Genomic DNA, 1,153,433 nt, shown 5'->3' on the forward strand with positions numbered 1-1,153,433 from the left:
TCTTAAACTAGTTGATCCTATTGGTGTGCCTCACTTCGAGGTTAGCAAGCAGTCTCTTTTATGATATGGGTGGTTCTAAATTGGAACCACCACAAAAGTTGATCATGCAAGTAAATCCCATCGTAGCACTGAAGTCACCCAATAATGTCACAAAGCTTTGGGATATTTTATATTTAAGTCTATCTTTTCTAGTTGAAATGCAATGAAAATGGAAAAAATGATATATCTTCTGAGCAATTCCAAGAACACAAAAAGTAGGTTTAGAAGGCAGGGGGTATGCTATTAAAGTCAGGACATATGATTTAATTATGGTGATACGCTCCATCAACAAAAGTGAATAAACTATTTAAAAAAGTAAATATACAAATTGTTTCTGCTTCAGTTAAATAAAATAGGAATTATTTGTGTTCAAGCCAGGTAGACTTGCTTTGGAAATGATCCAGTTTCTGTTGACTTTAAGGGTATAGAATGTATCAAGAATATACTAGATGCAGACCTGCTCTTTTCAGAAATCTCATCACAAACTTTAGGTTCTATTCTTAATCCCTCTATTCAGATATCAACATTTGGTAGCCCACAAATAGAAAAATATTTGTGGTTATATAGAATATATTAGATGTATGGTAGCAACTAAATAAGGTGGAGGGGATAAAACCCTACAGACGTTGCTTTACTGCAAGTTCCAGTATCTCTTCCTTTTGGTTAACTTGGTAGCCAGTGCTGAAGCTGTAATTGTCCAGAATCAACCATTTAAGCCCAATATATTTGTCAGCATCAGTCACAAGGGTTAACTCATATCTCTAGTATTTGGCCCAACTGTAACTATGACCCAGTTCATGTATCATAGTTTTTTAAATTAAAAACCAAAGTTGTCAACCATATTGCAAAATTTGCTTTAAATAATGTTTTTTTTTTTCCTGAAGAAACATATTCTAAAATTGAGAACCAGGAAATGAACTGTTAGCCAAGAAACACATTTTTAAAAGCTTACTTTAATCTCACTGAGTTGTGAGGATTATTGTGAGATACAAATGCCTACCTTTGTAACTATATTCTGAAATTGACCATTATTTGTACTTGTTAATTCTCTTATTGTTTTAAAATTATTCCCATGTGTGGATTTTTCCAAATTTGTAAAAACTCCCTAAGAAATTAAGTGATATTTCTAGCAACAAGTCAACTAAGACAATAGGCTCCTGAGCTTTAAACAAATGGACTAAATAAAAAATAATGACTTGTAGACTGTAAATTGCTGAATATTAAACTCTGTTTGCTGAAGCATTATTAAGTAGATGAATTAAGTGTGTCATTCTCCTGATTTCTGGTTAACAATTTACATCAAGGTTTAGCTTTTCCTTTGCCACTGTAAATTTATGTTGTAGTCAGAAAGTAGAGAGGATGCATCTTCAAGAGAAATTGAAAACATTAGAGTCATCCAATTATGAAAGAATAAGTATGAATTGTAACTGGCTAGTTGACTAATATTTCATCAAGAAAGCATACAGGAAGTTATGCAAAGTCAGGAAGGACACTGCCCTGGTGCTTCCTTTCTATCACTTCAAAAATATCAACTCACAGACCTATTCAAGGAGCCCTTTGGCCAGACCACGACATTAGCCTTGGCCTTTGCCTTGTATTATGTTGCTGAAAAACAGAAAGAAAGAACAAGTGTAGTCTAAAAATAATCATAGTAAAACATCAGTCTGGGTGGAAAGCATTTCATGAATGGTTGTATCTAGGGAATTCAAAACTGGAGTGTTTTGAATTTGAATTTTCAATATTGATGGGACCAAGCACAAACCATTCCAAGGTCTCATACACATTTTTTTTTTTTTAGTCAAATCATCCTAGCAGGTCAACTATTTCTACAGAGATGAAATGGAACCACTGATCGATCACAGCCATATGTGGCCCATTTGATTGACAGCAGGGAGGCTTGTATCAGCTTCATCCCTAAATACCTTGTATTCAAAACAAAAGATTAAATTGCAAGAGTAGCCTGCAACATTTGTTAACCCTATGTAAACTAGTATGAACTCCTGAGCTACTCCAGACAATATAGCCTCAAAACAAATATTATAGCCATTCAGCTTGGAGGTTCCCAACACTACAGGTAGTTCCTATACCAGATTAATCAGCCAAGTTTGTTTCCTCATATATTACCAAATTGGGATGATCAAATTTTTTTAACCCAAACTGGTATTATTACAAAGGAGCTTCTTTGAGAGTTTAGAAACATTCTCATAATTTGACCAAATTATATCTTTAAAATTTTTAGCCTCCTTTTCTCTGTAATAACCATGGCTACCATTTCACAAAGAGGATAAATTGGGTTTAGATCCCCTCTCTCATATGCTCTTAGATTTTAAAAAAAGTAGTAACAACATCTGTGTTTAGAGTTTTCAATTCATTTAAGAACTTTGGAAATATTGTATGCATGTATCGACACTGTATCTATATCACAGGCCTGGGTAGAAGAATCATTTAATATGCAATCCTTTTAATGTATACCTTCCTACAGCCTTTTTTTTAACTGCACTATTCTAATTGGTCTGATCCAGCAAGCCTCTCTTTACATTCTTTTGTACTTAATTTAAGAAGTAAAACAGCTTTTCCTGTTTCTCACATCAGGCCATCTGGAAATATCTCTGGCTCCATGGTTCAGTTTCAACTTTTCCTAGGAAGTTTGTCTCAATAGTATTGTAACTGCTTATCTGTACAGCATAGTAAACTCAAGGAGAGGCAATAATTCTAAATCTAATGTAATAGATAATTGCTAAAGGTAATTTCCCTTTAATCATGCATATGAGAACTATTTTAAAATCTGACTTTTTTAAAAAAATAATTGTGTTCTACTAAACTGACAAGTTGCAAAAAAAAATGTAGTAACGTGTTGGCATCTATACTTGCTGTGGCAAACTTATTCAGATTTAGGAAAAACAACGGTCCTTTTACAAGTTACTCTAGAAAAAGAATTGTTTGATCTGTTCTTTTAGGGGCTCTCTCCTCCTTCTCTTCCTGCCTTCCAAATCTCTACTGAATCAGAATCACAGTTAGCAAGCAGCCTACATGGCTAATGATTCTTCATCAGCCAGAGTTTAAAACTGAGTTAAATTTAAAAATTTAGGTTGGAGAAGTCATTCCCCCATGGAAAGAACAATAATAGGAGCTTCCCGGGTGGCAGATTTTACTGTTGGTAAAAATGAATAGGAACAATATCATATGTTCGGGGGAGGGGGGTGTTCATCTCCCAGAAAGATTGCTTTGAGTTGTGGTTGTGGTCTGTTCTCCTTTCCATTTATTTCTTGTATAAGTGAAAAAATCTCAGAACTAATAAAAAGGGTCCCACTGAAAAATCGAGATTGAAATGGTCTGTAGACCACCATTATCTGGAAATCATGGGATAATCTTTTGGCAAAAGCCTTATGAATAAATATTTCTGTCAGAAACATCCACCGTCCTCTCATGCTCTAAAACCAAGGAACTTTCTGTTCTCTCCCCTGCAGCCTCCTCTCAATCGGCTCCTGCTCTCCCTGCCTGCCTGCCTATCATCTTGCTGTAATTGTTTCCAGATTTGTGTGGGAGGTCAGGGCCTGGGAGTGCTGCTTCATGCCAAGTTTATAAACAGAGCAGTGTTTCCAGATGGCCACTGGCTCCAGCCTGGCGAGCAGGTTGATTGGGACCAGAATAACAACAGGTGGAGGACAGACAATGAATTCCTTAACACTTATTTTATTCTTTCGGGTCTCCTTCCTCTCCCCCTACTCACAGACACAATTCAACAGTCACTGCAGTTATTACCAGCTTTACCAACAAGCTCAAATATATATTAGTCAGGAGAGGGAATGGAACATTTAAGGAAAACAAGCAACTTCATATGTAAAAATAAAATAAAGGAATATAGAGATGAAGTCTTACTTATTGTACTGCCACAAATCATTTCTTGCTGCTTTTTATTAAAACTGACAGAACAGCTTTGCCAAAGGTGTGAAGAAGAAGCCTACCTTCAAATATGTGAAACACATCATACACACATACAACTCTAATGACATACTCAGATACATGGATGTTTCTTTAGCAAACACCTTCCATTCATTAATATATTCTACCAAGAGATATCTTTATGTGTGGGAATCTAGTATTTTCTTAACACTGTTATTTCTTCCATATAAATAAATTGGGGCTTTAAGTAATGTGCACATAAGTTTTCTTGCATACTCTTATAGTCTCCTCTGAATGTTGAGTCAGAGGCAGAACAGACAGACCATCAGCCTGGGGAGCCAGCAGGCAATCAGACACCTGCAGCAGCTCCAGGAGACGATGGGCAGATCTGCACTTTTTGCTGGGCCCATTGCCAGTATGAGCCCCTCACCACTTCCTGAGTGCAAGAATGGATGACATCAGCCTCCTACTCCCAACCCATTACAAATGTAGTCTGCACCATGTTTTCCAGCTTAAATTCAAAACTGCTGTTTTCTAGCCAAAGCCATCTTAAGCCCTTTAGAGTGGATGATATCTAGTGCTTTGTCCATTCTTATGATAGCCTCATACCTTCTTCCTCCAGCAGCTGGTATCTGCCCTAAACAACCATTTGATCCTGGGCTACCAGACTGCTAAGTTCTCTGCTCATCAGTAGTTGCTGAAGTGTATGTGTATATTTGTGTGTGTGTGTTTATAATATTTCCACTGTCAGTTAATTATCCTTAGTATTAGAAGCTCATGCTAATTTCTACTTTAACATCTCCCAATAGGAAACCTTTCATTTCTGCCAAGGCTGGATGAAGCATGGTCCCTAGGCTTTCTTACTTCTGCCCATAATAATGCAAAGCTTCCTTCTTTTCACTTTTATTTTATAAAACATATCTACATTGCAAGGTAAGACTATTGCTATTTTGCTTCCATGAAATTGACGGGTTTTTCCTTATTATAAATTTTTTATGGACTACAGAGGAGGTTTGATAGAAAGAACCTGTTACTTTATAGCTTTGTTTATTGTATAAGCTCAACAGTGCCACAATACAGAGTGTCTGTTTTAGTGTAAACAGAAATAATGTGGAAAAGTGGTTGCAGTTATTCATCTGTGCAAACATCTAGCGGAAAAAAAAAGAAAGAAATAGTGACAATCTGTAAAGGGGCAAGGCTGATACTGGCAGACAATCTGACCAGTGCTGCTTGCTTTTCCTGTAAGGGTGGGAAGGGTAAGAAGCAAGAATCAACCACGCAAGTCTTGTGATGGCCACAGTCTACAGTGATCACCAGCTCAGCCCACTCACCAACCCACTGCAATCAGAGTGGAAGTTTTTGAATTGGCTTAAGAAGCATTTAGGGGCAGAAGGGAAGGCAAACAATGTAAGCTGCAGTACAGAATTGCCCAATGAGCTTATGCAGGTAAGACTGATTCAGGTAGTGAAAAGCCAGTTTCTAACAGGGTAGCCCAAGGACACAGCAATTATGAAAGGCAGAGCAGAAGGGATCAATATGTCTAATTTATTTAGAAAACTTATACGGACACCTATCTTATACAGTACGTGGCAAAAAGACATTGAAGGAATTATACAGCAATACAGGTAGTCCTATTTAGCAATTGTCTGGGATAGCAACCAGTGATGAATGCTAACTTTGTAACCAATCCTCTAGGACAGGGGTGTCAAACTACTGGCCCGCAGGCCAGATGTGTCATGGTGAAACCACGCCCACCCCATTGCCGGCAATGGGAAAAAAGTCACAATATGTCATGACACATTACCTGCCATTGGGAGTTTGATAGCTCTGCTCTAACACAACAAAAGCCTTCAATGTGAAACTGATTACGATCTGGTCAATTTCAAGCAGGAGTTGCAAGCCCCTAGAAGGTTCTAATCAACTAATTAAAGTCGCAGAGCTCAGCTTGTTAACTTACAGTTTGCACTTTTTAGGGAAGCTGCTCTGCTGGGGAAAAACAGCTCAGAAAAAGATGATTTGTTTAAGCCATCACTTCACACTGTGGGTGGGGAGGGGTCAGGCACAGGACAACATAGCAGAGAATTTTATCTGAATTAGTTAGTAGCAACCAGCAATATTTGTAATGTCTCTCTGTCATACGTTTTGCATTGTGACCATATCACATAGCTATTTCACCTAAACCAATTTCAGTCACTAAACAAGGACTACTGTACATGTTGGCTAATCAAGCCATGCTAGTAGTTGAGGCTATGTAATAGCAACCTCAAGGACCTTATCCTTCCATTGGGACCAGTTTTCCTAAAGCAGACGTATGTTTCTTTCATTCTTCTTTCTTGCCCTGCATACAGGTTAACATTTGGACTGATATATGCAATTCTCTACTGTCAAAACCCTGGAGTGGCATTGAACTTTTCAGGTTGGGAATATAAGTTATGCCAACAAGCACTCAGTTTCAAAAGCATGAAATCCAAGGCAATGGGTATATTGAAACTTGATTACTGTGGGGGGGAAGCAATGGGTTTAAATTTGTTGTTATAAAAGGGGGGGCTACACTCTGACACTGAAAGAGGACAACCTTTCTTTTAATATGGTTTCATTCTAGTTCACCATAAATACTTTTAGTAGTATTGTGCTTGTGTCTGTAAGACTTCAACTGAATCCAAACCTAGCAGCCAAGTTAAGTTGTGTGAAGTTAGGGAATCAAAATTTTCTGTTAGGGTCTGGAAAACCTGACAGCAAGTAATGTCAGAATGTTATATCACTTTGTCTTAAGCTGAGAGGGGAAACATAGATTTTAAGGTGGGTTTCTGCCTTCAGGTCACATGCATTTTGTTGCTGGTCCACCCAAACAGAAATCAGAATCTGTGTGGTTCTTTGAAGTTGCAGATTGACATACACTGAAAGGAAGGGCAAAACAAAAAGCATTTTTGTCATCCTGATCCAGCATTATGATATAAATTGTAAAAACCAATGGAAAGTAGTATGGCACGAGGAAGCCAACCCCTCCATTTTTCTGATTCTCATCTTTTTATATCAAGGGTGTCAAACCTAATCGTATCGGGGCCATATCATGATGTATTGGGACTTTTTTTGCCTTTGTGGGGCTGGACTGGGCTGGGAGTGGACCGTGGACCACAAGTTTGACATGCCTGTTTTATATGAGCAGAGAACATCATTAAGGAACTTATAATCTAGTTAACTTTAGTTCAGGTGGAAACAATGTACAATAAATGGTCCATTGTCGATGCACAAACAATTTTAAGTAGATGACGCCACCAAAAGAAGGCCACTAAGAACACAATAACTTTAAAAACTGTCTGATTTTTTGCCACATTGGAGGCATTATATGGAAATAAATTTTAAATATATCTGAATGTAGAGGAGTATGTGCCATAAATCAGATCTAAGATAAGACGAAGAAAATGTTAGATTACAACAGAGGATTTCCAGACAAAGTTTTTATCATACATTAACCATGCCTCCTCTGGAATTTTATAGGACTCCAGGTATAATCTTCTTTGTAAATATTCATTCCATGTTTCCACAGCATAGTTTTTACTTTTTTTTTGAATCAGAAAAAAATGTTGTAGAGGAAAACGCAAAATGCAAAATAATACTAGGAGAAACAGATTCCATAATAAGAGGTATGAATGGAAGATAAGAAAGAGCTACTGTGAAAGCATCCCAGTTTTTGCCTGGCAAAATAGATTTCCATTTATAGCCCCATGTGCCCCTACCACCACCCGGACCACTTTGGCCTTTACTTTCCACATTCTTTCTGGTTCCTCCTTTAGGTTCTGGTATCTCTTCAGCTTCTCATACTACTTCTTCCTGATGTTGCTGCCACTTGGCACTGCAGCATCTACCACCACTGCTGACTTCTGTACCTTGTCTACTCCACAAAGTCTAAATTATTGATTATGACTAAACAAATTTGAGTTGAATGGATTCCTTTAAATTTATATCCAAAAGCAAAGACGTACTTGAAGTTTATTCTTATAATTCTCAATGATCCACTCAGAACCATTTATTTTTTTCTCACTAAATGTATCAGCTTTGCGCTTGGCTCCTATTTTTACTTGGCATTCAACTTTTCCTAGTTGCATAGCTGCCACTTCGTAGTGATACCCCCTTTTACTTCTATTTGGCCAAATGCTTTATTCCCATTCTCTATCTTTCTCTAAAATAATGTTGTTACATTGAATACAGGAGATGTTTACATTAACACAGTATCATTATTGTCCAACATAATATGCGTTTGTGTTTAAAATAAACATAACACTTGAATGTTATAATTTGAATTATTATCTCCATGAATAATTCTTTATATTAATACTTTTCTATTTAGAAGTAACTATTTCCCAGATTAATGAACATGTATATAAATCTAATATAGGTGTACCATACTCTGTGAAAAGATTTCTTGTTGAAGAATCTGGCCATATAGATGAAAACATGCAGCACTATAAACAGAACACACCCAGTAATAGTTGTGGAGTTTTTCTCTATTAATTTCCAGGAATCATAGGCTTATTCCATCACAGCATCATTATTATTCCAAGTCTGATTTAGTTCATAAGAAAATAGAATATGACTCATATAAGGATTATTATATCTGATATTGGACAGTTAACTTGTGGTATTTTTATTCTTTCTTTTCATCTATTTGTACTTTGTAGCCTACTATGCTTACTCAGCAGATTATTAAATCTTTGCCATTTTCCCCATTTTTGTGGTTTCCTTTCCTAGTGTTTCTGTCTTTTTTTCTAGTGGATCTCTCAATTTCTTTTAGTTTGTGCTTATTTCTAAACTGTACTGTGGTTTATTTTGGGATAATTTTATACTTAGAATGGAATTATACTCTGAAAATTTATGCAATAAGTACATATTTTGTTGGGAAAATATTACTTGCCTAGTTTGTTTTGTTTTAAGATGTTATTTACAAATGACATATGTATTCTATTTTTCTTTCTGCTAACTAGGCTGATTAGTGTGGGGCAATCACTTCAAATAGGGTGAAGTGTTGGTCAATAAAACTCTGTACACTATTGGGCCTGTTTTATATCTAGCTTGCTGTTCTGAATGATAGGTAACACGCTGTCCCATCTTCAATGGAATAGTTATCACTCCAGTTGATGAATATGAATTGAGGAAGCTCACCAACCTGGTGCAACATTTCATTAGAACAGCAAATAATATATCTGTATTACTCTTAATCTTTTGGATATGTTTACATGTGATTTTTTTTTTAGAATATCTTCCTATAGATAGCTGCATTTACATAATTCCTTGCCATTGAAATAAAAATTTTGAAAACTTTTTCAGCCAGAATAAATCTGCTCACTTCAATATTGGACATGTGTTTCCTTGGCTTTAAGCCTAGAACTAATGTGAATACATATAATTTTGTACACTTGCTGAGTTAAAACTAAAACATTTCATAGATTGGAAGTCTTACACTAAATTCAGATAGCGGTTTCATGCATTTCTAAAGCAATGGCTCCATAGTGTCTGTGATGTTACAGTACTTCCCTATCATGTGTCTGGAAGAAAAATTAAGTATCTGTTCCTGAATGGCTGACACAACTTTTCAGAACTGTTCTGTATTCATCCGTGTGGAATAATCATGATTGCTGTTTCTACTATTTTTATCTTACAGTTTTCCTGTTCAACCTTTTATGTTACATGCATTATAAATTTCAATTCTGAACTGCCTACTCAAAGAAAAGGAGTATAAATGGCTGTTCTCCAGATTGTTCACAAATATTATTCACATAGAGAGGAAATCCTCCGGCCAAAATAAAAAAAGGAGGCCTGCAGCAGACTAAACCTATGGTTTGAGTTTGAAGATAGGTAATTAATCTAATTATATATAAAATAAATTAACTGTAATTTATGAACAAAAAATATTTCTCCTCAATGTAGAATCCCTGGAATGTCTGGGCTTTAGGGGGAAGTCCAAACTGACTTTTTCAGAGTATAAACTAAAGGAAGAAAAAATTACATCAGCTTATCCATCAGTGCTATACTTTAGCTGGGCAAAGTTCATATAACCCTCGAAATTAGGAGCCATATAATTTATTTCCTTTTTAGAGCTAAAAAGGGAGCAAGTACATAAAATCATTACAAAGGAGTTCTCAGAGAAATATTTGTCTAATAAATGTTTATTTATTAATGCATCCTATGTTTCATATCCAAGAATCTTGTCATATAAACATTTAATACACATTTTTCCAAATTAAATATTAAATTTACCTAAGCATAAGCCCAACATAACATGACATAAATATAAATAATAAACATAAGTGTGTTCTCCCAACTGTTTCTATGCCTCCAACTGGGTCAGGCAGATTAGGCTTGTTATGGAGTGGTTGCTGCAGGCACTAGGAAATATGCCTTCTCTGCCATATTCCCTGCCCTCTGGAGCATTCTTCCTTCGTGGATCAGAATGACCTCGATTCTGCTGTCTTTCCTATGACTGTGATGACCTGGTTATATGCTTGGGATCCCAAACATGTTAAAGGCCCTGTTTCTTGGCTGTATTAACATATTTGGCAATAGTTTTACATAGCAACATATATTTTGCCTTGTTTTAATTGTTTCATGTTTTTTTGATGTACACCATCCACAGTCACTCGTTGAGATGGGTGGCTATAGAAATTAAATAAATTTGAGAATGGCAATAAACTCACTGTTATAATATAAAGTATTTCTTAATTCTTCCAACTCATAACTACTATCTATCAGTGGTTATTTTCTGGTATTTTAGTGTTTTTTCTTAGCAGGCTAGAAAGTAAAGTAAGTAAACATTAATGTTATTTATTTTGCCTCATTGTTCTAAATGTCATAGTTTCATATTTGGAGAGAAAACTAAATATATACATTAACTGGGATGATGTTATTTAGCAAGTGTACAAACTCAGAGTATGCTGTTTTTTCAAACATGTGAACATCTCTGAGTTTGATCTTTCTACACATTCTTGTGGGAATCTGAATTAACTACACACTTTTTCCTTTCAATGTAGGACAATACTGGCAACTGGCCCATAAAGAAAATAAATTCTTAAATGCTGATGAGGATATTCATGTGCTTTGTAGGCCTTCTTAATACAGTCAATGTAATGCATCCTCCAGATGTTTTAAACTACAATTCTATAATTACCTATCATAAACTAATAAGTGCTAAAATCCAAAAATCTGTTGCGCATATTCTGACTATGCATGTTTTAATATTATCTTTGGTGGGTTAGCATTGAAACTAAAAAATGCAATATTTCAAAAATTCCAGCCAGGTAATTATGGTAATTCTGAACTATGAAACCCTATTATAATTGCTTTTTTCTGTCCATAGCTCCCATATTTTAACTAACTTCACCTATAAAACAAGACCTAATTCCTCATTCTACATTAAATCTAGTTTTTAAAAAAACAATTTGTTGGCAAATAGCATATTTCTAGAAAAATAAATCAGCTCCTTTTGCCACAAGGATATACAAGCTGTTAATTGGTAAAACAAAGCATTTATCACTTTTTCTTTCTTTTTGTAATCTATGTTACCTTTTAGGAGAAAACCTCATAGTTTTATATTCTGTGGTGGATCTGTACATGTATTTAGCCATCCCATTAACACAATAGAGCTATAAGGGGGGGGGGGGAATGCATGCTGTTTGTGGTTTAAAGTACTTCCTGTATAATAAAGAAGCACAAAAAAATTGTTTCTAATTTAACTCCAGATGACGAAATTAGCCATTAAATAATAATAAAAGAGAACAAATAAACACTAAAGTGTCATTCTTTTCCATTTTATTTGAAATTTTTAAAGAAAAAAATCTAAAGTAATATGAAGGCTTTTAGTTATTTAGATGAAAAGCAATGTTTCTGTTTTTCTAAGGCTCTATTCTGACCTCAAGTAGATAAAGAACATTAAACAACAAACATTCTGCAAAGAGTTACTGTGTTCTCCCCCCCCCCCCTTCAGCTCTGTTTACATTAGGAAATCTATCCGGGGATGAGGGGAAGGAGAAGGCGGGAAAGCTGCTTTTCATCGGCAGCTCTCAGTTCCACTGGCTCCAGTTAAAGCTGGCCCCTGTTTCTCGGTAAGTTTACTCCACTCCAGATGTGCCTCGGCTCCAGAGTGGCTGCCATGTACAGTAAATCGGCATCTGAGGGCTCGTCAATCTGTGAAGTAGAGCAATTGCGGTCTCGCCAGGCCACCCCACTGGCACAAACAGAAATTTGTGCTGCTAACTGGCGGAGGAGGAAAGAATGGGAAAGAGCCAGTAAGAGAAAAATCGGAGGCTGGGGGGGAGGGGGGAGGAAGGAGGCCAGAAGAAGCGGTGCAGAAAATGGAGGGACGTGGAGTTTCTTAATACTTTTGCAAACTTGCCTGAAAATGTTTTGCGCGTTAAAGGAATGCTCTGCGGCGGTTGTAAAAGTGGGCTGTCAATAGGTTCCCGGAGAGGCACACATTTAGTACAACTTGTAATCAAAGTGAGAATAATACAAAGTATATTGGAAAACTAAGCTAATTATTACATCTATAATATAAAATTATGAGAGGGTAATGGCTTTAGGCTGCTCATATATTGGTGGTTCATTCCCCACCTCGTCAAAAATATTGTAGAAACTCATGTCACTGAAGTAAGTGGCAGATTCAATATTTAAGGAATATTTTGATTTTTCTACCCTTTCAACATTTATATGTTACTTAGCATAAATGCATGAAGTATTTAGCTTGCTTTCTTGGAGACCACTTCAGAACTACATACATTGCCATTTCTGTCCATCTTGCTACAAATACAGTAAAGTAAAAATAAATTATTTACCGTTTTTACCATTTTTCAGTTTTGTTATATTCTGAAGACTGTAATACCCACTGTAAGAAATTTCTAAATGATAGATAGATAGATAGGTAGATAGATAGATAGATAGATAGATAGATAGATAGATAGATAGATAGATAGATAGATAGATAGATAGATAGATAGATAGATAGATAGATAGATGGATGATGGGTGACATCCTGTTGTCATTTTCAGTTAAAGAATTTAAATAAAAAAAAGTCTTCAGGTCCTATGAAAATGTGATCATAACATTATTTCATGTGGCAGACCACAGAACTATAAAGCACTACAAGTTGACGTACAATTCATCCTCATCTATCTGGAAAAAAAAATCAATATGTACACAATTGAGGATTACCTGTTATAAAAAGCAGAGGAGATAATAAACTTTTATGTAGACCAATTTATTTAAGATTGCAGTATTGTGTTTAATTTTTCAAACTAGGCCATGAAAGTTCACTGGTCATTCTATCTCAGCCCATTCTACCCTTCAGGTTCTGATTATGGAAAATAACTAAAGATAGAAATGCTAGTTATGTCCCTGTAAGGTCTTGGAGAAAAGGAGGCCTAGGCCAGATAGGTCTAATCTGGTTACAAAAGTAGAGCCATGTAGATAGAAAAAAGATCCAAATTATGCAATCAGATAACATCCACTTTTGATGGATAGTGTGTCTTCAAGTAATTGTCAGTTCAAGATGATACAGGTAGTCCTCTCAGGGGGCTGGACTAGAAGCCCTCCAAGGTCTCTTCCAGCTCTGTTCTATGCTATTCTATTTAGTGATGGTTCAAAGTTACAATGACACTGAAAAATGTGACTTATGACTATTTTTCATAGTTACAAACTTTGCATCATCCCCATGATCATGTGATCAAAATTCAGATGCTTGACAACTGATTCGTATTTATGACCGTAGCTGTGTCTCAGGGTCATGTAATCACCTTTTGTGACCTTCTAACAAGCAAAGTCAAATGAGAAGCCAGATTCACTTAACAACTAAGTTACCAACTTATCAACTGCAGTGATTCACTTAACAACTGTGGCAAGTTGCAAAATGGAGTAAAAACTTAACAAATGTCTCACTTAACAGAAATTTTGAGCTCAGCTGTAGTTGTAAGTCGAGAACTATCTGTAGATCATATGTGGAGTTGCATAGAGATCAGCTGGGGAAGAGATTAAAAAATATTGAGATCAAATACATACTTTAATTCAGAGAATTCTTAAAATAAATGAACTACTGAAACTGGAAGTTTTTATTTTATGTTTAATGGATAACCAGTTGGAGAAAAATATAGGATTTTGCTTTTACATAAAATAACTGCAACAAGACCTTTATATGCAAAGAGATGGAAAGACTTATAGATTCCCACAATGGATGAATGGATGGTGAAGTTAATAGAACTCTTCAAGATGGCAAAACTAACTACCTTGATTAAAGAAAAGACTTTGCCTAGCTTTGTATCTACATGGAAATCACTTTTGGACTTTTTGCTAGAAACCGAAGGAAATGCTATCTTAATTTTGGGATTTGATTGTTAGAATTGTCTATAACTATAAAAAATACTTTTTATTACTGAATTTAAGATCAAAAAAGTGAATGTATTTTATATTTGTAACTGTATTGAAAAAAGTTATCCATTTTCTATTTATTTTTTTATTCCTTTGCACCGTCCCTATTCTTTTTTCCTTTTTAATTCCCCTTTTCTGCTACTTCTTTTTAAGATTACAGAATGCATCCATGAACACCAACTAGCAGTCAGAAGACATGATGAAAAGTCTTTAACTTCACAACGTATGGACATATCAACTGGAAAACTCTGACATCCTAGTCAAGTCCCAAAATACTAGAGAATTTCTAGAAGCCTAGCACCCTGTCAAATTAACCATCAATAGACATAAACAATATCTACATACTGTGCAACAGAGACAATCAACAAGCCAAGAGGGGAACAAAAAGACCAAAATATCTGGCCACAAGCAATCAATACCCAGATGAGCATAGATTAACTCCAAAATTAACATCAGACCAATAATAAAGTGGTAAACAATACCCCAATCAAGGAACTGTCAAACAAACTAGTAGTAAACAACCCAACCAAATAACCTTCAAGACCACTCCCACCAACACTGAGGGGCAAGCCACTAGAATATAAACATCAGTCCTTACTAGCATGGTGATGTTACCTAGTTTTGGTTATTGAGCTGTCTGCAAGAAAACAACGAAGCTCAGAAATCACAACAACTCCTCATTTTAACCCTGAACTACAAATATTCTCCTTTATTAATTCCTTTTTTATTGCTTTTTATACAGTAATCCACTTAACAACAGTTCATTTAGTGACCAAGGTTACAATAGCACTGAAATAGTGACTTATCACTATTTTTTACACTTACGACCGTTGCAGCATCCCCATGACCACGTGATCAAAATTCAGATGCTTGGCAATTGACTCATGTTTATAATAGTTACAATGTCTGGGGATCATATGATCATCTTTTCCAAGCTTCCGACAAGCAAAGTCAATGAGGAAGCCAGTTTTACTTAACAACCATGTTACTAACTTAACTGCAGTGATTCACCTAACAGCTGTGGCAAGAAAGGTTGTAAAATGAGGCAAAACTCAAAACTGTCTCACTTAGCAACATAAATTTTAGGCTCAATTTTAGTCATAAGTCGAGTATTACTTATATTTTCCTTTGTAGAAATTTAATAAAGTATATTTTTTAAAAAAGAGATTGACTAGGAGAAGATAAGTGAACATGTTTAACAAAACATGAGCTCAGTTCAGGAAAATTAGAAAGTGTGAGAATGAAACTTAAGGTTGCCTCACCGTGACCTTCTTTGATATAAAATGGAAAGAAAGTGAAAGACTGTCAGGCTTTCAAGATTCTGTTAGTACAGCTTACATAAATACAGTTCTAGTATTTCTTACGGAGTTTGTTTCCTGACCTGGCCTATCTCACAGGTTTGACATCTTTTCCAAGATGATCTATCCCCAGCCAGGCCTTTAAGGTCATCCAACAGTTTGGATACCCTCCTTGAGAGAATCTTGTTCCATGAAAAAAAAGTTCCTACAGAAAAGAAACTCAAAAATTATTCTAGCATAGTGATCCCCTTAAAATGCTTAAATTTGTATGTGTATGTAGGTTTCTATCATGTGAGTTCCTTCCATAAATGTTTAAAAGGCAGGGAAAATGTGTATGGTATGGTTTCTAGAAATCTTTCCACCTCATTTACTTCCAGTGGCTATACAGGCATCTGTATTTTGTTATGTGTAATGAAGAAACATGGTATGTTTCTGCTCTCCCCTTATGTTTCCTCTCTATCTCTATGAATGTATGAATGGACTGGACAACTTAGGACAGGCTATATTTGCTTGTATCCATTTTTAGTCACAATCCTGTGTAGCCTGCAGATTGCAGCAGGTTCAGAGCTGAATAATCAGTGATATTCTAATTTTTGAGGTAAATTGAGGAGCTTTTTTTCTGGAATATTTTTTCTCCCCAACTTTTACTGATCTGTCACATTTCCAAACTCAGCCTTACTTTTGCCAACTTTTCCTTTCACACCAAAAATTGTCCATTTCGGTTTAGTTTTCAAAGTACCATCCTGCTGCTAAACAGGCATAGTCCCAAACTTCTTCACATAATTTCTTTTCAAACTTTCATTGGGCTGGGAGAAGGCTAAGTTTGACACCACCCACATGAGTAATATTTATGCAAATTAATCATAATGGCATCGTCGCTAAATAGTCACCTGTGGTCTGTGGATCTCTGGGGAGGCCACAGTGTTATCATAAGGGATCTATGAAGGCTTGAAGAAATGTTATTATTTAAATCTTGAGTTAAGTCTTGGTGGTCTGTGGCCACAAAAGGTATTTAAAGGGGGTCCATAGTGAAGAAAAACTTGAGAACCACTGGTCTATACCATTTCAGAATGAAGGGAATGTATTATAATTCTGATTATTGGCTTACATTTAAGATGATTCTTCAAGCTGAAAACCAACATAAGACAAGACTGGGGAAAAACCTTTCTCTTTAATGTGTTACTTTTCTACTTACAACCACAGTAGTTTTCTTACAAGTAGGTATTTAAATGGCAGTTCCCAGCATTAGACTGAATTGATAAAATGCTTTTTATTACAGCATGTTTTGCAGCACTTTGCATGTATTTTCATTCTGAACAGTGACTGAATTATCTTTACACTAGGAATACAAAATGTATCATAACATAAATATTTGATTTTGTATGCAATTCTGCTCTCTATTCCTCTTTTCCTCATTTGTAGAGGAAGGCCTCCAAAAGGCCTCCAAAATAATCTACAATTAGGAACAACTCACCTACAATGTAACTCTATATATGTATAAAATTACACCATCATTGAGAGGAATAAATATTGTTTTTCTTTACTGTAGCAATAGTAATACTATAGTATGAGAATCATACAAAGAAGCTTTCAATAAAACCGAATGGTGTTATATTCAGAACAATTTTTCCCATAAAGTACGGTTAAATCCTTACTATAATGTATGAATCACTAAATTGGACTGTTTAAAATGGTATTAATTAAATTTATGGAGTGTAATATTAAATCCCACTTTTAATATCAAGAGCATAAGGATCATTAACAGTGATAGATGGGGGAAAAAAGATGAAGAAAAGGGGCATTGCACTATTTATCATCTTTAAAGGATAATCAGGCAATGTTTTGACAAAATCAAGTCAGCCTGACCAATTTAATCATTTAGAGAGGGCCCACTGCAATTCCCTTTCCTCATTTGACCAGTAACAGACCCTCATTGTAGTAAACTCCACTTGCCCTTGAGTGTGTGGATGACTCCTTACTCTACAACCCTATTACTCAAAAAAAGGCTACAGCAGCACTGCTCCAGCAGGTTAACTGAATGGCACTTTTGAAATATCTTTTGTTGGTTTTTTTGTGTTGATATATCTATTTTAATGCAATTTTTTCTGAATTTTGTTGTACCCTGCCTAGAGCCTATCAGAAGTGGGTTAGCTATAAATATTGTTAACCTAAATAATAAATAAACTTCTTACTTATTGGCTTCCTATGAAGCTTTAAAATTATTTTCCTTACCATTCTAGATACATAGACACAAAATTCCTCTATCTTTTAAAAATAGACAGATATTAGATAGATAGAAAGTAGATAGTGGGGACTAAAAAAAAGCTTACAATTGGTAACTTTTAAGAAATAAAGCAAATGTAGTGCAATGCTATGCAACTACATGTACAATGCGGTATTTCAAAAATTTAGGAGATGGCCAAAAGTGTGTGAACTACAATAAATAAGAAGTGTTGAAAAAATGCCATATAAGTGATAAGCCTAGAACTAGGCTTGCATTGTGAACTGCTTCATGTCACTGTCTTTAGAAAATCTTACAGCTTTAACCCACTTGGAAAACAGATGTGAATTTACATGATATCCCATCGATGTTACCACCATTTCACATTCAATCTTCTCTATCAATCTTATACTATTTCCCCTCAAAAATCCAGTTTCATTACATATCTTTCAGACAAACATGCTTCTGTATGTTTCCAAAATATAATGTGTCTCAAAGCTATGGTCTGACAAGTTCTTATTTATAGGGAACTGATAAGAAAAGATGTATAACTTAGATAAGAAAAATCTGAGCTGCAATCTTACTGGAAACTAACTATACTGAGCTCCCTACTAAGGTCAGTTGTGAAACTGGTTAAGGTGGATATGTCAAACACAAGGCCCAGGGACCGGATACAGCCCGTGAAGTAGTTTCATGTGGCCCGGAAAGCCATCCTGGAAATAGTGAGGGAACAGCCCCCGCTGCCTTGGCCGTGGCCCAGGTTGGCCGGGAGCCAATGTACAATTTTGGGGTGGCTATCTATGCTAAAACACATTAAGTCTTAGCTCCACAAGGCCGTCTGGAAACAGTGAGGAACCAGCTCCTGCTGCGTTGGCCCCGCCCCCTGGGTGCATGCTGGGGAGGTGTCAGTCTTTATGAGGAATGAAGAAATGCACCATCTCTTGGAAGTGGCCAGCAAATGGCCCTCACCTACTTCACATATCCGGCTTGATGGGCTCCGGGGGAGGGGTTTCGGCAGGCAGAGGGGCGCTCTCCTCACAGTGCCGATAGGCTGAGCCGGGCAGCGCAAATCCAAAAAGAAATGCGAGGCCGCCCAACTCCCAGCCTGCCTGGTTTCAGCAGGTAGTGGGGCACTCTCCTCACAGCACCAAGAGCTAAGCCGGATGGTGCGAATCTGATGAGAAGTGCAATGCTGCCTAACCCCCAGTCTGCTCAGTTTCAGCAGGCAGCAAGGTGCAAAGCTGGTGAGCTTCGCACTGCCTGGCTCAACTTCTCGGCGCTGTGAGGAGAGTGCCCCGCTGTCTGCCAAAACCGGGCAGGCTAGGGGCTGGGTGGCATTGCACTTCTTTTTGGATTTGTGCTGCCCAGTTCAGCCTCTTGGTGCTATGAGGAAAGCCTAATTGAGTTTGACACCCCTGGGTTAAGGTATGGTTATACAAATTCTCTCATATTCTCTCTCTCTCTCTTTCTCTCTCTCTCTCTCTCCCTCTCCCTCTCTGTGTGAGTGAGAGAGGGATTGACAGCAATGGGCTCGGTATAGCTTAACGGAAGCTACATTCCAAAACTAGGAGAAGTTGCCAGAACAAAACCCTTTAAATTTAATTAAAATTAAATCTAGTGAATATAATCATTCTTCAGGCAATCAATCATGCAATAAGTTTCCCCTTCTGTTAAATTAAAATTTTAATTTAGTAATTAAAACAAATCAATATTAGAGAATGAACAAAGGAACCAAAAAGACAGTGGAAGAGAACAGGACTAATCTAGTTTCTGCTTCTCCCAAAATACAGAGCAGAACTGATTTCTCTCTCTTTGCCCCTCAGTAATCAAAATAAGAAAATAAAGTTTCATGCCTGCACGTTTTCTGAGACATAAAATTGCAATTAAGGAAGAAAGACAATTAGAGAGTTTATTGGTCACTAAAAAAAGGTATCCTGTCTTGGATCCTCTACTTTTCTCACAATAAGATGTGTTTATTTTTATGCTGTGTATTTATTTTCTAAACACTATGTTGTACTATATTGTTGTCACATGCCTACTGAGTAGAGATTTCATTGGGAAAACTGTTCTTATTGCAACATTTCACAAACAAAAGAGGCTTCAGTGTAGAAGCTATCCATGTCTTTTCAAAAATTATCTTCAAAATTTAGAATACATCTCAACAATTTAAAAAAAAACTTTACAAACATCATTTAGAACAGGGGTCCCCAACCTTGGGCACTTTATGACTTGTGGACTTCAACTCCCAAAATTCCTCATCCAATTCTGGGAGTTGAAGTCCACAAGTCATAAAGTGCCCAAGGTTGGGGACCCTGATTTAGAATATATGTTACCAATCTTTCTTCCATGTGCAATGAGCATGTTGTGGTTACACTATGTACACATCCCTGCAAGTTAATTCTATTCAGCTCAGTGGACCTGAATTCTGAGTTAGTATAAAAAAAAAAATACAGCATACTGGGGAATGCATTTGAAAATGAATTGAAGAATAAAAGAAGAGACAGATGCATTAAGTGAGTATTTCAGGGACCAGGGCCTCCAAAAGATAAATGGTAAATAAAAATGAAAAAATTGGTATGTTCACATAAGCCTCAATGTATTTAGATATATTTGAAAGTGCCTGTACAGGTAGTTCTTGACTTACGACCACAGTTGAGCCCAAAATTTCCATTGCTAAACAAGGCAGTTGTTAAGTGAGTTTTCCCCATTTAGGACCTTTATTGCCACAACTGTTAAGTCAATCACTGTACTTATTAAGTTAGTAACATGGTTGTTAAGTGATTCTAACTTCCTCATTGACCTTGCTTGTCAGATGATCATTAATGGTGATCACTTGGTGCTGGCACACTGTAGCCATCATAAATATGAATCAGTTGCCAAGCCTCCAAATTTTGATCACCTGACCATGGGGATGCTGTAATGGTTGTAATGTGAAAAACGGTCATAAAACATTTTTTTCAGTGCCATTGTAACTGGTCACTAAATGAATGGTTGTAAGTCGACTTCAAACTTTAAAGTTCATCATTCAAATTAAAAGTAGAAATTTGAAAAGAAAGAAGTATAATGATTTTTAATTAACTGGAGCCAAGGCATTTTCATTGATAATTTTCAGTAGACTTGGCTATTCATCAGAATTGTGGATAATATAACAGGTTCTGAGAGCTGCACTGTGCTGTGCAATCTGAACTAGAGTTTAGTATCTAGATTACTAGGATTATTGTTACTATATCAACATACTGTATATTGTTGATCCTTTTTAATGTATACATATTGGCTTACTAAGCAGAAATTCATATGCATAATCAATGGTGATTTAAATGACTGATAGAGTATCATCAGGATAGTCATTAAATAATAATGAGTGCATATTATGGTCCTGGAAAAAAAATTATGGAGACCAGATTTAAAGCTGTGAGTAATTTATTCAACTCTATGGACTTACCATTTTCTTTAATCTATCTAACAAAGTTATTGTGACCATTAAATGAGTTTATAACTAGTATGTACAGTGTATAATGCGAAGTCCCCGAAGAAAAGCAGAAGTATAAACAGACAGGAAAAAATCCTTTCTATTAAGTAGATCATCCTTCATATTTCAGATAACACAATTGCAATTTCATCATTAAAATTTTTAATGCATAATCAAGAAAGGGGGATGATGGTGAGGAATGGTAATGTAAAACCAGTTTTGGAAATACAAAGATTGAGCCTTCTACTTTGGTGACTCTTATCTAATATTTACATGTCTGATGCTCCTTAGCCATAGTCTTTGAACTCATTTCCTAGATATTTGGAAAGCTGTGTTACTTTTCATATTATCTTATTCAGTCATTATTTTATACTTGTTATAAATGCTTCAAAAAATCAGACCATTAATTCTTTACAATATATGGGGACTTTGGAAATTAGCTTTAAACCTTTTATTTTGACAAGCCTGCCAATCACAGACTTTTCCTTTTCAGTAAGTCTTGATAGATACAGCATTTTATTTTGACTGCTCAAGAGTGATGACTCTGCGCACTTGTTTTTTGATTAACTTAATCCTCAGGATGCTTAATTAAGGAAAGAATTACACTGTGCAAAACACTGTTTACATAGAACCATGAAAGCCCTCTCAATCAATTAGATATGCCTTCTACACTGCATTCTCCAAACTAATATCTCTCTTTTGCACTCGCTAACCCTGCTCTCCAAAACACACATAGATCTTTTTTTCCAGCCTGAGGGCTAAAAATCTATTTTCTGGTCACCTTTCTCTCTCTCTCTGAAAACACAGGAGATCTTGTAAATACCATGACCCTCACACTAGGTCCCAATATATCATGTGAGTACTGTTCAGAGAATCTGTAAAGGAATTTCTTCAGCACAGAGGGAGGCTAACCAACAAAGTGACCTCCTGCAATGACAATATGAATCCATTGTCTTTGACAGACTTCTTCCTTTAAAAGATATCAATAGCTTCAATCTGTTCTGTAAAACATTAAGAGAGATGCTCTTAAATCTACATTACTGACTAAATCAAAGCACCCTGGTGCCATTCATTGTTTTATATAGGGAATTGAGCGACCAAGGAAAGCTAGTTAAACATAGGTAGTTGCACACTCCAAAACCTGTTGAGAATATCTTAGCCATACTTTATCAACCCTGGTCCTAGCTGCCATGATCTCATGATAGTTCCAATAAACTATAGAGAGATAGAGAAGAAATTCATTTTCATTCTGAATCTTTTATGTCTCTAGTAACAAAAGAGAAAGGAAGTATAGCCATGAGGATCTTGCCTAATCTTCCCACTTTTGTAAAAGCAAGCAGGAACCATCACTATTACACAAGCAATTCTGTAGTTTAATTTAAACAAAATATAATAAAATTGTGATCCACCCACCCTCCTCCTCCACCTGTCCTGCTTTCCTGCTCAGGAATAGATCCAGATTTTGAATAAATAGACCTGAGGTTATTTTCCAACTTTTATAGTCAGTGCTTCCCTACATCACTGTATGTTTATTTTTCTCAATGAAATTACTACTGTAATATTTTAATAAAGGCATACTATCATAATTCTTAAATTCAATTTTTCTTTCACAAGATTGTGCTGAAAAGTGTTCACTATCTAAATCATATTTGACTATGTTATATAACATTTATTTTCATGCATTGAAACAGTCATTAAAATCCTGGATAAAAATATTTAACACATTGTGTTCTATAAACGCTTATAGAGGCCATAGTTCCTTCACTTTTACATATATAGAAGTTTATTGTCATTTGTATTTCTTTACCCTACTGTTCATAGCTGTTTATTGGCAAGGTTTTGAGAATTTGGTAGGATCCAGAATAGGCAAAACAATTAAATGCAAAATATAGCCAGATTAACACTTTGATTATGTATGAAGCACATTAAAAACACAATGTAATTCTTGGGAAATATGTTGTCTTCCCACTTCAATTACTAAGTGGACATTTTAGTAATAGAATTTCAACCAAGGTTACATCTTGGTGGCCTAGATTCAAACATTTCTATTTCCTAAAAGTGACAGAGTAGCATCATATTACATTTAAAGCTGTATTTAAAATTATATTGCAATATATTTCTTAACTGATTTTATTAAATTCTTTATATTTTATTACAAGAAATATGTGGGTTTTTAAATTTATTGTTGAACTATTCATGTAGTCCACTCCTGATTTTACTCATGGGATCTCTTGAATTTTATGCTTTATATATATATAAAAATAAAATATGCAGCTTAGCTGTTCCTCTAATGCAAAGAAGTCAAAGCATTGTGTTTTTTAAGAAGGAGATTATAAAAGTGAATACTTTCAGTATTTGTTGTAATACAAATGAGTAAAGCCACCCCTATGGGAAGATGTACCTAGGAAACAGATGTAATCTATCTACATAAAAGGAATGGAACAAATGAAACTACCTTATTCTGAGTCAGACCAATGGCAGACAAAGCACAGCTGTCTGCTGACAGGCAAAAAAATCTCCTGGGTTATTCCTGGCCTTGCTACCTAATACAGTCTCCTCTTAAATAAAAATGCCAGAATTGAATTAGGAAGATCTACATGAGAATAATATGTTCTAGCAAAAGATATAACCCTAAACATTTTATTAAAGAAATACAGAGTCAAATAAAAGCTATTATTTCAGTGGTTTAAAAACTGGCTGTCACCTATATGCCTTTATATAGAAACCTACTATGATGTCATAACATGTTCACTTTCCACTCATTGGCCAAAGAAAGAAATATAGATCTTGGAAGTTTTTGAATGAAGAATAAATATACTATGAACAAAAAGGTTCAATATTGCTGTTTATATCCTACTTTTCTTATAGAACCAAATCTGCTTATCTATAGCTAGCACATAGCATCATGTGGTCAGGAACATCTTGTGGCAAAAGAAAGTAGTAAAGCAGACATGTCAAACACAAGCCTGGGGGCCAGATGCGGCCCACGAAGTGGTTTCATGTGGCCCGCGAAGCCATCCTGGAAACAGTGAGGGAACAGCCCCCTCTGCCTTGGCCCTGGTCCAGGCCAGCCGGAAGCCAATGTACAATTTTGTGGTGGCCATCTATCTTAGCTCCACAAGGCTGTCTGGAAACAGCGAGGAACCAGGAGAACCTTGAGCAGCTGCCTTGAGGAAGTGGGGCTGGGCTTGTGCCGCAGGTGCTCAAAGGCCAGGCTGGGCATTTGACCTCTGCTGCCCAGGGGTCCGGGCAGCCCGCACCACCATCCATCCCCCTGCATGGCCTGAGAGGAACAGTGAGGCTCCTCCAGTGGGCCATGCCTTGGCACTTGCCCCAGTCCCACCCCTTCTGCCAGAGACCCTCAGATCTGTCCCACTCCTGCCCAGGCCCCCACAGGCACCTTTAACGCGAACGATGTAGAGCTGGCCACGCCCACCCAGTAAGCCTCATCCACTCCATTCACGCCCACCCAGTAGGCCACACCCCCCTGGTCACACCCACACGCCCCCCTGAGGGCAACCGCAATACTGATGCGGCCCTCAATGAAATTGAGTTTGACACCCCTGTAGTAAAGTAAGGAAAAACTGAAGACTAAATTAGAGTGTGACAGGAACCTAGGAAAAACAATCAAAAAAAGATTAAGAAGGTAAGGAAATTTGTATTTTTTTTAAAAAAAAAATTGACTGATGTATATCCTATCTTTTTCCTGAAAGGGTATTTCAAAAAAGTACACACATGTAAAGAAAGGTATTTTTGAACTGGGTCAAAGGGAAAAATTGTTCCTAAAGAGGTTCTGGAAAAATCTTACAGAAAACTTATGGAACAGCATTGGGCAAGGTGTAACCTAGTCCAAAGATTTTGGGAGAAGCAAAGGACTGACAAAAGTACAGGAACTCTTGGCCAGTAGCAGTTGTGGTGGTCTGACGTAGAAAGAAGAACCCTCTGAGGACTTCAGATCCCCCAAATCCTGGAGACTGCATTACAGAAAGAAAGATGCAATTTCATATGTGAATCTGAAGTATCTGATTGGCTGATATTCTCAACTGCTTTGACAGATTTTGGATCTTTTATCTTTAGAGTGACAAATTAAAAGAACAGATGAAAGATTTCAGTGGCACAATGGATCTGGAATCTGAATCTGAGTATCATTTCATATAATAACTCTTTGCTAGGTTGTGAAGTACATGGCAATTCATTCGAGAAAAGCATGACTTTCTTTTAATTGGGACTAATACTAGTAAGATTCCCAGTGTGTTGTGGCCAACGTTTGCTAAATTTTCAACTAATATCTTTCAGTCAGGATATTCTTTTTTAAAAAATAGTGAATTTTGAGATAGGAATTCTTGATGAAGCCAGAGACCTGCACCTTTCATGAATTAATCCTTTGTTCTTAAGATGCATGGTTTTGTTTGATGTGGAACATCTGACAATAGAGTCTGCATATCTCTTTGTTCAAATGTAGCATATTAAAAGGAAATGCTGTGTAATCATTTTAATCAGGTCACAGGGGGAGAAATCAGTACATTCATTTATTAGCAAAATCTTCGGCTCAGTGGATAAAGTCCAACAAAGCCAATTTGGATATCCTATAGATGCATTTTGTTTCATATTGAATGACTTAATTCTATTTGGCTGGCTATATTGGGACTAAGAGAATAGGCATGGCTTTACACAAAATCTCGTTCTTCACCTGTTCTTTTTACTTTGATCTTTCTTTCTCACAATTCATAAAGTTCAAAAAACAATTGAAGAATGTTGATAATCATCACCTATGCTGCTATTTAAACCAAATAATTTATTAATTGATAATAATGCATTTGTAAACTCAATGTCTAATGATGTAGGTTGAAAACAAAGCTACATGTAAAAATCATCATGAAATTAATAAGATATATATTAAAAGACAACATGCAGAATTGCAGCTTATTCCCTATTTTTAAACATGAAATTGAGTTTTAAAAAAATCAGTTTTTAATCTCTCTACAACAGGGAGTGGAGAAGAATTAAGGAAATGTAAGCTGATTAATGATGTTCAGCCTTCCCTATGACCTGTCAGGTGCACTGCTTTTAAAATGTTACTTCTGAAACTTGCATGTGGCTGACAGGTAACAGATGTGAAGGACAGTTGTAGGGTAGAGCACTAACAAATGACTGATAACAAGTGAGTTCCAACCTCAGAGCAGTAAGAGAACCATAGAGCTGGCAGCAAATGGCCAAAGAGTTCATTTCAGCCAGAACTAATTCATGGATGGCCATGCATAATAATGAAAATCACCACCATATGCTGCCAAATCCAGAAAGAAGTAAGCCAAAAGACTTTCTTCCAGCCCCAAGTAAAAAATACAAGTGGTAGAAAATACATTCACATGTAACCCCTTGTTGACGGAAGCAACATAAAGCCTATTATGTTCCCAATGGTGACAATACCAGCCATACACAGCTATAAGTCCCAGAAGAAGGTATACTTGGCAACTCTAAATTCTATAACCCACTACAACACTCTCTTTCACTACCATCACAGAATTGTACAAGAAATACCAAAAGATTCAAATTAAATCAACAGATTTTTATCATTCAAAGGGGAAAAATTGCTTTAACTATGAAATGCTTCTTTAAATAGAGTTTAGAACAAAACAGTAAAGCTAAATGCATTAGTATTAATTATATGTGTTTTTAAGTACAGTTTATAATGAAATGTAAAAAGGGCTAATATATATACATATAGGTCTTTGGTTATTTGGGTTTTCTCCCGCGTAAAATTGGAAGTGTCTTGGCGACGTTTTGACGAAGTCCCATTCGTCATCTTCAGGCTGGTGTTTTCAGCTTCGTGCTTCGAGGAGCACAAAGTGAAAACACTTTGTTTTCAAAGCACGAAGCTGAAAACACCAGCCTGAAGATGACGAATGGGACTTCGTCGAAACGTCGCCAAGACACTTCCAATTTTACGCGGGAGAAAACCCGAACAACCAAAGACTTATATATATTTATATATACAAATATATATATTTATATATACAAATATATATATTTATACACACACACACACACACACACACACACACACACACATATATATATATTGCCCTTCAACTTAGTTTTTTGTTCCCATTATTTCTTTCTGTTGAAGACATCTGACTTTTACTCCAAAAGGGAAAAGCTCAGACTGCTGGATGGGGAGAAGAAAGGGAATGTGGTTTCCTGAAACATTTCCAGAAATGACATGGGAAAATAACTCTTGAAAGAGATGCAGCGGTAGAAACACTTCCTTTTGGAGCAACATTTCTACAGTATTCTTGGTTGAGCCAAATGTAATAACAGTTCAGCTATTATTGTTGCAAGGAGGGTGGGCATCAAGGAGGAGAAGTAATTCATGCAAACAGCAGTTTGTAATTTCTGGGATTACAAACCATGTCTACAGAGACTTGGTATTCATGTGGTTTTAACATGCATTTAAAAAGAGAGAGAGAGGCAAGAAAGAAAGGTGTTTTTTTTTTTCTAATCTTACCAAAAGCTATAAAAATTAGCATTTCCAAGAATGTTTTAGGCAGCAATTTAAAACATGCTTCTATTGTTTGACTTTTAGTTCCCTCATCTTCAGTTTTTCTCCATTCCTTTTAACAGAACTGTAGTTGATTGTGAGTCAGTTATAGTATAATTTTTTACATATCTATTCAAAGTAAGCTGTACTACATTTAGTGTGGCTTGCTCCTAGTAATTAGGTATAGCACTGGAACCTTAATTAAATCACCATGGGCATGAATATTCCATCCAACAGAGCATTCTGGCTTTCAGTACAGAGTTTATGTATTGGAAAAGGATATGTCCCTTTTTAAAACAAAACAAAAATAAAACAACTATAAAACAACTATGAAGAGTGGTGGGAAATGCTGGTATATTTTTAGAAAGCAGAGAAGGCTCAGGGGAACCTTGGGAAGACAGGAAAGAACTCACAGTATATTTCTCACTCTTTCATATTCAAAACTTTATATACTTAGCAACATGAAAATAATAATTATAACAGTAACAATGAAAACAACCACATGTTTTAAATTTCTGTAGTGGTGGAAAGCACTCTAATAAACCTCCCAGTGTTTCAGTCATTTTTGTCATTCTACATATGCCAAAACAGAGAAATAATTTTTAAAAATGAATTAATAATAAAAGTGTAAGAAAGTAATAGAAAGCCAGAGTGATCCATAGGCCAGAGTAATTCATTGAATGAATGAATGAATGAATGCAAAATTAAAAATAACAGTTAAAAAAATGTGGAGCTTCATATCTAAACTGCAAAAGTATGGATGACCATTAGATGTCAGAAAAGAGTTTACTGTCATCTTATAGTTGTCTGGAATTTTGCAGCCTAGTAATGTAAAATGATTTTATTTTGACATTTAATAATGGTTTAATTATTTGAAGAGGCAAGTCATTTCAGAAGACAAACAGTGAACAGTGTTCTATATCTTGTATCAAGTTTCACTTTCAAAAGTAGTTTTACATATCCCTTCTATCAAGAAAAACTTTTAGCTTACTGGCTAGTTCTTAAAAGAAATCTCACAATTCCACTGGCCTTTTTCTAATTAAAAAAACACACATTCAATTACGAATTGAAAAGCTTATTAAATTATGGAGGTTATTTTCTTTTCCAAATGGAAGTACAACTAATGTTCCCATGCTCTGTGTTCTTTGTTGATTTGGCTTTTCTCCCAGTAATTTATATCAATGAGCAATTACCTCATTCTAGAAGTTTATCAAAGAATTTAAAAGATAAGATAGAATTTAAAATACCATCTAATATCCTCTGTGCTACTGACACAGAATTCAAAAAGTTTATTTTTTTTTAAATGTTAAATTTGGTGTTTAATTTCAGCAGTTATTTTTGTAATGGGACCAGAGTGTGATTTTTGCCTTGCTACTCTACTGAGAAATTGTGACCTCTCCTGAGGTAACTTTAAACTTGACAAAGTTTAAAGAGATAAGATGCCCACCCAAAAATCACTATAAATCCCACCCAAAAATACTATTCTTTATGTTTCAGCAGTGTTTTGTCTGCAATGCTAATATGGCAAGACAGTCTGATTTACATTATAGGTTGCCAACTTTAAGAAACTGAGATAATTAAATCTTTCTGTGGAGGCAGCAAAATCAACCCAACCCTTTCCTGATGCAGGCTTGGATGTATAGATGGATATCACAGGCTGTTTGTAGCAAAAGATCATATTGTTGTTTACTTCCATCCATCCTAACCCATCAATTGATGACAATTTTTTATTTTGTATGATCATTTTTAGGAACTGGGTCGTTTTGATACAGTATTCCACATCATGAGAAATACAGTCTTTTTATTTTAATATATATTTTATTTGAAAAAAAAAGGATTGCAAACATTAGCAGACTGCCCCCTGCTTAGCATCATTGTCCTAATTCAGATCAGGGTTCATACTTGAAAAACCATACCCAAAGGAAAGAAACAAGGCACCAGCCTATCCTTTTCATTCTCTCCATAGCAAGGAAACATTATTAACTTGTACTTGACCTTTTTTAAAGTTAACGCTTTAAAATAAATAGTGTTTTGCTTTTATCATTTGGAAAAGAGCTTAGACACTAATCATAACACTCTCTACATATTTTTATTTTCTTTAGCTTGATAGTTCTTTGGCATTACTTTTCATCTATGCATTCCAATTTGCAGTGGTCTTCTGAACATTTCTATCCCTCACACAATGATGTACAGAAATTCCTACATGTAACTCTCTCTTGTGACATTTTTGCTACATTTTTAACTGATATCCTCAAGCGCATTAGTTTTGCTTCCTAGGCAAGGTATACTGAATCCAATCCTCCTTTGCCCCTTTTTCTCTGAACAAGGAATGTTAGATACAACCTGAAGTCTACATAAATACACATCACACTGTTTTTCCTGTGATTCACCTCCTAAAAGTAATCACATCATCCAAGATTTTGACAGAAATTCCCATGTTGTTGAAAAGTTTCGGGCATTCTTTAGCCCACCTTCTCTCCTGCCACTGCTCATTGTAAGCTAATGTGAAGATAATGAAATATATTTCACTTTTAAATGCAACTGACCATTTCTGACTCAATTATATCTGTTAATTAATATACTGAAGCTAGAATTCATATAATCCTGAGGCTATTCCCATGATTCAAACTGTGAGTTACTGTATGTGTATACCAGGTTTTAGGAAGAGCAAAGAAAAGCTTTGGAAATGAACTTAGACTTTTCAATAGATGCAAATTTATATCTGCATGGGTTTAACTAAAGTATTAAAGATATGAATGGTAAAATGGTAAAATCCCATCTATGGGAATGGGATTCCCCATATTGAACTCTCTTATTTAAAGATCTCTTAACTTCATTGCTGATTTTACAGTATGAGATTCAGCAATCAAGAAAATAGCTAAGAAAATAAATTTAAGTGATTATCCATTTTTAATAACAATCATGCAGTATGGGGAAAATGAGTCTGATAGAACAGGGCTTTTCAACCTTTTCACCCATTGTATCACTTTTACGATATGGCAACATCCGAGTACCACCAGTCGCCTAGCAAGGTATCAAAAACTTGATGACCAAAAAAAAAAAAGGAAAAAAGTGATAAAGTACAGGTAGTCCTCAACTTACAACAGTTCACTTAGTGACTGTTTGAAGTTACAATGGCACTGAAAAAAGTGCCCCCCAAGGCACAGCCGACAAGATGCCTGCCCGCCTGGCGGCGCTCTTCCTCCTGTCCGAGGTTTTCATTGTTGTGAGCATTTCTGTTGAGGATTGGCAACGGGGGTGGGGTGTGTTTGGTTTTTATTCCCCCATCTGCTGGGTGGTTGCAGCAGGTTTTGGTCATTTCACATGACCCTGGGACATGGTGACCATCATAAATATGAATCAGTTGCCAAGCATCTAAATGTAAATCACAAGACCCTGGAGATGCTGCAACATTCCAGCTGATTGGCGCTTCTTCTGGGTTCAGCTGATCCTGGCGCTTCCGCTGAGCCCTGCCAGCCCTGCAGCTCCAACCATCTCTCACTCAGGCTTGTGCAATGCTGCCCTGGTTCAGCTCATTCCCCTCCCCCATTACCACTTTTCTAGGATGGTTGCGTAACACCTGCCAGGTGCCAATGTACCACAGGTGGTACCCGTACCACTGGTTGAAAAGCCCTGTGATAGAAAACTATTTCATATAGTAACATTTTCAGAGTAATTATTTTTACAATGCTCATGAACATTTCCTTTCTGAAAAGCCTCTATACTAGAATACAATCAAATGAAAAATTATTGGCATTCCAGTAATTGGCCTTGGAATTATGGGATCTGCAATCCAACCCATCTGGAGGATACCATGTTCAGGAAGACTGGCTTGGATTATTAGCTAATACGTTATCCTTACATGTAGGAATAAAAGCAGTAATGAAGGATTTATATGACAGATCAACATGGCATTAACATTTTTAAATGTGCAGTCACATTTCAGTAGCAAAATACCATTGGTCACAAATAGTCATACCTCCTCCCTAGATACCCACAAAACAGGTCTAGCTTGATCTTAATTTTGCATAGCTACATAGATTTTTAATAGTGCCCTGCTTTAAAAATAATCAGAGAATTCAGCACATGAACAAAATAGAAGAAACCTTCAGAAACCTATACTTTAATATTTTTTAAAATGCTATTAAATTAGTTAAATGGCAACTATACTGTAGTTTATAAAAAATAACATTGGTTTTTTTTTCATATACAACACTACTCTAAGAGTATCTATAACATACACATAAAACTATGACAAATCAGAAAAAAAGTAAAATCTAGAATAGAATAGAATAGAATAGAATAGAATAGAATAGAATAGAATAGAATAGAACCTTGGAAGTCTTCTAGTCCAGCCCCCTGCTCAAGCAGGAGAATCTATACCATTTCAGACAAGTGACTGTCCTGTCTCTTCTTAAAAACCTCCAGTGATGGAATGCCCATGATTTCTGAAGGCAAGCTTTAGAAAATAGTACGAAATAGCTTTCACCATCAAATAACTGATACAATGACAAACATTTAGAGAAATGTGCCATCCGTTATTTTCAAGTGAATAATTTTTATTCAAAGCTGCAATCTTTCAATTAATTTTTCTTTGGTAAGCTTATTACTTATATCTCATTTCCTAGAGAAAAACAGAGTCAAAATATGTTGAAATATGTTCTTCCTACTTAGATTTAAGGGTTGCTTCAAGGAAGAGATCCAAAATGTGCCATCATACTTATATAATGGGGTATGAATGGATTCCATCAGAGACTATAAGCCCATTTATAGAATAGACTTAATGTTTGAACTGAAGCCTTTGAGGTTTGTGATTTCCTCAAAAGATGACAACCTGTTCATATGGTCACTCTCCATATTTGAGATAGCTGCAACATGCCTACACATGGCTTCATAGTTCCCTAAAATCAGGAAATTAGAGAGTTCCCTCTTTTATGGATAATGCCCATGGTTATAGACATGTTTCATACCTTTCTGAATAAAAAAACAATTTCATCATTTTTTCACTGAGCAGTTCTAGGCATTTGGTTTTCCACCAAATTCAGAGGGGCACATGCATTAATGTCAAGCCCATGTGTTTTGGCAAAATTGGTAATAAAGAAGCCTGATTCTGGGGAAATTATGTTTTGAAAAATGATAGCAGAATAATTCATTTTTTAAAAAAGTTGTTGAACAATTACAAATATCTGTAAAAAATAAAGATAGTATTTATTATAAATATCAAGTTTAAGAATGTTTCTAACATGTTTTATTCTTTTTAACCCAACAGAATATTGTAAAGCAGACATGTCAAACTCACGACATCACGGGACATCGTGCAATGTATCGGAGCTTTTTCCCCATTGCCGGCAATGCGTCCCGCCTGTGGGCCAGCAGTTTGACACCCCTGTTGTAAAGAAATCATAAAGCGTTTGATACTCTGTCCATCATCAGGAGAACTCTCTGAAAACAGAATAGAACCAGACCTGGTCTAGGAAGAGAGGCCAAAGAAAGAAAGACTGAGTCTGAAAATAGCCCAAATCTGGGGGGAAAAAATCAATCTAGGGTGAAAATATCCCCAAACTATCTGTAAGAGAAAGATTACTCAGCAGCATATTTGACAACTGTTAACTATTGTTAAACTTCCTTTCCCTTTCTTAGCAATTATATGACTAGAGCAGACTTAATTTGAAGGGGATGAAAAGAATTAAAGAAGCATTTCCTGCATACTTTACCTAATTATTTTTATTGCCACTATAGATTAATGCCTTTCTAACACGGACATCGGTTATGTAAATGGACCTGACCTTTATTGACTCACAAATAGTTAAATGCTATTAAATTCATGTGCAGCTATGAAATTCACCAATTCTGGTAAATGCATGTTGTAAAATTCAGAACATACACTCTGGAACAATAGTTTAAAAATCTGGGGGGGGGGGAAGCCTACAAAAATGTCTATTTTTTCCAGCTGAAGTTTTGACTTTTAGATGATATCTCCCAGATTTATGTGTTTGGACTCAGTTGCTCTTCAGTCTCTTTGGAAGTCCCCACCTTTGTTTTCTCTACTATTACAGCTTATGAAAACCAAGTTGATTAAGCTATTCTTAATTCCCTGGGGCACTCATCCCAGGTATGAGATCTGCCTGCATATTCACCTGTTATGCTTCAGACAACAAAATGCCACAGAGACTAAATACAGTGAGTCAATCTGTGCAAGCAGATGAACTTAAGAGAGAAACAGCCAATAACAGTTTGCAATTTTGTATTATTATTCAAGGACACAGAAAAAATGTGGTTGGAATCAGTTCAATACAGGATCAGCATGAATGACAATTAGCTTGCAAATCATGCCAAAAATGATGCCAGGTTAATCTGTGGGGAAACAAATACAGACTTGATGGAAATCAACTTGTTTTTGCATGTTATGTATAAGAGAGTGAGCAGGTGTTTTCACAGCATGTTTATATCCTCTCTTCTAATGATGCTTTTCTTAAATTTAAATATAAAATACCTGGGTCACAAGCTGCAGGTTATTGACATGTTTTAAAACTATGGCTTCACTAAAAAGAAAAAAAAAGTACTGCTAGTTATGTTTACATTGGATTTTTCTTAAATCAAACAATATTATACTTTATAAACACAGTCCCACCCCAAATTTGATGTGGGGAATAATATAGCTTCACTGATTATTAGTAAAATTAAATCGTACTAGTAAAGTGAAGCAACAAAAGATCTCAGAATTAAATAAATAAGAAGTAAATTAGGCATTACATCTGATTACAATACTGCTGGATGTAAGAGTTGTTTTATAACAGGAGCCCTCAAACTTTTTAAACGGTGTGAATTCATTGTCCCTCAGACTGTTGGGGGGCTGGACTATAGTTTGAAAAAAGTTAATGATATAATGTTAATGTTTTTATTAATAAAAAAATTATTTGAGTTAATTATTTGTCTATATTTGAATATTTTCTTCTGGGTCTGTTTTTTTTTACTTGCACCGAACAAATTCTTATGCACACTGCTCATATCTTATTTGTAGTGCAAAAAAACAGGAAAAAACAATGCAATATTTAAAATAAAGAATAATCTTAATTAACATAAGCTTATTAGTATTTCAATGGGAAGTGTGGGCCTGCTTTTGGCTTATGAGATAGTCAATGTCCGGTTCCATATTTGTCATTGCTAATCGTAACAAGTGATGCAAGTGAGCATCAGTTAGTCTGGATCTGATTGGAGATTTCAGATGTTTTATTCGAAAAAAGACTGCTCACAGACATAGGTGCTGCCAAAGATGGTTGCCATTTTAAGTGCATGGTTCCTGAGGTTAAGATATGTCTCAGAGGGAAGAGATGCATAGAAATTAGCAAAGCTTCTTGACTTGAATGCGTCTTTCAGAGAGTCACAATTCTGTAGTTCACCCAGTTTCATTTGATAAATCAGATCAAAAATTTCAATGTCAATAGAAAATGGGTTCCGGAAAAGCTGTATTCATGGAGACAAAGCTCTTTAAATCTACTTTGAAACTGTTTTTGCAACATAGAAGAAATAGGTTTCTGTGGAGCAAGCCTGAAGGAGAGAAGGAGATGGAAGAGGAAGGGTTTCTGTGTGGTTCTCTCACTTGCACTTGTTTTTCTTCTTTCCATTAAAGCATTTTTTATTAAAAACTTTTTATTAAAGTTTTCCATTAAAGCATTATTTTCTAGCTGTTTGAAGACAGCCACTGAAAGAAAGCCCACTGCCTCTCTCAATAACTGGTTTCACTATCCCAACCATTCTGTTTGGGAAGGATGGATGGTGACTTTTGCCTATGCTTAACATCTCTCACTAGACTAGACTTTTGTAGATTAAGCAACTAAAAAGATGTTTTATGTGTTTCTTTTCAAACTATCATAGCCTGATCAACTGAATTAGTGATACACATCATCTTCTAGAAATGCCAATTGTATTTGTTGTCTCAAAAATACTCCTTTGGAATAAGAAATGCATTCAGTATCAATACCAATAATTTGCTTCACATAGTAGTACATTGTTTATTTAACTAAATAAATACATTAATGTGATATACTAAAAGTGGAAATCCACCAAAATATGTAGGAAAACAAGCAAATCTGAAATCATATTAAGGATCAATCATTGTCAAATCAGCCATGCTATTTACCCTGGCAGCCAATTATACAAATTTAAATATAGACAATTATTTTACATCATTAAAAAACACTTCCTGGGTCCATCTCCTTATGTTGTGTTCCAAGTATTTACATGAATTTTAAACTAAGATTTTAATACTGATTATTTGCAGAGATGACTTGTGGGATTAGTAATGGTTTGTTGAACAATCCTTCCTTAGGCACTCATAAATTTTTATTGTTTTTTTCCCTATTTCAAGCACAGGAAAAATTCATCATGTCTGAATGGGTTTCAGAGGGTGAAGAAGAGAAAAGAAAGATGCAGGAGAAAATATCTTGAAACGACTATTGAAAAGAAAATGAAAACAGATGCATGGAATGGGAAGATCATGCTGGGAACAATATGAAAGTAAAGCACATTTTTCCGAAGAGATGACAGCCTTGTGCAATCCCTCGAGGCTTCCTTCCCACACAGACATCTCCACTGCAAAGATTCTCGGGAGGAGGCACAACATAACCTCTGGGAAGAGGCATAAATGGGGAAATGTGTCACAACCCTGCAAGAAATATTTCACATCAATTTGGTGCTCTCCTGCCTAGGTTTTAAGGAGGAGGGGAGGAATACTTTCAACGCCTCCAGGAGAAAAGCAGCCTCTGCAATTTAGAAAACAGAAAGAAACGCCTTGTCTTAACGCTGTTTATTTGAAGAGGCTCAGCCAACAGCGGCCTGGCTTTCCAGCAGGGTGATCCCAGCCTGCTCTAAACTGACACACTGACATGATGACTAGGCTTTGAAGATAGAGTAGCAGTGTTTATGTGGAGAGCAGTCATGGTGCAGAGGGGAAGAAGTGAGGGGGAGGTGCAGGGAGGGAGACTGGGAAACTGTAAGTCATTGTGGATGGGATGGGCTGGCCTGGGCTGGCCTGGCCTGGGTGGCAAGCTCTTAAAGCTCAGCACATTCATCAACCTGCCTAGTGGGCCCGACATGCTGGAGCCACAAGCCGCTCTCTCCCTCTCTCGCTGTGTCAAGCGTGATCTAGTCCAACTGTGTGGAGACAGCACAGCCCCAGCCAGACAAGCTCTGGTCAGTGCAAATAATCACAGTTCTGACTTCTTGCTCTGTTACTCAGCAAAGCCTGGCCATCGAACACAGAATTCTCACAGGAAGTTTACGTCAATTCTCTTGCAGGCACACACACACACACACACACACACACACACACACACACACACACAGAGAGAGAGAGTTCAATTCATCTTAAAAAGCATTCAAATCTCTCAGATTACACCCAAAGCTCCATTTCACCTCCCACGTTAACTCTTCAGCATACTTCACCAATTAAAAAACGGTTTCTTTCAAATCTTAAATATTCCTAACATACAGTAAGCTTCTTCAATTCTATGGAAATGATGTCCAACACAGTGCCCTCTAGATCTCTTGTACTATAAATTCTCATTGTTTCCACTAGAGCATATCTGGAGGGCACTGGGTTCTCAGAGATTTTTCTATAGTATAGTTTTGCCCTTTAAAAAAAAGATATCTTTGCCATTTTTTAGAACTAAAAACAAACTTGTCATTATTTACAATTATTTTTTGCATAAAGTTAATAAAAATTAAGATAAGTAACTTAACTACTTAGATTCATATCAAGAGATCTGAACATTCAAATCAACCATGGCATTAAGGTGAATGAAACATATCAACCATCAAATGCTTGTAACTGTTTCCCTTTTCCAAAAAAACCCAGCAGCCTAATGTTGTGCTTAAGGTATCTTTGAGGGAGATGGGCGGTATACAAATGTGAAAAATAAACAAAAATTAAACTGGGTATATAGGAACCTGTTCTAGTTTATCTTTAGCCACAGAAGCAAACTGGGTGACTCTCAGTCCAAGCTAGCCCACAGCATTTTAATCACAACTTGGAATGGCCGCTGGTCAAATATTACTGATATATATACCTTCTGTTTATATATCCCACCCTCCTTATGTTGGTCTATGACCATAATAAAGATTTATTCAGATTTATTTTTAATAATGTAACTCTCACTTTTATCATGGTTTCTGGAGATAATTTAATAACTGGTGAGAAATCATTTACTTAGTACTTGTATTATAATATATTACATTATTTCTCAGAGCAGTGAATACAAAATACAAAAGAATCAACAAAAATCACCCACAGTGATAGATGGACCATCCTCTGGGATACTGATGTTGAACCTATGAAAAAGGTATCAAAGTGACATGCCACAATTTTTTGGATGACATGCCAGGATTTATCAATGACAACTATTTTTTAAGACATGCCATATTTTCGTGTGATTTTTGGAATCTGTGGAAGCCACAGAAGACTATGCTCCAGAGCCCCTTTAAAAATGAAAGCTTTGTGTGACCCAGAGCATCCTTGGGTAGGCCACAGGGTCTTGCCAACCAAAGAGAAAACCACTTGAAGTTAAGCAGCATATCCTAAGGAATGCTGGGCCGTGAGGGCAATTGCACCATTTCCCAAGACTTGCACACCTTGAGGAACAGCACAAGGCAGCCTTTTAGGGTGGCAGTGGTGATACTAAGGCTGAAGTCAAGGCCTGGGACTCAACTTCAGGTTCAGCCTTGGCACTTCTGCTGAGTGCCATTGTTTAGGGTAGCTGAAATGTAAAGGAGGTACAGAATTGCTTCTCTTTCATTTGTGTGAGGGACAGATGGCACAAGTAGAGTCATGTAAGGTCTTTTCTGAATTTTTGACATGCCAAGCCGAAAAGGTTCACTCCCACTCACTAATTTTAGTGTATTTATCTTAATTGCTTTTATGCTGCTTCAGTTATTTAATACCAAACAGTGTAGAATTCTACATCAAACAATGTAGTGGCAACACATTCAGTAAAACATGACAATGTAAAACCATTATCCTAATTCATCACTCCATTCCATATTAATCCTAGCGATGCCACCATTTATTACTGGTGCTACTTCTCAGTTCACCATCTCAAATCCTCTTTAGAACAACCAAGTTTTCAACAACTTCCTAAATGTCAGGAATAAAAGCATTGATTTTATATCTGATTGGTGGTCTGTACAAAGGATTACAGGCCATCTTTGCTTAATGACCACTTTACTTCTAGTCCTAATTGTGGCCATTAAGCAAGGATTACCTGTATAAGCAATATTTTCAAATTTTAGAGAAGTGCCTACAGTGCTACATAGTGGATTTCTAAACTTTCTAGCTATAATTCTGTCAAAAGAGCTATTTTCCAGCTACCTAAATCAATTGAGTTGCTTTATTTCTTGTTTCTATTCATTAGATGTACATACTATCTTTCGTAGAACATCCTGATCCAGTATCTTCCAACAGCAACCTTATGCTTTAGAACAGTGATGGCAAACCTTTTAGAGACCAAGTGCCCACACTGCAACCCAAAACCCACTTATGCATCGTCGGGTGCCGGGTGGGTGTAGCCCATTAGGTGAGTGTGGCCCATTGGCTGGGTGTGGCCCATTGGCTGGGCATGGCTGTGGAGGTAATGGCAGACTGGGTAGGACTAAAAAGTTCAATCAATCAATTCCAACTTTGCAAGATCTTTTTTTTTTCCACAAGAAGATGAAATTGATTGATTGATTGAACCTTTTTTTTTTTTTTTTTGCACATGGTGGCGGAGGCCTAAAGCAAAAAGGTTTTATAAAACCCAGCTGAAGGCCTAGGATTGGGGCGACAGCCTGCGTGCCCACAGAGAGGGCACCCGTGCCATAGGTTCACCACCACTGCTCTAGGATCATATTGACTTTGAGGGAGGGAATGCCATCTCTCCTAGACTCAAAGATGAAAACTCTCCAGTGATGGGATCCAGGGGACACAAATCCATACCTAATAAGTCTAGAGATAAAAATTATACATTAAATATAAATACAACAAAACATAATACTGAGCATATGGACACCCTATGTGGAAAATTAAAGTAATTTATCTTTCTTGGGTACAAAATGCAATGTCTTGTTTTGATCATTTACCATTAAAAAAATAGCAATGTAATGCTCTTTAGATGGATCCCTTGTGATAGAGTAAATTAAAATAAATAAAAGGATGAGTATTTTACCCTTATTAATATGCTGCCCAGATAATGCTTGTTGATCATGGTTAATCAGAAGTGAAAGAGCCAGGAATGCATAGTAAATATATATGAAACCTTGGGCTATTAGTTTGCTTCTAAACAGAGTTGGATCAGCATCACTGGGATGTGCTGGGGTCCAAATTCCAGCCAAAGCACTATACTATGCTAGCTAACCCTGGTTTCTTCCTCCACTTTTCTATATTACCTCTTCAACTATTTTGTAATCAAGACAGAGGAGAAACAAAGAGTTATAAGTCTTCATGTTTCTCTTTGGATTAAGCATGGAAGTGGGTTGCATCAGGTGAAGCAAAGCAGCCCACTGATAATAACTAGCTATGCAGATATGGGATTTGCATTTCTCACAGTGAAAAATGCCATTTTTATCTTAGGTAACAGTTCTGATTTTCCAGCCAGGAGGATCTGGCTGTTTCTTCATCTTGCTTTACTATGCTTCCTAGTAATCATTATCTGTTTCCAACTTTCAAAGACGCTTTTGAGAACAGCAACATTCAAATATGAATTTTGGCATAGGTCACTTACTAATTTAAAATTGGCAGCAGGGTATTGAAGTTTCCCACTCTTGCAGCAATAGCTAATAAGAACCAATAATACATCACAAAGGGAGTTTGAAAGTCCCAGCCCCCAAAATAATATGTACAATATGTTCAACAGTTTCTCACAAAATCAACATGGGAATCCCATAGATCTGATCCCAAATTTAGTTTTTTTTTAAATGATTCATGTTTACTATATCACAGTTTCACCAATCCATTCCAAGTTCATAATGTCTGTCTAAGAAACTAAAGCACTTTTGCAGATCTCTCTAAAATGTTTATAAGCATCAGAAACAGCAGAATGCCACTGAACAGATAAAGCTTAAAGCAGGTCTCTAATAGGACAGTTACATTTGATAAAAAGAACATGCTATTTGTGTAGATAAAACTGTATCTTATAAAAACTGCATTTTTCATGCATGGTATATTAGGAAAACACTAATAACTTGATTCCAAGTATGCTTACTCAGAGTAAGGTCCACTGATTACAGTGGAATTTATTGTCTTGTATATACAGTAAAGCTTATAATCTTAGCCGTTGATGATACATGTTACTTGATTTATGCATTCCAAAAAGAGATGTGTTTCCTTGCTGTAATGAATTTAAGAGAATTCAAAATGTATTCATTTTTTTTATCTCTGCTGAGGTAGCAATTTATTCTCTCCATTATACAACAAATTATAATACTATCTGTTTTGCAAATAATAGCTTTAGGTTGGTCTCTCAAAAAATAATGTTTCCTGATTTATGTCATTGAACAAAGGAGGAACTAAGAAGGGCATCAAAATTAATCCAGCTGTATTCTGAATCAAATCCTTTTTCTGCTTTCTAGAATAACATTTGTCTGCAACTTGTTCCATATGATGAATCTTTCTAAAATTTTATTCCTGGACCCTGTCATACCAATATTTATTTGATTCTCAAATCATTCTCAATGTCATTTAAAGACTTTCTCTTATAAACATAGGAAACTGGTGGCAGAAAAAGATCTGGTGGTCTAGCTAGTCTGCCTTTGAATTTATTATTTTCTTTTTAATTTATTTATTAGTTTTAATTATTATTTTTATATTTTATTAATTTTATTTTAATTTTGTATTTTAAAATTTTATTGGATGATGGAAGTGTGTTTATTCCAAGCATGGATGATTGACCCACTACTTCCATTGGAAGTTTGTTCCAAGCTGCCACTGCTCTTTCTGTGAAGTAATACTTTCTAATATTCCTTTTGAACTTTCCTCCCATCAGTTGGAAATTATGCTCCCATGTTCCTGACTTTTGCTTAATATTGAAAATGCTGCCTTCTAGAACCTTATTCACACCCTTAATAGGTTTCAGTGATGTCACCCCTTTCCCTTCTATTCCTCCGGCTGCATATATTCAGTTCTTCCAATCTCTCCTGAAATGTTTTTTTCCCTCAGATCTTGCACCATTTTTGTTGCCCATTTCTGGACTCGCTCAATCTTATCACTATCTTTTTTTGAATGAGGTCTCCAGACCAGGACACAATATGACAAATTGGTTCTGGCTAAAGCCCCATATAGCAAGATTAGGATCTTCTTTTTCCTGCTGGTGATACCTTTAGTGATGCATTTCAGAATTTTGTTTGCATTCAGTTGTCTGACAACACTGTTTGCTCATTTTGCTGTCAACTGCTCTGAGCATGCCTAAACATTTTTCTTCTTTTGTTCTGTCTGACATTGTACCTCCAATACTAAAATATGGAGAAAGCTTAATCTGTGGTAAGCTCGCTAGGATATCTGGGTCCTTTCTTATTTTGAGGAGCATTTCATTAAATTCAGTTTTGTAACATACATTATTGTTTTCACAAATCTACATTTGTGAACCAGCATTGCTTCCAGGATCTCTTTAATTGCTCTCTGTGCCAATTAAATAGCAACAAATGCAATTTATATTTTTAGATATAAAGAATAAGTTTAAATTGATTGGATTTTTAAAGTACCTTAAGATGATATAATGTTCTTCCATATTTAAAAGCAAAAAATTATAGGGCATTTTTTACCGTGACTTACTGTAATTTTTTAAACTTCATGGTTCTGCTCAATTATAAAGGAAGGAGAGGTGTAAGAATAAAGATGAATAAGAAATTCAACTCATCATATATTGATAAAAGTTCTCACCCATCCTTATTCCAAGGAGAAAACAACACTTATGCCAACAATGACAGGGCAAGTAATTGCACATAGAGAGCAAACCCCACTCCGTTCTAGCACTGAAGAGGTTACTAGCCGGGTAATGAAACATCTGCAACCAAGCCCAGAGAGCAGCAGGGACCCCACAATTCAATTCTGAGCTACAAACAGGTAGTCCTCGACTTATGGCCACAACTGAGCCCAAAATTTCTGTTGCTACGTGAAACTTTGTTAGTGAATTTTGCCCCATTTTACGACCTTTCTTGCCACAATAGTTAAGTAAATCACTGCAGTTGTTCAGTTAGTAACGTGCAGTTGTTAAGTGAATCTGGCTTCCCCAGTGACTTTGCTTGTCAGAAGGTTACCAAAAGGTTACCACAGGACCCAGAACACTGCAACTGTCATAAATATGAGTCAGTTGTGTCTGAATTTTGATCACAAGGCCAAGGGGAGGCTGCAACAGTCATAAGTGTGAAAAATAATCATAAGTCACTTTTTTCAGTGCCATTGTAACTTTGAACGGTCACAAAATGAACTGTTGTAAGTCGAGAACTTACCTGTATATTCTCTTCTATTGGTATCCTATGATCCCTATACATGGGATAGTCTCTAATCCTTTTACCAATTGCATTGTCCGCCTTTTCAAATATTTCATATGAAATACATTGCAGAATGTAGATAACTGTTGCCAAGGCTAACTAAATTATGAAATATGGCATTTGGTACAGCATCCATAATTGTGCTAATATATTCCTTGTCAAAGCTGCTACTTATCAACCTGGTGACAGCTGGAGATCAGGAGTACACCCAAACATGCAAGCCCGCAGTTTATTAGTGAGTATAATTCCTTTCAGAACAAGCTTCATCTCAATCCCAGAGTCCAATTTTATCCTTACCAACACTACTTCCAATCTTGTCTGGATTAAATTTTAGCTAATCCATTATTAATATTAGTCAGCAATCAAGACTATCAATGTTTATCTCCTTGGAAGTACAAAGCAGTAGATGGCATCACTGATGGCATCCCTCACCAAAATTCTGAATGATGCCCTATTTGAAATGGCTCTATTAAAAACTGTTTTATCCTAATATACCACTGCTAAATTGCCACCTGTCTTATCAACTTGCCCAAGAATACAATATTTGAGGTTGTAACTATAATTTGAAAGATCTACAAAGTAAAGAGAAGTCTTTTTTAGTTAAAAGGGCTCATACATAACTAATTTGTCCATAATTTTGTTAGATTGCACTCAAAAATATAGATTGAAATGACACAAATTTGCTAAGATTATATAAAGAAACATTTGAATCTTTTATCATTCAGATAAGAAACTGGCAATGTATTTATTAGTCATTATGTCTTCTCAGAAAAATATGTTCCACAGTGAGGCTTAATGCCTCACTAAAATTCTAGGGAATTTTCATAGAAAAAATTAATATATCTGAGTTCATTTCAGTTCTCACCAGCAAAAATCAAAATTCAAACAGCTAGTAGCCGTTTTCTCCAGAAATCTAGAGATATTTTTCAATTATATGCAACACATTTTCTAGTCTTAAAACTATTCTAAAACAGAATTCATGGATACAGGCAGCTATTTTCATTATTAAAAAAGAGAAAAATCCCACTATAGAGATTTTTAAAATTTGGGAGTACTAGCCTTCCATACACTTTGTTTATATTTATGTTTTTGTTTCTTTTGCAGTTTCTAGGAATCTTAATCCAATAGAATTTTTAATCTGATAGAAAGAATATTAATCACCTGATGGAAATGACACAGCTTGCAACAGCTTGCTGAGAACTACAGTATACTTCTGAATCACTTCATACTGGCCAGCAATTCACATATTAGTGATTCATTATCTCTGGCAACTTTCTTATTACTGCTGAGAACTAAACTAGTTCAGCTGTTCTGGCTGATGAGAAACAAAGGAAATTATAAGGTGACAACAATGTTTGGAAGCCCAAACTGAAGAGAAAAACAACATCCTTCTAGAGTGGACTGAGAAATCTTGCATTAAGGACCAAAAACTAAGGTGACCAACTTTTTTACAAGAGAAGGAGGACACAAATAAATTGAAGAACAAAAAGTGAGTCTAATGCGTGCATGTGTGCTGTGTCGTGTTTCGGTAAGAAGTTAACAAAACCACTTGCGTGCGGCGCACTCTTGCATGCAGCGCACTCTCTCAAAACAATTCTCCTGTGCGGAGCGCATGCATCTCATAATCATGTCTCGCCGCACTGTACCGAGCCTTGATGAATCGTCATGTCAAATACAAATACGTCACATCACACGCAACAGATCGGATCGGCATCAGTCGAATACGGAGATTTACAAATTAGTCTTCAAATATCGAAAAGGAGGACACATAGGAGGACACTTTTTAAGATAGGACAGAACTTACAAAAGAAGGACTGTCCTCCCTAAAGGAGAACGATTGGTCACCTTACAAAAACAATATGCATCTGAGCCCCAGAGCATGGCCTAATTCAGGGCTTTTCAACCAATGGTACGGGTACAACCTGTGGTACATTGGTACCTGGCAGGTGGTATGTGACCAATCTAGAAAAGTGGTAGCGGGGGAGGGGAATGAGCCAAACCGATGGTAGCACCGCACAAGCCTGAGCGAGAGATGGCTGGAACTGCAGGGCTGGCAGGGCTCAGTGGAAGCACCAGGAGCAGCGCCAGGCTCCAGATGGAGCTCAGCGCTGATCCTGGTGCTTCTGAGCCTAGAAGAAGCACTGATCAGCTGGAATGTTGTAGAATCTCCAGGGTCTTGTGATTTACATTCAGATGCTTGGCAACTGATTCATATTTATGACGGTCACAATGTCCAAGGGTCATGTGAAATGACCAAAACCTGCTGTAATCACCCAGCAGACAGGGGGGAGAATAAAAAACAAACACCCCCCACCCCACCCCCGCTGCCAATCCTCAACAGAAATGCTCACAATGAAAACCTCAGACAGGAGGAAGAGTGTGGCGGGCGGGCAGGCAGGTGTCTTGCTTGGCTGTGGCTTGGGGGGCACTTTTTTCAGTGCCATTGTAACTTCCAACAGTCACTAAGCGAACTGTTGTAAATTGAGGACTACCTGTACTTTATCACTTTTTTCCTTTTTTTTTTTTTTTTGGTCATCAAGTTTTTGACAGCTTGCTAGGCGACTGGTGGTACTCGGATGTTGCCATATCCTAAAAGTGGTACAATGGGTGAAAAGGTTGAAAAGCCCTGGCCTAATGTATTATCTCTGGGACAAAATTATGAGCTTTTTCCCTCTTCAGCTTCATTCAGATAAACAGCTAATGATAATTTCATAATTCCATTTTCTAATACATATCTGGTTCTACAAATAGTCATCCTGTCATACCATTGTGCTACTAGAGACACTTCCCTGGGGAAAAAAAACCTGGACCAGCAGAATCTCAGAATTTTAGCAAATGCTTAAAAATCTTTAAGTTTCAAAGCAATGCTTAAATATCTTTAAATGTCGAAGCATTGCATATTAATTCTATTAAAATACCTGGCAAAGTTAAAACATATACTATTTTTAATTGAAAATTGAAATGAAACATAAACTTCTAAATCATTTCAAGTATTGGCTTTATGATATATTTTTGAATGGTTTGGTTTTAAAAGCATCTAGTAAATTCTTCTTCCAACTTAAATACTTTCTGGCATGTGAACCAAAAACAGCTCTTTCCATGAAATTTCCTCAATCACATCCAGTTGCCTTTTGAAAAAGCACCTTTGAGAAATAATGATGATGATGATGATGATGATGATGATGATGATGATGATGATGATGATGATGATAAAGTTGGAAGGGATATTGGAGGTCATTTAGTCCAACCCCCTGCTCAGGCAGGAAACCCTATACCATTTCAGACAAATGGCTGTCCTGAATGACTCAGAATCTCCACAGACATTCACCAATCATACTTTTACCCTGGCTGTAAAAAAACCTATCTTTCTTTACACATTTCCAGGACAATTTAATACTAAACATGTATTTTTCCTGTTTCATATCCATTAACTCAGTACAATAGCTTTGTAAGGGAGACCATTATTTTTTCCCTGCATTATTAGCAAGTAGGTTTGTAACTTAGAGATTAGATTGTTGCTTGTCTTCATAACAATCAGGCTTTATTAGAAATGGCTGTGTTTCAGTGTATTTGTTTTCAAAAATATAAAAAGTTAGCAGAATTATAGTTTGACATTGATATTTTATAAACGAAAGGAGTTAAACATTGTGTTGCTTATGAGACTCAGAGCTTCTCACCAGGAATTTATCAAGAATTAATTTAACTTGATTAAATTAAATTTCTTAAAGTTGTAAGACCACCCAATTCAAAACCTCTCTGGGCAATGTGCAATATTAAAAGCAGATCAAAAACAGCAATTGTCCAACAATGAAGTGAACCAGAAGACTTGGCATACTGCCAAAATGATGTCTTATTTCATTCTGATGCTTGTTTTATCACATTTTTAGACAAAATGTTCTTCCAAAGTGGTGATGAAATTGAATCCTCTTCCATGAAATATAAGATTGGTCTTCTAGTTTATTTTTAAATTAATTCATTATTTATTTATAGCTCCAAAATAGTGTTACACCAAAATAACAAAATAGTGCTGCAGCAACTCCATCCAGCTTTATCATTAGCACTGCCCAAGGAAAAATTGATGCAAATTTAGGGTATCTCCTAATTTAGGGACAAATTCATCTTGTCCATCAATTATACCATTTCCTGGACTGGGAAGCATTGAACATAGTCACTCATGATTTGGTCTCTGTTCAAATAGACTGTATGTGGAGTTGCCCTTGAATATCACTTGGAAGTTGCAACTGATCCAGAATATAGTAGCAGAGACAATTATAACTGCACCTTGGCATGCCCATGTTACATGACTGCTCCATGCAGTGGTTTCCAGTATGCTTTCAAATGTAAGGCGTTGGTTGTTATCTATAAAGTCTTTTATCACATGGAACCCAGTTATTACAGTATCTCTCTCCCATTGTTTCTGCCCATCCCATTAAATCCAACAGATCATGTTTGTTAAACAGCGCCATCTAGAGGGACCTCAGAAAGCGTGACTTCTGGAACACTATATCCCATGAGATCTGTCTAGTCCTGAACCTGCTAGCATTTTGTAAGAACCTGAATACAGAATGTTCCTTCAGACATGGGGTCTGGAAGTTGGATAAACTGTTGATGTGGATGTAGTTCCATATCTTTTTATAGTTTGAGGTAGGTTCATGCTTGGTTGATATTATTTAAGTATTGTATTTTAATAGTTTCTTGTTTGGGCTTTTAATCCAGTCTACACTGCACATAGCACGGTCTTACTGGGCAGCAGCAGTAGCAACATCTACAAAGTACAGGTAGTCCTCGACTTACGACAGTTGAACCCAAAAATTATGTTGTTAAACGAGACAGTTGTTAAGTGAATTTTGCCCCATTTTACCATCTTTCTTGCCACAGTTGTTAAATGAATCGCTGCCATTGATAAGTTAGTGACCTGATTGTTAAGTGAATCTAGGTTCCCCATTGACTTTGCTTGTCAGAAGGTCACAAAAGGTAATCACATGACCTTGAGACACAGCAATGGTCATAAGTTGCCAAGCATCTGAATTTTGATCACATGATCATGAGGATGCTGCAAAGGTCATAACTTTGAAGAACATCCATAAGTCGTATTTTTCAGTGTCGTAACTTTGAGCAGTCACTAAATAAACTGTTATAAGTTGAGGACTAACTGGAAATGACTTGGAGGCTACAAACTGGGGTCAAACTAAGCTATTTCTGTTAAATAAGTAGCAGCTTTCACAGTTCACACAACATGCAAAATCATAAATAATGGTGTGAAAATTACAGTGCTGGACTCACCCATTACAGTAAACCATATTCCAATGTGAATTGTTTGTGTTGGTTTAATATGATATAAAAATCCATTGTCCCAAACAACTCAAGATCTGATTTAGCTCTAATTTTGATAAGAAATCTAAAACTCAGCCTAAACCTCAGCGCCTCCATTACTATGTAATCTAACCCATCATTTTGGTGCCTAAATGTCTATGGAGATTCTTCAGAGATTCTCAATCATCCAGGTCATGCTTGTCCCAAAGGTGCTTTTCAAAAGGCAATTGGACATCCCAAGAAAGTTCCATACCCATTTGCACTCTGATTCCTATTTTACAGATAAATCTTCAAGTGGCCTCATCAACTCTCAGAGAGCTAAGGACTGACCTTCAGAGTGCTAAACAACCAAATGACTGAAAAGAATATAAATCCTTCTATTCTCCACCATTTGGTCAGAACTGAAGAAGCTTCTTGGATGAGAAGGGAAATGTTTTAAAGGAAAAAACCAAGAAAATCCAATTGCCTTTTAAAAAGCACTTTTGTGACATTTTGGTGACTACTTGTTGTTTTTACTGTCATACCTATATGTATTTGCATATATGTAATCATCATTTTAGCCATTTTCTGTCCACTGCAGAATGAAGTCCTCTTCCACATGTTTCCAACCTATACAGTCCTGAGCTTTCTTTTGCCAATTACTGTAAAGATTTAGTTCTAAAATGTCATCAAATGGCCTTGTTTGGATTAAAGGAATCACTTTAATTTTCTGTTATATTTGTAGCCCAGTGTTTTAATATATTACTGGTACAAACAACCAAGCAGGAAATAAACTTCACACAGAAAATCTAAAAGCAAACTAAAAAATTTCAGCATATTTCAGATACAATGCTGGGTTGGGCATATTATGAATACTAATGATCAGCTGTTTGGCAAGAACCAGAGCCTTAGGAGACTTATCCAGTTCCCTGCTCTTTACCAAACAACTGATCAACAATGTACATCTGTAGCTTAAATCAAATTAAGTTATCTCTGATTAATGCTAAATTCCTAGCCTGTGCAATTCCCCATCTAGTCAAGGATGCAGGCTCAGAATCCTGCTTCCACATATACTTAACTTGCAGCTGGAAAACATAATGAAAGAGAATAACATTTTGTAAAACAAAATGTAGCAGAATATTTAGAACAACACTGGAGGAAAAAATGCTTTTTAAAAACTAGTGTGCAAAGCTTTATATGTTAGAAAAATTATGAATGAAACCAAATCCAGATCTTATGAATCGTTTTAAGGACACATTTTTTAAAAAAAATAATAATAATGGGCTAGAAAATGTTTAGGGAGTAAAATGGGACAATTGAACTGATCCACACATCCACTTGATGAAACAAGTACTGATATCATTTTACTTGGCATGGCAAGTTTCAAATAGACCTGCTTAGACATCATTGAAATACATAAAGGCTGCCTACCCACAGGAACCGGCCTGGGCTCTCAGCATGCCTATGCAAGCAGTCTTCATCTATTTACATCATATAGATTTAGACACCATATTTAGGCAGCATCAAAATCTAAATATATATAGTATTTCATTGTATAGCATAATGAAAATAGCACCAAAAAGTTAAAATTAGTTTAAAGGTGCTTGCATTCCCTAATCAAATCTCTATGGGATCATAGAATCTCTGTTCACATGGAGAATTCTACACTTATTCAAATAGTCTAAGTAGCATGGCCATCATTCCACTTATCACATTTTACCATTCAATTATAGAGGAAGAATTAGTGTAGATCTAGGTATCTGGTGTATATGATTAGCATGTGCATTGAACCTTATAAACTTTAGATGTATTTAAACATCCTGTTCAGATATAATGTCTGAGTGAAGCTAATGTAAATGGGAAATCCGTGCTTTCTTTAAGGTACTAATGATGATGATATAAAAAAGTAACAACCAACATGGAAGGAATCCTCTTTTGTTTGATACATACAAAATTCCTAGTGTGGAAGTCTATCCACAAGAGATTTACTTATACTATGTGTGTTGAAGGAAGTCAGCCTTAATCTTCTATTTAGGAAGTTACTTAAATAGTCAGATGTTCAAATATGCTAGTTTGAATTAGTGCAGACACTATCTCTCTAAAAACAAATAGAAAAATTCTATCCATATTTCTTTGCCTGAAATGCGACATACTCAGTCTCAGGTTAACTGCTTAATTTAAAGATAAGTGTCTGGAGTAACCAGCAGCCTTGCAGCATGACACCCAGGCAAAATGCTCCTCCCGCTTTCTTATACTTTGATGTTAGCCAATATAAGCTTTAAACTAAAATTAGAAGTATGAGAAATGCTCATATGGATATAATTCACACCAAAGAAAATAGCTGTAGAAATAACATTGCAGCCAGAACAAACTGTTTCACAATATATGTACAGAAAAGAAAGTAGCCACAAACATTTCTCAGCTATAAGAATTATACCTGGTAGCAACAAGAGACAATTACACAGTGACAATAAAATATTGGGAACCCTACTGCTACCAACACAGTAATGTTCTTCCGAAATGTTAGTTACTTTCTTTGAAACATTGAGGGCCTGCAGTGGGGCGGCTCCGCCAACCAGTTGGAGATTTTGCTTAGAAGTCTTCTTCATGCTGTTTATGTTGCTGACAAACCCAGTTCGCCACAAACCAAATGCTGCCACTTTCTTGTTTACATGTCTCATTTCCAGAACATTACTGCCCTCCACTAGTAATCCAGCTCAGTGTGTAAGGAAAGAGCTCCCTGTTTCTGTGAAGTTTGTTAATTATCTTCTTAGGAGGTGTTCACTGAAGAGACCTCTTGCTGCCCATGTTTAATTAAGGCTCATATCCCTGAATAAGGAGAGAATTCATCCCAACAACGCTCTCTTTTTCACAGAGAAAAAGAGGCTTTCAGAACAGTTAGCCCAAGACTGTCTCAGAACAATGGGCACTGTAAGTTCAGCAACTGTGGAAATTAAAAGGATATCAGCCCACAATAGGCTGTATGACTTATAGATTATATCCTTTCACAAAATTTCTCAAATTCCTTATGCTTATCAAAAATGCTCGTCCCACTGTTTGGTGCTTACATGAACAGTAATGTTTCTATAAGAAAACATGTTTGTTTTGCATGGAAAAAACATTTCTCATTTTGAAAACATTTTGTGAACTTGAGCTGGGAGCTTGTATTTTGTCAGATATTTGTTGATCCAGAAGTACTTCTTCCTTAATGGAGATTTATGATACAAGGATGTATACAGTGGTGGGATTCAGCTGGTTCGCACCACTTTGGCAGAACCGGTAGCTAATTTTTTGTTGCCCAGGCCCAGAATGGACTTCTGGAAGCGGCATCCACACCGAGAACTGGTTGTTCACATATTTGAATCCCACCACTGGATGTATATGTCCATTAAAAACTAGATTTAAAGAAGTATTCGATTCTGGACTGGGTAGATCTACATTTTTATTTGAAAAATGGAATTGTCTCTGCTTTAAGTGCTTAGTTTGATCAGCAACTCTTTTTCCTCTTAATATAAGTAGCCAATTGCTTTTTATTTAGCTCCATGTATTATTCTTATAAACTAACAGAACAAGAAAAAGAAAAGTTATATTATATACAAGATTGGTGGATTGTTAATGAAGAAGGTCACAGAAGTAATTCCCAACTGTGATCTCCCTTTTTGTTTCCTTGATTATGGGATCAAGTACTGTTAATAAAATCTTTTTTCAAGGGGAGCGATGATCACATTTTAACTGAAACTAACAATTGCAGTTCTTAGTTGTTCAGAATTTCATCTCAAATGAACAGGAATAAGAATTCTCTAAATGCATTTTTCAGGCTTAAATACTGATCTGTGAACTAGTGAGCACTTTGTTATTCTACATATTAATCAGCATTTCTACTCACCCTTCAGCCAGAGCTGGAGTGATAAAATGCAAAGTGGCTCACATTAGTGAACTTAGTCCCTTTATGTCTGAAACACATGCCATGGGAATGGAAATGCCCTTGTAAACATCTCAAGCTCCTGGGTTCACAGAAATGGCAGCAATGTAGGAAAACTATTCCACATCCTGCAGAGAGGAAATTAAAGGTATCAGAGAAAAAAAAGAATGTGCTGCATAGTACAAAAAAACCAAACCTTGCCTCCTGATGCTAAACATCTGCCACTTTTTTACACTGACTCACCCAACAGTGAGAGAATATAAGCATCCTTCAGCTCACATGAAGCCTATTCCAGACGCAAATTGTCTATGCTGGCAGCTATGGGAAGACCCACAGGAAGCAGGGACCCTGGAAAAAAGAGTGTGGGAGTATATCCTGTAAAGATAGATAACAAGTCATAACACGACTATGGGAACATATTCAGCAACAGTACGTGAATAAAATTTCATAAGTCAAGGCCTCTTGTTTGATCAGGGATTTGGGTTTAAAAGAAATTGTTTTATGTTTAAACGACTTAGAGTGAATGGCAGTTATATCAACAGTCAAGTAATAATAATAATAATAGTAGTAGTAAAGTTGGAAGGGACCTTGGAGGTCATCTAGTCCAACCCCCTGCTCGGGCAGGAAACCCTACACCATTTCGGACAGGCTGTCCAGTCTCTTCTTAAAAACTTCCAGTGTTGGAGCATTTACTGCTTCTGGAGGCAAGCTGTTCCACTGATTAATTGTTCTAACTGTCAGGAAGTTTCTCCTTAGTTCTAGGTTGCTTCTCTCCTTGATTAGTTTCCACCCGTTGCTTCTTGTCCTGCCTTCAGGTGCTTTGAAGAATAGCTTAATTCCCTCTTCTTTATGGCAGCCCCTGAGATATTGGAACACTGCTATCATGTCCCCCCTTGTCCTTCTCTTCGTTAAACTAGACATATCCAATTCTAGCAACCGTTCCTTATATGTTTTAGCCTCCAGTCCCCTAATCATCTTTGTTGCTCTTCTCTGTACTCTTTCTAGAGTCTCAACATCTTTTTTACATCGTGGTGACCAAAACTGGATGCAGTATTCCAAGTGTGGCCTTACCAAGGCATTAAAGAGTGGTATTAATACTTCACGTGATCTTGATTCTATCCCTCTGTTAATCAGTTTCCCTGAGAATGAGAGCTGAAGGGCAATATATTCCAGCCAGTGGACCCAAAACCATTCAGAGCCTCACGTATAATTCCCAGGAACACTGAAGAAAGCAAAGATCAACCTGGCTCCTCCATTAGCAGAGGAAGAAAAGCTGTAGAGAGCTGTTCTTTCTTTCTCTCTTGGCCAGATAAAACACTTCACTCCGGTACAGAGAGTTGTTTGGAAATGAAGAGCTGAATGAAGGACAGAGCACTCAAATCATCTATCATACAGATCTATCATACAGGAGACTAAGAACCACTGGGAGACCATACTTGCTGCCTCTTAAGAAGAGCTGAATAGAAAATGGAAGGCCAAATTGCTCCTGGTCCAACAGCCAGACCAATTCTAAAAGTGTCCTGTTTCCAAATATGTTTTACACTGTTTATAAAATTTGCAGAGAAGTTTGTGCTCTCTATAATAAACCTCCAATAGAAATACAATTCAAATGTTTTCATGAACAATTAAAGAAATATTGTTTTGCCCAGGCCTTCCTTTGCTTTCCCTTTCAGTCAGCACATTACTTTTAAAAAAAATGCTTAATACAAAGAGGAGGGATGAAGAGAAATAGAGCAGAGGCTTTTGTCTGGATAGTAAAGATAGTAAAATGCAGAATGGAAAGGAAGACCAATATTTGTGCCTTTCTCTCCTTGACCTTGTTTATAGCGTGTAGAAGACTAAGGTGGGCACCTACAGTATTTGCCTCTTAACATATAGTGTTATTTAAATACTAGATCTATCAGAAATGAGAAGAAGATAGAAAGGAAAATACCAGCTGAGAGATCTCCTGTCTAGTAGGTTTTTCTGCTGATTATAAAAAGAAGGGCAAATGTAAAAGGATGTCGGTTTTATTGTAAAAATTCTCCAGGGAAAGCAGAAAACAACTCATATCTTTTTAGCAAACATTTTTAGAACAGTAGACACATAGAGACCAAAGGGAGAATTATTTTTGACTCCACATATATTACTAATTGAGAATATTAAAAAGTCTTTTAAATTTTTTTGCTTTAAAATCTCAGACAATTTAATAGCATATCAATACAATACAAATTAGCTGATGTGGCAAATAATGTTTTACATTACTTTATTTCATCCAATCTGGATGATATGTTAATATTCCATCCAATGAGAATTCATAGTGTAACTTTGTTTTTCCCAAAGTTTCTTCCTGCTCTAGGCCCCAAGCCAAATTGTCATCACACTCCCCAGGAGCTCTCTGCTGTAGAAAGGAAGATATATGACCATAAAAATGGTGTTCCTCTGGTGCATACTGACTGGTTCACAGCTGCTTAGGTCTGCTTTTTTTGATACTATGGTCTTGCTCCAAATTATGTCCTCTCCTAAAAGGAAAGCCACCTAAAAAATAAATTTTCTGAGAGTTCTGACCACAGAATCCTAAATTAAACATTCTTGCTCTTTACTTCCAACAATGAATGAAGCTTAATGTTTCACTCACTTCTTTAGTGCTCTGAACGGATGAATTAGTTCATTCACCTTTTAAAGATTATTTGAAAGATTAATCAGAAAAATCTAGTAAATTATTCTACAAAACGGGTCAAGAAATGCATAATGCTTGCTAGAAAATCCATAGATACGTAAGGCTTAGTCTAAAAGATTGCACTCCATAAATAAACTATCTCTCTTGCAAACAATAGTGAAGTACAAAGAATCAGTGAGCATCTTTCAAAGCATCTTATGATTCCCTAAAGACAGTGAGAAGGACTCTGGAGGCATAAATAGAATGCAGATGTTTCGAAAATGCATCTTAGTGTTCTGTTTAACATATTATCCTACCAGGAGGCTATGTCTCCTCTCTGGGGACATTCCAAAGAGAGACCAGCTGACTGCTCATATTGAAACAACATGTCGAAGAAAAATTCCAATAGAAAGAAAATAATACTGGCTTATTCTTGAGCTGCATATTAATCATGAACTTCTCTCTTTTCTTTCTATCCATCCCTCTCTCATCCTACCTCTTTTTTTTCTTTTTCTTATAATCTGCTAAAAAGCTTTCCAAGGGAAATAGAATATTGAGTAAAGAGCTGCTAAGGACGTAAATTCAGGCACTGACCACTGTTCCTAGTTACACCCAGATCACTGCTGGATGGGAAAACTATAGCTTTTTGCACCTGAGGCAGTTTCTTTTCTGGACAAGAACAAAGGGGGAGGGGAAATTCTACATAACGTTACTTCAAATTCTCTATCAAGCTGTTATAATGTCAATATTCTCCTGAAATCTAAGAGAAGTAAAATAATTATGTTAGAAGAGCGCTGAAGAATTTACAACCCTCAAAAAGATGCTGAACTGGAACTCAGCATCACAGCATGGTAATTCAGCAATGCCCAGAAGGCAAACATTTTACCATTGTGTTGTGGGAAAAGGGGCTGACTCTGAAGTGCCAGAGCTGCAGGCAATTGCACCCAAGGACATTCCTAGGAAATAAATGGACAAAGACTGCTATAGCTACTTCTGGAGTGGACCATATTATTGATAGAGCCTGAAGTACAAAATACCTCTAAGGACCTTCATGAGGAAAAAAGTTTTTTAAAAATGAAATGAAAGCCTGACTCAAATATGACTAAGAATTGAAAATTAGTTTAGCAAATGATAGGTGGAACGTAATTGCTTCAGGCAGTATATATACCCCTAGGTGAGATGGGTGGCATATAAATTTAATAAATAAATATAAATAAATATACAAGTAGCAAGTGACCTGTTCCCACCAGATATTCATGAATTATATTTTCCTAAGATCACAGTTGCTCAAACCAGTATGGGAGTTATTGCTCAGTAACATCTGGAGAGCCACAGTTTCCCCATGTTTCTTGTTTATTACAAATTTTAATTAATGTTTGTCTATATGTTTCCAAATCTACCTGATTTCTATCCACAGAGAATAAGAAAATTAATGAAAACAATGTGTTAAAAACCATAACTTAAATACTATAATAAACACACAGCTGGTATCCAAAAGGCAGATTTTCATCTAATTCCTCAGTTTTCTTCATTACATCTTGCTGATTCCTGATATCGTTGTTTTTGGTGAATAGTACTGTACAAGGAGTAATGCAATTGCTAACTGAACATCAGATACAGATATGAACACCCATAAATACTGTATAAATCAATATAAATACTGTCCCTTTTATGGTCCATAGTAGTAATGAATAACCTAGTCTGGTGTCTTCTTATTTTTTTAATGTGTTTGATCACAGTTTTCCATGTGTGATGCCAAGAATCAATTTAATTGTAGCAACATAAAAAATTGTATAATAAATAAATGAATTTTATTTATTTATTTTGTTTAATCTTCAAAAATTTTCCCCTAAGTTATATGACTGATACAAATCTCCACCACCTGTCTCTTTGGTGCAAATAGATTTTAATTCAAACTTTCTGCATATGAAATGTCTTCTTTCTCAGATGTAATTAATCCAAATATACACTTTAAAAATACAACTATTCCAATATAATAAATGTTTATATATTATTTTCAAGAATTATTCTTTGTTTGAGATGATACATCTTCCACAAGCAGAGGCAAACTCCATCATATGCTACTGGGTATGTAACTGGAAAGGAGACCCTTTTGGGAGATCTTGCAAACTAATTCTTATTTCTGACAGCATTATTTTTACTCTCACATTCACATACCTAAAAAAGATAGAAATATTAATCCCCATTACAATTTAAAGATAGGTTTCTTTTCTGTTTTTTAAATGATTACAATAATTGTTGAAGTTAACAGAACAATTATGCAGAAATTCACTATCTTTACCTTCTAGGTACTTAAATTTGCATCTTTACAGAGCTATGGAATGTAAAATGATAAAGAAAGATTTCTCCAAGAACACCAACAGGCATTATGTTTTCCAGTGAGTTCCAGAGCCATCATGCCAATTATCTACTACACCATACTATTTCATTTACTGATCCAAGTTCTGTTAATATTCCCAGAAACCTGATCATTGTTGAGATCTACATCTACACATGAAGCAGCTTGGGTGGGAAGAATGCATGCTGTTTACTTGCCTAACACTGTCTGTTTACATTTCACACTGGGAAAGGCCACTGCAGAAAAAGTACACAAATATTTCACACACTTGCACACAGAAACTAAGGCTAAGGGAAAGCTCTGTAGGGAACTACAGATCATACACTATAAATCAAGACATTGTAACTGTAAACATATATACTACGAGAAATGGGAACTAACTTTTGCTTACAAATACCCAGGCAAAGTCCTAGCTTGGGGGATAATAATGGAATAAATCACCAACTAATAGTCAGGATCTAATCGCTCTTTCTTCTGAGAATTGTCAGCTGTACAAAATGACTATAACCCTGAATGATTTTATATTGTAACTTCCATATAATTGCAAAGGTGACATGGAATACTAATTCATGAGGCTTATAGCTTTCTATACAGTATTCTTCTAGTGATGAAAAGTCTTATTTTCCTGGGCTAAATATATTGAATATATTATGGGGACCTTGGTATTCTCTGAGCTTGGTTGTTTTCTTGCAGACATTTCATTACCAAACTAGGTGACATCATCAATGTTATTAGGGAGTGGTGTTTGCTCTCATTTTATATACTAAAGTATACTTTATATACCAATGGCCTGTCCTGTCAATATTGATGGAAGTGGTCTCTTGATTATGCTATTGTTTACTGTTAGCTTGTTTACAGTTCCTCGATTGGGGTATTGTTTGCTTCTTTGACTGTTGGTATATTGTTAATCTTAGTATTAATCTCTGTTCATCTGGATGTTGATTGCTAGTGAGGAGGTGTTTTGATCTTTTTGTTTCCTTTTTGGCTTTTTGATTGTCTCTTTTGAATGGTATGTAGAAGTTTATGTCTGTGTGAGTGCTAGCTTCCAGGAATTCTTTAGCATGCTAACTAGACATCTCTGACATGATTGGGTCATTCTTTTTTCCACATATAGGTAATCTTCGATTTATGATTGTTCCTTCAGTGACCTTTCTATTGTTTTTCAGACCTGTCAACAAATTCACTTATTAACCTGAAATGTTTCTTAGTAAAGGACTGGATAGAGCTGACTTTGTGAATGATTTTAATTAGATCTGAAGTCTTTTTCACGAAATTTGTAGATGTTTATTCAATAGTTATAATATATGTACTCATATTTGACTGTTGGCTAAGAAGAACCATGAGTTGTCAAAACCAAGGAAATATTGCATGCTTGTAAATGTACCCTCCCTTTTAGAGCTTTTCTGTACAAATACTATTAAAGGATCTGAAGTCATGCTACTGACACAGTTTGGCATGTGCTCAGCAGCTGATACCATAGCAGCAAGAGTGTGACCGGTGCCAGTCCTTATTGTCACAGGAGCCCCAGGACCACATGAAGAAGGGCCCTCCAGGATGCAAAACAATACTGGGAAGGAAAAGGAGGGAACCTCGACCTTGGGGCAGGAGTGGTGGCAGACTATTGAACCCTGTGTCTCGACAAGCTACTAAGAGTAAAACATTCTTGGAAGCTGCAGAGATTGCAGATGAAAACAAAGGATTCTATCATGTAGGAAATAGAGCAAAACACAGCAGAATATGTTTTGTTTTCTGAGATAAAATAAGCACAGCCGGGTCAGGAGACTCTAGCTCTTTCAGAGGAATTGAAGAGCACAAGGGTAAAGCAAAAAAGCAGACATGCATTTAAAGACAGGTAGCAACTTAAAGACAATGGACTATTAAAAAAAAAAAACTTGACAATCTCATTTAGGAGGAAGAAAATTGGATAACCAAAGCATAGTATTGTATTTACCCCGGGAAGCTTAAAATATCTTGAGACACACACTTAATATCAGTCTTGTTCACTGCTGCCTTTCAACTTAATATTTTTATATAAACTACCACATAGTATCTTAAAAATGTTTATGTAAGTTTAAATTCTTTTATTTTCTTTCTTTTAATGAAGAAGGCACTTCATGATGATGCTTCAAGTTTTCCAAAATATCCAACACATTTCTTATAATATATATAAGAAATATAATATAACTGTTTTTAGGTTAAAAAATACATTAATCCTCATAAATAAATTCTTAGGAATTTATTTTCAACCTCTCAGCCAAAATTGTTGTAAACAACTAATAGTCATTATTCAATAATGATATTGGCCAATAGTTTCTTGATAAAATCAAATCTTGTTCTTCTGTAAGGCATTATTGTTTTATTAATCTCTTTCCAGCTCTCCTTCACCTTTTCTCTCTGAAAAATAGAATTCATTGTATCTTGTAAAGGTTGTAAAAGTTCATCCTCAAACCATTTACAGTAAGAAGCTGGTAACCTATCTAGCCCAGACAGTTTTCTTGCTTTAATCTACCCTAATTGTTATACTTCCATTCATAATCTGTTTCTGTTTTGCATAAAATTTGTCATCATCATAGTAGAACCCCTTTTTGCTCAGTAATGAGGCCAATGAGTAATAATAATAATAATAATAATAATAATGTTGGAAGGGACCTTGGAGGTCATCTAGTCCAACCCCCTGCTCAGACAGGAAACCCTATACCATTTCGGACAAATGGCTGTCCAGTCTCTTCTTAAAAACTTCCAGTGTTGGAGCATTCACTGGTTCTGGAGGCAGGTTGTTCCACTGGTTAATTGTTCTAACTGTCAGGAAGTTTCTCCTTAATTCTAGGTTGCTTCTCTCCTTGCTTAGTTTCCACCCATTGCTTCTTGTCCTGCCTTCAGGTGCCTTGGAAAATAGCTTGACACCCTCTTCTTTATGGCAGCCCCTGAGATATTGGAACATTGCTATCATGGCCCCCCTCATCCTTCTCTTCATTAAACTAGACATACCCAATTCCAACAGCCGTTCCTTATATGCTTTAGCCTCCAATCCCCTAATCATCTTTGTTGCTCTTCTCTGTACTCTTTCTAGAATCTCAACATCTTTTTTACAGTGCGGTGACCAAACCTGGATGCAGTATTCCAAGTGTGGCCTTACCAAGGCATTGTAAAGTGGTATTAACACTTCACGTGATCTTGATTCTAACCCTCTGTTAATGCAGCCTAGCACTGTGTTGGCCTTTTTGGCAGCTGCAGCACACTGCTGGCTCATATTTAGGTGATTGTCCACTAGGACTCCGAGATCCCTCTCACAGTTACTACTATTGAGCAAGGTACTCCTTATATTATACCTGTGCATTTGGTTTTTCTTGCCTAAATGTAGAACCTTGCGTTGTGCTTTCATGCATGGAAAGTTAAGAAAAGTGAAAGATAGATTCATTTGCTTTCATTTCCCATCCAACCAAACATTATCAGTTGATAGGGAAACATTCCCCAGTCTCTCTTGTTGAAAGGAGGCAAGTTTTGAGAGATGGCTAGGTCCACGGGCTTAACCATCTGTCCAAAACCCAATATTAAGACAGTATATCTGTAAGGTGGATGTAGCTTCCCGGTAAAGCAGGAGAGGCTATTTAACTGGCCAGTACTGATTTTATTTCTGCCACCAGCATCAGCCTTAGCTTACATAAACAAATGCAAGAATTTATCTACCTGCCTGGACAAAGGTTCAGAGGTTTAATTACAGATATCTTAGATAAAGAAATCTGTTTCTTATTAATATAATAAACTGAAGATAATATGTGTGTCAAGCTCCCGGAGGCTTGACATGCAAACGGGGATGGGGGGGAGCAGACGACAGCCCACCACCCTCGAAAGCCGCCGAGCCGCACACCGCCACAGCTGAAGCCCAAACTGAACGGGGCTACCCAACAGACTCGCCTCTCCGCGCAGACGCGCAAGCGCAGACGGGCGCCGGTCCGTTCATGAGCCCGGAATCCTCCGAAGACCAGCTGGTGCCGGCAAGCTCGGGTTTCCCCGAAGACCAGCTGTTGCCAGCAAGTCCGAGATTCCCCGAGGAGCAGCTGTGGCCGGCAAGTCGGACGACCGCCGGCGCGTCGACGCGGAATGGGAACTCTATGCCCCTACAAGCGAATACAGCATGGGCAAAGGGTGGGGGATACTTACCAGACAGGCGGGCCGGTAGGCAGGGAGAGCTTGGCGGCGGGAAGATAACGCGCGGACCAGACGCACAGACAGAGGGATGCGGGGGTGGGGCTCCGTCGGTGAAAGGGAGAGCACAGGGGAAGGGTGGAGCATTTATTCAGTTTGAGCGGATGTCGGTTTGGAGTTGGGGGCGGGAGCACAGGGTGTGGCGCACAGTTATAGAGCACTGGGAGACAACCACTCCCAGTGCTGACTTTGTTTCATCTTCACAATAAATCAGTCGATGAGCTCAGTGTGTACCAGCGTTCCTTTTGTTCTAACTTACGGACGACAGCGGATGCATTGACAGTAAGTCAGCACTACCTTTTCTTCCTTCAACTTTTCGCTTGCTGTAGAAGAGAGAGGTATGGCGGAAGGCACACAGGGCGTTTCCCTGACCGAGGGGGAGGTGGAGGCTGGCAGCGCTATTGAGGCCATTCCGGTGCTGGAACAGGCAGCTGAGCAGCCTGTGGTGCGGCCAAAGTTGCTGTTGGCCGCAAATCCGGGGCCCGGCGTGGATGAGACAGGGGCTGCGAAGCCACAGGAGGAGTGGTGGCAAAGCCCGGCGTTGACCGGGGTGCAGACCAGGCAACTTCTGACGCCCAAGCCGAAACCCATTCACTCGGGATGGAGGGAGAGGCATGTCACCACCGAGGACAACAAGGACTGGAGCTATTCCACGGCTCCGGGCCAGGATACGATGGAGATTTTGCGACACCGGTTTGGCGAGGCGAGCTACAGGGGTACTTCCAACATGTGGCAATCGGAAGAAGACTCCGCGGCGCGCACCCCGTCGTCCAGGTTCCGCCTGAGCAGTCCACGGCTGCAGTTGCCGCCTCCAGCAGGTGGGTCAGCCGTCACGGGTCTCCCGTCGAGTGGCCCGCTGGGTCAGCCGCAACCAACCCAGCAGGCTGGTCCCAGGAATGTGGCTAGAGGTCCTGTAGTGAGAGGGGGTGTGGAACATAGGGGCCTGTGCCCGGATATGCTAACATCATGCCAAGCCAACCCCTGGGACCATGGGGTCCAGGGAGTTCATGGGGGCCCCCTCCTATTCCTGTCACATTTGACGGCAATCCTGATCAACTGGCAATGTTCCTGGGCCAGGCCATAAGCCATTTAGATCAGTATGCCCAATTATATGCCTCCCAATGGGCCATGGTCGGCGCAGTTACCGCTGCTCTGCGCGGAGAGGCGGCTGCATGGGCGGCCAACCTGTACAGCGACCATGCCCATGAATTGGGGAGTGCGGGGCTGTTCTTGGACGCTTTGCATGGGAGATTCGAAGATCCTACCCGAGCGCAGAGAGCAGAGGCAGACCTCCTTGCACTACAGCAGGGGAAGCGCCCGGCCATCGAATATGTGCGGGACCTCCGTAGGTTAGCCGGGCGATTGTATTCTTCATGGCCGGAGCGATTGCTGGTGCATCATTTTCGGGCCAGGCTGGACCACGACCTACGTCAAGCCTGCGTATACAGGGGAGTTCCGAATAGACGTCGGGACTGGTTCAAGGTAGTAGTCGAACTGGAGGTGGGCCTTAAAGAGGTGCATCGAGGAGTAGGGGACATCCTGCGGCCACAGCGTTCTGGAGATAGGCCTCGAGAGGGAGGCCAGGAGCCGCCAAGGGCAACACCCAAATTGTCTGGTGCATCTGGGGAAGCCGTTTTTCGGTGTTTCCGCTGCAACCAGCTGGGCCATCGAGCAGCCGAATGCCCAGCGCCTAGCCCACGTAAGCCCGCAACGATCGGTAAAGCTACCCCCATGAAGAAGGCTGCGGAGAGTTCGAGAGCTGCCATGCAGCAAGCAACCCCGGGAGTGAGAAGGGGGTCCCCGGCCACTCCAGAGCCTGCGGCAGTGGCACGCTACCAACTAGGGGACGATGAGGACAGTCCGGATGACGGGCCCGTCGATCCGATGGTGAGTGACCCCATTAGGCCATTTGTGCTACCCATAGTACTAACAAGTCCGGTAACGGGGGTACAGAGGGCGTGTCAGGCTTTACTAGACACCGGATGCACACGATGTCTGATCAGTAGGAAAGTCGTGGTGGATAGTGGGTTCCGGATATATAAATTAACACAACCTATCTGGTTTGAGCAGGTGGATGGGTCACTTTTGGGAGGGGTCCCCGCTACTCATGTGACCGAACGGGTACGCAGGGACTTGGGAGACCACTGGGAGGTACTACGCTTTATCATGGTGCCTATTATGACGGACGACAGCGGATGCATTGACTTAAATGAACTAATAATGAAATGTAGTTTTATGAAATACCTCCTAAAACAAAAAACCTCCATGATTTTGAAATAAGTTAATTTATGAAGGCTCCGTTATGATTTTTATTGTGCTCAGAATACTAAATTATCATTGTCATCTAAACTGACTCCTGGCTTTGCCTTTGCAAATTCACTAATCAACTCCTATAAAACTGGCTATGAGTTTCTATACTCTCCTGCCACAAAACCAGAAAGATGGTGGAAGAGAATTCTGAGGGAAAAGATATGCCCATAGCAGCTTAACAGCCAATAGAAGACAATAGACCTTGTTCACTTCAGCAACCACATCCTCAAAAGCAAAACAGATTCTATCCATGGCAAAACTGTACCAGGAAAAGCGGAGGAAAAAATCAGAAAAAAAATGGAACAGTCAGAAGCAGCCTTAAGCTGCTTCTTTTGGGGGCTAGGGGTCAGATAAAGGCAACTACCGGTATGTATGATATAAAAATATTTTCAATATGTTTGTAATATAATTATAGAGATGTATGGATGAGCTCTGGAACTGTAGAAATGGATGCCCTGTGGGCTGGCCTTGTTTAAACTTAATAAAAAGCTTGATATCAAATAGATGCAATCCAAATTTAAACATTAGAAGTCTGTGTGTGGCCCTTCTTTTTCCACTCATGCCTGCAGCAGACATTCTATGACCATATTACACAATCTCCTGTTTCCCCTCACATCCTGTCCCATTTTTACACCTACACCAAACTCCATTACCTTATTCCTTGACCTCCTTAATAAGGCAATAGAAATCATTTAATTTCTTGAATGTGCATCCAATTTACATTGCACTTATTCAAATAGGTTTGAATAGGGGGGGGGGTGGAAATGGATGTGGCATTGACTTTTTAGCTGTGGTTTATATTTCCATTAGCCTTACAGCACAAAAATCCACGAGATATTTACACAAATCTTTCCACAATTCCTGTGGCTTTGAGGGACATTGCATTTGCATGATCTCACCACTGTGGCTGATTTGTGCTTTCTCAGCATCATTGCCTGAGACAAGGAGCCACCAAACCCATTCCTAATATCTCTCCCTTATTCTATCCTCAATCTTTCTCTATATTCTCTCCCGTTACGAAGCAACACAAATGCATTTAACATTCTTGAAGAAATGATTCAAATATTTTTGACAACTTGCAAAGCATCAGTGTAATGTGACATCTTTATTGTTTTGTCTCTCACACTTCTCCAAAGAACTCAGGAGAAATAAATGGGGTGGGGGGTGGGGGGAGGTTGCCTTACTTTATTTTCACAACCAACAGATGTGTGTGTGTGTGTGTGTGTGTGTGTGTGTGTGTGTGTGTGTGTGTTTGTGACTGCATATATATACATGTTTAAGAGAATCTAAAACTGTTTCTCCCTTTTTCTTTGATGATGAGCAAGGCCCTCTTCTTTGTTCTTTTGGTGCAGGCTTCAAACTGAGATTATTATAGTTGGTTGCACAATCAACCAGATGTTTAGACAGGGGTTTGGCATTTTTATTTACCTATCAAGTCTTTCCCAAGGACCTAAGGAGAGGATGTGACAGATGTGATTGTTTGAAGGTATTTGATGATACAATTGCCTTTTGCAATTGACTGATGATTTAGTCAATGCGAATGGTGCTCAAGTGTTTTGGAACTGCATCCAAGGTTCCTATCACTATTGGTACTATCTTAGCTTTCTTTTACCATAATTGTTCTATTTCTATTTGCAGATCTTTGCATTTTGTGATGTTTCTTTTTCTTCTATTTTATTCTCTTCTATTCTGTGCAACTCCCAGTGACTCTGAACATAATTGAACATTAGACATTGTTCTCTCTTTGTATCTTTATCACAGTACAAATGTACCCTGCCAACATCTTTTTTTTCTGCTGTGTCTCCATAAGGTGTCTTTCATCTCATCCCATTCTATCAGTGAAAGAGGATTGGAAGATCCTTAGCTGTGTTGAGGTTAAAGTAATGCTTTTCTCCTGTTCCAAGGGTTTCAGATTGCCAGCCCATGGGCCGGATGCATCATAGCAAAACTGTGCCCGCCCCATTTCTGGCAATGGCAAAAAAAGTTGCGATATGTTGCAACACGTCATGTGACATTGCAAGTTTGACACCCCTGTCCTATTCCAAAAGTGTCCAAAGGCAGACACAAGCTATATAAAATCCTTTAGGCATCCATTACTTTAAAAGCTATCATACATATGGAAATGAATAGGAAAAAGCAGGAGAAGGACTGACAATAAGAACAGCATATTTCATGCCTTAATTGTTTTCTGCTGATTGAAGGATAGATTTAGTGCATTTCAAGTCAAAAATAGGGAAAGGCTCCAATAATAATGTAAAATGATTGGTCCTGAATTGCTTGTGAAAGAGAATCTAAGGGCCAACTCAAAATAAGCAGACAACTCAACCCTGTATTAGCATGCCCTAAGGTACTTTAACGTGCAATAATTGAAAAAGGTTGTCTTATAAATTTCAAGAAAGCAAATTGTTCATTCTTCCTCTTTCATGTGTGAATATAATTCATTCAGCATAGAAACATTTGCATGGGCAAACACTGCTACTTATATATCACTGTTTCTTCTTTGATTTAGGAAATCTAGATAGTATGCCCATTGAAAACAATATAGATTTGCCAGAATAAGACAGCTTAAAAAATTGTGTGGGGAAAAAAGGAAATCAGCTGATTTCTTAAGAATAAGTGTAACTTGAATCCATTTCAGCAAGCCAGTCAGAATTCTAATTCTAGGATAATTCAAATTGATGAAAATAATAAAATAAAATATATTTTGATAAAATGTATAATGACTATATAGCTGTCAAAAGATACACTTTTATGTGCAACTTTAAATAGGGATTTCTACAGGATATATTTCTAGTCTGTCAGAACAATATTACATTTCAAAAACCTTACAAAAACAAACTGCTAAAATTATCTTGGGAAGTAGAAATTCTGTCAAATCTGGCCTCGGTTACAGCTCAACTATAGATGTCTTTACAATTTAATAGGTATCTATTAAAGAAATACTTGAGTGGCTCTCAAAGAACCCCCCATTTTTACGTCCTTCCTTCTAAGGTGTTTGTAGATATGCATCAGATCATATGATCCTCAAGCAGCACATAAAATATCCAAATACTAAAATAATACCAGGACAGTGGTGGCAAACCTTTTAGAGACCAAGTGCCCAAAAACTGGCCCCAGCCCTACTCCACCCCATGCCCCGCCCCTGCTCTGCCCCCCATCCCTCACCCCGCCTGCCCACAGGACCACTCACTCCCTCCAGGGCCTGCCACAGATCACTCAGACAGCCCAGCAATGCTATGGCGGCCACACCCTCTGCCCACGCCCTGCATGATGGGGTGTGAGGGCAGAGTCTTGTCTACGCTTCCTGGCTGCCATGTCCTTGGCTGTGTTGCTCCGCGTGGGCCATGCTCGGGGCCAACACTCCTTCAGGGGGGCTGCTGGAGAGGAGGGGGTCATGGGGGAGGCAAGGCTGGGGCAACATCATGTGTGCCCACAGAGAGGGCTCTGAGTGCCACCTCTGGCACCCGTGCCATAGGTTCGCCACCACTGACGAAGGGAGAGGAGGAGGGTTGGAGAAGAGGGGATTGCAGCCCCACCCCCCCTGCAACCCCCTCCTCTCCAGCAGCCCCCCTGAAGGAGAGTTGCCCCTGAGCATAGCCCACGCAGAGCAGCACAGCCAAAGACATGGCAGTCATGCAGCGTAGGCAAGACTCTGCCCTCACACCCCATTGTGCACAGCTGAAGCTGCAGGGCATGGGCAGAGGACATGACCGCCATAGCGCTGCTGGGCTGCCTGGGAAATCGGCAGGCCCTGGAGGTGGTGAATGGGCCTGCGGGCAGGCAGGACAGGGGATGGGGCGGGGCAGTGGCGGGGCAGGGGATGGAGCTGGGGTGGGACCAGTTTTTGGGCACTCAGTCTCTAAAAGGTTTGCCATCAATGACCTAGGTCAAGGATAATATAGGCTCAATTGTCTTATAAGATCAAAACCTGAGTGGGAGTTAGAAAACTTTGTTTATTAATCATTGTTAATCCTTGCTCAGTCTCAAGATCCTGCTCTACCTTCAGCCAATCTAATTAAGATTAAACCTATTTTTTTTCTGGAACTTAGTGTCTTCATTTCATTACCTCTCTTCTCAACACTGATCCTTAAATCCAGAAGAGAAATAACATTTCCAGTGACATTAATATCAATTTTTAGTTTCCTCCTGTTAAAGGCATGGGCAAGATTCTTTATTTCTCCTCTTTGTGGATGATCTAAGATGAAAGCAGTACTTGAGAGGAACAGTTGTTAATATTTTTTTCTTAAGTATGTGCTTTTTTATTATTTGGTTATGGACAAATCTATTTTTAAAAAAAATAGTTTTCACAAAGGAAAGCTTTCAGTTGAAAGGTTGGGAACTGATTTATTATTGTCTACTTTTTTTTATGATGGCTCCCCAGATGGCAGAGAACATGCAATTTATTAAAATCCCTTCTCGTTCCACTCAAGTTCAGGTGTCAAAGACGTTTTATTGAAAATCCCTGTTGATTTTTACCTTCATGTTCCAAATCTTATTTCCAAATACCTTTACCTCCTACAGCTGGCCACAGTTTTAGCATCTGATTCTCATTTTCAACCATAACAGTATGCAATGTTACCCACAACTGACATGTCATTTTATGAATCATCAATGCATACAACATCAAAATTCCCAAATATCTATTTAATGTGCTTTCTGTCCAGTAAGATGCTATGCTGTTAAACTTTTCAGGAAAAAAATGGTAATATTGAGTTAAGATCGCTTCCTGAATGTTAGTTGTATTGCTTAACATTAATAGCAGATCTCAAGTGGTTCTGCTCAGAAAATACATCAAATATTTCTAGTCTAAATTTTCCCAGCTAATTCCTTTGGTTTATCTAAAAGAATAGGCAATTGGTTCTGGCCAAATGTGGCAATATCACTGTATTCTATAGACAATTGCCTACCATCCAAACCACCACCATTTTAATTAGATTGTATTTATTTAGGTTATTTGGATACCAGTTCTTGCTTTCCCAGCCATATCTCACTAATGGTTTATATTATCAACTTAAAATTAATGACTCCTGAGGTAAGTGCTAGATGAACTTGTGATTCCAAAGTTTTATTAAGCAATTTATTCTCATTTTTATAAATGTGATCAACATGTATTACATACAGATATTTTGAGGCTAACAGAGGATGGGGCAAGCACAGTGCTTTATTTCCTGCATTCATTCCTTTATAATTTAGAATAAAAAAGAGGAAAATATTTGATTTCAAAGTATAGGCTGAAGTAACATGGAAAACTTTACAATAATTCATAAATGATGTTTAAAAAGAAACAAATTCTCAAGTGACAAAGCAAAAACTGAAAACTTTTTAATATAGTCAGCTGAAGAAATATGTAACTAATATATTGCCTTTTCAACTAAATTTAAATATTTTTAAATTGAGGAAGTCTGGCTATTATTCAATGCTACCAGAGCTGCCTCAAAACTTTGTTGTCTCAGGCATAACAGCAAATGGTATCCACCAATCCAGTCATCTTCTAAGTCAGCTGATCTATTAACCAAATCAACTAATATATTTTGCGCCATTGAGCAATATACTTTCCCTTTCCAAGCAGTTAAAAACAGGCATCTAATAACAAAAAAGGAATGAATTTGTTGCCCATTTATGACATTTCAAATCTATTGCCTGTTTCACTCTTCTAAATAGTATGACTGGCCTTAAGGGCTGCTCGGATATTCCTGCCTCTAGATCTACATGGTATCTTGCTCAATAGTAGTAACTGTTAGAAGGATCTCGGAGTCCTAGTGGACAATCACTTAAATATGAGCCAGCAGTGTGCTGCAGCTGCCAAAAAGGCCAACACAGTGCTAGGCTGCATTAACAGAGGGTTAGAATCAAGATCACGTGAAGTATTAATACCACTTTACAGTGCCTTGGTAAGGCCACACTTGGAATACTGCATCCAGTTTTGGTCACCACGCTGTAAAAAAGATGTTGAGACTCTAGAAAGAGTACAGAGAAGAGCAACAAAGATGATTAGGGGACTGGAAGCTAAACCATATAAAGAATGGTTGCTGGAATTGGGTATGTCTAATTTAACGAAGAGAAGGATGAGGGGGGACATGATAGCAGTGTTCCAATATCTCAGAGGCTGCCACAAAGAAGAGGGAGTCAAGCTATTCTCCAAAACACCTGAAGGCAGGACAAGAAGCAACGGATGGAAACTAATCAAGGAGAGAAGCAACCTAGAACTAAGGAGAAACTTCCTGACAGTTAGAAGCGGTGAATGTTCCAACACTGGAAGTTTTTAAGAAGAGACTGGGCAACAATGTGTATGAAATTGTATAGGGTTTCCTGCCTGAGCAGGGGGGTTGGACTAGATGACCTCCAAGGCACCTTCCAAATTATTATTATTATTATTATTATTATTATTATTATTATTATTATTATTATTATTATTATTAACTAAAAGAGGAAAATTAACAAGCAGAGCTGTAATTTCAGGCTTTCTTAAAATAATTGTTGATGCAAGCCTATTCAGATATTAAGCTGTTTTTTTGTAAAAACTCATGCAAAGAAGTCATGAACAGATACAGAACAGTGATATTATTTAACAGAAACAGAAGTCCAGGCAGTTGTGTAGAGGTATGAATATTTCCATTTGTATAATTATGGAAAGAGATTTAGCCTAATCACTGAACATAGTCAACCATTTAAATTTAAAACCGCTGGTAATTTAGAAATGGAGACTATGTCAACAATTCTGCAATTACAAACAGAGTGACTTGTCTCATTATCAACATAATGCAGAATAAATCAATATTCCAAAATATTCAAGTAATGTGCAGCAAACTAATTGGATAACAGTTAGGACACTGGGTAGCACCTGAGGAGGCTCCGGTTCAAGTATAAAGTCAGCCATAGAAGCTCACTTTAGGTGAGTACCTATCTATCAGAACAACAGAACTCATAATTCTTAATTCATACCCCCCTCCCCCACAATGAGGCAGCATAGCAGGGCTTATGGGAGTCTTCAGCCATTGGCAAGACATTGTTTTCTAGATTTCCAGGAGATTTAGAACAAATGCCCAACAACATATGGTTTTTTTTTTAATTGAAAATTTATAAAATTTTACAAAATAAGAAAAAACAACCCTCCCCAACCCACCCCAGGCCTCCCACTCCCTCCCTCAACTTTCCCAGAGCTGAATATAGGCTTAGTTAAATTTTCTTGAATTCTTAAAAAATATATAAACCATAGATAAGTCTAAATACGTTACTTAAACTACTAATAGAATAATTAACAATAATATATATATATATAAAAGACATAAATATTAAAGAAAAAAAAAGAAAATACTTAAAAAAAGGAAGAATAAAGAGAAAGAAAGAAGAAAAGAAATATAAGAAAGTAAAATAATAATAAAACATATAAAGAGAAAAAGAAATAATACAATCTATAAAATATTAAAATTTGTGTATAAATTATTGATAAACTAAGTAATATTTTTTTATATCCAACTTATGTTGTATAAAATCTATCCATTTTTCCCATACCACAAAAAACTTCTCTTGCGATTGATCCTTTAAAAAAGCCGAAATCTTTGCCATTTCCGCCAGATAGGATACTTTAAAAAACCACTCTTGCAAAGTAGGCAAAGATTCCTTCTTCCAGTATTGCCCTACTAACAACCTTGCGGCTGTAATTAAATTTAACATCAATATAATCTCCTTAGTATCACAATCGGTAACAATACCTAACAAAAACAATTGTGGGGTAAATTTTACCCTCCTTCTAAAAATTCTTTGGATATTCCACCATATCTTAATCCAAAAGGTTTTTATATTTTTACACGACCACCAAATATGGTAATAAGTAGCATCCAAACAACCACATCTCCAACATTTGGGCTGTAAGTCAGGATACATATGAGACATTTTTTGTGGATCAAGGTGCTATCTATAAAACATTTTATAAAAATTCTCCCTTAAGTTCTGGGCTTGTGTAAATTTAACATTTCTCACCCAGATAATTTCCCAGGTATCTAGTAGAACTGGTTCACCAAAATTTTGTGCCCATTTGGCCATACATTCTTTAATTAATTCTGGTTCTGAGTCCAATTCTATTAGCAACCCATAAATTCTCTTAATATGAGTTCGTCTTTGATCTTTTACTTGTTTAACAAAATTTTCATCTTCTCTAAGCAAGCCCACATTACGATCTATCTTCCATCTGTCCGCTATTTGTCTGTACTGAAACCATGAATAAACAACATATGGTTTTATGGGTCCAAAACTGTGTGTTGAAAATGGATACAAGCCATTTTCTCCCTTGTATTAGTAGGGAAGCGATTAGAATCTCATGGACAAAAATCAATAATTTGCTGCCCAATTTTGGTGATGCAATGTGGAAAATCAGCCCCTGGACACAGATTGCTCATACCTGTCCAAAACTATTATGAAACGGTAGGATGGTCAACCTCTATGAAATGATGCCTAGTGCATTCCCAAACTGACAGCAGTTTTGAGATTTTAACTTTTAAATAGAGTCACAGCTCTTTTCCTCATCTCCTTCCATCCCCTTTTCATTCCTTTAACTGATGGCTCTTAACTGTACTGTTCTAGAGATCTGAATCTTGATTCTTTGACCTCCACGTATGGCACTTATAATATGCCACCCTTTCTCAGAAAAGTCAAAGCAGTTTATCTGAGGCTCTCCCATAATTTTATCTCCAAGAACTTGCAAAATTAAATGTGCTGAGAGAATGTGATTGTTCCGTGGTCAGGTAAGATTGAAACAAACATCCCATACGTTGAACATACATATATTATCATCCTCCACACATTGAAATTTGAGGCTACAAATAACACATGCACTATTCTTTTTATTTTATATAATTATGGAGGGTGTAATTCCCTGTCTGCGGGCGATATCAAGCCATTTGACTATTGTACAAAATATGTTGAGAAGTTGTGCAGGCCTTACTGTTAAAGAATGTATGCTTTAATTCTTTCTCTCCCAAATATCAGGTAGAAAACAGATAACTCAAAGATGTTTTAGTTTTCTTTTTTTTTTTCAGATCCTATTTATGAAATGCATTTGCTCTTTTTAAAAAAAGCTGTTTGGCTGATCAGGTTTTTTTGCTACCTTCACAATCACTCTTTGGTGTTTTGTTCAGCTGTTCAGCCAGCCATTGCCGAATACAGGCAGATGTTGCAGCTCTTGATCTGAACAGTTTGTGAGGTGGTGGAGGAAAGGGACAGGAAGGGAAAGAATTAACTCAGTTAGTCAAAGAAAAAGAAGGATTAAAAGGAACAAAAATACACACCAAACCCTCATCATACACAATAGCTGGAAGGCGGGAGTGGAGTGGTGTTTTCCTCTGTCAATGGATCAATGTGTTCTGTAAGCATTTCCATCCTGTCAGGTCCCCAACTCAGTCTCCACCTGCTAGTTTGCCAGCTCTAGAAAAGCACTGTCCTGGCCCTTCCCTCACTTTGCTGGCGCCAGCGTCTTGATGGGCCTTGCACTTTGATTATTTGTGTTAACAGTTAATTTAGCACCAGGGACACGTGTGCCAAAGCTGCCTCCACTTCCTTCAGCCTCCAAACAAATGGGACTTTTATGAGATGCCTTTTAGGACTCACCCGCATCCTTTGCCTGGACTCCATCTCCTCCCCCCTCCCTTTCCCGCCTCCAGACTCAGCTGTAATCTTTTCTTCATCTTGCAGGAAAAGAGCTATTTCTGGCAGCTCTTTCTCTTAACACTCACCCCCGTCAAACTGATTTAATGGAGATTTATAGAGGCTGGGCTCTGGAGCTCTCTGAGGCCCTTTCCCAAATTGTTGCACTTACATTATGTATAGAATGTATTTAATGTTTTATATAGAAGCTATGCCATCAACTATTAACAACACAATAATAGATTTACCTAATTGGGAGGGGGGAGGTTTGCACAAAATGCAAGCAAAAATGTGTTGTTCTTGGCCCCAATCACAATCTAGATCATCCTAGCAGGACTAGCCCAAGATATTTTGCTGCTTAAAGAAAGGAGGGCAAGAAGACACTCTTTGATAATTTATCATACTTGTTCAAAACAGATAACGGATATTATACTCTGTTATATCTGTGAAGAGGTTGGTTGATCTAGAGCAGTATTTCTGAACCTTGACAATTCTAAAATGTGTGAACTTCCAACTCCCAGAATTCTCCAGCCAGCAATGCTGGCTAGGGAATTCTAGGAAGTCCACATACCTTAGAGTTTCCAAAGTTGTGAAACACTGATTTAGAGCATAACTGGCTATCATGCATAATATGACTGCACTCTTCATGACTCTTCTGACACCCAAACTCTTCCATCTGTGTCTTCTAATGGTAAGGAAAGCCAAACAGTTTAGCTTCAAGCAAACCAACTTATGTGAGAAATCCAGTTCAGGCCCATTAAAACTGAGCTGATATAGTTAAAACAATACCTGAACAACAGCCATCTGTATGCTGGTACGCAACAAGAACTTTATCAGATCAAAAGAACCACCTTCAGGTCAGAGTAGGCATAGCATGAATTGCTCTGATGATTGGACAACCTTTTACAACTAAAGCTACACTTTTTAATCTTTTCTTTTGCGGGATTGAAAGTAACAGGACATGTAGATGACGTGAGGGCATCAGAGGAGAAGGAGGAGCTGGAATTTTCTGCCTTCTTTAAAATACAGAGGTATATGTTTAATAGAGAGGGAGGGGTGTTTTAAAATAGCTTTGTGCACCCATCTTAGTGTTTACTTTCTTTTTTTAAAAGCATAAAAACAAAGCACAAACATCAGCAATTTGGAATCAGTTTTATCACTGAATGTTTGTGTGCTGCAAGGTGGAGTGGGTTCACATGTAGCCTGCAGCCACCACCGTTTCACGAGGATTCACAAAATCAATTTTCTTTCTATGCTTTGTCATGTATTCTTTACATTATTTTCATGTTCTAAAGTTCAGTTTTCACATTTTTAGGGTCTCAGTATTGCTTTACCCATGAAGAGAAATGAAAAAGCATACTGTGCAATACAATATAACCCATTCCTCCTTGATCTTTCATGTCAGTTTACTATATTCCTTACTATCTTGAAAAAATTAGATTGCCTATAATACGGCCCTTTCTTCAGAACAAGTGGGTGCTGATGTAGGATAAGCACCTCTCCCTTTATGCCCATAATGCCAGCGATCTTGAGGATATTTTCAGCAGCTGAGCTAATTTATTTCTGACATTAGAGGAAACATGCTGAAGAGAGTGCTGCAATGTTTCCTCTAGAGCTGTGAGACTGGCAATTTTCCATTGGTGGAAACTCTCATCTCATTCAACCTTCCAGTTTCTCAGCTTTTCAGAAGGCAAGGTACTGTTTTCCCATTCTGCTCAGTGGGTCTGAGGAGCACTTGGGTTGTTTCAATGCTCTATTGTTTTTGTTTTGTATACTGCAAAACTAATAGGATAAGGCAAGGACAGAGATAAGGATATTGACCAGAGCACCAATTTTTGTAATCTCCATTGGAAAAAGTACTTTCAACTTCCTGGTAGATAGTATGGTCATAGTATGCAGCTCTAAAGATTTGTGGGGAGTAAAAAATGATGGCTGTGCAGAAGTCTAAACAGTGTCTTCCATGCTGTAAAGCAGTAGAGTTCCCAACCCCAAGTCCATGAACTGGCACTGGACTGCAGCATGCCAGCAACCAGGCCTCAAAAACAAGCAAAGCCCCATTCATGGGATGCAGAGAGCAGGTAAAACCACACCCCCTCTGGTCCTCAGAAAAAACCTTTCTCCATGAAACTGGTCCTTGGTGCCCAAAAGTTTGGGGGCCACTGCTAGAGAACTCAGATTTTAAGTCAAGCATACACACACCCTGAGAAAGCTCTGTCTAGAGCAGCACTTGAATTATTGCTACTCGTAGCCAAGTGTTCAAAATCTCAACCCAAAATTTGTACAAAATCTCAGCCCATATTTATGAAAGTAGATAATCTCTCAAGATATCCAGGCAAGATATGCGGAGCAATAGATGCTGATAGTGTTAAAGATGAAACTTTGGCAGCTAGCATATTTAGCAATATTCAGAAGACCACAGATTTCTACAACTTGTATTAAAACATCTATGGAAAAAATTATGATCAGCACTGCAGTTTCCCCACATAATCAGTATGAGGTAAAAGCTGATCCATAATAATTCAGGTGTTAGAATAATTTAATCTGACCTATCATAAACATTTATTGTATCAAATTACCATTGTTCTTTGTTTGCAATCATAATCCCCCAAACTACCATCCAGAGTACCCTACCGATGCATTGGAAGCATATTCATAACATGCAACCATGATTAGAATCAACAGGCTGGCCTGCTGTGAGGTTGTGAAATGCTTTGTTTTAGGCCAGGGGTCTTCAAACTTGGTCCTTTTATGACTTGTGAACTTCAACTCCCAGAATTCCTCAGCCAGGCACACTGAGTTGAAGTCCACAAGTCATAAAAGGGCCAAGTTTGAAGACCCCTGTTTTAGGCAAACAGAACAGTCCCCAATCACACAATAGCCATCCCAGAGATATCTATCCTGTAAGGCAGGGGTATCAAACTCGCAACGTCATGTTTTTTGCCATTGCCGGCAATGGGGTGGGCGCGGTTTTGCTATGATGTATCTGGCCCATAGACTGGCAGTTTGACATCCCAGCTGTAAGGGAAGGAAGGAAAGGAGTGTTTTCGGGGAACTATCAATACTGAGAGGCATTCAGGTATAGTTCTGTCTATCTGTAGTCTTGAGCATATAGTCTCAAGAGAGAGGTAATTCACAATATTATACATCTGAAGCTGTCAGTGATAAATTTCCTGACATACCAGGGAAAATTTGCATGGGCTTTATCATGGGAAAATAAAGGAATGTCAAGATTTGTGAGAAAATGCCCCCAGTGATCACAGGACAGAAGACACCAGATAGAAAGAAAGTTCAAAGATTTAAGGAAACGGTAGGCAGAAAGGCAGTGCCTACTGTTCAGCTCTCTGCCTCCTCTCCTCTTCATTTCTAGTCACTGTTCCCCACCTTGGAACAACATTCCAAAGAAATCATCCAAATGGTTGAGGATAAAATGAAGCAAGGCATTAGAAACTGTAATTCAATCTAATATTTGCGGCTTGGCTAATGTACCAATGGGGTTTTAATGAAAAATCCTACATCTTTTTCATTTTTGAGCAATTAATCAGAGCGCCAGTTCTACTGGCTCCAGCAAGCTGCTTAGCTCTCAGTTTTATTAGCCATTTGCTTTCCTCCTTTGCTTGCATGAGCTCCTGTCCTTGCAGCTGAAACACAAAAGAACAAATCCCAGGCTACTAGCGTGCTGCAAAGGGGCCACCACAGACAAGTGCCAGGCAGTGATTTCAAAATTAATGTGGAGCACACATCAATGTGACACATTTGGATTCAAATGCCATGGTGCGGAATCATTTATCTGTGGCATAATTAAAAACATCCAGCAGTAATTTCTTGGAACCCACCAAGTACAGACATTAAGTCTAGCTTGTCTTCTCCCTATGTCCCTCTTCTGCAGTTTTAACTCTTGGAGGAAGAACAACAGAGAAGTGAGGAAACTTGAGTTACTCACTGCAGTTACAGAAAGTCTTTTGTTTGTATTCCACTTTATTTAAAAAGAGTACAAAAGGCTCAGCCACGGGTGGGGGGGTGGGGGGGAGATATAAATAGTCATCACATTTAACTAGCTCTAAATTTCCCCCTCCCCCAGCAACAATACTAGGAAATGAGTTGTTGATTTATACATGGTGGCTTGTTTGAAGTTACATGGAAAGATTAATTATCTTCTGGGGATGGAGAAGGGAAGGGCTATTTCACCATACATATCATGCAACTGACAGTTCATGTCTGTTCTAGAACTTGATTTAGACACCACAGACAGGAAATATGATAATCCAGACTCCATGTCTCAGAGTGAGCTGCAGCAAGATCTTATGGTTAAATACTTGTTTCCACAATATAACAAGTCATTCTTTAGAAGTTTGTTGAGAGGACAAATAAAGCATAGGCTTTGAATATTAAACTTAGAAACATGAAGTAAAGAAGATAAGTATATTTTTCTCATTATTCTGCTTCCCAAATAAACCTATTTATACCAAAAAGCAAAGGGGCATTCAAATCAAATCTAAATATTTCTATCTTTTGCAATTACCGTAATAGTGAATATAGTATTTCTACTGGCTGAAAATGGAAGGTGTGTTAACTGACTGCAGTACAAGTGTTTCACTTCTCACAAAGATGAGCCTTAAAAGTAAAATAAATTTTAAAATCTCATTATATATAATGAACAACATTGGGGTAAAGGCCTTTTTGGTCTCTTATACATGATTATTTTGTCAGTTCCTTTCATTGTATTGATTTTGGGGCCCCAACCAATTGAATTGTGTGCCCATTGGAAAGTACCTTACTTCCTATGGGGGGGAAGTAAATTATACAGGTGGTCCTCGATTTACAACAGTTCATTTAGTGACCATTCAAAGTTACAACAGCACTGAAAAATGTGACTTATGAGCATTTTTCACACATGACCATTGCAGTATCCCTATAGACATTTCGGATGCTTGGCAACTGGTTCATATTTATGATGGTTGCAGGATCCCGTGATCGTGTGTTTCTTTTTGTGACCTTGTTAAAAGCAAAGTCAGTGGGGAAGCCAGATTCTCTTAACAACCGTGCTATTAACTTAATAGCTGCAGTGATTCACTTAACAACTGTGGCATGAAAGGTTGTAAAATAGAGCAAAATTCACTTAACAAATGTTTCACTTGGCAACAAAAGTCTGGGGCTCAATTGTGGTTGTAAGCACAGGACTACCTGTGTTCTTTTCCCATCTGTTTCTTAGTAAAAGCAAGCCATGCAGGGAGACAGCTCAGAAAATAGTAGGTTGGGGTGAGGGTCATAATAAATAAGTCTGGGTTATATGCAAGCACTAAATTTCATTATGTGATTCAGAGTGCAATGAAAACATTGCAGTACATAATTATGTGGCACACTGTACAATTCCTTCATTCCTTATGACCTTGTATTATCTGCTTAGGGCACGGGATTGCGACCTTTTGAGTTAGCTAGTTTCACAATTCAGCAAATTTAGGCAAAAGCCATTTCTATTTTTTTTTAAACAAAAGGTAGTTCAACTATTGTAAGATGTTATTAGACTTTCAGTGTTAACCTGACATTTCAGTGTTGATTTGACCAGATTTACCAATCTCACATAAGTTTGCAGACAATATTGATGGCCTCTTGAGACATCAGCCGTGCTTTTAAAAAATGTAATGGAAGAAACTAATTCTGAGAGTGTATAAATGTCATTTGTGAGTGTCACGGATATCTTAGCTTGCAGCCTTATTAATTGCCTTCCCTGACAATTGACACAATCTGGCAGAAGTGAATAATTGTTGAAGAGTTGGTTCTGACAATCAGTGGTCATCACGCAACTGATTTTCAGAAGGGATCATGCAGCCTGCAATCTGACAATTTAGGCAGTGTGTTTGGGAGGACTTGCAAAAACAGAGCCACAGTCCCCACAGTTTACTATTATTGCAAAAGTCATACTTCTACACAGTGCTTTTTTTTTTGTCATAGAACACACCGGAACAGGATTCTGGCACCTTTTTTTGATGGGTTTTCCAAGTTTTAAGAGTAACTTTTGAAAATTTGATGTTTCGTCCATATGGACTTGAATCGTCCTGTTGAGCATAGCAGGACAGTAGCAAAATCATTAAAATGGTGCATGCGGGTTGCTTGTATGTTGAGTCCGATGCATGTGTACTTCGTCCGCAATGGTTGTGATGGCACTACTTGAGTTGTGGCACTGTTCGGCTTGTGATTGGTTGTGTGGTCATGCGCTGAGTGCTTACTGCGGTGGAGACCATTATGTTTCATTACATAACATGTGTGGGTGTGTGTACAGTGATTAACTATGTGCAAAAGGTCAATGATTTCTTTATTTTAAAAAATCATTGGTGAATTGAAAATCTTTTTTAAATTTTTAGTGTAAAGTGTGACCCCAAATTTAAAAATGAAAAAAAAAATACTAATTACTTCTCAAGCACCGGTCCTGCTAAGAACTGAATATATAATTTTTTAAATAAATGATTAACAAGATGTGAGTTCCAGCACCTTTTTTCTTACAAAAAAAGCACTGCTTCTGCAGATCCCCATCAAGGGCACAAACTCCAAGCAGTTGCTGGAAACTATTGCAACAGCAGGCTGCATGTTATGAAATATCATCAAGTCTTCTAAAAATCAATAAAATTTAACCGTCATAGTAACTAAAGCCACAGCAAGATGTAAGCACAGTTTGACATCATAAGAATTTCTTCTAAGTAAATAAGGTTCAAACTGCCGTTTATAAAGTCCCTTTTCATCCTTCCAATGGAACTGATTTCCAAGAACTAACATTTTGTATTTTCTGGAATTTATGCCTAACAGTAATGTTATATGAGGCAAGATAGAAATTATTAAGTTAACTAAGGCAACAACTTTATTAACTCTTAACATAGGAAATCTACAACAATGGTATGGGCTAACTCTTGTGCTGAGGCCAAATTTGTCTGGTAAACTCCTGTCTCTTCCAAATGTTCTGTGTGCTTAAACCTAACTCAGAATCTGAGCAGCTGCACTTGGTTGTTTCGACTGATTCCAATTACAGCTGTCCTTAAAGCCATAATAAAAGTTTAATCTTAACTGATTCTGATTCATATTTAAAGATTGCAGCAAGGAAGGTATGCCTGTGCCCCCAAATCCTTGAATGCTAAGTATAATGATTTGATGACTAATACAATTTGTGCCCAATATTTGGAAATCTGCAGGTAATTTATCCCTGACTGCCTAACCTATTTAATGAGCATCACATCTACTTATTCTTTACCTGATAGAGTAATATATGCAAATAAATTCCTTCATTCAGTATTTAATTAAAGAGAACCATTTTTATCAATCAATGATGCAAACTATCCTTGCAGTTCAATAATCTTGAGGATTGGTGACTCCCTTCAGTACAAATATTAGAATCATAGACTCATAGAACATAGCTATTGGTCATTTATTGCTACCTTTTATGACATGTAACATAACTGCACCAATGCCTTCATTTGTTTCTTTGTTCGTTTGTTTATAGTATTTACAACCTGCTCTAGTCTGGGCAACTAAATTAAAACCAAAATGTATACAAATTATACATAATCCTGAAAGACAAACACATAATGATATAATTGAAAAATCCTTCTATTCTAATCCTTAATTAACCACAACTAAGGTTCATCTGTAACAATATTTAATTTTTCTCTGTACACTTGTGTAGGATTTGTGCATCAATGGTTTGGCTACAATATGAATACTAGGCTTAAAGAATTCATATTTGTTGTTTCATGCTTAAGGATCATTGTCTGCTAGTCTCCGAATCTTGGGGCTTTGCAGATGCACCTCATTATCATTAAATAATGATGTCATCTAAATAGCAGTCAGTGTCTGGACAGTCTTGTAACACTTGATCCATAGATCTCTGCCAAAGTGCTGTGCAGATGCTACTCCAAAACCAAGCTTATTATAATGACATGATCCATTGTGTATAATAAATAGTGAGATAAATTTTGGAATCTTCTTCCATTTCCATCCATAAATAAACCTCTGCTAGGGCTAACAAAAATATCCTCTGTTCAAGTATTGCTTAACCTATAATAGTGGATTAATGATAACTTTAAATTCACCACAGTTGACAGAAATGTAGGACATGGGCTCCAATCATCTTTTTTGGGGGGGAAATCCCTCAGTTTGCATCTAATCTAGTTCAGTTTCTTCCTTTTTACATATGGCACACAGAAATGGATATACTTTTTGAATCATAGGTGTGACATTTTCTAGGAACACTAATCTTTCATGTGCTTGAGTATACGAAAGTCACCTTTGAACATAGTTAAAACATTATCACACAAAAACTTTTCCAGCTTAGTCTCAGTGATCATAGGCTCTTAATGCAACTGAACTCTAAGAGCAATTTCCTCAGTCAAACATGATCCCATAGTCTCGTCCACCCATTTTCACAACATGTAAGCCAAGTTGCTTGTTATTGTACTTTGCTATCACTCCAGTGGAAATTATCTTTTCTCTGGTATCAGTTTTTTAATTGTATTTTTGATGGCTTGAGTTTAACAATTCTAAAAAGTTGCTGAAATTCACCTGTAATGTAACTAATAACAGCCATGGGCACCAACAAGAGCTTGTTTTTTTTATAACAATGATGAAAGCAATATTGCAGCATTGTACTGCAAACTCTGATCCCTTCACAAATGCATGTGAAATCATGACACACATAGAAAAGGCATGGAAATTGTACTTTGATTCTGCAATACTTTTTTTGCTATTCTGCTGTAGTCTAACAGGCTTGATGGGATGTAAAAGAGCCAGTGCCCAATTGCATTGATATGGTTTTGACGTTCACCTACATTGCTGGTTTCATTTCAATTTTTTATACTATAAATCTCCAGGTTATCTATCCCAGTTTCAGTTTTTTACTGAAATTCTTCATGTGTACATTGCATCACTGTATCTCTTTTAAAGTAAAGCTACAATGGCTTATCTTTAGCAAATGGATTGTTTTACCTTGATTAACAGGCTCTCTGAAAATATCCTAATGTATTTTCTGCACCTTCTCCTTTAAATTTTCTTTGGGAAGCAACAGCACAGTTCATGTTCATGTTTTCTTCTATTTATATTGCAAGTTTATTCACTTTGCTTTTATTCCTGCCTGTTGCTCACAGCAGTCTCTATGGAGATTTCACATGCTCTCTTCAACGGTAATCCTGCATCTTTGAATGCTCTTTTTAGCAATTCCAGACAGCTAATGGCTCAATGCATCCTTTGGCCAGCCATCAAATTTATAGTTTAACTGCATTTGCTGCAAAGGGTTCCCCCTCTTTCTGTTTATAGTTTGGAAGCCTGAAACGCTCTCCATTCACTAATACTTTTGATGCCAAACATTCCTGGGTTATTTTTATTAGTTCTGCAAAGCTGAATTGCAAGAGAAACTTCATAATAAGGAGTATGGTTTTCTTCCCACAACAAACAGTAAAACAGACATATTTTTCTGATGTCTCAAAAAAAATATTCTTCAAGTTTCTCTGTATTTCATGTCCAGTTATCAGTGCCACATCTCTGCAATAAAAAATCTTTTTGCTGTATTCTTTTCCCTTTTGTTTATAATCACTGTGACCCATTCAGTATTACTCATTCTGTTTTTTCCATTTTTCTCATTCCAGAGATAAAGAAAGGCGAGGAGTTTTATGTTTTATCATCTCACCTCATTGCCATTTTGTGATTTTTCAACTGATCTAACAAAAGACACTACAATCAAAGTAGGTTTCCCCTCTCCCTTTAGTTTATTAACAGCTAGTGAGTCTGCAAAAACTGCAATGCATAACAAGGTAATTGGGTAACAAGGGATGCTTAATCCACTAATAACAACAATTACCCAATAAAGAATTCTTCTCTTGCACATACTGTGAAAATTATTTAGAACAGATGCTTTGGTTCCTGTGTGCACACTGTCAACTTCTGAAACGAACCTGGCTGAAGCCATCTTTGTCATTCTGAGTTGCCACAGGTTGGGAGGGAAAGGGGGGAACAGCAGCTTTGCTAGACTAAACACGGAGCAGTCCTATGGGAACTAAGGTCATTCCCACAGGAGCTGGAAGGTGGAGAGAAGAGGTTTCACGAAGCCTGCCAATTGCTTTTATTGGGTAGCATGATCTATAGCACAGTAGAGGGAAGGGAATTGTTACATTTGTTACATTGAATCCTTAAGGGGAATTTTAGAGCTGGTTTCACTTTTGACCATACTAATATTATGTATCCAATAAGTACGAGCTTTGAGGAAACTTCAAGCCTCAGAGTTCTGTTTTATTTGATTTCATCATTTGGAACATTGACACACATAGCTCTTCTCTGCTCTTCACTAAAGCAGCTCCTCATATTTTCACTTTCCACCTAAGCCTGAAGAAAAGATGTTGCTACACAAGAAGTTGACTCATGAAAAAAGTGCTTCCCAACTTTTAATTTCATTACCCAAAATGGCTTATTCCAAAGTCATATTGCTCTTTAGGGACCAGTTGTAAGTCCCTTCCTTCAGCACCATCATAAATTTGAATGGTAGTTGAATGAATGATGGTAATTTGAGGACTACCTGTATTATAAAAGCAATATCATTGATGGATCTTTACATCAGTTCAACAAATTACCGTTGGTGATTTCATCCATTTTGTCTCCATGGGAATACTTTGGGAGATTTTCAAATATATTTTAATATTGTGGAGTCCTTGGTGCTCTCTGAGAGTGGTGGTTTTCTTGAAGACATTTCATTACCAAACTAAATAACATCATCAGTACTAAAAGTATGGGTTTGCTCTTATTTTCATATAGTAGTGGCTTGCCCTATCTGTGTTGGTGGGATGGTTTGGTGGTTCTTTGATTAGGCTGTAGTTTACTGGTAGCTTGTTTGTTTGCACTGGTAGTTCCTTCATTGGGGTATTATTTCTTGATTGTTGGTCTAGTGTTAATCTTGGGATTAATTTCTCCTTGTATAGTTGTTCATTGCTGGTTTAAATATTTTTAAATTTTAGTATTTTTAGTAGTTTTAAATGTTAGTACCTAAGGCAATCTTTAAATCAATTTAAATGTCTATGTGATGAAGGGCAATGGGTTTGTGTGTTGTTACCCAAAGAAAAATTACTTTTACCCAATGCTAGGTAATTTACTCAGGTTCGGGAAGTGCTGCATTAACATAAGTGTGATCTTAAGGTGGCTGAATCCTATGGAAGTCCAAACAAGGTCCAGCTGCCTTGATGAACAGCAGAGAGGGTTTATACCTGTTCACAACACAGAACACTTTTTTCACCTCATTTTCAATATCTTCTCAGTTCTATTAAAATATTAAACTGCAATGTAATTATTGAATGGTCATTTTAACACTGTGCAGCTACTAATATATCCCACAATCTTGAAGATAGCTATATGTGACAACCTACAAGCATTATGGATTTATTGTGCTTGAACTAAGCTTTAAAAAATTTCCACTTGGATAGAAACACTCTGGTAGCCAGTTTTAAATCAGGATTGATGTTTTCACTGAGCTTCTTTGCTAGAAGAAAGTGTGACCAGTACTGGTCCAAATAATCAAGATTTAATTTGTTGTTTCAAACCTAATTATGTATATACATGTATAGAACTAGGCGTGTATAGGGTTATATTCTTTTACTTTACTCTTGTTTATTTAGCTTGTTTATATTTTTGTTTTTGCTTTCTCTATAATATAAGCAATGTTTTTTTTAAAAAAATGAGCCTGCTGACCATCTGTTAGAATCTGCAATTATCAACAGCAGCTACATTAATTATAGTCTGTAAAGTTGTTTTTATATGCAATTAACTTAACAAAAATCCCACAGACTTAATTTATCCTGAAAAATTTACTAGCTTAATTCATTCCCCTCATCCTCATTTCACACAAATAGGTGGCAATACATAGCTAATCTTGGCTGATAATAGAAGCTGGATTTGAACAGGAAGTCATCAGGAATACCAAAGCAATTGCCTGCACTGGAAAGTCTTCAAAATAGCCCCAAATCCAGCAATCAGAAAATATGTCCATAGCATTGTACATAGATGGGTTCATGCAGACACAGGATTTCAGCTTGACACAAAAGACCCTTTATTTTATCCTTTTATTTTTATGTGTTTATTTAAATGATTCATAGAACCATTGTTTCCTGGCATTTATTAAATCCATATGATTAGTAAGGAATGTTAAGAGAAGCAAGGACTTCTCTGAAATTCTACTCACCATCCTTCAATACCATGTTGAGCAACCATGTTGAATTGGATGCAATAATTATTGCTTATTGTTTCTTAAAGAGAACCAATCAAGGGCATGAACAGAAAAATGAGGACTCTGTCAACACTGAAAAATTCTTCCAGTTATAATCCTGATAAACATCTATTCCATTTATAAATAAAAACAGATCAGTAGCTTTATATAGTTTTCTATAGCTGAAAAGGCAGCTGGATGCTGCATCTGCATTGCCAGAAGTTCTCTATGGGTTAAGGAGAGATCTTGAGATTGTCTATATACATACTGCAGAGACCTAAGTTTGGGGGGGGGGGGATTATAGATAACAAAAACTGATGACTTTGCAGTCTCTTGCAATCTGCTGGGTGTCATGGGATTCCATTGTGCTCAGAACTGCTAATGTTGAATTTATTGATTCAAAGTTTGACCAAACCTCATCTTATAAATCACTTTGGACTTTATTTTTTATTATTATAATTGTTTATTATTTTAAAACCTTCAGAATCACAAGTCTTATATTCACTGGGTTTCTTTTCAGTTTGTTTAGAAAGTTACATGAAAGGCACAGACTGCTTGTAAGTGTCTCTCTACTCATGCCTGAAAATCCTGCTGGGATTTCAGCAGGAATGATTTTCAACTCCTGAGCAGAAAGACACTCATGTGTGATCTGCACTGGGCCTTTCAAAGCCACCCCCATGCCTGAGGCACCCTGCACTCTTACTTAGGACTCCATCTGCTTAATGATTCATGATACTCCTTAATGATCATAACCAGGAAAGCCAGGATTGCTGTCATGAGTGAAGTAGTTACGTGATGTCTAGCTTAACAACTGCTTTGCTCAACGACTCAGATTTTGGTCTCAATTGTGGTTTTAAATTGAGGATTATCTGTATATTATCTATTTTGTGGTCCCACCAGTACTTGCTTGCAGGCAAATGGCATTTCTTGCAAATATTCCAATGCATCATTATTGCTATTTTGTAATGCCATTCATTATAGTCAACATATCTGATTAGTTGTTTATTATTATAATTAATTATATCAGTTAATTAGCTACCTAATAACCAGAAGTAAAATATATTCTGCTCTGTTCCTGTAGTCTGTAATGTTTTCTAGAAATCCGTTCATACTCCCACACCATTTGAAGGATGTTCATCCCAAAGTGTACAGCTAAAAGGAAAAAGGACAAAAACAGGAGAGAATGAATTTCTGAAAAGGTTGGCTTCAACCAATTTCTCCTTTTGGCCGGATCTCTCATAACACACAATATTCCACAATTCACATCACCATTCATACAGAATGATTCAGACTGCTTCTAGTTTCTCCTGAGTCCAGCTTCAAGCTTCAACCTGGCTTTTTTTCCTATTGGCTGGGAGTTTTTTTTCTTGTAAAAATAAAATATAGCTGGCAAAGTAGGCTGGCCTACCAGGAGAGGAAAACTCCCATTTCTGTTTGGCTTCTAAACATTTGATTTCCTCTGCCCATGACTTCAGTTATTAGCCTTAATTCTTTTAGTGCAAGGGATTCTCTACTCCGGTACAGTTTTCCATTTTCTCCTAACACACAATACTCCTGTAAAAATGATTTGCAACAGTTCCTCAGTGTTGCTAGTGATGATGCTGTTAAGAGTTGGGATCTGACTAGCTCCTAGTGGCTTCTATTGGTTGGTGCAATCTGGTCACTGGACAGTGTTTTCCAAATTTCTCCTGCTATCTTCCCTAGACCTGGCAGGGATCCAAGAGATCTTGCTATCACTTTGGTCCCATCATCTATTTGTGAAACTGGCAGGAAAAGGGAGAACAGTTTTTCCTGCCAAGCTAAAAAAATAAATATGGTAAATATAAAGAGTCAGGTGAGGAAGGCAGGTGCTGCTTCACTATTTGCCTCCCAACCTGTTTTTTAAATTGTGAGGAAGAGTAGAGAAGCTTCTTTGAACACAAATCTTGCACCCTTTTATGGATCTTGGGCTAATCTGTGGCATGGATGTGCATTTCCTAGTAAAACTCTCCCAATTCACTGGAAAATGGTCACCTTCCTCACGCTTGAACTACAGCAGCAATACATCCAATGATTATGTAACTCTAAAAATGCCCAATATTGCTCCATAAAAATCTTGTTTCCTGATGATTAGATAAATATGTCCAGTCAGTTTTTTTGCAAATTTTTCAGAAGGAGTTTGCCTTGTTCCTAGGACAAAGTGAAAGCAATGGCCCTAAAATGAACTAATACTCACTAGTGTTCTGATTTCTAGCCTGGTACCTTTAACTATTACACTAAACTGGGTCTGTATATCTGCACAAAGACCTACTCATTGGCAATCAGACGTTACACCTAAAGAATAATTGAGACAGAGATAAACAATCAACACAAAGCTAGCCATTACAAAGTTGCTATTGCATTTGTTTACTTTACTACTGATTACTCAAAAATGCATTAGAATTTTAATTTACCATAAGTCCATCTGCACTTTACACTGAACTCTAGTGAAATAATTTTGTTTAATAAATAAAAAAAAATTACTACAGAACAGGATTAATGTAATAATATCAATACAATTGCATTTCTACTAAGTTTGACTGTTAAAGCCAAAATGATACCACCTGCTGACATTTAAGTTCAGAACCTAAACAAGTTAAGGCCGAAGACATAATCACTAATCAGTTTTTTAAAAAAAATCAAGATGGCAGCCATCACCATAGAGTAGAAAATTCACTAAATTGATTTTTTTTCTTTTTGCCATACTCTGGACTTTCCTGCCATTGGTGTATTCTTGGATATGAGAACTCTAAAGACTCCTAGGGCAGTAACTTAGATTGTTACTGGGAAGTTAAAAGTTAAGAAGTTAAAAGAAAAGAAAGATTCCTGGAAATAGGCAGTGGCAAAGAACTTCTGAATTTCTGTAACTGCTGGAAAAGTCATCAGGAGTCATCTCAACTTGAAAGACAATTTATCTTATGCTACATTAAAAAATGAGATGTAAATATGCTGACATTCATAAAGTCTTAAGGAATCCCAGATCTAGAACAGGAAATCATGCCCCATTTCTATTTCAAAATCCTAGTGAGTTCTGTCAGCTAAATTCCCAAATAAATATGCCAAGGCTACAGCCTACACATAATTTTTAAAGTCTTTGCCTTACCAGAGACAAACAAGCAAGCAGCAGGATTAAGTTCCTATCTATTTAAAAATCTGAGAATTTGAATGTTCTTTAATGAGAAAATAAGAATTGTAATTTGGCTCTACAAGCTGTGTTGCAGAAGTTGACATGGAATTATGGAAAACAATAAAGTTGCTTATTTAGATTTATATTCTGCTTTTTCTCTGGAAAATCAAGGTGCCTGTTGTTGGAATTTCTCTTCATTGTCTCTCACAACAATCCTGTAAGAAGACTGAACTAATGAAAGGTGAATGGGTCAAAATTACCCCTCAAGTTTTTTATATCTGACAGTGAGACAAACTTAGAACTTATCCTGGTAAATAACTGGTTCTTTGAAAAATAAAAATCCAATACTCTTCCCAGCATCAACACTGCCAATACCATTACCACTGCCACATCAGTCACTGTAAATCAGCTGATTGATGTATTCTCAGCTGATCAGCTGTGCTCTTAACCCACTTGCAAGAGCCAATTGTTAATTTTTCTGAAATTTTGCCATCCAGTATAAACTGGATATACATTACAGAATAATAACAGAACAAACTAAGAGAGTTGGAAGGGACCTTGGTGGTCTTCTAGTCCAACCCCCTGCTTGAGCAGAAGAACCTATACCATTTCAGATAAATGGCTGTCCAGTCTCTTCTTGAAAGCGTCCTGTGATGGAGTACCCACAACTTCTGAAGGAGCAGCCCAACTTCCAATGGAGAGCAATCAACCTAAAACTTGGGTTTTCCAGTCCATCCAGTTAATGATGATATCACACTTGTTTCTCAGACATTTTTTTTTTCAAAAATCCCTTAGGTACATAAGAATTACAGGTAGAAGACAACTGATTTGTATGAAGGAAAGGATCCATATTATGAAAACTTACCTGTGATGATTTGAAGAGAAAATATATTCATATTCTCCAGGTGCCAGTCCCAAAATTGCAATGGTTGCTCTTCTTAATGAGTCAGCAAATTCCATCAAAAGTTTTTCTGTGGCTCTTGGCAGAATATTAGTTATAAACTGAAGGTCAAAATGAAAACCATATGTATGATTTGTTTAAATACTATTATTATGACCAATCATTTATGTGGTAGGCTTAAATACATGCTGTACCTCTTCAGAAAAGCTTAAGATATGTTCTTTTAAATTCAGGATTGCTGTGTTTGACAAATGCTTGCTGAATAGATTACAAAAGTAACAACAAATTCATAATTTAAAAATAATTAGTATTCAAAAAAGACACAAACTATGTCTCATTTCTGCCATTTGTTTCTTTGTCCTGTTCATGTTGCACAGGACCGGTATGGAGGATTGGGTTCGAGAGACTTCACTCTCATGTAACGTATTGGAAATGTGGCAAAGAAAAAGTAAAAACAAAGCATCAACCAGAAAAAAAATAAAATTCTACTTATTACTATATGCTTCCAAGAACAGCATTCTCAGGGTGGGGGGGTCAAAAAGTCATGTCTCTGCCATCTTAACTTTTTTGCCCTTCTGGAGATGCCCTGCCATTCTCTCATATGTATTTTTTGTTGTCCAATATATTTTCCTGAACCATTTTCTTGCCAAATCAGACATATGACAGGAAAAGATACAATTTCAAGAACAGACTGCTTTTAAAAAATATATTTTGGAAGCTTTGCTGAGTATAAAATTCATTAATCCCATCTGTAAGAAGGAGAAAAGGACAGAGAACCCTTTTAGATAACTGACAGGTCATTCTAGACCAGTGGTGGCGAACCTATGGCACACGTGCCAGAGGCAGCACTCGGAACCCTCTCTGTGGGCATGCGTGCCATACCCAGAAGATGGCAACTGTCCTCTTCAACCAGCCACCCACTAACTTGCCAAGGTCCCACATGGCCGGATGCATCCCAGCACCCATGCATTTTCTGGCCTTAGTGTGCGGGGGCCTATAGTGTCAGGCAGCAGCCATCCCAGCCCCTGCCTCACCTTGCCCTGCGACATGGCACCCCCACCATGCCTTGCCTCACCCCACAGAACCAGCCTCCTGCTCACCACCCCACTCACCAGAGACCCCAACTCTGCCCAGCTCCCACAGGCATTCCTCCCCAGGAGCAACATCGAGCTGGCCATGCCCACCCTGGCCACACCCACCCATCTGCCATGACCACTGTAGCCACGCCCATCCAGTGGGCAACACCCAGCCAGTGGTCACGCCCACCTGGCACCCGGCAATACATAAGTGGGTTTCGGGTTGAAGTTTGGGCACTCAGTCTCTAAAAGGTTCGCCATCACTGTTCTAGACTCTTCTACTCTGAAGTATATTCTGATTATACAGGAACGAATTGAGTTCAATGGTTCTGACCATTCTAGAAGTATTTGAACTCACAATTTTCTGGTCCTAGATTGGTGTCTTAAACCAAATTGGTATAAAAATACCATGTTTTTTCAGTTAACCATTTTGTTGTTTGCTGATGTTTAAAAAATAAACATAAAACTGTATGTTTGCTAACTGAACTGAGCAGTATGTGTGTTTGCTTTGATCTAGAAATAGGGATTAACTAGGGAGTGTGCCTGATGCAAATCAAATTGGAAGTTACCCATAGCGGTTTTCCTACGTAACTTCAGTGCTACACTCTTTTTTAAAATGCAATGCACATAAAAAAGGTGGAGCTTTGACCGTGTGGTCCCTGCTAGATCTTCCTATTAGAAAATAATCTGTAACAAACAATAAATGACAAATGAGTAAATATGTCATTTGAAGGATAGGTCAGGTACAAAAAGGGTATTCTATGGCATAATGCTAAAATAAACACTAGTTAAACTAAGCCATGACAAATTTCTGGGACTTCAACTCCCAGAAATCCCTACCTAACATGAAGGGATTCATACAAGAAGAGGCAACCTCTGAATTATTCAGATATGTCGAATTACATCTCTGCCCATCTCTTTTATTCTTTTGTCTCAGCTGTCCCAGTTGCTTCCTATTCCTTCAGTTCTTCTGTCTTTTTTCCTCTAAAGCTTTTTTATGTCAGAAATTCTCTCCCAGAGCAGCTTTGTGGAATCTTTTGAACTAAGAAAAATCTTAGGGAAGTTATTGAATAGGCAAAGCCAAGCCATGGAAGGGGAAAGAAATAGAGAAAATAGGATCACATATATTTTTCCAGTGCCCAAAATCTAGCATTAAGAAATATATTCTAGATAGGTTAAATTCCAATCTTCAAATGTGTAAGTGAAGACTAGAAGCAGGGAAAGCATATAACCTAGTATACATGATTTGTTCATTCAAATTGTTTACCAAAAGAACTATTCGCTTCCTTAAAAGTTCTTCTACATCTTGTTTTTTATGAAGTCTATTGGTTAATTTCTTACTTCTTTTTCTCCAGTAGATATAAAAATTGTATATAAAGGGATTTGCACACATTGATTTCCTGTTATCTTATTCCCTCCACCCACTGCCTTTCTTTCTTTTTCAATGTCTCCTTCTTTATCAAAGCTTAGCCTATATAAACCTCAAAGTAGAAAACTGTTCTGCTGCATAAGTTATGCAATGAAGATCTGTGAATAATGATGATGTTTGTAAATACATTAGGGAAAGAGTGAGTACGTGGGAAGACTCACAACCAAAAGGCTTGAAATCAATATTTTTAAGTTATCCAAAATTTAACTTAAAGAAACCACCTCTCTGCCCTGTTTTGTATAATGATGATGATGATGATGATGATGATGATGATGATGATGATGATGTTGGAAGGGACCTTGGAGGTCGTCGAGTCCAACCCCCTGCTCAAATAGGTAACCCTATACCATTTCAGACAAATGGCTGTCCAGTTTCTTCTTAAAAACTCTCAGTGTTGGAGCATTCACCACTTCTGGAGGCAGGTTGTTCCACTGGTTAATTGTTCTAACTGTCAGGAAGTTTCTCCTTAGTTCTAGGTTGCTTCTCTCCTTGATTACTTTCCACCTGTTGCTTCTTGTCCTGCATTCAGGCGCTTTGGAAAATAGCTTGACTCCCTCTTCTTTGTGGCAGCCCCTGAGATATTGGAATACTGCTATCATGGCCCCCCCTCATTCTTCTCTTCGTTAAACTAGATATACCCAATTCCAGCAACTGTTCCTTATATGTTTTAGCCTCCAGTACCCTAATCATCTTTGTTGCTCTTCTCTGTACTCTTTCTAGGGTCTCAACATCTTTTTTACATCGTGGTGACCAAAACTGGATGCAGTATTCCAAGTGTGGCCTTACCAAGGCATTGTAAAGTGGTATTAATACTTCACGTGATCTTGATTCTCTCCCTCTGTTAATGCAGCCTAGCATTGTGTTGGCTTTTTTGGCAGCTGCAGCACACTGCTGGCTCATATTTAAATGATTGTCCACTAGGACTCTGAGATCCCTCTCACAGTTACTACTATTGAGCAAGGTACCCCCTATACTATACCTGTTCATTTGGTTTTTCTTGCCTAAATGTAGAACCTTACTTTTTTCACCATTGAATTTCATTTTGTTAGATAGCGCCCAGTATTCAAGTCTGTCCAGGTCCTCCTGTATCTTAAGCCTGTCTTCTGGAGTGTTGGCTATTCCTGCCAGCTTGGTGTTATCTGCAAATTTGATGAGTTCCCCATCTATCCCCTCATCCAAAACGTCAAGAAGCATGTTGCTTTCTCCTTTGTTTATCGTATAAAAATGTAATGTTGGATTTTGAGTCTGAAAATTACTCCACTTTAACAGCTGCAAACAGACTTGGATTTTTACTGACAGTCTATGGCAGAATAAATACTAAAAAGAATAAAACCTGACTAACAATGTATATGTACTTTCCAAGAAAAGAAGCTCCATTACAGAATAAGATGAGGGTTGCACATTTTTTCTAAAATTTCTTCAGTGGACAAGGAATCTCTTTGATCCTGTTTTTTTTTTTTTAATCACAGTATATTGAAGTGGTAAGTACAGGGTTTTTTTTTCCTGAACTGACCACATGCAGTGGAATATTAAACATCAGCATTTCTCCCTCCTTATTGAGTCTACTGATAGCCAGCCAGGTGCCCTTGTTTAGGGTGATCTGGTTCCTGCTGAGGAGATATAGACTATTGGGTTATCTACAGAGTGGCTGTGGAAAATGTTCAGGCTATTTAGTGAATAAGTTAAGCTTAGAGAGCTGCCGTGCAACCACTGTTGAACCATGCAGCAGCCAATTAAAGTGCAATGGTTTGCCTAGAAAGAAGTAAAGTACATCAGTCAACCAGGTAGTAACACTTGAGCAAGTAAAATTGCTCAACTCTATTTTTCAGTGCAAAAACATGGGTAAAGTTTACATTTACAATGACATGGGGAAGAGTAGATAATGCCCCATCCTGCCCTCTGCAGGAAATGGTGACTGGCCCGTATAGTACTTGCATTGTTGCAACCTGGCAGGGTGTTGACCTACAATCAGCCTATGAACCCCTCAAAATCCAAATTAACCACACAGCCAACCAGAGACAGCACCGACCCTCAACCAACCCATGCAAGCCCCCTCCCCCAGCAGTTCACCTTCCAATGACCTTGACCTGATGTAACCTCCCCATTACAAGACCTATCACAAGCCTCTCACTGATGACTCACACTTGTCACACCCACACTTGAAGCCCTTTATAAACAGAAGAGCACTGACATAGACACCCCCTAAACCAGGCATGTCAAACTGCCGGCCCACGGGCCAGATACATCACACTGAAACCACGCCCACGCCATTGCCAGCAAATCCCGATACGTCCCACAACGTCATGTGATGTCATGAGTTTGACATGCCTGCCCTAAACTCTGCTGAAGATGTTACGCAGCCTGGTAACAAAACATTTGGAAACCAGCACACACCCTCATAGAAGCATCTGCCTATATGTTACATCCAATGTGTAGTGGAAGGAAGGAGTATGCCATGGTCTTTCAAATACACATATAAATAAATGATCTGGGGAAGGTAATGGAGGAGGAGTTTTTCTTTTATACTTTCCTAACTGTATAATCTGTATCCCTTCTTTGTTAATTAAAAATGTAAAAGAGATGCTGTGCTCAAATAAACTAAAAGCCTACCTAGTCTTGTGTTCAGCTGCCTCTGGACATTCTAAACAAGCCAAGTAAGATTCCAGATGGAAGAAAAGAACTGTTATCCATATCTCCAACTTATGTTAGCCATCTGTTTGGTGACAATTTCTTTTCATTCTTTGTCTGGTTATATGCAGTGTATACAAGTAAGACATGCAAATTAGTAACAGTCTTCTAGTAAATGGTTCAATTAAGCAGGTTTTTTTTATGCCAAATGGGATAATTGCCTTACCATTTGTTTGTCACTTTTAATGTAAACAGGCCATCAAATCAACAAATAGTATACAGCCCATTTCTTAGTGTCAAATTGGTGGGTGATAATAAAACGCTTCAAAAGGTGGTTGTAGTATAAAAGAGGAAACACTCATATAAAGCAAACAATTGGCTAAATTCTGCTGAGTTTCATGGCTTTCGTGAAACAGATTTCAGAGAGAAAGGGAATCACTTTATCAATGTCTGTTTTAAAAGACATTTTTAATTTCATTTTAGATTTAAGTCTTTTTCCTCTTATATTCACCATCATTTTTACATTCTGTTGTAAAAATAAACTCTCTGCCAAACTTAAACTTTTTTTGGGGGGGGGGAAGAATTGGAATTGAGAAAATTACTTCATATTGCTATTTTCTATTTGGCCTGTATATCTTAAGACCAGAAATGTGATATTGAACATATGATAAAAAAGAAAATGAGACAATATCCTTACCTAAGCAACTAGTGTTTATAGCATTTGGAATGAAGTGTTTACATTGTATAGAATATAGTGGCCATTATTCATTCCAAACACTACAGTACAAATATTAACAATGTGAATGAATTCTACTGTTTTTCCCACAGGTCATTCATAATAGTTAAATCCCATTCATAAGAGGAAAGAGACAAAGTATAAGAACCCATCAATGGCTAGGTTTGCATAAATTCAATTGGATTGTTGGATTGTAGCTTAGTGCAATGGGGGAGCCCATCTATTACATTTGTAAACTATACTTTATAGCTTCATGTTATGTATTAATTAAATCATGGCTGAAACAAACCAGTTATTGGAATGTATTAATACACTAATGCACACCTATATAGTTATAAAAGCTAGCCGCATGTCTTAAAATTCTATTATTCAGAAAATAAGTATAGCCATTCTGGATTTATCCCATTTCAGAATGCATATAAGGATGTTTTTTTAAAAAATGTTTGCCTACATCATAAACTCCCAAACCACAGAACACCCTAAAATCTTTGGAACAAGGTTTCTATTTTCCCTTACACATTGTGTTTCTTCTACTGTATGTAAGAACATTTAAACATGCAAGTTCCACCCACATTCCAAAACTATGGGATTCCAGAATAACAGTATAATACTACGTAAGATTTTAGATGATTTTTAGACTCAAATTCATCAAATTTTCTGGAAAATAATCAGTTGTATGCCTATATGAAACATTTTTATAACTTATCCCAATTGCAAAACAATGCATCATCAGGATGCTTCCCATATTAAATCCTGGATCAAATATTTGAAAATAAGAATGGGACTCATTTCAGAAATGAAATTAAGTTTGCCCATGTGACTTTTCTTTTGCTGTTATTGTGCATTAGGGAACAAACTGATAGAAGAAAAAGCAGTTTGTGCCACAAGGCTCATTTTAAAGCATGATCTCATATCTTAAAATTATAGCATACAACAGTATCTTAAAAAGTCAATATACTAAATACAGTTTAAAGATAATTATATTTTTAGGTAATGTTTTAACTCTGTTCAGGTCTGCATACTGTTCATGATTCCAGCAGAGATAGAGAGAAATATTTCCTCAGTGTAACCCAATTATATACAATATAATTTATATACGATAAATACCATTTATAAAGGATTTTGTTAATGTGAACTATGTGGTGATCCTATACTGAACATTCCAATAACTCAGAGTAGAATCATGATAATGTATTTGTCCATGAAACCTCAAACAACTGGATTTGCAACACTGCACTTTATTGGGCCTTGACTTGTCTGAGGCTGATGTAGAAACAGCCATGAACCAAAGTGCAACAAATGTGCAACAGATGTGCTACTAGCCTGTTGCTCAGATTCATTCAAAAAATTCATCCTTCTGCTCCAGGGAATGGAACAAGTTGCTTCTTTGAAGAAAATGGAAAAAATTCAATTGAATAACCATATACTTTCAATAATATTTCCTTTAAAAATGAACATTTCAAGGGTTAAGTGGTTTGAATATCAAACCCTGCATTATGACTTCTACTTATATCATCTCTTAGCTTGGCTCAAAATCTAAGAAAATGATCCAAAAATGATAAACATCTGCTGAGGTCATTTTTATAATTCTGTAGGGCTACAGTTCTATCCAATGCGGTGGGCCATGCATGGGACACATTCCGTTTATTAAGCAAGTCCTGCTGAGCTTTGTGAACTGGTTGCAAAGAGTGGCATCTAGTGGTGACTATCAGCAGGTGGGTTTCATGCATCAAATCAAATTTGCAGCAACTTAAAGAGCTATACAGAAAAAATGCAAAAGTGTCTACAACAAAAGTTTTTAAGATGTAAACTAGGAATTATGAAGCAACAGGGTAGAAGCCAGCAAGAAATCATTCTTTGAGAAAATTCTTGGGTTTGTACTTTGATTCGTCCCTGCATTGTGTGTCAGAACAGCTTTGCTGAAGCAAAACAAAACAAAACCCTTTAGAAAAAATTGTGATGGTATCCTTGTGAATTAACCTGCTTGGGTCGTCATGAAGCAGAAATGAGCTGTGATAAGTCAAAAATCACAAGAGGAAAATAATTGCCATATTCAATTTTTTAACCATTTAAAATGATATTTTGACTGACAGGTGTGTCCAGAATCAGAATTCAAAAACCAATTTTGGCTTCTTTTAACCAGCATCCCAAAGATTTGATCAATATGCAATGATATATGATTCACTAAGAAAGCTCTGAATGGCTCCCTTTCAGATCAGAAGGCTAAAGATACTTGCAACGTCTAAAATCTATGAAGAACAACACAATTAAGAATGCTCCTCAAGATGCAGAATTCCAAGGATGTCTTACAGAAAAAGTTCTGAGAATTGGTTGAGTTGGCTTGCTCTATAAAATTGATTGATTGATTGATTGATTAAATAAATAAATAAACCTAAATGAAAGAACAACCAGCTACAGGAAATCTGAATAACTAACAAATCATCCTAAGAAATAGAATCTTCTACTCCAACACACCAAATTTTCTAGGTGGGAAATTTAACCTGCCTGCATTTTCTGGATGAAAGCCACCTTCTGCATCTGTTGTATGCTGTTGTACACTATCTCTATTTTCTTTTTTTTTTTTTAATTGAAAAATTTTTAAAAACTTTTACAAAGACAGAAAAAAAACAATAACAACAACAACAAAAAAAAAAAAAATACAACCCTCCCCCAATCCCTCCCAAACCACCCCCTCCCTCCCCCCCCCGGAGCTTCCCAGAGCAGAATATAGGCTTAATTTAAAAAAAAATTAACAAAATTATAAGATAATTAAAAGTAAAATATATATGAAAAAAGAATTATAATCCTTAAAAAGAGAAAGTATTTAAAATAAAAAAAATACAGGTTATAAAAAAGCTAAATGATATTTTTTCAAATCCAGTTTAAATTGTATGAAATTTATCCATTTTTCCCATACAGCAAAAAATTTCTCTTGCGTTTGCTCTTTTAAGAAAGCCGAAATCTTTGCCATTTCCGCCAAGTAAGATACTTTTAAAAAACCACTCTTGCAGAGTAGGCAAAGATTCCTTCTTCCAGTATTGACCTACTAACAGCCTTGCGGCTGTAATCAGATTCAACATCAATATAACCTCCTTAGCATCACAATCAGTAACAATGCCAAGCAAAAACAATTGTGGAGTAAATTTTACCCTCTTTCTAAAAATTCTCTGAATGTTCCACCATATCTTAATCCAAAAAGCTTTTATATTTTTACACGACCACCAAATATGATAATAAGTGGCATCCAGGCAGCCACATCTCCAACATTTAGGCTGTAAGTCAGGATACATGAAAGACATCTTTTGTGGATCAAGGTGCCATCTGTAAAACATTTTATAAAAATTCTCCCTTAAATTCTGGGCTTGTGTAAACTTAACATTTCTCACCCAGATAGTTTCCCAGGTATCCAGTAGAACTGGTTCACCAAAATTCTGCGCCCATTTAATCATACAGTCTTTAATTAATTCTGATTCTGAATCCAGTTCCACTAGCACCCCATAAATTCTCTTAATATGAGTTTGTCTTTGATCCTTTACTTGCTTAAAAAGATTTTCATCTTCTCTAAGCAGGCCTATATTACGGTCCATCTTCCATCTATCTACTAATTGTCTATATTGAAACCAAGAATAGGTAATATTTTCATGTGCTAGGTCTTCCAAAGATTTTAACTGCCAATTTTGACCATCCCATCTAAGTAATTGTGTATAAGACACCGTATCCATTTTAACACCTCTCTTTATCCCCTCTATCGCATGCCAAGGTATAGCCCATAATGGTATTTTAAAATCACTTTTATCTCTATTTTCTATACCATCGCTTTTCACTAATAATTTTTGATTTCATTATTTGTTTTCCAAAAATGAGATGGGAAAACAGTCTTGGAAATGGACTTTGGATTAAGCTGAAGTCTACATCACAAGCCAGAATGAGCTGTAGCCAGTGTGGAACACAAAAAACACAACTGATCTCTCTCAATTCAGATTCAGCCTCCATGAAACTCCTTCCCTCATTTATTTGTTTTGAGTTCCATTATATTGGAAAATCATTTTTAAAAAATCCAGCATTTTTGTGAAATTCCATTCTGGGCAGGAAGAGGAAGGAGTGAGAGTATTGCATTGATGTGATTAACAGGACTGAAATGTTGGAGAGATCCTAGTAACTAGTAACTGAATCCTTTGTACTTCCTCCTCTGACAATGAACTCCACCACATTCAGAAAAGAGCACTATCATTTCTCATAACCACCCTTCTCTTGCATACCCCACCCCATATTCTAACCAAAAACTGGCCAAGTTGCTCCCCATTACAGGGACTATTATTGCTGGAACTTTTGTTACCTTCCATCTCAGAAAATTAAAAAATAGTTCAAAAACAATCTCTTTGATTACTATAAATTGGGTTTACTGCATCCCTTTTTAAATTGAATCTGGTTCAACGTATCCATTGAAACTGGATTGGATTAGGCTATCCCTGGCCTAGATCAAATAACTTCCGAAAGTCCAAATTGGAGTCTAGGTGGTCTCTACATCAAACCCATGAACTAAATTTGAATAACCTACTGTAGTCTCCTGACATAAGAGAACATGTAATGCCAGTGGAATAATTTTATTTTTCTTATATGCCCCTTCATTTGTTTCCTACAGATTTATGCTCTTAGCATGAACCCAGTAACCAAACTTCACAAACAAAACTCTCATCTTTTATTATGATTAATACTGGATCATTATTTGGGGGACTTTATTATTTTACTTATATAAAAGTACTGTAGATATAAATAGATATAACTAATAAACATATTCATTAGATGAACCTCATATTTCAGAAATATTACACACAAATAATCTTTTATAAATAAATGTGTACAGTACAGAAGGTGATCAAACAACTCTTATTCAGGTTTTAGTAATAAAAATAAAACTGAACTAGAAAGTGGAACAGTGTAAGTGCTAGTTCTCCCTGAACAATGAAAGAGGGCTGGGGATCTGGGGCCAGCCATATTATCTCAGCTCAACCTGGTTTCACAGATTTGGCACCAGTTGAAATTCCAGGGAAAGGGAGGTGGGGTGGCAGTGATTAACTGAAATAATTGGGAGGCATCCAAATACCTTCTTGCCAGTCGTGAGATGCTGTTTCTTAAATTGGGCACCAGCAAAGGAACACCTGGGATTGTCACTATTGTACTAGCCTCCCTTCTGTGTGGCATCGTCGCTGTCTGAGTTTCATGGACTCAGGATCCTAGGGACTTTAATCTGCCTTCACTGGGCATGAGTCAGAGGTAGCTCAGGAGTTTGTGTCTACTATCGCAGCCATGGACCTGACCCAAATTGTTCAGGCCAACTCGTAACAGTGGTAATACACCTGATCTGCTTTTTCTGTTGGGGCTATGCTAGAAAAGTCTTTATTTGAAGGAAATACAGATTTCTCCCTTGCCATGATCCTCCAGTTCTCTACTATCACCCCTCTTTACAGGGAGGCTGGATCTATTGGATTGGCCTCTCTATGTTACTAATGGATCCAATTGAGTTCTAGAGGGAGCATAAGGTTATTCTAGAAATAGAACCTTCTAGGTCTGATTGAAGCCTTAGCAGCTTCATGAATAACAAAGCAACAGCAGCTTTAGATTAGATTGTGACTAAGTGGACTCTCCTTGCCCAGGGCTCCCAATGCTCCCCATGGTATATGATGGAATTCAATGGAAATAGGCTAAGAGATGCCTAGAGCACCGCTAATGAAAAACAAGGCATGAAGATGCACTAGAATCACTATTAGGGCCTATCTTCTGGCAGTCAGGGTAGCAAAGTGTGTACTTAAAGAACTGTCTTTTTCCAAGAATCTGTACCCGTCCAACACAATCCAACAGACTGAGCATGCTGCAGTCCCATCAGTCAAAGAGTGTCCAATGACAGGAACTAGAAGATGAACTTTTTCTGCTGTACTTGCTGCCTTATGGAATATTCTCCCCACAAAGTTTAAAATGGCCCCAAACTGTTAGCCTTTCATAAAGCTTTAAAAACTTGACTATGTACATGGTATGTGGCTTGGAATATGTTAAAGGCCTCATTACTTTACTGTTAGTTTATTAATCATCATGGCTGCTGTTTGTATTTATTTATTCCTTTGTTTGTTTAGTGGATTATTTTACTCTTTTGTTTTATAATTTTAGAATTGTAAGCCACCATGAGTCACTTGGTTGAGTTGGGCAGCTATAGAAATTGAATAAATAAATACACTCATCTCAGTGTTGTTGTGGGAAAAATAGGAAAAAGAGCATTATGTGCCCCATCTTGCACAACAATGCGAGATGGTAAATCTGTTTAATTTGAGAGAATATGCTATCAAAAAGATGGATTTTGTTAATAACCTAGGAAATACACTTTCTACTCCCTGTCACATGATAAAGTACTGGGGTTATATGATCAGCCTTAAAATTAAAAGCACTTAGACTACAAAGTGATTTCTCCTAACTCAATTTGTTTGCCTTTGATTATTATCCAATTCTAATGTTGGTGTAAGGACCCACCTCTTCCCAAGAAAGCAGAACTCTTGGAATGGCTTCATTCCAAAAAGAACTTTTAGTAGGAGAAGTTGGCAGCAGGCATAGAAGGCAGGATCTGAGGGTTTCCCATGTGAATCAATAGCTTAAAAGAGCAACTAGCATACTCCACCCCAATAGTCCAGCCAGTCAGTTCAAACAAGCCAATCTCCAGATATGAATCCACTGTGGGAACGGGGATGATTAGATGCCATTCCCAAGATTGTTAGGCCGTTAGGTCTTTGCCCCTTTTCTTCCACAGCAAGAGATAAGCCAGATGGCCGGAGGCACATTCCTTTCTCACCCCAGGCTGACATCAAGGGACATAGTTCAAAGAGCAAGCAGATGGAGAGAAATGAAGAGGATACATTGTAACACTATGACTTCCCCCTCCCCCCAGGACTATGGCAGAACCCACAAGAATAAAGAATAAAGAAAGACCCCCTCCCCTTTCAGCCCTCCATCATTTGCCACTGCCCCACTTTCTTGTGAATATTGGATTTCGAAAAGACAATTTATACTTTAAGACCACAAAACAAATTTGAGGACAAGAAAAAAGATTGGACAAAATGGACTGCAGAGTTGTGAGGAAAACCATGAGAACTGGAGAAACAAGAAATGATAAGAGAAACAGAGAGAAAAAGAAAGAAAAATATTTTCAACAAACATGTAAGGGCAAATGCCTCTCACAAAGATATTGTACTTGACTTACCTTTTATAACTACAGTAACACAAGAATATGGAAAGATTCTTTGATTCAGCAGAACATATTGATTAAGAAAGAAACTGAGCAAAAGAAAAAGGCTAAAGTGAAAATTAAGAAAATAGATGATGGGACCTATCAGAAAGAATATTTAAAAAAGAACCACCTGTTTGAATATGATTAAAGAAATAGAAAGAATTTGGATATGAATTTTATTTTAAGAGGGATGAGCTCCTCAAGTAACATAGTATTCTTTTTTCTTCTCTCTTCTTATTTTATTTCTTGATATGAGTAATATAAAAAAGTTGGAATGGCTTATATAAAGGAAATGTTTTAGATATTTAAATGTGATTGACTTTAAGAAAACTAGAATGGATAAAAATGTCTTGAATAAGAGTTAAAAGACTACATGATTTATTAAATGGAATATTTAAAGGCTAAACATATTTTTAATTATGGTAAAAAAGAATATAAATTTTTGGAAATAAATATATATTAGCTTAGGAGGAACGTGTATTTTAAGTAGCATTTTTCTTTATTCTTATTCTTCTTTTTTCTTTTTTTAGTCTTATTTATTCCTTAAGAAATGTAAAAGTATTGGGATGGCTTATATGAGAAAAATAGACTTAAATATTTAAATGTAATTAACTTTGAGAAAAACTTAACCAGTAACAATGTCTTGAATATTGTGGCAAAAAACAAATGTAACAAGAACTGTAAATAGGATCTATGATGAGGCAACCAGAATGACTAGATAGAAAAGAAATATTATATTAATGTGATTATTATTTGTAGAAATATTAGAAAAAAAATTTATACCCAATTGTTATCTATCAAAACAACAAGAATTGTATTAACTTAAGGTTGGCTAAAGAGAACATTATGGGAAAAAGAGGAAATCAAGTAAAGCTATTATGTGAATTATACATCATGGAAACTAACTGTTAGTGAATGTTTTTTAAATGTAAACCCAGACAACACGCTGTTTACCAAATATTAAGGTGACTATGTTAAAAAATAAATAAAATATATTATAAAAAAACATTAGAGTCTCTACGTGGTCCCCTATGGTGAGTTGGACGGAGTGTGTCGCGAGGGTGGCTGGGACTCCTTCTGCAATGGACGCATCTAATTGGCCAAACGAAATTGGCTTCTTCAGCCTCACCTCAACTTCTGTTCATATGTTGGACCAAATAAAATTTTCTATTCTTCTCTGAGTTGCTCAATAGCTTTCTTCAATATTTGCTCTATGACAGATCACCGGGGCAATGGGCCTCTAGAATGGAATACTGTTAAATAAGCTAAGTAAATCCACAGGTTGGTTGGGTTGGTTAAAGTAAGGAAAATAGAAATGAGTAAATGGTGAATGTTTTGAGGTGCCAAGAAATAAAACAGGATATCTGTGACTTGCTAGATAGAGCTCCATGACTAAGGGAGAAAAAGAAGTGCCTTTGGACCTGAGTAATTTATATAGTTAGAGTCATGGGTCACTGCAATGGTTGCAGTTCAGAAGAGCATCCTTCTGTAGTAGAATATATTGTATGATTAAAGAAAACTGGTTTCAACAAATTTCACTGAAGATCAATTTTATTGTGATCTTCAACAAAAGACATTACTCCAAAGTCATTACGCTATACATTTTGCCTAATATACATATTGTATATACTTTTAAACACTGTAAGACTAAGCTATATCACAAAAATCAGAAGTGCATTTTGGCATATAACTAAATTCTGATTCACATATAGGTTCAGGAAGTAGAAATGGGTAAAGTCTTATTAAACTATGAACTAGTGTAAATGCATGACCTAATATTAAGCCTCCTGAATTGAATGAGCCTATTGTATTCTAATTATTTTTGATCCAACCATTGTGAGAGAAAAGTACAATTTTCTCTTCATGCATTGCACAGTATATCTCTGAAGTAGATAATAATCTATAATATAATTATTAAGTATAATTTAAAAAGTAGCTTTTAAATCATTAATCTAATTACCTAATAACCACATTTGATTAGATTAACTTTTTTGAAAACTCTCTTTAAGGAAAAAAATCCTCTATTCAATTAAAGTCCTTTTTGAAAGTACATGTGGAAAATTTTTAGATTTTGTTCTTATGTAAACTTCCAGAGTATTGGCTGAGATTTTAAGAACCATGAAATTAGTTCTTCACATACTACGCAATCTTGGAGCAAGGATTTTTCAAACTATTCCTCTTCCAAATAATTTTAAGAATAATTTCTACAAAAAATAATGAGCTTGGATATTAGGGTTATTTTTAATAAAAAGTAAAATATCTTTACAAATATGCCAGAAGAAATTATTGGTTGATTATGTGCCAACAAATCAGTACTTGACTCTTAGTGATTTTGTAGACACATCTTTTCCAGATTGTTACATTCCCAATCTGGCCTTTAATTCTTCTAATGTTGTACCTATTGTTGCTGTAATCTTGCTACTAATCATCCTTTTCTCTTTCCTTCCACTTTTCCTCCCACTTCTCAAGGGAGATGGATTTTCATTTAATGTGTTCAAAATATGATAATTTGATCTTTGTGCCTCAGAACTCTGCATTAATTTGATCCATTTGTTTGCTTTCCTAGATGGCCAGCCATGGTATTCTCAGAACTCTTTCTTGGCTAGTCATAATATTCTTGCAAGTTTAAACTACTTTGTTCTATGATCCAATTGTTTGTATTCTTGGCTATCCAAAGTTCAAAATTGTCAATACTCTTTCTCTCTTATTTTTTCAGCTTTCACTTCCATGTCATAAAAAGTCCACTTCCCAGTCAATTCTTGATCATTATTTTCAGCATTGGATCAATCATTTTACCAATTATTTTTTCATCATTACTATCCCAAAAATGTAATATAAAGAATGTCAGTTTATATCAAAAATATTAGATCTTATACATTTTATTTGCTATAAAATGTCATTGGCTAGCATCAGTTTGCTATGTTAATACATTCATCTCACTAGCAGCGATTAATCAAATTGTGCTATTTACATTCAGGATATGTATGTATGTTTGTATGTATGTATGTATGTATAAAATTGTTTTATGATGATCTACCAATATGTGTTTTAAAAATAACTTAATTTGCAGTATTTGGGGAAAGTATTTCATTTTTCAATAAGTAAAGATTATTGATTTCTTCCCTAAGCCAACATGATGATAATCTTTTGCTCCATTCTTTCCCAAACTCATCTTGGATTGTTTTCCAATTTTCTTCATATATATTGTGACATATTATAGCAATGCTGATTTTCTGAATTTTTTACATCAGTGATACATAACATTTTTAAGCTAAGGAATATATTTAGTGTCTAAAGGCTTGTGAAGGCCATATTAAAAATAATGGTAGACCAAAACAAAAATTTAATGACAATTTAGTTTTAATAAAAGAAATGTATACAGTATACATGATTAATTCCCTGTGTTTAATTAGTTTCTTCTCTATCATATTAAAGCATTACAATTTTGTGATAACCTTCTGATGTACAAGGTAGACTTCACCAAACACTTTTAGAAGCTTTATACACTCATAATATAATCTTTCAGCTCAAAATAACAACAACCCTTGGCTCTCCAGCTTTCAAAGCTTTTTTTTTTCAGCATTTAACAGTTTAGTCTGTGGTAGAATCTTGGACACAACTCAGCTAATGAAGATACTTTATTGAAGACAAGAATGAAACCAATTATTGTATAAGATCTGCCTACTGCAGTATATAGGAATCAGAGCCTAGGTATGTCAATAATCCAAGGGAAAAAATGTATATACTTTCTCCTGCCATTCCAGGTTTATATATATATGTGGTAATTCTTTTCATTCGTAAAAGGCAATATAAGAGTTCTCACTAGTCTCTGGTTACATTCACTTCATACAACTTCAGGCTCTCCTGGTATAGAATAATAATATGTGCTATCTTAGATTCACATGCAAACAAGCATGTGATTAACATAGATTATAAATTCAAAAAATTCATTCATTCATTCATTTGTTGTAAAACAGTTACAGTGGGAATTGAGCATTAGCCAGGTATAATTTGAGCTGAAAAAGTACAATTTAAGATCTTCAAATATAAACAATTTATATATTTCTTTCATTCATTATGAAAAAATGTTAAGTCTACTGTCACCACCACTATCACCAAAAAAAGAATACAATAATGTTTGATGATTAGTTCAATCTTCATTTGAGGTATTTCCTAGTCTAAAAGCGCATCATCTGAGTGAGGTTGGGATGATGCTTTCTGGGATCCCAGTTTCTTTTCTACTTGGAAGGATATCAGATCTTTCCTAGTGATTATGCCAACAACTTTATTTTGCAAATCAACTACTGTTAAGTGACGAAGACCCAGAGACCGAAATATGATGTATGTGCGTTGCAGTGAGAAATGAGCTTGAACTGATACTGCTGATTTGTTTACATATGGATCCTGAAAGATAAAGTAAAGAACAGATTAAGAGAAAAAGATTGAAACTTAAAAAAAAAAAAAAACGACAACAACATCTCATTGGTAGTTTAAAGTGATAAAAACAATTACAACCAAAACTGGGACCAGAATTTCAGTTGCTAAACAAGGTGGTTATTAAGTAAGTCGTACACAATTGTATGATCATTTTTGGCGACAGTTGTTAAACAAATCACTGAGACTGGTTAGAAAAATCACGTGGTCATTAAGTCAATCTTGCTTCTCCAACTGACTGTTTGTCAAGATTGGGAAGACTGCAGAGGGCGATCATTTGATCCCAGGATGTTGCAACCATAGAAAATACATGCCAATTGGAAGATGGAAAAAAAAATAAGTTGTTTGATAGAGAAAGATCAATAACTACATTTATCAGTAAGTAGAAACCCTTATGGACTTTATGCTGAAACAAAAGAGAAATGATTTGTGGATTTGAGGATTGGAAAAAATAGTTTATGGAAAGAAGGTAATTATGATGTGACTTTAGATAGAGAGAGTAAAATATAAATGCATTTACAACCACAATCAAAAAAGATCAGAAGCCACTTGTTTTTCTGGAATTTTTTTTTCTTTTCTATTTCTATTTTTTCCTTAATTTATTCACCATTCTTTCTTGTTTTCTTTCTTTCTTTTCTAGTATTTGTACTGTTTTTATCTCCTTCAATAAAAATTACATTTAAAGAAATAGCACATTTTGCAGAGGGGTAGGCAGACTGGCGTGATTCTTCTTCTTTTATTTATTTATCAGCCCCCTGATTTTCATTCCTATATTACTAGAAATATGGTCAAAGAAACTGAAAAAAATTGGTGCAGAATACTAGGTCTTCGTGGTTGCATAGAAATCAAATATTGAGTTTTAAAGGATATGTTCTATTAACATTGCATCTTTTTGATAATCTGGAACATTTTAATTGCTGGCCCACATGCAATGGTTGTTTTCTTCTTTCCTTCTTTTCCCTTTGTTGGCTCATTGTATCAACATCTGTTATGTTTATATAATATGAATTAAAACTCAGGAATGCTGTTTGTACTCAGTTACTTTTGTTGAGAGTATATCGTCCCAGGATTGGCAGTGTTTATGTAAATCAGTGTAACTGACACAGCCGTCATAAACAGAAGAGAAGATATAACAAACACATTGTATGCAAAGGAAATGTGTGCTTTTAGAATTGCTTTCACTCTTACCAGATTGATGAAGAGTTGCTGATACCGAGGGTCTGTAGTATAGTAAGCCAACATAGCAGTCACCCACTGCTGATTGGGTAGTTTTTCAGTTCTGATCTGGAATATACAGTATAATTACTCGAATAATACAGTGTAATTATATAGCACATAAACACCCCAACTGTGTAGAACAATGCAAACAGGTTGGCTTTATAGCAAGAAAAATAACACTCTGGAGCACTGAAGAATGCATGCAGTTTTTTTCATTCTATGATGCAAAATCCTTGTACAAAATTCAACATTTACTTGCAATTTTTCCCTCTGAAAATCATCTTCCTATGCAACTATTTTTTAAAAAGAAACAAGTGCTTTAAAAAAAATAAGATATATTAGAAACTTTATTAAATAAGATTAATAAAATTGCAAACTCCAGAAAATCAAGATGTGCTTAAATTCTAGGAGAGAATACAAGCCAATAATTTATATATTTATATATACTTTGTTTTGCAATTGTTGTAATTTATAAGGCTTCACAAATACAGCAATATTCTGAAACAAGTTTATTATAGCAATAAATAATAAATAAAAGTAGCAAAATCACGGAATAAATCATTTCATTATTAGTGAATAAATCAATCCATTATTGATGAATAAGTGCCATTCATCAAATAGTTTAGTACACAGATGTAATATTTTTGGAGCAAGAATTTGGTAATCAAACAATCATATATTAAAGAAAGAAATAAGGAAGCTTGCTTCAAGAAGAATACCATTTTTGCAAGTTGGGGAGCTATTTATTTTTTATTAAAGTAACTATGCTAGAATACAAAATGTACTTCGTTCAGCAAAACACAGTTTTTAAGAAATAAAAAGAGAAACAGTGTGCAGAAAGGTAGGTTAACTGGTTGGTTTCTTGTTTATATTTTTCAAGCGTTGACAAGTCTTTTGAGGGCAGATGTCAGTACGGCTTTAGTAATGTTAATGCCAGTAGTAGATAATTATTGTAATTGAACTACACAGATCTATATAAATAGTCCTTAAGCTTCTTGTGAGATCAGGAACTAAATTTTTCTATGTAGAGCTTGAGGCATACTGAAGCTCTACCCTATTATTTTATTAATTAAAAATGGCTTTGATAAAACATAGCTGCAGGTTCCTATTGTAGATATATGGTTATGTGCCAAATCAGGACTTTGTAAATGTAATGTGTAATGTCTCACTGGAATAGAGTAATGAGGAAGAGAGGAAGGAAGGAAGGAAGGAAGGAAGGAAGGAAGGAAGGAAGGAAGGAAGGAAGGAAGGAAGGAAGGAAGGAAGGAAGGAAGGATGGAAGGAAGGAAGGAAGGAAAGAAGGAAAGAAGGAAGGAAGGAAGATGCAGTGTATCTTCACAGTGTATAGATCACAGTGTTCTATACTGTTTTAAAACCTAAATATTGTATTCCATAGTGAACAAGCTATCCCTAACTAAATTTTCATATGAGAGACAATTAAACAAAAAAGCAGATATTACCTTCTGATAGGGCAGAAGAGGTGGATGGGACTCAGTGTCTTCCATTTCAAAAATGGTCTCATTTTCCAGTAGCATACAGAGCTCAGGCCTAGTTTCACAGAAAGCACATTTATCACCAGATGAAAGACTATGTCCAAATCTGCTATGAGTCTGTTTTTGTTTCATTTTGTTTTTAATTGGCAAAATTTTGAATTTGTGGATTTTAGTTTTTTGAATTTAGGGTTGATGTTCTTATCATATTTGGTCATGCCAGTTATGGATTATGAAAGCCATAGTCCAAAACCCCTTGGACCCAGGATAGTTAATCTTGCAGCAGGATAATAGCAGTGACCGAGTTTTGCATTTGTACACTTTTATATTTCCCTGAAAGATGGGAAACTTAAAGATATTTTGATATTTATCTCAATATTCATTTTTAACAGACTTGCTAGTATTGACACACACACACAGACACACACATAAATATATTCTGATAATTAGTTTAATACAATACGGCATATTTAAAACATCAGAGAATAATGAAAACTATTTTCAATTTATTTCTTATACTGATAAGTATAAAGTATGAGTAGGTGATCATTCCTATTGAACAGAATAGACTGCATTAGATAAAACCTTGATCTGATCTAGATGTTCATAACATCTTTGATCTTCAGTTTATGTCTATAACACCTATGTATGTCAAAACAGATACATCTTCAATTTTCAATCTATTGATATATAAGCATACCTGATGTGATTCCAACTTAGTTTCTTCCGGATATGTTTATTGGAAAGTATTGCCAGTAATAATTAAAAACCCAACATGACACCAGTGGGGGGATGGACAATATAGGCCATCCACCAAACAATGGAGATATTTTTGTTGGAAAGTAGTCTTACAGTTTCACTAATTTAGGTCCCCATTAATGATTTAAGCTTAAGGCAATTGCTATCATAATCCAACTATGCTTGAGAAGACATCAAATCTGTTGTGATTACTGTTCTGATAATTCCACATAGCAATGGCTGGATAATTCTAGACACTACAAAAAAATGGACCTCTAGTCTTTGTTATTTGTTTTGAAATTTGTTAATTGCACTTGACTCATGGGAATAATGTTATAATTATTATACACTGATATTAATTTTACATACAGAGAGTTGAACCTTCCTCTTAAACATTAGGATTAAAATTTTGCTGGGATAAAGTATTATAAAAGTATATTTTATAATACTTTTTATTAAGCAGCAGTATTATTGTTTAAACAGCAGCTGTGCAAAACCATGTATTTCTGTGGTCTGATCCAACTTTCAATAGCAATTATATTGAATTGGCCTGAAATAAATTCCCTCACTGGGAAACATGAGTGGGTTAATGGTTATATCATGTGTTTTGCAGAAAAATAGACAAATGATCTAAGCACAAAGTGAGCAAGGTTGTATTAATTATCTTCTAGTTCACTCAGGGTTTTAATAAGTAGATCCATTAGATTAGCTAAACAAAACAGGAGCCAATAAAAATGTTATTTACTCATAAACGCAGAAAAAGTCATTACAATATTTATTCTCATGGTAATCCCATAAGATAGTTCATTGTAATGGCAGTTTTACAACTCAGCTAAACATTTAATGTTGGCATTCTTTTCATTTGGCCATGTAAGGTCTTATTAATAAGTAAGTTTCCATTTAATTAAGTTTTTTCAAGACATTGTTCAATATATTTAGATGCTTCAATATCATCTGTATTCACACAAAACAGTTGACCTGGAATCTCATTGTATTCATTCACAATGTGTAGTTGTACATGCAAAGGCATAAATTGCAAATGCATAAAGAAAGAAAGAAATCTACTGGATCAAGAACATTCATCAAAATAAGGAAAACAGCATTGTATCACTACTCAAGCTTTGTCCCTTTCAGTTAGGTCTTAATATAACTGTTCTCTTTGTCATTTGCCCTTCCCTTGCCCCTCCCTCCCCCACAGATGTCTTGGGTACATGAGCAATTTCACTTCACTTCATTACTTCACTTGTTTCAAACATGAATGATAAATAAAAAAGAAATTGATAGCTTGAAATTATAATTAAATTGAGGGTTATAATTTCATTATACCTGAGCAAGTAAATATTTTTAAAATGTAATAGTTGTTTATTATACTAATAGTGGTGTTTTTGTAGAGGTAAAATGTATGATCCATTGAGTACAATGGTAAAGAACATTGGTTTAGCACAAGAATTTGGTTAGATTCAAAATTATTCAGCATTGGTATGAAATAAACCCAGCAGGGAATCACAGAGTCAGACTTTGGAGGGAAAAATCTCTATAATGAAAAAGATATATGTACATATATTGAAAGAAAGATTTAAAATACAAGTAATGAAACTCCAAGACTACTACACTTGCCACATTTAAGAGAAAAATGAGTGTCCATTATTTGACTTAGACTCATTGAAGTCATCCTTCAGAAATATAACAAGCTTATTCTTTGATGTTACATATATTCTTCCTATCACATCTTCGGGTTTTTAAAACAACATCCTGCGCATGTTTCACTAAACTTTGGTGTTAACACGAAGTTCTAGAGATCAGATAACGAACTGGCAATTGTTCCTCTGTTCTTTATTTATTTAGAAAGAAAGAAATCTCTTTAGAAAAAAGTATATTTTACAAAATAGCCTGGCAAAGTGTTTAGCATTTCCATTTCATGGTATAGCCTTTACAAAACAAACATCCTGTACCCAATTAGGACAGCACACTACTACTTCCAACTCTTGCATTAGATACTAATGTTCCCATTGCTTATGCTAAAATCTATAAGCTTGGGAAATGTTTTTTGCACCAACCCTTGTGAAAAAAAGTCCATTTATCTGTTAGACATTACAATTGGACAGAAAATTTAAGAAATTGTTTCAAACTAACTACAAAATGTATACAAAATAAGAGTCTTTCTGCACAACAAACTTTATGGCACAATAAAGTTTGTATGTCTAATAAAAATGTCCAATTCACACCAATTTACTGGTCACTCAGATGCTAACAATAATATCCGGTAGATAGTCCAATGATATTCCCTCATTTCTTTTCAAATTCAATCTTTTCAAGTGCAATCTTTCTTCATCATTCATTCTGTCATTCAAATATATGGCAGTTTCACAATGCTTTCCTTTTCTAGAAGGGAATTCCCAGGATTTCATTTGCCCATATTTTCATTCAGTTATATCGCACTCTCCCTGCCTTCCCCAACTAGTTTTCAAATATCTCAACTTGTATTTATAGGAGATAAACAGGTGGATTGTAAAAACAGAAGAAAGAAGCAGACTGCTAGCTAGTTAGTCTACTTTTTTTCAGGCAAGGAAGGATGTTGTAGTGTTAGCTTCCAATCTCACACATACTCAGCAGAAACAGCATAAGAATCTGGAAACCGACAGGTAGATCACATTTTCAACTCCATAAATGAGGCATAGCCAATCAGATGCCCTCCAAATATTTTATGATTCAGTCTCAGACTTCAATCCCAACTATCATAGCCAATTACAGACATAATGATCCAAAACATCTGAAAGTTATTAATTACCAATAAGAATAACAAATCCTTAAAAGTCATCTCATAGTTATTAGTTGCACTTCATATTATATTTTCATTCTATTCTCCAAATAAAATCTTGGTGACCTGTTGCCCACACTCAAGTACACCCAAGATTTTATCCTTTCCATAGCTCTCAGTAGCTATTAAAAACCAGACATCAATTTGACTGATTGACTGGTTGATATTTTGTATTGATTGATTTTATTTGTACAGCTACTCTCTTCACATACAATTCTGAGAGGTCATGCAAATTGAATAAAGTAATTGTGTAGGTGATAAAAATATATAAAAATAACAGCAGTAACAATGATTCCATATGTTTAGAAGCAAAACTGCAGCTGAGAAATGTATCTAAATTTAATGATGATATTCACCTGAAGGCAGGGCAAGAAGCAATGGATGAAAAATAATTGCGAATCAACTTAGAATTAAGGAGAAATATCCTGACAGAGCAATTAATCAGTAGAATGACTTGCCTCCAGAAGTTGTGGGTGCTCCTACACTGAAGGTTTTGAAGAAGAGATTGTACTACAATTTGTCTGAAATGGTATAGGGTTTCCTGCTTGAGCAGGGGGTTTGACTAGAAGACCTCCAAGATCCCTTCTAACTCTGTTATTCTGTTATACTGTTATTCCTTATTTACTTTTTAATTCTTATTTTACCTGGATGGACATAATATAAAGAAAGGATTGCAGAGGAAATGCATGTAAACATTTTTTTAAAAAAAGTTTTTAAATTGTCCAATTAACATTCAGTTTCAGACAATTCTACCATGTACTTACTGTAAGCTATAAGACAAGTATAGGATCAATATTTCTATGCATGCAATTTTTTTTCACACCCCTGACAGCAAACTACTCTTGCCTCAAAAATATACAGATTGCAATTCAGCTACATCTGTTTTTAATTCACCTTTCAGAATTTTAATCACATTCTACATAATTTTACCTTTTTCTGAAAAATGTGCATCTGCATAGCTGCTCATGTAAAAAGTGAACTTTTAATGCTTAAAATATTTTTTTAAAAATACCCTTACAATCTTATATAAAATCTTTACTCAAGCACTTTTCTCAATTAGTAGTTAAAAAAAATCCTACATAAAATAAAATTTGTGCATGGGTACCTGTGTGTGTGTTTGCATTTCTCAGATTATTTCCATTTAGAATACTACCTATCTGTTCAGAACTAGGAAAAATAATTACTTTTTAACTTAATCAGTTTTATAGGCAGATGTTCAAATGCATATCAACAAATGTAGAAATCCAGACTGTAGTATAAGACTGAGAATCGTTGATCGTAGGTCAAGAATGTTACTGCTGTTATTTTACAAAGTGCTTAGTAATGTATGCATCATATATGCTTTCTAGTAGCGATTAGCATTGTTTCGTCATATCATACTTACAAAAAAGACATGTTTTTATATCACCAATCTAATTTTTCTCCCTCTTCCTTCCGTCCCCATTCTCCTGAAAAACTATAAATAATGCAATGCCTCAGACTGTTCCTTGTTTTCAAAAATATTTTTCTACCTTTGCTTGGCATTAATTTCTATTAATCTGGTTTAATTTCTAGGCATGGCAAAGACATGACATTTCTTGATGGAACAGTTTTCTAAATGAAGGAGTCAGCAATGCTACACTTACAATCTTATCACAACTACTGCACCATTGCTTTCTGAAGCAGGGCATTTGAAAAATATTACAGATTGTTTTTTATTATGTGAAAATATATACAGTTTAAGTCTTATTATAGGTTTATGACCAAAACCTATTCATGATTTGCCTATGGTGTTGTTGCAATTAAATTATTTGTAGAAATAACAATAAATCTGAATCTTTTCACCAGTACTTCTGTACTCAGCAACTGAAACAATTCAGAGAAGAATTAGAGAAAGTTGTGAGATTGCATTCAACAAATGAAAAAATCATGCATAATTATTTATTTGGTTTTGGTTCGTTCATCTGTTTTTCTTTAGAAGAGTTATTATGCAGAAAGCAGTTGGATCAGTTTAATGCACTATCACAATGCCATCAATATTTATAGGATCTTCATTATTTATATAAGAGGTTCAGAATAGTCAGAAATCTTTCTCTTATTAACATTAGTTAATTGTGAAATTACTGTACTACTTGAGTTACTAAAATGAAAATCTCTCTTTGTCTTAGAACATTATGAAGATCAATAGCTGTTTTTGAAGAAAGAAGTCTTTATGGGACTATCCAACACTAGATGTTGTAACAAGCATTGTGACCTACATTTCAACTCTATTTTTTTCTCAGAACATATTCAAAGCATACCTTTATGCTTCTGAAACAAATTGGCCCCCATATCATTTTAGCCTAGTAAATTTTTTATTCTCTTTGTCAATGAAAAAAAAACATTAAAAATTACCCAGTAAATATATAGACATAAATAAGTTATTTCTGTCTCAAAGGATAATGCAGATTTAAGTTTTCAACTTTGTCATATTTTCTAAACTATAATGTCTTCAATTTACTTTCAAATATGCAACACTGCACTTTATTGGAGGGAAAGCATGTTTTAGCTAAACAATGTAGTTTGGTTTTAGTATTCCCATGGATCATTGTGAAAATGTTTCTCTCAGCAATAGTGTCATTATTGTTACTAAATGCAGCTGCTCAGTCATCACTAATACAGATGTTGTTTTTTTTTTACCGATTTGTCTACTGAAGAATTACTTCAGGACTATGGCTACGATCAGGTAACCTTTTAAACCATCAAATTCTCTCTCTCATATGTCTTGTCCTGATCTCGTACCTCTTTCCTAATTTTAATATTCTGTTGCAACTGAGCCAACAGAGTACATATGGGTAGAATGACTCCTCCAAACGAGGAAAGCAAACTGTGATCAAACAAAGTTTTGCTATCTTGGTACTACATAGAAGATGTTGATGTAGTTATGACTTTAATGTTAAGCATTAGCATCAGTTCAGGTAAAAGTTCATTCTAGGTTCATATTAAATATTGTTTATATAGCTTCAAGAAACTTCACAGTCTTTTTCCTCATTGTTCATGTTTTTTATTGCAGAGAACCTTTTCCTGCTTGGAAAAAGGTTCTACCTCCTCTGGATAGAGCACTTAATTTTTTCTTTGGGGTTTGAGAGACAGGTGAGAGAAAGAAGAAAGCTCAATAAATCTAAAAGATCCTAACAGAAATATATTATCTTTCTGAAATGACTTTAGCAGATTTAGGAAGTTCTAGTATGACTGCATTTTCCTTACCCAGGGATCTGCTTGTACCTGTGCTCTTGGGGTATATTTGCCCAAGATAAAATAATTAGCCAAACATGTTGTTTAAACAGTGTTTCTCAGCACAAAGAAACAATTTACTCTAAAAACTCTAAAAACAATAAAGTGGGAAATTTGGATAATTCCTTAGGCAATAGTAAGTTCTTTTTCAGCATCTGCTTATTTCCCTGCTCTTTCCACAACTAAAATATAATTTGTTTTGGAATTAAATGAGGTCTTAATAATTAGGTCAAGGATAGGTAAGAAACTTTAAATATGCATAACAAAGCCAATTTTAAAAACCTTGCAACAGGTCTTCTTTGCATGTGTGGATAGACAACAGAATTGTGGTAGTAAAGTTTACTGCAATATTTATAAGCAATTACATGAAAGATAGAATAGATCACCATGCTCATACTATCATACTTGCATGAGGACCCCAATTCACATGATCAGGATTTTCAGCTTCATCTTTATTGATGCCATTATGCAATTTTGAGGTACCTATCTGCACTTGTTCTTGGTGACCTTTGTTTTCCAATCTATGCTTTTGCTTGGCACAATAAAAAAGGAAAAATCTCACCATCTATGTGAGTACACTGAGTAAAAATACATGGTGAGTGTAAGCAACATTGCAGTAGCAGCCACAATTGATGTACATTTAACTGATGTTCACCTGTAAGATAGTTATGCAGTGCTTCACTTTCAAAGGGTCTGAAGGCATGTATATGTAGCATCTATGTACAACTTATTAATCACACATGTCATTTCTTAGGTCTGTGCTATAGCAACAGAGAGCAATCAGGATTGGTTGCAGCTACTTTAGAGAGTTCCAAATAGATGCTACATCCCTGTTCTTGTGTGCTCTAGATCATCTTTTTTCCCGTGAATCTGAAGTGCTATACAGTCTTGCTATATAAATATAGTTGCATAGTAATAAGACTGTCTCTATTCAATAGAAAACTAGTTACCACCATATTCCTGATCATGTAGCTTGTGACCTGAATGTGCTAGAAAGTCATTTTTCAGAAATATTTTAATATGATTATCTATCTATTCTAAGCAACAAATTGGAGTTGATGGCCTAAATGGCCCCTTCCACTCTGTGAATCTATAATTATAATTTTGGACCATATTTACTGTATAGGAATAATGTCTCTCTGATTTGTACAGGAAAAGAAACCAAACTGCCTGTATCAAGCATTGCTTGTGATTACTGATCCATAATTTTCACATTTCCCTTTTTCATTATATAAAATATTGGCAGTTGAATACACATACTGATTTCACCTTGCAACCTTCTATTTAATTTCTATTTTTCACTGAAATATATTTGCTTTTATTTTCTTTAACATGCACACTTACAGGGTATTTTATGCCACTTCCATATCTGCCTTATAATTCCTAAAATAGCCACTGAATAAACAATGTAAACAGATGGAACTTCAGTCAGACTTTCCTTGTTCCTGTTGTTTGATCCTGAAATAAACCAGTAAATCATTACAGCAAATAGTTCTAACTTCATTAAAATAAACATGGTGGTCTCCAACTGATGAAACAACTAAAGATAAAGAAGAAACATCTTTTTTTGTCTGCAACAGTTACATACAAGAATATTGTCTATCACTTTGACCATTGAAAATGATCGGAAAATTGTGGTAATTCATTGTATTTTTCTGAGCCTGTGTTTGGGAGGATCCAGTAGTTTCTATATCCTCTTCAGATCTCCCATAAATGCATTACAGGCATTTTCAATTAAATTATTGTCAATATGTGAAGTTTAAATCATTTTTAACAAATAAACTAGGCTGTATCTTGGTAAAACTACCAACAGCATTGCCTGGTGAGTCATACATTATTTCATTGTTCAGCTGGACATTTAAAATATGGCAACTTTTGTTCATAAGCAGCCATCATTCATTCCATAAATTGCTACTGAACAGACTTGAGTAACAAAAATCCATCCAAATGTCCTAGAAAGGTACAAGGCCCAAGCGAGACATTACACAGAAAAATGAAAAAATAGCAGCTTTACGATATTAAAATACAATTTGTAATTTCCACTTCCTCTATCTATAGCCTTAGAACACGGATGTCAAACTCGCCACGTTACGTGACATGTCACGATGTATCGTGACTTTTTTTGCTGGGGTGGGCGCAGCCTCCGTATGATACAACCGGCCCGCAGGCCAGCAGTTTGACACCCCTGCCTTAGAACATTACCATTACTATCTTGATTGCTGAAATCTGATACTGTAACTTCATTTTTGCCATTTTCATTTGGGGAACATGCAGTATATTATTTTAGTATATTTGTGGAACAGAAGTATATTATAAACCCTAAAATGATCAGATCACAATTAATGAACTATGATCATCCCAGAACTTTTCCCCAAACCAAACTATGTGCACTGATTCAATGTAGCTACCCATTTGCTATCTGTCATTGAAAATGTTAAACATGTGTCCCTCAGCCACCAAAACGCTCCCTATTCTTCTTCTATAGTAGGATTCATAGGTTGTAATTGAAATGTTCAGGTGGCAACTCACATTGTGACATACAATGATATCACCAGGAAAGCACAGCTTTGTTTTTTTTAATGACCCCAGCAACCACACCCATCTGTAACCAAAATATGGCTGCTTGTTTCTCAATAGTACAAGATCATATTGCTGGAAAAGTACAAATAGGTTATTGGCAGCCTATAAATAACCTCTAGATCATAGATTAACCATCCCTGTTCCATAGCTTGAAGAGGCCAACATCTGAAACCAAGACTGTTTTGAGACTGTATACAAATATATGTTCATTAAGATGCATAGCACAAGGCTTCATAAACTCTCACATTCCTCATCCTTTGTTCCTATCTTTTCTTTCCTTTCTGACAATCCACTGCAGATTCTTTGATATTTAATATTTGCTAACTAACGAGATATTATTTTCCTTATATAAAAGGCTTGATCATTTGAAACAAAGAGAGAAAAAGGGTTTCTTGATTCCTTCCATTTCTGCAGTGTGTCTTCTCAAAATTGTTCTCAGCACTTTCACAAATGGATAGAAAATATGGGATCCTACTATCTTTTCTCCTATGACTTTGGGGAGGAGTTAAAGAATATCCCTTCCTCCCCATTTATCCATTCAAATTAAGGAACTCTTACACCCTTTTTCAGTTAAGGCCCCTGGGCAAAATAAATATGTCTTTATTCTTCTGAAAACTAATTTTAAATTTTTAGAAAGAGGGCCATGCAAGAAGGCTAGATAGCAAGCATTTTAAAAAGAGTAGTCTGATTTAAGCACACTGGAAAACCATAGATCAGTAGGAGGGGATATTAGGCATGCTGGAGAATACAGAGAAGTGAAGCTATTCACACATGAATTGTGAACATAACCAGTCCAAGAATGGTGGTTTTCTTTTTTAAAAAATCTGAAAACTGTAACTTGATACTATATGAAAAATCCTGCTGCTCTCTCCCAGAAAATTACATGTTCTATAGAACTTATATCAGTTTAGATAGCTTTAGGTCTCTACTTTTTAATCCTTTACTATTTCACATGTGAGATGTACAGTACCTTTAGCTTTTTATTCCAGTTGTTTTAAAATATATTTTATAGGGTGTATATAATATAAAATCCAAATATCTGAACTCTACCACTTTCTAGCCTTATAGAATTCAGAACACTATAGACAATTTAACAGGAAAACAATGAGACAATCATTTTGGCTCAATTATTTATTAGCATCAGTTCTTGTTTTATTGCAGCAGACAGCTGGGAAATAAATGAGTGGGTTAAGCTTATTTAATGTAACAAATTCAACCTGGTGCAGACTCTATAGTTTACGAACTATTAGAAGTGTAGCTCTGTGATTTTTCAGACACTTCTTAATAACATTTAATGAATGCAACAATAAGACAAAAGTCAAAGCATTTTAAGAATGTCAGCTGGCCTCTTCAGACACTGGGTTGGATCCAAACTAGGTTTGCTGAACTAGTTTCATTCATATCAATAGGCTAAGTTAACTGTGATTTAAGTCTAACAATTTTAATGGAAATTAAGTTCACATCAACCCATGTCTATGTAGAAGTAATAATGTGATTTTATAAAATATGAATATATAAAATTTGGCATACAGTACAAAGAGTAACCCCTTTATGGATTACTGCCTTGTCGTGGCAAAGGGGCTTGTGTAACTCAATGAAGCTATAAGCTATGCCGTGCAGGGCCACCCAAGACGGACAGGTCACAGAAGAGAGTTCTGACAAAATGTGATCCACTGGAGAAGGAAATGGCAAACCACTCCAGTATCTTTGCCATGAAAACCCCATGGACAGTACTAAAAGGAAAAAAGATATGACGCTGGAAGATGAGCCCCTCAGGTCGGAAGGTATCCAATATGCTACTGGGGAAGAGCAGAGGGCTAGTACTAGTAGCGCCAGAAAGAGTGAAGCGACTGGGCCAAAGCCGAAAGGACGCTCAGCTGTGGATATATCTGGTGGTGGAAGGAAAGTCCGATGCTGTAAAGATTTTTTCTCCATAGGAACCTGGAATGTAAGATCCATGAATCAAGGCAAGCTAGACATAGTCAAAAAAGAGATGACAAGACTGAACATCGACATCTTAGGAATCAGCAAACTAAAATGGACAGGAATGGGTGAATTTAACTCAGATGACCATCAGGTATACTACTGTGGGCAAGGATCCCTCAGAAGAAATGGAGTAGCCTTCATAGTCAATAAAAGAATAGGAAAAGCAATACTGGGATACAATCCCCAAAATGACAGAATGATCTCAATTCGAATCCAAGGCAAACCATTCAATATCACAATAGTCCAAATCTATGCCCCAACCACTGGTGCTGAAGAGGATGAAATTGACCGGTTCTATGAAGCCCTACAGCACCTTATAGAATTAACACCAAAAAATGATGTCCTTATCATCATGGGGGATTGGAATGCTAAGGTAGGAAGCCAAAAGATAACCGGAATAACAGGCAAGTTTGGCCTTGGAGCACAAAATGAAGCAGGGCACAGGCTAATAGAATTTTGTCAAGAGAATACGATGGTCATAACAAACACTCTTTTCCAACAACCCAAGAGACGGCTCTACACATGGACATCACCAGACGGTCAACATAGAAATCAGATTGACTATGTGCTCTGCAGCCAAAGATGGAGAAGCTCTATACAGTCAGTAAAAACAAGACCAGGAGCTGACTGTGGCTCAGATCATGAGCTTCTCGTTGCAAAATTTAGGCTTAAATTGAAAAAAGTAGGGAAAAGCACTAGGCCACTCAGGTATGAACTAAATCATATTCCTGATGAATATACAGTAAAGGTGACAAATAGATTTAAGGAACTGGATCTGATAGACAGAGTGCCTGAAGAACTATGGATGGAAGTTCGCAACATTGTACAAGAGGTAGCAACTAAAACCATCCCAAAGAAAAAGAAATGCAAGAAAGCAAAATGGCTGTCTGAGGAAGCTTTGCAAATAGCTGAGGAAAGAAGGGAAGCGAAAGGCAAAGGAGAAAGAGAAAGATACACCCAATTGAATGCAGAATTCCAGAGAGTAGCTAGAAGAGATAAGAATGCCTTCTTAAATGAACAGTGCAAAGAAATAGAAGAAAACAACAGAATAGGGAGGACCAGAGATCTCTTCAAGAAAATTGGAGATATGAAGGGAACGTTTCATGCAAAGATGGGCATGATAAAGGACCAAAATGGCAGAGACCTAACAGAGGCAGAAGAGATTAAGAAGAGATGGCAAAACTACACAGAAGAACTATACAAGAATGAGCTTACGTCCCAGATAACCACAATGAGATGGTCACTGACCTCGAACCAGACATCCTAGAATGTGAAGTGAAATGGGCCTTAGAAAATCTGAGCAACAACAAAGCTAGTGGAGGTGACAGTATTCCAGCTGAGCTATTCAAAATCTTAAAAGACGATGCAGTAAAAGTGCTACACTCAATTTGCCAGCAAATTTGGAAAACTCAACAGTGGCCACAGGATTGGAAAAGGTCAGTTTACATTCCAATTCCAAAGAAAGGCAATGCCAAAGAATGTTCAAACTATCGCACCATTGCACTCATTTCACATGCTAGTAAAGTTATGCTTAAAATCCTACAAGCTAGACTCCAGCAGTATGTAGATTGAGAACTACCAGAAGTACAGGCGGGATTTCGAAGAGGCAGAGGAACTAGAGATCAAATTGCCAACATACGCTGGATCATGGAGAAAGCTAGGGAGTTCCAGAAAAACATCTACTTCTGCTTCATTGACTATGCTAAAGCCTTTGATTGTGTGGATCACAACAAATTGTGGCAAGTTCTTAAAGAGATGGGAATACCAGACCATCTTATTTGTCTCTTGAGAAACCTATATGCGGGTCAAGAAGCAACAGTGAGAACTGGACACGGAACCACTGATTGGTTCAAAATTGGAAAAGGAGTCCGGCAAGGCTGTATACTGTCACCCTGCCTATTTAACTTATATGCAGAGCACATCATGAGAAAGGCAGGGCTAGATGAATCAAAAGTTGGAATTAAGATTGCCGGGAGAAATATCAACAACCTAAGATATGCAGATGATACCACTCTAATGGCAGAAAGTGAAGAGGAACTAAAGAGCCTCTTGATGCGGGTGAAGAAGGAGAGTGCAAAAGTTGGCTTGAAACTCAACATTAAGAAAACCAAAATCATGGCATCCGGCCCTCTCAATTCCTGGCAAATAGATGGGGAAGAAATGGAGGTAGTGACAGATTTTATTTTTCTGGGCTCAAGATCACCTCAGATGGGGACTGCAGCCAAGAAATTAAAAGACGCTTGCTCTTGGGGAGGAAAGCTATGGCAAATCTAGACAGCATACTAAAAAGCAGAGACATCACCCTGCCAACAAAAGTGCGTATAGTCCAGGCCATGGTTTTCCCAGTTGCAATGTATGGCTGTGAAAGTTGGACCATAAGAAAGGCTGAGCGCCAAGAATTGAGGCCTTTGAACTATGGTGCTGGAGAAGACTCCTGCGAGTCCCTTGGACTGCAAGGCGTTCAAACCGGTCAGTCCTAGACGAGATCAACCCCGACTGCTCTTTAGAAGGCCAGATCCTGAAGTTGAAACTCAAATACTTTGGCCACCTAATGAGAAGGAAGGACTCACTGGAGAAGGGCCTAATGCTGGGAAAGATTGAGGGCAATAGAAGAAGGGGACGACAGAGAATGTGATGGCTGGATGGAGTCACTGAAGCAGTAGGTGTGAACTTAAATGGACTCCAGAAGATGATAGAGGACAGGAAGACCTGGAGGAACATTGTCCATGGGGTCGCGATGGGTCGGACACGACTTCGCAATTAATAACAACAACAACAACAAAGAGTAAGGTAACTTCATTAATAGATTGATTGTTCTATATTATGCATGATGTAGATATGTTCAAAAATGGTATACAATGTGTAGATAAAAATTTGATAACTTGAATATAAATCAAATAGTTCTACATTTAATGAATAATTTTGTATTTGTTTAAAACACTCAAATGATATGAATAATTTGACTTTTTATCCATAACCTTCAAGTTGGAATATGAAAAAGATATCTAATTGTTATCTTATGAAAGAGGTATCTAATCTTATGAAAGAATTATCTAATTGTAATAATATCTAATTGTTTAAAACATTTGTATTCCCCAATACCGTGGATCAGTATAATTCCAATCCCTTCTACTTTCTGTTTTGCAGGGTACATTTCCTCTGTCACTGATTATGTCCACATCAATTCATGCTCTGCTTTGGGGCAGCAAAAATTCCCCACAGCAATGCAGGATTTCCTCAAAAGCTGCTACTCCCTCAACTTCCTAAAAGACCATGCATGATCATTTGATTTATCACATCTGAAGAAATACCTGTGCAACTCTGAGCATGTACAGAAAGTATGTGCAACTTCCATTGGCTTGAGGAGCATGATAGACTATAAGCACTATGTCTAAAAGTGGGTCATTTTTAAGGAACTTAAGCAATTGATTTTATTCTTTAAAATCCTCCAATTAAAAAAATGCAAAAGGGAAGGCCTAAAATGTCTGGACCCACCTACACCAGTGGGTAAAAGGCAGCTCTAGAAGGCATTTTTGGCAGCTTTGATGTAAAGCAATTTTGCTGTGAAGGGAAAAAAAACGAAGAAGAAAAGCCATGATGTGGCTGTGATGACTTCATACATTTTCAGAAAAGAAACTGATTTTTTTTTTCCTCTGGGGACTTAGCTTGAGTTTCATCCTACTATGTTTAATCTATGCTTCATTTTACTTAACCTCATCCTGCTATGGAGATGCTGGGGACACAAAACAAGAAGAAGAACAACAATGCCTAAAACTGTTTAATTCTTTTACATTCCTACTCTTCTGCAAGCAGTTGTAGTGCTTACTAGTAGTTCTTAAATTAGCTTCCATCCATATAGCAATCACAGTACCAGCATTGTTCTACCAACATTGAATACTCCATTTTTATTTTTATATTTTTTCAAAACCCGAGATCCCTGATTGGTTTAAAGGTGACTTGAATCTAAAGTGTTATAGCTATGTTGTATTTCTACAAGTGCAGGCGGGCAGAATCAGGACATTATAATACATTTCTAAATGATTTAAAGCAGACAAGATTACAGCACTACTCCCAGTTACAATATCCCCAGATCAGAACTGGGCTAGAGCTAGTCAAGGCTTCAAATACAGAAGAAGAGCTGTAGTTTGTAAGGTTATGTAAAGTTTCCTTTTTGTTCCCAGAGGAAAGATATATATTTGGGGCATGAAAGTAAGATAATAAGACACCTTAAATATTTTTCAAGCCAACAGGTATCGATTGGGTGAGTCATGTCAATACTAATTTTCTGGCAAGGAAAAGCATGTCAATTGGCTGTCTGATTCTTTGCAGAAGTAGATGTCCCACATGCAGTTTTATTTGGATGACCATGATTCATCTGACCACCCTCTTCAAGGCTTCATTTTCACTGTGAGATTAGTAGATTCTCTTAATAAAGCTGCTTATGTAGAAGTGCCCTAAAATGATCAGTTTTGATATGAATTCCTGATAACCATGAGCATTGGGGGAGGAGGTGGTAATAAAAATATATGTCATCAAATATCATAATTTATGTATTTGAGGATAAGTTGGCTCATCAGACACAACTAGGTAATGGTGGAATTTGTGTAATGACATCATCGGGAATATGTCTTTTTTTAAAATCAGTGGTGAACAGTGAAAATCAACCATAGCACAAAAACTTTTTTGTGATCCTTGTCTATAACAAAATCCACAAGTATTGCCATTTTTCTTCCTTAAAGTGTATCTTTAAGTATAATACCTGGAGCAATACTGGAGCAAGACATCCCAAGTATTAGGTCTTTCCTTTATTGTCTGAATGTTGATAAGCTTCATCTTAAAGGAAGTAGACGTCCATAAAAACAAGAGGAAGGTGGCTACTCATTTCCCCTCCTTCCAGTTTTACTTCAGTTTTATGAGAAGTTTGACTACAGAAATGTTTCTGCATCTTTTTCTGAAATGTCTTCAAATCCCTAAGACTTTATTCTGTTTCTAATGTCATATTGCACAGTAACACAAAAAGAACCCTATGTGTCCAATATTGATTAAAGATACATACACTGTTGTTTCAAGAACAAACAATTGCAAATTGCAAAGCCTCTACTCATAATATAGTGTGTGTTAAGTTCTAAACACTGATGGGAGGTGCTACTCTAAGGAAGAATGTAGTGGTTATCTTACCTTGTAATTGTTCCCAGAAACACCTTGGACTGCTCTGGTTTAGATTTATAAACCACTGGGAATCCACAATGGCTGGTGCTGGCAAGGACCTGAGCCAAGAAAGCAATGTTTTCCTTTAAGTTGAAGACTCTGACATGAAGCTTCATGACATCTTTGGCAGCAAACAATTCCAGATTTAACCTGAAAAATACAAAGCAGACAAGCATAAGTTATTTAGTAAACTGGAAACTAAGCATGCAATACCATTTTAGCATATGATGGTTTTATAGTGTGCTAGTGAATTCAAGCTAAAATTAGGTTTATTTATGAATATTTTGTTTAAAGCATAAGTAGTGATTAAGCATACCCTTCCTACCTATGAGTAAAATCCATGATAAATTCAACCAGATGCAAGCCATGGTTTTTTACTAGATGACAAGCATCTTTGATCAATTTATTTGAGCTTTTGAGCTTTCTGTTTTAAAATCCTAACTGAAAACAAAATGCTTAGAAAATCACGTTCAGTTAACAAAATGTTCTTGGAATGAAGAAAACTATAACAAAAATATAAATAAATCTGAATTTTATAAAAATAGAATAATGATTAGTATGGGTGAGACTAACTGTTCAGTTCAATTTCCTGCTTATGTCTGTGACCTGTGAAAATGGTAGATGATCTTAGAAACCATGAATAACTGCTTACATGATGAATAACAAGAGAACATTTGTGCCATGCTGGTTTTACTTATTTTAACAGTAATAAAATCTGATCACCTCACAAATTTCATGGAGTTACACTAAGAAGATATAAAATTTGAAATAAAATCTGCGGACCCTAGAAGGAAGTTATGTCTTGTTTCAAAGGTAACCCTTTATTTTAGAGAGAAAAATATTTTGTCTAGACTTGATCTGTAATGAAATATGTTAAACTAGAATGACCATAACTAGGTACAAAGATCCTGGCATTCAAAGCAGTACATCAGACTTTTCTGTATCACTTTGCTGCCATCTCATGGTCACCCAGATGTTTGTGGCCCACATATGTAGTCCTAATATAAACCTACCAGAACATTCCTCTGAATAACTTTTCTTAATAGAATATATAGAATATATAGCCATAAGGATCAGTTTTATTCATTCATAAGTTTCACTGTAGTTTGTGTTCTAACTCAAATATCCACTTCACTTGGTGGGAATGTTTATCTGTTATTTAGCTAGAGATTTTCATCAGAACAACATTGGATTTTGGTTTAGTTTCTTATAAACTATTTTTTTATTATGCTGAGTAACTATTAAACCTTATATAAATATATTTCATGAATTTATTTTGGGGATGGCTTTATTTTCCTGGTAATTGCCAGTTTCATTTGGTTAGCTTAGCTATGTTTGGATTCTGAATTATATACAACACTGTAGGTTTGCCTGTTATTATTAACTGCATGCATGACTAAATCTTATTGGTAATTTATCATTTACAACTTTTTTGCTGTTACTCAGTACATCTAGTTTTGGTTGGAAAAAAGTAATTAATACCCCTACTTACAAATATAAACGGTTATTTTTCATATTCACAGTTTGATTTTTTACATTGCTGAATGTTTATATTTTATTTTGGTGCACCATTTAATAAGTAAATAAAAAAATTAGAAAAGACTCAGTCTGCTCTATTTCCCCTTTATATCTGAGTTTTTTTTCTTTCAAAATGAGGGAAGGGTTCTAGCAATGTCAAGTTATATAAAAAGATATGTGATTTGGTTGTTCAGTTACATAAGTAGGTGGGAACTTAAATTTGAAATATATTACATATTACATATTGAAATTAAATATGTGTGTCACTAGCTCCTTCACAGATTTTAAAAGTTAGTTGTTTTTCAACTAGCAGTAGAACAGATGAGACACAACATTCTAGTTGTATTATGAGAAGAATGCAAGTCACAAATACAACCAGAACCTTAACAAAATCATTTCTTATTTGACCTGTGAAAATGGTAGATGATCTTAGAAACCATGAATAACTGCTTACATGATGAATAACAAGAGAACATTTGTGCCATGCTGGTTTTACTTATTTTAACAGTAATAAAATCTGATCACCTCACAAATTTCATGGAGTTACACTAAGAAGATATAAAATTTGAAATAAAATCTGCGGACCCTAGAAGGAAGTTATGTCTTGTTTCAAAGGTAACCCTTTATTTTAGAGAGAAAAATATTTTGTCTAGACTTGATCTGTAATGAAATATGTTAAACTAGAATGACCATAACTAGGTACAAAGATCCTGGCATTCAAAGCAGTACATCAGACTTTTCTGTATCACTTTGCTGCCATCTCATGGTCACCCAGATGTTTGTGGCCCACATATGTAGTCCTAATATAAACCTACCAGAACATTCCTCTGAATAACTTTTCTTAATAGAATATATAGAATATATAGCCATAAGGATCAGTTTTATTCATTCATAAGTTTCACTGTAGTTTGTGTTCTAACTCAAATATCCACTTCACTTGGTGGGAATGTTTATCTGTTATTTAGCTAGAGATTTTCATCAGAACAACATTGGATTTTGGTTTAGTTTCTTATAAACTATTTTTTTATTATGCTGAGTAACTATTAAACCTTATATAAATATATTTCATGAATTTATTTTGGGGATGGCTTTATTTTCCTGGTAATTGCCAGTTTCATTTGGTTAGCTTAGCTATGTTTGGATTCTGAATTATATACAACACTGTAGGTTTGCCTGTTATTATTAACTGCATGCATGACTAAATCTTATTGGTAATTTATCATTTACAACTTTTTTGCTGTTACTCAGTACATCTAGTTTTGGTTGGAAAAAAGTAATTAATACCCCTACTTACAAATATAAACGGTTATTTTTCATATTCACAGTTTGATTTTTTACATTGCTGAATGTTTATATTTTATTTTGGTGCACCATTTAATAAGTAAATAAAAAAATTAGAAAAGACTCAGTCTGCTCTATTTCCCCTTTATATCTGAGTTTTTTTTCTTTCAAAATGAGGGAAGGGTTCTAGCAATGTCAAGTTATATAAAAAGATATGTGATTTGGTTGTTCAGTTACATAAGTAGGTGGGAACTTAAATTTGAAATATATTACATATTACATATTGAAATTAAATATGTGTGTCACTAGCTCCTTCACAGATTTTAAAAGTTAGTTGTTTTTCAACTAGCAGTAGAACAGATGAGACACAACATTCTAGTTGTATTATGAGAAGAATGCAAGTCACAAATACAACCAGAACCTTAACAAAATCATTTCTTATTTGAATCCATCTATGGGCATTTGTACTGAATTTTACAAGGTAAACTAGTAAAGAATTTTGCAAAAAACCAGTAAGACCATTCTGCTTCCCCTTTTTAATTTTTCTTTGTTAAAAGCAATTTAAATAGTAAGAAAGCCATTTTACTACAGTGAATTCTATTAACAGTTATTATATTTGACATTATCTTTATAACATACACAGTATTAAGTTATAGCTGTAAAAATAGGATTTCCTGATTTCCAAGAATTTTCTGAAGCTAGAATTTCATCAGTAAGGGGCTGACAGTTTTCATTTTTGTAATATTTCTAGCATTTCTCTCCCCAATCATGTGACATCAACATGTTTGAATATTCATGTCCCCAGCCAATATGCCTCCAGTGTCAACAGAATGTTATTTTTACATTTATTTATAAAGCATTGAATGTTTGATTTAATAATATTTAGATTCATACTTTTCATTGCATCATGCAATCTAGCCAATATTTACTGCAAATAATTTTGCTCCTCAGCCAACAACACAGCATCATCACAAAAGGTACACACATATTCATATCCCAAACCAATAACCCATTAACTTCATATGCTGTATTTTATAATTAAAGGGACATCACAGATTTACTAATTTCTGCTCACTGTTGAGCCAGTCATTAAATATTCTATATATCTTCACACATGCTTCACTTCTATTATTCCTCTTATATTAATCAACCAATATTCAACTTAAAGCTGGAACAAAATAATCCACAACTTAGGTCTATTCACTTTGTCATACACCTTTCTCTAAATTAAAGTATGATAAATTTTATTTTTTGCAATTCTATTTTTCAATGATTTGAAGAAATTTGTGGTTAAAAGACATTCAGAACTGAACTTTTTCTAGCAGATAGTTACCAAATAATTACTATATCCATTTATTTCTGGATGTCCAATAATTTTTCAGCTTATTAACTCTTGTCCAGTTCTCACCTATCCATTCATGCCCCTTTCCTCTGGATCCCATTCATCTAGAATGTTGTATAATTTCCATAAATTCACTTGGAATGAGGCTGAATAAATCATAGCTGGGCAAGACAGACCTGTCTAGTGACATTGTAAATAATGAATTAAGAAAAGCTCCAATAGTCAACCATAAACCAGAAAAATGTAACATAACCTAATCAAACATATGTTAAATCATCATAACAAATATAAAAGCTATCTCAATTACTCATAAACAATTAAAATATAGCAACTAGACAGTGGTGATCAGAGGTTAAATGAGGAGGCCTTCAGTGCAGGTTGAAAACCAAGTTTAAAATATGGTGCACAGCACAATTTAGGTCCCAAAGAAATGGTATTGTCTGAACCTCTCCTTCCCATTATAGAATAGGATTCTGATTGCTAATATTAAAGATCAGACAGAAAAGAGGAAGAAAAGGAATCACATTGTTATTATTCCTAAAATACAACAGATCTTTGCATTTATATATAGATCTTATTTTTAAAAAAATAAGCCAGCTGCATCAGTCTCTGCATCACCACAGTGGGATGATCTGGTTGTTTTTAAGCAGAAAGCCTCAGTAATTTCTTTTGTCTGCCAGCTGGTGACTAGATAGTGGAACAGTCATAACTAATTAGTAGAGTGTCCCATCCAATAACTAGATTCACTGTGTCTACCACCTGCAAACTACTGCATCTGACATCAATGAACCTTCCTTCTGGCATATAGAAACTATTCAACCTCTGTTTTTCTCTCTCAGCAGGAAGTCAGTTGCTCTCTGCGCATTATCTATAATAGCCCCAAAAAGAATGGAGGATACATAAGCACACCATAAGCCTGGAACAAAATATATGAATTCCATATGTTGGTCTCTTGAACTTTGTTCCTCAAAGTGTGTGGACATGGAAGAGATTTTATTTCATGGAGCTTATCAGAAATAGAAAATTTAGAAGTCAGTAAGAGAGAGTGTTTTAATATAAAGCAAGTACCCATAAAGAATAGCAGTTTTTGCTACAGCATCTGCTGAGCTTTTGCTAGTGTTTTGTTCAAGTACTAAGAAAGTTCTCCGTCCTACATTATCAGATTGGATAAAAAACAGACATAAAACTCCACAAGCAGAAGAAAAGAGGATACAGGGTTTAATGTATTATGTGAAGCATGGCATAGCTAGGTAGATCCCAAATCAAAGATAGTCATAGCTTCAGCAAGTGAGCAGTGGAAATTAATGAATGAATTAATTAGTTAAACAGGTTGTATCATAACCAATCTAAAGTATAATATGAAATAGTGATGCTAATCTTTATGCAGTTTCTTTTATCATTCATTTCAGTTATACATACATATGCATGTATACTGCTACATGCTCCTGATATATTTCATGATGGAAAAGTAGATAAAATTGCCATTATGCTACTGATACTAAGTATGCTTCTAAAATATATTGTAAAATGTTCTCTCATATCTGGAGAATCTAGCTACTAATAACTTTAAGAAACAAGTAAGATGTGGAATTAAAAAAAGGTTGTTAGCTTGTGCTCTGCTCTTCAGTAAGAATCATAGGGCAATTCATCATCATATTAGAATCCCCAAAATTTAAAAGAGAGCAATATGATTGTTTGACTATATCACAACTAAAATATGGGTATTCCAACAGCCATTTCTTCTTGTCTTATTTGTTATTTTATCTCATTAGATTGCCAAAATGTACAACCTCATTCTTTGACCAAGTAACTAAATTAATATACTAGTGAAATGCTGTGGACATAGTATACTTAGACTTCAGCAAAACATTCAACAAAATAGACCACAATCTATTTCTTGGAAAGCTAAAAAAAAAAAAAAAAAAAAAGAGGGATAGACAGCATCACCATCAGATAGATTTTTAACTAGCTGACAAACCGTACTTAATGAGTAGTCCTTAATGGTACTACGTCTACATGGAGGAAGTAAGCAGTGGGGTACCACAAGGTTCTGTCCTAGGCCCAGTACTCTTCAACATCTTAATAAACAACTTAGATGAGGGAATAAAAGTGGAACTTATCAAATTTCCAGATGATACTAAGGTAGCAGGAATAGCCAACAGTCCACTAGTCTTAGTGAACAATCAATTAAATATGAGCCAACAGTGTACAGCAGCAGCCAAAAAAGTCAATGCAATCCTATGTTGCATTAACAGAGGGATTCAATCAAGATCACATGAGGTACTAATACCACTCTATAAAGTCTTAGTAAGACCACATGTAGAATACTACAACCAATTTTGGTCTCCACACCATAAAAAAAGATGTTGAGACTCTAGAAAAAATGCAGAAAAGAGCAACGATGATGATTAGGGGACTGGGGGCTAAAACATATGAGGAACAGTTACAGGAACTAGGCATGGCTAATCTAGTGAAGAGAAGGACCAGAAGAAACATGATAGCAGTCTTCTAATATCTGAAGGTCTGTCACAGAAAGGAGGGGATCAACTTATTTTCCAAAGCACCTAAAGACCAGACAAGGAATAACGGATGCAAACTGATCAAGGAGAGATTTAACCTAGAAATAAGGATAAATTTTCTAAGAGAACAATCAACCAATGGAACAGTTTGCCTTCAGATGTTGTGGGAGTTTCATCATTGGAAGCTTTCAAGAAGAGACTGGACTGCAATCTGTCAGAAATGGTGTAGACTAGAGTTTCCTACTTGGGCAAGGGATTGGACTAGATGACATATAAGGTCACTTCTCTCAAACTCACTGAAAAAAATATGCATGTCAACTTAGAAAAAATTGGAATTATTTCAGATATAATTTGCATTGAACTTCAAGGTGACAGATTTTCACCTAAAATTTTTCAAAATATTTTTTCTATACATTTTCCATCCATTAAAAATATATATCCATTCCAATTTTCAAAGTCCATTATTAGCATTGTAGAAGAGGAAATTTGAAAAGTTCAAGCATGCAATAAAAATCAACTATTCAATATAATGGCATCCTGTTTTTATTTAAAACAATGTGCAATGGCTACAGCATGCTCAGAATTCTTGGCTTCAGCTTTATCAACTCATCAGCTTTATGTGGTATGACAGGGAGAAATCTTCAGTGAAAGCTTTGACAGAAGTAATGTTAAACTAGAACAGAATAAGCATCAGACTTACTCAAGTCTTTAACTGACCTTATTACATTAAAGTGCTAGATGTAAAATATTTTCTCTTGAAGTGTACAGGGGTTTATAAAAGCAAGAAGATTTGCCAAGTTGTGGATGTGTTCAAAAACTCTTTCCCTCATTAAAAAGCACTTCCTGACACCTAGCAACTCTGAGCATTCCAGCCTGCTAGTTTATAACTAGAAATGCAACATAACTAGAAGTCACAGAGCACTCTTTTTACTTATGTTCATCTCAATCAGCCAAAATTTAAAACATAAAAGCTCATGTTATCAGAAATAAATATTTGCACACAAAAGTAAAAAAAAAACTACACTATGCAATTAGAAAGGCAGTCTTTCTTGTTCATTGTTTATTAATGGAAATTTGAGACTTTCAATCTGGCGAGTCAGTCAAACTTGGCTGAAAATAGACCATTTTCTCATCAGACTACAAAGAGAGAGCAATTCAACGTATATCTATTCCACAAAAGAGGAGAGAAATAGGAGTAAATATATGTTCCCATTCCTCTTCAAAAAAAGTTACAGCGCCATCCATTCATTACATTCTAGGTCATTTGTTATTTTAGTTATAACACTGCATTCATTGTGGATATGTGATTACAAAAACATGGGAATAGAGGGGCAGGTTACTATTCAAGAAGTCTCGGCCAATAAAGTCTTGGCACTCAGTTATAGCCTTCTAATTGAGAGCTGCAACCCATTGGAATTTGATACAAAGGACCTGAACATAGGATGAGTGAATGATCTTAAACTGAGGCAGGCAATAGACCTACTGAATAAGTTGAGCTTGAACAGCTTGCTGGCTGGTAGACCAGATTGCCACTGATGGAAGATAAGAAAAGGTCTATGATTTTGTAGTGAAATTGGGCTCTAAGAGTGAGATTGGGGACATGTTCCCCCTTTTCCCCCCAGTGTATCATTTTGGCCCTAATCTTTTGCCACAGGCTTACCTAGAAATGTCTCCAGTGGAAGATGGAATAGCAGCCAGGTTGCCCCTGACTGTAGTGGAAGAGAAAGCTATTGCATCTAGATTTGAAAAATAGGGATAGATGGCTTGCAATATTACGTTGTAGGAATAATTCTTAATATTGTATGTGTGAGTGAATGGTACTATTGTACCATTCACTGAGGAGAGGCCAGTGAAAGATATTTACAACAGCAGGTCCTAGGTGCATTCTGGCTGGATTGGAGATGCCCATTTGGTTATATGAGCATGGAGGTATTAGGTAGCCTCAGCAAGATGTGGGCATAGGTAGTTATATCTTTGAGGCCATGGCAAAGAACGTTAGATGGGCCATCACAGGAGGAGAAATACTTCCAATATCATAGAGATCTTGATTTCTGACCCACCCCAAGGTACCATCCTAAGGGTCAGATGGCTAAATTGCTGGATTACTTTGCTTTAAGGGGCTTAATAATTGATGCCAGGTCTATTTGCAATTACATTGGCCGTGCAGATGTTGGATGGTACCATAAGGCAAATCAGAAGAAAATTGCCCCATTTCAAAGGTGTGTGTGTGTGTGTGTGTGAGAGAGAGAGAGAGAGAGAGAGAGAGAGAGAGAGAGAGAGAGAGAGAGAGAGAGAGAGAGAGAGAGAGAGAGAGAGAGAGCTTTCAGGTCACTCTTGACACCTGGAAATTACCTGGACTAATCTCCCCTCAGTGTGACTGCCGGGTCCCACATCAAACTATAGATCACATTGCAACAGGTTGTAAGCTGAAGGCAAATATAGGTCCAGTATCTGATTTTTTTCATATAAACAATGTTGAGCTTCAATGGCTAGATGGCCTAGATATTGGTATTTGAACATAGATCTTTTTAACATTTATATTTTATCATGTTTTACTAATCTAGGTGAAATATCTAGTGCTAGTCCTTGTATGATACGCCATACACTAAATAAATAATAGTGAGATCAAATTCCAAATGGATATTTCAAGCTTTGCAATGTTTTGACACTTAGTTTACATCTTATTAATAGGATTATTTTGAAACTGTAATACCTAATGACACACATAGGGTTCTCTGCAATATGAATTCTGTCACTTACTGACTTGACCCATGCCTTTCCATGTTTCTTTGGGTAATCAGGCTGAGTGTGAGTGATTGGATACAAGAAATAATCAAATCAGTGAATACGAGAAACATTGAATGTAGGAAAGATTACTGTTTTAAAATCTTTCTATAGTCTATTTTTTCCAAGAAAATACACTTCAACGCTAACAAATAATGGTCAGTTCCACATTCTGAACATTTCATCTATCTCGTATCCTTCATGAATTCTTTCCATTTTTAATTATAAATAATAAAATTAATGATGTCATTTTCCACTTCCATATGTATGTACAAAAAGAGCTCTTAACACTTATTTGAAATATATAGTTTTTCCATACAGATGCTTGTTAAATACTTACTGTTCTCATTCATTGTTGAGTCTCCAATGGCCTATTTTTTTCTGCATCTCCTTTTCATGTTTCAACCCACCCAGTGTTATTGACAGTAATTATATACAACATTGCACACATATATCCCAAAATATTCCTGACACTATCAAAATTTAAATTCAATGTTTCAGCTCTATGACAAATTTCAATCAGAAGTCACACAAAATGTGATCTGATGTCTAATCCTGTAGACATGACTAAGTAAGGAATACCACCCATTGTACAGTCATTTGATCCACCCCATTCCCAGAATTCATTTAAAGCTCATAAAAAGAAAAAAAACACTCACCCATTTTTATTCTCGTAGGCAAATGGTTCAACATCTAGATATGGTATGCTTTTTAATTTCAGTAAAGAACTGTACAAAGACATGTTAAACCAGTCACCAACCATTTTTGCTAGCATGACAGCCAGCATGATGAGTAACAAGGATTGTACATCATTTGTGATCTCTACCTAAATGTGGAGGGAAAAGAAAGAATATATTACTAGAAAATAAATGTATCAATGATATCAATAGTCTTTAAAATGAGTTATAATTACAATGTGGTCTTTAAATAATTACTACCATTAAATAACTAAACTATGTCATCTGGAGGTAGAGTATGGCACATAGTAATATTTTACACCAGATTTCTTTTCTAGTAATTTCTCTATCTGACAAAATATTGTTTTATTTATAGAGAAGCCTGCAAATCATACCTTTAACCTTTCACTTGCAAAGCATGTACTCTACAATGAGCATGGCTGGCAAAGTTGGAAGAAATCACTTAATAGTTCAACTCCAGCAGCCACTCTAGATAGTGTCTCTAGTGACTTGTTTCTACTTGTAAACTGTTCTTCCTGTACTGCAATCTTAGTCAGTCAAGTTCCTTTTGGAAATGAAAGGTTAATTTATTTGCACTAAATAACAACTACTGGAGGGATTTCAACCAAATCTGCAGGGCCAATAGAATAATCTAATTATCCCTTCTCTCAGGGCCTATCATAATATTATATGCATCTTCCCGATCTTAGTCTCAGGTTTCAAGTGCTTAATTGGGATTCCCATTGTCTTAAAATTATGCCCTAGTGCTTCTTCTCTCCCCCTTCCATGCATGCCATCTTTTTAAAATACAAACACTCTTTCTGGACAGGAAATGAATCTGTCCAGCAAAGTTTGAAGAAACTATTTGAAGCAACATTTGGGAGCATATTAGTAGTGGAGGCTCTGGAGAGGGTGCCAGTTCACACCAGTTCGGCAGAACCAATAGCTATTTTTTTGATGCCCAGGCTCAGAATGGACTTCCAGAAGCAGCATCCACACAGAGAACCGGTTATTCACATATTTAAATCCCACCACTGGAAAGGTGTTTTGCTCTTCCTGCCCTCTGATAAGCAGAAATGAGGCAAGGGGAAGTAGCCAGCAAGCCTGCGGACAGCATTAGGGGCTTGAGTGTGACCAAGATTGCTGCAGAGATTCTATTCCTGCCTGAACAAACAGAGATTTTATTTCCTTTACCAAAACATAATATATAAAAGCTAAATTGACTGAACAAACCCTGATTTATCAAAGAAAGAGCTGGTCTGAAAAATTGTTCCAAAACCATTTATTTCCCACATATGTTTGATGTATTTCCTCAACTGTTGAGATGCATTTCTGTGCCAGTTGATTTTTCATTATTTGGAATATATTCTCAGTTAAGAGCAAATAATAAAATAAATATATATTCCTCTGGATATTCTTCACTCAATAACTGAATATGTTGTTTCTTTTGGGGCTTAGGAGAAGATTGCTCCCATAATGGTGAGCACTGCTACATCCCCACTTATTCTATTGGGGAGCTGTTACTTTGGACTTTGACAGACAAAATATGTGCTAGGAAGAAAAGCAAACATTTTTTTCTGCACCATATTAAAATTTTAAAGTACCTTCTTTTTCCTAAACTTCAAATGTACTTACTATATTATAAGTGTAAAGTATAATTATAACTTTGGATGAGGTAATAATCTGATTAAGAAATCAATAAAACCCATGTTTGATTTTAATCTATGTTTCCTTAATATTGAAGGGTAAACATAATTAGCAAACCCATGATTCTGGAAATATATTATATCAAATTAGTTTTTTAGGTATTTATACTTTCCCATGACATTATACCTTTTTGTTTTCTTGCTCACGAAAACCAAACAGTTCCATTGTGCTGCTTTGTGTTGAACACAGCCAGAAAAGCACTTAATGTCACCAACAGATGTTTTGCTTTGCTTTTTTGCAGCAGATGGACACTTTTGCTTTTTCTTTCCCAGGAGGAAATGCTAACAGGATTGTGATCCAGCCATGACATCATAAACTGTGACAGTTTACTCTTAAATATCAAACTTTTATCACTGCTATGCGATCTTGCTATAGAGTGCAAATATTTATGACACCAGCTGTACTACTGTTGTACCCACACGAGTATTGATATCCTGCTTCTGTCAATCCTAGATTTTATTCTACGTAAAAGAGTAAACTCTTTTGTACTTTACCACAGTAACAATACCAGTGGAAAGTTTATACACTGTTTATATATTAATTCACTGTCTGAATTAGATTTTGCCATTGGTTGACTGTATAATAATATGCATCCATCTGGAATATCTATGGAAGTTGAAAATTGTGCCAGGTGAAAAATATAAATCAAGATTTTTACCTCTAGAAAATGACTTCCCTATTATTAAACTCTCTCTTGTTGAATTACTACTTCAGGAACTTAGAATCCTCCAAAACCCTAGACTAGTGTTTCTCAACCTTAGCCACTTCAAGAGGAGTGGATTTCAATGCCCAGAATTCCCCAGTCAGCTGTGCTGGCTAAGGAATTCTGGGAATTAAAGTCTACCCCTGTTCAAGTGGCAAAAATTGAGAACACTGCCTAGAGCAATGCCACTCAGAACTCCTGATAAGATCATCCTTGTTTATATCAAAGGTGGGGGAAAACTAAGAAATCCAGAGCATGAGGGCAGGTGAAGTTCTGCAGGTATAGAAAAATCTAATCCACCCAGAAGTAGTAAGTTCAAAATTATATCCAGAAGAAAACCATGACAATCAACTTCTGTGTTGTTGCCAAAAAGCCCGCATAAATATAGGTGAAATGTTTAAATCAGTCTGGATGCCAAATAAAAAGACATCAAAATTGGAAGGCACTCCTGTGGGGAAGAAAGTGAAGCTTCCATAAGCAAATGTGGAGAGCGTAGCATAGGAAAATAAAGGTAGCAAGGAAATCTGGTTTCAACAGTACTGAAAGAAGAAGGAAGAAGAGTTTCACCTAGATATAAAAAATGGAATGTGAAAAATATGAATCAAATTAAACTTGAAATTCTCATAATTGAAATGATTCTTATTAAATTGGTTGTTTGAGAAATAAATGAATTTAAATGAATGAGAACAGACCCAGTATGTGATTACCTGATAATAGAAATAGAGGAATAGAGAAATCGATTGGCAATTATGTTTAAATTATGCACCGGCTATAACCCAACATACAAGAAGATCATATCATTTAGAATTAATGGATAACCAATGAACATCAGTTTTATACAAGCATACTTATAAGCAGTAGACAAAGACATTGAGGAATTTTGTGACAAATTATAAGATGTGCTCAATCAAGAAAAGACAGAGTACTATTAATCAGTAACTGGATAGCAAAAGTTGGAAAATTGAGATTCTGGAATCACTGGAACATTTGGACTGAGTAATGAAATAAGGAAAGAGAAAGGCTTATGGGGATTTCTGACAAGATTATTTATTTATTTGCCAAAGCCTGCTTCAAGCAAAATAGACTCCGCTTCTACAAAGAGATACCAGCAGATGCAAACCCTGGAATCAAATCAAATAAATAATAGACAACAGAAGATAAGTAAATGCAATCCTATCAGACAAAAATACAAACTACAGAACAAACAATACATGATATTAAATATGCAAGTTAAGTTTGGAGAATTAATGAAAAGAGCAGGATGAGTGGAATAATATCAGTCACGATATAGGATAAATATAAGGAAGAAATTAAGCATATTTACCTAATGTGTAAGAACATGAGATGCTATGGGAAGAGTTAAGGTATACTGTTATGAAAGCTGAAGCAAGAATAATATTATCAAAATTTTGAAGTGAATCCAAATGGCTTTCAGAACAAGTTGTGATAACCGAAGAAAAACAGAAGACAAAAGAATTAGGCAATATAGAATTCCAAAATTAAGCTAATTGAAGCAATAAACAAAGCACAGCTAAACCAAATAAATAAAGGTCAATAAACAATACCTCAGTCAAGAATATCAACAAATAAAGGATAATAACAAGAAAAGAAAAATAAGAACTGTTTTTAAGATCAGAGAAATATTCATATAGCCACAGTAGAATTACTTGAAGTAATCCTGAAAGAGACCCAATAGAGGCAAATTAGATTAAAGGAAGATGGAAATATCATAATTAAAAGTATTATAAAATAAGAGAAACGTTTAAGAGAAAAAGGAATTCAAAAATCTATTCCTTCACAGTCACTATATAACTTCATTTTCTCCTGCAGCTTTAAAGTGCTAACAGCTCCATGTCAACACAAAACAAGAATGTGGCAAATTGTAAGAGGTGTTCAATTAAAAAAGAACAGAATGTTACTGACCTGTGATTGGAATGCAAATGAAGACATTTCGAATCATTGGATAAAATCAATTATATACCTATGCTGAAAAAGCAAGATGCAAGAGAATATGTGTAATTTCCTTCAGTATCACACTAATTCTTTGTGCAAGCAAAGTTTTGCTTAAAGTCAAAGAAGAAAAAGCCATACATGGTAAAAGAAAATAGCAAATGAACCAATAGACATGAAATCAGATAGCTAACATTAAAACAAAATTGTGGAGAGACCATGAAATTGTGAAGAATAAACTTGCATGTGTTTTATTGACTTTGTCAAAGAGTTAGTTTGTTTAGATCATGTTAGAATGTGACATATATTAAAACTAATAGAAGTGCTTGAACATCTGCTTATTCTTCTGAGGAACCTTCAACATCAACAAAAGTTACAATAAGAATTATGCTTGGTGAAATTAGAAAGTTTGAGTTGGCTTACAATAGGTAAAGGAATAAGACAAGAATTCAAATGGTCCCCATAATTGTCAAATTTATTTATTATAAGAATGGAATTAGTGACAGCTGAAATGAAAACAAGCAGGCAAAGCATGAACTACAGTATTTCAGATATGCAGATGATACCATTTAGTTACCTAAAAATAAAGAAGATTTAGAAAAGTTTGTTATAAAATAAATATGGAAATACATCTGGGTTAATGGTAAAAAGATTAAGATCATCCAACATATGGATGGTGAAAAAATAAAGATAATTTTGTTTTCTTGGGTTCAAGAATAGATAAAGATAGAAAGTATACTGGAGAAGAAAAGGGAAGATTAATTCTATGGAGGAAAGCAAAGATAGATAAGATTATGAAGAATAAGGATATTTTTATGATTAGAAATATTAGAACATATAAAGCAAAGATGTTCCATTAGTAATATATAGATATAAAGGTTAAATAATTGAGGCAGATCAAGAAAAAGCGCATAGATCCTATGAACTATATTATAAATTGGAAACAGTAACATAGGCTGCAAAATTAGCCAGTCTTTCTGGGTTTATGATAATTTACTACAGGCAATCACCACAGTCAACTTGCTGCAGCTAACTTGCCATGGGACAACTTGCCACAGACAACTTGCTGCAGTACAACTCACTGCAGGACAAGAGTTACATTGATATCAAAGAAATAGTGGAATAGAATCATTAAAGAAAGAATGCAAAAGGAAGGACAAAATGAAATCTGAATGACAAAAATTAAAACAATTTACTTATTTAAATAAATTGAAATAATTAAATAATAAATAAATAAATATTATTTAATTATTAAATTGAATTGATAAATTGTCCTGTGGCAAGTTGTCTCATTGCAAGTTGGCTATGGTGAGTTGGCTGCGGAGAGTTGGCTGTGGAGAGGTGGCCGTGAAGAGGTGGCCACAGCAAGTGGGCTGTGACAAGTTGTCCCATTCCGGTTTTTCGGTCTTGTGCCAAACAATTGTCTCTTGAGGCTAGGATCAGGAAATAGATATATATGTTGAGCCTCTGAAACAAGACAGAATAGAAAAATATATTGATAAGGTTGATGGAAATAGAAAATATGATGATAGATAATGTGGACTGATAGGATCAAGAGAAGACTGCCACCAAATACAGTTGAGATGGTGGATATTAGTCCATGCTGTTGAAAAGGATGAGGTCTGCTAGGCTCATTTCCTTGTTCCCACAAGTATCTCAGTTTGTGCTTCTCATTGTTTGTCTTTACATTATTGTGTTTGATTCTTTTTAAATGCTTCCCAACACATCTATCTTCCTGTGTTTCCTGTTTATGTCCTCTTTTTGTTTTGCTACTTCTGCATAGGTTCATAGGTTGCTAGTTTTCTTTAGTTTCTTTGCAGAAGAATATAAGTTTCATAAACTATTCACACTGCACTTTTGACAAAACTCAAAGGAAATAGTAAAATGCTGCTACATTTTTAGTAGTAATTCAAACTGCAATCCTTACAGCTGCAGGACTACATCCCACAGGAAAGTAAGTGATAATCTACTAGTACAGATGGCAGTAACTGGATTTAGATGATAAAATAGAATGAAGAGCAAATAAGATGAAGAAAAACATTGTAAATTTCAAAAGCCAAATACATTTGTAGCCAGAAATAACAGCTGGAAAATTGGCCTTCTTTGTACAAGACAAAATCAAGTGTCAGTTGGCAAACAATCTTCACTTTCTCTTGCAATAGCTCTGCTGTTGTACTCAGACAGATTGAGAATAAAATATTATACTTTTAAAAAGACATCATAAAGCCAATGGGACTGGTTTCTGAGCAGATGTGAAGGATTCTCTTAAATTCTCTCTATAGAAATAATTACTTATTTTAAAAGTCTACTAGCAACTGTCCTCACAATGAGTAAACATAAAACTGTGATTAAAGAATTGGGCCTGACAAAGGAGGGTGGTGGATTTTGTAAATCTTTTGGCTTTGTATGTCACGCAAACACAGTTCTGGACTACTTAGCGTTATATCAGAGATTTAAACATCCCATCAAATTATATTGAAAGGAAATATCTTTTTGTTGAATTTTGGGGCACAGAACCTAAAGTATGGTAAAACTTAGAAGTGGTAGGTATTATAGAATGGCAGGCACTAATGTTTTAATTTGCCATCTTTAATTCAATGTGCATCTGAACAAATAATGAAGATAAGCTGTATTCTTGCCAAGGAAGTCTTCCAGACTAGCCTCATCAAGTTACTGCTATGGCAATATAAAGCCTGTCTACAATAGTGATTTACTTCCAGAGTAAGACCCGAGTTATGCTATAAATTACTACTCTGGAAGGCTTCTGGAAAAGCCCCGAATGATCACAGTTTTTTCCCTTCATATGTTTGTTTTCACACAAAGGGAGAAAAGTGGTCAGGAGATGATTTCAAGGACATTGGCAGGGAATAATCTACACTTCCTGCATTATATTTAAATTACCTTTGTAAAGGATTAGAAAATGGGAATAAACAAGATATAAGTAAACGCATGGCTTAACCAAAAGCTAAATCTCCCTTAAAAAGCAATTTCTATAAAATCGGATTTATGGAAAGTGTATGGGTTAGTCTGCCATAGGTCAAAATCAGGAATTTGGTAGTTGGTGGTCAGACTAACAAATGTTATTTAAAAGGCATAAGGTTTATAAATTGTAGCTCACTTTATTAGATTCATGGTTGGTTAAATACATATTCTCCAGCATGATTGGATGGAGAACCCACGGATGGGTTGTCTTAATCTATCTGCTCCAATTAGACTAAGTCTGAAATTTAGTAGCGCCCCCTCTGTGCCAACTGCACCCCAGTTTTAGACTTAGTCTCTTTGCTCAAGCAAGAGAAATCTCCTACCAGGGGCCGTTCCTCTGCATCAGAGGCTCCATTCTTCTAACCAGAGCCTGGAGGCCTTAGAGGCAGGGGTAAGCTTGCCAATTGACTGGGGGGGCTCCGCAAAGGACGACGAGGCTCATCAGGCCTGGAGGGAGCCTTTTCTAGGTCCCTCGGCCTCAGCAGACCGCCCCAGCAGCAGGAGAAAGTTTTTGGCACCAATCCAATTTTCAGAGCCTGGAGGCCTTACTAGGCCTCGGCCTGCCTCAGCCTCCTTCAGCTCACCTAATTGTAATCCATTCGCTGCGTTAGGAGCCCAAGCGATTCCTCGGAATGAGGGCTCATTGCAGCTTAGGCCACAGGTCTCAAGGCCTTCTTCTTCTAATGGCCTTTTTTTGGAATCCATTCACTGCGTTAGGAGCCCAAGCAATTTCTCGGAACGAGGGCTCATCACAGCTTAGGCCTCAGGCCTCAAGGCCTTCTTCTAACGGCCGTTTTTTTGGCGCAAACTCTGCGGCCGCCATTTTGAATTGACTCACGGCGGCCATTTTGTATGTGACTGAGGCCCAGACTGCCTGTAACTCATTCCTGAGGGCAGTGTATGATCACCGGAGGCAGAGGCCTCGAGATTCAACTATATCATCTCCACAGCGGATTGGACTGGGGGAGGGCCAGCTCGCTCCCAAGGGACACAGTGCCCACCATTCCCCTGCCCACCCCCCTCACGGTCCGAATCATCTCTGCGGCTCCCTTGGCAAGTTTACAACAGCGAGGGGGGGGCATTTTTGCTAAGGTTGAGCCCAGAGCAGACTCATCATGGCGGAGAAAACCACCAGCGAGCCGGCCAAGAGGAAACATCAAACAGAGGCAAGTGGAAAGAGCACCACCAAGCAAGCCCGGCCAAGCAGGGAGTCCAATATACCACAGATGAGGGAGGAGGAGTCCCAAAGACTGAGAGCGGCCTCCCCAGGTCATACAGGCACAACGGGAAGGCCCAATTTTGAACCCCTTCCTCACATTGTGCCTCAGCCCCAAGGGCCTGGTCTCCCCCCAGGGGAATTTCCCAACTAGAATCAGCCACAAAGGCGGGCCCAGGGACAGGCTTGACTAGCCAGGACACCCTTAATGTGGGCCCCCAGACCACATTCACCCCCACTGCAGCAGGGCTTCACCCCCCTGAGAACCAGACTCTAATCCCGGACTATCATCAGTCCATGATAGCTCAGGCTGTGGGTCAATTCATGGCTTCCCACGCCCAACAATCCATGTATCATTCCAATCTCCAGATATCATGGATGAACCTTCATCAAATCTAGAATCAACAGGGGCTGAACCATCGGGCCTGATTATGTCAGAGGATGAAAGTATCACTTCATCTGACCCTACCCCTCCTGTCGGTCTCTTTGACCATTCACTTTTATTTCCCTGCTAATCAAGGCCTGCACAACTGCAAACCTCCCTCAAGAGCAGGAGGCCCACCTACAACATCCAAGGGTCCCCATGTTACATATACGAGCCCTCAGTCTCTCAGAACCATATCCCCTGCCCCCCCTTTTCTCAATAGGTTCAAAAGCAATGGAAGAAGTTAGGATCCCTCTCAAGCCCTGGTGCCATAGAGAAGACATTATTCAATGTTGCCCCTTCTCTGACCTCCCTATTGGAGGTCCCTGAGATTGATGAGCCATTGAACTCATTGTTTCCCAATGCTAACATTGGGAAAGGCACTTAGAGCGGACGATAAAAAGATTGACTCCGCATTGCGTAGTTCCCATCTGGCATCAGCCTGGGCAACAAAGGCGGCAACATCCATGGCCTTCTTCGCCAGGGCTTCAGCCCTTGGGTTACGTGAGCTCCAGGACAGGATCCCTCCAGACCAGCTCAGAGCTCACCAAAATCTGGGTAAGTTCGTGGCCACGTCTCAATATCTAGCCGACGCTTCCCTGCACATGGCCAGATACACGGCCCGGACCATCGCGGCAGACATCTCCGCACGAGGGCTCCTTTGGCTCAGAAACTGGCGAGCAGACACCAAGACCAAGTGGCGTCTGGCCTCTAAACCTTACACAGGTGGACATCTCTTTGGTAAGTCACTAGAACCATACTTAACTGAAGGTAAGGACAAACGTAAAACTCTGGTTAACTCATGTCACAGAGCAGTTACAGGAGGCTGCCTTTCGGCCAGCTCCATCCTGGGACTGGGCCCAGGGGGATCGTTCAGCATGCAGAAGCAGACCACAGATCCAGGCCAAGAGGCCCCTTCGAGGCCTGGGGGGCCGTTCCTCTAAACGAGGCAAGTGATCTCACAGTCTCACTTCCCATAGGAAGCCGGCTGGCCCCTTATTCCAGCACTTGGACAGCCATCACTACAGATGCATGGGTGTTAGACACCGTCACGCAAGGTCTGAGACTAGAATTTTGTTCTCAACCACCTGACAAATTCCACTCTTGCCCTATCCCAACGAGCATGTCCTGGGCTGACTTTATGTCAAAGGCCATAGCTCAGTTATTACAGATACGAGCAATTGAACCAGTACACAAGACCAAGAAGGACGAAGGTTTTACTCAAACCTCTTCGTCATCCCTAAGACTTGGGGGGCTGGAGGGCAATCTTAGACTTGAAAGGTCTAAACCTTACTTGAGGTATAAGAAGTTTAAGATGCAACCACTTCAATCAACCCTGGCCAGCAAGGCAAGGTGACTTTCTTACCTCAATAGACCTAACTGAGACATTTTCCTAACCACCGTAAATTCCTCAGATTCAGCTATGCCCAATGCCACTACCAGTACAGAGCCCTACCATTTGGCCTCTCATCGACACCGAGGGTATTTACAAGGTACTGGCAGTGCTCGCAGCCCACCTTAGACAAATTCCAATCAGAATTCAATCCTATTTAGATGACATACTAATTCAGTCATCATCATTCCGAAACGCTCAGTCAGACCTCGCCCTAGCCATCAAGGTCTTTCAGGAGCACGGGTTTTTTGTTAATTTCCAGAAAAGCCATACAACAACCCGGCTCCTCCATTTGGGCGCTGTTATAGACACGGACAATTGTACGGTCTACCTATCTCAGGACCGAAGGAACTATTCACACTCTTGTACGTCGGATCTGAAGGGACAGAGTAGTCACATTGACCTCCCTATCACAGCTACTGGGGAAGACGGTGTCCTGCGTGCAAATTGTGCCATGGGCACGCCTCCATGCCAGAGAATTACATGGCTTCTCCTTCCATTTCAGAGACTTCACACCAGCACATCCCACCAGAAGGTCCGAGTTCCACGTCGGTGTTGAACTCCCTTCAATGGTGGGACTCCCCGGCGCTGTCATGGGGAGCAGTATTAGAACCAGACAGGATTACCATTACCACAGATGCAAGCCTGTTTGGGTGGGGGGGGCACACCTCCACACGCACTGGGCTCAAGGTCAGTGGTCCAAACAGGACCTAAAGGACAATATAAACTGGCCGGAACTCAGAGCCATACATATGGCCCTAAAGAGATTCACCGATATAGTACAGGGCCAACATGTCCTGATTTTAACCGACAACATTACAGCCAAGGCCCACGTCAACAGACAAGGGGGGACAAGGTCCAGGCCTCTCATGCAGGAGGCCAAATTGCTGGGGTCCTGGGCGGAACTGAATCTTGCCTCCATCAGGGCGGAGCACATATCCGGAGTGACCAACCAGCAGGCGGACTCACTGAGCAGAGCAACCGTGGACCATTCCGAATGGCAGCTGGATCCGAAGGTGTTCAGAGAGATCGTGGACAGGTTTGGTTCCCCAACCTTAGACCTTTTTGCCTTCCCAATCAACTCACAACTTCCCAGGTTCCTTTCCAGGTTCCCATCTCCATCAGCGGAGGGAACAGATGCACTCCGCAGTCCCTGGCCCAGGGAATTGCTCTATGTCTTCCCTCCCCTGCCACGATCAGGAAGATCCTTCACAAATGAGCAGAGGTCCTCCTGGTTGTGCCGCATTGGCCGAGACGCTCTTGGTCGCCGACCTGATGGAGCTCTCCGCATCCCTTCCATGGAGGATCCCAGCAAATTGCATCTCCCACATTCAGGGGGAACTACGCCATCCAGACCCTCAATGGCTCCAGTTAACGGTCTGGCACTTGAGAGGCAGGCCTTAGGCCGAGACTCATATTCATTGAAGGTCATAGCTATGATTCAGCAATCCAGGTGACCCTCGACAAATAGAATATACGATGCCACGTGGAGAGGCTCCTGTAATTGGTGTTTAGTTCGAAAAATTGACCTTTTGGCGGTTTCAATGCCAGTTATCTTGGAGTTCCTGAGGGATGGTCTAGACAAAGGGCTTTCCACAAGCACCATCCGCAGGCAGGTAGCATCACTTGCCACAGTTATTTCCTGCGGCAATGAATCCTTAACACATCACCCTATGATACACTCCTTCCTAAAAGGAGCTAACAACGTCAGACCATCAACGGTACATAGATATCCCTCGTGGGATCTTCATCAGGTTTATAGGCTCTTGTCTCGCACCCTTTGAACTATTGACACTGGTTTGTTCAAACAGTTATCGATGAAGGTGGCATTTCTTGTTGCTGTAACTTCAGCCAGAAGGATCTCTGAACTGGCTGCTCTTCAGTGAGGAAGGACCTGTGTACTTTCCATAAGGACAGGGTAACCCTTAGGCTAGGCCCCTCCTTCATGCCTAAGGTCAAGTCCTTGTATCATAGATCTCAGGAAATAGTTTTGCCGGACTTCTGTCCTAACCCATCTAATGACATAGAGGTTCAGTGGAACAAATCGGATGTGCGCAGGGCTTATATTGTTATATACAGAGAACCTCATCTTTCCACAGAACAGAGGTTCTGTTTGTGTCCTATCACCCTTCATCACCAGATCAGAAGGTTTCTTCAACCACAATATGCAGGTGGATTAGAGTTTGTATTTCTCTGGCATACCAATCTCAGTCACTGCAAGCTCCTAGGCATTTCACGGCCCATTCCACCCGGGCGCAGCTGCTACAGCTGCCTGGTCTAATCAGGCCTCCATAGAAGGAAATTGTAGAACAACAACATGGGCATCGCCCTCTTCCCTTGTCCGTCACTACAAGATGGACAAGTGGTTATGTAGATACAGGTAGTTATGTCCTGGTAAAAGATTAACACCTGACTCTTTGAGGGGGGAAATCCAATAACCTCCCCCACCCACCCCCAGCATCAACACTGCTGACACTGTTACCACTGCTGCACCACTAGCTGCAGATCAGATGATTGGTGTACTCTTGACTGATCAGCTGTGTTCTCAACTCTCTTGCAAAAGCCAATTGTTAATTTTTCTGAAATTCTGCCATCCAGTATAAACTGGATAAATATTAAGAGAATAACAAGAGTTGGAAGGGACCTTGGAGGTCTTATAGTGCAACCCCCTGCGTAAGCAGGAAATGCTATACCATTTCAGACAAATGATTGTCCAATTTCTTCTTAAAAACTTCCAGCTTAGGAGCAGTCACAACTTCTGGAGACAAGTGGTTCCAGTGATTAATTGTTCTAACTGTCAGAAAATTTCTCTTTAGTTCTAGGTTAGTTCTCTCCTGATTAGGCTCCATCCATTACTTCTTGTCCTGCCTTCAGGTGATTTGGAGAATAGGTTGACACCCTTTTCTTTGTGGCAGCCCCTCAAATATTGGAACACTGCTATCATGTCACTCCTAGTCCTTCTTTTCATTAAACTAAACATACCCAATTCCTGCAACCGTTCTTCATATGTTTTAGCTTGCAGCCTCCTAATTATCTTTGTTGCTCTTCTCTGCACTCTTACATGTGAGATGGGTAATATTAAAAAAATTAAGGCTATCTCAGAAGGTTTAAACAAACTCAATGGATTTTTAACAAAATATACTTGCAAAATGAAAGGACTTATAATTTGTCTTACATGTAACCTGCATAACTACCCTCTCCCCTCCCCAGTCTTGCTTCATTCTTAATTAAATCTTAAATCAGTTATTATACCAATCATCTGATGAAGTAAACTATAATTTATGAAAGCTTTTGCCTTTTAATAAAATGTATTGATTTGAAGACTTCATCCCATTTAAAGTCCCTGCAGTTATTATTTGACTTATCCCACTGCACATAGCTTTTAAGTAGTCTGTCTAGTTATACTTCAGTATACTGAGTAAAAGGAGCCAATTGTAGCTTATTTAACAAAAACTGGATAAATATCCATGGTGGATATCAGCATGAAGCAGGTAATGAATGAAATGACGCAGAGGTGGAGCCCATTTCATTGAACAGAGAAAAGAAACAAAATTATGATTAATTTCATAACAAGAGATGAGGGAAGAGAACAAAAGAAAACATGAATAAATATACAGTACATCTTAAAGTTAAGTCTATTATCAGAATACTTTAAAGTTGCTATTTAATGATTTTTATTCCTCCTTTCATTTAGGAGGTTGAGGTGGGTATATCATTAGGAACATAAATGTTTATTTGTTATTTATTTATCTATTATTTCTTTGATTATTTATCTGTTTTACTTTATAAATAAATCAAGGCAGTGACCATGCATAATGCCCCCCTCTTATTTTCCCCCACAACAATCCCGTGAAGTGGGTTGGGCTGAAAGAGAGTGATTGGCCCAAAGTCACCCATCTGGGCAAGAGTAGAATTAGACCTCCTGTTTTCTAGGCCAGCACCTTAACCATTACATCAGACTGATTGAATGCTGTGGAAATGGGTGATTTAAGTGTGCATAAGAAGAGACAAAACAAAAAATAATAGGTGCTAAATGAATATGGACTAAATACAAAAATAAGTGGCCGGTGCAAAAGAGCTACATTGAGATAATTTAGTTGCATAGAAAGAAAAAGTGTGGAAAACAGAAAGTGAAGGAAGAGTGAATGGATCAAGAGAAAAAAGAGGACTGAGAAAATTGTAGCTAGATTCTCAAAAACAGAGTTTTTTTTTTAAAAAAAATATGAACTGTTGTATAAAGATGGAAAGTTTCTAAGGATAAAAAATATAAAGGAAAAATAACAAATGGAACTGATGTAAACTACATTTAGCTATATCTGTTTCTTACCTCAAGCTTTAATTTTTTTGGCTTTTCTGAACTTTGCACATTGTTTACCCCAAAGCAAGAATAACATAAAAGTTATGTACTTATATAGGAAAAGGTGTCCATAAGAGTTACCAACAACTGAGCCCTTAAGAAATGTATAAGCAACATTTTTGATTCCAAGGCTTGCACAAGTAGAATGAAAGCTATATCCCCAAATACATTCATATCACTACATGCACAGCTCTTCCTTTACATCCATCCATGCATTGCTTATCCATACTTCATATTTCTCCATCTCTTATAGTCTCTGAACGATTATGCAAAAAGCCAAAACAAACATTCCAAAATTATTTTGGAATCTATCAGACAAAGAAATGTGTGCATTTACAGTTTAGTTTTTCAACTACAGTATTGTAGTGTTCAAATTCTTTTACCATTGTCAAAAATATATGATGCCTCTGTTTACTTTGGAAGGCCATGAACTGAACTTCTACTTCCCAGTATATATATATAAAAAAGACTCACAAATGTTATAATTGCCATCTAGAGGAGCTATATGTGCAATGCTGGGATGCCAGAGTGAATATTATTTGTTATGCTGCTGCTATCATTTTCTGCTACTATGGATATTAAGTTGTTTCTGAATGTTTCATAGGAAGTTGGTTGCACTGAACATAGCATTCCTGAACAATGTTCAGATGAAGGTTTTGTTTTGCTCTTCAGATATTTTATTTCCAGAAAAATGATATTGAAATTAGGGTTTCGACTGTCTTAAAACCCAAATAGATCCTTTCGTTATTTCATTGATAAAGTAGTCCAGGATAAATAATGCTTATATTCTATCTCAAAAAAAACATTGCAGACATAATTGCTATATAAAAAGCATTTTATTACTGGGAAGTCAATGTCTTCTAGATTTAGATTTTTTCAAAGCAGAGAAATATACCTTGGAGACTTATTTGTTTGAATCTAGATCCAGTGTCAAAATCAGGGACTGAAATAAGGTAAGCTATTGACTCTTCAAACACAAGAAGCAGCTTTCTTAAGAACATTCTCTCAATCTATAAAGATGTTGATTATGATAACCAAGAATTTGGTTCCCATCCCCTCAGGTCTAAAATGCCCCCGGGTCATTTAAGTCTTATGCCTTCTCCCCAAATTTCTTATAATATCTCTACCCTTAATGCCTGGTCAAAAGTATAAAAACATTTATCTGGTAACTAATTATCAGTTTCTTTAAGAAATGTGATATTCCCTCAAATCCTAGCATTTGGTCAGAATTTAAGGCAATTCTAGACATCATCAGCCATGTTACAAAAATTTGAATGCCAATGGTATTCATCTTAAAAGCTATGCTTATTCTAAAGTGACATTATATTGTTTTGTGTGTCTTTTTATATTTTATACTATACTTAATGTAGTTTTCAATTATTGTACTGCCTATGGAGGCAATTTGTGAAAAGCAATATTGTATATAAACATAAGCTAGAAAAAAAAGAACTATTACAGACCTGTGAGCATAACTTTCTTTTTACATCAAACAGTTATTTTTCACCCAAATAGCAACGCCTGGATGAAGCCGGTAAGTCTCTCATTACCACTTCCCAGCACAGCAAAAATCTTCCAAACTTTCTTATTAAAAATAACTTCTTCAGGGCAAAAATCTAATGATTCCAGCCACTCATTCCCACACTGTTAGTCTCCCAGTCAGGCAACACCTCATCAAATAGTCTTTTGATCTAAGGCTTTTGATCAAACAAGTCTTTCTAAAAATTATCTTAAACATACCATGATGACTGTAAGGGATATTGTTAGTCTTGAAACTCCACTGAAAAAGGAAGCTGCTCCAATTGCAGCAAACAATCCAGGATCAATCCATGCATGACTTTCATCAGTCTGAATTCCAAAAATGGAAACTAATACCAAGCCAACAATTCTCCCATATAAAGCTCCTATGTATCTGCAGAAGAAAAAAGAAAGAATATGAGAAAATTCTACACAGAAAATGCTTCAGATTGTGCTTATTTGATTAATAAATGATTTTTTTTATAATGAGAAAATTTTGGTTAAAATCTTGTGGCTGGGAATAGAAGATTCTCAACAGAAGATTAATTTGGCAACAAAGCAACTGAAGGCTGGCTTCTGGCTAACTTTGGATGAAGTGATTAGAACACCAGGAAGGCTACAGGTTAAATTGGGAAGTAAAAAAAAAAAAAAATAAAGTCAGTGGCTAACCATTTCTTTATTGTTGCTGAGAAAATTATATGAATAAATCCAGGTAGCAACTAGGAGTCATGTTTAAATCAACTAATTAATATTTTTAAATATTTTGTATTTTATTGCACAATAATTCCCCTAAAAAGCCCACGCTGTTTTTTTGTGGGTTTTTTTTTTACAAAATTATGAAAGCAGCATTGGGCTGTAAGTTCTGCCCCTTTAGGACCTATATCTGATGTCCCAAAGCACATATCAAACAGATGATGTTTAACAGTGTTGACACTGTTTTCATCATATTAACTTATTTGGCCATCTCTGCAGATGTCACTGAAAAGTGTCCTGATGCTTCCATAACTATAGTTAAGTTACAAAGGAACTTCTCCCACAGGTTGTTCTTCAGTTCAGGAAGCAAAAGCAATGAATGATATTATGGAAAGGTATGTATAACAAAACATGTGTGTAGCTCAAAAACAGCCACAAAAGAAATATATAAATATTGAAATGTTGAGAATAAGATGGGGGGAAAACATCTTTTTTGTAATAGGAGAAAACTTTGGGAAAGTTAAAAGACAGGTGATAGCATCATTTAAGTCCTGACAGAATTTAGGTGTCTCTTTAATCTTTGTGCCCTATTCCCCAGTTTGCTTTTTAGCAGAGATGACAGCATCCCCAAGCAATAGAAAATGAATATTATACTTACAGCATAGGTATAACCAAGCCACTTGCAACAGCAGAGCCCGAAGTCAAGCAGGACAACAAGAAATAGAGAAGAAGTGCCATAAAAAGAGAGGGATATCCAAATTCCTCATGAGTCCCACGTCTGAATAAGTACATGATTCCTTTCATGCCATTTTCTACCAGGAGGGCAGCAGCTTTAAATTTGGAAGGAGAGAGACAGAATAGAGAAGAGTTCATAATCTAGATTTGTAAAACACACAGACATAAAGATACACATCACATTCATTATGGTTCCTCCTCTTTTCTTTTTAGTTCATTACGCTCAGTAAAATGGACACAGATTGTACACAGTTGTTGCTATTGTTACTATTATTGCAATTATCTATGTTTTCTCTCAAAAGGATGTCAATAGAATAACATAATCACAGAGTTGGAAGGGACCTTGGAGATGGCGCAGTACTGCAGGCCACTTTAGCTGACTGTGTTCAGCAGGTCAGCGGTTCAGATCTCACCGGCTCAAGGTTGACTCAGCCTTCCATCCTTCTGAGATAGGTAAAATGAGGACCCAGATTGTTGGGGGCAATGCAAATATATATATATATATATATATATATATATATATATATATATATATATAGGTCTTTGGTTGTTCGGGTTTTCTCCCGCGTAAAATTGGAAGTGTCTTGGCAACGTTTCGACGAAGTCACATTCGTCATCTTCAGGCTGGTGATTTTAGCTTCTTGCTTTGAGCAGCAATGTGTGGTTTTAGCTGTTTCTTCCTTTTAACTGCCAGTGAGGGTAAATCCCCACATGTTTCCAACTGAAATTCCACTCCAACTCTGCAGCCACCAAACGGATCCTGAAAAGAACAGAATTGGCCCTAATCAGAAATGAACTTCACACAAAAAGATTCCTCCTAGACCGAATTAACAAAGATCTCCTCACACTCCACCTCAAACTCAGCAACAAGATCCACCCCGCACTTTGGGACAAATCCAAACAACTCGCCGTCTGGAGAGCCGAAACACAGACCACCCTCAAGACAGATACACACACCAACAAACTCCGAAGACTACAAGAACGCCAGAAACAAACCCCTCCTCCCTCACAGCCACACATGAAACAAACAGTGCATAACATCTCAGATAGGATCCTCACCAAAGCCGAAACCAATGTCCTTTCCAAAGGATTCAACTTTGCAGTCGCTCCCAAACACATCCCCACTGAAACCATTATATGTGGAGTTGAAACCAGCCTGACCAAAATCAACCCCGATGACGCTAACAAAATCAGACTCAAAATCACCAACATCCTCTGCACCAGCAAGCCACCCAAAAGCAACTTACCCAAAGAGGAACAGACAGCACTACGTAACCTGAAAGAAGACACCAGCATAATAATCCTACCAGCAGACAAGGGCAACGCCACGGTGGTTATGAACACATCTGACTACCAAACCAAATTAACCAACCTACTCCAAGACTCCACATACAAACCCCTAAATACAGATCCCACCACCTACCTGGAAAAAACCACCAGAACCAAGATAAAAGCCTCCCCCATTAGCGAAGAGATCCAGCAAAGAATCATTCCCAGAGAGAAATCATCCAGATGCCCTAAACTCTATGGTCTCCCCAAGATACACAAAGAAGGAACCCCACTCAGACCTATAGTCAGCTCCATAGGCTCACCTCTACAAAACCTAGCCAAATTTCTCGCCAAACAACTACAGCCCTATGCAGAATCCATCACCTCACACGTAAAAAACTCATTCCAGTTTATAGAGATCATAAAGAAACAAAACTTACAGCCCAGCGACCTACTAGTGAGCTTCGATGTCATATCCCTCTTCACCCAAGTGCCTATCAAAGAAGCCTTGACAGCTATTCAAAACAAATATAACCCCCCCAAACACATCTTAGATCTGACCAACCACTGCCTATCCAACACATACTTCATCTATAATGGACAAAAATACAAACAAACAGAAGGAGCACCCATGGGATCACCCCTCTCACCTGTCATTGCCAACCTCTACATGGAACACTTTGAAACCCAAGCTCTAGAAAAATCGGATCACAAACCCAAACTCTGGCTCAGATACGTAGACGACACCTTCATAATCTGGCCACATGGGAAAGAAAAACTGGACAACTTCCTCACACACCTCAACAGCCTACACCCCAAAATACAGTTCACCATGGAAACAGAAGCTAACAACCAACTTCCCTTCCTGGATGTCTTAGTCTACAAGAAATCCAATGGCTCCCTAGGACACACCATCTACCAGAAGAAAACACACACAAACCGCTATCTGCACGCTCTCTCACACCACCACCCAGCACAGATCAACTCTGTAGCCAAGACACTCATCTCCAGAACAAAACGCTTAGCTGACGAACAACACCTAAAACCCGAACTACACACTCTCACCAATGTACTAACATCCAATGGATTCCATAGAAATAAGATTACAAACCTAATCCAAAAAGAAACCCCCACCAAAATCCAAGACAAAGAACAAGAAAACGGCAAAGCCCTCCTCCCATACATAAAAGGCACCACAGACAGAATCAGTAAGATCCTCCATAAACACAACATCAAAACAGCATTCTGCACAAACAGAAAAATATCCACCATCCTTAGAAACCCCAAAGATAAAATTGAATTAGAAAATCAAGGAGTATACGAAATCCCATGCACCACTTGTCCCACCACATACATCGGACAAACCAACAGAAGAATAAGTGCACGCATTGAAGAACATAAGAACTCAGTCAAAAAAGAGGAACCAACATCTTCCCTGGTCCAACACCTTAAAGCCACAGGACATGAAATTGACTTTAAAAATACCAGAACCATTGCCAAAAGTGAACATTTTAATAACAGAATAATCAGAGAAGCCATCGAGATAGAAAAACGCCCACACAGCATGAACAAGCGAGATGATACCTCCCGCCTACCAGCCATTTGGAAACCTGCCCTTATTGACAAACGACTCCCTAACCCCAAAATCTTAAACCCCTCTGCAACTCAGACTAACCTGAGCACAACCAAACAGAACACTCCCCCAGCCAATCAGAGCACAGCCAAGCCCCTAACCATTCAGAACACACCTCCACCCAATCAGAACACAGCCAAGCTCCCATCCAATCAGTTCATACCCTCACTGGCAGTTAAAAGGAAGAAACAGCTAAAACCACACATTGCTGCTCAAAGCAAGAAGCTAAAATCACCAGCCTGAAGATGACGAATGTGACTTCGTCGAAACGTTGCCAAGACACTTCCAATTTTACGCGGGAGAAAACCCGAACAACCAAAGACCTATATACAAATACCCGCGAAAACCTCAGAAAACAAATATATATATATATATACACACATTGCTTACTGGTGTACACCGCTTAGAGAGTGCTTGCACTTAAAGCGGTATATAAGTCTCATAAATAAATAAACCCCCTGCTTAAGTAGGAAACCCAGAAAAATGGTTATCCAATATCTTCTTTAAAATTTCCAGTGTTGGAGCACCCACAACTTCTGGAAGCAAATTGTTCAAGTCTATGTGACTTTGCTATTTAGGTTAATGTCTTACATAAATAGTAAATTCACATATCCTATACGAGAGTGAGAAGCAACTTTTTGACCAGAACTGCTATTGTTGCTATCATTATTATTGACTCTAATAGCCATAGGATATGTCTGATGATGAGATGATCTTTTCAAGGGGTTGGGCCAATTTTTTCAGGCTTTTACTTTTAATTCTTTTTTAGACTCTATGGGGGAGTCTAATCCAAACTCTAATATTCAAATTTTAAAAGCTGAGAATTTTAGATACATCATGGCATCAGCTGCATATCTCATGAAATTGGATGTTCCAATACATAAAAGGGCTTTCATGGCAGCCCAATGAAATGTCTTGATAGAGCAGTGATGGCGAACCTTTGAGAGACCGAGTGCCCAAACTGCAACCCAAAACCCACTTCTTTATCGCAAAGTGCCAACATGGCAATTTAATCTGAATATTGAGGTTTTAGTTTAGAAAAAAACAACTCGTACATTAACATCTTTTGTCTTAAAAGAAAAACAGAATAACAAAGCTTTCAATGATACAAACAACTTTTTACTGAAAGGTAAAAAGTTTGCATTTGGCACGCTTTTGAACAATTAATGTGATTTTTGCTGTTGTATGCATGCTGATCATTTGTCTAACCTTGGCTCATACTTTGTAAGTTTGAGAGCAACACATGCAGCACTTAGGTCATCTGTTAGTCTGTTTCTGGTGTCAGATTTGATATAATTCAAAGCTAAAAACAGCGCACTCGCTCCGGAGGCTTGTTTTGGCTAGGAAGGGGCTCGAGAAATGGCTTTTTCCTTTGAAAACTTAGCCAAAAATTGAGGCGCGCGTGCCCACAGAGTGGGCTCTGAGTGCCCACTCTGGCACGCTTGCCATAGGTTCGCCACCACTGCCATAGAGTCCTAATTATTCCACTTCTGAATAATGTCACAGAATTTACCATCCAACCATATGTACAGTTCCTGCTATCTGACACGAGTTATAAGATAGTTAGATTATGTGTCGCTGTATATGAGGCACATGGTAAATAGGAGCAGCTGAACATGTTTCATTATGGTCTTTTAGCATTAGATTTAGGACCATTGCCTGTTGTTTTTATTAGCCAAAACCACTTGTATTGTGCTAAAGCTTTTTCTTTTAATTAAAATTTCTGTTTTTAACTTACCCCATCATTTATTTTTATCCCTTTAGCTTTTATCGGGTCAGCTATTAACATTTTATCTTTAAATTTCTTTCAGTTAAAATAATACCTTTACTTTTTGTGTTGGTTAATAACTACAATAAAGATTTGATTTAGCTTCCTTTTAGACCAAAGGAGAAAATTGACAGCACTGGAAATTATCAGTTTTACTAGCAATTTTGGTGGTACAAGCTGGGATTACAAAATAGGGAAAAGACCGCTGGGTTCTCCATCCCTGTTCTGAGAGAAAATATTGAAAGAATATAGTGTGATTAGAATGTTTTACAGAGGTCCACAAATTCCCAATATAGCATAATTTGAATCCAAATATTGATGAAAACCAAGGTTAACAACGTCAGAACTGATAGGTTTTTATTACAATCAGTGACCAGTCTACAAAACATCTGTAGGTGAATCTTGTAGAAGAAGATTTAAGCAAAACAGTTCTTGAACAGAGAGAGGGAAGTGGGGAGATTTTTTTTTTCTTACCTTCATTGAAGGTTTGGTTGAAAAATTCTGTTTCATTTGATCTATCTTGTAAAGTGGCTGGTTTACAGTTATATTTGCATATTTGCCAGCTAAGATGATGTCTGCTTATAACCAAAATGGAAAGAAATCATAATCAGTTCAGGATAAGAATATATAATGCAGGTGCTAAGGCAATTATTATCCATATTCTCCTTTCCTGACAGTATATCTGAAGCTCTTAATGTGCTTCCAAAGTTCTTCACATGCAAGATTTCATCTAAGCTAAATCTCTTGAACCAAAAGATGCAATATCGTTAACAAACTGCTTTCAATGCCAGTTAAACACATGGCTGGTGGTTGGGGTGGAATACATTTTTCACCTACCTAGGGTTTTTTTTCTATGCATTGTGAAGTCACTCATCTCCCTATTCAATAAAAAGTTGTTTTTCAGTGAATCATTCTAAAACTGGTGATTATTTGGTATGTTCTATTGTATGTATACTGTTTCTTACATTTTTTAATCACCTTTGGGGAATGGGAGGCTTAATTGGATATATGATATAACCTTCCTATTGCTATGTATGCAGCAATTAGCCTCCTCACCTCCTAATCCAGAAGACAGGGCTCTTTAGGATTCTTGTGTTTTGATGTCAACAATTCAAGTACCAAAGGTTTTGCAGTTATTTAAGGAACCTGCATACGAAAACTGGTTTTTTTTTTTTCTGTGATTCCTGCCAGGCCATAAAAGTGCCTGATTTCATACTTCTTGGCATCACTCTGAAAGGATGCTGGTATTGTCATAAATCGTTACAGAATCTCTAATTATGAGAAGTACAATATTGTATATCTGAAGGGAGTGTACCTTCCCTTTCCTGAGGATCTACTGTGAAATATGTTTATGGACTATCCCTCTAAATATATGACCCAGGTCATATGACATGCCTTGAAGTTACATGATTGAATCAGTTCTCAAACTGAAGTAGCCAGGAGATATTTTAATATACGTGTTCCTTCACTACTTACCTCTGAGACTTACTAGTTAGATCAGATGCTGGCAGCCTCCTGACAGGAGTACAGTGAAAAAAATATGGCAAGTAGACCGTAGCAGTAATAGTCAAAATCTGCATATAGTATTTTAAAATACAGAAAGAAATGTTCAATGATAGCCTAAAATCAGCCAGTTCAGACCACAGGAACATCTACAGATATATTCACACAACCTAGATCAAGCAATTTACCTATCAGATTCACAAAATATTTCAGAAAGGGGCATTTAAGCTCATGTAAGAGCTAAAATCAAAGGCAATAATCCAATAAAAATAATCTTCATAGCACTAGAACAATCAAAACTATTTTTATTCGTTTGCTAGTCTTTAGGCTGATAGTTTTCTGCAAATTGTTGCCCTCTAGAGATACTAAAATTTAATTTTTGAATGCCACTGCCTAATAGGAAGGGTAGGCTCCATGTGTGGCATAATGGAAAGCATTGGATTGGGAGAGACAAGAATATTGCACTTCATTAGAGGAGAAAGATCTGTTTTTGAAAATGGTCTGGAAATTTCAATTCATCTAAAATAAATTGCAACACAATTAACTGACAAATTGGGTCATGTTACAACTCAATGTTTGATGATAATAATCTAATTCAAAACACCACTTTGTATTTGGCCTGAATTTAATCAACAAGTTTGGGAGTATATGAGAATTGTACTTCTACTTATCTGGTCACATCAGTTTACAGAAAGAAAGGTATTTTGTGCTTTAAGTACGCTTTATGTAGTGTAATATATGTACACTTGGCCAAATAAAGTTCAATTCAATTCATATGTTTCTCAATGATACATTTACATATTCCTATATTCATAATCAATGTTTATTGATTATGTTTGCTTAGTTTCATTCTTAAATATAATTCAAATGGAAGCATTGTGTTAAACTTGAACTTTTAAAGTAATATTTCCAGATCTTTCAACTGTTCACCGGTATCATGGAAACCCTATTTTGTTAAAAACTGAATATTAGATTTCCTTGTAATAAAAACAGATAAGGAATTTTGCAAGGAAAGAACATTTCTGAATTTATTTTTATTAATAGTTTTTCTATTTCATAATATAAGGATTAGCAAATGAAAGTTGTTTTAAGAAGAACATATTTGCAATTAATTTTTGTTATCTCTATTATATTGGCATCTGTTACATTCCACCTTTGTTATTTTTATACATAACTCAAGGTGGCAAATCTACCTTACTCCTTACTCCTCCTACTTCCCTCACAACAACTCTGTGAGGTGGGTTGGGGTGCAAAACAGTGACTGTCCAAAGTCACCCAGCTGGCAGGACTATTAACTCACGGTCTTTTGGTTTCTAGTCTAGTGTTTTAACCACTAGACCAAACTGGTATCTTTGTGTCTTTTTACTCCAAACTACTTTTAATTTGTATATATATATATATAGTAAAGTAAAATATGTTAAAATACATTGATTATGAATCAATGTATTAATGGTATTTTCTACTGATTAAAGAACTACTGTTCAAAGGTTGCAATTTTCAATCCAAATGCAACTGATAGTGAGCCAGCTTTCGAGAAAATTCAGAAAGAGGGCAAAATATTGGAAGAAGATAGGCCAACAATTTAATGTTGGACTTCAGGGCTTAATGATTATGGTCTAGAAAACAGATTTCCGAATATTTGCCAGCAACTATGGTTGGCATATTCAAAAGAAATCTTCTGTATAGCAGACCACAGCTGCCGGCAAAATGTTAAGAAATCTGTTGTTTAGACCATGGTTACTAAACCTGGAAGCCCAAAGTTGTCCAACAGTGAAAGCCTACATTAATAAATTACTAAATATCTATGACTTACCATTCTGAATGTGGTATAAATATGTCTTTGGAATGCTCAACAAAATAACATTCAATACTTACAAGGATCAGGATACATTCGAGAAGCTTGATACATTTTCTGAGGGATGGTTTTTGAATTGTGCTGAAGAACCACAGACGTATTTTATTAATCCTTATGTTCAGGAAAACAAAAAAAGCTCCTAAAAGACCCCCAAGTATTCCAAGAAAGATGGCTGGGAGAAAGGCCAACACGCTCATATCCAGTAAGTTCTTTACCTAAATAGAAAGGAAACAAAATAAAATGTTCTGTAATTTTTGCCAATTATTTGATACATAGCAGCCTCCAGGATAAAAGGTACATGATGAAAACCATTCTGCATATAAAATGAAATTAGGTACATAAAAATAGTTTGTTCTTATAATAGTTTATAGGTCATCACCAAAGTCTTTTTTCCAGAACTTTCATTGTTTCCCATGGTCCTCCTTATCTTGAAGATTAAAATACAAATTCTTATTATGGGATTGTATAATTGATAATATTAGAACTGATTGAAATAACCTATTGGATAAACTCATACATGCTGTTTCAGGTATGACAGTCTCTCCACATCCCCAAGCAGACCTAAGAAGTTTAGAGGGATAGATTTATTGTGGAGAAATAGAAAGCCATAAATAGAAAGAATTTTCCATTTAAAGCAGGGTCCCCAATCCCCAGGCCCTGGCCTACTACCGAACAGTGGCCTTTTCAGAACTGGGCCATGCAAGTGGCTGGCTAGAGCGCACACAGCTCAACTTGCGCAAGCGGCGGGCCAGATGGTATTCATGCAGGTGTGCACCAGCCCATCATTTGCACATGTGCATGCCAGTCCACCACTCATGCAAGGGCTGTGTGCACGCACACGCCAGCCTGTTACTCATGCAGCCCAGTTCCCCTTTCCCCCTCCCCAACCAAGCGACCAATCTACAAAGATTGGGGACCACCAATTTAAAGTATGCCAGAACTTTCCTTTCTAGCTTTATGGTTTAAATTCTGGTTTGCTTCATTCTATCTTTTGAGTAGCTGCTCATTTCCAGTTTTGGATATTCCTACCATCTGTCACTTGTTTACAAAATACCTTTCTCTGGCATGAAAATCAGAGATCTCCACCTCACTGGCTTCCGTTCTATTAGGTTCTTCATTGGCTGGCTAAAATGATGATTCTTTTCCAAGCATAAATTGTTACAAAATTTTCTTTAGTGAGATTTCTGAGATGGCTAGAAGAGAAGTTATAAAGCTATCTTAGTTTAAAGAAAGGCAATCAATATTCTGGCAGGTTTTTTCTTTTCTTTTGTTTTGTTTTTTGGTGAATGGAGAAAGCATGCGAAGGAAGTAAATAAATTAACAGCTGCTTTTCTGTTAGGAATTAATACTTTTATCATGTGCTTAAGAGGACTTATTAAAAATAAAGCTTCACTTAAAAGCACTCTATAACTGCCCAACAGAAAATGGGGAGGCAGGTGTAATCTATATCCTATTCTCCAATGGTTGAGTTGGCTACCCTGCCACAATTCAATATGCACACATAAATTCTTCATTAGATTGCTACATGGTAGTCCACACAGTATTTCCAATTCATTCATTCATTCATTCATCATTTATATATGGCTGCCATCTCATGAAACATGACTCTGGGTGGTGTACAATAAAAGAAACTCCTATAAAACAGTGATATAAAAACAAGTAAAAATATTAAAGTTATAATTAAAGGCAAGGAGAGAGCAACAGGTATTAATTAACAGTAGAGCCACCTTAACATCTCACCATTCCCTTTAGACTCCCAGACCTGATGACATAACCAAATTTTGAGGGACTTATGGAAAATTAATAGGGATGTAGCCAACCTCATTTCAAAGGGGATAATGTTTCATAAAGTGGGCACCATGGCAGAAAAAAATCATCTCCTGGATTCTGCCAGGTGTAGCTCCTTGGCAGATGAGATCCACAACATACCTCTTGTACCAGATATGATGGGATCAGCAGATCTACTTGGGAACAGATACTATATCAAATAACCCAGCCCCATGGCCTAAAGGACTTTAAAGGCAAAAAGGTCCATCTTGAACTGGACCTGGAAGCAAACTAGTAATCAGTGCAGATCATAGAGCAGAAATATAAAGTGTTCTGTTCTAGGGGCACAAATAACTACCCACACTGCCACATTCTGCACAGCTGAAGCTTCTGGATACACCTCAAGCGCAGCCCCAGGTAGAGCACATAGTTAACCAAGAAGATAACTAGAATATTAATAACCACAAGCAGAGCTTCTTGATCTAGGAATGGACGCAATATGCACACAACACAAAACTATGCAGAGGGCCTCCTAGCTGTGACTGCTAGTTGCTCTTTAAGTAGGAGTTGCAAGTGTAGAAGACCCCCCCTCCCAAGTTTGCACCACCTCTGTTTGTGGCAGTGTGATCTCATCCAGCACCAAAGATGTCATAGTTCCAGAAATGGCAGGCCCCAAAACCCAGAACCAGTCATTCTTGCCAGAATTCAGTTGAAGCCTGTTGTTCCCTGTCCAAACCCTCACAGCTTCCAGGCACTGGGATAAGATATCAAAAGCATCACTCAGTTTGCCAACACAGAGATGTATAATTAGGTATCATCAGTGTACTAATGATACTTCAATCCATGGCAATGGATGAGTTCACCCAGTGGTGTCATGTAAATGTTGAACAGGAGCAGAAAAAGCACAGAACGCTGCAGCACGTCACATACTAGGGATCTTTCTCTCTCCCAGTCACATCGACTGATATCAGTCCTGGAGAAAAAAGGAAAACTCAACACAATAATACCCTCGATCTCCCGAGCTGATCCAGAAAGATACCATGATCAGTGGTAGTGAAGGCTGCTAAGAGATCAAGCAAAGCAAGGATAAATGCACAATTTTCATCCCACTCTCACCTGACATTTATCTAAAAATGTGACCAATGCCGTTTCCATCCCGGGCCTGAATGCATACTAAAAGGGATTAAATAATCCAGAGGTCCCAACCAAAATGGTCAGCTAGTCAAGTTAATTCCAGGACATGCGTATTGATGATGGTTCCCAAAATAAATTCAGCAAAGCATATCTCAACTCAGTAGCTTTCAGAAGGGAATGCAAGTTTTTGTTCAGAGCCTAACTTAACTCCCCTAGAACCTGGGATGCAAATTTGCAATTATTTGCTATCTGGTTGGCAATTTTATTTTTATAATGTTTTAACTATAGTCATAAACTACCCCAGATAAAGGAGGATGTTATCAATAAAAGAGTTTGTTTTTAACTGCCCCTCCGAAATATATTGTAGTTAACATTATTTGATTTGGTATCAACTTAATACATACCCAAAATAAAATCCTCTTCTCTGCTTTGAAAAATCCAAATTGACCCCTGTATACGAACCCATAGAGAGAAGAGGATAATAAATCTGAACTGAAAGCAGCCATCAAGCAGCAGAAGAATGTTTGCCAGGCCAATTTGATATCCCAGAAAGAGGCCACCTCTTCTAGTGTAAATAAAAGTCCACCCACAGGAGCATGGAATACAGAGGCAAGTGCTGCTCCTGCACCAGCTGTAACAAAATTCCTTCTGTAACAGAGTTGAGAAAGGAAAAAAAAGTTATTTTTAAAATTTACTCTATAGGATTATATAACATGATAAGACAATTGTGCACTTCATCTTCTACTTATAAAATTAAGTCTCACTCCAAATATTAACCATGGACTTGTGAGGTAAGAAAAGAAAAATGTTAACTCCAAACCCTCTACTTTATGTAGATACATATTATAGTTAGGTTGAGTTGCAATATTTAAGAAGGTTACAGCCAGGGCTTTTTTCTCATAGAATGCCCAGAATGGAGTTCCGGCACCTTTTTTGGATGGAACCTTGTTGGGTAGGCAAGGTGGGTTGTATGATGTGTGTCAGTTCCAGCACTTTTTTTTTTTAGAAAAAAGCACTGGTTTCAGCTAACATGGGGTTATGCGGTAGCTCAATGGTTAAAATGCTGGGCTTGTCAGCTGGAAGTCTGGCAACCCAGGTTTGAGACCCAAGTGTCACACAATGGGGTAAGTTCCCATTCTTGCTGCAGCTCCTACCAGTTTGAAAGCATGCAAATGCAAGTAGATAAATAGGTACCATTTCAGTGGGAAGACAACAGCACTCCATGACATCATGCTGGCCACATGACTACGGAAATGTCTTCGGACAGTGCTGACTCAATGGCCTTGGAACAGAGATGAGCACCGCCCCGCTACAGTTGGCAACGACTAGTGAAGTAAAATCCACAGGGACTCCTTTACTTTAACTTTTACAGCTAACACAAAAACAATTTTGTTCAGAATTGGTTTGTCAAATTGAATCAGATCAAGGCCTTTTGTGAATAAAGGTTCAGAACCCAATGTGTTGGCTATAATGCAGATCAGGTAGAATTAAGTTTCAATTGTTTTAAGTGAACATACAAAGATATTTCTGAAGTCTGCATTATTGGTCATGGACCAAATGTTTTCCATAAGTAACAGCTTAAGAAACACATCCCATATTTCTTTCACAAATTGCTAAAGCAAGTTAAAAGACAAAATGTATTCTGTTTATTTCGGCTGTCAAGTTGTCCTTGAGCCACAGATAACTTGTAATAGCTTTTTGTTTGGAGATACAACAAACAGTATGGTCAAAGGTTTAGATTTTATTTATATATTTTCATAATCCACTGTTTTAAAGCAATAGAATTTGATCCTTCAACCCTTTCCAAAATTTGAGCTTGACATGAACAATAACACTAGCATTTTGTTTAAAATAAAACATTCTGGGTGCACCATGGATTTGCAAATGCCATCATTTTACAAATAAAAGATAAGATTTGAACTCATATTCATATTGCAAGAACTGCTGATTTAATCACATCCAAATATTTTGAAAGTTTGTTACTTCATATAAACTTAGCATTTTATGCAAGCTATATCCATGTAAAATCCTGTATGAATAGAAAATTTTCATATCAACCTGTAGAATAAGCCAGCTACTATGTCAGTTCATGACAGAAGATAATCAAAAATCAACTCTGGAGAGTTATGTTCTGATATTCTTTTATGCATTTGGCTTGGCAATTTTAGCATATTTGTTTGTGCTGTCTGTACTCCAGAAATACTGTGCTCGATAATGTAACATGAATTGATTTCTCTAATCTCTCTAATTTTCTTTTTTCAATTAAAAAAAACACCCTAAGTAGATGTGTTGTTTTCAGATATATTATACAATCATTCTCCAGCCTGGTGCCTCAGAGACTATTCTGGTTGTAAATTGAGGGTACAGATTTGAGGAAGTTCAGGCTGAAAATCTGTATTGCAGCCCACTCTTCCAATGTAATACTGTAGATCTAAAGATATGATAACAAAAACTTAAGATGGTGGTCACAACCAGACAACCAGTCCTGATCCTTTTTTGTGTTTAACACTCATAGGTGTAGTGCTGTGATTGGAGAGTTGTGACCATTATCTTAACTTCTTTGTCAGTCCCCTCCCGCAGCAGATCCTGCTAGATCCAGTTAAAATGATGTTGTTCATGTATTGCATAAACTGCTCACTGCTCTTTTCTGCAGTGGAAATGTGAACATATTGAAGAAAGATGGGTCCCAAATATTCACAGCACATCATTTCAGATTCATAATTATTACAAGCACTGCAACCAACCTCCAAAGATGGGGGACAATAAATCCAACTTTCACTTCTGGAATTTTTTATGTTAAGAAATAAAGAGAAGCAAAGATGGAATTAGAAGAAGATCATATCCGGATGCCATCATTAAATTTTGTGGTGAAGATAGGACAGTGTACTATGTATCTTCACTTAAATGTCATTTATCCCCAAATGAAGTGTTTATGCATTCTGTTACGAATATGTTGTACAACACATTGTCTAGGCTTGGAAGGAACTTTGGAGGTCTTCAAGTCCAAGTCCTTGTCTAATTCAAGAATTTTCATACCATTCCAGAAAAAACAGTTTAAACATACCAGTTTTAAAAAAAAACAGTGATAAAGCACCTACAACTTCAGAAGGTGGGCTGTTCTACTGTTTAAAAGCTCTCACGGTCAGATAGATCCTATGTCTTCTATTTGTGATTTTTTTTTCCTGCCTAAATGAAGAACCTTCTATTTCTCATAACTGAAGAACATTTTGTTGACTGGAGCCCAATGTTCAAGTGTGTCAAGTTCCTTTTGAACATTACGCCAATCTTTTGGGGTTTTAGAAGTCAAATGTATTATTAAATCTAGGTACACAACATCCTCAGCATTTCCTAGGTCCACTACTCACCAGATATTTTCATTCTTATACATTCTATTATCTACACTGAGCTGATCCTTAGAAACATATAGTTGATAAATTCCCATACCTGTCAACTGTATTCCAAAATCTGATGATGGAAGGAAAATAAATTCTAAGAATCTTTGGTCTGAAGTGGCTCAATCCATAACCTATATTTGCCCTAGAAAAAACATTTGCAAATATGACTCTCCTTATTAATTTTTATAAAAATTTAAAAACACAAAATACACATGAGCAAGTTATAGAGTTATTTAGATTTTTCAGATTAATGATCATTCATCCATAATTTAGAAGTGGAATTTACAGTAAAAGTTGCAGCATAACATACTTTTCTTCAGTCACTTTGATTTTTTTCATTCTATTTCTTCCTTGATCACTTATTTCTGAATTTGTCTCCATTAAATATAAATGTTTATTAGGTTATACCACATTCTGTTGGTGTTTGTCATAAAATTTATACTATACTTACGTTAGTAAAACCTAGTTGTTTTTCATTAGAAGGAGCTCCACTTGTGTATGTGTATCTTGTCTTAGTCAACATACTGAAGGAGAAAATTAAGTCCCTGATATTCTACCTTTTATGTAGATTCATGCAGTGGAATATGTTTAATTAATGCAGCAATGCTTTATTTTTCTACTAGTATGCAGTTTTAAAAGCATAAATTATTTACCCCAAATGAATCATAGGACCTTCTGGTCCACAGAAGAATCCAGATGCTACAGCTAGAACACAAGAGCCAAATGTTCCTGCAAAAGTCCTAATATTAAAAATTTGCTGAATAGAAGCTCCATTCAGAAAACCAATGACTTCAGGTAATCCACTTGGGGCACCTGTTGGACAAAAGAACTACAAAAAGAAAGGAAGAATATTACTGTAGTTATCATATTCATAGTTAAATCTAAGTGTTATTGCTCTAATCAGAAGTTTACTTGTTTATTTAATCATAATGCTTGGTCTCAAAGAATCCTGGACGTTATAATATCTTAACAATGCTCTGTCAGAAATAAACTAACTGATGGATTGCATGGATTAGGGAAGTAGATAAGAGTTCTACCAAACTCTCTCTCTTTCTCTCTCTCTCTCTCTCTCTCTCTCTCTCTCTCTCTCTTTCTCTCTCTCTCTTTCTCTCTCTCTCTCTCTCTGTGTGTGTGTGTGTGTGTGTGTGTGTGTGTGTGTGTGTGTAAATTCTAAAGTAGAATTTTGGTAAAATCATGGAACTTTAGAAACTGGCTGAGTGGTAGAAACAACTAACATCCCAAATCACGTTTTCACATAAAATGATACTGTTTTGATCTTGTGATCATGCAGATTTTTGCAGCCCAAATATAATAGCCCTAGTGATCAGCTGTTTAAAAATAGAATGTTGTCCATCATAATGTTCATATTTAAAATGTGCTTTCTAAAGTATGGTAGCGTAAATAGTGAGTTGTCAGTCATTTTTTTCCACTACAAGGGAACATTTCCCATCTTTCACACATTGTTTTAAATTGTTAAGATATTTAACACTTACCACAACTAATCCTGATGATAAAATGATCATCGCAAGTCCAATTCCCAACATGTAAATCCAGGCCATGTGAAAGTTGCCTTTCTGTCCATTTTACAAATACACAATAAGCAATAGAAGAATGTTATAACTCTTATCACATGAATTTGCTGTACATATTCTGTTAATGCATTGTATAACCTCCTAAGATTTATCTAATCTACATACTGTTTGTAATCTACATACTGTCTTTATCATATGAAAAGAATCTCACAATGGATCAGAGGAATGGAAATTGGGTAAATTTTAGCCTGGGGAAAATATACGTTGGAGATCTGATTTCAGCATGAATCCCAATTAAAGAGTATGTTCCTGTAAAGAAGCAGAAGAATCCTGAGTAATTAAGTAACAGGACATCCCATTAAAAATGCTCTACTTCAAAATGAATATTGTTTTATTTGGCACAGAGTGTAGGTTTACCCCAGCTATCAATAATAACAGACATTCGTGTACTTGAACTAAAACTTTGATTTATTAAGAAGTATATGAAGACAGAAAGTCTTCACTTTTGTGTAAACTACATTTTATCCAGAGTTGTTCCAATAATGGGATGGGCAGTATATAAATTAAATAAATAAATAAATTTTAAAGTATGGTGAAGTCTGAAGGGAGGGAGGGAAGGAAAGAGAAAGGAAATTGGCTTATTGCTTAAGAGATTCATTAGCTAACAAAAGGACAGGAAAACTAAATATAGGAATAGTGCATGAAGGCTCTTATTAGTGGCTTGTCATTGGCTCTAGTGGTTAAATACGCTTGTAGGTACAAAGAGATGGTTCAGTCTCAACAATATAAATACAAAGGAATATATAAGCATTCTTCTGGTATCTTAAAAAGTACCACACAAAAGAAATCATAACCTGTGTTTTATCTTCTCAGAATACAAAAACAGGGAATGGTTTTAATTTTCAGAAAGAGGGCTTCAGAAAAAAATAATAATAATGAAGCAATTCAATAGTATTACCGATCACTCTTCCTTTTGCTGGAGATGTCAGATAACAGAGTTTTTAATTTGTAGTCTTGCACTGACCAGACTTTAGAATTGACTACTTAAACTATTTTTCCAACTCTGCTTGAAAGGTTCAATCAACAAACAGTAGTATCGTGCTCAAGAACATCTATAATAATGTTTATTATATGTCCTGAACTCTTGACTTTCATCATTCACTTTCAGACATATTTCTGTTCATAATCAAATCCACATGACAATAGTGAACAGCTACCTCAAAACAGAGGTACAATTGTTGATGTCAACAGCTTATATATTGAGGCTAAGCATATGTTTATTTGTATAACATTCACTGCATTTTTGCCAACGTCTACTGCTATTTTTTATCATTTAATAAAATATGAAGAATTCCTCTCTTCCGCTCAAACGACATATAGCAGTCCCTGTTTCATCTAGTAAGCCATCTCATTGGCCTCCAAGCCCTATAATAAAAATATAATGAAGCAGTGGATTTATATGCACTCACACAAGCAGAAAGCCATCTTAGGTATTTACAGTATGTATTTAGACTTATACATTTATTTTTAAATAAATGCATACTAAATTGGCTATATAGCTTAAGCTAAAAATAGTAGGTTCTAAATGTTATACGTATTACTGCATATGTTTAATATATAGTGTTTATTTATGTTAATATTGAAAAGATACTGACTTAATAATTTGTCCAGTTCCTACAATAATAATCGCTGCATTCCAGACTTTGCAAATTATCTTGTAATACAGCTACATCTATAATTATCATTCCAACTAAACAAATGTTTCTACTGCCAACTTTATACTAATACCCAACTGATTTGATACAGACTGGGTTATATTGAGACCAGACCTTTGGTATCCATTCTGACATAAATCACATTGATTTGAGTATAATTGTGACAATCTCCATCCAACTCATTGATCATTAGTGAGTACTTATAAAATCATCATCACAGAAGCTTTACATCTTTGGCAAAATATTGTTCCACCTTCCATCTTACAACTTTTTAATGTTTTTGTTTGTGTTGGATTGGCTGAAATCAAGATGTCTGGAGTGCCCATCACAAGTAAATTGACTCCCATGCTTTTGCAAAAATGTCGTGATACTGAGGTTAGATTAACTTGTGGCTAACCATCAACAATGCCTCAAAGATGAAATAGTTCAGCAAGCTACCACAAATTTCCTGCTGTAGCCTCAGGCCAGATCTTTTGACTGTAAACTGCAAACATGTGGTACTCTGTAGTAATTCAGGAAGACCAGATACATCTACCACTCACAAATTTAAGTGGTATTTACCTCAGTCTTGGAAACATTTCCATAATCTTCTCAAGTTTCCTTACATATGACTAGTAGAATCAGGGTTTTAACAGAATCCTGATAATGTAAAACACACCAAAAAACTTGTGGACTAAAACCTGTTCTAAGTCTTTGGTACCAAAAAAGCCATTCTTTACAATCTCTTATCATTAACAATTATTCACAGCCCAGGTCTAAAAAACCCTTCCTTGCTCTGTAGATCAGTGGTTCTCAACCTGTGGGTCGGGACCCCATTTGGGATCGAACGACCATTTCACGGGGGTCGCCAAACAAGGCTGTCTGCCATTTTTTCCCCTTTTCTTTGGCCACACCCCTGGCACCCGGTGATGTATAAGTGGTTGGGGGTCACCACAACATGGGGAACTGTATTATGGGGTCACGGCATTAGAAAGGTTGAGAACCACTGCTATAGATGCTTTATTGCTACATTGTGCATCATATTTTAATATTCATATTGAGTGATATCTTTGCATGCATCCTGTGTTTTGGATGCAAGTAATCTGGTCCCTGTGACCATCCCTGTCCGCACTCATGATGCACTGCTAATACCCATGATTTTTGTTATTTGTCTTTGATCAGAAGTTTGCTAATCACCATGTCTATCGTGATCCAGAATATTAGTGGATTCAATATAAGTCCCAAAGACAGGCCCCGGAATTAAGAACAGCACTTCCTATATTAACAGTATTCAAAGCAGTCAGCTTTGAAATGCTCCTAGACATTTTCCCCTACAAAAGAAAGGAAGGTATTGAGACCCAGCTTTGTTTAGTGATTAAGGCACCAGACTAGTAATCAGAAGATTGTGACTTCTAGTCTCACCTTAAGCATGAAAGGTGGCTGGGCAACTTTGGACCAATTGCTCTTTCTCAAACCTACAATGTCAGGCTCAGTTGACATGCTGGTCAATCAATTCCAACTGCAACCAATGGATCAATACTCAGTTAATCATGGGGTGGGGGAAGCTGACCCTGCATTTGTAAGAAAACATTAAGAAGAAGAAAAAAGAAAGGTATTGCCCATATTGACACTGACTGTTTAGTGGTAGAAAGCTAAGAAGGAATTGTGATGACTTTAAACTGCAAAAGATGGAAGCAAAGAATCTAAGACCAAACAGGACCATGATAAAAACTCACTGTAGGTATCTTTATATCCAAGAAGAAATGAGTAGCATTTAAAAGCAAAGAGTGTTAGAAGAGTTGCATAATTATTTGTTTGTTTGTTTGTTTGTTTGTTAAATTTATAGGCCATCCAACATCCAGCAGTTCTGGACAGTTTGAAATGTACTTTTGAAATGCACTGTTTTAAACACCCTTTTTATGCTGGAGTTCCAGAATGACAAAATATTAAATTGCCATTGACAATAGTTTTATATCTCAGCTATATTTCACAGACTATTTATATTCAGAGTTTTCATTTATCAAAGTAAAAGCAGACGTTTACTTGTACTACACACCTGATTTTTTTAAAGAATCTTCTGCATTGTTAGCAATAAATCAATACTTATGTATTCACTGAATTTTGCAGTTCTTACACAGAAAGTATAGCTTTCTCAGTGCTTTAAAAACCTGCTTTTTTAAGGACAAATTTTAAGAGTAGATACTACAGCATCAGAGAATATGTACACAGCAATAAATGCCTTATTGTTCATGTAGTTTTAGACATTAGCTATTACTTCTAAAGTTATCCTACCCAAAAAGAAGACATGCTTATTTTTTACAGTGCTCTACTTTGCACTTTTAGAATCTCAGAGTTCAAAAGTTTGGATCAAACAACAAAGAAAATGTGTGGAAAGCTACCAGAAGAACTATATCAGAGAAGTGAAAATAAAATGGAAAAGGAAATGAGATAGGCATCACATGTATGTATTAATCCAATTTTTTCATAATCTGCCTTGTGGTATGGATAATATACTGCAGATTTCACTGAAACAAGCACATAATAAGAATGAATCACTAGAACTGTCTATTCTAATACTTTAGGAATGAAACACACAAAAAAGTGATAGAATAATATAAAAAGAAGGCTTAGGTCCAAGGTCAGGCAATATTCTGGATACATTGAGGACCATGACTCCATCTTCCTTAAAGGCCCTAGTCAGTCATGACCAGTGAGCATTTTGATTGGGAATAAAGGGAGTTGTAGTTCAGGTTGGGCAAGGATATGATAAACTACTGAGAAAAAACTATTCTGCAAAGCCTGATACTCTATTGAAGAGTCAAAGGGGCTTGTCTCTGAAAGCTCCATTCAATTACTGGATTCAGTGAGGTGATGCATTTTATAAGGAGGCAAGGTAAATAGAGCGACATGGTTGTAAGGTAATTTGTATGAAAATTGGAAGTGTGGCAGTTAAAAACCTAGCAGGGTAATGGAAGAAAATATTGGTCATGTTTGCCCTCAGTCTCAGGGCACCAGTAGGACAAAAACAGCACCTTCTTCCTGCAACAGAAGTAAGCCCTATCATGTTTTTGATTATGGCCAAATTCAATGGCACAAAGACAAATGCCTTTTGTTTCTTCTGGCTGCTGCTCTTATAGATATTGGTTAAAACTTTCATTTGCTTTCAATTTCATAGTGATGTTTTTAACTTCTGCCAGGTTAAAATAAAGACCAGATGTGCTGAACTACTTATTCATCAGGCTTTCTCTGCTGACAACTGTGTCCTTGTTGTCAACACATTCAATATTATGCAGATTTCTTATAGGCTGCTCTATTTCAAGCATTTATCACTTCCCTTGATCTGACTCTCAATATAAATAAAAGAAAACCTTAAACCGAAGAATGCTACTATATATAGGCAGCAACAGGTCTCCATGGCTATCTGACATTTTTCAATTAGATAATATTTTTTCCCAAAATAGACAAAAAAGCATAATTTGCTTTATTAGATTAAATTAACAAGTTTTAAGAAAAATGGGAAGAATTACTAAATAGGGCCTGGTATGTTGCATAGTGTTGGCTTTAATCAATGTAGGGAAGAAAGAACTCCAACTGGATAATTGGACCTAAGTTCTTCTATTCATCTTAGCAGGTTTCTAAGGCATATTAGGTGCCATTGACCCACTGTGTGGGATAGGGGGAAGGTGTCAAAAAACTGTAAATGCATGATCAATGCTCCAACTCTCTTTTCATCACATAATTATATCTATTTTAACTTTCTTAGTACCCCCTTACAGAACCTCTGCCCCCATATTAGCTTTTTTCCCAATACATTTTGTGTGTGTACATGGGTGTTACTTCATTACCTTTTGTCTATGGAGATTCTCAGTCATCCAAGTTATGGTTAACTATGACCTGGATGATTCAGAGTCTCCATAGACATTCATTACCTTTTGCTTGCCATCTAGTGTTATCCAGATTTATATGGCCCAGATATAGTTGCATGCAAACAATGATTCATATGGCTGCTTCTAAAACTGTCCTTGCCTCAAATGGGCATAGTCAGAAACAAACAAGTCACCTTATGGATTTCAAATGCAAACATGCAAATTATCATAATTAATTGTGGCTTATTTGGAAATCACAGGCTATTACCAAGCTTTTCACCAGAGACAAATTTCTTGTGTCTAATCACACTTGGCCAACAAAGTATTCTATTCTATTCTAAACTGACATTTATCATTAATTGTCCTCATTGGGGGGCTGAAAAACTCACCTAGTATTAAGTAAACAGGAAAATGACCTCACTGCATTGCTATACAAGCAAAGTGGACAAAGATCTTTTTATAAAAATGGGCAATCTTGTGAAGAGAAAGTATGAAGTATGCAGTGATTGAAACTATACATCTTACCAAGCCATGGTTTGCTTAAGCATGTTGATTGGTGAGTCATATTTGGCTGGATTTACAAAACATGTAAAGCATAAACTTCATTTATGGGTTATAGTAGCTGGGGCAACATAATATACTAAGCAAAATAAAGCAAACTTTTATCTTGATGTCACCCAGCCCACAATTTAAAATCCCGAGGCAACTGTAATCAATACTTGAGCAGGGAGAAAGGTAATGAATGTAGCATAATCCTAATATCAGACAAGAACATTTCAGTTGAGTTTAACTTTGTAATAAAAGCTATATTGTATAATTTTCTTTTACCTGAAGATAGTCTTCCACCAGGCCCCATTTTAATTTGATGAGGTAATCAATTATTTGGTGAGTCAGGAAACCCAGAATTCCGATTGCTGTTCCAATCGTCCCCATCACCAACCATCGATCCCAATCCATTCTTAAAAAAAATGGGGAAGAGAAAGCAATTCCATATCAGTGGCAAAAAATATCATGGAGTTAATTAGTGGCTTTGGGGCAAAAGCTCCATAAAAGTTAACTAGTTAATGCTTAGGATGATGGAATCTAGATTTTAAAACTGATTCAGTGACTAATCCTGAAAAGCCAGAGACATGTAGGAAAACCTTCACTAAGAAAACAATGACTTTGTTTGATTCTACTCTGTTTTATTCCCTTTTTGCAGCACAACAATCCTACAGTCTAAATAATATGTGTGGCATATTGTAAGTCACTCTAACTATTAACCCTGAGGAAATTTCAACTTCTTTAAGAAAAAAAAATTAACAAAAGCAAACTGGTTTAAAATCATTATGTATTCTAATGAGAACTTTTGAGATGTACAACCATTTGCTTTTGAGGTATATTAATTATGGGTAACATTTAGCTTATATTGTTTTATATATATATATATATACATTTGAACTAAATATACACTGATGTAATAGCTTATTCTTAATTGCTGAAATATGAAAATAGTTCGCCAAATCCAGCCTCATTTTCACCATCATCCCCAGTTCAGAAACATTTCAAGAATCTTAGCAAGTTCAGTCCCAGTTTTCCTTAAGGAACAAGAATAGAAGTCCATCAGCACCACTGGACAAAGAATATATCTTTCCTTACAATCTGTTTTAGATGTTTTAAACTGCAGTTCTTCAATAAAACCTGCAAAGAATTATTGTAGATAAGTTCAAAACACAATTCTTTCCATTGTTTTACCACACTCCTATTTTTAAATTGCATATACTGTTATTGTTATTCTGTGAATTACTTGACTACTTTTAGCAGGAAAAATGACATAGAAATAAGCATTTTTCTAAAATGCCACAACACAAAATGGCATTTAAAACTTTCCTCATCCCTACTTATAGCACTTGCTCCCTTATCTTAATTGCTAGGCATATTGTTTGGTTCTTCTAATGAAAGAGTATGGATTTCTCAACTATGGATGTGATTTTTTTTTTCCTAACATGATTTGTCTTCCCATCTTTTGTTTTATTCAGTTCATCTCCTGTCTGATCAGCATGCACTTTTCACTGTCATCAACAGATGGCACTGGAGTACTTTATAATCCTTGTGTAGAGAAAAAAGCTATAATGGGAGGTATTTTCAAACTAGGAAAGATTTAGTGTCTCAAATGAGATAAGATTCCTCCGGTGCTGTGCTCTATTTGCTTGTGGGAGATAATTGATCCTGTAGTTTCCCCCATATATATTCTCTATAGCTAGTCCTCAACTTACAACCACAATTAGGATCAGAATTTCTGTCATAAGTCATTGTAGTCGTAAGTCACCAAGATTTGATGATAACATTTACAGTGTATTAAGCAAATCACTGTGGTCATTAGGCAAATCATCTGGTCATTAAGTGAACCCAGCTTCCCCAGTGAGTGTTTTTTAATTGGCAACAAAGATTCCAAATCATGTGACCACAGGACACTGCAACCAGTTGTGATCTGGTTGCCAAGTGCCAAAATTGCAATCATATGACTGCAAGAGTAATATAATGGTCATAAGTGCAAATACAGGTCACAACTCACTTTTTTTCTGAAACTGCTGTAACTTTGAATCATGGTTAAATGGTTCATTAAATTATTAAACTTGGGTCCCTTTAATTCTAGCACAACCCTTTAATCTCTATAGCACATTTGAATGTTCATTTGCAAGGTATTCACTAGATTAGAGATCTTAGTTTGCATAGAATAGTGTAATCATATTTGGGCTTTGTGCTTGCAGTTAAAGGGCAAAAATGTGCCAGAAAGTGGCTCATTCTGTTCAGATTCTTAGAGAAGAATAACGCCTATGGCATGAATATGACTAAGGTACTTAATTCTACCCTTCTCTTACTAAAACCATTATTTGAAAGCATCAGCTGACCAAACCATGCTTCACAGGAACAATGAAAAGTGTATGAGCTATAATGGCATTACATTGTGATGTAATAGGAGTGTGTACAAAAAGAACCAGAATGTATGACATGAAAGAAAAAAAATGATTCTTCTTACAAAACTAAGAGAAAAGAGAAAGCTACCAAAAAATTAACAATGGCCTGATCCTGTTTAGTGAAGGTATAGGTTTAATTATGAATAAGTGATGAAATATGTCAAAAATATTAATTGCTATTATATACTGTAGGTTGGTATACTTATAAAAGTAGGGATGCATAGACTGACAATATTTATGATAGCTTTAGGAAAGAGTAAGAGAAGGTCCAAAATGCAGCAGCCCTCATTTTCAACTTGGTATATCCATATAGCATATCTGCAAGACTGTATGGAGAATACAGCCTTGCAGATATGCAATATGGATATATATTTATCTATCCAGTGAGATCCAGTAGGTGAGAACCCAATCCCTAAGAAATCTTATCAGAAATGTTTAGTGTAAACTTCACGGTAGGAGTTCCTATCCTATGGAATACCTCATCCAGAAGACAGTAAAATCCTGGCTCTTCTGGATAGCCTTGAGAATAGCTGAGATGGCTACATGGCTCCTGATGTTGTTATGCCAGAAAATTGTGCATTATTATGTTCTTACTCACATTATAATTTAACCAAGCTACTGTTCAGATTTGGTTTGGACCGCAATGGTATATAAAATCTAGAAAATAAATCTTACTGGCTGACAATTAGATTCACTGAAGCTCAATGCAGCTGGAGAGGACCAGACTGAGAAAGGCAATATGCATATTCAGAAAACTACCTCTAATTGTTGTGGAGAAAATTGACTATATAATGCAGGGGTATCAAACTTGCCACATCATGTGACATGTCACAACATATTGTGACTTTTTCTCCATTGCACGGTTTCAGCATGATGCATCTGGCCCGTGGGCTGGCAGTTTGACACCCCTGATATAATGTCTTTTCAAGAGAAGCAAACTTAAATTTAATCAAAAATCTCACCAGTGTACTCTAAATAATCTGTTTTACTTGCTGGATTGTTAATGAAAATTACACATATCAAAGAAATAGATATTCTAGATTTGCTGTCATTAATTTCTGTCTCTTAATTTTGCTAGAGACATTAGAAATATTTCATGGACTAAATCAGTGTTTCCCAAACTTGACAATTTTAAGGCATGTGGACTTCAACTCCCAGAATTCCACAGCCAGCGTTGCTGGCTGTGGAATTCTGGGAGTTGAAGTCCTCATGCCTTAAAATTGTCAAGTTTGGGAAACACTGGACTAAATGATCTGACTCAGATAAATTATTTATGAAGGATAGGTCATGCTGCCATATTTGACCATTTCCCCTTGACTAGTATTAGCGAGGTGAAGAGGTGTATTACAAAAAAAGTGCTTCACTTTAGCAAGATTATATACCTGAATATACAATAATCCTGATTTAACTGTGCAACCATGTCAATTGACTCAAGAATGAAGCCTACTTATTTTCTGGAATTTACTCCCTGACTTATAGCCCAGTTAGTTCCTCAGGCTCACCAAATGTGCTCAATTAATTCCCATAATCACTTAGGAATTTATCTGGTAGCCATTATAACTGAGTAATTTTAGAAACTTGATACATATCTGGATGACATCAAGCTGGACACAGCTGCCATAAGTGCTATATTAATTCACAATATTAAAATCTACATATTTCATTTTGATAAATTTCTGAACAAAAGAAACTTTGTTAGCTTACTTATTGCATCAGATTTAGAATTCCTTCATCCCCAAATCATTTATTAATATACTACTACTTACTGGTACTTTGTCACTGTCTCCATGAAAGGCATTTTCAAACATGTGAGCATACTACATACCTATGATTTTTTATTATCATAAATGCATAGAGACAGTCCTCACCTACCTATCGCAGTTGGGACTGGCAACTCCATCAAGCAATGAGATCATGAAGTAAAATGTCACGTGACCGTGCCTGACTTACAATGTCACTTCAATTCTAGTTGTAGTTGTTAACGGAACCACCATTAAATATGACATCGTGTGACCACAACTTGCAACTTCCTACCAGTTCATTGATTTTGCTTGTCAAAAGCTGACTGTGACTGGGGGATGCTGCAACTGTCATAAGTGTCCAGCAGTTGCTAAATGCTTGAATCCTGATCACATGACTACGGTAATGCTGCAGTGTCCACAACTTTGAGGACCAGTTGCAAGTCTCCTTTTTCAGTACTAATCATAATTTCAAACAGTTGCTAAATTAGTGGCTGGTAAATAGGGACTACCTGTATTGGCAGTTCTTTGTAAAATTCCCAGTTCAGAGTGCTAGTCCTATGAGGATAATATCCAGAGTCTTATAGTTTCAAGACTTCCTGAAATTAATTTGGGAGATGTTCTCAGATTTTAGAGTACCATGTCCCCCCCCCCAATATGTGCCTCCCAATGAATAAAACAAATCACTTCTTGGGATTATGGTGGGGTAAGAAGTAAATACACTACTTCCATTTAAAAATTAAATTTTAATCCATTAGAGGAAATTAAAAGTCAAGATGAGCTCTGATTCTTTGTCTATGAAGGCCTGAATAAGTTTTTTAAAAACATTGACACCTTGGAGGGGGACCCAGCTCATTGTTTAATAATCCAACACCAATACCATTTAAAGAGTTAAGCTTGGTCAGTGATCACAGAATCATAGCTGATTACTGAAGGGGAGATGAAAAATTAAAAAGGAGAAAGTAAACTGAAAACAGCACTCCATGTTTGTCCCTTATAATAGCAATTCTAAGATACATATAAATACAGATTTAAGTCAAGTACCTGTAGGCTTGCTCCTGCAGCCACTTCTTATAAATGTTACTGTGTGAAGGCAAGTAATCCAGACTTTCATGGACTGAATGCTCATCTCCCTTCTCTTGAAGACTGTTTTTTCTAGAGCAATGACTATTGTTAGAGTTCCCTTTGCATTGGAGATCAAGAGAATCAACCAAATCAGGCTGCTCTTCTGCCAGCAACATCTGATCTTCAGCATCACCTGCACGTCTTGCGAGAAAGCAGGATTGACATAAAATCACACAGCTCACAAAAGATTGCAGCTTGTGAAGTAACCTCACTACCCAATAGAATGGGTGGCAAATTCTACAGGAGGGAAGAAATGCATCCGTACAAGAACTTGCTGATGTTGTGGGTTGGATTATTTTGGGGTTGCAACATACAGATCCAACATGTTTGCAGCATCGACAACCAGCCAGAACCAGATCTTGCTTTGTAACATAATGTTCTCACTGGAAGAGACTGGCATGCAACAGAATAGATGCTTTTTTTTCTTGAACATAGGTGACTTACAATGATAGGTCTAGGAATTAAGCAGCCACTACAAATAATTTGGCTATGTAATACAAAACTGTATTCCTTTACTTATTATGTAAAATCAAATCAGAATTCGGAAGGCTGCGGAAACATTACATAACAAGGCAGATATCAAGGATTGTTGTATAAGTCAAGTGATAAGGCCCATCATCAATATCCAAGTGTACTTGAGTTTGCTGCTATTGCTGCTGCTCCTCCTCTTCCTCCTCTGTGCCAATACTGTTTACTTTCTCTAAATAAGAGCAAAAGAAGCCCCCGTTTTTCTTGTCTCAAGAGAAATGTAAGCATGTGGGGAAAATGACAAGAATTTCTCATTTGCTCTAAATGAAAGATTCATAATGAATGCCTTTTGAGTATGACTAATTGTGGCAATCTGGGTCAATTATTTGTGTGACCAAGAACAGAGGCATTTTCTCTCCATACAAATACACGTACACGTTACATCCTCAGAGATGACTTCTGTGGAAGAATATTACCTGTCTTGGCTGAAAACGAAATACATGAAATTTCCCAGTATAAAACCTTGAAGTATACTTGCACATTCATCATGGAACAAGACAATGTAGTTGAAGAGTGGAGCGTGCTATTTTGTGTTAGTGCATGGACACTAGCATCACACAAATCCTTATGAAAGTTAGATGAAATATTGCTTTTATATATAAAAATAGTATTGATAGGCAATACACATAAAAGTAAATGGTAGCATACAGGAATGGAGACAATCCATGATTAAATCTTCTGAACATAGTGCCAGTTAATGTTTCTAAAACACACATTTCCTTTCTTCCTGTACCACTATGTTTACTGTAAACTTGAAAATAATATCAGTATTGCCTGTTTACATAAGATGGCTTGTAAGTCATAACTTAAAAGTTTTGCATCAGTGCCATTATTTATGCAACACTGATGGAAGAATACTGCAATATATCAGGCAGAGTTATTTTTGCTTTACAATAGGTAAAAATGGAAGAGACACATTTTAATTACAAACTACATTGTGAATCTCTTTATGGGCATAGCATGATTTACAGATTTCACATAGAGCAACATCACTGGTATCTGGAATAGGGTGAAAGGGATGGTGACCTTCTGACCATTAGAAGAACTTATCGAATTGTCAAAAAGGTTCATTTCTTTGAATATGAAGCCATTTGAATATGGCCATCTTAGCTGTGGAAAGAAAGAAAGCAATCTTTTTTATTGTAAATTAATAAATAAAAATTCTTATCACAGGACAAATGGTAGACACCTGTGCATATAATTAAACACTGCCATTAAACATGTTCTACAAAGTGTTTATTGGGGTGAAATGTAATAAAGCTATCCTGAAGCGTATCATCCAATTCCTTTTCTTGGTCAGAGATAATACTCAATGTATTTTTGCATTAAGTTAACCTATAATAAATGAGGTAGAACTCTTTTAACCTTATCCTGACTGTATTACTCAAGCTCAGGGTCAGCTCCAAACATTTTCCAATTCTTGTCCTTTACTCAAAAAAATGTGTTGAAATTCGTTTCTACAAGATGCAGTAAAGCTTAATTAGAAAAAGACAAGCTAGATTAGCAGAGAATGTAAAGGTCTATTGCCCATGGCAGCTAGGTAATAACAGTACCAGGTGATTGAATGCAAAGATGATGAAGAGATAGTTTCCCTTCTTATAGTAACAAGTAGGGACTGAAACACTGCCAGTTTCAGAATGTTGTTTAAATATCAGCAATTTTTAAGATATGTGGACCAACACCCAGAATTCCCCAGCCAGCATGAGAATTCTGGGTGTTGAAGCCCGCACATTTTAAAGTTGCTGTGGGTGAAAAACACTAGTTTAAAAGATGCCTCTCCATTTTGTGAAGTCTAAGCCTAACAATATTCATTTTGGGGTTGGGGGTTGGGTTACCTAATCCTGGGAGATTGGAGGAAGGGGGCTTCCCTATGCAGATGTTATTTTGTTGTTGTTTAGGCCTCATAACAGCATGATTGTCTTTGAGCAAACATACAGCTTAAAAATGGCACTTGTTCCAAACATTTATTATAGGCAACTACAGTGAAACAATCAAACAAACACGGAGAAGCGAAGGCAGTCAACACACATTAGAAAACAGAATACTAATAATGTACTATTCTCAGTATATCAGAGTCGGACCCTCAAAAAAAAAATCACTCATACAAAGCTGGTGCAATACATTTTGCTGCCTGAAGGAAAAGATAAGATGGCATCTCTTTATTCAACAGACATCAGCTGACCAAATTGATGGCTGCATCTTGTTTCAGCACTACCAATGAGGCAATATTCATCAATACCCCAAAATAACCAAGATAGCTTAGGCCTTGGAGCCATCACTTGGTGCACACAACTCTGACCTCGCATCTTCCCAAATCCTTATCCCTCAGTACTTGCTGAGGTAGCTTCCTTTTTTCATAGTAAGAGCAAACCTGTACATCAAAAGCCTGGGTTGACACATCACTAACTCTATGCCCTAAGGTGATTTTAGTTTTAGCTTAATATGGTGTGCTAGCCCAGTAATTGTGGCTTATAAAAGCATGATTGATGGCTTAGTATTGCATATGAACCAGGCCATAATGGCTTATTAAAACAAGCTATGGCTTAGCAGTATGTGTGAAGCCTGAATTGTATATCATACATGGTGGATGGATGGATTCATATTTAAGTAATAACATAGTTTTTATTTCGTATATTGTGTGACTTCTGCAAATTCTGGCTTCTTTCAGAAATCATGGTTAGAAAATAATGGCTTAGTACAAAATTTAAACCCATTCTCATACTTTTTAATTATCCTTTAACATTACCTTTACTTCCAGGCACATTTTTAAAAAATTATTGTGCACTGGGATTTAGGAAATTTTTTTTTGCTTGCCTTATTTATACTATTGTCACATATATATATATTGCACCACCAAATAGTTAATTTAAGGCTGATGTCAAGTTGCCCTGTCTTACACATGGCTCTGTGCTCAAGGAACTTTGTTTTTATAATCTTACTAATATCATTACACTGAAAAGTTGCCAAGCTTTAAGGGAAAAAGGCACAAAATGGCTTTAGGGGTATAATTCATCAACCTTCAAGGCTCCTCCAGATGGTTTTTGCAACTGCCCACTCCCAGTCATACTGTTCCATACTTTTCACTCCTGGCACCTCAGTTCATGTTATCCAGATCTTGAATGTAGACTCAGGTAGTCAATCACATATATATTGCTAATTTATCAAATTAAGTCCCGATAGAAACTTATCAAGGAAAGGGCAATATTATGTATCAATAAAGTATAGTGCAGTGGTTCTCAACCTGTGGGTTGGGACCCCATTTGGGGTCGAATGACCATTTTACGGGGATCGCCAAACAAGGCTGTCCGCCATTTTTTTCTCCTTTTCTTTGGCTACGCCCCTGGCACCCGGTGATGTATAAGTGGTTGGGGGTCACCACAACATGGGGAACTGTATTATGGGTCGCAGCATTAGAAAGGTTGAGAACCACTGGTATAGTGGAATGGAAATGGAAAAGCTGGTCAACTTGGGAAATGTATCTTATCAGATTTTTTCAAAAAGAAAGCCTTCTTCTTATGATTAGATTATCACAGTGGAGGTTTTTTTCTCAAAATGGTAGGAGCAATGATAAAAGAATGTATGCATGTAAATACACATACACTAAAAAGTTAAGTTCCATTACATTCAGAAAGCTCATAATCTAGCAAAATACATTTAGGAATTCAGGTCTGTTTACTTACCATGTGTATATTTAGGGCAATTTCCTATAAGACAATTTGTAAGATATAGATATCCAACTATAAAACATGCATTAGTTATGAAGGCCACATCATGAAGAAACTGCTGTTCACTTTTAATATATTTGAAAATATGGATTAATCTTTTCTTGATTTCCATTTATTCTGAAGATAGAAGCTGCAAACCACATTTCATGAAACACAAAGTTTTAACATTTTCTTAGCAGAAAGCATCCTTTAAACAGCTGTTTATCCTGTTTATTAATTTAAAAGGAACAAAGAAAAAAGAATTTATTCCTACATTTATTTATTTATGTAGGAATTTATTCCTACATGTCTCCACTCATGTAAAATGAAGGTGGCAAAAAGAAAATATTTCTAAAATTAATATTTATACTCTGCAAACAAGGTTAGACTGAGCCAATAGATTTATCCATCCACAATGGCTACACAGATCTTGTACCTTAGATAGTACCTTAGTTGCTGGCATATGAATAAGAGACCTCAATTTGTTCAAGGGGTTTGCATGTATATTTCAATCAATATGAAGAGAAAAGAAATAAAAGGCAGATTGAATTTTCAACACCTTACTGTCCATCTAGGGCTCCTGAACCATCGAGCAGCAATAGCACAAAACACAAAAGCACCTAAAAAGCCAGCAATAACATATTTACAAGGAGTTGTATCTTTCCCCTCTTATTATTTTTAATACTATACCTGCTAATAGCAAAGAGAATTCAAGAATTCAACGTACGAACTGAGCATCACAAAAGCAAAAAGGTTACAATTAGAGGGCCATTTAGTTGAAAATTAAGAATTACACATGCAGAGTCTAATATAACTGGTTCCATTAAAATTGCTCCAGCAGCCTAGATACCAAGAAAAAGAGGGTAATTAAGACAAGATTAGGAGCAACATCTGACTTCTCAATTTTGCAGGGTACTGCCAGCATAAATTTAGAAATAGCACAGCCTCAGGGAATATTTTTCACATTTTATTTACATTTGAAGACTAACTTTATTCTCAATCACATATCCATACACCTATTTCCTTTTTTTTTGTTTGTTGGTTTCACTAAAACTTAAATGCATGGTTTATTAGAACGAAGACTGTAAACAAATATTTGCAATGTCCATTACATGAAACACACAGGAGCTGCTTAAAAGAAAATCATTCCCCCATTTTATAAATACAAGTATCAAAACAATCCTGACCATATTCTGAAATACTACTAGCAGTCAGCACCCACACATTGCAAAAATTAAACAAGTTGAGCAATGGTATTTGCAGTACCTGCTACTTAATTGTTTTAATCTGCAGCTCTTTCACTAAAGCAAGATGGATAAAGCATGCCATTAGTTTTTTTTTCTTCTTGCAAAAAGTTTCTGAAACATTATTCCACAGCAACCTGACACTTCCGATCATGCGCTCATCTTGAAACACTGGAGTTCCAAATTTAGGCTACTTCAGGCTTATGCTTAAAATGATAGTGCTTGGTAAAGAGGAAAAAATTGTGCTGCCTTTTTTCTCTGATTGTGCCTGAAAACATATGGGGTATGTATGTATGTATGTATATACATATACATACATATATATGTATATGTATATGCATATATTCTTTCAATGTCCAGATCATATATACCAGCAGAAACTCTTAATGTGTGGGTGGTTTGCGTTGTGAAATTGAATCAAGACATTAACATAAGTAGAAGTTGTTTAAGACAAGTTTGGGATTCAGCTAAAATTAATTGTTGTAAGTTTGCCCTTCTGGAGGTTGTGGAAGCTTCATATTTTCTTTGGACATCATTTGACGCCTTAACTCTTGAAGTATAACTTTAATGCTATAAGAATTTTGCCATTTTGCTAACACTGGTATGCTCCGTGCATCCACCTATAAAGAAAGAAATCATACATGTAAACCGAGAATGTAGAATAATTTATTCTAGAATGGTGTCAAAAGCTCAGCATGTAATGCTCAGCATTAATTTGTAAGTGCAAAAAAAGGAGACTAATGATTATTACAACATGAAAGAAATTATAGCTCACAGTGTCTGAAATAAGAACTTTATGTTGGTGTCGTTTGAATTTTTTTTAAACCTAAGCTATAGAGGGATACTTTCAAGGCATGAATATAATTTTTCCTTAATAATTCAAAAATGGAAAAGCATATAAAAAGCAGGAAATTATTTATGCATATATGTTTTATATTCAAGAAATACTGTTTAACTGTTAATATGCTCTAATTACCTTTTCTGGGAATAGTACACCAAATATTCAATGGCATTTCTTTATCTTTAAAAAAATACTCAGCTATTCATATTTAATTTCTGGAACATGCATAACTGTTGGCTTTTAAAATAGAAATTCTTATATAGTATTCTTCAACAGTTTGCAGATACAATCTCATTAATTGTTTATCTATCTATCCAGGACAGTCCAATTAGATCTATACATTAAGGGGATTATCAGAAACAGACATCTTTAGCCTCCATCAAAGCTCCTCCTTGCAGCTGCCATGGCAAAGTGGGATTACAGTTCCCATTACTTCCCTTCACTGTGCATTTCCCATAGTCAGTTCTATGCTTTAACAATCTCTGATAACAAATAAAACACTACCAAATCAAAAGTTTTAATTTTCACTATTAATTACTAAACATCCTGTTGTGAGCTATTTTATATCTGAATCAAAATTTTAATATTGTGGTGTATTTACCAATATGCAATTTTTAAAAAATGTAATCAATCTCCACATCATTTTGGCAATAGTCACAGTGATTCAGATGTATATAGCTACAAACAATACGTGACAACTTATAAAGCAATATGTTCCTTAACCCTAAAAGCCCAGTCTCCCTGCCAAGCAGAATCCTTCACAACATTCCTGCCAAATTAGGTGGCTCATTTTGCATCCAACTTACCATTCCATTGGAATTATTTATTCCATTCATATTAATTTTAGTTACAAATCTAACTGTTGGAGGTGCCTCAGGATATTTAGGCCCACACTCTACTTTCAAGCTGTATATTCTGTTTTCATAATTTGTCTAGTAAACAGAGAAGACAAAAAGTTAATCATAAGGAAAATATGCATTCACAATTTTAACAAAACAAGTAAATAAACCCAGCCATATTTCAGGGATGGAAGACTTTTGCTGAGCAAATGCAGCAGAAATTGAAGAATGCTAGGGATATATTACAATATTCACTTCTATTAATCAGCTGATTAATAGATTTTAGATTTTTTTAGGAGTTGCATTATCACCATTCCAAAGGATTTGTTTGTAAACCTAGTTTCTATTCCACCTAAGACTATGTATAGATAGAAAACCTAACTGAATGGGAAAAAAACAATACAATATTTTCAATTTAATTAATATAAGCTTGGCCACAACATGATTATCTGTTGCTTCTCTACATGCATTATAGACTATTTTAGACATAATTTATTAAAGGATTTAGCCAAATATTTAAAAATCAGATAAATTTAAAAACATCTATTCCTATAATAGCAATTCCAAGTAATTATTCAAAGAATCCATTTTACACTGAGAAAAATACGTGGAGCTTCGAGAGCTCCTAATTGTTATTTAATTCTCAAGTTCCTCCAGATATTATCATTTATATTTATTATTGTGTAGAAAGGGAAAGATATTGCACACATGTGAAGTAATTAAATTGTCATTACATTCAAATTAAACAAAATCAAAGTTAGCTTTTTTTCTAAACATGATAGGTCAACTCTAGCTTGATTCTAAAATAATGTGCACATCTGACACAACAAAATAATGGTGGCAAAACAGTCAATTTATCAGAAATACAGAACTTGCCAAATAAAATCAATTTCTGTAAATTTGTAATAGCTTGAAGATAAATAAAACTAATTATACTTGAAGATAGATAAAACTAATTATACTTAGAGGCTAATTTTATTTCCCTTTTCAACTTAACCAAGCTATAAATATTTTCTTTACAACCCAGTTCTTCCCATTGAACAACAGTATGTTTTATTCATGTTCCATGTACATTTATTTTTATGCTGCCTTTATTATTTTTATAAATAAAGGTAGCAAATATACTTAATACTCCTTCCTCCTCCTATTTCCCTCACAATAATCCTGTGAGCTGCCTAAGAGAAAGTGACTAGCCCAAAGTCATCCAGCCAGGTTTCATGCTTAAGGCAGGACTAGAACTCACAATCTCCTGGTTTCTAGCCTGATGCCTTAAATTTTTCTGCTATCATATTCTGATGGATATTGACCTTTCAGTTCTCCAAATTCACGGCTATGCAATGATTGGACTACATATAAATTTACAAAGTAGGTTTCCCCTTATGCAAGGGTATTTCCTGATCTCAAGGGGTTCCCTATTCCTTTACCACAGATCTGAGGACCACCTAGAAATGCAGTCATTAAAAATAATTTCTGCTGGCAGAATGGTATCCATCACAATCCATTAAGGTAGAAGGAGTCAACCCATTAAGGTTTCTTCACACCTGTTTACTTCCATTTTCCATATTTGCTCAAGAAGCAATTCAGATTTGGAGCTAAAATAATACAAAATCAGCACTTAGGGAACTATCCTAACTAAAATAAAATGTTGGTTATTATTTCAATATATTGTTTCTGTGTACAAGTAAGCAGTAAAGTTCTTTCAAGTCAAACTTGATTCTTGGTGACTTTATGGATATACTTCTTTCTCTCTGCAGAAATATGGAAGTGTTTCACCAATGTAATCTTTCTTTTCATCTGCTAAAGCCCTGGGAATCCTTAGTTTTCCACTCAAGTACTAGCCAGCCCATGCCCAATTAGCTTCCATACCAAATAATGTTACCCACATAAGTAGTATATAATTATTTAATCTCTATTTGGCTTATTAATATACAATGATTAATGAAGTCATTAGCAAATAATAATGCACAAATCAAAAATACAATATACACATAAACAAAACTGAAAAATTGTGGGCACATATCAAGTTAATCATCATTCAGGTCAATTCTTCTGATTGAAGATTAATCTAAAAATTAATAGATGCTACAAAATAGGCTATCAACTGCTTCCTCTTCTAGATAAAATGGCATTCAGCATAAGGATCACAACTATATTATTATAATTAAAACATTCTAGATAGAACCAACTCTTAAAACTTCAAAAAGTAAAGTTGCAAATAGTGTATTTACTGCACCAAGATACTGAGGACTTACAATCTCTCTATTTCCAATCTGGATTTAGATTAATTGAAGTGCTATGAACTCCAACATTAAAATTCTAAATATAAAGCAATAACTAAATATACAAGTATGTATAGGCTTCAAATAAGAAAAACCTTCAATACCTCCAACCAGTGGCACATTTGGCAAAATAGGAAGGAATCCTTTTAAATGAATAATAATTCTAATATGATAGATTCTTCATTGAGTTTGGTGCAATAAACAGAAATATTTTCTGGAATTTTGTAACAGATACATGAAGGCCCTGACTTTAAAGTCTAATTATGATTTTCTAGATGATCACTGAAATAATACACATGAAGACACTGATGATGTAAATTCTTAATAATCCCAAATGAATGCTATGTATGTGTTTAATTTTTTTTATATTTACAAGTACATTAGGCAGATGGTAAACCAAGTATAAATCCTTTACTGTAATCGTGACTTAGAGACATTTGCTTACTATAAATTAATTAATCAAATCAATCTTTTAGATTAATTGAAATCTAAAAATTGAAGCCTCCTTCTGATCAGTTATAACTTTGTGGACTTTAAAAAAAATAGAAACTTTTATTAAAGCTGAATTTGAAACTGTATTAATCATCCAAAAGACATGACCTGGTAAAGATGATTATATAAAAGTTTCAATTGAAAATATATGTGCAAGAACCCTAAAATAGAAGTGTTAGCATGTCCTTCCAGAATGCTTACTTCAAGAGTTCTTTCCATGTGACAATTCTAATGAATGCCATAAAAATATTTGCAAGTAAATTATATTTGCTTCTTTTTGAAAGCAGAAGGAACTGTCAACAGTACATTTATACTTTTTTATCATTAATCTTGACTGAATCTTCTGAGTCAGCCAAATTCAACTTCCTGTATTCAAGCTGAAAAAATATTTATTATTCCTACCCTTGAAGAGCATTCAGAGGCTTCAACTGGTGCAGAGTGCGGCGGTGGGGGCAGTTCTTGGGGTCCCAAGAATGACCCAAATTACACCACTGCTCCGTGAACTGCACTGGCTGTTGGTCTGCTTCTGGAAGCAATTCAAGGTGTTGATTATTACCTTTAAGCCTTGCATGGCATGAGTACAGGTTACCTGAGGAACCATCTCACTCCACTGAGACTGGCCCTTTCCATCAGCACCAGCAGAGGAGGCATGCTATGGGCTTCATCAGCTAAGGCATTGTAGCTGTCTGGGGCCAGAAGAGCCTTTTCTGCCATGGCTCCTTCCCTTTGGAACATTTTACATCCTGAGATGAGATTGACTCCCATCCTCCTAACTTTATGCAGGAGGCTGAAGACCTGGCTCTGCCACATGGCTTGGGGTCCTAAGAGGCAATCCCACTCCCCCACTACATACACATCCTGTTCCCTCCCTCCTCATCTTTTAATTATAATTTTATTTGAATGGGAACTTCTATTTTTACTGTTTTAGATACATTTATATGTGGTGATTTTAATGTTTTATGCTGTAAGCCACCCACAGTCATTTCATTAAGAGATGGGCAACAAACAAATTTAATAATAAATAACAATTCCTTCAACAGCACTAAGTAAATCCTCAAACTTCTCAGTGCTAGGATCTCCATTCTGTAGAACTTCTCTCAACTTAAACTAATAAGTGGTACAATTACAAAAAAGAAGTACAAATAGAAATAAAAGAATTATAGTGTAAACACCATCCTACTTAAAATTATTTTACAGCAAGTAAACAAAATTCATTAAATTGTGCTCAGTTCTAAGATACAAATTTGTATCAAAGAGCAAAATGCTGTATAATACTAATACACAAAACTAACAGGGCAGTTATGTCTAAAACAGGCACAATGACTGATGATGGGATACCTAACAAGAAAATCATACTTTAAACTCAGCAACAGATACACATTTAGGAGGTCTAAAAAGGATACAGTGGATGGAGGAGAGGGTGAGTTGTGGGTTTTCATGTGGCAGGAGCTCTCATTCCCTTCTGTCTTTTGACTTTATCTCACATATTAACCCCCGGGGAAAAGCCCACAAAAAAAAAAGGAGGAAAAGCAACACATCTTTGGATTCAATACTGGCCAATTGATCTCGTTACACATATATACGTACACACACTAGTGGAAAGGAGGGTGATCTGCAAGAAGCCTAATATGGTCAAGATTTGTTATTTCTGAAAATAAAAACTTCTTGGCAAACTGTAGCTATCTAGTATCATTTCAATACTGAATCAGTGGAATAAGGTAATATATTTCACTATTGGACAGTATGCTTTGCTTTGTGAAATAGCCACCTGTGAGCTCTATTTTCTCAATATATGTTTTTATTACAGAGTTAATTAACATAAAGGTATTTGTCCTTATTATTATAAGTGTGTTGTTCATGTCTTAGATTGGGCATATTTGAAATATTTCCAAAATGCCCCAAAAGATAAATATTTTTTTATAACTTCCTCTATTAGTTTCTATTAGTTAAAAGACTTCTGACAAATATGAAAGGAAGACTGGAATGTAACTATATTAACTACCAATGATCATGTTCTCTTAAAACGTGACACAAACATTTTTTTTTTAGAAAAATATTTAACTTGCAGCACCAACCCTTGGTGGTCCAATAATCATGCCTGTCCACCGTGTAAGTGTCATGTCTTCATCATCTTCCAGACCCCAGCTTACTGTACCATCTCCTACTCCTTTTTGACCCTCTTCAAGTTCTTCCAACAAGCGAAAATTACGAGGGACTTTAACTATTGGGAAAAAATGAAGCAATATTAACATTGTTAAAAACAATATTACGAACTTATTTAACCTGCAATGTTTCATCTAATCCAAACATTATAAATCACACATCAGAATGTTTGTATTTAAACAAAACAAAAACACTTTCATGGTAAGCAAAGTACATCCCAATTGGAAAGTAAACCATTATGCATAAAATAATGTTGTTGTAAGTCAGAATTGCCCTTGAACTGTGAGATGGGCAGTATCTAAATTAGATGGATGTTTCACATTATGTGGATGTTTATTTTGGAATAAAAACATTTTGTCATTAGTCTTATTTTAAATGGTAGATTCTAAATATTAAATTTCATACTTGGAAGTCAAATCTAATCAATTTTTTACATCAAAAAAATTTTTGATAGTGAGAATTTTTTCAGTTTATATTATCAGTCTCCAGGAAACATTGTTAAATGTGAATAATCAAATCTTGACTTAATCCTTTTTCTTTCCAGAACATATACAACTTTTTTTCCATAGAAAAGCACTGAAATTAGAAAGATTCTAACTACTAGTTTTAGAACAAGCTAGAATATGAATCCAATCTCAAATTACTGATTTGTTGTAAAGCTGATGACTGTAATTCTGTGGTTTAGACAAAATAAGAAACTACAGACAAGAGTATTTTTTACTAGTTTTATTATATTGAGCAAGCAGGACATGAGGTGGGTGCTCCAGAGGGCAGGCAACTGACTGTTGCCGTTCAGTAGAGCAGGGCTTTTCAACCTTTTCACCCATTGTACCACTTTTAGGATATGGCAATATCCGAGTACCACCAGTTGCCTAGCAAGGTGTCAAAAACTTGATGACCCCCCCCAAAGGATAAAAATGATGAAGTACAGGCAGTCCTTCACTTACAACAGTTCGCTTATGACTGTTTGAAGTTACAATGGCACTGAAAAAAGTGCCCCCCAAGCCACAGCTGAGCAAGACATCTGCCTGCTCACCAGGTGGCACTCTTCCTCCTGTCCGAGGTTTTCATTGTTGTGAGCATTTCTGTTGAGGATTGGCAGCGGGGGTGGGGTGGGGGTATTTGGTTTTTATTCCCCCCCATCTGCTGGGTGTTGCAACAGGTTTTCACATGACCCTGGGACACTGTGACCATCATAAATATGAATCAGTTACTAAGTATCTGAATTTAAATCACAAGACCCTGGAGATGCTGCAACATTCCAGCTGATCGACGCTTCTTCTGGGCTCAGCTGGAGCACCAGGATCAGTGCAGAGCTCCAGCTGGAGCCTGGCGCTGATCCTGGCACTTCCGCTGAGCCCTAACAGCCCTACAGTTCCAGCCATCTCTTGCTCAGGCTTGTGCGGTGCTGCCACCGGTTCAGCTCATTCCCCTCCCCCACTACTTTTCTAGGATGGTCGTGTACCACCTGCCAGGTGCCAATGTACCACAAGTGGTACCCGTACCACTGGTTGAAAAGCCCTGCAGTAGAGCATGGCCAGGTACAAGGTAGGTGCTCCGGAGGGTGGAAGGATGGAAAAATGACAGGAGTTGGAACAGACCTGTGCCTTCACCTCCCAGTTTGTGGAAAGCTGGCAGGGAAGGTTGCAGTGATGATCATGTGACTATGGGATGCTGCAACTATTGTAAGTGGAAGCTGGCTGCCAAGCACCAAATCACAATCACATGATCACAGGGGTGTGGAACTTTGAGGACCAGTCATACATATTGCTTGTTCAGCACTGTTGTAAATTAGGACTACCTGTATACACTATGTCTGAAAATTAAATACTTTTTGTTAAGGTACTAGGTCTGGAAAAATATCTGGCGAAAAGTAAGTTTATATTTCATTTTCTTATCAATTATATGCTCCAAATCCACAATTGTACTAGTCACTGGAATTGGTATTAGATTATTCATTCAAATATGGTCATACATGATTCTTTGTCTAGATAACAATTATGCAAACATGCAGTACCAATTAAGTTGGTTGAATATTACTATTCCCACACAGTAATTTTGCTTTTGGAGGCACAAACTGAGGAACGATCTATGGGTTTTTAATAGATGGTACCTGGAGTTCAAGATAGATTTCTGAACTTTATTTTATTAAAATATACTGAAAAAATTAACAATTATAGCTATTGTACTGAAATACACAAATAAGAAACAGACTCAATCTACTCCATGGTGTGAATTCAGACAAAGTGGAAAAGGACTCTTTAGCAAATTCTAAACAGCTACCTTTTCTTACAGAAAAGCAGTAGAAATATTTTATTTCTACATAATGTAAGATATAAACACACACTATATTTGTTCAATACACACTTATCTGAACTAGATGTAGATGTATAAATTGCTTTTCTCATGTTTGTAAATAGTATTATCGTTGCTTCCCATAAGACTTTCTAAATGTACAGTTTTGGAAGAAAAAGTGGATATACACTAGCATTTGTCCAACTGTAATTGTTACCTAATGTATTACTTATTAAATATGTTTAGAATATGCTTTAATGGCTGCATACCTACCAACATTTTTTAAACTAGCTAAATAGTAAACAATTTCTGCTTTCACAAAGTGAAAGTGCATGTGTTTAAGAAGTCTAATAATTTTAAGGTTATAGGAATCTATTATTTACTCATCAATGACTATTATACATTGTAAAACGTAATCAGTATTAGATTTATGTGGTATATATGTGATGTATGTGATATATTATATATTGGGGTATCTTTAAAGACAATCTGTGAACTACTATTCATTCAGAAGGCAGCTGTCAAAATTTTAACAAAACAGTTAAGCACAATAGATACCATCCTAAAAAAACTGATTGACTATTTGTAAGTTTTATCAGACACAATTCAAGCACATAAAGCCTTAAATATTTTCAGACCCAGGTATTTAAGACAGTGCCTCACCAAGTACTTGATGTCCCATATATGGGGCTGGTCCCACATAGAGGCCGGCAATTAAGACTTCATCTCACTATTTAATATAAATCCTATTGTAGCGGCTCTTTTGGTTATTATACCCTACTTACCAATTTCCCTCTTAAGAGTAGATTTGGCCCTAATTTGTCAAGATTTAGATAATACTTGAAAACACATGTTTATTATACTTTTTGAAATAATACTAAGAATCAAAACTCTTAAACAGATGCCTGTTGTTAAAACATTTGTATAGATACAAATCTATTCCAAACGTAAGTACTTTATTTTAAAGCAATGGCTTATTTTATTGCTTTGCATACTGCACTGAACTCTGAGGAAGATACAAACATAAAAATAATACATTACTTACATTTAATTATTTAAGCATCCATTGTGTGCAAAACACATCCTGTTTAACAAGAAACAATATTTACAGTCTAAGCAAATCAGTATAAAGGGCAGCTGCCAAAGACCTAGTTGTCTTATGATGGCAACTGGAAGCCCATGGGAAACTCAGAAGTTATGAATAAAACAGCATCTCCAGGTAATATGATTAATGTTCACTGATTTAACAATCCCATCTATATTAACAATGGATTGAAGTCACAATAATTAGACAACTTAAAGAATCAAATTAATAACATAAGAATAGAACCTATAGCACTAGAACATTTAAATATAGAGTTGAGATGCAATGATGCCATTTCATGAACCCCAAGAACGGATTTAATCCAGATTTTTTTTATTAATTTAGAATACTAGAAAAATATAATTTGTAAATATAATACATATACACACTGAATCATTTGTTTTATTTTTCCACACTCACTGAAATGCCACATCATTCAGAAGCACCATAGGGTGAATTTCTGGTTAACTTATATGTCCTCTCCACAAACAAGGGAAAAAATGCAAACAATGAGGAAATATGGACAAAATAATATAAAAGGCAAGGCATATTGCATGCTACAAAGGAGAAAGAATATTCACATTTATTTTATCATACTGCCCAAACAAAAAAATCAAAGCAACAATCAAAAAAGGAAGAAAACTAAGCAAAATCCCAAGCTTATAAACTGCTTAAGTGGCAGATCTTTCCTGAGATCTGAAGGAAGTTAGCCAAGATGACAAAGGAGGAAAGTGCATGAGATTATATAAAAAACCTTAAAAAGAAGCATTCTTCAGAACCAACAGAGTAGTAAGTGAAGATGCCAGCCAAAACTCATTGGGTTGTGTTTTTTTAGCTCTGTTAAGCATGTAAATCCCAGACTTAATTTTCGAAACGAAACACGCGACTGAGTTCAGGCTGGCTTGGGAAGAGCCGCATTTGTCAGCATTGTGACTGGAAAGGGATGCGACCGAAGACATTGCTCAGTTCGCACAGCCCCAACCCTGTAAGTTTCCGCCACAGAAAAAGGTTCGAAAACCCAGGAAACCGCTCCCCGCCCGTCAACAGCCGCCTTGGAGGGCGCGTCTGACGCCCTAGACAAGAGACCCCGACACGTTCCTAACCCGGTTCCTTTCCCCTCCCCGGTCTCTTCCAAGCGAACTCCCTGCCCGGCGCCAACCCCTCGGCCTCTCCTCCGCTTCCCCGGGTGGAACTTCAGTCGGGCTGTACTGAAGCCGCTCACCCGCCCTCCGAGGGTTAGTCTCAGCCCCACGTTTAAAGCCCTCCCTCCCAACCGACAGCACCGCAGGAAGCCCCAAATGACCCCCACCCCAATCTCAGCACAGACCTGTGGATCCGGCCATCTTGTCCAAACCCCTCCCCCACCAGCCGGAAACACACTGGCGGCCAGCCGTGAGTGTTGCTTTGCGTGTAATGTCATTTCCTGGAAACAAGCCCCTCCCCTTCACTGAATTTTTTTTTTTTTTTTTTTGGTGGAGAGATCCGTGAATCTCGCGGCTAGAATGAGGGCCTTTGCAGCAGGGAAGGGAGAGCGTGTTAGTGCTGCCGCGTAAATGGAAGAAGATAGTTGGGGAAGGTGGGGCGGTACAACCAGTTGAATATTCTGGAGAAATCTGCTATATAGATCGTGTTCAATAAGCTACTGCTAATGTACTAAACAAGTATTTTACCATCTGACTTAATTCATTTCTCAGCATATAATGCTTAGCTTTTGTCGGGCTATCTAGTTTTGCTGAGGAATAGGCTTCAATGGGTAATAATCACTAGCTGAAATTCCCCTGAAATATAAATTTAAGTATGCAGACCAGTTTTTACATCTTAGGCTAGTGAGAAAGAAGATCATAGAAATGGCTAGGACCAGAAGGAAATGCTGCCAGTATTGGGTGATTTTTATCTTGAGGAGTGGTAGCTTTTATTGTTTTATAGCTTGATTTGAGATCCAGCCTTACTGTTCCCAGTACTATGCTTATAGGAATCTAATGAAGCTGTATATTTCCAGTTTGAAATTGAATGCTTTCTTCAGACTTACTAACCTTCAAAACCGCATTGCCCTCTGCAAATAACACGTGCCCTGACACCTTATCACCGTAGATAAGACTGCCTGAGCATTTAGTGCTGCTTTTATCACATTTAGAATATTTTTTTTACTATAATCTCATATGTGAGCTTACTTGTTACTTAATTAGTTTACGTATTACTTAATATATGAGAAGGAATAGATTTAAGACAAGCTTTATAACACTTAATTGCATGTTTTACTTTTAATTAAGCTGTCAAGTGAAGCAGAATACCCAATCAAATTTGCTAGTTAATATATATAACATGAAAGCCTTCGTCTTTGTTTACTTTTAAATGGAACACTGAAATGTGCATTTAGGAAGGGGAATTAGCTTAAATGGTAGAGCGCTCGCTTAGCATGCGAGAGGTAGCGGGATCGATGCCCGCATTCTCCAAGTGCCTTTTTCTTTTAGATTATATCTTCTTCATACAGCCCATAGTTAACAGTTCTCTTATTAAGGCAAATTGCTAGTTAATAATCCAGGATAGATTATTACTGCACCAGTGAGTGTTATGAACCACTGAGGTTTTGAATGGATATTCAAAGTTTCTTGGATATTTGATACTTAAGGGAGGAGGAAGGTTGGAACATATCTATGGGGAAGAAACGTATTTGATTATTCAGGAAGGGGAAGAGAGTGAAAGCAGCAGACATCTCACAATTTCAGCTTCAATAAGCTGAATGGGTGAATCTTTGCCTTTGAAGAAGTGTATTTTTGCCCTTTTTATATTGCTTTAAATTTCTTCCAAAGGAACCAGATATGAATGCTGTATTTGTGCTGATGGAGAACACGTTGTAGTACTTATTCTGGTCCATTCATTTCCTGTGGTGATTCATCAGAGGTTAAGTATGCTGTGTTAAGAGGGGAATTAGCTCAAATGGTAGAGCGCTCGCTTAGCATGCGAGAGGTAGCGGGATCGATGCCCGCATTCTCCAGTTTTCATTTTAGTCCGTTTTAATAAGAACTTGTATTCTCCACTCCTTGTTTTTTTATATTAAAAAAGCTAAAACGCGGGGTGGGAATGGGGATATTCAAATTAAGTCATGTATATTTCCCCTTCTCCCATATGCATTAACTTTTAATAAAATTAATGATAGTAGAATCATACTTTAGAATTTTGGGATGATTTTTTTTTTAAAAAATGAGACTAATGTATTATGTAGAGTAGAATAAAGATGTGGGAAATTAGCTCAAACGGTAGAGCAGTCGCTTAGCACGTGATAGGTAGTAGGATCAATCCATTAATATCATTTTTTATTACAAAGCTTTGCTTTTGACTGTTATATAAGAGAAATGGAAGATCAAGTATAGCAAAAGTTTCCATTTGTTTTCATCAGTGCTTGCAATTGAATGGTAAGAAGTAGGACTGGCTTAATTAAACACAGAAAGAGAATTACAAAAACTACTATTTGCTTCTGTTTTATCATAAGGTTCCAGCTCCTGATATAAAGGGCTTGTTTTCATTATAGACTGTTGCTTTGCAATATTGCTGCTGAATGATCTGTAAATCAACAGAAATCTCTTGATAATTGCCTGTTCTTTCTGATAAAGCTTTCTATACAGAAGCTTCCAAACTGAAAATAAGGGAGGAGAATTAGCAGCAACAGACAAGGGAGGGGAATTAGCTCAAATGGTAGAGCGCTCGCTTAGCATGCGAGAGGTAGCGGGATCGATGCCCGCATTCTCCAGTCTGTTTTAATAAGAAATTGTCGTACATAATGAAGAGGAAAAAAAGGAACCAGCCAATTTTTTATTTTCTGGGGTGGCTATGATTATTCAAGTGTTAATCTTAGAAAAAGTAATTCTGGAACTGCATTGCAATTGTTGCCTTAATATTAAAATAAAAAGCAATAGCAATTTTTTAAAAAGTAAACTAATATTATTAGTGGTTTATAAAGTGATGGATGTTGTGAACACTTTTTAATTTATGTTAATATTTAACAGCAATACTGAACAGATTTAGATTTGCTTGAAGAAATAATCTTGATAAATTAAGTGATATGTTTCTTCCACAGAACAGAACTCAGTTTTTGTAAATCATTTGCTATTTGTATTTATTTATATATTTGCTGACTCAGTTTATATTCTGTCTTTCTGAACACAAACTGCCTTATGTCAGAAACCAAACAAAGGAACCATTAAATAATTACATGCAAAAAGTAAAAAAAAAAAAGCCAACTGTTAAGGCAAATCAAATATATGTGTCTTAATTAATCTTGAAAAACACTGCTCCCCAGAATCAATGCCAATAGAATACTCTCTCCAATCTGCCAACTTAAAAAATAAAGATCTTTTGTGAGGAATATAATTTTCAATAGATTTGTAACAGAAATGGTATGTGCTCAAATGGTCAGGCCTTAAGCATCACACCAAGCATTAGCAACCACTGTAGATCTTTCAATTTGGGGAATATGTGACCTCTATATCAGAGATTAAGTAGTTACCTATAATATTTTGCACTAATTTCTGGATTCTATAATCTCTCAGGATTTGAAATGGACACCTAACATTAGAACCTTCACTAAAAAAAGTACATCCAAGAATGTTCTTCCTGCATCAATTTAGGAAGTTCAGACTGTCCCAGGAGCTGTTGATACAGTTCTTACAGAGGAATTATTGAATCTATCATCAGTACTTGTTTGGTGCAGCAAACAAACAGGACAGGTACAGATTCAAAAGGTAAAACAACAATTGCAACCATAGACGACCTATATATCGCAGGATCAAAAAAACGACTGAGAAAATATCTACAGATCCCTCACATCTTGGACATAATCTGTTTCAACTCCTCCCCTTAGGATGCCACTATAGGGCATTGCATGCCAAAACAACTGGACACAAAGACAGTTTTTTCCCTCATGCCATCACTCTGCTGAACACCTAATCCTTACAGTATTGTATTACAGTGTTTTCCAGAAAATAAGACCAGGTCTTATAATAAATTTTGATCCAAAATATCCACTAGGGCAGTGGTTCTCAACCTTCCTAATGCCGCGACCCTTTAATACAGTTCCTCATGTTGTGGTGACACCCAACCATAAAATTATTTTCGTTGCTACTTCATAACTGTAATTTTGCAACTGTTATGAATCGTAATGTAATATCTGATATGCAGGATGTATTTTCATTGTTACAAATTGAACATAATTAAAGCATAGTGATTAATCACAAAAACAATATGTAATTATATATTGTGAAATATTTATTTCTAATTACAAATAAATGAAATTTTGTCTTGAAGCATGGGTGCCGAATCACACATTCAGCTGCTCCACTTATGGCTCTGAAGGGAGACCTGACCTTTTCTCTTCTTTAAATGAGCCCTTGAAGTTGCCTGATTAGGTTAAGCATGACCTGTGAAAAATTAATATGATTGTGTATAGGGGGGAGTGCTTATGGGGAGGGAGAAAATAAGGATTAGTTGAGGTGATACTCAAGGGGAGCTATACTTGTAGACATTTGTTGTCCATGTATGTGATGTGGCCCACACAATTTGCCTCCAGCTGAAATTCACTGAGGGTGTGAAAGAGGACCCCTGTCCTTCCAGGACAATTGATCCTAATGACCTTCAGAGCTTCTCTCTCTGAATAAGGCAGAAGGTAAACCTTGGCTCTTTTATGACTCGTGGACTTCAACTCCCAGAATTCCTGAGCCAGCATAGCTCAGTTCTGGAGCTGTGCCTGGCAGAATCTTAGGAGAGATTTTTGGAAGGAGGTCTTGTCCACTGAGGCAGAGGCAGCAGAAGGAAAATCCATTCCTTCCTCCCACCCCACTGCTGGTTCCACTGAGCAATAATCAACTGCTTTTGGTGCAGCAGCCAGGGCAGGAAGAATGGGGGGCATTACTGCAGCAACTGCAAGAAAAGGCCCCTTTGAGCTTCTTGATTCCACACTAGGAGCAGATTCATTTTGCCCCCCCCCCCTTCCCAGCTTTCCAGATGCACACCAGGAAACACAGAAAAGTCAGGCAGGGGGGGAAAGGGAAACACATGCTGCAGACCAAAACATCCACCCAAAGCAGCTTTCATCTCCAAAGCCCCTCCCCCTTTGATCTCTTCCCATTTCACTACCTGGACCAGTTTTCCTTCTCCCACCTGTAATGAAATGGCGCTCCGTTCTCCTGCATCCCACAAGTAGGAAGCCATGGGGGGGGGGGAGGAGGGATTGAGCAGCAGGAATCAAAAAAGTATGTGCTGTCTTGCAGAGGGCTGCATTGATCTCAGAGGAGGAGAAGACAGGGGGGGGGGAATCAGATGCTGTGGGAAGAGAGGAAAAAGCTCTGAGCGAGCAAAGTTGTCTTTAGTCGTCGAGGAAAAGCGGAGGGCACCAACCGCACCGCAGGGCAAGAAGTAAAGAATGGAAGAGAGGAGGGGGCTCAGAGTTGGGGATGCACGCACAGGGCGGTAGGGGGATAGGAAGAAGCCGGGCTTCGATAACTGGCCACCTGCCGGAAACCATGATCCCCCTGAGGGAGCGATGCTTCCCCGAGCCAGAATGAAACCGAACATCCTTCAGAGAACTCCGGGTCTGCCTGAATGAAGATCAACGGCTTTCCCTTCCACTTGGCTCTGCTGGGCCCGCACGGAATCCGGGGCTCACTGCTCCCCCCCAGACGTGCCGTTCCCATCTAGCGCAGGTGATTCCCACTGAGCCCGCCAGAACTAGCGATCAGGGCAGTGGAGGAAGTTTCCGACTCTGGTTAGCACCACTCAGTGCCTTCCTGTACCTGGGAGGTGTTTGGACTAAGCCGACCTTCCGTGGTTTGTGGGACAAAGCCGAGCAATATCGCGCCGACTCCTCCGCAGAATACGAGGAGAGACCAGCTCGGCTCTGAAAAGGCTTCCCTGGAAAAAGCGCTCCTGTTCGATTCAGCCAAAGGACATCCGGGAACGCACGGAGAGCTTTTAAACTTAAAGCCGTTCCCCAATCCCGAGGTGGATGCAGCCGTCAAGATGCAAAAGAACACCGCCACATATCTTAGACTAAGTTCCTAAAACCATCAGAAATATGTGCTTTTTGATGGTCTTAGCGACCCCTGTGAAAGGGTCGTTCGACCCCAAAGGGGTCGCGATCCACAGGTTGAGAACTGCTGCACTAGGCTTATTTTCAGGTTAGGCCTTATTTTTTCAACCGGCACCCATCTCCCTGGCCTCAGCCCAGCCCAACTAGGTGCCCCCCAGGCATGCAGACATGAGGTGCACAGGAATGTGGTGTCCAGCAGCCACTTTGGGGCTGTGCAGCCCATGCAGCACAGGCGGGTCTGAGTGCTGTGACCCCCGGCCAGCTCTTCAAGCAGCAGGTGGAGGCAGAGGCATGGAGGAGGGAGGCACATAATCCGGCCCATTGGATGCACTGTGTGGCTGACCAGCCCACTCCATCCACTGTCTTTGCTTGCCTGTGGCCGCGACAAAACAAGCAGCCATGTGGTGCATCTGGCAGGCCAGATCACATGCCTCCCCCTGTGCCTCCACCTGCTGCTGGTGCCACTTCCGTGAGGCAAGACAGCAGCAGGGTGAGGGTGGCATGCGTTGGACCCTGCACGCTCGGCCTGCCATCCAACCTTGTCCTCCAGCTCCGCCACACACACGAGATGAGCTACCCACCTGCTGCCCCACTGACAAACGTCCCGGCAAACAGGAAGGGCAAGGACCCCCTGTTTCCAAAAGGCAGCCAGGACTCCCCATCCCAATCCGCCCAATCCCAGTCCGGGAGCTGCTGCATGCACCCTGCACCCATGCACCTCAGGGCCCCATAGCCAGGCCATCCCTGCTCTGCCACCTGCCTCACCAGTGGCACCGGCAGCAGCACCCCTGTACAGCTCTGCCACCCCTCAGCCCCTCCATTGGGGAAGCTCAGCCCAGGCATCCCCTCAGGGAAGCGGGGCCAGGTAGCGGGATGCCAGGGCCCTGGGAGCTTAAGGGCCGAGCTGTGTGCCCACCACCCAGGACAGCCCACACTGCCATCCTGGTGCCTCCCATGTGGCCCAAGAGGGTTGGTGAGGCTCCTCTGGTGGATCAGGCCCTGGTCCTGCCTCCCTCTACTGGAGACTCCTGGAATCCCCCCCCCCCGAGCCTTGCCTGGGCCACCACAGGCACCCCCCCAATGCAAGTGATGTTGAGCTGGTCACTCCCCCCCACCTCACCTGGGCAACCATAATGCTGACTATCTTAACTGAGGCTTATTTTGGGGGTAGGGCTTATATTACAAGCATCCTGAAAAATCATCCTAGGGCTTATTTTCTGGTTCGGTCTTATTTTGGGGGACACATGGTATGTCTATCTATATTTACCCATGTTGTATGGCTATAGTGTTATTATTTTCATCTTCTCTATTACTTGCTCTTTTGGGTTTTATATTATGATTATTATTACTCTGTTGCTTTGCATGTACATTGAGAGCTTCTGCACCAGAGATAAATTCCTTGTGTGTTACAGCTTCCAGAAACATTTCAGTTACCTCAGGAAGAGTTCCTTGTGTGTTACAGCTTCCAGAAACATTTCAGTTACCTCAGGAAGAGTTACAGCTGGCATACCAGGTATAATTGAACAAACACACAGTTGCCTCTTGAGAATCTAGACAGTTGCGAATAAAGGAGCAATATTCATTCATCATTTTAGTCCATCTGGCTCTTTGGAGATCAGAACAGAACCAACCCTGTTAGCCTTTTGTAAGGCCCTAAAGGCCTGGCTATATTCCTGAGTCTGAGGTGCTGAATGTGTCAAGAGCCATTTTCTGGTTAACTGGCTGCTGTGTATATTTATTTTAGATATTTTTATTTTTTATTTTTTTATGTTTTAATGCTTTAATTGTAATATATTTTTTAATTGAGATGGGCGGCTATAAAAATTGAATAAATAAATAAATAATAAATCTCCACTAGAAAAGCATAAAGGAAAATAGAAAGCTCTGAATAGGCTTCCTGTTGCTGTTTACCTGTTATGTAAAACATATAAAGACCAAACTTGTACAGGGATAATAAACACCAGAAGCAATACATCAGGCAATTAATAATACACAAAAGGTGTTGGCTGGCTTTTCCTGTTTGTGGATCAAGAAGCCCTACTTATGATCATGCTTTAAGCACTTGCAGTTCAACTATTGCAATGAACTCTATAGTTGAAGACCACTCAGAAGCTACATTTGGTTCAGAATATGGCACTATTAGTTATGAGAGATAAGCTTTCTGTGCCCACATACTGTAACACGCGATTTGTAAGATGCACTAGTTACTAGTTGGCTTTTGGATATAAGTCAAGGTACTGGTTATTACCTATCAAGCTCTACGTGGCATAACACCTATGCCATACTGAAAGGTCACCTAACTCCTTTAACACCTTTCCATCCTGTATGTTCCAACGCATAGGATTAGCTTGATTCAGTTCTTATCAATTAAGAATGTTACGTGAGATCCGGGAAGTGGGACTTTTCTATTACTGCACCTGCCTTGAGATTTGTGCTGGTCCCACTTTCTTTATTTTTAAGCACTTTTTTAAACTTGGCATTTCCCTCAGGCCTTGGGTTGAGACAGATTGATGGGTCCTATGAATTATTAAGAATTTGGAGTGATGTCACATTAACAGTTGCTGCTTTATGGGTATACATAACTGGGTACTGTTGTTTCTAACTCTGTGAACTCAACCAGTCAGTTGAAATAGAGCAGTTTAGAATTTAATAAATAAATGTATAATCTGCTATTGAATAGAGAACTCTTGGAAAATCCTTTTTCCTGAATATTCCAATTTAAATATGCAGCTGACGGGGGATGTTAAATTACACTTGTTTCCAGCTTCCTTCAGCAACTTCAGACAAAAACTGCATTTGTGGCAAAAAGAGTTAGGAGTTAGTCTACCTGTGTATGTTCACAGCTTTGACTCACTTCAGAATGTTGGCAGTCTGCTTGGCATGCAACGGACAAGTCTGGAGTCCTATAAATGCAAGTTAGCTTCACAATAGCTTTAGCTATGTACTTGTAAGTTTGTATCCTATCATTTATTCAGGAATTCAAGGCAGCGCATGTAAACACTGTCTCCTGTTCCCCCTCCCATCATAATCCTATGTGGTAGATTTGATTGACAGAATGATTGGCTGAGCTTGTGCAGCTCAGCTTGAACCTAGATCTGTACAGTTCCAATCTGATAAGTTAACCATGCTTTTCATGCTAAGAAATTACTATTTTGGCTAATATGGGCTACTGTTTAATATGCTTGATTGAGTTAAGTTTATTTTCAAACACAAATGGAAAATACAAAGAATTTTACATAGTAAATATAAAGTCAAAATTGTCTAAAACCAGGTTAAAACAATTGTGGCATATCCCTTTTGGGTGCATTCTAGAATCTTTCACAAAGATGCTATCTTACTATTTTTTGGACTGTAAAATGATGACATGCATCTGAGGCATTTTTTTTAAATCCCAAAATGATCATTTCATCCATCAGGGTATAATTATGTTTTTAGTGCTATAGTATGAACAGATGTACATTTAATTGAACTAATTTCATTATCGCGAAATCATGAATATATGTATACATAGTTTCAATTTCCATTTGGCAGGCTATTTCAATATATTTTTAGCTAGCTATCTTTTGCTGAAAAGAGAACTACGTGTTCTATTTGTTTCTGAATAGAATTTAATATATAAATTGTCATTAATATTTCCCTACAAATATTAGTAATCTGTTGCTGTCCCTTTTCCTGGCACTTTTTTAAAAAAAAAAAAATTTAAACTGATTAACATTGTACTATTTATTTCCAACATAGAAAAAAATAGAATTGTAATTCAGCTTCATTCAAATTTGCCTCCATCTCCTCCTTGTGGTTATAATTATTAGAGCAAACTGGAAAATATTTTTCCAATAGCAACAGTAGTATAAAATCTGTGCTAGTCTGTCCAACAGTAATCCTCTTTGTTTATTTTAGAAAATAGTTTTGTTGTGGTGCAAGGATTTATACTGCTTATATCAGAGGAAAATTTGTTAAGTTTGGGCTAGTTGTTGTGCAAACTGAAACCTGTTCAGGTTTCAGTAGTGGCTTGGTTGAACTATAATCTGCTCTTGTCCTCTAATCTATTCAGGCCTATTTCAAAATTATATCACTTTTAGTGTGACCAAGAAATAAGGCTTATATAAAAAATGGGAAGCAAAATAGATATTTGGTAGCATCTATTTTAACACAACAGCCCAAGTAAAGTTTTGGAGCATAATTTTCACCTTATTCAATATAAAACATTGCTATTTTTCTGTTGCAAAGATGAGACAATTTGCTAACAGGAAGTTAGAACAGAAGGTGTACAGTACAAGGTTTTGCATGTAGGCTGCAGGAATCTTAGTTTCTTTTTTATATAGGAATAAAGCACCTGTTCAGTGTAAGGAATCTTAGAATAAATTAGAAGTATGTGACAAAGCAGGGTGCCCATTATTACATCTTTATTCCAAAGAATGTCAAAATGAGCCCTGTAACTTTTCCTTACAAAATAAAAATAAAGGCCATGTGCAGTCCAGCCCAGAAATGGACAAAAAACAATAAATTGGAATATCCTGCAGAAGGGGAATGGGGACAGCAAATAAAATGTTTTGTAACCAGTTATGTTCCCTAAGATAGACATTTTGACTGATAAAGCTTCTGATTGTCATTAGCCCATGTTCTTAAAATTTTCAGATGTGCCAAAGAGCTGAAAATATTTGCTAGTTTCTGTTCATGCATACCTTGTACACTGAATGTCAGAAATTTCAAATTCTATCCTCTGTACACTTCTCTGTGTTGAAATGCATGCCTCTGCTTTATTGTCATAACGAAGTTTAATAGCAAGCCCCCATCTGTGGCTCAGAGGTTAAGACGCTCGGCTTGTCAGCTGGAAAGCTGGCAACCCAGGTTCAAGACCTGAGCTCCATGCAACAAGGTGAACTCCTGTCCTTGCCCCAGCTCCTGCCAGCCTATGTCTTTGGACAACACTGGCTCAATGGCCTGAAATGGAGATGAGCACCATCCCCTATAGCCGGCAACAACTAGCCTAATATCTGATTAGCATTATTGATTGCCTAACATTCTAGTATGGCATTCGTTGCTGATATGAATCAAGTTGGTCATTCTTTATGAGGGACTAAAAAGCAGTTGTAATTTGAAATCATTTGTATGGATATTAATCAGCCCTATGAGGTAGACCAAACTAAGAAACAAATGCCAGGTTTGCCTAAAACTATTTTAAGATTGGCTATAGCAACAGAATCCTTTAAGTCTGAATTTGTTTCTCTGCCTCTTTTATCTTCATAGAAATTTTGGAGTGTCTGAGATGCTTTTGGACCCAACCCTCTCATCTGGTCTTCTGCAGTGTTCATCTGCTCATCACTTTGGTAAGGGATCTTCTCTCTCTGTCAAGGTTATCCTTTTTGTTCTCTACAATGTTTTTCTTTGTGATTTAATTTAAAATGGTTGTTCATTTCCAGGTTCTAGTACTTGGTTTCTCAATGCTTGAAAACAGAACATCAAGAATACTTCCTTACCCAGATTTGACCTGAATGTTTATTCAACTGTACAATTACCTTGTGTTATACATGATACACTGAAGCACAAACAGGTTGTGTTCATAAAGTATCCAAGAGTCAGCTTTGGAATTCCTTTATGAACTGACATATTAGTGATAATTAGGAACAGATCTTTCAATGGTTAATGTTATATGGCTCTCTGACTCAGTTTCAAAGCCTCTGTGCTAGTTCCTGTTTTTAGTTTCTCTCTCTGAAGCCTATGTCTGCTTCCCCCACCCCAAGTTTTATTTGCATTTGTGAGATTTGCCAAGAGCAATTATTTGTTGTTTGAATACTAGTATGCTTTCTATTTAAATACTGGCATCTTAATTTCATTTTAAATGAATTCTGGCCACTTGATTTTCAAAGCTTATAACTTACTGGAGCTCTAGCTTCAGATTCACTTGTCTGAAATAGGCAGCTATAGACGACCCAGGTTGTATAGTGTTTTAAGAAAATTACAAACTATGTTGCTAATACTTCTATTTGACAGGAATATTTTTTATCACTTCTGACTGATGGCAGGCTCTATTCTTTGCATATTTCAAAATCAAGTCATTACGTGCCTTACCCAGAGATTTTTGTCATCTTCTCAGCTAAGAAAAGCTGCTTAACAGTGCCAGAAGGTCAAGCGAACTCTAAAATTGTATCTCATATTTTCTATTGCTTTTACTGTATTTACTAGATTTATATCTTGCGTGTTGTTCAGATTGGGGCAATACACAACGTTCCCTTCTCCTATTTTTTTCCACAACAGCAGCCCTTGGAACAGGGCTGAGCATGTGTGTTACTGGCTTGAAGTCACCCAGTAAATTTCCATGTCTAAGGGTAGTTAAGTGTCAGTCCAATATTTTAAGCATTACATCACATGACTTTCAGTACTATATTATACGTGTCCTATACTTCTCCACAACCTACAGCATTTATAAAAAATATTATATAAGCTTACTTAGAAGTTGAATTGAATACGATCTATTATAAAGGCAGAATATGACATCAGTTTGGTACACTGAAAGGATTAAAATCATTTCCTATTCTGCAACTCAGAACAAACTCTTTGGGGGAATCAAAAAGCAGAAAACCAATTTGCTCCTCAAAATATTAAGTTATCTTTTATATGTTGATGTGGTATTCAATAGCTCAGAACAATAATAACTAATGAGGACTACCAAAACTAACTACATTACGCAAAGGTGAGCTTATAAATATTCAGATGGGAAATTAAAAGTTAAAAATGAAGATTTGTTCACAATACACATAAAGGATGTGGCAAGATTCACCGTCCCAGTCTTCTACCTGAATTGTTTGCTGAAATTATTAAGAAAAAAAATCAACCACTGTATTTCAGCCAAACAGATGCAACTACTTGAAGTTTGTGATGACAGATTTTTTTATTGTAACATTAAAATGTTTATGTAATAATGACTGTAACATTATTTCAACAATCTTTGAATTCTAATTCTCTACTACCCCTGGTGTTTAAAGTATAGAATTTATTCAGGTTAAAATGCTAAGGAAATATATTCATGAAGATAAAATCCACTGTGCTTTAAGTATTTACAGTTTTTTAAAATTAAACTTTAGGCATTAATGTTCAGTGGTGATGTTGAAAGCCTCTGTTAAACAGTATTTTTAAATTACTGCAAAATGGTGTTTGAATTAAAGTAGTCTCACAGTCCTCCCAGTTACAGTCAAGAAATCATCATCAGCCAATGCATGAAGTGCTTCTTCAAACATTTCTTTAGTGATAGCCTTGAAGAAAAAAATTGAAATGAACAAATATGACTTTTAATTAACCTGTATAATATCAGCATTCCTTTATCTTCCATCAGTTTTTTTCCTTCACTGAACTCAAGTTCAAGATTCTTTAGCTATAATTCAAAATGTACATACAATATAATCTAGAAATTATATAATAGATTCAGATATCTAAAACAATTATTTTAATACTTCCTGAAACACTGATAAAAGTCTCTGAAAAACATAATCAGTCTTGGTAATATAGCCTTCTCCAATCTATTATCCTATAAATGCTGTAAATCACATTCCATGCTGGAATTGTAATCCAACAGAGAGAACCAGACTGGAAAAAGTATTCTAAAATAACCGTTCTCCAATTTATGCAAAGACAAAATGGCCTCAACCAGATCACCATTGTCCTCCAAAACATACACATTGTCTTTTGCATTTTCTGGCTGCTTATGAAAAATGTAAATAGATTCTTATAGCAGGATAAGACATAATATTTTATTTGATTAGCAGTTAAGGCTTTTCAGTAGCTATGAAATAAATAATAAAAGTCAAGACAAAACATTGAAAAATAAATAAAAGCGCTTTGTTGGCTAGAGATAAAATACATGAACTCTTAAGCTTGTTTCAAACTTACCATTTCAGATTGCGCACGAAGATCATCAAAGAGTTGTTGATATTTTAGAGCTGGTGTTTTACCCTTGGACTGAATAAGTTTCTTCAAAGCTTGAGCCAATTCTTCTTTGCGCTTACGGGCAGTGGCACTCATCCCTTTAAGAGCAAAACAGGAACAAATCATAGGAAGAGGATTCTACATTCTAATACCTTAAAGAATATTCCAGATTATGCCATCAAGTATTTTTAATTTTATTATCATGTGGAAATATTTATACAAAACTATTATTATAATATGAAGACCTGTTGTAAGAATAGATATGTCCACAATTCCAGTCCTTGGATCAGTGGCAGACTGTTTTAATGCCTCACGATGAAGACGTTTTGCTTCTTCTACATCTATTGTTTCCACCTTTGCAGAAAAACGCACTTTAGCATGAGCTTCAGCCAAACGAATCAATGATTCTAGCTGCCGAGGATATGCTGAAACCATCCCTTTACCACTTCCAACTTTTCTCATATCCACATATGCCTAGTAGAGAAGAAAAGATTGTAATATTGTTTGCATATATTATGTATACAGATTAAACATTTTAGAGGAGACATAACTGAGAAAGAGATTACAAACATAAAAAACGCCAGTTCTATTATTCAATCCCAAAAATGCTAAATTGTTTACCCTCAGCCACTGGGGGATGGGGTGACAGTATTCATATAATTTTCAACATTTAATGGGATCAATGGTCTATCTTCCCTTTAAATATTTATGTAATGGATATATGTAATGTATATTACTTAGAATTTAATTGAACACATAACTGGACCTATGTAGGCAAGCAGTTCCTTTAATTAGCTCATCCTTCTCGCATCCACACTTAAGTTTGCAGCAGAAAGTGACCACCCATCTATTTCCCTGCAATGAAATCCTTGGGTATTCATTCATAACGAGTTGATATGTTTAGGGCAGAGTTCTTCAAGCAATACCTAAGTTCACATATTCAACTAAGTAGCCTTAAGTTAATGCAAGAAATTCTATTTTAAATTTAATACTGACATAAGACTCTAATATTGCCTATTCAATACATTCATTTCTGAGGATCTATACCTTCCAAGAACACTTAAGAGGTGCTCCTTCTCTCTGCAGCACAATGTTCTGGAGAGTGCCTCAATTTTTCCTATGCGGTTATCTATTTATACAAAGGTACTCCATCTAAATGGATTTAATCCAGAGCAAAATTCCCCTATTCTCATGTAACCATATTTTAGGCAATGCTTTTCAAATAAAATACTTTTTATATACTTGTTAATTTAGAGTCATTTGCAATTATATTTCCCATTAGAGCTTTAAATGACTGTTAGACTTCAAAATCAGATGGGTAATTAAAAAGTGTGCTGTGCAAAAGTTAAAAAATGTTTTAGCCTGCTTGTACCTCAATGAGAGCTTGACTTGCTTCTTCACTCAATCTGGGATTGATGTAAGTACGAGCATAAGCTATGTAGTCTCTAAGTACTGCCATATCCATGTATTCCTCTTCAACCTGTTCTTCAGTTTGGTAGTATAATGAAACCAAATGATGAGCTAAACGTCTATCATATGTTTCATCACGAGGATCCAACATAAGGAAAATGAGATCAAATCTATGTGGAATAAAACAACATGAATGATTTTTCCATCATTAATAGGACTGCTTCTTGAAAAATTACAGTATCTCAAGTTACAAAAACATTAATTTTATTACATTCTGGAATGTGAAGTTTATCCAGTAAAATTTAAGTTAGAATTTTGTTTATGTATGGCATATTCATTTATTTGATTTCTGTCCTGCCTTTCACACAGAAGAGGACATACAGAATGTCTGTGAGCCTTCCTATTTTTCCCCACATTCAGCTCGCTATTGAGGCAGGTTGGGTTGAGACAAGTCACACAATGATCTCCTTTGAGAATGGACTAGAATGCCCATAAGCTACAAATCTTAGGTCTTGTAGTAGCATGTATCCCTATTGCTGCCTCCTTAAATATTTAAATTTTCCTCTGCTTATGTAGTTCCAGGAAAAACCATGGCTTCTTTTAAGGAGCACCTGCGGATAGTGAAAGTGCACCCATGCCAGATCTGAAGTATTCTTGCCCACTTCAGATCTGAATATCTGCTTCAGAACAAAATGCCTCCTTTTGGAGTATACCAAGAAAGCAATATAGAAGGGTTTGTGAAACAGCTTCCCATCATCTGAACATTTAACACCAGTGTCTTCCTCTTGTTGAATAAGCAGTCACACAATCCCAGAAGATACAGTAGTTCTGAAGAGTTACAAGCAAGTGCTCTGTGAATACTCCTTCCTTACACTTCAATATACTGTTTTGCCTTTAAATCCAAAGCATTGTACAGCCCTAGTAGGGAGTTGGTGAAAGTCTGCAGAGAACAAAAGAGTAATGTTAGGCAAAAATAACTACTAGCAATGATAGTGCATATATTTCAGAGCATACCTGGATAACAATGTGTGGGGAAGCTGGATATTTTCAATTGTAGTTTTCTTTGGATTCCACTGGGATTCTATTGGGTTAGCAGCTGCCAAAATGGAAGTACGAGCATTTAGCTGGCAAATAATTCCAGCCTGTTAGGAAGAAAAGATTTGAGATTCTTTTATAATTCTGGATCTCATTTACATGAAAGTGCAGCAACAAAGTCCTTATATGTTTTACTCTTTTATAAAAACTCTGTAAGTGAACCATTTCTTAACTGTTCTGTGTGAATAAGACCATAAACTAAATGTTAGTGGGATATGCAAATATTAACTCTTTCTCTGGTCAATAGACCTTTCTTAGGACACCCCCTTTCTCTTATCATCCCCATAAACTCAACTATTTTGGCTTTCCCCCCTTTATACTATTTGAATTTTTTTCCTGTTGGACTGTCATGCCCGCTTATTTGTCCTATCCTATTTTATCTGCACTCACACCTGGAGGCCAGATATAGAAGGAATAATATAATTTACCAAAATTTTAAAATGCAGATTTTATTAAGCTTACCTTGGCAATAGACAGTGTTTGTTGCTCCATAACTTCATGAAGCATAGATCTTGTACTTTCATTCATTTTATCAAACTCATCAATACAGCAAATCCCATTATCACTGAGGACCAAAGCTCCAGTCTGTAGAACTAATTGTCTTGTTTCAGGATCCTTCATTACATATGCTGTAAGACCAACAGCACTAGAACCTTTTCCAGATGTATACTGTCCTCTTGGAACCAGGTTATAAACATACTGAAGCAACTGTGACTTGCTGGTGCCAGGATCTCCACAAAGCAGAATATTAATCTCAGCCCGGAAATTACCTCTGCCAGTGTGACTGAAATCTTTTCTTGAACCTCCAAATAGCTGAAGAAGAATGCCCTGGAAAACAATATCAAGGTCAAGGCTCCCCCTTTAAAAAGATTTAATCATTTTATTAACAAAATGAATCATGTGATTTTTAAATTTCAAATCAGATAATAATTAGCTATCTCATTAATATGTATGGAACATTTTCTTAGAACATCTAAGTGATATAATCTCATGGATATGTGTGGTTATATGCATCTTTTCCATAGAACAGGCATTACTTCTCAGAAAATCTCCTTGCACTCTGCTTAGAGACATATCTTGTTATCTCATTTATTAGCCTTTTAAAAACATACCCAAAATCAGACTAAACCTCCAAACTACAAATCTTAATTGAATTAATCGATGCATGTTTTAAAATTTTAAGGGGCAATTTAAGATAGTATTAAAAACCTCTGACAAGATACAATTTCCCCTAGGCAGGGTTCTTACTTTTGAAATAGACATTAACTAAGTTAAGTATTTTATATTGTTTGGTTTCAAATTATGAAGTATCTTATTTTATATACTCCCAAAATGAATTGCCTCATTCATTTATACTGAGCCATCAGTATAATGGATTTTCATCTGTAGTAAACCACTAAAGTTCTCTATCATCATTATAAGAAAATGCTATCTAAATTCCTTAAGTGAAATTCACTTCCTATACTTGCGCCCAATTATCAGTGTTTGAGGTTTTAAACCCCATGCCTTACAAAATATAAAACCACTTTACTCATTGCTGAATTTTATTAATTTTTCATAATTTGACCATAATTTATTAGAATGCATGTTCCACGAGGTGTGTAAAGTATTTCATGCATTTCATCAACATAGCATCTGGTTCAGTTGCTCAAATATAATTTTAAGTTTTCCTTACCTTTTTAATGTCTTCGTGCTCATATATGCTTGGAGCAAGAGCTGAAGAAAGTCTGTCATAAATATCTGGTTTTTGAGAAAGCACTTGAAGCATTTTTTCACGTTCTTCTGTAAACATTTTCTGTCCTGTTCCTTCTTCAAGTCCATGAAGACGTTTTGAATCAGTTTTGCAGTAATGAATAACATCAATGTGAGTCTTATAGACAGACCTTACACTGCTCATTCTTGGGATGACACGAACAGGAACTGCTCTGTAGATTCCTGATCAAAAATAAAATAATATTAGATTTACTATATATATTATATATATAGTTTTCTTAAAATGTTAATCCAATATCTGTCTACTTTGGCTAGATTATGGAGTCACAACTGGATACTAGTAATGCTCCTGCATAATTATATGTTGGAAATATTATTTTAAGTAATACACAACAAATAGATAGATCCACCTCGGTGGTTATGTCTTACCTTCAGTAAAATATGTTATAATAAGCAATCAACATGGGAAATTATTTTGTTGAGTAATAAAGATAACACATCCAAAATGAACTCCATCATTCTTGGATTCGTGAAATAATTATGTCGTACCCAAAATAGAAAAATTGTTTTGGAACAAGTTATTGTGTTTTGGAGGATCTGCAGAACTTTTAGAGATGCCGGTTTCAGCAAAAACAAACCAGGGAATGTTTCAGATGAAACAAAGTCCAGATACACTGGTGGGTGTGGCCCCCTTTTCATTCCCAAAATCTTGTAGCATATCATGCCCATGCCCTGCTCTTCTCGGTGCATTTTTGTGGTCACCCATCCCAGGGCTATAAAAAGTAAAATACTATCAATCTTTTTTCCTTACCAGTAATATTAACTCTGTCCCCAGGCTGAACTTTATCCACTAAATCATTGTGAGCAAAAAGGATAACAGTGTATGGTGTCTGGCCAGCTGGCATATCTTCTGGAGACTCCTGTAGTTTGATCTGACAGAAAACCAGTGCAAAAATATATTTTTCTATTATATTAGATAATTCCAAAATATTCTTCTTCAAGAAAACTATCAAGAGCAAAAAGAAAGGTGTTTTCTTAGGCTGTATAGCTCTTAGAAGATAGGATAAACTGAGATTGCAGTGTCTACTCTCAATTAATTTAGCTTTGACTAGGTCAAAAGTAATTTCAAAAGACATTTAAAAATAAGGATTTTTAAAGAAGGTATAATATAGCATGGTATAAAAGTTAACTATTTAATTAGCATGCAGCCCAAGGAATGAACATTTGCAAGTCACTATAAACCTGGAGCTAAAAGCTAACAAGAAACATACATATAGTAATTTTTGAAAATTAAGGTTGTCAGAATCTTTATGACTGAAGATAAGAGCAACATACCATCTGTTTATCCGAGAACAGAGAGCGATTGTGAATCAAATTCATACTATGTGTGGTGTTACAATTCTTACATGCTGATGGTTCAGCAATCCTGCCACGATCAATCTCAACTCTTGTTGTGAATCCACAGACCTGACATTTGAAGAAAGCTTCTTGCATTTCCGGAATTAACTGGGATGTTCTGATCACCATGCCGCTGATTGTGACAAGCTGATCAATATCTGATTTAAACATGTTTTTTAAAAAAACATATTGTTAATCACAATGAAAATTGTGTTACTGTAAAATGGCATCTAGCATTTCTAAGCATATCCCAAATGGATATAGATACGATAAGACCACATCCAAAATATTCATTGTAGAATTATACATGTATATATAAAGTAAATTATTCTATTTCAAAATAAAGCTGATATATTAGGAAATAATTTCCCAAATGAAGTGTTTCTCCCCTTGAAGCAAATACATTTGTTAAAATTAAATTACGCAATAGTGACAAAATGGACTAAAATTCAGTTGGTTACAAATCTGTTGACATCTAAAGACATTTATAAACAATTTCTATGATAATACATAAATATCGAACTTGTACCAAAACTTACCTTCAGGGTTTAAACTTCTCATGTTTCTTGTCTTTAATGCATTGTATGGTCTAACCTGAATTTGATGTTCCAGTATGGAGTCAGGGTAACGCTCAAAGAAAATTTCATTAGCAGCCATATCAAATGTTGGGATTACTTCCTATGCAAGTTAGATATAAATGAGAAGTACATATTGTCATTCTTCAGCATTAGCACATCTTCCCATAAAAAGCAATTCAGTCATTCAATCCAATTGTATAGTGCAGTGATGGCGAACCTTTTAGAAACCGAGTGCCCAAAAATCACCATCCCATCCGTCCTCACTCTGCTGTGCCCGCTGGACCACCCACCTCCTCCATGGCCCTCCACAGATCACCCAGGCAGCCCAGCAGCGCCATGGTGGCCACGCCCTCTGCTCGTGTCCTACAGCATCATCTGCGCGCGATGGGGTGCAAGGGTTTGTTCCCGCTGCCTGGCTACCATGTCCTTGGCTGCGCAGCATTGCGTGGGCTGTGTCCGGAGGTGACTCTCTTCCGGAGGGCTGCTGGTGAGAAGGGGGCCATGGGAGGAGGCAGGGCTGGGCCGACGGTGCGTGTGCCCACAGAGAGGGCTCCCAGTGCTACCTCTGGCATGTGTGCCATAGGTTTGCCACTAGTATAGTGGATAGATTCAGAATCTACATTATTGATATATTTATTTTAAAACACGGAGTGTGCGTGGAATATCTCATACAGTGGCTATATATTAATATGTGGTTTTTCTGGACACATAGGGCTTTTTCATTTTTAAATAATGTCAACCCAAGTTGTTCTGGACTTAGGCAGCCTCTAAATCATTAATAAATAATTATTAAGCAAAGACACAAACCATTCAATAAATTTTTTAGATCAAAATAAATGCTTGTTTATTAAAATAAGCAATTATGTAATTCCTAATCACAAGAATTCTTATAATTTTTGCAACATTTTTATCCTGCACATTAATGAACATCCAAATTATTTAAAGCAATAAATCCAAACTGTCTAAAATTATCTTTGGCTAAGACTATTCCTTCATTAAAAATGACTATTACCTGGGGATAGCACATCAGCTGTCTGTAAAGATTTTCATCAAATGATTTTAGATGGTCACAATTTAGATTCAGAAATGGTTCCCCAATTAAGTTTATCTGCAAGGTGAACAAACATTGAAAATTAGCACGTAAATCTTCCAACACAAGCCTAATTTAAATAACGATGCTATAATTATACCTCTTCTAGTCTCTGCATGTATAAAGGTTCGTTAAGATCCAAGCCAATGTTTTCTTCTTCCTTAGCTGTTGGATCAATAAAACGCTGAAGAAATCTCTGAATATTTGAAAACAAGAGAATACGGCTTCAGTGCTTGAGCTTGTACAGCAAAATCACAATAGGATAAAAAATCCTGATGATGGTCCTCAACTCAAACAAGTCTCCACAAGTGCTATCAATTTTATGTAATCAAAGAAAAGTATAATAATTAAGTATAAATACCCTGAAGCATTCAGCAAAAAGCTTTTCATGCATACTGCATGTTTAGACTTCAAGTCTGTTACCACAATTTCAGATCGAATTATGAAATATAACTACTTACCTGGAACTTTTCTTTACATGAGGCTACATTGACATCTGTTCCCCAGATCACAAGCTTTTGTCCAACAGAGTGTTCACTTGCCATCGCATCACTTGGTGCAGCCTAAGTAAAACAGGAACGTATTAATATAAATCAAAAGGATAGTTTTACATTTATTTATCCAATGGAATGCCACTCAGTTCAATCTTTTTTTAATATATGTAGAGTTAACGCGTGTACCTCCTGAAATGTGTGAAAAAAACCTACCGTATCAGAATGCAGATCCACCTGTCTGGTTTTACGGACAGAGCCAAGATCAGCCCGTTGTCTAATTGGAGTACCTCGTGCACCACTCCTTGGTGTTCCTTCCACTCTAGAACTAGGTGTCCCATAGGTCAGAGGTGAACTAATATCAAAATCCATGGGAACTATTAGAGAAAAAGTTTTATAACATAGGTTATATTTTTTAAACACAAGCTTGATTTATTTCATTTCCTGCCAATATAAAACTTTATGTAATCATACAAGGTTATTTTATTAGATTTATATCCTCCACTGTCAACAGACACTTAATAGGTATCAATAACCATATGCCAATTAACTATACAAAAACAAAACTTGCAAGATAAAAATAAACCCTAATAGAAACTTCCGTTTGTTTCAACCTATCCAGACACACGACTCCTTCAGCTACAGACCAAGACCCTGTAACACACATCTAGGGTAGCAATATATAATTGACTATCACTAATGCACTCATAATACTGCACCCTGAACTGACTACAGGTAGTGCTCAACTTACAACAGCTCATTTAGTGACTGTCTGAAGTCCCAATGGCAATGAAAGAAGTGATTTATGATGTTTTTCACATTTATGACCATAGCAAAATCCCCATGCTTGGCAACTGGTTCATATTTATGAACGTTGCAGTGTCCCAGGGTCATGTGATCCCCTTTTGCGACCTTCTGATAAGCAAAGTCAATGGGAAAGCCAGATTCACTTAACAACTGTGTTACTAACTTAACAAAATGCAGTGATTCACTTAACAAGTGTGGCAAGAAAGATTGTAAGATGGGGGAAAATTTACTTAACAAATGTCTTGCTTACCAACAGAAATTTTGGGATAAATTATGGTCTTATGTCAAGGACTATATGTATTTTTCCCAATGCAGGTAGCCTTCAATTTAGAACAGTAACTGGAATTGCCATCACTAAGCAACACAGCTGTAAAGTGCAATGTCACATGACCAGTTCTGATTACCATCATTAGGCAAAGATAGCGTGGGTTGTTAAGCAAGGACCTCACATCACTCTAACATCCAAATTCCTGCCAGCTTCCCCACTGACTTGGTGGGAAGCCAGTAGGGAGCGTTAGAAATCGTGATCCTGTGATCACAGGGAAATTGCAATGGCCAGAACTCTGAGGACTGAGCTGTAATTTTCACTCATTCAGTGTGAAGGATCATTGAATGAAACAAGGAACACCTGTAGTGTTATGAATTTGATGCCTCAAATTTAGGACTGTATATCTTTTCCTTTGTATTCTGTATTTGTATTAATATTCTTCATCCGTTCTTATTGATGACAGAAGAGCATCAATTACAAATAAAATAAAACTATGTTAGAACGTTATTTACTGTATATCTCAAATTTACTTGACAAATAATTTTAAAAATCCTAATAGTTTAATGCAATCACTATCATCTGATGTTAAAGATACCTGAATTTTGCATTTGTGGTGGACTGGAAAACAGAGTATCCTGAACATTCGGGCTCTGTATGTCAACTGGTGGAGAAGTTGGCATTGGTTGCAAATCTGTAGAGTCATCCAGGCGACTCTGCTGTGACGGAGTGGAGCGTAAGGATTCAGAAGCAGCTGCAGCAAGAAATACTGTAAATAAAACTTCAAACTAAAGAGTTTCAAGAAAAATCTGCAGGAGAAACTATTTCTAGAGCAGTGGTTCTCAACCTGTGGATCGGGACCCCATTTGGGGTCGAACGACCATTTCACGGGGGTCGCCAAACAACACAGTCCGCCATTTTTTCCCCTTTTCCTTAGCTGTGCTACTCCCTTTTATTCTATTGGCCTTTGAAAGCCAATGGAATAGACTCTCTTGAATAGTCTAATTCTATTGGCTTTCAAAAGCCAATAGGAATTGTCCAGGCTGTCTCTGCCCTGCTGAGCCCGCCAAAAGTCCCATTCTGCAAACGGTGTTGCACCAGTTGAGTAGTCCTCAACTTACGACCGGGTGAGTAGTCCTCAACTTACGATCGGTTGGGGAGTCGCGGCATTAAAAAGGTTGAGAACCACTGTTCTAGAGCATCAGAGAAAGTGAAAATACTTTCCTTCCTTAATCTAACAGTATATTCAAGTGGTGACGAACCTATGGCACGGGTGCCAGAGGCAGCACCCAGAACCCCTTCTGTGGGCACACGTGCCATTGCCCCAGCCTCGCATCCCCCCGTGACCCCCTCCTCTCCAGCAGCCCTCCTGAAGGAGAGTCGCCCCTCAGCGTGGCCCATGTGGAGCAGTGCAACCAAGAACATGGTAGCCAGGCAGCATAGACAAGACTCTGCCCTCACACTTCATCGCGCACAGTTGATGCTGCAAGGCATGGGCAGAGGGCATGACCGCCATAGTGCTGCTGGGCTGCCTGGGCAATCTGCAGCAGGCCCTGGAGGCGGTGAGTGGCCCTGTGGGCAGGCGGGGATGGGGGGGTGGGGAAGGGGGTGGAGCATAGTGGGGCCAGTTTTGGGGCACTTGGTCTCTAAAAGGTTTGCCATCACTGGCATATTCAAATGATAGCAAAGTGGTAAGACTGCATTCTGCTTGGTACTTGTATGGTTGAGATGAATAAAAATGTTTACTCTATCTTTAAACAGCTTAGTAACTATCTTTTACCAATGTGAATTCCCCAAAGTGCTCCTGTAATATGAAGATACAGGAACAAAATCAACCAGAAGATAGGACTCAAAAGTTAATAGCCTATCTAATGAACAAGCCACCCACACAAAAACAGAAAGCAAGACAGTTGTAGATCATTGCTTGCAAATGCACAATCCGGGATGATACAAAGGTAGCTCCTTGCGCGACAGAACTCGGACCGATCAATTAGCCGGGTTGCACTATTGAAGAGATCGCATCCAATCGATCACTCGGATTCGGCGAAACGAAGGACAAGCAGAGCCATCTCCCTTAGCGCTCGGGGATCAGCAACTTACGGGTAGGAGCGTTCGCGTTCCCGCCAGTTGGGGCGGTTTCCCCTCTAGAACGTTTTTTGGCTCGGCGACTCGGAGTCGATGCTGGCGAGGACATGGCTGGGCGAATCCTAAAAGAAAGAGGAAGGGAAACTACAGGTAACGGGGACCGCCGCACTGCAAAAAATGCCAATAATCAACTGCGGTTCATCCACTTCCTCTATTAACTGCGCCCAAAGCCCACCGCGAGTACTTTCAGCAAACTAACCCGCTCCTCCTCGAACGTCTTGAACTTTTGGTTCGCTTTCCCCAAACAGGTTTAGCAGAAGAAAAAAAAATCCGCGCCAAATGGGATCACATGACCGCGCGTTTTCGCGGGCTTTCTCGCCAATTGCAAAGCGGGAGCAACCACGTCTGCTCGAAAAGGGGGGAGTTAATACCCGCATGCCTCTTGCACTTTTAATATTTGAAGTGGTGTCTTTGAGTGGGGTGGATGAAACGGCGAAAACCCGTTTGTCGGTTTGGTGGAAGGGGCTGCTGACCAAACTATACGGCCCCGTATACTTCCAAGTACTTTTTTTCCATGTTGAGTTCCCCCCGTGTTCCATTAGTACCTCCATGTCTCAAAGAGTCTCTGTACTATTCAGATAAGGACTATCCAATTAATTTCAAGGGGGAGTTGTCTAACGTTGTATGCTAATTTAATATTTCGACAGGACCAAGCGAATAAGAATGTCGCTTTTCTTTGTCCTGTAATCTTAGACAAGATTCTCCCCCCACTTCCAGGCGGCAATGGTTTAATCTAATTTAATATGCAGGCAGCTTCCTCTTGCTAAAGCCAATCCCGTGATGTTTTCTTGCGCCTGATAGAGTTGGTTTATCCCTTGGATATTTCTCTTTTGATTCTCCTCCGTCCGGCTGTGGACTTGGTTTCGTCCACTCCTTTCCACTTCCCTCTTGAGCCCGAGCTTGTTCCTGCTGCTGGTACGGCGGGCGGCATGGCCCCCTCCCTTGCAGCGCCTGGCGGTGGGTTGCAGGGCTTCCTTCTCCAGCTGCACGACACCCTTCGGAGTTCTGACCCCGGCAATGCAGCGCTCCACGGGTGCGGCTTAATCCGTTCTTTAGCGGAGTCGTGTCTCATTAGTAGTGGAGACGACATCCTGGGTGTGTAAACAATTGATCAAGGCGTGACCTGGGGTCTCGGCAATGTATTCTTTAAAAAAGCAAACAGATTTCGGTGGTGATGCAGTGGAATTGGGGCTTTGGAATGTAAACGTAAGCGACGCGTTTCTCTAACTCGAGCATACGGAGAGCAAAGAGCTCGGTGCGTTGCTTATTCAGCGAGCCCTACTCAGTAATGTAGCTATGTGATCCATTCTGGAAACAATGTTTACTCCAGACTCAGTTGTAGTTAATTTTGCAGACAGGACTATAGATGCTAGCGCCTGCATTCGCAAATCCTGTGCACTAAACAAGGAACAATTGCTTGGTTACAGTCTTCCGAGTAATGAGTTGTACAGGAGAACTTAAATCATCTTATTACCGTGCAGATACTACATCACTTTGTGAGAGTATTATTTAACAAATGGAGGTTTGTTTACATTATGTTAAACTGCTTTACAGGGCTAAGTTCTCAACCAAGTGATATATAAAGCTATAATAATCTTGGTATCTTTCGATAAAGCTGCTGGAACAATTTGGTTTCTGAAGCGGCAATAGCAGGGAGCTGTAGTGTAACCTAACAGTTAAAAAGTGATGTTCTGTCTCAGCAACTGTAAGACTTGTGGACTTCCAACTCCCAGAATTTTTTAGCTACAATGCTATCTGGGGAATTTGGAAATTGAAGTATTTAAAGTTGCTAAGATTGAGAAACATCAAGTTAGAATGTTGAACTGGGGTTGGAAAGATCCAGCTCAGCCAGCTATGGATTTGACTAGGAAGGTGCTTCTCTGCTCTTGCTGTTTCTCGGTCTAATCTGAGAACATTTGTGAGAATAAAATGAGTGGCTAGTCACATTTCAGTGGTAGCAGATTCTCCACTATTTAATTTAGCATGTGGATAAACCCAAGCAAGGTTTGAAATTGTCTAGACTGCATTTAGATTTTCCCCTGCATCTGTGATGTTGAAAGAAAGCCAAGTGCATAACCCTTGTTCCAATATGTCATGTATTTCCTGAATGTGCCATTCTTTGTTACATTCAAAGGGATAGTATTTATATTCTGAAACCCTTGATTTGGAAATACAGATAGTCCTTGATTTACGACCACAATTGGGACCAGAATTTCCATTGCTAAGCAAGATAGTTATTAAATAAGTCGTGCCTGATTTTACAAGCTTTTTTGCCATGGTTCAGCAAATCACTACCATTGTTAAGTGAATCATGTATAATTAAGTGAATCTTGCTTCACCCACCGACTTTGCTTATTGGAAGCTGATTGGGAAAGTAATGCTGAAAGAAAAATCTTCATCAGGGTCCAGTCCAAGCCGGGAATAAACAAAATGGAGACTGCTTTAGAAAGAAGGTTGTAGTTTATTGAAGAACAGAGCCAGTCAGAAATGTGACTCTGGAAAAGCTGACCACATGTAGCAGGGAGTGGTGGGTTTTTATACCTTCTTGGACTTTTGAGGTTGTTTCCTGTTCCTGTGACATGAACTTTGACCTGAGGTTCAGTGTGCCTTTCTGGTATTCTAATGGTGGTGGGTTAATTGTATTATGTCCCAAAGGTCATATCCTGCTCCTCTGGGGCTGTGGCTGATGACTATGTCCTATGTTGGATTTTTTGGGGTGAGGGGTTGTTGATTCTGGGGATCTTCTGTCTTTCTAATCCCATAAGCTCCAAGCTTCCTGGCTCCAGCCTTTCTGAAAGGATTATAATATCTGCATTTCTACAGACCTGGTTTCTGCTGAGTTTCTGGCTGGGGGAGGGAGAAGTTTCCTGCCTTTTTAAAGATCTTCTCCATTATTCCTTTGGAGAAATATATTCTGCCTTTTTAACATCCCCCAAAATATTTCTTTTTCTGGGCAGGGGGCTGACTTCCCACAGTAACAAAGGGTGAGGATATAACCCAGGGACACTGCAACCATCATATATATATGGCGGTTGCCAAGCACCCAAATTTCATGTGACCATGGGGATGCTGCAATGATTGTAAGTGCGAAGATCGATCATGTCACTTTTTTCAGTGCCACTGTAACTTTGAATGATTGCTAAACCAATAGTTGTAAGTCATGGATTACCTGTCGAGTATTTGCTTAATTTTTTAAAATATTAATCTGCATTTATTCTTCCCTCAGCCTTGCAGATTTCACTGGTGTTTTCGAAAGAAAATGGACTACTATCATTTATTCATAAGTCGCTGAGTATTGAACATGTAAGTTAAAAATCTAGGGATGAAACTACTTTTTAAATAGTCTTGCCTTGTTGAGTAATATTTCTAGACAAATTAGGTACATTTTGTTATGTTGGAAGTTATTTGAATTGCTTTTTCAAAAGCTGTGTGTAGCAAGTAAGTGATCTGAGAGTGCGGTGTTTATATGTTCATTTCCTAAGGCTGATATTAAGCCTTATTTTGTTTGAATATATTCTTAATGATTTTATTTTAGTTTAGAGAATGCAGAGAAGAAGCATTAAAATTTATTCTTGCCTTTGTGGAAAAGATTGGCCTCAAAGTTCAGCCTTATGCACAAGATGTAAAGGTAAGTCAAAGAAAATTATTTTACTTTTTTATGTCAAACTAGATAAATTTGCTGAGCAAAGTAGAACTAATATTAAAATTAAAATACTAATGGTAATTTTAAAAGCTAACTACTTTCATGAAATTCTTAAATTATTTGTTCAGTTGAAATTCTCAAACATGAGATAATACTTACCTGTACTTCATGAGAAATATTTAAAGTATCTCAAATGAAAAACATTACATCTTTGAAACAGATTAGGTATGAAAATTGTATTTTGGATGGAGGTCGGAAAAATAGGAAATTATTTGTACTTCATCTTAATTTCATAATTTATCTTCAGAATGTGCCTTTTTAATATAAAAGTGTAACATGCTGGTTCTTCTGGGTCTGAACAATCAACTGTGATTGTAACCTTCTGTCTCAATCTAGAAGTTGTACTATTGTGTTATTGTTTACATTGTTCTAATCTTATATTAATGTTAATAGTATTTACCATAATTAGAATATAATATTCTAATACTGTTAATGCTTCCAGATAGAATAATAGATGTCCATCAATTTCATATTCTCTTTTTACACTGGGGTGTTCTGAATGGATGTCTTTTTATGAACACTCTCCACTGTTGAAAAGAGAAGACTTAATTTAGCCCAAAATGTACAGAAAAAACATTGCTAAAACCTGGCTTTTGATTAATGCAACTGAAGGATGTGAAATATTCCAATATCCAAAATTATTATGTGGGTAAACAAATTTGCATTGGTATCTTTAGGTGTTTTAATATTTTTGAATAAAGTAAAATAATGGAGAACAATTACATCACCAATTCCATATTTAAGTTGGAGGCTTTTGGTTGTATCGTTATATAATATCTTTTTTGTCTTTTAAAAAATTAGCGGATATGTGTTACTGTTTATACAAAAGGCAGATCAGCAAAATGTGGAATTCCAGCTCTAGAGCTACTGATCAAGGTAAAAGTGATGGCATGTTTTTATATTTGCTGTACTTTAAAAAAATTATTTACCATTCTAACTCTTGGAATGTTGATTGTTGAATATCTTTGTAGCTGCTTCAGAATTTACAATCATCATATGTAATGGAAGACATGAAAGTTGGAGAAATCTTTAACAAATTTTATGGAGAACTTGCTATAAAAAGCAAAGTGCCTGATACAGGTAATATTTAACTTGTTTGTCAGTAACTAAGATTAAAAGGTATTTAGCAAGTATAGTAAATTAGCTAGTGTCCCAAATAATAAATCAGTTGAGATATATCCTGGCAAAAAGTTTCTAGTAAGCCTCTAATAAGTTGTAAGTAGTATTGTAAGCAAGGAATGGTAGTGACCCTATGTGACATTGATTTTGTACAAATTTATTCCTACTTAATTGTTTTTAAAATTCATGTACAACTTAACATTTTTTTAACAAATATACCAGACATCAGGATTTGTTCCCCAGGTGTTGCAAAAGAGACCAGCCTGAGGAACATGGCATGATAATAAGTTGTAACATTTTCTTCCCAGGAAAAAATGTAGTTGGAAGAAGAAGAGTATTCTGTTGGTTTCTGGCTTAATATCTTTTCACATGCTCTTTTTCTTCCCTGAGTCATTAAAAAGTTATTGCTGAAAGCCTGAGCAATAGGCGTACCATCTTGTGGCAGACTCTTTCCTTTTAACAAGTTTATTTGTGATTTGCCTGGCAAGCAAGATCAATTCAGAAAGCTGAGGGGTGATTTGGAGAGGGCTCAAATATAGTTATTTGCTGAAGTTAACATGTTTCAAAACTAAGCAGCTACTTGAACTTCTCTGGGAAGTAATCATTGCAGATGTGCAGGACTGCATTTCTAGGGTTTTTTTTAAACCCAGTTTTAGAAATTGTATAACTGAGTAGCAACATATATACAATGAGATTAGTACCGATCAGAACAATGTATGTGAATGCTGGTAAGAACTTGAAAATCTGTATGTTGCTCTGAATTAAATCCTCCTACATTTGATGATAGGGGAAAAATAATTGGGGTAGTTGACATCAAATAAAATATAATCAAGTGATTAAAATGCTAATTTTTTATTTTTTTTAAAAAAAAGTGTTGGAAAGGATTTATGAGCTCTTGGGAATCTTGGGAGAAGTTCAACCTAGTGAAATGATTGACAATTCTGAAAAACTATACCGTGCTTATCTGGGAGAATTAAAAATACAGGTAAGAAAGAGTTTTGCATTGGTATGGAAGGTTGAGGTTGATTTCTTAAAAGTGTTGACAATGGTGGTAATACCTCATATATTACTGTTTTATTATGATATAAGTTTTAATGGGCTATTCCAGTTCATTGTATAAAATTGAATATATATTTTTTCATGTATGCTTTTGATGTATATATACTGCAGGTTTCCAGGCTGGTCCAATTACTCAGTATTAATGAAGCTTATTTAATAAGGTCATCACAGTGTTTTAATTTTGGACCTGTGCATTTTCTTTTATAAATTGCAGTATGAGAATAATTGGCAGAAGTGAGAATTATAATTAATGCAAATTGAATTAGTGAGATATTTGCTATGTTTTTGTAAACACATCTAGCATTTTTAAAAAATTTAATGAGAATTCAGAAACCTGTATATTGGATTGGATTAAATTTTTCTATATAATGATGGGCAAATATAATTTGCATAGCTGGTATTAAAATATGAATAGGTGAAAAAGGTGTTAAGTATTTTTGTAAATGTGTTAGAAATTATACGTAAGCTCCTGGGAATCAGGTGAAGTTTATTCTTTACTTACAACATATAACCCAGTGGTGGCGAACTTTTTAGAGACTGAGTGCCCAAACTGCAACCCAAAACCCACTTATCCATCGTCGAGTGCCAGGTGGGTGTAGCCCATTGGCTGGGTGTTGCCAATTGGGTGGGCATGGCCAATTGGGTGGGCATGGCTGCGGTGGTAATGGCAGACTGGGTGGGACTAAAAAGTTCAATCAATCAATTCCAACTTTGCAAGATCTTTTTTTTTTCCCGTGAGAAGTTGAAATTGACTAATTGAACTTTTTTTTTTTTTTTTTTTTACACATGGCGGCAGAGGCCTAAAGCAAAAAAGTTTTATAAAACCCAGCTGAAGGCCAGGACTGGAGCGACGGCGCACGTGCCCACAGAGAAAGCTCTGAGTGCCACCTCTGGCACCCGTGCCATAGGTTCGCCACCACTGATATAACCTATATGTATATTTTCTACTGCTTATGTAGTATTGTTCTTACACATTTAATTAAAACTTATACGTGTTCTAAACTTTTTAGAACTGTGAAATAAAAGAACTGATCTATTTATGTAGTATATCAGAGTGATGAATACATCTTTTATTGCTATAGAAAGTAGCTTGCTTCTAACAAGGGCAGATTTTACAAACCTGTCTTTTAGTATCAGTTATTCATTTATAATAGAAGTCTGATTATTTAATATATATATATATGGTGCCAATTTGCCAGAATATATAAATGACTTCTTTAAAGGCATTTGATAAGAACTTGGTTAGTGCTATCACAACCCTGTATGATTTACTGGTTATTTATGTGTTAACATTTTCTGGATTATTCATCCTACATTAAATAATAGTGATGAAATGATTTTTTGGTACCCAGTTATACATCAGAAGTACCACATTTATTCCATAATCTTACAATAGATGCATTGCTAAAATGTTGATTTTTATTACTATTGCTACTTTAGACCTTCTCTGTTCTTGTTTTAATATAATATTTTCTCATTTTCAGATGACCTCTGCAACAAGACAACCAAAGTTCCCTATTGTAGCAGGGTGTCTGAAAGGACTGACTGCACTTATGTATAATTTTACCAAATCCATGGATGAAGGTATAATCTTTATTTTACTAAAATAACCGAATAACAAAAAAGTGTACAATTTTCTTCCTGTATAAAATTGCCTTTCACCAAAAAGGTTAAATCTCTTAAGGGTGGGGACATAGAAACAATTTCAAGGCTGGAATGTTTATGCCCCAAACCATCCTATTTAAATCTCATTTCACTATTTGGAATAATTTGTTTGAAGATCAGACCTCTTTCAATAAAGTAAAAATGACCAAATTTGTGGTTAAAAAAAATATCTCAGTGTTGAACAATTTGCACACATATTTAAGATGAAAAGCCTTATTGAAAGTTTATAAATTATGGAAACTTTCCATGAATTACTTTCTTGCTTTGCTTTAATACTAAAACTGATTTATCAGTTTGAGAAGAATTGATACAAAACAAACTTATGGATACTTTCCTAGATTAATTTATGTATAAAAGAAGCCTACAAATATTTAGAATTATGGTGCATCTGTATGGAGATTTTCAGTGGTTTCCTGCAATAGCAAAAGTAGAATGGACCAAGCTGGGAATGCTTTGGATTGGAGTGGGTCCTTGCCTAATGATTGGTGGAATTTGGTTATCAATGGCAATGGGGAATGCCAGGATTTATGATGCAGTTACACACTGTTGCACTTTTGGACCATGTCATGGAAATTCTGATCCCAATTACTGTTTGTTAACCAGGGCTTATTTCTATGGTAAATAAACATGATGGATTACTTTGGTTTAGTTTGTTAGGAAGTCCTTGTTGATCAAAGCAATATGGTGGAATAAAGTATTGTTGATATCTGACTTTTATGTCCTGTGAAGAAAGATTTAAATTCACACAACTCTGTCATTACTGTATTTGTACGGTTTGTCTCTTTTGTACAGATCCTCGAACTTCAAAAGAGATCTTTGATTTTACAGTGAAGGCCATAAGTCCACAGGTATATATAGTGTCTCTTTTATATCTTCTTAAAAGAAGATTCTGACATGTTAAGCAAATTTGGCAAACTATTCTTATTCTGAACCTTTTGAAATTACAGATCGATTTAAAAAGATATGCAGTGCCTCTTGGTAAGAATTTCTTATTTTCTTATGAGATAGTTCTTTGCTGACAAAATAGTTTCTGTAATAACATATTGAGTTTATATTGTTTAGATAGTTGTAATTTCAGCTTCATTATTATCCGGTATAATAACAGTTTAGCTTAGGCTGACATGTGCCTTCCATTTAGAAAAGACAAAGATATGTCATATGGATTTTTTTTGTAAGGAAATATTTTAAAATAAAATAATTGAACAATTTGGTCAAAAGTAATACTAGAAACAAATAATCATTCAAAACTGTTAAAATCAGTTATGAAAATATTTTGGATATAATTGAAACAAAATGGTCAATGTAAATTAAAATGTTTACTTTACAGCTGGTCTACATTTATTCAGTAAGCATGCTGTTCAGTTCAGCACTTATCTTTTAGACAATTATGTCTCATTGTTTCAAACAATGTCCAAATGGAGTGGCCACCAAAATGCAGAACTCAAGAAAGCTGGTCATTCTGCGTTGGATTCATTTCTTAAACAGGTACAATACAGCTTTTCACTGGCAGAATTCCTAGAATGAAAATACTATAGTGAAATTGTCTACATATAAGTTTGCCCCTTGTTTTAATTAGTAAGAAATGAGTTATGCATACTAGCTCTAGCCTGGCATACATTTTTCAAGAAGAATATAATGGCTTTAGACCAATGAATTCAAAAATTTTCAAAATCTACCTGTGGTAACCATATTTTATCTCTTTCCTTTTATGTTTGTCAATATTAGACTGGGTTCAGAGTTGTCTCAGAGTTCCATGAAGGCATGGTCATCCAGAGTTTATTCACACTTTTAAAGGCAGATCTTCCTTTCATGTCTTAGAGCACGGGTGTCAAACTCACTACATCACATGATGTGTCACGACGTATTGTGATTTTTTTTTTTGTATTGCTGGGGCTGGGGTGGGCGCGGCCTCTGCATGATGCAACCAACCCGTGAGCTGGCAGTTTGACCCCCCTGTTTTAGATGATATCTGATTTCATGGCCTGTAGGATTGTAGGCTTAATATCTTATTATGTTAATTTTAGTGTCAATAGACATTGTTTCTTGTTCCTTTTATTACATAATTTTTGGGAAAAAATAGCATTGTTAATGATAAATAAATGTAAGATTGGAAAATATTTGAATATTTAAATGATAAAATTGCTAATTTTTATATGATTTTAAGATTTCATCAATGGTTGCCAAAGATGTTGAAATGCATAAGAACAAGTTGCAATTCTTTATGGAACAATTTTATGCTATCATCAGAAATATGGATGCCAGCAACAAAGAACTGTCCATTGCTATTCGTGGTTATGGACTATTTGCAGCGGTATGTAGTTTTCTTCATGATATACAGTTATTTTGAAGGAATGCAGTGCTACAAATGGGAATAAGGTTTTATTTTATATATCTGGCAGATCATTTTCTATAGAAATTTTGTTAATTTTTATAAGGTTTTAATGAAATTTAAAAATACGAAGATAAAAAACCAATGCATACTAAGAAAAATATTTTTTAAAAAAAAGATTAAAAGTGCAAAGAGAAAAAGAAAAAAGGGAGGGAGAGAAGGCAAAAAGAGAAAAATATATTAAAAAGAAGAATTTAAAAAAAACCTAAAAAGAAATGACTTCCATCTTCAGAAAGACAAGTACAATCATTTCCAATAATTTAACATCTTCTTTAATATTTCAACCAAAGATTTCTTAATCCCATATAGAAATCTTGTTAATTGCTATGCTGTACTACAAGTAAAATTCTGCTAGGAACAATTAGGGGATTTTTAACTAAGAATTTCCCCTTTTTCTTTAAATTTAAGTTTTCCTTATATACAAAAAATAAGATTACTGTATAAATTTTGAACTTGTTCTTTGATATTAAATTAGAAATTGATAGTCATGGAGGCCTTTTATAAATACTTCATTTTGTGTAGAAGACACAGGTGCCTTCTGTTCCAAACTACAGGTAATCCCCGAGTTACGAGTGTTCACTTAATGCTTGTTCAAAGTTACGTGATGAGCGCCCCCTAGTGCTTACAAGCAAGTCCCAAAGTTACGAATATTGCAGCACCATGGTAGTCATTCAGCCTTACAAGCGACCACAGTGGCTCTGCAACATTCACCCTGGTTATTCCCACCCTCCCCTGGGTCTCCCTAGGCACCAGGTCTTCACCCTGCGAGGATCGAGATCCTTCGCTTTCTTAGCTGCTCCAGGCCTTTGGTGCGTTCACAGAGAATGGAAGCCTAAAATAACGCAAGATCATGCAAGACAGTGATCTCGTGTGATCTTATGGTACTTTAGGCCTCTGTTCTCTGCAACAGAGAATGGAACTGGGGAATGGTTCCACGTGCCTCTGGAAGCTGGATTGGGGCTCCAGAGGCCGTTTTCCAGGCCTGGATCGGGCCGCGGCGGTGCGTGGAAGCGTCCCCCAGCCTCAAATCCGGGTGGCAGCAGCCTGGAAAAGGCCTCTGGAGTCCGGATCAGGCTGCAGAAGTATTCCATGGCCTTAGATCCAGGCAGCAGCAGGAACTGCAACAAAGAGGAGACAGATCTTTTCCAGGGGAGTTTGGCAAGAAGGGAGGGGGAAGCATGCAATATCTTAGTGGATCGGGGAGACCTTGGGGGCCTGTTCCATCACTAGGCCCTCCATGGCCTTCCCCACCCTGAGATACCTCATGTTTGCTTAACAAGCGAGCAAGGGAAGTAATCTCATTTGAGGTATGAGATTCACTCTATGAGTTTTCAAGTTACAAGTGGAAGGTGCAGGCTCAATTACACTCATAACTCGAGGACTAACTGTATAGTTTTTTTAACTGGCTTTAGGAAACTTATTGAGAAAGAACTTTTCAAATAGCACAGGATGCTGTTGATTCTTGTAGTTTTATGCAGTTAGGAATTCATTCCAGCTAGATGTTGAAATTCAAACCAATATAATATAAATTCAAGATTATATTAAAGGTTTTAATTATGCAGAAAGTTGAAAGAAAAATGATATTCTTTAGATATTATGTTATATCCCATTTAAGTTCGTTTGTGTTAATCTTCAAATTTGTGCATTATTAGGTAAATCACTGCAGTTGTTAAGTTAGTAACACGGTTGTATTAATCTGGCTTCCCCATTGACTTTGCTTGTCAGAAAGTTATAGAAAGTGATTCCATGACCTGGGACATTATCAAAAATATGAGTCAGTTGCCAAGTGTCTGAATTTTGATCATGTGACCATGGAAATGCCACAATAGTCATAAGTGTGAAAAATGATAATAAGTCACTTTTGTCAGTGCCGTTTTAACTTCAAATGGTCACTAAACGAACTATTGTAAGTTGAGGACTACCTCTATTTGATAGGTAGAAGATGTTTTAAACAAACTGTCTTAGAGACCGGTTTGTACATTTCTCTGGATTTTCTGTATCAAATTTCTTCTACTGAATACTGAATAGAACATTTAAAAGAAGTCTGATCATGTGAAATAACTTTTGGACAATATACATTAATGAATAACTTAGTAATTTCTAAAGAAATTTGACATGGTCCATAAGAGGAGTAAAACAGTCCAGAATTGTCCATTCCCTAATTGATGAATTTTGCATATTCCTAACCTTAACCCTATATAATAATTTTTGTATTTTTCTCCACTTAAAGCCTTGTAAAGTTATCAGACCAAAGGATGTTGATTTCATGTATGTCGAACTCCTTCAGCGCTGTAAGCAGATGTATCTAACTGAGGCAGAAACAATTGATGACCATGTATATCAACTACCAAGCTTCCTTCAATCCATTGCAAGTGTTATATTCCACTTGGATGCTGTAAGTAAGCAGTTTAAACCTAATTTGTGAGGCTCTGTGTATGTTCAGGAAATATCTGGACCTCCATTGATGAAGATGCTGATATAATTTTTTTTGGTTGAAAAATACAACAACAGATTTGAGAATAAAGGCAACTACTTTTTTCTAATATCTCCTCTTGTTTTCCTTCTAGATTCCTGAGATATACACTCCAGTTCTTGAACGTCTTATAATAGTTCAAATAGATAGCTTCCCACAATATAGTACCAAGATGCAAACAGTATGTTGTAGGTCTATTGTGAAAGTATTTTTAGCTTTGGCAGCAAAAGGCCCTGTATTGTGGAGTTTTATGAGCACTGTCCGTGAGTATCCTATAGTGTACAAATGTATATAATTCTTTTGACTTCAGTATGAATTTAGGTTTGAATAGCATTACAAATTTAAAGAAGCAGTAGTAATAGTAAGCTTAGGCATTTCCTGATAATTACTATTTAACTTTTGCAGCAATTAGAATATACTGTTACATTAAAGTTTTGCATCTTCTAGTATAACCCTTCAATTTGGATTTTAATTTCTGAAACAGTTTTCCCGAATTCCCTTCATGCTCTCCACCATTTTGGAAGATGCTACTTTGTTGCCTTTCAATTATTTGTTTAAATTCCTCCCTGTCAATCATGATTTAATTATTAGTTTTTACTTATTTTTTCTTTTCCTCATTCTTGTAACAAAAGGGCATCTATACTATAATGAAGTTTGATTTAGGCTTAATAAAATAAATGAACATTGAGTAAACTAAGCATTATATGTGAACATTATGGCTTATGCAGCAAACATTTTAAAATCTTGGCTTAGAGTTTTGTACTAATTTCAGTTTCTAATGCTACTTGTCATAGTTTTCTTTTGACTCAGGCATTTTCCCTATTTTTAAGTGCTAGAAGATAAGAGGTTCCATATTTCCATCCTAGTTTAGTTTTGCTTAGACTGGGTTCTGGATGGGAGGTAGACAAAGATTTATTACCAGTAAGATTCTGGGTCAGAAAACACTCTTTTAACATTTTATTTTCTTACAATCTGGAAATAAGAAGGGGGAAGGTTTCTTGTCTACAAATAGGGTGATTGATATAGTCAGAAATTAGCAGTTGATTAGTGGGAAGGGAACAAATAATGATGCTGATAGTCTGACAAGTCAAGGAAATACGTTCCATGTGTTGACATGCAAAAGGGCTTAGAACTTACAGAAAAATAGTGATAATGACTAGTTCAACATGATAAAGGATGCTGTAAATCTTGTTCAGTTAACAACTGGACTAGTTTAAGATACCATTTTAAGATTCATTGTCAATGTGAAAAAGAGAAGCAGAGTTTTTAGAAGTTTTCTTCATTTTGTTTGAGTTCAGTGGCTAGTGCAAAGTTGACATTGTAAAATGTAATTTTAAGTATACGTAGTCCTCAGCTTATGTCCATTTGTTTAACAATAGCTCAACATTTCTATAGCCTTGACAAAATGGCTTGCATTGCATCCTTGAAGTTACAGTTCTTGCACCACTCCCATGATCATATGATTGCAATCTGAGCACTTGGCAATTGGCTTGCATTTACTTAATGACCACATTGCTTAGCCATTGATATTCAGGTCCCAATTATGGTCATAAGCCAAAGACTATCTGTTGCAAAAGTCTGCCATAAAATTGGGTTCATATAGGCTTCAGAGAAGTACAGCAGATTGATCATTGCAATATCTGTCTCCCCTCTGTAATGGGAACATAGAATTTTTGTTGCATTAGGACATTAGCAGTATTACTTGAGTCCAGCTTATTGAAATATTAAATTAAAACAAACTCTCTTCATTTTCAGTGCATCAGGGTTTAATCAGAATCTGTTCAAAACCACTGGTTTTTTCAATGGTAAGTTTATTGAGGTTTTGTGGAATTAAATGTGTATTTACCGAATTGGAAAAGTACTTATTTGCAATTTAGGGGCCCTGCAAAATTTGTAATTTTGCAATTATGAATTGCAAAAATGTTCTCCCTTACTAGAAATTTTGAAATGTAGTGTACTGATATGCAGGAATGACTTTGGAAGGTTGGTTGCAGAGATGTTGCCTAGGAATAGTCTGATAAGAGACAGCATAGTCCACAGCTGGATAATGGGTGGGCAAAAGGCTCAGAAGAGACCCCCATAATTTTTTAGTAGAGTTCAGCCCAGTACTGCCACCGAGGAGTGCCACTGTACAGGGTGGCCAAAGGGGCAAAGAAGGAGCTGGAGATAGGTGAATTGGGGAGTTGAAGCACCCGTATAGTTGTAAGTACGGGCAGGCTGCAAATCCCCAAATGTTGATCATGTGACCATGGAATTATTGCAGTGGCCATAACTTTGGGGACCAGACACAAGTACCACTGAACAAATGATCATAACTCAAAGACTTTGTATCAATTTATAACTTTCATTTGCCTATATGTTAATGCAACCCTCTTGATTTCTATTGCAAGAAACATAAATAGGGACCCTAGCAGATGTATTAAGAACCATTCAGCACTTTTCAGTTAATTTATACTGTACCAGTTATTTGTTTCTGAGATGAATGCATTTCAAACAATATTTCAATATGTCTTGGCAAAATGTTCTTGATTTATTGTCATGAAGTCTAAGATTAAGTATGGAAAACTACATAATTTTACTTATGGTTACTTCAACATTGCAATGTCTTTCAGGATTTCTTGGGGAAAAATGTTTCCAAATCAGAAGAATCCAATTCATCTGGAGAAGTAAGGACTGGGAAATGGAAAGTGCCTACGTACAAAGATTACCTGGTTCTCTTTAGAACCTTACTTAGCTGTGATACAATGAAGGTAAAGAAAATCTTTAAGGTTAATTAATAATTAATACATTGTTACACTTTGTGATACAATTTCTTCTGAAAAAAACATATAGTTTTGTCTCCTGGCGCACACGTTCATTCTTTCATCTTCATCTTATAAAAGATTATAGTTGTTCAAAGTCGTCTTCTTCCTCATGTCCAGCTCAATATATCTGAAGTCTCATATAGATGTTAAGATCACACTAGCTGGTGTATGCAATATATGCAGTTACATCTTTCTTGTAAACAAACATTGAAATACAATGCCATAAATACATTGGATCAAAAAAGAGCTGTAGAACTCCTATGTTTGGGATCTCTATATATGTATCATTTATTTTAATCTTTGCATTTTCTAATAAATTAGCAAAAACCAAATATAGTGTGCAATTGCAGTTTTCTTTATTTCCTTCCCTATTAAAGGATATCCTGTTGGCAGATGAAGTCTGTCTAACTGAAAATTCACCACTACAGTCTCTAAATCGTCTGTTATATGATGAACTCATAAAATCTATCATAAAAATAATTGATAAACTGGATCTTACGGTTCAGAAACAGAACATTAATGAAGAAAAGGTAGGATTTACTTTTTTAAAAATATTAATATACAGTTATTCAGTCTTTTTTCCATATTATTGTTTTCAAGGTCTGTTATTGGATTTTTGTTCTTATTTGAGAAGTTTGCAAGAACTTGAAAATAGATTTTATGGCAAACTTGAAAATCACTTCCAAAACTGCTTCTGATACTCTTTTCTCAGGATGGAAGTGAAGGTGATGCCCATCTGACAATTCCTACCTCTGATCCAGCTGCAAACCTTCAGCCATCTAAGCCTAAAGACTATACAGCCTTCATTAACTTAGTGGAGTTTTGCAGGTATAATAGGACTAAAAAAACTAGCATATGTGCGAGATGCATCATTTAATATACTGTGTTTTTATCATTCTTAACTAAAAAGCCATATCCTGGCAAAGCATCACAAATGTACTTATTTAGGGTTTTTAAAAATAGTTGAAATAGTTGTGTTTGACTCTGATTGATTGGGGCCTCCTAGGTGGGGGGTTATTGAGAATTGTTTTAACTGACCATTGGTCAGATTGCTCATCACTTTCTTGTCTATTTGTTTTTGGTCCTGTTTCTAAACTTATACAGAGAGATTCTTCCAGACAAGCATATTAAATATTTTGAACCATGGATTTATTCATTTGGTTATGAGCTGATTATACAGGCGACACATTCACCTTTTATTAGTGGATTTTATAAGCTGCTGTCTATTGCGATGAAAATTGCAAAGAAGACTAAATATTTTGTGGTAAGTAAGCCATTGCAGGATTTTTTTTTTTTTTTTTTTTTTTTGGAGGGGAGTGGGTTCAAGGAATCGAAGTTGCATTGGTCTGTTCACACCTTCATATTTTAAATATAATTGTGATTGCTTCATTTTTATAAAAGAAAAGTAGGATTGAACTGTTTTTCTACCCACTTTGCTCTTCTCCCACTGAACCTATATATGGTTCATATTATTTATCACATTAAGTATATTTGTTATTTTCTAATCAGGATTTGACATTAATCACAAGTTTGAAATGAATTATAAATATTTCAGGCACAGGAGTTAGTCATGGTTCAGGCTGATGGAGATTAGGAGCAATTCTGATGATTGATGCATAACCTGTCAATTGGGTTTTTGCAAATATTTGTATCATTTGGATTTTTATAATCTAGGGGAAAATAAGAGGAGGAAGGTATTGGATATGTTCTCTGCCTTAAGCTATTTATAAAAATAATAAAGCTGGGGTACAAATAAATAGTTATTTACAATCATCTTCTGTTGTTTTCATTTTCTGAAGAGGTTTATTACATACCAAAGCAATAAAATTAAAACACAGCATTAAACCCCTTCCTTGTGTAGTGACAACATTTCATTCTAACGACTTGGTTGTTAAGCAAAAAAAATTGCTAAGTGAACAACAAAGTTCTTCCTGAGCTGCTTTTCTCTATAGCGGAACGCTTCCTTACAAAGTGCTGACCTCAAATAATTAGTTGATTAGCTGCTGCTTTAAACTGACCAAACCTTAATCAGTTTCATGCTGAAAGCTTTTGTTGTCAGGCACATGAAATTTGGTTGTAAAGGCAGGCATTGGTCAGAAAATGAATTTTTTTATTACTGTTTATTACCATCATGTTACCAATGATAACTAGCCAGTGTAGTTGTTAAATGAAGAGTGACAGTATTGGGAGATAGATTTCAACTATTCCCAAGGTCTTATGTGGTGATTTTCTGGCCCTGACTTGTTGATTGTATTTTGTTTAAACATCAAGTAACCAGGGACAATTGTATACTGCTCATAGTTAGCTGTGATTTGAACTGTCTATAAACCCTGTTAAGTACATAAATACATAAAGCAGCAGAAAAGGAGCTGTGCATGTCAATGTGCCATATTAAAATTCTTTTACTCAGTGGCAGGCTTAAACATATAGCAGTATTTTTAAAATTCTTGAGGTAGCATGCCTTGTAGTACAGGTGCCGTACAACATGTTTCTCAGCATGAAACACTTTAAGCTTAAACTTTAAAAAAAATTAAATTTTAAGCCTGCTGAAATTGACAAATTCTCCATTATAGAAAAGATGTCAAAATTGAGAAAACCTTCCTTTTCACTGAAGTCCCTACTCAGTCTTCATCAGTCTTATCTCATGTTTTTCAGGGTTTTGAAGGTAGTGTTGTATATATGAGCAAACGGGACATTTGATATACTTGCTATAAATTTTCTTAGGGCTTTATAAGAACATTGGTATTTGAGTTATGTACAGAAAGAAATCATAGGCCATGGTAATTCATTTAAAAATTAGCAAAATTGCTAAGAACAATTAACTGTATTCCAAACCAATTCCAACTTCCAGTCTTCAAAGGAAATGACATATAAGGATATTTTATTTGGTATATGGAATTGCATAATATTTTTACATTATCCAAAAGTTTTTTTTAAAACGTTAAACATAAGATTTTTATACAGTTAATCCTATTTTGTCTTTTGCCAGGGTGTCAGTCCAAAGAGTAAGAAAACATGTCCTGAAGATCCAGAGAAGAGTTCCTGTTTTGCATTATTTTCCAAATTTGGAAAAGAGGTTATTTATATTATTCTTTGATGTGCTAGTAACATTTGCAGGGATGAAAAAGGCAAAGAATTCTAACTTTATCACCTTTTCATTTATAATTTCTCTTAACTTTAAATGCATGAAGTGTTGATTTTAGTTAAAAGAACACTTTTGTGGGTTTATCTTTAAAGAATACTATTGCTTTTTTGAAGTACATTGAATTATGTATTACATTTATTTATTCGTTCAGGTAACATCAATGTTATTTGCATTGAAAAAAATTCTTATCACAGGTAACTGCAAAAATGAAGCAATACAAAGATGAATTATTAGCGTCCTGTCTGACTTTTGTGCTTTCTCTGCCATATGACATCATTATGCTTGATATCAAAGCATACATTCCTGCTTTACAGGTGGGTTAATGTGGGATCAAATAATGCAGAATATTTATTTTGTAATTTTGTTGGTATTCTTTCCTTCATTTCACTTATACAAAATATCTTTTCATGATACTTCAATAGTACGCATGTAGGACTGCAATCCTCTTTATATTGTTAACACAACAGTGAGCAAATCAGTGAGAAAGTCCAAAATGTGAATGATAAATTTGTATGCCTGTTACATGTGATTTTATTAGTTTTATCACATCTACTTGATTCTGTGGTTTAACTGCACCTTATTCTAGGAGCAAGTCTCTTAGCAACCTTAACATTTTAAATATTTGTAGCAATAGTTAAGAAAATAGTTCGTTGTGTAGTCAAAGATAACTTCAGGACAGTATGGATGTTTTATATCTCCAAACTTCTAAACCTTGACATTATGCACTACCTACAGAATGCTTTTAAACTGGGTCTTAGCTACACTCCAATGGCTGATGTGGCACTGGATGCACTGGAGGACTGGTCAGCCCACATTCCCAGATACACTATTCAGCCTTATTACAAAGACATTGTGCCTTGCCTTGATGGTTATTTGAAAACTTCTGCATCAGCAGGTAGAAATAATAAATGCACATCCTATATATTTACTGCAGTAAATCTAGGAATATGAAGATGTTTTAGCATCATTCATGTGTTACTGAATAGTCTTGGAGTGAGCAATATCTGAGGGGTAAAGGGCTGTATTTCAACTTTCTGATTTTCTGTAGCAGCACTCAGTGGCTGTTTATAATAGCATTGATGGAAGGTGTATGTAGTCAGTCATTTCTAGTGCATTTGGGGGGCTTTGAGTTTTATATTAGTTTCTTGAAAAAATCATAAATGCAGACCTTTAAAGATTTATTTTATTGCTCGCATATTAAATGTTCACTTTTTTCCTTCAAAATAGGTGAATCTCAGAATAATTGGGAAGTGAAGAAACTTTCCAAAGCCATCCAGAAAGGAATGAACAAAGTAGTAATTCAGCATCTCAAAAAATCAAAGAATCTTGAATTGGTAAAGAATTTTTCTGCCTTTCTAAAATACCAGCTTTTCATTTGGAAAAGTGATAGGTGGTTTTATTATTTCAATAAAAGCTAATTTTATTTATTATGTAAATAAGCCTTGAATAGAATTTACATAATTAGGCTTAAAATTTCTCAGTAAACAGTCAATGTCTCACGTTAGATTTCATTGGTAGTAGTAAAGGACTATATGGATTTATTATAGAATACCTTATCCTTAGATAGGCTAAAATCTCGTACAAATAAAATTATATTTGCTGGTTTGATCTTACAATATCCAGAATCAATAAATATTCCATTCTGCCAAAATCAAAGAATAGCATGTTCCTAAAAGGCTTCAAAATTTACAACATTAAAGAAAGATCTTTCTGACAGAGTTTGGTTATGAAATATTGAAGGTTTATAAAATTAGAAGAGAATGTACTTTTCTGATTTTTGTTTTGAAAAACGCTTTATACATGTATTATCTGAAGGCCAAAGTCAATTTTATAAAACCACTTCTGTTGCCAACTTCCTAATTTGATAAATTTAAAATGTTCCAGGAATAGTTGTAGGTTTCAGTGGTTTCTGACACCGGAAATGGTTGCAGCATTGGTATGTGCTTTGGTTATTTATGCCTTTATTACTGTAATAGTCTCCTGGCAGGTGTTCCCAATTGGTGTCTCTGTTGCATAATCTTACACCAGAATAGTGTGTTTGGGGTGGTTTTAAACCTTCTAAGCTGTTCATGTTCTTACTATATTGTTGTTACGGTTTAGGAGGAAGATCCATCTTTAGAGGCAGTAAAAGCTAGAGTTGTACGCCTTCTTGGAACTTTGGGAGGACAAATCAATCGGTATTTAATTACAGGTAGCAATTTTATTTGGAAGCTTCTTTATTTTTCTCTTGTTTTAAATTGTACTGATATTGTTGTTTTAGATTTGTGTTAACTGTTTGAAAGCTGCCTCTAGTTGTATATCATACATATATGAGCCGAGGTGGCGCAGCAGTTAGAGTGCAGTACTGCAGGCCACTTTAGCTGACTGTGTTCAGCAGGTCAGCGGTTCAAATCTCACCGGCTCAAGGTTGACTCAGGCTTCCATCCTTCCAGGGTAGGTAAAATGAGAACCCAGATTGTTGGGGGCAATGTAAATATATATATACATTGCTTACTGGTGTACACCGCTTAGAGAAGTGGTTCTCAACCTTTTTAATGCCGCGACCTCCAACCGGTCGTAAGTCGAGGACTACTCAACCGGTCGTAAGTGAGGACTACTCAACTGGTGCAGCACCGTTTGCAGAATGGGACTTTTGGCGGGCTCAGCAGGGCAGAGACAGCCTGGACAATTCCTATTGGCTTTTGAAAGCCAATAGAGTTAGACTCTATTCAAGAGAGTCTATTCTATTGGCTTTCAAAAGCCAATAGAATAAAAGAGAGTAGCATAGCTAAGGAAAAGGCGGAAAAAAATGGTGGATGCGTTGTTTGGCGACCCCCATGAAATGGTCGTTTGACCCCAAATGGGGTCCCGACCCACAGGTTGAGAACCACTGGCTTAGAGAGTGCGTGCACTTAAAGCGATATATAAGTCTCATAAATAAATAAATACATACTCAAGTGTAAACTCATCTGCAGATAAGCCAGTCCTTGGTTTTTCAACCAGACATTCTTTTCTAAATGTACCAGCTGCTTCTGCAGAAGAAAAAATGAAGAAATTTGTATCCTGGGATATAGAGAAGCGCCTGAATTTTGCAGTTCCATTTGCTGATATGAAGCCTGTAATATACTTGGATTTATTCTTGCCTCGGGTCACCGAATTGGCTCTTTGTGCTAGCGACAGACAAACTAAGGTATTAGGCTGAATCTTTTTGTTCTATTCTTTTCATGTTTTTCTGGATTGAGGCTATGGTTCATCATTAAAAGTAATCCAGATATGAATGATACAAATAAATATTCTATCGGTATAAACTGTGAATATCTTTGAACACCCTGGCATTCTTTACTTATTGATTGTTGGGGGCAATATGCTGACTCTGTAAACCACTTAGAGAGTGCTATAAAGCACTATGAAGTGGTATATAAGTCTAAGTGCTATTGCTGTTGCATTTATATCCTGCCTTTTCTCAGAGATTTCATGGTGATATACATAGAGGTCTGTCCTATTTTTACGGTTAACAGCAGTAACTCTGTGGGATAGGTTGGGCTGACAGAAACCAGAATGTTCCAGTGAATTCCATGGGTAGATAGAAAGTAGAATCTGATTATCTCCTGTACATGTCCAACAGTGTAAGCATTACTCACCCCAGCTTTCTAATTGCAGGATAAAGATGTTAATTATTTGGTGAAATATTAATCCCTGTCTATGTATTGTTTGTATGTTTTAAAGGAAAATTAAAGATTTAGAGTTGTAACAAATTCTTTCACATTAAATCTTATTTTTATCAAATAAAACTTGCTGAATAAGTTAATTTGGAACAATCCAATCTAGTAGCTGATCAGTACTCACATTTTTCAGGTTGCAGCTTGTGAGTTGTTGCATAGCATTCTTATGTTCATGCTGGGAAAAGCTTCTCAAATACCTGAAGGAAACGAGAATTCCCCACCAATGTTTCATTTGTATAAACATATGTTTCCTGTACTGCTTCGACTTGCTTGTGATGTGGACCAGGTAAGTAAATTTCATTTTACTGCTTCAGAGTGAGATTGGTTTTGAGGTTAAAAAAAAAAAAAACACCTTATGAGAGGATTTCCAATAATTTTGGATTTCATCTTATTGCCCCTCCCACAGGAAAATTTACTTTTTTGTCTGTTACATCATGGGAGCCATTGAAACTAAAGAGGAGGAAAATAGTTTAAAACTAAAAGAAAAACAGTCATCAGTCCAGTTAATATATAGGTTAACTCGATGTTTCTGAATTAATTTAATAATGGACTACTAAATACATACACGTAGTTCTTGACTTACAACAATTCATTTAGTGGTGTTCAAAGTTACAACGGCATTGACAAAAGGGACTTACGACTGTTTTTCACACTTATGACCATTGCAGCATTCCTATGATCACTTGATCAAAATTCAGATGGCTGGCAACTGACTCATATTTATGACAGTTGCAATGTCCTGGGGTCATATGGTCACATTTTGAGACCTGACAGGCAAAGTCAAGGGGAAACCAGATTCACTTAACAACCATTTTACTAACTTAACTGCAGTGATTCACTTAACAAACATGGCAAGAAAGATCATAAAATGGGGCAAAAATCACTTAAATATTTATCTCACTTAACAACACAGGTTGTTGATTGTAAGTCGAAGACTACCCGTATTAGGAAAATGAGAGCCAGTTTGGTCAGTCAATTCCTGATATAAACAATGGATCAACACTCGGTTGATCAACCCCCCCTCCCCCCCCAAAAAACAGATCCTGCATTTGTGGGAAAAACTCTAGGAAGGAAAAAAAATACATGTTAGAAAAATTTGAGAATATTATGTTAGGCAAATAATCTCTCCTTATAATCTCTCTCTGTTTTTTAACTGTTCACAATTTTTAATGAATTTGTGAATGCCTTCTTATCCTTTCCAAACTTTGAATCTACTTATTTGCTCCCTGGAGTTAGTTTATGTTCTGCATACCATAAGAGTTCCTACTACAAACTCGTAGGGACAAGAATGTTGCTTGATTGATATGGGAGCTAGGGATAGTGATCTCTAGTTTAATAAAATCTCATTTATATATTCATCTGTTGTTTTCTTTTGGGATTGCCTATACAATATCACAATTCCACATATTGTAGTATGTATAGATTTACAATCAGTAATTGCATTTAAGACACGTCAGTTTGTCAGTTTTCTGAATTTAAGTGTACATGCCAAAATTTGTATGTTTCAATAGTCAAGTGTCATCCACTTATTCATTTGTTGTTGTTTTTTTCAAAACTGGTTGACTACAATGAATACAGAAAACTAAATCTGAATTGGTAGCATTAGAATTAGATTGAATATAGATTGGAAGAGTATACAGTGTAAGCTTCATGGATATCTTTCCTGCTTATATGGACAAATGTTCTTTCTCAGGAGAATTATATTGCAGAGAATTGCCTATGTATGAATTGCTTTTCAATGCCTAATGTGTTAAAGTTTTTATCCATTCATTGGGATAGCACTGAAGATTATTATCCAAATTAGTCCAAGGATTATTCTTAGCAATAATTTCTGTATCAGTTCAAATTAATTAATAGAATTAATAGAAATCATTACAGAGCACTTAATATTTAATAAAATATAATAAGAGTTCAAGCTATATGAAATAAAGTTGTGAGTATGTGTTTTTTAAAAGGTCCAACAAACATTAGAATCACTTTGTGAGAAACTTTCTACAGTATAATTATAAATCTAAAATGTAGAATAAACTAATCTTTCATTTTTAGGTTACAAGGCAACTCTATGGCACTTTAGTAATGGAATTAATTCATTGGTTCACAAACAATAAAAAGTTTGAAAGTCAAGATACCGTGACACTACTGGAAGCAATTTTGGTAAGTGATTGTTGATTAAGATAAATTATAAATATTTCTGTCAAAATTGTAATGTACCAGTCTAATTTTTCAGATTTTCTCAATTAGTTTTCAGTTCCTCAGTTGTCTGAACACTAAGTTTTTCATCAGTAACTCTTCATTAGGTTCCATGTCTAATGGGAAGAAGAAAGACAAAGCTTTTTAGGTGGTCAGGTTCTGAATTGGGAAATAAGCTTCCCAAAAATACTTAATTGTAATTCTGTGTTAGGAACTCTTAAGCTTTATGTAGACCTTTTTGTTTTTCCAAAATTGTAAAATTTGGTTTATATACATTCCAATTTTGAGGTTAATGGTTCTTTTCTCTGCTAGTTATAATGCAATTTAAATATGGTCTCATGATGAAGTGTTTTATTTTATTTTTGACTTCTGTTTTTTTTTATAGAAGTTAATTGATTAATAGTTGATTTCAACCAACTAGAAAATCCTTTTTTGTGTTTAAAAAAATTCCCTGTTATTAAGCCAAACATTTCTCTTGGAGCAGCTTACTTGTAAAAGTTAAATAGCCAATTTTTGCTGTCATTTGTAATTATTTAGGTAGCCTAAAAATGCTATATATAAATTACTTTCCATTTCATTTTGTGTTGCATAAGTGAACTCTGAAGCACAGTGAATCAAGATTGTTCTCTGTTTCAGGATGGTATAGTGGATCCTGTGGACAGCGCTTTGAGAGACTTTTGTGGTCAATGTGTCCATGAATTTTTGAAATGGTCCATTAAGCAAACTACTCCACAGCAGCAAGAGAAAAGTCCAGTGAACACAAAATCTCTTTTTAAGAGGCTGTACAGCCTTGCTCTCCATCCTAATGCTTTCAAACGGCTAGGAGCTGCACTTGCTTTCAATAACATTTACCGAGAGTTTAGGTGAGTAGTGAATAAATTAATAGCTGAATCAAGCAATACACAGATGTACGAGTGTTTGTGCAGTTTCTATCAAATGCACTTTAAAGTACTATTAAAAGTATTGTGGGATTGTGGGATATTAAGTATTTGCAAATCTGAGGACAACACATTGCCACAACCTGTTATGATATTGGGTGCAAGAGATTTGAATTCAAAGGACAAAATAAAATAAATAAACAAAATGCTTTATTAAATTTTGCAACAGTTTTTGCTTTGTTCATAGTTATTAAAATCTGGATTGTTTGCCATGATTGGCATTGGGTATCATAGCTATGGTGTTTGTTCATGTTTAGTAGAATCCAGTTAATAACTCATGTTTATTTCAGCAGAGATCAAATTGTTATTATTTGCCTGTGTTCTAAATATTTTTGAACCATCTGAAACAATACCATTTTTTACAGTGCAATAGCTGTAAATAGTTCCCACATAATAAGCTTAATATGTTTTCCCTTTGTTTCATAGAGAAGAGAATGCTCTGGTGGACCAGTTTGTTTTCGAAGCATTGGTTGTATATCTGGAAAGTCTGGCCTTGACACATGGAGATGAGAAGTCTTTAGGTGATATTAACAGCTTTTGTTGTATTAGGTTTACATTTGGTGTTTCAGGATTCTTTAAAAACTTCAGGCCTATATATTTTAATAGTTTTCTAATGAAATGTTTCTGTTTTGAGCAGTTAGAATGTTTCTATGAAATATTATAGAAATGTATTGACAGACAATTTTGGAAGAATGCTTTTTAAAAATATATACTTCAAATACTTTTTTGTATGGTTCATATTTTGTATTAATTACTTCAGTATTATGTTCTTTTAAGTGCTACATTTTAGTAAATTATTTATTACAATTCTATAATTGTAAAACAACATATTAAAATAGTCAAAACATTCTCAAAATAAATAAATACAAACATCAGCTGAGATGATTAATCAACTAATAGTAAAACCAAAAAACAGAGCCCTTGACACATTCTGAGCTCCAGGTCTAAGTACATAGTCAAGTTTTTAAAGCTTTTATTATGTAATACTTTTATTATAAACAGTCAAACTAAGTGAGGCATGTTCAAGATTTTTTGTTCTCCAAAATGGGGGAAAACTACAACTATTAAAAATTGGGCTAGATATTACAACTTTTTTTGATTAAACATAGACTGAATCCAATTTTCACCAGGAAATGTCTTCACTATCAGATTTCAGATTTACCTTTTCAGACAAAGCATATGGAAGAGGTATTATTTGTGGTTCTGTTTCTTATTCTCAGAAAACCTTAAAGGTTACCAACTTGGCAGAGAATAAAAAAAATGTTTAATAGTCCTTATACGGTATCAGCAAAGCTAGAGAGTAATTCAAATAATGTGTATTTTATCACTGTAAAACCAATCATTTCTGTTCAAAATATTATTTGGAAGCATTCACAATATTTTTTCTTGGTTTGAAAATAGGTACAGTTCAACAGTGCTGTGATGCTATTGATCACCTCAAGCGTATCATTAAGCAAAAAGCGTCTACTTTGAACAAAAAAAGCAATCGGAGATTGCCTCGGTTAGTATTAATTTCTTTATCAATTCAGATGGAACATTACATAGATACTAGTTTTAGTGATTTTTCTTCTGAGGAAACACTATTATAATCTAACTGAATATATTTCCGCATTCTATAATTTTTGAATTTGTTCCCTAAATTTACTTGCAGCTAAAGTAGGCATCCAGAATAATTGACCTGGATAAACCTTTAAATCCAATCTATGGGGATTTCCAGTCATCCAGGTCATGGTTGTCCTAAAAATGCTTTTTCAGGAGGCAACTGGACATGTAGGAGAGTACAATTCTGTCACAAATTTAAAAATGAAACAGTATTTGATTTGATATATGGCATGGGGAAATAAACAAAGTTGCTAATTATTGATTTATTTTTCAGTCAGAAGGACAAATTAATATTTTAATATTAAGTATAATATTTAGTATTGGAGATTAAAATGCAACACATAGCAAAATCTGACTACAATATAAAGTTCTTACACATATGAATCTGTTGATTCTCTTATTGGAAGAACATTTGAAATCTTATGTTTATATTTAAATGCAGAAGCAGAGCAGACAACTGCTTGGTAATTTCAGACTTTGTTTTAATACATTCCTGTAGGGGATTTCCATCTAGATCTGTTTGTTTAGAGGATGTTGTCATGTGGCTTTTAAGACAGTGTGGACAACCCCAAACAGAGTGCCGGCACAAAGTCATGGAACTTTTCTTTGAATTTGTTCCCTTGTTGCCAGGTATGTATATTACAACATGTGTAAATAGTCTGTTGCTAGCATGATATACTGACTTTTGCACTGTGTTGTAATTCCTTTTGAAAAATGTCACTTTTGGGAGTTTAGCAATTAATTTTACTTTCCTCATGTGAATACATTCTGAAAGCATGTGGACTGGTTGTAAAATTGTGTTCTGCGTTCCACGAGGTTACTAAAGTTTTATTTACATTGGTAGAATGGTTCAATAACCTCAAAATGTTACTACTGTTTTCTGTAATTATTAAAAATTGTATTATCATCCAAAGAAAATCAAATCCTTTGCTTACTTAGCAATATTCATTTATTACCGTGTTTCCCCGAAAATAAGACCCGGTCTTATTATTACTTTTTGCCTCCAAAAGAGGCACCAGGTCTTATTTTCGTGGGTGTCTTTTCCACGGTCTCATGGTGGCAGCACCAACAGCCCTGCCCAGCTGACCCACTTCTTCTGCAGCAGAAGGAAATGCCTCTGCAGCTGAGAATGGAGCTTTGGATTGACGCACGCAGCATCCCTTGTCCTGCATGTTGTCATCAGGTCTTCTGGAAAGGCCTCTGATGGCAAAATGTAGGCCGGGGGATGCTGCAGAAGTGGGTTGATGGAGCGAGGCAGTTGTTGATTCATGGGAGGCGTGGCTGCAATGTAAGTGGATGTGGGGCGCATGGGGCAGCTCCACACCCCCACCCTAGCTTGATTTTTAGGCATGCGCCTCACCCCAAAATTAAGGCTTATTTTTGAGATACGTCTTTTAGACCCATCCCCCCAAATCAAGCTAGGGCTTATTTTCAGGGTAGGGCTTACTTTCGGGAAAACATGGTAGAATATCTAAGGATAGATGAAAATATTCTTTGTCAATTTCTCTACTGATCTAGGATTTATTTTTAAAAGGATCCATTTTTCGCAAATGGTTTTTATAGTTTCCTCCCATTTTTATAATAATTTTTTTTTGTTTTTAATGTAAGCATGGAATTGAATTGTAACAAATTTATCTAGAGTCTTTAATCTGTTTGCTTCTCTGACAGGAAACCCATCTCCATCTTCATGGTTGGGTGATGTTCTTCAGAAAGAAGGAATCTATTTTCTCATAAAGAAATTTGAAGGAGGAGGATGTGAGGGTGAAAATGTCTCTGGAATCTTATCTCATTCAACCCTCTATGAATTGCAAGGGAGCTTTAGTTTGCGAGCTGTTGTACAATGGATGGATATGCTTCTAGCTGCTTTAGACTGTTACAATACTTTTATTGAACAAGGAATGATAAAACCAAATGAGATCTTAGGTAGGTAGATGATCTAATCAGTTTGCATTATGATTGTCATCCCAAATTCATTAGAAGAAATTATATAACTACAGATGTGAAAATGAGTTTAAGATCATTTTTAATTTTAAATAAATTATTTTTGATAGAATTTTTATAATCTATTGACCAATGTAGAGAAAATCCTAGAGTTTCCCCCTTCATTTAGGAGCATTTTCTTGTCCCAACACCAAGGAAGTTGGATATGCCTGCAGCATCAAGCACTGTTTTTACTATATCTTTTCCTGTTTCAGCTTCTTCACTATGGAAAGTTAAAAAATAAGGAAATTAGTGCAAATCTTCATGCCGAAGAAGAAGCAATTCTAAAGGATGTGACCAATATTGATCATATAGCAGAGTGAGAAATAGAAGCCAGGTTTTTTTTATCTTAAAATTTAAGATAAATTTTTTATCTTAAAATATTGATCAATTCTGGATAGAATATATAAAGTCATTTGGTATTCCTGTGGAGATAGTAATGAGAGGATTTTTTGGCTCAAGAATTGTTAAGAGCTCTCCCCACAAAAGTATCGGCTTTGCTGAATAGGAATATTTTGTAAAACCCCAAATGACTAGCAGAAGGCAATGCATCCAGCTTGCCCAAAATGCAGGCCTGGCAGAATTTCATGAGTGTGAAAGATGAGAGATAAGCAGACTGGCAGAGTCGTGTTTGACAACCTCCTCCACAGGTTCTAGGACTAGGGGCCAGTTTTACAGATTTGAAATCAATGTCCCACATATTTCTGACATTAGAAAAACTGATGGGCACACAACTCATTCATTTCTTAGGAAATGAATCTTGCCTATGTACATTTTTTAGCTGGGTTAACTTAAACTGGACATTGGGAGCCAATGGAGCAGGATCTACTGAAGAAAAGGATGACTCAACTAAACATTGGATGCCAATCTTTAATATCCACAGAAACAAGCTGTCTCTAAATGAAGTGCAGTATTTTAAATGCATTTTGGAACAATGAGGATATTTGTAATAAACTTAGACTGAGTGGATTCAAGGATGTCAAGGTTTTTAATTTTCTGTATGGAAAGGATGAAATGCCTTGCAGGGATGAAACGTTCTCTCTAACAAAGGCAGGGAATGATAATTGTAACCTGATATACAACAGTTGGATTATTGGGGCAAAGGAAAGGGCCTTCAGGGAAGTAGGTTTTCCTTTCTGAAGTTCTGCACTATGACACTGTTGCACCAGGAAGATTTGCAGTATAGAAAATCTCACTCTTCTTTATATGCTTTACTTTGCCAAAAAGTATGTCAGTCTTATTATCAGAGAACTTTCCAATTATATATTTTCTTCCTGTTTTTACAAGGTCATTATTTGATGTTGGCCATTGCAAAGGCCTGCTTTTTCATATAATATACAGTATATTGGTGTAAATGGTTTTTGAAAGTTCTTGTGAATTCTGGAGTAAAACTTGTGATGGCTGTATTTTTAACATTTCTTTCATATTTGTTTAAAGCTACAAATACAGGGTCTACATTCTTAAAATCACTGGAGTTCTTCCTTGGTAAAATTGCCTTGTACAATATATCTGGTGCAGAGCAATGTTTTAGCAGTGCATCCAAAGATGATACCTTATTGAGTCCACAAGAAAGAGAAGAATACAATTATAGCAAATGTACAATTATAGTTCGGATTATGGTTTTTGGAAGCATGATTTTGGAGACTCACCAGCAACATTTCTGGAAGGTAGGCTTGGCTCCATTGGTTGAAGCAAGTTTGCTATGAGCTACCACACTTAAAGGCACTTAAGAAATGCATTCACAGGCACACTATTTTCTGACTTTGGAGCAAATTATTTTCAGAAATTGTGATTTATTTATTTAATCAAGTTATATAATCTCAACATGACTAAGTGTGACATATAATCAAAATAGCAGTAACACTATAAACATTTAGCAAATATAGCAAGTTCTTCTAAACAATAATAAACAATCCTGATGGGATCACAAGACCACGTTATCTATCACTGGAGGGAGAAAAATGTCTCAAAGGCCTTATAAAAAGCAGTGGCCATCAAAATTTATAAGGTTACGGTTATTCTATATGGTGGATATGATAGAGAAGGCATATCTCCTAGGTTCTATTAGATCAGTGGTCCCCAATCTTTCCAACTTTGTGGACCACCAATGATGGCAGCAGGGAGAAGAGGGTATGGTTCCATGCAAGCAGCAGGTGTGCAAGTGGAGCTGCGTGCACATGCCTGCTGTTTGCTCAGCCTGGTTCCGGATGTATTAAATAATACTTAAGTAATGGTATTGGAGCATGTCAACTATCAGATCTTATGAGACAAATAGCAGTAATTGGATATAAGCAATCTTGCACAGGACTGGATACTGTGCAAAAAGGTCCAGCATCTTGGATTGTACCTGGAAGTCCACATTCAATCTGTATTTTGTAAAGTAGTGACATTGCATGTTGTCTCAGGCTGTACCATAAATACCTGCATGATACTGTGATGTACCCATAACTACCTGTATTGCCGTATCCTCAACCATACGTAGCTTCAAGCCTCATATAGAACATATTGCAGTAATCTAGGTATAAAGTAGGTTAGGCATGAGTGAATAAGACTTTTTGATTTAGGAATGATACCATGGGCACATAATATAGATTTAAGATACATTTGTGGTATAGCTTGGGTGGAATTATAATAGTAAAAGAGTATTGTGTCATTTTAAAAATATCTTCATATTTTACATTGCCTTTGTTGACTGCCTTCTGAAATTCAGGCCAACGCCTTTTGTAATTTTTCTGGCACTCTCCTGAATGAGCTGAATTAATTTACTGATTAAAGAACTCCATGGTGTTTATTTGCAAGCCCAGAGAAATATATTTTTGCCCCACATGAAGATGATAATATCATGAGCAGTTTGTTGAAACTATGCCCACTAGTTGTCATTGGGCATGCTGAAGATACTGTTAGAATATAGTAGAACTATTACCCCTCAGCTACCTTTAATAAATGTCATACGTGTTCTTGAAAATTTGATCCAGTTATTATCTATAAACATATAGCTCACATAATACACTTTAAGTAGATTCTTTAACTTTTGAAAAATTGTACAAAAATGAAATGTAGATTGAACAAAAATATTATTTTAGGGGGATTCACAGAGAGATGGTATATTTAAGGATAAATCTTAAAATAAATGTAAATGATAAATTTTTCAAATTAAATGTACTTGTCTATCTCATTTTTATCTTATTATTTCTAGCTGCTTGAGAAAGAGCTGCTTAATGAGAATCTAATAAAACTTGTTGTGAAAACTATTTGTGACCCCAAAAGTGTAGGCTTTAATATAGCTGATGTACAAATTATGGAAAATCTACCAAATATTTGCGTGAGACTAGTAAAAGCTTTGATGAAATCTCCCTATAATGAATATTTAGAGAACAGTATCAAAGAAATAATAACAATGAAAAGGTAAAACACTTTAGAATCTATTCTAATATTAATATTTAAAAATACAAATAATTTTTAGTGTGACATTTAATATGTGTGATATACATTTATTATTTATTTATTTCTATTTGTTAGCATTGAAGAGCTTTGCACTGTTGATTTGTACAATTCGGAAGCCCGACTGGATCACGTTAGATATGTATCCATTCTTTCTGCCTGCAGACAACTTCACAAGGCTGGTTTATTGTACTGTATTTTGCAATCTAAGGTAAAAATATACGTTGCTGTTTATATTGTCATCAGTATACTTGCAAAGTAAAAGAGAATAAATAGGACTGCACATGTCTATCATGCCAATGTAACATGTTTGTTAGTCGCTGAACATTAGGCATTCATCACTTACCAACTATTGTGTTCCTTTATTAGTATGGTGAAACATTTCTAGTTTTGCTCACTATTAGACACATTCGTTCAGTGCTAAGTATCTGAATCCACACTGGGTTTTACTGAATAATTTTGTTCACGTTGAAGTTTTTGTAACTTATGTATTGCTCTTTTAGGGGCATCTAAATGATGCAGTTCTCATTAATGGTTTGGGGATGTTATGGATTGGAGGAAAGCCATTGTTTTTCATCAGTTATTCAGTTTAAGAAGAATCTCTTAGTTTTTTTAATAATGATAAAGACTGTAAGGACTTTTTGTAACTTTAGATGGCCTTTCTTTAATTGCTTAATTATAAATATGCTTTTAGTCAAATGTTTTATTGTTTTTCTCTCCCCAAAGGGTACAGATCTACATTTTGAAATTGGTTCTAAGCTCATGTTGGTAGTGTACAAAGGTATTGCACCAGGAGATGAAAGAAGGTCCCTTCCTTCGTTAGACATCAGCAGTAAACAATTAGCTGAGGGACTTCTGCATCTGGCTTTTGCTTTTGGTGTTCGGGTAAGGATTTGGCCTTATTGGTGCTATCTGTCTCTTTTCTTCTCTGTCTCTTTCTTGGAGTTTACATGTATTTAAGAAACCTTCCATTTGCTGATCTCTGTCACTTGTATAGGCCACCACCCAAGTTAGTGGTTCTGGATAGAGTGAATTCTTTTGATTGACATAGAGAGGCAGAACTGCATACAGAAGACCCTTAGAATTTCCATTCTGCAGTTCTGCATCTGAACATCAAGTAGTCAGGAGACTTTTTCTTCTTTGCCTTCCTATTTCCAAACTTAGTTCATTGAGGAAAGAAAGACAGCATGAGAACAGCATCAAACAAGAGAGGAATTAATTTGCTGGTAGATCTTCAAGAAATCGTGGGTGTTGCCAAAAGCAGCTTGCTTTGTTAAAACAGTTGCAACCTACTATGTTGTCATCAGTATCCTGTTCCACTGGAAGAACTGGGTAACCTCCCCATTTTGTGAACCTAAATATCCCCCAAAAATGAAAACAGCACAATCGATGGAAGACATTTGTAGATGTGCCATCTGGGTGCCTGCTTTCATTTCTACCATTGTAAGATTAGTGCTTAGGTATCATTAGAAATCATTTTTTTCCAGAAGAACAAAGCCATCTCACCAAAGGATATTTGCCTCTGTTCAAATAGAAAAGATTTATGGTTCTCATTGGAAGTCTTGTATTATTTTGTATTTGTATTTTTTTAATAAGAAGGTACATGGGAAAAGTTGAATGACAGGAAATGCTCTTTTGTATTTGTTTCCCTTAGTGCACAGAGCTGGTGAGCCTCTTGTTGAACACATTGATGTTATCTGTACCATTGTCTGGGACAGCCCAAGAAAGTCTCATCAACTTTTCTCACGGGGAATATTTCTACAGTCTCTTCTTAGAAATCATTAACCAAGAGTTGTTGAAAAATCTGGAAATTGCTGTACTTGAGCTTATGAAATCAGCTTTAGATAGCCCCAAAATGGTACTGGACTTTTCCTTTAAAATGTTTAAAATTTTAAAATGTTCCTTTAAAATATATGTATTTCCCAAAAAATTCACATTGAAACTGTATTTTAGCTATCCTTCTGTTTATCACTGATTCTTTGCTGATTTTATTTCTGTTGAATTATTTGTTTTTCATTCGTTATTATTTTTAATTATATTTTTTTTTAGCTTTTTGTTACTTTTACCTTGAACACCACATCTAGTTTTAGATAAATAGATCAGATCTACTACTAGATCTTCTTGTTACTACTCTACAAGTAAGGGATGTTTTTAAACAGGCTAGAACATTCTGACTTTATATTCTTAGTTTCTTAGAAGTATACTTTCTAGCATTTAAGAAAATCATCTCAAAAATGTACTTATTAATTGCTTATCTTGCACATTTTGTGTCTTTGTTCCACAGTATAAAAGTTGAATTACATAAAGTGCTGTCAATATTGCATATTTTCAATATCCTACATTGCAGGTTAGTACAGTTTTGAATGGCATGTTGGATCAAAGCTTTAAAGACCGTGCTACCTGCAAACAACAAGGAGTACAACTAGTAGCTGCTATTTTAAAAAATTGGGGATATCTTGATCACTGGTGGGCCAAAGAATCTTCTCCTGAGAGCAAAATGTGTGTTTTGACCCTATTGGCTAAAGTTCTGCAGGTAAATCTATGTCTATCTGTCTGTCCGTCCATCCATCCATCATCTGGGTAATTTTCCTAGAGATATAATATCAAAATTGAATTTGGAATAATAATTATTGCTATAGCTATTCATTAATGTAGCTTTGTTTCTTCCTTTTCCATGTTTGGTTTCATGTTGTAATTGGTTGTAACATCATTTCAAGACAGTGTTACAAGATAAAAGCAGCATCCCACAACCATACTAGGAACTGCACATCACATTAATTTTACATTTGCTGTGCTTGCAATCTTGATAAAGGGTCTCTCATCCTAACAAAACGCCTAACAATAGAGGGTAATAAAAGTCTGGGTTGAGAACACATGAAAACTGAGATTACTTGTGTTGTCTAGGTAAGTACATCAGGATACCTTGAGAGAATCCTGGATGCTTAAAAAAGGTAAAAATGTTCAGTGTGGTCAGAAGCATTAGTCATATGTTTATTTAAATGTATCTCTGTATAAGTTGCTATATTATCATAGCTGTAGCATGTTGATCTTCAGTATCTCAATATATATGGGATATGGCTCAATATTTATTGCACTTTTATAAATATTGCAGCATCACTCCCCATATTAACTATACTTATATGATGGATGTTTTACAATTGAAATTGTCAACTTTTCCTGCACTATGAACAAAAATGACTCAAATCTTCTGTCAGTTTGGTAATGTGGTTTATAGTATCCAACCTCATTTTTATAATGGAGAGTGTTTGTTACTTGTCTGCATATATTTAAAATTGGGACTAATATGAAATTAAATAATAAATTTGTTATTATAATTGTTCAAAATAATGCTTTGATTTTAGTAGGCATTATGCTGCTGTTTTTTGCCTTTGTTAATTTAGTTAACGTGAGTGCTCTTAAGAGTTCTGCATGACACAAAAATATACAAATATATTGTATATAGAAATATAAAACAGGTAATATAAACTTCCTTAATACAGATTTACTTTCAGCATATATATATATATATACACAAACACACACAGACACAGACACACACACACATACATATACATACATACACACACACACACAATGTATACAAAAAACATGGAAAATTTCAATAATTTTGTTTTAGGAAATGCTGTGGCTTACTATCAGATTACTATTCTGTAGGTATATTTTAAAAGATAAGTTCCTTTATGTTTTCAAGATCGACTCTTCGATGTCATTTACTCATCATGAGGCGTTTTCCAACGTTTTTAATACATACACGTGTCTACTTACGGATCAAAAGTTGGGTCTAAATCTCAAGGTGAGTGTATTGTGCCTGCTTATTATTATAACTAAATAATGTATTGCATATGGTGGCCATTTAGCTTTATTCAAATGTATGAGTAGCTAGAAACATTGAGCTGCGGTGAGAATTATTATTACTGTTATTTAATGCTGCCTGGCTCAATGACTTTGGGTAAGTCTGAGGATGCTTCATAGAAATTGTGCCAGTATCATCATTTAAGGGTAAATATCGATATGTTTACTGTGGATATCCGTAGTGAGGACTATTTTTGAGTACATGAAACCTAACCCCATGTAATCTATTGCTGGTAGATAAACTGAAGAGAATGTGTTGTCAGCAGGGAAGAAAATGAGAAAAATCTCTGAGTATTAGGTAGAATTAACAGTTAAAAGATTTCTAAAAAAATATCTGCAAGTCCGTAAGAATGGTTTCAGCTGTCCTCTGTAATCTACATTTCTCAGCATTTAATTATAAAAAGTAAGAACACCAGTTTTGGAAGAAATAACATACTCTACAATTACTAAAGCTAAGGTTGCCAAGGCAATTTCAGGCTATGATTTGTGTGGGTAATGATTAAACGTACAAGCCAACTAGGCTTCACAAACTATCATTTGTTACATCTGAGCAAAGATTATGGGGTAGCTGCTTTTATACCTTGTTTTCCCTACTAAATCTTAAATGTTTATAGCTTACATTGGTCCAAATGCTATTCAGAATTTGTAATTAATCAAAGAATTAAAATTTAAAACATTTTCATGTGTGTTATTTTTTTCTACCAAAGTTTCCCAAAAGACAAAACAATTTTAGATTTAACATGAAACGTTGTGAATTGTATATATTTCAGAGTCAAGCAATTATTATTCTGCCATTCTTCACTAATCTTGTGGGCGAAAGACTTCATAGCCTTAAAAATGCACTAGATCAACTTGTAGCGTTTAATTTCCCTTTGAGCTCAGATGAATTTCCTAAGGGATCTTTAAAGTACAATAACTATGTGGACTGCATAAAAAAAGTAAGTAAGCAAAAACTAGAACAATTTATTACATAATTTATGTGTTTCTAGCATATTACTAACTCTAAGCCAAATTAAAATAAAGCAAACAAATCTGTGAATTAAATTATAGGAATGAACACAATATGTAATATTAAACAGAGAAATTATTTTAATGTATACCTTAATTACCTAAATGTCATGTGTACCGTATTTTCCGCCGTATAACACGACTTTCTAAAGCGTTGAAATCGGCGCCGAAGTCAGGGGTCTTATATGCCGGAAATTACAGTAATTGTTAAATATTTTTATATTTTTAGAAATTGTAATTGTTAGTTGACATAACCTTAAAATTCTAAATTCCTTAATTTTTTAAGGATTTCATGTTTGTATTTGTTTGTATTTTAATTTTAAAGGCTGTTAGCACCCAAAGTGAGATGGCCATCCAAATCAATCAATGTTTTACTAAATATACCAAAAATGAAGTTTATATATAAGTCTAAGAATACATTTTAATATATGGAAACAGTCCTATCTGTTTTTTTCTCTTTTAATCATGTATATTGTAGGACACTACCTTTATGTAAATGAAGTTATGAATGTGCTTATGTGTGTGTGTGTTTATATATAAGCACATTGTATGTTTATTTGACTAAAATGTTATTCTCTTTTTTTTAAAGAGCTGTTACTGCCTCATAACTGGTTTCAGAGAAAGTTTGGAACACAAAACTTTGCAATCTTACTAGCTTCTTCTATCATATTCTCTAACTGCACAATTATTCTTTTATATTTTAGTTTTTAGATGCCTTAGAACTATCCCAGAATTCTACGTTATTGGCGCTGATGACAGAAATTCTTTGTAGGGACCATAAGCATATAATGGAGGAATTATTTGAGATTAACTTCAAAAGAATTTCCAAAAGGTAGTCAGTAAAACATACTTTTTAATCACATTATATTAACAGCATGATTAAAAAACAAGAGTTCAATATTAAATTAAAGGCTTAATATGTGAACAATGACAGCTGATATGACATGCTTACGCATTGAAATTCATACATATATTTTGTATGTGTTTATATGTAATTCATTTTGCTTTTGTATCGAAGGTACTCTTACTGAAGAAGGCATAGCACATATGATTTCTTATAGCAGTAATATGGGTGGTGGTTGTGACATTTTCTTGGATATTGTCTCAGATACATAGAAAGATAGATTGTTTTGTGGCATTAGTTAAGCTACTTTTGTCAAAAATTTATGTGTCTACTTATTTCATGATAACTTAACCAAGCCACTGCTTTAGAAAGAATTCACTAAAAGATTGTGGATAACATATAATTTATAAGTAGGAAAGTAGCTGAAGATTCTACTTAAATTTATTGTGATGTTTAGGGGCAGCTGTGAAAGGCAAGTGCTGTTGTTGGATACCGTGCACCAGATGTTCCAGAACGAAACCCTTCTCTCAAATATAACCCGTCAAGCCTACGTAGATCGATGTCTTCTCATTCTGTTGCTTCACTGCAGCTTAGGTGCATTGAAAGAATTTCTAAGTAAGATTATCACAGAGGCCATGGATACCCTGAAGTCCAGGTTTACGAAGGTAAAGATGAATAATTACTAAATCATATTATTTTTTTACAAAATAAAATACATATTCATGTATGAAGCTCCTTTGACATTTTGTTCCATTAATATATTTTTCCAGTCAAATGAAACTGCTTTTGAAACACAGCTAATCAAGAAAATAAGCTATTACAAGATTCTAGAAGTTATGTACTCCCGTCTATCCAAAGAAGATGTATATTCCAAAGATTCTAGAATTAACCAAGCTTTTCAGCATTCCATCCACGTAGAGGGGAATGAACTTACAAAAACACTTATAAAGTGAGAATTGTTCATTTATACTTTAAAATAATGTTGCCAATAATTAATTTGATTATCACAGTCATTAAAAAATATTTTGAGATATTGCCTTAAAAGTGTCATGATAGCTACATGGACAAGCAGTGTTACAGTATTAATAATGATAAACACTTAATAAACTTTTCCTATTTATTTAGATGAAAATTCACATTTCTTTCTTGATCTTAAAGGTTTATCCTGAATATCTTAAATAAAATTATGTTGCTTTCCTTCATAAATTTATTTAGGTTAGCAATTCAATAAAAAAATATTTTACTCTTGGTCTGAATACCTTTCAGGCATACAAGATGAAGATTTCAAAAAAGGCCATCAAAATCTGGCTTTTTCAAAAGACTCTAGGATGAGTTACAAACTGCTGCCCTCTGCAGTTTGGAGATTAATGAATGGACACTTTTCTTTTTCCGTTGGCCTTGTCCTTTACATTGTAGTATTTATGTTTTACACTTTGTACCTTTTAGCCTTATTTATATAAATAGAACACACCGTAGACTGAGGTTGATTATAATTGGAATGGCATCTAACCAAATAGATATCAACTAAAGCTAGACTACAACTTCAGTTTGGTATTTGCTGGAATATATTCATCAGCTAATAGTCCTGATGTTGTTCACATGTATTAGGAGTTGCAGTGCATACATACACAGGGTAGCAGATTTGGGAAGAGTACACACAATTTTCTTTAAAATGTCTTGGAATCTTTTTTTTTCTTTTTTCTTTACTTCCTTCCAAGGTCCTGTTATGATGCCTTTACAGAGAACATGTCGGGTGAAACACAAATGTTGGAAAAGAGGAGACAGTTTCACTGTGCTGCATATAATTGTGCCATTGCAGTTATCAGCTGTGTCTTCAATGAAAGTAAATTCTATCAAGGTTTTCTGTTCACTGAAAAACCAGACAAAGTACGTAATAGTAAACAGAAACTAGTTCCAAGATGGAATTTTGGTGTAGAAAGGTGGTCAACAGCCTATACAATGGTTATGTTGAGAAATAGATTTTTTTAGACCCTGCCTATGCATTTTGTTAATATTAATTTGTGTTAGTTTTATATATTTCATGTAGTTTGAGTATATTGTTTTTTTGCAGTTTTTAAATTGCTGTAAGCTATCCAGAGTTATGCAGTTGAAAACTATATAAATTGAATGAGTGAACAAATAAATAAATGGACAAGATGAGTGGATACAATGTTAAAATATTTTCATAATAAAAATCACCTTCATCTTCCAAAATTGGTTGACTTATGCTCTTATCAATAGGTAGAAGAATACAAAATATAGCATATGCTATCTGAAATACCATTGATCATGATATCTTTCTGGGCTGGTTTGGGAGATTAGGAAATGGGAAAGATGGTATTACAGTGGCTTTCCTCCTTTCCCTAATATTAAAGTATTCCTCCTTTCTCTAATATTCCAGACATTTTTGATAGTGAGCTTTGTCCCCAATTCTTACTCTGTGGGGGGCCCCATGGTTCAGTTCTCTCCACACCTGTTTAATATATAAATGAGGCTTCTTGGTTATGTCATCCCTTATATTAGGTTATATATTAGTGTTCTGATGTTGTACATATCAGCCCTCGCTTGTCCAAATAATGCCATCAAGCTTCTTTGTAGAAAGACTGTGAGGAAACTGGATGAAGAGGAAATGAATCAGACTCAGTCCTATAAAGTAGAAGCTGCCTTGGATTTTGAGGTTTCCTGAATCCAGAATTTTACCATCATTTGTCTTGAATGAAGTCTTATTGCTCCAGACAGACTGAAGGTCTTCCTAAATTCATCCTGCTGTTAGCCATGGCTCACAGGGTGTTCCCACAAATTGTGCACCAACTGTGCTCCTTCCTGAATCTGGAGGTTTTACTGATGGTCATACATGCCTTGTTCATCTTTCATTTGGATTACCATGATGCATTCTATATTGAGATGCCCTTAGAGAACACTCAGAAACTATAAATAATCCTGAGTACAACAGTGTGGGTAGTTATGGGTACACCTTGGTATGCCTGTGTAACACAATTACTGCTTTTCTTCAGTTACTTCTACCTGTCATGTGGGAACTAGGAGATGTTCCTTCTCTAGTACAACAACTGCTATGGAACACCATTCCCCGGAAAATCAAAATAGTGCTAACTCTTGGTTTCCCCTAGCCACTGAATCAAGAGGTCTTATGAGCTAGTCTTGAGTGATTGTCTTTGGTGTTTGAGCTGCCTTTGACACAATATACTGTGTTATATTGTATTCTTATATTTATTTTTGTATGTAATAATTGCTTTTTAAAAATTGTATATGCCTGCCTAGGTTGCATATTGAGTAGTAATGATATATTATGAATAAATAAAAGAAATGGTTGTAATAAAGTAAATACATGGTGACTAGATTACAATTTGTTTTTGTTCTACAGAATCTGCTTATTTTTGAAAACTTGTTAGATTTACAGCGGCGTTATTCATTTCCCATAGAGATTGAGGTAAGAAATCTTATTTCCTAGATTTTCCAAAATGGTAATTGGTTTTATCTAGCATGATACTAGATTGTGATATAGATATATAAGAATTTAATGTTCCCAGATAAGGTTATTGAGAAAACATTTTCCAATTATAAAAGTTCTACAGTAAGCTTAAGGAGTCTAAACTGAAGACAAGTATCAAAGTATACCTCCTTGAATTAGTATTCTTATATAACTCTATAGTACTATGAATGGAGTGTTTCTTTGGCAAATGTTAGCCTAGTTTTTTTGTTTTTTTTTTGCTGGCTGCTGTTTTGCTGAACCACTTGATATGGAATATGATGAATTCCAAGTTCAATTTTGGCATGGTGGAGTCTAAACCTTGTCTTATCTTAAACCCATGGTCCCCAACCTTTCCAGTTCTGTGGACCAGCGGGAGAGGGGATGGTTTTGTGTGTGTGCCTACCACTTGCACAGATGGAGTTTCATGTACATTCTCACCTGCCACTTGCATGGCCTGCTTCTCAATAGGCCGCAGCCTAGTACCGGGGCGTGGACTGGAAATTGCGGGACCTCTGCCTTAAACAACATGAGTATGTAGGCAAGTTCTTACAATAGTGATGCACAGATTTAGCCCCTATGATGATTATGTAGTTCCCCAAAAACGTACAAAGGGGTCATTTTTAATGTGACAAAAATTAAATAAAAAGTGGAGGGTAATCTCTCTGTTAGGTAAATGAAACCAAATTTTATTTAACCAGGTTCTCTACTTTTTGGAGCATGACTATCCGGCATGTCTCTTAAAAGCCAGGTGCCTAGAAATAAAGTGGATAGTGCAATCATACATGTTAATGCCACATAATTCCTTTTTTTATTTTTCTTGGTTTATTTAGAAATTCTGTAAACATATTAAATTTGTAATTAAGCGGCAGTCACGTTCATACCTGAAAGCTTTTTATATTTTCTAGGTTCCTCTGGAAAAGAAAAAACGGTACATAATTATTAGGAAAGAAGCCAGACAAGCAATGAGTGGGGATTCAGGTATTTGCTATGACTACAAAAAAGATGAATTGATGATGGTTAAGTTATTCTGTGTCGAGCATGAAAATATATACATACATACACATACACACACATACATACATACATACATGTCCGACCCATCGCGACCCCATGGACAATGTTCCTCCAGGTCTTCCTGTCCTCTACCATCTTCTGGAGTCCATTTAAGTTCACAGCCACTGCTTCAGTGACTCCATCCAGCCATCTCATTCTCTGTCGTCCCGTTCTTCTATTGCCCTCAATCTTTCCCATCATTAGGCCCTTCTCCAGTGAATCCTTCCTTCTCATTAGGTGGCCAAAGTATTTGAGTTTCAACTTCAGGATCTGGCCTTCTAAAGAGCAGTCGGGGTTGATCTCTTCTAGGACTGACCGGTTTGAACGCCTTGCAGTCCAAGGGACTCGCAGGAGTCTTCTCCAGCACCATAGTTCAAAGGCCTCAATTCTTTGGCGCTCAGCCTTTCTTATGGTCCAACTTTCACAGCCATACATTGCAACTGGGAAAACCATGGCCTGGACTATACGCACTTTTGTTGGCAGGGTGATGTCTCTGCTTTTTAGTATGCTGTCTAGATTTGCCATAGCTTTCCTCCCCAGGAGCAAGCGTCTTTTAATTTCTTGGCTGCAGTCCCCATCTGAGGTGATCTTGGAGCCCAGAAAAATAAAATCTGTCACTACCTCCATTTCTTCCCCATCTATTTGCCAGGAATTGAGAGGGCCGGATGCCATGATTTTGGTTTTCTTAATGTTGAGTTTCAAGCCAACTTTTGCACTCTCCTTCTTCACCCGCATCAAGAGGCTCTTTAGTTCCTCTTCACTTTCTGCCATTAGAGTGGTATCATCTGCATATCTTAGGTTGTTGATATTTCTCCCGGTAATCTTAATTCCAACTTTTGATTCATCTGGCCCTGCCTTTCTCATGATGTGCTCTGCATATAAGTTAAATAGGCAGGGTCTCACACACACACACACATACTTTGAAAGCAGAAATACACAAAACTAATCTAGAGAGCCAGTGTAGTATAGTGGTTAAGATGCTGGATTGGGCATGGAGAGACCCATGTTCTAGTCCTTGGTTTGAAGGCCAGACACTCCCTCTCAATCCTATTTGGCATCAGGTCTGTAAGAACCAGCTGAAAACCAGCTTCCTCATTACATTATGCTGTGATAGCTTTGGTGTTTAACTGTGGTGAGTACAGTGAAAAATAAGTGGACTCTGCAACTAAGCAGGACAAACTCTAGGACTAACAATCTGGATCATATCTCTTGGTGTTTTCAATATTAACATTAACTATTTTTTTTATTAAGGGATAAATGCAGTTTAATGATGAAATCAGAAAATTCAGAAAAGAGATTCGAAAGAAGCAAGAGAATTTATTGAGCATTATTTATTGAAAACATAGAAAGAGGGTTGTTCAACTGATCTTGTGATTTTTATTGGGAAGCTTCTTACTTATTTAAGCCAGACTATTTTCTTTCTAGCTGAACCACAGTATTTAGCGTCTGCATCATATATGGTAGATAGCAGTTTAAGTGAAGAAATGAGCCAATTTGATTTCTCAACTGGAATACAGAGTTTTTCATACAACTCTGAAGATCCTACCATTTCCGGTTCTCACTTCAGGAAAAAGGTGATTTAATTTATGTGTAAGTGTGTGCCTTAACTATACTGTTTTTTAGCCCAAACAACTCCTTTAATTGTTTGTAGAAATTTGTCAAATTTTCTAAAGATTTAAAAACCTTACCTTATTGGAATACTAATGAGGATGTAATAACTGCAGTAATAATAGCAACATAGTTTTCCTATAAAATACCATCTTCTTTTGAGCAAGAAATAAATCCATAAGAAGTCAGGCATGTTACCATGTCTGCGTTACAAATAATTCTGTGATTGTTTAAATCTAAATGACAAATTTCAACTGTGAAAAAGGGGAATGTTGCAACTTTAGTACCTCAGCAGCAGAATAGATAGGCATGAATAGGTTAACATTAGGTTATCTAATTATGCTTAATTATAATAATTGCCTTGAGTACCTTGTGAGGAGAAAGACTGGATCAGAATTTTCCACTTCAGTCAAATTTGACAGTTTGTCATTTATTATTCTTTATTGTTTTACTGCACATTGTACAAAAATGTTTTCAATACTCCAGTTACAATACTCCCTTTAAGGTTTTTTCAATATATTGATCAAATTTCACGAGGCTAGGTAGGTTTAAAACTTTTTTCACATTAAATGATAGAGCCCATGGGATGTGCAGATCTACTAATTGGAATTTTCCTCAAAACTTAAATGGAAATAATACATTAGGTGTGTAATAAATAGCCAGGCAGCTTTTGTTTTGTTAAATCATGGTTTCTTGGAGAGGTCCAGATAAGAGTCCAAGGAAATGTGGAGAATCTTTTAGTTACATTATTGCAATAAATTGATATTTCCCAAAGTTTTGTTGCATTGTTCTCATTGTTCATTTGTATTCATTTTGGGGTTTGGTATTTTTAGAAGAGACCTGATTGAAGTGAGAGATTAGTACATGGAATATTAATCAGATACCCAACTCATACTTCATTTAAATCAAGTCTCTTGCCAACATATTATTTTTTAAAAAATAGAGCTACAAGGATATTATATAAATAACTTTGAGAAATACAAGCTTTGCCTGATAAACAATCTTGAAATAATAGGATATAATATATGTATTCTTTATGGGTACTGTTATTATAGCAAAAATCTGAACAAAAAGAAGGGATAAGGACAAAATTGAAATTAATTATTATTCTAAAAGGAGATAACAGGTACCGTGGTTCCAGATGATGTGATGGAATTAGAAATGGATGAGCTCAATCAGCATGAATGCATGGCTTCTATGACAACCCTAGTCCAACATATGCACAGAAATAATATCACACCGGTAGTAGAAAAAGTAAGTATCCCATTATAGCTTTGTGGAGTTGGCAAATATCACTTTCAGTTAAACTAATTTACCATAAGTATGCTTTCATATTAATAAATCTGTAATTTTTTTGTATTCAGGATACAAATTCACCAGAACTTCCTCCATGGATGAAGTTTTTACACAGTAAACTGGGAAATTCTACTGTACCTCTAAATATTCGTCTCTTTGTAGCAAAACTCATTGTGAATACAGAGGAAGTAAGTTCTTTTTATGATAGAGAAAAGTGTTGTAATATATAACTGGTATACTTGCATTTCTTTGGGTTATTAGAGAAGCTAATAATGAGATTAGAATAATCTCCGAACTTTACAGGTAGTCTTTGCTTAACAACCACAATTATGACCAGCAAGTCCATCGTTATGCACCAAGGCATCATATGACCGTACCAGACTCACAATATCATTTCCACTTCCAGTATCAAGGGGGTCACTGTAGTCATTCAGCAAGATATCACATGACCTCAACTTGCAGTTTCACTTTTACATTCTCCAATAATTCTACTTGGTAGAGGCTAGTTGTGAAGCTTGCAAATGCAACCACATGACTATGGACTGCTACAACAGCTGTAAATATGGGTCAATTGCAAAGTGCCCAAATGGTGATCCTGTGACTGTGGGATGCTATGATGGCCTTGACATCCATGAGATGTGAGGATTGGTCATAAAGCTGTTTTTTTCCAATTGTCATAACTGAACAGTCATTAAACAAGGCAGTCAATATATGAGGACTATAAATAATAATTGTTCTGGGGTGTTATTAAAAAGAGACAGTTGAACATTCTTTTTATGAATAAGATTTTCAAGTATTACCAAAAGTGACAAAAGCTTCTTGTTCAAAGTAAACATAGGCATAACAATATCAAATGAAGTCTGTATTTTGATCTTGTTTGTTTTTTGGCAGCTTGTTGAAATATACTAATTTTCTAAGCAAGTATAGATTCCTAACTGATTTCTTAAGCAGTTAATGCAGTTAGTATCTCCTATATGAGGTGAATTCATGAATAATTCATATGAGCAAACTATGGTCATATAATAGTGTTATTACCATATATGCATTTTGACTATAAACAGACAAGGATGCAAAATAACTTTAATATCATTCAGTCTCTGTGCTATTGCTCAAAAATAAACCCTTCCAACAAAGTAAAAGCTGCTTCTGATTCACAGGTTTTATCAAGTCTCTGGAATTAGCCTGGAGTAAGGAATGGTAATTACTTGGTAAAATAATATCTCTTCTAGACAAAAAGCTACTGTTGTGTAAGGCATGAAATGTGTTTGCATTGTTGAGTATTTGCATGGGTAACCTTTTAAATAATAATTTAGTTTGGTTAGAAGTAAATAACAAAGTTAACATGCAATAGGTTTTACATTGGCAATCTTGGATTTTTCTTCTCCAGGTTTTCCAGCCTTATGCAAAGTGGTGGCTGGGTCCTTTACTGCAGCTGGTCGTTTCTGGAGATAATGGAGGAGAAGGAATACATTACATGATGGTGGAGATAGTGGTCACTCTGCTTTCATGGACTAATGTGGCAACTCCTAAAGTAAGAAATGTATTTGATTATAATAAGACAGCCATATATACCTATGCCCTGCCCTTCCTTCCCCTCACCTCTCTCCTTTTTAGTACATATATTTTAACACTATGCCAAGGTCTTCTTGATAGACAGTGGCTAAGAGAATTTTATAATGCTGAAAAAAAAAGACTTTTCTCTTTCCTGAATACTGTGTTTCCCCGAAAATACGACCTAGCCATAAAATAAGACGTAGCTTATTTTGGGGGGTTTGGGTTAATATAAGCCCTACCCTAAAAAGTAAGCCCTACTTAAGACCCTGCCCACTCCGTCTCACTGTAGGTTTTTTGGCAGACTGGATCGCGTGCCTCCCCCCACCTTATCTGCTGCTGGTGCCACCGCTGCAAATTCAATTTTGCGGCTTAGCTAAATTGTTCAGTGCGGTGGGCCGCAGTTCCCATCAGCTTCAGGAAGCCTGGGCAATGAGAACCTTAGGCCAGGCTCCTTGCAGCTGAAGCAATTCGGCTCGCCTGGGGTCAGGTTGGCCGTCCCAGGAGGCATGGCCCGTCCCCATCCTCCAGCACTGCTGCACATGTGGGACGAGCCTCCCACAACGGCCAACTTAATCCTGGGCGAGCCGGATTGCTTACAGGGAGAGGCTGCGCATTGCAGGAGGATGACTGCAAAGGGCGCGCGCAGATCCCTGCAGATCCTGGAGGCTCTGAGCGCTGCTTTTTGTGCCGCTCGGTTTCCCACCCCACCCCCGCTAGGCTGATCTGGTGGGTGGGATTGCCTCCCATCTTCCCCGCTGCTGCATTGGCAGCTGATGGTGCCTTCCTGAGAGGTGGCATGGCAATTGGACGGCAGCCACGCTGCGAATGGGGATAGATCATCCCCCAAAAAACAATGAGGCAAACAGATGCGGTACCAAAAACAGCGGTGCGAAAAGGGCATGCGTGGATCCCTGTAGCTCCTGAATGCTCCAAACAATGCTTTTTGCAATGCTGTTTTAGGTACCGTATCTGTGTGCGCGTTTGCCTTGCTGTTTTCGGCGGCGCTTTGGGGGATGGTCTATCCCCATTCTCAGTGTGGCCGCCGTTCAATCACCACTCAGTGTCAGCTGCCAGTGCAGCAGTAGGGAAGACGGCAGGCAATTCCACTCACCAGATCAGCCTGGCTGGGTGGGGTGGGAAACCGAGTGGCACAAAAGGCAGTGCTTGGAGCTTCCAGGAGCTGCAGGGATCACCGTGCGCCCTTTGAAGTCGTCCTCCTGCAACAAGCAGCCTCTCCCTGTAAGCAATCTAGCTTGCCCAGGGTCAGGTTGGCCGTCGTGGGAGGCTTGTCCCGCATGTAGAAAAAAATAAGACACTCCCCCAAAATAAGCCCTAATGGGTCTTTTGGGCCTAAACTAAATATATAACCTGGGCTTATTTTTGGGGAAACATGGTATTTGTTATTGCTAACCAGGGAGAATTTGGCAAACCTGAATATATGATGTTTAAATTAAGGTACCATATATTTTGTCATTTTATGAGCAAAGAGGAATATTTGCAATATGCTTTTTCTAATTCTTTCATATTAGGGAAACATAAAGGATGAAATCTTAGCAAACAGGTTGTTGGAGTTCCTAATGAAAAATGTGTTTCATCAGAAAAGAGCAGTATTTAGACATAACCTGGAAATAATCAAGACAGTAATAGAGTGCTGGAAGGACTGTCTGAACATACCTTACAGGTAAATAATGACAATAAAATATGGTTGTATATACAGTTCTCCAAGAGCTGCAGCAAAGATGGGAAGGGATAACTTTCTGCATATTACTGAAGTACAATAGCAGCCCCATTAGGCAATGGCCATAATAAGAGATGCTGTAATTGAAGTTCAGTAGTTGGTCTGCTGGTTTATACCAAAGCCTATTGTCATATATGCTTTTTAAATAAAGTAGGACTAATCTGTTATTTATTTGGTGATTTGTGACAATATGTATACATTAAACATGGATTATGATTTCCTCTAGAACAGTGGTTTTCAACCTGTGGGTCGCGACCCCATTTGGGGTCGAATGACCATTTCACGGGGGCCGCCAAACAACTCAGTCCGCCATTTCCCCCCCCTTTTCCTTAGCTGTGCTACTCCCTTTTATTCTATTGGCTTTTGAAAGTCAATAGAATAGACTCTCTTGAATAGAATTTAATTCTATTGGCTTTCAAAAACCAATAGAAATTGTCCAGGCTGTCTCTGCCCTGCTGAGCCTGCCAAAAGTCCCATTCTGCAAACGGTGCTGCACGTTGTCTGCAACGAAGGCGAGCTGTCTGGAAGTTTCCACCCCTCCCTGCTGAGCAACTACTAAAAATGTAAATAAAAGAGGGCCAGGGGTGGGAGGTGGGAGGCAGGCGGGCGCAGGGAGGTTGCTGGCGCGTGTGGGGCCCAGAGGGTGCCTTATCTCCCTTGGGCTGGGCCAGCTGGTGGCCCAGCTGGTGGTCGCCCTGCGCCGTCGATGCCCCTTGTCAGCTACGCCTCAGCCGGCGCAGGGGACGGCACCACGCATGCCTGGCGCTCCCGGACAGGGAAAGTCCTCGACTTAATGACTGGTTGGGTAGTCCTCGACTTACGATCGGTTGGGGTCGTGGCATTAAAAAGGTTGAGAACCACTGCTCTAGAAACAATAAAAGTCATGTTGTCTGTGCCATTAGAAGAGTAAATGAGGAATGGGGAAAGAGATTTTGATAGAAAAAGGTTTCTACAGAGGATTATGTTCTGATATTTAAAAAATGCACAGTTCTTGAGATGAGTGGCTTGGATTGATTAATTAATTAATTAATTAATTTTTTAATAAATTAAAAGGCAGCCCCAGAACAAAGTTTTCACTTTGTTATTCCTAAAGCCACTTCTTTCCTAAAGTTTTTATTTTGTAATTTGTCTCATCTTCTTCAGGTTCTTTCAGTTGCCTAAGGAGAATATCTGCCCAAACTATCAAAGCGATTTATCACTTTCTAAATCAAGCATTTTTATACACCATTTGTATGCTTACAAATTATTATTTTACTGGGAATCAAACTTTTCTAATTCTGCCAGAACTAGATGGCTTTGTTATGACATCTCATAGTACATTGACCCAAGTTCTACCCTCTACGATAACTTTCTTCAAGTGAGTCCCATGTAGAGATCAGCGCGCACCAAGATAAATCTATGTTGTGAGCTGGGATGAAATGAAGGAAGGTTAAAAGGACATTGAACAGTTCAGGTTTTGGGTTTTTTTGCGCGAACCTTGCCTTTGCTTAGTACTAGTGAAATTTAAAGTATTGTTATTGGTTTATATTTCTTACTTGTAATAGGTGCATCGTGCTTTACCTTCAGAAATTCAAAGTAGCATACACTAAATGTTTTTTTTTCAATGTTTTTTTCTCACAAGAACAATTCTGTGTGCTATATTGAATTGAGAGAGCACGACTGGCCCAAAATCATCCAGTCAGCTTCCATAGCTTAAGGTGGATTTAATACTTGGTCTCCAGAGCCCAGACCAAAGTTTCAGCTTTATCTATGGGAAACTGGCTCTTTTATTAGATGCCTCCATTATACTAAATCAGAAAAGATTTTAATAATAATTATGTTTTTGCATCATTTGCTTGTGTTGCCTAAGCTCGATAAGGAATCCCAGCCATTGGAAAAGCCTTTCTCCACGGAACCGGTCCCTGGTGCCCAAAAGGTTGGGGACCTTTGACTTAGTGTGATGAGTGATTCCACTTATTAAGTGACCAATCTGCTGTCTATTCTTTCTCAATACAAAATACAAACCTGATAGTTTTGATTGGTACGAATAGTTACTTATTACTTTTAGTATCTTCATTTAGTATCTTCATCTATGTTTTTGCTTGCTGCAGGATAATATTTCAACAATTTTCTGGTGGAGATCCTAATACAAAAGACAATTCAGTAGGAATTCAATTATTAGGAATTGTTCTTGCTAATAATTTACCTCCATATGATCCAAAGTGTGAAATAGATAATACAAGGTAAGAATTTCAACTTTCTGATATTCCTGTTGAGGTATACTGAGCATAAAACTTTTAGCCAAGAAAAAAGTTATAAAAATAGGTATCCCCAAGGGCATAGATTGGAAAACAAATGATGAAATTGACATACACTTTACAGCTATTCGTCGTCATTTTCCTAAAGAATTTGATTGATCTTTGTTATATTTCATATATATAGATGTGTTTCAGAAATATTATGTTTGGACATGTTTCAAACATGGGAAAGAGGTAGATATGTTGGGACGATTTTAGTGAATGCAAATTAACCATCTTAAATTTAGGAAATGTATAATAGAATTGGAAAATGTAAAAGACAGATACAGCTCTGGAGCTCTTGAGACTTTAACTGAACATTTCAAAATACAGTGAAAGGAGTTTACATTCAAATTACATGTGTGCACTAGACATTTGGTAAATCATCCTGTTGCAACTAAATGTAAAATGAATGAGAAAATCATATATTTTAATATACGTCAGAGGAATAAATATGCATTTGTGAGAACTAAATGATATTTCTTATTTATGTTAGATATTTCCAAGCTTTGTGTAACAACATGGCTCTGATAAGATATAAGGAAGTATATGCTGCTGCTGCTGAAGTACTGGGACTCATTCTTCAGTACATTGCTGAGAAAGAAAATGTGAGGAGAACATGCTTTTTATGTGTTATGCTGCTAGAATCAAAGAGTTAACTTCTAAAATCAATTTAATTTTAACCTAGTACCTGAAATACTTTGGCTATCTAGTCTACAGGTAGTCCTCAACTTATGACCAAAACTGAGCTCAAAATTTCTGTTGCTAAGCAAGACAGTTATTAAGTGAGTTTTGCCCCATTTTACAAACTTTCTTGCCACAGTTTTTAAGTGAGCCACTGCAGTTGTTAAGTTATTAACATGGTTGTTAAGTGGATCTGGCTTCCCCATAGACTTTGCTTATCAGAAGGTCACAAAAGGTGATCGCACAACCCCGGGATACTGCAACTGTCATAAATATGAGTCAATTGCCAAGTGTCTGAATTTTGATCATGTGACCATGGGGATGCTGCAACAATTGTAAGTGTAAAAAATGGTCATAAGTCACTTTTTTCAATGCTGTTGTATCTTAAAACTGTCACTAAACAAATTGTTGCAAGTCAAGGACTACCAGTATTGAAAATAGCATTGATAGGTAACGTAGAACAGTAGTATTACAAAAGACTAGAATTACTTCGCTGGATCTTCTGAAAGATCCTTCTAGCCCAGGACTTATTCTCCAGTACAGGGCAACTATTTAACTCTTAAGAAGCTGTATCAAAAATAGTTTACAGCATTATGATAAAAGTATCAATTAACAGCAGTAGTTTTAATTATTGCTAAAATATTTGGCCAATATGTTATGTTTTTAACATTCACATATGTTCTATTTTTCAGATATTTGAAGGTCCAATTTATGACATGGTCATAAAACAATTAAAGCTGCATCAGAATACCAGAGATGACAAATTTATTGTATGCCTGAATAAAATCACAAAGAGCTTCCCTCATCTTGCTGATAGGTATATTAGAATTATAAGTGGTATTATACTGTTGGTATTACGAGTTTAATAGCTTGGTATAACTTTTTATACTTTTTGTTTTCGGTCATGGGAAGATTTATGAATTTTGTCTTCTTTCTGATACCAAAACTTCATGGAGTAATGAAGACTCATTGCTTGGAAGTAGTCATGTGCCGTACCCAAGAAACGGCTGATATGTACTTACAGTTGAAGAGTAAGGAATTCACACAAGTCATGTGTCACAGGTGAGGGATAGCATAATTTGTAATTATTTCTTGGTAGAATAATCCATATTAAAATATCTTTGAACAAATTCCACTTAAGCAAGTGGGAGTACATCAAGGTGTTTGGGTTTTTTTGGGGGGGGGGGTCATTTTCTCTGATAACAGATGCTGGAATTACATCCTGTCAGTTTCAATAGGCCATTTGATATAATTCCCCATGATTAGTAATTCATGCAATAAAGGTGTTTTATTCATTCTTCCCTTAGAGACGATGAAAGGCAAACAATATGCTTAAATATCGTGTACAAGATGCTACCTAAGCTGAAACCTGCTGAAGTATTAGAGCTACTTCCTACAATAACAGGATTCATTTCTCATCCTTCACCATTATGTCGGGGCCGAATGTATGATGTGCTTATGTGGATCTATGACAACTACAGGTAAAGACTCAAGCATCGGTATTATAAATAAATATTCTGAAGCTATTTTGTCTTTTCCAGGATTCTAAATCTCTCTCGGTGGTCTGCAATTTAACTTAATTTTTATATGCTATCCCAGGGGTAGTCAACCTTGGCTCTTTTATGACTCGTGGACTTCAACTCCCAGAATTCCTGAGCCAGCATAGCTGGCTCGGGAATTCTGGGAGTTGAAGTCCACGAGTCATAAAAGAGCCAAGGTTGACTACCCTACCCCTGTGCTATCCTAACAAATAGCTAGGCTGTAAAATAGGCCTTGATTAGAATTCTTTTTTTTTTTCCAGAAAAAGAAAAACTAGAGGTGATCAGGCTCTTTTATTTTTATTTCCACCTAACAAAGAAAATTGTCTCTTTCCTCCTCCCATTTTCATCTACCTGTTTTAAGTTTGGAAAGCAACAGAGCAAAACGCCTCAATACCTCATTTCTACAAGGCTGAATTTTTATCAGTTCTTTTTGCTCAAATCAGCAAAGAAAAGGAAGTGTTGGAAACTGCATTGGGAAGGCCTGGGTCATACTCGTTCTGCAGATTGTTCACTTTTGCCACAATGCATATTTGCAGCTAAAGGGAGGAAAAAGCTGGAAAATGCAGTTAGATATTTCAGACGTACTGTGCATTAGAGAGTTGCCTCTTTAATTTCTCTTTTTCCGCTTTACAGAAACTTCAGAATAATGGGTGTATATCATGTACATTCAGGCTTTGACATTTAACATATGAGGATGTGCAAACCATGATCACATACACACTTGGGCAATAGGCGCGTGCAAAGCCTACTTTTTAGGAACAAAGAATGTGAATGAATTCATGCATAAACTCGTTATAGCAAAACTGCCATTAGATGAATTTCTGTGTGATCTTGGGTTTTTCAGTACTTCCATGGAGGAAGGAGGAATAACTAAAATAGAAAAACTCATAAAATCTACAAAACCAGAGAAATAGTAGGAATATCAGCAGAGGTAGGGACTCTGAGAATTGAACAGAAAGGTCACTCAACAAATACTGGTAGAAATAGGCAAGGTATTTAATTGCAAAAAATAGACAAGAGCAATAGCTGGAGGAGATAATCAAAGGAGAAGAAGGAAAGAATATGGAGAACAGCTAAAAAAAACCTGTTGAGAACCTCAAAATGTGAGACAGCGACATTAAACAGACTAAAGATTTAAAACCAGATTAGGAACAAGATGAAGAGGCACAAGAAATAATTTCTTGTTCATCTTCAGAATTTATTTTAACATGGAGCAGCTTCAAATATTCTTTTGTGACTTAGGCAAAGTACGTGCAACTGGAAAAAATGCATTCCTTTTTCTTTGTTTATAAGCACCTCTTTTGAATCCTAGACTAACAGAGATATCTGAAGCCTATTATTTAACAACCATATCTAAATGTAAAGTAAAGCCATAAAGTGCTTTTTTCTGTTTCTTAATTATTTATTACTAGCTGTCCCCGGCCACGCGTTGCTGTGGCTCAGTCTGGTTAAATGGAAAAGAAAGAAAAGAGAACGCTCACGTTTGTAATATGTTTAATTTCACAATGCTTGTAGCATGTGTTGCTTTTACGTCCAACAGATAGCGCTGTTTTTTAAAAAAAACATTTTTTTACCTGTCACAGGTGTGACATCTATATAATTATAATCATAGGTATATAAAAACACGCACGTATTAGAATGCAACGTTGTGTCAAAATTTCAAAGCAATCGGTGAAGAACTTTCGGAGATTTAAGATTTTGAACAAACGAACATTTACATTTTTATTTATATATATATATAAGATTATTCTAAGTGGTGTCACGTAATATATTTTATCTGATGAAAACTATCATCAAAATCCTTGTGTGAGTGACTGAGGTTCAGTAGAGCGTGATTTTTCTTTTATCAGTGATTCAGAAAGTCAAGCAGATGAGGAATCTTCACAAGTGCTGAAACTGGCGAAAGAATTTTTACTTCAAGGACTGATTGATGAAAATTCTGGATTACAGTAAGTAATGCAAATTTTATTCTGAAATCAGAATTCTCTTTTTAAAAATTGAATTATATCTGTTGCAAAATTGTGCATGTATACACATACATTTACAGAATTAACTGTAATTAATTTTAATTTTAAATTTAACTGAAACTTGTTTTTTCAATATGATATAGAATTGCAGTCTAAATGTCTTAATAAATTCTGATCCTTTTTTATTAAGATTAGATTTAAGCAAAACTTTATGTGTTTAATTTGGGAATGATATAGAAATCCTCATCTACTATTCATAAGTACATAAGGATATGTCATGCACTTTGTTCATATATTTATACAGTTACGGATTATTTGAAGTTGACATTTGCATATTTATTTTCTTTTACAGATTAATTGTTAGGAATTTTTGGAGTGATGAAACTAGATTACCAACAAATACACTTGATCGCATGTTGTCTTTACTAAGGGATTTGTACTGTGACAAAATTGAAACTCAGTATTTGAGTTTAGCTACAAATTTTCTCCTTGAAATGACGAGCAAAAGCCCAGATTATTCTAGAAAAATGTTTGAATATCCGCTTTCAGAATGTAAATTTCAGGTGAATGTATATTATTTCGCAATGTATAAGAGATTACTGGAGTACTTCTTAAAAACTAAAATCCTTTAGATCAGAAATAGATCATTTTTTAAAATATTTATTTCATAATATTGTAATTTTTATGTTAATCCTTTGTTTTAATAAAGGTAAAGATATTAATTTTGATAGTTATATTAAAAAAACATGCAAACTGCATTTCTGTTTTTACCTTGATACATTTTATTGAAATTAAAATTATCATTTACTGCTATATAAACTTCATAATAAAGAAAAATGTAAGAGAGGAATATGGTGAATTATGCTACTCATTATTCCATATAAATGTTATGCATCTCTAAAAAATGAATCTTCCTTAATTTCCTTATGAAATATTTACAAAGGTTGCATGTATTAATATGGTGCTGCCTACAATTTGTTGTGATTATTTTTTATGGGGGGGAAAGGGATAATATTTTCTATTTTTATGAATATGTGAGTCAGTAATTTGAGAATAAATGGGCAAAAAAATACTTTTAACTATTTCACTATAATATAGATTTTATATACTATATATGGTATATGTAGTTTTACATACTATACTTTATAGTTTATAACTATAAGGTTTATAAAATACTTTTAATTTATGACTAACAACACCAGGCATCAAGCTAGAAACTACAAGGCTATGATTTCTAGTGCTACCTTAGTTAGACATGAAAGCCAGCTGGGTGTCTTTGGGCCAGTTAGTCTCCCACAGCCCAATTCATTTTTCAGGGTTGTTGTTTTGTGAAAAATAGGAGAAGGAGAGAAAATTAGTCATGCTAATTGCCTTGAGTTACATTAAAATAATAGATGGGAAATAAATAAATAAAAATACATGCTATCATTTTTAAAAACTGAAAATCTTAAAATCATTTTTAGGAATGAATCTCTTTTAAGTAAAAGTCAAATGGGGTAGTTTTTTCAAGCTAATAGATGCTTGATTTGATTAAAACTACAAACTTGTTATCTATTTTTCCCGAGTTACTGATCTTTGATGTTTAAAAATAAATAGAAAATATACAATATATAATTGGGGAAAAATATACCTTAAGCATGTGAAGATTTAGTAATCTTTCTGATTTTAATAGGATTCTGCAAAATATATTTGCATAGGATTATAATGTTTGTACTGACATCAGAGCGATGATGTCAAGATGGCTTCAAATATTTCATATATCTGTTCTCCAGGATTTTGTAATTGATTCCAATTGGCGGTATCGAAGCACTATTCTTACTCCTATTTTTATGGGGACTCAGGCTTCTCAAAGTGCCGTTAAGTATTCCTCACAGGAAGGATATTTGGGTGGCCAGCTAAGAGCTACTCAGCAACAATTTGAATTTACGCCCACCCAGAATATCAGTAAGTATCTTACACCTTTATTGTAAAGTACTAGCATGTCATAATGAAATTGTCAAACTTAAAGGACATATGATTATGTTTTTGCTGCATTAAAGAATCATTCAGTGTAGAATTATATTTTTAATTTATTTCTGGATATCATTGGTTACCTTTCTTTCATACACATCTTTGCATTTCATATAGTATGCTTGCATTTCAGTTTTTCTATCAAAAACTGATACTCTGTTGTCATTCTTTAGTATGTAATAGGAGAAAGTAAAGGAACCGTATTTGCTACAGAGGGGCAATTTGCTTTTATATAACTTGAACTGTGTTCTTATGCTCTTTCTACAGGTGGAAGAAGCTCTTTCAACTGGCTAATAGGAAATAGTGTTGACACCTTTGCAGATTACTATACAGTTCCTTCCTCTTCTGAATCAGTTTCTTCATCCATGTTGCTCATTAACAAGCGTACAGACAGATCTTACAAAACTGCATTCAAACCATTAAGTCCTAATTTTGGGGAGAAACGACTGGGTTTGCCAGGAGATGAAGTAGACAGTAAAACTAAAGGTATCTGTTACTGTTAATCTAGTTCTTTTTGCTCTTTCAATGTGGTTCTCAAATCAGGTCATTCGTATGACAAAACTAGGGTTTATTTGGATAGCAGTAGCATAATTTGTTTTAAGTTTATACTGGGAGTAAACATCTTGTAGGCCTCAACACCACCACAAATACTAAATATTAGAATTCTAATATTGAGGGTTTTTTAAATTAACATTACTGTGTCTCTTATCTGTTCTTTGTAAATCAACAATACATGTCATAATTTTGCATGCCCCTTTCCCAAACACCAGCACTTGAAATTCTATTTTGCAGAATGCACAAAAAAACATATTGAGTGCATACTGACATGAGGGATACTGGTGAAACCATATTCAGTATAATACATGCTTAAATGGTTTGAAGAGATTTTAGTAGACTTGTCTTCATAAAGATTTATGCCCTGAATCCAATTATTTATGCCATGAAGTTACTGGCAGCTTTGTTGGTATCTACAATTGTTTACTTCCAATAGCCAAACTTCTTTCAGAGATACAAACAAATGGGCCAAATGTCATCCTGCTTTTACTTTCTCTGTTCAATATTTTTTATATATATATATATATGTATATATATGTATGTAACTTGAAACAGATTTCTTCTTTGGAAATTTGAACCAGTTTCTAAAATTATGTAAAATAATTGCTGAGAAATAATGAAGTGTTAACTCTAAATGTGGAAACAAGTTTCTCCACTTTAAAAACCCTTTTGCAAGCTATCTTGTTAAAGTTTGCAGAACAAATATTTTCAGCCATTCTATCATTCTCCTACCTCTCTTCTTTCCCTTAGCAGCCTCATTAGAAATGGGGGAGAGGAGTATGCTTGTGTACAGGAATATTTGTGAAATCTACATGCTGTTACTAAGTAGTTTCTAATCAGAAGCACAAGCACTACTTGCTTATACTGTATGCACACCTTCAAGGACACAACTGAAACCAGTGCATAAATGACAATAGTTATAGCCCTGCAGGAGCTATTACATGGGATTGTAACAGTGGCAGGGAATGGTAATTGAAGCAATTCAGTATTTGTAAAATTATGTTCTTTGTTCAAAGGAATCACAAAACCTGATTTAAAGCATGACAGTAGGATAGTTCTTAAAGGTATTCCATTCTGTCCCTGTCCTGTTATACATTTTTAAATCATACAATTTGAGAAATTCTCAATTCCAGGATTTGGCTAACAAGATTGAATATATAATTTCTTAAATAGTTTTACTGTGTACATTTAAAGGAATTTATTTCTACATGCATTAGATACAGATGAACGCACAGAAATTCTGAGACTACGGAGACGCTTCTTAAAAGATCAAGAAAAGCTCAGTTTGATCTATGCAAGAAAGGGTGTTGCTGAACAGAAGCAAGAAAAGGTTAGTTTTCTATGTATAATTTTCCAAATATGCCTGACTGGTACATGGAGTTTCCATTGTTGGGCTAATAGTAGATTATAGAAGATTATTACCGTATATTCTGCCGTATAAGGCGACCCGGCGTATAAGACGACCCCCGTCTTCGGCGCCGAGTCGCATGCCTAGAAAGTCGTCTTATACGCAGGAAACTACCATAATTTCCGGCGTATAAGACGACTCGGCGTATAAGACGACCCCCGACTTCGGCGCTGATTTCCACGCTTTCAAAAGTCGTCTTATACGTCGGAAAGTTTTAATCATAATATAATTGTGCTCAAGCACGGTTTAAGATATGTGGACTTCAATTCCCAGAACTCCCTAGCCAACATGCTGGCTGGGGAATTCTGAGAGTTGAAGTCCACACATCTTAAAGTTGTCAAGTTTGAAAGATGCTGAACTAGAGTATTTCATGAAGAGCAAGTAGGTCTGATGCATTCCTTATGGATTCACTGACGGCAACATAGGAGTGAACAATTTCAAGAAAGTGAAATTCTCTTCAATCTCATTCACAAAGGAATCCAGTCCAGGTCAGTGGAGAAGCCATATAATGTGTACCTAGCAGTTCCATAAGTATTTAAAATTAGCTACCTTTTCTTGAACCAAAGTTAAACTTTGAGTCAAAATATCCAAATTATAACTGAAAAAAACACAAAGCGTAAAATGTGTGTGTGAATAGAAAGCCAATCTATCATTTTTGTATTTTGTCTGGATAATGTTAGTTGAATAAGCAAGTACCTGGCTTGGTTTAAAGGGTATGCAGTAACTCTTCCCTTTATAAAGTTAGAAGATGACTGGAGATTCGTGTGCTTTTAGATTCCTCTTTCTGATCTGGAAATGAACATTTTCATTGAAAGGGAAAAACGTATTTAGTAATAAAACCAAACTAATGCAAGTGTGAATGATTTAAGTTATTCTGTGAGAGGCAAATCAGATCAGATCTTTATTATTGTTATAGACCAGCATTAGGTGGGGGGTACAGTCATTAAAAAAGCATAGAATAAAAATAATCTTAAAAAATATAAAAAGCTAAAAAACATGAAATAAAAACAAAGTATATATAAAAATCTGGCATCTAAAAGAAGGCATAGGAGCATTAGATGGGTGTTGGAAAGAAGAAAAGGTCAGCATGCAGAAGACTCTTACCAAGTTGCCCAGCACTCTAAAATGGCAAGCTAGGGGCTCATTAAATTTAGTCGTCACCTCTTGAATTTTGACTGCTGCTGCTTGAAAATCATCACTTATAGTTAATGAGGCAATGCCAAGGGGAAAGATATAGAGCCAGTAGTTGAGTATGGTCACCCTTGCTCTAGCCCAGGGGTTCTCAACCTTGGCAACTTTAAGACTTGTGGACTTCAACTCCCAGAATTCCTCAGCCAGCAAAGCTGGCTGAGGAATTCTGGGAGTTGAAGTCCACAAGTCTTAAAGTTGCCAAGGTTGTGGTAGAGCCTCTTTCGCACCCCCCAAGTTTTTTTGGGGGGGGGGTGAAAGGAGTGCTCCCACGGAGTTCAGACTTGTCTCCGCTTCCCAGCTGTTTTTGTCCTCAGGGACAAAACGAGCCGCCGCAAACACCTCCGTGCTTAAAGATAACTGGTGAGTTTTTTTTTTTTAAATGGACAGAGCTGAGTAGAGGATTTAGTTTTTGCTTTCTTTGACTTATTTGGATTTTAAGTTTTAAGATTTGTTTCTATTTTTATTCTCTCTTTTTATTTTTTTTTCTTTGTTGAAAGGGAAAGTAAAATTGCGATCGGCAAACTCCTCGGTGTTTTTTTTTTGGAAGTTAGAATGCTGACCGGCAGGCTTTTTGGTTTTTTTCTTTCTTTCCTTTCCCTTTCTCTTTTTATTTCCTTATGATTGGAATGGTTGTTTTTGGTATCTCTAAGTATTTTTTTTGGAACGGACTTTTTTTATTTAATTATTATTTTTTTTTTCTTCTCCCTTTTTTTTTCCTTTGAACTCCCTTTTTTTTATTGTAATGACCCTTTTTTGAAGGACTTTTTTTTCTGTTTAATTTTTTGTAATTTTTAAGAAGGAGTAAAAACTTTTTTTTAATTCTTTTTCTCTTCCTTTTTTTCCCTTTTTTCTTTTTATTATAATGACCTTCTTTGGAGGGAGTTATGATTTTTGAAGGAATTTTTATAATTTCTTAAGAAGGACTAAAGGTTTTTTTTAAGATGTCTCCAAAGCGTCCAGGGATTTCTACAGTTTCTAAATCAACAGTTTCACCCTCTTCTGGGGGTCAGCTAAAAACTATGAAGGATTTTGCAAGACATGATGGGAGATTTATAATCAAAATTAGGGCAGAAATGAAAAAGATTTTAGAGGAAAACAATAAGATCTTGAGACAATATTTTGTTTTGGCTTTAGAAGGTTTGCTTCTGTTCTTGAAAAAGGTGAACTCCCATGTGGAAGAGGTAGCTGAAAAAGTGGACATAATGGAGGGAAAAATTGAAAGAATGGAAAAAGAAATGGAAAATGAGATTCTTATGCTTCAATATGGACAAATGGAATATGCCTTAAGAATTAGAGGCCTGGGAGTTCTTTGCAAGGAGATCTGAAGGAGATGGTTGCAAAGGAATTTGCATTGATTTTGAAATAAAGAAAAAGAGGGAATACTTAATGAAATTGAAAATTTATTTAGGGTTAACTCTGTGGTGGCAGCACAGAAGAATCTGCCAAGAGATGTGGTAATTTACTTTGGTAAAAGATCTTTATAAGAAGAGATTTCAAATTGCTTCACAATATGTTATAATTGTGCAAGCCTATTTTAAGAAGAGATTTCAAATTGCTTCAAAAGATGTTAAATTTTTAAAGAGATCCCATCTAAAATTTTAAGAAGAAGAAAGGAGTTTGCTTTTTTAGCAAATACTTAAAAAGGAGATGGGATTCCGACTGGAATGGTGGTGAATTACCTGGGGACATGTTATAGACTTAATACTGTTTCTCAAGCAAAAGATTTTTATACTTCGGTCCTGGGGGTATGTGCATCGCCATCAATTAAGTTTAAAGCTTTGGAAGAAAATAATGTAGAATCACAGTTTGAAGAGCCTATATTTATGAAAACTGGAGAATCTTTGTGTGAGAGGCCTCAACAAGTCCAGGTTGAGGAGCAGAAGACAACTTGTGCAGTATATAATCCCAAAGAAAAGCAGCAACAGAAGAAGGTTAAGGAAGTTTCATATTTAGTGGTTTCTGAATCTCTGGGAGATTTTAGACCTACAAAGTCTTTGGAGCAATCTTTAAGGGTGGAATTGTTGCCTGAAATGGAAACTGGGAAATCTCAGTCTGAGGGGCATCAACAAGAGAGGAACGGGCAGAGGATAACTTGTACAACGTACAATTGTAAAGATCAATACAAGGAGGAATTTAAGGAACCCTTATTGGCTTCGGAGTCGATGGGAGATTCAGGAATTTTGGAGCAGTCTCCTAAGGCAGAACTTGCAGCATTTCTTACGAGTTTGATACAAGAATGGAGAAGGGAAATGGAATAATGGAAGAATTGAGAATGGAAAAAACTGGAATGTGAATAATTAATAATACTAATATAATTGAGATTGATAAGGATGTAGTTTTTTACGGATGGAATTAGTTATTGGTGAAGATTGAAATTTTTAATGTGTTTATTAACTTTGTTGTTTTAAGTTTTGAACCTTTAATGATAATATTGTTTAAATTTGTGTTTTGAAGGGATTATAATTTGCTTATTTTAGTGAGGGGATTCTAATGTTTTAAATTTTAAGTAATGTTTAAATTTGTGTTTTGAAGGGAGTATAACTTGTTCAAGTTTTAAGTATGTTTAAATTTGGTTTTTAAATATTATTAATATTTTTAAGAGAAAACAATTTGTTTAATTAAATGTTTAGATTTGTTTAGGAAAGAAAGTAATGTTTAAATTTGTGGTTTTGGAGGGAGTTTATATAGAGTGATGATTGTATTTAGATTTGTTTAGGATTTAAAAGTGTTTTTAGTTTTTAAATATTATTATTAATATTTTTAAGACAAAATAATTTGTTTAATTAAATGTGCTTAGATTTGTTTAGGACTTATAGGTTTTTTAAGTTTTTTTTTTTCTTTTTGGATAGGAGAGAAGATTATGAAGATTGAAGGAAATATGTACTTACTTTAATTTCTTTAAGAGTATTTAGCTTTAATGGTATAACAAAGATTTGTATGTTTATTTTTTCGTTTTAGGATAAAGAAAGAGGGAGAAATTAGATTTTATATTATAGATATAGATATTCAAAGAAAGTAATGTTTAAATTTGTTTTTTTGGAGGGAGCTTATATAGAATGATGATTGTATTTAAATTTGTTTAGGTTTTAAAAGTGTTTTAAGTTTTTTTTTTTTTTTTAATTAAGCCTGTACTCAGCTCTGGGAAGTCCAGGGGAGGGTTTGGGAGGTTGGGAAGGGGGGGGGGTGAGGTAGGGGGGGGTATGGGAAGGGGATTTGTTTTTGTAAAATGTAAAAATCTTCAATAAAAAAAAAAAAAAAAAAGTTGCCAAGGTTGAGAACCCCTGGGCTAGCCTCCACTTTCCTGAACCTTCTTTAGTCAGAGGGAAGCATTAGAGAGACAATTAGGTATTTGAAGGGCTGGTCTTATTTGAGTTGCAAATTTTTTTGACTTGTGACAAAATAATAAATTGTTGCAGGAAATAAAATCCCAGCTGAAGATAAAGCACGATGCTCAGATCACTTTGTACAGAAAATACAGACAAGGAGATCTCCCTGACATCCAGATTGAATACAGCAGTCTAATTACTCCCCTGCAGGTTGTGGCGCAGGTAGGCTATTTTACCAAGAATTCTTAATATCTTTGAGCTAAACAATTTTAGTAAATGCAATTTAAGAGCAGTATGCTAAAAGTTTGGATATTGGATATTTTTGTTGAAGACCGTGTTTTTGTATTATTGCATTGAGTCAGTCCAATTTACATATTAGACGGTATTTCTTTTCTTTAAATTATTTTTGTAATTGTTTAGTTTTAGTATATCATTTGATATGCAGAATTTGATTCCAGGTTTTCTTTAGCTTATTGCATTCTAGAAAAATAAATGGTTGTTTTCTCACTGTACATCAAATGACCCTGAGGCAAACCTGAAAATGAGGCATTTCAGATTTAAAATATGGTATAACATATGAGGTCTTTTAAAGTGCTTAAATGTTGCTTAATGTAACCAGAAGCATGTTCTTCCTCTCATATGCTTCAGAGGCTGGACTGTTCAAATAATCTCATGCTTGTTTAAGCATGGGGGAGGGATCCTTTACAGTTCCAGTCTTGCCCAACTTCAAGAACCCAGGCCTTCAGAATTCCTGCTCTGTGACAGTTTTGTCAAGGGAGCAGCTTACCCAAACCCTTGTTTATCTGATCTTGGAAAAAACAATGTCTGTTTTACATGTCCCCTTTGCCCCAAAGAATACAATGGCCACAAAAGACAAGAATAGCTACAAAATTGTTTATGGCCGGCTTTCCATTTCTCTATGGAAAAGTCTGAAATCCTAACTCTGTTAAATCATCGTCATCATTGTATTCATGGATTCTGAACATGATTAAACCTCAGGTCTTTCATGTATAGTGGAAATATACTATACAGAAAGTGATTCTTTTGTTTGCTCTGTAAAAACAAGTCCCTGGGAATCATATTTTCACCCAGAGATTGGCATATTAAAATGTATATTTATTTAGACCACTTAATTCATTTGATTCTTTTACTTTCAGGCATTTCATAGAGTTCACAGGTAATTGTAATCTCTAGTTCAGAGTGCAGAAACAATATGTTTTGTGTAACTCTTAGTGCTTTCTTATTCAACTGTGTTTCACAAGTTTCATTGCAATTTGTTTTAGTATTTGTCATCTTTTAAAAGAAGCCTTTTACAAGAACTCACAAATTGTTTATCACGATTCCATAAAACCTAATAGTTAGTATGTAATATTTCCTACAAAATTTTAAAATGTGTAAATTAGGTTATAATATGGAAATTCATCCAATTTAAAACAGGACATTTCCTACTCTAGTGAGCATATTGTTTATACTGTTATAATACTTTTGCAGAATGTGGTAAGCAATCATATTATTTATGTGTCTGCAATTTTCAGAAAGATCCCACATTGGCTAAACAACTCTTCAGCAGCTTGTTTAGTGGAATTCTGGAACAAATGAAAAAATCCAAGTCTCCAGCTGAAAGAAATAATATCATCCAGCAATTGTTGCATGACTTCAATCATTTTTTAACTACAACTGTGTTGTATTTCCCACCATTCATATCTTGCATCCTGGTATGGCATTCAATATTTATTTGTGAATTTATTTCTTACTTATATAAAATCTCTCTCTCTCTCTCTCTCTCTCTCTCTCTCTCTCTCTCTCTCTCTCTCTCTCTCTCTCTCTCTCCCCTCCCCTCCCCCTCTCAAATAAAGTACTTGAGATCTCTTTCTAAAAACGTCAGTAAAGGATTGAATATGTTCTTATATTTAATATTGGTAGCTGTAACTCAGTATTACTCCATTGTCAGAATGCAATCAATTCCATTAATTGTTCATTTGTTATAATAGGAGATGACATATCAGCACAAAGAATTGGTAGACCTCAATTATTGCAATGTAAGTACTAGCTGTTTAGCAAGTTTACAGCAACCGGTGGGCATCCTTCTTCTTGAACAAGCTTTGGTTGACCTTTCCCCTGTGGAGCAGCAGCCTCCCTCCAAAAGAATGCGTGGAAAGGGAGAACTTTCACCTGATGTGACCAGGTGGATTGAACTTGCTAGGTAAGAAAATATTTGTAGATTTTTACTGTAAGTGGGACATATGTTTTAGAATTGTGTAAAAAATAATATTTAAATTAATGAAATTAATATAATGGCAATGACTTTGGTTGTATATTGTCAGAATTTTGGATCACCTTTTACTTTTGAAGTTACGATTTCAGTCTCTTTTATTTTAATTAAATGATAAAGAATCATTTAACCATTTATAAAGCATATCTTGAGTTATCCAGTATCGAGTAAGAAATGGCACTGTATTAGAAACTTTACTGCAAAAACACTTTGAAATACAGTACAAAAATGCTAAGGCTTTTTTTTAAACTATTATGAAGAAAAAAAAATAAAAATATGGAGAATCTACACCAAAGGTGTGACTAAAAGCTTTATTTGACACCTTGTTTAATTTACTATTTAACTCTCTACTCATTTAACTCTCTACTCATTGAACTCAAGGTCATACATTTATGGGCATCAGATGCAATAGGCAAAGGCAGTCAGTTCAACCATGGCTATATCCAACTTATGATTTGGCTCAAAGGATTCAGTGGTCCTTAGTATGAAGCTTTATTTGGATATACCAAGCAACCCACTTAATTCAAATTAGCTAACATAGCTTACTTGCAAATTATTAAAACAGATCGTGCCTAGGGTACCTAGCTTTAGGATAGTTAACAATGGGGGTGGGGTTTTTTTTGCCAACTTTTGGTCTTGATTAAAACTGAGATTAAATGAAAAGATAAATAGTTTAAATCTCTTGAATGAGGGGAAGAGCCAAATGAGCCTACTGGCTACTTGAATTAGAATTGATTGACAAAGAATCACACAATCCATGCATTTAAGAAATGATAATGGTTTATGAAATAGAAGAAAATTGAAAAAGCACATGAGGTGCCCAGGTGGTAATTTAATCAGTTCTGTCATGGAGTAAGGATGATTTTAGACTTGATTGCATGGCTACCATGAAGTTATATAATTGGGCAGAGATTAGAGAAGTCAGATACCAATTGCAATATATTTGCAATTTAGTTCAGAATAGCTTTTCCCCATTAGCTATCACCTGATTTTGATTCTGGCAATCGTCAAACTTTTCCCAAAGCAAAAAGGATTTGCTAGCTAAGGTAGCAAACTGATGATGGTGGTAATATGTATTATGCAAGCGGTATGAATGCAGAAACCTATCGTACTTGAGTTTCTTTGTATCCTGAGCTATGAAATTTGTCCTTGATTTATCTGTGTCTTTGGAAAATTAGTTTAACCTCATTGATTTGAGGAATGAATCATTTTAATAATTTAAAAATTCCCCCCCAAATGTTGTAGGCTTTATCGATCTGTTGGAGATTATGATGTTCTCCGGGATATTTTTAGTGGAAAAATTGGAATGAAGGAAATTACCCACAATGCTTTGTTAGCTGAAGCAAAAAGTGATTATGCTGAGGCAGCTAAGCTGTATGATAAGGTACAATTATGTTTATAAAGTACAGCATTTTCAAGGACATAAAGGGGAAACAGATTGAACGTCACTTAAAAATGCAAACACAGCCTTTCAAAATCAAAGTATCATTAGCATAACTGATGGCTGAGGAAAAACAAGGAACCTGAGTTGTGCATAAATATATTTAAATTTTATAAAGATTATTAAATGCAGTTTTATAGTTATTAATATGCTTAAAAATATAGGTCAATTAAGAATAACCTTTGAGATGAGGTTGAATCAAAAATCATTTTTAACTAAAATAATTCAAATGGAAAACAAATTCAGAGGCATCTAATGAAGCTCCTTTTGTTAAAACAATAATCCACAACAGGAATTCAGTAAAGGCACATATACTCAGTGATTAATGTTCTTTCCCATTTTCTGCTCAAATATCACTATCATAAGCCCTAATCATGATAAATTAACAACAGTGATCCAGTTATTGGTAACTTGATGTCTTAAATATTGCAGTGTAGGCTGGCAAAATGTACCAGTTAGGCTGCTGCTTGAGCCTGATTAGCACCATATAACACTACTGTTGAAAAAATTGTTCCAATGATTGATTTGCTATTAGACGTAGCCAGATTTTTATATTAATGTAAAAACATGGAAACAAATATTTGTATATATACCTTCCATCCTGCATCTTTTTTTAAATTTAGGTCCAAATAAAAACTATTTTTAGTTCCATGACATATGTTGGTACTGCTCCATTATTAATAACAGCTGGGTTAAATATTTTAACATACCTTAAATATTTTATGGTAGTGTATTCTGTTCTAATCTTAAAATTGTATAACAATGTATTTTAATGCTACAAACTGTTTGGAGATTAATGGTATAACAGACTTGCAAAAATATTTAAAACAAATAACTACTGTAGGCATTTACTTCATGCCAAAGAAAAAGCAGCACCAAAAAGGATGCAGAGGTATGGCTTTTCCTTGGTGCCTAAGTCTGGGTTGGTATGTGGTGGGGAAGCCAACAGCAGAGTATGTTTTAACCCATCTATAGACCAAGCACTTTCTACCTCTTCATTGGAGCAGCCAAGTTCTATTTCTTACTTCTAGGCTAGATTAAAAAACTGAGCTCCTATTGATAGTTACCTTGTGTTTGGACAACTGCAGAAACAGGGTTGTTCAGCCTGAACTGCTTAAATGACTATTTATGATTTGCTGTTTTATTCAGGCCTTAAATAACTGATTGCCTTCTTTTCCCCAATATTTTCCTTCTATTTTTGTCTCTTGCCTGTCTTTCTAAATTGGTCTGAGCCAGTTTTGAAGAATAAAAATCTGACCAAAAAAATCCCTAAATAAATAACTTGGTAAAATGTTATAATTTATGATCACTTCTGAGAAGGGAAATTACAATGTTTAGTTAATAATGAAAATAGAACATAGCAGTAGCAATAGCACTTAGGATTATATACTGCTCCACAGTACTTTACAGCAGAAATCTCCAACCTTTCCGGGCTCGCAGACCAGAGGGAAGGAAAGCAGCTTCAAAATCGGTGTGCGCATGGGCCAAGAGCCCGTGGCCCGCCAGTCCTGAGCTGCGGCCCATAAGTTGGGGACTCCTGCTTTACGGCACTCTCCGATAGTTTACAGAGTCAGCATATTGCCCTCAGTAATCTGGGTTCTCATTTTACCGACCTCAGAAGGATGGAAGGCTGAGTAACCTTGAGCCTGTCAGGATCAAATTCCATGCTATGGGCAGAGTTAACCTGCAATACTGCATTCTAATCACTATGCCTCTTATATTGTAGCATAATGTGTAGTATTATCTGTATTTTAAATTGTAGTATTACAGCACATGAAAATTAAATTATTTAATTTTCTCATGAAAGTTAGCTTTGTTGAATATAGTTTTGGAAGCTCCTTAAGAGTATTTTTTAAAAAAAATTCTTATACTATGAACTTTGTTTATTATGACTGATCAGTAGCATATAGGCTTTGAATGCAGAAATCTCTGGTATTTTTAGATAGAGCTCGGAAAGGCTTCTCTCTAAAGACTGGGAAAATCATTGCCAGTGAATGTAAATACTGATCTATATAGCCCTCTTGTAAGAATCAGTCTATGTCCCTAACTGATGGCATTTATTTCATACACATATTTCAGTTTTGTGGGGAAAATAACTCAGAATTTCATAAATATATTCGTACAAATCACAGACACAACTTTTTCCAGCAGCCTTTAAGTGATGAATCCAGGCTGTAGTTCTTTAATTGATGGTCCAGGCCCTAAAACTAAAATTAAATTTATTTCATTCCATTTGCATTAAAACAAGTCATTTGTTTATTTATTTTCACATTGAAAATTACAATTTTGAAACAATTTTTTACTTTCTGGAGACTTCACTCAAGGGTTTCCGGACCTGCCTTCTTTGCTCTAGGTGAGGGATCTGCAACCTTGACAACTTTAAGACTTGTGGACTTCAGCTCCCAGAATTCCTCAGCTGGCTGAGCAACTCTGGGAGTTGAAGTCCACAACTCTTAAAGTTGTCAAGGTTGCAGACCCCTACTCTAGGTTAATCACTAACCCACATTGCCTGTCCCTGGATTAATTGCTAAACTGCAACTTTCTTTGCTTTGGTAGGCGCTCTCTGTACAAGACTGGCCTGATGATGAGCCAACCGAAGCAGAAAAGGATTTCTGGGAAATTGCATCTCTTGAATGCTACAACCATTTGACAGAATGGAAATCTCTGGAATATTGCTCGACTATGAACATTGATAATAGGCAACCAGCAGACCTAAATAAAATATGGAGTGATCCGTTCTTCCAGGTTTTCAGAAAAAATATATAGAGATTTATAGATATACGCATACTTCTGTTTTCATGTTATATTTGTGAGTCTAAAAGAAAAGGTTTAATTGAGCTATTGACCTTTCCTCTAAGAATTGCTTTGCATAATACATTAAAATATGTACAATGCTGTGGTTTAACCTTTATTGAGGGTGGAGGAGAGAATTCTCAGTTTCAACATTAAACTTATGTTGGAAAACCTGATTATATTTAAAAATACATAAATTTGTAGAGTTTACAATTTAACGTACCATGCTAATGTATGTTTTATCACACAAAAATAATTCCAATTTTCTTACAATTTAGGAAGCTTATTTACCTTACATAATTCGCAGCAAGTTGAAACTTCTCCTTCATGGTGGCCATGACCAGTCTTTATTGACCTTTATTGATGAGGCTATGAAAGCAGAAGAGAAGAAAGCTCTAATAGAAATGTATTACAGCCAAGAGTTGAGTCTTCTCTACATTTTACAGGATGATTTTGACAGAGCCAGATATTATGTCAAAAATGCCATGCAAGTGTTCATGCAGGTACTTCAAAATGAATGAATATTATATTATGCTAATTGTATTAACTAATCAGGAGTACCGTATATTCCAGCGTATAAGGCGACCCGGCATATAAGATGACCCCCGACTTCGGCGCCGATTTTACCGCTTGCAAAAGTTGTCTTATACGTCGGAAAGTACGGTATTATATCATTCAGAGATTCTGTATAAGGATCCACCACATACAGCAATATTGAAATGAGATAAATGGGTTCACAAAAGTTTTATTGTTAAGATGATGATTATATCAGGGAAACCCAAGAAAATCCACTGATTATCAGAAATTCAAAACGATATGCTTTTTCTCCCACAGAACTACTCCAATATTGATTCACTATTGTACAATAGCCGTATGATCAAACTGCAGTCAGTTCAGGCTTTAACTGAAACACAAGATTTCATCAACTTTATGAATAAACCAAGTAAGTTCCCCCCCCCAAAAAAAAATGTAGCGCTTGTTATGTGGTAAGTATATTGTTTTAGTAAAATAATAGCTAACATAGTCTTGGATATCACTGGTGGATAGCATTTTGCGTTTGGGGGTTTTAATGACATTACTGCTTATTTTATTGTTTGAATTAGTTGGTTCAAATACATAAGGGCATAGAAAAAGTTGATTGAAACTATTTCTTTATATTACACTTCATAAAAACAGATTTTTAACATACAAGAAGTAATAAGAGTTTCCGATGACCAATGAAACTGATTTTTCTAAAACAAATATATTAGAAATGTATTTGGTTCATATCATGCGTTTCATTTGGCTTCAGCTTAATGTGCCACTGTGGTTTATAAATTTATTTTTTATGGTTTAGCCTGCATGAATATAAGCATATGCCTACAGAGCTTAAAATCTGTTAACTATGATGATTTATTTAGTTTAAAATATGATTCTTCACTTGCTGGCAGTTTTAAATATTTATGTTTTTTTCAATAATTGCTTTTTAGGTAATTTAACTTCTCGGGTTTCTCTTAAGAGATTTCTCAATATTTGGACAAGCAGATATCCTGATACCAAAATGGATCCTATGAACATTTGGGATGATATAATTGCAAATAGGTAAAAAACAATCTGATTCAGTTATTGGTGTTTACATATATTTATTGTACACCCAAGAATATCCCCAGTGAAATCTCTCTCCCAAGATCACTCTTTTGGTCACTTAAGATCTATCAGCTTGGGAGAAAAATGGGGCCATTTGGTAACAACTTGAGGACTTTTGCAGATTTGTGAGACTTCCTAAATAAAAATATTTACCCTTGTGTAAGTTTTAAAATACCTTTTATTATGTGTTTCAAAAATATATTCAGATTGAAACAAGCTTATGGATTGATTCCTGCTCTCAACTGCTCAGTTTCACTGCTGAAACTGGCTGGGGAAGGTCATTAGAGCTCTAATAAAATCATAGTTATGCCCAGCTCTCATTTTATGAGGCAAAACAAAAATACCATTTTAGATAGTTAGATGGGTTCTCAATTTTTTTCTTAATTTTTGTGCAGATGCTTTTTCCTTGACAAAATTCAGGAGAAATTTTCCAGTACCCACCTAGATGACAGCATGGAATTAGATGGAGATGCTTCTTTCAACATGGAAATGGACAATAAGAACGAAGATATATATTCAGAGATTAAAAACTGCAAGTTTGCTATGAAAATGAAAATGATAGAGTGTGCTAGGAAACAGGTAACTATGACCTTTTCTTTATGAGAACAAAATATAACAGAATAACATAGCCTTTCATCAAAATATATTGTGCCAGCTTTGAGAGATTCAATCATATTAATTCCCTTAAAATATTCTTTAGTATAACATGGCTGTATGTGCCTACCATTATGCCAAGATTTTTTTATTGAAATAGACACAATCAGAGGTACCAAATGAGCAAAATAATTGGCTTATTTGATCTTTTGAATTAAATATTTAAATAAAACAGATGATAAGTTGAAAAACCATTTATTAACACTGTGGCATTCCTGTAATGCGTATTATTACTGTTAATTTTCATATGTTGAACTCAAGAGATTCACTCTTCTTCCATATTCTTACGGTAATCTCTTCATTCTTTTCTCCTGTTGGATTGCAAAGTAGAACAGTTTCTCAGTAGCCTTAAAGCTTCTGAAGGATTTGCATGGAGATTCTAAGACCTGTGAAGATTGGCGAGTGAAATGGAATCACAGCTATTGTTGTTTTAGCCATAGTCGCAGCCGGAGTCAAAGTAGTCCTGAACAAATTCTTACAGTACTCAAAACAGTCCCTCTACTGGGTAAGTGTTTTGTGTAGATTTTTCCATCAATACATAAGAACATCATGATGTTGACCTTAGGAAATGATCCTTGGTTGTATGCAGTATTATACCAGCATACTAATTTTATAATTTTTTGTCAACAGAGGAGATTAAACTAAGCAGCATGAGCAATAATCCTGTTAGTTTCCGCAACCAAAACCTCCTCTTGGGAACCACTTTTCTTATAATGGCCAATGCTCTTTCCAAGAATCCAAATTGCCTTGACCAAATTGAAGAAGAAAAAGCTGGAAAAGTCTTGATGCTTTCAGAAGAAAGACCTGATGACATTGAAAAAGTAAGATGCCCATTTCCTAAAATATGAATGCCTAATTAGAAAAATGAAAGTAGAATTTGAGATTTTTTTAACAAAAAATATTTTTTTTAACTTGGTCCAAAATGTATGATACAAAAACAAAACACTGCAGCAAATTCAACAGGTATTATAGTTCTCACGGACTCTGTGATATTTGAAGCAGAACCAAGCTCTCTTAATAAAGAAGTATGGTGGACTTTGTTGAGTTTGTCTATTTTCAGATCCCTTCATTCTCAGTAATTCTTTTTACATTTATTTATATATCTACTCAGAAGTTAAGAAATGTAAAAAGTGTGGCATCCTTAAGAGAAGAAGAATGGTTAAATAAATGCTCATGTTTGGAGTAAATTAATCTATTTCATCAAGACTTTCCAACATGTTGCTTCCATTGTTTCCATTTTTTAATCTATGAATGTTTAATCTTTTCTTCCTACTAGTGTCCCTTAGTTTTATCTCTTAATGTTGAATCAAAACTATTTCATAACCTGTTTTAGCAATCACACATAAACTTCATAATTTTATATTCTGTTTTTTATTGTTTCCTGTTGTGCTTTGTGATCATGATCACAGATATATCATATAATTTCAGGTGGTAGCAGGGCTGAACAAGAGAGCTTTTCTGTGCTTCAGTGGGGCTGTGAAAAAAGCTGAAGAAGAGCTCCAGTCCATGTCATTTGACCACATAGATACAAATGGAATTATTGATGCTTATATGACATTGGCTAATTTCTGTGACAGTCATCTCCGCAAAGAAGAAGAACAAAATTCAGCAGGTAATTTAAAAGATGACTTGTTCATTATTTCAGTTCTGCAACAAATGCCATAGAAAATTAGATTCAGACCAATACATATCATTTTTGATATTAAGTCACCCTTGGTTGATTTCAATTATGTTTGCAACATAAGAGCAGTCATACGTTCTAATCTTTGCCTTTATTTTGTCTTGATAAATATCAGTTCTTACCATGCTAATGATACATTCTTGCTAGCCATAACTGAAATCAAGTAAAGGTGACTTCAATATTTGGAATAATATTTGGGACATTATACTTCAAAGCAAAGCAGGTAGAAAGAGATAAAATAGAAGTACTATAAAATTATGAGAGATGGAAAATATTGTTCACATTAAAACAAGTATCATCTATTGTAATTAAAATAATGAGTTCAAATAAATTAATAATGCAAGATGATTTCTGGATAAATGAGAGTACTTAGTACAGTTAAATGCTGGAATTTATCACCACTGAATGTGATGGTAACCAGTTAAGATTATTTTAAGAGAAATTGGGTAGTTTCAAAAAGGAATGAGCTGGTGTTATCAGTTTTAGTAGTTGTTCATTATCTCCTGAATCACGACATGTGCCCTGGATTCAAGTTTCTGTTTAATGACAGTAGAAAAGAATTGTGCCCTGCTAATTGGCCACTATATGATCCAAAATGCTGGTCTAGGTGCCTTTCACCTAATCCAACAAATCTCTTCTTACTACTACTGTAAATGTCATTCCTACCATTCATCAAGTCTCATAATATATGTTGTTTTCTTGCAAAGAGTGTGGTGATAGGTGAAATATGAAATCTACAGAAGGTTTGACAAAGTACTTTAGAAAAAAATTGTATGTATTATTTTATGTAGAATAAAAACACTTTATGTTAAATAAATCACAGTTTTAATTAACATTAAAAGTTTAATATTCTGTTGATGATCTTATGTTGTCAGATGTAAACATCGAGGATTTGCAGGTGTTTCCAGCAATTGTAGTGGAAAAAGTAATAAAAGCTTTGAAATTAAATTCAAATGAAGCAAGGTTAAAATTCCCCAGACTATTGCAAATTGTAGAAAAATATCCAGAAAGGATTTTGGGACTCATGGCACAAGAGGTAAGTCTTCCCACCTCTAATATATTATCTTTTTTTGTAGGCCACTCACAATCATTTGTGTGGGCAGCCTGTACATTTATAAATACATTTTGAAAAATTAAGACCATTGATGGTTTACTTAGGAAAAAAAAAAGATATTCTCACAGACATCTGTACTTAACTTCTCACTGGAATTAGTGCCTTGCTTGTGAATATTGCTGCAGCACACTTAGCAGGCCTCCAACATTATCTTACAGGTCATCCTATTGCCTCAGGAGAACATCCTACAAATTGATGTTTCACCCATAGGTATTTCTGCACATTTATTCCATGTGGAGAACTTTATCAATTTGTTCCAGTGCCAATTAGAAAAGTGCCCTGATTTTCCCTGTCCTTTTTTTCCTGGGTCAAGCCTATATTTACATTTAAATATAATATTTAGGATAGACACTCAAAGGAACAATGTGTGAAACTGTCAGCATTAAACACAAGGTTTGTGGTTTGCTTCCACAGTTGATAAGAGTATTGCTACAAATTCTGGGCAAAAACTAGTTGATTTTTGTTTATCTCAAGTTCATTGGTTCTTGGAAACATGTTACCTTGTCCTTGGCTGAATTTGGTAAAGTTTTTATAGATTCCACATGCATTTCCATATTCCAGCAGGTAAAGGCTTTTATTGGGTTCAGGGGAATCAAGTAGAAGCATGCTTTATTTGCTGTAATTTACATTCAAGGTTACTGTTTTCACAGATTTCTTCAGTTCCCTGCTGGCAGTTCATTGGTTGGATCAGCCAGTTGATGGCAATGCTGGATAAGAATGAAGCACATGCCGTTCAGCATATGGTGGAAGAAATTGCTTCTAGTTACCCACAAGCAATAGTCTATCCCTTCATGATCAGCAGTGAAAGCTTTTCTTTCCCAGAAACTGCCATAGGTCATAAAAATAAGGAGTTTGTAGAAAGGTAATATTAAAAATGAACAAAAACATGTTTTTAGAAGAGAAGCAAATGATCTCTTATGATTAGGGAAAAGTGTAATGGCACATAATTTCATATACTACATTTAAGTGAAAAGTTCTTTTTAGCTTGCTAAAGGTTAAAAAAAAGTCAATAGGTTAATTATTCCTAAAAAAAGGAATTACATAATTGCTGAAGCATGTTTCTATAAATTGTAAATTCATTCAGCTTATTAATCTTGCTGCCCCTAACATAATCTTTGTTATCAAGTGGCTCAGACACTATGATTGTGGTTTTTTAATTTTATTTTTTATTATATCTGTTCAGAAAGAACAAAATACATTTATTAACCTAAAGAGTAAGGAATCTTAATTAAATAGCAGTTTATATTAAATCATTATATTAAATCATTAAATTTTAAACTTAAGTTATAGTCTCTCTTTAAACCAAGCATGTTCAACCCACAACCTAAGGCCATATATGGCCCTAGACAGCTACTAATCCTGGCCCACAAGAAAATAAAGTATTAAAAATAAAGGAAGTTTGTTATTTATATATATTAACTATATTATATATTTTATATGTGGTCCAGGACGATTCCTCTTCACTCAGTGCAATCCAAGCAAACCACAAGGTTGGCCAAACATGCTTTAGATGATTGTAGTTGAAATAGTTTGCTTATTAGTTAAAAAACTGTGCTAGGTTATTGCTTAAAAAATCAAGGGGAACATTTCTGCAATCTCTTTCCTTGTTGCACTGTTTCTTTCCTTTGTAGAATGAAGAGCAAGTTGTATGAAGGAAGAGTGATACAAGATTTTGTCCATTCCTTGGAACAGCTTTCTAATCCAGCAATGCTATTCAAGGTACATCTGTCAACTTCTTCATAATCTGAAATTATATATATATTTAGCATTTATTTATATAGTGACTTGAACGTGCCAGAATTAATCTGCTTTTGCTGTTCGCCCAGGCCTTGCTGTTCGCTCAGTAACTCTAGACTAGGTGGGTTTTTTCCTTTGTTCCCATCCAATTTTGTCATCCAGCCATTTCTACCCTTTTTTTGTCGCTTATTGTTTTCTTGGTTTTAATGTTGTAACTATTTGTAAACCAGCCAGACTCACTGGGAGTTAGGTAGCATATAAATTTAATAAAATATTATTTCTATCTTCAGCAGCATGAATTTCTGATTATGACCTGATTGTTATTACATTTTGATGTTTCTATCAGTTCATTTCCTAGGAGAGAAAATATATTTTTTATTCTGCATTTATAGGATTGGATTGAAGATGTCCGAAATGAGCTGGGAAAAACTAAGAAAAATACAAGTAACATTCAGCAATTGTATGATGGGATGTACCAAAATCTTGGAAATTTAGACGCTCCCGGTCTTGGGTGGTTCAGAAAACAATTTATTAAAGTATGTGTCATGTTTAGTGAATACTATACATTTATAAATTAACTATTGAATTTTTAATAATCCTTATATGTATATTGTGGTTACATATCACAGTAATATTGACATTCTTTAGCGCAACTGTTCGCAAATCTTGGAAATACACAATTTGGAAACATTTTTTAAAAACTCAGTCAAACAAAAATTACTTAAGAGTCCTAACACTAGTCCACCATTACTATTATTACTCAGGCTTCAAATTGAAAAGTTGAAAGCAGAATAGAAGTTTTGAAACATTTCTCCAGAGGGAGCATTCATTCCGATTTTACAGAATAAGCTTTCAGCTGCATAACTACAGAACATAACTACAGAAGAGACGTTAGGTTCACTTCAAGAAACTTTTTCAGCCTCTTCTGAAATTGTTGAGCACAGTAAAGTAAAAATGAAAATATCTAAGAAATTTTCTTGATAATCTGTGTTTTTAGGAATAGTCATCAGAAGTCATCACTGCAGCAGCTGCTTTTTAGTATATTCATACATAGAACTGAGCTATTCAAAAATTGATATATATTCTACGAGTGATGATTTGGCAGAATTTTGGGAATCTCCTATATTAACTGATTTGCTGATCAGCTAGAAACCAGACACAACTGGTGCTGCTTTGGTAGATCTGAGGTAAATGAGTATGCACAGAAAGACTTGAGTTCCTTGTTCTTGAACACTCCTAGAAGGGAGTGAATTTACCTGTTTCAGAGTTTTAGAGTCTTTTATGTGAATTATTCCTGCAAAATGTTTGATTTCATTTTTCTTATAATGGAGGTAGACTGGACACGGGGGGGGGGGTTCCAAGTATCTTTCCTTTTGGCATAGTTATGTTTTATTCCACTAGTAAAAAAAGGAGTTCATGCAGCTTTGATTGTGGTTCAGTGTTGCAGCTTCTCTATGAAGACATATTTATCCTAACTTCAGTGAAAAATGTCATCACAAGAAAACAATCTAGTGGTAACGTTTGGAAGCGTCATAAGTACTCCCACCCCTTTGGAGTACATCACTCACAACCCATAATTCTTAAGATACATGGAGTCCTTCCCTGACCACAGCTTGTACTTTTAGCTGATCACAACTTTTGGCATGTTGGCAGTTTGTCAAGGTTCTACGCTAGTCCTTGGTTAAGGATACCACTGTACTCTTTTTTTCATAACGGCCTAAATATTTTGCTTATATTAAAGCTAATGCTCTTCTTGTAAATGAATTTTATTTCAGGAATTTGGAAAGGAACTCGATAGTCATTTTGGAAAAGGAGGTTCAAAACTGCTAGATATGAACGCCAGCGTCTTCAGTAAGGTTGCACTTTCTCTCTTTGCAAAGATGAAGAAATGTGAAAAACAACCTGGGAATCTGAAGGAGTGTTCCCCTTGGATGAGTGAATTCAAACCAGAATTCTTGAGGACTGAACTGGAAATCCCTGGTAAAGTATACTTCGAAGTGTAAAAGGAAGAAAACTCACTATAAATTAAAAAATGTCCCTAATGAAAAGATTATTAATTGAAGTAATATCTAATTACTTAATCATAATGTAATTATGTAATTGTGTAATCACAATGAGTTGGACTAGACTATTTGACAGATACTTTCTATCTTTGATTTCTACCACTTTGGAGATAATCTGAAATCTTCAAATTTACTGAAATTCAAAAGCTTTAAATATTAAAAAATGCATCTTGGTTGAAATGTGATTTAAAACAATGTTGAACTGTTTTTAATACACTGACAAGAAAAGAAACAATGGTATTATGCTTTGCTTGGTATTCAGGACTAAGGTGCTAAAATTGTACCTGCATAGTGTACTTATCGGTGTGCCTGGCCCTTGGACTTTTAGTAAAAGCTTTTGCTGACAATCTTGATGTCAAAACTAGAATTGCAAGAATCATATTGAAGCTCTCTTAACAGCCATCCTTCTCTTACGGCTATCTTTCTATTGTAAAAAAAATAACCTATTAGTCATTGAGATTTTCTACCAATGTAATACTGTATTGTGTACAAGATAAAAATGTATCAAACACATAATACATTTTGGTGAAGTTATTTGTTATTTGATTAATCAAATAAGCATTCTAAAAGCCATATTTTTTTAAAAAAAACTTTTACTTATTCAGGTCAGTATGATGGTAAAGGAAAGCCATTGCCGGAATATCATGCAAAAATTTCTGGATTTGATGAGCGGGTATGTTAAACTATTAACCTACAGAGCATATGGTTAACATTTTAGTAGAAATTTATTTTAACTTTAAATAATAATTGAACATTTCCCCCATATTAATCCACTCAGTGCAATAAGGATTCTGATATATCTGTAGGATCTGTATATCCAGAACTCATTTGCCAAAACAGGAAAAGCTAATAACAGCTACTAATTAAAATCAATTGTTTGAAAGATAAGCTAGTCCATTTATAAAATTGATTTCCCCACTGCATATAACCCATTGACTATCATAGATGGAAACACATCGTTACGCTCATTCCTCTCCCTCCTTCCAGCAGAAACAGCAAGAATGAAACAAGAAAGGAGATGAGGAAAGGAAGGGGGATAACTGCACTGGGAAGTGAAGGAAAGAAAAATGGAATAGAATGGAAGTGAGAATGAAGCAAGGCTAATAAATTACAAAGAAGGAAAAAATTATTTAGATATTTACTAAAATGGTAAAAATAAACTGAAAACAGCCCCTTCTAAATTCATTCTAATCTTCAAAGGAATCCGGACTTCTAAAAACCAGTTGCCTCTTCTGTACTTGTAAAATATCCTTCTCAGTCACAGATAATTATTTGTGGAAAAACCTATTAAGGAAGCCCTCTATCACAATATATATAGTTGAGCAGAATTCTGTACAATTGCTTCATTTTTCCTGATCTCTTAAATTCTAAACCAGTGTTTCAGAATGCACCAGAAGAAAGGTGAATTCTGTTCACAAATAAATGACAGATCAATTCTACATATTGATTTTTCACTTAGAAATCAGTTAGAATGTAATGGAAGGAATCTCAAACTGTGACATGCATTTTGTGAAAATAATAACTACAAAGAACATAGTTTTTATTACCACTTTCAAAAATGCAAGTGGCCATAAGTTCAAATGAAAGGTCCGTGAGACCTGCCAATATCCAGTGAGATTCTGATTGGAAATCTATATATTAATATATTTTTGGGGCTGGGCCTTTTGAAAATCAGTGACCTGCAGCAAACTGAATCTATTTACTTTCAACATGGCTTTTTCATTGTTGCCTGTATGTATAACCAAATTTAAGAGCAATATCAAACTCATTAAGAATTGTAGGATATCATTGACTTTTCCTAAAATTGAGTTGTATGCATATTAAAACAGGAAGATTTTTCAGGTGATATTTTTACTTTTGTTCATAAGTAATAAGTAATTCTATAGCATCTCTAATACATCTTTAATGTGATTTATCCCCTTGTGCCCATACTTTCCAATTTTGTTAATTTTAATTTATTATGAATCTCGTTTATTATTACTACAGATTGCAGGTCACTAAACCCATGCTACGTGCAAAAACATAAACTAAAAATAAAGAATAGATACCTTTTGGAAACAATACTGCTTGAAAAACTCAGGAGAGTATTTCATTTCTGTGCTACATAGAAATAAATAGTCTGTTTAGGGATCAATTTGTATAATACAGTATTTTCTTATCTGTATTTTTTCTTTTCCTACATTCTATCAAAGATAAAAGTAATGCAATCCATCCGGAAACCAAAACGAATAGTTATCAGAGGCAATGATGAACGGGAATATCCCTTTCTTGTGAAAGGAGGAGAAGACCTCAGGCAAGACCAACGCATTGAGCAACTCTTTGAAGTTATGAATAATGTCCTTTCACGAGATGCTGCCTGCAGCCAAAGAAACATGCAGATAAAAACGTACCAAGTTATTCCAGTGACGACCAGGTAGAGACATGCTAAACCCTTACATAGGAAAGAGACTTCTGTTTTCAACACAAGACGTTTGAAATAATTCCTGCACATTCCAAAGCTCCACCTCTGAATTACTTGTGCCCCCCTCCACACTCTTAAGCTCCTCCTCTAAAGGTTTTTTTAAAACAGGCATAGTGCTCTCTCTTGTGTGTTTAAAATATTTTAATGTAGATAATTTGTCTAGGCCTAAGAGGATTTTTTCTCGAATGCCCTCCTAACTATACCCAAGTATTCTGAATTTGTTGCCGATGTCCATTTTGCTCTATGGTGACCTAACCCTAGCCCTAAGTGGAATTTTCCTCCATTGGGATTTTCCCATGTATTTTACCAGGAAAAATAGATAGGGCAGGCTAGAAAAGTAAGTGCCCACCTAACCATACCCAAGCACTCCGAATTAGTTGGCAATGTCCATTTTGCTCTATGAGTACATGGTGACCTAACTCTAACCCTAAGGCAGTGGTTCTCAATCTTCCTAATGCCGCAACCCTTTAATACAGTTCCTCATGTTGTGGTGACCCCCAACCCCTCCCATCCAGCTGGTCGGGGGGGTATCAAAAACTTGACCCCCAAAAAAAGGAAAAAATGGGAAAGTATAGGTAGTCCTCGACTTATAACAATTCGCTTAGTGACTGTTAGAAGTTACAGCAGCACTGGAAAAGTGAATTAATGATCATTTTTCACACTTATGATTGTTGCAGCATCCCCAGGGTCATGTGATTTACATTTGGATGCTTGACAACTGACATTTGCAGTGTCCCAGGGTCACGTGATCAATGGCCAGGGGGCATAGCCAGCTGATCACTTAGGTTGCAGAGTGCCTGTGGGGTGGGGGGAATCTGTGGGTCTCTGGGATGGGACTGGGGTGGGTGCCTGCCTTCCTTCCCTCCCCTTGTCCCTTCCTTCTTTTCTTCCTTTCCTTCACCTCCCTTAGTCTCTTCCTCCTTCCCTCCCTCTCCCATTCCTTTCCTTCCTTTCCTTCCCCTCCCTTAGTCTCTTCCTCCTTCCCTCCCTCTCTCCCATTGTCCCTTCCTTCCTTTCCTTTCCTTCCCCTCCCTTAGTCTCTTCCTCCTTCCCTCCCTCTCTCCCATTGTCCTTTCCTTCACCTCTTCTTAGTCTCTTCCTCCTTCCCTCCCTCTCCCATTGTCCCTTCCTTCTTTCCTTTCCCTCCCTTAGTCTCTTCCTCCTTCCCTCCCTCTCTCCCCTTGTCCCTTCCTTCCTTCCTTCCTTCCTTCCCTTCCTCTCTTCCATTGTTCCTTCCTTCCTTCTCTCATTGTTCCTTCCTTCCTCCCCCCCCCGTGCCCAGGAAGGGACAATGGGAGGGGGATAGGCTGCCAGCGTGGCTGGGGGCTTTGCTGCCGGCAAACCTGCCTTTGCACAGGCAAAGTAGGAGAGCTCCGCACAGCTCACTTGCTCAGCTTCGCCGAAAGACGTGCCGCTTGCTAAGTTAGCAGAAGCTTCAGGATCAATGCCGGGCTACAGCTGATTTGCGCTTCTGCTAAATTAGCAAGTGGCTTGTTTTCTATCAAAGCTCAAACAAGTTTGCTGGGCAGGAGCCAAGGAGAGCAGCTACAGCTGCAGAAGCACGGATCAGCTGTAGAGGCTCGTCCTGACAAGAGGGAAGGAAGGAAGGACAAAAGGGACAAGGGGGAGAGGGAGGGAAGGAGGGACAAAGAGGGAGGCGAAGGAAAGGAAGGAAGGGACAAGGGGGAGAGGGAGGGAGGGAAGGAGGGACAAAGAGGGAGGCAAAGGGAAGGAAGGAAGGAAGGAAGGAAGGAAGGAAGGAAGGAAGGAAGGAAGGAAGGAACAATGGGAGAGGGAGGGAAGGAGGAAGAGACCAAGAGGGAGAGAAGGAAAGGACGTTCCAACCAGGAGAGGCTTGGCAGCCCGGTGGCCGAGGAACAGAAGAGCGCAAAGCCAAGGAGAAGAAGGTGGCAGTTTCCTCCCAAAGGGGGCTCCTTTTCTCCACCCCTTCCCTGGGTTTGTGGGGAATTTCTCGTCACCAACGCTGGCAGGTGCTGCTTCGAGCCTGCCACGAGCTTTCTCGCCCCTTTGCTTTCCCCCCCCCTGCGCTTTCGTGAGGATCGTGGCGCCCTTGGGAAGCTGATCAAAGCTTAGGAGAGTAGGAGGAGTCCCTTCCGCCTTCCCTCCCTCTCCCTGTCAAGCCCCGGCGGGCTCAACATGAACGGGTGGAGGAGGAGACGAGAACGGGCGGGGTGGCAAAGGAGACCTGCAGGCTTCACTAGACCTCCCGGCTGACAAGCGCATGTTCGGGGGTCGCCAGATGACGGGCGCAGGAGTTGGGTGCTGCAGCGGCCTCCCCTTCGCTGACCTGTGTGCACGAGAAGAAGTCAATCCGGTTGCTGCACAATGAGTCTCTGGGGAGGGCGGGGCCTTGCTCTGCGCCTGCGCTCTTCATGCGCCCTCTGCAGGGCACATTTGGTACAGTTCGTGCAGACTGCCGCCAAGCAGCATATTTTTCTGAAACAGGTGAGGTGGAGCAGAGGGGGGGAAGGAGAGAAGGCGGTTCACAAGCCCTGCCTAAGACCATCAGAAATATGTGTTTTCCGATGGTCTTAGGCGACCCCTGTGAAAGGCTCATGTGACCCCCCAAAAGGGTCACGACCCACAGGTTGAGAACCACTGCCCAAAGGGGAATTTTCCTCCAATGGGATTTTACCAGGAGACATAGATAGGGCAGGCTAGAAAAGTCAGCCCCTTCCTAACCATACCCAAGCACTCCAAATTAGTTGGCGATGTCCATTTTGCTCTATGACAGTGGTTCTCAACCTTTTTAATGCCGCGACCCCCCAACCAGTTGTAAGTCGAGGACTACTCAACCGGTCGTAAGTCGAGGACTACTCAACTGGTGCAGCACTGTTTGCAGAATGGGACTTTTGGCGGGCTCAGCAGGGCAGAGACAGCCTGGACAATTCCTATTGGCTTTTGAAAGCCAATAGAATTAGACTCTATTCAAGAGAGTCTATTCTATTGGCTTTCAAAAGCCAATAGAAGAAAAGGGAGTAGCACAGCTAAGGAAAAGGGGAAAAAAATGGCGGACTGCGTTGTTTGGCGACTCCCGTGAAATGGTCGTTCAACCCCAAATGGGGTCCCGACCCACAGGTGAAGAACCACTGCTCTATGAGTATATGGAGGACCTTTGCACAAGTTCGTCTGTTGCACCAGTTGCGACCCTACCTGGACCGGGAGGCTCTCCTTACAGTCACTCATGTCCTTGTCACCTCATGCCTGGACTACTGCAACGCGCTCTACATGGGGCTACCCTTGAAAAGTATTCGGAGACTACAGTTGGTCCAGAATGCAGCTGCGCGGGTGATAGCGGGTGTTCCTCGGTACACCCACGTTACACCTATCCTCCGCGAGCTGCACTGGTTGCCTATTGGTCTCCGGGTCCAATTCAAGGTGTTGGTTATTACCTTTAAAGCTCTATATGGCTCAGGGCCAGGCTATTTGCGAGACCGCCTACTACCTCATAGTTCCCTTCGTCGGTTAGATCCCACAGGCTGGGCCTCCTTCAGGTCCCGTTGGCCAAGCAGTGCCATTTGGCGGGGCCGCGGGGGAGGGCTTTCTCTGTGATGGCGCCCACATCTTGGAACCAGCTCCCCCCGGAGATTAGGACCGCTCCCACCCTGTTGGTTTTCCACAAGCTGCTTAAGACCTGGCTTTTCCGGCAGGCCTGGGGTTTATAAAATCTGACTCCTGGATGAATGTTACTGTATTGTTTGTCTTGTTAAGTTATATTGTGTTTTTATTGTTAGCCGCCCGGAGTCCTGCGGGAATGAGGCGGTCTATAAATTTTAATTAATTAATTAATTAATGGTGACCTAATCCTAGTCCTAAATGGAATTTTGCTCCAATGGGATTTTCCCATGTATTTTACCAGAAAACATAGATAGGGCAGGCTAGAAAAGTAAGTGCCCACCTAACCATACCCAAGCACTCCGAATTACTTGGCGATGTCCATTTTGCTCTATGAGTACATGGTGACCTAACCCTAATCTTAAGTGGAATTTTGCTCCAATGGGATTTTCCCATGTATTTTACCAGAAAACATAGATAGGGCAGGCTAGAAAAGTAAGTGCCCACCTAACCATACCCAAGCACTCTGAATTACTTGGCGATGTCCATTTTGCTCTATGAGTACATGGTGACCTAACCCTAACCCTAAGTGGAATTTTCCTCCAATGGGGTTTTCCCGTGTATTTTACTAGGAAACATAGATAGGGCAGCCTAGAAAAGTAAGTACCCTCCTAACTATACCCAAGTATTCTGAATTTGTTGGCGATGTCCATTTTGGTCTATGAGTACATGGTGACCTAACCCTAGCCCTAAGTGGAATTTGGCTCCAATGGGATTTTCCCATGTATTTTACCAGAAAACATAGATAGGACAGGCTAGAAATTAAGTGCCCACCTAACCATACCAAAGCACTCCGAATTACTTGGCAATGTCCCTTTTGCTCTATGAGTTCATGATGACCTAACTCTAACCCTAAGTGGAATTTTTCTCCAATGGGATTTTCCCATGTATTTTACCAGGAAACATAGATAGGGCAGGCTAGAAAAGCCAGCCCCTTCCTAACCATACCCAAGCACTCCGAATTTGTTGATGGTGTTCATTTTGCTCTGAGTTCATGGTGACCTAATCTTAACCCTAAGTGGAATTTTCTTCCAATGTGATTTTTCCCATGTATTTTACCAGGAAACGTAGATAGGGCAAGCTAGAAAAGTCAGGGCTCTCCTAACTATACCCAAGCACTGCGAATTTGTTGGTAATGTCCATTTTGCTCTCTGAATTCATGGTAACCTAACCCTAAGTGGAATTTTCCTCCAATGGGATTTTCCCATGTATTTTACCAGGAAACATACATAAGGTAGGCTAGAATACTCAGCGCCCTCCTAACCATACCCAAGCACTCTGAATTTGTTGGCGATGTCCATTTTCCTCTATGAGTGCAGGATGATCTAACCCTAACCCTAAGTGGAATTTTCCTCCAATGGGATTTTCCCATATATTTTATCAGGAAACATAGATAGGGCAGGCTAGAAAAGTCAGTGCCTTCCTAACCATACCCAAGCACGAACCTATGGCACCGTGCGACTGGTGGCATGCAAAGCCCTCTCTGTGGGCATGCGCACCGTCTCCCCAGTCCTAGGCCTTCAGCTGGGTTTTATAAAACTTTTTCACTTTAGGCCTCTGCCACTGTGTCCAAAAAAAAAAAAAAAATCAATCAATTTTAACTTCTCGCAGGAAAAAAAAGGTATCTCAAAGTTGGAATTGATTGACTGAGTTTTTAGTCCCACCCAGTCTGCCGTTACCATCGCAGCCAAGCCCAACCAATGCGCCACGCCCACCCGGTACCCGATGATACATAAATGGGTTTTGGGTTGCAGTTTGGGAACTCGGTTTCTAAAAGATTCGCCTTCACTGGTCTAGTTTCTCTAGATATTTTTTCCTATGTAAGAAATACATTTTGTTTATTTTGCTATTGTCAGGTGTGAAAAATCAGATCCATACACAGAAGTTCCAGAGTACTAATTTATTGTTAAAGCCTATGCACAGGAATCTTCTCAGATTAATGGTTAGCACCTGGTTAGAACTAGATAAATGGCATTTTGGGGTGTGTGGGGGGGGGTAGAGTTGGACTTACTTGACTTGTAATGATTCTAAACTGGTGCCTCTTTTAATTCTTTCCTCTGGTTCTACCAATCATCCTCCTACAGCCATATCCTAACAAAAATAAGTTCGAATTTATTTTCTTACAGATTGGGACTAATTGAATGGCTAGAGAATACTTATACATTAAAAGAGTTCCTTTTGAAAAACATGTCTGAACAGGAAAAGAATTGTTATAACAGGTAAGTGGAGCATAACTGTTAAAACTTTCTTTGCTTCTATTGTTACGTATTTCCAATTAACATTATTCATTGTACTAATATCCATTGGATCAGCTAACAATAACCTTTAGAGGTTATTTGAAGTATTTCCTGACCAAGATAATGATTGGAAGTTATTTATTTAATCAGCATGAGTTCACCTATATATTTTATTACTTAAGCAAGAAGATTTTTATTACCTGAGGCTTTTTTATCACCATATTCTTATCAACAGACTGTTTTTTTTACAAGGAAGAGATTTTTAAATTTCACTTTAAATAATTAGGATGTGAACTTTAATTAAATTGGAACTCAGATCTGTGTAAATGCTTGCTTAGTGTGGAAATCAGATCAAAAGCAGGAGGAGGCATTTCTTGTGGAAAATTAGGAGTATGAGGAGCCCTCACTGGGCATCACTCAACAGAATCTACTTTTCATTACGGAAGTATTTTTCCCCCCTCATGAAATGCTAACTAATGATGAAAGCAGCTCTTAATCATAGACAGATCATGTATAATTTTAGGCTCATATGAAGGCCTAATCAAAGAAAATTCTTTGTGCCAACATTTCAACCCTTGTCTTTACTTATTGGCCCTTATCAAAATTTGTGTGATATTTTGTGACATAATTTGTTTGACAGCTTCATTTGAGTTTGAATGTATACATTCAGTTGAATATTTATCAGCCCCACTAACCTTCTGTCTTTTGGTTTATATCAGGTGCCTGGCATTTTTCTGTGAGCAGATTTTATGTAACAGACTATTTTTTTCCCTTAAACAGTTGTGGGGGTTCTTGTAACAATTTGAACTAACTTGATTGAATATAGCACTGATAACAATGAATGGTTCACATTCTTTTTGGTTATGTTTTATTAACAGATGTAACAGTCATCTGCAAATAAAGTTAGTCTTTATATTATTCTAGAATATAGGTAAAATGTTTAATATACTACCAATAAAAGACAATAGTTGTAGCTTAGGGTTGAACTGTAGGATCCTTGGTACTCTCTGATCATGGTTGATTTTTTTCCAGATATTTCATTACCAAATTAGATAACGAATGCACTGATAATGATACCTAGTTTGGTAATGAAAAGTTTGCAAGAAAAGAAACACGCTTAGAGAACACCAAGGACCCCAACATTTGGTACATTAATTTATCAATGCTAAAATCAAACCAGAAAGTAAGCATTTTTAATAGTTCAAATAATGTATAAATGCTTTCATGTAAACTAAGTTTGTATTCTTCCCTCTCTAAAGCCCCAAAGGTCCTTGTGCTGACTATAGTGATTGGCTGTGCAAGATGGGGGAAAGAGATGGAATTGAACGTTACATGACTATGTTCAAGTAAGTCTTGGAAATGCTTATTCTCCATCAGATACTTTGGTTCTCCTTCCTCCACCACAAACATAAATTATTGTCAGCAGGATATTCCCATCTGCTGTTCCAGTAAATACTGCATTTAGAGCTGCTTCTGAAGATACAGCAGTTCTGCAGTGACTGATCATCCACACCTGCTCCCCTTCTTCCCCCGCCTCTATTTCTCTGCATTCCACATAGTTATAGCAATATCAATAGCACTTTGACTTATATAGCGCTTTACAGCCCCCTCTAAGCACATTGCCCCAAGGATGGCAGGCGGAGTTCACCTTATGCCTGAACTGGCTTAGAAGACTTGGAAAGAGATGTAATACTCTACTATATTTTGAGTTACACTGTGTTGAAACCACTGTGGTAGAGTGAGAAGCCATTCTTGGCTATGTCTTGTCTTTTTCTTCGTGATAGACGAAGGTTTCCAGGAAAGACAAATCAGATAGAGTGATCATATGTAAAATTTATTATAATTACTATAATATGGATTCTATAATCATAACCTGTGCTCTTTTGTTATGTAAAATTTACTCAAATTGTTCCATGTGTTAAGTTTTTTTTTCTTTCTTTTTTTTTTCCAAAGATAATTTTTATTAAATTTTTAAAATTTTACAAAAACAAAACAATCTCCCCCCCCCACCTCCCCAACCCTCCCATTCCCACCCCCGATCTTCCCAGAGCTGAATATAGGCTTAATTTAAAATTTAACCAAAAAATCTTAAGAAAAAAAATATAAACCATAAATGAGTCTAGCATTAGTTAAAAATCTAAATACATTAATTAGAAAAATTATAAAATAATTAACAATAGTATATATATATATAAAAAAACAAAAAATAAATGTTTAACAAGGAAAAGAATAGAGGAAGAGAAAAAGTATAAATTATTAAAAAACTAAATAATATTTTTTTATATCCAACTTATGTTATATAAAATCTATCCATTTTTTCCATACCGCAACATACTTCTCTTGCGATTGATCCTTCAAGAAAGCCGAAATCTTTGCCATTTCCGCCAAGTAAGAAACTTTGAGAAACCACTCTTGCAGAGTAGGCAAAGATTCCTTCTTCCAACATTGCCCTACTAACAACCTTGCGGCTGTAATTAAATTTAACATCAATGTAATCTCCTTGATATCACAATCAATAACAATACCTAACAAAAACAATTGTGGGGTAAATTTTACCCTCCTTCTAAAAATTCTTTGGATATTCCACCATATCTTAATCCAAAAGGCTTTTATATTTTTACACGACCACCAGATATGATACCATGTGTTAAGTTTTTGTGATCATTTTATAAATAAATGTATTTTTGTATTGCGAAGGCCCAAATACAAAGGTGAGCTGTATGGCAATTGTTATAGGCTTAAAGTATACTTATGAGGCAGGACCAAATTCTGTCAGCATACCTAAAGCACAGTAAAAACAAAAGGTAACAACTAAAAGATACTATAGAGACACAGAAGAATGTTAATTAAGGAATGGTTGCAAGTCTATGATTGTGTTTTAGTAATCTGCAAGCAGGTAAGAAGAATATCTTTGGAATTAAGAACAATTTAGTTTAATTACATTCAATATATGATTGCATAAGTTGTATCCTTTTAAATAATCGCCACAGAAGTATACAACACAACACAATTTATGTTTAGTTGTGCCTATCTTTGATGCAAATATTTTGGTGTTTTTGTACAAGTATTTATACATTGTAAAACATTGATATTAAAATGCCAAAACAGAATTATTTTAGAATAAAATTCTCTGTACTACACTTTAACTGTTGTTGGTGCTTCACACCCTAGTAGTTTTTAGTTTATAGACTGACAGAGCAAAAAATAAGGATTCAGGATAAGCACAGATTAAAAATAAACATTGCTACACAATTCTTAATTGCAGTTCACATATTTGCCTAACTATAATTCTCACTATTTGCTCTAATTTTCAGAAGAGCTAGCCGAACAGAAGTAGTTACGTCCTTCCAGCGTCGAGAAAACCGTGTTCCTGAAGATTTGCTAAGGTAAGGGTGTTCTTGCAAAGCTCTTGGCCTTGAAATAAGAGTAGTGAATAGAGTAGCAATATTTACTACTCCACAAATCACTCTTAATTTTTGTTGTTGTTTTATTTCACTTTTTATCACATGTCTGAAAAGATAAGGAGAAAACCCATATTTCTGAGTTTCTAATGTTGTGATTTCCAGGAATTATCTGAAGGTAGTTCAGGTGGTTTATATTCAGCTAATATAAAATCTATTTATTTTCTAAAGGAAAGCCTTTGTTAAAATGAGTGCAACTCCAGAAGCCTTGCTGTCTCTGCGATCCCATTTTGCCAGCACCCATGCACTGCTGTGCATCAGCCACTGGATTCTTGGCATTGGTGATCGACACTTATCAAATTTTATGATTAGTATGGAGACTGGAGGCTTGGTGGGAATAGACTTTGGACATGCGTTTGGTTCAGCAACACAGGTATTCTCCTCTTGTCCTTATTCTAATGTTTACAGCAAACACATTTAGCTCTATTGAATGAAACCAGGGTAGAAAACATCTGACAGCCTCAGGGGATATTTTTGAGGAACCATGGGACTTTAGAGGCTTTTTTTTTTTCTGTTCACAGAAGGTATGAGGTCCCTTGAGCTCTTGTTCTTTGCCATGTCCAGAGAATTCATTCAGAGCATCATTTCCCCCCACCACCACCACCACCTTTCCGCTATCACAATTCCAGTAGCTAAGAGGACCAAAATGTAATAGCCTTCTAGGTCAGTGCTTGCTTTCATCACATGCTTCTACAATAACAGACATTTCCTGCTAGGCAGAATGGATATGACATTTAAAGGGAAAGTACTTGCCAGTCCCTTTATTTTGCACCCTTAGTAACTTAATAGCTTCTTTGAGTGTCTTAAATGTCAGAAACAATATAGACATAACAATGTACTAATGCATGCATTTATAACTAGAAGCCATGTTTCTGTAACATGTTTTTACTTCTGCTAAAAAAGTTAAGTTTTTCCTGTTTACTACATGGATTTTTTTCATAATTTTATTCTTTGTTTGTAGTTTCTGCAAGTTCCAGAATTGATGCCTTTCCGTTTGACTCGACAATTTGTTAATTTGATGCTGCCAATGAAAGAATCTGGTCTTATATACAGTGTGATGGTACATTCTTTAAGAGCCTACCGTATAAATCAAGATGTTCTTATTAATACTATGGATATATTTGTAAAGGAACCTTCTTTGGATTGGAAAGTAAGCTATTGACTTAATGGTTTAATTTTGGCATATCTGAAAATAGGGGAAAATGTTAAATGAATTGCTACTCAACAAACAAACACTGAATTTTAAATAGTTTCTTCCTACATTTTAACCCCACTTTTCCTTCAGTAAATAAATATGGCAAAGTAAATTTGCCTTTCAGAAATTTAAGGTAAATACTATTTTCTTTTATAAAATCACTTTGAAGATAGATGTGTTCTCTAAGATTCAGTATATATACACATACACACATGAAGTAGGAATTTAAACTTCGATTGATAATATGAACTGTATTATACAATATTGGTTTCATAGATTGACTTTTTTTCTCCTTAGAATTTTGAACTGAAACAGTTGAGAAAAGGAGGTACATGGACTAAGGAAATAAATACAGATGAAGTGAATTGGTATCCTCTACAAAAAGTAAAATTTGCAAGAAGGAAGTTGGCAGGGGCTAATCCAGCTGTGATTACCTGGTATGAATTTGACATTTTAAATGTGCAGATCTGAATTAAAAATGCAAATGCAAGAATTATTTCCTGAAAAATAGGAATTTTAATATCATGTTCTACTTCTAGATGAATTTATTTAAAGTCTGCAAAATATTTGGAGAATTTTCTGTCCAGTTATCAAATGAGCCATTATAGCCAGATTCACCTATTCTGAAAATGGAGCAGGACAATATGTTTTTTTATAATGCCAGGAAAGAACATTTGGGGATGAAAATATTTCAGCTTTTATCTGTTTTATACAACTATAATAAGCACTCATTCGTGCTCATTTCTTGAAGACTACATTGTGAGGATGATTTTGTGTGTAAGAGCTCTCATAAATCAAATATGGAACATAATTTAAGTATTTTAAATATGCGAGGCAACACATGAGCTTTGAATGCATACTTTGCCTCATAGCTATTTATATTCCTTAGGTTCTTCAGATACCGTTTTCCCAAAAATAAGGCCTTCCCCCCAAATAAGCCCTAGCTTGATTTTTTGGGGGTGGGCCTTATATAAACTATCCCCAAAATAAGCCCTAGTTCTGGGGCGAGGCACACCTAAAAATCAAACGGGTGGGGATGTGGAGCTGCCCCACATCCACTTACCTTGCAGCCAGGCCTCTCCTCGCCGACCCACTTCTGCAGCCAGGCCTGCATTTCTTAGTCACAGGCCTTTCTGGAAGGCCATTGCAGCCGAGAACCGAGCTATGGATGGAATCCATAACTTGGTTCTCAGCTGCAGTAGCCTTCCAGAAAGGTCTGACTGCGAAATGCAGGCTGGAATGCAACTGCAGAATGAAGCTGCTCCTTTGGCTGCAGAAGTGAACTGGCTGGGTGGGACTGTCGGTGCCGGAGGTGAGTATAAGACATCCCTTGAAAATAACACCTGGTGCCTCTTTTGTAAAACACAGTGTTAGTGAAATACAAGACTAATACCCATGTTGTTATATATAGTAAAGTATATGTATTGTGCCACCCAGCTCCAAAACTAGTGCCTCTGGGTGGTGTAAAACAAAGTTAAAAAATTATAATTTGCAAATAACAGTTATTTGTATTAAAACATTAAACATGCAGCTAAAACAAATAATGGGCCAAGGGATGTTAATAATGACAGAGCCATCTTAGTAGATTGCCTATTACCGAAGGTCCTGAGGACCAATGGCATACAACCAGATCTTGAGGGATCTTCAGAAAGTCAGGAGTGATGGTTGCAACCCAATCTCAGGGAGGGAGGATATTCTGCAACACAGGCACCACAGCCAAGTAGGCCTGCCAAATGTAGGTCCCTAAATCAGAGGTCCCCAATCTTTCTGGGTTGGTGGCCTGGGGGGGATGAAGGCGCCTTTACTCATGGGCATGTGTTAACGGGGCCACAAATGCATGCAGAAATGGGCAGCAGTTGCGTATGCGACGCAAACAGGGCCACAAGCACCTGTGTCACACTTGGCACAGGAGCGCCTATGTGATGCTACGATGCTAGTGTGAATGGGGGAGTGTGCTCACAATGACGCTAGTGCCTGCACGCTTGCAACATCACTAGCACCCACATAACGCTGTGATGCTAGCACGAGTGGGGGTGTGTGCTTGTAATGCTAGCGCCCACACAATGCTCATGACTCAACATGGCCTGAATGATGCCGTGATGTTAGTGTGAGTGGGGTTTGTCTTGTGGCAATGCTAGCATCCACACAACGCTGCAACACTAGTGCGAGTGGGGGTTTGTGCACGCACACATGCACTGGCCAGCCACTTATGTGGCCCAGTGACCAACAGCTCACGGCCCAGTAGTTGTTCACGGCCCACAGGTTGGGAACCCCTGCCCAAAATGACACAGCCAGCTGCATGCCAGGTGTAGTAGAGATCTGGTAGGACAGGAAGAAGTAATTGGGTAAAGATGGTTCATCAAATAACTACTATACACAAGCTTTTTTTTATTTTTAAGTGATGAATTACGCCTGGGCCATGAGAAATCTGAGACCTTCAGGGAGTATGTGTCTGTAGCACAAGGGAGCAAACAGTTCAACATCCGGGCCAGAGAATCACAGGATGGACTTACAGAAGAAATACAAGTGAAATGCCTTATTGATCAAGCCACCGACCCAAATATCCTTGGCAGAACTTGGGAAGGATGGGAACCCTGGATGTGAAAGACAAAGTTGTGACTTAGTGTTTAATTGAGCTGGAGATGAAGACTAAAAGGACTGGATATTATTTTTTGTAACAAAAAAGTATTAAGCATACATTTCAAATTGTGATGTATCAATAGAATTTTATATATTTCTTGGCATTTTGGTAAACTGATTTTTTTAATTAAGTATTATTAGGAAAACTTGAAGCATAATCTCAGTGAAAGGAGAGATACCCCAAATTATTACTCAGAAAGCTAGAAAAAGATAGTAAGAATTAGTTACTATATTAAAAATGAATATTTTATAAATCTGTGATATGCTGAATTGATTTCACGTTAGTGTCATGTTGCCTGTTAATGGGTATAAGTATGGCTGCTAAAGTGAGTAATTTCTTATTTAAATTATTTCTTTCATGAACAGAAAAAATAGTTGTAAGTTATGTTCAGAAGAGAGACACAATATGGTTTAGCATATTTGAAAAGGTATATACATGCAGTGATGTAGACAGAGCACTTTGAATATATTTAAATAATACTCTTCAGAGTTCTGTCATTCCTTGACGCAGATATTAACAAAATTGATCACTCATGAAATGTTATTTCTAATATGTGTGCAGTTTTAAAATGAAACTAAAAATAATAAACTCTTTTGACAATAAGGTCTTACCTTCCATTATAAAAATCAGACTACAGAGACAAGAGTACCTTTGAAAGATACGTCACAGAGGCCCATCTGTAAAGATACTCCAAAACATGGCTTAGAACAGGGCTTTTCGACCTTTTCATCCATTGTACCACTTTTAGGATATGGCAATATCCGAGTACCATCAGTTGCCTAGCAAGGTGTCAAAAACTTGATGACCAAAAAAAAAAAAAAAAAAAAAGGAAAAAAGTGATAAAGTACAGGTAGTCCTCAACTTACAACAGTTCGCTTAGTGACTGTTTGAAGTTACAATGGCACTGAAAAAAGTGCCCCCCAAGCCACAGCCGAGCAAGATACTTGCCTGTCTGCCCAGCTGCGCTCTTCCTCCTGTCCGAGGTTTTCATTGTGAGCATTTCTGTTGAGGATTGGCAGCGGAGGTGGGGTGGGGATGTTTGGTTTTTACTCCCCCGTCTGCTGGGTGGTTGCAGCAGGTTCTTGGTCACTTCACATGACCCTGAGACATTGTGACCCTCATAAATATGAATCGGTTGCCACGCATCTGAATGTAAATCACAAGACCTGGAGATGCTGCAACATTCCAGCTGATCGGTGCTTCTTCTGGGCTCAGCAGAAGCGCCAGGATCAGCGCCGAGCTCCAGCTGGAGCCTGGCACTGATCCTGGTGCTTCTGCTCAGCCCTGCAGCCCCAGCCATCCCTCGCTCAGGCTTGTGTGGTGCTGCCAACGGTTCAGCTCATTCCCCTCCCCTGCTACCACTTTTCTAGGATGGTCACGTACCACCTGCCAGGTGCCAATGTACCACAGGTGGTACCTGTACCACTGGTTGAAAAGCCCTGGCTTAGAAGAGTTCCTCATGAATATCACAGAAGTGGCTTACTTTTACTTGTGTAAACAGTTTCAGATGGATAAACAATCTGTTTTTAGGATGTACAAAACTAGCAAAATATTTTCAATAATTAATTCTGAATCTAACAAAATGTTTACTTTTTAAAACAACTATTTGCTGTACTGAACTTCATGCTGTATTTTTTTAAAACTTAAAAATGCAAATCCTAAACATAATGATTGAGCCCAAGTTCAGTTGGCAGTGTCCAGGTGTTATTTAAATTTATTTCGTTAGTGTTAAGATTGGAAGATATGGAGAGACCTGGCCCATAGAATCATCGCCAAGAGTCTGACACAATTGAATGGATATCATCATCATCATCCTATTAGGGAAGTCTCATCTTCCAAGCCAATATAAAAAGTTCATATAATGGGCATTAAAATATGATCTGGCTGTGCATCCTCCATATTCAAGACTAATAGAAATGTTGGCCAGTAGTTTTTCCTTCCACTGTGAAGGATGGGAGATGTCTGATAAAAATATAGTGGGAAAACACATCCATCCCTTCCTCTCTTCTGCTTTTTGTAAATCAGTCCTTGGAATGCCTTCAGATCTCCCTCTCTATCTGGTTACATTGTTTGGTGAGTATGTATAATAAAATTTTAAAATTGTTTTAAACATATTTGCATTATCTTCTCTTTTTATATTTATATCAATAAAGGTATTCTACTTCTAAAGCAGATGTACTGTGAAGAAAATATGAAGCTCAATGAAAGTTGCAGCCAAAGAATCAGGTGCTTGCCTTAAAAGGAGGCATTAATTTGTACTTATACCCAGTCTTTCACTTACTGAGCACTTTGACCTATAGGCTTAAAGGGCAAAGTTCTAAGCTTATAATTTAACCAAGTTCTTAACCATAATGCATGTGTAGTAAAGCATTCTTGTGGCAATTACTTCTTGTTATATGGTCATATTCTGAATGTCAGACAGATGTACTGTTTATTAAAGACAGAAGATATTGTTGTCAAATGACTTAACTATTCAGTGTTACAGTATAGTTTGGTTTCTGACCCACCTATTTAATACCTACTATGCTCAATACCATTAAAAAAAATTCCTTGTTTCTAATATTAACAAAATCATTCTCCTGAGAGAATGATGAGAATGGTGTTAAATGTATTCACATGAAGATAGTAGTTGCCAGATGGGAACCACAAACTTTGAAGAAGTACCCCAAACTCCCTATGTTAAAAAGTGTATTCCTTGGACTGAGTATATATTATGGTAATAGAGTAATGATTAAGGCATCCAAGATTATGTAATGTTAAACAGGAAACATTATGTTGCAAGTCTGCAAACTGCTGCTCAGAAATAATCTTACCATTCAAAAGTAATATAGACTTGCTTCTGGTTATATTTAGATGGGAGATGATCAGGAAGTCCTGGGATTATGAATAAGGGCGACCTTGAAAATACTTCTATACTGTTTTCAGGAAGACAACAGTAATGTGTCCATAAAGTTGGCAGGAGTCCAACTAATTCTGTGGGAGATTTTACCTTTTTCCATTCAGTAGTCAATATGCTTACAAGCTCAAAGATAATTTTTCCAGTCTAGTCAGTAATGAAAGCTTTTCTTCAAATATTATTTCATTGTAGTGGCACCTAAAGGAAAAAAAAATGACATTAAATCCTGTACTGCACGTGTTTTTTTCTGTATAGCGATGTCTCCATTGTTATAAAATAAATTCTACTGGACGATACGGAATTAGTTTGATTGCTTTAATCAGTTTTGATAATTCCCCCCCCCAAAAGAATTTGTTATCTTCTAGTCCAGAGGTTCCCAATCTTTTGGATACCAGGGACCGGTTCCGTGGAGAAAGGCTTTTCCATGGATTGCAGAGTGTGTGGCTTTGTGTGCTGCCTGCATCCCATGGATGGGGCTTTGCTTGTTTGTGCGGACCAGTTGGTGGCATGTCATGGCCCAATACCAGTCCACGGACCGGGGGTTGGTGACCCCTGTTCTAATCTATCAGTTGCTATTAAAGTCTTTCAAGCCATAATGATCATATTGATGATGATGATAACCATTCAGTCATACCCAACTCTTGGCGATTCTATGGGCCAGGTCCCTCTACATCTTCCAATTTTGCACTACTCCTTTGCATTTTTCTGTGCTCTAGCTGGTGTGAGCTTTGATGGTGTCCAGCCACTCATGTTCTTTGGTGTCCTGATTTCCATTTACCATTAACACTTTCAAACATAAAGGAATAAATATTCAGGCCATAAAGTGAGTTATAATTGCTTTAAAGTGGAAAACTTGCAGTTCTCCAAAGTTGACGGACAACTCGTCATGCTGGCCATGTTGACTGGAGCATCTGGGCTCTATAGGTTTCCACCCATGGTCTATACGAACAGTAATCCCCATCCTTTAAAATAGTGATCTGATGACTAGATTGGGTGGGGAAGTAATTTCTGGTTGATTGGCTTAAGAGCTTTCTAGGATTGACCTCCCCCCCAACTCTTCACAAAATTTGCTAATTTATTAGAGTTTATCATAAATGTGTTTGCTGTGGCAGACTGATGAATTAGGATCACACAAAGAAACATCTAGTTCAAGCTTTAACTTTAAGAAGAAATGCTCAGGATGCTGATAGTTCTTCAGAAAACTAGCCAATGATTAAAATATAGTGGCATTGCCTGTTTGCAACATACAATAGATAAAGGGTCAATTTAGTCTGGTAAAAATTGACACGTTACAATTTTTACTAGAATGTAATCCATATTATAGTTGGTCCTTGATTTATTTTTAAAAGGTTAGTTTATCTAAATGGTTTAAATTTCTTTGTACGCTTTTACAAAAAATGTTAGTCTGTTGGTATCAGATTCTCTGGGCAATCAAATGGAATAAAAAGCCAAAGAAAAGCTAATAATTAGCAGGAGGGGAAACCATCAAGCCAACATCTGACAGCACAGTACATTTTCTACCCCAGAGAATGATTAATCATCCAGCTAATCACTATGCACTATGACAAGCATTTATTGCCTTTACTCTGGGATATCCAGTCATTAAAATCAAGTGGCTTTCAAATCTTTATAAAGACAGAGGAAAGGTTTCAGGATATTCAGAAAAAAATGAGTTATCAGCACTGGGTAACCAAAGAATAATGCGCAGAAGTATAAAAAGAGTGACAGCAATAGCTCTCAACAATTCTGATCGTATTAGTTATCAGGATGTACCAAGTAAATGATAGCAAGAGAACGCTAAATAGTTCCTCACTTGAGAATTTTAAATTCCCATCCTGAGAGAATTCCTGCAGCTGCAAAGAGTATTCTAAAGAACACAAATACAGCTGCTGCCCACAGAAGATACTCCTTCTTGGACACATGGTGGAGAGGATTTAGAAACCAGTTTCTAATACAAATCAGCTCCTGTGGGAAAGGGACCAAAGAATTCTGTTTATCTGTTTATTGATTCACTTTCCAGCCTTGCACATACCACTACAATTGCATAATTATTTTTATATATTTTAACTTCATGAAACTAGTAAAAGATTGCAGTTTTTTTTAATTTAAACTACTTTTATTAAGAGGTAGGAATATAAGGATTAAAAAGCTTCTTTGTAAATCGGTGCATACGGTCATATTTTTTTACTAAGGAAAACTGGGAATATGAATTATAATGCTGATGACAGTGCTGAGAATTAGCTGCTACACAAAATCCTCCCCTCAGTACCATTAGTTTTTCCCACACAGATCATGCTTATTCTTAACTAGGGCTATAAGTTGGTTTTACTTACACAGTTAAGGAACCCCTAAAGTGGTCCAGAAACAATCAGAGAGGTTCTCTAGGCAGACAAGTACTAATTGTCAAATCAATGTTTTTAAGCAGTAAATAGTGTATTTTTTTCTGATCTCAATTGAGGCTTATCTGTTCCACTCACCATTAGCCAGCCTCTTCCTTAGCTTTACAGTCACCACTGTCCTGAATGTCTTGACATTACAGTAATTGCATTAATACTTTTTGTTGAAACGTAATACAAAAGCGTTAGTTACATATATAAAGTACATATCCCTCTTCTACAAAGAAAGCTATTTTTTAATATTTTCTTGAACAAAACTGTTGTGAAGTTTGCTACATACTGCTTTTATTGTTTTGTTTAAAAAGCTACTTTACTAATGTATTATTGATAACCCTCTTCTCTGATTTCTTCAGAGATTTTGCACACACTTTTTATCACACTTTATCACACCCTTACAGAGTTTCAATTCTTTTTCTAATGGATCAATAGAATTAGGATTTCTGTTTTTTAAATTAATGATGGCATTTAAATCATACTGAATCAACAATCTTTTTTAAAGAAATAATTGAAAAATGTTCATATTTTAATTACTGTGCATGAGAGTTGTCTAAAGGAGTCAATATTGATTCATAGGCAAAAATGCAATGGTATTAACAAAAAATTAGAATGAAACTGACTATTAGAACTGAGAAAACAGGAAGACCCTTTTTGTATTTTTTAAAATTGCCTCAAGATGGCAACAGAATTTCCTATAGTCTGCAAACCTCATCCAAGCAGGAGATGGTATTCTGGATCACAATAATATGGGCAATATTTAGCCACTAGAGGGCAATATTTAAATAAATATACAATGGAGATATACTAATTGATATTTTCTATGGCAAATATAAATAAAAGTATACATAAAATCAGTAGCAAAGGAAATACTGGAATATCAAAATAAAATCCCATGGCTATGCTCTATGTCAAACCAATCCTTGCATATTTTTCTAGCAATATCTGATAAAATGGTACAAATAACTAGTTTACTAAAGATTTGGCAAGTGTTTCTTTTTTAAAGTGAGTTTGAATTAACTCAAACAGCAAGATGCATGTCTTGATCTAATGTGTTTTAGAATGTCCACATGTGTGTATCAGCAGGTTCATGAATCCATCAAAGTAATCAAATGTGTAGTCCTGATTAGTGTTATGTATGACTCCATGTTGACTGGGAGTTCTGGGAGTTCTGGAAGTATAGAGCTTGTAGATTCTGAGCAGAGACTAACAACTTGGTCATTTCAGAGATCTTACAAAACCATACATACAAGGCGTTAGCAGAACCATAATGGGATTGTGTGCACAGCATGGGGCAGGTAAAACTAGCATTCAACCTCTTTCCCCACCTTCTCAGAAAGGTTGTCGAGTCCTCTCCAAGAGATCAAGAGCTGAGCCGTCTATAAGCCAGGTGTAAAAGGGCAGGATGGCTATCAGAAAGCAACCCATTCTCTGCCGCCGTCCCCCCCCCCCAGCGCAGCCACAGTAAGGATCGGGCTTTTCACAGCTTTCGCTCCATTTTTCCCACCCCAACCTCCATACAGACACACGGATTATTAGATAGACGAAAGGCTCATTGCTTTGGGAGCGGGTTAGGTGGGTATTTTGCCAACCCAAGTAATATCGGGCTTTTCAGGCGAAGGGTCTATCTCCAAATTATACTGAGTGGCCTGGGTTGTTCTGAGGACGGGCTCTCTTTCCCGGTTGCTTGGCCGCCTCAGCCCATAAACCCCTCCAAATCCGGAACCAGCCGAAGAGTGACGGACCAGCGAGCTGCCCTTTCGCTCCCACGGCTTGAGCCAAGGCAGGCGGTTGCCATCTGAGCAGAGCCGCCGTCCTGGCCACTCGAAGGACGCTGTTCTTTATCTCCCGAAAGAGGGGGGTAAAGGCCGCTCCTAAGTTGGCTTCCCGGTCCCGATCAAAGGTGGCAAAGCAGCGGGGGAGGTCCGGGTTTTGCAGACCAATCCCAGCAGCTGCCTCTCCTCCAACCGCCCCGTTGGCAGCGAGGCCGAGAGGCGCACAGAGCCAGACCCGCCGCCTCCCCCTCCCGGGACTTCTCCAGCCACACCCTCCGCCGTCAGAAAGGGCAAGGAGGTGGGGTCCGAGAAGCGATGTCGATATAAAGGGCGGTGGCAGCACCTCGCCGCCAGGTTTTCCTTTTCAAACGCACGTGTACGATCTTGGCCTCTCAAGCGTCGTGAGCACAGCGTGCCAGTGCGAAGGCGCGAAAGCCTGGGAGACGTCGGGGGCGAGAGACGTCTGGGGGGGCACAGGTCAAGAAACGAGCCACAGCGACGGCCATTTAAGCTTTTCACCTTCCCCGAATTCTCGCTTACCTCGCCGACCTGAGAGTTTGCAATGAGCGCAGCCACCCTGGACCCCTTGGACTCGCTTTCGTGCTACCGAACCTGGTCCCTGGAGCCCGCCAATTTCTACGACGCCAAGGCGGGTGAAGGCAGCGGCGGTCTGAGTCCTTCCTGCAAGGCGGGCAGCGTGAGTGTCGCCCAGGCGAGCGAGGAAGCCGGGGGGATGTGCTCTGCTCCGAGCAGCGGCAGCCGCGACTTGGCTGAGCTGAGTGCCGCCGCGCCGGCCATGTACGAGGACGAGAGCGCCATCGACTTCAGCTCCTATATTGACTCCATGGCGGCCGTGCCGAACTTGGAGCTGTGCAACGACGAGCTCTTCGCCGACCTCTTCAACAGCAACCACAAGGGCGGCGAGCGCAGCGGGGGCTACGGGGATTACCTGCCGCCGCCACAGGCGGCTCCGCCAGCGTCCGGAGGGAGCGCCTTGGCCAGCCTGTTGCACGCCAGCGTCCTCCCCGGCCCGCTCCGGGTCGCCGTCAAGCAAGAGCCAGAATGGGGCGAGGAGGCATCGGGCTCGCTGCTGCCGTCCCAGATTGCTACTTGCGCCCAAACCATTGTCAACTTGAGCGGGCAGCCCACGCCGCCCACCTCCCCCGAGCCTCCGGGCAGCGCCTCGCCGTCCAGCTACAGCAGCCGCTCTTCTGCTTCGTCGTCGTCGGGGTCCAAAGAGCGGGTGGGCAAAAAGGGCGTGGACAGGTTCAGTCCGGAGTACCGGCAGCGGCGGGAGCGCAACAACATTGCGGTGCGCAAGAGCCGCGACAAAGCGAAGCGCCGCAACCAAGAGATGCAGCAGAAACTAGTCGAGCTCTCCGCCGAGAACGAGCGGCTGCACAAGAAGATTGAGCAGCTCAGCCGGGACTTAACTAGCCTCCGGCACTTCTTCAAGCAGTTGCCCAACGCCTCTTTCCTGCAACCCTCCTCGGTCACGGACTGCCGGTAACCGGTTGCAGGCAGCGCCGCCACGGCCGCCCATGCGAGAAAGACTTTGAACTTCTTCGTGAATACCTCAGCGCGAGTCGCACAAACTGCAGCGGGGGAGGGGGGGAGGGAGGGCCAGGCTAGAAGACTCGGGCTGCCCCGGGGACTGTGCCAAAGGTACGCGGAGAGAGGGGGAGGGGCGCTCCTTGCCTCGCCTCTTCCCTCAAGCAAGAAACCTAGCCTGGAAGGCCGGACTGAAATACGGCGGGGGGGGGGGGGGACAACCTGTGTGCCGGCGGGTGTGTTTTGGCTATTTTTTTTTTTTTTTGGAATGGGCTAAGCTTGGGTCTTTTAACCACAAAACTTGCCAAAAGTTTTTTTTTTTAAGCGAAAGAAGCTAAACGTCTTTCTTCCTAAATTATTTTTATAATGATCACCCTCCCTTTCCCTTCCCCCTTCGTTGATGCAGCTATGGTACTTTGTAAGAAAAAAATATGATTTTTCAGACTTTTCAAATACTTTTGTTATAAATAGTACGAGGAAAAAGTAGACTGAGCATGCTCAAACTTTTATATAAAATTTTTACAGCATTTCTAAAAATAAAAATCCCTTGAAATGTATTTGACTTTGTATTTGTTGTGATATGAACATGTAGTGAGGGGATGTAGCAAAATGTAAGTGCCATCCAGGTGAACGGTTAATATTTTCTCAAGGACATTTATAGGTCAATTATGTAGTTTATCAAATTCTTTTAAAAGTGCAAATACAAGCAGAAGATACACAGGTGCTGTGATTGAATAGTTAATGGAAAATATATGATTCACTCTTGGACATAGTTAGCTTCATATATGATCCAATCACCTAAAGGAGGGTGCCACACTACCTGGAAAATTGCCTCACTGAATTTGTTGCAACTTCAGACTTTTAAGACTTTTATTTCCATAGGTAAAAATTCCATTCATATGAAGATGCATAAAAATCATCAGGTAATGGAAATTTACCTATATGTCCAAAAAGGACACAGTGTTTGCACAAAATATGAGCCAAATGCCATAGTTAGATTAATGTATAGTATTGTGAAATAGCAATGCAATAACAAATTGGGTTTAGGCATGAGATTAACCGGTTGAGAAAAAAAATTCCAAATAAAGTAATTAGCACTGGAAAAGTATTTCAGCTGGTAGAAAAAATATCAACTGTGAACAAAGCTTCAAAAATTAAGTCTGATTTCTTCATAGGAAAAAAATAAAGGTTATTTTACCTTATTTGCAAAACACATCGGCCTATTTCTAAAAAAAAGTACATGAGAGAAGGGTGGGATTTGGAATGGTGATGTTACAAGATAATTCCACTGCTCTGATTTACATCCTTAAGAAAAAGTTTTAGAAACCCTTTTCAAGATTACATGAAATCTTATATATAATGTAAAATACAAAGAGAAGGCATGATAGCTATGACTTCCAAAGCTACCTATAAAGTTCAAAATATAGGTAGTCCTTGATTTATTACAACCAAAACCAAAATTTCTGTTGCTAAGCAAGGTAGTTAAGTGAGTTGACCTTCTTGTCACAGTTGTTAAGCAAAACATTGCAGTTGTTAAGTGAATCATGCAATCATTAAGCGAATCTGGCTTCCATTGACTTTGCCTGGAAAAGTTAAAAAAATGATAACACAATCCCAGAACAGTGCAACTATTATAAATATGAGCCACTTGCCAAGTTCCTGAACTTTGATTGTGTGACTGTGGGGATGCTACAACTCTTGTTACTTATGAAAACCGGTCATAAGTCACTTTTTTCAATGCTGTTGTAACTTTGAAAGGTCACTAAATGAATGGTTGTAAGTCAAGGACTATCTGTACACACTACAGATACTCCTTGACTTACAACCATTTGTTAGTGACCATTTAAGTTACAAAAGCACTGAAAAGTGACTTACGTCTTTCACATTTAAAACTATTGCAGCATCTCCATGGTCAGGTGATCAAAATTCAGGTACTTGGCAACTGGCTGGTATTTGTGACAGTTGCAGTGTCTCAGAGTCATGCAATCACTTTTGCGACCTGGCAAGCAAAGTCAACGAGAAAGCCAGATTCACTTAACAACCATATTGTTAACAATTGCAGTGATTCACTTAACAACTATGGCAAGAAAGGTCATTAAACAGACCAAAATTCACTTAACTGCCTCACTTAGCAACAGAAGTTTTGAGCTCACTTGCAAGTCGAGGACTACCTGTACCATGATTGATTTAAACTTCATTCTCTACCCTTCTGTCCATCAAAGTGTCCTCACCGAAAACATTTTGTTTCATTTATTTCCCTTGGCTAACTGTCACCTAATCCCCCACTAAATACAATTAGCTAGAGTCAACAGAGCCTTGATCATATACATATATATATAGGATCCCAGAACTGTCTACATGTCCGTCCCCAACATCTGTCCTCCACAACTATATCTTCTAAACACAAAAATCCAGATACAGCTGCTGAGTATGGGGAATATTATATGCAAATAACAGGAAATCCCATGCATGCCAAGTTCTCTCTAAAAGAAATTACAGGAATTTGAATCAGATACTAAATGATTCCAATGTTTCAGCATCAAATAATAATTTCATCCACAAATAGAAATGTACAAGAAAAAGGTATAACCATTTTAATTACAATATGTTAATCTACTTTATTGAAAGGTTTTTAAAAACATAAGCTCTAAATAATTCCTTATTTAAATGATTATTGCTATACATATGCCTGTGTTCACATATATTCTTCTTTCATAATATTGTATCATATGCCCTGTATCTGATCATATGCCTTGTATCAGAATAGGAGATACTGTATCTCAACACTTACATCAGGGGTCTTCAAACTTGGCCCTTTTATGACTTGTGGACTTCAACTCCCAGAATTCAACTCCCGGAATTCCTCAGCCAGGCATGCTGGCTGAGGAATTCTGGGAGTTGAAGTCCACAAGTCATAAAAGGGCCAAGTTTGAAGACCCTGCCCTACATGAAATCCTGAATAGAATTTATATGTGAGTAATTAAGAAAATGTATCTCTAAATTAATAACTTGGAAGTTAATTTCAAAACTATTTCAAAAACATATTTAATATTTAGTAAAAAAAATATTTCAACCCCTGAACTCATTACAAAATATAACCTCCAGCAGAATACAAAAACAAAAAAAAATTGCTGGAAAAAAAAACATGTTTCCTTTGAGTGCTATGATATTAATCTGGAGGACCAGACCTCTGTGTATGTGAATTCCACTAATTTCATAAGAAAAAATTTAAGAATGTACATTTAACTCCTCTCATTGAAATGACAATTATGTTTGAATTGAAATTAAAGTGAATATTATTTAAAAAGGCACAATAGTTTTGTTTCAAAAGCAGCATAGAAGAACTGAGTACAGTTACAAATATGTTACAAAGATCATAGACAGAAGCAGACAATATTCCCTTCAGTTCTTTCAGGCATCCAAGAGAACAATTTCTTCCAATCCAATACAACTAGATGGGTGGCTGGTTATAGATTGGACATAACAATTCAAAAACCCCACCTCTTTCCTCAGCACACTCGTTACTTCATAACTCTGCAATGATAAAGCACAGTCATTGAAACAAATAATCTTGTACATTTTGTCCTAGCCAGCATATCACTGAACACTCTTCAGTAAAGGAAGTTCTTAAGGACTTTTTCCCCCTTATTTGCTTTTTTACTGCTCCAAACTCATGTAATACTAACAGCTATGAGAAATAATTTTATTAGAAAATTCAAATAAAAATATCTCTCTGAACTCTGAACTGAAAGCCAAATTTTCTACAAAGGTATTCCAGGAATTTCAACAGAGCATTAGACCAAGAGATTACCCACTTAATTATATTTTTATTCATATGCCAATATAGTCACAATATTACAAATGGAACAGGTTAACCCAGAATCTGCATTTTTATGAATGCTAGCTGAAAATGTAGAGGTTGAGTACTAATATATCTAGAAGGCACCGAGTTGGAGGACGTGTCATATGAACTAGAATTATGAAGCTGCTATTTTAAATATACATACCCCATTATCCATGGTTGCTGATTCTAGAAGTGAAGAAATAGACTTCTGTAATAGCTGTTGTAACAGGGAAAGAAGAAAGTATTATAATTATAAAAACAATAATGTAGTCAGTTTGTATTCCTAATATCTAAGCATTTTATTACCTGCTAACTCTTATCTGTAATTTCACAGTAAAGTTTTCTTGGTCAGGACATTACACATAAGTAATCTGTATTTAATTCTACACAGATTATCTAGAATATTTTTTTGCTTGCCTGTTTGCTTGCTTGTTTTACACCTTGTTTCTATGCTCTGGAAAACATAACTGGTATCAAACACAGATAGGTGGAGGTATAAAAGTACATTTCTTTCTTCACCTGGAGCTGATCATAAAATACTGAATTAGAACAATATTGTTCTTGTAATACCTTGATTTTTACTGTGGATTTTGGTTGTGAATGGCAATTCAAAAACACTTCCAGATGCATCTTGAAAACTGGTGAAGTTACAGCTTCACAGCAATGGCTGCAGTAGGGTAACCCTCTGAAATACATGATAAAAAGACTTCTTTGCTTTGCACTGTAAGCTAGAACACATATTTTTCAAATATTTCCATCTTCCTTGATTTAATGTGCAACAATCTTGCAAGAGACAAGATAAAAGATAACGAAGAGAACAACCAAACTGAGGCACAATATTCTTACAAGATATACAGTAATTTTTTACTGTAACTCAAAACCAAGAAAAGAACATCATTGCTTTCATTGTCATGAGGGCTACAGCAAAGATACTACTTGGATATAATGCAACCACTTTCACAAAAATACTATTAGACTTTGTGAAGAGTTTTTTTTTAAATATGATGGTTATCCATGATATGTTCTAAGCACTAATGCAGAAGGTTGGTAAGGTTTATGGTCAAGTTCAATTTGAAATTAACAGAACATTTAAGCAAGTTGCTTGTGGTTGGAGATTGGCATGCCAATGTTGGAAATATTAAGGAGGAAAACATCTCTGAATGTTATGGCCTAAGAAATAAAAAGTAATTTCAGTCAATCCAATGATTTCTATGATATCTATCTATATATAATGGATATAACTTAGATGAAATACAGAGAAATCAAATTGACTAAATTATTGGTACAAGGTGATGTTTAGTTATAACAGCAAAGTTATAATAGTTATAATATAGTTATTTACAGTAATATGCGAGTAAGCAGCAATATAATTTTTCTAAATAAAATTTAGGAATTTTATTTTCTAAATAATTTTTTTTAAAAAAATAAAGAGATGGCCAGGAACTAACTGTGAAACAAAACGTGATATGCTCATAACTATATGCAAGATCCAAATCAAGCTAATTGCAGAAGAATAAAGTTTCCATGGTGTGATCTTGAACATATATCCAGGATTTTCAAGGAGAACACAGGAATCATTTTTAAATCCTGAATCTCATTGAGAGGGAAGTAGAGAAATGTGGAATGAGATAAAAGTTGTTAAAGATGAATGTGAAAAGAGATGGAAAAGACTAGGAAACAGAAAACAAGAAGAAATGTTAAAACCAAAAAGGCCAATAGGAAGGAAATTAAAATTAATTTCTGAGACCTGTCAAAAGAAACAAGAAATAGTACTACATTCTTGTAAAGATACTGAAGATAGAAAGAAACATAGAAAACAAGGGAAATCTTCCCCAAAAATATATATCTCCAAATTCAGATGGAGGTTCCAAACTTGCTAAACAAAACAAAAGGACAATAGTAACTGATTACAAGAATACTGAGCAAAAAGCGAAGGAACAGACTATAATGTAGTAGAGATGTCAACATTCAAGATGCTTAGCAGAGATGTCAATATATCCAATGACGATATATTTCTTACTTACAAGAACCTCTAGTACTAGAAGATGAAGCTATATAAGCACTCCAATCATTACCAAATTGGAGGACTATAGGAATTGATAAATTATCTACATAAAGTTGGCAAGCAATAAAAAAAATCTGTAAACATTTAAGAGTTATTTAGTATTGATTAAAGCTTTACATGGAAAGGCTGAGAAAGAAGAGACATTAGTACTGATTCGTGCTGGATAATTGAAAAAGCCAAACAATACCGAAAAGAAGTTAATACACACTTTATGTATTATAGAAATATTTCAGTTATGTCAAACTGTGGGATGTGCTTAGGAAAATGGGAACCCCAAAATATCTTATTATCCTCAAGAGAAACCTTTGCAAGATCATGAAGCCAGAGTCTGGATGGAACATGGTGAAACAGACTGATTCCTGTTCTAGAAAGGAATGACATAATGTTATATACTCTTCCTAAACTTTATGCTAAATATATATCGAGGGAAGCTGGATTTGAAGAAGATGAGCAGTAGGAATATTCTGTACTGTTCTTATGACACTATGCTGATAGTTAAACATTTAAAATTTAAATGAAAGCATATGAAAAAATAGGACTAAGATTAGACCAAACTAATGACAATAAATACATTAACCAGTCTTAGAATTAAGACACTTTGATGCCATGATATAGCTGTATCTAGTTTTTCTGGTGATATTCTTATGTAAATAAAAAGTTGTACAAGAAGTAGGATAAAAGAGTATTGATAATTTGGATGCCAGTGTTGGAGAAGAATGTTGGCAATATCACAGATAGCCAAGAAAACATACAAACGGATCATAAAACAAATCAAGCCAGACTTTTCATCATGGCACAAATGATCCAGCTCGAATTATTATATTTGGGCACATTATGAAAAAATCTATAAATAAGTCCATAATGCTGGGAAGGTAGAAGAGAAAAATGGATGACCAGCAACAAGGTGAATGGACTTATTTACAGCAGTAGTGGGTGCTATGCTGGAAAATCAGAAGGATAAGTTGAAGGCAAGCCTTCTTGGAAAAAAACCTATGAGGTACTAAGAGTCAACCCTGACGTAATAGTACATAATCATAATTACATAGTAATTCTAGTATTGACCAATTGAAATGGAGCAGTTGAAAGGCAAAAAGATTCTACTCTCTTAGAATCTATTTCTATCTCTTTCATTGTGGTGTCAAGAATAGACTGCAACCAAAAATTTATTAGACATCTTGTTCCCAATAAGTTTCAAGTCTGAATCTCTGATCTGTGATTGTCAAGAACCAGTCACACAAACCCATTCTCTAAATCACTTTAGTTTTTAAAAAGACATTCTGGGATGACAAATTATAGTTTCATGAAGTGGCCATTTTTTGTTTTCCCTTAAAGCACTACTTTTTGCAAGACTTAATGAAGTTAGAACTATTCTTATCAATTGTAGCACATGATATTGGCACAAATACAGACGTACTATGTTCTATATATGTGCATAGAAAATAAGAATGCTGCTGCTATTGTAAATACTATTACTATAATCTTAATCAATTTTACTGGATGACTAAGAAAAATAAATGCTGGAGAGAATATACTTTATATTTATTTTCTTTGCACTCTTTATGATTTTATAACCCTTCCAGTTGGGAGCTCATCACCTGGACAACAAACAAAAACAGTTTGTAAGGGATCTAGTGAATCTGGGGAGCTATTTATAAGGAAGGATCTTTGTTAATTGAGTGAGATTGATTTTTTTCCCTTGCTGGCTGGGTATGTGTTTATTTGCACTCTGAGCACATGGACTGAGGGGAGGGGATTACAGCTAAGTCACTGATCAAGAGATTAGTGACTTAGGCTTTGTAGCATTCCATAGGAAGTCCCAGCCAGCAGTCTTTCCAAAGAGGAAAGATAAGAGAGGAGCTCAGAATAACAATTTAATAGAAATAGGAGAATTTTATGAAAAAATTAAAAGGAAGATGAAACACATACTGATCTCCCATCTGCAAAGATATCAATATGTGTTTAGATATAACATTAGGAAAACAGGGGTACAAAATCTATAAAAATGTGACATGGGAGTTAAAGGAAAAAGAATCCAAGTTATTAACAGAATGTAGGATAAAGATAGAAAGCCAAGGGAGAAGGTATTTTTCCAGTTTACTCCACAGAGAGTTAAATGTATAAGTACCAGCCAGCTAAGCACAAGTCATGATTCATTCCTGCATTCCTGGCTCGCAGGAAGCTAATCTGTTTTCTTGAAACCACTGCAGATATTAGACAATCATAAAAGTATGTAGATGAAACTTCCTGGGATATGACAGCTTTGTCTTACTCCCAGGATGACAGCTCCCTTATGGTCAGGGAGAACAAGAGTCAAGGATGGCATAATATGTTTTCTATAGGCAATGAGCCAAATTATTATCTATGACAATAAGAAGAGGACTTTTGATTGTGGGAGAGATGATTTGGGTTTGTCATGCACATGTGGATAACACTGGGGTAAAACTAGTAGCCACAGTCTTCTACACTAGCATTAACAACATTAAAAAAACTAAGTAAACTGCCCTGGAATTAATTTAGGTTGCTAGGTAGATGACTAAAGACCAGGCTGCCAAGATAGTATTGTGAGAAATACTATTTCTTCCACACAGAAAAGACAAAGCACCACACGTCATCAAGCAAGTGATCAAGCAAGAGATTCATCAGTCAACTTTTTTAAACAAGCTAAATCTGTATGAAAGAGGAGTTGTCACATTACACCAAAAAGAGCAGCTTTTAAATTTATCTCTGAGGAAAAGCCTAGCATCAAATTCAGAATAGTGCAGATACCAAATAGTTTTGTTTTGTTTTTTTTTACTTTTCTGGGGAAAAATCAGAATAACAAATTAAGGTAACAGATGAAGATATCTAGGAAGAAAGTATTTGAAGAAATCAGAATAATAACTAAGCAAAACACAGATTATACATCAAAATTAGATTTACATATATTAAATACTTTTGAGGGAGGTAACTAGATTTAAAAAGGGTGCTTACTTTACTTTTTACCCTTAGCTGCTAAATCAAAATTACTTAAAAATTCATAAATAAATTTATCATTGGACAATTGATGCACTACGCTATAGTCAATTACTCTTCTTGAAAGTCACTGACAAAATTTGAATACTAAATTCAAAGATGAATTGCATTTTTATCGGATCTACAACTGCATGTGTTATTTTAATAATAACTCTAGTTATTATATAATATAAAGAAGTTCTTATTGTTCTTGGATGTTATTTTGTATTCTTGTTGCAATGCTGATTTGTAGAATGAACAAGTAAAATTTAATTAAAAGAAGCATTCTAGGATATCTTGACACCTGGGTCCTGATGGCACCTCCCAAGAATCATTAAATAATTCAAATTTAATATTTCTTCACATTTGCAAAGAAAAATAGGTAATTTGCCTTCAAATTGGGTTAGGCCCCAGAAGAATCAGCAACAATGCATTCAACTTTACTTTTTTAAAAAGAGAGCTGACAAGATGAGGATATTATAGGCTAGTCAGCTTAACATTAGTTCTTATCAAACTGGTGAGAGATTAAGTACAATTGCTCTAATCCCACATTAAGAACATTTAGGAACAAGCTTTGCTGAAAGAAAATAAGTATGTTTTTTGCAAACGTATATCTTTTCTCACCAATTTTCTAGAAGTTTTTCAGAGTGTCAACAGGCACGAGGAGAGAGGTAACCTGCTGACATTGTTAGTCTGTTTGAAAATATAAAGAATACAAGGGTCCTCATCAAAGGATCTTGAGGAAATATAATGGGATAGAGGACCATTTTTATGAATTTCTAAATGATTAAACAAAGCAGAAAACAAAGAGCTGAAATAAAGGCACAATTTTCTCAATGGAAGAAATAAGAAATGGCATCCCTCAAGAACTGATAATTAAGTTTTTTTCAGCATGTTGATAAATGCTGTTGACTTCGGGACAAGTAAACAGTGATCTGATCAAGTTTGTGGACGATACCAAACTGTTCAAAATAACTATGAAGTGCTCAAGGAGGATTTTCATTTTTTTATATTTTTAAGATTTTTATGCCACTTTTACTACTTTATAAGTAGTAAAAGTGGGGAACATACATAGTACTCCTTCCTCTTCCTATTTTTCCAAAACAACCACCCTATGAGGGAGGTTGGGTTGAGATTGACTGGTTCACAGTCTCCCAGAAAGCTTTCAAGCCTGAGGCAAAACTAGCACTCACCATCTCCTGGTTTCTTAGGACAGCATCCTAATCACAACACCAAACTAGCTTTTTTAAAATTTAATTTCTTTAAACTGGAAAAATGATTAAACAAAGAGCAACTGCAGTTCAATTAAATGAGTGTAAATGGATACACACTAAAACACATACATCCTCTCCATTTTACATAAATATTAATGAGCTCTGACCTGCATAACCAACTACCGGTAAGAAAAAGATATTGGGTCATATGTAATTTAATTAAGATACCAGCTCAGTGTATGGCAGCTGGGAAAAAGCCAAATTCCATGCTAGGCTCATTAAGAAAGACTGGAAATACAACTGCCCACATAACATTCATATATAAATCTATAATGCATCTCAAATACTGCATACAGTTCTGCTTGCCACATATGAAAAGAAGATAGAACTGGAAAAGATTTGGAAGAGGACAAGCCAAATGAACAGAAGGTTCCAACACTTTTCTTATGAGAAAAAAAAACTAGAAAAATTTGGACTCTTTAGCTTAGAAAAAAGGCAAATGAAAGGGACATGGTTGTGCACGCATGGTATGAAGACAAAATAGTTCTTCTCAAATCTCTAATATAAGACAAGATGATGACCACTAGAGTGATAGAAAATATTATTTGATCCTCTGCTGATTTTGTATCTTTGCCCACTGAAAAAGGAATGACCAATCTATAATTTTAATGGTAAGTTTATTTATTTACAGTGAGAAACAGAATAATCACAAAAAAATCCAGAAAAACGCATTTCAAAAAAGTTATAAATTGATTTGCATTTTAATGAGTGAAATAAGTACTTGACCCCTTCCCAAAACATGACTTAGTACTTGGTGGCAAAACCCTTGCTGGCAATCACAGAGGCCAGACTTTTTTGTAGTTGGCCACCAGGTTTGCACAAATCTCAGGAGGGATTTTGTCCCATTCCTCTTTGCAGATCCTCTCTGTCATTAAGGTTTCGAGGCTGACATTTGGCAGCTTGAGTCCCGAGTCCCTAGGGATTGGGCAGCATATAAATTTTATTAATAAAATAAATAAATAAATCTTGAACCTTCAGCTCCCTCCACAGATTTTCTATGGGATTAAGATCTGGAGACTTGGCTTGGCCACTCCAGGACTTTAATGTGCTTCTTCTTGAGCCATTTCTTTGTTGCCTTGGCCTTGTGTTTTGGGTCACTGCCATCCTGGAATACCCATCCACAACCCATATTCAATGCCCTGGCTGAAGGAAGGAGGTTCTCACCCAAGATTTGACAGTACATGGCCCAGTCGATTGTCCCTTTGATGCAGTGAAGTTGTCCTGTCCCCTTAGCAGAAAAACACCCCCAAAGCATAATGTTTCCACCTCCATATTTGATGGTGGGCATGGTGTTCTTGGGGTCATAGGCAGCATTCCTCCTCCTCCAAACATGGTAGAGTTGAGTTGATGCCAAAGAGCTCGATTTTGGTCTCATCTGACCACAACACTTTCACCCAGTTCTCCTCCGAATCATTTCTTTGTCAGTGGGCAACCGTACAAAATCACCAGGGGATCAAATAACTTTTTCCCTCACTGTACCTTGCATGGATTTAAGGAGTTGGACAAATTTCTGGGAGATAGGTCTATCCAAGGCTATAAATCTTGAAGATGAATCTTTGTCAATTTACATGACTTCCAAAGTTTTTGGGTTTTTTTGAGAATCACAGTTTTCCCCTGTGAGAACTGGTATGTTTGCTACTATAAAGCCAAAGGAAACTAGAAGAAAGAAATCAGAGATTGTTTGATATGAAATATCTCATTTAAATTTTTTTGATAATAAATTTCCTCCTCTGGATGAAATTAGACAATTTTGCTATAAAACCTAGACCAAAATTAGATAGAGGCCCAGGATACAAATTGCCCAAGATATCATTGAAGACTCCCTATTCCATAACTTTCCCATTTCTGTATTCTTTTGGTGATGATTCTCAACAACTGAAGAGTGAGTTTACATAAGAATACCTACTGGATTATCAATATGCCAGTTAGTGCAACATGTTCTTACTTGTCTTGTGGATGCTGATCTATTTTTTCATTGCCACATGTGTTACATATAGGCCAAGAGAAAGCAGTTCTCTCATTAATGCCAACTACAATACCTGAAAAAAAGTAAAATAATTTGCAAAATTTAATATACTTTGACTTTGAACACCTTTGACAATCATGTTTGTTTTTTGATATGAAAAACTAGTGCTTTTAAATAAGTGTACTATTTTATAAGTGTGATATTTAGATTTCCATTGATTTCAGAATTAATTGTAACCAAATCCTAGTTGCTCTCCTAAATATTAAAAAAAGCTGTATCCTAGATTTTATTATTTTTATAATTTCTCTTTTTCTATATAAGAGGAAATGTTTTCAAATACAAAGTTTGAGTGATAATACACCATTTAATAAGCTAAGAAATTAATGATTTTTGCCAGCAAACCCTGCCTTCCTTAGTTTTTGTCTTCACAGTAAAAGTCAACAAACCAGACCTCCTTTGAACCACAAAATTCTGATTAACAATACCAGGGCATGAAGTCAAATTTAAATGATTAAATATCCTGGCTTGTCTAGAGCTATTAAACACATTTTTTTGAAAAAGGGAACAAAAGTTAACGGATGATTTCCTAAATTTATTCCATAAATTGATGAGATGTGGTGACACAGTAGCTAGAATGCAGTATTGCAGGCTAATTCTGCTGACTGCCAGCAGTTCAATGTCATATAATATATGTGGGTACATGCATAATTCTCTATATTTATTTATTTTTGTCATATTTATGTAGTGTATATTGGAGGTGGTGACCTTTTGAGAGCTGTATGCAATGAAATTTCATTTTAATGTATGTTGATTAATGTACATTCAAACTGACAATAAAGTTATTATTCTATTCTATTCTCACCAGCTCAAGAATAACTCAGCCTTCCATCCTTCCAAGGTCAGTAAAATGAGGACCCAGATTGCTGGGGGCAATATGCTGATTCTGTAAACCACTTAGAGAGGGCTGTGAAACACTGTGAAGCAGTATATAAGTCTAAGTGCTATTGCTATTTCTTCCCTCCTTTGGAGAAGTCACTTGAATAAAAGGATTTTCATGTCTCATTTTATAAAGTTATATACTTGATATATTTGCCTAAAGGTAGCTATTACTTTAATCTGAAATGAACCAAAGTGAAGAAAAAAACCAGACATGACAGAGTTTTTAAAGAGCATTTACACTGGTTTAACACCAGGAATTATTCTTTATTTATATCCAGGTAACTGAGATTTAAGTATGTCCTCCCAGGAATTATTCTTTATTTATTTAAGTATGTCCACCAGGAATTATTCTTTATTTATATCCAGGTAACTGAGATTTAAGTATGTCCTCCCAAGCCATATACATGACTAGAAAGGTCAGTCAGATATTTGGATCACCAATAAAGTATTGTTATTTAGTGTTATAAATCAAGCAAGATGGAATTTTATGAGAAGGATAATAAAAAGATTTAGAACAATAGCGGTTTGCTGAGCCAAGCAATAAACATTAATGCAGAATGTGTGCAAGCAAAACATATAAATGAGTAATCTTAAAACACCTGCAAATAAATGGATTACAATTGTCAACCCTACAGTGTCAAAGGCAAATTGCCCAGAAAGCCCTGATGATTTGAGTAACGTGTTTGTATTTTGATAAATGAAATTATTAGGAAAATCAGGACTGGCGATAATCCTACATACAGATAGTCCTCGAATTACAACCACAATCCAGCAAAAATATAAGACATTTATTAAATAAATTTTGCCCCATTTTAGAACCTTTCTTGCCACAGTTGTTAAATGAATCACTGCATTGGTTAAGTCAATAACACAGCTGTAAAATGAATCTCACTTCCCCATTGGCTTTGCTTGTCAGAATTTTGCAAAAGGGAGCAAATGACCCTGGGACATGCAACCGTCATAAATATGAGTCAGTTGTCAAACATCTGAATTTTGATCATGTCACTATGGAGATGCTGCAATCATTGTAAGCGTGAAAAAACAATCATAAGTCACTTTTTCAGTGCTGTTCTAATGTTGAATCATCACTAAATGGACAGTTGTAAGTTGAGGACTACTTGTAGTAGGCATCAGTGCAGGAATATGTAATTTAATTAATTTGGGGTTTATTATATTTTTATGTAAAGTTTAAGCTTTACAATGAGTTGGAAAAAAAAGCTTTCAATCATGATGAAAGACTAGACAAAGTAAGAAATGTAAGCCAAAGCAGGGCATATAAACCAATTTTCTTCTCAGGTTCTGAAGGCAGTATATATAGGAATCTCCCAATTTATCCTTGCAACCTTTCATTATATAAATGGAGTTATCCAAGCCCCAGGCCAGGGGTAGGCAACCTTGGCTCTTTTATGACTCGTGGACTTCAACTTCCAGAATTCCTGAGTCAGCATTCTGGGAGTTGAAGTCCATGAGTCATAAAAGAACCAAGGTTGCCTACCTTTGCCCCAGACTCTCCAGTCCTAGGATCATTTGTGAGGTCATTATCCAATATAATGGCACCCACAAAAGCAACAGAACAACTAGTACAAAAAGTATCATTGCTTTTTTAATTATCTGCTACTGCACCAGAGGAGTCAACTGTAACTTCTTCAAATGGAAATTATCAATTAAAGAAAAAAGAGATAAGGAATATAATTTGTCATAAACTCTTGGAAAACAGGCAAAAAGAAAGCTAGTATTAAGATGTCAAATAAGAAAAAATATAGTTACGAACCTCTTACAGTACAAATAGAATTGATTTGAGTGGTAGAATCCAGATAATCTAGTTTGACAGGACCAGTCAGTTCAGTGATGTCAGCACCAGCAGCCCTACACAAAAGGGGCTTTTGTAGCAAGAGAACTGTACGTTCAATGCAAATAATCTTACCTGCCAACAAAGACATTTTGATAAGTTACAGTAACAAAGAAAAAAGTGGCTGTGTTAATTATCTAAGCCAATAAAGACAAATTCTTGCAAGTATTTCACTAAACTTGTTTTAGTCTAATTTATTCAAATGAGTACTCTATTCTAGTTAATAGGCTGCCAGCATCCACTAACCAGGTTTTATTTAGAAAGGAAATTAGCTGCACATTAAATTTTCTTTATCTTTTAATGGTGGGTTGGGGGTTATTCCAAAGTTATTCATATGTTGCACTTTGCTCCCCAAAACAAGGTAGTCAAATCTTTGCTCAGAGAAGTGTCAGTTCTTGAAACATGGTAAAAGGTTTGTGCAAGTAGGTCAAAAGTTTAAATCTGATAGCTAACAATGATGTAATATGTACTGATTAGTTTATATTGAACATGATTAGAATTTAATTTTATTCTTCTCAAGTAGTGTTAGCTACAGTACTGTCACTGATACTAGTACTATGGTGGAAACTCTATCCAGATACTTTTTCCCCTTCTATTCAATGGTGTCTGATTCTTGGAGATTATCTGGACAAGTGTCTGCGGTTTTCATGGCAAGGTATTTCAGAAGTGCTTTGCCACTACGCTTTTCCTAGTGCTGAGAGAAAGTGAGTAGCCCGAGGTCACCCAGTTGGCTTTGTGACAATGGTGGGACTAAAACTTGCAGTCTCCTGGTTTTTAGCCTGATGCCTTAACCAGTAGCTCTTCATTCAAATACCCACAAGCATGATTTATTACTTAAAATAAAAGTTAGGCTTGAGCCATTATATTTAGAGAAACAACTTAGATTATAAGATGGAGTAATGTTAACAACAATGAACATATCTCAGAAGCGATATAAGCAGTCTATAATATAGACAATAAAACCTATTCTGGTGCATAATTCCCTACATTTCCTTCTCATTTTATACCACTGGACTGGATATGTAATACACAACAAACTGGTTTTACTAGTGCATGTTAAATTAATTATTACATATCAAGTGTTCTCAGCAACAAATCAATAAAGATTAAGCAGTGTAAAGCATGAAAAGAAGGATTGCTTCTTTAACTTGTTGACAATCAGTTCCATTGGTTTCCATTATATTATCATTATAAAACTCTGTAATTCTAAAATATAGCCTCTATGTTTTCTTATTATTTAGCCCCTTCTTCCTTTTAAGTCATCATGGCTCTCTAATTTCTGTTGGTAGGGATGGACTAGATGTAGAAAAATCATCTTATTTAATAAATAAGCTTTCAAAGCTTTTCCACGTATAAAGAAAGAGTGAGTATGCTAAAAATCCTTTAATTAAGAAGCAAAAATCACAGAAAACAAGATTTGGTTTTCTATTCTTAATGTATTGTAATGCCCAAATGTCAGATACCTGTTTGAAAACATTAAGTGAAGTAGAGTCCACCTACATAATTGATTCCCTCATCAAACTTTTCTTAGGATTTTTTTTCTTGTCATTCAGCTGGAATCAGCCTTCCTGTAACTCTGAATTCAAGTCAAAATCATCTTGTCTGACATTCTTTCAAGTACTTAGAGTATACTATTTTAATAGTCTTCTCTTTTCAAGGTTAAACATTCCCAGTTTCTTCCCTCTCTCTTCAGAAAACTTAGTTCCTAGTTCTTTGATCATCTTCACTACCCTTCTTTCTCCCTATTTCAGTTTCGCTGAATACATTTTAAGCGTGGTGCCACAATTGGACACAGTATCTGACACAAAACAAAACAAAATCAAAATATTACTGTGGAGTTCTTGTGATCTCTGGTTGTATGTTTGTAGACATTTCATTATCCAACCAAGGTATTTTATCAAATGCTTTACTGAAACGAACGTGTATTATGTTCATATTAATCCCATTATCTATTAAGAAAATTTTCCAATGAAAAATTGTTTTTTTAAATAACGTTTACTTGGTAATTACTGCATTTATTCAAGGTGCTTACACATCTACTTGTTTATGATCTGCTCTATGAATCTCAGACTGACTGGTCTGTAATTTTCAGGGTCCTCCTCCATTTACCGTTTTGAACATAGAGACATTTTCTCTACATTTTGTCCAAGATTTTTCAAAAATAATATATAAGGACTTGGTGAAACTGTTAGGCAATTCATTCAGTTCTAGAGATTTAAATTCATTAATTTAAAAGTAAAATAATATTTTCTAATCATTCTTCCATCAACCCCAAATTACAATTCTGCCCTTAATTCTGCTCTGCATAATTTACTGCTTACAAGATGTACTTTTTATTTAAAAAAAATGAATCCAAATAAGAGTTCACAGGCTTTGCTCTTTTTTTTGTTACGTTAGAATTTTGTTGTAGTAAATGAGGAATGTGTAAAGTAATTCATTTTTTGTTTTTATTTTGAAGCTATCTAAACAAGACTTTTTTTTACTGTTCATAGCATCCTATATTATCCTCAGAGCATTCTAACTTTTAGTATTTGAGATTCTATCTCAGTATCATGTTTTGTTTCCCTTAAAATAAAAAATGTCAGCTCACTTTCTCATATTTTAATTTCATCAACAAAGTACTCTGAATTTGTTGGTATCTGGTCAAATATACCTTATCTCTTTGCGCTATATCCTTTGAGGGAGAAAGTTAGAATATATCAAACTGAGAAAGTTGTCAGTTAAGATGAGCCAGGAATTTCCTGCAAGTACTATGCATGGCAGGGTTTGTCTCCCAACAGATATCAGGGTACCTAATTAAGTTTCCTATCACTATTGCTCCATGCTCTTTGAAAGATCTGTGATTTCCTTTTGGAAGACATTATCCACATCTTCTTGGTTGGGAGGTGACAATGAACACCAAATTGGTATGGATTTTATTCATTTATCCTGTTTTAACAACTCAATGAATAAGGTTTTAAAGAACATTAAATATAAGATCTTAAGAAATCAACAGTATATTAATTTTTATGCTTATTGGATACCCAGAGAATGTTTAAGAACGATTGGCTATTGGAAGTGTAAAAGGGATAAGAGGATATATTATATTCTCATGTTACATATGATATCCAATTCAGGTTGCCTCGTTATTTGGGTTTAATTGCCCTCAGTTTGCTAGATGTGTCTGAAAAAAATCAATGAATTATTCTTAGAAGTTGGAAAAATGATGTAAGACCAGATTATTTACACACACACACACACACACACACACACACAAAACCTATTTTATAATCCAAAGCAACCTGGGTGGCATATAAATTTCAGATTTCTATTTGCTTTCAGTTTATGCGGAGACTCTTTTCTATGTCATGGAAAGCCTGATAAATATTATTTTCCATCCTCAAGATTTAATGATATGTTTAAAAGCTAGTCTATATATTTTCTTACATGCATTATGTTTGTATTCATTCTTTTAATTTTGATTAAGTTGTATTTATTTTTATTTTGTTATTAAATTGTGCTAATCCTTACCATTTCCACACATAGCATCCTTGAAGAAAACAATACAAGGGGAAGAGCTCTTGAATGCTTCCATTACTTCCACATCAACCACACATGATGAAACAACTGAGACAGGTAGTGTTTTGGGAATTCCAGAACTGATCTCAGACTCTCTTTGCAATGAGAAATCAGTGACAAATAGCCAAAATTGTCTTTGGTCTGGAGAAGTGCTGCCCATTTCCTATGATTGAAAGGAAAACAAAATTAAAGACCATGAAGCAGATGAAAACTTCAATTTAGCTAGCAGCATTTTAATCAGAGTACAATCAATGGATCATACAACACATGTAGCTTACTCTACTCTCCAAAATAAAGTTCAAAGAAAAAAATTGCCAATTTTTTGTGGCACAATTTTGTTCTCTTTACAGCAATTTTAAGATAATGGCTGCAAATGGTTTCTCTTCTTCCCATACAGTATTTCACCCTTAACCACCACCAGCAAGCTCAAAATATTGGCTAAAAAAATTACATCATTTTAAGTGATATACAGAATCACTAGATTTTTTGCAAATCTTCAGAAGATCAGGAGGTGATTATATACTACAACTATAAACAGAAACATATCCAGATCCTGTACAAGTGCTGGGATAAAATAATGATTATCATTGCTGCCTATTGATTGCAATAAATCAACTGTGTGATATGACTAGATTTGAAACTTAGAAAGTAAAATGGTGGGTGCTGTACCATATTCAAAGTTGCTATACGGGTAATCTTCATTTAATAATTACAACTGGGACCAGCAACTCTTGTCACTTAGGCATGTGGTCATTAAGTGAGATATCAAGTGACTGTGAGGAACTTGCAACCTCACTTCTACCATAATTAAGAGAATCTCTCACAGTCATTAAGCAAGACATCATATGATTGTAGGTCACAGGTCGGCAACCTGCGGCTCCGGAGCCGCATGCGGCTCTTTGAGCCTTCCCCTGCGGCTCCCAGCCTCCTCTGCCTTTGCAGAGAGAGACAGAGACAGAGAGAGGAATTGCGCTTCCCTGCTTCACTCTCTCTCTCTCTCTCTCTCTCTCTCTCTCTCTCTCTCTCTCTCTCTCTGTATGTGTGTGTGTGCTTGTGTTTGTGTGTGTGTGTGTGTGTAAAAGAGAGTGGACTCACAGTGTTTTCCGAGGAGGGGAAAAGCTTACTGGGCGGAGCTCCTCCCTTTGCTGCGTCTCTGCAGGAAGCAGGAAGGGCAGGAGAGAGCTAGCTAGCCCAGCTAGGCTGACTCAGGAATTCTGGGAGTTGAAGTCCATGAGTCATAAAAGAGACGAGGTTGTCTACCCCTTATCTTGTTGGACAACAGCTTGAAGCTTGTCAGGTGAGCAGCAGATAGGAGAGGGGGGGGGAGAAAGAGAGAGAGAGAAAGAGAGAGAGGGAGAGAGAGAGAGAGGAAAGAGAGAGAGAGAGAGAAAGAGAGCGGGGGAAGAGGAGTGGCAGGCAGATCAAGGGCAGATAGAGAGGGAGGGAGGGAGAGAGACAGAGAGAGAGAGAGAGAGACCCTTTTGACATCTAAAATGAAGATAACACTGCATATATCCATTTTTTACCTGTGTGTGTATGTGTGTGTGTGTGTGTGTGTATATATACATATATACACACACACACACACATACATACACACACAAATACACACACACCTATAATAAAGGTAAAAAAGGATATATGCAGTGTTATCTTCATTTTAAATATCAAAATGGTTTTGCGGCTCCCAGTGTTTTGTTTTTGGTGGGAAACGGGTCCAAGTGGCTCTTTAAGTGTTTTGGGTTGCCTACCCCTGTTGTAGGTATTTAAGAAGAGATTGGAGAATCATTTGTCTGAAATGTTACAGAGTTTCCTGTAGAGGGTTAGACTAGAAGACCTCCAAGGTACCTTCCAATTCTGTTTTCTGTTAACTTGCAATTTTACTGCCAGGCTATCAACTGACTCTGCTTGTTGAAAGCCAGCTGTAAAGTGTGTAAATAACAATCACATGACCATGAAATATTATGATCATTGTAAATACCTGCTAGTTGTGAAATACCTGAATTTTGATCATATGTGACTTTTAGAGTTGTACAACAGTCATAAGCACAAGGACTGGTCATAAAGTTACTTTTTAAGTGCTGTCATACCTTTGAATAGTTGCTAAAGAGGGCAGTTGTTAAGCGATGTCTACCTATACCAATTAGACACAGCAAACCATTGCAATCCATCTTATTGGTCAAAGTATAGTGCAGGTATGATTTGCAGCTTGCAGATTCCCCTTTTGCAATTTCCAGAATCAATTCTACTACATGGGTTGAATGTAAGTAAAATTTTGAAGTGAAAAATACCAATAAAACCTGTAAATTCTAAATTTCATTTCTTTTGTTAGTTTTATATCTTGCTTTTCCTCCAAGAATGCAATGCAGCATAGATGGTATTCTTTTTTCCAATTTTATTTGAATAACAATTCTGTAAAGTAAGTTGGGCTGAATGATAGTGACTGGTAAAGTCATCCAGTCAAATTCCATAGCTGAGCTTACCCGATTTACCTCACCTTTCCACTCATGGAAGTTTCTGGCCACAAAAAAGTATTAAGTCCTGCTCCAACTATGACTAGCTCAACCTTAATTAAGGTTTAAATATAAATATTTCCTTATATGCATTTGTTTTAAAATAAGTCACTTTGAGGATTTCATAATTATTGAGCAATTCAAACATACTATATGATGTGATGCCTTTGACTAGTATTATTTTGAAATTTTAAAGTTATCATGTATTTTTTTTTCTTTGAATAAAGAAAATACCAGAAGCATTATTCTTACATTGTGTAATGTGCTTCATTTTCTTGGTAGAAACTCTATAGGTATAAATTTGGAATTTTCTTCCTGGATAAATTTTGACATTTTTCAAGGATGCATACAAACTAAATGATTCATAAAAGGTAACAGGAGAAACAAAAACATCTATTCCAGCAACATAAATATTCTGTTTGGGACAGGAAGGTAAATATTCAGCAAAAGATAAAGGTCATCAAAACAAATGATCTCATAATGAAATTACTTACCTTTTGTAGCTCTTCTATACAAAAGGGTTTCAGCTTTGTATTAAGAAACTTACTATTAAATAGTGAAACTAATATAAACACTGCAAAGTAATAATTCTTGAAGATACTGCAGAATTACTTCAGATTAACATTTTGTTCAACTTTTATCATTTGTCATTTTTGTCATTCAAGGTTTTGATATAAAATGCTTGGGCACACTTTCCTGAAAGTTGGCCCTCTCAAAAGTCAAAGAAACATGTATAGATCGTACTATCAAAGATACTTAGTGTACCAACAGGTGTCATAAAATATCTACAAATTAGAGTGTTTAAACTGAAATAGTGATGCTGTAGTTGAATTTAAAACAAGTGAGCAGGATCAGGATCTCCCCTTTCTTTTCAGTACTTCTGCCATAATTCACCCATTTCCAGAGAACCAAATGGCCCTTTCCAAGAGCGGAAATTCAGAGTTCTATGCACACAACTCTACAGATACTTCCATTTGTCATAACATCATCATCTGTAGAAGTAACAATTCAATTAGTCTTTAAAACGTCACAGTAACACCTTTTCTATTAACAGATTTCTATAGCTCAGGCATGTCAAACTGCCGGCCCATAGGCCGGATGCATCACTCCAAAACTGTGCCTACCCCATTGCCAGCAATGGGGAAAACATTGCGATATGTCGCACAACGTCACGTGATGTCGTGAGTTTGACATGCCTGCTATAGCTACCATATCTCTTCAGAATCAAGAATATTAGAACTTTAACCTGATATTTGCATTTTATTTTTCAAATAATTGTATATTAATTTTATTTATGATCTCAAAAAAAGACTGGAAAATATGAGTGACTTAAAAGGGATTAATAAACTGCAATGTATAATTTCTTCAATCTTTTTTTTTGTTGCTGTTCTCATTTCAATTGTTAATTGAAAATTGAATTTTAATTATATTTCTTAAAAACATAAAGCAGAAACACTGGAGCACTGAAATACTAACTTTTAGATTTTGACCAACAAGACTGTCAGCCAAAAAGCAAATAACAATAAGTCATTTTAAAACCATCATCTTCCTGTATGTGTGTCAATTTGTTCTGAACAAAAAGGACAGAACAGACAAACAGCAGCAGGATTGAGTTATGTGACAGTACAGTTCCCTGAGCCCAGATGGAATATATTTCCTCATTTTCCTTTTGTACCATAATACTTATTCTGAATAATAATAATAATAATAAAAAGACAATATTTCCATTTCCCAATTCACAGAAAGAACTGAAGAATTTTAGTTCCACTAGCATTCTGGAGAGGTTCTGATTTAAAAAGAAGACAAAAGGAGATTTGACTCAAACACAAAATGTAGTTAAAAAAAAGATTATTTTCCTGGAATGAATTATTTCACAAAAGAATTTTAAACTGAACCAAGGTCTTTTCCTCATATTTTATGATACAGTAGACTTGTATGAAGGACACATCCTTGCTAGCAGACATTGAACTAGTAAACAAGTTTCAACCCTGACATTTTATTTCTGGAACAGTTATCTTAGGTGAGCTGGTTTATATTTTCACACTTTCCGGACCTCATTCCTAATAATGGTGTATCTTTTTCCATTTTGAAGGTGCTGATAAAGTAGAATTAAGTGACTACTATAAAATACTACGTACAGTTAAATATCTGAACTAACATTGCCATTCAGTTGCAGAATTCTGAATGGTTTAATTTTTCATATTAATTAAAATAAAATGAATACACATGTGAAACAAAATCACCTGGAATGTTTCTAAACAACAGCTATGCTTTTAATTTGTGGAAACTGAGAACATAGGATCATAGAAACTAAAGAAAGAGTATAAATTTGAAAAGCTGTACTACAAATCAACTGGTTATTATATAATTCTAGTCTTCTCCTAAGCCTGCGCCAACTTTGTGTATGTCCTCTTGAGATGGTGAAAAAAAATCCTAATAGGGAGCTGTACTGCCTACAACTAGTGGTGCCCACCAGCCATTTGGTACTGTGACACGGCAAGGCTAACAACTGGCCAAGACTGATATGTAGCCAAGTTTGGACACAATTAGCTTACATTTAATTTTAAAAGATTCATCAATTACCTTATTGAATTAAAATAAATTATTTTCTTAATCTCCTGCGCTAGTTGTTCTTAACAGATTTTACCTCTTTTATTGACTATTTAATTTCTATAAAAATGGGGTTAACCCTATCTATCTATCTATCTATCTATCTATCTATCTATCTATCCATCCATCCATACATACATACATACATACATCCCATTCTGAACTGGCCATCTGCTCTGCACTGGATAGCTTAACATGAATAAAATTATCAGATAGAAACATACATTTTTTATTTGTGCCCAATCAATTCTGAGAAAGAATACAAGCACATCTTTATAGCTGAATTTCTATGAAGATCTGATTTAAGTATTGGGATTATGGTTATAAAATATTTGGAACTAAGAGAGTGTAAGTGCAAAATTTTGTAGTAAAGCTCTGGAATGTTTACTTTCTCCCAACACGTATCATTTTTTTCCTCTGTTCCATTAAAACAGAAAAATCTGAATAATCCTGGAGTGGTTAATGTAATTCTGGAAGTGGATTACCCAAAACTGGAAGTAAATGTATCTTCTGGATGCTGCCCAATTACTTTTCTATAAACAGTTCGGGACAAACCACTTCTAGAAATAGACTACACCCCTCTGGGACTCCTAGATCAGTCCATTCTAGGGAAAAGCTGGATATTCTGGAAGAAAAACGGAATGACTCAGAAATGGATCTGGATATGAACAATGAAATGGCCACATTTATGGCAATTCTTGCTCAGGGATCTATAAACAAAACAGACTGGAAAGTTCCTAAATTCTCGCTGTAAGGTAGATAAATAGACAATAAAATACCAGATAAACTTTGATATGAAATGATTCTCAATCAGGCAAATCCCCATGCTAGTTTTATAAGTATACTGAACTGAATTCAGTATTCAATTATGTTAAGGCACATTAATAAGGCAAATGAATTTAGATTTTTGGGAAATATTTCAAAGAATATAAACAGAAGTTGTGAATAATGAAAATATGGACTGTTAAGACTGCAAATGAAACTGCAACAGTATATTGGGATTAAAGACATCTATTTTATGATCACATTTAGAATACAATATATAATTTTGGTTAATATATCTCAAAAAAGATATAGATCTATTATAATATTTGGTGCACCAGAATTTCCAAATTCAAAGCCACTTAAAATCTTCAGGAAAGGGCTAATGCTTTTTTGTCCTGATTATGGGCTTCCCAAAAGAATCTGACCAGCTATTGTGAAAGGATCATACCATAAAGATGAACTATTGGTCTCTGTCAGCAATTCTTCAAGCCAATATAAACTTTATCATCACACAAACTTTTGTGAATGATAGTACAGTTTAACAGATAATTGGAGTACAGTCCTAAAAGGAGTTTATATATACACCCAACTGTTGATGGGACAGGAAAATAGGAGGAAGAGAGATGGTTACAGGAAATGAAAAACACTGGGGATGACATATAAATGTCTTAAATATTGCCTTAAATTTTTTAAAAATGTTTGTTTAAATTCCCTCTACTTTTACAATAATGTACTGTAAATGTAGAAAAGTCACTATTGAACAGCCTGTTTTTTCTTTTCCTATGTACAATATCCTATTGGCAAATTTGCTGTTCAGGAATAAAATAGCATCATGAACATGCTTAGCTGCAGGGACTGAGGATTTCCCAGATGTACAGCTAATTTCAACAGAGCTTGCTGGTGTCTTGTATTAAATGCTTCCAAACATGAAGCAGATGTAACCAGGAGGCATAAAAATTATGCGAGAACCCAAAATGTCTGGAGCAATGCTTGAGAAGGCAATTTTCTTTCTTTCTGTTAAAAGAGCTTACTCAACTGCCACTGATTCTGTAAAAGCTAAGACAACTATTATTTAACTTACTAAGTAAAATATACTCCATTACTTAAAAATAACATAATGTTTAACTTATCTTTTAATGCCAGGTAATGGTATTAGATTGTAACAAGTAAAAAAAACAATTTTTTACAAGATTTTTAACTCTTAGAGTCTCCTATGTGTAGTTTTATGGAAGATTTCACATTAATTTTAATGTGATATCCAGTTAAAATCTCTGGAATGTAATTCAACCAGATATGTCATATATGTTTGAAGTAATTTGTAGCACTGTGCTGACAAGCAAAATCCAGCAGCTGCCCACAAGTCCATATAAAATGTTTAGTGAAAGAAAATGTTAGAAACCTTAGGAAGATAGCTTGGAAAGGAGAAGGCAAAAAACAGAATTAACCATCTGGATTATAAAGGGCAGAGGGAGTGGCAAATGAAATCTACCCAGATATATTCAGTTTTTACTGCAGTTTCTAGATTTATACACTTAGTCATTTCTCATCTAATTATGTAATATTTTCAATGTACAAATATGCATTTGGTGTCATCTTTGTATCTTTTAGAGTAGTTTCTGGTGAATGCAATAGTTCTAGTTCAATAAAAATCTTCTTTCTGGTACTGTATACACAAAACCTTCTGTAAGTGGAGTTATTTACATTATCCACTGTCTAAACGAGTAATATTATTTTAGTTATATTATAATACATTACTTCTTTGATATCATAACACTATTTTTACCTTATTCTTTCACTTTATTGTAAATAATCTTTCTAAAATGATTTTTTAAATTTTAATATGAAACTACTGACATTATGTAATCAAGTAATTTGATTTAATAATTAGATAGCCAATATGAAGTAGGACTGGAAACATCCAAGTTCACTCATGGGAACCAACTGGGTGACTTTGGGCCAGTTATTTTCCCTGAGCCCACTCCATAAGATTGTTAATCCTGGGAAAAAAGGAAAGGAAATCCCTATTTAACTCTTTTAGAAGAAAGACAGAATAACAATCAAACAAATATATAAAGATGGAAACCCTCTAATGAAACTCTAAAGGTGGCATCAGGCTTTAAGGAATTGTACCAATAAAGGAGAATATTTGTAGCTCAGGGTTGAAATGAAGAGTCCTTGGTGCTCTCTGAGCTTGGTTGTTTTCTTACAGACATTTCATTACCCAAACTAGGTTCTAGCAGTGCTAGTTTCAGTAATGAAATATCTGCAAAAAAATAACCAAGCTCAGAGAGCACCAAGGACCCCTCATTTAAGGAATTGTATTGAACTGTTTCTGAACTGTTGAGCATATTTGGAATTATGAGAACATGTCAACCATCTTCTCACAAACTAATTGTGATAAGGAGAACTGAACTGTTGCTGAATAGGACCAATGAACATGTTTCTTTATGATAACATTAGAAAATAGCTTTTGTTTATACACTTTGCAAAGAAAGAGCTTTATATGGCAATGAATAGAAGACACATATGATTCATTTACTACTTCAAAAAAAAGAACAATTTCAATATAAAAATGGCTCCTATATTTTCGGAGAAAAAATTGTCCTATAACCAAACCCAAAGAATCCTCTAGCACATAAAAATATTTTCATTTAGACTGACAACATATTCAGTGGTTTTGTGTTCAAAGGGCTGGACTGGGATAAGAAGAATCAGGTTCAGGTATCAGTTTGACCAAAATGAGTGATTTTGATCTAGTCACTTCCTTTTAGCTCAGCCTATCTCACACAATTTTGTGCAAATAAAATAAAGGGAGACTCCTATATGTACACACAGAGCTCTTAAACCCAGAACATAAATGCAATAACAATTAAAAAATAACTTGTTGATATATAGACATATATACATAAAAAAATACCTGTAGTCTTCGATATACAACATATGCCCAAAAACTGCAACGCTGAGGTAAATCACCCATCTGAAAAACAATTAAAATTTGGGGCTAATATTGAATTACAAATGATTACTGATTGATTACTTTACTGATTATAAACTTTTTGAGGAAAAAAAATACCTGATAAATTTCCTTGAGACTACAAACAGTTGGGGGGAAATATAAATTTGATATTTGTTCTTTTTCATCTGCATCACTGTAATCAGCAGAAGCAGCAAGAATGTAACAGAAACTTGGAGGAAGCTGGTTAGCAGTAACTTGCTGAAAATAGTAAAAATAGATACGATCATTTTATAAATGGATGCTCCATATTAAATTTATTTATTTGGTGCAGACTACGAAGCCTTTCTAAATAAGTGAGAAGAGACAGTTAGCAGACAACAATTTCTCCAAATGTCAGAAGGTTGATACTCTTTGCAAAATCAGGAATAATATTTCATCTAGACCAGTGGTTCTCAACCTTTCTAATGCCGCGACCCCATAATACAGTTCCCCATGTTGTGGTGACCCCCAACCATTTATACATCACCGGGTGCCAGGGGCGTGGCCAAAGAAAAGGGGAAAAAAATGGCGGACAGCCTTGTTTGGCGCCCCCGTGAAATGGTCGTTCGACCCCCAAATGGGGTCCCGACCCACAGGTTGAGAACCACTGATCTAGACTTTCTCCTGAGTATACACCCACAAATTTATATCACAAAAGAATATATCTAAACACAAAGCAACAAATAACTAAAATTGCTTTTGCTATGATAATATTGGCAAAATGGGGTTCTAATATTTTCATTTCTTCACATACTTTCTCTGTCATTTAGAATATGAGCATGAGAGTGAAACTGATAATATTTAAAGCCATGTTACTAAGAAGCAAAAATGCTGTCAAACTGAATCTCCAGCAGTAAGAGGATAATTGGGAACAAGAATAGTAGAACATAAAATGACATGATATTCTCTTTATTGGTGGCTATTATGAGATCAAATCTATTTTATTTATTTGAAGATTATATAACGCAATATAATGCTAATTATAAATTTAAATGTCAATAAATATTGAGAGTTATTTCTTGATAATTATTCCAATTACAAAGGAATGGCAATACTGAAATACAAAACATCTTTGTATTTCCATTTGTGCACATGGAGTTTCTGAAATATCACAGTTTATTAAATCTGTGATTCATGTCCCAAAACACCATATACTTATTTAACATCCTGACTAAAGGAACTCGGGTGCTTTCACCCTATTTTGTCCATGTACATCCAAACTTGGAATTCACAAACCCCACTTTCAACCATCATTGTTTTACCCAAATTATCTAAGAGATAAATGCAAGCTAGTCATTGAATATACCTCCACAGAATTTCCAATGTGAATTAAAAGAAGCTCAGCAAAGCATAACAGCAAATCTATTTTTAAGTATATCCGTTCAATAGAAGACATGTCACACAAATACCCCTTGAAACAATGTTCGCGCTTTTTATGTTGCACAAAGAATGATTCCTTAAGACCTCAGTAATGGGTGTTGTAGATGGGTGGAAGGATTGGAAAGAGCTTTCAAAGAAAGATTGATTTTTGAAGCATTTAGTAAAATCACAGAAGAGCCAGAAAAGGGTTTTACTCTAGATTAATCCAAATCCAAATCCACTTTGCTGGTGAACTCCCCATAGCAGTAACCCAGTGAGAATTTTATGCGGTGAAGAAAAAATTCTGGGTTTCTCCCAAGTTGTTCAGAACACAGTTAGCATACTAAAATATGAAGGGAAGCATAGCAACGATAGAGTGACAATCTTGGAAGGACTACACCCACAGGAACAGGATGGAACCACTTAAAATCGTATGTCTTCCATTGATAAGAGATGAAGAGGACAACCCTCATTAAACCTGGTACCTTAACCACTGCACCATACTGTTCCTCCATTTGAGAATATTATTTAACATCATAAAGGAATTAAAATACAAGGCAAAGCAGGCCCTGTTCCATCATTCAAGTCCTGCATGACTCCTGCTTTAAATTTTATACAAAGAGCATAAGCATCAACATACTTTAATCTGGGGTTTAATATTCTGTACTGTCCCTCCCAGATTGAGGTTATAATTAAGTAGGAACCTTAAATAATATTTTATTCTTCTGAGATAAGAGGTATCAGAGTAAACAGATTTTTCCATTCATTAGATAAAAAGGAGAGCGGGGGGGGGGGGAGAGAGAGAGAGAGACAGAGCTTGAATTTATTCTTTAGGAGCCACAGAAAAATCTCCTTGCATATTGAATATGCAAAATCTATGCAATGTTAGTCTTATCTACTTCTACAAGAATTAAGTAACAAAATATGGATATGTCTATGCGATATTTTATCTCAGTGTTAACTAGAAGAATATTCTAGTTTGCCTTATCATTTTGAATATGCTTTTATTTCTGAAAATAGCCCGCATATTGTACTTAGCAGGAAATACATCTGCCATGTTAGAATGTTCCTTAGGCTTAGCTATTTATCTCACCCAAAGTGCAATAGTTATAAATCAGTACAACAAAAGCTCAGAATCTCATTAAATTACTGCCAAGTCTTAAATAATAAACTATGGTATCTTATTTATTGCAAACAGCTTTATATACATTATTATTTCCTTCATATTATCTCATTTTTACAGCTAACAGCACTATTTTAGCCTGCATAAAGTATTTATTATAGAAGTTTATCTCCTTCATGCATGTTTCTAGCTCGGATTTTATATAAGATTATGATAAAATATGATGGTTGATTGAAGAAAATAGAGTATTTATAGCTGAAGACAGTGTTCTTTGAAGATTTAAAATGAACTAAGGGTAAATCAAATTAATTTGTAATTTTATGTATGTAAATATACTAAACATTTCATTTTTAATTTCTTTCAGGAATCTCAATTTTTAAGACCCTTTGCTTCTAAATTTAAATACTTTTCCATAGAATGAAGATTATAACATTTTCTGTTGCACATTACCAAATAATTTGGATCAGTAATTGTTAGTGATGTTATGTTAAGGGAGGAAAATACAGTACAGTGTTTAAAATGTTGAATTCAATTAAAATGGAATAGAGAAGATAATTTATTTAGGAAATCTTACTTAGATGATTGTTTTAGAAAAAGCAAGTCTAAAAGTATCTTACTGTTTCATTTCCTTGTCTCTTGCCCGGAACTTGAAGAGGTGATAATGGTGGCCATAGACTATCAATTAGACTAAAAAGCCCTAGAGTTCTTCCAAAACAAGTAAGCAAAGCACAAATTTGATGAAATCAGTGTGAGTATATACAATAAAAGTGTAATCATTAGAAACATACTATCATCAAAATAATTTTTTCTTGTATTTGCTGACACTGCATCTGTATTTTAATTATTTTGATTTACAATGGAATCTTGTACTACTAAAAGAAATTCCACAATACATAGATATGGAAGCCATTCTTGATGAAATGGTATGTGTCTGTGTGAATCCAATATATTGTAGAATTAAAATACAATGCAGCAATGACTAAAGCCTGTAATTTAATTGCGAAAAACAGAAAAGATGTAAATAAGTTATGTTGTAAAGGAAACAGTGGAAGATAGAAAATCAATCTAAAACATTTTTTACAGAAACTCCAATATAACAAGATAATGATATGTTTAATATTTTGGAAATGATGTCAAAGTAAAGATTAATTTTGATATATTGCTTTTATTTTCTACAGTGCACATTGAAACCAAATATGCTAATTTCAGTGCAATTATAACATCTACTGGCAATCTCTAGTCAGTAGAAATATTTTTATTTAAATTATTGGTTGTGTTTCTAGTTCTTTTCCTATACAAAATGACATATACAGCACAAATCAACACAGAATATTTTACATGATAAAATTCAGCACATTGTCCTCTTTTTTTCTTTTATCATTAATCACCTTCTGTTAAACAGCTCTAAAGTATTCAGGTTAACTTTGGGAAGAAAGGTAATCATGCATGAGTCAGCACAATAACACGGAAAGGATGTCAGGAAACAAAGATACTGCCTTACATAGAATTAATCCAGTTGCTTTAGTAATGACTGTAGGGAGTTCTAATCATCCATTCACAAAAACAGCAAAACAAAAATGAAGCGTATAACAAAAATAAGGGCCAGGGAATATGTTCCATGATAATAAAACTTTTCAACTTAAGAGCAAAGCTCACAGTATTTTTTTTTCTAACAACTGAGTACAAGTTTATTCAAATTCATATATATATAAAAGCCCTACCCCCAAAAATAAGTGCTAGTTTTGGGGCAAGGCGCAAGCCTAAAAATCAAGCTAGGGAGGGGGTTTGGGGGGTGAAGCTACCCCATGTGCCCAGCACCTGCTTACCTTACTGGTAGGACTGCCTCAGCCAGGGCTTCCACGCACCGACACTTGTCAAGCCACGCAGTTCTTCGGACTGTTTCTGCTGCTCACGGCAGGATGCTGCATGACTCTTCGGGCTGTTTCTCACGGCAGAAATGGCCCAAAGAGCCACACAGCTTCTTGCCATGAGCAGTAGAAATGGGGCAAAGCACCAAGCGGCATCCGACCAGAAGCAGCAGAAACGGTGCAATGCGCCATGACATCCAGCTGCAAGTGATGGCAAGAGGCCGCAGAAGTAGTCAAGCAGCAGCACAACAGTTAGGAGGCCTAGTTTTGTGTGTGTGTGTGTGTGTGTGTGTGTGTGTATTGTCTCTAATTATACTAAAAATGTGAATCCCAGATATATTCATGTTGAAGAAAATAGTTGAACACCAGGATAAATATAAAAACAAATGTTTAATAAACTAACAACTGTTTGATAAACTTAACTTTCGTTGGCTAACTGCCAACGTCGTCATTCCACTCTGACGATGTCAGCAGTTAGCCGACGAAAGCTAAGTTTATCAAACAGTTGTTAGTTTATTAAACAGTTGTTTTTATATTTATCCTGGTGTTCAAGTATTTTCCTCAAAACACACACACACACACACACACACACACGTAAGACACATAATTCAATTGTTGGGTTTTCTGGTTCCTCTTCACCTTAAGATGCAAAGACATAGTGCGACTTTTTTTTACCTTCCCCTGGTGACTCTTCGCAAAATTTTCAGTTGAGAAATACAACAGCATTTTCCTTCCCATTTTTGTCTATATTTTTCTGTCAGTTGTGAAGAGGAATATAGAACTGGAAGCTGTATTTCACTAAATATTCCATAGATGTCCTGAGCCAGCAGACACAACCTAGAAAAAGTGAGTAAATGTCATCTCATTAGCAACACACTATTTCTATACATCAATCATCTCACTTTTTAAAAAAACATTGTAGCAGAGAAATTTTACTTTTACTTTAAAACTTCCTAAATTCTAATGTAATTGGAATACTTAGCAACTGGTAATCAACAGCTTTATTAAATATATCAGTTTTTAAAAAGACAACCAAGTACACTAAGATATTTTCAGCAATAATTTACTTGAATCTCAGCTATTGTGGCCAATCACAAAAGATTTGGGACAACACAATGTGACCTGTTTAATTGCTTTTCTCCGGGTGTCAAGTTGAAGAGAAGCAGCAAAACAGAGTAGTAGAGAAATTCTTAACTGAAAATTCAGTTATATTGGCCATAATACGCTAGACAGATCAGGTCTTCTAATTCAATAGCATCTTCTCATATTTTGTAGGCTTATATTCTACTACCAATTTCTTTTTAACATTTACATTAAACCACCAAAGAAATAATATAAAATACCTAAGGTTATCTGCAATGTCACCAATAAGCAGGTAACACACAAGTGTTACTTATATTACATGTAAGTCAGGTGAAGATTAGGAACAATACAAATATGTCAGGAAATATCAGTAAGTAGCTCATCTAACCATGTTCAGTTGTTGTAGGTGAGGCTGCATTTCTCAAAACAAGAATGATTAAATTTGATTGTCACAATAAACACCCTTTCCCTTAGGTGCCATTCATCACCAATGGATGGAAGCTAATGAAGGTGAGAAGCAACCTAGATCTAAGGAGAAATTTCCTGACAGTTAGAACAATTAATCAGTGGAACGACTTGCCTCCAGAAGTTGTGGATGCTCCAACACTGGAAGTTTTAAAGAAGAGATTGGATAACCATTTGTCTGAAATGGATAGGGTTACCTGCCTGAGCAGAGGATTGGACTAGAAAACCTTCAAGGTCCCTTCCAACTCTGTTATTCTGTTCTGTTATCAACACAGCTTAAAGCTCCAGGCTACTGCAGACTTGAGATGACATGGCCTCATGTTAGAAATAAATCTTACTTTGAAATATATTTAGAAAAATCATTAGGTGCAAAGTGCAAGTATCAATTGATTGGCAGAAATCAAATGTGCTGGCCAAATTCTTATGGTTTAAAATCTTTCAACAAACTATTTTATTTATAATAAAAATTTAACAGGATATTATTTTTTAACCTTTTAAAGGTTTAATATATTGGCATCCAGGCATGTAAATGGACCAAAAAAACATCAAATGGGGAAACTGGATTTGCTTAATGACTGCAATTTGCTTACTGACTACAATGATTTGCTTTATGACCACAGTAAAAATGTCTGCAATATTGGGTCTAGTCATGTAATGACTTGATTTACTACTGATTTAAAACAGAAACTATTTTTATCTTCCAATTTTAATTAAGAATTGATTTGCCTGTCACCTATTGCTTTTTAAACACTTTTCATATTTATAATTCATTAATAATCATTAATCAATAATTTCTTCTTTTTCTATGAATTCTTCTAGACAATTTGCAATCTCTGGAGATACCTGAACTCTCATACATAATTCTTATTTACAATAATTTCTTCCTAAAATGTCATATATTAGTTTTCTCCATATGAGTGATCTTTACATCTATGGGACTTGGACTCTCAGAATTTCCTCCTATGCAAATCCTACAGCTAAAATATTTCTCCCCCACATCCCAAAAGAGGAACAGAGATATTTGAATAAATAGAAACTGTTGTACAGAATCAGTTCATTGGTTCTAAGCAACTCTCCTTTAGGAAAGAAACTTCTCACTTCCCCAAGGATGGGCTCCAGCATGAGTCCAAAAGCTCATAAATCTCTGGTCCTGGTGACCAACCCAGATTGGGTCTTGCAACATTATCCTGGGACATGTATATTTGCCTTCAATCGTGAAAAAGCTATCTACTTATAGCTGAACATAAAAACAGGTGGAAAATTGTCCTGGGGTAAAACTGATCTTCTCCACACTTAATTACTTCAAAACCATATGCAGATGCCCAAGCACAAAGAGAGACTGTTAGGTGTGTAGTTATGGAGAGGACATAAAACTGAGGGTGTGAGAAAAGATAGGTAAACAAGATACTCAAGACACATGATTTACTAGGAGGAGCAAAGAGGCAGATTATCTGAGATAAGAAAAATGGCAGAGATTAGAATATTTTCCCACTCTGACGTAATTTTCCTTTAACAATAAATCTATATGCCTATTGGAGGAAATTGTATAAGTGAATGTTTGAAGAAATTAATACATAAACCCTAGACTAAGGATGCTAGACTAGGTCTCTTCTTAACATTTTTTATGTTTGCAATAAGACTGTTTTGTTTTGATATGGAAGGCTATTTGGTAACATGTAAACGTTCCTGAAGTATCAGATGTAGGTAGATGCAAGTGTATCAAGTACAGTGAGAAGTAGTTCAGAGCAAATCCCATTTCAAAGCTTGGGAATATTCTGTTAATTTCCTAAAAGAGCTGGAGGCAGGGGAGAGAGAAGGTGAGGCCAATTACTTTTCATTGTTTGTTTTTATGACTGTGTTGGTAATGCTTGTATTTATTCATTTCCCACTGTTTATATGGAAATGGTATCATGCCATCATACCCCATCCTAATTAGTCATCATTCTTGGGAAAGATAGAAAAGTACTTTTTTCATTGGTAATTATACTCATATGCCCTGAAACTTGAAAATGAGATTGGTTTTTTTTCTATGATTTTTACTGTTCCAAAGGATTAAGGCTAAAATGCATTCTATAAAGTAAACAGTTTTTTTGTTTTTTAAAAAATGTTTTTCTGAACATATCAGTGTAACAGACATTAAAATCCAAATAAAAAAATGTAAAATTTGAGATTTGTAGTAACACCTTAAGATAACATTGTAAAAGCAAATATATAGAACTAAATTCATTTAATAAACGGAAAGGAAATAACTGTTCAGTCTTTTGTTTACTTTCTGAGTTAATGAAAGTATAGAAAAGGGATAAAAAGAAAGGCAGAAGCTAGTGGAAAAATAAGAGTATAGCCAATATGCCTGCTATCAATGAAGACATTTGTTCTTCCCCCAAATGGAATGATCTCGGAATTATGCCTAGTAATTATGTCTGCCCCTGAAGGAAAAACTTAACTCTAGGTGCATTCTAGAAAGGGACAAAGCATGAGGAGGCACACACACTCTTAACAAGACCTCTGTATTCCATTCCTTTAATCAAAACAAGCACAAGGTTGCCCACAGAGTTCCAATCTAACAACTTGTCTGGTCAAGTCTTGAGGTGGAGCTCAAGTAGCTTCTATTGGTGTGGCTTAGAATCAAACAGCAACCCTCAAGGCTCCACCCAATTGGATTTAATTTATCTGAACTTTTCTAATACAAACAAAAGCCCTCCACCAACGGCACACACTATCTAGAGTACAATCAGAATTAGGGAATCAGATATGCAGGCACTGAAATATAAAAATAAAGAAACCCTTTCTTTTCTAGCCTGCAGTACTACAGTATAGCAATTCTTCTGCAAAGAAACTTCATATTAGTTCTAATAACTTTGTTATCAGTTCTAGAATATTCTCACACCTCCATAGAAGAATGTTGGCTGTTGTGTGTTCTTTCATAATTTATTTTGTTAAGAATAAAACACAAGCAACACAAAACCACATTAACTAAAACCTGAATAATATTAGTCAGAATTACAACTAACTTGAAAATATATTTGTTATAGAGAAATTTAGAAACTCAATTTTGTATTTCTGAGAATAAAGACAAAATCCCATTTTGAGGGAACTACATAGGATTTGAAGGAATAAGCACGAAAATCCAAGCTAGAATTTACCAAGCAGCTAGTGTTTCTGAAAACAAGTTTTGAGATATTTTGTTTCACCTTGCTGAAATCAGCACCATTTCTTATTATGCATTCCTAAATACACATAACTGAATTAAAGTCCCTCTGAATTCCATGAGGCTTACATCAAAGTATATACAGAAATGAATTTAGATATTGTGCAAAATCAAAAACCCACAAATTCTGAAATCTTATGTTCCTTTTCAATGTCTTTCTATTTGTACAATTTTATTTGTTAGTTCAGCTTCAGATAGCATGGTGCATAACTCTTGTCTAGTAGCATGGTTAATGCAGTGAATTTGAAGGGCTATTTCACGACAAAAACAGAAATATGTTATTAGTTAAGTGAATTTTTTTTGAAAAGATTGCTTACTGATTCATGTTCTCCTACAATTTAATCTAAATTGCATAAAACATATGCATCCTTAATGAAGCGAAGTTTAAAATGGTGATCATCATCTTCCAGGCCTGTCTACATGGAATATTGCATTATCCATCATCTCTTCCATCTTTTATTTTTATTTTTTGCAAGATGCCACATCCCAGCAGTCATATTCATAGCCAACAACCTAGAAGACAAGCTCAGGATTCAAAAAGATATTGACAGATTTGAGCAATGGGCCCTATCCAACAAAATGAAATTTAATGTGGAGAAAAGCAAGGTTTTACACCTGGACAGGAAAAACCAAAGGTACAAGTACAGATTAGATAAAACCTGGCTCAAAAACAGTAACTGTGAGAGGGACCTTGAGTCCTAGTGGACAATCACTTAAACATGAGTCAGCAGCGTGTGGCAGCAGCCAAAAAAGCTAATACAATTCTTGGTTGTATAAACAGAGGCATAGAATCAAAATAACATGAAGTATTAGTACTGCTTTATAAAGCCTTAGTAAGGTCACACCTGGAATACTGTATCCAGTTTTGGTCACATTACAAAAAAAATGTTGAGACCTTGGAAAAAGTGCAAAGAGCAGCAACTAAGATGATTAAAGGCCTGGAGACTAAAACATATGAAGAATGGTTGCAGGATTTGGGTATGGCCAGTCTAGAGAAAAGAAGGCCTCGGGGGACATAATAGCAGTATTACAGTATTTGAGATGCTGCCACAAGGAGGAGGGGGTCAATTTATTTTCCAAAATACCAGAAGGTAAGACAAGAAACAATAGATGGAATCTAATCAAGGAGAGAAGCAACCTGAAATTAAGGAGAAACTTCCTAGCAGTGAGGATGATTTAACCAATGGAACAGCTTGTCTTCAGACATTGTGGGTGCTTCATCACTTGCGGTTTTTAAGAATAGACTGGACAATTACTTGTCTGAAATGGTATAAGGCACGGGTGCCAGAGGCGGCACTCAGAACCCTCTCTGTCAGCACGCGCACCGTCGCCCCAGTCCTAGGCCTTCAGTTGGGTTTTATAAAACCTTTTTGCTTTAGGTTTCCGCTGCCGTGTACAAAAAAAAAGTTCAATCAATCAGCGAATTTCAACTTCTCGCAGGGAAAAAAAAAGATCTTGCAAAGTTGGAATTGATTGAACTTTTCAGTCCCACCCAGTCTGCTGTTATCCCCACAGCCATGCCCACCCAATGGGCCACACCTACCCAATGGGCCAAAACAACAGCTCTCAAAAGAAACCAGCATGGCTGCATAAAGAACTCTCTGACAAATTGAAAGATAAAAAGGACAAGTATAGAAAGTGGAAAGAGGGGAACATAACTAAGTCAGAATATCAGCAAATAGCCCGAGCCTGCAAAGATGAAGTGAAGAAAGCCAAGGCTCAAAATGAACTAAGGCTTGCGACCAAAGTCAAAAATAACAAAAAAAGCTTCTTTCAACATGTAAAAAACAAGAAAAAAGTGAAGGAAATGATTGGTCCATTAGTGGGTGGAAGTGGCAAGAAGGTGACAAGCAACAGGGAGAAAGCAGAACTATTTAACTCATTTTTTGCATCTGTCTTTACACAAAGGGAAAAAACAGACCAACCTATCAAAAATAGTGCCATAAAAAACAAAATAGAAACACAAGTTAAGATAGGCAAGAAAATGGTAAGTGAGCATCTGTCCAGCCTAGATGAGTTCAAATCGCCAGGACCAGATGGATTACACTGCAAGGTTCTCAAGGAATTGGCAGATGTGATCTCAGAACCACTGAACTATATTTTTCAAAGATCCTGGAACACAGGGGAACTACCAGAGGACTGGAAAAGAGCTGATGTAGTTCCCATCCTCAAAAAAGGAAAAAAAAAATGGATCCAGGAAATTACAGACCTATCAGCCTGACCTCAATACCTGGGAAGATCCTGGAAAAGATAATCAAACAACGAATCAATGAACACCTAGAGGCAAACAAAGTCATTACTAAAAGCCAACATGGGTTTGTCAAAAATAGATCATGCCAGACAAATCTTATTGCATTCTTTGACCAAGTGACAAAATTAGTGGATCAGAGGAATGCTGTGGACATAATTTACTTGGACTTCAGTAAGGCATTTGATAAAGTAGATCACAACCTACTACTTGATAAGATAGAAAAATGTGGGGTAGACAGAATCACCACCAGATGGATCCGTAGCTGGCTGACCGGCCGTACTCAGCGAGTGGTCCTCAATGGAACTGCATCTATATGGAGGGAAGTGTGTAGTGGGGTGCCCCAGGGCTCTGTTCTGGGCCCAGTGCTCTTCAACATCTTCATCAACAATTTGGATGAAGGGATAGATGGGGAACTCATCAAATTTGCAGACGACACCAAGCTGGCAGGAATAGCCAACACTCCAGAAGACAGGCTTAAGATACAGAAGGATCTGGACAGACTTGAACACTGGGCACTAACTAACAAAATGAAATTCAATGGTGAAAAAAGCAAGGTTCTACATTTAGGCAAGAAAAACCAAATGCGCAAGTACAGCATAGGTGGCACCATGCTCAATAGTAGTAACTGTGAGAGGGACCTCGGAGTCCTAGTAGACAATCACCTAAATATGAGCCAGCAGTGTTGTACAGCTGCCAAAAAGACCAACACAGTGCTAGGCTGCATTAACAGAGTGATAGAATCAAGATCACGTGAAGTATTAATACCACTCTTCAATGCCTTGGTAAGGCCACATTTGGAATACTGCATCCAGTTTTGGTCACCACGATGTAAAAAAGATGTTTTTCTAGAGTACAGAGAAGAGCAACAAAGATGATTAGGGGACTGGAGGCTAAAACATATACGGAACGGTTGCTAGAATTGGGTATGTCTAGTTTAACTAAGAGAAGGACAAGGGGGGACATGATAGCAGTATTCCAATATCTCAGGGGATGCCATAAAGAAGAGGGAATTAAGCTATTTTCCAAAGCACCTGAAGGCAGGACAAGAAGCAACGGGTGGAAACTAATCAAGGAGAGAAGCAACCTAGAACTAAGGAGAAACTTCCTGACAGTGAGAACAATTAATCAGTGGAACAGCTTGCCTCCAGAAGCAGTAAATGCTCCAACACTGGAAGTTTTTAAGAAGAGACTGGACAGCCATTTGTCCGAAATGGTGTAGGGTTTCCTGCCTGAGCAGGGGGTTGGATTAGATGACCTCCAAGGTCCCTTCCAACTTTACTACTGTTACTATTACACCCACCTAATGGGCCATACTCACCTGGCACCTGACGATGCATAAGTGGGTTTGGGGTTGCAGTTTGGGCACTCGGTCTCTAAAAGGTTCGCCATCATTGGTATAGGGTCTCCTGGTTGAGCAGGAGCTGGACTAGAAGACCTCCAAGGTCCCTTCTGGCTCTATTCTGTTTCTGATCTTTTGAATTTCTTATAAAGCAATTCTTATAAGTCATCACAATGTACTTGTGTCTAAAGAATCACAGTTGCAATTTTTCCTAATTTTTAGCTATGGAATGGAAAAGCTGAAAACAAAAGCTACAAAACATGACTTATCTGGCTGCTGACTGTTCTTCAGTAGATCAGCCATTTCCAACTCTTTGTGACCCAGTGGGCATCATTTCATTAGGATCATCTGTCAGTAGTTGCTTCTTTGAATTTCTGTAAGTTACTGCTCGTCATCAATAAAAGTATCTCAACATCTTGTCTTTTTCAACTGCCTGCAAATTTTCTAAGCATCAGGGTTTTCTCCAATAACTCTTATCTTCACATTATTTATCCAAAACAATTACACTTTATCTTCATTATTGTTGCTTCCAATGAGTAGTCTGGTTTTATTTCTAGAATTAAATTATTTCTTCCTGCAGTCCAAATTATTCTCAACAATTTTCTTCAATATCACAATTCAGAGACATGATTTTTTTTTGGTCTTTCTGATAGTCTACCCTTCATAGCTTTATATAACTGGAAAAAATATAGCTTGAGTAATATATAACTTTATTGTCAGTGTAGGTTGCTAGCTATAATTGATATAATTCACATAGATGGTCATGGTTACACTTTTTTTTTCAGTGGGGTTCACTAGAAGACCTTTAGTCTGTTAGTTATTTTTGCAGGCAATAAAAATAAGGTGCATTCCTGCTTTCCTATAAATCAACAGATGTTCCTATCAACATGGTAGAATTTATTTATGTGTTTATTATTCTGACAGGGCTTGGTGAATGTTGAGAGGAAAAAATAGTTTTATTAATTCACAGTCACAATTACTTGGTCAAAAAGCAATAGCATATTGCTTAAATTGACACCGTCTTATGAAGTATTCTGACATTTCTCTATAGTCTTCATTAATACTTTCATCTAAAGTAGGCTTATTGAAAATCAAGCCATGAAATTAACTGACATTAACTATTGTTCTTAGGACTTCAATCTTCTACATACTCTACAGCATCCCCATAGACACATTATCAGAATGTGGGTGGTTAGAACCAGCATGCTGCTCCCAATTGCAGTCATAAGCTGAGGAACATCTATAGTTAGAACTATAATATATTTTGTGTACTCTAGTCCTTATTTTATTCTATGTTTAACTCAACAAATTGTCAGTCCATTCCTCTTGATTCAAAATGGTAGACACCCAAATTTTCACTGCAAATTAAGCACACATGGCACATGTAAAGGGAAGATTTTTTTTTAATCTGGACAATTTTAAATCCATTAAAATTAATTAAGAGAAAATAGCATAGCCTCCTTTCCATCCAGACTCATAAAGGGTTAGAAATCTTGAATTTCTTCACTCCAGATGCCATCCATGTGATTGTGAACTGTCCTTAGAATTAGCAAGATGAGAAGCATGCCTCATAAGCAGAACTGATAGATATATGCGTAAGGTCGTCCAGAGAGATACTGAGGGGAAACAGAAAGCATAAAGAGGCAAAAACAGACAAAAGGCAGCAAAGGAAAACAGACATAGTGAAAAGATAAATTTTGTAAGCCCAAAGAATGTTGTATTTAAGTTTCTGCTCTAAAACTTGGGGGAGTTGATTTTATGAGCAAAGTGTAGCAAAGACAAAACATTAATTCATATTTCATCTTGCAATCTCAGATATATTTGCTTTGAGATTCTGGACAAAAAATTAAGAAAATACGCATCACAGACACATACTTTGAAGTACTAATTCATGAAACAATGGAAGCTAGAGGACTTCTGCTCTGAAACCCTGCTTCTACTCTGAGTCACTCAAATGACCCTAATGATCTACAGGGCAAGTTCCACAGACTGATATTGCAAGGCAGTTGCAAGGACTTCCAAAATTAGCATTGTATTCACCTGTCCAAATAGGACTGTTCACCATGTGTAAAATATCAGAGGAAAGTCAGAAACAACATTCTTAATCTAAAAATATGATTTTGGGCAGATTAAGGAAATCCACATAAATTGTGGATTAGTAGTCAAAAGTGGAATGGGTGAATTTAACTCAGATGACCATCAGGTATACTACTGTGGGCAAGAATCCCTCAGAAGAAATGGACTAGCCTTCATAGTCAATAAAAGAATAGGAAAAGCAATACTGGGATACAATCTCCGAAATGACAGAATGATCTCAATTCAAATCCAAGGCAAACCATTCAATATCACAATAATCCAAATCTATGCCCCAACCACTGATGCTGAAGAGGATGAAATTGACCGGTTCTATGAAACCCTATAGCACCTTATAGAATTAACACCAAAAAATGATGCCCTTATCATCATGGGGGATTGGAATGCTAAGGTGGGAAGCCAAAAGATAACCGGAATAACAGGCAAGTTTGGCCTTGGAGTACAAAATGAAGCAGGGCACAGGCTAATAGAATTTTGTCAAGAGAATACGATGGTCATAACAAACACTCTTTTCCAACAACCCAAGAGACGGCTCTACACATGGACATCACCAGACGGTCAACATAGAAATCAGATTGACTATGTGCTCTGCAGCCAAAGATGGAGAAGCTCTTATACAGTCAGTAAAAACAAGACCAGGAGCTGACTGTGGCTCAGATCATGAGCTTCTCGTTGCAAAATTTAGGCTTAAATTGAAAAAAGTAGGGAAAAGCACTAGGCCACTCAGGTATGAACTAAATCATATTCCTGATGAATATACAGTAGAGGTGACAAATAGATTTAAGGAACTGGATCTGATAGACAGAGTGCCTGAAGAACTATGGATGGAAGTTCGCAACATTGTACAAGAGGTAGCAACTAAAACCATCCCAAGAAAAAGAAATGCAAGAAAGCAAAATGGCTGTCTGAGGAAGCTTTGCAAATAGCTGAGGAAAGAAGGGAAGCGAAAGGCAAAGGAGAAAGAGAAAGATACACCCAATTGAATGCAGAATTCCAGAGAATAGCTAGAAGAGATAAGAATGCCTTCTTAAATGAACAGTGCAAAGAAATAGAAGAAAACAACAGAATAGGGAGGACCAGAGATCTCTTCAAGAAAATTGGAGATATGAAGGGAACGTTTCATGCAAAGATGGGCATGATAAAGGACCAAAATGGCAGAGACCTAACAGAGGCAGAAGAGATTAAGAAGAGATGGCAAAACTACACAGAAGAACTATACAAGAATGAGCTTAACATCCCAGATAACCACAATGAGATGGTCATTGACCTCGAACCAGACATCCTAGAATGTGAAGTGAAATGGGCCTTAGAAAATCTGAGCAACAACAAAGCTAGTGGAGGTGACAGTATTCCAGCTGAGCTATTCAAAATCTTAAAAGACGATGCAGATACACTCAATTTGCCAGCAAATTTGGAAAACTTAACAGTGGCCACAGGATTGGAAAAGGTCAGTTTACATTCCAATTCCAAAGAAAGGCAATGCCAAAGACTGTTCAAACTATCGCACCATTGCACTCATTTCACATGCTAGTAAAGTTATGCTTAAAATCCTACAAGCTAGACTCCAGCAGTATGTGGATCGAGAACTACCAGAAGTACAGGCAGGATTTCGAAGAGGCAGAGGAACTAGAGATCAAATTGCCAACATACGCTGGATCATGGAGAAAGCTAGGGAGTTCCAGAAAAACATCTACTTCTGCTTCATTGACTATGCTAAAGCCTTTGATTGTGTGGATCACAACAAATTGTGGCAAGTTCTTAAAGAGATGGGAGTACCAGACCATCTCATTTGTCTCTTGAGAAACCTATATGCGGGTCAAGAAGCAACAGTGAGAACCGAACACGGAACCACTGATTGGTTCAAAATTGGAAAAGGAGTCCGGCAAGGCTGTATACTGTCGCCCTGCCTATTTAACTTATATGCAGAGCACATCATGAGAAAGGCAGGGCTAGATGAATCAAAAGTTGGAATTAAGATTGCCGGGAGAAATATCAACAACCTAAGATATGCAGATGATACCACTCTAATGGCAGAAAGTGAAGAGGAACTAAAGAGCCTCTTGATGCGGGTGAAGAAGGAGAGTGCAAAAGTTGGCTTGAAACTCAACATTAAGAAAACCAAAATCATGGCATCCGGCCCTCTCAATTCCTGGCAAATAGATGGGGAAGAAATGGAGGTAGTGACAGATTTCATTTTTCTGGGCTCAAAGATCACCTCAGGTGGGGACTGCAGCTAAGAAATTAAAAGATGCTTGCTCCTGGGGAGAAAAGCTATGTCAAATCTAAACAGCATACTAAAAAGCAGAGACATCACCCTGCCAACAAAAGTGCGTATAATCCAGGCCATGGTTTTCCCAGTTGCAATGTATGGCTGTGAAAGTTGGACCATAAGAAAGGCTGAGCGGAAAAGAATTGAGGCCTTTGAACTATGGTGCTGGAGAAAACTCCTGCGAGTCCAAGGGACTGCAAGGCGTTCAAACCGGTCAGTCCTAGAAGAGATCAACCCCGACTGCTCTTTAGAAGGCCAGATCCTGAAGTTGAAACTCAAATACTTTGGCCACCTAATGAGAAGGACTCACTGGAGAAGGGCCTAATGCTGGGAAAGATTGAGGGCAATAGAAGAAAGGGACGACAGAGAATGAGATGGTTGGATGGAGTCACTGAAGCAGTAGGTGTGAACTTAAATGGACTCCAGAAGATGGTAGAGGACAGGAAGACTTGGAGGAACATTGTCCATGGGGTCGCGATGGGTCGGACACGACTTCTCAATTAACAACAACAAGTCAAAAATAAAGCTAATGAAACTGATTTAAGACATACAGTGAATCTTATATGGATTTAATTAAGTGCCACTATATTTTTACTTATAAAACACAAATTAATTAATATTTAACAAACACATGCAGACAAGTCTTAATAGCATTCTTTTTCAGTTTTTTGATGCTTCAATGCTTGGGAAATGAAAGTCACATGAACAATTGATATGGTATGAGGGGCACTTCAAAGTATATAGGGTATACGTGCCCATAATTTACTAGACATAGTATATATGATGAAAAACATAGGGATGGTACAGCAAGGTATATATTTCAATAGTAGGGACTAAAAATTAGATATCTGAACATTTTTTAAAAATATATAGTTGGAGTCATATCAAGATGATTATTTTTATATATGGTTTTTCTATTTTGTTAAACACAGTAGTACCTTGTAAAGTAGACATATGAACAAAATGTGGGCTTTTCTATATTTCTGTGTGGCATGTGCGAAGGAAAAAAATAATGTGCATTAATAAAATTATTCACAAAATAAAGAATCATGATTCCACATCCACAATAGAGAACAAAAATTTCCTCATTTTTCAGAGCTCCATGAACCATCTTTTCCCATGATCTTCGCTGTTTCCTTCATTATTTGCAGCCTCCATTTCTACTGTGTCTTACTTTATTTTCCAGCCCTCGTGCACCTAATCCTCCTAGTGTTGTTTAAACTTGTATTTACAAGAGAATTTATTTATTTGTAGCTTTTTGTATAAACATTATTACTGAAGAACTGCAGAAACATGAACCAATTAAATTTTGTAACAGAATATGGATAGAACTGAGGAATTTGGAAATTATTTCTTGAATTGCTATAAGGTTGCTATTGAATTCATTCTTGCCTGCATTTCTGAAACTCAGTTTGGCAGCAATCTTTTTTTTTTTAGATTTAGAAATAATTAAAAATGTATTAGTCACTCATTTTTGTGCATTTTAATACTTATTCAGTACAACTGCAAATTAACTGTAAATAAAGCAAGACTAAGGATTTGGAAGATCTAAACCTGAGTTTCAGATTAATTACTTTATTGGTAATGATTCAAATTAAAATAAAGTGTTAAAATCTGTAAAATTATTTATTATTGGTATTTATGATATTTATTGTTTTTAGTGAGGTAGTTTGGTATAGTGGTTAAGGCACCAGATTTGAAACTGGAGACTATAAGTTCTAGTTCCGCCTTAGGCACGAAGTCATCTGGGCCAGTCACCTTCTCTCAACTCTAGAAAGGATGCAATGGCAATGGCAAAGGATGCAATGGTGAAATATTGCCATGAAAACTGCAGTCACTGAGAATCGGACACAACTGAACAGAAGAAAAACAAAAACAGAAGGAAAAAACATACTAATAAAACTCATTTTAATTAGTAAACATTAAAATAATTTACCATCTTGGGTCCCCCAAAAAAGGCTAAAAGGGACCGAAAATATATTATATATTATAAGCCGTCTAGTATAATTCAAAGAGGCTATAAATACTGGTAATAAATAAGCGTGGATATTTCTATTTATTCTATGGGTATTTCTACTTGTATTTGTAATACGTATATGCAATATGCCAATAAAAGTATTCTGAGAAATAGTTAATTTTCTATCCACAATGATTTCACCTTTAATTAACAAAGCAATATATAGGCAGAGATAAATATTCATTTGTTATCTCATTTAACTTTACTAAACATAGGATAGTGAAAAAATCACTATCCACATATATAAAAATTAGAATCCATTTATTCTGAAAAGTGAAAAACAACAGCCCAATAAATTATTTGTTACATGAAGCAGACTTGATTTTTATATTGTTTCACTGTAAAAGCAAAAACAAAAAGGTATAAGGTGCATATATTTGGGATCATGTTTTTTTCTACCATTTAACTTAACACTATCTTGCTGAAACTGAACTAAAATATGCTCTACTGTTTCAGGAAAATGAGCGAAGATGAAAAACAAAGTGGGGGCGGAGAACTGAAAGAAAGGATCTGTTGGGGATTCTCATTTGGCAAAATTAAAAAAAAAAACCACTTTTTTTTCAAACTTCTAAGAATGAGTTCTTCCTCCCATAAATAAAAACTTCAACTGTTTTTGCCTTTCAGTACTTTTGTTGGCTCTGCTTCATAAATGCGCGCCAAAGTGTGAGTTGTGTTTCTGTGAGTAGGCTGTTTACAAAAGTTATGCTAGACTTCAGAGCAGCTCAGAGAATTCCAGGAAACGGCCTGTTATTTTATTCTAGGTCAGTATCGACTCATGACAGGCAGCAAAGCTGACACAGGACAGCTCGCTCAACTTTTCAATCCATAGCGAGGCCTCAATGGGAAGGAAAGAGGAGAAGAGGAAGGAGGGAAGGAGGGGGGCGGGGGAAGAGAGAGAGAGAATGCATACGAATGAGCCATGAGTGGGTGGAGTGCTTTCCCAGCACTCTACCAACCACAGCAGTAGGAATTATGATAAACACCACTCTGGAAACAAGATACAACAGTACATTGTGTTCTTCTTCACAAAAACATCCAGACTTCGGCTCACTTCAAGTAAACAGTTAATCTTGTTTACTTTTTTATTTGTTGAGTGGTTAACTGAACAATCTAACATGCACATGAGCTTTTTTTCTTGCAGAATTTTAAAAAAATAATAACTCAGCAGCATCCTTCCACAAATCAGTCCAATGTGTAAATCTTCTATAATTTGAAAACACTGAGGAAATTTGTTTTGTTTTATGAACTGTCAAAACAAAATGTTTTTCAGGCAAATAGCACTGAAATATGTTCAAGATTTTCCTCCATGAAAATCAGTGATAGAATATAAATCTATAATTAATAAAGTGCCAGTAAAGATACACTGTCAGACATCAGAAATAGCCCAATAGTTCATATAAAACATCTGTAGGAAAAATGGGGATCTTTTAGCAAGGATTGGAACATATCTTAGCCTACTTTCAAATGTAATTATATAAAGAAATTAAAATACATTGATTATAATATTTTTGGTATTTATCCATTTAGTGTATAAATATAAGAAAGGAACTTATTGGCTCCACATTTTGTTGAATTATGATTTTCAAAAGTTTCACCTAGGATGCAGAAATGAATATGCAGAGTTTGTAATGTAGCATCTAGAGCAGGAGTGTCAAACTGCTGGCCCGCAGGCCAGGCACGTCACGTGGAAGCCATGCCCACCTCATTGCCAGCAATGGCAAAACAGTCCCGATACGTTGCGCGATGTCACGTGATATCGCGAGTTTGACATGTCTGATCTAGAGTGTTGAAAATTCCTTACTTATGCCATATACCTATGGATGATCTGCCAGAGAACTTCCAGATATCAGATGGAAGTCACATCATTGTCACAATTTGCCATACAAGATACTGAAATCCACAGTACCTGAAGCCGCAGTTAAATAAAAAGCTGGCTATAGTTACCAAAAAAGAGGGTTTCCCCCCCCGTAATGAACCTATTTTCAACTTTATTGTTTTTTTTTAAGTACACCTAATCATTTTATTGGGTGTGAGTTATAACATTAAGAACAGAAGCAATTTTTTATAATTATGGAAATATTAAGAGATAAATCAAAGAAGCATGCACAAGTGTTGAGGATAAGAGTCTCTTTGCAACATTCATGGGTAGTTTTTAGTTCTCATTGTCACTTTCTCCCAGAGTGTGCTTGTCAAAAAGATATTCTGCCATTCCAGATTTTGGTGCTCCCATCTTGCGCAAGTTGGTCACATGGTCACCCAGCTCTTTGATGGATTTAACTTGTTCATCCAAATAGTGAGTTTCAATGAAGTCACATAAGTTAGAGTCATTTTTGTCAGTTGCTAGCTTGGGTAGATCCAGTAGTGACTGATTTACATTCTTTTCCAAATGCAAAGCACACTCCATGGCTGTCAGTCCACTCTCCCAGTCATCACGATCTGGTTTCTTGATATCATGTAAGAAGATGCGGCCACCTCTCTTGTTCTGCAGCTTCATGAGTTTCTCTGCATGTTCACGCTCCTCGCGATATTGGTGCAAGAAGTACTTGGCAAAGTTCTTCAGGGCCACATCATCACGGTCAAAATAATAAGACATGCTGAGGTACACGTAAGAAGCGTACAGCTCCAGGTTGATCTGCCGATTGATGGCCGCTTCGCAGTCCTGATGGTAGTTCTGGCGCACCTGAGAAGGGGAGGAAGCCATGGCAGCGCGACAGCGACGGTGCTACTGTGTGAAGGCAGAGAAGTCTATAAGGCCCAAGCAGGGTGGGTGGGTTCCGTCCAATCACTGTTGAAGCAGGAACCACCTTAGGCCGCCGGGTCTCGCAAACGTTCTAAGCTCCATTTTCAACTTTATTGTTGTTAATGGCTTCTCTTTTATTCTCATTCTAGCTTTTGAAAAACCAAGAATATTGAACTCAAAATTAATCATATAATTTTAAATAAAATCCAAATCAGTTGTTTTAGAGTTTAATCTGGGGAGCCTTTGCAAAAAGCCACATAAATTATTAACCTATTAATTACATTAAGGGTTTTTGGTATTAAATACAAATTCATTATTTTGTCAAAAATTTGTGCCGGTGATGTGTCCACAGATGTATCATATCGGTGAGCTACAAATAAATGAAGTTACAAATTATAATTATCAAGTTAGAGATAATTTCTGTGATAAAAATGAATGCCTTTTCCAAAACCTTTTTTTAGTTTCTAGATGATACTGGTTTTGACAACTGATGCAAACAATAGCAAAAGGATGTGTCTACATTTGTAAATCAAGGGAAAAAATAGTTAAATATAAATGTTACAAGATGCAAAGAGGTGGATTGGGTTCATCTGATTTGAGATTTCATACTTTAAAACAGAAGTGAAATATGTAGACTTAGAAAGCATCTGGAGGAGGGGTTTAAAACTTTCAACCTCTCATCCTATGGGCTGAAACCTGCCAAGAGATACACTACTTTTCTGGGAGCTGCATATGTTTGATGCAGAGATATATATTTGCCTTCCTTCTCTCCCTCTCCCCCAAAGCACAGGGCGTAAAAAGGAGTAAGAGGTCACATTCTGGCTTTTTTTTCTACTTTGCAAAATATATTGCTCTAAAATTGGGAACCAGGAATCAATATTAATAATTTCTGCATTAGCACACAGGAGTAAGCTGCATGATACCACTCAGAAGTTAAACTCATGTTTAAAGGCTTAAGCATTGTTTGCAAAACAATGGAAGCTCTCTCTCTCTCTCTCTCTGTATGTGTGTAAAAACTGTTTCTGAATGAGGATGAAATTAAACTTTGCTCTTCTGCTAAATTTAAAATGGCAATGGCTCATAGAGATGTCTTAGAACAAAGCAAAAGGAGTTATGATCTAAGTCAGAGGTCCCCAACATTTGCGGCACCAGGGACCGGTTCCATGGAGGGAGGTTTTTCCGTGGACCGGAGGGGGCGTGGCTTTGTGTGCTCCCTGCATCCTGCGGATGGGGCTTTGCTTGTTTGTGCGGACCGGTTGCTGGCATGCCACGGCCCGGTACTGATCCACAGACTGGAAGTTGACGACCCCTGATCTAAGTGAATGAATGATCTTATCAGGAATAAAGCATTGCAAGTTAACTATATTTTTAAATATTATTTTCTCTTGTTAAGAGAGCAAACAATAGTACAGTAACTGCCGTTTATATTAGAAATTTAACTTGGTATATACATCAATAAAAGCCAAAATTGCATTGCTACTTCATGTTTATTGTAGGATATCAGGCAAAAGTCCCCTTCAGGTGTTTGTTCCAAGTGTTCCAATCCCAAAAATACATACAAGGAAATTTGATGGCTTTCACACTAATATCTGCCAGAACTGGTCCTTCAAGTACAAGGATTCTTCTTTTACAAGCTGAGACCTAGCTAATAAAAAGGCTGCCAGATAAGTGACCACTGGAAAAATAAAATAAAAAGTAGTTTGTTTCATCAATATGTGTGAAGTATGTGTACCGTTTGTGTGTGGCATGCTGTGATACTTTTTACTTCTTTATTTTATATCTTCTTATAAAACAGAGATGTAAAAAAAAAGCCTTCAGGGTTGCAGTACTTGATCTAATGAATTATGTGCAACCCTTGTATTGACTTAATGTTGAGAATTCTCATTTACATTAATTTGAAGTACAACCTGTGCAAAATTAGAAATCCCAATAACTAGTATTTATGATTAAAATATTATTCTATATGTATTGAGAGGCCCTGTTCAGACAGACTCGACTGCTAAATCTAGCAGAAATGGAACGGGTAGGGACTGGTTGAATGAAACCAGGGACAAGCCTGTATTCCTTTCACATGTGTTGTTATATCTTGTTCAGAGACTGAGGGTTCTGAATAAAATCCTTTTAAATGAGAGAGGGACAAAATTATAGATATAACTGGATAAAATACAAGATGATATATATGGTCTTTCCCCTTAAATGTAGATTCATTCCAAAAACATCACTGTACTTATTTTAAAATTTAAATGTTAAAATACAGTAACATTTATCTTTGTAAAATTCTATGGAGCAGCTACTGGTTCTACTTCTTATGCAATAAAAATATTTTAAAAACAGGAGCAACATATGTCAGCTAATCTGCAGTAAGCAAACTGAAGAATGATAATCAAGTTAATCAACAACAATCTCACACTTCCATATGGCTTTTCATCACAAAAGACCTCAAAGGGACAAACTATCTTCAAGATAGATATCTATTCTTCTTTTCTGCTCCAGCCACATAATCAGTATTTCCCTGAAAGGGATAAGATTCTTTTTATCAGCATTGAAAAACAGGCCTATTTACTACTAGCCAAAGGCTTAACACAAAGCAAAGAATGCCTATCTAATCTAAGTTACAGAGGGAGACTGAAGGTAATCACACAATTAGACCTGGACAAGGGCATTCTGTTAACATCATCAGTTTACTCATATCCCAACTGCATGAGTAATTCTGAACAAGTAGTTTAGACTTGGATTATCCTTTACTTGAATGAGAATACTCCTTCTACATAGTAAATACAGCAGCAATAGTACTGCAGCATGCTCAGACACTAGCTAAACACTAACTCTTAAGATAAATATCTTTATAAATAATCATTTTTATTTGTTTCAGTTCATAATCAACCAATTTGTAATAGAAATTGCTCAATCCATGCTAAAATTGGCTACTGGATCTATGCAAGGCATTGTAAGTTGTTGGGATAGCCACATATACAAATGGGATGAGACAGAGTTGCCTTAATCCTTTAAAGCGGAGTTTTGTTCCTCCTAATGCACTCTCTATAGTTTTTCTCTTTGAAATACTTTGCACAAAAGTGCACAAACCTAATATATGGCATGTCTGCCAATTTTTCTCCAGTTTTTCAAAATGTATATGATTATATGGTCAGAGAACCAGGAAAATAAGATCAACTTCTACATAAATGCATGCACAGCAGTTTTTAAGATTCTTACTCCCCTTCTCTTTAGAATTCTTTTAGATTGCTATAAAATACATGTATCACAATTACTTCATAGAAATATGCTGTTGTTTAACATTAAACCTCCTTGCCCTCCCTTTTACATCAAAACTTTTATTAACATGAAGAATAAAACCATACCCAAACAATTAAGTAGCTTCTTATTTGATGAATGTCTTTTCTATGGGAATACATTCTCTATTTTCTTACAAATAATTTTATGGATATGATCACACATTCTGAATTAAAACAGCCAATTATAAAATATATACAAAGTATTGAAATGATACCATCTTTATTATGATGAACCACACCTTCTTTAAAATTTGATTCAGTCTTCTTCAGGTCAGATTACATAATATAAATAGGAAAAGGAAGAAGAAGGGGGAGGAAAGGTACTTGGCAGACACATCCAAACATGGAACATGGTCCCATCCCGTTTGTGTCGGAGGCACCATTTAAAGCACCTCTGAGTTGAAAGGATTAGCCAGTGACATCACCGCTGCCTGGAGGACACCCATGGGGACTCCTTTTATGTCCTTGTCAAGGAGCTGGAACTCACCCCCACCACACAGCAGCACTCAGGTCTCAAATGTGGGCTTGCTAAACAACAACCCAGCGTTGTAACCAGGTGATCCATCACACTTCTCATGGGACATGCTGTAGCTTCAGTATTAATGCACAAATATTGATTAGATAATTTATGAGTCTTTAAGTATCAGATTGGAAAATAGTACCTAAGTCCCACCGTAGCAACTTCAAATGTAATCTTCTTTTCAGTAACACATTTTCATATAATCCAATCCAACAGTGCAATGTCTCAGTATAAGAATAAATATTTACTATATATACTATTAAAACTCTAAGGTCTGTAATCTTTAAATGGGTGAAACTGTGTATCATAGGGCAAAATCTTTTGAGTCAAGCTACCTATAATAGATTAAGGGACAGAATGCATCCAAAATCCAAGATATGTGATTCCCAGGAATTGAAATTTGGCAAATTTTATGACCTAAAATTAGTATAAAACATTTTATGATATAATGCAAAATATTATAAAACATTCCCCGTGTCAACTGGTGTTTTGAGTGTACTAAATAGTTCAATATGGGCTACTTTCAAGGTAGATACATCTGAATATATCCCTGACTATATCCCTGAAATTTAAAGAAGTTTTCACATGTATTAGAAGATCTGACATCATTAAAAGCATTGAGGAATTTGGTAGAACAATATCTCTGAAATAATAACCCAATGGATTACAGGATGCCTAGTATTCAGTAGTAGCAACTATAAAATTCTGATAGTATTTTGGAAGTAAAAGCAAAAAAGGACTTGACACATTAAAAGAAAGCTAAATATTTTAAAAAAACCTTGCTTTTTTTTTTTTTTAAAAAAAATTCAAACTATCTTTGAATGATACCTATGAACAAAATCAATATATAATCTACGGGCAGACTTTTGTCTTAAAATATCTTTAAGTCCAAATTTCTAGGATTATATTTATCTCATACCTGTTTCAGATGTCTCATTTTTATTTCAAACTGGTAGCACACGGGGATATTTGTAAGTTTTCCATGACCAGTTTTGGCGAATTGATTCTAAAAAGCCCTTTACATAACAATTTTAAAAAGCAGTTAACATATACAGTGACGACAAGACAAAAGACAGTATGTGTAACTTGTAATCATCATCATCATCATCATTATATCATAAATATAAATATAATAATAATAAATTTCGGACAAATGGCTGTCCAGTCTCTTCTTAAAAAGGTCCAGTGTTGGAGCATTCACTGCTTCTGGAAGCAGGTTGTTCTACTGGTTAATTGTTCTAACTGTCCGGAAGTTTCTCCTTAGTTCTAGGTTGCTTCTCTCCTTGATTAGTTTCCATCCGTTGCTTCTTGTCCTGCCTTTAGGCGCCTTGGAAAATAGCTCTACTCCCTCTTCTTTGTGGCAGCCCCTGAGATATTGGAACACTGCTATCATGTTCCCCCTCATCCTTCTCTTTGTTAAACTAGACATAACCAATTCCAGCAACCGTTCCTTATATGTTTTAGCCTCCAGTCCCCTAACCATCTTTGCTGCTCTTCTCTGTACTCTTTCTAGAGTCTCAACATCTTTTTGGTGACCAAAAGTGGATGCAGTATTCCAAGTGTGGCCTTACCAAGGCATTGTAAAGTGGTATTAATACTTCACGTGATCTTGATTCTATTCCTCTGTTAATGCAGCACAGCACTATGTTGGCCTTTTTGGCAGCTGCAGCACACTGCTGGCTCATATTTAAGTGATTGTCCACTAGGACTCCAAAATCCCTCTACAGTTACTACTATTGAGTAAAGTACCCCCTATACTATACCTGTACATTTGGTTTTTCTTGCCTAAATGTAGAACATTACTTTTTTCTCCATTGAATTTCATTTTGTTAGTTAGCGCCCAAGTCTGTCCAGATCCTCTTGTATCTTAAGCCTGTCTTCTGGAGTGTTGGCTATTCCTGTCAGCTTGGTGTCTGCAAATTTCATGAGTTCCCCATCTATCACCTCGTCCAAATCATTGATGAAGATGTTGAAGAGCACTGGGCCCAGAACAGAGCCCTGGGGCACCCCACTACACACTTCCCTCCATGTAGATGTGATCCCAGGCTGAGTACAGCTGGTCAGCCAGCTACGAATCCCTCTGGTGGTGATGCTGTCTACCCCACATTTTTCTATCTCATCGAGTAGTAGGTTGTGATCTACTTTATCAAATGTCTTACTGAAGTCGAAGTAAATTATATCCATAGCATTCCTCTGATCCACTAATTTTGTCACTTGGTCAAAGAATGCAATAAGATTTGTCTGGCATGATCTGTTTTTGACAAACCCATGTTGGCTTTTAGTAATGACTTTGTTTGCCTCTAGGTGTTCGCTGATTCGTTGTTTGATTATCTTTTCCAGAATCTTCCCAGGTATTGAGGTCAGGCTGATAGGTCTGTAATTTCCTGGATCCATTTTTTTCTTTTTTTGAAGATGGGAACTACATCAGCTCTTTTCCAGTCCTCTGGTAGTTCCCCAGTGCTCCAGGATCTTTGAAAAATATAGTTCAGTGGTTCTGAGATCACATCTGCCAGTTCCTTGAGAACTTTACAATGTAATCTATCTGGTCCTGGCGATTTGAACTCGTCTAGGCTGCACAGGTGCTCACTTACCATTTTCTTGCCTATCTTAACTTGTGTTTCTATTCTGTTTTTTATGGCACTATTTTTGATAGGTTGGTCTGTTTTTTCCCTTTGTGTAAAGACAGATACAAAAAACAAGTTAAATAGTTCTACTTTCTATTGCTTGTCACCTTCTTGCCACTTTCACCCACTAATGGACCAATCATTTCCTTCACTTTTTTCTTGTTTTTTACATGTTGAAAGAAGCTTTTTTTGTTATTTTTGACTTTGGTCGCAAGCCTTAGTTCATTATGAGCCTTAACTTTCCTCACTTCATCTTTGCAGGCTCGGGCTATTTGCTGATATTCTGACTTAGTTATGTGCCCCTCTTTCCACTTTCTATACTTGTCCTTTTTATCTTTCAATTTATCAGAGAGTTCTTTATGCAACCATGCTGGTGTCTTTTGAGAACTGTTATTTTTCCTCTTTGTTGGTATTGTGCTAGATTGGGCTTTTATTATCTCACTTTTCAAAATTATATAAATACTTCTGCTCAGATTTGAACTATCAAAAAACATCACAACAACAGAAATAAAAGAAACACAAAGAGATTTAAAAGGTTTAATTCCATTTCAAAATCTGGGTTATTCAGCCAGTTTGCACTGGTTCGGCAGAACCGATACCTAATTTTTTGTTGAGTTCAGCGAACCAGTTATAATAAATCTATGTTTTCTAGAACACATCTGGTTTTTGTTCAACTTCCTTCCAGGCAGGGAAAAAAAATCTCCCCAAAGGTCCAAGAGAGGAGCGATGGAAACCAAATAGAGACAGATCATGTCACTCAGGCAAAATCTAGATGGTGTTTCTCACAGGTAATTTGAGGAATAGATGCTTCATCTTCTAGCTTCCCAATTAGTGCATACGGGAAAGGGGGCAAGGCCACCAAGTATTAGCTGGGGTTGTGGCTCTGGAACTTTTTCCTGTCTAACTATACAGAGCACAACTAATGATGAGTGGGAAAGCTCTTAAAGGGTTTTCATGTGATTTCATGCATTAAACTCCAATTTCAAGATAGGAATAAATTATAATTTCTCAATTTTTTGAAGCCAGATTACTGGAATATTGAAGAGGTACTAGTTCAATGGAAAGTAGCTGAAGAACAATTGCACATATTTAATGACATTTTTTTATTGAAAAGTTTTATAAAAGTTATAATATACACCCCAAAACCCACCCACCCTAAACCCCTCCTCTCCCTCCCCCACTTCCCAGAGCTGAGTACAGGATAACAAATATAATAATCATACTCTAACTAACATTAACCAACTATGTAAATAACCAAGTCCACAATGCGCTTTAACTCCCCTTTAACATAAAAATAAACAAATTAAAAATAAACATAATAATATAAACAAGTTAATATCCTAATTCTTGAACAATACAATATCCAAATTGCTAAACAATACTAATACTAAAAATAATAACAAAACTAATAAAAATTCCACTATAATAAACTATTAATAATAATAATAATACTCTAAAATTTACTCATAAAGTAAATGGAACTTTTTAGTCCCATATTTATTCTGAATATAATCTATCCATCTTCTCCAAACTGAAATGTATCTTTCTTGTGAATGATCCTTCAAATAAGCAGAAAACTTAGCCATTTCTGCTAAATTTGACACTTTAAGCGTCAATTCTTCTATAGTGGGCAAACAATCCTTCTTCCAATATTGCCCTACCAATAACCTTCCAGCTATTATCAAATTCAACATCAAATTAGTTTCTTTAGCATCACAATCTACAATAACACCCAATAAAAATATTTAATGACATTTTAAATTACCAAATTGATATTAATGATTATTGAGATTTCATGGAAAACGTTTTTAAAAAATCCCAGAATATGCAATTTCTGAAAGTGTTCAAAGAGCTAAAAATATTGTCACAATTGCTGTAAATTCAGCAGAAGCAGAAAGGGATTTTTCAAAGATGAACATAATATGTTCAGAGAAGAGAAGTCGCCTAACTGTTTCTAATATATCAAATGACTATTAGTCTAATCCACGGGTGTCAAACTCGCGACATCACGTGACGTGTTGCAACGTATCATGTCTTTTTTCCCATTGCCGGCAATGGGGTGGGCACAGTTTTGGTGTGATGCATATGGCCTGCGGGCTGGCAGCTTGACACCCCTGGTCTAATCAGCCTACCTCTAAAGGAATGGGATCCTACTCCTACAGTGAAAAGATGGTTAAGGATAAACCACACAACCAATGATAATTGGATAAAAGCGAAGAAAATTGCAAGTGAGGACCCCAATCAAGAAGCAATATGGAAATATCTTAAATAACAGTTTTATTGTTTTTGTTAGGTATTATTTAATATTTTTTCATTAATATTTTAAAACTCTTTCTTATAACATAATCTAGTTTTGTGTATCTCTTTTATTGTTCTTATTTAAGTATTAAATGCATGAAATAATAACCTACGTTTCAGTATATCGTGTTCTTATACTTAAAATGGTCATTAGGGCAGAGAACCGGTTGTTAAATTATTTGAATCACACCACTGATTGTCAATATAGATTAATTTCTAAATAAAGTCACATTAGAAAAAAGGTAATTAACCTAGAACATAATTTCAGGCAATAGAGCCATGGGGGTTTTAAATTTAAATTTTATAACTTTAGACAATTATTTTAGAATATTTTCTGAAAGAATCATGTGGGACTACCATTTTTTTATTTTCATAGTTCTAAATCCTAAGAAAGCTGCACAACTGACATAGTAGCAGCAGATTCATCAGCACTAACCTCTATGCCCAGTAGGATAGAATTTTAGTGACTGTATCACTTTAGCTATTTTAAAATTGGAAAGTAAAATTAATTAGAATGCTTAATACAGCACATTAAAAGTCCCAATGGAAAGATGAATTAAGATGCTATTTATGTTCAATTGCAACTGAAATCTTTCAAAGTATTGATGGGAGATTAATTAAATCAAAACTTAAAATCCCTTTGAATATGGTATAGGTAGTCCTTGTTTAGCTATCTCAACTGGGACCAACAACTCAGTTGTTAAGCGGTAAAACACTGACTATGCTTATCATCTTATTTCTGTTTTCCTTTGCTCTTCAGGTCATAAATATGAGGACTGCTTGTAAAGTTATTTTTCATCACAGTCATAACTTTGAATGGTCACTAAAGAAGGCAGTTGCCAAACAAGGACTGCCTGTACTGACTGACTGGCAGCTGCTATTCAGCACATACTGAACCTGCTCCCTGCTGTTAACAAAATACATGTGATACCACTGAACTACAGTCATTTCCAATATTAAAAAGAATGGACAAGTAAGTTTAGACAAGTGCTTTAGTAAATTTTCCAGCTGCTGAAACAGTTATTTTATATTGAACTATTATTTTGCTAACTTGCACTCTCTTGAAATTGTGTTTCCTAAAAACTTAGTCTGATTAAAAATACAACATTACATTTACTATCTATGCTATAAGAAGTGTCTTCTTGAATGCAGAATCAAACCCTTAAATTTACAACAGATGTGCGCTGTTCTAATATATAAACTGTGACAAGTCAAAGAGCCTTCTTGTAAACTAGTGATATGATGACTAACAACTCTGTTTCCATCAGAAGTCTTTAATCCTACGTAAGATGTCTGCACGCTAATATATGTCACAGGGAAATATTAACCAGCTACAGCTGGTTCCTAGCTATAAAAAGATTAATGAAAACACAAATACTAGCTTTTGCTACCCCCACCCTTCATCCTCTTAGTCCTACGTCAAGGCTGTGCAAAGGCATCACTTTCCAAGTGTTCTATGTGAATGAACTCCCTGCTCTGAACTAGCTTGGTCTGGTTCCTTGAAGCTTGTTTACTGAACAGCATGTGCAGAGACACACACTGATCATGGGGGAAAACGGGGAGAGGGAAATCACATGATCCCTTGGCTCAGGCATTGGATATTATTGAGAGACTTGAAATATGTGCTTTTCTATAGCAAATAAGACCAGGAAGTAAAAGTGTGCTTTGGTGAAAGGGGAGGGGAATTAACACAGTATTGGGGAAAAACTAATCTGAAGACAAAAGTGATTCAGTCTGTACTAGTTTCAAATATCACAAAATATGATACTTCACTAAATGTAGAAAATAAAGGCTTAATTCCCTTTAATTTTAGAAGTACAGAATACTATTTTTATTTCTTTGCTCTCCTGCAGTTATGAAGCATTTACTTTGTCTGTTACATCATAACCGTATCATGACAAATTATTTTCTATTTTTAAAACTTAGAAACTGCACCTTTATGCAGACTTGGATCACAGAACAAAATACTAATTTTGCATGATACAAATGTTGACCGTGGCAACATTTGCTAGAAGATACATTTCTCTTTACTGAGATGCAAACTCTTCTGAGAATGTACCTGGCTAAAGAATACAGGTAGTCTTCAATTTACAACAGTTCCATTATGACCATTCAAAGTTACAACAGCATTGAAAAAAGTGATTTATGACTGGTTTCCACACTTACAACCATTGCAGCATCTCCATGGTCACATGATTAAAATGCAGACGCTTGGCAACTGGTTCATATGTATGACAGTTGCAGTGTCCCGAGGTCATCTGATCCCCTTTTGCAACCTTCTGACAAGCGAAGTCAATGGGTAAAGCTGTATTCACATAACCATGTTACTAACTTAACAACTGCAGTGATTCACTTAAAAAGTGTGGCAAGAAAAGTTATAAAATGAAGTAACATTCATTTAACAACTATCTCAGATAGCAACAGGAATTTTGGGCTCAATTGTGGTCGTAAATCAAGGACTACCTGCCGAATATAAATGCTTTGAACAACTAAATAATTATTTTGATTATTTTAAAGAGGATGCCTGGGGTAGGCTGAAATCACTGAAATCAAATTATTTTTAGTTAAAACATTATGGATTGGTAAAAATGGCAGCAATTTGATCCTATAGCAATGAAAGTAAAAGAAATACATCTCTTCTATAAAATCTTTTCTATATTCTCTCACCCCAATCATTCATCCTTCTACTAATCAAATAGTAAAACTGTAAGAACTTCTGAATTGTAGCAGATTGTAGGAAGAAGTAAAAAAAGTACAAACAAATGTACAATAAATCATGATACTACACGCATTGTATATGGTACAGGCAGTATAAATCTCTATGTTCTCTGGCATGTTATGATATGGAGAGCTACAACTACATTTGGTCTAATTTTAATAACATATATGTAAATAGAGAAAGAGCTAGCAGAAATATGCAAGTATAGTTTAAGGGGGAAAGCCTACTAAATGTTCCCTTTAAATCACTAATTCAGTGTATTTTAAGGACGCAAGAAGAAATATAAGTCTTTCTATTAGTATGAGGAAAGAAGCAAAGGTGGAAAAATAAACTGGAATATATTATGCAGTTGTGATCTGCAATGTCTGTGATGTGTTTGCATTCCTGTCAAAGAATGAACTACTATATATTGCAACAAGTGCTTGTAGCAATCATTGTAGAAAAAGTCAAAAGACAGGGACGGCAAGTGACCACTTTGATGATGAAGGACCAATCAGACCAAAGAAATGGGATGCTACAGCGGATGACGCTAACCAGAAGCAAAAAACCTAGAATATATTTTATACAACTGGAAGGTAAAAATGATTTTCACAGAAGAGACTGTTAGCATCCACTAAAAGAAAATAAGATACAAACAGTGATAGAACAACAGATCTCTTAAAGCAGTGGTTCTCAGTCTTTTTAATGCCGCGACCCCCAACCGGTTGTAAGTCAAGGACTATTCAACTGGTCGTAAGTCGAGGACTACTCAACTTGTGCAGCACCGTTTGCAGAATGGGACTTTTGGCGGGCTCAGCAGGGCAGAGACAGCCTGGACAATTCCTATTGGCTTTTGAAAGCCAATAGAATTAGACTCTATTCAAGAGAGTCTATTCTATTGGCTTTCAAAAGCCAATAGAATAAAAGGGAGTAGCACAGCTAAGGAAAAGGGGGAAAAATGGCGGACTGCGTTGTTTGGCGACCCCCGTGAAATGGTCGTTTGACCCCAAATGGGGTCCCGACCCACAGGTTGAGAATTACTGTCTTAAAGCAAAGATAATGTAACTCTATCTTATAAGAGAAGTATAATAGTAATGCATGAGTCTCTACTCAGAGGAATACCAAAAAATGCCAATTATATTCATGGGCTTGTGAAGTATGCTATCCAAGGCTTGTCAAATCTATTAACTGTTATCCCTTCCTATTAACATATGTGAGGAGAAATGACATTGCAAAAGACAACTATAACCGTATTATTATGTGGTCTTTGATCACAAAAAATGAAAGGGAAATAAGTATACTATAAGTGAATTATTGACTATGAAAATAATGTTAATGGAAGAGATTTGGTTTCTAGATCTATAACCCCACTTATATTGACAATGGAACCCTGATACAAGGTGAGTTACATTTCTCAAGGGTTGATAAAATATAACTTTAAACTAAAGTCTCTTTGAATTTAAATAGGAAAAACCTTTTAAATATGGACAGCTTGGGCACTAGGGAAGGAAAAGGGAATATTGTTGTCATGAAGCCTATTAAACCACTCAATAAAAAATCAGAAAGATCACAGTGTTCCTTGATACTCCAGAGTATGGGAAATGAGATCAGCTTGAGCCCTTATGATTTAATACGCATGTAATGGTGGAACAGAATTATAATATCACAATATCAAAGCTTACACAAAAAAGGGGAGAGCTACTCATTAAGTAGTGAAAAAGAAATTATATATTTAAGTGGTGTAGAATAAATGATTTTGAATTAGAATTTTTGTCTAATTACAATTCTGAATAACAATATGAATATGTGGCCAATAACTACTGCTAGGCATCAGGTATGTTAGACATGCAGCTTGTTTTGAATCGATCTATAATTTCCACTAAGAAAACTTCACACTTTAGTTTTTGGAATCTCTGCTGCTCTTGCAAACTCTGATAAGGAAAGGATACAGAAAGAGTTTGATCAATCTTGCCTAGGGACAACTGGTCTGTCCACAATCATTCAAGTCTTACTTTTATAACTGTATAATGAATTCAATAGAACTATCCCTGAAAGGGATCCAGGAAATAAATTTATTCAATATACAACCTGTAATATTATATTTAGTATATATTATTGGACCAAGCAGAAGATGAACCTGTCCAGTATGTATAATTTCTGAATGATTTGTACAGTGGGCTGGGCTCAGTTATTCACTTTCCATTTATTTTGGTATTCTGGCTGGAAGTAGTTTGTTTTTAGTTCTATTTGTTGGGTTTTGGTTTCAGTTCTTGTGTTTTCTATACTTGAACTGTAAGCTGCTATAAAATGTTGTGAATTGGAGGCTTATTAATAAAATAAATAAAATATATTATATTAATATATAGTTACATGAATATTTGCTATGTTTCTAGACACAAACCATATTGTTGATAATTTTAAAATAAATCTATCCAATCAGACAATGAGATATATTAAGAATTATTATCAGAAATAGAATTAGAATGTTTGTCTATGTGAATTGTTCATTTGATTTTCTAAAAAGCATTGAAAAGACAACATATTAAAGCAAATTATATACCTGATAACTATATGTTTGGGGGAAAGAAATGAGAAATAATAGGTATCTCACTTTCCCTCCCCCCTCTCCCAACAACACTAGAGTCTCATTTTGCCTATAATATGATATATTCTTTGTTCAAGGCCATGTCATGGTATCGGGGAGGATCTAGATACCTTATTTATTTATTAAATTTATATGCCACCCATTTGACTATTGAAAACAACTAGGTGGCTTACAATGCACTAAAACAGAAACATAAAAATACAGTTATAAATATAAAAATAATTAAAATTACAGGAATTAGAGGAAAAGAATAAAAATCCAGGGCTCACGCAGAGTGATGATGGTGCCTTCGTCTGTCACAGTACCAACCAGTCTGTTAGCATCTCAATCAGGCCCCCATACCAACTGGCACAGACAGGTCTTAAGGCCCTTTTTGAAGGCCTCACCTCCAAAGTATTCCAAAGGACAGGGCCACTGTAAAAAAGACTCTTTTCCTATATACCACTAACTGAGATTCCTTGGCTGACAGGATCTGCAGTAGGCTTCTTCTGCCAATCCCATTGGGGCAAGATAGTTCTTCACATATCCTAGACCCATGCCATAAAGGGCTATACCGTATGACTTTAAAAGACTGGAAGGAAAACTAATTCTATGTTTTCATTATTCAAAGAATTGATTTATTTTGGAAAGTGTAGCTGCTTTTGCTCATGCAATCCATCTGAAGAAGTACATCATCTCATTATCAACTATATGTTTGTTTAGACACAAATCTTATATCCTTTGCCATGCCAGCTCACTATTTCAAAATATTGACAGATGAATGCAAAAGACATGGCATTTTGAGTTATGGAACTTCAATATTGAATTGCTTTAAAGATTTGCAAATATTTCGACCTTCTGAGCTCACAGAGAATATTTTGAATGTTCCTACCTTAAAAGAATAGACTTTTTAAAAAAAATTGTCCTGAATTGAGGAGAAAACGAAATGATTCCTTCCATATTATTTCAAGAGTTCTAAGAGGCCATGATTGCCTTTGTTTGTAATTTCTTCCAGTTATTTAGAGTTAGATTGCCTTTGTTTGTAATTTCTTTTAGCCATTTAGGGAACATATTAGCTCATAACATAACAAATTCTCTCTGTTGTCACTAGCTGGAATTAACTATGGGAAGGATGGAAATCATCAGGAAGGGTGTACATTTAGAGATTGGTAACTATTTCAGACAATTTACACCTGTATGTAAATTTCCTTCAACTGGGAAATTAGAGTTCATAATTTTATTTTAAGGCATTCTGCCAAATATAAGAAATCTGTACTGTGTCTGTGCATTACAGACGGTATGTTGGGAGACATATTTTCTCGGAGCAGGAATCCTGAAAATGTCATTAACTATCATTTAGCACTGAGTGTGAGAAATCCAAAGCAGGGCTTCTGTTAAGCCTTGGAAAGAACAGAAGGAAATGGTGCTGGACTTAAATTCAAGAGGGTATATAAGAAATATCAGCAGCCTAGTAATTGGAATCAGTTCTGACCGAAGTGGCTTCAGATTTTTTACTAGCTTTGCCATGTTGAGTTTTCCAGGAAGCTTCAGCCAAATTTTTGCCAGCCTAAGGGTGGTTTGCCATTCATTACACACCCTTTACTTTGACAAGGTTGAAATCTGAGCACATTCTTTCTGATCTTATACCATTGTTATTTAGTTACACAGTTCTAGAGCACCAAATAGTGCCCATATTTATTTAGGTTTATGAAGCAGAACCTATTTCTATGTCTTGGGAGTTGATCACATTTTTTCAGAACTTGGAAAGGTGTATTTTCCCTCCATGTTGCTTCAGTAATACTCTATGGCATATCATATTACAGAGGTAATATGGAAATGTTCACATGGAAATGTTTGTCAGTTCTCGGTATAAAGTGATACATTTTCTGGGAAACATTGAGGTTATTTTTACAATGAATGTCATTCTTCTATACTGGAGTTTCTAGAATAGGGTAGAAAAAAGTATAAGTAGCTTTCACTTTTAGAACAACATGGTAATCAGGTGGAGCAAGAAATTAACTTTTACAACCTATTGCAAACTTGTAGAAACATTACAGATGATCCCAAATTGTAGGAGCCCGACTGCTATTTGTGATCATTTTATTCTTTAAAGTGAACAATGCTTGAATTGCCATTTATTGCTTTATGAAGGCAATAGAAACACAGAATTATCACTGTATCTAGAATGCATGCTCTATGCTATACATAGTATGTAAAGGTGTATGTCAGTTTCATAATCAAGTAATTTTTTTCACCTGCCTCAAAAGATTTCCATGTCTTGAATGCTTCAAAGTTGAAATTCTATGGACAAAGTTACTAACAGGATATAAACTATTTGTTGCTAGTATATTAGCTGATGCAGATTTTAGTTTGCAGACTAAAAACTTCAGCTGATAAAACAAAAATTAATAATGATTCATATCTGTATTCAATATGGAATCTATGACTGAGACAGTTTTATTTCCTTTTTAAAAGAAACGTTGAGTTCAAAAAAAAAAAGAAAAGAAAAGAAACTGGAATAGAGGAAAATAAAACTTCTCAGTTTGGGATACATGTAAGAAAAGCCATTCATCTTATGACCCATCCTCATTTTTATCTGCCTAAGACATGACAAGATATTATCAATTTAATTAAACATAATTATATATGGAAAACTAAACTCAGCTAGCAGCCAAAAACTCTCACACAAAAATATCCAGTCTGTAAGATAAATAATTCAACGTAACAAAATATGGGAAGTATCTCTGGATAGTTAAATATTTTAAATCATTTTCAAACATGCATATTCAAATTAAGGAAAACCTTCAGTTGAAGTACAATTGATGTTTTTAGCCCAAGGGTCTGCTCTGACACAACATTTAAATGTACAGTTTGTTGAAGACAATGCAAAGAAATCAATGCTGAAGGGTAGTGATATTAAACTTTGGCACAATCTGTGCAAATTCATCCATTGCTTATTTTATTATACTTGCAGTCTAGTTTCAGACATACTCTTGTATTTGTTCTTCACTTTTTTATAAATAAAAGTCTTCTAAAATCTGCTGGCAAAATGGAGAAGAGGTAATGCTCATAGATTTCCCCTTGCACTCCCATCTTTCCTATTCTTGACTTCCTGCAAAAATCTGTTCAGAAGACTTGGGGACCTTCAAAGAACGTGATAGGTGGCAGTGAGGCATATGAATATCTTTTTAAAGACAGGCATTCTTTAAGATAACAGATCTTAGTGATAAAAACTGCCACCATAGTTTGAGTCTGGCAAGTCTAACAATCTGTACATCTGAAAGCAGAAACTGAGTCAGACCATTCTTCTGTAAGAAGTTGACACAATATAAGCTACATGGTAACCTAAAGTTTTATATATATGACATTTTATGTACGTAGTATTATACACAAACACCACACACACACACAAATACACATACATCCTAGTTTTCCTTCGTGAGTTCAGGGTGGTGCACCTACTACTTCCTCTTGTTTTCCCCCACTCACAGATAACTACTGGACCAAACCACTAAGATACAAGGCTAGAAACTAGTACACTGTGAGTTCTAGTCCCACCTTAGGCATGAAAGCCAGCTGGGTGACTTTGAGCCAGTCACTGACTCTCATCCCAACTCATCTCACAGGGTTGGTGTTGTGGGGAAAATAGGAGGAAGGTGTATTAGATATGTTTGATGGTTTGAGTTATTTATTAAAATAATAAAGATGGGATAAGAACTATCTTTAAAAAAGATAGAGAGATATGATTAAGAAAAATAATCAAATTGTTCTATAGTGTTATTAACTGACTAGTCAAAAATCTACCCTTATATCCATTTATATGAACTCCATAGATAGCTCAACCATTACATATTAACTGGAAGGTTAGAACTATTGCCTTTATAATCTCATTGTCAGGATTTGAAAGTTCTGATGAGTTATACTAGGATGTTCTGGAAAAGAACATTTGAGGAATGTTAGGTTTTTAGGATCTATCCTTGCTAGTTTATATCATTATAATACATACTGTCACTGGTTTTTAACCCTTGCTTTTTACTGTATATTATTAGAGCTGTTTGAAGTAGAACAACCTAGAAATAGCAACAATAATTAAATAAATAATAAATACATTTTTATCACAACTTGCTATTCCAGGCCAGAAGTCATTTTTTTGCATATATAGTTGTTCTACTCAGCACAATATTTAAAAGTATGTTTCAAATTGTTATTTTCAAACAGAAGTGTATATAGGTTATACTGGAACAGATGTTAGAGAATGGCTTATGCCTTGTTGAAATTGATTAATATTATTACATTTTTTACAAGATGATTATAATAGACTCCCTATTCTTTATGCCCCCATAAATTATTCTGCTAGATAAATCAAAGATATAGCCTGCATTTTGAACTTACTGTGGAAAAGTAATTAGAGAACGAGTGTAATGCTAAAAGAATACCAGAATTCATATAGAATCACTGAGAGAACTAGAAGTACATTCTAATCTCAACTAGGCTGTACTATAGGTTGACATAATCACACTACAGATAGCAAGATTTAGAATCAGACTTCAAAAAGAATTATATTTCAAGCATGTTTTCACATTCACATTGTCAAAAGTGTCACACAAGGACTATAAGCCTGAGCACTGCAGTATTGAAAAAAATTTAAACTTTGATACAAACATTGCTTAATTTTAATAACTATGTTTTAATTTATATTCTCTGGCCTTCCAGATGTTATCAAATTGTAGAAGCCAAGGGTGAAGGATGTTGGATACTATAAGTCTGCATCACAGAAAGGTTACAGGCTGCAAACAAACCATCTTTCAAAGGGAAGCTTTAATTTCCTAGAAAGTTGCATTCATTCCCTGCCCTCACTGACTTGGAAAAATTTCCAAGTCTTTTGCTACTGAAGGCAAAAGGAGAACAAGTGTAGGATTTATGCCCCAGACACCAGCATTTTGACAGATATTCCAATCAAGGTCAGTGTAACTCATTCCTCCAACTTCTTTACTTCCAATAGTGGCTCCAAACAGAGAGACTTTGCAGGATCAACTTGACAGGCCCCTCTTACTGAATACTGAATGCCTTCCAGGTATATCAGATCATCAAGGTAGCCCCATGCTCACCTCTTTTAGGCTGTATATATATAGGAGGTGCTTGTAAGTTTGCTCTCTTCATTTTTTTTTTGGAGAGGACGAGACATTTTCAAACAATTACACCATTTCCCAAAGCTGAAGTATAAAGGGATGAAAACCAAACAGCAATGGTCTTATTTTCCCTCCTAGCTTTTCTTCACCATAGAGGAGGATCATCCAAAGAGAGGAAGGCAGCCTGGGTAACCCGTGTCTGTCAAACTTCAGAATGTACCACTGAGGTGATGCTTCAAACCTTGTGGTCTTCACCTCACTTCACTTCACTGTTCATTCTTCCTTTATTTCTGCCTTTCTAAGTAATCAGATTGATGATGTAGTTACAACTCCTACAAGCAAAAAATAGAGTGCAGCAGCCATGGGGGATCTTGCTCTCTCTTCTCCCTATGCCAAACTTTCTCCAGTTTGATAAATGGATATACATGCAAACCCCCAAGCCGTTAATGCTAGGCAGTCCAGTTCATCCTACTGATGCGTCTCTCTCTGCCTTACCCAGTAAACTAGGCTATTTATTCATTTATTTAATTCTGCCTTTATTATTTTTATAAATATCTCAAAAGACAGTGGACATACCTAATACACCTTCCTCCTCCTATTTTCCCCACAGTAACAACCCTGGGAGATGACTAAGTCGACTTTACCCAGCTGGCTTTGTACTTAAGGTGGGATTAAAACTCTCAGACTCCTGGTTTCTAGCTTTCTGCCTTAACCTAGTTTAGGAGCCCCAAATGAACCATAATAGCATGAAGTGAATTCCAGAGCATCTACAATGACAATTTATTATTTTTATTTTTAATTATTTTTAAATTTTTGTTGGATGATGGACATATATTTATCCCAAGCATCTTTAAACTCAGTTACCAATGATTGATCCACTACCTCTGTTTGAAATTTGTTCTAAGCTTCCACTACTTTTTCTGTGAAGTAATACTTTAATATTACTTTTAAACTTCTCTCCTGTCAGCTTACGGTTAGGCATGTGTTCTTTATTTTTGCTTAATATTCAAAATACTGCCTTCTAAACTTTATTGACACTCTTAATATATTTAAAGGTTTTAATCATATCTCACCTTTCCCTTCTATCCTTCAGGCTGTACATATTCAATTCCTCCAATGTCTTCTGATATGTTTTGTCCCTCAGACCTTGCACCATTTTGCTTGCCCATCTCTGGACTTGCTCAACCTTATCAGTATATTTTTTTAAATGAGGTCTCCAGAACTGGACACAGAATTCCAAGTGAACTCTGACTAAAGCCTTATATAGCAGGATTAGGATCTCCTTTTTTCTGCTGATCCCTTTGCTCACTACCCCAAAATATACCCCTGATGTAGTCTTGAGAGTTGAAGCTAACATGCCAATATTAAGGCTCAGTCCTGGACTAGGATTCTAATCTCAGGATTTTAGAATTATGTTTGACCCTACAGGCCTGATGCCTTTGCTGTTGTGAGACAGGTATCAGTCTTATTGCTATATAGCCGAACTTTGCAGTCTTGGCCTCTTTCCTGAATATTTAGGCCAATTAACCCTGGAATCAATAGCTAAAGAGAATCAGGGACTTTGGTCATCAAAATGATATCTCCAGTGCCCCTGAATTCTATTGCCAAATATCAAATAGCCACAAGCCCTCTACTTCAGGGCATCTATACAATCTAATGCTAAGGAAATAGAGATGAGCCTTTTCTAGAGTCCACTTCGATGCCTTCCCATCAGTTTCACTGGTGGGAAGATTTCATGGGACTCTTTATTTGCAGAGACTTTGCTCTTGTGGATCCAGCAAGGTAGAGTTTCTCACTCATGTTTCTTATACAGTATCCTTTTTATGATGCCCCAAAATGTGAACGGATCACCACAATCATTTCCAAATATAATGACCACACTAATAAATTTTTTGTTTTATTATTTTTAAGGGATGCTAATCCCATACTCATATGCTAGGTGGCCAATCTCATTTAATTCATTTACTCAGTGGGGATTTGAATCAATCTCTACCATCTTGGTCTTCCATCTAGAATGTCAGAAGATGGGTTTATTCTATCTTTGTAAGGTACTTTTATCTATTAATATATACTATTATACAATAGATAAGTTGTCAGAATTGGTTACATTATTAGCTATGGCAAATAAAAACATTAATCTGTCCTTTGGCCAGAATAAAATTGCTAGTATGTATTATTAAGTATTGAATATCTTGCACAGAAAATGCTTTGCAGGGGACTTCAAAAATAAGATATAGAATTGAATGTATTTGTGTGTAATGTGTGATATTTTGTAAGGCCACAAATTTCAAAGTGTAGCGAAAGATTATCACAGAAATACAGAAACATTATTATACTGTTTACAAATCACAATAATTCCTTAAAGTTCAAAGTAGAATCTAATTATGTTTTTCTATCTGTAACTGATACATTCAAACAAAAATAATAAAGCAGTCTGACTAATACTTAAAATAGCTCAGATACAATTAAAAAACATATTTCATTTATAAGATACTTCCATCAGGTATCAAATGGCATTCAGAGAGCAAAATTTAAATTGTCTGTTTCCAGTTTATCTTGCACTCCAAAATATACATCTCAGAAGTATTAACAATGTTATTTAAAACCATACTTTCATGAAAAGTTCTGTTTAGAAACATTTAACTGGAAAAAAATAAATGGTATGCTGTAAACAGAATGAGAATTGCCCACAAAACAAAAATTAAAAGATAACTTAACATTTGTTAACTCAGAAAAATCCTTTCCCTCTCATCCCTCTTGAGTCTCGGCAAATACCAATTTAAAATAAGTCTTGTGTAACTCAAATTTTGACTTTCCTTACGGCAAACACTACAAATGACCTCAATTCTAATTTACTTACCTTGAAACATTGGCAATAGCATTGGAAGTACTATCTTTACTCAGATGGAGCTCTGGCAATAAATTTAATGATGTTTGACTTCAGATAAATGTAAGTTGACATATAAAACTTTTAACATAGAAGTTAAAAATTATAAAGGAGTTTATGAATAATTTAAATTGAATCAGGTAGCTCATTTAGAATTGCATAAATGAAAATGCTACAAGATTTATTAGTCAACCCTTTCTAAAATTATTGATTTTCTGGAAGGCAAATTAAAACGTATGTGTTCCTCATTACCTATACTTTTCAGACCTCATATAAATTACTATACCTTTTGAACTTGGTTGCTTGTCACTAATAGGCACAAATCATCGGAAACATATAATGTGGAATTTAAAGCAGGCTGCAGACTATTATTGCTAAATGACTAAATTATTCAAAATATATGCACGAAGATAAACCAGGGCAGACATAATTAATCTTTTACTAAGCTACCTATAAAGGAATATTGGGTTTCTAGGACTAGGTTTGAGGCAAATATGAAGAATTCATAGCATTCAGTTGGATGAGATAGCTAACCTTTATTTTTAGCAGTAGCAAATTGGGGTTTTTTGTTGCAGAAAATAAAAGTTTACCCACATGTTCCTATTAATTTGTCTGATAAGAATTTGTGAAGGAATAGAGTTGAGACATTTTTTATGTTGATTTAGCAACAGCAACAAACAACAAACAATGATGGTCTAGCTCACATATAATCCAAAGCCATAAACTGTGATTTGTAAACCACAGTAGTATGATTCACATGAAATAAATCTAAACAAACCACTTAATACAAGGGGTGGCCCAGAATACAATACTGTTTTAAGATATTAACTCTGCATCTCTAATAGTCCCTATAATTAATCCTTATTGTAAAAGGAACCTATTCCATTTCCTAGGAAAGGGCTGGACATTAACTCATCATCTCCAAACCTCATTTTTCTTATATGCATCTGTGGATAATTTTTGATATTTTTGACATTGATGTATTGTATATATCCGTGGTGGCGAACTTATGGCACGCATGCCACAGGTGGCATGCAGAGCCCTCTCTGTGGGCACGTGTGCCATTGCCCCAGTCCTAGGACTTCGGCTGGGTTTTATAAAACCTTTTCGCTTTAGACCTCCACCACCGTGTGCAAAAAAAAAAAAAAAAAAAAGGTTCATTCAATCAATCAATTTCAACTTCTTGCGGGGGAAAAAAATGATCTCACAAAGTTGGAATTGATTGATTGAACTTTTTAGTCCCACCCAGTCTGCCGTTACCACCGCCACGCCCACCCAATGGGCCATGGCCACCTGGCACCCGAAGATACATAAGTGGGTTTTGGGTTGCAGATTGGGCACTCGGTCTTTAAAAGGTTCGCCATCACTGGTATATATCCAAATATGCTAGTATCACCAAAAAACCCTCCTCCAAAGTACAAAGTTTTGAGGCATGTCATTTATTTAATACTCATCTATCAGAGGGTAGCCTACAAATTATACTCTTTTTTGCAACAAACAGATTAAATGCTTAAATGAAAAACACAAGGAGAGAGCCAACCTAGAATTAAGGAGAAATTTTCTGACAGAATAATTAATCAGTGTAATGACTTATCTCAAGAAATTGTGAGTACTCCAATGCTGGAGGTTTTTAAGAAGAGATTGGACAACCATTTATCTGAAATGGTATAGGTTTCCTGCTTAAGCAGAAGACCTCCAAAGTTCCTTCCAACTCTGTTATCAATAAAACTATTCATTCAAAATTGATGTAATTTCTAATATGCTTTATCAATATTAACATAAATATTTGACTACATAATAGAGAACTGAATAATCTTATACATTTTTAAATGTATAATTCAAATACCTTTTTAGGTAAGCAGGAATTAAATCCATTACTATCTGACAACAAAAAGAGGTAACAGCAAGAAAAGAGATTGCAGATATTGTGAAATCTGGAATTATGTATCACATTGCTTTTGTAAATAGTGAGCCACAGAAAGGATTTAGATTTTGAGAGTTTGTTCTCTCAGTATCTAAGTCTCTTTATTGAAAGATTAACATATTCCCCCCCCCCCAAAAGAGTATGAAGGAAAAAATAAGACAATAAGGTAATAATGTCCGAATGTCAGTTTAGGAATAACATCAGCAGCATGATTAGACTGCAATTTCTGAACAGTAAAACTGGATGATAAAATATTCAGCCTTAGAAAATCTCAGCTTTTAAACAATGATTAGGTCAGCTTCATCATTTATTCTTTATGACTTCAATCTTCTCACTAAAGCATAATTTTATAAACTTACACATTGTGTAGTATATTCCAACATCAGTCTCTGGCATTTTCACTAATTTAAGGTTCACTAAAACACCATTGTCTGAAATCCTGGAAACTACTTTCATTTTGTGCAAAAAATAAGTTTAATGAATCTACTCAGCTAGATCTTGATTCCATGTCTAGATCCTAATTGTATATTTCACAATATGAATGAATCTGAATGAGCAAATGATATGGCCTTCCAAACTCAGAAAAGATTTCTGGAATGGACAATACTTCAAATAAGAAATATTTGAAGTAGCACTATGTTGCATTGTGTTTTGAGCAACTCAAAGGATTTAAACCACTTTAATGCTTGTTTCAAAGAAAGATTCTATAGTATTTGTGCATTGTAATGTCAATAAAAATCAAGATTTTTTTTATTCTGCTTGAAAACAAGTTTATGATAGCTTCAATTTCCTTTTAAGTTTTCTTCAGTATTACAGATCCACATTCTTTTAACTTACCTTAAATTCTGAAGGTCTGATTTTAAAAATGGTGCTGTGTTCTGGGGAGGATTACTTCCATGATGACATCTGAAACCATCTTCAACAACCAAATAATAGACTCTCTGAATAACTACTTGGACTTGGATTGCAGTGCTTTCAGTTGTCCCTTGCATCTCCACAACATCAAGAAGAGAGTCATTCAAGGAAATAACCGGTACCGTGGGTTCAATATTGAAACAATTCTCTGTGCTTTTAGAAGTCTTCATATTGGAACAGGAAATCTGTTTTAAAAAATCCTCAAATTACTACATAAATATTAGGAAATTAATTATCACATTTTTAGAAATCCAAAGGCCAAACTATACAGGTTAGTTCTTCCTGATTTACCAGAGTTGGTGAAACAGTTCCCAGTGATAAATATGGCAGCAATAGCCTCAAAACGCAGGGCTATAAAATTGGGATCATACTTATTTATTTATGCCTCCATCTTGCTGCCTTTAACTGTCTTTTCAGAATGTATTCCGGAACTAGCTGGATATCATCCTTATATTAAATCAATTTATGTTTTGGATAACACTGAACAAAAACTAGGCTATGTCCATTTCTAAAAATAGAGAATTTAGCTTCAGTGTAAAAGTAGTATGAGACCTAAACACATTTATTTTTATAAAATACTCCCATATATTTATACATTATGTACCAAGGAAAGTAAAAGCATCATGGAGCAATCATTAAACAGATAATAGAACATTATTCTATTGAAAAAAACTTTAACAGGAAGGTTTAAGAGAAAGACTAATGAAGCCCAAAGTACTTGGTTCAAGCTTAGCATAAGAGAAATATGAAAATAATGGCAGATGATTAAGATAATAAAATGATTTATTAAACTTGTAAGATTATTTAAAGCCGAGTCAAATCCAACCCAAGAGTGGACCTTCAGCAAAAGCCCATCTTCCTTAACCCTTCTTCCATTTAGAAAGAAGATTGTCTTCCCTCTGTGCCATGGATACTTTTACATATACCCAAGTCAGTGGGCTTCAAAACCCGCAAGACCCAGCACAACCAATAGGTCCCTCAGCAATGGACTCAAAGGCTAGTACTGCTCACTATTTTACTTTTTCCCCACTTCTACTACACCTCCTCCTACTGCTCCTTCAATTATTACTCCTTATGAGTTCTACTGCTAGAGAACAGTCTTTCTTTCTGTCTGCTTTGGGCTTCTTCAGGCTGCTTTACAAATACTCACAAATACCAGGACCCCTAGTTACCTCTCTGCTCTGCTTTTACAATCAACAATTGCTGTGCAGGCTAGGAACTGGACTTAAAGGGACAGGACAACAGAAGTACAGGTGCTGGCCATTTTGTAGGCAGTCTGTCCTCTCACAAAGGACAGTCTTTTTCCATTTAAAAGAAGTCAGATCTTTGTTCCCACCTGCTTCTATACAGAAAAAAACCCACTCCATTCAAGAAGTAGGAAAAGATAACTCCCTATCCCATCTACAAGAAAAGGCATGGAATCACTAGTTCCTATGTCCTTCTGCAGAAATCAAGAGATTCTTTCAGTGATATGATGGTTTGCTTTCCAAGTCCTCCTATATAGTCAGGGTTTTTAAAAAAGGGACATGATTGTTATCCAGGCCTCTTTGAGCCACACAAGGTCAATAGATCTACTACTCTTTAGACTAATTATCTTCGGTAGTAAATTATTCTGGCTACTTATTATCCCAATTCATTTTCTATCTAGAGGAAAGAGAAAAAAGTCTGCAAGAGAAAAAATAAGGTCACAAACCCAGCCCTAAAACACTCTGTAAAAAATGTTTACATTTTTTAAAACATGAACTGTTTGAGAAGGCAGAGATCAATAAATATTTATTTGAATCAGGAGGAAGTGCTAATTCCTGGTAAAGAAACCATACTTTGGGAAAATGGAGCTTATAAACACATGCTTAGTGTTGAAAATTATACATTTAAAGCTTCCCAATTTAGTTGTATCTTTCTCCTACAAAATGCATTTGTATTTATATTTAATTTCTCCATACTGATTAATAAGTAAAATACATGGTAAGATTTCTTTAAAATATATCACAAAATAATAAATTACAATTTTGGAGGAGAATAACAAAAGAAAACTCTCTCCAGATCACATGCATTTTTATTGCAACTTACAGTAAATATAAAAACTGCACACACCCTATCAAAATGCAAGGTTTTTGAGATGTAAAAAAATCAGATCAAGATAAATCACTTCATAATTTTTTCCGTCTTTAATATAACATATAAACTGCATAATTCAATTGAAAACAAACTGAAATATTTTAGGGAGAAAATAACGATACAAACTTATGGTTGTATAAGTGTGCACATCCTTGAACTGATATTTGTTGAAGCACCTTTTGAGTTTGACAGCATTCAGTCTTTTGGGATAGGAACCTATCAGCATAGCACATCTTGCCCTGGGAATCTTTGCCCACTCTTCCTAGCAAAAGTGGTCCAAATTTGTCAGACTGCAAGGGCATCTGCTGTGCACAACCCTATTTGGGTCACCCCAGATTTTCAATTGGATTCAGGCCCAGGCTCTGGTTACACCACTCCAAAACTTTGATCTTCTCTGGGGGAATCTATTCTTTTGTTTATTTGGAGATTTGATTTGGGTCATTGTCCTACTGAAAAATGAAATTCCTATTCATCTTTGGCGTTTTAGCAGAGAACTGAAGATTTTGCCTCAAAACTGATTACTATCTGGAACAGTTCATAATTTCTTCCATGTTGACTTAAGTCTCAGTTCCAGCTGATAAAAATAGCCCCAAAGCATAATGCTGCCACCACCATGCTTCACTATGAGTATAGTGTACTTTTGGTGATGAGCAATTATTTTTATGCCAAACATACTCTTTGGAATTGTAGTCCAAAAGTTCAACCTTAGTATCATAACATTTTCCCTCCTGCTTTTGTTGGATTTGATGTAAATTTTTGCAAACTGTAGCCACGCTTGGATTTTTTTTTTTTTTTAGAAGGAAAGGTTGCCCTCTTGCCACCCTACCCCAAGGCCAGACATATGAAGACTATGGAAATTGTTGTCACATGTAGTACACAACCAGTACTTGCCAAATATTCCTGCAGCTCCTCTAATGTTGCTATAGCCTCTTGGCAGCTTTTCAGACCAGTTTTCTTCTTTTTTTAAATCAGGTTAGAGGGACATCCAATTCTTGGTAATGTCACTGTTGTGTCATATTTTCTCTACTTGTTAATGCCTGTCCTCATTGTATTCCACGGTATATCCAATGCCTTGGAATATTCTTTATACCCTTCTCCTGACTGATATCTTCCGACAAGGAGATCTATTTGATGCTCTGTAAGCTTTTTGTAGACCATGGCTTTTGCTGCCAGAGGCAAATAAATATAGGTAGTCCTCCACTTATGACAACTGAACCCCAAATTTCTGTTGTTAAGACATTATTAAGTAAACTTTGCCTCATTTTACGAACTTTCTTGCCATATTTGTTAAGTGAATTACTGCAGTTAAATTAGTAACATAATTAAGTGAATCTTTTTTCAGTGCCATTGTAATTTCGAATGGCCACTAAACAAACTGTTATAAGTCAAGGACTACCTGTATATGTCAAACAAATCCTACTAGAATAGCTGAAATTTATATGGGAATAATAATAATAATAATGATGATGATGATGATGATGATGATGTAGTTGGAAGGGACCTTGGAGGTCATCTAGTCCAATCCCCTGCTCAGGCAGGAAACCCTATACCATTTCAGAGAAATGGCTGTCCAGTCTCTTCTTAAAAACTTCCAGTGTTGGAGCATTCACCACTTCTGGAGGCAGGTTGTTCCACTGGTTAATTGTTCTAACTGTCAGGAAGTTTCTCCTTAGTTCTAGGTTGCTTCTCTCCTTGATTAGTTTCCATCCGTTGCTTCTTGTCCTGCCTTCAGGCGCCTTGGAAAATAGCTCGACTCCCTCTTCTTTGTGGCAGCCCCTGAAATATTGGAATACTGCTATCATGTCCCCCCTCGTCCTTCTCTTCGTTAAACTAGACATACCCAATTCCAGCAGCCTTTCCTTATATGCTTTGGCCTCCAGTCCCTTAATCATCTTTGTTGCTCTTCTCTGTACTCTTTCTAGAGTCTCAACATCTTTTTTACATCGTGGTGACCAAAACTGGATGCAGTATTCAAAGTGTGGCCTTACCAAGGCATTGCAAAGTGGTATTAATACTTCACATGATCTTGATTTTATCCCTCTGTTAATGCAGCCCAGCACTGTGTTGGCCTTTTTGGCAACTGCAGCACACTGCTGGCTCATATTTAAGTGATTGTCCACTAGGACTCCGAGGTCCCTCTCACTTTAATTGATGGCAGGTGTGTACTGACTTCTATTTTACATTAGTTTGAATGTGACTGGTTAATTCTGAACATAGAGACATCCCTGCTTATAAGAGGATGTGCACACTTATGCAACCATGTTATTGTAAGTTTTTTATTGTTATTTTTGCCCCTAAAAGATTTCAGGTTGTTTTTCAAACAACAGTGTTTTTCACTGTTGGCAAAGTGCTTGCCTAGAAACTGTGGAGACTATGTTTACTCCCACTTTAGGTATGAAAACCAAATGGGTGATTGTAGGCCACTCACTGAGAGTCGAGGGTTGTGAGGAAAACAGGAGGAAAAAGGAGTATTAAGTATTTCTGCCACCTTGAGTTACTTATAAAGTAATAAAGATGGGATTAAAAAAATCTGACAAATAAATAAAAGACATAAAATCACAAATGGCAACCACAGGACGCAGACATGCTGCGATGGCCAGAGCTATCAGAACCAGTCATAAGTACAATTCTTTCAGCCCCCCCCCCTCCGCTGCCAATGAGTTTGAATAGTTGTTGAACAAGTGATCATTAAATGAAGACCACTTGTACTAGAGACTGCGGGGGGGGGGGTGTAAAAATTATATGAAACCCGTTCCTTTCAAACATTCAGATTTGCTCAAATGGGAACATATACAAATTCATGTGTTCATTATTTTCAAAAATGTATTCATCAATTTATTATAAAGCATTAAATCACAAAATAAACTTTACCTGATTAACTGTTAAAGAGCAACTGTCTTTTATATCAGATAAATTAAATATCCAGGCTAAAGACATATTCCTTTTAGCAAGCAATGGCTCTTGCAAGAGGGGCTTGTCCATATCAGTAGATATATCTGTTGATGCTTTAAGAGTGACCTTTTGACTGAAATATGTATTCAAGATAATTGGAATATTTTCATTCTGCAGAAAGAGTTTTTGCCTGAAACAATGGATATATTTTGTTAACTTTCAAATTATCTGAATGAGAATCTACTTCAGTTTTATGTATCAATTGCTTTCCTACACTTAAACACAATGAATGAAAATTATTTGTTTTAACGATATGAAGGTATTAAAATTTATTTTAATTTAATTAGTTTAACAAAATAATTAATAATGAGCTCAGTTTTAGCTATCTAAAGACATAAAATATTGACTGAATGACACCAGATAAAAGATAATTGCACTTCAACATATTTCAAATTTGTATTCTAAGATTTCCTTGCTTCCTTAAAAAAGTATTTAAAATCATAAAGTTAGCACAAATGCTAAGAGTAATTACAGAGGTTTTATTTGTACTTTTTTTTTCAAAATACAATTCCATATATACAAAATGTATTATTGTGAAAAGAATGTGCACAAATAATTTTAATGAGATGTGAATAAACCCAGAAAGTTGAAATTAATTATAAGCAATTTGAATTAAGAAAAATTCTAATACAGTGGTTACTCAAACTTCTAAAAATAGCAGAACAGAAACTTTTCCTACACTTAATATTCTATATTCAAACTTCTTACAGGGTAATAGTAGCAAAGAAAGCAAATTAAGATAATATTTAATTATATTTAGGTCCTCCGCTTACACTTAATCAGCATATTTAATCTTATTTTACAAGTAAAAGAAAGAAAACAGTAATATATATATATACATATATATATATATATATATATATTATATATATATATATATATATATATATATATATATATATATATATATGTATGTTTTCTGAGGTTTTCGCGGGTATTTGTATATAGGTCTTTGGTTGTTCGGGTTTTCTCCCGCGTAAAATTGGAAGTGTCTTGGCAACGTTTCGACGAAGTCACATTCGTCATCTTCAGGCTGGTGTTTTTAGCTTCTTGCTTTGAGCAGCAATGTGTGGTTTTAGCTGTTTCTTCCTTTTAACTGCCAGTGAGGGTATGAACTGATTGGGTGGGAGCTTGGCTGTGTTCTGATTGGGTGGAGGTGTGTTCTGAATGGTTAGGGGCTTGGCTGTGCTCTGATTGGCTGGGGGAGTGTTCTGTTTGGTTGTGCTCAGGTTAGTCTGAGTTGCAGAGGGGTTTAAGATTTTGGGGTTAGGGAGTCGTTTGTCAATAAGGGCAGGTTTCCAAATGGCTGGTAGGCGGGAGGTATCATCTCGCTTGTTCATGCTGTGTGGGCGTTTTTCTATCTCGATGGCTTCTCTGATTATTCTGTTATTAAAATGTTCACTTTTGGCAATGGTTCTGGTATTTTTAAAGTCAATTTCATGTCCTGTGGCTTTAAGGTGTTGGACCAGGGAAGATGTTGGTTCCTCTTTTTTGACTGAGTTCTTATGTTCTTCAATGCGTGCACTTATTCTTCTGTTGGTTTGTCCGATGTATGTGGTGGGACAAGTGGTGCATGGGATTTCGTATACTCCTTGATTTTCTAATTCAATTTTATCTTTGGGGTTTCTAAGGATGGTGGATATTTTTCTGTTTGTGCAGAATGCTGTTTTGATGTTGTGTTTATGGAGGATCTTACTGATTCTGTCTGTGGTGCCTTTTATGTATGGGAGGAGGGCTTTGCCGTTTTCTTGTTCTTTGTCTTGGATTTTAGTGGGGGTTTCTTTTTGGATTAGGTTTGTAATCTTATTTCTATGGAATCCATTGGATGTTAGTACATTGGTGAGAGTGTGTAGTTCGGGTTTTAGGTGTTGTTCGTCAGCTAAGCGTTTTGTTCTGGAGATGAGTGTCTTGGCTACAGAGTTGATCTGTGTTGGGTGGTGGTGTGAGAGAGCGTGCAGATAGCGGTTTGTGTGTGTTTTCTTCTGGTAGATGGTGTGTCCTAGGGAGCCATTGGATTTCTTGTAGACTAAGACATCCAGGAAGGGAAGTTGGTTGTTAGCTTCTGTTTCCATGGTGAACTGTATTTTGGGGTGTAGGCTGTTGAGGTGTGTGAGGAAGTTGTCCAGTTTTTCTTTCCCATGTGGCCAGATTATGAAGGTGTCGTCTACGTATCTGAGCCAGAGTTTGGGTTTGTGATCCGATTTTTCTAGAGCTTGGGTTTCAAAGTGTTCCATGTAGAGGTTGGCAATGACAGGTGAGAGGGGTGATCCCATGGGTGCTCCTTCTGTTTGTTTGTATTTTTGTCCATTATAGATGAAGTATGTGTTGGATAGGCAGTGGTTGGTCAGATCTAAGATGTGTTTGGGGGGGTTATATTTGTTTTGAATAGCTGTCAAGGCTTCTTTGATAGGCACTTGGGTGAAGAGGGATATGACATCGAAGCTCACTAGTAGGTCGCTGGGCTGTAAGTTTTGTTTCTTTATGATCTCTATAAACTGGAATGAGTTTTTTACGTGTGAGGTGATGGATTCTGCATAGGGCTGTAGTTGTTTGGCGAGAAATTTGGCTAGGTTTTGTAGAGGTGAGCCTATGGAGCTGACTATAGGTCTGAGTGGGGTTCCTTCCTTGTGTATCTTGGGGAGACCATAGAGTTTGGGGCATCTGGATGATTTCTCTCTGGGAATGATTCTTTGCTGGATCTCTTCGCTAATGGGGGAGGCTTTTATCTTGGTTCTGGTGGTTTTTTCCAGGTAGGTGGTGGGATCTGTATTTAGGGGTTTGTATGTGGAGTCTTGGAGTAGGTTGGTTAATTTGGTTTGGTAGTCAGATGTGTTCATAACCACCGTGGCGTTGCCCTTGTCTGCTGGTAGATTTTATGCTGGTGTCTTCTTTCAGGTTACGTAGTGCTGTCTGTTCCTCTTTGGGTAAGTTGCTTTTGGGTGGCTTGCTGGTGCAGAGGATGTTGGTGATTTTGAGTCTGATTTTGTTTAGCGTCATCGGGGTTGATTTTGGTCAGGCTGGTTTCAACTTCACATATAATGGTTTCAGTGGGGATGTGTTTGGGAGCGACTGCAAAGTTGAATCCTTTGGAAAGGACATTGGTTTCGGCTTTGGTGAGGATCCTATCTGAGATGTTATGCACTGTTTGTTTCATGTGTGGCTGTGAGGGAGGAGGGGTTTGTTTCTGGCGTTCTTGTAGTCTTCGGAGTTTGTTGGTGTGTGTATCTGTCTTGAGGGTGGTCTGTGTTTCGGCTCTCCAGACGGCGAGTTGTTTGGATTTGTCCCAAAGTGCGGGGTGGATCTTGTTGCTGAGTTTGAGGTGGAGTGTGAGGAGATCTTTGTTAATTCGGTCTAGGAGGAATCTTTTTGTGTGAAGTTCATTTCTGATTAGGGCCAATTCTGTTCTTTTCAGGATCCGTTTGGTGGCTGCAGAGTTGGAGTGGAATTTCAGTTGGAAACATGTGGGGATTAGATTTTGATCTCGGCAGTTACGTAGGAATGCGAGGTCACATAAAATGGAAGCTCTTTGGACTTCAAGTTTTTCATAGGTCCTGGTCAGATGGTGGATTTCCTCCCCGTAGAGGTTCGATATTTGTTTTCTGAGGTTTTCGCGGGTATTTGTATATAGGTCTTTGGTTGTTCGGGTTTTCTCCCGCGTAAAATTGGAAGTGTCTTGGCAACGTTTCGACGAAGTCACATTCGTCATCTTCAGGCTGGTGTTTTTAGCTTCTTGCTTTGAGCAGCAATGTGTGGTTTAGCTGTTTCTTCCTTTTAACTGCCAGTGAGGGTATGAACTGATTGGGTGGGAGCTTGGCTGTGTTCTGATTGGGTGGAGGTGTGTTCTGAATGGTTAGGGGCTTGGCTGTGCTCTGATTGGCTGGGGGAGTGTTCTGTTTGGTTGTGCTCAGGTTAGTCTGAGTTGCAGAGGGGTTTAAGATTTTGGGGTTAGGGAGTCGTTTGTCAATAAGGGCAGGTTTCCAAATGGCTGGTAGGCGGGAGGTATCATCTCGCTTGTTCATGCTGTGTGGGCGTTTTTCTATCTCGATGGCTTCTCTGATTATTCTGTTATTAAAATGTTCACTTTTGGCAATGGTTCTGGTATTTTTAAAGTCAATTTCATGTCCTGTGGCTTTAAGGTGTTGGACCAGGGAAGATGTTGGTTCCTCTTTTTTGACTGAGTTCTTATGTTCTTCAATGCGTGCACTTATTCTTCTGTTGGTTTGTCCGATGTATGTGGTGGGACAAGTGGTGCATGGGATTTCGTATACTCCTTGATTTTCTAATTCAATTTTATCTTTGGGGTTTCTAAGGATGGTGGATATTTTTCTGTTTGTGCAGAATGCTGTTTTGATGTTGTGTTTATGGAGGATCTTACTGATTCTGTCTGTGGTGCCTTTTATGTATGGGAGGAGGGCTTTGCCGTTTTCTTGTTCTTGTCTTGGATTTTAGTGGGGGTTTCTTTTTGGATTAGGTTTGTAATCTTATTTCTTTGGAATCCATTGGATGTTAGTACATTGGTGAGAGTGTGTAGTTCGGTTTTTAGGTGTTGTTCGTCAGCTAAGCGTTTTGTTCTGGAGATGAGTGTCTTGGCTACAGAGTTGATCTGTGCTGGGTGGTGGTGTGAGAGAGCGTGCAGATAGCGGTTTGTGTGTGTTTTCTTCTGGTAGATGGTGTGTCCTAGGGAGCCATTGGATTTCTTGTAGACTAAGACATCCAGGAAGGGAAGTTGGTTGTTAGCTTCTGTTTCCATGGTGAACTGTATTTTGGGGTGTAGGCTGTTGAGGTGTGTGAGGAAGTTGTCCAGTTTTTCTTTCCCATGTGGCCAGATTATGAAGGTGTCGTCTACGTATCTGAGCCAGAGTTTGGGTTTGTGATCCGATTTTTCTAGAGCTTGGGTTTCAAAGTGTTCCATGTAGAGGTTGGCAATGACAGGTGAGAGGGGTGATCCCATGGGTGCTCCTTCTGTTTGTTTGTATTTTTGTCCATTATAGATGAAGTATGTGTTGGATAGGCAGTGGTTGGTTCCACTGAAACCATTATATGTGGAATTGAAACCAGCCTGACCAAAATCAACCCCGACGAGCTAACAGAATCAGACTCGAAATCACCAACATCCTCTGTACCAGCAAGCCACCCAAAAGCAACTTACCCAAAGAGGAACAGACAGCACTACGTAACCTGAAAGAAGACACCAGCATAATAATCCTACCAGCAGACAAGGGCAACGCCACGGTGGTTATGAACACATCTGACTACCAAACCAAATTAACCAACCTACTCCAAGACTCCACATACAAACCCCTAAATACAGATCCCACCACCTACCTGGAAAAAACCACCAGATCCAAAATAAAAGCCTCCCCCATTAGCGAAGAGATCCAGCAAAGAATCATTCCCAGAGAGAAATCATCCAGATGCCCCAAACTCTATGGTCTCCCCAAGATACACAAGAAGGAACCCCACTCAGACCTATAGTCAGCTCCATAGGCTCACCTCTACAAAACCTAGCCAAATTTCTCGCCAAACAACTACAGCCCTATGCAGAATCCATCACCTCACACGTAAAAAACTCATTCCAGTTTATAGAGATCATAAAGAAACAAACTTATAGCCCAGCGACCTACTCGTGAGCTTCGATGTCATATCCCTCTTCACCCAAGTGCCTATCAAAGAAGCCTTGACAGCTATCAAAACAAATATAACCCCCCCAAACACATCTTAGATCTGACCAACCACTGCCTATCCAACACATACTTCATCTATAATGGACAAAAATACAAACAAACAGAAGGAGCACCCATGGGATCACCCCTCTCACCTGTCATTGCAAACCTCTACATGGAACACTTTGAAACCCAAGCTCTAGAAAAATCGGATCACAAACCCAAACTCTGGCTCAGATACGTAGACGACACCTTCATAATCTGGCCACATGGGAAAGAAAAACTGGACAACTTCCTCACACACCTCAACAGCCTACACCCCAAAATACAGTTCACCATGGAAACAGAAGCTAACAACCAACTTCCCTTCCTGGATGTCTTAGTCTACAAGAAATCCAATGGCTCCCTAGGACACACCATCTACCAGAAGAAAACACACACAAACCGCTATCTGCACGCTCTCTCACACCACCACCCAGCACAGATCAACTCTGTAGCCAAGACACTCATCTCCAGAACAAAACGCTTAGCTGACGAACAACACCTAAAAACCGAACTACACACTCTCACCAATGTACTAACATCCAATGGATTCCAAAGAAATAAGATTACAAACCTAATCCAAAAAGAAACCCCCACTAAAATCCAAGACAAAGAACAAGAAAACGGCAAAGCCCTCCTCCCATACATAAAAGGCACCACAGACAGAATCAGTAAGATCCTCCATAAACACAACATCAAAACAGCATTCTGCACAAACAGAAAAATATCCACCATCCTTAGAAACCCCAAAGATAAAATTGAATTAGAAAATCAAGGAGTATACGAAATCCCATGCACCACTTGTCCCACCACATACATCGGACAAACCAACAGAAGAATAAGTGCACGCATTGAAGAACATAAGAACTCAGTCAAAAAAGAGGAACCAACATCTTCCCTGGTCCAACACCTTAAAGCCACAGGACATGAAATTGACTTTAAAAATACCAGAACCATTGCCAAAAGTGAACATTTTAATAACAGAATAATCAGAGAAGCCATCGAGATAGAAAAACGTCCACACAGCATGAACAAGCGAGATGATACCTCCCGCCTACCAGCCATTTGGAAACCCGCCCTTATTGACAAACGACTCCCTAACACAAAAAATGATACCAGACCCACACTCACAAAAACCACACAGGATGTTACCACCACACATCCACGCAAAAAGCAAACCCAAAGCCACACCGATGACAAGGCACGACCACAAACCAGAAGCCAGACCACAGCTGCATCATTGGCCACTTTAAACCCCTCCAATCCATACATGAAGCAAACTGACACCCTCCATGAAGAGGAAGCACGATCACGAACGCGAAGCCAAAAAATAACAAGGCAGCCCAAAATCTCAAACCCCTCTGCAATTCAGACTAACCTGAGCACAACCAAACAGAACACTCCCCCAGCCAATCAGAACACAGCCAAGCTCCCACCCAATCAGTTCATACCCCCACTGGCAGTTAAAAGGAAGAAACAGCTAAGACCACACATTGCTGCTCAAAGCACGAAGCTGAAAACACCAGCCTGAAGATGACGAATGGGACTTCGTCGAAACGTCGCCAAGACACTTCCAATTTTACGCGGGAGAAAACCCGAACAACCAAAGACCTACATACAAATACCCGCGAAAACCTCAGAAATATATATATATATATATATATATATATATATATATATATATATATATATATATATATATATATATATGTCCTCTGCCTCTACCCAAGGCCCCAGCTTGACAGCTGCATAAACAGAGCCACTTGGGAAGGTAAAAACAACAAAATGGGAATGTACAGTATATGGCAAAGTAAGTGTGTGACGACCAAATCTTAAAGTCAGCAAGATATATAGTTTAAGTGAGTCAATTTTATTCTCCATATACAATTAGTGAAAGTTAAATAAAAATGATGAGAAACAAAACATTCTGGCATGATGAGACTCATGTTTTTTTGCTACTGTGGGAGACCTGCATATTTTCAAATTGGCACATGAACAGGCCACTGCCTTTTCTCCCAAAAGAAGTATAATACTGAGAAACAGAAACCAGTATAGTGTAAGAATATCATTCTATAAATCCTTGACTTATAACAGTTTGTTTACTGACCATTCAAAGTTTCAATGGCAGTGAAAAATGTGACTTATGACCATTTTCACAATTACGACCTTTGCAGAACTCCATGATCATGTGATCAAAATTCAGATGTTTGGCAACTGGTTCATATTTAAAACTGTTGCTGTGTCCCAAGATCACGTGATCGCCTTTTTGTGATCCTCTGGCAAGTCAAATCAATGGGGAAGCCAGATTTACGTAACAGCTGGGTTACTAACTTATCAACTGCAGTGATTCATTCAACAATTGTGGCAAGGAAGGTTGTAAAATCGGGCAAAACTCACTTAACAAATGTCCCACTTAACAACAGAAATGTTGGGCTCAATTGTAGTCGTAAGTCAAGGACTACCTATATTCTTATAATTACATTTATTATTAAAGTCCAGGGCACTGTCCAAGATTCTTCAGAATATAAAAAATGTAAGTTGCTATGAATGATGGCATCATTTATTTTTTTCAAAAAAGGATTTATTTTAAGAACACTTTTAAAATCTAGCCTATACCTTTCTATTTATTTTTACAGGATCAGTTAAAATGGATTAATTTATATCTACCATTCTCTTAAATTATGTGGGTTACACTCCATATCCTAAAATTAAAGCAAAACAGGGGCAAAAGGCAGATATCATCCAAATATATGAAGGCCTCTAATTGATTATAGTAACAAAAACATTTATTTTCTTAGAAGCATTAAGATATGTCTACATATTTTGGAGTTTTCCTGGATTTAAAGTGCCTTGATTGATGTAACAGAATAACAGAGTTGGAAGGGACCTTGGGGGTCTTCTAGTCCAATCCCCTGCTCAGGCAGGAAACCCTGTAACAGTGGTGGCGAACCTATGGCATGCGTCCCAGCCCCACCTCCCCCTGCGGCCCCCTCATCAGCAGCACCCCCAGAGGAGAGTTGCCCCAGGCACGGCCCACGCAGAGCAGCGCAGCCAAGGACATGGCAGCTGGGCAGCAGGGGCAAGACTTCACCCTCGCGCCCCATCACGTGCAGATGATGCTGCGGGGCGCAGGCAGAGTGCATGGCCATCATGGTGCTGCAGGGCTGCCTGGGGGATCTGCTGCAGCGGGCCATGGAGGTGGTAAGTGGCCCTGTGGGCGAGCGGGGGTGGGGATACGGGGTGGTTTTGGGGCACTCGGTGTCTAAAAGATTTGCCATCACTGCCCTATAACATTTCAGAATGGCTATCCAATCTCTTCTTATAAACCTCTAGTGATGGAATACCCACAACTTCTGATGGCAAGTCATTCCACTGATTAATTGTTCTAACTGTCAGGAAATTTCTTCTTAGTCCTAGGTTGGTTCTCTACTTGATCAGCTTCCATTCATTGTTTCTTGTTCTACCTTCAGGTGCTTTGGAGAATAGCTTGACCCCATCCTCTTCCTTTGGCAGCCCCTCAAATACTGGAAGACTGCTATCAGGCCACCCCTAGGCCTTCTTTTCATTAAACCAGACATATCCAATTCCTGCAACCATTCTTCATATATATGAGTATTTTTTATGATTCTGTGATTTATCTAATTATATAAAATAATGTAGAATACCATATCTGTAAATTTTAAAAAGCTAATAAAATAAAACAATTGGTGAGAGATCTTGAATAAAATAAGTTATTCATTTAAATGGATTCAGGAAGATAAACAATTAAGCTGAAGTTATTCTGAGGTCTTGGACAAATCTATAATACAAAGTAAAGAGGAAACTCTGAAATTGTCCTTACAAAACCCCACAGCCTTGAACAATGCCCCTTTTATTCAAAGTATCATGATCATTGCCTGTTTCACAGTATAAATTTTTTACAATGAATTGGAATATTGAACAATTGAAATTTCTATTCAGTTTTATAGAGTTGGATATATATTTTGGATAATTCAACAAGATTTATTTTTAAAAAGAAATCAAGAAAAAAAAGGGGGGGAGCCTACTTCCTGACTATTAGTTACTCCGTCAATCTTTTACAAAGACAACACTTTATGGCCAACTTTAATCGCTACACTATAGAATTATTAGCAGCTCAAAACAAAAATATGATGATACATGATATGATACAATATAATAGGATAATAAAAATATTGTAAACTTTAATTCTTAAGGAATGTCAGATATTTATGATTTATATGTCATATGTAATTTATTCAGCAAATCATAGCTAAACTACACACAGAGACACATGCACATTCACCAAGAAAATATATAGTACATGTGTGGATTACTCCCTCTCAATCCCCCCCCCCATCCATGCTGAAGAGTTCTGAAGGCAGCACCAAATGCCCAGCACCACAGTAAGCCCCAGCAATGCTAGCCTGCCTCTAGCCCCAGCGCTGGAGAAAGCCATACTATGACTCAAACTCTGTGCTTCCTAATGCCTGCCAGCAGCACCCACCATCCTGCCCACAGCTCTTACTGACCAGCCTGTTTGCCCGAGACTTCGACTTTTTCCCAGTCTAAGAAGACGATGAAGGTCAGTTGGGGGTAGCAGGGGGGCAGATGTAAATGCGGGTAAGCCTGAATTTTTATCACATAATCATGGGGACACCGACAGCCAGAACATTGAGAACCAGTCATAAGTTCATTTTTTTTCAATGCTATTATGACTTTAAATAGTCACTGAATGAATGGACATAAGTTGAGGACTACCTTAAATTGGCAGTTGGGCAGCTTAATTTTTGCTAACTACCCAGTATGCCTCTAGACATAATTTTGTATGCCTTGCCCCTTCCAATGTTATATTTTTACATAAGTAGATTAGATTTCCTGAATATAATATGCAAATGAAAAAAGGTGAAAGGTAATTAGTATCACATTTCTCAGGCAACATCTTCTTGCTTCTCTAGGAAATGTTATAAATGAAAACTGTGAAGTTCCTAGATTGTATAGCATTGTTCTATCTCTGTTCATCTTTTGGGTTTAGGCAACTGGCACTTCCAACTACAATGATAAGTTCCTTTTTCAAGTTTCTATATGCTTATAAGAATGCAGGAAATAGTGACCTTGATAAGAAATCCTATACAAATCATATCAGTAGCCTGCTGCTGCTGGATGCCAGCCAGAAAAATAAACGGCAGAGATGGGTGGCTGCTCTGGCCTTATGGTAATGAACTATACTATAGTTCAGTGGTTCTCAACCTTTCTAATGCTGCAACCCCATAATACAGTTCCCCATGTTGTGGTGACCCCCAACCACTTATACATCACCGGGTGCCAGGGGCGTGGCCAAAGGGGGAAAAATGGCGGACAGCCTTGTTTGGCGACCCCCGTGAAATGGTCGTTCGACCCCAAATGGGGTCCCGACCCACAGGTTGAGAACCACTGCTATAGTTGTTGATGTATGATGTATGAGGAAGAAGGTGAATAAGAAGGAGAAATAGTTTATATTCTCTTATTTTAGTTTTTTACCTATGCCACACTAAATCCTCAGATTTTTTTCTCATGCATACATAAAGCACAATTCATACTGCATTAACGCACAATTCAAAATATGTACCGTAATATGAAAAAGCCTGGATCAGAGGAGGGGTCTGGGGGGGGCTCTTTTATGAACCAGCAGCTGTTATACCTTTCTCATTCCTGTTTGCACCTTCTAAGTTAACTAAATATATTAAAGGAAAGATGGCACACAACAATACAAAACACCAGATTTGACATTATTTACAAAAAGGGCCAATAAAGATACCAAAGCACTTTTAGAAAATGAAAATAGTGAGTGGCTGCTAGTATAGCAATAATGCCATACAAATACTGTAAGTTTAACCATCCCAATTTCTTTACCCTACTCCTTCACAAAGCATGATGAAGCTAATCTGCAATCATCTTTACTTTTACAGACTGAGAAACACTCAAGAAACACAAGCAGCCAGTGGCCATCCTCTTATGGAAATTAATCAATGTAGTTCTGATACTACACAGGTTTATTTAAAATTGGAAAGAGCCTCTTTTTTCTCTGTGATGCTATATCTGCAAAGGGCAGATTTTATCCCTCCCCGCAAAGGACAGAGATAGGAAAGAAAGGGATTGAAAAAAGAAATCTGTTCTTCTGCAAAGAAAGCAAAGTGATCATGCTAGCAATGGAAAAGGGTTATGCAAGGGAGAGAGTGCCTACAAAAGTTGATATTTTTTTTCTTTTCCTGACCCTCCTGTCCTTGCAGAGTGGAGAGATTGGAGAGAAAGGGGTTTCAAGAGAATAAGCTGTTTGTGTAGCACACCCAGGGCTCCCAGCCCCAGACTCTAGTGCAGGGGCAGGCAACCCAAAACATTCAAAGAGCCACTTGGACCCGTTTCCCACCAAAAACAAAACACCGGGAGCCGCAAAATCCTTTTGATATCTAAAATTAAGATAACACTGCATATATCCTTTTTTACCATTATTATAGGTGTGTTTGTGTGTGTATGTATGTATGTATGTATATATATATGTGTGTGTGTGTGTGTGTGTGTGTATTTGTTTTCTGACCTGTGTGTGTGTGTGTGTGTGTGTGTGTGTGTGTGTGTATATGTAGGTCTTTGGTTGTTCGGGTTTTCTCCCGCGTAAAATTGGAAGTGTCTTGGCGACGTTTCAACGAAGTCCCATTCGTCATCTTCAGGCTGGTGTTTTCAGCTTTGTGCTTTGAGCAGCAATGTGTGGTCTTAGCTGTTTCTTCCTTTTAACTGCCAGTGGGGGTATGAACTGATTGGGTGGGAGCTTGGCTGTGTTCTGATTGGGTGGAGGTGTGTTCTGAATTGTTAGGGGCTTGGCTGTGCTCTGATTGGCTGGGGGAGTGTTCTGTTTGGTTGTGCTCAGGTTAGTCTGAGTTGCAGGGGGGGTTTAAGATTTTGGGCTGCCTTGCTATTTTTTGGCTTCGCGTTCGTGGTCGTGCCTCATCTTCATGGAGGGTGTCAGTTTGCTTCATGTATGGATTGGAGGGTTTAAAGTGGCTAATGATGCAGCTGTGGTCTGGCTTCTGGTTTGTGGTCGTGCCTCATCATCGGTGTGGCTTTGGGTTTGTTTTTTTGCGTGGATGTGTGGTGGTGACATCCTGTGTGGTTTTTGTGAGTGTGGGTCTGGTATCATTTTTTTGTGTTAGGGAGTCGTTTGTCAATAAGGGCGGGTTTCCAAATGGCTGGTAGGCGGGAGGTATCATCTTGCTTGTTCATGCTGTGTGGGCGTTTTTCTATCTCGATGGCTTCTCTGATTATTCTGTTATTAAAATGTTCACTTTTGGCAATGGTTCTGGTATTTTTAAAGTCAATTTCATGTCCTGTGGCTTTAGGTGTTGGACCAGGGAAGATGTTGGTTCCTCTTTTTTGACTGAGTTCTTATGTTCTTCAATGCGTGCACTTATTCTTCTGTTGGTTTGTCCGATGTATGTGGTGGGACAAGTGGTGCATGGTATTTCGTATACTCCTTGATTTTCTAATTCAATTTTATCTTTGGGGTTTCTAAGGATGGTGGATATTTTTCTGTTTGTTCAGAATGCTGTTTTGATGTTGTGTTTATGGAGGATCTTACTGATTCTGTCTGTGGTGCCTTTTATGTATGGGAGGAGGGCTTTGCCGTTTTCTTGTTCTTTGTCTTGGATTTTAGTGGGGGTTTCTTTTTGGATTAGGTTTGTAATCTTATTTCTATGGCATCCATTGGATGTTAGTACATTGGTGAGAGTGTGTAGTTCGGGTTTTAGGTGTTGTTCGTCAGCTAAGCGTTTTGTTCTGGAGATGAGTGTCTTGGCTACAGAGTTGATCTGTGCTGGGTGGTGGTGTGAGAGAGCGTGCAGATAGCGGTTTGTGTGTGTTGTCTTCTGGTAGATGGTGTGTCCTAGGGAGCCATTGGATTTCTTGTAGACTAAGACATCCAGGAAGGGAAGTTGGTTGTTAGTTTCTGTTTCCATGGTGAACTGTATTTTGGGGTGTAGGCTGTTGAGGTGTGTGAGGCAGTTGTCCAGTTTTTCTTTCCCATGTGGCCAGATTATGAAGGTGTCGTCTACATATCTGAGCCAGAGTTTGGGTTTGTGATACGATTTTTCTAGAGCTTGGGTTTCAAAGTGTTCCATGTAGAGGTTGGCAATGACAGGTGAGAGGGGTGATCCCATGGGTGCTCCTTCTGTTTGTTTGTATTTTTGTCCCTTATAGATGAAGTATGTGTTGGATAGGCAGTGGTTGGTCAGATCTAAGATGTGTTTGGGGGGTTATATTTGTTTTGGATAGCTGTCAAGGCTTCTTTGATAGGCACTTGGGTGAAGAGGGATATGACATCGAAGCTCACGAGTAGGTCGCTGGGCTGTAAGTTTTGTTTCTTTATGATCTCTATAAACTGGAATGAGTTTTTTTTACGTGTGAGGTGATGGATTCTGCATAGGGCTGTAGTTGTTTGGCGAGAAATTTGGCTAGGTTTTGTAGAGGTGAGCCTATGTAGCTGACTATAGGTCTGAGTGGGGTTCCTTCTGTGTGTATCTTGGGGAGACCATAGAGTTTGGGGCATCTGGATGATTTCTCTCTGGGAATGATTCTTTGCTGGATCTCTTCACTAATGGGGGAGGCTTTTATTTTGGATCTGGTGGTTTTTTCCAGGTAGGTGGTGGGATATGTATTTAGCGGTTTGTATGTGGAGTCTTGGAGTAGGTTGGTTAATTTAGTTTGGTAGTCAGATGTGTTCATAACCACCGTGGCGTTGCCCTTGTCTGCTGGTAGGATTATTATGCTATTACCAGCATAAATTTGAATTATTTGAATTACTGATGTTCACAAGTATTCAAAGAGATATGCCCAGTAGCAATTAATTATAGTGGCACACATAAATGGATGAAAGACACAACCCAGCAGAAATCATATTGCTTTCACAAAGAAAATGTAAACAAACTTTATATATATTGTTATCTGACAATTATTTTCTTCATCTCTTCCAATTTTTCTACGATCTGCCTATAAAGAATTCATCTTAGCTTGAAGTGAACATTTGTTCACATCCACCTACTCCCGCCATATCAGGATCCAGATTTATAATGGGGAAGAGGAATGAGCTGCAATTTATGATTGAAAAATTGTACATGCTGACATTAATCTTGTGATTGCTTTCATATCTTTTTTGGTTTTTATGTATGTTTTTAATACAAGATTTAGCTTTGCATGTCAAACAAGCTAACTTGGAAACTGAAAAGTAGCACTTAAGAAAATGACTTAAAACATTTTGTCATTTTCAATACGTTTAGGAAGAACAGTTGAAATTAAGGGAACATTATATGGAGAACTAAGAGCCATATTCTTGCATAAAATGTAAATGAACTGATTCATCTTTGGGGGATTTCCCTTCTCTCTTACCTAATCTCTTCCAGGATACCATGCTCAAAAGGAATTCTTCTCATTTAGCCAATTACAATACTCTGAAGAAGGCAAGTGGCCAAATAGCAAACACAATGAGTACTTGAGTATTTAAGAAAATACACAAAAAAAGCATTCAATTTCATGTGAGAGGAACACTTTTCATCGCAAGCGTAATTTGAAACCTACTTTATAAAAGAAGGCTTTAAAACAGAAATATTGTTCCTTACCAGCAAATCTACTAATTATTGAGGAACCAAAGCCAACTGTCAACAAAATAAACATTTATCTCACAATAAATGGGTGGAGCAAACCTACAAAATATGACAAGTAAGAAATGGAGCAAGTCAAAGTCATTACTAAAGAAGACTACATGAATGAAATCAAATACTGGAACTAGAAAAGAAGACTAGAACCAAAGCAAGTCTTGTCTAAATAGATGAAAACAAAATGGTTAGGATTCCACTCTTCATTCAAAGATTAAAAGGTAGTGTAAAAACCAATAGTTTTGCTGAATAACTTTTAAAAGGAAATCTTTAATACATTTATTAAATTACTTTCTTTTTTTCTACAACCACACAAGGTTAATTTAAAAATATATAAAATAAGAGCAAAGTTAATATGTAAAAATAAAAATTAATATCATTAACATTATTTATTTATTGAATTTATTTCCCACCTATCTTATAATGAGCAATTAACAGTTTTAATTAACAGTTAAAAACTTGACAAAAAAAATTTTTATTAAAAAAAACTTGACAAAATAGATGATTTTTAAACTTACCGTATATGCCGTTGTATAAGGCGACTTCCGCAAGTGCTAAAATCAGCGCCAAAGACAGGGGTCGTCTTATACGCCGAGTCGTCTTATACGCTGGAAATACTGGTAGTTTCCGGCGTATAAGACAATGTTCTAGGAATGTGGCTCGGAGACAAAGACGGGGGTAGTCTTATACGCCGGGTCGCCTTGTACGCCAGCATATACGGTATTTTCTTAGAATAGGTGCCATTTACCCCTCCATAGGGAGTACATTTAATAACCTGGAAATAATACGTGACAAAACCTTTTCAGGTATTGCAGATAAATGAATTTCTGGCAGCAACAAGAGAATCTTTAGTGATATAAGCTTTAGGTCAACAATATTGGGCAATCTATTCCTCATATCAGCCCTATTTTAATTAAACTAAAATGTGCATAATTGAAATAAGCTTTAATTATGCATAAGTTTCTTCCATACATATTAATATGTTCCCATTCCCCCATCTTATTTTCAGAGTAGGAAGTGTTTTCATAAACAACCTATCAAACCTATTATTTGGGGGAAGGTAACCAATTTTAAAAACAAATTACACCTTGGAGCTCAATCTAAATGACATCATATCTCTGTCAGGGATTCCTGTTCTAAGATTTTAAGAGTTTAATTTCAGTTTCTTGAACCTAAATTTCCCTGCAAAATTTCCTCATCTTCCTAAAATATATCAAGAACAAAATTCCTCAGTGGAAAAGATCCAAAATCCTATAAGGATAAAATATGGGAGTATCAATCAGACCTAACTGAAAGAAGAATTTGAAAAGATGTATAAAAAAACGAGTAAGATGATCTCATTTTGCCTTAAACTGTGATAATCTGAATGAGCGTCAAGTAGAACATTCAGACTAAAGAACTGGGGAAAGCCTATACTGGAAGCCTTTCTGCTTAGAATGTGAGGTATGCAAGAATCTCTCCAACATTTCTTAGTTTGTTACTTCTCCTGACTAAAAGAGAAAAACAAAGCAACGCAGAAGTCTTCAACATTTTATTATGATTGGTTGCACAGCAGGATTGTTAGACTGGATTTGGTATATTGTCCACCTGTTTAGGCAGATGTTTAAAAACATTAAAATATCATCATAAGAAGTAAACTGTTCCAAGTAAAGTTGCCTTTTGCAATTGCAATTGCTGATAATTTCTTTTAATGGTGATGCTAGCCAATTGATGCTCCAAATGTTTTGGAATTGTATTCAAGCCACCCATTACAATTGGCACAATCTTTGCTTTCTTTTGTCATAGTTGTTCTACTTCTATTTGCAGGTTTTGTGACGTTCTCCAGTTTCTTTGTTGACTATGTTGTTTCCAGATATTGCAATGTCTACTATCCAGACTTTTTTGTCTTAACAACTGTTAAATCTAAGTGTTGGGCAGCAGATATTTGTTTATGTGAATTCTACAGTCCAAGAGCACTTTAGCTTCTTCTGCTCATCTTATCAAGGTCTTTTAGTTCTGCTTGAATCCAGTCTACTATTCTACCTGTGTATCTAATGACTGGAAATGTCTAGGTGATAATTGCCTTAATAGTATTTTCTCCATTGAGTTTGGTCTTTAATATCTTCACTTCCATGATGTATTCACTTTCTAGTCTTCTTCTTTACTTCAGTGTGCTTGATGTTATCAGCTTGAAGAATGTCCGGGTATATGTAGTCATTGTCTTCATCCAGACTTTTGATGTTATTTCCACAAGGTTTCTTGTTTCCTTCAGTTTTAACAATTTCTCCTCTGATGACACATTTGAGGACACATTTGTCTACTTAATGTAAGGTCTCCAATTATGCAGGATTTTAGAAAGACATTTAAAACTTGAATCTTAACCCAGTGCTCTTATCTGGTAGGATACAACACAGTTTTATTTCAGTCACCATTTAATTGTTATATGTTGTTTTAATGGTGTGTTCCATGTGTCTTTGGCATTTAGCTATGCTGGCCACATGACCACAGAAATTGTCTTCACACAAGAAACATAGATGAGCACTGTGGCCTAGAATCAGACATCACTGACAAGGAAACCTTTACTTTTTAGTGTTTTTTTCTTTTGTATTTTTATCTAACAGTTGTGTATGTTACCTAGTCATAATGTTTGAGATGGTCAGTCATAAAAATATTATCAATCAATCAATCAATTTCTTTTCAGGAAAAGACATGAACTATACTTATTCAAGGAGGAAGTTTATATCAGAAGAAGAAAACTATCATTGACTTTTTTGTCCACCAAAAAATAGATTCCTAAATCTATATAAGGTATCTTACTGAAATTGATAGACAATGGATGCTAGGAGTCTATACCACAGTTCAAATACAATTAGGAATTGAAATTTCAACTTTCCATCACTAAATATTTTCTCATGATCAAAAATAATGTGCTTGAAAGTGGGAATATCTGGAATAAATACATGCTTTTTAACTTTTTAAAAACATTAAAAGAAATTAGCATGCACTTAAAATGAAATCATTCTTATTTCATAAGAATTTTACTATTTGATGTAAAACATGCAACAAAAGACAGTGGGTGAAAAGTTATATAGATAAAGAATGGAACTTGCTTGGAAATAAATTTAAGGATTAATTCATGCAATGGTTAAATATGGAAGGTTTTACCAAGTTCTTTAACATGAACATACTTGTGTTTGTGGAACACAAGAGATAGAGGACATATAGTAGCACATATTCTATATTGTTTGAATGCAAACTGTATAGTAAAAAGAAATGAATGTCTTGGTTCACACATTAGACCAGTGGTTCTCAACCTTTCTAATTCCGCGACCCCATAATACAGTTCCCCATGTTGTGGTGACCCCCAACCACTTATACATCACCGGGTGCCAAAGGCATGGCCAAAGAAAAGGGGGAAAAAATGGGGGACAGCCTTGTTTGGTGACCCCTGTGAAATGGTCATTCGACCCCAAATGGGGTCCCGACCCACAGGTTGAGAACCACTGCGTTAGACAAACAGGCAATTGGTGTACTCATTAGAGCAGTGGATTTTACATATGAACAGAATCCAAATATGATATATTGTATGGCCTTTTACAGAACAAATGAGAACTGTATACGTAGATCTGACTAGAATACATTGGAGGAGTGATACAAAAATACTATTTCTATTTTCTTTTAGTTTTGTCTTCTATTCTATTCTTTTTTACATGGTGTTATTTATAGGTTTTTCAACTCTGACATAACTTTGTGAATAATCAATAAAATATCATAATTATCATCATCTTCAAGCTGCAAAATGTAGAAAAGGAAAGAGAGGAAGTAGAACAATAGTTTTTTTTTCTCCTACAAATAATAGGATTGAAGGAGAAAATAATTGGATACAGATAATCCTTTAAAATATGATTAGAAAGGGGGAGATCACTCCTACCTATATGGAGCTGTAATGTAACTGATGGAAAAGCACAAATGGAGGTATTCTATAGTTCATGACTATAATATAAATCAACAAGTCTTTGAAAGAAAATCACTGGCACAAAGAAAATCACTGGCACAAATGAACATATTACTTGCCATGTCTACTATAGCAACTTGAGATTTTCTGCAAAACAAATGTGACACAGAGCAAAAACTTGCTAAATTTGCCAAAACTGGAATGTTCCTGCTCATCCTGGCTTTTCTCTTCTAAGTACAACTGGAATTTTATACATTTCTAAATTATGCCTGTCAGCAAAGCCTAGATTAATTTTTGAGTATATTGTGTCTATTCACTGCATCGATTAAAAATCAGTTATTTGGCCTGTATTTTAAAATTCAATCTTGGATGTTCTTTAACTACAGATTGTACCCATTACAGAAAGTATAAACATCTAAACATGATTTTTGACATTTCATTTATGGGTTTTGCTCCTCCACTATGAATAAATTCCAAGCTCTACACCAAACACTGACAAAACAGCATGTTCTTCCTACATTCAACATATTGCATACTCTTGCAAAGAATGCAGAGTACAAAACCCTTTGAACCAGAAGCTTTATATAGAAGCTAACTATATAAATAGAGGCTAACTTTGTATACCTTTGAATGACTGTTATTCTTACAATTTATGTAATACCTGATATACAATATTAAATTTTCTGTATAGGAACATTTTCTCTCTTTAACACATTCACTAATATGATCCATTTCTACTTAGAAACTCTTCTGTGAAGTATAAGAAACATTTTAATTTTAGAAAAAGCAAATCTGCTAAGCTTAAAAAAGTAAGCTCAAAACTCAATAAACTGTTTTGATTAATTATAAAATGTCAACTGTAAAATCAAGGTTATAGGTCATCTCCATTTTTAGTATCAGACAATTTACATCTCAAGTTTTGGATTGAATAAGAAATTCTAGCTTAAAAAAATATGCACATAGCGCTTTTCCAAAGCTTAGATAGAACACCAGAAATATTTACAATAAAAAAAATCCAGAAGTAAAATAACCTCACTGATAGATATTATCTCAGCTCTACAGGTTAATATTTTACATTTGCATAGAATTGTTCATTATAATAAAAATTAAATTTATTTGCCACCCATCTCATTGTTCAAGGTGACTCTTAGCAGCTTACAATGAAATAAAATATGAAAATATAAAAACAATTATAAATATAAAACAGGTTAAAATTAAAAAAAAGAAAACAAAGTACAAACCCTGGATTTACAGTAGTGAGGTAGTGGTACCACCACACTGCACCAACCCACTTCTAGCCAACAGATTCTCCTTCGGGACTCCAAGCCAACTGAGAGAACGAAGATTCAAGGCTTTTCTGAAGGCTAAAGGAGAGGGAACAGATCTCATTTCCATTTCTTCTCTGGCAGGATATTCCAAGAGGCGGAGGGCATGGCAGAAAGGCTCTTCCCCTTGTTCTCACCAGTTGAAATTCCTTAGCTGATGGGATCCATAATAGGCCCCTTCTGACAGCATTAGTGGGGTGGGCCAATTGCATTGGGGAAATAAGATCCCGCAGACCCATGCCATAGAGAGCTTTAAAGATGACAACCAACATATGTGCAGCTCACATAAAAATGGTGTTACATATGCCATCCTAGGAGCTTCCAAAATTATCTGCACTGGTGCATTCTGGACCAATTGTAGCTTCTGGATACTCTTCAAGGGTAACCCCATGTAGAGCATTTTGCAATAATCCAAACAAGAGATGATCAATGAGGCAGGAAGGGCCTCACAATTCAGAAAAGGGTGCAGTTGGCGCACAACATGAAGTTGTGCAAAAGCTCTCTTAGCCATGACTGCTACCTGCTCTTTAAGCAGGAATCATGAGTCTAGAAGAACCCTCCAAGTTGCACACCGGGTCTGTCTGGGGTAGTGTAACTTCATCAAGGACCAAAAATGATAAGCCTCTGGCTCCCAAGGCTCTGCATACCCACAGCCACTCCATCTTACCAGGATTCATCTGAAGCCTGCTGTCCCTCATCCAGGTCCCCATGGACTCCAGGTACCACAAAAGGTAGCAATAGCATCCCTTGGGACACAAGGGATGGAGATGTAAAGCTGAGTATCAGTAGCATATTGATGGTATGATCTCACCAGTGGTTTTATGTAGTTGTTAAAAAGGGGCTGAGAGAACACCAAGCCCTACGATACTCTATAAAGTAGCTGCAACAGGCTGGATTTCTTGCACCCTATCAACAGCGATTGAAAATAGCCATAGAGAAAGCACAACCAGCACAACACTGCACCACCAACCCAAATCCCACAGCTAGTCCAAAAGGGTGATGGTACTGAAAGCTGCTAAGAGGTCAGGGAGAGTGAGGATGGATGCACTACCCCATCCCTAGATGGGAAAGTGGAAAACTGGACAAGAATTGTTCAGTAAGGTGACCATGGCCTCCTTAAAGAGTGTTGGGAAAGCCCTTTTGCAGTGCATTAATCACCGCATGCACCCACCCAGAAGTCACCATCCTGGAAGCTTTCAATAACCAAAACGGATCTAAGCAGCAAGTAGTTGTGCTAACAATCCTGAGGACCCTGTTCACTTCCTCAGGTCCAACAAGATCAAATCGCTCCCAGGTAACAGGATCTGTTTCCCAGGCATATCTAATGGATTTACATCATACTTTGACTCAATACAAGAGAGAATCTGGTGTTGCACAAACTCCTCTGCAGGGTCCTAAGGATGATCATCCAAGTTTCCCTTTCCATGGATGGACTGGATGACCTTAAACAAGGCTGTCAGGAACACTCTATGAATGCAATAATTGCGGAAACATATTGATATTTTGCTGCTCCTACTGCCACAATGTAGGCCTTAATCGCAACTCATTCTTTGTTTTCCTCCAGCAGGCTTAGGAATTATTAGGCCATTGCAGCTAGCAGACCAATTTTCAGTGCACAATGAACTGGATCCGGGCATAGAAATAATTCATTAAAATCAAATAGATTTAATTGAGCAACAATTAACCTTCAGCCTCACTGATTTCAGACAGTCTAACCATCTTTAAACAATTTAAAAAAGAACATGCTTTTGGTCCATTTCTTCTGTTTGCTTTCTGCTTTGTGTGAATAAGAGAATGTAAATAAGAATTTATATTCTGTTTTATAACAATTATAAATTATACTATTATATAATTGTTTATTATATATTGATAATATTCAATAATCAATTCTATAATACATGTATAATTTAATTATGTATTTTAAAAACTATAATCAACAATCTAATAATGGAGATCAAACCTCTCCTTGAAAATTGAATCCGTCATAAAAGCTCAGTTTCTACTCAATAAAGCAACATTTAAAACTCTTTTCTTTTAACAATAGTGGCCAAATATTTGTGCTCATTTCAAATTATCACTGGACATATCAGAGTGGGCTTTGGAACAATACACAAGATGAAATTCAAACCAAACATTAGATAGGAACTCCTAAATATATGTTCATGAGTTTTATGTGTGCATTTGCAAAGTATGCCTGGGTAAACACTCCAGTAGAAGAACAAACTATAAAAAACCTCTGACTTTAAAAAGAATTCCAAAGGCTGAGGCTTTATTCATATGTCCTTGGGAGTTAAGTCCCATTATTTTCAGTATGGCATACTTCAGAGTACGGCTGCATGCGGCCCTTGTTATTGAGAGCTCTTTTTCTATTTTAGAATCTTTATGCTTTGAAAACATTGAGTAATAAAGTACTAACACCTCACCACCTATTATATAAAATACAGGACGGGACAATATTTTACAGTATTATACTCTTTGTAAAGAACAAGCCAATTTTTGAAATATATAAACCACAAACAAGTAGATAATACAATTCCATGTAATTTTTATGGAATATCGATAAATGCTTATTTAAATCCATTGTTAAATAGTGTTAATAGTCAGGGCATCATTTACAGATGAAAATTTCTCAGAACATGCCTGAGGAAAAAAAAGCAAAGACCAATAATTTCAGCAAAACAACTTGCTTTCCAAATGCTAAAAATAGATAAAGAAAATATCTCACAAACTGTAAAATGTTGGTCAGCAATCATTTTATGCTAAGCAACATAGCTTCCCCACTACCTTGCTAAAAATAAAACTGTATGTACTGCAATACTTTTCACTTGCTTCAGCCAAGAACTCCAAAACCTCCCTGAAACTAACCTCAGTTGGATCACTCTCTTGTGTACTATGAGTCAGCACTTCTTAACATTTCTGGAAATTCCTCAGTGTAAACTCCTCCCATATAGCAGGAAACTGCAGATTCAACTCAGCATATACCAGGAAATACATACAGTTATGCACATTTCACTGGAGTCACATAAGCATTCAATTTAGTTTTTGGAAAGCTTACCAACCACACTGTTTTCAGCCATTCTCTTCCTGCAGAAATGCAATGCTACAAGTGAAGAAAGAAAAATAATAACAGGAATTCCCTCTGTTCATCACTAATTACTGCTTAGAATAATATCAGATTATATAACTATTAGAATTCTGACTGAGATATTCTTAAATCTAATGTATATGGTTAACAATTAAATATGATGTCTGGTCAATTCCTAAGAAACATATTTATTGGAAGCATTTTCTACATTATTTCATATTTAGAATAACCAAATGGATAAAAAAGTTGAACAAGTATAATTAAAGTAAGGTAAAATGAACAAAAATAGGGCACTGTTTAAGTAAAGCCAAGGTAAAACTAATAAAAGTGAAATATCTAAAAGAACAGAAGACTGTTCTTAAAATCTCAAAGAAAATTAAAAAGTTTTCATCCAGCATTGACAAGGCATGACACAGAACTAGGCAAGGTTCTCTGAGGAGCTTATTCTATAAAGAAAATACAAATGATTCTTCCTTTTGTAGCATTATGCCTCATCATATTTGAAGACAATATTTGTAGAAAACGGTTGATGACCATGGTGCAACAGATGAATGTGAGAAAATGTAATCTGCCCCAAGCAATTTATTCTTCAGTTTACTTCCTGACTTTATTTTGTACAATCCAAGGCAGTGTATAAACCATGTTTCCCCAAAAATAAGACCAAGTCTTATATTAATTTTTGGTCCAAAAGACACACTAGGGCTTATTTTCCAGTTAGGGCTTATATTCAGGGAAATACGGTACTAAATGCATCCATCCAGCTGATGAACTTAACTGGGGCTTATTTTGGGGGTTGGGCTTATATTACGAGCGTAATATAAGGGCTTATTTTCTGGTCGGGTCTTATTTTCAGGGAAACATGGTAGTCTTCCGTTATCCCATTTTATCCATAACAGCAATCCTGTTAGGAGGGCTGGTCGAAGAAAAAGTAGTTGACCCAAAGTCATCTAGCCAGGTTTCATGCTTAACAGAAAACTAGCACCAGAATACCTTAACCACTACACCAAATTGGCTCTAAATAAGCAATAACGGTTAACATTAATTCTTTCAACAGGACCCATTGCAATCCTGCAGAATGATATGTTCCGTTCTTCCCACCATGTTTATTAAGACTCCAGCTGAATACTACTGGGAAACGGGCCAAATCAGAGAGCTCAACTGCTATATAATGATCAATTACCTTAGTAAAGAAGAGAAGCTCTGCAAGTAAGTATGACTCCTTTGTTGTAAAGGAGACATTTGTCACCAGAGTGTGGTCTGCTAACTGCAGAAAAGTGAAACAAGGATGAAAAGATTCAGGACAACAGAAAGGAACCTAGAGAAGTAGCAGCATTAGAAGGCAATACCAGTAACCAGACGAGAGACTGCAATGAAATGGGAAGCAGGGATAATATTGTAGCACATTATAGTCTTCTGTAAGGTAAGAAAAGAGGGACAGAGGAAAAATAGGCAGTCCTTTCCTCCACAAGAGACAAGAGACAGCAACTGCAAAGCAGCTAGACCGCAGGCCTCTGACAGTCTCAAAGATTGATGCTGGAGCAGGTGAGGACGCCAGGTACTAGTAGCAGAAGACAGCTGCAATAGAATGGCAACTCAGCAGAACATCTTCTACTAAGACTTTCTCAGAAAGTCTAGAAATACACAGAAGAAGTATCAATGATGGCTGGAGAGAAACAGGAAAAAGAAATGTCAAAGTCAGGAGATGTTAGAATTCCAGTAGCAGCTTTGATGGAGACAACTGAAATAAGCCAAGAAGACCAAGGAGAGGCAGTTATAGCAGACTGCCTCCACTTGGCCAGCCGACAGTAGATCCTTGGTTTATCTAAGCTGATACGGCCACTTAAATAACCAAGACCACCTGTGTCTAATAAAAACAACAATACTTAGTCAAAGCATCTATCCAATTTATAAAACTGATATTTTGAGGGGAGTACAAACTCCTACAAAGAGACAATCTCCCTACAAATAGTTTCCTATGTCTGTACTGTTTCTCGGTTTATTGGCTATTATTTCACAACACCGAACAGTGCAGTACTATTAACACAGGTAACCTGCACAATGCTCTGGAAAATTTTCCATAGGGTGTTCCTATGGAATTAACACAACATATGAACATTCTCAAATAGCAACAGGCACAGAAAACAGAATTATCCTACAATATAGTATGATGAAATCAAAAAGCAACAACAAAGTCTATATGATGCTCAGTGCTTTCTGGTCATTTTGAATAAAAATGGTCTCTTTACCATTTTTCATAATATAAATATACTGTAAATCAATGTGTATTACAAAACTAAAACTTAATTGCCATAAATGAATAGATACTTAAATATATTGTTTCCAAAATTTAAACTCTCTTCAGAATTTCAACATTCAGTTTATGCTAACAACATTTTCAGTCCAAGTTCTTAAATAGAATACCTTCTGCATCACGATTAAACATGGATTGTAACTATGCTTAATGCATTTTAAGTTAACAATATTGGTGTCATTTACCCTTAGCTTGAGATCCTTATTTATTACACATAGCAACATGATCACATAATGAGAAAGAAGGTAGTAGTATCTGCAATTTGGAAGAAAACAGAACTGATCCCATCAACATGCCTCTTCAGATCAAAACAAGAGAAAACAAACAATGGAATATATATTCCCCCAAGCAGAATATGTAAAATCACTTGCTCTTGCACTCTATATGCCATAAACAGATTCATAGCCCTCACCTGCCCAATAAACTTTATAGCAGCTCTATGAGAAATGGCAAGTCTCTTAAAAAGAGTTCTCTGTAGTGAACATTCAATATTGGTTCTATAATAAGCAGCAGTGCTGACAGTTAATATAGTCTTAAGTATGCATGCTGTTTCATTGGATGGACCATAGATGGTATTTATTATTCTATTTCTCACCTTTTTGCTCTGTAATTTTGCAAATAAATGGAGCTATAATACCTATGAGTAGCTACCATTTCACATATTATTTAACAGAAATAAATGTTATGTTTGTGTATATGTGCATTTATAGGGAAACAGAGTCACTCATGCAGATTGTTTAATATTATATTCAACTTCTGCATTAGGTAGCATTTTTTTTCAGTTGTGATCTAAAAAGAAAAGCTCTGTAACGAACCTGCTTTTCTGAACTTTTTTTTTAATTCTCTCTAAAGATCAATGAGATTAAAAGGTGGCAGACAGCCAAACACTCTAAACATTATAATCATTAATAGATGTATTTAACATGTATGCAGCTTTTAGATGCAAGACATCTGGTTCCAATTTCAATTCTGGCTTAACAATAAAAATGACTCCTCCACAATACTTGTATTATAAGCTGTTCTCTGCCTCCCCCTCTTCCAATATTTTCCTCCTTTGTGGAAGAGGTTGTTCCTTCCTTCTTGCTGGAAGCCACCTGACCACTGCCAGGAAGAGGAATGCAAAACATTCCCAGGAGCAGTTCCTGACGTCAGCAGAGCTTTTCCCCTCCCAATGTTCAGAACTGTCTGGAAATTCCAGTCTCCAGAAGAACTAATTGAATGCGATAGCAGCTGTAGCCTGTACTGAATCACATTAATCTGCTTCATGCAAGCTGCCCAAACAACCATAAGCCTGATGGTTTTTTATGGAAAGAACATACACCGTAACTACAACTATTATTTTTGCAAGTATTATTGTATTTAATTTTATAATTAACTTGAGCAACTGCTCTAACGAAATTAAATGTATACATGAAAGAGCTCTATACATTTCATTTCTATTCCTTCTTTATATGAGTAAGGGGAAAGGCAAGGAAGAAAAATAGAAAACTATTTATAAATAAAACAGCCAGACTTCCTCAAGCAGCTTTATGTAATCCACAATTCTACATACCTCGAACTTCAGGATATAAATTTCTCCTCTCCTTCCACAAAAAAAGTTATTTAGTTACTGTGTGTATATTCTCTTACGATTTTTTCCCAGACTATAACTACCAGTTTTGGGTACAGAAATGTGGATGACCAAAGGATGGTTAGAATTTAGTGGTCATCAGTATGGTCTAAATCACAAGTACCAATGCTCACAACTACTGGTCTTCAAACAATTCTATATTAATATATTCCCAGAAAGTATCTTAAATTAAAATTGTTGGTTTTGGGATTGATCATATACAGCAGGGGTGTCAAACTCGCAACGTAACATGACATGTTGCGACGTATCATGACTTTTTTTTCATTGCCGGCAATGGGGTGGGTGCAGTTTCGCCATGACGCATCCAGCCCGTGGGCCGCAGTTTGACACCCCTGATATACAGTATCAAAGCTTAATAGGATGCCTATTTTCATTTGTAAATGTTGACTGTGGTACAAAGATAAATAAGACAAAATGTGAGTACCAAAGTATTTTCACAAGTAATTCTATGTCTCCTGCGAAGGAATTTATTACAGGCAGTCTTCAGTCTACACACATTTGTTCTTTTCAAAGTTATGGCACTGCTGAAAACATGGATGTACAACAAGCCCCCAAAATGCCAGCTATCACAGTATCCCACTGGACATGTGATCACAATCTGGATGCTTGAGGGGCCAGCTTGTGACTGTGATTACTTCCTCCAAAGTAAATGGGAAAGCTTGCAAGGAAGATTGCTAGTCATTCCTGTAAATCGCTCCTGCCTGTAGCATCTCCCCACGCCTATGCACAGCCTTTATGGCCTCCAGGGTCTTCTGAAATTTGCACATTCTGTGCTGGGTTTGCCAAGCCCTCCCTTTACTCATGCATGCAGCTCACCCTGGCCTTCCTAGGATTCCCCTCACATATACCCCCAGCAGCACCTCCACATGCCTTACCTGGGATAACAACCACTTCCCACTTAACAACCTGCATGTCTTGGGATCATGACAGCAACTGGAACTGCCAGGATAGCCATCACGAAGCAATGCGGTCACATGTCTTTGCACATTACAACACAGTAATCCTAGTCCAAATTGCTGTTATAATCTGAGGACTACCTGTATATTCTGGCTGATGTGAAAAATTGTGTTCACTATCACATGTTCATAGACTATAGTTTATGAACATTTGTTTTACTGTACATTTTTGCCTTGCTAGTAACCATAGTGGCTATTATTGTGGTTGATAGCACAGTCAAGCCAGATATTTAGACTGGATTTGGCATTTTTATCCACCTATTGGGTCCTTCCCAAGGACTTGGACTAGGCAATGTTTTTTGATGGTGTTAAAGATATTTTTGCAGAGCATACATTGTTCAAAGAAAACTTGCCTTTTACAATTAATTGATGATAATTTGGCCAATGCTGATAGTGTTCAAGTAGTGCTTCAGTTGTTTGGGATTGCACTCAAGGCAACTAGTACTATTGATAGTATATTTACTTTCTTTTGCCACAGTTCTATTTGCAGATCTTCGTGTTTTCTGATTTTCTCAGTTCTTTCTCTTTTCTTCTGCTCTCTCCAAGTACTGCAGCATCCAATATCCAGATTTTTGTGTCTTTGTTATCGACAGTCTTTAGATCTGGTGTCCAAATGGCATACTTGTGTTTAAATTCTAAAGTCTCAGAGCACTTTACTGTCTTCACTTTTTATTATTTGTTTATTTTGTACTTGCTAATTATATTTCTTGCAGATATTCCAATGTAACTTTGTTGCTACTCTGTATACCATTGTTTGTGATCAGTCTATATGATCTTCTTCCAGAAGCTTACTAGGTGGTCCACTATTTTTTCTGCTTTTTTGCAGAGGTGGCACTTGCTGTCTGTTATTGCCTTCTCAGTTCTGGCTTTGTATATATTTGTTCTTAAGGCTTGATCTTGAGCAGCCAGAATTAGCGCCTTGTCTCTTGTTTTCCTGCTTCACCAGATCTTATTAGCTACTTTGCCTGTTATTTTTTTAATGTGCTGGCTATGTAGTACTTTGTTTTTCCATTTCTTTTTTCTCTTCTTCTTGACCACCATTACAAAGTATTGGTACATTGGCTGGTCTTTCTTGTAGGCCAGTGTGGTCTCTCCAGTACTCATTAAGCCTTCATGCTATACTAGCTTCAGTGCGTCTTCTTCACTTTCTTCAGATATTCTTCCAGTGCCTTTCTTCTTCTTCAACCATCTGATGTACTTGCAATAGTCCATGCATGGAATAAGTGGGGGATTCATTGTTGTTATTTTTCTGGTCTTCTTGTCCATGATTTTTAGTTTTGTTTTACTCCAGTCCATTATTCCAGCAGTATATCTAATGATGGAATTGGCCTGGTATTAATTTCCTTGATAGTAATTTTTCCACTGAGTTTTGACTTTGAGATCCTCATTTTTATGATTCATTTATTTCTAACCTTCTTGATTTCAGTGATTTTAATGCTGTTAGTTTGAAGAATGCTCAGGTATTTGTAGTGATTGTCTTCATCCAGACACTGGATGTTATTTCCATAGAGCATCTTGATTCCTTCAGTTTTCACTATTTTCATCTGTTGATGGTAAGGTGGCACATTTATCCAACCCAAACTCCATTGCAATATCTTGGCTGGATATATGGAGATGTTCAGCAGGAATTCTATTTGAGATAGTGCTTTTCCATACAGCTTAAGATTATAGGTGGAAAGAAGGTGTGAAAACATGGCAGATGTTTTTGATGTTTGATAACCATGGCCTGACTTGTTCAGTATTGTTGATAAAAGAATCAGGGGAATAACAAACAGCAGTAGTGACAGTCTCCTTGAAAGATTTCTCTCTTGATATTAATTTGTCCCAATCTATCACCACGACTGGCAATTGTGTCTTCCATTCTGCTACTGATTTTTGCATAAAGCTTCTGATATTTCTATTGACTCCTGTTCTACTTAGGTACTAGATTATCCAGTCATTTAGTAGAAAATCAAATGACTACTTGTAATGAATTCAAACTGCATTCAAGTTGGTTTTCCTTTAACTATGGTTTTTCAAAATCATTTTGTCAATTAGGATCTGAGATCTTTTATTTCTCTGCTATTTGGACAATTTCCTTTGTGCTCATGTGGAAAGAACTTGTTTTCAGTGTTGGACTGCATCAACTACCACACCTTTTTGCAATCTGAAAATTGTTGGTAAGCAGGTAATTGGCCTGTACTTGCCTGGTGCTGCTCTTTTTGTTGGATCTTTCATTCAGATAGGCCTTGTAAAATGTTAACCAATGTTCAATTTCACTTCCTTGCAGTATGTTATTAAATTGCTTGACAATGAGTGGGTATAGACCAATCAGATGTTTCGACAAAACACCATGCAGTTCATCTTCACCTGGTCTTGAACTATTCACAATCTTCTTGCCCCTTTCTCCATCATTTCTATGTTAAATTCTTTTATTACAGGTGTCTTTTTTTTTTTTACTCTTGTCCACATCCTTTATCCAAGCTACATTTTTGATGTATTTCTTTGGGTTGCCCTGTAGCTGTGCAGAGTACTGCAGTGTCTTTTCTTTGTTATCTAGTGTCCATTAATAGAAACATTTCTGATTCAATTGAAATTGGAGATTCTGCCCATAGTTGTGCAATTCTGCTGATTTTCTTTGCTATATATGTAATTTGTTGCTTTATTATTTCCAGTGCTTCCTTAATTTTCCTTATTTCTAGGTGGTCTTTATCGGGTATTCTTTGGTTTTCTTCAACTTTTCTTTTGTTCTAGCTTACTTTCATCTGAGCTTAGCAGGCTGATCTTCCATTTTGGTAATGCACTGTTTGGCTTTTTTCTTGCTGGCTGATTTTATATCCAAGGTATTTAGTTATAACTGCAGATGTATTGTACATTAGTTGGTTGTCTCTTGCAGTGAGCTGATGGTTATATTTGATTTTATGGTATTGACATCTTTTAATGCTTGTGCTAGCTGTTTCACTGGAACAAGCTTCCATGTGGGCAACCTTATTCTGTTGCTTTTATATACTCAGTTATTTTTTGTTTCAATTCTTGTTTTTTTTTTAATTGTAAGGCTTTGTTCCTTCTGAGAAGGTAGAGGAGAGCAGTCCAGTTTGGGAACGAAAAATATTCAATAGCTATGCTAGCTTCCTTTCTGCAGACCCCCTCCCCCCCAGTTTGCCTCTACAGTCTAAGCTACTTCTGGCAATGCTTTGATTTCTCTGTCTTTTGCAGTTCTTCCAAGTCTGCTTCTGTGAATACTTTATTTTGTATTATAAATCAGTTTTTGATCCGCTAGTCTCCATTCTGTAATTTCTTATTCTGGATGTTGTTATTTCCAGAACTGATGCATTCTTTTCAAATATTCTCTTTTTATTTGACTTGATTTGTAATATAGATTATTTCTTTGTTTCAATTTTTGTGTATTTGTGACAGGTAAACAACTTTTCTGCTCCTGGTTGGTCTGGTTGCTCAGCCAACAGTCCTGAGTTCTCTAGTCCATTTGTCACCAAATGTCCAGGAACTCCAACACCTAGTGTGGACTGCTGTTGTTGACCTGGACAGTGACTGATCTGGTATGAGTTTCTGTAAATTACATCTTACCATACTGCTTATAGGAGAGATACTTCTCATCTTGCTCCTCTGATGAGACTGTCTAGCATGGTTGAACTTCTGGCATGACTTTCATCTTCCTCAGAACACACAAGACCCCATAACCACATCAAGGTAATGCCTTCCGGGAGACAGCACCATATCACAATGGTTAGTGCCAATGTAACTTCAAATGGTCACTAAACAAATGTTGCAAGATGAGGACTATTTGTACTATCTTTTCTTGTGAACAACCAATAGTCTTCAATAACCAAAAGGAGTTCCCCTATACCAGTTGAGAATATTTCTTAGGCTACGTTATTTCTTACTCTGATTTAGAATAATCTTTAAACTATTTATTTATTCTATATGTAGAGTTTTACATAATAAAATACTCATTGTTATAATAAACTGCACATGTAAGGATTATTGTGCATTTCAGTTATTTTGAATTCCAAAGAAATAAACACCATTAACCTTTCATTTTTTTGTTTCCCAGAAAAAAATAATTAATCACAGATTTAACTTTTTTAAAAAGAAAATCTGTTTATTCCATGCCATGCTTTTTTTCTTACTATGTACGGGTGAGTTGGGATTACAAAAGGAACACACATAGGTTTCATCTTTCATTTTAGGTTATTTTAAAAGCATTGATTGTTTTATTATTCCTCCGATTCTGTTTTTAACAATAGTTTCAGTTATTGGAAAAAAACCATTTTTACTAGCCAAAGGAGCCAGCACCGCAGGAAGGAAGAATTGCAAAGGAATGCATAGTTAGGCGTAACTATTTATCACAACAAAACTTTCCATGAGTATCTTAAAGGAAAGAAAGTTGTTCAAATATGCCTCAAAATCCCATGACCTTCCTAAACCCAATTCCAAGATTTGTGGTCATGCAGTCATATCCAACATTCCCTGGTCCAAATTCGGTAAGAAATTTGATTCCTTTTAAATCTCTAATGGAAGCTTCTGGAATGAAACTGCAAACTCATAGATTCCTTGAAATAAATATATTTAAATTAAGAAAACATTATTTATCAACATGGTTCATCACAATTTTAACGTCAGAAACAAAAAGAAACAAATATTTCAGAGATTAACAGAGAAACCTTAGAAAGTCCAAAACCAAAAAAAAAGGGGCATAAAAATAAATTCCCCATAAAACATTGTATTTTTGTGATATCTTGGTTTCTTATATACTGCCATCACCTTAAATGTTTAGATACTGAAAGAAAAGCTAGGCTTAAGACCAATCACAACTTTAAACATTACCTATATATATTGCACACGTTCAAGCCAAGCTCAACTCTTAGTTCATGACTGCAGCAGTTTGCCATGGAAGTCTTCCAAAATATTTCATTGACCTCCCACTCTGCTCTACAGTCCTCTATTTCCTTATATTCTCCCATCTACATACTAGCCATTATGGACCCATCCTTTTTCATTTTTTAGCCCAGCCAAGTGCTGCTAGGATTTCAATCCTTGTCAAATACCTAACAAATATCAGGGCACCTGCTTTTTCACCTGCTAAATTGAAATTTCATCCTAGCTTCCGTGAAGACATTTGCTAATTATTTTCAAGAAACATTTCTTACAGATATCACCTATATCTCATCTCTAGCCTGCTGCAATGGCAACCTGAAATCACCTTTTGCTTTTCTCCATTAAACTGATGTCTTTCCTCTTCTCTCAACACTATTTTCACCATACAAATAACCAGTTACATCTTGGTGCTGAACCTGGCAAAAATAAAATCATGCCAACTTCTAGATCAGAGGGAGGGGGGTTTCCCAGGTGCTTCATTAGTCAAAATAATCTTCTGTCCCATGGGAACCAAGGTCATCTGCTGATCCTGCAACTAGGCACTGGGCATTGCATATAAAGCCCATCAAATGAGTATATTGGGGAACGTAGTTGTTTGCATAGTTTTGTGGGTAGCACATTTAACTTTGTAATTGGGTAATTGTTACTTGTGTATTCAGACTTGGTTTCATTTTTTACCATGCCGATACTTTGTAACTAATAAACATGTTCTTTGAGGGATTTTCAGGCCTCAAAGTTATGCTTTATTCATCTCTATCTGTTGGAACTATGACAATTGGGCTCTCTAGGCATTTTGAGTTGGGCTAAGAGAAAGTCCAGACATTTCATTTTACTGCATAGTAAAACTGCCACCTGGGGATTTTGTTTGGGGTTATTTTACTATACAACAATAATATCTCCATGACAATGATGGTAAAAGAGAGACCAAGATAAGCTGGTAGAGCATGTGAAAGAAACAGGATTAAGTAAGAATTGGCTGTCAATCTAATGCCAACCTCATCCCAACTGACTGATCAGTTTTTTGTGTGTTTTAAGTTGATACAAGCCTTTCCCTCTCCTGGGAGAGCAATAGTTTTAGGGGGGAAACACAGGAGGAGCACAAGATGAAAATAGTAGGAGTAGCCAGAGTCCCTAAAATATCCATCAGGCAAAATGATTTTTTTTTTTTACACAACACATGAAATTTGGAATTTGCTAAGAGATGTGATGCTAACCATCAGCTTGGCTACCAGCAGGCCTAGACCAATTTATGTAAGACACAGGGATCAATAACTATCATTGAATGGCAGAGTGGCTACCTCTGAAAGCCATCTGCTGGCTTCCTTGTGCAGAGTGTTGGATTAGATGGGCCCAAGAGCCAATGAAATAGGGCACTCCTTATATATTCTTATGTTTGTAAACCTAAGAAAAGTGATTAATGATTTTTTTCCCTGCCAATATTTGAGGCAGGAAAAGAGTCCACCTAATCACTTTATTTGTTCTAAAATTGTCCCTCATTAAATCTGGAGGAACAACAAGAGAAAACTCACGATGAAGCTTAGTCATGTGGGACAGTGCTATTTATGTTGATGTATTTTTGCCTACTCAGGGAGCAAAATACAGGCTTAAAGAAGTACTCTTAGCCCTGCACCGTGTATCAAATTTATAGACAAGATTTTCCCATCAGGGTGCTATTAAAGATATAACTTTCATCATCTTCAGGATTCATAGACAACTGTTCTGGTTGGAAATGGTAGGAGTTGTATCTCAACACAGCTAAAAACCAGTATCTCTTAATGACTGTTTTTCCTTTACACTCTTTCTACTTATCATTTCTTCTACATACAACTTTTGAAATAGAGTATCAGTTTGACAGCAGATTATGAAAGATTCAATTTATCTGACCTATCTTACTCTATGACAGAGTTGGACACTCTATTACAGTAGAGTGACAGGTGGTTCCAGAGTACTTTTTCTTATTTATTTAGAACTTCTTGCAATGAACAATTGCTGAAATAAGCGACGTTTTCCTGTATTTTTTTTGAGATGAGGAACACTCAAAAGCTGAAGAATAAATCCCAATATATGCTAGTTACAATTCCTAATACAACTTCAGATAAAAAAAAAAAGAGTCTTGGCCCAGCCCATATGGATGATATGGCCAAATCCCTGTAGTCCTTGCTTCCTCCACACCCACAAATATGCACAGCTGCCAATCTCTAAAATATTGACCACACTATCCCATGCAGAATTCCCAATGTATATTTACCTTCATCACAATACTTAATTTATCCTCCAAACATTTCTTTTCCTTATTGTACATTCAGTGTCTACTGAAGACAGACAACTACAAATACAGTACCTACTATATTACCTGGTTATGATTTTTCTTCCATATGTTGTTTAGTACAAAGTTAACATTTCAGATGAATAAATATTTAAAGCTAAATTTTACATGCAAGTAAAATATCAATATAAACTTTTCAGCATTGATTAAAAATAATTCTGAGACACTTCTATATTAGAAACTAAACAATAATATTAAGTTAACTCTACCAAAGAAAGTTAACAAAGTAAGAAATTCAACCATTTTATTGAAGTAAGCAACCATTTTATTTGCAGATTTGTTTAATCTAATTTGTTTGGTAAGTGGACATTTTTAAACCTAAAATAAAAGCAGATGTGTACTTCTAAGACTAGAGTATAATAGGATTCTGATGTTAAATTTGTTATTGTAATTTATTGCATTTTCAAACAAATTGCAAGCCTTTTTATTATTATTATATGTTCTAGTGCTAATATCCCTTGCCGACTCAAAAGCTAAAGACAGAAATTGTTAGAATCAGTTTAACAAAATCTGCTACCTTCAATGTTTATTTTGTTTCAAAACAAAATAAATTTGTTTTATTTTTAGGCCTATAGAGAACGCTTTTATCCAAATATTATAGGTTTTATATATTCTTCAGATTATTCTTTATTCCTATGAACATGCAATTGTTTTTGCATGTTTATAGGAATAATTGTTTTTTTTATTACTCTAGAAAGATGACAAGTAAAATAAATATAGTGATCAATTGGGACAGTGTTTTTGTATTTCTGCACAAGCATTTCCACTGACTGTTAATGTAGATTGACTAAACTAGTGATTCTATCATCATATCATCCCATTTGCATAACTTAGCTACTAAAAAGGTTAGAATTATGCAAATACCTTCATGCAAATATTTTATTATAGACACACACTGGGACAGTAAACTGATTAAAGATCAACTTGATTAAAGTGGTGTATAGACTGTGTTTTATTGGGGTTTTAGTTAATAAACTTTGGATTTCCCATGGGTATATATTATCCCAAATACAGAAGGCCAAATGTAAGTCAAACTCCACTGTGATCTTTTCTGTATCTTACATGAGATGTATAAAAGTCAGGCCCCATAAGCCAGGAGTCCCCAACCTATTGGCCACAGCCTGGGACTGGGCTGCGAGCTCTTGGCCAGTGGTCCACGGAAATGGTTGGCCATTGCATGCTCGTGAGGATACAAATTCCCACTTGCGCTAGCACCCGCAGCCCTGTTTGCACATGTGGCCTATTTGTGCATGCGTGAATAGGGCTGCTAGCCACCACGGGGTGTGTGCGGCCATTCGTGCATGCGCACAGCACCAGCACATGCCACATGCACAAACGGGGCCACTAGTGCTGTGCCAGTGCACGTGGCCCTGTTTACGTGCGCACACCAATTTGGAAGCTGCTCTCCTTTCCTCTGGGCCGTGAGCCCAGAAAGGTTGGAGACCTCTGCCATAAGCCAACCCTAATTTATTTTATCAATTATTTTCTTCAACAGAAAATGTTACAGTACTTAAAAATGTCCAAAAGTCTTGTGTCAAATGGGTAAGGAGTGTCCCTGGTCATTTGACAATTATTCATAGTTACAATGATCTATGATTTATGGCAGTGGTTCTCAATCTTTTTAATGCCGTGACCCCCGACTGGTCGTAAGTCGAGGACTTTCCTTGCCTGGGAGCGCCATGCATATGTGGTGCCGCCCCCTGAGCCCAAGGAAGGTAAGGCACCCGCCGGGCCCCACGCACGCCAGCAACCCTCCCTGCGCCCGCCGGCCTCCCACCTCTCAGCCCTGGCCCTCTTTTACTTATATGTTTAGTAGTTGCTCAGCAGGGAGGGGTGGAAACTTCCAGACAGCTCGCCTTCGCTACAGACAACTTGCAGCACCGTTTGCAGAATGGGACTTTTGGCGGGCTCAGCAGGGCAGAGACAGCCTGGACAATTCAAAAGTGTTAGAGAATTTTAATTTCTCTAATTAGTGAAAAATAAATCATAAGATCTCACAGTTGACTGCATTTAGCTGATTCAAATAACTTTATATTTATATAAAAATATTTACAATACCATTCTTCTTTACAGCAACATAGCTTAATTGAAGACTTCTTACAGAGACAGACCAGAGACAAAACTTGAGACTGGAAATCCAGCTCCTAACTCAATACTCTTTTTGCACAGACTCAGTAGCACTTTCTTCCCATTGGCTGACTGAGTTACCACATGACTCTTCCTGTTCATGAATATTCCAACAAAAAGCCAATAGAATAAAAGGGAGTAGTACAGCTAAGAAAAAGGGGGAAAAATGGTGGACTGCATTGTTTGGCGACCCCCGTGAAATGATCATTCGACCCCAAATGGGGTCACGACCCACAGGTTGAGAACCGCTGCTTTATGGCCTGCAAAACATTTTCAGCCTTCCTAAAATGTCACACTCCTCCTGCAGTCAAATAACTGCATTTTGAGTGCTTGGCAACCTCTTTGCATTTATAACTGGTTGCCAAGCACCCCACAATTATGTAATTCTTAAAAAGGAACCTCCTTAAGGATTACAACAAGAGTGCCCATTTGCAGAATGGCAGAAGGCAGCCTTGATCTCATTTTGCCTGGGTGCATCTGTCAGAAATGGCAGAAAAACAGAAAGGTAAGTTATGATCTCCTGAGTCCTGTAGCTGGCCAAGTGCTCCCACAATATAGCTGGGTGGAAAGCAGGCTAGGGCCCTGGAGGGTTCAGGTGTGCCCTAGTACAGTGATGGCGAACCTTTTAGAAACCGAGTGCCCAAATTGCAACCCAAAACCCACTTATTTATCGCAAAGTGCTAGGGCTGCATCAGCATTGTGGTGCCCTCGGGGAGCATGGGGGTGTGGCCCACTGGGTGGGCATGGCTGCGGTTGTCATGGCAGACTGGGTGGGCATGGCTAGGGTGGGCATGGCCACGATGTTGTTCATGGGGGGACAACATAGACAGGGGAGGCATGCAATCCTACCTGGGACTGGGGGCCATGGCGCCAATGGGGATCCGGCTTTCCCTGCTCAAGGTGACCTTTGGCTTGCTGGATGTGGGCATGCTCTACCACCTCTACTTGAGCTTCCTAGCTGTCTGCTTCACTTCCTTTGTGCTGGCTGGGGCTGCCACTTTGGGCGGCAGTGGCCTAATGGACCTGCACAAACTGCTGGCAGCTGTGGAGTGCGTGCCCACAGACAGGGCTCCAAGTGCCACCTCTGGCACGCATGCCATAGATTCACCACCACTGCCCTAGTACATCCTGGAATTAGTTGAGGGCACCCGGGCATAGTTAGGTGGGAAGCAGGCCAAAGCCATCCAGGGCTGTAGCAGCCTTGTGCATGCCAGAAGACTCTGGAGCCTGCTAATGCCTCTCAGCCTGAACCATATTTCGGTATGCTGGTATGCCCTGGACCTCCCAGAACCTCCCCCAACTGGAAGCACCTCCACTCTGCTTAATGACCTGTGCAATTGTTTAACAACCACAATTAGGTGAGCAGGGTTTATGATCATTAAGCAAGACAGTCACATGACATCTCACTTAATGACCAATATGCTCAACAACTGAGATTCTGGGCTTAACTGTGGTTGTACGTCAAAAAATACTATAGAACACTAGTCCCCAAACCCCGCTCTGTGGATCAGAACTGGTCCACACCATGCCAGAACCCAGGCTGCGCAAACCAGTGAAGCCTCATCTGTGGGATACAGGGAGCATGCGAAACCATGCCCCTTCTGGTCTGTGGAAAAACATCTCTCCATGGAACCAGTCCCTGATGCCCAAAAGATTGGGGCCACTGCTACAGAAGAAAATGAACCGTTAATTTATTTAGATAATAAATTGTCAAATGGGGCTGACTTTTGGTACACTCAGCATAAAGGCAACAAAACCTCCATTCCTGTGGTGGAATCACAGACTGAATGGGAGATGGGAGTCAAGAGGAGCACCAATACGGAATCGCTCTGGAGAAGGAAACATCATAGACCAGACTGGAAAACCTTATATGTTGGTTTCCAAAGAAATGGAGACAGTCTTGGGAGATTCTTATAATATAGTTGATCAGTGATAGAATTCTGTTTATTACAGCCATAAGGCCAGACATAATCAAAATGTATAACAACAGTAACAATTTTACTTCCATATTTACAGGATATAAAACAGTGGTTCTCAACCTTTTTAATGCCGTGACCCCCCCAACCGGTCGTAAGTCGAGGACCACCCAACCGGTCGTAAGTCGAGGACTTTCCCTGCCCAGGAGCGCCGCACATGCGTGGTGCCGCCCCCTGCACCAGCCGAGGCGTAGTTGGCAAGTGGCAGAGACGGCGCAGGCCGACCACCGGCTGGGCCACCAGCTGGCCCAGCCCAAGGGAGGTAAGGCACCCGCTGGGCTACACGCGCACCAGCAACTCTCCCTGCGCCCGCCAGCCTCCCACCTCCCACCCCTGGCCCTCTTTTACTTACATTTTTAGTAGTTGCTCAGCAGGGAGGGGTGGAAACTTCCAGACAGCTCGCCTTCACTGCAGACAACTTGCAGCACCGTTTGCAGAATGGGACTTTTGGCGGGCTCAGCAGGGCAGAGACAGCCTGGACAAGTCCTATTGGCTTTGAAAAGCCAATAGAATTAGACTCTATTCAAGAGAGTCTATTCTATTGGCTTTCAAAAGCCAATAGAATAAAAGGGAGTAGCACAGCTAAGAAAAAGAGGAAAAAATGGCGGACTGCGTTGTTTGGCGACCACCGTGAAATGGTCGTTCGACCCCAAATGGGGTTCCCACCCACAGGCTGAGAACCGTTGATATAAAACCACCAAACAATCAATATAGTATAATCCAAAATTCTCAGAAGAAAACATCATATTAAATTTTTTTTTCAGACCTTAATAATGGTGTGACGTATTGTGCAAATGGTGGCACAAAATTGGGCAACCTGAACTGATATTTTTGGATTCTTATCCGAAAGTAGCAACTTTAGATAAAATTCATATCCCCTGCCTGGAAATTTCTTCAATATTGGATATATAAGAATCTGTCTAGAGCAGTGATGGCGAACCTATGACACGCGTGTCAGTGCTGACACGCGTAGCCATTTGGGGTGACATGCGCAGGATGAACCGCCTGAGTAATCCTCACCGCCTCTTTCCTTGGGTGCCTTTCTGTTCCACTCGGGACAGCCGAACCAGAACTCCTTTCTAGGAATTAACGATCTATGGTCTTTCCTCCCTCTCTCCGTTTATCTTAAGGTTTTGCGAGTTCTGTTACCACCATCTGGAGGTCTCGTGGCTGAGGGGAGCTAATAAGTGCATCTCCCCTGCCCTGCTGGATTTTTTCTCTGGCTTTCCCAGAATTCCGCCCAGCCTCCGCGTTCTTTTCGCCGCCGCCACCTCCTCCTCCTCCGCAACCCGTCCCATCCCGTGCAGCACCCTTCCACCCTGGAGGTTCTCTTGGATCAGCATCTATTCTCTCCTGACCCATCTCTCCCTCTCCTCTTTCTCCTCCACTTTCCATGATGCTGACGAAGGAATGGCAAGAAACAGGAGAAGGGGATTAAATGAAAAGCCTCAGATGTTACTTCTCCCGACAAGCTAAGAGTCGATGTAAGTAACAGAATAGAAGAGGAAGGGGCCGCCCCGCTGCTTTTATATCACATCTCACTCTTCTCAGGCTGGAGGGGGAAGCTGGCCTTACATGTATTTAGTATAATGAACTCATTACGCGGTTGCCATTGGGCCAACCTCCACGTCCATCTGTGAGCTCATAATCAGTGATTGGCTGAGACCAATGACCCTCCTTTTGCTATGGGAAACAGGAGATTTTTGGTGGAAGAGAAAAAAATTGCGCAGCTAAGGCGGCAAAGTAATCCGTTCTTCAGAAAGCAGAAAGCAGAAACCAGAAAGCAACCCAGCAAAGTCTTAAGCGAAAGATTTTTATGTAACAGTCAACTCTCATTGAAAAGCCTTTCAGGAACGAGCTAGAGTAGTTCAAGGATAAGGTATACAAATTTTAATATATATTTTTTAAAACGCTTAAATAAGAAACGTTCAATAATAAAACGCCCATATTTTAACCAACTCTGGAGATGAATCCAAAGAGATGAATCTCTTGTTCCTTCGGGCAATTTTAACGTGGTAAATCAAGAAAGATACACGTAACTCTTGGGGCAGAGGCAAAGTCTAAGCCACCATTTGTACAGGAAGAAGCGCAGAGAAATAAACTAGGTCACCAGGTTATTGTGGGTAACTTTTTCCAGTCAGGCCGCAATTAGTGCCACACAGTAAGGGGGAGGAAAGTTGGGAAATTATTAGCAATAATGCGACTTAGGTTTGGGGTCTGCTGCAGAGGCTGTATAAGAGCATGCTGGGAGGTGCAGTTAGTAACTACAATGCTCAGCATGCCCTCATACAGCCTATGGCTCTGCAGCAGTGCAGCTGAGCCAAAACTACAACTCCCAGCATGTTGCACCATAACCTATACTACTATATAGTCAAGTGCAACATGCTGGGAGTTGTAGCAACTAACTACAACTTCCAGCATTCCCTGACATAAATTTGAGCATATAAAATATAATAATGTATGCCACAGAAACAAGAAGCTTATTGTGCCACCAATTACATTACACTGATCAATACTTTGCTATAGCACAGCATTGATCAGGGTATGTAATTGAATGATTACATGTAATAGTCCCCCATAGGGAGTAAATATAGTGAATAAAATCTTTAAAAAAAAATGAATGTCAATAAGCCCCTTCAATAATAAAAATTTCAATCTCCTTTTGTCTGTAGGCCTGAACTCCAGGCACAGAGAGTCTACTCCTGGGGTGCCATGGACTTGTAATTGCCCACAATAACTGAGATAAGTGAGGGGGAGGCTGTGTTAGGCTAGTTAACCCCTAATTGGCTAACAAGCTATCTATAATTCTATCTGCTGTCACTGGCCCACTGATGGAGCACCCAAAAAGTAAAAAACAAAGGTTAAGTAAAGGGAGTGGTAGTAGCAGTGGCCGACCCTTTCAGGAGACATGGAGCGAGATGTATGGTATTATAGAAAAAAATGGCAGATCATTTTGCGTTCTATGTACTGAAACGGTAGTAAGCAGAACGTGGAATATAAATAGACATTTTGAAACTAATCATTCCCAGCTCTTGGAAAAAAGTGAGGATGAAAGGAAGGAATACATTTCCAGGAAGCTACACCTTTATAAGAGCCAATCTAACTCCATCCTTAAATTTATAAAAGGCTGTACAAATTTAACATCTGCAAGTTTGAGCATTGCTCACTCCATAGCTCAGCATGCAAAAGCACTTAATGAGGGAGAATTTATTAAAGAAACTCTCCTAAGATGTGCGCCACTTCTATTTCACGATATGCAGAATAAAGATGCAATTATTAAGAGAATATCTGAGTTACCACTCAGTAGAAATATCATAAAAGACCGAATAATGAGACTGAACACAAACGTACAACATCAATTAAAGAGAGACATAAGGAATTGTAAATATTTTTCCATCTGTCTTGATGAAACTACTGATGTCATGTCACATGCTCAGTTGGCCATTATTGGTCGATATTCTGATAGTCACACAATGAGAGAAGAGTTGATAAAGTTAGTATCAGTTCCAACAAGTACATCAGGAAGCGAACTATGTAAGGTTGTTATGCAAACATTCTGTGACCTAAGCATTGATATCTCTAAAGTTGTGTCAGTGACGACAGATGGTGCCCCAAACATGGTGGGGAAAAAAGTTGGATTTGTGAAATTGTTTACAGAAGCTATTGGACATCCGATTGTGCCTTTTCATTGTATTATCCATCAGGAGGCTTTATGTGCCAAGGCAGGATTCACTGACTTAAATGACTTAATGTCAGTTGTTACAAAAATAGTTAATTTAATAGCTGCTCGCCCCCTTCACAAGCGAGAATTTTCAGCACTTTTACTGGAGGTTGATTCCACCTACAGTGGACTGCTGATGTACAATAATGTAAGATGGCTGAGCCGAGGCAAGGTTCTTGAGCGCTTTGTGGAGTGCTTTGAAGAAATTAAGGTATTTCTTGAAGATAAGGATCTGGGAAACTTTCCTCAGCTCAATGATGATAAGTGGGTCAACACCCTGATGTTTTTTACATATCTCTCTGTTCATGTTAATGAACTGAACTTAAAGTTACAAGGTTTTGGCAAAAGTATTGATGTTATGTTTGGATACATAAAAGCTTTTGAAAGTAAAGTAAAAATTTTCAAGCGAGATGTAGAAACTAAAACGTATAGGTATTTTCCTCGAGTACAAAAGCATTTTGAGAAGGCCAGTGCAGCTGTACGAAATGAAGTGGAACTCTTGCATATGAAGTGCCAGCATGTTTTAGACTCGTTACTTGACCAGTTTACTGATAGATTTAGTCAATTTAGAAGCCTAGAACAGACCATGAGAATAATTAAGTATCCTGATGTAGTAGTCTACAATAGTTTGGAATTAAATGGTTTCCAATGGACGCAAATAGATGATTTGGAGATGCAGCTTGCAGAATTTCAAGACAGCATCTGGGCTCAGGTGTTTGTCGACTTGAGGTCAAAGCTTGAGAATCTGGAAAGGGGCCGCTTGGAGAATCAAGATGAGTGCCACTACGAACAGGAAATTTGGAGTGCCTGGAACAGACTACCAGACACTTTTAGCACCCTGAAAAATATAGCAACAGCTTTACTCACAATTTTTCCTTCTACGTACTTTTGTGAGACCTTATTCTCAGCATTAAATAATATCAAAACCAACAAAAGAAACAGATTGACAGATGAGGTTAGTAGCGCTTGCTTGGGCCTTAAGTGTACAAAATACCAACCTTCAATTGAAGATTTAGCCAATGAAATTCAGCAACAAAAAAGTCACTAATATGCAGGTTAGTTAAAGAATTCGCCCTCCCCCTCACTTATCTCAGTTCATGGCACCCCAAACAAGTTCAATAATATCAAGGGCAACATACGAAATCGACAGATTGATGAACAAAGAAGTTACTAAGCAGGTATGTTAAATAATTTGTTAATTATAATAATTATAATAATTATATATTGCAATTATACATTTTTGTAGTTTAAACTATAAATTGCGCAAAATTATGTTTTTTTGTTGAAGTGACACACCACGCGAGTTATGCTCGATTTTTTGCCGAATTTTGACACACCACGCCGAAAAGGTTGCCCATCACTGGTCTAGAGTCTTTATATACAGAGCAATGAAGCAACATATGGCTTAGTTTCTATAGAGCCATCACCACATGGACACAACCAAAGGTGCATAGGAATGCCCTTAAACAGTCCAAAAAAGACTGCCGAGGGCAATGCATCCAGCCTGGCTAAGGTGAAAGCTTTACGACATTTCGAGATTGTAATGGAAAATAGATAAGAAGCTGGGAAGAATCCTTCTGGAAGCAAGTGACAAATGTTGGAATGTGCCACCTTACTTAGGTTTGTTTGGAGATCAATATCCCAGATTCGTTGTTTCAAGGCAGTTCTAGCATTATCAAATCCTAATGAACATAGACTTTCCATAGAGAAGCCCAGCGATTTAATTTTATCTAGGGCTTTTTTTTCCTACGACAATTTAAAATGGTCTATAAATACTAATGGGGCTAAACCTACAGGCATCAAATTTAACTTTAGCCAAAAGGTAAGAAGAAGGAACCATCCTTTAGCTTCCAATGAAACTATACCTATTTCTACCCGTAGGATGGCATTTTTGAAGCTTTTAGGTACCATCAGTATGGCTCTAATAAACTTATTTTGAATAATTTCAATAGCATTAAGGTTTGCAAATGAACATATTTGCGAGCCGTAAAGGAGCTGAGGGACTGCCTTAGCTTGAAAAACCTTACAAGCTGCCGGGATATAGTAAGGTCGTTTTGAATGATAAAATTTTATGATAGCTGATGAGGTGCGCTGTGCTACACGTGCCCAATAAAGAAAATGAGTATTCCAGGTTAGGGAGATAAAGTTAACTATTTTGGCCTATTCACAACTGCTTATCTAATTCAAGAATCTTAAATCTATCTTATTTATTAAAATTTATATAGTCATCCAACCTATATCAAGCTTGGGGCAACTCTCAATCAGCAACTGGCTCCCAATTAACTTCATATTTGTAGGTCACAAATATATGACATATTTTTACTACTGTATACAATTTCATTAATATCTGCTATTTCAGTTTAGGAGAACATTACATTTAACATAGATTTAAGCTGAATTAAAAACATTAGCATACTATGGTAGCAAATGCAATCAGCTAATTCCTTATTTCCTCCCCAAATTTAATGATAATTTAAAACAAATGCCCCAAACTAGTCTCTGAGGGATTCTTCTAGTTTGTTCCAAATTTTATTGCCTTTAATAAAAATGTCATGTTATTTTCCCTGAAGTTAGCATCTATCTAAATCCATTTGTCTCTAATACTGTTTTCATTTCATTATTGTTACATTCATTATGAACAGGAAACTTGACTTTTATTTCAGGTAGAAGGTAATTATTCATAGCTGTGGAAAATTAAAAGCCAATAATTATTTATATATTTACCCTTACTCAAATTATTTCAAAGTGTTTATTATTTTATATTTTAATAGGGCTAGATTTTAGCTCTACTACTACATTATTAAATGTGGACTTTATAATGAGATTAAACGCATATGTCTTAAAATATACTTTTAAAAGTTCTATATCTGTCCTGGAGTTAATTCCACACTATACATTTTACTGATTTCAATAAGGTTTCTCTTAGTTGATATCAATAAACAACAATCCTCCAGCCATTTCTGTCACTGTAATACTCTTGGAACTTCCTCTTTTATTCAAACTGAAATTTGTCATTCAAAAAACTTTTTTATATTGAACTGGATTTTCAGTTCAATTCCAGTTCCAATTCAAGGTTTTCTTGTCAAATTAAATATATATTTTATAGGAAAAGAGAAAAATAGTGTAAATTAGTTCATATGAAAAATTAATATAATTGTACAAAGGAGCCCTTTGACATACCTGGATATATAAACGTATATGGGTGCAGGTGTGTATGAGTGCGTCAGTATGTTCCTGTGTATATGTGTGTATAAAATATTTAACAGTGAGTTAATTAAATGGAAGTTATACTTTTTTAAAATATACCTCTTATACATTTAAGATGAATTAATTCTAGGGAATTCCTGAAAGCCTGGCACTTTGACAAAATAGCCATCAATACGCACATAGATATAAACAATATCTATATATTATATAAAAGAGACTATCAACAAACCAAAAATGAACCAAAAGATCAAAATACCTCCCCAACATCAATCAACACTCAGATGAGCATAGATTAATACCAAAATTAACATCAGGCCAACAATCAAGAAATAAACAATGAATCTGGAAGAAGAATATGTCAAAGATTGTATGGTAAAATCAGCGAAAAACTTTGTAAGACAATGCTAGATAAATGGGAAAATATATGGATCAATGGTTTAAAATTTATTTTGAATTACAGCTTGAAAGAAAAATTTTATAAAATGATGTATCATTGGTATTTAACCCCAGACAGGCTAGCAAAAATGTACAGAGGGATTTCCAACAAATATTGGAAATGTAATCAAAATCCAGGTATAAGTTATCATATGGTCTTGTAAGTATGTTAAACCACACTGGATAAATATAATGATAATACAGAAAATAGTTACACAAATATTAATGAAACCTGAAACTTTTCTTTTATGTATTATGGATAAACCAATGGAAAAAGTTTGGGACGCTATTTCTTTAAATGGTGACCGATGCAAGAATTATATATGCTAAGCATTGAAAAGAAAAGGAGATGCCGACAGTTGAAGAGTAGATTTTGAAATAGACTGAATTAGCAGAGATGCAAAACTAACTGCTTTGAGTAGAGACAATGGATTAGGCAACTTTATAAGAGTTTGGAAGCTATTTGTGGACTTTCTATGTGTCAAATACAATAACAGATGGTTAACAGAGTATTTGAAGATTAGGATAGCATTTGGCCTCATCTGTTGACTGTTTTTTTTACATATATAATAATGATTAGAGACCACTCCCAACAACACTGACGGCAAGCCATTAGTATATAAATTGAGAGCAAACCCCATTTCTTACTAGCACTGATAATGTTATTTAGTTTGGATAATGAAATGTCTACAAGAAAACAACCAAGCTCAGAGAGCACTAAGGACCTTCATGTCCTTAAATTGCATGGGAACCTTTGTTTCAGGTTTGTTCTTTTTATATTCTCTTCAGGGTAAATCTGATAGATAGTATATAAATAGGAATGCAGGCAGGCAGGTCACCCAGCCAGGATACCAAATTGCTGTCCAATTAACAACAATATTCAGATTTATTGTCTGGATCTTTATCACTGGATTTATTGTCTGGATCTTTATCACTGGATCTTTTCTGTATCTTCTTCCACCTTCTTCATGCACACAAGTGCAATATTAGAATTATAGAAGATAGTATTGAGCGTAAACATTTCTGTAATCCATGATATTAGAGGAGGGGGGACTGGAGTTAAAAGACAATGTTTCTATTTATTGGGTTTGATAATATGGACTGGCTTCCTGGGAACATCAGACTTTTCCACACTATGAAAATGTACCAAACAATATTTAAAAATGAAAATATTCTGTAGTAATTGATGTTGGCTCATTGATGTTTTTGCGGTGAATTCGGGAGATTGAATTGTATTACTGCTATGAAATTGTTACAATGGTGACAACTCATAGTTAGTTGTAGCTTAATTAACTGTAGCATAGATATTTCAATATTACTGTAATAGAAGTTTTTGTTTTAGATCTTTATTTTTATGCTGCATCATTAATATTTTAATTTTTGTTGTAAACTGCCGTGAATCGTCTCAGGAAATGTATCAAAAACAACCCCTACTAATCAAATGCACCATTACCATTAACAATCTGACTTCCCACAAGAAAAGGTGTGTAAGAACATTATTCATACAAGTACAAATGTATAGCAGCAATTCAGAAAAAAGAAACAGATGCATCTTCCAATGAAATGGACATGGATGCAACTTTATGAAAAAGGGCCTAGCCATTCAACCACTACAGTACAACCAACACAAGCTATGAAAAAGTTAACAGTACCATACTTCAAAAACATATCAGAAACAACCAACAGACTATTATAACACAGAGAATCACTGTAGCACAAAATCAACTAAAGTCTTCCAAAACATTTTAAGAAAACCAAAAAACCTGGTTTTTTGATATCTAGCAAAAAAAAAAAAAAAAAAAACCAGGTGTCATCTATAACATACAGTGTAAAGACGAACAATTACTATGTAGAATAGACAGGCAGAAGACTAGCAGAGCACATCCATGAACATTAACTAACTGTCACAAGACATGATGAAAACTCCTTAGTCTCATAGATAGATTCAACAGAGTTTCAACTTGGAAACTGTGAGCATCCTAGATCAAGAAAAATCCAAAAATGCTAGATAATTCCTGGAGGCTTGGCATTTAGACAAATCAGCCATCGTCAGACATGTAGAGAAAAATCACATATCTACACTACTGATGACGTTACCTAGTTTGGTTAATGAAAAGCCTGCAACAAAGCAACCAAATTCAGAGAACACCAAGGACTCCCCATTTCAATCCTGAGCTACAAATATTCTCCTTTATTGCTCCCTACATACACCCTTCAAAAGAAACAAAAGAACACCATGAGCAGGACAAGTTATTGTATATAAACAGGGAGCAAATCCCACCTTTACTAGCAACTAGTCAGGTAATGAAATATCTGCAACTAAGCTCAGAGAATATCTAGGACTCCACAGTTCAAACCTGAGCTACAAATATTCTTTCTATTGCAGGCATGTCAAACTCGCGACATCATGTGACATCGCGCGACATATCGCAACTTTTTCCCCGTTGCCGGCAATGGGGTGGGAGCAGTTTCAGTATGATGCATCCGGCCCGTGGGCCAGCAGTTTGACATGCCTGTTCTATTGGGACAGTTTTATTTCTATCTATATCAGAACTATAGTTTCCTGTAACAAGAAGTAGTAGAAGTAGATTTAGGAGGATGAGGAAAGTTGAAAGATGCTAGCACTATGGACATTTGAATCCATATTGAAAGGGGTGTGAAGCACAAATCATATACTATACATAAAGGTTAACAAAGTCACATGAACATTTAAACCAATATTATTGTTAAAAGTAAAAAAAGCTAGGAATTGGCTTTGTTTTAAGTAGCAAAAAAAATACAAAAAAATTCTAAATCCCCAAATTTCTACAGATTTGATTATCAAGCATGTACTACAATAAATATGAAAGAATTTGATAAAAGACTAATTTGCTTATTGCTCCCAATTCAAGTAGATGAAAAGCAACTGCTTTAAAATAAGACTTTTGGATGTCAAATGTTATTTTGAATGATGACACTAGGCAGAAGCTAAGCAAGCTGTTCCATTTTCCCCCCCATATAAAATAGTTCATTATCTCCAGTTCTTTGAAGGGGTAAATCATCTACAGATTGTCCAATAATATCTGTTTTCCAGCAGTGCTTCTGCCGTAACTGACTCTGAATTTTGTTAAATTTTATTGTAGGGTGGTTCAGTGTTTTTTCCTTATCAGAACTTTTTACTTTTTCTGTTTCTACAAAATCTTCAAAGCAGGAATGTAAAAAGGACTTACTTTCTTTTTGATGGTGAGGATTTAGATGTTTATTTTTTTATCCATACTGTCTGCTTAAATATCTATAACTTTTCAAAATGCAAAGATGATATCAAAGGCCTCTATAAAAACAATGGTAACAGAATTTCTTCGGTTTCTTTTGTTTGGAACTTCCACCTCTCTTTTATTGGGGAAAACAAAGTACTGTTCATCTCATATCAGAGTGAAATGAGATGAAGAATAAATGTCTTTAGCATATAGCATCAATTCTGCATGATTATCAGCAAAAACAGTACAATAGTGAAGCTATTTTCCTGTTAGATTCTCTTTAAATTATGTTTTCTCAAATGAAAATTAAATTTGTTAATGGTTGAATCATTACTGTATCTTAGCATTTAGCAAAATGCAGGAACATAAGAAATAGATCACAAATGTAACTACATTATTACTAGAATAAAGAAAAATAAAATCTAAGTTAAATTTGGGTCTCCTCTAAAGAGAGCTACTGGCTACTCTGCTAAAGGAGCACTTAGGTATTTTTATTTATTTTATATCCCACTTTATTTATTTATTTATTTATTTATTCATTCATTCATTCATTCATTCATTTACAAATAACTCAACATGGCGAACATATCCAACACATATTCCTCCTCCTATTTTCCTCACAACAACAACCCTGTGAGGTGAACTGGGCTGAGAGTGTGTGACTGGCCCAAGGTCACCCAGCTGACTTTCATGACCAAGATGGACCTTGAACTCCCAATCTCTTGCTTTCTAGTCTGGTGCCTTAACCACTAAACCAAATTAGCTATGGTATGATTGGTTGAAAATGTTTTACATACTTACCAAGGAGGATGAATATATATGACATCCTGTGGTATTGCCTTCAAATGAGCTGTTGTTTCTTTTGCAAAAAGAACTTTAAGTCTTGGCTGAATTTCAACAATTTCTTTTATGATAGAACCATCAGTACAAATTTGTCCCAGTTGATGACAGATAGCTATGCAAAGAGTGCATTCTTCGTGCATTTCTAAGATCTTCACAATTAATACACCAGGTTTGCCAGCTAGAAGCAATAAAATACAATAAAGAATTGATGAAAACACATGAAAAGAAATTTTTCTAAAACTTCTTATAGCTACAAATAAGAAATCAGAAAAGAGCTTGTATGGACTTTTTTAATTGCACAGGTCTTCAATAAAACAGAAATTTATATCTGTTATAGAACAGTTTATTCTTAAGTGCTTCTTAAGAAACTTAAACATTAAATAATATGTCATTAGAAAATGGAATTATATTTAAGACAATGCTATACAAACATTTCCAATTATTTGGCTTGTTACAAACTGGCATGAAAAACAAGTCCTAAAGACTCTCATAGGCTAGTAATTTTTGCAGTTATGAGGCAATTTCCTGTATTTCTATCAAAACAACACTTCTCAAAAGACCAAGTAAATTGGCAGGCCTCATAATCTCACTTATGAAAAAAGTTAGCATCTAAGAACATAAGTTATCCTTAGTCATCTTAGTAGAAAGAAAATTTTCTAATAAAATACTGCATAAATTTTGCAATAAAATCCCAAAGTAGGGAAAATCTAGCACGCCACTATAATTTTATCCATCGTGTATATCTTATGAACTATTGAAGAATGATAGCAAAATCATTTTTAACAATAGTGAATTGCTTGATCATATGAAGAACAGACTATAGCTTCTGCGGACAGCAAAAATTATGTGCTTGCTTTTATTTAAAAGCTATATCCTGTTATTCCCCTCCCTTCCCTCTTTATGTTAGATTGTATTTTAATATTTGTGTACGAAACATAAAGAAGATATTTATTTTAAAAAGTTGTACAGCAAAGGAAAAACAAAACACACATTTGACACTTTGAAATATTAAAGCATCAGGAAAGATCATCTGTGATGTTTGAATATGGTGTACCCAGGATTTCTAAGTAACTAAAAAGTACAGCCAAGAAGGGGCTTAAAGCACATCAAAGAAAGCCTGTTCCTGAAACTGCAGCTGCCCTATCAGTTAGGTTCTACATGGAACTCAAAAGGCAAAGTTCTTCACTGGAAGGCAATTCTTTTCAAATACTTGCCTAGAAAAAAAAGTTACATGTCAAATGCAGAAGGAGAAGTTTGTTGTAAAAGCTAGAAATATATCACTACAGAATAGAAGAAAGTTCTATCTAAACCTTAAAAATCCACCTAATGTTATTCATTTCTAATCTGATTGTTGTATCTTACTTGTATTGCAAAAAATTCTAAATGGCCAGAGCAACTTTTCTGCTAAAAGCTCACCAGGCATAATGTGTTTGAAGCCAAGCCTGACATACCGGTAGTAGAAGAGATCAAAACAGAAACAGTAATTCCTGCCTTTCCTGAATTGCTTTTCTTTTATAAGTCTTATTCCTTCTGGATGTATATAGACAAAGTCTCTCTCTCTCTCTCTCTCTCTCTCTCTCTCTCTCTCTCTCTCTCTCTCTCTCACACACACACACACACACACACACACACACACACACAGCACCACTACCATCACCACACTACACACAACTACACCACACCACACCACCTATCTACCTTAGAAATGAGGAAATTGAGAACACTTATGTCACCTTTGAGCTCTTGGATGAAAAGCAAGGCATAAATGAAATACACATGTATATAAAGCTTTATTTTCATTACTGATTTCATTAGTGGTAGAATTCCAATTAGCTCCACAACTGAGTTCAGTTTAAATAGAACAACAGAGTTAGAAGGGACATTGGAGGTCTTCTAGTCCAACCCCCTGCTCAGGAAGGAAACCCTATACCATTTCAGATGAATTGTTGTACAATCTCTTTTTACAAACTTCCAGTGTTGGAGCATTCACAACTTCTGGAGACAAGCTGTTCCACTGATTAATTATTCTAACTTTAGGAAATTTCTAGGTTGCTTCTCTCCTTGATTAGTTTAAAGAAGGTAAGTAAGTGAAATATTAAGGACCAACTTGAAAAATGAATATAAATACCTGACATACTGCTCATTTCATGGATACATATACCATATTTCCCCGAATATAAGACCCGGTCTTATTTTATTTTTTTGCCTCCAAAAGAGGCACTGGGTCTTATTTTCGGGGTGTCTTTTCCACTCACCTCCGGCATTGACAGTCTCACCCAGCCAGCCCATTTCTTCTGCAGCCAAAGGAGCAGCTTCATTTTGCAGCCGAGAATGGAGCTCCAGCCTGCATTTTGCAGTCAGATCAGAGGCCTTTCCAGAAGGCCTCTGCAGCTGAGAACCGAGCTATGAATTGAATCCATACCTCAGTTCTTGGCTGCAGAGGCCTTCTGAAAAGGCCCACCCCCAAAAATCAAGCTAGGGCTTATTTTGGGGATAGGTTTTACTTTCGGGGAAACACAGTATGTTTATTTGAGCCCTTAAATTGTTTCTAGCACTAGAGAAAAACCATTTGAAAATATGTCTAAACTTATATTAAAAAGAAATAAGCAAAATATTATGTGCAAACAACAGCCTTTGACAGCACACATACTTGAACTAGGCATAGATATGAAACATGTGTTCCAGGCAGAATTGATTCAAGAAAAAGATAGGGTCACTGGCAGCAACTATGTGGAGATTAGCATTTTGGTGCAATCGTTAAGACATCAGACTAGAACTGGGAGACTCTGAGTTCTAGTCTTGAAACCAACTAGTCTGTCTCAGCCCCAGGACTGAGATAATGGCAAGTCCCTTCTAAAAATGCTGCCAAGGAAACTGCAAAAACTTGTTATCAAGAGTAAAAAAACCTGATTTGAAGGCATTTTTTTAAGGGAGTGGGTAGAGAAAGAATGGCTCTGGGGAGACTGGTAAGTTAGCCTACACATTCAGCCTTCCCTTATATATCCCATAAGATTCCTGGTTTGGGTTTCAGTTCAGCCTAATTTCCTGTTTTTGTTTTGAGTTGAAAATAACACTAATTTTGCGGTTTGTACACACTCCGAGAAACAAGAATCTGCAGTCTTTCAAATGACTAGTAAAAGATAAACGGTACTTTGCATGACTAGATTTGAAGTAAGTTTCCTCCATTTCTAGAATTGTGTCCAATCCCGTCCTCTACCCCTTCTGTGGTTGAATAGCACTGAATGGTACAATTAATTAGTTATGTAAAATAGATTATAGAAAACTGGGAACAAGAAATTTTTAGCATCTAGAAACTTTTTTTTTTAGAAATTCATACATTAATTATAACTCAAACTTAGTTTTATTGGCAGTTGCAAGTCTAGTTTCTACTTTCTCAGAGATAGCTTACATTTAAGATCAGACCTTGATTGACTTGGAGCTTTCAGGAAAAGTTTGCTTGGGCATGTGTATACATATACATACAAATGCAGACCATTCTAAATTAAAGGCCACTCTCATCAGTTGCTTGATTTTGAATATATGTCAAGTTCAGACTGCATTTAGTTATTCTAACATTCTCTCCTATATATAGTCCCATTTTTTAGGTCTTACCCTCAAAATCTAGATGATAAGACTGGTGAAAACATTGTACTAAGCAGGTGAATGCAGACAAGGTACAGTCAATAAGCCAATTTAGCTATATTTACGATTTATTCCTATTATTGGATAGCTGCTTATCTCATGTCAATGATTCTTAGTGGCTCACAGCAATTAAAACACCTAGGCGACAAATTAAAAAATCTTACAAATATACAAAACATCAATAAAAAGCAGCATTAAAAACAGAGAAATGACTATAATCAGCACAACATCCAATCAGTACTTTACAATCAACACATCAAAGAGCCTATATTAGTACTATGGTGCCAGCCATATCAAACAGATTAAAGATTGAAGCAAAGAAACATATACAAGCTAATTTGCAAGGCGCAAATTAAAAAATACTAGCTAAAATTATCATTTCCACTAGCAAAGTGGTATGAATCTGACCCATTCAAAATAGTTTGTTGTATTTTATCCTATCTGGCTTAAAAACTCTCATACATATTTCACCAATCTCCTATTATAGAAGAATCCAAAATAGATCTCTTAACTGTATCTTCTCCCTCATTATACTATGTTTACTATTAGTTTTACATCATCCATATGGTGATAGCATTTAATTTTCCTTTCCAATGCAGGAAAGGAAATGCATCTGTCTTTGCTTCTCTGAGGAAGGACGTGCTATTGCCAAATAACTGCAACAATAACATTCTGGACTTCTAAATTATTTATATACTCTGAGAAGTTGATATATGGTCTAATGAGAAATTGTTGTGATATCAAAAGCAGCCAAAAAAGATGGCCAGCTAATGACATCTTGGTATTTTTTTTTAAATAATTATGAGCCAAAGCTCTTGCAATCAAAGAACTATGTGCATTCATAACAGAAATGACTGAAAAAGGCAGATGACCGTCCATAATTGGGAACTAGAGAACTTAACTAAGAGGGTGTTTTATCAGGAACTGCTGCATTTCTAGCAAAAAGTGATATTTATGCTCAAGTACAAGGCGTTGTTCTATCTATAATAATAATAAAGTTGGAAGGGACCTTGGAGGTCATCTAATCTAGTCTCTTAAAAACTTCCAGTGTTGGAACATTCACAGCCTCTGGAGGCAGGTTGTTTCACTGATTAATTGTTCTAACTGTCAGGAAGTTTCTTCTTAGTTCTAGGTTGCTTCTCTCTTTGATTAGTTTTCATCTTGCTTCTTGTCCTGCCTTCAGGTGCTTTGGAGAATAGCTTGATTCCCTTTTCTATGCGGCAACTCCTGAGATATTGGAACACTGCTATCATGTCACTCCTAGTTCTTCTTTTCATTAAACTAGACATACCCAACTCCAGCAACCGTTCCTTGTATCTTTTAGCCTCCAGTCCCCTAATCATCTTTGTTGCTTTTCTCTGTACTCTTTCTAGAGTCTTAACATCTTTTTTACATTGTGCTGACCAAAACTGGATACAGTATTTCAAGTGTGGCCTTACCAAAGCATTGTAGAGTGGTATTAGCACTTCATATGATCTTGATTCTATCCCTCTGTTGGCTTTTTTTTTGGCAGCTGCAGTACATTGCTGGCTCATATTTAAGTGATTGTCCACTAGGACTCCAAGATCCCTCTCACAGTTGCTGTTATTGAGCAAGGTACCACATATACTAAACCTGCACATTTGGTTTTTCTTGCCTAAATGTAGAACCTTACTTTTTTCATCAAAATTTCATTTTGTTAGATAGCGCCCTATGTTCAAGTCTGTCCAGATCCTTCTGTATCTTAAGCCTATCTTCTGGAGTGTTGGCTATTCTTGCCAGCTTGGTGTCGTCTGCAAATTTGATGAGTTCCCCATCTGTCCCCTCATCCAAATCATTGATGAAGATGTTGAAGAGTACTAGACCCTTATCTGATGAAAAGAAATGGCTGGATTTTTCTCCTCTCACCTATATGCTATATTTTATATTGTTTTGGCCCCATTTGAATAGTTCAGTGCTAGTTCTCTTACACTGCTGAATGAGTAGACCTGGATTCTGTTAAATTTTGAGGTGAGAGTCAATGTGAGAGGGACGGAGGGAGGGAGGAAGATTCAATTGATATAAGGTATCAAATATTTCTCTGTTCTAGCAACTAAATGTTCAAGAGCAGAGCTTTTCAACCAGTGGTACGGGTACCACCTGTGGTACATTGGCAGGTGGTAGGTGACCATCCTAGAAAAGTAGCAGGGGAGGGGAATGAGCTGAACTGGTGGCAGCAATGCACAAGCCTGAGCGAGAGATGGCTGGAGCTGCAGGGCTGTCAGGGCTCAGCGGAAGTGCCAAGATCAGTGCCGCTTTCCAACTGATCGGCGCTTCTTCGGGGCTGTCAGTGGAAGCGCCAGGCTCCAGCTGGAGCTTGGCGCTGATCCTGGTGCTTCTGCTGAGCCCTGAAGAAACACCAATCAGCTGGAATGTTGTAGCATCTCCAGGGTCTTATGATTTATATTCAGATGCTTGGCAAATGATTCATATTCGTGACGGTCAGTGTCCCAGGGTCATGTGAATTGACCAAAACCTGCAACCACCCATCAGACGGAGGGAATAAAAACCAAACACTCCCCCACCCCACCCCCTCTGCCAATCCTCAACAGAAATGCTCAAAATAATGAAAACCTCAGACAGGAGGAAGAGTGCCGCCGGGTGGCCAGGCAGGTGTCTTGCTCAGTTGTGTCTTGGGGGGCACTTTTTTCAGTGCCATTGTAACTTCTAAGAGTCACTAAGCGAACTGTTGTAAGTCGAGGACAACCTGTACTTTACCACTTTTTTCATTTTTGGAGGGGGTCATCAGGTTTTTGACACCTTGCTAATCAACTGGTGGTACTCGGATATTGCCATATCCTAAAAGTGATCCAATGGGTGAAAAGGTTGAAAAGCTCTGTTCTAGAGAGCAACTGAGGATTTTGAACTGCTTATCCTCTAGTTCCTCATGCTGTGATTATTCAATCTAACGATCTGAGTGATGACAAATTTTTGGCTTCTAATCTTGGCAAGCATCTTTCACTCTGAAAATGACATTCAGAACCCATATTGGGTTCAGAGTGGATCATTATATATCTGTAACATAAACTAGATGAATATGGCTGCTTCTCTTCTGCAAGATGCTCAAACTCTTTGATCTTCAGTTGCTCCAAATTCATAAAAGGGAAGCATCAGAATTCATTTCCTCTGAATGCTTGATTATTGTGTAAATAACCAGGATTATCCTACAGATAATATTATGGATATTCTTTTAGCCAGATTACATACCTGAATTCTCACAAACTGTACTTATATGTGGGTATTTATTCACTGTTTAAGTTTTTAATAGAGCAAATTATCTAGTAATTATTAAAAAATCCAATCAAAAATATACAATTTGCTTTTAAACAATTGGATGTTGTTCCCCAATATAACAAATGCATAACTTTTATTTCTCGTGTTACTTAATCTCAGAGTTATATCTCTAAAAATGACAGAGTATAAATAATTGCAATGTCACTTACCATTTGAAGTAATTTCATTATGATAAATTCTATCATTCAAGCAAAATGGGAATTATAGTGTAACAACTAATTTTATGAAGAGACCTGAAATTCATCAAATTACTTCCAGACATTGCAGTATGAACATGACTTGATGTTTTATTAATTGTGCTGTTGGCTTCTTCAGAGCAGATTTAGATCTTGGCAAAAAAATGTCATGTCCTTATATACTGTCCATGTTCAATGGAATGGAAAGCTCACTGCCCACAATCGATATATATAGATATTATTTACTCAAATGCATGCTAATTAAGTTTAACATGAAGGTCAGAGCAGTGGCAACTCTGCTTTTTCACCTTACAGAAGTAAAAGAAACAATAACTAATATGGATAAAACGATGACTCATAATGCTCCCAGAGAAAAAGGGATAAAAAGAAAATGCAAAATCTATTGTATATTGGCATCTGGAATACTGCATACTTTTCTAATGCATAGTAAAAAAAAGTTATTAAAGAACTTGGAAAAGCACAGGAATCAAAGTGGGTTGAGATTCAAAATCCTATAAAAAAAGTTAGAGAGTTAGAAAGTCTAGGTTGGACAAAAAGATTGTTGAAAAGAGACATGACTAAGGTGTAAAGAATCATTTATGACATACAGAAAGTAAAAAAAAAAAGACTTAGACAAAACAAAAATACTTCTATAGGCAGTGCATAACAAACTTGGAAGAATTTGTTTCCACATGGGGCAGTGATACCATTTCTTCTTTCCAAGTAATTTGGAGACATTTAATGAGACTGTGAAAAACAAAATGCTGGACTTAGATGGGCCTTGATCTGATCCAGGAGTACTATTCCTAAATTAGGGATTATCCTAGAAAATGGATTACACCTGATTTTGCCAAATATTTAATCTTATTAAGGTTAAACTTGGAAAGTAAAGCAAAATATTTTACTAATTTAAAAACTTTAAAGATCATCACAATCTGAGCAGTTTATAATATGATAATATGATAATGAAACACAACACCATTAAAACATAAAACAACATAATATAAATATAAATTTGTTACAAAAAATAACAAATTCTCTTTTGCAACATGGAAGGCAGACAATACAATATAAATATAAAATGGGCAGAAAATTTAAACCTTGTTTCCTCTCTCAAGACATTGACGGAATTATTTTTAAATGGCAACACATTTTGGGGGGAAATATGCAATTATTACTCTAAATGAACTATTAAGTAATAATATATTTTATTATATGCCCCATTCAGGGCCAACTCTTAGAGCCACTAGAATTTATCTAGAATTATCTTCCCCAACCTATCCCTTTGGATAGCCTCCAATACAGAGGCTATCCTCATAGTATCTGAATCCATGGACTATATGCTACTAGTCATCCTCTTCCTCTCTTTCCTTCCACATTTCCCAGCAATATGGACTTTTAAAAGCAGCTGAGACTTCACATAATGTATTCAAAATACGAATATTTGAACCTGATTATTTGTGCCTTAAATGAAAACTCTGGATGGATGGGTGGACAGATCCATTTGTTTGTATCTTGGTTATTCATAGTATTCTTGGGAATCTTCTCTAAAACTAAAGCTTAAAAGCATCAATATCCTTTCTTCAAAGTCCAAATTTTTCTTCTATACAATATCACAAAGAAAATGGGAGCCTTCACAATTTTGAGTTTTGGAATATCTTTTCCAAAATTTTGATTGCTATTCTGCGGCATTTTACCTGACTGTTCGTTACTTTACTATAAATATTCAATCCTAAAAAGCAGACGGCATCCATCACTTCAATGTCTTTACTGTCATTGCCAAGATTAGGTCTTGTATTTGTTGTTATTAGTTTGGGCTGTTTATATTTAATCTTAATCTTTAAACTCAGCTCCATTTTTTCACTATGCTCTTTGATTTTCATTACTAGAATTTGCAGATGATTTGCATTTTCAACTATCAGAGTAGTTTCTTTAGAATACCAAAGATTAGCGATTCTTCTTCCTCAGTCTTAAACCATGCTTATCTTCTTCCATTCCAGCCATCCTCAATATAAATCAACATATAGGATAGACAAATAAGTACTGCAGAGCATATACTGTTTGCCTCCCTTCTTTGTCAATCTGCATTCAGTCTGTTTTACGTTCTATACAAACGGTGGCAATGTATTTCTGTATAATTATGTATGGGGATAATGAGATATTCTGGAATTCCCATTTTCTAAAGGCATTATAACTTGAATGACTGACATAACTGAAGGTCTTCTTATAGTCAAAGAAATGGATTTTTAAAATTAAAAGATAGGACATTCCCATATCATTGACAGTGATTCCACTCAAAACCACTATCCATTCCAGTGAGGACTTCATATAATCTTTATCTAGTGCAATGGTGGCGAACCTATGGCACGCATGCCAGAGGCGGCACTCAGAGCCCTCTCTGTGGGCATGCGCGCTATGCCCCAGAGATGGCAACCATCCCTCTTCAAGCAGCCACCCGCTAACTCGCCGAGGTCCCACATGGCTGGATGCACCCCAGCACGGCTGGTTTCCCTCCCCCCCGTGACGTCCCTCCTGGCCTCACATGCTCTCCTTTTCCCAGGCATAACCCACTGCATCGCCCCCTCAGCTGTTAGCCGGCTGTTGAGCTCAGAGGCGGCTTCTCTGAACCGCTGGCAGTGGGCCACGGAGCCCCTAGAGTGTGCCGGTCAAGGGACCGGCAGGCAGTGGCTGCTGATGGACACAGTTGGCCCCCATGCGCTCGCTGGCCTCTGTGTGCAGGGGCCAATGGTATCAGGCAGCAGCTGCCCTGGCCCCTGCATCGCTTTGCCCAGCAACAATAGTACCCCCGCCCCGCCCTGCCTCCCCTCACCCTGCAGGACGAGCCTCCTGCCCACTGTCCCACCCACCAGAGACCCCCTCGATCTCCCCCAACTCTGTCTGGCCCCCACAGGAGTCCCTGCCCACGAGCAACATCGAGGTGACCACACCCACCTTGGCCACATCCACCCATTCTGCCATGACCAACACAGCCATGCCCATACAGTGGGCCATACCCACCTGGCACCCGGCGATAAATAAGTGGGTCTTGGGTTGCAGTTTGGGCACTCGGTCTCTAAAAGGTTCGCCATCACTGATCTAGTGGTTTTGTTTTTCTCCATTTTTTCTGATTTCTTTGCTTGTTCACTCATTATTTTCATCCCTCTTACTTCTCTATGGATTTCTTCCCTCACTTCTGTTTTCTTTTCCTTTAAATTTTTTTCTTAGGTTTAATATTATTCCATTCCAGAAAAACAGATAAAAAATATGCATCAAGCTGAAACAATGAATATTACACTTGTGAAAGTATGTGATTTAAAATCCCATAATGTCATTGTCTATCTTGTTCTTTCTGTTCTTCTATGCACACTTCTTTCCCTGGGAGTGTGAAGGAACCTCCGGGAAAGCCAGATGACCAAAAGGCTAATATTTTGGTAAGTCCCAAGAAAGGTCCAGCAGCAAAAAAAAGTGGGCACTTCTTAAATTATCTGCCCTATACATTTTCAAAGGCCTAGAAATTATTCTTTAGGAAAACTTTTCTATGCTGAACATTTAGAATGGTTTCTTTCCAAAAATATAATCCTGTTAAGTCTGCAAAGCTTATTATCAATTATATAACAACATTCTTCCATTGTTCTTATTTTCTGTTGGAGGAGGTTACACATACTTGTGCACAGGTGTACCAACTAAGCCAGAAGACATCTGGCAGGAGAAGCTTTTTAAACATAAAACTAGTGACTCAATCCATAGAGAAAAAAGGGGAATGTACACACATTGTACAAACTTAAGTAAGTGCTTTTCTTTAAGACTAATCATAAAAGCTTAAACTTGAAAAATGTTTACTTTAACTTAAATAGCACTTTACTTTCCTCAAATAAGATAGGCAAATGTGAGAAAAAACTACAGGCATATAATCCTGTTTGGAAATCTATGACTTAAGGTAAAGATATTGATACCTATTTTCTAGCTTCTTTTAAACAGATCTCTTGGGCTTTTATAAAGGCTTCTAATTAACAAATGTGTTTGTATGTGCCTTACACAGAAAGAAACAAAACATCATTTTTTTTCAACAACCACAAAAAAACTATGAGGTGATCAGAGGTCACAAAATGAGATCACAAAATGAACACTGGAAATCTGCCATTCTCTGGAACTCTAAAAAATTACTTTATTCATTTACTTCTAGCATTCACTGAAATTGACAGTTAAATCATGAATGCTTCTGTAGCCAGAGATTGAAAACTGGAAACCTTCTATGTAGGAGTCTTTGGCAGTACACTGATAGATCATAGTGAGAAAAAAACCATATGTCAACAATATTGCAACCAGCCAATAATAACTGATAGAACAAAAAATGGTGGCTGAGATGGTTTGGGTACATTTACCTAATAGATCCAGTTTGTTGGCCATAAAGTTACACTGGAACACAAAGATGGAAAGTTCAACCCAGGGTATCAAGGCAACTTTGGAAAAGGTGGATTGTAATTGATCTAGGTTAGACATGAATCCATTACACCAATGGACAACACATTTTGGGCAAGACATTACAGCAAATGCCCATGACTCTATAGCACCAAAACAGCTATATTGGATGTAGTCAAGTTTACACAGTTGCCATTTAATTTGTTTTTGCACTACTGTATATTCTAAGAGACTTAGAATAATCAGCAATGTTTACAATTAACATTTAAAAGCCACCAAACATATGTTGAAAAGATACCACTGATGTAAATAGATATAAGATCTTCATGTTTCTTCCTTCAAGAATCAACACACAATATTTATATATCAAACTTCTTAAATGCCCATTTCCCACATAGAGGCGCTCTGGGTGGTAAGTATATTATGACAATCAAACCTTGAAGACATAAAGTTACGATATCATATCAATATAATCATAAAACCTTGTTTTAAAATTATACTTTATTCCAAATCATAGTAAAAATATTTTTATTATAGTTCTTACCTGAAAGTGTTTCATAGTGAGAGGTACACTGATGCCTCCAAAAGTTTACTGCAGATCTCTTTCTATTTTGAAGCGTATTCAATCTTTCTGCTAGCCCTTCCCTAGAGATAGAAGAAATTACTTTTCAAATTCTCAAAATTCACTGATTTTTTTCCCAAGGCATTATTAAATAAATGTAACACACAATTTCTAGAGCTCTTAGCATCAGAAGAATATCATAAGAATAGTATGTGAACAGATTCATACAGAGTGTATGTATATTCTACATTTAATATAGGCAGTTTCAATATATAGTTTTTTTAATTCCTGGAATAAAAAACAGAACAATTTTAAAATGATACCAGAATACTCTTTGGGTCAGAATAAACTTTCCACCTAAAGAGTGTAATTTCAGTCAAGGCAAGTGTACTTTTGACCATTGCCCTACAGCATATTACTAGAAGACAAGTGACCACTGAAAAGGAATGTGTCCCAAAATACTCCTTGTGCATACTTGACCTCATGATTCATTTCATAAGCTAGGTCAAGTGTGCACTTTCTGTAGTCTGAAAATTGTCCATGGCTGAAAAAGTTTTGTATTTGTAAAGAGAACGGCCTTCAGAACAATTTTATTAAAAGCAATTCTGAGACTTACTTATTTGCAAATAATATTCAAAACTCTCCAAGCTAAGAACAAGAAATTTTCAGCTATGACCCTATTTTGAATTACTTCTGTGAAGAAAAATATGTATTGAAGCCACAGTAAAGGCTTTTGCTCGATTGTTATATTTAAGTGAATACCTTGTAGTATAAGTTCTAGAGAAGTGATGGCAAATCTTTTAGAGACTGAGTGCCCCAAAACCAACACCCCACCCCGGCCCTGCTCCGCCCTGCCCACTCGGTTAGCCACTACCTCCACGGCCCGCCACAGATCACCCAGGCAGCCCAGCAGCACTATGGCGGCCACACCCTCCACCCGTGCCCCGCAGCATCATCTGCGCACGATGGGGCGCAAGGGCGGAGTCCTGTCCCCGCTGCCCTATCCTTGGCTGCGCTGCTTCCCGTGGGCCGCACCCATGGGCGACTCTCCTCCGGGGGGGCTGCTGGTGAGGAGGAGGCCATGGGAGGAGGCGGGGCTAGGGCAACGGTGTGTGTGCCCACAGAGAGGGCTCCAAGTGCCGCCTCTGGCAAGTGTGCCATAGGTTCGCCACCACTGTTCTAGAGTATTTTTGTGCTGTAATACATATTTTTATTAAGACAATCTTTCAAGTTTATGCTCCAACCACCAATGCAAAAGAAGAGGAGATTGCTGACTTCTATGATTAAATTCAATTTGAAATCGACATACAAGATGTGCTGCTCATGACTGGAGATTGGAATGCCAAAGTTGGAAACATTAAAAAGGAAAATTTAGCTGGATTGAATGGCTTAAGCAACTGAAATAAGCAAGAGATTGACTTATCAATTTCTGCCACTGCAACCATTTCTTCATAGCTCACATTGTCTTCAAACAACCAAAATGAGGCCTCCATACTTAAACATCACCAGATGGTGTATATAGAAATCAAATTGACTATATTATTGCTAATAAGAGGTGGAGGAACCCAACTGTAGCATTAAAGAAATGCCTAGGCACTGACAAAGGAACAGATCACAACTCCTAAAGATGAAGAAGAAAGTCAGAGACTTATGATTAAAAGGCTTATATACTAAACACTGAAAAGTTAAGAATGAAGGGTCCCCATGAATCCTCTTTTATGTACTACTTTGGTTTCATAGTTTGGTCATTTAATCCTTTCACACAATGTTATATAATTCTGATTCCATAGCAGAAATTGTATGCTTTAAACTGTCTGGTATGGAAACACTGGAAATTTAATGCATAGGTATTTCACATGCACAACAAATTTTATATAGATTTAGATGAGCCATGACCCATTGGATCATCCTTTCAGAGATATTTCCTTAACTAAACAGAGAAAAAGAATGACTATGGGCAGGCAAAAAAAAAAAAAAACAACAACAACAACAACAAAAACTCCACCAATCTGAATGGGAGCAATTTCCAACTTCCTGACAGCTTCTCCACTTACTTTGCTTGGGGTAGATTGGCAGAGAGCATTGGAAATCATGATCACCATTTCAGCTAATCTAAGTTTGCAAACAGACAAACTCAGCAGGAGTTTTTATCACTTTCTGAAAAGCATGAAATTAGCAATAAAACATGATAAAAACTGAAAAGGCTGAAACTGAAATCTTTTTAAAATTTCAAAAATATAACTCCAAAAATTAATTTTGTTGTTACTTTAAACAACTGGTGCATACCTTAGCAATTTTCCTTTTTTTGCAGAATCTTCTGGAGTCTTTAAACTTTTTTCTATTTTTTTCTTAGGAGTTTCTAGAAGGGTCTGGGCAGATTTTAGCCAGTCAGTTGCTGACCTTCCTGCATCTGTTTCAAACCCCAGTCCAAGACAGAACTGGAACTTTTTAGGAAACTCTAAATTAGTAGCATCTGTTTCTACATTGCTTCCTTCAAAATTTTCATCATCTGATGAATATTCTGAAATCTGTGAAGAAATAGATAGATAGAAAATAGAAAATAGATAGAAAAAAATATTTATTTAAAGAAGCTAAACAATTAGTGTAACACTAACTAATAAGGATTTATAATCATGTAAATAGATAATTCATCACATATATCTAGAACAGTGGTTCTCAACCTGTGGGTCGGGACCCCATTTGGGGTCGAACGACCATTTCATGGGGGTTGCCAAACCACGCTGTCCACCATTTTTTTCCCTTTTCTCTAGCTGTCCTACTCCCTCTTATTGGTGGCCACACCCACTTGGGGGTCACCACAACATGGGGAACTGTATTATGGGGTGACGGTATTAGAAAGGTTGAGAACCACTGATCTAGAATGTAAGGACTCAACGTGACCAATGTAGCTATATTTTATTCACTTGTTAAAGGTAATAAAGTGACATGATCAACAATAGTAGTATATAGCAAAAGCAGTATGTAGCAAAAGCAACTTTTGCTACTAAGCAATGAGCATCATTACTAAAGAAAAATCACAGAAATAGACAAGCACCTGCAACATAACACCCCAGACTTAACAATTGTTGATAAGAAAGACAAAAAAGTCTGGCTAGTGCCTGGAGACAGAATAGATGAGAAAGAACTGTGGCAAAGGCAAGCAAGGGTAGTACCAGTAGTAATAGGCGCATTGGGTGCAATCCCAAAACAACTGGAGCACCACTTGAACACCATTGGCATTGACAAATTCGCCGTTAGTCAATTGCAAAAGGCGGCCTTAATAGGAACTGCTTCCATCCTGCGACGATATCTGTAATACCATCAAACATCCACATCTGCCTATCCCAGGTCCTTGGTAAGGACTCGATAGGTAGACAAAAATGCGAAATCCAGTCTGAACATCTGGCTGACTGTGCGATGATCAACAACAACAACAACAACAACAATAATAAAGTTGGAAGGGACTTTGGAGGTCATCTAGTCCAACCCCCTGCTCAGGCAGGAAACCCTATACCATTTCAGACAAATGGCTGTCCAGCCTCTTCTTAAAATCTTACAGTGTTGGAGCATTCACAGCTTCTGGAGGTAGGTTGTTCCACTGATTAATTGTTCTAACTGTCAGGAAATTTCTCCTTAGTTCTAGGCTGCTTCTCTCTTTGGTTAGTTTCCATCCATTGCTTCTTGTCTTGCCTTCAGGTGTTTTGGAGAATAGCTTGACTCCCTCTTCTTTGTGGCAGCCCCTGAGATATTGGAACACTATCATGTCACTCCTAATTCTTCTTTTCATTAAATTAGACATACCCAATTCCAGCAACCGTTCCTTATATCTTTTAGCCTCCAGTCCCCTAATCATATTTGTTGCTCTTCTTTGTACTCTTTCTAGAGTCTCAACATGTTTTTTACATCGTGGTGACCAAAACTGGATGCAATATTCCAAGTGTGGCTTTACCAAGGCATTGTAAAGTAGTATTAACACTTCATGTGATCTTGATTCTATCCCTCTGTTAATGCAGCCTAGCACTGTATTGGCTTTTTTGGCAGCTGCAGCACACTGCTGGCTCATATTTAAGTGATTGTCCACTAGGACTCCAAGATCCCTCTCACAGTTGCTATTATTAAGCAAAGTACCACCTATACTATACCTGTGTATTTGGTTTTTCTTGCCTAAATGCAGAACCTTACTTTTTTCATATTTGGACGTGATGGAAAATGAATGATGAAGAAATTTATATAGAGAAAGATGATATATTTTATAATGGGCTTGTATTAAGAAACTGAGCAGTAGTCAACATGGCTGGCATAATAAAGAATTATTCATTTAAATGTGTTTTTCATTTATTTCAGGTAATCTCATATCTGAGAACACTTCTATTAGCATTTATAGCAACTGAACCTTCAAAAAAACCCTGCAAAGATGGTCTTGACTAAATCTCATTATACAATCCAATCAAAATGGATTACTAAAACCTCTGTGACTATGATACGATAAACTGAAGTTGAATACATAAACACTCAAATCTATGCTTAAACTTAAAAACTTCCTGTTTTTAAGGGAGAATAATTCAATCAAGAAAATCTAAGTTATGTTGATTGCCTTCCTGGTGTAAAAAAAGTCCTCCATGCTTTTAGCTCATCCTTAGAAAGCAATTGACAGACTTTATACAAATTGTATCATTTCAAGACATTTCATTTGCAGTGCAAATACAAGATTTTAGTATAAAATTACAAATCACAAATTATCAACATTGGTTTTAGAAATCAAGGTTCATATATGATTGCAGTGGGCCTTCCTTATCAATATGTAAGAAATAATTTTTTTTAGGAAATTGGACAATGAAAGAGGAACAAAGGAGTTCTGGAATAAAAGAAAATAGAGTTAACAATTTCTTTTCATCTATGTTTAATATATACACTGTAACAGGTTTTACTTCTTTATTCAGAGTAGTAGGATTTCTTACACCTTAAAAAAATCTTCTGTGTGGGTTTATCAGGCAGGAGTGCCTTTTGCTCAAAAATCTTATTACTGATATGTAAATTTACCCAAGTGAGACTTCCTTGCAAGAACTTAATTCTAGCTACATGCAAACTTCCCTTTGATAAAATGATTTCCTTTTCATTTGCACCTTATCATTCCAAGATCATGCTGAGAGCTTTTCCTGCCCATTTACTCTTCCTCTGATTAAGTTAGTACCCAAATTGGTTGCCATGAATGAAATGCTAGATATGCCAGTGGAATTAGAAAGCAGAAACTAGATCTATGGACCACTGAAAGAGGCAGGATTAGAAATGATAAGAGGTGTTTCTAAGGTGGCTAGCAACTTGGAACAGGATTAGAGCTGACAAAACTTCAGGTTTCAGGGAATCTTTTCCTAATTATCTATTGATTCCTAATTATTTATACCAATAAAATAATTATTTAGACATAAGAGTCTCCCTGCAGGCCTACAACTCCAAATCCATCTTTGAACTTAACACAATGTTTCTTTCAGCTATTAACCCTAAACATTCTATCATTATTCTATCAACCAGACCTTTTGCAAGATAGAGTGTAACCCCTTGCTTCATCATGGGTGACATCTTTTATTTATGTTTTGTTAATTTTATTATGATTTCTTTGTTTTGATTGTTGTGAGTCACCCAGTCGTTTAATGGAAAGCAGCATATAAGTTTAACTATTACAGTTCTTTGCACAGTCAGCCAGATATTCAGATAGGAATTGGCATTTTTATCCACCTATTGAGTCCTTCCCAAGGACCTGGGATAGGCAGATGATTATGATTTTGTAAATATACATTCTGTTACAGATTATGTGAATTATATAAATGATGTCTTTAAACCAGTGAAATTTGAAAGTAGATACAACTCAAAAATTCAAAATATGCTTAATAGTAGGCCAGACAATCATTAGATGGCAACAAAGAAAGAGAGAAAAATTGTATTTCTTGCCATCTAGAAGTTATCTGAGATTTTGTAACTAAGATGTGGTATCCATTCTTAATATCCCATACATAAATGTTCTCCCAGAAATTTCACTAACATGATACTCTTTAACATTTTAGAACCATTAGATCCATGACTTTAATTAACACAGTTATTTAATCAGGATATGGAATTACAGCAGATGTAGGCCAACACTTCTGGACAGTACCCATACATAATGTTCTGCACAGGTATTAAAAATATCACAAGAAGCAGTGTATCAAATTAATATATTCAACAATTTAGCAATAGCAATAGCACTCAAGACTTATATACCATTCCATAGTGCTTTACTCTCTGATTTAGAAATGTCAGCATATTGCTCCCAACAATCTGGGTGTTCATTTTAACGACCTCAGAAAGATGGAAGGCTGAATCAACTTTCAGCCGGTCAAGACTGAACTCCTGGCCCTGGGCAGTTAGCCTGCAATACTGCATTCTAATCACTATATCACCATGACTAATAATAGATTTTTCTTTAGCATGAAAAGTCTGTTCAGAAGAAGGGAAATTAGAACACAGAAATAAATGGAAATTAATATTTCTCTATCCATAATTTCAAATTTGCTTTTAATAACTCCCTTCCAAACTTATTATCCATATCCCAAAAGCCATTAGATCAGTGGTTCTCAACCTGTGGGTCGGGACCCCATTTGGGGTCAAACAACCATTTCATGGGGGTCGCCAAACCACACTGTCCGCCATTTTTTCCCTTTTCCCTAGCTGTCCTACTCCCTCTTATTGGTGGCCACACCCACTTGGGGGGTCACCACAACATGGGGAATTGTATTATGGGGTCACGGCATTAGAAAGGTTGAGAACCACTGCATTAGATAAATGTTATATGTGCAATTCAGCTCTTTGCCATAATTATTTAAAGAAAAGTTTATCTAAAATACAAGTATTTTAATAAGCAGAAGATATGACTGTTACAAGCCAGTGTCCTGAGGAGTGGAAATTGGAGGCTATTTTCATACAACATGTTCAACCACAAAACAGTCACCATATTTTAGCCTACTATGTTGTTCAAGCCAGTTTCTGTGGTTAGTTGATACTTCATGTGTGTCATGTAAACCCAGTAAACTCAATTAACTGTGTATATCCATGTTAGAGACCTCAAGGAACAGATTAGGGATAGATTGTCATGGAGAAAATGTAGTCATTAGGAATTAAGAATAACCCTGCTAGATTAGGTTAAGGACTACCTTAGTCCAGCCTACTTGTTTGTCATACTGGTCAAAAGATGCCTTAGGGATGCTTGTAAATATGAGATAAAGAAATACTCTTTTCCCAACCCTAATCCCCTGCAACTATTATTTGGAGGTATTCTTCTCTTGTGTCCAGTCACTATTTTTCCAAGCTAAAGAAACCCAAATATTCTAGCACTTTCCCACAGGAAAGAGTATTAAATCCTTTGAAATGCTATAAATATACAGTATAAATAACCAATAATCAGCACACATTTTTAAGCAGAGATCTACAGCTAACCCCCCCCCCCTCAAGTTTCTGCTGAGTTCTTCTGGAATATAGCCTCCTTTAGCAATAGTCTCTTTATGCTCTATTGTCTATTGATTACATGTTGTACATGGCAAACATCCTTGAAAACCTACTTAATTTGTTTCATTAATACACATATAGAAATAATAGTGTCAAACTTCTGGCATTTATACCTGTACATATAAATTAGTGCCTGCCCCCAATTTTATTTCCAAATGACAAATACTATCAAGAGATAATCTGATATTTCAAACTGCTAATTGTACCACATCAGAAATTTGTTTAGCTTCACACATCTTTCTTGAAAGTAATACCAAGTTCCTGCCATGCTCCAAAAAATTTGAAATGACTTTTCTTCGCATGAAAGCACATGAAGTGAATGAGGCATAGTGATTCAACTTGCTTGCCTTTTCAATAATATGTTCTACTGTTGATTCTTAAATTTCTAACTAAATATACTAAGGTTCTTCTAAATTACAGAACAGAGGAAAGAAGACAACCTTATGACATGGGTATTAAATAATTATTCTACACTAGTTACCCTATTTATTTCTGTAGTTTCTCTTTAGAATTCCTTCCAACACTTGGGCTCTTTTTATTATCTTTCTTTACAACTCAACTCTCTAATATACTCCACTTGTTATGAAAAAACATGTCAACTTTATCCTGCTAGTCTATCTCTTCCTTTAATATTCTACAGTAACCTTTCACCACCTAAACACCTACCTGTGGACTATACTTCAACACCCAGCATTCCCAACTAATATGGCTATTCCTATGAGAACTGGGAGTGGCAGTCCATACCTAGAAGCTGCTCAGGTTGGGCAAGGCTTCTGTACGCTTTATTTCCTCATTTTTTCAATAGTTTCTATTCTATTCATAGAAACTATTGTCAAACTTTTTTTCTTTCAGCCCCAAATTCATTCTGCAGAAATAACTTGCTTTGCAGTCTCTTCTATTTGCACACTAAAGTTGTTAATGAAAGTTTTCCCACATTTGATTTGAATATAAAAATATTTTGTTTCTAGTATCATTAGTGTTTATGCAGGAATTACTGCTTAAACAGATAAAAAAGGGTCTGCACATTCCTCATTTTTACAGAGCTCACAAGGTTTATGATCCTTCCAGGCTCTTATCCTCACCTTCAAACTGCACAATTCTTCCCAAATCTTCCTTATTTAGTTTGACTTTTTCTATTGATTTATGGTTCCCAGAAGACATAGAAAACTAATTCCAAAATCTTTGTATCAGAGTATAAATAAAGTCAACCATTTTTGGAGTAGACATAGCAGCAATTCTATGAAAATTTGTTATCAAGCATGCATAGTATGCTGTCTGCCAAGCAGCCTTGGATGGCCTGCTGGCTTTTTTAAAAGATCAATAAACTCGTTGCCACCCTGAAATAAACACTGCTGAGCATCTCCAGGCCTCAGTGCTATTGCTAGTTCTAGTGCTGCTGCCTTTCTAGTAGCCACTGAACAGGTGGTCAACATGCCAGGTATTCCTTTGCAGCCTGCAATTATTTTTAATTGATCTTTAAAAAAAAAAGAAAGAAAATAAATGTAGCATTTCCCCTCTACAAATTCTGTAGTCTTGCTTTTTACTGTTATTGAACACAGTAACATAATCTTGAAAGCCTGACAAGAGTTTTTCTCTACCCCTTCTTTTACACCAAAGCACAGCCATCTTGAGTTTCTAATATTTCCTCTTTTTGGGACTATTTTTTTCTTGAAAACTCTCGATTAATGGTTTACTCATTTATTTCCCATTCCCAAGGAAGAGCAACATTCCTTCACAAATAGAGAAAAACTCTTCTACAATATAAAATCACAGGAAATAGTTCATTCATAGACCTATATTTCATACTGTCATAAAAAAAAACTTTTCTCTCTTAACATTTCTTTTTTGGGAGGGGGGCTCCAAAGTATTATATCTTAGTAATAGAACTTCTACAAACCTCCTGGATTCCAATTTTGTTTTATTCCATTCTTTTATTAGATGGGCATCTACAAACATAACAATATGACAATGTCTTATTCCTTATAATTCCTTTGAAAGCATTATACTATGGGCAAAACTGAGATTTTCTATGACAGATAATAAATGAAATAATTTATCATACGCTAAAATATGCTTGATGTATTCAGATTTGAGATTAGTTCATATATTTCAATGTAATAATTTCACCATGTGTAATACTGTTTAACAATAAACAGACACATCACTATTGAGATTATTGACTAAATAAATTCTAAATTTTACCCTATGATTCTAACGTTTTTATATTTTCCCAGCTATTTTGGTAAGACAGGTAGATGAGCTCTGTGACTATTGATGATGAGTAGGGTCACTGTTTATCCATAGGCACTGCAGGATTCTGTCTGGTGAATTTGTGTTTTAATCCTATAAACCAGTGGTTCTTAACCTGGGCGATATTGCCCCCCAGGGAGCGATTTCATTTTTCAGGGGGGCGATGGAATGAAAAGGGGCGACGTGGGGGCAAAGGAACGATAAGGGGGCAATGGAGCGAGAAGTTTGGGGACACTTTTTTTTTTTTTTTTTTTTTTTTTTTTTATTAAAATTTTTATAAATTTTACAAAAAAAAACAAGAACAATACAGAACAAAAAACAACATATACAAAAGAAAAAAAAATTAAACAATACATATAAAAAAAACCCCCACCCCACACCCCTCCCAAAAACCCTCCCTTCCCCCCCCCTGAGCTTCCCAGAGCAGAATATAGGCTTAAGAAATAATAATAATAAAAAAAAAAAAAAAAAAAATAAAAATTAAATTAAAAACTTTATATTTATATATATAAAAAAGATATCTATAATATATATAAAAATAAAACTTATGAAAAAGCTATATAATATTTTTGTATACCCAATCTAAATTGTATAAATTTTATCCATTTGTCCCAGATAGCAAAAAACTTCTCTTGCGTTTGTTGCTTTAAGAAAGCCGAAATCTTTGCCATTTCTGCCAGATAAGCTACTTTAAAAAACCATTCCTGCAATGTAGGCAAAGATTCCTTCTTCCAATATTGTCCAATTAACAGCCTCGCGGCTGTGATCAAGTTTAACATCAATACAACCTCCTTTGTATCACAATCTGTAACAATACCTAACAAAAATAATTGCGGAGTAAATTTTACCCTCCTTCTAAAAATTCTCTGGATATTCCACCATATTTTGATCCAAAATGCTTTTATCTCTCTACATGACCACCAAATATGATAATAGGAAGCCTCCTTATAACCACATCTCCAACATTTAGGTTGCACGTCAGGGTACATGTAAGACATTTTTTGTGGATCAAGGTGCCATCTATAAAACATTTTATAAAAATTCTCCCTTAGATTCTGTGCTTGAGTAAATTTGACATTTCTCACCCAAATAGTTTCCCAGGTGTCCAATGAAACTGGCTCACCAAAGTTCTGCGCCCATCTAATCATACAATCTTTAATTAGTTCCGTTTCTGAGTCCAATTCAACTAAAACCCCATAAATTCTCTTAATGTGGGTTTGTCTTTGATCCCTCAGTTGCTTAATAAGATTTTCATCTTCTCTAAGAAAACCCACCTTACAATCCATCTTCCATCTATCTAGTAGTTGCCTATATTGGAACCAAGAATAAGTAAAATTTTCTTGTGCTAATTCTTCCCGTGATTTTAATTGCCAGTTTTGTCCATCCCATTTAAGTAACTGTCTGTAAGACACCATATCCATTTTAACCCCTCTTTTTATTCCTTCTATCGCATGCCAAGGTATAGCCCATAATGGTACTTTAAAATCACTTTTATAATATTTTCTCCAAATCCTAAGTAAAGAAATTCTTAAAATATGAGATTTAAAAGCCCAATCTATTTTTTTATTAAATATTAAATAGGCATGCCACCCATAAAGTAAATCCCATCCCTCTAGATAAAGTATCTCAGAATTTGTCAAATTTACCCAGTCACTAATTAATGTTAAAACCACCGCATCATAATATAATTTCAAATTTGGTACCTTGAGTCCGCCCCTCTCACGGAAGTCTTGCATAATTTTGAACTTAACCCTTGGTTTTTTCCCTGCCCAAATAAATTTATTGAGACCCTTCTGCCACTCATTTAAATTAATCTCATTTTTCAAAATTGGTAACATTTGAAACAAAAAAAGAAACTTGGGTAGAATATTCATTTTTATCACTGCAATTCTTCCCATGAGGGATAATTGCAGCTTTTCCCAATTCTTCAAGTCTTTCTGTACCCCGACCCACAACCTTTCATAATTATTTTTAAATAGTTTTGCATTAGAAACAGACAGCATCACCCCCAAATATTTTACCTTATTAACAATCTCAAAACCCGTCGAGTTAACCAAAATCTGCTTCTCCTGACTCGACAAATTTTTAGGTAAAATTTTAGTCTTATTTACATTAATCTTAAAACCCGAGACCAAACCATAATGGTGAATCAACTGTAATAAGTTTACTACAGAATAATCAGGTTGCGACAAAGTAACAACCAAGTCATCCGCAAAAGCTCTCAACTTATATTCTTTTTTATTAACATATATTCCTTTAATTTCCTGAGACTCTCGAATTTTAATCAATAATATTTCCAATGTTAAAACAAACAACAATGGCGATAAAGGACACCCCTGTCTAGTACCTTTCTCTATTGTGAAAACCTCCGACAAACCTCCATTAACAATAAGTTGTGCTGTTTGTTTTTGATATATTACCTTAAGGGCTTGTAATATGTTTTCACCAAAATTCATTTCTTCCATTACTCTTAGCATAAAATGCCAATTCAGTTGGTCAAATGCTTTTTCAGCATCTAAAAATATGAGCCCTGCAGGAACTTGGTTGTTCTTATCTAAGTATTCTAATAAGTTAATAATTTGTCTAACATTGTTTTTCATATACCTTCCTGTTATAAACCCTGATTGATCTTTATGCACAAGATGATGCACCACCCTCATAAGCCTATTTACCAAAATTTTTACAAATATCTTATAATCCACGTTTAAAAGAGATATAGGCCTATAGTTTTTTGGTAAAGTAAGATCTTGATCCTCCTTTGGAATCAATGATATAAAAGCACTACGCCATGAAGGAGGAATCTCTAAACCCTGTAAGATACCATTAAAAAGATCATTTAATGGTTGAATCATCTCCTCCATTAAAGCTTTATAATAAACAGCTGTTAACCCATCCGTACCCGGTGCTTTCCCTAATTTCAATTGTTGAATTGCTGAGGCGATTTCCTCCTTAGTAATTAAACCATTAATTTCATATTTCTGATCCTCAGTCAGTTTAGGAAAACTTGCCTCAGCTAAATATTTATTTATATCTAACAGTTGTACATTAGTAGATTTGTATAGGTTTTGATAATAATCCAAAAAAGATTTTTTAATTAATTCCTTCTGAGAAACTAGTTTACCCTTATAATTTATTTTCTCTATTATTCTCAGTCTCTGTTTCTTTCTTAATTGATAAGCCAACCATCTCCCCGGCTTATTAGCATTACAAAATGTATTTTGTTTCATAAATAATAAATTGGTTGCAGCTTGATCTGCTATCAACATATTAAATTGTGACCTTAATAACTTTACAGATTCTTTAGTACTTTCATCAGAAGGATTTAGAATCAAAGCCCTTTCTTTTAGTTTAATTTCATCTTCAAGTTCTCTACGTTTCTGAGTCTGATTTCGCTTATAAAAATTATTCATTTTTATCAAAACACCGCGCATAAATGCTTTACCTGCATCCCATACCATTGACATTGAAGTCCCCTTATACATATTCAAAGCAAAATAGTCCTTTAAACACTCCTTTAGTTTTTGAACATTCTTCTCTTGTCTAAACAAATTTTCATTAACTCTCCAGGATCTTCTTTCCTCTTTCTCTTGAATCAACTCCATCCAAACTGGACTATGATCCGTCAGTGATCTAGGAAAAATCTTTACATTCTTTACTTTATTATACAAATCCGTGGTAATCAAGAAAAAGTCAATTCTTGAAAAAGATTGGTGTCTGTCAGAAAAAAAAGTAAAGTCTCTCTCCTCTTGATTACGTTCCCGCCAATAGTCCCTTAATTCCCAGTCTTCTTTCATATCAAAAAAGGCTTTAGGTAGCCTTGCTTGTTTAAGAAAAGGAGAGGAACCTTTCTTATCCCTTTGTGTATCTAAGACACCATTCCAATCACCCATTAATACCACCGATCTATAATCAAGCAAAGTTATTTTTTGGTGTAACTGTTTATAAAATTGTTCCTGTTGTTGATTTGGAGCATAAAGTCCAACTATAAGTACTTTCTTACCATAAATACCAAGTTCAATCATCACATATCTCCCCTGGGGATCTGATTCTACCAGACAAGCTGGCAGGTTTTGTTTGACATATATAACAACTCCCCCTTTCTTCCCAGGTGCAGGAGATATAAAATGAGATCCCAAACGAGCATTAACTAAATATTTCTGATCTTTAAGTAAAATATGAGTTTCCTGTAAACAAATAACATCATTGGTATGTTGTTTCAAATAATAAAAGATTTTTTTCCGTTTCTGAGGAGAATTCAATCCATTAACATTCCAGGTCAAAAACTTTGCCATCTCCCTTGGCACGCAGCCTGGAGAAGACACCATCAAACTCTGACAGAGCTGCGTGTGTTGCATAACTCTTGGGTCTTGCTCCTCCCACCGGCGGTGATGCACTTCCAGGAGAATTCTCTTTGGGCTCTTTTTTACGTTGCTCTTTCTCTTTACGCTTATAAGCTGCACGAGTCATCCTCTGCTCTTTAGCCTCCATTTGGCGTTGCTTTGCCACTTCTATCATCCCTGCGGAAACCAAATCTAGTGCCTCAGATTGCTGCTCAGGTTCCTTAGCACTCAAAGATTTCCGACCAGATGAAGTTGAGCCTGCACTCAGGACCGAAGTATAGAAATCTCTAGCTTTGTCAACTGTGTTCAATCTGTAACGTGTCCCAGCATGGCTCAAAACGATACCCATCGGAATTTCCCATCTGAATGGCATCGATCTAGCTTTAAGCTCATTGGTTAAAAAAGCAAAGTCTTTCCTACTTCTTAAAATTTTAGATGGGATTTCCTTTAGAATGATGACATCTTGGGCGGCAATCTGAAATCTTTTGTTGTAAAAAGCTTGTATAATCTCATTCCGCAGGGACTTCTTTGTAAAGTAAATCACCACATCTCTGGGCAAATTCTTCTGCTTAGCAATCCAGGAGTTGAGTCTATAAATTTTTTCTACTTCTCTCTGTAATTCTCCTTTATCCATATCCAAAGCCAGCGCCAGATCACTAAGAACCACCTCCATCAAATCTTGATTCATATCTTCCTTGAGGCCTCTAATCCTCAGAGCATACTCCATTTGTCTGTATTGAAACATCAAAATATCTTCTTGTGAGGAGTCCACCTTCCTTTCCACGTCTTGAATTTTGTCATCTAAAGAGTCAACTTTGTCTTCCACTTCCTCAAGCCTTGCATCGAGCTTAACCACCACAGTAGCCAAACCTGAAACAGGTTTGGGGACACTTTTGAGACTTTTTCGTACAGTGAATCACTGTATATCTGTCATACAAAAACATCAGATCGCTCGCTATTAGTGGATTGAATTGTGTTTTCAAATGTTCCTCCAGTTAGCTTCAGTACAGAACGCCGTACATATGTGAATACACATCGCTTATCTTCATGCGCATTGCACAGCAGCCTCTACCCATACAGTGGCGCGCCATTGGCCAGAATATGGGAGATATGGGAAAAAGACTGGAAATAAATTATTTGCATCGATATGTCCTGATCACAATTTTAAAGAAAACAAAAAAAGTGTTTGCATAAATTGAAGAATTATTTCCTATGTTGTGATTGAGAGGTTATGTTGGGGGACGGGGACGATGACAACTTCCTCATTGGCTCAAGGGGGCGATTCATTCAAAAAGGTTAAGAACCATTGCTATAAATTACCCAGAGTCACTTCCATGAGATAGGTGACTGTATAAATCATACAAATAAAATAATTAAATTAAAAAACACATTGGCTTGATAACATCAAATCTGGTGCAAAGTTGAACATACAACAATTGAAAGAAGTTGTGTTTGACAGGGTAGCATGGAGGGCACTTGCCTATAAAGTCATCAACATGACTAAATGGTTAAAAACAACAACACATTTTATAATTTCACTAAACCATATATCCATGGCATGAACAATTATTGCATATATTAATAGCTGCAACGATTCTATATGCTTTTTACTGGAAAAAAAATCCTCTGACTCCTTAAAAATGGCTAATTAAATTATGAGAATATGCCTCAAAACCTCTTTGTTCATGTTTCTGGCAAAAAAGACAAGCAATCCTTTCTTCTTTTGGTGAGCAACATCTTAATGTATATGCTTACTTGAGATGACTCTTATTGGCAGCAAAGGAAGCAAAAATATGATGTATTTTTCTCAGACTTCCAGCCAAACCAAGATATCTTGGGATCTCTCAGAGAGTTGGAACCAAATGATAAGAGGAATTGACCATGCCTGGGAAAATCTGAATGAATGATAACCCTAGTATTTGTGAAGATCTTATAATATGGAACATAAGAAGGAAAATTGAGATCACATCCAACTGATCATTTTAACTATCGGTATATACAATTATAGGTAATACTTGTTTTCTTCAAAGAATAAAACCACATAAAAGCAACAATCAAAATGTTAATAATAAAACCCAGGCATGGGTAGAATTCACCACGCTAAACAACTAAGTATAAAACTGATAAACTAATTTCTCATTTTTCCCAGAGTGGGAAATTCAAAGTAAAATTCATTCTTACCAGTTAGCAATTTTGCTTCTTAGATTACATATCACAAGTTTCTTCTCACATTCAGAATCATCCAAATAAGTATTTTGTTAAGTACAGGACTATCTCTTTTCATTAAATTTAACAGTGGAATATTTATAAATAAATAATAAACTCCTAAAACATATATACTGCTCAAAAAAATAAAGGGAACACAAAAATAAGACATCCTATAATTTTGTGTTCCCTTTATTTTTTTGAGCAGTATATATAGTAAAAGTGCATGTAGATGTAAAAAAGTAGAAAACTTTGTTTCAGATCAGTCCAATAGTTAAATATTTCATATATAATGCAGTCATTACACAGATATAGTCATAACATCCACACAGGAGCTATCTGCTGAATGTAAACCACTAAATTATTTTAGGGGCAACAAACAGTTAAAGAGACCATAAAAATATTGAGTAATTGAGTATACTGAGTAATTGCTTACGATTACAATTGATCACAAAAACTGTGAGTGGGTAACAGAAAACTGTCTTTCCCTATATAATGTTTTTGCTAACTTTATTTAAATATTATATAGATTGACTTCAACCTGTGCAAGAGATTTCCCATCGGCAGATTAGAATCCTGTATTTCTGGAGAATATTACTTTAGCTGATGAATTTTGCTGCCTACCTATTCAGGACTGCAGTTTCAGTTATATTATGTATCTCATGTTATATTTGATATAATTAATCAATAACATTATAATTCACCCAGGCCATCAATAACTCTGCTTTACTTAAAGTCAGATCTGTTTCATTGCTACTACAGTATGCTTGCTGTCATAAACTGCATCTTTAAATTTGTAGTTAGCCAAACTCAATGGCAGGAAGCTACAGTGTTCCATGTTATCAGTTATGAACAAAATGTTTCTGTTCATCCCAATGTTACTGTATATTAATTCTATATAACAGTTTAGCATTAGTAGAGAAAATTAATCTTAATGCAGTAGCACATAAATCAGATTAAAGATCATCAGATTAAAATTATACTTAAGACACCACCCCATTTCTTCAAAACTATGTTTAATGATCTTTGAGATGTGGTTAGAATTTTAATGCTATAATGCATTATCACAGAAAGGGTATCTTAATACCTCACCACATGAGGACAAGTTAATTATCTCTATGTGAATGCAGCCACCATTATAATTTCCTTAAATGTTTTTAGTTTTAAGTCAGTGTGGCTGTGCTAAGACTATGTGTTGATGAGATTTCACCAAAATACTATTTTGCATGGAAATCAGTACAAATGTTTGGGAGTGAAATCAAAGGAAAATATAAAAAAAATTGTCTTCAAGAAATGAGAACTGTAAAGAAAGTGTCTTTTTTCCATTTTCCAGGATATTGTTCAGAGTAAAAGTACCAAAATCACCTACTAGAATACAACCAAATCATACAGAATGAAGTCCATTGTTTATCATTTTACAAGAAATGGATATAAAATATTTTCCAATTCTTAGCATATTTATGCCAGGAAAATCACTTCAAGTAAATTAAGCACACAGAACATAGGCTAGACTTCTATGAGTTATAAGAAAATGCCAGTACACTAACCAACCATTAGCAACAATTTGATCTTTGATCTTTCAAATGTCCAAAATAATTCACACACATTACTATAAAAGCTTATTAGTAATGATTTAAATATATTTTAATTTTGAACTCCATACTGCAGATTACATTGTTTTAGGAGCTTTGCCTGGACCAAATTGGGGAAGAGACAAAATTCTGATGTGCAAACCAGTATTTAAGCAACTATATTCCTCCAGCTCTCTTACCTACTAGCTGAATGGAATGTCTTAGAATGTCTAAGTACTGTAGATAATAATAATAATAACAACAACAACAACAACAACAACCACACTGGACAGGTCTCATCAGAGGAGTCAAAGAGTGTCTCTCCCATAAAAAATATGGTGAGACGTAAATTTCAGAATGCCATACCGGCTCGGATGTCGCCCGGGTTAACAAGGTCCACGCTAGATATTGGAGTTCCTGGATATCTGGTGAAAATTGGGTTACAGGACTCAGGACTGTTGGCTGAGCAACCAGGGCCAGCAGCTGCAGAACTACTGGAAGAAAAGGTGTCTACCCGTCACAGATACACAGTGATTGAAAGCAGAACTAAAAGCAATGGATAGGAAAACCAGAAAAATAATGACAATGAATCATGCCCTTCATCCACGCAGTGACATTGACAGACTTTATCTACCAAGGCAAATAGGTGGGCGTGGAATGCTACAAGTACATCAGATGGTTGAAGAAGAAAAAATGGCTTTGGAGGAATATCTGAAGAACAATGATGAAGATGCACTGAAATTAATATATCAGGAAGGCTTACTGACTACTGGAGAGACCAAACTGGCCTACAAGACCAAATGAAGAACAGAATAGAGGCATGGAAAGACAAAGCACTACATGGCCAATACATTAAAAAAAATAGCTGGGAAAGCAGATAATAATAAGACCTGGCAATGGCTAAGAGCAGGAAAATTGAAGAAAGAGACCGAGAGACTAATTCTGGTTGCACAAGACCAAGCCTTAAGGACAAATGCATATAAAGTCAAAATTGAGAAGACAGCAACAGACAGTAAATGCCGCCTATGCAAAGAAGCTGAAGAAACAATGGACCACCTGGTAAGCTGTTGCAAGAAGATTGCACAGACTGACTACAAGCAGCGGCATGACAAAGTAGCAACAATGGTGCATTGAAAGATCTGCAAAAAATATCATTTGCCTGTAAGCAAAAACTGGTGGGATCATAAAATAGAGAAAGTCATAGAAAATGATAAAATTAAACTGCTCTGGGACTTCAGAATTCAAACAGACAAGCACCTGCAACATAACACCCCAGACTTAACAATTGACGATAAGAAAGACAAAAAAGTCTGGATAGTGGACGTGGCAGTGCCTGGAGACAGCAGAATAGACGAGAAAGAACTGGAGAAGATAACAAAATACAAAGACCTACAAATAGAAATAGAAAGACTGTGGCAAAAGCAAGCAAGCATAGTACCAATAGTAATAGGCTCCTTGGGTGCAATCCCAAAACAACTGGAGCACCACTTGAACACCATTGGCATTGACAAATTCGCTATTAGTCAATTGCAAAAGGCAGCCTTATTAGGAACTGCTTCCATCCTGCGACGATATCTGTAATACCATCAAACATCCACATCTGCCTATCCCAGGTCCTGGGTAAGGACTCGATAGGTAGACAAAATGCCAAATCCAGTCTGAACATCTGGCTGGCTGTGCGATGATCCATAATAATAATAATAATAATAATAATAATAATAATAATAATAATAATAATAATAATAGTAGTAGTAGTAGTAGTAGTAATAGTAGTAGTAGTAGTAGTAGTAATAGTAGTAGTTGGAAGGGACCTTGGAAGTCATCTAGTCCAACAAGATGTTTCCCAAGTGCAGGGAGAATAACGATTTTACAAAATAAGGATATAATAAAGTAGACTTCATATTTAAATATTTTGAAGATAGCAGCAAGAATCCATATACACATTACAGGGGAGTCCTTGATTTACGTAGTACCACAGTTGGTACCAGAATTTTGCTCACTAAGCAATGCAGTGATTAAATGAGTCATTATGTCACCAGACCCAATTTTATGATCATTTTATCACAGTTGTTAAACAAATCATGTGTTGCTGAGTGACAATCTAGCTTCCTCAATTGACTTTGCTTGTCAGAAACCAGTTAGGAAGGTTGCAAATCATGATCATGTGACCACAAGTGTCACAAATGCAAGCCAGTTGCCAAGCACCTGAATTGCAATCATGTGATCACAGGAGTGGTGCAATGGTCATAACTTTGAGGATGGGTTGTAAGTCACTTTTACCAAGGCAGTTGTAATTTTGAATCATCATTAAACAATGGTTATAACTAAGGACACCCTGTAGAACAAATACATAAAATATTGAGACTTTAAAAACAACAATCTTGCCCAGCACATATTATTTTGGCCGCTTTTTCATTATTCTGAACTAAGACAAATAAAGATGTAATTTATAACTGATATAATGTCCATATTGGTAAATTTAATAAAAAGAGGAGGAAAAAAGGTCTGAAAATTATACTGTAAACAAAGCAATTCCCCCCCCAAAAAACCAAAGATTTTTTTTCTTTTTTTAAATTGCTGATTAATTTTAATTGACTAATAAAATGTTATATGCATTTATTCTTACTACTTTGCATAGTAATATAACAAAATAATAATATTGATGAAAAATCTTTGAACCTTTCTAAACAACAAACTTTAATTCAAATATTAATAACCAAACCATATTGATACTCAATTGATGCAAATCAGATGTAGATTTCTTCTTTTAATTCATTTTTCCTTCTAATTCATTTCGCCAACTTCTCAGGCCTGGGCAGTCCAAAATTATGTCTTGATTGATTCCAAATATTGGGAATGCAACTAAGATGAACATATTATATGTATTTTTAATGAAAAGTGATCAGACCAGAGCAATAACCCTGTTCACCTTTGATGTTCTTCTTGCAAGTGACCCATTTGTTTAAAAGGTTTGTAAACTATGAAGTCTAGCACTACACATATACTGACTTGTGGCACACAGCTATGGACACACTGTTTGAAACACTGTGAAAGGATATAATTTGAATAAGTAATACTGAATAGAAATACAGGCTGTTCCATTAATGCTGCTTCTTCAAAATAAAATATTTTTTTATTTACAGTACCACTTCAAATTGTTAGTTCAAGAAGATGCTTATGTACAGATAAATTCTATCTCCTCTTATAAACATTGTAAACATTCAAAATCTTAAAGTAAAAGTTTTAATCTTTTACTTTCCAGGATAAAAGAAAAAATAGAATGCAAAGGCCTTGAGAAGATTATTTCAAGTTATAACAATATTCAGTTTATTCTGTTTTTCCAAACATATTGCTAGTAGGTAGAAGATGAAAAATTGGTTATTAGAAAAGAAAAAGGATGTAAAGAAAATAAATCGTAAGATGAAATAAATTATAATTTCCAAACCTGATCATAAATATATTTTATGAAGCAAAACAGTTCTTACAAGTTAAACTTAATCAGCTCAATTGTAAGTTGTTCCAGCCTGTCACTGCTAAAACAAGTTTATTAAAACCTAGATAAAAATAAAGGTCACTGCTTTATTTGAACAAGAGGGTTGGACCCTTTAGTCTAAAGTGTCTCTATTATAATTGTCTACACTATTTAAGAATATACAATCTCAATCCTTTTACTATACAAAAATGAAGTAAGGTAAACATTAAACATCTTCAAATGATTTAATAATTTTTGAAGTGGCAGCACGCAAGCTAGACCTCACCAAGTAGTAACTAGCCCACTCTGAATTAACAGAGTACTCTGTAACATTTCACTGCTTTTTTATCTGTAAAGGTTGAAATAGCAGAAGTCTTACCAACATTCCAAACAAGAGGTTAGATTCCCAACATGCATGCAATAATAAACCGGTTAAAGTACTATCTACAAAATGCATGGACTTCTACTGAAAATATCTTCAAAATACATATTGGAATCAACTTTAACATAAATAGTCCTTGACTTACGACCATAATTGAGCCCAAAATTTCTGTTGCTAAGTGAGACATTTGTTAAGTGAGCTTTTCCCCATTTTACGACCTTTCTTGCCATTGTTGTTAAGTGAATCCTTGCAGTTGTTAAATTAGTTCCATGGATGTAAAGTGAATCTAGCCTTCCCATTGACTTCACTTGTCAGAAGGTCACAGAAGGTGATCACATGACCTTGGGACACTGCAACTATCATACAGACAAACCAGTTGCCAAGCATCTGAGTTTTGATCAAGTGACCATGGGGATGCTGCAATGGTTGTAAGTGTGAAAAACAGTCATGTCACTTTTTTCAGTGAAATTGTGACTTCAAATGGTTGTAAGTCAAGGGCTTCTTACATTAATCATTTTATTATAAAGAAAATATCCAATATAAGTTTTTTTATCTATTAGAATTGAAATATGACAATGCACAGTTCTGCATTTAAATAAGACAAAAAAGTAATTAAGAAAATATTTATATGAGGTTAATGAATTTCTGAAACATTTTCTGAAATTGCTTAACAAGAATAATTTTACAGGAACAATTCTAAAGTTAAATTTTCTATTGAGTCAGCTAAATGTTAGGAGTGTGACTTTGTACTTCTGCATTTTGCACTTCAAAGTTCAACCTGACCAGAAGAGAACAACTGTGCATTTAAACATTTTGCAAAATTCTTATTGCAATTCTAGCAACAATACTTATTGTTTTATGGTGCTCTGTATAGATTCCATTATAATAAGTGTCTTAGAAAACCTTCTGATCAAGTAATGAATGTTGAAAAATGGAGGTTATGTAGGCTTTGATCATTACTATAAATAATGATTAATGTGCTTCCCCAAACCAGGACCAAACAATTGATAACATGAAAATATTATTTCAAGAAAAGGCCATGGTTGTGCAAAAGAACCCCACTTTTATAAGCTAAAACGCTGCTGTACGTGCAAGTCTCTCAGCTGAAGGCTCATACCCAGCATTTATGTATGTATATTGTGTTAGCATTATGTATGCAATATATAACAGATGGTTGTTATGAAAGTGAATTTAGATTCTCCAGCCCAAAGATCATCACAACATTTGTGTCTGTGCAGCTGCAACCAGTAAGTTTGCCTATCTTTAGATTCTGAAATGAATGGGCATATAAAAGTTGTATTTGAGAGAGATTCTTAAAGCATCTATGGCTTCTTGCAGGATTATGTAACTTACTTTCTGTAGCTGCAACTCAATCAAGGAAAATCCAAATTTGGTTTTAGGATTAGCAGATAGTTTATATTTCCACCACTATGCACTCTGAAGCATTTTTCTGCCTTTGAGTACAAGCTCTGCCCAGCAATCATAACCAGCTATAAGAACATTTTATAAAGTAATTTCCATCTACTAAAACTCTTGCATCTGTAATCTGTGTGAAACAGACATCATAGGTGAAAACCTTTGAAGCAAGCAACCTTAAATGGGCTAATTTACAGAAAGTGTCCACAATCTAGGACCCATGACTCCCATGGAACTGAAATCTGGCAAATTTTATGTAACATTGTATGATATAAAATTATTACAAAGCATTTTATGGCACAACACACTTGATCTTTGACTGTGGTATATGCTGAGCTACATGTGCTATATGCTATATGAACTGTGCTATACAACATGGGCCGCTTTCAAAGCAGATAGATCTCTGAATATCTCCTGAGTTTTTAAGAACTCTTCAAGTACATTAGAAGTTCTGCCATTGTCGAAGACATTTAAGGAACAGTTGTTGGAACTGGGTATGCCTAGTTTAATGAAGAGAAGGACGAGGGGGGACATGATAGCAGTGTTCCAATATCTCAGGGGCTGCCACAAAGAAGAGAGAGTCAAGCTAGTCTCCAAAGTGCCTGAAGGCAGGACAAGAAGCAACGGATGGAAACTAATCAAGGAGAAAAGCAACTTAGAACTAAGGAGAAACTTCCTGACAGAACAATTAACCAGTGGAACAATCTGCCTCCAGAAACGGTGAATGCTCCAACACTGGAAGTTTTTAAGAAGAGACTGGACAGCCATTTGTCCGAAATGGTATATGGTTTACTGTCTGAGCAGAGGGTTGGACTAGATGACCTCCAAGGTCCTTTCCAACATCATCATCATCATCATCATTATTATCATTATTATTATTATTATGGAATCTGGTAAGGCAACATCTCTGAAACAATGACCCAAGGGTCACAGGTTATCTAGTGCTTCGTGGACAGGTGTGATTTGCCACTGCATTATTCTGAGATATTTTTTTCACTAGACCCCACCTCTGGGATTTCCTGGTGGTCTCCCAATTAAATACTAACTGATGCAATCATGCTACGCCTTTTGAGATCAGTATGGCACTGCTACCTATATAAACAAGTTCTGTCGTTGCTTTCAATTAAATAGAAACGACTGTTTATCACTACATAATGTTAACAGAATTAAAGTCAGTTTCGAACTTGAAAATTACTGTAAATATTAAGTGTTGTTTTCTATCAATGATCTCAGGACATTTATTTTTCCTTCCTCTCTTTCAAATCCTTGCAAAGATGAAAAATTCTCTATTGTGCAGTATCTCTGAACATATATTACAATTTAAAAATGCTTAGATATATTTGAAATATTTACTAGGACAGGACAACTTGATCTACTTCTCATTATTCAGGATGCAAGGCAAAGTCATTTCCTTCTGAAGTTCCACAATTCAGCAAATTATGACATTCAAGTGAGCGCAAGCGCTTTGCTGACTGCAGTACAAATCTCTTACTTTTAATGAGGACCACCTTCCAGGAAGCCCTAAAGCTGACCAAAAAGCAACTTGTGTTTTCTCAGCATTTAATCTATATGCTTTCCTAAACATACCATTTAAAAAGCCTGTTTAAAAAATCCATATTCAAATAGGAAACTGTTCCTCCAAAGGATATTGCAAATTCACCCCAAAAAGGGAAGTTGCAGAACAGAATTAAATGTTCCAAAACAACTTAGACGTCATAGTATGCAGTTACACAAAAGAATAATGAAGTGAATTTATCAATACTACTTAAAATTCACTTCTATTATTATTGCTCTTTTTATTGCAGTATTTTTCTATGCCAAGGTAAAATATAATAGAGCTGGAAGGGACCTTGGAGGTCTTCTAGTCCAGCTCCCTGCTCAAGCAGGAGAACCTGTCCTATACCATTTATTGTAATATACAATAAAATAAGAGATAGAAGTATATGATACAAACATAAATAATAAAAACATCTTTAAAATAAGAGCAACTGTTCTAAAAATAATTTTAAAAATAGTTAAAAAGACATGTCTTAATACCTTGGAATAAATGAAGTTAATGATCAATTTTAAGATCAGCACATTCCACTATTTGAGAGTAACACAGCAAAAACCTATTTCCCATAAACTCAACAAGCAAACCCATTCTGTTAATGGGTATGCCCTCAAAAATAATTCTCCTACAGAAAACTGATTGAAGGCCAGACAATTGCTTGGATACATGTTGTTTATGACTTGTAGCTCAAAACAAGTTATCTTGAATTTAGCCCAGAAAATTGACAACTATGCATTTATTTCAACACAGTTGAAAGCTTGAACCTTTTTCAGACAAAGTATCAGTTTAATGGACTGTATCAGGAGATGCATGTGATTAAGACAAGATGAAAACAGATGCAATCAAAACAGAAATAAGAATCATGACTTCCTTAAACTGACTTTTTTCTTAAACTGATTCCCTCACAAATTCATCTTCTCTCACCTTATCTAGTCTTAAAATTACTGAATTTAACTTACTAACATAGAGTTCTCACAAAAACCTTGAGGGTGCAGGTTGTACACCCACAAAACCCATGTTAAAAATCTAATTTGCCATTTTACACTTCTCAAAGCTTCCTGGCATTCTTAAAAATAGCACCAGTTTGGAGGATGTTGCAATATTCTCAACAAAAATAGGTCATGGACAATTGTTACTAAATCAGAAGAGCTCCTGAATGTTTAACTGGTATATTAAACAAAAGTATACAAATTTATTTTTTGCTCCTATTACAACCTGAAAACCAAAGACTGGATATAATTAAAAATGGTACTAAACTATAGATTTGGCCTTTTAAGATGAGTGCAGTCATTCCAAAATAAGTTGTTTCCTAATTCCCAAATGAAACTTTCATTGTATTCTTAATTTTCTATCAGCCAATAGAGTCAAATACCCTAAATCAGCAAAAATAAAATCTTTTTCTATTACAAATTTCCTAGAGATGTTATTTATTATTTTAGAACTGCAAAATCATAGTTAAGATTACTTCTACCCCAGCAGCTCAAATTAATGTCTTTCCAACCTCTGCTCAAAATCAGTAAACAAAAATAACTTACTAACCCTAATTCACTTTCCTTTTATGTTTGTATTTATGTACCTAGACTGATCTCTTTATTTTTATGCTCCCTACAAACCAGAATTAGGGGCTATTACTGTGACATGTAAACTAGCACAGAATCCTTTTCTCTATTGATCTTTGCTTTATTTCAAATTAAAACGGATTATTGATGCAGACTAAGTGTTCACCTGATGCTGAGAATAGGAATCCAGCAGTGCAGTTTACTATTGTATTGCAAGCTCACAGTATGTACTAACAATAATTAGATTATGTCGATCACACAGTACAGTAATTTACTGTTAATGCTGCAAGCCAGAAATGCAGCCAAAGTTGATCTGGATTTTCAAAAATCACTAATAGTTCCCAGAATGCAAAAAAAGACTCTGATCAAACTGTTTTCTCAGAAACTCTCTCAAACAAAAAGGAGCACTGAAATGCAGGTCAAAATCTCATGGTTCATTGAGTGACACATAGATATCATCAAGTGGTAGCACAATGTCCTCCGTTCTGCAGCAGCCTGACAGTTTTTCTCTCCCATCAATGGATGGGAATTCAGAAAGGATAGCATAACTTTCAGCATAACTTTTGAAAATTATGATCAGATGTACACTTATTTAAGAATACTACTTAAAATATATTTTAAGCTGCTAACAATTTTAACAATATCTTTTAAAAGGAAACATTGAATTGGAAGCAAAAATAATGTCTAATTGTGTTGTATATATGGCCTTCTGCAAGTAATTCTATGACCATTTGTTAGGTTTAAAACTGACCAGAGAAGGGGCGTTGTCTTACCTGAACGCCTTTTCTCAGCATGATGATGTAGCATCCACCCGTGGGTAATCTCAGCCTTCCTGCTCAGTTGAGACTAAGAAAAAAACTTCAGCCACGCCTCTTTCCCTTCTATCAGGTACGGTTCCAGAACCGGACCAAATAGCTGTTTCCCACTGTAAGCTGCCGTTGATAGGCGCCACTTTGATTTTAAATCCACCCTCCACTGTTTGAGCCACAGCAGTCTGTGTGATGAAACAGTGGCTGCAATGGACCTAGCGGAAAATTTGGCCGATTGGAGGGAAGAGTCTGCCATGTATTCTGATGCAGCTACTAGCTTCCCCAATGTCTGGTACGTACATACCTGGGCAGGAGGAATCTGAGCCTGTAACTCATAGAGCCACATAATGGACGTCCTCGCAAAAAAGGACGAAGACATTGCCGCCTTAATCGCCCATGCCGAGGCCTGGTGAGCTCCGTGAAGGGAAAACTCAAACCTTTTGTCCTCCACCTTTAGAGCTTCCACCATATCCCCCGGAATTGTAGATGTGGAGAACAGTGAAGTGAGAGGAGTGTCCAAGTAGGCACCTCTAGAAGGGAGTCAAATGAGGAAGAGACATTATACAGTTTCTTTTCCATGGTATTGGGAGAAGGCGAAGTGGCCAGTGAGGTCCACTGTTTCTCCACAGTGGTGCGGAAAACAGCAGGGCAAGGAATCTGTTTCTCCTCCACTACCTTTTCAGCAAACAAAGGATTGGATTCCTGTGTAGAGGAGGTAGATGGTTTAGGTTCCTCCTCCGTTACCAATTTGGCCGTGGTACAGGCCTTCAGGAGTAATGACCTGAACAGGGATGGATCGAAGAGACCCGTTGTCGGGGTCAGATCCGGAGTCGCCTCCTCATCCTCTGACATGGGGATGTCTACCGACTCCAGGTCCACAGAGTCCCCTTCTCCTAATTGAGATGATGCTTCAGAGACACCTGAGCCAGCTAACTGAACACGCCCTGCTTGAGATGAAGATATGGGCGGAGGCGGTGGTACCTGGGGAAACCCCTGACCCATGGAAGAAGCCATAAATTGGTTAAACGAATGGTGCATGAAAGCCTGAAAGTGTTCTGCTTGCCTGCCTTGTTCTGTAGAGTGGACTCCAACTGCTGTAGGAGTATATGTGGCTGCTGGAACTTGTTGTGTGAAGGAAGCGGAAGAAACAGTGAGGGGAGGAGGAGGAGGAGGAGGAGAGGAAGAGGGACCAACCTGTTCAGTTTCCCCTTGAGGAGACCAAGCCCTGGGGGCATCATAAGAAGGCACACATGGAGGCTCAAATGGGGACTGGCCCAGTGAAACAGGGGGAACCACTTCAGCCTCACTGGATCTTAGCCTCTGAACTCTGGAAAATTCCTTTTCCAATGCCTGATGTCTCCTCGAGGCCACTCGCTCAGCAGCCTTAGAGGGTTCCTTGGCAGTTAAATGCTTTGCTTGGCCTTTTTCTTTCCTCCCATGTCCAATTCAGAAGATCTGCGTTTTGTTTGTGTGGGGGGAACTCCAGAACCTTGCGATGTCTGAGGAGTTTCACTGTCTGCCATCGCTTGCTGGATATTCCGAATAGGAGATGTCCAGGAATGGGGGGGGGGGGGAAATACGCAGATCTGGTTGTCACAGAGGGAGGATCCCGCGCTCTGAGCAACCGCAATGGCAAACAGCCAGACAGCCCACTAGAACTGCCTGACTAGGCCCTGCGACACCGCGCTGCGAACTACTAGGCACAGGTAGTGCAAATTGTCCCTCAGAAAATATGAACAGAGTAGAAATGGGTATGTATATGCTGCTAGAATGAGGCCGCTTCTTCTTTTCGTTAGAAGGTATGCAATGGATTGCTGTATAATTCCCCCCCCCCCGAGAGCCTGGCACAGCAGGCTACAGTATAAAGAATTAGGCCTGATAGGGCCTCTATGGAGAAATGAGGCCTTAAAATGGTGACCACGCCCAATGACTAAAACAAAATGGCGGCCGCAAGCTTCCTCGTATCCCAAAATGGCAACGGCCCAGGGAGAAACTCTTCCAACCATTACTCAGTCCGGCTTAATAACAGTTAGGGACCTTGGCAGAAATTGCCCTTTCCCCTCTTTATTTATAAGACAGAACACTTGCGATTAGTTGTGCAGCCTCCGCTGCGATCTGGATCGAGTCCTCTACTTGCTGGAGCCTCATGGCTACGATGGTGAGGAAATGAGGCCTCCCAGCCAAGCCGCGCTCCAAAAGGACCGGACGATCAAGCCGCATTCCAAATTGCCGGAAAAAAACAACAGCCTCCGTTTGAGCGCAGAACAGCTAAGCGCTGTTCCCCAGCTCATCGGAGCCGGCTGCTATCGGCTCACAGAGGCCTAAGAGCCTCCTCTAAATTAGGACTCTAACTGCCTCCAAGCACTTGAAAGAAGAGACCAAAAACTGCTAAAATACAAAAATATACGAAAACAAACCTAATTCCAAATCCAATTACTCTATTCTTGAAGAATCAAATTTGTTTAAGCTAGTCTAACAGAGGAGCCACCAAAGTTGCGTCCTACTGAGCTGAGACTAAGAAAAAAACTGGGGAAAGGACCGCCCAAGGAGGCGTGGCTGAAGTTTTTTCTTAGTCTCAATTGAGCAGGAAGGCTGAGATTACCCACGGATGGATGCTACATCTATCATGCTGGAGAATGGAGCAATAAGAATCACCCCCCCCACACACACTTTATCCAGCTTTCAAAGAACAGCATATACACTATTGGTCAGCTTGAATCCAAGCACATCTCTCTGTGTGAACCAAAATACTCAAGTCAATGAAATGTCCTGGAAGAAAGCATGGAGGTAGAGAAGAGAAAAAAGCAAAGAAAATATGTATTCACTGTCTGAAGACCTCCATCCATTCACTGTCCAAATCTCTACTAGTTTGTATTTTAGTGGATTTAATTTTTTTCCAGAAATCTTCCATTAGCCTTCAATTTAAACCTGAGAAATAACTTTAGGGAAAAAATAAAAATATGTTATAAAAAGCAACTGAAATACACACTTTCAAACATGCTTTTTTGCCTGGTACTCTTTATGTGCCTGCCAGTGAGCATTTTGATTCTATCTTTTTTTTTTTTAATGAAAACCTTTCTCCATTTGTAAGGAGATAAACATTCAAAAAAAGATAGTTGAATGAACAACTATATATAGTTATTGATATAGCTTAAATATAAAACAGATATTTTTATTTAAAGGTTTATATGATAAAATTAGCCACTTTGTAATTTCCATTAAAAAAAGCAAGAACTCTGTCCTTTATATATATTAACAGATACGCAGAGATTAATTTGACATTAACAGAGTGATAGAATTAAGATCATGTGAAGTATTAATACCACTTTACAATGCCTTGGTAAGGCCACACTTGGAATACTGCACCCAGTTTTGATCACCACGTTACAAAAAAGATGATGAGACTTTGGAAAAAGTGCAAAGAAGAGCAACAAAGATGATTAGGGGACTGGAGGCTAAAACAGACAAGGAACGGTTGCTGGAATTAGGTATGTCTAGTTTAATGAAGAGAAGGCCGAGGGGGGACATGATAGCAGTGTTCCAATATCTCAGGGGCTGCCACAAAGAAGAGGGAGTCAAGCTATTCTCCAAAGCCCCTAAAGATAGGACAAGAAGCAACAGATGGAAACTAATCAAGGAGAGAAGCAACCAAGAACTAAGGACAAACTTCCTGACAGTTAGAACAATTAACCAGTGGAACAACCTGCCTCCAGGAGCGGTGAATGCCCCAACACTGGAAGTTTTTAAGACGAGACTGGACAACCATTTGTCCGAAATGGTATAGAGTTTCCCGCCTGAGCAGGGGTTGGACTAGATGACCTCCAAGGTCCCTTCCAACTTTACTATTATTATTATAACTTAAAAGGAAAGGGCATCTTTATCACAAACTTTCCTACACAAGTGAAAACCTTTTTATTTTCCTACAAAATTTAGGAACCATCTTACTTTCTTACATATTCATCTATGACCTATTTTAATATCATACTTTTACTGGCATGTTTTTAAATAAATTGATTATTGGGGGTTCATAATATAATAAATGGGATACTTTTTAAAATGAACTTTAGAAAAACCATTAAGATCACTGTGGATTAGTAATATGGATTGTTCTAATATTGCATATTTATGTCTCAGAAATTCTATAAAATGCCACTTTTTCAGCATGGTTTTTTTTTCAATTATTATTTTTTTCTTCAGATTGTTAGGCTGGGAGAATGTAAAACTCTCCATAACTAAATTGGTTACTGATAGATTTAAACCAGCAAATGTGGTTCTATTAACCCCCTACCCAAACTGTTTTTCCAAATGAAGAAATATTACATTTTATTTTTGGAAACAAAATGGATTAAATACTACTCTTGCTTGTACTCTTTTTAAATCTTTAATAGTGAACATTTCAGTTATGTATTCAGTGAGTCCATAGGAAGATGCATCTCGTTACTGCTCTTCAACCCCTTGATTGAAAGTACTCTATCACAGAAGTATTTAATTATGAAATACTTTGTTTTCTGTTTTTCAGAATGAAATGTTTTATTCAGGATAAAAGCTGCAATCATAAAACCACTCCAACTTTTCACAATCTGTAAGTAAGGTGAAGAAAACTTATTTGCTTTAGAAAATAGTCTTGTTAATAAAATAAAATGGTGATAAATTCAAAATTCCATACTGACAGTACAGCACTCGCTGAAGAACAAAACAACAACAGAAAACTAAATAAAACCAAAATGAAAATAAATATCACATTCCACAACATTTACTGGATAACTATAATTACAAGTAACATCACACCCACATTTGTGCATTCTTTGTATAAAATTTTAAGTTGCATAGGTTTTTGGATACGGTATATGCTTTTGCTTTTTGCTAGCAAATCATTTACATGGCCATTCTACCTACTCCTAATTAATGCCCTCTATCAATTAGGTGAATATCATGCCCAGGTATCAACATATCACTTGCTAGCTGCATTTGTACTCAGAAGTCTCTCTTTTTACTTAATCTTTATTTTTTTTTTATTGCGAGGCTGCCGTGCTTCACAAATCAATGTCTTTTTTCTATGTTTACAAGATTTCCTTGACCCCATTAAGCAGTCTTTGAAAAGAGATGGTTGGTAACTTCATTCTGAAGCATGCTAAATGAAAAAGGAAAATGACACATTAGAGGTCTAGAAGTGACAGAAATAAAAGTGACTGAGTTTTAAAAGCTGGATTCCAAGTTGTACATATAATTTGGAGTAAACTGTCTTTCTTTTTGCATAACTTTCATTTTCTTCTGAGAATTAGGTGTTTTATGACTGGACCTACATCCAGTTAACCTTTTGATAATATGTATGTACTGCATATTTATGAACATTATCTTTGAAAACCTTAAACTGTTTTTTAATGTTAAATGTGAGGAAAGTGGAAGGGGTAGTAGTATTTTATGTGTCATGTCAAAAAAACAACAACAACCCAAAAATCTAAACTACATCTATTTGAACTTGAAATTTTTGGGGAGGTTGTGTTTCTCCATGGCACAGATTAATCACCTAAAATGAATTGGAGGTTCTAGCAATGCACACATCATAGACAGTAGCTAATATACAATTTCTTCAGATCTCTCACATGCTATTTCCCATGTACAACCAAAGTTACAGTATAAGTGAAGCAATCACTGGTTAGCCAATGAAAATCTACACACTATTTCTTAAAAGAATCTTTAGAAAGTGCAGGCAGAAGATCTCTTGTAGAGGGAGACAATTGATTTCAGTTTGATAATTTGATTATTTTGGGTGAAATTCACAGTTCAAGATTTTCTTGCTCCTCACTTGCTAGTTTCCTGTGTAACAATATTTAGAGAACTTTTATCTATGGTCTAAACTGGTATAATATAAGCAGATTGAAAACTCGTCTGCTGTTTGTGAGTATTAAATCTATATAGCAAACTAAAGCATGTATCAGGATGCATTTACTACTTCCTAACCAAACAGCCATGTTAAGTAGGAAATGACAAACATGAAACTAGCAAATAAATATCAAAATAACAGCTGCTATTGGCAAGAAAAGACAAAAACAAAAAAAGTATCTTTCTTTATTCCACATACAAAAGTAGAAATCAGAGGAAAACAAGGAAAGTCACTGCAATCATGACCTCTAGCGATGAGTACTAGGTTGATCAGATCTTGCTCTCCCACACAATTAAGATAAGGAAGCAAGCTTTGACAAGTAGATGTTCCATAGTGGGTGTTCAACCATGGGAACCTGGTACAGCTCTTTTTCTCTTCCTTAAAAAATGAACACCTGGTGAGCCAAGACCCAAAGCTGACACATAACCCCAAAACAAGTGGATAATTAAAACAAATGAAACAGAATTTTGCCATCTATTATCTGATTAATTCTTTTCTTAGCCCATTTTCTCACTACTCCCCAAACCCATCCCTTCCCTTCCTCCTTCCAAATATTTTATTAAGACATAATAAAAGGAGATATAGGTAAAATGATACTGATGATGTATGATTCCAAGTTAGGCTTTAAATACTAGCAGTTGTTTTGGAGAGATTTTAGTAGCAGTCTGACTATTCCTAAGTTGTAGTGCCTAGTTGTTTTATAAATTTGCCCAATACATTTTGCAGCAATTCCCAGCTGTTGCTAACTAGGCAGTTACTAGAAGTGAGGAAAAGAAGAGGGGACAAAAATGCAATGTGATTTGGGGCAGAGTTTCAGGAAGGAAAAGCTATATAAAACAGAAATAACGGCAATTCACTAAAAGGGAAGCTGGAAGAAGACAGTAAAGTTAAACTTGTCATGATTACACAGTGCACCCTTGAGGAAGTATTCATCCAATGGACTGCTGCTGATCTCTGTAAAATTAAAAACCTAATAACATATGAAATACACATGTGTTTATGTAATTCAAGTACACATTCCAAGAAAACTCCTGGACTTCTGGCAGTAATTAAGAAACAAATGAACAAACATCTAAGACTGGGACCAAATCTATCTTTATTCCAAGCAAGAACACTGAAATACTCGCAGAACGCTCAATGCCAAGGAAAAGAGGCATGTAGATAGCTTGGCTTTAAAAACAAAAAAAAAGGAAAGAAGACATTGTTTCTCATTCTTTTTCTACTTTCTAAATGGCTTCTCTCAATTTTCTTTTCTTTTAAATTTGCCAGTCATATGTGCTACATCTCTCCTGAATTTTCCATGGCAGAGGCAGCTATCATGCAAAGACACGAATGACATTCCTCACCCAGCAGAGCCTACGCTGAAACTTATTTGAATGAACTTGACCCTCCTTGGCCACAGGCCAGCATGCAACGTCACTCAATGACTTAACAGAACACAGTGTTCTTGGCACAAGCGCAAAAATGTGCTGAAAGCCATGCTGGAGCAAATCTAAGTATAACATTTCACATTAATAAAAAGAACAAGTAATAAAGAGATAGTAAACACAAAGCCAGAAGTAGTAATCTGGACATTTGTTTTCTGAGGGAAAGGTTTTTAAAACTGCACTCTCTGCTTCTCTGCTTTCCTTAACTCCCACTGGTCCCCAACAAAGTAAATTTATGGGCTTGATCTCTGAATTGAGCCTGTTTCTACTCCACCCTCAATCTGCTTCAAATCAAAGCCCACACACATTCTTTATCCTGCTTTCCCGCAGTGTTTTACCTGGAAAATTCCTATTCACCTTTCAACATGCAAGAAAAGGGAGTGACACTCTTTTAACTACCAACAGTTCATGACTCACATCTCTTCCTGAACTTCAAGCAGATGCTACCCAACAAACATTTCACACGATTTTAATACACACAGTAACCTATTATAGTTATGTCATTCATAAATGGATTATGGCAACTCTGTCAAAATATTAAAAGCAACCAAAGGGGAAGACCAACAAAATCAATACAAATTTACTATGACCTTAGTGTACTTCCTCTATGTAAATAAGCTGCTATTATCTCCTCCTCTATTTCCTTGTTGGGGATTTCCCCATTTCCCCCCCCCCCATGGCTATAGCTTGATATTTTTCTATTTTATCTCAGATGACCTATTTTTCTTTATTGTATCCCATTTTTTTAAAGGATTGGGCTTGAACATTGTAAATATGTAAAAACAAACATATTATTACATGTAGATATATGAATTTGTATTTTGGGGATAAACATGAAATGGAAGTTCTCCATTTCAAGATGTGAAAGATTTCACAAATAGCATGATATGTAACTTGAACTGTAATCCAGGAATGATTTGTAAATAAATGACATTAGATTTAGCTTAACCTATTTCTAAACAAACATACATCTGTTGAAATAATTATTGTCAATGCAAACAGTATAGACCTATATAAATTATATATTTATATAAATTGCCAACTTTTTATACAGATAATTAGTTCCTATATAGCAAATAAAAATTCAACATTAATTACCAGTGTATAAATCTGTGCCTGTCTAGGATTGCAACATGTATGGTGGTGAACTTGGACAAGGAAGAAGTTCCAATCCTTTTTAACCACTGAACTCACCAGGTGGACCTCTGGGCATCACCCAATCAAGCACAGTATTATGGGGGTAAAAATGGAAGAAATTTTCCTGCACAATTTTGAAATGTCAGAGAAATACAATAAATAGCAAATCAGAAAATCTGTGTTTTTTATATATAATGAATTCTATTTTTTAAATTTTATCTTATTTATTCAATTTATATAGCCACTCATTCAACAATGCCTCAGGAACCCAAGATGGCATACATCATAAAAAAATAACCAATAATCAATAGGAAAAAATCATTAAACCAATAAAACATGCTGGGCTAGGCAAAACAGCAATCTATTAATCCAGAGAGAAAAAAATAACTGGTCTTTAGCATCTTTCAAAACTTAGGGAGGGTTGGGACTATTTATAAGTTGCAATCAACATTGGACTTTCCCTCCCCTGAATAAATGGGACTATACTATAGCAATGAAAAGGAAAATGGAAAATTCATTTCCACTGTAACTTCAGAGGTGTTACCCTGAATTTGTAGGTGTTGGCTGAATCCATGTAATGAAGTCTTCTACAGGTTTATATCAAGTTGCTCTCTGTGACCCTTCCTGAATTAGTTGAATTCTGGTGTCAGTTAGTCAGATTTAAATTACTGCGTCACCCTCCACATGATTCTACCCTAGAAAAACATTCTAGCTACAAAATATGGCAAATCTGAAAAATCTGCACTGACTATCAATTGCCAAGCATAATTTAAAGTGTTGGTATTTGTTTATTCAAATAATTCCTATACACATCCTATGTAAAAATTTCAGATAACTTTAAGGCTATGTTATTAACTTAAAATTCTAAATACTTTTTATCAGGAGCCACCTACTTTATAAATCAACTATTAAAATTATCAGGATAAATCCTTTTGAAATTGGCCCTTTTCTCAGAGGCTGATTTTCTGGAAAGCAGAAGTCTTCTTTTTGTACTGCGCATACAAACACTATAATGTATTTGACTCCAACATTGTTGGCACTCAGAAAATCTGAAAAGCTGGGTCTTTCTCGCCAGGATTATAATTTTAGCATTAACTTGTTACTTTTAATTTGTATTTTTAATTTAACCAGGTTTTTAAAATTATTTTAGCCCCTCCTCTCAACACACAGTGGAGTAACATCTATTATAAATTAAAGAAAAATAAAATTGCAGTCTGCAGATTCTGTCTCTTTTCTCAATTTACTACGGTGGTACAGTATATACCTAAATAGTATAGAATAGCAAGAGCAAAAGCACTTAGACTAATATACTGCTCCATAGTGCTTTACAGCAGTCTTTGAGTGGTTTACAAATGTCAGCATATTGGCCCCAACAATCTGGTCCTCATTTTACCTATCTCAGAAGGATGGAAGGTCAAGTCAGTCTTGAGCTGACATAGATCAAACTCCTGACTGTGGCAAAGTTAGCCTGAAATACTGCATTCTAACTACTGCACCATCACAGCTCATATTGCAGTTAGAATACATATTGCTGTTAGATTATTTTTTATCCCCTCAATGTGACACGACAGGGAGTTCTTGACTTACGACAATTGAGCCCAAAATTTCTACTGCTAAGCCAGACAATTGTTAAGTAAGTTTTGTCCCATTTTATGATATTTCATGCCACAGTTGTTAAGTGAATCACTGCAGTTGTTAAGTTAGTAACATGATTGTAAGGTGAAACTGGCTTCCTCATTGACTTTATTTGTTAGAGGGTCACAAAAAAGTATTACGTGACCGTGGGATACTGCCACTGTCATAAATATGAGTCAGTTGTCAAGCATCCAAATTGATGACATGACCATGGGCATGCTGCAATGGTCATTAAGTTTGAAAAATGGTAATAAGTCACTTTTTTCAATGCCATTATAATTTTGAAAGGTCCCTACATGAAAAGTTTTAAGTTGAGGATTACCTATCCTTCTTTTTTTCTTCCCTTTTTACTTCAAAGCAGGCAACTTTCCTTGTGTCATCTACTGATGACTAGTGCTAGTGACTTGGTTTTATGTGGCTGAAATATATGCATGCTTATTAATATGGAAATTTGGCTTCGTAAATTAAGGTTTGAAAGAAGAAAAGGAGGCAGTAGCGGTAAAATCTCTGCTGTCTAACATACTATCGTAAGTGCACAAAGGTGCAATGATTTCTACCCAGTATTGTATTACTAGAACCTCTGTGGTGCTTTTGGATGTATAAACAATCCATTGTAGAGGTTTTCTGTTTCATATAATATAGCAATGAAATGCCTATAGCAGAGGTTAGCTATGTCCAGGATCTAATCCTTGGAAACTCCAGTTTATAAAAGGATTAGACAAAGTGATGTGAAAGGTTTTTATATATTTATTAGATTAGTATGCCACCTTTCCTTTAGGAGCAGAAAGCAGCTCAAACTTATTCCAGCAATACCATTACCATTTATGAATAGGTAGACAACTAATCTGACATTATAATTTCCTATGTAAATGGGACTATTAAATTCTAAGGGTTAAAATAATTAAATTGAACATAGTTGTAGTTTTTTTACAAAAGTGCAGGGTTTTTTTAAGCACAGGTAGTCCTCAACTTACAACAGTTCATTTAGTGAACATTCAAAGTTACAACGGCACTGAAAAGTGAGTTATGACTGTTTTTCATACTTACAACTATTGCAGCATCCCCATGGTCACATGATCAAAATTGAGATGCTTGGCAACTGGTTCATATTTATGACGGCTGCAGTGTCCAGGGGTCATGTAATCAGCTTTTGCAACCTTCTGACAAGGTCAATGCGGAAGCCAGATTCAGTTAACAACCATATTACTAACTTAATAATTGCAATGATTCACTTAACAACTGTGGCAAGAAAATCGTAAAATGGGGCAAAGCTCACTTAACAAATGTTTCAGTTACATAAATTTTGGGCTCAATTGGGGCTACCTGTATTAGCATTTAGTATCAAGGCATCTGTAAGCCTGACCTAAAAATGCATATTTTTTGAAATGGAATGAAGACTGTACCAGGAAAACATTTTTACTAATTTTGTCTAACTGACAAAAGAATGCAAATGCTGATTAGTTTTACATTATGTTCTAAAGTACTGCTCTGATACTAGTAATATCATAGAACTTTCAGCCAAGTTCAATAAAGTCTGAAAGCTTGATTAACAACCAGATTTACAGGCTTGTGAGGTTTCTAAAGCCACTCCTTTTTGGTTAGTGGAAAACCATAGACGTTTGCCATCATCCTTAAGCAGGGCAGAGTTGAAAGGAGAAGGATGTGACACATTTACCACAGCTAAGCAACCAGCTGGCCTTTGTAATTAAGCACGAAAGTAATTTGCTGTGGCTTAAACTGAAACTCATATAGCAGACAGGATTACACTTGGAGTATAAAACAAGAGTGCAAAATTGCACTCAAGAGTTCTGTAATATTTTTGAGATTCATTATCTGTGCTTTTTAACACAGGTTACATGGAGATTTTCTCTATTAATCCCTATAATAAAACTGTAAAATCACCTAAAGAGAGGGACCATTCAATGTTATCCAATAACCTACATGGTCGAGTGTGGATTGTTCATCTATGTTCAATACCTTAATCACAGCAAGTATAGCTAGCCATATGTGGAAACCTTTAATTGGAATCTGAACTGGTAAGGACTGATGAAGGGAAGAGACCCTGAAATCCTGATGGGCAGCTCAATGGAATTATCAATCTAGTATGTAATTACTATTTTTTAAAAAAGAAGGCACATTCAATGCTTGCTATTATCACAAAGGGAATTTACAAAACAATTATCAATATAACAGGGTTTGGAGTATTGCATATAATTCTGATCACTACATCTACAGAAGGATGTTTTAAAAATAGAAAAGATGTTCAAAAAGCTACCGAAATTATTAGAGGGCTGGAGTAGCTCCCCCATGAAAAAGAGTATAGCAATAGGAGTTCTTCAGTTTAACAGCTTTCTTTCAGTTTGATATATTAAAATTATGCATGGCATACTTTTTCATACAATGCCTATTTAAATGGTGAAATGGGAGCCAACTTATACAGTTAAAAAACGACTAAACAGGATTGTAAAGGATCATTCATCAACAACTACTAATATTGATTGCTATTTACTATTTTCTGAAGCACAAGAAACATAATTTCAATATGGTTACTAGAAAACAATATTAAAAAATGACTATTGTTATTAGTCCAGGCTTATGAGCTTCTATCTAGTTGGCCATTCTTTGACAAGAGAATCCTGCATCCTGATCCATCAAAGAAAACTGGCAGAGAACCAATAAAAGTTGTAAGCTCTATCTTGTTCCACTGTTACTGATTACAGCAAACATGTTAACAATTAATAGAACAAAGTTTTTAGATATGTTTGGGGACAACAGATTAACAGTAAAAAATTTTAGTACACATATTTGGAAGTAAGATCACTTAATATAATTTATAGTCTTCAATGTAACAATATTACACTGACACAAAGTCATACTTTAGCTCCCATTTCTCCATTTGTATTTTTATACATTTATTGCTTTCTATGCTCTCACCACCAATATTTGAATTGTGTATAAAATAATCTAAACTAGAAAGCATATTTTTGTTTCTTTAGGTGATGCCAGATAGTGGGATGTATTTTTCCTCAATTTAAATGCAATACAGATTATTTTCTGAATAGAAAATGCCAAATAAATAGGCATTCAAATTTCTCAAGGCATGGGCATATTATTTTTCCAGATAACTGAATGATACAAAACATAGAGAATGTTCAATACTCTCCAACTGTTACTACTTTCATTTTATACTCATCTGCTTCAGAGTCTGTTTTTCAAAGAGATAAATGTAACGGTAAAGTCCTTTTAGATTATTCAAATTGCCCATCAACTAGGTACTCCTCAGTTCTGGTTTTAAGCATGGTCTAATAATTACTTCTGTTGTATTTTCAAAGTATTATTATAGAACACCTTCCTGCTCATGTTTGACTTCCAACTTACAGAATTGAGGTACAGCAGTTCCTAAAAATTATTAAAACACAAATCTTTGCATATGTTTAATAGTCTATTACTCACATTTACATAGATTCCATGGTTGCTTTTGTTATATTGAAGTACAACTATTTCCTAGCATATATAAAGTTAAATTAGTGCCAGAGAGAACAGGGTTTGTTCTTAAATATAGAGTTCTCAACTTTGAGTTGAGAGAATATGACTAGCCTACTCTCTTTCACAAATTTTTGTATAGAAAAAATGTAGGACAGGCATCTAGATTTGCTACTTTGAACTCTTGGAGGAAGAACTTTAATCTATAAAAAATAAATTTATCCTCTGATATAACTTAAGAAAGTTAGAGAAGAAAGTTCATTTGTATATGACAGATAAAAAGAATATATGCTTGTGTGAAAGAAAAACAATCTTGCTGGTAAAGTCTATAGATCTTTTTCTACACTCCAGCTCAGTAGTAAACTTCATGACCAGTATGACTTACTTTCCTAATCCATAAAAGTAAAAAAAAAGTACAGTCATGAACTCTACAGTCATGCCAGCATTAATCAGCCACCGACAAGTCTGTTAATATATTCATTAGTAGCACTTCTGGTGACATTTCCTGAATATCTGGTGATATTCAGCCATGAAAGGCAACTGCATGACCTCTATAATCCAAATACAATTTATACTATTGATTATGTTGACTTGACAGGAAAAAATACATTTTATGCAGTTAGTTATAGAACAATTATTTTTACCAGTATATTAGTATAATAATCATTTGTTTCTTTTCAGCTATCTATAGAGGCGAACATTGTTAAGATTAATTTCTGGGTCCATTGTTCAAAAATATTTTCAGTACAGCCAATGTTAAAATATTTTGCTCCATTCTGTATTAGTACATCAAATTTAAGTATTCTTTTCCTTGAATTGTAATCTTTGTTTCTTACGATTTCCTCTAGTGTCCATCCTTCAAAATCTTTTAAAGGGAATTCAAAACAAGAGCATTTTTGCCCAGGAAACATGCTTATAATTAATTCCAAAATGTTATTTCAAATCTATCTGGACTCCAAAATCAAAGTTTTAGTCACTCTTTTGTGGTTTATTCTACATGAAAAAAGATCTTAAGTTCTTAAATTTGTATTTAAAAACTTCTTTTGCTAAGGGCTGAAGGAAACTCAACAGTCAGTCCAAAGGTTCCTAATAGTGGAACTATGGAAGCTCACTGGATGACTTGGATCAATCATTATTTCTTGGCCCAACTGTAAAGGAATTTAGAGATAATCTTGATGACAGAATTGAAGAGCCAGTAAAGGAAGAACAAGTCTACTTCTCTAGAAAAGTAGAAAGCAAGAAAAAGAAATTCAAAATAACCCAGCCTTGGTTGTGTATGTTATAAGAGGAGGATTCTGGCAGGATCTGAAATTTCATTTAATATCCTACAATCACAGTTCCCAAACTGTGCACAGCAGCGCCCCAGGGCACTACAACGAACTCACAGGGGTGCTGCAGGATATTTTACTACTACTATATCCTTTGTAAAACAATCTTTAAAAATCCTTAATTCATAATCTCAGGGCAGTTTCATTAATTACTTTAGAAATTCTACATGATACCCTTCTCTAAGAATCTTAATTTCTTTTTAAATTTAAATATGTATCAACAAATAAAAACATACCAGGGATTAAACTATGATTTAAATGGAAGAAAATGAAGCAACTGTTCCAAAGAAAAATGTTACATCGATAACGTTGGTAGCACAGAAAAAAGATATTGTGACCCTGATAGATGTACAACAGTTACTTGAAAATGTTAATAATGATGATAACAGATACAGTGGTTTAGAGGATAGAAAATACATAGATCTAAATCAGGACATATTAAAGTTGCAAACTTGGATAATTATGTTAGCATGTGACAGAAAGTGGGTGCTGAACTGACAACTATTCTGCATAGAACTCATTAGACCCTCCACTCAAAAAAAAAAAAGAACCAATAAAGATAATATTGGTTTCATGCAAAGATAAGCAAAACAAGTAGCTAGATCCAGTATAGTTGATGTATCAGTTCTATAAACCCAAGTACATAAGATTTTTTTAAAAAAAAAACAAAACAAGTCTATACAAGCTTAGTTAGAAAGCTCTCATTATTCACAAAAACTATTTGCTTGGAATGTTCTGATAAGTAAGGAATTGTAAATATGACTGGCAGGTTATGGATGAAGAAGGTATTTGCTTTATGACCCTCCTATATCTGTTCAGAGATAACACAAAAAACATGGCTCTCAACCTATGTCCTTCTCAAGAAAAGATTGATCGTTTTTAGCTGAGATTAAAAAGCCATACTCAATATGTAAACTGGTGATTATTTGTTTCAAAGTTACAGTGATTTTCTTTCAGGTTTCATTTAAAACATCAGGATATATGAAATTCCTATTTTGCTTTTCAATTCAGCCCCAGTTTTTGACACTTACCAGGAAATCAACATCATACTCATGTAATGTCAAAACAGTGACTTCTTTTTTCATGCTCAGCTGAAAGCCATGTGAATAGCAAAGAGATGTTATAAAAATATGTGAACCAAAACATCCTGGATCATTTTCAAAGTGCCCAACCTTAGCTGCTTAATCTGTTACTGTGCCTTGGTTAAAGTCTAGAACATCTCCCCACAATATAATATGAACAATTACATGAAAAAAATGACAGAAGGCACATGTTAAATTTGTATATAATGCTAATTCACAATTTTATTAACCATGATTTGTTGAATAAATCACTATTGGCTGGGTTAACACAAAATGATCTAAACCATAATCCATAATTTATTTATAAAATACAACAACTGGGTCTGCACATTGTACTAAAGCAAAACCAAACAAACAATATTATTATTTAATTAATTTTATTTATTTTATTCAATTTCTATAGCAGGGGTGTCAAACTGATGCCCCATGGGCCGGATGCATCACGTGCAGGCCACACCCATCCCAGTTCCGCAAAGGCAAAAAACATCAAGATATGTCACAATTCCTCCAATGACGCAATCAAGTTTGATACCGGTGTGCTATAGCCACCCAACTCTGGGCAATTTACAATTCTGAAATTCTAAAACAATTAAAATAATTTAAAATACATTAAAATTATATCACAGAATAGCAAGTAAATGCAGTCACACTATACAACTAGGGGGGAAAATTGGATTCACAAAATAATATAATTTATTTGGTTTTTATTTATCATGCAATATAAGCTCAACTGTGATATATGAACCATGAAATCAATCTTAGAGGGTTGTATAAATCAACCAATTATGGTTTATTCAGCAACACTGTTAAGCAAAGTACAGTATGATTGTGAGATGCATGAATCAGTATGTCATTCCACAGGAAAGTGGCTTGGCACAAATGTATGCTACTCTTCATTTTTTCAGTATTATAATTGGGCAAAGTTTTGTAATTGTTATGCTTGGGATGAATTCAAACTTTTTTTGCATTAGAGGGATTCATTATAACAAGTGAGTGCTCCCAATGCAGCACAGATATCAATGGAATGCAAACAATTGTTTGTCTTTTTCTCCTTGCTCCAGCTTGTTCCACCCTCCATACTAACCAGTAATAGCACAGTTTTACCACACTGGCCCCTCTTTATCATATGCTGCTTGGCTATATTCCCTCTATTCAAAGGCCAGCAGCAGCATGAACAAAAGCACAAATATGTAGCAAGCTATTCCCTTGTGAAATAAAGCAGGCGTAAAATTATACAGATATACATCTAAGAAAAGAACATTATCTATCTAAAAAAATGGAAAGAAAACAGATACACAGGCCTGAAGTGACCAGATTGCTGGAATCTCAATCTCTCTAAAAATGCCGAGAGCTATTAAACACTACAGAAATCATCTATTTGATTAAAAACTATCTAATGGGAAAAAAACCTGATCTTGTTTGTGTGTGTGTGTGTGTGTGTGTGTGTGTGTGTGTGTGTGTGCGTGTGTGTACACATACATGCATATATAAGCAATCTCCTTCATGGCAAAGATGGGTCTACACAATGCCATCAATTGCCAAAACATATGCTGTCCTGACGCACACATATTTAAAGCTTATTAAACAGTATATCCATCATTCCACAAAAGCGCTTTTTAGCAGGTTATAAGGTTAATCAGAAGGTACACCTGAATTTATTGATAATCATATTTTATAGTAATTAAGCAAGGAATTTAATGAAATGAAGAAAGCTTTGGGTTATCTAAAGAAATTAAAGAATGAATTTGAGGTTAGAGATGCTTACATATATAAAAAAAATCAAAACCTTAGGGGCTCAAAGTTTTTCCATACTAACAGCATGTCTCCTATACTAGGCACCAAGTGGCATTTGTATAAGACACACCTGATTTTTGAACAAGGTGTTTGCAGGAAAAAATAGTGTCTTATACATGGAAAAATACAGTAAATATATGTACTCTACAGCAGGAATCTTGCAAGCTATGAGATGACTGGAAACTAGTGGAAAATGCAGTATTTCTTTTTTCTTTCTAATTTAAATACTTTTAATTCACTAGAATATTTTAGATGACATTTTCAACTAAGTATATGTGAGTTCTCCACTTCATACAACATGCATTAAAAACAACAACAAAAAATACTTGATCAGAACAATGATACAATAAATTCTCTACCTTACCAAGTAGATCAGACAGGAAACACAACCAGATGATCTAATTCTAGTTTATTGTAAGACTATACTAACAAAATCTTACAAGTCTGGAAGTACAATTCTCCCCTGACTTCTTTATACTCTGAGAAATAAGGGTGGGTCTCTACTGAGCCTCCAGCTGCAGACTATACTGTCTCTTATCTTACCAGGCATCAAAACAAAATAAAACAAACTGAAATCTTTCAGAGAAAAAGTAAAAATAACAACAGCATGGTTGCATAAATGTGCACACTCTTAAATTAATACTTCATTGCAGCACCTTTTGAATTTATGACACCACTCAGTCTTTTGAGATAGGAGCCTATCAGCATGCCACATTTTGTCCTAGGAATCTTTGACCACTCTTCCTTGCAAAAGCCCTCCAGATCTGTCAGATTGTGAGGGCATCTCCTGTGCACAGCCCTCTTTGGGTCACCCCACAGATTTTCAATTGGATTCAGATCTGGGCTCTGATTGGGCCATTCCAAAACTTTGATCTTCTTCTGGTGAAACCATTCATTTGTTGATTTGGACATATGCTTTGGATCATTGTCCTGTTGAAAAGGTGAAAGTCCTCTTCATCTTCAGCATTTTAGCAGAGGCGTGAAGGTTTTGTACCAAAATTAACTGATATTTGGAACTGCTCATAATTCCCTTCACCTTGACTAAAGCCCTAGTTCCAGCTGGAAGAAAAACAGCCCCCACCCCAAAATATAATGCTGCCACCACCATCCTTCCTATGGGTATGGTACACTTCTGGTGATGCTCAGTGTTGGTTTTGCACCAAATATATATTTTTGGAACTATGGCCAAAAAGTTCAACCTTGGTTTCATCAGACCATAACATATTTTCCAACATGCTTTTGTCAGACTTGATGTAGGTTTTGGAAACTATAGCCAGGCTTGGATGTTTTTCTTTGTAAGAAAAGGCTTCCGTCTTGCCATCCTACTCCACAGCCCAGAAATATGAAGAATATAGGAGATTGTATCATAGGCAGTACACAACCAATACTTGCAAGAAAGTCTTGCGGCTCCTTAACGTTTCTGTAGGCCTCTTGCAGTCTCTCGGACCGTTTTTTATCTTATTCTTTCATCCAGTTCTTGGTAATGTTATTCTTTTGTCATATTTTCTCCACTTGTTGATGATGGTCTTCACTGTGTTCCATGGTATATTCAAGGCCTTGGAATTTTTTTTTTGTACCCTACTCCTGACTGATATTTTCCAACAATGAGATCCCTTTGATTTTTTTTTGTAAGCTCTTTGCAAGCTTTGGCTTTTACTGTAAGAGGCAACTGAGTAAATGTCAGAAAAGCTGAACTTTATATGGGCTTGATCAGAGCCACTTTACCTGATGACCATTATTTAACATCAGTTTGAATGTAATTGGTTAATTCTGAACACAGTCATATCCCTACTTATAACAGGGTGTGCACACTTATGCAATCACATTATTGTAAGTTTTTTTACTTTTATTTTTCCCTTTGAAGGATTTCAGTTTATTTTTCAATCATTTCGGACAGCCATTTGTCTGAAATGGTATAGGGTTACCTACCTGAGCAGGGGGTTGGACTTGATGACCTCCAAGGTCCCTTCCAACTTTATTATTATTATTATTAACTGTACAGCATATACCGGTATGTTATACTAAAGGTGAAAAAAATTCTGAAGTGATTTATCTTGGTCTGATTTTTTTTACCTCTCAAAAACCTGGCATTCTAACAGGTGTGTACAGACTTTTTTATATCCACAGTACCTAAAATTACAGAATTGTTGCATTTCGGTTCTTTTATTATTTGTTTAAATCTCAGCAAGTATCAGCAAAGAAGCTAAAAAGACCAAGCCTCTGTGGATAGATCACCGGGAAAATTTAACAGCTAAATTAGAAAATCAAAAAGAACCCAGGAAGAAGGCAATGGTAAACTATTCCACAGAACTGGCAAGAAAGAGATAGTGATATGGGCACATAGACAGGAGGATTTGAACTTAATTCAAGAGCATTTTTTATTTTCTTATGTTTTGAAAATGTAATACAAAACATTTGAGAAAAAAATGAAAACTTCCATAGTTGTTTGAAATCTTCAGGTTCAGCAAAGGAGAAACAATGGATTGTTAAATTCTAATAGGAATTTTAAATCAATTAGCAGCACAATTTGTGATAAACGTACTGTTTTCAATCTATTACACTGTAATAAAGCCTTGTTTGCACATATAGCAAAATGATGTGGTCAGGGTGGATTTGATTTAAATCAATTTGATTTAAATCACGATTTAAATAATGATTTAAATCACTAGTAAAAAGACTTGATTTAAATCAACTCGATTTAAATCATAATTTTTAAAGAGCAACTGCTATCTCTGTCCCGCAGCAGCTCCTCCTCTGACCCGCTGTTGACTCACCGACAGTCCCATTCACTTTAATGGGATGGCTGGTGATGCAGCAGTGACACAAGGTGAGGATGTGGCGGGTAGCAGGTGGTGGTTGCCTGCTAACAGGCACTGCCATGATGGATCTGAAATGAAAGGTGATCTTTAAATGTAAGGACTCATTCTTGCTGGTAGTTAGAATCTTTAATATTATTTTTTGCAAACAAAATGAAGGTTTCCTATTCAGAATAAGCAGCTGTCAGGTTAATAAACAGCGATATCAGAACTGATTTTAGGTTAATAGGTTAATCACACATAGTTGGAGAACTACTCAAATTCTTTTATTTAATTAAAACACTTAGAGCCTGGTACAAATGCATTTCTCTTCAATCAATCATAGTTTGTAGTATACATAGATTTGCAAAATGGGATAAAGGAATATTCCTGAACTTTGTTTTATGATTTATCTCATGGTTACTATGAAATTGTGTGAATGCATCAGTGCAGTGCATTTTATCTCAGCTTGCAGAGCTTGGATTCATTCAATGAGTTTACCAAAAATGTAAATATTACAGAATATACAGCCTCATGCTACATAACTAAGCTCCATTTCCTGCTGAATAAACTAAATTATTAATGTATATTAAATAGAAAATTATATTTAGATAGATTTTTACTCCAAAAGCATTTTATTAAAATAAATTTGATAAGAATAAAAAAAATCCAATTTTTTTTATTTTTTAAAAACATTATCGATTAATATCCACCCTGGATGTGGTAGAATGAAATATATCGTTCCTAAATTGAATTGGGTTATATGGCTCTCCCTGCTCCACACAAAATACTCCAGAAACAATAAGCAAACCTGGAAGAAAAGCTTTGACATAATCTTCTGCCAATGAAACTGTTTGTATTTGTTCAAAATGCTAGTAAGCCATATACACACATCCAGTGTGTCATCATTATCCATAGGTATGAGTAAAACATATTTTACATAAGAACACAGACATGTTATCTGCCATCAGGCATTAGGTCATCAGTCTGACACAGATTCCATATTAAACAATAGTGCTAGTGCCTCTTAAAACAACTGCATTTTATATTATACAATAGAAGGAACATACAAACATAATTTCAGTAGGAGAGAGAAATAAAGTAAATTGGGTGAATAAAATAAATTGGATTGGGTGACTGGCAGGTGTGCAAACGCGTGCACACAGCTCCATTTGTGCACATGGCATGCGTACCCTCCAGTTGGGCAAATGGAGCTTCGCGCATGAGTGGAGGACGCTTGCACTCAAGTGTGAAGCTCCCCTCACGTGCTTCGAGGAGCAACATTGCTCCTAGAAGCACGAAGCCGAAAGCACCAGCCTGAAGATGACGAATGAGACTTCGTCGAAACGTCACCAAGACACTTCCAATTTTACATGGGAGAAAACCCGAATAACCAAAGACCTACATATATATATATATATATAGCGAAAACCTCAGAATATATATATATATATATATATATATATATATATATATATATATATATATATATATATATATATCAAGGTGTATTGCTGCAATGATGCCTGCAGGTCTAAGAACAAAATAAAAACAAGACCAAGGTGACTCAGGCATGCCAGCTACTCTATATCTAACAGACCATTTTTTTTTCCAATTATCACTACTTTGATGTTGAACTATTTTTTTTTTTTTTTGTCCTTCTTTCATCATTTGAATGAATGTCCGTCATTCGCTCCAGCAACTTGACAGGGACATGAAAGGACCCACCCCATGTCCCCTGGGCAATGGTGATATTACCAGCTAATCCTTTCAACATGGAAGCACCTTAAATAGTGCCTTTAAGATGAACGGGATGGGACCAATTTGATGTTGAACTACATTTTTTCTGTCCTTATTCATAGCAGCAATTACATTTCTGTACTCTGGCTATTAAAAATTGATTTTTTTACAGCATTTGGTTCAGTTACTTTTGCTTTCTATCTACAGGACTGAATTTTATTAAAAGTTATTGTTTAACCCAATGGGAATAAGCACAGTATCGTTCTTTAATGCTCAGAGCCATCTTCAATAGTACACCACGAGAAGATCAAGAATGTTTATTATATTTTGATTAAGCACTGCTTAATATGTCAGAATCTTAAACTGTAGTAAAGTTTAATTATCTTTTCTTTATATCAAGTTAACTTCAACTATAGATTATAAACTTGGTGGGCTACAGAGCCCAGTTACAGATTAACTAGGTTAAATGTTCTGACACCCATAATTAAAAATACAATAAATTAACATTTAGGATGAGTAGAAAAAAACTAGGACCTGGAATGGTATCAGGACAAACAACCTAGCAGTATAATCCTCTGGACCGAAAATATTTAAAATTCAGGTAAGAGGCTATACGAATATAGCATATCATCTTGAGGATAATTAGCGGATTAACTCAGAAAACAGCTGTAAGTGCCTTAGCATTTTGCATTAAATATTATCAAGAGTATTGTATTTTCATTGTTTTTAAAAAGGAATCAAAAGAGTTACACAGCAAACAACAATTACAAAACAGAACTGTCAATATTTCAAAGTTATTTTTGTGATAAATTTTCTCGTACAATTTTCTCTTACAAGCCTAGCTCTGTAACCAAAGTAGCAAAGCTATTTATTAAGAGCAGCCCAGTAGACAACTCAGCTCCATTGCCCTAAAACTAAATTCTTTGCATTATACCTCTAATTCCTTCTCCTTCATTTTAATGCAGTATCACTCTGGTAAAATCAATGGCCATGTTTACACAATAGCAGTTTGTCTTAGTAAATCAAGATATGGATAGAAATACGAAGCCAAGAATTCTGAAATAATTATTTCTTATATTAATAATAATAAACATTGATACAAGTTAAAAAAATGGAACTTACATAATGTGGATGAAAGAAAACATGAATACTGAAACAATGTAATAAAATCAAGAACAGAATGGTGGCAAGGAAAGACATTACATGGTCAATTTCTAAAAAAGATAGAGGGGAAGGTGGTAAAGATAAAGCCTGGCAATGGCTTACAAGAAAATTTTAAAAAAGAAATGAAGGGTTGATTTTGGCTGTGCAAATGCAAGCTATTTGAACTAAGGCAATCAAGGCCAGAATTGAAAAATCATCAAATTATTCAAAGTGCTAATTGTGAAAAGAAGCAGAAGAATAGATTTTATATTCATCTCGGGCAGGAAGATTGCACAAACTGATTATAAACAATGATATAATATAATTGCCAAATGATTCACTGGAACACCTGTAAAATTATCATGTACCAGTAATGAAAAATTGGTGGGAACATAGAGTTGAAAAAATAGTCAAAAATGAGCAATAATTTAATAAGAAATAAATATTAATACGCATTAATAAAGCCTTGGCTCATAACATACCAGATATAAATGTGGTTGAAAATTTGGATAATTGATGCAACAATACCAAGGGATAATAGAAGATAAAGAATTGAAGAATATCACAAAGTATCAAGATCTGAAAATCAATATTGAACGATTATGGCATATATGAGCCTTGGTGGTCCCAGTGATGATTGGAGCACTGGGTGCCATGCCAAAAAATGTTTGACAGCACTTAGAAATTCTGCAATTGACATTTCCATCTGTCAACTACAAGTGGCCACACTGTTGGATTCAAACATATGCTATGTCAATACATTACAACATCCTTGGTCTTGGGAAAAACTCAGTGCATAAGAACACCATCTAAAGAACTGGCAACTGTGACTTTACATTGATGTGAAAAAATAAGTTGTATTAAGTTGTATTCCACCTATTATGCATAGTTTGAAGGTAAAAACATTAAAAATATAATAGGACACAAACGTAAAATAAAAGAGGGCAAACATGGCAAGAGCCAATCAGGAACAAAAACAAAACAAACTCACAAAAATCTAAAGGTTTGTGTATTTAAATCTTATGTTAACTACTGAATGTTCAATTAGGTTCAAGCCAGATTTAATTTTGGCTCCGAGATACATTGCTATGTAATGTTATGGTTTAAAGTTGCTTCATATCCTGGTTTATTTATAATGTATGAAACATAATTTTATTGTTTAGTCAAAAAAGAAAACTATACCTTTTGGCATGCATGAAGAAAAGAGTAAAAAGAAAACTGGAGGGAGATCACCAATGTATGTAGTGCCACAATGTACAATTCTATAGGAACATATTGTGGTAAGGTATTATTGTCTGAACACAGTGTTAGAAAAGTTAGTAAACCATTATTTATACAACAAATAGATGAGATTTGTACACTTAGCTTCAACACCTATGCGTATTTAATCTTACAGTATATGACAACCTGTAGCAATAGTATCAGCTTTCACTCTACATTCATTTTTCTAAGTCTGCACTTGAAAAATAAAAATAATCACAACTAAGGATGTAAACTAGATTCCTCATGTTGCTGTTTGAATCATATCTAACAGAATAAAAGAGTTGGAAAAGACCTAGAAAGTCTTCTAATCCAACCCCATGCTCAAGCAGGAGACCCTTCACCATTCCGGACAAATGGCTACCTAATCTTTTCTTGAAAATCTCCAGGGATAGAATACCCACAACTTCCAGAGGTAAGATGTTCCGCTATTAATTGTCCATTCTGTTAGAAATTTCTTCTTAATTCTAGATTGGATCTCTCTTTAATAAACTTCCATCTGTTACTTCTTGTCCTGCCCTCAGGGCTTTGGAGAATAAGTCAACCTTTTTCTCTATGATAGCCTTTCAAGTATTGGAAGATTGCTATCATGTCATGACACCCCTAGTCCTTCCCTTTGCTAGATATACTTAGTTCCTGCAACCGTTCTTCATATGATTTAGACTTTAGACCCCTGAATCATCTTCTCCACACTCCTAGAATCTCAAAATCTTTTTTTGTACCATAGTGACTACAACCAAACACCAAAGTGTGGTCTTATCAATGCAACATAAAGCAGTATTATCACATCACGTGATCTTCATACTATCTCTTTGTTGCTGCAGCCTATGACTGTATTGGCTTTTTTGGCAGCTGCAGCATACTGCTGGCTCATACTCAAGAGATTGTCCACTAGGACATCTAGATCCTCTCACAATACTGCTGTTGAACCAGGTTCCACCTATTCTATACAAGTAGTCCTTGACTTACAGTTCATTTAATGACCATTAAAAGTTACAACAGGCAATTTAAAAAGTGACGTATGTCTGTTTTTCACAATCACAATCTTTGCAGCATCTCCATGGTCACATGATCAAATTCAGATGCTTGGCAACTGGTTCATATTTATGGCGGTTGCTGTGTCCCAGGGCCCTGTGATCACCAAAGTTAATGGGGAAGCCAGATTCACTTAATAACAGGGTTACTAATTTAACAACTGTGGTAAGAAATGTCATAAAATGGGACAAAATTCACTTAAGAAATGTCTTACTTAACAATAGAAATTTTGGGCTCAATTGTGGTTGTAAGTCAAAGACTACATGTATCTGTGAATTTACTTTCTCTTGCCTAGCCTAAGGTAATCAGCTGTAATATCTAAAGCCATATGTTTGTCTCGACAATAACTCCTTTATTTACTGAGCACATAAACAGGCAAGACTAATATTATAGTGAATTAAGAATATTATAGTGAATTAAGTAGTGTTTCCTGCCTGAGCAGGGGGTTGGACTAGATGACCTCCAAGGTCCCTTCCAACTTTACTACTACTATTATTATTATTAAGAGGCATATAAATACTTTTTAAGCAATAAGATATAGCATGCCATTTAATATAAGAAGTTTCTTGTAACAACAGCAGTTCTCTTGGTTAACTTATTTGAGTGGCTGTGAAAGGCAGCCTATATTCACCATATTTAGAATTCTTCCACTGTTTCATGCCAGATAGGCTCACAGGCTCAGACACTTTGAATTCAATACTTTATATGATGCTCACTTTGACACATAGGAAGAGACAGATGCAACCAACCTCTCTCCCTCCAGGAAGAAGATAATTTGTATTTTTTTTAAACTAAAGACATAACTCTAGGGGAAGAGAATCAAATATGAAGCTTTGTGCTGGGATATAATGAAAAAAGCCAATTTTTCTTCAACCCAAGTTTAAACTTACAAAAAACAGAAGAGAAGTTTAGGTGGATTAAATGAGAAGGGAAGTCTGGTGTCTTAGCTGGAAACTACTAAATTTAATATTTGCTTTTCCTGTGTTCATTTAAAAATAATTTTACTTCTCTGCATAATTTAAAGCATTTTACTTACTGTCAACTGGAACCCAATCATTAAGGAATTTTAATTAATTCACCTCTTTAAGGCGAGTTTTTTCTTAGTAGGTCAGCACCATCTTGTGGTCTGCAGAAATTCTTGTGTTTACTCCATATTCTAAGATTCTTTTCTTGTTTCATTTATTTCTAGTTGCTTTGGACTGGAATAACTTTGTAATCTATTTTTTCCCAAAACCAATTACCTGCATTTTAATATTTAAAGCTAAAATAGGTTGTTCTACATTTACATTTTTAAATACAAATGTTATATTAATTTCCCAATAGGGAAAAGGACTGATACTTGTTATCAAAATTAAGATAACTGCTATTGATAGTACATATCAAAATGTTTAGCATTTTTACTATTTTTTCTTTTTAGCTGATCTTCTTTTGCGGCCACATATTATTTTTTTGATCGGTTTTAGCATGAGTGCTTCTTCTGATCTTGATTAAAAGATCAGTGAAATTTAAAAACTAACTTAGAGATGTGTTACAGCAATTATAATGCCAGATATGGAAGATATTTGGTGACAGCTAGGATGATTATGCCATTCCTACAAGGTAAAAGATGGGGCCAAGAGAACTTTTAGGGGAAAAGACTGGAAGGCACTCTTCCCTCCCAATGGGCTCACTCATGCCACTGAAGCCATAAACCATGACTCACAAAACATTATGGCCGAGTTCACGTAACACATTAAACCTTATTAAACTTAGTTCACTGTACCTCCAGACTGCTTACTTGAACTAGAATCCATGACTTTATTTATTAAACTTATCTTTACCTTACCTCAATCAAAAACAAATTTTAGTGGCTCACAAATAAACCTGCATGGTCATCTCTGAAGAAACAACTGATATTTCCCACTTTTGAGAACAACAAGGAACTGTGGCCAGAAAATGCTGCTTCTCAGTAGCACTGCTGGCATTTTAGAACAGTGTTCCAATCAAAATCAGATTACACTAATAATAATAATGCACCTTGTCTCTCTAATCTTTAAATATTATTTCTCCATTTTAATGCTGAAAAGCTCATAATGCTTAATCTAGGATTAATGATGTTACATTTATCAGATATCCTGCATTTATTACCTACTGATAGTTGACCAAACATTTGATTTTTACAATCTATTTTTAAAAAGTACTTTTAGTACTTCAGTACAGGATAAAGGACATAAAATTCTTTATCAACTTTCTTCTAAATTAAAATTTCAAAAAATGGTTCCTGTCTCCCTCTACTGGAGAATACTGAAACCCTTTACAAACCAGAATATTAAGTTTAAAAGAACAAAACTGGTGAACCATGCTTATTTATTATTAATTAGAACATTTGTTCCTCATTGCATGCTATAAGTCTCAGGACTCCATGCATTTAATAAAAGAAAGGCTTACAATTTAAAAACAGTACCAATCCGTCGCCTGTTAGGAACTGGGCAGCACAGCTGGAGGTGAGCGGCAGGCAAGTAAGCGAAACTGAAACCATCCCCCCCACCCCCATCCTTGGAAAAACTATTTTCCACAAACCCAGTCCCTGGGGCCAAAAAAGTTGGTGGCTGCTGATTTTAAAAAACAAAATTCAAATGCATTGCATTGTATTCAACAATATCTACTTTCAAATAGAGTGGGTATTTAGTCTGGCAGCAAACATTCTTAAAAGACCACCATATTAAACATTTTTTTTACCTTTGAGGGTTCATCTTCCTTCTCTCCATCGGCTTTGAAAGTGCTGTTTGGGCATGAATCTGTGTCCAATATATCCAAAAGAACTTCATTACCTTTTGATTCACTACATTGTTCATCATGCTCATAATCACTATCATTTTTCCACTCGATTAATTCAGGTTCTTTATGAAGGAATAGGAAAAAAAACTTCCAGAAATTAGACATTTTTAAATCTATTAACATTCTTACATATATTTATTACATTTTAGACATGGAGAGGGAATTAAGCTATTTTCCAAAGCACCTGAAGGCAGGACAAGAAGCAACGGGTGGAAACTAATCAAGGAGAGAAGCAACTTAGAACTAAGGAGAAACTTCCTGACAGTGAGAACAATTAATCAGTGGAACAGCTTGCCTCCAGAAGCAGTATATGCTCCAACACTGGAAGTTTTTAAGAAGAGACTGGACAGCCATTTGTCCGAAATGGTTTAGGGTTTCCTGCCCGAGCAGGGGGTTGGACTAGATGACCTCCAAGGTCCCTTCCAACTTTACTACTATTACTATTACTATTACCTTGTGTAGATTTGATGGCAACTAAGACTAGTTGTTATACTTCATAAAAAAATACTTTCTAGATGGGTAAACCCTTTTTACTAATTAATTTAATTTTACTAATTGTTTTGTGGTTATCACTTATTATTATAGCTCAATAATCACATATTGCTCATTTAAACATGCTTTACTGGCTGGACTTGCACAAAATACCAATATATCTACAAAGCCCCCTAGAAATACATTATCTGATCTTTTTCAGTCAGAATTTAGACCTGGAAAGCTTAGACTAAGGCAGTATTCACTTTCTAATCCTACTCCATTTCTCAGTAGCATTCTATAAGATCAACCATACTTGACCGCTTATATGAATTGGGCATTGGAGCCACTGTTCTACAGTAGTCATTCTGTTCCATTAGCTGACATTTTCAGTCAATGACTATAAGGGAGTAGGCTCAATAACCACTCACATGTGGAGAGTAGTGCAGTTTAACAATTACATAAAGGCACTGAGGAAGGTTATCTGTCAATTCTGGGTTTATGCTGATGATACACTTTACAATCATATCATGGGACAACCAGTTATGTTACAGAAATTTTGTCCCTGTGTGTGAAGTCTGTTAGTATCTGAATGAGATGAAACTGATTGTTCATTAAGGGTTTTGGCTGACCCTAATGTCATTTCATGAGAGAAGCCACAATATGTTTGACATGGTAGGTCCACAACTTGGAGTTCCTCCTTATCACATAGGTACTGTTGGATAGATATGTGGAAGATATGGCCAAGAGGACTATTGCCCAACTTCTGCTAGCACACCAGCTACAGCTTAGCTGGAATGTGAAGTTCATGCTTCATCATCATGTATAGAATACCACATGGAGTTGCCTTTGAAGGACATCCAGCTTCCATTAGTACGAAATGAAAAACCTCAGGTACTATCTGAGAAATATATTTCACTATGCTAAAGGCATCACACTGGCTGTTGATAGGAAAGCTTCCCTTTGGATATTAGCATTGGCTACCAACTTGTTCCAGATGAGATTCAAGGTGCTGGTACCTTTATGGCTTGGGAATAGGTTACTTATTTCATATTTATCAACGTCTATTTCTGGTTGCTTCTACCCAACCTACCCAATCTGTCAGGTAGTGTATACTCTAGGCCTTGTCAGTTGGTGGGTTCTTCCAGAGCCTTTTTTGCCATGACACCTGTCCTCTGGAACATCATTACTCCAGTGGTCAAACTGACCTTGAAAACTTGAGCTGCTGAACCTAGGGCCCTGGGTATGTGTTAGAGCCCATCTCCTGGTTGTTAACGGTTGTTTTACAATTCCATCTGCTATGTTTTATTTTGTATATTGTTTTTAGTTTTTATCTATTTTATTGTAAGCTGTCCAGAGCCACATATGTGAGATGAGTGATAATATAAATTGATTATATAAATACTAAACTAGGCCAAGCTATGATGGCCTTCCAGAAAACAATACATTTTTTGGTAACAGGATGGTGTCTTGTCAATGTTTGACTGTGAACTGTATATGACTGCTTAATTATTATAGAGTTGATATGCTAAATGTTATCAATCTGAATAACAGTATTATAGGTTTATAATAGTACTGTTATACTATTTACTGTAGATGTTTTATCATTTTCATTCTTTCATGAATGTTCACATTGTCAAAGTACACTAAGGACATATGATTTGTTATTGTTGTAAGCCTGCATTTATCTGAATGAGTCTGTTAGCATATAAAATAAATAAAAATATCCTGTTAAATTTTATCACATACTAATTCCTCCAACTTTTCCCACCTGATATTCCATTTGATTCCAAGATTTAATAACAGAAGTAACAGCAACAACAGGAAGATCAGTGAAATGTATATAAATTGCCAACAAGCAAATAAATAAATGTATAAATAAAATGCTAAAAAGTAGAAAGAATTTAGGACTGAAGTTCCAAGACCAGACTGTTCAGAAGAATAGTAGAGTAAGCCCTCAGAAACAGAATTTTTCCAAAGAAAAAAAAATAAAGAAAAAAATGGGATAGGGTTCACTCTATGGAGACAGGAGAATGCAAATATGGGAAATACGGATTTTTGAAAATTAGGAATGAAAACTGATTTTTACATTGTGTACAGAAAATGTGTTACCTTTATTACACACTTTCTTGGAGATCATGGCATACTTTCTATATTTCTTCATTTTCATAGAAAGAAAATCTGAAGCTGCAATGTCACTTTCCTCGTCTGAAAATTCACTCCCACTGGAACTCCATACAATGTCAGTAAATTCACAAAGGTTCTTGGTTTTAGAGATTTCTATAGAAAAAAATTGAAGAAAATGTAGCACATTACTAATTTCTTCAGCTTTTTCCCTACAGTTATGTTTTAATTGAAACATCACATTACTTGAATATAAAATGCAATAGAAATCCCATTTTAAACAGCATTTAATCATTCAGAATTAATATATGAAATTATAATTTTAAATTGATATAATAAACTTAAAAATATGCATAAGAATTGGTCCAAATATTGCATACCTTTAAGAAGCAGTAAGACTGTGATGTAAAGTATTAAGGGGAACAGAAATTATTACCATCATCACATGTTCCAGTATACAACACAGATTTTTAAATTCCAATTTAGGAACTATATGAAATCAAGTATTTCCAAATGGCAATAGCTATAATTTATTGTTTCTCACTTTTTCTCAGGAGCAGCTTCCAGCTGAGTATTATACATAAAACCAAAAAATATTAAATCACTAAAACCCATTCAGAAAAATATACAAAATAGCTGGTAAATACATAAATGTTATTAAATAAGATATTGTCAATATCTTTTAAGAAGATATTTAGCTCTTACATTTAGATATTAAGATAAGCTATGGCTTATTGTGATGGTGAAAACTGTAGCTCTTTCGTATACCCAAATCTGATGCCATTCCTTTTTTTTCCTCCTGAATATAAGTACTTCAAAGATTTTTTGTTTGTTGATCCCTAAACTATGATGACTCTTAAAATACATTTACTGTGTAGAAATGCCATATTTGATATTAACTACAGCTTATCAGAATTAATTAAAAATTAAGAATTTACAAACATTTTTGCAGTATATGAAACAAGAGGAATATACAAGCCCAGGGAAAGTTGATATAATGTGATAAACTGTAATTTATTATGATGCTTGAATAATACTTTGTAATTTGAAGACTAAAGAACTAATGTTTATCTTTAAACTAATTTTTTTTATTGAAAAGTTTTATACAAATTTTTAATACAATACAATATCCCCCCCTACCTCCCCCCCCTAACTCTCCCCCCTTACTTCCCAGAGCTGATTACAGGGTTAAAAAATAAACAAACAAATTCTAACTAAGCTTATCCAACTATACAAATAATAAAATCCCTAAAATACTTTAACTTAAATACAAAAGAAAAATTTCAAGCAAAAACATGAATAACAATATAAATAATTCCCACTTTAAACTTTAAGTTATTCAAAAACTAAATAATACTTTCTAATCCCATCTTTATTCTGTACAAAATTTATCCATCTTCTCCACATCGAGATGTATCTTTCTTGTGAATGATCCTTCAAATAAGCAGAAATTTTATCAATTTCTGCTAAATTAGAAACTTTAAGCAACCATTCTTCTATAGTAGGCAAAGAATCTTTCTTCCAATATTGTCCAACCAATAACCTTGCTGCCGTAATAAGATTCAACATTAAAATAGTTTCTTTAACATCACAATCTACAATAATACCTAACGAAAATAATTGTGGTGAAAACTTTATCTTTCTATTAAAAATCTTCTAAATGTTCCACCAAATCTTAATCCAAAAGGCTTTTATATTTTTATACGTCCACCAAATATGGTAATAAGTTGCATTCAAGCATCCACATCTCCAACACCTAGGCTGTAAATTAGGATACATGCGAGACAACTTCTGTGTATCCAAATGCCACCTATAAAACATTTTATAAAAATTTTCTCGTAAATTTTGGGCCTGAGTAAACTTTACATTCCCAACCCAAATTGCCTCCCATGTATCTAATAAAATCGGCTCTTGAAAGTTTTGAGCCCAGTTTATCATACAATCTTTAGCTAATTTCGTCTCAGAGTCCAATTCCACTAAAACATTATAAATTCTCTTTATATGAGCTTGATTTTGATCTCTAATTTGTTTTATCAAATTCTCATCTTCCAAAGTAAAACCAACCTTTTGATCTAAACTCCATCTATCTAACAATTGTCTATACTGAAACCAAGAGTAAACAATATTTTGCCTTAATTCATCTACTTTATTCAGCATGAAATGGAGCTTAGTTATGTAGCGTGAGGCTGTATATTCTGCAATATTTTTGGTAAACTCATTCAATGAATCCAAGCTCTGCAAGCTGAGATAACATGCACTGCATTGATGCATTCACACAATCATAAAACAGAGTTCAGGAATATTCCTTTATCCCATTGTTTTGCAAATCTATGTATACTACAAACTGTATGATTGTTTGAAAAGAAATGCACCTGTACCAGGCTCTAAGTGTTTAAATTAAATAAAAGAATTTGCGTAGTTCTCAAAAAAAAAAAAAAAACCTAAATTGTTGCTAAATATATAACAATAATCAGAATTTTGATTATAATTCTAAGCAGTATTTATACAATAGCTTGTTGCACTCTTTACAACAACCTTGTTTTATCTTCCAAAGGTCATCTATTGGTTTTAGAGACAGATCTGAACCAAGATCTTTCTAAACAGATCTCAGCCACTATGTTATCTCGCCAACTAAAACTGAAGCCTTATCAGAAATTTAACTGATCTGAACACACAAGTCCTTCTGTTACTATTTAAGTAGGAACCAAAGATCCAAATATTGATAAGTTTTCACTCTTCCTATATTAGCAAGAAGGAGTAAATCTCATTCTTACAAACCATTCTTCTGTGCATTAAATGTAGCATATCACATCTTATTCCTATATACTTAGATCTATATAACTGTCTTTTCCCTATCTTTTCTGTCGATACACTCTGGGTAAACACAGAATTATTTCCCTCATTGCAATTAGACATGGTTAAACCTTATACCGTTTTTTTAAAAAAACCTCACAGGTTTGATGGAATATTAAAAAAATCAACAATATCTTAGCATAAAGTGTAACTACCATCTTTCTTATTTATTTATTTATTTATTTATTTATTTATTTCCTTAGGGTTATAGAGTGCTTTAGTCACAGATGACTCTAAGTAGTATATGTTCTAATACTGTTTTCAAAAGATTAAAACATGTAACGTAATCCAAGACAAACATCTATTTTAAACCAACACCAAATTCATGATCTATGAAAAAATATTTGAGTGTAATACAAATAACATTTATATTAATAAAATGAAAAAAACAGTTTTGTACCTTCACTTGAGCTAAGCAATGATGCAAAGGACTTTTTAGCTCTATCCGGTTTTCTTAAAGATTTTTTAGCCTGTTTGAAGAAAAGAGAAGAATACCTATAATTTAGTATTGTGTAAACTATACTTGTAATTTTTTATTAAAAATATATTCATACTTTTAAAATACATAAAAATGCTATTTCATATAGTATGCAGTTACCAAAGATACTTCCACTGCAAAACAAAATAATGAGTAATAGCATCATAAATATATTGTAAAATAGAAAAAAAATACTTTTTTGAATTTGAGAGCCACAAAAGAGCCAATCCTTTAACTGTTAAATTGTTAACTGTTAAAACTGTTAACTGTGTTTTCCACTGAATACTAATAAACTTTACTCACATTGTTTATTCTGGTTTTTATCCACCCTGGCAGTAAATAAATGGATTTTTACCATATCTTCCAGACTTCCATCAATTCATTTAATTTCAAATTATTGAGAATTCAGCAGTCAAGACATTTAACAACTGTATGCATATATATCCTGTCCTTTAAAGTGTTTTGTAAGTAGAGCAATGGATTTTAAAAAAATCTTGGCAATATTAAATTCCTCTGCAAAAAAAATTCATTGTGACCCAGCACATGTAAATCAGGTCATCTATATTTTGATGGTAGTCTCACAACAGATCTCAAAATAAAAGCAGACTGATATGAGGAGAAATTCTTACCATTCAGGTAAACTGAGACACTAGCAATCCAAAACAAATAGTCAACTAGCATAGCTTCTACAAGAATGGTACAATAGGATCACATCTAATTATATTCTTTACATATATTACTTTATAGAACCTGAGGCCCAAAGAACCAGGTTATTGACCAGGTTTTGTCAATAACATTATGGTTGTATGTCCCAAAGGCTGTTAAGTGAAGTATCTCACTTCATGACCCCTCCCCACTACTCTCCCCAATGCAATCGTTAACCAATTGTGTAGTTCATTAAATGGAGCACAGAGAACAAACACGGGCCCAGGGCCATCTGTCCCAGCCCTCCCAAGGCTTCCCTTGGTTATAAAGGTTATAAAATCTTTTCGCTTTAGACGTCAGCCGCCATGTGCAAAAAAAAAAAAAAAGGTTCAATCAATCAGTCAATTTCAACTTCTCGCAGGAAAAAAAAGATCTTGCAAAGTTGGAATTGATTGATTGAACTTTTTAGTCCCACCCAGTCTGCCGTTACCACCGCAGCCACGCCCAGCCAATGGGCCACACCCAGCCAATGGGCCACACTCACCTGGCACCTGATGATGCATAAGTGGATTTTGGGTTGCAGTTTGGGCACTCGGTCTCTAAAAGGTTTGCCATCACTGTTATATGCTATCAAATCATAATGGACTCATAGCCTCTTATAATCAAGCCATAATGATGTCAGCAAAATCAAAACTACAATAAACAGTAAATAAATACAATAAATAGTTCATGGAGAGCCAGTTTAATCTAGTAACTAAGGCATCAGGCTAAAAACCAGGAGACTGAGAGTTCTAGTCCCATCTTAGGCAAGACAGCCAGCTAGGTGACAGTCATTCTCTCTAATAGATATGTTTAACACCTTTTATTATTTTAAAAACTAATAATAAATGTGGGATTAAAAAAATTAAAAATAGTACATAGTACTAATAAACTATCTAAACCTAATTTCAGATGGCATATAGTTATTCCCTAAACAGTCTTCACTATCTTCCAGGAGGCCGTCAATTTAGAGGCCAGTCTAGCTTCCAGAGTTAGCCTGTTCCAAAGAGTGGATGACATGATGGAGAAAATAATTTGCTGGTTTAAGTTCCCTCTTAACTAGTAAAGCTGACAGATTACAAGCAGATTCTTCCAGAAGGCTTATCTTAGATAAGTCAATTATAATTAGTGTAAGTAATCTTTAATCTAAATGATATTTTATAAGTTAAATTATTTTTACCAACTGATAAAAAATACAGAAATACAAAATAGTTGCAATACTTGTTAATATATAAGCCACTTCTTTTTGGACCAACTATAGTGTCCAAATAGTTCAAAGACAGTTACAGAAAAGACTTTGCAGAAGTCTAATCGTGAGGTGATAAGGGCAAGAGTGTCAAGAGTGGAAATCTGGCAGCTATATGCCTCCATTTGTAAGTAGAGCAATGGATTTTAAAAAAATCTTGGCAATATTAAATTCCTCTGCAAAAAAAATTCATTGTGACCCAGCACATGTAAATCAGGTCATCTATATTTTGATGGTAGTCTCACAACAGATCTCAAAATAAAAGCAGACTGATATGAGGAGAAATTCTTACCATTCAGGTAAACTGAGACACTAGCAATCCAAAACAAATAGTCAACTAGCATAGCTTCTACAAGAATGGCACAATAGGATCACATCTAATTATATTCTTTACATATATTACTTTATAGAACCTGAGGCCCAAAGAACCAGGTTATTGACCAGGTTTTGTCAATAACATTATGGTTGTATGTCCCATTGGAGGAAAATTCCACTTAGGGTTAGGGTAAAGTCACCATGAACTCATAGAACAAAATGGACATCACCAACAAATTCGGAGTGCTTGGGTATGGTTAGGAGGAAAATTCCACTTAGGCTTAGGGCTAGGTCATCATGAACTCATAGAGCAAAATGGACATCGCCAACAAATTTGGACTGCTTTGGTGTGGTTAACAGGCACTTACTTTTCTAGGCTGTCCTATCTAGTTTCCTGGTAAAATATGTTGGAAAATCCCATTGGAGGAAAATTCAACTTAGGGTTAGGGTTTCTTCACCATGAACTCGAAGAGCAAAATGGACATTACCAACAAATTTGGAGTGCTTTGGTATGGTTAGGAGGGCACTGACTTTTCTAGCCTGCCCTATCTGTTTCCTGGTAAAATATACGGGAAAATCCCATTGGACGAAAATTCCACTAGACTAACAGAGAAAAGGGTGATATTTTTTACTATGAAATATTCGTGGAACACATCATAGCCTCATAAGGAAATGGCAAATCATAATCTTTCAGCTTCTTTTGCCTAGGTAATGGCTCTTGTTTATTTTTGTCAAGGTCATCTTCCTTACTGTCTACACAGAGACAATTTAATCAAGGTCCCAGGCCACTATCAGTAGTCTGAGGCTAATGAGACAATAAGTGAAATTGCCTGTCAGATTTAAGCTGCAGGAATTCCCTAGATCATGCATGTCAAACTTGCGACGTCATGTGACATCACGCTTGGTTATGAGCCTGCAATTGCTGCAAAACTCAAAACCCTGAGCAAATCTCCAACAGGATTCTACTACTGCCCTCACCTTCCCATGTCTTCCAATACGCATCGAGTCTGCCAGATGGTCTACAGCCAAGTCAAGAACAAATTTGATCTTCTTGTAGGTATACCTGGCCTTTATTAGGAGCAACTTGAGCCCAATGTATAATAATAATAATAATAATAATAATAATAATAATAATAATAATAATACCTTGATGTGGTTGTGGGGCTTGTGTACTCTGAGGACGATGAGAGCTATGCCAGAGGTTCAACCATACTGGACAGGTCTCATCAGAGGAGTCAGACAAAGAGTGTCTCTCCCATAAAAAATATGGTGAGACGTAAATTGCAGAATGCCATACCGGCTCGGACGTTGCCCGGGTTAACAAGGTCTGCGCTAGATATCGGAGTTCCTGGATATCTGGTGAAAAATGGGTTACAGGACTCAGAACTGTTGGCTGAGCAACCAGGGCCAGCAGCTGCAGAACTACTGGAAGAAAAGATGTTTACCCATCGCAGATACACAGTGATTGAAAACAAAGAAATAATGATCTGTTACTACAGATCAAGTCCAACAAGAAGAGGATATCTAAAACGAATGCACCAGTTGTGGAAAGAACAACATCCAGAATCAGAAATAACAGAACAGAGACTAGCAGATCAACGCTGATTTATAACACGAAATAAAGTATTCACAGAAACAGAATTGGACGAACTGCAAAGGTTTACCCAGGGCAAAGAAATCAAAGCATTACCAGAAGTAATTCAGAATGTAGAGGCAAACCAGGGGGAGTTGGCAGTGAAGGAATCTAGCAGAGATATACAACTGTTCTCATTTGGAAAACAGGCACCTCTACCTCAGGAAGAACAAAACCCTCTAACTAAAGAAATAAAAGAATTGAAAAAAAGAATAACTGAGCATCTAGAACAGCACAAAAACAACAGAATAAGGCTACCTGCATTGAAGCTTGTTCCAAAGAAACAGCTAGCACAAGCATTAAAAGATGCAAATACTGCAATATCAAGTATAAGCACCAATTCACTGCAAGAAACAAACCAATTAATGTACAGCACAGCTGCAGTTATAACTGAATACCTGGGATGCAAAATCAACAAAGAAGAAAAACAAACAAACAGTGCACCACAAAAATGGAAGGTTAGATTAGAAAATAAGATCAGCAAGTTAAGATCACATGCAAGCAAGCTAGAACAGATGAAAGAAAAGAAGCTGAAGAACAAGAAGACCAAAGAATACCTAATCAAGAAATACCACTTAGAAACAAGGAAGATGAAGGAAGCACTAGAAATAATAAAGCAACAAATAACAGCTATAGCCAGGAAAATCAGTAGATATGAAGCTCGAATTGCAAACTATAGGCAGAACCTCCAATTTCAATCCAATCAGAAACATTTCTACCAATCCATCAAGGGAGAAACTGCAAGGAATCAGGCAGTACCTGACAAGGAAGAAACAGTGCAGTTCTGGAAGCAGATATGGGATAACCCAAAGAAATACAACAAGGATGCGGTTTGGTTAAAAGAGGTAGATGCAAATAAAACAGAAGTTGAAATGAAAGAACTAGTAATAACAACAAAAATGGTAGAAAAAAGAGCAAAGAAAATCAAAAATTGGTCAGCACCAGGTGAAGATGAACTGCATGGGTTTTGGTTGAAACATCTAACTGTTATACACCCACTCATTGCCAAACATTTCAACAATATACTACAAGGAGGAGAAATTGAAAAGTGGCTAACAACTGGGAAAACCTACCTAATAATGAAAAATCCAGCAAAAGGGGCAACACCAGGCAACTACAGGCCAATTACCTGCTTACCAACAACTTTCAAATTACTAACTGGTGTGGTAGCTGATGCAGTACAACAGCATCTAGTTGAAAACAATCTCTTTCCACCTGAGCAGAAAGGAAACCGCCCCAATAGCAGAGGAACAAAAGATCAACTCCTAATAGACAAAATGATCTTGGAAAACTGCAAGAGAAGGAAGACCAACCTGAATGTGGCATGGATTGACTACAAAAAGGCATTTGACTCTCTGCCACATGATTGGATAATAAAGTGCCTAGAAATAACAGGAGTCAGTAGAAACATCAGAAAATTTGTGCAAAGATCGATGGCACAATGGAAGACACAGTTGCAGATCAATGGTGAAAGCTGGGAGAGGTTAATATCAAGAGAGGAATATTTCAAGGAGATTCATTATCACCATTACTATTTGTTATTGCACTGTTTCCTCTGTCAACAATACTGAATAACTCAGGACATGGCTATTAAACATCAAAAACATCTGCCAGACTATCCCACCTCCTTTATATGGATATAATAATAATAATAATAATAGTAGTAGTAGTAAAGTTGGAAGGGACCTTGGAGGTCATCTAGTCCAACCCCCTGATCTGAAGCTGTATGGAAAAACATCATCTGAAATAGAATCGCTGCTCAACACTGTCCGTATATATAGCCAAGATATTGTAATGGAGTTTGGCTTGGACAAATGTGCCACACTTACTATCAAACAAGGAAAAATAGTGAAAACTGAAGGAATCAAGATGCCCCACGAAAATAACATTAAGAGTCTGGATGAGGAAGAGTACTACAAATACTTGGGTATCCTTCAAGCTGACAACATCAAGCACACTGAAGTCAAGAAAAAGATTAGAGGTGAATACATCAAGAGAGTGAAGAAGATCTTAAAATCCAAACTCAATGGAGGAAATACCATAAAGGCAATCAACACCTGGGCAATCCCAGTCATTAGGTACACAGCTGGAATAGTGGACTGGACTCAAGCAGAACTAAAAGCAATGGATAGGAAGACCAGAAAAATAATGACAATGAATCATGCCCTTCATCCACGCAGTGACATTGATAGACTTTATCTACCAAGGCAAATAGGTGGGCGTGGAATGCTACAAGTACATCAGACGGTTGAAGAAGAAAAAATGGCTTTGGAAGAATATCTGAAGAACAATGATAAAGATGCACTGAAATTAGTATATCAGGAAGGCTTACTGACTACTGGAGAGACCAAACTGGCCTACAAGAAAGACCAAATGAAGAACAGAATAGAGGCATGGGAAGACAAAGCACTACATGGCCAATACATGAAAAAAATAGCTGGGAAAGCAGATAATAATAAAACCTGGCAATGGCTAAGAGCAGGAAAATTGAAGAAAGAGACCGAGGGACTAATTCTGGCTGCACAAGACCAAGCCTTAAGGACAAATGCATACAAAGTCAAAATTGAGAAGACAGCAACAGACAGTAAGTGCCGCCTATGCAAAGAAGCTGAAGAAACAGTGGACCACTTGGTAAGCTGTTGCAAGAAGATTGCACAAACTGATTACAAGCAGCGGCATGACAAAGTAGCAACAATGGTGCATTGGAAGATCTGCAAAAAATATCATTTGCCTGTAAGCAAAAACTGGTGGGATCATAAAATAGAGAAAGTCATAGAAAATGATAAAATTAAACTGCTCTGGGACTTCAGAATTCAAACAGACAAGCACCTGCAACATAACACCCCAGACTTAACAATTGTCGATAAGAAAGACAAAAAAGTCTGGATAGTGGACGTGGCAGTGCCTGGAGATAGCAGAATAGAAGAGAAAGAACTGGAGAAGATAACAAAATACAAAGACCTACAAATAGAAATAGAAAGACTGTGGCAAAAGCAAGCAAGGGTAGTACCAATAGTCATAGGCTCCTTGGGTGCAATCCCAAAACAACTGGAGCACCACTTGAACACCATTGGCATTGACAAATTCGCTATTAGTCAATTGCAAAAGGCGGCCTTATTAGGAACTGCTTCCATCCTGCGACGATATCTGTAATACCATCAAACATCCACATCTGCCTATCCCAGGTCCTGGGTAAGGACTCGATAGGTAGACAAAATGCCAAATTCAGTCTGAACATCTGGCTGACTGTGCAATGATCGATAATAATAATAATACGAAGGAGGAGGAGGAGGGCTGTCCAATCTCTTCTTAAAAACTTCCAGTGTTGGAGCATTCATCGCTTCTGGAAACAGGTTGTTCCAGAATTATTCTGGATTATTAATTATTCTATTAATTAATTATTAATTATTCTAACTGTCAGGAAGTTTCTCCTTAGTTCAACAATACTTTAACTTCCATTCCTAGCATATTAATACAATAAAAATAAATAAAATGAAAATAAGCTTTTTTTTGATTCCCCTCAAAAATATTTGGTGTGCAGTCATTGACATGCTCTTAAAAAGCTAAATGTGACACAAGAAAAACACTTTTATTGACCTTGAAGCAGCATCTGCATAATTTGGAATTTCCAAATAATTTTCAAGGTTACTACATACAGCCCTGATTCACACATTAAAATGGAAATCCGAATGTTTACTTCTAATTTGGGAACCTAGTTGAAAATGGACATGAACAAGGTTAAATGGATACAAAAAAAAAATAACTACTATAAGAGTTTGAAAAGCTATGGGAAAATTAATAAAGAAAGAAAATCTGCATAACTAAGCAATTAGGAATCATCTGGCAGTCTCCATAAAAGTTTTATTAACTCTTCATCACCAGGATCAAGCTCTCTCATAAGAAAACATAAAATATTAACCTCCAATGAAGATGAAATCTGAAATCCATCACCACAATGACACCAGGCATCTGAAATAGAAGCAGCAGCCACTGGTGCATGAAGATTTTTCTTCTCTTCCTCTCTAGGCATCTCGTCAGGAAAACAGGCATGTTCTATGTAGCATGATCGTTTCCTCTGCAAAGAAAATGTTTTTAAATCCATCTCTTATCATTATTTTTATTAATATAATCATGAATACAAATATACAAATGTAAAGATACCTAACGAAACAAATATATCTTCTGAACCATCACAAAGGTCTATGGAAAAAAAGGAGACTGTGAATTCTACTGCCACCTTAGACATGAAAGTCAGCTGGGTGACTCTAGGCCAGTCACTCTCTCAACCCAACCTACCTCATAGGGTTGTTGTGGGAAGGAAGGAGTTACAGTATGTGTATGTTTGCCACTTTGAGTTACTTATAGAATTAACAAAGGCAGGATAAAAATCTAATAAATATAACAAAATGTTTTTTACTGCTAAGTCAAAGTTACAAAGTGTCTATTGAGTCAAACTCAGCATTTAAATAATGATGAAATTGTTAGCTACATAGATTCAATAGCTACAATCACCTGCACCAGGCCTGGGCAATCTATAAATCTGCAGATCAATTTAATTTTTATTCTACCAAAGGAAGGAAGTAAATGTGAAAAATAATATTGGGAAGAGACAGGGCCATGTACCAATAAAGGAGAATATTTGTAGCTCAAGGTTTAAATGAGAGGTCCTTGGTACTCTCTGAGCTTGGTTGCTTTGTTGCAGACATTACCCAAACTAGATAACATCATCCGTGCTAGTTTGGCACTAGATTCACAGGGCCATTATACACAAGACTAAGCAACATAATGCCTTTTTGTTTTTGTAATCAGAATGGACCAATAAAAATTCAATCACCTCTGAATATATATCACCTATTTTTATTTTAACCAGTGTCAGTTATAGAGAATAGTTAAGAATTATTTCTGAAGTTTTTCACAATATTTTTTCTGAACTTTTATACAAAGTACAAAATACTTGTCTTTCTCTACTGCTTTCCATTATTTGATATGCAATACCTAAACAGTGGCCAAAATCAAAGCGAGGAGATCCCTGCAAAGTTTACTATCATTTGTTCTCCACGCCGGGGCTATTCAGGTACGTTGTTAAGCACACCAGGAAACTTTTAGGTCTCAACCATAGAGAATACAGAACCAGAACCAGAATCAAAATTAAATAGGATAACACCCTTTTCCTTCTAAAACAGTCTTTTGAAATCATTGTATTTTTCATTCGCCAAAGCAACATAATCAACTTCTCCTACAAAGCCACACCCACTTCTGACAATGCTTTTCTTCTCATTATATATGCTACAGTGTAAGATTCCATAGCTCCTGAAAAACTCAGGCAGGGTTTAATTACAGCCATCCAAAGCTTAATATTCGCATTTCTAGGTAAGCATAACTTTTTGTCCTTCATTCTCTACAATACTCATTAGCCCCCGTTATTTAGAATTAATGGAAGAAGACTCCAACGTCCTACTTCTGGGCAAGTCGTTCTCCCTCCAAGAAAATAATTTGGTACCTTCCTCGTGGCCATCTCCCCTCTTCAGAACGAGTTTCCCATTTGTCACATGACGGAAAAGAAAGCGCTTTGTCGTTTGGGGAGGGCTAGTGAAGGAATTCCAAGCTATTCAACAGCAGTCAAGAAAAACGTTTCTGTAAGTAACTTGGATTGAAGCCACGCCTCCTCTCTTCCAGTTTGGCGCCGTTTCATCTGCCGAGCTCTGGATTGGGGACGACATGGCAAGATACGTCTGACGTAATAATGAAAGCAGATGACAGTCCTCTTTCTCAGCTATTCGCTTTGGCCACACGGGGGCTGTCCGTTTCTTCGGTTGCGCAGGCGTTCTCTGCTGTGTCTTCTCAGCAGCAAAAACTGCCATTCTCCTTGGTTAGTTTGAAATGAATTGATGAGAAGCCAGCAAAAGGAAAACTAAACCTCATGTCACATGTATGTATATATGTATGTATTTAGTAATATGTAGCAGCATATTGTCATTTGACTAGGACTGAAAAAAGACAACGCATCATATCGTTGTGGACAATTCATTTTTTTCTCCCAACTTATTTCTAAAGATATCCTGAGCAAGTTGGTGGAATATGAATATAATAAAAGCATACACAGAATACTCAATAATGGTGTTCAAGTTACTGAAACTAATTTAATCTTATCTAATTTAATGGAACTTAAAATACATTCAAATCATTAAAACACAATTATAAAAGAAACAGAAAACCTAACCTCTCACCAACTGAAGCTTATTTACGAAAAGCCTCGTGTACTAAAAAATTAATTGCCTGTATATATGATGAAAATACTTGCACTAAGACATCTTTTAAAACTGAGATACCAATATAATTTTCCCCTGCCACTCTCTACCAACTGTTATGAAGAATATGATATAATTTTGACCACTGTCCTAAAGGCAGTACAAAATAATATCTAAGAAGATGATATAAAGAAGGGTAAATATATTTGCTTAATGACTGCAATGTTTACTTAATGACGTCACAAAAAGGTTGTAAAATCAGGCTTGATTATGTGTTCACTTGCTTAACAACTGCAATGATTTATGACCATTTATTCCCAGCTCACTTAGTCAAAGACTACCTGTTTTATGGACCTATGGAGCAACATGTTTTACACCACCAGGTGACTTTCTTTCAATCCTTAGTGAAAGAAGTTTTAAATACAAATTTAAGGACTTTAAAAAATATTTTGGAATAAACAGCACAATGGAGATTAGAACTTTGATTTTGGAAAGTTAAAAACGGATGAAGCTCCGAGATTGGAAGTAAAATAATGGAATGAATTATAAGAATTGTAAGAAAACGCTTTTGTTTTACATTCTCTAAAAACATAACAGGATGAGACTTTGAAAGTTAGATACTAGAGGGAACCAGAAAGAACTAAGTATTACAATAAAAGGAGGAGGACACTTAAACTTGACATTAATACAGACTGGAGCAAAATATTTTAACACTGGACATTTGCATTAGCAAATAGCATTAACTATTTATTGCAATAAACTAATACTTTAAGATAGGTAATAGGCAATTTCTGAAAGTGATTAGAAATGGAGATTTGCGAACTTAATATCTTTTAAAGGTCTCTGCTGTGGTTGCAAACAAATTGGCTAATCCCATCATTTCCTGCACCCAAACCTATAGAATAATGCTGTTCTATGGTCTCTGCAGCGAGGAGCAATGTTCCTGAACATATGTGGTCAATCTTGCATTCTTTCCTTCTGGAGAGGTTCCAAGGAGTCATCAGTTCCTTGGTCATCAGTGCTGCTTTTGCAGAGCTGTCTTCAGTTCACCATATCTCCCCTGGAAGTCCACAAGGATTTTACAGTTCAATAAAGCTAAGGCAGTTTCTACAGCCAAATTTCTTGTTGCCTAGTAAATTGTATTTTAAAATATATAATATAACAATAACTATATATTTTAGTTATTATCTAAACAAAGTTTGGCACCGTTAAAAAAGTAAAAATAGAAAAGGACCTTTTATTTTATTTTAGACTGCTATCTCAATAACAAAGTCACAGAACAAAAAAAAGAATGGGTTTCCATGTCTCTTCCAGTTACTGTTGTAATATTAAGAAAACATATGGAACATGTAAGTGTAATGTGATAAAGTGTAAATGATAAAACAAAGAGAGGAGTTTAAAAACATGCAGATAATTTTATTACATAGAAAATAAAACAATATATGAAGGAAGAATGATGGCTTGAGAAGAAATGTGAGAACATTATGATGGAATGGAGCTGCGTTAATGCAGATCTACTGTTCTTTTGAAAAATCTCCAAATGTAGTTAACAGAAATAATGGTCTTCCAGAAGATGGTATATCACTTATGTATAAAGAGCCAATAAATATCTGATGCTTTGCAAAATATGGGCTACCTTATATGGCAACTCCTTGTTTCTCCTGCAGTCCAAGGCAAAATGGCCATAAAAGTTGCAGTCCCTGACTGCATTATCAACTGCATCAAATCCAGAAGCTGGGCTGTAATTCCCATGATTCATAATTACTGGCCATATTAACTAATGTGTGTGGGAGCAGCAATATTTGAACAATTTTGCTCATCCTTATCCCAGATTTTCTGGGATGCCTGTTGTATTATAAAACCAAAAGTGTTTATGATCAGCATGTCTAACCTGGTTAAAAATTTCATTTCATATAAAGAATAAATAGTGAGTAGCTAATAGCCTTTTACTGTTTTTTCTGCTTTTCTTTTGTTCTTTTCTGCTGCTTTTCTTTCTAAAAACTGAGAATTTTGGTTTGCAGCAGGTCTAACATCAAGCATCATGCTGCTTCATCCTTAGTATAATATAATGCAGATGTTTGACTGCTGTATTTACATACTTTTTAAGGCAAAAAGTTTAATAGAAACCATAACTACAATGCAGATAAACTATAGACAATTCAGGAAAAAGCAAGCTTGAAAATATTCAGGAAGGTATTCTAAATACTTAAGTTCCTTCTTGTGGGAGATCAAGTAGAAGTTTATATATAGTATCACTGCCGCTTTATTTTTAGAAGAGCAGTGGAGGAAATTACAAAATAATTACTATGTTAAAATAATAAACACTGGGAAGAATGAGATCTGAAAAGAAATCCTAAAATCTTTTTAAAAACAATTGTTTGGGATCAGAGACCTATATCCTTACAGCTTTCTCCACAACCTGGCAATATGCATATCCAGGGAGCAAAGCACCAGCTTTGAGAAACTGTTGCCCCCACCCTGTCCTTGCTCTGTCTCCAAAATGAGGCCAGCAACGTTGCTGCTCTTGCATGAGAGCAGGGCTGCAGGTTTTGCAGACTGTTAGCAGTGGGTGAAGCATGGAGGTAAGAGGAAAGGAGCAGAGTACAAAGAATCCCTGGCTCTTTAGTTTTTCTTCTCTCCAGCTAGCCTTTATATCATTTATACGATAAGTCCTTAACTTACAACCATTCTTTAGTGCCCATTCAAAGTTACAACTGAACTGAATTAAAAAAAGTGACTTAGGACCATTTTTCACACTTAAGACTGTTGCAGCGTCCCCATGGTCACATGATCAAAATTCAGATGCTTGGCAATTGGTTCATGATGGCTGCCATGTCTCATGGTCATGTGATCATCTTTTGTAACCTGATAAGCAAAGTCAATGGGGAAGCCAGATTCATTTAACAACCATGTTGCTAACTTAACAACTGTGATGATTCATTCAACAGTTGTAGCAAGAAAGGTCATAAAATGGAGCAAAACTCACTAAGCAACAGAAATTTTGGGCTCAATTGTAGTCATAACTCAAGGACTACCTGTATCCCCTTTTCCATATAGAGCTCTAATCTACACTGATAACTGTAAGCATTATTTTGCTATTTTATGTATAGATTTGCACACACACTAAATCTTTCTTTGGGATTACTATATAGATTGAGCTTTTTCAGTCAGTTGGCGACTCTGTCATTTTCCAGATTTCCTGGGATAGCTTGGTAAAAACTTTTGCTAATTCTTCTTTTGATGCTTTCCATATTTTTGTAAATATTCCATTAATTCTTGTAACCTTCCAACTTGATAATGACTAGAGTGCTGATCTAACTTATCTTTTAGTACTAGAGATTCTATAAGGAGGGAATATTTTGTAAAGTATCTTGGATGTCAATATCTCTATTGTTGATATGGTTTCAGTATACTATTTAAATAATTTATTAATGATAACATTTTAGAATTTGCTTTGATTAAAGAGTAACGTATTTTATGAATTAAGATTTTTGCTGCATTTTAAATGGACAAAGCTTTCTCATTTTTTAGTATAACTCACACGTATTGATGAAATAAATTATTATTGAATATTGCTGATCTATTGATCACTGATAATTGAGGTTAACTTTTACCTATATTTTTGGTTCCAGCATTTTTATTGGCATGGCATTTAGTACCATATCCATAGCTTTGCAGTGTAGTTTGAAGTGAAGTATTTTTATCCATTAATTAAATTTCTAGCCTTTCAAAATGAAAACTTTACTGTTAAATCGTAACACAAAAGTTAAAGACGTTTAGTCTACGAATTGCACTAATTAAAATAAGCCTAAATCAAGAAAGATTACACGGCATTGCTCAATTTGAGACCTCCAGAATTGAGAATATAAAGCAATGCTGCTAGGCTGGATGCATGTTCCAATAAGAGACACCATTTATTGCAATACCATTTTTCCATTCTGAATGGATTCTTTTGTTAAGAATTCAGGTTCTGTTCTTCAGTGTGAAAAGCTAGCCTTGTAATTTCCTGCTTCTGATATTATCCAGACATATTCAAGTCAATAATAATGAGATTCTTATAAGAAAAGACACATTGGCAGATGTTTCTTGTTATGCAGCAATTTACTGTGGATTTTTTCAGTAAGTTACATGTTTCAAGGCATTGATTACATCTTATGTTAAAAGAATTACATGTTTGGAAGGCAAAGGCTTTTTTTCATATTTCATAAGCGAAACAGCAATATCCACGCTTCTCTTTTGAAATAGATTTTTTTTCTTTAGTGCCCTAGCAGTTTCATCAAATTCGATAATTTAAACCTATTTAAACTTTTAGACTTATTTCTGAGTTATGAATGGATGGGGTTGTGCTGTCAATGTTTGCAACCCAAACAATGCCCATCTTTATTCACCTTGTGTCTTTCACAGCATTCAGTTGCTGTTGCTGTTCAGTTTTCTGTTACAAAATGCACGTTTTCATTCAGTGCTCTTAACTGCCATAATCAATTAAATACATACTATTTGTCTTTAACTAACACATGCCATCCATTTGTTTACCCAGCTCAAAACCTACAGAATTTTAAGACATTGTTGACATGGATATGTTAGAAGAATTTACAGTTGGATTCCAAGCTTGTTTGGCCAATGAAGAACTCAGGACAATTGTTTGAAGTTGAAGTAGAGTTTATTCAAAAAGCCAGACAGTGAAACAGACAGAGAATTGAAGGCAGCCATAAATTAAAGGCAGAAATATTTATAGAGGAAGCTGGTTCCTTGTTTGTGAATTCTGCCTGCTAGTGTATTTTGTCCTGGGAAATGCATGGGCTCCAGAGGGAAGGAAATTCAGTTTTCTCACCCAATGCAATATGATAACCTTGTCTCTTTTGTGTGTCTAGGTGTTGGACTCTTGCTAGTGCTGGAGGACCTGCATTGTCTGGATAAAGGATTTCCGTATCTTGAGGGGATTTCTTTAGTTATAATTGCTTTGGTATTTGTCAATTTCCTAATAGGAAATGTGCTTAATTGGTTTCAGCCAATGTGTTAATGTGGTTGGAAAGAGCTTAAGCAGTCTTTTGTTTTATTATTTGTGGGTTCACTGGCAGGTTGAGGAGATCTGAGCTTTGCGAGAGGAGTGGATTTTTAGGGTTGAGATGGATGACATGAGAGATATGTGGGCATTTTCTTCCTACAGATGCTTCTGTATTTTTCTGATATCCACCTTTGCATGAAAATTTGCAGTACTGACCCTGTAATCACTTGGTGAGTATTTATAAGTATCCTATGGCCTCTCCAGATAGAATGTCATTAAATACATTGTTTTGTTTTTGAAAACCTTCACTGTGAAACTGAGCGGCTCTTTCTTTACTTTGGTCATTAACTTTGCAGCAATTTTTAAAACCAGAACACTAAAATTTGATTTGTTGTTGAACAATAACAATACCCATGAACCAATCATCTGAAATTTGGAAAAATTTATCACCTATGCCTAGAAAATAATTCCAAGTTTGCTAAGAAATAAAATATTAATTTTCAAAAGAAGGAAAAACATTTTCCTTTAATACATCACACTGCAAACTTGGTTAAATTTCAGACTGTTTTTAATTGAAAGCAAGGTAGAAAATGAAGAAATACATTATGACACACAGGAAAAAAACCAATTGTTATTTGGTATTTCTCAACTATAATGGGAAAATGTAGAGGCTTGCAGTTTCCAGTCAAGTTGCCAGCCTAAGCCTCATTTAATTCATCAAGTAATCACAGTGGAAAACAATCAGTTGGGCCAGAAATAAAGACCAGCTCCTTTAGAATGTACCGGAGGAGGGGTTAATTTAATGCCAAGAGAAAGATGCCCCCATTGAAGTGCACCTCCTGTGTTACACAAGCTGCACTAGCAATACAGCCACTTCTTCACTTTGTCCCAAACAGCAGAACATGGTTTGGCAAGGCCGCTCAGAGTGCGCCTTTGTTTCTGTTGCTAAGCATGGATAGCATTCTACCTTTATTTGTATTATCAGGCATCCTTTGCCAGGATAGGCTAAGATATCATATCACTGCTGCTTTCTTCTATGCCTCTGCCTCCCCCCTTCCCACCATTCTTTTGCATTCCAGCAAACAGCTGGGGAGCACAAGGAAGCCATGAACTATGCTATCTTCACTCACCTCTTGGCTGTTATTTCACCTCCAACTAGAGTAAGCAGGATGAATGGCAGACAAATGGGAATGTCTCTTCCATGCAGCTTTCCCTGCTCCCATTGCAGTTCCTCACTAACAGCAAAAAAGGCATTTTCAACAAGTTATTCAGAAAATAGATAACAGAGTTGGCAGAGGAGTCAACATCCACAGATATAACTAAGATACCTCCCTTATGTAGACTTATCAGAGTACATTCAAATAATTGCATTGAGATAAGCAATGTATACAAAATTCTTTCTTCAACTTTGTACTCTCTTATTTTTGTTTATAGACTGACTCCATACAAACCCATTTCCCATGCCCTTGCACAGCCTTTGGATTAAGTTATATATTCTGTTAGTACAATACTTGTAGTCATTTTTTTCTGTTCAATCATGTCCAATTAGAAATTGCCTCAACAAGTACTTGCAGTTGTCTTTGCAAGTTTTTTTGCCACTGCCTCTTTCCTAGGGCTAAGAGAAAGTGATTGGGCCAAGGTCACCCAGAGGACTTTATGCCTAATATAGTCTCCTTGATACCTTATCTAACTTGATACCTTAACTACTACACCAAACTGGCTCTCACTTGTAGTCATAATGGAGTGTTTATATCTGTATCTATATGTGTATGTCTATCTATCCATATGTTGGCAATGGTAACAATACCTCCTAGAGGGTTTCTACCCTTACAGGTTACTCCGTAACTCCATATTATGTACATTGCAGCCTCTTTGCAGTTATTTCAGTGTGGTATGTCTATCACTGAATTTTTTAAACTGGATTGGATTTAGCAGTGGCATTTGCTATCCCTTCAAAAATAAATATTAATAATAATTTTAAAATGCCGAGTAAATTATATAATGCTGTGTAGAAAACTTTGGCAACTTAAAAATTGTATACCATTTGTAAGTCATAAAACCCAACACAGGATCTCACGAAGCTCACTTTAGCAAGACAGATTGTAACATTTTTTTATTAAATATGTAAAAAGATAAACGCAAATCAAATTATTCACATATTCAGAGACAAAAAAAATTATATTCTGTCATGCGACAATTGGTGGGTAATGCAAAATGACTGGTACATCTGAATAAGACCTTTTGCATCTATTATGTCATTATCTATTTATAATTAACAATACATGTTTACATTCCTTTCAGTTTACATTTAATATATAACCAAAGCTTTATGGTGTGCTATTCAGTAAAAGTAATTGCAAATACATATTAAAACTGTAACGGAGTAACAGGATTACTTACCACAGGGGAGGGGGGGGTCTCTTTCCTTCCAAGAGTCTCTCTCTCTCCCCTCAGCACAACTGAGCAGATCAGGTTTTATATTAAACTATTACCCTGCTGCCTCCTAAGCCAGCCACTTCCCATTTCGAAATGGGGGAAAAAAATGCTCCATCGACTAGTCATACAAAGGGGACTGAAAAAAACTAGATACATTACTCTCCTCCCATAGAAACAAAATATTCCTATGTGACAGGATGGGGAGCAGAGAGGCTTTGGATGAGAGCAGTTTAGAAATAAACCTTGAAAAGCCCAAAAAGTGCTTCAAAAGGAAGTATTTTAAAAGTTTTCCTAGAAGGAAAAAGAAACACAGACATGACTGCATTGATGGTGATAGGAGTGTTCAAAAATAATGACTTCCTCTGGTTTTTTTAGCACAAGAAACATTTTGGAGGTGGCATAACAATAATAATTATGGATTTTTTGTTGGATTATGATAGCATATAACTTTTGAAAAATAACACTATGAATTTGATTATGCCTGCCAAGAAAAATCAAATCCTTTTCCTTAAAAATATCTTTTTTTTTTTAGAAAAGGTAGAAGTGTTATTTTATTTGTGATGAGTTGGCGTAGTATAGCTTTGTAAATTCTTCTGAGCTGAAGAGATGGAATTAAACTTCAGTTGAGCTACAGGATTAAAGAGAGATTCTAATACATGCTGCCTGAGCTATAATTAAGTATCATTCTGAAGCAAGAAATTTCAGAGAAAAAGAAACTTTGAAAGATGCAACACATCATTTATAGTAATAATAGAACTAGTATTTATGACCAGATCTAGAGTAGACTGAGACCTTCAGTGATGATAACCTATACACTGAATTCTATTTGTTTTGTTTTTTTTGCTAGAATAGTTAAAACCAATCCAATTTAAAACTGAGCAAAACATAAAACAGTGAATACAATGGAAAAATATTATAACTCGACTGTGAAAATGTGCAATTTAAACAATAAGGAATGTTTTAATATGATTTATTTCTATTATAAAAATGCCACAATCTAAGTGCAAATTTAACTAGAAGTTAATAGAACTCATGGCAATGAATATTTCTGTAATCCAGCAATTTGTTTCTTCATGCTACCAATCTATTCAGTTGCCACAGGCAGACTAAAATAACGCTTAACTTTTCTTTCTGAATAAGTAATCTCCCACCAATACAACCTGGACACTGGCATTGCATCTGTGTATATTTGAGTTACTGACTTTTAGATTTCAAAAAGAGGTATGAAGATCTTTAGAAGATAAACTGTGTAACTGCTAGTAAATATTCTGACATGCCCAACCACTAGTTTCTGCTCTTACACAGAAGAAAAAGTAAAAGTTTGTTTTCATAATCAATATAGCCAGCAGTGGGAATTGGAATATAGGTCACATCTTCAGACATATATACTGTAAAGATTGGTATAAATGCTTAAATTGACAAACACTGAATATAGAATTGAAACAGGAATAAACTTTCTAGAAGAAGGAAGTGTCCAAAGAAAGATTAGGCAGGCATGTATGCATCTTCCAATACTATAAGATACACTGTATAGCTTTCTAGCATGCTTTGGATTATGACAGCAGAAACATTACAGCTCTAGTATGTGTGCTTTTGTTCTAATTAGGGAAAAATATTTGAAATTACTTGAATTTGTCTATTTCAATTATTTCCCACTTTTGCCTTTTGTCCAAAGTAATGTCCAGGTGCACCGAATTACCATGAAATGTGAGAAACCTAACTGAATAGTACTTTTTGTTGTAAGAGATGCCCATATAAATAGTTTTGAACAAATTACAAATGTTATTCATACTTAAGACAGAAGGAAAAATAAATATATATATATATATATTATATTTATATATATATTTTAAAAAGCTGAACAAATTTCAAGCAGCCAGATAGTGATGTTGCAGTGGTAGAAACTGGGAACAAAACTTGCAGACCTTCTTAGGTGCAAACGCTGATAGAAGACTTCTGCAAAACACATCTTGGCAAGTTGGCTGACACTCACTATGGTACATTTATGTTAATGGCAGACAGAGAGTGATTGGTTTCAAGTCTGAGGCCACACACATTCCATTTTTCCAAAGAAAGTTCCCACAGAAAATCAGAAATAGCCAATGTGCCAGATGGTCAGTATTCTTCCTGCTGCTGGGGCTGTTCATGAACCTGTTCTTCACCTTCATGTTCTTCTGTGTGGCTCTCCTATATAAAGTAGAAAACAAGAAAAACAAACAAATTTGATCAAACACTAAAAGCAAAATTCTGTCTGCTTATCTTTCTAAAAAAATGTTAAGTGAATTCAATATTTCTTAATCTTTGCCACCTAGATAGTTAACATCATTAGGAGCCTTATACACATTCCCGAATTACTTACCATTTTTATTTTAATTTAAAGCAAGGATTGTAAGGAAAGACGGAGTAAAAGAGCTTGAAACCTCTATAGAGGGAAATTGAGTTTCAAATATGAATATGATTCATGGGGGATCATGGGATGGTAAGATGACATTTTCTCTATCTACTAATCTGTATCCTCCAGGTTCTTTTTATTATGAAGAATATTCATAATTCTTTTATGGACTACAATTTCTACAAAGAAATTCTGTGCCTTAGCTAAAACCACTTTGTGGAATAACTAGCATAGAGAGGCAACATTGGAAGACCTTGAATATGAATGTTATCCAGTTCCATTAAAACTACATTATTTATGCTATTGTGTAAAGGAAAAAATAGATGATGAAGACTTACATGTTCTTCTGAAGCATACAGAACTTCCATTAACCGTTGAACAAGACCATTGTTTTCTTCTCCGTGTTCTTGACATAGAAGCTCAATCTCCCTTAATTTTCCAAAATAGAAATCTCTCTCTTTTTCCACACCTTCAAGTGCAAGTTTTAATGAATGTACCTGAGAAAATAAACATTTAGGTAACTGTATATTTATATAGCAAATCATACAAACTGCACAATTGCTAGGCAAACAGAATGTTCACATGCGTTCAACATCTAGAAACATATTTGTACTACATACTGAAGAATTCAATTGTTTCTAATTTTGATGTTTTTCCATAATACATCACAAGTATTCTCTACCATCATTTGGACAAGGTTTAAAATGGTGGTCTTGTTCTATTCAGGTAGTCCTCAATTTACAACCATTTATTTAATGATCAGTCCTCTAACTCAGGGGTCCCCAACCTGTGGGCCCTGGGCCACAGTCTATTGGCCACTAGACCACATGAGTAGCTGGCCAGTGAGGTGTGTACACACACAGCACCACTCACACAAGCATCACGGGTGTTCACGACTCCACTTGCGCGAGTGTCGCCAATTTGCGTTGAGCATTGCAAGCGTTTGCAGCCCCATTTGTGTGAGTGTCTCAGGCTCTGGCAGCCCCACTTGAACGAGCAATGGGTATTTGCATTCACCTCCCCACAAAACCATCCCTTCTTCCCCCCCTTCCCCCCACTCTGGGTTGAGGAATTCTGCTCTTAACTTACAACTGCTTCGGTGTCCTCATAGTCATGTGATCAAAATCTGGGTGCTTAGCAACCAGCAATGTATTTACAATGGTTGCAGAATTCTAGGTCAGGTGAAGGCCAGAAGGCTTATGACAAGCAAAGTCAATGAGGGAAACCACAATTGCTTCATGACCATATGGTTCATTTAACAACCATAGCACAGAAGTCATAAAATTAGCCATAACTCAATGATCGCATTGCTTAGCGATGGAAAATTCTGATCCCAATTGTGGTCACAAGTCAAGGATTTTAGCTGTGCTCATTAGCAAAAAGGATATTCCAGACTGACCTTAAACCAGCAGAACATTCCACCAACTCTTACAGGACAAGTTGCTAGTATATAAAAAGAGAACAAACCCCACTCCCTTCTAACACTAATGTTACCTAGTTTGGTAGTGAAACACCTGCAAGAAAACAACCTCAAAGAGCACCAAGGACCCCATAAGGGAAAGAACTAACCTCTTGGGCACTTCATATTGGATGCCTGGGAACCCAATCTCTTACACACAAACACGCACATACATGCACACACGCATAACCATTCACTAGACCCAACTACTCTACTTCCTAAGTAGAACAATCATAGAATGGTGCCTCCTAATCCTGTGATAGGTGTTTCAGAAGGATACGAAAATATTAAAGTCTCCTCAAAGATCTAACAGAAGGTTGGGTTCCCACCATTCACGCCTCACTGCCAGCTATCTGTGACAATGATCAGTGTGGTTTCCATTGTACCATAGCTTGAATCCTGACTGTCAAGATTCTAGAAAATCTGTTTCTTCCAGAGTTTTATGCAGTTTTCACCTCACCACTTTCTCCACAACTTTTCCCTCCAAAAGGCCCATCTTTAGGATACTAACAGGAATTTATATTAAGCTAATTTAAATTTGAAAGATTTTCTTGCTCCCAGGTATATAAAAGGCAAGCAGGAAATACTAGATTTTTACATAGAAAATCTAAAAGCATCTTCTAACTGTAGCATCTATTCTATTCTTCTCATAGACCCTCTATGCAGAAAACCAATAATATAGGGTTTTCTTGGGGAAAGGAGGTTAAATGATTATATTAGGAGGTTAAATGATTATTATAAGAGCCGAGGTGGCGCAGTACTGCAGGCCACTTTAGCTGACTGTGTTTAGCAGGTCAGGGGTTCAAATCTCACCGGCTCAAGGTTGACTCAGCCTTCCATCCTTCCGGGGTAGGTAAAATGAGGACCCAGATTGTTGGGGGCAATGTAAATATATATATATACATTGCTTACTGGTGTACACCGCTTAGAGAGTGCTTGCACTTAAAGCAGTATATAAGTCTCATAAATAAATAAATATTTTGGATTGTTCAACAAGGCCAACCAAATATGTAAACTCTTCAAGGACACTGATTTATGTTACACAATTACTATGATGATATAATGAGATACCACTTGATTAAATGTTTACAAAGCATTTTTCATGTTATTATCCCAGGTTTCTCCACTGGCATAAAAATAACTAAGGTAATTGGTTGAAGATCTAATGATCTTTCAAGTAGGTCAGCAATAAGCAGTACTTAATTGTACTGAGGACATCTGAAAAACTTGGTGGAAGGAACAAGGAAGAGATTTCTGTTGCAAAATGAAAAGTGTTAAGAGCTCCAGTGAGTCACATGGCACCAAAGTGTTGAGAACTGCTATGGTTATCTGTTTAGAATCATACTAGATTTCACTGCTTCGCTCATATGCAGAGTTATTTCCCATTTTGGTAGCCTAAGCATATTACCTGTTCGCTGAGCTGTATGACTTGTGTCTCCAAATCTTTATCAGATTTTGACACTGAACTGCTTGGCGGTGTTTTTTTTGCTGAAGATGGACGAGATGATGTGGAGCCAGGTTTTGATGCAGGACTGGATTTGGCAGCACCTGAAAAAAATATATTAAAATAGTTTTTAAAATATTAGTTAAAACCAAGACTTAAAGAAACAACTATGATGAATTTGGAGAATGAGTAGGTAAAGCATTGTATGATTCAGTGGGCAAAGAACTTTGGATATAATGTAATGCTTAAACAATGGGAGAGTATGTGGACAAAAGGTCTAAAATTCATATTAAATTATAATTTAAAAGAAAAATTTTATAAGATGATGTCTCAGTATCCAATAAGTTGTCAAGAAAGTATAAAGGTATCTCAAATGAATGTGGGAAATGTAAATGTAAAGAAGGATTTTTTTAATCATTTATGGTGGACATGTGACAAAACAAAGCAATATTGGAGAAGGATTCACATTTTAATACAGAAGATTCTTAAAGTGAATATAAAGATAAAACCAGAGACTTTTCTTTTAGGCCTAATGGGCAAAGAACTTGGAGAAAAATGGACATTTGATGTTATATATGTTGACGGCAGCATAATTACTTTATTCACTCCCTTAGCAGGCAGACCTCACAAAGATCCCTAACTGCAAGAAAAGAGCAAGCTGTATTTGGTGCACAGAATCCTGGTAGGCATTGTGAATACACAGGAGAATGTGTGATAAGCTGAGACTGCAGGAGCCTGGGGGCCAGGATGGTACAGGGGCAGGGAGCCCAGCAGAAGGTAGAAGATGTCAAAGGTCAGCAAAGGTAGCCAGCAGAATGCAGGCTAGCCAAAGGGAAGAGATGGGGTGGAGATAAGCAATCTGGGAGAGTTGAAATAGAGGCGAGCACAGCAGGGTGGGAGAAGTCTGAGATCCACACCTAACAACAGCATGATCCGGCCTAACAATCACAACTGGGACTACTGAAACTGCTGTCACTAAGTGGTGCATAGTGTTCATCTAATAACTACTTCACGTAGCAATAGAACTTCTAGTCCCAATTAGGCTCCTTCAGATCATTCTATGACGATTACCTGTACTATTTTCCCCTTCGTTCATCTCTTCTTCCACAGAATTAGAAGAATCTATTTTCTTCTTTTTTAAATAATATTTTTATTAATTTTCTAATTTTACATTTAAGTATTAAAAAAAAACATGGTGGCTGGGTTAATCAATAGTTCAGTAACATACAAAAATCTTTAGTACAAATCTCAAACTACAATCTCAAATATTTCCTTTCTTTTTCCCTTAATATCTACTATCTCATATTTAAGCTAATACACTTATTATATCAACTAAATAAAAACATTATTACATTTATCAATACATTTTTAGCTTATACATACATAATTATTTTACATTCAATCTTTACAGTCAATGTCCTGTTATTGGTTTTTCCCAATTTTTTATTTCCCATCAATATTCAAATTTAACATTTGATATTTATAATTTCCAGGCTTTAGGTAACCAAAGTTTCTTTTATCTCAATTCATAACAGAATCTAATATTCAATCAATTCCAACTTTGCAAGATCTTTTTTTTTCCGCAAGAAGTTGAAATTGACTGATTGACTGAACCTTTTTTTTTTTGTACACGGCAGCGAAGGCCTAAAGCGAAAAGGTTTTATAAAACCCAGCTGAAGGCCCAGGATTGGGGCGATGGCGTGCGTGCCCACAGAGAAGGCTCTGAGTGCCGCATCTGGCACCCGTACCATACGTTCGCCACCACTGGGCTAGCCCATTTGTATTCCTTAAATCGTCTCCCTATTATTCCAAATCCCCATAATTGTCCTGGTATGTTTATCTTCCATGCAGTCTGTTCTTCTTCTTGCTCCTCAAATTTCTTCTGATTTATGTAGAAAGTCTTTTCCATTTTCAGTGTTGTCAGTCCCTTTTCTGGATATTCCATTGACTGTATTTGTTGGTCAATTGAGTTCTCTGTCTTAATATTTGATTGTTCCACCTCTTCTGTTACCTTCTGCGTTGTTAGTTCTTTAGTTGTAGTCAGAATTTGGGTTTGTATATCTAAGCTGACATCTTGTTCTTTTCTGTAACATCTTATTTTGTCACAAGCTGAAAGGATGGTTTCATGTATTGATTTTAACATGGAAAGAATCTTTTCCTTGTCTTCATCTATCTTCTCTTAATGATGCGTTAAGTGAAGGACTTCGAAATCAGACAATGGAAATAATTTTATAGCTGGGTGGGACCTCTATTTCACGTGTTTGTAGGTAGTCTTTATAGTAAAAGTCGTTTGTCAAGTAAGATTTTATAATCCAAGGTATTTCATCATCTCCAATAATGACCAATATTCCTCAGATAAAAAAGTAGGCAATTCCCCACATACAGCTCTAAAAATTAATAAAGTTTTACATTCATAGTTCAAGGAGGCCAGCCATGCCACTCAGAAGTTCTCTTTATAGCTGAACCTGACAGATGGTATTTATTAAAGTTAAAAGAGTCTTATCTGTAGTCTGGGCTTCAAGCCAAGTCTCCTTTAGGCAATAATAGATTGTAATACCAAGCTTCGCCACAAGATGTCACCAATGCCACTTAAGTTTTTTTAAGTCCAGAATTTTTATACTCCTTTTTCCAATTTTATTTCTTTTTTATAGATAAAAACAAAAGTCTTCAGTGAAAATAAGAAAACTTTTGGTCCCCAAGTTTCAGAAATATATTAATCCAATTAGATTAAGTTACTTCTTTTAGTGCTCTAACTCCCCTGGGTAGTCAGAAATTCCCTTCCCTCTCTCCTCACAGCGGGAACGATACTTCAGGCAGCTTTTACAGGAAGAAAAATACTTAGGATCTTAAGACAGAAGATCAAATTTCACCCAGTTTCATCCACGTTGTTTTAGAAGTGCCTGGTGGTAAATTTGACTTGGGCTGTCTGCAGCTTAATGACGAGCCACATTGGTATGGTGTCTTTCCTCCGCCAGTTTGGAGGGCTGCCCCAGATCAAGCGGAAGGATGCCGCCCTCCCACGATCAAGCGGGGGTCCCCTCCTTGCTCGTTGCCGCTACAGGGTGACTTTCAACCCTTTCTAGGGTCCCCCAGTGGAACAAAACCGAACGCAGAAGACAGATCTTGCCTTCCAGCGGCTGCGGTGGCCGCAGCAGTCATGATGGCAAACCAGACCGAATCTATTTTCTTCTTGTGAAGTTGCTGAATGTGTGTGTATCATTTGTCCAGATAATTAAAAAAAAGTTGGTCAGAAAAAAAATGGTATCTAGTAGAGACCCCAGAAATTGTCCACTTACAGTAGAGCCAAGGCAGTTTAAAAATGATATACTATTGGCAAGTTCTAAGGATGTGTGCAAGAGTTCTCAAATTGGAAATGCTTCAGTTGCAAAATGCTTTATTCAAGCTTAACTGAAACAGTCCATGTTGTTCTCAAAATAGGACATTCAAACTTAAGACAAGGCATTTTGAATTTGAAACAGCTCAAATTAGAAATGTGTTCCATATGCATAGTGGCTTCCTTATTACCTGATTTAACATTACCTAGAATGACCTTTCTCCATCTTGTGCCTTCAAAATGCAATAATTTTCAATCATCAGCTATCATAATCAGCTAATAATAAAGGGATGTGGATAAAAATTAAATGCTAGGATTTCATTACATATAAAGACATTCTGTCAAAAAACAATATATTTGCTGAAAAATGTTGCAGCACTCAAAACTATACTGGCTCTATTATTTTTCTGTAGGTTTTCCTATTATACGAACAATGCAAGTAAGTATCAAACCAATAATCACTAAAGAAAATCTGCATGGCAAATAGTATATGTACATGCATGTTACTTTTGTCTAGTGGGCTAGCACTTGGGGATTGGAAACATTCCAGTCACTATAAAACTAGATTACACCAGCAGTTTTTAGAGTAAGAGGGAATCTCTAAAGTAAAGAGGAGATGCCATACATCTCATTTCTAAATATGCCCATTAATAACAACGGCTAAGAATGTGCTTTTACGCATGAAGGATTTCAGGAGATTTAATAACCAAAGATTTAATACTGCTCTTTTATGAAATATACATGCAAATAATTCAGTAGAAAATATAAAATACCATTAATAGCCTTATCCTCATCATTTCAGAATGTGGGTACAAGCTAATGGAAAACCTAGGATTCCTAAAATATCACAGTATACAGCTGCTACATCAGCAACTGAACATATATGAGCCACAATTACATACAGAAGTGCACTTGTTTACATGTGTATGCTAAAGAAAGATGGAAAGCAGGTTTTGGCAAGAGGAAAACCAAACATGATTCATCCTAAAAGAGAACATCATTGGGATAAATTTACTCTTCTTGCCAAAGAGACAATTTTATATAAACTCTATTTGGGAAGTGAACTATCACATTTTATATATTCCTAGAGGACATCAAAAGCACCCATAAATCACATGTTATATGATGTAATGTGGAAAGAAAGCCATTGTCTATTAAAATTAACTCCTTAATGAAGTTGTATTTTTAACATATTCAAAAATTACAACTGTAAATAGCAACAGTTTACAATCATGGATAAATACCTGCTGTAGGAGAGTTTGCATGATGAGACTTTTTTGGCAGATTAAAGATCTGTTCCCCAGGATCAGGTGGTGGAATTGCATCTTGGCCTTGCCGAGCCTCTACTGGATCATATTCTTTCCCATCATAGTTAGCATCAAAAAATTTCTTAAACCACTGTATGAAATCAAGGTTATCTTGGAAACGTCCCTTTACTAATTTTTCCACCAGAATGACCTGTATGACAAAACAAGGCAAATCAGTGATTTAAAATGCCCACAGAAGAATTTCAGTAAAAATGTTTCCAAATGCTAATAACAATAATGCAATACCAAATAGTAAGTGTAATAAAAAATATTACTACGCAAAATTTTGCATTGTTTCTCCACCCAAACTTATAGCCCTTCATATTATCTACATAATTTCAACGAAATTTAATATATTTCATGTTTTCAGTGCTTTCTAAAAGACTAGAGAACAATTCTCTTTTGAACATATTTATTTATAGGAATACCTAGCCAATAAAATATTACATTTATTTTAGCTACTATAAAAGGAGTCATCACTTTTAGAATACCTTTCACCAATTTCAAACATCATTTTTCCATTAAATAGATGGTTGAATAGTATTATAGACAGCTCTGCATAAACTGGAATCTTTCAAGTTAGGATTCATACTGGGTATAGAATAAAAAACCCACATCTTTTCTTTTCTTGATGACCTTTGGTGGAACTGGGATGAATAACTATTCTGGTTCTGCTTGGCCTTATGACAGCATTCAATAACACTTACCATTATAACTTCTTGGACCAAGTAATAAGATTGGGATGGGGGGGAAGCACTATTCTTCTGGAGTTCTCTTACTTGAGTAGCCTCTTCTACTAATCGGTGATGGTGGATGAGAACAGATCAAACTCTTGGGTATTCTTAAATCATAGCAAACAGCTTGGTTGTCTCTCCACTACCATTTAAAATATATCTGAAGGTATCCATAAAGGTCACCCAAAGTTATAGTAGCAGGGCCAGCAAGATATGTTGTGGTCTCAGGAAGATCGACATGATACCTGGATGGTGATAGGGTCTGGTTATGGATAGAATCCTATCAAAGCCAGAATGGACGTGGATTTGGAATCCAAAGATGACTCTCAGTGGAACATATAATCAAACCCTCTGAACTTCTTCTGAGTGAGGCTTGAAAATCAGATTATGCAGACTTCCACACTTTTACTATGAATATAGACAAAGATCCCTTGTTTGGTAGGCGGGTCTTGAGAACTCATGCAATCATTGTTTTGAATATCTTAACAATGTATGTTTATCTTCTTACATATAGATTTAGAAAAAAATAATGTTGAAAGCTAGTAAGGCACATTGCAACTAATTTTAAACAATAATATCTATACTGCTCAAAAAAAATAAAGGAAACACAAACTTATAGGATCCTATACATTTGTGTTCCCTTTATTTTTGTGAGCAGTATATATTTCTGTAGGGATTTATCTTATTCTGTATGTTGTTTAACATCTATAAAACTGACAAGCACAGTGACTTGGCATTTTGTAGTAAGTATCTAATGACAGTCTGATTCTAAAGAAGCAATGAGCATGCCTGAATGTTGCTTACACTACATAAAGAGCTAATAAGTCCAGACACAACAGAGGCACTATTGCTAAGAAGAAACTTGGACTCAGGGACTAGTACTGAGTATGAATACTAGTCGAGTATGAGTACTGAGGTACTACTGTACATGGGAAAAGTCCTTCTCTTTATCAACTCCAGGCTATGATATGCATTCTTCAAGCTAAATAATTTATTTCCCACTTTACTAGTATTTTGAAAAAGGTTAAATCAATTTGAATTCACTTGCTTGTAATGATGGTGATTTTTATTTTGCCTTTATTGTAATTATATTATTTTTATTCTTACATTTTATAATGTTAATTATTTTAATCCACCTTGAGTGATGTATAATAGAAAGAGTGGTAAAATGCATATAAGAGTCAATTGATTAAATAGGCCATCTGTTCCAATGTTGAAAAGTGCTTTTAAGTTAAATGACATCCATCTCATTTAAATTTAAGAACCAGTCTTTTCTATAACATACAGTCAGTCTCACTTAACATTCTGTGCTACTTAAATTTTCAAGAAAGGTTAAAATGGCTCTAATAAATAAATAAAATATAATAATGCATCATTGAACAATTAAAAAAATATCTAAATGCACCATTGATTTGTTGCATGAAAAATTCAGGTTAACCATGTTTACCTTATCCACATTCATTCTTTTAAATGATGCTTGCAGAAGTTTGAAGTTATGAATATACTCATGTTCAAGCTTCGCTTGAAATTTTACTTTCTTCAAACTAATACATCCTGGAAACAACATATCCATGAACTGACAGTAAGCTGCTCCTAGAACAAGAGAACAGAGCCCGTATTAGTTAACAGTGCAAGCAAATAAACTAGCCAATGTCAAAAGAAATAAATAGACTTACTTATCACCCAGCCCAAAAAGGAACAAAAAGACAAGAGCATCTCTCTACCAGCAATCAGTACCTAGATCAGCATAGATTAACTCTAAGGTTAATATCCGACCAACAATCAAATAAACAATACCCCAATCAAAAAAACTGCCAAAGATGCCAACTGCAAACAGCCCAATGAAAGAATCTCTAAGACAGGGGTGTCAAACTGCCAGCCTGCGCGCCAGATGCGTCATGCCGAAACCACACCCACCCCATTGCTGGCAATGGGAAAAATGTCACAATACGTTGAAACACATCATGTGACATTGCAAGTTTGACACCCCTGCTCTAAGACCACCCCCACCAATACCAACAGGGAAAGCCACCAGAATATAAACTGAGAGCAAATAGCACTCCTTATTAGCATTGATGGTGTTACCTAGTTTGAGTAATGAAAACAAGCAAGCTCAAAGAGTACCAAGGACCCCTCATGTCAACCTTAAACTACAAATCTTCTTCTTTGTTAGATTTACTTATTCCAGTTGCAACAATAGGGTTAAATATCAAAGCTATCTTGATATCAGATTGAGGCAATATGTACATTTAGTTTTAGCATGTGGCTGCTTTTCCAACCATATCTGCAACATTAGAATTGTAACAAATGTTACCAAGACACATTCCAGTAAATACAGTACAAAAAGTCTCTACAGAATATATGTCAAAGCAAGACAAATAAGCATATTGGACAGATCTTAAAAGTTCAAGTGCTTAACTGATTTTTAAGAACCAATGATTTTCAAAGCATTTACATTTTAATATTTAAGTATTATTTTATCTATATCCTGCCTTTAATTATTTTTTATAAACAAGGCGGTGAACATATCTTATATGCCTTTTTCCTCCTATTTTCCTCGCAACAACAACTTTGTGAGGCTAGTTGGGCTTCAAGAAAGTGACTAGCCCAAACTCACCCAGCTGACTTTCTTGATTAAGGTGGGACTAGAACTCATGGTCTCCTGCTTTATAGCCTAGTACAGTGATGGTGAACCTTTTAGAGACCAAGTGCCCAAACTGTAACCGAAAACCCACTTATGCATCATCGGGTGCCGGGTGGGTGTGGCCCATTGGCTAGGTGTGGCCCATTGGGTGGGCGTGGCTGCAATGGTAACGGCAGACTGGGTGGGACTAAAAAGTTCAATCAATTCCAACTTCGCAAGATCTTTTTCCGCGAGAAGTTGAAATTGACTGATTGATTGAACCCTTTTTTTTTTGTACACCGTGGTGGAGGCCTAAAGCGAAAAGGATTTATAAAACCCAGCTGAAGGCCTAGGATTGGGGCAATGGCACGTGTGCCCACAGAGAGCTCTCTCTATGCTTAGAGATTCCTCACCAAAATTATAAAAATGTTGTATTTGTTCACAGAAGAGTACTTATAGTCCCAGTGAAAACTTTAGATAGCTTATAAATTCCTGACATTAAATCAAGAAAAAAGAAGCTGCCATAACCTGAAAGCCATTAGAACAATTTCAGAGAAACAAGCCAGAAGTCAGACAAAACTGAGTGGGGAAAAAATAGCAAAAGTTTTTCAGTTGCAGAATTTCAGTAAAAGGCAGAAAGACTAATAAATTTCTCCTTAGTTCTAGGTTGTTTCTCTCTTTGATTAGTTTCCATCTGTTGCTTCTTGTCCTGCCCTCAGGTGCTTTGGAGAATAGCTTGACTCCCTCTTCTTTGTGGCAGCCCCTGAGATGTTGGAACACTGCTATCATGTCACCCCTCGCCCTTCTCTTCATTAAACTAGACATACCCAATTCCAGCAACCGTTCCTTATATGTTTTAGCCTCCTGTCCCATAATCATATTTATTGCTCTTCTCTGTACTCTTTCTAGAGTCTCAACATCTTTTTTACATCATGGTGACTACTACTAAGGAATTCCAAACCTTGTAAGACGTTACGACAAGTGCCTCAATTTGAATGGCAATTATATCGAAAAGTAATGTAAAGTTGTAGTTTTCTAATGTGTATAATAAAAGTTCTGTATCTGCAAGTGTCTGTCATTGATAACCAAATGGAGATTTACAGTGGGACAAAAAAAGTATTTAGTCAGCCACCAATTGTGCAAGTTCTCCCACTTAAAAAGATGAGAGAGGACTGTAATTGTTATCATAGGTAGACCTCAACTATGAGAGACAAAATGAGAAAACAAACCCAGACAATCACATTGTCTGATTTGGAAAGAATTTATTTGCAAATTATGGTGGAAAATAAGTATTTAGTCACCTACAAACAAGCAAGATTTCTGGCTCTCACAGAACTTCTTTAAGAGGCTCCTCTGTCCTCCACTCATTACCTGTATTAATGGCACCTGTTTGAACTTGTTATCAGTATAAAAGACACCTGCCCACAACCTCAAACAGTCACACTCCAAACTCCACTATTGTGAAGACCAAAGAGCTGTCGAAGGACACCAGAAACAAAATTGTAGACCTGCACCAGGCTGGGAAGACTGAATCTGCAATAGGCAAGCAGCTTGGTGTAAAGAAATGAACTGTGGGAGCAATAATTAGAAAATGGAAGACATACAACAATAATCTCCCTCGATCTGGGGCTGATAATCTCCCTCGATCTGGGCTCCACGCAAGATCTCACCCTGTGGGGTCAACATGAACGGTGAGCAAAAATCCCAGAACCACACGGGGGGACCTAGTGAATGACCTGCAGAGAGCTGAGACCAACGTAACAAAGGCAACCATCAGTAACACACTACGTCGCCAGGGACTCAGATCCTGCAGTGCCAGACATGTCCCTCTGCTTAAGCCAGTACATGTCCGGGCCTGTCTGAAGTTTTCTAGAGAGCATTTGGATGATCCAGAAGAGGATTGGGAGAATGTCCTATGGTCAGATGAAACCAAAGTAGAACTGTTTGGTACAAACACAACTTGTCGTGTTTGGAGGAGAGAGAATGCTGAGTTCCATCCAAAGAACACCATACCTACTGTGAAGCATGGGGGTGGCAACATCATGCTTTGGGGCTGTTTCTCTGCAAAGGGACCAGGACGACTGATCCGTGTACAGGAAAGAATGAATGGGGCCATGTATCGTGAGATTTTGAGTGCAAACCTCCTTCCATCAGCAAGGGCATTGAAGATGAAACGTGGCTGGGTCTTTCAGCATGACAATGATCCCAAACACACCGCCCGGGCAACGAAGGAGTGGCTTCGTAAGAAGCATTTCAAGGTCCTGGAGTGGCCTAGCCAGTCTCCAGATCTCAACTCCATAGAAAACCTTTGGAGGGAGTTGAAAGTCCGTGTTGCCCAGCGACAGCCCCAAAACATCACTGCTCTAGAGGAGATCTGCATGGAGGAATGGGCCAACATACCAGCAACAGTGTGTGCCAACCTTGTGAAGACTTACAGAAAACGTTTGACCTCTGTCATTGCCAACAAAGGATATATAACAAAGTATTGAGATGAACTTTTGATATTGACCACATACTTATTTTCCACCATAATTTGCAAATAAATTCTTTCCAAATCAAACAATGTGATTGTCTGGATTTGTTTTCTCATTTTGTCTCTCATAGTTGAGGTCTACCTATGATGACAATTACAGGCCTCTCTCATCTTTTTAAGTGGGAGAACTTGCACAATTGGTGGCTGACTAAATACTTTGTTGCCCCACTGTATTTCCGAATTGCCCTCGTATTTATATTGCATAACTTGTAGAAAGGAAGATAACTTTGAAAGAAGCATTTCAAAAGGAACATCCTGCACCTACAAGGAACCATAATTAAAGTCAGGCAACATTAAAATATTCATTGCTTTTACCTATTTCTGGAAATATTTTTTTAAAAAAACTCAAGATTTAATTTTCTTTGGAGTATCGATTCAGTTGTCAATAATCATTATATTTTTAAACTTGGCTACAGAGAATCTACAAAAAGGGGTAATTCTTTTGTCTAATTACAATACAGAAATTCTGTATTTTGTTTAGAATTTAACAGAAGGCAGATGATACACTATCTGTCACCATACAGATCTGGCAATTGTACAACAAAAAAGACAGAAATGAAAGACTGATTTTTTAAGCTTACAAATAATATCACAAAAAGGATAAACATATGGATAGACTGAAAGCAGAGACATGACATGTCATGTCATGATTCTAATCAACTAGCTACAAAATGAGAGAGAAAAAATTAAATCTATCATTTTCTCCCAAGAACAGTTTTCACTAAGGCCAAAATCAGTGTGAATATCTTATCACTACAATATTAACAACATGAACTAATCACATATTTCAGGGGTGAGATTTGGCCAGATACTGAACTTTACATACTTTACATATGAAGTTAGCTTCCCATGAAAGCAATAAATGTAAAATATCAGCATGACTCTCAAAATTAGAGATGATTAGGAATCAAAGCACATTGGACCATCATAAAATTTAAAAAAGGGGTTTCTATCTCCCTGAAGACACAAGGGCAAAGCCTCTATAAATAAGGAGTCCCATGAAATCATCCTACCAGCAGTACTGAAGGGAGGGCCTCAAAATGGCTCTGCAAAAAATCAATTATCAGAAATTAATTGCTATGTAATTATACCCATATAGTTTTGTGAACCCTATTTAGCCATTTGCAGCAAAAGCAACTAATCTATCTTTCTGATATTTATGAAAACCAAAATAATCTGTTTTACAGTGAAAAATACTAATTACTGTATGATCCATATTTATCTAGCAGCAATTGGTTGCATTAATATCTTGTTCTCAAGTTAGAAAACTAACATGTACCGTATATGCCGGCGTATAAGGCGACTTCCGCAAGCGCTAAAATCGGCGCCAAAGACAGGGGTCGTCTTATACGCCGAGTCGTCTTATATGCCGGAAATACTGGTAGTTTCCGGCGTATAAGACGATGTTCTAGGAATGCGGCTCGGCGACAAAGACGGGGGTCGTCTTATACGCGGGGTCGCCTTGTACGCCAGCATATACGGTAATTCCTTCTTGGATATAGAAGCCGAATATTAACTTGTATGATGTAATCTATTTTTTTTTTTTACAAGGAACCAGTCAGAGTTCCATATAACCAAACAGAGCTTGGGTGAAAAAATTATGAAGAAAAAAAGCTAACAGTACACATATTTTTGTTGAGTCTTTTGAGTGTGTTAATATTCTTTAGTAAGCAGCCAGAGTATAGCACAGGTTCCCCTGTGCTTTCTGATAGTCTGCTGTAATGTGCCAAATGATCTCAGTTGTGTAGTGTCTAAATTTAGACTGAAGTTCTACTAATGCCACTTTAGTGAAGTTGCAATTGTTCATGCATACAAGAGGCCTAACAGTTTAATTCTAGGTGTATATAAGTTCTCAACAGGAAATGAATTGCGAGGATTCTAGAAAATTTAGTTCAGTTCTATGTATTTATGCACTTGAATGGGAAAGCTACAACATATACAGTAAAGATAACCTTTACTATTAAGACAGTCTCATGAGGGTGCAAAACAGAATGCAAATTCTGAAGCAAAATTTCTGTCACAAGCCATCTGACTAATGCACTTGCTTAACTATATATGTAAGTCATAAGGAAACTATTAACTGAAGCCTATTGTTTGGGTTAATTCTACCATCTATATCAGACATGTCAAACAGTGAAAAATCTCTACTCATGTGGTTATGTACTTGAGCACAACTCTTCATTCACAAAAATGTGGATGTAGTTTCTACTGAGACTTCTGGTTGACTATATGGGCATCAGGAAGAGAAGTGTGGGACCAGTATCCATACCTCAATCTCTACCATGTTTGAAGTGCTTCATGCCATCCACTGAATGCTTGGAGAAAGTCATTTCTCAAATAAATAAAAGAAGCTACGGGGAGAAAAGAGTATGTAATGATGATAGTCAGCTTCCAAAATTACAGTTTTTTTCTATTAAAAAAGGTTTTCCAATATAATTCATGTTAATTGCTATATATGGAAATATTTTGGGAAGGACAAATAATAATATATGCATCATGATGTCTTCATGCAAATGATATGATTTACATGCTTGTATCAGTTATTGTGATACAACTGATACAAATTATATAATAATGTCACTTGTAGAACATATGTCCTTTTGATCCTTTAGTCCAGGGATGGCAAACCTTTTAGAGACCAAGTGCCTCAAAACCAGCCCCGCTCCGCCTCCCGCCCTACCTGCTCCGTCCCTGCCCCGCCCGCCCGCAGGGGTATGCAACGCCTCCATGGCCCGCCACAATCGCCATGGCAGCCTTGCAGCACCATGGCAGCCACCCCCCTGCCTGCACCCCGCAGCATCATCTGCATGCTATGAGGTGCAAGGGCGGAGTCTTGTCCCTGCTGTCCGGCTGCCATGTCCTTGGTTGCGCTGCTCTATGCGGGCCACGCCTGGGGGCGACTCTCCTCCAGGGAGGCTGCTGATGAGGGAGCCGTGGGGAGAGGCAGGGCTGGGGCGCCAGCGCACGTGCCCACAGAGAGAGCTCCAAGTGCCACCTCTGGTACGCGTGCCATAGGTTTGCCACCACTGCTTTAGTCTGAACTTGGCCAAAATAATGCCTTTTAAAAACAGAAAATACACATGGAGCCAGTATCAAATAGCATATAAATGTTCTGTGGAAACCTACAATTAAGGTGGCAATCGTGCTTCTCTTTACTATTATTGGTACTTTGACTTGGGGATCTGAAATTGACAGTATTTCAGTATAATAAGTATAATGCTATAACTGTACATATTTACGGTCAGGAATAAAATGAGCTTTTGAAGTGAGGTTTGCCAATATCCTGGCTCAGATAACTGCAGGCAGACTCAGCATCTCAAACCATCTTCCGAACAGACTCCCTTTACTCTGATTCTATTCACACTCTCTCCATCCTATTTCCTTTGGCCATGGTAGGCTGAAATAACTGATGGTTGCAGTGCAAAAAGCAACCCAGTACTACATGCGGTAGTGTTTCTTATTCCAGATTATTTGGTTTGGGCAGAATAGACAGAAACTATTCTACAATACTTTTGCAATAGGCAACTATTTTGAAGTCCACAAGTCATAAAAGGGCCAAGTTTGAAGACCCCTGTTGTAATAACTATCAATAAAAGAAAAGTTAACATTCCAGATTAATGAGCAAACTTTATGCTACTAATTAATTATTTGTTTAAGAGCATTTGCTTTGCTCTCTTTTATAACTATTAGCTGTCCAGGAACTGAGCTTGAGCAATTTCATATTTATCCATTTGCTGTAATTGGGTGGCAGAATGTTCCTAAAATTTGGGCTCTCATGTTTGTTAGCATTAATTTTAAAGATCTTTTAAAATTACACATTTTACATTATGTAGGAAAGGTTTTGCCAGGCACAGTGTGATATTTCACTATTCTTATCCTTCCATTTTTCTCCTTTTATGTAAACTGTTAAAAAAAAAACCACACATAACAACATGTCCTGTCCAAGGGTTGTTTGCTGAAACAAAATAGGATTTGAACCAGTTTTTACTGGTTTGCTTCAGTACAACAGAATTATAAATCTTTATTTTGATATCAGATTAATTTATTCTTCCTTCATTTATTCTTTTTCTGTAAATGTCAAAGGAAGGACAGTGAGCTAATCAAATACCCATATGAGTACACTAAACATTGAATTATAGTCTGATATAATAATGTATGAATTCTTCAGTTTGACTTTCCAGGTAATAAGCATTAGAAAAACTACTAAAAATAAGGTAGATAGATATCACTTTGCAATGCTGTTCACTGAACTTCAAAAAAGATACTGTAAAGGTAGAAAAATGCAAGAAAAAATAACAAAAAATTAGAGAGGTGGCAGATACAGCAGCTGCACCTGAACAGGGAGGGCAACCTGTGGTCCGCCAGATACTGCAGAACTTAAATTTCTCAAAGTTTCAGCTTTATAGTCAACAATGTGTTGTATTCAGCAACAACTGCAAAGCAATAGAGATAATGGTGCCCATCATTTTATATAAAACAGTATAATGATGCTTCCAATTTTTACATCCCTTATTAGTTCACTTGTCCATCTAAAAAAGTTTATATTTTTTTTCAAAGAAACATTTTATCCTTGGAATAACTGAAGAATTGTATGTTATCAGTTTCTAAAAAGGCAATTGCTATCTGTAAGTATATCATATACTTATAATGTTTCCTGATCAAACAAGCAAAAAAATCTGTTGTGCTTTCTTACTCAGGATCAAATATTCTGCTAATATTTTACAGCTTCAATATCGGCGTGTAATATATCTAAAATAATTGGGTAAGGATTCCAGAACCAATTCCTTTCATATGTGAATCAATTAAGACAGTGGCAAACCACTTCCTATGAAAGCTGCATGAAGCTAGTGATGTATTACTTAGAATCAAGCTTCACTCAAGAATAGCTTGTAATGGATTATATAGCTCTTTCTCTTTTAAACTTTCTAAACTTTTTTTTGAAAGTGGTTTTGTGGTTTTAAAGTTTCTTTTGGACTCTCCTTTGCTCCTTTTTAATTTTTGAGGATTCTAGTATTTTTTTTTTTCAAGAAAGAAGAAAGAGGGAACAAGATCTTTTTTTAAAAAATGGCTTCAAAGAGGCAAGCAGTTCCTACAGTTCCTAAGGTGGCTTCTTCTCCTGCAATCTTACCAGTACAACAACCTAAAGCTACACCACCATCTTCTCCTCCTTTGCCAGTATTATCTGTACAAGATATGAAAGATATAATGGGAAATGCTGTATCCCAAATCAGAGAGGAAATGAAGGAACTTCTAGATCAGAACAAATCTGAAACTAAAGGGGAAATGAAGGAGCTTTTTGATCAGAATAAAATTCAAATTAGAGGAGAAATGAAGAACCTCTTAGAGCAGAATAATACTATTTTGAGGCAAGATATAGTTACGGCTCTATCAGGATTGGCCTCTGTGGTTCAGAAGCTTGATTCTAGAGTGGAAGAGGTCGCAGACAAAGTTGATATCCTGGAAGATAAATTTGAAGGTATGGAAAAAAAGATGGAAATTTCACAAGATGATATTGTTATGTCTCAGTATAGGGAAATGGAATATGCCCTAAGAATCAGGGGTTTGAAAGAGGATATGAATCAAGATTTGATAGAGATTGTGGCTAATGACCTTGCCATCGTTTTGAATAGGGAGAAAGATGGATTACGTAGAGAAGTGGAAAAAATTTACAGAGTTAACTCCTGGGTCGCAAAACAGAAGAACTTATCAAGAGATGTTGTGATTTATTTTGCAAAGAGATCTCTGCGCAATGAAATCATACAAGCTTTTTATAATAAGAGGTTCCAGATTGCTGCTCAAGATGTTATCATTTTAAAGGAGATCCCATCTAAAATTTTAAGAAATAGAAAAGACTTTGCTTTTTTAGCTAATGAACTTAAAACAAGAATGATGCCATTCAGATGGGAGATTCCAATGGGTATTGTTTTGAGCCATACGGGGACGCGTTACAGACTTAACACAGTCGCTAAAGCAAAGGAGTTTTATACTTCGGTCCTGGGAGCAGGCTCATCGTCATCTATGATGCAGAAAGTTCTGGATGCTAAAGAGGCGGAACAGCAGTCCGAAGGATTAGGTGTGATGGTTGCTGGAAAGTTACAGACGGAATGGTTGCGACAAACAGAGATCAAAGAGCAAAGAATGACCCCTGCAGCACATAGACGCAAGGAAAAGGAACAACAAAAGAAAGAAGTTAAAGAATCTCTCCAAAAAAGTGTTTTGTTGCTGGTGGGAGGAGCAAGACCCAAGAGTTCTGCAACACATTCTTCAATGGCAGACCTTCAGGCAGTCTTCTCCAGGCTTCTGGTTAAGGGAGATGGTAAAGCTCCTGACTTGGAATGCTAACGGCCTTAACTCCCCGAATAAGAGAAAGAAAATCTTTCACTACTTAAAGCAACATAATAATGATATTATTTGTTTGCAGGAAACACATATTTTACTTAAAGATCAAAAATATTTAGTCAATTCTCGTTTGAGATCTCATTTTGTATCTTCAGCTCCTGGGGAAAAAAGGGGGTGTAGTTATTTATGTTAAGCAAAACTCATCAGCCTGTTTGGTAGAATCTGATCCTCAAGGGAGATATGTTATGATTAAAGTTGGTTTATATGGTAAGAAAATACTTATAGTGGGACTGTATGCACCAAACCAACAACAGGAACAATTTTATAGATTGTTGCATCAGAAATTAACTTTGTTGGATTATAGATCTGTGATATTAATGGGAGACTGGAATGGTGTCTTAGATATACAAAAAGATAAAAAAAGGATCTTCCACTTTTTTTAAACAGGCTAAACTACCCAAAGCTTTTTTTGACTTGAAAGAGGACTGGGAGCTGCGAGACTACTGGCGTGAACGCAACCAGGAGGAGAGAGACTTTACTTTCTTTTCAGATAGACATCAATCCTTTTCAAGAATTGACTTTTTTTTATTACAACTGATTTATATTTTAGGGTAAAGAATGTAAAAATTTTTCCTAGGACGTTGACAGATCACAGTCCAGTCTGGATGGAGTTGGTTGATGAAAAAGAGGAGAGGAGATCGTGGAGGGTGAATGAGAATTTATTTAGACAAGAAAAGAATATTCAAAAATTAAAAGAACATCTAAAGGACTATTTTGTTTTAAATATGCATAGAGGAACTTCAATGTCAATGGTATGGGATGCAGGTAAAGCCTTCAGGCGTGGGATTTTGATACAAATGAATAGTGCTCAGAGACAAAAGCAGATTCAGAAACGTAAGGATTTGGAAGATGAGATTAAATTAAAAGAAAAATCTCTGATTCTAAATCCCACAGACGAAAAGGTTAAAGAATCTATAAAATTGCTCAAAACACAATTTAATATGTTGATGGCTGATCAAACCGCAACTAACTTATTGTATATGAAACAAAATACATTTTGTAATGCCAACAAACCAGGGAGATGGTTGGCTTATCAATTGAGAAAGAAACAGAGACAGAGAATTATAGATAAAATAAATTATAAAGGTAAATTAGTGTACCAGAAGGAGTTGATCAAGAAATCTTTTTTAGATTATTATCAAAAACTATATAAGAGTACTAATGTACAAATTTTAGATATAAATAATTATTTAAGTGAATAATTATTTAAGTGAAGTGAATTTCCCAAATTAACAGAAGATCAGAAACAAGAAATTAATGGTTTAATTACCACTGAGGAAATTGTGACAGTGATTAAGGAATTAAAATTAGGTAAAGCACCGGGTACGGATGGTTTGACATCTATTTATTACAAAACTTTGTTAGAAGAGATGATTCAACCTTTATGTGAGCTTTTTAATAATATATTACAGGGTTTAGAGATTTCTCCGTCATGGGGCAGAGCTTTCATATCTTTAATTCCAAAAGAAGATAGAATTATAGACCTATATCTCTTTTAAATGTAGATTATAAGATTTTTGCAAAAATCTTAGCCAATAGGCTTATGAGGGTTTTCCACCAGCTTATACATAAGGACCAAACGGGTTTTATAACTGGCAGGTATATGAAGAATAACGTTAGACAAATTATTAACTTACTAGAATACTTAGATAAGAATAACCAAGTTTCCGCAGGACTGATATTTTTAGATGCTGAAAAAGCCTTTGACCAATTGAATCGGCAGTTTATGTTAAGATTAATTGAGGATATGAATTTTGGAGAAAAAATTTTACAAGCTCTTGGTGCTATATATCAAAAACAAACGGCACAACTTATAGTTAACGGGGGCTTGTCAGAGGTTTTCACAATAGAAAAGGGGACAAGACAGGGATGTCCATTGTCACCACTACTGTTTGTTTTAACTTTGGAAATTCTGCTGATGAAAGTTCGAGAATCCCAGGAAATAAAAGGAATAGAAGTTAATAAAAAAGAATATAAACTAAGAGCTTTTGAAGATGACTTGGTGGTTACCTTGTCTCAACTCATATTAAGAGAATCTGTGGGGTGCTAGTAGAACTGGATTCAGAACCAGAACTAATTAAAGAATGTATGATTAAATGGGCACAAAATTTTGGTGAACCAGTTCTACTAGACACTTGGGAAACCATCTGGGTAAAGAATGTTAAATTTACACAAGCCCAGAACTTAAGGGAGAATTTTTACAAAGTGTTTTATAGATGGCACCTTGATCCACAAAAAATGTCTCGTATGTATCCTGACTTACAGCCTAAATGTTGGAGATGTGGTTGTTTGGATGCTACTTATTATCATATTTGGTGGTCGTGTAAAAATATAAAAGCTTTTTGGATTAAGATATGGTGGAATATTCAAAGAATTTTTAGAAGGAGGGTAAAATTTACCCCACAATTGTTTTTGTTGGGTATTGTTACTGATTGTGATGTTAAGGAGGTTATACTGATGTTAAATTTAATCACAGCCGCAAGGTTGTTAGTAGGGCAATACTGGAAGAAGGAATCTTTGCCTACCTTGCAAGAATGGTTTTTTAAAGTTTCTTATTTGGCGGAAATGGCAAAGATTTCGGCTTTTTTAAAGGATCAATCGCAAGAGAAGTTTTTTGCGGTATGGGAAAAATGGATAGATTTTATACAACATAAGTTGGATATAAAAAAATATTACTTAGTTTTTCAATAACCTATATATAAATTTTAATATTTTATAGATTGTATTTTTTTTCTTCTCTTTCCTTATATTTTTTATTTTTATCTCATCTTATTTTACTTCATATATATATATATATATATATATATATATATATATATATATATATATATATCTTCTTTCTTTTCTCTTTTATTCTCTTTCTTTTTAAGTAATTTTTTTTTCTCTTTTTAATACCTATGTTTTTTTTTACATATATATTATTGTTAATTATCTTATAAGCTTAGGTAATGTATTTAGAAATATTAATGGTTTATATTTTTTTAATTTTTTAAAGATTTTTAGAAATTTTAATCAAGCCTATATTCAGCTCTGGGAAGGTGGGGGGGATGGACTGGGAGGTTTGGGGTGGTTGGGTAGGGTTGTTTTTTATTTTTTTTCTCCTTATTTGTAAAAACTTTTAAAAATTTTCAATAAAAAAAAAAAGAATAGCTTTACTCTCTTAATTGTGCACATTACATTTAACATAGCTTCTAAAGTTGCTGTTTCACATAGGCATGCAGACTGAGGAAAATGTATCTTTAAACTTTACGTCTAAGTTTGTATCTATATAAATAAAAGTCAAGAGACAATATGAATGAGAAATTTCAATAAATAGTTAATGCAAAACAGTATGTAATTAGAATTGCAAGAAAGACTTGAAGGGGCTTTGTCTTACCTGAACGCCTTTTCTCATCCACCAATGGGTTTTGGTGGACTAAATCAGCCAATTTTGCTCCGCCTCTCTCCCTGGGACCTCCCTTCCCCAGTTCTCGACTGAGGCGAAAGCTGTTGGCTATGTTTTCGTTTGTTGGCTCAATCCTCTTCCCTGCATAGGACCTGACTGGCCCTAAGGGTAGGAGTGGATTGTCCATCGTCATGCTGAGAAAAGGCATTCAGGTAAACAAGTGGAGAATCCACCAATGGGACATACCAAAGCCTCACTGTCCCTGTGGGTGGGAAGCAGTCTGGACCTGTGTCCCACTCTCTGATACTATGCACTGGAGGACCCTCCTGCCAAATGAGGCCTCCGCAGATGCGAACTTATCTAATTTGTAGTGTCCTATAAAGGGGGAAGGTGATGCCCACATCGCCACCCTACATATTTCCTCAGACTGTCCCTGGTACGCCACTGCTATGCACTTCCTGATCCATCTACTGATTGTGGATGCTGTGATCCTTTGACCTCTTGCGTGTGAGTGAAAGGAAATGAACAGAGCCTCCAATTTGCAGAAGGGTGCCGTTCGCTTAATGTATTGCCTTAAGGCCCTGCGAATGTCCAGGGTGTGCCACCTGCGCTCCAATTCATGACAAGGTTGAGGGCAAAAATCTGGTAGCATCACCTCCTGTGTTCTGTGAAACAAGGAATTAATCTTGGGAATGAAAGAGGTCCAAACGTAGGACCACCCTGTCTGTGGTCCTCTCTAACTGATAGTGCTGCCAACTCTGAAATGTGCCTTGCTGAGGTGACGGCGACCAGAAATGCGACCTTAAGGGTCAAGAATTGTAATGTGCAGGTCCTGATAGGTTCAAATGGAGTTGAGGTAATGGCTTGTAGGATCCTAGACAGATCCCAGGAGGGATATCTGTGGACCACAGGTGGTTTGCTGTTTGTTGCACCCTTAATGAAAAAACGCACCACTGGGTGTTTGGCAAGTGGTTCAGAGTTGCCATATGTAAGAATAGTGGATAGGGCGGCCACCTGCCTACGAACTGTGTTGGGTGCTAAGCCCCTGTCCAGACCCTCCGCTAAGTAGTCTAGGATCCTTGGGATAGAAATACTAAAGGGGTCTAGCTGCTGCCTTGTGCACCAGCTGTAATAGTTTTTCCATGTGGAGCCATAAATTCTGTTAGTTGAGGGCCTTCTTGAGGCCTGGATTGTCCTAATGACTCTTTGTGAAAAGTTCTCCCTTTCTAGGAGAGAAATTCTAGTTCAAGTGCCAGACAGCTAATTGGAGCCACTGTAGCTCTGGATGAAATACAGCCCCCTGACTGAGGGAGATTTGATCATGCGGAATCCTCCATGGTGGAGATGTAGAAAGACTTATGAGGTCGGCAAACCACGGCCGTCTTGGCCAGTGCGGTGCAATGAGTATCACCTCTGCTTGTTCCTACAATATCTTTCTGATGGTTGCTTGTTTCAGAGGAAGTGGTGGGAAGGCGTATAGCAACCCCTCTGGCCAATGGCCCTGAAGGGCATCTGCTCTCTTCGTCCCCGGAGATGGGAAGCGGGAGAAGAATCTTGGGAGATGAGCATTCTTGGGGCTGGTAAATAGGTCCAGAACTGGGTGGCTGAACCGTACTGATGCTTCCCTGAAGAGAGCAGGGTGTAGGCTCCACTCTGAGTGGTCTATTGTTGCCCTGCTCAGAGAATCCACCTGTTGATTAGCATCTCCTGATATGTGCTCTGCCCTGAGGGAGGCTAGTTGTTTTCGGCCCAGGTTCCCAGTGATTTGGCCTCGTTCATGAGGGCCCTGGACCGCGTGCTCCCATCGGTTGACGTGGGCTTTGGCTGCCATGTTGTCCATGAGCACTAGGACGTGTTGATCCGCCACTGCGTTGTGAAATTGACAGAGGGCCAGATGTATGGCTCTGAGTTCTAACCAGTTTATGTTGTATTTTAGATCTTCCTTTGACCATTGGCCCTGTGCCAATTTGGATTGTAGATGTGCTCCCCAACTGAATAGGCTAGCGTCTGTGGTTAGGGTGACTCGATCGGTCTCCTTGAATATGTGTCCCTTTGTCATCGCTGGGGACAACCACCACTTTAGCGAATTCAGGACTCCTGGTGGCACCTTTACCCTTCGGTTGGAGGCGCCGGTTCCTTCTTTCTGAAATGGGAATAGGAACCACTGCAAGTCTCTGGAGTGTAGTCATGCCCGCGGCATGATCGCTATGCATGATACCATCTTTCCTAGTAAGCTGGAGAGCGTGGCCAGTGTGGTGGTCCACCTCCTTCGGATTAGCCTGACCAGGGTTTGAATGCTGTTCCTGCGTTCTCGAGAGAGGTAGACCTCGCACCTTAGCGTGTCTATCACTGCTCCCAAATGAAGGAGACAGGTCGATGGAACCGTTTGACTCTTCTGGAAGTTTATTGAGAACCCATGGGCCTGAAGGACCCTTAGGTTCAGTGTTAGATCTGACTTTGCCACCTGGACTGATGAGGACTGGATGAGGATGTCATCCAGGTAGCACTGGATGTGCACCGGAATCGCCCGCAGGTGTGCCGCGAGGGTCGCCAGAACCTTTGTTAACACTCTGGGGGCTGAAGACAGGCCGAAGGGAAGGGCTCTGTATTGAAAATGCTGCCCTGCAAGGCAGAACCTGAAAAACCTTCGGTATTCCGGTAGGATTGGGATGTGAAGGTAAGCCTCCGTCAGATCTATGGACATCAGAAAGTCTCCCTTTCTGATGCTTGCTAATATTGACTGAAGAGTCTGCATCTTGCACCTCCTGTATGCCACGTGGGTATTCAGATTTTTTAAATCTAGAATTGCTCTCTACCCTCCCCCCAAACTCTTTAGGACTAAAAATAATATGGAGTAGAACCCCTGCCCCTGTTGCTCCTTCTGCACCAGCTCTATCGCCTGGATGCCCAGTAAGTGCAGGATGGCTTCCCTGAGGAGTCTCCTTTTGGTTGGATCCCTTGACAACGACAAGGAATTAATCAGTTCGGGGGTTTGGAGATGAATTCCAGTGAGAGGCCGAATCTGACAGTCTTTAGGACCCAAAGGTCTGTGGTGGTGGCCTGCCGTTTGTATGCGAAGAGAGACAGCCTGCCACCAATGGGGGAGTGCTCCCCGGCGTCACTTGGATTTGCGAAAGGGGTGACCCCCTGCTCCATGAAAGGGCTGCTTTGATTGGAATTGTTGCCTAAATCTGTCTCTGCTGCCTGCTCTATCACCCTGTCAGTCTGATCTGGGCTGATAGGGATGGGAAAAAGAGTTCTGCTCTGGACCTGCCTCATATCGAAAGGACGGTCTGCAAGGGTAGAAAGAGACTCTCCTCTCCATTCTTTTTGACTGGTGGGCCAACACCTTGCGTTTATCCTTGTTTTCTATCAGATAAGGATTAAGGGCCTCACCAAAAAGCATGCCACCTTTGTAGGGCGCTGCCGCCAACCACGACTTCGCTTTAATGTCGGCTCACCACTGTTTGAGCCACAGGAATCTGCGTGCAGCTGTGTTCTACACTATTGTCCTTGCAGAATAGTTTACTGCGTGCAAGGATAAATTCCGCTGCCATCACTAACCTCCTTAAGTCCTGGTGGGTTCTCTCCTCCCCTGTGGACGTCCTCACCTGGAGTTGGCGGAGCCAGAGTAATGCATTCCTAGCAAAGAAGGAAGCAGAAATAGCTACCTTGATTGCCCACTCCGAGGCTTGATGTGTCCTGCAGAAGGTGAGGTTGCCTTCCTATCCTCTGACTTAAGGGCCTCCGCTATGTCTCTGATTACCGTGGATGGAGAGAAAAGCACGACTAGAGGCTCATCTACCTTTGGGACCTCTATTACTTCTGATAAGCCAGGATCTATGTTGAACAGCTTCTTGTCTATTCCCCCCATCAGGAGGAAAGATCCCGGTGCCCCCATATTATTCTGAATTGAATAAAAAAAGAGAGCGGGGCAGGGAATAAATTGTTGTGTGTAAGTGGGTTGGGAAAACATCTCGTTGTTTGTGACCTGACTAGTTGAAGGTCCCTCTTGAGGGATCAAAAGTCTCTCAATCTTGGCAGTGCTGCTGGCCTTGTAAAGCAAGGACTTGAATAGGGTGGGGTTAAATAGACTCACGAACGGTGGAGGGTCTGGGGATATGTCATCATCCTCTGACAGTCCCTGATCTGTCTGCTCATAGTCCTCAGCAGGAGACTTCCTGCCTCTGGAAGATCAAGAAGGGGAGATTGATTCCTGGTACACAGAGGCTTCCTCTTGAGAGAGGAGGGAGCAACCTCTTGAAGTCATGGACCTGGCCCTGGAACAATGATGCCTTGAAAAGGCCATGGCCTGAGCGACGGCCTGAGATACCAGAGATTGTAAGTGTTCCGATGACAATGCTCCTTGGCTACCTGTCATCCTCCTTGGGCCTTCAGGCCCTTCACTAAGAGGGGATTCGATTGCCTGTACTGCATCAGCTTCTGTTTCCAGAGGTTCCTGATTAGGCTTCCTCAGACCAAATATTTCCTCCTCTTTGTAATTAGGTGGAACTAGACGGTCCTGTGCTGCGGCTTGCCTCTTTTCGGCCCTAGAAACTGTTTTTCCAGGGCCTGGTGTCTATGCTTGGCCTCCTTATCCGCTGCCTTAGAAGGCCTTTTGCCAGAAATTGCTTTGGCTTTGATTCTGCCCGCCGCCTCCTGGTTAGATGATCTTGGCCTCTTGCGCCCAGGAAGGCTGATGGATGATTCCTGCGGTGATTGGGCAGTGTTTGTGTCTGGCATTGGCAGAAAGAGATATCCCAGCTCAAAACTGGGAGAAATCTCAAATAAGAGGCCTTGTGCAGGTTAGTTCAGGGGACAATTGTTTGAATTTGACAGGTTCCTGTGACTGTCTCCCCTTTGAAGAGGTATTCGATTGATTGATTTGATTTTTTTTAAATTTTTTAAATGCTTGGCTAGGAAGGAGGAAGGAGTTGCTGATTCCTATTGCCCTGAGAAAAAGAGAGCGGCTCGACTGCTGTCTTCACTTCCCTGCTCTGCAAACATGTGGAGGTAAAATGGCGACCGAAAGTCCTCTGATTGCTTTCCGTGGCTCAGCTGATTATCGGGAAGGCTGGCAGAGCTCAGTTTGCGCCCACCTATTGGCTGGGCTACCAGAAGAGCTGCGTGGTGAATTTAAACATTCCGCCGGCCGGCGGAACTTCAGGAAAAAACCGCGGGAGTACCTTAGCTCTCCACGGCTCAGCTGATCTCCGGGAGAAGCCTATGAGTCGTATCACTCTCCGCAGCTCATCTGACTTCGGGGAAAGACTGCGGAAGTTCTATCAGCTCTCCACAGCTCAAAAACTTTTGGAAAAGCCGTGGGAGGTCTAATAATACCCCCGGATCAGTTGGCTTAGGGAAAATCTGAGTGGCTGAAAACAGCCAAAAAACTCAGCTGCTCCATTGAGAAGGGAACTAAACAATCTCTGGAGAGGGAGGGGGTGTTGGGGGGTATAAGGAAAACAAAGGCCCTCCCCTCGCCCTGGAGCTCGCTCGGTGATCAAACAAAAATGGTGCCCCAGCTCTTTGTTCTGTCCGATGATCGGCTATTCTAAGAGCCTCGCAGTAGCGCTGCGATCGCCCAGCTAAGGGAAGAAAGCAAACAGCTGTTCGTCCTTTGTTCCCTCCCCCTCCCTTCGAACAAAGTTAAGATAAGGAAGAAAAAATATGACTTGATTCAAAGAAATTGCTTCTGGAGCCAGAAATATCAGTCTGAATGGGCTGAGACTAAGTCAAGAACTGGGGAAGGGAGGTCCCAGGGAGAGAGGCAGAACAAAATTGGCTGACTTAGTCTATGGGCAGAAGACAAGCAAAACCCACTGGTGGATTCTCCACTCGTCATGCTGGAGAATGATATTGCATCACTTCTGGGATGTTCTCAAATCCTTATCAATGAAGCATGGATAGTGAATCAGAAAAGGCAAATTAGCACCTGAGATCAAAATAAGAAAAGTTGATGTATCATTTTATCAAGATTCTAGCCAACCTATTAAAACAATGAAGATTTTCTAATATACAGAATTACTTTAAATCTCAAAGACTCAGGTATAAGGGATAGATTAACAGAGTTTCTAATTGCAATGCATTCATCAAGATAAAAGCCAAATATGAGATTTAACCAATTGATTTCCTGTCCACTCTAGGAAATTCAACCAACCTACCAACAAATTCAAACCTCAGATTGGAAAAGCACATTAAAGAGCATTGCTAGGATATTCACAAGCACAAATTTGCAATGTCCTATATTATTATTCTCCCTTCAAATCCACAATCATCTCTGGCTTCCACAATCCTCAGTTCCCTCAAATTAATACAATTGTATTCATTGAGCATTATTTGCAATTTATTGGTAATTGTCTGAATATTTTCACTGTAGATATTAATGTACAATAGCTAAAAGTGTAGGATAAGCATAAAGTTATGCAACATGAGCAATTAAGTCTTATTGCACTTATATTACTATTCATCTGTCAAGGATCACACATTTTCCTATTATCAAAATCTTACAATAACTCTTTAATAATCCTCTTTCCAGTGTATAAAAACATATATTGCACTGGAACAAAAAAGTAGAGACAGATTGAACAATAAACATTAATGACATCAAATAATAATTTATATTTAAGCAATACAGATTAAGAACAACACCATTTTACATCTTTCCCCTTGCACCTGCAGTTACTATATCTACACTCTCCCCTGGAGTTCTTTTAGAACCTGTTCCATACATAGGTGATTCATGATACCGATTTAAATGTTTTTCTTTAAACATGTCAAACTGCACAGTTTACCAGATGGATGGATGGATGGATGGATGGACGGATATTCATTTTTAACAGCCTTGTTGTCACAATTACTGTTGCTTTCAAGTCTTAAAAATTACAAAGTCTTCTGCCTGTGTGATACTGAGATGTGCTTAACCAAGCTCAGACAGGGCTGTCTAAAGTGACTGTTAACTAAATTACTAAAGTAATTCATATCTAGATATGACTCATGTGGAAACATCATAGAAGCAGTTGTAATCATGCATATTTATTCATTTGTATTATAAAGTTGCCAAACTTTCCTCCAATTAATTTTTATTCTATAGGACAGGTGTTCTCAAAACATATGTTCTACCCACCCATTCCTGTCAGTAGATAATAAAACTATCTCCCTATATGTTAACAATGCTGTCATTCTTTTTTTTCCTAGTTCAGATTGGTGGAAGGCTCAGGCATTAACAACATTCTGCCATCATGTAATGTTAGAAATTAATTTATTTAAAACAAAAGTATCAATTGCTACCATGATTTTAAAATAAGTGGTATCCAAACTGAACAGATTCAGGTTTTAAAATATTTAGGAATCCACTTTCAGTCTTCCATTATTTGGAAACAACAAAATCAAAAAATTACAGACTCTGTCCCCAAAGCCTCTATCATTGTAATTAGATTTGTTGTCTCTCATAAACAAAATATATAAATGTATACTTTACAGAAATAAAAGGTTATTTTATATAATGTGGTTGTGCATAGCTCAGAAATTTGAGAACAGAATATTCTGTACCCTTCTAGTTCCCCTCTAGACAATGCCAATTTTCCTTTCTTCTAGTTCAGCAGTTTTTTAAAGCAGATTCTTTGAACTACAAGCGTTTTGTGGTTTCCCTGACTTGGAGCTCCAAGACAAAACATGCCTGTTTCAGGTTCAGGCCATCACCTAGAGCAGGCATGTCAAACTTGCGATGTCACATGATGTCACGCGACATAGCATGACTTTTTCCCCATTGCCGGCAATGGGGTGGGCGCGGTTTCAGCATGACCCATCCGGCCTGCATACCAACAGTTTGACATGCCTAACCTAGTGTGAACAACTTTCGATTCATATAATCTACTTCCAGAAATTGCTCGACAATGTGGAGAGATTTGCCATGGTCTGGAAGATTATAATGTTCCAAAGCCATTAAAACACCAGTAAGTTTCTTCCTACCTGCAAGTATTTCCAGAACAATTAGGAAAATAAAGAGTCACCCTGAATTAAGACTAATGCCAGTAGCTGGCCAACAAACTGCAAACAGAAAAAAATAATTTGAGCGTGAAAGCCAACACAGAAGGTAATTTTTAATTTACTCTAAAAGTTCTATGGTACATTTTCAGAACAGATAAAAAATCTTTCCAGAAAGCAACATCTTAATAAAGTTAACATACAGTTCTGAATACCTAATAGAATGAAAAATTTCAACTATGTTTTGGTCATTGCTATGATTTTTAATTCCTAAATGTGATTTTTATTTAAAAAAATATCTTACCTGAACACAGTTGTTCAACTTTTGTGTAGTTTAAAGCTACTATGTCATTCACCCATGCAATGATGTCATGTCTGCTCATAGTCTCTTGGGTTATAGAGGTAGAATACACGTTGACCGCCATTCCCCAACTGCAAAATCATATATGCATAGGTAAGTTTGATACCAGAACATTTGCCATTCTGAATCCAATATCTATATAACACGTACTAAGTGAAAAAAACCCCAGTATTTCCAAAATACATTCATTACCAATTTAGTTTTTTCAGTCTCAAGCGTATTTATTGATCTGTAACCCCTATAATCCTCACTTAGCATGATATTAATATCCAAATATAGATGGAAAAAGAATTAGTTAAAGGAACTGAAGTCCAATGCATCTTGAGGATTCTCTGTTATCTGAATTTTCCCATTAAGAAAAAAAATTGCATACTTTTATAAAGACTGGTCTCCATTGTTTGACAAGAGAGAATCTTCAAGCCATTCTTATTTTAAATCCTCCCCTAAAACATCAGTGATATGCAAGACGATGTATTATTAACATACCTATGGAAATATGAGAACAAGTTCTCACATGGCCAAAAGTTCAATCTGAGTCCTTTGCATTGTGTGGGTATAAGAAAGTCCTAAAATTTTGAAAATTGATTTCATTATAAATAGAGTATGCATTTGAAACATAATAGTCACTAGAATTCTTCCACGCCTTCAAAGCTTTTCTGCAATAAATTTATTTCTCTCAGATTTTATACCTTTACAAATATATTCTCAAAGTTTTCATCTTCCCAACAGTTGGAAGCCTGGCTTGTATCAATATACAGCAACTCCCATGGTATAGTATTTGTAAATGTGTTGGACATTTTAGGATATATCCTGTTCATTGACTAACTTGTTTTAGTATCTTATCTGTTAATTTGGGAACTGTATATCTACCAGGATAGCTTAATTCTAAAAATCAATCATTGTTTATATCAGTAAGTAGTATGGAAAAAAATGTACGTTATGCCAAAAGATTATTATTATTATATGGTTTTTAGCTTTTCATATGAACTGGATATATATTCTTTAACCGAAGTGTAACAGTACTCTGTGTAGTACAGTGAAGGGAAATTAGTTCCTCTATTTTAACCTGTAAAATTCTTCACTCCATTAACTCCTTATCTCCCAAATTCAAAATGGACTTAATGTGCTTTGCATTTAACAAATGGCCATACTTGGCAGTAAATTATCACTTTAGTAAACTACATATCACAAGTATTTTGACCAATTTGGAGAATAAACAAGATTTCACAGAACAAGCCTTACTCTTCTAGAATGTAGGAGCTGATAGTTATATTTCACCAGAGGAGTGTAATATGTAAAATAATATGTAAAATATTTTACCAAACTGCCTATTAATCAGGTAGAAGAAACTGATAATAGAAAGGATTACAATAAACAATCACACTTGTATTGTCACTCATCGCATACATCAAATAAATATTAAAACAACAAATACAAAGAAATAAAAAATCCACATTAAAAGATAAATACCATAAAAACACATGATGCCTATGACATGAATTAAGATCATATAAAATCTCCTGTTGCTTATTTTATGGTGAGAAATTATTTATTTATTTATAGATACATATCCCCACTTTTAATTCATCTGAACATTCATTTTAAAAATATCAAAAAGAATATCAACAAAGACTAAAAAAAATATATTACCGCAATTAAATTCCAATTTTAAAAGTTTCATCTTTTGAAACATTATTTTAAAGCTTTTATTTAAACCAACTTCAATATTTTCAACAAAATAATATGTAAAATAATTTACCAAGCAAGTTATTAATCGGGTGGAAAAAAAAACTGATAATAGAAAGGGTTACAATAAACAATTAATCAACACTTGTTCATCTCACAAAAAGTGACCCTGGGTGGTGTACATCAAATAAATGTTAAAACAACAAATACAAAGAAATAAAAAAAATCCTCATTAAAAGATAAATACTACAAAAACAAATATACAAACCCCAGGCAAAGAGGGGATAAAAACCATTACCTCTAACTAAGTCTTTGGTTCCCTGAGAGCCCCAGGCCTAATAACTTAACCAGGACATGAGGAAATTCTAGAATGTCAAGAGAGATGGAACTAAACTAATCTTGGGGGAAGGGAAAAATGTTTCATAAGGTGGGGGCCACAGCAGACCTGGGACCTACCAAATGTAGGTTCCTAGCTGATAATACATCTAATGGGGCAGGCTAATGTAACTGGGGAGAAGCAGTCCCTCAGATAGTCTAGTCCTGTGCCATGAGGGGCTTTAAAGGTTAAAACCAAGACCTTAATCTCATTCTAGAAGCAAAGTGGCATCCAGTGCTGTTCAGGGAGTACAGGTGTAACATGCTAATTCTATACCAGCTGAAGCTTCCAGACAATTTTCAAGAGCTGCTGCATTAGATTGCATTGCAGTAGTCCAATCTGGAGATGACTACAGTATAAACAACTTTAAGCAAAGCCTTTATATAAAATAACTTATAGAATAAAAATAACATACTCCCTACACTGCAGTAGGGACCGTATTTTTCTGTTTTAAGAGAAGGAAGCTGCATAGCAGAAAGGGTAGAATGCTATCTAGTTTAAAAAAAAAACATAAATTCTTAGGCTGGATTGGTAAGAAGTTCCAAATCCTTGAAATATTCCCAGATGCTTTTCCAAGTATATCTTCTTTGTCCCACTGGAAATGGCTAAAGGTACTAAGGCAAAGAAGCAACAAGTATCACTGAAATCTTGCCTTTGATTCATCATATCACTAAACTGATGAAGTAATAGTTGCTCTATCGTATTTGCAAGATAAATATGTCAAGCTTTTAAAGAAAGAAGTATCTTAAAATGAAAATTCTCTCCTTCAGTAAAAATTACATGTCTGGCAATCTGTGCAACTCATATACAGTGCAATCAAACAATCCGTATTTGTATAGCTCAATCTTCCCCAATCTAATGCCTCTAAGTGCATTGAGCTACAAGTAATAGCTCTCATTATTCTCACCCAGACAGTAACTGGAGAACAGATGAAGTAGAGGTGTGTGTGTGTGTGTGTGTGTGTGTGTGTGTGTGTGTAAAAAAATTATTTACAGACAAAAAGCTCATGTAACAAAGTAAATATATGATTAAAATTTTGGTGTAAGATAAGATAAAATGAAATAAATCGTAATATGAATATAAATGTAATTTATTCCAAAGGTCAGGGGTGAGATAAGACATTTCACAAATTTTGTTTAACACAATGAAGCATCAATGACATACTTCTGGAAAACAGATAACCAGGATCAACATCAATTTGACCAGTCTTTTGGATTATTTGTTTAAACAACCTGTCTACATAAGATTAATTTGGAATTTCATATAGCAGTCAACCCTTGCTTCAAAAACATTCTGAAACCAAATTTAATTGTACTGAAAAGGACAACAGGATTTGCAGATCAGTCTCATGTTCTGAAAGAAAAATGAGAAAAGCTATTCTTAGATATCAGTGTTAATAACTAAATACCTTTTATCTTCATTAACACATCTAAGTCTCTAACTAAAAATAAAGACTGGGAGAGGGGAGAGCTATAATAAGAGAGTTAAGAGAAGAAACTGAAAATCAAATAGTCAACTGTGCCATGAAGAGTATAACAATAATGCATCAAGAATATTGAACTTTGAATTTTATGAAATATTCATTCTTAATTTCAATTTTGAATGTTGTTAGTTGTTCAGAATAAGAAAGTTAGATTTCTCTGTTTGCTGTATTTGAATCAAGACAGTGATAGTTAAGTCATCTTCCAATCACATGATACCAATAGAACACTAACAGTTTTATTATAGATAGGGAATATTGTTCCACTGATTTTCCATATAAGTACTCTTGAAAAGGATTGACTGGTTAGAAGATCAACAGCTCTGGATTTGAAAAACCACCAAGAGCTCTTAAATTAGCATTTTATAACTGCTGCAAGGACTAAATCAAGCAACCTTTTTAAAAGAAAAAAAATAAGTTTGAAGACAGATGACAAGAAGTGGATTAAATGCCTCAGCTCCTTCCACAACCCCCACCACTCATTCCAGAGAGAAAAACCAAGAATTTAACGCTGGAACCTAGTCTCTATTACCATTTTATTTCTACAGAAAAAAATGTCCAGATCACCAATTCTAAAAGCAGACCTCTCTGCTTTCAAAGTGTCAGGATATAATGTATCATTGCCAAAGCAAATTTATTCAGATGCACTTGGCCTGCTCAGTATGCAAATGGTCAGGCAACTAAATAATCCCAGAATGAAAAGTCCTGGGAAAAGAGAATCGATTTAATAGAATATGGCTTTTAAATTCAATGAGATTGAAAAACCATGGCTTTCAGGACAAAACAATGTAACTTGTACCACTTTGCCTGATGTATCTATATTTTATAAAATATCTAAGGGGAATGTGCGGAGAGACTCTTTCTTTCCTATCAGTTCTCATTCTTGAATCTTCCTAGAAATACTTTGCAGGCAGTGAGTGCATGATTTTTTTTTTCTTCCAATCCTGATAAAGTAAGCCACAAAGCCACCTGTACATTGAATTAATTATGTACAGATGTTTCTTATTGGAAATTTGATGTTTAGAGAAAAGAGGAGTAATTACAAGTTCCAGGAATCATATGATGCCTGGCCAAGATCTAGGTTTTTGCTTCTTGATTATTTGAAGTGATGACATGTGGTTTATATTATAAAATCATGAAAATCCATATTTATTCATATATATATAACTTGGAGGGTGGGGAATGCAACAAATATTGGAATGTTCTCAGAAATTTGCCTATGGTCTACTAAGCAGAAATAGGCATTAACATTTTTTCATGTTTCTTAGCTGATTTTGCTTTGGTAAAAGAGGCAGTTTTTTTTTTTTTTTTTTTTAAAAAGGAAGTATTATAAGCACCCACTTTCTCATTGGCTGAAGAACCCAAGCCATAATAGAAGATTTATAGTATTCTCATACTGATAACTGGGACTTGTGACATTTAGGAATTTGATTACCTCTCCTGTTATGACAAAAAAAAAAGAAAATAATCAGTCACAGTGCGTGGGTTTTGATTGTTTGGGCTATCCATGTCCAGGCAAGACAAGGGGAGTATTCTTAGATTCAGTACAATTTCAAAAGATACAACTAAACAATTTTTTGCAGAAAACAGCTATATGATAGATTTCTATAGCAGACTGCAATTGGCTTACTCTACAGTACTTAAGAAACCTTAAGTACTGACAATAGATCATATCTATAATAGAAAAACTGCATATATTTCACTAAATAGTCTTTCACAAGTGTTACCACTCAGATTCATTTAATTAGGCCACTGCAAAATTGCTTGGGCATTTGCTCATTTAGGTGCCTCCCCTGCTGCCCCAGATCATTCAGATGAGTTTATGCCAAATTGAGACTACCTATTCCCCAAAACAAAGCAGCAAAAAAAAAAAAAAAAAAATATGGGTGCTATATTTTTATTCCATTGGAAGAAGCCTCTTTTTTTTACTAAAAGTGAAAAAGTACAGATCAAATGAAGGAGAAAAAAGCAATCTATCTGCTCTCAACATTCAACTAAGAAAAAGAGAAGCTCAGCTGGGAGAGCAGAACCAGAACAAGGAGAAGCACTCAGCTCTAAGAAAGGAGAGATCAGTTTTGTTTATAAATCTGTTTCCTGACAGGAAGTGGGTTTTATTGGTTCCTCCAGAGATTCCCACACTGAATGAGAATGCATCAACAATCTTTCCTAATGTGGAATCCTCCACAAATTTTACATAGCAACTACTATTGCCACTTCTGACTACAAGTGTAGTTTAAACTATCTGAAAGGGATTACATTAGAAAAGCGAGATTAGTATGTATTCCTCAGCATAATGTTCAGTATCATGTAATTTAGGGAAATAATTTCCATAAAGAATTATATCCACAAGCACATGCTTATTACTGGGTCTTAAATTCAGTTACAGAAGTTATAATTTTTGCCTGGACTCTTCAAGTGACTACTTATTATTTTTTGCCTCTGTATGATTCATTCAGCCTAGTAATCATCACTGCCCAATCTGTTCCCTTCAACTGTGTTAAGACTCTAAGTCTCAGAACTGTCATTTTATCCACAATTAATAAATACATGCAGCTCTCTTCTTTTCCCTTCCCTTTTTGGGCTACAATTCTCATTCTCTCTCTCACACACACACACACACACACACACACACACACACACTTTCACTTCTATACAGAGAGTTCATTCATTGTTAAAAAAACTGGGAATGTTTCTAATACACCAATATGTTTTATTTAAAAATGGGATTTTCTGTAATGAAGAATATACAGTATCTGTTTTTAGAACTTCAGGCTATGGCCAGATTGACATTTTAAAGTTAGCTTTGAAGGTGACAAAACTATTGCTTTTTAGGTTTTGTTACAATTTCTGACACTAAAAGGAATAAATCAGTAATTTCTTTTTCAGTTCAAAAACTATACTATATCCTATTCTTCTTGAGACTCCACATCTGTTATTTTTACATTTCATTTTTTTCAAACCTCACTGCTTAAAGACTCCAATTAAAACTATGGATATATACCTGCCAAGTAAAGATAACTTTTTATAATTTAATAAACTGGATTCCAAGGTTTCATAATAGATCTTTTAGTCTGAGATGCTGCCAAAGTTCTGTGTTATTTCTGCAGGCCATCATAGTTTCACTTTTATCAAAGGTTACTGTAAGCTACCAAGCAGCTGCCCCTCTAAGAAACAAGACTAAGGTGCTATAAAATATTGGAAGAAAGATTCAGTGCCTACTATGGAAGAATGGATACTCAAGGTGTTTAATTTAGCAGAAATGGCAAAAATTTCTGCTTATTTGAAGAATTATTCACAAGAAAGATACATTTCGGTTTGGAGAAGATGGATAGTTTATATTCAGAATAAATATGAGACTAAAAAGTATTATCTAGCTTATGAGTAAATTTTAGATTATTACTAATAGTTTAATATGGTTGAATTTATATTATTTTATATTATGGTTTAATTATATTATTATTTTCGTTTTTAATTTGTTAATATTTATTTTGAAAAGGAGTTAAAGTATGTTATAGATTTGATTGTTAGTATAGTTGGGTAATGTTAGTTAGATTATGATTGTTTATTTGTAACCCTGTAATCAGCTCTGGGAAGTGGGGGAGCGGGGGAGGGATTTGGGATATATATTGTATAAAATTTTTAAAACCTTTAATAAAAAGAAAGATGCTATAAAATATATGCTTAAACATGCTGAACAATTTCTTTTCAAATTCTCAACAAAACTGGGGCCAGGAAAGCAGGAAATAGGCAATTTTTTTAAGGTTACCACAAGAATAATATTTAAAGTAGATTAAAAAAATATGTAAGATGTAATTTTTCACATGAAACACAAGGACATACTTGTAGGGATTTTTTAAATGAGAAATAAGAACTTATATAATTATTTGAAATAATCTGCCTTTGTTCAAGCAAAACGTACATTTATTTCTCTGAAGCAGTATTCAACAGAACTGGAATTTTCTTGAAACAACTGAATACAAGTATTAAAACATCTAGCTCCGTCATGAACATTAAGAACATCAATAAATTAGAAGATATACTGTAGCTAAAACTAAAAGCTACATTCCTACTCCATTCTATTTTGGTTCACCCACACAAGAAATTTCATTTCTAACTAAAAAGTAATACATTTGCATTTTAATGAAAAAAATGAGTTGGAAAACTTCTTCCACATGCAAAAGGAAAAAAAAAGGAAGAGAAGGAATGTAAGGAAATCCCTTGGATTTCCTACTAAGAATCAAAGAAATGTACATGACCTGGTCCATTGCTACTGAAGATATACTAGTTAGATATGTATCCCCAAAGGTTTAGAGATGTCTGAATACAAGGCTGAATCTGTACTTAAATTACCATATTTATATTTCTTTTATAATATTTCTTTTATTCAACATAAATATATGATCATATTAACTGTTTCGTATTTTCTGTTTTACATGTTGTATTCTGATATGTCCTAATCGCTAAACAATAATCTATTACTATTACTAGCATATGTAGAATGTACTTAATAAAATATCAGATTCATAATCTGGAATTCTCTAGTCAGTTCTGTAAAAAGTTAAAGCTTTTCAGAATTTAAAGGAGTTCAAGACTCTAGAACAATGGAGGAATTTCATGTAGATAGTTATCAATTTATTATCAATCACCTAATGACTGTTCAAAATTACAAGAGACTCAGGAAAAATTATTTATGACCCATCTTTGAAGTTACCACTGCACCCAGGAGGCCACATGATTTTATTTCAGACAGTTGGCAACCTTATGACTGATTGCCAAGCATCCTGCCATCATGTAATCACCATTTGCAGTCTTCTCTATTGGCCCCCTCAGAAAGCCAGCATTACTGGAAAATATATACTTACTGTTCAGAAAGATTGCATTTGCTAGCTTTCTAGCCAAAATGCAAATTTTCTGAAGGGTAGAAAAACTAGCACACAGAAGGGAAGGGCTTACTTTCTCCAGCCCAGACCAGCAATCATCTTTTGCACAATGAGGGGAGAGGAATCACCTTGCTGGGCCATTAAAAGGCAATTCAGATCTTCAGAATTCAAGTTTCCTTTCTCTAGCCCAGTCTGGCACTTCCCTTTCACACATGAAAGAGAGGGAAGGGTTTGTGATAGACAGGAGAAATGAAGCTTGTCTCTTTGGTATCCAATCTTTGTTTTCCAGCACAGCACAGGATTTCCCTTCTGTGCATGGAGGAGAGCTGACTGCCCTCTTTCAGCTGGCTGCTTTTTCATTCTGCCTGCTTAGTGACACAACTATAAGGGCCAGGTTTGCGGTTGTTGAATGAAGCAGACACATAGGCAACTCGCTAAATGACTGCAATGAATTAAACCAAAATTCCAGGCCTAATTGTAAGTTGAGGACTACCCATACCATTATGAATGAACGGAGAAAGGGGTCCTTCTCTATTATTTATCTGATATTAACTCCGTATTTTCAGAGAAAAGCACAGTATCACATCTGCAACTAAGAAGTCTGTATAATGGCTGTGTCAAAATTCATTTATTTTTACAGTTAATATTCTGGTTGCACTGCTTTCCTTTATTATAAAGATTGGGCCAAGGTTAATTAGTTCCTAGTAATATCATAGACTACTATACCAGGGATCCCCAACCCCCAGTCTGTGGACCAGTACCAGGCCGCGGCATGCGAGCAACCGGTCCGCACAAACAAGCAAAGCCCCATCCGTGGGATGTAGGCAGCACACAAAACCACGCACTCTCTGGTCCATGGAAAAAAAACTTTCTCCATGAAACCTGTCCCTGGTGCCCAAAAGGTTGGGGACCTCTGTACTATACTACTGTCTGTATTGAACTACAATGCAATACAGTTATAATCATACATAATGGCTTTGGAGAATTCTGTTGGCCATCTCTTAATGGAAATTGGCAATAGAAACTTAGTTTAGAGGCCACATATTAAAGATTTTTTTGTAAGAGTAACAAACTTTTTTAAAAAAATATCTGTTAGACAATTACATAAAATTGTGTTCCAATTTTCAAACAAATAGCCAATTAGAATTACCAATACACTTCTTATTGCTAACGTTAATAGAAAAATCCTGATTTAGTTCTTGAAAGTAGGATTTGGAAAGCACAAGATTCAACAGGAAACTATATATGAGAGGCCTATTTGGTTCCTAACTGCTGCATTTTAAAAATTATATTGTTCTCAAATCTTTGTGATAATGAGGGCTAGAAAATCTAGTGTAAGATTTAATGTTGTATTTTTTAAATATCTTCCTACAGCTTGCACATTGCCTAAAATGGAATATTAAAAAATGAAACAGTAGAATTATCTGGAGTTTGAACAATACTTTTTTGAATATTATCTAGATTATTTTTTTAAAAAAAGAATTAACATTAATAATATCAATTGAATATCTCTCAAAAACTAATTCTTTGCTTTTTCAAATATAAATTCCTCCTCTATACTCTAAAAAAAATTAACATTTCATCTTAAACATTACCAACATAAATGCAATGCAAACTCATCTCGTTCTTGCTAGCCATAGGGAAAGAAACTATAGTAATCTTTGGTTGTGGGGACTTTCAGTGCCCACATTTTCCTTTATTTTTTGAAGTAATTATTCCAGAATGGTGGCGTGACCATTTAGATCGGGGTCTCCAAACTTGGTAACTTTAAGACTTGTGGACTTCAACTCCCATAGTTTCTCAGTCAGCCATAGTGGGCTGAGGAATTTTGGGAATAAAGTCCACAAGATTTAATGTTGCCAAGTTTGGAAACTCCCAATTTAGACATTAGATTAAAAAATAAGTGGGGGACAATTATATATAAAATTTAATAAATGAAATCATAAATTTAAAAAATAAATTGTGAAAAATCTATTTATGAATTCATGCAGTAATTTGAATTAATTTAAAATTCTACTACAAATTATTGAATTAATTGAAGTTTTTAAGTACTAATCCAAATATAGTTCATGCAATTTTTATTTCACAAGATTACTATAAATTTAAAACTAAATAAATCATCTACCATCTAAAACAGAGGTCTTCAACCCTCTGGCCGTGCCTGTTCGAAACCAGGCCGCACAAGCTATGGGTGAGTTGTGCACTTTACAGTTTTACAACTGATGTGTGACTTTACAATTATTAATGCACTTAGCAAAGAATACTGTTAATCCTCCATTTTCTTTCCAGTCCATAGTAAAGAAATTTTCTCCAAAAATTAGATAAGAGATATGGCTGTATCAACATGTGTAGAGCCATGGATAAAACAAAAAAGCAGACTCCTTGTTAGGTCTGCTTAAATGTCAAAGAACTTGTAGAGCAGTATCAAGCAAATGTTAGTCTGATTTTCTGGAGCCTTTTCAAGTGGTTATGCTTTATCAACTCTTACCAAAATGGAAATTGCATACATTAAAGATTAGGTCCCCAATTAACCAAAGAACTTATTAAAATTACATCTGGAAAAGTGAAATTCTGCAATATAAATGCTAGCATCTATTTTTAAAGATTATGTCAACAAAAGTTGGTTTATTTATATTTCAAAATACAGTACAAATAGAGACAGATACTAGTTCTCAGTTATAATACCCACAAGAAGAGAATGCTGGCAAAGTCTCTGGAAAGTCCTGAGCACGTTTGTATTCAATTAAGAATTCGGGTTAGTAAAAAGTAAGATAATCTTAATTCAAACAATATTTTGGGTGACCCAACAATTTACACTTCTGCACTTCCCCATTTTGTGCAGCATTCCTCTCAATTTGATCAGCATTTTTTATCCAGCAAAGCGAAACAGTTGTGCATGAACAGAGATTATGGGGAACAGCTTCCAAAGTAGCTACTTCTAAGCACTCTGAAGAACATTTTTAAAGGGTTTTTACAACATTAAAACTAAGGAAGTTTCATATTTAAAGTACATTTACTAACCACATTTTAGCATATAAAGCATAATAGCAACCTAGAGATAAAGCTAAACAGGAAATAGAAACCTCACTCAAAATCAAGGAAATAAGCATGCAAACCTACAGCTTGTGTCCTACTTTGCATCCAGAAGAGTGCAGAAGTGAACAACTTTCGTGAGACTGAGGGCCAACTGGTGTTTTAAGTGTTGCATCAGGCAAAACACTGCTACATGTGAACAGAATAAGGGTAAAAACCTGGGGTTTTAATTTAAAATTCAATACATAGTTAACATTATTTCTCACATATATGAACATTTCTCAAACTGGAATATTAAAATTTCAATTCTGTGGTAACTTTTGCAAGGCGTACCTCTGTTTTTAGAAAGTTGTATATGACCCTAAGAACAAAATTTGTACACCTCCGATTTGGTGTCTGATTTCAGTTTTAAGGATCAACCCTATTTGTGTCTCTGCATTCAAAACTTGATGAAATTATTTGAGAAAATTCTAATCTTTATCTTAAAGTGCATTACACTTTTGTTATCTATTAACCACAATCTATCAATCGCAACACTATGGAGATGCAGCTGGGAGTAAGTCTACTATATATAATAGGAATTATGTTTGTATAAGTATGCTATGAAAATAAAATAAAGATCATTGCCAGATTGGCACCATAACTGGACAATTTATATTCTTAGTTTGTTTTCCTTCTGGAACTAAATATACATGAAATCATATAGCTGGCATTTTGATGGATCAGAAGTTGTTCAAATATCAGCTTACTTTCATACAGAGGCTTCCATTTCAGTTGATCCTGGCATACTTTAGAGGATCAGACCAACTGAAACAATTACAATTTCATGGTGGCTGCTAAGAATGCACCCTGGTGAAATATGAACTAAATAATATTTGGCTTTCAGATGCTAATCTGTGTCATAAATTTGTATTTTGGTGTTTTTGGCTTGTTCATATTTCTCTATTGATGTGGCAAATATGTGAAATGGGTTATCTGTAATCATATAGTTAGCACATGTCAGAAATAAAACACAGCATCCATCAAGTAGTAGCAAATGCTGCAGGAACATTTTGCTTCTGTACCATATTTATTTCAGAAAACTTTAAAACATGTTCAAGAAGGCAATAAATAAAACACAAGCCTATTACCTTCTAAACCATTTTCACGATCCTTTGAAATACATTTGCAGTTAATGTTGATTTTAATAACAGCAGCGAGATTATTGGTGGGTCAATATTGGAAGAAGGATTCTCTGCCTTCTTTAGAAGAATGGGTATCTAAGGTTTCTAATTTAGCAGAAATGGCTAAAATTTCTGCTTATTTAAAAGACCATTCACAAGAGATATATGTTATTGTATGGAGAAAATGGATAGAATATGTTCAGAAGAAATATGGAACTACAAAGTTTCATTTATTTTATGAGTAATAGATTTGTTTATAAAATTATGATGTTAAAGTTTGAAGAGAGTTAAGGGTTAGTATGATTTTGGTTATTGTATAATTAGTAAACTTAAATAGATTATGTTTAATATGTTTGTATAAACCTGTATTTGCTCTGGGAAGTGGGAGGGAGGGGGGAGGGGGGGATGGGTTGAAGGTTAAATAGCTCAGATAAGTAGAAATAGTTTCATTGTTTATAATATTATGTTTTATTTTGGAGAGAGGAATTGCTCGGACATTTCTCCTGGATTGCATCTGGAATGAGAAGATAGGAGGAAAGGGAGAAGTAAGTAGGAAGGTTGAGGAGAAGAAGAAGAGGGGGAGAGTGAAGAAGAAGAGGGAAAGAGGGAAGTGAGAGAAGAGGTTAGAGGGTGGATGCAGTTTGGGGGGAAATGGGTGAGCAATACCGAAAGTTATGTGTATAAATTTATTTTACTCTTTATCTGAAGTATTTTTTATGATGTAATGTAAAATTGAAAATAAATTTTTTTTATAAAAAAAAAAAGAAATACATTTGCAGTTATCCCTAAATAATGTGTTACATTTTTGCAGTAGTCTAGACTTTTACAACATAAAATTTTCTTCTCAAGTAGGCAAAGAAGTCTTTTTCTTTAAAAAAAAATCAGTATATACTGTTAGTAATAAGCTATTTTCAGTAGTAACATTACAGTATTAAGACTGATATCTTCAATAAGATCTCTGACAATTTATCAACAAACATTAAATGTTCTGTTCTTGATGAGATTAACATTAGACAGACCCATTTTTCAATAAAATGTTTATCAAACAAATTTTCCATCAGAAATCTGTACCATAGAATGAATGGAAGATAAGAAATAAGAGATTCTAACTTCTCAGTAAGACTTAAACAAGAATAATTCAAATTTTCAGGAATTATTCCACATTTTCAAGGTCTAATTAGTGCCACACCTAACAGATGCTATATATAAAACACAAGGGAGAAGTTTAAGCAATTGGTGCTTTTCAAATTAGTCCAGACTGAATGGATGTTAACAATATAAGAAAAAGGACTTGGATTTCACAAATAATTCAGAGTTTTATATTTTAAAACATGTTTTGTGACTTCACCCATTCATGAACAAAATAGGGACCTACAGTTAAATTGGTTTTAGCTGAGCTAATGGCATGCAGCAATACTGCTTCAAAGTAATATTCATGGACTAATATTCAACTGATCACTTTTTTTCTGATTTTACATTTCACGATGTTGTCAAACATGTTTACAAATTTTCATTTTCAGAAGCTTGCTCCAGAGCATGCTATTTTTAAAAAGAAAAAGTGATAAGATTGTAGGTTGTGAGGAAGAAACGTAAAGATATTGATGCATCCAGTTGTGTTACTCAACCATTCTTACCTTTTTAGAATGCAGGGAAAAGCAAAGTCTCAAACATGAGGCTCATTCTCAGCTACACTATTATCCTTACTGAAAATGGAAACAATCTTAATGAGTCTATCTAGGGGAACATGCCAGATATGCTAATGTGTCTAGGGGGAGGGCCAGAAAGAGGGAAACCTCTTACCAAAGGTATATGCCAATAATTATTAAAATGTTTTATAACTATGGATAAGAAAACAGCCAACAGCCTCTATCAAAACAAGAAACATAATAACACCTTTTTAAAGAAAAAAGACAGGGATATCAATTTATATCCTTAGTGTCTCCTATTCTTTTAGCAGCTACTGTACAGTCCACCTAGTTTCCAAACCCGGTATTAAGAGGATTTTTAATATATTCCTGACACTCTGACCTCTACTGTCAAGCTTCCACCAATCAGGGGGTTCCATTTCTTACAAAGCTCTATCAATCTGGTGATTTAACATCACAGACTGCAGCTTAATCTAGAGGATTCCATTTTCCCTCCTGCACACCAAGGCAGTGCAACCATTATATAAGTCTGCTTCTTTCTTCTCTCCCAGCCATTTGCGATCTTCCAAATGCCTGCTTTACAAAAGAATATGAAGAAAAACACCAGCACTACTTGATTTTTTTGTGTGTGTGCATGTGTATACCTATTAACAAAAATGCACTCACTCCAGAATGCGTATCCTTATTTTCGCTATGCAAATAAAAAGAGAGAAAAAATAGGAGGGGGGACAGGAAAATAAAGAAAGGGAAAGCGCCTCTATAAGACATAAAGAATATTCACAAGATGTTTTTCACCGAGACAATGCAAGGAGCTCATTAAAACTGCTAAACATGCCACACGCTGACGAGGAGACACGCTAGATTAGGTTTTGGTGCCCCGCTGTTTTTATTATGCAATGTCCTGCAACCCTGCTCTTTTCCATCGACACTGCAGCAATTCTCCAAGGGGTAAGGGTGTGTGTGTTGGTGTGTGTCCACGACGCACACGCAGCGCGCACGCCCAAACTCGCACACCGGGTGGTGAGAGAGAAAAGAGAGCGGGTTACCTGTAGGAACGCTCCCCTCGCACTGTATGCTTCCTGAAAGGGATGATGGTGCCGTTATCCTGGATGATGTCGTTGTTGTTCTCTCCATTTGGGGACAGCGCTTGAGTAGGACCAGGCATTGGAGCGCTCCCAAAAGCAAGCAGCCCAAAACCTGGGTGCCTGGGCGAGGAGAGGCTGGGAACGGGCTGGGCTGCTGCTTTTCCTTTACTACCGATTCTGTCCGCCTCTCTTCGCCGCCGTCTTCTTTCCCCTCCTTTCTGGTCGATGACGTCAAATAGCCGGGAGCAGCACCCAGGCCACGTGACTAGCTCCTCGCCATAGCAACCAGCTAACTCATCAGATCTCCTCGATTCACACAGGGCTTGAGCGCGGCCACACGGAGGCAGCCAAACAGGCGCAAGGGGCAGGGCTAACATCTGGCACGTAGAACCCACTCGGCTTGGCGCGCGCCCCCGCCTCGCTTCCTCTCCGATTTCCCTCCAGCCATGCACTCTGTAAATGCAGCTGCCGATACAAAGAGCCACCTTTAGAAAAAGGCAGGCATCGAGGAAGACCGGCTGCGCCCGTTCTAAAAAGACATCCCTACCGCACTGTATTCGGCTTAGACTTTTTTCTTCACGCCTCACCCAGTTCGTAAAATTTTACACAAATCATCCTGCTTTTTCAGGCAATTCAACTATATTGGATCGACCATAACAGAGGACGGAATAGCATAATCAAAACATGTGATCAACTGCTCGAAGAACCCGAGCTTTAAAATTACGAGGTTCCTTTTACTGTCAATAATCATCCCGGATGAAGCTTGGAAAATGTGCACAGCATGGGAAGTAGTTCTCAGTAGAAAAAGCAAGGGAGATGGCGCACTCAAGGCCAGTTTTCTACAGAGTTATATTTAATTGGCTATTACACTACTCTCTTTTGCTTTTTCCATTGAGGAGATTTATTTTCAGTCAAAGGACATGATAAACAGCTCTTCCCACTCCTAAGTATGGAGACAAGCAAAGAGGCATTTCCAGTTCTCTTCTTTCTCGACAATAATAATAGTTTGTTACAATTATAACCCTAGCAAACAAAATGAAAAGTCTTTTGTTCATATCTTCATAATCCACTATCATCTCCACCCTGATAATAGCAAATTATCTTTGGCCCCATGACTGAAAGCGGTATCAAAAGCAGTGTGTACAAAACTGAGATGGCGTCAATAATCTAAATATTAGAAATGTGGACATAAATCCTAATAAGGTGTTTGTATGGTATAATCTTCCCCACTGTCGTCATAAAATTACTTCTCAGACTTATATACTCTTTTCTTCCTTATTTATTGTTAACAAACAATTGAGTAAAGTAGTGCTGCTGAATTTTTAGTGTATTAAAGATCTGACTATAAAGTCTGCTTGTGTTGTTAAACATTTTTCATTTTCCTCTTACATACTCTTAGCAGGAAAAAGAGTATCTAAAAACTCTTCTTCTTTAAAGGTTTTTAAAATCACCTTGAAAAGTTTAAATGCATTTTAAAAATCTCAAGTATTCACTGAATCTTTCTGATGGTTTTCTTCCTTCGGAATATGCATGAAGAGGAAGGCAGTTAAAAACGTTTTGTAAAAACCTAACAGATCTTAACAAGAATCTTGTTAAGTATCTGAATAACCACACTCCTTTGGTCTCAAGTGTCCCTGCCTGGCAATTGTTTTCATCTACTTACCATAAAGTAATAAATAAAGCTTTGATTTTATAATATTTTAAGCAGGAAGAAGAGAAATATCTACCCAAATTACAATTTTTTTGAAGAGGATTTTGCAAGATTAATTTAGGTCACTTGAGCAAGTTAGAGAGCTACGGGGCTTTTTTAAGGGATAGGCTTGGAAATTTCAGAAGTAAGAACAAAGTAACAAAAGCTATCTAAGGTGAACTTATATACATGAATTGTTTCAAGGATGATTTGCAAAAATAAGATTTACAGATCACAAAGCTAGATTAACAAATCATGCTAAGCAAAATCCAAATAAATTACACTACAGTTAAAGCCATTTGTAAATTAATATGAAATAGTTGAAGACAAACAATGGCTATCTGTCCATTCATAGATTATGTAGTAATTTGGCCAAAATATCCTTGTGCTAATTTTGAAAATCTACATCACATTAGCTTGACTGTTTTGTTTTAACCTAACCTATTTTAATATCAGTCAAAGTAGGTAACATCAGCTAGGGCTAGGCAACACTGGCTAATACAGTTTTTTAAAAGAAGTTTTGGATCTAGATAGAATGGAAGATCATCAAGACATCTCAGGTTTATAGTGTGGACTAGAAAATTGAAAAATAGCCTAGAAGAAGACAATAAGAATCTACTTTTACATCATTGCCTTTTATTTCCATATCAGTTGTGATATGGTTCTAAGGAAGCCTGATTTCAAAGGGATTGAGAACAGCTTTGGCGGAAAAGAAATCTAACACAAGCAGAGTCAAATCCACTCTAGTATTTGATATGGGAAAAAAGCATGTGTTAATTTTTTCTTCTATTCAAATTGTGTCTGATTCTTGAAGACCGCCTGGACAATTCTCTGCAGTTTTCTTGGCAAAGTTTTTCACAAGTGACTTACCATTGTCTCATTCCTAGGACTAAGAGAAAGTAACTAGCCCAAGGCCATCCAGTGGACTTTGTGTCTAAGGTGGGACTAGAACTCATATCTCCTGATGCTTTAACCACTAAATCAAATTGGCTCTTTAACTATTCAAGAAAATACAACTCAAACAAATTCATTACATTTCTTAAGAAATATTGACCAACCACAAGATATTCCTCCACATCCATACTTCTTTTTTTAAAAGAAACCTTAGAATAGTAGACCATTACACAGTGAGTAGTGCCAGTTTTTGGAAATTGGTTGAACTTCTCAATCAGGATAACTGCTATAGTCTATCCATCAATTTTGATAGACTGCAATCCTATAGCTTCCTTTCTCATATAAACACTGAACTCATCTTTATTAACAAGTACTCCTCTCTCTATATGCTTTTCCCTCCACATTTATATGCACCACTTTTACAGTCCTGCATCTTGATTATGGAACAAATAAGAGAAAAGCCATAAATTTTCATATAAGATGCTCAAATTATTTACTACTTCTTGCTTTGATTCTCAAATGCATATATACTGGCTTCTGCCTATTCGAGGATCTGAAGAAAACTCTCCAAGAATGTCTCTATTTGTATGTAAACGCTCAGCTCCTCCCAGTCTTCCTGACTCTATTCTGAATAGGAACTGCAAGGTCATAAAAAGGGAGTTTTTTATGTAATACCTGTGTTTTCCTGAAAATAAGACTGAATCTTAATTAATTTTTGCTCCAAAAAACCCACTAAGGCTTATTTTTGGTAATATCTTATTTTTTTCACACAGGAGGCGGCAAGTGCACAGGGGCCTACGGCCACAGCTCCTGTTAACTCGGCCTGAGGGGGAAAACAGATGGTGGGACGGACTGGACAGGCAGCCATCCAGTACATCTGGCAGGCCGGTGTCTCCGTCACGAGGGGAGACGAGGCAGCTGGCGGGGTGGGAGTGGTGCCACGCAGGCCAGATTGTGTGCCTCCACACCATGCTTCTTCCACACCATGGTCCCTGCTGTCAAATCCCACCTGAGCCCAGCCTCGGAGCTGCCCCACACACCCCGCACCTGCGCACCTTGGGGCCCTGCAACCAGACCGGATATGCTCCGGCACCTGCTTCACTGGCACCCCAGGAGCTCAAGGTCTGGGTCAGGCACCCTCCGCCCAGGGCAGCCTGTGCTGCTATGAGCGATGTTCAGCTGGCCACGCCCATGCCCAAATAAACTGGGGGTTATTTTGGGGATTATATTACAAGCATCGTGAAAAATCATGCTAGGGCTTATATTCTGGTTGGGTCTTATTTTTGGAGAAACACGGTATTGATACATCTTTGCACATTATTTTAGTTGTACTATATTTTATATCTTTTTTTAAAGACAAGTTTTATTGTTTTTTTGATTTTTAAAACAAAGTACTCAAGACACACCGTGGTGTTAGGGTGGTCAAACATACGCAGACAAAACATATATACATAATTCAATCAACACATCAAATATTCCCTCTCTTTTTCCCTTAAATTCAACCTAAACCTGTTGAGTGTGAATGTGTATTGAGTGTTTGGGGTATGAGAATGGTGGAGTCGGGGGTGGAGCCTGGTACCCCCTCTGCTGAGTGCAATAGCAAAAGTAGGGGGGGGCAGGACTTACCCTTGGGCTTGGTTTGTATGGAAAGCGAGTCCGGTCAGGAAGGGAGAAGGCTGGTGAGGGTGGGGGTACTCCGGGGAGGGGAGAAGGTCGGAGCATCCCGGTCATGACTGGGATGGGCAGATATGGCGGGAGCCGAGGGGCAGGCCATCTTCGGGGAACAAGGACCCGCTATGTTAGAGCGATTCCTTGTTCCGGCCCCTCAAAAGGCTCAGCCTGTAGTACTGGTGACAGGGGAGTACAGGGCCCTAATTGTAGGCTGCTGTTGCTTAATGCCAGGTCCGTTGTCAGCAAAGCCCCCCTTGTCCGTGATTTAATATTGGACGGCGGGGCGGACCTGGCATGTATAACCGAAACCTGGCTGGGCCCTGAGGGGGGTGTCTCCCTCTCGGAGATGTGCCCGGACGGGTTTGTGGTGCTTCATCAGCCTCGACATCAGGGCAGGGGTGGGGGAGTGGCAGTCATCGCTCGGAAGTCCTTGAGTCCTCGTGGGATTCCTGCCCCGGAGGTTGTTGGGTGTGAGTCCCTCCTATTGAAGTTGGGTTCACGGGTTCAGTTGGGCTTGTTGCTGACGTACCTACCTCCCAGCTGCGTTGCAACAGCCCTGCCTGCATTGCTGGAGTGAGTAGCCGGGTTGGCGGTGGAGTTCCCCAGACTTATAGTACTGGGGGACTTTAACCTACCATCACTCGGCGATCACTCAGAGGCGGCACAGGAGTTCATGGCTTCCATGGCAACCATGGACCTGACCCAGGTAATTCAGGATCCGACCCATAGGGGTGGTCACACACTCGACCTTGTGTTTCTCTCGGGGCAATGGAGACATGATCTGGAATTAAGGGGAATAGAGATTTCGCCCTTGTCATGGACAGATCATTTCCTATTGAGGCTGGACTTCAGAGCATCACTCCCCCATCGCAGGGAAAGGGAACCGACTAGGTGGTTCCGCCCCAGGCGCCTAATGGACCCAGATCGGTTCCAGGAGGAGCTTGGGGAAATACCTGACTCCCTTGTCCACAACTCGTCCGGGTCCCTGGTTGCGGCCTGGAATGAGGCGGCGTCCGGGGCCCTGGATCGAATTGCGCCTTTGCGACCTCTCTGTGGTGGTGGTCCCCGGAGGGCGCCTTGGTTCACTGAGGAGCTCCGGGAGATGAAGCGCCACAAGAGACGTCTAGAGCGACGTTGGAGGGCCAGTAACTCTGAATCTGACCGATCACTATTAAGAGCCTATCTTAGGACTTATTTAGTGGCGATAAGAGCGGCAAAGCGTGTTCACTTTTCCGCACTTATTGCGTCCGCAGAATCTCGCCCGGCCGCCTTGTTTAGGGTGACCCGCTCCCTTCTTAAAGTGGAGGAGGCGGAGGAACCCTTGCAGGGGAGAGCTGAGGAGTTTGCTCAGTTTCTTTCGGACAAAATCGCTCAGATTCAGAGGGACCTGGACTCTGACTGGGCAGTGCCAGCCGAGTTGCCAGGGGCTGGTCTTAGTCATATTATCTGGAGCGAGTTTGAGCCTGTGACCCTTGATGAAGTGGACAAGGCCGTGAGGGCAATGAATGCCGCCACCTGTTTATTGGACCCGTGCCCCTCCTGGCTGGTTTCGGCCAGTAGGGAGGTGACACGAGGCTGGCTCCAGGCGATAATCAATGCTTCCTTGATGGAGGGGTCTTTCCCGCAACCTTTAAAGGAAGCGGTGGTGAGGCCCCTCCTCAAGAAGCCTTCCCTGGACCCAGCTGTTTTGAAGAACTTTCGTCCCGTCTCCAACCTCCCCTTTGTGGGGAAGGTTGTAGAGAAGGTGGTGGCATCTCAACTCTTGCGATCCTTGGATGAAACCAATTACCTGGACCCTTTTCAATCTGGTTTCAGGCCCGGCTACAGCACTGAGACCGCTTTGGTCGCACTGACCGATGACCTCTGGCGAGCCCAGGATAGGGGTCATTCCTCTATCCTGGTGCTTCTTGACCTCTCAGCGGCTTTCGATACCATCGACCATGGTATCCTTCTGCGTCGTCTCGGAGAGGTGGGGGTGGGTGGCACTGTATTGCGGTGGTTCTCCTCCTACCTCTCTGACAGGTCGCAGTCGGTGTTGGCGGGCGGACAGAGATCGACCCCTAGGCGCCTCGATTATGGGGTGCCTCAGGGCTCGGTCCTGTCCCCCCTCCTTTTCAACATCTACATGAAACCGCTGGGTGAGATCATTCGGCGACACGGGGTGAGGTATCATCAGTATGCAGATGATACCCAATTATATATCTCCACCCCGTGCCCTTTCAGTGAAGCGGTCGACGTGATGTGCCGGTGCCTGGAAGATGTGAGGGTCTGGATGGGGGTGAACAGGCTTAGACTCAACCCTGACAAGACCGAGTGGCTCTGGGTCCTGCCTCCCAAAGGCCAACTGGATGGTCCATCTTTAGTCCTGGGGGGGGGCAAATTTACCTCCCTCAGTGCAGGCACGCAACTTGGGTGTCCTCCTAGACTCACAGCTAAATCTGGAACAACATCTATCAGCTGTGGCCAGGGGGACCTTTGCACAGGTTCGCCTAGTGCACCAGTTGCGGCCTTATTTGGACCGAGAGGCTTTACTCACAGTCACTCATGCCGTTGTCACCTCAAGACTGGATTACTGCAATGCGCTCTACATGGGGCTACCCTTGAAGAGCGTTCGGAGGCTGCAGTTGGTTCAGAACGCAGCCGCGAGAGCGATTGTGGGCGCGCCAAGGTACGCCCACGTGTCACCTATCCTCCGCGAGCTGCACTGGCTTCCTGTGGGTCTCCGGACGCAATTCAAGGTGTTGGTTATCACCTTTAAAGCCCTTCATGGCATAGGGCCAGGTTACTTACAGGACCGCATTCTGCCGCATAGCTCCCAGAGACCGGTGAGGTCCCATAGATTGGGCCTCCTTCAGGTCCCGTCGGCCAGACAATGTCGGGTGGCGGGCCCTCGGGGAAGGGCCTTTTCCGTGGTGGCTCCGACCTGGTGGAACCAACTTCCCCCCGAGGTTCGAACTACTCCCACCCTGCCGGCCTTTAAGAAGGCTGTTAAAACCCTCCTGTTCCGGCAGGCCTGGGGCTGATGTCCCCGGGGGGCCGGGATATGACCGGACTCGCAGTATGATCGCAGTATGATTGTATTATTTTATTATTTTATTGTTTTTTGACTGTTTTTTAACTTTGTACGCCGCCCTGAGTCCTTCGGGATTGGGCGGCATATAAATATTAAAAATAAATAAATAAATAAATTTTAAGCTTTATAAATTTACACTACCATAGTCAAAATAACTATAAGTGCAAACATTATCAATTCGGGTATCCCTTCCAAATATATTCTAATTCTTTAATTTTATCATAGATCTTATTTATTTCTTCTTCCACTAATATCCCTTATTTAAAACAAAATATTAATCCATCCTATACATATCTAATCCATCCATCAATCTCTTTAAACTGACAAAACCTTAAATCATTTCAATCCATTTGACAGAATTCAAATTTCATCTAGTTAATTTTCATAACTAATAACATCCATGTTCTCAAACAAACAAATCATCTTATTAGATTAACTCAACATTACATAATAATTTTCTTACAAATAAACCTATCATTCTAAAAAAAACACATTCTTAATCAATTTCATATATATATTCCATTAATCACCCATTTTTCTCTTACTTTTTCAACTGAGAAGATAATATCAAACCTTAAATCATTTCAATCCATTGGACATCAAACAAACAAATCAACTTATTAAAAATAATAATTTTCATATCGATAAACCCATCAATTCAAAAAGTACATTCTTAGTCAATTTAATATATATCTTCCATTAATCGCCTATTTCTCTTACATCTCGCTCATAATCTTAATCCTTAAATCAGTCTATAATTCTAAATTGCCTTTAGTTCATTACATAAAATTTTAAAATTCACTTCTTTTCAGTCTTATTCTGGGCTTCTTCTTCTGTCAGGTAGGTTTCCATAACAGAGATTCCCTTCCAACTGATAAGTCTCTCTTTGTTGCTTGCAGTATCATTTGGATCCATGTAAACCAGTGATTCTCAACCTTTTTAATGCCGCAACCCCAACCAGTGGTAAGTCGAGGACTACCCAACCGGTCATAAGTCGAGGACTACCCAACCGGTTGTAACTCAAGGACTACCCAACCAGTCATAAGTCGAGGACTTTCCTTGCCCGGGAGCGCCACACATGCGTGGTGTCGCCCCCTGCGCCGGCCAAGGCATAGCTAGCAAGGGGCAGCGATGGCGCAGGGCGACCACTGGCTGGGCCACCAGCTGGCCCAGCCCAAGAGAGGTAAGGCACCCATGTGCACCAGCAACCCTCCCTGCACCCGCCGGCCTCCCACCTCCCACCCCTGGCCCTCTTTTTAGCAGTTGCTCAGCAGGGAGGGGTGGAAACTTCCAGACAGCTCACCTTCGCTGCAGACAACTTGCAGCACCGTTTGCAGACTGGGACTTTTGGCGGGCTCAGCAGGGCAGAGACAGCCTGGACAATTCCTATTGGCTTTTGAAAGCCAATAGAATTAGACTCTATTCAAGAGAGTCTATTCTATTGGCTTTCAAAAGCCAATAGAATAAAAGGGAGTAGCACAGCTAAGAAAAAGAGGAAAAAATGGCGGACTGCGTTGTTTGGCGACCCCTGTGAAATGGTCATTCGACCCCAAATGGGGTCACGACCCACAGGTTGAGAACCGCTGATGTAGACCATCTTGGCCTTTGCATTGGCCCTCTGATTCTCTTAAGCATAAAATTTCGTTGCTTTGACATTTCAAATATTAGTTTTTGCTTTTCCTGGTCCTCAAAACCATAAGTGAACTGCTTATCAAGCAAAGTCAATTTCTCTTTATTTTCAGTTAAGTCCTCTTCTTCTGTAGTCTGTTTTATAGAATAATCAGAAGTAGTCTGAGAGTCAATTTTGAAATTTAGAGGAGAGATTCTGGCTCTTAATTCTGTAGTAAACTCTTTCATTGTAGCACATATTCCTTCTTTAGCCTCATAAATCTTTTCAAGAATAAGTTTACAATTTAAGTGTGAATGCGGCTCCATTTTAAAAGTTATTCAGCTGGATCAGGTTATCTTTCTCTCAAAAAAACAGTTTGAAGGCCAAACATCTCATTTCCAAATAGTCAAGAATTACAATATTAGCTTTTGGCCAGTAGATGTCCTCAGTAAGCTAAAAAATCTTTTTCAAGAGTCATTTTTTCCCCCCTTTCTTTCTATTTTTTAAGGAAAAAGTGGAAAAAGAAATACTCTTCCAATATAAAATAATAGTACCTCTCAACAACAACAAAAAAAGAACAACAGCATAAACTGATAATACAGTTCTTAAGAAAATATTTTTTTCAGTACCCCAAAACATGAATAAAAAAGATGTAGTCTTTAAAATTTTGTTTTATTCTTTTGTTCAACAACTTTCTTCCCAAACAAGTAAAAGCTGCTTCTCCGAACCAGGGAAATAATTCCAACAGGGCTCTTACAGGCAAAAAAGAAAGAAAGAAAGAAAGAAAGAAAGAAAGAAAGAAAGAAAGAAAGAAAGAAAGAAGGAAGGAAGGAAGGAAGGAAGGAAGGAAGGAAGGAAGGAAGGAAGGAAGGAAGGAAAGAAAGAAAGAAAGAAAGAAAGAAAGAAAGAAAGAAAACAAAGTAGAATAAAAAGAGGAACAAAGAAAAAAGTCTCACCCAGATACACCACGATGGGTTTTCAAGCTTAGATGTACTTTGACTTGCGGTTTCTAGCGGCTAGGTGAATGGCCATTTTACTGGCCAGTCTTTCTTCTCTGTCGGCCCTCAGAGTTGGCCCGGACAGCTGGAGGAGCCGCCGCTCCTCCACAACTGAGAGAAGCCTCTTCGACGGAAGTCGCACCCTCCAGGGCGACTTTCAACCCGCATAAGGGTCTACTGGCGGAAGGAAACTAGCCGACGAGGGGACAAGTCTCCTCGTACAACTAAAGGTGCCGCGATCCGGAACCAGAAGTCCTATATTTTATACCTTGAAGGACTCCTCAAAAACACTTTTGCTCTTCAATTTTTCAAACAGTTGCAAGATGCAATCACTCTTTGTTTCCCCCGAATCCCACTTTTTTTAAAATTAAACTTTTTGTAAATCTTTTCTGGTTTTCATACTCTATGTCAGACATATCAAACACAAGGCCTGGGGGCCGGATGCAGCCCACAAAGTGGTTTCATGTGGCCCATGAAGCCATTCTGGAAACAGTGAGGGAATGGCCCCCACTGCCTTGGCCCTGGCCCAGGCCAGCCGGGAGCCAATGTACAATTTTGTGGTGGCCATCTTGGCACTTGCCCCAGTGGACCATGCCTTGGCACTTGCCCCAGTGGACCACCCCCTTCTGCCAGAGACCCTCAGATCTGTCCCACTCCTGCCCAGGCCCCCACAGGCCCCAACACGAATGATGTAGAACTGGCCACTCCCACCCAGTAGGCCACACCCACTCCATCCACGTCCACCCAGTAGGCCGTACCCACCCTTGCCACACCCATCCGGCCCCCCCAAGAGCAACTGCAATGCTGATGCGGCCCTCAGTGAAATTGAGTTTGACACCCCTGCTCTATGTAATTCCACCTATAATTAATCTAGCTGAAGCAATTTCATTCTGCTTTTCTGTTTACTTTTACTGTAAAAGTTTGTACTTTTCTTGCATTTTCTCTGAGCCACATTATATTATAATTTGCCAAGGGGATATATCTCTCTTCATGTATTCTGCAAAGCATTACATATATTTACAGTGCTATGTAAACAGTAAGTCAATAATAGTTTACCGCACAGTTGTCTAACCTTTTGGCTTACCCGGGCTGCGTTGACCGAAGTGGAATTATCTTGGGCCACATATAAAATAAAAAATATAGCTAATGTATATAAATAACAAGCTTCTTTTTTTATATATATTTTCATTGTCTTGCAGGGCTCCACTAGCTGTCCAGGACCACGTACAGTCTATGAGCTGCGGGTTAGACATATCTGATATTCAGTAAATATTTAAGTATCACTGTAGATTTATTTATTTATTTATTTATGAGACTTATATACCGCTTTAAGTGCAAGCACTCTCTAAGCGGTGTACACCAGTAAGCAATGAATATATATTTACATTGCCCCCAACAATCTGGGTCCTCATTTTACCTACCCCGGAAGGATGGAAGGCTGAGTCAACCTTGAGCCGGTGAGATGTTGGATTGTATAAATATTTTATCTTTATTTGAGAAATGCACTTTTGACATATTCTTACACCATTAAAAAAATAACATGACTGCAAAATTACTTAATGGATACATCTAAAAAAACCTGGAAACTATGCTGAGATAATGGTTCTAGATATTGTAAAATATTTTGAGTTACCTTTTAAAAACTGAAATTTAAATGTCTAATTCATTGAGCCATTAAGAGAGCAACAAATCCTAAAAATACTGAATATAACATTGTAGCATTACATGTTAAATTTGTTTCAGTTCTGAAAAAAATCAAATATATTTCCAGGAAGACCTATTCTCAACACCAGCTGTTTTATTCCAACTGTGTTTGGTAAAATTAAGGTATGGAAAGGAGGAAAAGGCCTACATTTTTTCTTTTGCTTTATAGTTACAGTTTTGCCAGTACTATTCTGAGAACAGAGAGAAGAAATAAGTTCCATATGGATAGCAGACTTTTTAGCTTGGTTAACATTCACTGCTTAGAAACAATGCTTATATTACATATGTACTTAATTTTACCATCATCACAAGCTGCTACAAATACACTAAGTCATTTAGTAGGATTCCATCTCCCACAGCTATAGATGTACATGCCCCCCAAAGTTCCACTTCCATTTATAAACCAACGGACATAAGAACATAGATTGAAAGCAAGTAGTTAGAATACTGTTTGGTTCTTTAATTATTCCTTTTAAGAAAATTAATGTAGTAATTTGGGTTTTGGAACTATGCCTAAAGAGAGTGCTTTACATTTACCCTCCCCCCACCAAATGAAAGCGAAGAAAATATTTCTTAGTAAATAGAACAATGCAATGCTTTTTTTCAAAAAACAATAGTCTAAATATCTTTAAAACATGCTTTTAAAAATATTATCCCAGTATTTCTCTTTCTTTCTGCATAAAACTCATTCCAAGCATTATTTTAAACTGTTCCACTTGGGTAGTTCTCAACAGAACAGAAGAACCAGATTCAAACAATAAAACATTAAAATGAAAAGAGAATTACTTATATTTTGTTAGTATAATTTGTTATTCCAGGAAGAACTTTGATTTGGGAATTTTTACATTAGGATATTTTATTTTTCCATTTTTGTGTGTTTTAAAAAATGGCTGAGATTGTCACAGACAAGTATCCCATGCTGTTGCTATAAAGTTGTCTGTGTAAGAAAAAAGAGAACACATGCAAATGTGTTTCAATCAGCTTGCAAACTGAATACAGTATCTTTTTTGGCTCAAGAATCTCCTATGTCACAGCCATTTCTTTTCCTTTTACATTAATGATTATCAGATGCTCACATAAATAACAGGGAAAAGGCTCAAAGGACATTTAGTCTGAAAATATTTTGTGAACAACAGTGGCTCTTCTGTTCCTCTAGGCACTGTTCACGTATCCAGATGCAACAGTCCCAAGATTGAATTTGCCAAGAACAAAAAGGAGGATGAACAAATGAACTGCCAAATAATACTGAGAACACTATTCACAGCTCCCATTCTCTTTCATTGTCTCTCACGCATACTGTTGCAAACACTTTGTGAAATGTATCTCTCCATCTCAATGTGGAGTAATAAACAGAGTGCTAGAATGAGACTGAAACAAATAAAATAACTAAAACTCCATTAAGTTGATTGGGATGGTTATTATTTCTCACCCTATTAGTGTTGTTAAGTATGTAAAACATTATGTATCATTCTGAGTTTCTTATGAGACAGATGAGATCATTAAAGCCATTTAAGAAATGATACTTCAGGAGGTTTTAAACATTTCAGTAGTAAGGAGAGAATAGCAAACTCTGCCAGGGATAAAAATTGTGAAAATAATGTTTCATTCCCACTGTGAATGGAGAGTGCAACTTTTCCTATTCTTTTGGGATACAATACTGTCATTTCCTTGTAAATCTTCCCTATTCTGACCAAAAGATCCCACAACAAATGTGTCCACTATATGAAAGGGATTGGCATCAGGACAGAACAAAAGAATCACTTCCTCTGCCAGGATTCCTGTTTTTTGCACACATCAACATTCAGCTTATTGTTTAAGTTAGCACTACTATGGTAGATCTCATAGTAAGAGTTCTAAAAAGACACAAGCAATAAAAGAGAAAGTGGAAAAATTAATTTCTGGGTTTTTTCCCAGTGTCCCCAGTTTGTTGAGATAGCAGCAAAAGCTGAACTGACTTGAGAGAAGAGAGATCAAGAAGGGATGACTGTGAGTTTACCTCCTCACAAAATTTGCCTCCACACTTTCACTTCTTGTCATCTAATTTAGAATATTAGTTCTTTGGATTTATGCTATTTAATTTTAATTTATTTGAAAATGCCCTCTATTTTAAAGCTGCTTTGGGACATTTCCAACTGGTATAGTTTTCAATCCTCCACAAATTAATTTGAAGTTTATCTTTAACCATCTTCATTTCGGCAGTCTCCAAAGAAGGAGAATAGGTAAGGAATAATATGAGCCAGTCAATTCTTCCTGTTGCTGACCTAAATACACAAAGAAAATAAATTGCCAGCATCATGCTGCCATCCAGGTTTTCAGTAAATCCTGTGAGCAGCTGTTACAGGAAAAAGCTGCCTTGGTGTAAAAGCATCATCTATTTCTATCAAAATATCTGCAATTGCCATTATGCTGAAAGAAGACATGGCAGCTCTTTTGCAAATAAAAGCTTTCAAAGTAGCTTTAGCCATGGTTGTAAGTTGCCGTATAGCCTCTGTATGAGGGAGGGAGGAAAGTGAAGGTGGTTTGCTTCAGCTTAGAGCATGGGTGTCAAACTCGCCACATCATGTTACATGTTGCAACATTTCATGATTTTTTTTGCATTGCCAGAGCTGGGGTGGGCACAGCCTCCGTATGATATAACCGGCCCATGGGCCGGCAGTTTGACACCCCTGGCTTAGAGGCTAGGAAGTGATTGAGGCAAGAACTGGGTGCATATTGTTTATATAAACCGTTAGGAAAAAATCAGTGCACAGTTTTTGAATCTTTGTTTTTTAATGTGTTTGTAAAATTAAGATAGCATAGGATCTGCTTACTGATAAAGTTACTAATATTTCTTCCTTAGCATAATTCAGCTGCAGTGGCTATTTCGCAAAGAGCTGTTTGCATCCAGGAAAAACCTACAGAAGAAAAAAACCTCTTTACAAATCCAATACCACATAAGAGAAGGATCAACTGCTTTATTCTTTTGGTTTCAGATGAAATAATGCAGTCTTTAAAGTCACATGACCTTAAACAAGAATAAAAATAAATGTAGAAAACAGAGTGGAAAGTGTGACATAGTCTATAAAGACAGTATTTTAGAAGGAATTTTCTTATTTTCTAAATAAGCCTGAAAATGTCAAGCAAACAGTTGAACATACCAGAACATATCAAATGAAAAGTTTCAAAGAAAAGTAGATAGTTTAGAATTCAAGAACATCTGTATACCATAGAAACAGGCTGCCTATTTAAAAAAAAAAAGCATTAGAAAATATTCTGTTAGTTTCTGAAGAACTACAAAATAAGATCAAGCTAGAAACCTTGGTATGATAGACAATACAAAAAAGAAGTTGTAGAAGGCCTTTGAGTTGAAGAAAGATGGAGAAAGATGTGTTTCATATAAAACATGCAGTTGTAGCTTCTGTAATGAATAGTTATTTATTTAACTCCATCTGTAGAACCACCCATCTCACATAAAAATTCTGGGTAGCATATACAGTAACAATCAAGAATACATAAAAAATATTAAATCAATTAATATAAATAAAAATAAAAACAAAAAATGGGAGGAAAACAAACAGGGTGCAATCCATTAACTTTCATAAAATCAGCTAATAGGCTCCATTCTACCATGGAATCACAAGTTAATTAACAGAGCCAGGTTTTTAAGGCCTTCTGGAAGGCCAGTATACTATATACTAATACTATTAACATTGTTAACTAATCCTCTAACAATATGATTCACTATCTCTTTGGGTTTTTCTCTACTTGTACCTTCCGATTGCAGAAACAAGCTCTTGCAATGTATTGGTTCTGCTGTGCTCCATGACAATGCCTTCATCTTTTTCCCAGCTCATGAATGAGATAGAGTTAACTAATTTTTAACAATACTAGTACTTCAGTATCATTTCCCTTCTTATTTCAATACTTTTTTTAAATTATGGAATCACTCCTGGGCAATATCATTGCCCAGTACTGAAATAAAGGAACTTCATGATAATTAGCATTTAAAAAAAAAAAATTCTGTTGCAACATGCTTGCTGAATTTAGAGTAGGACAGAAATGTATTTCAAACAGAATTTTAAAAATAAAAAATGAATTTAATGTATTTAATGATTAGAATTCATGAAATTCAGTGTTTAGGTTTAAACATAATAGTTCTTCCTAGTTTATGTTATTACTTGAATTATTCAATCTGTGTAGATAGTCTATGTTTTATTTTAAAAAATGAGATTTATTATTAGTCAGATAGCATATTTTCCAGGCAATAATTTCTGATTATAGAAAGAGGCAAAGCCAAAATAGCAAAGTTCAGGCTATTTTAAAGCAGGGCCCTAAAAAGGCTCTGAATTTATCTCATCTTACTAGAATAGAATAGAATAATAATAACTTTATTGTCACTTTGAATGTACACTAATCGGCGTACATTAAAATGAAATTTTGTTACATAAAGCTCTCAAAGGGTCACCACCTCCGATATACCCTACATAAATATGACAAAAATAAATACAGAATTATGCACATACCCATATATATTATAAGACATAGAGAAACAACAGTCTAGTTTGGGTTATGTATAAATGTGCATGGCAAGAAAAATGAATCTTGTGAGTTTACCAGACGGCATAGGGAACAAAGCTATTACAGCAGTGGCTCTCAACCTTTCTAATGCCGCGACCCCATAATACAGTTCCCCATGTTGTGGTGACCCCCAACCACTTATACATCACTGGGTGCCAGGGGCGTGGCCAAAGAAAAGGGGAAAAAAATGGCGGACAGCCTTGTTTGGTGACCCCCGTGAAATGGTCGTTCAACCCCAAATGGGGTCCCGACCCACAGGTTGAGAACCACTGTATTACAGAATTGAGTAATCCTGCTAGAAATCGAGTAGAATTGGGTAGTCCTGCTAAATCCTGCTAGAAATCGGGTAGAATTGGGTAGTCCTGCTACCACACATATACTGGAGCCTTAAATAAACATTCAAGTAAACTTTTATTTATCATTTTCATCAAGGGAAAGTATGTACATACACCTCCAAGTTTTTAACTAAAAGGAAAGACTTGTAATTAAGATATATCCACTTGATCATGGTGCTTTGCAATTATTTTAGGAGTGACTTAAATCAGATGTTTGCACATATTATATTAATATTACTGTTAATAAGCATCATAATGTGAGAGATGGGTATACAGTAAATTCTATATACATCCATAAATAATTAATGTGTAACTTATGTTAAACACGAATGAATTCAAAGATCAGTGTCAATGCTGCTAATATTGTATATTCTTGCTTTGACAAAATATGCAGAACTGTCTGGTATTTTTAGAGTTAATGCAGAGGAGAAGGAGGGAGGGAAAAGCCCGCGAAACAGAAAGGAAGGGAACCTTTGTCCTCCACACTAATTGGTGCACATAAATCATGACAGCAAAATAGGGAGTGGAAATGATAGCAAAATAACTGCTTGGTGGGTGGAGATTTTAGATCTTAGCATCCCTTTGTTATGCCGTGCCAACATTTTGTAACATAATAAAAGACTTTTAGGAAAATCAATGCCTGGAAGTTCTTTGAAGTGTTTCATTAGCCGGAACCACGACATCCAGCCTGCCAATTGAAAATATTGTAGTTGTACTATTTTCTGATGGCAAAAATAATCAGAAGTCTGGTAATACTTAGCATCCCTTTGTTATGCCGTGCCAACATTTTGTAACATAATAAAAGACTTTTAGGAAAATCAATGCCTGGAAGTTCTTTGAAGTGTTTCATTAGCCGGAACCACGACATCCAGCCTGCCAATTGAAAATATTGTAGTTGTACTATTTTCTGATGGCAAAAATAATCAGAAGTCTGGTAATACTTTTTATGATTACAGGTAATCCTCGATTTACAAACATTTGTTTACCGTGTTTCCCCAAAAATAAAACATATCCCGAAAATAAGCCCTAGCTTTATTTTTACATATGCGCCCAATATAAGCCCTACCCCCAAAATAAGCCCTACTTAAGACCCAACCCACTCCATTGCACCTGGTTGCATGAGGCAAGGCACACGGGTAACAATCAAGGGCAGAGATGGAGTGGAGCTGCCCCACGTGCCCCACACCCACTTACCTTAGGACAGTTGCAGCCAGAACTCCCATGCCCTGACACCTGCCTTGCCTCATAGGCCTACTTCTTCTGCGGCCGCTCGCCGCCACTTGCATGCATCGCCCTCAGCCTCCATTTTGCGGTCAGAGACCTTCCAGAAAGGCCTCTGCAGCTGAGAAATGAGCTCTGGATTGATGTGCATGGTGGCCCCGGGCCTCTGTTTTGCCATCATTCCGGAAGGCCTCTGATGGCAAAACAGAAGCCAGGGAGCACCACGCATGAGCAGCAGCGAGCAGCCACAGAAGAAGTAGGCCAGCGAGGCAAGGCAGGTGTTGGGGCATGGGAGGCCTGGCTGTGGCAGTCCTAAGGTAAGTGGGTAAGACATCCCCCGAAAATAAGATCTAGTGCCTCTTTTGGAGACAAAAGAAATATAAGACCGGGTCTTATTTTCAGGGAAACACGGGTAGTGACCATTTGAAGTTACAATGGCACTGAAAATAGTGACATATGACCATTTTTTATGCTTACAATTGTTGCAGTATCCCCATGGTCAAGTGATCAAAATTTGGACACTTGGCAACTGGAATGTATTTATGACAATTGCAGCATCTCAGGTCATGTGATCATCTTTTACGACTTTTTGACAAGCAAAGTCAATGGGAAAGCCAGATTCATTTAACAACCATGATACTAACTTAACAATTGGAGTGATTCACTTAATAGTTGTGGAAAGAAAGGTCATAACACGGGCCAAAACTCACTTAACCACAGTCTTTCTTAGCAACAGAAATTTTGGGCTGAATTATGGTCATAAGTTGAGGAGTACCTATAATAGATTTTACATATTTACAGGGGATTATAAGCCTGCTTCATTAAAAAAATAAACATTTATCTCTATTAATTGATTTCAATAAAATAGAATTGTAATAATTATTGTTCATTTGCTTGAATACTTCAGTGTTTACAATAATTTAAAGGCTGGATGTTTGTTGTGTTCTGTGTTAAACTGAAAGTATTTGTAATAGACCTTTTCAAGCCCAAAATAAGATCTTATTACTTCTACAGCAACACCAAGAATCTCTGACTAAAGAATAACTTTTTCCAGAAGCATTCTAGACATTGCCACCTTGTGGATATAGCTGTATATCACTTCTTGTGCAGCTTATTGGATATTTAATTGCTGTAATGCAGTTGTTATTAAATGGGGTAGTTTAAACTGATGTTATCTTTTTCCAATATCTTATATTTAATAGTTAATCATTATAAATTTATTATAGTACTGAACTGTTTTATTGATTGTGTAGATATATAAGCATCAACATTGATTGTAATATTGATGTTGTGGGATAATTGTTTTATACTTTTGGCCAAGTACTTTAGACTTCATATCAAGAGCACAATGTGTATAAATATGACATTTAATTTATTGCCTGCAAACTAATGCAACAAGTATTCAGAACTTACTTTGTATATTCATCCACTTGTATTGTCTGCTTAGATGAACTCTTTCTTGTAGTAGTTTGATACTATAAAAGAAAATATTGCAATTTTAGTTTAACACAAAATAGAAAAAATATTCAGTACATTGCATTTGTATATCCTGATTGATATCAATTTAAACTTGTTTTAGAATCCTCTTATCTGAGTAAGATATCTGAAAATTTGAACAAAGCATCACTTTTTTATGCCAATGAGCAGACCTCACATCCCTCAGGATAATGAGGATGATGGTGCAATTCTTACACTACAGCTTATAGAAGCTATTAAATAATATATCCCTAGGGCGTATCATTGCATCTATTTAAATGTTGCATCATGCAATACAAACTGTCAAACCACCACACACACTCACACTCACACACACACACAAAGCAGATGCTTCTTATAGAATGTTTTTAGAGATACTAGGACTGCAGTTCCCAGAATTCTCCAATGCTTATGTAGGCTGTGGAATTCTGGTAATTATATCCAACACCTCTAGGAGGCACCAGATTGGAAAAAGCTCTCAGGAATAGTGAAATTAATCCCAAATCAAAGAAAAAAAACATGCTAACATGCTCTCCCAGAATTAATTCATAGAAATACAATGCTGCTAAGAAAATATGTAAATTAACATATGCAGTTATTATTTGTGCTGGTCTCCCATGGAGAATGAGACACGCACGCAGGTATCTCGGGATGAGAGCCCAGAGCTGACTCCAACACCCTCTTTTATTGTTACTAAGGTTTTTACATCACACAGCTTAATCAAAAGACATATATAGGGGTGGTTACAATGTATCGCATAACAGACACTCTCCAGATGCAAGGCTACACAGGTGTTCTTATTAGACTCTGTCCAAAAGGCTGATGAATGTATCCTGTGTTTGGAGCAGTTGTTTGTTATCTCAAGGCCCTTGTGAGAGATGCCCATGGACATATTTGTGCAATTAATCCCACAATTATTATGTTTGTTGGGATGGCCAAGTTCTATTGCAGTCTTTGAGGGACTGTAAGTTCGTATGTGCAATAGAAGTTGCATTTGAAAGGCTTGTTTAATCATTCTAAATCTCTCCTGTCATATTGTGATAAGCACAGAGAAATATTGAACACAAGGGTTCCATTGATTTCAGTATAAATGCTGCAATATACTTATTTTAGAATTCTACTAAAGTAAGAGGATTTCAGAATATATGCATAAGATTGCAATCTTTGGACCCAAATCAAATACTATTAAGTTTTATTGATATGCAGATTAATTTATAAGTGTGTTTAGCTATTTAATACAGACCTTGAGGACAAGCCAGAATTCAACCTAATTGTACTATGGGAGAGTTGACTGTTAGCAAAGTAATCACCAGTAAATAGACAGCACTGCAAATGCTAAATAGTGGGGGGGGGGGGACAGAAATAAACAGAATGTTACCAACCACTTGAAACATAAAAAAGTCACTTTCCTCTGGGGAAGACAGAAAAGACCATTACTTTTAATAGTTGTTTCATTTAATAGGACAGACAAATTTATATCCTACCTAGTATTTCTGAATCACATGCACATACATATACAAAGAGAGAAATATGAAGAATAGTTGCAGGGAACTGGGTATGGATAGTCTAGAAAAAAAAGGACTAAGGGTGACATGATAGCAGTATTCCAGTATTTGAGGGGCTGCCACAAAAAAGAGGGGGTAATCTTATTTTCCAAAGCCCCAGAAGGCAAGAGAAGAAACACTGGATGGAAACTAATCAAGGAGACAAGCAACCTGGAGAAACTTTCTAATAGTGAGAACGATTAACCAGTGGAACTGCTTGCCTTTAGAAGCTGTGGGTGCTTCATGACTGGAGGTTTTTAAGAGACTGGACAGTCACTTGTCTGAAATAGGGTCTTCTGCTTGAGCAGGGGGTTAGATTAGAAGACCTCCAAGGTCCCTTCCAGCTTGATTGATTGATTAAATGAAAGGTACTTCAAAGCATCCCATATAATATTGTGTTACACTTCCAAATTGGATTTCTTTACAGGGATCCCTTAGAAAAGAGATGTACATCCTGAGGCTATATATAAAATGTATATTGTAAGTATATATTCCACATATAAAATATGTATTTTCATTTTCCACTAGCTACACCCCTACTTTGAAGCTTAAAAGTTACACAACAGCAAGAGAAATCCTCTTTCTCACTTGTCAGATGCTTTTGTTTCCACCCAATTGCAACTCCCAACATAGTGAACAAATGGCTCAAAGTTTAAACACAACTGATCCACTATGCATCAGAAGACAAAAACATACTGTATTTATGATGCTGCAATGTGTGAATTGATTCATATGTCATAATTAATTTCTAAGGGTTGTATTATCTGTACTGAATTGGATTCAGCCAAATTGTTGTTTAAGAATGGTCTCTCATTGTAGACTATAATGAATCAATTAAACGTACCCACAGAGTGGAAAAAAATCATATAGTTATAATACTTACAATATGGAAATAAATTATTCCATCTTAATATATATGGAAATAATTGATATATATAATAGAGCAATCTTGAAATACAGCATCCCGTTTTATATATCATTTTATTTGTACACTATTTAATTTGGCTCAATCCTTTGTGGCTGCTCTAAGAAAATAGCATTCTATAAGCATTGTGCCTGTCTGGAAGTTTCTGACTCAAGATACAAATTTCTGACTCATGGTAAAGCAGTTCCTTCTCCTTTTTGATTACAATTTAGAAATTTGTCAAGGGAACTGCAGTTATATTTCATCTGCCTATTCATACAATTTCTGTTCGTTTCAGTACATTATTTGAACTAATATTTCACCACTTACAAATCCTTGTTCAGGTATGGACAATAGATATGCAGGAAGCGCTAATTTAAAATTAATGGAGTGTTAAGCAAAAATATTTTAGCGATTAATTTTCATCTTTGTGAAGCACAAAATCTAAAACAGAAAAACAAGTTCATTAAGTAACCATAGAAAAATATATATATTAAATGAATAGATTTGACTAAAAAATACTGTACTTTCCGGCATCTAAGATGACTTTCGCAAGCTTTAAAATTGGCGCCGAAGTCGGGGGTCGTCTTATACGCCGAGTCGTCTTATACGCCGGAAATAATGGTAGTTTCCAGCGTATAAGATGACTTTCTAGGCATGCGACTCGGCGCCGAAGACGGGGGTCGTCTTATACGCCGGGTCGCCTTATACGCCGGAATATACGGTATGTCATGGTTTCGATAGATGAAACCCTTCAAAAGAACTTCGAGGCATTGTTTACCTTAAAGAATCTTTTATTCGAGAGACAAAGTATCGGCACTACATAATTGAAACCAAAAACTAAATTCCCTTCCCCTGGATACAAAGTAACAAAATGCAATTCTCTCCTCCAATAAACAGTCATAAATCACATTCCCCAATTAGCTTGAAGCACAGGCTTTCTCCCCAGCTCTGCAGCCTGCCAAAACACTATCAGCTCTGGCCCAATGTCCTTGGATTCCCCCATATTATTGTTATGACTAGCTGGACTCTCATTCCTATTCCCCCTCCCAGCACAACTAATTCTAAAAGCAATAGAGAAAATGGTTGCATTTCCATCTGTTGTCAAAGCAAGAACATCCGATGTTAGCAGCATTGACAAAATATTTGATGGAAAATGATAGAGGACAAAACTAAATATATAAGAATATAGCCCAAGTAAATATTATATTTTTAACCAATAAAGAGCCAACTGGGCTCAAACGGAAAGGATACGTACATTAAATGAAATGTAATGAAAAGTTGGATACCTCACTGAAAATGAAAGATATTAGAAATGATTTGTATAATAGATTTAATCATCAGCCCCACTCATCTCACAGGGTAGTTGTTGGGAAGGAAATAGGAGGAGGAAGGAATACTAGGAAGAAATGCCACAGTTGCATTTTACATTCTTTTCCCAGGTGATCCTTTCATGTGGTTTCTATGTCAATTGGAACCACCAGAGAGCAAGCAATCATTATGGATCATGTAACAACCAAGCTGTATTCTCTTTCTCTGCATGACAGATTACAGTTAGCTCATGAAACCTGCATTTTGTTTTATTTAGCAAAATTGCAAGATGATCAATGTGCAATTTTGAAATTCCAACATTTATGAGGAAAATCTTGTTACAGACAGCCTAGAAAAGAGCCTTAAATTACTGTCAGTCTAGAACCCAGGGGCACAGATAATCCCTTGCAATGGTCACCAAACCTTGCAGCACCAGAATCCATTTTTTTTTAATAAGATGCATGCATAGTTAAGAAGGATATAAAACCTGAATCTAAATAAGCTCAGCTCTCAAATATTTTGGCTTCGATTTTGTATAACTTTGTATTTTGATTTCTATTCCAGGCCAAAGTTTTTCTCCATGAGCAAGACCATACAGCAGCTGATAGTGATAGGATCACACAGTACTCAGCTACAATGCTTATATGAGAAAGATATGGCAGCTTTTGCAGATCTCTAGTCATGTTGTGCAATTTTAATGACAAAAATATTGTGGTGTCTTGGAAATTAAAAAAAAAATACATTGTAGCACACACATTCATAAACTGCATGTCACTTCATCAACTTTTTCTTGACAGAAGAAATTATGCAACTAGTTCCATATACTGTATTTTGGGCCATGAGTGAGAAAGAGAATAGTAAAAATATTAGAGGAAAATAAGACATAGGAGGTATGTAAGAAATAGTTATCACAATATAATTGGGCATTCTTGAAAAGTCATTTTGATTTAGTTAACACATGCAGCTAGTACACTATAAACCAATTCCTAGTTATATTTAACATAAAATATTTTCCAATAGCTGGCAGCACTTGGCTGACCTTGCATGCATGGTATGAAAAGTATAGTGGAGTTAGGGCTGGTTAATATTTGTAAGAGATAGCATAGGAAGCCTAGGACTGATGTTACTCAGAAAAAATATTTAAAGAAAAAGGCAGTGGAAAATCAGAATGAACTTCATCCTTAGCTATGCATGCTCACTAAATGACTGGACTAAGCACTGTCTCTCAGTTCACTCTATCTTATGGTGGTCATACACTCTGTCTTATGGTGGTGAAAAAATGGCAGAGACCATGCTATAAATGCCATTTTGAGCTGCAAGAAGGAAGATGGGATAAAAATTAGTCAAACAAACTTACCAAGAAAGCACTTGGGCATGTCAAGGAGGTAAAGCACACTCACTTTTTCCCCCCACATTACATTTTACTGATATCACTCTAAGTACCTAATGTTCCCAATTACTGCACATTATCTGCATGAAAACTTGCTGTGTGTAGCTCTCTTGATGCAGCCTAAAATTGCATTTGCCACTTTTGCATATAACTGTGATAGCACATAAAAAACAAAGGATAAAAAATATAAGTTAAATATAACAATAAGAATCCACAATAAAAATAGTTTTAACAGAGGCAACTTTTATCAAATCAACTGGGGCTGAATCATTATTGAAAGAATACAGTTTACAACATGCTAACAGGGTTGTGCTTATTTGTATCTAAGGATGACAACTGGTTCCAAGTGCAAGTACTGCAAAAGCCTGTTGTCTGGTCTACCTTCTTTATACTTCTCAAAGGGGATGAAGTTCTTAAATCCCTCCAAAGATAACCAGATCCAAAAGGCAAGGCATTTCCTTATATATTTGTCTCATGTTTTTCTGAAATCAAGCAAGTATGTATGTGTATATATATATATATATATATATATATATATATATATATATATATATATATATTGTCCAAATAATAATGATCACCAAGAGAATATCTATCAAAAATAGAATTTAATCCACCGAGCTTTCGTCAAATACACTTGACATCGTCAGGGTTAAAAGGCAAACGCCGGGGGGGAGTCTTATATACAGTTGTTTAATGCCTGTTTCCGGCTCCTGGAGCGCGTCATAGGCCCCAGCTGATCGGGTTGAGTCCTAAGCATACGCCCCACATCAGCATCTGTCCCCGTTCCATTGCTGGCTTGCGTTCGATTATATGTTGCTTCGTTAGCTGTTACCGGGTTGGGGGTCCAGATCCTTTTACCTTCCCTGCTCATAACCCCTCCACCATCCCACACACAATTTCCCTTTGTGAGCGGGGGTGGGCAATTATCTGCACTGCTTTCAATATCCCTGCAAGCCCCAAGGCTGCTTTGATCTTGTTTTCCTATCCCTCGGGATTGTAACACGGGCTCATAGTCCCCACCCATACTATTCCTCCTCCCCTCCTTCTTCTCGTAGGTTCTCCTGAGCGGTCTGCTGTTCGTTTCCACGCTCTCTCTCTTGCGCACAGTCACGATGTTTCTTGCCGTTGTTCGGCTGTCAGTGCCTCGTTGTTCCATCCATTGTCGATGAGCACCATTGCCGTTCATCCCCAATTCTCCGCTCCCACTCCGTACGGTGCTCTTCCCCTTTAATTGCAGTCGCTGTTTCATCTCGCAACTTTGTGTTGAGAGTATCCAAGGGGGGTGCATTCTTCTACTCGACTGTGACCGGGTTGTCATGGTGTGCGTGGTAATATCCTCAGAGGGGGATTCGTCCTCGGTCTCATCGTCTTGGTTGGACTTAGTTGTATTCCATTTTTCTTTCGGTTCCTCGGGCTCCACTCCGTCTCCATTCCATCCCACCGGTGATCCGTTCCCTACGGATCGTGGCGCACCCAGCCGCAGTTGCCTGCTAGAGTTAATCTGTTGTTGATCCGGGAAGGGGGAGCTGTCAATGGAGACTCCATTGCTGTAATTGCGTAGGGAGGGGGGCCGGGCGATGTTCTTTTGATTATAAGTTTTTTGATTGGGTCCCCTCCCCACATTAGTACAATTACCGGCATTCCATATTTTTAGAGCTTGGTGCGCTGCACACAGATCTACACGCCGATTAATGGATTCCGTTCCTGAGAACCATGCCTCTTTCAATAGGCGACCTCTTTTTGTCGTATCAAGCAGTGCAGATAATTGCCCACCCCCGCTCACAAAGGGAAATTGTGTGTGGGATGGTGGAGGGGTTATGAGCAGGGAAGGTAAAAGGATCTGGACCCCCAACCCGGTAACAGCTAACGAAGCAACATATAATCGAACGCAAACCAGCAATGGAACGGGGACAGATGCTGATGTGGGGCGTATGCTTAGGACTCAACCCGATCAGCTGGGGCCTATGACGCGCTCCAGGAGCCGGAAACAGGCATTAAACAACTGTATATAAGACTTCCCCCCCGGCGTTTGCCTTTTAACCCTGACGATGTCAAGTGTATTTGACGAAAGCTCGGTGGATTAAATTCTATTTTTGATAGATATTCTCTTGGTGATCATTATTATTTGGACAATATGAATATTCCCAAGAGTCGCATTTTTGTTTTTATTTATATATATATATATATATGTTTTCTGAGGTTTTTGCGGGTTTTCTCCCGTGTCAAATTGAAAGTGTCTTTTTTTTGTAAAAAGTTTTTATTTTCAATTTTACAATACATTACATTCTTAAAAATACTTCAGATAAAAAATAAAACAAATTGATACACACCACTTTCGGTATTGCTCACCCATTTTCCCCCAAACCGCATCCACCCTCTAACCAACTTGCCTCTTTCCCTCTTCTTCTTCCTCACTCACCCCCTCTCCTCCTTCTCCTCAACCTTCCTACTTGCTTCTCGCCTTCTTCTATCTTCTCACTCCGGATGCAGTCCATGGGAAATGCCCGAGCAATTCCTCTCTCCAAATTGAAACATCAATATTATATACAATAAAACTATTTCTAATCTGAACTACTTAAACTCTGATTGGATGGGGGTTGGCTGTGCTCTGATTGGTTGGGGGAGTGTTCTCTTTGGGTAGGGGCTTTGTTGTGCTCAGGTTAGTCTGAGTTGCATGGGGATGTGAGATGGTGAGCTGCATTGCTATTGTTTGGCTTTGCGTTCGTGGTCGTGCCTCATCTTCATGGTGGGTGTCAGTTTGCTTCATGTATGGATTGGAGGGGTTTAAAGTGGCTAATGATGCAGCTGTGGTCTGGCTTCTGGTTTGTGGTCGTGCCTCATCATCGGTGTGGCTTTGGGTTTGCTTTTTACGTGGACGTGTGGTGGTGACATCCTGTGTGGCTTTGGTGAGTGTAGGTCTGGTGTCATTCTTTGTGTTAGGGACTCGTTTGTCAATAAGGGTGGGTTTCCAAATGGCTGGTAGGTGGGAGGTATCATCTCGTTTGTTCATGCTGTGTGGGCGTTTTTCTATCTCGATGGCTTCTCTGATTATTCTGTTATTAAAGTGTTCAGTTTTGGCGATAGTTTTGGTCTTTTTAAATTCAATTTCATGTCCTGTGATTTTAAGGTGTTGGACCAGGGAAGAAGTTGGTTCCTCTTTTTTTACTGAGTTCTTATGTTCTTCAATGCATGCACTTATCTTCTGTTGGTTTGTCCGATGTATGTGGTGGGACAAGTGGTGCATGGGATTTCGTATACTCCTTGATTTTCTAATTCAGTTTTATCTTTGGGGATGGTGGATATTTTTCTGTTTGTGCAGAATGCTGTCTTAATGTTGTGTTTGTGGAGGATCTTACTGATTCTGTCTGTGGTGCCTTTTATGTAAGGGAGGAGGGCTTTGCCGTTTTCTTGTTCTCTGTCTTGGGTTTTAGTGGGGGTTTCTTTTTGGATTAGTTTGGTAATCTTATTTCTTTGGAATCCATTGGATATAAGTACATTAGTGAGAGTGTGTAGTTCGGTTTTTAGGTGTTGTTCATCAGCTAAGCGCTTTGTTCTAGAGATGAGTGTCTTGGCTACGGACTTGATCTGTGCTGGGTGGTGGTGTGAGAGAGCGTGCAGATAGCGGTTTGTGTGTGTTTTCTTCTGGTAGATGGTGTGTCCTAGGGAGCCATTGGATTTCTTGTAGACTAAGACATCCAGGAAGGAAGTTGGTTGTTAGTTTCTGTTTCCATGGTGAACTGTATTTTGGGGTGTCGGCTGTTGAGGTGTGTGAGGAAGTTGTCCAGTTTTTCTTTCCCATGTGGCCAGATTATGAAGGTGTTGTCTATGTATCTGAGCCAGAGTTTGGGTTTGTGATCAGATTTTTCTAGAGCTTAGTTTTCAAAGTGTTCCATGTAGAGGTTTGCAATGACAGGTGAGAGGGGTGATTCCATGGGTGCTCCTTCTATTTGTTTGTATTTTTGTCCGTTATAGATGAAGTATGTGTTGGATAGTTAGTGGTTGGTCAGATCTAGGATGTGTTTGGGGGGTTATATTTGTTTTGGATAGCTGTCAAGGCTTCTTTGATTGGCACTTGGGTGAAGAGGGATATGACATCGAAGCTCACTAGTAGGTCGCTGGGCTGTAAGTTTTGTTTCTTTATGATCTCTATAAACTGGAATGAGTTTTTTACTTTTGAGGTGATGGATTCCGCATAGGGCTGTAGTTGTTTGGTGAGAAATTTGGATAGGTTTTGTAGAGGTGAGCCTATGGAGCTGACTATGGGTCTAAGTGGGGTTCCTTCTTTGTGTATCTTGGGGAGACCATAGAGCTTAGGGTATCTTGATGATTTCTCTCTGGGAATGATTCTTTGCTGGATCTCTTTGCTAATGGGGGAGGCTTTTATTTTGGATCTGGTGTTTTTTTTCCAGGTAGGTGGTGGGATCTGTGTTAGGGGTTTGTATGTAGAGTCTTGGAGTAGGTTGGTTAATTTGGTTTGGTAGTTAGATGTGTTCATAACCACCGTGGCATTGCCCTTGTCTGCTGGTAAGATTATTATGCTGGTGTCTTATTTCAGGTTAAGTAGTGCTATCTGTTCCTCTTTGGGTAAGTTGCTTTTGGGTGGCTTGCTGGTGCAGAGGATGTTGGTGATTTCGAGTCTGATTCTGTTCGCGTCGTCAGGGTTGATTTTGATCAGGCTGGTTTCAACTCCGCATATAATGGTTTCAGTGGGGATGTGTTTGGGAGCAACTGCAAAGTTGAATCCTTTGGAAAGGACATTGGTTTCGGCTTTGGTGAGGATCCTATCTGAGATGTTATGCACTGTTTGTTTCATGTGTGGCTGTGAGGGAGGAGGGGTTTGTTTCTGGCGTTCTTGTAGTCTTCAGAGTTTGTTGGTGTGTGTGTCTGTCTTGAGGGTGGTCTGTGTTTCGGCTCTCCAGACGGCAAATTGTTTGGATTTATCCCAAAGTGCGTGGTGGATCTTGTTGCTGAGTTTGAGGTGAAGTGTGAGGAGATCTTTGTTGATTCGGTCTAGGAGGAATCTTTTTGTGTGAAGTTCATTTCTGATTAGGGCCAATTCTGTTCTTTTCAGGATGCGTTTGGTGGCTGCAGAGTTGGAGTGGAATTTCAATTGGAAACCTGTGGGGATTAAATTTTGAAGCCCGGTATGTTACTCCACAGCCTTCAGCCCTGGACATCACATCACAGAACTCAGCAGGCTACAACACTAAAGCTCAGGATGTTACAACACAGCCAATCACCCAGGATGGTGCAACACAGAACTCAGGATATCACTACACTAGATCTCAGGATGTCATCACACAACCCATTACCCAGGTCATTACAACACAAAGCACCTCAACTACTCAGAATGTTATGAAACAGCCAAACAATCCACAAACAATAACTCCAACATAGTCAACCAATCCACCTACAGCAACTAAGCCAGCACTCCACACACCCCCACCAACAGCTCCGATCACACTTTGCTCGCACAAGCACGAAGCCAAAGACCCCAGCCTGAAGATGACAAGTGGGACCTCGTCAAACGTCACCAAGATACTCTCAATCTTACACGGGAAAACACCCGAATACACCAAGACCTGCATATATATACACATTCTGTATGTGTATGTATGTATGTATGTATGTATGTATGTATATATAGTTCTTTTCATATCCATGGTAACTTCTGCTAATTAACGTTTTAAAAATGTTTACAGATCAATCTGCATATGATCTGCTGATATTGATATCTGACTGATTTATAGTTCCCTGGATCCTTCTTTTGTTTGCGCTGTTCAAATCACCTAGCACTTCACCAGAACATAATAAATGGGCTGATATAGCAACTCTTACTCCCACCTAAAATAGATTTTGCTGTATGTTGGCTGTGATTTCAAGAAGTTTCATTTCAAAATATTTGGATGGCACACCATTGGGAAGGATGATATAGATTGTTTAAGCCAAATGCAAAACTTTGGTCATGTGGTTTTAGTGCCGTCCTAATTAAAGACCAACTCTCTGCAGTACTCCCAATCTTATTCTACTGGGAGGACGCCTAAAGCAGCATTTCTTATTTTGTTTACTAGATGGAGCACTAACTTTTCTCTTACTCTGCAACCACAAACTATTTATTTTATGTTTACTCATATCACGGAAATATGATTAAAAGAAGGCAGAAAATTAGTTTGCATTACTTAGGGGTTAATCTCAAAATAAAAGTTAAAATAACCTAAACTACAATGGGAAGAGTATATGTCAGATAAAATAAGGTTAATAGCAAATGCAATTTTTATTTGTGTACTTAAACTGTGTAATTAAAGTGTTAGAAAAACTAACCAGCAAATCAATGATCTGCACTAGCTTCATGTACCTTTCCATATGGCCATAAACTTTTCAGATTTATAATCTTTACTATGATTACTACTGTAAGAGGATCATAAGACTCCTCAAATGTTAAAGTAGGCCTGTTTAGAAGAAATATGCTAGTCCCTTTGTTTCCAATTATCCTAATACAGCGATGGTGAACCTTTTAGAGACCGAGTGCCCAAACCGCAATCCAAAACCCACTTATTTATTGCAAAGTGCCAGGGCCACATCAGCATTGTGGTTCTGTCAGGGAGGCCGGGGTGTGTGGCCCACTGGGTGGGCATGGCCAGGGTGTCACAGCAGACTGGGTGGGTGTGGCCAGGTAGGCATGGCCACCTCGATACTCTAAAATCTCTACTTGAGCTTGCTAGTCGGCCATTTTGCCTGCTAGTGGCCACGATGCACATACCCACAGAGAGGGCTCTGAGTGCCGCCTCTGGCACGCGTGCCATAGGTTCGCCACCATTGCCCTAATACATAAGAATCCTTATGAAAAATCCAACTGCCCTGAAGATTATTAAACGGCAAACAAGAACATTTGACATACTATTGAAACTTTTCTGGTGTTCCGCCTCTTCTTTCAGAATTTCCCACAGTATTCATTCATATTTGGAACTAACATAGACACTTATAACTTTCCCTACCTATATACTCTACATATTCTGCAAGTCTCCATTGATAGGACTTAAGGGATAACAAAGAGATGGAGTAACACTGGATTATCCTTCAACAATATTGTCTTCTGTCCCTGTGCAGAACAATGTTTTTCCACGTTTATCCAATAAGTTGTTTCCCTCCTCTTACATCTTTCCTCAGTAGCTTTCCTGACTCTCATCTGATGTATCTACTCTGGATTTATTTCTACTAGAATAGTTCATTTACTTCATAATCAAATCCAGATCTTTCCTACTGTCATTCTCTGCTTAATTTAAAAATCTACCTGGCAGGCACCCTGTTTTGTTCTGCATTCTGTAGAATGTCTAGCACACGCTGTTGATGAATTACTAATAATAACCTAACCTTGAACAGCACAAGCAACAGACAGATGGTTGACTGTAAAAATAAAATATTTTTTAACATGCATTTTAACATCAGATTTCTGTATTACTCATGCTGGAAAGAAAAGTACTAACTTAGCCAGAGTTTATAAAGCACAGCAATTTAGAAGAAAAAATGTATTCCAAATCAGACCTAGGTGGATTTTTTTTTGAATATTACTGCTGCAATCTATACGCCTTTCTGGCACAGTACAACAGTAGATCAAACTTCACCTTATCTCCTGTTACAAGAGTATTTCACTGAACTTCTGAAATCAAAGCATAAAATGCTACCTGAGTAGATCTCAGAAAGGGTTTAATTTTGCTTAATCTAATGCCTTATTCCTGCCTAATTTACAACTAACATTATTTTGGAATAGGGTGAAGGGTTGTATTCCCTTTGAATACGAACAGGTAGATCCCTGTTTGCCAAATCACTTCTGCTATATATTTATTAGACATTTATTCCCTAAATAATTTTGTAGATCATTCTGCTTATAGAGTTGGGGACTGAATCCTAAAATGATGTATCTAAAAGCATCAGAAGGAAATCTCCTCCATCTGCAGTTTTTCTGCATCCCATTCTCCCACAAAAATTCTGTCTTAAGAGCCACTGGGGATCTTTTGAGAGGGAATAACAGCTTCGGGAGAAATAATAGAATTGAGGACAATACACACCCATTAACTTCACTAAGGTTGCAAATCTCTAACACTTAACCAAAAGTAAGCCTTATAGCAGGGGTGTCAAACTGCCGGCCCACGGGTCAGATCCGTCATGCCAAAACTGCACCCACCCCAGCTCCGGCAATGGGGAAAAAGTCACAATATGTCGTGGCACGTCACGTGACGTTGCGAGTTTGACATCCCTGCCTTATAGCAATAGCAATAGCATTTAGGCTTATATACAACTCCATAGCGCTTTGCAGCACTCTCTCTGGGCAGTTTACAATGTAAGCATTATTTGCATATTGTCCCAAACAATCTGGAAGAATGGAAGGTTGAGTCAACCTTGAGTCCCATCAAGATTGAACTCCAGGCTATGGCCAGAGTTTGCCTGCAATACTGAACTTTAACCATTGTGCCACCAGGGCTCCTTACTCTACTCAACAGGAATTTATTCTGGGCAGATATAGTATGTATATTCCATCTTCCCCCACCTCACTTCATATAATTCAAGAATATCCTCAGCCTCCAGAAGGGGTTTCATTGAAAACAGATGATGCAATAGGAAGGGCAGAACTGCAAACATTCTTTCTGTGAATCATTAAATTAACCTTTTTAGGATCTGTAACTGTTTTTTCTCAGTCTTCTTTAAATTAAAATTTTATCTGAAGCATTCACATCAGCTGAGTTGGTACATTCAAATCCCACATTTGAAAGGATTCACTTGATGTTAATTGCTCTATGCTGCTAGTAAAACTGTTATGACTAACTGCAATATAAACAAGGGAACAATAGCTATGAAAGTTAATACAGAAAAAAGATCCAGAAATGGGATACAGAATACTAAGCAGTTTTTGAATGACTGCATATGTAAAAAAAGGTATGCTCCACTTTATGACTTGTATTTCATATATCAATACTGTTTCTAAAACAAATATGAGAAATATGGCACATTAAATAGAAATGTCTTGGCATTTCTTTCTCTATATTTCTTTTGCAAATCTACTGGGCTTTTCTCAAAGTTTGTTTATGCTTTGAAATTAATTCCATCCTTTAGAAACATATTTCCTCCCTTAAAAACTATTTGCTATATATTTAAAATGAGATGTGTTTAAAAATACAATATATTTAGTCCCAGCTATAAGACTGAGTTATAGAATTCAAAATTTCCAAACAAAATCTTAATTTCTTTCAAAATTTATTCTCTTAAATAAATTTATGACTGTTACCAAACCCTACCATGAATAGAGAAAGCATCCCTCCCTCTCAGAGTACCCAATAAGAAAAAATATTATAATCATCTCTGATAATAGCAATAGCACATTTATACTGCTCCATAGTGCTTTACACTTTACAGCACTCTCTGAGAGATTTACAATGCCAGCATATTGCCCCCAACGATCTGGGTCCTCATTTTACCATGCTTGAAAGGATGGAAGGCTAAGTCAACCTCGAACCCTGTCAGGATTGAATTCCAGGCTGTGGGCCTAGGCATTTATGAACATTTTGCTGTTTTTACTTATAACATTTAAAAGTGCCTAGGCATGTTTTTACTTATAACATTTAAAAGTGCCTAGGCATATGAAGAGTATACTATATCCATTAGTACAATAGTCTAATTTATTTTCTGCCAGGGCTTGGGAGTGACTGATATACTGACATGCTAAATCTTATAAACCAGATATAAAATGTACTTTTAACTCAAGCATACCAGCAGATTATTACAAGAGCAACAACAGTGTTAATGAAAGCAGAAGCAGAAACTTCAAAACATTTGTTCTGATTCTGCTGACCAAGTTTGTGGATGAATAACTAGGCAATTGATCTGTTACTCTATTTCCTTCCCTAGAAATAGATTATCAGTGAAGAAAATATTAGTACATTTCCACAGTATACCTAAATGCAGAAACTGGAAACAATATAGCTCACATTTTAATAACAAGAATAGAGACAGAGTGTATTTATTTTATTTCTAGCTGCTACAACCGTATGACTCAGTTGTGTACATAGCATAAAACACCAGAGTGTAATTATAACAGGTATAATGCCAAAAATAAAACTAACAGTATAACTGAAGGAACTATATAAACATTCCTGTCAGATTCCCAACTAATTGAAACAGTCTTCCACAGAACACCATCTTAACTTGCTTCTGGAAGGCCAATAGGGCCTAATTTAACTTAGCAGAGAAAGCCATTCTAGGATAAGGGGACCATCATGGGAAAACATCTCCTCTTGCTCTCTGCCCCGATGTCATTGTGGAAAAGAAAACACACACTCCCCTCCATTTTTTTAGATGCATCTATTGATTCTATCTAAAGACAGTCCCAAACATACCAAGTCAAAAGCAGTACTTTTACATTCAGAAAGTATCTGCAGCCAATGCTGGCCATACGTGGTTATGGCAGATAATGCCACTTTAATATACAGAATATATTTGGACCAGTTGCATCCAAATACAGACAGCATTGCAGTAGTCTATCCAAGTAAGGAAGAGAGCATGAGTTATTGTTGCAAGGTCTTTCAATTCAAGGTAATGAGTACTCAGTAGGGCAAATGCCCTTCTAGCTACCAGCAATAGCAAATCAGGATACCAAAGCTATGGACCTGCTCCTTCAGATTCAATGTCACTTCTTGTGAAACATCAGAGGCTTGCTAGATGAATTGCAATTGTGTCTTGTTTTGGTTCAACTTCAGCCTGTTTCTTTCCATCCAGACCTCAAGGGCACCAAGCACCAGGGAGAATTTCATGTGCATTCTCAGTGCAGCCCCCTGTTGGACAGGTGTCTGGAAGGGTTGCCACTTTAATGGGAGCTGGAGGAAACAAATTAACTGACACTATTTTTGAAAAATTGCAGGCCAATTATAGTAATAAGAAAATTGATTTTGTAATATATTTGGGAAATAGAATGCTTATTTTTTTCTGTTTTCAAAGCATAGTTAATCTGTTAGTCATAAAGTAGTGATGTTGCTGTATCTCGAGAAAAGGTCACCTTAAAATAGATATCTCTTGACAAGTAAATCCTGAGAGAGAGAGAGAAAAAGAGAGAGAGAGAGAGAGAGAGAGAGAGAGAGAACGCTTGCCAACTTTATTTGTAAATGCATAAACACTCCTACAGAAAGAAATCAGATTGTTTTAGATCCTGGATGTAATGACTTTTACACACTGCCCTCAGCAAATGATCGAAATATGTTAAGCCAATTATAGTGCACATGGAAAACTTCCTGCTCATCTTGAACAGCACCCAAACTCCTGTGTCCAGACCCTGCCATCACTGAAACTAAATTCTTGTGACATAAATCAAGGTTCACCAACTTTTCAAATGGACACACTACTCACACTACTGACACAAATTAAAAAATTACAAAGGGTCTAAAAACTCTTGCCTATGAGAATGCAGAGAACTTGAAAGATTTGGCTATCTAGAGATTTCAGCTATTGTGTTTTGTTTTTAAAAACTGTTTGGTTTTGCTATATGCACCTAATTGCTAATCCCCAGTTCAATTTATATCATATTCCATCTACTCTGCAGGATGTTTGTATGTGCAAGTATTTGTCTGAAATTAACAAAACCAGAGATATATTTGCTCCAACAACAGAGACCTAAGCACTGCACAAATCAAAATTACTCCACTAAGTAATTTTGCAACTGTTCCTGCCTGCTTATATGAGTAACTTGGGTCATGTTATTATGCATAAAAAGCTATCAAAATTTCCTAAACCAGGATGGACTGCTGATTCAGAATGGGGGGGTGTCAGTTCCCCCCCCTTTTGCCATTTTGTATACTAAAAGAACTTTTTTTTTCAGCAGAAAACCAGTACAAGGCCCCACTTCAAACTGCCTGTCACTATCACATTCGTGCTCAAAACAAAGGATAGTTGTTCACCCTGACCCCAAGATTTCCTTAATTAAAAGTCTTCTAAAATCAGAATTGGATTGGCTCCCTGACTGAGAATCCTTATAAAGACATCAGGGCTGCCAAAGGATTGATGGCAGGTTTAGAAAGTGGAATAAATTTTGGCAAGGCTAAGAGTTCAGAAATTTGATAAGTACAACTCTATGGCAAAATGCCTCAACAACTACCATTGCCCACAGAGTTATGCTTAATAACCTGCCTTCAACATTTTTACAGCATATAAAATAATCAGATAGAATATTTATTCCAGATAAAATGAGCTTTCTATTTTGAGCCCAAGGTTGGTGACATTCCCCCATTTTCAACTTAGTCCCAGGTTCAGAGGTCCGATCCATTCACCGAAACCCACCAAGAACTCTCAGCATCCCAACTTAGCCCGGATTTCAACAATTCAGCTCTAGCTCTGTCCCGAGCTATTTTAACTTCAGCCGGCCGGCAACCTGGGGAGGTTCGATCCAACCCACCCCAAGCAGCTTTCTTTGTAGAAGCTTCTCCCGCCGCTGGTAGCAGCAGCTTCATTTTCTCCACAAACAGTGTTTCCCCCGTGCCTACCTACGAGTTCCTTCCTACTAAGCAACCTCCTCCCTCCCTCACCACCAACTCAACTCTTTCTTCCCTCGAACTTCAGGTTTTTCTGGGAATCCCCCGCCCCCACCTCCGGCTCCCCTATCACCAGGAGCGCGCCTACTCCGCTCGGGAAGCCTTCCAGAGCCTCAGTGGTGCCAGCGGGGCGACCCTTTCTCCCGCTCATCCTACAGCGTCCGGCGCAACGCTTCCGTTTCCTCGTCCCGGGCTCCGAAAAGCCAACCTGATTCCAGACGGCCAGAGACTGGACTGGTGTCTTAGCCGTTTCTGGGGTGCCTGGGCGACTGTCGAAGAAGGGTCCCATTCCGCCCCTCGCTTATTTCGCTGCGCCTTCTTCGAGAAGCGCCAGTCAGCGCCTCCTTCGCCCGCCCGTCACTCACCTGCTCTTACCGAGCTACCGGGCGTACAGCTCTCCGCGCTGACAGCTCCCTTTTGTTTTCCCCTCCTTCCCCAGCCTCTGCAACGATTGCTGCTGCGCCCGAGTGCCACGTGAGTCAGACGGGCGGGCAAGCTGGGCTGCTCTGGAGATGGGCGGTCCTGGTGCGCAGCAGCAGCGGCAGAAGCAGCAGCAGGGAGGGAGGGAGAGAGGGAGGCCAATGGCCAGAATCCAACCCGAAGGCGGGGTGCGTCAGGCGTCTGTGGGGCTGCTAGGGAGGCAAAAGAGCTCTGTCATGCCTGCGACTCCCCGAGCAAGACTTGTTGGGCGTTCTCCTCGCTCAGCCAAGGCCTGGGCAGCTGAGGCTACCTCGGCTGCAGCAAGAGCACCAAGGGTGCGCGAATCACGTTCTTTTCTGGAGGGGAGAATGACGGTGGACTTTAATTGCTAAGTCACTGTAGCTTTGAAATTACAACTGGCCGAATCTGGATACGCAAATGGATTCTTATCCCCATACTTTATTGCTGGATTCCTACCCTTCCTTTGCACTAAAAGAGCACATTGGATTCTGGAAACTGCTGTTTCAGTCCACTGCTTACCTTCAAGCAAAAAATATTGAGAGCAAAAATTAACTATTGCTACTTATATCAAAGTCATCTTAAAGTCAAAATCCTGATCTGCAACTCATATTTTGTGTGGTTAATTTTGCAGTTATGAATATGGTTTTCTTTTAATTTACAGGGTGTTCTTTTTTAATTTTTAAATGTTTTAAGGTAATTGACTTTTACGCTTATATTTTGTGAATTCTCTGAGGAATTTATTTTAGTGTTGGCTTGATATAGAAATAAATAAATAAATTAAAGCTGGTACATTGGAGTAGGATAGGGTGAGAAAAGCTAGAGGAGGCTGCTCTGATGATCTCTGCATAAAAGACAAGTCCTTCAGGTCCTTCCTCCCCTTAATTGAGGGAAGAGAAAGGAAAAATGCCTTTTACTGAACTTAGAAGTCAGCAACCTTTGGACTCTAGTCTGCTGATTGGACTTGTCTTACATTTTACTCTACATTATTTTTGTCCCTCTATTCCAAATTCAGCTAAATTTGGATCTGTACTCAAGTCACTGAGAACTGAAGTTAATTTTCTCCATTTCATTAACTTCCCTCAATTATTTCATACTCCTTATGCTGACTTTATTTATTTCACTTGCCAATTTATATAGCCACCTAACTGACACATGACTCAGGATGGCTTACAAAGACAACAGTAACACATAATTAATATCAAAAAATTAACACAACAAAACATATCACATTTGAGAATTTTAACCCCAAAGAAAATAATCAAGATGAGCACGACACATTGCCTAGGTGGATGGGGAAGTAAAGCCAGGTCTTAAGAACCTTCTCAAAGGCAGGTAAGGTCTGATTTATCCAGCTCTTGGGAAGAACACCACTCCATAAGAGATGCCTGGTAACGGGAAAGGTATCTGCTGGGTTCTTTTATGTGACACTATTTAAGCAACAGGACCCAAACGTGCCTAATATATCACATCTTGTCAAACAGACAATCTGAGACAGAGTTTTCTGTAATTACTGGTCCTGCAGTATAAGTATATGAGCATAACAGGCCACAATCAGCACCCCAATTTGTACCTGGTAGCCAGTGCAGTTCATGGAGCAGCAGTGCTACAGTATATGGACACATAGAAGAATTACTTGCAAAGCCATGTTCTGGAGCAGTTTTAGCTTTATAGTGGTTTTTGAGGGCAGCTCCATGTAGAGCATATTGCAATAATCCAGATAGGAACAAGACAGGCTTGACTTGTGAAGTATGGCTACAACCATCTTAAAGTAGAAGTCATGAGTCCAGAAGGACTTCAAAATTGTGTACCGGTTCAGTCAGGAATAATGTAGCCCCATTCAGAACCAAAGATTCAAAGTCCCTAAGCTCAGATATAGTCCCCAAATAGCTTGAGCCTGGTTTCCCACATCCAGATCCCTACTATACAGATACCATGACAGAATGTTGGTGGTATTTGGACAGCCAAGGATTGAAATGTATAATTTGCTAATACCATGCCAATGAATGACTGTGCAGCAGTCTCAAAATGTTAAACAGAACACCAAGTGCTGAAACAACCTACAGAGTAGAGGCTACGGCTGGATCTCTCCTCCTCATCAACTCTGGAGGAAATTGGAGACTGATTACATTGTGCCCCTCCCCTTGCAAATCATCATAGACAGTATCAAAAGCAACCAAGAGATCTAAGAAGGCCAGGATGGATGTGCTGGTCATATCGCATCTCAGCACTGTTTCAGTACAGTGCCTAAAACTCATCCTGACTGAAGGGGTTCAGATAATCCACTTCTTCCTTGTGAAGCAGCAAAACAATCACCTTCTTAATAGAAGGTTGGAGATAAAACAAAGTATTCATTACCATAAAGTCCAGTGATGGCTACTTGAGGAAGTGACAGGCAACTGCTTCTTTAATTCAACCTTAAGCTGAGGTGTAACTGCCCCCTCCCTCCATTTATTACCACTTGGTCCCATATACATATTGTTTCCCAGGAGGCACTGATAAACCAGGAAGAATATGGATTTAATGCACAGGTGGCTGCACTCACAGCTTCAAGGATACTGTTCATTTCATCAGGTTCCAACTCTTCCCAAATAACCTAGTTAGCAGTCAGTTTATCAGACTGCATTGGTGGAATTCAAATAATAGTTAATCCAAGTGACTTTATCCAATGGATACCTTGAACGGTCCTTTTAGCAGTCCTTCAGATGGTTCTCTGAACTGTATTCCTCCCTAACAGAGATTAGGTCACCTTAAGGTGTTTATTAGTTGTTTGAATATTTTTGTCATGGCTAAGCAAAAGATTGTTCATTACAGAATTTTGTAATCTTTAGATAGTCTTAATAAACAAATGCTCTGAAATAGGAAATTAAATAACTTTATAAAAGTTGGGTGGAAAGGTATGTATATTTATTTTAAAAGTTCATAGTAATTAGAATTTTTAAAGATGCTGAAGATTAGCTCATCTTCCAGTATCTCTGATGTGAAGGCTCTCTGATAAAGAATTTTATTTTTTTCTCATGTACAAGAGAGAAAACAAGCAAGTTTATTTCTTCAAGCAAGAATCTGTTTTACTGTAAATGTCAAGTACAATCAAACTTTCCAAAATGCCAAAAGGAAGATGGCCTTTCAATCTCATAAGTTCTCATGGTAATAAGCATGAAAATTAATATATTGGCAACGTAAGAATTAAATAATACTTAAAGCAAAGTTCATGCTATCCAGTGTATAATATGTGATGTTGAAGCTAAAAATACTATTTATTGAGGTTGCAACTGTTTCCTCAGTAACTTGAGCAAAGATACAAATCTTGCTGACATCATGTTTACTTGTGTAAAGACAGAAAGCTGAAAAGCTGTAAAGTTATAAAGCTGAAGGGAGGCATAATAATGAATGCAAGATTTAATTATTTCCTCTCAACTCCTTTAATATTTGCCTGGAGGAGGTTGGATTTAATGCTTGTCAGTTCAAATATAATACTGTACTACTTCTCCTTCTTCTCTTCCCTTTTTTGTTTTGATTTATGGTAAAATTAGTGATCTCTGATGCTCCTTAGTTACAATGCTGGATCTACTTGGAAAAGCTAACTAATTGGCTGCTACAAAGATGTAAAAATAATTGTTACATAAATTGGACCAAGGCTCAAAAGTTGATATAACTTATAATGGCGTTGTTCACACCAGATTTTTCAGTCCTATATTGTGCTGCTTTCTTTTTCATCAGAGGATATTCAAGTAATAAAATTAGAGTATGGTAGAGTATGGACCTGCATAGTTAGTATTCTGAAAGGATTATAATTATGTCTAGTATTTTTTGCACTTTCCCCTCTGGAGTTTTCCTTTTAGGTTCTTTATTTTCAAATTCATAACCTATCATTCTTGAGATATTTTAATATCCAAATCCCTTTAGATATGGGGAACAAGTATTGTGGGGTGATTAAGAGAATAAGCTGTAGAGTTAATCTCAACTATAAAATTGTCACATGGCCTTTAATTTTCACCTCAGCCATAAACTAGTTAGTTGATCTTTTTAGTATTTATGGATTTCTTATGGTTTCTTAAGGAAATATCTCCATAAGTAATATTAAACAATTACAACAATATTTTACTCTGTATGCCTGCAATGTTGTACCTGCTTACTTGAGAGTAACTTATATTTAACTTGTTTTTGAATAAATAATTATAGGTTAGAGAGAAAAAAATGTAAATTGCAGCACCACGGTTCTTTCTTTCCGTGATCATTTCTCTTTTCAAATGTTTAATGCATACCTTTTGAATAAGAAGTTCATAAACATCTAGAAGTTAGTGAAGAAATGATTAATGGAGCAGAATAAACATCCTTGCGACTGATAGATTATAATCCAACTTTAGCCAACATATCATCTCCAGATAGCTTGGGATTTCAATTTATTACACTTTCATGGCTAAACCAATGTATGTTTCAATGGGATGTAAAACCTACTATAATTTCAGGCCTGTTGTAGGACTCAGCAGAACATGATGAAGTTTATTTACTTTTTTTTGTTACCACAATTTGCTACCTATTTTTTTAATTCAAAAGGACAGGTTGATGATCTAAGGTCTATCCTAGGTAGCTTATCAAGACAGAAGTGACAACTTCTTTTTGCACTTGATGGCACTTCTTGTTCTCAGATTCAAAACTTAGGTATTTCTCCAGATTGAAGGCCTTGTAAAAAAGCAAGGAAGGCTCTGTATCCTCTGGATCATACATACTGCACTCAGTATCATCTCTATTGACTCTCCAATGTTGAAAAAGTTCAGCTGCCAATTGTGCCATCTTCCATATGCAAAAGGAAGATGGGTGCATTTTGATTCAACATCTTTGGAGACAAGATTTTTTCAAGCAGTTTGATGTCATGATACATACAAGTATATACAAAATTGTTTTCTTGGAAGAAGAGATCCCGCATAAAATTTTATCATGTGCTGAGATGGACAGGCTTACAATGATTATGAAAGACAAGACAGAACACGAATACTTCGAAATCTGGGACAAATTTTACCGTTGGTATGAATTAAGGAGAACTGTTCGGACTTCAAGTTAATGGTAGAATTAAAAGATATATATAACTGTACATATAATTGTATATATAATTGTATTGTATAGAAGGATGAGGCTTATATAGAGGTTAAGAACGATGTATTAAGTTTATGTACCATGAGAAACAAACTGTTAGGAAAATTCATTCTGGAATGTCATGTTTGTCCATTTTTGTTTTAATTGTATTATGAATAAAAAAAATTTAAAAAAATTGTTTTCTATACATATATCAGAAAAAGTACATGCTAATCTACTTGCATAATAAGCATATTTAACCCAAAGAACTCCAGGATTCTTGCCCAGTAAATGTAAGGAATAAAATGCTATTTCTATCTATAATCATTCTGGCTGTATTTACTCTTAGAATTTCTGACAAAAGATAAAAATGGGTATATCTTGTGTGCTTCTTAGTGAATTTCTAAACTGAATACTATATACTATACATATTGCTGCAAAGTTTTGGGTAAATGCCTGTGTAATTCGTATATCATTTTCAAAACCCAATTCATCTAAAATCCTCAATAATCTTCTATAAACTTTGTTTTTTCCCCTGTGTTTCTTTATATGACATAAACATCCCTTTTTAAAAGAACTATAGAAGGAATTTCCTAGCAGCAAAATCCCTTGAGCAGCAAAGTCCCTTGAGCATTAATTATGCTGCTTGCCAAGATATACAGGATGGTTTGTTGGTCTTTGGAAGGAATGAGTATAGAAAAGAAAATACTCCTGCCATCACAGAACTGTAAGTAAGAGATACATACAAAGGGAACACTACTGTCAATATCCTTTTTATTCTATATTGAAGAAAACACTTAAGCCCTAATACCATATTGTTGAATAGCCAAATATAAAGAGTAGTAAAAGCAAACAAACACATTGAGCACTTTCAGCATGCTCTAGATCTTTAATAATTATCTTTTTCTTAAGTCCCAGACATTCATCCCAACATCTTTCAAATAAAATTCAATTTAAAGTTTAAAGAAAATGAGTAAAATAAGATATTATATAACCATTTTTGCAGAATATGGCTGAAGTACAATTGCTGCATCTCTCTCCATCAGCTATGCTGGCTAGGTGCTAAAACTGTAATTTAATATTATCTGGTAGGCTATTAATTCCACACTTCCAAAAAGAATCCAGTAGCACGACTTGTCTCCTTCAAATTAGGTCCTGAAGAATTAAGAGCAAAATCTTGTTCCATAAATAAAAATTCACTTGTGCAACAATTGAACGCTGATCATAAAAACATTGGGAGGGAAAAAGCTGGAAATTTTTGGCTAACAGATTGCCACTGAAATTGTAATTCTTTACTCGTCCGAAGCTGTAGCTATAAGAAATCCAAGATTCTCCTCCTCACCATCATTATTCACCCATGCAAATCTTTTAAAAGTATTTTCATCATAAGAATAAAATTATAAATTTCCCTGTTTATTAATTCATCTGGAAATGTTTAAGTTCTAACAGAGTTTCAATCTGATTGGAGAGTCATTACATCTGTCAATACTGCTGGTGACCATACTTTTTGAGATAATCGTGTCATTCTGATGTTAGAAATCTTAGATATTATTGTTAAAAAATATGTATCTCCATACCTCTTTTTTCTAAATTAAACTAAGAAATAATTCTGCTGGAATAGGGAAAAATGTATCTTGGTCAGTGCAAACAGCAAGAGGGGAGACTCAATTAATTATTTTTAAAAATTCTTTTTAATGAAGAAATAATTCCATTCCAAAATATAGACACACAATTAAATAGTTTAATCACTTCAAAATATGTCCCCAGTAGGCTTAACACACACGCACACACACACAAAACAATACTTAACAGCAATACAAAAAACCCCATACAATAATAGTTCTGTTTACAATACCAATGGACAATGTAAAATTTGCAGTGTGTCTGTTCAGACTGGTGTGAAATAACAGTAGTTAAAAACATCAGACAGTTAGTAGCTTCAAGATGTAATTCTTCATACTTTTTGGTTCACAAATAAATTCCTGTCTTGTCATTCAAGGCTCTGGCACTGAATTGAACCAACCTAACTGCTGCAACCTGCAGTTGTGGTATTTACAAGATATATCTACAGCAATTCCAAGGAACTTATAAGAATGGAGGAAAGTGGCTAAAGTAAAAGACAGACATCTGTGCTAAATAATGATGCAACATTTTTTCTCATGCATATAAGAAAATACATATTATCACAACAAAGGCCACACACCTTTTAATGCAGTTTTAAAGTTAACATTACTACTTACAGAGATTCTATCCTCTCTTTTCTTTCAACATTCAAGAATCCTGCTATTTTCACATTCTAATTCTTGCCTCTTAATGATCTTTCCATTAACAATCTACAAGAAGTTTTAGGCTATAGTAATTAGCCATGAAAAATGATAAATGGCTATTTCAACCATTCCAGTAACTTTGAAGTTCACCATCCAAACATGTTTAGCAAACAAAGACTGTATGGGCTAAAACATTGGCCCATTTGAGACAAAACTCTCACTCAACTTTCTTTACATGCTTGCTTCATTGTGCATGGAAAGGTATGTCTGTAACACTAGCTTTGGGCCTAGATTCCTTGAGCATGCAAGTTGATGTATATCTGAATAAGGACATCCGCATAATATCCTATTCCGTTAGGAATAGACAAAATAGACAAAATACAGAAACAGATGATCTGATTAAGGCCTTTGTTAGTGAAGTCTTATGCAAGCATTTCTTTATTCAAATGTTATACTCACACATTGGTTAATGGCCCAGGAGGTTGAGTTGCTCTGTTAGATCATGACAGTTTTGTTTCCCAGATGCTGGATAGAAATCAGAGGAAAGTATTGTCTATGCTGAGCCACTGTCAGCTTAACACTGATTGATGTAGCAAATGTAGGTTTTGATTTTGGAGGCAAATGAAAAAGTGCTTTAACTTAGACTTCCAGAGTATAAGAGGCCACCTAGAGCTCTGCTTTGAGGAATCTGTGCTGAAACCAGACTGAGAGAATGGTGCATATGTTGTGATGACGGTACATTTTGCACAGATTTTCAAAGTTTAGATTTATGCATGAGCTTTACATGCAATATGGATGTGTAAATTAAGGACTATATTAGAGAAACACAATCACTACTCTAACTGTATCTAGCTGGGTTTAGATCTTTTTCATAAAATTTTGCTTCTCTTTAGGAAATACTTGGCTGGAGTCCTGAGCTGTCAGCAAGAATTGCCAATATACTGTCTAGTATTAACTGATGTGTGCTAGGCACTAGTAGAGAGTAACCAGTTCCTGAGAGAAGGGCATAGGAGAGGTAAGTTGTCAAAAGTTATGTATCCACCATGTGAAAATGGTAGACATTACAGGAGTAAAGAGTAATTATTGCGAAGGTGGGGTTTCTGGGGTGTCTCTATGTAAACATTTTTTAAAATAATTTTCTGCAATTCTCTAAATGCTGTGATTTGTCTACATAGAGACAATATTGAGAAAGACACAAGAAGGAAGATGCCAGGAATAACAATTATTTTGTGCATGAGTGAGAAAGTAGCTAGAGTTATTTAATTCATGTATCTTTCATCTGAAGCATGTCCCTTGTAGAATCAACAGAAAGATTCCTCTTTTAATTTGGACAGTACAATATATAAGCAAGTTTAAGGAGTTATTATTATTTTTTTAACAATAACTTTGGATTTACATATTTGAGCTATTCTAAATTCATGCTTAATGATAGAATTGTTGCATCATTAATAAACATTGCCCTAAACACCTAACAATTTCTAAATCATTTGCTGTTTTCCTCAGGGCTAAAATTTGCTTGTAACTAATTTACTGTATAGGGAAAATAAGATTGCAAAGTATCTTTTCCATTTATAATCCTCAGGGGAGCAGCCTCCTATTATTTTTAAATAGCGTATTAAGATTTACTCAAAAGAGATACTGCTATAATTACATAAAGTATTTTTTTCTTTTTAGAAAGGACACATCCCCCCCGCCATGTGCTTTTCATATTTAGCAGTTTACCCCATTTGGCCCCTGAAGAAAGTCTCTCTACTCATTCCAGGAGTGTCCAAAGGGTAAGATTAAAAAAAAAGCAAAATGGCAGCCATGATAATGTGATAAAAGCTCTGCCTGTTTATGTACATTGCAAGATGTGCATGGCAGCCATCTTGATTTTTTGACAATACCCTGCAAATACCCCTGGCCCATTTCCAAGAACGCACACAAAACAACTGATGGTTGACTAAGGCAATGCACATTCAAAAATAAGAGAAGAAAGCAAGCAATCTTTTAAGGTCTGTACATTTAAAGCTGAAGGCCTCAACCAACAAGATATGAAAGATGGAGATAATGTGAAAGAAAGTTCTAAAACTGCAACAAAATAATACAATGAAGATTATACAATTAGTTTAGGGATTTTATGGCACCTGTGGTTTATAAACAGCTTTAGTAACGAGTATTTCAAAACATAGTTCACAGTTTTAAGAAGATCTGTACTGATTTTAAAAACTAGATTCTATATAATTTGAATGTTGTCTTTTGTATATGATTTCTATTTGGAAAGAAAATATTTACACTAACTTCTATGGCTGATTTGTTAGATTATATTTTGAAAGAAAACATTCGTTAAGTTATGTAGTAGCCCTAAGTCATAGAGATACTTCTTAGTGCATTTTGTACAAGTTTGTTTTTAAATTTTCATGTATTTATTTTGCAGTAATATTAAAAACAAATTGCTATCCAAAGATGCAATATTGTAATATCAACATGTGTGCAATTCCTAGTAGTATCTGTAAGAATTCTGCAAGTATGTTTGGGTTCAGTATTGCAACTATAGTTCATTTTTGGGCTATAAATATGTACACACAGGAGTATATTTATTCAATGATAAATGTATCATTATACTTTTAAAATTCCCTCCATGGAAAAACAATATACAGTGTGTATGAAAATGTTCTAAAACCTCAAATTATTTGGAAATCAAACTTCTAATATAAACAGTACTGTCATTGTAAACTGAACAGGTTTAAAAGTATGTGCAAAGGGTTTGTATTTTGTTAGTATATCCAGTGTTCTTCATCAATAATAAGCCATGTTACATATGATGTAGCTGATATAATTTAGCTTTAAATAAAAATCATGGTTTTTTAATCTTCAAAAATAAAACACCTACAAACTAGAACTTGGGAAACAAAATAATTGTGCTACAGTCTGGAGACCTAGTTGGTTAGTGAGGCTGCACTTGATTTTTCACTTCTTCGTTGAAGCTGGCAGCTAGGCTATCTTTGTCATTAGTCTGAGTGTTGTCTTCCTCCTCTTCCTCCTCTTCCTTCTTCTCCTTCCCCTCTTCAGTTTTTACATCACTTTCATTATCCATTGGACTGCAGCTTTCCTGTCAAGAAATGTTTTAATACTATTTATCACATTTCATAGAAGCATACCTTCTGTTTAGGCTTCCATTTAGGCATTGTGCAAATGTGGAATACTCACCATGTGAACATTCCTGATAAGTCCTCCCACTGTTTCTCAGATTAGGCTAGCTTCCTGCAGACACCTGATTGGACTTGTCTTAGTCACATTTTACTCTGCTCTTTACTCTTACATTTTTAGCTCTGCATATGCTAGCTTTCAGGATAGGTTAATCTTAACTTTCTGTTCTGAATGCACAGTTTTTAACATATGAGTTGTTTAAAATAACAAGAAACACTTGAATACTATTGGCATTGACAAAATCATGATCAATCAATTGCAAAATGCTATTTATTTGGAACAGTTTACACCCTGCAACAGTACAGGGTTGCACCATCAAACAATATCTGCCTATCCCAGATCTTTGGAAAGGACTTGATAGGTGGAGAAAAATGCCATATCGAATCTAAGCATCTGTGACCATCCATAATTATATTGGCTCAAAACATTCTTATGCTATGTTACAAAATATTACTTTGAAAAGTGTAGACACTAATACATGATGATCCACATGCAACTCATTTGCATCCAGAAAGTAGATTTATAAACTAAATCAGTAAATTCTAGTTTGGAGAGTTATGTTTCATATCATTCTTTCCAAAGGTGTTGTTCATTCCATCCAGAAGCAAAGAGTGATTCATATTAGAGCTCCATAAAAATAAACCATGTTGCCTACAATCCTCTCAACAGCTTTCCCACTGCTCCGTAATAGGAACATATTCTCATTTGACAGTTACAGTTAGAATTACAAAATGATTATGGTATATTATAATGTATTGGTGAAGAGAAAATGTGGCCAGCTTCTTTGCTTCCCCCCTGCCTCCATGCACTCCAATCAGCACAATTGCTGAATGAAACTGATTGATACCAGTTTTAAACCAACTTAAAACTTACTTGAGAGGAGAGTGATACAAGGATGGTTACTCATCCTTGTAAGCTGACCTGTAAAAAAAGAAAGTAAAAACAGAAAATGTGAGCAGCCAAATCAGTGCACCAATGGGACTCAAGAGAAGTGAGAAGTGTCATATGGGCATGCAAGAATAGTACACACCAAATGAAGAGGTTAACATGCAAGAAGAAACTGTGAGAAGGTTATTGCTGCAGAAAATGCTAGAAAGGATGAAGATTCAATTTGTTATTTTGAATAAAAATGGCATTTGCTACAAGGGCCAACAAAACAGAGAAAGAAGATTGTCTTGTAAGTCATTTCTAAATACTTTAGGCAGTTATGGGCAATCATTTCTCATTTGTATTTGTAACTTTTACAATATACTTTTTTAAAGGATATGTATAAATGGTCTTAAAACTACAAATTTTCAACAGCATTTAAAAGTACTTCCTAAGGTAGAGTTAATTTGCTCATTAATCAGTATTTCTTACATATAGTGAAACAGAAAACACATTCCTATATTGATCAGTGCTTTGATCTCTTTAACATTTCTTGTACATATAATCTATATTTGCCAATAAATAAGCATAATGTAGGCAGATTATCTGCTGATTTACTTGGAAGTGACATTTCAACAAACTATACCAAGAACTTTACACTTTAGACTGATATCTATTATGTCAAAATAATGGTAGGCAGAGATAGCCATCTTTTTAAATTACTAGAATTTTTTAAAATACTAGAAAATTACTAGAAAAATAATTTAGTTATAATTATACTGTTATAATTACAAAAGGCCATGCTGCTTGGATCCACACCTATACTATGCTGATACTTTACGACATCCTAAGGTCTTGAGAAGAACTTGGTGAATATGATGGCTTGTAGCAGCTAAAGACCTGGCAGCTGTGATTGCATACTGTTGTTCATATATTTGTGAAATAGGCTGTATAATTACATCAGAGCAATTGTGCTATCAGTGACTCATATCTTCTACCACTGTTGTCAGGAGTTACGCTATTACTAGTATCTGATGCAGTTTCTATGGACTTTGTGAACTAGATCACTGTTTTTTTATGTCTTTGCCCACGTTGAGAGAGCATAAGATTCCTACTACTATCAGTTTATACTAGTGGTAGCTCTCTTGGGGGGGGGGAATAGAATTGAACTAACCTCCTTTGCTTACTTGCATGATAGATAATTAGGTTTTAATTTAAAATTATTTATTTTGCTGAAGAAAAGATACTGTATCTGAGATGATTTTGAATAAGATGAAAGTTCTACCTTTGGAGAGTCTCTTGATGGCTTATTCACACATGCAAATTACCACTTCCTTTCACAGTATAAAAATGCCAAGAATGCATGTGTGAACACCCACCTACTCTCAAAGTGATTTTGTGAAAATAGAATAGCACACTGTTGACAGAGTATGTTACTAGCATTTGTGATGCACCAACTAACAGCTTGTGAAGGTTAATGTCAATCTATTAATTTCAGTACAAAAAGTACTTCCTGATTATTCACAGAAACATGAGTGCATCTAACTATTATTTGGAGTCTACACTCTTATCACTATATTCTTCCAATTGAAATAAAATCTAGGACAGTGAAATTTCTTTCATCTATGTAATTTTGTTGAGTTCTTATCTTATTTTTACCTGATAAGCTTCATCTTGCAGTTTCTGCTTCAAATATTCCTCCATCTTGAGTTCATTCTCTAGTTGGCGGACAGAATCATTTTCGTAGTTCTCATCATCAGCTCTAACATAAGCATCTCCATCCTCTGTAACCCTAAACACAATTATTAATAAATAGGGTTGTGCAATTACTGCCTGACCTACTTTGTACTCAGATACTCCTATCTGAAAGCAGTTAAGTTCCATCTGTTAGTCTAAGTTTGCAGTGGTGGTGGTGGGCAGAGTATACAGCCCACACTGAGTCATTTATATTGTGGAATGTGAGTATAGAAAAATGAAGTATCTTTTTTCATAATTTAACTTTTGTAAAACAGATTGCCTAGGAGGGCCTTTTTGAAAATCAGAATAGAATGGAAATGGCAGAAAAGTCAGGGAAGATTCAAGGATTGTGGTAGCTTTACAGTGGCTTTTGTGAGTTCCCACAGAATGAATTCTATGCTGATTGTGATTTTATACTGATTATGGTAGCTTTCCTATGTTTGCATATTATTTTTTAAATTTTCTGTTGTTTTTTACTTCTTATGAGCCTCTCAGAATGGCTTAGATGAGATGGGCAGCCATATACATCGATTAAATAATAATGGTAATATGCAGAATTCTGTATTTCAGAAAATTATTAATTATCTGGTGGACTGCCAGTTTGGTATATTGTGGTAAATACCAGAATGTTTGGTGTCCAGAACTGAGAGTTATACTCTCTTACATCCTGTAAAAGCACTTCTTAATATTTTTCCTTTTCAGTAGAATGGCATGAAACATGCAGAACAAACTCAACTGTTATCAGAGAAGAATGCAGGCCAATTTTAGATTACATCGGTGTTTCTCAATCTGAGGAATTTAGATATGTGGACCAACTCCCAGAATTCCCCAGGCAGCCAAGTCCACACATTTTAAAGTTTGTTACATTGAGCAAAACTGAATTACATGATCCTTTTGACTTGCAGTATCTGCTTGATTTGCAATGTTTCCAGAACATGATTGCCAGGCAATAATCTTAGCCCTTCTCCACTCTTTCCATACTGTATTTGTTTCCTGACATTGCTTAATTTACCAATATACCCTAACTCCCCCCCACATCTATCCATTAGGGTACAATTAAAAAAAAAAAACCAAATAGGAAGAAAGATATATATTATACTAAATATATTATATTTTAGATTATTACTTATTAAAATGTTTAAATCATTTATTAAAATTAATTGTTGGGGGAATAAATGTACAAAGGGCTAATACAATTGAAAAAAAATACTGTCCTTTAAAAAAAGATTGGAATATAATATTCTAGTAAAGGGGAAAAAGCTCCCATTATATACTTGAAGAGGAATAGTTCCAATTGGATTCTGTAATAATTCCTTTCTATCAGTCATTTGCAGAGTTCAGCAAAAACAACGGGAAGAGATCTTCCTGAACCATTCTACGACAGACTAAAATTTGAACTTGCGTCAGTAAAAACTTGATATTTTATTTTTATGGAGTATGAAGTAAGTTAGCAAAAAATAATATTTATTTAAAAGATTTATATGGCTGCCCGTTTTTTTGAAACACAACTAACTAACTACAATAATAAAAGTATAACAATAGAACAATTCAACAAACAAGAAAATAAATAAATGTGCAATCAACAATGCCAGCTCTTAATTGCTTTCCAGAAAGTTAAGAGCATGGGAGCTTGCTAGATCTCCAGGGGGAGAGCAATCCATAGGGCAGAGGTCACTATTAAAAATGAAGACCAAATGATAAAGTCACTTTCACTTTATTGTCCTGTTCATCTGGATCATACTGACATCTGAAGCAATGACTTCAAAAGATACTTAAATTTCATTTGGTTGTTTGGTATAATGTTCCACTGTGGATCAAGATCTTTTCAAGATCTCTGCATCTTATAACTTTGGACACAGATAGATCATACACTCAGATCCTAAATTTACATCTAAAATCACAGCAGTATCCTGATCTTCAACAGAAAAAAGTCTATTCTTCTCAAAGGAAATAAAAAACTGCACCCAATTTTGGCATATTTTCTGAAATGCCCCTTTGAATGGATTCAAATAATGTTACTAAAAGAGATTTGGTTGTTCTTTGGTATATATTAATTATCAACAACTATCAACCTGAGTTGAAATATAAAAATCACTGCAAATTGTTTTTCTCCACAAAATTTTATGAGAGTTTTATATTGTGGTTCAAAAGTCACCCTTTATTGCTATCATTGTCTTAATCTTTAGTTTAAAAAGCATCCCAATATTAAATGGAAACTTAATTTTAAAGCTTTGAGTGCCCCATTGAAGTCAAGAAAAAGATAGAAATCAAAGAGAAGACAAAACAGGATGGAGTACCCACAGGTCACTGCGAATGGTTCCAGTAGCAGCTACATTGTGAAGATATCCTGGCTTCCGGGCATGGATTTGTGCCAGGAAAGCCTTTTCAGAAGTTGGTGATGGAACAAGATCATCAAAATGAGTCCGACCAAACTCTGAATCCACATTACTTTCTGTCTCACTTCCAACTTCTGTATGAAGAAATAGGTTGGTATGATAATTATATCTTTCTCTCCTATTTCTAGCATGCTTCTTTCCTGTTTTTATTTTTAGCATACTGTACATTGCCATCTTATATTGCTAAAGAAACACCATATTGTCTACATTAAAAAAAACATGCAGAACTCTCACTTTTGTACAGTTTAAACTTGCCATTTATTATATAACTTGCCATACACAGACAAATAAAGCTTTGATGCCAAGTGGGGTGATTCAATGTACTCTGTCTCCCTAAATTAATCAGGGAATATTCTAATGACCGGGTAAGCTATTAAGCAAGGAAATAATAGCTAGTCACATCACTGGATTGCCTCCTATTACAGTATTGATGCATGAACCCATGGACAGTATTGTTGTATAAAGAAACTAAACAGCATTGACCTTCTGTTTAGCAAGAACACACATTGCTGCATTTGAATTCATTTAAGTTAGTTCAATTATCTTCAGTGAGATTTAATTTTTTAAATATTTCAGTAGCACCTGTTATTACAAGAGATACCAAGGCTATACTCTACATAAATATAATAAGGCAAACAAACTCTTATTCAATAGCCATAAAAATTAACAAAAATCCAGGTATTTAAAAAGCACTGAAAAGAAATAAATTTCACAAATTAAAATGCTGGACTAAGAAGGAATATTGTCCTGAAAAGACTGTAAATCAGTAGTTCAAACTGTTAAACTAGTAATTTAAAAATATTTTGCAGCACTTTTTTCTAGATTGCAGCTTGTCTTTAGACTATATATTAAACCAGTATAAAACACTTATGCTTTAAATCATCAGACCTGAGTTTAACTCTTTCACCAGAGAAGACATGGTATTGGTGATTGAATCAGCAGCTACCAACAAGTCATTTCTTAAATTTCTTCTTGTACCTAATCAATAAAAAAGCAAAGTGCAAAATATTTTTAGCAATGTTTTGAGTTTTTTCTGTACATTGTGTACAGTTAACAAGGTAAAATAATAAATGATACAAAACTCAACTAAGAAAACAATTTAAAATGTATGAATTTTAAAAATCTGTTTAGGTAATTTTTACAGTAGCATAACCTCTGATTACCTGCACTACACATGTATTAATTTCTTTATGACCTCTGCAGAATAGATAGGCTTTAATAAGAGTAATTAGTTTGAAACTGGTATACTTTTTTTAGGCAGTGTAGTGCTTCCATATCAAGTTTTAAGTACTGCAATATATGGACAGCATCGGATGGGAGAAAGTTAGATTGGGGTTATAGAAAAATTCTGTCTGAATTCTGTGCTTTCTTCATGAAAAATTAAAGAGAAATTACTTATCAAACCAAGTGAATTATGCTAGAGTAGAGTAAAAACTGTTGGTTTCAGTTCTAAGATGTTTTGCGTTTTTGAAATTATAATAGTCTGAGATAGACAGCATGAAAATTATACCCAACAGCTTGGCCTCTGAAATACTTGGAGCCATATTATAATAGGACCTTAGAAGCCAATGTAGAAGCCTCGGGACTGTCGAGCAGTTGGCACAAAGAACAATAACTACAAAGCACAGCTTATAATAGCACATTATAAATAAGTACAATTGCTATTGTCTGAGAATAAAATGCATTTATAAGTACATTTGCCAATAAAAGGTACTGTATCTGTTGCAGATAATTTAGAAAGCTGGCTATTACATTGGAATATTTTTTTTCTCCTATTATTTTATTATGCAGCAATAAAAACTAATGTTATTTTTTTCATTTCTGCTCCAGTCTGTCATGAATTTTCCTCTGATGCTGCTTGTCCCAAACATAATCTCTGAATTACTTGATTATTTATTTTAAGAAAAACTCTTTTTAGAGAGTTTAATACATGGGTGTCAAACTTGCTGTGTCACGTGACATGTCGCAACGTATCATGATTTTTTTTGCATTGCCGGAGATGGGGTGGGTGTGGCCTCCGGCAGTTTGACACCCCTGGTTTAAATAGATATGCCATGAGGAAAGAAGCTATGGATCATCAATTTTTCGATAGAGGACGGTTTGTACCATTACCTTGCGCAAAAGCTTCTTGCACATCTCCTCCCACCCCTGTCAGAGAATCTTGTGGTGTGTGGGCTGGAGTTGAGCTGGCAGATGCAGATCTGATAGGCATTGGAATTGGCCGACTGATCGTGTGGCTGGGAGATGAGCGAGGAGAGCCTGCCCCTTGGGTCTAGGGGGAAAAGGAAGCCATGAGTGGTTCAGGATGAAGTGGAGAAGAAGACACTTCTGCCTCACCATCTCCAATTATATCTCTGCTGTAAAAATGATGAGAATATGCCCATGTTGGATAGTGTTACCATCCTGATGGAAAATGAATGGATCAATATGCTGTTAGTTCCTAGAACCAAAAGTACATACGCTAAAACAGAGATGATCAGAAACAAAGGAAAAAAGGATTGGTGAACTTGCTCAGAGTCTTAAAGATCACATTCACATATTAATTTAAATTATCCCAGCTGCAATTGCAAAAATGTATTTCTTTTTGATGTTTTCTTTTTCCAGTTGCCTGAAAGTTAAACAACAACAAAAAGACAAATCAAGTAGTAATTATATTTTTCTTTTGTTTTAATTATCTGGCAGCAGCAATGGAGAAAACTGTTGGACACCACCACACTGTTGAGTCATGACAGAAGAGGTATTGAATTCTTTGGCTTATATTATGTTAGAACTTAGAGCTGGCTGGTGGAAGCTAGAATAACTTGGTCCAAACTTCCCAAGTAAGAGGAAGGTAAAAAAAAAAAAAAAAAAAAAAAAGGCAAATGTAGTAAGAAAAAAGTAAAGTTGTGTCACAAGGATGTTTTTATTACTTTCCATGGAACCGAATGTTTCTATGTCATCAATGGTCCCATATCTTATGTTTGTGGGAATGGAAATTAAGTTTGGAGTCTCTGACCTTTGAACTAAAAAGCAGGCAATGCTCTATTCCAGGTATCCTACTCCATACAGATGGGAGATTTTCTGGGATATACAGGACAGAAGTCAGAATCCAGTCTAGAAACTGCCATTACCCTCTAACCCTAACCCCTAATACTTTTTAATTTAGTTTCATCAAATTCACATAACTATTACTTGTTTCCTTATCATGCAGACACATTTAATGAACCTTATTCATATTATATGTAGGCAATGTAGTCAGATATATGTTTACATTTACTAAGAAAATGTCTCTCCCACCCATTCTCAATACATTTTTTTAAAATTTATTTATTTATTTATTTGGCATATGGCATTCTTAATACAAAATATGGTTAAGTGTTTTTTGTCTTTGGTATATAGCTCCCTCTGCTGGAACCTAGGATAACTCATAATACAGAATTTTGTAGTCAGTAATCTACACAAAATAACTTTTAATAACTCTGAAATGCTTAAGGACATCATTTTACAAATACAGGAAATAATAATATACCATTTTTCTATTATTATTATGTTTTGTTGCACAGTCTATGTAATTGACTGCAATGAACCATAATAACTGAAAACTGATTTGTTAATTGGAAGAACAAACCAATGCATAGCCAATACTTGAAGGATATACGTAGATTATAGAAGGAAAAGCTGATTTAAAAAATCCCAGGTGGATTGATCAGGAATGTTAAAGAAAAAAACTGAAAGCTTTATTTTAGCAGCTCAAAAACAAGCTTTGCCAACTAATTGCATGAACATGCAACAAACAAAAGCAAATGTGGCTTTTGTAGTAAAAAGGGTGATGTCAACTTTAGAAATGAGCATGGTTGAGCCATTTCTCATTTGACGTTGCCACATAGAACGAGGAAGGGGGGTTGCCCAGATGCTTTGCTAATCAAAACAATCTTTTTGTAGGCTGCTTCCAAGACTAGAGATGGGGCATTTCATAAAAAGCCCACCAAATAAATATATTGGGGAACGTAGTTGCTTACATAGCTTTTGTGGGTGGGACATTTAACTTTGTATTGGGGAAATGTTGCTTGTGTATCCAGACTTGGTTTCACTTTTGATGTACCAATACTTTCTAAGTAATAAACATGTTCTTTGAGGAATATGCAAGCCTCAGAGTTCTGCTTTATTCATCTCTGTCTATCGGAAACATGACAGGTGAAACAACTGACCATTTGATTACTGCTGCAGCAAAATTTCACAGACTACAAGTAATGTCATGACTGGATTGCCAGAATTATTCACTGGAAACTTTGCTAGAGGTTTGGATTTGAATGTAATAGAAACTTCTGGGGTCATCAAATTGAAACACTTTTGGAAAATGAGTGGCTTAAGATTTTATGGAACTTTAAGAGCTAAACAAATAGGCATCTTGTTCATAGCATGCCTAATATAACAATTACTAAAAAAAGAAAGTATAGTTCATCAAAGTTGCTATTCCAGGTAATGCTAGCTAGGATTGAGAGAAAACAATTGAAAAAAATATGAAATATTGGGACTTGTAAATCAAAGTTGAACACTTATGGAAAAAGAAATCTGTTGTTATATCAATCATGATTGAAGCCTGCAAAGTTGCACCAAAAGGACTTCCTCAATATATGGAAATACTAAGCATCCCTCAAAAAACTCCACCCTGGTTAGGACTTGAATTATTAAGTTTCCACCAGTGTGAATCTAACTGTAGATTACCCCTACATAATAATATCATACACCATGTAAATGTATTAACACATAATTTACATATCAAGTTTTATACATAGTTTATATATACCATATAATATATTGATACATAATATAGTGATACATAATATATAGCATCTATAATATTATAAATGTTTGTCCTCTAAAACAGGGCTTTTCAACCAGTAGTACGGGTACCACCTTTGGTACATTGGCACCTGGCAGGTGGTACGCAAGCACCCTAGAAAAATGGTAGTGGGGGAGGGGAATAAGCTGAACCTGTGGCAGCACTGCACAAGCCTGAGTGAGAGATGGCTGGAGCTGCAGGGCTGTCAGGGCTCAGTGGAAGCGCCAGGATCAGAGCCAGGCTCCAGCTGGAGCTCGGCACTGATCTTGGCACTTCTGCTGAGCCCAGAAGAAGTGCCAGTCAGCTGGAATGTTGCAGCATCTCCAGGGTCTTGTGATTTACATTCAGATGCTTGGCAACGGATTCATATTTATGACGGTCACAGTGTCCCAGGGTTATGTGAAGTGACCAAAGTCTGCTGCAATCACCTAGCAGACGGGGGAAATAAAAACCAAACACCCGCCCCAACTCCCACGGCTAATCCTCAACAGAAATACTCACAACAATGAAACCTCAGACAGGAGGAAGAGCACCACCGGGCGGGCCGGCAGGTGTCTTGCTTGGCTGTGGCTTGGGGGGCACTTTTCAGTGCTATTGTAACTTCGAACAGTCACTAAGCAAACTGTTGTAAGTTGAGGACTACCTGTACTTTATCACTTTTTTCCTTTTTTTTTGGTCATCAAGTTTTTGACACCTTGCTAGGCGACTGGTGGTACTCGGATATTACCATATCCTAAAAGTGGTACAAAGGGTGAAAAGGTTGAAAAGCCCTGCTCTAAAAGAGTATGCAAATAGGGATAAAAACAGATGTTTATCATAATATTTGTAACTGACATAAAGCCCTCTTACAGTTAATTTTTTTCACATACTTTTGTGAAATAATATCACAGTGCTTGCAAAGAGGCAGGTTTAAAGACAGAGAGAAGAGAGTATTGCAATTGACTAGATACAACTAAAGAAATGAATGCACTTCATATCTGTGAAAGTGATGCTGCAGTTGCAGTCTTGGAGGGATTCAGATTTCCCAACCATCAGGATCACTGGAGGAGAATGCTAAGATATGTAATGTCAACCCATCCAGAATCAAGACTGGGGAAAGCTGCTATGAAAGTAATACATACACAAACAACTCTGCAATATTGAAATTCACATATAAATGGAACACCATTCATTTACCATTTGATTTCTGCCACTAATAGTTATACGTAAGATGTACTCAGAGCAAATTATAGTAAAACGTTGCTAATATTTGTTCTTATATGGATCTAAGTGAAATAATGAGTGGGTTAGCTTTATTCTTCCTGTAAGAGGATATTATATACTTTTTCTTCCAGTTCTACTTCTTCTGATTGGCTGGATGTTTATTATGGTTAGCTCCTTGGATATTTTTATGAAAGAAGATATAGATAATTTAAACCAAAGAAAATAAAAACAAAGTGTTGTCAGCTACATCATTACTGAATCTATATGAATTGATATCATTGTCATGATATGATCCACAATAAGCAGGAGTTACACCTTAAAGGACAAACCCCTCTTAAGATATCAACGATGGAGTTGATACTGGACTAGCTAGTTAAAATATACAAGATCGTTAAGAAAGGGAGATTCAGGGAATTTCCCATGTTCCTTGAACACAATTTTTGAGCTTGAAAATACTACGGAGTGCAAAATACCTCAGTATAGCAACTGAATCATTCTGTGTTTAAATTAAAAAGATTTCAAGATGCTCTATAATTATTGCTGCATCCTTAAACAGAATATATTGAAGAAAGTAAAACAGTATCAAACTGACCTTAATACTTCATATGTTTATGAAACTGATTCTATTTTTCCCAATTCTTTTACTCCCAAAAAACTTCAACAATGCAATTATTTTACACTTTTTGTCACACTAAGCATTAACAAGGGTTCTTTGTCCAAAATACATCCTGCCAAAATTTAATAAGAAGCAGATATTGACATAGCAGTTACTCAGTGCTACTACTTTGTCTTTTGTCAGTGAGCGACTATGTCTTCAATTGCACTGAACTGAAAATCAAAGTTCAGTTTTGTTATCATGGGAAACTTCTCACAGTACCTCTTGACCAATTATTGTGTTACAGTTTAGTAAACCCATGGAGTTAGTTATTTGCTGAAATTAATATATTTACAAAAAGCATGCAAATGCAGCAGTACATTTTGTGTACCCTTTATAAATCTATGTTTGATTTTTTTCTTGAATTATTAACCTGCATGCATTCTTGGAAAAGAAGAATATAAACTGAATGTTAGACTAGACTAGCTCTTATTGACTTACTTTTTAGAAGTTATTACAAGGGATTTATCTGGAGAAATAAAATCAAGCACACCAAGTATATTTATTAGCAGCCTGAGTATTCCTGCACTATAAAATTCATATACTACTATGGTTTGTATTGCACAGGGTTATTATTGTTTAATGACAAAGTGCTTTTAAGTCAGTAGAAGGCCATGCAGATCTCTTACATTTTTAGTGACATCTCAATAAAACTATCTCATAATTAGATGATTGAATGAAGTACTTTAATTCACTCTTGGGATTCAAATATGTGAACAACTGGTTCTCTGTGTGGAGGCCGCTACCGGAAGTCCAATCTCTCCATTTTGTTGCCTGGGCAACAAAAAATTAGCTACCGGTTCTGCCGAAGTGGTGCAAACCGGCTGAATCCCACCATTGCTTTAATTCCTTAGATAAATGGTTAAAGGCATGCAAGGTAGTGTTGTTTAATTGACCACAGCAGTATACACATTTTATGTATGTGTATTTACAGCACATCTGGATCACAAGAACATTCCCTATGAGTTAGTGACATTGACAGGCTAAATAACTTACTCCCTGCTTCAATTCTTCTTCCTAAAGAAAAATGGGATGATCATGAATTAGATGAATCTAACTTTAGAAAATAAAATAAAAGAGAAGTAAATTGCAGTGCAACAAAACATAATTGCTATTGCCAGCAACAGTGTGCAACTATCACAATTTTGGGAGGAGGTAGCAACATAAATATTAATAGAAGAGAATAATAAATATTAGCAATGCCTTCAAGCCCTGTTGATAAAGTTGTTAAATATTCGAGTCATATTACTTTAAGGGAGACAAGTTGGGAGTTGCATGTTTAGGGCATAACATAAAGCTATTAGCCAGGGCAGTGCCTTTTCTTCATCTCCTTTAGTCTCTATTATTCCTCTCTTTAACTTTTAATCTCTTTAATCATTTCTTTCTTACTTAGCAGACTCCAAAGGAAGGGACAGATTTTTCCTGTTAGTGTGGGCTGATTCCTTGTAAACAGCTCTGGAGACTAGGCTGGAGTGTTTAGGTTGTGCACTTCTATTCTTCAAATACCTGCTTGACTACTTTTGGAACCAGTCTTCCATATTCAGTGTTTATGCCCTAGTAACATTTATGCTTTCAAATTAATTTTTCTGAAAATTCAATGCCCAAAGAAAATTTACTTTTAATGTTAACACTGAGAGACAGAATGAATATAAGATGCAGGAAAACTGCCTAATAGTCATTTCACTGAACAATTGCTGTGATTTTATTCTGAGAATACCAGGATCAATCCCCCCTCATCTTCACAGTTTATCTCTAATAGGTCAAGCAAGGTTCTTGCAGTTTAAGACAAGTCTAAAATTTTATATTTTCACAGAATTCCAAACAATTACACTTGGCTACTTCCTCAACTTATTTTCTTCTCAGAAGCATTAATACTTTTATATTAATCATTCTTCAGATTACTTGTGCTTAAGAGTTTGTCAAAATTAGATCCCTACAGCACTTAGTATCTTCAAGGAGTGAGGAGGTAATTCTTGATTTACAGAAAAAGATAAATAACCTCAGTTCAGACTGTTTCATGTGATTTTAATTTAGAGAACAAAAGCAAATGATTGCTGTAGGAACTGAGAAACTTATCTGACCACCAACATCTCTACCTATCTGTAGAATGGGTAGAATGAAAATGATGATACCATAATAACATTGTACTGCCTTCCTTTTTTATTGCAATTTTATCTATTTTATCTATTTTGCTTAATAGAGTGCTGGAACATTTTACCTTGAGTAGTTTCATGAGGCCTTCTAACTGAACCATGAGTTCTCTTCGGCTTTCCTGAAGAGCTGACATCCTCTGTTCCAACTCGTCTTTCCTCTGTCTAAACAATAAGCACTGAAGATGAAAGCAGTGCATTTGTTGCAACTGAGGTATAGGACAATCTGAATATAAGAAATGCAGTTCATTTCCTAAGTTCTCCCAAACTTAGATGTGAACTGGGGAGAACAAAAGCAATAATTCTCTATTCATAAACATGTCAGCATGCTTTACTTTTACTACTTCTCTCACAGTATAGAATGCCTTAGGAGTCTTGGTTAATTTTATCTACACAAAAATAACTCTGCAAGATGGAGTTGATGCAAAGTCATTTAGGGAGCAAGAACTCAAACTTGTGTCTCCCTAGACTAAGTCTAATGTTTTAGTCATAATATGTAGTCTATGTCCATTCTACACTGGATGTTAAACTATGCATATTTCTTTTGGCTCTTTGAACAGAATAATTGGTTTTATTCAACCTTGGATGATAAAGTAAGGATAACTCCTGTTTGTATTCAAAATGTTAAGGAAAGTAGCCTTATAAAGGGATGTGTACTTTCACTGGAATGTTGAAATAATGAATATTCTCTCTTGTAAGTTTAAAAATGGACACAGTAATTATTTCTTTTTCAAAATAGATAGTCTTACATGGAATTGAACAAAACAGACAAGAGGTATTACACTAAATATGACATATCTACCTTCCCACATCTCTTTCGCATATTTACCTCAGGAGGCGAAGTTCTGCCAGGAGCGTAGGGTTTTGTGCTGCCTTCTCTGGGGTGGTCTGAGATGCCTGCTCATGTTCAAGCCGTAGTCTGTGAATCTCTTGTAAGATTTCTCTGGCATAGGAAGAGAGATAATAAAAAACAGTGATAAGTATGTTTCTTTTTTCTATGAGCAAAGTTTTTTTAACACAGAACATTGCAAATAATGTCAACTAATTTGAGATATTTATGGATAATCTTCTGAATCTTAATGAGAAAATCACAGTACTCTGATAAGCTTTAAAATGTTTAAGGCTGCTCTTCTGACAACTAGCCCTTTGCCCTCCATTCGGGAACTCTTCAAAAATTGCCACAGATGTAATTCAAAAAATTGCTGCCCGAGACAAACACTGCAAAAATTGGTCAGGACTACGGCTATCAATCACCAGCACACCCATTAGAATGACTGAGAATTCTCTCTAGTCATCTTATAAGTCTGGAAATATTAAATATTATCAGGATAAAAATGGCTGGCTTCATGGTTTCTAAATTAGTGCCTTAACCACTATATGAAACTGGTTATATCGTAATATCAGCATATTATTTCTCCTTCAACCCTGCTATTTTCTTTCTTTCTCTCACTTCTTACTAAATCATGTGTTTCCTGAAGAAAAGAACTAGCAGATTTCTGCCATAACAATCTTAAATGTATATTTTAAAATATTAACATTAACAATGTCATGACAAAGAAAAGAAGTAAACTTTTCTGTATGATGATCACCCGTAATATATCTATGGTGTTTTCTTATAAGCAATGTTGTGAATTTTGCCTTGTTACCAACTACTGTATATATGCAATATGTTTTATCCACACATATATTTGGCTTAATGTAGGTTTCGGGATTTTACCTGTTCTTATTTTCAAGTTCTGCAATAAGCTGTCGTTGTTGCTTATTTGCATCAATAGAGAATGAAATATCTGGAGCACCTCTTTGTTGTGGTTGCTGTTGTGGCTGCTGTAAAACAAACTGAACATGTTACTACATATATATGTAAACGAATATTATTTAAAGGAAGTAAACAATAGTTTTGTCCCTTAGTATATCTAAGTATACTGTACATAAGCGTAATGTCATACCTAAGTCCCTGGTTTCAAAATTCACTTTAGCTGAGATTTCACATTATATATTTGACAAATATATAATTTATCTCATTTCACCTCTATGGTAACATAGATGATAATAACTTTGCATCTAATTTACAGTATAACTGTTAGGACTGGGAAATTTTAATAGAAATCTTACCCATCTAGAGTAAGGGTCTGCGTGAGGAGTCTTTTATTTTATAAGGCAGCAAAATGGCAGACAGATAGTAAACTTAAAACACAACAGACAATACTCTGCTTTAAGCTATAATCCTAGACCCATTGTAAGTGGATATAACAGGCACATCCAACCAGAAAAATTTCTGGAGGTCTCTGGATTATAACCTAAACTCTTTTTTTACTAGTAAGAAAGCCCAGGAGGGTCTGTTGACTAAATTCCTGGCCAAATAAAACTCCTTCCTCTTGAGAGTAAATGGTCAAGAAGGAGAGTGCTAGAGTGGCTGGAAATGGTATGAGGAAAAAGAAGGTGGCAACAGCAAATATAAGTTAAAGCAACCTCTGCTGACTTGGTTGGGTAGGGCAGGTAAATGGAGATTCTTATAGTTTCATTAAACTCAAGGGAATATACTTTTGAGGAGAAAATTTATATGACTGTGATTATTTAATGGGATAGTGAAACAATGTGACAGGAACCAAAAGGTATAATCTCATGGTCTTAAAAAATAGCTCTGGGATTTTTCTTTCTGACCAACAAATCTCAACAGAAAAATAAGAATTAGCAAATAATTTTAGATCTCCTAGTGCCAGGCACCTAGCTATTATTTTAAGTCACTAGAACAGACAGAAATCACTAATACTTTTTGCAATGTCCCTAAAATTATTAACATGATATACTCTATTCTGGATTCAGCTCTAATCATAGAACACAGCTTTTTTTCCAGACTTGCATGGAATGGGCTATATGTGGAATTTTAACCTATTGGCATATTACCCTGTAAGAGAGTTCAAGTTGAATCTCTGATTCTGAGAAAAAATATGGGAAAAGCACTCATTGATACAACCAATCCCTCTGGTCCAGGAGAAGTAGAAATTAATCGTCAAGTTTATTTGTGGCCTATATAAATTATTTCAACAAGTTTCTCTTTACCTTAGCTAGTTATATTGTTTTCACATTTGTTTATTGGATTGAAAACATTTGCTGGTAACTTCCCAAGAAGATTTTGGTATCTATATCCTGCTCTTTGAAAAATTTCCATATTTTGACAGAATATTACTCACTTCATAGTACCAACAGTAGCAAGGGGAATCTAAATAAACATTGAATTATTAGGCCCTCATCCTGTAGATAGTGATCAACTGGCAAGTGTATGAGTTAGATGCTGATTCTCAAATCTGAGTATCTGCAATATTTAAACTGCCACTCCCAATTGGTGGCCACCATTCTGAGGACATCTAAGAAGAATAATGAAGGAGTCCCTGTTAATTATCAGTAGAATTGGCACAGCCAAGCTATCTCAGGATATAAGTAGGTTTAAGTAGAAGAGTAAGGTGACAGCATTATAGAGGATTAGCAGTATCAACAACACCATGAAAAAGATGGAAGTAGACAATGCCTTTTGGACACACTGATTCACTGCACTGTTAGCAGGACATCTACATTAGTCTTTAAGCAATCTAATCTTCATCAAGTAAGTCATACTCAACTTTCAAGAATTCCCTGTCGTAGCTGGAGAAGAGTTTGTACTGCTTGAAAAAAAACAGTACAATAGGGCAAAATGGTTAAGACATTACAGTATTTATGAAAACTGTGTTTAGTTTTCCATCAGCTGTGCTTTATCCAGTCCCATCTCTGCCTTAAGAAAATTGGTATCCAATTCATCCCTAAATCTCACAGACTAACAACCAACAGCCATTCTAAATCAGAAACTCTCTAAGACTTTCAAGAATTCTGACCTAACAGAGCATCCTTATCAGAAGCAACATCCGTGTATCAGACCCTCGTGGCTTGTTAAAGGGCATTGGGGCATTAAAGGGTTTTTTTTCCTCTAGGTCACTGGGGCTGTTTTCATATGTTATAAGTGGCATCAGGTGTGATATATTCTTAATTTTATTTGGCCATTTTGTTGTTGCTTTTTAACTGGATGTTAGGTTCCAAAGTCACAAAGTGAATAGGTAGCTACCGTATATAAATAGAACAAGAAAATGGACAGTCTGAATTAAACCCTTCCTTGTCACATTGCCAATGTCATATTAAGTTGGTGGTTCTCTGCTACTCTTTTATTCCACTGATATGATTAATTTAAGTATAGCATTATATCTCTGCATCATGGGTATCAGCCTAGAATGAATCAAGAACTGGGAATCAAGAGGAACCTAAACTCTTAAATAGTTAATTCAGAAAATTAAGAATTAAGAAGCAAGAAGAGAAACACAACCTATGCCAAAGAAGTCAAGTAGACTTTATTAGGTCATGTTCAGTTAGAATATGTTTGTCTTTCTGGCCAGTACAATCCAATTGCTAAGTAATTAAAAATTATTTTCTATGATACTGTCAGTTGCCAGTTGCACAGTTAACATTTTACTGAGAGCAAATTATGCCTAGTAAATATTTCTTCTGCTGTTGAGGGGGAGGAAAAGAACAACAACAATTACCAGAAGCAGTTTTCTAGCTTTTTCCCTCAAAGAACAACAATTTGGGGAAAATCTCTCATCGATGGGGTACAAAGTTATTGCAGCTGCCTTAGGAATATCTTGTACTATAATTTATTCAGTGATCTGTGGCCTCTTTTGATATTCTAGGCCTGAAATGTTAAGAAATAGCATCTTGACTCCTTATATAATATAATGCTTCTAATAAGAAAGCACAGGCAATGAGGTACACAATGATGTAGCTGTTCATAGTAACCTACACAAACATTCCACCATCCTAAAAAGATTCAAAAGTATCACGAAAAATGAAAGAAATTAATTAAATCTGAGGAAATGATCAGAAGCCTCTTTGAGAATTAAAATAAGTTTTTAGAAATTAGAAAACAAATTTCACTATAGTATTAGGCAATCATCCATTGCCTAATGTCATCCAATAATTTCTATTTTTCAATGAGTAGCTATATAATCAAGAACTTGCTTGTTACAAGAATTTATTCTGCACATTGCAAGGCTGACTACATAATGTTCTTTGTTTACCTGAAGTACAATGTATATTACATTGATTCAAGGCTTTCCAAACCAACTCAAAACATAAACATCGAAGTACAGATCATTTTTCTGAGGCACAGAAAAACTAAGATATCTTCAATATGTACCAAAGAAATTTCAAAGCACACAAGGGTAAAAGAAGAAGAAAGGCCACCTGCTAGTGAAGGCTCTTTTGCCCTAAGGATACATTGCTGGGTGAGCTTCTCCCTTTGTTGTCCCTGCAATATCAAATCTCCAAAGCTCTTAGTTTAGTACTTAGAAATTGCATCTGCATCAATGGGCACCTCCCAAAGCTACCATTTGATTTTTCTTTAAGATGAGAAGTCTATTTTCTAATACTACAAAGAAATTAAGTGAATGAAGCTTGGTATTCTCTCAAAGTCTTGAAAAAAAGAAAGAAGCAAAGACAAATAATCTCAAAAGCCCAGCTTTAGCAACACTAAAAACTGTGTACAAAGCAAGAAGCCAGATTTTTTTTAATCTCACAGAAGACTTTTAATAGAACAATTTGCTTTCTTCTTTAGAATTTGCTAGCTCTTATTAATATTGTTATTGGTACTAATAATTGTCATTTGTTTGTTTTACATATAAATTCATATCCTGCTTTTAAGAACAAAAATAAAATTTGAAAAGCAATGCTAAAACAACAAAACACTGAATAATGAAATAGCATAACTTAAACGCTTAAAAATAAACAGTGATAAGACACTGAAGGACCTAAATACTTTCCACAAACAGAAATTGAGAATGTGAAGTTTGAGGGACTTCCATCTACAAATATACTACAATAGTAGGTATTGTTAATTTGGTAACCATACAACCAGAAGGTGGTTACTTTAGGACACCGGGGACTAGTACTGTAGCATACACAATTCTAACTCCTAAAAGTGAAAACAGATATTTCAGGAGGAATACATAAAAGACTGCCAGGGTTGCACCTCATCAAGTATCCACTATCTGAGTCAATTCTCTCAGTTGCCTAATGGTAGGGCAGATGCTTTATACCAATTTTTCTTTAACTATATTTAGGTTCATTAGATGCAAAACAAGCATATCCAAGGAAAAAGGAGAAAGGCAACTTTAGAGTAAGATGTGCCAGACTGCAAATACAAAAAAAGTTTTCATTTCAATATATATATGTTTGTGTGTGTGTATATATATATATATATATATATATATATATATATATATATATATATATATATATATATATATATGTAGGTCTTTGGTTGTTCGGGTTTTCTCCCGCGTAAAATTGGAAGTGTCTTGGCGACGTTTCGACGAAGTCCCATTCGTCATCTTCAGGCTGGTGTTTTCAGCTTCGTGCTTCGAGCAGCAATGTGTGGTCTTAGCTGTTTCTTCCTTTTAACTGCCAGTGGGGGTATGAACTGATTGGGTGGGAGCTTGGCTGTGTTCTGATTGGGTGGAGGTGTGTTCTGATTGGTTAGGGGCTTGGCTGTGCTCTGATTGGCTGGGGGGGTTGGCTGTGCTCTGATTGGCTGGGGGAGTGTTCTGTTTGGTTGTGCTCAGGTTAGTCTGAGTTGCAGAGGGGTTTAAGATTTTGGGCTGCCTTGCTATTTTTTGGCTTCGCGTTCGTGGTCGTGCCTCCTCTTCATGGAGGGTGTCAGTTTGCTTCATGTATGGATTGGAGGAGTTTAAAGTGGCTAATGATGCAGCTGTGGTCTGGCTTCTGGTTTGTGGTCGTGCCTCATCATCGGTGTGGCTTTGGGTTTGTTTTCTGCGTGGATGTGTGGTGGTGACATCCTGTGTGGTTTTTGTGAGTGTGGGTCTGGTATCATTTTTTGTGTTAGGGAGTCGTTTGTCAATAAGGGCGGGTTTCCAAATGGCTGGTAGGCGGGAGGTATCATCTCGCTTGTTCATGCTGTGTGGGCGTTTTTCTATCTCGATGGCTTCTCTGATTATTCTGTTATTAAAATGTTCACTTTTGGCAATGGTTCTGGTATTTTTAAAGTCAATTTCATGTCCTGTGGCTTTAAGGTGTTGGACCAGGGAAGATGTTGGTTCCTCTTTTTTGACTGAGTTCTTATGTTCTTCAATGCGTGCACTTATTCTTCTGTTGGTTTGTCCGATGTATGTGGTGGGACAAGTGGTGCATGGGATTTCGTATACTCCTTGATTTTCTAATTCAATTTTATCTTTGGGGTTTCTAAGGATGGTGGATATTTTTCTGTTTGTGCAGAATGCTGTTTTGATGTTGTGTTTATGAAGGATCTTTGCCGTTTTCTTGTTCTTTGTCTTGGATTTTAATGGGGGTTTCTTTTTGGATTAGGTTTGTAATCTTATTTCTATGGAATCCATTGGATGTTAGTACATTGGATGAGAGTGTGTAGTTCGGTTTTAGGTGTTGTTCGTCAGCTAAGCGTTTTGTTCTGGAGATGAGTGTCTTGGCTACAGAGTTGATCTGTGCTGGGTGGTGGTGTGAGAGAGCGTGCAGATAGCGGTTTGTGTGTGTTTTCTTCTGGTAGATGGTGTGTCCTAGGGAGCCATTGGATTTCTTGTAGACTAAGACATCCAGGAAGGGAAGTTGGTTGTTAGCTTCTGTTTCCATGGTGAACTGTATTTTGGGGTGTAGGCTGTTGAGGTGTGTGAGGAAGTTGTCCAGTTTTTCTTTCCCATGTGGCCAGATTATGAAGGTGTCGTCTACGTATCTGAGCCAGAGTTTGGGTTTGTGATCCGATTTTTCTAGAGCTTGGGTTTCAAAGTGTTCCATGTAGAGGTTGGCAATGACAGGTGAGAGGGGTGATCCCATGGGTGCTCCTTCTGTTTGTTTGTATTTTTGTCCATTATAGATGAAGTATGTGTTGGATAGGCAGTGGTTGGTCAGATCTAAGATGTGTTTGGGGGGGTTATATTTGTTTTGAATAGCTGTCAAGGCTTCTTTGATAGGCACTTGGGTGAAGAGGGATATGACATCGAAGCTCACTAGTAGGTCGCTGGGCTGTAAGTTTTGTTTCTTTATGATCTCTATAAACTGGAATGAGTTTTTTACGTGTGAGGTGATGGATTCTGCATAGGGCTGTAGTTGTTGTTTGGCGAGAAATTTGGCTAGGTTTTGTAGAGGTGAGCCTATGGAGCTGACTATAGGTCTGAGTGGGGTTCCTTCTTTGTGTATCTTGGGGAGACCATAGAGTTTGGGGCATCTGGATGATTTCTCTCTGGGAATGATTCTTTGCTGGATCTCTTCGCTAATGGGGGAGGCTTTTATTTTGGATCTGGTGGTTTTTTCCAGGTAGGTGGTGGGATCTGTATTTAGGGGTTTGTATGTGGAGTCTTGGAGTAGGTTGGTTAATTTGGTTTGGTAGTCAGATGTGTTCATAACCACCGTGGCGTTGCCCTTGTCTGCTGGTAGGATTATTATGCTGGTGTCTTCTTTCTTTGGTTATTCGGGTTTTCTCCCGCGTAAAATTGGAAGTGTCTTGGCGACGTTTCGACGAAGTCCCATTCGTCATCTTCAGGCTGGTGTTTTCAGCTTCGTGCTTCAAGGAGCAATGAAGCTGAAGCACGAAGCTGAAAACACCAGTCTGAAGATGACGAATGGGACTTTGTCGAAACGTCGCCATGACACTTCCAATTTTACGCGGGAGAAAACCTGAATAACCAAAGACCTACATACAAACACCCGCGAAAACCTCAGAATATATATATATGTATGTATGTATGTATGTAGGTCTTTGGTTGTTCGGGTTTTCTCCCGCGTAAAATTGGAAGTGTCTTGGCGACGTTTCGACGAAGTCCCATTCGTCATCTTCAGGCTGGTGTTTTCAGCTTCGTGCTTTGAGCAGCAATGTGTGGTCTTAGCTGTTTCTTCCTTTTAACTGCCAGTGGGGGTATGAACTGATTGGGTGGGAGCTTGGCTGTGTTCTGATTGGGTGGAGGTGTGTTCTGATTGGTTAGGGGCTTGGCTGTGCTCTGATTGGCTGGGGGGTTGGCTGTGCTCTGATTGGCTGGGGGGTTGGCTGTGCTCTGATTGGCTGGGGGAGTGTTCTGTTTGGTTGTGCTCAGGTTAGTCTGAGTTGCAGAGGGGTTTAAGATTTTGGGCTGCCTTGCTATTTTTTGGCTTCGCGTTCGTGGTCGTGCCTCCTCTTCATGGAGGGTGTCAGTTTGCTTCATGTATGGATTGGAGGGGTTTAAAGTGGCTAATGATGCAGCTGTGGTCTGGCTTCTGGTTTGTGGTCGTGCCTCATCATCGGTGTGGCTTTGGGTTTGTTTTTTGCGTGGATGTGTGGTGGTGACATCCTGTGTGGTTTTTGTGAGTGTGGGTCTGGTATCATTTTTTGTGTTAGGGAGTCGTTTGTCAATAAGGGCGGGTTTCCAAATGGCCAACCCAAAATCTTAAATCCCTCTGCAACTCAGACTAACCTGAGCACAACCAAACAGAACACTCCCCCAGCCAATCAGAGCACAGCCAACCCCCCAGCCAATCAGAGCACAGCCAACCCCCCAGCCAATCAGAGCACAGCCAAGCCCCTAACCAATCAGAACACACCTCCACCCAATCAGAACACAGCCAAGCTCCCACCCAATCAGTTCATACCCCCACTGGCAGTTAAAAGGAAGAAACAGCTAAGACCACACATTGCTGCTCGAAGCACGAAGCTGAAAACACCAGCCTGAAGATGACGAATGGGACTTCGTCGAAACGTCGCCAAGACACTTCCAATTTTACGCGGGAGAAAACCCGAACAACCAAAGACCTACATACAAACACCCGCGAAAACCTCAGAAAACATATATATATATATATATATATATATATATATATATATATATATATATATATATATATATATATATATATATGACTGAAACATCTCTCTCCCTAATTAAAATTACTTACTGATGAAGTAGTCTCTGCTGCCAGTCTTGCTGCATACCGGGCAATCAGTCTATGTTCTTCATCAAGACGGTTCGGGCTGTCAAGTAAACTGTTATAGGAGAAGGGAAAGGAAAAACGAATAATCATTAATATAAAAGTTAAAAGGTCAATGCTCCTTAACCTCTACAGAGAAATGATATCTGTGATGATGATGATAGGGGAGACATGATAGAAGTTAATAAAATCATGCAAAAGATGGGGGAAATGGACATACTATGTTCTTCTATAACCCTGTAACTTTAGATCAAGTGAAATAGTTTGACAGCAATTCAAGAAAACTAAGCAACGTTAGGAGTTCCCAGCTGAAGAAGAGGATACAAATTACTGACTTTAGCAACTTTAGAAAGGGATTAGAAAATTTCATAGTGATTAGATTAACCAAAGGCTACAATCATGCCATCAAAAAGTACCTGCCATAGTCAGAAACAGCATGCCTCTAAAAAAGGAGCTTTTTTGTCAACCCCAATAGGGTTGTCAAAAGTTTTTGAGTGGTTACTGTTGGAAATAGGTTGCTGCATCAAAGGATGCCTACAGGATATGGTTTAAAAATGTCAAGATTGTGGCTGCAATGGTGTGATTGAAGATCCACCTATTTTTATGTGCATCATGTTTGTCTGTCTGATTCTCTCTCTCTCTCTCTCTCTCTCTCTCACACACACACACACACACACACACACACACACTCTGCAGATTCAACTGTATTGTCATGGCCCTCATCTTGACTTTTTTGTGTATACTCCTGGATGACTGAACCATATCAGAATCCAAATGTACAAGTAGTCTTCAACTGACGACCACAATTGAGCCCAACATTTATGATGCTAAGTGAGAAATTTGTTAAGTGAGTTTTGCCCCACTTTACGACTTTTCTCGCCACATTTGTTAAGTGAATCACTGCAGTTCTTAAATTAGCAACCCGATTGTTAAGTGAATCTGGTTTCCCCATTGACTATGCTTGTCAGAAGGTCACAAAAGGGGATCACATGACCCTGGGACACTGCAACCACCAGAAATGTGAGTCAGTTGTCAAGCAGCCAAATGTAAATTACGTGACCATGGGGACACTGCAATGCTCATAAGTGTGCAAAATGGTCATAAGTCAATTTTTTTCAGTGCCGTTGAAACTTTGAATGGTCATTAAATGAACTGTTGTAAGTAGAGGACTACCTGCATTAGGACTTCCCTATTTTTTATTGTTAATTAAATTCCTGACATTATTTTACATTTGTGTTGGTTGAAGCAATGTAAAAGCACTTGACATAAATAAATAAGTAAATAAACACTGCATGTATCGTTATGCCATCCAACACACCCAGGGGGAATCTATTTGGAAAGGCAGTTGTAACTTAGCACTTTTGCCACCGTTGCTAATCTTAAAATAATTCTGTCACTTCTATTTCTCAAAGCAAATATTTTCCCCTCCCCTAGTAAATTTTTAAAATCAAAGCATCTTTGTTTTTCTGAAAATAAAAGCCTAACAATGATAATTTGGATTTAAACGAACTAAAAGATTCATTTCACCCTTTTTACCTTTTTTTCATTCTAGTGTGCCACTGTAGTAAGGACTATGAAAGATAATAACACAGATATTTCTTTGTAACAATGGGAAATATCTTTATTACATTTTAGTTATTTTGCATTAGTTTCAGGCTAATGAGCCTATACCTGTGATGAAGCTTTCATGATATACTAGACAGCCCGTACCCGCTGGGTCATCCTTTCAGATATATTTCCCCATCAAAACAGAGAATGGAAGTCCAAACCTCTACTGCATTCCTGTCATCCAGCTGCAATCTTCTGATTCCCATTGACTTTTTCCCTATAAGCTTCCCAGGCTTCCTCATTGACTTGTGGGAAGGTGTCAGGGAATGTACCATAGTAACATATTTAACATGAACATTTCTGCTCTAAACTTAAGACTAGACAAAGTTACTCAAATAACATTTTCTTAATCTTTTCAATAGCAGGTGCAGCAACACTGAAAATTCTGAATGGAGAACACAGGCTGTGGGATACATTTTGCTCTATAATAAGATATTATTTATCACCTCTCCCCCAAAACACATCTGCCTAAATTGTGTGGGCATGCATACTCATACAGATAATTAACAGATAGATAAAAGAATACAAATAAGGGTTGTGCAGAGTAATTTTTTTAATTCAAAAGCTCCCTAAAAAATAAAAAGAATGTAATAGCGCATTAGGCTGAAAAGGAAGTGCAATTATTCAGTGATGTAGTAATTATACTACATTTTAATCTGATCAGGAAGAAGAATCACAACTTCATTACTGCCAGATATTTCAGGGCAAAAAACCAGTAGCAAACCAAAGATTATCCACATAATTCTTAAAGTTAAAGACTGCTTGATGGAATGATAAAGCAGGAAAAGCTAAATACTGCAACTCCAAATAAAAGTAGTCCATTCCTTGTTTAGTGCCATGACACCTAAACATGTGAATTTATCTTGTTGTCTTTGGTTTGGTGGGAAATTATACAATGCTGCTGTGATATGCACACAACAAAAAAGACACGGTTACAAATGAGTTATTTCTCAACTGATACAATGGTGAGATTACAGAATGGGACTAATTTGCTCTAAATCAGTTCAGATGATTTAGGTCTATTAATGTGTCAAGATATGTTGGGAGGTAAATTACATCCACACTTTAATAAATACAAAGCACTGAGCTCTGAAGTACAATGTAAAAACAACAGCTAAAAGCAAGCTGAAGCAAACTATGTTATTTTTGAAATCATCAGGTTCCCAAATAACCACTTTGCTATATATATTAATAGAATAAAATGAGCAAAGGATCTCCACGCGTTGAAAATCTTAAGATTCTGAGTTCTTATCAGCAATTGCTGGTAAGTAAGATGTAACAGTGGACCAGTGTTTCTCCTGGCATCTTAGAATGATCCAAATATCTTAATGCTTCTCAGTTCATTCAAAAAATACCCACATAATATACAAAATTCTGAACTTCTTGTGCTGTTGATTTCTATGAATATGTATTTCTCATTTCACCCAATAGCATTTCTTTAAGGAAGTCAGTGCATTTTGACTTTACATATTGGACCACAATATGACTTGGAAAAGATAAATAGATGGGTAGATAGATAATATATAGAGATATAGATTAGATATAGATAAGGATATTGATATAGATATAAACAGATGTGTCTGCCTATCTCACTGATTGTTTGCTGGGTTCCAATAGTAGTAGACTCCTAGTGATGTACATATTCAATACAACAATCCAATTAAAAATAATAAATAAAAATATTAGCCCAAAGATCTCAGGGATTATTAGCAATAATTCACATGCAGTTAATTCTTCTGCAAGCAGGCACAAGATAACAATATGTCCCAAAGGCCTGCAAAAAGTAGGTCTTTTTGAAAACTCAGGAACACAAGAGCCAATCTAATAACTGGATGAATTGTGTTCCAGATTTGGGAGCAGCAATTGAAGAAACCTTGCGCCATGGGTCCTACAAATGACATTCCCTGAAAAAGGGCCTGGGATAAAGTGCTTTTTTTACTGATCTTAATAGATGGGCAGAATACATGGCTCCAAAGATACACAGGCCCTAATCTACATAGTGCTATGAAAGTGACAACATCAGGAAGCAAACAGGTAAATAGTACAATTCTCAGAGCAGTTTACACTGTGAACTGATTAATAGTCATCTGTCTGAGCCACTTTAAAGGGAGTTCTATGTAAAAGCATTGTGGTAATCCAAACAACAGGTGACCAAAGCAGAAGTAAAAGTGAGCTGGGACAACTTCTTGAGGAAAGATTATACCTGATGCACAAGACAGAGCTGTGTGAAAGATCTCCTCTCATAGCTGCTACTTGCTCCTCATCAAGGAGTAGCTGTGAGAATAGAAGGAGCTTATTTTATGGGCCAATTCTGACTGGCAAAACATGATCCTATTCAGAATTAAAGATCAAATTTATCTGAAATCACAATATTTCTATACTACTTGTTGGGATTAAGTTTAATCATGTTTGTCTTTATCCAAACCCTGGGGCACTTCTATTCAGTTGGTAGCTGAGATGTAAAGGTGAGTATTTTCAGCATATTAATGATTCCTGACTTCAACTTAATAGACTGTCTCCCCTCACCTTCCTGCAGCTTCATATACATACCAATAGAAAGAAAGCTATGATTTTTCTTCACCTTCCTGAAATTATTTGTTTAGGAAAAAAAGAGAGCCATTAAAGAGCAGTGCCTTTTACCCCTAACTCTTGCACACAGTTCTATAAGTGCAACATGGAGGCTTCTGAGGATAACATGGAGGCTTCTGAGAAATCAAACAGTAGCAAGGCAGTCATCCTTCCCCTATCTCAGTCTTGCCACAAATCCTCCATAGAAGCAATCTGTGTGGATTTGTTTCCATATTATGCAGGACAGAATCCAGATATAAAAGCATGCAGACAATCCATTTCCTCCAGAGCTCTTGAGAGATTCATATGCTCTCAATAACCTTTTGTTATTTTATTATAAAATGAACATTACAGCTAAATATCCAAACTTTTTATCATGTTTTCTATGATTTACAGTCATGCATGAAAAACATGCTTCTTACCTGAAAATCTAATCTTCATAAAATGACCATACAGAGTATTGCCCTTCCAAAGATTGCAGCTCTCTGGGAGAAGTAATCAATCTAATGTTCTGGATAAAAGTGGATGGCTGACTCCTGGGAATATAGCTTGGAGGAATGTTGCAAATGTGGCTGCTGCTCATATGCAATGAATATAAATTTGAAGGCACACTGATGTTCAGCTATCTTATAGCAAAGTGCCACCAATCATTTGAACTAATGCTGACGAGAACGATCACATATTTTATATGGCCTTGAAAGACCAAAAATAAATACTGGTCCAGGCAAAATGATGCCAGATGATCCCATTATGTTCCTGGTGGGCTGTACTGCAAACAGACTTTTTGCCCCAGGGTGATTTGATCATGGCCATCGTGACACATTTTATACTATGACTGTTCTGTATGGCTGAGTTGATGAGGTAGGATATTGTTTCTTCCAAGCACATTGACTCCCAGGATGAAGTTGGAGTGACCAAACCCTAATCTATAAAGTACAGTGCAAAAAAGGGGTGGACTTTGTACCACCTTGTTTTTGTGTAAGACCCTGGGCTTGTCAACCGGAAGGAAGGCAACTTAGTTACCAAAGTTAAAAAAGTCAATTTATACCTATCTGAAGGAGATAATTTGCTCTAGCAATACTGGTATGTTTGAAAAAGAATCCTTAGGGATGTAAAACTAAAAGTCAGATGACATGGGAGGATAAGGTATCCTTGCACAATTCTAAAGCATTTTAAAGAAGAGATGAGATAAAATTAAGCAAGCTAAAAAAACATATATGTATCAATTTGATGATCAGTTCAAGGACAAATGTGCTGATGTTGTGACAACTGAAAAACAGAAAAGCTGGGATTATGTCTATTTGTACAGTATATGAAGGGACAGGGATCCCACCAATAAATTCTATAAACTCTAGAAGAGTCTCAGTGTGACTATATACAAACACATAGATCAACAGTGTGAATCACAGAGACCATGATGAAGTACCATTTTGATTGATGTTGATTTTCTTCACTTTTAATAACTGAACATCCCCTTACATATTTTTTTCAAGAGGAAATCCAATACAATCTAATTGATATAATTTTAGGGTTGAGAGAAATAGACAGAAATCTTGGCTAAGCCATGTGCTTATTAGATGCCTGATCAACAATTACATCTTTTTCACAAAGTTAAAATGAAACATAAATAACAAAAAGAGTGAAAAATAATCACTTGCACATTAAAAACACAACTTAAACAATTATCAGAAACATTACTGTTAACAGTTTGATCCACAATTCTCCAAGTACACTTGTATGTTGAATCAGTATTTAACTCAGCTTTTTCAGCAAAGGTTTTAATTTTTTGCTCAGAAGTCACTCCCATATAAAAAAGAGTGTGCTGCACAATATTTTTAGACCAGGAGTTTGAAAATTTTTTGTCCTGACAGCTATAGTTACCCCATGAATGGATACATTCTAGAAAGAAAGTAGGATCGGGGTAAAGTAGTAAGTACTAGGACTAAATAAAAATTTAAATGTATATTAAATTTGTAAAATACAGTTAATATTATGAAATGCTCAAGGAATAATTATAATTATTCCTTATTTAATCATTTATCCTTTGTAAATTTAACATCTTAATTTTTAAAAACTAAAAACTGCAATTTGGCAGCAAGTATTGTAAGGGTTGGGAGCTATAACCAAATATTTTTGGGTACTCAGAACATATAAAATATTCCTAGGCTGTCTCATATGTTTGTACCTCAATTAGTATGTTACTAAGGTAAATGAGTCTCATTGAATATAATATTTATAAATATATGAATGATTGCATCATAAGCACAAATACAAATCAATATTCATGGCAATAATTCTAAGCAAGGCAAGTATTTATGAAATTTAGCAAGTTGTTGTAATAAAAGGAATGAGGAAACCAATTTAATCAATTCAGATCTGCTCCATTCTTGAGGAATCTCCATTCTGCCATAACTTGGATGATCAGGCTTGTGTCCCTCTTCTCTAAAGACCCCACCAAGGCACCCAGCCTGCACTAACCGTGAAGGGTTGTTCTGGAGCATGTTGACATACAACCCAATGAGAACATGTTCATCAGCCAGCCTGTCTGCAACATCGAGGCTATACTGTAACCTGAAACAGGGTTGAGGGGAGGAGGGTGCAGTCCGGACAGACAAAGAGAAATAAAACAGAGAAAGCAGGAGCAAGTAAGAGTGCGAAATGGGACTTTACAAATGCGTAGTCAATTGTTCTTCAGTTGTTACAAACCCAACCATTGCAGGTAGAGCTCAGGACAGAACTTAAGACAGCGGGCCTATAGAGCAAAGGTATCAATTTGCTAGTACAGTAAATACAGACCACCGACAAAGTTTTATAGGGCAGTGATGCTCAAGAACGTGCACAAACTAGCCTGGGATTAGTGCTGCTATGAAGCAGAATGTAAAAAAAAAAAAAAAAAATCTTACAAAAGTTGCTAATTTTATCTGCAAATCCTAAGCAAATATATTCAGAAACAATTTCAATAATAGTATATATTTTACTGTAGTGCTAATCTTTATAAGCAGAGAAGTCATGTTAAATGGTTCCCAGGAATGAAAACTTTCAAACAGCATGCAGATTACATGTGAAGAAGCTTGTGCTCATAAAATATTCTTTACATAAGGCAACCAAGTCTACCAGAGAGAAGGTTAAAGGTGGTTCATCTCGCTGATATGCTAGGTTTTCAGTGGAAAATATTTTTTATGGGAAGGAACAAATATATGATTTCTCCAAATGCAAGTTAAAAGGACAGAGTCCTAGGAACAGTATATTACATTACTGAATTGGAAAAACAGAATAGCTGTTTAAGATAAGCACATAATATGAAATCTGGATAGATACACAGCAAAATGTAGAATTATATTTTAAGAGTATATTCAAAAATCATTAAAATTGTATAATGTGTGCATGTGAACAACCTAATTCCTCTGGTGTGGCAATTAAAACTATGGTTATATTCTTAGTAAAATACATAATATATTGAAAGGAAAAGGCATTTGCTTTAGTTTTGTTAGTATAAGCTACTAATGCCTTTTGAAACTTACGCTTTGCCTTTCAAAAAAACTGGAACAGCCCTAGCCAACAATTTGTCCTGCTCTACTTCATTATTCTTGTAAGGTGAGCTAGTTAATAAGACAATAAATATTGATATCTAACTATTACTGAAACTTATTCACTAACTGAAACCTAAGTAATTTATAATAAAAATTATGAATAGCTATTTAAAACTAAGAACGCTTTTCCCAGTACAATCATCACAGGATTGCAGTCTAAAACTATAATTATAAAAAGTAAATATTGCATAAATGTAAAATAACTTGCAACACTTTCGCTACAGAATATTTTTCACAACTTTAAATGCCCTGCACACTAAATGATAACAACTTTGGAATAACTTGATAATAACGTCTTTAAATCAAAACAAATTCTAAAAAATATTTTTAAGAGTTGCTAACTAGGCATTGTATGGAACAAAAGTGAAAAATACTAACACTTTAAAAATAATTTTTTAATACAGGTTTTCTGCAGGAAGCATGGGAATGCAATAAAACACAGTTGTTTTGTTACCACAGAAAAATAATCTTCCCACATGGATATATTCAAGAAAATCTACATTAAACTGAAGAAGCACTTAATGAAGACTTTAATCTTAGAAAAGTATATTTATTTAGGTATCTCTGCACTGATAGTTCAATACTGTATTTTAAATTAATTAAAAATTAATTTCTTAATGCAGAGAATAAATATAATTTAAAAGGATTTTAAAAACATATTTCAAATGAAATGTATTATAAAAACCTGTCCCTGTTTCATTTTACTCCATTCCTATTTGTCAGTGCGAAACTGACTTTTCGTGACAGCTGCTGGCTATATAATTTGTATTATAGCCAAACTATATATGGCTGTATGTCATTCAAAATTGTGGATTCCTCTGTTTAAAACATAATACCAGAAGATGATATAAAGAGAAAAAACTTTATCTAATCCACAATGCAGTTAGTCCCAAATGAACTTTTTATTTATTTAATCCAACTGACTCTGCAGCTACTACATTAATATAACAGTGTGGACAGTTTTCATCCACTTCATTATATCATTGACATCTAATTCAGGAGATGAAGATGATCCAAAATCCCATGAAGTAAGTTTCAGTATGAACAGAAGTTGTATATGTGCAGGGGACAAAAGTAGGACATCCCTTTTTCATTTATGCTAGGGATATTTAAAGGGAAATTACGATGTACCCAAAGGGCAATTATCTCTCAGAAGAGCATCACTTCACAGGAACATTAGTATTTCCATCTGTGGTAAATGTGTCATGATAAATATAACTAGGAACCGAGAATAAAATGAGGTGTAAATTCTCTCTAATTTCTAAAATACCGTAATATTAATTCAAAATTAAATGCTAGTGTTTAAGGGCTAATTCTTTCTGGTATGAATATATCAATTTCCAATATAGCCAAAATCTGCAAGTGAATTAAGATGATCAAACCAAAGACATGATCGGCGTTATTAAATCCTACTTTAGAAATTTAGCAGAAAATATTTTAAACTTCAATCCTTTTGGAATTTGACATAGAATCTGCTTCTATACTGCTGATGAATATCATAGGTTCCATATATTTCTTCAACATGGTAGATGTCATCTCTTTCATATGTTGCATTCAATCTGGAGGCATTGTACTGGCAACAAGCTAAGACTCCAGAACACTGGAATGCTAAGAGATTCTGACATCTGCCTAGTTCCGTGGTGGCGAACTTATGGCACGTGTACCACAAGTGGCACGCAGAGCTTTCTCTGTGGGCACGCATGCTGTCGCCCCAGTTCTAGACTTTCAGCTGGGTTTTATAAAACCTTTTCGCTTTAGGCCTCTGCCATCGTGTGAAAAAAACCAAAAAAAAAAAGGTTCAATTTCAACTTTTCACGGGAAAAAGAAATGTCACAAAGTTGGAATTAATTGATTGAACTTTTTAGTCCCATCCAGTCTGCTGTTAGCACTGCAGCCATGCCCTCCCAATGGGCCACACCCACCCAATGGGCCACGCCCACCTGGCACCCGACTATACATAAGTGGATTTTGGGTTGCAGTTTGGGCACTCAGTCTCTAAAAGGTTCGCCATCACTGGCCTAGTCCATTCCAGCATCTTACTACCAACATAAAGCAGAATTCAGCAGCATTTTACTCAAGGTGATGGGAATCTTACTGTAAATAATAAATTTAATTATTTTTATAAGATTCCAAATTGTATATATATTGAGATAAACATCTGTGAATAACGCAATGCAGTGATCAACAGTTGCACACTAAAATTAATTTCCTACTAAGCAATGGAGAAGGCATACATACAGTGGTGGGATTCACACCGGTTCAGCAGAACCAATACCTAATTTTTTGTTGAGTTCGGCGAACTGGTTATGATCATCTGTCGATGTCAAAATTAAAAAAGCAGGAAACATCACCTAGGGAAGATACGCTATTCTGGACTCCTTTTAACATTCTGGGAATGTCACAAGGTAAATTACCTTCGCTTTTCAACAGTGATACAAATAAAATTTTACCGGATTTCCTCCAGAGTTTCTGTCGGGATTCGTGGAGTCCTCAGCCATGCAGTGGGACCTAGAGCCACCCGCACTGACCGTTCAGATCCGATTCCCTTTGTTCCTACTTTGTACTGGATTCAATCCTGCGCTGCCCCGTGTAGAGCTTGGAACACTTCTGGCCACTGCCATGCCTCTTTGCACAGGGAAGGCATAACCTAAACACCGTCCCCATGAAAGGACTTCTGGAGCCACCATGGCCTGCCCCCTCCCCTCCTTTCCCTCTGCAGACTGCCCCAGGCTGGCTGGGAGCCATTGTACAATTTCGTGGTGACCATGCATGCTGGAACACATTCAATCTTAGCTCCACAAGAAACAGCTCCACAAGAAACAGCAAAGGACCTGCCCCCGCTGTGTCAGCCCTGCACCCTGTTCACTCAGGCAGCTTTGGCTTCTCACCAGCTTCATGCTGCCCAGCCCAGCCTCTTGACTCTGTGAGGACAGCGCCCCGCTGCCTGCCAAAATTGGGCAGGCTGGGGACTGGGCGGTGTTGCACAGGTAATGACTCTCACGCCGCTTGTGGCATCCCCTCTCCTGGAGCCCACCAAGCCAGATATGTGAAGTAGGCAAGGGCCATTTGCTGGCCCCTTCCAGGAGATGGTGCATTTCTTCATTCCTCACAAAGGGTGACTCCTCCCCAGCTGCGTTTCTTGCCTGTTTTTCTCCCTTCCTCGTCTCAAATATTTTCCTGCCACTCTGCTCTTAAGTAAGTAAGTAGGTAAGTAAGTAAGTAAGTAGATGGGAATGAGAAAGAGGAAGGAAGGAAGGGAAGGAAGGAGATGGGAATGAGAAAGAGGGAGGGAGGAAGGGAAACAGGAAGGAAGAAAGGAGATTGGAATGAGAGGGAGGGAGGGTCTGAGGGAAGTCCTGCCTTAGTCCTGCCCTGCTGCCCTTTCACCATCCCCTTTCACCATCACCCTGCAGTGACCGCCCCCCGACTTGTTTGCACTGCCGGTGGCCGCCACAATGAGCAAAAAAGCCTGAGAGCAGCACCGTGCATGGTGAGGGGGCACAGGACTTAGGAATAAATGCTTCATCTCTCTAGTTTCCCAACTGGTGCATACAGGAGGCCACCAAGTATTAGCTGGGGTTGTGGCAGAGAACCGATTATTAAATTATTTAAATCCCACCACTGCATACATAGTAATAAATATATATGAAGTACAGGAATTAAAATAACATGAAATAAAGGAGAATTTAACTTTCATGAAGGGAAAAATACTATCTAATCTATGTGTTTCAGCTTGTCATTTATCTGATTTCATTTCAAACACTTCTAGTAAACATATTTATTTTCAAATATTATAGTAAGAAACCTACTGTCCCAGAGATCTATTTAAATCTTGAGGAAACAAGTCACTATCTGCTTCAATAAGGGAGCAATATAGACTAACCCAGCATTGCACTAGTTAAAGGCTTTGCGTCATACAAATAAAGCTGATTTTTAAAACGTATTTCAGGACCCAAAATACAGTAAAATATTGCAGAAGATTGAAATGGGATCAGATCAAATTTCTCTTTTCTTAGGCATCAGCTAAAAAAGCTAAATTACAGTTGGGTGTTTGTAGCAGTTGGTTCAAGTAGAAATTGGGGGAAGGTATTTGGTTTTTAATTTTGATATGTCTGTTTGGGAGCTTATACCACGTTTTTCAACAATTTCCCACTTTAAAGGACAGGAAAGTTTTAGCAATAATGCACAAAGAATCTAAAGGCTGCAAAAAGAGAATCCAATGAGTAAGCCTGAAGACTGACTACTCCTGATCTACTTCATAACCTTCAGGTGTAATGGAGGTAGCTAGGGTTTCTAGGAATTGCTTTGAATGCTGCTGAAGAGTATCAGATTGCAAAGACTGAATTGGCTTAATTCTTTAAGTATTATTCAGGTTATGAGTATCTACCAGAAATTGATTAAATGCATTCACCATGTTCTCATTTATTTTTAAGTGCAAACTTGGTAGACTCTTTGCTTTGTCACTTAACAGCAAGATCCACTTTACTGCTTCTGAAATTTTTGTGTTTTAACTTCAGAATACTGTTATTATATATATATATATATATATATATATATATATATATATATATATATATATATATATTAAAATCAATAAATAGTTGAACACCAAGAGAATAAAATTATACAAAAGTTAAAAATGTTAAAACTTTTATTTACTAAACCTAGCTTTCGTCAAGAGCTCTTGACATCATCAGGGTGTAAACGGCAGTCGTTGGGAGGGCTTATATGCAGCCTCCAAGCGCAAATGATTGGAGGCTGCATATAAGCCCTCCCAACGACTGCCGTTTACACCCTGATGATGTCAAGAGCTCTTGACGAAAGCTAGGTTTAGTAAATAAAAGTTTTAACATTTTTAACTTTTGTATAATTTTATTCTCTTGGTGTTCAACTATTTATTGATTTTAATATGAACATACCCAAGAGTCATATTTTTATTTGCATAGCTGATATATATATATATATATATATACACACACACACACACATACACATACACATACAAAACATAGAGTTGTTTGGACACTCAGAACAAATTACATTATACTTTGAATTCTGCCTATAATGTTTTATCAGATGTGAAAGTAGGCTGTTCCTTCATTTGATTTCTTTTTTGTGGGTGGCTGTGGGGTGTGTAGGAATATGTTTAGAATAATTTGATGCAATATGTAATAATATAGTTGGATATACAGTATGTATGAGAATGGAGAAAGGTTCAACAAAATGAATCTACATATATTACATTCCTTTAAAACCATATGTTGTGAAAATGCATACTGTTTTACTGATACTGCAGTCCTATACCAGTTTATTTGGAAGTAAATTTATATAGTTAATGGACATTTTCCCTGTTAAAAATATATAGAATTGTGATCTTAACTTTATGAAACATCTATAAAATCTGATTCAAATTAGGCACATTTCACATATGGAGTATTATATGTTTCTTTGAAAAATGAATAGATTTTACAAGAACTCTTATTGTACAGGTAAGCACATTAGACCAACAGGTCAGTATATTCAAACTTTCATCATGCAAGAATGCCCGGCCAGCTATTTCTAAGAATCTCAAAGGTAGGACATTGAGGATATTTAAACATAATTGCTGCATGCGTGAATAAGACCTGTACCTTGGGAATTCTTCTGAGAAAATAACTATTGGAAGTAAAATGAAAGACATCATTAATAAGATTAGTCAAACTGGATAATTGAAGGGGGAAATATTTATTTACTACATTTCTAGGACACCCAGACAACTCTGGACAGCTATACAAAACACAATAAAATATAAAACAATATAAAATCAAGCATAAAAAAATAACAAGTATATATAGAGAAACCGCCAAGAGGCACAACATATAACCACTGCATTCATTACTAAAAGAGGACTTGCCCAACCTGCATAATCCCAGGCCTAAAAACATAACAAAGTTTTTAGAGATACTTTGAAGGCTGGTAAGGGAGGTGAGCAACACACTTGGCAACCAGTGAAATTCACATAGTAGGAGCTAAGAAAAATCCTTAGGACCAAGAGGACCAAATATTCAGACTTGTTAAGGTTGAGCATAACCCTGTTCATCCTCATCCATGCCTCAACAGCTTCCCATTCACTTGGAGAAGTTTGGATAGCATTGCTTTGTTTGCTAGTGGTTGAGTTGTATAACTGGGTACCATCTATATATTGATGATACCTGACTCCCAACTAATGACCACAGGTAGAAGTTAAACAGGAGGGGCAAGAGTGTTGACCCCTGAGTCACCCCACAAAATGAGGGCTTTGGAAGTCAACCTCCCTACTCCTATCAACACCAACTATAACCATTCACAAAAAAAGGAGGAGTATCACTATAACAGATATCCTCCATTCCATACCCTGCAGCTGGTTCAGAAGGATAATCTGACTGGTATTAGCAAAAGCCCCAGTCGAACTATCGTTCTGAACCAGCTGCAGGATAGAATGGGGGACACAGTGTTATAGTGGAATTCCTCCTTTCTCTGTGAATGGTTACAGTTGGTCAGGTTGCTTGTAGCATCACCATCCCGGCCTTCCCATAACTCATCAAACTCTGTCTCAGTTTCTATATCCTAACTTGAAACCTAACTGAAAAGAGTACAGATAATAAAAGGAGGTTGGAAAATGGGTGGAAATTTTCCAGGGAGGTTGGATTTAGCAATGTCTTCTTAACAAGGAGAAGTACTACCACTCCTTGGCAGGTGGGACCACCCCATCTTGTGGATGTAGATGTCACTGAATTGACTCAACCACCTATCCCCTCTGAAACAGCTTTCAGAAAACATGGGAGGCAAAGTAAGGCAATAAATAGGTAGTTGGGTTCACAAGCCTCAAGAGTTCATCCATTTCTTCAGAAGTCAAAGGATCAAACTTGTTCCACTTAACTGGGCCAGTTCATAGTTCTATTATCTCATTTGTATTTGCCTGGTTAGAGTTCAATTTTGAGCAAATCTGAGTGATTTTACCCACTGGATATCTAGAGTATTCTTCCCAGGGGCCCAAAAGATGTTCTTGTGGTTCATCCCTGCCTATCAAAAAGTGGGATAACCAAAGAAGGTAGTGATCTGTTAACAGCAGATATGACAAGGGAAGAGAAATAACTATATTTCACCAATCTTATTAATATGATGTTATCCTTAATATTACATATGCTTGGTTGTATTTGCTCTCTATTTTCCTCTAATAGCATTCTGTCTCTTCTGAAAACACTTCTCTGGTGTTTCAGCTCCTGGAGTTATTCAAAGAACCAAAGAACCCCATAGGAACAATCTAATCTAAGGCTTCAGTCATCCACCTGTTCCGGTTAATCACCATGATTAACCCATGATGGTTAATCAGACAACCCATCAGATCCTTGGGCAAAACCTCAGATACTATTTGAAACCCTAATGAGTTCATTAGGTGCTTTGGGTGGACTGACTGAAAATGTCCTACCTCCATATGGAGAAGGGGAGCACTAAAAAGCAATCAGAGGGTTATATGACTATGTTACAAGAGTGAAAGTGATGTCTTTAGATCAATTTCCAACTGTCCTGAAATAAAAATTAGAACACGCATGATGTCTGTCAAGGATTAGTCACTCAATAATTTAGGACAGGTCCATGGCTGTATTGATGGAGCAATCATGGGTCTTGAGGATTTAACTGCCAAGCTAGCCATGAAATCCAGTAGCTCAGGCAGGGATGTCACAGTGCAACAGAGAGGCCAATGGAGCAGTAATAAACCTAGCTGCTTCCTGGAATGCAGCAAACCCAAATCCTTTGTGTATGTTGTGCCATTATCAATAATAATAACAACAACTACTGTAAATTACCCATACCTAGCATCAGCTAATAATAGTATTTAATACATTGTGCATTTGAATACTTACTTTATACAAAGTGTAAGTTAAACATTGGAAATTTCAAATTAACATGGAATTAATTTGAAGCCCAATTCAAACTACAAAAATATTCTTTATTTTAAAAAAAGAAAAGCCTACTTCTTTAATTAGTATTCTTAAGGAATGACAAATATGTAACATATTGGTTTTAGTGTACAGGTTACAAAACTACATCAATTAGTAGTTTAGAGCTCTCATACTGACCGTGAATTGTTGTGTAGCTTATTTACATACAGGTTTATAATAGCATGCTCATCAACCACCGGACTGTCTATATTTATACTCTCAAGTAACCTGAATGAGTTAAACAATGAAACCTCATTAACAGGATGTATATGCAGAAATACACATTGGGAACATATATGATGGGGATTTAATGCATCCAATTGAGTTCCACTGCAGAAAGACTACTGCCTTTAAATAATAATGTATAAACATGTTTTTCAAGTTAAGAAGACCTAGGAATAAAAATAATTAGAAGATACTACTAGTTATATCACTGAGTGAGAGGAAATATTCTTAAGTGTAAAAAAAATCCCAACAATTGATTTATCATGTCATAGGGTATCAGTTGACACTCATACAACTTACAAAAGGGGTTTTGCCATTGTAAGAGATTTGTGAAGCCCCAATAATTAAGGAAGTGTAGCTTACATATTCTTCATAGACACTCCAACAAGCAAATTAAACACACAGCACATTGACTATGATTATTTCTTTATATGCCTTTATACAGTATCTTTACTGTGTTTATGATGAGTCACAAAGGAGTGTTGTACAATCAATGTGATTCTGGGCAAAGTAACAAACACGGTTTACAATATTAAACTGCATGGCGCACACATATAGTTTTCCGCAAAACATGCATGGAGTGACTAGATGCCATCTAGACTGATTGTGAGATTGGGATTTTTTTAATGGGATCTGGCTGTCACTTAACTTGAACTAGTTATTCTAACTTTGATGTCTTATATATGTTAATCCTGATTGTGGATATTTATTAACACAAAACTTGTTTAGATTTGGCCAGTGTCATTCCAAGGCAATCTGAGTGCTTCCTTGTCCTCAGTGATGAATGAAAAACCCGAACTATTTTATTTTATTTGTTTATATTTTAAAGCAAATATAGAGAACTTTTTGGTGTCCTGGAGCTTCATTTAACTTTTGGGGAGGTAACAAGAGATGCAGCATGCAAATCAATATTTTAAAGTGATGAATGCATCATTACACATTGTCAAACTGGAATTTTCAGTTGAATCTCCCCCCCCCCGATTTCTCAGAGGGGAAGAAATAGAGGATTTTTCTCTACAAAATCTACATCTTTTTCAGGGTTTACACCATGGTAGTTTCCTTTTTAAAAAATAAGTTCAGTATTTGAATTAGCCTTGGAAGTGCAAATCACCAAAACTTATTTTAAACAAAAAAAGTAAAAGGGTACTTTGCTTACTTTGTACTATCTTTTCATAGTAATATTTAAAATTAAAATAAACAATCCTGCATTTAATTATATGCAATGTGTTTTTTTAAAAAACCCACTCACCTTCTGTTTGTGAAAGGACTTCCTGAGGGAACAGAGTGGGAGAATAGTGTGTCATTCATGCTGGTGACTGGTCTAGGAGGCCTTGGAAGAAAATAGAAAGTCAAAAAATGTCTTGTTTGTAAACAACAGCGCATGAAATAAAAAATTTAAACATATGTGAATACGATCAGTCAATAATACTGCAGGATGTCCTGCAATTATACTTTTCTTCTACATTAAACATACAAAAGTTTTATATTTTATATTTTTTACATAGAAGGCTGAATGTTAGAAATACATTCTTTTCAAGTCACCCAGGCAAATTCTCTGCAGTCTTTTTTTCTTTACTTTGTTCTTCTTTTTGGGGGGTAATTTTCCCAAAAAAGCTCACAGAAATGTTTGATACGTTAGAAATACTGAATTTCTTCAAAAGACATTAAGTTATTTGACAGAACATTTGTCCATTTTTGAATGGCCAAGTAGGTCTACTTTGAACTCCTAATTAGGCATTCAAAAGGACAAGTACTTATCCTGTAAGGCTAAGCCAGTGTTTCAATTTTGACAGCTTGAAGATGTAAATTGGGGAATTCTGGGAGTTGAAGTTCATATATTTTCAAGCTGCCCAGGTTGAGAAATACTGGTATAAGCATTTCCATTAAGTGCCATCTCCCTCCAAATTACATCAAAATTCATAAGACATCCACTCAATAGTTATCTGCAAGGGAAAGATAGTGACTTCTGTGCGAGGAAGGTTCCTGATAATATTTTATTCCTAGCCATGTAGAAATTAATATATTTCTGACAGCATATGTAACATCTTTCATATAGCAGACATCTATTACTATAATTTGAGCAAAGGTGGTGACCTGAAATAGCTTACAAATTCTAAATACATGGAAATAGCCTATACATTCCAATAGCTGGAAATGTATTTTCTTTGTGACTATCAGAAAAAAGGGGCTTCAGAATATACTTGAAATAATCATCTGATCTCTTCTATATTTTAAGACAGTTTATTCATACAGCAAAAAAAGAGAAAATAAAAATATGTACTGTAGGTATTACATATAACTGATTAATATGTGCAGTAGAACCTATTTTTTAGAAAATGTAAATCAGGGGTCTTCAAAACTTGGCCCTTTTATGACTTGTGGACTTCAACTCCCAGAATTCCTCAGCCAGGCATGCTGCCTGAGGAATTCTTGGAGTTGAAGTCCACAAGTCATAAAAGGACCATGTTTGAAGGCCACTGATGTAAATTATACTTGAAAGGCAGACAGTATTCAACAGTTTGTATGAGTTTCCCAGCTGGTTATCTTTTAATTAATAATTTAAAATTTTGTTTCTTCCTCATTAAAATGCTTGAAGAGATAATGCATTACTTACCAGGTGTCTCTTTTGCAGGCAAAATAAAAGTAAGAGAACCTTATTAGTTAAATGCAGTCTTGTCTTTAAAAAACAGTGGAGGAACTTATAGCTAATATTCTGATCTTGCAAACAAAGTATTAGTAAGGACTGTGCTGATTTGCCATGTTGAAGGACAACATGATTGTTCTTACATGTAGAGTATTTCAAATGCTATAAAATCAGAACAATTGCATACTTTTGCCATGGGACTAATTCCTGTTATTTGAGGAGATTTCTAATGGGAGGTTTCTTTCCACTTCCTGTAGTCCTCCATATTTTCTCAGAACCATTTCAAAATATTCCATAGCTTATAATATTTACTTTTGTTTAAATTCTGATGTTACAGAGTGAATTTGTGAGGGAATATGCAAAAATATAGGTAGTTTTACAGAAAGAAGAAGGAGGAAGAAGAGGAGGAGGAGGAGGAGGAGGTTAGTTCTCAATACTAATGGCATCCACTCTTCCCCTTCCTTTCTTATAAATGTCCCCTTTCATTTTAGAACAGATTTTTGAGGCAATTGGAAAGTTAAAGTTAATGTGGGAATGTTGAAAATCTATGTAATGAAACTAGAACAGGTAGAGATACACAAGGGCCGGGAATGAAAAAAACATGGAATTTATTTTAGAAGATTAATGCCTTGGATTTTTTTTTTGAGCAGGACCTCCACCTATGCATTATGTAATACATGAGGGAATATATTATACTATAAACTGCAATTGAAATTAGAGAAATTCCAAAAACAATTTGTGAAATGGTATGGAACTACCTTGAACTTTGATGTGCATAAATTGGTATTTTCAATTCCTTCAGTATATGTTACATAAACAGGATAATAAGACACTCTGATAATTAACAATAGTCACAGAAAAATATGTTAAATGCTATAGATCAGGGGTGTCAAACTACCGGCCTGCAGGCCGGATGCGTCACATGGAAGCCACACCCACCCCATTGCTAGCAATGGCAACACCGGTCTGATACGTTGCGCAACGTCACGTGACATCGTGAGTTTGACATACCTGCTATAGATTATCCTTCCTATTCTACACACTTCTCTACACACAATTCTCAACATTATCAGTAATGATGACCATGTGTCTGGGACATTCTATGAGATCTTGAAGATACACAGACTGTACATATCCCAATTAGTCACAGACAGCTGTTCAAACTGGAAAAGCAGTATAAAAATCTCAGATAGTTATATGTGTAAACAAAATCAATTACTTATATATTGAGAGACGTATTACTTGTTTTTCCAATGAAGGTCCCTCATGAAAATATTAATATCAGCATGTACGGTGTTAAATAAAGAATTAGTCTCTTTATGTGCAGCATTATAAAACAGAAAAATTAAATCAATTTGATTGCTGACAACATTTATTTTCATGTAATTGTTGACAGTGGGGAAAGTGATTTTTCTTTACATGAAGTTTAAAGGGGGTTCTAAATGTGATAAAAAAATCACAGTGTTTCCCTAGAGCTATTTTTCATGACAACATGTATCTAATAACATTTAAGATTAAACTTTACTGACTTTATTTAGTATATCTTTTCTTTACTGCTAATTTATATTGCATTATATATGATACTGTTTTTGCAACTTATTTGGTTTTACATCCATATTATTATTTTAAACAAAGATTTTCAATTTCATCCAGAAAAGTAAAATAAAAAAGCAGTATCACTGTCAATGAAAGACACAAGGAAGGAATCGTGTGAAAGGAGTAATTAGGCCATATTGCTGATTTTAATAAGTATTAAAAGGTACTGTTTTGCTTCTTTGTTCACACCATGGTATACTTTCTTGGATTTAACTATATTGGCCCATATCAGCTATAATCAATTGAGATAAATTATGAAGTATTTATATTATTATAAATTATAAATATTATTTATAATATTATAATTAATCTATATAAAAATACAGCAGCAAACGATCAGGGTCTATGACTTAGAACATTTATCCTAAATCCTAGCTTATTCATTTATTTCTAAAATTTATAGCCTGTCCTATACCCAAGAGCTTCATTTTGTTTTCTCTTTTTCAGATTTATTTTGTAGGCTGAAAAAAAAGCTCTTTTTGAAAGCCAAATCTACTATGCAGCAGAGTATGGTGACTTGCATCCAATGGCATCTTGTTCATGGGAAAAAGAGCTGAAGGCAAGAAGTAACTAAGAAGTTGCACTGCTAGAAGTGTTGGCCTTAGAAATGGGATTTCAGTAGTGATGCCATTATTATTTACAGATTTTTTCATATTACAATTTTACATGTTGACATATATTAATTTCATACTCAGTTTCTAGGAGAGATTGCTAATTGTCTTAGACCTTAAAATATATTCATTTTGATGTTAAATCTACTATGTAGCTGTTAACCAGCTCATGGGTTTGACTAAAATATCATAAAGCTGTATTTCAAAACTTACTACAGATTAAGGATTGCCTGAGTTCAGTTTTTAGACCTTATTAACATGCTTTAATTTGAATCTATAAACTAATGTAGCTATGCAGTTCTTCAGGTTTGTTTTTAAAGAGGTTCATTAGAACCACAGGGGAACATAAACATAGCACATCTAACTCATTAAAACAGACTCTTTTTCAGCATCACAGAGCTGCAACAGAAGCTCCCTCTAAGCAGGTGCGCAAAACAGATGAGGCTGCTTTAATGAACTGTGAATAGACGTTGCATTCATGCTCCCTGTGTTCAGCACTTTGAGTCTAAAGCAGGGTGTCAAACTGCCAGCCCGCGAGCCAGATGCCATGCCCACCCCATTCCCGCCAATGACAAAACCGCCCCGATAGGTTGCGCGATGTCACATGATGTCGCGAGTTTGACATGTCTAGTCTAAAGCATTACACAGCTCAAAAAAACTATAGTATTCTATTAAATTATTCTTATAGCTGTTTGCTTTTCATTTCATTTAAAGGATCTTTTATCAACAAAGCTAAACTATCTAATTTGTTTTATTTCCTAAGAAAGCAAATCAGTTTTGGGGTTGTTCATTTCATTCAGAGCAAATTTCTTAAGGAAGTTGCAAATATGTTTTCCACTGTTTGAAAAACACTGTGCATTTCAGCTCTTTAATACAGCTTCTAAAAATTTCCCAGCAGGCTTTTGTTTTTGGCTGATAACTTCATTGATCAACCTTATAATAGTTCATTTCTAATTATTAATTATTGCATAGTATTTAATATCTATCCAAATGTCTTTGTGTCAAAGCAAGTTAAGTGAACTCCAACCTCCAATCAACCACAGAGAATTACAATATTATATGTAATCTAATATTACTTGCACTTACACATAAGAAACAGGAGCAAGTGTAAATGCCAAAAAGTATTGTATTAAATACAATATCAAAACTAAAAATAAATTTTTATAGTAATATCCAAATTAATTAGGTTATAGATATAATGAAAAAAATGGCTGCTATAATAAAACTATTAATGAACCCCAACTAGTATTATTTGTCTTTTCTCTTAGTCTTCTTCTCAAGACCATTTAGATACATAATTTACCATTTAGGAGCTCCTAGAAGCACAGAGCCGAAAACACCAGCCTGAAGAAGACGAATGGGACTTCGTTGAAATGTCGCCAAGACACTTCCAATTTTACGTGGGAGAAAACCCGAATAACCAAAGACCTACATACAGACACCCGCAAAAACCTCAGAATATATATATACATACATACATACATACATACATACACACACACACACACACACACACACACACACACACATATATATACCCTCAAATATATATATATATATATATATATATATATATATATATATATATATATATATATATATATATATTGGAAAATTTGCATAAAAATACGACTCCTGGGCATGTCTATGGTACAAATAAAATACGAACACCAGGAGAGTATAAATATAAAAATATACTTTACTAAAAGCTGCCAAGCTTTCGTTTGGAAACTCCAAACATCATCAGGGCTAAGGAGCCAGTAAACAATGATGACTTAAATGGGTTTTGCCGGCATCTGCACCCGGCTCATGGATCACGCAGCAAACAAATGGAACGGTGGAGAACTGTTGACACGAAGATTGCCAGGACGGAGGAGGGGGGTATAGACCCCCAAATATGTAACACCCGTATGAAAGTTACTCATGACAATGGAAGAGTGAGAAGAAAGGCTGTGGAGCAGGGATTGAGAAAAACGTGTGTGTGGGGGAGCGTCTGTGAGCCCAGGGAAGCTTGTAACACTGATAGAGGAGAAACAGATGCCCCCAGGGTGGAGAATGAAAACAAAAAGGGGAGGAGGGTCAGTGCTATGGAAGGAAATAAGGATAAAGGGGTGGTGGAGGAGATGAATACCAGTAATGAGATAGTGGAAGGAATGATCCGGAAGAACCATAGAAGGAAGCGTAAGGAGAGTAATAAAGAAACATCTGGAACACTAATTAACCGGCCGGGACCGGTGACGCGGTCCATGAGCCGGGTGCAGATGCCGGCAAAACCCATTTAAGTCATCATTGTTTACTGGCTCCTTAGCCCTGATGATGTTTGGAGTTTCCAAACGAAAGCTTGGCAGCTTTTAGTAAAGTATATTTTTATATTTATACTCTCCTGGTGTTCGTATTTTATTTGTACCATATATATATATATATATATATATATATATATATTCAGCTATGCAAGTAAAAATATGACTCTTGGGTATGTTCATATTAAAATCAATAAATAGTTGAACACCAAGAGAATAAAATTATACAAAAGTTAAAAATGTTAAAACTTTTATTTACTAAACCTAGCTTTCGTCAAGAGCTCTTGACATCATCAGGGTGTAAATGGCAGTCGTTGGGAGGGCTTATATGCAGCCTCCAATCATTTGCGCTCGGCTCTTGGATCGTGTCATAGGTCCCAGCTGTGTGCGTTGTAATCCAAGTGTGTGTCCTGCATTAGGGTGTAGTTGTTTCTCACCCTTTCTACGTGTGCTGTTACATGTGTCTTTCTCGCTAGTTCTAAAATTAGCTGGGGTGTTTCCCCTTTCCTTGCAGTTAGTACATGTTTCACTAGTTTCCCGTTTGTGATTCTGTCTGTCATGGGCAGTAATTGCTGTTTTCTGCTTCCTTCTAGTTCCTCCAACCATCCCCTCCGAGCCACATTCCAATCCTCCTTTTCTCTCAGATCGTAGCCCCCGTGTGCCATCCCGTCCTGCACCGCTCTCCCTCCTAATCCTTTCCATCACTCCCTTAGATCTATCATCACTCTCCTCCCTATATTCTTGGGAGGAGTTGTTCTGAAGTGTGTGCCTGTCAGTAAGGCATTGCCTAGCTCGTAACCGGTCAATCCGTTGCTCACTCCATTTGGGGCTTCTGTCCTCATCCCTCATCGGAGAATCTCCCAGGCACGCTCCGTTCGTAGTCTTCTGTCCTCCCAAGGGATCAATCACCACAGAGCTATTCCCCTCCCTCTCACAAACCAGCCCAACTAGCGTAACGAGGGTGTCTGTTTCACTCCCCGGGGGGTAAATCATTCCCCCCGGCATGTGTGATTGTAGTCCGAGAGCTCTATCGTATGCTGTATTTCCTATTCCTCCCCCCACAGTTGTTATCTCCGTTTGTATTTCTCCTATTGTACCGATTGGGAGGGCCTCGCTCTCTCTTTCCTGCTGCAATTCAGTTGTCAAAGCACCTCCACTCGCTCCATTCATCGGGAAGTTGTTCCATAATTGACAGTCAGGTTTCTGGTGGCTGTTTGTCATTTGTGGGGGATTTTTCAAAGTTCTACCGTCTTGGTCCGAAGCCAAGGGAATGTCCATTTGGTCGTGTTGTGTGTGGGGGGATGTCCTATTCTTCTCCCACACATGTGGTCGATGCCTAGGTCTTCTCCAGCAGTTCAAGCGACGGTTCATGTGCCATGTTTGTAAGGTCCGTTGTGCCGGGCACATGTCTATATGGCGATTAATGGAATTCCCCCCCGAAAACCAGGCCTCCTTTAATAGGCGGCCCCCCTTTGTGGCATCACAGGCCAAGATTTGTGTGTGGTCAAAATCAAAGTTATGGCCACTTTCGGCCATATGTGACCAGATCTGCGAGTATTGCTCGCCCCTCTTGATTGCCAACTTATGTTCATGTAGGCTGGTATATATATATATATATATAGCGGATATATATATATATATCCTCAATATAGAATCTTATTATTGATAAAGAACCAAACTAAATTACTTTATAACTTATGCTAACTTTGCTGCATTAAAATTAAAATTTATTAAATTAAATTATTTTTAAATTTATAGTGACAATTCCCAAATGATAAACTGTAGAGTTTATTTCTCAACAAAATAATGTAATTTTGTGATTTAATTCAAGCATTTAGTTTTTAAAAACTTTTAAAAATTAGCTGCTGCTTTTGTCAGTTAGTTACACATAGGTGAATAAGTTCTAAAATTATTATACTTATTATAGCATTAATGCAATTTTGTAAATCATAATATTAGGTGGTTTCTTTCTATTTAACCTTAAACAAGGACAAACATCATATAGAACAAAGAACATGCAAATACTTACACTATATGTGCCAAGTTTAGAGGTTTTTCAGGCTGATTAGGGAACATTGGATGCAAGGGTTCATGGCTGGAAGCACAGCTTAAAGACTTGCTAAGTGCATTAGTTAACTTCTTAGCAGGTGATTTCTGGGAGAAACAAGAAAGGTAAAGGTAGTTTGGATAGATAAGGACTGTATACTGTTGTTGCCAGCAGTAGAAGGATAAGAAAACAAACAAAACAAATCAATATTCTGCTGGTTACAATCATGCATAAACTCCCAAAGTCCATTTATTCTGTGGTTCTGGATGATTTCATCAGCATACACTTATATATCTATCAATGGACCTTAAAGAGGGTCTGACTTTTACAGAGGACATTTGGCATATAGATACAGTATTTCCCAATTCACCTTTCATCTTTCCTTGTGTGAAAGAATGCAGAGGATACAAGTGAATCCCAAACTTGCCAAGAAACTTCATTATTCTAAAAGCATAAATCTCTAAATAACTGCTAATGAAAAATCAGATCTGGAAGCTAATCGTAAGGATTATAAAACAACTAAGAAGAAAACAGAGATACAGAACCACATTTTTCTACTTTTCTACGGGCCACTCATCATTCAGATATATTTCTGCTTTACAATGTCGGATAATAATGTCTAAGAAGTGAGAGCTCATAAGCCATAGCAGAATCAGATCTTTCATTCACTGCCCACTTAATGACCAATCTAACTGGTATTGCTAATCACCCAATCAGAGATTCTCAGTTTTTAATTTTTATTTGTGATTACAAAATGAGAAGCATCAGCTTCTTATACCACACTTTTTGTACTGCAAACTTTAATTTTTATCTAGTATCTGTAGTACAAGTACCATTTTTAGTGTGGCTATTGCATCCTTTCTAATAATACAGCTGTGATCATCTCAGAATGTGTAGAGACAAAGAGATTTCATTTTCATAATGCTTTCTCTGTCATTGAGTTTAATCTACAACCTAATTATTCCGCAGTTGTTGAATATCTTATTGATCTAACAGAATTACTAGGAATACGTGCATAGATGTCTATCACATGTAAGTTTGAATCTAATGAATTAAATTAATTTAGCTGTGGCTTATATTAGCAGTAGAGTGGATCACAGATATAATTTTAGATACATGTGGAAAATGGAGAAAGCCCATATGAATACGTTCAGTTGAGTATAAAGTAGAGTTCATGCACTAGAACTTATATGAAAAATGCGAACTGCTAAGGAGCAGTTAAACAAGTGGGCTAAATATATAGCATATATATATTTACATCAACATCTAGTGGAGTTTAGTAGTAAATCAGTAGTTTTCATAGTTCTACACACCATCATTTAGGTATGCATGTATTAAGAGCATAGGTATATCTTTATGCATTTGTATATTTGTGTAAATATATATGCATATATATATGCATATGCATATGCACATATATACATATACATATACATACATACATACATACATAATTTCTTATTATATATAGCAAGCAACAAATAGAAAAGCCAACATATTGACTATGTCCTACAAAAATTAGTAACTTACTGTGGAAATAATTTTATATTCCAAGATCCTCCTGCAGCTGTTCTGTTATCCAACTAGTTTAACCTGTTACACTGCTCAGATCCACACTGATGGTAGTAGCCACACTATTCAGTTCTTCCCATCTGACATTTTAAAACTGATTGAGCCAGGAACCCAGACAGGGCTTCTCCATTACAGAAACTTCTAGTATCTTGGCAACAAAATCAGCTTCTTATATGTGATCTTAAGGAAAATAATTCAGTCATTTCTAAATCTCTGACTGCTAAGTTCAAACAGTCTATAGTAATTTATGAAGCTTCCCTTACCCATGACGTGTATTCTTTCATTTGGTGTTGGTTGCTATGGGAACCACTGGCATGTCCCCTCCAGAAGCAATCTTGACAGAGCTGGTAATTGTGACACTGCTGGCATCGGTAGCGAAATCCCATCATGCTCTCACTATGGCAATAGGAACACTCAACAGGGTGGAAGACTGCAGGGGGGATATATATTCAAACCAAATAAAAGAATTAATCAGCATACTGTTAAAACTGAAGCTATTAAGAAGTATTGGAAACATCCTCTTGTGATGTTTTTTCAAAATAAGATTTATTTCTAAATCCTTACAATTTTCTCTCAATGAATCATCTGGTTCTAAGAGGGAAACTACAGCAAAAATATGAAAGAAAATATTAGGGGAAGAAATCTACTAAGTTCACTTTGGAAAGAAAAGAAGATATAGATCAAAGATGCAAGAATAATGGTTCCATTTGGTAGATGACTGATTTTGGGGTATCACACCAGTTTTACAAAGATAAGAGGAGACAAAAATGAAATGCCTATGCTATAGGAATTTAAATACATTCCAAACAATCTTTTTTTTCAGTTCCGTGGGACCATAAATTAAATCCAGACAAGACAATACAACTGTAATTAGTAGAAAAACAGTCATGGTGATCTGAATTCAGTCTTTTTAGATGGGACTCCCTGCCCGTTGAAAGAGTAACTGCAATCTTTTCAATGTTGCTAGAAGTCCAGATGGAATAGTGCCAAGGAATGGCTTTCCATGACTACATCTAGGGCACCAACTAAGCACTCAGAGATAGTTACAGCTATGTTCTTATTTTGTTTGCATAGTGACTAGACTTTCAATATATTCTATATGGGACTAAGCTTACATTTATCTGGAGACTTGAAATGATACAAAGCACAGGAAGTAGGTTGCCAGTCACAGCACAGTATGAGAACCATAACACCTCTGCCTATTGTTATTTTCCAAGTATAACTTACATTAGTTATTTTAAATGTTAATTTTAACATGTAAAACCTAATTACTAAACACATACCTTTTTGCTTATTGTGATTCTGCATGATAAAATCTACATCTCTCTCTCTCTCTCTTAAGATGCTATCACTTTCAGACATACTGTAGAAATCTTTCTCCTGAGTTATGTAATGCATTCCATTTGGAGATACGTCTGGCTCCTCACTCTTCAAATGTTCTGCCTCTTCATTTAAACTGTTGCACTGGTATTTTAATATTTATTTAATTATTGGGTTTTGTTGGAACTAAGCATTGCTAGGTTTCTTGATCAGTCTGTTATGTCAGCAACTAATTAAATTAATTGTTTTTATAAATATGCATTTAGTGTAAATAGAAACTGTCCCCTTTATAATCATATACTCTTGGAAAAGAGCATGTCCACTTTTCCTTTCTTTTCAAGGATTAAAGACTCTTTAAAAAGATGCAGATGGAAAGTAGTAGAGTGAAGAATACCTGACAAAGTTTCTTTTAGTATATTTTTCTTACTTTAAAAAACTTCTACATCATTGTAATTGTGTGTTTAATTCTCTGTCTTCTTCTCTTTCAAAGTTACATTGTTAGACAATTGTTTTTTGAAAGGAAATGAACAAAGGAATGGATCCAACAGGTATGCTTGTAGCAGCATGGTGTTCTGTCCCAGCCTATGGCCATCCTTGTTAAATGCATAAGGACAAAACCCCTTTTGAGAAATAGGCTGGAGACTCAGAAGAAAACAAAACCTCTTTTAATATTGGTAACAAACCTGCCAAAAACAAAAGCAACGAAACACAATCCAAATGGAGGGAATTGTCCACATGAAACACAATGCAAAACAGGGGCTTACCGGAAATACCAACAGAACATGATCCCATGAAGTACTTTGCAACGGTTGCCTTCAGCAACCAGCACGGCCCACACCTTCCCTTTTTAATAAAAAGCCCCAAGGCGTGGCTTCTCAATGCCTTCTCCTCCTCCCTTGGAGTTGCCGTATTGTCTCCCTCTGACCTATTCTAGTTAACTGCCTTCGTTTACGAGCGTCTATAATGACTTCCAGCTGTGAGTCCTCAGAGTCTGACTCATCTTCCCCACACAGCTGAGTCTCATCCGGAGCATGATTGGAGAGGCCAGACTCTTCATCCAATTGTGAGTCCTGTAACTCATTAGTGCCTTCCTCCTACTCTGATGGCTCTCCAAATCCCTCCTCCTCCTCCTCTGATTCCCCGGACTCAGCTGCCAGGTCCACTGGCTGGCACAGACTCACAACACATGGTGGCTTTTTTAAAGTAAGAAAAATATACCCTTTGCTCCAATAAATAAACAACTTTCCTTCCCTAATATTGCGGAAGGAATTTAATTTCTTCTACGAATCATCATGAATGGGATGAATTAAGGATAGCCAGAATTATTACTGCTATTTCAGTTGTTCCTCATGTTTTAACTACATACCATTCTCAACATTTGCCAGTCGGTGTAGAAGTGGCAACCAGACAAGACATTGTGGTGGAGGATCAGACATAAGAGTATCCAAAAAAGCATTCAGTGTAACTTTTTTCTGTTAACATAAACAAAGCAAGAAAAATTTTTTAGCAAATAATGGGATGAGTTTAGTTTTCTCAGCAGAAAAATACACTGTATTTGTAGATGAGAAAAGCAAGCAATTAAATTATAATTCACTTATGATATTGTTTAAGGTAACTTAAAACCCAGGAGTCCCTTTTAAGAAGACATCACTAATGTTGTGGGTTCACAGCCAACCTATAAACCACATAATTGATCAAAGAAATAATTCAATAATTACTGTTATGATTTCCCTCATGATACATAATAGCAGCATTCTTTTTCTTTTCAACACCTGAACTGAATACTTCTCAGTGATTGTGTTCCCTTTGTATTCCTGCTCCATCATCCTACTATAAAGGACATCCTACTATTGTTTCCTTCTGAATGTGCCTTCTCTATAGTATTGAGAAGATTTGGTGGGATCAGAGGTGACTGAAAAGGGGAAAAGGATGTATATAAAATAGGTATATTAAGATGTAAGAATTAAAAAACATAGTTTTACTGAGTAGTTTCGAATCTTCTATGATGGCCACAATATTGGCTATCTCTATGGAGATAACACTTTCATATTTCAGAATATGGTATCATATCACCAACAACATTTATCTGAGAACAGTAACAATATTTATCTGAGAATAGTATCGAGATGAAATATCAAATAATTTGGTTGCAAATAAGGCTACAGAATTCTAGATTTGCTTAAGGCAAGAAGAAAAAAGGAAGAAGGGATAGGGAACTCATTTTTCTTATCCAATTATTCATGTACATACGTTTTTTTCTCTCCAGCAGGAGAGAAGATAATCAAACTCATTCTGCGGCTTTCATCAAATTCACAGCATCTCACAGGTCCATTTTAGGATATTTTATTTTAAATAGGGAGGGCATTTATATATATTCCATGCCATACCTATATGAAATTCTAATACATTACCATTCCCGATTGCAAGTGCAGAAGATTGATCCTATTTAAAATTAAGTAAAATATAATTGGGTTTTGACACTGTATGCCAGTATGAGTATGATGAAAAGCAAGAAATCATAAATAACATTTTATTTACCTGTTGAGAAAAACAAGACTTTGCAGATTGTTCTGTATAACCAAAAGAAGGACCTTCAAAGACTGCAGTGGGCAGTTTAAGAACTTCTCGCAAAAACATGTCATACTTTCCATACACCATTATCCCACCAGTGTCTGAAATCATTGAGAATATATCTGATGGAGAAAAAAAGTGAAAACTTTGAAATGAAAAGCTATGAACTACAAACTGTAAACATATTCTAAGTGATGACTTACATTCTCAATATGTAGCACCACACTGCCATCACTATGGTAAATCACACAGAACTATAAATCGCTACCAGAAATGACCTCAATGCAAGTATAGAACTGTCTTTATTAGGAACAATTAAAAGTATTGGGTAAATAGTCTTCAGGTTCAAAGTTAAAATAATAATTAACAAAAATTCATTGTTTAAGCTCTGAGTATAATGAGGTTTCTCAAATATACATTGTTTCTAAAGGACTGAGGCAGCCAATGTTTATTTTTCAAAAATAAAAGTAAAACAATAAAAAATGTTATCAAAAGATATGGGGGGGAGGCATACTTTTAAATAGACATGCATAAAAATGGATTATAAATCCATTTTGCACTTAATGTCTAATGTTTAATTACTTTGTTGTATAATTCAAGATGTATTTGTATGGCGAGCAGTATAGACATATATTCATAAACAAATGGCTAATATAACTAAAACAGAATACCACTTTCAACACTTGTTATCTCTTTTCTTCCTAAGATCTTGCTTGAAGATGTCTTCAGGGAAACTCAGTCTTTTTTTGGGGGGGCGGGGGGTCAGTTATTTTAGTAGTTGTTTAATTTTACTTCTGTTTCTCATAATGTAGCAGCATGTGACTATAGTTTTGGTCTCAATGTTTTCTCAAAATATTATTAAACAACACATTTTTCATTTTAGCCTGTGTGTTCCTTGCGTTGCTGTATGATAATATTTTTTAGTTTGCAGAATGATAGCAATAAACCAGAAGATAGTTGTTTACAGAATGATAAAATAAAATACAGAAAACCGATGGCAAAAAAGTGGTCCATCCAATCTGCCTTTGAGTTTGTTTTTTTTAATGTGTTTATTATTTTAATTATTATTTTTATATATTATTTATTTTTGTTTTATTTTTAAAATTTTATCAGATGATGGACATGTGTTTATCCCAAGGGTGTTTAAACTGACTCACTACATCTGCTGGATATATTCTGAGTTTCTTGATCTGGTCAGAGCAAATAAGGTCCTGTTTAAATATAGAATTAATGAGTAAATAGACAGGTGACTAGTAATATATATTTGATATTAGAGAACTGATTTTAAAATAAAATATGCAATGTTTTATATAGGGTAATTCTATACCAGTCATTATATTATGCTTGTGTACTCTCTATCAGAATGTTTTACTGAATTTGTTATTTAAAAGCAGTATTTTAATTGCAATTGCAACCTGATTAAGCAAATTTGATTAATCTAATAACCAAATTGGCCTATTTTTCAAAGGTGTTGTTGATTGCTTTTCTCTTTGCTTTTGGACTCAAAGAAAAACCAATCCTATAAAACAGCAGTCCCCAATCTTTCCAGCTCCGTGGACTGGCAGCGGCAGAGGGCAGTGGTGTAGGGGGGAGAGAATGGTTTCATGCATGTAACCTAATCCCACACACGCACAAATATAGGTTTGCACAGTTTGCGCAGGCGGTTTCCAACAGGACACAGACTGGTAGTGGTCTGCGGATTGGGAGTTGGGGACCCCTGCTATAAAACATTTAACAAATATTTTATAGGTAATTAATATAGAGTCCTCAATTTTTTATCTTTTTATCAAATATTAATTTGATGGCCAATAAAATGATATGACATTGCATAAGCTGGGGAATTTTGCTCATCTGACTACACTGAGTAACCAAGGAGATATTTTTTACTCCTCAAACACTGGGGTGGGTGTGGGGGGGTGATCCTATTAAGCAAATTTTATAGTATTTTTGCATGTTTTTAACATAAAAACTAGTCAGGAAAATAAATGGCAAATTATGCATTTTACTGGACACATAATTTATTTGATCAATTGCAACATGATTATTTTTAATTCAAAAATTCTAAAAGAAGTCACATACATCTAGCCCAGATGACAGACATTAACAACATTAACAACACTTTTGTTGTTGTTAATTTTTTATGAAGTCCCTACACAAATTAGTTCAAGAATATTTTGCTGATTTTGATTAATGTTATTATATTAAAAACCAAACATATATTGTTCCCTAATTCTTACAAACTATTTTATTAAAATTCATAGAGAGACTTACATCTTAATTTATCCATAATCTTTCCTCCACAAAGTGTTGCCAAGGCCATTTTGACAGCAAACACAGATATTTTTCCATGTCCTTCTCTAAAACATAAAACATAAAATAATCTTTGCATAGTTATTGAATAACATAGCATAAATCTCTTAGGCTTCCATGTTTTTTTTTTCAAATCTGAGGCTTTGATCCATAATCAATTGAGAATTTGGAACAATTTCCCTTCTAAGTAAAAATGGAGATTCTTGACTCTGTCAATTCTTGATTTTCTCCATTTCTCGTTTTTCCAGTTTCATTTTCCCCTCTATATTTCTTCATTAATTTGTGAATATTTCTGCAGTCTATGTAAAATTAATACATATGCAAGTATTTTCCCATAATAGAATGGATTTTTATATTTTTACTCATGTATGCATTTTTGTCTAATATATACACTGTAAACTATTTAAGGTGTACAAATTACAAAATTGCAAAATATTCTGAAAGATCATTATATTTCAGTTCAATTATGAATTTAAGAAATAAACACTGAATTAATTCATCTTTTATCCTTGATTCTTTTTTTAATGTATATGATTTGCTAGGAAGTATTTTGCTGATGGCAAGGGCCATTTTCAAGTTAAACTTGGGCTTTATGATTTCAGAACTGAGAAATTAGCCACTGCTAATTTGCATAGCATAACATGACATCAACAAACAGTTAAATTAATTCAGTCAGGAAATTGGCGTCTTCAGTTTGAATCTAAACCACAGATGTCAAAAGTGCTTTTATGCAAAACACTTTGGCGGATGAAGTAAAGACCTTGAGACACTTCTATACAATATGAAAGGCTTTGTTGATGTTACCTTTGATTACATTTTTTAGGACTCAGTATGTTGTACTGATCTGTTTGGTTGATTTGTGCTTCAGTGTATTGTGCAGCCCCCAAGAGTTTAATTCAATAATCAGATTATGTGTAATGGAAATATGGAGACAAGAACATTAGCTAAATTGTGAGAACGTTTCTCCCTTGTTGTAATTGCTGCTTGTTGTACCATACTGCCCAATGAAAACTTCTTGAGAACCTCAAAATTTATGCATTTTTTGTAGCAGTTAGGTTAGTTCTATTCAAAGCATTTCCCATTGTGGACTTCAGATATTTTTTAAATTCATATATAAGAAATAAGTCTTCATTTAGTATCATTTGGTCCGTTGATGACTCCATGGACATATTCATGTAGTTTTCCTGGCAACATACAGAATTAGTTGGCCGTTGCCTTTTTCCAGGAGTTTTTTTTTCAACTTTCAATTCTAGCCTGAGATCTTTCAGCCAGCTCCTAACTAAGTCTGAACTGCTTATCTTTGTCAGCCTAGGACAGTAGATACTTAATAATAGTAGTACAGCACTTTTCTTCATGAAAATGTACTTGGATATTTTTGAGATGAGGTGTTTGTTTTGTAAAGAAAAGATTTATAGAAGGACAGGACTCTGCTTTAGCAGCAAATTCATCTATAAATTTTCCAAGGTGGACATAAATATCCCCAATTCTAGCATACATTGATCATTGTTTTATGGCAGAGATTAGATACTAAAGAGAAGCGTAAGTGTTTTGGGGACAGATGAATTATGAAAAAGTGTAAATCCTCTATAACGCTCTAGATCTTTGATTTCCAGGGATGAAATATTTTATTTTACAACATTTACTTGAGATTAAATACAATTTGGTATCAGGAAAGAATGAGTTGTGCAGTTATTCAAAGCCCCTCCTCTCAAATTTACTGTCTGCTTTCTGCTTGAAAGTGTTTATGTGTGCATGGTTGTAGATATGCTTATGTATGCTTGGACCACATGCTGCTATAAACATTGTTAGATGAAAATGTTAGGACATTTTACATTGTTACAATTGATTTGCTACTTTTGCCTTATCTTTAATCCCTTAATGAAAGCTTTTACAAATTCCAAGTCTTCTGTCTGGACACTTCAGTACTGCAATTTGCACAATTAAATGAATTGCTATACTTGAGCAAACTGGAAACACGCTTACATTCTAGTTCAATTATTCAGCTAAGAAAAACCTACGTAGCATTCACTGAGCATATTCTACAGACTTAATTTCAATGTTCTTCTTTATTTAAAAAAACACTGTTTCACATCTTTCTTGGTTTATTGAACAATAGAAAAATGTACATCATAATGATCTCATTTTCACAGCTATGATTTTGTGAGAGTGACTTGGCAGTGAGCAACAGTGTACGTGTCCAAGCATTTGCAATTAGTTTCCTTCCTGTTTTTGACTCCTGTTAGAGTCAAAAATTCAGGGTCTGCATATATTAAAAAGACCTTGCCTCTTACTGTACAGCCTTTTAAAAATCCTGAAGGCCATATTCCTGCAGCCTACTGACAATTTCTCCTTGGGGAGGGGAAGGGAGATATTTGGATGCAAACATACAGCGCCTCTGCTGCTTCTTCATGTGGAATAGTTGCTCAGCTGTTTCCATGGTGACTAAGCTATACTAGTTGATCTGGCTCAGGAAAGTACACAAGTACCAAGTGAAAGGTCCATCAAATGCATATTGGAGAGGACACAAGAGGGTGATAGGCAAATGGGAAGATAAATAAACTCATCAGAATGTTCTTTAATTGTGTTGATTTCCAACCAGTACAGTTCCAAAATAAAATGCAGTTAAAGCAGTAATGCAGTAATAGATAATTTGCAACTCGCACAGAACAGAAGTCAGTCAGTCCAGTTTGTAATTCCAGGCTATTCAAAAGCTTTTAAGAATGACTCCTGAACGTGTATTTTCCAATTCTTTGAAGAAAATGAGATTGAGGGTAATATAGAAATGCGTAATTTTCAGTTTTGTATAAGTTCAACTTTTTTCTGAAATAGTATTTTGCTCAAGAGCTAATGTTTTCCTACAACATACAGAAAAACAGCATTCATTATTATTAAAGGGACTTACGGATCAAAAGCTGCCAGCAAAAAGTTGAGCAATAAACCGATAGATTGTTCGACGATAATCTGGTGGGTTGTTGGCATACGTTTGTTGAGTTGGTAAAAAATAGTGGAAAGCACAGCTTCTAGTCGAGCCACATTCAGCTCTATAGTTGGGTCTAGGTTGTTCAAAGAGTTTTCCCGCAATGCTTCTATAACATTCCAAATGTCCACCAGATGCACTATGTATAAATTAAAAAACAATAGTTATGTATATTTGGAAAAAAATATATCATGATACAGTATTTTTAAGTAATACTCATATATTCACAGAAAACCATAAGAAATGCTAGACTTTACATAGCTCATTCATCCAAAAGTTTAATTAATGGCTCAAGAACTTTAAGATTTATTTTGTTATAATATGTAAACTTCAGAATTCTAAGTTATAGAGTTATAGAACTACACTAAGATGGGAATCTTTTGGTTCTTGTGCTTCTGTCTTGTTCCTCTGTGGCTGGAAACTCAGATTATGCAGATTCTTTTGCTCCTGGCTAGGTCTTGACTGTTCCTTCTTCCTGAATTCTTCTGATCTAATGAAGTTCTCTTGGGCTTACTATTTTATGATGGATTGATTACCATGTCCTTGTTTTGGATTTTCTGATTTCCCTCCTAGGTACCTTTAGTTCAAGACTGATTTTGCATTGTTTATTATCTGTATAATATTTAATTCAGTTCTTAGATATATCCTACTGAGTGATATCCAGATTTAGTGTAAATAAATACCAGCTTTATAAACATTAGCCTGAAGTCAGTAATAACTGTAAAGTGTAGAGCTCTTATAAATTTATGATTAGGAAGCAATTATATTATTTTTACTTTTAATTAAAATAATAGAATAAAATAGAACAGAACAGAATAGAACAACAGAGTTGGAAAGGACTTTGGAGGTCTTCTAGTCCAACCTCCTGCTCAGGCAGGAAACCCTATGCCATTTAAAACAAATGGTTGTCCAATCTCTTCTTAAAAACTTCCAGTATAGGAGCATTCACAACTTCTGGAGGCAAATTGTTCCACTGATTAATTGTTCTGTCAGGAAATTTCTTCTTAGTTCTAGGTTGCTTCTCTCCTTGATCAGTTTCCATCCATTGCTTCTTGTCCTGCCCTCAGGTGCTTTGGGCACCTGATAATTAAATGTAAATGAAATGAAATTTCAGTTTTATCTTGGCTCCTCCTAATATTTTTTGCTTCCAGGACATCATATTGTGACTTAGCATCATGTGTGAAATTCTTCCATTAATTACAATTAAGATAAGAATGGAGATAGTTCAGCTACGAAGCACCTGATCTTGGACAACTAAGACAGAGCCATTTTTTCATATCAAATGTCAGAGGAACCTTCATTATGAGATCTTGCTACTAGGAAAAAACAGCCCCAACATAAACTAGCTTTCCTTTGACCTTAGTAAACCACTGCCTGATAGGATACTAGACTATACTAACATGGTAAACAGAGGTGGGCCATTTCTGCTCCCACCAGGTAGTCAGTCAGCTGATATGGAGTGAGAACCCAGTTATTTTAATTGTTTATCAAATACATATTCCACATTTTAATTGCTAAAAACTATTCCAAAGAAGATTAAAATTCTGGTCACTTTGTATGCTCTGAGTTAGGAATCCTGGCACCGATAGAAAAAATTCTTTTGTCCTCCGCCCTTTTGTCCTAGGCATATGGCCATCAGTTGCAAAAAAATATTGTATCTCATAAAATGTAGCAGATGACAAGGCTGAGCCCGAGGATGGGATCACACGCATCGTAAGTCTGGAATCCCTGTGCCTCCAAAAGAAGCCTCAGTCCAGACTCCCTTGAAGTCCGTTGCCAGTTTGCCTGGACCATTAATAGATCAGATTCTTGTGTATAGATTGCAGTACAGTACACCTGACATAAAATTATGATTAAGATTTTTTTTACAAAAATATTTTTAAAAGTATCCAAATATTTTTTCAGGTATAATTTGATTTTAGATTATAATTTCTTTCACTTAAAACCACATGAACTTTTTGCACAGGCTTATTGGGGACAAGCTGATGGTAGCAAAGTTTGGAAAACAGAAATGGAAAAGCTAGTTGAAATTAGAACTGAGCCATAATGCTTTCCTCTTTGTACACATTTTAAAGGGCTTAAGATTTTATGAGAAGCAGTATGGATATCTCGAGGGAATGATTTCCAGCAATGTTATTGTCTATGAAGCTTGATACTATTAAATTTCTTTCTCCACTTTGCACTCATAGGGTACATATAGGGACAGGAAGGACTGGTTTCACCTCAGTTTGGTTTTGTGATGCCACATAACCAATGAGATTTGGCTTTGTGATAGTGGCTGAATCCAAAATAAAGCCATTCTTCTTGTCCTTTTTTCGACTAATAAAAAATAGAGGAAAAAATAATTTAACTGCCAACCGTCTTCATTATGCTCTATAAAAAAGTGAAAGGATATGCATGTGATACATCTTGGCTCTCTGTTATTTTGTTTTAAGTTTGTTAAAGTGGTTTTAGGAAAAATAATATAGTTTAAAGCTAGTACTGTGATGCTGACAGTAGTTTTGATAGAGTTTGAAATATGCCATTTGGAATTAATCATTTTATGAAGAACCATAGATTTATTAAGCATTAGCCGTAGCAAAGGAATATTATTTATGATGGAAAGACAGTGTCATGCCAGATTTATGATCTTGGACTGGTGATATATGTTTACTCTCTGCTTGTGAATGGACTTTTTTTAATGCAATGGAAAAACTGATCAATATTATTCTGTGTGGTCAGTGTTTAATGTTCAGTCAATCAAATCTTTATTGCAATCATGTTTAATGTTGTGTTTAAAAACTGAGCTGTTTTGTACGAGGGCATATTTTTTTTTTAAAAAAATTAAATTTTATTTTCTCTTTTCACCATACACCATACACCAAAACAAACTTAAAATACATAAACATAAATCTTTCTTTTAACACAACAGTGCTATACATTTTAACTATTCTTTACATCTTATTTACATTTTTTTCATCAATATTTATATCTTTTTCTTTCTCTGTTCTAGCCAATTATAATATTTATTCCAAATTTCATAAAATTCTGTCGCCTCCTTGTCTTTTAATTCTAACATAAGTTTATTCATTTCTGTGCATTCCAAGATTTTGTACATAATCATGTCTGCTGTGGTAAATATATGCAATGCAGAATAAAATAAGATTGTTCATATCACATTGTCTTTTTTAATGACCTTTTAATGACCTTTCTGCCTTATCTGTTTTTGGTTTTATTTTTTTGAAATCTTTTTTTCTTTGTTTATATAATAAAGCAAAAAAATATATAGGAAGGTGAGATAACAATACCAGATTATTGGCTGTGTGCTAAATAAAAGTTGCACATGCATCTACAAATGATATATAGTTGTAATCATATTTTATATATCTATTATAGTTCTCTCAACTGCAAGAAAATCTTCAAGGACAAAACAATAAAGCACTACACAGAAAAGTATTAGAAGAAGCAATTGATGGCTGTTTAAAATATCTCCAAAACTGTCTGTCTATCAGAAGCTGTAGAAGTATTACAAAGATAAAACTATTAAAAGAGTATTTCAGCATGACAGGGAAAAGCAGAGAAGCTAAATTATTATTATTATTGCATCAGTCATTGGAAATTATTAATGTGCCAATTTATTAATTAATAAGATAACAACTTGCTATGTTTTTTCTTCAAATAGCTAATGGAATTTTCCCTCTGTTATCCACAGCTTAACCCAACTAAGATTTTTTTAACTTTAGTAATATAGCAACCTAATGTATCCCTATACTTCAGGCCAAGGGACTACTTCTTTTCAGGGAATGTAACTGAAAAGTATCTTTCACTGGTGTCTGTCTGATTTGTCTATCCGTCCATCTGTTTATGTAGCATCTATCATTGTTTCCTACGCTGAAGATACCCTGATTAAAAGTGGTTTCCTTATTACAGAAAGAAATATCAACATGGAATTTTGGCTATCCAAAGGGTAGCCAAAAGGAATAGTAGAACTAGGAGAGACCAGGAAGTTGCAAACCAGTTTTACATCAAAGCTAAACAGATATAAAGAATGCAGTATAAAGAAACTGAACACACTGTCTCTGTCAAAATGAATAGAATAGCTAGGCTTGCTAAGGAAATAGTAAGTAGAAATAGCTTCAAATTTCATATGAAAAGAGGAGCCCGGAATCGTAGATAATAAATTTTATTTCATTTCCTGAAGATGAGGTAATACAGATTCTATTTCTAATGGGAAAAGACCAATTACTAACCACTAGATGGCAGTGGGCATATTTTAGAAAACAGCATATATTTGTATTCTTATACATTAACCACATTAGCTTTCTAACAAATTAGCAGAAATAAAGATTTCTGCTGTTTCCTTAAAATAATTTATATCCATGTATCTGAATGAACATTGCAAAGGTTTGATTACCTAGCTAGTGATACCATTTTTCACTGCCCTGACTTACAAATTATGAGCTAAAAGAAGAAACAAAAAACATTTCATTGAGAAGTATGCTAAGGCATACATTACATTACCAGGAATCATTTGTAACATTAAACTGGCCTACTCTACAAGATTATAAAGATTACCAGGATCATGTATACAAAAGATGTCCAAGGGCATATGCAGAGGAGGCTAATTTAAGATGATATCAGTGACGATGGTTCAATGGGTAAATGGCTTTTCCAGCTGTATGATTCTATGTCTCTCTTAATACAAATACATTGACAACTTTTTCAGAAGTGGTTTGTTATTGCCTTATTACTAGATTAAAAGAAAGTGAGAGTGGCCCAAACTCATTAATCTGATTTTTGTGCCCAAGGTAAAACTAGAATTCATGTTTCTCTGCTCCTAATCCAGCACCTTAATCAATAGACCAAATTGGCTCTCTTTGTAAATCTAGCCAATCTATGTTAACAACTATACTAGTTTAAAAGACACAATTGAATTATATGATGGAAATAATCTTCCTTACCAAGAATCTTTTATTCCTACTTTTGTAATAATCTGTAATAAGGCCTGTTTCCATAGTGCCAGTTCAATACTTGGAAAAGTTATATCTGTTACCTGTTTATTTACATCTTTGTAATGTTTCTATAGGTAATTAGAAATGAAATTATAACATAGCCATAAGGCTTGACTCTACTATTTTGTATTGGGTTATCCTTATTATATGTCCATTTTGCTCTATGAGTTCATTATGACCTAACCCTAACCCTAAGTGGAATTTTACTCCAATGGGATTTTCATATGTATTTTAGCAGGAAACATAGATAGGGCAGCCTAGAAAAGTAAATGGCCTTCTAACAATACCGAAACACTACGGGTTTCTTGGCGATGTCCATTTAGCTCTATACATTCATGGTAACCTAACCCTAACACTAAGTGCAAATTTCCTCCAATGGGATTTTCCCATGTATTTTAGCAGGAAACATAAATAGGGCAGCCTAGAAAAATAGGTTCCCTCTTAAACATACCCAAGCACTCCGAGTTTGGTGGCAATGTCCATTTTGCTCTATGAGTTCATTATGTCTAACCCTAACCCTAAGTGGAATTCTATTCCAATTGGATTTTCATATGTATTTTAGCAGGAAACATAGATAGGGCAGCCTAGAAAAGTAAATGCCCTTCTAACAATACCTAAGTACTCCGAATTTATTGGCGATGTCCATTTTGCTGTATGAGTTCATTATGACCTAACCCTAACCCTCAGTAGAATTTTCCTCCAATGGGATTTTCCCATGTGTTTTAGCAGGAAACATAGATAGCGCAGCCTAGAAAAGTAAATGCCCTCCTAACAATACCCAAGCACTCCGAGCTTGTTGGCAATGTTCATTTTGCTGTATGAGTTCATGGTGACCTAACCCTGAATTTTCCTCCAATGAGATTTTCCCATGTATTTTACCAGGAAACTAGATAGGGGAGCCTAGAAAAGTAAGTGCCTTCCTAACTATACCCAAGAACTCCAAATTTGTTGGTGATGTCCACTTTGCTCTATGACCTCATGCTGACCTAACCCTAACCCTAAGCGGAATTTTCTTCCAATGTTATTTTCCCATACATTATACCAGGAAACCATACCCTAACCATACCCAAGCACTCCGGGTTTCTTGTCGATGTTCATTTTCCTCTATAGGTTCATAGTAACCTAACCCTAACCTTAGTGGAATTTTACTCCAATGGGATTTTCATATGTATTTTAGCAGGAAACATAGATAGGGCAGCCTAGAAAAGTAAATGCCCTCCTAACAATACCCAAGCACTCCGAGTTTGTTGGCGATGTCCATTTTGCGGTATGAGTTCATTATGACCTAACCCTAACCCTAAGTAGAATTTTCCTCCAATGGGATTTTCCCATTTGTTTTAGCAGGAAACATAGATAGCGCAGGCTAGAAAAGTAAATGCCCACCTAACCATATCCAAGCACTCCGAGTTTCTTGGCCATGTCCATTTTGCTCTATACATTCATGGTAACCTAACCCTAACCCTAAGTAGAATTTTCCTCCAATGGGATTTTCCCATATGTTTTACCAGGAAACATAGATAGGGCAGCCTAGAAATGTAAATGCCCTCCTAACCATACCCAAGCACTCCGAATTTGTTGGTGATGTGCATTTTGTTGTATGAGTTCATGGTGACCTAACCCTAACCCTAAGTGGAATTTTCTTCAAATGGGATTTTCCCATGTATTTTACCAGAAAACATAGATAGGGTAGTCTAGAAATGTAAATGCCCTCCTAACCATACCCAAAAACTACGGGTTTGTTGGCGATGTCCATTTAGCTCTATACATTCATAGTAAAATAAGGCTAACACTAAGTGCAATTTTCCTCAAATGGGATTTCCCATGTATTTTAGCAGGAAACATAAATAGGGAAGCCTAGAAAAATAAGTTCCCTCTTAATCATACCCAAGCACTCCGAGTTTGGTGGCAATGTCCATTTTGCTCTATGAGTTCATGATGACCTAACCCTAACCCTAAGTGGAATTTTACTCCAAAGGGATTTTCATATATATTTTAGCAGGAAACATAGATAGGGCAGCCTAGAAAAGTAAATGCCCTCCTAACAATACCTAAGAACTCCGAGTTTGTTGGCAATGTCCATTTTGCTGTATGAGTTCATTATGACCTAACCCTAACCCTAACTGGAATTTTCCCCTAATGAGATTTTCCCATGTATTTTAGAAGGAAACATAGATAGGGCAGCCTAGAAATGTAAATACCCTCCTAACCGTACCCAAGCACTCCGAGTGTGTTGGCGATGTCCATTTTGCTGTATGAGTTCATGATGACCTAACCCTAAGTGGAATTTTCCTCCAATGGGATTTTCCCATGTATTTTAGCAGGAAACATAGATAGGGCAGCCTAGAAATGTAAGTGCCCTCCTAACCATACCCAAGAACTCCGTGTTTGTTGGCGATGTCCATTTTGCTCTATGAGTTCATGGTGACCTAACCCTAACCTGAAGTGGAATTTTCCTCCAATGGGATTTTCCCGTATATTTTACCAGGAAACATAGATAGGGCAGCCTAGAAATGTAAATGCCCTTTTAACCATACCCAAGCACTCCAATTTTGTTGGTGATCTCCATTTTGCTATGGAGGTTCATGATAACCTAACCCTAACCCAAAGTGGAATTTTCCACCAATGTGATTTTCCCAAGTATTTTAGCAGGAAACATAGATAGGGAAGCCTAGAAAAGTAAATGCCCTCCTAACCATACCCAAGCAATCCGGGTTTGTTGGCGATATCCATTTAGCTCTATACATTCATGTTAACCTAACCCTGAATTTTCCTCCAATGAGATCTTCCCATATATTTTACCAGGAAACTAGATAGGGCAGCCTAGAAAAGTAAGTGCCTTCCTAACTATACCTAAGCATTCCAAATTTGTTGGTGATGTCCATTTTGCTCTATGACCTCATGCTGACCTAACCCTAATCCAAAGTGGAATTTTCTTCCAATGATATTTTCCCATACATTATACCAGGAAACATAGATAGGGCAGCCTAGAAAAATAAGTTCCCTCATAAACATACCCAAGCACTCCGAGTTTGTTGGCAATGTCCATTTTGCTCTATGAGTTCATTATGACCTAACCCTAACCCTAAGAGGAATTTTACTCCAATGGGATTTTCATATGTATTTTAGCAGGAAAAAAAGATAGGGCAGCCTAGAAAAGTAAATGCCCTCCTAACAATACCCAAGCACTCCGAGTTTGTTGGCGATGTCCATTTTGCTCTATGAGTTCATGGTGACTTTACCCTAACCCTAACTGGAATTTTCCTCCAATGGGATTTTCCCATGTGTTTTACCAGAAAACATACATAGGGCAGCCTAGAAAATTAAGTGCCCACCTAACCATACCCAAGAACTCAAGGTTTGTTGGCAATGTCCATTTTGCTTTATAGGTTCATGATAACCTAACCCTAACCCTAAGTGGAATTTTCCTCCAATGGGATTTTCCCATGTATTTTACCAGGAAACAAAGATAGGGCAGCCTAGAAAAGTAAATGCCCTCCTAACAATACCCAAGCACTCCGAGTTTGTTGGCGATGTCCATTTTGCTGTATGATTTCATTATGACCTAACCCTAAGTGGAATTTTACTCCAATGGGATTTTCCCATATATCTTACCAGTCAAGATAGATAGGGCAGCCTAGAAACGTAAATACCGTCCTAACCATAACCAAGTCCTACGAGTTTGTTGGCGATGTCCATTTTGCTCTATGAGTTCATTATGACCTAACCCTAACCCTAAGAGGAATTTTACTCCAATGGGATTTTCATATGTATTTTAGCAGGAAAAAAAGATAGGGCAGCCTAGAAAAGTAAATGCCCTCCTAACAATACCTAAGTACTCCGAGTTTGTTGGTGATGTCCATTTTGCTGTATGAGTTCATTATGACCTACCCATAACCCAAAGTAGAATTTTCCTCCAATGGGATTTTCCCATGTGTTTTAGCAGGAAACATAGATAGGGAAGCCTAGAAAAGTAAATGCCCTCCTAACCATACCCAAGCAATCCGGGTTTGTTGGCGATATCCATTTAGTTCTATACATTCATGTTAAACTAACCCTGAATTTTCCTCCAATGAGATCTTCCCATATATTTTACCAGGAAACTAGATAGGGCAGCCTAGAAAAGTAAGTGGCTTCCTAACTATACCTAAGCATTCCAAATTTGTTGGTGATGTCCATTTTGCTCTATGACCTCATGCTGACCTAACCCTAATCCAAAGTGGAATTTTCTTCCAATGATATTTTCCCATACATTATACCAGGAAACATAGATAGGGCAGCCTAGAAAAATAAGTTCCCTCATAAACATACCCAAGAACTCCGAGTTTGTTGGCAATGTCCATTTTGCTCTATGAGTTCATTATGACCTAACCCTAACCCTAAGAGGAATTTTACTCCAATGGGATTTTCATATGTATTTTAGCAGGAAAAAAAGATAGGGCAGCCTAGAAAAGTAAATGCCCTCCTAACCATACCCAAGCACTCCGAGTTTGTTGGCGATGTCCATTTTGCTCTATGAGTTCATGGTGACTTTACCCTAACCCTAACTGGAATTTTCCTCCAATGGGATTTTCCCATGTGTTTTACCAGGAAACATACATAGGGCAGCCTAGAAAATTAAGTGCCCATCTAACCATACCCAAGAACTCCGGGTTTGTTGGCAATGTCCATTTTGCTTTATAGGTTCATGGTAACCTAACCCTAACCCTAAGTGGAATTTTCCTCCAATGGGATTTTCCCATGTATTTTACCAGGAAACAAAGATAGGGCAGCCTAGAAAAGTAAATGCCCTCCTAACAATACCCAAGCACTCCGAGTTTGTTGGCGATGTCCATTTTGCTGTATGATTTCATTTTGACCTAACCCTAAGTGGAATTTTACTCCAATGGGATTTTCCCATATATCTTACCAGTCAAGATAGATAGGGCAGCCTAGAAACGTAAATACCGTCCTAACCATACCCAAGCCCTACGAGTTTGTTGGCGATGTCCATTTTGCTCTATGAGTTCATTATGACCTAACCCTAACACTAAGAGTAATTTTACTCCAATGGGATTTTCATATGTATTTTAGCAGGAAAAAAAGATAGGGCAGCCTAGAAAAGTAAATGCCCTCCTAACAATACCTAAGTACTCCGAGTTTGTTGGCGATGTCCATTTTGCTGTATGAGTTCATTATGACCTACCCATAACCCGAAGTAGAATTTTCCTCCAAAGGGATTTTCCCATGTGTTTTAGCAGGAAACATAGATAGCGCAGCCTAGAAAAGTAAATGCCCTCCTAACCATACCCAAGCACTCCGAGTTTGTTGGCGATGTCCATTTTGCTGTATCAGTTCATGGTGACCTAACCCTAACCCTAAGTGGAATTTTACTCCAATGGGATTTTCCCATGTATTCTACCAGTCTACATAGATAGGGCAGCCTAGAAATGTAAATGCCCTCCTAACCATACCCAAGCAATCCGAGTTTGTTGGCCATGTCCATTTTGCTGTATGTATAACCCTAACCCTAAGTGAAATTTTCCTCCAATGGGATTTTCCCATGTATTTTAGCAGGAAACATAGATAAGGCAGGCTGGAAATGTAAATGCCCTACTAACCATACCCAACCACTCTGAGTTTATTGGCGATGTCCATTCAGCTCTATACATTCATGGTAACCTAACCCTAACCCTAAGTGGAATTTTCCTCAAATGGGATTTTCCCATGTATTTTACCAGTAAACCTAGATAGGGAAGCCTAGAAAATTAAGTTCCCTCCTAACCATACCCAAGCACTCCGAGTTTGTTGGCGATGTCCATTTTGCTCTATGAGTTCATGGTGATTTTACCCTAACCCTAAGTGGAATTTTCCTCCAATGGGATTTTCCCATGTGTTTTACCAGGAAACATACATAGGGCAGCCTAGAAAATTAAGTGCCCACCTAACCATACCCAAGAACTCCGGGTTTGTTGGCAATGTCCATTTTGCTTTATAGGTTCATGGTAACCTAACCCTAACCCTAAGTGGAATTTTCCTCCAATGGGATTTTCCCATGTATTTTACCAGGAAACAAAGATAGGGCAGCCTAGAAAAGTAAATGCCCTCCTAACAATACCCAAGCACTCCGAGTTTTTTGGCGATGTCCATTTAGCTGTATGATTTCATTATGACCTAACCCTAAGTGGAATTTTACTCCAATGGGATTTTCCCATATATCTTACCAGTCAAGATAGATAGGGCAGCCTAGAAACGTAAATACCATCCTAACCATACCCAAGCCCTACGAGTTTGTTGGCGATGTCCATTTTGCTCTATGAGTTCAAGGTGACCTAACCCTAATCCTAAATGGAATTTTCCTCCAATGGGATTTTCCCATATATTTTACCAGGAAACATAGATAGGGCAGCCTAGAAATGTAAATGCCCTCCTAACAATACCCAAGCACTCCGAGTTTGTTGGCGATGTCAATTTTGCTGTATGAGTTCATGATGACCTAACCCTAACCCTAAGTAGAATTTTCCTCCAATGGGATTTTCCCATGTATTTTAGCAGGAAACAGATAGGGGAACCTGGAAATATAAATGGCCTCCTAACCATACCCAAGAACTCCGGTTTGTTGGCAATGTCCATTTTGCTCTATCAATTTGTGGTTGACCTAACCCTAACCCTAAGTGGAATTTTCCTCCAATGGGATTTTCCAATGTATTTTACCATTCTACAAAGATAGGGCAGCCTAAAAATGTAAATGCCCTCCTAACCATACCCAGAATCCCGGGTTTGTTGGCAATGCCCATTTAGCTCTATACATTCATTGTAACCTAACCCTAACCCTAAGTAAAATTTTCCTCCAAAGGGATTTTCCCATGTATTTTAGCAGGAAACATAGATAGGGCAGCCTAGAAATGTAAATGCACTCCTAACCATTCAAAAGCACTCCAGGTGTTTTGGTGATGTCCATTTTGCTCTATGAGTTAATGGTGACATAACCCTAACCCTAAGTGGAATTTTCCCCCAATGGGATTTTCCCATGTATTTTACCAGGAAAAATAGATAGGGCAGCCTAGAAAAGTAAATGCCCTCCTAACCATACCCAAGCACTCCGAGTTTGTTGGTAATGTCCATTTTGCTGTATGAGTTCATTATGATCTAACCCTAACCCTAAGTGGAATTTTACTCCAATGGGATTTTCCTATGTAGTTTACCAGTCAACAAAGATAGGGCAGCCTAGAAATGTAAATGCCCTCCTAACCATAACCAAGCACTCCGAGTTTATTGGTGATGTCCATTTCGCTGTATGAGTTCATGATGACCTAACCCTAAACCTAAGTGGAATTTTCCTCCAATGGGATTTTCCCATTTATATTACCAGGAAACATAGATAGGGCAGCCTAGAAATGTAAATGCCCTCCTAACCATACCCAAGCAATCCGAGTTTGTTGGCGATGCCCATTTAGCTCTATACATTCATGGTAACTTAACCCTAACCCTAAGTGGAATTTTCCTGCAATGGGATTTTCCCATGTATTTTAGCAGGAAACATAGATAGGGCAGCCTTGAAAAGTAAATGCCCTCCTAAAAATACCCAAGCAGTCTGAGTTTGTTGGCGATGTCCATTTTGGTCTATGAGTTTATGGTGACCTAAACCTAACCCTAAGTGAAATTTTCCTCCAATAGGATTTTCCCATGTATTTTAGCAGGAAACATAGATAAGGTATCCTAGAAATGTAAATGCCCTCCTAACGATACCCAAGCACTCCGGGTGTGTTGGCGATGTCCATTTTGCTCTATGAGTTTACATTTCTAGTCTGCCCTACTTATGTTGACTGGTAAAATACATGGGAAAATCCCATTGGAGGAAAATTCCACTTAGGGTTAGGGTAAAGTCATATGAACTCATACAGCAAAATGGAAATCGCCAACAAACTCGTAGTGCTTGGGTATGGTTAGGATGGCATTTACTTTTCTAGGCTTCCCTATCTATGTTTCCTGCTAAAATACATGGGAAAATCACATTGGTAGAAAATTCCACTTTGGGTTAGGGTTAGGTTATCATGAGCCTCCAGAGCAAAATGGAGATCACCAACAAAATTGGAGTGCTTGGGTATGGTTAAAAGGGCATTTACATTTCTAGGCTGCCCTATCTATGTTTACTGGTAAAATATACGGGAAAATCCCATTGCAGGAAAATTCCACTTAGGGTTATGGTTAGGTTACCATGAACCTATAAAGCAAAATGGACATTGCCAACAAACCCGGAGTGCTTGGGTATGGTTAGGAAGGCATTTACATTTCTAGGCTGCCTTATCTATGTTTCCTGATAAAATACATGGGAAAACCCCATTGGAGGAAAATTCCACTTAGGGTTAGGGTTAGGTCACCATGAACTCATAGAGCAAAAAGTACATTGCCAACAAACTCGGAGTGCTTGGGTATGGTTAGGAGGGAACTTAATTCTCTAGGCTGCCCTATCTAAGTTTACTGGTAAAACACATGGCAAAATCCCATTGGAGGAAAATTCCACTTAGGGTTAGGGTTAGGTTACAATGAATGTATAGAGCTAAATGGACATCGCCAAGAAACCCGGAATGCTTGGGTAAGGTTAGGCGGGCATTTACATTTCTAGGCTGCCTTATCTATGTTTCCTGATAAAATACATGGGAAAATCCCATTGGAGGAAAATACCACTTAGGGTTAGGGTTAGGTCACCATGAACTCATAGAGCAAAAAGTACATTGCCAACAAACTCGGAGTGCTTGGGTATGGTTAGGAGGGAACTTAATTTACTAGGCTGCCGTATCTAAGTTTACTGGCAAAACACATGGCAAAATCCCATTGAAGGAAAATTCCACTTAGGGTTAGAGTTAGGTTACCATGAATGTATAGAGCTAAATGGACATCGCCAACAAATCCGGAGTGCTTGGGTAAGGTTAGGCGGGCATTTACATTTCTAGGCTGCCCTATCTATGTTTCCTGGTAAAATACATGGGAAAATCCTATTGGAGGAAATTCCTCTCTGGGTTAGGGTTAGGTCACCATGAACTCATAGAGCAAAATGGACATCACCAACATGTGAGAGACTTGAGTCAGCCCATGTCCTTTTTACTCTATGAGTTCATCGTGACCTAACCCTAACCCTATGTGGAATTTTCCTCCAATGGGATTTTCCCATATATTTTACCAGGAAACATAGTTAAGGCAGCTGAGAAATGTAAATGCCGTACTAAACATACCCAAGCACTCCGAGTTTGTTGGCGATGTCCATTTTGCTCTATGAGTTCATTGTGACTTAACCCTAACCCTAAGTGGAATTTTCCTCCAAAGGGATTTTCCCATGTATTTTAGTAAGAAACATAGATAGGGTAGCCTAGAAATGTAAATGCCCTCCTAACCATACCCAAGCACTCCGAGTTTGTTGGCAATGTCCATTTAGCTCTATAAGTTCATGGTAACCTAACCCTAACGCTAAGTAGAATATTTCTCCAAAGGGATTTTCCCATCCATTTTACCAGTCAAGATAAGTAGGGCATACTAGAAATCTAAATGCCCTCCTAACCATACCCAAGCACTCCGAGTTTGTTGGCAATGTCCATTTTGCTTTATAGGTTCATGGTAACCTAACCGTAATCCTAAGTGGAATTTTCCTCCAAAGGGATTTTCCCATGTATTTTAGTAAGAAACATAGATAGGGTAGCCTAGAAATGTAAATGCCCTCCTAACCATACCCAAGCACTCCGAGTTTGTTGGCAATGTCCATTTAGCTCTATAAGTTCATGGTAACCTAACCCTAACGCTAAGTAGAATATTTCTCCAAAGGGATTTTCCCATGTATTTTAGCAGGAAACATAGATAAGGAAGCCTAGAAATGTAAATGCCCTCCTAACCATACCCAAGCACTCCGGGTTTGTTGGCGATGTCCATTTTGCTGTATGAGTTCATGATGACCTAACCCTAATCCTAAGTGGAATATTTCTCAAATGGGATTTTCCCATGTATTTTACTAGTAAACTTAGATAGGGCAGCCTAGAAAATTAAGTTCCCTCCTAACCATACCCAAGCACTCCGAGTTTGTTGGCAATGTCCTTTTTGGTCTATGCGTTCATGGTGACCTAACTCTAACGCTAAGAAGAATTTTCTCCCAATGGGATTGTCCGATGTATTTTACCAGGAAACATAGATAGGGCAGCCTAGAAATGTAAATGCCTTCCTAACCATACCCAAGTACTCCGAATTTGTTGGTGATGTGCACTTTGCTGTAGGATTTCATGGTGACCTAACCTTAACCCGAAGTGGAATTTTCTTCCAAAGGGATTTTCCCATGTATTTTACCAGTCAACATAGATAGTGCAGCCTAGAAATGTAAATGCCCTCCTAAGAATACCCAAGCACTCCGAGTTTGTTGGCTATGTCCATTTTGCTGTATGAGTTCGTTATGACCTAACCCTAAGTAGAATTTTCCTCCAATGGGATTTTTCCATGTATTTTACCAGGAAACATAGATAGGGTAGCCTAGAAATGTAAATGCCCTCCTAACCATACCCAAACACTACGGGTTTGTTGGCGATGTCCATTAAGCTCTATACATTCATCGTAACCTAACCCTAACACTAAGTGCACTTTTCCTCAAAAGGGATTTCCCATGTATTTTAGCAGGAAAAATAAATAGGGAAGCCTAGAAAAATAAGTTCCCTCTTGAACATACCCAAGCACTCTAAGTTTGGTGGCAATGTCCATTTTGCTCTATGAGTTCATTATGACCTAACCCTAACCCTAAGTGGAATTTTACTCCAATGGGATTTTCATATGTATTTTAGCAGGAAGCATAGATAGTGCAGCCTAGAAAAGTAAATGCCTTCCTAACAATACCTAAGTACTCCGAGTTTGTTGGCCATGTCCATTTTGCTCTATGAGTTCATGGTGACCTAACCCTAACCCTAAGTAGAATTTTCCTCCAATGGGATTTTCCCATGTATTTTACCAGTCAACATAATAGGGCAGCCTAGAAATGTAAATGCCCTCCTAACCATACCCAAGCACTCCGGGTGTGTTGGAGATGTCCATTTTGTTCTATGAGTTTACTTATGTAAACTTTCTAGTCTGCCCTACTTATGTTGACTGGTAAAATACATGGGAAAATCCCATTGGAGAAAAATTCCACTTAGGGTTAGGGTTAAGTTACAATGAACTCATACAGCAAAATGGACATCACCAACAAACTCGTAGTGCTTGGGTATGGTTAGGAGGGCATTTACTTTTCTAGGCTGCCTTATCTATGTTTCCTGATAAAATACATGGGAAAATCCCATTGGAGGAAAATTCCACTTAGGGTTAGGGTTAAGTCACAATGAACTCATACAGCAAAATGGACATCGCCAACAAACTCGTAGTGCTTGGGTATGGTTAGGAGGGCATTTACTTTTCTAGGCTGCCCTATCTATGTTTCCTGGTAAAATACATGGGAAAATCCCATTGGGGGAAAATTCCACTTAGGGTTAGGTTTAGGTCACCATTAACTCATAGAGCAAAATGGACATCGCCAACAAACTCGTAGTGCTTGGGTATGGTTAGTAGGGCATTTTCTTTTCTAGGCTGCCTTATCTATGTTTCCTGATAAAATACATGGGAAAATCCCATTGGAGGAAAATTCCACTTAGGGTTAGGGTTAAGTCACAATGAACTCATACAGCAAAATGGACATCGCCAACAAACTCGTAGTGCTTGGGTATGGTTAGGAGGGCATTTACTTTTCTAGGCTGCCCTATCTATATTTCCTGCTAAAATATATGGGAAAATCCCATTGGAGGAAATTCCTCTCCGGGTTAGGGTTAGGTCACCATGAACTCATAGAGCAAAATGGACATCGCCAACATGTGAGAGACTTGAGACAGCTCATGTCCTTTTTACTCTATGAGTTCATTGTGACTTAACCCTAACCCTAAGTGGAATTTTCCTCCAATGGGATTTTCCCATGTATTTTATCAGGAAACATAGATAAGGCAGCCTAGAAAAGAAAATGCCCTACTAACCATACCCAAGCACTACGAGTTTGTTGGTGATGTCCATTTTGCTCTATGAGTTAATGGTGACCTAAACCTAACCCTAAGTGGAATTTTCCCCCAATGGGATTTTCCCATGTATTTTACCAGGAAACATAGATAGGGCAGCCTAGAAAAGTAAATGCCCTCCTAACCATACCCAAGCACTACGAGTTTGTTGGCGATGTCCATTTTGCTGTATGAGTTCATTGTGACTTAACCCTAACCCTAAGTGGAATTTTCCTCCAATGGGATTTTCCCATGTATTTTATCAGGAAACATAGATAAGGCAGCCTAGAAATGTAAATGCCCGCCTAACCTTACCCAAGCATTCCGGGTTTGTTGGCGATGTCCATTTAGCTCTATACATTCATTGTAACCTAACCCTAACCCTAAGTGGAATTTTCCTCCAATGGGATTTTGCCATGTGTTTTACTAGTAAACTTAGATAGGGCAGCCTAGAGAATTAAGTTCCCTCCTAACCATACCCAAGCACTCCGAGTTTGTTGGCAATGTACTTTTTGCTCTATGAGTTCATGGAGACCTAACCCTAACCCTAAGTGGAATTTTCCTCCAATGGGTTTTTCCCATGTATTTTATCAGGAAACATAGATAAGGCAGCCTAGAAATCTAAATGCCCTCCTAACCATACCCAAGCACTCCGGGTTTGTTGGCAATGTCCATTTTGCTTTATAGGTTCATGGTAACTTAACCATAACCCTAAGTGGAATTTTCCTCCAATGGAATTTTCCCATGTATTTTATCAGGAGACATAGATAAGGCAGCCTAGAAAAGTAAATGCCCTCCTAACCATACCCAAGCACTACGAGTTTGTTGGCGATGTCCATTTTGCTGTATGAGTTCATTGTATCTTAACCCTAACCCTAAGTGGAATTTTTATCCAATGGGATTTTCCCATGTATTTTACCAGTCAACATAATTAGGGTAGACTAGAAAGTTTACATAAGTAAACTCATAGAACAAAATGGACATCTCCAACACACCCGGAGTGCTTGGGTCTGGTTAGGAGGGCATTTACTTTTCTAGGCTGCCCTATCTATGTTTCCTGGTAAAATACATGGGAAAATCCCATTGGGGGAAAATTCCACTTAGGGTTAGGTTTAGGTCAGCATTAACTCATAGAGCAAAATGGACATCGCCAACAAACGCGTAGTGCTTGGGTATGGTTAGTAGGGCATTTTCTTTTCTAGGCTGCCCTATCTATGTTTCCTGCTAAAACACATGGCAAAATCCCATTGGAGGAAAATTCCACTTAGGGTTAGGGTTAGGTTACCATGAATGTATAGAGCTAAATGGACATGGCCAACAAACCCGGAGTGCTTGGGTAAGGTTAAGCGGGCAATTACATTTCGAGGCTGTCCTATGTATGTTTCCTGGTAAAATACATGGGAAAATCCTACTGGAGGAAATTCCTCTCCGGGTTAGGGTTAGGTCACCATGAACTCATAGAGCAAAATGGACATCGCCAACATGTGAGAGACTTGAGACAGCTCATGTCCTTTTTACTCTATGAGTTCATCGTGACCTAACCCTAAACCTATGTGGAATTTTCCTCCAATGGGATTTTCCCATATATTTTACCAGGAAACATAGATAAGGCAGCCGAGAAATGTAAATGCCGTCCTAACTATACCAAAGGACTCCGAATTTGTTGGCGATGTCCATTTTGCTCTATGAGTTCATTGTGACTTAACCCTAACCCTAAGTGGAATTTTCCTCCAATGGGATTTTCCCATGTATTTTACCAGTCAACATAAGTAGTGAAGACTAGAAATGTAAATGCCCTCCTAACCATACTCCGAGTTTGTTGGCAATGTCCATTTTGTTTTATAGGTTCATGGTAACCTAACCCATCCTAAGTGGAATTTTCCCATATATTTTCCCATGTATTTTAGCAGGAAACATAGATAGGGCAGCCTGGAAATGTAAATGCACTCCTAACCATACCCAACCACTCCGAGTTTGTTGGCGATGTCCATTCAGCTCTATACATTCATGGTAACCTAACCCTAACCCTAAGTGGAATTTTCCTCCAATGGGATTTTCCCATGTGTTTTACCAGTCAACATAGATAGGGCAGCCTAGAAATGTAAATGCACTCCTAACCATTCAAAAGCACTCCAGGTGTTTTGGTGATGTCCATTTTGCTCTATGAGTTGATGGTGACCTAACCCTAACCCTAAGTGGAATTTTCCCCAAATGGGATTTTCCCATGTATTTTACCAGGAAAAATAGATAGGGCAGCCTAGAAATGTAAATGCCCTCCTAACCATACCCAAGCACTCCGAGTTTGTTGGTAATGTCCATTTTGCTGTATGAGTTCATTATGATCTAACCCTAACCCTAAGTGGAATTTTACTCTAATGGGATTTTCCTATGTAGTTTACCAGTCAACATAGATAGGGCAGCCTAGAAATGTAAATGCCCTCCTAACCATAACCAAGCACTCCGAGTTTGTTGGCGATGTCCATTTCGCTGTATGAGTTCATGATGACCTAACGCTAAACCTAAGTGGAATTTTACTCTAATGGGATTTTCCTATGTAGTTTACCAGTCAACATAGATAGGGCAGCCTAGAAATGTAAATGCCCTCCTAACCATAACCAAGCACTCCGAGTTTGTTGGCGATGTCCATTTTGCTCTATTCGTTCATGGTGACCTAATCCTAACCCTAAGTGAAATTTTCCTCCAATGGGATTTTCCCATGTATATTACCAGGAAACATAGAAAGGGCAGCCTAGAAATGTAAATGCCCTCCTAACGATACCCAAGCACTCCGACTTTGTTGGCGATGTCCATTTTGCTCTATGAGTTCATGGTGACCTAACCCTAACCCTACGTGGAATTTTCCTCCAATGGGATTTCCCCATGTATTTTACCAGTCAACATAGATAGGGCAGCCTAGAAATGTAAATGCCCTCCTAACCATACCCAAGCACGCCGGGTGTGTTGCCGATGTCCATTTTGCTCTATGAGTTAATGGTGACCTAACCCTAAGTGGAATTTTCCCCCAATGGGATTTTTCCATGTATTTTACCAGGAAACATAGATAGGGCAGCCTAGAAATGTAAATGCCCTCCTAACCATACCCACACACTCCGGGTTTGTTGGCGATGTCCATTTTGCTGTATGAGTTCATAATGACCTAACCCTAATCCTAAGTGGAATTCTCCTCCAATGGGATTTTCCCATATATTTTGGCAGGAAACATACATAGGGCAGCCTAGAAATGTAATTGCCCTCCTAACTATACCCAAGGACTCCGGGTTTGTTGGCGATGTCCATTTTGCTCTATGAGTTCATGGTGACCTAACCCTAACCCTAAGTGGAATTTTCCTCCAATGGGAATTTCCCATGTATTTTACTAGTCAACATAGATAGGGCAGCCTAGAAATGTAAATGCACTCCTAATCATTCAAAAGCACTCCAGGTGTTTTGGTGATGTCCATTTTGCTCTATGAGTTAATGGTGACCTAACCCTAACCCTAAGTGGAATTTTCCCCAAATGGGATTTTCCCATGTATTTTACCAGGAAAAATAGATAGGGCAGCCTAGAAAAGTAAATGCCCTCCTAACCATACCCAAGCACTCCGAGTTTGTTGGTAATGTCGATTTTGCTGTATGAGTTCATTATGATCTAACCCTAACCCTAAGTGGAATTTTACTCCAATGGGATTTTCCCATGTATTTTACTAGTAAACTTAGATAGGGCAGCCTAGAAAATTAAGTTCCCTCCTAACCATACCCAAGCACTCCGAGTTTGTTGGCGATGTCCATTTCGCTGTATGAGTTCATGATGACCTAACGCTAAACCTAAGTGGAAGTTTCCTCTAATGGGATTTTCCCATGTATATTACCAGGAAACATAGATAGGGCAGTCTAGAAATGTAAATGCCCTCCTAACCACACCCAAGCACTCCGAGTTTGTTGGCCATGTCCATTTTGCTCTATTCGTTCATGGTGACCTAATCCTAACCCTAAGTGGAATTTTCCTCCAATGGGATTTTCCCATATATTTTAGCAGGAAACATAGATGAGGCATCCTAGATAGGGCAGCCTAGAAATGTAAATACCCTCCTAACCATAACCAAGCACTCCGAGTTTGTTGGCGATGTCCATTTCGCTGTATGAGTTCATGATGACCTAACGCTAAACCTAAGTGGAATTTTCCTCCAATGGGATTTTCCCATGTATTTTACCAGGAAACATAGATAGGGCAGCCTAGAAATGTAAATGCCCTCCTAACTATACCCAAAGACTCCGGGTTTGTTGGCGATGTCCATTTTGCTCTATGAGTTAATGGTGACCTAACCCTAACCCTAAGTGGAATTTTCCCCCAATGGGATTTTCCCATGTATTTTACCAGGAAACATAGATAGGGCAGCCTAGAAATGTAAATGCCCTCCTAACCATACCCAAACACTCCGGGTTTGTTGGCGATGTCCATTTTGCTGTATGAGTTCATGATGACCTAATCCTAATCCTACGTGGAATATTTCCCAAATGGGATTTTCCCATGTATTTTACTAGTAAACTTAGATAGGGCAGCCTAGAAAATTAAGTTCCCTCCTAACCATACCCAAGCACTCCGAGTTTGTTGTCAATGTCCTTTTTGGTCTATGAGTTCATGGTGACCAAACTCTAACCCTAAGAGGAATTTTCTCCCAATGGGATTTTCCGATGTATTTTACCAGGAAACATAGATAGGGTAGCCTAGAAATGTAAATGCCTTCCTAACCATACCCAAGTACTCCGAATTTGTTGGTGATGTGCACTTTGCTGTAGGATTTCATGGTGACCTAACCTTAACCCGAAGTGGAATTTTCTTCCAAAGGGATTTTCCCATGTATTTTACTAGTCAACATAGATAGGGCAGCCTAGAAATGTAAATGCCCTCCTAACCATACCCAAGCACTCCGGGTTTGTTGGCAATGTCCATTTTGCTTTATAGGTTCATGGTAACCTAACCCTAACCCTAAGTGGAATTTTCCACCAATGGGATTTTCCCATGTATTTTAGCAGGAAAAATAGATAAGGCAGTCTATAAATGTAAATACCCTCCTAACCATACTCAATAACTCCGAGTTTGTTGGCGATGTCCATTTTGCTGTATGAGTTCATGATGACCTAACCCTAACCCTAAGTGTAATTTTCCTCCAATGGGATTTTCCCATGTATTTTAGCAGGAAAAATAAATAGGGAAGCCTAGAAAAATAAGTTCCCTCTTGAACAAACCCAAGCAATCTGAGTTTGGTGGCAATGTCCATTTTGCTCTATGAGTTCATTATGACCTAACCCTAACCCTAAGTGGAATTTTACTCCAATGGGATTTTCATATGTATTTTAGCAGGAAGCATAGATAGTGCAGCCTAGAAAACTAAATGCCTTCCTAACAATACCTAAATGCTCCGAGTTTGTTGGCCATGTCCAGTTTGCTCTATGAGTTCATGGTGACCTAACCCTAAGTAGAATTTTCCTCCAATGGGATTTTCCCATGTATTTTACCAGTCAACATAATAGGGCAGCCTAGAAATGTAAATGCCCTCCTAACCATACCCAAGCACTCCGGGTGTGTTGGAGATGTCCATTTTGTTCTATAAGTTTACTTATGTAAACTTTCTACTGCCCTACTTATGTGGACTGGTAAAATACATGGGAAAATCCCATTGGAGAAAAATTCCACTTAGGGTTAGGGTTAAGTTACAATGAACTCATACAGCAAAATGGACATCGCCAACAAACTCGTAGTGCTTGGGTATGGTTAGGAGGGCATTTACTTTTCTAGGCTGCCCTATCTATGTTTCCTGGTAAAATACATGGGAAAATCCCATTGGGGGAAAATTCCACTTAGGGTTAGGTTTAGGTCACCATTAACTCATAGAGCAAAATGGACATAGCCAACACACCCGGAGTGCTTGGGTATGGTTAGGAGGGCATTTACATTTCTAGGCTGCCCTATCTATGTTGACTGGTAAAATACATGGGAAAATCCCATTGGAGGAAAATTACACTTAGGGTTAGGGTTAGGTCACCATGAACTCATAGAGCAAAATGGACATCGCCAACAAACTCGGAGTGCTTGGGTATCGTTAGGAGGGCATTTACATTTCTAGGATGCCTTATCTATGTTTCCTGCTAAAATACATGGGAAAATCCCATTGGAGGAAAATTCCACTTAGGGTTAGGGTTAGGTCACCATGAACTCATAGAGCAAAAAGTACATTGCCAACAAACTCGGAGTGCTTGGGTATGGTTAGGAGGGAACTTAATTTTCTAGGCTGCCCTATCTAAGTTTACTGGCAAAACACATGGCAAAATCCCATTGGAGGAAAATTCCAGTTAGGGTTAGGGTTAGGTTACCATGAATGTATAGAGCTAAATGGACATCGCCAACAAACCCGGAGTGCTTGGGTAAGGTTAGGCGGGCATTTACATTTCTAGGCTGCCCTATCTATGTTTCCTGGTAAAATACATGGGAAAATCCTATTGGAGGAAATTCCTCTCTGGGTTAGGGTTAGGTCACCATGAACTCATAGAGCAAAATGGACATCACCAACATGTGAGAGACTTGAGTCAGCCCATGTCCTTTTTACTCTATGAGTTCATCGTGACCTAACCCTAACCCTATGTGGAATTTTCCTCCAATGGGATTTTCCCATATATTTTACCAGGAAACTTAGATAAGGCAGCCGAGAAATGTAAATGCCGTCCTAACCATACCCAAGCACTCCGAGTTTGTTTGCGATGTTCATTTTGCTCTATGAGTTCATTGTGACTTAACCCTAACCCTAAGTGGAATTTTCCTCCAATGGAATTTTCCCATGCATTTTACCAGTCAAGATAAGTAGGGCAGACTAGAAATCTAAATGCCCTCCTAACCATACCCAAGCACTCCGAGTTTGTTGGCAATGTCCATTTTGCTTTATAGGTTCATGGTAACCTAACCGTAATCCTAAGAGGAATTTTACTCCAATGGGATTTTCCTATGTAGTTTACCAGTCAACATAGATAGGGCAGTCTAGAAATGTAAATGCCCTCCTAACCATAACCAAGCACTCCGGGTTTGTTGGCGATGTCCATTTAGTTCTATACATTCATGGTAACCTAACCCTAACCCTAAATGGAATTTTCCTCCAATGGGATTTTCATATGTATTTTACCAGTAAACTTAGATAGGGAAGCCTAGAAAATTAAGTTCCCTCCTAACCATACCCAACCATTCCGAGTTTGATGGCAATGTACTTTTTGCTCTATGAGTTCATGGAGACCTAACCCTAACACTAAGTGGAATTTTCCTCCAATGGGATTTTCCCATGTATTTTATCAGGAAACATAGATAAGGCAGCCTAGAAATGTAAATGCCCTCCTAACCATACCCAAGCACTCCGGGTTTGTTGGCAATGTCCATTTTGCTTTATAGGTTCATGGTAACCTAATCCTAACCCTAAGTGGAATTTTCCACCAATGGGATTTTCCCATGTATTTTAGCAGGAAACATAGATAAGGCATCCTAGAAATGTAAATACCCTCCTAACGATACCCAAGCACTCCGACTTTGTTGGCGATGTCCATTTTGCTGTATGAGTTCATGATGACCTAACCCTAACCCTAAGTGGAATTTTCCTCCAATGGGATTTCCCCATGTATTTTACCAGTCAACATAGATAGGGCAGCCTAGAAATGTAAATGCCCTCCTAACCATACCCAAGCACTCCGGGTGTGTTGCCGATGTCCATTTTGCTCTATGAGTTAATGGTGACCTAACCCTAACCCTCAGTGGAATTTTCCCCCAATGGGATTTTCCCATGTATTTTACCAGGAAACATAGATAGGGCAGCCTAGAAATGTAAATGCCCTCCTAACCATACCCAAACACTCCGGGTTTGTTGGCGATGTCCATTTTGCTGTATGAGTTCATGATGACCTAACCCTAATCCTAAGTGGAATTTTCCTCCAATGGGATTTTCCCATGTATTTTAGCAGGAAACATAGATAGGGCAGCCTAGAAATGTAAATGCCCACCTAACCATATCCAAGCACTACGAGTTTGTTGGCCATGTCCATGTTGCAATATTAGTTCATGGTGACCTAACACAAACCCTAAGTGGAATTTTGCTCCAACAGGATTTTCCCATGTATTTTAGCAGGAAACATAGATGGGGAAGCCTACAAAAGTAAGTGCCCTCCTAACCATACCCAGAATCCCGGGTTTGTTGGCGATGCCCATTTAGCTCTATACATTCATAGTAACCTAACCCTAACCCTAAGTGAAATTTTCCTCCAATGGCATTTTCCCATGTGTTTTAGCAGGAAACATACATAGGGCAGCCTAGAAAATTAAGTGCCCACCTAACCATACCCAAGTACTCCGAGTTTGTTGGCGATGTCCATTCAGCTCTATACATTCATGGTAACCTAACCCTAACCCTAAGTGGAATTTTCCTCCAATGGGATTTTCCCATGTATTTTAGCAGGAAACATAGATAAGGCAACCTAGAAAAGTAAATGCCCTCCTAACTATACCCAACGACTCCGAGTTTGTTGGCGATGTCCATTTTGCTCTATGAGTTCATGGTGACCTAACCCTAACCCTAAGTGGAATTTTCCTCCAACGGGAATTTCCCATGTATTTTACCAGTCAACATAGATAGGGCAGCCTAGAAATGTAAATGCACTCCTAACCATTCAAAAGCACTCCAGGTGTTTTGGTGATGTCCATTTTGCTCTATGAGTTAATGGTGACCTAACCCTAACCCTAAGTGGAATTTTCCCCAAATGGGATTTTCCCGTGTATTTTACCAGGAAAAATAGATAGGGCAGCCTAGAAAAGTAAATGCCCTCCTAACCATACCCAAGCACTCCGAGTTTGTTGGTAATGTCCATTTTGCTGTATGAGTTCATTATGATCTAACCCTAACCCTAAGTGGAATTTTACTCCAATGGGATTTTCCTATGAAGTTTACCAGTCAACATAGATAGGGCAGCCTAGAAATGTAAATGCCCTCCTAACCATAACCAAGCACTCCGAGTTTGTTGCGATGTCCATTTCGCTGTATGAGTTCATGATGACCTAACGCTAAACCTAAGTGGAATTTTCCTCCAATGGGATTTTCTCATGTATATTACCAGGAAACATAGATAGGGCAGCCTAGAAATGTAAATGCCCTCCTAACCACACCCAAGCACTCCGAGTTTGTTGGCAATGTCCATTTTGCTCTATTCGTTCATGGTGACCTAATCCTAACCCTAAGTGGAATTTTCCTCCAATGGGATTTTCCCATATATTTTAGCAGGAAACATAGATAGGGCAGCCTAGAAATGTAAATGCCCACCTAACCATATCCAAGCACTACGAGTTTGTTTGCCATGTCCATTTTGCTCTATGAATTTGTGGTTGACCTAACCCTAACCCTAAGTGAAATTTTCCTCCAATGGGATTTTCCCATGTATTTTAGCAGGAAACATAGATAAGGCATCCTAGATAGGGCAGCCTAGAAATGTAAATGCCCTCCTAACCATAACCAAGCACTCCGAGTTTGTTGGCGATGTCCATTTCGCTGTATGAGTTCATGATGACCTAACGCTAAACATAAGTGGAATTTTCCTCCAATGGGATTTTCCCATGTATTTTACCAGGAAACATAGATAGGGCAGCCTAGAAATGTAAATGCCCTCCTAACCATACCCAAACACTCCGGGTTTGTTGGCGATGTCCATTTTGCTGTATGGGTTCATGATGACCTAACCCTAATCCTAAGTGGAATATTTCTCAAATGGGATTTTCCCATGTATTTTACTAGTAAACTTAGATAAGGCAGCCTAGAAAATTAAGTTCCCTCCTAACCATACCCAAGCACTCCGAGTTTGTTGGCAATGTCCTGTTTGGTCTATGAGTTCATGGTGACCTAACTCTAACCCTAAGAGGAATTTTCTCCCAATGGGATTTTCCCATGTATTTTAGCAGGAAACATAGATAAGGCATCCTAGAAATGTAAATGCCCTCCTAACGATACCCAAGCACTCCGACTTTGTTGGCGATGTCCATTTTGCTCTATGAGTTCATGGTGACCTAACCCTAACCCTAAGTGGAATTTTCCTCCAATGGGATTTCCCCATGTATTTTACCAGTCAACATAGATAGGGCAGCCTAGAAATGTAAATGCCCTCCTAACCATACCCAAGCACTCCGGTTGTGTTGCCGATGTCCATTTTGCTCTATGAGTTAATGGTGACCTAAACCTAACCCTAAGTGGAATTTTCCTCCAATGGGATTTTCCCATGTATATTACCAGGAAACATAGATAGGGAAGCCTAGAAATGTAAATGCCCTCCTAACCACACCCAAGCACTCCGAGTTTGTTGGCCATGTCCATTTTGCTCTATTCGTTCATGGTGACCTAATCCTAACCCTAAGTGGAATTTTCCTCCAATGGGATTTTCCCATATATTTTAGCAGGAAACATAGATAGGGCAGCCTTGAAAAGTAAATGCCCTCCTAACAATACCCAAGCAGTCTGAGTTTGTTGGCGATGTCCATTTTGGTCTATGAGTTTATGGTGACCTAAACCTAACCCTAAGTGAAATTTTCCTCCAATAGGATTTTCCCATGTATTTTAGCAGGAAACATAGATAAGGTATCCTAGAAATGTAAATGCCCTCCTAACGATACCCAAGCACTCCGGGTGTGTTGGCGATGTCCATTTTGCTCTATGAGTTTACATTTCTAGTCTGCCCTACTTATGTTGACTGGTAAAATACATGGGAAAATCCCATTGGAGGAAAATTCCACTTAGGGTTAGGGTAAAGTCATATGAACTCATACAGCAAAATGGAAATCGCCAACAAACTCGTAGTGCTTGGGTATGGTTAGGATGGCATTTACTTTTCTAGGCTTCCCTATCTATGTTTCCTGCTAAAATACATGGGAAAATCACATTGGTAGAAAATTCCACTTTGGGTTAGGGTTAGGTTATCATGAGCCTCCAGAGCAAAATGGAGATCACCAACAAAATTGGAGTGCTTGGGTATGGTTAAAAGGGCATTTACATTTCTAGGCTGCCCTATCTATGTTTACTGGTAAAATATACGGGAAAATCCCATTGCAGGAAAATTCCACTTAGGGTTATGGTTAGGTTACCATGAACCTATAAAGCAAAATGGACATTGCCAACAAACCCGGAGTGCTTGGGTATGGTTAGGAAGGCATTTACATTTCTAGGCTGCCTTATCTATGTTTCCTGATAAAATACATGGGAAAACCCCATTGGAGGAAAATTCCACTTAGGGTTAGGGTTAGGTCACCATATACTCATAGAGCAAAAAGTACATTGCCAACAAACTCGGAGTGCTTGGGTATGGTTAGGAGGGAACTTAATTCTCTAGGCTGCCCTATCTAAGTTTACTGGTAAAACACATGGCAAAATCCCATTGGAGGAAAATTCCACTTAGGGTTAGGGTTAGGTTACAATGAATGTATAGAGCTAAATGGACATCGCCAAGAAACCCGGAATGCTTGGGTAAGGTTAGGCGGGCATTTACATTTCTAGGCTGCCTTATCTATGTTTCCTGATAAAATACATGGGAAAATCCCATTGGAGGAAAATACCACTTAGGGTTAGGGTTAGGTCACCATGAACTCATAGAGCAAAAAGTACATTTCCAACAAACTCGGAGTGCTTGGGTATGGTTAGGAGGGAACTTAATTTACTAGGCTGCCGTATCTAAGTTTACTGGCAAAACACATGGCAAAATCCCATTGAAGGAAAATTCCACTTAGGGTTAGAGTTAGATTACCATGAATGTATAGAGCTAAATGGACATCGCCAACAAATCCGGAGTGCTTGGGTAAGGTTAGGCGGGCATTTACATTTCTAGGCTGCCCTATCTATGTTTCCTGGTAAAATACATGGGAAAATCCTATTGGAGGAAATTCCTCTCTGGGTTAGGGTTAGGTCACCATGAACTCATAGAGCAAAATGGACATCACCAACATGTGAGAGACTTGAGTCAGCCCATGTCCTTTTTACTCTATGAGTTCATCGTGACCTAACCCTAACCCTATGTGGAATTTTCCTCCAATGGGATTTTCCCATATATTTTACCAGGAAACATAGTTAAGGCAGCCGAGAAATGTAAATGCCGTACTAAACATACCCAAGCACTCCGAGTTTGTTGGCGATGTCCATTTTGCTCTATGAGTTCATTGTGACTTAACCCTAACCCTAAGTGGAATTTTCCTCCAATGGAATTTTCCCATCCATTTTACCAGTCAAGATAAGTAGGGCATACTAGTAATCTAAATGCCCTCCTAACCATACCCAAGCACTCCGAGTTTGTTGGCAATGTCCATTTTGCTTTATAGGTTCATGGTAACCTAACCGTAATCCTAAGTGGAATTTTCCTCCAAAGGGATTTTCCCATGTATTTTAGTAAGAAACATAGATAGGGTAGCCTAGAAATGTAAATGCCCTCCTAACCATACCCAAGCACTCCGAGTTTGTTGGCAATGTCCATTTAGCTCTATAAGTTCATGGTAACCTAACCCTAACGCTAAGTAGAATATTTCTCCAAAGGGATTTTCCCATGTATTTTAGCAGGAAACATAGATAAGGAAGCCTAGAAATGTAAATGCCCTCCTAACCATACCCAAACACTCCGGGTTTGTTGGCGATGTCCATTTTGCTGTATGGGTTCATGATGACCTAACCCTAATCCTAAGTGGAATATTTCTCAAATGGGATTTTCCCATGTATTTTACTAGTAAACTTAGATAGGGCAGCCTAGAAAATTAAGTTCCCTCCTAACCATACCCAAGCACTCCGAGTTTGTTGGCAATGTCCTGTTTGGTCTATGAGTTCATGGTGACCTAACTCTAACCCTAAGAGGAATTTTCTCCCAATGGGATTTTCCCATGTATTTTAGCAGGAAACATAGATAAGGCATCCTAGAAATGTAAATGCCCTCCTAACGATACCCAAGTACTCCGAATTTGTTGGCGATGTCCATTTTGCTCTATGAGTTCATGGTGACCTAACCCTAACCCTAAGTGGAATTTTCCTCCAATGGGATTTCCCCATGTATTTTACCAGTCAACATAGATAGGGCAGCCTAGAAATGTAAATGCCCTCCTAACCATACCCAAGCACTCCGGTTGTGTTGCCGATGTCCATTTTGCTCTATGAGTTAATGGTGACCTAACCCTAACCCTAAGTGGAATTTTCCTCCAATGGGATTTTCCCATGTATATTACCAGGAAACATAGATAGGGCAGCCTAGAAATGTAAATGCCCTCCTAACCACACCCAAGCACTCCGAGTTTGTTGGCCATGTCCATTTTGCTCTATTCGTTCATGGTGACCTAATCCTAACCCTAAGTGGAATTTTCCTCCAATGGGATTTTCCCATATATTTTAGCAGGAAACATAGATAGGGCAGCCTTGAAAAGTAAATGCCCTCCTAACAATACCCAAGCAGTCTGAGTTTGTTGGCGATGTCCATTTTGGTCTATGAGTTTATGGTGACCTAAACCTAACCCTAAGTGAAATTTTCCTCCAATAGGATTTTCCCATGTATTTTAGCAGGAAACATAGATAAGGTATCCTAGAAATGTAAATGCCCTCCTAACGATACCCAAGCACTCCGGGTGTGTTGGCGATGTCCATTTTGCTCTATGAGTTTACATTTCTAGTCTGCCCTACTTATGTTGACTGGTAAAATACATGGGAAAATCCCATTGGAGGAAAATTCCACTGAGGGTTAGGGTAAAGTCATATGAACTCATACAGCAAAATGGAAATCGCCAACAAACTCGTAGTGCTTGGGTATGGTTAGGAGGGCATTTACTTTTCTAGGCTTCCCTATCTATGTTTCCTGCTAAAATACATGGGAAAATCACATTGGTAGAAAATTCCACTTTGGGTTAGGGTTAGGTTATCATGAGCCTCCAGAGCAAAATGGAGATCACCAACAAAATTGGAGTGCTTGGGTATGGTTAAAAGGGCATTTACATTTCTAGGCTGCCCTATCTATGTTTACTGGTAAAATATACGGGAAAATCCCATTGCAGGAAAATTCCACTTAGGGTTATGGTTAGGTTACCATGAACCTATAAAGCAAAATGGACATTGCCAACAAACCCGGAGTGCTTGGGTATGGTTAGGAAGGCATTTACATTTCTAGGCTGCCTTATCTATGTTTCCTGATAAAATACATGGGAAAACCCCATTGGAGGAAAATTCCACTTAGGGTTAGGGTTAGGTCACCATATACTCATAGAGCAAAAAGTACATTGCCAACAAACTCGGAGTGCTTGGGTATGGTTAGGAGGGAACTTAATTCTCTAGGCTGCCCTATCTAAGTTTACTGGTAAAACACATGGCAAAATCCCATTGGAGGAAAATTCCACTTAGGGTTAGGGTTAGGTTACAATGAATGTATAGAGCTAAGTGGACATCGCCAAGAAACCCGGAATGCTTGGGTAAGGTTAGGCGGGCATTTACATTTCTAGGCTGCCTTATCTATGTTTCCTGATAAAATACATGGGAAAATCCCATTGGAGGAAAATACCACTTAGGGTTAGGGTTAGGTCACCATGAACTCATAGAGCAAAAAGTACATTGCCAACAAACTCGGAGTGCTTGGGTATGGTTAGGAGGGAACTTAATTTACTAGGCTGCCGTATCTAAGTTTACTGGCAAAACACATGGCAAAATCCCATTGAAGGAAAATTCCACTTAGGGTTAGAGTTAGATTACCATGAATGTATAGAGCTAAATGGACATCGCCAACAAATCCGGAGTGCTTGGGTAAGGTTAGGCGGGCATTTACATTTCTAGGCTGCCCTATCTATGTTTCCTGGTAAAATACATGGGAAAATCCTATTGGAGGAAATTCCTCTCTGGGTTAGGGTTAGGTCACCATGAACTCATAGAGCAAAATGGACATCACCAACATGTGAGAGACTTGAGTCAGCCCATGTCCTTTTTACTCTATGAGTTCATCGTGACCTAACCCTAACCCTATGTGGAATTTTCCTCCAATGGGATTTTCCCATATATTTTACCAGGAAACATAGTTAAGGCAGCCGAGAAATGTAAATGCCGTACTAAACATACCCAAGCACTCCGAGTTTGTTGGCGATGTCCATTTTGCTCTATGAGTTCATTGTGACTTAACCCTAACCCTAAGTGGAATTTTCCTCCAATGGAATTTTCCCATCCATTTTACCAGTCAAGATAAGTAGGGCATACTAGTAATCTAAATGCCCTCCTAACCATACCCAAGCACTCCGAGTTTGTTGGCAATGTCCATTTTGCTTTATAGGTTCATGGTAACCTAACCGTAATCCTAAGTGGAATTTTCCTCCAAAGGGATTTTCCCATGTATTTTAGTAAGAAACATAGATAGGGTAGCCTAGAAATGTAAATGCCCTCCTAACCATACCCAAGCACTCCGAGTTTGTTGGCAATGTCCATTTAGCTCTATAAGTTCATGGTAACCTAACCCTAACGCTAAGTAGAATATTTCTCCAAAGGGATTTTCCCATGTATTTTAGCAGGAAACATAGATAAGGAAGCCTAGAAATGTAAATGCCCTCCTAACCATACCCAAGCACTCCGGGTTTGTTGGCGATGTCCATTTTGCTGTATGAGTTCATGATGACCTAACCCTAATCCTAAGTGGAATATTTCTCAAATGGGATTTTCCCATGTATTTTACTAGTAAACTTAGATAGGGCAGCCTAGAAAATTAAGTTCCCTCCTAACCATACCCAAGCACTCCGAGTTTGTTGGCAATGTCCTTTTTGGTCTATGCGTTCATGGTGACCTAACTCTAACGCTAAGAAGAATTTTCTCCCAATGGGATTGTCCGATGTATTTTACCAGGAAACATAGATAGGGCAGCCTAGAAATGTAAATGCCTTCCTAACCATACCCAAGTACTCCGAATTTGTTGGTGATGTGCACTTTGCTGTAGGATTTCATGGTGACCTAACCTTAACCCGAAGTGGAATTTTCTTCCAAAGGGATTTTCCCATGTATTTTACCAGTCAACATAGATAGTGCAGCCTAGAAATGTAAATGCCCTCCTAAGAATACCCAAGCACTCCGAGTTTGTTGGCTATGTCCATTTTGCTGTATGAGTTCGTTATGACCTAACCCTAAGTAGAATTTTCCTCCAATGGGATTTTTCCATGTATTTTACCAGGAAACATAGATAGGGTAGCCTAGAAATGTAAATGCCCTCCTAACCATACCCAAACACTACGGGTTTGTTGGCGATGTCCATTAAGCTCTATACATTCATCGTAACCTAACCCTAACACTAAGTGCACTTTTCCTCAAAAGGGATTTCCCATGTATTTTAGCAGGAAAAATAAATAGGGAAGCCTAGAAAAATAAGTTCCCTCTTGAACATACCCAAGCACTCTAAGTTTGGTGGCAATGTCCATTTTGCTCTATGAGTTCATTATGACCTAACCCTAACCCTAAGTGGAATTTTACTCCAATGGGATTTTCATATGTATTTTAGCAGGAAGCATAGATAGTGCAGCCTAGAAAAGTAAATGCCTTCCTAACAATACCTAAGTACTCCGAGTTTGTTGGCCATGTCCATTTTGCTCTATGAGTTCATGGTGATCTAACCCTAACCCTAAGTAAAATTTTCCTCCAATGGGATTTTCCCATGTATTTTACCAGTAAAAATAATAGGGCAGCCTAGAAATGTAAATGCCCTCCTAACCATACCCAAGCACTCCGGGTGTGTTGGAGATGTCCATTTTGCTCTATGAGTTTACTTTCTAGTAAACTTTCTAGTCTGCCCTACTTATGTTGACTGGTAAAATACATGGGAAAATCCCATTGGAGAAAAATTCCACTTAGGGTTAGGGTTAAGTTACAATGAACTCATACAGCAAAATGGACATCGCCAACAAACTTGTAGTGCTTGGGTATGGTTAGGAGGGCATTTACTTTTCTAGGCTGCCTTACCTATGTTTCCTGATAAAATACATGGGAAAATCCCATTGGAGGAAAATTCCACTTAGGGTTAGGGTTAAGTCACAATGAACTCATACAGCAAAATGGACATCGCCAACAAACTCGTAGTGCTTGGGTATGGTTAGGAGGGCATTTACTTTTCTAGGCTGCCCTATCTATGTTTCCTGGTAAAATACATGGGAAAATCCCATTGGGGGAAAATTCCACTTAGGGTTAGGTTTAGGTCACCATTAACTCATAGAGCAAAATGGACATCGCCAACAAACTCGTAGTGCTTGGGTATGGTTAGTAGGGCATTTTCTTTTCTAGGCTGCCTTATCTATGTTTCCTGATAAAATACATGGGAAAATCCCATTGGAGGAAAATTCCACTTAGGGTTAGGGTTAAGTCACAATGAACTCATACAGCAAAATGGACATCGCCAACAAACTCGTAGTGCTTGGGTATGGTTAGGAGGGCATTTACTTTTCTAGGCTGCCCTATCTATATTTCCTGCTAAAATATATGGGAAAATCCCATTGGAGGAAATTCCTCTCCGGGTTAGGGTTAGGTCACCATGAACTCATAGAGCAAAATGGACATCGCCAACATGTGAGAGACTTGAGACAGCTCATGTCCTTTTTACTCTATGAGTTCATTGTGACTTAACCCTAACCCTAAGTGGAATTTTCCTCCAATGGGATTTTCCCATGTATTTTATCAGGAAACATAGATAAGGCAGCCTAGAAAAGAAAATGCCCTACTAACCATACCCAAGCACTACGAGTTTGTTGGCGATGTCCATTTTGCTCTATGAGTTAATGGTGACCTAAACCTAACCCTAAGTGGAATTTTCCCCCAATGGGATTTTCCCATGTATTTTACCAGGAAACATAGATAGGGCAGCCTAGAAAAGTAAATGCCCTCCTAACCATACCCAAGCACTACGAGTTTGTTGGCGATGTCCATTTTGCTGTATGAGTTCATTGTGACTTAACCCTAACCATAAGTGGAATTTTCCTCCAATGGGATTTTCCCATGTATTTTATCAGGAAACATAGATAAGGCAGCCTAGAAATGTAAATGCCCGCCTAACCTTACCCAAGCATTCCGGGTTTGTTGGCGATGTCCATTTAGCTCTATACATTCATTGTAACCTAACCCTAACCCTAAGTGGAATTTTCCTCCAATGGGATTTTGCCATGTGTTTTACTAGTAAACTTAGATAGGGCAGCCTAGAGAATTAAGTTCCCTCCTAACCATACCCAAGCACTCCGAGTTTGTTGGCAATGTACTTTTTGCTCTATGAGTTCATGGAGACCTAACCCTAACCCTAAGTGGAATTTTCCTCCAATGGGTTTTTCCCATGTATTTTATCAGGAAACATAGATAAGGCAGCCTAGAAATCTAAATGCCCTCCTAACCATACCCAAGCACTCCGGGTTTGTTGGCCATGTCCATTTTGCTTTATAGGTTCATGGTAACTTAACCATAACCCTAAGTGGAATTTTCCTCCAATGGAATTTTCCCATGTATTTTATCAGGAGACATAGATAAGGCAGCCTAGAAAAGTAAATGCCCTCCTAACCATACCCAAGCACTACGAGTTTGTTGGCGATGTCCATTTTGCTGTATGAGTTCATTGTATCTTAACCCTAACCCTAAGTGGAATTTTTATCCAATGGGATTTTCCCATGTATTTTACCAGTCAACATAATTAGGGTAGACTAGAAAGTTTACATAAGTAAACTCATAGAACAAAATGGACATCTCCAACACACCCGGAGTGCTTGGGTCTGGTTAGGAGGGCATTTACTTTTCTAGGCTGCCCTATCTATGTTTCCTGGTAAAATACATGGGAAAATCCCATTGGGGGAAAATTCCACTTAGGGTTAGGTTTAGGTCAGCATTAACTCATAGAGCAAAATGGACATCGCCAACAAACGCGTAGTGCTTGGGTATGGTTAGTAGGGCATTTTCTTTTCTAGGCTGCCCTATCTATGTTTCCTGCTAAAACACATGGCAAAATCCCATTGGAGGAAAATTCCACTTAGGGTTAGGGTTAGGTTACCATGAATGTATAGAGCTAAATGGACATGGCCAACAAACCCGGAGTGCTTGGGTAAGGTTAAGCGGGCAATTACATTTCGAGGCTGTCCTATGTATGTTTCCTGGTAAAATACATGGGAAAATCCTACTGGAGGAAATTCCTCTCCGGGTTAGGGTTAGGTCACCATGAACTCATAGAGCAAAATGGACATCGCCAACATGTGAGAGACTTGAGACAGCTCATGTCCTTTTTACTCTATGAGTTCATCGTGACCTAACCCTAACCCTATGTGGAATTTTCCTCCAATGGGATTTTCCCATATATTTTACCAGGAAACATAGATAAGGCAGCCAAGAAATGTAAATGCCGTCCTAACTATACCAAAGGACTCCGAATTTGTTGGCGATGTCCATTTTGCTCTATGAGTTCATTGTGACTTAACCCTAACCCTAAGTGGAATTTTCCTCCAATGGGATTTTCCCATGTATTTTACCAGTCAACATAAGTAGTGAAGACTAGAAATGTAAATGCCCTCCTAACCATACTCCGAGTTTGTTGGCAATGTCCATTTTGTTTTATAGGTTCATGGTAACCTAACCCATCCTAAGTGGAATTTTCCCATATATTTTCCCATGTATTTTAGCAGGAAACATAGATAGGGCAGCCTGGAAATGTAAATGCACTCCTAACCATACCCAACCACTCCGAGTTTGTTGGCGATGTCCATTCAGCTCTATACATTCATGGTAACCTAACCCTAACCCTAAGTGGAATTTTCCTCCAATGGGATTTTCCCATGTGTTTTACCAGTCAACATAGATAGGGCAGCCTAGAAATGTAAATGCACTCCTAACCATTCAAAAGCACTCCAGGTGTTTTGGTGATGTCCATTTTGCTCTATGAGTTGATGGTGACCTAACCCTAACCCTAAGTGGAATTTTCCCCAAATGGGATTTTCCCATGTATTTTACCAGGAAAAATAGATAGGGCAGCCTAGAAATGTAAATGCCCTCCTAACCATACCCAAGCACTCCGAGTTTGTTGGTAATGTCCATTTTGCTGTATGAGTTCATTATGATCTAACCCTAACCCTAAGTGGAATTTTACTCTAATGGGATTTTCCTATGTAGTTTACCAGTCAACATAGATAGGGCAGCCTAGAAATGTAAATGCCCTCCTAACCATAACCAAGCACTCCGAGTTTGTTGGCGATGTCCATTTTGCTCTATTCGTTCATGGTGACCTAATCCTAACCCTAAGTGAAATTTTCCTCCAATGGGATTTTCCCATGTATATTACCAGGAAACATAGAAAGGGCAGCCTAGAAATGTAAATGCCCTCCTAACGATACCCAAGCACTCCGACTTTGTTGGCGATGTCCATTTTGCTCTATGAGTTCATGGTGACCTAACCCTAACCCTACGTGGAATTTTCCTCCAATGGGATTTCCCCATGTATTTTACCAGTCAACATAGATAGGGCAGCCTAGAAATGTAAATGCCCTCCTAACCATACCCAAGCACGCCGGGTGTGTTGCCGATGTCCATTTTGCTCTATGAGTTAATGGTGACCTAACCCTAAGTGGAATTTTCCCCCAATGGGATTTTTCCATGTATTTTACCAGGAAACATAGATAGGGCAGCCTAGAAATGTAAATGCCCTCCTAACCATACCCACACACTCCGGGTTTGTTGGCGATGTCCATTTTGCTGTATGAGTTCATAATGACCTAACCCTAATCCTAAGTGGAATTTTCCTCCAATGGGATTTTCCCATATATTTTGGCAGGAAACATACATAGGGCAGCCTAGAAATATAATTGCCCTCCTAACTATACCCAAGGACTCCGGGTTTGTTGGCGATGTCCATTTTGCTCTATGAGTTCATGGTGACCTAACCCTAACCCTAAGTGGAATTTTCCTCCAATGGGAATTTCCCATGTCTTTTACTAGTCAACATAGATAGGGCAGCCTAGAAATGTAAATGCACTCCTAATCATTCAAAAGCACTCCAGGTGTTTTGGTGATGTCCATTTTGCTCTATGAGTTAATGGTGACCTAACCCTAACCCTAAGTGGAATTTTCCCCAAATGGGATTTTCCCATGTATTTTACCAGGAAAAATAGATAGGGCAGCCTAGAAAAGTAAATGCCCTCCTAACCATACCCAAGCACTCCGAGTTTGTTGGTAATGTCGATTTTGCTGTATGAGTTCATTATGATCTAACCCTAACCCTAAGTGGAATTTTACTCCAATGGGATTTTCCCATGTATTTTACTAGTAAACTTAGATAGGGCAGCCTAGAAAATTAAGTTCCCTCCTAACCATACCCAAGCACTCCGAGTTTGTTGGCGATGTCCATTTCGCTGTATGAGTTCATGATGACCTAACGCTAAACCTAAGTGGAAGTTTCCTCTAATGGGATTTTCCCATGTATATTACCAGGAAACATAGATAGGGCAGTCTAGAAATGTAAATGCCCTCCTAACCACACCCAAGCACTCCGAGTTTGTTGGCCATGTCCATTTTGCTCTATTCGTTCATGGTGACCTAATCCTAACCCTAAGTGGAATTTTCCTCCAATGGGATTTTCCCATATATTTTAGCAGGAAACATAGATGAGGCATCCTAGATAGGGCAGCCTAGAAATGTAAATACCCTCCTAACCATAACCAAGCACTCCGAGTTTGTTGGCGATGTCCATTTCGCTGTATGAGTTCATGATGACCTAACGCTAAACCTAAGTGGAATTTTCCTCCAATGGGATTTTCCCATGTATTTTACCAGGAAACATAGATAGGGCAGCCTAGAAATGTAAATGCCCTCCTAACTATACCCAAAGACTCCGGGTTTGTTGGCGATGTCCATTTTGCTCTATGAGTTAATGGTGACCTAACCCTAACCCTAAGTGGAATTTTCCCCCAATGGGATTTTCCCATGTATTTTACCAGGAAACATAGATAGGGCAGCCTAGAAATGTAAATGCCCTCCTAACCATACCCAAACACTCCGGGTTTGTTGGCGATGTCCATTTTGCTGTATGAGTTCATGATGACCTAATCCTAATCCTACGTGGAATATTTCCCAAATGGGATTTTCCCATGTATTTTACTAGTAAACTTAGATAGGGCAGCCTAGAAAATTAAGTTCCCTCCTAACCATACCCAAGCACTCCGAGTTTGTTGTCAATGTCCTTTTTGGTCTATGAGTTCATGGTGACCTAACTCTAACCCTAAGAGGAATTTTCTCCCAATGGGATTTTCCGATGTATTTTACCAGGAAACATAGATAGGGTAGCCTAGAAATGTAAATGCCGTCCTAACCATACCCAAGTACTCCGAATTTGTTGGTGATGTGCACTTTGCTGTAGGATTTCATGGTGACCTAACCTTAACCCGAAGTGGAATTTTCTTCCAAAGGGATTTTCCCATGTATTTTACTAGTCAACATAGATAGGGCAGCCTAGAAATGTAAATGCCCTCCTAACCATACCCAAGCACTCCGGGTTTGTTGGCAATGTCCATTTTGCTTTATAGGTTCATGGTAACCTAACCCTAACCCTAAGTGGAATTTTCCACCAATGGGATTTTCCCATGTATTTTAGCAGGAAAAATAGATAAGGCAGTCTATAAATGTAAATACCCTCCTAACCATACTCAATAACTCCGAGTTTGTTGGCGATGTCCATTTTGCTGTATGAGTTCATGATGACCTAACCCTAACCCTAAGTGTAATTTTCCTCCAATGGGATTTTCCCATGTATTTTAGCAGGAAAAATAAATAGGGAAGCCTAGAAAAATAAGTTCCCTCTTGAACAAACCCAAGCAATCTGAGTTTGGTGGCAATGTCCATTTTGCTCTATGAGTTCATTATGACCTAACCCTAACCCTAAGTGGAATTTTACTCCAATGGGATTTTCATATGTATTTTAGCAGGAAGCATAGATAGTGCAGCCTAGAAAACTAAATGCCTTCCTAACAATACCTAAATGCTCCGAGTTTGTTGGCCATGTCCAGTTTGCTCTATGAGTTCATGGTGACCTAACCCTAAGTAGAATTTTCCTCCAATGGGATTTTCCCATGTATTTTACCAGTCAACATAATAGGGCAGCCTAGAAATGTAAATGCCCTCCTAACCATACCCAAGCACTCCGGGTGTGTTGGAGATGTCCATTTTGTTCTATAAGTTTACTTATGTAAACTTTCTACTGCCCTACTTATGTGGACTGGTAAAATACATGGGAAAATCCCATTGGAGAAAAATTCCACTTAGGGTTAGGGTTAAGTTACAATGAACTCATACAGCAAAATGGACATCGCCAACAAACTCGTAGTGCTTGGGTATGGTTAGGAGGGCATTTACTTTTCTAGGCTGCCCTATCTATGTTTCCTGGTAAAATACATGGGAAAATCCCATTGGGGGAAAATTCCACTTAGGGTTAGGTTTAGGTCACCATTAACTCATAGAGCAAAATGGACATAGCCAACACACCCGGAGTGCTTGGGTATGGTTAGGAGGGCATTTACATTTCTAGGCTGCCCTATCTATGTTGACTGGTAAAATACATGGGAAAATCCCATTGGAGGAAAATTACACTTAGGGTTAGGGTTAGGTCACCATGAACTCATAGAGCAAAATGGACATCGCCAACAAACTCGGAGTGCTTGGGTATCGTTAGGAGGGCATTTACATTTCTAGGATGCCTTATCTATGTTTCCTGCTAAAATACATGGGAAAATCCCATTGGAGAGAAAATTCCACTTAGGGTTAGGAACTCCTAGAGCAAAATGGACATCGCCAACATTGCCAACAAACTCGGAGTGCTTGGGTATGGTTAGGAGGGAACTTAATTTTCTAGGCTGCCCTATCTAAGTTTACTGGCAAAACACATGGCAAAATCCCATTGGAGGAAAATTCCAGTTAGGGTTAGGGTTAGGTTACCATGAATGTATAGAGCTAAATGGACATCGCCAACAAACCCGGAGTGCTTGGGTAAGGTTAGGCGGGCATTTACATTTCTAGGCTGCCCTATCTATGTTTCCTGGTAAAATACATGGGAAAATCCTATTGGAGGAAATTCCTCTCTGGGTTAGGGTTAGGTCACCATGAACTCATAGAGCAAAATGGACATCACCAACATGTGAGAGACTTGAGTCAGCCCATGTCCTTTTTACTCTATGAGTTCATCGTGACCTAACCCTAACCCTATGTGGAATTTTCCTCCAATGGGATTTTCCCATATATTTTACCAGGAAACTTAGATAAGGCAGCCGAGAAATGTAAATGCCGTCCTAACCATACCCAAGCACTCCGAGTTTGTTTGCGATGTTCATTTTGCTCTATGAGTTCATTGTGACTTAACCCTAACCCTAAGTGGAATTTTCCTCCAATGGAATTTTCCCATGCATTTTACCAGTCAAGATAAGTAGGGCAGACTAGAAATCTAAATGCCCTCCTAACCATACCCAAGCACTCCGAGTTTGTTGGCAATGTCCATTTTGCTTTATAGGTTCATGGTAACCTAACCGTAATCCTAAGAGGAATTTTACTCCAATGGGATTTTCCTATGTAGTTTACCAGTCAACATAGATAGGGCAGTCTAGAAATGTAAATGCCCTCCTAACCATAACCAAGCACTCCGGGTTTGTTGGCGATGTCCATTTAGTTCTATACATTCATGGTAACCTAACCCTAACCCTAAATGGAATTTTCCTCCAATGGGATTTTCATATGTATTTTACCAGTAAACTTAGATAGGGAAGCCTAGAAAATTAAGTTCCCTCCTAACCATACCCAACCATTCCGAGTTTGATGGCAATGTACTTTTTGCTCTATGAGTTCATGGAGACCTAACCCTAACACTAAGTGGAATTTTCCTCCAATGGGATTTTCCCATGTATTTTATCAGGAAACATAGATAAGGCAGCCTAGAAATGTAAATGCCCTCCTAACCATACCCAAGCACTCCGGGTTTGTTGGCAATGTCCATTTTGCTTTATAGGTTCATGGTAACCTAATCCTAACCCTAAGTGGAATTTTCCACCAATGGGATTTTCCCATGTATTTTAGCAGGAAACATAGATAAGGCATCCTAGAAATGTAAATACCCTCCTAACGATACCCAAGCACTCCGACTTTGTTGGCGATGTCCATTTTGCTGTATGAGTTCATGATGACCTAACCCTAACCCTAAGTGGAATTTTCCTCCAATGGGATTTCCCCATGTATTTTACCAGTCAACATAGATAGGGCAGCCTAGAAATGTAAATGCCCTCCTAACCATACCCAAGCACTCCGGGTGTGTTGCCGATGTCCATTTTGCTCTATGAGTTAATGGTGACCTAACCCTAACCCTCAGTGGAATTTTCCCCCAATGGGATTTTCCCATGTATTTTACCAGGAAACATAGATAGGGCAGCCTAGAAATGTAAATGCCCTCCTAACCATACCCAAACACTCCGGGTTTGTTGGCGATGTCCATTTTGCTGTATGAGTTCATGATGACCTAACCCTAATCCTAAGTGGAATTTTCCTCCAATGGGATTTTCCCATGTATTTTAGCAGGAAACATAGATAGGGCAGCCTAGAAATGTAAATGCCCACCTAACCATATCCAAGCACTACGAGTTTGTTGGCCATGTCCATGTTGCAATATTAGTTCATGGTGACCTAACACAAACCCTAAGTGGAATTTTGCTCCAACAGGATTTTCCCATGTATTTTAGCAGGAAACATAGATGGGGAAGCCTACAAAAGTAAGTGCCCTCCTAACCATACCCAGAATCCCGGGTTTGTTGGCGATGCCCATTTAGCTCTATACATTCATAGTAACCTAACCCTAACCCTAAGTGAAATTTTCCTCCAATGGCATTTTCCCATGTGTTTTAGCAGGAAACATACATAGGGCAGCCTAGAAAATTAAGTGCCCACCTAACCATACCCAAGTACTCCGAGTTTGTTGGCGATGTCCATTCAGCTCTATACATTCATGGTAACCTAACCCTAACCCTAAGTGGAATTTTCCTCCAATGGGATTTTCCCATGTATTTTAGCAGGAAACATAGATAAGGCAACCTAGAAAAGTAAATGCCCTCCTAACTATACCCAACGACTCCGAGTTTGTTGGCGATGTCCATTTTGCTCTATGAGTTCATGGTGACCTAACCCTAACCCTAAGTGGAATTTTCCTCCAATGGGAATTTCCCATGTATTTTACCAGTCAACATAGATAGGGCAGCCTAGAAATGTAAATGCACTCCTAACCATTCAAAAGCACTCCAGGTGTTTTGGTGATGTCCATTTTGCTCTATGAGTTAATGGTGACCTAACCCTAACCCTAAGTGGAATTTTCCCCAAATGGGATTTTCCCGTGTATTTTACCAGGAAAAATAGATAGGGCAGCCTAGAAAAGTAAATGCCCTCCTAACCATACCCAAGCACTCCGAGTTTGTTGGTCATGTCCATTTTGCTGTATGAGTTCATTATGATCTAACCCTAACCCTAAGTGGAATTTTACTCCAATGGGATTTTCCTATGAAGTTTACCAGTCAACATAGATAGGGCAGCCTAGAAATGTAAATGCCCTCCTAACCATAACCAAGCACTCCGAGTTTGTTGCGATGTCCATTTCGCTGTATGAGTTCATGATGACCTAACGCTAAACCTAAGTGGAATTTTCCTCCAATGGGATTTTCCCATGTATATTACCAGGAAACATAGATAGGGCAGCCTAGAAATGTAAATGCCCTCCTAACCACACCCAAGCACTCCGAGTTTGTTGGCAATGTCCATTTTGCTCTATTCGTTCATGGTGACCTAATCCTAACCCTAAGTGGAATTTTCCTCCAATGGGATTTTCCCATATATTTTAGCAGGAAACATAGATAGGGCAGCCTAGAAATGTAAATGCCCACCTAACCATATCCAAGCACTACGAGTTTGTTTGCCATGTCCATTTTGCTCTATGAATTTGTGGTTGACCTAACCCTAACCCTAAGTGAAATTTTCCTCCAATGGGATTTTCCCATGTATTTTAGCAGGAAACATAGATAAGGCATCCTAGATAGGGCAGCCTAGAAATGTATATGCCCTCCTAACCATAACCAAGCACTCCGAGTTTGTTGGCGATGTCCATTTCGCTGTATGAGTTCATGATGACCTAACGCTAAACATAAGTGGAATTTTCCTCCAATGGGATTTTCCCATGTATTTTACCAGGAAACATAGATAGGGCAGCCTAGAAATGTAAATGCCCTCCTAACCATACCCAAACACTCCGGGTTTGTTGGCGATGTCCATTTTGCTGTATGGGTTCATGATGACCTAACCCTAATCCTAAGTGGAATATTTCTCAAATGGGATTTTCCCATGTATTTTACTAGTAAACTTAGATAAGGCAGCCTAGAAAATTAAGTTCCCTCCTAACCATACCCAAGCACTCCGAGTTTGTTGGCAATGTCCTGTTTGGTCTATGAGTTCATGGTGACCTAACTCTAACCCTAAGAGGAATTTTCTCCCAATGGGATTTTCCCATGTATTTTAGCAGGAAACATAGATAAGGCATCCTAGAAATGTAAATGCCCTCCTAACGATACCCAAGCACTCCGACTTTGATTGGCGATGTCCATTTTGTTATGAGTTATGGTCGACCTAACCCTACCCTAAGTGGTTGGAATTTTCCGCCAAGGGATTCCATGGTATATTTTACCAGTCAACCATAGATAGGGCAGCTAGAAATGTAAACTGCCATCCTAAAATACCCACGCACTCGGTTGTCGTGTCGATGCTCACATTTGCTCTATGAGTTAATGGTGAAATAAAATAAAACCCTATAAGTGGAAATTTTCCTCTAATGGGATTTTCCATGTTATTACAGGAAACATAGAGAGGGAAGCTAGAAATGTAAATGCCTCCTAACCATACCAAGCACTCGAGTTGTTGCCATGTCCATTTGCTCTATTCGTTCCTGGTGTATGACTAATCCTAACCCTAAGTGGAATTTTCCTCCAATGGGATTTTCCCATATATTTTAGCAGGAAACATAGATAGGGCAGCCTAGAAATGTAAATGCCCACCTAACCATATCCAAGCACTACGAGTTTGTTTGCCATGTCCATTTTGCTATATGAATTTGTGGTTGACCTAACCCTAACCCTAAGTGAAATTTTCCTCCAATGGGATTTTCCCATGTATTTTAGCAGGAAACATAGATAAGGCATCCTAGAAATGTAAATGCCCTCCTAACGATACCCAAGCACTCCGACTTTGTTGGCGATGTCCATTTTCCTCTATGAGTTCATGGTGACCTAACCCTAACCCTAAGTGGAATTTTCCTCCAATGGGATTTCCCCATGTATTTTACCAGTCAACATAGATAGGGCAGCCTAGAAATGTAAATGCCCACCTAACCATACCCAAGCACTCCGGGTGTGTTGCCGATGTCCATTTTGCTCTATGAGTTAATGGTGACCTAACCCTAACCCTAAGTGGAATTTTCCCCCAATGGGATTTTCCCATGTATTTTACCAGGAAACATAGATAGGGCAGCCTAGATATGTAAATGCCCTCCTAACCATACCCAAACACTCTGGGTTTGTTGGCGATGTCCATTTTGCTGTATGAGTTCATGATGACCTAACCCTAATCCTAAATGGAATATTTCTCAAATGGGATTTTCCCATGTATTTTACTAGTAAACTTAGATAGGGCAGCCTAGAAAATTAAGTTCCCTCCTAACCATACCCAAGCACTCCGAGTTTGTTGGCAATGTCCTTTTTGGTCTATGAGTTCATGGTGACCTAACTCTAACCCTAAGAGGAATTTTCACCCAAGGGGATTTTCCGATGTATTTTACCAGGAAACATAGATAGGGCAGCCTAGAAATGTAAATGCCTTCCTAACCATACCCAAATACTCCGAATTTGTTGGTGATGTGCACTTTGCTGTAGGATTTCATGGTGACCTAACCTTAACCCGAAGTGGAATTTTCTTCCAAAGGGATTTTCCCATGTATTTTACCAGTCAACATAGATAGTGCAGCCTAGAAATGTAAATGCCCTCCTAAGAATACCCAAGCACTCCGAGTTTGTTGGCTATGTCCATTTTGCTGTATGAGTTCGTTATGACCTAACCCTAAGTAGAATTTTCCTCCAATGGGATTTTCCCATGTATTTTATCAGGAAACATAGAAAAGGCAGCCTAGAAATGTAAATGCCCTCCTAACCATACCCAAGCACTCCGGGTTTGTTGGCAATGTCCATTTTGCTTTATAGGTTCATGGTAACCTAATCCTAACCCTAAGTGGAATTTTCCACCAATGGGATTTTCCCATGTATTTTAGCAGGAAACATAGATAAGGCATCCTAGAAATGTAAATACCCTCCTAACGATACCCAAGCACTCCGACTTTGTTGGCGATGTCCATTTTGCTGTATGAGTTCATGATGACCTAACCCTAACCCTAAGTGGAATTTTCCTCCAATGGGATTTCCCCATGTATTTTACCAGTCAACATAGATAGGGCAGCCTAGAAATGTAAATGCCCTCCTAACCATACCCAAGCACTCCGGTTGTGTTGCCGATGTCCATTTTGCTCTATGAGTTAATGGTGACCTAACCCTAGCCCTAAGTGGAATTTTCCTCCAATGGGATTTTCCCATGTATATTACCAGGAAACATAGATAGGGCAGCCTAGAAATGTAAATGCCCTCCTAACCACACCCAAGCACTCCGAGTTTGTTGGCAATGTCCATTTTGCTCTATTCGTTCATGGTGACCTAATCCTAACCCTAAGTGGAATTTTCCTCCAATGGGATTTTCCCATATATTTTAGCAGGAAACATAGATAGGGCAGCCTAGAAATGTAAATGCCCACCTAACCATATCCAAGCACTACGAGTTTGTTGGCCATGTCCATGTTGCAATATTAGTTCATGGTGACCTAACACAAACCCTAAGTGGAATTTTGCTCCAACAGGATTTTCCCATGTATTTTAGCAGGAAACATAGATGGGGAAGCCTACAAAAGTAAGTGCCCTCCTAACCATACCCAGAATCCCGGGTTTGTTGGCGATGCCCATTTAGCTCTATACATTCATAGTAACCTAACCCTAACCCTAAGTGAAATTTTCCTCCAATGGCATTTTCCCATGTGTTTTAGCAGGAAACATACATAGGGCAGCCTAGAAAATTAAGTGCCCACCTAACCATACCCAAGTACTCCGAGTTTGTTGGCGATGTCCATTCAGCTCTATACATTCATGGTAACCTAACCCTAACCCTAAGTGGAATTTTCCTCCAATGGGATTTTCCCATGTATTTTAGCAGGAAAAATAGATAAGGCAACCTAGAAAAGTAAATGCCCTCCTAACTATACCCAACGACTCCGAGTTTGTTGGCGATGTCCATTTTGCTCTATGAGTTCATGGTGACCTAACCCTAACCCTAAGTGGAATTTTCCTCCAACGGGAATTTCCCATGTATTTTACCAGTCAACATAGATAGGGCAGCCTAGAAATGTAAATGCACTCCTAACCATTCAAAAGCACTCCAGGTGTTTTGGTGATGTCCATTTTGCTCTATGAGTTAATGGTGACCTAACCCTAACCCTAAGTGGAATTTTCCCCAAATGGGATTTTCCCGTGTATTTTACCAGGAAAAATAGATAGGGCAGCCTAGAAAAGTAAATGCCCTCCTAACCATACCCAAGCACTCCGAGTTTGTTGGTAATGTCCATTTTGCTGTATGAGTTCATTATGATCTAACCCTAACCCTAAGTGGAATTTTACTCCAATGGGATTTTCCTATGAAGTTTACCAGTCAACATAGATAGGGCAGCCTAGAAATGTAAATGCCCTCCTAACCATACCCAAGCACTCCGAGTTTGTTGCGATGTCCATTTCGCTGTATGAGTTCATGATGACCTAACGCTAAACCTAAGTGGAATTTTCCTCCAATGGGATTTTCTCATGTATATTACCAGGAAACATAGATAGGGCAGCCTAGAAATGTAAATGCCCTCCTAACCACACCCAAGCACTCCGAGTTTGTTGGCAATGTCCATTTTGCTCTATTCGTTCATGGTGACCTAATCCTAACCCTAAGTGGAATTTTCCTCCAATGGGATTTTCCCATATATTTTAGCAGGAAACATAGATAGGGCAGCCTAGAAATGTAAATGCCCACCTAACCATATCCAAGCACTACGAGTTTGTTTGCCATGTCCATTTTGCTCTATGAATTTGTGGTTGACCTAACCCTAACCCTAAGTGAAATTTTCCTCCAATGGGATTTTCCCATGTATTTTAGCAGGAAACATAGATAAGGCATCCTAGATAGGGCAGCCTAGAAATGTAAATGCCCTCCTAACCATACCCAAACACTCCGGGTTTGTTGGCGATGTCCATTTTGCTGTATGAGTTCATGATGACCTAACCCTAATCCTAAGTGGAATATTTCTCAAATGCGATTTTCCCATGTATTTTACTAGTAAACTTAGATAGGGTAGCCTAGAAAATTAAGTTCCCTCTTAACCATACCCAAGCACTCCGAGTTTGTTGGCAATGTCCTGTTTGGTCTATGAGTTCATGGTGACCTAACTCTAACCCTAAGAGGAATTTTCTCCCAATGGGATTTTCCCATGTATTTTAGCAGGAAACTTAGATAGGGCAGCCTAGAAAATTAAGTTCCCTCCTAACCATACCCAAGCACTCCGAGTTTGTTGGCGATGTCGATTTCGCTGTATGAGTTCATGATGACCTAACGCTAAACCTAAGTGGAAGTTTCCCATATATTTTCCCATGTATATTACCAGGAAATATAGATAGGGCAGCCTAGAAATGTAAATGCCCTCCTAACAACACCCAAGCACTCCGAGTTTGTTGGCCATGTCCATTTTGCTCTATTCGTTCATGGTGACCTAATCCTAACCCTAAGTGGAATTTTCCTCCAATGGGATTTTCCCATATATTTTAGCAGGAAACATAGATGAGGCATCCTAGATAGGGCAGCCTAGAAATGTAAATACCATCCTAACCATAACCAAGCACTCCGAGTTTGTTGGCGATGTCCATTTCGCTGTATGAGTTCATGATGACCTAACGCTAAACCTAAGTGGAATTTTCCTCCAATGGGATTTTCCCATGTATTTTACCAGGAAACATAGATAGGGCAGCCTAGAAATGTAAATGCCCTCCTAACTATACCCAAAGACTCCGGGTTTGTTGGCGATGTCCATTTTGCTCTATGAGTTAATGGTGACCTAACCCTAACCCTAAGTGGAATTTTCCCCCAATGGGATTTTCCCATGTATTTTACCAGGAAACATAGATAGGGCAGCCTAGAAATGTAAATGCCCTCCTAACCATACCCAAACACTCCGGGTTTGTTGGCGATGTACATTTTGCTGTATGAGTTCATGATGACCTAACCCTAATCCTACGTGGAATATTTCTCAAATGGGATTTTCCCATGTATTTTACTAGTAAACTTAGATAGGGCAGCCTAGAAAATTAAGTTCCCTCCTAACCATACCCAAGCACTCCGAGTTTGTTGGCAATGTCCTTTTTGGTCTATGAGTTCATGGTGACCTAACTCTAACCCTAAGAGGAATTTTCTCCCAATGGGATTTTCCGATGTATTTTACCAGGAAACATAGATAGGGCAGCCTAGAAATGTAAATGCCTTCCTAACCATACCCAAGTACTCCGAATTTGTTGGTGATGTGCACATTGCTGTAGGATTTCATGGTGACCTAACCTTAACCCGAAGTGGAATTTTCTTCCAAAGGGATTTTCCCATGTATTTTACTAGTCAACATAGATAGGGCAGCCTAGAAATGTAAATGCACTCCTAACCATTCAAAAGCACTCCAGGTATTTTGGTGATGTCCATTTTGCTCTATGAGTTCATGGTGACCTAACCCTAACCCTAAGTGGAATTTTCCCCAAATGGGATTTTCCCATGTATTTTACCAGGAAAAATAGATAGGGCATCCTAGAAAAGTAAATGCCCTCCTAACCATACCCAAGCACTCCGAGTTTGTTGGTAATGTCCATTTTGCTGTATGAGTTCATTATGATCTAACCCTAACCCTAAGTGGAATTTTATTCCAATGGGATTTTCCTATGTAGTTTACCAGTCAACATAGATAGGGCAGCCTAGAAATGTAAATGCCCTCCTAACCATAACCAAGCACTCCGGGTTTGTTGGCGATGTCCTTTTACCTCTATACATTCATGGTAACTAACCCTAACCCTAAGTGAAATTTTCCTCCAATGGGATTTTCCCATGTATTTAGCAGGAAACATAGATAAGGCAGCCTAGAAATGTAAATGCCCTCCTAAGAATACCCAAGCACTCCGAGTTTGTTGGCTATGTCCATTTTGCTGTATGAGTTCGTTATGACCTAACCCTAAGTAGAATTATCCTCCAATGGGATTTTTCCATGTATTTTACCAGGAAACATAGATAGGGTAGCCTAGAAATGTAAATGCCCTCCTAACCATACCCAAACACTACGGGTTTGTTGGCGATGTCCATTTAGCTCTATACATTCATCGTAACCTAACCCTAACACTAAGCGCACTTTTCCTCAAAAGGGATTTCCCATGTATTTTAGCAGGAAAAATAAATAGGGAAGCCTAGAAAAATAAGTTCCCTCTTGAAAATACCCAAGCACTCTGAGTTTGGTGGCAATGTTCATTTTGCTCTATGAGTTCATTATGACCTAAATGCCCTCCTAACCATACCCAAGCACTCCGAGTTTGTTGGTAATGTCCATTTTGCTGTATGAGTTCATTATGATCTAACCCTAACCCTAAGTGGAATTTTACTCCAATGGGATTTTCCTATGTAGTTTACCAGTCAACATAGATAGGGCAGCCTAGAAATGTAAATGCCCTCCTAACCATAACCAAGCACTCCGGGTTTGTTGGCGATGTTAGGTTACATTCATGGTAACCTAACCCTAACCCTAAGTGAAATTTTCCTCCAATGGGATTTTCCCATGTATTTTAGCAGGAAGCATAGATAGTGCAGCCTAGAAAAGTAAATGCCTTCCTAACAATACCTAAGTACTCCGAGTTTGTTGGCCATGTCCATTTTGCTCTATGAGTTCATGGTGACCTAAACCTAACCCTAAATAGAATTTTCCTCCAATGGGATTTTCCCATGTATTTTACCAGTCAACATAATAGGGCAGCCTAGAAATGTAAATGCCCTCCTAACCATACCCAAGCACTCCGGGTGTATTGGAGATGTCCATTTTGTTCTATGAGTTTACTTATGTAAACTTTCTAGTCTGCCCTACTTATGTTGACTGGTAAAATACATGGGAAAATCCCATTGGAGAAAAATTCCACTTAGGGTTAGGGTTAAGTTACAATGAACTCATACAGCAAAATGGACATCACCAACAAACTCGTAGTGCTTGGGTATGGTTAGGAGGGCATTTACTTTTCTAGGCTGCCTTATCTATGTTTCCTGATAAAATACATGGGAAAATCCCATTGGAGGAAAATTCCACTTAGGGTTAGGGTTAGGTTACCATGAACTCATAGAGCAAAATGGACATCGCCAACAAACTCGGAGTGCTTGGGTATCGTTAGGAGGGCATTTACATTTCTAGGATGCCTTATTTATGTTTCCTGCTAAAATACATGGGAAAATCCGATTGGAGAAATATTCCACTTAGTGTTAGGGTTAGGTGACCATGAACTCATAGAGGAAAATGGACATCGCCAACAAACTCGGACTGCTTGGGTATAGTTAGGAGGGCATTTACATTTCTAGGATGCCTTATCTATGTTTCCTGCTAAAATACATGGGAAAATCCTATTGGAGGAAAATTTCACTTAGGGTTAGGGTTAGGTCACTATAAACTCATAGACCAAAATGGACATCGCCAACAAACTCAGAGTGCTTGGGTATTGTTAGGAGGGCATTTACTTTTCAAGGCTGCCCTATCTGTGTTTCCTGCTAAAATACATTGGAAAATCACATTGGAGGAAAATTCCACTTAGGGTTATGGTTAGGTTACCATGAACGTATAAAGCAAAATGGACATTGCCAACAAACCCGGAGTGCTTGGGTATGGTTAGGAGGGCATTTACATTTCTAGGCTGCCCTATCTAGGTTTACTGGTAAAACACATGGCAAAATCCCATTGGAGGAAAATTCCACTTAGGGTTAGAGTTAGGTTACCATGAATGTATAGAGCTAAATAGACATCAACAACAAACCCGGAGTGCTTGGGTAAGGTTAGGCGGGCATTTATATTTCAAGGCTGCCCTATCTACGTTTCCTGGTAAAATACATGGGAAAATCCTATTGGAGGAAATTCCTCTCCGGGTTAGGGTTAGGTCACCATGAACTCATAGAGCAAAATGGACATCACCAACATGTGAAAGACTTGAGTCAGCTCATGTCCTTTTTACTCTATGAGTTCATCGTGACCTAACCCTAACCCTATGTGGAATTTTTCTCTAGTGGGATTTTCCCATATATTTTACCAGGAAACATAGATAAGGCAGCCGAGAAATGTAAATGCCGTCCTAACCATATCAAAGTACTATGAGTTTGTTGGCCATGTCCATTTTGCAATATTAGTTCATGGTGACCTAACACAAACCCTAAGTGGAATTTTGCTCCAATAGGATTTTCCCATGTATTTTACCAGGAAAAATAGATAGGGCAGCCTAGAAAGGTAAATGCCCTCCAAACCATACCCAAGCACTCCGAGTTTGTTGGTAATGTCCATTTTGCTGTATGAGTTCATTATGATCTAACCCTAACTCTAAGTGGAATTTTACTCCAACGGGATTTTCCTATGTAGTTTACCAGTCAACATAGATAGGGCAGCCTAGAAATGTAAATGCCCTCCTAACCACACCCAAGCACTCCGAGTTTGTTGGCCATGTCCATTTTGCTCTATTAGTTCATGGTGAACTAATCCTAACCCTAAGTGAAATTTTCCTCCAGTGGGATTCTCCCATGTATTTTAGCAGGAAACATAGATAGGGCAGCCTGGAAAAGTAAATGCCCTCCTAACAATACCCAAGCACTCCGAGTTTGTTGGCGATGTCCATTCAGCTCTATACATTCATGGTAACGTAACCCTAAGCCTAAGTGGAATTTTCCTAAAATGGGATTTTCCCATGTATTTTACCAGTAAACTTAGATAGGGAAGCCTAGAAAATTAAGTTCCCTCCTAACCATACCCAAGAACTCCGAGTTTGTTGGCGATGTCCATTTTGCTCTATGAGTTCATGGTGACTTTACCCTAACCCTAACTGGAATTTTCCTCCAATGGGATTTTCCCATGTGTTTTACCAGGAAACATACATAGGGTAGCCTAGAAAATTAAATGACCACCTAACCATACCCAAGCACTCCGGTTTGTTGGCAATGTCCATTTTGCTTTATAGTTTCATAGTAACCTAACCTTAACCCTAAGTGGAATTTTCCTCCAATGGGATTTTCCCATGTATTTTACCAGGAAACATAGATAGGGCAGCCGAGAAAAGTAAATGCCCTCCTAACAATACCCAAGCACTCCGAGTTTGTTGGCGATGTCCATTTTGCTGTATGAATTCATTATGACCTAACCCTAAGTGGAATTTTACTCCAATGGGATTTTCCCATATATTTTACCAGTCAAGATAGATAGGGCAGCCTAGAAACGTAAATACCCTCCTAACAATACTCAAGCCCTACGAGTTTGTTTGCTATGTCCATTTTGCTGTATGAGTTCTTGGTGACCTAACCCTACCTCTAAGTGGAATTTTCCTCCAATGGGATTTTCCCATGTATTTTAGCAGGAAACATAGATAGAGCAGCCTTGAAAAGTAAATGCCCTCCTAACAATACCCAAGCACTCTGAGTTTGTTGGCGATGTCCATTTTGCTCTATGAGTTTATGGTGAACTAACCGTAACCCCAAGTAGAATTTTCCCCCAATGGGATTTTCCCATGTATTTTAGCAGGAAACATAGATAAGGCAGCCTTGAAATGTAAATGCCCTCCTAACTATACCCAAGGACTCCGAGTTTGTTGGCGATGTCCATTTTGTTTTATGAATTCATGGTGACGTAACCCTAACCCTAAGTGGAATTTTCCTCCAATGGGATTTTCCCATGTATTTTACCAGTAAACATTGATTGGGCAGCCTAGAAACGTAAATGCATTCCTAACCATTAAAAAGCACTCCAGGTGTTTTGGTGATGTCCATTTTGCTCTATGAGTTAATAGTGACCTAACCCTAACCCTAAGTGGAATTTTCCCCCAATGGGATTTTCCCATGTATTTTACCAGGAAAAATAGATAGGGCAGCCTAGAAAGGTAAATGCCCTCCCAACCATACCCAAGCACTCCGAGTTTGTTGGTAATGTCCATTTTGCTGTATGAGTTCATTATGATCTAACCCTAACTCTAAGTGGAATTTTACTCCAACGGGATTTTCCTATGTAGTTTACCAGTCAACATAGATAGGGCAGCCTAGAAATGTAAATGCCCTCCTAACCACACCCAAGCACTCCGAGTTTGTTGGCCATGTCCATATTGCTCTATTAGTTCATGGTGAACTAATCCTAACCCTAAGTGGAATTTTCCTCCAATGGGATTTTCCCATATATTTTAGCAGGAAAAATAGATAAGGCATCCTAGAAATGTAAATGCCCTCCTAACCATACCCAAGCACTCCGGGTGTGTTGGCCATGTCCATTTTGCTCTATGAATTTGTGGTTGACCTAACCCTAACCCTAAGTGAAATTTTCCTCCAATGGGATTTTCCCATGTATTTTAGCAGGAAAAATAGATAAGGCATCCTAGAAATGTAAATGCCCTCCTAACCATACCCAAGCACTCGGGGTGTGTTGGCCATGTCCATTTTGCTCTATGAGTTAATGGTGACCTAACCCGAACCCAAAGTGGAATTTTCCCCCAATGGGATTTTCCCATTTATTTAACCAGGAAACATAGATAGGGCAGCCTGGAAATGTAAATGCCCTCCTAACCATACCCAAGCACTCCGGGTGTGTTCCCGATGTCCATTTTGCTCTATGAGTTCATGGTGACCTAACCCTAACCCTAAGTGGAATTTTCCCCCAATGGGATTTTCCCATGTATTTTACCAGTCAACATAGACAGGGCAGCCTAGAAATGTAAATGCCCTCCTAACGATACCCAAGCACTCCGACTTTATTGGCGATGTCCATTTTGCTGTATGAGTTCATGATGACCTAACACTAATCCTAAGTGGAATATTTCTCAAATGGGATTTTCCCATGTATTTTACTAGTAAACTTAGATAGGGCAGCCAAGGAAATTAAGTTCCCTCCTAACCATACCCAAGCACTCCGAGTTTGTTGGCAATGTCCTTTTTGGTCTATGAGTTCATGGTGACCTAACTCTAACCCTAAGAGGAATTTTCTCCCAATGAGATTTTCCGATGTATTTTACCAGGAAACAGAGATAGGGCAGCCTAGAAATGTAAATGCCATCCTAACCATACCCAAGTACTCCGAATTTGTTGGTGATGTGCACTTTGCTGTAGGATTTCATGGTGACCTAACCTTAACCCGAAGTTGAATTTTCTTCCAAAGGGATTTTTCCATGTATTTTACCAGTCAACATAGATAGTGCAGCCTTTAAATGTAAATGCCCTCCTAAGAATACCCAAGCACGCCGAGTTTGTTGGCTATGTCCATTTTGCTGTATGAGTTCGTTATGACCTAACCCTAAGTAGAATTTTCCTCCAATGGGATTTTCCCATGTATTTTACCAGGAAACATAGATAGGGTAGGCTAGAAATGTAAATGCCCTCCTAACCATACCCAAACACTACGGGTTTGTTGGCGATGTCCATTTAGCTCTATACATTCATCGTAACCTAACCCTAACATTAAGTGCACTTTTCCTCAAAAGGGATTTCCCATGTATTTTAGCAGGAAAAATAAATAGGGAAGCCTAGAAAAATAAGTTCCCTCTTGAACATACCGAAGCACTCTGAGTTTGGTGGCAATGTCCATTTTGCTCTATGAGTTCATTATGACCTAACCCTAACCCTAAGTGGAATTTTACTCCAATGGGATTTTCATATGTATTTTAGCAGGAAGCATAGATAGTGCAGCCTAGAAAAGTAAATGCCTTCCTAACAATACCTAAGTACTCCGAGTTTGTTGGCCATGTCCATTTTGCTCTATGAGTTCATGGTGATCTAACCCTAACCCTAAGTAAAATTTTCCTCCAATGGGATTTTCCCATGTATTTTACCAGTAAAAATAATAGGGCAGCCTAGAAATGTAAATGCCCTCCTAACCATACCCAAGCACTCCGGGTGTGTTGGAGATGTCCATTTTGCTCTATGAGTTTACTTTCTAGTAAACTTTCTAGTCTGCCCTACTTATGTTGACTGGTAAAATACATGGGAAAATCCCATTGGAGAAAAATTCCACTTAGGGTTAGGGTTAAGTTACAATGAACTCATACAGCAAAATGGACATCGCCAACAAACTTGTAGTGCTTGGGTATGGTTAGGAGGGCATTTACTTTTCTAGGCTGCCTTACCTATGTTTCCTGATAAAATACATGGGAAAATCCCATTGGAGGAAAATTCCACTTAGGGTTAGGGTTAAGTCACAATGAACTCATACAGCAAAATGGACATCGCCAACAAACTCGTAGTGCTTGGGTATGGTTAGGAGGGCATTTATTTTTCTAGGCTGCCCTATCTATGTTTCCTGGTAAAATACATGGGAAAATCCCATTGGGGGAAAATTCCACTTAGGGTTAGGTTTAGGTCACCATAAACTCATAGTCCAAAATGGACATCGCCAACAAACTCAGAGTGCTTGGGTATTGTTAGGAGGGCATTTACTTTTCAAGGCTGCCCTATCTATGTTTCCTGCTAAAATACATGGGAAAATCACATTGGAGAAATATTCCACTTAGGGTTAGGGTTAGGTGACCATGAACTCATAGAGGAAAATGGACATCGCCAACAAACCCGGAGTGCTTGGGTATTGTTAGGAGGGCATTTACTTTTCAAGGCTGCCCTATCTATGTTTCCTGGTAAAATACATGGGAAAATCCTATTGGAGGAAATTCCTCTCCGGGTTAGGGTTAGGTCACCATGAACTCATAGAGCAAAATGGACATCACCAACATGTGAAAGACTTGAGTCAGCTCATGTCCTTTTTACTCTATGAGTTCATTGTGACTTAACCCTAACCCTAAGTGGAATTTTCCTCCAATGGGATTTTCCCATGTATTTTACCAGTCAACATAAGTAGGGCAGACTAGAAATGTAAATGCCCTCCTAACCATACCCAAGCACTCTGAGTTTGTTGGCAATGTCCATTTTGCTTTATAGGTTCATGGTAACCTAACCCTAATCCTAGGTGGAATTTTCCTCCAAAGGGATTTTCCCATGTATTTTAGTAGGAAACATAGATAGGGTAGCCTAGAAATGTAAAAGCCCTCCCAACCATACCAAAGCACTCCGAGTGTGTTGGCGATGTCCATTTTGCTCTATGAGTTCATGGTGACCTAACCCTAACCCAGAGAGGAACTTTCCTCCAATAGGATTTTCCCATGTATTTTACCAGGAAACATAGATAGGGCAGGCTAGAAATGTAAATGCCCTCCTAACCATACCCAAGCAGTCCGAGTTAGTTGGCAATGTCCATTTTGCTGTATGAGTTCGTTATGACCTAACCCTAAGTAGAATTTTCCTCCAATGGGATTTTCCCATGTATTTTACCAGGAAACATAGATAGGATAGCCTAGAAATGTAAATGCCCTCCTAACCATACCCAAACACTACGGGTTTGTTGGCGATGTCCATTTAGCTCTATACATTCATCGTAACCTAACCCTAACACTAAGTGCACTTTTCCTCAAAAGGGATTTCCCATGTATTTTAGCAGGAAAAATAAATAGGGAAGCCTAGAAAAATAAGTTCCCTCTTGAACATACCCAAGCACTCTGAGTTTGGTGGCAATGTCTATTTTGCTCTATGAGTTCATTAAGACCTAACCCTAACCCTAAGTGGAATTTTACTCCAATGGGATTTTCATATGTATTTTAGCAGGAAGCATAGATAGTGCAGCCTAGAAAAGTAAATGCCTTCCTAACAATACCTAAGCACTCCGAGTTTGTTGGCCATGTCCATTTATGCCTTCCTACATGGGAAAAGCCCATTGGAAGAAAATTCCACTTAGGGTTAGGTCACCATGAACTCATAGAGCAAAATGGACATCGCCAACAAACTCGGAGTGCTTGGGTATCGTTAGGAGGGCATTTACATTTCTAGGATGCCTTAATTATGTTTCCTGCTAAAATACATGGGAAAATCCCATTGGAGAAATATTCCACTTAGGGTTAGGGTTAGGTCATCATGAACTCATACAGCAAAATGGACATCGCCAACAAACTCGGAGTGTTTGGGTATGGTTAGGAGGGCATTTACATTTCTAGGCTGCCCTGTCTATGTTGACTGGTAAAAATACATGGGAAAATCCCATTGGAGGAAAATTCCACTTAGGGTTAGGGTTAGGTCACCATAAACTCATAGAGGAAAATGGACATCGCCAACAAACTCGGAGTGCTTGGGTATCGTTAGGAGGGCATTTACATTTCTAGGATGCCTTATCTATGTTTCCTGCTAATACATGGGAAAATCCCATTGGAGGAAAATTAAACTGAGGGTTAGGGTTACGTCACCATAAACTCATAGACCAAAATGGACATCGCCAACAAACTCAGAGTGCTTGGGTATTGTTAGGAGGGCATTTACTTTTCAAGGCTGCCCTATCTATGTTTCCTGCTAAAATACATGGGAAAATCCCATTGGAGGAAAATTCCACTTAGGGTTATGGTTAGGTTACCATGAACCTATAAAGCAAAATGGACATTGCCAACAAACCCGGAATGCTTGGGTATGGTTAGAAGGGCATTTACATTTCTACATAGACAACATAGACAGGGCAGCCTAGAAATGTAAATGCCCTCCTAACGATACCCAAGCACTCCGACTTTGCTGGCGATGTCCATTTTGCTGTATGAGTTCATGATGACCTAACCCTAATCCTAAGTGGAATATTTCTCAAATGGGATTTTACCATGTATTTTACTAGTAAACTTAGATAGGGCAGCCTAGAAAATTAAGTTCCCTCCTTACCATACCCAAGCATTCCGAGTTTGTTGGCAATGTCCTTTTTGGTCTATGACTTCATGGTGACCTAACTCTAACCCTAAGAGGAATTTTCTGCCAATGGGATTTTCCGATGTATTTTACCAGTCAACATAGATAGGGTAGCCTAGAAATGTAAATGCCCTCCTAACCATACCCAAACACTATGGGTTTGTTGGCGATGTCCATTTAGCTCTATACATTCATCCTAACCTAACCCTAAAACTAAGTGCACTTTTCCTCCAAAGGGATTTCCAATGTATTTTAGCAGGAAAAATAAATAGGGAAGCCTAGAAAAATAAGTTCCATCTTGAACATAACCAAGCACTCTGAGTTTGGTGGCAATGTCCATTTTGCTCTATGACTTCATTATGACCTAACCCTAACCTTAAGTGGAATTTTACTCCAATGGGATTTTCATATGTATTTTAGCAGGAAGCATAGATAGTGCAGCCTAGAAAAGTAAATGCCTTCCTAACAATACCTAAGTACTCCGAGTTTGTTGGCCATGTCATTTTGCTCTATGAGTTCATGGTGACCTAACCCTAACCCTAACTGGAATTTTCCTCCAATGGGATTTTCCCATGTATTTTACCAGGAAACATAGATAGGGCAGCCTAGAAATGTAAATGCCCTCCTAACCATACACAAGGACTCCGAGTTTGTTGGCGATGTCCATTTTGCTCTATGAGTTCATGGTGACTTAACCCTAACCCTAAGTGGAATTTTCCTCCAATGGCATTTTCCCATTTATTTTACCAGTAAACTTATACAGGGCAGCCTAGAAAATTAAGTTCCCTCCAAACCATACCAAAGCACTCCGAGTTTGTTGGCAATGTCCTGTTTGCTCTATGAGTTCATGGTGACCTAACCCTAAGTGGAATATTTCTCCAATGGGATTTTCCCATGTATTTTACCAGTAAAGTTAGATAGGGCAGTCTAGAAAATTAAGTTCCCTCCTAACCATACCCAAGCACTCCGAGTTTGTTGGCAATGTCCATTTTGCTCTATGAGTTCATGGTGACTTTACCCTAACCCTAAATGGAATTTTCCTCCAATGGGATTTTCCCATGTGTTTTACCAGGAAACATACATAGGGCAGCCTAGAAAATTAAGTGCCGACCTAACCATACCCAAGCACTCCGGGTTTGTTGGCAATGTCCATTTTCCTTTATAGGTTCATGGTAACCTAACCCTAACCCCAAGTGGAATTTTCCTCCAATGGGATTTTCCCATGTATTTTACCAGGAAACATAGATAGGGCAGCCTAGAAATGTAAATGCCCTCCTAACCATATCCAAACACTACGGGTTTGTTGGCGATGTCCATTTAGCTCAATACATTCATGGTAACCTAACGATAACCCTAAGTGGAATTTTCCTCCAATGGGATTTTCCCATGTATTTTAGCAGGAAACATAAATAAGGAAGCCTAGAAAAATAAGTTCCCTCTTAGACATACCCAAGCACTCCGAGTTTGTTGGCGATGTCCATTTTTCTCTTTGAGTTCATGGTGACCTAACCCTAACCCTAAGTGGAATTTTCCTCCAATGGGATTTTCCCATGTATTTTCCCAGGAAACATGGATAGGGTAGCCTAGAAATGTAAATGCCCTCCTAACCATACCCAAGCACTACGGGTTTGTTGGCGATGTCCATTTAGCTCTATATATTCATGGTAACCTAACCATAACCCTAAGTGGAATTTTCTTCCAAAGGGATTTTCTCCTGTATTTTGCAGGAAAAATAGCGCAGCTTTGAAATGTAAATGCCCTCCTAACCATACCCAAGCACTCTGAGTTTGTTGGCAATGTCCATTTAGCTCTATACATTCATGGTAAGCTAACCCTAACCCTAAGTGGAATTTTCCGCCAATGGCATTTTCGTATGTATTTTAGCAGGAAACATAAATAGGGAAGCCTAGAAAAATAAGTTCCCTCTTAAACATACGCAAGCACTCTGAGTTTGGTGGCAATGTCCATTTTGCTCTATGAGTTCATTATGACCTAACGCTAACCCTAAGTAGAATTTTCCTCCAATGGGATTTTCCCATGTAGTTTGCAGGAAACATAGATAGAGCAGCCTACAAATTTAAATGCCCTCCTAACCATACCCAAGCACTCCGAGTTTGTTGGTGATGTCCATTTTGCTCTATAAGTTCATGGTGACCTAAGCCTAACCCCAAGTGTTATTTTCCTCCAATGGGATTTTCCCATGTATTTTACCAGGAAACATAGATAGAGCAGCCTAGAAATGTAAATGCCCTCCTAACCACACCCAAGCACTCCGAGTTTGTTGGCCATGTCCATATTGCTCTATTAGTTCATGGTGAACTAATCCTAACCCTAAGTGGAATTTTCCTCCAATGGGATTTTCCCATATATTTTAGCAGGAAAAATAGATAAGGCATCCTAGAAATGTAAATGCCCTCCTAACCATACCCAAGCACTCCGGGTGTGTTGGCCATGTCCATTTTGCTCTATGAATTTGTGGTTGACCTAACCCTAACCCTAAGTGAAATTTTCCTCCAATGGGATTTTCCCATGTATTTTAGCAGGAAAAATAGATAAGGCATCCTAGAAATGTAAATGCCCTCCTAACCATACCCAAGCACTCCGGGTGTGTTGGCCATGTCCATTTTGCTCTATGAGTTAATGGTGACCTAACCCGAACCCAAAGTGGAATTTTCCCCCAATGGGATTTTCCCATTTATTTAACCAGGAAACATAGATAGGGCAGCCTGGAAATGTAAATGCCCTCCTAACCATACCCAAACACTCCGAGTTTGTTGGCGATGTCCATTTTGCTGTATGAGTTCATTATGACCTAACCCTAACCCTAAGTGGAATATTTCTCAAATGGGATTTCCCCATGTATTTTACTAGTAAACTTAGATAGGGCAGCCTAGAAAATTAAGTTCCCTCCTAACCATACCCAAGGATTCCGAGTTTGTTGGCAATGTCCTTTTTGGTCTATGACTTCATGGTGACCTAACTCTAACCCTAAGAGGAATTTTCTCCCAATGGGATTTTCCGATGTATTTTACCAGGAAACATAGATAGGGCAGCCTAGAAATTTAAATGCCTTCCTAACCATACCCAAGTACTCCGAATTTGTTGGTGATGTGCACTTTGCTGTATGAGTTCATGGTGACCTAACCTTAACCCGACGTGGAATTTTCTTCCAATGGGATTTTCCCAAGTATTTTACCAGTCAACATAGATAGGGTAGCCTAGAAATATAAATGCCCTCGTAACCATACCCAAACACTACGGGTTTGTTGGCGATGTCCATTTAGCTCTATACATTCATCGTAACCTAACCCTAACACTAAGTGCACTTTTCCTCCAAAGGGATTTCCAATGTATTTTAGCAGGAAAAATAAAGAGGGAAGCCTAGAAAAATAATTTCCCTCTTGAACATACCCAAGCACTCCGAGTTTGTTGGCCATGTCCATTTTTCTCTATTAGCTCATGGTGAACTAACCCTAACCCTAAGTGGTATTTTCCTCCAATGGGATTTTCCCATATATTTTAGCAGGAAACATAGATAGGGCAGCCTAGAAATGTAAATGCCCACCTAACGATATCCAAGCACTACGAGTTTGTTGGCCATGTCCATTTTGCTCTATGAATTTGTGGTTGACCTAAACCTAACCCTAAGTGAAATTTTCCTCCAATGGGATTTTCCCATGTATTTTAGCAGGAAACATCGATAAGGCGTCCTAGAAATGTAAATGCCCTCCTAACGATACCCAAGCATTCCGGGTTTGTTGGCCATGTCCATTTTGCTCTATTAGCTCATGGTGAACTAACCGTAACCCTAAGTGGAATTTTCCTCCAATGGGATTTTCCCATATATTTTAGCAGGAAACATAGATAGGGCAGCCTAGAAATGTAAATGCCCACATAACCATATCCAAGTACTACGACTTTGTTGGCCATGTCCTTTTTGCAATATTAGTTCATGGTGACCTAACAAAAACACTAAGTGGAATTTTGCTCCAATAGGATTTTCCCATGTATTTTAGCAGGAAACATAGATAGGGAAGCCTAGAAAAGTAAGTGCCCTCCTAACCATACCCAGAATCCCGGGTTTGTTGGCGATGCCTATTTAGCTCTATACATTCATAGTAACCTAACCCTAACCCTAAGTGAAATTTTCCTCCAATGGGATTTTCCCATTTATTTTAGCAGGAAACATAGATAGGGGAGCCTGGAAATATAAATGCCCTCCTAACCATACCCAATAATCCGGTTTGTTGGCAATGGCCATTTTGCTCTATGAATTTGTGGTTGACCTAAACTTAACCCTAAGTGGAATTTTCCTCCAATGGGATTTTCCCATGTATTTTCGCAGGAATTATAGATAAGGCATTCTAGAAATGTAAGTGGCCTCCTAACCATTCCCAAACACTCCGAGTTTGTTGGCGATGTCCATTTTGCTGTATGAGTTCATGATGACCTAACCCTAAACCTAAATGGAATTTTACTCCAATGGGATTTTCCTATGTAGTTTACCAGTCAACATAGATAGGGCAGCCTAGAAATGTAAATGCCCTCCTAACCATAACCAAGCACTCCGAGTTTGTTGGCGATGTCCATTTCGCTGTATGAGTTCATGATGACCTAACGCTAAACGTAAGTGGAATTTTCCTCCAATGGGATTTTCCCATGTATATTACCAGGAAACATAGATAGGGCAGCCTAGAAATGTAAATGCCCTCCTAACCACACCCAAGCACTCCGAGTTTGTTGGCCATGTCCATTTTGCTCTATTCGTTCATGGTGACCTAATCCTAACCCTAAGTGGAATTTTCCTCCAATGGGATTTTCCCATATATTTCAGCAAGAAACATAGATAGGGCAGCCTAGAAATTTAAATGCCCACCTAACCATATCCAAGCACTACGAGTTTGTTGGCCATGTCCATTTTGCTCTAAGAATTTGTGGTTGACCTAACCATAACCCTAAGTGAAATTTTCCTCCAATGGGATTTTCCCATATATTTTAGCAGGAAACATAGATAAGGCATCCTAGAAATGTAAATGCCCTCCTAACGATACCCAAGCACTCCGACTTTGTTGGCGATGTCCATTTTGCTCTATGAGTTCATGGTGACCTAAACCTAACTCTAAGTGGAATTTTCTTCCAATGGGATTTCCCCATGTATTTTACCAGTCAACATAGATAGGGCAGCCTAGAAATGTAAATGCCCTCCTAACCATACCCAAGCACTCCGGGTGTGTTCCCGATGTCCATTTTGCTCTATGAGTTCATGGTGACCTAACACTAATCCTAAGTGGAATATTTCTCAAATGGGATTTTCCCATGTATTTTACTAGTAAACTTAGATAGGGCAGCCAAGGAAATTAAGTTCCCTCCTAACCATACCCAAGCACTCCGAGTTTGTTGGCAATGTCCTTTTTGGTCTATGAGTTCATGGTGACCTAACTCTAACCCTAAGAGGAATTTTCTCCCAATGAGATTTTCCGATGTATTTTACCAGGAAACAGAGATAGGGCAGCCTAGAAATGTAAATGCCATCCTAACCATACCCAAGTACTCCGAATTTGTTGGTGATGTGCACTTTGCCGTAGGATTTCATGGTGACCTAACCTTAACCCGAAGTTGAATTTTCTTCCAAAGGGATTTTTCCATGTATTTTACCAGTCAACATAGATAGTGCAGCCTTTAAATGTAAATGCCCTCCTAAGAATACCCAAGCACGCCGAGTTTGTTGGCTATGTCCATTTTGCTGTATGAGTTCGTTATGACCTAACCCTAAGTAGAATTTTCCTCCAATGGGATTTTCCCATGTATTTTACCAGGAAACATAGATAGGGTAGGCTAGAAATGTAAATGCCCTCCTAACCATACCCAAACACTACGGGTTTGTTGGCGATGTCCATTTAGCTCTATACATTCATCGTAACCTAACCCTAACATTAAGTGCACTTTTCCTCAAAAGGGATTTCCCATGTATTTTAGCAGGAAAAATAAATAGGGAAGCCTAGAAAAATAAGTTCCCTCTTGAACATACCCAAGCACTCTGAGTTTGGTGGCAATGTCCATTTTGCTCTATGAGTTCATTATGACCTAACCCTAACCCTAAGTGGAATTTTACTCCAATGGGATTTTCATATGTATTTTAGCAGGAAGCATAGATAGTGCAGCCTAGAAAAGTAAATGCCTTCCTAACAATACCTAAGTACTCCGAGTTTGTTGGCCATGTCCATTTTGCTCTATGAGTTCATGGTGATCTAACCCTAACCCTAAGTAAAATTTTCCTCCAATGGGATTTTCCCATGTATTTTACCAGTAAAAATAATAGGGCAGCCTAGAAATGTAAATGCCCTCCTAACCATACCCAAGCACTCCGGGTTTGTTGGAGATGTCCATTTTGCTCTATGAGTTTACTTTCTAGTAAACTTTCTAGTCTGCCCTACTTATGTTGACTGGTAAAATACATGGGAAAATCCCATTGGAGAAAAATTCCACTTAGGGTTAGGGTTAAGTTACAATGAACTCATACAGCAAAATGGAGATCGCCAACAAACTCGTAGTGCTTGGGTATGGTTAGGAGGGCATTTACTTTTCTAGGCTGCCTTACCTATGTTTCCTGATAAAATACATGGGAAAATCCCATTGGAGGAAAATTCCACTTAGGGTTAGGGTTAAGTCACAATGAACTCATACAGCAAAATGGACATCGCCAACAAACTCGTAGTGCTTGGGTATGGTTAGGAGGGCATTTATTTTTCTAGGCTGCCCTATCTATGTTTCCTGGTAAAATACATGGGAAAATCCCATTGGGGGAAAATTCCACTTAGGGTTAGGTTTAGGTCACCATAAACTCATAGTCCAAAATGGACATCGCCAACAAACTCAGAGTGCTTGGGTATTGTTAGGAGGGCATTTACTTTTCAAGGCTGCCCTATCTATGTTTCCTGCTAAAATACATGGGAAATCACATTGGAGAAATATTCCACTTAGGGTTAGGGTTAGGTGACCATGAACTCATAGAGGAAAATGGACATCGCCAACAAACCCGGAGTGCTTGGGTATTGTTAGGAGGGCATTTACTTTTCAAGGCTGCCCTATCTATGTTTCCTGGTAAAATACATGGGAAAATCCTATTGGAGGAAATTCCTCTCCGGGTTAGGGTTAGGTCACCATGAACTCATAGAGCAAAATGGACATCACCAACATGTGAAAGACTTGAGTCAGCTCATGTCCTTTTTACTCTATGAGTTCATTGTGACTTAACCCTAACCCTAAGTGGAATTTTCCTCCAATGGGATTTTCCCATGTATTTTACCAGTCAACATAAGTAGGGCAGACTAGAAATGTAAATGCCCTCCTAACCATACCCAAGCACTCTGAGTTTGTTGGCAATGTCCATTTTGCTTTATAGGTTCATGGTAACCTAACCCTAATCCTAGGTGGAATTTTCCTCCAAAGGGATTTTCCCATGTATTTTAGTAGGAAACATAGATAGGGTAGCCTAGAAATGTAAATGCCCTCCCAACCATACCAAAGCACTCCGAGTGTGTTGGCGATGTCCATTTTGCTCTATGAGTTCATGGTGACCTAACCCTAACCCAGAGAGGAACTTTCCTCCAATAGGATTTTCCCATGTATTTTACCAGGAAACATAGATAGGGCAGGCTAGAAATGTAAATGCCCTCCTAACCATACCCAAGCAGTCCGAGTTAGTTGGCAATGTCCATTTTGCTGTATGAGTTCGTTATGACCTAACCCTAAGTAGAATTTTCCTCCAATGGGATTTTCCCATGTATTTTACCAGGAAACATAGATAGGATAGCCTAGAAATGTAAATGCCCTCCTAACCATACCCAAACACTACGGGTTTGTTGGCGATGTCCATTTAGCTCTATACATTCATCGTAACCTAACCCTAACACTAAGTGCACTTTTCCTCAAAAGGGATTTCCCATGTATTTTAGCAGGAAAAATAAATAGGGAAGCCTTGAAAAATAAGTTCCCTCTTGAACATACCCAAGCACTCTGAGTTTGGTGGCAATGTCTATTTTGCTCTATGAGTTCATTAAGACCTAACCCTAACCCTAAGTGGAATTTTACTCCAATGGGATTTTCATATGTATTTTAGCAGGAAGCATAGATAGTGCAGCCTAGAAAAGTAAATGCCTTCCTAACAATACCTAAGCACTCCGAGTTTGTTGGCCATGTCCATTTATGCCTTCCTACATGGGAAAAGCCCATTGGAAGAAAATTCCACTTAGGGTTAGGTCACCATGAACTCATAGAGCAAAATGGACATCGCCAACAAACTCGGAGTGCTTGGGTATCGTTAGGAGGGCATTTACATTTCTAGGATGCCTTAATTATGTTTCCTGCTAAAATACATGGGAAAATCCCATTGGAGAAATATTCCACTTAGGGTTAGGGTTAGGTCATCATGAACTCATACAGCAAAATGGACATCGCCAACAAACTCGGAGTGTTTGGGTATGGTTAGGAGGGCATTTACATTTCTAGGCTGCCCTGTCTATGTTGACTGGTAAAAATACATGGGAAAATCCCATTGGAGGAAAATTCCACTTAGGGTTAGGGTTAGGTCACCATAAACTCATAGAGGAAAATGGACATCGCCAACAAACTCGGAGTGCTTGGGTATCGTTAGGAGGGCATTTACATTTCTAGGATGCCTTATCTATGTTTCCTGCTAATACATGGGAAAATCCCATTGGAGGAAAATTAAACTGAGGGTTAGGGTTACGTCACCATAAACTCATAGACCAAAATGGACATCGCCAACAAACTCAGAGTGCTTGGGTATTGTTAGGAGGGCATTTACTTTTCAAGGCTGCCCTATCTATGTTTCCTGCTAAAATACATGGGAAAATCCCATTGGAGGAAAATTCCACTTAGGGTTATGGTTAGGTTACCATGAACCTATAAAGCAAAATGGACATTGCCAACAAACCCGGAATGCTTGGGTATGGTTAGAAGGGCATTTACATTTCTACATAGACAACATAGACAGGGCAGCCTAGAAATGTAAATGCCCTCCTAACGATACCCAAGCACTCCGACTTTGCTGGCGATGTCCATTTTGCTGTATGAGTTCATGATGACCTAACCCTAATCCTAAGTGGAATATTTCTCAAATGGGATTTTACCATGTATTTTACTAGTAAACTTAGATAGGGCAGCCTAGAAAATTAAGTTCCCTCCTTACCATACCCAAGCATTCCGAGTTTGTTGGCAATGTCCTTTTTGGTCTATGACTTCATGGTGACCTAACTCTAACCCTAAGAGGAATTTTCTCCCAATGGGATTTTCCGATGTATTTTACCAGTCAACATAGATAGGGTAGCCTAGAAATGTAAATGCCCTCCTAACCATACCCAAACACTACGGGTTTGTTGGCGATGTCCATTTAGCTCTATACATTCATCCTAACCTAACCCTAACACTAAGTGCACTTTTCCTCCAAAGGGATTTCCCATGTATTTTAGCAGGAAAAATAAATAGGGAAGGCTAGAAAAATAAGTTCCATCTTGAACATAACCAAGCACTCTGAGTTTGGTGGCAATGTCCATTTTGCTCTATGAGTTCATTATGACCTAACCCTAACTCTAAGTGGAATTTTACTCCAATGGGATTTTCATATGTATTTTAGCAGGAAGCATAGATAGTGCAGCCTAGAAAAGTAAATGCCTTCCTAACAATACCTAAGTACTCCGAGTTTGTTGGCCATGTCCATTTTGCTCTATGAGTTCATGGTGACCTAACCCTAACCCTAACTGGAATTTTCCTCCAGTGGGATTTTCCCATGTATTTTACCAGGAAACATAGATAGGGCAGCCTAGAAATGTAAATGCCCTCCTAACCATACACAAGGACTCCGAGTTTGTTGGCGATGTCCATTTTGCTCTATGAGTTCATGGTGACTTAACCCTAACCCTAAGTGGAATTTTCCTCCAATGGCATTTTCCCATTTATTTTACCAGTAAACTTATACAGGGCAGCCTAGAAAATTAAGTTCCCTCCAAACCATACCAAAGCACTCCGAGTTTGTTGGCAATGTCCTGTTTGCTCTATGAGTTCATGGTGACCTAACCCTAAGTGGAATATTTCTCCAATGGGATTTTCCCATGTATTTTACCAGTAAAGTTAGATAGGGCAGTCTAGAAAATTAAGTTCCCTCCTAACCATACCCAAGCACTCCGAGTTTGTTGGCAATGTCCATTTTGCTCTATGAGTTCATGGTGACTTTACCCTAACCCTAAATGGAATTTTCCTCCAATGGGATTTTCCCATGTGTTTTACCAGGAAACATACATAGGGCAGCCTAGAAAATTAAGTGCCGACCTAACCATACCCAAGCACTCCGGGTTTGTTGGCAATGTCCATTTTGCTTTATAGGTTCATGGTAACCTAACCCTAACCCCAAGTGGAATTTTCCTCCAATGGGATTTTCCCATGTATTTTACCAGGAAACATAGATAGGGCAGCCTAGAAATGTAAACGCCCTCCTAACCATATCCAAACACTACGGGTTTGTTGGCGATGTCCATTTAGCTCAATACATTCATGGTAACCTAACGATAACCCTAAGTGGAATTTTCCTCCAATGGGATTTTCCCATGTATTTTAGCAGGAAACATAAATAAGGAAGCCTAGAAAAATAAGTTCCCTCTTAGACATACCCAAGCACTCCGAGTTTGTTGGCGATGTCCATTTTTCTCTTTGAGTTCATGGTGACCTAACCCTAACCCTAAGTGGAATTTTCCTCCAATGGGATTTTCCCATGTATTTTCCCAGGAAACATGGATAGGGTAGCCTAGAAATGTAAATGCCCTCCTAACGATACCCAAGCACTACGGGTTTGTTGGCGATGTCCATTTAGCTCTATATATTCATGGTAACCTAACCATAACCCTAAGTGGAATTTTCCTCCAAAGGGATTTTCTCCTGTATTTTGCAGGAAACATAGCGCAGCCTTGAAATGTAAATGCCCTCCTAACCATACCCAAGCACTCTGAGTTTGTTGGCAATGTCCATTTAGCTCTATACATTCATGGTAAGCTAACCCTAACCCTAAGTGGAATTTTCCGCCAATGGCATTTTCGTATGTATTTTAGCAGGAAACATAAATAGGGAAGCCTAGAAAAATAAGTTCCCTCTTAAACATACGCAAGCACTCTGAGTTTGGTGGCAATGTCCATTTTGCTCTATGAGTTCATTATGACCTAACGCTAACCCTAAGTAGAATTTTCCTCCAATGGGATTTTCCCATGTAGTTTGCAGGAAACATAGATAGAGCAGCCTAGAAATTTAAATGCCCTCCTAACCATACCCAAGCACTCCGAGTTTGTTGGTGATGTCCATTTTGCTCTATGAGTTCATGGTGACCTAACCTAACCCCAAGTGGAATTTTCCTCCAATGGGATTTTCCCATGTATTTTACCAGGAAACATAGATAGGGCAGCCTAGAAATGTAAATGCCCTCCTAACCATACACAAGGACTCCGAGTTTGTTGGCGATGTCAATTTTGCTCTATGAGTTCATGGTGACTTAACCCTAACCCTAAGTGGAATTTTCCTCCAATGGGATTTTCCCATGTATTTTACCAGTAAACTTATACAGGGCAGCCTAGAAAATTAAGTTCCCTCCCAACCATACCAAAGCACTCCGAGTTTGTTGGCAATGTCCTTTTTGCTCTATGAGTTCATGGTGACCTAACACTAAGTGGAATATTTCTCCAATGGGATTTTCCCATGTATTTTACCAGTAAAGTTAGATAGGGCACCCTAGAAAATTAAGTTCCCTCCTAACCATACCCAAGCACTCCGAGTTTGTTGGCGATGTCCATTTTGCTCTATGAGTTCATGGTGACTTTACCCTAACCCTAAGTGGAATTTTCCTCCAATGGGATTTTCCCATGTGTTTTACCAGGAAACATACATAGGGCAGCCTAGAAAATTAAGTGCCGACCTAACGATACCCAAGCACTCCGGGTTTGTTGGCAATGTCCATTTTGCTTTATAGGTTCATGGTAACCTAACCCTAACCCCAAGTGGAATTTTCCTCCAATGGGATTTTCCCATGTATTTTACCAGGAAACATAGATAGGGCAGCCTAGAAATATAAATGCCCTCCTAACCATACCCAAGCACTCCGAATTTGTTGGTGATGTGCATTTTGCTGTAGGAGTTCATGGTGACCTAACCCTAACCCTAAGTGGAATTTTCCTACAATGTGATTTTCCCATGTATTTTACCAGGAAACATAGATAGGGTAGCCTAGAAATGTAAATGCCCTCCTAACCATACCCAAACACTACGGGTTTGTTGGCGATGTTCATTTAGCTCAATACATTCATGGTAACCTAACCATAACCCTAAGTGGAATTTTCCTCCAATGGGATTTTCCCATGTATTTTAGCAGGAAACATAAATAAGGAAGCCTAGAAAAATAAGTTCCCTCTTAGACATACCCAAGCACTCCGAGTTTGTTGGCGATGTCCATTTTGCTCTTTGAGTACATGGTGACCTAACCCTAACCCTAAGTGGAATTTTCCTCCAATGGGATTTTCCCATGTATTTTCCCAGGAAACATGGATAGGGTAGCCTAGAAATGTAAATGCCCTCCTAACCATACCCAAGCACTACGGGTTTGTTGGCGATGTCCATTTAGCTCTATACATTCATGGTAACCTAACCCTAACCCTAAGTAGAATTTTCCTCCAATGGGATTTTCCCATGTAGTTTGCAGGAAACATAGATAGAGCAGCCTAGAAATGTAAATGCCCTCCTAACCATACCCAAGCACTCCGAGTTTGTTGGCGATGTCCATTTTGCTCTATGAGTTCATGGTGACCTAACCCTAACCCCAAGTGGAATTTTCCTCCAATGGGATTTTCCCATGTATTTTACCAGGAAACATAGATAGGGCAGCCTAGAAAATGTAAATGCCCTCCTAACCATACCAAGGACTCCGAGTTTGTTGGCGATGTCCATTTTGCTCTATGAGTTCATGGTGACCTAACCCTAACTAAGTGGAATTTCCTCCAATGGGATTTTCCCATGTATTTTACCAGTAAAGTTAGATAGGGCAGCCTAGAAAATTAAGTTCCCTCCTAACCATACCCAAGCACTCCGAGTTTGTTGGCGATGTCCATTTTGCTCTATGAGTTCATGGTGACTTTACCCTAACCCTAAGTGGAATTTTCCTCCAATGGGATTTTCCCATGTGTTTTACCAGGAAACATACATAGGGCAGCCTAGAAAATTAAGTGCCGACCTAACCATACCCAAGCACTCCGGGTTTGTTGTCAATGTCCATTTTGCTTTATAGGTTCATGGTAACCTAACCCTAACCCCAAGTGGAATTTTCCTCCAATGGGATTTTCCCATGTATTTTACCAGGAAACATAGATAGGGCAGCCTAGAAATGTAAATGCCCTCCTAACCATACACAAGCACTCTGAGTTTGTTGGCGATATCCATTTTGCTCTATGAGTTGATGGTGACTTAACCCTAACCCTAAGTGGAATTTTCCTCCAATGGGATTTTCCCATGTATTTTACCAGCAAACATGCATAGGGTAGCCTAGAAATGTAAATGCCCTGCTAACCATACCCAAACACTACGGGTTTGTTGGCGACGTCCATTTAGCTCTATACATTCATGGTAACCTAACCATAATCCTAAGTGGAATTTTCCTCCAATGGGATTTTCCCATGTATTTTAGCAGGAAACATAAATAGGGAAGCCTAGAAAAATAAGTTCCCTCTTAAACATACCCAGGCACTCCGAGTTTGGTGGCAATTTCCATTTTGCTCTATGTGTTCATTATGACCTAACCCTAACCCTAAGTGGAATTTTACTCTAATGGGATTTTCGTATGTATTTTAGCAGGAAGCATAGATAGTGCAGCCTAGAAATGTAAATACCCTCCTAACCATACCCAAGCACTCCGAGTTTATTGGCAATGTCCATTTAGCTCTATACTTTCCTGGTAACCTAACGCTAACCCCAAGTGGAATTTTCCTCCAAAGGATTTTCCCGTGTATTTTACCAGGAAAAATAGATAGGGCAGCCTAGAAAAGTAAATGCCCTCCCAACCATACCCAAGCACTCCGAGTTTGTTGGCAATGTCCATTTTGCTCTATGAGTTCATGGTGACCTAACCCTAACCCTAAGTGGAATTTTCCTCCAATGGGACATTCCCATGTATTTTTTCCAATAAACTTAGATAGGGCAACCTAAAAAAGTCATTGCCCTCCTAACCATACCCAAGCACTCCGAGTTTGTTGGTGATGTGCATTTTGCTGTATGAGCTCATGATGACCTAACCCTAACGCTAAGTGGAATATTTCTCCAATGGGATTTTCCCATGTATTTTACCAGTAAACTTAGATAGGGCAGCCTAGAAATTTAATTTCACTCCTAACCATACCCAAGCACTCCGAGGTTGTTGGCAATGTCCTTTTTGCTCTTTGAGTTCATGGTGACCTAACCCTAACCCTAAGTGGAATTTTCCTCGAATGGGATTTTCCCATGTATTTTACCAGGAAACATAGATAGGGCAGCCTAGAAATGTAAATGCCCCCCAACCATACCCAAGCACTCCGAGTTTGTTGGCAATGTGCATTTTGCTGTATGAGCTCATGATGACGTAACCCTAAGTGGAATATTTCTCCAATGGGATTTTCCCATGTATTTTACCAGTAAACTTAGATAGGGCAGCCTAGAAAATTAAGTTCCTTCCTAACCATACCCAAGCACTCCGGGTTTGTTGGCACTGTCCTTTTTGCTCTATGAGTTCATGGTGACCTAACCCTAAACTCTAAGTGGAATTTTCCTCCAATGGGATTTTCCCATGTATTTTACCAGGAAACATAGATAGGGTAGCCTAGAAATGTAAATGCCCTCCCAACCATACCCAAGCACTCCGAGTTTCTTGGCGATGTCCATTTAGCTCTATACATTCATGGTAACCTAACCCTAACCCTAAGAGGAATTTTCCTCCAATGGGATTTTCCCATGTATTTTACCAGGAAACATAGATAGGGTAGCCTAGAAATGTAAATGCCCTCCTAACTATACCCAAGCACTCCGAGTTTCTTGGCGATGTCCATTTAGCTCTATACATTCATGGTAACCTAACCCTAACCCTAAGTGGAATATTTCTCCAATGGGATATTCCCATGTATTTTTGCAGGAAACATAGATAGGGCAGCCTAGAAAAGTAAATGCCCCCCTAACAATACCCCAGCACTCCGAGTTTGTTGGCGATGTCCATTTTGCTGTATGAGTTCATGATGACCTAACAGTAACCCTAAGTGGAATTTTCCTGCAATGGGATTTTCCCATGTATTTTAGGAGGAAACATAGATAGAGCAGCCTAGAAAAGTAAATGCCCTCCTAACAATACCCAAGCACTCCGAGTTTGTTGGCCATGTCCATTTTGCTCTATGAGTTCATGGTGACCTAACACTAAGCCTAAGTGGAATTTTGCACCAATGGGATTTTCCCATGTATTTTAGCAGGATATATAGATAGGGCAGCCTAGAAAAGTAAGTGCCCTCCTAACCATACCCAAGCACTCCGAATTTGTTGGTGATGTGCACTTTGATGTAGGAGTTCATGGTGACCTAACCCTAACCCTAAGTGGAATTTTCCTACAATGTGATTTTCCCATGTATTTTACCAGGAAACATAGATAGGGTAGCCTAGAAATGTAAATGCCCTCCTAACCATACCCAAACACTACGGGTTTGTTGGCGATGTCCATTTAGCTCAATACATTCATGGTAACCTAACCATAACCCTAAGTGGAATTTTCCTCCAATGGGATTTTCCCATGTATTTTAGCAGGAAACATAAATAAGGAAGCCTAGAAAAATAAGTTCCCTCTTAGACATACCCAAGCACTCCGAGTTTGTTGGCGATGTCCATTTTGCTCTTTGAGTTCATGGTGACCTAACCCTAACCCTAAGTGGAATTTTCCTCCAATGGGATTTTCCCATGTATTTTCCCAGGAAACATGGATAGGGTAGCCTAGAAATGTAAATGCCTTCCTAACCATACCCAAGCACTACGGGTTTGTTGGCGATGTCCATTTAGCTCTATACATTCATGGTAACCTAACCCTAACCCTAAGTAGAATTTTCCTCCAATGGGATTTTTCCATGTAGTTTGCAGGAAACATAGATAGAGCAGCCTAGAAATGTAAATGCCCTCCTAACCATACCCAAGCACTCCGAGTTTGTTGGCGATGTCCATTTTGCTCTATGAGTTCATGGTGACCTAACCCTAACCCCAAGTGGAATTTTCCTCCAATGGGATTTTCCCATGTATTTTACCAGGAAACATAGATAGGGCAGCCTAGAAATGTAAATGCCCTCCTAACCATACACAAGGACTCCGAGTTTGTTGGCGATGTCAATTTTGCTCTATGAGTTCATGGTGACTTAACCCTAACCCTAAGTGGAATTTTCCTCCAATGGGATTTTCCCATGTATTTTACCAGTAAACTTATACAGGGCAGCCTAGAAAATTAAGTTCCCTCCCAACCATACCAAAGCACTCTGAGTTTGTTGGCAATGTCCTTTTTGCTCTATGAGTTCATGGTGACCTAACCCTAAGTGGAATATTCCTCCAATGGGATTTTCCCATGTATTTTACCAGTAAAGTTAGATAGGGCAGCCTAGAAAATTAAGTTCCCTCCTAACCATACCCAAGCACTCCGAGTTTGTTGGCGATGTCCATTTTGCTCTATGAGTTCATGGTGACTTTACCCTAACCCTAAGTGGAATTTTCCTCCAATGGGATTTTCCCATGTGTTTTACCAGGAAACATACATAGGGCAGCCTAGAAAATTAAGTGCCGACCTAACCATACCCAAGCACTCCGGGTTTGTTGTCAATGTCCATTTTGCTTTATAGGTTCATGGTAACCTAACCCTAACCCCAAGTGGAATTTTCCTCCAATGGGATTTTCCCATGTATTTTACCAGGAAACATAGATAGGGCAGCCTAGAAATGTAAATGCCCTCCTAACCATACACAAGCACTCTGAGTTTGTTGGCGATATCCATTTTGCTCTATGAGTTGATGGTGACTTAACCCTAACCCTAAGTGGAATTTTCCTCCAATGGGATTTTCCCATGTATTTTACCAGCAAACATGCATAGGGTAGCCTAGAAATGTAAATGCCCTGCTAACCATACCCAAACACTACGGGTTTGTTGGCGACGTCCATTTAGCTCTATACATTCATGGTAACCTAACCATAATCCTAAGTGGAATTTTCCTCCAATGGGATTTTCCCATGTATTTTAGCAGGAAACATAAATAGGGAAGCCTAGAAAAATAAGTTCCCTCTTAAACATACCCAGGCACTCCGAGTTTGGTGGCAATTTCCATTTTGCTCTATGTGTTCATTATGACCTAACCCTAACCCTAAGTGGAATTTTACTCTAATGGGATTTTCGTATGTATTTTAGCAGGAAGCATAGATAGTGCAGCCTAGAAATGTAAATACCCTCCTAACCATACCCAAGCACTCCGAGTTTATTGGCAATGTCCATTTAGCTCTATACTTTCCTGGTAACCTAACGCTAACCCCAAGTGGAATTTTCCTCCAAAGGATTTTCCCGTGTATTTTACCAGGAAAAATAGATAGGGCAGCCTAGAAAAGTAAATGCCCTCCCAACCATACCCAAGCACTCCGAGTTTGTTGGCAATGTCCATTTTGCTCTATGAGTTCATGGTGACCTAACCCTAACCCTAAGTGGAATTTTCCTCCAATGGGACATTCCCATGTATTTTTTCCAATAAACTTAGATAGGGCAACCTAAAAAAGTCATTGCCCTCCTAACCATACCCAAGCACTCCGAGTTTGTTGGTGATGTGCATTTTGCTGTATGAGCTCATGATGACCTAACCCTAACGCTAAGTGGAATATTTCTCCAATGGGATTTTCCCATGTATTTTACCAGTAAACTTAGATAGGGCAGCCTAGAAATTTAAGTTCACTCCTAACCATACCCAAGCACTCCGAGGTTGTTGGCAATGTCCTTTTTGCTCTTTGAGTTCATGGTGACCTAACCCTAACCCTAAGTGGAATTTTCCTCGAATGGGATTTTCCCATGTATTTTACCAGGAAACATAGATAGGGCAGCCTAGAAATGTAAATGCCCCCCAACCATACCCAAGCACTCCGAGTTTGTTGGCGATGTGCATTTTGCTGTATGAGCTCATGATGACGTAACCCTAAGTGGAATATTTCTCCAATGGGATTTTCCCATGTATTTTACCAGTAAACTTAGATAGGGCAACCTAGAAAATTAAGTTCCTTCCTAACCATACCCAAGCACTCCGGGTTTGTTGGCACTGTCCTTTTTGCTCTATGAGTTCATGGTGACCTAACCCTAAACTCTAAGTGGAATTTTCCTCCAATGGGATTTTCCCATGTATTTTACCAGGAAACATAGATAGGGTAGCCTAGAAATGTAAATGCCCTCCCAACCATACCCAAGCACTCCGAGTTTCTTGGCGATGTCCATTTAGCTCTATACATTCATGGTAACCTAACCCTAACCCTAAGAGGAATTTTCCTCCAATGGGATTTTCCCATGTATTTTACCAGTAAACTTAGATAGGGCAGCCTAGAAATTTAAGTTCACTCCTAACCATACCCAAGCACTCCGAGGTTGTTGGCAATGTCCTTTTTGCTCTTTGAGTTCATGGTGACCTAACCCTAACCCTAAGTGGAATTTTCCTTGAATGGGATTTTCCCATGTATTTTACCAGGAAACATAGATAGGGCAGCCTAGAAATGTAAATGCCCGCCAACCATACCCAAGCACTCCGAGTTTGTTGGCGATGTGCATTTTGCTGTATGAGCTCATGATGACGTAAGCCTAAGTGGAATATTTCTCCAATGGGATTTTCCCATGTATTTTACCAGTAAACTTAGATAGGGCAGCCTAGAAAATTAAGTTCCTTCCTAACCATACCCAAGCACTCCGGGTTTGTTGGCACTGTCCTTTTTGCTCTATGAGTTCATGGTGACCTAACCCTAAACTCTAAGTGGAATTTTCCTCCAATGGGATTTTCCCATGTATTTTACCAGGAAACATAGATAGGGTAGCCTAGAAATGTAAATGCCCTCCTAACTATACCCAAGCACTCCGAGTTTCTTGGCGATGTCCATTTAGCTCTATACATTCATGGTAACCTAACCCTAACCCTAAGTGGAATATTTCTCCAATGGGATATTCCCATGTATTTTTGCAGGAAACATAGATAGGGCAGCCTAGAAAAGTAAATGCCCCCCTAACAATACCCCAGCACTCCGAGTTTGTTGGCGATGTCCATTTTGCTGTATGAGTTCATGATGACCCAACAGTAACCCTAAGTGGAATTTTCCTGCAATGGGATTTTCCCATGTATTTTAGGAGGAAACATAGATAGAGCAGCCTAGAAAAGTAAATGCCCTCCTAACAATACCGAAGCACTCCGAGTTTGTTGGCCATGTCCATTTTGCTCTATGAGTTCATGGTGACCTAACACTAACCCTAAGTGGAATTTTGCACCAATGGGATTTTCCCATGTATTTTAGCAGGATATATAGATAGGGCAGCCTAGAAAAGTAAGTGCCCTCCTAACCATACCCAAGCACTCCGAGTTTGTTGGCAATGTCCATTTTGCTCTATGAGTTCATGGTGACATAACCCTAAGTGTAATTTTCCTCCAATGGGATTTTCCCATGTGTTTTATCAATCAACATAGATAGGGCAGCCTAGAAATTTAAATGCCCTCCTAACCATACCCAAGTACTTCTAATCTGTTGGCAATGTCCATTGTGCTCTATAGGTTCATGGTAAGCTAACCCTAAGTGGAATTTTCCTCCAATGGGATTTTCCCATGTATTTTACCAGGAAACATAGATAGGGCAGCCTAGAAATGTAAATGCTCTCCTAACCATACCCAAGTACTCCTAGTTTGTTGGCAATGTCCATTGTGCTCTATAGGTTCATGGTAAGCTAACCCTAAGTGGAATTTTGCTCCAATGGGATTTTCCCATGTATTTTACCAGGAAACATAGATAGGGCAGCCTAGAAATGTAAATGCTCTCCTAACCATACCCAAGCACCCCGAGTTTGTTGGCGACGTCCATTTTGCTCTACTAGTTCATGATGACCTAACCCTAACCCTAAGTGGAATTTTCCTCCAATGGGATTTTCCCATGTATTTTACCAGGAAAAATACATAGGGCAGCCTAGAAAATTAAGTGCCCACCTAACAATATCCAAGCACTCCGAGTTTGTTGGCGATGTCCATTTTGCTCTATGAGTTCATGGTGACCTAACCCTAACCCCAAGTGGAATTTTCCTCCAATGGGATTTTCCCATGTATTTTACCAGGAAACTTATACAGGGCAGCCTAGAAAATTAAGTTCCCTCCCAACCATACCAAAGCACTCTGAGTTTGTTGGCAATGTCCTTTTTGCTCTATGAGTTCATGGTGACCTAACCCTAAGTGGAATATTCCTCCAATGGGATTTTCCCATGTATTTTACCAGTAAAGTTAGATAGGGCAGCCTAGAAAATTAAGTTCCCTCCTAACCATACCCAAGCACTCCGAGTTTGTTGGCGATGTCCATTTTGCTCTATGAGTTCATGGTGACTTTACCCTAACCCTAAGTGGAATTTTCCTCCAATGGGATTTTCCCATGTGTTTTACCAGGAAACATACATAGGGCAGCCTAGAAAATTAAGTGCCGACCTAACCATACCCAAGCACTCCGGGTTTGTTGTCAATGTCCATTTTGCTTTATAGGTTCATGGTAACCTAACCCTAAGTGGAATTTTACTCCAATGGGATTTCTCCATGTATTTTAGCAAGAAACATAGATAGGGCAGCCTAGAAAATTAAGTTCTCTCCTAACCATACCCAAGCACTCCGGGTTTCTTGGCGATGTCCATTTTGCTCTGTGAGTTCATGGTGACTTAACCTAACCCTACGTTGAATTTTGCTCCAATGGGATTTTCCCATACGTTATAGTAGGAAATATAGATAGGGCAGCCTAGAAAAGTAAATGCCCTCCGAACAATACCCAAGCACTCCAAGTTTGTTGGCGATGTCCATTTTGCTCTATGAGTTCATGGTGACGTAACCCTAACCCTAAGTGGAATTTTCCTCCAATGGGATTTTCCTATGTATTTTACCAGGAAACATAGATAGGGCAGCCTAGAAATGTAAATGCCCCCCAACCATACCCAAGCACTCCGAGTTTGTTGGCGATGTGCATTTTGCTGTATGAGCTCATGATGACGTAACCCTAAGTGGAATTTTGCTACAATGGGATTTTCCCATGTATTTTACCAGGAAACATTGATAGGGCAGCCTAAAAAAATAAGTGCGCTCCTAGCCATAGCCAAGCACTCCGAATTTGTTGGTGATGTCCTTTTTGGTGTATGAGTTCATGGTGACCTAACCCTAAGTGGAATTTTGCTCCAATGGGATTTTCCCATGTATTTTACAAGGAAACATTGCCTTTCTATCCATACTCAAGCACTCCAAATTTATTGACAATATCCATTTTGTTCTCCAAGTCCATGGTTGCGAACCTGTGCCTCTTTGGTGATGTTCATGTCCCATAGTCGCAAAGATATGGCACGAATGCGACTGGTGTGACACAGAACCCTTTTTGTGGGCATGTGCATAGTTGCCCCAGTCAGAGGCCTTCATCTGGGTTTTATAAAACGTTTTTGCTTTCGGCCTCCACCGCCGTGTGCAAAAAAAAGAGGTTCAATGAAGTAATCAATTTCTACTTCTCGCGGGGGAAAAAAAGATCTCGCAAAGTTGGAATTGATTGAACTTTTTAGTCCCACCCAGTCTGCCATTACCACCGCAGCCACACCCACCCACTTGGCCACAACCACCCAATGGGCCACGCCCACCTGGCACCCAACGATACATAAGTGGGTTTTGGGTTGCAGTTTGGGCACTCAGTCTCTAAAAGGTTTGCCATCACTAAGATAAGGTGATTCAAACAGTGATGCAACCAAAAGGTGAACTTTCACAAGTAGTGATAGAAATTTTTGAATCATACAAGAAAGCAAAAAATGGATATTCAGGCAAAGAAATACAGCTGTACAGCAGATATTCCTGGCTGTGTGTCTGTAAGGTAAAGAGGAGGGAAATCTGCTCCGAAAGGGAAACCAGTTTAACTAAAACCCCTACTTGTTTCAATGAGACCAAAGAATCAGCTGTATTTCTACGGATATAGAGGACTTGTTATGATAGCAGTGGTTAGAGATTTTACAGCCAATGCACCATTCTACAACTGGGATATCAGAGGTATTCTTGCGTCTTCTTTAAATCCAACTACCAATGCTTTTAAAAAGAAGGATATGAAGAATAGCTATAATATTTCTTTCTTCATTTTAACGTGTACTCAGGACTTTTTAAAATCAGTTAAGTGTTAAAGTAAACATGGTTAGGTCTGAGTTACCAGAGCTTTTAAAATTTAAATAGTACCACATCTTTTAAGCCTGGAGATAAATTCCTTTAAATCAGATATGTTTTCTCTGCTTCTATTTTATGCACTGAATAATACCAAAACCCGGTCTTAAGGCTACATTAACACTTCAGCAAAATTAAATACTGCATTTTCAAATATTCAGGATGAATGATAATAGCCAGAAACATGAACCACTTAAATTAACATAAAAATATCTTATCAATAAATACAGTATTAACAGTGAAATTAAAAGGAATTTCAAGCATCATATGCATGCTGGCATTTTTGTATTTACAATCCACAGGAGCATCGCAGGAACTAGATTGAGTAGGAATGCACATAGATGGGTTTGTATGTGCAATCTAGTTTGCTCTTAGAGGTTCTGAAAATGAATGGCAAATTCAAGCCAAAAATGTTTTTCAGGAATCAAACAAAACATTAGATCAATGTATTTTTTAGTCTTGGCAACTTTAAGGTGTGGAATTTGATTCCCATGCCTGTCAATGTGACTGACCACAAATATAATGAGGAAAGAAAAAAAGAACTAAAAGTAAGACTGGCATGGAAGTGAACAGGTTTTCTTCATTGTCAGCACAGCACTATTCTATTTTCCATAAATGTCATGATATTGTTCTAGAAAAATGAAGAGTAAACGAACATAGTTAACTCCAAAATTCCAAATTAAACAGCATCAAGGATATGAACTCTCAATTTGGCTGCTTTAATGAAAGAATAATCAGCCTGACTTTATATTTAAAGCTTCTGACCATCAACTGTTTGTTCTCATCTCAACAAATCAGCTATCTTTGCTCTTTCTATAGTTGTCACTATAGAATAATCACATAGCATATTGAGTAAAATTCAGCAAGTCTAGTGATACTGTAGCTCTCCAGCTGTATAATAATGCTTTCTTTTATAATTTTAATTATGGTATGTGGCTACACTCTGACTCAGTAGTTATAGACCAGTGTAAAAAAATGGCAGATTTTGGCTTACTAAATGATTTTAAGAATAAATGATTAAAAATAAAAGCAAAAAACCTTCACTATGAGCATATAAAGCATTTTAGACTAAGGAAAACTGAACAGTAGTTTTGGAATTCCAATTTTTAAAGACATACTGTGAATTAATTATCACAGTGGCCCACTATTCTGAAATCAGACCCAAAATTCATGTTGGTATTATCTGTACTTTTAGCTTGGGACCCCTCATAATTTTCATCATGTACTCTATTTCTATAAAATACGCACAGTCCATTTTTAATTTTGCAGAAAATATCCTTAATTTATCAAGACTTTATAGGTAGTCCTTGACTTATGACCACAATTGAGCTCAAAATTTCTGTTGCTAAGTGAAACATTTGTTAAGTTAGTTTTGCCCCATTTTACAACCTTTCTTGCCACAGTTGTTAAGCAAATCACTGCAGTTTTTAAGTTAATAACACAGTTGTTAAGTGAATCTGGCTTCCCTATTGACTTTGTTTATCAGAAGGTCGTAAAAAGTGATTACATGACCCCGTCATAAATATAAGTCAGTTGCCAAGCTCCTGAATTTTGATCACATGACCATGGAGATGCTGCAACAGTTGTAAGTGTAAAAAAATGGTCATGTCACTTTTATCAATGACATTGTGACTTTGAACGGTCACTAAATGAACTATTGTAAATCGAGGACTACCTATACTCATAGATCCTGTTTAAATTTATATAAAAATCTTTGTTGTTGTCAATTGGGTGATTTGTTCATGGCTATAGATCTGTAACTTATATATTGTTTCTTTTAGAACATTTCATAGTCTAAAGATGAGCCAGTTCAGAATATAAAGTGGAGAAAGTAATAGAGAAAGGGGAGAGGAATGATGGGAGAAAAAGGTAAAGTTAAAAGCCTAAAGATAAGTGCTCTTCAAAAATATTGACGTTTGATTTATTAAGGAGTTGGTCTAATAACTTCATGAAAACTATGAGTTTTGAAGAAGATACATCTATGAGAATGAAAAAATGAGATAGCACAATGCCCATGATTAAGGAGAGAAGAGCAGCAGTGAAAGCTGAGAATGAGTCATGCTGGTAAGTAAAAGGTTTTTAAGTGGTTGAGAGTGGTAAAGCGAAGGCTACAGTCAAGGATATCATGCAAATTGAAAGTCAAAACTTTTTTGTAAGTCAAGGCTACAGAAAACTGAACATAAGGAATGAAATTTTCATTATTAATGACATATCTACTATTAATTTCCTTGGAACTGTTCATTCAGGTATGTACTCTTACACCATGATGTAGGTAATACTTATGCTTCCATCTTTACAAGACTCTGTCTGAACCAAGTTATGCATAGAAGGATTAGGCAAGATTAGTACAGTAGAAGAGAAGAAGGAAAGGAATGGTAAAGATCAAGAAGGAAATTAAAAGCAAAGTTGGAGGAGGATAGGGATGTATTAAAGCAACTTTAATATTGCCACTGAAAGAAACGTCCTTAGGTAGACATTTAGAACAAAGGAGAAGGGTTAGCACATAGGAATATCATAGCATTAGCATTACTTACTCTTTTACTGTTTATTTAATTAAGAAAGTAGATCTTTAAAGGTGTGGGTTCTTCAAGGGCCACATACAAATTTAATTCTATTTTTGTCATCCCATCAATTTTAAACAATATGATTCTTCCTTATATTATACTCTGGTTTCCAAATTTATAGAAAATCAACAACCAGCCATTCAATAGGAAATGCAAATGGAATTTATTGCTGTCCTAAAGGCCATATTATTTTTGCAACCAAGGATTGCATGCAACACAGATTGCCCATGCTTGGTATAAACCAATGTACAGTATGACATTCCACCAACACAAATGGAGAGATGAATAGCAGGAGAGACACTGAGCAGATGCTACATGTATTAGTTCTTGTGAACAGAAAAGGCTTCATTTCTTCTGTTTTTAAATACCCCCTAAACTATGAAAGCTGCGTTTCTCTTAATTAGTGACTCAGGCAAAAAAAATAATCATTGCATTCAAGTTTCTACAAATAATAGTAAATAATGAGAGATGAGGTCTGCATTGCAAAGAACTGTACTGTCTGAAGAAGTACTCATGATCCACCTTGGAAACAGAGCCAAAGAAAGAATCCTTCCTATATAAACTCCCATAGACATCTTTTAAATGATGTTGAATGCTACAGTGTTTGATTCCTGTAGCATGGAAAATGCTAATAGATATTGCCAAATAATTGTATAGTGCTGATCATTTGAAAAGCATGTCACATTCCCAGGGATAGCCTATATAATTAATTCTTTGTAAGTAAAAACATGCTAATTTATTTACCATTCTAACAGTGAAATTTTTAAAAGCAAAAATTATTATGTTGTTACTGCAGGCATTTAAAAGTTAAGTTACACCAAGGTGCAAAAGATAATACCCAAAAAAATAAATAAACACAATAGTATTAAACAGCAAAATTGTGAGAGGAAAGCTGTTTGCTATAGTTTACTTAGAATTTTACCTCAGTAGTTTATAAGCTCTATCCTCTTTATATCTGCATGTAAGTTTAGAAGTTTTGATGCAGATATAAAGAGTTGTGGATTACCTTGCTCTTCTGAAGAGTCAGGTGATGTTATTTGCATTTTCTGAAAGTTTATTAACATTAATTTCTAACAGACGTAGAACATGCACAATTTTACAGTAGTAAGACTAATGAAGGTAATACAAATTAATCAGTGATATACTTACAGTTGCATTTTTTCTGCACAAATCTAAGCTTACATGCTGTTCGGTAAGTGGACAAACGGATACGATCCAGATCTTGAGCCCCTAATGGTAGAGAAATATATGTGCTAAGATATATGTGTTCTGTACCTAAACCTCACCCAACAGTACTCAAATAAGCTTTCTCTAGGATATTTTGGGGCTTTTTATTACCTACACAGAATAAGTTAATTTTAGGTAAAAGATTTTACCAAAGGGGAAGTTCAAACTTTCAATTTATTACATTGAAAGCCAATATAGTTTAATAATAATGATGATGATGATGATGATGATAATAATAAAAAACTTGGAAGGGATCTTGGAGGTCATCTAGTCCAACCCCCTGCTCAGGCAGGAAACCCTATACCAGGGGTATCAAACTGCTAGCCCACAGAGTGGATGTGTCATGCCGTTGCTTCATATCCTGCCTTCAGGTGCTTTGGAGAATAGTTTGACTCCCTCTTCTATGTGGCAGCCCACGAGATATTGGAACACTGCTATCATGTCCCCCCTCGGTCTTCTCTTCATTAAACTAGACATACCCAATTCCAGCAACTGTTCCTTATATGTTTTAGCCTCCAGTCCCCTAATCATCTTTGTTGCTCTTCTCTGTACATCGTTGCGATCAAAACTGGCTGCAGTATTCCAAGTGTGGCCTTACCAAGGCATTGTAAAATGATATTAACACTTCATGTGATCTTGATTCTATCCCTCTGTTAATGCAGCCTAGCACTGTGTTGGCTTTTTTGGCAGCTGCAGCACACTGCTGGCTCATATTTAAGTGATTGTCCACTAGGACTCCGAGGTCCCTCTCACAGTTACTACTATTGAGCAAGGTACCACCTATACTATATCTGTGCATTAAATAAATATGTTGCCTGACTCCCAATATGATCAAACTACAAGCAAACAATGTAAAGCAAATACCAAAAGCCAATAGAAGAAAAGTTCTTAAAATTAACAGTTTGGTTTATATAAAAAGCTCTTTTGAACTGGACTCTTGATGACTTCATGGACATTTCCTACAGGGTTTTATTTATTTATTTATTGCCAGAGGTCCTTCTGAAGGCGGACAAAGCATGGTAAGCTGAGTAATAAACTCGCACAATTATTTCAGTGGAAGTTTAATCTATTGATTATGACAGGGAAAGAAAATCTTTCTGCAACCAAGGGCAAAAGTTGTTATTTTTTAGCAGCCATGAGCTAAGGCAGGGATCTGACACCGTTACTGAAGTGCCAGGCTGGGTTTAAAGACTTTTTTGTTACTTGGAAAATTAAATTTTATCAGTAATGGACATGGAGAATTAACATGCCTGTTCCTTTAATTCTCTTCCTAGTATTTGCAGGAAATCATACTAACATAATTTTGTGGTTTACTCTCCCAAAGAATTTGGTAAATAATTTGGGATGCACCAGACTTGCATAAAAAAGGCTTCTGCTGTTAATAGTGAATTACCCTTTTCCGATTTATGTAACCAAGCTAGAAAAGCAGTCAGATACAACTGTTAGCATCAACTGTGAGTCAGTATCTTTGCTTGACTGAAGCTGATATGTTATCTTTAAACCAGATATGACCTACTTACGGTCCTTGGATAAATTTGTTTATAACATTCATTGGAGAACACAGATTGCAAGAGGACTCCTTTGCCTGAGCACTTACTATGTTCTAATACATCCAGTCTATTTGTAATGTTGGAGCAAAGGTTATCCTAATCTGGGGATCTGTGAGAAAAAGGCAGGAAAAAGAAAAAAAATAGTGCTCTACTCCGAAAACACAAATCTGTTTTTTTTATTACAACTAGGCTAAGATAATTCTCCAAGGTAAAATCAAACAACTTCAGCCTTATGATTCAAAGATACTGTTTATTGTTTTCAGAATATAATGAAATATGCTTTGGTTATGATAAAATAATGAAATTTAATTAGCAAAATGGAAGCATCTCATTGGTTAGCCCACTAGCAAGAAGGTTTTATTTAAAAGATGTTAAGAAAGGGTTGGTTTAAGACGGAGATCTCCAACTTTCCATTGCTACTAACAAAACTTTTATTTATTTTTTCCTTTTCACCCACCAAATACTCTAGACAAGTTCCTTTTACCAACAAACTGTTTCAGTGCCATTTGTTGCTGGCAAAGATTGTCCTGAACCATTCAGTGTTTCATCCTGAAAATTTACTTTAATCACTGGTCATGTTGTCAAACACATAAGAAACCATTCAAGTGATCCCCAGTTTTTTTCTTTTTTTATTGTCATATGTTAACTATTGAATATTACTAAGTTTGCTTTTTTCTTTTTTAAATATTTCTGGGATTTTTTAAAAATTTTGTTTTAACACAGCTCTGTTTCGTTCCCTGTCAAAGAAATACATTTTTTTTAAAGAATTGAGTCTTTTGAGGAACTTCCATAATAATAATTCCTCAAGTATTAACTGGGTCATTAACAATGAGAATAAATATTAGTAATACAGATCTACAAGATCTATTTGAAGGACCAATCCATCACATTAATAAGTCAAGATGCAGTTGAAATGCATCTACAAAACACTGATATAGCTTTGGATCTTTATTTATATATAGGTATGCTTTAGATGGCTTTAGATCAGGGATCTTCAAACTTGGCCCTTTTATGACTTGTGGACTTCAACTGCCAGAATTCCTCAGTTAGCATGCCTGGCTGAGGAATTCTGGGAGTTGAAGTCTACAAATCATAAAAGGGTCAAGTTGGAAGACCCTTGCTTTAGTTGTTTAGATGACTTTAGTTTGTTGACCAGGTGCATTGTGAAAGATTCAGTTCAACTGTAAGTTAAAGTATCTTAATTAGAGTGCACAGCACACTGAATTTGAAGGAAAAGAGGTCCTTCGGAGTGTGTGGCATTTGTCTGCATATCTCTTCCTGCTATTGCATAGATGTCCCTCACTGGCACCACACGATTTTGGGAAAAGACATATTCAGGTTAAGAACTGCAGACAGCTGCTACATGTATGACTCCTTATAGTTCAAAAATCTTTTGTTGCTTTTCAGCCTGAAGCATTGCACGCTTCTAATATTAATGTCAACGTCATACTGTTTCAATTCTACCCACAAATTAAAATGTCAAACATTTGTATTCTGGCAAACTTTTAAACATATTTAAAATTAAGAAACCAAAAGTATGATTTTAAGAAACCCAGAAAAACGTCAACGCATTGCTTGGGATTGAACAATCCAAAACAAACTACATAGATTACATAGAACAAGACACACCTGAGATTATATAGAATTAGAACAGACTTTGCCTTTGTTTTCTAAGCACTGGGGAAAATTCAGTCCCAGCAAATATGGTCAGCATCCAGTGAAGAAAATTGAATTACAGTGAGAAAATATATTTGAGTTTCAGTATGGTTATTGGTGAGAAACAATGGCTTTGACTTTCACATTCCTTTTCTCCCAAAGAGAGAATACTAGAGATATTTAGCTCTATGTCTGCATTGAAATAATAAAAAAGTAGCATTTTGTCAATTAAATGTAATTTCTTGCTCCTGCTTTGTGTTGAAAAGTCTTGTTTTGTAGAACACACTGCCTATAGCCCAGGGCAAAAATCCATGTAATATTTTCCACGGGTATATTCTATCTTGTTGGCCTTTCCCAAGAAATCTTACATCTGTTGGAAAAACAACAAAACAAAATATAAAATGCTATAGCACTTACGCATTTCTGCAAACAGCTGCCTCCTTTCTGCCATGGTAGCGCCTCTTTTCCCACAATCTTCAATCATTCTAATAAAAACAAATAAACATATCTTCAGGACCATTTGCAAACTCTACATTCATTTATTTATTTGATTTCTAAAGCCTCCCATCTCAACAAAGGACTCTAGGCATAAAACATAAAAACCATTAAAATTATTAAAAGAGTACAAAATAAATATATATGGCACCAAGTAAAAGTGTTATTATGGATATCAATATAGTCTGGAAATGGGCCAAATCCAGTCTAAATATCTGGCCGACTGTGCAACCAATCATAATGCTTAAAGCCCTTTGAAACTTTTACAAAATAATTATACTGAAATGTGTTCACCTTTGCGAAAAAAAAGGAAGAACATATAGGTCAGCTTCAGTTTAATTTCAGTTCACTTTAGTTTAGAGTGTCTTATGGAGAAATAATCCATACGTTCCCATAATGGATTTTAAACTTCAGATTATAAATTTCAGTCTGATTCCCTTCCTGCATTTAACAACAAACATTTATCTACCAGCAGTTTTTTCAGTTATACATTTAACACCAATTCTTGGATAATATCAGAAAATAGTTCTATGTTCTTTCATAAAACTTTTTATAATTGAAAAGTGTTAGTAGCATCGGTCTGTTCTACACATAGATGAAGTATGTACAGCGTGGAAGGAAAAAAAGAGCTGCTAGTTTACGTCAAGTGTGGTAATTCAATTAAGTATGTGTTCAACTTTTGCCTTACAAGAAGGAGAAGGAGACGGGGAAAGGATTTTTAAAAATACTTCTTTGATTAAACTCTATTGATGATGGCAACCATTGTTTCTATTGATAAAAACAGGTTTTTCTTGTCATTTCACTATAAATAATGAAACAAATTAAATGTTATAATTTGATCCATAATTAAATTATGTTTATTTTACTTTAGAGCTCCTGTCGGGGGCTTCTTGTGTGAGAAATACTTTAACTGTTGGCCCATATTATTTTTCTGATATAAACTTCTCCCAGAGTCTATTAATATTTTTTTCATAATATACAAATTCCTGTATATTAACAATTTTTCCTCCAATAGGGTTAAAAGCAATTTTAAAAATGAACAGCAAGAGCATAGAAAAGTTAGCCCATTTTTCAAAGCTAACACTGATTTTAACATCAGATAAAATAGTATTATACAGGAGATCCAGAAATCATGTATTTTTCTTTGTTTGTACAATATAATATGAGTCTACAATAATGTGTCTATTTATACATCCATCCCCCTTCATCCATGCATCCAAGAGTGATTAATACAACAGAAACTAGAAACAGAAAAATATTTATTTTGGCTTCTGCCTTCTTCAGCTGTTATATTCAGTGAATATGGTACACAAATTTCTCTATAATATCCCAAGTATCTACATCAGACAAAAGGAAATGTATAATAGTTCACATACTAAGTCAATTTTTATTTATTAAATTAATAAGTTCTGGCATCTGTAAGTGTAAAATTATGGTCAAGATAATTAACCAAGTTAACCAACATTACAACGGTAATATTGTAGCAATAATGATATTGGACATCAATTATATTCCTTCAAAATAGTTGGATTTCCTAGATCAGTCTTCCAAAATAGCAAGTACTTATTTTATGTCAACATGCTTTAAACTAACTTTATGTCAACATGCTTTAAACTAACTATGTAGTATGGCAATCTGAGAGGATAAATTCTTTATGACTACTACTATAACAGCCCATGAAATGGGAATAGGATTTGAATCATCCACTATAAAAAGAAAAAATCTTATGTTAGGTTGTATTTAGGAAGAACCAGTTGTTCTTTCATTTATAATACATCAAAATCATGAAAGGACATCATAATCAAGAAGGTCATCACTGGAAAGAGAATCTCCACAAAAGGACCTCACACAAGAAGGCAGGTTATACTGGTTCCATCCTTAAAGTTGAGCTAAGCATGTTTCCAATTTGATACAGATGCAATACAAATTAACCTTATTTTAAAGCAGCAAAGCAGTTGTATCAGTATTTTCAGAATTGCTCTAGAAGAAGCTGATGGGTACCTTGTGAAGTGAAACAGTTTGTTGAGTTACTGTTACCTTCCCTTATAGGTATTTAATGGTTTCTTCTGAGAACTGAAATTACTTAAATTATCTGAAGAAGAAAATGCCATGCATCACTCTCAAGCAACAAACTCAGGTAGTTAGACTGAAACAAAATGGGGGCTTCTGAAAACAATGAGAGAGATAATAGCACTTATAGATAAGCCCAATTGTTAAAAACAAACAAACAAAAAATGACTGGCTTAAAGTTATTCAGTAAGCTTCCATGACTGAGGCTGAATTTGAACATGTTCTCCTGGTCCTGCCTAGAGCACGAATAACTACACCATATTACCTTAGATAGTATGGACCCCTTATAGCTTGCTGAATTCTTGGGAAAGGAGTGGTACAGCTACAAAGAGATGTACTAACAGAAGCAGTCATTTTAATATGCAAAAATATATTGCTTTTTTATTACAGAGGCAAGCTGTGTTCTCATTTCTGAATATTTTAAAAAGCAAGCATGGAAAACATGAAAAACCATGAAAACCTTTCTGAGAAGGTTTAATATGCCATTATTCATTATTTTGAAATTGTTAATACTGTGCAATTCAGCTTTTTCTGATGTTTTATGTGATACTGCTTAAAGTGTCAACATCAATCTTCCTTCATTTGAGTAAGAAATGCCAAGGATAATGTTTACTGAGATGCATTTAGAGATACAGGTCCTTGTGAGACTTGTGGAAATGTATTTTTAAAACTTTCTAGTTGCAGCAAAGATTGAACATTCTTGAAGATAATTCATATAGCTGGGCAACGTTACCAAGATGGACATAGCACTTCTACTTAGCAAAAAGGATTTCAAGATTTCCACTTTGCATTTTAATGGCTTAATCCAAAGATCGATTTTTTCCCCCAACCAATGATGGGACAAGTTCTTGACACGTCAGAGATTATTCACAGCATATACATGATCAGGCAAGGGTTGTATGGGGATCAAAAAATAAATCTTTCCTTATAAGATACTGTTAGCTTAAAAGATGGCCATTTTGTGTAGATTTTAAAAAGTTTTCTTCTGAAAAAGCAGAACCCAAATCCTTCAGTACCATCATTGCCTCTTTGGCTACACCAGGATGCTACTAGCTAATTCAAATATAAAGGGTGAAATCCTGCTGAGCTCCATAAATCTACATATCCATGATGATGACTGCTGGGGTATTTCATCAAAAGAAAATTTCTTGGGGAAAAAATTAAGCTTTTTTGAAAATAACTCCCTATTTCTAAACAGTTCTTCTGATTATCTAATTTATCCCTGAAAAATTAGATTCTGGCACTAAGTATAAACTCTGGAAGCAGGATCATAAAGGTTTTCAGTTAACTGAAGACCAATGCTATAGCAACATTCAATTACATTTTTTTCTTGCTGCTGTCTCATTCTTTATAATAGGATTTTCATGAACTTAACTGTCTGGATGTGCTAACCAGTGCAACATGGCACCCGTTGAGTACAGTCTGCTCCGTATCTGATTGTCTGTGCCTCCTGAATCTTGCTTTGTAGTTTAATTTATAACAATTATCATTTGTTTATACTATGGAACAGAATTAAAATATCTGTTCTAATGGTGCCACCATTCTTAATTTCCTTGGACTGCCTAAAATGAATTAACATTTTGTTTGCATGTTGTTTTGCTTCCAATTTTCAGTTCATTAAGTGTAACCTACCACTCCAGATCCTCGAGTAAACAGTATTCTGCTAACTTCACCTCATCTAGATGTGCTAGACTTCAACTTTCATAATTCCCAGAAAATAAGGCCAATAGTTATGCTGCTCAGACTATGATTCATAGAGTATACGCTGGGCCCTGCATTAGGACCAAAAGCTATTAAATAGGATATCCATTTCCTGAAATATTTTTCTTATTCTTAGCAATCAGGCACAAACGGATGATGGAATGGGATAACCCTTTCATGACTGTACTGCTATTGGGTGCATTAAGAAAAAGGTGTAGAAGAATTTAGTTTTGGCCTTGAGAGGAATGAGGGAGAGCAAAACGGTTGCTTAGTTGTGGGAAAATGATTTGATATTGACTCAGAATAGCCCTACCTTTACCTTATTGTAAATGTAAAGGAGGCAGGAAAAAGTTAGAACAGACTTTAAAGATTCCGTTAAACAATAAATAACATTCCTGGAATCCTTGTTTTTTTTTCTTGTTTGTCTTGAAGGACCTTGAAGGAAGCATGAGCAAGCTGAGTCTATTTAGCATCTTCAACCACAAATTCAGAAACCAGTTCAAGAGAGTTGTTATGTAAGGGCTGAAAGAGCTTTAGTGGCTTCCTAAGCTGCATGGTTCTTTTGAATTAATTATAGTTTCTTTTCTGACCATGTTCAGTGAGAACAGCACAGTTCGCACTATTAATACCTCTTGCTCAGGTTGTGGTCCACAGTGGAAGAGGCTCAGGGACCAGGGTTCTGCTACTGACTCTGCATGCCCAAGAATACTGTATGCTGTGCCTATTTCACCTCCAAATTAATAACAGCATAGGGAAAGGATTTGCACTGAAGGACTGATATAAGAAGTAAAGCCATTGCTGGTTATAGAAGAGAAATAAATTAGGACTTTGGGTTATGCTTCCAGATTGGATTGCTATTTGGTGCTTGGCATAAGGAAAATTAAGAATGTATCTCTGCTGAGTTGGCCTTGAGCAACAACTGTTCCATCAAAACAATAACAAAGCAATAACCAACCTAGAACAACTATATGCTTGTATGCACATGCATGCATGTGTGCATAAGATAAATCTGGGAAAAAGAAAACTTTGCATATTAAAGTGCTGTGCTAATTATAACAAAGAAAAAACAATTAAAATGATAGAAGGCACAATGAAACATATTGGAGTTTTTTGTTCCTGCATTTAAAAAGAAAAAAAAAAAGAATTTTGTATATTAATTTTAATCTAATTAAGATTCGACAGATTTATTATTCAACATTATTTTTACAATAGTACAAAGGGCAGAATGATAACAGCATTATTAAGCAGAACATTTATTTTATACAGAGACACCATATGGGATGAGGTGCTAGCATAGACACAAAAAAAGAATGCATTAATAGACAATAATCTTGCCTGCTAAAGTCATTTTGATGAACTTTTATTACTATAAGCAGTACAAAGTGCAGTAGAAGGAGAACATTTATAACAAAGCAACGCTTACTTTTGCACACAAAATTTGTTTTTTTTTTCCTCCTTGCTTCCTAGGGCATTATATATTTGCTTGCCAACCTTCTGAAATTAAGGGATATCCTTTAAAATGTGTCCTAGAATTGCTTTTCAGATGGTGGGGAAGCAAACAAACAGAAGAAATGGGAAAAGTCTATGAGTTCATAAGAAAAGTAGCCATGGTTGCCTTGTTTTGGAAAAATGTGTTTGCATGAAATTGCATTAGATAGCAGGACTTTTCTCAAATTACCAAATGTAGCACTGGGTTAGAGGGTGTGCAGAATATCAAGGTGTATTTTTTTTTCCCCCTTCCTTTCTTTTGCTTTCTGATCAAGTAAAGTTGTTTTGGTTACAAACCTGTTTTGGTTTTTTTTTTTTACGAAGAAGAGATTGGACAACCATCTATCTGAAATGGTATAGGTTTCCTGCCAAAGTAGGGGGTTAGACTAGAATACCTCCAAGGTCCCTTTCAACCCTATTATTCTGTTCTGTTATTCTGTAGCAACTTTGGGTGAGGAGTGATTTTCCTCCTCTTTTTCTTCATGTCAAATCACAGATCACTTTCCAACTGCTTCTGTAGGGTTGTTGAACGAAAATGATAGCAGTACAGAAATGCCCTAATTATGCTATGCAAACCAGATCACACTCAGACTTCTAACTTCAGTCAATTGGTTTTATAAATAAAACAAACTGAGTTTAATGGAGGATTCAGCTGGATTTTAGATCTTGTCTCCTGACCAGCTGCTTTTACTGTTGACCTATCCTGTAAGCTGTAAGCTAAAACTGACCAAGAAGGTGCTGAATGCTACTTGCGAGGGCTGCAAACAAAATCTAGCAACAATATAAATGAAAATGTCAGCAATAGAAAACACTACTACAAAGAAGCCTGAAAGATGCTGCTATTTGACTGATCATCAGACAGTTAGTTTCCAGGTCAAAAATTGTATTTATTTATAACCTTTGTTATTTTTCCCAGAAGGAATTCCAAGAAGGAATGCAACATGAAGCATATAACAAAGATAAGCAGTAGAAATGTAAGGCAACATGTGACACCACCACAGCAGCAATATAACCTAATTGTAAGAGACAGATCATAGCCAAAAGAGATTTATGGAATGCAGTAAATAGATAATGTTGTTCACAACAAAAGGGCAGCATCCTTTGAGAAGGGATCTTATTTTGTCTCTTTTTAAAAGAAATCAAAAATCCAGCTGACTCCTCCAAGTAATATTGTGTACAGAATTATCACTAAATGGACAAATTAAGTGATATACATAGTATGCCTTCTTCCACCAATGGAGGATGTTGTCAAAATATGCCACAGCTCTCAAAATCTTCAGATTCAGGCAACTTGTTATCTCAAAATCCTAAAGCAAATTAATTCTGCAGTTGTAAGCTGCAGCTGAGCTCACTGAGCAGAGGGCCCCTTCTGCCTTTTCCCTTCACCTTCTGTAGCATCCACTTAATATTGTCAGAAAAAAAGAAAGAAAAAACAGCTGCAGGACAATGTTTCTTCTGCCATTGAACATACATTGCCAGAACTCCACTTCAACGGGAGACAGAGGAAATCTGAAAGGGAAGCAGCTTAGGAATGGAAGATCCTGACACCCAGATCTGGCTAATTGCAAGCAAGAAGCAATTATTCATGCTTTCAGTTTTTAAGAACACAGAAACGAAAATCATCAAACTGCCACACAATCAATTATTTCCTATGGGACAGATTATTTCTTCCCCATCACCAACATGAAATGGGAGTGTTTAGTTCTCTGCTACATTGTAATCCCTTATGTAAAATACCAAGACAATGAATGGCTTGCTGATAATATAGAAGTGAATTGCTATACTCCCACTACTACATTTTTCCTTTGAGCTTGGTATTACTGTGGCAGATAGGTAGTTCTCAATTCCTGGAGAAAAAATGAATTTCAATGATCAATCACTGAAATATTGGTGATGATGTTACAAGTAGTCCTTGGCTTACAACAGTTCATTTAGTGACCATTTAAAGTTACAAAGTGACATGACCATTTTTCAGTTACAAACTTTGAAGCAGCCCCATGATCATGCGATCAAAATTCAGATGCTTGGCAACTGGTTCATACTTATGACAGTTGCTGTGTCCCAAGGTCATGTGATCACCTTTTGCCACCTTCTGACAAGCAATGGAGAAGCCAGATTCATTTAACAACCAGGTTACTAACTTATCAACTACAATGATTCACTTAACATCTGTGGCAAGAAAGTCTGAAAATGGGGCAAGACTCACTTAACAAATGTCTCATTTAACAACAGAAATTTTGCTCTCAATTTGTGGTCATACATCGAGGATTATCTCTATATTGTTGTTTATACTCGGTTTGTATGATCTTCTTGTATGAGCTGAATATATGATCAGCACTCTGAATCATTTGATAATTTTTCAGTTCTGGCCTTGATTAAATTATTTCAAATAGTTTGCTATTGAGCAGCTAAAATCAAACCTTCAGTTCCTTTTTTTAATGTTCCAGTTGTAAGTCATTGCCAGGTTTTATCTTTCTTTACTTTCCCCAATCTTTTGTAAAAACTGATCATGTAATGCAGACATGTCAAACTCGCATCGTCACGTGACGTATTGGGACAGTTTGGCCATTGCTGGCAATGGGGTGGGCATGGCTTCCACGTGACATGTCCAGCCCGCAGGCCAGCAGTTTGAAACCCCTGATGTAATGCTTTTTCTTGCCAGTATTTGGTTTGTGTTTTTATTTCATTATTTCAAAATTAACGTTTTGTTTCCTGTACCATTCAATAAGTCCCACTTTTTAACTTGCATTAATGCTTCTTGGCCATCTTTTACGTACTTAGCCAATGATTGTTTTTCTTCTTCTGCCTCCATTTCTGGGGGGCAGGTATAATCTATCAATATTACTACAGAGATATAATGCATAGTGAATAGTTATAAGTTTTCTTGTTTTTGATAACAAATTGTCCAGTTCATGTTATAATGTATAATGAATTATTAACTGTTAATAATTCCAGCCGTATTTTGTATAATATTTTGTATAATAGGTATGGTCCAGATATTAATGACTTTAATGTTTCCACTGTTCAATTTTGTCTTTAGACATTTTAGACTTTAGGCATTTTCTCATTCTTTGTCTATATTCTTTACTAATCACATTTTTAACTTGTTTATGCTTAATGCTTATTTTTATTTATTTTTATTAAACACATTTATATGGCTGCCCAACTCACAAATTCCAGGCAGCTTACAACATTAAAAATGACAACATAAAAATTCACACACAAACTGGTTGTCCAACTATAAAATGCCCAGATATTTCTAGACTTCATCCTGATGGGTCCAAATGATTGGCCATTCAGCATTTTAATTCCATTAGTGTTCATGACTTTTTTTCTGGTTTGTTGCTACTATAGCACATTTCTTTAGGCCAAATTCCATTATTCTATCCTGTGCCAAGACAGTATCTGTCAGTGAATTAAAATAAATTAAAGAAATAAATCATGAAAGCTCACAAGACATAATAGTTTTCCTTTGAAGCATGCAATACAAACATATGTTCAGAGAGAGATGTTGACTTCGCTAAATATAGCAAACTTATATTATCCTTGCGATAATGATATCTAAAATTTGAGGTATTTTTCATGGCTCACCTAGTATTTGATGTTTAAAATCTTTAAAATACTTAAAAATAGGCTATCCTACATTATTTCCCATAAGTAAAGGATATTAAAATGTTATAGCTTAGTTGTGTGTATATAAATTATAGCTTAGTAGTGAACATATTTTACAATAAGGTTGTGCAAAACATATGAATGACGTACAAGAAGCACCTCTCTTTAAATTGCTAAAGCAACAGCATCTTTTTTAAAGCTTTTGTGGTAGCTTCCAAATCTGCCCCCCCCCAGCTGTCTGTGCATCTACTCTACTAATGTGAAAAGAAATGCTTTATTTACGTTCAGGTTCCTTGCAAAAATGTTCTTTCAAATGCTATGTGAAGCAAACAGGGCTATGAGAAAACAAACATGATACTGCAACAATTATTTGCTACATGGTGTCAACTTGCACCTTTCAACATTTAAAAGCCAGGTTTATCCACTATTGGAGGAATCAGAGCCTTCACAAGACATTAAAAAGGGCAATGGTGTTTTTTTTTTGTGAACAGTGCAGAAATTAAATAAATAAATGTGTTGCAGACTTCTGTTTGCCCTCCCACAACAGCTGTGGTAAAATCACTCCAGGGAAAGTTCATGCATTGTTATGTCAGCTTACTTTTCTGTATCTTTATGTCACATTATTCAGGATTGGAAATGATAGGCTGTTTTAAAAAGAGAGGAAATTAACTGAATTGCCATCATGTAGTCAGTCATTTGGGTTACCCATTTCAATAAATGCTATGTCTGTTAGCTGTGCTGGAATCTAAAGGCAAACAGTATTAATAAATTTACAAAATGAAAAAAGGTACCACTGTTGAAAATCATTCTCTCTTTAAACAGAAAATTAGGAATGTCAAGCACTGTATTATCAGCACAGCAATTTATGTGTAGATTTATATGAAAATGAGAATGGGGAAAATACTGTGTAGTATCTACAGAAAACTGTGGGTTTTTAAAAATATTTGATGACTTTTTTTCAGAACCTTCCCCTGCCAAAGCCTGTGCTAAAATTTTTCGGATGTTTTACTGCTGGTAATATAAGAATTCACAATTCCTCATGTTGGTGATTATTGACCTAAATATAGAAATGTGTTTTACAGAAATGTACATTTACTGTAAAACTAGCATAAAATTAAAATACCCACTTTTGGGTGGCTTGAAGGGGCAGCAGAGAAAGGACCTCAGGCATGACTTGAGAGTTGTGCTGTCACATTCACTCAAGCTAAATTACGGCAACCAAAGACCCATTCAGTCCCAAGTGCTTAAGGCTTACTTAGAGTTGCCAGCAACTGCCTGTAGCCATTGCCACATACCTACGGTGCGAAGGGGTTGATGGGTAAGCGTAGGTTGCAGATGGCTGCAGGTGGGCTGATGCAAATACCTTTCAAATTCCAACTACACATTGTGAGGAGGTGCACGTCTTACATACTGATTGGTTGAGCTGACTTCCTGTTCTGTGCTTTGCTGTTTGTGTGCTCCCTAGCCACAACATTACATTTGCAGAAATATAAATGGAACACCTATGCAACTGTCTCAAATACCAGACGCATACTGTACATTCCCTCACATGCAGTGCCAGAGAAGTCTGCTCGACCCTTTAGCAGTTGCACAGCAAGCTGAACTATATCTCTACTCTTTATCCTTTGAGCCTATTAGCAAACTTCTCCCATTTTTCCTTCTAATGTGAGCATGCCCCCTTTTAACATTGGCCCAATGTACTTTGTTCTTTCCTTTTGAGTGGCTGGGACATAGTCATAAAAAGACAATTCCTAACCATCAGAGTAGAAAATGTAATTATGTCATACAGATCCAAAAAAGCAGACACAAAGGAAGTGCAAAGGAGAAAGCACCAATACACAAGGTATTGTTTCTCTCTTTGCCTTTTGCAATGTGGAAAACATAGCCCCCATTTCCTCCTTCAGGAGAAAACAGCAAATGCCCTTGAAAACTCTAAACATTTGTTTTCAATTATAAACAGACAGCAGTTTGATACCCTGAATTAAAATAAACACAATTAAAAATTAATACTGTGTAATTGAAAGAAATAAATTATCCCCATGTAGTAATTCAGTTTCTGCTAAACTTTATATCTTAGTGTTTATTTGAAGCTTTTCCTTTTCACTATTCATAATAACCTTGCAATATTCCATTCTAAACTGGAAAGTGTTGTTTTAATGTGGTTCTTAAGAAACAGAACTGTTAAGATGAATGATTACAAGTAAATACATTTTTAAAAATCCATGCCATTTTTTGGTCTTGAGGAGAATTATAACTAAAATAATTTTTGCTGATGGAAGATATTTTTTTTAAAAAAATATGGTTATTCTATTTATTTACCTGATTTTTAGTACTGACCAACTCCAAGGAACGAATCCTCCACTTTCAATTCTGAGTCAAAATCCTATTAAAAAATTACTTAGTATTTTCAGATTTCACCACATTAATACCAGTATATTGAAACAGTGTCTCTAAAAACAACTCAAAAATAAAAGGACCATGCTGTAGCACTTGCTTTTAATCACTCTGTTAAATCTAACATTTATAAAAATGCAAATTTATAACAAGAGCCACTTTCTACTCAAAAAATGATCCTGATGATTTCATAAAATGGAATTAATGATTGGTTTTCTATAATTTGCTTGTTTTAAAACTTCCTTACATTTCTGCCAACTGATCTGTATTATAAAAGGCATGTGATATATGGCAAGTGACAAGTGAGTGTTGTGTGAATATGTGTGTGTGTATTCCATCATTAAAGTTCAAGATAATAGTTCAAGTTCATTTTTATATATATCTGCTTTTGCTTTTTTCATGGATGCTAGCTATAGATATAAAAACAATTGTAATTGATATTGCTACCTAGTGCAGGAGTAGGCAACCTTGGCTCTTTTATGACTCGTGGACTTCAATTCCCAGAATTCCTGAGCCAGCTGTCCACGAGTCATAAAAGAGCCAAGGTTGCCTACCCCTGACCTAGTGGAACATCTGAAAATATTAAATTTAAAAGATAAGCAGATAAATGCTAATTACATGTAGTCCTCAACTTACAACAGTTCATTTAGTGACTGTTTAAAGTTACAACAGCAGTAAAAAAAATGACTTATGACCATTTTTCACACATGACAAATCATCCCCATGGTCCCGTGACTTACATTCGGATGCTTACAACTGGTTCATATTTATGATGGTTGCTGTGTCATGCAATCATCTTTTGTGACCCTCTGACAAGCAAAGTGTATGGGGAAGTCAGATTCACTTAACAACTGTATTACTAATTTAACAACTGGAGTGATTCGCTTAACAGTTGTGGCAAGAAAAGTCGTAAAATGGGGCAAAACTCACTTAACAAATTTCTCACTTAGCAACATAAATTCTGGGCTCAATAGTAGTTGTAAGTCGAGGATTACCTGTATTTCTGAAGTTTAACTGAATATAAAAGTTCTCCCATGAAATTTAAATTCATACTAATACAAATATTTTTCATTTGCCAGATTCCCTCCCTCTTTCTTTTCAATAAACTAAGGTCTTGGACAGATGATTATTAAATCTTTCACCTGCTTTGCTCTAATTCAGTGCTTCTCAACATTTGTGTGACGGCGACCCCCGTCACACAAACGTTCTGCGCATGTGCGGCGCCGCGCGCATGGGGGGCATGCACGATGCGCATGTGCGCCGCCCCATGCGCGGCACCCATGCACGATGGCCCCCATGCACGGCGCACGCGTACGACGCCCCCCATGCGCGATGCGCATGCGCAACGCCGCCCCCATGCGTGACGCGCGTGCACGGCGCTGCCCCATGTGCAGCGCGCATGCACGGCGCTGCCCCATGCGCGGCGCACGTGCATGCCGCCCCCATGTGCGGCGCACGTGCACGGCGCCGCAAAAAATGGTGGATCGCCACCTTTGGCGACCCCTGAAAAATGGTCGATCGACCCCAAATGGGGTCGCGACCCATAGGTTGAGAACCGCTGCTCTAATTGAATAATATTTAAAAGATAAGATTATGCTATGGAATGTAGTTCCACATTTTCCTACACAGAAAATTTAAGGACACAGAATATTTATATCTTATTATTAAAAATATATACACTGTGGCATACAGAACCAATATTGAATACATCCAATGAAGGGGACGAATAATATGTAAACTATGAGTAACCTTTGACTTATTTTGTGAAATTTATTTTCCATTTTTACAATCTTTATACGTGCATTCTACTATATAGAAATAGCGTACACTGTTATCAATTTTTTTAAAAAAACTATAATTTGCTTTCAAAGGTTATTCCCCACATAATTGTTCATAAACAAATTTAAATTTGGGTTACTGCTATATCTGTTCCTAAAGGACGGTCTGTTTTAATCATGCTTTGCTAGGATGCCATTGCTTGTTAAAAGTACTAAGATATAAACAAGGTTTATAAAACAGTAGAAACATTCACACACTTTTAATATCCAACTTATGTTGTTATATAACACATGAAACCCAGCTTACTTTCATTTAACCATTTTTATTATAAATTGTCTTTAATTTTATTCTAGATAACTTAGATTTTGCATTTATGTGTCAACTAATTTCAGTTATCAGGAGTATTCTGCAAGCTTATATATGTATTCATCTATGGATTCACTCTTAATTCATCCTTTCTTTCATGGGTTAAAATAACTATTAGAATCAGGCAAATTATAATTATGGCAAAAGATAAGCCCTTTTCTAAACATCACTGAACCTTAGTCAGAAGCTGCTTTTGAAGTCCCAAATTAGAGACAAGCCTGATTAGCTCTGATATGATTCATGCCCCATAGCAAACTATGGTTTGTACAAACTAGAAATGAGATGGCACAGGGAAAAAAAGGTGTAAGCATTTTTATGTCCAGAAATCCTAATACCTGCTTAGAACCTTTTTCAAAGGGACAACACTGAAAAGTTGTTGAATTTAATTATTTATGTCCAATGAAATGAACTTTCATTTATGGTATTTTACAGAAGAAAGGGCAAATTATTTTCTAATATTACTATTTCCCATATTAAAATTTAATAAATACTATTTAATTAGAAAAAAAGAATTCATGCAAGGCTATATGAAGAATGGCAGTAAGGAAGCATACTTATTCTCAACTGTCACATATACATTAAGTATAAAAATATTACTAGCAAATATTTTCACCATACCAATTAATATTATGCTTCTCTATGAAAGGCATTTTATTTTCCCATATCTGCAGTTGTATCTTACAAACTACCTTAAAACATGAAACAATTTATGCAATGACCAACTGACTGCATATGTATAAATATGTATTAATAAAGTTGTCATATATGATAAAAGCATAATTTATTATAAAAGAATCATTTCCATTATATTAGAAATTTTCACATTCATAGAGTCTGAAAAGATTATTACATTCAATAAGCTGTTTTATTTGGTAGATCAAGTTAGGCTATTATCTAAAGTCACGAGAAGTACATCTTAAACACTGAAACTAATTTTCCTTCCTCATACAAACACACATGGAATGACATAGAATAGAATCATAGAATCATATGGCTGGAAGGAACCTTGAAGGTCTTCTAATCCAACTCTCTGCCCAGGGCAGTTGTTATTCCATCTTCGATAAATAGTTGTCCAATCTTTTCTTGAAAACATCCAGAGATAGAGCACTCATAACCACAGAAGACAAACTCTATCAGGAAATTTCTTCTTAGTTCCAGGTTGGACCTTTCTCTGATGAGCTTCCATCCATTGCTTCTTGTCCTACACTTAGGTGCTTTGGAGAATAACTTGACCCTCTCTTCGCTATGACAGATGTATGACAGTATTGGAAGATAGCTATCGTATCACCACTATGTCTTCTTTTTGTTAGGGTAAACACACTTAATTCCCTTAGCCATTCATTATATGGTTTAGCCTACAGACCTCTTATCATCACTGTTGCTCTTCTGGGGACTCTTTCTAGGGCCATAGGATTTTTTTCTGTATCATGGTGATCAGAACTGGATGCAATATTCCAAGTATGGTCTTACTAGAGCAATACTGAATGGTATTATCACTTGTTGTGATTGTGATGCTATCCCTCTATTGATAGTTGGCTTTTCTGGCAGCTGCAGCACAATGATAGTTCATATTTAAGCAGTGTCCTACTAGGACACCTAGATCTCTGAGCCAGTTATTGTCTATTCTGTATCTGTGCAATTGCTTCTTTCTGCCTAAGTGCAGGACTTTACTTTTCTCACCACTAAACTGCCTATTATTGGGCCCAATACTCAGGTCTGTCAAGATCCTTCTGAAACTTGAGTCTATCTTCCAAAGTGTTAGCAATTCCCCCCGGCTTGATGATCTTACCTTTAATTCCCTCATCTAGATCATTTATAAAGATATTGAAGAACAGTGGGCCAAAGACTGATTTGTTTGATTTGTTCCTTCACTTATTTTAAACCAAATGTTCTTTATAACATTTCAAACATTTGGATTTTCCAGCAGAAATGAATATTTTAAGGTACAATGCAACTCCTCCTCTCTTTTTCTTTCTTGTATTCCTTTTGAACCAATTTTAGCTTTCAATTATTTATATTCCAGTAATAGGAGACATTCTTACCAAGTATGAATTATGTTTATTCAATCATATTTGCTCTTTTGCATCAAGACCATCTTGTTTATTTCCCATATGTTGAGTATACATCCCATGAATTTTATCTTTACTCTGGGGAGTTTGTTTTCATCCTGCAAACTCTTTAATTTAAAGTCTTCCTAATGATTGTTCACTTAAACATAATGCCTTTTTAAAGCAAAATAACTTTGCAAAGTCTGTTGGTGGACAGTTCAACTGTGAAATATTTCACAAGAATACATCTTATTAAATTGCTTAGCCCAATATCATTAACATTCTACATTTGCCTGGCTTGAGGTGGATTTTTATCAGTATATATCTTTTTCATACTGTAATATATTACATATTGCTTTATAAAATTCAATATCAATACTCTGTGAAGTTAGATTAGAGTACTTCAAAAAGTCGCTAAGTGAACTGTCGTAACTTGAGGACTACCTGTACTAGAGAAGGTGTTATGTTACTGAGTTTATACTTGTCTGGAGGGACGGGGAACTCATTTCTTTATATATCTTTTTTTTCTTATTCTTTCCCCCCCTTTTTTCTCTTTTTTACTTTTATATATATATTTTTTTCTTGGTTTGCATTAGTCTTTTATCTTTGTATTTGTAACCTTTAATAAAATTATTACCAAAAAAGAAAGCATTGTAATAATGTAGTATAAAATGTATTCAAAAGTACATTCCATAACTTCCTCTTAGATGAATAGATAAAAGGGTACAACTTAAATATATTGCATGATTTTAATTACTGGTATCAGAGCAAAAACACTAAACCATAATGGTGCTTAAACATGGCAGGCATGTTAAAGGGAAATCTTGGTATTTGTCTTTTACATCCGCATTTTTTTAAAGCAACTTTTTTTTTAATTCAAATGTTAATAAGGCTACTGTGCATTTGAAAAAATAATATTGGGAATTATACAACAGGACTATCAGTCTGTATGTTTGGATTTCCATTGCACAAAATACCTAAAATAATTATTTGTCTTGGAAATATATTTTTTGGCTTTTCTTGATGTAACAAAATAACAGTAGTTGTAATTTTATAAGCAATAAATACTAACAGTACTAGTGCAGGCATGGACGTAGGAAACCTAAGAATGAATTACAAAATATTATTGTGAACTAGATCATGATTTACAATTTAAAAAATTCCAAATATTGAAACAAAAATACGCAGGTGCAATTTTAATTAAATGTGTTTAAAATGGAGAGCAGAAAATGTTTTCCTACAACATACAGTAATGCTTCATTTTTTTATTTTATGAGTGAAAGATGAGACATATACATGTATCTTATCATTTACGAATTGATAATTTTAATAGAAAATATTCTCTGTAGATAATTCATGAATAGTGAATTAATTATAGACATTACAAATCAAGCTCTAATGACTCAACAATCAAAGAAGCCCAACATGCAAAAGGACTGTTATCAGCATAGGAAAGATGATTTCCTATTGTTTGCTGTGAATGGAAAACTAATTCTTAATTCTAAAAAGCCTATATTTTTAATTAAAAGGTAGAAAAAAGAAAAGAGATGAAATAAATTTTATCAGCTCCTGGTTTTTATCAAAAAGTCAAAGGGGATAATTTAACTTAATTTGGTAGTATTTTGTCCCCTCAAGGGTATTTTGCAATCACCAGTATAAAAGCCAACACACAAAAATCTGTAAAAGCAAAATGCAACCAATGTTGTCATATGGCAGGCTGATAATTAGAAAGGCTAATTAAAAGGCTAGTTGTATCTGATCTGGAAGCCTGCCAGTTTTATTTTGTTTTTATTTTGTTTTCAAGTACCCCTCTGGTGTTCTATTTGGTCACTAAAACCACATTCATAATGAACTGTTTGAGAATTTTGTCACTGTTCTTGAACATATGGAAATATTCAAGCACTAGTGATGATAATAGACCCAGTTACGCTGATACAAAAGTTTTAGAAATGGGAATCATCTACTTGTCTAGATTCCTGAAGGATGTCATCTTAGTCTCAAGTTTTGTTATCCAAGAAGCTTCTTCAGTTCTGACTGAAGTCTAGGTGCCTTTTGAAAGGGCATCTTTGGGGCAACCATGACTTGGATAACTGAGAATCTCCAAAGACATTATTGACCATATGTAACAAGCTATGGATCATCAAATGACATTAACTACAGGTAGTCCTCATTTACTGACTGCCTCATTTAGCAAGAAATTACTTTTTTAATGGTGATAAAAAATAACTTTTCAATGAATCCTCATATTGATGATCTTCACAGGTCTGTAAAACAAAGGAGAGCTGACATAAGATCATAAGCACAGTGATCTTAACAACTGCTTTGCATAATGACCAAGTTGCTAGTCCCAATTGAGGTCACTAAATGAGGACTTTTGTTTGGCTCATTATCTGTAAAACAGAAAACATTACAATAGACAATGATGTCATGTTGTGATTTGAAGACCATAGCAAAACTAGAGTATTAACCAATTTGTGAGGATTACAGTCTTGATAAAACCAATACATGCAAACAGAAAAACAAGATATAAAAGATCTATTTTTCCATTTTGAGGAAGAAAGGGTAAAATTAAAAAATGAAAACAAGTTTTAACTTACCTGAATCTGCTGTTTAAAACAGCATCACAGCACTAACTTTTCTAGACCATTGACCATAAACATTTCTACACAAGAAACTCCAAAGTAACATTTAACTTTTTGCTGTTCATTCCTGACTTTGCTCATGCAGAGCAACCTAATATACCTTATCATGTGGCAGGTTGCTATAGTGACAGTAGAGCCAGCTGCTGCAATACAAAAAACTAACAAAAACTTGTTTTCCTTCTCCTCTTACTTAGTTAAGGGACAAGGTGCTTTTCTTGTGATATGCAGCATATCTGATGCCAAATAGACATCCAGTACCCAATGCTTTGCCTTAAAATATGCACTGGACTGTTTTAAAAAACACCTGTGAAATTCAGTTGTTTCTAGTTTACATATATTAATGAAAACAAATCAGATACAATTGTTCTTGCTGTTTAAAATTACTATAAAGGAGCCAGAGAGATTCTTTTAATTAAATAGAACAGATATTTTTAGCAAACAGGTAGGTTACATATTTTTTTAAAAGGATGCAAATGCATTCATAAATAAACTCACAACACATATATAGAAACAGATTTGGCAGGCATTCTGTTTCACCCTTAATTAATATAGAATCTGATGTAAAGCTTCATACAGTGTTTTCATGCTAACCTGCTAATACAGGACAGTATTCAAAATATTAAGGATCCTATGTCACACAGGCCTTTATTCAGTTACAAAAATTCAAGGGAAAAAAGGAGATCTCTATAAGGAAATGGTAAAGATTCTGAGTTCAATGCTAAATTTCTGAAAATGGATATGGTTTGAAATTGATTCCTCTACTCAAAGACAGAGGAAGATAGAGGAACACTCAACTGGAAATGACAACTGGTCTGGGCAGTGGTGAAGGTGCCAGACTAAAAACCAGTAGAGTAGACAATGAGTTTTAGCCCAGTTTTAGGCTAAAGTCTGGTAAATAACTTTGGGCCTAGGAAGAAGGCAAAAGCAGCCCATTTTTGAAAATCTTGCCAAGAAAATTGCAGGGATTTGACCAGACATTTGCAAGGAGTCAATGCAGTCAAAGGTACAAACACACACACACACACACACACACACACACACACACACACACACACAATGGGAAATAGGGATTGTCCCTCCAGAAGATAGGTTTAAGATACAGAAGGATCTTGACAGACCTGAACATTGAGAACTATGTAATAAAATGAAATTCAGTGGTGAAAAAGGTAAGGTTCTACATTTAGGCAAGAAAAACCAAATGCACAGGTATAATAGAGGTGGTACCTGACTCAATGGTAGCAATTGTGAAAGGGACCTCGGAGTCCTAGTGGACATCACTTAAATATGACCCAGCAGTGTACTGCAGCTGCCAAAAAAGCCAACAGTGTTAGGTTGCATTAACAAAGGGATACAATCAAGATCACGTGAAGAGTTAATACCACTTTACAATGCCTTGGTAAGGCCACACTTGGAATACTGCATCCAGTTTTAGTCACCACGATATAAAAAAGATGTTGAGACTCTAGAAAGAGTACAGAGAAGAGCAACAAAGATGATCAAGAGACTGGAGGCTAAAACATATAAAGAACGGTTGCTGGAATTGGGAATGTCTAGTCTAATGAAGAGAAGGACGAGGGGTGACATGATAGCAGTGTTCGAACATCTCAGGGGCTGCCACAAAGAAGAGGGAGTCAAACTATTCCCGAAAGCACCTGAAGGCAGGACAAGAAGCAACAGATGGAAATTAATCAAAGAGAGAAGCAACCTAGAACTAAGGAGAACTTTTCTGACAGTTAGAACAATTAATCGGTGGAACAACCTGCCTCCGGAAGCGGTGAATGCTCCCCCTTTACTAGTGAATTAAAATTAACTAAAGTCAGTGCAGCAAGAAGGCTTGCTAACATTACTAGCATTAATAAGGTAGTCACATTTCTTAAAAGGAATCAGTCTCCAACATGTGACAGTAGAACACCACCACCACCACCAGGTATCTTTTGCATAGTAGTTTTCTAGTATATTGAAAGCAAAGTGTTGGGGGGGGGGAATCTTTTGTATATTTTGTTACATTTAAAAATCTACAAGACAAAAAATTCTGTCTTTGGCAAATTAGGATTCAATATGCTCTAGTATTGTGGTTGAAAGGAGCAGCAAAGCTGAAAATGTAGCACCTCCTAGTTCTTTATAGATGCTCTGATAAGAAAGTTGAATAAAGCTAGTCACTGAATTATTTATATCTGTTCTGGCATGCAGGAAAAAAAGGAAGACTTCAATGTCATTCACAGGTAGAGTTTGGTAAGTGCTTCTCTTGTCAAGGCCTTATTTTAATAAAACAAACGGGCTATATAGATTTAAATACTTCATTTTGTTTCAAAACTGGCCATAAGTTCTACATTTCTCTTTCAAAAAGAATTCCGTCTATAACCTTCAATGTTATTTATACAGTAAAGTTATTAAGAAGAAGTTTGCCTTTTACGCAGTATGATATGGTTAGTGGTGCAAATACCATAAAGTTAAGAAAATGGTGCTTTATCTTCTGGTTGTCAGAAGGGAATTCAGATTCTTGTATAACTGGGCACATTTTCTTTTACCCAAAGATGTTGATCTAACCAATTTTCTTCTCGACAACACCACTTTGTATTACTGTGCACAAGCACAATGAATATCTGATCATTAAATTATGCTATAACTGAATTCATAATTATCAGTCCTAACTTGAAAAGGAAATTAAATAATATAGTGGTTTAGTGAAAACATCTTGAGATGAATTGAATAGTTATCTATTTAGAATCCTTTGGCACATGGGGAATATTTCTTCTTCTTCCTCCTCAATTGTTGTGCTCCCATACCACTCAGTACTACTAATGCCACATTTCTATAGATAGAAATCTTAATAGTTAATTATGCGACATAACTTGGCTGGACCTAAATTCTCAAGAAAGGGATGATACCAGCCTGGCAATCCTACTTATTGTTGAAATAAATAATATGAACATGTTTCATGATGATATGGCTATACATCCTATGATGATAAAGTCTTAGGAATCAATCGTCTATGGAGACTCTCGGTCATTCAGGTCATGGTTGTTCCAAAGGTGCTTTTTCAAAAGGCAACTGGAGTTTCACTTCTCATCCAAGAAGCTTCTTCAGTTCTTCTTCAGTCAGAAATCAATTGTTTTTATATAAAAGCAAATATCCATCCATTTTTTATTTACCAAAAATTGTGTTAAAGAAACCAGCTTCTTAATAAATATAAATGGTATCTGACAATAAACAGATCCAATAATAATTATTTCAGATTAATACTTAGGGTAATTTCTGGATTTTATTGATTATTTGAAATTTATATAGCCACCCATCTCAATAAATGTTATATGCAATATAAAACAAAATAAAAAAGCATATAAAAGCCATGCAGAAATTCTTTCAAAAACTAATACAAATCAAAATCCAGGATGTAATTGTGCTGACTAAAGATTAGCGGCATATTTTATAGTACCAAATGCAAATGTGTCAAAAATGATATTAGATACCTTTCTTTATGCAATAATTATCTACTTCTTATTGGCATACTGTGGTATTTTATTAAACTTCTATGTTGCCCAACTTCGCCATTTACAGTGCCAAAGTAGATTAATCTATTGTGAGAAGACATGTAGTATTTCCTATTAATTCTATAATATTTAGTTCCTTTTCATTTTTTTTTTAAATCTACAGACGAAAGAACTCCTTGTCCTAAAATAAAATGCTGGAATGTAATCAACATTTCGGCAAGGGATTTTAACATTAATCTTATGAATCTGCTTTGTTCTTTTATTAACACCACTCAAAATAGAATTATTAATGTACAGTGTTAGAAGCCAAAGTTGACTCTACATATCCAGCTCAAGTGCACTTGCCAGTGGAGCCTCTTTTCTAGACTCTATGAAGCAGCAGGCTGTCTTCATATATAGTGATTTGCAATCTGAAATGAATCAGTCTGGTCTTCACATGTACTCACTCAAACTGTCACCTGATTAAAAAAAAAAAACAACTAGTGAAAGATAGACATTTTCTACCTTCCCAACCTGATGTTCTCCAGATGTACTGAATCTCAGTCTTCTCAACCAGTAAATGTATGCAACACTTTTAAGAGGCTAGATGACTTTTTAAAAAGGTATTTTTGTTTGTAGGTTATATCCCTTGCTAGAGAGAAAAAAGCCTTCCCCCATCTTTTTCATAAAGTAAATATAAACAGTAAAACATGCAAGCTAATAACTAGCATGTCAGATATTTCTGGCTTTAAAAATATAGGTTAGAGTATTGTAATGCAACAGTTTATCTCAACTAGTTTTTTAGATTATTGAATAAATGTAAAGTCTATTTCTGTTCAATATCAAAGGAGAGGTGTAATGAGATATATGAACCACTCCTTGTCAGTTATTAAAATGTGCTCTGACCCCTCATTATCAACCTGAGAAATTAGCACAAAATGATGAAGGAGTATTTCCATGAATATAATTATCTCCTAGTAAAAAAGGAAGTTGGGAAGTCTAGCTACCAAATTTGGGATAATTATAAAGGAGACAATCCAGCCAAAGCTAAGAAGATCTATCTTTGCAACTGGAAAATAAACCATGTCTGTAATAATATTTTCTATTCACTGTGGCTTCATATACGCTTATATGCTCTGTATAAGCATGAAATACAAATTCATCTGGAATATATTTTTTTAAATGAGCTGCATTTTTAGGAGCCAAAAATTGAATTAAAAATAATGGTTTTAATTGTTTCATCAAAGATGATAAAAGGGTACATCTACAGAAGCATTTCAAGATGCTTTAATTAAGTAGTTTTTTTCCATATGCAACTGTACAAATTTGCCCATGCTCATGCTAGAAAATTTATTTTAATTCTAGCCCACTAGCAAAAAATGTAGGCTAGATTTGTCATGACTTTCTTTCTTTCTTTCTTTCTTTCTTTCTTTCTTTCTTTCTTTCTTTCTTTCTTTCTTTCTTTCTTTCTTTCTTTCTTTCTCCTACCCCCTCTCATTAGTTTTCATATTGCTAAACTACCCATCTCCCTGAAGGACTCTGGGCAGCATATAATAAAACATTGCAATATAAAACAGTACATAAAAATTAAAATACTAAAGTTAAAAATAGAGTTACAATTTTAAAACCATATAATTATTTTAAAGGAAGAAAGAGCATGTTAACTTTGATAAAAGTTGTTTAACAAAGGTAAAGGGACAACTCTCAGCACTAACCAACCCCAGGAGTGTGCACTTCTTTGGGTTTCCCATGCAAGGTGGCAGAGCTGTGTTTTAACCCTTTATTTGGAAGGCCCGGGGGGAGTTAGGGTGGGGGGACTGCCTCTTCATTCTCTTTAAAAAAGTTTTCTGAAATTCTGAAGAACCATTTTAAGTAAGAGTAAAAAGGATTACGTTAGGTGACCTAAATGCTTTGATTTCTGATAAAGAGATTTCTGATGGTCCTGTTGAGGATGTTGAATAAGAAGTGAAAAAATGAAAACAGTAAACCGGCAATTATTTGGTGTGTACATGAAGACAGTCTCAGGACAGTCTCAGGAGATGGCAACATTTGGAAGCTAAGCAAGATAAGCCAGGGTTACTACAGAGATGATACAGAGTGGGAATTTGGGACTACTGATTAGCTGGGAAAATGAAAAAAAAACCCACTGTGAAAGAAAGCAAAGCAAACTTCTTCTATAATACTGTCAAGAAAGCTGTATGGTTGCAGTTACTTGGCTCAAGGACTTTTTTACTCTTTACCAAGCATGAAAATTGATTTACTCTGTAGAAAAAACTATTCTGCTTGCTAGGCTTAGAGTCGCCATAGGGTGACTTTTTGCACTCAAAATAAAATAGATTAATTGGTTTTGCACTGGCACCATACCAGAGCCTTTTTAAAGGGGGACAATAGAGGCAATGTTCAAGCAGGGGATCCCATTTGAAGTATAATTCAGTATTTGAAATGATCAGTGCAGGATGTAGTGACAAGAATTGGGATGGGCAGAGTAAGTGTTCAAACATTTTGCCTCTCGGCCTTCTGGTGTCTTAAAGAGGTCCTGACTGGTCCATGAGTAAAGCTGCCAATTTTCTTTTGAAAAGTATTACCAACTGGATTTCCAGAAGATTTCATGAGAAGTAAATGAACTGGCATTGATAGAGCTTTATACACTTCTAAATTAGTTTAGAGCTTAATTCAGGCACTTAGATAATTGCACAGAAGCTTCAAACTGGGTAGAAAATGAAACTAAATGCACAGCCACATCCTCTATTTCCCACAATTTCCATGCATTCATCTAGAAGTCTGAAGTGAAGTTGGACTCCACTTAGCTGGAATATGAGTACACCTCTTAATAGTATGCAGGATTTTAAAAAAATTTAAGTCCCAGTGAAGACCTCATCTCCATATTCATGCCAATCTTCTCTAATTAGTATGTGTTATTAAATGTCGCGATGGGTCGGACATAACTTCGCAACTAACAACAATAAATTAAATGTTTAAATTTTTAAAGACTGCTTCGTGATTTTTTTAAAAAAATGTGGGTTCAACTATTTACCCTGGCAGTAAAAACCAGTTTAGTGTAATGCCTATCACACCCAGATACTTTATGAAATCTTTGCTAAGGGAACATTCCATGATTACAAAAAATCAACCACGTCTTCCCATTACAGGTTTATGACAGAAACTGGAAGAGGGATTTCCACTGCTAAGTGATGCAATCATAATATGCAATGTTAAGGACTGCATTGCTTAGTGATGGCAATCCTGGCAGTCCTTGTTACTGTCATAATCCCTGGACTCTGTCAGTTGTTAAATGGAAAAAGGCAGTAATCTCAAGCAAGAAGGCTGGTGGGTGCATACATGCTTCATGGAGCAAAAGAGTATTGTTGATAGGCACAGAAGAAGCAAGCAAAGAATGAGCAGTGCGACTTCTGACCAGGTTCCCCATTGACTTACTTGTGGGAAGCTGGCAGGGAACATCAGAAATTGTAATGACCATGGGTTGCTGCTTTGTGGTAATTGCAAGCTGGGCATCAAGCATCTAGATCACAATAAAATGCCATGGAGAACTGTGATGGCTGAAAGTCTGAGGACAGGTTGAAAGTTCCCTTTGTTCAGCTCTGTTATCACTTTGAATGGTCACTGAATGAATGTTGTAACCTGAGGACCACCTGTACAATTATAGCAAATGGGCAAGAGTATCTTCATTTGATCCCAATACTTAGCTGCTATTTAGGATCACATTTTTACAAAGCAAGATTCAGTGAATGAAACAATGATGCATGATACAATTTAGAGTAGAATTTAGAGTATGAATTTAGAGTAGAATAATGCATGAAGAACAAAAATAGAGTAAGAGATTAGTAAACAGTAAAGTAAATCTTATTTCCATAGTTAATCACTAGATAATTTTTCAGTTTTTAACACAGTGTTAAAAGTAGATGTTGATTATTTTTCAATAGCTTACCTTAGATCTATTGGCAATTAATTTTTTATAATATTGATATTTTTCCCCTCATAAAGCCAGAAAAGTCAAAAGACCATAGGTGAAATTTATAGACAGAAACTGAAGCAGTCCAGGAGGACTTTTTGGATTTGATTTTAGACGTTAAGGAAGTAAAGAAATTCTGCAATGTCGATTCCCATAGGAGCAAAACATAGTTTCTTGATCTTGGTTAAGATATGAAGGTAAAGACTTTTATACTGTTAAATTATTTCTTATAAAAAAAGAAAGACCTCCCTCCCTCCCCCCCTCCCTCCCTTCCTTCCCATTCCTGCTGGCTGGCTTCCCTATTTATTTTGCTTGTGGAAAGGTTGTAGGGGGAACTTTCAGTGGGAAAGCCAGTAGGAAGTTACAAGTCCAAGGCCAGCAGATAGGAAAAGGGATGCTGGCAAGAGGGGGGAGGGAGTAAGGGGTGCACAGGCATGTGGGACAGGAATGGTACTTGAGTATGCATTCCATGTGTGTTGGGAAAGGTATGTGCTATCTTTTTTCCTCAGTCCCTTCTATTTAAAATGGAAACAAGCAACGACATCATACAAAAACTAAGCAAGGTAAGGTCAGATTGGGAAGTGAGAGAGTATTTACTTTCTATACACAGCAGGTACAGGTTTTGCAGTCTAACATACTATATTTTCATCTAATTATTAGCATGCTGTGTCTTTTCAAAAGTCAGCAGACATTTAACTGGAGAAAGATTATAAAGCAGTTCATATTAAATTGCTGCATACATTTATTCAGACAAATTAACTTTACTCATGACTTCTAGTTGTCTTTATAAACTTCTAACAATCTGAACAAGGGGAGAAACATATCTATGGTGAGACTCTAATGTTCTGAAATAAGGAAGAAGTCTTTCACCTTTAAAGGGCATGTAGCAATCTTACACAAAAGTCAAAGTTAATAATTGTAGCAGTTTTGAACAAATGATTTCTTTATGACAGCATCTGGAAAGCTTGAAAGAAATTATTTTTTTTTACAATGGCTTTGTTTTTAAAAAAACAAAGGCATCAGGAAGGCATGATGTCCGGAAGTGTATCCCAGCCAGTAAACGCTCAGCTCCATCCAGTTGCACCAACTCTACTCCAAATTAAGGGATTACGGGGGGGGGGGGAAGGGAGTTTTATTTCAGAAAAATATCTGTCATTCTATGTTATTTCTCTTGCTCATTGTATCCAATTAAATCAAAGAGTCAGAAGTGTTGATTTTTTTAAATGATAAAGGAGATGTTTTGTTGCTCCTCGGCCTTGCCTCCTTTTTATACTGTTTACATAGCAATGTGCACCAACACTTCATTGGACATGACCTTTTATATACAATACTCTGATTCAACATGTTTAACAACTACAAAAGTTGAACTGAGAATAGACATCTTGTTATCCAGTGCTGATCTCACTGGCTTTTTTTTTTTTTTTTGTTACGGCCTGTGCAAAGAAAAAGCTTAGGGAGATTTCGCAAAAAGGGACTGTCCTCCAGATTGACTTCTCTGCTTTGCCCTTTCTGAAACATCACACTGTAAAGGAATATGGCAAACTGAAATATAGTTGCTCTCATAATTGCAATGCTTTATAATATATGTTGCTTTACAGAGTTTCAACGGTGTATCAGCAAATGCAGAGGAGAAAGAATATTAATGCCAAGGACCGGATAGTGTTATCAAGTCAGTTTTCCAGAGCTTGGGAAGCATTCACTGATATTTTGCCCACAATCCCCAAAGCAAATGTGGTTGCTTATAAGTGGTTGTTTAGCTGCCTTGAAGGCCAAGTTTCCAGCAATGCCTACAGAAGGAATTACTGTCTCAGTTCCAGTAGTTATGTGCTATCTTATAGTCCAAGTTAAAACTGAGAATTTTACAGGCAAATAGGCAGAGCCACATATAATATTAACCTTCTTTCTGACTGTATGGCACCAGGAAGAGTATCCGGCCAGTAAACATTCAGCTCTATCCAGTCACCCTGACTCCTCCCAAATTAAGGGATAAGAGGGTCATAAAAAGGGAAGGTTTTTTGACAGAACTGTATCATGATATGCTTAGCAATTTTTATTGGATAAACCACAAGTTCACACATCATGCTTAGCTATTAATGAGAATTATACTAAGCTGAAACCAAATAAACCACACTATGTTTTCATGCAATCTCTAGTTAAACTGACAGCATATGTACTTAGGAATGATATACCTGCAAACTCAAAGGGAATGCTATAATCTGCAGAAATATCAAAGAGCTTTACAGGCTAAGGGGGACTAGCCTCGCCTAACCTAGATTATTTGAAAGAATCCCCTTCCACTATCAGTGCAGTGAAGTGTCAACTGGGGAAGAAAGAATGATTTTCTTTCTTCTTGCTCCAATTATCAACTCCTGCATAGAGGAATTTATATTAAAATAAAACGCAATAGTACAGTGATGGCAAACTTTTTAGAGACTGTCTAAAAACTGGCCCTGCCCCCACCCCGCCCGCCTGCAGGGCCACTTACTGCCTCCAGGGCCCGTTGCAGATTGCCCAGGCAGCCCAGCAGTGCCATGGCGGCCACACCCTCTCCCCGCGCCCTGCAGCATCAACTGTGCACAATGGGGCGTGAGGGCAGAGTCTTGTCTACGCTGCCTGGCTGCCATGTCCTTGGCTGTACTGCTCCGTGTGGGCTTGGGGGCTTGGGGGTGACTCTTTTCCGTGTGGGCTTGGGGGTGACTCTTCTCCAGGCGGGCTACTGGTGAGGGGGTCATGGGGGGAGGCAAGGCTGGGGCAATGGCACGTGTGCCCATAGAGAGGGCTCTGAGTGCTGCCTCTGGCACCAGTGCCATAGGTTTGCCACCACTGTCATAGTACATAGATGCAAAGATGGCATAGACTACCACAGATACTTTACTTCCCTAAGTACATGCCTAATTTGAAGACAACATGGAAGTAGCCTTTGAAATATGTAAAAATAGGAGGAAAACCTGTCCCCATTTTATAATATTTTTTTTCCAGTATAACAGATGCAACCCATATTTCAATAATGTTGAGCTATGACAAAGTCAGGGAATATGACAGACTATTCCATGATATACTTTTTTATTTACTGCTTAGAGTGAATTCATCATGGAACAGACCGCTGTAAAAATTTGGCAGACAAGTACCATGAAGGGCTGAAGCCAAATACATTTCATATCCATATTAGGTTATGGAACAAGTTTAGAAATAGTTTTAGCAACAATTCTCTTTATAACTTTGAAGAAGTTATGTATCTTACCAGTACATGCAAAAGCCTATGTCTCTGAAAAGTCTTTATGCTCAGTAGCAATGCCCACTAACTTAATAAATAAGCAATACAGTATATCTAGACTGAATTTGGAATGAAAACCAAGAAATCATAGAAGTAAGCATAGCACACAACATTCTATTACATACAAAAATATGAATTGTATGCTATAGTAAGGACGCTAAAAAAAGAATGCTAGCCCATATTAATCTGATATTAAAGTATCTGAATGGCTCAAATAGAGCTACTTCACTCAGAAAACCTTCTAAAGGGTTACAATATAGTGGAGAGACCCCACCATCATTGGGGAAAGCCGCACCTACATAGAAGATTCACCTATGCAAAATTTTAAAAAGAGGAGAGGGGAAACATACAAATACAACTTTCAAACAGGAAATTATAATTAGTTTTACATATATTCAAAGCATATTTATATAAGAGAATTGTTGACATTTAAATCAGTTTTGGAAACATGAAAAATAAACATAAAGATTAGTTCTGGTGCATGCAATCTAATTTCTCCCTAGTCTCCCAATTTCAAATCATTTTTCATATTATTGCAGAGGTAACAGGTAACTTCTCAAACTTGTGCTATAATTTGGAGGGGGATGATTATAAAAGCATCCAACATCCATTTCTACTATCCTCCTTTTATTTTTCTTTTAATTCAGAAGTATCAAAAGCAACTAGTCTTCAAGAACACTAATATTCAAAATAACTTCTGTCCAATTATTTCCAAAAGGATAAATATATAGGAAATTTGCAATCCAAGTCAGGAACCCATGTTTGAAAACATGAAAGTATTTAAAATCTACAACCAATATCAGCTAAATCTTTAAAGTTTTATGTATTTATAAATATCTAAAATATCTTAATTGGATTGTGAAGCAATTTATACATTTATTTCTTAAAGGACTAACAAGCAGGAACAGTTTGTATATACTGTACCGGACTCTATATTTTATGACTACATGAGAATGGACAAGAAGTATTCTTTCAGAATTGCTGTTCTGTAGCTATTTATTTACACAGTCCTTGCCATTGCAAAATTCAAGTGTGCTTTCATTATTCCAAAGCCTGGGATGTCCTATTTATGTAGCAGCAAGTCAGCAAATTCTCAGATCAAAGCATACCATGAATAAATGGGATGCTGACTCAGGAAAGGACCACAGATTATATTTTATTTTAATCCATACTTTCACTGATTGCCATATATGCCGAGGTCCTATCAGAATGAGAATTCTTCTTGCACTGTCCTAGTAAGCTATTTGCCATTCTCATGTTCATGGTTTTGGTTACATTGTTTCAGAAATAATATGCCACATTTTAACATGCATTGCATTATTGTAAACTGAATTTCATACTAAGTTATTATTTCAGCAAAATATTTATTATTGAAGCTACAGATTATTTTACATAACCATATACAAGTACATTATGCCTCATTCGGGAAATATTGGTTGCTGTAATATTTTATTTAATGTTTTAAATTAAATATCATTAAGTAAAGAACAACTAAATGAACAAATACAAATGATAGCTTCTGAACTGGGAAAATGTCTATGAAACACAAGAGATGGTTTATTAGTACCAGCTACTGTCGTAGTAAAAATAATTTTCCAATTTTCTCAGGAGCATTTATCAATATATTATACAGCATTTAATTTGCTATATAAATGCAATATATAAATATATATGAATTAGTCTTTGACTTATGACCACAATTGGGACTGGGTATTCCATTTTAAACTGCTGTGGTTGAAAGTCACATTAGACTTGATTTTATGACACTTTTTACAGCAAATCACACATTTGTTAGGTAAATCCAGCTTCATCTAAGTTGGCAAAAAAAAAAGAGATAAATCACAATCATGTGACTGGAGGATGCTGCAACCAGATGTAAGCGTGAACAGGTTGTCAAGCATCTGAACTGGGATCATGTGACTACGGGGATGGTACAATGTTTCTAAGTGCAGTTATGGGTTGTAAGTCACTTTTTTCCAAAGTCATCATAACTTTGAACCACTGTTAAATAAATAGTAATAAGTTGAGGACTACCTGTACACAATTATCCATGTATGAAATATCTGAAGTCAAGGACTGGAATTGAAACAAAAAGCCACAGAAGCACCAACCATATTAGAACATTAAAGAACAGAAAGGTTAAAAACTTCATGAAAACTAGCTAGCCAATATATTGAATACCTAATTCTGAGAAAGCTGCATCTCTTCTCACCACCTATTAAGCAACTGACAAAAAACTATATTTGGGAGAAAAACTTGATTATTGTGAAGTTTAGGCAGATTATTCCTATAACAGGCACAGACAATGACCACAGCTACCCAACCTATCAAAGACTGATTAAATTATACCTGTAAATGTTCTGATATAAATTATCACATGTTCTGAGGAAACATATTCCCAAAGTTAGTTCCCAAAAATAATAACTGAGTTTCATTTCATTCTAATTAAAAAACTTTGATATGTTTTCAAAACTACTTCCACATGCAATACTATACATTGCAATAGTTAACTTTTCTCCTTCCTTCCCTCTGCTTTGCTTGGTGCACTACATATGTGGAAAGAGTGCAAATATATGTGAGTGAATAGCTACTTCTTTGGTGTTGGTTACCAGTATCACTATGGCTTAGACATCTGCTTGGGAAGGCTATGCAAATAACCTAAAAAAACAAATGATAAAGAGTACCAAACACTGCTGGAAATCAATCTGTCTTAGTGGCAGCTGCTTTCAGCAGCCTTAGGAATTTACTCATCCATTTGATTTTCTTCAAATAAGTGAGTAGGTTTGTAATTGGCAGCATGAGGACAAGCAGCCACAGGAATTCAAAAGAAAAGTTAATACTAATTTCTTTTATTTGGATGAAAAAAGGGGGGATTCTACCTGTACAAAGGATGCATTTAGTGAAATAATATATCTGAGATGTCCAAAGCTTCCAGGTGAACAGCCAAATATTTATTAACATGAAAAAGTGGGAGGAAAACCCTGAAAATACAAAGATTTTGACTTCTATGTGCTGCAGAGGGCAAATCATCTCTGTGTATATGGCTTCATTCTTGCCTACAATAAATCATCTAACTTGGCCATGTTATGCCTGATAGCCTTCTACCAAACATGCCTAACTTTGAGTAAAGATTTCAGTATTAGGAGAAACAATATTTATTAACAAGCTCTGATCTAAAGCCTGAAAACTATCATTATTCACACCCCAGTTAGACTAGTCCCAGGAAAATCCAGTTTTCAGTTTATTTTGAACCATGAAGTTGACTAGATGTAGTGGTATGAGGGAATGACTTTGGGAGACAGGAGGAAGAACTGTAGCCAGGGGATTGGTCAGATAAGAGGCACCTTAACCCATAGCAGGAATATGAGCGTGGCAAACATCTCAGAAGGGATCCTTCCTGGTTTCTTGGGCTGTGAAGGCAACAGGGGAGAAATGACTTCTAGACTTGCAAGATTTATGTCAACCTTATGAAGTAGTCCAGATAGGGAGCACATCTAGATGAATTAATTCTACTTTAAAGAAAGTAGATTTACAGATGTACATTATCAAATCCATTCCTGAACTCAAGAAATGGTAAGTAACCACTTGGTCAACAACTGGCCAAGCAAAAAAATCTGCCCTATGTATAGCATTATGACTATTCATTTAACAGTAGGGTAAAAGAAATAGAGGCATGTTTATGATGTCACTGTGGAGGAGCTGATCAAAATGCAGCACTAGCTAACTAAGCTGCATTTCAGCCTACCAATAACACTTTCAGATCAGGTTGATCTGGAAAAAACAGCTAAACATATCTGAAAATGGTCTGTAAAACTCCATCATCCCCCAGGCACTAAATATATAGCTTGAAGGCTCAGTCATTTCAGTCCAGTTTTGCTTTAAGCATCAACTGTTCCTAAAAGCTTGAAGGACTTACTAATTGGTTAAACAACTCAGTGTTTGAAAGAAGAGAATAAGCTTCAAGACCTTTTAATATAAGAATCAAGAATGAAGGACTGTCAGAATATTAACACTAAGTCAGGACGTTTGTAATTACTCATTCTATAAAAAGACCCAACCAAAGCCTGATTAAGCATGTTTATGACAAAAATATGCATTAGACAGGTCCTGTGATCACAATTTGCAACCTTCCCAGCTGGCTTTTGACATGCAAAGTCAATGGAGAAAGCCAGATTCACTCAATGATGGCATGATTCACTTAACAACTGCAGTGATTTGTTTAACAAATGTGACAAAAAGGTTGTAAAATGGGGCAAAACTCACTTAACAGCTGCCTTGCTTGGCAACAGAAATTCTGGGCTCAGATGTGGTCCCAAGTTGAGGACTATCTGTAAACACTAGAAAGAGTAACTTTAATTTACTTGAGGAACAGAAATTGAAGAATCTGTAGCCTTCTCTGAAAAGGCCAGAATAATATAAATAACAATACAAATATAAAGATATAGTGATCTCTTCTTGTGATTAACCAATTTGAGTTTATTTGCTTGTTTTTTTTCATCTACCAAATAGAATGGGCTACATAGAATAAGAATAGCATAAATTTAAATGTTTTCTACCTTCATTATACAGAACTGTAGAATAATTTGCTCTGTAACTATCTAATTTTCTGCTTAAAGTTGCTTCCGACATGGATTTCAGTAGATTCATAGATTCTGGAAGTAATATTGTCAACACTCTGGCTAATGTTTTGCAAGTTAGTTAAATATTGGTTGATGCTGGTTGAACTTCACTTTTGTTGGCACTGATTCTTTTACTCTAAAGCAGGGGTCTTCAAACTTGGCGCTTTTATGACTTGTGGACTTCAACTCCCAGAAATCCTCAGCCAGGCACGCTGGTTGAGGAATTCTGGGAGTTGAAGTTCACAAGTCATAAAAGGGCCAAGTTTGAAGACCCCTGCTCTAAAGAAAAATGGAATGACTGTAAAGAAGTTCAAGTAGATGACACCTGATAGGGCAACATCACCAAAAAAGGAGCAACAGAATAGATAAACTAGTTCAATTATTTCCTGGAATGGCTACTAAACCATTTTTTTAAAAAATAAATCTCTAGAAGATTCTATAAAATTTAAGTTGTTTCCATCCCTTATACTATGAAATTTAAAAAGTTCTATACTATTTAAATCAAGCACACACAGACCAGAGAGGTTGATCAGTTTCATTATTAACTCAATTAGAAGTTTTTCTTTGTAGATTGTTGATAATGATAAAAGCTAGGACTGATTTATATAAACACTGCCTTTAGTAAAGAAACATAATCCTGAATTAGAATTTTTTTTTTAACGGAGAAATTCTATTCACGAAAGACCTATTGTGGTCAAACACTTTTCTGAAGACTATCAACAATTTACATCCTAATAGTGACATCCTAGTTATATGTATGCAGTGGAACATATTCCCAAGTATGCTCCCCAAAAATTGCAAGCTCATCTTGAAAAATAAAGTAGGAGAAATATACAAAAAACTAATCCCTACGTTCTCACTGGAATAAATGTACATGGCTAAATGTTATTCTCATAAAAGAGAAATGCATTATATAAAGGGAGTTAAAACTAAAAACGTACAGCTTGGTTATGGTTTGTTTCTTTTAGGTCTCTAAGCTGAAGGATAGTTTTTGCTCCGCTGTTTAACATTCATAGTAAGGACAAAGACAAAGCAATCCATTTTGTTCACTTGCAGCTTTGAACTCAAGAAAAATGGAATGTTGTTCTCATATTATTTCCCACTCCCCCCCCCCCAAAAAAAACTTTAAGTGCTGATTGTGTGGGATTTGGAGATTATGTGCAATTGCATTACTGGGGGCTGGAACAAGTAATTTCTGATTTACTACAGCAGAGTCTAATCATAGTGATTCTTTTACTAACTTTGGCTACACCTATTTCACCAAGAATTCTGGATTCTGCTAGACAAGAAGAAAGGAAGAATTTTCATGCTGTAGTTAAGTCTCTTCAAGCAACTTAGTCTTTCTGAGAATTGATCCATGTCTCTATCATTCTGTAGCATAACTTTCTGAAGCTTTGATCCTGATTGCAGGCTTTTGCTATGATTCCTGGTTTTCATCTCTGCCAAAGTCACAATTCTCACAACTCAGTTCTAATATCCAAGCTTGGAGGTGAAGAAAGGAACAAGGAATTGCCCCTGATTTAATGCTTAAATGGTACAATGTTAGACATAATCCTGGAAAATTGTAATATTAAACTGTCATCAAAGCCAGCCAAAATGTATAAACTTTTGAGGTTCATATATGCATACATAAATCACAATAATTTTTTAAAAGCACTTCCATTGGGGAAAATGTTGCATAACCTTCATTTATATTATATTATAAAATAATATAATTTCTTTAATTATCCTTATATATTGATGATTACTCAGTGTCTACAAAATAACTTGAATTCCATAATTGACCATCCCCATTACACATATTCACATATACTTACAAATATACTTTTCAGAGGCAAAGCAAAATGGTTTGTTAACTGCAGGATGTTTTTCAGGGCAGAAAATGCAAAACTAAATAATTAAATAAGGGATATATATAGACAATGCCAAGAGCATATGTCTACTGGCTTGAGAACCAGGGTAAAGATCATTTTCTATTGCATATTTCTTCCATTCCAGAAATATATACACATTTTGCAAAACCTATCATTCACTTCCATAGGAAAAGCAACAATAATATCTTGACTTTTTTGGGAAATCTGGAAATGTTTGCATACAAGGTGCACTACAAATGAGAATCTGTAAGTAGCTACATATCCCCAACTACCAGTCTGAGTAGTCAATAAAGCACTTTGAAATCCTTAGATGAACTCTGCTTTGGATGAAAGGCATCATTGCTGCATTAAATCATCTGTCTTTCTGGTATGAGAGAATGTGAAGAATGACAGATGTAGACATTCACGTATCAATGTTCTGTTCTAAATTAAGCGTGTTGCTATCTTTCTCTGATCTCTAAAGCTGATGGTATCCAAGGATGATAGGCTATCAGTTGAATCTGAGCAAAACCAGAGGCATGATTTTGGATAGACAGAATATTAAGGAAAAATACAACAAGTACCCTGGTGTGCCTCAGTTTACTACAATATAAAATATTCAGGTTTGTTAAATAAGCATAGAATAGTAATGACATAAGAATCAGGTAAGTATAGTGGATGAGGTATCAAGCTAGACACTGGGAATCTGTGGATTCTAGCTCTGCCTTAGGCACAAAGCCAATTGGGTGATCTTAGGCCAGTCATTCTCTTTCAGCCCTAAGAAGTAGGCAATGTCAGACCACTTCCTTGCCAAGAAAACTGCAAGGACTTGTCTAGGTAGTTGTCAGGAGTCAACACTGACTCAAAGGCACCCCCCCCCCCAAGCCATAATCTCTTCTGTCAACAGGAAAGCTTTTCAATTTAATTCTTTGGCACTACTAAGAAGGTAATTTTAGTGGGACAACACAGGAACAGTGGGGGAGAGGCAGCCTGAAAGTGAGGGTTATATTAAGCTCATGAAAGAAGATAAATAATCATATATGCCTTTATTTTTGAGCAGGATTACTTATCAATAAACATCAACACTTGGAGCAGGAGAAAGCAATGCTTGTCAATCTGGAGAGAGAACATGCATTTAAAGACCTGAGTAGACTGCTACCTTTTGTGGTTAGACACTCATATTTCATGTTATTTCACATATCTCAAAGAGATTTGCCAGTTTATTTATATTCAAATCACAGTTCCTTACCAGTAGAACATTTAGATAATAGCATTATATACTGTACATTTCCTCCATGCTGAAATGTAAAATAGGCTGTGACAGTCATAAAACATGACATGACTTTCTTTGCTTGGAGAGGGAAAGTTTAGAGGATGTTGAGTATTGATTAAAAGATATAAGTAGCTCTAAGGATTGTTTTGGTAAGAGGTGTGAACAAAGATAAAGGTGCATTCACTGGTTTCAGCTCTGGTGAAGAGGTTTTTTTTTTTAAATCCCTAGGGTCCAAATAAAGGAAAGGATTACAAGAATGCTTTCTGCTGGGAAAGGACAGTGATGAAAGAGTTAAATTAAGAATATCAAGTAAAATGGAAACTAATCAAGGAGAGAACCAACAAAGAACTAAAGAGAAATTTTCTGATGGAACAATTAATCAGAAGAACAACCTACCTCCAGAAATTGTGGATGCTCCATCACTGGAGGTTTTTAAGAAGAGATTGGACAACCATTTATCTGCTTAAGCAGAGGATTGGACTAGAAGACCTCTAAGTTCCCTTCCAACTTTGTTATTCTGTTATGTATATAATAGCAACCATAAACTCATGAATAAATATACACAGGAGCTTTCATTGCTTATTAAAACACTTTGTACACCAGAAAAGACTTGCCTTAGGTCTTTTTGTTTAATATCTATTGATATATGGTGGTGTGAACTAGACAGATAGAAGATAGCTCAATTATAGTATGTCATCAATTACTACTTCCCAAATCAATTTCATAAATATAAATAACGCCAGTAATTCCTCATTCCATAGGTGTTTATTTGAATTCTTTTTTCTAAGTAAGATGCCTTACTAGAAGCATTTGAAATGTGGATTTACAGGCGGCTGTTACATATAAGCTGGGTTGATAAGATCAGAAATTAGGTGATAAGCCGCCTAAAATGAAAATTAGAATATTTTGGACATGTGATGCGACACCCAGAAAAATACGGCATATTCCATTTAATCCTCCAGGGAAAGATTAAAGGCAAACGAGGTCCAGGCAGAAGAAGAACATCTTGGCTTCAAAATCTAAGTGACTGGTTTGGACAAAACTCAGCAGCACTTTTTCGTGCGGCTGCTGATAAAAATAGGATCACCAATATGATTGCCAACGTCCAATAATGGACATGGCACAAGAAGAAGAAGAAGAAAGATGCCTTATGTTCATAGCATTATCACAATCTATTCTGGAAGTTACATGATGCAGGGAAAAAAAACCTCAGCCTAATTTGTACTGTAAACCACACTTCGTAGAATAAAATTCCTGATTACACTTTCTACTAAGCCATAAATTTTAGTAATATATAAAAATTACAGTGGCTGAGCATGCCTGGCAACTAAGTCAAAACCAAACAAATCACAATATAAATAAGTGTAACATATAGTTTAATCCTAGTGTCTATATTGATTGTATCACATGGGAAATATTCCATGGAAAGTATCTAACATAGAATAAAACATAGCACATTTAATGCTCTTCAACCAGTTCCTTAAATGGCTGTAGATATGAAGGGTGCCTAGATAGACAGGATCTACTTCCACTATATTTATAAATCTGAAAAATCGTATCAACTTCAAAAGTCCATGCAGCCCAATGTTGGTCTGTATTGAATGACTATGAGTCCCTAGGGATTGGGCGGCATATAAATTTTATTAATAAATAAATAAATAAATAAATAAATAAATTTACCAAGAAAGGACTTTTAGGTGATCATCCTAGGCCACAGCAGCTATGTTTTATTATTTCTTATGACACCATATTCCTATCTACTTATTGTATCTTGTGTGTTCATTTGTTTATACTTAGAGGTTTCAGCGGAATCTGGTAATTGCTGATTCTGGTCATACAGAAAGAAGGTATGTTAATAAATTTATAACTGAATGTTTATCCTAGTGAGGAAACAGTACAAAAACAACAGAACGTGGGGAGCAAAGAGAGAAACAAAGGAAGAAAAATTCTACAGCACAAAGCCCTTGATAAAATCAGACTTTGTGATGCTGAATTCAATTTTAATAAAAAATCAACTAAAGTTTTAAGTAACAAAGCTACTGTGATATATTTTTTTCTAAATGTGATAAAATGTAATAAAATGAAAAGAAAATCCTTCCAGGAAGGTAACAATGCCCTTCAGTTCTCCTGAATGCAGCTGCAGGCACAGGAGCTGTACAACAGCCAAACAATGCCTGTGGCAATTTCTATTAAATGACTGTCTTATGCATCAAAGCATGTCTGATTTATGTTTCAGAATCCCAAATATTAATTAGTACTGTACAGTTGCTGAATCAGCCTATGCCAAGCTTCTTCTTTCTCCCACTCAAAGCTTTTGCAATACCTACAAGTGTTGTTTCTCTGATCTGTGAGTATTTAACAGCTCTGCCAATCTGAGTTAGTTGCTGTGTGATAAGCATCATAGGAAGTTCAAAATGGCAACTGCAGAGATCCAGTTTGTAAAAAGATTAATTAATATCACTCCATCTGGATATTTTATAGATTAAAAGAGGCACTGGACAAGTCCTACCAACTGCTTTGTACCACAGGGCTTCTCAGTGACTGTGAGGAGAGCAGAACCCCCAGTACATTAACACAGAGCTTTTCTTTTTGTTAAAATATTTTCAATTTGTCCCATCCCCACTGCAGCTTAGCCTTGCAGGAACAGTAATCTACAGGATGCTGCTGCTGCCATCTTAGTGCCAGCTGCCTTTGAGTTACTTGCTTCTATTTGTAAAATGACCCAGCAGCACATGCTACTTAACATTATTAAATTGTGCCAACATTCTCCCCTATCTACAGAGCATCTTGGATGAAGATTACTAGAACATAAAGAAAAGAACGTTCAGCAAATACTCACCAACTAGTTTTAGCTCACTAAGATTTTTTTTTCCTGGTATGGAGAGTTGCTCCAAAGTCCTCTATTGCATGTTGTATCAGCCTGACTCACACCTGTTATTCAGTATAGTTGGATCCTATAATCTAACTTAACCCTTGCTTGAATGCTAAGCAAAGAGAAGATAGTAACTAATGCTCCAATGATACAATTGACTGAAGAAAACACTACTTTCCAAGAGCAATGAAAGACTGAGATAGTTGCATTTTTCCCCTACCCATTGACTGTTTATCTGTTGAAGGACAAAAATGCCCCACCTTTTTAGGCTAAGGCAACAATTGGCCTCTGCATGGCAAACCAGGGGCTACCAACAAAAGGAAAGCATGGCTAGAACATAAATAGAAACAAGATGTAATTTTAATTTACTTTAATTTAATTAGATAGGGCTAATATTACTTTCCAGGGGCCATGATGGCCCAGTGGTTAAAGATGCTGAGCTTGTCAGTTGGAGAGCTGACAGTGCAGGTTTAAGTCCTGAGCTCTGTGCAATGGAGTGAACTCCCATTACTTGCCCCAGTTCCTGACCACCTAGCAGTTCTAAAGCATGCAAATACAAGTAGATTAATAGATACCACTTTGGTGGGAAGGTAACAACGTTCCATGAGCCTTTGGTGTATAGCCATGCTAGCCATGGAAATTATCTTCAGACAATCCTGGCTTCTTCAGCCAAGAAACCAAGATAAGCACCATGCCCTTGATATGACTGACAGGGAAACCTTTACCTTTAATATTATTTTCCATGTGTTTCATAATTCTTTGAGGAGACTGATGAAGGGTACCTCCAAACAAAATATATGTGTTCCATTTCTAAACCCAATTCAAGGTGCTAATACCTTTAAAACTCTACATTACCTGGGAGCTACATAGCCTCCAACTCCCTATTTCTGAATTTTGAGATAATCATTCAAATTATTTGGAAGGAAGAGCAGCATAAAATTAACTAATAATTAATTCTGCCTCTGCCTCCAGCTACAGCTTTTTTTCCAGAGAGATCCCTATAGTCACTTAGATCTTCTAATCTTCTGCAAATTTCTTATGATTTTATGTAGTTTTATCTTCATGGTAAAAAATGGATGTAGAGATAAACAACAAATGAGAGAGAGAGAAAGAGAGAGAGAGAGAGAGAGAGAGAGAGAGAGAGAGAGAGAGAGAGAGAGAGAGAGAGAGAGAGTTTTTAGAAGCACCAATTTGGAAATATGGAAAACAACAACTGAAGTTGTAATAATAAAACTAATAATTGCACAATGTATGCAGTAATATCAACTCTACTCTAAAAGAGCATTTTTAGTGTAATAGCTTTTATAATCAAAACTGAATACTACTCTTTCATGCATGATGGACAAGCATACTACTCTTTCATACATGATGGACATCTACATTGGTCAAAGAATTGACTGAAAGACTGGACTATTTTCACAAAACATTATTATATTCAGGAACGTACAAAATAGTTTTTTCTTACACAGAATTTTTGATCTGGAGTTTAAATCATTAAAATGAGAGACAGTTTCTGAATACAACTCATAACATACCCAAATATGATTTTACAGCCAGTATTTACAAAGTTTTTGCACACTGAGTCATACTGGATGTCATAACTTTTCCAGCATTAGTAAAAGAAAATGTAAACTATGATAAAATGGGACAGGACTGTGCCTGTCTGATTTATTTCTATCCATTCCTCTTTGGTAAATAATTTTATCAGTTTTTCCTTTCTAGGGAATTTCCCCCGCTGCTATGTAGTTTCCCATTAACCTATAAACAGACCATAGAGAAAAAGAAACAGGATTAATGATCTGTGAAATAGGTACACTACAGTGAGTACTGGCTAATCTTTGCTAACTTAGTCCAAACCCACTTAAACCCTGGCCAGCTTTTGAACATGATGAACAAAAGTGGATTTAGAATATGTTTTCTGGAGCTAATACAAAATGATTATGGATGCAAACAATTTGCCAAAGAACAAATCCTGAAATTACTGCTAAATATTTTTTCACATTATTTTAGTGGAAGAGTGATTACTGATTTCAATAAGTAATAAAATCATTTGACCTCATACTATAAAAAGTTAACTATCTAAGCATCATAGGAAGCAGTTAATATATTAAAAGCAACAGTTAAGTTTGTTTCCACCACAAGTTGCATTCATAATAATTGTAATCAGGGGCAGCCTTGAGCATAAGGATTATCTAATCTAGTGATTTTTAAACTTTTTCACTTTCAAACAACTATGCTTCAGTTTCTCTAAGGAGAGATCCTTCTATATTGCAATGTGTTCCAACCTACTCGCACTCAGTACAGAAAATGTTGATCAGATTGGTTGGATCTTGCTGCCTCCATTATCCACTCAGGAGAAATTCAGTCTAGTGGCTGAACTATCTTCATAGAAATGAAGGAATCCTTGATAAATTACAAAACTCATGGGTTCTTCAGAATACAACAGTAATTTACTCTTTTGACCTGTTTTAATAGCAAAGGAAAAGTGACATCATTTTGTAAATGTATTCTTCAGCATATTATGTTTCATATCAAATGTTCAGCTGAATTAGGAACAAACTAACTAGCTGTTGAACGGTTTACTTATAATTTTACATTTAACATTTACCTTATATTTATAGTTCATTTATACTTTGTTTTGTTGACAAGCACTATGAGAATTAGTGAAAAATTGTGAGGTTGCCTCAAATACACATTTAAAAAGTTAAATATGGAAACATTTACTGTAGTCTTATGATGCAGAATATTTATTTTCTAGATCATAAAAGCTACACAAAAATGTCACATTTGAGATGTTGCTCAAGGCAAGATTTATTGTAGCCAGAAACAGCTCTTGTTTGATTATATTTTTGAATTTTTCTTTGGCCTTAGAATCAAATCTCACTGGAACACAGTTTGACACATCTGGTAGGTAACAGGTCGTATACCATGGTCTAGTCTAGGATGTGGTATAATTACACACACACCCCCAAACATATCCTAAGGCATACAAACTGCATTTGAGTAACTGGGTCTTCAGAGCATCCCTCTCCTTATATATAAAAAAACATGTAAAGAAGGATTCCCTCCCCATCCCCAGTTTCTAGCAAAAATTATCCTTCTGGGCATTTCTTACTATTCCAAACATAGATGGTATCACAAATTGCAGCTATTATAACCAGTTATAATCTCCATTTTATTTTCTCTGAATTTTAATTAGTTCTTAGACATTTTTCTATTTCCTCTCAATCATAATAACTGAAAATAAGAAAAAAATAACTAAACTTCAAACATTTAACTTTCTCACTATAGGTCTCCTCCCAAAATTTGCCGGAGCATGGTAAGTTGGAATTAGACAACTATCAAAAGGAACAAAATGTCAAATACATAAACTTTTCCATCAAATAAGAACTGTTGTAGCTAGGTATGGCATTTTATATTTTAGAGAAATATTCTCTGATTACTATAAATAACTCTTGAAATATTAGAGGATTAGGAATTCCACACTGGCTATAAAAATCAAAAACCCACACCAAAGCAAACCTGAAAAACTTTATTCTCCTTCAGCTACTTACTTTTTTACACATAATTTCAAACGTGGGAAGCATAGAATATATATATATATATTACAGTATCATTTTTTATAAATTACAATAACTAAATAAAAGTCTGACCATTTAAAAACTATAATATGGAAATACACAATAAACTATATACTTATTTGGGGAACACAGAAACAAGTATGCCAGAGGTCCTTTTCTAGTTAGAATTTTTTAAAATTCTATTTTAAAATTTAAATTCAATGTTTTCATAAAATTCATCTTCCGAAGGCCAATGCATTTTACAAATAGTTGTGTACAAATTTCTATTGTTAAGTATATTATCTGATGTTTTTACAAATTCTAATTTGTCAAATATATATTTTTGATGCCACATAAAATACATAATACAAAGATACAAAAGATGAAGAATGCCAAGTAAGGGAATTAGGGGGAAAACATGTTTTTTCAGAGTACTAAAATATATTTGTGTTCCCAAATTGCAATTTGCAAGTGATACTGAAAAAGAGCCAAGACAGAATTAGAACCACCAGGCTGATGTACAATGGCCCGCTATTGAGCCATGTTTTAAAAAATAAGAGAGAGGGGTAGTAAAATCAATTGGAAAAAATAGATTTTTTCAATGCAATATGTGAAATAGAACTTGCATTTCTCTAGGAAAATTAAAAGAGGCTGGAATGAAATGCCGTTTTTAAACTACAATGTTCGGAACAGGGAAGAAAAAGGGATTTTTAAACAGAGTACTATTATAATGTCAGCCTACCAAAGCACCCATTTTGAGCCTCATAAAGGGCAACTATGAAAACATTATCTCTAACTATGACTTTATGAAATGCTTAGAGCAAGGGAAGCCAAGCATGGTAAAGTACCAAATTTAAATAAAGCACTTGCTACTTACCCTGTTGTTTGCACCATGATCAGCTCACCCTCCCTAATAATTCCAGTGCATTGTCTGAAAAAAATGGGAACTAAATCCTGGGGAAGCAAGCAGAAAGTTCCAGAAATCCAGAGATTTTAAATCCCTGCCCAAGATGCTGGGTAGTCTGTGTGTGTCTATCTTTAACTTGTAACTGATTTGGTTTCACATTCCATTGAAGTCCTGCTGGCAAATGCATTTGCACAGCTTACCAATCACAAACAGTCAGATCCACTCCCTTTCGCCTCCTCTCTCCCACCCCGTTACACCACTCTCCTGATTCCTCACTTTTGGAAAGCCCACGAAACTCCCTTGCCCCTGTGCTTTAACCTATCTCTGATGAAAGGAAAGAGTTTACTAATCTTTGCTATCCAAGCATAAATAGACATCATCAGGGCTTTGCAGTCAACAGTAAACTAACTTCCAAACGTGGCTGTCCAGGAAAGACATGTTCTGCTAGTAACATTCCTGAGAGCCTGCAGCAACAGAGTACAGGAACTATCTTGCCTTTCACTGTGTGCCTAATTCTGTAGGTTTACATCATAGTGTGTACATCACTTCTTAACCCCCAAATGAAAAGTTTAACATCCACTGAATTTAGGGTTAATAAGCCCTGAAATAATATTTACACATGGATGCCCAGCTGCTTAGGAAGGTCAATATGTAAATAAATCTATCTGAGATGAATAAAGTAACACTGGAGAAAGGGTATGCAGGAAGGAATGCAGGCTGACATAAAGTATAAAATGTTGCTGCTCCTGATGAAGGCAACCTGAGATTATCTAACTTTGTGGGGTTGTTGTTATGCTCAATTTTTAGTTGCAGACATAAAGTACATTTTTTTTGTTCTTGGCTGGGTTGTTTTTGTGGTTCCATTCGGTGTTAGTGTTGAAATTGTCTGATTATGTCATCCCAATGTAAAGCTCAACTTTTGATGACTCTGTGGACAAATCCCTTTATTTTTCTACTGTTTCTTCTTTTCCAGAGAGCAGTATGGAAACATGCTTGCCATTGTTTTCTTTTGAGATTTTTTCTGGGATTTCCTATAGTTTTTCATCTAACACTAGAACAGTTCAACTCAGCTTAGCTTTCTGAGGTCAAAGCTGCCTTGGTATGTTCATATTAAATTAATGAATTGTCTTCTGCTATGTCATAATGGAAGGTCAATACAACATAACCCTCAAAAGAAGCAATCCATGTGAGTATGAGTGTGTGAGAGTGAATGAGTGTGCAAAGAAAGGAAAATAGCTATCCTAAGATGACATCTGCCATTTGTTATAATTATTTAGTTAAAAATAGAAGAATACTAGGTTAATTGATCCAATATTTTATTGACAAAAATCTCCTAAATAAATCACTTTATGTTTCAGTATATTCCTACAAAAGCAATCCTGTGAGGTAGCCCAAAACCAAGATGGAAGGAATTATGCCAAATCACCTATTGAGCTTCCTGCCTTGAGAATGAACATGGGCTTGAATTTCTATCATTCAGTATCTTAACTACAAACTATTTAAACTGGCCATTTATTATAATATTTAAGTTTTTTTCTAAAAACCATCTAAGCCATTTATGAAAGACCATAATTCATCTTTGGGTATCTAACTCAGCTGCACAAACTTAAACTTTACAGTTATTTACTCTTATACATACATATTTTGTTGGCACAGAGACACGAGAAAAGAATTGCCAGCTAAATTCCAGGAAAAAGATAGATGAAATGTGATACTCCTGCCAGATCTATTATTAACAGTTCCTTGCTGACCTGCCTTGTATTAAAGCAATGATTGGCTGAAATCCTGCACACATTTTCCGAGGAGTAATTCCTACTGAATTCAATAAGGATAGTTTCTGAATAGCTTATGAAGCATGAGAGGAGACCATTGGATTTCCAGATATTGCTGAGTTAAAATTTCCAACATCCTTTCTATTTGCTAAGGAGCTACCAGCATTGATCTAATTTTTCCTAAGCAACTGGAAAGCCATTTTGGACAGAATAACAGAATAACAGAGTTGGAAACTTGGAAGTCTTCCAGTCCAACCCCCTGCTCAGGCAGGAAAGCCTATACTAGGGGTAGGCAACCTTGGCTCTTTTATGACTCGTGGACTTCAACTCCCAGAATTCCTCAGCCAGCCATGCTGGCTCAGGAATTCTGGGAGTTGAAGTCCACGAGTCATAAAAGAGCCAAGGTTGCCTACCCTGGCCTATACCATTTCAGACAAAAGGTTGTCCAAACTTTTCTTAAGAACTTCCAATGTTGAACACCCCGCAACTTCAGGATGCTAGTCATTCCACTCAATAATTTCTCCTTAGTTCTAGGTTGGTTCTCTCCTTGATTAATTTTTAACCATTGCTTCGTGTAGTGCCTTCAGATGCTTTGGAGAATAGGTTGACCCCCTCTTCTTTATGGCAACGTTAAGATATTGGAACACTGCTATCATGTCACACACAGTCCTTCTAATTCTTGCAATCATTCTTCATCTAGTCCTCTAATCATCTTTGTTGCTCTTCTCTGCACTCTTTCTAGTCTCAACATCTTTTTTTTATATCATGCTGACCAAAACTGAATGCAATTTGTGGTCTTACCAAGGCATTATAAAGTGGTACTAACACTTCACATGATTTTGACTCTATCCCTCTGTTAATACAGCCTATCAACTCTTTTTCAATCACCTGATACTTCCCCGGTATTCCAGGATTTTGAAAGATATGGTTCAGAAGTTTTGAGATCGTGTCTACCAGTTCCTTCAGAAGCTTGGGATGTAATCCATTCCTGGTGATTTGATTTTAACCTGGTTACAGTAGTTGTCTCTTCTTTTTCATATTGCTGGAGACTTACACAGGGTTCAAAGAACATTTTTCATTTTTATATCCCTGTTTCATCTTTTTCATTCAGCTATCTTTGAGACTACCCACTTGATGTCTTTTTAGGGCAGCTGATAGAGTCACAGCTCGCTTGTTGTCAATTGGTAACTCTAGAAAAAGTATGACTCTGCAAATATATATTGCATTAGAACTAGAAAATGTTAGAATCACAATAGTTATAAGGCTGATATAACTCTCTAATTGATGTAATAAATATCCATCTATCAAGTTTTAATTCATTAAGATCAAATGCATGCTCAAATATGAATTTTCTTAATGAACACTTTTCAGTAAGTTGGGAAACAAGAATCAAGACAGAAAGTAAATCATATGAATTATTAAGCTCCTGGAGATGAAATCTAGAAAAATATAAATTCATAATTGAAGCAGTTTCAATAAAAGAGTAACCTGGCAGCACATTGTATTTTTATTGAGTTCAAACCTTGCAACTTTTGCAATTTAGTTGCTAAACTTAAAAACTGTTTTATTAATATTTACAATTGAACTAAACTCAACATGTTGAACTTATGACAGAGGATTAATTAATTTCATGTTAGATTCTCCAATGCACACACAATACTTAATACTAACAAGAAAAATATTCAGTATATTGCTGCTCAATTCGTATGGAGAGGCCTCTATGCTTGGTAAGTAACTAATAAATACCACCGTTGCTAATTCTACTTTTTCACAGAGAATGATATTTGCGAAGCAGAACTCTTCCAGCAAAAACTCTTTTTTCCCTATTAAGTCTGAGGAAAAATTATTTTAACAATTTAAAGCTTTATATATAGTATTGGTAGAGAAGGAAATGATTTTTTTTCCTGAGCTAGTAACTTACTCCTTTCCATGTCACTTCTCATTTCTACAGAGTGTATAAAACTTGCTCTCCTCCATAAGTGACTATGTGAGGGAAGGTTTACTAACAACAACAAGACACAATTCATCTGGAGTCTCATATATACAATGCTTGTAATTTAGAGACTGCCACAGTTTATTTGTGCTTCATTCCCTGGAAGGATTTATAAGGATAAATTAAAGGCCTTGATTAGAAAGTGAGAACTTTCTTTTTTCTATATTTCTGTTTCCATTTTTTTTCTTCATAGATAAAATGGGGATCATTCTTTATACTGCTATTACTAATATCAATTATTTCTGGACACCATCCACAATTGCTTGCATTAATTACTGCATGAATAACTGAATTTAAAAATGATATTTCCTCTGAATTAAAATTTAAAAGCAAAAATGGCATTTTTCAAGAATAAATGTTATACGCTGTATAAAGAATATATTGAGGCATTTATTTCTCAGTGTATTGCTTGCTTTTCTAGTTTTTCCTAATTGCAAGAGATGGGTGGCAAATAAAACTAATGAATGAATGAATGAATGAATGAATGAATGAATAAAAGTCCCCAAGACTAGCAAACAGCATTAGCTTTTATATATCAGTGGCACACACACAAAAGTATTTTTAGTCCAAAGTGCTTGTATTCAACTATTGCTTCTATTTTTTAAGAGACATATACTGAAATCCATTTACTAATGACATTTATCCTCTTTGCTACATTTTGCAATAGGAGGTATAAATAGTGTGGACTGATCCTAAGAGTTCATCTCCTCCTAGCACTATAAAGTCCAGAAGAGTGAAAACATCTAGTTCCTTCAGACAATCTGCTGAATCATTTCCTTCTCCGATGATCTAACTGTAATCTGATAAAAAAGAAAATCACCAGAGAACAATAAGGGACAATTTTGATTACTTCAGTATCCTAAAGTGGCCCTAAGATTGTGACTGTTTTTTGCAAATGTGAAGTAAAATCTTCTTCCAAAAAATAGAGCCAGCCCCCTCAAATACAAAATATTAAAGACTACTTACAGAGGTGTCCAGAGTGGTAGTCAAAAAAGTCAAGATGACAGCCACAACCATATAGTAGTTCTACCCTTGTTTACATGCAGCAAGTTATTTCGTCACACAGAAAACCCTACAGCAGTGATGGGATTCAAATATGTGAACAACCGGTTCTCTGTGTGGATGCTACTTCCAGAAGTCCATTTTGGGCCTGGCCAACAAAAAAATAGCTACTGGTTCTGCTAAATCCCTCCACTGCCCTACAGGTTTACTTTATAGAAGTATTGTAGTATAAGTCCTATATCCACAAAATGTGCATATAAACCTCAGCAAACCTAGTAGGACACATTTCTATTAGTTTGCTCTCTTGTCATTTAAAATGGTTTTTCCTGTGCAAATTACTTACTATGCCTAATCATAAAGGTGATGCTATTCAGCTTTGAACTCCATTAAGATAATATAAGGAAGTCTCATTTTAATTATATCCTAATTCATATGAGTACTCCCCCCACAAAAAATGTAGCAAGCACAAAATCTTAGGTTACATGGCACCAAATCAAATTCCTGAACAGACCAAACATTTGTATTTCCACCAAATGTTCATTTACCATCTGTGCTTTTCCAATTAGTTCAAGCAAATATTTGTATAATTCATTTGCATTCAGGGATTTTCCAGCAATTTTCCTTAAAGTAACAAACTGCTGTGCTTCCACGGCCACAACTACAAATGCAGATTATAATTTTTATTTGTTTATCTGTTTGTATCCTGCCTTTATTATTTTTACAAACAACTCAAGGTAACAAACATATTCAATACAACTTCCTTCTCCTATTGCCCCCACAACAACAACTCTGTGAAGAGAGTTCAGATGAGAAAGAGTAACTGGGCCAAAGTCCCCCAGATGGCTTTCATGCCTAAGGCAGAACTAGTACTCACGGTCTCTTGCTTTCTAGCCCAGTGCCTTAACCACTAGACTAAACTGGCTCTAATAATTTCTTCACAAGATGAATAACTGCAATATAAAAGATTATTGGAAATGGACTCCACATATTACACATTTGAATAATTGTTTCTATTAAAAGTCATTGAAGACGGCAAAAGGTATGACCTGTCCCATATACCTTTATTCAATGGATCAGTTCACTCACAGTAAGCTTCAGACTCACACACTTTGCTTCTAATTACTTCTCTTCTTTATGGCATTGGATTAAAAGTTGTTGCCAAATAAACTCTAAATTGGAGAAAACACATTTGTTGCAGTTCTAAAATTCTATAAGCTGCAGCCTGAGGCTACATGTGGCCTTAGAAGGCTTAAAGAGCAGCTTTCAGAGCTTCTGTAAAAAGTTAGGAGTCTGGAAGCACTTTTTCCATCTAACACATTTTATTAAAAACCATAACCTGAACAAACTGATGGAAGTCTGTGGTATCATCATAAATGAGTTGGATTACATTGAGGAAGCCAAAAAACAACTCTCCAATATCACATTCTACCATTAGATCCCACAATAACATATCAAAGAGAAATATGCAATGTGATGAAGATAAAGACATATCTGCAAATCAATGGCAGAGCTATGGACAATCTGACTCCTCACTTTGCCAATATCTCCATACTTTCACTTTCTTAACTCTCTCACTCCCTTAAGCCCCTCCTGTATTTGAGATTCATTTATGACATTTTATCATGTGGATCTATGGAAAGAATCTCTCATCAAATTTCAACATATCTTCAACAACTTCAACAACCATTAACCTCAGTCTAGATGTACCCAAAGAACAAGTCCAATTCCTTGATGTCACCCTAAAACTGTACAAGGGACATATAAATACTCCATTATACAGGGAGCCTACTGATTGCTCTTATAAACCTACATGCTTCCAGCTTCTACCCAAAACACATTTATCATTTATAGCCAGGTTCTAAGCTACAACTGTATTTGTTCTGACCCACCAAGAGATGCTCAATTGATGGAATTAAACCAAGTATTTAGAAGACTATTCAATCAATCAATTACTACAGAGGTCCTATTAAAACACAGACCAGAACAGACAGAAAAAGACAGACAGAAACTGAACAACAGAACACTAATGGTTGTCTCCTACAGCTCATAGTTTAAGCCACTCAAGGACATTATTAATTACACTTCAGACCAGACAATGACATTGCACTTTCTCAGACACTGAGTAACAGGCCCATACTTACATCTAGATAACCACCAACCAAAAGCAGATTCCTACAAGCAACAAGAAACAAAAATGATGCTAACATGGGAACCAAATCCTACAACACAGATGTCTACTTTGCCCCCACATATACATCATCAAACACCAATGAATACATGCATAAGATTAAAAGCAACTTCAGTATGATATCAGCTGCCAACACCTCTCTAGTTTCTACATAGGACAAATGGGACAAACTTTGCACAAAAGAATCAATGTAGACATTTCACATCAGGACTCAAACCAAGGACAAATTTATACCCAAGCATTTCAGTCTCCCAGGACATTCCATAGCAGACCTCAGTGTGACTGTTTTGGAAAAGTAGTTGTCGTGGTTCCGACAGATGAAACTAACATTGGATGTTTTTGCTTTGACAGTAGAATTTTAACAGCCCCATTGTATGAAATACTATTGAACACGTGTCTCAAAATATTTCAGACAACTTCATAAGAACTCAACAAATTCAATGCGTTTTAATGTACTACAATAGTTAATTATAAAGTATTAATACACTGTTCAATTTGTAACCTGCATCTGCATAACCAACTTATCTTGCCCCACATTTTATCCCGCCCCAGCTTAAATCTACATCAATCTAACCCCTTTATGTCTCTGATGAAAGAGTTGCAGCTCACAAAAGCTTACATCTTTTAATAAAATGTGTTAGTCAGAAAATGTGCTACCATGTTTGTTATATAATGCTCCACTAGCTCTGAAGGAACTAGTCTAAGAGTTATTTATTCAAAACCTACCTCGTCAACCAAATGAAAGGGAATACGTAAAACCCAAAGCATTATAAAATTTAAAGCCATTCCTCCCTTTTCCTGTCATATCAATACTAAATATCTCTGAAGAATCTCAGTCATCCAGGCCATAGTTATCTAAAGGTGCTTTTTTCAAAAGGCAAGTGGACTGTTTTTTCCTTGAGGAAGAGGAACAAAACGTTTTGTTTCTCATCCAAGAAACTTCATCATTTGTGATAGTATGGGGGTGGAGGTGGTGATGGAATGGAAGGATAGGTACTGATAGTTGAGACAACTGAAGTCCTCAATTGTCAGTACCTATCCAGTAGGTTTTGATTTTCTTCCTCAAGGAAAAAACAGTCCACTTGCCTTTTGAAAAAAGCACCTTTTGAGACAATGTGTAAGCTCACCACAAGGTATGGGTAATGCAATTGAAAATTGCTTCTCTTTGTTTAGAAATTATTGCTCTCTATAACAGATAGCTTATTAAAGATAATGATCTCATCTTAAGATAAATATGGATGTTAAGATAAGCTGTTTCACTCTGTTTTTTTTTAAAAATGCCAATAAAGTTGTCCAAGCACAGTTGCTTATGGCAACAGACTCACAAGTTATATAATGTATTCAGTAAATTCTTCACATTCCATGGTATGCTGCAAACCCTGGGAGGAATGAAACCCCTGATTCACAGTAATGCTGCATTAGATTAAAAAAATATAGTTTTAAAACATCAAATATAAACAAAGCAAAAGAATGGCCTATAAAAATGTTAAAAAATGATATTAGAGAATTATTGAAAAGTCAAATTGCTACATGTTTGACTTTTATCAGACAACCTTATATTTTGCAAGGAAGTCAACATGCCATCAGTGTTGGATTTCTTTCTTAGCTGATAATATCAATATCAACTTTGATTGTAGTTTTAAAATATTTACAATCTTGCATTTTTGGAGAACATGTAGATGAAAATATTGCTAGGATGTGTAGAAACTACAGAAAACAGAGGAGTGTGTCATAACGTATACAAAAATATGCATTTATGTTTCTTTTTAAGAAAACTTTGAATTTTGACCAATTTAGCAAAATTGGCAGACTTTCACGATTTGGTACTTTACAGAAAATATTCCAAAAATATTTCCAGATCCCCTTTGAAAAAATCATAAATCCCGTATTGGGGAAATAGGCATCCATGAGCTAGATAATAAAGAACAAGGATGGACTTAGATAGTAACCACATGCATCCATCTGGTTCATACAAATGCTCAATGTCTGAGTGAAATATTTACATTGCATCACTTCCAGGTTGTGGAATAAGTTGGAACTTGGCTTGGTCCACTTTCTTTGTGCTCTCATTCACTTGCTGCTAGTCCTGGGACGTAGCTTAGGATCTGCTTTTTTGAATATCCTTATAGCACTACTTTCATCTCATCCAAGCCCATAACCAAAGCAGCTTAAAATTGTCCTTAGTTCTTCTAGCTTTAAAGTAGTGTTTTCTCTTTTCTCCTGACACAATCTTTGAAATAGTTTGGCGGATGACAGTCAAGGATTGGGATTTTCCTAGCTCTACTGGCCATTTTAGACTAATGAAAGTAAATTCCATCCCCTTTGGTCACTGAGAACTGTCCTCCATGGCCATTTTAATCTGAACTGTGAGCCAGATTAGATCCCTGATTTTTGCCAGGGTATCAAGATATTTTCCAAAGCAAGATAAGAAGCAATGCATGGAACTAATGAAAGACATAACCAACTCAGAACTAAGGAGAAATTTCCTCACAATTAGAACAATTAATCAGTGGAAGAATTTGCCTCCAGAAGTTGTGAGTGCTCCAATACTGAAAGTTGTTAAGACAATGTTGGGCAACCATTTGCCTGAAATGTTATAGTTTCCTGCTTGAGCATGGGATTAGACTAGAAGACCTCCAAGGTCCCTTGCAACTCTTTGATTCCTTCATAAGCTATCTATTCACAAAAGACCTGTGTGATGCTTTCCATAGTGCTCATCAGATCTTAAAGTGAGCTCTTTTTTGAAAGAGCACTACACCTGTTATTTATCGGGTTTAGTACTCTGCTAAATGAGCACTAGTCATGGGCTAATTTGAAATTTGTTTGATATGGCCAGTTTGGCCATTTCTGGATACATTAAAGGCATTTTATGACTTCTGCCTACTAGGGATTTGGAGTGGCTGTGTATTTTTTACTGATTTCCTACTTTTATTATTTCTAAGGACTTGGTAATGAGGGCTACAAATATCATTCTGTGGCAGTACAGGTAGTCCTTGACTTACAACCACAATGGAGCCCAAATGTTTTGTTGCTAAGCAAGATAATTGTTAAGTGAGTTTTGCCTTGGTGGCTCAGCTGTTAGAATGCAGTATTGCAGGAAAATTCTGCCTATAACCAGGAGTTCAATCCTGACCAGCTCAAGGTTGATTAAGCCTTTCATCCTTCTGGGAATCGGTAAAATGAGGACCCAGATTGTTGGGAGCAATATGCTGACATTGTAAACCACACAGAGAGTGCTGCAAAACACTATGGGGTAGTATATAAGTCTAAGTGCTACTGCTGTTGCCCCATTTTATAACCTTTCTTCTCACAGTTATTAAGTGAATCACTGCAGTTAAGTTAATAACAAAGTTGTTAAATGAAACTAGCTTCCCCATTGACTTTGCTTGTGAGGAGGTCACAAAAAGTGATACATGACCCAGGGATACTGCAACCATTATAAATATAAAACATCCTTTAAAAGTACTACATATCCTATATTTTAATTATCTTTATCTGTCTTGACTAATTAATTTAATAATAAAATGGGATAGAAATAAAATATGTACAATCTACACAAAACTGTTACAAGGAAGAGACTTTAGGATTAATATCGGGATTGTCTGTCTGTCTCTCTCTATATCTATGTATAAGCATGCAATTATTTTTTTAACTTCTTCCTCCCTTTGCAAAGCCTTTATTACTCCTGGCAATCCCCAGGTAGGATTTGCATTTATGCTGGAATATAAAATTCTTCCAATGGCACACAACTAATCTACATTTGTTAAAAAGAAACAACTTCCACTTTATTAGTTAGGGCTTTCTCCAAAACAAAGGTGCACAGGAGAGATACTTGGCCCCCTTTCTCTCTATATCTGAGAAAATAGCAAAAACATTTCTCTATCACAAGGCTTTAGACTGTAAATTACTTCAATGGCATTTTAAGAATAGCATTTCCGCTTCTGATTCTAAGGTTATGTTTTGTGTTCTACATTTAAAAAAAAAATGTAAATTGCTTTGATTATTTCCATAAATGAAAAGGCAAGGTATGCATTTAATAATAAATCTTTTTTTCTTAAAAATGATTTTTATCCAAGAATCCTTTCAACATAACTGAAATGCAATTAAATACTTATTTGGTAAATCACACATATATATCTCCTTTTCCAAAAAAGAGCTCAGAATAATGTGCTTTTCTGTACTCTGCTGCCATAAAAATACTCCTAACTGTCACAATCTTGACTTATGATTCTTTCTTCTACATGCCTTAAATCAGCAGTGGAATGAAAGGTAGAACTACTTTTTTAAAACGTTGGTTTTGATCATGTGTGGTGGATCTAAGCTATTGAGACACTACAAAGTAAAGTGTAATTTATTGGTAGTGCAAAGTCCTGGCCCAGAGCTATGTGACTAGCATCACATACCTCAGAGTGATAAATGTAAAGTAGAAGAGAAAGATTAATTCAGGGTTTGGTTTCCCACAGGCAGAAATATCTGTCCACTTCTCCACAAACCTTTATTACGGAACATATGGATAATATAGGAGTATCTAAAAATCCACATCATTCATACTCCAGAGACAGTAAATTAAAAGAATGAAAGGGTTCCACAATTAAACTTATAAAATTGTCTCAAGATGAGCTCAAAATATAGAAATTGGATGAGCAGTTGCTTTTAGACTATGTATACTACAGTGCAGTAAAGGAAAAATTGTATGCAGCTCTCACTGTTAAGATTTTCACAAAATAAATTAGTCTTTTGAATTTCCAAGTGAAACTTACTTAACATTCCAATTTTATTACCCAATATTTCCATTAACAGTAGCTTAGAAATACTAGAAAAGAGCATTTTTGCTCAATCGGTGAAAAGCAATAAAACATGGCCTAATACACTCACATATCCATACAGAGGTATAATAAGACTATAAATAATTTAAACATAAAGTGTTCTACCTCCTATTTTAGGTTTTTCACTATGTTGATCTAAGTCAGTTCACTTTGGAACACATCAGAACAAATCCATCACTGAGACAAAGTATTTGTGTGACACCACAACAGAGGACTTATTATACCACCTACTTCAATTTCAAATCTACAATATTCCAACTGCAGTGACAAGTAACAAACAATGTCAGATGCAGCTTCCATCACTAAAATGCCAAGATAAATAGTTTACTCATTTAATCAAACAAAGTGCAAAATCATTTACAGACAGTGCATTTAATATGTTTGTCTTACACTCACATGCATCAATCCATAAGAGGATATCAGCACAATGTGGAAAATGATAAAATTATTGCCTTTAAGAGCACTTAGGCTGAGTACCAAATCAAGGTTATAAATAAATAGGAGGGCACCTACTGAGGTGGTTGGGAAATCCTGAGGGTTTTCAAAAGTACATTCCCTTTCATCCTCTTGTACTTTGGTTAGAAAATTCTGCTTGTAATCAATATGCTTGATGGAATGTGGGTTAGGGAGGGCATGCAAGTGGCCACAGTAAGGGTACACAGGGTCAGGGAGGGCATGCAAGTACCCACAGGAAGGGTACACAGAGATACATGAGAGGGGTTGCTGGGTTGGATAGTGAATGGGAGATGCTGCAAATTGAGAAGGGGTGCATTGGGGTACACAAGAGATGCCACATGAATTGGTAAAAACGTATGGAGGCAGCACAGGTCAGGGAGAGTGTATGGTATATGCACAAGGTGCTACACAGGTTGGGGTAGTGATATGGACTGGGTAATGATATGCATGGGGAGTGATATGGACTGGAAAGAGTGGGGGGACTTCCTCCCTCCTTTCCTTCTTATCTTTTAATAATAGCAAATAAATTCCTACATGGAGCAAATGTTGGATTTAATAGCTGTTTTGATTTTCATGAGACTTCCCTAATTGGTCTTCCCTAATACCGCAATCCTAATACATACAAGAAGAGTTACTACTGAGGAAATAAATATGCACAAGATTTTTTTTGGGTTACAATGGGATATTAGTTCTACTGAACTCACTAGAAGCACTTCCAAATCCAGAGAAGTAGGAATAAACTATACTTTTCGAAACGTGTGGCATTATTTGTAAATACTCAGGTTTTCCTTCATCTTAATAACTTTTTAAAATTGTATTAATCTAAGAAAGATGATCATTACTCAAGCAAAATGTTATATGGAACATCGTACAAAATAATTTTGTTTGAACATCTCCTTATAATTAACATAGGAATACAGTAGATAAGGATCTCTGCTCAGATACTATGTAAGATACTGGCATATCTATGCAGCATTGCAAGCCAGGCTGCTAAAAAGAAAAAGGCTGTAAGGCTGGAAAGAATCCAACGAACACAGTGCAGTGAGAATTCATGAGCTCACATATACAATAACAACTCTATTTCACATAAGACAGGATCCAATAGTTTGCCTTTCTATTCTTGTTTTACCCTCTTCCATTAATACATAATGATAATGAGGCATGGCGATATTATAAAACCTTTGAGTCTAACTACTGCTTCATCTTACTGTACTCATACCCTCCAAAGTAAAACTCGTAACCCAAGATCATTGGCATGTTACTGTTTCTTTTTAAATGGAAGAGACCTGCAATGGCTTTATAATCTAACACAGACATGTCAAACACAAGGCCCGGGGGGCCAGATGCGGCCTGCAAAGTGGTTTCATGTGTGGCCCGCGAAGCCATCCTGGAAACAGTGAGGGAACGGCCCCCGCTGCCTTGGCCCTGGCCGGCCGGGAGCTAATGTACAATTTTGTGGTGGCCATCTATGCTGAAACGCATTCAGTCTTAGCTCCACAAGGCCGTCTGGAAACAGTAAGGGACTGGTCCCTGCTGCGTTGGCCCTGCCCCCTGGGTGCATGCTGGGGAGGTGTCACCCTTTGTGAGGAATGAAGAAATGGACCGTGCCTTGGCACTTGCCCCGGTCCCACCCCCTTCTGCCAGAGACCCTCAGATCTGTCCCACTCCTGCCCAAGCCCCCACAGGCACCCTTGATGGGAACGATGTACAGCTGGCCATGCCCACCCAGTAGGCCACACCCACTCCATCCATGCCCACCCAGTAGGCCACACCTACCCTGGCCACACCCATCCAACCCCCCAAGGGCAACCGCAATGCTGATGCGGCCCTCAATGAAATTGAGATTGACACCCCTGATCTAACATATATCCTAAATCCTAAAAAAGAAGTTTTTTTCCTGTACTCTTTGAAAGTTCTTCTCAACTATTCAAAATTCATTATGGTCCACTCCATAAACACAGAGGAGAATCTTTTCAAACCAATGTAAAGTCATATGTGAATACCTACACCAGAACAAGGACAACATATGATATTCCAAAAGTTGCTTCCATAACAAGCAAGATTAACAGTGAGAGATGCTGAAGTTACAGTTCAACAAACTCTGGAGTATCAGACTGACTATCACTTCACAGAAAATGCTACTTTGGAAGATATCATCTGACTCCTACATATACTGCAACAGATGAATGTAGTAGCTGCCATTTGAATTACATTGCTAACTTTTCATTTGAAGCCTGACTCTGTACAAAGTTAGTATTTAGCATTTACCTGTGTAACTAAAATCACATGCTATAACAACATATGGCAGCTGTTCAAAGATATTATGCTGAAACTGCTTAGTGTGCGCTCTATAGAACACAATGCGTCTATTAGATTATATAGCAGTATCTTCTCTTTATCAGCTTCTTTAAATCAGAAAGGGTTATTTTTATGCTTTTATATAATTGTTCTCCTCCAGAAATATCTTTCACAAACTTCAGTACTCACATCATTGTGCCACTTTTGATATTTTTAGGAGAATAATTTTAACATATAGATGGGGATTTCAAAAAATTTCTTGTTTTGGCCCCATCTCCTACTATGGATATTTGGAGATAAAATGAAAAAGAGAATTCTTAGAAAAGTGGAACTTATCCCTACAAGGAGTCAACCGCTATATTTTTCCAAATGAGATTGCATCAGTTGGGGATTGTGCACTAACAGGATGAGTTGTGGTGATATGTGAATGAGGCTGAATTCAAGAATAAATGGCAGAATTTAATCTCTGACCATTCCCTTTCTTTTTCTTTTACTCCTTTTGGTAAGGACAGATAGTTTTGACTAAGGATCTACTCATGAAAGATATCTGAAATCAACTCAAAGCCCCATATACTATACATTTAAGCAAAAAGGGGATTTAAAAATTTATTCATCCTTCCTGTTTTAATTTAATAGGCTACCCATATTATCCAATGTTGTTTATGAAGCACTAAATGGCCTGTGTCCAAAAGATTTAACAAATCTGGGTGTGTGTTTTTTTTCAAATAAGTCTATCTGAGAATTCTGTTCCATAGCAGCAGATACAGATTTGCTAACATTTTAAATACAATTTTAATGTAGCTGTTTACTGAAGTTGGAACGCATTCTACTTTTAGTTATATTTGCAAACCACAATTCTGTGGAAGGATTTGTCCTGCAAAGAGAATCTTGAAGGATGATAATATCCACATTTGTTAACTCTTTTGAATGTGTCATTATGTCACTTAGAGGGAGCAGATTGCCATACAACACAACTGGAAATTGTGTGGAAAACTATCCCAGACTGTCTGTTGACTATTTGGCAAGATCAGCTGAGGAAAAAAATGAATGTTTTCCTTAAAAAGGCGGGTAACATTTTTTATCTTTAGAATAGTATTGCAGGAGGAGAACTTATGGCCACTACTTAGAATCTTTGAAATTAAACTGCCATTCAAACACACACATACTGGAAGAATATTTAGTCCAGTTTAAGGCTGATTTAGAGTTGTTCGTAAATGCCCATAGCCATTGCCACATACCTACGCTCAGTGGTGGGATTCAAATATGTGAACAACCGCTCCAGAAGTCCATTCTGCGTCTGGGCAACAAAAAATTAGCTACCTGTTCTGCCGAAGTGGTGCGAACAGGCTAAACCCTACCACTGAAGGGGTTGGTGGGTAGGCATAGATAGATTGCAGATGGATGCAAATGGGTTGACACACACATCTCCCAAATCCCAACTGCATGTTGTGTGGAGTTGTGCATCCTGTGTGCTGATTGGTTGGTCCAACTTCCTGTTCTTTGGTGTTTGAATGCCCCCTAGCCAGAAGGTTACATTTGCAGAAATATAAATAGAACACCTATGCAATTGTCCCCAAACGACAGACAGCATACATTCCCTGACATGCAGTGCTAGAAATGTCTTCTCAACCCTAAAGAGAGAAAAATCAACTGTAATCAGAGTTATTGTAATGGAAATGCTATATACCCTTTCCATGCTGAAAAATGTATGTAAGTTGCTGTTTTTATTCGATGTGGTAATCATGTAGTGTGCTAGATTCTAAAAAACCAAGGGCTTGAGCCCACAGGATACGCATTTGCATGAAATGTATAAAATGCTCATTGTAGATAAAGATACAAATATAGATAAATTTCAAATCATAGAGAGCTGAAAAGGAATATTGAGGCCTTCAGCCTCTTGCTCAACACAGGAACCCAACATTTCAAATCTATTTAGCCTCCACCTGAATACATACAGGGAAGAAGCCATGATCTCGTGTGTGTGTGTGTGTGTGTGTGTGTGTGTGTGTGTGTGTGTGTTAAAATTATGTACATCTACAGATATTATTTTCTATACCTAAAGAGATAATGCATTTGAGATAAGAGCTTGATTAAAAGCAGATTATAGTGTACAATAAGTAGTAATTTTCTTCACAGGATTTAACTATATACAACCTTGTACAGCAGCATATTCCCTGATCTCTTTTTAAAAGACTGACAAGATTGGTAACAATTTATGTGCTCTTTATGTGGATATGGGTATGTGTGTATATATTATTTTCCCTACCTTGGAATTAGAAGTTTATGACTGCTATTTTTTTTTTTAAAAAAACCTGGTAGCTCAGATCTTAATTTAATTTGTGACTTCTATAAAGTAAATTTTGGGCCAAGGACTCCTGGAACGTGCTTTGAAACACTGACAAGTATAAACTTGATGCACAGGTAGTATAAAAGTTACATGTAGTCTTTCTTTATCTAATAATGGATAGAAGAACTTATGCAAATATGCAAGTTATTCGTCTTTACGGGATTACAGCATCTATTTCAGACTTAAGAGATCTCATGAAAGAAGATCCTTTTAAAAAATAATGATTATTGAAAAATTTAATTACAATAGTAAAAGCACATACAGACTATACTCGAAGAGAAATAATAGATATGGAAAGAAAGAATAAAAAATACATGGAAAGAGAAAGAAAAATTAATAAAGAAGAAAGGAAAAAGAAGTCAAAAAAATATTTAAAGAGATGATTTCTGATCTTCATCCCAAGGATAAACAAACTTAATAACTTCACTCCCACAAGGTTAGAAACAAATACTTCTTCCTATTACCTATCCCTTATTTCTATGCAAACCCATAAATCATCAACTTTTCAGTTCTGGTCTCAGCAAAAAATCCAAAAAGGGTTCCCAGAGCTTTATAGAAATATGTCTTATTAGCTAAAGCATTGCCATCTCGTTTTCTTAAAATACTGTTTTAAATTGAGTTTTATCAATCAACTTCATTTCATAATATATCACCCATGTTCATCATTGCTAAGTTAAATCCCATCATTATTTTTAGTTTAATTTATTCAATTTAATTTAAATTAATTTAGTTATTATTTTTCTGTTCTTTATCTGCCTTACTGCTAATTAACTACAACAGAATATGCACTTACTCAACAAAGTTCTGTTGGACTGGAATGGCACATAAATTCCAATAAATAAGCAAGCAACCAAATATTTATATTTCTGTGGCAGTGTCTGAGGCTGTGCCAATCTGCTGCATATACTTCTGAGTTGTAAGAGGCAAGCAACAATATGTTGCCCTGCAAAGTTATGTCTAGAACGACTTAAGCATGCTTTGGGCAAAACCAGGCTTTAGTTGTGTTTGGGGGATGATCTCTAGAAATGGGCTAAAACTGATTGGTTCTGTTGTTACCATTAACAGAAAATGCTGTATGTGACACAAGATGCTAAGTTAATCATAGCTTCTCATTCTTACTAAAAAGTATTAGTATGGCTTCCAAAAACAAACAAATATGTGAAGAAACAGGGTAATATAAATTGGATTTATCAAGAATTTCCTTTCTTTTAATTTGATGACTTTAATTTTTTAATATACTATTACATACTTTCTGTGTTGTACATATTATTGCTTACCTTCCCCCAAGAAACAATATAATTGCATGCATGTTTTTATCTTTGTATGTATATATTTCCATACATTCAAGAGACAGATGGCCAATCTGCAACCTATAAGCTGCAGGAACCTTTTTGGCATCCTAGAATTAAGTCCAGATTTGTTGCCAAAATATCAATGCTTTGCAGCATGAACTACTTTTTTTTTCTTTAAAAAACTAAAGTGTCATGAGCTGTCACCCCAAAATGGGCTGAAATATTCTATTTCTCTACGTAACGACATCATACCATTACTGAATATGCTTCCTATGACCTTGTAATAAATATATTAAATATAACAAGTTAAAGTGTAACTTCAAAATTTAAATTAAATTTAAAAATTGTTTAAAATGAAGATTATTTCAATCAGTTTTCAATACTTTGTGAACTCTGTGTTTTGTTCTCTACTTCAACCTGGATTTGCCAATATCCTGTTAGAAATCCAGCAAATAATAAAACACAGCCTCTATATAAATCTAAAAGCACCTCTTATCAGATTTGTGTACACAAAGAATATGAAACAGGCTCCCATAGTACAGGGTGATATTAAGTTTTAGTTCTCAGAGTACTCCCAGTGCAGATTAGAATAAGCATGGGTATTCAAGTCCATTATTTTGTCTTCTACCTTTCAGAAACATTGCCTTATGGCTTATTTTGTTCAGTACTGTCAATTGTTGTCTAAATCATTCAGCTGGGATCTGATCTTAATAAAGTAATTACACTTATTTTATTTTCCTTCATTTATTCTATCAGCATATCCCTATCCCTATCTTTGTCCATGCTGGGGTACAGAAAAAACTCCTTCTTTTGTTACAAAAAAAGGTCCCATTCCAACATAAAAGCCTCCTATTAAATGGGCCTAAATTATTAATTCAAGATTAGGAGTGTCCCATTAAGTTTTTAGCATGGATTCTTTTCACCCTCAGCACCATTCCATGAAATGAACAGACCTGCATGAGATTCAGCAGTTTTGAATTGGAAGTAGTCAATCCATATTTTATTAGAAGGTGGTCAGAATTAAAGTGGATCAGAGGCAGATATATAATTGGATCTGCCATGGATAGATAAATTAAAATAACTGATGGGTGACAGGTATCTGATAATCAAAGTAGGTGAGGGAGATTTAAGTTTTTCTACTACTTTCCTATAATTTCTTAATGCATTTAAATGAAGGTTGTGGTTGAGGTTACTTAGTTTGAAAGTAATTTCTTTGAATTATTCCATCACAGGAAATTCAGAAAATAAGGAGTGCTTTTATTCGTTGGATCAACATATCATGTCATTAGTCTGGTCCTTCAGCAGCTTCCTGCATGTGCACAGAGCATGCATAGGAATGATTTCCCTCAAAGTGAAGCAACTAGTTCATAAGAGCGGATTGCTTGTAGACACAGACTTTGCATGGATAATTACAATGAAATATGGGACTCATTTATAGATTTATATTTATGTATGTATGTGTATGTATGTGTGTGTATATGTATATGTGTATATATTGTCTAACATTTTTAATAGACAAATACATAGAGAATTGAAATTGTTTATTGTTATAATGATAAATCATTTTGTTGTATTTTTTTCACTTTTTTGTCATAGCAATTTTTGTTGATTTTTTTCCTTCTCTTTGACAATGTATGTATTGTTATCACTATTATTTTTGTGTTTGGCTCAAAATAATAAAGCAGCCATTTAAGGTGTATTGGCCTTGATGCTTTATAAGACCGATCACATTATCTTTCCCAACTGAAATAAAACACTCTAGCAGGTTGCACTCACTTTGCAAAGACCTAGTTTCAGCTCCTTGAACCTTTATGAGGAAACAAAAGGTTTGTTTCCTCATTATGTTGCTGGGGTTTTTTCAGACTAAGATATCCCAGTAATCAAGAACAAGTACCTTCTCAGCACCATGGCTTTTCTGCTTCTTCTATAAATTTGGTGATGTACTGAAACAAAAGCACATCTAGTTGTGGCACAGTAATTGTCAATTCACCAACATCAATGGGTGTGATTTTCAGCTTCAGTTAATGATTTCATCATCAGAAAAGCTGCAAATGTTGATCTGCACCACTGTTTTCATAACCATCTGATCTGCATTTTGATTTCTAGACTTGCCAGCTTCCACACCCTCTTCCTCTGCTGCTGAGACATCTCCCCCCCCCCCACACACACAGTTACATCATGAAGCAAATTCTGACCTTATGTACTTGTATTCTGATATCTGGCAGTTTCAGAGTTGCAAGATTATGTTAATGTAACCTGCAGATTGAAAGTAGAAATCTCCTTTTTTATTGCTTGATAAATTAGGGCAGATCCTTCCTAAATTTCTTTCTTTGCCTATTATTCAGCTATGGGGTCCTTCCCCTTTTATCTGATCACCCCCTAAGCAGCATCTCTCATTCCCCCCATATCAAATTGCTCTTAGAGAAGGAACTTTGTGGGGTTTTCTTTTTGCTATTGTTGTATTGCTTTAATTTTGCTTCATGTTCTTTTCTTTTTTTATATTTTATATACTAAGTCAATGAAAATAAACAACTAACAAATTTATAATAGCATCTGGGTCCCTGCCAATAATAAAAATATATCTCTTGCAGTGATGGGATAGAATATAGTAGTCTGATTGGTTGGCAGTTAGAGATCTGTCATGGGAACATGTGACAAGATGAAACTTTGGCTTTGATGTCTATTCTGACATGAAACACTAAAAGTCCAGAGCAGCAGATGGATTGTTTCAAAAACTCAGTGATATCCAACTGGCCAACTGTCATGACAGAGCTGCAAGACGTCTTCCCTCAAAGGAGAAAAAATATACAGCTGGTCAGTTTTCTTCATTTCCAAGGAAAGGGGAAGGATGAAAGAAGACCTCCTCTCAGGATCATCCATTTGATCCTACACATATGATCTTGTGCTTGCAGAACAGTGATTCAAATAGGGCAGGAGTTTGGCTTATGGCTTCCAAATCTAATAAAATGGAATTAGGGTGGAGGAGACAAACATTTCTAGGCACAGAATGCAGGTAGCGGGACTCATAAGGTGTAAAGTAATCTGGTTAATGGAATATGGAATCAATCTGCTGACTGTTCCAGCTAGGAGATATTTAAGTCCTGACAAACAGTTAAACCCATACTGCATTAGCAGTTTCTCTTTAAATGGTAAATATAAACCTCCTTCATTCCAGCTTAATCTTGAGCTAACAACATATCTTGTCATAAGCAGTAGGGCTTGTAACTGGAAATCCTTGTTTTATGGGATCATCAAATTTAGCACTTAGGAGCAATATTGGTGTAATTGTCTAAGATCAAGCTGTTCTGTAGAAAAAGAGGGATTTTCTTTTTCACAGTTCCCTCTGTCAGCAGGCCAACTGATTGACTATATCCCTGCCTTTCATTCCCCAGAACTCTGACCATCCTTATTGGGCATAGAATAGTTCTCATTCAACAGCTAAAATGTGTGTTATAAACTGATAATCTGTGGATAGTCATCTAGCTTTTCCAGCAGGAGTAAATAGCAGTTCAGGAGAAAAATTTGTCAAACATTGAAATGTTTAAAAAGAATCCTCCAGGTTTTTCACATATTGGATAGATGGAGAAAAAGATCCTACAGTTAATTTGATTTTTAAAAGAACAAGAACTGTCCTCAAAGGAGATACTTGATTTCCATTAGGCCCCACAGAAAAACAGCAAGCATATTTAGATTACTTTCAGCTAGATAGTCTCTTTTGGAGATCATTACATATAACCCAAACTATCAATAATTATGCAATGCAGAAATTGCACATATGGCTGAATTAATCTGCAAGTTATAGTCCTCTGATGTCTGCAAACAGTATATCCACATATTATGTACATATCTTTGCCTTCGACTTTGAAACACCACAACATAGTATTTCAAAAAACATCTCTAAAATCTGAAAAATAATGCTCTCTGTGAGTATACAGTACATGTATGTGTATAATTGTATATGTATGTATATGTTTGTATGTAAGATTCTATGGCTTCATCCTTTTTAAGACATTTCCGAGTTAAAAAGAAGAGACCTAAAAAGAAGAGTGGAGACCTAAGAATTGTTTAGCCTCCTTCTCTACACATGCTTGATTATTCCAATACCAATTTCACAAGTTCTAAATCTATGCTAGGAGGAATTACCATAATTAATAAAAATTCAAAGTCCCTGAGATGCACAGCTGCCAGAGTTGAGAAGGCATGGGAATTACAATTCTCCTATTTCAAAAAAGTTGAAAGGAATCCATTTGTTTTCTTCTTGTATACACTGAAATGCATCCCCTCCTCCTGCTCTCCATTGTTTTCTTTATTAGAACAGCAATGGCAGCCCATTGCACCAAGCCTGCAAGCTAGAGTTTAAGTGTAAATGTTCCTTAGCAACCATGGTGGAGAACCACTTATAACTAACTAGTGACGGTTAACTCTGAAACTTTTTTGCTGCTAGAAAGCTATTCCACACAGTTCTGGATACATACCTCTTGGGTTCCGATAAAAGTTTTAGGAGTTATACTGAAATATATTTTTCTCAGTCATGTTTGCTAACATTTTCAAACCTTTCTTACTGGACAGGAAAACAGAAACAGCATTCAAAGTCTTCTGCAGCTAATTACAATGACATCAAAACATACATCATGACTTCATGGTCCTAGATGTGTCCCTTACATTTGTGGCTTTGCAATGCAAATACATTGCATGCATGTTTTGTAACTTGCCCCCTCTTGCCCCCTTCTGCAAACAATCAGTGGGAGACAACTGCTGCTATGCCTGTGTGTTAAATCATTCAATCTTAAAAACAGGATATTTTGATGCAACTCCAAGCTGCCACTTTATTTTCAAGGTTCACACTAGAGCCTTAAATAAAGATACGCACCCACTTGTACAGTATGTACTGACATTAATGGAATTTCTGTAGTCAGAGGGGAGTGGATGCACATTCAGCCCTAATCCTCTCAAAAATCAACAAGCATTCTAATCCAAAGACCAGAAGCATGGAGAATGGATACCATCCAGAAGTTAACTAATATGGGGACTAATCTATGATGCGCAGTGTACTGTTGAATTTAATTTGCAATTTTAGGTTCACTTAGTTGCAAGCAAATCCCACTGCAACTAATGATATGTACTCTTGAAAAAACAGGCATAGAATGAGACTTTAATAGATTTGTTAAAAGAGATTCTAATGAAATATCTTACTTGGAATTATAAATCATAGTAGAATTTGCAATCAGATACAACTGATAGCAGTTAGCTGGACAGAAAGAGGAAATGAGATAGACAGTCTTCTCCAACTTGGCAAGCCTTTGGCTCAAACTCAGTTTTCACAGCATCAAATATGCTTGGATTGCTGCAAAACTAAGATGACCTTTTTACACTCAATATGAGTTTCTGCTGGAATGTAATAGATTTATACTGTTATTTAGCCTTGACTGAATCTTTACTAATTGCTTTTCAGACCTATGGGGTACATTCAAAGGCAGAGATCCATAGTCAAATCTCCCTCACCAAGTTCAGCAATGTACTGGTTGAAAGAGATTATGTCCTTTCCCATGATTTCAGCTAAACCATCCAGAAGGCTACATCCCACCACAGGTCAAGAAAGGTAACTGAAATACAGCAATAGTCTCTCCGGCAAGAAAATAAGGACTCTGAAAAGCATAGCAAAAAGAGAATCCCACCAGATCTTCCCTTAAATTTGCTTAAATTTAAGCATCAACAACATCATCATAAAATTCACAGCACATCACAAATTGAAGGAACACCTTTTTACAATCAGCTCCCAAAGTAGACATATTGCAGAATGCTATAGTAGACAAAGGGCGATATTTGCTACAGTATTTTTCCCTGTGCACATATATTGCATTTTATTTAAGATTTACAGAAACAGACTGCATAAATTCTACTGAAATTATTTAAGACTTTAATAGTTTGACAAATACCTCCTAAATTTCAGGGTTATATCATCAGTACTTTTTACTGAGCTAAACCAGAGGCCAGTTATTCTTCTAGTGCTCCCTAGCGATATATTGTATACATTATATTATTATAATATTTAGCATTTATGCAGCACCTGAGACTATTCTGAAAACTGTGCATATATACAATTTTGTAACTTTAGTCCAATGAACTGAGAAAGCTAGATTGAGGAATTCTAGAGATCAGTTTTATAAAATGGATCCATCCCTCATTTTACAGATTTAGCTCCGGAGGAAAAGACTTTTGCTCAAAATCATCCTGGGGTTTCATGATGGAAGTGACACTTTGACTGAGAGCTCCTTCATTTGTAGCATAATGTCTTAGCTATTTTATATATTATTTCAGCTACATTTGGGTTCAACCAATTTCTTTTCTTTTCATCTAGATGTCAGCTTCACACCATTCTCAGTCTCAGAAGAAACCATGTGATTTTGTCTATTGGCTATTAATATTTTTAGGCCAAGCCCCTAAATAATGCATCTATATTCATATTTAAATACAACACAAGAGGGAAAAAATGAATAAAAGGCCTCTCATTTGCATTGTGGTGAAAGGCATAACATGTATTTAAGTGAATGACATTTTTCTTTATTTATTATTCCAGCAAAAGTGAATACATAAGAATTAAGAGAAAGCAAAACTATTACTGTCTCACTGTAGATAATAACAAATCACCCAAAACAGCAGTTATCCCAAGGCAATGGATAGCCATAATTCAACATGCACTGTTTTTCCACCCAAAGGTCACTCTCTTGATTCAGACAGCAGCCTTTCTGGAGTGGAATGAAATTTCCCAAATTATTAATATGCAAGCACAGTTGCCTCACAGGATATACATACATGTCCTGTTGGCTTGCTTCCATTTATGTCCTTCTGTTTGGATGGCACCCTGCCTAATAATAAAACATGATGGACTTTGATGAGCAGCCAATATTTGTCTCTTTTCCCTACTCTACACTACGTGATCAGACATTGCAATTCAGAAATGCAATTTCAAAAATAAAGTTAAAGCATCAAATCTTTGACAGTCTGTATTGTACTTCATTTCAGTACAGTACTTGCAGTCCACCCTGAAACATGTTTTATTGACAAAATCAACAATTGCCACAAAGCCCTTTAAAAAAACAAAGTTTAAAATAACATCTCTGAGGACAACACACCTCAGAGATACAAGGTCTAAGAAAAATATAAATGAATCCTTATGATAAGTTTTCCTAATTCTTCAGTGCATAGTAACACTCTAGAACAGTCTCACAAACTATGAGGTGTACCTCCCTTAGTGAGGTGCAGACAGAATCCAGGGGAGATGTGAAAAACCTTTTAGTTGCATTTTACAATAAATCAACCTTCCCAAAGTTTCATTGTATTGTTTTCATTGTTCATTACATTCATTTTGGTGTTCATATTTTTAGGGGGTAGATGTGTATTTTAAGATTACACTAAAGGGAAATATGATGCCAAAATGTTTAGGAAATCCTGCTGTACAAATAGCTTGGTCACCATCATCAGGGAGGAAAACTGTACACAAAACAGTTCTAAAGTGCATTTTCAAATATCTCAAAGTATTAATTCATCAAAATAATTCCTTTCTGAAATACAGTCCTATTATTATTCCTGAAAAATTGTCTAGACGGACATCATCCAAATATAGTAATTTAGATATACAGTAAGACAAGGAGGGGCTTTGAAAGAGTTTCACATTAACCTATAATAATTACATTTCTTAAACATTCACATTTCTTCCTGTACTAATCTTATTTATGAATCTGACAGCAGTAGAAATGGAATCTTCTACTAATCTTAATTATTAAATATTTTGATAAAATTATTTTTATAATAATTTATTGAAGATTATATTACACAGATAAAACTAGTAGACTCTACCTAATATGTATGTGTGTGTGTGCATGCAGAAAGAAAAAAAGAAGTATCTCCCTTTTTATTTCTAGCAGATATAATCAACATTAAAAACTTATCACTATGTCTTAAAGTAAAACCAAGCAGCTCTTCATCCCATACCACACCCCATTCTTTATAAAAACAATTTCTATAACCTCATTTCTCCATATTAATTAGTAAAAGACTGATGGTTCAGTAAGCACCATGGCAAATGGACATCCCTAGAATAGAGGGACAACATAGAAGCCGAAAACAGCAACCAAAGGCTGGATTCAGGCATCCAAAATCTCTCCAGAGAAAGGAGAGATCTGAAGATTACCCACATTACTCCAGTCAGCTGCATTTTTGCAGCTAGCTTGAGATCAGTTGGGAGTTGCATGATTTCACTAAGCTTTTAGTCACTAACATAGCCTATGCAGACTTTGGGTTCACTTTGGAATTATTATTATGGCTGCATAGAAAGCAAGATGTTTAGGCTGAATGTGGTATTTTTATTTACCTATTGAGTCCTCCTTGAGAACCTGGGATAGGTAGCTATTGTTGTTTAATAATATTAAAGGCATTGTCGCAGGATGTAAGCTGTTCCAATAAAGCTGCCTTTTGCAATTGACTGATAGTGATTTTGTCAATGCTGATAGTGTTCAAGTGATGCTCCAGATGTTTTCGGATTGAACCCAAGGCACCTATCACTGTACTATGTTTACTTTCTTTTGCTGTTTCTTAAAGATTGAGAACCCTCAGATCAGCAGATCTTATTGAATTCACTGGGTGAGTTTTCTTCAACCCTTTAAAAAGGATTGAAGAACACTTACAAGTTTAAAGGTTTATAAAAAAAGGAAACTACAGGTTTAAAGTTTTATAAAAAGATTTGTTTTGAATATACAGCAAAAGAATGATTAGTGTTGGCTTTAGAGTGTTTTAAATAGATTAAGGACTCAGAGGGACTTGATTTAAGTTTTTAAAGTTAATTGAAAAAATCCTTTCCATGAGAATATATATATATGTTTATATTTGTAAACAACTGATAAAATGACTTTGAAGTTTGGGGCAGGAAAAGGAAATAAATGCATCAATGACTATCTTAAAGAGTGAACTGCAATGAATGAGCTTAGAAAGTTTATTCGCTATTATAGAAAAATTAGAAAGTGTTACTGAAGGTAACAAGTCGGATTAAATAAAACTGAAATTGATTTGAATATGGATTCCAAAATGATAGTCTATAAGAAAGACATGGAAATAATGATTTACAATTGAAACTAGATAATGATTTAATAATTTTAAAAGAGATATAAATATTAAACCAGAAGAATGATATGGATAATTTCTCTACACTGGATATATAAAATGACTTCTTGAAGCTGTCAAAGATTTTCTGAGAAGAGACAATGAGAACAGTGACATGGATAATTTTTTTCTGCTAGAAAGGGGCTTGATAAAGACACTAAGTATTTTGAGAAGAGGGACAAAGAGAGTATGAGAAAGCAGATGTTAGTACTATGTTTGAAGGATCTAAAGATTCTTGAGTAAAAGAATAAATAATATAAAATTGGTTAATTTGATCAAGGTTAAAATAAATGAGTTACTATTTCTGGTGATGTTTAATAGTTTGCTGACTAGGAATGGTTTAAAGATTTTATTTGAAGAGAGGAAATGGAAAAATATGTTTAAATACAAATGGAGGTATAAATATAAAAGGAAGAATTCAAATTGGATTTAGTATACATTGTTTGCAATAGTTATGTTCTTATTTCTGATAATTCTTAATAATATTAATGTTCAAATAAACAAGAAAATAAGAATGAGAGATATTGCCTTGAACTTTTTGGGCATTACTTAACCAACACTTCTTGTGTCATCTTGCAGCCAAATTAAGGCAAAGATATGCTCCTAGGTACTCTGGATAAAGGGAGAAAAGAAGTTGTTATGCAATGCCGGTATCATTAAATGCAGGTCTTTATTTTTTTTAGATGATACTTTTCTATTCTATCTTTGTTAGAATGAATTGCAAATTTATTTGGGTATGTTTATATCTTGCAACAAAGCATCAAGTTGATTTTCCTACCTCTATTCCCATTTGCGTGTCCAACAACTGGAAGGAAAGGAAAAGTATTAAGGAAAGGAAAAGAAAGAAAAAAGTATTAAATAACAAGAACAACAACAACAACTATTTTACATTCATGTTGCATTTGGCTTCATTTGGGTTTCTACAGGCAGAGAAATAACTTCACTGTTTTCAGGGGATTCATCGGTAATGGGGGGGAAGGGGGGTTTCTAAAGCCACAGAAATGCAAAATGATGGCAGTCATTCTTTCCTACCTAAAATTAGGATGACAGTAACATTTCTCCTTGTTGTGGCTCTTTGCCAGTTATGCCATTGTAATTCTCTTGAGCTTTAGAGAAAGAAAGAGTTGCTGGCTTTTTAGATGCAGTGTTATGGCAATAAGCTCTTTTATTCCTTGACATTAAAAGGAGGCTCTGGTTTTCTAACATTTCAATAAACAGTATTCAAAAATAACAAAGCAATTAATGTTTCTATTGCTTAAAAAGATTTCCAGATCTTTGCAACAGCGTGGTACCAGGCAGGGGTAGGCAACTTTGGCTCTTTTATGACTCGTGGACTTAAACTCCCAGAATTCCTAAGCCAGCTACGAGTCATAAAAGAGCCAAGATTGCCTACCCCTGGTATAAGAAATACCTACATCAGTAATAGATGCAAAGGGAATACAGTTTTAATTTGTTTCAGTTCTCTGTTTAGTGACTCCCTTTCTTGTTGCCAAGCACCTCACTTTACCTATTCTCTTGATTAATGCACCAGTTGGAAATGTGAAATTCCTAACTTCCATAACTTTATGGAAATGATATCTAAAGAAATAAATGTGGACTTCATTCTACATTTTATGGATATAAGAAACAGGTTTGCCTGTAGACATTCTAAAAATCATTGTATAATACGATAAAGTACCCATGCAAATATGCAAACACTCCATTTTTATCAGTTAATTCTCATTAAAACCAGCCCCTTATAGGACTCTCAAGTTACAGAACATTTTCAAGAAACTTCTGGCGCATCACATTTTAATTGTGCCCACTATTTTAGACTCCCCCCCAAAAAAGAAGCTGAGCTAGAATTTGCCAGCATTAAAAGAAAATAATTAAATATGTTTGTCTGCTTCAGATAGACTTTTAAACTTAGTAGAGTAGTCTAGAGAATTTGAAACCAATACAATACTAAAACAAACAAACAAATAAATAAATCATGGAGCACTGTTGTGGAATTACTCCAGATCCTACTTTATTTACCTGCATGGTCTAAGATTATCTTTCCACTTCACATAAATATTTTGACTGCTTGGGCAATTCCTGTGCATAGATTATAGGACTAAGACTAAAATTACATGACAGCTTATTCAAGAATAGTTGCTGAGGTTAAAAAAAAAAGGTTCATGTCCATTTTTCTCCTTTTTTAGGTGGGTTTGAATGGAGGCAAAGGTTCTCTGCTCATTTTTGACTTCTACTTCTGTGTCTGGGTCAGAAGAAATAAAAGCATTCAAACAAATTATTTTCCTTCAGATTACTATAGAAATCAATCAATACCCAAATGAGCACTGTTTACTAAAGAGGCAGAAAGAAAGAAAAATTTGCTGCTGAAGGAAAGATTGGGAAATAATAAGATTCAACTTATATTCATGCTTTGACACTACCATCAATCAGTGGCATACAGATGTCTTCAGATGGCAAGATCGTGATACTATTAATTAGAATTCAAACAGTCCATCCAGGACCTTTTAACAGCAATTGTACAGAAATGACAGAGATGAATTTTTAACTAGCATGAAGATCAAGGTTTGAGAAAATATTCTTCTGCCACCTTCTGTCATGCCAATAGCTTTTAACAGACAAAAGAGGAAAGCCAATAAAAATGGACAACTCTTCATTTATTGTGGATACTTCCCTCATACAATTATTATTAAGAAATGTCCATGTTAACATGATTAAAAGTAATTATACAAACATTATTCTGGCAGTCCCTTTATTAAGTAAATGTCCTTGGTCATAGAAATATGCTTCCATTCCCTACCACACATACAATTAATACCGTTAACTGCTATAATGTCAAGGTTGCCATCATTCAAGACCATATTAACTACAGAGCTCTATAGCACATCTAGTATTCTCTCTAGAGAAATGTAGCTTGCTAGTAGAGTTAAAAATGGCAAGTTTGCAGCAATAAAGAAAAGTAATAAAGTGATATATAAGATGAAAAACTGAAGATGTGGGGCCAAATTACACTGCTAACACGATAACAGAGAAGGTTAAACTTTTGTTTCTGTGTCTGTGTTAGTACATGCATAAATTGGATACTGAAACTGATGCCCGAGTTGATCCAATCAGAAACCTATTCCTTCATAGTACAGCCTCCTGATGAGGTGGACAAAATTTTTAAAAAATGTAACATGGGCCAATGAATTAGCATAAGATACACAACATGAAGGCACAGCAGAACATATTTAGTATCAGCTGTAAAATTTCACTTACTGTAGAATGGATTTCTGAAAACATTTTATAGCTAGAAGTTACAGGTTCTATATAGAACATATTCTTCATGATCACTAATGCTAAAGATTTTTGGATTGAACTTTAAGTTCCCCTTTACATTTCTATAAATATCTGCAATTTTTCAAAGAATTCAAACAGCTACTCATAATTATCTGTGGATCTGAAGATCTATCCAATTTTGAGTCTTTATGATGCTGCTGACTTTAAATGACCAGAAACAGATAATGCACATTAAGAGAAGCTGAACCTATTGAGCTGATGGATAGAATATCATTATTGTACCAGGGTTATCCTAAATACATACAATTTTAAATGTGCATTTCCATCAGTCAAGAAATACAAAAATAAGAGTTAAATCTGGTAGGATCAAAAGCCATTGCAACAATTTCCATCAACATCTCCTTATTTCCCATATATCAAAGTAGTAATTAATGCACAATGATACAGTTCTATGCATAATCACACAAGGTAGGGACAGACCAGTCACCATCTACAAGTCCCATGGTGCATTACAAATTTGAATCAGTCTATGGTCTTCATCTGAAACAAATACCCATCTCTGATGCCTCTGCTTTACTAATTAAAAAGTTCACCACCAGAAATTAAGAATTTTCAGTTCTGGTATTTCATTTGTAGAGCTTGCAAGTCAAAATGTCTCTTTGAATTTTAAAAAATATTAACTTTTTAAATTGAATTATAGACTTTCTGTTTTTGCTTTTATTTGTTTATTTATGCATTTTTGTTTTCATTATGTTTTAATCCAAAGTGTACGTAAATCAACTTCCATCTTCTGGTGAATGCTAGTATATCAGGCCATTTGCAAAAAAAAGTAGAAGGGAAAAAAGATTTTAAAAAATTAAAGATACAATGCAACAACTCTAGATTCAGGTATCCCTCAAGTATGTAATCATAGTTTACAAATGTATGTAATGAACCATAGTGCCAGACAGAAAAACAAGTAATATCTCAGTTTCAAAAGACAATCAACCCACATTCAAAGAAGTCTGAACAGAGACCCATGGGCTCCATAGAATAAGAATTTAACTCTTATTGTGGGAACAATGTTCCTAATAGACATTGCATAATATCCAGAGTGATATTGCATGAAAAGAATAAACATTTTGAAGGGAGAGGGACATGAGAAAAAAAATTAAAGTGAAACCCTAATCCAAATGGCACTATAAAACACCTGAAATAGCAAAACACCAGATAATATTGCATAGTGAAATTCTTGTTTGAAGCTGAATTGTCACCTGACCTTAGAAATGGCTGGGAGAATCCACATAAACATTGACAAACAGAGGGACCAATTTTGGCTCTTCACACACTTCAGAATGCATATAATCTGGTCATTCTTATCAAATAGATACCAATTATTCTCAGTAAATCCTGACCCACATGTCTTTGGTGATTGTCAAAAACAAGATTTAGAATTTTTTTTTTAACTACATGGACTCATACTAGGCATGGTCATGCTGCAAGGTAGTGTAAAATGGCCTTCCTTAAGGAACATAGGGAACATAAATTAACCGTCATGATAATAGACACACAACTGAGACAAATAGAGCTTTTATTGATCAACATTGAAAGTAGAATGAATTCCTATCATTTCCAAGGAACTGAGTGCTAATCTTTCGGTGCATGCACTGAAAGCTATGTGATAGATGAGAAACAGGTACAGCCTTTCCTATTGTTTTATATACCCATGGTAAGCACAAGCAATTGTTGCACTTCAGCTTTTGAAAAACAAAGGAGCATTGATAGGATTAAAATATGGGGTGGGGGTGGAAATCCCAGGAGAATCATTGGATTCTCACAGGTCATTATTGCTGATGATTTGGATGCATGGTTACATTATTTTTATTAGGATAGGTAACTTTGTTCTCAACTATTGATTCCTTATGAAAAGACAAGAAAGACAGGTTAGTAATGATTGTATACTTGTGTGAAATGCCATTTTTTGTTTGTTTGTTTACTTACTTACTTACTTGCTTACTATGGCTGCCCAACTCAGTCAATGACGCTGGTGGCTTATGCCCAGAGAAATTCAGTCACAGAAAAATGCTATCAAACTTGATCAAAAGTATTTATTGGGAATGCTGAAAATTGTTCTGCAAATATATTTGGAGACCTTATTTTGGGTTAGGCTTATCTAAGTGCTCTACAATTTTCCTACTGGGAGACCTTTTCATAAGCAATTTACTTATTGGTAGCAAATGAGGTAGTCATTGAGATACTCACCCGTTCCATGTAGGATATTTCTTTGGCTCCAGCTATTGGGTAGTCTACTTCCTGTCCTGGATTTAATTCTGCAATAAAAACAGGATTGTGGCGTTCATTCATAAAAGAAACATTGAAAATTGCTTAATATTGGATCAGACCATTAGTCTTCAATATTTTTTGCAGAAGCTGATTGGCAGAAGCTGTTCAGAATTATAAACAGGGTAGGATCTACCAGACCCAGGCTACCAAAATCATCACTGGCTATTAATAAATGATCAGTGTTTTCTGTATTGCTTTGTTACTATCTATTGATTATCCAAATTTTTTTCAGCAAACCTAGTAGCCTATTATAGGAGCTTTTCTTAATGTGATCTGAAGGGATTCGGAAGGGGGATTTTTAAAAGTCAAATTACTCATGGGAAGATCTGGAGATGCAGAGCTGAACCTGAAATATTTTGCATGTGGTATTTGTACTGCCAATGAGCCATTACACTTTCCAATGTATAGCTATAGCTGTCCTTTACATGGCACATGGAAACTAGCTTGTATTCAGTTGATGTAAGAGAAGAAATGCCAGATCCTGGGGCTGGAGTCAAAAGAGGAATCAGCCTAGAGTCTCTATGTAGCCAAAACAGGGTAAGTCCAACCTCTCTTGAATTCTGTTGACCCTTATCTAGCACCAAAATAGCACTAACCTTTGGTGAGTAGATTCCTGTGCAAAAGCATAATAAACCAGTTTGATTGGAACTTCACATGTGGTCTTTGTCTTTTTGTGCCTGACATTTGATAATGAAATGGAATCCCATTTTACATAGTGTTTATTCCTTTGTGGGAAATGCTTTTGCAATCTACCTGGTAAAGCCAGGTTGATTTGCTAATATGCATTCTCTACATATTGTCATAAGGAGAAGATGGAAGGTTGGAACTGCCATACGCACAACAGCATTGGGAAACATAGCTTTCCCTTCCTGCACTTACCTGAGATTTAGTTATAGCCCCAGCTATAGATATTCAGATGCTGAAGCTCTGGTGAGCCCTGCAACAGGCTGCTTGTGAGTTACCAGAAGACAAACATTCCCCATAATTCTCTCTACATTGTTGTTCTCCCCAATTAACTTGTTGTCTTTGCACATTTTCTTTCTCCAGACTTGCTGTCACTTTCTATGAGTCTTCACTTATATGCTACACTTTTAAGTCCTCTAGCCATACAGATAAGAAAGACATTAATCCTAGGCAGCAAGAACAATGTTGAGAGATTACAAGAGATGCTGTCAAACTGGAGAGTGAACCATTACTCTCATTATTTAGCCCCACCTTTGGATAGGTAGGGTTTCTAGATCTAGATCTAGAAATTTCATCCACAGTGTGGCCATAGTATTTAGTAATGGGAAAGGTATTATAATACACCTACCTTAATACAGATAGTTCTCAACGTATGACTACAATTGAACCCAAAATTGATGTTGCTAAGTGACACATTTGTTAAGTGAATTTTGCCCCATTTTATGACCTTTCTTGCTACAGTTGTTAAGTGAATCACTGCAGTTGCTAAGTTAGTAACATGGTTCAGTGAATCTGGCTTCCCCAATGATTTTGCTTCTTTCAAGGTTACAAAATCTGATCACAGGACCCCAGGATAGTGCAACCCTCATTAAACATGAGTCAGTTGATAAGCATCTGAATTTTTATGACATGACCACGGGGTTGCTGCAATGGTCGTAAATGTGAAAAATGGTCGTTAGTCACTTTTTTCAATACCTTTTTCAATAACTTTGAATGGTCACTAAATGAGCTGTTTAAGTCGAGGACTACCTGTATTTCTCAATCTCAGCAACTTTAAGATGTGTAAATTTCATGATTCAGAATTCTGGGGATGAAGAGAGCTCTTGTCCAACAGAAGGAACACATTAGCCTGACAAAGGTTTATGTAGTCCAATGCCAAACAGTGCAAAGTATGCAAAGTCTTTGAGTTACAACAATTCATTTAGTGACCTTTTGAAGTTACAACGGCACTAAAAAAAAGTAACTTATGACCATCTTTTTCACTTAGGACCATTGTAGCATCCCCCTGGTTATGTGATCAAAATTTTGGTGCAGAATTCACCTTTTGCGAACTTCTAACAAGCAAAGTCAATGGGGAAGCCAGATTCACTTATCTATTGTGTTATTAACTTAACAACTGCAGTGATTCACTTAATAACTGTGGCAAGAAAGGTTGGACTGCATATTGCAGTTTCAACCTGTCAGCACTATTTGCCTTAAGACTTGATAAAACCCTAGCTGAACTAATTTGGGATCTAGACATCCAAAATGACAGAGCCACAGGCTCTTGTCCCTTTTATAGCAAAATCACTTCTTCTCCTTGGACCGTTTCTAGATATTTCTTTAATATCTTATATATGCCACATAGAAGACTATTTAATTTGGCCAAAATTAGGATACTACTTATTAGGACAGCATCTGGTAGATATATAAGCCACCCAGACAAAAGCCTAAATTGTTTCTGTTCAGGCTAGGAGGTACAATCTCTCTCACATGTGCTATTAAAATGTCCACTGTACATCCAAGGATGATCAAGCTTAATACTTCCAATTGTTAATAGTTGTAATTGCCACTGCAACCAGGAGGCCATCATCCTTTTCCTGGGTGACCACTTTTCAGAAATCTCTAAGAGTGCAAAATTCATATTCATAACTTTAGCTGTCAGAAACCATCTGATTTCTTTCTCATGCTATTACCGGTAATTGTTAGCTGTTAACTGCTTTAGTATGTACTCACATTTTTTAAAGTTCGTTTTTATTGCTACTGTATTGTACAGGTGGTCCTCAACTTACAACTTGCAACCATTTGTTTAGTGACACTAAAAAAAGTAATTTGTGACTATTTTTTCACACTTACGACTTTTGCAGCATACCCGTGGTCACGTGATCAAAATTTGGATGCTTGGCAACTAGCATGTATTTATGATAATTGCAGTGTCCCAGAATCATGTGATTGCTTTCTGCAACCTTCTGACGAGCAAAGACAATGGGGAAGCCAGATTCACTTAACTGTTGTGTTACTAACTTAACAACTGCAGTGATCCATCTAACAATTGTGGTAAGAAAGGTTGTAAAATGGGGCAAAGCTCACTTAACAACTGTCTTGCTTAGCAATAGAAATTTTGGGCTCAGTTGTGGTCGTAAGTTGAGGACTGTATATTGGTCTTTTACTGTGTTTGGGGTTGGACCATAAATAAATTTTGATACTCAGATTTGTCAAATGGAATCTATTCTTCAAGACTGTAGTAGACACTAAATGTATCTACTACAGTAAATTAAACTGAACTGAAATCAATATAAATTAACAGTAACTTCATGAAGATAGAAGATAAGCAATTCTATGTATATTGTCTTATGAGTAAACACAAGGAACTTTACTCCCAAGCAAATCCTGATAGGTTTGAGCTGTTGATTGATCGTTTACATCGCTAAATTATAATTGAAAGAATTACACCAGTCTAAATGATAAATCAATAGCCTCATTTTCATGTATTTCAAGGACAGAAGTAATATAGGTCTTTTAAACATTAAATGTTTTTAAAAAATTAGACTATTTTTTCACACCTGAAATCCATACAATTTAGGACAATTTTAAATTTATTACCAGAAGTATGGCTTTATCATGGCTTTGTTTTTACAATTATTATCTTTTACGTATAGATGTTATATAGTCCACATTTACAATAGGATGGACAAAGTTCTAGACAGGCAAGTAACTTCACATGTAAAAATTGGATCAATTTTACAATCATTTCAACTTTATGCATCCTAAAGCTCCATTAAAATAAATATAGTCCACATTTTCTGTATGAATTAATATCTACAATTCTTGATACTTCTTTATAAGATGTACAATAAATCAACAGACCTAGTAACCCCAAGTTTTACAAGGACCATGGTAATCCTTATAACAGATCATTCCTAGTTTAACACAACCTATTTGGCAAGAACATTATTGATCAACCTAAGCCATCTTTTGCAATAGCATCAAATACCATACCAGACATAATCTTTTAATGGTCATAATTATATTGCTCTTAAATATTTCAATTCACCTATAACAATGTTCCCAATTCTAAATTAAGTAGTGTCTTGATTTAGCAGACAGGTAAATGTAAAGGTAAGGAAGAAAGCCCGCTAGTCCTAAATGTTTGCTAAAAAGCATATGGAAGCTTACACTTGAGTAAACTGGCATTATGCAAGTGTAAAATGGAAAATGGGATTTTACCGAAACACAGAAGAGAATAGATTTTGTCCACTGCATCCAAAGTCTGCTAAACTGTAAAATGTCAAATTATGTCATCTCAATTCCTATTTCCCTTTATCATAAGTTTACTTCTTTTCTGTCATGTTCTCATCATACTCTAAATAATAATAGTAGTAGTAGTAGTAGTAGTAGTAGTAGTAGTAGTAGTAGTAGTAGTAGTAGTAGTAATACAGCATTCGGAAGACTTCAAGAAAAAATATTTGAATTTCTTATATAGATTTGTCATTTGTCCCAGTTCCTCTTCCAGGACTGGTACTAGAGTGAATTAAAAAACTCACAGTGAAATCTGCTTTAGAAAATATGCAACAGCCCTAGGAATGAGACACTGTGAGCACTATAAATCAGATTTCAGAATCAGATATTAAAATGAAAAAGCAAAAAGCATTTACATTAATTCTGTTCCTGGAAATCTACCACCCCTAGTCATCTTACTCAGAAATAGAAATTTAACCAATATATTTCTCGTTATTCATATGTACAAAATAATGGAAAGGGTAGATTTCATTCATTTTTGACCCATATTCTTTTTTAGTAAAAAATGAATTAATTTCCATTTTATTAAAAATAATGAGCTGCATAACAGAAAACAATAGGAAATCTATATCTCTAGCCTATTTTATTTTCTGTGCATTTACTGACTATATTTGATGAACACAAATATTTACAATGAGCTTCCAAAAACTTAAGAAATGGAGAAGATGAATTGTTAAACTGGAACTATAACCATTTTAGGCAGACAAACAAAATCTTTAGTGGAAAATATCATAATTTTTAAAATATATTTTAGGACCAGTTGCTCTATCAGAGAAAACTTCTAAGATAGTTTTCTGGAACATAATGCTTTGTGTCAACATAGCATATGTTACTATGAAAATAACACCAGTTCTATAGCAATAGGTAATAGAATTTTAAACCATTCCCTCAATAGATTTCTGAAATAAAAAGCTGAAGAAATCGGTACTTTATTTAAAATTCACTTTGAGAATAAATAATGTGTATAATATTAATCTTCTAATGAAATAGGTTTTTAAATTTGAAAACTTGTTCAGCAATAATCATTAATCCATTCAGGTATCTAGGTCTTTTTCTCTCCTGCAACATGCTAATACATTACTTTTCCAAATTATTCTATCATAATCATACCTCTGCTACAACTATGCTAAAAACGATGTGCTAACTTTCTAAAGTTATTAAAATATGGGAGTTTGGGGCGAAACTTTCAGTGTTGTTGAATAGAAACAGTTAAAAGCTTCAGGCTACAATCACAAGTATAAGTCAACTTCAAGCACAGAACAACCATGTACACAGATTACTCAGATTTGCATTGTGTAGGTCTTAAATCACAGATTAAAAAATAGACTAAATATGTTTTGCATGCTTTTACTAAAAACAAAAATCCAATAACAAGAATGAATTTGCAATTTTACTTTCTGAGAAGATAACTCCCCAACATTGTTTTTAGCCTTAATATTTTTTTCAAAGGTCTTTTAACTCTTTCTTGCTGACAAATTCTAGGATTTATTCATTCTCACCAGGATCTTTAAACATTGCATAAAATGTTACAAATGCTAGTTGAACTGCAAACATTTGTACTATATTTATGAAGATCTCTAGCAGGTCCAACCTCCATTCCAAACAGCAGAAGTTTGTGAATGGACAGGTTACTAAACTCAGCACATGAAAAGGGAATGAGATGTTGTTAAATGTACTTCCAGCTTTATAGAATTAATTATTTTTTCAACTGAAATTCAGACTTCCCATTACAAATAATTGTAGAAGAATCTGCATTAAACCCACTAGCAGAGCCCATAGACACCACTGAAGGTATGACAGGCAAAAATAAATCTACCCACAATGACAATATTCAACATTCCTGTCTGCACACACAGGTGTTATATAAATTTGAGCCCAAATGTTCTGTTAGGCTATCAAGCTTTTAAAATGGAACACACTGCAGGGAGAATCTCTCTTTGAATTCCAGAGCTGTTTCTCTTACGCTCCCAGCTCTACCTCTTATCTCCCAAACACTGAAGTACAGCAAAAGTCCAAGAGATGATGTCATCATAGGCCTGTACGTATTCCTGCCTGAGCATCTCACCACACGTATCACATATCTCCTCACATACAATTGGATGCCTTACCAAGCTTTATAAAGAAATCCGGAATGCCAGCAAGGACCTTTGATGCTACTCTAAAGCTAGTTTGTCACAAGACCTGCTGATCTCAAGTTATCACTCAACCAATTTGTCCCCTTTTTATTACTCCCTATTGACTGTGCCTTATGGAAGGGGGGAGGGGAAACTCTCTTTAGCTTTCATGCAACACAGGAAAGAAGAACCAGCAGCAAATCAAATGAGGTTAGTTATTAGTTCCTTCTACAATTTTTCTTTCTTTCTCAAGTTCTCTCTCCCTCTCTCTCTCCCTCTCTCTCTCTCTCTCTCTCTCACATACACAAAAACACATACACACATGAAAACCAGGTGAAAGAGACTGGCGTCTCTAAACTGGCAACAGGCTGAAATTGCCCCTATCCCACTCCCCAGGTCCCCCCAACCTATTCTCATCAATACTGCGGTGCAATGCTACATATACAGCTGATTTCTGAATAACAATTATTTATCTCTCCCAATATCATCCTTCTAGTTCTAAATTACATTCTCTTTGCAGTAGGAATCACCATCCATAATGGAGACTTTAGCATCCTTGACAAGACTGGCAAATAGGATAGAAGGATCAAATGGAGGGAAATATGAGGGCTGGATAAGGAAGGAAGGAGTTGCTACCTCCAGAAAAGCTCTGTGGGTTGCTGGCTTCTCCTGCTGCTCTCGCTGCTGCCTCTGTCACAACCGAACAGCTGACATTTACCTGTGAGGTAATGCACACTGTGTAAGGTCACCACGCACCCACTTGAACAATATACAAAGCAGGAGGGGCGCACAGAGATCCAACTGCTTGCTGTTGCCGCTTACCGCTCTGAAGAGGGGAAGATGTACCGCGCACAGGCTGCTGCTGCTGCTGTTCCCGCTGCTGCTGCAGCTCCTGGCACATGCTGCAGGTGTCATAGCTGAAACTGCCCTGCTTCAGAATGTACTCATTTTGCTTCTGCACATGCCCAAAGCACCTCGTGCAACCCAATGAGCATGTGCCAAGCTCATGCGCATGCCCAGAAAGTACCTGAAGTCTCTGTGAAGCCATTGCCCTCATCAGCCCATTGCCCTGAGTTCCACGGGAGATCCATTCACTTTGCCCAAAAAGCGTCCTAGTGATGCGGAAGAAACGGAGGGACAGGGAGGAGCTGAGCATGGGAGGAGGGGAGCTGAGCAAAAGGATGACGTATTGCAAAAGCAGAGGAGCAGAGCGAGGGAGGAGAGTCGGCCAAGGGGATTCGCCGAGGCGAGGGGTCTGGCGGAGGACCCGGGAGTTTGGAGGGGATGCGCAATGGCGCGGAAAGAGAACATCGGTTGGAGAGGGAAGGGCGGAATCGAGGGGACGTAGAAGATGGGGCTAACCGGAGGAAGAGCTAGGAGGTTTTTGCATGGGGAGACACAGGAGAGATGATGGAGCTTGGTCTGCATCTGAAAAGAAGCAGGAGGGGGAAACAGACACGCGGGAGATGTGGGAGAGCGCAAAAGCCCTGGGAGTAAACGAGCGGAAGGCCAAGTGAAGGCGGGTGGGGTTGCTTCGGGTGAGCCTCGTTATAGGACATATTGGCGTCAGGTTTCTGATCTCCCGTCTGGGCTTCCAAATCCGGCACAAAGAGAAGGGAAGGAGAGCCCTGAAACGACACGTCTTGGGAGCCTCCGGCTCTCCGCTAGGGAAAGGAATCGGTTCCCTGTCCGAAAAGGTCTTGCTCTCGACTGAGACTCTGAGCCAAGGGGTTCGCGGTTCCATTTGTTCCTGTAAGCTTTTTGTTTTCCACCCCGGTCTCGGAGTTTTTTTCTCGCTCGTCCTTGCCAGTTAAAAACGACTTCTTGGCTAAAGTCAGAAACTCTGGCTCCAGGAATAAATGGTGCCATTAAGGTGCTTGCCCCGTCTGACAATAATAGCTGGATAACCCTTGAAGAGACGTCATCGTTTGGAAAGAATCAGCAAAAGAGGGAGGGGGTTATATTGATGGGTAAAGACGAATTGGTGAAAGAAGAGACACTTGCTTATACTGGCATGATTTTGTTATCTACTATATATTATCTGAGGAAAGCTAATAGGAAAATAAAGACAAGATCTTTCTTTGAGGCTGCTCACTTTTCCAAGCAGAATTTAAACCACCCATAGGAGAACGACATATTTATGGGGCTGGCAGTAGACAGAAAACGTGTGAAGCTATCTTGATATCTTCTAGATAGAAATACAGGATATAAATAGATATAATAACAACAAGTCCATTTCTTGTGTCTCTCATTTAAATGCAAAAAGGCATATTGGCTAGTATATATACCCTGTTGTAAAATAACCACCCCTCATCTCTAGCATTCTCAAGTGATATATTCCAGGATAAAGTGCAATTCTTAACATGCTTACAAATCTTTTATTGCACAGATGTCCTGCCTTACTGAATTTTATGAGGGATTTAGACAATAACATCTTCCATTTATAGTACAGGCCCACACCGTCTTGTATATGATCACTTTTTCATTGTTTTTTTTTTTTCTTTCCAAAGAAAAATCTTTTAAGAAAATAGAACAGTGGAAGGTCTTCTGATTAATACTAGAAAGACTGCTGTTTATAAGTAAATTATCTGAAATTGCAAAATGCTATCAATTAATATACATGGTTGTTGTTTTTTAAAAAATGTGATTTTTTTTTTCTGTTAGCAATAAACTACCAAATACCAGAACTTCAACCTCCTGTGCTTTGCATCACAAATAATGGTTATAGAAAAAGGCATAAGTAGGCACTAGTCCAGAAGTAATGCCCATTTGGGGAGGTTTGTGTTGTATTTTTTAAAGGATGCATTTCCTCTCTCCCTCCCTCCCATAATAAACTTTGGGCAAAGCCTTCATGCCTGCCTAGTTCTGTGTAGATTGGTTCTAACAATTAGAAAAGTGAAGCATTCATCAAAATCAAAGTCTGGTATAGTAGTTAAGGTGCTAGCTAGGTTAAGGTGAAACCAGTAGACAGTGAATTCCACGTCCTCCAAAGGCACCAAAGCCAGCTGAGTGAATTTAGCATAGAGTGGGGAGGGGGAGAGATAAAAATCAAATAATAATCCTTTCTATTAAAAAAAAAGTATAGTTCCGGTATAACTTCACAAGTAGTTTAGATGGAAAGATACTGTCCTAAAACCACTTACTAGTCTGTGGGAAGGTGAACCAGAACTCTCTGAGTTCTTGTTCCAATCTAGTACTTTAACTAATCTAGTACTTTTGCTATTTTGCTTTAGTATTTTCCTAACGAATAAATTTTCTTTCAGAGTTCTGTTCGAGAGCATTTTTAAAGCAGACTTAGCTGCATTGCCATATAAAAAAGCAGATGCATTAACCTGGATATTATTGTACATTAAACAAAGTCATACAGTGGTTTGTCATCCTATTGAATTTCTGATTGATTGTGAGGCACAAGAAAGAAAAAGAATAGCAGTTCTACTTGGGATCAGAAGTTTGGAAATATTTATTCTCATAACTTGTTTGATGCTTTGATCTGGTGGAGAGAATTTCAGAGTTGAATATAAAGCTACCAAGATCTTTGTGGATGGAAGCTGTTATCATTTTAATTTGAATTAAAATGATAACATTTCAATTTAATTTGAATTAAATTTCCTATATCAGTAGGAATCTTTTTGCAATGCTTCTGATGGCAAGTTCATATGTTTTTTTATTTTTATTTTATTTTTCTTCCCATTCCCTGTTGCCTTACACATTGATCTATGAATCATAAAATTCTTTGTTTCCTCTCAGCTGTTGCAGAAAAAGAGAGCAGACCACTAAAACTGCTTAATTTTTGTCTGATGGTAACCTTTAGATACACTGGACTTAAATTCTCCCTGGAGAAGATGACATTGAGTTATTTTATTTAGGCAGAGGACTAGGAACCCATCATCATGTGATCAGAAACCAATTGGTGTATTCTGCAAATTCAGATACAATTTTGAACAATTGTTATCACAGCAAAATCAATCATCTGATCAACATAAGCTTGTTTAGCCTAGAACCGTGGTGGCGAACCTATGGCACGCGTGCCACAGGTGACATTCAGAGCCCTCTCTGTGGGCACGCACACCATCGCCCCAGACCTAGGCCTTCAGCTGTGTTTTATAAAAACTTTTCACTTTAGGCCTCCGCCACCGTGTGCAAAAAAAAAAAAGGTTCAATCAATCAATCAATTTCAACTTCTCGCGGGGGGGGGGAAAGATCTCGCAAAGTTGAAATTGATTGATTGAAGTTTTTAGTCCCACTCAGTCTGCCGTTACTATCGCACCCACACCCACCAAATGGGCCATGCCCACCGAATTGGCCACACCCACCCAATGGGCCACGCCCACTCAGCACCCAACGATACATAAGTGGGTTTTGGGTTGCAGTTTGGGCACTCGGTCTCTAAAAGGTTCGCCATCACTGGCCTAGAAACTGGAATTGTAAATGAGGAAGTACAATTGCAGCCTTCAAATGCCGGAAAGCTTGTCATAGAGAAGATGGGACAGAATTGTTTTCTGCTGCTCCAGAGAGCAGGACTGGAGAGACAGTGGAGAGAAATCTGCAGGAAAGCAGATTCTGACTAAATAGTAAACTGTTCTAACAGCACTGTTCAGCAGTAGAACGGAATAGCCTAGAACTTGGTAGAGTTTCCTTCAGTTGAAGAATTTAAGCAATGCTTAAATCTCTGTTTTCAAGGCATCCTCCATGGCAGATCTTGCCCTAAGCAGAAAGTTGGTTGTGGGATAGGCAAGCTGATGCCCTTCAGAAGATTGTACCATTGCATCTGTTAATATTAGCATGGTCCATAGAAGGAAACAGTGGGAACTATAAATGAAATTATCTATGCCTTCTAGCTATTGATCTGATAGATTTGCTCAGATTTATAATACTATGACAATAATCAAAATCCTCCAACATTCATCTCCATGACAAAACACAGAGATTCTTTTGAAAATTGAGGGGTTCAATTTTTAATGTCTTCCCAGATACTTTTTTTCCTCACTTCTAGTATAATTATTGGAGTTGTGTTGTTATTTTAATTCATAATTATGCCTGTGTTATGAATTTACTACTATTTTTCCCCACAGTTTGGAATGTAATTCCAGATGAGATTCTGTCATAAATAGGTATTCAGCAAACTGGGTTCACAAAACCACCTGCTTTGTAGGTACATGTGCAAAGATTTTTTATGTTAAATCTTCAGTAAGGGATTGTTTTACCCACCAAACACTATATGACTAATCCTAAATTAGTCATCTGTGAAGCAAGGAACAACAAGGGAGGTTATTATCCCCAAATAAGTAACAATTTATCAAGGGGCCCAATCCTGTTTCCTGCAGCCTGACTAGGTTAATGTGTAAAAAAATGTACTCTAGCTAATTGGTTCTGTGAATGGCCTCTTAACAAAGTAATCTTCATTGTATATACCTTTTTCATTTCCTTCTGAACTTACCGGCTCAAATATGGATGACCTAGACTACCAATTTGATTTGCCTTTTTAGAAACACAGTGTGAATCATTGAGAAACATCCCCAATATATGCACTCACATACAGAAACCTATTCTGTGTGCTTTTTCAGGCATGAAGTTAAAATCTGGCAATGTTCCTAGAACTGGCTCATTTAACATATTAAAATGTTGAATAAGAAAATATTCCTTTATTTGTTGAAACAAAATGTTTTTAAAAGTACTGTTTTCAAGGGAAAAAAGAACACTTGGTAGTTAGTTATTTAACACTTTAATCCTGTTTCTTTTCTGGTTTGTCTTAATTTCAGATCTGTCTTATCTATGATCTGATAGAAAATCTTTATATAACATACACTAACAACAATGCTCCATAAATCCTACAAATTATTTGAAAGTTAAATGCTGCTCTGCCCATATGAAAATGTGTATCTAGTGCTATGTGTTAAAAGGATCTTGATAAAATCATTACTTGGCACTCAGAAATCTCACTCTACAGGCTTCATATATTGAGTTGTGAAGATGAAGGAGAGACAAGCGTTAAGGAAGATTTACATTCTGAATTGCCTCCAGTATAATTTTGCCAAAAGATTTATAAGATTTGTAAGCTGGACACTACTAAATTTAAAATGAGCACCCAGATTGTTGGGGGCAATATGCTGACTCTGTAAACTGCTTAGAGAGGGCTGTAAAGCACTGTGAAGCGATATATAAGTCTAAGTGCTATTGCTACTGCTATAATGCTTCCTAGTTGACTCTGACATATTTTTATCAACTGCAAGTATGAAAGGCTTAACTATGCCTCCTCCCTTCTTCAAGTCTTTGCCTACACCCTGCAACCTTCTTGGCAATTTTTTTTTAAGTGGCTTGCCATTAGCTTTTTCCTAGGACTGAGAAAGACTGACTGGCCCAATGTTTTCAGTTGGCTTTTGCCTAAAGAGGAAACTAGAACTTGAAATCTCTCATCCAGTATCTCAATCACTACTCCATACTGATTGTTTTTAGCCCTATTAGTATCAAGCACAATCAGGGAATGGGAATTTCCAGCTCTTTACATGTTGCTGGGTGCAACTTTCAGAATTTTTCATTATTGGTTATACCAATTTGGAATTCAGAAAGTTATTATTCTTGTCATTATTGGCTATACCAATTTGGAATTCAGAAAGTTATTAATCTGTAACACCTAAAGAACCACCGGTTCCCCGACCCCATTTTATAAAGTTGCTATTATCTGTTCTCTGTTGTCTATGGACTGATATGTGCTATGTCTGTTTGTGTGGCTATGTGTCTGCATACATTACAAGTTAGCATAACACTTGTTGAAAGGGTTCTGTAAAAGCTTGTGTCACAATAGAAATATCAAGACATCAAAGAATAATATGGTTGCTCTTTCTAAATATGGCAGTATTTTTTGCATTATTTGTCTTTGGGCCAGTCTTATATTAACTGTACCCTCTTTATGAAACAGCTTTGAATCCATTCAGTGCTATGCTCTTTTTACATGAAAGGTGAATTATGAAGTCAATTCATCCCAGTTCTTCCCCTTTTGCAATATTTTAGAAATCATAATCGGCAGAGATTTGGGCAGATGCAGACAGAGAAAACTGGTAGGTATAAATTCTCTTTCCTTCTTGCAACAATTACTCTCTCCATGTTCCATTTCAATTAAATCCTTCAGCATTGCCCCAGGCTCTGCAGAGCATTTCTACCTTTTGGCTACTGTTGCAACTCAACCTCAACTTTCTATCTCCTCAAATATCTGGAGATGCCATCCTCTCTAATCCTGCAAGCAAAGAATTCTGTGACTGATATATGCCAGCATAGTATAGATGTCAAGCTCCAGGAAAAAGAAGCTGAGCCTCAGTGATGAGACTGCAAAGAAAAGAGAGAAGGTTCACTTGAGTCTAGAGCTACAAAAGCATATTCTCCCACCCCTATCAAAATATGCTCTGATTGGTGCTGGCAAGACAGGGTTGCCATGTTGTAAGCAACTATGGATGGCTGTGATGCAGATTTATCAGTTGGCCTGCACAAAAGAAGCAACAAGAGAAGAAGAATAGGAGAAGCGGAGGCAGAAGAAAGTCGAGAACAAATTCTGCCATCTGCTGCATGTCATCATTGGAATATCCTGTAGGGTTGCAGTTGGAAACCATATTCAGCAGTTTCTCCCATTTAGTACTGTATGGATACTGTATCAAAAGATAGGCAGAATTAGGTGCACCACCTGTGAAACTGAATTGATTCAAGTCCTCAGCCACTATGACATCATAAACTTGGAGACCTGAAATTCATTTCAAACTGCCCTGCAGGATCTTCCTGTGAAAGTGTCCTAATTCAATCAACGTGTTACCTGCCAAGGAATGATGAGGCTATTCAAACCAAATGGATATTCTGAAAAAAGCAATTACAACTTCTCTCAAGACACTTCATCTTCTATCATTGCCATGCTTCTTGTTTATGATAGACAGTTTCATGATGCTGTATTTTAATTATTGTTTCATGAGTTGCTCTCAGTTTTACTTTTTTTTCTTATTATAGCATTTATTTTAATAATTGGAATATTCATATTTTATTCATTATAAAGGTTGCCATGGAACAAGGAATAAATATACATATTTAATAAATGCTGTTGCATTTTTTCCTCACAAATTGCATTCTTGCATTTCAGTGAAGTATGTACTATTAAACCAAAAATATTTCTATGAATTATATTTTTTCTTACTTAACTACAATCAGTTTACAATCCATCTTTTAGTCTGATATCTTTTGTTTTAGTTAGAATGGTAAATAATAAAATCTTGTCTCCCAGCATTTTCTTTTTTTCTTTCTTGCAAGATTATTTTAAGACTCTTATGCTATTCTTTCAAAGCAACCTTTCACCTTCCTATTTTAATTTGATTACAAACATCAAGTAATATTAGCACTTTGTGACTGCAGAATTTCAGCTATTTCACCAGTCTTTTGATGTGCCATGTTTTTAGTATACTTCCAGCATTCCATATCTATAGCCAAATAGCTCTACAGCCAAAACCCATTTGAAATGCATTCACACAATTCTACCATCTTATTATGAGACTATGCCTGTTTCAAACTCAAAAAGATTTTTTCTTTTTGTTCTTTTAGCCTACAGCTAATTTTTTTAGATTCCAGCTATATGTGCAGATAATCCTTATTTAGCAACTGCCTCATGTAATGAATGTTCACAGCTAAAACTATAATGAAAAAGTAACTTGGGGACCATTCTTTGCAGGTTTATAAAGCAAAGGAATGCTGAAGTAAAATAGTAAATTTGTGGTATTTCACTTAGCAACCACTTAACAATCAAGTTGCCAATCCCAATTGTGGTTGTTAAGCAAAGATTGCCTGTATTACATATGCAATAGATGCATATCTGTTAAAGGACTGTAGTATGCATCTGTATTCTAGGACTGAACCTTTTATTTTCACTGACGATAAGAGGCCAAGGTTTTTTCATATAGTATGTAATCCATATCAGCTAAGTTAGTTTCTAGTATCCTTGAAATTTAAATATTTCTTAATATAAATGGCTTGTGGCAGATGGTTGTGCTTATATGACCAATGCTAATCTCCCTCCAAAAACTAAACAAAGTTCTCCCTATTAGTGTATGTATTATAATAATAACAATAATAATAAAGTTGGAAGGGACTTTGGAGGTCATCCAGTCCAACCCCTTGCTCAGGCAGGAAACCCTATACCATTTCAGACAAATGGCTGTCCAATCTCATCTTAAAAACCTCCAGTGTTGGAGCATTCACAGCTTCTGGAGGCAGGTTGTTCCATTGATTAATTGTTCTAACTGTCAGGAAATTTCTCCTTAGTTCTAGGTTGCTTCTCTCTTTGGTTAGTTTCCATCCGTTGCTTCTTGTCCTGCCTTCAGGTGCTTTGGAGAACAGTATGGGAGACCTTCAAGATGTTCTGGGGTTATAGACTGTGGTGAGAAAACAAAAATCACCTCAGAAGAAAACAACAGCAAACTCTATTCATATTGCTGCCATGGAAGGCCATCATCAAATATCTATGGAATCACCAGGTATCAAGTTCAGTTGGAGGAAGTCTTAACTTTTTAATTACTATAGGTATAAGCTTGTATATCCTAAAAGGTGCTTTTTTCAAGAGGCAACTGGACTTTTCTTTGAAGATGTGAAACAAAAAGAAAAACAAGGAAGTTCAGTTCCCTCTTGAAAAAAAACCACTTTGGGGGCACCCCTGACTTAGATGACTGAGAATCTCCATAAGCTTATATCTCCTACTTGCTATTAATTTGAGGTTCCATCTTGTTAGTTTTCTATAAATAGGAAATGCTGTCAGGAATAATTTGGGATTTGCAGTTTTTGAACAAGAATGTGTAGCTATGAAATGTGTAGCTCAGTATAAACCTATTGCAATTTCCTGAACTTATAGTTATGGTCGTTTTCTGGTCTGTTGTTGATGGAAGTAGTAGTTTACAGATTTTTTAAAAATAAAATAAGACCTGGTAAGAAATTGGCATCGATTATCATCTCCAACTTTATGTACTCTACGACAGGTGGGAGAAATACAACAGGAAACGATGCATTAAATAATGAAAGAGGCTGAGTTTACATGTTAGCTGGCAAGAAAAAGGGGTGCATCTGAAGAGAGGAGGAAAACAAGGGAATGAAACTAAAAGGCAGAATGGAACAATCAACAAAGTTTTCCTCATAGAAGTTGTTGTAAATGTAAATTTTCTTAAAATAACTTCTCACTTTTTAAACATAATCTTATCTTTTTTTAAAATAAAAATTGTTTCTCAAATAAATCCCCAACAAATAAGCAAGATTTAATGCAGATTTTTGTCCAAAGAAAGATGGATCTGTCCTATGTTGCCATCCATGAAACCATCAAAATTTCTCCTTGTAGGCATTTGGATTTTAGTTACAGCCCCCACGCAGGAAGTTATATTTTTTCATTTTTTTAAGCTATCTTGGGAATTGCTGAAAAGTTGGTTTTTATGTGCAAGTTCTAAAATGGAGTTCTACTGTACAACAAATTCAGGTTGGCATATTGTGAGTCCCATTGAATGAAGTCAAACTTAATATCACTTGACTGTTCTGCTAAACGAGCATTTTTCTCAATCAGAAGTTGTAATTGTGGTATATGATGGAACACTGAAATCTGTTGATAGCTTTCCTTTTTTCTGTTATCTAGGCCAGGTTGTGTGTTCTGTGTTCAAAATAGCGAATTAGAACTGATTGAATTCTGGGACTCAAACTATAGGGAAAAATCACATAATCTTATACTGTCATAATGTCCTTTTATAGCCGGAAGTTAAATGTTTCCTAGATGCCATGAATAAATCACAAAAGAATTATGAATCTAGAAAAAAGGAATATAAAATAAACCTCGCAGAAAAGATTGAGTCACAACATTTGTTCAAAGAGCATTTTTCTTCTATCAGGGCGGAACTGCTACATATATAGGACATAATATGCACCTATTGATAATGTATTTTCTTCTGTGGAATTGTTTCTAAATTGTATTAGAATGGTTGGAACGGCATAACAGACAACCAGAAATCTATATAATCAAATGGCAGCTGCAGTGTGGATGAGGCATTAGGTGATGTATTTTTCTTTATTTTGTGAGGAAAGAGATAGAAATAGATGCACCCAAGAGGCTAAGCACAACTGATTATCTTACAGCAGCCACAGCAAACAGATGAGCTAAAGTTTGGTGGACAATTATATGGGAACAATGGATAAAAATAGCAAAGAAAGAATAAGCTGCAGCTGCAGCTCATAAGGAAAAATTATGCTGGGAATTGCAAGCTCCTGTTATTACCTGAATGAATATGTCCAACTGGATAATATAATTTTTTTGCTGGTGCATCATAATTTAATGAGCAGCAATATTACAGCAGTCCTCTGATTTGAACACAGATATTGGACATTCATTTCTGATTGACTGACACCTCCTCCATTGTTTAATCACTGAATTATTATGCAGGTTATCTACCTCTAATGTTTCAGTGACTGATTCCTGACAGCTAGTGTAGAATTATATGGTTGCTTTGAAGCCTTTTGCTTCAAAGTGATTGTTTCTAATTATTTTCCCTTTTATGTAACCCCCCTTCACGTTTTAAAGAGGTTTGTTTCAATAAATTTCCTTTTTTCCCTTAAGTGGCATTCTCTAATTAACTACCTGTCTGGATATATACAATTAGCTCCTCTGCAGCATGTACACATGCTACAGTCCCAAACAGCAGTATATGGAGTGGCATTAGATAATAACCCAGAACTGGCATAGTTTTAAAAAAAAACCTGATATATTGCTCAGTGGAATTGGAACTGTAATTCTGCCTTGATAATGCTTAAACAGCTGCCTTAATTACTGTACTAGTAAATTCTGAGCAATATAGACTACTAGAAAGTTTATTTTCAATGCCTATGTGAATTGGGATTGGATACCTAAGGGTTCATTGACCTAGGACTGTATTCATTTATTTATTTTAGAATATTTGTATGGCTGTCATACTTGCAAATAGCAATTCTGGGTCTTATCTATGCTTCAAAACCTCAAAACAAAAAACCAATGGTCACATAACCCTGTAACCAAGGCAACCACAATACTAAATCATGTATATAAAAATCATTTCAGGATGGATTCACACAATATTCTGGGCCAAAGCCTGCATGAAAAACCAAATTTTCTAGGCCTTACAGGGCCATTTGGATCTTGGGGGGAGTAAAGGGCAGATGTTCCATAGGGCAGGCATTACAACAGAGAAGGCATGTCTCTGAGGTCCCACTAAATGATACTGTTTGATACATGGGATTTGAATTTTGCCCAACTGTTGGACCTTAGGGGACAAGTAGAGTAATTGCAGACAAATGATACTGCAAATTACCCCACCTATGCAATGAAGAATTTTTGGAAATAATCATCCTCTTGAATGGCACTTGAAGCCTACAGAAGCCGGTGTAACTCCCAAAGTAGTAGTGTTGTGTAGATGTGCTGTGGTACATGTATCTATCCATGCCATCGTATTCTGGATTAATTACAGTTTCTTAAGGGCAGCCCTGGTGTATTGTACATTGTGATAGTTCAAATGGGAAGTGACGAAGGTATGAATGACTGTGAGTAGGGTCTCTTGATCCAGAAAACAATGCAGTTGGTATACAAAATGAATCTGTACAGAGGTCCTTTGGCCACAGATGCCACCTACTCTTCTATCAGGAGCTCAGTGTCCAAATTGCACACTAGTTCTGTCTGAAAGAGTCCATTCAGTCCAAAACTAACTATGGAGAGTTTTAGAATCAGGGGACTTCAAAACCACAGCCACATGGTCTTGCTTGGATTAAGCCAAAGTATGTTTTTCTCTATTCAGAAACTCATAGCTTCTAGAAACTGGAAAAGAACCACAGTGATGTTGCTTGGTTGATCCAGAGTAGAGATGTATTACTCGATATCAAGTACCATATTAATACTATACTTCATACCAATGACGACATCACCCACCAGTTCCATGTAGATTTTAAGAGTTTCACATCAATTTACCTATTTAATAAGAGTTTCTTCAGAGATCTCTATTGTGCAGTCGTTACAGGAAGAATCTGGCAGACAGGGAAGACAATAGCCATATGTTGCACTGCAGTCTGAAGCTGATTAGAGAATTTTGGACAAAGACTTTGTGGACAAGAATTTAAAATAATACTTTATGTACTTTAAAGCACAGCAGTGGATTCATTGATGTTGGTCCAAACTGATCTTAGGGAATGCCCTTTCTCATCATAATTTACAGTCCATTGAATGAAACTGTGCTGGCTTGTAAAAGGTGATGTTTGGATTTGCTTTATATATGTTTAAAAATAATTAACAACACCAAAAAAAGAAGTATATGTATTAGCACACAAACAAATATGTATGTCTGTGATATGTATTTGTGTGTGGATATATTTGAATTGGAAAGGTGTATATAATTAGAAGGAATTTGTAAGATTCCCCTTCAACCATTTTGGCTTTATTCTACCACTGCCATCCTAGGCAGGATTCCTGTAACCAATGTGTCCACAATATGGAGAGGAAAGTCAAGATGGTAGCCATGATGGTGGAATTGAAACTTCACCTGTTTTTTTATGTACAACATTGAGACCACAATCTTTGGATAACCCTGTCTTACATGGATGCTCTGATATCATTCCAGATATTTTGTGGTAGGCTCGCCTGAAGTTGGATGTTACAATATTAACTACTCAGATCATCATGCACATACTTCTTAACTGATTCTACAATAAACTCAATGATCTTCAGATAAGTTCAAACTGCAGCTCTAGAATTCAGGTCATGTTGTCACAAATTCCAAGAGAGGAAGTCCCAAACATCCAGAGCAGATCTAGGGCCATAGATCAGATGCGGCCAACCAAGCAGTTGTCTCCTCAGTCCTCAAATGCCCACTTAAAAGATTCTAATAAGCTTCTGAATATTAACCAGAATATTTTCTGAAGGTAATTAATTTCACAGGGAATTCCCTGCAAGCAATGCTTCTTTTCAAGTACTCCAGTGCCACACTACCCAAGGAGCAAAAACCTTTAGCATGCACTCTCTACCAACTTCCTTGAGTGGCCAGATTCTATATGGAGCACGAAGGACTCAGGACCAAAACCAATTTCTACATGGATGGATCTACTGTAGCCTGCATCTCCTGGATTAATGGACCCATTAACAGAATGAATATGCATTTAAAAGATATTTTGAGTGTAAATGTATTTTTCTCATAGTTTTGAGAAGATGCAAAATAAGCAATTAAGTATCAAAAAAGTAAACCTTTGTAGATTTTTTTAAAATTACAGATTAATATAATTGGAAAGTATGGACTTTATCCGAAGACATGCAAATTTGTCACAAAATGGAAAGAGAAGGAATTTTCCATCCCTGCAAACATCTCCATTTTCAGAGGCAAACACTAAAACTTTCAACTTAACACTTTGTAAGCTATAAATACCAAGTGGTGTACAAATATGAATGGAACTTGGGATGTTTAAAAATAACATTTGGCAAATTTTTGGCTATCTTGCCTTTACTAGTTTAGATTACTTCTGTGAAATAGAATGTGTTCACTTTAGGATGCTGGTGTCAATGAGGCCACAACCTAACTAAAGCTTATACAATGGGTGGACCTGAGGCAATATCCATTTTGCTGGCAGCTGTCATATTCTAGTGCTTAGCATTGTATGGATATTGGCAGAATGCTGCATAATTTGTTGTTAGTTGTCATAGACTGTCAAATCTGTGGAAGGTGCTGCATACAGAATTACAGAATTAATAGAGACAAAGCTATGAGATTTTCAACATATGGAATGTTTATGAAATTTCTCCATTTTACTATGCTGGAGTTTCAGTGCCAGGTGAAGCTTTTCATTTCCTTTGCTTGTAACACACTTTAGGGCTCATTTACTATAAGTTTTAATTTATATTTGTTTAATCTGATTCACAGTTTTATTTGCCACAGTATTTTAGATAATTTCAATCTTGCTTGAGCTTTTAAAAAAAATTTCTTCAACCTTACTTGCTTTTATCCAGAAATTAGAACTTTCTTATTTCAATACAACTGACATCTTCTTTCTGATTGTAGGTCTAGACCAGTGGTTCTCAACCTGTGGGTCGGGACCCCATTTGGGGTCGAACGACCATTTCACGGGGGTCGCCAAACAAGGCTGTCCGCCATTTTCCCCCCCTTTTTTTGGCCACGCCCCTGGCACCCAGTGATGTATAAGTGGTTGGGGGTCACCACAACATGGGGAACTGTATTATGGGGTTGTGGCATTAGAAAGGTTGAGAACCACTGATCTAGACAATCATGAAGATTGTCAGATGACGTTCTGTTGTATATGGTGTGACATGGAGATGTTCATCTTGTAATTACTCACTGTTGAGTCTTCTTGATGATAGCTCTTGTTCTCTGAAATTGTTCATCAGTTCTGGAAAGATGATGGGGGCGATGGAAGGATTAATTCTGTCAGGATGGGGGGGGGTTGAAAGAATTTTATTTCTTTGCAGTCATCTGGTTATTAGCACTCTCTCTGAGAGCTCTTGGGGGCTTATCTGTGCCTTCAGGGTCCCCTATATCTTGGAAATGCTGAAAGGACTGCCTTGTAGACAGGAGATAGGTGGTGTCTTATCCTTACCTTCTGTTCTTACTACCCAGAACTTATTTTCACAATACCACTGGCCTGAATTGCCACAATTTTTCAGTGTGATTTCGAGATTCAACAACCAAAATAGGCCTTCATTTCTCAGTCCAATCATACCACCCCGATCTGCCTGTCCCTTTGTTATAGAGGTTGATGCTTCCATTGTACTCCAAGAGCTGGATCATAGTCATTCTGGTGTTTCCGAACAAACCTCTAACATGTACATTCTATTTCCCCAGCTTTTGCCAGACATATAAATTGATGATATATTTAACATTATGATATATTTGACATCAAGAACCTGGAGAATCTTTAGACTTCTCATAAACTCACCTAATTTCAGGTGAGGTGTGCAAAGTTTTGTCTCATTTTTGACACCCAAGAATACAGAAAAAGTAAACTGATGCTAGTCACAAAACCAGAATTTCTTCTAGTTTTCCTATTGCATCATGAAAACCTTGCCCCTTTTATAATACCTTCCTCTCTCTGTGAAACTCTGGAACTTGGAAAGGTGATTTCTTCCTTACCTGACCAGGTCTGCATCCAGCAACAGCAAAACCTTTATATGTAGGTTAGAATGCATGACCTTCATGATTTTTTTGCCATTTTCTTTCCCTTTTTCTTAGAAGCAAAAATGGCACCACCATAGCTTGGTATATGTTCCTCTTTTCTCTGGTGAGGAAAATCTGAAACTCTGCGATGACTAAATTTGCAACTGGATCACTACCTTCAGTGATCCACACCTGATAAAATTAGATTGTGAAATTGATTGGAGAATGGTGATTTTATAACCAAGCCATACATAATTTAATTTCTGGGTAAATCTACAGGTTTTCAGTTGATTGATGTACTTCTAAAAATCAATAATGAGAGCATATGGAGCCTACAAATATACTACTCTGACTTATGAAGCCACAAGCTCTTTCTGACCTCTATTTTCCCACACCATGTATTGATGTATTCTTTATTTTTCATGCTTTGAACATTTTTAATACAAGACCACACTGAGGCCTCTGAGGATGAACAAGAGGTTTGGCAAGTGATGAAGCTTATAGGACATGTACTTCTGTGCAAAGTTGCAAAGCAAGAAAAAAGGATTACTAAGAAATGGATGCTTGTGATGTCACATCAATATAGCAAGCTTACTTAGCAGCAAGGGCATTCAGAGGAAGTAGTAATCCATGTTGTGCCTCGTACTTGTCTGTTAACGGTAGTAGGAAAAACATAGAAAAACAAAACCATCAATTTTTTTTCTCAGCGTTGTCCTTAGTTACTTTGGAGAGAGAAAAAACAGCTACCTTCCTTTCAAGCATAAACCCTCCACTGTTTTCTTTTATTGCCTGCAATGTTTTTATTAACATGTAGTGAAAATAAAATGTTGCATGGACATATTGTATATATTAATCTTCAGTCTTTAAATATCTGTAGCTGCTGTCTTTTGGCTATTAGGTTTTAGATAGCTCTTTTAATTCTTAACATAGAACCAACCTTGAAATTTTCTATGTATTTGATATGAACTGCTTTCCTTTATGAATTTATGAGCCACCTAGTGGAGTTAATTTTTGTCATTATCAGAAGTTCTTGTAGCAGAATGTCTTTATTCATTAAAAATGCACTGTAGAAGATGGATGTCTTCCCATCCATTTTGTCATGGATAGCAACATCCACTCAGTATAATGTTAAGTTTCTTTGGAAAGAACTATTCTGTTTCTATGATATTCAATTTGGAGTAAGCATTTAAAATACCTGAGTAAACTTGCAGTTACAGAAATTAAATAATAATTACACATGAAAATGCAAAAAGATTTATTATAATACTATTCTTTTATGTATACCTCAGCCCCAAAGTGGTTTTTGAATTAGCTCAGTAAATGGCTGATCAGCAACTTCATGGGGCATTTTCAGGTGAGGCGTTATTCAAGTTATTATTTTGCCTCATTTAAGGAAAGTTACATGTTCTTCCATCACTTTTTTTTGCTTCTTATTCTTTTTGCATATATACACAATGTTGCACATGCATATACCGTTCAGAAGGAAAACATGAATGAGTTGCAAATTATAATTATATGTGCAGCACTAGGAGCTGTCCATCTGGAAGTATCTACAGAAATGTGTTGAATTAAGGGACCCATTTAGAATCATTTTTTTAACTTATTCAGCTATTTTTTGGTTTAATTATAGCAGTTTTAAAAATGCAGTATTACCCTGTGGCTCCATTTTGGACATGAATTATTTCACATATAAATTCATTATAAAGCACTCATAGATTTTAAAAAATGAATATATTTTAAACTGTAGTTTGAAATGAATTAATAGACGAGAAAATTGATATTGTGTACCTTCATAGTTATCAATGGGTTGATACTACATGGCAAAAAAGATACTCAATTACAATAACATGACAATATCAACTCTCCTATATTCACAAGAATATTCTACCTCTGAAAGATTTCTTTGAAAGACTAAATTTATAATTATGGATTGCATATACTCATTTATATGCTTAATTTTTTATATTAATTGGGCTGTTAATTGAATTGCACATATATACTTATATCTATATCTATTCTATATCAATAACTATATCTTCATCTACATCTGTTTGTATCTATATCTATATATGGCTGCCAATCCTATTACTTAGAGTGGCTTACAACATATCATCTAAATCTTAATTGTTTTCTTTTGACCAGCTAATTGATGGAATGAAGTATAAGTCATGAAAAGAAAGTCAGTATTATTTAGTGACAAAAGCTTCAGCTTCCACTGAATCCCACTGAAGCCATGTGAGAAGTTTTTGATCAAAGATTTCCCTCATTAGCACAGATTTCATCATTGCATATTACAATGTACTTTGTTTTTTTTAAAAATAGAAATAAGAGACAGAGATAACAAAGGCTTTTTAATATTTAGAATCATTGATCCCAGTTTGACAGGCATGAATCACAACTGAACTTGGAAACAGCAGAAAAGAGGGCTGGTGAAATAGACAGACACACAGAGTTTATTATGGTCACAGATCAGAGTTGAAAATAAAACACATTAAAAGTAAAATAAAAATGAAAACACAAAACCAGGATAAGAATGTTATAATTGGTAACAGATTCATCAGTGGGCAATCAGACTATCTAATTTTACAGCAATGTAATAGAATTTGGTTTCATTCAAGGCTAATCTGATCTTTATGTCAAAAGATAAAAATTTCCCAGATGTTTTAATGGGTAAGGAGGTATAAGGTGGGTCCTAGGATCCTTATACACAGCACAATATAACAGGACATGTGAAACACAATGAAAGGTAATTTTATGAAAAGTGAATCTGCATTAAAGTTAAAGGTTATACCAAAAAAAAATCCTCTCTAGATTGAACTCTCTACCTATAGAAAGCACATTTGAAGTGAACCATGGTGTGTTTAAGTTGATTGAGATATTAGCCAATTATCTAGAAATATCACTAGACCTAGCTAAAGATTCGTTTCCAAGTTGTTAGTGGGCTCCAAAAAGTGTTTTTTGGTCAGGGCATAGGGCTACCTCTAGTATTATTTTTTAGATATGTCGATTCCTATACCTGAATATACAATTGTATGAAAATTTGTGATGACTTTGAATAAGATTTGTAAAAATGGACATCTTTCCCAGAAAACACATTTCCACTTTGCCTATATTACTAAGTACAGAACTGTGAACTTAGGATACCATCCAGCTGAAAAGCTAATTTATGACAGTAAAATTGTAATCACACTTTTAAAATTAAATTTAAGTTTACTTTTCATTTTGACAAGAGTGTTACTATTGGTGCAAATATATGTATCACATTATTTAATGCAGCTGAGAAATGTGGTGAATTTTTTTTTGCAAGTACCACTGAAATGTACACAAAGTAATACATCCTGTAATATATTTTTGATATTATAAATTTGTACTAAATCATTATTAAACTGATGTCAACTGTCCAGTCGGTATTTCCAGAAAAAAAATCCTCCGAGGACATGATTTTACCAAGATTATGATACTTTACTGAAAATATACATTGGTCCAGAAGAAGTGAAACCAACTCTGATTTTCCCCTCTTGAAGGTTTGCTTAGTTAAACAATGGACTCCCTCATCCCCACCTACCGGGTGTTCAACTTGTCCAATGGTAACATTTCTTCTTGTTATGGAAACAGTCCATTCTCCATCGAGCACCTGCATTAATGAGCTTGGCTCTCAGAAGCCTCCCCCTTTTGCATTCCATTCCATTGTCAAGCTATGAGCGAGGGAGAAAGGGCGAATCAGTCTTGACAACTGACACAACACTTTTAATAGGACATAAGTATTTTTATATGTAGTTAATGTTATTGATTGTTAATGTTATTCATACAAGTATTGATCATCTTTCCAAGGAGTCAATTTTTAAAATTATTTTTTAAATGCTAAAAGAGAATATCTATCTATCTATCTATCTATCTATCTATCTATCTATCTATCTAGCTAGCTAGCTAGCTAGCTAGCTAGCTGTCTAGTTAGCTAATTTAACCTATCTTCCTCACAGAGGGAAATAGTATCTGGAAATAGTAATTGAAGTGTTCAAAATAGGCAAATGAAGAATTATCTATATTCTGTCTTCACTGTGGTTTTTCATTAATCTAATATAGAATGATGAATGAAAACATATTCATCATATGTATACTATATTGTGGATGAAAAAAATAATTCTTTTAACCTGTAAGAAAAATATGTTTCAGGACTAGCTGAATTGTGCTTTCAATAATGTCACGGAACTTGTGATATTTTGTCTACCATTCCATAAAGAAACATAGGCAGTGGTGGTCCTTCAGTTGTTGCTTAACTACTCTTCAAAACATCTCTGGTTGTTCCTCATGTTGATTAGAGATACTGTCTATAGGTAGTCCTTGACTTATAGCCATTCATTCACTGTTCAAAGTTACAATGGTGCTGGAAAAAAATTACTTAAAATTGGCCCTTGCATTTATGACAGTATCTCTGTGGTCATGTGATCAAAATTCAGGAACTTGGCAATTGACATGTATTTATGATGGTTGCAGCATCCTAGGGTCATGTGATTGCCATTTGCAGCCTTCCCAGGGGGCTTCTAACATGCAAAATCAATGGGGAATCTGGATTTGCTTAACAACCATATGATTCTTTTAACAATGCCAGTGATTCACTTAATGACCACAGTAAAAAGGGTAAGATGGAACATGACATGCTTAATGACCACCTTGCTTAGCAATGGAAGTTCCAGCCCCAATTGTGTTGTAAGTTGAAAACTAGCTGTATAATTCTCCTCCTCTTTTGCAAAAGCTGATGTTCTTTTTAACACAGTTATGTATAGTTGCTTTGTATAAACAAATCTTCAGGAAAATCTTTTAATTCCAAGTAATTCTGGAATAGATAACATTGTACTGCCACAAATATAAGCAGCATAAGGCTTCCTATCTAGTAGCTGACTAAATAAAAGTATTATTGCAGTTTAGTAATGGCCTGCTAGTTAAGGAAATTTGTAACAAAATGAAGAACTTCCAACTTCAAATCTTTTGAAAGGAACATAAAATTATGGTTATAAAATTTTCTTTTGTGAAAATAATTTGACTAGTGGGTTCTGTAATCTCCTTAATAAGATACCCAGCTATGTAAAATATTGATCAAAATAGCACAGAAGCAATGAACTAAAACCAGAAACATTTATCCCTTTTTTCCAATTATCCCACAGGCATATTACGAATTACTAACAAATATTGATGGAAATCACCAATACATTTTATTATAGCTTTTAGAAGGCAATCATCCTTCTGAATAATTCTTTTTACAAATTATTGTCCTATTCCATTAAATCATGTTATAGCCCCTAAAGCAACAATTATCCTGTACATGTTCAAATTTTATTATAAAACTACAAACCAGATTTCCTGAAGCTAAAAGCCAGGACAATTGATTGACTTTAAGATTTTTGAGGATTATAGTACTAGAATTTCAATGTCATGTAATGGCTATAATCCAGGACTATTTCCAAAATACTAGGTTTATATATGTCTACTAATTCACAGTAAGACTACAAACTCTGTTTGCAATTACTTCCTTACTTATAATACAGTCTCAGGAAAGGGGATCCAAGAATAATTCTATTCTAACTTAGGATAAATTAGCCTATTTAGTACCTAAAACCTTGATTTGCTTGAGTCATTCTTAATAATAGCATTTTTTGATTGACTATGTGCAATCTGGTCTATATTGAATTTTAGCATCCATATTTCTCAAAGACAACCTCTCCCCAACCTGGTCCTTCAGATTTTCCAATAGGGTACCCATTGCTGAATAATAGATTTACTTTAGTATTATTCTTTGAATTGAATTATTCTTTCAGAACTAGCAGCATGTTTACTAATATTTGATGTCCAAGGTATAAAAAAAGCAGAGTGGTTTTAAACTGAGTTCAGTTGCTGGTAACTTTTGTATGGAGATTAGATATATTGCCATATCATGAAGTGGTGTACCACTGTTTTCTTCTGGATTGTTTGTCTGACTGAGAAGTTTATAGCCCTGGAATTCTTAGGTTGTCTCTCTTCCAAATGCAGATCTTATGAAATAATTGTCATTAGTTAGCTTATTTATAAGATAAAATGATTTCAAGGAAGTAGGTTCAAATACAGTGAGGGAATGGGACTGCCAATATCACATTAAGATTAATTTTAATTTTTATCTTAAAGAACTAATTTGTGTGTGTGTGTGTGTGTGTGTGTGTGTGTGTGTGTGTGCGCCTTTGAGTCAGTGTTAACTACTGACAATTGTTGGACAATTACCTTGCGGTTTTCTTAGTAAGATTTCAGAAGTGGCTTGCTCCTTCCTAAGGCTGAGAAAGTGTGACTGCCCAAAGTCACCCAACTGGCTTCGTGGATAAGGTGGACAAGAACGCATGGTTTTAGCCTAGTGCCTTAACACCTGAACCAAACTGGCTCTCTTAAAGTTCTTTTTAAGAATATTAGTTCTCTTAAAAACCTAATGCTCTTTGTGAAACTATAGCTTTTCAATGGCCTAAGAACCTAAAAGAAAAAAAAGGTGTACGTTTACATTTAATGAGAGATCTAAATAAGGGTACATGAATGTAAGTTTTAACTAAAGCCCTATGTGGAATGGGCTTTATTTTTCATTAGTAATCAACACAACTCTTTGAATTCTGCATTGATAAAGAAATGTCACCCAGAAATGGTTACAGGTGCCACTTCAGCTCTCTGTAATTTATATGAAATAAGAACATACAAGAGGAATTATATTAGAATAAGAAAGCTTTTATAGTCTCCCACTTTTCCCTGAAGTTAGAAGGTTTTGTCACTTTTTGTATTTCAAAAACATTGAAGGCTTTTTTGTGAAGTGCTGGTTGGAACTAAATTGATGGTACTAATTTTGCCCTTTTAAATCACAACAGAATCCATAATCCATTCTCCCTATTTTGAGCTGAACCTTTAATAGTGTGTTTGGGTGCTGAACATTTTTAGAAACAATTTCAAAACTAGAAATTGTATTACTTAGAGTTGTGGTGCATCTCGGCTTGCTATCATGATTCACTTCCTGCCTGTGGCCATCAGTAAAATAAGTCATTGGGTCTCAGCTCAGTTCTCTGAAGTTATCAGTTTACAGCATGAGAACTGTAACATAAAAAGACATCCTCTGCAGAGGAAATGGGAAAGACTAAGCAAGCATGAAGACCTGAATTATCTGTGCAAGGTATGGCTTAGCCTTAGCCAATTCAAGAAAAGGGTCACCTCTAAAGGCAAAGTTGCAATACCATTTTGCTTGCTAATCCTCCATCAAATACTAAATAGAATATTCCATTCCTTTTGTTTCATCTAGCATCAGTAGGAATTATTTTACTGCAATAAAGTTTTAAAAGTCATTCTCAAAGTTGCCTATTCACAAATAAAGCTATTTTCTTTTCTAAATAACTTACCAAAATACCACTTCACAGTTTGCTGTGAAGATTTGCTTGCCTTAGTTACGTTCTGTACTTATGAGCAATTGACTTTGAGATCTGAACTGCCTGAGTAACCTGAGTAAGGCCTATAAGCAATCCCCAAACCATAGTTGTCAGAGAGTGGGAGTATCAGAAAAATCAAGATGCTGCTCACATAATAGAAGACCCATCAATTTTTATATGTGTCATGCATGTAAGACATTTAAAAAAAGGGGATGGAGCTTCAATCAGGCAGTTATGGTTGCCATATTGATTTTTTTTTACCCTCTCATGGATTTGTCTGCTCCAACCCTCTTTTTGCCTTTAAAAGACCCCTTCAGTCTTAATAACTGAAAACCAGCAGCATAATTACTTAGGGTTTTATGAAGGGAAACATATGACAAACAGCAGAACCCTCTAAACAGATTAGGAGTTTAAAAGTGACAAGGAACCCATCTAACTCCAATTTCAAAAATAGGGGAAATAAAGCCCTCAGCAATTATAAGACTGCCTACCCAGTATGGTTTTTAAGAGCAACCCCACCAAGTTAGCTCAAAGATTTAATTCATCCAGCATCCTCTTTCCCACATTGGCTCCTTCCATGGTTCTGGGAAGCCAATTAGTAGGTATTATATAGCAGACCATTCACACCTCCATTTCATATTTCTTCACAACCAGTTTGATTCACTTTTTTCATTTCATCTAAAAAATTAGACAGCAAAATCTAGCAACACAGTGCACTTACTGCAAAAGTGATATCATTTTCAAACTCCTGGACAAGAGAATAGCCACAGCAGAAGTGCTATAAATCTAGAAATAATAAGTCTGTACATCTATGTGTGTATAAATCTTTAATAGCTGCTTGTGGTTGCTATACATAGAGCAGAAATAAACTTTCTTGGAAGTTATTTTGGCAAGCCAAAATTACTAGTGAATGTAATTGTTACTTGGGAATCTTTCATATTTCAGATAAAATAGGTAATTTTCATTCCTATGTCAGGATTTTTCCTAGATATTTAGCCCTTCTTCTTCTTCATGCCTGCCTTTCCAGGAGGTAGCACCTTCTACCCTGTGAAATGATTAAATAAAGCCTCACCATAAAGTTGTAGATGACACTATCTTCAGTATTATCGTCTTGGTTAAGTTTGTTCCTAAGCAAATACTTTGTACCACTTTAATCCATTTTTACAATTGTTCCCCAATTTCTTCTTTCTTAAAACAAAATTAAAATATTGTTCTACAATTCCTGAAACATGAACAAGTTATTCACGGAATATAGATAAAATAAGGACATAAGCTTTTCAGCTGCATTAATGCTTTATTCTCCCCCTTCCCTCTTTTAGGGGGCAAAAAGATATGAATGAGAAGCAAGACTGATGGACAACTAACCTCACCAGAATCCTTTATTTCACCCTTCCCTACTTTTTCTGTCCTTGTTCTTTTATAATGTCCTTGTAAGTCATTCCCCAGGCCAAGTTCAAATCCTTGTGTGACCTATTTTCCCCTTTATCTTATCTCACAATTCTGAGCATGCAACACCAGGGAGATAATCTATGTATGCTGTCTTGAGCAGTTTGGGGGAAAGGGTGGGATTAAAAAAACGTAAGAAATCAACATGGCAATTTTGTCAAATGGTACATGGAAGCTCAGATCTGAAGTTAGGAAGCCACATGCAGGTGTCTATAGTTTGGCTACAAGAAAGACTATGAGACAATACTGAAATAATCATTAACAATGAACACATTAAAACATTATTAAGCATGTGATTCAATCCATAAACAGGGCTGTTTTAAAAAATTATGAACTAAAGACTCTTCCCTTCCCAAAAAGTTTTATTTATAAGAATTGTTACTTTATTTTACCATTATGAAAACTGTATATTTAGAATAGCCATGACTGCTTTTAGTTAATATTACCCAGTTTGGTTTTTGGTATACAGGAGCCCATACAAGAAGCGCCACATGGTGGCACTCTGGTTGTGTTCCAATTAATGGCTACTTCCTTTCAAAGACACACATTCCTGATGGTAGAAGCAAAGCAAAGTCATTGTCTCTGTAGAGCATCTGGAGGGCTCTTTGGGAAATGTTTATGTTTGTTTTCTTGGTCTCCCATTGTGCACCTTCTCCTTCAGCCTTCCAGGAACCTAAAGTCATTTATTTTGGTTGCCAGCACTGGCAGCTGCTAGTGCTGAAAGCGAGCCACAGCAGCCCTTTCAGCACTAGTGCTTTTCCAATGTTGAACAACAGGCAATGGCTTTAATGAAGCTCGGAGCCCCTCTGCCTGCCATTTCTTTTATCTCCCAACAAAGCTAGTCCTCTACCACGGACAGAGAAAGGCCTTCTGCTGCCCTTCTGATAGTTGCAGTAATTATGATTACTTCCAGTGGACTCCCACTGCTAGATTAGGAACCGTAATTAGCTGGAGGACTTTAAAAAGCTGATGATCACTAGAGAGCTAGTGATAAAATGATCTTGACCTAAAGCTGACTGACATTTAACCTTCTCCTTTAAAGATAGCTAGACAGCACAGGAATGCAGTGGACTTGTTATATCTTCAGGCCCAGTTGAGAAAAAGTGAAAGACAAAAGGTTATTGCTCACCAATGGACAAAGAAAAATAGATATGCATTTTCCTTAAAATGCTTTGGTGTTCCTACTGAGCTACTGGTGATGATGAAGAGGTAAATGGGAAGCCATGTCCATAACAATTGCTAGTTTCCCCCCAAATTTATAGTAAACATTTTACTGCTCACTTTAAAATATATAATTCACTACAAACTGCACAGAATATATTTATAGTAAATATTTTCATCTGTGAAAAAGGTCAAGATGAATATTAAAATCCCAGACAAGCAATCTGTATTTAGAGGGATAAAGTGGAAAATAAATTATTATTAAAATTTTGGAGGAAGATTGAGGCCCATTTGGGGAATATTCTCCTTCCACCTCCCACCACAGATGTCATTGGGCTAATTGCCCCAAAGCAGCAACTGTTGTTATCAACCATGTTTTTCTTGAAGCTCAATGGTAAGTAATATGGGGAAGATAAACAGCTGGGCCAGAATGAGAATTCTAAAATCTGCTATTAATACTTTTTTAGGATGGACAAATTCTGAAGGAGTAGAGGTGTAAGCATCTCTGCTCCTTCAGAATTCACCCATCCAAGAGATGCAATCATCTCTACTCAGTGGAGAACAGATTTTAGGCAAAACTTTGAATGACAACTTGGCAGTGTTTTCTGTTTGTCTTTGCTGTCTTTGTGGTCACCTGGATTTCTGCAGTCCAAATCTGATGGCCCTAGCAAAAACTATTGAGATTTAAAAAACCACAGCAATGGCTTTCCCCCCATTTTAAAGTATAACTTATTATGCAGTCTAGTAGACATCCAGTCTTGATATATCATAAACTGAACATCATACAACTTACATCTGCTGCATAACTTTTGCCTCTATAACTTTAAAGTGAGTTTTCACTAATAGAGAAAAGGTTTAGGGAAACATAACTAACTTTACAATAGATCTTCTGGATGTTTTACTTGGGGAAGAACCTCCATATTCATTTTGGAACTCCATAGTGAAAATTGATGGAAATAATTTAAAAGAAGTGCTATTCCCTCCAGCAATATTACTGATAAGCAGTCTGCAAATGGATTTTAGCTGTTATCTTCCATTGATTCTTAGTGAAGGAACCGGTGTGTCTTTAACAGATGTTTGGCACAGAGAAATGTGATAGGCAAAGATCTCTCTACCCTTATACTTTGAAAAAGTATTATTGAATTATTGAAAAAAAATTCTCCACATCTAATTCTTTGTATTTAGCTTCTATTGAAACTGCTGAAGTGCAGCTAGACTCATAGTGCTGTAAATGTGGAATTTCAATATTAAGGAGACCCAGTGGTACTAATTGTGAAGGATACTGAGAATTGTACTCAATATTGAAAGGCTCATCAGTTCCATATTAAAACATGTACAGTTCCATACTACAAAATGTAGATGAGTTTACACTGGATTCTACTAGAAGCTGACTTAAAACATTTCAGTGGTTGATTTAGCTTGAGGCCAAGTATCCAGGTCTCCAATTGGGGAACTATTCTATTGTTCACTGGACAAAAATATCTGCACTATTTAAATAGAAAGAATTGATTTGCTTAAACTCAGAGTTTGGTGTTGCCTGATATATGAGAACTCATATCACCATGTTAATCTAATACATTATGCAATTAATCACACTCAGAAATCTAGGATGGTCAGAGTAAAAAAAGAACAGGTTCTTTGCAACTTCTAATAGTTTTGTCAAGGAGGGATTTTTAGAAGGTGTAATTTTCATTTACATTTATGTAATTCTCACATGTTACATTGCCATCTGAAATTCCCTCTTTTAACACACTATTAAGGGTACAGGAGTCCACATTTACATCTTGCTACTCAATACCTATTCTGATTAATGTGGAACATATTGGCAACTTTATCTCCAAATATATTTTTCTATTTTGACCTTGATATGTGTTCTTTTTTTCAAGTCTTCAATCTATTTCCTTTTATTTCACTATAAACCTGAGATTCACCAAATATAATGTATAAAAATTAAAGAATTCTTAGTTCAGGTTTTCTGGGGTATATTAATTATGGGTAAAAATATAAGAGATTTAATTGGATCTTGATTCAATACTTCAACAGTTAACACGATCTGTCTCTTAGTAAAGTTCCTTAACTCTCTGCTTTCCTCCAAAAAGCAACAAAGGTCCATAACATTTGTTACACAGTATGTGACTGAATTGGATAACATTGCCATAATAGTTGCCCTTTATGAGTGTATCACAAAGACAATAGTTATTGAGCAATATTAATGCTGTTCTTATTTTAAAGTTATATACAGATTTAAAATAGTGCCAAAATTGATTTTTTTTAGATGAACGGAGCAGTTTTTGCAATTTAGGGGTTTTCCCCAAAAAGATGCAAATAAGAAATTCTGGTCACTCACTTCCCAAGTTTGCCTAAACAAATTCTAGTGGAAAATTGAGACACATCAACAGAGCAGTTCAAGTACGGGTATCATTTACACATGTGATAAAGCCTCTTGTCTACCTATGTCAGATCACAGAGACTTGCCATCCTTAGTTTTTCCACATACCGTAGACACATACAAAAACTATAACAATATTTGAAATGGCAAAGCCAGAAAATAAATTGAATCTTTAAATCACCTTCAGATCTCTCCAAAGAGATTTAAAGACACCCAATCCTATTTGACATCTTTAAATGCCTCAGAAATGCAGTTCAAAGATTTACTTAAAAGGGGTGATTTGATTGAATTTGCTTTGAATTAAATTGTCTCTTCAAAGCTTTGTACAGTCCTAACACATTACACATTACTCACTGTAGATTTCAATTTCAGTTCACCGAAAATGCAAAAGAAACTGACTTATGCATCACTTATTGCAACAGTCACTCCTTGCCATATCTATTTTTATGGTAGAAAGTTGCAATTAGTATTGCCAGCTGAAACTAACAGCTAAGTTAATTAGCACTAGATTTTAGCAACATTTTAAGTAATATTGCACACCTATAATAAAGAAAGCTAGTAAAGCATAGATCACCTTCATATTACATAATGTCCTTGAGATGATTTGGACTATTATTTCCAAAATTTTCAGGCAGTATGTTCATTCTTTGACCATACTTCCTGTGAATTCTGGGAATTTTGTTTGTTTAACATGTCTGAAATGCATCACATTGGGAAATGCTGATATAAAAATGGGATGCTTTCTCCAAATCAAGCAGACTAAAATGGAGTTTCATACATGGATCAAGCTTGATAAGCTTAAATCTCTGTCCAGCCATAAATAGAATGAGTCTGAGAATTGGTGCTAACTGAAGAATGCCTCAAAAATTTCTTGGGAGCAGGGGGCAGTATCACTATTTGGAATTTATTGGAGAAAGGGGATTCATCCTCATCAACAATAACAATAATAAAGAAAAAGAATATGTAATTAGCATTCATGTGCTCCAATCTAATTTTCTAGATACATAATAATGTCAACTGAAAGTATGTGTATACATGCAATTGGTTTAATTTGTCAAAAATAATTTAAACAAAGTCATAAACAGCTCAGATAAGATGCTAGAAGTTGAATTGAGATTAAGCTAATAAGAAAACTTTAAAATTTTGAAATTGTTATGTGGACCATTTTCAGATTTAAAAAATCTAGAGTAAAAGAAATTAGTTACATGGTGGGTACTAAGCAAAATGTTGCATTGGTATCCAGAGACACTTGTTATCTGTCCATGATACATTATTGGGGATACCATGGTAGAAAAAATATGATTTAAATAGTTATTTTCTGCATTTTTAGGATTATGGCGTTAGATTAGGAATGTGAAGACTTGAGTTCTGTCCTATTTTAGGCACAAAAGCCAGCTAGATGATTTTGGGCTGTCACTCTCTCTCTCTCAGCCCTAAGAAGGCCAATGGAAAGCCACTTCTGAAAATGTTGTCTACAAAACTGCATGGACTTGACTAAAAAAAAGGATATTTAATAATATTTTTGAAATGGCTAGTTAGCTACTTAGAACCCAGATTTATTTATTTATTTATTGCACATTTTTAAGAAATATTGCCCAGCTTGAAATGACTCCTGAAAGTTTCTGAATAAAAAAAACATAGGAAAAGTTCCAGTATATAGAATATACATGGCCATTTGATTATCATATTGTCTCAAAACATGCAGTCTCCATGCAGACAAGATGGCCCTAACTGCCTTACAGAATAGCAAGGGGGCAGATTGCTCTGAACTTTGGATGTCATTCCAGAGAAGGACCCACATCCCCTGGAATAATTACAAGGATAGTACCTGAGCATCCCTTTCCTACATGTATATACAGATCCTAAATTACCCTGAAGCCAAACCCCTTTGGGTTTTATATATCCATACCTATATGAACTAGACTCAGAAGCCTATTAGCAACCAGTGCAATGACTGGGGAATAGGTGCAATGATTATCCAGTGCCTTTTATTTCTTAGGATCCCATCTGTTACATTCCAATCATATCAATCATCATTTCTAAATATTGACTTTCTTTGATCTTCATGGACAATGATTATGTGTACAATTAAACAGGAATTTAACTAATGGCCTTTTAAAGAAGTGGCATGAAGAAAGATATATTCATGCTCTTTTTTTAAAAAGTTCGTGAGTTGCCCATATTCATTGAATTACTGTTTGTTTTCAAGAGTTTTAAACAAACTATCTAATTGCAAACATCCAAACTATAACCCAAATAATAACCACAATCTTGATTTTCAACTGATTTAGTCTAGAAATCAATATTATTGAGTTAAATTCAAAATATATCAGTTTAAGAATCAAGGAATTAGTGTCAAATAACAGCCTCTAAGTATGTGATCTCTTTTAATAAAATACTTTCTACCTTCTATTACTAATTACTGAAACACACCCTGGAGAAAAAAGGTCAATAGCCAATATTAAACACTTATCAAATATTCCCAAACACCTTTTTTTTTGAAAAATTTTTATTGGATACAAAGGGAAAAAAAGATTAAAAACATTGAACATGATAAATCGTCTTTGATATACATCTCCGTCTTGTCAGTCCATATTGTACATTAATTACATATGATATATCTATATACAACTGTACATTTCTAGTCTCTGTCTTAACTTATATCTTTGCTGTTGACCCCCATTTTTTCCCCTCCATCTATAAAATTTATTCCAGATTCGATAAAATTCTGTTTCTTTCTGATTTTTTAATCTTTTAGTTAACCTGTCTAGTTCTGCACAATACATAATTTTCTTTATTAGTGCTTCCCCACTCGGTACTTCCATTGCTTTCCACTTTTGAGCAAATAGTATCCTTGCCACCGTTACCACATGAATGATTAGATATGTGTCACCTTTATTTACATTTTTCCCTAGTATTCCTGATAGTAATGTCTCAGGTTCCCAAACACCTTTTTAAAGCATGGGAGAATTTTTGGAGGACTTAATTGCTAGCAGTCTTGCACCAGTGCTTGAGTTTTTGTGAAACTACCCATTGCTCATTTAGCAAATATTCCAGTATCAACTAAGAAATCATTGGAATTACAGTTAGTCCTTATGACTATGATTGGGAATTAAGAATTCAACATTAAGCAGTGCTGTCGTTAAGTGAGGCATCATGTGACCAAACCCAATTTTACAACTAGGGAAGAGAGTCTCATAAGGCCAGCAGCTGCCTTACAAAGGACCAGGTGGGCACATGTGACTAGCAGCAGGAAGAAGAAGACAGCAAAGGCCAGCTGGTATGGCAGTTGCCACAGAGAACAAGGGGCCAAAAGGGCATAGCTGGGGTTGAGACAGAGAGGTGGGGGAGAATTGAAGCCCCTGCGGGCAGGCTGCCAAGCACCCACATTTTGATCACATGATCATGAGAAAACTGCAATGGCCATAACTTTGGGTCTGGACATATATGCCTTGTTCAACACAGCTTCAAATAATCTCTGAATTAATGGCCATAAGTCGAATACCACTGGTACCTCACCTCATGGCAATAGATGATATTCTCCAGCGGTTTAATTAGATGCTAAGCAGGAGTGGGTAGAACACCAATCTCTATGGCACTTCACTTAGAAGGGGGCAAGGTCTGGATGTCTCACTCCCTATCAGCCCCTTAAAAAAGAAAAGTAACCAACCCAATACTGTGCCAATCGCCCCCAGCCCTCAAAGCTGATCCAGAATAATATCATTGTAAATGGAACTGAAAGTCTACTGCAACATGCTGTGCATGGGGTTGCCCCTGAAGAGCATACAGAAACTTCAACTGGTACAGAATGCAGCTATGTGGATAGTAAATGGTGCCATATATTCAGCACAAGTAACACCTTTACTGTGTAAGCTGCATTGGTTACCGGTATATTTCTGGGTGCAATTCAAGATATTGGTTGGCAGAGGGAAGACTGATGATGACAAAATCATAAAATATATATGGTTTAAGGCAATAGGAAAAAGACTAGTTTTCATTTGGGGCCTGTGATGTTCTGTGTTGATTCAGGATTGCTGTGTGGAAAAGCAAATGAAGAGAGATTTTTAGAAGTGGTTGGGGAAATTATGGAAATTGCATTCTAACAAATTTGGGAAATGCTAGATCGAAAAGATGATTTAGAAAACAATAGTGTATAAGCAGAAAAGAAAAGGTAATGTGGGGAATAGAAAATGTTTATTTTTCTTTTTAAACTGTAGTTATATTTACATAGTCCTATCTGTATATTTCTGTAATGTTGTTTAGAAACTATTGTAATGACTTCATTTTCTATTCTTGAATAGTGTCATGCAAGATTTTCAAGTGCCCTCTGGTGGAAAACACTTCATCTCAATATTTTACTTGCTATTACTTTTAAATATTAACATTTACATTTACTGTCAGAATGTTCGTTTAAATAGCTTTTATATTACTTCATAAAGCACAGTACCAATTATTACACCAATAAATATAAGCTAATAAATGTAAATGCAACTGAATTGAACTGTTAAATTTCTGTTGTAAGTACTGGGAGAAAAAGCTCCTTGTTTTTTGTAATTCTTACACATAAAACTGACATACCAATAACCGTAGGTTCACTATGTTTGAGGAGTTAACTCTTTATATTAACTGTGTATTTAGCTACATCTTGCCACCCAATGTGCTTTCTTGTGGAAATAGTAAAGTTGCCTAATTTGGCCATTGGAAAACATGATAAATATTTTTTTAAAAGATTGGAAGCTTTATATGGACCTTTTCCTGAAGGAAGAAAAAAATGAACTGATGATTTATGGATCTGAGGACTAAAGAGGGCCAAAGAAGGAAGGAAAAGTGTAAGAAGGCAATAGAAAGAAGGTCCGAAGTCATAATTTTATTTTATTTTATTTTTCTTATTTTTTCTTGTAATCTTTTATACTTTTATTGAAAAGTAATGAGTCACCTGTCTGTGCTCAGTTCTTGATACTCATGTCAAGATACAGAGCATTCTATTCATTTGTCTGTTTTAGGACAAACTAAAAAAATGTATTCAGTTGATCACTTAGCATGGATTCAAAACTGCACAGTAATCAATTCTTCTTACAACAAGCACAATAGCTAGATATATACATTGCACTGCCCCAGGGTAGCTATTTTGTTGTGGCTTTCAGTATTATGTGAACCCAGCATTGCACTAGTTTATGGTTTAGCATGGCAACCCAATTAGTAGTGGCTTGCAAGTAATAGACAAACAAATCATGGCTTAGTGATGTATGAATAGGATCTCATTATTTTTTAACTTCTGTTGAAGTTTATCTTGTTTATTTTATAGCTTTGTGGCTTCTGTAAATCCTTCAAAAGAAGTACATAATAAAGCACCTTCCTTTAAATCATTAAAGCTGCATTATTTTCCAGGGTCTCATAGTTGTTACATAAGCTCCTTCCAGATGTGTATGCATGCATAACCACCATGGCTTCCATGGCTGATTGTATGCTGTCTAACGTATAAGGCTGCAAATATCAATATAGTACATCACAGGAAGCAAAGCAGCTAGAGTTTGCTTGGAACATAGGCTGGATGAAGATTCTTTGATCTACCTAATGTTGAATGATCTACCTACTATATTCTGTATAAATGAGTCTCATATTTCATTATACTTGTCCTTATAAAGTCTACATTTATAGACAATCCGCTCATAAGTGACAAGCGCAATCAGGCCTTCACTGAGTGAAAGAGACCATACATTTATCTTTCCCATGCTGCAATATCAATCTTCTTACCACAGTGAGGGCATAGATAATCCATTTATGTTATCCAGTTGTCAAATTTCGTGTACTAGGTATGTAATTCAAGAGAACATTATCCTCTGAAAATGTTAGCCTTTGTCACACAATCATATTTATATAATCCATTTTTTTTTCAAAAAAATATCCTTAGTGCATCTCCAACAAAATACTGTTTTTGACAGTCTTTTTCTATGAAAACATAATGGAATCCAATAAATTCTAAATATTGTTTTTGTTGCATAAAATGTAATTTGAGATCCATTGACCCTCTTACTATAAAAGTTAAGAAACTTCCCTATTATCTAGACAATCTGTTGATTTCTTAGCATATGCATATCAAACTGATTTATTGATAAAAATATCTATACATCTAATAGTAGGTGTTTTAGTTCTAAAAGATTTAACCAGTTGTTCTAATATCTCAGATGTCTCAGAAAAGGAATATGTTGCTGGTACAAGGAAATGATGTACCGGCAAACATTGCTAATGGTTACAACTGATAGATCATATTTATCTCTTCACATAACATATGTAAAAAATTCATCATCATCATCATCTAGCCGTTGATTCAAAGTCATATTTCTACTTCCATCCAATTTTTCCATATCATCATCTTTTCCCCAATTTTTAAACAGGGAATTTTTTTACTTTCCTCATAATTTTTTTTATTAGATATTACGTTCCATAATTTTCTAACTGATGTAATTGTTTCCAGACATACTATAGTTTTAGTATACTTAATCCTAATACAATTAAACCTTGAGTTATGACCACAATTAAGCCCAAAATTTCCACTGCTAAGCAAGACACTTGTTGTGAATTTTGCCCTATTTTCCAACCTTTCTTGCCACAGTTGTTAAGTGAGTCACTGCAGTTGTTCAGTTAGTAACAGGGTTATTAAGTGAATCTGGCTTCTCCACTGATTTTGTTTTCAGAAGATCACAAAAGCTGATCACATGATCCTGGGACATTGCAAGCATCATAAATATATGCCAGTTGCCAAGCATCCACAATTTTGATTATGTGACCACAGAGATGCTGCAACAATCTATAAGTATGAAAAATGGTCATAAGTCATTTTTTTCAGTGCCTCAAAATATAGTAGAAAGTGAAGAAGATAAAGTGCTCTTGAAGCTTACAATTCAGACAGACAAAACATCTTCCTCGCAACTCCCCATACTTAACAATTGTTGATAAGAAAGATAAAGTCTGGATTGTGGACACTGCAATACCTAGAGGCAGCAGAACAAAGCAGAAAGAACTGGAGAAATTCACAAAAATACAAAGACCCTCAAATAAAAGTAGAACTATTGTGGCAAACAGAAAAAGGCAAAGATAATACCAACAATGATAGGCATTTTGGGTGCAATCTCAGAACATCTGGAACTCCACTTGAACACCATCAGTCAATTACAAAAGGCAGCTTTGCTTGGAACAGCTTACATTCTGTGATGATACCTTTAATATTATTAACATCTGCCTATCCCAGGTCCTTGAAAAGGACTCAACAGGTGGTAGAAAATATCAGATTCAGTCTAAATATCTGGTTGATTATTCCTGAGATCTTTTTGATGTATGGTAGTATGTATTATTCTTTTTGTGAGTTATTTTGGTTATTCTGTGGTAGGTTGAATGGCCAGGCATTTTTTGGTAAAATTGCATGGGTATCCATGTTGTTGGAAGATATTCTGTAGGTGGTCTATTTCTTTTTTTTGATGGCTTGGGTTGCTACAGCGCAGTGGTAGTAGTCATTTGAATAATGGCCTTACACAGCTCCTCTTAGGGAAGGTTGGACTGCTACTCTGGTAATGAAACACTTGGTTAGTGTGGGTTGTTTTTCAATAAACTTGTATTTTTAATTGGCCATCATTTCTTCTGCTGCTGAGGATATTCAGAAAGGGTAATGTGTGTTTTTTCCCTTTCTGTGTGAGCTTTGTTCATTTAAAGGTGTTGTTGATTGTTTCATGTGTCTTCTTTGGTTGTCCCTTTTTTATTATGACAAAAGTGTTGTCTGCATACCGGATCCATACTTTTAGCTGTATGTATGGGAATGCTATAGTTTTTAAGATGTTGCATTACAGTTTCCAGCCATGAATTCTATTAGAGAATTTTAACTTCTCTGTTGGTGAAAATAAATCAGAAGCTCTCACAGTTGACTGCATTTAGCTGATTCAAATAACTTGTTATATTCATATCAAAATATTTACAATACCATACATTCTTCTTTACAGCAACGTGGCACAATGAAGACTTCTTACAGAGAGATACAGAGAAAGACCCGAGACTAGATAGAAAAAAATCCAGCTCCTAACTCAATACCTTTTTTTCACAGACTCAGTAGCACTTTGCTCACATTGGCTGACTAAATTAGCACAAGACTCTTCCTGCTCATGAATATTCCAACAAATTCTGAGAATGGTGATTTCATTTGACCCATGAGAGATTCATAGCAGAGACCAAGCTCAGAGGACTCCACAGTTCAACCCTGAGCTACATATCTTCACTTCTATTGGTGATTTTATAGTAATAGATAGCTTCCTCCTTTGAGGATCAAGCACCAATAGTAAAGAAACCAGAGTCAAAAAAGGGACCACACTAGGGATTAATAGATGTGGTGGTAATGAAGATCTTGGAAGAGATATTCAGGTGCTTGGTGCATCTACACCTACAAAGATCAGAACTGTGCAGGAAACTGTTTTCCCTGTGATGCTCTATGTAAGTGAAAGTTGGACTTTGAAGAATCAGAAAAGAAAGTATATTGATGCCTCTGAACTTTCTGTTGGAGAAGACACCTGAGAATGTAACTTGCTATAGTATGAAAAGGGAAAACAAACAAATGGTTCAAAGAACAAATCAATCCAGAATTTTCACAAAAGGCACAAATTACTACAAATTATATTTTGGACACATTACGTGAAGACTTAGCTATCTACAGAAATCTATAATGCTGGGAAAAGTGGAAAGAAAAAGAATGACCAGCCACAAGGTGGAATGATTTAATTACAGTGGCAATGGATATATTGTTGGAAGATCTGAAGAGCCAGGTTTGGAATAATCCTTCTGAAAAAGATCTTTCTGTGTGGTTGCTAAGAGTAACTTCACAATCAATATGTGAAGTTATACAATATTTACAATACTAGCTAGTGTGATATAATGAAAAAGGAATTGGAGTGAAAGCAGTGAAACCTAGATTTAGTCCACCCTTATACACAGAAGCATCTGATGACATTTTGGGCCACTAACTGTCTTCAATTCAACCCACTACAGAGGAGTTGTGGAAAAAAATCAGAAGGGGGAATGCAATATATGCTATCTTAACCTCCCCAAGGGAAGGTGGGATATAAATCTGGTAATAAGAATACCAAAAATAAAGTTAGTAATAGCTGGATAATAATTTGTTTATGACAAAAGAACCATGTTACATTTTTCTATATTCTATCTTTATTTTAACCAAATTAATCTTACAATGTGCCTGAGCTTGCCTGCTAAGGTAAAATCAAGCACATCTGATGCAAGCGCATGATATTCATGTTATAGAAAGCAACTATCTTCCTACTTATTTACTGAGTCAACAATCAAATAAACAATCCAACAAAGAAAAAACCTGATTGTTGGGCCTGGGAAATTTTAAATTCCGTCACACATGCCTGCTCTGCATTCTTATTAAAATCAAATATTGGATGGCAGATATTTATCCATTTACTAACTTTGCCTTCAGTAACATTTAGATTCTGTTGAACGTATGTGGTTGAGAGGCAACCCTGGAATCATGTCTGAGAAAAAGACCAAAAGAAATAGCACAGATTTCCGGTTCCGGAGGCAGCACCTCTAGCTGCACGAGGAGACTTGTCTCCTCTTCAGTTAGTTTACCTCCGCCTGTAGACCCTTATGTGGGTCGAAAGTCGCCCTGGAGGGTGCGACTTCTGTCGAGGAGGCTGTGCTGGGCTGAAGAGGAGCGGTGGCTCCCCCAGCTGGCCGAGAGAACTCTGAGGGCCGACGGAGAAGATCACCAGTAAAATGGCCGATCACCCAGCTGCACCAACCGCAAGTCAAAAGAACAACTAAGAATGAAGACCCACAGTGGTGAATCCGGGTGAGACTCTCTTTTGTCTTGCTGTCCTCCTGTAAAGAGCTTTGACTATTTCCCTTTGCTAAGAAAGCGGCAGCTGCCCATATCGGAAAAAGAGCTTAAAAGGAAAAAGAAAAAAAAAACCTCTTTGTCGTCTTTGGTTGTTTTTTCTACCATTGGACTTTCTTTGTGGGGATAATTAGGGGAAAAGAAGAAAAAAGGGACATTGCTGATTTGTTCCTATCAACTTTATAATGTTGGAGTACCTCTCCTGTAAAATTTTAAATTGTAAAATTTTTTCTTTAACTTTATTAACGTGGAAAAAAAGATCTTACAGTCCACTGAGGACATCTGATGGCCAAAGTGACACTACAACTCTATCTTTGTGATTGGACTTCACAGGACAGTAAAAGAGAAAAGATAATCTGACATTTGAGTGGTGAAGCTGGCTAGTAGACCTTTGGAGGCGGATATTTGTTGGCTTTTGTTAAATATAGTCTCTAATAAAGGAACAGGCTAATCTACCACCAAAATGGAAGAAAATATTCCGTATCTTGACTATGAGCTAATATTGGAAAAAAAAATTGAAATGACAGAAGACTTCAAAACTTATTGGAAACCGAGGAGACAATCTAAAGATGCCACCTTGGCACTTTCAACTGACTCTCCAATAATGAATCAAGCCATGGAACAAGGAACACCAGAGGAAGAACAGAGCAATACTGAACAGGCTTTATTTATTTATTTAATTAATTTAATTTATTTATATGCCGCCCAATCCCAAAGGACTCATATATCAAGACACACAATCTAAAGAGACAGAGACATTATGCTTACAACCCAATGATGAATCTACACTGGGAGAAAAGGTAACCACTGAGCCAACTAATTCTACACAACGTTACCTACAATGGATGGATAATTTGGATGATCAAGAACTAACTGTAACTGATTCAGTTCAATTACTGAAAACTAAGATTGATACTCAGATACAACTTTCTGGAAACTACAACAAAGCGGATAACTTATTTACAATTATAATATGGAATAAAAGTCAACATAACACTCAGATGATATTACCAGGAAGAGAAGAAAGTTTTGCTCAGTTTGAATTGATTAGAAACTTTTGTAACCAAAGTTTGAGGTTTGACAATCGAAAAGTTTTAATATGGAAACCAACCTGGCCTAGAAAGAAAGCTAGAGTCAAGTTTAAATGTGATATACAAACATTACTTGATGGGTTTAAAAGGCTTTAGAGATTTTGTCTGATTTAATAATGAAAGAAGGATGAGAATTGATTGATATCATAGTTGATAATTATTAAGGAGCAAACTTGTTTAGGGGTTAAAAAGATTTTATAGATGTAGTGTGATGAATGATAGAACACGTGTTTAAAAATAGATATGTGGGTTTTTTTGGAACTATACTATTAGTTTAAATATGATAATTATTTTGAAATAGAGAATTTCTGTTTGATTTAATAATGAATGAAGGCAGGGAATTTCTTGACATTATACTTGATAAGTATTTGAAGGTGTAAACTTTACAAAAGGGCTTAAAAAGACTTTTTATAGATGTGGATTGATGAAATGATAGAATATATTTTAAAAAATAGAACTGTATTTGTTGGATTTATATTGTTATTTTAAATGTGAAAAATACGCTGTAATAGAGAGAGAGTAAGAGCCACTTGTGATAGGGAAAAAATTAGTTTTAATGTTATCCTGTTATTAAGGATACCTGAAATCCCAAATATATTTCTATTGAAATGTAACTGGAATAAGACAATTGCAATTAGTAAAACTTAAGACAGGATATAGATTATCATAATTGCAAGGTGATTGAGGATCTTTGTTTGATTGAACTTTATCTAAAATTGTATTAATTTTAATTTTAATATTATTCCTTACAGAGAGTAAATTGTTTATAATTAATTTGAGCTATATGTATATGACTTTGTTTTTAATTAATTTGAGCTATATGTATATGACTGTTTTTGAATGATTCGACACTCTGATCACCACGTTGTGTCCTAAGCTTTTGTATAAAAAAATGGAAAAAACCATTAAAACTTTTATATATAAAAAAAGACACTGTTATTTACTTTTAAAGCTGATTATAGTGTTCATAAATACCACACCGGTTTTGAATATAATATGCCTGTTTTTATTTTCCTCCCTGTTCTTTGAACTTACATTTGTGTCATACATAAAATAATATCAGTGTCATGTAGTTGTACTGAGAAACTTCCAGCTAGAAATCATTATGGATAACAGTTCCATCAAGACTACAGCCAAATCTATTTGTGATTTAAGCACCATATCATATCCAAAGCTGGTTGAATAATACCTGATTACAGAAAAGTGCAGAATGGGTGGCACCACACCTTCTTGAAAACAAACAAGAACAAATGTGTGCAGGAAAAAAAAAAGAAAAGCTTGCTTCTAGAAAAGCTTGCTACATACCTGGATTATAACATTCATTTAATAATTTAATATACTACTCTGATGATTATATTTGCCGTGCTTTTACCATTTTTTCTACTAATTTTAAGTTAAGTTCCTTATATTACTGACATTGCAGCTATACAGATATTCCTCAACTTGCAACAACTGACCTTTCAAAGTTACAACGGCACTAAAAGATGTGACTTATGACAATTTTTCACACTTATGACTGTTGCAGCATCCCCATGGTCATGTGATCCAAATTCAGACACTTGACAACCGACTCATATTTATGACAGTTGCAGTGTCCAGGGGTCATGTGATCACCTTTTGCGATCTTCTGTCAAGCAAAGTCAATGGGGAAGCCAGATTCACTTAACAACCATGTTACTAACATAACAACCTCAATGATGCACTTAACAACTGTGGCAACAAAGATCATATAATGGAGCAATATTCACTTAACAACAGTCTCACTTAGCAACATAAATTTTGGGGTCAATTGCAGTTGTAATTTGAGGACTACCTGCAATTGTGAAAAGGAACATTGCTTGATAAATTTATTTAATGTAACATTTAGTCTAGCCTTTTGATTTAACATGAAGAGTGTCAATGCTGCTAACATGTTCTTGCTTGACAAAGAGCCAAACAACAAAGAGTTATAGTGTGCCCCTGATAGATAGATATTCACTCAAGTCTTATTTTGTGGGCAAACTATAATTTTTAATTGGGAACATTTAAATATTTAAACATGCAAATAATCTGGAAGCAATTTAATAGAAGTCAAAGCTTTTGCTACATGCAATAGGGTACTAGATTTGGACTGAGGAAAAATCTGAGGCAGCAATTTAAATTTAGATTGATCTCTGCTGCAACCTGGAAGGCTAGGGGATAATTTTGGATCAGAACCTGCATTGACTTCAGCACATTTTCTGAATGCCCATATTATCTGTGGAGCATATGGCAAGGTGATTGTAATTGCTTAGTACAATATATATTTATTTGTTTATGGCACTTATAACCTGTCCCAGTCCCAAAGAACTTTGGGTGGCATACAACATTAAAAAAGTGAGCAAGAACAATATTAAAAACACAATCACATCACAAAAACCAAATAAATTAAACCCAAAAATAAGTACCCACAGTCATAGCCAGCTTGGATCAAAATATGGTTAAAATAAAATAGGTTTAACCTGAATAAATATGTTGTTGTTGTTAGTTGCGAAGTCGTGTCCGACCCATCGCGACCCCATGGACAAAGTTTCTCCAGGCCTTCCTATCCTCTACCATCTTCTGGAGTCCATTTAAACTCACGCCTACTGCTTCAGTGACTCCATCCAGCCACCTCATTCTCTGTTGTCCCCTTCTTTTATTGCCCTCAATCTTTCCCAGCACTAGGCTCTTTTCCATTGAGTCCTTCCTTTTCATTAGGTGACCAAAGTATCTGAGTTTCAACTTCAGGATCTGGCCTTCTAAAGAGCAGTCAGGGTTGATCTCTTCTAGGACTGACCAGTTTAATTGCCTTGCAGTCCAGGGGACTCGCAGGAGTCTTCTCCAGCACCACAGTTTAGAGGCAATTCTTTGGCGCTCAGCCTCTCTTATGGTCCAACTTTCACAGCCATACATTGCAGTTGGGAAAACCGTGGCCTTGACTATACGTACTTTTGTTGGCAGGGTGATGTCTCTGCTTTTTAGTATGCTGTCTAGATTTGCCATAGCTTTCCTCCCCAGGAGCAAGCATCTTTTAATTTCTTGGCTGCAGTTCCTATCTGTGGTGATCTTGGAGCCCAGGAAGATAAAATCTGTCACTACCTCCATTTCTTCCCTATCTATTGAGAGGGCTGGATGCCATGATCTTGGTTTTCTTAATGTTGAGTTTCAAGCCAACTTTTGCACTCTCCTTCACCCGCATCAAGAGGATCATAGTTCCTCTTCACTTTCTGCCATTAGAGTGGTATCTTCTGCATATCTTAATTCCAACTTTTAATTCATCTAGCTCTGCCTTTCTCATTATGTGCTCTACATATAAGTTAAATAGGCAGGGCAACAGAATGCAGCCTTGCCGGACTCCTTTCCCAATTTTGAACCAATCAGTGGTTCTGTGTCCAGTTCTCACTGTTGCTTCTTGTTGTGATCCATACAAGTAAATATGCAAGACTGTAAACAACTCAGAATGCTACAGAAATGCCTTAGTAGAAGCATTTATATTTGCTGTTGTTCTTTGAGATTGTATCTAATGTCTTTGCTACTTTAAAAATCTAGAGTTTTCCACTTAATCATATGAGGAAATCTCACTTGTATCTTTGGTCTAAAAATACTTTTTAAGGTAGACTAGAAAATCATCCTGATTATGATATCTAGAATTCTAGAAGCTGTATTCTCCATATGTTCTCTATCTTGTTATACCTACAATGTTTATTTAACTATCTGCTTTTGCTTATTCCTTAGAAAGGAGGAGAGAGAAGGGTTATGAAGGAAGAGTTAAAAAGAAATAACTGATAGACGTGTTCTTCTTCCCCTTTCTTTCTCTACTCATGTATAAACGCCATATATTTCTGATAAACTGGTGTTACTTTGAATTATCCTGTTCATCATAGCAGTGTGCATTTAACATTTATTATTTAAATTTATATGCTACTCTATTTTTAGAGATTATAAGCAGTTTATAGAGCATATACAATAGGGTTAAAAACAAAACAAATAATCAGCTGGTGCATCACCATTTGAAGGTAGCATTACATCACCCTAAATATCTTTCTGAAGAGCAAAACTATTACAACAATTCTTCTAAAATGTAATTGGAAGGGTAGGATATTTATTGAGAAAGCTTGACTACAGTGTCTCTATAGGTCGCATTCCTTGAGCAATGGGATCTTCAGCAATCTCCCATTTTGCCATATAGGCAGATTCAACTTGAAGATAGATTTGGAGATACCTAGGCTCTAAGCCAGTGGTGGCAAACCTATAGCATGGGTGCCAGAGGTGGCACTCAGAGCCCTCTATGTGGGCACGTGTGCCGTCGCCCCAGTCCTAGGCCTTGCCGCCATGTGCAAAAAAAAAAAAAGGTTCAATCAGTCAATTTCAACTTCTTGTGGGAAAAAAAAGATCTTGCAAAGTTGGAATTGATTGATTGAACTTTTTAGTCCCACCCAGCCTGCCGTTACCACAGCCATGCCCACCCAATGGGCCACACCCAGCCAATGGGCCACACCCACCCAGCACTCGATGATGCATAAATGGATTTTGGGTTGCAGTTTGGGCACTCAGTCTCTAAAAGGTTTTCTATCACTGCTCTAAGCCATATAGAATTTTAAAGATGACAGAACCACCTGTTTGGCCATTATTTCAGATATATTTTCTTACTATATTCCTCAATGTTTTCAACAATAGCAGAACTTTTAATGTACTGGAAAAGTTCTTAAAAATTCAGGGAGATATTCAGATGTTTCTGCCTTGAAAGTAGCCCATGGTGAACTATAAATCACACTTTACATCAAACATCAGGAGTTGATCAGAGGAAATGTTTTATGACACTTTGTATTATATCAGAAGATGTTTTATGATAATTTTAATGTCATGAAATGTTTTACAATATTTGCCACATTTCATTTCTATGGAAGTCATAGATCTTGGATTTTGAACGCATTGTGTAAATTAGCCCATTTGAGGTACTTTGGTTAATAAATTGTTGCCTTATGATGCACTGTTTTGCCCAGTTTACAGTTATGAAATTTTTATTAGTAGTAAATGGTCAGTAATAGTAGTAGACAGTGCTTTTTTTGTAAAAAAAAAAAAAAAAAAGTGCCAGAACTCACACGTCATACACCCCGCCTTGCCTACCCTACAAGGTTCCATCCAAAAAAGGTGCCGGAACTCTGTTCTGGGCATTCTATGACAAAAAAAGCTCTGGTAGTATATGACTATTGCTTAAATTGCACTTGTTGTTGGTTGTCCTTTTCTTCTCTACTTCCACTTTTCCCAGTACTGGAGCCTTCTCCAGAGAATTAGGTGACTAAAATATGATAATTTAAGCCTGGTAATTTGTGCCTTGAGTGAGAACTCTCAGTTGATTTGTCTGATGATTTTCTAATTAATATGTCAAATTGTATTATAATAGGATTAGATTATAACATATAATTTTAGTAATCTTATCCATTTGAATTTACCCAGGTTTTAACTCTTCTCTAGAATCCAAACTTAGAATCATAAGAGTTGTAAGAGACCATTTATGCCATAGGTCCATTTCCTGCTCAGTGCAGGAATCCAGATGAAAGCATTTGAGGCAGTCCAGACAACATAGAATTGAGGAGCTACCTACTTCTATGATTAATTAGATGCACTGTCAAACAGCTCTAATTATAAATAGACAAATTTGTTCCAATATTCAGTCTGCCTTTCTGTAACTTACTACATTGTTTTGTGTTTACATTTTGGAACAATGGAGAATGGTCTTAACCTCCTTCTGTGTGCTATCCTCTTAGATAGTTGAGGAGTGCCATCATGACCACTCTCAGTCTTCTTACTGGACTAGTAGGCAGAATCTAAAAAATACTTTTCCTGTTTTATGCTACCCTGGTTATGGAATACAATGTAATCTTCTTTAAATGACCATTTGCGGAAAAGGAATCTATTACTCTTAAATGTCTTTCAAATTTGAAAAAGTGCCATTCTATGAATTATGTCCTTTGGGTAATGAGATCATTACAAAAATAATGCATATGCATCAAACAATATAATCTGCATATGCAAATAACATATTTTATGCCATTTATATAGTGTCACTATCTAGTAATATACTGTATATCAGCATAATTATAGTAAAAGTACAATAACATTAAAATAAGTTGTAACTGTTTGATCCAGACTATCTTAAATAAAGTGGATTAATGCATTCATTCAGAAGGATCTGTGGATGGAGATTTGGTCAACTATATCCAAACTAAGTTTCACTGTACACTCATCAAGAAAAACAAAAACTCTTGGGCCATGGATTTAGTTTGGCATAAAATGAAATGGACTCCAATCCATTAAAACAGCTAGTCTCCTGGAGCGTTTTCCATAGAAACTCAACCTGTTAAGCATGAGGATGTCATTTTGGGATGTTAAATATGATTTTGTGTTGCCTTTTTATGTTGAATGAATGCTTTTAATTATGGCTTTATAGGTTATCTGTTGGAAATCATTCTCAACATTATATATTTATATATCAATATTTTAAAACATATAGGCAAGCATGATTATATATTTAAAGTATATGTATACTTTTTGGATATATTTTTGAAAGTAATATCTTATGTACTAATCTCTTTAGCAAAGGGTCATCTATTTAGGTTTCCCATGTTACTGACAAAATGCATCATCTTATTTTCTCCAGGCATTGTCTGCTGAAGACATATTACTTAGAAATATCTCTGAATGTGGGCTTATATCTGAATAATAACCAAGACACTGAGATGTGTCGCCAAGCCAACCACAAGTGTTGTGTATGCTCTCTGGTCTGTGAAATATAAAAAGGAGGCACCCCACCTCCATGAACTTTGAACTTTGTCATAGATCTAATAACCATGGGAAAAGTTACTATGCAGCTCCAAAGCAATTCCTTCACTGCCTTTCTGGGTAGATTCCTGGCAAACCAAAGGAAGGTGGTTTGGTGTACCTTTTCTCTTTCTCTGTAACTGTCTTAATATTTATTAACATCTTTATTGGCATTTGGTATATGATTGGAGCCTAGGGTCTTTGAATACTAAGAGCCTTTTAGCTATGGCTGGTCACCAATGCAGTCAAATCAGCTGGTAAAGAAAGATGAACTTGATCAGTTATGCCAACTAGTCACTATGGAGCTTTGTTATCTGGAACTAAACAAAAAATAAAATAGTTGCTGGTAGATTTTAACTTCATCGTTCCTAAAAGGTTTGAATCTCAGTTAGAAATACACTGTATATATTAAATGACTATATGAGAATGCTATATAAGCAGTAACTTTAAATACACTGTACAATAAAGCATGGTCTCAGGATCATGATCAACTTGATCCAATGACAAGTCTTTAAGTTATTGTTGCCTACATATTTGTCATCTGTAACTGATGACAGATATGCCATTCTTTATTTGATCTCTCTGAAGTATACTATTATTTTTTCAGCTAAGCATACATAGAGTTGCTTCACCTTTTCCCCTTTCATGAACATTATTTCTGTGATGTCTTAGCCTTGGGGTCCTGTAAAGACTAATAAATCCATTATGATGTAAGCATACATTTGTTAATCCTTAAATGCTGCAAAATTACCTTAATTTCTACTGCCAAACTCTAGGACAGCTCCCTTTTTAGAAACCATTCAAACTAGTGGATTTTTTTAACTTCTAAAACATTGCATTGGGCTGCCCAAATAGAAACTTCTCCATAGTACAAGAACTGTATCTCTAAGCAGCTGATTGACTGAATTTTCTTTGGAATGTCTCCTTCCTTACCAAGAGACATCTAAGAATCTTTCATGAAATGCAAGGGGAGTTCCTTTCCCCACACCAGTGAGGATATTTTCTTCAGCCAATGGACACAATAACTGGGGTTCATTAAGTAACTTACTTGAATTAAAAGCAACTCAAGATCCATTTGAAGAGAAAGCCCCCTGCCCTATTTTGCAAAGGCCAGCCTTAGTGGCTCTGGGGAGGAAATGCTGAGTGAAAAGCAGTAACCTGCCATGCCAGTGAAATGGTGAATGAATCTTTTGGAAAGGCATCATCTGGTCCTCCCTTAGTAAATGCTATTATCCACTTCTCCCCGCCCCCAACAAATTATACGGGATGTCTGGGAAGGGAGCAGCACCACACGGCGGTGGTTGTGGCTGCCTAGAACCTTTAAAGTTAAGAACCCTCTTGGGACTCTTAGCTTCCAGGGCTGGGAGAGGGTGGAACTACTTCCCTCCCTGCTTGCGCTGCCTCCTGCAGCTGGCCCTCTCGCTCAAATGTTGCTCCAATAAGCAATAATTAGGTCCTAAGCTAATAATGTGTCAGCTGATCTTATGGGAGGGAAGAAGGGGAGGAGGGAGAGAGGGAGAGAGGGAGGGCTAGGCTAGACCAGAACAAGTCTCCATGGAAACGCTCCCCTCACACGCCCCTCCCCCTTCCCCCACCTGGTTGTGGCGGAGAGGATGTGGAGATGCCTCGTCCTCCTTCCTCCCCAGCGCCACCTTGCCGTCCGCGGCTCAGACTAGCCTCGCTTTCGCGGCGCTCTCTAACCTGCAGCCGCCTGCCTGCAGCATGCGCATTGCCCAGCATCCCTAAATGGGACAATTCTGTCCGTCACGTTGCCGCTCAGCCGTCTCCACAGAAACTTTTGTCCGGCTGACCAATCAGAGGAGAGCGGGCGACGAGCGGGGAGGAGGGGGCCAGAGAGCGAGACGGGGGTTTAGCAAGGAGCTTTGCTCGCGCTCGGCTTGCGTTGCCGGCTGTCAGTCCCGGTTCTTGCGCCGCGAGACCTACCAGTAGAGCCACTGAACGAAGAGCGGCTGGCGGGGAGGAAGGCGGGGGAGGAGGCAAGCGGGAGGAGAGAGTAGGAGAGCGGAGGGGAGGGAGGAGGAGGCGGGCGGCTACTGACCGTTTTGCAAGTGCCTTCCTGGGACAAGACAGAGGCGCGGCGCGCGCAAGGTGCCAGGACAGCCATTTCTCTCCGGGTGCTGCTGCCTTTCGGATGGAGGAAGAGGCACCGAGGGAGAAGGCGACGGGACAGGAAAAGCCATTATGAGACTTCCTCTTATCCCCACGAGCCTGAGGAGAGTCTGAAAGAGAGAGCTGGGCTGAGTAGCGGCCAGAGAGAAGAGCCAGGACTGGACGGGTCCAAAAGCCATGAGAGAGAAGGCGCACAGAGAGAGACAGAGTGGGAGTGTGTCTAGGCTCGCGCGGCGGAGAGGAGGCGGAGGTGGTGGTGGTGGTAGTGGAGGAGGAGGAAGATGGGAACTCCCTTTCCCGGGCCGCGAATAGGTGTTGAATGGAGCAGCTGCCGCCTTCCTTCGCCTGCTTGGAGGGTCGTTGTACGGCGCTAGCCATTCGGCTCCCGAGGAGGAGGAGGGAAGGGTCGGTGGCCTGCCCCAAAGACGTCTGGAATCTCAAGCGAGAGCTGAAGCGGCGGCGAAGGAAGGGACAATAATAGGGCCGCTTGGCGGAGGGGAGGCAGCAGGGATGACGGTTCTCTTAAGCATCCGGACGCCAAACTTCCTCGAACGCCCTGAAGCTGAGGGAGAGCTCAGGATTGCCTAGACTGGGCGAGTCCTCCATAGGCGAGTGCCGTCGTTGCAAGCGCAGCCCGACCACCAGCCACCCCTCACTGGCCGGTATCCTCCTCAGATTGAACTCGGCCTCTTTCAGTCTCAGACCAAATTTGATATTTTCAGATTAGGAAAAAAAATACTTTCGTAAGATAAAAAACAACAACAACCGCGAGCCAGATTAAAGTGGCCTGCGGTTTCGATGTTTCTCTCCCCAATGTGCCCTGTATCTCGTCAGCTGGAAAGAACTTTCTATCCCGCCAAGAGCTTCACACTCAAAATGCGGAGATTTAGGGTGAATTAAAAGGGGGCAGTAAGGCCAGGCTGCCCTTCAGCATTTTCCTCCATCCTGCACAGCCAGCCTGCTTCTGGAGAAACGGAGTCCTCCAGGATAGACGCAGGAAGACAGCCGAGGGTTGGCTGACTGGGGTGGAGGGTGGGCTTTACTCTCTCTCCCCCACCCCCAACCTGCACCATCCGGGCTGAAGCTGATGCCCAGGAGAGAAGAATCCGACTCCATGATATTATTAGTAGTAGTATTTTGGCTTCGAACCTTTTGGCTTCGATCTACTCAGGGGCCATGTCTTCAGTGCCATAGAGGCACAATCCTCTGGGGAAGAGGCGCTGCTGGAGACGCTGGGATAGTCCTGCCTGGCACAACATTGAAGGGACACTCACGTACCGGAGACGGGGAAGAGAAGGCAACCCTGCCAGATTTGCTCGCCTGGATTGTATGAGGAGGGGGCACAGCAAGTTGGGGGATGATCGGGCCCCGGGGCGGGCCACTCTTGAACTGATCGCCAAGCCTCCAGAAAGCAACCCTCTCTACGGTGACGGGGTGATTGTCGGGGACCTCCTCTATCGCGCTGGATCTTGGCGTTGGAGCTCTCTTTCTCCATGAGCCCGGGGTGAACAGGTGCCCCGGAGGTGTGGGGGATCCGTCCCCGGGTCCGCTTGGGCTGTGCGTGTCTCTCAGGGCGGATTATGGAGAGCGCTGACCGGGACATGTATCGCCAGTTTCAGGACTGGTGCCTCAGGACTTACGGGGACTCGGGCAAAACCAAGACGGTGACCCGCAAAAAATACGAGCGGATTGTCCAGCTCCTGAACGGCTCCGAGACAAGCTCCACTGATAATGCCAAATTTAAATTCTGGGTCAAATCCAAAGGCTTCCAGCTCGGCAGTCCGGACGAGGTCAGTGGTGGTGGTTGTGCTGCTGGTGGCGGAGGGATGCAAGTGCTGTACGTGCCGGTCAAGACCACGGTTAGTAGAGAAATTGTCTGCCTTGTTATTTAGCCACAACGGGGAGGAAGAGTAGGGAGCCGCCGCCGCCACATAGCTGCCACCTCCACCCCCGAGTTGGTTCAGGCTGTTCTCTCCCCTCCCTCCTCCTTTCTGAAATCTCTTCCTCACCACCCCTCCCGCCCATGTTGCGTTTGCCTGGCACCTTCTCTGCTGCTGAGGGCTTTGTGATCCTTGCTTTTACGTTGCAAGTGCACAAAACACACCCCTCTACGAAGTCTCTCCGGTTCCTTTCTTCCTTTCTTCTTAACGGGGGAGGGCGGGGGGAGGGAGGAGGAGCGGAACGAGGAAAAGGGAAATCTTATTTCGTCCCCTAAACTAAAACGGACGTGTGTGTTGTGTGTGTGTTGGTGAATCCTGTAGCTGCGCACTACCCATAAGACTATTTCCGATCGACAGAGCGCAGTAGATTCTTATTAGCATCATACCAAACGGTCGGGGTGATTTGGGGTTCCCCTAGAATATCAGCTCTCCTCTTTCATTGTTAGCTCTTATCCCCTGAGCGGAAGGAACGCGCCTGGCTGGTTGCCTGTAGAAGCAGAGGGCAGGCTAATCAACAAAAGAGCCGTGAGCTGGCTCTGGACCGAAGGGGAATTGGTCTCTCGTGCGCTCGCTCTCAGCTGAGCCAGCCCAGAAATGTTGGGAGCCTTGCAGAGGTGGAGGGCATACAATAAGAGCACCAGGACTAAGATGATGGGCTGTGGCGGTGGCAAAAAGCCTCATTTCCTATTTCAGAAGATGGAAATTGGTGGTTACAAGTAGGTTTATATTCTCCTTTTAGTATTTGTTGCTTTCTGAGCCTCTCTGCTGGCCTTCTTTTACTCCAATGTGTACACTTCTATACTTTTGATATTAGGACCTGGTTTTGTTTAGAACAATGTTAAGTTGGGCAAGGATTTGGGGTTCTTTTTTTCCTGATTGACAGGGGAAAAGGTTTTTAAATGAGGCATTAAATTGTAGTGGAGATATGCAGAGGAAAATGCCAGAACCTTATACCTCTGCAATAGTATACCATGTGTATATGATTGCATGTATGCATGTATGTATATGTGTGTGTGTGTGTGATTTACAAAAGAAGTATAAAATGACTTAAAATGAATAGACTACAGATTACTTAAGGCACTGTTTATTTTTTGTTTATCTGAGACTTAAAGCTATTTACCGCCAAATAATATGAAAGTTTTGTGGATGGGGAGGGGGCAATTCACCAAAAATATTTTCTATAGATTATACCAAGTATTATAATAGTTACATTCATTATACAATCATTCAGTTAGAATTTTTCTTGATATACTGTATTAATCTAAACATTTTACTTATTTGCTTGAATTAGCAAAGCAACAACTTTAAGATACATTTCTACATAACCTTTTAAATGTTTGTACTGTGATCCTTTGCATGTCTTTTCAAAGTTCAATTTCCTCCTATGTAAAGGTATATACAAGATACTATCTACAGTCTTAGAAAGTGATCAGCACATACAAAATTCATAATTCTTATAATGATTTGGTGTTACTGTACATTCAGTGTCATTATGCAATGAGGGGCTTGCATGACATGTAGGACAGTTCTCTGAATAATCTGCAGATTGCATTACTTTTTACTATGGCACATCATTCCTTGACCAGGTAAAATCTTCAATTTTGAAAACTGGATCTAGGCTCAAAGCACAGGCATTTAAATCAATGAAATACTCAAGCCGGAGAAGCTTCATTTTATAGTGCCAATCATGCTTTTTACTAACTCAGGCCAGTATTTGTGGCTCTATCTGCAGAAGATGCAGAAGTGGTATCTGAATTAGACTATTAGTTTAGTTCTCACTTTTGAGCCTTAAATAGTTGGAATGTGGAACCCCTGAAATGTGCTTTTACTAGTGACAACTTGCTTGATTTGTAAAGTCAGGAACAGAGGTCCTTGCTCTGCTTAACTTAGGGAAGATTAACTTAGGGAAAAAGATCTTTTCCATATTGTTTCCATACTTATTGACCCACTTGCTAGCTTTCAAGAAATCTTATACATTTATTTTTCCAAGCACATCCCCAAATGAGCTTTATTCTTTGATCTGATATCTAATTGTATTGCTCTTAATTTGTGCTTCATTCCTTTTACAAAATCAGTTTCTGTAATTTGGACAATTATTTACAGAGACACTACTGAACACCTCCAGCCCCCACTTCTAACTACCTCTCTAAGCACAAGATGTGGTCAAGGACTACTTTACTCTTTGGTCTACTTGAGACTTTCAGACTAAGTAGAAGAAAAATAATTAAAATAGCTTCTTTTAGATTTAAATAAAATTCATTAACATCCCATGGAGACACAGGTCATATTTTGGCCATACTTGAAAAAAAAGCAGGGTGGTCTTGGCTATATTGCTGTTTATTGATGGTTGACTTCAGAGAGAATTTCAACTTTCTCTCCCCCCCCTTCAACTTTATACACTAGCACCATGGACAGATGTTTTAGTCTGCTTAGCAATTTATCACCTCATTCATTCCAGTAACCTAGAGTAGTCATAAGAAGAGTTTAATCATTTAAATATGCGGTACTTCTTAAATGTTGATTGTTGCATTATTATTACTATAACTTCTAATATTTATAGTGCAGAGAGAGTGTAACTTCAAGCCCAGTTTAAGGAAACTTTTTTTCACAATTTGAAATGCCATACATAAAAAATAAATATAAAATTAATCACAAAGGATAATTATTATTTAGACATTTCTAGTAATTTTAAATTCTAAAACCATTTCAACAAAATTTTAAAAAGTTGAATTTGTCCAGAATTATTTTCTCCTTGAAGCTTTAACATATGTGACTATGCTTTGCTATCAACCAGAGTCCTTTGCTTCTAAAGGTTCTATAATCCACTACTGCTGGTAATTAGGCATCATTACTGCTGCATTAAAGGCAAGGAGACAAGAGAAGAGGACAGGCTGGGGCTAATTAACTACTTGATTCTAATGAAAGAAAAAGACACTGATAGCAGGTGGGAGTTTGCACCAGGACAGACTAGACACACAGCAATGACTTCATTGAAGCAAGAATGAGTTGCTGTTTTACATTAGCAGGATTTTAATCTTTTTATTGATTTCATGGGCAGTGAATAAAACAAAGCTTGATCGAAGTTATCATCTTATTTGGTTGTTGTATGCCTAGTGAAAATCTGAGGGTCACAAGACCTCATTCAGTTTTATTAATATGCACAGGAAGGGAGTATTTAGCATGTTGATATCAGGATTAATTCATTTTAGTATCTTCTTCTTCTAAGAGCAATAGGAGTTAATCTGTCTTCAAGTTTTCACATCACTCTGTGGTATAGGAAATGCACTCTTGGTCACCAGGCAACAACATCCTGCAATACAGCCATTTTAGGTCTACAGTGGGCCAACACACAGTGGAGTATTTATATGTACAGCTTAGTGAACAATATGCGTCTGCCACTTCTCCCTCTGTTACTGTTTTGTTAGCAACTCCCTTTTGTTAAGCTCAAGCTGCACTTTATTGAAAGGGTATGGTGAAAGGACACCTAACAAGAGTTTTACATAAAACTGTTAGGTGAAAAAAAAAGTCTAATGAAAGACAAAAATTACGAAGAAGATACTGCTTAGTTGAACCAGTGATTCTGGAGTCAGTGCCTGAAATTGTAGTTTTTTTGAGATTATGAACTATACAATTTTTTGTTTGAAAGTAAAATTGCAAAGATTAAATAATAATGTACTGGTTGAAATAATTTCTACAATTTGAAAAAAAAATGTTTCTTTAAAAAATGAGGCTACAATTAATATATTTTATTTCATGCACATAGTGATTTCAAAATTAGTGGGTACTGGATAGTAATAATTATGGAGTAGATTTCTCTACTGATTCCTGTATTGATTGTGTATGTGTGTGTGAATTTATAATGAAGATAAGTTGAACAAAACCTTAAAGTTTTAATTTTAAATTTTAAATAGGATTTGCCCAACTTTTTTTTCCAGAGCCGTATTTGGAATACAAATATTTTAATTGTCCTTTGGTATGAGCTGTAGCTGGGCTTCTAAATAAAAGATATATATCCAAACTGAACACCAATGACATTTGATCTAAAATAAAATCAATCTCTTATCTCTCATTTGGGGGAAAGCCATGTACACTGCCATCTTGTGTGTGATGCATATGCTTGGATTCATACTACTGATTCAGAAATGAACTTTGCTACAGATCAGTATGTTAGTCCTCAGCATAAAGCTTTGGGAATGCAGCTTTGCATTATACTTTAAAAAAGAAAAAAAGTGACATTACTTGTTCAGTATATGATAAATGGCATGCTCTTGATAATGTAAATGCTTAAGGCAGAGTATATGTACTTATGCCACTAAAGTTAGGCATGTTTTTATTCTGGAGTTTCAGTGATACTATGATGCTACTACAGACACATAGACAAATTATTAAAACTGGAATTGAAAGTTATGTTCATTTTTATTTAATAATTTATAACAGTGAAAGTATGTAACATTAAACCCTTCTCTTTAATTTACACTAATAAATTTAAAGAGCTTAAATGAAATATATTTGGGAAAAACTGAAGTCTACAAGATAATTAACAAGCCACTTTGTCATATGATGTATAGTTCATGCTACAAAAAGCAGAGCAATATAATTAGGCAAATTTTATTGGAGATTTGTAACTGTATCTTAAAAGTTCACATGTTTATCCTACAGTAGCTCAAATAGTGAACACAATTATTGTATCCACTAGATTCTTAACCAGTTGTAATTTCAGTTAGGCCATGTAGATACTATATTTTTATTTTACATTTTCCTTGAACAGTAATTCAGTAATAATACTCATGTTTTGCATTCAGAAGGTTCCAGTTCAGTCTCTAATGTTTTGAAATAGCTCTGGGAAATTGTTCTGTGTTTTGTCTAAAACCTAGCTGTTGCTATTCAGTATAAATGATGCTAAAATAGGTGAACATTCTGATTTAATGAAAAGGCAGTTTCCTAACAATTATCATTGTGTTATGATTATTTTTGAGTCATTAGTATAGACTAAAAAAATAAGTCTGGAAAAGGTAGATATTTACAAAAACTGATAATTCAGACAATTGTGTATTTAATGAAAACTCTTTTTGTGTTGAATACTTAAATATAAAACTATGTATTCTCCAGTATCCAACCTGAGTCAGTCACTAGGACCAGAGGGTTTTGTCTTCAGAGCATTTGGACTCATGCTGGAGCCCATCCTCAGGGAACTTTTCTCTAGCAGAATGTGTGCTGTTCTGTGTGTAGTATTTATATGGTGCCTGTTGTATGTGGCTTTTTAGATGCTGACTGGGGTATGTTGATGACTGGCTTTTAAGTCATTGGCTGACATTTGCATGTGCTGCCCAGTCCTCGCCTTCTAAGTACTTGATTTGTTGGTGGTAAATCAGCACTCCTGTTGACCGATGAGTGGCCGGCTTCCCAGACTTCAATCACTTCCCCGGCTGTTTTTGTGTCTGCTCATCCAACAATCTTAGTAGCTGCAAAGTTGAATGTGTGTCCTTGTTCACCGAGGTGTGAGGCTATCAATGAGTCTGACTGCTTGTTTGTGTTCTTGCAGTCTGGTGGTTAGCTTCCTTCTTGTCTGTCCTACATAGTCATAGAGACAATCCATACAGGGGATTTGGTAGGTTACATTGAAAGTATCTCCCACCTCCAAGTGATCTTTACAATGCATAATTTGTCCTTGTATGGTAGTCTCTGGGAGGTGTGTGATCTCATTGGCAGATCTCAGAAGTTGCATTCTACAGCTTCTGAAATGTTTTTGATGTATGGCAGGCTGTGCCATGCCCCTGAAGATGGACTCCAGTATGAGTCCGAAAGCTTGGAAGATAAAAAAAATCTGGTCCAGACGATCGATCCAGATTGGATCCTGCAGCATTAACCTGGGACACGGATATTTGCCTTCATTCATATGTATTCTCTCTCTGATTTCAGAGATAAATCATAATCTAGCTACTTTGGTTATATTTTGTACCCAGTCTTCCCTTCATTTTTTTAAAAAAAATACTTAGAACTCTTGTAGACTCTGATATGGCTATTGCATTGATATTTTTTGATGTAGCTCAGCTAGATTTCCAGGATGTCCCAAAGGGGTTTTTCCAAAAGGCAACTGGATTTTCTTGGGTTTTTTTCTTTAAAAATGTTTCACTTCTCATCCAAGAAGCTTTTCCAGTTGTCTTTTGAAAAAAGCACCTTTGGGACAATCATGACCTGGATGATTGAGAACCTCCACAGACATTTAGAATTCCATGAATGAAAACAAGACATCATTATTTAATTAAATTAATGCTAAGAAAATTATTGTCGGGCATATTTTTAGAAGTTTGAAAGTCTTTCAGGTTTCATATTTCCAAAGAATTCACAAATTCTTTGTTGTCTTAAGAACTTCTGTTTGTCTCAAGAATACTATTTTAATTAATTTTTTATTATAAGCTTTCAAAATTCTACAGTTTTGAAAGACACTTAATATTCTTATTTCTCTCATCACCATTTGTGAAGTCCATTCCTTCTGCAGATAATCTGAGTTGAATTTTCTGTTGCCTGTTCAGCTTTATAAATCCCTTTTGAGATGAGATGGCACAGGACAACCAAAATCTGAAAAAAATATAAATATGGTATTTTTCTTTTGTTTTCTTAATATTTTTCAAGATACCAAGAAGAAGCCTTTTTGGACTATTGTGCATATTGAGGGCCTCATCTTCTCACAAAATTACTTGCATGGGAACCTTCCTCATTCATAAAGATGCACATACAAAACTTACTTTAAAGCATACCAGGCCTGTAGAAAGTATTTTATGTTCTTAGTAATTTGCTGGGAATTTTATTATCTTGCATAATTGTTATTTGTAAATATTATACCTCAATATTAATTCTTTAGTCAGCCAGCTGATATAAGTTAAATGACACCAATTTCAGTTAATACTGACTAAATTCATATTTAGCCTTATGCCATTCTGGATTCACTCAAGTAATAAAGTACAATTTATGGACCACAGTGGTTTTCTTAATGCTACATATTCAGCCATAGCTAAAGAAACCATATTATAATTTGGCATGTTGTGTGAAAACAAGGAGCCCTGGTTGTATAGTGGTCAGAATGCACTATTGCAGAGTAAACTCTGCCAATAATCTGGAGTTTGATCCTGATGGGCTCAAGGTTGACTAAGCCTTCTATCTTTCCAAGATCAGTAAAAAGAGGACCCAGATTGTTGGGGGCAATATGCTGACATTGTAAATCATTCAGAGAGTGCTGTAAAGCAGAGGTCCCCAACCTATGAGCTGCGGCCCATTACTGGGCTGTGACCTCTTGGCCACTGGGCTGCGTGAGTGGCTGGGCAGTGCATGTGCGTATGTGCTTACCCCCCTCATGCCACCATTGCCATGAGTGTTGTGCGGGCGGCAGTGTTGCCATGAACCTTGCACAGGTGGTGGGAGCACCGTGAATGGTAGTTGGGCGGTGGCGCACCACATGCAAGTGGCGGCATTGCCACGAACCTTGTGTGGGCAGCAGCAGCACTGCAAGAGGCAGGCAGCGGCGCAAGCCTCGCCCATGTAAGGCGCCTGCCCCCTCTCTCCCACTGGGCATCCAACCCAGAAAGGTTGGAGACCCCTGCTGTAAAGCACTATGAAGCAGTATATAAGTTTAAGTACTATTGCTATTGCTAAAAGAACATGTTTAGCCCCCTATCCTTTTTAAAGATTTTGTTCTGTAAAAGGACCAGTCCTTTTCCTCTTGATTGCTACATTTATTTATGAAATGTTGATGAGAAACTTTGTCAAAATATTTTGGAAATCCCGTTGTTCAAGTTTCTGTCTGAATTTGCATTTCTAGTTTGCATTGGATTTTTTTCCATCTACATGCTTAACGGCAAACTTTTTTTAAAAAAACTGCCTTTTTTATTAGCCTCACTATACGTGATACTCTCAAGCTTATTTCACTATATGTAAACATTGTCTGCTGTTTATTGTTTTTTTGCTTTTCTATTTGTAAATAGTTTTAGTTCTTCAAAATATGTCATGCTTTAATCCAATCACCACCTAATTTTATTTGGAAACAGTTGAGAGATATATGACATTTGTTGGATTTGCCTGTAAACTGGAAGGCATCCGCTAACATTCCAAAAGGATCAAGGGAGAAGATTTTATATTCCACTGTACTAATGAAAGACCTATCAATGTTGAGATTGGTCATTGTTATGAATGATGCATCGACAGTCAAAAAAACATATTATCTTTCTTTTGCAAAAAAATCTTGGGCAGGCTTGGTCAATATTGTAAGCTTAGGGTTTTAAGACAAGATCAGGTCAACTCAGGATCTAGTTATAATTATAGTTGTTGGGTCTTTTTACGTATTTTAGTTGTGCAATATTTTAATTTCCTTTTGTTTTTGAGTATGGTAAATTATTCATTTTTATTTTGCATTATTGTATACTTGGTTTTTTGAAAATGAATTAATAAAAACTATTTGGTATTTTTTTTTAAAGGGCTTGCTTTTCTAAAGTTAGGCATAGTTCTGTTTCTATATCTGAGCATGGCTTAAAAATTAGTAACTTCCATATTATTTTCTATATTACAGTAGTCCTCGATATAGAAGCATGGTTCTGATATTGGATTGGATAATTTGCTAAACCTATATTTCTGGATTTTCTATTGATGCTAGTATTTATAGCACCAGCTACATATCACTACAATCTATAATAGACATCACTATGTCTATGTTAGTGATATACAATGACAACTATTGTTAGATGATGTTATAAATAGCTAGTCTGGATAGCCTTCTAGGTTATCTGCATAATGATTTGTTTTCATTACTGGTGTGATAAAACATGAAGTACTGTCATTTATAATTAGAATCTCCATATTCTAAAATATTCATATAAATTATAAATATATATCATTTTTAAATACTAGTAACAAACAATTGATTAATAATAAATAGAAATGTATCAGTATAATACGAATGATACAAACTAAGGGAGAGATTTGGATTGAAATCAGAGCCTGATTTCATAGCAAACTGGTTTAATTTGGGAAAAAATGTTTCCCTAAGACAGAATAGATGGGTAATTCCTTTCACCCTGATTCTGGGCCTTCACAAACTCCAGGCCCAATCTATTATTCTGGAGATCTTGCATGCTATATAAATGACACTGTGAGAACTATATTAACAGGGCAAGGGAAGCAAGATTATATTGTTTATAGAAAATATGACAACAGGAAGGAAAGGGGAATTTTGAATTCAATGACTGAAAAGTCGGTTTCTATGAAAGTTGTTATGTTTATAGCAGTGTAGTTTTCCTGTAAATTTCCTCATGTTTGGGTGAAAAACAAAAAAGAACCAACATTTGAGTGTTTCTTATGATAAGACAATATGGAATCTGAACTGATTTTCTGAATTGCATTCCAGAAACTGACACAGAGAACTTTCCCTAGAAGGACTTACAGCAGATTTATGTAGTTCTAGATCTAGCCCTCAAAACTCATCACATGGTTACAGCACACACTGTAATATAAAACATGTTTTTTATAAAACTGACTTCATTTTATAACTTGTCAATTACAGTATTTTACTAAAATTCCTAGCTTATTAAAAATTACTGGAAAATGATGTATGATCTCATGTCCTCATAATTACATTTTATCAGTAAAACTGAGAGGTTAGTTTTCTCTTCCATCCTTACATAGATTTGATTGCACTTGAAAACAATAAATCCCTGGAATATCATCCTATTCATCTGTGCAAAAGCGAACATCTTTGTCATCATAATTGCTGCCTACTCAGATAGCTGATTTTACTTCCATATGCAAATTTATTTATCATATTTATATAGTTACCCATCTCATAAGAAATGAGATTTTCTTATAGGACAATTGCAGAAGATATAGACAGACTGACCACATATATTTTATAATGGAACTATTACTGTGGCTATTTGAATATGCTGTGACCTGAGAAACTGAGTTCAAATCCATCTTTCTTTCATCTTGTAACTCCAGTACATTAATGTCATGCTTTGTAATCTCTGTCCTTACACATCCTAGGCTATCCATTCGAATTATGTCTCTACTCGAGCTATAATCTTACACCTTGTCTCAGTTTGAGGGGCAATCAGACTTTATGTGGCATAGCACAAAATTCAAAAGTAGGTAAGGGCAAGGCAGGCAGCTTTTTGTACCCCTGATTATGATGAACAGACTTGAATGTCATGACTAGTCAAGAACAATCATACATTGATGTAAATATCATTCCTGCCTGCTCTATTTTTTCTCATTTAGGAATAGTTCATTTCCCATGTGTGACTTTTTCTCTAGATTCCTTCAGTCCAAAATATTTATAAAGTTATAGTGTTGGAAGGAGCAATTTAGGCAACTGAGTCCTTCACTCAGTGTTGAAATTCATATTAAAGCATCTTAGACAGATGGCTACAAATAGTTCTTTGCTTACAACCATAATGGAGCCTGCCCATTATGTTGCAAGTTGTGATGGTTCTTAAGTGGGACAACCATGTGATCACCATAATAATCCTCATCCTTGCTCTCCCCAATGTGATCATTAAGCAACTGTATGGGTTGTTAAGCAGAGCATGGGGTGCCTCAAGTGTGGGGAAGGCCTTGGGAGGCCTAACATACGACCAGGCCTGTCTGCCCAACCCTCCCAAGGCCTATTCACCCCTGAGTCACCTCGTGCTTTGCTTCATGCCACTTAGGTCCCCACTCACCTTAGGCCTACTTTCACCTTACTGGACCTTCCCCAGCCCTCTGTCACTGATCACTCACTTTTTGTACAGCTTCGGAGATCTACAGAAGGGGCCTACACTGACACCCTCCTCCCCACATCTCACTTACCTTTGGGAGATATCCAGAGTTCCGGAGCTCACATTAAGGAAGGAAGGTAGACCAACTCTGCCCCCTTACCTGCATGGCTCCATCCCGGAAGTGGGTACCATTTAGGAGCAGCCACAATTCATTGCAGTTGCTCCAAAAATGATGCCTGCTTCCAGGATGGTGCCATGTGGCCTGCAGGAACCCAAAGGGTAGAAGGAAGGAGGGCAGGCCACTTTACTCCTTGGCATCCCCAGGTTGCATCCCTGGGAAGCAGGCACCACCTTTGAAGTGGCCCCAGTTCACTGCAGCCACTCGCTTCTAGAACGGAGCCATACAGCCTAGAGAGTCTGAAGGGTAGAAAGGCCTGCTCTCTTTCCTGAACATGAGCTCTGGAGCTCTTCCAAAAGTTAAGTGCACAACCAATGATGGGGGCAGGAAGGAGGGTGTGGGACCCAGTGATGTGGGAAGCAGACCCAAGGCCCGTGGGAAAGGATGGGTAGATATAGGCGTGCAGGCATTGCAGTATCCCTGTGCTCAGTCATAAAGGTGAATACACCAAATTTTATGCACATTACCACAGGAACACTACAGTGGCTATAATTTCAAAACCAGGTCATAAGTAATTTTAAAGGGGTCTGTTGTAACTTTGATCAGTGGCTAAGCAATAACTCATAAGTTAAGGACTACCTACATTTGTCTTAATACATCCAATAAAGGGGAATCCATCAGTATAGTTCTTGGAACTATTTTTACTATTAGGTTTTTTTTTTTAAAAAAAAACAAGATTCAATTAGAATTTGCCTTTTCAAAGAGAACAGCTCTTAACCTTCCATTTGATGTCCTTTCAGATATTTGAAGAGTACTATCGTATCTCTTTGCCCCATTATCATTTTCTAAGACTAAACATGCCCAGTTCATTCAGTCTTTTAATCCTTTGATCATCCTTGTGGTCTTTCTCTGAATCTATTCCAATGTCTTCAAATCCTTTTTAAAGTATGTCTAGGACCAAAAATGAATATACTCCCATGTAAATGATTACTCCCATGATTTGGAAATTAGATTTCTATTGATGCAGCTTAAAAATAATTTCTGTGAGGTGGTGGATCTGTGTGTATTGACAGCTGTATCACAACACTATCATATCAGTTGCAATCAAATACTACATTATTCCTTATTGTAAGGTATTTTGTTTTGACAAATACTATTACTAAGCCAAATATTCCCCATCTTACTGTTTTAGTAAAGCCAAGAAACGTATCTACCATATTCCTACAATATATTAAGAAAAATTCTATCATTGAGAAATGTACTCTACTAAGATGTGTTGTTGACAAATTTATGCTGACTTCGGGGAATAGATTGTTTTCAAAATGCTTCAGGGTCCACCCATATGCAGTATGGATATCTACAGCAGTTCAGCAACATTCAGGGCATATGGAGTCAGCATGCTGGCCAATATCTTTCATCTAACTGGCTTCAGCAATCCTACATCTTGAGCAGTCATGTTTTTGATACCCTTTTGGATCATCTTCTCAACCACATTTTGGTAATGTAGGTGGTATGAAATTTACATTGTATAAACAATGCTGGACATGGGCTCCAAGGCTTAAAAGCACAAAGGAAAATATTTATTAAATTAAAGAGAGATGGCAATAATGCTGTATGTGCCATGGGTAGAAGAAAGGTTTTCATGTTGATGGAAGGTCATCAAATATTTAAAGTATTTTGTAACATAAATTCTTATTCAACTATGTATGGAAAAGCTTGAAGCTCCAGACTTTTCAGAGCTTGGGTCTGAATCCCATATCTGAAACTTTCACGTCCTGTTTTTCTTGGCATTCCTTCAGGAGCCAGATACAGATCTTCGATACAGGCAGTGTTAAAGGGAGGATTTGTTACTATAAATTCCAGATAGCAAGTCAGCAGGAGGTAACAGAAAAAGGCAAAAGTAGGAAAACAGGTATATGACTTGTAGGTAAGAACTGAGTTGGATAAAGGCAATTTCCAAGTCAAGCAGTCCAAGGTCAACCTGAAGATTTAGGATGCCAAGTCAAGGGAAAGATGTAGTCTTAGTCAGTTGCCAAACTGGAGTCATAAATAACTGGATTCCAATAAGAAGCCAGATGCACAAATTGTTTCTAGAAAATGAAGACTATTACTGTGAGGTTTAAAGTCTCTCCCTGCTAAGTGTGCACAGGTACTACCATTTTTTTCTTAAGCTTTGCTGGTCAGTTCAATGTTGTGTTGCTTGCTCAGAGGTCACACACTTCCGTGAGGTGTAGAGATCCAAGAAAGAATAGGGTTGGGGAGAGGAGCGAGTGCCTGAGGCAGCCTGTTTTGCAGCTAACGCTGACTCCAAGGGCATGACAGCCTGTTTGTTGGAGGCTGGGTCAGGATAGAAGCTGATACATGTATACACAGTCCTCCCAGATAAACCAGGCAGGAAACACATTAATAGCATCTTGCACATCTGAAGGTACAAACTTCCTGCTGCTTCTTTTAACTACTTGATCAATTAGGGTGGGTTGATGGGTGGGTCCTTTCTAAGTTTCTTTCTCTGATTGTTAAGCCAGTGGGAGCTCTTCTCTCTCTCTCTCTCTCTCTCTCTCTCTCTCTCTCTCTCTCTCTCTCTCTCTCTCTCTCTCTCTCTCTCTCTCTCTCTCTCTCTCTCTCTCTGTCTGATTGTTTCCTAGGCAGCATCTCTTCCTCCTTTCCCCAAGATAATTCCCACATTCTATTACAGACTGTGATTACATCTCTTCCCTTCGTTCTCCAAGCTCATCCATACATTCCATCACACACACAAACATAGAGCCAGAACTTAAACAAATGAAGGACACAATGATATTTATTTTGGACACAATGATATTTATCTTAATAAAGTAGTGTGATCTAATATATACAAGTGAAAATACTATTAAAATATGTGCTTCTATGTATTTTCAGAATAGTATAAGTAATATAAGAAATCAAGTCTTAACCTACTTTATTTTCCTCCTTCTCAAATCTTTTTCCTTCAATTTCTACTTGACATTTACTGCATTTTCTTCCTCTCCTTATCTCAATTACTGATACTGGAATATCCTGGCTATCTTGCTGCCAAAGTCACTAATCTCCTTCACCAAGTTTCACTATTCAGCAGTTAAATTTTAGTATACATAACACAGTCTGATCTCCTAGTTCTTCCAGATTCTTATAACCTGATCTAAGCTGGCAGGCTGTGTCACTTCTCCAGTCTCTGCTAATCAGGTGATGTTTTCTGCAGTAATACTTCCTGCAGCATCAGAAATATATTTCAAAAAATCCTTTGTTTTCCTTATATATCTAAGACATGTATGTTCCACTTTACAGGTGTATTCTAGCAATTTCCCTTACACATTCTAGGTCTTGTGCTGAATCACCTGCTTTTCCCCATAGAAATCCTTGACTAGCACAGATCCAAACATTTACCTCCAGCCAGGCACTTCACTCTACCACAAAGTTTTTGTTGATTTCAAGCCAAGGAATTTGTTAGCATAGTTGTTCTTTATTCTATGTATATCAAAATGCCAACTCCTGTACCAGATCAATATGATGGAATCCAAACAAGATTTACTGTTTTCCTCACTCAATGTAAACTATATCTCACTAAGCTCAGAACATTTCTTTGCCTATTAAAGATTTTTTTTTAAAAGCCTAATGTAGAGATTGCAAAGTGAGCTATGCCACTTCTGAACCAGACTAGCACTGATCTGGACAATTGCTCTGGCTTCTTGGCATCTTGAAAATTAATTTTGAGGATCTCGTGACAGCTAATTGTGAAATCTACTATCTACGATAAGGCAAGATTTCAGTGTGGGCATATGTTCACTCATGATATAGAGTAAAAGGAGAGAGACTTAACTGACCTGTTCAAGGATTGATTGATGAAATATGAGATTGTTCATCAAGGCATTCCAGATACAATAACATCATGCTTGAGCATTTATCAAAAATGAGTTGTCGTGGGTAGTACAATAAGATACCACTCTGTTTCATTCCCTTTTTCTTCCTACTTCCTTGTGCAGACCTTGATTTGAAATTTACCAATTGAATGCATGCATCTATAATTCAGTACAGTCCTCAACTTACAACCATTCATTTAGTGCCCGTTCAAAATAACAAAAGCACAGTATAAAGTGACTTACAACTGGGTCCTTGTAGTTACAACTCTTGCAGCATCTTCATAGTCATATGATCAAAATTTGGGACTTGGCAACTAATATGTATTTATGACAATTGCAGCATCGGAGAGTCATATGATCACCATTTGTGACCTTCCCAGATGGCTTCCGACAAGAAAAATAAATGGAAGAAGCTGCATTCCCTTAACAATTGTATGAGTCACTTAACAACTGTGATGTTTTGCTTAACAAATATAGCAAAAATGGTTGTAAAATTGTCCAGGATTCACATAACAACTGGTAATGGAAATTATCCTAATTGTGGTTATAAGTTGAGAATTACCAATAGAACACTTCTTACTGCTCAAGTATCTGCCAGCACATATAAGGCATATGTCAATATTGCAGAGACTTTGATCATTACACCTAAAATGCCATGGTTGTAAAGAAGTGGGGCACTTTTTCAGTAAATGCCTTATTCCACTCTGGCTTGTCAAAAAAAAAAAAAAAGTGAAGTCATAACCACCAAGGGCTATGAAGCTGGATCAACCAGAAATTAAATAAGACCTGTGGAGTTACACATTGCCATTTAATCAATCCTTTTACTCTGTAATGCATACTTAGCACAGGAATACAGCTATAACTGGTTACCTTATTAAATAATTCAATGCATGCAAATATGTTTCCTCTACTCATCCTACCTATCTTCATTTTAAGACTACTTTTTGATTACTTTAATAGCTCCAATCACAGCACAGTTATCCTTTACAACTCTCCATTGGCAACTATCAGAAACTTTCACAGCTTTATTTGGTCTCCTCTTTATATTATTCAGTTGTTGTCAGCCTTGTGAGGTAAATAGACAGGAAACACAGCCAGATGAGCTAATTCTGTTTTATTGTAAGATTACATTAACAAAATCTTGCAAGACTGAAAGTACATTTCTCCTTTCATCTCCTTTACAGCTCAAGGAAACTAGGGAGAGAATCTCTTCTGAACCATTTGCCCTGCCCAAATTCCTGCTGTGGGCTAAGTTGTTTTTTATCTGACTATCCTCTTGGCTGCATCTCTTTGCCCTTTTTCCCAATGTCATTCACACCTACTACCACAGTTGCTTTGGGACTGTAAGGGCTACAGACTCAGAATGCACAAGCTAGTCAGAGAAATCTGATTTGTATGAATGATAGCTTTTGACTATCATTATGTGATATTTGAATATTTAATAATGTCATACAGACTGGCAATGAGCGAGTCTCTCAATGATCTATGAACCATATTTCCATAATTTCTTGAACAAGTAATTTATTGTTGAAATTATATATATATATATATATATATATATATATATATATATATATATATATATATATATATATATATATATATTCATTCTGAGGACAATGCATTCCATGATAACCAAATGCATACAGTTCTTCAGTGTCTTCATGACAACAGCTTCTGCATTAAACTTGAGAAATGCACCTTTGTCAATCTATACTAGTTTATTTGAAATACTCTATTTCTTCTGAAGAACTGCAGATGGATTCAACAAAAGTACAATCTGTTATCTTGGTATTTCCACCCACCCCTGTACCATACTTCTTGGGCTTTGCCTATTTTTATCCTAAATTTATTTCTAAATTTACAACAATGGCCACACTATTACCTTAGCTTAACAAGAAGGTAAAAGGTTTCTAAACTGGCTTTCTAACACCCAATATGCTTCTCTGCAAGTCATTTTTCAGCTCCACTTCTTCCATCAACATCCTGTCCACTTATTGTACAGACTGATGCCTTGATTTTGCCTTGAGTTCTGTGGGTTTACAATTTGCTCCAGTTCCAATGCCTGGATTGAACTCACTACCCTTAGAAAAGATCATAAAACCTTAAGGCATATCCAGAGTCAGATCATTTTCTTTTTTCTTTTGACTTTTGAATCTCTTGCATTCCAAGCATACAGAACAAGCAGGTAAATTGTTTACATTGTAAATGTGAATTTTGTGTCTTAAGAATCTTCTAGCGGACCGGGAGATTCTTAGTACCACTGCCCCATTTAAGGGGCGCCTGTATTCGGAGCCATTGTTGGGTTTTGCCACCATTAACATGATTTTCCTGGGAAACATATAGTGTAGTAGTCTTCCCTTTGCTTTCTGTGCACATGCTGTTCAAGTGGCTGCCACCACACTGTGTGCTGTTCTTCTGAAGCCATTCCAACCAATATGGTCTCCGCCTTCAGTCGATACTGGGGGAGCCAGCTGCCACTCACCAGGGAAAGCTGCGCGAAATCATCAAAACAATTAAAAAATTAAAGTTAGAATATTTCAGACATGTGATGTGACACCCAGAAAAATATGACATACTCCATTTAATCCTTCAGGGAAAGATTGAAGGCAAATGAGGTCCAGGCAGAAGAGGAACATCTTGGCTTCAAAATCTAAGGGACTGGTTTGGACAAAATTCAGCAGCCCTTTTTCGTGCGGCTGCTGATAAAAACAGGATCACCAACGTGATCGCCAATGTCTGATAACGGATATGGAGGAGGAGGAGGAGGAAGAGGAAGAAGAAGAAGACTCTTCTCTAAACTCTATTCTACATCCTGAATGAAGACTTCCCCATTTCCCATTAATCCCAGTGTTGGAGTGAATCTACATTCATCAGGAGCAGGATCTTTTATGTATAGACTATAAAGAGACTCCTTGCAATTATCTCCCTCTTCTTCCTGGAGCATAGAAATTTGTACCACAACAGCTATATTGCTCCTCTCTGGAGTAAGAGATTTGCAATTCTGTCACCATAATCACGTACTTGGGTATTCTGAGATCTTCAAAACTACCCATCTTCTCTGTGACTTTTAATGATTTCATGTCAAAGCAGAAGTCAGGAATGACTTTCATGCCAGATTGACTGGTCTATTAGATGTCTTAGTATCTTCCCACTCAATAGTGGCTTTGGGATACAGCTTTTTGATATAATGACCTATTGCTTGTCAAGAGACTCAATGCTATACTGATGGTAGCTGATCTCTTCTTTTCTTGCTATCACACTCTTTAATTTATTTTCCTTATGTATTATGAAGAATGTTCTCTGAGCTTGGTTGTTTTCTTGCATATGTTTCATTACCCAAACTAAATAACATCATCAATGCTAGTAAGGAGTGGGGGGCTCTTAGTCTGTGTTACTTATCTTTAATTGTTGATATTATTTTATTTAGTTATATTATTTGTTCTTCATTATCATTATTATAATTAGCTATTGGTTGTTTCAGTGTATTTATATTTACCATGAATGATGTCAGGCACAAGCAACAAGAACCACTTGTGAATAGCCTCAAGCAAAAGCTTTCTTATTGTCACCTATGTTAGAAGAATTTTGCCAGACTGACAGCATTCCCTTGGGAACAATCAGATAAAGCTTTGGGTATTCTGGGGAAGGTCAAGCTTGTGCCATTTTGTGCAGTGGAAGGATACTAAGTTTGACCAGTTGTTAGATTCCACCACATGTTTTAATAATTACAGATGTTTTTGTTGTTTTCTAAACTGCTATGAATATAGATTGTTTCAAAAATACATGTATAAAATAACTAATAAATCCTATTTCATCTACTGGATGTTAGGTTCCACCTGTCTATGACACATTGGATGAAGCAACTTGGGGGACAAATTATATTAACTTGTATCCCACCTTCAATATTTTTTATAAACAATTCAAGGCAGTGCAAATATCCAACACAGTTCCCTCCTCCTATTTTTCTCACAGTAACACCCCAGTGAGGCGAGTTGGGCTGAGAAACTGACTGGCCCAAGATCACCTAGTTGTCTTTCATGGCTAAGGTGGGACTAAAACTCACAGTCTCCCAGTTTCTAGCCTGATGCCTTAACCACTATACTTCTTGGAGCAAGATTTTTATTAGTTATACCAGCCATATGACTGTCTAGTTGTTTTTTTAAAAAATTCTGTGGCAGAATAACTCAGTTCCTATCTTTGTTTAGTTGTTACCTGTGAGGCCACCTGTGGTTACTCTTCACTTTTATCCAAATATTTCTGGCCCTTGTTCATCCTAGAAAATCCCGGTACTTCAAGATTCATAGAGCTCAATGTCTTCTTAAGGAACAACTAGATCAAGCCTCCTATGACATTTTGCTCTCATTTTCCCATCACCACTGTTGGAAGTCATGTCTGACATTTTAGAATGTTTCTCCCGTCTACATGATCACATAAGAAATCAGTGTCAATTTTTTGAAACATTCCCTGTGGCAGCAGACATTAGTCCTATGTTCTTTCATTTGTAGCTTCCAGCTTCAGAGATATACCCAGTTTCTAAGTACTTTTTCCTGAAAAAAATGGGATTATTTGTGTTAGTGTGCATTCTGGACTCTACAAGAGACTGCTTCAATATTTGATTCATTGGAAAAAATCCTTAAACACTGAATGCTCCCAAGCAGCAAGAAATAATGTGCACACACATTGCCTTTTCCATTTGCAGTATTTACATAAAGCTAAGCTACCTGAATGGTTGCAGAGAAAACCTTTGCAGCTGCCAGTAATTCTGACATGAGGGAAAAGGAGGACTTGGTAATGCTGGTGCGATGAAGGAATGTATGACTGAGGAGAGACATGTGAAGACAGACTACCCCATTGCTTGTAAGCAGTACCAGGTTGGAAAAGACTATGTCACTTGAATCAGAGTTTTGAAAGTGTAGATGTCTCACCAGCTCTGGTTTTCAGATGTGAAGACCGAAATGGGAAAAGAAGCATCAACTGTTGTGGTGGAAGAGACAAATATAACCATGGAGAGAGTATGGAACACCTCCCTTTTGTTTCATTTTGAGTCAGAAGGAAGGAATGATAATGATCCTTTCATACACATAGAGGGAAAAGAATGTCAGTCCTACAAGGCAGACCAGACTAAGAAATCAGTGCCATATAAGCCAGGGCTATTTTTATTATAAAAGTTAAAGTAACAGAATCTTGCAAGATGGAATATGTCCTCCCCCCTCACCTTATCTTCAATTGCAATAGGGAAGGGGTTTAGAAGTTTTCTAATTAATTTTTTGGCCTGGGCTCAAGATCCACTTCTCTAACTATTGCTTTGGTAGTGGCCCTTCCTCCTGTTCTTCAAGGCCATCCCCTATACCTTCTATAGGGAAATGGTATGGTAGTTACACTGGGAGTATACAGAAACGATGGAACACAAGTTGTATATTTAACACTGATAAAGGGTGCAGTGAGAGTTCAGGGAGAATATGTGATTTTCATTTGTTTGCAAACTTTATAGTCAGCCAGTTCATATATTCTGGTGGTTCATCGAGGTGATGCACAATTCAGCTACTCTTCTGCAGTAATAGGGCAGTATTAGTGTCTATTGTATAAACTGCTGCTCGTTTGTCTTCTGGCCACTCCAGTCATTGTTTTTCCACAATTTTGGTGTGGGGCTCATTTTTTTTCCTTTTGTTTAATTCACGCACATTTCTGACTCCTTTCTCTACTCGTATCTTTCTTTCCAAGCAACCAAACATTAATATTTCACTTAAAATAATGCGCAACAAGAAAATCAAGTAGCCACAAACTGAAATTTTGTACTTCTGGAAACATAATTACAACGGAAAAATAAATTATTGATTGCCATGCTTAAATTTCTCACTTCCTTATTTTATGGCTGTATTTCCAAATTGAATTAATCGTACTGAAATAGCCTTAGGCTTCCTTTTGTTTGGTTTATAGAAAGTAGATAAGAGTGTGTAGAATGTGGGATTTCACTCGTTGGCATAAAATGGTAAGATGATGTGGTTGAACTAGGTGACAGTAGAAGTGGAATAAATTAGGTAGCCTAACTTTTCCAAATCCAATGTCCTGCAAATTAATATCTCAGAAATGTAGCACACCAAGAGCCTGGGCAGTTTGCTGTGGATCATTAAGAAATCCCAGATCTTAAACTAATATAAGCAATAGTCCAATATTTCAAGAAAAGGACAGATGCTTAAGCAGTGATTGATGGGTAGGGACAATGGAAGGTAAAATGAACTATGCAAACTTTCTCCATTAAAATATTTTGCTTCATTATTTTCTCTCAATATTTCACTTTTCAATATCTGTACTATTTTTGCTATCTATTTATATAAAGGAGCCATATGTTTATAATAACAGTTCATATCAAATAAATATCCCTGATCATGATAGGAATAGGCTTACACTATGTCTAAGAAATAAAATACAAATGAAAACAGGCAAAATCAGATGTGATCAGGATCATTCATAGTTTATTTTTTATTGAAAGAGCCAGTTTGGTCTAGTGATTAATGCACTAGGCAAGAAAATGGGAGACTGTGAATTCAAGTCCCTCTTTAGCCATGAAAGCCAGCCACGTGACTTTGGGCTAGTCACACTCTCTCAGCCCAATCCACCTAACACAATTATTGTGGGGAAAATAGGAAGAGGGAGTTTGTGTGTGTTCACTGCTTGTGTTATTTATAAAAATAATAAAAGCTAGATATAAACAAACAAACTGAATATTACTAGTTTCTTGGAGTAATGATATAATAATACTATTTGCCATCTGCATTATCTCTGAAAGTTCAGAGATAGGTTAGTGATAGAATATAAATACTGTTACAAAACAGAAGCTAATAAACAAAAAAATTCAAGCTAAATCTGATTCTAGCTCTTCCAGGATATGAAAATACGTTATTCCATTTGATTTAAACCAATCTACTTAATATAGATTATTTAAATTGATAGAAACTATGTAACCAATAGAATTTCTTTTGATACTATGATTTCTCTGAATACTTGCTGGAATTACAGTATTTGTCTCCAGAAGAAATGAGCCTGCTGCTTGCAATATTCTGTACAATATATATTACATGGGTCACTACGTGCAGTGACACTGAAATTAATCAGACAAGAAATGTTGAACAGTTGCTTTTTCAAAGCAGATATTTTGTGAGTCCCTGTAGAAAACAATTCACTTAAAAAAACTTTTTGTTTGCATAATGATTGCACTGGCGCTTAAGTTCCAAGGACCAAATAGTATTTTAATTTTGTTAAATTTGTTTATATTCTTAAACTGCAGCATACCAAGGATATAGTGTTTGACATTTGTTATTTAAGGACTTGTCAGATTTCACAGCAGGCTCAGCAATAAATGTTCACTCTCCAGAGGCTTAACCCCATATTCAGAGACTTGTTTCCAGGAGCAGCTCAGGGATAAGTTGCTTTATTGCAGACACAACAGAGATCATATATTTGCAGGGTATCTGTTTCCTAAAATCAAACCCTATATCTAGATCTTTTTATCTGGGCTTTTCAGGGCAAAAGAAATTTGACCGTTCTCTTCCCATTTGTAACACAATGGACATGTCTAGCTAGAAACTGTTGATTCCTGATTGGCATCTCAAATCTTAGAGAGCTGTTCATTATATATGTTAGTGGACAGTATATGGCATACCACTGCACTATACATCAAGTGAACTGAGTCAAATTCATCTTCTGCAATGTTTTACCACTGTCTTCTCTAATTTGGCATACTCCACATCTGTTGAGGCTATAACTAATTTGACTGAACTCTGACAACTGAAGGCTATGCTGATATGAATTCTGAATCAAAAGCTGTTGCTCAACTTTTCTAGACAAAGATGGTGAATGTGACATGTAAAAATTTTCATCAATACTTCAAAGACTATTCCAATGCAAATACTTCTTCTTAACAATCATGTCAAAGTGCATGCTTCTCTATAGCGTAATGCCAGCAAAGCTAAATCAGTTTTCTTTCATTACTTCAGCAGTTCTTCATTGCTGAATAAATTAAGACATTAAAGATGCGGGCACAATCTAGTCTGTTAAGAATTACTGAATCATATTAATTTCAGTGGGAAAAAATTAGGGAGATACAGATCACGTACCATTGGAAGACATGAAAGACCAAGTTAGGGCAAGTTATCTTGGAGAAAAGCTACTTATGTGGTTGCTAAAAATCATCCTTGACTTGATAATACATAATCAAAACTCAAATTCACCCACTAAAAATCAATAATTGCATAAGGAATTCGAAATTTACTTTCCCCTCCAAACAAAATAAAGATACAAAGGCATGATATTAGGATTATGAATGATTAAGTTTAGCTCCACATTTTAGTTTCACTTTTTAAAAACTGCTTATATTCATCTGTATGCATACCTATGAGGTTTAACGTTTTAGACAATTTTCTTTTTTTTACTTGCAATTGGATTGAATTGGATTGAAAAAAGCCTCCACTTATGACTATTATCAATGTAGTGAAAAAATGCTCAATGATAACTAATGATAATCTGTCTAAACTAAAAATATTTACTGTTTAAAGAAATATCATGTAAGACATTATTTTGATATATTGTTTTATGATTCTCATACATTTTATGGCTCCCTACATCTCCCACCACTATTACTGATTCCATCAGTCTATATTTTCCTTAGTCATTGTTTCTTATATTCTAATGCAATCATGATACTGATGAACTATATTGAGAAAAAGACTTCCATTCTTTTATACAAAAGTTGAGGGATCTTGTACTTTTGCCATCCTCTCCTTTTGATTGAAATAATTATTTTTTTAAAAGTAATATGATTCATATTCATGTGTAATTACAATTTAGTTGTAATAGTTTATCCTAGGCTTATTAATGCTAAATAATTATATATAGACAATTATTCTTTAATAGAAACTAAGTACTAAGATACAAACTGTATGAACCAGGATCTTTTTTTTCACAGTAACAGAATAACAAAGTTGCAAGGAACCATGGAAGTCTTCTAGTCCAACCCCTGCACAAACAGGTGATCCTATATCATTCTGGACAAATGGTTGTCCAATCTCTTCTTAAACACCTCCAGCAAGGGAGCACCCACAACTTTTGAAGGCAACCTGTACCACTGGTTAATTGTTCTAAGTGTCAGGAAATCTCTCTCTAGTTCTAGATTGTTTCTCTTCTTGATTAGTTTCTATCCTGCTTTCTTGTGCTTTAGAAAATAGGTTCTCCCCCTCTTCTTTGAGGCAGCCCCTCAAATATTGGAACACTCATGTCACCCCTAAGCAGTGCTTTTTTTATAAAAAAAAAAAAGTGCTGGAACTCACAACGTCATACAACCCGCCTTGCCTACCCTACAAGGTTCCATCCAAAAAAGGTGCTGGAACTCCGTTCTGGGCGTTCTATGAGAAAAAAAGTCCTGCCCCTAAGTCATCTTTTCACTAGACTAGATGTACCCAATTCCTACAACCTTTCTTCATATATTTTAGCCCCCAGTCTCCAAATCCTCTTTTTGGCTCTTTTCTGCACTCTTTCCAGAGTCTCTAAATCTTTTTTATAATATGGTGACCAAAACTGGGTGAAGTGTTCTAAGTGGGTCTTACTAAGGCTTTATAATATTAAGGCTTTATATACTAATACTTCACATGATCTTGTTTCAATCCCTCTGTTAATGCAGCCTAGGACTGCATTGGCTTTTTTGGCTACAGCAGCACACTGCTGGCTTATATTTAAATGATTGTCCATTAAGACTCCTAGATCCCTCTCACAGTTGCTACTATTGAGCCAGGTACCATCTATTTTATATATCTGTGCATTTGGGGGGGGGGGTTGCCTATATGTAGAACCTTTTGTCACAACTGAATTTCATTTTGTTAGCTAATGCCCAATGTTCACATCTGTCAAGATGCTTCTGGATCTTGAGCCTATTTTTTGGGGTGTTTTCTGCAAATGTGATGAATTCCCCTTCTATTCCCTATCTAAATCATTTATGAAGATATTAAAGAGTACTGATGATTGAGCCCAAAATTTCTGTTGCTAAGTGAGATAGTTAAGTGAATTTTGCGTCATTTTATCACCTTTCTTGCCACAGTTGTTAAGTGAATCAGTATAGTTAAGTTAGTAACATAGTTGTTAAGTGAATCCAGCTTCTCTATTGACTTTGCTTGTCAGAAGGTCGCAAAAGATGATCATATAACCCCAGGATTGTTTTTCATAAGTGTGAACATTTTTTCAGTGCCATTGTAACTTTGGTCACTAAATGAATTGTAAGTTGAGGACTATCTGTATGTAGTTCCATTAAGGACTACACATTAAATGTGGTTGATTGGCCAGTTACAAATCCATCTGGTGGTAATGCTGTTTATCCCACATTTTTCTAGCTTACTAATAAGAAGGTTGTGGTCTACTTTATCAAATGCCTAAAAAGTTTTAAGTTTTGGATGAAAAAATAAATTATTTTGCCACTATTTCATACACTAAATTATTTGCCATATTCAAGCTAAGCTTTCAATGAGAATTGTAGGATTCAAAATTTTAAAGTAATATAAAATAAAAACACTATCACAAGATCCCATGAAATCCAGACTACCCACAACCATCTGTGACAATATTTCATTTTTCTGTAACAAATGTTCACATGACTTAAGAAAACTAAAACAAAAGAATCATTGATTTAGTTACATGTTAATGATTTAGTGATTTTAGGCTGGAGCCAGAACAAAGAGAATGTTGAAAGACTGATAGATATTGATATTGTTCAATGTGCTTACAGTAATTTCTACTGCCATGGTATAAGCTCAGATAAAAGAGAATACTTGGCTTCTGATGTGTTTCATTAATCCTGCAAGTCTGTTTAATAAAGATTGATAGTGAAATTGGCCAGTAAAGGCAAAATAACTTTGCTGTAACATTTTTACATTTATTAAAATTGGAACCAAATACCTACTTAAATGTGCTAACTAAAGCCAGCTCCTCAATCTGGTGCCTCCAGGATATGTCAGAACTACAGTTCTCCAAATTTCAGGCATACTACTCAGATATATGTAATCTTATCAAACTTCAAAGGCACCAAGTTGGGAAAGACTGAAATAAATAAGTTATTTTAATGTAATAATTGATGCGGATGCCAAAATTAGGTCTGAAATGAAGCAAAATTATTTACTCACAAACCTAACTTAGGTATATAGTTTTGTTTCAAAACAACTTCATTGTATAGATTTAAAGAATGTTAAAGAAATTATATCAAGTTCATATGCTTCTACATTTGCTCGAGCTAAAATTCATAAAATAAGAAAACATTTTAACATCCTGATTGCAACACTAATCTATAATTTGGCATTACATGACAAGTCTGGTCTTTTATTTCTTTTTCTGAGACAATGGAGCATCAATTTCTACTTTGAACTAATTGTAGTATGTAGTTAGGTCCAAATCTGGTTACTTTTAATTAGAGTTCATCAAAAAATGCTAGGAACAGGAATGATTGTTTATACACACAGACAAAACATGGTTCCAAGTTTCTCTTGATGTTTATGAAATGGCAAATGGTAATCAGATGAAAAAAGTTTCTTCTCATTCTTTTCTTTTAGCCATACCAGGGAAAGGGAAAGTGGATTGCATGAACAAGATGCTTGAATCCATCAAATTACATTAAGGAATATTGTTACTTTTGAGCATGAAATTTAAATCAGTGATAAAGCTCTCCCACTGCATATTCAACATTTGATCAGTGAGCTAACACTAGAAAGATGAATTATCAAGATCATGCTGGCAGAGCTACTAGCAGTTTCTTAAACATGAAAGTACTCACCTAAACTGAATAGATCTTCTTATTCAGATTAATTTGAGGGCCATCTGCCTGGTTTCAAAATTAATCTAATTTAAAAACTGGCCTTAGTCTAGTCTGCACTTTGGACTGGTGAGGCACAGGACAGAAATCAATGTGCTTTCTCTCACAGCCTTTCCCTTTTCATCTTCAGTTTGAGGTCTATATTGGAAGAGTTTCAAGAGTTACAAGTTTCAAGTATTTGCTGGTGTGAATGTGGGAAGGGCCCTCTCCTTTTTTCTTTTTGTATCTCTCTTAATGCTTGGTTCTTTCCCAGGTCTGCTAGGTACACTCTCAAAGAAATTAGAGTGAGACCAAACCAAGGGCAGAGAGCCCAAATTAATAAAAGTTTGGAAAGAGTTAAACCAGGCAGATAGAAATGGGTATGAATTGATTTAATTGTTGTAACAGATTTTTTCACCTCTGACTTAACTTAGTATAGGTTGCTATTGTGTAATGACTATTGGAAATTTCAGTGGCCTCTACAAAAGTTACTGATTATTCATCCTCAAAAATATTACTGCTGCACCACCTCCAACAGCCATATGTTCACATTTTGGGCATTTGGTAACCAACTCAAATTTACAATCAGTTCCAGCATTCTGCAGTCATGTGTCCATCATTTGTCACATTTTTTTGCTGGTTTGCTGGTTTCAGGCATTCCCCCCCCCCCAGTTTCTGGCAAAAAATGCCAGTTTGGGTGTATGGAGTTGTTTAATGACCATGTGATTCACAACAACTATGGTGACTCACTTTAAAACAGTCATTAAAATGTTTGTAAAATCAAGTCATGCAGTGACCCGTTTAATAATGAGGCTCAATTGTGGTTGTTAAGTGAGGACTACCTATTATTAATACTGTATTATGCTTTATACAATAAGCATATATTTTTTTTTTAAAATGGAAAAATTTAAAGAAAATTATTAAAAGCCACTCTAAATTCTGTTTTGCCTTAATTTAAAGAAATGAACAGAAAAGTATAATTATTATTTGACTTAAGTGGAGCTTTGACAATGATGTTTTCTTGTTTCTCTAAAATGCTTGATGCAATCTTTTTATGAATCTATAGAAAAAATATATATTTTTCTCTATACTGGCTGAAATAATGCACATAAATAGAACAATGTATATTGCAGATATATATTGTATCTTATCATTTAACTTAAGACATGGTCTTACATAAATCTGCCTACATTGATTAAGCAACTGCCCATCATCTTCTAGTCGGGAAGCCATATGGTACAATAAATAATCCATGCTAGGCTTTTCAAGATTACACTAATTTTTTACTGGACGTCTAATTTCATATGATTGCTGCTTAAAAACATATTTGTCTCCTGTTTCTTACCTGCTCTGGTTATAACTTCTAGAAAACAACACAAGAAGATATCTCACACATTCTGGGTTTATGATACATGGAGGGGGGGGGGAGAAACAACAGGATGAATTGAAGAGCTTACTATTAACAGCTTAGAACAGGGCCATATGCCATGCTTGGCTGCTCCAGTAGTTTGTCCCAGCCAGTCTGACCACTCTAAGCTTCTCTGGAGTTTTGGCAAAAGGAAGAATGGCAGAAAATAGAGTCAAGAATGGAGCTGACCTTAATATATCAAGCGTGCACTGCAATGAATGACAGTGGTAATAGCTCTTTCAGAACTGAGGAAACTAGGCATGGCCTGGCAGAAACACCATGCAAAGTAAATATCCTTAATGTCCTGCAATCCTATGCAAATTCATTTTGGTATCTTCTGGGGAGGGGAATTGAGTTAATAAAAGCATAAATTTATGGGGGGGGAATTGTCCATGTCAGGGGTTCATTTATATATTATATAAGTACTCCCATCTACACCAAAATCTGGTGAGGCTAGCCGCTATACTATTCAGGTACACCCTTTAATAAAACGGTGGTGTCTTCTTCCTACCTATCCACTCAACCTCGTACACTTGGCATAAAGATGGAGCTCTCCCCTCCAGGAGCAAAGCCAGTGTCAGCATTAAGGCTCACCTACTTTTGAACCTGATTCTGTCGACTGAACCTCTCTCTCCATATTATGAACAGAACACCCAGGCCGGGTGGAGAAAGGAAAGAGAGGAAGAAGGGACGCTCCTAATCCAGCTGCTCACCAGTCCCCTGGGCATCTCTCCCTGTGCAACATGGCAAGCGGGTTGTTGGACTGGGTCACTCACCGCCTCTAAGGCGAGCGTACTTTCTATAGCCGGGAGGGGCGAGGAAGACTGAAGATGGAGGTGAGGTGGGTTTGTGGGAAAGGAGATGCTGCGGCTGCTTGGGGAGCTGCTTCCCTTTCGCGCAGCGTCGGCGCGCACTGATTTGTGTCGGGCCACCATTCGACTCAGGACGCGGTGGAGAAACTCCCCCCCCCCGCCCAGGCAGGGGGGACCAGCTCTTTTCCCTTCGTCCTTCCCTTCCCTTCCGCTTTCTGTTCCTATAGAAACCCTGAAATACCTCCAAGAAACCATGGCTGGGCTCCGAAGCTTCTCTCCGGATTGGTAGAGGGGGGGGCGAGGGGAAGGGAGCGGCGTATCGCGGGGAGCGCGCCATGCTGGGGCAGACCCGGTAGCAGCAGCAGCAGGAGGGAAGGCACGCGCCCCCTCCCCCGCATACGAGTTCCCATGGAGACTGGCGCTGCGAGTTGCAGAAGCCCCTCGAGCAGCACCTGTATGGGCAGCTAGGAATTCAGAGCCGTTTGCCTCGGGGAAGAGAAGCCGCGGCTGACAGGAAGCACACCCACTCACCCCTGCAGGACCACGCCACGGACCGGCGCGCTGCCACCTCCGGCTCATCTCTGTCCTCTCTCCCTCCATAAGAGGATAGGTGATGTTGACTCAGAGAGAGGGGATGGTTCTGCAAGTAAGCAAACTGACAGAACGAAAGAAAATGGGCTTGGCAGATTTTCCACAAACATTCACGTTTGCTGACTGTGTGCGCTCCATTACGCGCGTATCTGGGGGGGGGGGCAGGAACCCCAAATGTCTGCTTTGCTTAGTTCTGCTTCCTTTTTCACATATTTTTGTAGCACATTTTTTTAAAAAAAAATAATTAAAAGAAAAAAAATTACATAGATTAAAAAACAATTGAAAGAAAGAAAAACATGAATAAAAGTAAAAGTGAAAGATATCAAGAGGGGGAAAAAAACCTAAGGAAGCAGCTTCCCATCTTCTTTGTGGTACTTATATAGTTCTATGGGCAGAATTAACGCATACATGGTACTGACTTGTACATGGTGCTGATGTTTTCTCCTCGACAAACATATCTTATGTATAAGGAATATCAGGTGTTGAGAAGAAAGGGCAGGGAGCGCTTGGTCATCTTCATGCTCTGTTGGTGAGCAGTAGAAGCACTTGGCTAGTTGCTCTTAAAAGCCAAAATCTTGAACTTAAGTTCTATTCAGGTATGTTTCAGGCAAGATGGGTTCCATACAAAGAATAGGCTTCAAGACTCTTGATACCAACCCTCTTCTTAATTTCACATATTAAGCGTCAGAACATAAGTCTATATTATGCACAGCATTTCCTTTTTCTGACATCAGTGTTCATACTTAAAGATTGGAAGTCTTCCACCCAATGTTGCAGTGGATCTATAATGAAGTCCTGCCCTTTCTGCATATAGAATTTCAGGTTGGTTATGCATGGAATCCTCTTCCTATGAATAAAGGAATTATGGGTTTGGTCTGATGCAGAGAAGCAGTAGTTATACTTTCTTAGCACAGTGCGTGATCTCTTCTCCTGTGAATACAGTTTTATGCTATTACAGACAATATGATGGATTATGATAGTATGTACTTTTCACAATTTTTACTCTGGAATAGTGTAATATTGTATACATGATTAAAAGAAGCACCCTCAGGTTTCTGTATTGAATATAAGACCATTGACAAACTCTTTTAATCTTGCCTTGGTATATGTATACACACAAAGGCTTATTCCACAGGGTATTTTTGAGTCCTGGGACTGGATTGAAATTCTGTACAATGTAGCTTGTACAAAAACAGACTCAATATCATTTTAGATGACTTTTCCCTTCTTTCTTCTGCACCAAGAGCATTTTCCCCTGAATTCAAGATCTCAGAATTAGGCCTAGGTGTATATGCAGCTTATGATGAAAGTTTATATATATGTATGCTATTTTAAATCCTATCTAGAACCTAATTCTAGAATTAAGGAAAAGCTTACAGAGATGGTAACTTTCTCTCAAATTGATAGTTGGCCTGTTCTTACCTAATAACCTTTGGTTTCTTGTTTTGTTTTTTGTTTTTATCTTATTTAATTTATTTTATGTCTTTATAGGTGTCATTTCATACCCTGAATGCACCCAGAAGCAACAACTTGCAGCTTGTGGAGCATTGATGACACATGGCTTGTAAAGATGCCTTTGGTTGCATTTTGGTTTAACTGTAGCTCCTGGGTGGTCTTCAGGGAAGCTTCAGGTGGAATATATTACAGTAGTAAATTGTGAAATGACTAAAATATGAGTAACCACATGAAGAGCTTCCTATTCTAACAATGGGCACAGCTAGCACACAATATAATGACCCATGTAATGATCCTCCTGGCCACAGCTGCCACTTGCATTTTTGGCAGTAATTGTGAGTCTAGAAGGATTCCCAAGTTGCATATTACTCTTGAATGGGGAAGAGCCATGTCATCCAACAGCAAGGGTGCATCATCTTCTAGCACCACACCATGTTTTTGCCTTACTTAATTACTGTTTCAAAGTGCTCTCCATCCTCTTCTGGTCTTCATTATACTTTGAACAATTCTATTCAGAAGTACAAAACTGCCCAATCAAACTCATTTTTCCCAGTCTCCATTTATCTGTATAAAAATCCATAAATCAGCTTCAAGAGCCATTGCTATCTGTGCCATTACAGGTAATCCTCAGTTAACAACCACTTACTCAGCAACTGTTTGAAGTTGTGATGATGCTGAACAAATGGTACTTTCAATCAGTCCTCCAAGTTTGGCCCATTAGAGCAACTCTTGGTCATGTGATTGTGATTCAGGTGCTTGGAAACCAGCTCACATTTATTATGGTCGCAGCAGCCTACGGTCATGTAATAACCATTTGTGACCTTCCCTGCTTGCTTTCTACAAGCAGAGACAATAGGAAAGCAGCAGCACACCATCTTCTGCCTGCCTGTATCTGTGTGGCACCACAACACCTTTTCCCAATCCTGTGCTTGCATGGCACTGTAACAATCACCTCCTGCTGGCCTGCTCATGTGTCACCTGGACTTGCAACTTCTTACTGGATTTGCCATTGACTTTGCTTATTGGAAGCAACAGGAAGTCGCAAATCATGGTCATGTGAGGTCCTTGCTTAACAACCTATGATCTTTCCTTAATGATGGCAATGGGGACTGCTGTGATTGTCATCACTAAATGATGTGGTCTTGTGACATCCCTTTTATGGCTACATCACTTAGCCTGCTTGTATCTGTGTAGCACCACAATACAGTAATTAAGCAAGAACTACCTGTATAATTGCCAGGTATTTTGCAAACCTCAGTATTTTTCCTTAAAGTTCTGTCTGAAGCTCCACCACTAATACCAACATGGCATCTGATTGAACTTCTGAACAACAACAACAAAAAAAATTGTACCACACCATCTGGAACCACTTGTTTCCTATAAGAACTGTTTCTTAAGGGAATGTAAATTAAGATTTACTTCCCTTATCAGCCAAGAAAGTACAAACTATTTTGTTTGGGTGCCTGCTCATATTCATGGATGTGTGAAGAATGGGTAAGAAACCATAGTTGAATGTAAGTTCATCACAGTTTGCATTACTTGGAATTATTTTTTTTTAAAAGTCAATATATAGCTGATAATACATTACTCGTCTTGTTAAGTGTCAGTATTTCTATATATTCACACATACACAAGTCCTGAGATATAATTAAGCAGAACTTGTTCATTATGTTTAATTTGAAACAAACGTTTAAAAAAATGCTCAAATGTATTATTCTTTATTAGATCACCTCTTGAAGGATAAAGCCAACAGCTGGTATGTCTTGGCTTATATTAGTATCATATTATGAGACCAATTTCAGGAAATATTCATTAAGTTGCAAAAATGGCTCTTTTGTTTGACATATCTATATTAATAAAATATTGTCATGGAAATACATTCCAAGTCCTTGTCTTCATTGAGAATCCAGCATGCCTTCTCTGGGAAACTATTTTACAAGAGCTTACCAGAAAAAAAGGTGACCTAGAACATAAGTAGTATTGAATTGAGATTCATCATGCTCATACGATGATTAAATCTTTTTATTTTAAAAAAAATCTTATCAGAATAACAGTTTTTATACTATTATAGCCATCATTACTTACTGAATAGTTATAATCTAGAGTACTATTGAAATGAGTTCCTTTTGCTTCCTCCAAGGTCTGCACTGATCAGATTCCTACTAGCAATTGTTTTGATGTGCATTATTCCTTTCTTTCAGAGTTTAATGTAGGTTTCATAACTGCATCAATTAAATATTTGATAGTTTCAGAAACAAGAAAAAAATGGCAATAGTTTCCAAGAAAATGCACTGCAAATTTTGGTAAATATAGAAATGTGTCAAAGGGGTAATTTGCTTCAATGAAGGTTTGCAAGAAGCTTCGAAGCAGCTTTTATGAAGCAATGCACCTTTTTTCATTTCTTTTTTTTAACTGCCTCCTATTATTTATTTATTTTTAATTTTAATTTTTCCTTTTTCTCTTTACAAACAACAAAATACAAAGTACATTTTTTCTTTTTTCTTAACAGTACTATGTCCTATATCTCTTGCAATTATTTGCATTTATTTACATTACTTCTCATACTTTTTTATTCCTCAATTCTACAAGTAAAGTTTTACACAAAGATTTTTAAACTAAAAATGAGGCTGCTTTGTTTTTATTTTTTCCAATACAGCTATCTAGCAGTTCCAATAGCTAAAAAAGGTTTCTTATGATATTTCTGAATTTTACATTTTATATTAAAAATTTTAAATACAATAATAACCAATACAAGTTAAACTCAGAAAAAGAGATAAGGAGAAAAACTAAATAATGCAAAGAAATATAAAAGAAAACTAGAAAAAAGGAAAAAGCATAATAAAGAAAAACTATGTAAAGAAATAACTTCCACTTCAACATAAGTAATAAAAATGATAATTCATCACCTCCTATAAAGTTACAAGCAAATATTTCTTCCCATAACTCATCCCTTTTATATGCAAAACCATAAATCCTTATTTTTTTCAATCTTATTGTGAACAAAAAGTCCATAAAGGGTTACCAGAGCTGAATAAAAACATGTTTTATTTTAATCTTCCTGAAACTACAATAACTTTATATTCCTTTCTTTTACTTCTAACAATCTTGATCTTTAATTCATTCAGATGTTCTCTCCCCCCCCCCCACGTAAAAGCTTTTTCCGAGGCTTTAGCAGGCTTCTTTTATAAATTGGAAAATCGTTATCCAGGTCAATGTCTTGGTTTGTCTTTTGTATTTCTCCTTTGATTTCCAAAGCTTTAACCAGCTTCTTTTGTGTAGCTAGTAAAAAGTACTTATCAGGGTCATCCTCTTGGCTCTTGTAATCATACTTTTTCTTTTCATTCGTATTTCTGATTTGAATGTCTTGCTTTTTTGTAATCCACACTATTTTTAATCCAATATTTTTGATTCCACTATTGGTGTATCAAACAAAATTTGTTTCACATTTGTTATTCCTTCATTAACATCTTTTAGACATAGTCTATCCATAGAAGCAGACCATTACGGTTATTTTGGTTACTAATTTCTGGTACCATTGAACATCCCTTTTAATATTTCAAATGAATATTTCGTGTCATTTTGTAAATCCTAATCCCAAAGACATTTTTTTGTGTCATGTCTGGAATTTAGTCCGCTCTAGTGTCCAATTTAAATCATAAGATCTCTCATCTCTGTTATGATTTATATTAGTCAAAATTCTGGTTCTCACAAAAGCTGTTTATTTTAATAGTTAATTTCAAAATAGTAAAAGTTTCACTATTCCAAATTTGTCTGGACCCTTAATTCATTTACAACTTTTTAGTTCAAAATCTTGGGTAGTTTTTTGCTGTTTATTTTAAATTCTTTAGCTTCTTAAATTTATAGTTTTTTCTTTTGTTCAGGAATAAAGAGAAACTCACAATGATTTTTCAGTTTGTCATTCCAAATTCCTCTGATATGCTTAAGATATTTAAATAAGCAATTTACAGAAGTGATTGAAAATGGGGTTAGCCAACTTTAATGGACACTGACCATAGTTGGAAGCTTGATGATAATCTCATTGTCTCCCATGACTCAGACCTGCTGGAAACTGCTATGCTGTGGTCTCCTAATAAGAAGCAGCTGTTTTGAAAGCAGCTGTTATGGTGCAGGTGTCCAGAGTACTTATCCATAGAGGGTCTAAAGAACCAGTGTGCTATCCCTCTCTTTCACACACACATATACTCACACACCACACACGTAAGGAGTCTTGATTAAGGCTTCTGAGCCTGAATTGGTATTCCCTAGCAATTCCCTGTACCAGGTCAACTTAAATGAGTTCCACAGGATACGCAAATGAAGCCAATATTAATCCTCAAGGTAAAGGCGAATCCAGTCCAGTAGGCAAAAGCACGTTTCCAAGGCAAAGGCAAGTTCCAAGGGAAAGGCAAGTCCACAGGCAAAGACAAATCCTCAGGGCAAAGGCAAGGCCACAAGGCAAGGTCACAGCTGAAGAGAGATGATTTTGAGTTCAAGGCAAGAACATACAGCAATGAAACAAACATGTTGTTCCCAGCATCATCTCCATCTGTCTGCTGTGCTAAATAGCCAGCTTCTGGTGCAGCCCATTAAGGGGAGGGCGAGGCTGTCTCCTTGCAAGTAATTGGGCTGACCTTCACTGCTCCTGCCTTTTTTCTGCCCTACATGTTCTTGGATCAGGTGCAGACTGCAGTTCCTCTTTCTCATTGCTGACCAGCTGTAGCTGCCTGCTTTGCCCACGTGAAGCCTCAGGGCTGTCCTGCTGCAGCTGTGCTTCAGCCAAATCATTCTCAGATGGCTGCTTGGAGCCATTGACCAACTCCCCTCCTGAAGTGCTTTGAACTGATTCATCCTCTTCTGAACTGCCATCTAGACTGGTGTCTATTCATTGATTCTTTGGACTTTGCCACAATAATAAACTCTGCTCTTCAACTTCCCAATCCATACTGGACAATATCCAATAATACAAGATCTAATACAATAAAAAACCTCAGCAGTAGCAGCAACAATGTTAATTTACATAAGTTTTATACTGTGACATTTTAATATTCATTCATTCATTCATTCATTCATTCATTCATTCATTCATTCATTCATTTTTAGCCATTGTTTATCCACTGCAGAATGAAGACCTCTTCTGCATGTTTGCAATCAATGTGGTCCTGATCTTTCTTTTGCTAATTGGGCTTGCGATACTTGCTGATGTTGTCAATCCATCTTGTTTTAGATCTCTTTTGTGGACACTTTTTCAAGTGGGATCCATGCTGTGATTGCCTGAGTCCACCTGCTATCAGTTCCTCTTGCTATATAAATTTAATATACATCACTGAAATATGTTCCTTGTTCATCTTTGGATTTTCATCACAATGACAGAAAATAAACCTGAACAGTCTTGAAATTCCTGAAGAAATATACAACTCCCTCTACTGGAAATAACTTGTAGGTTAACAAAAGAAAGAAAAACTTCTCATATCATTCAATTAGATCAGCTGAACATTTCAAAACAAAATTAGAAATAAAACTATAATAGCCATTTAACATATAATGTCACATGACAAAGTCTATTTTTGCATATTTAGAATTTGATATATCTTACATTCTATTATTACTGAGGGAGTTTGTTTTGTGGATGAATTAATATCCACAATATACCTCACTGCCTCTTTAAAAATTGAAGATGCATACTATCTTTTCCTCTACATAACAGTTTTCCTTACTTTAATTTAAATAAGAATTTGCACAGTTTTTAAAAGAGATTTCTCTGAATATCAGATAATAAGGCATAATTGCGTTTTCCAGCATCATATACTAAAAATACTTATGAATTCCTTATGAATTGAAATTTAAAAGCAGCAGTTTTATTTTGTGATTCTGGTGAATGTTCATGGGAACTAATTAGGAACAATAAATCTTTTTTATTTCTACAAATATATGTATTTATCATGATGCAAATATTTCTTAGTTTCTCTTCTGTTATGTATTGGCTGTATGCGGATTGAGACTTCTGTTTACTTCATATCTACATTCTGTGATCTTTTTATATGAATCTGAGATTGTAGATTAAAGATCAACTCTGAATGTCCTAGCTATCAGTGTGGAGCTTATTCAGAAATAGGCCTACATTATGGGACTTCTTTCTGAGTCAGGTTCATTGGTGTACACTTTTTTTCCCATTTTTAGGGCCAGGTTTGTTGTTTATTTGTTTCCATATTTATTATTTTTCCACATAACTCAAGGCAGCAAACGTACCCAGCACATATCTTACTATTTTCTCCACAACAACCCTGGGTGATGAGTTGGGCTGAGAGAGAATGAGGTCACGCAGCTGGCTAAATCAAATCAAACCCCATCTAGATGATAGCATAGCCATAGGCTTTCCTCATATCTCCATGAAACACATTTTAAGATGTGGGATATAGAGAAGAACCTCTCTCAAATATCTTAATAGATAAATTGGTTTGTATTGGAAAGGTGTTCCATAGATCAGAGGTCCCTAATCTTTTGGGCACCAGGGAGGTGGACCGGAGGGGGTGTGGTTTTGTGTGCTGCCTGCATCCCACAGATAGGGCTTTGCTTCTTTGTGTGGCCTGATTGCTGGCATGCCACGGCCCGCTACTGGTCCAGTGACTGGGGGTTGGGGACCCCTGCCATAGATAACCTGAACCTATGCTATTTAAGTTTTCTTATGTGTTTTTTCTAATAGAAGAATTTGTTCTTTTTTTTCTTCCATGTCAACCAGAAGTATTATATTTGGTTGTACTATAATTTGTAAATAATTATTGTTCATTACTTCAATCCTATTCAACTGCTAGGCTATCACAATTGTTTCTTGTTATATACTGGCATAAACAAAGGAGTACAAAATAGACAAAAGGTAATTCAGAATGACAGATCTGCCTGTAGCATTGGCTGTAGGGGATACAGAAGTGATGGACCTTGTGAACTGCCCTTTGCTTTCCCTGAGACTGCTAGCACTGGTGACAATTAATAGTTTGTTATAGCTGTGGTTTTGGGAAAGAGGCAGTTGTCCACTGGGAATAGTGTGGAGACAATGAACCTGTTTACAACAAGCTGTTGTACAGCTGCTGCATTGCAAAATCATAAATGGAGATGATTAGATCATCTATTTTGACATTATAGGATTAATCCTTCTAGCACAGTCTAAACTGAAACAGAAAGAGAATCAAATAAAATCTGCTACCTAGAAGTATGATAACTAACAAACTATAACTCATATCTGACTCTCTCTCTCTCTCTCTCTCTCTCTCTCTCTCTCTCCTAGATCTGAGTGAAGAATTTGAGATAGTAACAAAAATTCAATGCCAGTGCAATAATTTAAATATAATTTATTGCCCAACTAGGAGAGAGAAGCTCTGAGGTCTTCTCTGGGATGACTGTATAAATTGTTGTTTATCTTCTCATAAACTGATTATTTTAGAACAAATTAAATGATTTGGGAGTGAGAATATGTATATTCAAATAGAAATAATTTTCTGCAGTTTCTTATTGTCATTTTAAACACTGCTTTTAATTGTTTTATTTATTTTAATTATTCTCTGCAAAAATATGCACTTGTGCTTTTATTTAGTAAAATTTCCCCTAAATTGTTAATTTTTCTGAAATATTAATTTAGGGTACTTCAGACTGCAGAAGAGAGGGTATTATTCCTTATTAGTTCATTTCCTTAATGAATGCCTCAAATAGCAATTAGACTTTAAAACAATCTTGTTCAAATGAATGCAGTTATTCAAGCCATGTAATCTGGGAAATTCTAGCCAACAGTGAGTTTCCTTTTTTCAGGCCTGGGGAAACAATAGGAATCCAAAAAGGGAGACATTTGAATGAATTTAATAAGCTAGAGGGGAATTTATATTTGACCTGTGCTTTATACTGTCTGATTTAAGAAATCATAGGGGATTTGTGAACATGAAAACCCTCTCAGAGGAAATGTTGAAAGCAGACATTTGGAGAGAAAGGGGCGTTGTCTTACCTGAACGCCTTTTCTCAGCATGATGATGGAGAATCCACGGATGGGTTGTCTTAATCTATCTGCTCCAATTAGACTAAGTCTGAAATTTAGTACCGCCCCCTCTGTGCCAACTGCACCCCAGTTTTAGGCTAAGGCGATACCCAGACTTTAGTCCGACGCGTCTGAACAAATGGGGACCAGGCCAACTGACCTAATGGGAGGGAGTGGATTCTCCATCATCATGCTGAGAAAAGGCGTTCAGGTAAGACAACGCCCCTTTCTCCAGCATGATTGGATGGAGAACCCACGGATGGGACATACCAAAGCCCTGTGTCCCTAGGGTGGGGAATTAGATTGGGCCTGGTTCCCACCCAATGTTAATGCGTGTTCTAGGACCTTGCGGCCAAATGAAGCCGTAGAAGATGCATATATATCCATCTTGTAGTGACGGACAAAGGAGGAGGGCGATGCCCATGTTGCTGCCCTACAAACTTCCTCTATGGATGCCTGGGTAGACCAGGCTGCTGTAGTGGCTGCGCCCCTGGTGGAATGGGCCGTGATATAGCTGGGAGCTTGTAGTGATTGAGTCTGGTATGCCAGAGAAATACAAGCTCTAATCCACCTGCCTATAGTGGGTGAGGAAACCTTCTGTCCTAACGACGAAGGGTGAAATGACACAAACAGAGCCTCAGTCTTGCGGAAGGATGAGGTTCTCTGTATATAGCAATATAAGGCCCTGCGAACATCCAATCTGTTCCACTGAGCCTCTATGTCATTAGATGGGTTCGGACAGAAATCCGGCAAAACTATGTCCTGTGATCTATGATACAAGGAGTTGACCTTGGGCACGAAAGAGGGATCTAACCTGAGAGTAACCCTGTCCCTATGGAAGATACACAGGTCCTTTCTCACTGACAGGGCAGCCAGCTCAGAGATTCTTCTGGCTGAAGTTACAGCAACCAGAAATGCCACCTTCATTGATAATAGTTTGAGCAAACAAGTGTCAATTGGCTCAAAGGGTGGTGAGACAAGAGCCTGTAAAACCTGATGAAGGTTCCAGGAGGGATATCTATGTACCGCTGGTGGTCTGGCATTGTTAGCTCCTTTTAGGAAGGAGCGTATCATAGGGTGCTGTGTTAAGGGTTCCTTGCCACAGGAAATAACCGTGGCGAGTGCTGCTACCTGCCTACGGATGGTGCTTGTGGAAAGCCCTTTGTCCAAACCGTCCATCAGGAACTCCAAGATAACTGGCACTGCAGCCGTAAGGGTTCAATTTTGTGAGCTAAACACCAATTACAGAAGCTCTTCCACATGGCAACGTATATTCTATTCGTCGAGGGTCGCCTGGATTGCTAGATCATGGCTATGACCCTTGATGAATATGAGTCTAGGCCTAAGGCCTGCCTCTCAAATGCCAGATGGTTAACTGGAGCCATTGAGGGTCCGGATGATGTAACTCCCCCTGAATGAGGGAGATCCGATTGGCTGGAATCCTCCATGGAGGGGATGCGGAGAGCTCCATCAGGTCGGCGAACCAAGATCGTCTCGACCAATGTGGGCCGACCAGGAGGATCTCTGCTTGTTTGTGAAGGATCTTCCTGATCGTGGCAGGTAGAAGGGGCAGGGGAGGAAAGGCATAGAGCAGTTCCCTGGGCCAGGGGCTGCGGAGTGCATCTGTTCCTTCCGCTGATGGAGATGGGAACCTGGAAAGGAATCTGGGAAGCTGTGAGTTGGCTGGGGAGGCAAACAGATCTAGGGTTGGGGAACCAAACCTGTCCACGATCTCTCTGAAGATCTTCGGATCCAGCTGCCATTCGGAATGGTCCACGGTGGCTCTGCTCAATGAGTCCGCCTGCTGGTTGGCCACTCCTGATATGTGCTCTGCCCTGATGGAGGCAAGATTCAGTTCCACCCAAGACCCCAGCAATCTGGCCTCCTGCATGAGAGGCTTGGACCTTGTTCCCCCCTGTCTGTTGATATGGGCCTTGGCTGTGATGTTGTCGGTTAAGACCAGGACGTGCTGGCCCTGTACTAAGCTGCTGAATCTCTTTAGGGCCATGTGTATGGCTCTTAGTTCCAGCCAGTTTATATTGTTCTTTAGATCTTGCCTGGACCACTGACCTTGGGCCCAGTGTGTGTGGAGGTGTGCCCCCCACCCAAATAGGCTTGCGTCTGTGGTGATGGTGATCCTGTCTGGCTCTTTGAATTCTGCTCCCCGTGACAGTGCCGGAGAGTCCCACCAACGAAGGGAGTTCAACACCGACCGTGGAACTCGGACCTTCTGGTGGGATGTGCTGGTATGAAGTCTCTGAAATGGAAGGAGAAGCCACTGTAATTCTCTGGCATGGAGACGTGCCCATGGCACAATTTGCACGCAGGACACCATCTTCCCTAGTAGTTGTGAAAGGGATGCCAATGTGACTACTCTGTCCCTTCGGATCCGACGTACAAGAGTCTGGATAGAGTTCCGTCGGTCCTGAGATAGGTAGACCGTGCAGTTGCCTGTGTCTATAACTGCGCCCAAATGGAGGAGCCGAGTTGTTGGTACAGTATGACTTTTCTGGAAATTCACAGAAAAACCGTGCTCCTGCAAAACATTGATGGCTAGGGCGAGGTCTGCTTGGGCACCTTGCCATGATGATGACTGAATTAGAATGTCATCTAGATAGCATTGAACTCTGATGGGAATTTGTCTAAAGTGGGCTGCAATCACTGCCAGTACCTTTGTAAATACTCTCGGTGCAGATGAGAGGCCAAATGGAAGGGCTCTGTACTGGTAGTGGCGTCGGGCATAACTGAATCTGAGGAATTTGCGGTGTCCAGGAAAAATTGGGATGTGCAAATATGCCTCAGTCAGGTCTATGGAGGTAAGAAAGCCACCTTGCCTGATGCCAGCCAGGATTGATTGAAGTGATTGCATCTTAAATTTTTTATATCTCAAGTAGAGGTTTATACCTTTTAAGTCCAAGATCGCCCTCCAGCCCCCTGAAGCCTTGGAAATGACGAAAAGTTTTGAGTAAAACCCTCGTCCTTCTTGGTCTTGTGGTACTGGTTCAATTGCTTGTATTTGCAATAAATGAGCTATTGCCTCTGACATAAGTTCAGCTCTGGTCCTGTTCGTTGAAATAGGACAAGAGCGGAATCTGTCAGGTGGATGGGAACAAAATTCTAGTCTCAGACCTTGGGAGACGGTGTCTAACACCCATGTGTCCATATAGTGGCCGTCCAAATGCTGGAATAGAGGGCCAGCCGGCCTCCTATGGGGGGTGAGGCTGCAGGTTCACTTGCCTCGCTTAAAGGAGCGGCTCCCTGTGCCTCGAAAGGACCGCTTGGTCTGGAACTGTGATCTGCCTCTGTATGCTGAACGATCTTGTTGTCGTTCCTGTCTCTGAAAGGAGGGGTGAGGAGCCTGGGCCCAGTCCCAGGCTGGCGCTGGCCGAAAGGGCTGCCTTCTGTAGTTACTCTGCGACAAGTTCCCCCAGCGTCTATCTCCCCTCCTTGATGTATTAACCAAGGTCTTGCGTTTATCCTTACCTTCGGTTAGGTATGGCTCTAGCGCCTTACCAAAGAGTTGTCCACCTGTATAAGGTTTAGAGGCCAGACGCCACTTGGCCTTGGTGTCTGCTCACCAGTTTCTGAGCCAAAGGAGCCTTCGTGCTGAAATGTCTGCCGCGATGGTCCGGGCAGTGTATCTGATCGTGTGTAAGGAGGCATCGGCTAGATACTGGGACGTGGCCACCAACTTACCCAGATTCTGGTGGGCTCTGAGCTGGTCCGGAGGGATCATGTCCTGGAGCTCCCGTAGCCACAGGACCGAAGCCTGGCAAAGAAGGCCATGGAGGTTGCCGCCCTCGTTGCCCAGGCTGATGCCTGGTGGGACCTGCGTAGGGTGGACTCAATCTTCTTGTCCTCTGCCCTTAGTGCCTCATTTATGTCCCCAGGGATGTTGGACTTGGGAAACAATGAGTTCAAGGGCTCATCAATCTCAGGAATCTCCAAAAGGGAGGTCAGGGAAGGAGCAACATTGAACAATGTTCTCTCTACCGCACCAGGGCTTAAGGGGGATCCTAGTTTTTCCCATTGTTTCTGGACTATATTTAGAAAAAGGGGAGGGCAGGGAATATGATTCTGTGAGACAGAGGGCTCAGTGTATATGGCATGGGGACCCTGGGATGTTGGTGGGTTCTCCTGTTCTTGGGCGAGGTTTGCAGTGGTGCAGGCCTTGAGAAGCAGGGAATTGAAGAAGGAATGGTCAAAGAGACCGACAGGAGGGGTGGGTTCGGATGGGGCGATGCCCTCGTCCTCAGACAAAATTAGGCCAGCTTGTTCAGCTCCTGTAGATTCCAAATCCGATGCGGGATCATCCATCCAATCCGGAGATTGTGAATGATGTGTGGCCTGTGGGGGTGGCTGTGGGGTGTTGGAGGCCATAAATTGAGCCACAGCCTGGGCTATCATGGACTGGAGGAGGTTCGGGTTCAGGGCCTGGTTCTCAGGAGGGCGAAGTCCTGCTGCAGTGGGAGTGAATGTGGCCTGGGGCCCTGAGGTGTCCTGACCGGTTATACCCCTCCCTGAAGCCACTGTTAGGTTTGAATCTGACTCAGGAATTCCCCTGGGGGGAGACCAGGCCCCTGGGGCTGAGGCACTGTGCGAAGAAAGGGGCTCAAATATAGACCTTCCCATCGTGCCTGTCAGATCTGGGGAGGCCGCTCTCAGTCTTTGGCACCCTTCCTCCCTCTTGGCTCCCTGCTTGGCCGGGCTCACTTGGTGGTGCTCTGACCACTTGCCTCTGATTGGCGACTCCTCTTGGCCGGCTCGCTGCCTTTCTCTGCCATGATGAGTTGCTCTGGTCTCAACCTTGGCAAAACGCCCCCCCCCTCGGCGCTGTACTTCACCAAGGGAGTCTACAGAGATACTTCAGCCCAAAAGGGGGTGGGCGGGGAGTTAATGGGCACCCCGATCACTTAGGATCGATCAGGCCCTCCCCGGTCGAACCTGCTCTCTCGACGATCCTGCCACCGATGATGTAATACTGCCTTCAGAAGAAAGTTCCAGGCAGTCTGGGCCTCAGCCACACACAAAGTGGCCGCCAAGGGCTTTTGCCACGCACAAAAGGGCCTCCGAGGGCTTCAGTCACATACAAAATGGCCGCCGATGACTTCAGGCACACTCAAAATGGCCGCCGAGGCTTCAGCCCCACACAAAATGGCCGCCGGTGACTTCAGCCACCCACAAAATGGCCGCCGGTGACTTCAGGCACACTCAAAATGGCCGCCAAGGCTTCAGCCCCACACAAAATGGCCACCGGTGACTTCAGCCACCCACAAAATGGCCGCCAGTGACTTCCGCCACCCACAAAATGGCCACCGAGGGCCTCAACCACATACAAAATGGCCACCGGGGGCTTCAGCCACACCCAAAATGGCCGCCGGGAGGCAATTCAAAATGGCAGCCGCCAATTTCGCGCCCTAAAAAACGGCCGTTGGAAGAAGGCCTTGAGGCCTAGGGTCTAAGCTGCAACGAGCCCTCGTTCGGGTGAATCGCCTGGGCTCCTAAAGCAGCTGGTGGCATGTGATTAGGCCGGCTGGAAAAGCTGTCGTCCAAGGCCTGACAGGCCCTCCCGGCTCCGAAAATTGGGCTGCGCCCAAATTCTCACCTGCTGCTCTCTGCTGGGGCCGAGGGACCTGGGAAGGCTCCCTCCAGGCTTGATGAGGCTCTGAAAACGACCTAAATCAAAGATTTGATCTTGCTGTCCCTAACTGAGGGAAAACAAAGAAGGGAAAGGTTCCCCCCCCCCAGAGGGAGAGGATTGTGAGTCTGTCAGCCTGAATAGGCTTCAGACTGGGATAATTGATCTTTCTTCTAGATATAATCGATTCTGAATCAATAATAAAATAACAAATAATAATAATAGCCTGAGCTAAGTAATTAAATAGAATTAAACAGTCTTCTGCTCCAGGAGCGAAGACAAAACGCGTCTTGGGGCAAAGAGACTAAGTCTAAAACTGGGGTGCAGTTGGCACAGAGGGGGCGGTACTAAATTTCAGACTTAGTCTAATTGGAGCAGATAGATTAAGACAACCCATCCGTGGGTTCTCCATCCAATCATGCTGGAGAATACCAATATCATTGACCATTTTTTGCACCTTACAATTGCTTATGTTTTTAAGCAGACAATGTCACTTCATATCACAAATCAAAAAAACATCCTTGCAGTGTTTGTACAAACAAACAACATCATAATAGTAAGTAAATGGGAGGAAGAATTCCTTAGGTAACCCACCCTTAGATTTTAAATACTGTTACAATTGATAATGTATTCTGTTTACTTTGTTTGTGCATATTGTTACCTTTGCTTTGAGAATTCAGTTTATGAGGGGTCCTTGGTGCTCTCTGAGCTTGCTTGTTTTCTTGCAGACGTTTCATTATTCAAACTAAGTAATGTCATTAGTGCTAGTCTAGCACTCATGATTTTATCTAGTTTGGGTAATGAAAAATCTGCAAAAAAACAAGAAAACTCAAAGAGCATCAAGGACCCCTCATTTCAACCGAGCTACAAATATTCTCCTGTATTGGTAATTCAGCTTATTAAAGTGTTTGTAATTTTATTTGTACTTGTTTGCTTCATTATATTTGTTATAGTTAAGACTGCTGATTTTATAGCGTCTACAAAAATAATGTTATGATCATGACTGTAATCAAATAAGTTTACCCCAAGCCAGTGTGTTTGAAAGGAGACAAAACTCCTAATAGATTTATTGATGTATTTATAACATTTATATCATGTTGCAATCAATTTTAACTTTTAGCGGTTTATATAATATAAACACAATTAAATCATTTGCTATAAAAATAAACAAAAGAAAAGAAAACCTTAAAGGTCAATCAAATAATAAATTCTCCCTAGAATGCTCTATAGACAGCTTCTCATTTAGCATCTTTCTGACTGCAGACAAGAAAAGGGCCTATCTGATCTCCACAGGGAAACTGTTCTAGAGCAACATTTTTGGGCATTTTAGGTAATTAAGAGTAGCTTCTCCTAAGATGACCTATTAGGTCAGAAAAGGTCTGATTGGAGTAAGTAAGTCTTGCAATACCCAGATCCTAAGCCATAAATGGCTTTATACAATATAACCAAAATTTTAAAATATATCCTGAGTCCAAGTGGAAGCCAGTGCAAGGCCTGCAGCAAGTCCTGGATTAATCATTAAGCAAAATAAGCACAAGCCTATGGCACCAATGAAAGGAGTGGGGAGCTATCATGCCCTTAACTCTTTCATTGTCATACTTGACTTTAGTTTTCAACACAGTTAATGTCTTGTCAGTTCAGTAATAGAAAGGCTGGGGGCACTATATGTTGGGCGGTACTTACAGCATCAGCTGGCCTTAGTCAAGTCCTGCCTGTACATGGGTATAATATGAATACTGAATACAGGGCTAACTGTCTTACAAGTAGTCCTTAAAGACTCCCCTGTACAAACATTTCAACCATTTGTGTTGCATATACACATATAAACACATTTGTTTAATTTATATAGCCACCTTTCTTACTTACATGTGGCTCTAGGGAGCATACAAAGTTAAAATCGAAGCTAAAAATCCATATTATTCAATCATTAAAACAAATTAAAAACAGTTACAAGTGTGCAGTCTATACTTAGAACAATCATTTAGTGAGCTCCACACCTCAGTGGTTTCCCCAGATTTAGGCTTTTTGGAAGATCACCAGGGTTCTGGAAATACCTCTGAAAGTACACAGTAGCAATGGCTGGAGAGTTTTGAGCAAGTTATTTTTTTAAAATTATTTTATCTGAAAATGGCTTCACAGCCATATGTGTTCTGAATAATTATGTGTTTATAGCATTAATTATGTAAAATGTAGAAATTACTGATCATTAGTATTTTCACTTTTGTAACAGTCTCTGACTTAATATTTTCTATTACAAAGAAAACATTTGCAATGTGTATATAGTTTTGACTGGCTGAATTTAAGCATTTTTATGTACTTATATCTGACTAGGGGATATCTGACTACTAGTAGTACAAAAATAAAATGTTGGTACTGCAATAGCTATCATTGACTTAGCTATGTAAGCCTTTTGCAAATATGTGAGGACAATTGCATAAATATTTGACCCAGTACTTGACAACTAACATATTTAGCAATGCTGAGGCCTCAGGTAAAATGCTGGTTCAAATCCAAAGAACATTAGACATCTGTGAAATCTTATACATATTCAGGAATAAATCCACTTATGTTCAGCTGGATGTATTATTCTGTTAACAGTTATAGAAATTCAGCCAGTCAGATTAATACAATTAAATTCAGCTAACTTAAATGCTGCCACTTGAATGGAATTTACACCTGGTTCATTTAGTGGAATGGGACTAATATTGTCCTTAGTCTGATCTGCTGAATCTGGAAAGCACCCTGAGTCCGTGGAGAAAGAGCTTTACTGCATAATACTGAATATGTTCTCTCCTTGATCTTGTGTACTGCTATATGATACCGTGTCTTGTTTTGCTGGCACATTTATGTTGCACACCATACAATTGCTATAAATTTATAGATGCAACCAATTCATTGTACTTATTGCATTTCATATCTTATCTAAAATAAAAATAAGATCATAAAAGCAAAGAGACCAGGCAGTCTGCAAAACAGAATTTTATTGTACAAGTATACATATAGGATACAACAAATACTCTTGTCTCTCTACACATATGATTTCAGAAGATTAAATGAAATATTGCTAGTTATCTAGCTGCCATGTTGATCCCCTGAAATTAAATTTAATAAAGAATGGGAAAATAAAAAGTAGATCTAGAATATTTTGTAATGTGATATTCACTAGAGGTGAAATTCAGTTTACATTTAGAAGCTAGTTAATATGTGACTTTACTAGATCTAAAGAACACTAAACATTTAGAAAAATAAAGAAATTCAGAGTCTCTGCTTGTTTAGTATCAATACGAATATCAGTATGTCTTTTGCTATAAATGTAAGCAGCTGTTGTCTCTTTGTTCTACTTTTACATTGTAAAAGGAATGGCTTAGACCAGGGGTTCTCAACCATGGCAACTTTAAGACTTGTGGACTTCAACTCCCAGAATTCCTCAGCCAGCTTTGCTGGCTGAGGAATTCTGGGAGTTGAAGTCCACAAGTCTTAAAGTTGCCAAGGTTGAGAACCCCTGGCTTAGACTTTGTAGAAAATACATTCATGAACTGACTAGTTCATAGTCAATTATAATTACAGGTAGTCATAGTCAATTATAATTACAGGTAGTCCTTGATTTATGACCACAACTGGGTCCAAAATTTCAGTTGCTAAGCAAGACCATGGTTTAGTGGGGTTTCCCCCATTTTATGACTTTTTTGCCACAGTTGTTAAGTGAATCATTGCAAAAGGTGATCAGATGACACTGGGACACTGCAACCACCATAAATATGAACCAGTTGCCAACTGTCTGAATTTTGACCATATGATCATGGGGAGGATGCAATAGGCATAAGTATGAAAAATTGTCATAACTCACTTTTTTCAGTGCTATTATAACTTAAAACGGTCATTAAAGAATGATTATAAGTTGAGGACTATCTGTAACCCTAGTGAGACCACAACTAGAATACTGCAGCCAGTTTTGGTTACCATATCACAAAAAAGATGTTGAGAGTTTGGAAAAAATTCAGAGAAGAGCAACTAAGATGAGCAAAGGCTTGGAGACTAAAACATACAAAGAACGGCTGCCGGACTTGGGTTTGGTTAGTCTAAAGAAAAGAAGAAATAGGGGAGACATGATAGCAGTATTCCAGTATTTGAGGGGCTGCCACAAAGAAAAGGGGGTCACATTTTTCACCAGAACACCAGAGGGCAGGACAAGAAACAATGGTTGGAAACTGATCAAAGAGAGAAGCAACCTGAAATTAAGGAGAAACTTCCTGACAGTGAGGACAATTAACTAGTAGAATAGCTTGCCCCCAGAAATTGTGGGCACTCCATCAATGGAGATTTTAAAAAAGAGGCTAGACAGTCACTTGTCTGGTATAGATTCTCCTGCTTGAGCAGGGGGCTGGACTAGAAGACTTCCCAAGGTCCCTTCCAGTTCTATTCTATTCTATTCTATTCTATTCTATTCTATTCTATTCTATTCTATTCTATTCTATTCTATTCTATTCTATTCTAAATGCAATAGTCAGTCAATTCAAAGGGATAGTAAATAAAATGTCCCAATTATATTTATGGATTTTGAAGGAAGGTGAAACCAGGCCTTGATTTGTTTTAAGATTCAGTAGGAATCTCAAATACACACATACATGTTTGTGTGTACTCTGTATGTCTGTGTGTGTATGCGCACATGATGTATATATGTGTGTGTGTGTGCATATATATATGCACACATAGACTTCTATTGAACTCATTCACAAATTTTGTTCAAATTGAATCACTTCTTCTGATTAAAATGCAATTTTGAATCAAATTTTAACTGCTTTGTGTATTCCAATTAAATAAAACTCACTTAGAATCTTATATACATATTCTATATTTATTGTATAGTGATAATATTTGTATCACTGATTTGACTGTTGTGGTATAATGATCTTTAGATATACCACTGGTATATGATTTTTAGATATCAGTGTCAATATCTTCAATTTACTGTGACCATAAGATATGTTTGCTAGTAATTTACATATTCATTTTGTGTTTCCTGTCATTTCTTCTTAGGATGGAATTGGGGTAGATGAAAAACTGTCATTAAGACAGGTAGCTGTTGTTGAAGATTTCTTTGATATAATCTACTCCATGCATGTGGAAACAGGACCAAATGGAGAGCAAATCAGAAAACATGCTGGACAAAAAAGAACCTATAAAGCAGTGAGTAAATAATCTTACATCAAGAAGAATGGCATATTGTTATGTTTTATCCGAGATAAATAAGGCATATTTGTCAATTATCTTTCAATCAGACCATTTTATCTCTACATGGATGTATGCTGACTTGCATTGAATAAGCTGAGATGTGCTTTAATATATTTGAAGTCCTAGTGAAGAAGGAATGCAGATACTATATTGTGCCAATAAAGTACAAATTATATGAATTATAGTAAAGGAAGATATAATAGGACCTGTGTTGATCAGATAGATCAGAATAATTCCACCGGTATATTTAAATAATGTTTCATACTTATTTTCCTCTAAGTGATAGAGAAATCATGTATATATATTCTGTGTCCTGCTTACTTATTCAGCTGATTCTTTTGTTTTTAACATTTATTTATTAAAATGCTTGATAAGTTATTTTATCCTTCTTAAGAATATAGATGTGAATATTTAGATAATGTATAAATATTAGATAATAGATAATGTATAAATATTATTTATATTAATATATGTATTAATATAGTGTATTAATAGTAAAATAAGATGTTCCCCAATAATTTTACTAGGTATACAATCTTCAGGAAATATGATATTTTTAAAAAAGTTTGAATCAATTTATTCTTAATAGTATCTCAAATGTAATGTGGGCTGTCTTTATTACTTTATTACTTCCATTTATTATTTTGAAACCCCAGTTTTATTTCTCCAGTCACAAAACATGCCTTATTAAGTCCTCTTCTACCTATCTAATTCATCTTTTAGTCAAATAATGTCTTTTACATTACAATAGAACATTGTTAATAGTAATGTACAAATCAGCCAAGTTCCAAATTGAAGAAAGCAATATTCAATTTGAGTTTTAGAGGTATAAAAGGAACAAAATTCAATTTCAATGAATTTGAGGTTAATTCAGTAAAAAAAATTGACCACTGAACTAATAAGGAACATTAACATCCCTTTCGATTTTTTATTCAGATACATAGCAGAGATGATAGATTATTTCCAAAACATTAATGATGAAAGTTTAAGACAAATAACTTCAAGATTTCATATAATAAAAATGTGAAATAGTTTTAAGGAAGATTATTGGATCAGCCTCAACCTACTTCAACTTATTTTCAAAAACTATTTCAAAAATAAGCTTTTCTAAAAATAAAAAAGTCTATCACTTGATTTTCTGGACTAAAGAGCTTATTGATATACTGTAGCTCATTGACAGGGTTATGTGCTGCCTTTTAATTAAAAAAATGGAGGTGTATATATTATCACTATTGCATATATTATACACAATCATATAACTGAAAACCCACTAAGATCTATCTATGCAATAAAAATTCACTTAGAACATGGTCAGGACAGGCAAATACCTGAATGAAACAGAATTTATTGTTTATTTTTTATTTGGGAGGAAATTTGAGAGAATTAAGAAATAAATTATCATTAGGAGAAATTGAATAAACAGGACACTGAATGACTTGAACATTTGCAGACAGACTGGACTACAGAGACTATCATGAACTATATTACAGATCAGATGAATACATTGAGAGCTAGGAAATAATGAAAATAAAAATGTATGGATTTAGTGAAAAGAAGGTAATACAAGAAGGAGTAAATCTGTTTGTAAAAAGAACAGCAAAAAGAACTGTGTCATATTTCTTTCCTTCAACTCAACTCATCTAAAAAAATTATATCAGATAAGTGCGGCACACATATTCTCACTCTTCTGATAGTGTTGTGACAAGCATGATTTTACAGATGTAATAATCTCATTGACTGGCTACTCAGAACATAGTCAGAGAAACATTGTATTCAGCCCTCACCCTCAGCTTTGTTCACATATAGAAGGAAAATTTTAGTGGTGTTCAAAAATTTGCAAAATCAAAAAGTAAATCCATTCTCTGAATAACCCTTAAATTTCTAAAAAATTGATACAAAATTTCTATGTGTAAAACTCTTTCAAAAGGACTTTAAAACATTAGAGAACCACAAGGCAATGGGCCCTATATATACTTACTTTTTGCTTACTTTAATAATTCAGAAAAAGGGTGAGCAGCTGATTCTTTAAGGAATTTATTGGAGATATTAGAATTAAGCTGCAGAGAGTTTAGAATTAAACACTATTCAATACAGTAATTAAAAGTTTCTTGTGAGATTTCTTGAGTATAAAAATATAGTTGTTGTGTAAGCTAGTAGAGCAATCTTGGAATCAAACCAATATCATTCATTATAAAAAACATCAATCAATCAGAATAGAGCTGGAAGGGACCTTTGAGGTCTTCTAGTCCAACCCCCTGCTTATGCAGGAGACCCTATACCATTTCAGACAAATGACTGACCAGTCTCTTTTTAAAAACCTCCAGTAATGAAGTACTCACAACTTCTGATTGCAAGCTGTTCCACTGATTAATTGTTCTCACTGTTAAGAAGTTTCTCCTTAATTCCAGGTTGCGTCTCTCCTTGATTAGTTTCCATCCATTGTTTCTTGTCCTGCCTTCTGGTGCTTTGGAAAATAAGTTGACCCCCTTCTTTTTGCGGCATATGTTTCTTCATATGTTTTTGTCTCCATCATCAGTCTCCAAAAACTCAGATAACAACAACAACAACAATAATAAAGTTGAAAGGGACCTTGGAGGTTATCTAGTCCAACCCCCTGCTCAGGCAGGAAACCCTATACCATTTCAACAAATGGCTGTCCAATCTCTTCTTAAATACTTCCAGTGTTGGAGCATTCACAGCTTCTGGAGGCAGGTTGTTCCACTGATTAATTGTTCTAACTGTCAGGAAGTTTCTCCTTAGTTCTAGGTTGGCTTCTCTCTTTGGTTAGTTTCCATCCATTGCTTCTTGTCCTGCCTTCAGATGCTTTGGAGAATAGCTTGTCTCCCTCTTCTTTGGGGCAACCCCTGAGATATTGGAACACTGCTATCATGTCCCCCCTCGTCCTTCTCTTCATTAAACTAGACATACCCAATTCCAGTAACCGTTCCTTGTATGTTTTAGCCACTAGTCCCCTAATCATCTTAGTTGTTCTTCTTTGCACTTTTTCCCAAAGTCTCAACATCTTTTTTGTAATGTGGTGACCAAAACTGGGTGCAGTATTCCAAGTGTGGCCTTACTAAGACTTTATAAAGCGGTACTAGTACTTCCCATGATTTTGCTTCTCTGCCTCTGATAATACAACCAAGGTTTGTAATAGCTTTTTTGGCTGCCACCCTACACTGCTGGCTCATATTTAAGTTATTGTCTACTAGGACTCCAAGGTCCCTCTCTCAGTTACTGTTTTTGAGCCAGGTTTTGCCTAATCTGTACTTGTATCTTTAGTTTTTCTTGCCTAAATGTAAAAGCTTCCTTTTTTCTACATTAAATTTCATGTTGTTGGATAGGGCTGATTGTTCAAGTTGGTCAAGATCTTTTGGGATCCTGAGCTTGTCTTCTGGGGTGTGAGCTATTCCTGCCAGCTTAGTGTCATCTGCAGATTTGATGAGTTCCCCTTCTATTCCATCATCTATGTCATTTATGAAGATATTGAAGAGTACTGGGCCTAAAACATAATCTTGTGTTACCCCACTGCTTACTTCTCTCCATGTGGATTTAGTACCAGTAAGGATGACTTGTTGAGTATTGTTTGTCAGCCAATTACAAATCCATCTTGTAGAAATGCTGTCTATCTCACATTTTTCTAGCTTACCAAGAAGTAGGTTGTGGTCTACTTTCTTGAATGCCTTGCTGAAGGCCAAGTATACTATGTGTCCACAGCATTCTGATGATCCACTAATTTAGTCATTTTGTCAAAGAATGAAATAAGATTGGTTTGGCATTAACTATTTTTAACAAATCCATGCTGGCTTTTAGTTATAACTTTATTTGTTTCTAGATGTTCTCAGATCTGATTTTTGTTATCTTTTCCATGATAAATATTATTAAGAAAGAAAATTGCACTGAATATACAAAGAAGAAATATCATCACAGGCTTTACAACTTTTCACTTTTTCTATTCCCACCCCTCCTCTCTGTACAGTAAAGTGTAACATCCAGTGTTCAAAATGTTTAAAAATTAAGTGGCACATCTGGCATTTTGAGAAAACATTGTGAATCATTTCATAAAATAATTTCTGTAGTTGCGAAACATCCATTTTATGAAAATCTGATTGCTGAAGCCAAAATAACCAATCTAATTTGTTACATACAATAAAGAAGAGGGGAGGATTTTGCCTACAAATTTCACAGCAAACATTTTATTCTATATAGCACAACTACCATTTAACTGAAGATAAGTTAGTGAGGCTAAAAAGATAAGTTAGTGAGGCTAAAAGTAATCCAATTAATTTTCCCAAATTATTATTAAATAATTTCCTTTAAAATTAATTTAGTTTCCAAAATGTATAGAAAAATCTCAGTGTAATCATTTCCCCTTATTTACTCATTATTTCCCCAGATTTTGGCCCCAATCAAGTCACATTCAAATAATTTTCAGTATGTTGTTTTCTGTTTTATCTGCTAACATCATCTCAGTTTTTCTGTCAGCCAATTTGCTCATTCTTTTTCTCTCTCTGCCACTTAGTTCTCTCAGTCAGTTAATTCACCATTTCCCTTATTTCTTATTTTGTGTCTTTCTCTCACAAAAGAAATAACATGAATGATTACTTCAATTTTTAATGCAAGAATTAGATCCAGTAACTTTTCTAATGTTGCAATGCTACCTACATGTATCTGTGAGAAAGTTTCATTAATCTCAGTATAACTTATTTCTGTGCAAATATTGGGGTTTCGTTATTAAATATTATATGCACAATATAAATATTTTCAACTCTAATGTTGCCATTATCTAGATATCAGGATAATCTTGCTTGCTAGCATGTTTATTTATCTTTAACTGCATTTGTAAACAAATTAAGTATCATTGGTCTGTCTCTGCCAGTCTGAAAACTAATAAAGATTTTGTGGCACTATAAAACTGGCAAATTTGTCTTGGGACACTGTGGTAGCTTGTAAACAGGTAGATAGAGGATAAAATTGGAAAATACTTGGGGAAAGAACCTGGATGTTTACTTGAATTGTAAGTGTCCTGTCATGTCAAAGCTGCAATGCCTGTAGGGCAGTTGGTGGTTAAATACATGAGTACTAATAGGTATTGCATGTGGCAAGTAAATAGTATAACAGCTATCACAACATCTGTATCTGTATCTGCCCCAGCTAACAGATAGTTTCTTTTTCAGTAGCTAAATTGTAAGCAGCCTGCTCCCTGTTTCATTATATCAGAAAAGTACTTATATCAAAAATTTATTTGACAAGTTCAAAATGATTTCCTACTAAATCTAGTTCTTAAGGCAACAAAAAAGAATTTAGTTATATGGCTGGGGAAACACTTCCACAATAATACGAAGATAAACTCCATTTCATTTGAACTTATATGCTCTTTTACTTGCTCATTCACATTCTGAGATTTTATATATGTGGAGCAACTCGGCGCATTACAGACGAGCACAATCAATGGATCGATGACGCGCTCAAGAAGCCGGGCACAGAGGCAGGTTGTTTTATAAGCTAGCTCCCAGATCTCCTTTTACTCCAACTATGACAATGTCGGCAGTCTGGCCGATGAAAGCTTAGTGATTTTTTAACCACAGGCTTGTTTACATTAAACAGTCTGGTTTATTCTATCCTGGTGTTTGTTTTTCTTTGTTTTAACGTAGGCTAATATGATGCCCAGGATTCGCATTTTTAGCATTTTAAAGGATATATACTGTATATATAAATTTGGCCAAAACTGTAACATTAATAGATTAAACTGTACAATGCATCTATACATTTTAAAATCATATATGCAATATATGTATTACCTACTAGCCTCTACTCTGCCAATGACAATGCAGACTTCCAGCGAGGCAGATTCTCCCCCCCCCATTTCTCTTATACCCAATATCTTGAGCAGAGTGAATAGGAATAGTAGTGAAAGAGAACAAAGAAGAGTGGTCCCGATATCAAGCAGAACAAGGCACTGAGTGTTCACTTTCTCATCTAAGCTCTAGTGTAACTTATCTAATAGTGACCAATAATTTGCTTAAAGCATATTAAGCCTTTTAAAACAATGCTTCAATGGACGAAATTTCAAATGTAATGAAAATCCCACCTCCAAAAGAGTACATGGAGTATATTTAATTTAATTATAAGAAAGGGACAGATTAATTAATTATATCTACAGTATGGCTATGTTTCTTTGTATACCACATCAAACATATGCTTTGTCATCTTTTTATAAATCATCAATTATTTAATAGTAATAATGCAGTCTGTACTCTAAATGTTTAGTGTTTGCCATGTACTGAAAAGGGCACTGTTTGGAAATATATTAGTGCAGTATATAATACAGCAAATGTACCACTGGTTATGTAAATCTGATGAATGAAGGATAAAGCAGGATGAATATGGAAAGGATGATGGATTCAGAAGAGCATCTTTTTTAAAAAGAGTAAATACATATATCTCTATGCTTCTTCTTTCACGACATACTAGAATTCAACAAGGAAGTTGCCTAGAAACAGAAAGAAGAAATATGGAGGCATAACCTTGTTCTATCTCTGTTGCATCTGATGAATAACACTGCTAACAATGTTTGCAACAAATATCCTGTGCAATTCTACTTATTGTATTGTATGTAGGTGGCATGTAGAAGAATATCACACAAGAATTCTGTATTAATCTGAAGAAAGAGACAGATTTCTTTTTTCACACACAATCATATTGGAGAACAGAGGTAATTTATTTTTGGCTCATTTGATATCATTCAAACAGCAGTAAAATTATTATTAAAGCTAGTATTTTCTTTAAAGAAGTATAAAATACTACAGTTTCACAAGCTTGTGACTATTTCTCCACTAGAGGTAATTCTTGCTTCACCTTTATTTCCTTGATTCTTAGCTTTAGCCTTATTAGCAATTCTTCTCAGGGAAGAGTGGCTTGATATTTTAGTTTTGCAGCTGAACCACTGAGATTTTTTTTCATAAGATCAAGCAAACAAACCCAATATGAAGTAAGGTTTAGAGGCTATTTATTTTATTTTTATCTTTCATGGAGTAAACTCCATGAATTACTGCCCATGGCAACTTGGAGGCAATAATAATTTAATATTGTTTGCTCCTTACAACTTATGTTTTCAAGTCAGGAATGATTGTGGGATAGCTCAAAACTGTTTCTAAGAATTTAGGAAGTGAAAATGGTGATAGTCTAGATGGAACCTCAAATCTGTTTTATTCTTAATTTGTATCTGAGAATGAATGAAATAATTTTGGGACTGAAGTGGAGCATAAATTCTATTTATTTGTTAATCTACATACTACTAAAACTCTCATGCTTGTTTGATACTTTGTAATTTAAGAGCCTGAAGACCTGGCTCTGCCAATTGGCCTGGGGTCCAGATTGCGGGAGTTCCACGCTGGAGGTGGATGCTGGATTCGTGGCAGACTTTACCCTCCCCCCTGTTCTCTGCTCTCTACCTGTCCATCTTCCTTTTTTTTTTTTTTTAGTAATCAAATAGTTATATTTCTCACTATGTTCTTTTTCATTGCTTATTTCATTATTCTATTCTCTTACTTCTATTCACACTCTTTTTATTTGTTCCTTTTTACTGTTGTGGCTGCCTAGAGTAGCTATGTGGTGAGATAGGCGGCAAATAAATTTAACAAAGAAATAAATAAAATAACCTTCAATTGGGTGAAACATATCATAGGGCAAAACATTGTCAACAAAAGTACCTCAAAGGGGCTAACTTACTGAATGCTGGGACCTATCACGCCCAAGGGAATGACTTTTAGGGATTTTTTTGCTGCTTCAGCACCACTGCTCAACTGTTGTTCGATGCCATCATTACACTGTTATAGTCAGCCACGGTCACTTGATCCTGATTTTCAACATTTCCTGTCAGTTTCTCACAAGTTGATGGGTAACTCGGAAAGAATTGATATGGGTTTCACACTCTTTGCCACTTTCCCACTAATAAAGTATTTGCTTATTAGAAGCTTGCTGGGAGAAACTCAATGGAGAAATTGTGCACTCTTTTCCAGTCTCTCTGCACTTGCACCATGCTGGCCACTCATGCACTCCCTCCCTCCCACCAGCATCTAATTTTCAGTCTGCTGGGAAGACAAGGAAATGGAGAGGGAGGGAGGAAGGAAGGAAGGAAGGAAGGAGAATGAAAAAAGAAAGGAAAGAAGAATGAGTGAGTTAAGGGAGGGAGAGGAGGGAGGGAGGGAGCCACTTACCTGTTGCTGGGAAACAAAGTGAAGAGAAGGAGGAGGGAATGGAGGGAAGGAGGAAGGGAAAAACAGGGAGGAATGTAGGGAGGAAAAGAAGGAAAGAAGAGGAGGGATGGAAGGTAGGTAGGGAAGAACAGGGAGTTCCCACTTCCGCTGTTTTTCCCCCTGCCTGTAGACATTCTGTTTCTCTGATTAGGTAAGGAAATATCTCCGAAATGATGACCCAATGGGTTATGGGTATTACTTCTAAAAGCATCTAATATGCTGGTATACAGAGAAGGTCATTCTTTCCCATTCAGAAAGAGTATCTTTTGTGCCACGCTATGAGAACTGTATATCTCCATGTGAGCTATTTTTGATAGGTATCCAAAATTTATTACTTTCTGCCCTAAGTTCAGGCAGCATACATTGTTCTCCCTCCCCCATTTCCCCCCATAAAAATACCCTGTAGGTTGATAGAAGTTGATGTAACTGGCCTAAAGTCACTCGGTGTGCACCATGGTTGAGAGTAGTCTTGAACCTGTCTCCTTTGTGCAATCTAATGCTTTCTTTATGCACTATACTAGTATATGAAATGTATATCAGTTTCAGTTTAACACTTTTGTTTTCCAAATAAAATTCTATCCTACCTGAATGAATTATGAATTATGTACAGTTTTTGATTAAAATAAATGAAGCATCCTCCAAAATACAGGTTGCTAATGAATCCATAAGAATGCTTCATTAATTTCAATGCACTGCATTTTTGAATATGTCAGTGAAGTTAACTAATGAGTACAGACTATTTGCAGTCCTAATTTTAAAGACTGGTTCAGTCTATCTTGCAGCAACATGGCATTGTCCAATATAATTGTTTATTGTTGAAAGTGGAACTAAGTAGAACTAAGAGTTATGTTCGATAGGGGTTCTGGACATAGCAATCCATGGGGTGGCAAGATGGGGAATGATCAAATATATATCTTAATATTGTGATACTAGGTCTGTCCCTTATGCACAACTCACAATGGAACATTATGATGTGCATATAAAATGAAGGTGCTTCTGTTGTGATGTTTAGATGATTTTTCTATCATGCTTTGGAATGAATGCTTATGTTGAAACATGTATTGAGACGGCAACTATTGCTAAAAAGGGGATTTTTTTGCTCTATTGGGTTTTAATCATGACAGATTGATATGCAATTATATTTTCCCTTTTTTTAACCCAGAGTATCTTCTGGAAGGATGAGGATATCCATGTTCCTTATTTAAAGGCCAATGCATCTGAATTTATCATGTTATTCTCATACTAAGGATAACTTTGCAAGAGCCACTACTTTCACCATTATGTTTTAAAAACTTCAGTAGGTTATATTTATTTGCTTAATTTAAAATCTTTTCAACAGCGTAGATTCACTTCCATGAAGGTGCAATTGAGCACCTTGCATCTGACACTATGGTAACTCTTAAAATAGCTGCATCTTTTCCTGCTACTATCTAAAATTGTCATGCAATTAACAAAGTATTATTTAAAGGCAAAATTGGGGACAAATAAAAGCAGTGGTAAAAGAATATAACAGATAAATGCAAATATTTGGGATATATGAACAAAAGACCTTTTTAGAAACATCATTTGAGTATTTATTATTTTCTTGATTTTTTTGTCATAAGCAAAAATGATTTTATTAACATTATGTCTTGATTTGGTAGACCAAGTAAATTGCTATTGCTTGAAATTCAATGTAATATTCAGTCATACTTTATTGGACTTTCAGGAATTATGATAACATACACTTTATTTAGAAATATAATGATAGGTTCCATTAAATCATACCCACTCAGCTTATATCATAATGTCTATATTTCATTATTCATTTCAGATTTCAGAGACCTATGCCTTTCTACCAAGAGAAGCAGTGACACGATTCCTAATGAGCTGCTCAGAGTGCCAGAAAAGAATGCATTTAAACCCAGATGGAGCTGATCATAAAGGTAGGTTTAGTGTCAAATAATGAGATGTAAAGCGTTTTATTCATAGTCCACTTATATTTTCCTGATGTAAGTGAAGACTCATAAACGTTGTACACTAGAATGGTTGAAACATTCATATAATATCATTTCTGCATTAGCATATACTGTAATATGTCTCCAGAATTCTCTGAAAGGATTATATGTAATACCATGTATGCACTCATATATCCATAATAATGGCAAGATTTTTTTTCTTCTGTTCAATCATGCCCAATTCTTGGAAACTGCCTGGACAAGTCCCTGCAGTTTTCTTGGCAAGGTTTTCCAGAACTGGTTTGCCATTGCCTCCTTCCTAGGGCTGAGGGAAAATGACTGGCCCAAGGTCATCCATGCACAGGCAGGACTAGAAGTCACAGTCTTCATTTCACTCATTTTCTTTGTATGCAGAAGAACGTTTTTCTAAAATGATATATAATAAGTATCCTCTATAGGTGTAGTAAGATGATCTGTGAAAATTCAATGCATGATTTTTTCAGCTAAACCTGCCCTTCAGAGTTGTGATAGTGGGGAAAAGGATCTGGTGAGTGCAAGGTATGCAGTCCTGGGATCCTGGAGGATGGTGCAGTCTGAATCTAACAAATGAAATGTCAATGATAATATTTAGGATGGGTTAAAATACAGATAAATTCTAGGATAGATACAACCCAAACATAAATCACATATTCTGAAATGAAAAAAAAAACTGCTTTCTCTCCTCTTTACATTTGAATTTTAGAGGGAAAATTCTTTCTGATAGAGGGAAGATTCTCATAGAAAACGTAAGAATTTTGAGAGGAGGCAAAATAAATTTGACAAGTCAGACAATTTCTCAGATTAGCTAGGTACCCTGATTGTATGACTGATTTTATGCCATCAGGTTGCTATCGACTCTTAGTGACACAGGTGTTCTCCATGATGATCTGCCCATAATTTGGTCTTCAATTCTTCCAATGGTTCCTCCCATGCCTGAATATTGTTTGCTCCCATTCACTGGCTTATCCTCTAGCATATTTAGTGGAGTAATTAACTTTTGGAATAAAACAACTTTAAGTTAAAGTGCAGAAGGGGATAAGAAATACTAAAATGATAAGAAAAAAACATTGTTAAATCTAGTTTACACTAATTCACTATACCTTTCCATATGTATATATCATGTGCAAGAAACCAAATAGAATTCAAAAGCACTGCAAGTTTATCCCATGCAACCTATACATAAGAATCTGATCTAGTCAAGGCACATTAGCACCAGATAGGAGTCAACAGACTTCCAATATGTCTTTCAGGGGTGTAGGGATTCCAGACTCCAGACTGTTGATGCATTTGACCCCACCTCGGGTTCAGCCTGGTCATCTCCTACACTATCTTTGGAAATCATCCTGGCTTTCACTGCGTTCATACACCAGTTCATTCATCACATTTTGTTTTCAGATCTTTCATTTTTTATTTTTGAGGATCTCAACTCCACTGAAGCATGATTCTTGGCCTAGCCCTTGCTCGCTATCCATTCACTTTTCTCCATGTCACTCATCTATTTATAAGCCATTATTTTTCCACTGCAGTAAGATTATTATATATTTCTCTTGACCTAGCCAATTCTTATTCCATTTAACAAAGTGGTCAGAATCATGCTGTTATAGTAATAAACTAATAAAATATTGAATTCCCCCAAGGAAGTATGCTGCTATAGATATTCCTTTTTGCTAATTTTTGATGAACACTTATACCATATATTATGTCACATACTACATGTTATTCTTTTATTTGCATTTGTATACCTTAAATTTCTCTATAATTTTCCCCATATTTAATAATATTCTATAAGATATAGGAATTAATTCAATTATTGTAATTTATAATTGTTTACTTCATCTTCCCTGTCAAAAACAATTGTATTGTTATTTGATAATTAATTTTCAGATCCATATTCACATTATATTATTATTGTGGGAAAGCAGGAGATGAAACTTTTGGTGTTTATCTCAAAAGAGGCAATTCAGTAAGAGACTCTCCCTTAATTTTTATTACTGAGTTTGTGAACCAGTTTTTGTCATTTTCATATCTTAGACTAGCATTAAAAATCTATATTGTTTTGGCTTCCTTATGTTGCTAGCTATGAGGGTCTTGACAATAATCTTGAAAACTTGGTTGCCACTCCCTCCTTCACAGTTTTCTTTTGTGGAGAAGATCAAAACAAAGTTGAGGAGTTCTCTCCATCATGCTTGCTTCTCTCCATCACCTGTTACTATCCTATCCTATCCTATATCATATCATATCATATCATATCACATCATATCATATCATATTATATCATCTTCTTGTACTAATGTGCTCACTTCTTTTTTCTTTCATTATTTACAGTACCAAAAAGCCTTTTGGTTCCTTTTAGCTTCCCCATATGAGTCTAAGTTACATTTGCACTTTAACCTTCCAACTTTATTTCAGTAGCTATTTGCTACTTACTGATTCAGTTGCTTGGTGATTAGGTCCACCTTCCATTTGCTCAATATGTCTTTCTAACACTTAGTTCACCTAAAAGCCTGCTGTGCAATTTTCTAAAATGCCCATTTTTTCTCATTGAAATGGTTTGTAATTATAGTTTTAGTAACATGTTTTTGAGAAGTTCCCAACATTTTTACACAATCTTGGATCCTAGAATTTTTTCCCATGGATCCTGCATATTACTTCTCTAAGACTATTGGAATTTCTTTTTGTGAAACCTATTGTGCACACTATAATGCTCCAATTTCTCTTTCTGTAATATCTTGAATCTAAAGATGATATGGTCACTTCTCTCCAAAATTCCAGTTCCTATCTAGGATGATTAATCCTCCTGTTCTTGCCTTCTGAAACATGAAATTACTAACTACAGCAAGACTACTAAGAAATTTTGGAAGTTTGCAGTTTTGGCGAACCAGATTTCCCAATAAATATCTGGCTTGTTGAAGTTTCCTTTATTACTATGTCTGTTATCCCTGAAATTTCTTTAAACTAGTCCAGGAGGGCATTATCTGGAGGTTCTGCCTAGCTTGGTGATTTTCAATAATCATCTCCCCCCCCCCCTCAATAATACCTTCTTGTTTCCTGCCTTGTATTTTTATCCAAATCTTCTTGGACTTTGGCATTGAAATTCCTGGATCTCAATATCTGAATGCACTTCCTTCATGTATAATGCCACTCCTCCACTTTTGTTTGGTCTTTTCCTTTTGAATAAGTTATATCTTTTAAAGTTATATCATCACCAGATGGCCCATAGATATGGACCTTGGTCACCCTCATAGCTTTGATCAACGTAGGTCTTTGTATAGTGTATTTTGGAGGGTGTAAAAAAAGGAAGATGTAGAAGATAGAATGGTATTTGCCTTAACATAGATGGTATGTGCACTTTTCTGTATAATCATACAGCCAGTATCATTCAATTTGGGCATATTTTGTTAAAGTGTGCGGAAGCATAACAAAAGCCCTTTTACAAGACAACAACTAGGTACATGCAATGTGCTGGCATACTTTTTGGATGCTTTATCATTTAACTACACATCCTGGATGTATCTTTCTTGCTGAAATTAAAGTCGGGATTAGTGAGACAGGAGGCTGCCTTAAATCCTATGCAGGCTATCTTAACTTCTATTATGAAGAAAAGTGATATATATGTAATTAATTATGGGGCTTTCATTGGACCTCTTGCAAATCTTTCTATATACAGTACAATATCTCAAGATATTGTATTATTATGTAGAAAGTTTTTAGTTCTGAAATTTTTGTAATCCCCATGGAGTTTATCAAGTTGCAGTTGCTGTTTATTTTTTCCTAAATTGGAAATATTCTAAACACTTCACAATTAATCTGCTTCTATAATCCTATAATTATCACACTATATATAATATGTTCTAATTCTTGCAGATAATGGAAAACCTCCAACATTGGTGACAAGCATGATTGATTATAATATGCCAATCACAATGGCCTATATGAAGCATATGAAGCTGCAGCTATTAAATTCCCAACAAGATGAGGTAAATACTTAATTTGTTCATATTAATGATAATTATATTCAAATTACATTCATGTAATTTGCTATGTGAGGTTTGGACTTGTGTTAAGAGTTTTTATTTTTAATACAATTTGATTTTTCCAAATGGTAAATATGGTAAACCTTTTTAAAAATAAATTTTATAGATATGTAATATTTTTAGACAATTTTGCAAACTGAACAGCATGTATCATTAGCCAGTGTGCAAATAATGGGAAAAATATGGGAAGTAACATGATAGGATATTTTTCTTTTTTTCTTTTCTTTTTTTATTCGTTTTATTCATTTATAACATAAAATGTGAAAATAGAAAAACAAATAGTAGGGGACAACAGTAGAAAAAGGGGAAACAAAAAAGGTATGAAGAAAGGGAGGTGAAGAAACAAAAGGCATTGACTTTTGACTCTCTCTGATGCAACAAAATCAAACATTAAAATCAAATCTCAATTTTTTACATTTCTATAGTAATATGCACTAGCCATTTCTGTATTGGCAAATCAATCTAATCGGTAAAACCCAAAATCATAATATCATTTTTTTCCACCTCAAGCACAAAGTCCAGAAGCAGCTTCTAAGCCGAAACAAAACTTTTCTTTCCACTTGGATAAGATATCTTTCCTCATAGTGTTATTGGTTGTCTTGAAAGGAATCAAAAAAGTTTAAAAGCAACAAATTGTCTCTGAATATTTGACTATCTTGACTATCTGAAAAAATTCAATGGCAGGGTTAGAAATAATAATAATAAATTTGTTTGTCTCTTACCTATAAATTGAGGAGAGAGACATATACATAAGCAAAGTTGATGAGATGGCACTCAATGAACTGTCTCAGTGTTTCTCAAACTTGGCAGTTTGAACATGTGTGTATTTCAGCTCCCAGAATTCCCAAGCCAGCTGGGGAATTCTGGGAATTAAAGTTCACACATTTTTAAGTTGCTAAGGTTGAGAAACACTGCTGGTAAATATACATAAAAGAGGAAAAAAGAGAAAAAAGAAATATATAAATGTCCAAAACAACTTATAGAAAACCAAGACCAATCATTGCTTCCTTAGGCAGTACAGATTAAGAACAGGGAAGTTCATAATAAGGCCTCCTAAACCCAATTTTCAGTTTTACCCAACCTAAAATGTTTTTAAAAACATTCACCATTTGAAAAGAAAACAGTCTGAAGAAGGAATGGGAAAGCTTTCCCTTTGATCTAATTAATAATCTGCTTCTACTCTAAAAGTATAAAATAAAGTCAAAAGAATATGTTAACTGGTTTTCTCCCAACCTGTAACCCATCCACCAGAGCACAATAAAATGAGGAAGGGAAAAGAACAGTATATTATTTGATCTCTTTCCTCTGCATTCCTCTTAAAAGATTGTCGTTATTTGTAAGAGACTGAGGTAGTATTTCTCCAAGAAAATCTAAGAATTTAGATTTACATGAGAAAAAAAAAAACAGGGAGAAGGTACATTTTCCCCAGCATAGCTCATGTGATCAAGTTTGGAAATAGCTTGTACTCAGTCAAATTTTTTCTGTCAATATCCACACTAATCTTCAAAAGTAATAAAACATTTATTTTCACAACAGACGTTATGCACATACGATTCTGTAACATATACATTTATAATACATACACTTTTAAACATAATTTTTTGTAATATTTGCATGTTTACAATCAGCTTTCCTTAATGTAGACATCAAATGGCAGCACCAAGCCAATCTTGTCTAAAGTTAATTCCATGTTACTACTCAAATGGAACACTAAAGTTGTATGATTACAAGTATCAAATCAATTTATGTTATGCCATATTTTCTGTTCAGATTGTAGTTAAAATATTTTAATGATGCATCATGAAAAAAGATACCTTTTTGAGAGGCTTAGGGGTGGTGACCTAGTCCTAGTCATAAAAATAGTATCATAAACATGGGAGCTACAAAACATTTCCATTATTTTTCATTAGGTTATATTATTTTTAATTGACTGCTTTTTGAAAAAAGGATTCCTTCCAAGTAGAAGCCTAGTTGATCATCAGTTCAAATTAGTTTTGTTAGATATGCATTCTTTCTGGGGGTTTTTTTCAATTCATTTTTATTAATTTATTAGATCTGCATCCTACCTTTTCCTCAGGAGCTCAAAACAGCATACAGTGTTCCCTCCTCCTATTTTTTCCCTACGACAACCACCCTGTGAGGTAGGTTGAACTGAAAGAGAATGCCTGCTCCAAAATCACCTACCGTAGTTGGCTTTTTGTGGGTGTGAGTAGACTGGAATCTGTCTCTCCTTCTCCTAGTCAAACACTCCTTCTTTGGAATTATCTGATCGAATGAAGTGAGCAAGGGGAATCCTGACACTTTCCTAGTCAATGCATGATTATAAGTTGTAATGATATGTGGGAGTCACAGGGAAGAGCCAAAGAGGTGGAACTGGACTTGTTACTTTCTCAGAAGCAGCGTTGTTATAAGGAAAGATCAGCTTGACTGTACCTGTTATAACTGTTGTATCATAACAACCAGAAATAAAAAGAAACCCAAAGCAGTTTACCATGTAGGTTTTACTGATACGTTCCAGATTTGCAGGTGTAGGGAGCTGCCTCTTTGTATAAGAAGCTTTTTTTAAAAAAAAATCTATTCAATTATTTCAGTTACAATTTACTTTTAGAAAGTACAACTCATAAAAGTATCTACTGGCTAAAGAAGACATAACTGCAGATCATTGTTCTGCCCTATTTTTCCAGAGTGTCTGTTATCTTGGGATTATGGAGCAGAAATGAAGCACGCTCTAGCTTCTGCAATTGTCTTAGAGACAAAGGGGTTTTGCGCAGTCTGTACTAGTGATTATACACAGTATTTCAAGAAATAAAGACTAGGTTTGCATGCCTTCCACATTATCTCTTAAGGTATCAGTGTGAAAGATTAGGTTCATTTAGAAAAAACAAGATGGTCTGTGAGACTTACAAGTTTCAGCCATTTTCATGTGCATTGCATGTTTTTTTTGGGGGGGGGGTTTGATTTGCAGCCATGTCAACAATCTTGACTTTTTGAACCTCCTATTAAATAAACGTAAAAAACAATTAGCATCTAGGTCAAACTTTCAGTAGTGGAATCTCTGTATAATACTTAAATAGTTGTGGTTGGTGCTTTGTAAAATATTTTTTAAAAGGGCAATTTACGCCATTTCATGATTTACACTGAATCCATTTATTATAGTTCAAATCAAGAATTCCCTACTTTTGGGGGTTTGTTAGCAGATACAGATTTTTGAATATATGTGAATACTCTTGCAAAATAGGCTACTTTGCAAAGAAGTCATTACACATTCATCAGATAACTTATATGGCAGACAATCTGTTATAAAACACTCATTTAAAACAATGCTACCTGACAGTTATAGCTTCTCCTCCCTGTGTAATACACCTTTCTACTTTTGGCTACATTTGTTCTTTCCATGTAAATAAAAGCTTTGAAGGCTAATTGTTCCTCTGAATTGGGGATCCTAGGATAAGTAGTCAGCTTATGTATTCAGTTTGTTTCATTTATTAAGTTTGTTTATTTTAGTTATCCATTTAAGTACATACTATAACCTTGTTATAGTTTTACTCAGGTACTGCATAGACTAGAGGAGGTGGATTATTCCCACATTGTGGGTGAAAGTCTGGATAGGAGAAAATGATGTGAATATATAGTTGGTGAAGAAATAAAAGCAGGGCCAGCAGGCAGGTTGTGTAATGTTAACTGTGCTGAAGGAAAAGACTTATATCAAACTACTTTTATTCTGGAAATCAGTGTTGTTTTTTTTCTGATGAGTAGTTTCCCAGGCAGACTAGCAAACTAATTTTCACACTAGATTACTGTAAGCATGATAGAAAACGAAGCTCTATCCTTTCATCAGGAAGGAGTTCATTTCATGGATATATTGCATAGTGTGAAGAATAGATTGACAGGGAGCCCCTAGAAAATATAAACAAATTTTACATGTTATATAGTGCTTCATAATTTAAAAAAATGCAGGCTGAATTTATACTATATGTTTATTTATAAGAATTAATTCATCATGCTTGCATATATGTTGGGTGGAAATAAAACTCGGTTAACACATGCTTTTCAGTAACAGGATCTAGTATTGAAACAATGACAATCTGTTCTTATTCATTACTTATCCATAATTTATTCCTCTGCTTCAATTGCCCCCAAATTAATTTTGTTCCCTACCCTCCATAACTCCAAAGTGCTATGAAGTCTCACCATGGCATCTATTACAATTACATGGAGTTTATACAAGTCCTTTGGATTTTCTTTTTCTTTGCTAGGATTTTCTAGGCTTTATAGAAAATTATGGAATAGTACAAAATACTGATGAAGATGATGATGATAATGATGATGATGAAGAAGAAGAAGAAAAAGAAAAAGAAGAAAAAGAAGAAGTAGTTGAGTTTTTCTAGGCATCTTTCAGAATGGTCATCCTTAAAATAAACAAGTTCCTTCAGATTCAGTTTAGGTTATTTAATTTTTCTATCAGTGTACCCAAAGATCTCTTCCAAGATTCTCATCAGGCTACTGTCCCACTTGCATTTTAATATTTTTAATTAAACTCTTACTGAAAAAAAGAACTTATCAATCTCTAAAACAATAGAATCCCTCTGTATTTCCCAGAATAGCTCTTTGACTGAAACAGGCCCATAAACAATTTTAGGGAAAAAAAATAGAGAGTTGGAAGGAACCTTACATTTGATCTTAGTGAAAAGGCTGAATAGCACTTTAAAAGTACTTTAGAGGTTATCTAGTCCAACTATGTACTTGGTACAAGATCTATAGAGTATCTCTGACAGATGACCCCATATTTGAAAGCCTTTGATGAAGAAGAAGGCGGCACCCTACTCCTTAGTTTTTAAAAGAACCCAGCTGTCCAAAAAAAGTAGTTGTTCTATGGCGCATCCTATATGCAATGGCAATAGCACTTAGACTTATATACCACTCCACAGTGCTTTACAGCACTCTCTGAATGATTTGCAATGTCATCATATTGGCTCCAACAATCTGGATCATCATTTTACTGACCTTGGAAAGGTGGAAGGCTGAGTCAACTTGAGTCCATCAGGATTAAACTCCAGATTATGGGCTGATTTAGCCTGCAATACTGCATTGCAACCACTGTACCACCAGGGTTCCTGTCATAGGAGAGTGAAAGTGATGGCAGATGATATTCTGCTAAATCAGGGGTCTCCGAACTATGGCCCAAGGGCCACATCCAGCCCTCTGGAAGGTTCCTTCCAGCCCACCAGCTCCTCCCATGTGCTGTGCTCCAATCCTTTCAAAACAGCTCAGGGAGAAAAATCAGGGTTATACTCACCATTGTTTGGAAAAGAAGACAGTATTCCCTTGATTCCTCCAATGGGGGGGATTGCAAGCAAGCTGGAGGGTTGCTGGACAAGGAAGGGAAAGCCTCTTTCCCTTTAAAATTTGTGCTGGCTTTGAGCTCACTAGAGGGTTGCTTCCTTTGCTGTGTGTGTGTGTGTGTGTGTGTGTGTGTGTGTGTGTGTGGTCCAAGGGCTCCCTTGGATCATCCCCCTTTCACATACATAAAGAAAGCCCAATGTTGAATGTTTGCAAAATGTAGCCCTCCGCTTGAACAGTTTGGAGATCCCTGTGCTAAATCAATGTCCTCCGTGATAGTGTGCTTTCCATAGAGCCAGCATTTCTTAAACAATATCCATTACATTCTTAAAATTCTGGATGTGTCCTAAATCCCAAGAAATTTAAAACCCCTGATCTAAAGCAAAGATATAATGCTATGTACCACTGTTATCTTACACCATTTTATTCTGCCTTTTTAAGAGACAGAAGTATTATGATCACCTGTTTGTAGAAATTATATGTGTTTTGTGCAACCTTCTATCTCTGTTCCATTTAATCATTAATTATGAATCCATTTATACACAACATTAGTGTGTGTGAACATAGGTTTCAGGGGGAAATCAGCCAGTTAATTATTCTTATAAAGATACTTACAATCTTAAGTATTCTGATTTTTTATATGTATTTTTTGCTAGATTTGTTATTACCTAATCCAATTCAGTACAAACCTGTTTGAAAATTACCATGATATTTTAAATAAGCTCAGATATGGAATGTTATATTTTCAGGATGAAAGTTCCATAGAAAGTGATGAATTTGATTTGAGTGATTCTACTAGAATGTCTGCTGTGAATTCTGACCTCAGTTCAAATCTTGAAGAAAGAATTCAAAGTCCACAGAATCTTCAAAGTCAGCAAGACGGTAAGATATTGTGTTTAATAGATGAAAATGAGTTTTATTGCTAAGGTTTTTTTCTTTATACATTTCTGTTTTTGTTTTTCTTCTGTTCAATTGTGTCCAATTCTTGAGACTGCCTGGACAAGTTCCTGCAGTTTTTTTGGCAGGATTTCTAGAAGTGGTTTGCCATTGCCTCCTTCCTAGGACTGAGATAAAGTGGCTAGCCCAAGGTCACCCAGCTGGCTTTGTGCTTAAGGCAGGGCTAGAACTTGGAATCTCCTAGTTTCTGGAGATCACAATAAACCATCACAATAAATAGGCTCTTTATTTCTGATTATTTGCAGGCAATTGCTGATTCCTGATTGTGATGAACTATTTCATAGGACTGTTCAAAGGATTTTAAACAAAAACAATTTTTGTGTGAATGTATCATTAAAGTAATTGTATTCTTCGGAAGATGCTTTCAGACTATCACCACCCATCTTTGTGTATTTGCTTTACATATTTGCTTTGCTCCACATCTGGCCCTAACAGAAATGTTATCTGTGTATGCAGAGACATGTCCTATAAATTAGACAGACTTTGAAGCCACCATGAAAGTTTTAAAAAGGAATAATTGCTTTAATGCTTCAAAGATTACTAATGTACTTTGTAAAACACAACCTCTGCATCACTAACACTATGGTCAGATTTGCAAACAAGTATAAACTATTTACATGCATCCTAGGTCAAACACCAGGACCTACCTGACTATGTCATAGTATGTCAGCATGATCTTAAAGACATCACCATCATTCATACCATGCAAGATGCTGAGTACTAGACAGATCACAGGCTGACTTAGTCACTCCTCAAATTTCATATTCCTCTTTACATTATAAGCAACCAAGAACTGTCAGAAAGCCAATCCACATCATCAGTTTACAAGAAATAGATCAAGTCCAACACTTTCAAGATGTACTTAATGAAAAACTTTCCAGTAGGAACCCATTTTGAAAAGTGGATGCAGTTTAAAGAAGGTATTACACAGACTGCAAAAAGTGCACTTGGACTGAAAATCTGGGTGTATCAAGACTGGTTTGATGAAAACCACAAAACCATTTCAGCAGCCCTTCAGGCCAAGAACAAGACCTTGGCAGACAGGCATAAAAATCCATCATCAAATCAAAAAAAAAGAAAAAATTGAGTATCAGTAATCTAAAATATAGATAAAACTGTGAGAAATACAGAACAAATGGTGGCGGAAGAAGGCTGAGCAGGTGAAATGCTATGCAAACATATATGCCACCAGAGAGTTCTTCAGCGCCATAAAGTCTATGGCCCTTCTAAGTCAGGATGCACCCTCTTGTGTCATCTGAAGAGATGGGATGGAATGTGCACCTGCAATTGCAGTAAGAGAATGTTTTTACAACTCAGAGCCTTCTCAGAAAGAGACCCAGATGCAGTCCCAAGCCGTTTGAGGTTAAACAGTTGCCTTATGCTGGTTATTTTTTTTCCAGGGCTTTGGCTACATCAGTTGATATTTCAAATGTGTACCCATCTAGAATAGGACTATTTTTTTTCCTAAAGTTGAATCCTAAGTCTAAATTTCTTGGGCCACTGCTCTAAGCCAATTAATTCTCTGTAATTTACCCACAAGTAGCCTTCTATGACCAACAAGCAATCAGAGTAAAATGGTGGGAAAATGCAGAACGACTTTACACAAAATGAAAAATAAGGCCAAGCCATAAGAGAAGAAGCTGACCTACCAGAAATAGAACCAGACATCTTGGAGGAGGAAGTAGGGGGCCACTCAACCAATTGCTTAACTGCAAAACCCCAGAAGTTGATGGAATTCCTGCAGAGTTGTTGAGACCACTGTCAACAACAACAAAAAAAAAATTGATAGCACTTTGCCAAAGTGTATGGAAGTCTGGTCAGTGGTCAAAAGAATGGAAAAGGTCAGTATTTATCTCAATACCAAAGAAATGTGATATGAAAGATTATTCCAACCACAGAACCATAGCCTTGATAACACACATAAGCAAAATTCTCTTGAAGATAATCCACCAAAGTTTGAATCCAACGACCAACAGAGAACTGGCTGATGTATAAGCAGGATTTCAGAAAGGAAGAGGAATGCATGATCATATTTCCAACGTACATGGATAATGGAAAAAACAAAGAATACCCCAAATCCTCCACATGTGCTTCATTAATTACAGAAAAGCTTTCAGTTGTGTTGACCATGACACAAATAACAAAGAAATCCTAGATTGAACATCACCAAAAATATCACTTGGAACCAAGATCGTCACATACAGTCTGTCACACTTTGATCATGTCATGAGAGCTGATTCACTTGAAAAGTCAATCATGGGGGAGTGATCAATGGAAAAAGGAGAAGGGGCTGCCCTACTATCCACTGGCTAGACATTATAAAGGATGACACTGTGATGACCATGGCAAGTGAAGGAAGTGGTACGAGACAAAGGGATATGGAGTATACTGATCTATAGACAGGCTGAGGGTTGGATATGAGTGAGTGGTACACAACAAGACTTCTATCCTAGTGACTGGAATTCTTCTTTTTCTGTATTTATTCTTTGTATAATGGAGTATAGTACATGTGCTTCTTATAAATACAGTTAAGTGCATTGCTTACAAGTCTCCAGCTAAAAACAAAATTTCTATTATTTTGTTTTTAAATTGAAATTTGCTAGATCTACATTTTGAACATAATTCATAACATCTAACTCCTAAAGATAATTAATATTTTCTTGAGAAGGCTGATAACAGAATTTATATACTTGCAAAAATTTTTTTAAAATTCCCAGTTTTTTATCCCTTCTATCGCATGCCATGGTATAGCCCATAATGGAATTTTAAAATCACTTCTATAATATTTCCTCCAAACCTGAAGTAAAGAAATCCTTATAATATGAGATTTAAAAACCCTATCGACCTTTTTATTAAAAATTAAATAGGCATGCCATCCAAAAAGTAAATCCCAACCCTCCAAGAGGAGTATTTCTACATTTGTTAAATTAACCCAATCACTTATTAATGTTAAAACCACAGCCTCATAATACAATTTCAAATTCGGTACCTTGAGTCCACCTCTCTCACGAATATCTTGTATAATTTTAAGTTTTACTCTTGGTTTTTTCCCTGCCCAGATAAATTTATTAATACCTTTCTGCCATTCATCTAAATTAACCTCATTCTTTAAAATAGGTATCATTTGAAATAAAAAAAGAAACTTTGGCAAAACATTCATTTTAATCGCCTCAATTCTTCCCAAAAGAGATAATTGCAACTTCTCCCAATTTTTCAAATCTCTTTGTATATTGACCCACAACCTTTCATAATTATTTTTATACAATTTTGCATTAGAAACAGATAAAATAACCCCCAAGTATTTCACCTTATTAACAACCTCAAAATCTGTCAGGTTGACCAAAATCTGCTTATCCAGATTAGTCATATTTTTGGGCAATATTTCAGTCTTATTATTATTAATTTTAAAACCCGAAACCCGTCCATATTGATGTATCAATTGTAGTAGTTCTATTACAGAATAAGTAGGTTGGGATAAGGTAACCACCAAGTCATCTGCGAAGGCCCTTAATTTATATTCTTTTTTATTAACTTCTATCCCTTTTATTTGCTGTGATTCTCGAATTTTAATCAGCAATATTTCCAAAGTTAAAACAAAAAGCAACGGTGACAGTGGACAACCCTGTCTAGTCTCCTTCTCTATTGTAAACACCTCTGATAAACCCCCATTAACTATAAGTTGTGCCGTTTGTTTTTGGTAAATAACATCAAGAGCTTGTAAAATTTTTTCTCCAATAAGGAGAGGAGTTAAGATGGATAGTGTTTCTTACACACAATTACTTAGATGGGATGGTAAAAATTGGCAGTTAAAATCTTTGGAAGATTTAACACAAGAAAATATTATTTACTCATGGTTTCAGTATAGACAAATAGTGGATAGGTGGAAGATAGATCGCAATGTGGGTTTGCTTAGAGAAGATGAAAACTTGTTAAAACAAATAAAAGATCAAAGACGAACTCACATTAAGAGAATTTATGGGGTGTTAGTAGAATTGGATTCAGAAGCAGAATTAATCAAAGAATGTATGATTAAATGGGCACAAAATTTTGGTGAACCAGTTCTACTAGATACCTGGGAAATTATTTGGGTGAGGAATGTCAAATTTACACAAGCCCAAAACTTAAGGGAGAATTTTTACAAAATGTTTTATAGATGGCACCTTGATCCACAAAAAATGTCTCGCATGTATCCTGACTTACAGCCTAAATGTTGGAGATGCAGATGTTTGGATGCTACTTATTATCATATCTGGTGGTCGTGTAAAAATATAAAAGCTTTTTGGATTAAGATATGGTGGAATTTCAAAGAATTTTTAGAAGGAGGGTAAAATTTATCCCACAATTGTTCTTGTTAGATATTGTTATTGATTGTGATACTAAAGAGACCATATTGATGTTAAATTTAATTACAGCCGCAAGGTTGTTAGTAGGACAATGTTGGAAGAAGGAATCTTTGCCTACTTTGCAAGAGTGGTTTTTTAAAGTTTCTTATTTGGCGGAAATGGCAAAGATTTCGGCTTTTTTGAAGGATCAATCGCAAGAGAAGTATTTTGTGGTATGGAAAAAATGGATAGATTTTATACAATATAAGTTGGATATAAAAAATATTATTTAGTTTTTCAATAACTTATATTTAAAATTTAAAATATTTTATAGACTTTATTCTTTTTTATTTTTATTTTTTATTTTTATTATATTTTCTTTTATCTTTTTCTTTTTTCTTTTTTTTATTCTTTTTTCTTTAAAGCATTTTTCTTTTGGTATTTATGTTTTTCTATACATATATTATTGTTAATTATTTTATAATTTGTTCAATTAATGTATTTAGATTTATTCATGGTTTATATCTTTTTAAAGATTTTTTGAAGAAATTTCAATTAAGCCTGTATTCAGCTCTGGGAAGGTCGGGGGAGGGAATGGGAGGGTTGGGGAGGTTTGGGGAAGGGTTGTTTTATTTTTGTAAAATTTTAAAGAAATTTCAATAAAAAAAAATTCCCAGTTTTTTCTTAGAATGCAAGAATTCTTGCTGCTTCATTTGGTTGACATTCTGTCTGCTTGTTATGGAACATGTTGATCACTAACCATTTAAATACCTTTAGAAGACACTGGTATGATACTTGAATTTAAAGAATGGGAGGAGGGCAGAAGCAGCTAGATTTCAAAAGAAAATTCATGTAGAAGTTTCTTTTCTTTGAATTTCAGATAAAGCATCAAAGTGAAAAGGGATATTTTTGAATTCTGCATGTTTAAAAAACAGAAAAAAATTGAATGCCAATGAAGAAAACTATTGGATGACTCTTATAACACATTTTATATAATTGTCAGTTTAAGCTAAGGGATGATGCTTGTTGCCTATGATAAGGAATTAATCATATCCTAATTAAAAAGTATTATAGTTGTCATAAGCGAATAACTCAGCTTGGTAATAAATTGCAACATAACTGCTTGGTCAAGCACAAAAAACCATTATAGTACAGCTTTTTATTCACTGATTAAGTCTGGCTTTCCAGTTGTAATAGGGAAAAATCCTTGAATTCTGCACAGGAGTTCAATTTAGATTAGGCACATGTCTTATATTACAATATAGCCTGAACAAGTAAATATACATACTTAAACACTGAATATTTGAAAAGAAATTAGAAAAACAGCATTTTAAGCTTGAGGTTGTTAACAGTTAAAATATATATTTATGCTTTCTGCATCTCCCCAAACTTCATGAATATCTTTAGCCTAGACATAAGCCGGCAGACTAATATGCAAAACCACCTTACATCTCTCGTATAGTTATTAAGATAAAAAGACATTCTCACTTTTAATATCATATACCAATACCAATACCACCAGAAACTATTAATACAGTTATAACAACAGTGCAGGCACTTTAGTGAAGTCTTAGTGAGGCTCTTACTGACAGCAGAATGATGGCTAAGCTAATTAAACATTATTCTGCACAATGGTTTGAATTATTTGTGTCAGAAAATGTGAAGGATTGTTTGTAGAGAAATATGAATTGCCATTTGAACTGGGCTCAGTTGTCCTACAAATAGATCAAATCCATGTTGGTTTTACATATACTCATTCATGAATTTGGTCTAATTCCTGCATGATTCTTTTTTTTATAACAAGTTTTTATTGGTTTTCCAGTTTTACATTTAAATATTTGGAAAGCAGCATGGTGGTTGGGTAATCAATAGTACAATAACGAAATCTTTAGTACATATCCTAGGTTACATCATCAAAAAAAATTCCTTCTCTATTTCCCTTAACATTTGCTATATCATATTTAAGCCAGTAAATTTCTAATTATAACAGACTCAGTTAAAACATTTATCATTATATTTTTACTTATACATATCCATATTCTGTATTAAATTTTACCTAATTTTTAATTACAATATTCCAATTTAACCTTTACTATCCATAGTGTTTAAATTTCAGGTAACCCAAATTTCCTTTATTTCACTATATAAAAATTATAATATCTAAAATACACCTATTACTTACTTGGATATATTCTTATTTTATTTCATAAACATTTTCTATTTCTCATCCTGATACATCACTACCTACTAATAGAGTATCTTTCATTGTCTCAAATCCATCGCCTGTGTTATCTGGGCTAAACAATAATTCGAAGCTATTCCCTGATAATTAATTTTCATTTCCCTTATAAATAAATCCTCAATATTAAGCCAATTAATCCCTTATTTTTTATCATTTTCCAACAATAGTTAATTCTAATAACCGTATTTCCTTTCATCTCAAAATCTCCCTTCAGTCCATTAGTTAAGACTTTAGAATGCTCTCTAATAAATCAAAAGACATCATTTTTTAAATCTAACTCTAGCTTTCCTTTTATGCCAACCAGGCTTCCATTCCAATGCCTTTAGGTCATCAGATGGATCTCCCTTCATTCTTGTGCATGTTACTTGAATCAAAGGAGACCATCTAGTGATCAATTTTCCAGAGGAATTGGCCCATTTATGGTCATTAAGTTGTTGCCCTGGTAACCCAGATCCCCATATTTGCTCTAACATATTTGTCTTCAATTCAGTCTGGTCTTGTTGCTCAGGTTTCTTCTAGTCCAGTGGTTCTCAACCTGTGGGTCGGGACCCCATTTGGGGTCAAACGACCATTTCATGGGGGTCGCCAAACCATGCTGTCCGCCATTTTTTCCCTTTTCCCTAGCTGTCCTACTCCCTCTTATTGGTGGCCACACCCACTTGGGGGGTCACCACAACATGGGGAACTGTATTATGGGGTCACGGCATTAGAAAGGTTGAGAACCACTGTTCTAGTCTAAGTAAAAAGTCATGTCCAATTTTATGGTTGTTGTTTGGTTGTCTAGGTTTTCTTCAGCAGCCCCCATCTTGGTATTACTTTCTTCTACTACTGCTGTTGTTTGGGTTGTAGATTATTTAGTTGCAATCGGGATTTGGCTGTCTAGATTTTCAGTACATTGTACATGTTGTTCTTTAAAGTTCTCTGTCTTGGTATTAGTTTCTTCCACTTCTGTTGTTTTTTGGATTGTGAGTTCTTTAGTTGCAATCAGGGTTTCGCTTTGTAGATATAAGCTGGTGCCTTTGTCTTTCAGTCTAACTTTAATTATCTCAGTAGCTTCAAGAATTTTTTAAAGTATAAGTTTGTAATTAAGTGAAGGTTGTTGCTGGTCCTCCTCCATTTCTGATGTAGTTATAGTGAAGGCTATTTATTAAATGAAAGTCAATAAGTATTCACCTCCACAGTTCTAAAAAGCAATTTCACCGCTCAGCTGTTCTCTCAGCTTTTAATCTCTTTAGATAACACCAAGGACAGATCTGGGCTATGAGCAGGCCTTTTTGTCAAGAATATTCACTTGCTGTACCAGGTTTAACCACAAGATGTCCTTGATAACATTTTAAATCTTTTTCAAATCCCAGGCTAGGTTTTTATCCAGTTTAAGTTCTTTTCCATCTTTTTTACAAGTAGATAGAGTAGCAAATCCCTGTGAAAGTAGGAACTTTTTGGGTCCCAAAATATTAAAAAGAAGCCAATCTAATTTTTTTGGTAGTTCTTTTCAAGGCTTTATTTTCCCAAGTAATCAGACGCTGCCATTTTAGAAGGTGGGAGGAAAGTGTTGCCTTTCCTCTCTCCTCACAGGAGAAAGAACTTTCAAGAAGCTTTTAACAGGAAAAATACTTAGGGTAGAAAGAAGGTAGGAGCTCACCCAATTCCTCCGCGGTGCTTTTGAAGTGCTTGTTAGTAATTTTGGCCTCGGCTGGTAGCGGCTTGGTGATGGGCCATGTTAATGGCCGATCTTTTCCCCGTCAATTCAAAGAGTTGCCCTGGATCAAACGGGAGAGCTGCCGCCCTTCCACGATCATCCGGGAGTCCTCTTCATGCTTGTCGCCCCTCCAGGGCAACTTCCGACCCTTTTCAGGGTCCCCTGGCAGGAGAAAACCAGACAGCAGAGGGAGTGATTACTCCGCACATCTGCCAGTGCCGCAATCACAAACTGGAAGCCTCCTGCATGATTCTTTATGAACCTCGCCATACATTTATTGTCATATAAAACACAATGTGTTTGCTTTGCAGTATGTTCAGTTGAATATGCAACTTTTCCTAATATAAAGATTTCTTTAGGTAGCTTTCTCTAATGCATTTTATATTCATTTCCCCCCAATATTTGAAAAAAAAAGATGCTTATTAGTCTGTCAAGTGCAGGCCCAAAAGTCAGGATTCCTAATTGGTTGCCATGGTAGGAAAATCCTTGCCCTAGGCTCAGGCCGAGAAATTTTAGTCTAATAAGGTTGATAATAGGAAGGGAACATCAGATAATAGCAATAGCAGTAGCACTTAGAGTTCTATACTGCTTCATGGTGCTTTTCAGCCCTCTCTAAGTGATCTGCAGAGTCAGCATATTGCCCCCACCAATCTGGGTCCTCATTTTATGACCTCGGAAGGATGGAAGGCTGAGTTAACCTTGGGTTGGTGAGGATAGAACTCCTGGCAGTGAGCTGAATTAGTCTGCAATACTTTATCCTAATCACTGTGCCATCTTGGCTCTTGGTATTTAAGGCCTCCATTGGCATAATTCTACCTCCAAACTCCCCTTAAATATGTATATCCTATTGTTTCATCCTTTCTCCTTTTTCATCAATCTTATTGTATCCTTCTTCTTTTCTTGTGCATTTCCTACTTATTTGGAAATACAATATTTGCAAGATTGTTTTTATCAGATAAAGAGTTTTGAAATGCCCATTTAGAATTATAAGATTTCTATATATAATTTCCAAGAATCATTGGAGATATGTTTTGATTTTCCTAACAAAAATTAAAATCTGAATTTGGTAATTCATATACATAGGTTTAAATCTACAAATAATTACTATAATTTAACTAAACATCTTATATCAGGAAGATTGTGCTAAGTGATCTGTATCCTATGTGGTCTGCTGTCCAAGTGTTTATTAGTGCAGGGGTCCCCAACCACTGGTACTGGTCAGAAACCAGTCCGTGCAAACCAGTGAAGACCCATCTACGGGATGCAAGCAGCATGCAAATCTACATTCCCTCTGGTCCGTGGAAAAACCTCTCTCCATGGAACCAGTCCCTGGTGCCCAAAAGGTTGGGAACCTCTGTACTAGTGGTTATTAAGAACTATACAGATTCAAGTATAAAAATACATTTTAAAATGCAGCATTTAGTAATGTACTTCCCAATTATGTTTTTCTCTCAGCTACTACTATTTAACTATACTTTAAACTTTTACAATTGTTGCTTATTTTTATTTAAGCAATTTTTCCATTGTCTTTTAATTAATTTATTTCTTTCCTTCAGGAGCTATATTGTAAGTGCCTTGTTTTAAATGTTGTACATGAATGAGCCATTCTTCCTTGAAATCTGAAATGTCAGTACTAAGCATTAAGCTTGTAGTGTTTCAATGTTTCTGTACAGTTCAGAATAAGTTTATTGTTTTACAGCAAGCTCAAGCTAGAGAGATAACTTCATGGTGTAGTAGAAATACAAATGAAGATCTTATCATTTAGAAGTACATGCTGATTGCAGAGAGGAATATATGGTAAAGTGATGGATAGTTCATGAGAAAAGTAAGAAATGACAAAGTAAAAAAGAGATTGTGTGTTAGATGGCATAGGCATCTGGTGATCACATCTCGATAATAGAAGATCCCAGGACATCTACTACAAGCAGAATACAGGTCATTCTTGACTTATGACCACAACTGAGCCCAAAATTTCCATTGCTAACCAAGGCAGTTGTTAAGTGTGTTGTGCCCTTTTTATGACCTTTTTTGCCACAATTGTTAAGTTAATCACTGCAATTGTTAAGTGAATCTGGCTTCTCCCATTGACTTTGTCAGAAGCCAGGTACATATGAATCTAATGCCAGCTGAGTCAGAAAATCAACACTTCCTTCTTTTACGCATCTTGCTGGTTCTAGCATCCAGGTATTTTTTGAAATTCCTTAATCTCTTAACACACGGACAAATTCAAACACAATTTGAACTAGAAAACTGTTATTACTTTAGACAGGCTACTGTTGAACATTTGGAAATGTCACTCACTTTGGATGTGCAAGTCCTTGAATATGGAACTGTTCCAAATTCTTTTATTACTTAGATTTCTCACAATTTAATTTGGAAGAATGGCTTTACATTACTTTGTTTATGTAACTTTTCACCTGATTCTTTTAAATTTGGTGCATATAGATTTGAAGGGAAGGGAGGGGGGGAAAACAAAGAAAATTAAGAAAACACATTTGTATAACTAAGGGCCAAATAGCTTGTTCTTTTCAGTAAATTTTAATAAAATAGGATGGATAACAGTAACTCTATTCTGCTTTTGTCAAATCATAAAAATCCTTTTTGAGTTTGTTACAGTTCCCAGTCCAAGAGGGAATGGGAATGGGCGAGCTTTTTCTATTCAAAGATTCACATCTCCAGGAAAGGTCTCCTGAACAAGCATGAGAAATAGTACAGGATTCCCCCCCTCCCCCAACATCCTTCAAGGGTCTGGGTTCTATAATCTCCCAGGATTTGAAATGGACACCTAACATTAGAACCATCATTAAAAAGGTACAACTGCATCAACTCAGAAAGTTCAGACTGCTCAAGGAGGTGTTGATACAGTTCTACAGAGGAATTATTGAATCTTCTATAATCTTCTGGTTTGGTACAGCAACCAAACAGGACAGATACAGAGTTCAATGAATAGTTAGGATTGCAGAAAAAACAATTCAATCAGAATAGAGCTGGAAGGGCCCTTGGAGATCTTCTAGTCCAACCCCCTGCTCAAGCAGGAGACCCTATACCATTTCAGATGGGGTCTGTTCAATCTTTTCTTAAAAATCTCCAGTGATAAAATTGAAACCAGCCTGCCTTCCATTGAGGACCTATATACTGCATGAGTCAGAAAGAGGGCTGAGACACTTCACATCCTGGACATAAACTGTTTCAACTTCTTCCCTCAGGATGCCGCTATAGGTCATTGCATGCCAAAACAATTGGACACAGAGACAATTTTTCCTCTCATTTTCCCCATCATTCTGCTGAACACCTAATTCCCACAGCATTGTCTTATGTCTAAGGATATTTACCCATATAATAAGGGTGCATTACAATTATCCTACTCATCTCTCCTACTACCTTCTCTTATTGATATCTTATGATGATATTACTTTGTTGTTTGTATGTATACTGAGAGCTTATGCACTGGAGATAAATTCCTTGTGTGTCCAATCACACTTGGCCAATAAATAAATATTCTATCTTGGTTCTACATTTTTCAATCTAATATTGAAAAACGTAGAACCATGATGGATGTTAAAGGGGAAAATATCCACCAATTCCATCCACGTTTCTGCCTACCCTTATTAAAAGATTATTTTTGGATTGTTTATTTGGAAAAAAATACTTGTGCTACTGTAGCCTTGATTTACCAGTATGTGATAAAACAATTAAATAGATGAATATTAACTCATTTGCTGACCTTTGGATATGTCTAGATTACAATTCCTCCTGACATAAGACAGCCTTCGTCATAAGCTATGGGTATTATTCAGCAATTACATGACACCTTTATAATGGAGCTATTAAATGGTTCAGTGCTGTACTTGCTGAAGATTAAGAGACTTGATTCCAGACTAGGAATGATAACAAAGCCTAATCTATTATAGATACAATCCTATAATAGCATGATTAAATAAGACAAATTATTTCCTTTTTTATGCTGCTTTATTGCATTTGTACCAGGCAGACTTGAAAGGTATGACTAGTGCTGACAGATGTGACATGGTTCATTGATCTGTGCAATCCACAATCATATTTCTAAGTTATATAAATTGAAAATGATAAAAGAAATTGGAACTATACAGTTCTTGTTTCTATGGTCATTTTAAATTCTGCAAAAATACTCAAAAAAAACCCCAACCAACCACATGCATATTAAGAACCAGTTTAATTTAATTACATATGCTAACATGGTGTGTCCAAACTCACAGAACAGACTAAAGACATAGCAGGAACTATGTGGCTCCTACCCTTTGGAACATCTTGTGTCCAGAGGTGAGATTGGCCCTTACCCTCCTGATTTTCCACAATAGCCTGAAGGCCTGACTGTGCCGGTTGGCTTGGGCCCTAATGGGCCGTAGTTGATCAACTAATAATCCCCACTCCTATATATTCTGCTCCTTTCCTCCCCATCTTTTAGTCTTAGTTATAATCTGTATTTTCTTTGTGATTATATTGTGATTATATAAATTGGTATATATATTTATAGTTTTCTTTTGATGTTATAAGTCGCCCAGAGTTGCCAGAGTGTTATGGGTGGCAAATAAATTTAATAAATAAATATATAAAAATAAATAAAATAAAAAAGAAGGGTAGGTATATCACAGTTGCATTTAGAAATTGCTGGAAGAAAAAGAAGAGGGGACACTGAGAAAAACAAAAACAAAATTTGAAAACTTTATACCAACATTTCAATACCTATTGAGTATTATCTATTAAAATGTTACTGAAATATGACATGGAATAAATGAAAAAATATATGATAAAATGAATGTAAAACTTCAAAGAAATAATCAGAGTACAATAATGGAACGCTATGGGGAAAATCAATAGAATAAATAAAAAGTTACAATTTAAGGGAAAATTGCTACAAAATGTTTTATAGCTATTATGTAACTCCACCAACAATTATCAAGATTGACCAATTTATAATAAATGCTGGAAAGATTATAACATAGAAGAAACATTCTATAAAATGTGGGTATTACGTTAAAAACCTCAAAAGTACTGGAAAGAAATGCATCAAAATATTCAGTAAATCCTAAAAATAAAATAGGATCTGAAACCATGGATATTTTTATTGGATATAATCCTGGAAAACATATAACGATAAATATCACAGTTTAGCAAGATATATGTTGAGAGCTACAAGAAAACATTGACACAACATTGAAAAAAGAGGAATGTTGCTGACAGTATCAGATTGGGAGACCAACAAGGGATAATACGTAGCAATGGCAAAAATGGTAGTATATATATCCATAGTAGAAGTCTAACCAAATTTAAGGAAAAGTGGTCTTATATATACACATTGCATAACAGGGTTAAATTAGGCATTTGGAATATGGTTTCTGGGAAATGTAAGTCCAATAAAAAATAATAGATGGAAGGACTTAAATCTTTAACATTCAATGTGTAGTGTAAATACCTTGGTTATGGTTAGCACTTGAAAGAACATATGGGATTGAAGGGGAGAACCAAAAAGTTTTCCCACAGTGTTTTTATTTATGCTTACTAATTGCATCTTTATGTTTTAATTCTGTTGTCTAATGTCACTATCTAATGGTAGACTTCTGTCTTTGATTTTTGTGAAAAATACCTTTCAAACTAACACAAAGCACATATTTTGGTAACAGTAAGATATAGTGACTTAAATGAAATCAGGCAAACATATTTTAATTTATTTACATATACCAATGTGTGTATAAATTAAGAAATGAAATACCATAAATGCCGGCGTATAAGACGACTTCCGCGAGCGCTGAAATCGGTGCCAAAGACGGGGGTCGTCTTATATGCCAAGTCGTCTTATACGCCGGAAATACTGGTAGTTTCCGGCGTATAAGATGACGTTCTAGAAATGCGGCCCGGCTATAAAGACGGGGGTCGTCTTATACGCCGGGTCGCCTAATACGCTGGCATATACGGTAATCATTCTGAGTATAATTGGAAAAGGCAGACTCATCCATAAGCCAGCCCTGGCCTGCACTGGTGCTTGATGCGTACATTGAGAACAGCATATCTAACTATATCTCAGTCAATGTTTGAAATTTTCAGGTTTTGACAGGTGACTTTCACCTTATCCCAAATTGCTTGATTTAATACTCTCTATCTCAATAAATAATCAGTGTTGCCAAAAGATAAAATAAAAACCATGTTTGAGCTATATAGACATGTACATTCCTAGGTAGTTCAAAATAGTAAATAAAAGTTCTAATAGCATTAAAGCTTGTGTGTGCACAGCAGTGTGTCCATTTATTGCCACTTATACATAAAAATGCAGTTAATGGATAGTTGTTACATGAGCTAGTTTCTCATTTTTTCTCTCTGTCTGCCTGCCTGCCTGCGTCTCTCTCTCTCTCTCTCTCTCTCTCTCTCTCTCTCTCTCTCTCTCTCTCTCTCTCTCTCTCTCTCTCTCTCTCTCTCCCCGTGCATGTATTTATTTCAGATTCTAAGATTTCATTATCTGGATCCTCAAATTTATCTATTGCAACTTTCTAGATAGTAAGGAATGAACTATATTCCAATGTAAACCATATCCCTCAATATTCAATCATTTGGTTTAATTTATGTCTATTTCTTAAACTTTCGAATCAAAACATCTAGCTATTTTGTAAAAATATTTCCTAAAATTGGAATGCAAAACTACTGAAGAGTTGAAGAAAATGCTTCCTTTTTTACAGTTGTAATTTTTGTGATGGTGTAGCACTATAATTTGTAGGAAATTACTTTGTTAATAATGTTGACTTTAGTGGCACTATATTAAAAAACTTCTTTAGTGCATTAGTATATATGTATTAGCTTTCTCCTCCTCCCGCAGATTTTACATTTCAAATATAAAATTACACAAAACAGAATCATTTATATTAACAGCCACTAGAGGTCTGCTGGTATTATAAATGTAAAGATTTCCTGCCTGTCTATATACTTAATCAATAAGTATTGATTTCTGCAACTATTAAGAATCTTCTAATTTATTAAAAAGAAATTCACACTTAAATGTGAATTAATTGCCTTTTTATGCCTAATATTTTGTGTACCATGACCCTCACTATCTTTATTCAGGAACTTATGAATTCCATGAATTTCTGTTTACTCAGACATATTGTGATTGTGCTTGGCCTTTCAAAGTTGCATATATAGATCATGCAGTAAACCCATATACATTACATGGATTATCAGTAACAGAAAAAAATCTAGTTTTCTGTCACCAAAACAAGACATTGGATACAAACAAACTTAGTTTGCTTATCTAGATATACATCTTCTTTTGCATTACAGTTGCAATATTATTGGTTCCTATTGCTGGTAAATTATTTATTTTTAATTCTTTTAACTGTATTAACTGTATTGGGTCATTGTTTCAGATATATTTCAATACCAGATTCCTCAATGCTTTCAAGGATGGCAGAACTTCTAAAGTACTTAAAAAATTCTTAAAAATTCGGGGAGATATTCAGAGATGTATCAGTCTTGAAAATAGCTTGGATTGAACTACAGTATACAGTATAGGCAAACATCCGGAGTTGATTATTTTACATTTATGTCATAAATGCTTTATGATAATTTTTATCTCATAAAATGTTTTATAAAAATTGACAAATTTCAATTCCACAAGAGTTATTGATCCTGGATCTTGGTCATATTCTGTAAGTTGGCCCATTTGAAGTACCTTGGTTGAAAAAGTTTTGCCCTGTGATGCACTATTTCTCCCAGTTAAAAGTTAAACAAGAGTTTTAATAGTATATAAATTTTCCTATTTCCCCACAGTGAGTGGATAAGGATGGAAAGTTATTGGGTTGCTATATGCTTCTTTTATCCACCTCAGTCTTTTTCATTCCTATATTTTTTCATTGATGGAAGATGTAAGCACATATGCAGGTTCTGCACAGTACAAAGCTAGCTATATAGCAGCAGTCCCCAATCTTTGTAGCACTAGGGATTGTTTACATGGAAGTCAATTTTTCCATGGACCGGGGATGGGAGGAGCATGCAACCTAGATCCCTCACATGTGCAGTTTACTGTAGGGTACCGGCTCCTATGAGAATCAAATACCTGACAATCTGAGGTGGAGCAGAGGTGGTGATGCTAGTGCTGGGGAGCAAATATAGATGAAGCTTTGCTTGCTTGCCCCTTGCTGTGTGGCCCAGTTCCTAATAGGCCACACACCACTGCTATATAGTTTTTAAAGTACATATTCTGAAATCCCTGAAGTATTGTTTTGTTGACTATAAAAAACAAGCACACTTGCTTTTTGGGGTGATTTTTGTTTTCAAACTGGAATGCTGGAAATACGGAAATGCCAATTTTTCTGTAACTATAAAATTACTTGTATAATCACCAAGAAAATTAGATTCTGTCCTGTAACAAAACTTTTTAATTTTTTATCTCTACTTACCCTCATAGCCTGATGGTTTCACAGAGCACAGGACAGAGGGCATTTTTAGACAGAGAAAGCATCAGTAACAAAAAATGTATTTATTCATCTTAAAAACTCACACCATTTAAGTTTAGTTTGTAATCCTTTTGGGATAAATACAGATGTTAGTGAAATTATTATAAGTTGCTGTAAATCATTTGATATATAGACTGGATTATTTCAAAATATCAGTGTAACATGTTTGGCAGTTTTGAATATAATCACACAAATAAAGTATGAGAAAATCTGATAATAAATAATGCTCCATGTGGTTTTTTTTGTCAGTGAAAAATCTGTGAAATAATCTGAAGATTTAACTTACTTGTTTTGCCAGCTTTCTATTTTGCCATACAGAATTAGATCAAAATTTAGGACCTCATGATCCATAAAGTTAACTGAGAAGACAACATGGACATGTTCAATGATTATTATACAACAGCTCTTGTGGTCAAAGTAATTGCTATGCTCACAATGTTCACTCTGTATTGTCAGTAAACCAAAAACAGGTCTCTACTCTGAGTGCAATAAAGATTGGATAACTGAGCATACAAATGTATAACAAGACTTATAGTTGTATTATTAATGGTTTATTAGTTACTACCTCTATCTTCAGTGCCAATAGCTTTTTCTGCCTCAGAAGCAATTGGTAATGTATGAAACAGGTTTACATATTTTACCCTACAGACAACTATGTAGCACTGTTTTAGGTTTTTTCAATTTATAGAACACAAGTAGTCTTTCTTCTACACCCAAGCTATGATCTTGAGGCAGTGGTGGGATTCAGCCAGTTTGCACCACTTCAGCAGAACCGGTAGCTAATTTTTTGTTGCCCAGGCCCAGAATGGACTTCTGGAAGTGGCATCCACACAGAGAACCGGTTGTTCACATATTTGAATCCCACCACTGTCTTGAGGTCAAGGAAGATCATCTTATTGTAGGTTAAGGTTAAGAGGGGAAAAAAACTACAGAAGGTTGTGATATGCTGAAAAGGTTGTGCAGAATAAATAAAAAAATATGAAGAGATTTGAGACTGGCTTGAGGCCTGGGGGAATGGAGTTCTCTAGTGACTAGTAAATTGGAAAGGTGAAAGAAAGAAGTTAACCCCTGTCTTCTTTTCTGTGAGGGGTCTTTGGTGCTCTCTCAGCTTGCTTGTTTTCTTGCAGATGTTTCATTACTTAAACTAGTTAACATCATCAGTGTTTTCTGTTATGTCCCGAGCCTTGCAAACGGCTCGGGCGTTTGCAGGCAGTCCCGGGCAGGTGCAAAGCTGCCCGGGACCAGACAGGCTGTCGCCAGCGCCGTGCGCATGCGCGGGTGCTGGCGCGGGAAAAGTAACCCATTTACCCGGGAGTTGCCTATATAAGAGGCTGCGAGGCGTTTGGGCGAGGCTGAAGCCATCTTCCTGTAAGCTGAACGCTGAATAAATGAAACTGAGAACTCCAGCTGCTTCTCGTGTCTGTTTTCCCGCCACGGACTCAACACTGGCGACGAAGGTGGGATGCCTTGCACTACCTGGAAAGGAAGAAGTGTAAGCTTACCCAAGGAGTCCTGAGCGGCGAAAGAGGAACGGCGTCGACTCGGCAGCTGCCCGCCAATCCGGTGCGCATTCGGGGGTAGGCTGGCTGATAGACCCGTCTCCTGAAGATCCGAAGATGGCGAAAATCGGAAGGCTTTCGGAATTCGACGTCTCACATCCAGAGCGGTGGGAGTCCTACGTATCCAGAATGGAGAACTACTTCAAGGCAAACCAAGTGAGGGAAGATAGCTTGAAGGCGGCCACCCTGCTTTGCGTTTGCGGCCAAGACGCCTTCGAAATCGCAGAAAACCTTGCAGCACCTGTTCCAGTAGAGTCTGTAAGCTACGCAGACCTGAAGAAGCTGCTGAAGGAGCACTTCCACCCCAAGGTGTCCGTTATCTCATGGCGCCACACCTTCGAACAAAGGGATCAACGGTCCGGTGAGTCAGCCAAGGAATACATCGCCGCGTTACGGAAGGCCGCCAAGCCCTGCGAGTTCAAGGACCTCGAGGAACGACTGAGGGACCGATTCGTGTGCGGGTTAAGGCATCGCGAGCTACAACAGAGACTTTTCGCAAAGGAAGAATTATCCTTCCAAGACGCCTTAAGGGAAGTCACTGCAGAAGAAGCAGCAGGCGGCGCCGTCAAAAACATGCGGCCGATCAGAAACAGTGCAGAGGGTGCGTCCGTGCACCAGGAAGACGTCCGACGAAACTCCGAGGAGGATCCGGACGAGGAAGTCGACCGTCTACACCCCGCGAAGGAAGAGAACCAGAAGGGAAGCTCTTCGGCTCCGCTCAAGTGCATCGGCTGTGGAGGTCGCCACAGGAGAACCGACTGCAAGTTCCGCTCCGCTACCTGCCGGGCATGCGGCAAACAAGGGCACATTGCAGCTGTGTGCCTGGGCCGACGAAAGGCACAACCCCAAGAAGAACGCCTGAAGGGTACCAGATTCCCCAGCCAGAATAGGGTAGGTTTTTGCGCTTCGCGAAGAAGCATCTGTAGAACAGGCACACACAAGCCCATGAAGAAAAAGCTGTCACTCAACGTGAAGCTACAAGGGGTTCCATTATCTATGGAACTAGACACAGGGTCTGCCCTGTCCATCATTTCATTGCATACATTTAGGAAGATTTGTTCCAGAAGTGGGTCTAAGGCCAAGTTAAGGCCTTCTGATATTGTATTAACAGATTTTCAGAACTCAAGAGTGTGTGTTAAGGGGGAGGCCACCCTTAACGTGCAATACAAGAGTTTTGAAGGTCCACTAGACTTATTAGTAGTAGGGGGTGAACGAACGAGTCTCATAGGACTCGATTGGTTTGAGGCCCTGGGGATACACGTCACAGGACTCAACAGCTTACAAACACTCGACCTACAGGAAGTCTGCAAAGAATTTGCAGATGTTTTCAGCCCCCAGCTGGGCACATTCAAAGGACCACCTGTGTCCTTAAAGCTAGACCCCACTGTCACTCCCATTAGGATTAAAGCAAGAAGGGTCCCTTTTGCTTTAAAAAGTGATTGACACTGAACTAGACAAACTAATCCAACAGGGAATCCTAGAACCTGTTGATTCCAGCCCGTGGGAGACCCCCATTGTCACGCCTCTAAAGGCAAATGGGGACATTCGCATTTGTGCTGATTACAAATGCACACTCAATAAGGCATTGCAGCAACATGCCTATCCTGTTCCTGTGGTCAGTCACATCCTGGCCTCTCTCAAGGGGGGGCGTGTTTTTGCAAAGCTTGACCTAGCTCAAGCATATCAACAGCTGCCTGTTGATGATGATGCTGCCATAGCTCAGACCATTGTGACCCACAGGGGAGCTTTAAAGTAAAAAGGAGTTTGAGTGAATGTCGCTCCTGGGATTTTCCAAAGCGTAATGGAAAACACACTACGAGGTATACCAGGGGTCTGCCCCTACTTTGACGATGTCTTGATTGCAGGAGACTCCACACACATTCTAGCTGAAAGGCTTAGGGCTGTCCTGTTAAGATTCAGGAAATCAGGCCTCAAGCTCAGAAAAGACAAATGCCAGATTGGGGTGCCTTCTACTGAATTTCTGGGATTCAAAATTGATGCTGCTGGGATTCATCCTGCTGAATCCAAACTAACTGCTATTTTAGATGCACCCAGGCCAAAGTCTAAGGCCGAACTTCAGGCCTTTCTAGGCCTCCTGAATTTCTACAATTCTTTTCTTCCACATAAAGCTAGTGTAGCTGAGCCTCTTCACAGGCTACTAGACAAACAGGCTGTGTGGCTGTGGTCACAAGCGCATGAGGCTTGCTTTAAAGAAGTCAAGGCCTTGCTCACTTCTAACAGTGTTCTTGCACATTTCAACGAGTCTCTCCCTGTGTGCATCGCTTGTGATGCGTCCCCCTACGGGGTTGGAGCTGTCCTGAGTCACCTCAGGTCTGATGGAACTCAGGTTCCTATTGCATACTACTCCAGAACACTGTCTTCTGCCGAGCGCAACTACGCTCAGATAGACAGGGAGGCTCTGGCTGTTGTTGCTGGAATTAAAAAATTCCACGATTTTCTATATGGCAGGCATTTCACGGTCTTCACTGACCATAAGCCTCTGCTGGGACTGTTTACCACACGTAAGCAGACTCCCCACATCATTTCCCCTAGAATGCTTAGGTGGTCTATTTTCTTGTCTGCATATGATTTTTCATTACTCCACAAGCCTGGGAAAGAAATGGGCCATGCTGATGGCCTCAGTAGGTTGCCTCTGCCAGTAGTAGAAGCTGACCCCTGCGCCAGCTGTCAACATTCTATCAATCCAAGCCTTGCCCGAGCTCCCTCTTAGTGCCAGGGATGTTACCGCTGAAACAGGTACAGATCACACACTTTCACGTGTCCGCTCCTGGGTCCTGTGTCCGGGTGGCCTGAGCACTGCCCTAGTCCTGAGTTTCAGAGTTTCTGGTCCAAAAGAAACGAAGTTGTCCCTTTCTCAGGGTTGTCTGCTTTGGGGAAACAGAGTTGTCATTCCCACCTCAATGAGGACTAGGGTCTTAGAATCCCTCCACGAGGGTCATCCTGGCATTGTTCGTATGAAGGCTCTTGCACGAAGCCACTTGTGGTGGCCTGCTTTAGATAAAGATATTGAGGCTAAGGTGCACGCATGCCACCTGTGCCAACGATCTCGCCCAGAGATGCCCCAAGCTCCTGTGCATAGATGGGAGGAAACACAGTCCCCATGGTCTAGGGTGCACATTGACTACGCTGGGCCCTTTCAGGGCCAGTTCTTCTTGGTCCTTGTTGACAGCCATTCAAAATGGCTTGAGGTTGTGCCTGTCTCATCCACCACCACTGCAAAGACTATTCAGGTAATGAGGGGGATTTTTGCTGCACACGGGCTGCCAGATGTCATTGTGTCCGACAACGGCCCTCAATTCACTTCCTCCGAATTCCAAGCTTTCTTACAGGCTAACATGATTCGTCATGCCACGTCTGCGCCTTTCCACCGTCCACCAACGGTATGGCTGAACGCATGGTGCGCATCGCAAAGGACGCCTTGAAGAGACTCACCTACGGGGACTGCATCACAGGTGGCTGACTTTCTCCTTTCTTATCGCACCACACCGTCCACTTCTACAGGGAGAAGTCCAGCTGAACTTCGTTGGGGGCGCCAACTTACTACTAGACTTGACCGGTTGCATCCGGACAGACTGCCTTCATCTACCTCACATCCTAGGGCACCTAGACAACTACTTGTGGGTGCCCCGGTTTGGGCTCGCAATTACGGGCCTGGTCATACATGGGTCCCCGCTTCTGTGTCCAGGATCACAGGTCCTCTCTCCTACGAGGTTGCCCTGGACAACGGTCGTGTCCTGCGTCGGCACATCGACCAACTTCGCTCTAGGCGAGACTTTTCTGCTGAGACTCCTGGGTCTTTTCCAGGGGGGGAGGGGGACCCTTTGGAGCAAAGGGAAGGGCAAGAGCTACTGCCCATCTCCACTGAGGGAGCCACAAACGGCTCGTCCCAAGGTTCTGCAATTGCTCCGAAAAGAAAGTCATGGAGCTTACCCACACAACAGGCACTCACGCCTACTCCAGCCAGGGAGTCACCCCGGGGGCATACTCACTTTCCACACACATCACACAGCACTCCAGCAACGGAGGATACCCGGGGGCATCCCAACAAATCATTCCCCGCAAGAGAGCTGGCACACAATTCCCAAGGTTGGCCTGACCTTACCCCAAATCCTACAGGGGGTCAAACATACACAGAGCTAGTCGAGGAACCAAGTCCCGACTACAACAACCCTAGCACAAATCAGGGAACACCTGAGTTTTGGGAAAGTACAGAAACCCACACGAGCCCGAACACAGAATGGGGTTCAGGGAATGGACAGCCTCCTGACAGGTCTTGGACTGACCTAGGAGGTTCTACAGAGACACCCAGCAGCGGCTATCACTTCAAGGGGCCTGAGGGTCTACAGCTAGGTAGGTCAACCAGGTCACAAAGTAACAGAAGCCCTGGCCTGACGAGCCCGGTGGGCAAGCAAGCAGGCCAGGCATCGGGGCACAGTCCTTGGAAGACACCAGGGCACAATAGAGAGAACAGGCTCACGCCTCCCTCCAGTCAGGGGACTTATGCCAGTAACCCAGAGCTAAGAAGGTCACAGAGAGCAAAGAAATCTCCTAAGTATCTAGAAGATTACATAACATTGCTGGCAAGGCAAAAGCCAGTAATCAGTGGGAGCACTGGGGAGCAAAATGTCATATAAAATAAATGTTGTATGTTGGTAGTAGTTTTAGCCCGGGGGAAAGGGGTGTTATGTCCCGAGCCTTTGCAAACGGCTCGGGCGTTTGCAGGCAGTCCCGGGCAGGTGCAAAGCTGCCCGGGACCAGACAGGCTGTCGCCAGCGCCGTGCGCATGCGCGGGTGCTGGCGCGGGAAAAGTAACCCATTTACCCGGGAGTTGCCTATATAAGAGGCTGCGAGGCGTTTGGGCGAGGCTGAAGCCATCTTCCTGTAAGCTGAACGCTGAATAAATGAAACTGAGAACTCCAGCTGCTTCTCGTGTCTGTTTTCCCGCCACGGACTCAACATTTTCTGTTTCTGAAAATTTACTCTTGTCAAATGTGGAGGAGAAACAGGGCAGGCTGATGTGCACAAATTCAGAAATAACAGAAGCTTTATGATTCAGCCAGGCCAGTCTCTCTTGCTAATGTGGCCTGGGAAATTAAATTCTTAATATCTCTCATTCCATATTAAGCAGCAAGCAACAGGATCAGTGGTGGGATTCAGCCAGTTCACACCACTTTGGCAGAACTGGTAGCTAATTTTTGTTGCCCAGGCCCAGAACGGACTTCCGGAAGTGGAATCCACACAGAGAACCGGTTGTTCACATATTTGAATCCTACCACTGAACTGGATCTATATTTTTCAGGATCTGCTGCAACAGGGACCACCCCATAGCAGTAGCAATTGATAGGAATGCAGAAATCAAATGCAAATATTTGATATAATTAGGATTCCACTGCTTGGTCACTTTTCCAAACACGCCATCATTTATTCCATGCTAAAAAAGACAATGAAATTGATGTTACTTTAAAAAAAAATGCAAGAAACATTTATACATATTGGACTCGTTCTGAATGAGTAAATATTGGGATTCATACAAACAGTTTGATTTATGTTTGTTTTCCATACAACTCCTTTTCCAGCTCCTTGGAAACTTCTCCCCCCAAAATTGAAATTAAGTACTTTTCTACATTTATGATTTTGATTATGAAGCTACCCAGCTATTGTTCTGTCAAAATAATGAGTTACGCAATACCTAGATAATATTTTGAAGACTATTTAAACCCCTAATGCAATAATGATCCTCCATCTCTCTTAGTGGCTATACTCAACATTGATTTTTTCAATTTTATTTTTCCAGACAAAACATTTGCATAATATAGCAAGTTACTTAAAGCATTGCTCCAAATTACTAATGGTGAATCATGTTTTTATTTTTTTTATTAGTGATAGTGAGTTTATAATTGTTTAATTTTAAGGATTGTAGCCTTTCATAAACTGTTGAAAAAATGGCTAATCATATATATATAAAAGAATAAAACACGATCACCGGGAGAGTTGAAGTAAAAATACTTTACTAAAAATATATTAATACTAAAAAGTTGCCAAGCTTTTGCTGGGGGAACTCCCCAGCATCGTCAGAACTAAAAGGCCATTGCAGTAAAGGTGGTTTAAGTAGGTTCAAATAATGTTTGCGCACGGCTCTTAGACTGTATTACTGGCCCTGATTGGCCAGCTGAAAGCCAAGATGTGTCTATAACGTTATGTCCTTTTCTTCGGATGCCCTTCCCTATCCCTCCACTATTGGTCTTTAGAGGCGTTAGTAACCTTACATCCCCTCCTCTTCCGATAATACCAATGTCTGCCGTGTCGCGGGGAGGACTTGATCTGATGTTTTCTTGTGTTTTACAATGGGGATAGGGCTCCACTAACTGTGGGTTAATATCCCTTCCCAATTGTGTGTCTCTCTCCTCCTTTTTCATGTTAACAGCTCCTATCCGGGTATGGTATGCCTCAACAATCAAGTCTTTATTCCCCACCTCAGTCTTCCTTACATACGTTCCCTCCCATTGTTTGGCACTCAAACTGCTCTCATTACTCCTCCCCTTGCTGATCGAGCGGGTTGTCATTCTATGCTTTCTCTTCCCTCTCCACATGGGATGCTCCTCTTCATTGCTATGGGCAACCGCACACTCCGAAATTTTAGCATTAAGTCTTTTAGGTGTTCCGGCTCCATTAATATCGCTCCCTCCCTCCTGGGGGGGGTGTGAGGCTCACATGGGGTTGTTGGGCGGTGCATGGATCATCCATATCGGGCACCCCCTCCCTTTCTTTCTCCGTGCGCAGGGAGTCCATAGCCTCTATTCCAGCATCCACATGTTGGGGTGGGAGACTCTCTCGCCGCACGATCCAGCGCCGGTCACCTGGCAAGGGGATGTTGATGGTATAGTTATTTACGTCCATATGCAGGCGTTTCCAACGGCGGGGGGATGCGGGTTCCTGTATATATGTGTGTGTGTGTGTGTGTGTGTGTGTGTGTGTGTGTGTGTGTGTTTCTAGACTTCATAGTTATTTGTTATTTACTATTCCACATATGGATTCTGCATCCTCTTTAAAGAGAAAGTGAATCCTGGAAAATAAAAGGATCAAATTATTTTTTAAAATTTTTTGCAGCAATGATTTGCCATTTATTATAGGGTTAGAATATAATTTAAATTAATTTATAAAAAGCAGGTAAACACCAAGAAAGTAAGAAGGAAAATTGGACTCAGTTTCTTGATTGCGGTATTGATTGATTGTTGGTCTGATGTTAATCTTGGAGTTAATCAATGCTGATTAAGCATAGATTAACTCAGCATAGATTAACTCCAAGGTTAACATCAGGGCAACAATAAAGTAAACAATATTCCAATCAAGAAATTGCCAAAGAGCCAAGAGCAAACAGTTCAACCAAATAATCTCTAAGACCACCCCTACCAATACTGATAGGGCAAGCCACCTAATATAAACTGACAGCAAATCACACTCCTTAGTAGCTCTGATGATGTTACCTAGTTTGAGTAATGAAACATTTGTAAGAAAACAAGCAAGCTCAGAGAGCACCAATGACCTCCTAATTTCAACCTTTAGCTACAAATATTCTCCTTTATTGGTATTTTGAAGTGTATCCAATCGACATGTAATCAATGCAGATGTAGAGGCATATGATCCCACACTGAAGTTTTGTATTCTTTTCAAGGGAGGGCTGCACAAAGAGTGTGTTCAATAACTAAGATTCACAGACATCAGTGTAGATAATCTTTTCAAAATGCAGATCCATCAGATGTAGGACTGGACCATTTTAATTTGCCCTCCACCTCAGAGGTTTGTGGTTTGTAGGATATAAGAGTATAACATAATTTATAATATGTAAAAAAGGAGCTATATTGCACAAAATAAAATCCACTCAGAGTGGGGCCAATATCTGTGTAAACAATATTCTAATATATCTGTCAAATTTATTCCCAATTAATTAATCATCCTTAGCAAAATGAATAACAATCCAAGGCTGTGGTAAACTTAGGATAATTATATTTTAGATGAAGAACCGATAGTCCTGGTTGAAGGTTGATGCAGCCTCCCTGTAATCTTTTCAGCTAATGTCAGTAGTCCCACTGTTAGAATGTGTTGTCATGGCAACAACATCTCTTTGTACAGGAAAAATTAGCTCTTACTGTGCAGTGGAGAAACATAGAGGGAGCCAAGCTAATCCCAGGGTGCAATGTAAGAAAAAGGTTGGACTTCACCTAGGGGATGCTGTATCAGCAATGCTAGAATTGACCTGCCACCGATTCTGGTATTTAAGTTAAAGAGCAGAATTCACAGTAAGTGACAGCTCCTCCAGAGTGCATTATTGTCTCAGAGCCATCTAAGGATTGTTGAAGAATGTCCCATAAGCAAATGAAATTAGGCAGTTCTGTGTGGTATATCTACATCTTTACTAGTCAAGCTTTATTTAATACAGAAACTGTGGGAAAAATTGTCTCAAACTAACCATCAAATATGTACCTATAAGATGTATTTATGGGTTTATTAAAAGCCATGACATTGAGGTTAAAAAGGAAGTTAGGAAATCTGGAGAAATGAAAACTGTACTGCAGCTCATAAAAACATTGAGCAATCCATGCAAATTTAGACATTATTTTATTATTGATATATGGATTTCATTTAGAACTCCCAAGAAAATAAGGAGACAAGTAAATTGTAAGAAAAAATAGAATAACAATCTCATGTGTGTTGCTTTCTACTGCAGTGCAGTACAGTATGTATAATATAAATACATCTTTCCATCATGTAAGGAAAAATATTTGCTATAATTTTTCAAATTGTTATGTTTATGCAGTCTATTTCATTTTGCATTTAATCATAAACTATATAGCAAGCTTTGAAAAGCATAGAAAAAAATGGCAAGTACAAAGTACTAAACTTTACGCAAGCTTTCATTGCAAGTCACACTAAAAAGGGATATGTTAGTGGATTATTCTGATGTGGTCTGCATAATGGTGTATAAATGAGTTTCTGTGGCGACAGGTGAAATATCTACTATGAGATATGAAATAAATATTGTGCTATTGAGCTCTATATTGATTTCCTTGTATCATAAAACACAATTTATACTTCTTGTAAAACTGAATAAAGGTAGTGAACTGAAAATGAGGTTAGAGTTTTTCAGTTATCATATCTTTACTGCTGTAATCAGATCAATATAGTCCATCAATATAGCCCATCACATGCTTTTTAAGTAACTTCTGTGTGATTCTAAAAAAACTTATAGGCAATAGGTATACTTTATCAAAGATTTATACTTTTTAAATTGAACTTTTCCATCTCTTGTACAATAAGCTGAATTGAAATTTTGTTTAAATTAGAGCAGAGCAGAGATCTGAGCTTTTAAATGAGAATTTAGTAGTGCAGAGAACAGTATGAACCGGTATAATAAAAATAGTGAAACATTTTCCATAGTGCAGGGATCTAAATACATTAAAAGACTAGAAAGCAGAATCCAGGTTCCAGAAAGCAGTGAGCATCATAATATCACCAAGGATGATGCAATATCTGCCCTGCCAAGGTATCAATTTAGCTGGTTTGTCTGGTTCTTAGGAAGTAGTTGTTGAATTGAAATGTGGGTTAGACAACATCGCCACCAGATGAATTTATGACTGTCTGACTCAATGTATAATCCTTAATGGAGCTACATCTACACGGAGGGAAGCCTGCAGTAGGATCCACCAAGGTTCTGTCTTAGGCTCAGTAGTCTTCAACATTTTCATAAATGATTTAGATAAGACGATGGAAGGGGAAGTCATCAAATTTGTAGATGACACTGAGCTGAGGAGAATAGCTTTTAGAAGACAGGCTCAAGCTCTAAAAGGATCATGACAGACTTGAACAGTGGGCCTTAGTCAACAAACTGCAATTCAATGGTAAAAAAGGTAAGGTTTTACACTTAGGCAAGAGAAACCAAATGTACAGGTGTACAATAGGTGGTACTTGGATCAATATCATTAACTATGAGAAGGAGAATATCATTAACTATGAGAAGTCCTAGTGGATAACTACTTAAACATGAGCCAGCAGTGTGCTGCAGCTGCCAAAAAGCCAATGCAATCCTGGGCTGCATGAACAGAGGGATAGTATCGAAATCATGTGAAGTATTGGTGCTGCTTTATACTGCACTACCATACTTGAATACTGAATCCAGTTTTGGTCACAATAATACAAAAAAGATGTTAAGACCATGGAAAATGTGCAGAGAATAGCAACAAAGATGATTGGGGGACTGAAGGCTAAAATATATAAAAACTGTCTAACAAAGAGAAGCACTAGGAGTGACATGAGAGCAGTCTTTCAATATTGAAGGGATTGACACAAAGAAGAGTGTGTCAACCTATTCTCCAAAATACATTAAGATAGGATAAGAAATGATGGATATATATCAAAGAGAGATCCAACCTAGAACTAAGGAAAAGTTTCCTATCAATGAGAACAATTAATCAGTGGAATGACTTGCCTTTCGAAGTTGTGATTGCTCCATCACTGGATGGTACAGTATTATAGCCCTCACCTTTCTGTCCCTAACTGACAAAACTGATAATTAAGTATGCAAAATACTAGCTAATTTATCTGCAACAAGAAAGGGCTAGTCTCTAAGGCCTGTCTGTCCAGTCTGTACCCCAGGTTCTGTCTAGAGCAGGAGTATCAAACTGCCGGCCCACAGGCCGGACGCGTCATCTCAAAACCGTACCCACCCTATTGCCGGCAATAGCAAAAAAGTTCCAATACGTAGCGCGACGTCACGTGACATCGCAAGTTTGACATGTCTGGTCTAGAGTGATAGGTCCCTGCTTCTGTGGATCTAATGCTTAGCACCTGTTCTTGTGCTATGATCAATGCCTCAGTCCTATTTTACCTTTTCCAGCCAGTGGTAGGATGGACATATAAATTCTTTGATATTTATGTCCTTTCATCCTTCACTTATGTATAAATATTTTTTGAAATATATCCAAATGCTTGAATATTTGCTGAATAATAATGACTTGCAAAAAACACTTTTAATTAATTAAAATTATTTTTAGAATTATTTGAGGTTCACATACTTTTTATTCACTTTTTGTTTCCAGCACATGTATATGTATAAAATGTGTAATCTGCTATATGGGAGGCACACTCTGAATGTTAAACAAAAGCATATTTCAAGTATTATTATAAACAATATTAATGAGCATAATATTGGTCTGCAATTTTATGTCAGTGCACAATGTAGTAAGATATCAATTTTAAGTTACTTAATACTGTTTTAACAGTAAAGGGAAACTGACCTAACTCACTGATGTGGAATTTTCTTTATTTTTTTCTGGAATATTTAATGAGACAATAAAATAAATTATTAATAATATATATGCTGTTAATAATATAACTGCAGTGTAACTCAGTGGAGGCAGGTATTATTTCACACAATAAAATTATTAAGTAGGAATTCCCTATAAATCATTATTCTGGATTTAGTTTATCATGTGCCATCACCAAAATCAGTTCACAATGTTGGTTGGTTTAATTTACTAAATATGTCCATTTCATAGATTGTTGTGAGCTATCCTTGATACTCTTGAAAAACTGGGATAATGAAAGATAAACCAGTATTATATGAGGTTACATGATACATATTTGTAACATTATATTTTCACACTACATGCATAATATTTTAGTTAGTGCAAGTGAAAAAACAAGCAAAGTAAATTCTGAATGTTCTGTGCAAGTAGAAATTGGTATATTTATTTGAATACAGTGTTCATGGCATGGCACTAAGCACCTGTAATTTCATGTGTTTTGTAGATGATTCAGCTGCAGAGAGTTTTAATGGCAATGAGACTGCAGGACGCAGTTCCAACACTTCAGGTGGAACACACTGCAGGGAAGTTGCAGAAGCCAATAGTAATGGTAAAACAACTCTGGAGTTAGATGAACAGCCTCTGAACCTGAGTGACAGCCCCTTTTCTGCTCAGCTTACTTCAGAATACAGGTTAGATGACCCAAACAGTGATGGAAAGAGCAAGTACAAGAACATCCTAGCATCTGATCTTAAGCTGGAGCAAGAGGCAAGAGAAAATGGAAGCAAGGTAAGGTGCTTCTGTCTTCATAAGGTATTTCTAGAGTAAAGCCTGTTGAAATTTGTTTTAAAATTTTAACATACAAGTTTTAATATTTTAAGTTTGGTCATTAACAAATTGTCTTTGTAAGCTTCATCATCCTTACACATATATGCTGATATTCTTAAAGACTTCTAATAGATAAATGCTAATTTTGCAGAAACATAATATGTCTGACGATTTTATCTTTAATAATGCTTTCCACGGTGTATTCAATTTACACAATTTACTGAATTCCTTTTTATGCATTGGCATGTACATATAAAGATTTCCATAAGATCTTGAAGCTTGATATAAAGAAAGGGCAGTTCATTGTTGCTTGTGAGATGAGTTCTACATTTGCTTTGATCTCCTAAATGGGACTATTGCAGGTTTGCTATTTTATTCTTCTCATCTGGGAAAAAAAACCTCCTTGTGGGGAAAAGTTTTCCCCTATTTGGATCCTTAATACAATTCACTTTCCAAGCAGTTACTTCATGGATTTGGAAACATTTTGTTGTGTGGCATTGTTTCTTACTGCATTTTTTAACATCTCCCAAAATCTTCTTGAGTGGTTTCTTCCTTTTAACTTTCCTTTTCAACGTCTTTATTTTTAACCAAATAAGAAACTGTAGCCATAAATTACTGACATGATAACTTGTTTATCACACATTATTCTAATTGTCTTTTAATAAATTAAGTTCCTCAATATTGTTTCAGAGTTAGGCAGTCTAGAAATTTGTCAGAAAAATAAATATTTACATAAATCAGTGAATAAACATATTTATATCCTTTTGGATAAAATACACTTAAACCACTCCCTATACTTCGACAAAAATAACAAAAAGTAAGAAAAAGTATTAATAATAATGTGATTGCAAGAATAGTAGTTTCTTGAACTACTAGCTGTGCCTTCTTCCAGGGACACTTTCATATTTAATACATTTGCTGTCAAGGAACCTCAAATGCATGATTTCATCTGTTCTGTCAGACTGGCCATTATACCAACTGTTTGAGGTTTTGGCTCCCTGTTTTTTTATTGCCTAGATATCCTTACAGATACATAACTACACAATGAAATATGGAGGAAAAGACCAGATTTCTTTGATTTGGAAATACTCTCTTGCCTGGCAGCATATCATAGTGTTACAGTTCTTTCCATAGCACTAGGATAATTTGATCTAGATTTAACAAAGTATCCATCCCCTCCCTCCATAATATTCTCTTGACAACAATAATTGGCTTGCCATTATCTTTTTCCAGGATGTTTCAGTTTCCCTAGAACCTGGGATTTCATAATGGTGTGAGCTTTACAAAGAATGTCCCATTGATATTAAGTAAATCTTAAATCTTTTTCAGTTCAGGATTGACCTCTGGTGGCTTTATGCTTATACCCATGTAATTTTCTTGAAAATTGTGTAGAAGTGGTTTGCCATTGTCATCTTGTAGGATGTTTTTGACTTCCCTGCCTAGCTTACAACTTCAGAAATCTCTGGAGAATTCCTTCAAACTAACAACCAAGCTGGAGCCTGCTTTCTTCCCATTCCTGACCAAGAACCTGATATCCAGGTTCTTCTATCTATCTATCCAGACATTAAGTAAACCATGCTTCTTCTTTTTTTCTTCTTGATTGGTTATAATTTCCTGATCTAATCTTCATAAAGTTTTGTTCTGTTTCTTTTCTTCTCTTCGGAGTGTTCAGCCTCCACTTTTTTTCTCTTCTTTTTCTGCTTCTGGTCAAAGGAAAGAAGAGGCTCTGTGTATGTACGTGTATTTTTCTGAGTATGAGAGTACATTTTGTAAATTGGGTATTTTCTTTTATATCTAATAATTGTTATTAGTTTTTAATGCAATTAATATAAATCTATGCTTTTTCTTCCCTCCCCTATGCTTTTTGGGGTGTGTTTTCTGGTGGGAATATAAACAAATCACATACACATAACAACTGGGGAGGGAATGTCCAACCTTGGTTTCAGCAACCCTAGACAGAATGGTGATAAAATTGGGCACTACCTAGGATTTTCATATGCTGATAATTCTGCTGACACTACCATTTGGGGTCATCTAAAATTCAGTGTCATATTCCTTTTGTATAGTAGAGTTGATGTTTCTAGTTCCTGTGATTCAGAGCATACAATTTCAATTACAGAAATTATAAGCCAATATACTCAAAAATGCCAGGTTAGTGTAGACTGATCTGGTTCTATATGTTTAAGATTTTCCTTTGAGAAATTAGTAGGTATTCTTAGTAGCAAAGATTAAATGTATAAATATAAGAATTTTTTTTCAGCTTTGACAACTCAGTTATAGTATGTTATCCTTAGGGGCCTATAATATAATCCTTTTCACACTGGATAAGAAACTTTAGTCCCACATCTTCCATTTTCAGATATTTTAATCCACTTTAGTTTTGAGGTTTCTCCTAGAACTTTATTATTTAATTATTATATTTTATAGTTCCATTGTATTAAAGATTTAAATTGTACATTATTCTGAAACCCAACAATATGAAAGATGATTTTAATAATAAGTATTAAAATATCAAATTATTTTTATTAATAATAATGATAACAACTATGGCAAAAGAAAGCAAAGATATACCAATAAAATAAGCGCCCTGGGTGCAATCCCAAAACAACTGCAGCATCACTTGAAAATCATTGGCATTGACAATTTCAAAAGGCAGCTTTACATGAAACAGCTTACATCCTGTGGCAATCCTTTTAACACCATCAAATGACAACTCCTGCCCAATCCAGGTCCTTGGGAAGGATACAATAGATGGATAAAAATGCCAAATCTAGTCTAAACATTTGGCTGACTGTGCAACCAACCATAGTAATGCAAATGGAACCAAGAGTCTGTCTAAAGAAATAAATGGACAAGAACCCAATGTTTTGTAAGGGGGTAATGGAGGGTCCTGCAGATTTTCCAAGTAATGAAACTGCAGAAGTGACAAATTCCTATGAAAGTGCTGTGGGATGGAGTATTTCCAGAACATTAGATCCAATTCTAGAACAGAGTTGGGTAGTTCTTTCATATCCCTAATGTTCCCTTCTGGCTTTTATTTATTTTGGTCAACTCAAGGCTGTAAACATACTCAATTCTTCTGCCTTTTCTTTCCCCCACAACAGCCCTGTGAGATGAGTTGGGCTGAGAGAATGTGATTGACCCAAAATCTCCCAGCTGGCTTTCATGCCTTGAAGCAGGCCTAGAATTCACAATCTCATGGTTCCTATGCCAGTACCTTCACCGCTAAATTGAACTAGCTTATGCAAGAAAGTGATTCAGTAACATCACCTTCAGGGATATGTGTATGCTTTCTCTCTATCTTTAATAGAGAAAGTAGTGAAGATCCAGTCACTGTAGTGCAGTCACAGCTCCTTTTATCTCTTCTCTTAAGATAGCTACTGCCAACATTTCTATAGAACTCTCACCATACGAAAATATCCCAAGTCTACAAAATCAACTCCCAGTGCAGAGCCAAAAAAAAATAATCCTGATGTCTCTCAGGACAAACTTGTCATTCTGGGTCTGGCATGACCTTTCAAGGGTATTTAATACTGCATTTTTATTTCTTGTCTATTAACTGTAAGAACAATTTATTTAGATCACTTCCATTACATCCCCAAAGCTCTGATGATCTTTTATGTTTGATCTTTACCTCTCCATTTCCTATAGAAAATAATATTTCTTTTATGTAATATGGCAACCCCCCAACAGAATTCTAAGCACTATGGTTATCTAGTGGAAATTCTATGGATAAGAGAGACAATATATTATTTGCACATATTTTTGAGGCAAGATTAGTTATATGTAGTAAAAATCTATTATAAGTACTGAAGCTTTCTCAATTATTAAAGGTAGTTAGTAATTTGCCTCAGTTTGAATTTGATTCAACTAGAGCATTCCACTAATTCTTACACATTCAGTTTAGCTTTATGTCCAGTAAAGTCACTTGGCTTGTTCATATTTTCTAAAGTTACTGCAATTAGTAATTTATGCATTTATAAATGTGTGATATGCATGTTAAATTGTGTATGTATTTATTGATGATTGCGAAAAATAGTGCACATTCCAGTAGAGAGAAGTTCCCTGAGCATGGGCTCCAGCACAAGTCTGAGAGCTTGGAAAGCTAAACCTCTGATCCCGGTGACCGACCCAGATTGGATCCTGCAGCATTAAGAGAAATATATCTATGAATTTATTCCTCTTTCTCCTGCTTCCCTTCCAAAGCAAGGCAGATGCTTTCTTCAAGCAGGCTTCTTAAAATGAAATTTCTTTCATTCTAGTCACCTGCCCATAGTTATTCAAGCTATGATTCTGGCAAAAATGAAAACACGGACAGAGGTGCTGAAGACCTCTCCCTGAACCGGGGAGAAGAAGATGATGATGACCATGATGATCACGAAGATGCTGAGAAAGTCAATGAATCTGATGGGGTTGAAGCTGAGCGCCTGAAAGCTTTTAATGTGAGTTATATTCTTCTTCTTGTGTCCTTTGGAATTTTATTTAGTTATTTATTATTTGGGGCATATGTTTATAGGTCAATGTGAGAATTAAACAGGTGTATTTTTTAAAAAAAATATGCAAGGGAATTTCTCCCTTTTTTATTGACAATACATAAAGGCTGCAATCCTATACTCACTTGCCTGGGAGTAAGCCCCACTGAACTGAATGGAGCTTACTTCTGAATAGACATGTATAGGATTGTACTGGAAAACATTTTCAAAGAGATATCAAGTTCATCTAATTTAGCTATTTAATCATCATCTATAGGAGAAATTTCAGCTGTGTATTGTGCACGTGTATGTATGTGTGTGTATGTCTGTCTAGCAAATTAAGGCAGTGGGGAGAGAGCTTCTAGGTTGTTGATTCCACTGGTCGGCTATTATTTTCTATTATTTTTCAAATTTTATATAATTTTGCATGACAATACACACACCAAAAATGTTCACAACAGGGGAAGAATAAGAGATAAGGGTTCTACAGACCAATAAAGCAATCAAAGCACATTGTTAATAAGAGACATGAAATGGTGCTTATTTTTACAATCTATGTTTTATTTTCCTCATGATTTCTATACACTATAATCTAATCTTTTCTTGTCTTTTGTCAGTCCTAAAATAAAATCCTTGGTTGCTTAACATTTCTGGCTTTCCATCACAAAGCTCTTCACTGTGTTTTTTTTAAAAAAATTAAATTTAAAAAAAGCAGTCTTCCTATCTGTAACTGAGACAGGAAGCTTAGAAACCAAGTACCCCTCCAAATCCTTCTCCTCTGTCTCCCTCTTACCAACAGATGTTTGTCAGGCTGTTTGTAGATGAAAACTTGGACCGAATGGTCCCAATCTCTAAGCAGCCCAAAGAAAAGATCCAGGCTATCATTGACTCATGCAGGCGACAATTCCCTGAATATCAAGAGCGTGCCAGAAAGCGTATACGTACTTACCTCAAGTCCTGCAGGCGGATGAAAAGGAGTGGTTTTGAGATGGTGAGTTTTGATTTAAAACCCAGCCCTAGTTTTCATCAAAACCCCCATATGTAAATCCATGACACTATTTTGTTTCCATCTTAGTGTCTCTTTTTATTTGTATTTTTGGTACTGTCAGGTCAGAGGTTATTCTCCTTTCATACTACGTGGAATCCCCTTTCCTTTGTACAATGCATTCGAAATGCTTTGCCAAATAAAGCACACATTTATGTCTAATATAAATTTATCAAAAGGGAAGAGCACCACAAGATATAAAGGAAGAAACACATAGAAATAAGTTTCCTTCATCTTTTCGTTATTCTAACATTTATATAACAGAATGCATAGGTAACCTTAGATGCCTATGCTTAATTACCGATTATCCTTTAATTATTTGGAAGAAGTGTTTGACCCTTGAGTGAACACAATAATTCTCATTAAAGTATACACAATTTTCTCTGGGTTCTGTGTAGCCTAAAAAAAGATACTGATGATTTAATAAATTAAAACAAAGTTTTTACTGTGACTGAAGTATATGCTATAATAAGTAGTATAGAGCTATTGTGCTTGTGCAAGATCTAAAATTATGTTGAAGCAATCACAAACTTTTAAGGTGTTGTGATTTTTAACATTTAGATAAAACATATTTTAAAGTATACTTACAAATTTATTTATGAATTTAAATAAAATAGAGAGCCTTTTTCAATCTGTCAGATTTCTTGGAGAAAAAGATATATAAAACATAAATGAATGTTGGATAGTGGCTGTAATGAACCATGTTTTTATTTAAATGCCTCACTGAAATCAAATACCAAAACAAATCTTATATGACATAGAAAGAAAAAGAAAAACTCTGATGCAAATTATTATTATTATTAGCACTTCTATAAAAAAACCAAAAATTCAAACTCCAAACCCTTCCCTCCTTTTTTCAAATATCATTTTTATTTCAAATGCAATTTTAAGAAATATGTGAAACTTCCTTCCTTCCTTCCTTCCTTCCTTCCTTCCTTCCTTCCTTCCTTCCTTCCTTCCTTCCTTCCTTCCTTCCTTCCTTCCTTCCTTCTCTCTGTTTCAGAACTTCATATGGTTATGTTCAAAATAAAGGAACATATTTGCTAAAATTACTAGCTTAGGAAAAGAAATAAAAGAAAATATTACTAATTGCATTTGTATCATGATACACATTTCATACATTTGTAAAGCTTTTTACAAAAAGTAGTGGCTAGTTATAAGCAAGGGAAATAAGGTATTAAGAGTGATGAAAAAGTATATGTTCAGTTCACATGCCAAATGGGAAAAATATATATGTTAAGATATAGAGTAATTTGAAATAATTGAATGGGCATTTAGTAAATATAATATACTTTCACATTTATTTTTTTGACTAAGTTATTTAATAGAATAAAAATATTAGTGCAGTTGTCTGATTTTGCTAACTTTCCTGACTTCCTTGGACAAATTTTATGTAACTTGTTTCATGTTCTACAAATATGTGGTCTTCAAAATATTGCATAAATGTTACATTGCTAACCATAAATTAAAAGAAACAAACAAAAAAAAAAAACCCATTGCTATGCCAGCCTGCTGCTGCCTGACTATATAAATACAGGACTTGGTAAGGCTCAATGGATAAATGTTACCTGGTGTTGATGTGGTGCAATGGTTAAAGAACTGAGCCAGAAGCAGGAAGACTCTGATTCAAATATACCTTTAGCCACAGAAGCTCACTGGATGACTTTAGGCCTTTCTTTTGCTCTCAGGTCTACCTATTGCATGGGGATTATGGGGAAAAAGTGAAGAATTGGATGGCATGTATATTACCTAGAGCTCCTGGAAGAAAGACAGGACATAAAGAAATCAATTTTATATATTCTTCTGTTCCAATTACTGTAAACATACTTGAAAATTAAATAAAGTCAACTTCATATAATGCAGAGAATTTGTTTAGCTGAACTGGTGGTCCTCATATTTGTAGATTACTGGGAATTTTAATCTCTGAAGCATAGTATAAAGAGAGCAATCAAAATTATTTTTAAGATTATGTTCAAATCAACAGACTTATTCAAATGATTCAATCATTCATAATCATAGCTTATCAATAAATCTTCTTTATGTTTCACTGATCGCTTGCTAAATGATGTGGCTAGAAAACGGCCAATTTGGGTTTGTTGTACATTTGTGTGATATTCAGGATTTTTTAAATTGAAGTTTAAATGTAACTTATCTGTTTTTTAAATTGAAATTGAAATTTAATTTGTCTGCACTGAATAAGTTTAAACAAATCACAAGTGGGTGGTCTCTAGCCTCAGAATAAAGATCTTAAAGATAGCCAAGTGTGCATTTTTATAAGCCAAAATTGTGGCTTTGTTACCTAACCTTTTGATAACATGTCCAGTAAGATAATTAAATATATTTAAATGGTCCATTTAAATTCTGTTATAACTGGAAGCCAGCATGGGTTTGTTAGAAACAGATCATGCCAAGCCAATTTTATTTCATTCTTTGACAAAGTGACTATAATTAGTAGACCAGCAAAATGCTGTGGACATAGTATACTTAGATTTCAGTAAGGCATTCAACAAAGGAGATCACAACCTTCTTCTTAGTAAGCTTGAAAAATGTGAGATAGACAGCATCGCCATCAGATGTATTTGTAACTGGCTGACAAACAGTACCCAATAAGTAGTTCTTAATGGTACTACATCTACATGGAGGGAAGTAAGCAGTGGGGTACCACCAGGTTCCGTCTTAGGCTCAGTACTCTTCAATTTCTTCATAAACGACTTAGATGAGAGAATAGAAGGGGAACTCATCAAATTTGCAAATGATACTAAGCTAGCACAAATAGCCAACACCCCAGAAGACAAGTTGAGGATCCAAAAAGATCTTGACAGACTTGAACAATGGGCCCTATCCAATAAAATGACAGGAAAAATCAAAGGTACGGGTACAAATTAGGTGAAACCTGGCTCAAAAGTAGTAATTGTGAGAGGGACCTTGGAGTCCTATTGGACAATCACTTAAATATGAGCCAGCAGTGTACAGCAGCAACCAAAAAAGCTAATATAATCCTTGGCTGTATAAACAGAGGCAGAAAATCAAAATCATGTGAAGTATTAGTACCACTTAGTAAGACCACACCTGCAATACTGCATCCAGTTTTGGTCACCACATTACAAAAAGGATGTTCAGACTTTGAAAAAAAAGTGCAGAGAAGAGCAACTAACATGATTAAAGGCTTGGAGACTAAAATATATGAAGAACAGTTGCAGGAACTGGGTACGATTAGTCTAGAGAAAAGAAAGATTGGGGTGACATAATAGCAATATTCTAATGGAAGCTAATCAAGTAGAAGTGACCTGGAATTAAGGAGAAACTTCCTTAAGTGAGGACAATTAACAAGCAGAACACCTTGCCTTCAGAAGTAGTTGGTGCTTTGTCACTGGAGGCTTTTAAGAAGAGGCTGGATAGCTGCTTGTCTCAGAATGTATATGTCTCCTGCTTGAGTAGGGGGTTGGACTAGAAGACCTCCAAGACTTCCAGCTCTATTCTGATTGATTGATTGATTGATTAAATTAATGGTACTTTAAAGTATCCCAGATAATATTGTATTACACTTCCAAATGGGATATCTTTACAGGGATCCCTTAGAAAAGAGATGTACATTCTGAAGCTCCAAGGCTATATGCAATCTTTAAACCCTTAGGTAAGGCTTCTAGAGGCCTTCAACAGATCTTACCAAATTTTAACTTTCAATGGCAAGTCCTTGGAATGGTTACTGATTGCAAACTTAATGGAAATCAATGCTTGGATGACTACCAGAAAATCAAATGCTTGGATGACTACCAGAAAATCAAATGCTTGGATGACTATCAGAAAATCAAATGCTTGGATGCTTACTAGAAAATCAAATGCAGTCTAAGACTACATAAACAAATAGTTTCAACTTATGAAAAGTAGTGATTCTGGTTTGGACTGCATTTATCACAACCTACTTTATTGTTTATAGTTCTGGGCAACATTCAGACAAAGTGAAACAAATGCGGGGAATGGCAATGAGATGATCATAGAAATAGAAACTAAGTCCTGTGAAGATTGCTTGAAGGACCTGACATATTTAAACTTCAGAAAAGATGACTACTAGACAACCTATGACTATTGGGATATATTTAGAAATATAAACTGAAAATAGTTCATATTGAACACATAGCACAGTCAAAGATTAGCCCAGGAAATATTTTACGACAATTGTATTATGTCATAAACCTTTTAATTATCATTTTATATCATAAAATATTTTCTAAAATTTGCTAAATTTCAATTATATGGGAATCATGGATCCCAGATTTTGGATGTGTTATGTATATAATTTCAGTTGAGGTATTTGGTTCAAAAATTGTTGTCCTATGATGCATTGTTTTTCCCACTTAAAGGTTATAGGAATAAGAGTTTTAGTACTACATAGATGTAGAACCATGATAGCAACTACAATGGTCTTCAAATATCTGAAAGAATTACTTTAAGTTATATCTTTAATATCTTTTTTGACAGGGATCTTATTGTCAAGGGGAGGAGGATAGCAATCTGCCAATTATGATGTCTAAGAGGAAGAATTGCCTATATACATTTAAGATCAAAGAGGGGGAATCCCCTTATTGAGTATTTGGTAGAATGTGGCAATCAGTGCTGTTAGAAAGATGAATAAATAGCAGTACATCTCTTCTAAATGTTGCCTGATGATGCCAGCCCAGAAGCGACTGGACACTGGTCCCATCACATAGAAGGCAGAGGAAAAGGAAACCCATCTCTTCTACCATCCACTCATAATAATGAAAATTGACTTTCATTTGGATCTTCCTATTACTTTCAGTCCCCCCTCCTTTCCATTTAGGAACCAGACATCTAAATTATAGAATAGTTAATATGCCTTTCTGTTTCATAAATTCAACATTTTAAAATTATTTTTACAGCAAATTAATAATAGGCAAGTCTGTTTTTATTGCTATATGGGCACAGAATGCAAACTGAAATTAGAAAGCAAAGGAATGAAAAGTCCAGGAGGTTGATTAACTTTTACAACATTTTATTAATTTCTTTAATATAAGAAGTAAATGAATGATCTTTACTAACCTGAAGCAGCAAGATAGGTTGATAGGAATGTTCAGCTGTGGTGAATGTGGTCTGAACATTGTTTCAGTATATTCTGACATATGTTTTAAGGTGAGATAGCATTTTTAATAAACTATTTTTGTCATACATGGAATATATATTTGTTTTTTTCATTCCAAGTTTAATCCAACTTTATCTAACTAGTGCTTTTCAGATATCTTGGATTACTGCCCCCTTCATTTCACTTCATTGATAGTTGCTGGACTGAGATTGATTCTCTTTCTCATTATCATTCTAATACTTATAGCAGTGTAACCTTTTGACCAGGTCCCATGCATAGGCTTTTATGGAGGGCACATTTGGATGGGGGTATGGCAAAATGACCATTCTGACATTGCAATACAAACTAATTGTCCTCACTGTTAGGAAATTTCTCTTTAATTCCAGGTTGCTTCTCTCTTTGGTCAGTTTCCAACCATTGTTTCTTGTCTTGCCCTCTGGTGCTTTGGAGAATAGTTTGATCCCCTCTTCTTTGCAGCAGCCTCTCAAATACTGGAATACTGCTATCATGTTGCCCGTTTCTTCTTTTCTTTAGACTAGCCAAACCCAGTCCTGCAGCCGTTCTTCATATGTTTTAGTCTCAAGGCCTTTGATCATTTTAGTTGCTCTTCTCTGAACTTTTTCCAAGGTCTCAACATCTTTTTTGTAGTATGGTGACCAAAATTGGTTGCAGTATTTGAGGTATGGTCTTACTAGATTTTTCTAAGTCTTTATTTTCAGCTAACAAAGTATATACATACATACATACATACATACATACATACATACATACATACATACATACATACACACTTTATAAATGTTTTAGCTTCATTTTTATTTCTGGCAATCATCTTTTCTAATCCTACCATTTAGCCAGTGTATTTGCTATGTAAGATAAACAGATATACAAACAATATTTATCCTTATTTTTATCTTATTCTGAATCAGACTGTTTCTCCAGATTCATTTATTGTTCACTATTTTCCCAGAAGAAAACTCAGGTGTTCTGCCATACCTATTAGCCTTAATGGAAGAGCTCATTATGAGGGTAAAAATAGAAAGTGAAAAATCTGGGTTAATATTAAATATTAAGAAGACAAAGTTAATGTCAACCAACATACTTAATGAATTTACAGTTGACAGGGAAGTAAGAATGGTAGCTGGTTTCTTTAGCTAAATTATAAAGATTAACAATGTGCTGGAGAAATAAGGAGAAAATTAATCTGAAGGAGGAAGACAAAGTAACATAAGATTGTAAAGGATAAGGATATTTCTTTGACCACAAAGATCTGAATAGTTAAAGCAATCATCTTTTCAAGAGTAATTAGCTATGAAGGATAAGTCTTGAAAAAGAGAGTGAGAAATAACAAATACAGTTGCTAAGAATATAGTAGCACAGGATACAAGAAAAACAAATGAAAACTGACTGCTCCCTTGGGCTGACAATTAGAAATTAACAATTATGTATATGGGCATTTGGTGTGAGTATAGAAAAATGACAATGCTTCATACAGCTGAGGTAAATAGAAGTGGGAGACTTCTATTTCCCTCAATGCATTATCTGATGTATGTGGATGTTATCACAGAAATCATGGGAAAATCCTTGGAAGAATACAGATGAGGAAGAGATGGTGAACATTTGTTATGATTAATTAATCTTGTAACATGTTTGTATTTCTGGCTGAGAATAATCTTGCATATACAGTATTTGCAGCAGATATAAATTAAAGGATTGGAATGAGGACTGCTGGCAGTAACCCATAAGGGCAGAAATGTGGTAATGCTTGTGTAATACTTATGAACTGAATGAAACACACTTAGAAACAGGTTTAATTTATATTTTAGGACTTCTTTTCTAAATTTTGGTAGAATTATTCATATGATGAGAATATGAAAAAACATTAACAAAATTTCATAAAAATATAAATTTATACCCAAAGCTCTAAATAAATCTCATTTTATTTAAAAGGAATATGTAATTTTTGATTAATTGAAAACTGAGTTAAAATAATCAATTTTCCAAAGATGCTTTTTCAAGAGGCAATTGGACTTTCTTGTTTTTCTTTGAAGATGTTTCTTCTTATCCAAGAAACTTCCTCAGCTCTATTCCTTTCACAATATTCTCCATTAAGTTTTGATAGTGGCTGTTTCCTAAACCTCTCTTCTCATCACCCTCCCTTTATGAAACATCAGCTTTGTATGAACATCTGTCTCATGAAAAAATAACCCACACTGATTAGGAAATTCTACACAAATATCTAAAGAGATACATGTGTTACATTGCCTACTTTTGCCCTATCAAATTATGTATGCAGTTTGTATGTTACCTTCCCCATTTCACTGTAACAGGAATAAATTGGATCACACGTTGGTATTATGTACATGGATGCAGCTTTTTTTGGGGGGGCTTTCTAATTAGCTAGAAAGTATTTGTTGCTTCTTTTCATTCTGTGATTACCATTTTTCTGGAAATTGGAAAATTATTGTTGCTTTATAACCATGTAGAGCATAAACGCTCTAAACCTGATATCTGTGGCTTATTTCATCTAAAGGTCTCTTTTCAAAATATTCAGCTGTGGTTGCACTCCTTCATTTTGCTAATAATTATTTACTGACATTTTGCTTCTTATACTTCTTTTCATGTGCAACATGAATTAAAAAATACTGAAACTACTATCAGATGCAATGCTGCAAAATGATAACATCAATATATATCAATTTGCTAGTGGTATGAGACAACATTAAAGTAAAACAATATTGGGACATCCAACAGAGTGCAGTGCTGTTCTTAGTTTGTACTGAAAATGCTGTTCAAATATGCACATTATGTTCATTTGAATTGCATGTCTTTTATTATGAATATTTAAAATACATACCACAACTGTTCTCAAGATACAATTTGCATTCTTAATTCTATAGTAGCATGTTGGTGAGTAGTTTTGATTCTGTTGATTTAACTTGATATCTTTGTTTTAGACATTTGAAGTTTAACTATATAAACAGCTCTATATCTCACTGCCAAAATTACTGAACACTTTGATAATAAAGATATATATTTTTAGAACACATTTAGAGGATGTAGATGTGAGAGAAACATGTTATTTAAAAGACTGAACTGATAGAACATAAACATATTTACATTCTAACCTGAAAATATATTTAATTTTTTTATGTCCTATTTTGTGTACACTCGGGTAAAAATATGGTATACATAAGATTTCATTTTTAAATCTGGTTTTAGAAATATTGGACATGGACCAATAACTGCCTTAAATGTAATTATTTTAATTTAAACCTGTGCATTTGCCCTTTCTTTTATGTTTGGAAAAGATACTACATGCAGATATTTATAACATTTGTAGATAATATATTAATATAATGTATAATATTATAATTAATTAATTATAATTATTATAATATTACATTTGTGTCTCTGAGTGTTGTTCATAGATCTCTAAATTTGACTATAAGTAATGGATTTCTCAGTGTAAGAGTTTGGATATTATTACTGGACTATAATATGCAATTTTTGAAAATTCAAAGGATTTTTTGACAGAATATTGTACTTGTGTAGATATATGCAGTGCTAAAAAGTCATCACAAATTTCAATTAGTTTCTAACAGAAATGACAGATTTTGAGGTCAAGTAATTTATCAGGACAGTCATTTAAAAGTATGAAAGAAAGATTGCCTTCCTAGTATTTTATGGCTTGCACATGGACTTTATTTAAATAAGGTAGTAATACATGAAATGAACATATATACTGCTAAATTGTTAATTTATTAATATTTCCACCAATATTCATAATCTTCAATCATTAATATCAAAAGTAATAACACCAAAGTAAAAATCTTAATGCAATATCAAATCTTGAACTTTCAAAAGGTAATACTTACTTTGTTAAGGTTATTGTCCCTGATACTGGAAGTTCAGCTGTCAAGATCATTATTGATTTTTATGGGAAGAAAATGATCCAATAAGAACCTGAATGACTTATAAAGTTCAATGAAGGTCTACCTGTTTATATAATCATAGAAATTTTGTGAAGTGAATTCTTCTATTTTAGAAAGGTACAAAATAAAGAATAGTAAAGTTTTATTTTTCTAAATAAATTTTACTTTTTTGTAGCTCTTTATTTCCAGAATACTATATGTTTTCTCCAAGTTTTTCAATACTCTATATTTTGTAAATGTTGAAGTTTATGCGAACATCTAGGAGTGTCTGAATGTGAGTGAGAGTGTGTGCATGTGTTTATATGCAGAATATTTTCAAGTGAATAAGAGTAATTTACTTTTGAATGATTTTCTCCTTTGGACTATAGTTGACTTTTCCATTACAAAACATCTGCCTTTCTCTGTTTTTAAACAATGAACCTTTAAAATAATAAAATAAAATGAGTGTGTATGTAATAGAAAGTTCTTAGGTAAGATTATGCAAATTTCATGGACTGGGGAAGACAAAGTTTCAAATAACTCCAGAGTGTTATCCATTCTCTTTCTAGACCATACCAAATCTTGTATGTTACTTTCCTTTGAAATAGAAAAAGTTCAAGATGGCATTCCTAATGACAGGAATGGGTAATTTCTGGGCTGGTTACTCTAATTGAAAGCATTTATTTCTAGAAACTGTCAAACCATCCCTAGAACAGTATGATTTGGGAGAAGAATGAAACAATTCATTCCTGAATCTGTGAGCATTGCACTTCCATACATTCATGTTATGTTTCATTTGCTGTATTTGCTATAGTAGGAATGCCTATTATTTTAAAATTTAAAGTCCAGCCCAGTCAAAGTAAGTATTTCTAAGTCCATAATTTCAGAGGGAAGACTAATTACAATGTAACTAGATGAATTTTAAGAGTACTTATCTTTGGCAGAATGATATCCCTTATGTGATGAAACTCATTTCTTATTTTAGAAATATGAAAATATAATAAACTTTAATAAAATCCACTGCTAATTAGACTTTCATTTTAATTTGTTAAACTCAATCTTCTCTTTCCTGTTTATCCATTATATTTCAGTACTAAAGTTAATTTATTATTGAATTGCCAATTTCAATATATTTCGTATTCAAATGAAATAGTTCACATTTGCAACAATTAACTAGAACCATCAGGTTTAAGTCAGTATAGAAACTGAATCTGCATTATTTTCCTGAAGCATACAATCTCTATAAATGGGCAACTGAGGTCCTCTTGCAGGAGTTGTAGCCCCTGTGATTCCCCCCAGGAATGTAGGAGCTATTAGGGAAATCTATTATACAGAAAAAGAAAACTTCTCCACCATGATGATTTATACTATTTGATTTCTCTTAGTCAGATGGATACTGAGAATAATGGACTATTATGATGGGAAATAAATTGCAGTATTAGTAGAGGACATAACAGTGAGAGGGTTTTTTTCCCCTATTCTCATTGACCCTGATTAAAATAATTGCTTCTCTGTAGCCATTTGCAATGTGCAAAGGACATCTGTGATAGACAACTCTTACTTAATACTTGAGTGGCATGTTAACTTGTCTGTAGGAAGATTGTTAGAAGGGTTCTACCAACTCTATTGATATATGTACGTGTTTACATGTCTAACACTCAACTTATGATTTGACTCCAAATTAACCCTGGGAATAAAAATATTACCTACATTTCGTTCGTATAGGTATTCAATTGAGTGATTTTTTGGGGGAAGATGAATACATGAGTAAAATTTCATTAATGATGAAAATGGTATTCCATTAATATTTGATTTTATAAAAATGTTAATGACTGATCTGTCTCGAAACTAGTAATTTACAGCTTTTGAAGATAATACCTAAAGGGTTAAGATATGTAATATAGTACGATTACAGTTTGTCATTGTAATAAAAAAGTGTTACAAATACCTTTTTATTATTTTCTAAGGAAAGCTTAAAACCTATTGGATAAATCTGTATACAGTTTGTATATACAGTATTTCTTCAGCAAAATTAAATTGCTTGAAGATTGTGGCTGTCCCATATTTTAAAGATTTTCATTTGCAAAACTAGCTAAAGAGAATGGCATAAGGACATAGTAGTAAAATATTCTTGTAATATTATTAATTAAACCTCAAGTTATATTTCAATAATACTATTAATTATTTAATATTTGTATAACACACTTGTTTTAAGCACTTTATACCCATTATCTAATTGTACCTTACAACTGAGTCAGCATTATTATTCATGTATTGCACTGAATTAGTGGAGTTGGGAGGGAGTGCCATTCCATTAATGGCAAGGGTAAGAAACTAGGAAGTTTTGAATTCAAAACTCAATATTTTAGCCACTATTTCACCAGTGTTGATAAAATGTTGATATGTCAAGGATGCCTCTTCAAAATGTATTGTCCCTATAGTTATGTATGACAGTCCACATGAAAATATCCAAGGAGAAAGACATATCTGAGGATCTGTGGATGAATTGCAGGTGTAATCTCCAATTTTCACTTTTCAGTTTTGATAGTCCTTATTTCTAGTTTTTGTTGAAATAAATTAAGTAGTTGCCTATTGACTGCTTGTCCACATTATTATGAATAATAATTTTTATATTCTCTCTCTTCTTTTTCCATAGTCAAGACCCATTCCCTCACATCTTACTTCTGCAGTAGCTGAGAGTATCCTAGCTTCTGCCTGTGAAAGTGAAAGCAGAAATGCTGCAAAGCGCATGCGATTAGACCGACAGCAGCAGGTATGGTGATGTGCATGAGAAATGGGGAACATAAGATGCGTGTTCAGATGTCAGTTGTCTGAACAAAAAAAACCCCCCAAAATAAACATAGAATGTAAAATTTGTAAAGAAATAATAGGCAATTTTTCTCATAATTTTCTTAAAGACTCTATTGTTTTTCCAGTCAAAAGCAATATTGTATGAGTGATATAATATAATTAGAGAACTCTCAGTCTACTCGTACAGTTTTGAGTAACTTTTCTTTTAAAAAAGGCAGGAAACCTCTTCTGTTTGTATTGGAGGAAACAGGAGAGAAGTGGGAATAGGAAAATAGATAGATTTCAATCAATATTTGATTTCCCATGTACTCAATTATCTATAATTAAGGCAAATTTGTAACACGACTTGAAAGCATTTTGTAAAAATTAGAAAATTTAAAAAATTGTTTATCATTGCACATTGAAAATCTCATTGTCAATATTTTATTGTAAATTAACAGACATGAATAGTTACTGTATAGCATATACAGTAAATAAGGACCTCTCCATTGCTTCACTGAGAATCTTTGAAATGTCATGGGCAAAGTTGTAAAAAAGATCACATTTTTATTCTATTTAAATACAAAACTATGCCATTGTAATACATGTGTATTACATTGTATATACCACTCAGACTGGTTAAAAATAAAAGTCTAAAATCACTTACAAAATTATCTAATAAGAGCAGGCAAAAATAATTGATAACATCTGTAAATAAAATGTTATTATATGAGCATCTTTACAGAGTCTGTTTTTTTGAATCAGGGACTTTCAGATTTTATATACAGTCCCTGAGAAAGGTGCCTCCTATTTGTTGGCCGACGTTACCACTATTGATGGAAACACAAGATGAGTCTTCTCTTCTCTCTCTCTCTCTCTCTCTCTCTCTCACCTATAGAGCTGTCTTCAGAAATGGATTAGAATGCTTTCTGTACTGCTTGTTGAAAGGTGGATAATTAATGTATTTTTATTTGCTTTGGTTTTTAATGGATGTTAAAGTGAGCTAATTAGTATTTTGTTTCTCTTTTCTTTAAAAATTAGTAGGGAGGATCACAATACATGATACAGGAATCACTGAATATTTAGCATCTCAGATACAAAATATTTGCCTATTTCTATGTAAGGACAAATTTAGACTCTTCAGTGTTGTCAAGATACTCTAGATCAGTGGTTCTCAACCTGTGGGTTAGGACTCCATTTGGGGTCGAACGACCATTTCACGGGGGTCGCCAAACAACGCAGTCCGCCATTTTTTCCCCCTTTTCCTTAGCTGTGCTACTCCCTTTTATTATATTGGCTTTCAGAAGCCAATAGGAATTGTCCAGGCTGTCTCTACCCTGCTGAGCCCACCAAAAGTCCCATTCTGCAAACGGTGCTGCACCAGTTGAGTAGTCCTCGACTTACGACCGGTTGAGTAATCCTCGACTTATGACCGGTTGGGGGTCACCGCATTAAAAAGGTTGAGAACCACTGCTCTAGATTTTGATACTGTGTTCATGTGAACAATTAAACTGTGAATTCTTCAGAAATGATTATACCCAGAATTCATATAAACACAGCTTTTCTTTGCTATTCTTTTAGAAAGTACAATCTTTTTCTGTCTGTGCTGACATTATACTTTAAGAAATCTCATTAAGACTTTCTAATCATTTTTTTAATGCAAGCTAGTAAAACAACGTATATGCTTCATTTTACTCTCTATCTGCTATCTCTGTACAATGAAGAGAAAATGAATATATTAATATATATATGAGTATATAAAGTGGGAAAAATTAAAGTCACCCAAAACGTGAAACAAAGCTGTACTAATATATAATTGCATGTACATCTTTAGCGTAAGTACACTTGACAGCAACGCAACAGCATTTTCTACCTAAAATGGCATAACTAATCACTGCTTCACTTCTCTGTATTCATCTCCATAATGGCCATATTGTTTCTAGGGTACAGCAATCTATGCAGACAATGATCATAATAAACTGTTCTGGTAAAGGAGCCCTCAGAGCAAGACATTTGAGCCAATTATCTATTTAATAATAATAATAAAGTTGGAAGGGACCTTGGAGGTCATCTAGTCCAACTCCCTGCTCAGGTAGGAAACCCTATACCATTTCAGACAAATGGCTGCCCAGTCTCTTCTTAAAAACTTCCAGTGTTGGAGCATTCACCACTTCTGGAGGCAGGTTGTTCCACTGGTTAATTGTTCTAACTGTCAGGAAGTTTCTCCTTAGTTCTAGGTTGCTTCTCTCCTTGATTAGTTTCCATTTGTTGCTTCTTGTCCTGCCTTCAGGCTCTTGGAAATCGCTTCACTCCCTCTTCTTTGTGGCAGCCCCTGAGATATTGGAACACTGCTGTCATGTCCCCCCTCGTCCTTCCCATTGTTAAACTAGATATACCCAATTCCAGCAGCCTTTCCTTATATGCTTTAGGTTCCAGTCCCCTAATCATCTTTGTTGCTCTTCTCTGTACTCTTTCTAGAGCCTCAACATCTTTTTTACATTGTGGTGACCAAAACTGGATGCAGTATTCCAAGTATGGCCTTACCAAGGCATTGTAAAATGGTATTAATACTTCATGTGATCTTGATTCTATCCCTCTGTTAATGCAGCCCAGCACTGTGTTGGCCTTTTTGGCAGCTGCAGCACACTGCTGGCTCATATTTAGGTCCACTAGGACTCCAAGATCCCTCTCACAGTTACTACTATTGAGCAAGGTACCCCCTATACTATACCTGTACATTTGTTTTTTCTTGCCTAAATGTAGAACCTTACTTTTTTCACCATTGAATTTAATTTTGTTAGATAGCACCCAGTGTTCAAGTCTGTCCAGATCCTCCTGTATCCTAAGCCTGTCTTCTGGAGTGTTGGCTATTCCTGCCAGCTTGGTGTCGTCTGCAAATTTGATGATTTCCCCATCTATCCCCTCATCCAAATCGTTGATGAAGATGTTGAAGAGCACTGGGCCCAGAACAGAGCCCTGGGGCACCCCACTACACACTTCCCTCCATGTAGATGCGGTTCCATTGAGGACCACACGCTGAGTACGGCCCGTCAGCCAGCTACAGATCCATCTGGTGGTGATGCTGTCTAACCCACATTTTTCTATCTTATCAAATAGTAGGTTGTGATCTACTTTAACAAATGACTTACTGAAGTCCAAGTAAATTATATCCACAGCATTCTTCTGATCCACTAATTTTGTCACTTGGTCAAAGAATGCAATAAGATTTGTCTGGCATGATCTGTTTTTAACAAACCCATGTTGGCTTTTAGTAATGACCTTGTTTGCCTCTAAGTGTTCGCTGATTCTTTGTTTGATTATCTTTTCCAGAATCTTCCCAGGTATTCAGGTCAGGCTGATAAGTCTGTAATTTCCTGGGTCCATTTTTTTTCCTTTTTTGAAGATGGGAACTACATCAGCTCTTTTCTGTCTTCCGATAGTCCCCCAGTGCTCCAGAATCTTTGAAAAATATAGTTCAATGGTTCTGAGATCACATCTGCCAGTTCCTTGAGAACCCTGGGGTGTAATCCATCTGGTCCTGGTGATTTGAACTCGTCTAGGCTGGAGAGGTGCTCACTTACCATTTTCTCGCCTATCTTAACTTGCGTTTCTGTTCTCTTTTTTATGGCACTATTTTTGGTAGGTTGGTCTGTTTTTTCCCCTTTGTGTAAAGACAGATGCAAAAACGAATTAAATAGTTCTGCTTTCTCCCTGTTGCTTGTCACCTTCTTGCCACTTTCCCCCATAATGGACCAATCATTTCCTTCACTTTTTTCTTGTTTTTTACATGTTGAAAGAAGCTTTTTTTGTTATTTTTGATTGGTCGCAAGCCTTAGTTCATTTTGAGCCTTAGCTTTCCTCACTTCATCTTTGCAGGCTCGAGCTATTTGTTGATATTCTGACTTAGTTATGTGCCCCTCTTTCCACTTTCTACACTTGTCCTTTTTATCTTTCAATTTGTCAGAGAGTTCTTTATGCAGCCATGCTGGTTTCTTTTGAGAACTGTTATTTTTCCTCTTTGTTGGTATTGTGCTGGACTGGGCTTTTATTATCTCACTTTTCAAAGCTTCTTGAGTTGTTTTCCCCTTGAGAATTCTCATCCATGGAATCCTTTCCAAGCCCTAAGTTTATTGAAATTAGCTCTCTTAAAGTCCAAGACTCTAGTTTGACTGTGTTCTATTGCTTGTGCTTCCATAATGTTGAACTCCAATACTGCATGATCACTTCCTCCCAAGGTTCCTGTGGCTTCAACACCTTCTATCATTTCACCTCTGTTAGTGAGAATTAGATCCAAAATGGCTAATCCCCTAGTTCCCTTCTCTACTTTTTGGGAGACAAAATTGTCTGCTAGGTTTGCAAGGAATCTGTTTGATCTTCCACTTGGTGCAGAGTTTGTCTCCCAGTTGATGTCAGGGTAGTTAAAGTCCCTCATTACTATTGTGATGTGCTTCCTACATACCTTAGTTAGCTGACTAGCAAAAAGTACATTTATTTCCTCTGTTTGGTTGGGTGGTGTGTAGTATACACCTATGGTAATGTTGTTTTTTTCCCCTTTTATATTGACCCAAATGCATTCAAGACAGTTTTCATCATTGTTGTGCTCTATTTCTGTAGAAATGTAGTTATTTCTTACATATAGAGCAACTCCGCCTCTTCTTTTATTTAGTCTGTTTCTTTTAAATAATTTAAATCCCTCTAGCTGTGTGTTCCATTTGTGGGTTTCATCCCACCATGTTTCCGTAATGGCAACAATATCATATCTGCCCTCATTAACCTGAATTTCCATGTTTCTAAGAATCAGACTGACCTTTTGCCATAGCTCTCCAGATTGGTGTTGGCTGCTATTTCAGAGTAGCTTTGGGAAGTGTTCAAAATGAAAACAATGCTGGTCTGCAGCTCTGGAGGAGCAGGAGGTAGAGTGCCCTGATGTGTTTCCATTCCTAATTTGCTGTTTGAGAGAGAATTTGAAAGGAACAGCCCTGCTTGGAAAACTGTTGGTAGTAAAATCAGCCTGCTTTGAAAAGGATACTGTAAAACTGGGAAAGCGCATAAAATGGCGAAGCAAATTATTAACCATCTGAAATAACTGTATTTGAGAAATCTACTAGCTATTGTCACTGTCAATGACCTCTAGGGTGAGAGGCAGCATGCTTCTAAATAACATTTGTATCACAAACATTCTAGATAACATTTGGCTTCCTGTAGACATCTGTTTGGCCAGTTTGGGAGTAAATATTAACCTGGAAAGGTTTTTGATTTGATTCAGTGGGATTACTTTCACGTTCTTGAAGACCCACCTATAATTTTGTGTTAAAAAAGTACTCCATATATTCTTGCAGTATAAGTATTGGCTGCTATCCATACTGGAACTTTATTTTATGTAAGTTGAGGCATACTGAGCTCTTCTGTTTAAGTAGCACATGATCTTGGAGGGTTAATGCATTTTTATTCAGATAATGTTCCCCGAACACTTAATGTTAATGGGATTTAATGAACCAAATCAACAGCCAAACAGCATCTAGTCCCTGCTTAGAAATAAAATTTTCCATCTCTACTGATCACATCAACTTTGTAACCTTATTGAAATTGAAAGAAATTCTTGGTCACTCTGATTATGCCAAAACACTCAGCTGTAATTTGAGCTTTTAAGTTTATTGCTCATAAAAATTAAACTGGGTCAGGCCCAAAAGAATTAAACCTAATAGAAAACACAACATTATGTCAAGATGGTTCTTTACTAGATTATATGCAAAAAAACCTGCATTGTCCAATCAGACCAAGGATACTAAGGAAAATGCTCCCAATCCCCATTTGCATAGCTGGTCACATACAGCAACTAATGGACTTGGATAAGGATGTGCCTTTCCATTTACATCAAAAATTGCACCTATTTAGTTCTTGGATCAGAATGAATGTGTTGCAAATTTGCCAAAAGCTTGTTGCTGTTCAATATTTGTACTGACATTTTTTGCTACAAGATTCAGGATGGTCTGAGTTGCAAATTATATCACACATACAGATACACAGAATACTGTGTTTCCCTGAAAATAAGACTGGGTCTTTTTTTTTGCCTCCAAAAGAGGCACCAGGTCTTATTTTCAAGGGGTGTCTTTTATACTCAACTCTGGCACTGACAGCCCTGCCCAGCCAGCCCACTTCTTCTGGGACTGAAGGAGCAGCTTCATTCCGCAGCTGCATTCTGGCCTGCATTTTGCAGTCAGGACTTTCTGGAAGGCCTCTGCAGCCGAGTACTGAGCTATGGATTCAACCCATAGCTTGGTTCTCAGCTGAAGTGGCCTTCCGGAAAGGCCTGTGACTGAGAATTGCAGAAGACGCTGCAGAAGAAGTGGGCCAGTGAGGAGAGGCCTGGCTGCAAGGTGAGTGGGTATGGGGCGCGTGGGGCACCTCTACCCCCCACCCCCACCGTAGCATGATTTTTAGGCGTGCGCCTCGCCCCACAACTAGGGCTTATTTTTGGGGTAGGGCTTATATTAGGCCCACCCCCCAAAATTAAGGTAGGGCTTATTTTCAGGGTAGTCCTTACTTTCGGGGAAACAGAGCTATTTGAATATAGGTACTATTCCATAACAAGCTTCATCTGTCTAATAATTGTAGATAATAGATCCCTGTATTATATAGTATTAGCATTCCAATGATGGAAATTCCTGATATAATAGGGTGTCTAAGATTATCCATCTAAATTTCAGAAATGCACTAAACATTACAATTTATCTCATACACTATCTATACCCATTGCATTTATGTATCATAACAATTTTCAATAATCTCAGTAACAATTAATTTATATGAAATTGTTAGTGCTGCTATGATGTTGTACTCATGGTGCTACAATCTTATCTGTAATTCTATTTTAGATTGAGTGGACGGTATAGTTCATTCCCAGGCCAGTTCTATTTTTCCTGAGCAATTAATATCCACATGAGAAGAACCAATATAAAACATTTATTCCTCATAAAATCTTTTTATAGGGGTTATTGTGACAATGCAGGATATTGTGACATACAAGATGTTCCTATACCACTCTAGATTAACTATGTGTGATGATTAAAGATTCCTCCTAAAATTGTTGCATTACACTTTGAATATTTATCTTTAACATTGCACCCACTTTTAAAGGAAGTTATGCCTACTTCTTAAATTGTAATTATATGACATAGAAGTTGACTTTTAACAACAGCCAATTATTCTCTATTTTTTTTCTTATCAATTGTTGTTAAGTCTGGGGTACTTTATGGCTGTTGTTTGTCTTTTTGAATTCTAAAGTCCCAGAGCTGCTGCTGCTGCTGCTGCTGCTGCTTCTTCTTCTTCTTCTTCTTCTTCTTCTTCTTCTTCTTCTTCTTCTTCTTCTTCTTCTTCTTCTTCTTCTTCTTCTTCTTCTTCTTCTTCTTCTTCTTCTTCTTCTTATTCTTCTTCTTCTTCTTCTTCTTCTTCTTCTTCTTCTTCTTCTTCTTCTTCTTCTTCTTCTTCTTCTTCTTCTTCTTCTTCTTCTTCTTCCCCTTCTTCCTCTTCTTCTTCTTCTCCTTCTCCTTTTGTTGTTTTGTGTCTGTAATCTTCAGTTAGATTCGCAGACTAAGAGTGGTGGAAATTTAAGAATTGAAGTCCTAACCAAGGATATAATACTTATTAAGTTAGGGTCTAAGAAAAGAGGCAATTCCAAACAAGGCAAGGGGATTTTTTTTTTTTTTTTTTTTTTGTAAATTTAGGGAATTCCTGTCTGATAAATTAAATGCTTCGGGATATCACAGAAGTCCTTTAGGTATTGCTCCACCATAATTGGTATATCGAACGGGTTCTGAACAAGAGGCCTGTCTGTTTTGTTTGTTCCAAAAGCTTCTCAACTTGATGGTCCCAGTAGTTTTTACTGCATTCAAATCCAAACCTCTGGCAAGTTTCCAATGAATAATTCTGACAACTTGGACATGATGCTGCTTGTAGTCAGTTTGTGAAATTTTGCTGCAGCAAATCGATTATTGTTATTATCATGGTTTGTTGCAGTCAGCCAGATATCTAGACTGGATTTAGCATTTTTATCTATCTATTAAATCCTTCCCAAGGACATGGGGAAGGCATATGTTATTGTTTGATGGCGTTAAAATTTTTGTTGCAAGGTATAAGCTGTTTCAGGCTGCCTTTTCTTATTGACTGATGGTAATTTTGTCATTTTATTGATAATTTATTTTTTCACAATTATTTTGTCAATTATTTATTATTATCTTTATTGATGTTGGTTGTATTAATTGAGATAAGTTTGATTTAGATAATTGATCTAACATTAATTTTGAATGGTATATAGTATGAGTAGGAACCTTTGTCATTTGCCATTTGGGTTGCTGGGAGTTCAGGTATGTATGGAATAATAAGAGGTCCCAAATCCCGAATGTTTGCATTCTATGCACCAGAAAGCTGAATAGTAGTCATCTTAATGATACTTTCTGAAATACAGCAGGGTGATCTATCATTCAGCCATGAGAATGAATGCCTCTTGGTTCAGATAGAAAATGAGTTTGGCAGTGAGTTAAATGCAATGCCTCATGATGTTTCTTTCTTCCATGTTTCTCTTCTATGATTCCATTATACAATTCATCTTGGTATCATGATAGCAAGCCAAATAAATACCAATATCAGAATAATAGTTGCCTTTTAGTTTTATCTGTAGTTTCACTTTAAACTTCCATTCTCTGAGATATCCTTCATAGAATAAAGATGGAGACTACAGATTCATAGAATTGGTCATACATTTAACCCCTATGATAATAACAATTGCTAAAGAATATGTAGAGCTTCCTATGTTTTTTTCTGGCAGTTAAAATCTTTCTGTGGTTGTATTACTTTATTTTTTTATTTTTTTGAAAATAATTCATAAAAGCTCTATCAAATAACAGTATAATGTATGCTCCTCTAACTTGGCACTGTTCACTGGACATTGTTCTTGCAGGATGAGACTGCTCCAGCTGACAAACCATTTAAACAGGAACCAACCCAGGTCACATATTCAACATCAGCTGTTTCCAGTACACAGGAGGTACTGTACATCAATGGAAATGGGACCTACAGTTACCATAGTTACAGAGGGTTAGGAGGAGGTCTGTTAAATCTCAGTGATGCCTCTACTAGTGGTGAGTGTTTTTGCACTTTTGCACATACATTTGCATGCATGCATATCCATCCTGTTTGAAAAACTGCTTCCTCATTTATTTCAGAATAAAAATTAGCCAAACCATTCAGTTGTTCTAGACTTAAATTATTGGCTAGCAGGGTTCCTCAAGAATGAGAAAGTGGAACTCCCTTTCATTCATCCAGTCAGTGCCCTGAGATTCTGTTTATGCTGATAGTGGTTTTCCGAATGCAGTTCTCGAATAATCAATGTCTTCTGACAAATCATCAGTGAATATCCTGAATCTGGACCGTTGTTAGAGAGTTATTGAGTTCTTTTATTACTTCATAGCATTATAAATATTTGTTAAAATGACTGAAAGTAAAATACAGTCCAAAACTTAACCCTACCTTTAACCTACTTTTCATAATTCTATTAGATGATTTGGGGCATAACAGCACAATCTGCTTGGCATTTGAAAGAATAATTCCTCTGCCAGTATGAAAGCTGAATTTATCCCTGCTTGTGAACTGCTCAGAGATTTCTCTGTAATGTGTGAGAGATGATTTTCAAGAAAAGTGGAGAACATTTCTCTCAATTAATGATGTAGTTTCCAGTACTTTAGAACTGGCCAATGTTAATTGCAGTACCTCCCCCTCACATTCATATCTCAAAACAGTATTCTATTTTTTTAAAAAAATATTATCTGTACTAATATAAGAAGTACTACTTTTTAACCACTTAGAGATAATTAAATTTTCTAGAATTTAATGTGTTGGATAGGCTATTACAGGGGTGTCAAACTCAATTTCACTGAGAGCTGCATCAGCATTGTGGTTGCCCTCAGGGGGCCGGGTGAGTGTGGCTGGGATGGGTGCAGCCTACTGGGCGGCTGTGGCTGGCATGGGCATGGCCTACTGAGTGGGTATGGCCAGCTCAACATCACTCACCTCAGGGGCATTTGTGTGGGCCTGGGCAGGACTGCGGCGGATATGAGGGTCTCTGGCAGAAGGGGGATGGGACCGGAGTGAGTGGTCCACTGGAGGAGCTTTACCATCCCTCTCAGGCTGTGCAGGGGGCCTTGGATGGTGGCACGGACTGCCCGGAGCCTTGGGCAGTGGAGGTCAAGTGCCCAGCCCAGCTCAGCTCTTGAGCTCCCATGGCATTGGGACCCCACAGACCTACTTAGCCCAGCCGCACTTCCCCGAGGAAGCGCCAAGCTGTGCTTACCTCCTCCTCAAGGCTGCTGCTGCTGTGCTCGCTCTCCTTGGCCAGATTGCTCATGGTGCAGGAGGGCAAAGTGCATGGGTCAGAGGGAAGGCCACTCCCTCTCCATGCGAGGAGACCTGGCTTTGTAACCAAAGCATTCTCAGCAATAGGATGGGAGACCACCAGAGGATGGCGAAAGGGCAACAGGGCTGCTGGTGGCTAAGTGCTAAGGTAGGACTTCCCCTAGGCCCTCCCTCCCTCTCATTTCATTTTTCAATTTCCTTCCTTCCTTCCTTCCTTCCTTCCTTCCTTCCTTCCTTCCTTCCTTCCTTCCTTCCTTCCTTCCTTCCTTCCTTCCTTCCACATCTCCAACAAAATAATTGGGGGGGGGGCAGTTGACTTGGCCTTTTAATTCAACTCACACCAATTCCTCTTAACTTCCCATTCAATCCAAAGAGTTCTATTATCGGCTGGATTTTAGGGAGGGGAGGCAGCAAGAATAGACCACAAAGCCAATCTATGAGTTTGCTCTCTTGCCTGCCTGTACACCACCTCTCTTACGCAGTGTGTGTGTGTGTGTGTATGTGTGAGAGAGAGAGAGGGAGAGAGAGAGAGAGAGAGATATATACTCTTTTTCTAAGTTTGCTTACTCTGTTTGCAATGCTCCCCATTCCCCCCACTTTCGCTTCCCTGCTGGCTCAATTTCTCTCTCTCTCTCTCTCTCTCTCTCTCCCCCACACACACACACACAAAACACAAACACAGAAACCCTTCCTGCTTTCTCCTCCTTCTCACCCTTTCTCTCTAGCCACCAAGGAGGTTCACACGTTGCCGGCCACCAGCAGTTCCAGGCTGCGGCTCTGCATCCGGTGTGAGTGCTGCATTCCCCTCTCTGGCCCTACCACGTGGCAGAGAGGGTGACCGGGAGCCAACTGATGCTCGGCTTGTCCCACCGCATGCTCTCATCTTCCTGCCTTTCACCCCACAGACCGGGCATGCCTGGGGCACTGGGCTTAAAGAATGCCATGGCCCGAGCGAGGAAATGTGTGGCCCAGCAAAGCAGAGCCGGATGAGGAGAGGCCCGGCAAAGCGGGGCATGATGGGGTTAGGCTGGGAGGGGCAGGGTGGGGTGAGGCAAATGAGCTGCAGCTGCTGCTGCGTACCACCAGCCCACAAGTGCTTGCCGTTTCATGTTTGTGCACCAGTGGGCATCCAGCCAGGCTGGGGTGGGCCAGGGTTGGGGCAGCAGGGGCTGATCCCTTGCCATTACTGGGACAGCCATGAGGGCCAAATCTGGGCCCTCCATGTGTGGTATTTGGCCCGTGGGCCTTGTGTTTGACATGTCTGGGCTATTGAATCTCAAACTGGGTGTCTAATACTAGTTGCTGGATTGCAAGAGTAACTCAGACATGGCTGCTCCTAATCTGTCTATGCTTTTTTAGTAAAATAAGCATGTATTTTATTCTGACTTGCATTTTAGAATTCTAAGTAATTGATGATGCCAACTAGTAATTTATGGAGCAATAACTACCTCCTGTTAAATCTTGCAAATCATTTGTCCAGCAGTGTGTTTAATGTCAGATTTACTCAGCAGCTAATATGATAAATGAATGTCTAGTTCTTGGAGAGGATTCACAGTGCTTGTAGCATTTTGAATGATTTAGTTAAAACAAGAACTATTTCGCTTCCAAACATATGTGATGTCTCTGTAACTGCAATGAATCCATAAAACATAGGCAGTAACTACTTGCAATATAAATGACTAAATTACCTCAGTGATGGCAAGGGAAATAAAATTCCTTGAGCACTGAAAAGGATGTGATGGAGAAGATTTCTTACTTAAACATCAGATATAATTTGCTACTCTAGATGAAGTTGGACTTCTGCACACAGAAGAGAAAGAGAATTAAATGATGGCTTTTAAGACTTAAAAGCAGTGAGAGTCAGCCCTGTGAATTTTTGTTATTTGTTTCTAATAGTAACATGTGGATCTGTTTGCATATCCTCTCCAAATTAATCAAGTATTAAGTATAAGTCCAAACATAAGAAAAATTATGCTTGTGGATCTTCCTCCATTGTGCTAAGTGGTGCTTATTTATGTTTGACTTGAATATGAAGTTACACATGGCCTCTCAATAACTTTTGAAACCATTGACCATGGTATCCTTCTAGAATGATTCTGGGGCTGGGGGCATTGTGTTGTCCTGGTTCACTTTCATTCTCCAAGACCATTTTCAATTGATCTATGCTCTGGTGGATTCTTGTCTATGGAACATCCTCCTCCTCCCATAAGGTACGATTGGCATACATACATACATACATACATACATACATACATACATACATACATACATACAGGTCTCAGGTATATTCATATTCAAAAACTAAACCACAAATCGGAGTACCCTGTGCAAGGAGATCAGTTTTAACATCAGTTTATATGAAGTACTTGAAGTAGTTCATATATTTGCTGATAAATCAAACTATGTCTTTTGCAGCAATTCCATTATAATGATAATTTATATTATATTGCACTTTGTCTTTGAGAAGCTCTCAATGGCTAGATGTGATTTCCAAGTAGTTGCCCATACTGGCACTGGCAGGCTGAAATCTTGAAAAATTCATAAATATGTCAGCATTGTATGCCCTTAGGTTCTAGATACAGAGGAGGGAGCAATCTCACTAATGCTAGAAATGCACAAATTTGTAGCATATGTAAAGAGCTATCTATATTTGCTGTATAAAGTTGTATTGAAAATAAGAATGGATCGTGAGGTAGGTAGGCTAGAATCCTAGAGATATGAAACTTCTGGATTTTTTTTCTGTTTTAGTTTTGAGAAAGAAATGGAATTTGGAGAGGAAAATTGAAATATATTCAGTTATTATTGTTTAGCAAACTTGTTATCTTTATAAAAGAGTATAGCTTAATTTGCTTATTAGGTTGTATGTAAAACTGAAAATTTCACATTTACATAAATAGATTTTCAGATCAAATGAAATATTTATTATTTTTATAGACCAACTAAATGCATATACAAGTTTGCTGAGAATCTCTTCATTTTTGCCTAAGAAAATGGACAAAGGATTAATTTTGAAAACAGATGAAACCATCACTTTGTAGTAAAGATTAGGCATCCTAATTTTCCATTATGCACTGCATTAACCTTGGTTGCCACATGAAATATTTTCTAATTATTTTCAGAATCTGAACAACTATCTATCAGCAAGTTCAACTTCTTAAGGCAAAACTTTTATATTCTTCCACATATTTATTTCTTAATATCATATTTGTATTTTCAAACATGGATTATATTATTTTACAGCTTAATCACTTTTATGTGTTGGTCAAAAAGAAAATATTAGGAAACATTCCACCATCCCTCATCCACCACACCTCCAGTATTTGCATTTTAGGAAAAAAGCAGAACTTCCTCTCAAGTGGCCTTGGATAACATAGGAAAAAAAGATTTTTTCTTGATTTTTCAGGATTATTATTTTTTTTGCTTTCACTTTGGTACATTCAGTGGATGATATGGTTCCCAGAGAATAAACAATTGTTGGCTTCCAACCGTTTGCAACTTCATTCCCAGTGTAATTTTTGAAACTAGAACACAGCTTTGCATAAAGTATTCCTATGATTCAAATCCAGTAGGCAACAGAGTAATCAATTGATTTGTCACTACTGATGATTCCGCAGCATAGAGTGTGCTGACAGAGCTGTAAAGTTGAATCTAGTTTGGTAAGAATGTAAAAGCTAAGTGATATAATGTATGAATAAGATGTTCTCAGTTTATCTGTGCATTTGGCATACTCCAGATTTATCAAAGAAAGAAAGTTGGTTTCAGAAAATCAGAGGCCAGTCAGTCTATTATCAGTTATGAACAAATTCTAGAACAGACTATTAAGCATCTGATTTTATTGCAGCTAGAAAATTATTAGCCAGTTGCTAGAGTTCATTATGGATTTAGCGAGAGCATATTATGCCAGACCAGCAATCTCTTTTTGCATGGAGTCACTAGTTTGAGAGAAAATACATGCACCAGTATATACTGATTTACATTAAACAATCAATGAAATTGCAAAGAAATCCTTGTTGACAAGATGGTAAAGTATGGTTTGGATAGTTTGACTATTACAAGGAACAAAAGAAGCCATTTCCAATGGGTATTCAATAGGAATTCTATGTCAAGTAAGGACTGTGTTTTAGACTCAGAAATAAATTACCTGGGCAACAGTTATGTAGAGGTATTGCTTAATTTAATTGTTAAATTTACATTTATCAAAAAAGCAGTAGTCAACAGTATAGAAAATAGAAAAAGCAGCTTGAATATCCTTATTAGATGAAAAAATGAATATAAATTTAATAGTCATTACGCTTAAGGGCACAACAGCAAGCCAAAATAATAGGGGAAAAAAGTAAAGGTTTCTCTGTCCAGCCCTCTCCTTAAATATTACTATAGGATAAACAGATGAAATCCTGGTTTGGGACCTGCATGAATGGAAAGCTATCTCATCAGGCTAGGAAGAATAATATACGGTAACAACATCCTACGTTGCATACCCTTCACTGAGCAGGAAGTTTAATTACCATAGTTTTCCAAAAACCTTTCAAGTCTGTGAATCTATGAAGATATTTTGATATTTCAATTTTAATTCTCTTTCTCAGGTCCAACTGATCTCAGTATGAAGAGGCAGCTAGCAAGCACTTCCGGGTCTTCTAACAATACCAGCTCTAGACCTCAGCTGAGTCCAACTGAAATTAATGCAGTACGGCAACTGGTTGCAGGATATAGAGAATCAGCAGCATTTTTATTACGTTCTGCAGATGAACTGGAAAACCTTATTTTGCAGCAGAACTGAGACACATTATTATCTTGCTGATCTAGTTTCATCATAGAATTTCCACTGATGACATTTTGATATTTCAGAGCAGATCTTTTCATGTGCCGCAATCTTGTTGACAAGTTAATTTCCATTATGCCACACTGTTCTCAGTGTACTCGGTGTGTTATGGTTCTCCAAGCGAACTTGGATCTCTGACATTTTTAAGATCCTTTATAATACCAATTTGGTTTGTTTTCATGTATCAGCATCAATAGCAAAAAAGTGAGTAGAAGTGTCAACTCATTCTAACATGGACAGAAACAACAGATATATACTGGGGTTTCAAATTTGATTCAGAATCCAAGTGCAATATTAATGGAATGTGCTACTGACTCAGTGGACTCAAAGCTGCATTATATGGCAAAATGTTGCCAAATGCCCTGGTATTAACAGGATATAATTGCAATGAAAAGGATCTTGTATTTTAAATAAAATGTAATTTTTATAGGAAAAAAAAACAAGAAAAAAAGGCTGGTTCACATTCTAAATTGATCATTTTTACTTTGGTAAATTTTTCACTGATTTTTCAAATGAAGTTTTGAGGAGCTGTTGTTAAGTCCTCCTCAATGAAATTTTAATCCCCTCTCCAATTCACCTCTGTCGTCAAGGCATGTTTTTCACGTAGAGCAGGCCATTCCCTTGTAGTTTCCTATCAAATATTTGTGGACTTACTTCTGCAGGAAGCAGACTTTCCTGAACCCATAGCATTTTTGTTTCTGTTTCATAATGAGTTGCAACTTATTAGTAGTTGATGAAGATGCGAGAGATATTTAAAAAAAACATATCATTTATTTTGTTTTTAAAGGGATTTCCTACAAGCCAGCTCATTTAACTCCAGAATTGCTGCTGCTGTCTTGTACAAATCCTACTAGTAGCGAATGGATGTAGATGACTGAATGTGAAGAGGTTGCAAGTGACAATCGGAAAATTTGCACTCTTGTGTATATTTCTTTTCTGTCTTTCTAAATGAATACGTAACTGAAAAGGGCCATTGACACTTCTGATGTGATTTTATAGTGCTTATGCTAAACTAAAAATTGTACAAATGGTAAATGATAAAGCTGCCATTTAAGTAAAATTCCCTTCCCTTGACTTTCCCCTCCCCTCCCCGTTCCCATTTCTTACTTTAGGATGTCAAATACACATCAGTGGTGTTTGCTGTGTGCTAAGGAAAGCTTATTTTTATGTATTTAGAGAGAAGTATTTTACTTCAGGCTTATGTAATATTTGTTTTGTTGATTAGGTTTTGTTAAATAACAAGCTCCTTGTGCATTCCTAAATTTGCCTTATTTTTGTGTACAATTTTTTATGTATTTGGTTTTTCAACAATGAGTTTAAGGCATCCGGTGATATTTTCTATCTACTTGTTACATATAGTTTTTCAAGTAATGACTGTGATTGTGACAAAGTAATGTGCACTTTTCTCTTGTAACTGGACATTGCTATGCTTTTTCCCTTTAGTGTTTTTAGAATTACTGTTGCATACAGTTATGTTTTAAAAAGACAAATTTTGTGATACTGTTGGTGAATATCAGTGTGAAAAAGCCTATTGAAATGAGTGTTTTGGAGATACCTAAGTACACAAGCTGTTAAGTTGTAGACTCAATTGTACACAAATTTAAATGAAATTTTTAAAAAATGAGGGCTGGGGGAACAATCTTCAGTTTTGTTTGGGTGAATAAACATCTGTGTTTCAATGCATGCTTGTGAAACAGTGTTTGACATAAAATTTTGTCTTTTCTCTCAGGGCAATTTAAATCCAAATTATATAAAAATAAAATATTCATCTGAACATAAAGATGTTTTAGATAATCAAATAGAAGCATGCTTTGCATACATTTTGCTGGCCTCGTTGCCTAGATTTCAGTGAAATTGTCGCTGTTTAATATGCCTATGTAACTTTTTTTAACTTAGTATACATCACAAGTAGGTGGTGAAGATTTCTAGAATCCCAAGGAAAAGTCCTAATCTCTGCAGTGCTGCAGCACACACTGGGGCTAGTGGTGGGATTTAAACCTTTGAAACTCTGCTAGCAATCAAAATTTGGTAAGGTAATAATCATTATTTAAAAAGAAACAAAGAAAAAATACTTATTGATGAATATAATGTTTGCCCAAATAAATGCTGACAGGGAAGGGGAGGAAAATTACAATGTGTTATGTGTGTTAACAGGTTAAATTATGACAGTGCATTAGAAATTGTGGATACTATCCATTCCTCTGGGCATATCAAAAGACACATGTAGAAGATTGGCTAATATATATATATATATATATATATATATATATATATATATATATATATATATATATATATATATATTTTTCCCACTGTCTTAGCCTCCACTGCATGTGGCTGTGTTGTATTGTGCTAAAATAACAATGACCATTCATGATAAACCAGTTTCTTTAGACTTTATCTACATGCAGCCAGCCACATTCTGGTCATGCTTAAGTCTCTGGCACAAGAGAAGTAATATCAAATACAATGGTTTGCAGAGAGGTAGACCACAAATATACAGTATCAATGCATGGGATGATCCCATTACAGTAAGACTCTCAAAAAGATGGACAGCCAAACAAATCTCAGAAAGTTTTAGGAAGCTGTACAATAAAGTCCCAGAATATTACAGATTTTTCTTGGCGTCTAGTTTTACATGAAGGTTTCAGTGGAACTACATCTTATATACCATTGGAGGAGGGGTCAAAGAAGTCACTCTGATAAAAGTGGCATTATGGCACATTATCCTATCCATTTGGTGCCTGCATCATGACACTTGCTCCCTGTATATCTCCCAGTTGCGTAGAGCTTGTGGCACAACAGCATAACACTGCTTTCATGATTTTGACAGACGGAGCTTGATAATGCCCATGTTTATCACTTATGTTGTTTCATCTTGGGGATGGGGATGGATTTTTCCTGACCCCCCCCAAAACCCCCATTATATTAAAATCACATCCCAAATAGAGGGGGAAATGACAATGAAGGTAAATCTAGTTATAAAAAGTACAGCCACCAGCTATTCAACCATGATTAATATATCCAAAATATTTGTCTTTCTTTTGTTTGATATGTCCATCCTTTGCATCTTTCTTTCTCTAAAAGTTACTTTCTTGATCCAAGATGCATGAAAAAGGATAGAAAACCAAGTGGAACTTTCTTCAATGCATGGACAAAATTTGCCACCTGTTACCATGGAGTGGCAAATTTGCCTCACAGATTGAAAAACTGGTGGCCTGACATGGAAGAGTAGCAAACAGACAAACTCTTATCAGTCGTTGTTTAGTGAGATACTACTGTATATAATGCTATACAAATAGCAGCAAGGGTCACATAATTTGTTAATTTTCTCCACGGAAAGCTCTTTGGCCTTCCCTGTTGTTAGGTAAAAGTGTTATTATCCATCCAACTTTAAGTTGGTGGTAAATCATAGTGGAAAGAAATTTGCTGGTTTGTATTCTGCCTCCATTGTAAGTGTTTTGAGTCAATAGAAAACAGTGATATTCTGATGTACGTGCATCAAGGAAAGCAATTAATTGATTCCTCCAGCTTTATTGTCCTTCTTCTTCAGTATGTCAAGCTGTTGACATATTATATACAAACATTCCCCAATCACATCCTTGCAGCAGAAATGGGTTGGACTGTTCGCTGAGCACTATCACTCTAAGCTGCTGCTTTCTCTAGCCCTTCTTTGGACTCCATTTTGTTATAATCCAAACTGAATAAAATTGAAATTACACAACACACAACACATACATGTATACACAGAGAGAGGGAGGGAGGGAGGGAGGGAGAGAGAGAGAGAGAGAGAGAGAGTTCAGAATCACAGTAAAGTCACAAACAGCATGTTTATTTAGTAATTCTCTTCTTTTCTGTATATACCAACAAGTGTTGTTTTACAGATTCATCTTTGTTCTGTTCAGGAGACTATGAAGAGAAGGCATGGGGAACTGGACCTATGGTTTCATTTTTGCATCCTGATATATTTAGACCCCTCCCCATGCACCTATTTCACTATTCTGCTATTTCTAGCCTCCAGCAGTACTTTTCAGGCACTGCTGTGTCCAGTTGCTTAAGAGCAACAGGTTAGTAGATGCTGATAGGAACTGATAGGAGGGGCCTTGCCCAAATCAGCCTGAACTGACCAATCAGATTTTCTCTGTATTAATGTCGGACAAACTGGGACAAATTTTACATATTTTGTGGCTCTTCTTTGATTCTGATTAAGAGGGAAAACACTATTGTTGATGCAGCCATGATTGAAGCCTAAGCTTGTCTTCAGGAGATGATATGAAGCCAGTAAGGCTCTCTAAGCTTTGAAAATACTTCTAGAATTCTCACCCAGTCAGTATTGTAATATATCCATCAGTTGACAGGGCCTTTCAAAGAACCTTTGAGCTATTCAGTGATATCTGCTGTACTACAGTATAATAATATATACTAGTATTATATAAAGGCTTTACTGTAATTCTATACAAACTCTATGAGTGCAAAATAAGCAAAAATAGTTACACTGAATCTTCTGCTCCACTTTTGGTTATCTTCTGTGAAATCAAGGGTAATTGGAGATAATATGGAATAATTTCCATGTGAGAAAAACTATAGGTGACTTAACCAGCAGCTGGTATTTATCTCAGAATCAACACTTCTATAAATGTCTTCCTACCAGGAAATAGGTGAGATGTGGATTAGCCTGCAGATGGATATAGCCAAATCCCACAGAGTGAACTTTTATTATCCTGCTGCCTATTTAAATCAATATTCTAGAAAGCATATAACAACAGAAGGCTCATTATCATCATTTAAGCATCCAATTTTACTTTCTCATTCTAAATGCAATTTTCATGCATCCAGATATGAAATTAGGTTCTATGGCAGAGATAGAAAGTCCATCTGGAAGTTAAATAAATCTTTAGTGTTGCTAGCAACTGCTAATTGGTCATTGTTTGCAATGCGTTAGACATGCATTGGGATCTTTAATGGATGAATAGCAATTGTAATACAAATGACAATCTAACAGAAAAATTAGCTCATTAATGAGCTGAATAGTATTGCTAGCACTAGTAAAATGTAATATACATGTAACTGCAGTTTATTTAGACTTGCTCATATGTTTCTGTAAACTCACACAAGCAAGCCTGAATTCTGGCTATACTTTTTTCAGCGAAATCTTAACATAGGATATCAAATATTTTATTTCTTTTGTCGATATTTCTTTTTTTTTTTAATAAATTATCCCCACAGGAAAACAGTGCCATATTTCCTTCTATAACAAGGACACAAACTTAAAACACTGTTACTTTCTTACTCAATTTGCAACTGCATGTATATATGTTTTTATGTACACATGCCTTCTGCTGTTTTTACAGTGTTATTACTGGCCATTTAGGTAATATCTACTTGCTTCCTTAGCTGCTCGTATAAGTTTGCCCTTTTGTGATTGTCTTCCCGGAGAACAAAAAGAATGTGCCCTATGCAGTTAGACACTTTGGCATACAGAAAACAAACAAAGCCAGCAGGTGGCAATAAGAGCTATAGATACAATTTGAAATGTATAAACTATTGTGGGCTTCTTGTTACAAACATATATCAGTGTTTTAATTGTAGGGTATATATTCTTCTTCCCTCAGCTTCAATCTCTTTTTTTTAACTTTATAAAAGAATATATATTTTCTGGAGGAGTATCTATGTCCATTGGATAAGATACAGCATGATTACATACCAATAGATATGGCTTTCCTCTTTTTTTTAGCTCCTTTTTCTATTCTAATTCAAAATCTGTTTTGTGTAATATTGAATCTTTGTAATATGGCACCCTAGTTTATCAGCATTTTTTCCAGATACCATGCTACATTGCATTTTGGATTACAGCTTCCTGACGGCAGTCAAGCTCCAGTTCTTGACATCTTTAATAACTCTCTAAAATGATTTAAATCTTAATCAGAAGTTGAAAATAAGTGCCATGAGAAACCAGACAGAAGCACAACTGAAGATTTATATATCCTGTCCTTTTTAGTGCAGGGCATCAAAATGGTGCAGAGCTTTACTAACCTGCTCCATTTGCGTGTGCCTCCTGATTGTCTTCTAATCTAAAGCAAAGGAAAACAACAAAGAAGATACAGAGCATCAGAATAACCTTGCTGTTGGTGCTGCAGCAGGCATGCTGGCTGAGGAATTCTGGGAGTTGAAGTCCACAAGTCATAAAAGGGCCAAGTTTGAAGACCCCTGATCTATGGGAAGTGCTGTAGTCAAATACTTCTTTCTGCCATAAAATGCTCTGTGCCTCTGCTGAAACAGAAACCTTGAGACATGACTTTCTGAGCTGTGGATTTTAGAAGAAACTGTACCCCCTACCAATCCTAGCCTTAACAGAGAGACAATATGGACATTCTGACCAATGGTAGTTACCACATTCCCCCAAAAATTGTTTACACAATTGCTATATTGTGTGCCTAAACCAAGAGGGCTTGTTATATTAAGACCTGACAACAGAGGTAGGTTATTTATTTATGTATTTATTTATTTAATAAGATTGTTCTCAGGTTATATTTAGTGATTTAGCTTTCATGATTGGACTAAAATAAAATGTTCATTTATCCTTAAAATAGTCTGCTGTAATTTTCTACTACAACTGAAAGGTACTATCTTTCTATAGGTCTGAAGGCCTTTAAATTTGGTTTGCAAATGTCCTGGAAATTAATAGATAGCATCAAAGAGCTATGTTGAGTAGCATAGCATTAAAAGAATATTTGCATTGATAACAGAATAAGGGCTTACTTATTCTTTTCAATAAGGCTGCTTAAAGCAGGCTATAAATCCATTGTAAAAGCTTATGTTGGAATGAAATAAATTGAGTACTGTAACCAGAATTTTTAAAAAGTATAGATTTCTGGAAGTATAAAATTACTGGAAGGTGACATTTTAATATTTATTAAGAAACAGTTCAGTTCAGTTCCTCAAAGAAGGAGAAAAATATATATATCTTTTTTTCTTTTTTCTTATAATAAATAGGAATTTGACTAATGGGAAATTGTCCAGCATGCATTTATACATAATCAAGAGGCTATGTCTCTTAGAGTTAAAAAAATGAATTGCATTTCAAAAAGTTAGAAAAGGAAGTAAAACAAGCTTTGAATGTATATTTTTCATACTAGCTGTGTATTATACTTTTAGATTACTTAAATTGGAGCTTTTTCAATTATGTGCTTTGAATACTGAAAATTATTGGAAGTGTATTACAACAGAGGTAATAGCAACAGTGAGAAAAACTTGGTAAATCATCAACTTCTTGTTCAAAATAACTGTAAGTAAAGAAGGCTACAGTAATTGTCCACTTTCTTTCATATAGAAGTTCTCATGAAATCAGGTTATTTCCCACCCTGCTAGGATTTCAGAAGGCCATTTGGGAACAATGAGTTAGAAGTTATCATCCTTCCTCCAGGGACAGTGTTTGTTAAGAGGTGATTTGACAATTCTTTGATATATAAGATCATTATTTTAAATATTGAATATAGTTTATGTTGTTTACTTGTACTGATTTAGGAGTGTAAGATGCCCAGAATCATAAGATAGATAGATAGATAGATAGATAGATAGATAGATAGATAGATAGATAGATAGAGACAGAGGGATATTGATGGAATAATTTACATTATAACAAACAACTACATTTATCAAGTTCTATAATGGTTTATAATCTATGAATAAAAAAGTACCCAGGTAAAGGAATAAATCTCTCAGAAATATTGATTGCCCATTCAGAGAATTTGACAATACTCTGACATAAAATATTTAGGAAAGCTGGGCTCCTCTTCTGTTAGAGATGTATCAGGGATTTTTGGGGGAAAAGGGCCATTTCTGCAACACATTATGAGGCGTGCATAACAGTTATTTGGAAAGTAGTAAAAGACACTATGAATTTTACAATTCATCAGCTAATACGTTTGACAAAAACTGATTCAAAGATTTGTCAGGGAGATTACAGAAGTTATTATCTTCAATAATTTATTCAATAAATCATGGTTTTATGACAGATTGACAAACCTCTTGATAATATCAGGTGTTTGAAAATTCAGTAGCATTGTATGCTGACAAAAAATGAAATAGCTGTTTTGGCATCATTTAGACACAATAGATGATAGCTAGATAGAGGTGGTACATATTGAGGTTTTTTTCTTTTTAGCAAGTTACAAAGAAAAACTGGATTTCTTGCAGAATTTATTTTTTGGATTAAAATATTAGACTTTATTTTCTTTTGGGGGGGTAGTAGTCCTCAATTTATAACTGTAATTGAGCCCAGAATTGTAAGTCATAGCAATTGTAAGTCAAGGTTCCATTATTATTTTACAATAATTTTTTTTACAAAAGCTGTAGCCATCAAGTGAATGCAGCAGTCATTAAGCAAATCCATTTTTTCCAATAGGCATTTTTGCCAGAAACCAGAAGTAAACAATGGAAAGTGGCAACAAAGATGCAAATTCTAACTATGTGATGCTACAAATGGTCATAAAGGTGAGAGGTTGCCAAGCACCCGAAATGTGATCACATGACCTGGGGATCATGTGCTGCTTTCATAACTCCAAAAACAGGTTATAAGTAGATCTAGAGAGTCCATCATAACTTTGACTGGTTATGTGACCAGTATATGTCAAGGACTACCTGTAATTACAAATGGGATGATCTATAGGTGGTTCTCAAATACAGTTGGGACTGGAACTTCCATTGCTAAGTGATGCAGTTGTTAAGCAAGACATCACATGACCCCACTTGATGTTTATAACCTTTTTGTCATGGTCATTAAGCAAATCCTGTGCTTATTAAATGGAACTAGCTTGTTGGAAGCCAGGTGGGAAGGTTTTGAATGGTCACGATATGACTCTCAGATGTTACAGTTATTATAAATACATGCCAGTTGCCAAGTACTCAAATCATGGGCACACTGCAACAGTCATAAATCCCCTTTTTTCATTGCCATTGTAACAAACAATAAATGGATGGTCATAAGTCAAGGACTATCTGTACTTTGGAATCAAAATAAGATAAGGAATACACTGAGGAGATCCCTTCTTTTTTTAATAATTAACTAGACAATATGATTATATCCAGGTGGTCCATGGAGCAGAATCTAATTTTTTGTTGCCCAGGCCCAGAATGGACCGGTTGTTCACATATTTGAATCCCACTACTGGTTTTGAGAGTCTTGCTTCTGTTGATTCCATTTGCGTATTTTAAATAGATTGATAAGTTAATAATTAACATCTTATGAAAAGTATAAATACTTGGATTTCTCTTTCAAGACTTTGTTTTTCAAAGGATATTGGTGGCTTTCAATTTCTTGATTTTGAAATACAGTATACCACTATTTTATTTATTAGCTTCAATATTTTGTTTGTCAACCACTCCAATAATATATTGGCATGAAAATGATATTGAATGTGCACTATTATGGGCTCAACTTGAAAACTATTATTTAGTACCCTTGAAATAAAAAACTCCATGAATTTTCCAGTGCTTAATGTGGTGGGACACATTTGAATGTTATTGGGGAAAAATTGATTTTGGTTCTCATGGAATACTGGTGCTTCAGAAAAATCTTATCTAAAACCTGAGAAGGGGAGAATATAGACTGAAAGTGAAATAATTACTCTTGATCTGTTAATAAACAATGATAACCTTAAAGCTTCAGAACAATTACAAAAGAAGTAAAGTGTATTTAAAAAGCCAAATACCAGTATTTAATTAAAACATTATGTTCCTTGTTTAGGCATAATGCCTTAGCTGCTCCAGATGTTTTAAAAAGGTGCCGTCATCCAAATTGGAAGGATTATTAGTGTGTAGTTTTTGACATATCTACTTGTAGTTCTGTATTTGTTCAGATTTCACCACCTGAACTAGAGTCTTGAGAAGAAACACGTTATTAATTTGCATTACTCAAATTTAGAATTTGTCTAATTATGAAGAGTTTTGTAATTATTGTGCTTTGACTATTGCAAAAACAGTCTCAAACTGCCTGACTCCCATATGTAAATGGCTGAATAAGAAACCAACTTAAGATCTCCTTTTCCTGATTTCAACAGCTTCTTCTGCTTTGCCTATGGTGATGGGCTACTATGTGGTCCAGATTATACTTATCATTGTGCCAGACTGGTGGGGTATTCTACTTCTTACCCCTCCACCATGCCAAAAAAGCAAACACTTTACTTTCATTTCCACAAGTCAGTTTTGAGGATCTGTGATTTCACTCCATTGAATCCTCTTTGTTCTTGACACCTTCCCATCTGATGTGCCAAAGGGAGGGAGACATTCTGTCTGTCTCTCTCTCTCACACACACATATATACACACACACATACACACACACATAATCTATATATATATCAATCATCTATCGCTATCTACCTTCCATCATCATCATCATCATCATCATCATCATCATCATCATCACCATCTTCATCATCTACCTCAGTTCTAAAAGAAGAAACATAGTCATGTCATGGTTCCAACTAATGAAACACTTCAAAGAACTTCCAGGCATTGTTTTCCTAAAAAGTCTTTATTTGTGTAACAGAGTGTTGGTACAGCATGGAGGGATGCCAAAATCTGAATTCTCCTTCCCTGTACATAACATTCCAGTCTATTCCCCTCCTCTATTTTGCAGTCATAAATCACATTCTCCAATCAGCCCGAAGGGCAAAGGTTCACTTCCATTCTGTATCTCACTATTCCTTATCTTGTTTACTCCCTACATACATTCTTTCTCCTCTCCTCCCAGCATCATCTAAATTAACTCTAAAAACACCAGAAAGTTGTGCATATTTTGTCAAAGCAAGAATACCCAATATTAGCAGTGTTGACAGTCATTCTAATAACAATAGCTGAATACATTTATAGAGCTGTATATTTATGTGAGAACATAAGCAAACAAAACAATATGCACCTTATGAATATTTATTTTAGATATATATTTTGAAGTAGCATGCCATTGATTAATTGACAACTGTAGATATTTTCTATAAAATGTGGAAAATATTTTCTAGATGTGTTTAAATGGCATTTACAACACAATCTTTTTCCTCTCCAGTTTCAGAAATTGTATTGGAAAACTGGAACCCAGTATAGTGCTCCAAGTCTTTTAAATGATAGGTTTCCCCCCTTGAGAACAATTATCTAACAGAACAGAGACCAACCTTTAGGCAGTTATAGTATAAACATTTATGAAAATACTAAGAGCCAGGTATGGCATGAAGGCTATCTCAAGGGCTCCCTTCTTCCTGCACTCTTGTTGCAAATAATACCAGTACATAGCCTGAATGCATATTTTGAAAAAGATTTTTAGTGCCATATATTTCTTTCTCAGAATATTTTTCTAATATTTGTAACAAGAATTTACAAATGATGATTTGAATTCATGCAATAGATAATGTGTTCACTGGAAGAAAAAATTATATTGACATTACCTGAATAAATCAAGGTATCACATGATCATAGGTAGGAAAAGGACTGGCAAAGGGGTGAAAAGAGGAATCAGACTAGAATTACTACATAGCCATAAACGAATTAAGTCCAGCCCTCCTTGACTGCCATTGACTCCCCCCCCAATTAAAACCAGGCTCTGAGCTCCAGTTAAGAGAAAGAGAGAGAGAGCTGGGAGTTGAAGTCCATGAGTCATAAAAGAGCCGAGATTGCCTACCCCTGGTCTATCCCATTGAATTTGGAGCAGAAGATGGAAAAGGAATATTGCAGGGAAGAGGAGGAAAGAGATGAAGGAATGTTCCATTTCACATAGAAACATCCAGTTAAGAGAAAGAGAGAGAGATGTCTCCCTCTCCATAGGAAGATTATCCAAGTGATTCTGTTAGAGTACCCACTTTATAAAAGTTTGAAAATCTTAATAATTATTAAACAAAATGTCAAAAGGAATGTGTTATTATGAAGCAATATAAAGTTATTACATTGGAACCGAGCTATTTTTTTTAATCCTAACCAAATGTTATAGCTTTAGGTCAGAGTAGCGACTCTGAACATTTTGGAAATAAAACCATCTAATGGAACATAAAATATGGGTGGCCAATTGGCAAAAAATAATATTAGCCCTGACTCATTACTTTTGCAGGATTTAAGGGGTTTTGCTAGCCTGGTCTATACCAGAGGAACAGATGTCACTATCATATTGAAATGGCAATGTCTACCAATAATGATAAGATTTCATAACCTTTCTAATCTCACACCTGTTGGGGGAAGGGGAAAGCCAGTGTATCTTACCATCTGAAATGTTTACCATGACAGCTACTGAGCTCACAAAGCTGTCAGTTAAGCTTACAAATAGCTTAAGGGCAGGTATATAACCTCCCTTTAGCTCCGGTTTGTCTGGATGCTGGCAAGTATTTACATGAAATTTCGCCCCACTTGACACAGCAGATAGGACAGCCAGGAGAGCACTTGGCAACCTTTCTTGAATGTATTTTTTAATTACTAGGAGGCAGATGCTGACAACCTTGTTAAGTAAACAATGAGTTCTGCACCTGCTTGCCTCTGCCGAGCAGGTGACAGGTAACATAGCTTCCCTGCCCTCACATTCAATGGCCTCAGGGATTAATAGGAGTCTAACAGCGGTTTCTCTGCTATGTTTCCTCCTGGTTCTTTCTCTCCAGAAAAGTCAATTCAAGCAACAGAAGTGGAAATATCCCTAAACAGATATTTGCATTATGGCTAATTACCTTATATGTCCCTTATAATAGGTGTGTGTATGCACATCCTCCCATCCTTTGCCATAAGCACCCACTATAATAACAAAAGACTGAAATTGCAGTAGGAAAAAAAGAGTCAATTGTTTAGCAACCAATGTTTTCATAACATGTCTTGTTGCAATAAAGGAGGCATGGAAATGCTTGGGGAAGATTTTGTTCTTTGTGAAGCAGAGTGAGTAAAGCTTTGGGATTCACATATGCTGAATTGGCACTGAAGAGATGGAGGCTAAGTTCTATTCAAAGGAGATTTACCCCTAAAAACATGGTCCTGACATTGCGTTAATAACCAGCTCCATACACTCACAGTGCAATGAAACTGTGATTCATAAGAATTCTCTGCAGGAATTGAATGCATTTTTTTCACTCCTGGAAACGGATCTCTTGCATGATAAAAAAAAGCCTTTGATCATATATAACAAAGTAGTCTACCTCTTAGTCAGATTAATGCTAATCCAGCCTAACTAGCAGTCACTTTGTTTATTTGAAGAGTTAAATCCTTCATAATACTTCATCTAAAACCAAAGCTATGATATTTGAAATATTACTGTTTCACTAATGAAACTACCTGTATTGATTTTGAGATTGTTTAATATTTAAAAAAAGCATGTGTACTAGGCAACAAATCTTTCCTGTGTTTTTGAATTGCTCTGAGTTACATATAGTCAGATAAATATTATCAAATACTACTGGCAAATATTGGTATTATTTCTTCTTTATGGAGTAAATGTATAGGAACAGGAGCACTTATGCATTCAATCTGCCAGTAGCCAAGTAGTCATTGAAAACATGATTGGAGAAACATTATATTGTATTCTTATTGGGATTGCTTATATGGCTTATAATAGAAAAAAAAGCAGAGCTTGGTTTTCCTTTCCCATCTTTCTACAGAGTTGATTGGTGTGAAAGCTAGTTGTTGTCTCCTCCATAAGTTTAGTTTAATTTGTACCATTGGTCACATAAAAACAACAGCATACTGAGGGTAGTAATAGGACTGCAGAGACTACCTGTATATCTAGTACAGTGATTCTCAACCTGTGGGTCGGGACCCCATTTGGGGTCGAACGACCATTTCATGGGGGTCGCCAAACAAGGCTGTCCGCCATTTTCCCCCCTTTTCTTTGGCCATGCCCCTGGCACCCGGTGATATAAAAGTGGTTGGGGGTCACCACAACATGGGGAACTGTATTATGGGGTCACGGCATTAGAAAAGTTGAGAATCACTGATCTAGTAGATTAACTCATCTGTAAGCCTGCACAAGCACTAAAATAATCTAGAGGAACTTGGATGTGCTGCATAAATGTATTAATGCTTCACATCTTATGACATTATTCTGATACTTTGGGTCAAGACCCAAAAGATAGAAAGTGACTGAAAAATATGACTAAGACTAAGGAACTGGAATTATTGCATAGGACCAACATCTCTTTGTTTGAATATTTTCTCTAGTACATTAAAGGGAGCTGATCCTAGGAAAATGCAAAATGCAGAGAGTCGCAAATATGCCCAGAATGTCAACCAAGATATGATGAAATCTATAAATTGGATAATCAAGACATCTGTCATTATATTTTATATAACAGTATTTCATTTCCATAGTATGGCCTTTTCCTGGTTACAGTAACTCATCTTAATTCAGTCAAATATCAATAATTTCCTGTGGAATGGGGTTTGAACCCTGCCAACATGGGTTTTGCCAGATAGTGGGCTGAACATTTTCTTCTTGTGCTTGGCTTCTACATTTGTTCTCACATCCATGTCAAGTCAGGAAGTGAGGGCCCACATCTTCTATTCTGAAACAAAATCACTGTAGCTATCTACTGTATGTTCTATTATTTTTCTTTTCCTTTCCTGTCCATTTTGCATCCCCATTACATACCAGTTCCAAGCATCCCCTACACTGACCCCTTTTAAGTTTTGTCTGGCAAATTTTAACTTTCCAACCATTAAGCTTTTGTAGTATTATTATGGTCCACCTACAAAGGATTTTTTTTTTTGTCAGTTTGCTTTGCTTTATAACAAATGTCCATGTGTTGGATTAAAGTCTGGAGCTAAATAGTTGTTTGAGCAAGTTATTCCCAACCAGAGGAATAACTCTTTCCCACTTCACTGAGGCATAGCTCATAAACCTCTGTACCGAATGCACTGTACCTCTACAAAAGATCCATTCTAAGCATGAACAACCAGGCTAATTAGCAGATGCCTGTGAACAGGAGATTTCCTAGAGCAGCACATACTGTACTGGGAACTGAGAATCTTATTTGTTTTCCTTCTCTTTTTCCGGGCATAGTGAAATTAGGTTATTAATGTTGTAGCAGAAGATTTTAAGATATTTTATATTTTTACAACTAGCACTAGAAAAATTATAAAGCTATCAAAGTTAAACTGAAACATTAATATCAACATTTCCATATTAAGATGCAATAAAGTTATATCATTATTCTGGTATCTGTTCAAAGTTCAGTATTTATTTACAACATTCCCAAAGGATCTGAGCTGCTAACAATTAAGTACATCATAAAAAGAACACACACATCCCTCAAAAGAAAGGCACCCCATAAAATAATAACATATCTCAATGATATTTTAAGTGACCAAGGAAAACAAAGCCATGTGTCTGCAAATGCATCTTTCACATTCACAACAAGCTTTTCTTCTTGGCTCTATGGAAAGCCAGATCTTAACTACTATCCTGAAAGCCAAGAGAGAAAGGGTGGACCTGATGCCCATAGAGAGGGAGTTCCAAAGCAGAAGGCAGCTTGTCAAAATGCTAATTTCTTTGGTTCCATCAGATGGTATTCTCAGATAGATAGGACTTAGAAAGAGTTGGAACTGTTCAATCTTGGATGAACAGAAGGATACGTGAGAAGGGATCTCCTTTGAAACCATCTAAGGTCTTAAAGATGACAATCAGCAACTTTAATTGGACTAATAACAAGTGTGGTTTCTGAAGCAATGTAGAAACCTATTGCTATCTGGGCTGCCTATTATTTGCTTTTAGATTGTAAAGTATGAAGCCTGTCTCTTCTTGTTTCATCATGCAATGTCTCTTGGCTAGTTATTTTCCTCTCCTTCAGTTATTTATGGAAATATTAGATCACAACTCTTTGGTCAAGGATCTGGTTTAAAAAGAACAGAGGAGGAGGAGGAGGAGGAGGAGGAGGAGGAGGAGGAGGAGGAGGAGGAGGAGGAGGAGGAGAATGTAACAGCAGTTGGTACTTTCAGAACAACAAGTAAAACAGGTATGGAAACTGTTTTTAAACTGTTGGAAAGAAAACAGAATTAAAGCTGAAAAAAAGTAGTAGTCATAGCCAGAAAACCATTATAGGACTATAAAGTGGCTCAGCAATTTTAGGAAGGAGACTTTTTTTAAAAAAGGAAATAAATATTTTAAAAGTCCGTTCCAAGACAACCAAAGAAAATGAAAGCATAATTGCAAAAGATACGAAAAGAGACAATTGGGTTATGGGTAAATCATTTTTTCTTCTAGTAAAGATGTTCAGTTTTTCTTAGTATTTAATACTACATTGCCTATATCACTTATTGCAACTAGGCCATTTGATTTTTTTTTCTCTTTAAAGTCAGATTGATACAAAAGTCTTCTTTGTTCTTAAAAAAACAAAACAAGAATACATTCTTTAAATCATTTTTTCATTTGACCTGCCTTGGAAAAAATATCAATATTATCAAAAATAAAGAAGACAATTATTACAGGCCATCATACAGAGGCATAGGACTAAACTTACAACTCAGATGCATTTCTATCAAGGATATACCAGTGACAGTAGTGCGTACTTTAATCACCATGACTGGACTACTGAAAGGTACTGTGCATGGGGCTGCTTTTGGAGGCAACTTTGCAGCTATGGATGGTGTAGAATAAAGTGGTTAGACTGGGCTCTATAAAGTTATGGCCCTTAAAACCCCATGTGATAAAGGATTAAGAAATCTTAAGCAACGGCATGCCATAAGTGAATCTCTCTATTGAATCTGGAAACCTAGAGAGAAATGGTTGAGTACCCACTTTCTCACAAGATCCATGGGCCATGGACTCGGTAACTTGCCTTCTTGGTGGTGTCTCCACTCTGTGGATGGCTTTACCCACAGAGGCAGAAATGGCTTCACAAGCAAGTTAAGTCAATATTATTCAAAACTGCTTTAGCTCTTAGCTGATTCTGGTACCCATCATAAGAAGTATAATTATATGATTATTATTTTAATATCATTATGCTCTTGTTTTTAAAAATATTATTTCTATGTACCTATTCCATGATTGTGAAGAGTTCCAGATGAATTTTATCAAAGTAGGTGAATGTTAAAAATAGCAAATATAGTTCAATTTTAGGAAGCATAAAGTGATGCATGGAGTACTAATATGGCCTAGTGATTAAGGAACCAAGCTAGGAGTAAGGAAGCCTAAAATGTCTTGTATGAAACCATTTGAGTGACTTTGGTCATGGGCTCTCACTCAACCCTAAGAAGAAGCAATGGCAATTACCTTTTGAAAATACTGCCAAGAAAACTACATGATCTTATTCATGTAGCAACCAAGACTGACTTGAAGGCACAAGAAAACAAAAGTGAGGCACTGGGGCAATTTGGAAGTTAAGCTCTCTGTAGCTAACCTGGAAAATATCTGAAAATCATACTGAATAGCTCAATATAGATATCAACTCAGTGTGCACCAGTTGTGAAAAATAAATAAACCCATACTAGGTAAGGGGCTGAAAATAAAAAGCCACCATGGTACATCTGCATCTGGAATACTTCTAATTGCCTTTTTTTTTTTAAAAAAAGGAGATGACAAATAGAAAAAGAGGGGAATCAAAATTATGAGGGGACTTGAAAAATAGGTTGGAATATTTGGGACTCCTTTGCTTGAAAAAAGTCAACTGAAGTGGGACTTTACTGTGGGTTGTAAAATCATCCATAGCAGAGAGAAAATTGGTTTGAAATGAATTTAATTCTTCTTCAAATAGGGGACTTATGAATGCCAATTACAAGTTGAGTTTTAAAAGGAATGGGCATGGCAATAAACTATGGTCACATGATTGTGATCTGGTTGCAAAGCAGATAGTTACAAAGCAGATACAAATCAGATAGTTACAATGGGTGCAGCATCGCACAATCATATTGTCAGCCATTTGCAGCCTTCTCTGCCTACTCCCCACATGCAAAGTCAATGGAGAAGTCAGCAGGGAAAGTGTTGACCTTACAAAGTGAACCAGACAGGAAGTATTTGACCTAATTCTACTTTATTGCTACTTAAAGCTACATTAACAGAAACTTGCAAGCATAAAAAGAAGAGCCTCCCCATCTCCTTTAAAGAAACTAGGCAGAGTCTTGCCCCACCTACTATTTAGCTGTGGATTATGCAGTCAATTATCTGACAATTCCCTTGGCTGTGTCTCTTCACCCAATCTCCTAAGGTCTTTCCTCTATACCAGGCATGTCAAACTGACTGGATGAGTCACACTGAAACCGTGCCCACCCTATTGCCAGCAATGGGGAAAAAGTCCTAGTATGTTGCACGACGTCACGAGTTTGACATGCCTGCTCTATACTATGATAACATCCTCTCCTTCAGACTCATCCCCTCCTCCCAAATTCACAGTGGAAACTGATTTGGGGCAGTGAGAATGAAATGCAACTATGCTGCCCCCCTCTTCTGCCATTAACTCTCAGATATCATATGAGGCATTCTCTAACTCAGCTGTGCCTGTTGAGGTGATCATTACACCATCCCTCCATTGGAAATCTATGAGTTTCTCTCAGCTCATGTCCTTTATGCCAAATATGGAAGGAGCTGGGTTATTTCCCAAGCCTCTTCTTGTCCTCTAGCTATGCCAACATGCCCTTTACCCCCTAAAAGATCCCTCTTCTGCTCATCTTAGCATCAAATTTTCACAAGGCTGGTAGTTTTTGAAGATGAGGTTTGTTAGGGTATTGGTGGTGAAAGTGATGTACAAATTGCAAAGCATGAATATTTGTTACTGTATCCCAATACCTTTCTGACTTTGGATAGGCTTTCCAGTGTATTCAGTACACTTACCTCTTCATTTAGAGTACCGTTTCCATCTTGTACTCTTCCTCCTCATTTACTTGTATGAGAGGTAGAAGGACTGCCTCTGAAAGCAGAGTGGAAGGGATGCGTGACTAGCTTGTCTCAACTAGTCTTTCTCTGAAATAGTCAATCAGGGCTAAGTCATCCCACCTCCACCATTCCACCCAAATCATCAGCAAATAATTTAAAGTTCGAAATATATGATCTTTCCCTGCTTGAGCTTTTGGATCTCTCAACTAGCAGCAATGCTTTGTATAGGATTCTCAAAGTGAGTTTATGCATGAAGTCTTGACTGACTTGTGAGTGTCTGGAACTGATCCTGGTTCCCTCTGAACTTCTCCTGCAAGCTCCCATAGGAACAGAGTAGCAGAATACCAACCTGGCTGATCCATAAGTTGCTATGCTGCCACAGGTTGGGCCTAATTCTGCCCCACTGATGTGTTAGTTGTATTATGACATTCCACAAATTGGTCATCTGTGCAATGCACATGAATCAAAGCCCAAAACAAAAAGAAGAGTGACTTGCTTGTGAGAAAGGAGAAAACTAGAAAGCTGTGGTTAGAGAAAATGGTTGAGATATAAGAATTTAAAAACAAAACAAAAGATAATGCATGAAAGCAGCATTTAAACTTGTGTAAGGATGGTTTGCAAGGACACACTGTTAGGCAGAGGTGTTGGTGTAAACTCACTCTAGTGTGGTTCCTTTTTATTTATTTTCTGTTATTTTCTTTCACTTATTATTTCTAACTCTTTTTCTCTACTTTGAATATCATTGCTTATTCCAAAAGGAATAACACAATAGTTATCTATGTAAGCAGCTAACAGATGTAAGCATAATGACTGTGAATTAATATTCACAGTGTAGAATAAAGTGTAAAGTGTAGAATATTTATTTCAAATACTTTGTCCTATCCTATTTTTCTTCTAAAAACATTAGATGTTTTATAGCCACTTATTATTTCTGGAATTTTCTCGTGATTTGGTCAATTCAGTATTTGTCTTAATGGATGAATTTTCTTTTTAAATAGCATTGCTTAATTGTTTCTCACTAGGTTATGGAGTATATTTGCAGCTGCTACAAGAGATGATGGATGTTCTACTAGAGCGTTCACATGCACTCTAGAGCACCCTTCTCTCTTTGAATCTGAAATTCAACATAGGCTACTAGGCAGTGCTTGCTTCAACTAACCAAAAGAAACATACAGAGTAAATCATTGCTTTATTCCAAGTACCTGTAGTAACTAAAATCCCTTTATCCATAATTCATATAAAAAAAGAAACTGCCAGTGCAAACATGGTTCCATACTGAGCAACATGTTGCACATATTTAACAGTTCACAATTGCTATGAGACTGCACATTTCCTTTAATAAAAAAAAAAGCCAAAGAAATCAAGAATTTCCCAGGCAAACTCTTTTCAAAACAGAGCTAACTATGGTTGTTTGTTAATGTGATATGAGAGAATGAGCTTGGCTCTTTGTGGATGCTCTCAAGTCCTCCAGGGTGAATAGCAGCCCAAGTGAAGCAAAACAAGATGAAACAGTTTTCTTTCCTTTTCTATTTGGCAGAGAAATTGCTGCTTGCAAAGCATCAAACAACCACTTGCTTGTTTCATCCTGAAACCACTTTCAGTTTAGATAATCTCAGGCCATGTTTCAAGGTGAACATCCATGGTGGTGGTAATGGGGGAACATTGTTTGCACCTAAGTTCAGGAACAAGGAAATGACGGTGAGGAGCTCTGACCAGTGGGAAAAACATTGCAAAGTTCTGCAAATGGAAATACTAGCTTTGTTGCAGTCCCCAATATACGGTAGCTGATTGTCAAATAAATGGCCTCATTTCTTAAAGGCAGCAGACATCATGGGCTGGTCCAGAGCAGCTTTTAATCCTTGTGTGCTGGTGCTTCTTTATTATAGAATATGAACTAGAGGTATTTTCTTGTATTTGCTTTTCAGTGAGAAAGTTTTCTTTTGGACATAATTTTCTACAAACAGAGTAACAGCTCTGCTATCCATTGTATTGTGTCAAATATTGCTTTCCATAATAATTTCAAATATATTAATGAATCCTTAGAATTAATATCCATTGTATCTGCAAACTGCTTTTGTCACAAACAACCCAGCAAAACTATCAACTCATAGTAATTGATTACTTCTGTGTCAAAATAAAATTGTCAAGCTCCAACTGATTAACATTCACAGTAGCATAAATGTAATTTAATCAATATGTATGGGAACAGCAGGAATGCTATTATTAGCGCTATGTAGGAAGTCCTTGCTGAATAAAACGTAGAAAAATATGTTACATTAAATAGAATTAATATAATTTTAAGTACAATGATGATACTTTTGAATATAGCAATTGCTTCCTATTATAACATATTTATAACATAAATAAAGCAAATGATCTAGAAACACTAGAAATTAAAAATTGAGGATCACAGTGGGAAAAAATGGCACTAAGATTAAACATAAAGAAGACCACATGAATGACAACTGGTACGATATCCAGTCTTAGAAATAAAAATGAAGATACTGAAGTAGTAGATAGCTTCTGCCTTTTAGATCAACCATCAGCAGCAAAGGAACAAGCAGTCAAGAAATGCAGATTAGCACTTGGTAGAGCAGCTATGAAAGTCTTGGAAAATATTCAAATGCTGTGATGTGTCTATACTTACAAAAATCAGAACAGTTCCCTATTGGAATGAAAAGTTGGACTTTGCAGAAGCAGGATAGAAGAAGTATTGATGCTTTTGAACATTGGCATTGGAGAAAATCTCTAAGAATTTTATGGACAACTAAGAAAACAAACCAATGAATCATAATTTTGTGTTTTCATCAGAAGAAGAATGACCAGAGCTTTTTATTCTATTTTAGATACATTATATGACAACCCAGCTTTCTGGAAAAGGCTCTAATGATGGGAGGAAGGAAAAAAAGAAGAGGACCAGCAGGATGGTGAACAACCAAGTTAGGAAGATTGTCATGGAGAAAATATATCTGTGGTTGCTAAGAGTCAACACTAAGTTGATGGCACATAATCATAGCATACATTGCTACTTTCCCTAAAGAATGCACTTTCAGACATACGATAGTATTTAGCAAGGACAATAGATTAGTAGGAGAAAGACTTTCCATTTCCTAAGCATGATATAAAGAGCTGTCATTCTTGAATTATTTCTTCCTTCATTCAAATCCCATTATGTTTTGCAGTAAGGTTAAGAGTAATATTCAAGATGTTTGTAGTTATAATCCAGGATTCATGTCTTTGCTATTTTAACTGACATGCTTTTCTAAAGCAGATAGATGAAAAAGTAAAGCAGTAGTGACAGAAAAGCTAAAATGAGCCAATTTTCTATATCCCACTAGGCAGACTAACTCAGATGTCATTATATATGAAAAAAAGCTTATATAAGATCTGGATTTCCTGCTCTGAAGCAGCAGACATGGGGGAGGGTGTTGGGGGGGGAAATCCTGATTCACTGAAGTCTTTCTTAATTTTATTCGTAAAGCTTTACATTTCTAAGCTGAGCATGAATTTTATTTGCACTATTGGCACATTTGAGACATAAAATGCATCCCTGGAAGATTACTCTGACATCTTTATTTCACATTTGAAATTATAGAGTGATTTGAAAGTCACTAAAATGTTCTGTCAGTGAACCCATTAGTGAAGATAGACTTTGAAACTGAATCCTTAAATGACAGCCAAATTAATTCTGAAGGAGCCAGTGGCATTTGTTTATATTTCTGCCTGGATTCTATAGATGCAGAAGCATAAATTTGTATGAGTGAACTGAATGAAATTCATCTGTCACCTCAGGCAATTTTTTTCAGAACTTGGATAATGGGTCTAGGTTGTCCCAAATCCATGGATAACAGAAGAGTCTGTTCCTGTAGTACAGAGATCCCCTTTCTTATATACTCCTTATAGTAAACAAAATTGGCCCTCTCTTCTCACCTCTCTCATTTTATGAGGACAAGTATGGAATCAAAAGCATCTGCCTCACCATATTTACTGTTTCATCAGACATTCCATCACATATAGTGTGAAGCTTTACTCTCCAGAAAAATCCAAGGTTACCATTTTAAATACATGCTTAAATATCTACACAGATCTTAACAGTTCTCAAATGTGGTTAGACCTGCAGGATTCCAGTTCTGCATCCTTTTTTCATGTTAACATTTATATTATTCCAACAAGTGGAATTTATGGAAGAAACTTGCAAAACACATTTATTTTTTTATTCTGCTCCTTTCATACCAACAGGCAACATCACAGTGCACTGCAGAAGAAGCAAGTTTTGTATCTTAACATCATAATGTCACTTTGATTCTTCTGCAGTTATCACTGAACAGTACACTTTGATGTTATGTCTCTTTCTCTGTTTATGCTTTAGATAGTACTGTTTTATAACTGAAAAATACAAAAGGGGTTTTAAAGAATTCTTGGTTTGGGGGGAGAGCAGGAGGTAGCTATAATCTATTTCCCACTATGGTAGTATCAGCTTGGTTTTGGAGAGGCACCGTTTCAATAAAACTCCAAACAATGACTCTCTTTTCCAATATTATTCTCTGCAACTGGCTTAAGAATCACCCCTTCTTCCATGGCCTGGCCTGGCCTGGTTAATTTATACTAACTTGTGGCCTTTCCCAGATGCTTGGGCCTTGCCATTTCCTAATAATGACACAGAAAGAAGTTCACCCGGTTCATCTTTTTATCCTCATTATGGTATTACTAGTGATTTGACAGTTCACTTTGGTATGGAACAAAATTAACTGAGAAGAATCAAAGTGCATTTAACCAAATTGCCTTCACTGTATATGTCTTGCATGTAACTTAGGAACAATCCTAACTTTCAAGTATTCTGTCAGGAAGATCTAATATTTCTGAAGTACTACTAGTAAAAGACTACTGTAGCAGGGTGAAAATAATAGTTCTTGCATTCTCAAGAGAAACAAAAAGATTCCTTAACACAGTGACCTCAAGAGTTGATTTAAGAGTTTTTGTTGTGGAGAGCTCAAACAGCTTTAAAGAATCTGTAGATTCTCTCAGCATTTTGCATGTCAAACTCTCAACTATTTTCTTCCCATATTTGCCTACAAAAAGAGAGGTAAAGGGATCTTTTTACCTTTCTGAAGTAAAAAAAAAAATTCTTTGAGGAATCAGATTATAGTAGTGTCATTGTAATAGTATCCTTGGGAACATAAGATTGTCCAGCATTATTGGCTGACATATGATTTGTTGCCTTGTAAATTGTGGTGATTTGGAGCAGCAGTAGAGAAACTCAATAGTGTTTTTTTTTTTTTTTAAAAAAAAGACTAATCATTAATAAAATACACCCAAATATCTTCCAAACCCACTCATCCACATGTGTCATGATGCCCCATCTACTTTGTGGTCTCCATCCAATGAAACAATAAAATGTGGTACTTGGGCACCAAAAGATTTTCCATCTCTAATTTAGTGCATACATTTTTTAAAAAAGTGCATACATTAAAAAAAAAGAATAGAAAAAATAGCCTTGCTACATATAAACTGAGCAGACAATTATCAACTAAAATATATTCATGCTTTCTCCACCCTGAATAACCATATTTCAAATATTCAATGAATGCCTTATTTTCTTTTAGCACATTTAAAAGAAGGGGGGGAATAATACACCAACCAATGTTTATTCTTGTTTTTATTTTGTTTAGAATATTTTGATACTGAAGCCCAAATTGTTATTTTCGAGGGACTGGTGGGGGGGGGCAAACATGTAAACAGAACAATACTTTCCATTTGTATTATAATTTTGTGATCAATTATTTTGGTAAGCAAACAATATTTTCTTAAAAAAAAAAAGACAGACAGAACCACTGATGAAGCATGATCCCTGAATTCTAAATCAAACACTGTAGAAGAAAAAAAAATCACTTGGTCACATTTATTCAGGTAATAAAGAATAATAACCACCGCAATGCCGCTGAAATCAACTCTTCCCCTTTCTGAGAATTTAACACAAAGTGTATGTTCATGCGTGTGTGGATGTTTGTGTATTTCTTTGGTAGAGGATTGAGAGGAGTTTTTGTTTCTCTATCCAAGGACAAAAATATCTATTTATGGTAAGAATACATAAATGTATGTTCCTCATGCATGCTAGATATGGGTTGATTTCACATTGCTTCAATCTGGGCATGAGAAATACTTCCCTAAAAAAGGCATTGAATGGCTAGTGTCAAAGAGATGTAAACATTCAAAATACTGACAAATAATAATAATCAGAGCATACAAAACTCAGTACCAAAAATGCTGATCAATTCTGGTGTTTGGAAAACAGTAACAAAAACAAAACAAAACAAAAACGACCACTTTACAGCAGTATAAGAGAATTATGGCAACAAAGTAAAGCACTTTTCTTGTAACATTCATGAACAATACAAAGACAAAAGTGTTCTACAGGCTAAATTATCTTGAAACTATCAAATATAGTACAAAGCGAAATATGTGCTATAAAAAAAGCAGCTCCTTTAAATTAGGCAAAAAATACTATTTTGTTGGTTTTACAATGACAAAGCATGATGATTGAAGACAGCAGGACTTCCCCTTCAATTCAGAAACATTTAGCCACAAAGGTCCAGGCTTATTTGCCAACAGGTCTTCTCCTTAATGTTGCACAGGATTCCTGCTGTCACCCACAGGAAATCAGTGCTTAATAAGTCTTCCCACATGGAAGCTAAGATGATCCTGCTAGATGGGGTTTCTGATCTCCTCCTGAGTGCTGGTCCTTGGCCTTCAAAATATTATGCAAAACCAGAGACTAGAACAACTTCTCTGAAATTGTGTGCGTGTTTGTAAGGTCTGCAGCATATGAACATTTCTCTTTAGAAACTGCATTATAAAGCACCATCTGCACCAGTTCAGAAGAAACTGAGCAAGAAATTCTATGGTCCTGAAAAGAGAATTCAGTAATTCATCCTGATAACACATACCACTTTGAAAGATACTCTATAGGATACATTTTTGCTTTATGGCTCAACCTTTCCCTCCCCAAACCAGATTAGTTTCATGCACTAGATCATAGAGGATAAGTGGAATACAAAATTGGGAGTGCCAACTTCAATTTTTTACATTATTATTTCAATAAAGTAAGGGATTTTCACATAAAAACATTTTGCAAAAGACAAAATCCACATGGAAAATGTCCCAACAGTATGTACAGAGCTTTAACAGTGTTAATAAAAAAAAGTTGATGATGATATATTATCTTGCTAAAAAGAAAAATGTTTAAAAACAAAAGGGAAAAATTCTTAAAAGAGCTGCATGAATATGGATGTACAATGATTTTTTTTGTGCTAGCTTGTTTTTATATTTTGTGTGCAGTCTTATTTCATATCCATATTATGTTATTCTTTTTTCTTTAAATTAACATATACAACTAAACATTTTCTGTATAAAGGGTAAAGAGGGAATGTGAGAAATGTTTTATTAAAAGTTTCATATGCACATCCTTTGCAATGAATGACAACTTGGCTTGGGTTATCCTTTTTCCAATATTTGTGATGTGAATATTATGATAACACCTTACATTTTTGTTAGAAGAAATACCGAGGTCCCCATGACAAAAAATGACAATTGTCATTAACGTCCTGGAAAGGTGAATATCTTTGTTAAGATCTTCCTAAAATGCACCATGTTCTAACCCCACCTTGGGCACAAAGCTAGCTGGGTGACTTTAGGCCAGTCATGCACTCTCAGCCTAGGAAGAAGACAAGGGCAAACAATCTTGCAAAGAAAATTGCAGGGACTTGTTCAGGCAGTCACCAGGAGTCAAGACTGACTCAAAGGCACACACAAAAAAGCATCAAGCAGACAGCTATTACTGCAATATTTTCAGGGAGCTAACTAGACGTATTAACTGCAAGAGACAACACATTGACCCAACTGCCAGGAGGCGTCTCCATTGAAAGCCAGTAGGCAGCTTTGTTTGCTTAAATGGAAACATCGAGTAGCTAAACTTGACTAGCTACCTTGCACCGGGACCCAAATGTGTTCTCTATATTCCTGACTGGTTAGGATCATGCACATCCTTTCAAATTAGAAAATGCACTTCAACAGATAATGGAAATAATAGCTGTAATCAGAGATGAAACATACAAGTAGAAAATTGGATGGTAGGTATTTCACAGATACCTGCCTCACAGCCCTAACACTTGTTAAACTCACCATTTCATACATAGCCCTAGTGTATGCGACTCTGTTCTTTGAGCTGATATATCTATCTTCCCCAAGGAAAAATACTTCTGAAAGTATTTAAAACAGAAAATGCATGCTGTAATTTTTTCAAGATATGAATGAAAAGCTGTTTCCATGAACCTCTTCCTATAAAGTTACAGCGCCTTTTCACACAACCTAACATTGTATTACAGTGCCAGCTTCCTATGGAGATTAGACATTGCATATAGTTGTTCCTTTGCTAATGATCTCTTTTCTCCTTAAAACAACTCCACACTTTCCCACAGTATTCTGTCTAATACCCTATCTACTGCCTTACACTATTTCAAAGGACCATACTATTTTTAAATCTGTTACATTATATATAAACCACATGAAGATGAATGCATATCTTTTTCTTTTTATTGTAGCCACTTAATTCGCAGATGAGTATGAACATATATATAAACACACTTACACACACACACACACACACACACACACATGCACACAGACAATGAATCATACACACAACCAAAATAGAGAGAAAGCTGGTGTAAGAATTCCCTAATTACACATGGATAAAACACCTTTGCCCATTCCATAGATAAAGAAATACATGTCAAAAACATCCACAAGACAATCTTGTAGAATACTGACATAGTACTAATATTTGGGCAAAAATGAGAGGAGACAAGAACATGCAAAATTAATATAATACTTGTTTTCTTCCAGGTAACAAATACTATAAGCCACTACTGCCACCATCAGGCATTTCTAAATAGCAAATCAAATTATTTTCAGACCGAACACTGAAAAATAAAGACTTAAGATTTACAGTGGAAAAATGTTGAGAGATATGTAATAATATTTAACATCCTTTGCCAAATGCCTTTTCTTCAATGCTATATTAATAATCTATAAGCACGCCATTCTAATATATGGTGGCATATGCCCATTGTGAAAAGAGCTACTTTTTCAATCATTTGCCAAAGTTGACCTAGGTTTACATTTAATAGTGGTAGATCTGAGTCTTAAAAAAAATATATGGGAAGGGCTATATCTATACAGGTAATCCTTGACTTACAACAGTTCGTTTAGTGACAATTTGAATCTACAATGGCTCTGAAAATAGTGATTTATGACCATTTTTCACACGACTATTGCAGCATCCCTGTGATCACATGATCAAAATTCCGATGCTTGGCAACTGACTCATATTTATGACGGTTGCATTGTCCTGGGGTCATGTGATCATCTTTTGCAACCTTCTGACAAGCAAAGTCAATGGGGAAATCAGATTCACTTAACAACTGAATTACTAACTTAACAACTGCAGTGATTCACTTAACAACTGTGGCAAGAAAGGTTGTAAAATGGGACAAAATTCACTTAACAACTGTTTTGCTTAGCAACAGAAATTTGGGGCTCTGCTGTAGTCATAAGTTGAGGAATACCTGTATATAGATGGAGATATTAAATTGCAAAATAGGTACACAAAGTAATTCTAAGGCTTCTTTTGCCTGCTGTTTATCAGTCAAACATAACTGCGTATACATGAGGCATCACATTTTCCCATCTAAGATTATATCTACTATCAGAGGTCAGTAAACTGAGCCTGGGAGAAAACACTGTTTGGAATATGGCTCAAGGAAGAATGTGAGCGCCGTTATCAAGTAAGTGCTGAGATTCAGGAACATCTAGTTTCCGGTCCTCCCCTTACTCCAATAGTTCAAACAGAAAGTTTTAATGCTACGTTAGCCACACCACAGATAAACAAATGATATAATCTGGAGACACCCAGGCACTCCAAATTTTCATTCCAGACTAAGATGCTTGCAGACAAATCCCATGCATGTTTATGATATTCAATGCAGGCCAGAATGCCTAAGATTGTGACTATAAGTGCTTAACTTTCTCTGAATTGTGCTCAAATGTCCTATGGCATGCTATAGGAGCTACCACTTTTTTAGGACTGATAAAAGACAATCTAAAAAACTGTTCACAATTACTGAATCTGGAATTTCACTTGCTATATTTAATTATTGTACCAAAAAGATCTTCTTGAATTTTGCTAATATGGAGACAAATGTATCTTTAACAATACATCCATTTATTTGGAACTTTACAAAAACGTGCCTTTTAAATCTATATTTTGAAAATAATCTCTCCACGGGTACCTGAAAGTGCTGAAATATGCATAAATCTTCTAAAATGAGTGCTTTAGTAAGGCAATTTTTTAGTGGTGTAAATTTGCTTATACCATAGAAGATCAAGACTACTGTTACTACGTCTGCTATGAAAACAGAACAGGAATCCAATCCAGTCAAGTCACAAGATCTCTGAATAAGGGAATGTAAACCTGCTTATTCCAGCTCATTAAAGAAAAGAAGAAAATGAATTTCATTTTTAATATGGTCCCACAAAAGTGTAATGTCCAAACAGTAGAGCTTTACTAATAATTAGAAATGCCTGGAAGTCTTACATATTGTTTAAAATAAGAGAGGATAAAATACATATAATACCCTAAAGTATATTTTAATGTTATACTTATTTTTAAAATCCTCATTATGTTAACACTTGAGAATATAAAATAAATGTCAAATTGCTTGTTTCAAATAAGAACTACTTGCCTTTTTTGCAGCATCTTGCTATTAAAAGCCTTAAACAAGGGGTGGGGGAAAATAGCTGTTTTGTGAATGGATTACCAGGCATGAAGTTAGTAAGGATCTACTGTGTGGGTAAGCAGGATATCTTTCTCTAACATTTATTAAGTTCTGGTGATTAAATTCATGTGATAGCATGCAAGTTGCTTCCCTTTTACATTTTATGTTCATTCCCTCACTTTTAAGATAACCATGCATCTCCTCTTGTTAAGTTCCATATTTTTAACCCTTTACAATACTTTCCTTATCAGTAAAAAGAACTTAGCAATTACTATAGTTTTTCCCAAATAATTTGGTGGCTACATATTTTGTATATAACTAACTTAAACTACTAGTAAATACAATATTGAGAGTAAGATTTAGTATCCCTTTAAAATCTCTTCATTCCTCTACAAGGCTATACAATATTTGTGGGGTAAGCTGGGTTAACAGACAAAAAAGTTTTAAAATAAAAGTTACTTTAAAATATCCCAAGTTGTAAACATATTTAAAAGGACTATAAATCATATAATTGCTTTGCTCTTTTGAATCTACAAAAACAAAGAATCACTTTGAAAATGGTATCACTTTTTAAAACATCCGTATTTAGATATAAAATGGTACATACTATGAATATATGTTAAATATCTTTTTAGGACAAAATTATAAGTGAAACTTGAGGAAGATAAATGAATTAATAAATTCTATTACAATAGCTGTACTTATTTCCCATCCCCTGAACTTCTAAAGCCATGAAGATTCTAGTTTATTAAAACTTATCTGTTGCCTGGTTTAATTATAATCTACTTCAGTATAACAGCTTCTTATAAAAGGGATCAAATTACCCACATTAGCTGCCAATGGATCAAAGTCAATCACTGCAGGCAATCTTGGCTCCAGGTGTGCAAAACCTGCCAAATGGCCATTGCAATGATGTTCTGCTAAGACACGGGTGTCAAACTGGCAGCCTGTGGGCTTGATGTGTCACGCGTAGGCCATGCCCATCCCGGCCTCCTAAAGGCAAAAAACATCACGATATGTCACAATATATCATGTGATGTGATCGAGTTTGACACCTGTGTGCTAAGGGAACCTGACTTTCATTCTTTTTGATCTTTTTCTTTTCTTCATGGGCTATGGCTGTGCCACATTCATGTGCTCTTTCATGTACAGAAACATGGACATTGAGCAATTTGTCATTCTTTTCATTGGGAAGATCAACTTATACAGTAAATGGTAAAAATAAAATTATGCACTAAGACATGAACAATGCTGTATTTTAAGACAATAAGAATGCTGGACACTTCTTAAAGGGGAATTACCAGGGAGAGCCATGCAAGCCAAAATCACTCCATTCCAAAGCATCCCTAGGCAACTTTTTTTATCCATATACAATATGGCCTACAGAATTCCAGTTATTCTTTTCTTTTGCTTTCCTGTGTTAACAAGCAATGTGCTTTGGATTCTATCGAACAACTAAACAAGCTACACACAATTTGGAAGGACCTATGCAGTCATCATGGCAGAAGGCGCCACAGCCCTTGCATACTATCATGGCTTTCAGCCTGCAAGAACATTTCAGTTCCAACTCATCTGCACTGCTGCTGTCAGCAAATTTCTGAACTGGGATTTGGGCATTTTGAATAGGTAGGCTTGTAGTTGAATTACTCCCTAAAATCCCAATAGATTTTTCAATGGCAGAGGTTGCCCTTTTGAAACTTGTGCTACCAAAGTGTATTGTAGGGTAATTTCCACGCTGCTGCTGCTGCACCTGTATTTTTGGAGCAGCTAATGGGGCAAAAGGCTTCTGTGATTCTGAAAGTAAATAGGAAGGGAAGTCAGCATTTTTCAATGCAAAAGCTTTCAACTGTTCTTTGACTTCATTCTGATCGTAGGAAGCTTGTTTCATGCCTAGCTCACAGCTGCTGTTTAAGCCTTCCTCCAAAGAAACAGGTTCTGATTTTATATTGCTACAGACATTTGCCGGCTGAGGCCAACTAAGTCTTTTGGTGGTTTCCATAGTAACTCCTGGTTGTTTGTGATCAGATGGAGCTTCTGCATTGGGAGGGGGAGGGGGGGGAGGGGGTGGGGGATGCACTAATGATTTATTCTGCAGAGTTTGCGAGGCACTGGGGATGTCATCACTTTCTTTAATTTGAACGTTTGGGGAAAAAACAGTTGCCAGTCTCAGCTGGTGAGGTGCTGTAGACATATTGGCCTCTCCCAGGGCCTTCTGCTCAAGGTGCCTGCTGAAAGCAAAGGAACCGCAGCCAGATGGGGCTTTTAAAGTTGCCTGCATCAAAGTGGCTGTACTAACAGGGCCTCGGGCAGCCATTGGCATTTGGTAGAAATGCGGCTGATGGGAAGAACTCACTTCGGTGTGGAAGCTGCCATTTTTCTCTACACTAAATAAGTTCTTCTGGAAACTGCATGAGGGCAATGGCCTTTTCTGCTGCTTGATCTCTGGACTGTGAGCTATTCTGCTTTGAATGGTGTGCTTGCTTGGCCACTCCTGTTTAAATAGCTGACCATGTCCAAGTTGATTCATGCTAGAAGTGATTATACAAGGAGCCACTTTAATATCTGAATCCACTGAAGACTTCCCAGGCTCACATTTAATTTCCCCAGCTGTCCTGGCTACTCTCTTTTTGGGATGATTTTCACGTTTGCGGATTTGCAGCGGGAGTATATTTGTGGCTGTAAAATCTCTCCCATCTGCATTTGGGGAGCTGGAAGGATTTTCAATTGTATTTCGTTCGGATGTGGCTGATTTACACCTGGAGGTAGTTTGCAAAGGCAAAGGAAGCCGACTGATTTCTAGTTTGGCCCCTAACCTGGGCTGTGGCAATACTTTTTCCAATGGCAAGTTGCCTTGCAGTAACTGGGTCACTAGAGGATTATTGGCTTCTACTGATGACAAGCGGCAACTTGAGGTTCCAGCAGTTGAAACTCTTTTCAGCGTCTCTGTTGTCAGTGCCAAAGAGTGCTCCATGGAATTGGTTACGGATCTCTTAGAGTTCTGAGCTGGCTGTGAACCTGGGGCTATTTCTGCAGTTTGCACAGGCATTTCAGGTCTTACAAAATATTCTGTATCCATCCTAAAGCATTTGTCAGATTCATTTCCTTCTGACTTAACAGGCAAGGCTATGCTTGTCACAACATTTCTTGTATGCATCTCATGCAGATGTATCAAACCTGAAGGCTCTGTTTTCACATTTTTTAAACAGTTATTTTCTGAATATTCCTTATGCTTACTTGGATTAGGCCGACTGACCAAAGACTGCTCAGTATTCATTGCCTCATTGTCATTCCAACAGATTCGGCTGTTAGGATTATATGGGTTGGTACAGATACTTTCTGCTTCCCTCTTGAAAGTTAAAGGATCTTGAAACTGTTCTGAAAAACCTTGGGTAGAAGGAACAACATCCAACTGCTTATCTTGAGGCCCAAGAGGCACTTCTCGAAGAGCAGTACACGCTGCTTGTAAATGCTTGCCATCTGGCTTGGTTGGACCATTGTTAAAACCAGAGCTGGGCTCCAAATTTTCATGACTAAGTAGCTCTGGCCTACTTATGACGGATACTTGCGGACATGTTATGTTTTGTAAAGCAGGTTCAGTCCTAATCGGCCTGTTCTGCATTTCCATGCTACTTTCTGCACTTTCACTGGAAAGACCCAGAGACAGGTTTGAATTCATTGTTGTCATTGTGTGGTCAACAATGACTTTACAAGGAATGGATCTATTTGCAGGTGCCTGTATGTATCCTACTGAAGGTTTACCAGGCATATCTAAATGGCTTCTCATCCCCAAATTTCTTTCTATGCCATCAGCACTAAGTTTGGTGGAATTATCATAAGAATTTACAGTCATCATGCTGCTGGCAAATATAGAAATGGAAGTCCTGCCAATGGAATCTCCTACTGAAAGTGCCTCATTTCCATGTAAAGCTGCCCTAACAGAGATGTTGTTTGACAAAGCACTTGGGTCACTGCATCCAGTTAGGGATATCTTATCCGAAGGATATCTACTTATAGATCCCCCTGGAGGAATCAAAACAGAGCTGCCAGACAGGTGATCTGATAAATTACTTGCAATAGATGAAGTTGGCACAGTGGTATACTGACTTGAAATTGCACTAGTTGCATTGCTACTTGGCATTGGTAATATTTTCTCCTCTAAGGAATCTGACAAGACAGTAGTGTTGGCTGTGGCTGGAGGACCGGAGTTTTCATGACATTTTGGCACAATAGTAACGCATGGCATGTCAGCCCCTTGGACGGATTTCAGCATAGTTATATTGCTAGTCTTTGCATCTGTACTTTCAACAGACATTAAAACAGAGGGCTTATCAACTGCACCTGCAAAAGAAAGTTCCTTAATTGTTCCCGACTTAGCAGTGCTACACACAGAACCAGGAGCTGAGTTTTTGTTATATAGGACTGAAATACTTTCTGGAGAGGTAGAAGATAGCATTTTCTCACAAAAATGAGGCACAGATATGCTTTCATCAGAATTTTGAACAGGGATATCAGTGCTAGTTTCTGGCAAAGTAGTGGCATTAAGAGAGTGCTGCAGCAAAGCAGTAGCTTCACGAAGGTGAACAGATTTGTTGCTAGGAGACCGACAGTTAGGATTAACTATAATTACACCAGTAGATCCTTCAATCTTTGTTTCCGAAGCCATAGAGATCTCCACAACTGATGGCGCTTCTTTCAAGGCCTGCTGAGACTTGCTTTCCTTGTTGTTCTGGAGCAAGTGGGCTCTTGCTTGGTGCTTTGCAAACAACTTGGCCTTTGTTTGCTCCTTGATGTGAGCCAATGTTCGGGTCTTCCCACCTTCACAGGGGCTCCCTAGCCCTCCAGAAACAATGCTTGCGGCTGCAGCAACTGCAGCAGCTGCTGCTGCTTCCCTCTGAGCTCTGGCTTGCTGGGCTCTCGCTTTGATATCTGCAAGAGTTCTGGCCCCCGTGTTTCTCCCACTGCTCACAGAGGTACTTGGAGTAGCCTTAGGTTCTGGTTTGGAGACTGGCTGGCTCTTGATGATGAAAGGTGGGCCAATTTTTGAGAGCTGAATCTGAATGGGAAAAGAGAATATATGAAAACCGTATTAGGAAATCATAATTTGCAGTGAACGTCTTTACCATATGATGGTAGAAAAATTTATTTAGCACAAGTAAGTTTTTAATAGTCTACCTATTATTACACACACAGAGACACACACCCCCCATTAATATATTGCGTTATGAACTGGAGGAAATAATGAGTTCAGTTTCGGGGTCTTTTAATATTCTCTAGCACATCTATTTATGCTGCATGTCTCTTTCTATATAGTTTGCTTTTCACAATCATATTTTCTGATTTTCAATGACGTATTCAGAATCTAGGTATTTGAAAAAAAGATTTCACTGGGTTTTCTATAGGTTTTGCAAAATTAGAAGCCAGAAAAGCATTCCCAATTATTTTCAGAGGTACTTTTTGTTTCTAGTCATGGTTATAATTTAATAAATCAGAATTTAACTATCTATCTTAACCCAACTGTTGGTAGCATTTGAATGAACACCACTTCTGTGGAGCTCTGTAACAAGGAACTATGTATATCTGTGACTAACTAAAGGAAATAAAGCAAGAATGTAATGTTTATTGTTCATACTCTTCTACAAAATTTGTATGTCTGACTATCTAAGTAACTGACAAAACTCCACAAAGCCCTGAGGATAGCACTCTTTCATGTCTCATATGATTTCTCTCAGTGATTCTATTATTTTCATTGCATAATATAATGCATCTTAAGAACCAGAGGCATGAAAGACACAGTTTATGATTTTACAAATGTTACAGTGAACAATTTTCCTTCTTCATTAATGCGTTGCTCAATGACAAACAAACATTTGCGAAGTATTATTGACAATTTCTAATGCTGTGTTCCTGAGGGTGGAAAATCACTTTTATAAAATATAGTATTTCATAATGGTGACATGATATCAACTGAGGATGTTATAAGGAAATCTATTTATTGGCACCCTGCAAGGAACAATGAAATGATTTTGCTGGCAAAAATTAGTAATTATTTGTGGAAATTGCTTATGGAAACAGCTTCCAGTGTTTCTTGATTTAACTAAAATATAGTCCAGGTAATAAGTAAGTTTCTAAAGGTCTATTTCAATTTACCTTTAAGGGCGGGACTCTGGGCTCTTCTCTAGGTGGTGGCTCTCTTTCAGATGAATTTGTTGATGAATTACGATGGATCTGATCATCTTCAATTCTAGCCCTCTTCTCTCTACAGATTCCAAAACTGTGATGTTCAGCTGTTTTCCTCTTTGGAATCTCCAGGTCCCTGCTTTCATTTCTTACTTCATGTGACTTGGTAACTTCACTTGATTTTGAAGAATAGGAACTTTCAAACCGATTCTGAACAGTCCCTTGAAGTTTATGAGACTTATTTCTGCCAATTTCTAAAGATGATGTTGAGGTATATAACTTAGCATGGGACTTAGATGGAAGAGATTCAATATTTTTGCATTCTGCTACTTCTGTTAAGACAGATACTTCCAGTTGAGAGATTGCACTTTTATTTTCAGATCCTTGCTGGCTACCATGATTTCTCATTTTTATCCCTTCTGGAGAAGAGCTTTCTGCAAGAGGAGAAATGAAACGGTTCTCTATTTCAGTTTGAGACCTACAGGTTTGATTAGTAAGATTTCTGGACTGGGATCCTTCTGTTATTGAAGGTTCAGATATGGCAGCTTTCATAGCATCAGGTACACCTTGAAATGAATTTTGTTGTAATGGAATATTATCTTCTTGTGGAATATTAGGAATGCCACAGATTTCTTCTTTCAGAGGTGACAAGGATTCTTCAGACAAACACAACGATTTTCTTTGCTGAATAAATCTTTCACTCACTGGCGAATTTGAAAGTGGAGATGCTTCTGAAGGTAATAGTAAACTATTTGAATGAGATGTTTCAGAAGCTAAAAGAACAGAAGACACTGAAGAAGTTTCAGATGTCAAGGGCAAATCAGACATTGGGGAAGTTTCTGATGGTAAAGGTAAATTAGAAGCTGGTGATGCCTCTGAAGTTAGGGGCAAATTTGACAACAGAGATGCTTCTGATGTTACAGGTGAGGCTGGCAGTGGAGATATTTCAGAAATTAAAGATGTATTCAGATTATCATCAACAGATTTTTGTTGAGTATCAGTTTCAGTGGTTTCAGTGCAAGACATGTCTGATGAGCACACAGTTTCAAGAGACACTGGTGTAGAAGGTTCCTCTGAAGTAGACTGGGTGTCACCTCCAGGAGATGCAAAACTGGCAGATGGTTCTTCTGGGCTTTCAGCAGAAAAAGATGTTTCAGAAATACAGGCATTTTCAGATAACAGTTCATCAGGGTTACTCTGCAATTCCATATGTACTGCAACACCTCCGCCAGTGAATAAGGAACCATTAAGGACAGGGGAATATTTTCCATGAGGACTAAGTTCTTTTATGGATTCCAAATCTTTTTCTTCCACATTACTAACAGAATTTGAGGAAGAAGCAGATTGTGAAGGTGATAAACTGCTTTCTATCTGATTTGTTATGACTGGCATTTCTTCCTGGGGATATTCCAATCTTTCCTCTTCTTTAATTTCAACATGAGATAATGGACTTAATACATCATTCATCACAATAAATGATTCAGAATTCCCTGTAAGTGGTAAAGGATCTGTTTCTTCATTTGTACCAACTGGACTAACTGGTTGTTCTGAATTCACATGTTCTTTTTGGTTCTCTTCCTGACATTCACAAATACTTGTCTCAACTTCCTCAGCAATCTCTTCTTGAATAATGGATTCCTCTGGAATCAAAATGTCTTCTGTTTCTGCCATTAGATCCTTGGCAGGAACATGCTCCATGTTGCAAAGGGTCTGACAGAAATCTCTCTCTGGCAAGAGTGGTGACTGGTTGCTCTTTTCTTCATGATCATCAAAAGAGGGCTCTCTTGAAGGACCAGGCAAATCCGAAGAACCAGAGAGGGATTTATTATCATCTTCATTATTTGGTACTGATGTAAGCTTCCTAGAGTCTTCCACTGACATCCCCAACCTAATCAGAGATCACAGTTAAATTACATAACCATATTTCAATAAACATACGTCAGAAAAACAGCTATAGAGTTTCATTCTATGCTATAAACATATAGTCTCTAAAGGAATCAAATATACCAAATTCCTGATCTACAAAAAGTATATTTAACTAATAAAATAATTTTTAAATGTGCTTATATAAAAACATTTTTTTGACATTTACTTACAGGTTAGCATTAGGGTTTCATTCCACAGTGATTTATACTCAACTAAAGCCAGGGCAAAGAGACATCACATGGTTACATACAGAAAATTACTGTGCTTGCCCTGGTATCCAGCCTTCAGTGATATCATAGAAAATCTATCAGTGGACTGGAGAATGTGTTAAAAGCCTGTCATCTCTGGCCATTTCTCCACTAGCAGTTTGTAGCATATTCTAGAGTTATCCAACCATTATTGTACCAAAATGACAGTAATGAGGACAGATTCTATATCACCTCCATGATGGCTGTAGGATGCCATGAAGGTATTATAAATCTCCAAAGAGGAAAAAGGGCTCAAATTTTGTTTTTTAACTTCCTTCACTGGTGGTTTTTTTTATTTCAGCTTACTGATAGAAAATATTTTTATCTTATCTAACTATTCTGTCACTATAAATATAGCACTCAGGGTACATAATATTTTTTAGGTCTGAGGGAGTCTTTAATGACATGCCATTAAGGCAGAGGTGTCAAACTTGCAACGTTACATGACATGTTGCGACATATTGCGACTTTTTTTGCCATTGCCAGCAATGGGGTGGGCAGGGTTTCGCTATGATGCACCCGGCCCATGGGCTGGCAGATTGATACGCCTGCATTAAAGGAATTACACTGTCTGATATAATATGTGATGTTTGGATTTGTTATGAGGGAAAGGTGATCTCGTGGTGTGTATAATTTTCTTGAAAATATTTATATATTAATTTAATGCTCTTCAGATGAGTCAAACTACAATTCCAATCAGCCCCAACTGCTCCCATTCATACTAGGGATAATAGGAGAAGACCACATGAGATAAAAGATGGATTAAACAAGAAGAACCACAATAGACTTATTTTTCTTAGAATGAGAAAACACTATGTAAAATTGGTAAAGCTTTTGGTAGTACAGACCCTGTAATCTCTACACATATTTTAAGTACTAGTGTGTCAAAAATGAATAAAATCAGGGTCATTGAGCCATTTGAGAAAGAGATTGGAGACAGTTATTTTGGAAAAGTAGAACTGATATTCTTTCTGAAAAAAAAATGTCTGCATGGGTTTCCAAACTCTGAAGTGGGAAATTATCTTGCAAAAGTGTTCGCATTAACCTGGATGCATGTGTGTGTTTTTTTTTAAAAAAGGGATAGGAAAAATATTTTTCATTTCAGAATTATGAAATCTCTTTGTCTATGAAAGGATAAAACACATATGATTATTATTTGCAGAAATACTGTTATTATTGCAATGATGTAGTCAATCCTATATATAATATTCATAACAAAAAAACCCTTTGAGATAGAACTACTTTTGAAAGCTTTTAAATATTTTCTTCAAAAATAAAATTATAAACTGGTAATCATCAATATATGACTGCAACTGAGCCCAAAATTAGGTTAATAAAAGTTATGGCAACTGTTCAGTGGGTCCCTATGTGACTGCATCCGATTTTACAACATTTTGGGCAGCAGTTCTTAAGTGAATGCTGCAGTTATTAAACAAACACCATGGTCATTAAGCAAACAAGCAATCATTACGTAACCCCACTGTACCCAATGGATGTATTTTACTGGAAACCAGAAGTGAATACAGGTTTCCAGTAAAAAAAAATTATAAATTGTGGTCATCTAATCACAGGATGCTGCAAACGGCTGTAAATGTGGCCAGTTGTCAAGTGCTCCAAATGACCACGGGCCTTTGGCTGTCAGAACTTTGAAAGTGAACTGTAAATAGATCTGGACAGGTTCATTGTAACTTCCAAAATTTGTTAAGTGACTAGTTGTAAGTTAAGGATTACCTGTATAAAGGAACTAAAATGAATACAATTTGTTAGTATAATGTATGTAATTGCCTGCAGTGAATTTGAGAATATGACATGTCTAATGTAACTGTTCTTTTTCTGATTAGAAAATAATTTCATCTGCTTAAAATATTAAACATTTAATATTGAATGTCTGTCTGTATAATAGCTTAATACTTTTTTTCAATATTCTTCCACTGTTGTTTTTTGTATTTCTGTAAAATGTAATACAATATGCATTTCTATACAATATAATACACAAACATACATTGTTTTTATTCACTCAAGTAAATGCCCTAGTAAAGGATATTATGGAGGAAAAACAAGTACTAAAATAATTTTTGTGATTACATTTAACTAATTTTATTACCTATGATTCCTTCTGAAATTTGAAGGTTAAAAAGTATGGGTTTTACCTATTCATATTCAATCTGTATTATATTGTCTATATTTAAATTTAATACATCTGTGTTTAATATAGTTGGGGAAGGTTTTGATGAAACTGTAGATTACTTTTAGTGTTTAAAATAGGAGGTTGAGAAATTGAAAAAATAAATCCAAGGAAGCTTTAGCAATGGCAATAGGAACTAAAATAATTGGCAAATTTATTAGGTAATTTTTTTAAAACGAAAAGTTGGAGTTCATGAAAGGGAAATGTATATTTTAATAGCTATGCACATTGTTACATATTGGAGGACATTTTTTTCTCTTTAATACTTACTTTTCTCCATAAAATCTTTCAAAGAACTTCTCTTTCCAGGGTTCTGTTTTCTTTTCCTTTTCAATTTCTTGCCTGATGCGCAACTGCATCTCAGGTGTAAATTCTCCTAAAAGATACAAGAAATGGAAGTTCCAAAGAATGAACTAGGGGTGCAACTGAGTTTTGTGTAGTGCAGGAATTTCTGCAGGAGACCCTTTATACAAATGCCGTGCTAAAATTGCTTGGCCAACTGTGCTCTAAGGTTTCAAAACTTGGACAAATGTCAAAGATTTTTTGCACATCAACATTGCTTTCCTAAACATCATGCAGTTCCTGTATTCTGCTAGCTGCTGCTTGAAATGCCACCATGGACGGTTGAAGTTCTCCCCTATTGCAAAGAGTGGTTCAATATTCAATCCAAAATTTGAATCCAAGCTTCAAAACTCAATCCAAAATTTATTTGCGAGAAACCTATGCTAAAATAGTACTTGTAGTGCTGTTTTTAGTATTTCTAGAGTGTATTGGTGGGATTTAGTCACATGCATTTAGGTTTCCAAAGCTGACACTGATGAAAATGCTTGTTCATATTTTAAGTGAAAGTACCCAATGATAATCTATTGTGAGACAGACGTGCTTAATACAATTGGAAGATGATCTAGTGTACATAGTTTTGAAATCTTGCCACTTTATATATTATCAATTTCATTGCTTAGTTTTCTATCCCGCCTTTCCTCCAGGAGCTCAAGGCAGTGCTATAGCACCCTGTTCCCAATTTTTCCCCACAACTGTGTAAGATACATTTAGGTTGAGAGAGAATAAAATATTTAAAGTATTGAAATGTATGTTTCCTTGCTGTGATACAAGACGGGATCTCTTTATGGAGGGAAAAACACTATTGGTTAAATCTAGTAACAAGTAGAAAATTACCTTCTGCCAATCGCTGTTTCCACCCTTGTGCTGCATATGCAAAGAATTCATTATTTAGAGCGGAACTACTGAGGCGCAAAACTCCATCACTTCCCATCTAGAAAATAAGCCGATGGTAGCAGAAGTCACTGTCAGAGATTGCTTCAACTAAGAGTACATAAGAAGAGAGCTCCAATCATGTGAAATGGGGAAGGATAGAAAGTAGGAATAACATAGGGAATAGTTTGCTAATATTAAATAGCATTTTCATTATAGTCATCAAATTAAATGCAAGTGGCCTAATCCAACATCAGTGTGCCTATAATAATGTTCTGTTGTTTATGATATTGGAATCCTTTATTTACGTGGAAATTGTTAAGTCCATTCTGTTCAATCGGGCTAATTTTCAAATAATGATGCAATCTTTGTTTATGATCTAAGAGCAAATCAAAGAAACATTTTTGAGATGGAACAAATAATAGCAACATTGGAAACAACATGTCCAATATCTCATCTCTAAAAAAAGAGTACATTTTTGTGAAGTTATTTCAGTGACTAGCAAGAAATTATTAGACCAAAAGTATGTCCATGTTTCATACAAAATTAAGAAATAAGTGAACTAATGCATTATTTCACAGAACTACAATGGGTAGAATTCAAAGCTAATAAAACAATATACTACTAGGATTCTGTGACCGTTCCTTCAATCAAGTTTCTAATGATGACATGAGATGAATGAAGTGCAATGGATGACTTGCAGTGGAGAAAAAATAGATACATTAAGAGTGTGGGCAACCTTTTTCCTTGGTAGCTGAGGGCTACGCCTTTACATTTTTTTGGATCTAAAAATCTATAGTGTACACTCACAATGTTATTAGAGCTTGCAGAGTGATTAGCAAAGTAGGTACTGTTAATAAAAACCAAAATAAGAAGTGGCAGTTTTAGTTTCTGGCTTCCTCCATTCATCTTAATCTCTTTTTAGATTAAGGATTGGAAGTCAGGTACCATTTTACACTAGAAACATTTGAAATATGAAAATATCCATTTTTCACCAAGTAAAGTTTCACACTTCTCATGATCTAATTTAAATATATTAAATAAAATATATTACTTTCAAAGGAAAAAGAGAGAAGAAAAATCTGTCAGTTAAACTAATTGTTATGAGCTTCTTCTAAAACTTCTGCTCAATATCAATCACTATATGAGAATGTTTTTAAATCTTTAGTGCATGTATTGTATAAATTAAAGAATTAAAGAAAATGAAAGGAAGAGAAAATTAAAAATTTCTAAATAGACACTTAATTCAATAATTTATGTTACAAAGAAGGCACAATTAACCATGAAAATTAAATGAGTATTTAGAGGAACATGCCAATAAAGTATTTTTAAAATACACTATTAATTTTTACAATTCTCAAGAACTGCTACCTAATGGAAACAATGCTTTAATGACCCAGAATAACAAATGTTTTTAAAAGTTATTTTCTTCTCCTTTGGGGTTTGGAATTCTGATTTTGTCCAATTAAACACAATGAAATTACTATTCACCAGGCATGCATTTTCTGAAGAACTTGCAGCAAAAAGATTAGTTTTTTAAAAATATATTTAAAAGTAGAAAATATATTTGATAGAATCCCCAGTTATTTTCATAAGCCAAGAAAAACTCAAACCTTAGTAAATAATAACTTTTTTGTAACTGGAATACATATTATACCATGTATATATTTATTTTCTAAAACTTCAAATCTTCATGATTTCCTAAAAGAATATACTATTTTACAGATGATCAAATTTTCCTGTATAGCTGATAGCTTAAGAAGCATTCAACCAGTTAAATCTATTATCTGTTTGACTCCCTGCAGCTCAATCCAATATTACATATATAAAGCTATTGCTTAACCTTTATACATAATTGATAAGCAGAAACATTTCTCAAATAAAAGATTCAGTTATTATAGGTTGTAATTCTATAGTTAATATAAGCAGCAATACTGTAGATGTTACATTATCTGATTATACTACAATAGTAAAGTTTTAGCCTTATAACATCAAAGGCTGACTTTACTAAATTAACATTTTATCGTCCAATATTGATTTCCCATTTTAAAGGACAGTATTAAATTATTATTGCCTTTTAGAAATTTGTGAGGAAAAGATTATTTTAGAAACTTTCTTGCAGACATTTAAGAGGAAGGTGCCATAAAGAAAATGATTAGCTGTAACATTTTTTAGAAATGTAATAACACCCACAGATTAAAACTATGTTTAAGACAGTCTATAAAATAAAGCTGAATGTTTACCTTTCCATCATTTGTCAGATTGATCAAATCTCATAGGAGTCTATTTTTCAAAGTGTGAAATGTGACTCCATTTCATATCCAAATCCACTACAATTTTGACTTTAATCCAAAATACCTTTTGAGGCATGACGAAATCTGGAGTCTGATATTGTAGCTTTTACTACTATTAAATTATAAACACACTATCAAAGAAAGATTATGGCAGTCTGAAGATTCAAATATGTAATAAGTACTAACAAATTAATAGAAAAATGTCCATGATTGGCAAGTTCAGAGCCAAAAATACACACACTGTAAGTAATTTAGAAAGGTCACTGAAAACTGCTCCATAAATTACAATCCAGAAGAAATCACAACATACCCAAATATTTCACCTGAGCAACTTCTGTAAAAGATACATTTCCTACAAGGAAATTTAGCAGTTAGGTAAGCTTCCTTAAACAAATATATGTATGCAACTAGCATATATGCATACTGTATGTCACCCTTTGCACCTTGAAATGCCAGAGAAACAAATCCAGGCAGGAGGGTTTTTTTTAGGATCAAAGTCAGAATAGACTGCGTTTTACCATTCTGCAAGGGGAAAATTAACCTTCTTAAATTTTCCTATTTTGCCATAGGAATAGGGGTTTAATGATCCTGATGCACATCTTAGTATCAACTATCATATTACAGGGATGGATCAATGCTTAAACTATTGCACACAATACCAAAAAATCTTCAAAATAAGTGTAAGAAAATGACAAGTTATTTTTCAACATAGTGCACACCGGATGAGTTGACAATATGGATTACTCTTAGAGTTCCCAATGAAACATTCTTTAGCTACATGAATGAATTTTATTTGAGAAAACCAAGTGAAATGCAAAATGATAGTAATATAGATTTTTGTGGAAAGGGGTTTAATTATTTTTATATATTTTACATTCTGAATGGGAAATGAAATGAAAAATTATTTTCCAAGTGAAATATATACTGGATAATATATACTGTCAGTTTCTGGAATGTATGGGTAGAAAAGTATGCTTAGTGGGATACATATAATAAGTTATACATGTCATGATAAACTTATCTCAGTAATTTAAACTTCCTCTGGCTATAACTAAATGAAATTGAGGAAATATTGGGCCATGTATTACCAAATGCACATTGCAACAGACAACTAAACGAATATGTTTCAAAATATTAAACTACAGACTCATCAGAATATACTGAGACTGGCATGGTGACTCTACAATAGCACAGATTTAAATATAGTTTCAAAAATACAAAAAGGGCTTACCTACTAAGCACTTTTCATATACTAAGCCAATTCATATACTATGCATATCAACTTGCTGTTCATTTATATAAGCAATGCAGCTAAATAGCATAAAATGAACACTTGGTTATTACAACATTTATCCAAATTGTTATTCATGGCTAGTGAATTGATAGATGAAATTTGCTGAATCAGGTCATTAATCTATTTAGACCGACATTGTTCTGCTCTGAGCGGCTTCTCTCTGGTCAGATTTACTGATATTTGCTGCCTTAAATATTGTCCTTTAAGGTCTTCAATTAAGGACATTCTGCTTATAAAATCTGTGTTTGTCCTAAATTAAAACCCCAAAATTGCAACTGAATAATGCTGCCCTTGCGACACAGTTGCAAGATAATCTAGTTTTATATTCTATCTCTATATACAGAGGTTGTGTAAACAAATCCCAGTGTGTTAGAAACTAGAAAGTATGTAAACAGTGTGTCTAAGAAAAACTGCAGGTAATCAACAATGTATCTTCCCAAGAGAAGCGAAAGAAAATTGGACAGCAAACCAATTTCTTAAATGTAACAGCCACAATTCAGAAAAGTACAAGCAAAGGATCCATCAGCTTACTGGAAGAACAGGTTACTATCTGCAACAAGCACAGTAAGAAGGAGTGGGAAGAAGTGCAGGAAAAAAGAAAATAAAGCTTTTTTCTGCATATTTTGGGTTGCAGCCAACTACTTAAAATATTTTTTTATTATAGTAACTGAAAGACTTTTAGTAAAAAGGAATATAAATAAATGTTCTCCATTACCCAACCATAAAAGTATTTAAAAAGTTGACACCTCATTTTTCTAATGGAAAATTGGGCATTAATCATGTCATAAGACTCTTTTTTGGAAACCATAACATCTATCCATTACATTAATTGGTACTCTGGCAAACTAAAAATATACCAATTTTATTTCTAAATTTAGACTTTATAACTAAGATCTTTTTTGCTTTATTAGCTGATAGAAATATCCCAATAGACAACATCTTACTAGCTTCCAAAATCAAGGGTTAGAGATAGAAGATGACGTGCCACCCATTCCTCAACTTTATCATCCTGCCCTAAGTGTTATCAGGGTAAAAAAAGATGAAAGAACTATTGTTTTAGATTGTTTTAGATCAAGAGTGACTATTCATCTTGGGAGAACACATGGGAAGCTTCTAGAAATCAAAACTGGGAGCGCAGTATTTTGGATAAGAAATCTAATATCAAATGGTCGAGGAAGTCATAGATCACATATATGGAAAAATATAAACTATCTTGGAAGGGCACAAGAGATGAAACAGATATCACTGAGTATTTCAGAAGAAATACAAGAGTCAACCAAGGATGAGTTTTTTTTTAATTTTCCATGTTAGCAGATAATTTATTTAGGTGAGTTCTTCATTGCAGGGTAGAACGTTCCATGGACTTTGTCTTTAATAGGAAAGTCAGCAGTCCTTTCATTAATTGATTTAATTAATCTCTGGATATTTCAACAAATTTGTGAAAAAGAAACTGGTAGATCAAAATTTAGAAAGACGATATAGGTTTCAGAATGGCAGTCAGGCCAGAAATACTTTTATATATATATTTTTTAAAAATATGGAGTTTGGTCTGATAAGGAACATAGCTCCAAGAATTCTTCTCTTATTATTCCATGGCTTCAAAACATCTGTCTTTAGAAACAATCTGGAGCAATAAGAAACATCTGAACCTTCTTGGTTTTCTAAAGGCCAGATATATAGAAAAATCAAGAAAAATGGCAAAAAGAAAGATCATATATTCTCCTATTTGTTTCATTACAGAAGTTTGATCTAGAAGGGTTATTTATGCTTTGATTTGTTAGATTTACAGGTCAACCTTTCACCAGGAGCTCAGCATAGATAGTTGTCTTTTTTATTTTGATAGCTTTAGCTTATGTACTTTTCAAGGACAGCTTGCTTCAGGCACAATATTTTATATGATAGCAGCTAGGAATCCATAAATGCCTTGGTTTATACACCCACTGAGTTTAATTTAAAAGAGGTTGTTGAATTGAAATTGAAATACTCTTATCACAGAATAAGTGGTACTGGGAAATTGGCTTTCTCATTCATTCATTTGCTGCCTGTCTGTTGACAGGCACTCAATTTGAGAGAGAGGCAGAGACTAAGAAGATTGCTGGTTGTTGCTGTCTCATTTAGATAAAATTTTCTTGTACAGTGAACCCACTGTTTGTTAAGAGGTATATTTTTGCCAGAAACCAAAAGTAAATGCTGGTTTCTGGCAAAAATGCCATAAATTGTGGTCATGGGATTGCAGGTTGCTGTAGATAGCCTAAAATACAGTCATGTAACTATAGGCAGGCAGGCATCAGAACTTTGAACCTGAGTCACAACTAGCTGTTTTAGGAATCCGTCATAACTTTAAACAATCATTAAGTGACCAGTTGTAAATGGAGGACTACCTGTAATAGAAAAACACCAAAAAACTTCAGAGGAGAAGAGAGGCTCACAACAGCAACCTGCAGAAAGCAAACCAGATTTGCTTCAGAAAATATTTGAACAACTGAATAATAAGTAAGCAGCATCACCTGATATTAAATTGACAGCATCTGAAAAAAATAGTGAAAGTTTTGTAAAGGTGAAAGAAAAGGTAAAATAATAAAGAGGACACAGATAAAGAATGTAGAATAAATACAAAATTTGCAAGAATAAGAAATGTTTCAAGGAGTGTTTTGGTGCACTTTGTCAGTAAGAAGACAAGGAATCAAGTTTTGCAGCAGCATTTTAATGCAAAATTGAAAATTGATAATACAAAGAAATTGTTCCTAAAGAAATACCTATTCGAATTTTATGTAAGAGAAAATAATATTGATTTTTGACTGAATTGATTAAAGAAGAAAAATATTTCATGTCAACATCACATATTGGAAGGTGTAATTTTTATTTTTAAACAGCAGAGGTTTTGATTGAATTCTGTCCAAAAGGCAAGGGAATTTAAAAATAAAACAAAATTCAAAGAAGAATTGGAGAGATTCAAATGGAAGTGTCAGTGGAGATTGCAAAAGAAAACTGAAAGGGGAGATCCTGAATTAAGTGCTACAAATATCTTTTTTTTTAAAAAAAAATGGTTTGGTTATGTGTTACAAATGCTTAAGATGGAATATAAAGGAAGCAAATTCTTCTGAATAGAGAAATTAAATTAAAATTAAATATGGAATTGTTTTAAAGATAAGATAAGATAAGATAAGATAAGATAACCTTTATTGTCATTTTTTTTACTGTGGGCACAATGGCACACATGAAAAATGAAATTTAGTTGCCTGCTCTCAAAGTGAAACACGTACATGACACCCTAAAAACATACTATATACAACATATGTATAGACCCATATCCCTACATATACATAACAAATAAATATTAAATCCATCTTGAATACATAACGGAAGGAGGAAGCTTGAGAGTTCACAAGGTTAATGCTATATGGAATGAAACTATGGCTGAATCTGGATGTTCTGCTGTGGATACCACGAAGCCTTCTCCCAGAAGGTACTGTATATGCCGGCGTATAAGGCACCTGGCGTATAAGACGACCCCCATCTTCGGCACTGAGTCACATGCCTAGAAAGTCATCTTATGTGCCGGAAACTACCGTTATTTCCGGCATATAAGACGACTCGGCGTATAAGACGACCCCCAACTTCGGCAGCAATTTTAATGCTTGCGAAAGTCGTCTTATACGCCGGAAAGTACGGTAACAAGGAAAACAGGTCGTGAAGACAATGTAGTGTCCCAGATAATCTTATGGACCCTGCTCAAGCAGCGCTTCTGTGCTATGTCCTGGATGGGAGGGAGGGGACTGCCAATGATCTTTTCGGCCATTCTCACCATTCTCTGCACCGCCTTCCTATCTGAAGCAGCGATGCTTCCAAACCAGACTGTGATGCTTTATGACAGGATGCTCTCAATCGTCCCCCTGTAGAAATGGTCAGGACAGTGGAAGGAAGATGTGCTTTTCTCATGCGAAGCAGAAAATGCAGGCATTGCTGTGCCCACTTTACCAATTTCTCATTGTTGAGCGACCAAGCCAGCCTACTCATTAGCTGCACACTCAGGAATTTGATGCTGGTAACCATCTTCACTGGTGAATCATTTATGCACAGAGATGTGTGGCTGTGCCTGCCTTTTCTGAAATCAACAATGATCTCTTTGGTTTTTCTGATATTTAAAACTAGGCTGTTTTCCTTACAATTAATTACAATTAATTAATTAATTCCCAATTAAAAGCAGAACTTGTAATGACTGATAAACATGGTAGATTTGTTGGGGTGGAAATTAATATACACGGAACTAAGACTTAGACAGCCCAAATTTGGACAAAGTATTGTTTTACAAATGGAGAAACTAATATATGTTGCTTCTGAAAATTAATGTTTGCTGGAGTGATCTCCCCACAAGTGGACAGAACTTCTGAGAAAAATATTAAAATCACTCAAAGAAAGTTATCAAAGTTTTCTTTGATTTGATGGACAATCTAGGGCTGGGTGATATATGGAGAAAGAAAAATGATACTTTAAGAAATTATGCCTACTTTTCTGAAAGATATATATCTTTTTCAAAAATAGACATGATTTGGATTTCAAAGAAATCAGCTACTAATGTATACTCAAAAAGGGAGAAAATTTGATTTTAACAAGAAGCTATAGGCCCATGTCATTACTGAATAATGACTACAAGAAGTTCACAAAATTCCAGCTGACAAACTGAAAATAATTTTGCAGAAATTTATTCATGGGAGTCAATGTGGTTTTTTACCTAAAAGTCAATTAAAGGACAATGTTTAGAAATGGGCTGGGCATTTTGGAATATTTTGAGAACATAATAAAAAACTATCTGTATTGATCTTCTAAGATGCAGAAAACAATTGGAATTGGGCTGCGAATAATATAGGGATGCTCACAGTCTCCTCTCTTCTTTATTTTGATTCTTGAAATAATGAACAGAGATATAAGACAAGATGAGGGAATATTGAAGTAAAGAATTTATAAGAAACCTGTAAGTTAAGGGCTTTTGCAGATGACTTGGTGTTGGTTATGAAAGATCCTTTAAAGGGAAATAAAATATTAATAGCAAATTAAAAGTTCTTGGTGCATTAACAGGTTTCAAGATTAATAAACAAAATATGAAGATGTTAAATAGAACTGTGAAACTGGAAGATCAAACAGAATTGATGAATAAAATGGGCTTTAAGATTGACAGGAAGATAAAATATCTGAGTATCACTATGACAAATATGAATTGTATGTTATTTCAAAATAACTATGTTAAGACATGGAATGAAGTTAAAAAGTTAGTTTAAGATGGGAAAAATTACAACTATCATCGCTGGGAAGAATTTCTGTGATAAAAGTGAATGTCTTCCCTAGAATGATGTTTTTGTTTTAGACAACATTTGACAACTGATACACTATTTAAACAGTGACAGAAAGATGTATCTAAATTTGTATGGGAGGGGAAAGAGCCACAAGTTAAACATAAGGTGTTATAAGATGCAAAATAAATGTTTATCTGATTTGAAATTGTATTTTACAGCTTGCTGTTTGATTTGGATAAAAGAATGGGTGTTGCTGAGAAATGAAAAGTTTTGGAGTTAAAGGACATGACCCGAGATTTCAGTGGCATGGATGTTTGTGGCATGACAAAGTCAAGGCTAATGTGAATTTTAAAAATCATTATGTTAGGTGTGCCATATTAAGAATATGAAATAGATACAAGTTGAGGTTATGCCTAAAAACACCTTTGTGGATCTCGACACAAGCAGCATCTTATATACAAGAAATGGGCAAATGCAAATGGCCAGGGCTTTTTTTCTCATAGAATGCCCAGAACGGAGTTCTAGCACCTTTTTTGGATGGAACCTTGTAGGGTAGGCAAAGCAGGTTGTATGATGTGTGTGAGTTCCGGCACCTTTTTTTTTTTTTTTTTTTTAGAAAAAAAGCACTGCAAATGGCTAACTTACTGTGAGATACCAGAATTTTGTGAAGAAAAATATAAAATAAAATCAAAAGAAGAACTGATGGTAGAGGGATATAGCATAGAAAATGAAGAAGCTAAAATGCTCTGAGACTTTAGAATTCAAATGGAATGTACCTGCCACATTACACCCCAGACCTAACGATTGTTGGTAAGAAAGGCAAAAAAGTCTGGATAGTGGACACAGCAGTAGCTGGAGGCAGCAGAAGAAAAGAGAAAGAACTAGAGAAAACCACAAAATACAATGGCCTATAAATAAAAATAGAACAACTGTGGCAAACAAAAGAAAGCAAAGATAATACCAATAGTGATAGACATTTTGAGTGCAATCCCCAAACATCTGGAACACCACTTGAATACTATCAGCATTGACAAAATCATCATCAGTCAACTGCAAGAAGCAGCTTTACTTGGGACTGTTTACATCCTGTGACAATACTTTTAACATCATTAAACAAAAACATCTATGGGAGGAACTTGATAGGTGGGCAAAAATGCCAAATCAGTCTAAACATCGGACTGATTGTGCCACCAACCATAGTAATAACTATTATTTATATATAATTTATATGCCACTCAACTCCAATGATTCTGAAAAATTTACTGAATGGTAATCAGAGCAATCACAATGAATGGGCCACGCAACAGAAATGATGCTGTTGGGAAATAATCAGCCAAGCATAGAGAAGGAATCAAGCAGGAAATTAGCTTTGAATCACTGTGTACCCTCCAAGGGATCCAAGACTGAACCCCCACACAACTCCATGGAGCCTTATCTATCTGTTTCCAAGGGAAGATAAACAGTCTAGGGAGACTTCTTGTATTATAGGCAGAATACAATAAAGTAGTTAGCTTGAACTCTACATGTATTGATCTGGTCACTTGTGCCTGACAGGTGCCTGAAGGGTGGAATCACACTATTGCAGAGCCATTGGGGAGTCACTGTACCACTCTAAAGGGTCTTGTTTCTTCTTGACTGGGAATAAAATTTAAGTATCCAAAGCCAAATTTATATATCTATTGATATATTCAGGAGATGAAAACTATGGATCTAACTTCAAATAATTTACTAAACTTGATAACATGGGAGCTGGGGATAAAAAAAATCCCTGCAGTGGCAGTGTCTTTTGCCTTCCTGATCAAGAGGGTTTTATAACAAAGTAGCATGACTAGAGGGTTTTTCTCTTTATCTCACTCTCATCTTAGAAGTTTCTGAGAGTATTTTATTCTATGTATTTGTTCTGGTATTAGTTTACCATTGATGTTTTCTCCTAAGCCAAGAATATTGTCATATCTGCCTGTTATTATTAAAGTCTGGTTATCTTAAAGGAAAAGATCTAAGAGGATGTCATTTTCTTCCCCGAGGTGATTTAGAGATTTTCTTTTTTTTTAACTCCACCCCCACCCCACTCTTTAATTGTTCAAAATAGCACAAAAGTGACATATACTAAGCACTGGGTAAAGGTGAACCTGGTAAAGAGCCAGGATAAAGTCCTATGAGGGCTGTTCCTTCTCAGTGGAAAATACATCAGGTCGATATAAGACTGACAGAAGCAATCTTAAGGACTGAACAGGAAAGTGGGATAGAGCAAAATGCACTATAATGCAAAAGAGCACGGTAAAGAATAAGGGAGAGAAAGAAGTCTGCTCATGGGGTATCTTCTAGGGAAGTACTTTGCCTACCAATTCTTTCAACATGGTAAAGATTGTGTGGAGGCAGGAGGGCATTTGGAGATTTCCTTCTTAGCCCTGGAGCAGGTCCTTTCTCCTTGAAAGACATTCTCCATTCTTGTGGAGAGTAATATTAATTTACAAATGAGCCTTCAATTATATAGTGTTCTAACAGAATAATATCCACAAGAGGTTCACTAAATTTAAAGAAATAAGTTGAAAGCTAATGGCTTTGTGTCAAAAGTATACATGTTCATTGTTAATTAATGACTATTGATATTATAACTTGATCTAAGATTTAAAGAACTGTAAAACAAACTCTAAGAACTTATAAAAACTTGCATATCTCAAATAGCAACTTCTCTTTCTCTTTTTGAAACTAATGTGATTGGTTTGCAAATATTTCCTCACAATGAAATGAGAGACCAAGCAGATAAATTAAGTGGGGAAATTAACACTATGGTTTAATGTTTATTAATGCTCAAGGCTTAGGGAAAAGGGCATTAATAGTTGTTTCAGGTATGATGAAATGACAGGAAAAGTGATTCATCTACCTTGTTTAGGTCACAAAACACAACAATCTGGAAGAATAATTCATCTTTTGCTGTCATGGCAAAAACCGTCTGCTGGACCTTTTCACCTAAAACATACTCCTTGATTTTTCAGCTATGATCATCAGAACAATTTCCATAACTTATATGTTGAACAGAAACATTCATGTCACTCAATATTAATTAATGTATAAAAGCAACAATTGAAAAATATTTACTATGAAAGAAATGTGAAGTACAGGGTTTTTTTTTTACTCACCTGCCTATCTACTTCTGGAAGTAAAAGCAGGAGGTATTGTTGGAAATGCTGAGGTAATGAAAGAAATGTATGTTTGTTTATTAAAGCCCTCAAATTGGTATTCACAAGAATAGATCCTGGTGTTTCTATATCAATGTCCTCGGCTTTGGTCCATTTCAAATGTCCTGGATTAAACAAATAAGAACACATTTAACTCTATCACAAATAAAAGAAGGCAAAGGTACATTTAATAAGTAAAATTCAAAACATTTACATTTCATATAGTATAGCAGCTGTCCATGCTAAGGTGAGGAGCACTTTCCTTCCCAACACTTTTGAAAGCACTATACACTTGCTTTCACATGTGCATAGTATTTTTGTTTCCTCTTTTCATATTATCAAAATAATGTTGCTTTATTTTATAGAAGAAACTATCTAACTATAGAAAATGAGTCGAATTCCAGTCTCATTACTTCATCAAACTATGCCGTTAAAATCAGTTGCTAAGCAAAATGTGTTAGAAACCAATAAAATGTGTTATAAACTTGCAATAAAAGCTGTTTTAAAATAGAAACCAGCAAAAATCACACTACATTATAAATTGTTCTTTGTACACTTTCATGAAGGAACTAAAGCCACTAACACATTGTAAAGTTATGAATTAATCTTTTAAAAAAATCTATATTTTCATATTTGAGTTGGTAAAGTAAGAACCAATGAGAAATAGAAAACAAAACAGGGTACTGGAGGTCAATAATCCATTACACAGACAGTGTTGCTGAAATGATTTTGGATTTTATGACAATGGCCTAAGTAACCTTCATGAAGAACTGCTAGAGCAGATACCATGCTGAACTCATCAGGATGGTGTTAAACTAATGGGAACAGTGGCAGGAGTTCAGAAACAAATATGCATCCAAGCCTTAGAGCTAAGAAAACAGACCACAAAAAGAAAAGCAGGAGGCCAGAATGAAACTCAGAATTTCACAGACAGTCCAGTAGCCAGTGCCACTCAAAATCTCAGTTGTTTCTACATTTATACATAGAAAATGGGAAATAAATAGCGAGATTAACACAAATACAAACACTGAGAACTAATGGCTTCTACTTATGGCTGGCACATAGCACAATTTATTCATAAGGAACAGATCCAACAAAAAAATGGGGTGGGGAGTGGCAATATATGTAAAGGAAAAATATGCTTGCATAGAAACCCAGTAATCAGAGCATTAATGCTCTGTGAAAGCATTTGTACAAGAATAAAATGAGACAGAAGGAAGAAATAAAGATGATATTGGAATTTATTACAGATCACCTTAGCTGGCTGAAGATATGGATGAAGCTTTTATATAAGATTACCAGTCTTTCAAAGAGAGATTTTAATTATAATGACATCAGCTGGGAATCTACCTCTTCTAAAAGTCAGAAAGCCAACAACTGTTTGTCTTTTCTTGATGACAATTTTATTTATCAGAAAGTGGAAGAACAACAGACTTTGTCATCCTAGATCTAAATATCACTGGCATGAAATAATTAGTTGAAGTAGTAAAGGTGACTGGTAGCTTTGGAAAATTAGTCATGTTACCCTTGAATTCATAATCTCCAGGGGAGAAGGTATGGAATAGAACCAGACCATTATTTTGTATTCCAAAAGATTAGACATTGATAACCTTCAAGAGAAGCATGTTGGAGGGAAGCACAACAGGGTTATGTCCTGAACCCTGTGTTATTCAATATTTATAATGATTTGAAAGAAGGAGTTGAAGTAATAATTATCAAATTTGCAGATGACACAAAACTGGATTGGGTGACTAATATTTCAGAGGAAAGAAAGTTTTTAAAATATCTACACAAGCTTGAATAGTGGACTGAAGTAAACAGTGCAGAATTTAACAGCTGGAGGAAAAACATAGGACCCAAGTATAGGATGGGGAAGACCTGGTTTTGCAATAATACATGTGAAAAGAATCTGGTTGACCTTGCCAACCACAAGTTAAATATGGTTAGCCATGTCCTGAAACTTTTAAAAGACAAATTCTATCTTGGGATTCATTAGCAGAAATATGGAGTCTAGATCACAGGAGTTAATTGTTTCACTCTAATCAGATCTCAGTTGGAGTACAATTTGATATGCAGTTCTGGGCACTATAATTCAAAAAGGATAATGACAACTTTAACCGAGTTCAGAGGTAGGCTCCCAAAATGGTGATGGGTTTTGAAAGCAAGGTCTCTGAGGAATAGTTAAAAAGAATATGCTTATGTTTTGCAGAAAAGGTGACTGAGGGGAAACATCATAGCAGATTTTAAATGTCTGAAAAGTTGTCACACAAGAGTAAACTTATTCTCTATTACCTCAAATATCAGATCCAGAAGCAATGAGTTAAAAAATATAAGGAAGTATAAACTGGGTATCAGAAGGAACATCATAATTATGTAAGCTATCAATCAGTGGAACAAGCTGCCGCATGAAATGTTATGATCATCATTGTCTACACTGGAAGTAACAGTGATTTCAGTGTTGAAATTCATTTATTTTTTATTTTCAAAAACTGAAATGTTAAGAACAGAACTTAAAAATAAATAGAATTAAAAATCAGACATAATAATTGTTCCTAATGGGAATCTAATTTCTCATGCATAATAAAAGGTGTTTTTTTTTTAAAAATCCTGCATATGCAACTCCAAGATACAAATTAAAAGTTGGGGGCTGGAAGGCACAGAATCTTAAAACAAAATTAAAAATTTGTGTCCATTAAAGCCGTAGTCTCTCAATGATATAAACTATAAAAAGTCAGCAAATATATTTTCTCATTTTGCTTAATTTAACTTTAAAAATAATGTATTATGCATTAATTTTCCTTCTTCCGTCCTTCATGAAACTGAAGATAGCTTGTATAAAATTACAAGAACCTGAGCAGAAACGCTCAGTTTAAGCAGGATAGTGGTAATCATATGCCATCAGGCTGTCTCATGAGATAATAATTCTAGTACTTAATAATAGCTAAAAATGAAGACAACATCTAGCTCACAGAAATTCTATTTAGCCCTGACTTTTGAGATTTATTGATTTACTGATTTATTACATTTTTAATCTATCTTTCCTGCAAGATGTCAAGGTGCTACACACATGTGGAGTAGGGAGGAAGAGTGACATTTATCTTACAGTAACAACACAGTCTGTAGTTCAAGAGAAAATAACATTTGGGCACAAAAAAATGAGCAAATGGTCTCTCGGATTATGTGGAAACCTGTTTGTAACCATTGTAACCATTCTCAGGAATTGTTGACTGTTAGAAAAAAGTTTTTTTAAAAAACAGTTATGTTTTCCAAGAAGCTGAATCCTGTACTTTTGAAAACCTGCCTCCACATAGAATTCACCCATTTATATGAAAAATGTACTGTTAAAACAAATTAGAGAAAGGAAAAATTCTCCTATTTGAACAAGGTACAAAAGTTCTGCATTAATATGTACATTTTCTTAACTTTTGAATGAAAACATGGTTCTCAGTTCCAAGCAGCGATCCTATGTATTCAGAGCAACACGTATATGTTAATCATGCTTTTACTTTTATTGCATCCTTTTTATTATTTTATACTGATTAATGCTTTTATATTTGATTTATAACTTTTAATGTTCAATGCTTTTAATGTTTAAACATTGTAATTGTTTTATATTGCTGTTTTGTGATGTTGTAAGCCACCCAGAGTTGCTCCACAATGAGTTGGGTGGCATATTAACTAATCAAACAAACAAAAAAACAAATAAATAAAATATTATATATATATTTATTATTGAAAGGCATCAGAATCTCTGGCTGTGAAATAAATAAAACAGCAAGTGAGCAAATAATGTTTTTCCATTAATTGTAGAGCAGAATATTAGTTACTGGTTTGGAGATAAAAGATTATGTATAGAGAGCTATATGTTTTGGTAGCTCACATTGTATTCGTTGTACTGATGATGCTTCAAAACCTAGAGAGCCTTCTCCGTTCCTGAAAACTTTAAGTCAGATGTTCTCATATAACCTGAAGCTCAACTAGCTATACAGAAATTGAAAATTAACATCCCTTCTCCCAGACAAAGAAGCATCTTTGTGCCTGCACAAATCTCTTTGAATTCTAATCATTTGACTATAAGCGAGTTATCCCAATAGTATATAAACAAAGATTGATGATTCAATTATTCTCTGAAATGCTACAAGATCTTCAAAACTGCAAGTATCACAATTAAACAGTTACAAAAAATACAATGTTCCATTTATTTTCAGTGAGATTAGGCAAGGAGGGTTGTATTCAATGGATTTTTTTAAATGGAAGGCAACCACATTTTCATTCATAAAAAGCACCTGTGGCTACCTAATCTAGTATACTGTCCCCACAATGTCCAGTTAATGCCAGTGGCAAGGCCATATGCAGAATACAAGTACAGCAATATTTCCCTGAAAACAATCCACAGCAACTGAGATTCAGACAGAGAGCAATACAAAGTCATCCAGAAATTATTGATAGTTTTATGTATCATGCATTTGTCAAATTCTTTTTCATAATCATCCAAATTGCCAGATGTCACTATATCCATGTTTTAACAAATTCTATAATGTATTCATTGACTTTTTAACTATCCAAGTTCATCAGATGGCCCCATGTTCTACTCCACTTTTTTTATACCATGCCCAATCTTAGATAGTTCTGTCATGTCCCATTTACTCAATTTCTTCTAAACTCATTAGTTGCAAATGTGACTTTATCTCATATGGAGGATGTTCATACACTTTCATCATTTTGATTGCCTTTTCCTATACCTCTTGCAATTAAATAATAATACTGTTTGGGTGGTGCTATGAGTCCAACTATAACTAGTAAGCCAAGGGTAGTTACATTATGGGTTAGAATGTATTTTATTACAACTGTGACAGATTTATCTTCTGTCCTTTACCAATGATTGCCACAGCTGAATTTTACCTGAATGCACCAAATTGTATTTTTCACAAGTGCCTCAAAAGAGAGTGATGCTTTCATCAAACTAGGGGCCAAAAATTCATTTTTTGTCAATAGTGATCACAGTCACCATCAAGCTTCAGACCGTATCAGCATAGAGGTAAAGCAGATTTTTAAAATCTCAATTTGCATTACTGAACAATATTTGAGATCTTAATGCCTGCTTGTATATACTGTTTTGGAAGTTTTCAAAATCTGCTTTAACCATCTTAAGAAAGCAAACTTGATTGCTTCTCTAATTTTCCTGTTATGGTCCTCACCAGCTATGCGCCCAGAAAGCTTTTCTGGAAGTGTAGCTAGTAAGTACTTCTGAACAGCTGAGATCATATCTTAATGGCTATGTGGTCAGGGTGTGGGATTGGATTCCAAATCATAAATGGCAGTCTGAGAGAGCAGCAATGTGCACAAATTTCTTGTTAGATAATTCCAGACTTGCCCTACAGCAGCGTTTCTCAATCTTGGTAACTTTAAAATATACTTCTGGTTGGGAGTTGAAGTCCACAAATCTTAAAATTGCCAAGGATGAAAAACACTACTAGTTCTCCTTAATGCAGGCCATTCTGTCAGGAATCCTGGACTTTTCAGACAGGCTTTTGGGATTCAAGGAGGAAGAAAATATAGGGAAGATGAGCATGGCCTTCCTATTTCTGTGGGTTACACCACAGATTACAAGCCATAGTAACCTCGGCTTTATAGGCAGCTAATTTAAATCCTATTATCTAATATTTAAAGCATATTAAATGCAAGAACAAAAAATTTCCCATTTCCCCTTCATTAATTGTGCTTCCAAGTTAGACTTAAGAAGACTTCAGAGCCACTCATTCTTTTGCTATCAGAGAGAGACTCTAAAAACTTCTAAGCATATCAATGAAGGAAACTGAATCATGTTTTATAGACAGGAAGCTATCAAAGAATGGAGAAAGGGATTTTATTGTATGCAAAATCTTTCACATAAAAATATCATTTTTGAAAAAGGCAGCCCTATATTTGTCTTTTGTTCCCTTTTCTGCTAAGCTATAATAAAAAATAAATATCTAAACACAAGTAAATAAAATTCTATAAAACATTCACCCTGGTCTTTCAAAGAATAAATGCTAGTTTTGATTACTTAATTACATTGGAAAAGATATAATACAATGAAGCTTATCAACCACTGAGCCAGAAATGGCCATTTTCACATTGCAGCTTCTCAAGACTCTTAATTTAAAACAATGCCATGAACTAAAGAGTAAATCATGTCTGTGTGAGTGTGCACGGGTGTGTGTGGGGAGGAGGGTAGAGAGGGAGAGAGAGAGAGAATAGGAGAGACTAGAAAGAGCTTTGTTGCCAAAACAGAGATTTAATTTTGTCCAGATGGATGGGAAGAATTGTAGATTCTGTATTTAATGGATGACGTTAAACAATTTTTACCACAGCTTTAATCATCAAGCAAAATTTGTTTTAGAATCAAAATATAATTCACAAAGAATAAAAAGATATGAAGAGAACCTGAAGTAAAACAAATACAAAAAACAAGATACTGATGCCAGCAATAGAAATTTGCAATTTTAAAGGAAAATAACTTCTTTCAGAGCATATTGCTAATTTATTTGGAGTAGTTACACCATTAGATAATACTATGAAATGGCCCTAAGTTTAAGAAGGATAAGGAGCAGTTATAAAATTAGCATTTTTGAAATATTCTAAAATATTAAACTAGGTTGCAAACAAAAATCCAAGAAAGGAATAAATGCAGGGTCTGACTATAAATAATCCAACACAAAGCAAAAAGCCCTGCCTGTTTATTTCTTTAATGAGACATTTTGTTACTGCCTAAGATAAATAAGTTACATATAATTTAGCAAAAAAAAAGGGGGGGGGAGGGAGGGAGCCCAACACTTAAAAGTTTAACAGAGTGAATATAAATATTGGTTTACTATATAATCTGAGCTATTTTATGCTATTAGGAATGAGAAAGAAAAGCCAAAGTAAGAAAAGAAATGCGACTGAGAAATATGTAAATAATACGCTGAGAAATAATGAAAAAAGATAAAGGGAGGGAAAGTAAGAATAGTCCTCCATGAAAAGATGGTGAAGCAAGAAACAGCTGGCTCCAAAATGGCCAATTTAGGGGAGCTCCAGTCTGTCTGATTGAAAAGGGTTGTGACAGAATGGCCTGCTGGGAAAAGGTGCCCCAAAAGGGGACACCCCTGCAGAGTTCAAAGGGACAAAAGAACACAGCAAGGGAAGCCCCCGTGCACTGAAAAAGATATCCAAAACATCAAGAGAGAAAATGCAAAATTCTATATAGTGAGTTTTCATCTTTTCTATGTATTCTATAAAGTAAAAAGATGGGGGGGGGAAGGACATTTTAGAGACCTACTCACCTAAACCAGATTTTTTTAATCTCTTTAAATGCTGGCTCATTTGTTTTCCAGTTGGAGACTTTGGCCCATGTTTCATTTCTTTATCAGAATTGTCTGCTTCACCATTTTTAGATTCAGACCCTTTAAAAAAGCAAACGTTATACTGAAGTGCTTCCCCGTTTGGGAAAAACCAAAACCAAAAACAAAGCTATATTTTTTTTTTACAAAAAGAAAAAAAGAACAAAACCCGTATAGTGATATCTTTATCTGTTACCCTATTTAAAGGTTATGTTTTCTGCTGACAAGTTGATTCCCTGTCACTGGAAGCAACGAAGCAAAAGCTCATAAATCCATTAAGTGATGAAAACAAGTTTCTTCAATGTAACAGTCAATAAAGATGTTTGCTAATCCAATATAAATAAGCTTCTTCTCCGATAGCAGAGACATCTTTAAAAATAATAACGCTACCTTTATAAGAGAACAAAGAAATAAAAGGAAGAATGGGAAACCCTCCCTTTGGTAAGTTAATTTTCTCCCACATCTGGGGGGGGGGGAACCCAACCTACAATAAAAAGTGACACAGATCTCTGCACGATTCATTCACAGTGAAGCATGTAACAGCCAAAAGTAAAGGTCAGGGTTGCACTGTGGTGATTAAGATGGTGCCAGAACACAAAATCTTATTAAAAGGACAACTGTTATTGCAAGACAGGAGTATGATAGTAATTCGCACTCCCAGAGGAGTTGTGATGGTTATTTATTTGGCTCCCTGATGGCACAGAATGCCAAAACATAGCTCTCCTATTAAGAATCAGCATCCAAAAAGACTACTTTGCATTCCTTTAAAGCAGCTGTTGTAATTTTAATTTTTTTTTAGATACAGTCTTTCTCTCTTGATCCTCCCCTCCCCTCCCTCCTAGCACTGAAATTAAAACCTTCCTTCTTGGAATTAATAAAATTGGTTTAAAAAATGAAACAGAATCCATCTTGTGGGAACACCATCATAATTTTTCAACATCCTAATTTTGTGCACGATAGCTCTCACCTCATCGGGAGGGCTCTTTGACTAGAAACTGTTGTTGCAGTCAGTCTGTAGTTATTTACCTGAAGGTGAATCCGACTGCTCATCAGACACCTTTAATGGTGTCAAAACAACACGAGGAACAGTCTTGTTTACCATCATTGAGACTCCATTTCTTCTTTTCTGCTGCTGTCTCAAAGCCTACAAAGGACAAAACAAAACAGAAAAATATAACACAAAATGCTGCTCACAAGTGAATTACACAAAACATTCCCCTTTCATTCAGCTAAGCTACTTAAGATAATAATATCCAAGTAGCTGCAAATTTGCCATTCTTCCATTTCATATCTCTCTCTGTCTCATTCAATCTCCCTATATTTTAATTTAAGCATAAAGAAGATGCACCTTTAAAATCCAGAACAATGTTGACAACAAAGAAGCATTCATAACTGTTTGCTCTACCTTAGCAGCAGAAACATGAGAACCCATGGAATTTAAAACTGAGATTTTCAAGTAAAACAAATCTAAAAATAAATATTTCAAAACCAGACTAAAACTCCATGTCTGTACATCTCTTGCAGGTGCATCTTCTCCCGTACACTGCTCAGTCAATCAAGTTAACACAGTGTCATCAGTATGTACAGCATGTAAGGGCTACAGTATTGATGCACTCACTCAGCCGTGAGTAGCGCTGCACAAAATCACTGCACATGGCAGGAATCATTTATTTCTGCGAAAGGGATCGGTCCTAATCTTGGAAAACCTTGCAGCACTTGGCTTCTGTCTGCTTGACTTTGGGCATTAACCTTCAAAACACGAACATGGTAAATGTGGGAGAAAATCATAAAAGAATAAATATCTACAAATGGGAGGGGGTTTGTGTGTGTATTTGTTTGTGTGCATGTTTCTTTTTTTGTAACTGTATCAGCAACAGGGAGGATAATGCAATACAAAATACAAATAGGACCTGAATAGCTGCCAGGATATTTTATACAATAAAATAACGCAAATTGGAAGATTAGGAAACATGAATGGGAGAATCTGCCAGTTAAACAATTTACAAGCACAAATATTTAAACTGAATAAGTTATAACAAATCGGCTCACTTCTGATTATCTGGTACCTGCTTGTAATCCGCATTTTACACTCTTATCTTTGATTTGTGTGTGCATTAAAAAGACCACTAAATTTTACCAAAGGAGATCATGCTTAGCATGAATTAATATCCTTTGTCTCCTTACGAGCATAAACGACTAATGACTTGTGAGCTTAATTCTGTAATTGCAATACAGCTGTAGTCTATTTAGATGACAATGCTTTGCACACAACACTTCAAAGGCAAAATAATTAAAAACAATTGCTTCCTATTTCTCTGGATAATAATATTTTAAAGCACAAATTCTGTCCCAGAAAGAACAATAAAAAAGCAACAACTGGGTATTTAACAGATATTTCAATGTAGAATGTATCAGAGGGACATAGACAATAAAGGAGAATTTTAAAAAATGGCTGTCAACCAACAAAATAATTTAAACTGATTTATTGCCTTAAATCAACCAGATTTACATATTTATGCATGTTTGTCAAAATATAATCACATAGTTTTAATATACTGAAAGCAAACAGCTCCTCTTTAATTGGATGACAATATTTAAAATTCAGTGGACAAACAAACCTATCTATTAATGGAAGAAAATATAGCTTTAATATTTGCTTCCATCAGTTTGGAAACTTAAAATGTAGGATATTTCAGTTACAGTAATAGTGCAATAGTTTTAATATGAATGTTCAATTCCCATCAATATTATGATAAATCTGGTTGCAAGATATATTAATACTAATTTTAGCTCAGCTCTGTGAAGTTTACTATCCTATAAATGTTACTGAAATAAAAAAATGCATGTATCCAAACTGAAATGCCTTGTTTTACATTTCTTTATAATTAAATTTGGTGGCATCTCTATATAGCCAGTCTAGCAATATGTTCCACTGATTAACTGTAGAGCAAATTTCATCTGCAATTAAATGTTTAGTTGATTAAGCAACTAATTCAGTTAGGGGTTATGCTCTCAATAAATATCAATATTCATGGCCCTGAAAGCACATAACACAGTATATAAAAATCTAAACAAAGATGTACAAACAATGAAAATCACTACCTCTGATTTGCAAGTAATAGCTATAACTATTTCTGTCAATATTTGTTTTTGCCCTCCAAGTTTAAAACATTGCAACTGTATTGTTGTATATAAATTAAATTTCTACAAGTACTATTTATTCAACAACAGAAGTGGCAGAAACTATTTCTATGGGTATTTAGACAAATATGCCTTACAAAACCTCATGAAGTACCATGGCACAGATCAGGTGCATTGGTTCCTTCCATTTCTGGTGTAAGATGGCCATATACAAACCCCAGATTATCCTATCTCCCCGCATCCAAAAAGGTCTTACACCCAAATCTCACCTGCTATGTCTGCTCCTGACTGCTCGATAATGTTACCATACTGTGCCTAGTTCCTTCCTCTTTCTCTACAGACCTCATATGAAAAGATAGCATATTGTTTGGATTATGGAATTTAAGCAAGTGATCATCAACCACAGGAAAATGAAAGACAAGTTAATAACGCAATTCCACATAGTGACTACTCAGAGACACTGTGATAACCAAGACACATATACAAGGTAACTTCTAAAACAATTCTAATAACAGCAGATTAAAGCTCAACAGATTTCAGAAGAATGATGGAGGGAGGCAAAATGCAGAAGTTGGTGGAGGAGAAAGAAAATAGGTGGTGAAGATTAATAATAATAATAATAATAATAATAATAATAATAATAATAATAATAATAATAATAATAATAATAATAATAGTAATAATAATAATAAAGTTGGAAGGGACCTTGGAGAAAAAGAAAAAGCCCAAGATAGTGTGGAATCACTTCGACAAAACAAAAGATATTAAGAAGTTGTTAAGTAGATGAATGCCAAGATAAATTGGAAGAAGGAACAGAAGAGTTAAATAACCATCACCTTCACCTTGGGAAAGAAGTGGAAGTGAGAAAGAAACTCAAGGTAATCTATTTTGATCCTGTCTAGTATAAAACAGGGGTTGAAAGAAACCCTGCCAAACTTTCAGGATTCTGTTATTACCCTCTGCAACAATAAAATGGAGCTCTTTATAATGTCTTTTTCCTGATTGGGGCTAACTTGAAAGGTTTGGCATCAGTAGAAAAGCTAAATGTGCACAGGTCATAGTACGGGAATTGTATGCCATTGTAATATATCACATATTTTGGGGTGGAGCAAGGGGTGGGAATCTTAGTAGCCACAAAAAGTGCAAAACATACCTTTGTAAGGAACATACATTAACCAAATAGTAATTTACAAGCTTTGTATGACAGTTGTGGAAATCAAGATCGAATTTTCCTAACTTTGACTCACCAACTTATTGAACTACCGATTTTAATAAATATGAAAGAAAATGGACACTAAACCTCTCTTTTTTCCCATCTTTGACTAGAAACAAATCTAGATGATAATCAAAGTTCTGGTGAATCACTATATGTGACTGACTGAGTCTTAGCAAACTGTGTTCACATATAGTGAAGAAAAGGTTGACATAGGCAATCTGGTGACTTCCAGAAGTTTTGGACCACAAGTCTGATAAATCTCAATCAATATGGCCAACAGATAATAGGGGTAATGGGGGCTATTATCTAAAACATTTTAAGTAAGATGCAAAAGTACACATAGATCTTAATCATGGGATAAAACAAATGGATATCAATAAAAAATTGAGGGTAAAAGCCCTTAATCCTCCTAGTTCAAGATAATAGATGCAATTATATATGTGACATAGATTATAACCCAATAGTTTAAGGTAAAGTAATTAGACACCTTTTACAGTTATTAACTGTAACTTAAACATTCTCAAAAACGAAAGCAATCCAGACTTAACTTCCCTATTAAATTTCTTTATGTCCTAATTAGTAACTTTAATTATAGTTTCATAGACATAAAGTTGATTATGAAAAGAGTATTTTTTAAATCTAACTCATACAATTTAAAACAAAGATAGTAAGATAAAAACTAACATGCTGACATTTTAGCATAAATACAGGTCAACCACTTCTTTTCATGACATTTACTATATCAAAAGTGACACATAATTAAATGAAATATAAACTAATTGGTGTATCAAGAAACAGTCTAGTCTTCCTAATGTATCATTAATTACATTATGTAGTCTGCAACAATACATTACATTTGTCATGCATGGGGAATCTATAAATAAAAAACGTACATTCTTAAAATCGCTGTCAGAAAAATGTTACAATATAAATCACACTTACAAAACAAAAAGTAATTTAAAAATCCCATATAATCTCTACCAGATAGTCAGGAAAGCCAATATTCTCATAAAAACCAAATGTAAACAATTCTAATTCTTTACTGTCAAAAGCATTCATTTCATATCTAGAATCTGATTAGCAACATTAATTTAGGTCTGAAAACCATTAACTATAATTCTCTCTTAAAACTTTCTACAATGTTTGATGTAGCAAAGAATCAAAGTACTAAGTATAAAAGCAGAATATGTCTTCAAGGCTGCAGCCAATTTATTTGACAGAGAGTAATAAAACATGCTGACCTACAAAATCACTAAAGCATCTGCATCCTTAAACATGCTGCTTAACATTTCTCTTGTATACAAGCTCAGATTCCAATAAAATAAAATGGTAAGGAATCATTTGTTGATAATTTATACTGAAAAATCTAAGTGTGCTAGATAGAAAAACATCCAATGTCAATTGAAGAGAAATATGTTCTTTCCAGTTGCTATTTTTATCCTAAACCCATTACATAGTATTCAACACACATTTCATCAATACAAATGATTATACCATAATTTTTCTATCTGTACTTGTCTTGTCTTGATTGATATTGTACATCTCTATTTGTTTTCATTTTGTGATGCAGGAATCTTTCCAGCACTGTTTTTTTTTTCCTTTACCACAAAAACAATGTCAAATAACTTGCACAAAAAGGGGAGTGGGGGAGCCTATTCTCTAGTCCCTAACTGCAATTGCCACTGCCAAACATTAAGTCAATACAGATATGGGAAGAAGCCATAAACCACTCTTATGGCCCTAGGCTTTGAGACATGGAAAAAAAGCAGCACAGTTATTAGCACTCCCAAGCCATACAACCATGTTTCCCAGAATCCTAGGAAGACCATTGGTTGTGGAGATAGAATTGGAATGGCATTACTTCTGACTGCAATGGTGAGTTATATTTTAATCACACAGTTAGTTTAAAAGTCCAGTTTAGCATATAGCTTTCCCCTAAGCCATCACTTCATTATAGGAAGAAATTTGCTTTATTGTGATACATTCATTGCTTCTTTGCTTTGTGAAATGTTATAGTGCAATGGTTTTTTTTTTTTTTTTATCTGCACCGTTTCAGTCTGGGAAATAAACAGCGCCAAGCAAAGCTTCCCAACCTGGTGTCTTTCAGATATCTTGGGAATATAACTCCAGTACTTCCTGCTGAAATACTATTACAGTACACTATGTGTACTAGTCTTAACACATCTGAGAAGTATCAAGCTACAGAAGATTAGTCAAAGGTTGTTAATACAGCTAGTCCTTGACTTACAACCACAACTGAGCCCAAAATTTATGTTGCTAAGTGAGACAATTAAGTGAGTTTTGCCCCATTTTACAACCTTTCTTGCCACAGTTGTTAAGTGAATCACTGTAGTTGTTAAGTTAGTAAGACAATTGTTAACTGAATCTGGCTTCCCCATTGACTTTGCTTGTCAGAAGTTGCAAAAGTTTATTACATGACCCTGGGACACTGTAACCATCATAAATATGAACCGGTTGCCAAATATCCAAACGTTGATCACATGACCATGAGGATGCCGCAACTGTCGTAAGTGTGAAAAATGGTCATAAGTCACTTTTTTCAGTGCCATTGCAACTTTGAAAGGTCACTAAGTGAACTATTATAAATTGAGGACTACCTGTATCACATTTCCCCATTATCAAAAAATGGCCTCGAGGTTCACTGTTTTTGTTAATTCCACTTTAAAATTAATGATGCTGTTATTATTCTGTAAACATGTATCAGAACTACTGAGAAATCACAGGCACTTACAGATCTATATTCACTCTCTTAATTGGTTAACAACAAAAATCTTGTTAACAGTTACAGGTTCCTCTTTGTTATTTAATTTCCAGAAATTAAATAGAATTTAATTTAACAGAAAAAATTGTAACCATAGAGGCGTAATGAAAGAAATCTTGCTAACACTGATGAGAACAGGAAAGGCAGAAAACATATCAACTTTCACTTTTTCAATTGCTTCTTTCCTTTTTTAAAAAGAAGATAAGCATTTCTTTCTAGAAAAAAAATATATTAAGATGTTAATGTGATCAACTGAAAAATCTCCTGTAGGGAAATATTATCTTTCTTCTACCAAAGCACAAAAGCAAACAAGCTAACTAGAAAGCACCCTGAACCCTGCTGCTTTTAATGGCACTGCTGTTTGTTATTTCGACAATAAAACAAATTTAAATCAAAACAGCATTTTTTTAAAACCAGTGTGGTCAACAAGTTGTGTAGAACATCAGAGAACTAGCATCCAGTTTTTCTTTTGTAAATATATTTGCTGAACCAACATTTGGTCAGATACCAGATTTTCTGGAAAGATGGAAATAGACCAGATTTACAATTATACATATTGCTAGGATCTCAATTCAGCATCAGTCCACACACTAAAGTACAACCAGCCTTTTTGGCCTTTTGAGCATTTTCAGTTGAAACATTAGACAAAGCTATATTTTGCAATAACCATATTGTGAATCAAAATTACAAGGTGGCTCTTTTTATTTAGGGAGATTTCATTCCATTCTACAATTGTGGATAATGAGATTGAGTCTCTTGGAACTGTGAGGCTAGATTCTGGAATCCTGGAAAATTACTGAGAGCTACCAAAAATAGAGAAATAAAATAAAAGATACTGTATCTTGACCAGTTTAGAGCTTCTGCTTTCCCAGTCTACAGGCTGGCAGTGCTTCTGATAAAAAGAGTCAATTGAAGAAGCCGGATTCATTTAACAACCGTAGTGATTTGCTTAATAACTATTTTCCCAAACCAACAATTTAAATCCATCACTCCTAGCCAACCATAACAAAAATCAAAATAGGAAGTTTTGGTCTTGTGGACTATAGCAACAAAAATCAAACATCAACATACTTTTAAGAGCCATGGTAGCGCAGTGATTAGAATGCAGTATTGCAGGCTAATTCAATTTAGGGACAGGAGTTTGGCTCAAGGTTGACTTAGTCTTCCATCCTTCCAAGGTTGGTAAAATGAGGACCTAGATTACTAGTGGCAATATACTGACTCTGTAAAATGTTTAGAGAGTGCTGTAAAGCACTATGAAGCAGTATGTAAGTCTAGGTGCTATTGCTATTTCTGCTTTAAAACCATGGAAAGTGTCAGTATTGTATTCTGAAGATAATTCCATAGCTCTTTAATAGGGGTAGTAACCATTGTAAAATACCATTGTATAGCTACCAATGTAAAGATAATCATGGCTTGACTGACCCCGATTTTCAAGGCCCTGTTTTTTATTTGCTTCTGATCCTTTGGGACCTATTGAATATTATCTCAACAGGAATTATTTATTTGAATCTAGTAAGCTTGTGCTTGTGTCATCAGCCACTTAGTCTACTTTAGCTACTTTTTTGGTAGTCTTTGAATTTTCTGAGCATCAAAATTTTCTCTTGTTACTCTTTGTATTATGTGTCCTAAACATTTAAGCTTTAGTCCCATTTTAAAGTGTTCAGTAAGTAGTCTGGCTTTATTCATCTAGTATCAAATGAACTATTTTTCTTGTAGTCTAAGGTTTTCTCAACATTTATTTTCAGTACACAATTTCAAAGAATCAATTTTTCTTACTCAGTCTTTCTAACGATCCACCTTTTTAAACAGCAGTATGTGAAAATGTAACTCATACAACTGGAAAAACATAATCTTAACAATATATACTGTTGTTGTAAGTGCAATGTTTCTGGGCTTTAATAGTTTATCTAAAAGAGTGATAGTTTTTCTCAAGTAGCTGACATCTTTTTATTTCATGATATAGTCAGTATTCCTGTACATTTTTTTATCATAGTAAAATAAAATCTGTTATTTCAACTATTTTTCCATCTTTTTCCATTGGGTTGGTACTGCTTGTTGACTAAATCTTAGTTTTAAAAAAATGAGCAGCAGACCAGTGTTTGGACTTTCTACTTTCATTAAGAGATTCCTAGGTCTTCCTCAATTACAGCTATCAAAGTATTATTATAAGCCTATCTTAGATCATTCATGTTTGTGTCAGCAATTTTAATGCCAACTCCATAACTTCTACTTCAACTTTCTCATGGTATATTTTGCATAAATGGGACAGTACATGATCTAGGTATACTCAATTTTGAACCCTTTTAGATGGTCCATATTGTATAGCTTCTTGTTCAGCCTATATTTCTTTTCAGTAAATAGATGGAGTGGCCCATATTTTTAAGAGCTGTCCACAGTTTGTTATAATCTACACATTGACTCTTCTTTGTATAATCAAAAAAGCAAAAATATGTGCCTTTTTGGAACTTCCTCACCTTTTCCATTTTCCATCAGAGTTTAGGAATATGACCTTGGATAGACTTCCCTCCTTTGATTCCAGCTTGTAAATCAAAGAGTTCTTGTTCATTACATTACTAAAGTCTGAAGAAGGAATGCAAAAGTTGTTAAGTAAACAAGAGCTCTTCCCTGAGAAAAACCAAGGGGTAAGAAAGCAACTCAAGATTACCCTATCTTGATTTTCTTTTACACCGAAAGAGCAGAGGAGAACACTACCAGGTTCTCAAGATTTTATTACCGATAGTCCTTGAGTTACAACTACCGTATTTATTTACAGATGTTTTGAAGATACAATGGCCTCAGAAGAAGTTACCTACAACCCATCCTTTATGTTACAACTTTTGCATCACCCCCATCGTCATAGGATCATAGTCCGGCACTTGGCACCTGGTTCACATTTATCAAGGTTACAGCATGTTGTGCCCACTTAATCATTATTTTCAATTTTCCCAGCCAATTTCCAACAAGCAAAGTCAATTGAGGAAGCTAGAATTGCTTAACAACTGCGTGATTCACTTAACAACTTTGATAAAATGGTCATAATATCTGGCCTGGTTACATGATGACTCACTTTATGACCACACCAACTTAAGACAGTAATTCCAATTGTGTTCATAAATCAAGAACTGTATGCATTGCACCCTACAATGATTAAGTAGAATTCCAATATTTTTATAATGTTTGTTTCCTGACTCGCATATTATGAAAGGCTTACATCAGTCTTGAAAGCCTCTACTTTCTCTAATCAGGCATCAAACTGTGCTTTTGAATGTAGAGATGGCATCAGATTCTTAGGGCATTTCAATATTCAGAAAACAATTTACTGAAGCATTATTGAAACAACAACAACAAATGGATGTACAAATAACAAATTTACATGATACTATGGTATAGGTAGCATAATCTTGGGATAAACATTTAGTCAGGAGCAGGTTGCTGAGCTGCTTCTGACTGAGACAAAGTTTATTCCAATGTTTCTTTGATATTTCTTTGATGAGTCAACCTACAAATCACTACAGGATCAATTTTGTTTCGATTCTGCTAAAAAAAGGGGTAATTAAATTGGTGTGCACCTCACTGTGGGCAAAGATTCATTTACTGGACAATTAACAGAATTCTATACAAAGATTTAATGATCAGACTAGGAAACCATCAACAAATTGAGAGATTCACAAGCTAAAGCAAGTCAACTGCAGCATTCATGAGTACATATTGGATCTTTAATCATATGCCAGAGATATGAAATGGAATGATATGGCTTTGACTAACCAGTTTTGAAGAGTACTTGCTGATGTACTAATTCTGAGTTAAAGAATCCAGAAGAACCATTCCAGTGTGATGCATTAATTGATAGACGGTTCAAAAAGTCGAGACACAGAGGAAATAATAAGGTAAGGAAGTGTAAAGCTACCTCACGACCTCTCCAGTAACTTCGTCAGAGACCAGTGCCAGAGAAGTCATGTAACAGGAATGGTAAAAAGATTCCTGTCCTCAGCAGAGAAACTAAAGGGCAAACTTCATTTGTTTCTACTTTGGAGCCCCAGTCAGCCAGCCAAGATGACTAAAGTAGTTATCTGACTCAGCTACAAAGTAGTGCATCTATGGAACCACAGCCCATGTAGCCTTCAGGTATCCAAAATGCTCTAAAATTTTGGGAAACTTCACGTTCCCCTCTCAAAAACCTAGCAAGAACCTCAAACAACTAAGAAGAGCTCAGGCAGCTTACAATAAATATTGTATTATCCTGTGACTCTTTATTCAAATATGAGAATACAGCTCTCAGCTCTTATAGACTCAGGTGCCCCAGTTAATTTTACAAATGAGAGCACAGTGCAACAATTACTTACAATATTATTAGAAAAAAACAGGCTTCTAGAAACTATTGATCAACAAGTGCTTCAAGCTGGTCCTGCTTTACAGTACTCAACATCTGTGGCAAGATGGGTGGCATACAAGTTTGACAAATAAATAAATGTATAAATAAACTGTCAATAAATGGTCATACAGAATTTCTGTCAGTCTATGTCACAGCTGCCTCAAAAGATTGAGCATAATAAGATGTGGCAAGTGTTAGAGGAAGTAAAAGTCACTAACCTTGTCACCTCAGTTGGATCAAAATAGAGGTTTAGGCAGCAAGAAGGAAATTTCAAATTTTGGGTGGCTGAACTGGACAAAAGGTGGTTTTAATTTTTCCTTTTCAGGGCCCAAAGATTGTGCACTCAATACAGGAACACTAGTTTGATTAGGCAATACCTATAGCACTGCCCCACATCAAAGAGTGAGCATGTTCCTGGTTACCTGAAAAAAAGCCCTGGGACTGTAAGAAGTTATGTGAATGGGTATAAGTGTTGCTCATTTTTTTTACTATGAAAGAAGTAAACGTTTCCTGAGACACATGTAAAAAGAGGACAGCCATGTATTGTATTTGATGAGCAAAAAAATGCTGTAATCTGGTGAACAAAAAAACTAGACCTCCTGCTTGTGATATGCTGTTAAATGGTGCCATTCTTGGCAGCAGTATAAGTAATTATGTATTTGCAACTATGGAGTAACTTGAGCAGGATCTGAAAGCTCATGCACAGTATTCCTTACATTTTGTTATGAAGAACCATGTTGCCAAGTGACAAACCATCTTAGGCTACTCTGGCACACAGATTTCCCACAAAGTTTGGAATAGGCAAATTAGAATTCTGTCCAACAACCCAATCTTTTCACTTAAAGTCTTATTCTGAGTTTTGTTATCTGGTATTGCCAAGCTGCCTTTGGCCGGCCCCAGTTTAATCAAATGTAGAATTTCAAGAATAGGATCAGGAAAATTACCAAAAATCATGAATTTATTTACAGAACAGATTGTGAGTATACTTGCTAGTATAATGTTCTCTCCCACATTTTCATCATGGTATAATGAGTTTGTGAAAAAGGCCTACATTCAACCTGGTCCATCTCCAATGCTCAGCTGAATGCATGGGCATCCATTGGGGCCCTTCTTTCCTGGCTAACAGGTTTATATGAACTAGCTTTTGACACCTCCAAATTAATATGTAATACACTTTTAATGTATTTTTTGAAATCACAGGATATGTTCCAGTGGCAAAGTCTCTATGAAAAGCAAAACTATTTTTCCTTCAATATTGATGAAATTGACCCAATACCTTCAACACTTTTTGGTACTGCTGAAGAAATAAACTAAAAATGTTATGAGAAATGACAATATATAACAATGAACCTTTTTGTCAAAACTCACTGAGTCATGCTGGAAATAATTTTATCAAGGAGAATAGCTACGATGAAAAAAGAATAAAAATGTTGAATAACTCAGATATACTTACCTGAGCAGTGCTTCCCTCATCACTGTCTACATCAGTCAGGCTGAAGTCCAGCTCACAACTCTTTAATTGTGTCTCAGCCTTATCTGCATAGCTGTACCTCAAGAGAAGACCTACATGGTATCTTCAGAAGGATTCCGACTTGAAGTCCAGGGTAGCCACTGCCATTCATTGCAGACAACGCTGAACTAGATGGACCAATAGTCTGACTCAGTATCTTTCAATAAGATAGTGATGGCCACTTGCATCAGACAGATGGCCCCCAAGCCCTGTTGTTTGGTCTCTGGAGACTTCCAAAACTGAGTTGCCAACATTCAGAAGCAAACCATTCAGTATGCCCAAAGCAGTTCCCCATGGCTGGAAACTAAAGCTAAAAAAATAATTCTCAAATTCCTGGTCCTGCAGGAATTAGTGCAGGAACTGCTGAAGTCAGTCATTTCCTTATTGCTCCAATTATACTAACTTCTGGTTGGGCTAGAAGAATAACCTTTAGATATATGAATATTATCTTTTTATCAAGGAGATCAAGATGATTACTTGAAGGACTAATGGCAACAAGGAGACTTTCATGGACAAGAAAGGTCTTGAATTTTGGTTCAACAGCAGATCCCGGGAATGACTGATAGCAACTTCTAGTGTCATCTAAACTATACTTGTGCCAAAATAATTCACATTGTCTCAGTGATGGCTGGATTATATAGAAACAGGGGTAAGTCACAAATGTGGAATGGTTGAGTCTAATGATATTGTTTCAAACACATTATTCTCAGTGAAAATAACTGGTCAAAAAAACTAATAAAGTCTGACTCACATAATCTTCCATTATGGTCACCTATATCTAGCACTGATTTTAAAAAATAAACTGAAATATAATCAGAGCAAATATTCAAAGTTCCATTCTTCTGCATAACAAACTGAACAATGCATGAGAAGAGTGTGGAAATCTGCAAAAGAGCCAAAAGAAAAATAATCCTCAACCAAGTCCATGCTGCTTTTGGCACTCCACAGTGTAAGCAGTTTATTCCCAGAATGTGTTAAAGGTTCACCTCCCGGTACAGCAAAATAGATCCAGTAAGTTAATATCAGGTGGTATGTGTCACATATAATTGCTTAACATCTCTGTGTATTCAGAAGCACTGTAGGCTATTTGTAGTAGAACAGAAGCACATTATAAGTACATAAAAGCAATAGAAGGTCTGAAGAGTAGATATACAGTAGCAAAACTGACTCCCAACAGCAATTTTCTGAACAAAAATTGCTGCTTAAAGTTCATTCACCTAACAGATAGGATCCACAGTTTGGAGTTAAATCAAATCCAGCTGCCTGCATCTGGTGGTAATGAATACATGGAGTATAAAAGGAAATGAAGGGAGAATAGAAGAGTCCCTCCTTAAGGTAAATACATCAAGTAATAATCTTTTTAAGAGGAAGTTTCACTGCTTGCTTAGCATTATAAAACGGGTGTATAAGTATTTGCATTTCTCTCTTGAATATTTTATGCTATCAAGACAACTATAATGGTATTTAAGGATTTTGCCCTCAGTTGATATTTGCTTATTTCATCTTGCTGTTAGGCTAAATATTTCCTATGGAAATATTTATCCATATTTAGTTTCCCTGTGAAACTGAATTATTCCATTTCTATCTCCTTTCCAAAGACATACAAAACCACATTGTCTTATGGAACTTGAATACAATTAGTATACAAGAAGTTTTTTTAGACTGCATTCTTCAGATGCACATAATATTTACACACACACACAAATTTCCCATGATGAAGCAGTGGAGTGGGAAATTATAAAGAGATACATCAGATAGAAACATAAAAGGCACAGTGGGTGAAAACTACATTTTAGATACAGGCCATTGACAGAACAGTTGTTACATCTGACACAGACCATCATGTATTAATGTGCTAATTAATGCAGTGACATAAGAAACCGAATTTTCTCCTTAAAGTTATAGTATTAAACTATAATAGTATTAAAACTCCCAATGAATTGTATTTCAGCTGTTTCACAATGAAATCAGTTTTTAAAATTCCTTTCCCCAAAGACTGCCACCTTGAAGTTAGTGGCTGAGTGTCCTACCTAACTGAAATATCTTCCTATTATTTCTGGATAGTTCCATTTCTGATGCCAAATTTATATTCAACTACTCTTTTGAAAGGAATTGGCACTGCTGACAAATAATGGCATATATCAAAAATGAGCAGATTATGAATCATAGTGTTACTATGAGTGCTGTTATTTTGTCCTATAATAGCAATGACAAGATAGATATGGGAGAGAATGAAGGCTGTGATTATTCAAATGTCAGTGGCAAAAAATTACTGTGAGATTTGTGGATACTACAGAAGTGGTCTGAGCAAACAATTGTTCAGTTAAAAGACTGTATAACTTGAAAGCCTTTAGCACTGAAATGTGGCATGTTCACCTTCTAAATATAGTCTCCTACAAATCACATTGTTCTAATAAAAATACATCCCTTCCTCTACGATAATGGTAAAGGTACCATAGGTACCATTAGATATTTATTTTTTCCCATACTAACCCATGGGAGAGAGAAGCATTATTTTTTCCTAGCCCCTACTCCAAAATTGGAGACAAGCTAGGATGAGTTTTCCCTAATCAGTACTATAAGATTGAAATTAATGTGGTACCTGAAGAATCACAGATTTGGCTCAGATTCTTGCACATAACCAACAAAGGCACTGAGGTGTTTTATATATCTATATCTCTCTCTCTCTGTGTGTATACATACATACATACATACATACATACATACATACATACATACATACATAGTCTTTAATAACGTTAAAAACAAGAATCCCGGGTATACACATATCATGGCAGTAATAAAAGTATCCGAACACCAGGATAAAAATCTTAAACCAAAGCTGTTTAATCTACAAAAAGTACTAGTTTTCGTCGGCCAAACTACCAACATTGTCAGAGTGTAAAAACACCGGATCCAGGAGTTAGTTTATATAACTGGCCGCCTCTGCGCTCTAACCCTTGAATGGGTCATTGGTCCACTTATTAGTACCGGTCATGCTGTTCTTAAAGGGGCCGTGCTTGTCAATGCATCCATTAACTTCCAAGGTTGCTCCCCTGCCCCCAATAATAGGACTAGCAAATGTGAGAATGACATCTGAAACACGTAGGATAGTTTGGCGATGAAGACACGGGGACAGCCCAAGATAAGTGGGCTGGGGGGAGAAGAGCAGGAGCAACCTGACAGCTGCCCCCTGGGTGCTCGCACACATGCCAACAATGACTAGGGGCAGGGGAACAATCGTGGAAGTTACGGATGCATTGACAAGCACAGCCCCTTTAAGAACAGCATGGCCAGTTCTAATGAGTGGACCAATGACCCATTCAAGGGTTAGAGCGCAGAGGTGGCCAGTTATATAAACTAATTTCCAGATCCGGCGTTTTTACACTCTGATGATGTTGGTAATTTGGCTGACGAAAGCTTAGTACTTTTTGTAGATTAAACAGCTTTGGTGTTCAGATACTTTTATTACTGCCATGAGATAGATAGATAGATAGATAGATAGATAGATAGATAGATAGATAGATAGATAGATAGATAGATAGATAGATACATTCATACATACATACATACATACATACATACATACATACATACACACACATATACACACACACACACACACACAGAGAGAGAGAGAGAGAGAGAGAGAGAGAGAGAGAGAGAGAGAGACATACATACACACATATATAAAACACCTCAGTATTTTATATATATTGAGTTCCTGGAATGTGAAAGGCATTTTAGTATGCCTTGGAAATGTGACCAGCACATCAGGGACCTAAAAACATAGAAGACACAAATCCAGGAAGTTGCAAGATACATCTTCCAGCATCTTCCAGCTGCTTTTTAATATGGTTCCATTTCAGTAGTGTTTCTGCTTCATCCAATACTCCTGATTTTAAGTAAGATGCCTAATAGGATGGAATTTTGCATCTTTTGTAAAAAAAAAATTCCTTTGTATAAAATGTGAAGTATTGAGTGGAAATAAATGATTCAATTCAATTAGTTTAGATACGCAAATGTAAACTCAATCAAGAAATATTACTTTACCTGTTTAAGTGCCTTTTTGGTATGCTGCTGGAAGGAAGACACTAGCTTGCTTTGCATTGGTGCATTTGTAAGGCTTGAGTCCCGAATGGAAGACAGTTCTTCAGGTGCTTGCTTAGGACAAACTATGAACACAGAAATAAAATTAAGTATTTAAACTACAGGAGATTAGACTATGCCTCTTCATTTCATTTTACTTCATTTTGAGACCTTAAAATATGAAAACTGATTAACAGAGGGATAGAATCAAGATCACGTGAAGTATTAATACCACTCTTCAATGCCTTGGTAAGGCCACACTTGGAATACTGCATCCAGTTTTGGTCACCACGATGTAAAAAGATGTTGAGACTCTAGAAAGAGTACAGAGAAGAGCAACAAAGATGATTAGGGGACTGGAGGCTAAAACATATAAGGAACGGTTGCGAGAATTGGGTATGTCTAGTTTAACGAAGAGAAGGACAAGGGGGGACATGATAGCAGTATTCCAATATCTCATGGGCTGCCATAAAGAAGAGGGAATTAAGCTATTTTCCAAAGCACCTGAAGGCAGGACAAGAAGCAACGGGTGGAAACTCATCAAGTAGAGAAGCAACCTAGAACTAAGGAGAAACTTCCTGACAGTGAGAACAATTAATCAGTGGAACAGCTTGCCTCCAGAAGCAGTAAATGCTCCAACACTGGAAGTTTTTAAGAAGAGACTGGACAGCCATTTGTCCGAAATAGCGTAGGGTTTCCTGCCCGAGCAGGGGGTTGGACTAGATGACCTCCAAGGTCCCTTCCAACTTTACTACTATTACTATCTCAGAGCTGATCTCCCATATAAGGAAGAAATTGTATTTCAGACAGCATAAAATATCTAAAAGGCTATTTAGGAGAACTAAACAGCTAGGTAAAGAGGAAATCACCAATAGCCATTCAAATTATCAAAGACACATTTAATGTGGAAGCTGCAAATATCAGCTAAAATACATCTGAACTCTTATTGTTCTTGGCAAAGTATAGGCTTCCAATGGCAAAAAGCATCTGCATGACAACTGGCAATGAAATCCCACAATGCTCAGTGTTGTCAAAACATACATTTTCAATTGCATGCTTCCAACACATGCTAAATTCAGGAAATGCTGATACCTAGAAATTAACATCTGTGTAATGTCTTTCATTATAATTTGAAAATGTACTGACTGCAATAATGCTCACAGCTACACTGAATGTAATAAAGAGAACCACCAGTCCAGGAAGCAGAACAGAAGGATGCTTATCACCTCCTGTAAATGTTACAGAAGTTAATAGAATAATAGAATTTAACAGCCTTGAGAGATCCCTTGACCTAATAGGTTAGTGCTAAGGTTCAACCAAGTAGAAAAAGGGACAACAGCACATAAACCAATTCTATTCAATGATTTAGTTCCAACATTGAATTACAATCAAGTTTTAAATGTAAATGTTGTTAAATCTTGTGAGAGAATATTGAACAATAGTAAAGCCATGCCATGATGCAACTAGAAACTGAGTTATTAATAGCTAGCATTTTATACAGTATTTTTAAACAATATTGAAAGAGCCTTATATATATAGCACAGTGGTTTTCAACCTGTGGATCGGGACCCCATTTGGGGTCGAACGACCATTTCACGGGGGTCGCCAAACAACACAGTCCGCCATTTTTTTCCCCTTTTCCTTAGCTGTGCTACTCCCTTTTATCCTATTGGCTTTTGAAAGCCAATAGAATAGACTCTCTTGAATAGAGTCTAATTCTATTGGCTTTCAAAAGCCAATAGGAATTGTCCAGGCTGTCTCTGCCCTGCTGAGCCCGCCAAAGTCCCATTCTGCAAACAGTGCTGCAACTTGTCTGCAGCGAAGGCGAGCTGTCTGGAAGTTTCCACCCCTCCCTGCTGAGCAACTACTAAAAATGTAAGTAAAAGAGGGCCAGGGGTGGGAGGTGGGAGGCCAGTGGGCGCAGGGAGGGTTGCTGGCATGTGTGGGGCCCGGCGGGTGCCTTACCTCCCTTGGGCTGGGCCAGCTGGTGGCCCAGCCGGTGGTTGGCCTGCGCCGTCTCTGCCGCTTGCCAGCTACACCTCGGCCGGCGCAGGGGGTGGCACCACGCATGCGTGGCGCTCCCGGGTAGGGAAAGTCCTCGACTTACGACCGGTTGGGTAGTCCTCGACTTACGACCGGTTGGGGGGTCACAGCATTAAAAAGGTTGAGAACCACTGATATAGCACATTATCTAACAAATGAATAACCCTATCAGATCTTAGTCTTTGCTTAATTTAGTCTAGTTGCTTATACTATACTCTCCAGTCTAGAAATTCTTTATGGGCATAAACAGAGTTCTCTTATATCGCTTGTTACCTGCAATGCTTTTAACTAGAGATGTGAAACATGCATTCTACAATAAGGGCATAGCTCCTCCTCTAAAACTTCCTCAAATTATGTATTTAAAAATAAACAAAATACAGTGAGATAAAAGTACAACTCTATTACTATCTTAATACTATTCTTATCTTCATACAACAAGGGAGGAGGGGAAATAATGGATGGCAGACTTAAGCTGCAAATCATGTTAAAGCAGTGTTTTAACTAGAGCTGTTATTCCTTTCATAAGATATAAAATTGGGGGATGGAGTTCTGCTGATTTTCAAGAGCTTGTTAAAAAGAAGTGACATCTGAAGCTCTCACAAATACTGATATCATATAATGGCAGGTGGCCACCATAATTCCCTCATTTGACAGAGAGAAATGAGGAGCACTGCTTCAAGAAAGTGCTATATGTTGATTGTGAAGCCAGATGATAAATTTTTGCTACTGGCAATAACACAGAAGCTATATTTATTAAGGCACTGATCTGCAAAACACATAGATGTTACCTACTGTCAATTATACTATTAAGATGGTGAGAGTACTGAATTTCTTACATTTTTCCACAATATCTGATTTCTTTGACAAAGGTAGAGACAAAAATACTACAGTTATAAATAAACTATTTTATACTAGATTATATCTGGAATTTAGGCTAGGAAAACAGGTTTCAAGAATGGGCTTTGCAGAACATGTTGGCCCAAGTGATTCCCCATTTTGAAGTCTTAAAGCAATTATCCTCATTCTGTAAAAGGAATCAGAGCTGCTTCATATACCTTTCCCTGCACTCACATGCATGCACATTACACACATAAATACCCAAGAAAAGCATTCAAAGCAGTTTCTCCATCAGGGTAGAAAATCATCATTTGTAACTATTTTAATACATTAGGAAAACCTTCCAGAGTATTTGGTTACAACAGTCCATGCATCAGGTTATTTTGGTTTGTTTATATATAATCTAGAGACACATCATCTGAGGTGGGTAGCCATATAAATCTGATAAATATTATTATGAGAAGAATAATATGCTGGATCTTCATTATCTAATTAATTATAGAACTCTCTTCATAAGCTTTAGAAGAACTAACAATAGCATAAATTGTTAAAGATAGGTCATAACATGAAATAGCAAGTATTTCAGATTTTTGTAGTATTTCTATACATACAGTAAATTTGACAGTGGGTAATTTTCATTATGTTAATTTAGTCACAGAAACACAGAAAAAGACCTAGCTATCATATAGCCATAATAATAACAATAGTCAATTAAAAATTCTAAAAAGCCACCCGACTCTACTTGGTCAATCTAATGGAAGACATCCACTGCCTTATTTAACTCATGTAGGTATCTCAGATAAAATGAAGTTAAGTTACTAACACATGTAAAATTAATAATTATTTTTTAAAAAGCTTGTATCTGAGCATTTGATATAAGCATTATACAAAACTTTTGCAAAGCCAGTGAGGACTGTAAAGCACCATGAAGCAGTATATAAGTCTGCTATTGCTATATACAGGTAAAATAATTGATTAGGATAAAAAACACTTAACTTCATGACTTCCTTTAGCTATGTAAGCTCACTGGGTGACTCTGGCTAGTCATTATTTCTTAGTCTAACTACCGTATTTGACAATGTTTTAGTTGCAGGGAAAAACAATGAAGAGGGAGTGCTTTGTATACAATCTTAAATTCCCAGAAATGAAATAGATTACCAATCTAATCAGGGATGTACTAATAGTGAAGACAGAGGTAGTCACTTGGGACCTGCAAACCTGGCCATAAGGGACCCCAAGATGAGTTGTAGTGGAGAAATCATATAAAAGAAGGGAGGGAGGGACCACTGCTTCTTCTTCAGTTTTATTCTGCTGTGCTGAGTTAGCTGTCTCTGAATCAGCATCGTTTCCACTACCAACCTCCCCTCAGTTAGAGGAGAGATACTTATCAGACACTACAGTGGTGACAGCCTAGAAGAAATAGCTATGGGACTCTCCTTCTCAGTGGCTATAGCTGAGACATGGCTCTTAGGTTTACATTTGCCTTGTGGCCCAGAAAGCTTTACTCCCAAGACTAACAGCAGCAGCAGCAGCAATAACAATAACATCTGTCTAAATCTCAGGTCCTTAGGAAAGACTCTTTGGTGAACAAAAATGCAAAATCCAGTCAAAACATCTGGTATTATTATTAACAAGAATGAACTTTAGCTAGCAGCTATAGATGCCTTCCTAATTATTCAGTATCTCCATTCTATAATGATTTGATATGTTAGCATTTAATGAATGATAGAAATTATGCTAAATGGAAATCTCAAAAATCCCCATGCAAAGGGATGCATAGCTGAAGAAAATAACTGCATATTAATCAAAACATAGTACAGAACGTTGCATATGAGAGATTGGAAAATTCCACAAGGAGGAAATATACCTGCTTTCAGTACTATAATTTTCGGTTTACAAATTATAATTTATTAAAAAGTATTGCACTTGCTGGTTCCAAGTAATTAGAAGAGGAAACCACTGGTCTTAATGAGATCTCTTTCTGAATAAATGTGTCTAAGCCCAGCAAGAGAAAAAGGAAAGTTACATGCTACCTCTTTATGATTCGTTTTAATATTAATACAAAAATAGCAAGAAAGTTATATTAGTTTAATTTGTTTCTTGGCATAAATGCTTTAAAAGTTTAAAATGAGTTAAGCTAAAAAACCAATCACTTTAATTACTTTAGAGAAAATATTCTTCTGCCTTGGGTACTTGTGCAAGTGTATTTCTTATGTGATAACCTAAGCACAAAACTGTTGTTCTCAAACAGCAATTATTGATAGGGGCAGATGTCACTTCTTATTGAACTGGGCAATTTTGTGATAGAAGAAAAGGCAGGAAAGATAAGTAAAAATCTTCAGAAAACAGGAGAAGCAAAAATATGCTTTGTCCATCAGTCTCAATCAGCTCTTTTCTGATGCTCAGAAAACCTGAACAATATATGGGGAGGGAGGGAACCCTAAGAGAAAATATGGAGAGGTCAGCTTCAAATGAATTTATAATTATTGTCCATTTTTTTCCTGATCTTATCAATTTTACGTTGTTACAATAATTTTAAAACATATAAATTATGAAGTTACAAAGCATAGATTAACTTTCTTTTTTGTAGTATATCTTGCTGTTTTCAAGCAGAAAATATCTGCATATATACTAAAGATATTGAATTATCCAAAGCACATTCTTAGAAGCAGAACACAAGTATAAGCCACTTGTTAAACTACCTTATCAATTCCATACATTTTCTCAGGGTGACACAGAACTATATGGGCATTGACATAAATGGTCTTGCATTGTCAACACACATATATCAAATAAGCATCCAAATCACACTGACCTCTCTAGAACCTAAACTGCAAAATCAGAACAGCTTTTCTCTAGTCAGGCAGCAACACCTTTTTGTTAAACAAAAGAAAAAAAACATGGTGTTAAGTTATAATACAATTAAAAGAAAGGCATCTTTGATCAAAAAGTGACTTTAAACAAATAATGTTGTTTTATGCAAGCTGTTAAAAAATCTTTATTACTGTTCAAGTGACCCAAGTAAAATTAAAATGTATCTATCTAGAATAACATATTTACATTAAAAGAACCAAAACAGAAAAAGATATTTGTTAATGTATGCGAGTGTATGTGTACAGATATATATACTGCAATTACAGTCTCTCTCTCCCTCCCTCCCTCCCTCCCTCCCTCCCTCCCTCCCTCTCTCTCTCTCTCTCTTTCTTTTTGCTGACAAAGAGTTAGAAAATTAATTAACTCTTTGTCAGCAAAAAGAAATCTGAATTTGTAATGTATCGCAGTAGCGACTTGAGCCTGCTTAATGCCCCTAGTATAGGGGGCGGCAAGGCAAAAGTGATTATTAAAAAAAAAAAAAATAGAACTGCAGTATAGCAGTCAAAAAAATGCCAAGGTGCAATAAATCAGACCGGTCTATCTGAAAAACTCTCTCTCTCTCTCTCTCTCCTCTCTATATATACATACATATATATACATATATATACACATACATATATATACATATACACACATATACATATACATATACAAACATACACACACATATACATACATACATACATATATGGCTAATAACACCACTTTGTTTGGGAGTAGTACCATAAAATTATATATCAATGGAAAGATAATTTAATCAAGAATGTAATGCAATAACCTTTATGAAGGATTTGCTATTAGAATAGCAGTTATAAAGAAGAAAAGTGAAACAGGTAGAAAAAATGAGATATACAAAAATTATCACGTCAGTTAATACTTAGCTGAGTAACCTTCAGCATGAATTACGGCCTTACAACATCTTCCCATGGAGTGAACCAAGTCCTTTAGTTCTGCAGCTGTTATAATGTGAAACCAAGATTGAATCATTGCTTCTATTAACTGGGTTTTATTGCTGGGTCGCTTCTGACTAACAAGTTTCTTTAGTCAGCTCCATGGATTTTCAATTGGGTTAAGGTCTGGGCTATTCCTAGGCCATTCCAGCAGTAGAATATGATTATTTTGAAACCACTTTTTGCATACAGCAGCAACATGACATGGAGCTGAATCCTGTCGAAATATAAATTCTTCATTGTCTTGGAAAAGATCATGTGCAGAAGTCTTCAGTTTGGGCTCAAGTATTTCATTAATGTATTTTTGGCCATTTATATTCCCATTAATCAACAAATTCTGTCATATAATCCCACATCATAAGACTGACTGGGTGTTTCACGGTACACGTAATGCAATCAGGATGCAAATCTTCTCCGATTCTTCTCCTTACGTATTTTATGCCATCACTACCAAAAAGGGAGATCTTGATCTCATCACTCCAAATAACACTGTCCCATTGTTCCTCTGTCCAAGTTAACATGGGTTTTAGCCCAGTTTAGTCTTTTCAACCTTTGTTTAAGAGATAAAAGTGGCTTTTCTCATGGAATTCTAGATTTTAGGCCAAATTCCTGCAGTCTACGCCAAACAGTCTTTGCACTCAACTTCACATTGCATTGCGCCATTTCATCTTGTATACACCCAGATGATTTTCTTCTGTCATGTAGGCACAGTCTCTTAATTCTTCTATCATCACTTGCTGTTGTGCACCTTTTCCTGCTTTTACCAGTGTGGTTTGGTAGTGACTGAGTCTCTTTATACCTCTTCAAAAACTTAGAAATGCCACCTTTGGTTAAGTTTCCACCTATTTTTCTTCTAATTTCTTTATAACTGTAGCCTTGTTCACTTAATAATACTATTTTACATCGCTTTCTGGGTGACCAGTCAACTCTTTGCACCATTACTTTAATTTTACTATGTTTTACAAGCTTACTAAATGAAAGAACACAAAAAACCCCAACCAACTTGATAGTGATCACATAATACATTGACAAATGTCCTCTTCTCAGCTTCAATACATGACATCAATAACTGAATCCTACTGTGATCTGATTGGCTCATTGCCAAAACAAGATGATGCCTGATTGGCTCTCTAAACACTCATACTCATTGGCTATAATCAGATTAAGGAATGCTACCTGATATCAACCTAAGCAAGTTGTGCTTCCTTTTTCTGGTTATTTGGCTATAACTTTTCATAGAATACAGATAATTGAACAAACTTTGTTGCATTACATTCTTATTAAATTATATTTCCATTGATATTAATTTTATGGTACTACTCCAAAAAAAGTGGTGTTATTAGCCATCAAACCTCAAATGTACACTTTTCCCAAAAGGTTTCCACAATTTTGGTCATGTATGTATGTATGTATGTATGTATGTATGTATGTATGTATTCTGAATTTGAATAGTTTTTAATGGAAGCAGTAGGGCACAGAGGAAATAGACCTTTCCTTCCTGATAAATAATATTGGCATTTAGCAATGGTAGTTGATGATGGAATTCTGAGATATCTTCTGCAATAATCTGAATCTCTTTCAGGAATATAAAGAGTACTACAATGGCAGTTCAATATCTGGGCAAGTTTCTGATGACAAATTATTTCTTTTTTTAAAATCTTTTCTCCCACTAACACAAAAGTACAAAGTACTTTTTACAGTACTATACGTTTTACATAGGCACACAGAACTAAACATACAATTTTGGGACTTTGACATCCATTTGCTACGTTGAAGTTAAGTTTTTCTTTGTACACATTTTCTACAAGTTAGCACAAAAGTACTGGAAAAATACTTTTAGAAGAGCTACAAGCTGATTTTAACAACTCACCATAATTATATTAGGGTTATTTCCTTTTATTTTCAAATAGGAAAGGTCAAGAGAAAATGACTAGCCAATGAGCTGGCATGGCTGAACAGATATGTAAGGCCATGTTTCTCATATTTAAAACTCAACATTCTTACTTTATTCTTATATTTTAAGAGGAAAAAAATTTAATGGCTATGTTTTGCTCCTGTAATCATAGTCCTGCTCCAACAGCAGCCGGGGGGGGAGGGGGGAGAGACAAGAGAATAATAGCAGGCAACTTGAATTGGAATAAAGAGGGACACCATTTTGGGGATGAGTTAAAACCCAGTTTCTCATGATGGATTCTTCTATTAGTCAAATTGCCTGCTGATCAAAGTTTCTTTTGGTAGAATTGTTCAAAAAGTTAATTGAGTATCAGCCTGCCCAAACTGAACCACTGAGCAACTCACACAGAAAACTATCAACTGGATCTATCCAGGAGTACAGATTTCTCCAGAGCTGAGTGCAAATGCTGAGTGCTGTAAATTGCTCTTTTGGGAAATGCCTCTTATAATTTGTAAGATGTCCCAAGTCCAACAATCCACAAAATGGATCTGCAACATTATGACTAAAATGTAACTGAAGTGCCCAGAACTTCTGTTCAATATATAATTTAGGTGACTGACAAAAAACAAAAACAAAAACAAAAAAACCCACTCTCCAATTACATCCAGATAAAATTCCTTCCCAATAGCTAAATTGTCAGCAATGATACCAAAATAGAGGAGGTAACCCTAATTTTCCCTATTGAAAATCACTAATGTAAGATGTGAATCAGACAGTAGGACAATTTTATAGAGTCAGAGTCGGAAACAGGCATCAAGCCATTGAACCTAGTCATGCCCTGTTCAAAAATCCAAATTAAACACCCCAATGGCTTTCTTCCTGAATACACACACGGAACCTGTAGATTACCCCTTTTGAACAAAAAATACCATTGGGAGAATTATCATTAGAGACAGTAAATGGACTAATTATGTGCAATAATCAAAGTCAATGAAGTGTCTTAACAGGGAAAGTAAGACTTGGACTGAAGTTACATTTTACCAAGAACCACCTGAAGAATAACCATAATCTCACCCTGAAAAATGGATGATGAATATGGTACAACAGGACAGAAAATGTGCTTGTGAAGGACGAGGAAAAGGCCTTCTTTGTGAAAATGTGCCATACGTGCAAAGTTTTTATTTCCATTTGAAACCAAACGGTAGCATCAGAAATTGAAGGAAGAAAGCCATGTCATTCAATTATATCAAGAGGTCAGCAATGAAGTGTCTGTAAATTACAGGCTACCCACTTCACCCCCAGAACCCAGCAAGCCCTCCCAATCTCTCCTAAAGAAAATAGGACATTTTCTAAAAATGACACAAGGCCTAAATAAAATTCTTCTATAAACACTAGCTTAGTTTAAAAATCCAATGACGATAAAAGACACTTTAATACTAGCCATATCTCAATCCTGAATAGAAAGTACCTTGTATTTATGCTGTCAGAATGCAGGAGAGAGGGACATAATTCTGTAGATTCATCAATTTTTCAGCTACTACAAAAACAACTTAGAATCCTTTACAGCGAAGAAATGAATAACTTTGACACTATTTTCTTTAAACATCTCACTATGAATCTTGTTCTACAATACTCTACAGCCAATGGAATATTCACCGCCATAAGGCCCAAAAGGCCATTAAAAAAGGCTCCATTAAAATGGAAGGGTTGCCTTCACACTTTCTAGAATTTTTAAAAAACATGTAGGAGAATGAAAAGAATTCCCTAAAAATAGAACCTTTGAAAAATAATTGTTTTATTGTATTGTTCTTAGCAGAAAAGAAAGACTTTCTAGATATTTAAGGCACAGTTAAGCACAAATATGATGTGCAGATTTATTGCAAGGAAAAAGACATTATCTTCACCTTTAACAACAGTATGGGCTACATATAGAGAAAGGTCTTCAATAATTGAAAATATTTTTGTTGTAATTGGTAAGTATTTAAAATTCTTTAACTCTGTACACACACACACACACACACACACATACACACACACGGCATTGTTGCTCCTTTTAAAGTTCAAAGTTTCCATTTCTAGTCTGCATTATTTTGTCCCTAAAATATGATAAACAGTAAATAAAATAAGCACCATTTACCATTTTCTACTTAACAGAAAACCAACATTCTCAGAAGAAAAACAAACTGTTTAAACTATTGCTTCACTAAACTATAATAACATATTGAATATTTTACAAACATATATAGCATCAATTTCAGCTTAGGCTAATATAGATGGAAAAGCAATCTGCAAATTAACAGTGTTGTAAAATATTGAAAACAATGAAAAGAAGTCTACCAAACTTCATTTTTAGAAAATATATAAATAGAATGCAATTCTGCATGCTATTTTAAAGTACTTATCTTTAATATTTAAAAAACATTTTCTGCAAATTCCAGTTCTTTTTACAACCCTAGAAACTGTAAAATCCAAAACTCTTTCCCATGAGCCATCTGATATAAAGAACACCAAACAAACAATGCTTCTGGTGCATGAAACTTAACAATTCATTTTTTAGATATTAAGATTTCCAAATCTATTAATGAGATCTGGAATGAGAACTGAATCTTTTATATTTTTAAAAAATAGGCCTTATCGGCGCCAGAAAATACTTACATGTATTTGCAAAGATAACAAATGATCTAAAATAAAAATATGTAACTTCCTCAACATATAAACACTCCATTAAGATCAAAGGATAAAAACAATAAAAATAATATTTTACCTCCATTTTCTTCCCCATTGCTATTGTTAGTCTCAGCCATTTCAGTGCTGTCCAACTCAGATTCACAACTTAAATCCAATGTTCCATCTGCTGGGCATGTAGTGTCTTCCTTCTGTGTGTAAAGACATATGTCATCATGCTGCTTGTCACATTTCAAAAAAGAATGTGTTTCTTAGGAACATTCCATAAATAAAATGTGATTCCTGACAATTTCATGAATAAGGAAAAAGTCTCTCACAGGACATACTACTGTAAAGCCTTCTAGAAACTTAAATAGAAAAATGCAGCTTATTTCACATCAGTATTCATAGAAACCAACTTATTCCTTAAAAAAATACAACCATTCCAAAAATCATGCAGAATAAAATGAAATACTTTTTTATGTTCTGTTTTTATTAGGTGGAACATAATTCTATAATTACATAACAAATTCTACAGTTCAAAATTTATGGAGCACCTACATTTTAAAAGTGGGCTTTGTGTGTGTGTGTGTGTGTGTGTGTGTGTGTGTGTGTGTGTGTGTGTGTGTTTTCCCTGTAAAGCCTAACTATACCACACAAAAGAAAATCTAATCAAATGCAAAAGCTGCTTTTGAATTCTGGCAGTTAGTAGAAAATGGCCCATATTTCTATTTCTCAGAAAAAAGTGCTGCCTATTCCATTTGATTACTTCAAGAAAATGCCACATTCTATCAGTTTCAGAATAATGTCTCCTCCTTCACTCAGATATCACTATTAGATTAAGGATTAAATAAATAGTTCTGCTCGTTCAGATAAAATCATTACTTGTATCACAGCTTTACATTTTCAGTTCCTTGTTAACTCTAGAATTGTCATTCATGATATAAATCTTTCCAAATGTCTCTTTCTCAAATACAATGTGAATATATTTGCTTATTTCTAAATAAACAAGTAAATTTTTGCTTATTTCTAAAAGGCAATATCTAAAATCTCAGCTAGAAAAAGAAAATAAAGCCATGCCTATTCCTCAATTTTGTTTAACTTATAAAGTTTATCTCGATTGGAAATCATATTAAGTGCTATCTTAAAATGTTTTGAACACAATTTACCTCTGTTCCCAACCTAATGACTTCAATCTAATTTATTTATATGATTTGTTAATTCAATGCATAGACTTCATAGCGCTGGGTAATTTTGTTTCTAAAAATATGCAACTCACCTTGAGTGCGTAGAGTCCTGCCTTGCCAGGAATTTTGAAGAATGTCCCATCACCAACACGAGTGTTGGTATGAAGCATTGCATTCAGACAAGCTAATGGAGAAGTGCCACTGAAAAACAAAAATAAAGCTGGTTAAAATGGAGTGTTTCTCAGAACCTTCTTCCCTCTTCTTAAAACTCATGTTTCACTTTAAAAAAATCCTGAAAACCTCCCAACATCTACATTACAATAACAGGCCAGTTGAAACTTAATCATATGCATCTGCCCCTTCAGCTTCAGGCAAAAAGTCTGCAAATTATAATTATGCTATTTTCACACAGTAAACAGTTCAGCATTGAAAAAGAGCTAGAGTCCAAATATTTATGTGAAATTACTTTGCAAATAACACCATAATGTCTTATTTTTAGAATGTTATAGACAATGCGGCTGTTGCACATGAATGATCAAAATGGTACAAGTTCATGGGCAGCTGCATTCCATAGGATGGAGAGGCAACAAAAGAATGCTAAAAGACTCCTGAACAGCCACATTTAAAATTGCAAGGGCTAGCTATGAACAAATATGGGCAGCGTTGCTTTAACATAGCCAGTATAAACCATATATCTTGGTATAAGTAGATAACAGTACAGTAATTTGAAGCCATTCTGTGATGGGCAACGTTCTTAAATATACTGGGATTTTCTTTGATTTCAAGGGATTCTGCTTGGAAGTGTAGGATCAATTGCAGCTTAAGAAATAATCCTAATATATAGCAGTGCTAAAAAGTGTAAAACCTTTTGAATGTTCAATAGTTCTACATAAATATGATATAACTCATGATCTGTTCTCCATCCAAGTCCTAAAACTAGAGGAGGTGAACCCAATTAAACAAATGAAAAACATTCTATTGTATCTTTTATGCGAAGAACATGTTTTGGGAAGTATTTGTTGAAGAACTTTAAGCATCATGACTATAATCATCCACAATTAATTAAATTAGTTAAAAAGAAGCACCAAATTGCAAGCTTTTCTCTTCATGCAACTTTTAATAAAACAATACTAATCTGAATGAATTTTAATCAAGATAATTTAATTAAGTAATATCAATTGTAACTGTTACTTCAAATTATGATTATGTCCTTATCAAATGTTGCATATTACAATAAAACTTTGCTTTAATGGATCATTCAGTGTGGGTGTTTGTTCATCCTGAATTTTTGTTAAATCTGAAAGTTTGTTTGTTATTTATTTATTGTATATACCACCCATCTCACTGTCAATCGATTATAAACTGCAGTGATTTGGGTAATCTGCATAATTTATAATTCATGTAAATTTATGTCACTTGCGTTATCAAATTATAAATTCATGTGACATAAATATAACAAAATTTAATGTACATGAAAGTGCCATGTACTTCTTTGCATACAATGAACATGTCCATTATTTCAGGGGG

The 1,153,433-nt window shown here is 36.7% G+C and overlaps 12 protein-coding genes, 2 long non-coding RNA genes and 3 other non-coding genes across 66 annotated transcripts in view; 7 read left to right on the forward strand and 10 right to left on the reverse strand.

Moving 5' to 3' along the window:
- Positions 1 to 106,510: 106,510 nt before the first annotated feature.
- LOC120303772 (chloride channel protein C-like) lies at positions 106,511 to 186,974 on the reverse strand. 2 transcript variants are annotated; one of them, XM_039333542.1, is made up of 16 exons: positions 181,845 to 186,974; positions 176,933 to 177,062; positions 170,506 to 170,586; positions 169,666 to 169,841; positions 169,062 to 169,154; positions 166,022 to 166,265; positions 162,737 to 162,931; positions 160,835 to 160,932; positions 159,833 to 159,933; positions 154,612 to 154,783; positions 153,483 to 153,654; positions 136,996 to 137,162; positions 126,863 to 127,042; positions 110,281 to 110,368; positions 108,791 to 108,886; positions 106,511 to 107,572 (listed from the first exon to the last, which is right to left on the reverse strand). In XM_039333542.1, the coding sequence occupies exons 1-16, from the start codon at positions 182,039 to 182,041 to the stop codon at positions 107,342 to 107,344; spliced, it is 2,421 nt and encodes an 806-aa protein (XP_039189476.1). In that variant the 5' UTR covers positions 182,042 to 186,974; the 3' UTR covers positions 106,511 to 107,341. The 2 variants fall into 2 exon arrangements, with proteins under 2 accessions (XP_039189476.1, XP_039189475.1); XM_039333541.1 differs by having other exon boundaries at positions 159,833 to 159,936.
- Positions 186,975 to 187,113: 139 nt separating this feature from the next.
- Positions 187,114 to 198,815, reverse strand: UBE2V2 (ubiquitin conjugating enzyme E2 V2). The gene is made up of 4 exons (XM_039333543.1): positions 198,722 to 198,815; positions 193,928 to 194,073; positions 189,049 to 189,174; positions 187,114 to 188,021 (listed from the first exon to the last, which is right to left on the reverse strand). The coding sequence occupies exons 1-4, from the start codon at positions 198,735 to 198,737 to the stop codon at positions 187,875 to 187,877; spliced, it is 435 nt and encodes a 144-aa protein (XP_039189477.1). The 5' UTR covers positions 198,738 to 198,815; the 3' UTR covers positions 187,114 to 187,874.
- Positions 198,816 to 199,774: 959 nt separating this feature from the next.
- Positions 199,775 to 199,847, forward strand: TRNAA-AGC. Its single transcript has one exon. It is a non-coding gene; the product is annotated as a tRNA-Ala (tRNA).
- A 469-nt stretch (positions 199,848 to 200,316) lies between these two features.
- Positions 200,317 to 200,389, forward strand: TRNAA-AGC. The gene has a single exon. It is a non-coding gene; the product is annotated as a tRNA-Ala (tRNA).
- Positions 200,390 to 201,069: 680 nt separating this feature from the next.
- Positions 201,070 to 201,142, forward strand: TRNAA-AGC. Its single transcript has one exon. It is a non-coding gene; the product is annotated as a tRNA-Ala (tRNA).
- Positions 201,143 to 211,345: 10,203 nt separating this feature from the next.
- On the reverse strand, positions 211,346 to 223,720 carry MCM4 (minichromosome maintenance complex component 4). The gene is made up of 17 exons (XM_039333705.1): positions 223,587 to 223,720; positions 223,343 to 223,449; positions 221,841 to 221,996; positions 220,387 to 220,547; positions 220,141 to 220,242; positions 219,780 to 219,875; positions 219,602 to 219,697; positions 218,551 to 218,689; positions 217,949 to 218,169; positions 217,425 to 217,545; positions 216,576 to 216,835; positions 215,363 to 215,728; positions 214,820 to 214,947; positions 213,768 to 213,975; positions 212,641 to 212,869; positions 212,360 to 212,493; positions 211,346 to 211,725 (listed from the first exon to the last, which is right to left on the reverse strand). Exons 2-17 carry the CDS (start codon positions 223,434 to 223,436, stop codon positions 211,633 to 211,635), a joined length of 2,604 nt encoding a protein of 867 aa, XP_039189639.1. The 5' UTR covers positions 223,437 to 223,449; positions 223,587 to 223,720; the 3' UTR covers positions 211,346 to 211,632.
- Positions 223,721 to 224,175: 455 nt separating this feature from the next.
- PRKDC (protein kinase, DNA-activated, catalytic subunit) lies at positions 224,176 to 318,633 on the forward strand. 2 transcript variants are annotated; one of them, XM_039333722.1, is made up of 86 exons: positions 224,176 to 224,482; positions 226,614 to 226,690; positions 226,923 to 227,015; positions 227,892 to 227,966; positions 228,062 to 228,170; positions 229,082 to 229,194; positions 230,753 to 230,852; positions 231,726 to 231,781; positions 231,881 to 231,911; positions 232,261 to 232,418; positions 233,098 to 233,244; positions 235,553 to 235,717; positions 235,890 to 236,058; positions 237,551 to 237,600; positions 238,408 to 238,545; positions 238,977 to 239,129; positions 239,312 to 239,427; positions 239,704 to 239,863; positions 241,589 to 241,675; positions 241,939 to 242,058; positions 242,480 to 242,639; positions 242,972 to 243,078; positions 243,845 to 243,935; positions 244,750 to 244,913; positions 245,579 to 245,731; positions 247,492 to 247,599; positions 248,272 to 248,498; positions 249,000 to 249,094; positions 249,975 to 250,074; positions 250,675 to 250,805; positions 251,844 to 252,098; positions 253,593 to 253,822; positions 255,352 to 255,560; positions 255,675 to 255,807; positions 256,323 to 256,481; positions 257,251 to 257,454; positions 257,944 to 258,129; positions 259,309 to 259,410; positions 260,240 to 260,407; positions 261,182 to 261,309; positions 261,779 to 261,986; positions 262,092 to 262,270; positions 263,040 to 263,208; positions 264,704 to 264,769; positions 265,717 to 265,789; positions 267,290 to 267,438; positions 268,589 to 268,726; positions 268,837 to 268,956; positions 270,156 to 270,299; positions 271,852 to 272,003; positions 274,151 to 274,282; positions 274,833 to 274,944; positions 275,713 to 275,837; positions 275,933 to 276,082; positions 276,328 to 276,501; positions 278,412 to 278,510; positions 278,881 to 279,091; positions 280,301 to 280,472; positions 280,806 to 281,024; positions 282,311 to 282,423; positions 287,109 to 287,240; positions 288,554 to 288,733; positions 289,010 to 289,221; positions 290,536 to 290,674; positions 293,288 to 293,476; positions 293,803 to 294,027; positions 294,359 to 294,467; positions 294,994 to 295,105; positions 295,546 to 295,729; positions 296,135 to 296,309; positions 296,435 to 296,625; positions 297,233 to 297,416; positions 298,361 to 298,521; positions 299,250 to 299,461; positions 300,231 to 300,318; positions 300,729 to 300,872; positions 302,112 to 302,316; positions 303,005 to 303,072; positions 304,592 to 304,812; positions 310,623 to 310,715; positions 311,993 to 312,079; positions 314,048 to 314,119; positions 314,366 to 314,567; positions 315,156 to 315,344; positions 315,687 to 315,826; positions 317,789 to 318,633. In XM_039333722.1, the coding sequence occupies exons 1-86, from the start codon at positions 224,317 to 224,319 to the stop codon at positions 317,991 to 317,993; spliced, it is 12,417 nt and encodes a 4,138-aa protein (XP_039189656.1). In that variant the 5' UTR covers positions 224,176 to 224,316; the 3' UTR covers positions 317,994 to 318,633. The 2 variants fall into 2 exon arrangements, with proteins under 2 accessions (XP_039189656.1, XP_039189657.1); XM_039333723.1 differs by having other exon boundaries at positions 224,274 to 224,420.
- On the reverse strand, positions 318,337 to 324,637 carry LOC120303856. The gene is made up of 2 exons (XR_005555547.1): positions 320,844 to 324,637; positions 318,337 to 318,827 (listed from the first exon to the last, which is right to left on the reverse strand). It is a non-coding gene; the product is annotated as an uncharacterized LOC120303856 (long non-coding RNA).
- Positions 324,638 to 325,428: 791 nt separating this feature from the next.
- On the forward strand, positions 325,429 to 327,199 carry CEBPD (CCAAT enhancer binding protein delta). Its single transcript, XM_039333724.1, has one exon. It carries the CDS (start codon positions 325,654 to 325,656, stop codon positions 326,599 to 326,601), a length of 948 nt encoding a protein of 315 aa, XP_039189658.1. The 5' UTR covers positions 325,429 to 325,653; the 3' UTR covers positions 326,602 to 327,199.
- A 2,012-nt stretch (positions 327,200 to 329,211) lies between these two features.
- On the reverse strand, positions 329,212 to 540,547 carry SPIDR (scaffold protein involved in DNA repair). Of its 7 annotated transcripts, XM_039333583.1 has the most exons (20): positions 540,203 to 540,537; positions 538,622 to 538,777; positions 530,747 to 530,816; positions 527,482 to 527,649; positions 524,800 to 524,960; positions 471,533 to 471,774; positions 469,229 to 469,329; positions 457,094 to 457,313; positions 405,689 to 405,899; positions 400,622 to 400,884; positions 359,037 to 359,198; positions 357,111 to 357,198; positions 354,090 to 354,230; positions 353,934 to 353,993; positions 345,081 to 345,291; positions 341,493 to 341,645; positions 338,762 to 338,855; positions 331,057 to 331,171; positions 330,650 to 330,703; positions 329,212 to 330,176 (listed from the first exon to the last, which is right to left on the reverse strand). In XM_039333583.1, exons 1-20 carry the CDS (start codon positions 540,215 to 540,217, stop codon positions 330,054 to 330,056), a joined length of 2,808 nt encoding a protein of 935 aa, XP_039189517.1. In that variant the 5' UTR covers positions 540,218 to 540,537; the 3' UTR covers positions 329,212 to 330,053. The 7 variants fall into 7 exon arrangements, 5 of the variants coding, with proteins under 5 accessions (XP_039189517.1, XP_039189518.1, XP_039189522.1 ...); XM_039333584.1 differs by lacking the exon at positions 354,090 to 354,230 and having other exon boundaries at positions 540,203 to 540,539; XM_039333588.1 differs by lacking the exons at positions 538,622 to 538,777; positions 540,203 to 540,537 and adding an exon at positions 532,014 to 532,209.
- LOC120303789 (ferritin heavy chain-like) lies at positions 375,075 to 375,908 on the reverse strand. The gene has a single exon (XM_039333590.1). The coding sequence runs from the start codon at positions 375,786 to 375,788 to the stop codon at positions 375,240 to 375,242; it is 549 nt and encodes a 182-aa protein (XP_039189524.1). The 5' UTR covers positions 375,789 to 375,908; the 3' UTR covers positions 375,075 to 375,239.
- On the forward strand, positions 450,552 to 500,908 carry LOC120303790. The gene is made up of 3 exons (XR_005555539.1): positions 450,552 to 450,592; positions 460,741 to 460,809; positions 500,858 to 500,908. It is a non-coding gene; the product is annotated as an uncharacterized LOC120303790 (long non-coding RNA).
- Positions 540,548 to 548,039: 7,492 nt separating the features above from the next.
- On the reverse strand, positions 548,040 to 635,160 carry MAPRE2 (microtubule associated protein RP/EB family member 2). Of its 6 annotated transcripts, none has more exons than XM_039333511.1 (8): positions 635,012 to 635,160; positions 616,863 to 616,924; positions 582,292 to 582,419; positions 560,509 to 560,654; positions 558,265 to 558,478; positions 553,651 to 553,790; positions 551,122 to 551,280; positions 548,040 to 550,578 (listed from the first exon to the last, which is right to left on the reverse strand). In XM_039333511.1, the coding sequence occupies exons 3-8, from the start codon at positions 582,410 to 582,412 to the stop codon at positions 550,507 to 550,509; spliced, it is 852 nt and encodes a 283-aa protein (XP_039189445.1). In that variant the 5' UTR covers positions 582,413 to 582,419; positions 616,863 to 616,924; positions 635,012 to 635,160; the 3' UTR covers positions 548,040 to 550,506. The 6 variants fall into 6 exon arrangements, with proteins under 6 accessions (XP_039189445.1, XP_039189447.1, XP_039189444.1 ...); XM_039333513.1 differs by having other exon boundaries at positions 635,022 to 635,098; XM_039333510.1 differs by lacking the exon at positions 635,012 to 635,160 and adding an exon at positions 634,855 to 634,989.
- A 6,524-nt stretch (positions 635,161 to 641,684) lies between these two features.
- DTNA (dystrobrevin alpha) lies at positions 641,685 to 878,747 on the reverse strand. Of its 29 annotated transcripts, none has more exons than XM_039333478.1 (25): positions 878,606 to 878,694; positions 878,420 to 878,501; positions 871,347 to 871,414; positions 794,527 to 794,594; positions 790,826 to 790,906; positions 705,271 to 705,484; positions 702,330 to 702,415; positions 700,026 to 700,180; positions 698,854 to 698,959; positions 696,431 to 696,597; positions 694,578 to 694,702; positions 688,012 to 688,020; positions 686,647 to 686,727; positions 685,311 to 685,400; positions 676,100 to 676,192; positions 669,413 to 669,500; positions 661,161 to 661,267; positions 660,273 to 660,386; positions 659,512 to 659,608; positions 658,290 to 658,310; positions 652,726 to 652,885; positions 651,502 to 651,591; positions 650,519 to 650,687; positions 648,140 to 648,272; positions 641,685 to 645,515 (listed from the first exon to the last, which is right to left on the reverse strand). In XM_039333478.1, exons 4-25 carry the CDS (start codon positions 794,591 to 794,593, stop codon positions 645,351 to 645,353), a joined length of 2,418 nt encoding a protein of 805 aa, XP_039189412.1. In that variant the 5' UTR covers position 794,594; positions 871,347 to 871,414; positions 878,420 to 878,501; positions 878,606 to 878,694; the 3' UTR covers positions 641,685 to 645,350. The 29 variants fall into 29 exon arrangements, 28 of the variants coding, with proteins under 28 accessions (XP_039189412.1, XP_039189414.1, XP_039189410.1 ...); XM_039333480.1 differs by lacking the exon at positions 878,606 to 878,694 and adding an exon at positions 866,611 to 866,637 and having other exon boundaries at positions 878,420 to 878,576; XM_039333501.1 differs by lacking the exons at positions 871,347 to 871,414; positions 878,420 to 878,501; positions 878,606 to 878,694 and adding exons at positions 646,487 to 646,534; positions 677,143 to 677,220; positions 838,473 to 838,724 and having other exon boundaries at positions 645,376 to 645,515.
- A 47,455-nt stretch (positions 878,748 to 926,202) lies between these two features.
- Positions 926,203 to 1,063,209, forward strand: NOL4 (nucleolar protein 4). Of its 5 annotated transcripts, none has more exons than XM_039333640.1 (11): positions 926,203 to 928,100; positions 977,771 to 977,920; positions 988,037 to 988,148; positions 992,064 to 992,176; positions 998,323 to 998,455; positions 1,028,659 to 1,028,942; positions 1,033,244 to 1,033,423; positions 1,034,253 to 1,034,444; positions 1,046,167 to 1,046,283; positions 1,055,257 to 1,055,437; positions 1,061,291 to 1,063,209. In XM_039333640.1, the coding sequence occupies exons 1-11, from the start codon at positions 927,891 to 927,893 to the stop codon at positions 1,061,482 to 1,061,484; spliced, it is 1,866 nt and encodes a 621-aa protein (XP_039189574.1). In that variant the 5' UTR covers positions 926,203 to 927,890; the 3' UTR covers positions 1,061,485 to 1,063,209. The 5 variants fall into 5 exon arrangements, with proteins under 5 accessions (XP_039189574.1, XP_039189573.1, XP_039189575.1 ...); XM_039333639.1 differs by having other exon boundaries at positions 926,204 to 928,169; XM_039333643.1 differs by lacking the exon at positions 926,203 to 928,100 and adding an exon at positions 928,568 to 928,966.
- Positions 944,602 to 957,677, reverse strand: LOC120303809. Its single transcript, XM_039333644.1, has 2 exons — positions 956,997 to 957,677; positions 944,602 to 945,479 (listed from the first exon to the last, which is right to left on the reverse strand). Exons 1-2 carry the CDS (start codon positions 957,630 to 957,632, stop codon positions 945,303 to 945,305), a joined length of 813 nt encoding a protein of 270 aa, XP_039189578.1. The 5' UTR covers positions 957,633 to 957,677; the 3' UTR covers positions 944,602 to 945,302.
- Positions 1,063,210 to 1,089,872: 26,663 nt separating the features above from the next.
- Positions 1,089,873 to 1,153,433, reverse strand: part of ASXL3 (ASXL transcriptional regulator 3) — a 104,504-nt gene continuing 40,943 nt past the window's right edge. For 2 of the 5 annotated variants that reach the window (XM_039333554.1, XM_039333555.1), the window contains exons 3-12: positions 1,151,999 to 1,152,107; positions 1,150,820 to 1,150,931; positions 1,139,422 to 1,139,543; positions 1,123,371 to 1,123,488; positions 1,122,288 to 1,122,407; positions 1,114,945 to 1,115,108; positions 1,102,890 to 1,102,986; positions 1,101,984 to 1,102,089; positions 1,097,325 to 1,099,242; positions 1,089,873 to 1,096,230 (exon numbers count right to left, since the gene is read on the reverse strand). In XM_039333554.1, coding sequence (XP_039189488.1) covers positions 1,092,622 to 1,096,230; positions 1,097,325 to 1,099,242; positions 1,101,984 to 1,102,089; positions 1,102,890 to 1,102,986; positions 1,114,945 to 1,115,108; positions 1,122,288 to 1,122,407; positions 1,123,371 to 1,123,488; positions 1,139,422 to 1,139,543; positions 1,150,820 to 1,150,931; positions 1,151,999 to 1,152,107 — 6,475 coding nt within the window. In that variant the 3' untranslated portion in view covers positions 1,089,873 to 1,092,621. Of the gene's footprint in view, positions 1,096,231 to 1,097,324; positions 1,099,243 to 1,101,983; positions 1,102,090 to 1,102,889; positions 1,102,987 to 1,114,944; positions 1,115,109 to 1,122,287; positions 1,122,408 to 1,123,370; positions 1,123,489 to 1,123,692; positions 1,123,847 to 1,135,311; positions 1,135,420 to 1,139,421; positions 1,139,544 to 1,150,819; positions 1,150,932 to 1,151,998; positions 1,152,108 to 1,153,433 lie in introns of those variants that run through there. The other 3 variants (XM_039333557.1, XM_039333556.1, XM_039333558.1) reach the window with 3 other exon arrangements.

Source organism: Crotalus tigris, unplaced genomic scaffold, assembly GCF_016545835.1.
Source record: "Crotalus tigris isolate CLP2741 ecotype Arizona unplaced genomic scaffold, ASM1654583v1 scf7180000024506.7606697, whole genome shotgun sequence".
NCBI classification, from domain to species: Eukaryota; Metazoa; Chordata; class Lepidosauria; order Squamata; family Viperidae; genus Crotalus; species Crotalus tigris.

What these genes read in the sequence shown, in the direction of transcription:
- LOC120303809 (XM_039333644.1), bottom strand. Translation starts at nt 957,632, where the DNA reads ATGGAGGGAGAGAGGACAGAGATGAGCCGGAGGTGGCAGCGCGCCGGT. An exon ending in GTACGCTCGCCTTAGAGGCG is followed by an intron (nt 945,480 to 956,996) that starts GTGAGTGACCCA and finishes GATTTCGCGCAG; the next exon opens with CTTTCCCTGGTGAGTGGCAG.
- NOL4 (XM_039333639.1), top strand. Translation starts at nt 927,891, where the DNA reads ATGGAGAGCGCTGACCGGGACATGTATCGCCAGTTTCAGGACTGGTGC. An exon ending in AAAAAAGAACCTATAAAGCA is followed by an intron (nt 977,921 to 988,036) that starts GTGAGTAAATAA and finishes TATTCATTTCAG; the next exon opens with ATTTCAGAGACCTATGCCTT. An exon ending in TAAATTCCCAACAAGATGAG is followed by an intron (nt 992,177 to 998,322) that starts GTAAATACTTAA and finishes TTATATTTTCAG; the next exon opens with GATGAAAGTTCCATAGAAAG.
- PRKDC (XM_039333722.1), top strand. Translation starts at nt 224,317, where the DNA reads ATGGCCCCCTCCCTTGCAGCGCCTGGCGGTGGGTTGCAGGGCTTCCTT. An exon ending in AACATTTACCGAGAGTTTAG is followed by an intron (nt 248,499 to 248,999) that starts GTGAGTAGTGAA and finishes TTTGTTTCATAG; the next exon opens with AGAAGAGAATGCTCTGGTGG. An exon ending in AGTAGACAGTAAAACTAAAG is followed by an intron (nt 281,025 to 282,310) that starts GTATCTGTTACT and finishes TACATGCATTAG; the next exon opens with ATACAGATGAACGCACAGAA.
- UBE2V2 (XM_039333543.1), bottom strand. An exon ending in TGATTATTGGACCACCAAGG is followed by an intron (nt 189,175 to 193,927) that starts GTTGGTGCTGCA and finishes TCTGTTTACTAG; the next exon opens with ACAAATTATGAAAACAGAAT. An exon ending in TAAATAATTCCAATGGAATG is followed by an intron (nt 188,022 to 189,048) that starts GTAAGTTGGATG and finishes CTTTCTTTATAG; the next exon opens with GTGGATGCACGGAGCATACC.
- CEBPD (XM_039333724.1), top strand. Translation starts at nt 325,654, where the DNA reads ATGAGCGCAGCCACCCTGGACCCCTTGGACTCGCTTTCGTGCTACCGA.
- DTNA (XM_039333474.1), bottom strand. An exon ending in AAGCTACACAACAATTCACG is followed by an intron (nt 676,193 to 685,310) that starts GTCAGTATGAGA and finishes ACCCTGTTTCAG; the next exon opens with GTTACAGTATAGCCTCGATG. An exon ending in AAGAAGAATTGAAGCAGGGA is followed by an intron (nt 652,886 to 658,289) that starts GTAAGTTATTTA and finishes TTTTCCCCCTAG; the next exon opens with ACCCAAGGGGCAGGCTCTCC.
- MCM4 (XM_039333705.1), bottom strand. Translation starts at nt 223,436, where the DNA reads ATGTCCTCGCCAGCATCGACTCCGAGTCGCCGAGCCAAAAAACGTTCT. An exon ending in AAACACTGTCTATTGCCAAG is followed by an intron (nt 214,948 to 215,362) that starts GTAAGCTTAATA and finishes TCTTCCTAACAG; the next exon opens with GCTGGAATTATTTGCCAGCT. An exon ending in CAAGTCAAGCTCTCATTGAG is followed by an intron (nt 212,870 to 213,767) that starts GTACAAGCAGGC and finishes CTTCTCTACTAG; the next exon opens with GCATATGTGGATATGAGAAA.
- SPIDR (XM_039333583.1), bottom strand. An exon ending in CGAAGAGTCACCAGGGGAAG is followed by an intron (nt 357,199 to 359,036) that starts GTAAAAAAAAGT and finishes TTGTTTTGGAAG; the next exon opens with AACTCTAGGGCTTTTTAGTC. An exon ending in AGAGACAAGGAAATGAAACA is followed by an intron (nt 354,231 to 357,110) that starts GTAAGATACTTT and finishes TACTATTTTCAG; the next exon opens with CAAGTTACTGCTAACCAGCT.
- LOC120303772 (XM_039333541.1), bottom strand. Translation starts at nt 182,041, where the DNA reads ATGTTGCTGGCAGAAGAGCAGCCTGATTTGGTTGATTCTCTTGATCTC. An exon ending in GGTCCTATGATTCATTTGGG is followed by an intron (nt 169,155 to 169,665) that starts GTAAATAATTTA and finishes TGTTTTTTCTAG; the next exon opens with GGCAAATATAGGTTATGGAT. An exon ending in TTTCTGGGAACAATTACAAG is followed by an intron (nt 110,369 to 126,862) that starts GTAAGATAACCA and finishes CTGTGAAACTAG; the next exon opens with GCCTGAGCTCTGTATGCTAC.
- MAPRE2 (XM_039333510.1), bottom strand. Translation starts at nt 634,935, where the DNA reads ATGGGACCCTTCTTCGACAGTCGCCCAGGCACCCCAGAAACGGCTAAG. An exon ending in CTCTGGCCGTCTGGAATCAG is followed by an intron (nt 616,925 to 634,854) that starts GTTGGCTTTTCG and finishes TTTCTTTTATAG; the next exon opens with TATCAAACTACTACAAGAAA. An exon ending in TGTATGCTTCAGAAGAACAT is followed by an intron (nt 550,579 to 551,121) that starts GTAAGTCTTCAT and finishes TACTTTATATAG; the next exon opens with GAGAGCCACACAGAAGAACA.
- LOC120303789 (XM_039333590.1), bottom strand. Translation starts at nt 375,788, where the DNA reads ATGGCTTCCTCCCCTTCTCAGGTGCGCCAGAACTACCATCAGGACTGC.